Raw genomic sequence first — 1153433 nt, 5'->3', positions numbered from 1 at the left:
GTGAAGAAAAACAAAAGAACAAACAGGAAGTCATGAAATAAGCACCAATATCTACACACTGAAACATTTTTTAAAATTATTTCATTTTAAAAAGTATAGATTTTGCATATTGAGAGAGAAAATATCATTCATTTGTAGGACAATACCTTTGATGATGCAATCACATGAGCCAGAATTAGTGTATCAGAGAGCCACAACGTCATATGAAATACAAGTGGTTTAACCGCTATAGATAGAATTTTATTTCAAATTGGTTTCACAGAATAAGGAAAACCACAAAACTGCATGTAAAAATATCAAAGGCCCCAATTAATTAAGAGCGGCAGTGCTTACAATTGTCTTGATGAGAGGGTGGAAGGTGCTAGAGTCAGTTGCCCTTGATTAATTAAAGAAGCCCTCCGATTAAGTTTTTATTCACTAAATGTGTGTGTATATGCATGTAATGTAGTGTGTGTGTGTTAATATACTCACTTACCGCCATCTTCTCCGGTGTCCAGAGCTGTTCTGCTCCTCTTCTCTGTGACATCACCGTGAATAGCTGGCTCACTTTTTACTCTGTGTGAGCTGGAAGTCTATTTTACAATGAAATCTTATGGAGACTCATTCTGACGCTCCATAAACTTACATAGCAAAAGTCACTTCTGGGCCACGCGGAGCCAGCTGAAAGTCTTTCAATTCTTGTTTGAAGGATTTTCATCTATTCTTCCTTGGAGAATTCTTCCAGTTCTGTCATCTTGCATGCACTGCTATTTTGATGTCTAGCCACTAGTGTTGAGCATTCCGATACCGCAAGTATCGGGTATCGGCCGATACTTGAGGGTATCGGAATTCCGATACCGAGATCCGATACTTTTGTGGTATCGGGTATCGGTATCGAAACAACATTAATGTGTAAAATACAACATTAATGTGTAAAATAAAGAATTAAAATAAAAAATATTGCTATACTCACCTCTCCGACGCAGCCTGGACCTCACCGAGGGAACCGGCAGCGTTGTTTGCTTAAAATGCGCGCGTTTCCTGCCTCCCGCGACGTCACGGCTTGTGATTGGTTGCGTGCCGCCCATGTGGCCGCGACACGACCAATCACAGCAAGCCGTGACGTAATTTCAGGTCCTGAATTCAGAAATAGGCATTCAGGACCTGAAATTACGTCACGGCTTGCTGTGATTGGTCGCGTCGCGGCCACATGGGCGGCACGCAACCAATCACAAGCCGTGACGTAATTTTAAAATGCGCGCGTGTCCTGCCTCCCGTGACGTCACGGCTTGTGATTGGTCGCGTCGCCCATGTGACCGCGACGCGACCAATCACAAGCCGGAACGTAATTTTAAAATCCTGAATGCCTAGAATTAGGCTTCCAGGACCTCAAAATTACGTCACGGCTTGCTGTGATTGGTCGCGTCGCGGCCACATGGGCGGCACGCGACCAATCAGAAGCCGTGACGTCACGGAAGGAAGGAAACGCGCGCATTTTAAGCCCAGAACGCTGCCGGTTCCCTCGGTGAGGTCCAGGCTGCGTCGGAGAGGTGAGTATAGCAATATTTTTTATTTTAATTCTTTATTTTACACATTAATATGGTTCCCAGGGCCTGAAGGAGAGTTTCCTCTCCTTCAGACCCTGGGAACCATCAGGAATACCGTCCGATACATGAGTCCCATTGACTTGTATTGGTATCGGGTATCGGTATCGGATTAGATCCGATACTTTGCCGGTATCGGCCGATACTTTCCGATACCGATACTTTCAAGTATCGGACGGTATCGCTCAACACTACTAGCCACAGATTTTCAATAATGTTCAGATCTGGGGACTGTGAGGACCATTGTAAAACCTTCAGCTTGCGCCTTTTGAGGTATTCTATTGTGGATTTTGATGTGTGCTTAGGATCATTATCCATTTTGAAAAGCCATGTTCTTTTCAACTTCAGCGCTAGTCCTCCTCTATGACTGAAAGCTATAGCTATCTAGGAGGAATAAAGTTAATTTCCTCCTGGCAGTGGGGCTCTCAGTGCAGGCTTCGGGCAGATTCAGAACACTGTTAACCTGCAGATTAACCCCACATCTGCAGGTTAATAGCATTTTTTTTTAAATGACAGGTTTCCTTGAACAGTTGCAAATACTTTATTGAGTGTATTAGGTGTGGCCTAAACACTGCACAAGGCTTCTTTGCTCCATTGGGTTTGTTCATTTCTTGACTATAGATCACTTGGTTACAAAGTTTGTAAGGTTAAAAAAATTCATGAGACCATCAATTTCAGTCGCTTCTACTGTAGTGTTGATCCAGATGAAGGGAAATTTTAGATAATTTTTATATATTTTTTTGCTCTCTATTTTATAATTATATATTTTTTTGGGGGGTGGGGGGATTTTATCCAGATTAAGATTTGACATAATGTTCGTGCTTGGAATTTCTATACTATGCTGCTTTAAATAATTCCTACACGAATGAAGGGGGTTAGTATAAATAACAGATGATGTCATTTGTTTACCCAACTCAGTAATAAATTGAAAGATGAAACTCAAGTCAGGCTGCTGAGATGTCTTGATGGGTTACTGAGTTTTTATGATATGTTGTTTTATGTATGTCACTTCGTAAGTAGAAATAAATCTTTTGCTTGCACCAGTTTGCATTTACAGTGTCTTATTTTCCATAGCACAAACAAGTATCTATAGGCTCCTGTGGAAGAGAAGACTCCAGGACTCCAGATCTACTGTATACAGTGACATGTAAAAGTTAGGGCTCCCCTGGTCAAAAATACTGTTATTTTTAACAGTTAAGCAAATTGAAGATGAAATGAACTCTAAAAGGTCTAAAGTTAAAAATGACACATTTCCTTTGTATTTTAGGCAAAAATATTTTCATCTTTACCATTTTAAAAATTGCAAAACAGAAAATGGGAAAAATGTTGGGCACCCTTGGAGATTTGTGTGCTCAGAAAACTTTGACCAAGGTTTCAAACCTTAATTAACCTGTTAGGGTGATGACTTGTACACTTTCATTGTTAGGAAAGATAAATTTCACAGTTTTATAAAAAGTTAGTCTCTTCTAACCTTGCCAAAAACAGCAGCCATGAGTTCTAAGCAGCCGCCTAGCACGCTGAAAATGAAAATGGTGGAGGTCCACAAAGCAGGACAAGTCTATATCAAGATAGCAAAGCGTTTTTAAGTTGCCCTTTCTTCAGTTCAAAATGTAATTCACAGGAACAGTGGAGGTCAAGATAAGGTCTGGAAGACCAAACAAAATTTCAGTGAGAACTGCTCGTAGGATTGCTAGAGAAGGAAATCAGAACCCCCGCTTGACTGCAAAAGACTTTCAGAAAGATTTAGCAGACTCTGGAGTTGTTGTACATTGTTCTACTGTTCAGAGACACCTGCACAAATATGGCCTTCGTGGAAGAGTGTTCAGAAGAAAACCTCTCCTGAATATCTAAACAAGTCTGATGCATTTTGGAAACAAGTTCTGTGGACTGATGATGTTAAAATAGCACTTTTTGGCCACAATGATCAGAGGTATGTGTGGAGAAAAAAGGGCACAGAATTTTAGGAAAATAACATCTAGCCAGTCATTAAGCATGGGGTGGATCAATCATGCTTTGGGGTTGTATTGTAGCCAATAACACAAGGAATGTTTCATGGGCAGAGGGAAGAATGGATTCAATGAAATTTTAACAAATTCTTGATGCAAACATAACACCATCTGTAAAAAAGCTGAAGTTGAAAGGAGGATGTCTTCTACAAATCAATAATGATCCTAAGCACATGTCAAAATCCACACCAGACTACATCAAAAGGAGCAAGCTGAAGGTTTTACAATGACCCTCAGAGTCCCCTGATCTGAACATCATTGAATGTCACCCATCTGCATGTTATTGCTGCATTTAAAGTTACAGAATTGACTCTGTTTACTATAGGGAAATAGATATTTATAGGTTTTGATATAGACGCCATCTAGCTGCGGCTTTAAAGGGAACCTGATATGTCCAGAAATGCTATTGAACTGCAGATATATGAAGTTACATCTTACCTGCAGTTGCTCGCTCCCAGCTATAGGGTAAATACAGTCATCACTAATAGAGATGAGAGAATATTTCAATGTTCGGTTCTGCTCACGATTGCCGAATTTGCGATATTCGCCAATCTAATCGCCAAATATAGCCGAACATACACAGCACAAAAGCTGGTGTTTCCCAAGCTGTGTGACAGCATGGGAAACACCGGCATAGTGCTTCTGATCGGCGTTGAAATCATTCCCACCGGCCAGAGAGCCGCAGTTCCCACGCTGTCAGAAGAGAGTGAGCTCTCAGCTGTGATTGGAGGTAAAAAGTTTACTTCCGGTCACTGGTGTCAGTTGATCGGACTACAGCTCCCATCAGCTGACAACTACTGTCGCTAATAACAGTGAGAGCAGCAGCGGCGGATGGGAGTATTCATCAGCCGCTCCTGTGCTGTAAATAAATAATTTTAAAAAAACCTGCGTAGGTTCCCCAGGCAAAACTCACAGCTGGGGGCTGCAACCCTTAGCTGTCAGCTTCAGAAAGATTGGTTATCATAACTGAGGGGTCCCCACACCGTATTTTTAATTATTTAAATAAATAATTTGGTATTCTCAGGCTGGTAAGGGGCCATGGATATTCATTTTGCATTTCTTCCATTTTCTTACTATTGCACCAGCAGTTGACTCCTTCTCACCCAGCATCTTACTTATGGTTTTGTAGCCCATTCCAGCTTTGGGCAAGTCTATGATCTTGTCCCTGACATCCTTATAAAGCTCTTTAGTCTTGCCCATGTTGTCGAGGAAACAAAACCTACAAGAAACAAAATGAGCAAAAACCCTGCTGTAACTAAATAAGTAAAAAGCAACTAAATAAGTAAAAAGCAAAAGTGCATTTAAATAACTCATGGTTCTTAGTAATACTGTTTTTGAAAATAGCATAAAAGCCATCCCACCGTCGACAAGGTGCCCCTGATCGGGACCGAACCTACACTGTCTAATATTAAAACCCTTACCATGTGTCAGAGTTGACCTCAGTGTGTGAATAAGAGCAGACAAAAGGATCGGGTCCCAATCTATGGACACCAGTCTGGGAAGCTTTTAAATGTAATTACCAGCTCAGGAAAGGGAGGCCTAACTGGTCTGTAGGAACCAAAAATCTTAATGGTTGGTAGGGGATCAAATACTTATTTCTCACTGCAATATGCAAATAAATTTATATAATTTATAGAATGTGATTTTCTGGATTTTATTTTTGATATTCTATCTCTCAATGTTAAAATTAACCTACCCTTAAAATTATACTGTTCATGTCTTTGTCAGTAGGCTGACTTACAAAATCAGCAAGGGATCAAATATTTATTTCCCCCACTGTATATGTATTCTATGTGTATATATCTATTCTATCTGTTCTATTCTAACCTGTCATGCTGTGATTTTACTGAATGCTGCACATGAATTACTGGCTTTTATTCGATCTTTTACCAAATGTTACCGACTTTTGCCGATTTTAAGAAAAATGTTTGTGTTACCGCTAATGAATCCGAATGTACCATATTTGTGTCAAATTTATGTTTGTTGATAGTTTTCGAACATATTCACTCATCTCTAATCACTAACTATACAGTGAGCCTGTTGTAATTACTGCCCAGCACTTTGATTGACAGCATGTTCTGTGCCAATATGCTGTAGAGCAGGAGTCTCAAACTTGGCTGGGTATATGGGCCGCATACAGAAAAAAAATTGAATTTAGGGGGCGCTTTCTTTGATGGATAAAGTGACATTTTTAGTGATACCATTTTTTTCCTATACACCTATTGAACATTTTTTCTGTGATTTTTTGGGGTCGTTATGAATGTGGTGATAACAAATGTGCACTCATATTGTAGTATATATACAATATAATATCCAGGTCTCCATATCGAGGTCCCCATATTGTAGTTATGTCCCCATATCCAGGTCCCCATATTGTAGCTATGTCCCCATCCAGGTACTCATATTCTAGTTATGTCCCCATCCAGGTTCGCATATTGTAATCAGGTCCCCGTCCAGGTCCTCATACTGTAGTTATCTCCCTAGGTTTTAGAGGAAGAAAAAACAGTGAAGCAAAAAATGTGTTCAATTCTGTATTAATATCCCACATCCTGGTATGCATGGTCCCCCTCATCTCTATCCTGGTATACAGAGGGTGCAGAAAGTATTCATATCCCTTTAAATTTTTCACTCTTTGTTTCATTGCAGCCATTTGGTAAATTCAAAAAGTTCATTTTTTTCACATTAATGTACACTCTGCACCCCATCTTGACTGAAAACAAAAACAGAAATGTAGAAATTTAAGTCACATGCTGTCCATTTCCTTGTGATCCTCCTTGAGATGGTTCTACTCCTTCATTGGAGTCCAGCTGTATTTAATTAAACTGATAGGACTTGATTTGGAAAGGCACACACCTGTCTATATAAGACCTCACAGCTCACAGTGCATGTCAGACCAAATGAGAATCATGAGGTCAAATGAACTGGCCAAGGAGCTCAGAGACTGAATTGTGGCAAGGCACAGATCTCGCCAAGGTTACAACAGAATTTCTGCAGTACCCAAGGTTCCTAAGAGCACAGTGGTCTCCATAATCCTTAAATGGAAGAAGTGTGGAACCACCAAAAGTCTTCCTAGACCTGGCCATCCAGCCAAACTGAGCAATTGTGGGAGAAGAGCCTTGGTGAGAGAGGTAAAGAACAACCCCAAGATCACTGAGCCTGAGCTCCAGAGATGCAGTAGGGAGATGGGAGAAAGTTCCACAAAGTCAACTATCACTGCAGCCCTCCACCAGTCACGCCTTTATGGCAGAGTGGCCTGACGGAAGCCTCTACTCAGTGCAAGATATATGAAATCCCGCATAGAGTTTGCTAAATAAACACATGAAGGACTCCCAGACCATGAGAAATAAGATTCTCTGGTCTGATGAGACAAAGATAGACCTTTTTGGTGATAATTCTAAGCGGTATGTGTGGAGAAAACCAGGTATTGCTCATCACCTGCCCAATACAATCCCAACAGTGAAACGTGGTGGCAGCATCATGCTATGAGGGTGTTCTTCAGTTGCGGGGACAGGACGACTGGTTGTCATTGAAGGAAATATGAATGCGGCCAAGTACAGAGATATCCTAGATGAAAACCTCTTCCAGAGTGCTCTGGACCTCAGACTTGGCCGAAGATTCACCTTCCAACAAGACAATGACCCTAAGCACACAGCAAACATAAGAAAGGAGTGGCTTCAGAACAAATATGTGACCATTCTTGACTGGCCCAGCCAGAGCCCTGACCTAAACCCAATTGAGCATCTCTGGAGAGACCTGAAAATGGCTGTCCACCAACGTTCACCATCCAACCTGATGTAACTGGATAGGATCTGCAAGGAAGAATGGCAGGGGATCCCCAAATCCAGGTGTGAAAAACTTGTTGCATCATTCCCGAGAAGACTCATGGCTGTACTAGCTCAAAGGGTGATTCTACTCAATATTGAGCAAAGGGTCTGAATACTTATGACCATATGATATTTGTTTTTCTTTTTTAATAAATTTGCAAAAAATACTACATTTCTGTTTTTTTCATTCAAGATGGGGTGCAGAATGTACATTATTGAGAAAAAATGAACTTTTTGAATTTACCGAATGGCTGCAATGAAACAAACAGGGAAAAATTTACCCCCTTTATCCCATATGACGCACTATCCCGTCGAAGGGACCTGGGACTTAATTCCCAGTGACGGGATAGTACGTCATAGGCGATCGGCCGCGCTCACGAGGGGAGCGTGGCCGATCGCTGCCGGGTGTCAGCTGATTATTACCCGTCACGGACCGCTCCTGGCACATTAACCCCCGGCACACTGCGATCAAAGACGATCGCAGCGTTCCTGCGGCATTGGTAAGCATTGCGCAGACAGGGGCTCCCTGCGTGTTTCCCTGAGACCCTCGAGCAACGCGATGTGATCGCGTTGCTCCGAGGGTCTCCTACCTCCTCCTCCCTGCAGGCCCGGATCCAAAATGGCTGTGGGGGGCCTTCCGGGTCTTGCAGGGAGGTGGCTTTCAAGTGCTTGCTCAGAGCAGGCACCAGGAAGCCTCCCTGCAGTGCCTGTCAGATCGCTGATCTGACACAGTGCACTGCAAAGTGTCAGATCAGCGATCTGTCACTATGATGTGATGTCCCCCCCAGGGAAATAAGTAAAAAAAAATAAAATATTTACATGTGTAAAGAAAAAGAAAAAAAATCCTAAATAAAGAAAAAAAATAAATAAATTAATATATATATATATATATATATATATATATATATATATATATATATATATATATATATATATATATATACATACACTCACTGGCCACTTTATTAGGTACACCTGTCCAACTTCTTGTTAACACTTAATTTCTAATCAGCCAATCACATGGCGGCAACTCAGTGCATTTAGGCATGTAGACATGGTCAAGACAATCTCCTGCAGTTCAAACCGAGCATCAGTATGGGGAAGAAAGGTGATTTGAGTGCCTTTGAACGTGGCATGGTTGTTGGTGCCAGAAGGGCTGGTCTGAGTATTTCAGAAACTGCTGATCTACTGGGATTTTCACGCACAACCATCTCTAGGGTTTACAGAGAATGGTCCGAAAAAGAAAAAAAATCCAGTGAGCGGCAGTTCTGTGGGCGGAAATGCCTTGTTGATGCCAGAGGTCAGAGGAGAATGGGCAGACTGATTCGAGCTGATAGAAAGGCAACAGTGACTCAAATCGCCACCCGTTACAACCAAGGTAGGCCTAAGAGCATCTCTGAACGCACAGTGCGTCGAACTTTGAGGCAGATGGGCTACAGCAGCAGAAGACCACACCGGGTACCACTCCTTTCAGCTAAGAACAGGAAACTGAGGCTACAATTTGTACAAGCTCATCGAAATTGGACAGTAGAAGATTGGAAAAACGTTGCTTGGTCTGATGAGTCTCGATTTCTGCTGCGACATTCGGATGGTAGGGTCAGAATTTGGCGTAAACAACATGAAAGCATGGATCCATCCTGCCTTGTATGGAGCATCTTTGGGATGTGCAGCCGACAAATCTGCGGCAACTGTGTGATGCCATCATGTCAATATGGACCAAAATCTCTGAGGAATGCTTCCAGCACCTTGTTGAATCTATGCCACGAAGAATTGAGGCAGTTCTGAAGGCAAAAGGGGGTCCAACCCGTTACTAGCATGGTGTACCTAATAAAGTGGCCGGTGAGTGTATATATATATATATTTTTTTTTTTTCAATAAATACATTTCCTTGTCTAAATAAAAAAAACCAATAAAAGTACACATATTTAGTATCGCCGTGTCCATAACGACCCGATCTATAAAACTGTCCCACTAGTTAACCCCTTCAGTGAACGTGTAAAAAAAAAAAAACCAGGCAAAAAACTACGCTTTATTATCATCCCTCCAAACAAAAAGTGGAATAACACGCGATCAAAAAGACGAATATAAATAACCATGGTACCGCTGAAAACGTCATCTTGTCCCGCAAAAAACGAGCCGCCATACAGTGTAATCAACGAAAAAATTAAAGTTATAGTCCTCAGAATAAAGCGATGCAAAAATTATTATTTTTTATATAAAATAGTTTTTATCGTATAAAAGACCCAAAGAATAAAACTGCTTCATCAATTTTACCAAACGTGGAACGGTATAAGCGCCCCCCCAAAAGCAATTCATGAATAGCTGGTTTTTGTTCATTCTACCTCACAAAAATCAGAATAAAAAGCGATCAAAAAATGTCACGTGCCCGAAAATGGTACCAATAAAAACGACAACTTGTTCCGCAAAAAACAAGACCTCACATGACTCTGTAGATCAAAATATGGAAAAATTATAGCTCTCAAAATTTGGAGACACAAAAACTATTTTTTGCAATAAAAAGCGTCTTTTAGTGTGTGACGGCTGCCAATGATAAAAATCAGCAAAAAAAAAACGCTATAAAAGTAAATCAAACCCCCCTTCATCACCCCCTTAGTTAGGGAAAAATAACAACATTTTTAAAAATGTATTTATTTCCATTTTCCCATTAGGGTTAGGGTTAGGGTTGGGGCTAAAGTTAGGGTTAGGGTTGGGGCTACAGTTAGGGTTGGGGCTAAAGTTAGGGTTAGGGCTACAGTTAGGGTTGGGGTTAGGGTTGAGGCTAAAGTTAGGGTTAGGATTGGGGCTAAAGTTAGGGTTGGGGCTAAATTTAGGGTTGGGGTTAGGGTTAGGGTTGGGGCTAAAGTTAGGGTTAGGGTTTGGATTGGGGCTAATGTTAGCGTTAGGGTTGGGGCCAAAATTAGGGTTGGGGCTAAAGTTAGGGTTAGGGCTAAAGTTAGGGTTAGGGCTAAAGTTAGGGATTGGATAACATTTATGGTTGGGATTAGGGTTGGGATTAGGGTTAGGGGTATGGTTAGGGTTATGGTTGGGATTAGGGTTAGGGGTGTGTTAGGGTTTCAGTTAGAATTGGGGGGTTTCCACTGTTTAGGCACATCAGGGGCTCTCCAAATGCGACATGGCATCCGATCTCAATTCCAGCCAATTCTGCGTTGAAAAAGTAAAACAGTGCTCCTTCCCTTCCCAGCTCTACCGTGCGCCCAAACAGGGGTTTACCCAAAATATGGGGTATCAGCGTACTCAGGACAAATTGGACAACAACTTTTGGGGTCCAATTTCTCCTGTTACCTTTGGGAAAAATAATTTTTGTGGAAAAATAAAAAGATTTTTTATTTTCATGGCTTTGTATTATAAACTGTAGTGAAACACTTGGGGATTCAAAGTTCTTACAACACATCTAGATAAGTTCCTTGGGGGGTCTAGTTTCCAATATGGGGTCACTTGTGGGGGGTTTCTACTGTTTAGGTACATCAGGGGCTCTGCAAATGCAACGTGACACCTGCAGACCAATCCATCTAAGTCTACATTCCAAACGGCGCTCCTTCCCTTCCGAGCTCTGCCATGCGCCCAACCGGTGGTTCCCCCCCTACATATGGGGTAGTATCAGTGTACTCAGGACAAATTGGACAACATCTTTTGGGGTCCAATTTCTCCTGTTACCATTGAGAAAATATAAAACTGGGGGCTAAAAAATAATTTATGTGGAAAAAAAAGAATTTTTATTTTGACGGCTCTGCGTTATAAACTGTAGTTGAAACACTTGGAGGTTCAAAGTTTTCACAACACATCTAAATAAGTTCCTTAGGTGGTCTTCTTTCCAAAATGGTGTCACTTGTGGGGGGTTTCAATATTTAGGCACATCAGGGGCTCTCCAAACGCGACATTTTGTCCTATCTCAAATTCCGGTTAATTTTGCATTGAGAAGTCAAACAGCGCTCCTTCCCTTCCTAGCTCTGCCATGCGCCCAAATAGTGGTTTACCCCCACATATGGGGTATCAGCGTACTCAGGACAAATTTTACAACAACTTTTGGGGTCCAATTTCTCCTATTACCCTTGGTAAAATAAAACAAATTGGAGCTGAATAATTTTTTTGTGAAAAAAAAGTTAAATGTTAATTTTGTTTTAAATATTCCAAAAATTCCTGTGAAACACCTGAAGGGTTAATAAACTTCTTGAATGTGGTTTTGAGCACCTTGAGATGTGCAGTTTTTAGAATGGTGTCACATTTGGGTATTTTCTATCATATAAACCTCTCAAAGTGACTTCAAATGTGATGTGGTCCCTAAAAAAAAATGTGTTGTAAAAGTGAGAAATTGCTGGTCAACTTTTAACCCTTATAACTCCCTAACAAAAAAAAAATTTGGTTCCAAAATTGAGCTGATGTAAAGTAGACATGTGGGAAATGTTACCTATTAAGTATTTTGTGTGACATATCTCTGTGATTTAAGGGCATAAAAATTAAAAGTTGGAAAATTGCGAAATTTTCAAAATTTTCGCCAAATTTCTGATTTTTTCACAAATAAACGCAGGTAATATCAAAGGAATTTTACCACTATCATGAAGTACAATATGTCGCGAGAAAACAGTGTCAGAATTATCAGGATCCGTTGAAGCATTCCAGAGTTATAATCTCCTAAAGGGACAGTGGTCAGAATTGTAAAATTTGGCCCGGTCATTAACGTGCAAACCACCCTTGGGGGTTAAGGGGTTAAAGGGGTATAAATACTTTCCGCACCCACTGTACATGGCCCTCTCATCTCTATCCTGGTATGCATGCCTCATCCTTATCCTGGTATGCATGACCCCCTTATCTCCATTCTGGTATGTATAGTGCCCATCCCCATCCTTATCCTGGTATGCATGGCCCCCTCATCCCTATCCTGTTATGCATGGCCCCCTCATCCCTATTCTGGTATGCATGGTGCCCATCCTCATCCCTGTCCTGGTATGAATGGACCCCTAATCCCCATCCTGGTATGCACGGCCCCCCATCCCTATCCTGTTATGTGTGGCCCCCTCATCCCTATTCTGGTATGCATGGTGCCCATCCCCATCCCTGTCCTGGTATGCATGGCACCCTCAACCCTATCCTGGTATGCAGGGCCAACATCGCATCATGGTATGCATGGCCCCATCCTTATCCTGGATTGATTGGCCCTCATTCCTATCCGGGTATGCATGGCCCCCATCAGATAAACATTTAAAAAAAAATAAACCATTATACTTATCTTCCCTGCGCTCCCTTGCACCATCCTGTTCTGATGCCAGCAGCTGATTTATGCTTGTAAGCAGCGCATGGCAGTGAGGACAGCTGCCGGAATACTCACTGCTCCCCACAACGGGACTATGTGCGCGGAGAGCAGAGAGTATTCATTGCTCTTTAGTAGCGAGCATAGTGTTAGCCACAGCCACAGGCTTCCTACAGCTTCAGGGCATTCATGTGTGCCTGCTGCTAAAGCAAATGAATATTCACTGCATTCCGTGCCTATGGGAGTGGAGAGCAGTGAATATTCATTCCCTTAAGAAGCTGGCACACGCGAATGCCTGGAAGCTGCAGGAAGCCAGTAGCTGCGGCTTACAGCATGTCCATTATTAAAGAGAAATGAATATTCACTGTTTTCCACTCCTATGGGCGTGGAATGCAGTGAATATTCGTTTCTTTTTAGCAGCGGGCAAGGGGGTTAGCCGCAGCAGTCGGTTCCTGCCTCCTGTGACCCGCTGCTCCGCCAGTGCCACTCCCTCACCTCCCCACTACAGCAGGTACATGATTTCAATTGAATGTGTGTCTAAGGATGCACATTCAGCTGAAATAAAACACTGTCACCACTGGCCCCCTGAACTGGGCAGGGATGCCTAAGGGTCCACAGTGCCTGCGGGCCGCATGAAGCAGCCTCAGGGGCCACATGCGGCCTATGGGCCACGTGTTTGAGACCCCTGCTGTAGGGGAAGTTGTCAATCAATGTGCCAGGTCGTGACTACAGTAGGCATTTCTGTATAGTGAGCAGTGACTGTAACAGCCCACTATTACTACAAGCAAGTGGCCACAGGGAGGATATAAGTTCATTTTCTCCTAGTAGCCGCACTTTCAGTAAGGTGGCCATGCAGCATTATAACACTAGTTCACTAGTTATCTACCAATTAACTCTATATCTGTATGTGAATAGTGTATTCCAAGGTCACAGGTTCCTTTTAATGCACACTAGCTTTTTAGGTCTGTCTGGATATAGTTGTAAAACTGTTTAGTTATATAGAAGTTGACACTTTCTTATGCTAAACCTTTTTTTTGACAATATTTTCAGTATAAGAACACAATGTGTATTTGCAAAGCAATTTAGAACATGTATAAAACAATTTACATACAGTATATTAGACATTTATATGATATTTTTCTAATGAAATCCTGATAGAATAGCTTATCATCCCAACTTGACAGAATGGAGCCGCTGCCCCAGTTAACCCGCCAGACATTATTTTAAAGCTAATTACCGGAGGAATAACCCAAATTTGCAGGTAAACATCATTTCTGAACATGGCAGGTTTACTTTTAGGTGACCTTTTTTGTATAATTTGTTAAAGGAAACCTGTCAACGGGTGTTTTTACCTCAAACTAATGGCATCAGTGTATGGGCATTGTAATGCTGATTGTATCCATAGCTTTACTGTAGAAATCTGTGGTTTTATTTCAGAGAATTTTACCATTGAATTGTTAGGGAAATGAGCCACAAGTGCAGTGGGCAGACATTGCACTTACAGTTCTGCTGCCTCTCTTCCCTGTCCTCCCCACCCACCTCCTGTCATTGACTGGTCTTTTTTCTTTCACTGACCTGCTTGTCCACTCCACAATGAAGTGTAAGCCTCGTCAATTACAATAACAGTGTATGCACAGAAAGCTCCCGATGAGGAAGATGGTCAGTGTCTGGAGCGATTGGCATAGTTTGCAGATAGCGCCAAACACTGACCGTCTTCTTTATTAAGACAACCAATGCAGGAGTGAAGAAGACTGTTTGCTCTGTCCTAGTACTATGGTCCAAACCAGAGGCATATCTAGGGGGAGGCAGCCGGGCATGCGGCCCGGGCGCAGCCGGCAAGGGGGCGCAGTTGAGCCGCCTAATACAGCGGTCCACAGTGTCTCCCCCGGAGGCTGAATTCTGCCGCACCCGGACTGTGAGTCAGCTGTTGTCTGTGCCGACTGTCAAGCTGACAGCCGACACAGAAGTTGCAGTGCGCCGGCTCCCAGGGATCAATTGTACTTGCGTCTTTCAGACATGAGTATGCAGCGTGTTATGACCCCAATGGCGAGGGTCTCAGAGAAACAAGTAAGTCTGCGACGTACAAAAATCCAGCTCATAGGGCAGTGGTAACTGGGTTGACCATATATCTACTCCTAACGCCAACACTAGCAGTAGCCGGGGAACATGCCTACGTTGGTCGCTAGATGTCTCGCGCCAGCCGGAGGACTAACTACCCCTAGAAGAGGAAAACAAAGACCTCTCTTGCCTCCAGAGAATAGACCCCAAAAGTAGGATAGTAGCCCCCCACAAATAATAACGGTGAGGTAAGAGGAAATGACAAACACAGAGATGAACTAGATTTAGCAAAGAGAGGCCCACTTACTAATAGCAGAATGTAGTAAGATAACTTATATGGTCAACAAAAACCCTATCAAAATCCACGCTGGAGATTCAAGAACCCCCGAACCGTCTAACGGCCCGGGGGGAGAACACCAGCCACCCTAGAGCTTCCAGCAAGGTCAGGAAACAGATTATATTCAAGCTGGACAAAAATGCAAACCAAAACAAATAGCAAAAAAACAAGAAAGCAGACTTAGCTTAAACAAGCAGGAACCAGGATCAGTAGACAAGAGCACTGCAGATTAGCTCTGATATCAACGTTGCCAGGCATTGAACTGAAGGTCCAGGGAGCTTATATAGCAACACCCCTGACCTAACGACCCAGGTGAGAATACAAGGGATGAATGACATACCCAGAGTCAAATCACTAGTAGCCACTAGAGGGAGCCAAAAGGTAAATTCACAACAGCAGCGCCCCAGAGTCCTGGTCGTTGCAGTAATGTCGCTCTCCCACCAGGGGGAGTGATGTTACGTCTGATGGTACTAAAGGAGTTCACCTGACCAGGTATCACAGTCACACGCTACACTTCACACTCCAGTCCACCAGGGGGAGCAAAGGTTCTATTTACTAGGCCACTCCCCACACACGGGTAAAACTGGTGGGTTGGATAGGAAGTTAGTCAGAAGCTGCCTGGGTTTGACCCAGAGAGGACCTGTCAGGCAGACAGGGGAAGAAGGAGGAACATCTGAGCTGCAGACAGAGGGTCCCTGTCAGGGGTGGGATCCTGACAGAGGCCAAGCACCAGATAAAACGTTACGGAGCTGCGCCTGCACTTCATTGTGGCAGCATCCTAAGAAAGGACACGAAGCAAAGTATATTGTGGAGAGTGAGAAACGAAGTCACAGCACAAGGAGATAATACCGGTAGGAGTTCTGCCTCAAGATCGGCAGCCTCCTTCTGAGGCGCATAGCCGGTGGCCGGAACACTGAGGGAGTAATAGGCTCTACGCATTACTTCAGAGACCGGCAGGACAGTTGATTCCAAGTTGGCTGCCCGACCTTAATACCTATGAAGACACGGAGGCAAATTGTGGGAGAGGGGCGTCTCTAGGGTCCCTATAAAATAGCTCCAGGCCTACCCCGTCATACGGGTTGTCCTATCCATATCATCTGGGGACAGAGAGAGAGAACATCAGAAACATCCACGAAAGTTGTGAGGACTATCCCGTGGTGCTCAGCAGGGAGGTACTACAACACACAGGCGCTAGTAGGAAGGCTACTGATTTCCACCTGGATAAGGGAACTCTGGACATGCCTTCGGACCGGCCAGGCTCTGCCTGCCCTGTGAACGGTACTCGGAACTGTGGACTCTGAAGTCTTCAGTAAAAGGTAAAGAGACTGCAACCTTTGTGTCCTCGTTATTCACCGTGCCTTACGACGTCCACCATCACCACTTACACATCTGAGAAGCCCTGGGGACATACTTCACCTGTGGGAAGGTATACCATCTAGCTGCCATTCCATGACCCCAGCGGACCCCTAGCAGCGTCGGTCACCGTGACCGAATACCACAGGTGGCGTCAAGAACACCGTACAAACAACTACCCCTTTAAGTGGACGCCCCTCAGAAGGGCCACAGACCGGGTCGGGCCACCGTGACATTCCCAGAACCGAGAGAGATAGACCCAGTACCGAGTACCCCATTGCCCTTACAAGTGGGGGCGCTCCAAGTACAGTTGAAGCTCTGACTGCCGGGTCAGCGTGACACCAGCAATGTGATCATATCACGTGATCACGCTGCTGATGTCACTCTCTGGCGCTGCAGAGCCAGAGACAAAGATCGGTGGTAAGTGCTCCAGTGGAGCTGAAGACACCGAAGGTGCGGGGGGGGGGAGATTTCATGTGACTGGGGAGGGCGGATTTATTGTGTGTGAGGGGGGGAATTTAATGTGAGTGGTGATAGGAGGATTTATTGTGTGTGTGGGGCGATTTAATGTGAGTGGGGATGGGGGAGATTTAATGTGACTGGGGATGGATGGATCGATTTATCGTGGGGTGGAGAGATTTAATGTGACTGGGGATGGGAGGATTTATTGTGCGGGGAGGTTTAATGTAAGTGGGGATGGGGGATTTATTGTGGGGGGATTTAATGTGAGTGGGAATGGGAAGGATTTATTGTGGGGGGAGATTTAATGTGAGTGGGGAAGGGGGGATTCATTGTAGGGGGATTTAATGTGAGTGGGGATGAGGGGATTTATTGTGGGAGGTGGGAGATTTAATATGAGTGGGGGGAGATTTAATGTGAGTGGGGATGGGGGATTTATTGTGGGGGGAGATTTAATGTGAGTGGGGATGGGGGGATTTATTGTGGGGGGAGATTTAATGTGAGTGGGGACGTGGGGATTTATTGTGGGGGGAGATCTAATGTGAGTGGGGATTGGAGATTTATTGTGTGGGGGGAGAATTGGAGTGGGGATTGGGGATTTATTGTGTAGGTTGAGAATTTGAGTGGGGATGGGGAGATTTATTGAGTGGGGGGAGAATTTGAGTGGGGATGGGGGAATTTATTGTGTGGGGGAGAATTGGAGTGGGGATGGGGGAATTTATTGTGTGTGGAGAGAATTTGAGTGGGGATGGGGGGGATTTATTGTGTGGGGGAGATTTGGAGTGGAGATAGGGTTATTTATTGTGTGTGGAGAGATTGGTAGTGGGGATGGGGGGATTTAATGTATGGGGGAGATTTGAGGACACAAAATGAAGAGCAAAGGGGGAGATGGGGGCATGTATGAGGAAACAGTACAGGGGAATGGGGGGCATGTATGAGGAAAGAGTATGGGGGAATTGGGGGCATGTATGAGGAAACAGTCCGGGGGCAATGGGGGGCATGTATTAGGAAACAACATGGGGGGCATATAAGAGGAAACAGTACGGGGTAATGGGGGGCATTATGAGGAAACAGGGCAGGAGAATGGGGGCATGTATGAGGAAACAGTATGGGAGAATGGGGGGCATGTACGAGGAAACAGTATGGGGAAGTGGGGGGCCTATATGAGGAAACAGTATGGGGGGATGGGTGCAGACAGTATGGGGAGCGAACAGGGGAATGTATGTGGACACAGTATGAGTAGCGATATGAAAAATGTATGTGGACAGAGTATGGGGAGTGAGGGTGATGGGATGTGTGCATGAGTAGCATGGAGGGACAGTGTAAGGGCACAGCCAGGAGGGGACAGTATACTAAGGAGGGGGGAGTGTGATGAGAATACAGTATAAATACTGGGTCCTATAGGGGGGACACAGTATGAGAGGACAGTGTGCAGAGGAGGCTGGTATGGAAAGGAGTTGTCAGTGTGAAGAGCATGTACCATAAGAGGGACAGTGTGGGGGTCATATTTTGTGCAGACAATATAGTGAAGGGCAATTTTTTATTCAGGGGCATTATAATGACACTTCTATCTTTAAGGACATCATGTGGAGATTTTCCGCAAAAGAGTCGAGAAGATGGAAGTCTGCAGACACGAGCTGTGGATGAGAAAACTCCTCATGGGGTCTGGTCAAGATGAAGAAAAGAAGGAGAACGACTCCAGAGACGACGTCATCTATAAGGTACCTGGATGGAAATGTTATTTGAGATACTAACTAATTCTCATGTTTGTATTTATGTTAGGAGCATTAACCCCTTCAAGACGCAGCCCTTTTTTGTTTTTGCGTTTTTGTTTTTTGCTCCCCTCCTTCCCAGAGCCATAACTTTTTTATTTTTCCGTCAATATGGCCATGTGAGGGCTTATTTTTTGCAGGACGAGTTGTACTTTTGAATGACACCATTGGTTTTACCATGTCTTGTACTAGAAAACGGGAAAAAAATTCCAAGTGTGGTGAAATTGCAAAAAAAGTGCAATCCCACACTTGTTTTTTGATTGGCTTTTTGCTAGGTTCACTAAGTGCTAAAACTGACCTGATATTATGATTCTGCAGGTCATTACGAGTTCATAGACACCAAACATGTCTAGGTTATTTTTTTATCTAAGTGGTGAAAAAAATTCAAAACTTTGTTAAAAAAAAAACACGCCATTTTCCGATACCCGTAGCATCTCTATTTTTCGTGATCTGGGGCTTTTTTGCATGCCGAGCTGACGTTTTTAATGATGCCACTTTTGTGCAGATATGTTCTTTTGATCGCCCGTTATTGCATTTTAGTGCAATGTCGTGGCGACCAAAAAAACGTAATTCTGGTGTTTTTAATTTTTTTCTCCCTACGCTGTTTAGCAATCAGGTTAATGGGTTTTTTTTATTGATAGATTGGGCAATTCTGAACTCGGCGATACCAAATATGTGTAGGTTTGATTTTTTTTTTATTGTTTTATTTTGGATGGGGCGAAAGGGGGGTGATTTAAACTTTTATATATTTTAGCCTCCATGGGAGGCTAGAAGCTTGCATAGCCTGATCGGCTCTGCTACATAGCAGCGATCATCAGATCGCTACTATGTAGCTGAAATGCAGGCGTGCTATGAGCGCCGACCACAGGGGGGCGCTCACAGCAGGCCGGCATCAGTAACCATAGAAGTCTCAAGGACCTCTATGGTTACCATCCTGACGCATCGCCAACCCCCGATTGTATTATGGGGGTCGGCAATGCGCTCATTTCCGGCTGCGCGGCTGGAAGAAGTAGTTAAATGCCACTGTCAGTGTTTGACAGCGGCATTTAATAGGTTAATAGCGGCGGGTGAATCGCGATTTCACCCGCCGCTATTGCGCGCACATGTCAGCTGTTCAAAACAGCTGACATGTCGCAACTTTGATGTGGGCTCACTGCCGGAGCCTACATCAAAGGGGGAGACACGACATGGGCCGTACTAGTACAGGGCATGTCGTGAAGGGGTTAAAGGGGATGTCCAGGTTTGTAATGAGTCTGCAGTCATTCTTTGTGACTGCAGACTTCTGAATTCTCACAGTGCGCACTGCACGCTGTCAGGATTCTCTTGTGCTGGTGATTTACATACATGCAGTCACGTGCCAACTAGACATGTGTTGTCTCAGTCAATGAAAATGAACTGAGCGAGGCCAGGCACGTCTAGTTGAAATGTGGTCAGAAGTATACAAATCACATGCTTGTGCTGACATGACTGTCCACCGGCAAGGGAGAATCCTAAAAGTGTGCAGTGCATTAGTTATGAGAATTCAGAAGCCTGCGATGTCAGGATTCAGCTCTGCAGTTTCCAGTAGTCTTCACCAGAGCCGCCATCAGGGCATTACTGCCCTTACTGCTGTATGGAGCCCGGTCAGCAGCAGTACACAGAGGGGCCCACAGATCCGGGGCCCCACTGTTGTGCTTCTACTGATCGGGCTCCATCGTGCACTAAAATACTGTGCATTGCGGCGCACACGTCGACGCTGGGGCCCGGGAGCATTCTTGGAGCTGTGCACGGCCGTCTCACCTAGTCGGCTGCACAGCTCCTGCTCGGCTGTAGCTAGAATGTATGGGCTCCCTGCAGGTCCTGACTACAGCCCATACATTCTAGCCGTCTCAGTAGTGAATGTGCTAGAATGTAGGGGCTCCTGTCAGGTCCTCTCAGCAGCCCATACATTGTAGCTGCTGCTTCACTGCTGACAACACTAGACGCCTGACGATGCTGAAGTTGGTTTCTTATTCGTTCAGTTTCTTATTCGGGCTGAAGTTGGTTTCTTACTCAGCAGTTTCTTATTCGGCTATTTTTTATTTTCTGTTTTTTTCAGGTTTTTGTATAAAAATAAACCATTCTGAGTATATAATAATATGCGGTCATGTGTCCTTTTGTGAATACACTTAAAAACAGATACAAAATTTAGAAGGCTGGCACAAAAATGGGCATCAAAGTGGGCACTGAGGTATGGTATTAAAGGTGTTAAATGGCTTTGTGCCACTGATCTGACACCTGACTTGCATACCTTGTGATGCCACACATCAAGTTCCTGTCAATCCAGCCTGGCACAAATGGGTTCTGGGCATCAGAACTGGCATCAAAGTGGTCAGAGAACCAATTTTCACACATGCGAATAAGTAACAGCTATTTTTAAGGGGTTAAATGCCTTTGTGCCACTTATTAAACACCTGATTTACATACCTACTGATGCCCCACATGAAATCCATGTCACTCCAGCCTGGCACAAATGTGTTCTGGGCATCAAAACTGGCATCAAGTGGGGCAAATCGCCCATTTTCACTGATTTGAATAAGTAACAGCTATTTTTAAGGGGTTAAATGCCTTTGTGCCACTGATCTAACACCTGATTTACATACCTACTGATGCCCCACATGAAATCCAAGTCAATCCAGCCTGGCACAAATGGGTTCTGGGCATCAGAACTGGCATCAAAGGGGGCAAATAGCACATTTTCACAGATTTGAATAAGTAACAGCAATTTTTAAGGGGTTAAATGCCTTTGTGCCACTAATCTAACACCTGATTTACATACCTAGTGATGCCCCACATCAAAGTCAAATCACTTCAGCCTGGCACAAATGGGTTCTGGGCATCAAAACTGGCATCAAAGGGGGCAAATCGCCCATTTTCACAGATTTGAATAAGTAACAGCTATTTTTAAGGGGTTAAATAGCTTTGTGCCACTGATCTAACACCTGATTTACATAACTACTGATGCCCCACATGAAATCCAAGTCACTGCAGCCTGGCACAAATCGGTTCGGGGCATCAAAACTGGCATCAAAGTGGGCAAATCGCCCATTTTCACAGATTTGAATAAGTAACAGCTATTTTTAAGGGGTTAAATGCCTTTGTGCCACTGATTTAACACCTGATTTACATACCTACTGATGCCCCTCATTAAATGCATGTCAATCCAGCCTGGCACAAATGGGTTCTGGGCATCAGAACTGGCATCATAGGGGGCAAATTGCCCATTTTCACAGATTTGAATAAGTAACAGCTATTTTTAAGGGGTTAAATGCCTTTGTGCCACTGATCTAACACCTGATTAACATACCTAATGATGCCCTACATGAAATGCATGTCAATACAGCCTGGCACAAATGGGTTCTGGGCATCAAAACTGGCATCAAAGTACTCAAATCACCAATTTTCACAGATTTGAATAAGTAACAGCTATTTTTGAGGGGTTAAATGCCTTTGTGCCACTGATCTAACACCTGATTTACATACCTACTGATGCCCCACATGAAATCCATGTCACTCCAGCCTGCCACAAATGGGTTCTGGGCATCAGAACTGGCATCAAAGGGGGCAAATTGCACATTTTCACAGATTTGAATAAGTAACAGCTATTTTTAAGAGGTTAAATGCCTTTGTGCCACTGATTTAACACCTGATTAACATACCTAATGATGCCCCACATGAAATGCATGTCAATACAGCCTGGCACAAATGGGTTCTGGGCATCAAAACTGGCATCAAAGTGGACAAACAGCCCATTTTCACAGATTTGAATAAGTAACTGATGTTTTTAAGGGGTTAAATGCCTTTGGGCCACTGATCTGACACTTAAAATACACAGAAAGTGATGCCCTGCATCAAACCCAGGTCCCTTCAGCCTGGCCCAAATGGGTTCTGGGCATCAGAACTGGCATCAAAGTGGACAAACAGCCCATTTTCACAGATTTGAATAAGTAACTGATGTTTTTAAGGGCTAAATGACTTTGGGCCACTGATGTCACTCCACCCTTACATCCCAATGGCTTTGTGGTCCATCGCCATTGGCATTATGCCACTTTTATTAGTGTTAAAATGTAGCAGCAATTTTTCATAAATAAGGAAATTTGCAAAACCTACTTTTTACAGACATACCCTTTTTAACGGTCTTTGAAGGGTTGAGATATTTGGAAAGCGGTAGAATTATACCTTTTTAACTGCACCACCTGTCAGGAAATAGGAAGAAGTTCTGATTACTTCAATTACCTATACAGAGCTCTCAGCTGCAGTTTCCTCTGCCTGCCTGCACAAGGATGGAATTCAAAGCCTCTCTTCCTCCCTCCCCCCTGCTATATGGCTGTAATGTAAGACCAGCATGCAAGCTCCACTGAGAAATTTTCATGGCTTTGTGCTGTGAAAGCCAGTCCTCTCTCTAAACCCCTCATCCCGCCTGATACTATCTATAACTGGTACAGTTACTTTCAAACCACATGGGACTCTTTTGTTCTTGAAAATTTTTGTACAAGGACACAGATCAGGGATAGGGATATAAGGGTTACATATTTCGAATGTCCACCCGAGAAATTTATAACTCACTGAAATCGCTATTATCTACACCCAAAAAAATGCAAGGCACTGATTTGTCATTAAGCGGGTCAAATATCTATGCCGTGTTTATACTTAAAAGAACCCCTATGACATGGTGAGCATCATGATCATTGTCGTTCGTCTCCGAGGTTCAGACAGCGAGTTATGTATAGAAATGGCTTGTCATAACTCGAAGAAAGGGGAGTATTCAGCCTCTGAGTGAGGTCACCACAGAGGGAGTGCCTTGGTTTTGGGCACGGAGATAAGTGAGTTAGACATCAGTCTTCACTAGTCCTTTGTCTACGGTCCAACTGCGGGACCCATCTGTAATGCATCTTGATGTATGCCCATCCCCCACAGCACATGGTCTGCCATGAGATGAAATGACATAATGAACTGTAAGTTTTTTTTCAACTTTAATCCCATTTTAGATGTAATTATACTGTACATACGATACTTGTCTACTTTTATAATATCTTTTTATAATTCTGTTAACACTGCCTACCTTTTTGGAGTTAAATATATAAAATTACTACCTTTGTTCCTCCTTGCTCTACAACGTACTGTCCTGTCCTCTGAAGTGAATTACTTTACTAATTTGGGTTGCCTCCTGACACATTATGAGTTAAAAAATCGGAGCTGGTGGCAGCGGATATGTCCTGTGTGTTTAGGAGACTTTGTGTCAGGACTCTGAACATTTTTTACCTTTGTGCACTACTGCCCTTTTCCAAGATGGCGTCTTTGGTCTCATGTGTCTTCCTGCTATAAAACTCCACCCCAGCCTTCAGTCTGTGCTAGAGTTTTGCTTTGCATCCAGCTCCTGATTACTCCCTGGCCTTGCACCTGCACCTGCTCCTGTGAACCTGAGTTGGAGATCCTGCCACTCTGCTCTGAGTTCCTGCTGCATACACCAGTGTTCAGTAATCCTCCTTCATCTGCTGCTCGTGTTACTTCCATCTGCATTTGCTGGACATGTAAGCTGTTTGCTGCTCTGCAAAACCTGAGACTATTAACCAGGCCTCCCTGGTTGAGCTAAGATATGATTTGAACTGCCTAATAGCATATCTATCTGTGTCTGGACTAAGTCAAGGATCTATTCGTGTAAAGTTTCCTCAAGAATAACTGTGCTTCATAGACTTTCTGTTTGTTTGCATCTGCCTCTGAGGTTTCCTATTGACTGCTAAGCTGCGTTTATTATTTGCACCAAGTGTTGTGGACTTGAGATTCTCTCTGCACCTGCTTGAATCACCGTGTGATAATATAGACTTTACCACTTATAAAACTGTGTCCTGTTGTCTTGTTCCACGCAAAGAGTCTCCTGAGTTATCCCCTATAATTATTACAGCCAGACCTCATGTAGCTGGAGTGTGTCAGCAGTTCCTGAAAGATGAAGGCATTGAAGCTATGAACTGGCCCACCCTTTTCCCGAGACCTGAATCCGATTGATCACATCTGGGACATCATGTCTCTCACCATCCACCAATGTCACGTTGCACCAGACTGTCCAGGAGTTGGCGGATGATTTAGTACAGGTCTGGGAGGAGATCCCTCAGGAGACCATCCACCACCTCATCAGGAGCATGCCCAGGTGTTGTAGGGAGTTCATACAGGCACATGGAGGCCACACACACTACTGAGCATCATTTCCTTGTCATGAGGCATTTCCACAGAAGTTGGATCAGCCTTTAATTTGATTTTCGAGTTTGATTTAGAGCATCATTCCAAATCCAGACCTCCGTGGGACATTAGTTGTGATTTACGTAGATCATTATTAGGTTTTATTGTTCTGAACACATTCCACTATGAAATTAATAAAGATTTACAACTGGAATATTTCATTCAGTGATATCTTGGATGTGGGATTTTAGTGATCCCTTTATTCTCTATTCTATCTATTGTAATCTAATCTGTCACTCTGTGATTAAAATGTACGCGGCTGATCATTTGCCGGCTTTTACTCTATCTCTCTATCTAGAATACATATATGTTTTAAAGAATATTTTGTTTTAAAACTTTGTATAAATGATATAGAACATTTCTCTATGTAAAATCTCATGTTAAAATCGCATTGCAGTCTGAAGCCAATCACAATGCATTTGGATGTAAATCGGATGATAGGTGTGAAAACTGGGATTGTACTCACACAAAAAATGCATGACACTCACAAGACAGTGGTATTACACTCGACCGACTCTCGAAAATCAAAATGAGACCGATTTTTAATTCACTAGTGTGTGTATAGCCTTACTGTTTATGTAAAAGTGGTGTGAGATCAGTGGCCCAAGCTCATTTAACCCCTTAAAAACATCAGTTACTTATTCAAATCTGTGAAAATGGGCTGTTTGCCCACTTTGATGCCAGTTCTGGTGCCCAGAACCCATTTGGGCCAGGCTGAAATGACCTGGTTTTGATGCAGGGCATCACTGTCTGTGTATTTTAAGTGTCAGATCAGTGGCCCAAAGGCATTTAACCCCTTAAAAACATCAGTTACTTATTCAAATCTGCGAAAATGGGCTGTTTGCCCACTTTGATGCCAGTTCTGGTGCCCAGAACCCATTTGGGCCAGGCTGAAGTGATTTGACTTTGATGTGGGGCATCACTAGGTATGTAAATCAGGTGTTAGATTAGTGGCACAAAGGCATTTAACCCCTTAAAAATTGCTGTTACTTATTCAAATCTGTGAAAATGTACAATTTGCCCACTTTGATGCCAGTTCTGATGCCCAGAACCCATTTGTGCCAGGCTGGATTGACATGCATTTAATGAGGGGCATCAGTAGGTATGTAAATCAGGTGTTAAATCAGTGGCACAAAGGCATTTAACCCCTCAAAAATAGCTGTTACTTATTCAAATCTGTGAAAATGGGCGATTTGACCATTTTGATGCCAGTTCTGATGCCCAGAACCCATTTGTGCCAGGCTGAAGTGATTTGACTTTGATGTGGGGCATCACTAGGTATGTAAATCAGGTGTTAGATTAGTGGCACAAAGGCATTTAACCCCTTAAAAATTGCTGTTACTTATTCAAATCTGTGAAAATGGGCGATTTGACCATTTTGATGCCAGTTTTGATGCCCAGAACCCATTTGTGCCAGGCTGGATTGACATGCATTTAATGAGGGGCATCAGTAGGTATGTAAATCAGGTGTTAAATCAGTGGCACAAAGGCATTTAACCCCTTAAAAATAGCTGTTACTTATTGAAATCTGTGAAAATGGGCAATTTGCCCCCTATGATGCCAGTTCTGATGCCCAGAACCCATTTGTGCCAGGCTGGATTGACATGCATTTAATGAGGGGCATCAGTAGGTATGTAAATCAGGTGTTAGATCAGTGGCACAAAGCTATTTAACCCCTTAAAAATAGCTGTTACTTATTCAAATCTGTGAAAATGGGTGATTTGCCCACTTTGATGCCAGTTTTGATGCCCCGAACCGATTTGTGCCAGGCTGCAGTGACTTGGATTTCATGTGGGGCATCAGTAGTTATGTAAATCAGGTGTTAGATCAGTGGCACAAAGCTATTTAACCCCTTAAAAATAGCTGTTACTTATTCAAATCTGTGAAAATGGGCGATTTGCCCCCTTTGATGCCAGTTTTGATGCCCAGAACCCATTTGTGCCAGGCTGAAGTGATTTGACTTTGATGTGGGGCATCACTAGGTATGTAAATCAGGTGTTAGATTAGTGGCACAAAGGCATTTAACCCCTTAAAAATAGCTGTTACTTATTCAAATCAGTGAAAATGGGCGATTTGCCCCATTTGATGCCAGTTTTGATGCCCAGAACACATTTGTGCCAGGCTGGAGTGACATGGATTTCATGTGGGGCATCAGTAGGTATGTAAATCAGGTGTTTAATAAGTGGCACAAAGGCATTTAACCCCTTAAAAATAGCTGTTACTTATTCGCATGTGTGAAAATTGGTTCTCTGCCCACTTTGATGCCAGTTCTGATGCCCAGAACCCATTTGTGCCAGGCTGGATTGACAGGAACTTGATGTGTGGCATCACAAGGTATGTCAGGTGTCAGATCAGTGGCACAAAGGCATTTAACCCCTTCAATACCATACCTCAGTGCCCACTTTGATGCCCATTTTTGTGCCAGCCTTCTAAATTTTGTATCTGTTTTTAAGTGTATTCACAAAAGGACACATGACCGCATATTATTATATACTCAGAATGGTTTATTTTTATACAAAAACCTGAAAAAAAACAGAAAATAAAAAATAGCCGAATAAGAAACTGCTGAATAAGAAACCAACTTCAGCATCGTAGACGACTGGGAACCACTGAGGTAAGTATAAAAAACATTTTTGTTTTTTTAAATGGGTAAGGTGGGGGAGTGAGACTGCAGATGATGGAGTGTGTTTGAGGGGGTACTGCACATGATGAAATGATAGGGGGCTGCAGATGATGAAATGATAGGGGGCTGCAGATGATGAAGTGTGTTTGAGGGGGCACTGCGTATGATGAAATGATAGGGGGCTGCAAATGATTAAGTAAGGGGGGCTGCAGATGAAGTGAAGGTGGGATAGGGGACTGCAAATGATAAAGTGGGGGTGATGGGGACTGCAAATGATGATGTGGGGGTGATGGGGACTGCAAATGATGAAGTGGGGGTGATGTCAACTGCAAATGATGATGTGGGGGTGATGGGGACTGCAAATGATGATGTGGGGGTGATGGGGACTGCAAATGATGAAGTGGGGGTGATGTCAACTGCAAATGATGATGTGGGGGTGATGGGGACTGCAAATGATGATGTGGGGGTAATGGGGACTGCAAATGATGCAGGGGTGATTAGGACTGGAAATGAGGTGGGGTAATGGGGATTGCAAATGATGGGGACGGCAAATGATGATGTGGGAGTGATGGAGACTGCAGATGATGAATGGTGTTTGAGGGGGTACTGCACATGATGAAATGATAGGGGGATGCAAATGATGAAGTAAGGGGTACTGCAGATGAAGTGAAGGGGGGATAGGGGAATAAATGATGAAGTAAGGTGGACTGCAAATGATGAAGTGGGGGTGATGGGGACTGCACATCAAGTGAGTGTGAGGGACGGGGGACGGCAATTGAATTGAAGGTGGGGGTGGGGAGAGCAAATGGTGTATTAAAGGTGGAGAGAGCAAATAATGAATTTTGAGGGTGGGGAAGAGCAGTTGATAATGAATAGAGAGTGGGAGAGAGAGAAAACATGACAATGAATTGAGGCAGAAGGGGCATGTAACTATAATGAATCGGGGTAAGGGTTAGAGCGGGAGGTACATAGTGGGGTAGTGGAGGATAAAGTGACTGGTAATAAATTGGGGGAAAGAGTACAGGTGCTAATAAATTTATATATTAAATAGGGAAAGTGGTTATGTACAGATAGTTGGGGCACAGTGGCGGATTATAATTTACATTTGGAATGGTGGGTTGCATAATCACCAATTATATATTAACCACTTAATCCCATTGGACGTTAAGGTGACCTGGGACTTAATTCCCAGTAACGGAATAGTACGTCCAGCGTGATCAGCTGCGCTCACGGGGGGAGTGCGGCCGGGTGTCAGCTGACTATAGCAGCTGACATCCAGTACTATGTGCCAGGAGCAGTCATGGACCGCCCCCCAGCATTCCGGGGGCATAGGGAAGCATCGCGCAGGGAGGGGGCTCCCTGCGGGCTTCCCTGAGACCCTCGGTACAAGGCGATGTGCTCACCTTGTACGGAGCGTCTCCTCCCTGCAGGCCCCGGATCCAAAATGGCCACGGGGCTGCATCCGGGTCTTGCAGGCAGGTGGCTTACCAGCGCCTGCTCAGAGCAGGCGCCGGGAAGCCTCCCTGCTGTGCCTGTGTGATCGCTGATCTGACACAGTGCACAGCAAAGTGTCAGATCAGCGATCTGTCACTTTACTGTGATGTGTCCCCCCCCCCGGGACAAAGTAAAAAAAAAAATTATTTACATGTGTAAGAAAAAAATAAATAAATTCCTAAATAAAAAAAAAAATATATATATTTAGTATCGCCGCGTCCGTAACGACCCAACCTATAAACCGTCTCATTAGTTAACCCCTTCAGTGAACAGTGGAAAAAAAAAAAAAAAACGAGGCAAAAAACAACCCTTTATTATCATACCGCCGAACAAAAAGTGGAATAGCACGCGATCAAAAAGACAGATACAAATAACCATGGTACTGCTGAAAACGACATCTTGTCCCGCAAAAAACAAGCGGCCATACAGCATCATCAGTGAAAAAATAAAAAAGTTATAGTCCTCAGAATAAAGTGATGCCAAAATAATTATTTTTTCTATAAAATAGTTTTTATCGTATAAAAGCGCCAAAACATAAAAAAATAATCTAAATGAGGTATCGCTGTAATCGTACTAATCCAAAGAATAAAACTGCTTTATCCATTTTACCAAATGCGGAACGGTATAAACGCCCCCCCCCAAAGAAATTAATGAATAGCTGGTTTTTGGTCATACTGCCTCACAAAAATCGGAATAAAAAGCGATCAAAAAATGTCACGTGCCCGAAAATGTTACCAATAAAAACGTCAACTCGTCCCGCAAAAAACAAGACCTCATATGACACTGAAACACTTGGGGGTTCAAAGTTCTGACAACGCATCTAGACAGGTTCCTTGGGGGGTCTAGTTTCCAATATGGGGTCACTTGTGGGGGGTTTCTACTGTTTAGGTACATCAGGGGCTCGGCAAATGCAACGTGATGCCTGCAGACCAATCTATCTAAGTCTGCATTCCTTCCCTTCCGAGCTCTGCCATGCACCCAAACAGTGGTTTACCCCCACATATGGGGTATCAGCGTACTCAGGACAAATTGCACAACAACTTTTGGGGTACAATTTCTTCTGGTACTCTTGGGAAAATAAAAAATTGGGGGCAAAAATTCATTTTTGTGAAAAATTATTATTTTTTATTTTTACAGCTCTACATTATAAACTTCTGTGAAGCACTTGGTGGGTAAAAGTGCTCACCACACATCTAGATAAGTTCCTTAGGGGGTCTACTTTCCAAAATGTTGTCACTTGTGGGGGATTTCAATGTTTAGGCACATCAGGGGCTCTCCAAACGCAAGATGGCGTCCCATCTCAATTCCAGCCAATTTTGCACTGAAAAGTCAAATGGCGCCCCTTCCCTTCCGAGCTCTGCCATACAGTGGTTTACCCCCACATATGTGGCATCCGGGTACTCAGGACAAATTGTACAACAACTTTTGGGGTCCATTTTCTCCTGATACCCTTGGTAAAATAAAACAAATTGGAGCTGAAGTAAATTTTTTGTGAAAAATTTTTTTATGTTTTTTTAAACATTCCAAAAATTCCTGTGAGACACCTGAAGGGGTAATAAACTTCTTGAATGTGGTTTTGAGCACCTTGAGTGGTGCAGTTTTTATAATGGTGTCACACTTGGGTATTTTCTATCATATAGACCCCTCAAAATGACTTCAAATGTGACGTGGTCCCTAAAAAAAAATGGTGTTGTAAAAATGAGAAATTGTTGGTCAAATTTTAACCCTTATAACTCCCTAACAAAAAAAAATTTTGTTTCCAAAATTGTGCTGATGTAAAGTAGACATGTGGAAAATTTTACTTATTAAGTATTTTGTGTGACATATCTCTGATTTAAGAGCATAAAAATTCAATGTTGGAAAATTGCGAAATTTTCAAAATTTTTGCCAAATTTCTGTTTTTTTCACAAATAAATGCAGGTAATATCAAAGAAATTGTACCACTATCATGAAGTACATTATGTCTCGAGAAAACATTGTGAGAATCACCGGGATCCGTTGAAGCGTTCCAGAGTTATAACCTCATAAAAGGACAGTGGTCAGAATTGTAAAAATTGGCCCGGTCATTTACGTGCAAACCACCCTCGGGGCTTAAGGGGTTAATGGTGGGTGCACATCTGTATTCAGATGTGTAGGAGAAAGGGAAAAAGTGGGGAATATGCTCTGGAAGCGGTGCTGTAGATAACTTATTTTATGCAGAGACGAGTCCTGGCTGAAAGAAGTGATGGTCTGCGCTGGATTAAAAAGAAACGCAAAGATGAAGGACTTCAGCTAGAGATGTCACTGGTGAGTCAGTTTGTTACCTGTACACTGACACCATACACTGTATACAGAGCTCCTGTGTATAATGTCACTGGTGATCACTATATTATCTGTACACTATACACTATACACAGAGCTCCTGTGTATAATGTCACTAATGATCACTGTATTACATGTACACTGTACCCCATATACAGAGCTCCTGTGCACTCTATTACCTGTACACTGACACTATATATATAGCTCCTGGGTATAATGGCACCTGTGACCACTGTATTACCTGTACACAGACACTGCATACCAAGTACAGATCTCCTGTGTATAATGGCACTTATGGTGATAGTATTTTTTTTTATTAATGATCAGTATTGTACTATTTAGTCACAATGTGTTGGTAATATGTTGTCTGGTCATGGTGTGGTGGTATTTGTTCCTTATATAGTACAGACCAAAAGTGTGGACACACCTTCTCATTATAAAGATTTTTCTGTATTTTCATGACTATGAAAATTGTAAATTCACACTGAAGGCGTCAAAACTATGAATTAACACGTGGAATTATATACTTAACAAAAAAGTGTGAAGCAACTGAAAATATGTCTTATATTCTAGGTTCTTCAAAGTAGCCACCTTTTGCTTTGATGACTGCTTTGCACACTTGGCATTCTGTTGATGAGCTTCAAGAGGTAGTCACCGGAAATGGTCTTCCAACAATCTTGAAGGAGTTCCCAGAGATGCTTAGCACTTGTTGGCCCTTTTGCCTTCACTCTGCGGTCCAGCTCACCTAAAACCATCTCTATTGGGTTCAGGTCTGGTGACTGTGGAGGCCAGGTCATCTGGCGTAGCTCCCCATCACTCTTCTTCTTGGTCAAATAGCCCTTACACAGCCAGCAGGTGTGTTTGGGGTCATTGTCCTGTTGAAAAATAAATGATGGTCCAACTAAACGCAAACCTGATGGAATAGCATGCCACTGCAAGATGCTGTGGTAGCCATGCTGGTTCAGTATGCCTTCAATTTTGAATAAATCCCCAAGAGTGTCACCAGTAAAGCACCCCCACACAATCACACCTCCTCCTCCTCCATGCTTCATGGTGGGAACCAGGCATGTAGAGTCCATCCGTTCACCTTTTCTGCATCACACAAAAACACGGTGGTTGGAACCAAAGATCTCAAATTTGGACTCATCAGACCAAAGCACATATTTCCACTGGTCTAATGTCCATTCCTTGTGTTCTTTAGCCCAAACAAGTCTCTTCTGCTTGTTGCCTGTCCTTAGCAGTGGTTTCCTAGCAGCTATTTTACCATGAAGGCCTGCTGCACAAAGTCTCCTCTTAACAGTTGTTGTAGAGATGTGTCTGCTGCTAGAACTCTGTGTGGCATTGACCTGGTCTCTAATCTGAGCTGCTGTTAACCTGCAATTTCTGAGGCTGGTGACTCGGATAAACTTATCCTCAGAAGCAGAGGGGTCTCTTGGTCTTCCTTTCCTGGGGCGGTCCTCATGTGAGCCAGTTTCTTTGTAGCGCTTGATGGTTTTTGCAACTGCACTTTGGGACACTTTCAAAGTTGTCCCAATTTTTCGGACTGACTGCCCTTAATTTCTTAAAGTAATGATGGCCACTTTACTTTACTTAGCTGCTTTTTTCTATTCAGTAGGACTAATAGCTGTGTATCCACCAGACTTCTGCTCAACACAACTGATGGTCCCAACCCCATTTAGAAGGCAAGAAATCCCACTTATTAAACCTGACAGGTCACACCTGTTAAGTGAAAACCATTTCCGGTGACTACCTCTTGGAGCTCATCAAGAGAATGCCAAGAGTGTGCAAAGCAGTCATCAAAGCAAAAGGTGGCTACTTTGAAGAACCTAGAATATAAGACATATTTTCAGTTGTTTCACACTTTTTTGTTAAGTATATAATTCCACATGTGTTAATTGATAATTTTGATGCCTTCAGTGTGAATTTACAATTTTGGCAGTCATGAAAATACAGAAAAATCTTTAAGTGAGAAGGTGTGTCCAAACTTTTGGTCTGTACTGTATATGCTATTATTCTATCACTATGTGGTGGTAATATGTGGTCTGTACATGCTGCGGTGGTATTTGTCCCTTGTATGTGATATTGTTCGGTCACTGTGGTCCTAATATGTGGTCTGTACATGGTGTGGTTGTATTTGTTCCTTGTAGATAGTATTATAGGTCACTATGTGGTGATAATATGGTGTCTGGTGATGGTGTTGTGGTATTTGTCCCTTGTATGTGGCATTATTGGTCATTTGAAAAATTGAAAAATAAGTAAAAATATACCTAAATTGTATTGCATATTTTAACAAATGTTTAATAAGTTAGAGTAGAGTAGGGCCCAGCCAAAACAGTCCAACTTGTCATCATGACAGATTAAAGAAACCTTTTGGCAAAACAAAATCTGCTGTTTATGTGTATGATCTGGTGATGAGAACTGTTAATGTGTGATTGGTGAGAAGTGGAGTTTTTCCAAGAGACAGCGGTGGGGCTGTGGACAGTTCGAGGGGTGGAGGCGGGGCTGGAGCCTGGGCGGAGTCCTAAGGGGGCCCTGAAAATTTTGCCAGTATGGGGCACCGAAATTCCTAGTGGCAGTCCTGGTCATCACATGGACACTTTACTCATATGTGACTTTCATACTTATGGTCCTGTGACAACGAGCTTCTCTTCCTGCTTCTCTCAGTTTTTCACTGAATATTGAGAGCATTAGGGAGAGCAGCTCATGGTTACATGACTAAGTGTGCAAATCACATATGTACTTGGGGGGGAGGGCGCCAAACTGAATTCTTGCTCCGGGTGCCAGAAAACCTAGATACACCTCTGGTCCAAACTATGCAGATGCACCAAACACTGACCATCTCTCCATCAGGAACTTATGTGTATGCACCGTCATTGTAAATGATGGCACTTGCACTTGATTGTGAGAGTGGGAAACAGGTCACTGATATAAAAGTGACCTTTCAATCACTGACAGGCAAGGAATAGGGAAGAAAGGCAGCAGGGCTGTAAGTGCAGTGCCCACCCACTGCACTTTTGGCTCATTTGTGTAACACCCCAGGGAACCGGTTGTTACAGTGATGTTGCCTTCCCTTCGGGGAGGATGATATCACGCTTGGATGCAAGGAGGATTCTCTTTACCAGGTAAGCACACACATGCACCACATTCTGAATCCAGGCCAGAAGGGGGAGCTCTGAACCCAGATTCAGGGGAGGGTCCCTGTCATGTTCTCAATGGCAAGAGAACATAGCATCAGCATATATAGGAACTAGCTCTTGGAAGATGGGAACTGAGCTGACCATGAACTAAACCTAACGCACAACTAGCAGTGGCCGGGTAGCATGCCTACGTTGATTCTAGATGCCCAGCACCAGCCGGAGGACTAAATAATGCTAGCAGAGGAAAATATTAGTCCTAGCTCACCTCTAGAGAAATACCCCGAAAGGAGACAGAGGCCCCCCACATGTATTGGCGGTGAATTAAGATGAAATAACAAACGTAGTATGAAAATAGGTTTAGCAAATTTGAGGTCCACTTACTACATAGCAGAAGACAGAAAGGACACTTTCATGGTCAGCTGAAAACCCTATCAAAACACCATCCAGAAATTACTTTAAAACTCTGGCATTAACTCATAACACCAGAGTGGCAATTCCTGTTCACAAGAGCTTTCCAGACACAGTAACGAAACTTCAGCTGTGAACTGGAACAAAAATGCAAAAACAAACATGGACAAGAGTCCAACTTATCTAGTAGTTGTCTAGGAGCAGGAACAAGCACAGAGAGGCTTCTGATAACATTGTTGACCGGCAAGCAACTAACAGAGCAGCAAGGTTATATAGCGACTCCCACATCTTGATGGGAACAGGTGAACAAAGAAGATGACAACACCAGTTCAATTCCACCAGTAGCCACCGGGGGAGCCCAGAATCCAAATTCACAACAGTACCCCCCCCTCAAGGAGGGGGCACCGAACCCTCACCAGAACCACCAGGGCGATCAGGATGGGCCCTATGAAAGGCACGAACCAGATCAGAGGCATGAACATCAGATGCATTCACCCAAGAATTATCCTCCTGGCCGTATCCCTTCCACTTGACCAGATACTGGAGTCTCCGTCTGGAAACACGAGAGTCTAAGATTTTCTCCACAACGTACTCCAACTCACCCTCAACCAACACCGGAGCAGGAGGCTCAACGGAAGGCACAACCGGTACCTCATACCTGCGCAATAATGACCGATGAAAAACGTTATGAATAGAAAAGGATGCAGGGAGGTCCAAACGGAAGGAAACAGGGTTAAGAATCTCCAATATCTTATACGGGCCGATGAACTGAGGCTTAAACTTAGGAGAAGAGACCCTCATGGGGACAAAACGAGAAGACAACCACACCAAATCCCCAACACAAAGCCGAGGACCAACACGACGGTGGCGGTTGGCAAAAAGCTGAGTCTTCTCCTGGGACAACCTCAAATTGTCCACCACCTGCCCCCAGATCTGATGCAATCTCTCCACCACAGCATCCACTCCAGGACAATCCGAAGTTTCCACCTGACCAGAGGAAAATCGAGGATGAAACCCCGAATTACAGAAAAACGGGGACACCAAAGTGGCAGAGCTGGCTCGATTATTGAGAGCGAACTCCGCCAATGGCAAAAAAGCAACCCAATCATCCTGGTCAGCAGACACAAAACACCTCAGATATGTCTCCAGGGTCTGATTAGTCCGCTCGGTCTGGCCATTCGTCTGAGGATGGAAAGCGGACGAAAAAGATAAATCTATGCCCATCCTAGCACAGAATGCCCGCCAAAATCTAGACACGAATTGGGTCCCTCTGTCAGAAATGATATTCTCAGGAATACCATGCAAACGAACAACATTTTGAAAAAACAGAGGAACCAACTCGGAAGAAGAAGGCAACTTGGGCAGAGGAACCAAATGGACCATCTTAGAGAAACGGTCACACACCACCCAGATGACAGACATCTTCTGAGAAACAGGCAGATCTGAAATAAAATCCATCGAGATGTGCGTCCAAGGCCTCTTAGGAATAGGCAAGGGCAACAATAATCCACTAGCCCGAGAGCAACAAGGCTTGGCCCGAGCACAAACGTCACAAGACTGCACAAAGCCTCGCACATCTCGTGACAGGGAAGGCCACCAGAAGGACCTTGCCACCAAATCCCTGGTACCAAAAATGCCAGGATGACCTGCCAACGCAGAAGAATGAACCTCAGAGATGACTCTACTGGTCCAATCATCAGGAACAAACAGTTTATCAGGTGGGCAACGATCCGGTCTATCCGCCTGAAACTCCTGCAAGGCCCGCCGCAGGTCTGGAGAAACGGCTGACAATACCACTCCATCCTTAAGGATACCTGTGGGCTCAGAGTTACCAGGCGAGTCAGGCTCAAAACTCCTAGAAAGGGCATCCGCCTTAACATTCTTAGAACCCGGTAGGTATGACACCACAAAATTAAACCGAGAGAAAAACAATGACCAGCGCGCCTGTCTAGGATTCAGGCGCCTGGCGGTCTCAAGATAAATCAAGTTTTTGTGGTCAGTCAATACCACCACCTGATGTCTGGCCCCCTCAAGCCAATGGCGCCACTCCTCAAAAGCCCACTTCATGGCCAAAAGCTCCCGATTCCCAACATCATAATTCCGCTCAGCGGGCGAAAATTTACGGGAAAAGAAGGCACAAGGCCTCATCACGGAGCAGTCAGAACTTTTCTGCGACAACACTGCCCCAGCTCCGATCTCAGAAGCGTCGACCTCAACCTGAAAAGGTAGAGCAACATCAGGCTGACGCAACACAGGGGCAGAGGAAAAATGGCGCTTAAGCTCCCGAAAGGCCTCCACAGCGTCAGGGGACCAATCAGCAACATCAGCACCCTTCTTAGTCAAATCGGTCAATGGCTTAGCAATATCCGAAAAACCAGCAATAAATCGACGATAAAAGTTAGCAAAGCCCAAAAATTTCTGAAGACTCTTAAGAGAAGAGGGCTGCGTCCAATCACAAATAGCTTGAACCTTGACAGGATCCATTTCAATGGAAGAGGGAGAAAAAATATATCCCAAAAAGGAAATCCTCTGAACCCCAAAAACACACTTAGAACCCTTCACACACAAAGAATTAGACCACAAAACCTGGAAAACCCTCCTGACTTGCTGGACATGAGAGTCCCAGTCATCCGAAAAAATCAGAATATCATCCAGATACACAATGATAAATTTATCCAAATAATCGCGAAAAATATCATGCATAAAGGACTGGAAAACTGACGGAGCATTTGAAAGACCAAAAGGCATCACTAAATACTCAAAGTGGCCCTCGGGCGTATTAAATGCGGTTTTCCACTCATCCCCCTGCCTGATTCGCACCAAATTATACGCCCCACGAAGGTAAATCTTAGAGAACCACTTGGCCCCCTTTATGCGAGCAAACAAATCAGTCAGCAACGGCAATGGGTATTGATATTTTACAGTGATTTTATTCAAAAGCCGATAATCGATACATGGTCTCAAAGAGCCGTCTTTTTTTGACACAAAGAAAAAACCGGCTCCTAAGGGAGATGACGATGGACGAATATGTCCCTTTTCCAAGGACTCCTTTATATATTCTCGCATAGCAGCATGTTCAGGCACAGACAGATTAAATAAACGACCCTTTGGGTATTTACTACCCGGGATTAAATCTATGGCACAATCGCACTCTCGGTGCGGAGGTAATGAACCAAGCTTGGATTCTTCAAAGACGTCACGATAGTCAGACAGGAACTCAGGAATTTCAGAGGGAATAGATGATGAAATGGAAACCACAGGTACATCCCCATGAGCCCCCTTACATCCCCAGCTCAATACAGACATAGCTCTCCAGTCGAGGACTGGGTTGTGAGATTGCAGCCAAGGCAATCCTAGCACCAAATCATCATGTAGATTATGCAGCACCAGAAAGCGAATAATCTCCTGATGATCCGGATTAATACGCATAGTTACTTGTGTCCAGTATTGTGGTTTATTATTAGCCAATGGGGTGGAGTCAATCCCCTTCAGAGGAATAAGAGTCTCCAAAGGCTCTAAATCATACCCACAGCGTTTGGCAAAGGACCAATCCATAAGACTCAAAGCGGCGCCAGAGTCGACATAGGCGTCCGTGGTAATAGATGACAAAGAGCAAATCAGGGTCACAGATAGAATAAACTTAGACGGTAAGGTGCAAATGGAAACAGATTTATCAAGCTTTTTAGTGCGCTTAGAGCATGCTGATATAACATGAGTAGAATCACCACAATAGAAACACAACCCATTTTTCCGTCTAAAATTCTGCCGCTCGCTTCGGGACAGAATTCTATCACACTGCATACTCTCTGGCGACTTCTCAGTGGACACCGCCAGATGGTGCACTGGTTTGCGCTCCCGCAAACGCCTATCGATCTGAATAGCCATTGTCATGGACTCATTCAGACCCGCAGGCACAGGGAACCCCACCATAACATCCTTAATGGCATCAGAGAGACCCTCTCTGAAAGTCGCCGCCAGGACGCACTCATTCCACTGAGTAAGCACAGACCATTTACGGAATCTTTGACAGTAAATTTCCGCTTCATCTTGCCCCTGAGATAGGGACATCAAAGTTTTTTCTGCCTGAAGCTCCAAATGAGGTTCGTCATAAAGCAACCCCAAGGCCAGAAAAAACGCATCCACATTGAGCAACGCAGGATCCCCTGGTGTCAATGAAAAAGCCCAGTCTTGAGGGTCGCCCCGGAGCAAGGAAATCACAATCCTGACCTGCTGTGCAGGGTCTCCGGCAGAGCGAAATTTCAGGGACAAAAATAATTTGCAATTATTTCGAAAATTCTGAAACCCAGATCTATTCCCCGAGAAAAATTCCGGCAAAGGAATTCTCGGCTCAGATACAGGTGCATGACAAACAAAGTCTTGCAAATTTTGTACCTTCGTGGCGAGATTATTCAAACCTGCAGTTACACTCTGAAGATCCATTACAAACAGGTGGACACAGAGCCATTCAAAGATTAGAAGGAGAAAAAAAAACAAAAAAAAAAAAAAAAATTCTCAGCAGACTTCTTATTTCTCTCCTTTCTCAGCCAAGGATTTTAACCCTTTAGTGGGCCGGTCAAACTGTCATGTTCTCAATGGCAAGAGAACATAGCATCAGCATATATAGGAACTAGCTCTTGGAAGATGGGAACTGAGCTGACCATGAACTAAACCTAACGCACAACTAGCAGTGGCCGGGTAGCATGCCTACGTTGATTCTAGATGCCCAGCACCAGCCGGAGGACTAAATAATGCTAGCAGAGGAAAATATTAGTCCTAGCTCACCTCTAGAGAAATACCCCGAAAGGAGACAGAGGCCCCCCACATGTATTGGCGGTGAATTAAGATGAAATAACAAACGTAGTATGAAAATAGGTTTAGCAAATTTGAGGTCCACTTACTACATAGCAGAAGACAGAAAGGACACTTTCATGGTCAGCTGAAAACCCTATCAAAACACCATCCAGAAATTACTTTAAAACTCTGGCATTAACTCATAACACCAGAGTGGCAATTCCTGTTCACAAGAGCTTTCCAGACACAGTAACGAAACTTCAGCTGTGAACTGGAACAAAAATGCAAAAACAAACATGGACAAGAGTCCAACTTATCTAGTAGTTGTCTAGGAGCAGGAACAAGCACAGAGAGGCTTCTGATAACATTGTTGACCGGCAAGCAACTAACAGAGCAGCAAGGTTATATAGCGACTCCCACATCTTGATGGGAACAGGTGAACAGAGAAGATGACAACACCAGTTCAATTCCACCAGTAGCCACCGGGGGAGCCCAGAATCCAAATTCACAACAGGTCCCCCAGCTATATGTGTTCTGGCCTGGAGGAGGAGTTAGGCAGTTGCTGAGAGACACTGAACAGAGAGAGGAAGTATGTCTGGAACAGACAAAGAGGCCTAGCAGCCACGTGGGAGCTGCAGCCTCTGGAAAGAGAGATAACCTGAAGGGTTGTATGTGGTAGAGCTACAGAGGAAAGGAGCACAGGAGTGGAACAGGGCTCAGTGGGGAACTGTGACCGGGCACTCTCTGAGCAAGAGTGCAAAAGCCAGGTACCGGGACTCCGGAGGGCACTAGACTACATGTTAACTGCCCGCACCAAGCCTGAGGTACAGCAGTACTCTAAGAGCCCGGGTCGTAGTAGAGACCCTATAAAAAGGCTCAAATTTCCTACCGTGCAGGCAACTGTCCCAGGACAGGAGAGAGAGGATTCCTTGCCAGCAAGCTACAAGCAGCAGGGACCTCGCCATCTTAGCGCAAGTAGGAAAGGCTTACGGACCTCACCTGGGAGAGAGATCAGCTTTGCCTCCATGCCGGCCAGACCACACCACCACCCGTGCCTGGTATCCTGGACTGTGGCCTGTTAACAACAGTAAACCAGGTAAAGACTTTACAACTTGTGTCTTCCACTTATTCGTCGGCATACACCATCTTTGCCACACACCTTGGGAGCTTAGGGGACTCCGCTTCACCTGTGGGAAGCGTCACCATCATTGCTGCAACAGCATGCCCCAGAGGACCCCTTTAAAGCAATGTCGGTCCCCCTTCTGACCGAACACCACAGGTGGCGTCACAACAGACTTTAGCACAATTCCACTTAAAAGACCTTTCCCCTTTTACACTGAGCGCCCAGGGCCACGGACCGGGTCGCAGCCACGGTGACATCCCCTTTAAGAGAGACCGGACCCGGCACCGAGTACCCCGCTGCCCTGGTGGGTGACTCATTTGCATAACTATTCAATAGTACATTCCTTTCAAACATAACCTCAGATTTCTAAAGTAAATCTATGGATGTAATCAGCGTTACAGTGCCCATACACAGGTGCCATTTCTTTGTAGTGGAAAATCCTGATGACAGGGTCCCATTAAAGTCGTGTTGAGCAATTTAAGTTGAAATGCTTTATGTATCGATAAGAACCCTGGAAAAAGCATAATATAACATCTCGCCCGGCAGTATAAAAAGGCTGTGTGCCCTGTCTTGGGCCTTAGGAGCTTGGTCGCTGTAGGACAGTCCTACCCCTGCTGATGGCAATAGTTGGCCGGACAGAGTGCTATAGACTATTAGGGATGTTGCGTGCTGGTAAATCCTGTTCCTCCCCTGCTGACTCTTTCAGTTAGGAGTTTTCGGACAGACTCTTCTGTATCCAGGGAGCTGTGAGCCGGCTACTATTTACAGAGTCGTAGTGATTGCCTCTCAGGTTCTCTTTCCTCTACTATGAACCCTGCTCATTCCTGCAAGACAGCTTGAACAAAGAAAAACTAAAGAAAGAAGGCATCCAGAGTGCGAATCATGGAGAAGTCAAGTAAGGTTTTCCACATTTGTCTGCTGTGATTTGGTCTGTGTATAAAGTGTAGCAGGTGTCGTGGCTGGGGACATGCTGTGTAAGCTGCTGTAACCATATGCTGCAGAGATATATCTGCTCTCTGTATTGTCCCATAGACCTGTATTCACACACTGGGACAGATGGAAGGAACTGATATGCACTTCTGCACTTTTATAACATTTTCCAGCTGGTAGATAAATGTCACTTGCACTGGTTTTGAGTGTTTTATTCTATTTTGTGGCGATTACTACTTCTATTGCAATGGGCAAGCGATAACTTATGAATCTATTAATTACTGTTAATGGAAATAATGAAACTTTCCAGATAACCTGGTGTTTCAAGTCCACATAGTTTTCCAGATGTCCACTTGTCAATGAATTAAAGTGTTCCCATATATATCCAAACACTTAAAAATATCCTGATAATGTTCAGTTAACACAAGTCCTTGGTAATTTCCAAGAAACAGTTCCAGAAAGCCGCAATGAAATGTTCAGCTGTGTAAGCAGCATACAATCCAGATTGGATTTAAAATGACGAGAGTCTCAATTTACTGACAGCAAGTTTTACACAAAGGATATTAGAACGTTTTGCCGTTTTCGGTTTATTAGACAATCCGGTGTCCTTGAAATGTACAATACTTGTCATGCTATTTAATAACTCCATCAGGAGTCTCCGTTGTAGATTCCATTGTACGAGGCAGAAAGAAGTGCAGTACACGGTGCTACTCTTCCTGTCAAAATGATAGACACCACAAAGGAGTTGGCCAAACCCCAATATAGATGAATGAGATCTGCTTACTAATAATGTGTGGTGCTAACAGAACATCTGAGTTGGTTCCTTTACAGCTAATCATTAATCATCAATAGGTGCTCATTAATTACTCTTCCTGTATAATTTCATCATCCTTATCGTTGTACTGGTAGTAGAAGGGATTCTTGGTAAACAGGGTGTGAATAACAGAGCGTATGTTACACTCTAACCTCTATATATCACATGGGGGAAGCAGGAGACAGGCAGGGGACTGTTTCTTTACCTATATTCATTATTACTGTCAATTCTGCTTTCCTATTTTCCTCTTGCAAATTTTTGGTTTATCAGTGGTATATGGCTTGGAGAAGTCTTCTCATCGCCTTGGATCCAGGAGTAGTCCGGTTTGGAGTAAGGAATGTTTTAGAGTCAGTAGAAAACAGTGATGAATGAAGTCAGTGTCTGTGCTTGGCATTTGATTAGAGTACCATATGTGAATATTCAGATGGTGTATTTCAATTCAAAATGTGTATTCAAGATGATGTATTCCTCAATTCAAAATGTAATTTAGAAATGACATTTAACAGGAATAGTGAATGTCAAGATAAGGTCTGGTAGACCAAGCAAAATTTCAGTAAGAGGTGCTCGTAGAATTGCTAGAGAGGCAAATCAGAACCCTCACTTGACTGCGAAAGACCTTCAGAAAGATTTAGCAGACTCTGGAATTGTGGTACATTGTTATACTGCTCAGAGACACCTGCACAACTTTGGCCTTCATCAAAGAGTCATCAGAAGAAAGCCTCTCCTGTATCCTCACCATAAAATTAAGCATCCGAAGTATGCCAAAGAACGTCTAAACAAGCCTAATGCATTTTGGAAACAAGTCCTGTGGACCGATGAGGTTGAAATAGAACTCTTTGGCCACAATGATCAAAAGGTATGTGTGGGGTTGTGTTGCAGCCAATGGCTCAGAGAACATTTCACAGGTAGGGTGAAGAATAGATTCAATGAAATTTCAACAAATTCTTGATGCAAACATAACACCATCTGTAAAAAGTTGAATTTAAAAAAGCATGGCTTGTACAAATGGATAATGTTCCAAAACAGACGTCAAAATCCACAATAAACTACCTCAACAGGCGCAAGCAGAAGGTTTTACAAAGGCCCTCACAGTTCCCTGTTCATTGAAAATCTGCGACTAGACCTCAAAATAGCAGTGCATGCAAGATGACCCAGGAATTTCAAAGAACTGGAAGAATTTTCTACTAGTTACTAACTATGTGCTACTAACTACTAACCATGCAGGGTGCCCAAACTTTTGCATTGGGCCATTTTCCTTTTTGTAATTTTTAAAATTTGTTTTATACAGCTCTAGCAAAAATTAAGAGACCACCACATCAAAACCCTGTCATGGGCAGCACAATCTCCCGACCTGAACCCCATTGAAAATCTCTGGAATGTAATCAAGAGGGTGATGGATAGTCACAAGCCATCAAACAAAGAAAAACTGCTTACATTTGTGCCAGGAGCAGTGTGAAAGACCGGTGGAAAGCATGCCAAGATGCATGAAAACTGTAATTAAAAATCATGGTTATTCCACAAAATATTGATTTCTAAACTCTTCCTGAGTTAAAACATTAGTATTGTCGTTTCTAAATGATTATGAACTTGTTTTTTCTTTGCATTATTTGAGGTCTGAAAGCACTTTAAAAATTTTTTGCAATGGTCTCTTAATTTTTGCCAGAGCTGTATATGAGACACACACAAATGCCATTTTCTTATTACAAATACGATGGCTTGAGAAAGTATTCACCCCCTTGGTATTTTTCGTGTTTTGCTCCCTCACAACCTGAAATTTCACAGATTTTTATTACAGTTTGCATGAGTTCTTGTATCCTTTTGCAGCAATTACAGCTGAAAGTCACTTTGGTTAAGTCTTTGAGCTTTCCACTGGGATTTTTGACCATTCCTCAAGGCAAAACTGCTAGAGTTCCTTCAAGTTAGATGGTTTCCTCTGATGAACAGCAATCTTCAAGTCTGACCACAGATTCTCAATTGTATTAAGGTCTGGGTTTTGACTAGGCCACTCAAAAACATTTACGCGATTCCCATTAAACCACTCGAGTGCTGCTTTAGCAGGATGCTTTTGTTTATTGTCTTGTTGGAAGGTGAACCTCTGACCCTGTCTGAAATCATTGACAAACTGAAACCGGTTTTGCTCAAGAATATCCCTGCATTTCACACCATTAATCTTCCCTTCGACTTAGACCATTTTCCCTGTCCCTGCTGATGAAAAACATCCTCACAGCATGATATTCCCACCACCATGTTTTACTGTGGGGATGGTGTTTTGGGGGTGATAAGCTGTGTTGGTTTGGTGCCAGACACCTTCCTCCATACATTTGGGGAGTCTCCCACATGTTTGGCAAATTCAAAACAAGCCTTACAATTTTTGTGTGCAAGTAAAGGTTTTGCTCTTCCCACTCTTCCATAAAGGCCCCCCTTTATGGAGTATACAGCTTATGGACAGAAACTCCGATCTCTGCTTAGGAACTCTGCAGCTCCTTCTGGGCTACCTTTGGTCTCGCTGCCAGTCTGATTAATGACCTCTTTGCTCGGGCAGAGTTTTGTTGGGCGGTCCTCTCTTGGCAGGTTTGTTATGGTACCACGTTTTTTCCATTTGATGATAATTGATTTGATGGTGCTCCGGAGTTTGAGATTTTTTTTTTTTTTAATAACCCAATGCTGACTTGTACTTCTCAACAACTTGACTTGTTTGGCGATCTCCTTGGACTTCATGGTGTTGTTTGGCTAGTGGTCTATGTTCCTTAATTGTGTTGCACCCTCTGTGGCCTAGACTATTTAGTGCTGATGCACAAAACCTAAATCGGATCACAAAAATATTTAAACACAGACTGTAATGTAACAAAATAGGTAGAAAGCCAAGGGGGGGGGGGTGAATATTTTAGCAAACCACTAAATATGAAGTAACTGGCATAGATTAAATGATACATGCCCACTCTTTTTTTGTATTTAACACTTTGTATGGAAGAAAATGGTGCACTGGTTGTGCATGATGTTTAAATTCAGTAGTTTAAGTTTCATTGGAATAATGACGTCTATAAATAGGACAGATCTGATAAAAACTGTCAACCTTCTTGGCTTATTACTGGCTAACTCCTAATTCTCATAAAAGCAATGTATTAAGACATTTCTATTCTTTTTAAATGTGACCCTGTTAACATCAAGAAGAAGACATTATTGAGGTCATGTGAACAGTTACAGCAACATTGAAAACCACATGTTGGCATTGCAATGACCTTAGCTAGTGTGAGCGGTTTAGTTTAGCTTGTACTTTGGCATTATACATACATGATATGTTATGCTGTAATGTTTATGTGCATCCTTTCTTATGTGAGGATAATCGCTTCCATTAACATCTCACTTTGGAAACTCCCCTCTCAATTCACGAGCATTGGATTTCCAACATTTAGACTGTTGGTTTCAGTTTCTCAACTGGATTATGAAATGGTCATTTTACACATGACTTCTATAGCTGTCTATGTACTTGGAAGGTCAATAGGTTGGTTAACCATTTAGACAGATTTCTTTACCAGTTAGGGTCATCTTAGTCCTACATTTTCCTCCTATGTGGTTTATAACGAAAGAACATTTACACATTTAGGCCCCCATTCATCAAAGCTTTTATGGCAAAAAAGTGGAGTAAAAACTTTTAAAAAGCTGCAAATTCTCAGCTACTCTGAGTTGCACAAAAATATTGCAACTTTTAGAATTCTCACACGTTTCCTCCAGATCCACCAAAATGGGCAGAGGTTGGGGCAGCATTTGGGCATGGCGTTCACATGATGCCACAGCATAACATTATTGGCAAATTCCAAAATCTTTTCTTACATGCTATAACAGAGCTCAGCGGTGATGCCAAAGTAGTCAGAATGAGATGGCCGATTACAGGTCATGGACTGTAGATGAGATATCACAGCTGCAGCCCTGCAAACAAATAATGGTGGGGAGAAGTCTACAGGAAGGGCTGGAGTGGTGGGCATTAGGAATATTGCACTGCTTGTTTTATTTTCAGTTCAGCCTATAAATGAAACCGGACACCTTGTTAAGGGAGGAGGGGCATGCATGGATGTTGAATACCAGAGCTGCCGAAAAGCAACTGGATTGGCCATGCATGAACAATGCACACAATTTTTTGCCTATGGAGCAAATGCCGAACCGTACACACTACCTTTGCTAGCTCCTGCTTCCTGTATGAGACATCATTGATGATGTGACATTCCCTAGGGAAGTGGATACCTGAACAAGATCCATGTGATACATGCGCAGCACTTCATCAAATCTGGTTATAAAATAGCATCACTTTGGTCATGTGCATCACACCAGAAAAGGTACTCAGACACTTTTGGAACTGTGAGTAAACTAAAATTGATCTTCTATTGATTTTAGAAGTTTTAGAATGAAAGAATAAAAGATAACAGATAAGTATTGGAAACCCCCTATTTAAGGCACCCACTGACAAAGAAAGCCTCTTTTTTCTTAAGTACCTTTTATGACTTTCTTATCTAAAACTGGACATTTTTTATTCAATAAGACTATGGTCACAAGTACAGTAATCAGTTAGAACGGTTCCAGCAGCAATCCATTTACAAAAGTTATGCAGACACGAGATTTTTGTGTAGCCAAAAAAAAAAAAGCTGAATTCAGCTTTATCCTTTTGTTCAACATTGAAGTCTATGGAAAACAGATCCATTAAATAGTAATCCGTTTTTCTTGCAATTGAAACTGATCCAGTAATAAAAAAAAAAAAGAAAGAATCCTTTTCAAATTAAAGAAAAACTGATGGCTACTAAACAGATCCTTTACCATAGACTTCAATGTTAAAAAACGGACCTGTGACGCTGAGTAACTTCTCGTGAATTGGGATAGTCAAAGAGTCCGGGGTCAAAAGCCAGGAAGGTACGTCATAAACAGAGGGCAGAGACAAAGGGGTAGTCAGGTCACAGTCAGGGGTCAAAATACCTGGAGGATAGCAGATCAGATCAAATGGATTAAAGAGACGGAGTTCCAAGGTCAGGCAGTGAAAGATCATCAAGCAAAACACTAGGCGCAGAGAAAACCAACCACACGTAACGAAAGCTACGTCTGGCAGAAGTCTGGGACTGATAGCCAAACTAAGTTGCTGGGCAATCTCCTGGGACAGTGAACATCTGGTAACAGCCAGCACCTCCCAGTCTGTGATTGGACAGTTAAGCTGTCAATCAAAACACTTACAGCTCAGCATGCACTTAATCCAGACTGGACAACTGAGCTGTCAATATACAGCTTCAACACACCCCTGCAACTGATTGAGCAGCTGAGCCATCAGTAACTGCATTTAAGACATATTGAGGGCTGGAAAGTTGTCTGCGCAACTTTTTTTGTAAATGGATTGCTGCTGGATTCATTCAAACTGATGATTACTGGACATGTGAACATAGCCTAACTGTTGGTAGAACACTTGCCAGGTGGGATTAGGAGCCCCACACATAATAGATAGCGGTCTGATGAACATTAATTCGGCCGGTCATTCGACTGACATTTATCTCTCCTGTATACATAGTAGCCCTCATTCGGACGAGCGCTCTTGCATTATCTCCAAGAGAGCCACTGTCAGACTCCTCTGGCAGCATAACCACAGGTTTATCAGGAAAAATATGCAGAAATTACTAAGTATTAGGTGTGATTTCCAGACGATATGCAGCAACATCTAGTTCAGATAAAGGCCACTACACTGTGTGCAGAATTATTAGGCAAGTTGTGTTTTGATCACGATACTTTTTATACATGTTGTCCTACTCCAACCTGTTCAGGCTTGAGAGCCAACTACCAATTAAGTAAATCAGGTGATGTGCAACTCTGTAATGAGGAGGGATGTTGTCTAATGACATCAAAACCCTATATAAGGTGTGCTTAATTCTTAGGCAACTTCCTTTCCTTTGGCAAAATGGGTCAGAAGAGAGATTTGACGGGCTCTGAAAAGTCCAAAATTGTGAGATGTCTTGCAGAGGATGCAGCAGTCTTGAAATTCCCAAACTTTTGAAGCATGATCACCGGACTATCAAGTGTTTCATAGCAAATAGCCAACAGGGTCGCAAGAAGCGTGTTGGGCAAAAAAGGCACAAAATAACTGCCCATGAATTGAGGAAAATCAAACATGAAGCTGCCAAGATGCCATTTGCCACCAGTTTTGCCATATTTCAGAGCTGCGTTACTGGAGTAACAAAAAGCACAAGGTGTGTGATACTCAGGGACATGGCCAAGGTAAGGAAGGCTGAAAAACGACCACCTTTGAACAAGAAACATAAGATAAAACGTCAAGACTGGGCCAAGAAATATCTTAATACTGACTCTTCAAAGGTTTTATGGACTGATGAAATGAGAGTGACTCTTGATGGGCCAGAGGCTGGATGAGTAAAGAGCAGAGAGCTCCACTCCGACTCCAGCAAGGTGGAGGTGGGGTACTGGTATGGGCTGGTATCATCAAAGATTAACTTGTGGGACCTTTTTGGGTTGAGGATGGAGTGAAGCTCAACTCCCAGACCTACTGCCAGTTTCTGGAAGACAACTTCTTTAAGCAGTGGTACAGGGAGAAGTCGGTATCGTTCAAGAAAAACATGATTTTCATGCAGGACAATGCTCCATCACATGCCTCCAACTACTCCGCAGCGTGGCTGGCCAGTAAAGGTCTCAAAGAAGAAAAAATAATGACATGGCCGCCTTGTTCATCTGATCTGAACCCCATAGAGAACCTGTGGTCCCTCATAAAATGTGAGATCTACAGGGAGGGAAAACAGTACACCTCTCGGAACAGTGTCTGGGAGGCTGTGGTGGCTGCTGCACGCAATGTTGATCGTAAACATATCAAGCAACTGACAATCTATGGATGGAAGGTTGTTGAGTGTCATCATAAAGAAAGGTGGCTATATTGGTCACAAATTTTGGGGGGTTTTGTTTTTGCATGTCAGAAATGTTTATTTCTAAATTTTGTGCAGTGATATTGGTTTACCTGGTGAAAATAAACAAGTGAGATGGGAATTTATCACTCTCCTTGGTCAAATAGCCCTTACACAGCTTGGAGGTGTGTTTGGGGTCATTGTCCTGTTGAAAAATAAATGATGGTCCAACTAAACGCAAACCGGATGGAATAGCATGCCGTTGCAAGATGCTGTGGTAGCCATGCTGGTTCAGTATGCCTTCAATTTTGAATAAATCCCTAACAGTGTCACCAGCAAAGCACCCCCACATCATCACACCTCCTCCTCCTCCTCCATGCTTCACGGTGGGAACCAGGCATGTAGAATCCATCCGTTCACCTTTTCTGCGTCGCACAAAGACACGGTGGTTGGAACCAAAGATCTCAAATTTGGACTCAGACCAAAGCACAGATTTCCACTGGTCTAATGTCCATTCCTTGTGTTCTTTAGCCCAAACAAATCTCTTCTGCTTGTTGCCTGTCCTTAGCAGTGGTTTCCTAGCAGCTATTTTACCATGAAGGCCTGCTGCACAAAGTCTCCTCTTAACAGTTGTTGTAGAGATGTGTCTGCTGCTAGAACTCTGTGTGGCATTGACCTGGTCTCTAATCTGAGCTGCTGTTAACCTGCGATTTCTGAGGCTTGTGACTCGGATAAACTTATCCTCAGAAGCAGAGGTGACTCTTGGTCTTCCTTTCCTGGGGCAGTCCTCATGTGAGCCAGTTTCTTTGTAGCGCTTGATGGTTTTTGCCACTGCACTTGGGGATACTTTTAAAGTTTTCCCAAGTTTTTGGACTGACTGACCTTCATTTCTTAAAGTAATGATGGCCACTCGTTTTTCTTTACTTAGCTGCTTTTTTCTTGCCATAATACAAATTCTTACAGTCTATTCAGTAGGACTATCAGCTGTGTATCCACCAGACTTCTGCGCAACACAACTGATGGTCCCAACCCCATTTATAAGGCAAAAAATCCCACTTATTAAACCTGACAGGGCACACCTGTGAAGTGAAAACCATTCCCGGTGACTACCTCTTGGAGCTCATCAGGAGAATGCCAAGAGTGTGCAAAGCAGTCATCAAAGCAAAAGGTGGCTACTTTGAAGAACCTAGAATATAAGACATAATTTCAGTTGTTTCACACTTTTTTGTTCAGTATATAATTCCACATGTGTTAATTCATAGTTTTGATGCCTTCAGTGTGAATGTACAATTTTAATAGTCATGAAAATACAGAAAAATCTTTAAATGAGAAGCTGTGTCTAAACTTTTGGTCTGATATAATTTTACGTGAACATTTCCAAAAAGAAAAAAAAAAGAAAATATTTACCTCACAGCGCTGACGACGCGGGGGAGTGCTCCCAGAAGACATTGGTTGGCTGGCTGCTGGCCTGGTAGGCTGTGGCTGGCTGCTGGCCTGGAAGGCTGTGGCTGGCTGCTGGCCTGGGGCAGGTTTTTGCTCTGCCTGGCGGCAGGTTTTAGCTCTCTTTCTTGCTTGCAGGCTGGTACATGGATGAGTGAGGCCCTACCTGGCAGGCTTTATATACACCTTTCCTAATTAAGGGCTGGCCAATTGTATCCTAATTAAATGCGCAGTTAAAAAAAAACCTGAATCCGGTGCTGTATTCCATCATGTGATGGATCCGGCGCCCATAGGCTTCCATTCTAGCAAACGCAGGACGGCGCCGGATCTGGTGCTGTCTGGTTTTTCACCACAGGCAAAAAACGTTACTTTGTCCTTTCTTTCCCGCCGCCAGATAAACAATTTTCAACGGATCCGGCGAACGACGGATGAAACATGAGGCCATCTGTCGCAATCCATCGCTAATACAAGTCTATGAGAAAAAAATCGGATCCGGTGGCATCATTCGCCGGATCCGCTTTTTTCAAAATTCGCCGGATTGAGCCTGACGGCAAAAAACTGATGTGTGAAAGGGGCCTAAGGCTGCCATATAATTTTACATTTCCCTCATAGGAGCTGTTGAATTGCAAATATGTAGCTGGCCATGGATCGCTATTGATGAGAGTAGCTGTTTTTTGATTTTTTTTTTAGAAAGAGGTTGTCGTCATGACACTACCAACGTAAGGAACAGTGGAGACCAGTGTTACAACTGTGATTAACCCTCCAATGGCTACCAAAGTGACTGTTAGATAGCAACCACAGCCAATATGGAGCCACCCAGAGATAACACCAAGCAGGAGTGAGATATAAAATGCCTTTATTTAAGTTGACAACAATATAACATATATAATACATATAATATATAGAAATTGTGCGCACACATGGGAATAGATTTAAAAGAATTAGAATACTAAAAACAATAGGGAAGTTTATACAGGCTGACCCTTTTATATTGGAATATCAGGTTAATACAACCTCCCAGAGTAAATATACACAAGGACATGCGGGCATGTAAAATTCATTAGTTACTCCTAATAGTGTAAAAGGTCATTAAAGTGCCATGTGATAAATAAATATAGAATTATATACTATTTAATTAAAACGGCATATATGTGACACTATTAATTCAAAATATGTGTGCAAAAAGTGGGTAAAATAAAGTGCAATGTGCAATATTGTGCCAAGGCCACAGGGTATATACTCACAGTATCCGCAAAAGGTGCACAATATAATAAAGATACTACAATATTTAATTGTGATATAGTGTACTTGCTTCACAAACCACGTGTTACAGGATGTGCAAAAAATGGCAAAAATCAGATATATAAAGAAACTATATAAAAGTATAAACCAGTGCAGAACTCACAAATTATACAATCCACACCAAGTACACAGTTTTGCGGATCTAGATAGTAGCAGGCTAGCTGGAGACTGCACCATATGCCGCAGTGCCTATTGAAAAATCTCATAAAACTGTCACACCCACAATAGTAGTCCAGCCCGAGGAGGAATGTATATTGTAGTATATCTGTATAAGGGGTCAGCCGAGTCCCATGTAGCGCACCCCGACGCGCGTTTCGGATCTAATCCTTCGTCAGGGGGTGACTGTTGTCTATTAAAATAGCCATTCCCCTCCTATCACAAAATCATTTATTGAGCTCTGTTGGTAAATCATGCCCCTGCTGCCCTGAAGGAGACACTATGGGTCATCCATAATATACAACTCCATTATTGTCTTCCTACAGGAAAGGTAGAAGATGGAATCAAATACAGTAATTATTGAAAACATTCACACTTGCCCCTGATGGCAAAGAAATATCATGAAGGCTGGATGTAGCAGGTCTCCTATGAGACCCCTAACCACAGCCCTCATCTATACATTTTAATAATGTGTAATTCACGTACGAATACGAAATACTGACAAAACTAGCACCTATACATGAAGATGACACAGTGACTAATGGCGTGAATCTCACAAGTAGAGCAGATTCCCGAGATGTAGAAACATCCAGACTTGTGTAATGGGGATATGTATGTTGCTAGGCAGCAGTTTGCATTATGGCGTGGGAGTGCTCGGAAAGGAATAAGCATACTATTCAGGACGGCAACATTATTCACCGTATGCCACATTCAACATAGAACATAACAGATTTCCTACCCCCGTGGCATTCATTTTCATTAGTAGCAGTACATGTCTCTGGTCATAATATAGAGCAGAACATCCACTGCTTGCTATTGTCCTGTCTCATGGTCCATAATTACAAGTACAGTATGCTTGTACCTTATCAGAGAATATAATAACTATAAACGACAGTAGACAGTCATTATCGATTTATATTGTGCCAGCGCAGTCCTACAAATGCAAATAATTAGTATACGGTATAACTATGTGATATTATACTTGTTGGAAGAACAACATCTGTATGGAGTGCAGATATTGCAATGACACCCAAACTCCTGAATGCTGCTCTGCACCAGGAGAGGATGGAAGACTTAAAAAAAAATGTGCATAAGCACTAACAGGCATGTAGTTGGTAAAAGAGGCAACTACCTGCCTGTTGTATCCAGCACCGGCCATTGACCACTCATGCCAGAGATTTAGCTGCTTCCTGTCAACAGTGCAGTGATTTGTCTTCCTGTTGACAGGGCAGGACTACTGGAATCATACTGATTGACAGCCAGCTTCCCCTAATTAGGCAGTGAGGAGCTGCTGTCAATCAGCATGACATCAGTAGTTCCACCCTGTCAACAGGAGTAGAAACTGTTGCTCTTTTGACGTGACATCAGTGGAAGTCTGTGACTGTTATATGCCCGTGGAGAATGGGGCCAGGCACAACAGGCAGTTAGGTAAAAACTAGCTACCTGTTAGTGCTTAGGCACATTTTTTTTTTTTTTTAAAGTCCCAGATACAGGTTTGGACTGGCCCACAGGAGAAACCTCTGGTGGGCCCCTGTGCAAGAGTAGACCACCTCTTATATGAGCAGTATTTGACACAATATACTCGAATCAGACAAAGGTGGCATCTTATTCATTTAACAATCTACCCAATTCATTGTTATATAAATTTGTGATTGAGGATAACGTGACATTTGCATGAAGCTGAAAAGTGGGGCCCTAGAGTTGGTTACTGGTGGGCTCTTGACACCCCAGTCTGACAATGCAACTTGCAGCTGGTGGGCCTTATTACAATTTGTCCTACAGGGCTTTAAATAGTATTAATATTCTTATATGGGCTACAAGAACAACTAGACTTCAGATGCATCTGCAACCCATAAAGGCACTAGGAATTACTTGATTTGAAAGTTGGTAAATTGGGGCCAGAAACTTTAAGCTTACATAATAGCTTCTGACCTTTATTTTTATTTCAGAAGAACTGGTGTTAAAGAAAATGTAGAAATAAAAATCACAAATATTCTTCAGGTATGTGGAACATCCATGTAGCTGCTGCAATCACATGGTTGTGTCGTGACTCGTTTTGCTTCCATCAGTGAAAGTGAAACTGTGGTCATATAGATTGCATTTAGACAAGTTCACGTTACAGCTCACCTATTTAACTTGTATTAACCCCCAGACAGCAGACTAGAATCCAGGGAAATAGCCCTATCAATATTAAAATCAATGAGAAATCCTAGCATTCCACATTCCAGGCATAGGTCTAGAATGGACCTATGCTGTAGGAACAGGACAAATGCCAAGTAAGGTGATTATATTGACTATGCCATTACAAAGAACAGAAAAATCTCTAGATTATGAGAACAACTACAGCTCTGGCAAAAATTAAGAGTCCACTGCAAAATGTTCAGTTTGTCTGACTTTCTTAATAGGTATATTTGAGTCAAATGTAAATTTTTCTTTTATTCTATAAACTACTGACAACATGTCTCTGAATTTCCAAGCAATACATTTTGTATTTTTTTTTTTCTGAATAGGAGAAATGGTAAAAACTACAAAAAAACCCAGTGCTTTCAGACCTCAAATAATGCAAAGAAAACAAGTTCATAATCATTTAGAAACAACAATACTAATGTTTTAACTTAGGAAGAGTTCAGAAATCAATATTTTGTGGGATAACCATGATTTTTAATCACAACTTTCATGCGTCTTGGCATGCTTTCCACTAGTCTTTCACACTGATTCTGGCACAAAAATGTAAGCAGTTCTTTGTTTGATGGCTTGTGACTATCCATCTTGATTACATTCCAGAGGTTTTGAATGGGGTTCAGGTCTGGAGATTGGGCTGCCCATGACAAGGTTTTGATGTGGTGGTCTCTTAATTTTTGCCAGAGCTGTATATATGGCTTACATGTCTGGGCATTATGTTTAAGGAAGAAGGAAATGTTACTGACTGCTCACAAAGGTCAAAAAGATCATGTGACATCATCTCTACCGTAGATATTTTCTTGAAAACCATGACTTTCTAGAGCTCTGCATGTGCCTTTTAACTTTAAATTTTATCTTATTACAATTTATAATATACCAGTATATATTTTATTCAACCAGATTTCCCTTTTTTGGCTATAAAAAAAAAAAAAAAGTATATGTATTTAAAATGTATTTATAAACACTGCCTTAAAAAGTATTGGAAGAGAAGACTATACTAGCCACCAAGTATAAAAAGTAATACTATAAGTATACATTTAAGTAATATGCATTACAGTACAATCTATACTTTATCTAATTTTTAATCATTTTCTATCTACAATATCTAATAAAGAAATGCATAGTTTAGGATAAATGGCCTAGTATGTTCATGAGGTCAAATATACATGACTTCTCAGATGTTGCATGCTTTTGAAGTCCCAGCATCATTTTGAATGGCTTCCTGATGTTTATAGTTGGCCAGTAAAGTGATGCCCCAAGCAAGTCTTTTATTATAAAGCTTCTTGGATTCCTTGCAGTTTCTGAGTACAATAACTGACCCATTTTCCTCTTTTCAGCTTGTTCCTCCTTTGTAAGCATCGCTGAAATCCTGCTTAGCAACGTCTGAAAACACCCTTGTCAAGTGCACATATTCGCTAGGGGTTTTTATTCAATATACATTAAAGGGAACCTGTCACCACGTTTTTGGAAGATGGGATAAAAATAGCGTTAAATAGGAGCAGAGGTGGGCGTTACATTAGTGTGTTTGTTATGCGTTTATTACCCACCTAAGTTGCCGAAATACCTTTGCAAAGTCTCCGTTTTCGCCTGTCAATCAGGCTGGTCTGGTCAAAAGGGCGTTGTCTTCCCCCAGATTTTGCGTAGTTTTCCGTTGGTGGCGTAGTGGTGTGCGCATGCCCAAGGTCCCGAATCCTCTGCCAGGGGATTTAAAAGAGCGCGCTGTTCGTTATTTCATTGGTGAACGGTGGGCGCGGCCATCTTCCTTTGGCCGCGCGTGCGCAGAAGCGGCGCTCTGCTGGCCGCGGCTTCAGGAAAATGGCCGCCGCGATATCCATCTGCGCACGCGCGGCATCCCGCGGCCATTTTCCTGAAGCCGCGGCCAGCAGAGCGCCGCTTCTGCGCACGCGCGGCCAAAGGAAGATGGCCGCACCCACTGATCACCAATGAAATAACGAACAGCGCGCTCTTTTAAATCCCCTGGCAGAGGATTCGGGACCTTGGGCATGCGCACACCTCTACGCCACCAACGGAAAACTACGCAAAATCTGGGGGAAGACAAGACGCCCTTTTGACCAGACCAGCCTGATTGACAGGCGAAAACGGAGACTTTGCAAAGGTATTTCGGCAACTTAGGTGGGTAATAAACGCATAACAAACACACTAATGTAATGCCCACCTCTGCCCCTATTTAACGCTATTTTTATCCCATCTTCCAAAAACGTGGTGACAGGTTCCCTTTAATACTCCATTATTCCATTGACGTGCATGCAAATAAAATGTGCCTGATCACCAAGTTCTCATGTCCATTTCCTATTATGAAGTGGTCTGTAACACTCTCACTAATGCCAACTTACAAAAAGCGTGAGGGTATGTGCACACGTCCGGATTTCTTGCAGAAATTTCCTGAAGAAAACCAGAAATTTTCTGCAAGAAATCCGCATATTTTTTTTTGCGGTTTTTTTCCCGTTTTTTTCGCGTTTTTTTAGCATTCTGCAAGCGTAATTAGCTTGCAGAATGCTAACGTTTTCCAAGCGATCTGTAGCATCGCTTGGAAAACTGACTGACAGGTTGGTCACACTTGTCAAACATACTGTTTGACAAGTGTGACCAACTTGTTACTATAGATGCTGCTTATGCAGCATCTATAGTAAAAGATAGAATGTTTAAAAATAATAAAAAAAATAAAAAATGGTTATACTCACCCAGACGATCTCCTCAGCGGCGTCCGTTCCTATAGATGCCGGTGTGGTTCAGGACCTGTGATGACGTCGCGGCTTGTGATTGGTCGCGTGAGTCACATGAGCGGTCACGCGACCAATCACAAGACAGTGACGTCATCACAGGTCCTGAACCACACCATCTATAGGAACCGAAGAGAGAGCATGCACCGGAGAGGCGGGAACACTTCGGGGTCCATCAAAGGGTGAGTATAGGACTATTTTTTTTATTTTAATTCTTTTTTTTTGACCAATTATATGGCGCCCAGTCCGTGGAGGAGAGTCTCCTCTCCTCCACCCTGGGTACCAACCGCACATAATCTGCTTACTTCCCGCATGGTGGGCATAGCCCCGTGCGGGAAGTAAGCAGATCAATGCACCCGCAATTCCGCATTTTTAATTAACATGTTGCTTTTTTTTCCGCGATGCGATTTTTTTCCGTGAAAAAAAATCGCAACATTTGCACAAAAAATGCGGAATACCCTGTAAATAATAGGAGGCATATGTAAGCGTTTTTTTCGCGTTTTTATCACGTTTTTATAGCGAAAAAACACGAAAAAAAACGCGAAAAATCCTGAACGTGTGCACATGGCCTAAGAAGAAGAACACTTAAAGAAGCAAAATGTACCTCCTAAACGTTTCTAATATGGCTGTAATGCAGCGTGGTTTTATTAATATACCTACACCTTGCCATCTTTCCCGGTTTTCAGTGACACTCTGGTTCTCTTTTGGGTCGCGTGACAGCTCCTCTCCTTTGCCAGTTCACACAGGAAAAGTTGTACATTGCAATGTAAGCCCTATGAAGACTGAGAACAAGGCTCCATAGACATACGTTGTGAAAGCGACTTCCTGTCCATACATAAACCCCTGTGTCATCCGGCGAGTCTGACTTTAAGTCACATGACCCAGAACTGCCCCAGAGAGACGTTGAAAACAGCAATCGGTAAGTATTTTAATAAAACTCCATTACACAATAGACATTTAAAAAGGTTTTGGAGAAAATATATATTTTTTTCATCAGGAGTGCTTCTTTAAGCACTGAGGAAACTGGAGGATATTGTAACTAACAATGAGGCTGTGGTTGGCACTTGAGGACATTTAGAACTATTGACACTGGGGGACCATTTAGGCTGGCACTTGTGTGCATAATTCTCGGCAAAGTGGAGTTGTAGCTGACTTTAGGGCATTCTGGCTGGTTCTGGGGTGCTCTGCAATTGGCAAAGAGGAACATTGGGCATGATATAAGTTTGTGGCTTATACTACAGTGCGTTATGGCGGGCACTAGGGCATTCTGAGCTCACTGCGTGGGCTTTCTCTGTTACTTGGGTAAAGTATTCAACAATAACAATATTTGCTAAAGTATTGAGACACACCATTAAATGTCACGCTGTGACTGCATGTAAATAGGGAAAAGGGACCATGCACAGTCCATAAGGCTGGGACCCTAACTATCTCTGTTCCCAAAGGTACCTCTAAAGGTGAGAAGGTTTGGGCCACCAGCCTTCCTGTTATACTTTAAGCTGTCCTCTCCCTGTCTCCAAGAGGCCTGGGACAGAAATGCTAGTGTATCAACATGTAAGACATACAGGGATAACAGAAAGCAACAAACAGTCACCAAAGGTAGAGATGCATATAGGGAAGTGTAGGAATGTGCTAACCAAATGGGAATAGAACAATGAGGAAACCATACGCCCAAAAACAGCACGCAATCTCCAGCAGCAACAACGACGATGACCTCCAACTCAGCACAGCGACTCCAAGGAGCTAGGAAGTAAAACTTTCACTGGCAAAGAAGTGAAGATCTGGACAATTTTTATAGTGAGAGGAAATGACCAGATCAGGAACACCTGTGAGATGAGGTTGCAAGTTTTTAACCAGCATAGAAAAAGTTGTTAACCTCTTTGTCATGCAGCGCTCGCCCCCGGCTTCTGCAGCTCGCCGGGTGCGCGCGCACGGCGCATTCAGCTCTGCGCGTGCGCACATCTGATTCCTCTGTTGGCACTCCTTCCTGTCCTCTCCGTCATCCTGGAGGACTGTAACCCGGAAGTAGCTCTCATGCTGGTATATAAGCTGCTTCCTGCTGCTCCTCTGTGCCTGATGATCATTTGTGTTTACAAGTGCTTCTGGTCACCTGTGGTCTCTGTGCATTCCTAGCTTTCTGACCTTGGGACTCCTCCTTCCTCTGCAGTACCTGCCTGATTTTCCTGTGTTCCTGCTTTGTTCCTTCAGTTCCTGTTTCTGTGCGGTACCTGCCCGGCTCCTTTACCATTTCCTTGCTCCCGTCAGCCTCTGTGTCTCCATATTGTCTCGTCAGCCTCCGTGTCTCTGTAGTATTCCCATCTTCTCCCTCGTCTCAGTAGTTCCTTGCCATTCCCTCTGTTTCCTCCGCTGTTTCCTTCGGTCCCTGTGTTCCTGCAGTGTACCCTTCTTATCTCAGTCGACCCTCCAGCTTCCGTGGCGATAGTCCCTCACGGGCCTGCCCCTAACGCTCCCTGTATAGGGGGCGGTCCACCTGGTCAGCTCGTCCGAGAGGGGTTCGTCGTCACGGTCCAGTGGGTCCACTCTCCGTTGTCCCTGTTTGAATCCACTCTCTCAAATGGGACTGCACTCGGATGGCATCTGTGTGCAGCCTGATTCTTACAGCATCACAGTATCATCAGGCCATGGACCCCGCTGGAGCTTCCGCTACTCAAAAAGACTTACTCTTTTTGCGTGAAAACCAAACTAGGATCATGTCGTTTTTAAAAAATATGGAGTCTCGCCTAGCGGCTTTACAGCCTTCTGATCCTGGTATTGCTCCGCAGTTGGTTGCCCTTCAGCTGGAGCTAGGTCTACAATGGGACACTCAGTCCCATATTTCGAATTTTTTGGCCTCTATTAATGATCGGCTTCTCGCCCTCCAGAATGTGGCCTCTGTCTCCACTCCTGTCTCAGCGCCACAACCCTCGCCCCGACTTGCTAGACCTCCTCGGTATGGTGGGGATCCTAAAGCATGCCGCGGCTTTCTTATTCAATGCCAGTTGCATTTTGAATTGTCTCCGCTACTTTATCCCACCGATCGAGCTAAGGTTGTTTTTATAGTATCCCATTTGGAGGGTGAGGCTTTGGCGTGGGTTAATCCCCTCTGGGAGCGTAATGATCCTTTGGTCTCCCAACTCAATCCGTTCCTGGATACCTTCCGCAAGGTTTTTGATGAACCTGGACGTCTGGTCTCTACCACAGAGTCCCTCTTTAACCTTAGCCAGGCCACTCTCTCTGTAGCTCAGTACGCCATCCGTTTCCGGACTTTGTCTTCAGACCTTGGGTGGAATAATGAGGCTTTGGTTGGAGCGTTTTGGCGTGGTTTGTCTTCACGGATTAAGGATGAGCTGGCAGGACGGGACACTCCCACCTCTTTGGATGATCTTATCTCCTTGGCCATACGCATTGATCTGCGCTTTCAGGAGCGCACTCGCGAGCTTGCCAGAGAAAAGAGACCTCTTCGCCAGACCACTATTGCTCGAGGGACTTCTTTTTCTCAAACAGCCCCGGTGGTTTCTTCATCTTCTCCTGAACCCATGCAGGTCGATCGCTATGAGTCTTCCGAGCAGCGCCGCAAGGAGAGACTCGCACAAGGTCTCTGTTTTTACTGCGGTAGTGCCTCTCATCTCTTACACGCCTGTCCTCAGAGGTCGGGAAACGCCTCCGCCTAGGACAGGTAAGAGAGGCCTTCCTAGGTGGTTATGACTCCTCTCCACCTCTGGTTTTGTCTGTTATTCTACATTTAGGTTCCCGTCACTTTTCTCTGGAGGCTTATGTTGATTCAGGAGCGGCTGGGAACTTTGTTCAGCTTGAGGTTGTAAACAGGCTTGGGATACCTGTTAGACCCTTGGAAACTCCTAGACAAATAGCTTCCGTCGATGGTCAGCCTTTGCGGGAGACCGTCAACTTAGTTACGGAGGAAGTTGAACTTCAGATTGGAGCTCTTCATCGTGAGAAACTGGCCTTTTATGTTTTACCTTCATTGTCTCATTCTTTCCTTTTGGGTCTTCCTTGGCTGAGAGATCACGAACCCACTCTGGACTGGCGCACTGGAGATGTTCTACGGTGGGGACAGTCTTGTCTGAACAGGTGCCTGCTTCCTGTCAAGCCTGCGTCCTCCTTTCGGTCTGCTTCGGAATCCACGGGAATTCCTCCAGCCTATTGCGCCTTCTCGGATGTCTTTAACAAGAAGGAGGCGGAGATCTTGCCGCCGCACCGCTCTTATGACTGCCCGATAGACCTTGTTCCTGGTTCTACTCCACCTCGAGGACGTATTTACCCATTGTCTCCTACCGAAACTCAAGCCATGTCCGAATATATCCAAGAGAATCTGGCCAGAGGCTTCATTCGAAAGTCCTCCTCACCTGCAGGAGCTGGGTTCTTCTTCGTCAAGAAGAAGGACGGTTCTCTTCGCCCATGTATAGACTATCGGGGTCTCAACACTATCACGATCAAGAACAAGTACCCACTTCCTCTCATACCTGAACTCTTTGATCGTCTACGTGGAGCACGAATCTTTACCAAATTGGATCTCAGAGGAGCTTATAATTTGGTCCGTATCCGTTCCGGTGACGAGTGGAAGACTGCGTTTAATACCAGAGATGGTCATTATGAATATTTGGTTATGCCATTCGGTTTATGCAACGCACCCGCAGTCTTCCAGGAGTTTGTAAATGATGTTTTTCGGGATCTACTTTACACCTGTGTTGTAGTGTACTTGGACGATATCCTTGTGTTCTCTCCAGATCTGTCTACTCACAGAAGAGATGTACGGCAAGTACTTCAGCGTTTGAGAGAGAATCGGCTGTACGCAAAACTGGAAAAATGTGTCTTCGAACAGTCATCTCTTCCCTTCTTGGGTTTCATCATTTCCGACGCTGGTTTGTGTATGGATCCAGGAAAAGTTTCTGCCGTGCTCAACTGGCCACGTCCTCTTGGAGTGAAAGCAATTCAGCGATTTCTTGGATTTGCTAACTACTATCGGCAGTTTATCCCTCACTTTTCCTCCCTTTCTGCTCCAATCTCCTCCATGATTCGGAAGGGTGCCAATCCTCATCTATGGTCGTCTGAGGCCGAAGAGGCTTTCCGGTCCATCAAGCAGGCCTTCGCCTCCGCTCCTATTCTTCATCGTCCTGTGGCCAATAGACCCTTCATCCTTGAAGTAGATGCTTCTGCAATTGGAGCTGGAGCTGTGCTCTCGCAGAAATCCTCTTCTGGTCGTCTTGTGCCCTGTGGTTTTTTCTCTAAGATCTTCTCCTCCTCTGAAAAGAATTATTCTATCGGTGATAAAGAACTTTTGGCAATCAGGTTGGCATTGGAGGAGTGGCGGTACCTCTTGGAGGGGGCTTTACATCGTTTTGTAATTTACACAGATCACAAGAATCTGGCATATATCCGCTCTGCGCAAAGACTAAATCCTCGGCAGGCCAGGTGGGCCTTGTTTTTCGCCAGGTTTGACTTTGAACTTCGTTTCCTGCCAGGAGATAAAAACTCCAGAGCCGATGCTCTGTCTAGGTCATTCCAGGCGGTGGATATGGAGGAAGAACCTGCGCACATCATCGATCCTGCAAGAGTCATCACAGTTGCTCCTCTCTCTCTTTCCTCGTTGCCTCCGGGTAAGACCTTAGTTGCTGAAGAGAACAGAGAACGCGTCTTACTTTGGGGTCATGCCTCCAAATTAGCTGGACATGTTGGTCTCAAAAAAACCCTCCGTCTGATCTCTCGCTATTACTGGTGGCCTACGTTGTCCAAGGACGTCCAAAGTTTTGTCGCCTCTTGTCCCTCCTGTGCCAAGAATAAAATTCCCAGGCAACTACCTTCCGGGCTTTTGCATCCTTTACCGGTACCCTCCACTCCGTGGCAACATTTATCGATGGACTTCATCACTGACCTGCCTTCTTCATCTGGTTGTACCGTCATCTTCGTGGTCATGGATCGTTTCTCCAAGATGGCTCATTTCATTGCACTACCTGGTTTGCCTTCTGCTCCCGAATTGGCAAAGATTTTTGTTCACCATATTTTTCGTCTTCATGGTCTTCCTTTACATATTGTTTCTGACCGAGGTGTTCAATTCACCACCCGCTTCTGGAAATCCCTCTGCAAATCTATGAACATTTCGCTTGACTTTTCTTCAGCCTACCATCCGCAGTCCAATGGCCAGGTGGAACGTACTAATCAGACCTTGGTAACTTATCTCCGTCATTTTTCCAATTCCCATCAGAATGATTGGTCTGACTTGCTGCCATGGGCTGAGTTTTCTTACAATAACCATTCCAGCGAAGCTACTAACAAATCTCCATTTTTTATCGTCTACGGTCAACATCCTGGTCTTCCTCTTCCGGTTCCTCCTGTCTCTACTGTACCAGCGGCTGATCTTCTGTCTAGAGAGTTCTCCAGGGTCTGGCAGGAGACCAAGTCTGCCCTTGAGTTGGCTCAAGTCAGGATGAAGAGACATGCGGACAAAAGACGCCTCGATTCTCCTATATTCCATCCTGGGGACAAGGTTTGGGTTTCTTCTAAATTTATCCGTCTCAAAATTCCTTCACATAAGCTGGGTCCTCGCTATATCGGTCCATTCGAAGTTTTGTCTCGTATTAATGACGTTTCTTACAAACTTAAGTTGCCTGCCTCTCTGCGTATTTCTAATTATTTTCATGTGTCTCTCCTTAAACCCGTAGTTTTTAATCAGTTTCATTCTTCTAACCTTTGTTCTCCTTCGCCTGTTTCCGAGGATGATGTCTTTGAAGTTAGGGACATTTTAGCCATGAAAAAACTTAGAGGGAGAACTTTGTTTTTGGTTGACTGGAAAGGTTTTGGTCCTGAGGAGAGGTCCTGGGAGCCTCGTGAGAACATTCAGGCCCCTCGCATTTTGTCCCGGTTTCTTTCAAGTCTTAAAAAGGAGGGGCGTAAAGACGGGGGTACTGTCATGCAGCGCTCGCCCCCGGCTTCTGCAGCTCGCTGGGTGCGCGCGCACGGCGCATTCAGCTCTGCGCGTGCGCACATCTGATTCCTCTGTTGGCACTCCTTCCTGTCCTCTCCGTCATCCTGGAGGACTGTAACCCGGAAGTAGCTCTCATGCTGGTATATAAGCTGCTTCCTGCTGCTCCTCTGTGCCTGATGATCATTTGTGTTTACAAGTGCTTCTGGTCACCTGTGGTCTCTGTGCATTCCTAGCTTTCTGACCTTGGGACTCCTCCTTCCTCTGCAGTACCTGCCTGATTTTCCTGTGTTCCTGCTTTGTTCCTTCAGTTCCTGTTTCTGTGCGGTACCTGCCCGGCTCCTTTACCATTTCCTTGCTCCCGTCAGCCTCTGTGTCTCCATATTGTCTCGTCAGCCTCCGTGTCTCTGTAGTATTCCCATCTTCTCCCTCGTCTCAGTAGTTCCTTGCCATTCCCTCTGTTTCCTCCGCTGTTTCCTTCGGTCCCTGTGTTCCTGCAGTGTACCCTTCTTATCTCAGTCGACCCTCCAGCTTCCGTGGCGATAGTCCCTCACGGGCCTGCCCCTAACGCTCCCTGTATAGGGGGCGGTCCACCTGGTCAGCTCGTCCGAGAGGGGTTCGTCGTCACGGTCCAGTGGGTCCACTCTCCGTTGTCCCTGTTTGAATCCACTCTCTCAAATGGGACTGCACTCGGATGACATCTGTGTGCAGCCTGATTCTTACAGCATCACACTCTTCAGCACCAAAGGAAACAAAATCCATTTAATATGAAACACAAACACACACACGCTAAATGGAAAATCTGCAATTCACAATAATTAGTGATCTTCTAACCCCACAACCCCCAGGAGGATGTGACCCACTCGTAACATTAAATCATTGAATTCAGGATTTTCATTCATTGCCATTACCAAAGTTGTATAAAATCCACCCTGTAGCCATGATGTCTGCCTTAATAAAAATAAAGATTGAGGCGTTCTAAAAAGCTCACTGATACCATCATTGCACTATAATAGGATGCCATCATTGTAATAATATTCGATGATAAACTGAGTGGTATTGAAAAAAATAGAAATGTTTAATAACCAGAGCACAGTCACCAACAGCTCCTTTAGCATTAACATCAGCATAAAACTGTGTGCTAGGAGGTTCAACGTATGGGTTTTCATGGCTGAACAGCTGAAGAGCCTTACATCATGAAGCACAATGCCAAGTGTCAGATTGAGTCATGTAAAGCCACCAATGGAAACGTTCTGTGGAATCACGAATCATGCTTTTCTATTTGGCAGTCTAATGGATAAATCTGGGTTTGGCTAACACCAGGAGAATGTGGAAGAACTTAAGTGGATGAACTAGAAGCCCTGTCTGCAAACCAGATCCTGTCATCTAACAACGTTGTCTGATCTGACAAATCTTCACCTAGATGAATAAGTAAAGTTCCCAGGGACACTGCAAAATCTTGTAGAAAGTCTTTCTAATAAAGAGTGGAAGCTTTGTTATCTGCAACAGGGGATCAAATTCATATTTATGACTATGGATTTAGAATAAGACGTCATAAAAGCTCTTGTACTAAGTGTAATGTGTAGGTGTCAATACTTTTCTCCATATAGTGTACTGGTTATGTATCACTTCTGCTTGAAATTATATAATACCTATGAATGAATTCCTTATTTTCCATAATGACTACATAATTATCAGAGATAACTCATAGATCCATGAAACTACTTTATTTTTAAAAATTTCTGCACGCAGGTAAAGTTATGTAAAATATGGAATGGGTTCGCCTTCCTGCAGCGTCACAACATGAGAGGGTTTCATAAAATAATCTATGTAATAATATGGATTTGTCTTCAGGTGCTCTTATTATCTTTATGCCCCTTGTATCCATCTCCCAATATTCTCTCAGTGTTATTTCCTGCAATCCAGGGTAGTGGGTGGGGACAAGCCACCGGGGACCCACCTGTCCGACTAGTCTCCACCGCCACTCGGCTCCTAGTGGCTTTTAAAGTGTGTTTTTTGCAATGCCGCAACGTTTCAGAGTCAAATATACCTGACTGAGATTATACAGCCAGTACCAGCTGTCAGGTTCATTTTAAACAGTATTCACCAGCAGATTAACTCTATATCTATATATATTAGACTGCATAGGTATTACGTTTAGAACATTGTTACTACACATTTTCTGTGATCATTCATGGGCTTTTGTTCCAATACATTTTTTTTTTTTTAAAGAACTTTGCATAGTATTATGCATTCCATTCTGTAAAGAACATAGTGTAACGGTGAGCAGCAGCCAAAGTATTCCAGCTAAAATATTTTAAAATATACTTAGGTAAGAAGCCAAAAATAATATAGCTTAGTTTTGTTTAGGATAGAATGCATGTGATAGCTGAAATTACAGCCCCAAGGGACTTTTATTATTTTTGTGTTGCTACCTACCTGTTCTGTACAAGGACGATCTCTGCCAGCTCAGCTCTGACGATTCCCCTTCATTTCACATCTCATCAACAGAGCAGCGCCTTCTCTTTCAGTCTGCTCTATTGATGGGGTGTCATTGGAGACATCATGCTGATTGACAGCCTGCTACCTGCAGTTAAATAGTGAGGTGCTGGATGTCAATCAGCGTGACATCAGTCTAGACACCTGTCAGCAGAGCAAAAGAGAAGAAGAAGATGTTGCTTTGTCAAAGTGACCTCAACAGAAGCCACAAAATCATAGGCAGGAGCAGTTTGTTACCGCTATGAGCCAGCAGAAATCGTGGTTGGGCAGAACAGGCAGGTAGTTAGCAACTATCCACCTGTTAGTTCTTAGCCCCATATGCAAAAATAATAAAAGTCCCGGATAACCCCCTAAATAGACCATCTTATCAGAATGTTACCAACATAGTTATTTAGAAGCAAAAGAGGAAATTAATTAAGCCCAAATAAGAAAAGCTGCCTGTATTACCCAACCTCAATTAGCTCATATTTAGTTAGCTGTTGTGAATTTGGATTCTGGGCTCCCCCGGTGGCCGCTTGTGGAATTGGACTTGTCATCCTCTTTCCTGTTTCACCTGTTTCCATCAGTAGTGGGTGTCGCTATTTAAGCTCATTTCTCTGGTGGTTTCTTGCCGGTCAACAATGTTATCTGATGCCTCTCAGTGCTTGTTCCTGCTTCTGACAACTACTAGATAAGTTGGACTTTTGTCCATGTTTCGTTTTGCCTATTTGTTCCAGTTCACAGCTGAAGTTTTGTTACTGTGTCTGGAAAGCTCTCGTTGATCAGGGATTGCTACTCTGGTGTTATGAGTTAATGCCAGAGTTTAAGGTAATCTCTGGATGGTGTTTTGTTAGTGTTTTTCTGCTGACCATGAAAGTATACTATCTGTCTTCTGCTATCTAGTAAGCGGACCTCAAATTTGCTAAGACTATTTTCCTGCTGCGTTTGTTGTTTCATCTGAACTCACCGTCATTATATGTGGGGGGCAACTGTCTTCTTTGGAATATTTCTCTAGAGGTGAGCCAGGTCTTATATTTCCCTCTGCTAGCTATTTAGGTCTTAGGCCAGAGCTGGGCATCTAGCAATAAATAGGAAATGCTACCTGGCTATTTCTAGTTGCGCGGCAGGCTTAGTTCATGGTCAGTATAGTTCCATCTTCCGAGAGCTTGTCCCTCTATAGGCTTGCTATGATCTCTGCCTGCAGAGATCATGACAGTTTGACCGGCCTGAAAAGTGTTTAAGACCCAGGTTGAGAAAGGAGAGTTATAAGAAGTCTGCTGGAATTTTTTTTTTTTTTTTTTTTTGCTCCAGTTTGCCTTGCTGCAGTCTTTTTTCTCTCTCTCCTCCTAATCTCTGTATGGCTCTGTGTGCACCTGACAATAATGGATCTTCAGAGTGTAACTGCGGGTTTGAATAATCTCATCACGAAAGTACAAAATTTACAAGATTTTGTGGTACATGCTCCAGTATCTGAGCCGAGAATTCCTTTGCCGGAGTTCTTCACAGGGAATAGAGCTAGCTTCCAGAATTTCCGAAATAATTGTAAGCTTTATTTGTCCCTGAAGTCTCGTTCAGCTGGAGACCCTGCTCAGCAGGTTAGGATTGTGATTTCCTTGCTCAGGGGTGACCCTCAAGATTGGGCCTTCTCATTGCCAGCAGGGGATCCTGCGTTGCGCGATGTGGATGCGTTTTTTCTGGCCTTGGGCTTGCTTTATGAGGAACCTCATTTGGAACTTCAGGCAGAAAAAACTTTGATGGCACTATCTCAGGGGCAAGACGAAGCTGAGGTTTACTGCCAAAAATTCCGTAAATGGTCTGTGCTTACTCAGTGGAATGAGTGCGCCTTGGCGGCAACTTTCAGAGAAGGTCTCTCTGATGCCGTTAAGGATGTTATGGTGGGGTTCCCTGTGCCTGCAGGTCTGAATGAGTCCATGACAATGGCTATTCAGATTGATAGGCGTCTGCGGGAGCGCAAACCGGTGCACCATCTGGCGGTGTCTATGGAAAAGACGCCAGAAAGTATGCAGTGTGATAGAATTCTGTCCAGGAGCGAGCGACAGAATTTTAGACGGAAGAATGGATTGTGCTTCTATTGTGGGGATTCTACTCATGTTATATCAGCATGCTCTAGGCGTACAAAGAAGCTTGATAAGTCTGTTTCCATTGGCACCATTCAGTCTAAGTTTATTTTGTCTGTAACCCTGATTTGCTCTTTGTCATCCATTGCCACGGACGCCTATGTTGACTCTGGCGCCGCTCTGAGTCTTATGGATTGGTCCTTTGCCAATCGTTGTGGTTTTGATTTAGAGCCTTTGGAGACTCTTATTCCTCTGAAGGGGATTGACTCCACCCCATTGGCTAATAATAAACCACAATACTGGACACAAGTAACCATGCGTATCAATCCGGATCACCAGGAGATTATTCGTTTCCTGGTGCTGTATAATTTACATGACGATTTGGTACTGGGATTGCCATGGTTGCAGTCTCACAATCCAGTCTTGGACTGGAGAGCAATGTCTGTGTTGAGCTGGGGATGTAAGGGTATTCATGGGGACTTACCTTTGGTTTCTATTTCGTCGTCCATTCCCTCTGAAGTCCCTGAGTTCCTCTCTGATTATCAAGACGTCTTTGACGAACCCAAGCTTGGGTCGTTACCTCCGCACCGTGAGTGCGATTGTGCCATAGATTTGATACCGGGTTGCAAATATCCAAAGGGTCGTTTGTTTAATCTGTCTGTGCCGGAACATGCTGCTATGCGGGAATATATAAAGGAGTCTTTGGAAAAGGGACATATTCGTCCATCTTCTTCTCCCTTGGGAGCTGGGTTTTTCTTTGTCTCAAAAAAGGACGGCTCTTTGAGACCATGTATTGATTATCGGCTTCTGAATAAGATCACTGTTAAGTACCAATACCCATTGCCATTGCTTACTGATTTGTTTGCTCGTATAGAGGGTGCTAAGTGGTTCTCTAAAATTGATCTTCGTGGGGCGTATAATTTGGTGCGGATCAGGCAGGGGGATGAGTGGAAGACCGCATTTAATACGCCCGAGGGCCACTTTGAGTATTTGGTCATGCCTTTTGGTCTTTCTAATGCCCCTTCAGTTTTCCAGTCTTTTATGCATGATATTTTCCGCGATTTTCTGGATAAATTTATGATAATATATCTGGATGATATTCTGATTTTTTCTGATGACTGGGACTCTCATGTCCAGCAGGTCAGGAGAGTTTTTCAGGTTCTGCGGTCTAATTCTTTATGTGTGAAGGGGTCTAAGTGCGTTTTTGGGGTCCAGAAAATTTCCTTTTTGGGGTATATTTTTTCTCCCTCTTCCATTGAGATGGATCCCGTCAAGGTGCAAGCTATTTGTGACTGGACTCAGCCCTCCTCTCTTAAGGGTCTTCAGAGATTTTTGGGCTTTGCCAACTTTTACCGCCGATTTATTGCTGGTTTTTCGGATGTCGTTAAACCACTGACTGATTTGACCAGACATGGCGCTGATGTTGCTAATTGGTCCCCTCATGCTGTAGAGGCCTTTCAGGAGCTTAAGCACCGTTTTGCCTCTGCCCCTGTGTTACGTCAGCCTGATGTGAATCTGCCTTTTCAGGTTGAGGTTGACGCTTCGGAGATCGGAGCTGGGGCAGTGTTGTCGCAGAAAGGTTCCGACTGCTCCGTCATTAGGCCTTGTGCCTTCTTTTCTCGCAAATTTTCGCCCGCAGAGCGGAATTATGATGTTGGGAATAGGGAGCTTTTGGCCATGAAGTGGGCGTTTGAGGAGTGGCGCCATTGGCTAGAGGGGGCTAAGCATCAGGTGGTGGTATTGACTGACCACAAAAATTTGATTTATCTTGAGACTGCCAGGCGCCTGAATCCTAGACAGGCGCGCTGGTCTTTATTTTTTTCTCGCTTTAATTTTGTGGTGTCATACCTACCGGGTTCTAAGAATGTTAAGGCAGATGCCCTTTCTAGGAGTTTTGACCCGGACTCTCCTGGTAATGCTGAACCCACAGGTATCCTTAGGGAGGGAGTAATTTTGTCGGCCGTTTCTCCTGATCTGCGGCGGTCCTTGCAAGAGTTTCAGGCGGATAGACCGGATCGTTGTCCGCCTGATAGACTGTTTGTTCCGGATGATTGGACCAGTAGAGTCATCTCTGAGGTACATTCTTCTGCATTGGCAGGTCATCCCGGAATTTTTGGTACCAGGGATTTGGTGGCAAGATCCTTCTGGTGGCCTTCCCTGTCACGAGATGTGCGAGTCTTTGTGCAGTCATGTGACATTTGTGCTCGGGCCAAGTCTTGTAGTTCTCGGGCTAGCGGACTGCTGTTGCCCTTGCCTATTCCTAAGAGGCCTTGGACACACATCTCGATGGATTTTATTTCAGATCTGCCTGTTTCCCAGAAGATGTCTGTCATCTGGGTGGTCTGTGACCGTTTCTCTAAAATGGTCCATTTGGTTCCTCTGCCCAAGTTGCCTTCTTCTTCTGAGTTGGTTCCTCTGTTTTTTCAGAATGTTGTCCGATTGCACGGTATTCCTGAGAATATTGTTTCTGACAGAGGTACCCAATTTGTGTCTAGATTTTGGCGGGCATTCTGTGCTAGGATGGGCATAGATTTGTCTTTTTCATCTGCTTTTCACCCTCAGACTAATGGCCAGACCGAGCGGACTAATCAGACCCTGGAGACATATCTGAGGTGTTTTGTCTCTGCTGACCAGGATGATTGGGTTGCTTTTTTGCCATTGGCAGAGTTCGCCCTCAATAATCGGGCCAGCTCTTCCACCTTGGTGTCCCCGTTTTTCTGTAATTCGGGGTTTCACCCTCGATTTTCCTCCGGTCAGGTGGAATCCTCGGATTGTCCTGGAGTGGATGCGGTGGTGGAGAGATTGCATCACATCTGGGGGCAGGTTATGGACAATTTGAAGTTGTCCCAGGAGAAGACTCAGCGTTTTGCCAACCGTCATCGTCGTGTTGGTTCTCGGCTTTGTGTTGGAGATTTGGTGTGGTTGTCTTCTCGTTTTGTCCCTATGAGGGTCTCTTCTCCTAAGTTTAAACCTCGGTTCATCGGCCCTTATAGAATATTGGAGATTCTTAATCCTGTTTCTTTCCGTTTGGACCTCCCTGCGTCCTTTTCCATTCATAACGTTTTTCATCGGTCGTTATTGCGCAGGTATGAGGTACCTGTTGTACCTTCAGTTGAGCCTCCTGCTCCGGTGTTGGTTGAGGGTGAGTTGGAGTACGTTGTGGAGAAAATTTTGGACTCTCGTGTTTCCAGACGGAGACTCCAGTATCTGGTCAATTGGAAGGGTTACGGCCAGGAGGATAATTCTTGGGTCAATGCATCTGATGTTCATGCTTCTGATCTTGTTCGTGCCTTCCATAGGGCTCATCCTGGTCGCCCTGGTGGATCTGGTGAGGGTTCGGTGCCCCCTCCTTGAGGGGGGGGTACTGTTGTGAATTTGGATTCTGGGCTCCCCCGGTGGCCGCTTGTGGAATTGGACTTGTCATCCTCTTTCCTGTTTCACCTGTTTCCATCAGTAGTGGGTGTCGCTATTTAAGCTCATTTCTCTGGTGGTTTCTTGCCGGTCAACAATGTTATCTGATGCCTCTCAGTGCTTGTTCCTGCTTCTGACAACTACTAGATAAGTTGGACTTTTGTCCATGTTTCGTTTTGCCTATTTGTTCCAGTTCACAGCTGAAGTTTTGTTACTGTGTCTGGAAAGCTCTCGTTGATCAGGGATTGCTACTCTGGTGTTATGAGTTAATGCCAGAGTTTAAGGTAATCTCTGGATGGTGTTTTGTTAGTGTTTTTCTGCTGACCATGAAAGTATACTATCTGTCTTCTGCTATCTAGTAAGCGGACCTCAAATTTGCTAAGACTATTTTCCTGCTGCGTTTGTTGTTTCATCTGAACTCACCGTCATTATATGTGGGGGGCAACTGTCTTCTTTGGAATATTTCTCTAGAGGTGAGCCAGGTCTTATATTTCCCTCTGCTAGCTATTTAGGTCTTAGGCCAGAGCTGGGCATCTAGCAATAAATAGGAAATGCTACCTGGCTATTTCTAGTTGCGCGGCAGGCTTAGTTCATGGTCAGTATAGTTCCATCTTCCGAGAGCTTGTCCCTCTATAGGCTTGCTATGATCTCTGCCTGCAGAGATCATGACAGTTAGCCTATGGTAATAACAATTTAGGACACTTGTAGAAGTCATACCATAGTTACCACCTGTAGGCTATGTGCACACTTTGCGGGTGACCTCTGCGGGTTCTCCCGCAGCGGATTTGATAAATCTGCAGGGCAAAACCGCTGCGGTTATCCCTGCAGATTTACCGCGGTTTGTTCCGAGGTTTCCGCTGCGGGTTTCCGCCTATACTATTGATGCTGCATATTCAGCAATATGCAGCATCAATAGTAATGTTAAAATAAAAAGTTTATATACTCACCCTCTGACGTCCCGATCTCCTCGGCGCTGCACCCGGCGGTCCGGTTCCAAAGATGATATGCGAGAAGGACCCTTCGTGATGTCATGGTCATGTGACCGTGACGTCACCGCAGGTCCTGTTTGCACAGCAGCTCTGACCGGCCGGCCACGTGCAGCGCTGAGAGGTGAGTATAAGGCTACGTTCACATTAGCGTTGTGCGACGCAGCGTCGGGCGCCGCTGCGTCGCCGCATGCGTCATGCACCCCTATATTTAACATGGGGGCGCATGGACATGCGTCGCACTTGCGTTTTGTGACGCATGCGTCCCTGCGGCGCACGCGTCCGGGCGCACAGGACGCAGCAAGTTGCATTTTTGGTGCGTCCAAAATCAAGCAAAAAAAGGACGCATGCGTCACAAAACGCTGCGTTGTGCATGCGTTCACATTTGCGTTGTGCGTTGCGTCACCCAACGCAAATGTGAACGTAGCCTAACATGATTTTTTTTTTTTTTTTTTTTTTACACACAAATATGGTTCCCATGTGGGAAGTAAGCGGATCAATGCATTCCTATGGGTGCAGAATCGCAGCGATTCTGCACAAAGAAGTGACATGCTGCGGAATGTAAACCGCTGCGTTTCTGCGCGGTTATTCCCGCAGCATGTGCACAGCGGTTTGCGGTTTCCATAGGGTTTACATGTAAATGTAAACGCTATGGAAACTGCTGCGGACCCGCAGCATCAAAATCGCCGCGGATCCGCGGGAAAACCCGCAAAGTGTGCACATAGCCGTAGATTTTAACTACTGAGAAAAGTTCCTAAGAAGCAAATATTATATATATATATATATATATATATATATATATATATATATATATCATGAATTATACCTCATGGGATCCTATGGTTCCGGCTCCCACACTGATGGTAGCCTCGCAAGTAGAGCAGGGGTTGCTATTCTGTACTGTGAGTTAATGCAGTTTATTAGATATTGCAAGGGAATCTGTCAGCAGGATTTCACATCACCAAATATTTATATGTGCATGTAGCTTTTTCAAAAACAAGTCTGTTCTTCCAATTACAAAATAATCATTGGAGTTGATTTTCAAATGAGGCTGAAGGACTATAGTAGATCTTAAGCCTCTGCCACTCCAGCTCTATTCCCCACCTAGCTCTTCCTGCTTGACTGATTGCTCATTTGTGTGAAGTCACACAGTATAGAGGCTGTCAGTCAAGCAGAACAAGGTAGCGATGGGCATGGAAAATATTTTTTTTACCCACGAGTATTAAGAGAACTCAGAAATGTAATAGACAAACCATTATTTCTTATATTTAGGGACTCTATAGCGACGGGGTCTGTTACACAGGACTGGCGCATAGCAAATGTGGTGCCAATATTCAAAAAGGGCTCTAAAAGTGAACCTGGAAATTATAGGCCAGTAAGTCTAACCTCTACTGTTGGTAAAATATTTGAAGGGTTTCTGAGGGATGTTATTCTGGATTATCTCAATAACTGTTTAACTCCATATCAGCATGGGTTTATGAGGAATCGCTCCTCTCACACCAATCTAATCAGTTTTTATGAAGAGGTAAGCTATAGGCTGGACCAAGGTGAGTCATTGGATGTGGTATATCTTGATTTTTCCAAAGTCTTTGTGCCACACAAGAGGTTGGTACACAAAATGAGAATGCTGGGTCTGGGAGAAAATGTGTGTAAATGGGTTAGTAACTGGCTAATAGTGATAGAAAGCAGAGGGTGGTTATAAATGGTATAGTCTCTAACTGGGTCGCTGTGACCAGTGGGGTACCGCAGGGGTCGGTGTTGGAACCTATTCTCTTCAACATATTTATTAACGATCTGGTAGAAGGTTTACAAAGTAAAATATTGATATTTGCAGATGATACAAAACTATGTAAAGCAGTCAATATAAGAGAAGATAGTGTTCTGCTACAGATGGATCTGCATAAGTTGGAAACATGGGCCAAGAGGTGGCAGATGATAACAATGATAAATGTAAGGTTATACACATGGAAGATGGAATCAATATCACCATTACACACTGAATGGGAAACCACTGGGTAAATCTGACATGGAGATGGACTTGGGTTACTAGTTAATGATAAACTTACCTGGAGCAGGCAGTGTCAGGCAGCAGCTGCCAAGGCAAACAGGATCATGGGGTGCATTACAAGAGGTCTGGATATACATGATGAGAGCATTATACTGCCCCTGTACAAATCCCTGGTTAGGCTCAGGAAGGATATAATGGAACTAGAGAGAGTACAAAGGAGGGCAACAAAATTAATAAAGGGGATGGGGGAACTACAATAAGAGATTAGCAAAATTAGGATTATTTAGTCTAGAAAAAAAAAAACGAGTCGATCTAATAACCATGTATAAGACATACAAATATCTCTCCGAGGATCTGTTTTATACCAAGGAAGGTGACGGTCACAAGGAGGCATTCTCTGCATCTGGAGGAGAGAAGGTTTTTCCCACCAACAAAGAAGAGGATTCTTTACTGTTAGGGCAGTGGGAATCTGGAATTCCTTGCCTTAGGTGGTGATAGCAAACTCAGTCGAGGGGTTCAACAGAGGCCTGGATGTCTTCCTGGAGCGTAACAATATTGTATCTTACAGTTATTAGGTTCATAGAAGGACGTAGATCTGGGGATTTCTTCTGACGGAATATAGGCTGAACTGGATGGACAAATGTCTTTTTTCAGCCTTGCTATGTTACTTTCTTACTAGTAGAACTGGAGTGACCAAGTCTTCAGATTTACAATAGCTCTTCAGCCTCATTTGGATATCAATGAAAATGCTGATTTCTCAGGAATGGACTGGCCATATAAAGTTATTGCTGGACTTTTTTTTGAAAGAGCTATATCAATTAATCATTATTAACTCAAACTACGGCTTGCTGTAAACATTGAGTGGTACAACACTCAAGTTGTAGCGGCTACTACTGAGAACTGCAAATCAGCTCTAATGTTCTTGTTTGACATCCACTGAGCGATCTGATATTGATGACCTATCCCTAGCATAGGTCATCAATTAGATGCCCGGACAACCTCTTTAACAATAAATTTCCCTTATATAATGATTTAGACAGTTATATTGTCCTTCAGTATAATGGATTTTTCTATTAAACTAGAGCTACACTTTATAGGGGACTTTTTTTTTTTTAATTAGGTGCTTAAAAACTAGCAGGCAGGTAGTTGATAACAGAGGCAGCTACCTACCTGCGGACCGCTCCTGCCAGCAGTTCAGCTGCTCCATATCAACAGAGCAGCTTTTCTTTTGGGCTGCTCTGTCGTTGGGTTGTGACTGCTGTCTGTCAGTCAGCACAACATCGATAGTCATGTCCCATCAACAAGCAGAGCGGAAGAGAAGCCTCTGCTCTATTTAGGTGACGTCACTGGCAGGATCGGTCTGTGCCTGCTCTGTATCGGCAAAGATCAGTACCGGGCACAACAGGCAGATAGTTATCAATTACCTACTTATTAGTTCTTAGGGTGATTTCACATTGTGTTGTGTGTCCCTGTTCGCTCTGCCGTCACAATTGCATTTTATGCATACATCCAGACCCCGTTTTGAAGGGGTTTTCAGATGTATGTCCCGACAGGGACACACAATGCAATGTGAAAGCACCCTTAGGCCTATAGCAAAAAAAGAAAATCCTAGACAATCCCGTTAAGCATTTTCTGTATATCTGATTTCTGTAGTTGCTTTCCTACTCTTGTGATCCCGTTGCTCATGGCTCCGTACAACAGAGGTACTTGCATAAATGTATAAATGGGAGTTAGTATGAAGAGTAGGAATACAGGCCAGTAAATACGTCAGAACAACTGAAGATGAAGAGTGCTCTGAATATATCCTCACACTGATGTGAAAAATTATGAAACTAAGTTCATCTTTGACATTTTGTGTGGCTTTTTTTATGTACTAAATATGATACTTAAGTGTTCAGTCTATAAAGTTTGACTATAATGCTATGGAAAATGATGTTGGGGCAGAAAGCAAGTGAGGTCTGCAGATTGTTGCACTCTATTATGCAGAACACTGAAAGAAACCAGTTTGGGGCTGTAAATGTCAAGGAGGGGGCTGTCTGCTGCAAATAAACAGACCTGCAAACAAGCTGCCAAAACATTGCGTAAGTGCCCCATGTGAAGGACGGAAACAGCTGGCTATCAGTCAGGCGACTGCAGCTACCGGGCATATAGTGCACGGTGTGTGTGGCTCGGCTTACGACACGTCACATTTGTCACAGTATATGGCTTTGGTTACAGAAATGGGCCCTTCCGAAACCAAAAACAGCTACGAATTTTAAGTGAGCTCTGTAATCCTGTCACTGAGAAGAGATAAGCAGATGATTTACTTAACCTCACAAAGAATAGAAATGTGCTAATATATAGAAATCACAGAATACTTTGTGATAAAGCTTCCAAAACTCAAGACATAATAGTAAAAGTGAAATCCAGACACTAAAGGCTTTAGCGACGCTAAAGCGATCCCGACAACGATACGACCTGTCAGGGATCGTTGCTGCGTCGCTATATGGTCGCTGGTGAGATGTCAAACAGTGAGATCTTACCAACGATCGCTCCTGCGATCTCACTGTTTGACATCTCACCAGCGACCCGTAGCAACCTGTACAACGATGTCACATGGGAGCTATTATGACAATTCAGTGTCTGAGTCGTCAACGAGGTCGTTGGTAAGGTGTCAAACACAGCGATGTGTGCTACCCAGCGGGACCTCAACGATCAAAAAAAGGTCCAGGCCGTTCCGACACGACCAGCGATCTCACAGCAGGGGCCTGGTCGCTGGTACGTGTCACACATAGCGAGATCGCTACTGAGGTCGCTGTTGCGTCACAAAACTTGTGACTCAGCAGCGATCTCGCTTAGTGAGACGGGGGCTTTATCTAATGGAAATATATGGCTTTCCATTGCTTTCTCAAATCATGCTCCAGCAGGGGTTATTTCGTCTGAGGAAGAAAGGTCGTAAGAATGGTCATTTTGCATTATTGCTATTAATTGTTAAATTCTCTTTTCGGCTCTGCTCACTACTGTAGTTGAGTAATACAGATACCTGCATTTGTGATTGGCATTTATTGTGTATCTGCCCCATTTATCAGGACAGGTACGAAGCACCTTCTGATGGGGTTTTCATCCCGATAAGTATCTATACAGGTGACGTCACCAGCGCGACTCACCTCTCAATACAGAAGTGTACAGATGTAGCCGATTGGCTTTTTTTTTTCTGAACTTCAAAAGTGATCAGTGGTCGTTTAATAGCCTGTTTAGACAGGCCAAAAGCATTTTGATGTGTACAGAACGATTGTGAATACAATTGTTTTGTGTGCAATAGAAAGTGGAACAAGATTTTTAAGTAAGCTCAAAATTAATTTAATTTCACAAATAAGCATTTTACTTATTTGTTTTGGCCTATTTAAACATGCCAATAATTGGGACACTAGCTTTCCAAAGAACAAACATACCTGATCTGACAGTGTAGGCACACCCTTAGGCTACGCTCCCACTATGAGCTTTTGGTGCATTTTTGTGTGTTTTTGCTGCGTCAAAAGGGCAGCGTCTTACAGTTCCAGCAAAGTGGATGGAATATATAGAAAATCTGTAGAGACATGAGGGTCAGTGAGTGCTTTCACCCACTGACTTGGCTGTCTCTAGAAAGACTGCATGGACCAGGGCTCATTCCACTGAACACTCGTATCCCTTTCCTGTGGGCAGAATACAACTAAAACAAAACAGGGTGAGCCTAAAACAGTGTTGCAATACTTTATTGAACCACCAACAGACAATAACATAGTACTGTCCCACAAAAAACACAGGATGGTGCAAATTACAGAGTCTCACCCTTCCACTGACTCACCAGGATTAGAGCACCTGTGACTTTGGGGATTCCAGGGCCAACTACCCCCACCAGTGGCACCCCGCTTTTGGTGGGCACCCAGAGAGAGGAGGCAACGCCAAGCTTAGAAAGCTGACAGTCCATTGAGTTACATGGCCAGGTGACCTGATTGTCCCAACCTGGCTTCTCCAAACGTCTCAATGGGGCCAGGTGACTTGATTGCCCCAACATGGCTTCTCCAAATGTCTCCATGGGTTCAGTGATGGTCAATGGTCCAGATTTTTTTTTTCCTCCAGCTGGGGCTGTGGTCCCTTAAGCTGGCATCCTGTAGAGTGTCTCAAATCTGTATTCCTTCAGTTTAAGCCATGGTTCCCTGGCTGCTGTTCTGTAGAGTCTCAGTGGGAACAGAGGCAAATCCCTTTTATAGTTCACAACTGTCCTACAGGCCATCATCCACAGGTCAGGAGGAAGATGGAATGAGATCATCTCTCATTGTTTGAGTATTCAATCAATCTTGATACTTACTGTTTGCAGGTCAACAAGCTGCATGGACTAATACAATGGGTAATCAACATATTAGCAAACATTGATTCAATTACCCAGCACAATAAGTTACAAACAAATATCAATTTAAGAGTCAACGTACAGGCTCATATGAACAATGGCTTAGGTTTCTTGTCTAACAGAAAGATGCCTTTGGCCTATTCAAGAACAAATGCTGTGTCGTCACAACTGCAACAAACATCAATTCAAGAGTCAACGATCAGGTTCATATGAACTATGGGAAAAAGCAATGTAGAAGGTATATAAAGGTATATAAAATTTAACATTTAATTAAATTATTCAAATATATGGAGCCCTCTAATCCAATGAAAAACAATACAAAGAAAACACAAAAAAAAATGTAAGTTCACATAGAGACCATCACTTAGCAGTAGTGATAGATGAATGGAAATTCCTACACATGGGTAAGAGTATAAATGCACCAGATAATGTTATATATAAGTTTCAACCCAATACCTGTTTGTTTGTTTTTTTAACACACACATTGTCCTCTATCTGCTACAAAGATGCTGGAATGGGTGGACCTATGTCCTGGTGTGTGACAGTATGGTAAACAAAAAAAAATCATACAGAAAAAGGAACAACCTCACCCAGTGGTGTTCCTGATTAGACCAGATTGTGATCCGATGAGAATTGTAGGGTCCTGGTAATCCAGTTCGGGAGGGGGATGCTGTAAATCTTTGCCATACATTACCCCACCATAGGAAACCTCATAGGATCCATCAACTAAATCCCCAAATTGCTCCCAAATTGTATCAGTCGGATCATAGGGGAGATAAAGACTAAATAGATTTGGGTCTTAGCACAAATAGCATGATGGGTACATGCCCATCTTGTGTGCAGAGAGAAGAGGTCTGGTTCACTGGGTTGGCGATAAGAGACATTAAATAGACCGCCACTTGTGGTAGTAAAGGTGTCACTTCCAGTGCACTCCACCGTGGAGCTCACAGTTGACATGCATGTGTCACTTCCAGCACCGGTGCGTCTAATGAATCTTGCTATGTGACTTCCGGTGTGCAATGTCGTGGAGCGCATCGGTGGAATGCATATATCACTTCCGGGATGGCGTTCAAGGTACCAATATATAAATATAATAGCTACCTCTGAATATTATGGAGAGAGCATTTGAACTCTGTGTTCAGTTCCATAAAGGGCTAAATTAGGGGGGAAATTATAGGGATATTAAAAAGGGCAAACTCCCATTCAAAAGCCAAACATAAAATGTAAGCAGTACAAAAAAACCTGTTTTTATAAACAAATAAGATCCTACACCTCTTTAAGGAGGGAGGATCCAAGAAATGGACATTGGAGGTCAAATGAACAGAGGCAAAAGACTTGCCCAAAATAGGTTATCAGTGTTGATAAAGTATTTATTTTAAGCAGACTCCACAATTGCATGGTTACTTAAATTATAGAATATGAACTGTTAGTTTAAAGAGTATATTGGGGACCCACTGGGAAGGGGAGTTAGAAATCAAAGACATTAAAGACTACCTGAGAGTGGAGTTTGGCACCCTAAGAGATGAGAAGTGGCTCCCCCACTCAAAGATGGCTGACCTTATAAAGCACCCTAGGATGCCCTCCACTGCAAAGCGGTTAATGAGAATTTCTATTGAGCAGAAGAGAAAAAGGAAAAAGTAGGTAAAGTGTGGAAGAGATGGAAAGGAGGAATAGGGAGATATTGCACATGTAACCTGATCTCATAACTCTTATATTAAAACCTACCTATCAGTGGAGGTTGGCACCCTAAAGGGGAAACAAAAAGAAATTTAGAAGAAGGGCGGGGGAACAGTTGAGAGATATTGCCCTGAAAAGAGCTGTTGATTGGTAGCCTACCTAATTATCATATGAACTATGGCTTATGTCTCTTCACCTACTAGAAAATACGTCTGGCATAATTAAGAATAAATGCTGTGTCGTCACAAAATCTCATGCCCACTGTGCTTCTTTTTAATGTTGCATAAACTCACCTGCGGTGCCTTTTTCCAATCCGCAGCATGTCAATTTCTCTGGTGGGTGCGCTGAGTATTCTGTGGAGATTTTTCCCATAGACTTGCATTAGATGTGGAGAATCCACAGAAAAAAAAAAAAAACACATACATTTTTAGTGGGGTTCAGCTGTTGAAACCCATCAAAAACGCATGTAATCTGCACCTAAGTATAGCAATAGAGTTTTGTTAAAGCAAAAAGCGAAGAAGTGTCCCCAAATCCTGGCCCTCCTCGACACATCCCCACACTCATTTCTAACCCCCTACCTCGATCCTCTGCACGTTTTCCCAACCATGACAACCTCATACCCATTCATCCAGCCCCCACTTCCTCGGTCCCCTTACCTGGAGCACTATGGAACGCACGCTCCGTCTGCAACAAACTGCCATTTATCCATGACCTCTTCATCACCAACAAACTCTCCTTCCTTGGCATCACAGAAACCTGGCTCACCCCCTCTGACTCGGCCTCTCCAGCTGCGCTTTCCTACGGCGGTCTCCACCTCTCGCTCCACCAACAAACGTGGTGGAGGGGTTGGCTTGCTCCTGTCCGACAACTGGTTCTTCACTCCAATCCCGCTACCACCCTCCGCTACTCTTCCCTCATTTGAGGTGCACTCCATCCACATCTATTCCCCCTCCAACCTCCAGCTGGCTGTCATCTACTGCCCCCCAGAACTAGCCATCTCCACCTTTCTCGACCACTTCACCACATGGCTACTTCATTTCCTCTGTTGACATCCCCACTATCATCATGGGTGATTTCAACATCCCCATTGACACTTCCACCTCAGCTGCTTCTAAACTTATATCACTGACTGCCTCCTTTGGCCTCACTCAATGGTCCTCTGAGGCCACTCACAAAGATGGCCACACGCTGGACCTCATCTTCACCCGCCTCTGCTCCCTTACTAATCTCACTAATTCACCCCTCCCCCTGTTTGACCACAACCTACTGACATTCTCTTCCCTCTCCTCTCCTAGTGTGCAACCCCCACTCCACAAACTCCCTCGCAGAAATCTCAAACATCTCAACTTACAATCACTCTGAGTCCCTTCTCCCTCTTACCAACATAGCCTCCCTTCATGACACAGATGCTGCTGCTGCTTTTTATAACACCACAATAACAGCAATACTCAATTCGGCCGCCCCGCTCATGCATAGCAAAACTCGTACAATCAACAGGCAGCCTTGGCTGACCAGCCTGACCAAAGAATTGAGACGGGCTTCTAGGATCGCTGAGTGGAGATGGAAGCGATCCCGCTCTGCCGAGCACTTCACTGCATACAAGCAGTCCCTCGCCAGCTTCAAGTCCGCGCTCACTGCCGCAAAACAAACTTACTTCTCATCTCTCATATCCTCCCTGTCTCACAACCCTAAACAGCTTTTCAAACACTTTCAATTCTCTACTCTGTCCCCCTGCACCCCCTCCCTCTCCTCTCATTTCTGCTGAAGACTTCGCCTCTTTCTTTAAACAGAAGATCAATACGATCAGAGAAAGCTTTGGTCCACAGCGCCCACTGCCCCTCTTAGCTGCTAACCCCTGCTCCTCCAAAACCAGCTTCTCCACCATGACAGAAGATCAGCTCTCCACCCTCCTGTCAAGATCACACCTCACCACCTGCACACTCGACCCGATCCCGTCCCACCTCATCCCTAACCTTTCCACGGTCTTCATCCCAACCCTAATGCACCTCTTCAACCTCTCACTCAACAGGTGTCTTCCCCTCATTCTTCAAACATGCCAAGATCACACCCATCCTCAAAAAGCCCTCCCTCGACTCATCCTCTGTGTCTAGCTATCGCCCGATATCTCTTCTCCCTTATGCCTCCAAATTGCTGGAGCAACATGTCCATCTTGAACTGTCCTCCCACCTCTCCTCCCTCTTTGATCGGTTACAATCTGGCTTCCGTTCCCATCACTCAACTGAAACTGCCCTAACTAAAGTCACCAATGACCTACTAACCGCCAAGAGCAAGCGACACTACTCTGTCCTCCTTCTCCTGGACCTGTCTTCTGCCTTTGACACTGTGGACCACTCCCTTCTGCTACAAATCCTCTCATCTCTTGGCATCACAGACTTGGCCCTTTCCTGGATCTCGTCATATCTGACAGACCAGACATTCAGTGTCTCCCTCCCCCACACCACCTCCTCACCTCGCCCCTTGTCAGTTGGTGTTCCTCAAGGCTCTGTTCTAGGACCCCTACTCTTCTCCATCTACACCTTCGGTCTGGGACAGCTCATAGAATCCCACAGTATGCAGTACCATCTCTATGCTGACGACACGCAGATCTACCTATCCGGACCTGACCTCCTTACTCACCAAAATCCCACACTGTCTGTCTGCTATTTCAGCCTTCTTTTCTGCTCGCTTTCTATAACTGAACATGGACAAAACAGAATTCATCATCTTTCCCCCATCTCACTCTACCCCTCCACCAGACCTATCCATCAATGTCAATGACTGCTCACTTTCCCCAGTCCCACACGCCCGGTGCCTCGGGGTGATCCTCGACTCTGCCCTCTTTCAAGCCACATATCCAAGCCCTTGCCTCCTCCAACTCAAAAACATTTCCCGGATCCACGGATACCTTGACCGCGACACCGCAAAAACACTAGTGCATGCCCTTATCTCCCGCCTCGACTACTGCAACCTCCTACTCTCTGGGCTCCCCTCTGGCACCACTCCAATCCATCCTACACTCTGCTGCCCGACTAATCTACCTGTCTCCCCGCTATTCCCCAGCCTCTCCCCTATGCCAAGCCCTTCACTGGCTTCCTATCGCCCAGAGACTCCAGTTCAAAACCCTCACAATGACCTACAAAGCCATCCACAACCTATCTCCTCCATACATCTGTGACATGATCTCCCGGTACCTACCAACACGCAACCTCCGATTTTCTCAAGACCTCCTTCTCTACTCCCCTCTCATCTCTTCTTCCCACAACCGCATCCAAGACTTCTCCCGTGCTTCCCCCATACTCTGGAACTCTCTACCCCAGCACAGACTCTCGCCTACCATAGAAACCTTCAAAAAGAACCTGAAGACTCACCTCTTCCGACAAGCCTACAGCCTGCAGTGATCCTGAACCTACTGAACCGCCGCACAACCAGCTCTACCCTCTCCTAGTGTATCACCCGTCCCCTGCAGACTGTGAGCCCTCGCGGGCAGGGTTCTCCCTCCTTATGTACCCGTATGCCTTGTATTTTGCTCATGTTTAATGTATTTGTCTATATTTGCCCCGTATTTCACATGTAAAGCGCCGTGGAATAAATGGCGCTATAAAAATGTATAATAATAATAATAAAAAGTATAAAAAAACAAGCCAGTTTTATTTAAAGCATGACATACTTCAGAGATAAAAAAATGCAGCATCAATAACGCGATAAAAACATGTTAAAAACCACACACAAAACGCAATGAAAAACCGCAAGTCACCAAAAAAAAAAAATATATATAGGTGCAGAAATGGTGCAAACATTCTGCAACATCAAAAACTCATCGTGGGAAAGTAGCCTTACTTTACACAACTGTCAGCTATTATACTGTATATCATATACACTACAGACCAAAATTTTGCACACCTTCTCATGATTTTTCTGTATTTTCATGACTATGAAAATGGTACATTCACTCTGAAGGCATCAAAACTATGAATTAACACATGTGGAATTATATACTTAACAAAAAAGTGTGAGACAACCGAAATTATGTCTTATATTCTAGGTTCTTCAAAGTAGCCACCTTTTGCTTTGATGACCGCTTTGCACACTCTTGGCATTCTCTTGATGAGCTTCAAGAGGTAGTCACAGGCAATGGTTTTCACTTTACAGGTGTGACCTGTCAGGTTTAATAAGTGGGATTTCTTGCCTTATAAATGGGGTTGGGACCATCAGTTGTGTTGTGCAGAAGTCTGGTGGATACACAGCTGATAGTCCTACTGAATAGACTAATAAAATTTGTATTATGGCAAGAAAAAAGCAGCTAAGTAAAGAAAAATGAGTGGCCATCATTACTTTAAGAAATGAAGGTCAGTCAGTCCGAAAAATTGGGAAAACTGTGAAAGTGTCCCCAAGTCAACCATCAAGTGCTACAAAGAAACTGGCTCACATGAGGACCGCCCCAGGAAAGGAAGACCAAGAGTCACCTCTGCTTCTGAGGATAAGTTTATCCGAGTCACCAGCCTCAGAAATTGCAGGTTAACAGCAGCTCAGATTAGAGACCAGGTCAATGCCACACAGAGATCTAGCAGCAGACACATCTCTACAACAACTGTTAAGAGGAGACTTTGTGCAGCAGGCCTTCATGGTAAAATAGCTGCTAGGAAACCACTGCTAAGGACAGGCAACAAGCAGAAGAGACTTGTTTGGGCTAAAGAACACAAGGAATGGACATTAGACCAGTGGAAATCTGTGCTTTGGTCTGATGAGTCCAAATTTGAGATCTTTTGTTCCAACCACCGAGTCTTTGTGCGACGCAAAAAAGGTGAACGGATGGACTCTACATGCCTGGTTCCCACCGTGAAGCATGGAGGAGGAGGTGTGATGGTGCTTTGCCGGTGACACTGTTGGGGATTTATTCAAAATTGAAGGCATACTGAACCAGCATGGCTACCACAACAACTTGCAGCGGCATGCTATTCCATCCGGTTTGTGTTTAGTTGGACCATCATTTATTTTTCAACAGGACAATGACCCCAAACACACCTCCAGGCCGTGTAAGGGCTATTTAACCAAGAAGGAGAGTGATGGGGTGCTATGCCAGATGACCTGGCCTCCACAGTCACCAGACCTGAACCCAATCGAGATGGTTTGGGGTGAGCTGGACCGCAGAGTGAAGGCAAAAGGGCCAACAAGTGCTAAGCATCTCTGAGAACTCCTTCAAGATTGTTGGAAAACCATTCTCGGTGACTACCTCTTGAAGCTCATCAAGAGAATGCCAAGAGCATGCAAAGCAGTCATCAAAGCAAAAGGTGGCTACTTTGAAGAACCTAGAATATAAGACATATTTTCAGCTGTTTCACACTTTTTTGTTAAGTATCCACATGTGTTAATTCATAGTTTTATGCCTTCAGTGTGAATGTACAATTCTCATAGTCATGAAAATACAGAAAAATCTTTATATGAGAAGGTGTGTCCAAACTTTTGGTCTATACTGTATTGTCATTGTAACTTCAACACATTGTCGGTTGTGGTGACTAATGTTAGTCACTGGATTCAGAATGATAAATATACAGGTGCTTCTCACAAAATTAGAATATCATCAAAAAGGTAATTTATTTCGGTTCTTCAATACAAAAAGTGAAACTCATTATATAGAGTCATTACAAACAGTGATCTATTGATGATTATGGCTTACAGCAAATGAAAACCCAAACGTTATTATCTTAGTAAGTTAAAATTATAACACAAGCTTGAAAAAATGATTTTAAAATCCGAAATGTTGGCCTACTGAAATGTATGTTTTGTAAATGCACTCAATACTTGGTCGGGGCTCCTTTTGCATCAATTACTGCATCAATGTGGCGTGGCATGGAGGCGATCAGCCTGTAGCACTGCTGAGGTGTTATGGAAGCCCAGGTTCCCTTGATAGCAGCCTTTAGCTCGTCTGCATTGTTGGGTCAGGTGTCTCGCATCTTCCTCTTGACAATACCCCATAGATTCTCTATGGGATTAAGGTCAGGCGAGTTTGCTGGCCAACAGAGATACTGCTGTTTTTAAACCAGGTATTGGTACTTTTGGCAGTGTGGACAAGTGCCAAGTCCTGCTGGAGAATGAAATTTCCATCTTCAAAAAGCTTGTCAGAGGGAAGCATGAAGTGCTCTAAAATTTCCTGGTAGACAGCTGCGCTGACTTTGGTCTTGACAAAACACAGTGGACCTACACCAGCAGATGACATGGCTCCCCAAACGATCACTGATTGTGGAAATTTCACACTAGACCTCAAGCAGCTTGGATTGTCCATCTCTCCACTCTTCTTCCAGACTCTGGGACCTTGATTTCCAAATGTAATGCAAAATTTACTTTCATCTGAAAACAACACGTTGGACCACTGAGCAACAGTCCAGTTCTTTTTCTCCTTGGCCCAGGTAAGACGCTTCTGGCGTAGTCTATTGGTCATGAGTGGCTTGACACAAGGAATATGACACTTGTAGCCCATGTCCTGGATACGTCTGTGTGTGGTGGCTCTTGAAGCAATGACTCCAGCAGCAGTCCACTCCTTGTGAATCACCCCCAAATTTTTGAATGGCCTTTTCTTAACAATTCTTTCAAGGCTGCGGTTATCCTGGTTGCTTGTGCACCTTTTTCCTACCACACTTTTTCCTTCCACTCAACTTTCCATTAATATGCTAGTATACAGCACTCTGTGAGCAGCCAGATTCTTTAGCAATTACCTTTTGTGGCTTGTGGAGTGTGTCAATGACTGCTTTCTGGACATCTGTCAAGTCAGCAGTCTTCCCTATGATTGTAGAGCCTACTGAAACAGACTAAGGGACCTTTTTAAACACTTAGGAAGCCTTTGCAAGTGTTTTTTTTTCCGTTAATTATTCTAATTTACTGAGATAATGACTTTTGGGTTTTCATTGGCTGTAAGAGATAATCATCAACATAAACAGAAATAAACACTTGAAACAGATCACTCTGTAATGACTATGTGATATATAAGTTTCACTTTTTTTCATTGAAGAACTGAAATTAACTTTTGGATGATATTCTAATTTTGTGAGAAGCACTTGCATATCACCCCAGCCTCTACTAGGGTTGCCTTTTAGATGTGATGTGTCAATGGCAGAATATTTGCTGCATGCCTGAAATATTGTAAAGTTGAGGTGCATTGACCCATATTATCTATGGGTGATTGAAGTGCAACAATAACACAATTTACTTGTGCCTATGACAGATTGGCAGCAAGTGCTGTAATATCAGCAGTATTCAAGAGTTATTTGCTGCCAACAAAGGATGAAATATTATATCACAATATCTCATTACGTTATATTAGGTGACCGACAATATTGAATACTTCAGCACTTTGATGAAAAGTAAAAATATCTTATGATATCAAATAAGTTAATTGGAGTATGCCAGTTCTAATGCTCTTCTGATACATCTGGCATGTCTCATTTTAGATGACATGACCAAAAGGTATGCAATATGGTGAGTGTCTTTCCTTTTTCTACTACAATAAGGAGCAAAATTAAAGGGAACCTGTCACCCCCAAAATCGAGGGTGAGCTAGGCCCACCGCCATCAGGGGCTTATCTACAGCATTCTGGAATGCTGTAGATAAGACCCCGATGTAACCTAAAAGATGAGAAAAAGAGGTTATATTATACTCACCCAGGGGCATTCCCGCTGCTGGTCCGTTCCGGCGCCTCCTATCTTCATCAGATGACGTCCTCTTCTGGTCTTCAAGCTGCGGCTCCTGTGCAGGCATACTTTGTCTGCCCTGTTGAGGGCAGAGCAAAGTACTGCAGTGTGCAGGCGCTGGGCCTCTCTGACCTTTCCCGGCGCCTGTGCACTGCAGTACTTTGCTCTGCCCTCAACAGGGCAGACAAAGTATGCCTGCACCGGAGCCGCAGCGTGAAGACCAGAAGAGGACGTCATCTGATGAAGATGGGAGGCCCCGGACCAGACTGCGATGCCCATCGGACCGGACCGCCCCCCCCCAGGTGAGTATAATCTAACCTCTTTTTCTCATCTTTTAGGATACATCAGGGGCTTATCTACAGCATTACAGAATGCTGTAGATAAGCCCCTGATGCCGGTGGGCTTACCTCACCCTCGATTTTGGGGGAGACAGGTTCCCTTTAAAGAAAGCTTCTTATGCATTTTACACCATTTAAAGAAGAGTATCAATCCCACTTCTTGACTGAAAAGGTGAGATCTACTAATGCATTAATCCCTTCCAAAAATATGAAATTATTATTATTTTTTTTACTTTCGACTCTGAAAAACTCTTACTGTAGTGCTTATTCATTCTCATCTTGACTGTAGCAACTCTCCGCAAATTGGTCTCCCTCTTACTAAACTCTCCCCTCTCTAATCCATCTGGAATGCTGCAGCAAGGATCATTTTCCTGTCCAACCGCTACACCGATGCCTCCACCCTGTGCCAGTCATTGCACTGGTTGCCCATCCGCTACAGAATACATTATAAATGTATCACTCTCGCCCACAAAGTATTCCATGGTTCAGGACCAACCTACATCTACTCCCTCATTTCTCTCTAACACCATACCCTCCATTCCGCTAGTGACCTTAGACTAACATCCTCAATGATCCGAACCGCCCACTACTGTCTGAAAGACTTATCCCATTTGGGCCAGTTCTCTGGAATGAACCCTGGACAAGCCGATTAATTCCCAGTATCTACAGCTTATAGAGTTTGGAATTCCTCCTCCTCCCGCACGCCATACAGTTCATTAATGTCCATGGAGCACAACAGGCACCAACATACGACAATACGGTTGCAGTCTCTAATCATGCTGGACTTTACTCCGTCCAGTTACCATGGATGACTGCACAGCACCCCATACGCTGAGTTACCTTCTAGGAGCTCCTGCTCCATACGCTGACTCCTGTCAGTACTCTCTCTCAGGGAAGTTGCCGAACTGGGATTACCGTCCCGGGCAATGCTTTACTCACCAGGCCACCTGACAGTCCAGATCCTCAGATGGGCTGTAGCTTCCCCAAACGCAGTGCCATCACGGACTCTGCACACGCGTCCTCTCTGTGCGCTATTCAGGACATCCATCCCCATCTGGGACCGTCCAACACACAGGCCCCAGGTCCAAGGCCTCCCCCATGTGCTCTTCAGGGATCTAGTCCTACTCCCAGGACCTCCCAACACAGAAGCCCTCCAGGACCTGGCACACAGATCACTCAGGTCCATCCATTTCCTTCCCTGTGACCCACATGGTCACATTATATACTTGTAGCCACTCCCATAGGTGGGAGGTGGCTTGTTCAACCATTACAACTACAGATATGCCTCCATGCATATCCTGAGGAGCACATGCAGTGCCACCTAGCTGTAACAGGGGTCACTGCATCACAGTACCCAATGTGGTATCAGTAAAAAATGGCAGCTCATCAAGCAAAAATCAAGCTCCCACTCTGTTAATGGAAAAGTAAGAATATTACAGGTCTTAGAAAATGAGGACACAAAGCAAAACATTTTTTCTTTACAAAATTCAGAAATTTTCATGTTTTGCATTTTTTTCCCCTCTTCTTCTTCTAAGGGCCATATCTTTTTTATTTTTCCATCGACATAGCCGTATGAGGGCTTGTTTTTGGCAGGACAAGTTGTACTTTTGAATGAAACTATTTATTTTATCATCTGATGTACTGGAAAGTGGAGAAAAATTTCAAGTATGGCAAAACTGCAAAAAAGAGCAATTCTACATTTTTTTTTTATTTCTTATGTTCACTATATGGTAAAAATTACCTGGCAATATGATTTTTCAGGTCAGTATGATTTTGGAGATGCCCAGGTTTCACCAATGGTATGTCCCTTCGTCTCCAGCCATTATCAGAAAACAAACAACACTTTCTTACAGTAAATGAAAAGAAGGTGACTCAATAAGTCAGTGTAAGGCTTCTTTCACACTAGCGTCGGGCTCGACGTTCCCGACGCTAGCGTTGTCTCCGCCGCACAACGGGGGCAGCGGATGCATTTTTCCAGCGCATCCGCTGGCCCATTGTGAGGTGCGGGGAGGTGGGGGCGGAGTTCCGGCCACGCATGCGCGGTCGGAAAAGACGTTTACGACGGAGCAAAAAACATTGCAAGCAACGTTTTTTGCTCCCGACAGTCCGCCACTGCACGACGCATCCGTCGCACGACGGGTGCGACGTGTGGCAATCCGTCACAATGCGTCGCTTAATGTTAATAAATGGTGAAAAAACGCATCCTGCAAACACTTTTGCAGGATGCGTTTTTTCGGCAAAACGACGCATTGTGACGGAATGCAGTTAACGCTAGTGTGAAAGTAGCCTAAGGCTACTTTCACACTAGCATCGTTCGACGCACGTCGCAATGCGTCGTTTTGGAGAAAAAACGCATCCTGCAAATTTGCCCGCAATTTTTCTCCATAGACTTTCATTAGCGGCGGATTGCCACACGTCGCATCCGTCTTGCGACGGATGCGTCGTGTTTTGGCGGACCGTTGGCACAAAAAAAGTTCCATGTAACTTTTTTTGTGCGTTGTGTCCGCCATTTTCGACACGCATGCGCGGCCGGAACTCCGCCCCCTCCTCCCCGCAACTCACAATGGGGCAGCGGATGTGTTGTAAAACTGCTTCCGCTGCCCACGTCGTGCTAAATTAACACACTGTCCGTCGGTATGTCGGCCAATGGTTTGCGACGGACCGTACCGACGGACTAGTGTGAAAGTAGCCTTAGCAATAAAAGGTTTCAAGGCTGGTATTAGATTCACTTCTGCCCTCTGCAGGTGGAGAAAGAAGGATGAGGTAGTGTGTTTGGATGAAAGGGTGAAGGCCATGTCCACACGTTCAGTATTTGGTCAGAATTTTACCTCAGTATTTATAAGCCAAAACCAGGAGTGGGTGATAAATATAGAAGTGGTGCATATGTTTCTATTATACTTTTCCTCTAATTGTTCCACTCCTGGTTTTGGCTTACAAATACTGAGGTAAAATACTGACCAAATACTGCTAGTGTGAATGTGGCCTTAAGGGCTCATTTCCACTGGCGAGAGACAAATCGGCCCGTATTCTGGACCGAAAAAAGGGATGTAGCGTATGCGATTGTCATGCGAGTGTCATGCGAGTGCAATGCGATTTTTAATCGCATCATCCGTATGACATCAGTATGACATCCGTATTGCTGTCCGATTTTTACGCACCAGTGTCCTTTGAAAAGCCGGTAATTCGGCGAGGTGTACAGTAAAATCACACTGACAGGTTAGAATAGAGTAGATATATGCACATAGAATGTGTATATATACATATATACATGTCAGTGAGACACCTATATATGTATATTTATATTTAATGCAGCGCTAGATAGCTTAAAAGCCTCTAATTCAATTGCCGGCTTTTTCCTTCTCCTTCACAAACCCGACAGGATATGAGACATGGTTTACATACAGTAAACCATCTCATATCCCCATTTTTTTTTTGCATATTCCACACTACTAATGTTAGTAGTGTGTATGTGCAAAATTTCTGCGCTGTAGCTGCTAAAATAAAGGGTTAAATGGCGGAAAAAATTGGCGTGGGCTCCCGCGCAATTTTCTCCGCCAGAGTGGTAAAGCCAGTGACTGAGGGCAGATATTAATAGCCAGGAGAGGGTCCATGGTTATTGGCCCCCCCGTGGCTAAAAACATCTGCCCCCAGCCACCCCAGAAAAGGCACATCTGGAAGATGCGCCTATTCTGGCACTTGGCCACTCTCTTCCCACTCCCTGTAGCGGTGGGATATGGGGTAATGAAGGGTTAATGCCACCTTGCTATTGTAAGGTGACATTAAGCCAGATTAATAATGGAGAGGCGTCAATTATGACACCTATCCATTATTAATCCATTTGTCTGAAAGGGTTAAAAAACACACACACATGATTAAAAAGTATTTTAATGAAAGAAACAAACAGGTTGTTTTAATAATTTATTGCTCTCTCAATCCATCAGCAACACCCTCGCTTGGCAAAATAATAAACACACAATATACATACCTTCTGATGTCCTATCACGTCCCATGAGGTAATCCATCTGAAGGGGTTAACTAATATTACAGGCATGAGCTGCGATAAACCACTCGCTCGTGCCTGTAATCCCCCGGGTGCTGAAAGGAAAGCAGAGTGATCTATACTTACATTCAGTCGCGGTGATGCGCCCCTGCTGGATGTTCTCATGAACTGCAGCCTGGGAACTTTTTCCCACGCTCCAGGTCATATGAGGACATCCACCAGGGGGCGCATCACCGCGACTGAAGGAAATGTAGGTCAATGACCTACATTTCCATCATTCTCCGGGGAATTACAAGCACGAGCACAGCTGCCTTTGCAGGGCTCCTGCTTGTAAATTATTTTAACCCCTTCAGATGGATTACCTCGTGGGACGTGACGGTTCAACAGAGGGTATGTATCTTGTGCGTTTATTGTTTTGCCAAGCGAGGGTCAGCAAATGGATTGAGAGAGCAATAAAATATTAAAACAACCGCTGTGTTTATTTCATTAAAATACTTTTAAATCATGTGTGTGTGTGTGTGTGTGTTTTAACCCTTTCAAACAATTGGATTAATAATGGATAGGTGTCATCATTGACGCCTCTCCATTATTAATCTGGCTTAATGTCACCTTACAATAGCAAGGTGGCATTAACCCTTCATTACCCCATATCCCACTGCTACTCTGGCGGAGAAAATTGTGCGGGAGCCCACGCCAATTTTTTCCGCCATTTAACCCTTTATTTTAGCAGCTACAGCACCCAAATTTTGCACATACACACTACTAACATTAGTAGTGTGGAATATGCAAAAAAAGGGGATATGAGATGGTTTACTGTATGTAAACCATGTCTCATATCCTGTCGGGTTTGTGAAGGAGAGAGCAAAAGCCGGCAATTGAATTAGCGGCTTTTATGCTATCTAGCGCTGCATTAAATATAAATATACATATATAGGTGTCTCACTGACATATATATGTATATATACACATTCTATGTGTATATATCTAGTCTATTCTAACCTGTCAGTGTGATTTTACTGTACACCGCGCTGAATTGCCGGCTTTTCAAAGGACACCGGTGCGTAAAAATCAGACAGAACTCGCATGGTGCTGTGCGATTTTTTTTCTCGCACCCATTGACTTGCATTGGCGAGTCTCGTCCGAGACTCGCAGCAAATTGCAGCATGCTGCGATTTTTTTCTCAGTCCGATTTCGGCAGAGAAAAAAATCGCAAATGAAAAGACACCTATTGAATAACATTGGTCCGAGTGCAATCCGATTTTTTATCGGATTGCACTCGTCCGTTTTCCTCGCCAGTGGAAATGAGCCCTAAGAGTGAGATGTATGGCAGCTGTAACAGACAATAACTGTGCTGTAATCTGCTACGTTACATAGGACTGGTATCTACCACTGCTATATGGCAGTAATATCCATGTTGGTCTTTGTATAGAGATTAGTTTCAGTAGCAGCGCAATCATCTGCTGAGGTTCTCCTCCACTATTTGGGTGCACCACCATACTTGTAATCAGGGTTATCTGGTTACAATGTACTGTAAATCAATGGAAAAAAAAAAGCTGTAAACATGGTGCGAAAAAATCAGTGCGGAATTGCTGCGGATTTCAAAGAAGTTCATGTCACTTATTTTGTGTGGATCTGCAGCGTTTCTGCACCCCTCCATGATAGAAATCCACAGTGGCAAAAACCGCAGAAAATCCGCACAAAATCCAGAGCAATTCCGCATAAAAACCGCACAAAATCCGCGGCAAATCCACAGCTGCGGATTTTGCCAGGAGCTGCGGATTTTGTGCAGATAATTCTGCACCTCTTTTCTTACGTGTGCACATAGACTAAAAGTCTCTGAACCAATTTGGCTGTAGAGCAGAGTAATTCACAATATTCAGTGTGGTGTCCTCATTCCAGTCTGGAGACAAATCCTTCTACTGAAATGGCTAATAACAGAAAACAGGTGACAGGACCCCTCAGGGGGCGACCTCCCTCCAGGCTGGGGAGAAAATGAAATCCTTTGTCGTGTGTGAGTTCAGGGCAGACCACGTGACACTGAGATTTAGAGACGCGGAGCTCCCCCTGGCGGCTACTGCAGGTGCTGCAGCGCTCTGGAGGTGTCAGGCAGCCTGTGCTTCCAGTCTCGCTCCTCCTCCTCCTCCTTCCCGTCGTCTTCTCCGATCTCCCACCCTCCGTGCACGTAATCCAGACTGGACTCTAGCACAGCATCCCGGCCCTGATCCCTCCGAGACCCCCGCGGATTACACTCACAGCCCTGAAGTGAGAGGACATGTCCGCTCCTGGATCACAACTGGGGGGATCGCGCTATTGGGGGCCGTGATCTGCCCGCTCTGCATTACACGGCCGCTCCAATCTGGGATCTGGACTGTGCGATCACTAGCAATCGCTGCCCTCTGATCTGCTGTGACGCCCCCCGCAGGTATGTGGGGGAGGATGGTCTCGGATTACGGCTCTGGATTCAGCAGTTTCACCACAGGTAAGTTCTCATGACGAGGAAATGACCGTGTCCCTCCCCAGGACCCCACATGTCCCCTGACACCCCGGGACTGCGCCCGCTATACAGGGGACCGTTATATAACGCCCGTGTACGGTACATCTCACACACCGCCACTGCTGGGCGCCCTCCTGGACGTGGCAGAGTCCTGTGCCATGTGTGCTCGGGACTGGGAGGACTACTACTTCCTACTGCCCATTGTGTATGTACATGTGTGCTCAGCACTGGGAGGACTACTACTTCCTACTGTCCATTGTGTATGTACATGTGTGCTCAGCACTGGGAGGACTACTACTTCCTACTGTCCATTGTGTATGTACATGTGTGCTCAGCACTGGGAGGACTACTACTTCCTACTGTCCATTGTGTATGTACATGTGTGCTCAGCACTGGGAGGACTACTACTTCCTACTGTCCATTGTGTATGTACATGTGTGCCCAGCACTGGGAGGACTACTACTTCCTACTGCCCATTGTGTATGTACATGTGTGCTCAGCACTGGGAGGACTACTGCTCCCACTGTCCATTGTGTGTACATGTGTGCCCAGCACTGGGAGGACTACTACTTCCTACTGTCCATTGTGTGTGTACATGTGTGCTCAGCACTGGGAGGACTACTACTTCCTACTGCCCATTGTGTATGTACATGTGTGCTCAGCACTGGGAGGACTACTGCTCCCACTGTCCATTGTGTGTACATGTGTGCCCAGCACTGGGAGGACTACTACTTCCTACTGTCCATTGTGTATGTACATGTGTGCTCAGCACTGGGAGGACTACTACTTCCTACTGTCCATTGTGTATGTACATGTGTGCTCGGGACTGGGAGGGCAACTACTTCCTACTGTCCATTGTGTATGTACATGTGTCCTCAGCACTGGGAGGACTACTACTTCCTACTGCCCATTGTGTATGTACACGTGTGCTCAGCACTGGGAGGACTACTACTTCCTACTGTCCATTGTGTGTGTACATGTGTCCTCAGGACTGGGAGGGCAACTACTTCCTACTGTCCATTGTGTATGTACATGTGTCCTCAGCACTGGGAGGACTACTACTTCCCACTGTCCATTGTGTGTGTACATGTGTGCTCAGCACTGGGAGGGCAACTACTTCCTACTGTCCATTGTGTGTGTACATGTGTCCTCAGGACTGGGAGGACTGCTACTTCCCACTGTCCATTGTGTGTGTACATGTGTCCTCAGCACTGGGAGGACTACTACTTCCCACTGTCCACAGTGTGTGTGTACATGTGTCCTCAGCACTGGGAGGACTACTACTTCACACTGTCCATTGTGTGTGTGTGTACATGTACATGTGTCCTCAGCACTGGGAGGACTACTACTTCACACTGTCCATTGTGTGTGTACATGTGTCCTCAGCACTGGGAGGACTACTACTTCACACTGTCCATTGTGTGTGTACATGTGTCCTCAGCACTGGGAGGACTACTACTTCACACTGTCCATTGTGTGTGTGTGTATACATGTACATGTGTCCTCAGCACTGGGAGGACTACTACTTCACACTGTCCATTGTGTGTGTGTGTACATGTACATGTGTCCTCAGCACTGGGAGGACTACTACTTCACACTGTCCATTGTGTGTGTACATGTGTCCTCAGCACTGGGAGGACTACTACTTCACACTGTCCATTGTGTGTGTACATGTGTCCTCAGCACTGGGAGGACTACTACTTCACACTGTCCATTGTGTGTGTGTGTATACATGTACATGTGTCCTCAGCACTGGGAGGACTACTACTTCCCACTGTCCATTGTGTGTGTACATGTGTCCTCAGCACTAGGAGGACTACTACTTCACACTGTCCATTGTGTGTGTGTGTGTGTGTGTGTGTGTACATGTACATGTGCCCTCAGCACTGGGAACTCAACTACTTCACACTATCCATTGTGTATGTACATGTGTCCTCAGGACTGGGAGGACTACTACTTCCCACTGTCCATTATTTGTGTGTGTGTACATGTGACCTCGGGACAGGGTGCTCAACTACTTCCCACTGTCCATTCTGTATGTACATGTGTGCTCGGGACTGGGAGGACTGCTACTTCCCACTGTCCATTGTGTATGTACATGTGTCCTCAGGACTGGGAGGACTACAACTTCCCGCTGTCCTTTGTGTGTGCATGTGTCCTCAGGACTGGGAGGACTACTACTTCCCACTGTCCATTGTGTGTACATGTGACTTCAGGACTGGGAGGACTACAACTTCCCGCTGTCCTTTGTGTGTACATGTTACCTCAGGACTGGGAGGGCTGCTACTTCTCACAGTTCTTTGTGTGTACTGCTAGATGTACATATGTCTGTGTGTGCAGTGCTATATGTGTGCATAAAGTGTGTGTGTATATATAATATATATCGTAGGTGATGGTATGCCTAGTGAGGTCACCCCTATCGGGAGAGCAGTAGTGACGGTGCTGCCCACATAACGGTGTGATTTCAGCTCTCCGGCTTGTCACTAGTGGACTTTCTACCAGACATCTGTCCTGTAGATGGGACGAGGTTGTTCTCCAGAGTTTTCGCTGCTCGTCTTGTAGAAGAGGCTTCTGATGTCACTAGGAGGGTCCTCACTATAGGAAGTAGCCGTCCCGATCAGTAGATATTTCCCCTGATTGCTAAATGTTGCTTTCTCCATGACTCATGGACAGGAAGTGAGGGAGTCACGTTGGCCAACTTTGGACCGTCCTGCTATTAACGTTCCTTCTAGAGGACTTCATCAACTCCTAGAAAGGTGTCTAAAAACCTGGACGGGAGGATCAATCCGTGTCAGTAATGTTCCATTGCCTTAAATTTATTGTTTATTACATTTTACTAAATTCTTTAATTTTCAGTTCCCTTTTGAATGATGGTTATGCTTCTTTCCTGTCGATTTTCTGTTCCTTACCATTCCCACCATCTCTTCTTGCTGTCAGTGGGTATTTTGGGCTACACATCAAGACAATAAAAACTGTGCTGACGCTGGTCTCCAGCGCTCTGTTGAGCTCTTGGACCCTGTGGAGGAGATACCATAAAGGCTTCAGACCCAATTATTGGCTGATAGGCCAGGCACCTGTATCACATGGACACAGTCCATCGCTGTGATGTAGATGTCTAGACCCTATAACTATGGTTGGATCAGGGCAGATCTCCCATCTGTGACCTTCTTCTTGTTTACATGCCGCCTCTGCTCGGACGGTCGCTGACAACTGTGATGCAGGAGCCTGTGCCTGATCTGCTGGTGGCCGTCACCCCTACAATCCTATTTAGCCCTAATTGAGTGATTGGCAGGATCACAGGCGGCTTTGTGTGCTGCCAGCAGTTGTGGAGTTAATGCCTGCTAACGGCTCATTGTTCTCTCTCATTCATTGGCGTGTGATGATATTGATGGAGGTTGTTGTTGGTCATGGTGACTTTTCCTGACATTGATTGGTGAGATAGTGAAATCTGAACTTGAAGTGTGTGATAGTTTGGGGCAGGATCTCAAGGACTATCTGCTAGATCTGCGACTATGGGAGGTGCAGCACCATAATGCGGCTCCACATTGCAGTCATTTGGGAAAACATTGATATGGTGTGTGCGAAAAGCAAGGGGTTAATTTCAGGTAGAACTTGGGTCTTTTGTCCAACAAGTCTTGTCCTACATCCTCCATCTAGCACCCAGACCCTGGCAGGGGCAGCAGGAAACGTATCAGGCATGGACCTGAGCTAGTGAGTAGGGCTATGTTCACACCTAGCGTTTGTTTTTTTTTTGCAGCTGAAACCTGCTTTATTGGAAGTAGAAAATGCTACTTTTAAAACTCCAATGTGGCTGCGTTTTGTTTGTACATGTCTGATTTGTCTACAGTACGTGTTTAATAATAATAATAATAATTCCCCAAAAATGTAGTGTTTTTTTCATTACTTTTTATTGGCAACAAAATGCTGCAAAAACATTGAAAGAATTGATGCTGCAGTCAGGGGAACAAAAACAATGGTGCGTATGAGGTTTCTGAAATCTCAGCTTTTGCTGATAAGGTAAAAAGCAGCTTAATGTTTGCAAAAACTGCTTCATGTGAACATACCTAAGATAACAACTAAGTGCACCTATTAGGAAACTCAACCAGTGCTAGATCTTGTACTTGGTGCAGTCTTATTACTACAGGTTTGCAATAGAGGAAGTGGGCAGGGATGGGGGGCAGGGGTTGGGGGCTGTGTCCCAGGCCCGGACAATGTGCAGCCATGTTACTGGGATGTTTCTCATTAGCCTTACAGCACATGTGGGCAACGTATGGAAACAATCAAACATCAATGAACGTACTGCGTTCTGCCTGCACCGAACATGGGGCATTGCTGCAGGCTCTTAATAGATTTGTTCTTGAAACCATTCTAAAACCTCCACGGTGTGATCACGATTTCACAGATGGTATCCTGTAGGTATGAGTCTGATATAAGGAATCGTATAGTATTATCTGTGCTACAGCAGGTATTTTGGAATGATCTGTTGTTAAAGGGAATCTGTCAGTAGGATCACCCCCCCCCCCCCCAAGTGTCTATATGGGCATGTAGGTCGTAGGAAGCTGAATAAGAAGGTACCTTGCTATCCATGTTTTACTTAGAATGTAAATGAGCTGTTAAGATCTGTGGGTTGGATGTAGATCTCGGCGAGCATCTGCTTCAAGAGCTTAGAATAAATGAAACAATAATAATAATTTTATTTATATAGCGCCAACATATTCCGCAGCGCTTTACAACTTATAGAGGGGACTTGTACAGACAATAGACATTACAGCATAACAATAAACAGAGATCAAAACAGATACCAGGAGGAATGAGGGCCCTGCTCGCAAGCTTACAAACTATGAGGAAAAGGGGAGACACGAGAGGTGGATGGTAACAATTGCTTTAGTTATTTGGACCAGCCATGGTGTAAGGCTCGGGTGTTCATGTAAAGCTGCATGAACCAGTTAACAGCCTAAGTATGTAGCAGTACAGACACAGAGGCTATTAACTGCATAAAGTGTATGAGAACATGATGCGAGGAACCAGTGATTATGGTGTGTTTTTTTTTTTTGTTTTTTTTTAATGGGCCACACAGGGATAGTTAGATTAATGCATTGAGGCAGTAGGCCAGTCTGAACAAATGAGTTTTTAGGGCACGCTTAAAACTGTGGGGATTGGGGATTAATTGTATTAACCTAGGTAGTGCATTCCAAAGAGTCGGCACAGCACGTGTAAAGTCTTGGAGACGGGAGTGGGAGGTTCTGATTATTGAGGATGCTAACCTGAGGTCATTAGCGGAGCGGAGGGCACGAGTAGGGTGGTAGACTGAGACCAGAGAGGAGATGTAGGGTGGTGCTGAGCCATGGAGTGCTTTGTGGATGAGGGTAGTAGTTTTGTACTGGATTCTGGAGTGGATGGGTAGCCAGTAGTGTTGAGCATTCCGATACCGCAAGTATCGGAATTCCGATACCGAGTTCCGATACTTTTGTGATATCGGGAATCGGTATCGGAACCATATTCATGTGTAAAATAAAAAATTAAGATAAAAAATATGGATATACTATCCTCTCCGGCGTTGCAGCTTCTGATTGGTCGCGTGAGCGCTCATGTGACCGCTCACGCAACCAATCACAAGCCGCGATGTCATCGCAGGTCCTTCACGCGCTCATTCTTAGGAACGGAGGCTCCCGGTTACGGCGGTAAGGTCCAGGGGCCGCCGGAGAGGTGAGTATATCGAATATATATATATATATATATATATATATATATATATATATATATATATATATATATATATATATATATATATATATATATATATATATATATATATATATATATATATATATGTATGATATACTCACCTCTCCGGCGGCCCCTGGACCTTACCGCCGTAACCGGGAGCCTCTGTTCCTAAGTATATCCATATTTTTTATTTTAATTCTTTATTTTACACATGAATATGGATCCCAGGGCCTGAAGGAGAGTTTCCTCTCCTTCAGACCCTGGGAACCATTCCGATACTTTGCGTCCCATTTGAAATGCATTGGTATCGGCGAGATCCGATATTTTGCCGGTATCGGCCGATACTATCCGATACCAATACCAATGCATATCGGAAGGTATCGCTCAACACTAGTAGCCAGTGTAATGACTGGCACAAGGTAGAGGCATCGGTGTAACGGTTGGTGAGGAATATGATCCTGGCTGCAGTATTCAGGACAGATTGGAGCGGGGAGAGTTTGGTAAGAGGGAGGCCAATTAGTAGAGAGTTACAATAGTCCAGACGGGAATGAATAAGTGAGACAGTAAGAGTTTTTGCAGAGTCGAAAGTAAGAAAAGGGTGAATTCTAGAAATGTTTTTGAGATGCAGATAAGAAGAGCGAGCCAGTGATCAGATGTGGGGGGTGAATGAAAGCTCGGAATCAAGGATGACCCCAAGGCAGCGGGCATGTTGCTTTGGAGTAATGATGGAACCGCATACGGAGATGGCAATGTCAGGCAAAGGTAGGTTTGTAGAGGGAGAGAACACGAGGAGTTCAGTTTTTGACAGGTTCAGTTTCAGATAGAGGGAGGACATGATGTTAGAGACAGCGGTAAGACAATCACTGGTGTTTTCTAAAAAGGTTGGCGTGATAACAGGAGAAGAGGTGTATAATTGGGTATGAAAGGGTTCATTACCAGGCTGAGACATGTAATGACTGACAGTCTGCTCTCCTGATCTACATGTCTCCCACTGGTGATGAGCCCTTTTCGGCAGAGCACACGTGGATTCCGTCTGTATCATTACAGCCAATGGACCTGTTGGCGCATACATCCATTTCCTGTTTGTGGGGGATTTGGACATAAGCCCAGAGGGTGCCCTCTTTTGGATGCACATAATGAGCCTGGATGTCAGCACGGTGTCCGGTGCCTCGTTCACAGTGTACACTGTAGTGCGGAGCAGCTGACTCTGACCCCATTGTTGGCACCCTGTGGTGTACGCGGGGCGTGCTATCACAGCCGGTGAGTCTCCCCCCATCCCTTCCTAATATTCTGTGCTCCCTCATGCCCTGTCTTTCTGCAGTGTGTAGATATGGTTGTACTGACCTGAAGGTCCTTACAGGAATATTTACTCCTTGGCTCTTTCATGTCCTTTTAGTTGTTTTTAGCAGCAATTTAGTAAAAGAACTATGCAGTGTCGTGTTATGGGTTCCCAATGCTAAACCTTGGGCTCGGCCTACTGCCTGCATGGCACTTATCACCCACATAAATAGCGTGTGAGCGAGGCTACGGTCCGTGAGGGAAAATAATGCCGCCGTCCAGGTTCCTCTGATTTACCAGATCGTGCTTATTCTCTAACAGACGTACCACAGTGCCATAATGGTGCCATTATATTCTCCCGGCCGCCCCGAGTCCAGAACACTGCCGTCTTGTGTTTTACCGTACGCTCCTAATTAGGTTAAAAACACAATTAACTCCTTGTAAAAAAAAAAAAAGCATTTTCCATGAAGAAAGAAAACTGGAGAGTATGGAAAACTCTGAACTGTTATATTCTGTCGCCTCGGTCAAATGTTTGTAAGATTTTTGTTATGATTTCTAAGGGAAGCCAGCGATTGGGGCGGCCATAACCCGGAAGCTTCCCCTTGGTTGTGCTGCATTACTAGGCACGATGGCCTCTGGTACAGACCGGGCAAAGTGTGGCCTGGCACTGCTGAAGGCACCATGCGGCCGGCTTCTCCTTTCCACCGCTATCTGCATCCTCAGGATGGCTGTAATGGAGGAGAGCAATGCCGGCTCTTTCTTCCACCATTCAGCCCGTGTCACCGTGAAAGACGAGAGACGCATGGACATCACAGGGACAAGACTCAGATTGTATTGTGAAAAATTACATTTATGAATTTTTTTTCTTCATTATTCCTATGTATGTTTGCTATACGATCCTATACATAGCACTACTACATTACTCTGATGAGTACACTGGCGATTTTTAGAGTATATTTAATAGTTCCTTAACAATTGGCAACACTAAACTACAGTGTTGGGGTCCATCACTGTTTGCTCATACATGGCATGGTTGGTGATCTCATCTGGGCACAGGACATCCCCGCTAAGGTTCCCATACACTCCATTGGCCAAGCCTGCATGGGTTATCTTGGTGAGAGGGGAAGAAGACGCTCACAGACTTCTGGCAGTGGCTCCTCTCACATGGGGACATAGATCATGGCATTACAACATGGCGTGCTGAAATCAGTAAACGTGATCCCTCTTTCTCTGGACATTTGCTGCCATGTTCAGGCAGTTTACATCTCATGAAGATGAGCACATTAACCCCAACAGAGCACTACACCCTGTTTTCACTTTTAATTGGATGACTGTGACTCTTAGCAGATATTCATGGAGCCGTAGGGCAGAGCTCAGTCGCCGTAGGGCAGAGCTCAGTCGCCGTAGGGCAGAGCTCAGTCGCCGTAGGGCAGAGCTCAGTCGCCGTAGGGCAGAGCTCAGTCGCCGTAGGGCAGAGCTCAGTCGCCGTAGGGCAGAGCTCAGTCGCCGTAGGGCAGAGCTCAGTCGCCGTAGGGCAGAGCTCAGTCGCCGTAGGGCAGAGCTCAGTCGCCGTAGGGCAGAGCTCAGTCGCCGTAGGGCAGAGCTCAGTCGCCGTAGGGCAGAGCTCAGTCGCCGTAGGGCAGAGCTCAGTCGCCGTAGGGCAGAGCTCAGTCTCTCCGCGCGGCAGAGCTCAGTCTCTCCGCGCGGCAGAGCTCAGTGCATACATTATTTTATAGATCTCTTTGACCTGATGGTGCTGATGTTCTTACTTTAAACATCCATTTCTGTCTGGCTTTATCCTGATATTAGAATTATCATTTTGAGACCTTCTAAAAAGTGAGGCAACTCATGAGTCCAATTGTACTCCATCTCTGCCCACCCAGCCAGACTGACAGCGGAAGGTGGTGTACTGGACGGTGTGAGACCTCAACAGCAGCAGCAGGGAGGAAGGAGCCCTTTAAAAATTACATGTCATAATTAGAGAAGCTGTAAAAGACTGTACACCAGATTCATCAGGTCTTTAATGATGTATTCAGTTTGTGTCGTGAAATTTTGTAAAAGATCTGTTTTTATAGGAAGCTATTCTAAAAGTCGGAAATTGAATTTCTGAATAATAAGTTGGCTAATATACAATCTCTCGTTGCAGTGTAGATTCACCTGACCAAGCGCTGAAAGTCCCCTCCGGTTCTGACAGTCGGCTGCTTGTTGATTCAGCAGATATATTGGGTCGAGACATGATGTTAATTATATGAATGCAGACGGGTAATCTAACCTCGACATAGCGTGTTTTTATGTCTGTATTTATATCCACATGCGAAGATAGCCGGCTAATGGAGACTGGCTTGGATTTCTGATGAGCTAATAATAAGTGGGAAAAAAAAAAAAGTTGGAGACCTTCTAAAATGAAGTAAGATGCCAGAAACAGATTCTGTGCTTGGCCTTGCTTTTTATCAGCTGTGTGTGATAACCTCAGTGTTTGCCTCCAATATGGATTCTGGTGATGAGTTATCATGCAGTGGATGGGTGATCGGCACTAGATTGGCGGAGGTCCGACCGTTGTCCACCAAGTCGCCAGAACGTGGGTCTCTCTTCCGTGTATGAATGGAGTGGTGGTGGAGAAGGGTCTGATGGATACAGCCGAGAGCTGCTCCTACAATGATGATGTCTTCTCTATTATTCACGTGACTGCCGCAGCCAATCGCTGGCTTTAGTGGTAATGTTTGTATTTGACGTGCGAATGCTGAGGCCAGTGATTGGCTGCAGTGGTCACAGGAATGAAGTCTGGTATGTGATTTCTGCAGGACTAGTAGGAGACATTTGGTGGTCCTGGAGAGGCAGGGTGGTGAGTAAGTTATCATAGTTATTAAGTTTTAAATCTGCACCAGGATGTATATGTATGGGGATGGGGAGGAATAGCTATCAGCCCTGCATTCTGTTGACCGCTTTTGGAAGTGGGCACCTTAGAGTGTGTATTCCTCTTTATCCTGGCAGACATAGGGAGATATACACGGTGCATTTTCTGAATTCTTTCACCCAACAAATAGCTGCTGCCTCCATTGTTGTGGCTTTCTTCCGGTGTTGTGACTCTCTTCCTTGTGTCTCACTTATCTCTTTAATCAATGACGGGAACATGAGGTTACCATTTACAGATACGTGTTTTTTTAGAAGCGAACAGTGTATTTAGGCCACCATATGTATTAGGGCTCCGATAATCTGGTCACGTTCACCCATACAAGTCTATGGGTGCTTGTGAAACATTGCACTGCAGTCTGATGTAATCTGAGTGCAGTCTGGCAGCCATAGGCTCAGACAATGGAGAAGATGGAGAAATTAAGTTCTCCATCTTCTCCGCACCTGTGCTCCAATGTTCTCATGCGAGTGATCACAGTACGCTGGCACTCGGTACTCTTCCCAGACTCTGACAAAGTATGAGCCGAGTGTCCTTACCGTAATCAGCCCGCTTCTCTCACATCAGAGGACATGTGCTCGTCTGAGCCCAGCCGTAGACTCATTTTGGCCCTTATTGACTGTATTTTGGCAGATGATTGCCGGGTAGATAAGGATCGTTTGTGTCCGATTTCTAACTGTTGCGCTTTAAGTTCTATAAAAAATAAGCTACCAGCAGAAGTGTCTGGCATCAGGCTCTCTTATAGAGAACACAGGGGTGCCATGCCGAGCGAGCGCTCCTCTGTAATGGGAGGTCATTACAGCTCCCGACCAAACGACACATTTTAAAGGGAACCTGTCACCACAAAACACAGTCCATAATCTAGAGCATAGGGAGATTATTATATAGATTTGTGAGAAAAGCTTCAGTATAACCTGTGTTTTGCTCATCTAATCCTCTGCTCTTTCTAAGATTTTCGGTCCAGTGGGCGGTGCTATCAGTGATTGACAGTTACTCCTGTATGCACGCCTATACAAAGAAAGCTGACAATTATTGATAGAATCGCCCACTGGCTAGAAAATCCTAGAAAAGGCGGAGAATTAAGTTATTAAAACTCAGGTTATACTGAATGTTTTCTCACAAAGCCATAGATGAATCTTCTGTGCCCCTCCTGCTCCAGAGCATGGTGCCTGCAGTTTAGATGGCATCTTATTGGTGACAGGTTCCCTTTAATTCTTCATTCACATAAGCACCATGGGTTGTTATTTGTACAAAGCTTGAGGAGGCAAATGTGTTTTTTTTTTTTTTTTTTTTAAACCTTGACTAGAGATGAGTGGATCGATTCTCTCTCGTGCCGGGCCTTTAGTCCGGTGTCCAGGTCTGTGGCACCCAGCAGTTAGATGGTAGACCTGCGGATCTCTTGCCCTACTGTGTCCATGACACAACGTTTGATTCATCATGGCTGGCATGACATCATGTGTACGATGTGATGCACAGATGACGACACCCGTCCTTGCTATTCCGTACTGGGGATGCCGGGAGATTGGCGGGTCTCCCATCTGGCTGCCCGGAGCCGCTGGACTGGAGTCTCTCGAATCGAGCCGCTCATCTCTGACCAAGACTGGTCCTTGCAGAGTTGGGTGGCTCTAGTCGTAGTTGAATGTTGATTTTTGCGGTTATTATTGCAGTATTCTAGGACTGGATTGTGGTGATAGGAGTTCTGCAACATGTTTTCTGTTCTACATAAGATATTTCCCCCTGTTTATTTACCCCTGCAGACGCTGACGGCGATTTGAAGGATCTGAATGTAAAATGTAGGTCGCGCGATCCGTGTAATATATGGATTTCATCCGCTGGATGCAGCCGGCCTGTAATTTGCCAGGCAGATGATAAGCAGGGGCTGCTTGCTCACAGACATAACAACCACGTCACAATGATGCCTTTCATCACTGAGGAGAGCAATTGTTGGGAAGTGTCCTCACGACGAAGAACACTTTGTACCCACGTGATTTCTTTTCATGGCAGGAATTAGAAGTTTTGTCCTATAAAATCCCACATTGTTTTCTCACTACGCACAAAAAGCTGGATTTTTCAAGCCACCATGCTTCGAAAGAAGACCTTTTTAGTGTCATGAGTTCCTCATGAGCTCTGCATGTATAAAGTTTGTGGTCCTGGGTCACATCTCATGAATGATGTCAGTTCTGCTAAAGGCCCCGTCTCACATAGCGATTTACCAACGATCACAACCAGCGATACGACCTGGCCGTGATCGTTGGTAAGTCGTTGTGTGGTCGCTGGGGAGCTGTCACACAGACAGCTCTCTCCAGCGACCAACGATCAGGGGAACGACTTCGGCATCGTTGAAACTGTCTTCAACGATGCCGAAGTCCCCCTGCAGCACCCGGGTAACCAGGGTAAACATCGGGTTACTAAGCGCAGGGCCGCGCTTAGTAACCCGATGTTTACCCTGGTTACCAAAAAAAACAAACAGTACATACTCACCATCTGATGTCCGTCGGGTCCCTTGCCGTCTGCTTCCTGCTCTGACTGAGCCGCCGTACAGTGAGAGCAGAGCGCAGCGGTGACGTCACTGCTGCGCTGTGCTCTCACTGTACGGCCGGCAGTCAGTCAGAGCAGGAAGTAGACGGCAAGGGACCTGACGGACATCAGATGGTGAGTTTGTAGTGTTTGTTTTTTTTTACATTTACGCTGGTAACCAGGGTAAACATCGGGTTACTAAGCGCGGCCCTGCGCTTAGTAACCCGATGTTTACCCTGGTTACCAGTGAAGACATCGCTGGATCGGTGTCACACACACCGATTCAGCGATGTCAGCGGGGCCTCAACGACCAAAAAAAGGTCCAGGCCATTCCGACACGACCAGCGATCTCGCAGCAGGGGCCTGATCGCTGGTACGTGTCACACATAGCGAGATCGCTACTGAGGTCGCTGTTGCGTCACAAAACTAGTGACTCAGCAGCGATCTCGCTAGCGATCTCGCTATGTGAGACGGGGCCTTAAAGCTCCGAGGGTTTTATTTGCACCAAAAATCCAACGTTTCGACAACATGTGCAGCAATGGTTGTAAAGCATTGGAGAAGATGATTTTGATGTTGTCTCTTATGTTAGATTCTAGAATTGCACAATTTGCAGGGCTGGTGTGTGATTTCTATATGCTTCCTTAACCCTTTAACTATTAGACTGATGAAGCTTGTTCCAGGTGTAATGAATGTGCACGGCCTTGCGGTTTCCATGAAATGTCATGTAACCACACACTGGTCTCAGATGCTCACCAGACTGGCATTTGGGAGAATGAATCCTGTAGAACAGGCTCTAATGAGATCCCTAGTGTACAGCACTACAGGATTACATGTCTACACCGGCGCCCTGGTCTCTCACGGATCAGGTGGTCTGCCTTCCTCCTCCTCCTCTGTACATCCTTCCTGCCTGATTAGGAGCCTTGCAAAACCTAAGATGTTCAAAGAGAACCCTCACATGTCTGTCTTGGTAAATACATGTATGTTCCATGAAATCGATCTAATCTATCTATCTAAGTTATAGTTTTTGTTTTTCTATATGCACAATTTTTCCAGTAATGCATTTGATGTTTGGAGTGTTGAGGGGATTTTTTAAATAATAAAATTTATACTAATTATTTATCCCCTTGATAAATAATAAACAGGTCCTGGTTAGTTGCACCTGCGTAGCTAGGACTAGAGCCAGGCCATGTGTTCACTGGTCCACCAGCTGGGGCAAGCTGAGCAGAGTGTATATACACTCACCGGCCACTTTATTAGGTACACCATGCTAGTAACGGGTTGGACCCCCTTTTGCCTTCAGAACTGCCTCAATTCTTCGTGGCATAGATTCAACAAGGTGCTGGAAGCATTCCTCAGAGATTTTGGTCCATATTGACATGATGGCATCACACAGTTGCCGCAGATTTGTCGGCTGCACATCCCAAAGATGCTCCATACAAGGCAGGATGGATCCATGCTTTCATGTTGTTTACGCCAAATTCTGACCCTACCATCCGAATGTCGCAGCAGAAATCGAGACTCATCAGACCAAGCAACGTTTTTCCAATCTTCTACTGTCCAATTTCGATGAGCTTGTACAAATTGTAGCCTCAGTTTCCTGTTCTTAGCTGAAAGGAGTGGTACCCGGTGTGGTCTTCTGCTGCTGTAGCCCATCTGCCTCAAAGTTCGACGCACTGTGCGTTCAGAGATGCTCTTAGGCCTACCTTGGTTGTAACGGGTGGCGATTTGAGTCACTGTTGCCTTTCTATCAGCTCGAACCAGTCTGCCCATTCTCCTCTGACCTCTGGCATCAACAAGGCATTTCCGCCCACAGAACTGCCGCTCACTGGATTTTTTTTCTTTTTCGGACCATTCTCTGTAAACCCTAGAGATGGTTGTGCGTGAAAATCCCAGTAGATCAGCAGTTTCTGAAATACTCAGACCAGCCCTTCTGGCACCAACAACCATGCCACGTTCAAAGGCACTCAAATCACCTTTCTTCCCCATACTGATGCTCGGTTTGAACTGCAGGAGATTGTCTTGACCATGTCTACATGCCTAAATGCACTGAGTTGCCGCCATGTGATTGGCTGATTAGAAATTAAGTGTTAACAAGAAGTTGGACAGGTGTACCTAATAAAGTGGCCAGTGAGTGTGTGTATATATATATCTCTATCTTTGAGTAACATATCGATACAGGAGGTTCCTTGAAGGCTTTTAGAGAATGGTAATTTTATAAAGTGTTTCGGTCAATTTTCTTTTATTTTTTTTCATTGTCTGTTGCTTAGTAACCATTTATCATTGGCTATAGAATATAAAGGCAACTGTTGATGCCCGCAAGTCATAGTCTACGATTCACAAGGACATACTACTGTCCCAGTATCTGAATGGGGCTTCCTGAAATCTGGGCTGATGCTGAGGAAACGCCATTCACATGAATGGAAGTTATTGTAGGATAGGTTATCTATATCAGTTTGTGGGGTCTGACACCTAGCACTCCCACCGATGTGGGGTGTGTTCAGTGTACTGAGCAGTGTGGCTGCTTCCAGCCTCTGCACCTCCTCTCGCATTCATCTCATAGTACCTGGTAGTGGTCACTAAACAATGTATTGAGTTGCGCTCTTCGCTCAGTACAGCTTACATCCAGCCGCTGGAGCAGAAAACAGCTGATTGGTGGGTGCATAGGGTGTCGGACCCCTACGAGTTGGTGTTGGGATAGGTTATCAATATATTAGACCAATCCCTTTAACTATATTCCTTAGCTCACCTTGTCCATAGCCTGGTTAAACTATCTCTACTGTTTTTATTCATGGAAAGTCGTGCACCCTCACTCCTTTATGGGACCTCAACCAGGAACAGGAAATGTCTGTAATCAAGGCTACTGTCAACAAACCCCATATAATTCCCGCAGTGTTTTCCACGTGGCAACCTTCCAGTGTTGTGGTCAGCCGCCTCTGGTCCCCATAGGAATGAGGTCATCCCGATGGTGTATAGTGTTAGGCCCGCGCAGTCTATTGTTCTTACATATATTTGGCCCCTTGCCGGTCTTGGTTATGGCTGCGCTACACCAGTTGTCCTTTATTAGGTTGTGTTATGAAAAAAGCAGGCGAGTTACTGCTTTAATAATAAAACTTCCCAAATGGCAATTTCTGCTGTGATGTAGAGGAGCTGGCGTAATACAAGAGCAGGCTAAAGTAAGGGTAAGCCCGCATGGCACCCAGTGCGCCACTCTGCGCCACTCTGCGCCACACGCTGCAGCCCTCATTTAGCCTCTTTAATAATAAACATACAGGCTTTTAATCTCGTCCTGCTGGGTGAAGTCATGAAATATAAATGTTTGCAGCCACAGATGATGTCATGCCATTGTGATCTCCGAGCGTAATAACTATCAGATGGACGCTCGGGTCTGGAGCCATTTACAGTTTGTCGTTAGTCTTATGGACAGAATCTTAGTTTCTCATCTGTACATGGCCACGGTGTAGATCTCACTTGTGTCATGTCCAGCCTGCTGTCAGTGTCTTCACAACCTGAATTGTCCATGTTTCAAGTACATGTTCTCTCCTTGTTTTAGGCTGTTAAAATGTCTGTTTTTTTTTTTTTTTTTGCTGGATGGTGTGTCCGCAGAACAATTACTGAGACGTCTTTTTTTTTTTTTTTTAATCCAAGTAATTTCTCAAAGTTACCCATACAAGTCTATGGGTCCATGAAACTCAATGGCTGAGCACATTGCCATCATCAGTGCACAGTCCATTATTAAAATTGCAATGTGGAGGAGACGTTTTGTAATTTATTTTTTCAGCCGTGCAAATTACTGACACACTGATGGTAAAAACCGACACACTGACCAAACACTGATGGTAAAAACCGACACACTGTCCAAACACTGATGGTGAAAACGCACACACTGACCAAACACTCAAGGTGAAAACCAACACACTGTCCAAACACTGAAGGTGAAAACCAACACACTGACCAAACACTGATGAAACTCTGATACAAATCATTGATGAAAATCCGACCATTATTTGCATATGAGAATGTTTCTGAATGATGTCTGAATGAGGCCTTATTCTGGGGACGACATCTCATTTTTACATGTAGAAAGCAGTAGCTGATTCTGCGTTAAGAGATTGTCGCACTCAGTAATTTCAGGCTGTCCCTTATAAAATGAATGGAGTGGTGGTGCACATGCTCTGCCTCCTCTCCAATTCACACGGGAGAGCCCTGAGCAAGTTCTGCTGGGGTGGACCCCAGGAGTCGGACCACCACTGCTCACACATTGATGTCCTCCTCACTCGGTATCAATAGATCTTCCTGGAAGCCCGACATTACGTCAAGAAAGGGGGTTATTATAAGCTTGTTAGGAGAATATAATGATTTGGTTTTGGAATGTTTCCGTTGTGTGTTCTCACTATACGATCCTATAATTAATTCCCTTTCTTTCCTGTCCTCAGGCGCCGATTTTCCCACATCTGGGTGGATTGCAAGTTCACTGTGGCATCCTTCAGTCGCCCCAACTAGTGGCAGGACCAGCCACACACGGAGACACAGCATTACATCGGACAGTGGTGATACCGGCATAGGTACCTCTTGTTCAGACAGCCTGGAAGGTGAGTGCACACTTACTCCCACTTTTCAGGTTGCCGATGGCTTTATACCTAGGGATTAGCAGTGTATCAAGACTGTGTGACTAATAAACGCGCCTTGCTGCCCAGGGCGCTGCTCTGAAGGATGAAAGTTGGTTCTGGAATGCTGCTATTCTGTAAAATTCATAAATATGGCAATATCATCTGATCCCATTAGGTGCTGGATTGTCAAATTCTTGACCATAGAATATATAAAGTTGACTTGTGAGCATAGAGAACCTAATTATGATCTAAAGGAACATAGCAGATATGTTACATTTCTAGAATGGCTTTTCTTTGCTTGCTCTTACCTATGGTTGTAAGATCCCACATGATTTTGTAGTTTTATGCCAGGACAAAGTGTTAGATGTTTTAATTTTCTGTAAATTCAGATTCTCAAATTAGGGATTTGAAGTAGTTTTTTTCATACAACTGCTACACTGCAGTGGAGGACAGTTCCTTGGCTTCAAGTAGTAAAATAAGAGGAAAGCAGAAACTGGAGAATGGTGGCAGATAGAAACAAAAAGTACATTCGAAATGTGATTTCTCACTGTTTGCACATGATACTAAGTAGGACATTTTACTGGCCTGAGTAATCCATCCAATTGTTGCTGATCCTCTGGTTCTGGAGCCTGAGTAATCCCTGCAATTGTTGCTGATCTTCTGATCTGGTTCTTGAGCAGTTTGTCTTTTTGTTCTGTGTACCACGATTTCAAAGTTATCCTGCTCCGTAGTAAAGGTGCAAACAGCTGGGCGTACACCACACAACTTGTCTGTGGGCATTTGCTGATTCTCCTCTATTGCTGGTCAATCAATGCATGGAAGTGCATATAGAGAGGTTCTGTGATGTACGTCCAGATGATTGAGGGGCGAATTTATACTATTCTTACTAGGTGACATAATGGAGGGTTACAGAAGAAATAAAACGTAAAGCTGTTCCAGGAGCGGTAGAGCAGTTGGAGGAGATGCTCATTTTTCATTAAAGAAAAGTCCTATATAAAATTATTTTTACAATTTTTTTTTTTTTTTTTCTTCTATGGTATAATCCTGTATCTTTTATTTCCCATGTAAAACTCAACTAGAGGTATCCAGGTGTTGGATCTCCCTTTATGACGCAGTATGTCCTCCTAAGTCACCACCTCCGTGGCATTTAATACCTTGTGGGTGGCTGTAAAGATGCTGATGATTTGTAACTAGTGATGAGCGAGTGTACTCGTTGCTCGGGTTTTCCTGAGCACGCTCGGGTGACCTCCGAGTATTTTTTAGTGCTCTGAGATTTAGTTTTCATCGCCGCAGCTGAATGATTTACATCTCTTAGCCAGCTTGATTACATGTGGGGATTACCTAGCCACCAGGCAACCCCCACATGTAATCAGCCTGGCTAGTAGCTGTAAATCATTCAGCTGCCGCGATGAAAACTAAATCTCCGAGCAGTTACAAATACTCGGAGATCACCCGAGCGTGCTCAGGAAAACCCGAGCAACGAGTATACTCGCTCATCACTATTTGTAACCAGTACCTATGCGTTTCCTCTGTTAGAGGGAGCTGATATGGTGCAGGAGGTGGCGGGCAGAATCTGGTGGTTGAACTGCTAAAAAACTAAGAGCCCCTGTGGTTTCATACAAAGCCTCAGATGACTACCTTCTCAGCCGTGGGACAACATATATGTGATGGCCCTGACCCCTATGAAACATTCCCCAGGCCAATCCTGAGGCTGCACATTGTTAAAAAGTTGGGGTTTGTCCAATTTGCTGCTCTGGAGACATGTAAAACATGGTTTGGACAGAACAATTGCCGACAGGTCATAGTTTTCATAGTGACGTCTGCCTATCCTCTCTGGGAAGGTAACGGTTACTGGCGGCAGCTCCACATGTAATGCGGTGTCACCTGGTTTTCATGGTTCGCTGCCTGCACAGTTACTTCTCTACCGCTACATTCAGATGAACATTTGTGGTATTTTGTGCACACGCTGACAGCACCCGAGCGGCTGCAGGCAGTCTGAAAACTGAGGCTTCCTGTTCTTCTAGTGAGGCAGGAAATCTGCATTGTTCTGTGCCACGTTACCAGTGCTCTGGTTTAAGATGCAGGACCCTTCTGATGCCCCCGCGCCTCGTACTTGGCACTGTAATGAGCTGGACATGTACCATTACTGACGCTTTACGTAAGTCCTTCCACATAATGACAGATGAGACGTTCTGAATTTCTATTACTCTCCTGCCCTTTCTACATTGGGATATCGAAACCATTGGTGTAAAGAAGATGAAATGTGAAGGAATACTGGATTATTTGCCTTTAGTTCAACATGTATATCTTTTCTTTTTTTTTTTGTGTGTGTGCAGTTGGGATCGTAATCATTCACATTGGATTTTTTTAACATCATCAGTGTATGTGTGTAGAGGGGTTGTAGCCAGATTTAACTTTTAATGTGGATCATGCAGCTTGTAATGAAAGCATGTCTCGGTGTTTTGTTTTTTTTCCACATATGTATATGTGTGTGTGTGTGTGTATATATATATATATATATATATATATATATATATATATATATATATATATATATATATATATATATATATAAAACTGCTGTATAGACGATAACTTGCTGATTTGCGGTCATACAACCGCTGGGAGCTGCAGCGATCAGCAGAACAAGGAATTTTTCTCTATGATGGGGCACTTTTATTCCAGTTAATAAATAGAGGGTCAGGTCGGATGCCGAATCTCTCCATTAATTCTCTATGGGGCTGCTATAAAAAATCAAGTGCAGCACTTGACAGCCCCATAGGCAATGATGAGTGGTGGTCAACCATGTGCACTGTTGCTCTATTCTTACAAGGATAAAAGTTCCTTGTTCTGCCAGTCGGTGAGTGTCCCAGTGCTCGGATCACTACTAAACATTAAAGGGGGGTGTCCACTACTAGGGCAACCCCTTGTTAAACTAAATATTCGGCCGCAATAACAAAATAAAGCCTATACCCCGCCAGTGCCAGGTCCGTTTTAGCGGAATCGTCACTTCCGGTCTCGGGGCTGTGATGCAGCGGAATGATAGGTGATGCCCGCCGTCCAATTAGATAAGGCGTCACTGTCTCCGCCTTCATACCATCTGAACATGAAGCCGAAGTCCTGGATGAGCTGCAGTCTGGACTTCTTCATGTTCCTTTTGTCCAAAGGTGGAGACAATGACGCCAGCACTGATTGGCCGCCAGCGTCACATGTCACAACACCGCATCACAGTCCCGGGGAGAGCAAGTTGCAACACCACGTAAACAACGTCAGCACTGGAAGGGAGTATAGACTTTTATTAATTTATTGGGGCCTAACATTTAGTTTAAGAATGGGTCCTAGTAGTGGACAACCTCATTAAAATATCTTGTGGATAAATGATAACTTGTTTTCACCCGACAATGCATTTTACAAATAAAAAAGCTAGAAAGGCACAGAAACCACTTCACATTCAAGTTTTTAAATTGATTTAATTTGTTAGCATAAAAATAAGCAGGTTTGCAATTGACTTGCTTTTTAATATTTTGCTGTCATTTTCCTGTAATGACAGCTGTTATCTTTCATAGTGTACAGCTGGTTTACATGGATCTTGGCTTCCAGAGCCAGTTCGAGAGTGAACATTAGTTACATTCCAGGAGAAAGGTTAGCCCTTACTATGCCAGTTAGAGTTAGCTCTCCTCCAGCCCATTGGCTTCTATACAACACTTATCTGCTAGCCTCCTTCCGCTTCCATCCTGTCCCTCTCATCTTCTGAAGAGATGCAGTTATAAATCACCAGGCCAGCAGCTTCCAGAGCAGGTCTCCTCTCTCGCTATCCTGTCTGGAGCTATGTGCTTGTTCAAATGCCCTTTGAGTGATGGCAGTGTCGTCTCCAAAACAAACCAACGATAGTTGACTCTGTTGCAGCAGAACTTGTGCTGAACGTTATAGTTCTACTAATACAGCTCTACTACTCACCAGAGCTGTCACTCTAGAAGGAGAGCCCACCTCACCAGAACCCAGGAGGTGAGGAGACTGTAGGGTTGTGTGCTGGTCAAGAGCCAACTTGAGAAAACCCCTTATGGCCCTTTTGTATGTATCTGATAGCTGTCTTCCAGTGATAGGTATGTAACGGAACATTAGAGTAGTGGCTTTTGTCACTGACATCTTGTATTCAGTGTCCTCCTACACATGATGTAGACAGGCAGTGTAGGAGGCCGCTCTCCTTATGAATCATGCACTAATAACAAGTCGTACCGCTCTAAGTAAGGTGATAATTCTTCACCCTACTGCGCTATACACCACATTGCTCTCAAGGAGTATCATCATGCTGAAGTTCAAACTTAATTTGAAGTTTAAGATGAAAATGTAATAAACCACAGTTTCTGTAGCTCAACTGAGGTTCTGTATGGAAGCCGTCCTAGACTAGAAGTACTTCTGTAAGAAAATATTGACTGCCTATGGTGGCACTGCTGCATGAAGTTATGTGGCATTTTTTGTGGCCTTTGTGGTATTGGTGAGGTTGGCTATGTGAAGGCACATTGTCTGTATATTAACTTGTTAAACCCTATTTATATTTTGGCAAGTTTAAAAGGGTCATATTCTTTGGCCTATGCCCTGATCACAAGGTGTCCCGTTACTGGGACTTCCAGTGAGTGTCTATAAATTGTGCAGGAACCTGAAAATCAGGTCATGACATACCGTGAAGCCTAGTAACTAGTCTCTCGGCATGTTATCATGAAGCAGGGCCTCTCCTTTTCCCTGCTTATCCAGCACAGACTAGCTATCTAGCTATACTACCGGCATTGTGGCTAAGAGGTAAGCTGATTGACTGCAGCGGTCATATACTGGTGGTTTGTAAGTCCTGTTGGAGCATTTGCACTGGTGCTGCCTGGCATGTGGTGAACAACACCTATAACTTGAGGTTTCCTATTTCTTTGTGATTTTTGCCTTTTCCTTTTTTAGTCTATGATGAGTAAGGTCTAATGACTCCATATCCCCCTTACAGGTTGTGTAATGAAGCAATATGCCAGGAAACCACAGGAATTTCCACAAAGGACTTCATGTAGAAATGGCATTTTTTTCCAAAGTTCAGACTTGTTCACGGATCTTCCACCTAGTCTACGAGCAGGGTTATTTTAGGGAAGATTGGGGTTTCCAGCCTTTGTATGAAGATTGCTGACATTAGCTGGGGCCTGGGAAACAAATAACCGAAATACATTACATTCCATTCATTTCTCTTCCTTGGAATTCCAGAAATGCCCATCCTAACGCCCAGACGATCGGTGGAGAATAATGGATGTTACATGTGCTGTGCTGGGAGGGCGGCCAGAAATCTGCTTATTGACCTTCCTGGGGGTTAAAGGTTAATAACTGGAAATAAGCATTTTTTGCCTCAGTCATTGTAATACAAATATTTGTTTGATTTCTAGTTCTTTGTGCTCCTTAGTTATATAACTTTCTCTTAAATATTAATAAAACAGAGGAGATGGAGAAATCCGGCCATATCGATCCTCTCTTGTCCTATACATGGGACATCTATAATACCTGATCCTGTATTTATGGGGCAAATGAAAACTATTTAGGGTTTTTTCCGGGTCTTTGATATTAATGGCCTATTGTTGGCGCAGAACATGGATATCACACTGGTGGTGGTCTGGTACCATACACAGATCCGTATTTTTGGTAGTGGCTGATTACTGTCGCTCAGGTCCAAGCCAGCAAATGAGTGTGTGGGCGAGCTTGAGAGCTGCAGCCTAAGTATGGCCGTCACTATCAATGTCCGGGATAAGCGCTTTCACACTACTTAGAGATTGCTGATAATTGCAGAAGACACAACGTTCTAATGGCGCATTTACACCGGCCGATTCTAGGTTGTTAAATGAGTGCAAATTGTTTATTCGAGCCATTTAGTACTCGCTTCATTACCTGTGTGTAAACACTAACAATAATAGGACTGGAGTAGTGATGAGGGAACGTGCTCACACAAGGTGTAATCCGATCATTCTTATATGTAGAGTTGAGCGAATTTCTTCGGGTCCCAAAACACAGGCTCTCCATGCATGTGCTGTGACAGTGACGCAGCTGCGACACATGCAGCTGCGGTGCTGATCTGCTGGCGCGCTCTATGTATCCGGGTTCCCACTGTAGCTTATTTAGTAAGCGAAGACTCGAAGATATTCGCTCAACTCTATTCATATGTCAACAGAATGTCTTTGGTGTGCTCGAATACAATTTTTGAGTCCCCGCAGCTGCATATCTCGTGGCTGTTTGACAGCGGAACACATGCAGTGATTGCCTAACAAACGGGTTTTGCCTAACAAACGGGCTGTTGAACGGCCGTGAGACATGTAGCCGCGGGGACTGGAGCATTTTATTCAGGCACGCCAAAGTCACTCGGTTAGCATCCGAGTGTGCTCCAATAACACCTTCTCCGATCACATTCACTCATCACTAGTGTGGAGCAATTGTAATACGACTTGTGTCCCCATGCAGTATAATGGCTGCGCAGCACCCCTTGTAAAAAATAGTTTTGTTTTTAGACGGCATAAATGATCCAATTGTCCTATAACTGAGCGTTTTGCTCGTTCGTCAGGCGATCAATCAAGAAAGGCCTTCCTGCAAGCTCTGCTTCTCTAATTCATGGTCCACTTTACACATTAAGCAAATGGTCAATTAAAAATACTGTTCTTTTTACCAAAAAACACCAATCTCTCCCTCCTGTTATGCTGGTGCACGCACCATACTGTGTAGATGTCATACCTGACCACAGAAACTTTCCTGTGACTCCATGGCGGATGACGGATTGGGACAAAACAAGAAATTATAAAATGAACTCAAACTAAGTAAATGAGACAAACCTAAAATGACTCCAGACGCTTTTTCCTGACTTCTGGGACTTTTTCTTCCATGTGATGTTATGAGAACGGACACCACTTTCCTTTTATCGCCCCGGGACTTTGTCTCCCTATAGATGACTATCCGGTCCTATTGTATATAAGTAATTGGAGCGCCATCACTTTTCCATGCTGCCACATTATGAGCAGCCATCTTTTGTTCCTAATGGGATGATATAGGGTTCTGATGTGATCCGTAGTCTAGCATTCTGACATTTCTAAAGCAGCATGGAAGGGAGCGGCAATGCAGAGGGAAAACGGCAGAGTAAGTAGTTCATGTCTATCCCGCGGTAGGAGGGACCCTCTCTAGAGACTTGGCAGGCTTATGTGACGCAGAGAGGTAGCTGTGCCAGATGGATCAGCTTCATTTTATTCACTGCAACACAAATACAATTTAAAGAGGACACATTGGTCAGATCTCTTCTGAATGTCACTGCTTTACCCAGAGGTTATTTGGAAAGAAACCTGATAGCTGACAGAATGCTGCTTACACTTGTGGTTCTTGTGAGACCAGTTACTCAAAGTTTGTTATTGAAAACCTTTTCTAATCTGAGATATTGGATGTGATTTGTGTTAGTCCGAACTGTACCGTCTTGCATTATATTCCTGAATGTAATCTAGGAATGTGACAGTTTATAGTGTAATCGGTGTTACATAGTGGTGGCTGCCTCGGCTTCTTCGGTGTTACATAGTGGTGGCAACCTCGGCTTCTTCGGTGTTACATAGTGGTGGCAGCCTCGGCTTCTTCGGTGTTACATAGTGGTGGCAGCCTCGGCTTCTTCGGTGTTACATAGTGGTGGCAGCCTCGGCTTCTTCGGTGTTATAGTGGTGGCAACCTCGGCTTCTTCGGTGTTATAGTGGTGGCAACCTCGGCTTCTTCGGTGTTACATAGTGGTGGCAGCCTCGGCTTCTTCGGTGTTACATAGTGGTGGCAGCCTCGGCTTCTTCGGTGTTATAGTGGTGGCAACCTCGGCTTCTTCGGTGTTACATAGTGGTGGCAACCTCGGCTTCTTCGGTGTTACATAGTGGTGGCAGCCTCGGCTTCTTCGGTGTTACATAGTGATGGCAGCCTCGGCTTCTTCGGTGTTACATAGTGGTGGCAGTCTAGGCTTCTCTGGTGTTACATAGTGGTGGCAGCCTTGGCTTCCTCTCTGTTACGTAGTGGTGGCAGCCTTGGCTTCCTCACTGTTACGTAGTGGTGGCAGCCTTGGCTTACTCGCTGTTACGTAGTGGTGGCAGCCTTGGCTTCCTCTCTGTTACGTAGTGGTGGCAGCCTTGGCTTCCTCGCTGTTACGTAGTGGTGGCAGCCTTGGCTTCCTCGCTGTTACGTAGTGGTGGCAGCCTTGGCTTCCTCGCTGTTACGTAGTGGTGGCAGCCTTGGCTTCCTCGCTGTTACGTAGTGGTGGCAGCCTTGGCTTCCTCGCTGTTACGTAGTGGTGGCAGCCTTGGCTTCCTCGCTGTTACGTAGTGGTGGCCGCTTCGGTGTTACATAGTGGTGGCAGCTTCGGTGTTACATAGTGGTGGCAGCTTCGGTGTTACATAGTGGTGGCAGCCTCGGCGTTACGTAGTGGTGGCAGCCATGGCTTCCTCTCTGTTATGTAGTGGTGGCAGCCTTTGCTTCTTTGATGTTACTTGGTGGCAGCCTCAGTTTCTTCTGTATTAAATCTTTAGAAGCTTCTATATAATTTTCTCAGAACAGCCGTTATGCTTATGCAGGCACCAGTCTGGGCAGTGATAATTTCCTGCTGATAAACCATTCTTAATTGCAGTGAAACAGCACGCAGCCTATAAGTAATACACCGCTGCACTCAAATTACATAGCACAAACCCGCTGACTGACTCCCTTTAAACAGTTGTCCACCTGCCAATGTCTGCTTTTATTTTGTGATTTAGGTTAGATAGCAAGGGAGTGATCTGATTGGCTGCTAGGGCAAATGTCCCCCTTCTGTCTGCCGTTGTATTTATACCTGAGCCCTTATGTGCTTCCATTTGAATTGCTAATGCTGGTGCCTTTTGTATGGCTGGAAATGATTCATTACTAAGGGGGGCATGTGTATGTTATCTTGGTACATCAACGAATATGGCTGAAAGCATTGCGTCTTGTCTATCCATGCACATTCACATAGCCCCCACACTCTTTTGCGCTGTTTTTGCAAGTGATTGGGGGTCTACAAGTGAGAAGGATAACGGATACATCAAGGTTTACGTTTCTCATTTAATTAAGTCTAGCTTGCTTTACCTTTTCCCATGTTAAAAAAAAATGTAATGGCAGAACTGAAGTAAAAAAGATATTGCTGGATTCACTCCATACAAATCAGAAACCGATTTTTCTCGTGGAATAAATAGAAAATAGTGAAAAATTAAAACTGTCTGCCACAGAATGTCAATACAATAAATGAACAGGATGGTTCAACTCCTCTGGATTAATGAACTTGCCATCATTTTAACGTTTTTTTTAACGGATAACTAGATGTGTTATAGTGAAGCCATACAGGGTTGTTTTTCAGAAATCTTTCACAGGGATGTTCTGAAAATATTAAGAAATTGCATCAACTTGCCTAACAATTAGTGATGAGCAAGTAGCACCAGAGCATGCTCAGATAACACCTTATCCAAGCGCATCACTACTAACAATCTACCAGACAGGAATGTGGGGGAAAGAAGCCAAATCAGTGTCTTTTATCAGGGTTTTCTGAATCGCATATATAACTGAGCTCAGCGCATTAGCAGGCTGCCTAATAAGCCCTATCCCTAAGATTCCCCCCGAGTGGGCCACGGCTAGTTGTCTCTGATACACATATCCTGTGCATCCCGTCCACTGCTCAGGCAGTGACTCCGATACACGAGCACCAGGATCGGTGGTCAGAGGTAGGATGATCGGCGCTCGTGGCCTGTAAGCCATGTCCCATCTGCTGGCCTTTGTACGTGTGCCTTTGTCGGCATCAGGTGTGGACCCTGCCATTAGCGTAATTACATTCTTCACACATTCATGAGATTTTCCTATGAATAGGACCCTGCTCCCAGATTGGGGCTGGAGAGGGATAATCGTCTTTGCTGGTCTTCCGGGAGCTGCAGGATGATTGTTGTGTCTAATCTGGGGTCAGCGGAGTCATCTCTGTGCTGCGGACCCCCGGCTAAGTGCTGCTGTAATATAGTGTTTTCTGATTGCACTCCTCTTCCATTAGGTCTTTCTGCTTTTTTCCTCATGTAATCTTCGTTACAATGATTTAATATCTAAACTGTCGTCTTTTTCAGGCACACACAGAGGTGTCAGGGCCATGGTTATGATCACAATATTTGCTTTAAGGATAGGCTCACTTGCCTATGGTAAATCCGAAATGTGTTTATAAGATGACAGAAATAAGAGGCAAAGATGTGTTGTCTGATCCTTATGGGCTAGCCTCATTCATCAGGCCTCTCTGTGGCTACTCTGTGCACAATCTTCAAGGACAGGGCTGTTCTGCCTTCTGGATTTTGGTTTTTCTCATGTGTAGACAACGATCTGTGCGTGTGAATGGGGTATAAAATAAATAGGATTTAGTCATGGAGTCTGGCCTAAGGCCTTGGCACTAATATCTGAGCCAATAGAGGTGTATGGTGCTGCAATATGAATTTGCACTGCATAGGTCAAAACGTCTGTGTCCCTGGACCCGTACGATGCGGCATTGAATGGATGGTTTGCTATGGTGTCTTTTGAACACAGAGAGAGAGAGATCCAGGCTTTCCATACACTGTGGCCAAGAGACGAAGATCAGGGATGCCCATTCTGTATATTGGCGCAGGTCATGTACAGTACAGACAAAAAGTTTGGACACACCGTCTCATTTAAAGATTTTTCTGTATTTTCATGACTATGAAAATTGTACATTCACACTGAAGGCATCAAAACTATGAATTAACTCACGTGGAATTATATACTTAACAAAAAAGTGTGAAACAACTGAAAATATGTCTTATATTCTAGGTTCTTCAAAGTAGCCACCTTTTGCTTTGATGACTGCTTTGCACACTCTTGGCATTCTCTGTACTGTAGGTGGCACCTGCGTTTATTGCACACTTTTGACATATGCCCTTCAGCACTCCGACTCCAGTAATGTCACTACAGCTCCCAGCATACCCTGATAGCCAGGAGCACGTGTGGACTGTGTTTGAGCTCCTTGCCTGGTGGCCTGACCACTTTTCTGCAGGAAACCAGAGTAGTAGTCAGTTTGTAACCACTTGCATGAACATAGGCTTATGATGCATTTAGACTACGCAATTAAACTGCCGATTGGCTACGTGTTTGCTGATCAGAAGTTGTTTATAGCCTATGTACAAAGTCATTGTTCTCAGCAGCTCGCATCCTATTTACACAGGACCTTGAGCTGCTGAGAACAATGATTTTAAGGGAGCTTAAAATAGCACTCCTTCCACTCCATTATATGATATAGCACTGTGTACTTACAATTGCTCATTTTGCTTTTCTACCCAGATAATTCTTCTCTTTACTCTATGTAGAAACAGGAAGTCTCTTGTCCCTGCATTTCTCATCCCCCTTATCAACTCCTGTCCCAGCTGCTGCCTCATCTCTTTGGGAGTGACTTATGACTCATACAGGGAAAATTGACCTCCTGTTTCTACATAGAGCTTTGAAGGATTCAGTCAGTTTTTAATCATGTGATGTCATGGACCTAATGGAAAAGAAAAGAATTAGCTGGGTAGAAAAGTAAAATAAGCATTTGTAAGTACACAGTGCTGTATAATATGATGATTGCAATATAATTTGGATGGCAGTGCACCTTTTAAAACCATTTCTCCTAGCAATCAAGTCTCATTTGCTGACCTGGTTGTTTGTATAGATCCCTTTGCCGTGAAATACAGGAATATGTCTTATTTTCCAGTTTGTGTTTTGTGCTCCACGCCATATGCCACGCATTAGTGCTGCAGACCTCCATCATAGTGATCTAATTAATCCTGATTCTCTACTGCTGTCACATTTCTCAGTTGTTGCCTCCTCATACACACTGTGGGCCGACTAAGTTGGGACACATTAATATTTCTTTTGGAAGGCCTACAAAGAGATTGAAATATGTCGTTTGTTGGAAGTAATATTGCCATGAATATTGAATAAAACAGTAATCTTTCTGGCGGGTTCATTTATTATTTACGGCCTCACTTTGTTCTATTCCCTAATTAATGGTAGCCTGACGTGAAATCCCTGAAGAGAACACGTACCAGGGAGCGCTCACGTTGCATTTCTGTAAAAATATCTTTTCTAGTTTCTTTCTAATTCCCCTGTGTATGTATATTGGGGCTATCCGATAAAACCTCTAGTAGCACTCGGCCATGTTATACACCTGTGTGAGCGAGCCCTCACAGAAGTGAACTTTGTCTTATTACAAACATTTACCTCAGCACTTGACCTCTTCTAGTGCTCGGCAGCTCTGCTAGAGATCTGTGCCTGATTATAACCAATGTAGCGCAGCAGAGGTGAACCTGGTCTCATTACAAACCCACATTTGTAGTGATGTCCGCTCTGCCCCTCTAATCCGTACTGGAAGCTGAAGCACTGAGATAACTGCAGCACATATCGTATGTGTTGGTACAGCAGAAGGGAGCTTTGTCTTATTACAAACATTTACCTCAGCGCTTGACATTTTCTAGTGCTCGGCAGCTCTGCTAGAGATCTGTGCCTGATTATAACCAATGTAGCGCAGCAGAGGTGAACCTGGTCTCATTACAAACCCTAATTTGTAGTGATGTCCGCTCTGCCCCTCTAATCCACACTGGAAGCTGAAGCACTGAGAGATAACTGCAGCACATATCGTATGTGTTGGTACAGCAGAAGGGAGCTTTGTCTTATTACAGTGTTAGCTTTGATCTCACTGCAGAGTGTCATTATGAGAGCAGACTGTCAGTCGCTACATGTCTCACACTGGTAATGCCTCCTTTCATCTACAGTAACCTCTGGAGGCAGATTCTCAGGCCTGTCCCAGCCATACTTTTTAACAGCTCATAAGAAAGATGTGGATTTCTTTGGTACAAGATATTGGATCACAGGTATCGGTTTATGCACCTGCCTGTGACATACATGCCCATATAGACGGCTTAGAGGGGTTGATCCCACTGACCTATTCCTTTTAATTACCCGGTGTTACTTCATAAAAAAAAAGTCTATATATCCACCTCCTGATCCAGCTCTGCTTTTAGCCCTGTGTCCACTGCTAGTCTTCTGACAATGGGTGCAGCAGTAACATGGCATTGTTTGTCATAAGACCGATGGGGGACACAGTGATGAGTGAAGGTATGGCGTAGGGGGCAGGACCGACTTATAGATTTTTTAAAATTATTTCTGCAGCACCCTAGCGATGAGTTATGGCATGGGAAGAGCTTTTTCCAGTGTATACTTTTGGCCTCCTTTTTAGTTGCCATAGAGGCTATCAGTCTTAAGTTCCCATGCAACATCTGGTATTTGAATAAGGACAATTATACAGACAGTCACCGTGTGCTCCATCGTACCTAATTTCCGGCCGTATACGCCAATTCGAGGTGCTCATCAAGATGAAGTAGACTACTTACAGTCAGTAGCCCCTTTGGCCCATACACCTGAATCCTATTTTGCGGGAGGGGAGTGCTCGGGCGGAAGGCCTGACGGGGAACCTGAACGTAGTGGAAAACACTATATGACCCCAGCCTTAGACGGTTTTTGTTCCGTTACCTTAGTGTCTTTGTTCTTGTATATAGATGCTAATTTTGTCCTTAGTTGGTGGATATTTTTCTTTGGGAGATGCTCTATAAGGACAATCTGATTTTACACTCAGCTTGGCATGAATGTGTGCGAGTTCAGCTTGGCTTGGTTAATATTTCATATAAACCAGTGACGGGAACACGCTCAGCCGATGAAACGATTTGCAGCTGTTAACGCGTTTTACATATTACATTAATGGTCTCTTCCCAAACAAGCGAAGGCCTTTGTTCTCTGCTGTTCTCCCGAGATATGTCTGAAGGTAGCAGGGATCACGTGACATAATGTCATGCAAACCCTGGGAGAGCCAGTGTCAACACTGCTGGAACGGTAACGGAGGGGAGTAAAAGTGTTAAATACGACTCGAAAAAGAGTTTTAATAGATGTGCTTTTTTTTTTTGTTGTTGAACAAATTGTTAATGTATGCAAAATTTGATGACCTGGCTATTTCACCAGATCACTTTAGCCATCGTTATACATTAGGAACATGGGCCAAACTTATCAAAGCTAGCAGCACAACTATCACTAGTGTCCATAGCAGCCAATCACAGCACAAGTCTCATTTATTGTGCTGCTGTAGAGAAATGCAAGCATCACTGTGATTGGTTGTTATGGGCAGCAAAGATTGCACCAGTTTCTATACACCAGGCCCCTTGTGATTGGGGCGTGCTCGTGCAGATGGCAATTAGGGCTTATGGTGGCCGCAGACTGGCTGCACTCCAGACGACGTGTGGTTTACTCATTACATTCATTCACCCCAGAACTGATCCTGGCATGTAGCCATGTTGGGTATTTCATGGCTGCCAAGTTTTTAAGACAGGATGATATCATGCGATTGTCATGTTTTCTTCCAAGAGTGAAAAATAAATGGCCATTTACTGCTGAGTGACAGCGATCTTCCCTCTATGGCCCTTGATGCCATCTATAAGATATTGGGAAGCCGAGAAGATGTGGAAAATGTCCTTACAGGGGTTGTCCACCTATTGGAGACTTTATATCCCTTAAATACATGTATTTGGAGGTCATAATCATTTGTGCAGCTAGGTTTCATCACACATGTAGCTTTTTGCTTTTACCGGCTTTTTGTCTCCCTGCACTCTTAATTGGTGTGTGGTCCTAAATTAGATAAAGTCACAAAAAGACCGATAAAAGCTCTACAAACCTTCCCGTAAAGCTATGTTCTAACGGGCCATTACTGGACATGGGAACATAGCCTAAGGCCATGTGCACACGCTGCGGATTCCATTGCCGAATTTTCCGCAGCAGTTTTGATAAATCCGCAGTGCAAAACCGCTGCGTTTTTTTACTGCAGATTTATCGCGGTTTTTATTGCGGTTTCCGCTGCTCACTGATGGAGTCAGTGTACTCATTCAGCAGCCGGCAGTATGCAGTACAATACAGAGGCTAAAGAAGGCCAACTGGGCAACATTTTTTAATGAAACCCAATTGCAAGAATAATTGGTTTTTTTGCCTCCTAGATACGCATTTAAAGTTAAAGAATAACACCGTTCCAATTAGTGGCCAGCTGCATTAGAAGAGGGTCCTTTCTGTGCATTTCTTGGCTGTGCCTGTGTGTGTCAGCCGCTGCTCTGCATTGGCAGCGACGTGTCAGAGTCAAGGCTTTGTGCTATTCTATAAATGGCTGCACAGCTGTGCCATGTTACACGCCGCCGGTCTGTCAGGAGGGTGGAACACGGCTTCATTGTCTCCCTGATATGTGCTCCTCGCACTGCTGCGAACCGTGCTGACAAGGGTGGCACTGTGTACCTCATACAGGCAGTATACTCTTCTGTGCCTGCCTCCTGTCAGGTTACCCAGCCTGGCACTAGGCACTGAGGAGACACAGAAGCTTCCTGGCCACAATGTCGCCTGTTTCATTCTAAGGTGGCATCCAAGTTCTTGCTCCCTCAGTGGAGGACGATATACCGCTCCATACAGACCCCTATACAGTCACACTACGCACAACCGCCCACCCTCACAGTGTAACGCTCCCATGGCACCAGCACATCTCTAATCTGGAGACCCACAGTGCGATCGGCGCTCCATAAGGTCAAAGGGAATCTGGCAGCAGCTTTCTGCTATGTTATCTGAGAGAAGCATAATATAGTCAGAGACCCTGAATCCAACAATGTATCACTTAGTTTACTGGGTGCAGCATTTGTGACACAATCAGAGTTCTTAGATTTAGTAATGCAGCAGAGCTGAGAAAGCTAACCCCGCCCACACCACAGCTAACCACGCCCACACCAGTCTCTCTGTCGACATAGTCTATAGACAGTGAGCTGCTCATCCCAGGAGGTGGGGGAGTTGGACCAGCTGCAGTAGTACAGAGAATGATAATCACCTGGTGATAAAACCTTCGTCAGTAAACAGCTTTATTGAAATCAGAGTTTTATCCCCTATCCTCATGCTGTCCTCAGATTACATAGCAAAAACTGCTGACAGATTCCATTTAAGGCACAGGACAAGCCGAAACCTCTCATTGTGTGACATACAGAGTACCTTTACAAATGGGCATCTATTTTATCTCCATCTTCTTCATTTGGTTTATATGATTCTATAAAATAAACTTATGCAGTCACTTGAATCAAGGACTGGGGGGGCTGTGTTCTCTAAGACTTGCCTGTACACTGGCACCCCCGGCATCACTTACATACATACAGATTTCAACGTTGGTCTCGTCATCTGTCACCCTTATCTCATTTATTTTACTCACTTATGTAGCGCCATTAATGACATTATCCCTGTCCCCATTGGGGCTCACAATCTAAATTCCCTTTCAATAAGTCTTTGGAGTGTGGGAGGAAATCGGAGTACCCGGAGGAAACCCACGCAAACACGGGTAGAACATACAGACTCCTTGCAGATGTTGTCCTTGGTGGGATTTGAGACCAGAATCCTAGTTCTGTAAGGCTGCAGTGCTAACCACTGAGCCACCATCATTTCAGATTCGACTTACCATGAATATCAAAGGAAAATGTTCACAAATGAAACAAAGGCATCCTGGCACTCATAGAGAAAACCCATTTTAGATTGTGATCATAGGAGAAAGGTGTTTTTTTTTTTTCTTCTCTTCTGCCATGTTTTTCATGGATTGATCACATACCCATAACGCTATATTCTCACAATGAGCTTATGGGGAGTTTTTGCATATTTCCTGCACCATTTCTGGGTCATTCCATGTCAAGTGAACCAATGATTTTTACCTCTATATTTTTAATTCTTTTGAGATTTTGTTATTTGGTAATAGTGTGTCAGAGAATGCAAAATGTGAAGAAGAAAAAATTCTAGAATTTTTTTTTTTTTTTAATTGATTTTCAAAGTTTGGAAAAAGTGCGAATTTCGGTGTTGCCTGCCTTTACATTTCTCCTCATAACTCAGGCTAGAAAAAGATAGAGAAACCAAATAAACACCATTCTACTCAGAACTGTACAGGCTTTCACCAGATATGTCACAAGAGTATCTTTGATAATATTTTACCCATTCGAACGCAAACGCAAAATTTTAAAACGCATTTCCCGAAAAAAAAAAAAAAAGTGTAATTTCAAAATTTCAAAAACCGCACATGTGCCTGTTATGCTCCTGTTCACATCTGTACCAAAATACATGTTGGGATCGTGATGGGATCATATTATAAAAAATAAAACTATTACAGTGTCAGTTCAAAAATCTTGAAGTCGGATCTGTTCAGCCTGTGCTGTAGTAGTGTGGGGTCCATATTTACCAAATAATCCATGATTTTTAGATATTCCGGTATTATTTTATTATGTTACAGCTTAGAAGCAGGAGAGGACAGAGGAGAAGCTTTGTTAGGGCTGAGAATGACCAGGGGTGGACAGTGACTGCAGAGCAGATGTAAAATTGTAAAAGTTACAAAAATCAGATATAACTCAGGTGGAGCCGAGCACCATGACAGCCGCACATACTCTGACACAGAAGGAAACGGCCATTGCTAGAGAGCGCTTATGGACAAGATGACATTTCTCCCACTAGAAGGGACACATTGATGATAACAGGCCAGTGTAAAAACCTACTATTAATTGTTTGATTAGTTCATATTTTATAGAACGAGGATTTAACTACTGTACTATTCTTCTTAAACACTTCATAAATGACATGTTTAGTGATATAGTAGAAAAAAATTGTTACATGTATAAATAGGTGGTAAAAATATTGTTTTTTTCATCTTGTTTTTAACATATAATTATATGATCACCTTTTTTCTTTTGGCTTGTTCAATGCATTCAGGTTGAAAATGCTGAGCAAGTTGTGTTATGATGTATTTATTCTGGCACTTCGGTATTTGTTTTTTGTGTTTCTTTATTGTTTCATATAAATGTTGAATTCAATACGTCGTAATTTGAAAAGAAAAAAGGAAGAAACTCACATAAACATAAAACCAGATGATTCAAAATTTAAAAAAAAATATATAAAAAAAAATACAAATTTGATAGGTCCCAAGTCGAATCCCTGTACAAATATAAACAAGGACACAAGTAACACACATGCATGTTTTCACAATTTTAAAACATAGTTTTTTTCGCAATTACACATCAAAATTTTGAATTTGATTTCTCCAATACAAAATATAAAGACATATAGTCTTGTGACATATCAAATGAAAGCCGGTACCGTTCTGAGAAAAATGATGCCTCTCCCACCTCTATATCTTAATTCTAGCCCAAGATATGATAAAAAAATGTAAAGCCATAACAGGCCAAAATTCGTGCTTTTTCAAAACTTTTAAAATCTGAAAAAAATTAACTGATGAAGAAAAAAATTCAAAACTTTTAATTTGTAATTAACTAAAGTTGTACTTCATAAAAACAAAAAATAAAAAAAATCTAAAGACGTCAGGTAAAATAAAATATTCATATTTGGATCACTTGATATGGAATGACCCTTCTGCGCCTGTCATGTAAGTTCCGATACTTGTGGATTTTTCATTCAGTTTTGGGTGCATTTCTTTGCATAATTTTTTATCACGCTGTCATGTTATAATTAAACTTCTTTGTTTTTGATACTTTCTGGTATTTGGCAACACTTTATTGATACAGTCACATGGAGATTACATGCGTTTTAATGCGTTTCTGCAGCGTAAACACACTAAAAACGTAAATGTGTTTTTTTACCTGTGGATTTTCCACATCTAATGTAATTCTCTGGGGACCATCTTCATTGAAGACTCTTGCCCTGTGGATTCCAAGCACAGTGTGCACAGTGGGAATGAAGTTGCTCCATATCCCATCCCCTTTGCTGGAACTATCAGACTATGTGCTTGGATTTCTGCAGACCCCCACTCATTGCTGCTCACCCCCTTGTTGTATTTCACATATTCTAAGTGTTTTTTTGATTAATGGTATGGTAAGATGCCCGGCCCGGCATATCAGCTGTTGTGCCCACCTGTGTCGGCCATGGAAGCTGCTGCTGTTGGCACATGGCTCGTATCTTGGTGCTGCACATCGCAGAATGCCAAGTATTTCTATGTGTCTCTTCATTTCACACATTGGAGTAGTCCAGACATTCGCGGCCTGTGCAGGGATTTGGTCGTGGGGAAGGCGAGGACTTCCAGTATTGCCCAGAGGTCATGAATGACATGGCGTCGGGCAGACTGGCGGTGGAGGTGTTAAGTCCGTAGGGGGCATAGTATTACTTGGATTGTTGCGTGCTGAGTATTGATCTGTTACTCCCGTTACCAGAAGATGCACAGCGTCAGGTTTCCAAAGATCTGGGCTACAAGAGCAGATCAGTGGCCATACGGCTACATGTGACGTCTCACAGCCTCCTTCCCTCCTATATACTGGGAGGTGAATGAATACGAAATCAGTGCCATCCTAGCCATCTGTTCACTGAGCCGCACTGTGTGTAGGTACTGTGCCATCTTCTGTCCTAATGATACCCCGTGCCAATCTGTTCACATGTCTGCAAAATGGAAACAGATGAAATGCAGAAGGTTAGCGCCACATTACATGTCTGATTGTGCTTTCTGCAAGCTTCCCTATGTAATGGCTCCTGTCTCAACCTGTGCCTGGGAGATGTGCAGGACAGAATGAGTTAAATGGTTATTCCCGTTATTATCGAGTATTGCCGGATACTAGTGTCACATCAGTTCACCACTTACATGTTAGGGTAGGTAATTGGCAGTGCTTTGGAGACATACACATTAGCGCTTGCCTGAATCTCTCCTGACCCCCATACACAGGAGCGCTTGCCTGAATCTCTCCTGACCCCCATACACAGGAGCGTTTGCCTGAATCTCTCCTGACCCCCATGCACAGGAGCGCTTGCCTGAATCTCTCCTGACCCCCATACACAGGAGCGCTTGCCTGAATCTCTCCTGACCCCCATACACAGGAGCGCTTGCCTGAATCTCTCCTGACCCCCATACACAGGAGCGCTTGCCTGAATCTCTCCTGACCGCCTCATACACGGGAGCGCTTGCCTGAATCTCTCCTGACCCCCATACACAGGAGCGCTTGCCTGAATCTCTCCTGACCCCCATACACAGGAGCGCTTGCCTGAATCTCTCCTGACCCCCATACACATTAGCGCTTGCCTGAATCTCACCTGTCCTCCCCATACACGGGAGCGCTTGCCTGAATCTCTCCTGACCGCCTCATACACGGGAGCGCTTGCCTGAATCTCTCCTGACCGCCTCATACAAGGGAGCGCTTGCCTGAATCTCTCCTGACCTCCCCATACATGGGAGCGCTTGCCTGAATCTCTTCTGACCCCCATACACAGGAGCGCTTGCCTGAATCTCTCCTGATGGCCTCATACACAGGAGCGCTTGCCTGAATCTCCGGACCCCCATACACTGGAGCGCTTGCCTGAATCTCTCCTGACCGCCTCATACACAGGAGCGCTTGCCTGAATCTCTCCAGACCCCCATACACAGGAGCGCTTGCCTGAATCTCTCCTGACTGCCTCATACACAGGAGCGCTTGCCTGAATCTCTCCGGACCCCCATACATAGGAGCGCTTGCCTAAATCTCTCCTGACCGACTCATACACGGGAGCGCTTGCCTGAATCTCTCCTGACCGCCTCATACACGGGAGCGCTTGCCTAAATCTCTCCTGACCGACTCATACACGGGAGCGCTTGCCTGAATCTCTCCTGACCGCCTCATACACGGGAGCGCTTGCCTGAATCTCTCCTGACCCCCATACACTGGAGCGCTTGCCTGAATCTCTCCTAACCGCCTCATACACGGGAGCGCTTGCCTGAATCTCTCCTGACCCCCATACACAGGAGCGCTTGCCTGAATCTCTCCTGACCCCCATACACAGGAGCGCTTGCCTGAATCTCTCCTGACCCCCATACACGGGAGCGCTTGCCTGAATCTCTCCTGACCGCCTCATACACGGGAGCGCTTGCCTGAATCTCTCCTGACCTCCCCATACATGGGAGCGCTTGCCTGAATCTCTCCTGACCTCCTCATACACGGGAGCGCTTGCCTGAATCTCTCCTAACCGCCTCATACACGGGAGCGCTTGCCTGAATCTCTCCTGACCGCCTCATACACGGGAGCGCTTGCCTGAATCTCTCCTGACCGCCTCATACACGGGAGCGCTTGCCTGAATCTCTCCTGACCTCCCCATACATGGGAGCGCTTGCCTGAAACTCTCCTGACCCCCATACACTGGAGCGCTTGCCTGAATCTCTCCGGACCCCCATACATAGGAGCGCTTGCCTGAATCTCTCCTGACCACCTCATACACGGCAGCGCTTGCCTGAATCTCTCCTGACCGCCTCATACAAGGGAGCGCTTGCCTGAATCTCTCCTGACCTCCCCATACATGGGAGCGCTTGCCTGAATCTCTCCTGACCTCCCCATACACGGGAGCGCTTGCCTGAATCTCTCCTGACCTCCCCATACACGGGAGCGCTTGCCTGAATCTCTCCTGACCGCCTCATACACGGGAGCGCTTGCCTGAATCTCTCCTGACCGCCTCATACAAGGGAGCGCTTGCCTGAATCTCTCCTGACCTCCCCATACATGGGAGCGCTTGCCTGAATCTCTTCTGACCCCCATACACGGGAGCGCTTGCCTGAATCTCTCCTGATGGCCTCATACACAGGAGCGCTTGCCTGAATCTCTCCGGACCCCCATACACTGGAGCGCTTGCCTGAATCTCTCCTGACCGCCTCATACACAGGAGCGCTTGCCTGAATCTCTCCAGACCCCCATACACAGGAGCGCTTGCCTGAATCTCTCCTGACTGCCTCATACACAGGAGCGCTTGCCTGAATCTCTCCGGACCCCCATACATAGGAGCGCTTGCCTAAATCTCTCCTGACCGACTCATACACGGGAGCGCTTGCCTGAATCTCTCCTGACCGCCTCATACACGGGAGCGCTTGCCTGAATCTCTCCTGACCCCCATACACAGGAGCGCTTGCCTGAATCTCTCCTAACCGCCTCATACACGGGAGCGCTTGCCTGAATCTCTCCTGACCCCCATACACTGGAGCGCTTGCCTGAATCTCTCCTGACCGCCTCATACACAGGAGCGCTTGCCTGAATCTCTCCTAACCGCCTCATACACGGGAGCGCTTGCCTGAATCTCTCCTGACCCCCATACACTGGAGCGCTTGCCTGAATCTCTCCTGACAGCCTCATACACAGGAGCGCTTGCCTGAATCTCTCCGGACCCCCATACACAGGAGCGCTTGCTTGAATCTCTCCGGACCCCCATACATAGGAGCGCTTGCCTGAATCTCTCCTGACCGCCTCATACACGGGAGCGCTTGCCTGAATCTCTCCTGACCGCCTCATACACAGGAGCGCTTGCCTGAATCTCTTATTGTGATCGTCGGGGTCCCCAGATGTTATCCCACTAATGGAAATCGTAGTGATCAGCCAAGAATTTTACAGCGAGAGTTCAGCTTCTCTACAGCGCCACCACAGGGTAGATGAGGCATTACACAAAACCCCTAGACTCAATCGGTTCTCCCATAACCTAGTCTGCTTGTGAGTTGTGACTAATGGCTGTGGATCCTAAATGAAGTACACCCTCTTTTAGAGTTTGATGAAAGAAACATGACTCCCCCCCCCCCCCCCCCCCCCCCCATTACTCCCACTCGTGTCCAGGCATTATTTGTTACTGCCGCTTGTCCTCATTCACTTCAGTGCAGCAATAAACACAATCTGACTGGTGTGGCGCTGTTCCTGGGAAAAGGCAGTGTTAGGCTACGTTCACATTTGCGTTGTGCGCCGCAGCGTCGGCGCCGCAGCGCACAACGCAAACGAAAACGCAGCAAAACGCACGCTAAAACGCTGCGTTTTGCGCCGCATGTGTCCTTTTTGGCCGAAAGTTGGACGCAAAAAAAATGCAACTTGAAGCGTTTCTTGCGTCCAACGCTTGCGGCCATGCGGCGCAAAACGCAGCACAACGCATGTCCATGCGCCCCCATGTTAAATATAGGGGCGCATGACGCATGCGGCGCCGCTGCGGCGCCCGACGCTGCGGCGCTGACCGCAAATGTGAACGTAGCATTAGACAGACAAGGAATTTAAATCAAAAAGCCCTAATACAGTATTTAAAATTGGGTTTCTTAACCAAAGGACCCCAGTAAGTGATCCTGCAGCTATGGTGACTGGCGGGGGTCTACACTGCACTTCTACCAGCTATGACTGACCCTGCGCAGAATTGTCTATATTTTCCCCCAGGTCTGTAGACTGGTGGGCATCAATGGACCTCTCTGAAGCCTCTGCACATGGTCGCCTCCCAACCAGACCATCAAGTGACTACTATTCTGTAGTCGGTGCAGCAGACCCTTACTCTCTGGGTTCCTGGATAAATCTTACTGATCATTGCTCTTGGTTCGGGATTGCCTCTAAATTTAAGTATGAGATTTGTGTTCCTCTTCATCTGTATGTGATTGTAAGACAGCCATTAGCAGGCTGATTAGTGGCTTAGGGCTCCGGTAATCCTGTAAGGCACTGCTGAGGACAGCTTATTTTAGGAGCGGAGTAGTGATGAGCGAGTGTGCACGGATAAGGTGTTATCTGAGCATGCTCGTAACAGAGTGTCTTCAGAGTGCTCTGATACCATGTCCGAGTCCCCGCAGGTGCATGTCTTGTGGCTGTTCAACAGCAGAACAACATGCAGGAATTGCCTAACAAACAGGGTGCGAGACATGCAGCCGCCGGGACTAGAACATGGTATTCAAGCACACCGATACTGTATTAGCACATGAGCATGCTCAGATAACACCTTATCCGCTCATGCGCGCTCATCACTAGAGCTGAATGATCAGACACCCTTTCTGGTCAGCGTTCATGACAAACATGTACAGATGCTTTGTGTGGGGTACCACAGGCATAAACCATGTGACACATTGACTGATACAGTAATAGAGATATAGAGATCTATATTACATAATTTTTTTGTCTAACTGATGTACTTTATGCTGATTGAGTTTATATACATATGTATACAGTGTGTGTATATATGAATGTATGCTATTGCTCCAATTGATTTCTTTGTTCTCTTTCCTCTTTAGATCATTCGACTTCCAGTGGTACATCCACATTTAAGCCAGTGAACCCACTGGTGTGTCTTCCCACTACCCATGTCATGCCCTCTACAGCCAGGACGTCCGTGCCCAGACACCGAGAGGACAAGCTGGACCCTTCCTGTTGGGACAGCGGCTATGCTTTGCCTGGGGCAGGTAGGACCTATGGCCATACTGACACTCCGCTTGACATGAAGGACTCCAGGCCCATGAAGAAGTGGTCGTCTCTTTCTAAATTGAGCACACCGGATGCTTTTGTTCAGGATAGCCAGGTGGACAACGGGTCACGCCATAGCCTTGAGCGCATGGGCCGGGAGAGTTGTCTGCCCCAGCAGTCGCGCGCCTATAGGCCAGCATGTCTGCACTTCAGCATGGAAGCTCTTAAACTGGACGATAAGGATGCAGATAAGAAGGATTTTATGGACATGGACCTCAAATATAAATACAACAGCTGCAGCGGGAGTGACTTTACTAACTCTGCTCCACAGAGTAGGAGGCATACCTTGGATATGACCTATAGTGCCTTACCGGAAAGTAAGCCTTCTGCTAGTGACTCATATGTGCAGAAACACAGTTATTTTGGGTACCAGGCTGGAGCCCCCCTTCAGTCTTCCCTAAGAACTCAAATGTGGCTTTCAGATCAGCTCCATGCGAATTCTCAAGACAGGAGAACTCCAGAGGAATCGTGTTTGTCCGCTTGGAATCCATTAGAACATCTCCGCCAGAACACCGAGGTACTGGAAACATAAGTGTGATTGTGCTGCCACCTTGTGGGCAATCCTTACTATTGCAAGTATAATTTTACCCTTCTAGTGTTGACGAGGAAACTGAACTTTGATTCTATCAGAATGTTATTCCTTAATTTGGCAGTATACGCAAATTGTAGACATTGCTCAGCCTTTCTGCAATACACAATTTTCATGTTGTAAGCCACCATTGACGGATTGGATAGCCGAGGTCATTGTGAGCGGACAGTCAGTGGCGGAAAGAAACCATTTTATTCATCCATCAGTCGATTAGCGCCATATGGAAATGTTTAGTGCATTCACTAGAAGCTTTTCCTGTCTCATATGCCGAAGGTAGGGTCCGCACATGATGTGATCAGAACTGCCGGCTGCAGCAACCGTTATGGATGTAACTCTTGGCTTTAGCTAACGGAGACCGGTCCTACGCATTGGTGCGTGCAGTATTTGGGTCCACGGGCTCAGTATGGCGGCACACAGGGTACTATGGCTCTTTATGCCAATCCTATGGGGTATCATTGCATTCCCTACATTACAGCACATGATGAAGTATGTCACTTGCTTTCTTCCCTTACATACATTATATAAATGCTTCAGAAAAATATTTTCCTTCAAGTATATAGTAGATTAGGAGCTGTACTGCGGTTCTGTACAAAGCTGATCCTTTATATGAAGCCTTTGGCCCCTTTTTTCACACTTCAACCTCTGCCATATTTGTTTCACTCCTGATATTGGCTTGCAAATACTGATGCATTAAACTGACCAAGTACTGCCATGGGAAATAGACCTTATGCTGGAGTTACACACACTTTTTTTGTGTGGGATTTTTTAACAGCCTTTTTGTATTTTTTTCAAAACACAGCAGGCAGATGATACTTTATCAAAATTTTAAATTTAGACTTTTAATCTGTAGTCAGAGGGCTTTTAGTTGCTGCCATTTGGGGTGTTGTGTTTTTCTTTTTTTCTGAACGTGCCCGCTCTGTGTATGGAGTTTTTTTCCCCATTTTCTGCCATCGGAAATTGCTTGACAAAAATGTACAATATGTGACAAGATTAAAAAAAAAGACACCAAAAAGGTTGTGAAAAACAATATAAACAAAATGCTCTAAAAGAGGGGCGGGCAATTATTTTTCTTAAGGGGCCATATGAGAGACCGTGAATGTTGTGGAGGGCCAAACCACTAGGCTGAAATTAATTCTGCTCAATGTTAATATTAACATATTATGTATATTAATATTAGTTATGTCACTTAATATTGAGCAGAATTAAGTATGCTATATACCGTATAAGCCAGCACACCGCCTCTATATACAATAAAGCCCAAAATAGCCCCCACATAGCCTCTCTGTGTACAATATGAACCCTCACATAGCCTCTTATATAGTGTCAGTCCCCACATGGTCTCCTGTGTACAATATGAACCCTCACATAGCCTCTTATATGGTGTCAGTCCCCACATAGCCTCCTATATAGTGTCACACTGTACACAGGAGACCATGTGGGGACTTACACTGTCTACAGGAGGCCATGTGGGGACTTACACTGTACACAGGAGACCATGTGGGGACTAAGTCCCCACATGGCCTCCTGTAGACAGTGTAAGTCCCCACATAGCCTCTTATATGGTGTCAGTCCCCACATGGCCTCCTGTAGACAGTGTAAGTCCCCACATAGCCTCTTATACGGTGTCAGTCCCCACATGGCCTCCTGTATACAGTGTAAGTCCCCACATAGCCTCTTATACGGTGTCAGTCCCCACATGGCCTCCTGTAGACAGTGTAAGTCCCCACATAGCCTCCTATACACGGTATAAGCCCCACATAGCCGCCAACATTCAGTATGAGCCCCCACATAGCCAACATTCAGTATGAGCCCCTACATTCAGTATAAGCCCCACATTACCTCATATATGCAGTATGAGCCCCAACATAGCCTGCTATATACAGTATGAGCCCCCACATAGCCTCTTATTTATAGTACGAGCCCCCACATAGCCTCCTATATACAACACGAGCCCCCATATTGCCTCCTATATACAATACGAGCCCCCACATAGCCTCCTATTATGAGCTTCAGCACAGCCCCATATATTCAGTATAAGCCCCATATAGCCTCTATATATACAGTGTGAGCCCCAATAAAACCTCCTATATACAGTATGAACCCCCACATAGCCTCCTATTTACAATGAGCCTCAACAAAGCCAATATATACAGTATAAGCCCCCACATAGTTTCTCTATATACAATGAGCCTTCACATAGCCTCCTACATTCAGTATAAGCCCCCACAAAGCCTACATTCAGTATGAGCCCCTACATAGCCTCCTATATTCAATATGAGCACTCGCATAGCCTCCTATATTTAATTTTAGCCCCCCACATAGCCTCCTGTATACAGTATAAGCCCCATATGGCCTCTATATACACACTGTGAGCCCCACATAGCCTCCATATATATATACAGTGCGAGCCCCACGTAGGCTCCTATATACACGCACAAATATCCCATACACATGCAAAACAAAACAACCACACCACATACTCAACTTGCTGCTCTTCCCCTGAGGCTTTGCTCCTGTCTCCTGTGCACTGAGTATCAGCAGCGCGATGAATGACGCCATCGTGTCTGGTGTCTCACATTCTGATTGGTGGAAGAAAGTCTGCGATCCCATCCTCCACCAATGTATTTACTGCTGTCCACACCCTAGGGATTTGGATAGTGGTGACGGCAGGCGGGTGAGGGCATTGTGTGGCCCTTGGCTGTCTCGGTCAGAGGGCCGGATGTGGCCTGCGGGCCCCAGTTTGCCCCGGTCTGCTCTAAAGGGCTTGTCTCACAATCCTATCTTCATAAGTGCACCGCTTTCCTGCCTCCTTGCTTGCTGAGAGCTAGCGTGCTCCTGATTTACAGTCCTGGCGGACGGCATGGCTGGGTTTACGATGAGCCTTTTATATGGCGAAAAAATGTGTAAAGGAGGTTTCTGCACTAGGGCTCTTATTTAGTGGTGGGCCACTTGGTCCAGTAGAACGCTATGCACCCGACGTCTTTTCAACGTGAACCCGCTGAGGTTTTCAAACAGATGACACTTCAGGAAAAGCTTTTTTTTTTTTTTTTTCTGAAGTGTGATTTTTTTTTTTTTTTTTAGTAGTTTTGTGAATGTTTTTCTTATGTTTTTGACCTATAGCATTGTATCATTTTGTAGCGGGTTTTCCCATGGCTTTTGGAATGTAATTTTTACTGTAGTTTTCCTTTTTTTTTTTTTTTTTTTTTTTTTTTTTAACAGTGAAGGAAGCGTTGGCTTTTTTTTTTTTTTTTAGAAGCAAAAACAATGGTTAAATGCTGCAAAAGCCGTTTTTTGAGCTTTCGCTTAAACTTGAATTCTAAAATACAGAGCGTCTTCAGAGGGGAAAAAGCCAGAAGAATGGACATGTCACTTTTTGTTTAGAAACCTGGTGGTTAAAAAAGTCTTTTATCAGTCTGAACACGTGCGTAGCGAGTGGATTTTGCAGAGGATTGCACATGTTCCTTCTGAGTTTTCCGGGCAGTGTCTGCAGCGAGTCCTCCACCTGATGAATGTGCTCGCTCCTGCCCTAAGGGTCGCTGTTCGGTCAGATGTAGCGCTGCAGGGGACAGACTAGTTTTCTGACTGCTGTGCTGTGACCGATGGTAGAGGAGCGTTTGTCATGTACTCCGGATGGCGCTGTCGGATTTCCGAGATGAAGGCTGGTGTGCGCAGAAATGTTTTTCTCATATTCTCCTTCCAAAAATCTTTTGTACTGCTGCGCTGTGAACGTGATTAATGTAATAGGATTACCATGTAAGTAGCCGAGATTGTTAAACTGTAATCTTTTATACAATTCCCGTCTTCTGGGAGCGCGGTTTGCAGTGGGCAGAGTAAACCAGCGGCACTGGGGTGACATTAATGGGTTAAACATCGGCAGAGAACAGGTTTCCGGTTACATGGATGACATTATAGTCTAGTAGAGCTTCTGTGACCCATTGGCTCTGGGAACCGAGGACAGGGTATGCTCATTTCCCGATTAGCAACCTGTCTGGACAGGCCGGGGGTCACCTGAAGAACCAGCAGAACACTCCTTCAGTCAGTGAATGACCACTACTCGGACAACCTCCACTCTATCCCTATGTTTGCCCCTTGTAAAATAATAGCCCTATACTCACCCCCAGTGCTGCCGCTACAGCCGTGTCCCATTGACTCTCCCAGGGATCGCGTAACAATGAAAGAGCTGCTCCTCTCACTTCCTCCAAATGTATGCGATTCGTCTGAAGGAGGGGAGGGTGAAGCCAGCACTGATTGGCCGCAGGGGTCATGTGACATAAAGTGACGTGATCCCCGGGAGAGCCAGTGTCGGTGCTGCCGGAACGGTGTCTGCATCAGAGGTGAGTATAAGTGTTACATGGGGGAAACCTAGTGATTGAGAAGGGATAGTTAGAGTAGTTGCTTGCTTGATGTACTAGCATTATGTTTTCAACAGTCGTTAAGTGTGCATGAAATTGCATATGCAAATTGCCTCTGCTGAAAAAAAGAGGACTTAAACTCTATAGCGCCACCTGTTGGAAGTAGCGATCCTACAAGTCACAATCAACCCTCTAACGAGTCGTGCAATATGACTAAGCCAAATCAGTATCTCAATTCGCAGACACGGTGTTTCGGGCTGTTGGCCCTCGTCAGTGCGAGCATGAGATTGCAGTCATCCTGTCTAAATATTGTATTGAATAGCCGGCCATGTTCTTGCATGTAGCTGATTGGCGGTCATTCAACAGCTGATATCAGGCTGTCTAAATGTAAACCACCGCTAATTGGCTGCATAATCTGTTACCCTTAAAACTTGATTTATACTCATAAATCCATATAGGGGACTCAGACTGAAACCTGTACTCCAGGCTATTAGGTTTTCTGAAAAAGCATCAACGTAATGTATATGTACATGTGGGCTCCGTGGAGCCCGATTGGTGGTGCCACTCAATCAGCATGCCAATCAAATAGTAGCGGGCAGCCAATGTGAGCGAGATGAAAGCGCATACACATTGACACTGTTTGACACTGCAGGAGCTCGGTCAGCACACAGTGTGGCCAGGTAATCAAGGCGTCATTAATGTCGACCAAGCTAAGGCTGAATGAGGCTCTGAGACCCGGCTCACGTCAAGGCTCTCTGGTTTACATGAGAAATAAAACTGTTTTTCCAAGTAAAGAAGGGAGATCTATACTGCAGGTATGTGTTTTATGGGGGCAGCGTTTTAGGGGAAGTAATGGTACCTTCACACTCAGCAACTTTACAACGAGAACGACAACGATCCGTGACGTTGCAGCGTCCTGGATAACGATCTCGTTGTGTTTGACACGCAGCAGCGATCAGGATCCCGCTGTGATATCGCTGGTCGGAGCTAGAAGTCCAGAACTTTATTTTGTCGCCAGGTCGGCGTGTATCGTCATGTTTGACATCAAAAGCAGCAATGTTTTACATGGAGCTAACGACCTGTGAGAACGATAAGTGAGTCACCGTTACGTCACTGGATCGCTCCTGCATCGTTCTGGAGCTGCTGTGTTTGACGTCTCTACAGCGACCTAAACAGCGACGCTGCAGCGATCGGCTCGTTGTCGCTATCGCTGCAGCGTCGCTGAGTGTGACGGTACCTTAAGCCTCACTGTATTATCTTGTTTGCTTACCTGTATCTCCATTGCATACAGAACAATCTAGACAGTTCTGTGCTTGCAGATATGTTTGTTCTCTGCAGCACATGGTCCTCTTTTCACAGGACGATGTGAAACGATAACGATGATTTTATAGGCAAGCTAAATGATCATTTCACCCAACAACTGAGCATTTTGCTCCTTGGTTGGCGGATCGGCAGCCTGTTTATTCTGAATGATTATCGGGAACCAGCATTCCTGGAAGGCTTGCCGATAATCGAGCATTGAAAGTACACAAGAATGGATCTACTCAGAAAGACATATCGACCGTATACCCTGTAATCTAAAGGAAGCCTGCTCTTATCTATAATTTAGCTTTGTCGTTGGTTGTAGGGCGTCTATCTTATTCGTAGCAGTGAGACTTGGACATGCACATTAGAATTATGTTGGCCAAGTTGAATGATTGGTCTGCTTTATTTCAGCATGCCCAATCGTTTTGTTTTTAGGCAATAAGCCACTGCCAGAGTTGTGTGCCAGCAGCTTGCACCTCTCTTCCTATTGAGCGCACTATGCCAAGCCTACATGTTGGTGGGAGTCAGGAGGTCTGCTGCATTTACAGCCAGCTGTATGGCCAGAATAACCTTTTCTCGGTTCCTTTATTGGGGGACACGAGAACCATGGTTCCTTCTTACATTTTTTTTTATTTCCTGGTCTCTTCATTGGGGGACACACAAACCATGACTCTCGGGAACCATGGTTTCTACATCCCCCAATGAAGGCTACGAGAAACATATATTTTGCGGTGAGTACTAAAAATCTTTATATTTTTCCACAACCTCACTTTTCCGATAACAGCCCCTCGGATGCCAGTGGGCGAGGCTACTAACAATCGTTAGCATATACAAAACATGTTTTCATTGTCAGATTTGGTGAAAATTGGATGCTGAAATTGCTAAACGAAAATGGATCCAATGGTGATGTGTAATCACTGATTAGCCGTCCTCCCTTGGCATACCTAGTAAGAAGTTACAGTATTCGTTCTGGTAATGTTTATTTACAGTCAGTGTGATCAGAAGTATAGGACACCAATATGGCGGGGTTAATCTACATATAAATCCCCCCAATCACGTGGACCATCTCTTCTTCCGAGCTGGGCATGTGCGCACACCATGTATAATGGGTAACCCTTCCTATCCTATGTAAGATTAGGCGGAGGAGATTTGCTGCAGATTTGTTTTTGTTTGCTGCTGATCTGTGGCGAAATTCATGTGTTGTGGGTTTTGTTGTGGATTTTGTTGCTGATTTTCCATTTGTGTCACCTTGTGCATGGCAGAGGTTGAAATCCCTAGTCTGTACGGCCTGTCAATCTCTGTCCAGCAATGTCCTGCAACCTGTAGATGAGATCTGTGCAGCTAGCATTGTGGGGCTGCTGTCACGTAGCCTAAATACACTGGCTTTTCCTGCAGATTCACTTACAGAAGATCTGCGGGGTATTGGGCTGCGTTCACGCGTTGCGTTTTTGCTGGGTTATTTGGCCTACCCCGAAGCTGCTACAAACAAAAGCTTTTTGTTGTGTATTTGCTGCGTTGTTGTTGTTGTCTCTTTTGCATGCTAATAAAGATTAGTGCTCCCCCCCCCCCCCAAAAAAAAAAAAAAAAAGAAAAAAAAAAATCAGGATGCAACTTCCTTAGGGTTTTTGCACCAAACCTGATACCTGTGGTTTTTTGCACTTACCCATTGTTTTCTATGGGTGAAAAAACTGCATGAGGTTTTTGAAATCTCCTAGGCTTTGCTAGTACTGTAAAACGCAGCTTAAAATTTGCATAAAATACACAGCAAAAACGCAACATGTGAACATAGCCTTATGCTATATTTTGGAATAGTAAAATGTGCATAAAATCCGCGCCAACATACCTTTCCTCTGTGGATTTTCCACAATATAATCTGCCCGCACATAAAATCCACACCAGCTCCCCAACATGTGCCACATAGCCTAATGGTACATTCACTCTGTAGTTCCCATGCTCTTCTTCACCACATTAAAATGAGAAAATGGAGAGCTGTATTTGGGAAAACCATTTGGCTGTCTGCGTAATGGTTACATGGATTTATGTGAGGATGCAGACCATCTGCTCATACCAATAATCATCAGAATACTCTGTGGCTTTAATTTATGGATTTTATCCCTCTTGTTATAGAAGTGAATGCAGAAGAAAAAAAAGGACTATACAAAAGTGCAAGTAGTAGCCATGTGGGTGCCTTAGTACTAGTGCCCTCTAACCTGTGAAGGAATAGCGAGATCTAAGGTTATTACAGTAAATTATTACACGTTCTGCCTTCTGGAGACGACTCGAGGATGACAGATATATGCAAGCAGTTCTTTCCAGGGCTGTGGAGTCCGTGTCATGGAAATTGAGGAGTCGGAGGTTTGCCTTACCGACTCCACAGCCCTGGTTCTTTCCAGGGTTCACTTCTCAATGAACTGGGATATTTAGATGGAATAGGTGAAGGTTGTTGAGATCAATCCAACGTCCGGACAGGCAATCCAGCATGGTGTCCGTCATGCCAGCGGTATGGTCACGTATGATGTTGGTACAGTTCATCTTAGTTGTGTAATGGAGGTGGTTGGATGTTTACAAGACCCATTGTCTTCTCCGCTGTCAGCAATGAGGAACCCTCTGAAAGAAATGTCCTTGGAGCTTGTACTTTAAGTCCCAGATGGGATATAGCCTCCTTGATGCCATTGAGTGCTCATGGTATCCAATCTTAGGATCTCACAGTAGTTTCACCAGAATAAACAAAAGGAGAAGAACCATGATGATCAACACAAAATTAAGCATGAGGTTGAGGCCTCTGTTGTTGGCGAGATCCATGGTGGTCAGCCTCCGCAGTGAATGTGCCTCCGACTTTCTAGGTTTTCTTTCTCTAGGAAGAAAGTACATTTTATATAATTTCTGATACTGAGTTCCTGGGTCAATAGACAGCTATATTATATCTAAGGCATTTCCTTCTAGACTCCATTCCACTGTGAAAATGTGTGTTGGCATCTTAGAATTTCCAGAATGAATAATCTGTTAGTTAGCAGAATACTGATGAATTTTTTGAATAATAACGTTTACACGTCCGCATGTCCGGTCATTTAAATGATTTGTTGGAGATGTTACCTTCCAGCCATATGGGACATTTCTGACACTATGGATTCTGCATGTGACCTGTGATGACCAGTGTGTCTGTTTACAGCCATTGTGTTATGGTGTTTGTGGTATTGTTCATGTAGATTTGGTGTGAGGAAATTGCTGGCAGACCCCTCTGGGACATTTTTTTTAATGGAAAATTGAAAAAGCTTATGGGAAATTAGTAATTATATAGGATTCATTCTTTTCCCCAGCCTTTATTGGCTCTCTGTACTCGCTGTGCAATTTACAGTAGGTAGTCTGCTAACGGATATGAGTGTCCTCGCATGGCATCAATGATGCTCCCATAAAGTGCAACATCCATCCCACAAACTACAATAATGTGTGTGATACAATAATGTGTGTAATAAGTTTTCAAACTGCTGATTATCTCTGGTTTAAAGCTCATCTGTTGTACGTGCAGTCCGATTGGTGGTACAGAGAAGAAGCTGAACATGATGGTATCTAGGTTAGTTTGAAAAGATTTAGTATAATTTGTATTTTAGTCAATGAAATCCTTGGTGTTTGTATGTATAGGAGTCCAGCGGGTGGTCCTAATCCATGCCTGACATCTATCTGCATTCCCATCATACAGGGAAGACTGTCAATCACTGAGTAGCACCGCCCACTGGACTCCTATATATTCAATATATATATATATATATATATATATATATATATATATATATATATATATATATATATATATATATATATATATATATATATATATATATCTCAATCTGATTAGCTCCTCCTGCTCTGGAACATCCTGCCTACAGGTCAGACACCATTTTCTACATGGACAGGTTCCCCTTTGAAGGTGGTCATTGAGATTTAAGGTTGCTGTGCCTGCTGAAAAGTTGTCTGGCAGCATCAAGTTGTCCAAGGATGATCAATAACTAGTAGATTAGTGGGTTATGGGTGCTAAGACGTCCCCACATATTGCCTGTCCCCCGCTTGATTAGAGTGGTGGTCCATGTGCACTATTGCTCTGCTCAACCTCAATGGGACTGCTAGCGCTAGCTGAGTTCTGTAATTGTCTATAGAGCCAGCTTTGAAAACATTTATGACCAGTGATGAGCGAATGTTCTCAGATAAGGTGTTATCTGAGCATGCTCTGATGCTAACCGCGAGTCTTCGGCGTGCCTGGAAAATATGTTCGAGTCCCCAGGGATTGCCGTGGGGACTCACATATATATTTCAAGCACAAAGAAGACATTGTTAGCATCAGAGCATGCCCAGATAACACTTTATCACTATTTACGACCGACACACAGTTCCAATGTGGGAGAGAAACCCCTCATTCTGGCAATCAGTAGTATTACTGGCGATCTGCTACTTGTAGTACTAGAATATCCTGTTACTAAGTGACTAGATGTTGGAAGTGCTACCTGAGGGATGAAATGGACAATTTATAGCCTAAGCTAATAAACATGAATAATCTATTCCTCGGTTTGTTGATCAGTTTTTTATTTTTAGTCTAAGTACAAAACTTTGTAGCAGGATTTCAAGGAAAAGTTTCTTCTCCCTTTTTTTCTTTTTTTCCCTCTTGATTTTTTGGATGCCGTTCATCAATGTGTTACCATGGTACTTGAATAATATTTAGTAGGGTTGAACTTTTCAACTGGGAACATTTTTCATTCTCTTCATCATTTTAAGAATCCCAGCTAATGGTAAGACCGATTTGTCTACAAAGCCGTTTGTCTCGCCTGATAAATGCACTTAAAGGTTTTCTACAACTTCATACTTGTGTAGCGTGGCAATCCTGCCGAAACGGCTGCATGCTGACTGTTTCCCTCTGTGATGTTGGGAAAGGCCCACCCTGGTGTTCCCCTGTAATTCTACCATTGCTGTATTGGGGAGAGCGCTGTCTGCCCTGGCGAGCTTGTGCTTGTAGCCAGGAGCTAGTCTGAGCAGGCCGAGCGGCAGTGGAAATGGATGGAATCGGTACGCCTAGGAAGGAACAAGCAGTAGTTTGGCCTTCATACATCATTATTAGCAACGAGGTTGCTTTCTGATTCTTATACACCACAGTGAAGAAAGTAGTGGAGCTACAAATCTATAATATAACGCTGGGAGCGTCACTGTCCGAAGCCTTTATAGACTGCGCAAGCGCCGGCCCAGTCTGGACCCCACAGAGTGACGCTCCCAGGAGATCGCGGTATGCGTAAGCACTGAACGCACACCGCGATCTCCAACGGAAAAGCAGGTACCAGCCAGGAGGGTGAGTATGCAATATTTACCTGACTGTCCCGTTCCACCGATGCGTGCTGCTCCATCCTCTGCCTGTGACGTTCAGTTCAGAGGGCACGATGACGCGCTTAATGCGCGCCGCCCTCTGACTGAACAGTCACAGCCAGAGGATGTGGAGGATGAAGCAGCGCGCAGCAGTGGAACGGGACAGTCAGGTAAATATAGCAAGTGCCGGGGGCCTGAGCTAGCGGCGACTCCGGCACCTGACCCCCACAGCGCGCCGGTGTCCCCGCCTGCTCAGGCCCCCAGCACTCGGCGCCCAGCACAGCCACACACAGCCGCCCGCACTCACCACAGCCGCCCGCACTCGCCACAGCCACGCACAGCCGCCCGCACTCGCCACAGCCACGCACAGCCGCCTGCACTCACCACAGCCACTGGCACTCAGCACTGCCACGCACAGCCGCCGGCGCTCAGCACAGCCACGCACAGCCGCCGGTGCTCAGCACAGCCACGCACAGCCGCCGGCGCTCCGCACAGCCGCCGGCGCTCGGCACCGCCACGCACAGCCGCCAGCGCTCAGCACAGCCACGCACAGCCGCCGGCGCTCAGCACAGCCATGCACAGCCGCCGGCGCTCAGTCACAGCCGCCGGCGCTCAGTCACAGCCGCCGGCGCTCAGTCACAGCCGCCGGCGCTCAGTCACAGCCGCCGGCGCTCAGCACAGCCACGCACAGCCGCCGGCCTCAGCACAGCCACGCACATCCGCCGGCGCTCAGCACAGCCACGCACAGCCGCCGGCGCTCAGCACAGCCGCCGGCTCTCAGCACAGCCGCCGGCTCTCAGCACAGCCGCCGGCACTCAGCACAGCCGCCCGCGGGCAGTAGAGCCGGAGAGAAAAAGATGGGAGCAACATATGGCAGAATGGAAACAGGAACAGGCAGAATGGGTGCAGCACATTACAACAGAATGGGGGCGCAGGATGGGAGCAGCACATGATAGAATGGGGGCACGGGATGGGAGCAGCACATGACAGAATGGGGGCGCGGGATGGGATTACCACATGACAGAATGATTGTGCACGATGGGAGTAGCACATGACAGAATGGGGGGCGCACACATGACAGGATGGAGGTGTAGGATGGGAGCACATGACAGGATGGGGCGCAGGATGGGAGCACATGACAGGATGGGGCGCAGGATGGGAGCACATGACAGGATGGGGCGCAGGATGGGAGCAGCACATGACAGATTGGGGGCACAGGATGGGAGCAGCACATGACAGAATGGGGGCACACACATGACAGGATGGGGGTGTAGGATGGAGCAGCATATGACAGGATGGGGGCGCAGGATGGGAGCAGCACATGACAGAATGAGGACGCAGGATGGAGCAGCATATGACAGGATGGGGGCGCAGGATGGGAGCAGCACATGACAGAATGAGGACGCAGGATGGAGCAGCATATGACAGGATGGGGGCGCAGGATGGGAGCAGCACATGACAGAATGAGGACGCAGGATGGAGCAGCACATACCAGGATGGGGGCGCAGGATGGGAGCACATGACAGGATGGGGACACATGACAGGATGGGGACACGGAATGGAGCAGCACGTGACAGGATGGGGGCGAAGGATGGAGCAACACATGACAGGATGGGAGACCAAGATGGGAGCAGCACATACCAGGATGGAGACCATATACCAATATAAATGCTCGCCACCCGGGCGTAGAACGGGTTCAATAGCTAGTCAATAATATAACAGCCAAAGACTTAATGAAATAGCAGTGTAGCTTTTTACCCCAACTGCTAGATTATCACTGCTAGTCTTTCTAATCTGAACCTTCCTTAAGGTCTATTTAACCTATGATTTCTGGTATTTGTGGATACGTTCAGTTTCATTATTGCAGGGGATGTGTTGTAGACCACTACACTCTTTTTACCTACATGAAATGCAATTTAACGCCAAGGGTGTGCATGGTTACCCAGGGCAGTGATTGGGAACATACCTTTAGTTGATCACGGTGTTTACAAGCCTTTAAATTAAGTACATGATTGCCACTTGGTATAATATGTCCAAGATAAGTCACCCAAGATGTCCATTGATGCTGGTGGGAATTTGGCACCACAATAGGTTCCATTTGGATTAGTGCACAAACTGGAGACTACTTTGGGTCCATTCACATAACCATAATAAATGTGCTGTGCATCAGTGACGACTATACAGGGTCATGTGCCTTAGATATTTCTGTAGGCATCTACTGCAGGATGGCCCAACTAGCCCTGGTCATTGGAGATAAAGAGCAGAGGGATTGGATTCTTACCTGTTCCATCCTTTGCTACCTACTTGAATGAACGTGCCTACATGGCCGATTCACAGATGGCTATCATGTGTATGTCTAGCTATGGGCCCATTTAGATGAGCCAATAATAATGGGTAACCAGTGTTGGAACCATATAAATGCTTGTTCCAGAATATCTGCTCTCCTGACTAGGCTCGTAAACCGCTGATCAATGCAAAAAACTCTTAGGCCATGTTCACACTTTGCGGGTGACCTCTGCGGGTTCTCCCGCAGCGGATTTGATAAATCTGCAGGGCAAAACCGCTGCGGTTATCCCTGCAGATTTATCGCGGTTTGTTCTGCGGTTTCCGCTGCGGGTTTCCGCCTATACTATTGATGCTGCATATGCAGCAATATGCAGCATCAATAGTAATGTTAAAATTAAAAAAAAAAAAGTTTATATACTCACCCTCTGACGTCTCGATCTCCTCGGCGCTGCACCCGGCGGTCTGGTTCCAAAGATGCTGTGCGAGAAGGACCTTCGTGATGTCACGGTCATGTGACCACGACGTCACGGTCATGTGACCGCGATGTCACCGCAGGTCCTGTTCGCACAGCAACTCTGACCGGCCGGCCGCGTGCAGCGCTGAGAGGTGAGTATAACATGATTTCTTATTTTAATTCTTTTTTTTACCCCAAATATGGTTCCCAAGGCCTGGAGGAGAGTCTCCTCTCCTCCACCCCGGGTACCACCCGCACATTATCCGCTTACTTCCCGCAATGTGGGCACAGCCCCATGCGGGAAGTAAGCGGGTCAATGCATTTCTATGGGTGCAGAATCGCAGCGATTCTGCACAAAGAAGTGACATGCTGCGGAATGTAAACCGCTGCGTTTCTGCGCGTTTTTTCTCGCAGCATGTGCACAGCGGTTTGCGGTTTCCATAGGGTTTACATGTAAATGTAAACGCAATGGAAACTGCTGCGGACCCGCAGCATCAAAATTGCGGCGGTTCCGCGGTAAAAACCGCAAAGTGTGAACATGGCCTTACCGAGCACAGTGATACTCTATGGGCACAGACTGATTGTAGTGACGATTGTTCTGTGTAAACACAACCATAGGTGAACTCTGAGCCCACGGCCCTTTAACTGCCGCTATCGGCCGTATCTAAATAGGCTTTTAGAAATAAGAAGTCAGCAGTCATAGGGAAGTGTGAAGTGATCGGTATTAGGGAAATGTCTCCTGGTGCTTGTGGACTGGAGAGGAGCCTCCACTTGAGTAAAGTCCCATAATTGGCGCTTCTTCTCTTAAGTAGGTACGGTACTTTCTTGTCATTTGACCACGTGTAAAATGTAGACAAATCCCTGATATCTTTTCCAGTAAAGATACATAAGACGAGCCATAACTCACTAGAAAGATGTAACTTTTTAATTAAAAGTGAATTTACGCTGGCCGATCATCATGAATAAGTGCTCCAAGGAACCCTTGTTTCCTGATAATCATGCAGTCTAAAAAGGCTGACGATCACCTGAAGAATGAGCAAAACACTGGTTCATTGGTTCAAGTGATCTTTTGGTTAGATCAAAAGATCATCGTTCTCAGCAGCACGTTGTCTTGTGTACATAGGACCTGCGCTGCTGAGAACTGTGGCAGCCTATGCGCCCTGAACAATCACGCACATGTGATGCCTGGTCTGCCAGTGTAAACAGGCTATTACTATGGAAAACATTAGCGCTGTGCATCGCTCAGTGGAACTGGACCCAAAGAGTTAAAGGAGTGGTTTTTAGTGTGTGGATCTGCCACTGTATAAGCTCTAAGGACAAGATGCCGACACTCAGTTCCTGAGAAGTTAGTTACAAGAAGTCATAAGTCAGATGTCGCACTCTGTTGCGTGATCGTACTTTTATTTAGGTGATGTCACTCCATAGGGTCACACTACAAATCCACACACCTATGTTAGACCACATTATAGGCGGCAATGAAAATGCTAAGGTAGGTTTATTGTGCAATAATATAAATATCAATTTACAAGTGAAAAGAAATGACACACTGCATACAAAGCCAAGAACTGGTGCATTGTGATAAATTTGACATCACATCTTTATGGTGGTGCTTGGGGGGTGGGGGGCAGTTTAGTCTTTCCGTTGGGGTATCTACAGCAATGGAGAAGCTCAGAGGAGCATCACAATGATACAGATGAGAAGAAGACAGATGAGAATCAGAGAAAAATTCACAAACAGTTCCTGGAGGTTTCGGCGGGTCTGCGGGGTGACCTCAATGTTTGAGGCTCTCCTCATGGCAGATCTTATGTGCTGGACTTTATCCATGGCTACAGAAGGACAGAGAGGTGCAGGTGATGGGTTATAGAAGTGCAGAAAGAGAGCGTGCTTCCCGTACACAGAGTGTAAGGAGGACCTTAGTCTTCTCCTGACTGGAGATCCAAAGGTGAAGCTGAGTGAGCAGGAGAGTGAAAGTTAGAAAACTCACAGTGACAGTGAATCATGCAATGAATACATGCCATTCCCAACTGAAAGACACATCTAACCATTTCCTCGCGTTAATACTTCGCTATCCATTGACAGTGTAGAACTCCAGTTTGTATGGATGGTGGTGGTACAGTTGGCGTTTCTCCTATACTCCATAAACTAGCATTGATACTTTTAGTGTGTGCATATAACTTCTTCAGCTAGAAATAGGATGGGAACTCTAGTGCCTCGTACTGGATGTAGCAATCCTAAAAGTCCATACTGACCCTTTAACAGGCCTTGGCACATGACGGGATTGTAAGCCACACCACAAACTTCATTTGCAGACACTTGTTTCAGGGTGTTTGCCTCTCATCAGATCTGATTTGGCTGAATGTGAGGCCTCTGATAAAAGCTGTAAGGGGTATACGTTGTCCTTATGGAGAGTGCCGAGTTGGCGTAAGGAAACTTCTAGGTAAGCAAACAGTGCAAATCAAAGCCATAAATGTGGCCATTGAAGAGGCAAGTTCCTGGCATTGTCTTACATATTTTACATTCTCCTCTGCTGCTTCCTTAGGCCAGACATACAGGTTTATCCCAGTTATGTAGTGTGGAGCACTCATCTTGTGGATTTTTTCCTGAATGTTCTCGGCATTACATGTGAAGTATAGTGTAGTCTCTAGTCCATATTAGGCTGCGCAACACATGCCATCAGTCTGGTCACTGTGATATTTCAGCTTTCTTTTGGCTTTCTGCTGGATTCTCAGACAGAGACACAAACCAGAAGCCTATAGACTTACTGGTTCACATACGTGTCTCCACGTTCACCTTACCACACCAGCAGACCTAGATGGAGACTGATAGTGGATATACTTTCAATGGTGTCTTGATTATGGCTCTAGGATGACTATTATTTTACCCTTTTTGAGATCTGTTATATATTATGAGGACACGCAATGTTTGCCATTAAAGATTTCCTCTCTGAATATTATGGTGATACAGGCCACACAGAAGATCTGGTATCTAGTTACCTAAGTCTACGTAGACCAGGTGGCTAGTCCCAGGTTTGCGATCACATTTTCGCTAATCCCATGGTTCTGATCTTAGAGTTGTGTGTTTGTGCCCTCTAAACCCACATGAGCATGTTAGGGATAATAAGGGATTTTGAGAAGGTCACGAGTGGGAAAAATACAATGGTTAAAATACTTAAAATACTTAGGTCCTTTGTTCTGACGAGGCTTGGCGGCACTCCTGCTGTTATTCCTGGTAAACATTGGATTATTGCATTAGCTGGTAATTCTAGCAGCTGCCCTGGAAGTTCTATGCTGCATCAATATCTCTAGGCTTAAAATGGACGGTCCCTTATACATGGCATTGTCTGGGGATGTAGGGACTCTGGCTGTTCCCAAGAAGTATATACAAGCAGTTTACTGTAGGACACTATGTCTTGGTGGAATTCTTTCCATCTCCTCTGCACCAGGGAAGGAGAACTCAGAGGAAGCGGCTGATGTGTCCTGTGCATCTGACTAGTACGACCTCCACACCCTGATGGGACAACGCCACCAAATCCTCCTCAGCACTGATGTGTCAAGCACTGAAGCAGAGTGTCTGATATTGGGTAATGTTGGAGGACAAATATCTGATCCCTCAGCTTCATGTATGGTAGTTATAGAGCTGTTCTACGCTGTGCACTGTGAGAAGCTTGAGCATGGTGACTGAATTTGATATGTAGAGGTATATCCTCCATACATACCATAGCTGTACATTACCCCGACATTGATACATACATACATTATGGCTTATGTGAATATTAATTTATGTGCTTGCTGTGAGTGAGTGGAAATATTCCTACTATACTGAGAGGAGGGAAAGCTACAGCTACACACTGTGACAAGCACATATCCTGGATATCCTAATTATTGTGGTTAGGGAGAAGCAGAAAAGCCCTTTTAATACACATTAGATGAATTACAATCTGGCTCGTACGGGGGCCATTCCTCCCTATGAAAGGGACTACTGCATATTTCCTCTCGGATACAAAATGACAACTTCATGGAATTTTTCATCTCCAGGGAATTGTCTAGTTGCAGTTCCTTTCTAATAGAGTAATTTTCCACCAATCTGCTGTATATTTATCCGTCATATCACATTTAGATTTTTTTCTCTAATATGTGCTATTTAGCATTTCTTTAGTGTCAAGATATTCATTACCAGTACCTAAAAGGCAGGATGCACAATATGCGAAGTACTTAGCAGGGTCCTGGGCTAGACTGACTAGAACAGAAGAGATGGGATTTAGATACATTGGCTATTATCAGCCTGCTCCATTACTTACAGAGGAGATGACCCCTCTCCTGTTCTTCTTACCTTATTGTTTGGTGGCCTTGGAGAAGGTCTAGGTCAGTGTGGCTTAGGCTGCAGGAAAGACTTCATCCCACCCTTCCTGGAGTTGTGTGGCACCCTCTGAAGTTTGTCACTCAGTTTATGGGAACAATTGAGGAGGTGTGGAAGGAAGGGAGAGGGGGCTGGCTGTATAAAACATCGTTCAGAGGCCGGGCTATTGACATCACTCTGGAATGCTGCCGTTTGGATGTGCAGCAATTTGAGGCATTGTAGCAGTGAAGCCTCCTATTGATACTGCAGTGCTCAGGACCAAATATACAAGTGTGTGTGTGTGTATACAGTACAGACCAAAAGTTTGGACACACCTTCTCATTTAAAGATTTTTCTGTATTTTCATGACTATGAAAATTGTACATTCACACTGAAGGCATCAAAACTATGAATTAACACATGTGGAATTATATACTTAACAAAAAAGTGTGAAACAACTGAAATTATGTCTTATATTCTAGGTTCTTCAAAGTAGCCACCTTTTGCTTTGATGACTGCTTGGCACACTCTTGGCATTCTCTTGATGAGCTTCAAGAGGTAGTCACCGGGAATGGTTTTCACTTCACAGGTGTGCCCTGTCAGGTTTAATAAGTGGGATTTCTTGCCTTATAAATGGGGTTGGGACCATCAGTTGTGTTGTGCAGAAGTCTGGTGGATACACAGCTGATATTCCTACTGAATAGACTGTTAGAATTTGTATTATGGCAAGAAAAAAGCAGCTAAGTAAAGAAAAACAAGTGGCAATCATTACTTTAAGAAATGAAGGTCAGTCAGTCCGAAAAATTGGGAAAACTTTGAAAGTGTCCCCAAGTGCAGTTGCAAAAACCATCAAGCGCTACAACGAATCTGGCCCACGTGAGGACTGCCCCAGGAAAGGAAGACCAAGAGTCACCTCTGCTTCTGAGGATAAGTTTAGCCGAGTCACCAGCCTCAGAAATCGCAGGTTAACAGCAGCTCAGATTAGAGACCAGGTCAATGCCACACAGAGTTCTAGCAGCAGACACAAATAGCTGCTAGGAAACCACTGCTAAGGACAGGCAACAAGCAGAAGAGACTTGTTTGGGCTAAAGAACACAAGGAATGGACATTAGACCAGTGGAAATCTGTGCTTTGGTCTGAGTCCAAATTTGAGATCTTTGGTTCCAACCACCGTGTCTTTGTGTGACACAGAAAAGGTGAACGAATGGACTCTACATGCCTGGTTCCCACCGTAAAGCATGGAGGAGGAGAAGGTGTGATGGTGTGGGGGTGCTTTGCTGGTGACACTGTTGGGGATTTATTCAAAATTGAAGGCGTACTGAACCAGCATGGCTACCACAGCATCTTGCAGAGGCATGCTATTCCATCCGGTTTGCGTAAAGTTGGACCATCATTTATTTTTCAACAGGACAATGACCCCAAACACACCTTCAGGCTGTGTAAGGGCTATTTGGCAAAGAAGGAGAGTGATGGGGTACTACGCCTGATGACCTGGCCTCCACAGTCACCAGACCTGAACCCAATCGAGATGGTTTGGGGTGAGCCGGACCCCAGAGTGAAGGAAAAAGGGCCAACAAGTGCTAAGCATCTCTGGGAACTCCTTCAAGATTATTGGAAGACCATTCCCGGTGACTACCTCTTGAAGCTCATCAAGAGAATGCCAAGAGTGTGCAAAGGAGACATCAAAGCAAAAGGTGGCTACTTTGAAGAACCTAGAATATAAGACATAATTTCAGTTGTTTCACACTTTTTTGTTAAGTATATAATTCCACATGTGTTAATTCATAGTTTTGATGCCTTCAGTGTGAATGTACAATTTTCATAGTCATGAAAATACAGAAAAATCTTTAAATGAGAAGGTGTGTCCAAACTTTTGGTCTGTACTGTATATATTTTCTTTGTGGCATTTTGGCACTTTCTTCAATCTACAGCACTTTACTTTTAGGATGTGGCATCTATTTGCATATATTGTTCCCATATATTTATCTCCCTTGATTTTTAAGAAATGATTTTAAATTTTATATATTAATAAAAATTTACTTTTTACGTCATGTAGCTTCATTTTCTCTGTTTTGGATGTTATATGGTATGGTGGTCCATTCTCCAAGGGCACTGGTCACATTCTGGATGGATACAGAACACTTACGGTATTTTAATGTGTGGCTTTTTTTCTCCTTTCTTTAGTCTTGCAGAAACAGATTTACATTGAAGTCTCCGTCAAAAGATTTGTGTAGGTTTTCCAGCTATATCACAGTGGGAAACGTAATGTCAGCCGAAGAGTGCCTTTTCATACCTTCCCTAAAAAGGAAAATTCATTAATGCCACTACATAAAACAAAAACTGCTGAGACTGCTCATTCTGGCCGCATTGCTGCCATTAGGCTCCTAGGATTATGTGTTGGGTGTACTAGTTAGACTTTTCTGTTTTTTTTTTTTTTTTGTTTTTTTTTTTAAATCCAATAATTTTTATTCAACATTTTCAGAACCAAAAAAGATTAATAATAAGATACAAACGTAACAATCAAAATCGTAACCCATCCTATCCCACCCCACTCCTTTCTGCTCTGATTCAGGAAATAGTTTCTCAATATGTTTCATCAAGGAGATATCCAAGAAACCTTTATCAGCGATAGTCTTTCGGATGCCATTCTTGTTTTTGCCTTTCCCACCCTCTAAGGAATAAATGCATCATAATAAACAAGGAGGAAACCTGTACACATCTTCCGTCTTTAGATAGGGTGATATACCGTACTTTGAGTTCTTCACAGAAAAATTCAACACCCCCTTACCTGTCACATTCAATGAATCATTAAAAGACCAGGTTTCTTCTATAATTAAGTTATCATATCCTCACCCTAACTCTCTTGATTAGTTTTGACCCTTTGATTCCCTTAAGAAATGTAATATAAGACACATTTTTATAAAACTAGTGGGGTTACAGGTTGATTAATTAACAAGCAATCCCGATAGTAGTCTTAACCATGTTAATATTAGAGGGGTAAACCCAGGAAATCTAGTCATGGACCCATAGTTTTTCTAATTTAAATGTGGTTCCTCTATTTTGAAGCCCAAATCTCTCAAAGCAAATCATGCAATTTAATATTGGGAAGGTATTCGTTATTAAGATACTGACCCTCCTAATCTACAAGAAGAGCAATTACATTTTCTTGCCTGATAAAGCAGATGTAAAATAGATAGTTGGTGATCCTCCTCAGTTGGAAAGCCCCCAACATACCCTAGTAGGCAAACAATGGGATCTGATGGAATTTCACACTCACACATTGGATATAATATCTAGAACTGCCTTCTAGAGTTTAGGTTTAGGACCCCTCCACATTATACGGCATATATCAGCATTTGGGGTATCTCATCTGTAACATTGCGAGTCTGTTATACACCCTGTTAATTAAGTAGTATTGTGAAAGTTGTCCGCTCTGATACCTTAGGAACTGATTGTAAAATATTCTCCCATGTGTACTCACTTATTGGGCCTACATCCCTTTCCCATCAGGTTTTAAGGGTACAACCCCTTTTTTTAAGGATTCGCTCCTTGATATATTTATAGTGGAGCAAGAAGATGCCCCTCGTCGAGCCCTCTCTGACTACGCTAGGAATGCTGCCCCAGTACTTTCAGTGGAATTTGCCAATTTTGCATTGTAAAAGTGTGTCTCAATTGCAGGTGCTGGTTAAATCTTTTCAGGAACTTCAGGAAGAGCTGGGCATTTTGAGTAAAAGTACTAAATTGGCCATCTCTGATGAATTTTGAAATCCCGTAGTCCCTTTTTCCCTTTTTTGCCAGTGTCTAAAGCATTCTAATTTGTTAAATTCTGGGTAATTGAGAGTTATTCCATATTGGTGAGTAATTAGAGTATCTCACTATTCCCATTGTTTCCGTAGCATTAGACCATACTATATGCAGCCCTCTAATAGTTACACATAAGGGATTACAGTTCCAAAAACCGCCCCCATTTCTAATGCTTCCACCAGGTTCCCAGCCCCCCCCAAAATGTCTCATCATCAGGGCTGTTGAGTCAGTATAAAATGAACCTACGTCAACTCCTAAAATATATAATACAATTGGGTACAGTAGTTCTGTTCCTGATGTAAGGAGCTGGGCTTTTAGCCGAGATAAATCTGTGCTGCACTTTATGTCCGTGCTCAGTATTGAGGCAGGGAAATCGCGGAGTTGGAGGTTTGGCTTACTGACTCCACAGCGCTGCGGAGGAGGAAGGAAGCTCCCGGTTACCGCAGCCTGTTAGATGCTGTAATTGTGAAGAGAGGAAATGTATCAGGGGATCTGGGATAGCCAGCCTTCCACTCTCTTTAGGTCTCCTTGTAGGTGGATTTTTTTGCAGATCAGATCTCTGAAAATACTGTTTATTTTATAGAAAATCCGTAAAGGAAGCCATGTAGGTGCATTGTGTAATAGATAAAGCATCTGTGGCATGAAAACCATCTTCATTAAATTTGCCCTCCCTATCACTGATAAAGGTAATTCACGCCAGGCCGTTGTTTTAGTCTGAAATTTGGCAAACAGGGAATCAATATTTAAAGGTTCATAATCTGAAAATGTCTTGACTGACTATTATGCCCAAATATTTAAAAAAACTCAACCATTCTTATGTTGTTCTGCGTCTAATATCTCCTTTGGGGATTTCCCTCCCACTGTCATGAGAGCCGTTTTGCCCCGGTTAACGGAATAGCCTGTCAATAAACCATACTTATTGAAAATCCCTATGGCTGCTGCCAGCGGCATCAGCCAGTTATCTAGAAAAAGAAGGACATCATTTGTGTTCCATGCAATTCTCTCCTGGTGTTTTCCATAAGGGAAACCCTGGATTTCCGAGGAAAGACAAATTGCCACTGTCAGCGATTCCATAGCGATGGCAAATGGCAGCGGAGATGGAGAGCAACCCTGCCTTGTTCCCCTCTGTAGGGGAAAGGGTTTTGATTTAAGGTTATTAATTTGAATCATAGCCTGGGTGACCGAGTAAGGCCTCCTTCACACATCCTGATATTTCCGGTACCCAGAATATCCCTCAGGTCACCGCGAGGCCCGTTCTCGCTGCAGCGAGTCATTCTCCCCTTGTGTTCAGCGTGAGTGCGGTGGCTGCTGCTGAGCAAATGTCATACAGGTGGATTATGGCGTGGGACACTATGGATTCTTTCAACTTCAGACCGGTGAGGATTATTGTTGTTTTTTATTTTTGTTTGTTTTTAAGGTGAATAAAATGTGTTTTTTAATGTTATTTTTAATTTTAAGCTTGATGTAGACAGTGGGGGCTGAATACAGCTCAAAACATTTTCCCATGGTCTCCCTGATCTCAGCTCGAGCTGGGGAAAACTATGAGAGCTGCCTCCAGCAGCTGGCGCCGGGGATCAGCACAAACAGTACCGCTGATTCCCAGGCACTGGTACATGGCACACAGATGACACACTGATGTCAGCTGTGTGTCATCAGTGTCTGGGACGTTTTGCTGCTGCTGCTTAAAAAAACAGACATGTTAGCGTGTTTTGCCCATGGACACACGGTTCATAGAAACACACTGACATGCACAGACCCATTCACTTGAATGAGTCTACGTGTGTAACTGTCTCCGATACGTGTGAAAACTGTCACCACACGTACCGGAGGCACTGACATTTGAAGGGGTCTAAAGCGGTTTAATCCATGAGAGAAATGTTTCCCCGAATCCCATATGAGATAACTATTCTTATTTTAATCCATTTTTCCATTATTTTTGTAGACTTTGAGTTTGATGGTCCTGGCTTTATTTACTCTATTGACTGTCTTTATAGTTGGTATAGTTTTGTTTTTTTTAGCACAGAATTTGTTGATTTCAGACCAAGTTAAGTTTGCCCCGCGTTCCAATGTATTTTACTAATTGGCTTCATTTGTAGTTGAACCTAGCGTCATATACTTGAGAAACAGTAAAACTAGTCGAGTGCCAAGCATAACAAAAAGCACTGACCATTACTGACAGCTTGGGCACTTTCCATCCTGTCTTTGAGTAGCACGTCGCAGCGTCCGTGCCATAATCTACTACAGTTGACGTGCCAACGTCACGCACTGAGCATTCTCCTGGCATGTGATGCCATGAAGCCCGAAGAAGAAATAACTGTATCAATAATTGCTGAAGACTCATTAGACAGGATGTCTGCTGGTGGAGATAGGATATGTGGTGGTAATAACCTCGGTCACTATACAGCATAGGACCGAGAATCCGCTATAAAATCTTGGCGGGAGTATTTATTTCCCAAAAGTTTGCAATCCAAGATTTTAATTGTATTTCCAGATCCAGTAGCACTTCCTAGCAGGCACAGTCCATAACTCCTTCTGGTGTCTGCTGTATATATCTCCGTGGGTGCACAACAATCCGAACACTGATGACATGTACTGTAGCCATCCGTGAGACCTGTATATTTCGGTCCATAGCTCTCATTAGCGTGCAGTCCCTTGAGGATAGGCATGACACTATAAATACTTTTTAGTTGTGTCTGTCTGCACCTTCCCTCTGTGTGATGAAGTGCTTGGGTACAGAATATGAAGGTTTTTTCAAGGTCAGTTGGTAAATTACAGCTTGTAAAAATTACAGGTTAAGGTAATACAAGTGTTGTACCTTTTTATAATTTTTTTTTATTTCTTGCAGTTTTATTCCTTGCTTACACGTGTTTTTTTTTCTTTTTTTCAGGTTTGCATGAGATTTTTTCTTAGCGCTCATTTACATGCCTTTATTACACAACTAACTTGTACATAATCATAATGTGTTACCCTTGCAAGTTAAAATCATGGCATTTCATTGCATATAGTATTAGATTATAAGCACCCCCTAAAAACAAGGTTTCTAGGAAAAATGCGGGTAGTGGCATTTATATAGAATTTATAAATCGTCAATATAGACCTTCGGGGACCCTGGGTGATGCCATATTGGGTCTGCATGTGGCTATGCTGTGTGCATGGAACCTTATCACAATGGTGAAAAGCAATAGTTTTTCTGTGTTACTAGTACTATTCGTTTTCGGAACCAAAAGTTTTGTGAATGACCACAATTTTTGTTTGGTTTGCTAAAGTTAATTCCAAAATCAATTCATGCTATGAAAATTATGTTAAGCAAAACCGAAAGAAATGAACTGGAGTATAAGTTGGTATACATGCAACGTGTAGGAGCATATTCACACTATCCATTAAACAGGCCAAACCTAAGATAGAACCAAAATGTACGTATACTCTGCTGTACATAAAAAGCAATAGTGCATATAATTAACATCAGTTCCTTAGTAGACACTGTTTTTTTATTTAAAAAAAAAAAAAAGGTGTACCCAATTGAGCAGGGCATTGAGCTCCCTTTCTTTCAGCTGGGCATTACATTTGTATAGCTTCTCATTGCTGGGTGTCATAGTCTGGTTCCAGTCCTGCTTGGCCCTTATTCACATTGAGGTCATTTTTGACACATGGTGAGGTCTAATTACTTGAATTTAGGACCTTCTCAATTTGGTACACCTTGTTTCTGGTGGGATGGCTTTTACTCTTTATTTATTTTATTTATAACAAATAGTGTTTACTTAGTACCATATGTTATTTATATGCACTAGAATAAAAACAATGCAATAGTAAATAGTCATATTATACGTAAATAACATAGGGTACTAAGTTTGATCAAAATAGCGTAAAAGTTATCCCTCTATGACAAGGTGTACCTAATTGGACGGACCTAACTCTAGTATCTCGCTGTGTGTCAGCAGGCCTCAAAATAGACGCCGGCAGAGCTGGATCTAGATCTGACTGTTTTGCTCCTACCTGTGAAAAGCTAAAACGTGGTGGATAAGTAAAAACGTAAAAGTTGTGATAAACTCCGATCACTGATGAGACAAGAATTGGTTACCATCAGTCAAGACTTGACCCAGAAGCGGATATCCAGCATGCTAATAAGTCAACACGCTAAATATTGAGTCTGTGTATAAACTTAATGTATTTTTCAAGAAAAGTATAAACACGTTTGAAATGCTTATAATTGTACTTCAATAACCATAGGTGCATCCACTGGAGAACATGGACCGAAAAGGGCCATTGTGCAAGAACTGTATGTGGGCCTTTTGCAGTCCAATAGCTCATCATAATGTACAATTCCACCAGCTTTGGAGGTGAAATGGAGTCCTTTACCTCTTGGGCTACATTCCAATGATCAGGAAGTAGCACTTTGGATGCAGCGTATTTCTGCTGCGTTCTAATCACACAGGTAAATCTGCATGTGTTCACTGAACCATGTGGATTTACCGTATCCAATACATATCTATAGTGGAAATTGGCATGCTGCGGCTCCATCCTCTGTACTTGTACTGTACGACGCAGCGTTTTGAACTCTGCGCAAGTGTTCTGCGTCCAAAAGGCTGCTATTCCTGATCATGGGCACGCAGCCTTAGGCTCCTGTGCGGCTGCATAGGTTGCACCATATATGTCTGCCCCTGGATACATCTGCCTGACATCTGACTTAAGTCCATAGCTAAAATCCAGACATTTAACCCCTTACCGACATCTGGCATAATAGTACGCCGATGTCCCCACATCTTTCCGGGGACATGTCAGCTGTTTTAAACAGCTGACATGTGCCTGCAATAGCTGCGGGTGGAATCGCGAACCACTCGCGGCTATTAGTCAGTTAAATGCCGCTGTCAAACTCTGACAGCGGGATTTAAAACACCATCAGGCCGGAAATACGCACACGTGATCGCGGGTCGCCGTTGTGTTGGCATGACAACCTGAGGTCTCCTGGAGACCTCTATGGTTGTCAGTGCCAGCTTGCTGTGAGTGCCACCCAGTGGTCGGCGGTCATAGCAAGTCAGTATATCTATGTAGCAGAGACAATCGGGCTATGGCAGCTGCTATTGAAGACTATTGAGACTATTGAAGCATGCCAGAGGTAAAAAAGAAAAAAAAAAGTTTTAAGATATAGCTAAAAAAAAAAAAATGTGTGTGTATATATATATATATATATATATATATATATATATATATATATATATATATATATATATATATATATATATATATATATATTCATATATTCAAATCACCCCCCTTTCGCCCCATTCAAAATAAAACCATAAAAATAAAATCAAACATACACATCTTTGGTATCGCCGCGTTCAGAATCACCTGATCTATCAATTTAAAAAAAAAAAGGATTAACCTGATCGGTAAACGGCGTAGCAAGAAAAAAACATCAAAATGTCAAAATTATGGTTTTTTTTTTTAGTCGCTGCTACATTGCATTAAAATGCAGTAATGGGCGATCAAAAAATTGGATCGGCCCCAAAATGGTATCATTAAAAACTTCAGCTCAGCACGCAAAAAATAAGCCCTCACCCAACCCGAGATCGTGAAAATTGGAGACGCTACAGGTATCAGGAAATGGCGTTTTTTTTTTTTGTTTTTTTTTTTAACAAAGTTTGGATTTTTTTTCACCACTTAGATTAAAAGAACCTAGACATGTTTAAGTTGTAATGACCTGGAGAATCATAATGGCAGGTCAGTTTTAGCGTTTAGTGAAACTAGTAAAAAAGCCAAGCAAAAACAAGTGTGGGATTGCACTTTTTTTGCAATTTCACTGCACTTGGAATTTTTTTCCCCGTTTTCTAGTACACGTCATGGTAAAAACCAATGGTGTCGTTCAAAAGTACAACTCGTCCCGCAAGAAACAAGCCCTCACGTAGCCATATTGACAGAAAAATGAAAAAGTTATGGCTCTGGGAAGGAGGGGAGCGAAAAACAAAAGCCCAAAACCGAAAAAATCTCCTGGCGTTAAGGTTTTTTTTTTATTAAATAATGGCACATACACCTGGGAAATCTGAACATATATCCCTGATAAGTCACTATATGCCTGTTAGGTCTATGGAATTCGAAGGGTATTCAGCATATGGATCAGGGGTGTTTCCTGGTACATAAACTCAAAGCTCACCCAAAGCCTATCAAGATGGGTATAAAAAATATATATATTTTTTCTTTTTTTAAAACATTAGTAATGGTCCCAGGAAGGGGCAACAATTGATACTTGCCTACCAGCACTGCTCCTCTGTAATCCACCCTGTGTCTCTCACCAGTCTCCTGATTTTCTCTTCCGGTGTGGTGCTTGGTGACCACTGCAGCCAGTCAGTGGCTGTTAATTGACTGCAGTAATCACCTGACGCTGCTCAGTATGGAGTACCGAGGAGTGGTGCTGGTCCAGTGGGTGAGCATGGAGCATTTATTGAATTGATTTTCATTGTGAATAGTGCACAAGTTGTAAGTAAGAGTATTATCTATTCATTGCCTTTTATTTTTTATTATATACATCCTGCCACAAAAAAACATTATTTAGTTCACGTGGTATACTTTGTACAGTGTTATCTTGTAGATGGGATTCTCCAGGTGATAAAATGTCTTTGCCGTCTTTTTTCACCTGTTTACCGATAGCTGCTTGCCCCAGGAACCAGTAAGCAACCTATGAGTGCACAGGCGTTTCCTAACTATGAAATCTCCTAAGTTCCATCTATTCTGACCACACTGTTGTAGAGTTTTATTCTACAAGGCTTTCTACTTTTTTAGTATGAAAAGTGTCCTAACATCTCCTGATTTGTCCTTTAAAGGAAATAACGTGGTCTCCTCCCAGATCTGTTTGTGTTCATACCCGGTTGGAAAGGAAAACCACTTGAACAGATTATCATTTTGAAAATGCTTTGCTCTGCTGTAAATCTGCTATAATTCGTGATGGCATGTTTTGGCACTTGTCACATATTTTATCAAATTAGTTTAGTGCTTATTTAATCTCCTAGTACTTGTGCTGGTAACCTAGTAAAGATGTGCCGGGGTATATCCAAACTAAATCAGAACTTCAAGGGGCTGACAAAAAAAAGAGGAAAAAAAAAATACAAATAAGGATTCAACTCTTGAATACTCCAAATCCTTTACGGTTCCCTGCCGGTCTCTATTTATGGGCTGAGCATTAGGGTGCCATGGAAATGCATGGTAAAAATTAAGTACCGTAGCAAGTTTTTGAAGGTCTTACCTCCTAATTTTGTTCCTTTTTGGTCATAGATATTTTATAATTTTCTTTTTTTACGAGTAGTTATCATTTACTGGTTGCCCAATGACACATCGTATTGCAGTTTTAAATCTTTGTTTAGTATTTATAGTCATGCATATCCCGCCTTATGTATGGTATGTTATGCCGTTAGATTAATTGATTTTATATTTTGATAGATAGGGCGTTTCTGAATGCGGCGATACCAAATTTGTTTTTATTTTTTATTATTTTTTAACCCTTTAATTTTCAATGGGGCGAAAGGGGGGTGATTTGAACTTTTAGTTTTTTTATAAATCGTATAGCCAGTTAAAGATATGATGACAATCTGAGTGGTTATTGTGTGTACAATATTGTGGAAAATGAGAAACATGGAATAATTCACATGCCTTGAGCAAGTGCTAAATCTAAATTTAATGTCAACATATTTTACATGGTGAATCCTTATGCCAAAAGGAACAAATTTGAGGGGTAAGACTTACCAATTTGCAAAGTTCATTTTTCCTTTGCCCCCTACTGGGCATGCATTTGCTCTCTGAGAGAGAGTTGACTTGCTTGCAGACGACTCGGGCAGTGGCTTTTCTTCAATAAGAACAAAACAAATAAGTAGTCAGGGCAGAGCGAAGACACCAACTTGTCTGGCTGACCTTTATCTAATGTGTATGAGAACCAAGAGGTAAAAGATTTGGAAAATCCTCCCATCTTGTACATTGATGACATGGCCACAGGATATGCAGTAGATGCTGGTCCCACCAATGAGACTTGCACCTTTCTCGACAACGGGGCCTTAACTCGTTTTGCAGCTAGAGGCGATAGAGTTGGAATTGTCATTCATTTGTACAGGAATTCTGATGGCAGTGTGCAACGGGCCCGTTCTCACTCAAGACAGATGCCTATTTCATCGGCAGGGCCCACATCTACTACACAGCCAGCGAATTTGCCATGAATGTACAAGAAGGGAATACCCATTTAATTATCCTGTTAGGGCACGTTCATGCATTCAGTATTTTGTTCCACTCGTGGTTTTGGCTTACAAATACTGAGGTAAAATACTGACCAAGTACTGAAAGAAATTGCGGTTATAGTGTCCAGGGGTCCGCTAGTTACATACCGGAGGACAAAAGAATATAAAAGATATTCTAGTTCAGAATCGTGTTAAACTTGAATCTAATAACTGTCTGCAAAGAAATTTGCCTGTAGGCAATCATAAATGCGGAAACTGTTCTTTTTGTTCCTTCCATCTTACTACCAAATATCTACAGGTGGGAGGTGTTTCACATAAGGTCCAAGATTGTATAACATGCCCCACAAATTACGTTGTATACGTTGTTTTTTGCCCATGCGGTTTTCATTATATCAGAAAGACTATTCGTCCCTTATTTGTACGTTTCCGAGAGTACTTTAATTCCATCATCTCGGGTAAAAGGGTCCCTAGACTAATTGAACATATAAGGAAAGAACATGCAGGCAATCCTGAAGTTTTGCAGTTTGCAGGGATTGAAACCGTTAAAATGCCTGCGCAAGGAGGTGACCTCAATAAATTATTATTAAGAAAGGAGGCTAGATGGATTATTCGGACTTGTGCTCAAGGTCCATCAGGTTTCAATGACAAACTCGACATGGCTCTGTTTTTGTGATTTTTTTTTTTTTTAATATATATTTGTTTTTAACAGTATTTTTGTATTGCAATTATTTGCTTTTCACTAGTTCATAATTAGGCTACGTTCACATTAGCGTTGTGCGACGCAGCATCGGGCGTCGCTGCGGCGACGCATGCGTCATGCGCCCCTATATTTAACATGGGGGCGCATGGACATGCATTGCACTTGCGTTTTGTGACGCATGCGTCACTGCGGCGCACGCGTCAGGGCACAGAGGACGCAGCAAGTTGCATTTTTTGTGCGTCCAAAATCAAGCAAAAAAAAGGACACATGCGTCACAAAACAATGCGTTTTGCATGCGTTTTGCATGCGTTGTGCGTTGCGTCGCCGATGCATCGCCGACGCAAAACACAACAACGCAAATGTGAACGTAGCCTAAATGAGATGCTTTCACCTGATGTTTAGTGGGTGGGACAAGGGCAATGGCTGCTTATAAATATTCTGTGAGCTCTGTCTTGCATATGACCTGTTGAAGCGCAATGTAAGCGCGAAGCGATCGTTGTCTGTATATGCTCCATCGTTTTATCTTCCTGTTGTTGGTATTATGATGCCACAATAAAGGATTTTGTTGCACGGGACGGTATGTCCAATCCGCTTTCTTTTCAATGGATATACGGATTCTTTTTCTTTGGAAGTGGCACCCGTAATCCCTGGTGTGTGTGCAGCTTCATTAACCCAAGGTCATACAGCTGTGCCTTCATCCTGCTTCTCTCCCATGGTATGCGATTGTTAAGAGGAAGATGAGACACCAGACCCAACAATGCAGATGAGCTGAAGGCTGCTCTCAAAGCAACCTGGGCTTCCATAACACCTCAGCAGTGCCACAGACTGATCGCCTCCATGCTACGCTGCATTGATGCAGTAATTAATGCCAAAGGAGCCCCGACCAAGTATTGAGTGCATTTACTGAATATACATTTCAGTAGGCCAACATTTTGGATTTTAAAATCCGTTTTTCAAGCTGGTGTTATATAGTATTCTAATTTACTGAGGTAACGACTTATGAGTTTTCATTGGCTGTAAGCCATAATCATCAACATTAACAGAAATCAACACTTGAAATGGGTCACTCTGTTTGTAATGACTCTTTCTAATATGAGTTTCACTTTTTTGTATTGAAGAACTGAAATAAATGAACTTTTTGATTATATTCTAATTTTGTTAGATGCACCTGTATGTCTGGCACAGAGTTGGATGAAGTGTATGTCTTCTGTAGAGAGCACTTCCAAGAAAATAAAGATTAGTTAGGCTTTGTGACAAACTGTGAGTGACTGGCACCAGCAAAGATAACAGAGTGGAGATAACTAGTCATGGTCATTGAAGGTCATGTAAGCCTGAAAGGCAAAATGCTGCTCTGGTTTATCTTCCATGATGAAAGCTTTTCTGCTCTTGTTGAGTCTGACAGTTGAGAATAGTTTTCTAATCCCGTAACCTTCTCTGATCAGGGTGTTTGTCATAATAACAAAGTAATCAGGTGTTTGTATTGATAAGTTTACTTTCTCGGGAGCCCTATAGATACCGTATATACTCGCGTATAAGCCGACCCCCCCCCCCCTAATTTTGCAACAAAAAACTGGGAAAACTTAATGACTCGAGTATAAGCCTAGGGTGGAAAATGCAGCAGCTACTGGTAAATGTCAAAAATAAAAATAGATACCAATAAAAGTAAAATTAATTGAGACATCAGTAGGTTAAGTGTTTTTGAATATCCGTACTGAATCAGAAGCCCCATATAATGCTCCATACAGTTCATGATGGGCCCCATAAGATGCTCCATATTAAAATATGCCCCATATAATGCTCCACAAATGCTGATTACGGCCCCATAAGGTGCTCCATACAGACATTTGCTCCATACAGACATTTGCCCCGTATAATGCTCCACAAATGCTGATTATGGCCCCATAAGATGCTCCATAGACACATTTGCCCCATATAATGCTCCACAAATGCTGATTATGGCCCCATAAGATGCTCCATAGACACATTTGCCCCATATAATGCTCCACAAATGCTGATTATGGCCCCATAAGATGCTCCATAGAGATATTTGCTCCATATAATGCTGCACATGGCCCCATAAGATGCTCCATACAGACATTTGCCCCATATGCTGTTGCTGTGATTGCTGGCCCCCGGCACTTGCGATATTCACCGGTCCGCGTTCCACCGACGGCCGCCGCTGTGTCTTCCGCGTCCTCTGCACTGACTGTTCAGGCAGAGGGCGGCGCGCACACTAATCACGTCATCGCGCCCTCTGACCTGAGCGTCACTGCAGAGGACGGGGAAGACACAGCGGCGGCCTTCGGTGGAACGGGTAACCGGTGAATATCACGCACTGCGTTATACTCACCTGCTCCCAGCGCGGTCCCTGGACGTCCCTGGTTCTCCGGCAGCTTCTTCCTGTATTGAGCGGTCACATGATACCGCTCATTATAGTAATAAATATGCGGCTCCATCCCTATGGGAGTGGAGCCGGGTCCATATTCATTACTTTAATGAGCGGTACCATGTGACCGCTCACTACAGGAAGAAGCTGTCAGCACCCGGAGAACCAGGGACGTGCAGGGACCGAGCTGGGAGCAGGTGAGTATTATTACACATCTCCGCTCCCCCTCCCCTGCTGACCCCTGGGAATGACTCGAGTATAAGCCAAGAGGGGCAATTTTAGCCTAAAAAAATGGGCTGAAATTCTCGGCTTATACTCGAGTATATACGGTAATAGGGTAGATCTCAGTGGAACAATGGTGGTTTGGCTTGTTCGTCAGCCAGCTGTTCTTTCCTCCATATACAGGAAGGCTTGTTCTGCTGAGCGCTCCTTATCTCGCCCAGGACAAAAGGGTCTGCAGTCTGAAATCAGACATGCTAGATCCTTATGGTGGCTCAGTGGTTAGCACTGCAGCCTTGCAGCACTGGAATTCTGGGTTCAAGGCAACATCTCCAAAGATTTTTTGGCTATGTGCACACGCTGTGGATTACTCTGCAGATTTTTCCGGACTGATTTTGGTAAATCCGCAGGAAATCCACACTGCGGAATTACTGCGTATTTACCGCATTTTTTGCGGTTTTTGTGCCGGTTCCACCTGCGGTTTTACACCTGCAGATTCTAACTCCTATTATGGAGCAGGTGTAAACCGCACAAAGAATTGACATGCTGCGGAATAAACAACGCTACGTTTCGGCGCAGTTTTTTCAGCAGCATGTGCACTGCGGATTTTGTTTTCCATAGGTTTACATGGTACTGTATAACGGATGGAAAACTGCTGCTAATCTGCAGCAGCCAATCCGCTGCAGATCCTGCAGCAAAATCCGCAACGTGTGCACATACCCTTAATGTTCTCTCTGTATTTGTGTGGATTTCCTTATGGTTCTTCGGTTTTCTCCCATACTCCAAAGACATAATGATAGGGAATTTAGATTGTGAGCCCCAATTTGGACAGTGCCGATAATGCCTGTAAAGCGCTGTGGCATTAATGGCACTGTATGTGTGAGAAGATGGCTTCCGGCCATGTGCAGTGCGCCTCTGAAGCTGGGAAGCGTACACTTGCCACAGAGGCGCATTGACACTGCCAAAATAAGTGCGCAAGAACTGCATGAGCTGGTGAAGAGGCCGGCTCCTAAAAAATTGTTATCACACCCACAGGGGCGTGATAACATAGAAAGAGGGCTGACTAGTCTGGGGAAACTAATGTCCCATCGACTAGTGAAAGGGCTAATTAGCATAGGAAAAGGGGACAATATAAGTGCTTTTTTAAAGCCTATTTGGATCACCATGGTGGAAAAGACCTGAAGAAAAGAGCTGATAATATATGGTCAGTGTTGTTAGAAGAACTCTAAGAGTACCGTCTCACAGTGGCACTTTGGTCGCTACGACGGCACGATCCGTGACGCTCCAGCGTCGCTCCATTATCGCTCCAGCGTCGTAGACTGCGGTCACACTTCGCAATGCACGGCGCTGGAGCGATAATTTCATGACGTATTTGCGATGTAGAAGAATACAATATCGTGCACACCTTTGTTACACGATGCGATCATGCCGCCACAGCGGGACACTTGACGACGAAAGAAAGTTTCAAACGATCTGCTACGACGTACGATTCTCAGCAGGGTCCCTGATCGCAGTAGCGTGTCAGACACAGCGAGATCGTAAGTATATCGCTGGAACGTCACGGATCGTGCCGTCGTAGCGACCAAAGTGCCACTGTGAGACGGTACCCTTAGACATAACTTTCCCCATCTTCTAGTTTCGGATTAAATAACCAAGGAGTATTTTGTCGTTTCCACTTACCAAGTCATAAAATCTGTCCTTTTTCAGCCTCCAGTTTCACTGCTGCTTCTGTATATAAATGTCCTGGAGCCCCAGGACAGAGTCTGTTCCCAGCAGTAGGAAGCATGATGGCATCAGCCAGTAATGTATGTTCTCAGAAGCCGTGTTTACATGGAACTTGGCACATTACACATTTTCCAACCAAGAGAAACTATCAAACTGTGGTCTTCTCAAAATACAAGTCACATGTAGAGAGGCCGTTATTCATCTGTGGAGCAGGTGAACATCTCTGAGCATCAGTATGTGGCCCACATAATGCCCTTTGTATTGAGATTGACGGTCTAAATGCTATGATCACCCTTTTAGTCCATAAAGGAAATTATAAATTTACTGTGAATGCCTGATAGAGACAGAACCGCATTCAGTACCAATCAGTGATCAATAGCAGACCTGTGGGGGTACATATGATGAGACCCCACCGATCTCCTGGTTGCAGAGATGGCTGGGTGTAAACAGAAAATGGAGCCTGGACAGCACAACTCCATACACTATGTTGTGGCTGATCTAGAGAACTGCAGCTCAGCTTCTATTCACATCAATAAAAGCAGAACTGCAGTACCCTTGAATGACCTCTACAAAGTGTATGGATCTGTGTTATTCCAGCTCCTCACACTGTTTTGCAGAGGCCGAATGTGAATAGAACGGAGCGGTGACAGCACAGCTCCATACTTAGTTGTGTCCGATCTTGGGTGCTACAGCTCAGCTCTTATTCATTTGAATAGGGACTGAACTGCAGTTCCTGAGGGCAGCCACTTCACAATGTGTGGAGCTGTTCTGTTCCTGCTCCTCACACTGTTTACAGCAATGGCTGGATGGAAATTGCTTATTGATAGGGATGTTGGCTGGCTCCCTCCTGCACAGATCTGCGTTAGATGACCTATCCTTAGGATAGGTCAATCGGTATCTATAGTATGTAATTGACATCCCCTTTAACCATGCCTCCAATTTATAAACACTAGTGTCGAAAGTCTCTAGAGACCAGAAACCAAATCACTCACATTTATGTATTTTTTCCTGTTTGTCCAGCTGCCAGCAGTACATTTATTTTCCCACCCTCGTGCTAAATGTTTGCAGCTCTTACTATAATCCTAAAGCTTTTTTTTTTTTTTTTGCAGCTTAGTTTTTCTCAATGTGATTATGTAACTCTGAGAATAATCAGCTTTCATTTTACCCTCATCACGTTCTAATCTTCCAGATTGAAGTAAGCCAAACATTCCTATATATTTACTTCTTACTCAGAAGGGAACACATCATTGCACCTCATACATTGCCGTGACGATGTGGCAAGGAAGGTCGGGATTACCGGCAAGAAAATAGGAATTTACTGTCCCTTATTGTTAGGGATGTCAATAAAAGTTTTACAAGCTCAATCTGCTTTGTTCACTGTCAGTAGGACTTAAAAACCGGGCGACTGTAGACTAAAGGCTTGGAGATATACCTAAAAACATTATTTTCCTAAAAATGAATGACCTCCTGAAAACCTTCTCTGGCTGCAATTCGCTACTGCCCGGATTTCCTTTTATTGCATTATTATAATTGTATTTGGGTTCATAAAAGATTTAGGTGGAAAAAATGACTCCCCTCTATTGTCTTATTGATGGGCCAATAAGGCCCTATGAACGTTACCAGTTGTCAAAGCTGATCTTACTAGGTGTGTTAGTGGAGGGGATGCTGTGATGACCCCTGTGGTTATCATAAAGTTACGTCTAGAAAGAATGGAATAAATCCTTAGCAGATTTCTCAGCAAATTCCATGCAGCATCCAAAATATTTTACGTGTGGAAAGTGGGCGCACATTTGCCATGGATTTCACCTTCTATATTGCAAAGGGTGTATATCCATAGTAAGGCTTGAGCCACACCACGCCAACTGTATTTATTTGCGATTTCACCTGACCCATCTCCATAGCCAGATGGAAAAGTCGCAGCATTTCCTCCAAGTGTGAACATGTCCTACAGTTGGGAGTCACAGATGTAGTTTTTCATGTCCGTTTTTTTCTTACCCAAAGCCAGAAGTGGATTAAAATGGAATGGGAAATATAAAGGAATGATTTGTACGTTTCCTTCCTGTTGGATTCAGTTCTCGCTTTGCCTCAGGAAGCTGAAACAAAAACTGTATGTGTGACTCCTGCATAAAAGCAAAGGCAAAACAAGCCTCTTGGACTGGAACCATGGAAAGATCATTTGAGTGGGTAGGTTTGTAATTTGAGTGGTTGATTAGGTTTGTAAAAGGAAACCTTTTGATGTTAGTTAGGACGTAATGGAATGGCTCCTTGAATTGTCACAGGTACGGAGTGAGGCCCGCAGTGAAAATCCATCATTCTGTTATCACTCGTTTGGACTCCACATATTGCTATTTTGAAACGTGTCATCCACTAAGTATTTGGCAAGGCTGATCCTATAAATACAAGCTGATGGACCCTCTCTTAAGTGTGTATCTAATTTGTGCAAGCCTGAATACTTCACAACCTTGCCTGCTATATTGAAAGGTCACATTTTATTAGGTTTTCAGTATAAACATAACAGCCAGGAGAAGAACTTAGACTAAAGGGATGGAAAGGATTAGAGGATACATGTTGGAGACGGGTTATGATTAGTGTAAACATCGATTTGTACTAGGTCCAAATGTCCAAAATCTCTCAGCAAACAAGTTGTACGCTGATAACCGAAAATAATTCCGTCTGGGAGCAAAAGACAGCATTTATCGGTCTGACTTCCCATGCCAACTCCATCCATGTGGCATTTATGGCGCCATCTGCTCTAATTGCAGACTGTTTATGCCCAAGTAGTGGGATGAGTGCACCTGTACTGCAGTTGAGAGGGATTGGCAAGCATACTCCAGTCTTCCTACTTTTGCCTTTAAAAAAAAGTCAGGGCTTTAAAAGCCACATGCCAAAGTATCGGCAACCCAAATTTTCTGTGAAAATCTTGTTTTTCCAGACATCTCAGTTAGGACTTTTCACACACCAGTTTTTTGCCGTCAGTCACAATCCGTTGGCTCGACGGATCCATCTCAGATTGTGAAAAACTGATGCGACAGATTTGTTTTTTTGACGGATCCGACTAGCGGATCTGGCTAATTGGATCCAAAATAAATCGGAGCATGCTCAGTTAAAAAACCCGAAATCCGTCGCCTGATTCCGTCATTTGACGGATCCGGCGCCCTTAGGCTTCCATTCGAGCAAATGACAGATCCATCGCTGTCTGATTTTTCGACGTACACAAAAAACGTTACTTTGTCCGTTGACTCTGGCCGCCGGGCAAACAATTTTCGACGAATCCGGCGAACAACGGATTTGTTTTTTTTTCCAAATTCAACAGATTACGACTGATGGCAAAAAAAACTGATGTGTGAAAGGGGCCTTAGGGTGCAGACTGCCGTATTACTTGCGTGAGGATCGCATCACAATCCTCGGACTGGCCAGCAGCATTCCTGACCTGAGCGTTACAGCAAGTAGTTCTATGCAGCTGACACACATGCTCAGATCAAGAGATGCGCTGGCCAGTCCGAGCATTGCGATGCAATCTTTGTGCAAATAATACGGGTGTCTGACTACACCCTTAGAGATACTCTTCCTTCAGTTTTTCCCCTGCTGTGATGGGTAGATGTTCTAGATTTTCCGACTGGTCCAGTATCCCAAAAACTTGGTGTAATGGGTTCCATTTTGAAATCCTATTTATCAGTCCAATAGTTTTCCATGTAGATATTCCCTACTGTTAAAGAGCCACCGATACCTGTTGTTGATTGAAATATATATTTTATTACTTCACCAGATGTGATTGTTAAGATTTGATATCATTTGCAACAACTGTGTCAGAGAATTTGTTTCCTATAACATTGTCTCTAGGACCGGTGTTGGTATGACATTTGGCAACAGCTTATCTTCCCTGAAAACAAAAAGATCGGGTGTTGATTTTCCAGATTCCCAATATTTCTCTTCCCTGATCACACTGGTCGTAACAATTGGTTGGTTGGCCGATCACACCAAAATTAGTGGGTTTCCAAGTTTTATCTAATGAGTATTGGGTGCAGCACATGGACCTCAGGGGAATCCTGCATATTATTATTTATTATTATAGCGCCATTTATTCTATGGCGCTGTACATGTGAGGAGGGGTATACATAATAAAAACAAGTACAATAATCTTGAACAATACAAGTCACAACTGGTACAGGAGGAGAGAGGACCCTGCCCGCGAAGGCTCACAATCTACAAGATATATCCGCTTTAACTTCTTCCTTTTGACTTTTACACAATGTCTGTATAAATACACTTACCATAACAGTAAAGCTTGCTTGTTGGCTGGACGCCATGAATGTACTTTACTCACATAGACATGTGTACGTGTGGGGAGTGAAGATGGGGTTCTTGCTTTTGTCTCCAGGAATAGTTCTGTTCTGAAGTTATTGGGTGAAATTTCCAGCTGTAGTGAGATGTTCTGTTCTTTCTAGACTTTAATGGAGACAGTAGGTTTCCAATGTTCTACAGCTGAACGCCATGAAAATATAGCTAGACATGGACATCTATTGGGAGAATCCCTCTCAATATTGTCCTCGAAAACTATGTTAAGGGGGTGTTGTATGACATATTAGAGTGCCATCCGAAATGCTTGACCCTTTGAAATAATATTTGTAGGATTCTGTGTTTTCTTTATTTGACTATGGCAAGAAAGATTATTTAAAAATGTATGAGCGGCTGAATGGGTCATGAGTAATGAGAAGGGTATGTTCAAGCATATTGAATTGCGCAAATCCAGAGAAGCTACATGGAAATTCACCATGGAAAATCTCACCAAATCTTTGAATTTTTGTTGAAAGTTTTCTGATCAGCTAATTTTTTTTAAAAAAAGCCTCTGTATACACCCATCCCCTGGTGATCTAGTGGTTACAAAAGCCTGGTCCTTTGCCAGTCAGTGAATCTTGGCCCCCAGCGATGACCTCTAATCACAGGTGTCACTGCAGGAGTAATGTCTGATGAGATGTCATCGCTGGAGGCTGGTGTACATAGGCCGGCTGGGAGCCATAAAAGTCAGAAAAGAATATATACACATTTTTAAAATGTTGTTTTTCTGGACCCCTGGGAATTCGTATCACAGATAATTTTCTAAAGTTCTTCCTTGACATGCATTCTGCTGCAGATGTATGCCATATGTTTTTTTCACTTGATTGAAAGTGATATTTGACTACGAATTATTTAGTACTGTGCATTTTATGATGTGATTCTTCAAAGCTTCTGTCTGACGTGATGTTTTTATTTCATCTAATGCAGGCTGGAGCCACCCTTACACGGCCATCGTTTTCTTCTGTGCCCCTGAGCCAAGATGTCTCCAAGTGGGAGTCCTTGTTAAAGAGCAAAGAAGGGTTAATACGACAGAAAGAGATTGTAATTGACAGGTAATGGTCTTTAACTTTTCTTAGGAGATTCATGATCTGAAGGTCTGAAGGGCCAAGCAGACTTGGGCAGATACAGATTTGCCCCATAGCAGAAACGACTCTTGGAGGCAAGCCCTGGAAAATGGTGAAAGCAAATCATAAACACTTGGCATCAAGTGATATGAAAAGCCCAGAAGAGATATTGTTTCTTGGTGCTTGTATTTTTAGCATGATCATTTATGAACCTATTATGATGACAAGTTTCAGACACTAAATTCTGTGGAAATCATTAAGACAAATAACTTGCATATATCCATAGTTAAACATTGGGTATGAGCCTTGGTTTGGGCAGTATCAACAGATTTTTTTTTCTCCTACTTTCTCCTATCACTGACTCTATTTAAAAAAAAAATAAAAAATAAATGACAAATTGCTATTTTCACACTTCTGTCTCATCTTTCCAGTGTTATGCCATCCACTTCCTTGCCACCTAAAGTATTATGGCTATCACAGTCCACATCAGTCAGCCAAGGCAAAGCCTATAGAAACTGTTGCGGGTGCTATTAGCCCCATTATAGGGGATTAATCCTTGCTCTCCACTACCAGCTGTGATTTTCAGGCTGTCCCCTCACGTTCACCATTTGGATAGACATGTCATACATTTAAGCATTTTTGTAAATCACATTGAAGCCATATGGACCACAATGTAGTTTTACTCTTAAAAGTGAGACAGGTTTTGTTGCCCAGAATACGTGGCAACTTTTATTTGCTTAAAACTGGGAAAACGCCTTTCATGGGTGGCAGTCTTTTTTAGATCTAATTCTCATTTGTAGAAGGACATGTTCAGTTCATTGTCCACGAGACCATTACAACATGGGACTCATTAGCTCTAGATGCCATCAGTCTCCTAGTAGCATCCGCTAAACATAGAAGCAAGTAAGGGGAGTCAGGAAAATGCTTTCAATCATGGCGTATTTAGAAAAAGTAATAAGCGTACAAGTATTTGGGTCATGAAGCCGCTCAGTGTTTATTTGGAGAATGATTGCACGCTGGTATGAATTATGCCAAATATCTGGACATGTGAGCTAAACCCTTGTAAATAACTCCCGTCTCCCGAGAGATCGGCCAGCGCACTGAATCCCCCACGCTCTCAGGCCAGGCTGTACTGTTACAGCTTTTTAAGGCGAGGGAACAATGAGGGCTTTTTCCTAAGAGCTCCTTGTTTGCAGGAAACAGCTGCTGCTTGGTACTTTCCTCCTCTGTGCCCATTACAATATGAGTAACCTACTGTATACTGGACCCGAGCTGCAGAACACAAAGCCTGGAGCCGGTGGGTGATGAGCGCTGAATCCCATCTGGCCAGGGGTCTTAGTTCTGTATCAGAAGACCTATGGATTGCATCCTCATGTGCCATACTGATCTGCTTGTACTCATTCACATTGATCACTATCCCATTGGCAGGTGCAAGATATTGCCCAGCTATAGCACATAGTGTGACACAATTGGGATACATATTGGAATCACAGCACGGTAGTCCAACTAATTTAGTTTTTTAAAAAGAAAACGAACCTCAAACTTAATTTTTTTTTAAATAAAAAGAAATTCCATCCCTCACCCCTTCCTCTTCTGAGGCTCATGTAAATCTAATCTGGTTCACTGTTGGTCTCTGTAGACCAGGCCTCTGGTGATGACATGGGTGTCATGCTGTAGAGCCAACATATAACAAGACGCCATTTCAGATGGCCAGGATACAGAGACTTGCGGGGGCTCATGCTATCGTTACCACAAGAGCACCAAGTCAGTTAAATGGTCCCTTACATTTCAGGAAACTTTGCATAAATAGTGCAAGCAAATATAAGAAACTTTGAGAAAAGAGATTTTGCTGATAAGGTATTTTTCAATCTATGAGCCACTTATTCACTTCACTGAAATTTTGTCTTGAGCTGTTTTGCCAGCACATTGAGGTTTTGGGTTGCACAACTCCTATTATACTCTATGGAAAGGGTATGATGCACAAGCTTTGTTAAACTTTCAGCACAGTGAGAAATGGGGAAGTGGTGCTGCAGCTTGTTTAAGCTCACTCCAGTGATTGATTCACAGCCACACCGCTCAGTACTGTTTTATAATCTCCTGCATTCTGTCTTATATGCTAGAGAGAAAGAAAAGCGAGAATCCATCACTCACTGTCTGCTGTGTATGGGAGACATCATAGCAGATAGTTTCTTGCCACCAGTTTAGAGTAAACTAAAAGTTAGAGGGCCTGCAGAAGAGAAACTGGTGAAAAATGCAGGTTACGAGTTATACTGTATAATGGTGCTCGCTCAGTGCTATAGTGTATTATCAGCGCATGCGTGTTATTCATAATAGGACCTTTAGTGATCGTAAGAATAGAGCAAGTGACGTTTTACCCATGCGCATTTGACCCCTGACGGAATTCAACCAGTGTATTAGAAAACACTGGGTGCTTCTTAATAAATCCTACCCTACTATCCCTGAATTCTCAGCCCCGTCATTATGCAACAAAAGACCAGACAATCTAAAAAAAATCACCTGGTTTGAGCAGATATGGGCCCCAAAAACAATGAGATTGATCCAGATCTGTCTAGGTTGCATTCAATGTTTGCTGTTTCATAGATTTTGGATGTACTTAATTTGTCATTAATTTTGTATATTATAATTGAACTGATGACTTTTTGTTTTCTTTTTTTTTATGTATACACTTTGATGTACCTTGAACAAGGCTTGATAAAGCCGAAACGTCTGTCTTTTCTGTTTTTCATGTGTCGGTCAAAATAAAAATGATAAGAATTTATTTCTTCTTAATCACTATTCTCTACCTACTTATGATAGCATCATTCTTTAGAGCACCAACTTCTATTTGGCTGTGATGGAGCTAATCTTTCTTAGATGCCACATTTTCCCAGAGCCTCCTGAGGAACCATATGACTGGGGGAAACGCTTAGAGGCTTTGTGTAGCAAGGGATCCAGATGAGTAGACATTGAGTGTCGGATGCTTGCTGTTCTTTGTTTCACTAATGTTGATATCTTGAGCAAGGCCTGCCTTTAGCCCAATTTTTATTACATACTTTAAGCTATATTGTATTGTTATATGTTTAGTCCCTGGTGTTATCCTAAGATATTTATAGGGTGTATTAGGGTGAGACAGAGTAAGCCATCGATGAGCGGGAGCGCCTATAACGTACGATGTAGGATGCCAACCTCTGTGGCTAGGTAGGGCCACCTTTTTCAGGGCTATTCAAGGAAAGGCATAGGTTTATCATTTTATGGCATAGTGAACATCCAACCTTTTCTGTGGTTATTTAGGTGTATGTATATATCTCGACCATCATATTTTCGTTTGGCTTTTGTGGGAGAGATTTGAACGTTTTAGGATAAAGGTTGATGCGAATACTTTTCTGCCCAATGATGACAGAAGTATTCTAGGAGTGATACCTTTATTGGCTAACCAGAAAATAGGATAAAGGTTAAACATTTAAAAATGCCGCATAAAAATTATATTGCGTAATGGCCAGAAACTGAGTTATTCCTCATGTACACGCTCAGCGCAGAATATTCTGAAAAGTTACCTGTAACAACAAGTAAACTTGCATGCAGATTTCTTGTTTCATTTTCTCCTATTCTCAATGGTGACTCTGCAAGCAAGTTTGCATCAAAAATGGTGCTGTTTTCTGAATTTCCTGCAACTTTCTCTGTTAATTTCTGCATCAGATCCATTACATTTGAACGCTTTCCATAGGCTACACGTCATACCGGAGTTTTTGTTTTATGACACTACTATTAGTAGCTAAAGGAATGAAGTGTTATAGGCCTGCATTATTATTGTTGCTACATATAGTTTACTGGCAATTTGCCATCGCCTTGTCTGTAAATAAGGATGTAGAAGAGTAATGGTTTCTAACCATGTGACGATAGTGCACATATCGCCTAGGATAGCCTCTCGTGGATGGGATCTTCCCCCGCATATGGTGATGGCACAAGAAGAGAAGGTTGCATGAGGTCAGCTGTAGATAGGACGCTCATGTGCACGTAATGGGACGACAAAATGCAAGAACGAATGGTGCCCCATGTGCTGAGCCGCTCTCCCCTGTACACACTGCATCAGATGGAGAACGCCATTTTATTCTTTCTGTGCAAATCTGGAAGAAAAGGCCTCCATGTATCAACATTGAAATTGAAAGCAATACTGGGGTACAGTAGTGGTCCTAAGTACTATAATGACATTCCAAAGATGGACAGAACAAGATGGCGCTATAATATGCATGAGGCCTTATACACCAGGTATATTCCTGGCAATGTAGGAAATCTGTGTTGGCACCAGGTAAGCATGCAGTCTAGTTACCTAAACGAAGAAAACCCATACAAGAGGAAGCGAAAATGTCAGCGCTGATCATGTGGGAACTATGTAGTGTGTGCTCATGTTTTCTTTATCAGACACCAGTGTCATTCCCGGTGGTTAAGATATGGATTAGCAGATCACAGCAGCTGTGTGGTAGAATAAATGTGGAGCTATTTTTGTATGTGCCCACATTACTAAAGAAATACATGTGTTACAAAGCATTCCATTGTTGGCGGCCTCAGGTCAGTGGGATTAGGGCATCTGGCGGCATGCATCACATAGGTCTGCCTTTACTGTTCACTGCTTGATAATTAGGGCTCTGCATAGCGATGGTAAAAAGTATCCCGATATATATATAGATATACATGTACCTTAATGTGTGTGGACATCACTGGATTACAGTAATCATTTTAACTTGTTAGTCTTGTTCAGAATTTGAACCATTATGTTTATTCCTAGTATTACTGTAAAGTTAATAAAGTCACACGTCTACAATGCACCGTATGTTAGACATAATAAATTAGTGGTGGTGTTGCATGTCCATTACCAGTGTCCTACCACTAGGTGGCAGCATCTACTTGTGTAGAATGGGATGGCTTGGCCTGGTTTGGAAATCCAGCTGTAAGTGCTGGATGTGCGTAGTTTTAGTCTTTCCAAAGGTGGAGGTTGAAATACATTTTTCAAAATAGAAAATCAATGGTAAAACGGTGCCTGAGTGTTAAACATTGTTTTGTAAAATGCCATTTTAGCTCAGAGAATTGTGTACCCAGAGTATGATCAAACTGTGTGTGTGTGTGTGTGTAAATAAAAAAACATATATATTATCTCTCTCGTATGTATTGTGTGATATATATATATATATATATATATATATATATATATATATATATATATAATATTTATGTGTGTGCATGCATATATCTGTCTGTGTGTATGAGTTCGTATGAACACACACACACTACTATGCAAAAGGCTTTAGGCAGATGTGAAAAAATGTAGCAAAGTAAGAATGTTTTCAGAGTGCTTGAACAAAAAAGCTATCTGTATCTGGTGTGGCCAGTTTTTGAAGGCACTCGGCAGGGAGGTTGTTCCAAGCATCTTGGAGAACTACCCATGAATATTCTGTGGCTGTAGGCTTGTACAAGACTTCTGTCTCCATGTAATCCAGGAGAGACTTGATGCTTAGCTCAGGGCTTTGTGGGGGCCTTATTATCACTTCCAGAAAATTTGCTGATATATATAACTATCTTGTCTTGTTGATGTACTCAGTCTTGCCATGTTGTATGACCTGAGAATGTCTTCCACAACCTCACCTTTGCGTAATGATTTGGCAGTTCCTCACCCAGGTTGAAGCCTCCAATACAGCTGGTTTTCGTTTAATGAATGCTTTCAACCTACATATAAAAATGGTTACTCATGCACCTGACTAAAATCTCTGACTGTGCAAGTGTACCTAGAATTGATGCTGTTTGGTAGGCTAAGGGTGGGTACACAAAATATTCATTTAATTTAGATTTCTTTAGTTCATTCACTTTGCGTTTTGTTAATTGATAAAAATAAACTATTAACACTTCTATGTTTGAAAGCATTCTCTCACTGTGCAGCATTCTTCCATACCTGCCTACAACTTTTGCACAATACAGTATATGTACGGTAATGTGTTGCAGACTCTCACCCTGTGGAGATCAGTTTTTGATAAATTATGGTAGAATGTTTAAAAAGTGCTAATATAATGTCCTGTGTTTTTGTAGGCAAAGACAACAGATCTGCCACTTACAGCAAGCCATCAGGGGCGGTGAGTTGCGCACCCATCCAGCATCCACAAGTCCTGTTATGAAAAGTCCTGTTATGAATGGAGAAGACAACTATGCTCATGGAATCAAGGTAGCCTTTTCTAATATTAAAATCTGATGATAAAAATCTGGAAATGCAAATGTTCAGTGTGAATGAGGCTATACCAAATTGCCCCCACCACCTGAATGTCACATTCACAAGAATTGGTGGTCCTCACAATGGGACCCTGGGTTAGCAGTCTCTGCATCCCTGTGACTATGTGGAAACCATATGATGATTTTTCTTCCCGAAACACAAGGTGTAGGATCGACAGACACAACAATCCACATGGCAGTGTTGCTAATTTGTGGATCAGAGCAATGATATCACCAGTGACCACCGAGTTCTTCCATGCTAATGTCAAGGACCGGGAATGGAGAAGCAGCACTAATGTGGGGAACAAACACCTCATATTTCATATAAATATGTAAGAAATTAATTGCTTGCTGTATTACTGAGATTTTTAGATGTTGGAGGTAAATCTAGAGACGCCATACAAATCTCACCTCATTTTACATTTTATTCAGGTTATTGCAGGCCTTTTTCACGGCCTGCCGCAATAACAGACCGCAAAAAACTTTCAGATCGCTGTTTTTTGGGTTCCCAATACTATAGCAAAAGCATTGGGAAAAAAACACGGCAGTCTGCAAAACTGGAAGTCACGTTGCACCGCAGAAACAACTTTTTGTTGTTTTTACGGCCCCATTGATTTACAATGGGGGCCTTGTCCGTAAGCCGAGAAAAAGAACGAGCAGGCTCGATCTTTTTTCACGGCCGTAAATACGGCCCTTGCAGCCATACGGCACACGCTGCACTGTGAATTATTGCGGCCTGTTTTTGCGACCCCCATAGAAATCTATTGGGGCTGCAAAAACGGGCCGCAAAATCACGGCAAGTGTAAAAGTAGCCTTAGGCAACTCTTTTAACCCCCACCTGACATATGACATACTGGTACATCATACATTGGGTCCCCGTCTTTGATGCAAGCTCAGAAACTTGAGTGCTTTATTTTTGGCAGAGAATGGTTGTAGTATACAGCCAGGATCTACCTTGAACTGCATCGGGTGGAGTCTCTAACAGCAGCATTTAAAGAGCGTGGACTGCGAATTAAAGTGTTCCACACATGTGCTGGCCCCCGTGTGGCGCGATCACGAGGTGCCAATGGGTTTCCATAACAACAAGGGAGTCTCCTGAACACCTTCCTGCCAGTCATACTTCTATAAAAACCAGCCCGTGGCTAGGCTCCATAGGAAACCATAGCTTTATTATATACTGCGATCCATCGGTATCGCAGTATTTAGTGTAAGTGATTTGGCAGTCACAGGTTTAAGTCCCCCAAGGGGACTAACAATTAGAGTAAAAAGAAATGTTTTAAAAATACAAAAATAAAAGTTTGAATCGCCCCTCTTTATTAAAATTAAAGGAATTATAAAAGTAAAAAGAAAATAAACATTTGGTATTGCAGCTTCTGGAAAAGTCCGATCTGTCAAATTATAAACGGAGTTGATCTGAAAGGTAAAGGCTGTAACAAGAAAAAAAAGCGAAATGCCAGAGTTGCATTGTATTGTTTGCTTAGTTGCAACTCAGCTAAAAAAAACAAAAATCAATTAAGTGATTTTTCTACTCAAAAATTATATCTATAAAGATGCTCGCCACTCAAATAAACAAGCCCTCACATAGCTCCACTGACCAAAACATGAAAACGCAATATCACTGCACTTGGAATATTTTACGCCATTTTCCATCACATTACATGCGAAAATGAATTGTCAGTTAAAACTACAACTCGTTCCATGAAAAACAAGACCTAACTACTAGATGAACAGAAAAGTAAAAGGTGTGACTCTTGGAAGAATGGGGAGATAAAAACAAAAGCTCCAAAAACGGAAAATAGCCATGTCGAGAAGGTGTCAAATAAACTTTTACATGATTGATTGTTATGGGCAAAAAAAGACAGTTTTTGTTTGGATAATTTTGATAAATTGGTAAGTTGTACACTGTTATTGTATTTTGTGACTTTTCCAACTGTTAGTCTCATTGGAAATCTAAATCTGGAGATGCAGCCATTTACTTACGGTAGTTGTCATTCATTCCTTCTCAAGGGTTCCCCATGTGAGAGCTGTAAACCTCTACAGACCTTCACTTCGGACAGATTGAATCCCCTCCTTCGAGATAGAGGTGAATTCGAAGGGAAACTTTCTCCTGGTGAATTGGGAGTAACACCACTCAATGAGGCCCTGAAACCGAGCACTCTCAGACCCAGCGATGACCTGAAGAAGATGGAGGAGAAGGTACAATACTCTGCTAGTAACTGAGGCAAAAACCATTCATCTGAAAACAAATGAATGGCCGACAGGAGGTGGCACGCAGTTATGGATGGAGATAATGAGTTAACATAGGACAAGATTATCACATTCTCCTGCGTAGTTGTGGCATTAGTCTTTCCTTTTAAATTAAAGCAATTAACAGAAAATGATCTATTGTTTAAATCACATTTTTGCGTTAATTGTATTGTCTTTTTTTCAATCTTTGCATGTTTTTTATTGCCTAGCACAATCTGTTAAGAAGTTAAAAAAAAAGGAAATCTTACAATTTTCACACTGGAACTCTTTTTTTTTTTTTTTCCCTAACTTCCTGTTGTCTTAGGAAACAACATGTGTACATAGCCACAATAGGGCAAAAGTCAAAGTGAAGGACGGCGGAGCAGGGTCAGGTGTGACATAGCTTATTGTGATTGATGGATCCAGTGTAATCAGCTGTGCATAGAGTTGTGACCTGTGATTGTAATCCTGCCTCTGATAATAAGGAGCATTGCTGTAAATTTTTTTGTAAATGACAGGAAGTATCTGCCTTTAAAAGCTCCAAAGGCCAGTGTGAAAATTGCAAGGTTACAAATTTAAAAAATTGTGATTCTGCAAAAGAAAAAAAATTTATATACCGTGTATACTCTGGTATAAGCAGACCCGAATTTAAGCTGAGGTACCTAATTTTACCAAAAAACCTGGGAAAACTTATTGATTAGAGTATAAGCCTAGGGTGGGAAATGCAGCAGCTACTGGTGAATGCTCCATACAAAATACCCCCGATAAAGTTCAAGATGGGCCCCATAAGATGCTCCATACAAAATACGCCCCATATAATGCTACATAAAGTTCATGATGGGTCCCATAAGATGCTCCATAAGGTTCATGATGGGCCCCATAAGATGCTCCATAAAGTTCATGATGGGCCTCATAATATGCTCCATAAAGTTCACGATGGGCCCCAGAATATGCTCCATACAAAATACGCCCCATATAATGCTCCATAAAGTTCATGATGGACCCCATAAGATGCTCCATAAGGTTCAAGATGGGCGCCATAAAATGCTCCATAAAGTTCATAATGGGCCCCATAAGGTGCCCATATAATGCACAGTTTATGCTGCAAAAAAAAAAAAAAAAGCGCACTTTATGCTGCACTTGACTGTTCAGGCAGAGGGCGCACACTAATCACGTCATTGTGCCCTCTGACCTGAACGTCACAGTAAGAGGACGTGGAAGACATGGCTGCAGTGGAACCGGGAGAGGTGAATATCGCTGGTGCTGGGGGCCTGAGCAAGCAGCGGCACAGGCACTTGGCCCCCATAGTGTGGTGGTGTCCCCGCCTGCTCAGGACCCCGGTGCTAATGCTGACTGCCGGCCCTGTCAGCCGTCATCCGAACACTGACACAGGCTGCAGGTGCGCGCAGATGACCAGGAGAGACTGGGGACCACTCGCACGGCAACGGAGAACAGGTAAGTGGGCCGTGACTTGTGTTTAAGCAGAAGGGGGTCTTTTCCTGCAAAAGAAAGTGCTGAAAAACTTGGCTTATACACGAGTATATACGGTACATATAAAAACCTGATTTAAGCAATAAGTAATTTTCTGATGACGGCTTCCCTTTAAATTCCTAAACCCAGATATCACTCCGTTCTGAAGTAGCAAATGAACTGATCTTGCATGTTCATGAAGACGTGTGCTCTTGATTTTCACCGTGTCTTGTAAAAATAAAATCAATAAACCTGTTACTGTGGGAGAAAAGCTCCGCAGGTATCTGACTGTTATCATACGATGAAATTGCCAGCTCTGAATTGAGATTCTGATTAAAAGAACGCTTGCAGTAGGCTTCTGAGTGTGCTGATGAATGCCACTGATTATCTATGGAGCGAGATTACCTTCATAGCCAATCAGGGCTTACGCCATGGCTGCAATCGCGGCTTTCCTGCCATTGTAGGATGGTGGTGAGAAGACGAGCTCTAGCGTTTTCCATTATGGTTGGGGCCGGGTTACGTCTCCTTATGCTTTCTATTTTCTCCTTATCATTCTGTGCATAAGGATTAGACATTAGTGCTTGATGAGCATTATGATGTACTGTGAGTATCTCGGAACCATCTGTTGTGATCAGCCGTGTTGATACATTTCTATGGTCTCGTACGTGTGAGACATTAGTCTCTTGGTTAATAATGTAGTTGCAGGATGTGCTGGAAATACAGAGGATGCTAGGGTTTTGCCTTTTTTTAAGTTGCCCTCTGCTTTTTCTGAAACCTCACGGCTTTTGCTGGGACTGTTAACGCATCTTCTCGTTTACCAAAAAAACACTGTATGTGAACATAGCCTAGTCATGGAAAAGTACTCGGTCGGAGAATAGATTGTTAAATTTTGAATGTCTGGAACCTAAGAAAATCTGGTTCACAATTGTTGTAAGACTGCACCTAGGAAACCGAAGAGAACAATTTGTGGACATCACAGTACTTTACCCTTCGTCTGATTTGCAAAAAGTTATTTTTGCCAGAAACTGATATCCTGGCACAGACCTTACAACAACAACAAAAAATCTGCCATAAGCGAATCCACCCTAATGTCTATCCCTAGCTGTGATATATGAGCCAGAAGGAGCAAAACCAGGAGCCTACTCTGAAACTTGCTCTCCCTCTTCCTTTTTCACCAGGGGGTTATTTTTTAGTACATTTGGGCAATCTAGCTTCTCTTTATAATGGCACATTTGCCATAATCTTTATGGTAATACATACGCTTTAAAGGGATTATGTCACCAGGAGCAATGTCTTTAAAATCGGCTTACTTTGACTCCTCTTTGGGCCATATGGGTAGTACGGTTACATCCATTAGCTCAGCTTTCTTGGGGAATCATAGAAAGACCCAATTTAATGTTAGCCTGCTCTGATTTTCAGTTTCCAGTGTCTATGCAATACTTAAAGGGTATTCCCATCTCCAAGATCATATCCAAATATGTAGTAGGTGTAATAATAATATTAGCAAACGCCTCCAATTAGAAAAGTAGTATAGTTCTTCTGATTTGCTGTCGCTTACCCCATGTGCAGGGCATTGCAGTAGCTTAGGTATCCCTGCACATGGGGTAAGCAACATAGTGAATCAGAAGAACTATACTACATTTCTAATTGGAGGTATTTGCTAATATTATTATTGCACCTACTGCATATTGGGATAGGATCTTGGAGAAATGGGAATATCCCTTTTAATGATAAAGAAAAATTGTACTACTATTAGTTTAATATAACATAATTTCTTTGCTCAATCACATGACTCAACATCTTTTTTCATTTTTGGCTTGAATCTAACTAGATTTAATAGAAATATGGCTGTTCATTTAATTGTCTCTCTTCATCTTACATTTAGATAAAAACTCGAGACAAATACATTAACAGCCTAAGGAAGAAATGTCAAAAGGAAAATGAGCTTAACCGGGAGAAGCAGAGGCGGATTGAGACTCTGGAGAATTACGTGGCTGACCTGCCTACGCTTGATGATGTGCAGAGGCAAAGTGAAAGGGTACGTAGCTATGCATTCCAATCTCCTGCGTGGTATGTGCTACCATCGCACCATGACTTGCTTTATGAAGAACGCCTGCTCTGTCAGAGGTGCGCCCTCCATTTTTCAAATGTAATTGACTAAAGTTCAGTAGTGCAGTTTGTGCTAAGCTTTTGTCAATGAGCAGAAATGCTCAGCTTGTGAAATCCTAGGAACGTTGCGTTTTGGGCCCCTGTCTAGAAACCTGTCTACTTTCAGCAGGCAATTTGTAAAGGGTGACTATTGTGGATACTGTGAGCACCCTCTTTATGTTCCTCAAGGCAGAATGGAGCTGTACACTTAGGGTACTGTCACACAGTACCATTTTAATCGCTACGACGGCACGATCCGTGACGTCGCAGCGATCGTATGATTATCGCTCCAGCGTCGTAGACTGCGGTCACACGTTGCAATCACGGCGCTGGAGCGATGCCGAAGTCCCCGGTAACCAGGGTAAACATCGGGTAACTAAGCGCAGGGCCGCGCTTAGTAACCCGATGTTTACCCTGGTTACCAGCGTAAACGTAAAAAAAACAAACAGTGCATACTTACATTCCGGTGTCTGTCCCCGGCGTTCTGCTTCTCTCCACTGTGTAAGCGCCATAGCCGGAAAGCACAGCGGTGACGTCAGACGTCACCGCTGTGCTCGCTTTCCGGCTGGCAGACGCTCACACAGTGGAGAGAAGTTGAGACGCCGGGGACAGACACCGGAATGTGAGTATGTACTGTTTGTTTTTTTTACGTTTACGCTGGTAACCAGGGTAAACATCGGGTTACTAAGCGCGGCCCTGCGCTTAGTTACCCGATGTTTACCCTGGTTACAAGCGAACACATCGCTGGATCGCTGTCACACACAACGATCCAGCGATGTCAGCGGGTGATCAAGCGACGAAAGAAAGTTCCATACGATCTGCTACGACGTACGATTCTCAGCAGGATCCCTGATCGCTGCTGCGTGTCAGACACTGCGATATCGTAACGATATCGCTAGAACGTCACGAATCGTACCGTCGTAGCGATCAAAATGGTACTGTGTGACAGTACCCTTAGAGGCCAAATAGTGGTGCTTGTGTAGTCCCTGTACAGGTCCTTCTCAAAAAATTAGCATATAGTGTTAAATTTCATTATTTACCATAATGTAATGATTACAATTAAACTTTCATATATTATAGATTCATTATCCACCAACTGAAATTTGTCAGGTCTTTTATTGTTTTAATACTGATGATTTTGGCATACAACTCCTGATAACCCAAAAAACCTGTCTCAAAAAATTAGCATATCAAGAAAAGGTCCTCTAAACGACCTATTACCCTAATCTTCTGAATCAACTAATTAACTCTAAACACATGCAAAAGATACCTGAGGCTTTTAAAAACTCCCTGCCTGGTTCATTACTCAAAACCCCCGTCATGGGTAAGACTAGCGACCTGACAGATGTCAAGAAGGCCATCATTGACACCCTCAAGCAAGAGGGTAAGACCCAGAAAGAAATTTCTCAACAAATAGGCTGTTCCCAGAGTGCTGTATCAAGGCACCTCAATGGTAAGTCTGTTGGAAGGCAAAAATGTGGCAGAAAACGCTGTACAACGAGAAGAGGTGACCGGACCCTGAGGAAGATTGTGGAGAAGGACCGATTCCAGACCTTGGGGAACCTGAGGAAGCAGTGGACTGAGTCTGGTGTGGAAACATCCAGAGCCACCGTGCACAGGCGTGTGCAGGAAATGGGCTACAAGTGCCGCATTCCCCAGGTAAAGCCACTTTTGAACCATAAACAGCGGCAGAAGCGCCTGACCTGGGCTACAGAGAAGCAGCACTGGACTGTTGCTAAGTGGTCCCAAGTACTTTTTTCTGATGAAAGCAAATTTTGCATGTCATTCGGAAATCAAGGTGCCAGAGTCTGGAGGAAGACTGGGGAGAAGGAAATGCCAAAATGCCTGAAGTCCAGTGTCAAGTACCCACAGTCAGTGATGGTGTGGGGTGCCATGTCAGCTGCTGGTGTTGGTCCACTGTGTTTCATCAAGGGCAGGGTCAATGCAGCTAGCTATCAGGAGATTTTGGAGCACTTCATGCTTCCATCGGCTGAAATGCTTTATGGAGATGAAGATTTCATTTTTCAGCACGACCTGGCACCTGCTCACAGTGCCAAAACCACTGGTAAATGGTTTACTGACCATGGTATTACTGTGCTCAATTGGCCTGCCAACTCTCCTGACCTGAACCCCATAGAGAATCTGTGGGATATTGTGAAGAGAAAGTTGAGAGACGCAAGACCCAACACTCTGGATGAGCTTAAGGCCGCTATTGAAGCATCCTGGGCCTCCATAAAATCTCAGCAGTGTCACAGGCTGATTGCCTCCATGCCACGCCGCATTGAAGCAGTCATTTCTGCCAAAGGATTCCCGACCAAGTATTGAGTGCATAACTGAACATTATTATTTGATGGTTTTTTTGTTTGTTATTAAAAAACACTTTTATTTGATTGGACGGGTGAAATATGCTAATTTTTTGAGACAGGTTTTTTGGGTTATCAGGAGTTGTATGCCAAAATCATCAGTATTAAAACAATAAAAGACCTGACAAATTTCAGTTGGTGGATAATGAATCTATAATATATGAAAGTTTAATTGTAATCATTACATTATGGTAAATAATGAAATTTAACACTATATGCTAATTTTTTGAGAAGGACCTGTATATGTGCTTATGGAACGAAGGAGAACTTTGGTGGGTCTATACATCAGGATCTGCACATGGACCATGAATTGTGGATGTGTGGAGCCGGCCGTAGGGTTTCTAATAGACCCTACCTGAATTGCTAAAAGGAGGATATAAGTTCATTTTCTCCCTATGGCCGCTGCTCCTGTACACATGATTGTACATCTATTTACCTGCAGGTTTACCCCAGACCTGCTGTTAAATGGCATTTCTGGACAAGAAGTGTTTCCTTTAAAGGGTTCTGTAGGTGTGACTGATTCAGTTGTGGAGGACCTCTCCTCATTGGATTTTGTTTAACATAAAGCGAGTACCTCCTCTAATTTTTGCTGTCCTACCGGTTTTCGAACATTTCTTCTTTTTTTTTTTTTCTGTGACCCTTTTTCAAAAAGCTATTCCCCCTCCTTCCCTGGTGATAACTGCGCTTAATTTCCCTTCATCCAACTGGGTGCATACCACAGAACTTCTGTGTGGGAATTTGTTCTTTCACCTCTTGATGCTGGCCAACAAAACATGGAAGTGGCTACAGAGAAGTTCTGTGGTATACATCCAATCGACTGGACAGAAAATAAGCGCCTTTATTACTGTGGGGGGCATAACTTTGGAACAGAGGGGCACAGATGGAAAATAAAAACTGTTACGGAATCAATGGAGCAGCGCCAAATGGAGGATATGCTCAGTTTAAATTAATTAAAAATAAAAAAAAATAAAATAAAAAAAAGCGATTGATGCAGTGGTTAGAAGTGATTTCCGACATTGGCAGTTTGAGTGCTTTGCCTCTGTATAACTGGAATGACATAATGAACCCGACTTAATGGCTTGTCTAATGTGCCTAAAGCTACAGGTATTAGAAGAAGAAAACAAACAGTTGAAAGACACCATTAATTGTCTAGAAAAACTCGCCAATGAGTCCAGAACACAGATTAGAGAGAAAGAAGCACAGACAGAGTGTCAGAAGCAGAGGGAAAAAGAGCTGGTTTTCACAGTTCAAAGGTGAGACCTATCATTATTATATATGAATATATTTTTATTATATGTGAGTGAATGCATGTTTCCTTTTCTGGGGTAATCATTCTTCCTCTACCAACAACTTTTCCATACTGTGGTGTGGACAATGCCTTAGGCTAGTTTCACACTGCAGGGCTGCGGATGAAAACCTTATTCCTCCGTTAAGCCCCGTCCACTGCCGCACCTCTTCCTTCAGCTCCGCCTACTTCTGCATGTGTCTTGCGTACCCTATCTTTAACATTAGGTACGCAGGCCATGTGGATGTATGCGGATGCCTCCGCATGCGTCGTTTTGACCTTGCGCTGACCGCATGTTGTGTTCGACGCAGTTCAGCGCACCCGTCAAAACGACGCATGCGGAGGCATCCGCATACATCCGCATGGCCTGCGTACCTAATGTTAAAGATGGGGTACGCAGGATGCATGCAGACGTAGGCGGAGCTGAAGGAAGAGGCGTGGCAGTGGGTGGGGCTTAACAGAGGAAGAAGGCTGCCATCCGCAGCCCTGCTGAACGCAAGTCTGAAACCAGCCTTAATGTATATGTGTAATAGTCAGACACTACAATGACTACCTCACATGTCTGCCTGCAAAATGTTGATGGATTTGAGGCTTTTTGTTAGCCAACAAGCTCATCTTATTAATATAACATGGCTTTTATACATAAATTGAGTTAATAAAAATATGATATGCCCAGCTCTAGTTACATTATTATATATGCAAAGTTCTCAGCAATCTCATGTTGTATACCGCTAAGACCAGAGCTTGGTATGACCGCAGCAGCCAAGGTAAGCCGAGAACCGGCAAGGAGGATAGTTTTACCGTACTGGAACGGCAAGGATTAAATCCAGGAGCATACATTTTAGGCTTATTTTATGTGTATGTGGCTGTGGGCAGCTTTTAAATAACTTAAGGCCTTTTTACATGGACCTTATTAGATTCATTCTGCCTGAATCCCAGGAAGCCTGACTTAGACGCTGGCGGCGTGCAACGATTACCAGGGTTTATTCAGTTGACGTAGAGCTTACACCATTAGTATGTGTATTGGGATATGTTGAAGATCTGTCTATTGATGAGTACGGAAAAATTGCTGCGGCACGTATGTTATATATGGCAAGAAAATTGATAGCCCAAAAATGGATATCTGATCAGGAGCCTATGATATTAGAATTTATTGATAGTTAACTGGCTTGTAAATTTGGAAAAGGACATATACCTAAAAAGAGATGCTATCTCTAAATTTGACAAGATATGGGGGTCTATGGATTGATGGCTCTGGTTCGATATCTAGGGAGTTAAGGAGATTTCGAGTCAGCTTGCTTTGAGCTATGTTTCTATGATGCCTCAAATTAAATTAAACTTATTTGAAAATTAATAAAAATTTTAATGGTGTTTTCACAAGCTAGATGTAATTGGTCTGACTACTGTTACTACGTTCAAATATTTGTTCATACAATTATACTGGTTTTGCAGAGCCAAGATGTATAAATAACGCATGAATAATGTTTCTTAAGGTTGGGGAGTGGAGAGCTGTGTTTCTCCAGTGTTTGGTTGGTTGGTGTGGTTTTTCTCTTTGTGTTATTCTTTGTAAAATTCAATAACAAAAAATTTGATTTAAAAAAACAAAACAAACAAAAAAAAAAACACTGGCGGTGCGATTGCAGCCAGGTATGTCTTACTTTGAAACGCTATGGATAGTCTGATGCAGTCCTCAAATGTATTTTCCTGCCCTACTTCAGTTGATTAACAAGTCTCTCTGTGCACGTGGGAAACACCTGACAACCAAATGTAGCAGATCGGGGAGAAGCCGGACGGGGACCACATCAGACTAGTCAGGTGTCTACTTGTAGTACTCTGCAAGCTTTTCACACTGAAACGCCACAGTAAAACATACTTGGCTGCCATTGTTCTGCCAGGCTCTGATCCTTGCTGCCTGTGGCTCGAGCAGCATTAATCTCTAATGACAAGTTCCCTTTAAGTTGCATAACATGGAAATAGGGCTAGAGGGGATATTTAAATTATTAAAGCTCTTCATAAGATGAGACTGAAATATATTTTAACCCCCTTTCTTTCATTCGCTTGCTTCTCTTAACCCCTTAATGTCTCTGTCAATCTCTGACAGCAGCATTTAAAGGGGATTACCGGGATTTAAAAAAAAAAAAAAAAGGCATGCAGTTGCTAACGGAGGCAACTTGCCTGTCTGTTGTACCCGGTGCCAGTCATTGACTGCTTCTGCCAGAGATTCTGGAGCAGTCAATGACTTCCCCCAATTAGGCAGCGGAGACCCAGCTGGTAATCAGCATGACACCAGTAGTCCCGCCCTGTCAGCAGGAAGAGAAACTGCTGCTCTATTGACAGCGAGTAGCTGAATCTCTGGCAAGAGCGGTCCATGCCTCTGTTAGCAACTACATACATATTTGATCACAGGTTATTGATGGGGTGCCAGGCCTGCTATGACCATAAGTTTCTGTGTATATTGCAGTATATTGAACAAGCGATGCAATAATTGCAGGTTCAAATAAAAAAAAAAAAAGTTAAATCCCCCTCTTTTTTTCCCCCATTAAAATGGATATTAATAAAAATAAATGCACTGCTCAAAAAATAAAGGGAACACTTAAATCCCACATCCTAGATATCACTGAATGAAATATTTCAGTTGCAAATCTTTATTCATTACATAGTGGAATGTGTCGAACAATAAAACCTAAAAATGATCAATGTAAATCAAAATGAATATCCCATGGAGGTCTGGAGATGGAATGATGCTCAAAATCAAAGTGGAAAATCAAATTACAGGTTGATCCAACTTCAGTGGAAATGTCTCAAGACAAGGAAATGATGTTCAGTTGTATTTGTGTTGCCTCCATGTGCCTGTATGACCTCCCTACAATGCCTGGGCATGCTCTTGAAGAGGTGGTGGATGTTATCCTGAGGGATCTCCTCCCAGACCTGGACTAAAGCATCCGCCAACTCCTGGACAGTCTGTGGTGCAACGTTGATGAATGGTGCGAGCCACATGAGGTCTGGCATTGCCCTGCATTAGGAGGAATCCAGGGCCAACTGCACCAGCATATGGTCTCACAAGGGGTCTGAGGATCTCATCTCGGTACCTAATGGCAGTCAGGCTACCTCTGGCGAGCACATGGAGGGCTGTGAGACCCTCCAAAGAAATGCCACCCCACACCATTACTGACCCGCTGCCAAACCGGTCATTCTGAAGGATGTTGCAGGCTGCAGAGCGCTCTCCACGGCGTCTCCAGACTGTGTCACATCTGTGCTCAGTGTGAACCTGCTTTCATCTGTGAAGAGCACAGGGCGTCAGTGGCAAATTTGCCAATCGTGGTGTTCTGTGGCAAATGCCAAGCGTCCTGCATGGTGTTGGGCTGTGAGTACAGCCCCCATCTGTGGACGTCGGGCACTCAGACCATCCTCATAGAGTCGGTTTCTAACCGTTTGTGCAGACACATGCACATTTGTGGCCTGGCCTGCTGGAGGTCATTTTGCAGGGCTCTGGCAGTGCTCCTCCTGTTCCTCCTTGTACAAAGGCTGAGGTAGCGGTTCTGCTGCTGGGTTGTTGCCCTCCTACGGCCCCCTGCACATCTGGTGTACTGGCCAGTCTCCTGGTAACGCCTCCAGCCTCTGGACACTACGCTGACAAAAACACAGCAAACCTTGCCACAGCTCGCATTGATGTGCTATCCTGGATGAGCTGCACTACCTGAGCCACTTGTGTGGGTTGTAGAGTCGGTCTCATGCTACCATGAGTGTGAAAGCACAACCAACATTCAAAAGTGACCAAAATATCAGCTAGAAAGCATTGGTACTGAGATGTGGACTGTGGTCCCCACCTGCAGAACCACTCCTTTATTGAGTGTGTCTTGATAATTGCCAATAATTTCCATCTGTTGTCTATTCCATTTGCACAACAGCATGTGAAATTGATTCAGTGTTGCTTCCTAAGTGGACAGTTTGATTTCACAGAAGTTTGATTTACTTGGAGTTATATTCTGTTGTTTAAGTGTTCCCTTTATTTTTTTGAGCAGTGTATATTCGGTATCACTGCATCCATAAAAGTACGATCTATCAAATTATAAAATTATTCTGTCAGTATGGTAAACTCTGAAAATCAATGAAAAATTTTAAACACCAGAATTGCATTTTTCCATTACGTCTCTGCAAAAGAATACAATAAAGTTATCAAAACATTACTTTTATGCCAAAGTGTTAGAAATATAAACCTCAGCTTTCACTGCAAAAATATCAAGCAATTCTGACGCTGTTCTTTGGGGTTTCGTTTTTACGACATTCATTGCATGATATAAATGAGGCAGCAACATAATTCTGTAGGTCGATATGATTCCGGAAATATCAAGCTTGTCCTTTTTTTTTTTTTTTTTTTTTTTTTTGTAATTAATATACAAATTTCTGAATTTGCTTCACTGTTAATAATAAAGCAAAAAAAAAAATTGGTAAGTTTGGTATTGCTATAATCATACTGACCTGAAAAAGTCGTGTTACCTTCTCATTTACGGTATATCACGCATTGAATGTTATAAAAACAAAATACTGTCAATTGCGTTTGTTTCACCACACTTTGAATTATTTTTCCCATTGTATTGTAAAATTACAACTCGTCCCGCAGAATAAGAAGCCCTCTTACTTCTATGTGAATGAGTAATTTTTAAAAAAAGTTATGCGTCTTGGAAAAAGTGGAAGGAAAAAAAAATTGGCTGCAGCAGGAAGGGGTTAATAAGAGATTAATTTAGGTGACCTATTACGGTATATGCTATCCTGTTTTCAATATGCGTGAACTAGTTATCGTGTGTCTTGCTTGACCCCATAAGTTGTATTACCACTATTGTTCTTGCAGCTTACAGCAAAAAGTCCAAAAATGTTTGGAGGATGGTGTCCGACTTCCAATGTTAGATACGAAACAGCTACAGAGTGAAAATGAACGGCTCCGAGAGCAAACTGAGCGGGCTAACAAGGTAAGGCACAGGAATCGGGGACCAAATATCTCATTCTTGAAGTTTTAAGGACAGACCTCATATTTAATAAATAAGATTTATATTTCCTTCAAAATTTTTGCTATTTACTATCAATATTTTAAAGGGTGTCATTTTTAATTATATTATTATTTTTTTTTATTCTTTTTCTTTAGGTAATCGACAATCAACAAAGTCAGATTGACACTATGGCTGCAGAAATTCAGGTAAGATTGTCCAAAAAAACAACTATAGTTCCTAAAGTTTTATTTCTTAAACCATAAAACTATAACATGTAAATAACTGCTAAAGAGTCTGATCAATGATTTACTAAATCAGGAGGATATCTCCTTTCAGTGTAGACGTACAGTACAGACCAAAAGTTTGGACACACCGTCTCATTTAAAGATTTTTCTGTATTTTCATGACTCTGAAAATTGTACATTCACACTGAAGGCATCAAAACTATGAATTAACACATGTGGAATTATATACTTAACAAAAAAGTGTGAAACAACTGAAATTATGTCTTATATTCTAGGTTCTTCAAAGTAGCCACCTTTTGCTTTGATGACTTCTTGGCACACTCTTGGCATTCTCTTGATGAGCTTCAAGAGGTAGTCACCGGGAATGGTTTTCACATCACAGGTGTGCCCTGTCAGGTTTAATAAGTGGGATTTCTTGCCTTATAAATGGGGTTGGGACCATCAGTTGTGTTGTGCAGAAGTCTGGTGGATACACAGCTGATAGTCCTGCTGAATAGACTGTTAGAATTTGTATTATGGCAAGAAAAAAGCACCTAAGTAAAGAAAAACAAGTGGCCATCATTACTTTAAGAAATGAAGGTCAGTCAGTCCAAAAAATTGGGAAAACTTTGAAAGTGTCCCCAAGTTCAGTTGCAAAAGCCATCAAGCGCTACAAAGAAACTGGCTCACATGAGGACCGCCCCAGGAAAGGAAGACCAAGAGTCACCTCTGCTTCTGAGGATAAGTTTATCCGAGTCACCAGCCTCAGAAATCGCAGGTTAACAACAGCTCAGATTAGAGACCAGGTCAATGCCACACAGAGTTCTAGCAGCAGACACATCTCTACAACAACTGTTAAGAGGAGACTTTGTGCAGCAGGCCTTCATGGTAAAATAGCTGCTAGGAAACCACTGCTAAGGACAGGGAACAAGCAGAAGAGACTTGTTTGGGCTAAAGAACACAAGGAATGGACATTAGACCAGTGGAAATCTGTGCTTTGGTCTGATGAGTCCAAATTTGAGATCTTTGGTTCCAACCACAGTGTCTTTGTGCGACGCAGAAAAGGTGAACGCATGGACTCTACATGCCTGGTTCCCACCGTGAAGCATGGAGGAGGTGTGATGGTGTGGGGGTGCTTTGCTGGTGACACTGTTGGGGATTTTTTCAAAATTGAAGGCATACTGAACCAGCATGGCTACCACAGCATCTTGCAGCGGCATGCTATTCCATGCGGTTTGCGTTTAGTTGGACCATCATTTATTTTTCAACAGGAAAATGACCCCAAACACACCTCCAGGCTGTGTAAGGGCTATTTGACCAAGAAGGAGAGTGATGGGGTGCTACGCCAGATGACCTGGCCTCCACAGTCACCAGACCTGAACCCAATCGAGATGGTTTGGGGTGAGCTGGACCCCAGAGTGAAGGCAAAAGGGCCAACAAGTGCTGAGCATCTCTGGGAACTCCTTCAAGATTGTTGGAAGACCATTCCCGGTGACTACCTCTTGAAGCTCATCAGGAGAATGCCAAGAGTGTGCAAAGCAGTCATCAAAGCAAAAGGTGGCTACTTTGAAGAACCTAGAATATAAGACATAATTTCAGTTGTTTCACACTTTTTTGTTAAGTATATAATTCCACATGTGTTAATTCATAGTCTTGATGCCTTCAGTGTGAATTTCCAATTTTCATAGTCATGAAAATACAGAAAAATCTTTAAATGAGGTGTGTCCAAACTTTTGGTCTGTACTGTACATGCGGAGAAAAACGCCACCTTTAGATTTCATCATATATTATTAGATAATCGACAATGTGCTTATTGTCTATTTAGCTTTAAAGAACCCTAATCTGCAAATACAATATACATGCCATTTTGTATTGTAGACCTCTATATATATTGGCCTGTAGCTTGGTGACATCTGGATGGTGGTCTTTTCAGTAATACCGCTACATTTGGAGTTTGGAGAGTGCCCTATTTAATTCTATGCAGAATAACCTCCAAAATGTTAGCACTCTCTGTGCTCAGAAAATGTATCCTCTACAGCACTGATATATAGCTGTAGTCTGTGTACCAGGCCTCAAGTCGCAATTCATCATCGTTATTAAGGTGTTAATTTGAAATTAAACTGTCGCAGCTTTAATTTTTTTACCCACAGCTTGATGTTTTAATACTTTTATGAAAATCAATAAACTTGAAATTACAAAGTTACTTTGAAACTAGGATCAGACATGATTGCTTTTGGGAATACCATAAGTGTGTGAATAGGCGGCTATCGTTTCAGAAATCTCAGAAGTGTTTTTTTGGCCAATGATTAATAACAGGAGGGATTTGGGTGTGTAGTTCATTATTCATTGTCTGGGAACATGGCCTGAGGTGGAGCACACTCCTATAATTACCTGCCAGAGCACCAAGCTGTCCGCACTGCTTGATTAACTACATATTGTGTCTGTAAATCAGGTATTGCATGTTTAAATATTTTATGTAGGAAATTCATCGGAAGTCTTTAGCGCTGGGCATTGAAAAATGCTAAATTTATTTAGCCACTTATCGCGCTTTGTCAGGACTTGGCAAATCAAAACAAAACAATTTCTGGTTCTACATAGGAGGACTGCGAAGTTATGTATGGGAGGAAGTCTCCTGCAGTGACATGAGGTCTGCTGTTCTATACACGGGACTTTTTAAGAACGGAAAGATGGTGTATAGCTCTATGAGAAAGACCCTACCCAAGCTGACTTGTGTACTTTGTCCAGCTAGTCATTACTAAATCACAATATATTCATGCATATTTAGTTGTGATAAGGTTGGATCTCTCATCTATTGATCACATGACTAAAGCTACAGTCAGAATCAAAATTAGGCAGACCCCATTGCAATATATTTCAGCAAAATTTTCAAAGTTTCTGCTGTTACAACTAACCAATGAAACAAGAAAAACTTAAATAGCTCATCACAAATAATATATATCCAGTGTTTTATCTACATTCATCACAAAATGACACTTAATGACTACTACAGTTAGAATTATTCAACCAATTCATAACAAGCGTATATAATACTTAGTAAGGCACCTTTATCTTTTATTATGACCTGCAAAAATGATATCTGTTTCTGCCAGTGTTCCTGAAGAATCTTAGCCCATTCTTCATAGGTAGTGGCCTCCAGTTCATAAATATTCTTGGGTTTGCATCCTGCAATCATCTTCTTTGTCCTCCAACAAAGACTATCAAGGGTTTTCAAGTCACAAAACTGTGACTGCCACTCCAGAATCTTTCAGGACTCCTGAAACAAATCCTTGGTGGCATTTGATGTATGTTTGGGATCATTGTCCTGTCGGAGGTCTAATGTTGACCAAGCTTCAGCTTTCTTATAGAGAGCATAACATTTTCTCTTAGGATTCCTGGATGATTCTTGCCCTCCACACAGTGCCAGAGGAAGTAAAGCAGCCTTAGGGCATCAGTGAGCCACCACCATGTTTCATTGTAGGCAATGTGTTCTTTCAGAGTATGCGTCATTCTTTCTCCTCGACACACAATCATCTGATCCATAGGTCTGAAATTTTGCATTTATTTCAATACCAGTGTATGTCTTTGAGTTTGGGCAGGAAGACCTTGAATATTGTTTAGTATGTGTCAATTTTTTGTGAACATGTACTTTCCGTTATTTTTATGGATAGATCATAGCACCATTTCAGTCTATGTACTTTTTGACCTTTTTTTTTATTGTCTGCAAAAATATAAAAGAAAAAGGAAATTTTTCCTACTTTGTTCCAAGTTGCAGAATCGTGTGAAATCTGCTGATGACTGGTTTCACACACAATTTTTCTTTTCATACGAGTGAAACAGTGTTTTTCTATTCCGGGGGGGGGGGGGGGGGGGGGGGGGGTTTGAATAATTATGAGACTACAGAAGACATTAAACATGACATTTTGTTTTGAATACGGAACACCACTTGTTTTATTAGTTGTGTTGAGCTAGGTACTTTGTTCTTGTTTGATTCATTGCAGACAGAAGAAAGTTTGTACATTTTGCTATTTTGCTAATAAACTTATAATTCACAATGAGGGAGGGTAGGTTGAATAATTTTCCTTACCGCTGTATGTATACATGATTGTTTCTTTTTCTCTTTAGACTTTAAGAAATAAGTTGTTTCAGGAAGGTTCCTGTATTCTGGAGCTTGAGAAGACATTTGCAGAACAAGCAGACTGCACACAGAAGCTGCACACGCTTTCCACGGAAGTATGTAATTGCAACCTATTAACAATATATCAAGGGATTTATTTTATTTTTTTTTTAACAGTAAGGCTATTTATGGTGGTTTTGTCAAGAAAGTGACTCTGGATTTCCCTTGTTCTTCCATTAAATATGCATTTGCACATTGTGATAGTCTAATTATTGCTATTTTTATTTTATTCTTAGAGCATTGCATGCATGATAACACGTACAGACAAATATTATTATTTTCGTTAACACTTGACAATGTATAAAGCTGTCAGAAGGAGACATTTTATTGAGTTTCCTTACTTCACTCTTTTATTTGCTAGAACCTTTGGTGAGGCTATGGCATTCTGCCCACAGTATGTAAATGGCAGTGATGCCCTAGATTGATCATCTAAAAGCTCTTTTATTATTCCCTAGTTAACCCATAAATGTATTTACCTGGCAATGTTACCAATAAAATAAGTGTTTCTGAGCATGTATTTCAAAGTTTTGTACAGGAGTGGCTTACCGATGGCTCATTAACAGGATACACCACTTAAACAGTCCTCCCGCACCTGGAACTATTTTGTGTCGAATAACCAACCCCATACTTGGCTTTGCGGCAGCTGTGGATAAATACACTTCGTTCTCATACATCTCTTAGGCTAGGGTCACATTGCGTTAGGGCAATCCGTTAAGCGCATAGCGCTAGAGGATTGCGCTAACGCAATGCTTCTCTAGGGTCCGCGTTCGGCGTCCCCGCTAGCGCAGATCCCCGATCTGCACTAGCGAGGAACGGACATCGGGCGCGCCGCGGACGCTGCAAGCAGCGTCCGAGGTCCGTCGCTCAAATGACGGCACATCGCTAGCGCACGCCCAATGTGGGCGGGCGCTAGCGACGCGTTCACCATTACAGGCTATGGCGGCGTTAACGGACTACGTTAACACCGCGTTATGCCGTGGTGTAACGTAGTCCGTTAAACGCGGTCACATAACGCAATGTGACCCTAGCCTTAGTTCCGACTTCAGCCAGAGCGGTTTTCAGCTGACCGGTAGGGGTGCCAGGTGTCTGTCCCCCACTGAACTCATCTTGATGGCCTGTTCAATGGATAAACCATCATTATGTCATTTTTGGACACCCTTTTTGAAATGGTAGCATGCTTCAAAACTAAAACAAGCAGAATTAGAATAGAAATTGCAAAGTGCAATGTGACTGTAGTTTTTTTTTTTTTTTTTTTTTATTTGTTAGGGATGATTAATTTTGTAAAGGGGAGTAATAAGTGACGAGTTACAACACTTCTTAAAATCCCATTAAGTTATAAGGTTGCTACAAACATCTGAGATGAAGACAAACTATTGGATAGCGGTGTACTATATAAAAAAAAAGAATAGTGGTGTTTAAGGTAAAACTATGCTTTGGGGCAACATTTAGCCATTTAATAGAACAGTAAGAATAAAAGCTTCCTGATGCGATCACAAAGTCCCAGTAGATATTGCAGTGTTCCCAGCATGTGCAATTCTAATAAAATATCTTAAAGGGATTTTCTAGGCACACAGATTATTGAAACATTGGAAAGGCAATGCTACATGAAGAAACTTCATAATTGCTGTCAAAATTCTGCTGTGTTCCTGGACTGTCACGTGCGGTCCTGTGACCTCGAAGTTCCTTACTTCCGGCTACCTTTTGTTCAAAGTACAGTGATTTCCTGCCTGTGCTTTCAATATAGCCTGCATGTTGGAGGCCGGATTCCGATAGTAACATTCAGAGCTATGCTCTCTGAAAAGTGATGTCATGGAGGCATAGACCGTGATTGCTGGCGAGTTTTACAGGGAAGTAAGGAGTGTAGATGCTAAAGAGGCATTGCATCGGCTGTACAGTTAGTTAGTAATCTTATCAACTAGTGACTATGGCCAAAGGGAGTAGTTCTGGACCTTCCAGTGTGTGCTTTGATCACATTATAATGGATGAAATGTCTCCTCATTGATCCTATGCATTGCCAGTGTCTGCATTTGTAAGGCTATGTTCAAACTGCTGCAGTGTGTTAGTGATTCCGTCTGAATCCAACCAAAAAATGGATTCAGGCAGAATCACCCGAACACATTGCAGAAATTCAGTGTGAACGTGCCATAGAGTCTTAAAACCGTACATACTAGGGGTATTGGCAGGGAGAATCTGTGGCCAATGAATTATCCATCTTTAGACTCTGTATAAGAGTCTCAGGATGGTGCTTTGTAGGTGAACTTTGTGGATAGAGATGTATACCGTTCTGCCTCCTGGTGGCACAGAGGGAGAGCTGGTACTAAAATGTAAACAGTGACCGACTACAAAGATAGCTGCAGGATGCTGGTGGGGAGCTAAAAAAAAAGTAGGCAAAAGTAATGGTGGGTGGAGGACTCATTACAGAGGCTGTGTTTTTTTTTTTTGTTTGTTTTTTTGGTGCCCTGAAAATCCCTTCAATTACCATTTTTTTCCTTTCATTTTCATGCAGAATCACAAGTTAAAGGAAGAGAATACTTCAATGTGCAAGCAACTGGAAGAGTTACTCGTATCCAGACAGCCGCTGTCGGAGAAAATGCCGGTGGCCGAGCAGCTGTTTAGGGAAATGTCCCAATGTCTGTTTGACTTGAAAGCACTCTGCAGTATTCTAAATCAGCGCGTACAGGGCAAGGAGCCCAATCTTTCTCTGCTCCTGGGCATACGTTGTAAGTTCTTTCAAATGTGAGACTGTCCAATACAACTTATCCTTGCTGCTAAAGTATTTTTCCATGTCCATGCAAAAAATACTATTTTTCATTGCTTACACTTTGTGCTTCAATTACCTCAAGATCTCTGCTTTAAGGGGTCATTCTGTTTCTGAATATATGCAGAACAGAGATTTAACAGAAACAATAGTAACTGGTATAAAAAGCATAACCCGGATCACCTCTTTAATTCTCCACCAATCTTGCAATGATCAGGCCGCCTATTCACTTCATTGTAATTAAAGACCAGGAGGACTGCCAGAACATCAATGTTAAATCAGAAGATTATTAATAAGATGAGTAGTGAGATTTTCTTTTCCCATAAATTGGATAAACCCCCTTAATGACCGTCGACACACCTTTTGTCAGCGGTAGTTAAGGGTACTTATCCCTCAGCGCCGCTTTTTAACAGTGCTGAGAAAAAAGTATACAGCGCTCCCCAGCGTCTGAAAATCTCTGGGGTCTTGGCTACCTGGGGTAACTGAGACCCCGGAGAACATGTCTCGGGTCGGTTTTTACCATCCCCAGTCACGTGATTGCTGTTATTCACCGAATAACTGCGATCACAAAAATTTTTTCAAATTTTCCATTAATTTCTCTCTACTCTGTTTTGATCTAATATGAGTGCCTCTGCCATCCACAGACTCTCCTGCTCCATCCCCGGCCCTCCGCATCATCTTCCTGGAAGAAAATGGCGGAAGCATGTGCAATGCGCCTGCAGAGATCTGCCGGCCGGTACCCGGCAGCAATAGATTTTTCCTATTGGTTCATTTTGATCACTGTGATGGATCCTATCACAGTGATGAAAATAAAAAAAATAGTAAATGAGATACCCCCTTTGTCACCCCCTTAGGCTAGGTTCACATTGCGTTAGGGCAATCCGTTTAGCGCTAGCGGATTGCGCTAACGCAATGTTTATTTAGGGGCCGCGTTTAGGGGTCGCGGTAACGTCCCCGCTCTCGCAGATCCCCGATCTGCGAGAGCGGGGAACGGACCTCGGGCGCGCCACAGAAGAGCGGCACAGAAGAGCGGCACATCGCTAGCGCGAGCCGAAAAAGGCACGGGCTTGCGATGCGCTACAGGGAAACTTCACATTGCTGTCAATGGGTGCGCTAACGGACCCGTTGCACGGCGTTAATTGCGACATTTTCACCGTGCAACGCTGTCCGTTAGCGTGCACACATTAACGCAATGTGAACCTAGCCTTATAGATAAAAATAATAAAATAATATGTTTTTAATTTTTTTCATTCTTTGCAGTTAGGGTTAGGGTTGGGGTTACGGTTGTGTTACGGTTAGGGTGGTGGTGGTGGTGGGATTAGGGCTGTGTTGGGATTAAGTTTGGGGTTGGAGTTAGGGCTGTGTTGGGGTTGGAGTTAGAATTAGGGGGTTTCCACTGTTTAGGCACATCAGGGGGTCTCCAAATGCGACATGGTGTCCGCCATCGATTCCAGACAATTTTGTGTTCAAAAAGTCAAACTGTGCTTTCTCCCTTCTGAGCTCTGCCGTGTGCCCAAACAGTGGCTTTTCCCCACATATGGGGTATCGGTGTACTCAGGAGAAATTGCACAACAAATTTTATGGTCCATTTTTTCCAGACCCTTGTGAAAATAAAAAAGTTTGGGTCTAAAGTAAATTTTTTGTGAAAAAAGTTAAATGTTAATTTGTTCCTTCCACAATGCTTTAGCCGTTGCGAAGCACATGAAGGGTTAATAAACTTCTTGAAAGTCGTTTTGCGTACCTTGAGGGGTGTCGTTTTTAGAATGGTGTCACTTTGAGTATTTTCTGTCATATTAACACCCCAAAGTGTCTTCAAATGTGAGGTGGTCCCTAGAAAAAAAAAAAATGAGAAATCGCTGGTCAACTTTTAACACTTATAACATCCTAGCAAAAAAATTGTTTCCAAAATGTTGCTGATCTAAAGTTGACATGTGGGAAATGTTATTTATTAACTATTTTGTGTGACATGACTGATTAAAGGGCACAAAAATTAAGTTTGAAAATTGCAAAATTTCCCAAATTTTTGCTAAATTTCCGTTTTTATCATAAATAAACGCAAGTCATATCGAATACATTTTACCACTAACATGAAGTATGATATGCCACAAAAAAAAAAAAATTTTTAGAATCAATGGAATCCGTTGAAGCGTTCCAGAGTTATAAGCTCATAAAATGACAGTGGTCAGAATTATAAAAATTGGCCTGGCCATTAAGGTCAAAATTGTCTCGGTCACTAAGGGGTTAAAGGAAATTATTCATTTCTTTTTATATGCAGTTTCTGAAAACTGCTTCTGACCATATTCATTTGAGAAAGTTGATTACAAGCGAGAGTTCTGTTGTCCGAGATAGGGTTAACTGACTAAATGATCACTGAAGACAAGCATATTTGTGTAACTGGATCTCCAACCCCTGGTCATCCTTTTGGAAGAGTTTATGGATGAACTGAGTGTTCCTCACTATTAGATTCCATACACTGGCATTTTCGAGTCACACATCTAATTTTGCTTACCATTTTCATTAGCTGGTTGTAGGTGCTGCTCTTGTCAAAATTCACAGTATAGTAGGTGGTCAAGGGTAAGACCTAATGATTTTCAGTAAAGGGGTTTTCCATAACTGGACAACCCATAGTCAACTGCCATAGCTACAAAGAAAATATGCTTACCTTCCGGACAGACACCACTCCTGTGATGTCAGTCCTTTAGCGTTGAGATACAGCAATTCTATGTAAACCTCAAAACTGGAGTTGTCATTGTGTAAATGAGTTTTCTGTTGTTTTCTTCAGCCACCAACTCCTGCTCCGACGAAAGTGAAGCCAGTAGCCACAGCACAGAGGGTCTGACCAAGAAACTGACAGATGTGCGGCAGCTTCGAAAAGACATTGATGAACTGCGGACGACTTTGTCAGACTGCTATGCTCAAGATATGGGGGATAATTGTATCACCCAATGATCCTCCGGGACTTTTCACAATAAACGCTTCCCCTACATTTCAGTCTGAGAGCCATATACTGGAGCATTACTATGCAGAACGCCTCAGGTGCTTTGTCCACGTCTCACCAGTCCTCTACATTTCATGGAATATCCTACACATCGGACACTCCAGAAAAAAATGAACTAATGAATGAAAAACCAGTGAATGTATAAAAATGAGTGAATGTGCAAGAGCTGGGAAAGTGGAGGCTGCAATTTGGTGTTTTCTACGGATCTTTGATATAATGGACAAAGGCAAAGCTAATCTTGGAGTCTCTCTTTTATGTTTCACATCTATTATCATTTTTTATATAGCCGTGACCACTGTCATATTCTCTCAATGGCAAAGATTTCCTGTATTGACAGTGATGTTAGCCGTGTTCCATTTTCAGATAGATTGGCCAGGCAAAACTAGTCTATTTATAAAGCCACCAAAACGTGAAGAAAGCCATTATTTCAAATGGAAGCTTTACGTCCCATTAAGCACACTCCATCCATGTTACATTCTGGTGGTTTAAAGGCCTAAGAACTAATCCTTTTCTCTTCCAAGTCATTTCCAGCAGGGTCAGTAGGATTTTTATTTTGCTCTGTTGTGCAGTAATCACAATCTCTCCTGACTGCCAGGCGATCGCTCTGTTCATTCATGATCTAGCTGTAGAAGAACACACTGTAGCACAGCTTGGGGATTTAAACATAACACTGAACAGTGTAATGACCACTTTACTACTATAAATTGGAGTACACTTTTCTTTGTGGTTGAAATACAACAATTTGGTGTCTTCCAGGTACAGAGAGCATTGGGGATTAGATATTAAACCTAGGTCTAGTTACTGTGACACCAATAGTCTTGTAAGAGCACTTTGCTGCCAGTACCAGAGCAGGAAGTGTTATCATAGGGAAATAGGCACAGAGGTTGTAATTACTGTTACATGTTATGTTCTTTTATTTTAGTTCTCCTATCTACTTTACCACATCTAGCATCCAAACCTCTGATATTCCATCCAGAACGGTTCATAGGTGATTGATTATATTTCTGCACAAATGGGGCTTGGTAAGGTGAACAATACATGTGGTCAAAAGCATTTCTTTTAAGGGTCATTTGCTACATTAAAAGTTAGCCATCCACAGGAAGATAATTTGTTAATAACTGTTAAGTACTGTGCATATACAGAAAGCTGCCAATCAGTGGTAGGAGCAGGGTTATACAGAGCTAAGCTCTGTACATCTGCAGCAGATAAAACCGTTTTTAATTTTAAAAAAATGCAGCACCCATTAAAGAAAATGAATTGCATTGCTGCAATCAAGTCTCTGCCCCCACATGCTGCATTGGAAGGTGTAGCAAACTTGTATTAGCTTATTTATTTATTTTTTTATTTAGATCGTCTGCTTTCTTTGTACAATATGTGTTCAACACAAAAATGGGAAAATGGCTGAAAGTTATGTAGCTTAAAGTGGACCTGTCACCGGGTGAAAAGTGGCCAGTATTTGCTCCCCTGATTATTCTGATTTTTATTTATATATTTTTTTATCTATAAACCAGTTTCAAAATTCTTCTTTTTTATTTAGTACTAATTTTTTATTTTCTCTATAAGGGGGCGTGGCTTCCAGGATTCGCTGCATTATTATCTTGTGAGCAATGGCCTCTTTGCAATATCCCAAAAAATTAGTGCTAAACAAAATGCCTAGTGATGAGCGAACGTGCTGACATAAGACGCTATCGGCGCACGCTCGGGTGCTAATAAAGTATCTTCGGAGTGCTCTGATACTATCTCTGAGTCCTGTTTGTTAGGCAGTTCCTGTGTATGTTCTGCTGTCGAACAACCTGTGAGACATGCAGCCGCGGGGACTAGAACCTAATGTTCAAGCACGCAGAAGATCATCTATTAGCACATGAGCGTGCTCTGCTAACACCTTATCCCAGCACGTTAGCTCATCACTAAAAATGGCTCATATTTTTGGAACTGTATGGTGGATTTAAAGAAATAAAAAATGTGATGCTCAGGAGAGCAGTGGGGATAACATAGGGATTGTCCACTTTTGACCTGGTGAGTGGTCATCTTCTGCAGGTGAGCCACTGTGTAGAACGTTTCCATATCGGCTTGTATAATCATGAGGCTAAGCTTTTCTTCTCATTAGAACCACTTTTGTGTAACTTCAGTTGTACAGTACGTTCCCACTTTACCTGCGTAACATGGAGCAATGTTTGTTTCGGTGGTTAGTCTGCCATGGAAACGTCCAGTAAGCAATGTAACTTTTCATACCACTTCTTATACTTCATGTTTTTTCAATGATGGCTACACAAATGTATTGTAAGGTACTAGGATCCGTGTGTACTAGAATAACTGCTAAGACAATCGTAATCCTGACTAGAAACCTTTCCTAGAACCACACAGCACCTCCGTCCACCTTTATATATCCTGGCATGTGACGCTTTCTGGCTGTGCCCACTAATATATACACCAGTGTAGTAGAACTAGTGAAATGAATGGGGAGGGATAATTTATTGACTAAATATGCTACTTATAATTTGATATTTATTAATTTTTCTCTTCCTATAAAGTTGTTTTTGCCTTGTGCGCTGTGTTACGTCCTGGCTCTAATTTGCATGGACAGGGAGATGATGATAAATATGTTTTTCATGAAAGCAATGAAACCGAACACATTAGACTTTATGTTGGCCATCTAATGGCTGACCTTCTGGGCAGATGAACTCTGCACGATGGGGGTCTTCATTAAAGCTTGCTGCGTCTCCCTAGCATGCCAACACTGTATTAATAGCCAGTAACTAAGGACCTTCAATGCGCTTTCCTATCTCCTCTGCAGCCATGGCACTGAAGGAAGGCAGAGCATGACACATATTTAGTTTTAGTTGCTTTTTCACTAAAGTTTGTACTTTTCTTTTTTTCTTTAAGAGGCCAAGCTGGCTCACCAGATTTGTGACACATTTTTCACATTTTTACTTCAGAAAATTGAGCTTTTTCTCATGGGTTTCACTTCTCTTTACCATGTATCTAAAAAGAAGGGAAAACTTCTCTATTCCATGCCTCATGAGGTAAAATATCAGAATGGCCTGTGTTATCCAATCAGACTCCATCTTTCTCTATTCCAGAGCAGGTGTTTACAGTATAACACCTGATTTGATTGGTTGCTGTAGACAGCACTTATGCTTTATCTTAAGCGGTTTATGTACGAGGCCTAGTACTTGATAAAAATGAGTAGAAAGCAAAACCGTTGCTCTTGGCAACCAAACTGGTTCTTGATTTGATTTACAAAGAGTCTCTGAAGTATTAGGAATAGGTTTGGTTGATATTGGCGACTATGCTACTTTTAATTCCAGCGTTTTCTGCCTGTTTTGGCTCCTCCATTCTGACAGTAGTCGGTTGTTTTGCATTGTGCAGAAAACCATGAAGTTAGCAGATGGCGATATAGTTGTTTGCAGACCTTTCAGTCATTCATGCTATTGACTAATATTTAGCATTGGATAAAACCAAGAAACCAAGACTGTAAATGGTAACATATGATATTCTCCTACTTGTGCCTTGCGCCAGCCCATATTTATCCCTGCTATGCCCGCTCACCCCATTTCTATTAGGCTATATTTTTAGTATCATTTTTCCCTCCATTTTCCTTTCCTACTTACAATTAGGACATTATTCTGCAAAGTCCAAGTTGACACACTCGGAGAACCTGTCAGAACACCCTTCTCCCCTCCCAAACCATTGATATGATTGTGTAGCCCTTTAGAAGATAATCCAGTCAATCCCTTTGTGACCCCAAGGTAGCGAGCAATCCGCTTTTGTAGTTGTCTAGAAATGCATTAAGGCGTTACGATGCCTTTCTAGCTTTTCTGCCTCACACTGTATTTCCTACCTAGTAGCACCCTCCCCTGGCTGATTGACAGGTCAGTGGTCATGTACCAGAGCAAGTAACCTGTCAATCGGCCAGGGGAGGGTGCTACTAGGTAGGAAATACAGTGTAAGGCTACGGTCACACTATCAGTATGTGGTCAGTATTTTACCTCAGTATTTGTAAGCCAAAACCAGGAGTGGAACAAACAGAGGGGAAAGCTATAATAGAAACACGTCACCAAGTCTGTATCTTTGACCCACTCTTTGGCTTATAAATACTGATGTAAAATACTGACCAAATGCCGATAGTGTGACGGCAGCCTAAGGCTGAGATGCTGGAAAGGCAGTTACCCCCCCCCCCATGCATTTCCAGATACAACTTCATCACTTTGGTGTCATAAAGGGACTGACTGGCTTATTTTCTGAAGGGCTGCACGGTCATAAAAATGTTTTTGAGGGGTGGGGTGGTATAAAAGTTACCAACAGGTTCCCTTTAGCTTTGTTACCACATGGTATTTTTTTGCCATTTTCAACCATTGATTTCCTTTTCTGATCTCTGGTTGCTTCGGAAAAACAATTTTTCCTCCAAAATCATTGTACAATATTTTGGCTCTTAGCGGTGGCTGATTGAAGCAGAATTAAGAGTAGATGCTAATAGCAACCAGTCAGATTCCAGATTTTATTATTCAGAGCCTTTCTGATACATTAAATAAACACATAATTGATGCATCGGGCAAATCTACTGCTCATCTGCAATACTTTTCATAAATGTTAGCATAAAAGCTGTAAAAAAAAATATGATGGTCTTCCTACATGGTTTCAACTTTCTATTGGATCTATTTCCTGTAAGTGAACCTGTCCCTAAATCACATAAATATGTACTTTTTTTTTACTTGGTGCAAATGTCGCTCTTTTCTTGAATCTCACGCAGTTTAATTTTCCTGAACCCGTTTCCTGAGATATATATATATATATATATATATATATATATATATATATATATATATATATATATATATATCTATGTTTGTCATTTAGCATTGGGTGTGGTTCTCAAGAAGTCTCCCATGGAGAAGAGTTGGAATCACACCCAATTGTCTGAAATGGCTAGGTTTCAATACAGGGAAGAGAAGGCCATATGGTCCAGGACCAAAAGAAAATCAATGTCATATTCTGGAGAACAGTGACATTTACACCAGGTAGCAAAAATCACATATTTATGGCAAGTGATGGGCCATCTTTAAGTTCTAGACTGATTTGCTTTAACTGACAAAAATATATACGGTATCTCACTGTAGCATCACAGACCTTTTTGCATCTTGTTACCCTGTAATTTTTTTTAGGATGATTTTTTCTGTTGAAAACTACACAGATATAACCATTACTGTACATAACTGTATTTTACTTTCTCCATATATAACTTGCTATACATAGTGTGCATTGTGTGTGTATTTATTTGTGTTTTACCAATACATGGCTGTATGAGGACAGTTGGTATTTTAAAGCACAGCTTTGGTTGTGAGAATTGAAAAGGGTGTTTGTTTGCAGGTTCCTTGTGTGGATCCTTGAAAATACCTCATGTAAATACAGTTTGTCATGTTGTTATAAGTAGATGGACGCCACTGGATGGTTGCCAATTTATGCCTTTCACTTTTCAAAGGCAGCATTATTTTTTTGTAATTTTAGATTTACAGCTAGAATTTTGAATGCCAAAGTTCTATTTATGAGAAAAGAAATCTTACATTTTAGCAAGTACAACTTTTTCACTGGATTTTGTTTATGCTTTTCAATATGTTATTGCAGAGTAAAATGCATTTTGTTACAAACCATTGTCTCTCGTTTTTTTCTTTTGTTTGTATTTATATTGTGATGCTCTTCTAATTTACTTTCATGGATTGCAGATAGTAGGCTCTCTTTGTAAGTTACTCTGAACTAGTGGGAGGAGACTAGATGTGAGGATTTATCCCAGACTCAGCACAACACACAGAGTTGGATTCCTGCTCTTCATTCCTGCACACAGTGGCAGCAGAGGCATGGAGGAAATTAAACAGTACAGAGCGGTGTAGATGTGAATCCAGCTCCGTGTTCAGGCAAAACCTTTTAGATCAACACAATATTTCTTAATTTTCATCTGTTTCCTCACTCCTGCTTCCATTCCATGCTACAAAATGTACAATAGAAGTCAATCTTTATGCTGAGCTGTTTTTATTTCCAGAATGGATGACAAGCAGGAGGCAAGGTGAAGGGAAAGAAATGTCTCAAAGGTGATGGGAAATAAGATTTATCCGATTTAAATATATTACAATATGGCTATATACTGTACATATAAAAAGTATAGTTCCAATTTATGTTCAGTAACTTTAGGGAAACAGAATAAGGTGGAAAGGATAATTAGTGTTTTCTGAAAAGGAAATTATAATGTCTTTCCAACTTTAAAAAGTAATGGCATATCATTAGAATATGATAATTCCTGGACGTGGATTTTAACTGCTGGGTCAATTTCAGAAGGAAGTTGTTCTTTTACAGTTTCTCTACACACATCTGGTGAACAAGAGTGCTTTTTTTAGAGAGAAAAATACAACTGGATCGCTGCAGTTGGACCATACTTGCAGTGTCAAACTGTTATTGCTTATCTTAATTTTTTCTGCTTGCCCTCCAGTAGGTATTAAGAGGAGTGGACTGCACACATGGACAGAGAGAAAGAGAATATTCAGAAATAAGTTATAACAAGAAATACTATATAGTAACCATAATTACAGTACCATATAAAAATCACTATTCAGAGAAGCCTCATTATCGGTCCTCTATACTGTTGGTTTTAGTAGAATTTAAAACAGATTGTGTAGAAAAATAGGAAAGTGCAGCATAAAGTGTTTATGGCATTTCAACTATACAGCTGCATATTGAAAAATGTATTTAGTTATGGGGGGGGGGGAAGGGAGGGGGTGTTTGCCATAAATCCTCATATTCCTTTTCTACTAAATTTCTTGTCTTTTTTAATCCTTTCTCCTCCACTTCCTGTTTCTGGCAGGAGCTTTGCGGTCACAGCCACCACTTCCTCTTCATGATCCTCTGCTCTCTTCTGACTACATTTCACGTCATCCATTGTGCTGGGCTACAAGCCAGCAGTGAGACAGTGAGCATAACCACTGTAACTCTCCACTCTTTCCCCCATCACACCCAGCATTAGCATAATGTCATGTGCAGGAGACTGCTGCAGACAAATCACTGATGCATTGGATAGAAGGAACACAAAGCACCAGAACAGCTTGACAATAAAGATTGTTTTGCTCTCCCTCATTGACTAGTCATGTTCTACTGTAACAGGATGGATGGAGAGAGATGTCTGAATGTATATTTATTAGAGGTTATATAGCTGGGTGTGTATATACATTGCACAGGGTGTGGAGCAGGGTGGGTGAGTAGGTGTACATGCATATTATACAGATACAAGTGAGAGCCCTGAAGGGAGAAATATGCAGTAAGATTGGGGAACAGTGAGTAAGCTTTGCTGAAAAGAGACTCTCCCACACAGCATGAAAGTCACGTGATTGTGATGGCACCTCAGATTGCAGAGCCAGGAACTTGGGGAGAAATTGATACAAGATCACAGTGTATCAGAGGATTCTCAGCCAGAGATCATTTGAGCAAGAGAGAATCTCCGGTAGCAAATGTTTGGGAAAGCAAGGTATTAATAAAAAAAAGCTTATCTATAGCAGTTATTTCACATGATAAGAACATATAAAGTAGTGGTCAACCCCTTTGAGGCCATGTGCACACGTTCAGTATTTTTCGCATTTTTTCGCTATAAAAACGTGATAAAAACGCGAAAAAAACGCTTACATATGCCTCCTATTTTAAGTGTATTCCGCATTTTTTGTGCAAATGTAGCCTTTTTTTCCGCGAAAAAAAAGCAACATGTTCATTAAAATGCGGAATTGCAGGGGATTCCGCACACCTAGGAGTGCATTGATCTGCTTACTTCTCGCACGGGGCTGTGCCCACCATGCGGGAAGTAAGCAGATTATGTGCGGTTGGTACCCAGGGTGGAGGAGAGCAGACTCTCCTCCACGCACTGGGCACCATATAAGTGGTCAAAAAATAAGAATTAAAATAAAAAATAGCGATATACTCACCCTCGATGTCTTCCCGCCTCCACTGCACGCTGCCGTTCGGTTCCTGTAGCTGGTGTGCGGCGAAAGACCTGCCGATGACGTCACTGTCCTGTGATTGGTCGTGAGCGGTCATGTGACCGCTCACGTGACCGTGACGTCACGGAAGGTCCTGCGCGCACACACCAGCTATAGGAAGACGAACGGACGCCGCTGATGAGATGTCTGGGTGAGTATAAGCATTTTTTTATTTTTTTTATTATTTTTAAACATTCTATCTTTTACTATAGATGCTGCATAAGCAGCATCTATAGTAAAAAGTTGGTCACACTTGTCAAACACTATGTTTGACAAGTGTGACCAACTTGTCAGTCAGTTTTCCAAGCGATGCTACAGATCGCTTGGAAAACTTTAGCATTCTGCAAGCTAATTACGCTTGCAGAATGCTAAAAAAACGCGAAAAAAACGGAAAAAAACCGCAAAAAAAAATATGCGGATTTCTTGCAGAAAATTTCCGGTTTTCTTCAGGAAATTTCTGCAAGAAATCCGCAACGTGTGCACATACCCTAAGCATCATATAAAAGATCTGGCTTCCCGTTAAGCAGCCTTGTAAGTTCTAAACGAGTACTGCAAAGAAAGTCTCATGATGTTTCATATAATCACTCTCAAACTTGGGAGCAGTTTAAGCTGTTTTGTGTTCAGTAGAAAATCTTTTATAGGCTATGTATCATGGCTTCAGTTCATAATGAAAGCCATGACATTGTGACAGATTCAGCTTATGACTTGTCTGTATGGCACCTGGGGCACCTCATTGACTGTCAGAAATGATGAACTGCCAGTAGAACACAGCAATGGCACTGCAAAACCTATGGCCGGATTCTAATAGGTCTGTTTGGATGGTTTCACCAACTGGTTATTGTTTTTTTTTACAACACTTAATAAGTAGATTTAGGAATAGGACTTGGTACTATTGAACCACTACTGACTTTGTCATAAAAGACTAGTGTGTGTGAAACCAGTTAAGATAGACATTTTCTCTGGTTTGGTTAAAACTGAACAATGAAGAAAGCCGAAAAATCCATACGAAGTCCAAGAAAGTGCATTCTATTTTCCAAGGTACATGAAGCCAAGATTAAAATTGTGTGTTCACAACAAAGAGCGTAAAGGCATCCTTTGACGCGTTTCGAGCGACATGCGCTCTTTGTCAAGAACCTTGCCCAGGTGCTATCCATGCTCCGGAAGTGTGAAATTGCAGGTGGTGAGATGGATTTTCGTTGGTAAAGCTGAACAATGCCTAGAGAACCACTGAGATTTAAGGTCCATTCACCTTAATTTGATGTTGACATCAAAGCATGGACGGAGCAACTCGTTGATATCTGCACACTACCTGGGTTGTGACATTGATTTCCTATGTTTGTTCCGAGTGTTCTGTATGTCTGCGACTTATAAAGGGAAAAGGGAGACCATGTTTCTCTGTTCTATATTGGCGTGCACAGGATGCAGATACCTATAAACTGCAGTAGAATATAGGTGGCGGTCGCTCCCGTTGGGCCCCTCTTTGTACGTGGGCCTAGCACAACACCCTCTATGCTCCAGTACTGCTGGGGTCCCTCAAGATGGGGTCCCTGGGCAGTTTCCCACTATGGTCCTCCTAATGGCAGTCCTGATAACCCTTGACAGATGGATGGGAAGTAACAATTGCTTCTTTAAGATCCTTGCTGATGTCCTTCCTCCTTGACATTATATTAAGACATGCTTAAATGCTCCAGGCCAACAAACTGTTAAAACGTCTGCTTTTATAGAGGTGGTGACACTTGCCAATGAACAATCAAAGACATTTGATTATCAGCACCTGGATGCTACTTACCCTTTTAATTCCTATGATAACAATAATTGTGTATCTAATTTTTCACAGACTGCTTCATTTTGGCCTAATTTTTGTTAACTAAAAACACAATCTAATTTGTCATATCTTAGTTTTTCTGAAGTTCTATTCACGTAATATTAACCATTTCGAAGGTCCAGATTGTTTTATGTCCTTACACTTTCTTTAAATTCTATAGTTTTAAGTATAATTAGTACTTCTCATGACTGTATGAGTAAGGACCACAATATCATAACCCAAACAGCTACTTAAAAGAAAAAAAAGAAGTGGCCAACCGCCTTATAGCATCTTAGGTCGAGTGCACGTTTTCCCAGAGTGTCACGTGCTTGTGCTTTGACCAAAGAAGTTTGAATTGCCCTGGTCCAGAAAACACCAAGTAGTGATGTGGAGACTTGACCAGGGTCCTTAGAATGTTTTTGCTCAACTCTACCTCTAAATATCCTTCTCCAAACCCAAAATGTACTTGCATATCTCTTTATATTTTTGCCATCCCCTAACAAACCATTCGTGCACATTATTTATAGTGTTTTGCAAATGTTTTACCTAAAAGAGCTATGTGCTCCTGAAATATGATTCTGGTTATTTAATAAGCACTGAACCCAAACTTTCAACAGTCTGAGTGCTACGTTTAAACCATGTAGCTTATGCCTGTGTCTCTTAATTTTAGGAATGTGTATATATGGCAGTTTTTTGGCATTCTGTGATAAAAATTGGAGGAAAGGATATTTATGTAATTTTTAAAACAAAATGCTGCAAAAAATCTTGTGTGAACATTAATACCACTGGCCCCACTATTGGTTTCTACTATTCTCAGTGGATGAAAAATGTTGAAGTGTAAAGTTGGATTCTCAGAGAACTATTCAGTTCAATGAATCGGACAGTCAATTTGGACACTGTATGGTCTCCATCCTGGCAATAGTAGGCAGAGTTCTTTATATCCAGTTTGTCCCTACATTCAGTGGCTCCATTGAAGCTTACTTCTGAACCTCATTAAAATGAAATTTGGAAGTATGTGCCTATGAGACCATTAACTATGATACAGATGGAGTCATGGTGTAATGGTCTTGCATCATTTCTAGTTATATAGGTATAGTTGAGGTGGGCAGCAAGAGGTAATCAACTGACAGAACCATTGAATGTAAGGGTAAAGGCTAAGTGAACATAGCCTTAGTTATTTTTTAGACTTGCACAAAAATGTGGCTGTTAGGATTTCCATCAGAATACTGTTTTTAGGGAATTCCAACCGAAACCCTGACATAGTGCTCAGTGGAAAGCAGTGCATGTGTGTGAACCTATCCTAAGGCCCACTGTGACTCACCCAGTGGCCATACAGTGCCTTGAAAAAGTATTCTTACTCCATGAACTTTTCCACATTTTTTCACATTATGCAAACTTAAATGTATTTATTGGGATTTTATGTGATATTCCAACACAAAGTAGCAAGTGTTTGTGAAGTGCAAAATGTCACACCCACAGGTGGCGCATGTGGTTCATGGTCCCACTGTGCCACAGGACCGGACCTGCCTAGGAAGGGGCGTAGCTAAGTGGCTACCTGGTGTTCACTGGAGCTCCTGATGATGGAGACAGACTGGTCTGCTGGTAGCCACCAGGTACCACAGCTAGGCAGGTGCCAGTATTGCAGCTGCTGATCCCAGGGGATGAGTTCTCTGACGTGGGGAGACATGGCCAAGGTCATTTGACTAGCAGGTACTGGAGACTGATGGACTGTATGGATAATTTGGATGCAGGAGATAGGTTCTTTTACAGACCGGTAGATATCAGGAACAGTTTTGGAGCTGGCCACACTAGGACCAGGGGCAACGGACACAGGACTAGCAGCACCGGGACCAGAGTTCAAGTATAGGTAACGCAGGTTTGAGGAATAGGATGCTGACGAAGCGGTGCCATGAACATGGGCAAACTATACTGGACTAACAGGATACGGGAATAATTTTAGAATATACTAGGGACATGACAACACAGTTGTAATACAAACTATAGATGTTACTCAGGCACCTCCCTATTGGGGAGGGTGCCTTATATACAAAATGTCATCCAGTTATTGGCTGAGAGATAGCAGATAGACACATTACTATATGCCTCCCAGCTGCTAGCTGGGGGCATTTACCATGTGCACGCACTACCCCTTTAAAAAGAGGGGAGCACGCTCACTAGGCATGCAGCAGAGATACAGAGCCGCGTGTACAGCAGCTGGAGACCGTAGAAGACGGGGGTTGCACCAAGGACCGGGACAGTGAGTAAGTTATCGCATAGTCGTCTCTGGTCTGATGAGTCCAAAGTAGAACAGTATGGGCTAAATGGAAAACGCTATGTGTGGCATATAACTAGCACTGCACATCACCCTGAAAACTTCATCCACCACCAAACATTGTGGTGGTGGCATCATGCTGCGAGGATGCTTTTCTTCAGCAGGGACTGGAAAGATGGATGGAATAGTCCAGTCACAGTCCAGACCTAAATCCCATTGAGATCTGTGTCAGAACTTGGAAATTGCTGTTCAGAGACGCTGCCCATACGATCTCAGTGAGTTACAGCTAGTTTGCAAGAAAGAATGGGCAAAAATGTCAGCCTCTAGATGCCCAAATCTGGTACAGACATATCGCAAAAGACTTGCAGCAGTAACTACAACGAAAGGTGGTCCTACAAAGCATTGACTCAAGGGGGCAGAATACAAATGCACAGATTTATATTTTTAAAATAATTAGAAACCATGTATCATTTCCTTTACATTTCACAAGTACTTGCTACATTGTGTTTGTATATCAAATGAAACCCACATAAAAAATAATTATGTTTGTGGGTGTAACATGAAAAAATATGGAAATGTTCACAAGGTATGAATACTTTTTCAAAGCACCATATTTAGTTATAGTTTACTCTGGCCAGAACAACATAAAATCCAGAGTGACCAAAATAATTAAGGTCAGGTTCAGGTGGTCATGTAAAAAAAGGTCAGTCACCTCCGAAAAATGCAGACGTAATTGGCTTAGTATGCTGCTCCGTGTGCTCGTTCATATTGTGGATGGTTGCTGTAGCTGCAAATTGGACCAGAATATGGCATGCTGCACTTTTTTCTTTTGATAGAAAAATGACCATGTGTACTAGCACGTGGGCTGCAATAGGTCCATGTGTGCTCATGGATGGACAGAAAACATGCTTCTCTAAACGAGCCCGGAAGCTTCTTTTAAAGTTCCAAACACTATACAAAATATATACTATTTTGACTGTAAAAATGACCCTTCACTTTAAGCTTGAGGCATTTCAGGACCTACCTAAATTAAGGTAAGCTTTGTGTTTTGAACACGATGCAGAATTTCAGATAAATTACTAACTAATGCAAAAATGCTAAAAAAAACCCCCCGTTATTAATTCCTCGGCTTTCCAAGCTTTGCAGCTGATTAGTCTACTTAAGCTTTTATAAACATTTTATGTTAATTACCAGTCTTAGTAAATCAGAGAGCAGGTATCTCCAGAGCACAGCATTCCCTTATCTGCCCTCAAACACTGCTTCTATTAAGTATGCATGATGTATTGCCAGCTAGCGAGGAAAAACATAAGGCACAAAGAAAGCAAATGTGGAACATAGTGTGTGCTCTGTCTGCCATTTCTACACTTGTATAAAGCTGTCTTGTTTATTCTGGTCCATGCTCATACCCATATAGAGGTCTCATAGTAGAACATTTGTCTCTACTTCGAAAATCTCTTTTTATTCATATTGCCTCACTGTGACAATCCCTCGCCATACACCCCAATGTGGCATATGGACATCACCATTGGGGAATCATCTTGTGTGCTGATATGTAAAACAGTCCTGTACAAGTGGTCCTTCTTTGGTATACCAAGAAAGTTCCAGTTAACATAGCCATACTGTTAAGCACCTGTCTTGATTCCAGGACTTGGCTTAGCTCCATTCCCGTTGATCGCCACCCTTTGCTGTGCTCCACAAGTTGTCTGGTAAACTTTAGTGACAATTATCCAAGGATTTGTAAAAGGGTTGTCCAAGCTTGGGATAAAAGTGTGCAGTCACTTAATGTTACTGCAGACTTCTGAATCTCAAAGTGGTTATTGCACATTGTCAGGGTTCTTGGTTGCCAGTAGTGAGAGCGAACAGTCATGTGACTGTAAAGTAAGTGATTTGCATATATACAGTAGTTCTGAATAGCCAAGCTCGACCTCACTCAATTCAATTGTATTGACTGAGGTTGCGCACGTCTAGCCAGAATGTTGCGAGAAGTATGCAAATCACAAACTTGCAGTAACATGATCTTGTGCTTTTGCAGCCAGCACGAGGGAATCTTGATGGCGTGTACTACCTTAATCCCAAACCTGGACAAATCCTTTAAGACTGACTTAGACTCTCATTTGTATCAGTATTAAGATTTCTATTCAGTTTCCTTGTTCTTTAGAGTTTGCCACCATCCAGTTTTCTCAGCTGCAATTGCCTTTGAAAATTCCTGCGGTTCTACAGCTTGTATCTACTTCCTGGCTCAGACCTGCTGGTTAAACCTTTGTCTGTTGTAAGCATAGCAAACTGTTCTTTGGACTTGTTTACACTTTAAAGGCTCCTGCATCAGAGTTTATTTTTTCTAAAAACAAGCTTGCCTCTTCACCTCTGTTGTGGCGATCTGTTTGCTGATTAACTCTTCATTTGCTGTATGCATAGGAAAATTTCTGCTGGACTAAACACCTATATATAAAGGCCAAAATTAATAATGGGCACTCCCATACATAAAAAACTACAAAGAAACGGAATCACAAAGGCCCAATAATAGAACATTTTTTATTAATTTACCAAAATATACATGATTAAAAAGCATTAATTAAAAAAAGAATGTAACAGATTTATAACACTCAGGAAGACCATATAAAAATAATAATCCATAGTGCACAAAACAAACTGTCTTTATTATAATAAGAAGGTATTGTGATCAATCACAGTATACAGCACTGGGTATCTTCACTATAATACAAAAAGGGCCAAATGGCCACGTATCTAGAGATGTGAATGTAGCCAAAAAAGACTTCCCCAAACAAATAATATGGAAAAAATTAAGTAAGCATAAATGAACTCCTATTGAAGGCCAAGTGGTCAGTCACAGCATGTTAAGGTGAGTGAAAACCTATCTAAGGCCAAGTGGTACAACTTGCAGTCTCCAGGCCATTAGGCTAGACAGCCTAACAAAGTGTAATAAATAGCCAAATAATGGCACAATGAGAACACCGAAAGTAACATGGAGCAGTAAATTGTAAAAGACATGGGTGGATATAGAAAAAGCCCCAACACGCATTCCACCATGGTCCTTTCCCATTTATTCCTCCATATTATTTTCTGTGTTCTTAAAGTCCAGTATTTGGCTACTAATATTTGACACACTTTGTCCGGCTGTGATAGGCCTACTGCGCTTATTCAAAGTGAAAGAAACAGGGGGCGTGGCCTGAGCCTGCAGCATGAGGACGTAGGTTTAGGAGCTCCAGGGAAAAACATCCCAATCCAACTAAAAAACGACAATAATCTAGCCATCCAGCCCCAAAAACGTATAGGAGTAGTCCAGGACACAGTCTAGCCCCTTTCCAGACGTGTATTTTCCAAATCTGAGGACTTTAGAAGTTGAGGCCTACAACGCAACTCTGAAGCCTGGATCTAGATTTCCACAACCGGCTGGCTGCAGCGTTACCACACCTCCACAGACACAGTGAGGTTCTCCCTGGATTAAGAAGAGGCCTGGGAGAGACTGCCTAACAAGGCCCCCTTACCACCGGGACCGCCGAAATAGGATAAGATAACCGCTACAGAGCCGCTGCAGAGCCGCTGCAGAAACATCTTCCCCCCTCCTCCACGGCTTCTAGCAGCGGAGTGAGTGGCATAACAAGCGGTGGAGAGATCTAAGTACTCACCAGGTTACAACCGCTGCTTGGGAGCACCATCCAGGACACAGACCGGAGGTACAGGCACAACCGGAGCCCTCCGTACCGGAGGTAAGAGCCCCTCCTCCTCCCGCTCACCCACGACGCTCCTGCGCTCCTCACCGCTCAAAAGTCCTATTCACGACGCTCCTGCACTCCTCACCCCTCAAAAGTCCTATTCACGACGCTCCTGCGCTCCTCACCCCTCAAAAGTCCTTATTCACGACGCTCCAGCGGACTATTTTCAACGCTACAACGACTCAATTAAGGCACACCAAGCGACGTATTTACAACGCTCCAGCGATTTAAAGAAGTCACTCCAGTGTAACAACACACTAGCGTCCTAGGGATTTACAACGCTCCAACAGATCATTTGCAACGCTACAGCGATTGGATTAAAAACAGAATCAAAACCTACGACTCTCCAGTGACCTACATAAAACATCTTCCATTGCTTTACTAGAAGTCTTCCTCTCCTACAGGCACTTACAAAAGTGACACCAAGCCACATTACTGCCGCTACAAGACTTACAAGAGCGGCAACTCCCACACCGGGTTACCCCGATATTAATCTGTTATTCCACTCCATCCACCATGAGCTTCTCCAGAGCGAAAGGGTCTTCACAAACCCAACAATCACCAAAATCCCAAAGCTCTACTAAACAGACCAAAACATACAGCAGCTATAAATCACACAGAGACCAAGTAAACCTCATTAGTCCCCACAGAGCCAGATCTAGATCTCCTACGAGGGACGTAAACCAACAACCAACAGTTAAAAGACAGACAAGAACCGATGGAAATCCCCACCTACTAGAAAAAATGGACTCTTCTGTTTCTTCCAAAAGACATATGCCAGGTGCTTCAGGGGAAAAATACGAAGACCTAAGAGACCTAAGCGACTCAGATGAATCCTACAACGAATGTAGCCCCAACCAAAGCCCTGACAAACAAAGACCCAGGAGAGAGAGCCCTCCAAGAACCCAATCAGAAACAAACCCTCAAAACCAAAAATCACAGTCAAGTATGGTCGAGGAAATTAGATTAATGATTGGTGCAGAATTCAAAAAGCAGAAGCAAGAATTTATAGAAGAGATTGAAAAAGTATGTGACAAAATCAACAAACAACTAGAAAACCACGAGAAAACAATCCAAAAAATTGAAAATGGAGCTGCAGAATCATCTGTAGACTTAGAGTACCTCTCAGCAGAGATCCACAAATTAAAAGTTAAAGTGGCAGACATCGAGGATAGGGGACGTCGAAACAACATAAAAATTAGAGGACTCCCGGAATCAATCAAACAAGAGGACCTCTCACAGCATATCCAGGATATCTTCAAGACAGCAATTCCGGAGCTGTCTCCTTCTGATCTTATAATTGACAGAGCCCACAGGCTCCCTCGACCTCCTAAGATCTCTTCGGATGTCCCAAGGGATACCATTCTAAGGATCCATTTTTTCCAAACCAAAGAAAAAATCATCAACTATCTTAGAATGAACAAGTTCTTCCCTGAACCTTACAAAGACCTGAAAGTTTTTCCGGATTTATCCAAAGAGACATTGGAAGGCCGCAAAGAATTCAACAATGTCACCTCATTCCTCAGGGATAAGGGCATACCCTACAAATGGGGCTTCCCACTGAAGCTGCTAGTGAACTTTAAAGGTCGGATCACTCCAATTTACTCACCTAGAGATGGAATGGACTTCATCCACTCTATCAAAGACAACTACACTAGAGCCAAAGACTGAAAAAAGAAAAAAAAAAGAAAAAAAAAGACACTAATGCCACTGATGGGTGATTGCTGACTAGATTTTCCTGCTTTTAGGATGTTGTCCCTGTTTCTTTTTCCACAGGAGTTCCCCGTCGAGAGGTGGTAGCATCCCTCTGGATCTACCTGTCCATTCATCTTACGTTGTTAAAAAGGACTAATCATTTTTCTTTCTTGCAGGAATAGTCGCTATTGTCTGATAACTGTTTACTAGTAAAGTTAAGTTGAAATTGTTACTAATATTTGTTAATACCCAAAGTTCTAAACAACCTCACATCTTTATCTTCTAGTCACTCAGCAAAACACATAATGGAGCTGAACCTGATCTCATATAATGTTAGAGGGCTCAACAACCCAAGAAAAAGACACGCACTGTGGAGGGAGCTGACCGAGTCCAAGGCCAACATTATCTGCTTACAGGAATCCAAATTCCTGGAAGGTAACCATCCTTATTTTAACCACCATAAATTTCCGCACATATTTGAAGCAAGCAACACAAAGAAAAGAGCAGGAGTCTTAACAATGATTGATAGCTCAACCCCGTTTGAGGCCTTGGGGGAATTCAAAGACAATAAAGGCCGCTTCCATATACTTACATGTAAAATTAACGATCAAGAGTGTACAATAGCAAACATCTACGCTCCAAACGTAGGCCAAATCCCTTTCCTAAACAAAACCATGAAAAAAATCGAAGAAGTCAGAAGAGGCAATTTGTTTCTGCTGGGCGACTTCAACGTCACCCCGGATAATAAATTAGACTCATCCTCCAAAAATAGGCCCGCCGCTGACTATCTTAATACCTGGTTAGACAAAAACGAATTATTTGATTGCTTCAGATGCCTAAACGCCAACTCTAGAGAATTCACACATTTTTCGGACACTTACCAAACAGCTTCGAGAATAGATTTAATTGTTACAGACATATACTCCTTGACAAAAATCAAAGAAATCTCAATTGGAGATAGGACAATCTCAGACCATGCCCCAGTCTCCGGGAAAATCTTAATAGGCCCCCCCCTTCTGAACGCCAGACTATGGAAATGCAGCGCCAAGATCCTACACAACCCAGCTAATAAAACCACAATACTAAACGCCATAAATAATTACTTTGAGGTAAACAAACCGGAGTCAACTAATCCCTGCATCAACTGGTGCGCCCACAAGGCGGTAATCAGAGGAGTGCTGATGGGAATAGCTTCCAAAGAAAAAAAGGAGTCCAGAAAAAAAATTCATGACCTTTCAAATAAAATTCGGACATTAGAGAATTATCTAATCAATAACACCATACCCCCCCAAAATACTCAAAATGAACTCTCTAAACTAAGAATAGAACTCAGAGAGACTTTATTCTCGCCATACGACAACATTGTAAAAATGTCAAACTACAAATTTTATACATCCCATAATAAACCCACTAAGTATATGGCTAACAAAATAAAAAAAAATAGAATCAACAGTAGAATCAGTAGAATCAATAGGCTAGATGGGATGGGCAAAACCTCTCACCCAAAGGAGATAGCAAATGAATTTGCAGCATTCTACTCCAAATTATACAACATAAATCCCCAAATAAATGACCCTACGGACAAATTAGATAAAATAGATAAAATTAAAGAATTTCTAAAACAAATAAACCTCCCCACCCTAATACCAGAAGAACTCACCACCCTTAATGCCCCTATTACCACTGACGAAATAGAAATTGTCATCAAAAAGTTTGGTCTTCACAAATCCCCAGGCCCAGATGGATTCACAAATGCCTACTATAAAGCTTTCTCAAATAACCTTTCCCCACACCTGGCAGACACATTTAATTATATCTTCCGAGGCGGCTCCTTCCCTGCGGAGATGCTAGCGGCCACTGTATCGGTGATTCCCAAACCAAAAGGAGACCCTGAGGCCATGGAGAACTTTAGGCCCATTTCTTTAATAAATGTAGATGTCAAGATCTATTCTAAAATTCTTGCAGATAGAATTGGTCTGGTTATCCCAAGATTGATACCAAATGACCAGATGGGATTTGTGAGAGGTAGGCAACCAGCAGACGCAACTAGAAGAATCATCAACATCACAAGCTGGGCTAGGAGACAAGGAATTCCCATTACACTACTGTCGCTTGACGCTGAAAAGGCCTTCGACAGAGTTAACTGGGACTTCCTGAAAGAATGCCTAGCCAAATTCGGCTTCGACAAAATTTTGATATCACATATAATGGCCCTATACTCCGATCCTAAGGCCAGCGTCTACTGTAATTGTCAAATTTCGGACCCCTTTAGTATCAGAAATGGTACTAGACAAGGTTGCCCTCTCTCACCGATCCTATTTAACTTAACTATTGAACCGTTAGCCGAAATAATAAGATCCAACAACAAAATCTCAGGTATCTCCACACCCACTAGACATCACAAAATTTCACTCTTCGCAGATGACATCATATTATCCCTCTCTAACCCAGAAGTCTCAATTCCCGAAGTGCTGCAGATTATAGAAAGATTCTCCACATTCTCAAACTTTAAAATAAACGAAACCAAGTCCAATATACTTCCAATAGGCCTAAACAAAGACCAAACCCAAATTATAAAGGACTCAACAACCCTGAATTGGTGTGAAAAAGAACTCACATACCTGGGCATTATAATAAACAAATCAATTAAGGGGACTATAAAATCCAACTATAACCTACTAAAAGAAATACTAAATAAAGAAATCCTAACACACAGATGCAACACACTGTCATGGTGGGGAAGGGTGCTGACAATGGGACTATTCATCCTACCTAAACTTCTCTACATCCTTAGATGCGTTCCCTTGCCATTTCCAGACATCAGCCTCACCCTCCTACAGACGCAAGTAAAAGCCTTCATATGGAATTCAAAAAAATCTAGAACTGCCACCCAAACTCTCTACAAAAGTAAAACCAACGGAGGGATTAACATACCAAACATTAAAGCCCATTACCACACCTTGCTTATAAAACAGAGTATTCATTGGCTGCAGAGCTCTAGTCCACCAGTATGGCTAGACCTAGAGACAGCATTAAATAATAATCGTCACCCGAAATCGGTCATATACAAAACAATATTTGGCAACTTCCCAAACTCAGTATCGCACCCCCTCTTCCAGGCAATAGCCACAGCCTGGAAGAAACTATCATACCAAAAAAAAGGACCAAAACACTCAACTATCCTAAAAAATATCCCCATCTCCTTGGCCTATTCCATAACCGACCAAACCCTCCCTAAAGTATGGTCAGAATCAAAAATAAAGAAAATTGGGGATATACACACAGGGGAGGCATTCATAAGCTTCCAAACTTTGAAATCCCAATATGGTATTCACTCATCCTCCTTCCTCGAGTTCTTGATACTTAAAAAAAACATAGGTTCTTTCATGGGGAACAGACCTAAACTATCAGAAACATCCACTAAACTTCTAAGTAACGTAGGACACTACATATTTTGGAGCCACAAATTTATATATAACAGCTTCAACTCAGATTTTAATCTTTCCAAGAGCCCCCCGATGTCTAAATGGGAACAAGACATAAAAAACATATACAGTATTGAAGAATGGGAAGAAGCTTTTACCACTTCCTACCAGTCCACCCTCTCAATGTCTCTACAAGAAACTCACTTCAAAGTAGTTTCAAGATGGTACTACACCCCCAGCAGATTGGCACACATGAACTCTATAAATTCTGCTCAATGCTGGAGAGGCTGTGACCAGAGAGGTGACATAATGCACATATTTTGGAGCTGCCCAGCGGTAATCACCATGTGGAAGAAAATTTCTAAAGAGATAATCGACAAACTTACCAATGTGCCCTTTGATCTGACGCCCCAGGGTGCTCTGTTGTCTCTTGGACTCGGTCGGCTCGATCACAATCTGAAACTATTGGTAATTCACATTTGTTTAGTGGTAAAGAACTTCATTGCTTCCCTTTGGAAAACTCAACATACCCCATCAACAAAAGACATTATTTCAAGAATCTCCCTACATAGATCCCACGAGTTCCACTTCGCAATTACAAACAATCAGTGCTCAAAATTCGCAAAAAAATGGTCCAGATGGGATCAGCAATTTCCTACACCTATCACCTGAATACCAGACATGTTCATGCTCCATTCGCTACTCATAAAAAGTACTCCTGCTCCTAGTACTTTCATTGACTCATAAAAGAGTCAAACACTGTGACATCTAATGTTATCACTGTTCTTACAAATGACTTTGATTTGATTAGAAATGTACATAATTCCTGCATTATTATATACCATGCATATCAAATGTGAAAACAGATTTGTTTTCCCCCTAATGTTAGGGGGCTTATCTCTCCCCTCTTTTTTAACCTTTCCCTCCCCCCCCTCCCCCTCCCCTCCTTCCCCTCCCAGCTCTCCCCTCCCCCGTTATTGATGAAAATCTAATAAAATATTTTGAAAGCAAAGTGAAAGAAACTATCCTGCAAGTACCACCTACTGTAGGAGAGGTGGCCACCCTATGAGTTAATTCCTGACGCCTTAGTGAACCTTGCAACATTAGCAGTGATAAATACCATGCCAGATACTCATGCAGACAGCGTGTTTTGGAGTAGAGCAGAATCTGCTTCACTTGCAAAGAGTGCGATGCAAAAGTGTGGGAGAAGTACAGGCCCTCTTTAAAGAAACCAACTCAATATAGAATCTTACAGACAATGCTCCATGGGATAAAAGTATGAAAATGAGCTAATAATAAAAGAAACCATCTCACAGGCATCACCTATAATAGCTGACTACCCTATAGGTCAATTTCCGACCCCTAATTAAACCTTGCAACTAGTGTTGCTCGTGCACTGAAATGCTCTAGTGCTCGCTACTCGAATCGAGCAAGTGGCACGCTCGGACATGTTTGAGTAGAGAGCATAATGGAAGTGATTGGCAGACTCGAGCATTTTTCTGGAAACATTCTCTCTCAAGTTTTCATACTTGAAGTGTTTTAATTCCAGTTCTGTTTTTGAAAAACAATTGGTGGGAGAAAAGAAAGTGCATGTCTCCTGAAGAAAAATGCTCCAAACTAGGCACAGTTCAATCAAAAGGCTGCAATAAAATGATTCAGGGGAAAAAAGACAACTTGGAGGAAAAACTCTTAAAGCACCACTCCGGCATTTAAGTTCTGGAGTGTTGCTACTGACATTAGGTCCCTCAACCTAGTCTTTTACTTACCACCCACTGTCTTCAGCCGTTCCCAGAGCTCCTCCAGTCTTGCACCGCCATGTTGTGACTGTAAATTCTGACTAAGGCCGGCGTCACACTAGCGAGTTTTACGGACGTAAGAGCGCAGAAAATACGTCCGTAAAACTCGCCAAACAAACGGCACAATTATTCTCAATGGGTCTGGTCCTATCAGCCGTATATTACGGATCTGTATTATACGGCTTTCTACGGCCGTACAAAATCGCAGCATGCTGCGTTTGTCAGCGTATTGCGCAAATAATACGCCAATTAAAGTCTATGGGGGCGAGAAAAATACAGATTCCACACGGACCAGCAGTGTGACTTGCGAGAAATACGCAGCGGTGTTAGTGACAAGCCGGTAATTCAATTGCCGGCTTTTCATTTCTCCTTCCCAAACCCGACAGGATATGAGACATGGTTTACATACAGTAAACCATCTCATATCCCTTATTTTTTTGCATATTCCACACTACTAATGTTAGTAGTGTGTATGTGCAAAATTTGGCCACTGTAGCTGCTAAAATAAAGGGTTAAATGGCGGAAAAAATTGGCGTGGGCTCCCGCGCAACTTTCTCTGCCAGAGTGGTAAAGCCAGTGACTGAGGGCAGATATTAATAGCCTAGAGAGGGTCCATGGTTATTGACCCCCCCCCGGCTACAAACATCTGCCCCCAGCCACCCCAGAAAAGGCACATCTGGAAGATGCGCCTATTCTGGCACTTAGCCTCTCTCTTCCCACTCCCGTGTAGCGGTGGGATAAGGGGTAATGAAGGGTTAATGTCACCTTGCTATTGTATTGTATTGTTATGTGTATTTTACGGACGTAGTTCATGCGCTCATACGTCCGTAAAACTCGCTAGTGTGAGGCCGGCCTTAGTCATGTATCAACAAACCGCTCTCCCTAATACTCTCAATGTTCAGTGAAAGACAGAGAAGCAGGAAGATAAGCTCGTTGTCACAGGACCACAAGCATACCTCCCAACTTTTGAAGATGGCAAAGAGGGACAAAGTTTGCGGCGCGCAACGCGTGGCAAATTTTAGGCCACGCCTCTGACCACACCCATTCATAATTAGTCACACCCATATCCACGTCCCAACCACACCCATTTAGCACTGCTGATCACACTGTTTCATATACAATAATTCTAAACAAAAAAATATGGCCACAGTGCTCCATACTGTATAATGGCCACACATGATGCTCCATACTGTATAATGACTGCACATGATGCTCCATACTGTATATTGGCTGCACATGATGCTCCATACTGTATAATGGCCACACATGATACTCCATACTGTATAATGACCGCACATGATGCTCCATACTGTATAATGACCGCACATGATGCTCCATACTGTATATTGGCTGCACATGATGCTCCATACTGTATAATGGCCACACATGATACTCCATACTGTATAATGACCGCACATGATGCTCCATACTGTATAATGACCACACATGATGCTCCATACTGTATAATGGCCGCACATGATGCTCCATACTGTATAATGGCCGCACATGATGCTCCATACTGTATAATGACCGCACATGATGCTCCATACTGTATAATGGCCACACATGATGCTCCATACTGTATAATGGCCACACTTCGTACCATATAATGGCCACACATAGCTACTCCTACACACGCGGCTGCGCTCCGTACACTTTGCACACACGGCTCCGCTCCGTACACACGCGCTCCACTCCATACACCTCGTACACATTCAGCTCCACTCCATACACTTCGTACACACACGGCTCCGCTCCATACACCTTGCGCACACACACGGCTCCGCTCCATACACCTCGTACACACACGGCTCCGCTCCATACACCTCGTACACACACGGCTCTGCTTCATACACCTCGCACACACACGGTTCCGCTCCATACACCTCGCACACACACGGCTCTGTTAAATCCACCTCGTACACACATTGCTCCGCTCCATACACCTCGCACACACACGGCTCCGCTCCATGCACCTCGCGCACACACACGGCTCTGCTACATCCACACTGTACACCTGACCCCACACAAGGCATCATCGACTACTCACTGGTCTGCATCTGTCGCTCTGCAATAACACAGCAGTGACTGAGCACTGAGCAGCCGAGGCAAACAGGGAGGCTGTGAGTGTGTCCATCCCTCCCTGCTCAGCCCCACTCATTCCATGCATGATTACTAGCCAGGCATTATTAGCTCCAGTCCACTGGTCTGCTGCTTACATTGCCGCCGGCACCCAGGCTGTGTTCGTACCTCAAACTAGAAGTGTCCCCTCTCTCTCACTCTCTGAACAGTGACGCTGGGAGACTCAGGAACATGGGGAAGGGGCGTGGCCTAACAAAAGGGGGTGTGACAGCAGTTTCTCCTGCTGTCTCCGGGATGAGAGCGTCCTGCGCTGGACAGCAGGGCAAAGCATCAAATCTGGGACAGTCCCGCACAATGAGGGATGGTTGGGAGCTATGCCACAAGTATGAAAGTCGCATATGAGTGAAGTGTCCATGTGATGACAACTGGAACCTGCAGAGATGAATCCTGAAATTGCAAGCTTCTGAATTCTCACAACAAATGCACTGCACACTTTTAGGATTCTCCCTTGCCGATGGACAGTCATGTCAGCGCAAGCATGCGATTTGTATATCTCTGACCACATTCCAACTAGGCGTGCCTGGCCTTCCTCAGTTCATTTTCATTGAATGAGGCCACACATGTCTAGCCAGTGCATGACTGCATGTATGTAAATCACCGGCACGAGAGAATCCTGACAACGTACAGTGCGCACTGTGAGAACTCAGAAGTCTGCAGCCACAAAGAATGACTTCAGACTCATCACAAACCAGGACATCCCCTTTAATGCTCCTAACATAAATAAAAACACGAGAATTAGTTTGTATCACCAATAACATTTACATCTAGGCACCTTATAGATGACGTCGTCCCTGGAGTCCTCCTTTTCTTCATCTTGTCCAGACCCCATGATGTGTTTTCTCATCCACAGCTAGTCTCTGCAGACTTCCATCTTCTCCGCTCTTTTGCAGAAAATCTCCACATGATGCCCTTAAAGATAGAAGTGTCATTATAATGCTCCTGAATAAAAAATTGCCTCTCACTATATTGTTTGCACAAAATATGACTCCTACACTGTCCCTCTTATGGTACATGCTCTTCACACTGACCTCTCCTTTCCATACTGGCCCCCTCTTCACACTGTCCTCATACTGTGTCCCACCTATAGGGCCCCGTATTTATAGTGTACTCTCATCACACTCCCCCCTCCTTGGTATACTGTCCCCTCCTGGCTGTGCCCTTACACTGTCCCTCCATGCTACGCCCCCATTACTCAGTTTCTATTCTGTGCCCACTCACTTTTCTCCCCCCATACTGTCTCCTCACACTACTCCCCTCCCTCCTCATACTGTCTCCTCACATATTCCCCAGTCACCATACTGTCTCCTCATATTTACCCCCTCACTTTCTATACTGCATGCTCACCTGACTCCCCATACTGTGTCTGCACACATCCCATCACCCTCACTCCCCGTACTCTGTCCACATACATTTTTCACATCGCTACTCATACTGTGTCCGCATACATTTCCCCGTTCGCTCCCCATGCTGTCTGCACCCATCCCCCATACTGTTTCCTCATATATGCCCCCCATTCCTCCATACTGTTTCCTCATACATGCCCCCCATTCCCCAGAACTGTTTCCTCATACATGCCCTCATTCCCCCATATTGTTTCCTCATACATGCCCCCATTCCCTCTTACTGTTTCCTCATACATGTCCCCATCTCCCCCTTTGCTCTTCATTTTGTGTCCTCAATTCTCCCACACACATTAAATCCCCCCCATCGCCACTACAAATCTCCCCACACACAATAAATAACCCCTTCTCCACTCCAAATCTCCACACACACATTAAATCCCCCATCCCCGGTCAAATTCTCCCAACACACAATAAATCCCCCCATCCCACTCAAATTGTCCCCACACATAAATCCCCCTGTAAGAGAGCACTGTACATAACAGCAGAGGAAGCTATATAATAAGGGAGAGAATGGTCCATAATAAGTGATGATGTTATACACAATAAAAGAGGAAACTATGTAACTAAGGATGGTGTTACACAGAATTAGTGAGTACACTATGTACTAAGGGACTGTGTTATACATAATAAGTACATACACTCTATACTAAGGGACTGTGTTAGGAATAGGGGGAGGTGAACATTATTATTGCTTATTATGTCTAAGTCCGTTATAAGTCCCCCTTCCTCCCATCCCAATCCCCAGCACCCCTCAGTGTCCTCCTCCCCCAGCATCCCATTATTGTCCTTTAACCCACCCCATCATTGCCCTCCTCACCACTTCCATCATTGCCTTCTCCACCACCATTATCTTTGCTTTCTCCCCCACCACCCCATATCATTGGCCATTCCACCACCTCCATCACTTCCTCCTCCCCCGCCCCCACCCCTATCATTGCCCTTTCCACCACATCCATCATTTCCTTCCCCACATCCCCATCCTTGCCCATTCCACCACATCCATCATTTCCTCCTCCCCACCATCGCCGATTCCACCACTTCCATCATTTCCTCCTCCCCCACCATCCCCATCATTGCCTTCTCTCCATCAGCCCCATCATTTCCCTCTCCTTCCCTACACAGACACACACACACCACCATTTACCTCTCTGCACATTCCCCCGTAGCGCTACGCACACATGCACAACACACACACAGCACCTCTCACCGTCGCCTTCCTCTGGCACAGCCAGCCGCTGAGAGATGACGTCATCCAGCGGCGCTGTCTGTGTGAGGAAGCGCAGGCAGGAAGCAAGAATACAGATCGCTGTAGCTCCGCTGCTATTTTCTTTTGTAGGCAGTGGAGCTGCAGGGATCTCTCCTTGTCCGCCACACATGAGGGCAATCTGCGGACACTGCAGACCGCCGCATTAGGCAGCCCGACTGCGCCCCCCTGATGGCTGTGCCCGGGGCACATGCCCCGGCTGCCCCCTATATACGCCTCTGCTAAGGGCTTATTCCCACTTGCGATGAAATCATATAATTTTTTAGAAAAAAAAGCAGATCAAAGACACTGCACAAAACTAAAGTAATTTCAAATGGCAACTTTCTGGCTTTAAGAAACAGTAAAAGAAATCAAAAACAAAAAATGTGGCAGTCAGAAATGATTACTTTTTTAACCAAGCATAGGGTAAAAATTATGAAGTCACTCAATTATGTGGGAAAAAATAATGGAATCACCCTGTACATTTTCATTCCCAAAAACTAACACCTGCATCAAATTAGATCTGCTCGTTAGTCTGCATCTAAAAAGGAGTGATCACACCTTGGAGAGCTGTTGCACCAAGTGGACTGACATGAATCATGGCTCCAACATGAGAGAAGTCAATTGAAACAAAGAGGATTATCAAACTGGTAAATCTCATGCAATGTTGCGCAAGATGTTGGTTGTTCACAGTCAGCTGTGTCTAAAATCTGGACCAAATACAAACAACATGGGAAGGTTATTAAAGGCAAACATACTGGTAGACCAAGGAAGACATCAAAGCGTCAATACCGGAAACTTAAAGCAATATGTCTCCAAATGCACAATAAAACATATGAGGAACGAATGGGTGGAAACTGAAGTCAATGTCTGTGACCGAACTGTAAGAAACTGCCTAAAGGAAATGGGATTTCCATACAGAAAAGCTAGACGAAAGCCATCATTAACACCTAAATAGAAAAAAACAAGGTTACAATGGGCTAAGGAAAAGCAATCGTGGACCGTGGATGACTGGATGAAGGTCATATTCAGTGATGAATCGCGAATCTGCATTGGGCAAGGTGATTATGCTGGAACTATTGTTTGGTGCCGTTCCAATGAGATTTATAAAGGGGTCATTCCATATCAAGTGATCCAAATATGAATATTTTTTTTACCTTACGTCTTTAGATTTTTTTTATTTTTTGTTTTTATGAAGTACAACTTTAATTAATTACAAATTAAAAGTTAAGAATTTTTTTATTCATCAGTTAATTTTTTACAGATTTTTAAAGTTTTGAAAAAGCATGGATTTTGGCCTGGTATGGCTTTACATTTTTTATCATATCTCGGGCTAGAATTAAGATAAAGAGGTGGGAGAGGCATCATTTTTCTCAGAACGGTACCGGCTTTCATTTGATATGTCACAAGACTATGTTTCTTTATATTTTGTTTTGGAGAAATCAAATTAAAAATTTTGATGCGCAATTCTGAAAAAAACGTATGTTTTAAAATTGTGAAAACATGCATGTGTGTTACTTGTTTCCTTGTTTATATTTGTACAGGGATTCAACTTGGGATCTATCACATTTGTATTTTTTTTTTAAGCCTTGAATCATCTCATTTTATGTTTGTGTGAGTTTCTTCCTTTTTTCTTTTCAAATTACAACTTACTGCATTCAACATTTATATGTAACAATAAAGAAACGCAAAAAACACATACCGAAGTGCCAGAATAAATACATCTTAATCATCATAACGCAACTTGCTCAGCATTTTCAACCTGAATTCATTGAACAAGCCAAAAGAAAAAAGGTGATCACATCCTCAAGTGTGGTTTTCTAAATACAGTCTGATCCTAATTATATGTTAAAAACAAGATGAAAAGAACCAATATTTTTACCACCTATTTATACATGGAACTATTTTTTTTCTACTATATCACTAAACATGTCATTTCTGAAGTGTTTAATAAGAATAGTCCAGTAGTTAAATCCTCGTTCTATAAAATATGAACTAATCAAACAATTAATAGTAGGTTTTTACACTGGCCTTCTATCATCAATGTGTCCCTTCTAGTGGGTGAAATGTGATCTTGTCCATAAGCGCTTACTAGCAATGGCCGTTTCCTTTTGTCAGAGTATGTGCGGCTGTCATGGTGGAGTTATATCTGATTTTTGTTCACTTTTACAATGTCTGGTTTTCTTGGATACACAAAGGACGGCGCTGGACCAGAAGGTGCAGAAAAGTCACTTCTACATCTTCATTTTTACAATCTTTGGAGAGTCCAGTAGCCGCCACCAGCGCCGATCATATTCACAGGTCACATAGCCAGTTGTGTCATCCATTGTCGATCTTGTGCCGCCTTCTACCACGTCATGGACGTCACTGTCTTTATTTCCACTACATGGGATGACAGTCCGGTATTGCTGAGTCCCTGTGATGGGTTCTGCTTCCTGTAACCGATGTTATAACAAACTCCTCCTCCTCTTCGTAGACCTGGTTTGTACAATACATGAGCTGGATGTTAGGAATATTTTTCTCCCTCCATTTGAGGAGTTGCCTGGGTGATAAGACTAGGTGGGAATACGGCCTCTGGAGACCCGAGCTGCCGGCCGGTCATCTGCTCTGCAGTCACCATCTACCCCTGGTCATTCTCAGCCCTAACAAAGCTTCTCCTCTGTCCTCTCCTGCTTCTAATACTCTGTAACATAATAAATAATACCGTAATATCTAGCAATCATGGATTATTTGGTAAATATAGACCTCACACTGTTAGACCACAAGCTGAGCAGATCTGAAATCAAGATTTTTGAACTGACACTGTAATAGTTTTATTTTCTAAAATATGATCCCATCATGATCCCATCTTGTATTTTGGTACAGATGTGAATAGGAGCATAACAGGCACATGTGCAGTTTTTGAAATTTTTAAATTAAACGTTTTTTTCGGAAATGCGTTTTAAAGTTTTGCGCTTGCGTTCGCATAGGTAAAATATTATCAAAGATACTCTTGTGACATATCTGGTGAAAGCCTGTACAGTTCTGAGTAGAATGGTGTTTATTTTGTTTCTCTATCTCTTTTCTAGCCTGAGTTATGGGGAGAAATGTAAAGGCAGGCAACACCGAAATTCGCACTTTTTCCGAACTTTGAAAATCAATAAAAAATAAAAAAAAAATCTAGAATTTTTTTTTCTTCACATTTTGCATTCTCTGACACACTATTACCAAATAACAAAATCTCAAAAGAATTAAAAATATAGTGGTAAAAATCATTGGTTCACTTGACATGGAATGACCCAAAGATGACTGCCTGAAGAGAACATGCAAATTTCCAGAGTCATTGATATGGGGCTGCATGTCAGGTAAAGGCACTGGGGAGATGGCTGTCATTACATCTTCAATAAATACACAATTTATGTTGATATTTTGGACACTTCTTATCCCATCAATTGAAAGGATGTTTGGGGATGAGGAAATCATTTTTCAAGATGATAATGCATCCTGCCATAGAGCAAAAACTGTGAAAACATTCCTTGAAAAAAGACACGTAAGGTCAATGTCATGACCTGCAAATAGTCCGGATCTCAATCCAATTGAAAATCTTTGGTGGAAGTAGAAGAAAATGATCCATGACAAGGCTCCAACCTGCAAAGCTGATCTGGCAACAGCAATCAGAGAAAGCGGGAGCCAGATTGATGAAGAGTACTGTTTGACACTCATTAAGTCCATGCCTCAGAGGCTGCAAGCTGCAAGTCAGAGGTGGTGCAACAAAATACTAGTGATGTTTTGGAGTGTTTTTTTGTTTGTTTTTCATGATTCCATAAATTTTTCCCTCATAATTGAGCGACTCCATAATTTTTACCCTATGCTTGGTTAAAAAAAGGAAACATTACTGACACATATATACAGCTCTGGCAAAAATTAAGAGACCACCACATCAAAACCCTATCATGGGCAGCAAAATCTCCAGACCTAAACCCCATTGAAAACCTCTGGAATGTAATCAAGAAGATAATGGATAATCACAAGCCATCAAACAAAGAAGAACTGCTTACATTTTTGTCCAGGAGCTGTGTGAAAGACTGGTGGAAAGCATGCCAAGACGCATGAAAGCTGTGATTAAAAATCATGGTTGTTCCACAAAATATTGATTTCGGAATTCTTCCAGAGTTAAAACATCACTATTGTTGTTTCTAAATGATTATGAACTTGTTTTCTTTGCATCATTTGAGGTCTGAAAGCCCTGTTAAATGTTTACCTTTTTTTTTTGTCAGAAAAAAATACAAAAATTATTGCTTGGAAATTCAGAGACATGTCAGAAGTTTATAGAATAAAATAATTTACATTTCACTCAAAAATGAAGAGAAAAATCAGACAAACTGAACATTCTGCAGAGGTCTCTTAAGTTTTGCCAGAGCTGTATGTATATATATTACAGACGGCTGGGGGCAGATGTTTATAGCCTGGGAAGGGGATAATACCCATGGAACGTCCCAGGCTATTAATATCAGCTGACAGCTGTATACTTAGCCTTTACTGGTTATTAAAATGGGGGAGCCCCCCAAAAAATGATGTAGGGTCCCCCTATAATTAATAACTGCAAAGGCTATGCAAACAGCTGCGGGCTGATAATAGCCTAGGAAGGGGTCATGGATACTGGCTCCCCCAAGGCTAAAAACATCAGCTCTATGTCGCCCCAGAAAAGGCACATCTCTAAGATGTGCCAAATCTGGCACTTAGCCTCGCTTTTCCCACTTGCCCTGTAGCAGTGGCAAGTGGGGTGATAGTTGGGGGGTTGATGTTACCTTTTTATCAGGTGACATCAAGCCCTGAGGTTAGTAATGGAGAGGAGTCAATAAGATGCTCGTGTGCTCAGTGTCTCCCTGCAAACTCCTATTACCTATCTGATGGCACCATGATTGTGAAAAAGCGTTAAAAAGTTCACCTGCTCACAGTGCCATCAGACAGGTCCTGCGAGTTCACAGCCACTGAACTCACTTCACCTATCTGACATCAGCACAAGCGTGGTGGGACACATAGGTGAAGTAAGTTCATTTTAGTGTTTACATGTTGCATACATACTGTGTTTTCTGCTTTCTGCAGGATCCGCACCAAACTACACAGTTACAATCTTCTCTGATAATTGCTGCATTTTAAAGGCTTTCTTTGACGCTTTTCTGGTGTATTTTAATGTGTTTTTTATAATACAGAAAAGCTTTGCTTCTGCACTTAAAAAAGTAACTGCAGTTTTTTTTAGGCTCCACTGCACAGTGCAGCAGCATGTTTAGACGCACAGGGGGCGCAATTTTCATGAAATCACATCCACTTTGCTTGGACAGTTCAACAGCAGAATTTCTGTGCAAAACAATGCAGCAGAAAATCCGCAGCATTTACCCTACATGTGAACACAGTGTAAATTTTGAAGCAAAATGTATGTGATTCCATGAAATCTCCACCCAGTTTTGGTGCATTTTTTCTCTATAGGCTTCTTTTTTAAGTGCACTATCAAAGCTTTTCTGTACTACTTTAAAAGCATTAAAAACTCTGCTTCATATCTGCACCAAAATCGCATCGAATAAGGGGAGAAACGTATAAAAGAAATGAAGCGAACACGCAAAAGAAGATTGTTGCATTTATATTTGTGGACTTGTGATGTTTATTATATAAAAAATTAACTCATGAAAAATTACATTATTTGTTTCATTATCAAGTGTTTTTCATTATTTTTTAGTAGTTTTATATGATGAAAAAATCTTTTATTTTCCCTCTGGAATACAGAGACCTAAAAATACACTGCTGTGGCTCAGTAGCATAAATTCCTACCTGTAATGTTGATGGTTGTGGGTTCAAATACCAGGAGACTCACAAAAGCTAGAAAACCTGAAGTTTTTGCCAGCCTCAAAAATACTGTGTGCAAATACCCCAATACGCCATACTGATCTGGTCTCTAAGGAGAACCAGTACTTCCCCAATACTTCCAAGCTTAATAAAACTAACCTACTGTATATGTAAGGTCTTCTAGTGAAATTTGCTCAAGTGTTTCTGTAGTGCCAAGATATTTTATGTGAAGTGCTATAAAAATACAGTAACTGGAAACAATTATAATCCAGCGAGCAATGTGTTATAGACGATTGGTCAATAGTCTCTGGACTGCATCATTATGACAAAATGGTATTCACGCTGTATTCTGTTGGCTCTGACCGCCACTGCTGCTGACTAAACTGCATTTTATCTGTCATGAACTCTTTTACAATAATTATCTTCATACACTAGATGGCATCCGTTCCGATCACAGAGACCAATTATTTTTTTCCTTTTTTTTCTAGGGAAACCAGATAATTAAACACAGGGGTTGGTACAGGTCACATTTCTAGCGTTTGATGTTGTGTAACACATATGTAGCATTGCATTGAAAATAGAGAGGTTCAGGAGTAGAAGTAATTGATTCCAGCTGCCAGACTGTAAAAAAAGATAAATTATGCCTCATCATATTTTCTAATCCTCTGATGAATTGATATCTTGTTTGATGCACCAGCGGACTGCAGTGTCATCTGATAAGTCTGAATACACACAGAATTATATTCATTGTATGACCTTGAGGTGAATGAAACAAATAACAAAAGAGACCGGTGACGGAAAATTATCATCCAATGGAGGCTCAGAAGAATGGAGGAGCAATGAATAGGTTATAGTGTAACTAACACAACAGAGGAGGAGGAATAACTAAAGAGGCAAATACTGGGGATGGTGTTCAAACTGATAGAAAAAAGGCTAAATGCCAACTCACAGGGGTAAAGGCAAAAATACTAAAATAGAATCACTGTAATAAAAGAAAAGATAAAGGAAAAGATACTATAACACCTGTGAGTTGGTAATAAAACAGAAAACATGATTAATCCGATGAATGAGACATTCAATCATCATTTAAGAGTAGTTAAAATATTAGCACGGATCTGTGGTTATCCTTCCATTTTAATTATATGAGTGCTGACAGCTCCAAACACAAGTGAGCGGCACAATTGGAAGGGGCGACTTACTAGGGTAGAAAGAAGAAAGGAGGCCGAGTGCTTAATAAAGGCTATCATTAGTGGCAATAATGGTGGCAAGTATGACTATCATCATTGGCAATAATGGTGGCAAATATGACTATCATCGTTGGCAATAATGGTGGCAAGTATGACTATCATCTTTGGCAATAATGGTGGCAAGTACACTACCGTTCAAAAGTTTAGGGTCACCCAGACAATTGTGTTTTCCATGAAAACCCATACTTTTATTAATCAAATGAGTTGCCAAATGAATTGAAAATCTAGTCCAGACATTGACAAGGTTCAAAAAATTTTTTTTTATTTGAAATAATTTTCTCCTTCAAACTTTGCTTTAAGCATTGCAGACCTTTGGCTTTCTAGCAGTTAATTTGCTGAGGTAATCTGGAGAAATTTCACCCCATGCTTCCAGGAGCCCCTCCCACAAGTTGGTTTGGCTTGATGGGCACTTTTTGCATACCATACGGTCAAGCTGCTCCCGCAACAGCTCAATGGGGTTGAGATCTGGTGACTACGCTGGCCACTCCATTACAGATAGAATACCAGCTCCCTGCTTCTTCCCTAAATAGTGCTTGCATAATTTGGAGGTGTGCTTTGGGTCAGTGTCCTGTTGTAGGATGAAATTGGCTCCAATCAAGCGCTGTCCACAGGATATGGCATGGCGTTACAAAATGGAGTGATAGCCTTCCTTATTCAATATCCTTTTTACCTTGTATAAATCTCCCACTTTACCAGCACCAAAGCAACTCCAGACCATCACATTACCTCCACCATGCTTGACAGATGGCGTCAGACACTCTTCCAGCATCTTTTCAGTTGTTCTGCGTCTCACAAGTGTTCTTCTGTGTGATTCAAACACCTCAAACTTGGATTCGTCTGACCATAACACTTTTTTCCAATCTTCCTCTGTCCAATATCTGTGTTCTTTTGCCCATATTAATCTTTTCCTTTTATTAGCCAGTCTCAGATATGGCTTTTTCTTTGCCACTCTGCCCTGAAGGCCAGCATCCCAGAGTCGCCTCTTCACTGTAGACATTGACACTGGCATTTTGCGTGTACTATTTAATGAAGCTGCCAGTTGGGGACCTGTGAGGTGTCGATTTCTCAAACTACAGACTCTAATGTACTTGTCTTGTTGCTCAGTTGTGAAGCAGGGCCTCCCACTTCTCTTTCTACTCTGGTTAGAGCCTATTTGTGCTTTCCTCTGAAGGGAGTAGTACACACTGTTGTAGGAAATCTTCAGTTTCTTGGCAATATCTCGCATGGAATAGCCTTCATTTCTAAGAACAAGAATAGACTCGAGTTTCACATGAAAGTTTTTTCTTTCTGGCCATTTTGAGAGTTTAATGGAACCAACAAATGTAATGCTACAGATTCTCAACTAGCTCAAAGGAAGATCAGGTTTATAGGTTCTCTAATCAGCCAAACTGTTTTCAGCTGTGCTAACATACTTGCACAAGGTTTTTCAAGGGTATTCTAACCATCCATTAGCCTTCTTACACAGTTAGTAAACACAAAGTACCATAAGAACACTGGAGTGATGGTTGCTGGAAATGGGCCTCTATACACCTATGAAGATATTGCATTAGAAACCAGATGTTTTCAGCTAAAATAGTCATTTACCACATTAACAATGTATAGAGTGTATTTCTGAATCATTTAATGTTAGCTCAATTGGAAAAAAAACCTGTTATTTTCTTTCAAAAATAAGGAAATTTCTAAGTGACCCTAAATTTTTGAACAGTAGTGTCATCTGTTACATTTTAAAAATTACAAAAAGGAAAATAGGCCTAAGAAAAAGTTTGGGCACCTTGCATAGTTAGTACAGAGTATCACCCCCTTTTGCAAGTATCACAGCTTGTAAACGCTTTTTGTAGCCAGCCAAGGGTCTTTCAATTCTTCTTTGAGGGGTTTTCATTCATTCTTCCTTGGAAAATTCTTGCAGTTCTGTGAGATTTCTGGGTCGTCTTGCTTGCACTGCTATTTCGAGGTCTAACCACAGATTTTAAATGATGTCCAAATCAGAGAACTGCGAGGGCCATTGTAAAACTTTCAGCTTGTGCCTTTTGAGGTAATCCATTGTGGATTTTGACTTGTGTTTAGGATCATTATCCATTTGCACAAGCCATCCTCTTTTCATCTTCAACTTTTCTTTACAAATGGTGTAATGTTTGCATCAAGAATTTGTTGAAGTTTTATTTTAACCTCATCGGGCCACAGGATTGGTTTCCAAAATGTATCAGGATTGTTTAGATGTTCTTTTGCATACTTCTGACAGAAAATTTTATGGGGAGGATGCAGGGAAGGAATTCTTCTGATGATTCTTCCATGAAGACCATATTTGTGCAGGTGTCTCTGAACAGTAACACAAAAGTAACAACTGCAGAGTCTGCTAAATCTTTCTGAAGGTCTTTTGCAGTCAAGTGGGGGTTCCAGTTTGCCTCTCTAGCAGTCCTCCGAGCATCTCTCACTGAAATCTTGACCTACACTGTTCCTGTCAACTGCCATTTCGAACTGAGGAAAGGGCAACTTGAAAACGCTTTGGTATCTTATATCCTTTTCCTGCTTTGTTGGCCTCCATTTTCATTTTTAGAGTGCTAGGCAGCTGCTTAGAAGAACCTAAGACTGCTGTTTTTTAAAGCCCATTTCCCTTTTAGCAATTTTTAAAATGAGAAAAAAAATATATATATATTTTTACTAAAATACAAAGGAAATGTGTCATCCTTAATTGTAGGCCTTTTAGAGATCATTTTATCTTCAACTTGCTTAACTGTTCACAATAGTGATGAGCGAGTGTACTCGTTGCTCGGGTTTTCCCGAGCACCCTCGGGTGGTCTCCGAGTATTTATGACTGCTCGGAGATTAAGTTTATCGCTTCAGCAGCATGATTTACAGTTATTAGCCAGCTTGATTACATGTGGGGATTCCCTAGCAACCAGGCAACCCCCACATGTACTCAGCCTGGCTAATAGCTGTAAATCATTCCACTGCCACAATGAAAACTAAATCTCCGAACACTAAAATACTCAGAGGTCACCCGAGCGTGCTAGGGAAAACCCGAGCAATGAGTACACTCGCTCATCACTAGTTCACAATAACAGTAATTTCGAAAAGGGGTGCCCAAACTTTTACATGCCACTGTTTGTAGTGTATATGAAACAAAGGAGAAATTCCTAAGAGTCACTGTATGCACTTTAGAGAATATATAATACTTTCATGTTCAAATGAATATATCTCAAGGTATATGAGCACAATATGCACTTGTACAATTTTTATACTGGTATGTACAGGCACTTCTCACAAAATTAGAATATCATCAAAAAGTTAATTTCAGTTCTTCAATACAAAAAGTTAAACTCATTATATAGAGTCATTACAAACAGGGTGATCTATTTCAAGTGTTTATTTCTGTTAATGTTGATGATTATGGCTTACAGCCAAAGAAAACCCAAGATTCACTATCTCAGTGAATTAGAATACTTTATAACACCAGCTTGAAAAAGGATTTTAAAATCCAAAATGTTGGCCTACTGCAATGAATGTTCAGTAAACGCACTCAATACTTGGTCGGGCCTCCTTATGGATCAATTACTGCATCAAGGCATGGCATGGAGACAATCAGCCTGTGGAACTGCTGAGGTGTTATGGAAGCCCAGGTTGCTTTGATAGCAGCCTTCAGCTCATCTATATTGTTGGGTCTGGTGTCTCATCTGATTTTGCCGTTTAACCCCTTTCTGACATCAAAAGTCCTGTCAAGGTGGGTCCGTATAACCACCGATGGGATAGTACGTCCAGCGCAATCGGCGGCGCTCACGGGGGGAGCGCGGCCGATCGCGGCCGGGTGTCAGCTGACTATCGCAGCTGACATCCGGCACTATGTGCCAGGAGCAGTCACGGACCGCCCCCGGCACATTAACCCCCGGCACACCGCGATCAAACATGATCGCGGTGTGCTGGCGGTACAGGGAAGCATCGCGCAGGGAGGGGGCTCCCTGCGTGCTTCCCTGAGACCCCTGGAGCAACGCGATGTGATCGCGTTGCTGCGAGGGTCTCTTACCTCCTCCTCGCTGCAGGTGCCCGGATCCAAGATGGCCGCGGCATCTGGGTCCTGCAGGAGGGAGGTGGCTTACCGAGTGCATGCTCAGAGCAAGCGCTTGGTAAGCCTGCAGTGCTGTAAGTCAGCTCGGTGATCTGACAGAGTGCTGTGCGAACTGTCAGATCAGTGATCTGTGATGTCCCCCCCGGGGCAAAGTATAAAAGTTAAAAAAAAAATTTCCACATGTGTAAAAAAAAAATAAAAAAATCCTAAATAAAGAAAAAAAATATATTACAGTTAGTCCTCGGTTTACGACGGTCTCGGGTTACGTCGTTTCGTGTTTACGACGCTTTATACGACGCCTCATTCCGACTTACGACGTTTTGCGTCGTAAGTCGAACTACGTGCAGGGGCGGAACTACAGTGTCCAGTACTGTACACTGTACCCGGTTACAGAGGAAACTGAGCCTCCTGCACGCCATAATACGCTTCATTATGGCTCCCAAACACAAGGTAGACTCATCTGACACCAGCAGTGCATCAAAGAAGAGGAAGGCCATCACCATGGAGGTGAAAGTGGATATCCTAAGGCGATCTGATAAGGGGGAAACACCAACAGAAATTGGCAGGTCATTAGGACTTAGTCGTTCGACTGTCGCGACGATTATCAAGGATAAAGATCGTATCCTTGAACATGTGAAAGGATCTGCTCCTATGAAAGCGACAGTGATAACAAAGCAGCGGAGTGGGCTTATTATTGAGATGGAAAGATTACTGGTGCTTTGGTTGGAAGACCAAAATCAACGCCGTATCCCTGTGAGCCTTATGGTTATTCAGGAGAAGGCTAGGCGACTGTTTGAGGCGTTGAAAACAGATAAGGGGGAAGGAAGTGAAAGTGAAGAATTTGTGGGGAGTAAGGGTTGGTTTATGAGGTTTAAGGATCGTGCCAATTTCCATAACATTAAAGTGCAAGGTGAAGCTGCTAGTGCTGATGAGAAAGCAGCAACTGAGTTTCCTAAAGCATTGGCTGAGATAATTGAGGAGGGTGGTTACTGTGCTCAACAAGTGTTCAACGTGGATGAGACAGGCTTGTTTTGGAAACGTTTGCCTAACCGTACGTACATCGCCAAGGAGGAGAAGTCAGCACCAGGTCATAAAGTCGGCAAGGAGAGACTGACTTTGCTTCTTGGGGGCAATGCTGCTGGCGACTACAAACTGAAGCCCATGCTGGTGTATCAGGCTGAGAATCCAAGGGCACTCAAGGGCATTTCAAAGAGTCAACTACCAGTCATCTGGAAGTCTAATAGGAAGGCATGGGTGACACTTGCAGTGTTTGATGACTGGTTCACCAACCATTTTGTGCCAGGCGTGGAGCGGTATTGTACCTCCAAGGATATCCCCTTTAAGGTGTTGCTAATTCTGGACAATGCCCCTGGACACCCTGCTCGTCTGGATGACTTTAACCATAATGTCAAGGTGGTTTACCTTCCACCTAATACCACTGCCCTAATACAGCCTATGGACCAAGGAGTCATTGCTACATTCAAGGCCTACTACCTCCGAAGGGTCATTGGTAATGCTTTAGCAGCAACTGAAAAGAATAAGGACTTGACTCTAAAGGCCTTTTGGAAAACATACAACATCCTTGATGCTGTGAATAACATTGCTGATTCCTGGGATGAGGTTAAGCAGACCAGTATGAATGGTGTGTGGAAAAAACTGTGTCCCCAGTTTGTGAATGATGTCACAGAGGTCCAAGAGTCAGTGACTAGTGTCATAAAGAACGTTGTTGATATGAGTAAGACAATGAATCTGGAGGTGGAGGAGGATGATGTCACAGAGCTACTGGCATCTCATGGAGAGGAGCTATCTGCTGAGGACCTTATTCAACTGGAGAAGCAGATGATAGAGGAAGAGGAAGACATACCAACCCCAGAACGTAAGATTTACAAGGCAGGGCTTGGCAGGAGGTTTTGCCCTGATACAGGAAGGATTGTCAAGGTTTGAGGCTGAGGATCCCAACACGGAAAGGTACACTAGGGTTGCCAGAGGAGTCATGGATTCCCTTAGGTGTTACAAGGAGATCTTGGAGGAGAAGAAGATGGTCTCCTTCCAAACTAACCTGCAGCAGTACTTCAAGAAGGTAGAGAGGCCTGCAACAGATCCTGCAACAGATCCTGTACCTGTACCCTCTACCTCTCCTGCCCCTCTTGACTCCCCTGCCCCAGTATCTCCAGCACCTTCTGCTGATTCCTCCCAATAAGCCTGTTCTGTCTTTGGAATTGTTATCTTTGTTTATTACAGTACTGTACAGTACTGTACACTGTTTACCTGTTATAGCACTTACAGTACAGTAGTACTGTACTTCATTATTAAACGTACTGTACTGCACAATATTTTACTGTACCTATCTTTATTGATAATTATGTAGGGTACTGTGTTAGGATAGGTGTTTGGATAGGCTAAGTGTTTGCAGTACTGTACTGTTATTATGGTACAGTACTGTATGAACGTATGGTTCGACTTACGTCGAAATTCGGTTTACGACGACGCGTAAGAACGGATCAACGTCGTAAGTCGAGGACTACCTGTATTCCCATAAATACATTTCTTTGTCTAAATAAAAATAAAAAAACAATAAAAGTACACATATTTTGTATCGCCGAGTCTGTAACGACCACACCTATAAAACTATATCATTAGTTAACCCCTATAGTGAACACTGTAGAAAAAAAAAAAACGAGGCAAAAAACGCTTTATTATCATACTGCCGAATAAAAAGTGGAATAACACGCGATCAAAAAGACGGATATCAATAACCATGGTACCGCTGAAAACGTCATCTTGTCCCGCAAAAAACGAGCCGCCATACAGCATCATCAAAGAAAAAATAAAAAAGTTATATAGTCCTCAGAATAAAGCGATGCCAAAATAATTATTCTATAAAATAGTTTTTATCGTATAAAAGCGCCAAAGCATAAAAAAATGATATAAATGAGGTATCGCTGTAATCGTACTGACCCGAAGAATAAAACTGCTTTATCAATTTTACCAAACGTGGAACGGTATAATCGCCTCCCCCAAAAGAAATTCATGAATAGCTGTTTTGTCATTCTGCCTCACAAAAATCGGAATAAAAAGCGATCAAAAATTGTCACGTGTCCGAAAATGTTACCAATGAAAACCTCAACTCGTCCAGCAAAAAACAAGACCTCACATAACTCTGCGGACCAAAATATGGAAAAATTATAGGTCTCAAAATGTGGAGACGCAAAAAAAATCCGCTATAAAAAATGCTATAAAAGTAAATCAAACCCCCCTTCATCACCCCCTTAGTTAGGGAAAAATAATAAAATCAAATTTTTTTTTATTTTTTCCATTTTCCCATTAGGGTTAGGGTTAGGGCTAGGGTTAGGGTTAGGGCTAGGGTTGGGGCTAAAGTTAGGGTTTGGATTACATTTACGGTTGGGATTAGGGTTGGGATTAGAGTTAGGGGTGTGTCAGGGTTAGGGGTGTGGTTAGGGTTAACGTTGGGATTAGGGTTAGGGGTGTGTTTGGATTAGGGTTTCAGTTAGAATTGGGGAGTTTCCACTGTTTAGGCACATCAGGGGCTCTCCAAACGCGACATGGCGTCCGATCTCAATTCCAGCCAATTCTGCATTGAAAAAGTAAAACAGTGCTCCTTCCCTTCCGAGCTTTCCCGTGTGCCCAAACAGGGGTTTACCCCAACATATGGGGCATCAGCGTACTCGGGACAAATTGGACAACAACTTTTGGGGTCCAAGTTCTCGTTACCCTTGGAAAAATATAAATTTGGGGGGCTAAAAATCATTTTTGTGGGAAAAAAAAAAGTTTTTGTATTTTCACGGCTCTGCGTTGTAAACTGTAGTGAAACCCTTGGGGTTCAAAGTTCTCAACACATCTAGATTAGTTCCTTGGGAGGTCTAGTTTGCAATATGGGGTCACTTCTTGGGGGTTTCTACTGTTTGGGTACATCAGGGGCTCTGCAAATGCAACGTGACGCCTGCAGACCAATCCATCTAAGTCTGCATTCCAAATGGCGCTCCTTCCCTCCCGAGCTCTGCCATGCGCCCAAACAGTGGTTCCCCCCCACATATGGGGTATCAGCGTACTCAGGACAAATTGGACAACAACTTTTGGGGTCCAATTTATCCTGTTACCCTTGGGAAAATACAAAACTGGGTGTTAAAAAATCATTTTTGTGAAAAAAAATTAAATTTTATTTTCACGGCTCTGCGTTATAAACTGTAGTGAAACACTTGGGGGATCATAGCTCTCAAAACACATCTAGATAAGTTCCTTAGGGGGTCTACTTTCCAAAATGGTGTCACTTGTGGGGGGGTTTAATGTTTAGGCACATCAGGGGCTCTCCAAACGCGACATGGCGTCCCATCTTAATTCCAGTCAATTTTGCATTGAAAAGTCAAATGGCGCTCATTCCCTTTCGAGCTCTGCGGTGCGCCCAAACAGTGGTTTACCCCCACATATGGGGTATCAGCGTACTCAGCACAAATTGTACAACAACTTTTAGGGTCCACTTTCTCCTGTTACCCTTGGGAAAATAAAACAAATTGGAGCTGAAATAAATTTTGTGTAAAAAAAAATTTAAATGTTCATTTTTATTTAAACATTCCAAAAATTCCTGTGAAACACCTGAAGGGTTAATACATTTCTTGAATGTGGTTTTGAGCACCTTGAGGGGTGCAGATTTTAGAATGGTGTCACACTTGGGTATTTTCTATCATATAGACCCCTCAAAATGACTTCAAATGAGATGTGGTCCCTAAAGAAAATGGTGTTGTAAAAATGAGAAATTGCTGGTCAACTTTTAACCCTTATAACTCCCTAACAAAAAAAAAAAATTTGGTTCCTAAATTGTGCTGATGTAAAGTAGACATGTGGGAAATGTTACCTATTAAGTATTTTGTGTGACATATCTCTGTGATTTAAGGGCATAAAAATTCAAAGTTGGAAAATTGCGAAATTTTCAAAATTTTCGCCAAATTTCCGTTTTTTTCACAAATAAACGCAAGTTATATCAAATAAATTTTACCACTATCATGAAGTACAATATGTCACGAGAAAACAGTGTCAGAATCGCCAAGATCCGTTGAAGCGTTCCAGAGTTATAACCTCATAAAGGGACAGTGGTCAGAATTGTAAAAATTGGCCCGGTCATTAACGTGCAAACCACCCTTGGGGGTAAAGGGGTTAAGTAAGAAACAGCAGTGCCAGTGTTAAAAAAAATTCCTTGTAATCATCTCTTGGATGGCATTGTGCAAGCTGTTTGCTGCAAAATTCAACTACATACTCCTTAAGTGGACATGTCTCACTGAGGGGTAGAACTATGACCGTACCCACTCTTCTAGGGGGGGGGGGGGGGGGGGCACCAGACCCCAGACATCCCAGGAAAATTTTAGATGGAAGGCCCAGACTAACTGAATGGCCTTCACATCTTGAGCTGGAACCCATGATCTCATCAGGTCCGTATTCCTTCCAGCGGATGAGGTATTGGAGGGAATTTCAGACCCTACAAGAATCCACAACCCTCTGAACCCCATACTCTAAGCCACCTTCGACCCAAATCAGAGGAGGTGAGGATGAGGGAGACAATGCCAAAGGGACAAACTCCTTTAATAAGAATTTATAGAATACATTACAGATGCGAAGGGATGGAGGAAGCTTTAATCTAAATACCACCAAATTGACCACCTCTAGGATCGCATATGGATCAATAAACTTTAGACCCAACTTCGCCAATGGCACTTTAATTTTAATGTTCCCAGATGACAACTAAACCATATCCCCAACATTAAAAACTGGACCCACTGAACGTCTCGAATCTGAAAAGTCCCAATATTCTTTTCATCCTCCCTCCAGACATCCCCAAGTCTCTGTACAGCGACATCCATCTCAGGACATTCAGAACTAATCCTAGAAAATTCACCACAATGGGGACGAAAACCATAATTACAAAAAAGCAATGAGGTTCCAGTAGACTGCGGATTTACTCAAACTCAGGAAGAGGTAAAAACAAAGACCAGTCCTCCTGCCGAGCTGCCACAAAGCACCTAAAAATGTATTACAAAGTTTGATTTGTCCTTTCAGTCTGTTGATCTCAGGGTGGTAAGCAGATGAAAATGACAAGTTAACCCCGAGTTTACTATCAAAGCTCTCCAGAATTTAGAGACAAATTGTACTCTATCATACACAATATTAAGAGGGATCCCATGTAACCTTACAATCTGAGAACTAAATTAAAGTAAGTGAATTTCAGGCAAAATTTTAAGTAGACAGCAAGACACATGGGGTGGTGTGGGCTGCTGTGTAAGTATTTAGAGATTAGACTTGCCTAAAACAGTGAATAATGAATGTCTGTCTGTAATCTGTCAAGTTTATTTTAAAACAGGAAATCTAATTTAATATTAAAATTAAATATTAATTAAATATTCTTTACAAATTAGTAAACTGGCCCTTATTGCCACTTTATATTAAAACTAATTTTAACTGCTATTAAGTGTTCAAGGGCTGACATTGAGCCACCTTTTAAACACAACCAAAAGAAACGATTTTTCAAAGGATATTACAGATTATTATGTGTAATAATTATAGGAGGTGAGCCTTTGAATAAAACTAATTTTATTTTTTTCTTTAGAACATTGCCATATATGATATACGTATACCGGCATATATACATGGTTTACACCTTTTTAGCATTACATGCACTTTGGATTACATATCACATAGCTTTTACTTGATATGTTTTTTTTTTTATCACATGTGTATTGATGACATTTTCCACTTCTAGATACATTATTATATCATCTGATACATTTATCAAATTTCTTCTACTTATTTTTTGCAATACAGAATACCCAAAAATTACTTCATTAAATAGGTCATTGAGGTAGGCATGCTGATTTAAAGGTTTTATTTTTGGTAGTCTCCACATTAGTTATAATCCAAGATGTTTGTCAGCTTTGGAAGCAACTACACGATACTTGCCGTGGCGCGCATGCACCTTTTGATCTTCCTCTGGGATCTTCAGTCAGTACGGTGCCTTAAGCTATGTGCACATGCGTTAGTAGGCCGGCAACTACATGGGGACGTGTTTTCGCCTCACATGCGGTCTATAGTCCGGAAACCGAAAGTTCCCTAGCGGGAAGAGGTTGTAACGCCACATGCGCCATCAGCACACGGTATGTACCATAAATGAAATTTACTTATTATAGTACCCTGTTTAATTAAATTGGCAGACAATACACAGGTGCTTCTCACAAAATTAGAATATCATCAACAAGTTAATTTATTTTAGTTCAATACAAAAAGTGAAACTCATTACATAGAGTCCTTACAGAGTGATCTATTTCAAGTGTTTATTTCTGTTAACGTTGATGATTATGGCTTACAGCCAATGAAAACCCAAAAGTCATTAGCTCAGTAAATTAGAATACTTTACCCCACAATTCCTGAATTACTGGTTTTCTTTCATTCTTCCTCCCAAAAAACGGAATAGAAAGCAAAATAAAAAAAAATAAAAATTTGTGTTCCTGAAAATAGCACCAATAAAAATATCAACTCATTCAGCAAAAAAAACAAGCTCTCACTCTGCATGTAGAAATATAACAATATAGAGATTCAAAAAATAGTTTTTGCAAAAAAAAACCCAAAAACGTTTGGATGTTAGTGGAACCCTTTACATGGGACGCTGAGAGAGGAAATGACGCTCTGCCCAATCAAAAATTCTGACCGAGAGTTTTTCGGTTTTCATATTTTGTGCTCTTGGTGACGTAGGTGAGCTACTGTGGTCATGTTGTCTGAATATATTTTTACGCAAGATCCCTGTACCATGATCACTACAGCCTTTAGGGCTTCTTCCACTTTCTTCAATTCTCTGAAACTGGACAATCGAAGACTAATGTCTTGAGTCCATATCCCCTGGAATGAAGCCTGGGAGACTGTGGCTCCCCATCCTCTTTGGGCGATAGAGAATTCCAGGACACTACTCTGTTTAGATTTTTGGGATTGAGCCACCAGAGTGAAGCCTTTACTTGGTCAGGTTAACTGATTGTTCTGTTTAAGGATCTGTCCCAGGAGGATAGGATGTGAGTCTGCAGGATTCTTGTATGGGCAAAAAAATACCCAATAGCATGTTATTGGTGAGATATGGCACCAATTGAAGTGCCAGATACCACACAAAAAAACACTCCAAACAAGCACAAAAACAAGGAGAAAAAGGAGTCAAATGGTGAAGATAGAAAAATAGTAAATTTTTATTAATTTAATCCAGTGAATATTGTATTAAAATTTATAAGAGAGACAGACAAATGACATTACAGATGATTCCACACTGATAATCCCCATGCATTTAGGCAAATTTACCAGATGTATAATAGTAAAACCAGTAATATTTTAGCAGGGTTTTTTTAGCCAAATGCCTAAGATGATAGTGGGTTCGATGACCAAGATAAGGTGCAAATAGAAACCCCAGTAGCGCCTAGCAAAATAAAGTCCAGTGCAATGTGGCCAAAACTAGAAGCACTACTGCTAACATCTAACCCTTGCGTGGCAGAGAGAAATGCTAGGGCTGTATCAAAACGGATAACGCAATCCACAATGCACGTTTCCTTTGGTATCCTTGCTTTCTCAAGTTGAGGTTGTGATTCTTGTATGGGCCTGAGCCCAACTACCACTTGAATAGACAAGGTCAGAGCACAGGACTTACATTGCGAATCTCAGATACATTGGATCGTAACTGGATTGTTTGTTTCTTGGTAACTGGAATGTCTGATCTCGAGAATCCAACAGAATCTCTAGGAAGATCTTCCTGATGGAAAGGACTTTACCCGATTTTTGATAGTTCACCAGCCACCCCAGAGATGTCATGATCTGAAGGGTTCCCCGTATGCAGGCAGGTCCATATATATTTGGACAGAAACAACATTTTTTTAATTTTGGTTATAGACATTACCACAATGAATTTTAAACAAAATTCAGATGCAGTTGAAGTTCAGACTTTCAGCTTTCATTTGAGGTATCCACATTAAAATTGGATGAAGGGTTTAGGAGTTTTAGCTCCTTAACATGTGCCACCCTGTTTTTAAAGGGACCAAAAGTAAATTGGACAGATTCAATAATTTTAAATAAAATGTTCATTTTTAGTACTTGGTTGAAAACCCTATGTTGGCAATGACTGCCTGAAGTCTTGAACTCATGGACATCACCAGACGCTGTGCTTCCTCATTTTTGATGCTCTGCCAGGCCTTCACTGCGGTGGTTTTCAGTTGCTGTTTGTTTGTGGGCCTGTCTGAAGTTGTCTTTAACAAGTGAAATGCATGCTCAATTGGATTGAGATCAGGTGACTAACTTGGCCATTCAAGAATATTCCACTTTAATAAACTCCTGGGTTGCTTTGGCTTTATGTTTTGGGTCATTGTCCATCTGTATTATGAAACGACGACCAATCAGTTTTGCTGCATTTGGCTGGATCTGAGCACACAGTATGTCTCTGAATACCTCAGAATTCATTCGGCTGCTTCTGTCCTGTGTTACATCATCAATAAACACTAGTGACCCAGTGCCACTGGCAGCCATGCATGCCCAAGCATCACACTGCCTCCGCCGTGTTTTACAGATGTGGTATGCTTTGGATCATGAGCTGTACCCACGCCTTCGCCATACTTCTTTCCATCGTTCTGGTAGAGGTTGATCTTGGTTTCATCTGTCCAAAGAATGTTATTCCAGAACTGTGCTGGCTTTTTTAGATTTTTTTAGCAAAGTCTAATCTAGCCTTTTTATTCTTGATGCTAATGAGTGGCTTGAACCGTGCAGTGAACCCTCTATTTACTTTCATGCAGTCTTCTCTTTATGGTAGATTTGGATATTGATACGCCTACCTATTGTTGTTCACTTGGTTGGCTGTTGTGAAGGGGTTTCTCTTCATCATGGAGATTATTCTGTGATCATCCACCACTGTTGTCTTCCGTGGGCATCCAGGTCTTTTTGCATTGATGAGTTCACCAGTGCTTTCATTCTCTCTCAGGATGTACCAAACTGTAGATTTTGCCACTCCTAATATTGTAGCAATTTCTCAGATGGTTTTTTTCTGTTTTCGCAGCTTAAGGATGGCTTGTTTCACCTGCATGGAGAGCTCCTTTGACCGCATGTTTACTTCACAGCAAAACCTTCCAAATGCAAGCACCACACCTCAAATCAACTCCAGGCCTTTTATCTTCTTAATTGAGAATGACATAACGAAGGGATTGCCCACACCTGTCCATGAAATAGCCTTGGAGTCAATTGTCCAATTACTTTTGGTCCCTTTAAAAACAGGGTGGCACATGTTAAGGAGCTTAAACTCCTAAACCCTTCATCCAATTTTAATGTGGATACCCTCAAATGAAAGCTGAAAGTCTGAACTTCAACTGCATCTGAATTGTTTTGTTTAATATTCATTGTGGTAATGTCTATAACCAAAATTAGAAAAATGTTGTCTGTCCAAATATATATAGACCTAACTATGTAAGAGTATTAGCCCCATCTGTTCCATAACCAGAAACTTGTCAAGTGAGGGGATGATGCAGATGTTTCGGTTTCTGATGGACTCTGTCTCCCCCATAATCTTCGCAAATATCGAGGTGCCGATAAAATCCCGAATGGGAGGATGGTGAACTGAAAGTTAAGTATTTGACGTCCTTGGGTAACTGCAAACCTCAGGTATTTTTTTAGGCCGGATAGATGTTAATGTGATAGTAGGCGTCCTGCAAGTCGATGGTTGCCATGATTATATCTTCTGCCATTAGGGGAATGGTAGATTTTAATGATTCCATCTTGAATCAGTTAATTTGTGTGTACATTTAAGGGTTTTAAAGTTCATTATTCTGTAAGTTCCATTTGGGTTTTCTTACAAGGAACAAGCAAGAATCTCCCCTTCCGTATTCTGCTTTTGGTATTGGGGAAATTACCCCTGTAGCTAATAATTCCTGGAGTCATGATGTTAAAGGTGTTTTGTAACTCTGATGAGGGCAAAGAAGTTAACATACTCTGGATGATTGGATGAGAATTCGATATTTATTCCTTGTCTGACAGATTCTAGAAACCATCGATTCGAAGTAATCATCTGCCACTGGGGTGGGAAGAATCTGGAAATCCAACCGGTGAAGAGGGGAGGAGGATAAAGGAGAATGGGTTATGAAGCATTAATTGATAAAGGAAGAGGGAAACGGGAAGGGGAAAGAAGGAGAACGATGACAACTTAATTTTTAACATAGTAAGGTACAAAGAGTAACAGTGAAATGTGTAAATTAAATAGACAATATAATAACTATGGTAATAAAAAAAACAAGTATTAAGAAGAGTTATATTATGCTGTTAACTAAAGGAAACCATGCAACTTGAAAGAGCTGGAGCAGTTTTGCCTTGAGCAGTAGGCAAAAATCCCTGCAGCAAGATGTGGAAAGCTTAGACTCATCACAAGAAACTTGAGGAGGTTCTATAAAGTACTGACTTTAGAGGGGGGGTGGAGAGGGTGGAAGGAATAGTTATCCACACCGACTTATTTTGTTTGCTTCACAATAAATAGAAAATGAGATGCTCACAGTTGCAGCCATGCTCTTTACATGGTCTTTTGCTTATGGACCCCCCCCCCCCCAAAAGAAAAAAAAAAAAAAGTGCCAGAAAATGCCAAGGGGTGAATACTTTTGCAAACCACTGTATGTTGTATCATGGTGTCACTATTTATATCTACATGTTTGATCAGTTTTGTGTGTGGTGGGTTTGCTACAATCTTACCACAAAGTGTTTCACTTTTTATATGGATTAAGGGCTTTTACTCCAGTCCAAAAAATAAATATAAGAAACAAAAATGTTCATTTGTGCAGTTCAATACATTTGACAGCAGCACCCTCATTAATACATGGATTGACCCACTTCTCTTGGTTGGAGATTTGGGCCATTGAGCGCATTCAATAGGAAGGACAAACTAGCTATAGAGCAATTGTTCAAAAATGATCTTTCATTGAATTTGAAATAGGGTTCATATCATGGGCAGACATACCGCCGGTTCAACCGGTGCAACTGCACCGGGGCCCAGAGTGGGAAGGGGGCCCCGACGGACATACATAGCAATGTTGTGAATGACAGCTGGCAGCAGTATTACTGCTAACAGGAGACGCAGGGGCACCCACTCTGCTGCACGCATGTGATATGACAGTTAAATGGGCCCCTCTCCTTACCTGTTAGCACACATTATGCTGCTGTCTGGCCAGCTGTCACTGGTGATGTGCTTTACAGTGATGGGCAGCAGATGCAGGAACAGGAAGAGAAAAGTGAGGGAGGGGGAGGGCCTCAGTGAGTCACTGAAGCAGGCTCTGCTTGTGACTCACTGCTGCTGCTGTGCGCATGCGTACTCTTTCCAGAGCCTCAGTGATGTGCGGGACTGGGTCCTGGATGATACACAGGAGGGGGGAGTGAGGGGAAGAATCACTGTCATGCAACACTCAGAGCAGAAAATATATTGTCAGGTACTTTTTTATTTTAAAGGGCCAATTCAGCAAAACCATTTACTGCTTGTCCATTGCATAGGTGGCAATTCTAGGTGAGAATAATACCCTTGTGCATGTCCATTGCTGTCCATTAGTGATGAGTGAGTATACTTGTTGCTTGGGTTTACCAGAGAATGCTCGGGTGGTCTCCGAGTATTTGTTAGTGCTCGGAGATTTAGTTTTCCTTGCCGCAGCTGCATGAATTACAGCTGCTAGACAGGCTAAATACATGTGAGGAATGCCGGTTAGGGAATTCCCACATGTGTTCAGGCTGTCCAGCAGCCATAAATTATGCAGCTGAGGCAACGAAAACTAAATATCTAAGCACTAACAAATACTCAGATCACCCGAGCAACAATGCTATTCGCTCATCACTACTGTCCATATATGGTGAGAAAGGGTGGTGGGCTTCACTGGTTCTTAAGACCATGCAGAAAATAAGCTTGGGACTATTGTCATTTTACATGCTAGTTTTTGGATGGTGACATGACTGCTGTATGGGGTAGTTACATTATTGAAACTGGGCCTGTGACCTCACTTATACAAGGAGGCTGGGGCGGACAAACCGTCTGTGCAGCCAATGCAGCTGCATCAGGGCCCGAAGGTGGAGGGGGGCCCTTACAGACCCCCTGGACCATCCGGGACACCAGCACGCTATGGAGTCCATGAGTCGGGAGAGCCCTGTACCAGTGCAGGCACCGGGCCCCCTCTTGCTATAAACTGAAATACTTACCTCTCCCTGTTCCTCTGCAGCTCCAGAGTCCAGTGATTACTTCACTATAGCGCGCCCTCTGCGCTGTGCACAGCAGAGAGTCATAAGAGGCTGAGAAGCATGGTACAACGGAGCCTGGAGCAGTGGGGGAAGAGAGTGGTAAGTATTTCAATATTTTTATTTACTTTTTTATGTATGGAGCATTATATGAGGTCCATTATTCTGTATGAAGCGCTACATGGCACCCATTTAGTATGGAGCATTATAGGAGGTCCATTCTTTATGGAGTATTATATAGGGCCCATTATACTGTATGAAGCATTATATGAGGTCCATTATACTGTATGGAGCATTACATGAGGCCCATTCTGTATGGAGCATTATATGAGGTCCTTTATACTGTATTGAGCAATAGACTGCCTATTCCCCATGCAATATTATATGGGGTCCATTATACTGTATGGATCAGTATATGGGGCTCATTATGCTGTATGGAGCAATGCGGTGTATGGGTCCATTATTCTGTATGGAGCAAAAGACAGTTAGGTCCATATATATTTGGACAGAGAACATTTTTCTAATTTTGGTTATAGACATTACCACAATGAATATTAAACAAAACAATTCAGATGCAGTTGAAGTTCAGACTTTCAGCTTTCATTTGAGGGTATCCACATTAAAATTAGATGAAGGGTTTAGGAGTTTCAGCTCCTTAACATGTGCCACCCTGTTTTTAAAGGGACCAAAAGAAATTGGACAATTGACTCCAAGGCTATTTCATGGACAGGTGTGGGCAATCCCTTCGTTATGTCATTCCCAATTAAGCAGATAAAAGGCCTGGAGTTGATTTGAGGTGTGGTGCTTGCATTTGGAAGGTTTTGCTGTGAAGTAAACATGCGGTCAAAGGAGCTCTCCATGCAGGTGAAACAAGTCATCCTTAAGCTATGAAAACAGAAAAAACCCATCCGAGAAATTGCTACATTAATAGGAGTGGCAAAATATACAGTTTGGTACATCCTGAGAAAGAAAGAAAGCACTGGTGAACTCATGAATGCAAAAAGACCTGGGCGCCCACGGATGACAACAGTGGTCGATCGCAGAATAATCTCCATGGTGAAGAGAAACCCCTTCAGAACAGTCAACCAAGTGAACAACAATCTCCAGGAGGTAGGCGTATCAATATCCAAATCTACCATAAAGAGAAGACTGCATGAAAGTAAATACAGACGGTTCACTGCACGGTGGAAGCCACTCAAGCATCAAGAATAAAAAGGCTAGACTGGACTTTGCTAAAAAACTTCTAAAAAAGCCAGCACAGTTCTGGAACTACATTTTTTGGACAGATAAAACCAAGATCAACCTCTACTAGAATGATGGAAAGAGATAAGTATGGCGAAGGCGTGGTACAGCTCATAATCCAAAGCATACCACATAACTGTAAAACACGGCGGAGGCAGAGTGATGGCTTGGGCATGCATGGCTGCCAGTGGTTGTCATTTCATACTACAGATGGACAATGACCCAAGACAACCCAGTAGTTTATTAAAGTGGAATATTCTTGAATGGCCAAGTCAGTCACCTGATCTCAACCCAATTGAGCATGCATTTCACTTTTTAAAGACTAAACTTCAGACAAAGGCCCACAAACAGCAACTGAAAACCACCACAGTGAAGACCTGGCAGAGCATCAAAAAGGAGGAAACAGCGTCTGGTGATTTCCATGAGTTCAAGCCTTCAGGCAGTCATTGCCAACAAAGGGTTTTCAACCAAGTACTAAAAATGAACATTTTTATTTCAAATTATTGAATCTGTCCAATTACTTTTGGTCCCTTTAAAAACAGGGTGGCACATGTTAAGGAGCTGAAACTCCTAAACCCTTCATCCAATTTTAATGTAGATACCCTCAAATGAAAGCTGAAAGTCTGAACTTCAACTGCATCTGAATTGTTTTGTTTAAAATTCATTGTGGTAATGTCTATAACCAAAATTATAAAAATGTCTTTCCAAATATATATGGACCTAACTGTATGTGGCCCATAATACTGTATTTAACAATATATGAGGCCCATTATTCTGTATGGAGCATTATATCAGGCTCATTATACTGTATGGCGTAATATATGGGGCTCATTCTGTATGGAGCATTATGTGGTGCCCAAAATACTGTATGAAGGACTATACTGTACTGAGCTATTATAGAGTTTACACTAGATATCACTCATCTAATGTATGTAAATAGTAAGTGAAATATTTGGCATTGTACTATACCTATATTTCTTATCTGTGCATTATGAATCGTGCTATGTGTTAAAGGGGCCCACTGAGACTTTCGTCCAGGGCTCATGAAAACCTGGAGCTGGCCCTGTGTGACTGTCTGTACAGGTGTATATATTTATATACACATATCCAGTCACTAGGCATTAAGGATACTGCCCTCTCCTGGTTCTCGTCCTACCTTTCCAATAGCTCCCCTTCAATGTATCGTTCGTTGGCTCTACTTTGTCCCCTCTTCCTCTCACTGTCGGGGTACCTCAGGGCTCAGTCCTTGGCCCACTTCTCTTCTCTCTCTACACAGCCCCAATTGGACAGACCATCAGCATATTTGGCTTTCAGTACCATCTTTATGCCGATGACAACTATATACATCATCCCCTGACCTTACTCCCACTGTACTACAGAACGCCAGTGACTGTCTGTCCGCAGTCTCTGACATCATGTCCGCCCTCTATCTGAAACTCAACCTCTCCAAAACTGAACATCTTCTGCTCCCACCATCTACTAACATACCTAAATCTGACATTCCCCTCTCTGTGGGTGGCACCATAACACCCCAGCAGCAGGTACGCTGTCTGGGTGTTACGCTTGACACCAATCTTTCCTTCACCTCTCATACAATCTCTTGACCGCTCGTGCCGCTTACACCTAAAGGAATAGAGAATGTAGGCATTACTAAAGGAGTGGTGCTAAAGTAGGGGCCCAAGCCGTCATGTATATAGCGATAAACTTGGCACACACCAATATATAGATGCAGTGAAAAAGGGGTTTAATGAGGTAGAGTACATACAGTAGTAGATGTTTCGGTCTATATAGCAGACCTTCATCAATGTACTGAAAACCAAAATACAACAAAATGAAAATAAAGTATATACAACGTAGTGGGTCACTGTAACAGTTGATTAAGAGAAACAACAATGTTTTTTGGATGCAATCCTAATATATAGGTAAAGTAGAAACCATCAGGAATATTATAGCATATTATAACAACATGGTAATAGCCACAAGACCGCAAGGATATTCAATGATATAGCCCAGTCACATGTAATGGAAAATAGAAAACGGATATATCCCATGTCATATATTGTGCCCTGTTTGTAGGGTGGAATACAATTTAAAATGCACCTACCCTCACTCAGTTTTTTTTATATAGGATACCCCGGGTCATGTGGAGGACAGGGAGTCCTGGAGAGAGAAGTGTAACACATGGTTACCGCAGGAGTGAGGTGAGTGTTCCGTGGAGTAATTCATGCAGACAAAACACACATACCCTGTTATGGTAAGTTGGCTCCTGCTGTCAAAAGGGAGCAGGCCGCTAGGAGATCAGAAGAAAGCGGTGTTAGAGACATGGTCCTATCCGGGATCTATCGTGTCTCAAGAGAGCTAATCGGCTGTACAGTGTAGACTTACCGATGTCAGAGGAAGGAGAATTTGAACGGACCTTGGACACAGTATCCACCGCTGCACTCTGCAAATGACTTTCGACTAACCTCTGCACTAATCCTTACCTCCCACTCCTGTCTCCAAGACTTCTCCCATACTGCGCCAATCCTCTGGAATGCTCTACCTCAGGAAATTAGGACCATTCACAATTTGCATAGTTTTAGGCACACCCTCAAAACATTTGTTCAGAGCGGCCTATCACGTTCCCTAATCAAAGACATTTTATGTGTAAGGGTGCATGTGTAGCTCATTCACTATCTCCACCTATCCCTCATCCCCTGAAGACGGCTGGACCATCATTGTAAATACACACCTGTACTTTGTATCTCCCCCACCTCATTGTAGATTGTTTAGAGGGTTTTTTTATTTATTTATTATCGTGCTTTAATTATTGTGTTGTTACTTATCACTTGAGTTTGAAACTGTTAAACGCTGTGGAATATGTTGGCGCTATATAAATAAAGATTATTATTTGTATATACATGTTTGTGCGTCTTTACGAATGCATGTGTATGCATGCATGTGTATGCATGCGTCTGTCTGTCTAGTATGTATGTTTATGTATATACACGTGTGTATGTGTTTGTGAGTCGCCCACCAGGGCAATTGGGATACTCTGTACTGGGTCCGGATCGCTCTTAAAGGACTGCGCTACGCTGGCTGTGACCCGGTCCGTGACCTTGGGCGCTCACTTAAAAGGGGAAAAAGTCTTTAAAGGGAATCTGGTAATAAAGTTTATTCGTGACGCCACCTGTGGCTCTCAGTCAGAGGGACCGATGCTGCTTAGGCTACTTTCATACTTCCTTTTTATTAATCCGTCACAATGCATCGGCGCGACGCATCGACGGATGCGTCAAAAATAGTGAAAAACGGATGCAGCGCATCCAGTATTTCGAGAGATCCGCTAGACGGTTCCGTCGAAAAACTGGATCCGTTGCGTCCGTTTTTACCATCCGTTTCATCCGTTTTTTTGACGTATCGGTTTTCCATGCCTAAAAATGGGAGTCTCCCAAATGTGATTGGCTACTGGAAAATAGGGAAACCAATATATTGACTGGCTGGCTGTCTTCAGGCTGGCAGGAGTTTTGCTGGCACATTTGGGGGTGACGCCCCAGGCCAGGTTTATATAGATTTGGGGCCTGTCTGGCCAATTGCTACAAATTCCTGATTCTGAGCATGCTCAGTGTAAAAAAAACAGATTCCAGCGCTGGATTCCGTCATACGACGTGTCACGACGGATCCTGTGTCCATAGGCTTCCATTCTAGTCAACGACGTATGCTGAAGGATCCGTCGCGACACGTTTTCCTGACGCAGGCAAAAAGCTTTACATTGAACGTTTTTTCCAGATGGTCCGCCAAAACACGACGGATCCGTCGCACGACGGACGCGACCTGTGGCCATCCGTCGCTAATCTATATATAAGAGGCATCGTGATTACTCGCTAATCCCGCCCCCTGCACAGTAGCTCCGTCCCCCACCACATCACCACACACAATCCTGCCCCCCACCACATTACCACACACAATCCTGACCCCCAGCACATTACCACACACAATCCCGCCCCCCCACCACACAATCACGCCCCCCCACCACATTACAACACATAATCCCGCCCCCCACATTACCACTCGAGGCTCCATCCCCACACATTACCACACGGCGCTCCGTCCCCCCACATTACCACACGGCGCTCCGTCCCCCCACATTACCACACGGCGCTCCGTCCCCCCACATTACCACACGGCGCTCCGTCCCCCCACATTACCACACATCTTAGGCTAGGTTCACATTGCGTTAGGGCAATCCGTTTAGCGCTAGCGGATTGCGCTAACGCAATGTTTTTTTAGGGGCCGCGTTAGGGGTCGCGTTAACGTCCCCGCTCTCGCAGATCCCCGATCTGCGAGAGCGGGGAACGGACCTCGGGCGCGCCGCGGACGCTGCAAGCAGCGTCCGAGGCGCGCTACAAAAGAACGGCACGTCGCTAGCGCGAGCCGAAAAAAGGCACACGCTTGCGATGCGCTAGAGGGAAACTTCACATTGCTGTCAATGGGCACGCTAACGGACCCGTTGCACGGCGTTAATTGCGACATTTTCGCCGTGCAACACTGTCCGTTAGCGTGCACACATTAACGCAATGTGAACCTAGCCTTACCGAATCCAGTTTGTTTTTGATTTTACACTGTGAATAAAATGTATTAGTATTTTTCAGATTTTTAATGATTATTATTGTTATTAACTTCATGTTAAGTTAATTTACCACCTGCGTAAGCGCTATTGAATGTTGTCATTATTTACTTTAGTTTTATCATCAGCAGCGTTAATTAGATAGCAATGAGCGTGCCGAGCGTTAGCTGGCTGGAAACAGCTAGTACAAGTCTATGGAAAAAAAACGGATCCTGCGGGCACATTTGCAGCATCCGTTTTTTTCCCCCAAAACAACGCATTGCAACAGATCTGAAAAGATGTGAAAGAGGCCTTAAAGGGGTCCTCTGGGGTGATGTTGCAGCAAGATGGTGACACTTCCCACAGGTGAAGCAGGGTCCCAAGGTGTATGGCAAGGATGGTGGGTTGCCGGTAAATAACATGACAGAGTTGCAGTCTTTACCTGGTTTACTGATGGTAACAGGCCTCAGTCCAGGGTACTGACAACAGGTGCAGGAGTCCAAACAGCCTGGAAACAAGTAGTAATCTCCCTTGGCAGGTCAGGTTGGGAGCCTTCCTCTGTGCACTGGTTTTCTGGTCCCTTGCTACCTGTAGTTCCCTGGCATGGTACCCCTTTCTCTCTTCTGTCCTGAAACAGTACCTGAGCAGCAGGCAGCTTGAGCTGTTCTCTTGGGGGTCTCTGACAGTGACTCCAGGCTTTATCTGCTGCTGTACCTCAGGTATGGTATGGGCAAGTAACAGTCCTATGCTCTCCGGTTCTACTGTGGACCTTGCAGTTATCCACAATCTTGGGCTCCCGATGCCCAGTTTCTGAACTCTGGCTCACAGGAGGCCCAATTGCAGCCTCCCTGAGCTCCTAATCACCCCTCTCCCTTCGCTGTCTGCTCCAGACTGAACTCACTCCTCCTCCAGACTAGGATGGATATCAGGGAAGTTCCCCTAAAACAGGGTTTTGAGCTCCCCTTCTGGCCTGGAGTTGGAATATGTTGTGTGTAGGATTTTTCTGCCAAAGGGATCCCACTTGTCTCCAGGCATGGCACTACGCTCCCCCCGTTAAATCCAGTACTCCTGGACTGGGAAAAAGAAAAATACACAACAGGTTAAAAAGGTGCAAACATTTTTGGAAATAGATTCAAACAGGTAAATAAACTTTTTCTTCACTTACGGGAGGCACTTTTGGCTTAAAGCGTTGCAAACATTTACAATTGCACAACTGGTTCTATACCAGGGTGTCTTGTCCATAATTAACAGTACTGATGCGAGGGACCTGTCAAACCCCCATCATAGGTCCTGGGCGGGCTACATGGCATATCCAGACCCGGTGTTCGCCAGACTTTTAGCTTCAGGTCTGTGCACAAACAAGGAAGGCTCTACCCACACTAGCAATGTGGGCAGAACCAGGGTGCACCTTGGGGGTGCCAACTATGTACAATGACAGTTTTTGGGCAATTCAATATCCATTAACCTATTGTCTTTTTTTTTTTCAAACCTGCAATAAACAGTCAAACATTTTTACACAGGTAACAGCAACTGACATTTTTACTAGTCCCTATATTGGGCTGGGATTTGACCTATGGTGCTATGAGTAGACCTACGCAGTCCCTGGTCTAACATGTCTGCTGTTGCTGTTGTGTACCCACTACTGTCTGTGCTACTTGCAAGCCTGCATTGTATTGGCAAATTGGGCAAGCGTCTGCGACTTAGATTCACTATGGGTCTGACAGATTCACCGATAGAGGGTGGGTTCTCTGGTTCCACTGCTGGTGTGACATCTGTTGCATGAGCCTGCTGGTCTAGAGTCTAATTTTGTATTGGTATTTCCAACTGGGGAAAAGTCAAAACAAGCACCACTATGGCTTGATGTACTTAAGTCCAAGACTGGGGAAAGTCTCCAAGAATGGTATGGATTTTCTTTTCCTCTTCTTCCATAGGTTGAGAAGTACACGGGTCTTTTTCCTTGTCTCAGTTTATCAGGGCATACTTTAAGATGATCCCTTGATACCGCAGTTGAAGTTTCTCCTCCATCTCTGCTTATAAGGCACACTTTAGTATTGTCAAAGTTTGATGGTAAGATGGTATATGGTTCTGTTTCCCACTGGTCATCGAGTTTGTTTCTCCTTTTATGCTTTAGCACTTGTTCACCTGGTGAGAAGGGAATTGCAGGGGCTTCGTTGATTGTAGATTCTCTCGTGTTTTTATCTTGCCTGAGACAAGCTTTTTTCTACACACTCTTGTACTTGACGGTATTTCTGTTGCTCAGTATCCTAATCTACATCTGGTGATGTTGCTTCCGGTGTTAGGACTCCCATTTCAAGATCAACAAGTAATTTGCTAGATCTTCCTCTCATCAGGTATGCTGGAGTGCAGTTAGTGGAATTCACAGGGATGTGATTGTACAGATCTACCAAATCTGGCAACTTCTCTGGCCATAAGTTTTTTCTTCCAAAAGGCAAGGTTTTCATTCAATTACCACTTGGTTCATCTTTTCATACATACCATTTGTTTGTTGGTGGTAGTGTTATCTTCTTACATCCATAAAGGTTGCAGAACTCCTAGAACACTTCCGCTTCAAAGGCTGGGCCTTGGTCGGTAAGTACCTTCTCAGGGTAACCATGTGGTCGACATAAGTGTTGTTGGAAGGCTTTGGCTGCCGTCTTCGCTGTATGGTCCTTGACAGGCACGACTACCAGGAATCTGGAGTAATGGTCCACTCTGGTCAAAGCATAGACATAGCCCGACTGGATTGGACTTAGCTTCACGTGGTCTAAGGCCACTAGTTCAAGTGGCTGTTTGGTGATTATGGGCTGTAGGGGAGCCCTTTGGCTGTCATGGTCCTTCCACGAAGTAGGGTCTCTAACTCCTTCCATCCGAAGTGTCCTGCTCCATCGTGGTACGCTTCCAAGACCATTGGCGCATCTTGTCTCAGGACCACAACCTGCCAGACCAACTCGTGAGTGCGTGGGTCAACATTCCTCCGGCACAGCTTACAGTCGTAGATAAACAATTTGGCGTTCTCCTTCCACAGCTGTTGAGTCTCTTGTGGAGCATCAGGACCCGGGTGTGAGTCTGTTTGCGTTAGCAGCTCTTTTACCAGATGGACTGCTAGGTCACTATCCTGAGTTGCTGCCCATCCATGGTGAGGCAATGGGTTCAGCATGGCTTCTTGTTTGTTATTGCACTTGTTCCTCACATAATGGGAATACTGAGTGCCCCGGGGCTATGGAAAGCTGGTAACTCAATCTCTTCAAGTGCTTCCGGATCTTCTCCCACTTCTGGTAAATGGGACATCTTGGACAGCGCATTGGCATTTGCATTCATGTGCTCTGCACGGTACTTGATGGTGAATTCATAGTTGGACAACCAGGCCATCCATCGCTGCTCTAAGGCACCTAGTTTTGCCGTCTCCAGGTGTATCAGTGGATTGTTGTCCGTGAAAAAGGTGAATCGTGCTGAGGCCAGGTAGTGTTTTAAGCGCTCTGTTACCGCCCAGACTATGGCGAGGAACTCCAGCTTGAAGGAACTGTAGTTTTCGGGGTTCCTTTCAGTGGTATGAAGCTTCCTGCTGGCGTAGGCAATTACTCTTTGCATTTTTGTACCTGGGACAGCACTGCTCCCAATCCCACGTTGCTGGCGTCCGTGTAGAGCACAAACGGTGGGTCATAGGGTAGGCCAGCACCTCATCTCCCGTGAGAGCCAACTTCAACTGAGTAAAGGATCCTTCCAGCCTGTCGTTCCACTCAAACGGAGGACCCTTGCTCTTGGTCGTCTTGGATTGGCCCACTAACATGTCTTGCAGGGGTGCAGCCATCTTCGTGAAGTCTTTAATGAACCTTCGGTAGTAGCCTACCAACCTGAGGAACTGCTGGATTTCATGGATGTTGCTGGGTTTCGGCCAGTTCCTGATCACAGTGACCTTGTCAGGGTCTGGTGCCACTCCTTCAGAGCTTACCACATGGCCCAGGTACTGCACTTTGGGCTTTAACAGGTGACACTTAGATGGCTTTACCTTCAGGCCAAAGTTAGACAGAGCTTCAAACACATCAGCCAGGTGTTTCAGGTGGTCTTCATAGGTCTTGAAGACGATGACATCATCCAGGTACAACAGGACGGTCTCAAAATTCTTGTGCCGAGACAGCACTATCATCCTCTGGAATGTTCCTGGTGCGTTGCACAGTCCGAACAGCATGTAGTTGAATTCAGAGAGGCCCATCAGTGTCGTGAAGGCAGTGTTTTCCTTATCCGCCTCTGCCACGGGAACCTGCCAATACCCACTAGAAAGATCCAAGGTGGAGAAAGAGTTAGATTTTAAAGCAGCTAATGACTCTTCGATTCTGGGCAACGAGTATGCATCATTATGTGTAATGCGGTTTATCAGCCTGTAATCAACACATATCCTCATTGTACCATCCTTTTTCCTGACGAGGACTAATGGAGCTGCCCAGGGGCTACAACTATGATTACCCCAACCTCCATCTCTCTTGGCCCACTGTTAGTGAGCTGGAGGTACAAGCCGGTACCTCTCTAATGGGCAGATGATTTCCCATTGGGATATGATGTTGAACCCCTTTTTACCTGCCCAAAATCTAGTGGGTGCTTGCTGAATACTCACTCATACTCATGGACCACCCTGTAAGCCCCTTGTTTTTGGTGTGATGGGGTAGAGTCAGTGCCCACGTGTAATTTCTGACACAAGTCCTCCATTTGTCCTGCAGAGCCATTGTCCTCAGCCCAGTTGGACGGGACCAAGGGTACTGTTGCCTGTATTGCATTATTATTAACAGTAAACAGTTTAGCAAGTGTAGCATATCTGGGTAAGTGGACCTCTTACTCTCCACCATTAAAGACACGTACTGGAACTCTCCCCTTGCGGACATCAACCACCCCTCTGGCTGTCAGGATTGTGGGCCTACTGTCTAAATACACAGGTTCTACCAGACCCTGTAATCTTTACCTCTGAGGCCTATTGCTGCCCGACACCATATTAACATTTCACTCCTGGGAGGTATTGCAATGGGGATTGGATCACTCACTGACACGTCCAACAAGACAATTCTACCTGTTGTCTCTGCACCAGGGCTCTGATTTCTTTTTACAGGACATTTAAATATATATATATATATATATATATATATATATATATATATATATATTTATTTATTTTTTATTATTTTTTTTTGAGGTGTGAGGGCCAAAATAGAACTTTTACTATGGTGCCATGTGAACTGTGATAATGATGTGATAATGAGGGCAATGTGGCCTGTTGCTCAGAGCCCAAAGCTCCTGGGGGTTCCAGGGAGGGGGGCTCAGACATTTATTGCACAGGGGCCCCAAGCTGTCAGTGTCTGCCCCTGATGTGATTCAGTAAGAAAAAAAACAATGCAGTTTAGAACTAGGCATTTATTGCCATCAGATTGTAGGTTTACAACATTTATCTTCTATATATGCAGATTTAAAAAAACATTACAAAAATAACAATGTTTAGTTATATGAGGTGGTAGGCTACATCTAAATTACATCAAGTGACCATGATAATCATTCATAATGTTTTTGGCCATTTCTAGCAAGTGGTAAGTCATCAGGTGCAGCGTCAAAAGTAATTTTGGAAAACAATTTATATACTTCATGCAAATATCAGCCCCAGACAAAGCATCTCAGCTTCAAATTGTAAATGTATGACAGCTTTAAAAGTTTTACAAACCTGACCACCAACTTGCCCTGTATTAAAAATAGCAAGTGCTACAGATTTCACAATTCTAGATTTTAAAAGGCTTAAAACTTACTAAATTAACGTTTTCAATATAAAACCCCCCATTAAGCTAAAATAGTTACCTTGTTATGAGTTTAGCAGTTAAAAAAAATATCAAAAATGTGGAATCGAGTTAATTTTAAAAAATGTATAAAAGGTATATGTTAAATAAAAATATCTATAAAATGGTTTAAATCCACACAAGGGCTAGACTGTCATTTTCATAGATTTGAGATACATAGCTTGAATAAGCACATTCATAGACAAAACCCTTCATGGCATCAATGTACAGCTGCTGACCAGTATGCAAATAGAGCCAGATTAATCTGCTTAAGTGGGCTACTAGAGTATCTCCATGTAGGGTCTCTGGAAAAAAAGAAAAAACAATGCACTTTGTTAATGGGCAGCACTTAAAACCTCAACATGGTATGCAAAGTAGCAGCATATAAATATGTTCTGCAGTTAGACATGTAAGACATTTTGCTGAATTTAGCAGGTGAAGCTTGGTGCATACAGCTGGTTGTTTGATAGTTTTGCCTAGTCCACATGATAAGTTATCACTAGTGATGAGTGAGCATGCTCAGTGCTCTTCCGAGCATCGCAGTGCTTGCGATGCTCAGCGAGCATTTCTGGGGTGGTTCGGCAGGATTTCGGGTCCCTGCCCTGCATGTATGCCACACACTGTAATGCTGCAGCCATGTTGGTTGTGGCATTACAGTGATTGGCTGGCCGCAGGGGCGGATTATAAGAGGGTCAATATGGGCGGTAGCCCAGGGCCCAGTGGTGTGGGGGGGCCCTGGGCTACCGCACAGATTGACCGCCCGAGTACTGTGAATGCCCGCCGCCTGCATTTATGTGCCCCCAGACCCGGTGGGCAGAGAGAGGGGGCCGGCATCGGGCCCCTTCTCATTTGCTCACCAGGCCCCTTCCGGCGCTGCGGCGGTTAACAGCCGCCAGCCAATTGGAGGCTGGCAGCTGAAGTCGGCCGCAGCGCACAAGTCACCGGCGTCTGACGTCATTGTCAGTCGCCGGCGAGTGCGCTGCTGGAGGGAGCTGCTCGCCGCTGGAGCGCTGATCAGGTGAGGAGAACTTTTTTTTTTTTTTTTTGCGAACGGCAATGCTGAATACACTGGGGGCAATGCTGGGGGCAATGCTGGAGGCACTGGGTCAATGCTGGAGACACTGGGGCAGATTGCTGGACACTGGGGGCAATGCTGGAGACACTGGGGCAGATTGCTGGACACTGGGGGTAATGCTGGAGACACTGGGGCAGATTGCTGGACACTGGGGGTAATGCTGGAGACACTGGGGCAGATTGCTGGAGACACTGGGGGCAATGCTGGAGACACTGGGGCAGATTGCTTGAGACACTGGGGGCAATGCTGGAGACACTGGGGCAGATTGCTGGACACTGCGGGCAATGCTGGAGACACTGGGGGCAATGCTGGAGACACTGGGGCAATGCTGGAGACACTGGGGCAATGCTGGAGACACTGGGGCAGATTGCTTGAGGCACTGGGGTCAATGCTGGAGACACTGGGTCAATGCTGGAGACACTAGGGCAATGCTGGAGACACTGGGGCAATGCTGGAGACACTGGGGCAGATTGCTGGAGACACTGGGGGCAGATTGCTGGAGACACTGGGGGCAGATTGCTGGAGACACTGGGGGCAGATTGCTGGAGACACTGGGGGCAGATTGCTGGAGACACTGGGGGCAGATTGCTGGAGACACTGGGGGCAGATTGCTGGAGACACTGGGGGCAGATTGCTGGAGACACTGGGGGCAGATTGCTGGAGACACTGGGGCAGATTGCTGGAGACACTGGGGCAGATTGCTGGAGACACTGGGGCAGATTGCTGGACACACTGGGGGCAATGCTGGATACTCTGGGGCAATATGCTGGACATACTGGGGCATATTGTTGAACACACTGTCTGGGGGCAATGCTGGAGACACTGGGGCAATGTGTGGAGACACTGGGGCAATGCTGAACACACTGTGGGCAATGCTGGACAATTGGACACACTGGGGCAGATTGCTGGACACACTGGTGGTAATATGCTGGACACACTGGGGCAGATTGCTGGACACAGTGGGGGTAATATGCTGGACACACTGGGGGTAATATGCTGGACACACTGGGGGTAATATGCTGGACACACTGGGGGTAATATGCTGGACACACTGGGGGTAATATGCTGGACACACTGGGGGTAATATGCTGGACACACTGGGGCAGATTGCTGGAGGCATGGGCAGAATGTAGACACGCGGCATGATTGGAGACACGGGGCAGAATGAAAGACATGGGGCAGGATGGATACGATGGAGACAGATGGGGAGATCATATGGTGTAGAATGGATACTCATGAGGGCAGGATGGGAGAACATATGGCTGGAGCCAGGAATGAGACACACGGGGCCAGGGTGGGGAATATTATTACCATAGGGGCTAATTATATTATTACTGCAGTGATGTATTTATTTATTGAGTATACTGTTTTAAATGGGAGGGGGGGCGGTCCTGTTACTGTGCAGAGTGACACTATGTCGCCTTCTTTTCTCCATGTGGTGTAATGTAGAAGTTGTGAAAAATTAATTAATGTGTTCTGCGAGCAGAGCTCTAGATAACTATGTTATTTCCTGCAGAAATGAGTCCTGGCTGGAAGAAATGATGGCGGTCTGTGCTGGATGAAAGATGGAGGACTTCACCCAGAGACGTCACTGGTGAGTCAGTGTTACCTATACACTGACACTATACACTGTATACTATATACAGAGGTCCTGTGTACAATGTCACCAGTGATCACTGTATTACCTGTACACAGACACTGCATACTAAGTACAGATCTCCTGTGAATACTGGCACTTATGGTGATAGTATTGTGTTTTTTTGGTTTTTTTTTAATTACTAATCAGTATTGTAGTATTCAGTCACTATGTGGTGGTAATATGTGGTCTGGAAATGGTGTGGTATTTGTCCCTTGAATGTGCTATTTGGTTACCAAGTGGTGGTAATATGTGGTCTTGACATGGTGCGGTGGTATTTGTTCCTTGTATGTGATATTATTCGATCACTGTTTGTAATTTGTGGTCTGGTCATGGCGCGGTGGTATTTGTTCCTTGTATGTGATATTATTGGTCAAAATATACCTAAATTGTATTGCAGATTTCAACAAATATTTAATAGGTTACAGTAGAGTAGGGCCATTTTTCCGGAATAATCTGGTTCGGGTATCACATGACCCCCGTCACATGACCCCCGTCACATGACCCCCGTCACATGACCCCCGTCACATGACCCCCGTCACATGACCGGGGGGGCCCACAGTGTCTGAACAGCCCGGGGCCCTGGCTACCCTTAATCCACCCCTGGCTGGCCGCACAGCATCATCAGATCTATACAAGACCTGGTGCCGCCCTACTAGTCACATCTCCAGAATCAGCCAATGTAGGGACAGTTGCTGCGTTGATAGGGAGAGAATTATAATTGTATTAGTTAGTGTGGGTATACCATTATTGAATACATAAATCCAGCTAAACCAACAGTCCTAATTACAGGGTATATAGATATCAGTGATAGGTGGTAGGCAGGCAGTGTATGTGGCATATTCACTGCATACAGCAAGAGGGTCCAGTCCATTACTGTCTGCTGCTGCCCATTACAGATATTTACTGTATATACTGTACATAGCCCCAGGTATCAGTGGCCAGGAAAAATTTTTTTTTGCATCTTAATCCTGATTATTTTCTAAAAAAGCAATCCAGAGCACACAGTTTATTTTCTCCATTAGCTTGCTGGCACTGCAGAATACAGCCAGATCCTTTCCATAGTTCAGCGTTTGAAAATCCAGCTATTTTAAACAGTGGTTTGGCCGTCACGTCTGAGTGCGCAGAAAATTCTGGCATTTTTGTGGTACTGTAAAATTTTGTTGGAGTGTCTGATACAAGTTCTTGACACCAGTTTGCTGCAAAAAAATATTTACCTACAGGGCAGGTATTTTACACTGGGTTTTGTCCGCCACACAGATTGCATATCATTGCGCTCAAAATTGTGCCATTTCAGGCCTCCACTGAATTATTTTGCTGGGTCTTGACCTAGTTGACACTTTTTTGCAGTTTTTAAAAAATACAGGCCAGATATTTAAAAGTGGGGTGTCTCCATTACATGCCTCACCCATCTGTGGGCTAAAAAATGTGGCATTAGAGGCATCCATTGAATTGTTTTTGCTCGGTCTTAGTCTAGTTATTGACACCAGTTTGTTAAAAATTAGTCTAGTCTAGTCTAGTCTAGTCTAGTCTAGTCTAGTCTAGTCTAGTCTAGTCTAGTCTAGTCTAGTCTAGTCTAGTCTAGTCAGACACACAGACACACAGACACACAGACCACAGACCACAGACACACAGACACACATATCCTACAGGCCACATATTTTAAACTATGGTTTGACACGGATCACAAAAAAGTTTGCTTCAAATTCAAGCATTTGTAGTGAACGTGGAAAATATTGTCATCAATTTAAAATGGGTAAGGCCCGTGGCAAGGGACAGGGAACTGGACGTGATTGTGACAGGAAAGTCGAGCGAGAAGATGTGGGTGATGTGGCCCAATTTCAACTTGGCCTCTGCATGCAAAATTACTAGGGGACTGCATCAGCACACCACTATTGAACCCAGAGCAGTGTCAAAAGGTTATTGGTTGGATAGCAGATAATGATTCCAGTCACTTTGCCACCACCCTGTCTTCCACACATCTGTGTAGCCATGAATGTGGATTGCATATTCCTTACCCTGATCCTCCTTCCTCCAACAAGGCCGAGTGCCCAGAGACAACTGATCCCACACTTGGGCAATTGGAACGCAAGCAAAAATATGTGCCAACGCCCCACAGGCCACACTAAAATTTTATGCTTGTGGAGATTGAAGCTTTCTGCAACCTGATGGCAGTGGCCATCCCAAGGTACTCTGTCCCCAGCCGCCACTTTCTCCCGGTGTGCCATCCCCGCATTACACAAGCACATGTCCCACAACATTACCCATGCCCTCAATGCTGTTACTGGGAAAGTCCACCTAACCACAGACACGTGGACAAGTGCTTCTGGGCAGTGACGATACATCTCACTGACAGCACACTGGGTTATCAAAGTGGAAGCCAGGACCCAGTCAGACCATGGGATGGAACACGTCCTCCCGACAGAGGATTGTGGGCCCTACGTCAATCAGGGTTGCCCTCACAGTCTACAGCTTCTTCACAACCTGCTCCTCTTCAGCCATCTCCAAAATAACCACATCAGTCACAAGCTGGAAGCACTGCAGCACTGCCTCAGCCAAGTGGCAACAGGCTGTGCTGAAGCCAATATGCTCATGTGACAAACCGCGCAATACTGAAGAGTTGTGGACAGCTCTGAAAGAGCAGGCAGATCTGTGGCTGACATCGCTGAACCTACAGCCAGGCATGGTCGTGTGCAACAATGGCCAGAACCTGGTGGTGGCTCTGAGGCGAGCTTACACACGTACCATGCCTGGCCCATGTGCTTATCATTCAACGCTTTCTCAAAAGCTACCTGGAGCTGCTGGATCTGCTTGTCAAAGTGCGCCACCTGTGTGCCCATTTTAGAAACTCATCTACAGCTTCCGCCACCCTTGCCGTGCTTCAGCAGCGTTTGCAGCTTTAGGCTCACCGACTGTTGTGTGATGTCCCCACACGTTGGAACTCTACACTGCAGATGTTGGAAAAGATTTGTGAGCAGAAGAGGGGAGTTGTTGACTACGAGCATCAACAAGGCTGTCGGGTTCCAGTTCAGACTCCACACAAGACCTCATGAGTGGACAGGGATGTCAGACATACGTACCATCCTCCAAAACTGAAGACTCCAAGATGGTGAGCAGCGATGATGCCATAATTAGCATCACAATCCCACTTCTCTGTTCTGAAACACTCTGCTCGCAATCAAAGAGGATGCATTGCAGGCGGAGCATGATTAGAAAGAGCAATGAACCATACAGCGCGATTACACAGCCCAGCCTCATCTCATCCCAATGTGGATTGGGTGACTAGGAAGATGAGGAGGAAGAACAGGAGCTAGTTTCATGTGCTACAGATGGTACTACAAGCACAACTGTCATACCGTCTGTTCAGCTTGGATGGCCGGAGGATGAGGAGAGCATGGTCCGTCATTCTCTTGGTGTGGACACTGAAGTCTTGCCTGTTAGCAGTCTGGCATGCATGGGTGAGTTTATGTTCTGCTGCCTTTCCCGTGACACTCGCGTTCTCAAAGTTTTGGGTGACAGTCATTACTGATTGGTGACACTTCTAGACCCACGCTACAAGGAGAACTTTCTCTTATTCCAGAGGCAGACAGGTGTACTAAAATGGTGAAATACCAGAGGGCTCTTGTTGTGGAATTAAAAAAAAAATTCCCATCTGAAAACTGGCAGCAGAGGTCACAGTTCATTGGACAACCAAGGAGTACAGGCGAGAGAATTCCAATCCAGCAGAGGCAGGGGAACAATGGCAAAGTTCTGGGAGACTTCTCAGACCCTCCCATCGCACTGGCGCTGAGGCGCTGTGGCGCTGTGTACTCACAAGGAGTGCAAAGTCTGGAAAGATGCTGAGGGAATACCTTGCTGACCGTACCAACGTCCTCCATGATTCATCTGTCTTATAATTATTGGGTATCCAAGCTGGACTTGTGGCATGAACTGGCTCTACGCCTTGGAGGTCCTTGCCTGCCCTGCCGCTAGCGTTTTGTCAGAGCGTGTATTTAGTGCTGCTGCTGGAATTATAACTGATAAGCGCATCCACTTGTCAACTGAAAATGCTGACAGGCTGACTCTTATAAAAATGAACAAGGGCTGGATTTGGCCAGCCTAATCTACACCACCAAATGATAGCAGCGAAAAACTCAAATCCAGTGTTTTTTTGAGAACTTATTCCCATGCACCTCTTCACTCCCACACATGGGTATACGCTTCCTGATTAGGCCTATTTGCAGTCGTCCACCTCCTTCTCATCCTCATCATCCACCACTTGCAGATCACCATGGTAACCGTGGTCTGAGATGCAACACCCACGTTATTGTTTTTAGGGGTGTTTATGATGCTGTATACTCCGCAGGGGGAAATGTTTGTCAGCCCATGCTCTTACTGCATGGGCATTACAAGTATAGGAGACACGCCCCTTTGTAATAGGAAGATTTTTTAGTAGGCCCTCCTCCATGATGTCTCTTCCAAGGGGTGTTGGGGTGCGTCCAAATTTGGTTCAGGCATTGCATTCAGTGCATAGACAAACAGTATGGGAGACACTTCCTAATAATGTGAACTTTGTTGGTTGGTCAGCTTCGATAATGCAATTCTCCACTGCCGGGTGTTCAGCCTCAACACTGCAATTCTCCACTGCACTTACTTCGACCTCAACACTGCAATTCTCCACTGCAGGTTCTTCAGCCTCAACACTGCAATTCACCAATGCATTTTCTTCATGCTCAACACTGAAATGCTACACTGCCAGATGTTTAGCCTTAACACTGCAATACACCAATGCCAGGTCTTCATCCTTAACACAATTCTCCAATGCAGGTTCTTCTGGCTCAACAATTCACTGCATAGCCAAACAGTATGGGAGTACCAAATTTCTAATAATGGGAACAATGCTTTCAGGTGGCCATCCAGGACATCTGTTCAAAGGGGTATTGGGGTGGCTGTTCGAAGGGGTATGTCTAAATTTGGGACAGGCCTTGCATTCACTGCATAGGAACACCATCAGCCTCAGTGTCTTGCTCTCAACACTGTCAATTTACCCTCATGGTACACAGACAACTTAGCTATAAGGGTCCTGCATAGGCAAGCAGTATGGGAGTACCACCTTCATAATGGGAACATTGCTTTTAGGTGGCCCTACTGTAAGTCTCATCAAAGGGGTATTGGGGTGCGTCCAAATTTTGGGCAGCCCTGCCACTCACTGCATACAACATGATAGGGACCCACTGTTTAATAATGGGAACAACAAAGCATAGCCAGCTGATGGCTCTCTAAGAATAGTAAGGGCCGACTGCTGGCCCTTTAATAGTAAAGCCCCCTGATAACCCTATAAAAATAGGCTTTGAGTCCCTCCTTCATAAATGAAACATGATTTGTCACACACCACATTGCCAGCTAAGGTTGCAAAATTTTAAAATTACATTTCCCAGTGAATTAATTTGTCTTGGTTGAAAGCAATGTAAAACTTGAAAAATGCATAAAAAATGCTAGGTGTGAACATAGCCCAAGGTGTGGAGGAGAATTTTTGTTTTTGGTTATTTGTTTTGCCTTATATACAAGTCATTACCCTGGAAAGGAGGTTTCTTAACATATTTCCCAGGTAAATCAATGTTGGTTTTATTTTTGTATGTTTTTTGGTGAGTCTGTAAAAGTGGCATAAGACTGACAACATTGTTTACAGCAGTGACTTGGGAGTCAGAAATGCTACCAGGCATCCTCCCCATGATGTTCCCATGTCATTTGAGCAATGTTCTCAACAATTTCCACTGTTTTTAGACCCTCAAATGACCTCTCTGGGGGAGAGCAAAAATGGCACAGCAAAAATGCTCAAGTTTCCCATAGACTTACATTGGGCTCGTTACTCTGGTTGAGCACCAGAGCATTCCAATTTGCTCAACACGAGCACCCGAGCATTTTTGTGCTCGCTCATCACTAGTTATCACCTATGCCAGGATCCCACCAATCAGCAGATTGGGGAACTTCCATCCTAATTACAAAATGATGCAGAATTTATTCACCGAGTCTGCTGGAAAAAGCGAAGCACAGCATTCAGTCCCATTTGAAATTAATAGGACAGTCGCCAAGCATGGGCACTGCTGCTCTATTCTTATGTAGTTAAGGAGTTTTCCCTTCTACCAATTGGTGCATTTACCAGATGTCAATCATCCACCGAAGAGCAAGTTATTTCCTATACTGTGGTCAGCGCACACTTGTTTTTAACCTGACAATCCCATTAATGGGGAATACCCTACACTGCGCACATTATTAAAATTGTCCTTGTTAACAGATATCTAGCACAGCTAACAACAAAGCTTTAGTTTTATAGTTACCAATTCTATAGAAGCTTTTTAATTGTCTAGTAGGTTACACCAGGTGTACACTGTCCATTGCATAGGAGGAGTATGCAGTGAATCAAAATTATGTCCCTTGGATAACCACAATCCAGTTTACTAACCCTGCAGAATGTGCCTCTAAACTAGAACAGATGCCATCTACTAATGGTATTCCAAACTGGTTAGGCTTGAAAACTGCCTAGGCATGGTGCTTGTGTAAGAGGGTGAAGGTGGACACTAGAAACCCTCTTACTAGTTGGGTGGTTATGCCATAACTCCCAACTTCACAGAATAGAAAGGGTCAAACTTTGCGGCACATACCATGGCAAATTTTTTAGTCAAGCCCATACCCATTTATCATCTATCCACACTTAGCACTGGACCTGTTCTGCTGCACCTGTTCTGCTGCATCGGGGACAATTGAGACCTATGAATTTATTTTTTGTTCATTTATAGTTGTAAGTATGGTAGTTTTTACACAAGCTTCACTATATGAGGACATGCATTTGTGTGTATTTGTAAGGCATTTGTAAGCATACATGCTGCATTTTTCTCTGCAGGTGTCGCATCCAACTATACAATCTTATCTGATAATTACATTTTAACATCAGAAAATTTACAGATTAAAAAGCAGGAAAAAAGCAGCATTTATGTTACAAGTAAACGCTGACTCAACATTAAATTTTATGGGTATAAGTTAGATAAACATGCCATTTACTGATCCTGTAACAACCCGTACAATACAGTGGACACCACATGTCAACTTACTAGCTGATCTCAGGTTGCTTTGTTTTTTTGTTTTTTTTTTTAAGTGCAAAAAAAATCTTGGCAGCTTCCCCGAGAGTGTGTGACAGTTGGTTTGTCATGCATGCTGTTTATCTGGGGAGAGCGTAGCATCATGACGACACCATTGTAGTTTAGAAGGTGGATAGGTAAGATTTTTGTCCTGAAACTAATTGAAAACTAGCTTTTAAACATCCTCCTCTGCCTTACTAAGGATCCATTCCAGAGTTCCAGTAGAGGGAATCAGTGGGACCATCTGGAATAATGTTACTCAGGTTGCAGAGAGATTGCCTCTGTTGCTGAAGACTTTATGCCCAACCCTTAAAAAGGATAGTGCTGCGTTTTTATATTTAAGAAATAAAAATGTTGCAAAACATTTCAGCAAATGTTGTACTAAATAGGTTTTTTTATAATTGGTCTGTAAGGGTCGCTGCAGTGTGTGCCAATACATTGGGTATAGGGTTGGCATCCAACCACTATCACCAACATTGCAGCAGTATCAGCTGTGAACTGGGCACACCTCTGTGGGCTGCCCAATTCACAGCTGTAGGGGTGTCTGGGCACCATTTTATTATAGCCCAGAGTTCCTGTTATGCCAGAAGCTGTAATGTTAACTTCCAGCATGACAGATCCTGTGTCATGAAGACAAGCTGCAAACGCCAGAGAAGCTGGACAGAAGAGCAGAAGACACCAGAGAAGAGTGGTGTGGACCAGAAGAGTGGTATGGACCAGAAGAGTGGTATGGACCAGAAGAGTGGTATGGACCAGTAGAGTGGAGTGGACAGGAGCAGTGTCAACAACAGGGTCCATGGCAGTGACTTCACCCTTCGATAGTAAAGGATGTAGCAGAAGAGAGCCATATAATATTAGAAATACATACCAGGATGGAGCTTATACCAGGATGCACTATATAGTGACATACTGTGGGGCGCTATATGAAGCAATTATACTGTGCGGCCCTGTACAAGGCCATTATACTGTGGGGCGCAATATGGGGTCACTATACAGAGCAGCACGACTCAGCGACTGATGTGCGGTGTAGTTACAGGCATCGCTAATCACAGCCGTTAGACATGCATGGGAACCTTTTGTTTTCTAATAAATTGATGAACGAGGGACAGTTTTTATTTCGCTCAGGTTTTTATTTGTGGACTACGGTGGACCTGTATGTTTTTTTAAACCCCTTTCTGACATCAGACGTAGTATTCCGTCCATGTGACCTGGGCCAATTTGACCATGGACGGAATATTAAGTCATCGCGATCACGGTGGGTGCACAGGCGATTGTTTTGGGTGTCAGTTGATTCTGACAGCTGACACACGGCACTAGGTGCCATGAGTGGTCACAGACCACACAGGTATAGTGTTTTTTAATTTTAGTTTTATTACAGGAGAACGAGGGCTTCGGTGGAATAGCTGTTTGGTGAGAATAACTTATTTTTAAATAAGAAAGTAAATCGGTTTTGTTTAATTTCTAATAAAGGACTTTATGCTGGCTATGTCTCTACCATGTAACTAAAGGATTAGTAGTGGATAGGTGTCTTATAGACTTCTCCATTACTACGCCGTGGGCTTGATGTCACCTGACAATACAAAGGTGACATCAACCCCATAAATATGAACCCCAATTGCAACCGCTACAGGGCAAGTGGGAAGAGCCGGGCAAAGTGCAATAATTGGCGCATCTAATAGATGTGCCTTTTCTGGGCAGCTGGGGGGTCAATATCCATAGCCTCTTACCAGCCTGAGAATACCGGCCGCAGCTGTGAGCTTTAGCAAGGCCTATCGCCGGCAGAGCAGGGGAGAATGATGAGAGCCGTGTTGATCATCCGACGGGGAACAGCGCTTACTGTAATGCTTCTTCCCTGGCGCCGATGCATGTCACATGGATGATATCCATGTGTGTTACGCGTACGCATATGTGCGGGACGTTTTGTGGCCCGTTCCGACATTGAAAACAGACATATCAGCATGTTTTGCCCACAGACAAGGTCTGTGGAAACACAGTGATATGTGCACAGACCCATTCACTTGAATAGGCAAATAGCTCTCCATTCCTCCAGAGTCTCTGTAAGTAGTACTGTACAGCCACATATGGGGTATTGCCACGTTCTGTAGAAATTGTGGGACAAATTTTGGTGCCATTTTTATCCACTTGTGTGAAAATGTAAAATCTTTGGCAAAAAATTTTTTGTGGTAAAAATGCAGTTATTTTGTCCTCACTTCTCAATTATATAAAATTCTGTGACACACCCATGGTGCCAATATGATCAATGCACCACTAGATGAATTCATTCAGAGGTATAGTTCGTAAAATGGGGTCACCTATGGGGGGATTCTGCTGTTCTGGCACCTCATGAGCTCTCCCATTGGGTCATGGCACCTGCAAACTACAACAGTAAAATCTGGCGCTCCTTACCTTCTGAACTTTGCACTGTGCCTGGAAAATATTTCCTGATTACATGTAGGGTATTGGCACAGAGGAAAAAATGGACCTCAGTTTGTTGTAAAAAAAAATCCTATTAGCCCTTAGAAAAATTAAAAACTAGGAGCTAAAACAACATTTTAGTGATAGAACTGTAACTTATTCTTTCTTCACCGCTCAGTGGTATAAAATTCTGTGAGGCACATGGTGTTAATATGACCACTGTACATATAGGGGGTTTCTGTTCTGGCACCTAAGGGGCTCTGCCAAAGTGACATGGCACCCTCAAACTATTCCAGCAAAATCTGAACTCCAATATGGCGCCTCTTCTCTTCTGAGCTTTGGACTGCCTCAAAAGCTGTTTTAAGGGACATCTTAATTGAGGCTGAATGTAAGGGTTCGAACGGTTCCTTTGTCAAAGTTGAAAGGACTAGGTTAAGATCCCATGGTACGGTTTTATTTTTGTGTATAGGTCTAGCTCCACCAGCTGCCTTAATAAACCTCGAAGCCCAATAGTTATTGGCAATGTTACATGAGAACAGGGCACCCAGGGCTGAGACCTGTACTTTTAGTGTACTTGTGGAAAGATTTAACTCCAAACCCTTCTGTAGAAGTTCTAAGATCTGACGTATCGGCACCCCTTCAACGTTAAATTCTGAAGAGGCCAGGAACTTCTTCCCGGTTCTAGAGTAGATTTTTGTTGTGATTTGTTGTTTTCTACTCTTCAGAAGGGTATCTACTAAATTTGGGGAGAAGCCTCTGTCTTTTAGCAATGACCTTTCAAACTCCATGCCGTTAAATGGAGTCTCTTCACTTGTGGATGGCTGATCGGTCCCTGGTAGAGCAAGTCTTGAGTGTCTGGATGCACCCAGGGGTCGCCTACCAACATAGTCCTGAGCCACGCGAACCAGGCCCTCCTGGGCCAGAACAGGGCAATTAGTATGACTCTTGCCCGATCCTCCCTGATTTTCCTCACCACTAGAGACAACAGGGTCAATGGTGGGAACGCATAAGCCAAAGAAAAATCCCATCTTATCAAGAAGGTGTCCACTACTAGAGGATTCTCCCTGGGATTTGGGGAACAGAATTTTCTCACTTTTCTGTTGTCTCAAAGAGGTCCACCTCTGGCTGACCCCATTTGCGGACAATGATCGAAGAGGTGTCTGTTCAGAGACCATTCTCCTTGCCTTAGGGTATTGCGGCTCAGAAAGTCTGCCTTTACATTTTCCTTCCCTCTGATATGAAGTGCAGTTAAAGACTGAAAATGCTTTTCTGCTGTTTGGAATAGGCAATCCGCCACTTGCATCAGTCTCAGAATGCGTTCCACCTTGGTGATTTACATAAGTCACTGCCACCTGGTTGTCTGAGATGATCTTGACATGGTGACCCTGTAGATATACGAGCAGTTTAACTGAAAGTTCAATTGCCATTAACTCCATCTGATTGGATGAAACTCTTGCCTGGGAGTCCCATTGCCCCTGAACCACAATGTCACCCATATGGGCCCCCACCTTGAGGGACTAGTGTCTGGTTATTACACAAGTCACTTGTGTCACCCAGGGAACACCTGCAGATAAGCTATCTTCATTTAGTCACCCTCTAAGACGTAAGGGGTTAACTGACTCAATATTATCTGACCCTGCAAGGACCCTTCCAAGGCTCTATCATTAACCAGCACCTCTGATTGTAAAGGTCTGGTGTGAAATTGAGCCCATCGGACAGCTGGGATACATGAAGTCAAGGATCCTAACAGGGACATTGCCTGCCTAAGGGTCATGGAGGGTCTATCGATCACCTTTAACACCTGTTGAATATGTAATAACTTACCTGGTGGAAGATGACATTGCTGGGCCTCCGAATCTAACAGTAGACCTAGGAATCTCTGAATTTTTAGGGGCTGTAACTGGGATTTCTCAATTTATTATCCAGCCTTGTGATAGGCAATGGTCCGCTGAATTCCCCACTATAAGGAAATCATCTAAATAGGGGATAACAAGAATATTGGATTCTCGTAAATGTGCCATGACCTCAGCAACTATCTTTGTAAACGCCCTAGGGGGCAGCTGATAGACCGAAGGGAAGTGCCAGTCCAAAGGGGCCTTGTATTTTGAACTTCCCGCTTGGGACAGGGACCTCAGTGATTCCCTCACTTCCGCTCTGACCATCTTTTAAGCTTGCCGCATACAGAGATTCTCCTGCTACCTGGGGGAGGACAGTAAAGGTGATATCGTCTATCCAGACCTAATGTCACTCCACCCCCACTCTTCATTTAGACCTCACCGTCTGCTGGATACAGGGGGTGCATAATTTTTTGAGGCTTGAATCTGGCAAGGGGACTCCACAGAGGGTGCATTCCTTATGTTTCGCCTTGCCCACACATTACCCTAAAATGAAAAAGTATAAAGGGGGGCTGCGTCACCGAGTGACCTTTCACGTAGATCACTTACCAGTGCCCGCAGAGAAAAAGTTACCGGAATATGAGGGGGGGGGGGGGGGGGGTGTCTTTCACAGTCGATGCTCTTGATCCCTGCCTGGAAGAGTTCTTACGACTGGACTGGTCACTCCTGACATGCTCCTTCTCCTTGGGCTTCTGTCGCACTTCATCCAGCAGCTGAGGCTGCTGTTCACGATCGCTCTCCATCATGACAATGAGGTAGAAGCATGGTTCTGAATCTGGAACCTGCTTAAATCCCCCTTATTCCGGTCAGCAGACTGCCTTGCATTGTCTCCATTGGCTCTCCTGCTCCGGAATACAGGTGGGTGGTCAGAGGGCCCGCGTTGAACCCGGCGTCCAGGATCCGGTGGGTACCGCCATCTTGGAATTACTGTACATGCGCAGCAACCCCAGCAACCCGGAAGCGCTCGCCGGCTCCGCCCCCGATGTCACCGGGAACGCTCCAGCTGGCGTTTAGAGCGGTGTGGGACGCCAGGCCCGCCAGCAGCGCTCCGGACAGCGCCCACCTCCTGACACCAGCACGCCACAACCCTGCTGCACCGCACACCCACCTGAACAGAGAGACTGGGAATACTCACCTGGCGCTGGCCTCCCTGGAGACAGGAATCCTCTGGACTCTGCTCCCTGCCGTGAATGCCACTGCTGTGCAGCCCAGCCAAGACCACCATGGCGTCTCCAGGAACCCCCGCACCGGCCAAGGGAGGAGACCCCCTTTGCTACCTGGTACGACCGGCCAGCCTGGGATCCATAGAATTTATCTGTAGGATCTTGTCCCTACAGGAACAGGAAACCAACTGATTCGTGGGAGAGGTGCTGCCTTTTTGTATCTGTAGGTTTCCTGTTCCTGAAGGGCGGATCCCCTCTCTCGTGGTGCTGTCATGGGAGTCTGAATAAATGTTACTTACCGTATTTTTCGGACCATAAGAAGCACTTTTTTCCCCAAAATTTTTGGAGAAATATGGGGTGCGTCTTATGGTCGCAACATACTCCCAAATGTGGCGGTGGTCCCAATGCAGCCTCCCTTCCCAGGCTGGTGTGGCTGTAGCGGTGCTCTGTGGTGCGGTGGTGTCAGGGCTCTGGTGTAGCGGCAGCGGGGCTCTGTGGAGTGGCGGGCCTCTATGCTGGGGCGGCAGCGGCTCTGTGCATGGGGGGCTCCGCCGGCATTCTGTCTAAGCCCAGAAGCCCCCCCAGCAGTGACACGGTGGCCTCCAGAAAGATGGCCATCTTTCCAGAGGACAACCACGTCGCAGCAATGGAGCCGACGGGGGACTTCTGGGCTTTGACGAAATGCTGGCGGAGTCCCCCATGCACAGAGCTGCTGCCGCCCCAGCACAGAGCCCTGACACCACCGCACCACAGAGCCCAGCCACCACAGAGCACCGCTGCAACACAGAGCACCACCGCAACACAAAGCACCAGCCTGAGATGGGATTTCCCGAAGGCCACCAACCAGCCTGGACCACCGAACGACCCCTGTGACCACTCCTATCTGTGTGAATCCCTTCCCTGGTAAGCTGAATTCGGACAGTAAGACGGACCCCCATTTGACACTCGCGCGCGCCCCCCCATTTTCCTTCTGAAAATTTGGGGTGCGTCTTATGGTCCAGTGCGTCTTTTAGTCCGAAAAATACAGTATTAAGTATTTTGTGCGACATTTTAAAAGCATGAAAGTTCAAAGTTGGAAAATTAAATTTTGGTGAACATTTTGAATATGTTACAAATTTTCTCAAAAATAAATGCAAGTCATATAAAAAAAAAAGGTTACCACTACCATGAAGTACAATATGTCTTGAGAAAACATTCTCAGAATCACTAGGATCCATGGAAGCGTTCCAGAGTTATTACCTCAAAGGGACAGTGGTCAGAATTGTAAAAATTGGCCACGTCATTAACATTCCCACCACCTCGGGGGTAAACGGGTTTAATATAGGTCAACCTGGGAAAGTGTTTTTCCAAATACAATTTTAGTTTTTTTTCATTACTGGGTCAGTAATGGAGGTCTGAAAGAGGGCTTGATGCCAGCTGTAATTGTTGATACTTCACAGTTGACAACCCCAACTACCATTATCCCGATTGGCAAAGCACCAGGGCAATTAAGAAGAGCTGGGCAAAGCGCATCTAATGTGATGCATCAATTCTGGGATGGCTGCAGGCTGGTATTTTTAGGCCGGAAGGGTCCAATAACTAGGGACCTTCCCAGCCTGATAATATCAGCCAACAACTGTGCTTTACCTTGGCTGGTTACCTTAATAAAAGGGGAAAAAAAAACAAAACAACAAAAAAAAAAAACACGAATTGGGGGGGGGGGTGGTGGTGCTCAATAATTACACCAAATTTTTAAGTGCTTCTTAATGGAGGCTAAAGAAAATACTAAACTGTTCCGTGTTGGATTCTTGTTGGGTTACTAACAAATGCTCTTTTTATGCCCGCAGAAGGAATCGTGATTTTGGATTGGATAGTCATAGCCACAGTCTATCTGTAATTTGTGGGCTTTTTGGGATGCATTATATTCTTGTACACCCATCTACCAAAATAGGGAATAGGGCTAACCCTGCATTATTACCGCTATATGCCACATGTAGATTTTTACCTCTTTAAGGGTAAGTTCACACTAGGTGTTTTTTCAGCTTTATACAAAATTTCAGCTGTGTTTTACAGTACCAGCTAGGTCTATGGGATTTCAGAAATCTCATGCACACAGCTTGTTTTTGGTCATCAGCTTTGCATTTTTTTTTTTGCACAATACAGCATGTCCCTCGTTTTTTTCAGCGATTTTCATCCATTGACTTGAATGGGTGGTTAAAAAAACGCTGAAAATTCACAGCAAAAATGCAGGTATCAGGTTTTGCGGTGTGTTTTTGTGCCAAAACCTGATTCTGTAGAATAGGACTTTTTTTGCACTAAACTTTCAATCAGAATTCACAAGAGAAATCTAGCATGACAAAACCACAGCAAGAAAAAAACATGCAAAACCTGCTTTCTGCAGCTTCTTTCCTGCCAAGAGATCAGGTTTTGCTGAAGAAAGAAAAAAACAACTAGTGAGAACTTACCCTAACAGGGTTTAGCTAAGAAATACCTACATTACAATTGGTGCCAAGTTTAAAAGACTGCCAAGTTACCTTCATATATTTTCGTGTCATATTCCAACAACAGGAGAAGGCTCTGTGGGAGAAGATGGACCACCCAAAAATTTTCTTCTTGAAAGAGCCAGTTGTGTATAAGTCGTTTTCTAATCAAGATGTTTTTGATTTGCTCTAAATAGAAGACATCTCCAGTGGCTGTGAACATCCTAGAACAGATTTTAGATTATATAAGCACATCTGGAATTTCATGTGTCCTCAGTGTCAGATCATTAGCTGAAAATTTGAGACCCCAGCCTTTAAGATCACGCATTTCTGTACTGTGATTGCACATTCAAAATGACTTCTACAGCTGTAATGCAGTGACAGTGCTATAGTGACACATTTAGTACATTAGTCCAGCACTCTAGAACTATATGGTCTACATACAATATAGAGCTGAAGTGACCTGTATAGAGAACAAGCCTGAGGTACCAGTCATCCCACATTGCCGACAGCAATATTAGCAGATTAATAGAGCAAATTTATGTTACTAGACAGTCTCATGTTCCTATGGATTGCACTAAAGTTCCATCATACTAAATCTTTTACGACGTCTAAAGCCTGGAGCGCACCTTTAGGTTGGGGAGAGGTGGGAAAGAACTCCTGCTCCCGACACTTCCTGAATTTGTTTACTAATCGTTAAATCAGTCGCTAGACCAATGAGTAGGAAAATACTAGATTGATTCTTCGCAACACAATTGTATCCACATCTATAAGAAGCAAAAGCAATTGCAGATTTGACTTCATGGTTGTTGGCGGGTGCAGAGGAGCACTAATCCACCGAGGTCCTCAGATACGGTATACAGGTGAGGTGGTGTCATGTCATCACTAGTTCTGTATTGGAGCACACAGGCAGCAGAATGATGGTGGGATGAGGTGAATGCGCCTTGCTGGAGCTGAACACTGAAGAGTAGTAATGAGCGAGTACTTATTGCTCGGGTTTTCCTGAGCACGTTCAAGTGACCTCCGAGTATTTTTTATTGCTCGGAGATATAGTTTATCGCCTCAGTTGCATGATTTACGGCTTCCAGATACGCTGAATACATGTGGGGATTCCCTAACAAACAGGCATTCCTCACATGTATTCAGCGTATCTGGAAGCCATAAATCATGCAACCGAGGCGATGAAAACTATATCTCCGAGCAATAACAAATACTCGGAGGTCACCCGAGCAATGAGTACACTCACTCATCACTACTGAAGAGTCATTTTTACTATTAACTGTGGGAAGGACATCAGTGTGCAGTGGCTGCAATAATTCATAGGATAAAATGATGTAATGTTGTACTGGGAGAACAATAAAGGGCAATCTATTCAGGGGTACAGTATGGAACAATTTATTTAGGGTTAGCCAGTAACAATGATCGGGTTCGCAATAGTTACCACTGACATCCTTGACCCTGGTCTCAGGTTTGGCCCCCAGGCATGTAGCTTTCACTGGTTCTCTGCCTCACCACAGTTTAAGCAGGTGCATGCTGACGCCAGAAGAAATCAACTGGATGTGTGTCCTCCTACGCTCCATCAGCTGATGTGTATTGCATCAATGCATGCCAGCATCTGATGTCCGTATGCACATGACCGGGGGTGCATGTCAATGACGTTGTGCGTTCTCGTTGCACGCTGAAGTCCGCTTCAGAAGAACAGCGCAGTGTTCCACCTGCGGTGGATACCACGTCTTCTTCCTACTCTCCAGCCTTCCTCCGGCTTGATCGGCTAGTTTAGCCCTCTATTCCAACAGGATTTCCTGTTCATCTCAATTTGATTAAAAATGTTGTCTTCTCTGAAGGGTCTATATCATATACCCTCCCTCGCTTAGCTATAGAGCACACTGATGAAGGTCCTTGCAGACCGAAATGTTTGTGAATACTATGTATTGTATTAAACACTCTTTTGCATCAGACTCACTGGAGTGTGCCAAGTATATCATATACCAATGTGTTGGGGGAAACTCCTTCCCCTGTTGTAGAGAAGGACTCGTTGACCACCATGCGAGAGCCTGTCTGACCTGGGGAGACAGACAGCACTTGAGGTTGAGAGAGCACAGATTGTTGTCCCATGCTGCCAAGAGTGCGTGTTGGAGAGGACGAAGGAGTTGCGCAAATGGCACTGCCTCTATTGCCGCTACCATCCTTCCCAAGACCCTCACGCAGAACCGGATTGTATGACAGCTCGGCCGGTGAAGGACCCTCACTTCCTGCCGGAGGATCAGGACCTTTTCCCGGGGCAGGATTGTCAAACCTTGTGAGGTGTCGAAGATCATCCCTAAAATAGAGATTTTCCGAGATGGTACAAGGGACGATATCTTTAGATTCACCAACCACCCTAGGCGAGAAAGAGTATCCGGAGTAATGCTGACACTTTCCTCGCAGGCCTGACAAGACGGCCCCTTGATAAGGAGGTCGTCTAGATATGGCAAGACGAGTATGCCCTGGGAATGCAGGATGGACACCACTGCTGCCATGACCCTTGTTAATACTCTGGGTGCGGTGGCCAGTCCGAAAGGTACGGCTGTGAACTGGAAATGTAGGCTGCCTACTGCAAAACGCAGAAATTTTTGATGCAAAGGAAATCTGGCAATGTGAAGATAGGCATCTTGAATATGTATTCAAGCTAAGAATTCTCCCTTTTCCATTGCTGCAATGACCCAACCGGGGAGATTCCATTCGAAAGTGACGAATTTTGACGAATCTGTTTAAATATTTCAGGTCCAAAATGGGCCTTACAGTTCCGTCTTTTTTGGGAACTATAAACAGGTTGGAATAGAACCCCTGAAATCTCTCTTCCTTTGGAACTGGAGTGATGACCCCACGGAGTCTAAGGGATTCTACAGTTTTGAACAGGGCTTGTACTCGGGATTCTGAACTGGGAAAACGGGAGGGAAAGAACTGGCATGGTGGGTGTCTGACAAACTATCTTGTACCCCGAGGACTCCAATTCTTACCCCCCTGTCGTGAACCACCGTGAGCCAAGACTGATGAAACAAGAGCAGACAGCCACCTACTCAGTCATTTGGCTGAAAACCTATGGGACCTAGATCCCCTTGATCTTGGCAGCTGGGACCGCATTCTTCTCAATGGGTGGGGCCTGTAGGAGATCTGATGATATCTGTCCTGATTAGGTCGACCTGGGCCAACGGGGTTTGACGCTGGGGTCCACCTGGTATTACGAAAGGACTTGAAATGAGCCTGGAATTGGCGTCGAAAAGGCTGTTTAATCTTTTGCTGTGGGAGAAAATTGCTTTTCCCTCCTGTGGTATCAGAAATGAGCTGACCCAATTTTTCTCCAAATAATCAGCCCCCCTGATATGAGAGAGTTGTAAGGGATTTTTTCAAGGTAGAATCCACCCGCCATGTTCTCAACCAAAGGGCCCTTCTAATGGCAATTGTGTTTGCGGCTGCCAATGCTGCACAGTTCGCAGCATCTAAAGACGCATTGATCAGGTTGCTCCCAGCTAGAGCCATCTGATTTGACATTTCTGTCAACTCTGCTAGTAGATCCCTCTCCTGTAGAACCTTAAAGATTCTGACCAAGATATCATGGCCATAGCTACCCAAGTCACCGCAAAAGAGGACGAGAGGGCTGAACCTGAAGCCTCAAAACTGAACAAGCCAAAATTTCTATGAGGCGATCAGTTGGACCCCTAATAGAGGAGCCGTTGGGAAGGGATAACAGCGTGTTAGAGGCCAAACGAGAAACCGGTGGATCTACCGAAGGGGACTCTGCCCACTTCTTATGCAACTCTGGGGCTAACGGGTATCTGGCATTTTGGGCCTTTTGTCCTGAGAAACGCCTGTCCGGACGCTCCCTGTGACATTGGACCAAGTCCTCAAACTCAGGATGAGTTGAGAACACCCTATGAGGCTGCTTGACCCTCTTAAACGATACCTTATGACCAGAGGCCAAGGCGGATTCGTCCTACTCCCAGGGTTTGGTTGACGGCCTCAATTAGACTATCTACTGACTCCTGGTAATCAGGTGCCTCTAAATTGAGGGACCCCTCGGAATTGTAGTCTGAACCGTGTTCACTACTCTCCACTGGTGAGGGTGAACGAGGCGCGGAACTCCAGGATGCAGATGCACCTGATGGACCGGGAGATGCGGTGTGGGTTCGTTCCCCCTGCGTCTGCCTAGTGCGGCCCCTGCAGGCCAAAGGCTCCTGTGAGTTAGAGGACCTCTCTAGGGCTGATGAACCGCTGTCCCTAGTCCCCCCCCCCCCCTGCCAGGGACTGAAGGGACTCGATCGCCTTTGTTAGGGATGCCATAGATTGCGACAAGGACGTGACCCATTCCAGGGGAGAAACTACTATTTCTGCTTGAGTCGCAGGGGGGCTCTTGAGCGCGTTCGGAATCGCAGGCCTTACAGAGACGATTACTCTGGGCATGCGGAACAGCAGACCGACAGGCTACACATGCGGTATATAAAACCGTATAAGATTTGGTCCTTCTAGACATGGTGCCCCGCAAATGCTATAGGCTGCAGAAAAACATATTGCAGCTGTCAGGCTGGGGAGAGAAGCACTTACCCCAGTCCTGTGTCCCCGTCCATCCTGTGGAACCTGTCAGTGCGACGCGTCAGCGCTGACCTTCTAAAGAGCGCTCCATTGGTGGGCGGTACCGCTGGACATGTCAGTGTTGCGGCCTATAGGAGGCCGAAGCCAGGGCCTAAATTTCTTCCACAGCGTTTGGCGAGGATGAGGGGCGGATCCGCCAGAAGATTGTGCGGCTGGAAGGGGCGGGGCTTCCGCCTGTGGCCTAGCATGTTAAAAGCCGGGGACTAGATTAGTCGGCCCCCGTCCGACCAGAAGTTGACGGCGGGATATCCGGCGCAGTGCCGCAAGCAGCCAAAAAAAACCACAGCGCCGCTGACAGCAGAAAGTCCGCGGCACCGCCAGCAACAGAAAGGCCACGGCGCCCGCTGCCCTCCAGACACTTTTTATGATGCGCGCTGCCACAGGAGCCCCCCGGCCCCCCCACGTGAGGATCTTAAGGTTAGAGGGGGGCTGTCTAAAGGACAGTGCAGGCACCCTAAACTCCATCTTCCCTTCAGGGGATAAGGAGAGGGACCGTCCACCTCCTTCCATCACCGCTGTCTAAGCATTGGTGATGCAGTGAGGGCTGCATGGACTGCACATATGCACCTGTACAGCCTAGGGTTTCGTTACCTTAGGGTGGTCAGAGCTAAGTCTGGCAAGTGATCCCACGTTGCGGGAAAGGATACGTGGAGACAACACTCCACGTGCTCGCCCGTTGATGGTTTGGGGAGATCGGACCCCTTCAAAAGTGTCCGTCACCCCTGTCTCGCTTCCAAGGTGCAGAGAAAGAAATATGGGAGGTCTGGAGACCAGACCTGTGCCTCATTCAGACACTAAGCATGAACTGGGGGTTTTTTTTATGCTTAATGTCAGCCTCCTAGCGGCAGCAGCATACACCCACAGTCCTGTGTCCCCCAATGAGGCGAAGGAGAAAAATGCAAGCGGACTTCCTGCGAAAGGTGTCCAGATTTGCTAAGGAAAATGTTGCATACATTCCTGAATGTGGGCACATAGCCTTAAGGGAAAAAGAAATCCAAACCTACACAGTGCACTGTGAAAAAGTGATTGCCCCTCCATGCCCCCCCCCCCCCCCAAGACAAAATTAACTGTAGTTTATCACATCTTTGGGAAACCGTTCAAATTTCCTAATCACACGCATGCCTGATTACTGCCACACCTGTTCTCAATCAAGAAATCACTTAAATAGGACCTGCCTGACAAGGTGAAAAAAAAAATCTCCTCCAAACCAAAACATCATGCAGAGATCTAAAATTCTGGAACAAATTAGAAACAAAGTAATTGAGATCTGTCAGTCTGGAAGAGGCTATAAACCCATTTTTCAATCAGACTATAGCAAACCACAGTGAGCCAGTATCCACATATATAGAACTGCAGGCCTCACTTAAGGACAGTGTTCATGACTCCATCAAACACTGGACAAAAACAGCCTGCAAGGCAGAGTTCCAAGACAAACTAGTGCTGAACAATAAGAACTTAGAGGCTCATCTCCGTTTTGCCAGAAAACATCTTTATGACCCCCAAGACTTTTGGGAAAAACCCTGTGGACTGAAGAGACAAGTTGAACTTTTTGGAAGGTTTATGTCCCATTGCATCTGGCATTGAAATAACAGCATTTCAGAAAAGGATCATACCAATGGTAAAATATTGTGATGGTAGTGTGATGGTATGGGGCTGTTTTGCTGGTTTAAGACCTGGAAGACTTGTTGCGGTAAATGGAACCATGAATTCTGTCTACAAAAAATCCTGAAGGAGAATGAAGCAGGACAATTATCTTAAAACATCAGCAAGTCCTCCTCTGAATGGCTTAAGAAAAACAAAATTAAGACTTGAGTGGTCGAATCAAAATCCTGACCTTTATCCAATTGAGATGCTGTGGCAAAAAGGCAGCTCATGCTCAGAAATCCTCCAATGTGGCTGAATTACAATTCTGAAACGATGAGCCAAAATTCCTCCAGAGTGTTGTGAAAGACTAATTGACTTATCGCAAACGCTTGATTGCAGTTCTTGCTGAGGGTGGCAATGACTTTCACACATGGCCCTGTAGGTTTCGATTTATTTTTCCCCAAAAATCTTCATTCATAAACTGCATTTTGGGTTTGCTTGTGTTTTGACCAATTTAAATTTGTTTGATGATCTGAAACATCTAAGTGAGGAAAATATGCAAAAGAATAGGAAATCAGGAAGGGTCACTTTCACACAACTGTAGGTGTTGTAGGTTTACATAGCAAGAGAGCATATTGGCAATATTTCTATACACTATAGATCATATACGCACACAGCATAGTTTTTCTCCACCCAGGAGAAAATACAGGATCTGGCTTTTGGTAAATGGATGAATTCTTCTTCACCTTAGTGGGTATTGTGGTGTTCTGCCGACTCCCTAGTATAAATTCTCCTATTCCATGATTAAAAGTGAATCTGTCAATAGATTTTCACTCTAGTCTGAAGACCGCAGGGGATGGGGCAGAAACAGATTTCAATGATGTGTCACTTTGGATGTGTGCCATTTACTTACAATGAAGGTTTTATCATCCAGGACATCACTGCCATGACTGGTCCTCTTGTGAGCAGTTGTCCAAATGTGTCCTTTCCTCTGGTAAGAAGCTCACTGACAATGGACATTGTACATAGCAAGCTGAGACTCCTTGGTGTGGGCAGGATTAGCTTTCTTAATGCCTCTACATGCCCTTTTGGAATCAAGGTCTCTGCCCCTGCAATATGCTGCTCCCAGATGAGGTAGGAAAAACCTGGTGACAGATTCCCTTTAAGTAGGTATTTGTACAAACCCTACTCGGAGAACCTCAATCTTTTCCTGTTCATGCTATATATATTGTCAGTATCACTGGTTGGGGATTTTTTTTTTTTTTAAATAGCCTGCTCGCACTTGCTGTATGACAGATTCTCAGCACTGTATACATCCAGTAGAAGAAAAACAGTTAAAAATAATCCAGGGAGAATAAATTTTATTTTATTTTTACACACTCATGGCCAAAAAAGTTTGACTTCCAAGTCAATAAATTTCAAAATTGTGCTGGTTTGGTGCTTTTAAATCTATTAGTCAGATGTTTCTAAGGTATAATGAAGCACAATTAGAAGCATTCTATAAGTTTAAAAACTTTTGACAGCCATCAAGTTTCTGCAAAGACTCGATATTTAGTGCTAAGCCTTCATTTTACAAGACTTCTACAACTTGCCCTGGTATGGAAATATCAGCTTCTGGGCCAAAGCGTAACTTATAGCGACTCATATGAAGCGATGGCCGGGGATCACCACAGTGCAGGAAGACTACTGTACACAAGATGAGGTGCAAACAAAGGGTAGATTTATTGGGAGGCAAGGAACGAAGTGAATGAGGAAGATGCAAACAGGGTACACAATAGCAACAGACAATTTATAAGAGTAATAAACTTTATCTTTCTCGTAAAGTAGCACGGTGCTCCAACTACTACAGACTAAAAATATGTCTAACCAGCAAATGTAAACAAACAAGTGATGATGCTACTCTATGTATAACCTCCCTGGCCTTTACTTAGTAGGCCACACGGCTTCCGTGTACTGACTATTGAAGCCTACACTAGGCCCTAACAGGTGCACCAAACAGGAACAAACTCACGGTGATGTTTGAGAATCAGCTCCAGTCCCAGGGGGGCCCCCAGCAGTCTAATATGGTGGTGCGCACGGCTTTGTCAGCTCTGTGAAACGTGGTCTTCTCCTTGCTTCTGGATCCTAGGGATGCTCCTGGAAACTAAATCCCTTTCTCTGTATCTTCGTGGCTCTCTTGCAGCTATGTCAGGACACAGTTCTCTTTCAGCTATCAGCACAAAAAGTCCTCTCTGCAGCAGCCTCAGTTCACACACGCTGCTACAGCTCCACACCTGCACTCTGCCAGACTAGTTCATCACACAGACTATTGCAGGGGAGAAGCAGAACATTCCATCACGCCAGACAAGGGGGTGCAGCCTCTTAAAGTGACAGCGTGTTCCTTACTGTCCATAACAGCACCACCCACTTACACATACTTACCTGAAGATGGACGAACACGCATGCAGGCTGTTGGCCAACTGCTACAAGAGCACTCAGCTGAACGGGTGCTCTGATGTGGCTTCTCAAAGAACAGGCAGTCTGAAGCCAGAAACGTGATCTGCATCTCACCCAATTATCATTTGGCCAGCTCCCCCCAAACTCAATTGAACCTGTCGATTCACTCTTCAAGGACAGGTAACCTACAGAATTAGAGGGCAAAACCTCCCCAAAGCATCAGTTGGTTTACGGAACACGAGAGAACACCCCCTAATGCTTCTATACACCACAAAATTTCTTTTTTATACTTTGTGAAATCACCATGAAGGAACTGAAGTGATCACCTATCACCAGGGAAAGGAGGGATTATAAGAGTGCAGTCATGGGACCTGGAAAATCTGATTCCTGCCCCCCCACCCACCCCATCTGTTGTGAATTCCGCTCTTGGGCTCCCTCCGGTGGTTGTAAGTGGCACTTTTGTGAGTTCTGCTCTTGGGCTCCCTCCGGTGGTTTTAAGTGGTATGGCTGCTCCTTGGATTTAGCAGTCAGCAGCTGCTTCCACTGATCGTCTATTCTGGCTCGGCTATTTATCCTGGCTCTATCCTTCAGCTAGTGCCAGTTGTCAATGGTTCCTGCTTGGATTCACATCTCTTGGATCTCCCTGATGTTCTGACCAGTTCAGCAAAGTTAAGTTCTTGCTTTGTTCTTTGCAGTCCACATTTTGTGGACTTTATTGTTCAGCACTTTCTATGTTTTTTGTTGTCCAGCTTGTTAGTATGGATTTATTCAGTTAAGCTGGAAGCTCTGGGAAGCAGATTTACCCTCCACACCTTTAGTCAGGTGTGGAGATTTTTGTAAACTCTGTGGTGGATTTTTCTAGTTTTTAATACTGACCGCACAGTATTCTGTCCTATTCTATCTATCTAGCTAGAGTGGCCTCCTTTGCTTCATCCTGGTTTCATTCTGCGTATGTCATTTCCCTCTCCACTCACAGTCAATATTTGTGGGGGGCTGTCTTCCTTTGGGGATTTTCTCTGAGGCAAGATAGCTTTCCTGTTTCTATCTTTAGGGGTAGTTAGTCCTCCGGCTGTGATGAGGTGTCTAGGGAGTGACAGGAACATCCCACGGCTACTTCTAGTGTTGTGTTAAGATCAGGAACTGCGGTCAGTACAGGTACCACCTCCTCCAGAGCTCATCCCATGTTGCTCCTAAACCACCAGTTCATAACACCCATCACAGTGCCACTAATTTTCAGAGACGAACATTAAAACTAGGGCAAGATCACAGCTTGCAGAACCCTTCCAAAGACAGAAAGATCATCAGAAGACCACAAATCCAGCCTACAGTGCTTATAGAAGGTACAAAGTGTGGACTACGGTGCAGCCTTACATGTCTGCTTGATGGGAGACATCTGCTCTTGAAATATCCCTTCTAGGATCTATGTACACCGATGATTAATAGATAAGGCTTGAATGTCAGTAAATACATGCTAAAGTCAGAAACTACCCACGAGAATGATAGTTTTTAGAGTGAAGATGAAGACCTTAATAGATGTTGAATCAATAGGCTTAAAACTAAGGTTTGGGGAAAGCAGTGAGTACTATATTCCAATCCCAAGGCTGAATTTTTTGGATTGGAAATTGGCCACATCTTTATGAACCAAGAAATCTACCGATCACTGGCCAGATCATAGTTATATAGGGCGCACAGACCAGATACCTGACCACCTTAAGAGTACTTGTGGACAGGCCTTGTTCTATTCCACTTTGGAGGAATTCTAAACTGGCTGACTGGTATTCCATCCTCTACTGCTGCCCCAGAGCCAACTAAAAATTTTTGCCATGTTATGCTGTAGATTCTTGTTAAAACATTCCTACTCGGAAGTTATCAAATTTGGTAAAAACACTAATACAGCATTTTCCAAACTAGTCCTCACAGCCCCCAACAGATTGTGTTTTTAGGATTTCCTGTGTAATGCTTACGGAAAACCTGAAAACATGACCTGTTGAGGGCCATAAGAACAAGGTTCTTGTAGCTTCCTTTCAAATTCCATGCTGTTAAATGCAGGTTGGGCACTTGATGGTGTAAAATTGGACCTCGAGCTCCGGAATCTGACAAGGTCAGTCACCAAAATGGGGATATCAGATGTAACTTTGATTGAGGAGGAAGAGCATAGGCCAGACCGAAATCTCATTTGAACAGGAACACATTACCTGGGTATCCCCTGAGATCCAGAGAACAATCTTCCTACCCTCCTGTTCTGCCTGTGTGCAAAACATTTATGTCAGAAGCCCCCCATAGGTACACAATCTTATTAATTCAGATTCAATTCCCCTGCTTCAGATGGATGCAGCTCAGTCTGATTTTCAATTCTCTTCCCTCTATGTGAATCATTGTTAAAAGATAAGAGGTGAGACTACTACTGGAAAGATCTGATGGGACACTCATTAGGGACCTGAACCTTGTTCCCCCTTACAGGCTTATGGAAGCAAGAGTTACTTTGACAAGATTCTTGTGTCGTTACCTTGTATGGATGGAAGGAGCCTTCTTAGTGACTGCTTTCCTGCCAAGAGCTCTTTTAGGTTGGAGAAACCAAATTTTTCTTCGCTGGTGCAATGGACTTGGACTGGGAGATCAACAGATGTGTACCTCATCCTTGAGGGCTTGCGTCTGTTGTAATGTTCTGAGATATACGAGTCGTCTAATGAATTCTGGACACATTTTGGCTTCAACCACCAGAGGAGGGACAGTCATTGTTGGAGTTAAATTTAAAACTGTCCCTTCAATGCACACTTTATTGACAGGATATCCCATGTTAACACACAAGTGTACCTGAGCTCAAGCTACTGCCGGAATGCAGGAGGTTAGAGATCCATATGACTGATAAACTGGTCACAACCCTAAGGAAAGCAATGTCTTTTGGGAAATAAACTAAGACCACCAAGGAAAATTCTTGGGTTCCAAATGTGACTTTATATTGAGTAGCCATCATAAACATGCCAGAGGAACTCATTTCTGCCAGAGTTCTGTAGTATTCGACAGATCCGCCCACAATCAGGAAATTGTCGAGGTAAGATAGAGCATCTTTCTCTTGCAGATCATCACAGCTGCAATTTTTGTAAAGGCTCAATGGGCCACCAACAACCTAAATGGAAGGGTCTGAAACTGAAAGCTTGAACTCTCCCCTCCTAAGCCAAGAGCTACCCTGAGGAACTTTTGGTGCTCTACGTGAATTGCCTCTTCAGGAAAAAAAAAAAAAAAAAAAAAAAAGGACTTAAACTTTATAGCGCCACCTGTTTGAAGCAGCGAATAGGCTTCCTTACCTTGAAAAGCCAGAGCTGGTATGTCACTCTCCATAAGGAGAAACGTTACCTCTTAGACCCCAGTCCAGAGCCTCTCATGTAGCCAAATCAGTTCTCATGCTTCGCACGGACGAGGGCCAACAGCCCGAAACACCGTGTCTGCGAATTGACATACTGATTTGGCTTTTATCCTAAGTCATATTGCAAGACTCGTTAAAGGATTAATTGTGACTTGTAGGATCGCTACTTCCAACAGGTGGTGCTATAGAGTTTAAGACCTCTTTCTCAGAAGAGGCAATTTGAATATTTAATTTCCCAGAGGAGCATTGCACGGCAAATAAGCCTCCTTACCTTGGCAAGCCAGAGCTGGTATGTCACTCTCCATAAGGAGAAACGTTACCCCAATATGACAATATGCATCCTTTAAATCCAAGACTCACATATAGCAATCTGGAAATAGAAGTTTTATGGCAGATCTTAAGGACTTCATCTTGAAGGATCTGATTTTTAAATAATTAGATTAGCCCCTTCATTTTCAGTGTAGTCCTGAAAATTGTAGTAGTTTTTTTTTTCCACTAAAAGGGGAGGGTAGAACCCTCTCCCACTTGTTCTGGGACCTCAACTGATTTTACTTTCCCATAAACTTCAGGACTTTTCTCCTACCTCCCCCCTATCTGGGGTGTGTTTTACTACACAGGACCCCTGAACATGAAGCCTCTGCCTTAGCCTCAGACCATTTCCTCCAAAAAGGATTTTTTATATGATGGCAATACGAAATTAGAGAAGCCTTTCTTATGGTCCCCTGCCTACTTACCAGGCCAGACAGGTATTCCCCTCGACAAGAAATGGAACAATGTCTCAATTCCAATTTAGATGTCTTCTGGTCAGCACTTTACCCATAAAGCACTATGAGCCACATTAGAGCAGTAGAGACTCTGCAGAAGCCTCAGCCAGAAATGCTGCCGCCTCAGCATCATAGGGATAGTGACTCGGATACTTTCCCTTGCAGTCTTATTTGGCTGGTCTTCCATGCATTCCAGCCGTACATGTTGCTGAAATAGCTGGCTTATAGAAACCTGCAGAAAATTTTCAAACTAGTTTCAAGAGACTGATCTGCTTTCCTACCAAAAGGGTCTTTAAGAGCTCCCATACCAAAAGGCAATACAGACTTTCTATATGCCTTTGCAATGGCCACAGGTTTTGGAGCTTTATCCCACATAGAAGAGGAGTCTTCAAAAGGGATATTTGAGTTTTGAGGCCAACTAAGAACCCTTTTAGTCTTCTTGCATTCTTTAGAAGAGACAAAACGTTAAGAAAGGTTAAATTTTTATGCTTCTCCAGGCCAAACATTATGTCTCGCATGGATTTGGGGTTCACGTCCTTAGGGTGAATTATGGATCTAAGGGAACTCAACTTCAGATAGATCTTTAAAAAGGTGGAAGTTAAGGGATTCTGCAGAGACTGCCTATGCAAGACTGAACCTTCTCCCATGAGCTTTGTACCTCTCCATGCATAACATGTTCCCTGTGCTTGGTTTTTGTAACCAATTTCCTAGGGTTTTTCCTTAACAAGGATTATGAAAAAAAAAACCATTACAATATATACATTCATGGAGGTCACTGACCTCAGGAGCTTTCAGACAACTGATTAGGAGGTGGAGTAATTTCTTCCAAAAGGATCTCTCCTGGAGCCTTTGCATTCCTCCAACCTCTTGACAGAATCCAAATGCTACCTTCTGGCGCTGCTGCTCAAGAGGACTTCACAAGCTGCCACCTAGCTCCTCCTCTGTTAGACTGCTGCCAAACTAAACCATACAATGCCACAATATGCAGAACTGTCCTTTTAAAATTGGCGCCTCTCCAGCAATGCCCAGAAGTTGAATCAGTTCCCACACTCCTGGCATCAACAGCACACCCTGCGCAAACACGGGGTAATAATGTGGCAACCAGCGGACACTTTGAATTAGCATGCTGCTGCCATCATTCTTCTGAACATTCAAATTCTCCTGGGAAATGGCATTGGCGCTTCAAAGGCCCGTTTGCGCCGGCCACAGCAGTACCAGAGCTTTCCAAAGTGATTGGCTTAGGGCAAGAAGTATTCAATATCGCATGACAATCATCAAGCATTGGAGAAACTCTGCCCTTTTACTCTGTAGCTTTCCTGACCTTGAAAGGCAGATCCTCTGTCTCAATAATGGTGATAGGAAAACCATAAATTGCTCATTGAAAAAAAGTTGCTCGTAGAGATTGTTAGATATTCTTTTACTCATGGCCGTGTTCCTAGACAAAATGGTGAGTGAAACCACTCCCTTTGATGAAAAGCAATCCCACACAAATTGTCTCCCGATGCCTTAGGCTATGTGCACACAGTGCATTTTTGATGCGTTTTCGTAGCGTTTTTTCTGAGCAGAAATGAGCCAAAACGCTATGGAATCCTTATGCAAGCTTATTCAATGAATCCTGAAGTTTTGTGCACATGATCAGTAATTTTCCTTAAGTATTTGCAGTGCGTTTTTTCTTCAGCACGTCAATTCTTTTGCGTTTCTCCACCCATTGACTTCAATCGAGTCCGTAAAATCAGCAGCAAAAACAATTATAAAAATGTTTGCAGATTTGCGGAGTTTCTATTTTGCGTTTTACTGGCTTCTTATGGAGTTTCCCACACTGTCATCTGTGTGACAGCGTGGGAAACACCACCGATAAGAACCACTGTGCCGGTAATGCTAACGCCAGTACGCTCGTTCAGAGCGCTGTGGGATCATGGTGTCAGCATGACCCCGCAGCTGTGACTGACACGCAGGCATGGGCCGATGTGACTACTGCTCCCATCGGGCTACGCCCGCTTTCACTGATAACAGTGACACCAGGTGCCACTGATGGGAGACCATCTCATCTGCCGGCTTGCTTCTGTGTTCACTGGAAAAAAAAAAAAAAAAAAAAAAAGATTGTATACATATTCAAATAAAAACAAAAAAAACCCAAAACCACATACCTTAACGCCCAATCCCCATTGCCCTTGTCTCCTAGAAATAATGTAACACAATAAACCAACATATACTCACCTGTCTGCCGTAATCCAGGTAATCCCGAGTGTCCCACAGCGATCTCACGTGTAGAACAGTTACATCGGGAGATGTGATTGCGCTACATGATCGCTAGCAATAGACTGACAGGAGGTAATCGCTCCCACAGTATCACTGAGCTGCCCTGAGAGTTCACTGGAGTTCATCAGCTTCGGTGCGTGAGAACTTTCATACACAGCAGTGGTGCTGTAAGGGAGATCACCGGAGCAGATCAGCTGATGAACGGCGGTGATCTCAAAATGATCAGAATCGTCGTGGGACATTATGGTTAATCTTCTTGGTGGACAGGTGAAGAATATTGTGGTTTGTTTTATTTTTTTTTGCAGGAGACATTGCCTTTGGTGGATTAGGCGTTCGGTGAGTATAGTTTAAGATTATTAAAGGAGTGTCATTATTTCAAGTAAAGGAAATTATTCTGGGTGTCTTATACAATACTAGCTATTGAACCCGTTCTACGCCCGGGTGGCGAGCATTTATATTGGTATATGGTCACCATCCTGTCATGTGCTGCTCCATCCTGCGTCCCCATCCTGTCATGTGCTGCTCCATCCTGCGTCCCCATCCTGTCATGTGCTCCTCCATCCTGCGGCCCCATCCTGTCATGTGCTGCTCCATCCTGCGCCCCCATCCTGTCATGTGCTCCTCCATCCTGCGCCCCCATCCTGTCATGTGCTGCTCAATCCTTCGTCCCCATCCTGTCATGTGCTCCCATCCTGCGCCCCCATCCTGTCATATGCTGCTCCATCCTACACCCCCATCCTGTCATGTGTGTGCCCCCATTCTGTCATGTGCTGCTCCCATCCTGTCATGTGCTGCTCCCATCCTGCGCCCCATCCTGTCATGTGCTCCCATCGTGCGCAATCATTCTGTCATGTGCTGCTCCCATCCCGCGCCCCCATTCTGCCTGTTCCTGTTTCCATTCTGCCATATGTTGCTCCCATCTTTCTCTCTCCGGCTCTACTGCCCGAGTGCGGCTGTGCTGAGTGCGGGCGGCTGTGCTGAGTGCGGGCGGCTGTGCTGAGTGCGGGCGGCTGTGCTGAGTGCGGGCGGCTGTGCTGAGTGCGGGCGGCTGTGCTGAGTGCGGGCGGCTGTGCTGAGTGCGGGCGGCTGTGCTGAGTGCGGGCGGCTGTGCTGAGTGCGGGCGGCTGTGCTGAGTGCGGGCGGCTGTGCTGACTGCGGGCGGCTGTGCTGACTGCGGGCGGCTGTGCTGACTGCGGGCGGCTGTGCTGACTGCGGGCGGCTGTGCTGACTGCGGGCGGCTGTGCTGACTGCGGGCGGCTGTGCTGACTGCGGGCGGCTGTGCTGACTGCGGGCGGCTGTGCTGACTGCGGGCGGCTGTGCGTGGCTCTGCTGACTGCGGGCGGCTGTGCTGACTGCGGGCGGCTGTGCTGACTGCGGGCGGCTGTGCTGACTGCGGGCGGCTGTGCTGACTGCGGGCGGCTGTGCGTGGCTCTGCTGACTGCGGGCGGCTGTGCTGACTGCGGGCGGCTGTGCTGACTGCGGGCGGCTGTGCTGACTGCGGGCGGCTGTGCTGACTGCGGGCGGCTGTGCGTGGCTCTGCTGACTGCGGGCGGCTGTGCTGACTGCGGGCGGCTGTGCTGACTGCGGGCGGCTGTGCTGACTGCGGGCGGCTGTGCTGACTGCGGGCGGCTGTGCGTGGCTCTGCTGACTGCGGGCGGCTGTGCGTGGCTCTGCTGACTGCGGGCGGCTGTGCGTGGCTCTGCTGACTGCGGGCGGCTGTGCGTGGCTCTGCTGACTGCGGGCGGCTGTGCGTGGCTCTGCTGACTGCGGGCGGCTGTGCGTGGCTCTGCTGACTGCGGGCGGCTGTGCGTGGCTCTGCTGAGTGCGGGCGGCTGTGCGTGGCTCTGCTGACTGCGGGCGGCTGTGCGTGGCTCTGCTGACTGCGGGCGGCTGTGCGTGGCTCTGCTGAGTGCGGGCGGCTGTGCGTGGCTCTGCTGAGTGCGGGCGGCTGTGCGTGGCTCTGCTGAGTGCGGGCGGCTGTGCGTGGCTCTGCTGAGTGCGGGCGGCTGTGCGTGGCTCTGCTGAGTGCGGGCGGCTGTGCGTGGCTCTGCTGAGTGCGGGCGGCTGTGCGTGGCTCTGCTGAGTGCGGGCGGCTGTGCGTGGCTCTGCTGACTGCGGGCGGCTGTGCTGACTGCGGGCGGCTGTGCTGACTGCGGGCGGCTGTGCTGACTGCGGGCGGCTGTGCGTGGCTCTGCTGACTGCGGGCGGCTGTGCTGACTGCGGGCGGCTGTGCTGACTGCGGGCGGCTGTGCTGACTGCGGGCGGCTGTGCGTGGCTCTGCTGACTGCGGGCGGCTGTGCTGACTGCGGGCGGCTGTGCTGACTGCGGGCGGCTGTGCTGACTGCGGGCGGCTGTGCTGACTGCGGGCGGCTGTGCGTGGCTCTGCTGACTGCGGGCGGCTGTGCTGACTGCGGGCGGCTGTGCTGACTGCGGGCGGCTGTGCTGACTGCGGGCGGCTGTGCTGACTGCGGGCGGCTGTGCGTGGCTCTGCTGACTGCGGGCGGCTGTGCTGACTGCGGGCGGCTGTGCTGACTGCGGGCGGCTGTGCTGACTGCGGGCGGCTGTGCGTGGCTCTGCTGACTGCGGGCGGCTGTGCGTGGCTCTGCTGACTGCGGGCGGCTGTGCGTGGCTCTGCTGACTGCGGGCGGCTGTGCGTGGCTCTGCTGACTGCGGGCGGCTGTGCGTGGCTCTGCTGACTGCGGGCGGCTGTGCGTGGCTCTGCTGACTGCGGGCGGCTGTGCGTGGCTCTGCTGAGTGCGGGCGGCTGTGCGTGGCTCTGCTGACTGCGGGCGGCTGTGCGTGGCTCTGCTGAGTGCGGGCGGCTGTGCGTGGCTCTGCTGAGTGCGGGCGGCTGTGCGTGGCTCTGCTGAGTGCGGGCGGCTGTGCGTGGCTCTGCTGAGTGCGGGCGGCTGTGCGTGGCTCTGCTGAGTGCGGGCGGCTGTGCGTGGCTCTGCTGAGTGCGGGCGGCTGTGCGTGGCTCTGCTGAGTGCGGGCGGCTGTGCGTGGCTCTGCTGAGTGCGGGCGGCTGTGCGTGGCTCTGCTGAGTGCGGGCGGCTGTGCGTGGCTCTGCTGAGTGCGGGCGGCTGTGCGTGGCTCTGCTGAGTGCGGGCGGCTGTGCGTGGCTCTGCTGAGTGCGGGCGGCTGTGCGTGGCTCTGCTGAGTGCGGGCGGCTGTGCGTGGCTCTGCTGAGTGCGGGCGGCTGTGCGTGGCTCTGCTGAGTGCGGGCGGCTGTGCGTGGCTCTGCTGAGTGCGGGCGGCTGTGCGTGGCTCTGCTGAGTGCGGGCGGCTGTGCGTGGCTCTGCTGAGTGCGGGCGGCTGTGCGTGGCTCTGCTGAGTGCGGGCGGCTGTGCGTGGCTCTGCTGAGTGCGGGCGGCTGTGCGTGGCTCTGCTGAGTGCGGGCGGCTGTGCGTGGCTCTGCTGAGTGCGGGCGGCTGTGCGTGGCTCTGCTGAGTGCGGGCGGCTGTGCGTGGCTCTGCTGAGTGCGGGCGGCTGTGCGTGGCTCTGCTGAGTGCGGGCGGCTGTGCGTGGCTCTGCTGAGTGCGGGCGGCTGTGCGTGGCTCTGCTGAGTGCGGGCGGCTGTGCGTGGCTCTGCTGAGTGCGGGCGGCTGTGCGTGGCTCTGCTGAGTGCGGGCGGCTGTGCGTGGCTCTGCTGAGTGCGGGCGGCTGTGCGTGGCTCTGCTGAGTGCGGGCGGCTGTGCGTGGCTCTGCTGAGTGCGGGCGGCTGTGCGTGGCTCTGCTGAGTGCGGGCGGCTGTGCGTGGCTCTGCTGAGTGCGGGCGGCTGTGCGTGGCTCTGCTGAGTGCGGGCGGCTGTGCGTGGCTCTGCTGAGTGCGGGCGGCTGTGCGTGGCTCTGCTGAGTGCGGGCGGCTGTGCGTGGCTCTGCTGAGTGCGGGCGGCTGTGCGTGGCTCTGCTGAGTGCGGGCGGCTGTGCGTGGCTCTGCTGAGTGCGGGCGGCTGTGCGTGGCTCTGCTGAGTGCGGGCGGCTGTGCGTGGCTCTGCTGAGTGCGGGCGGCTGTGCGTGGCTCTGCTGAGTGCGGGCGGCTGTGCGTGGCTCTGCTGAGTGCGGGCGGCTGTGCGTGGCTCTGCTGAGTGCGGGCGGCTGTGCGTGGCTCTGCTGAGTGCGGGCGGCTGTGCGTGGCTCTGCTGAGTGCGGGCGGCTGTGCGTGGCTCTGCTGAGTGCGGGCGGCTGTGCGTGGCTCTGCTGAGTGCGGGCGGCTGTGCGTGGCTCTGCTGAGTGCGGGCGGCTGTGCGTGGCTCTGCTGAGTGCGGGCGGCTGTGCGTGGCTCTGCTGAGTGCGGGCGGCTGTGCGTGGCTCTGCTGAGTGCGGGCGGCTGTGCGTGGCTCTGCTGAGTGCGGGCGGCTGTGCGTGGCTCTGCTGAGTGCGGGCGGCTGTGCGTGGCTCTGCTGAGTGCGGGCGGCTGTGCGTGGCTCTGCTGAGTGCGGGCGGCTGTGCGTGGCTCTGCTGAGTGCGGGCGGCTGTGCGTGGCTCTGCTGAGTGCGGGCGGCTGTGCTTGGCTCTGCTGAGTGCGGGCGGCTGTGCGTGGCTCTGCTGACTGCGGGCGGCTGTGCGTGGCTCTGCTGACTGCGGGCGGCTGTGCGTGGCTCTGCTGGGGGCCTGAGCAGGCGGGGACACCGGCGCGCTGTGGGGGTCAGGTGCCGGGGTCGCCGCTAGCTCAGGCCCCCGGCACTTGCTATATTTACCTGTCCTCCCGTTCCACTGCTGCGCGCCGGTCTGTCTTCCGGGTCCTGTCCTATGGCTGTGACTGTTCAGTCAGAGGGCGGCGCGCATTAAGCGCGTCATCGTGCCCTCTGAACTGAACGTCTCAGGCACAGGATGTGGAGGACGGAGGCTCGCGCGCAGCGGTGGAACGGAGGACAGGTAAATATACTCACCCTCCTGGCTCCGTGGCTCGTCCCCGCTTCTCCGTTGGAGATCGCGGTGTGCGTTCAGTGCTTACGCATACCGCGATCTCCTGGGAGCGTCACTCTGTGGGGTCCAGACTGCGCCGGCGCTTGCGCTTGCGCAGTCTATAAAGGCTTCGGACAGAGTGACGCTCCCAGCGTTATATTATAGATTACTATGGGGTTACTAATGGATAGGTGTCTTATAGACGTCTCTCCCTTACTAACCTGTGGGCTTGATGTCACCTGACAATACAAAGGTGACATCAACCCCTCAAATATGAACCCCACTTGCCACTAACAGGGCAAGTGGGACGAGTGAGGCTACACGCCAGATTTAGTGCATCTTATAGCCACCTTTTCTGGGGCAGCCGAGCTGATTTTTTTATTCTGGGAGGGGCCAATATCCATGGCCCCTTAGGTTACTAATTTCAGCCCACGGCTGTCTGCCTAGCCTTTGCTGGTTAGATTTTATAGGGGGACCCCATGTCAATTTTTTTCTAGTGTCCCCATGTAAACTAGTCAGTAAAGTCTAAGCAAACAACTGTGAGCGGATATTAATAGCCTGGAAACTTTATGGCTACTGGCTTCTTCCCAGATTATCAGCCCCCAGCTTTCCCTCTGCTGGTTATTAAAATTATGCGGGAGCCCACGTAATTTTCATTTTTTTTCTTTAAAATTAACAGTTGCTGTCTGGTTACAGCCTATGTAGGTTTATTCTGTTAACGCTCCTACATAGACTGGTGACCATGTGTGTTTATGTTTGCGTTTACTTCGCTTGGTAATGAGGGTGTTGGGCTGGCGCCTTTTCATTACCAAGCCTAGAGCTAGGTGTGAATGACAGCTGCTGACACCAAGCCCTACTACGGAATCAGCATTAAAAACGTGGCATTGAACTAAAATTACATCACAAAACTATTTTTTGTTTAAGTCTTTATTTAGCTCAAAAAAGCATTCATTGCTGTACAAAAATGCATACAATAACGTGCATTTTATCAGCAGTATGTTTGCTGCCAAGAGATGCAGAAAACGTGCAGAAATTTCTGCAAGCAAATACTCAATGTGTGCACATAGCCTTACTGTTGACCTGACACCAGACTCATGGTTGTACTCCTTATATCTGGAAAATCATTCTTCCAGATATCCCAAAGTCTGACGGGAGCTTTATTTAAGAACTTAATTTTCCCAGTCCATTGACATTTTTCAGGAAGGACAGAGATTAGACTGCAGTCTGATTTTTTTTCTTGAGATGTGTCTTCTCTGCTGTCATTGACAACAGGCCAGTCTGCAAAAGTCTTCTCCCCACTGTGTAAATCCACTAACACCTGCCTGCTCCATTACTGAACAAGCTCTGCACTGGTGTTAAACATCTCATAGTCACATCCTTCTTAGGAGAGACAGGCCTGTGACTTGGATTTTCTACGGTATCCTGAAGCCCTTTTCAAAGCATTTGAACACTCAAAAGGTTATTGATCATCCAAACATGTATTTTAGAGGCAATCTTATGAGCAGAAATGTTCTTCGCTTTAAAGCACTTTTGATGCAAAACATTAACAGCTTCCTTGGAGGCAAATATGGTTACCAGGAGAAAGATTTCAAACACCAATCCCTTTTAAAGCAACCAGCCTAATTTTACTACTTTTAATCAGCATAGAAAACCTATACAAGACACATGACAATATAAAAATAAAAAATAAAAATTTAAAAAAGGAAGCAAAAAAGACCAAATAAAATGTAACAATCTTTATTGAAAAAATAAACTAACATTACAAAAAAGGATAAAAAATGTGCAGAAATGCCTGTGCAATAACAATCACCACATATGTAAATGACATCTGGTGGTCAATCAGAATTGTAGTAAAATTGAACTGCATGAAGTAGAAGACCTGAACAGTAGAAACTATAAAAGTACTAATGCAGTTAAGTATATTGGAGCTTCCAAAAAAGGAGAGTCATAAGGAGAGTCTGTATATTGGATTTTTGCAAATTATATGACTCACCTTTTTGGCTGCGCCAACATATTTAACTGCAGTAGCACTTTTATAGTTTCTATTGTTTATTCCGTTCCAATATTAATCCAGCTCAATTTTAATTATTATAATTCTGATTGTCCACTAGCTGTCATTTATTAGTGGTGATTGCTATTGCATAGGCATTTCTGAAACTTTTTCATGCTTTAATACTAGGTTTTAATATATTTTTCAATAAAGATTGTTACATATTTGGGATTTTTTGCTTCCTTTTTTGGATTCTTTTAATTAGCATAGTTGCGATATCAACTGCCTTCTCAGTTTCTGCGCCGAGGAGATCACTAATATGATACAAGCAAATCATTTTGTGGCAGGGCTGAAATACAGTAGAAATGGGATTGCAATTAAGGTCATTTTTATGGCAAGGAATGAAGAGTGATGAGAATAATTGCAATCTAGAGTTGATGGAAATTGTCACTACAAAACTGAAGCAACTTTGTGAGAACCAAAATTCATCAGGCCCAAAACTTTTGGTGTCAACTTTACTATTAATAAGAGGGGTCAATCTTTAACCTATAATCACTAATTCAAGAATGATCTGACCATGTAGCGTAACTGCTGAACTTAGGTTGGTGCTTATGCAAGAGGGACGACAGTACCTGCGTGCCGGGACCAGAACTGAAAAGACTGCATCTCCTGTTCCCGGGGGGAAGCAATAGTGAGCGGGACCTTCCTCCTGACAGTGGGGGGGGGGGGGGGGCGTGGGAATAAAAGGTAAAAGCGTGCAGAACAGAGGAGTTGGGCACGAATGGAGGGCAGCCCGCAGTCAGGCAAGCAGCGCGCTCCGCTTCCCCTCTCCACTGAGCACCAGCGCTGTAACAGTGCCCCACCGTCTACAGAGGGACCGCTGCCAGGAGAGAAGCCAGGTGTTCTGCAGCAGTTCAGAGAAAGGGACCGCTGCGCTGAGTGGAGCCATGCGATCAGCAGCAGCGCAGAGAAAGGCTTGGCGGGAACTGATAGTGAGCAGCAGGGACGGGAGTGCTGCAACCCCGGATGCATCCGTACAGCACAGGCCCAAGCACCGCCACCGCTGACAGACTGAGGAGAGACGTGCAGGGTACCCATTGGTCACCACGGAGCGAGGTTTGAAACATTCCGGGTGAGTACTGGGAGTGTGCTGCTAGAGATAGGGTGTAGCACCCTGTCGGAGAAGCAGTGCCAATGGCTGTCGGCGCTTCAGTCTTGGCAGGAGCAGGCAGCGTGCAGCATAGAAATAAGAGTGCAGCACACCTAATAGCTGACAGATCGAGGTGCCGTGTGCTTCATGACAGTGAGTAAAGCCCACGTGCCACAAAGAACAGAGTACTGGATAGACTTGCATAACACATTACCAGCTCATACTTTCCCGCTCATGGGAGACCCTGACTTTGCTAGTGTATATTTGCAGAGCCACGTTGGGCTCGTACCGGACTGTGGCTCACATCCTTGTCAGTCACTGCAGCATATGGACTAGGAGTAGCAGAAGGTACCAGGAGACTGACCATTGCTGCCAGAAGATGGGGCATTGATGCCTACAGGACCCCATTGGAAAAGACACCGCGCCAGCCGTTGGCAGTATTCACTTCCGTGACTTAGGAACCACTGACTCATCAGAACTGCCGTTGTCTGAACCACTGTTCTTTAACTCATAATATCCTTTGCCATTTGAACTGTTTAATCCCGTTTAACCATTTACCTCCCTGCGTGGATTATTCCCCTGTTAAACTTGTTAACCCTTGCTCTGCCTCCTGTCAGTCACTGCATCTCGCAACCTGCTCACCCTTACACCTGTATAGATGGTTATGCTGCTTTACGCATTGATATTTAGGTCCATAATTCACCCTAAAGTAGCGATGGGGGAATATAAAGAACTCCAGAGCCATATCTTTGGCTTTGGTGGAGCTAGTAATATTTGTTTAGATCCTGTACAGATGTAGGAATCTATCAGATGGCATACTACATGGGTACATTAGCAAGGCATCATTAAGTTAAGGATCAGTATATTCTCAAGCTCTAAACAACTATTGAAGGGCAGAAAGATGGGAGTCCTGTGTGCTCTGTACACTACACAGATCTCTTTACTAAATTATGCAAAATAAGTGTAAATGGTACTGAATGTTCACACAAGTATAATACGAGGGTAATAGCGTGGGGGTACACTGGTTTGGATTAAGTTTACAAAATTACTATGGTATTTTAAACAGTTTGTTACTAGAATTTACATTAATTTGTAGTGCATTTCAAATACCTTTACTTGCATATCATTGATAAGGCTATACTGGGAGGTGTAGGTTCATAAAGAATAAACTGACAAGTACAAAGTTTATGTAAGACCCGAATTGGGGGCCCACTCGAATGTGTCACCCCTTATTTGCTTAACTCCTAGCTACACCTCCAAATATTGGCTGTAGCATGTGTTGTATCAGATATTAAATACAGGATCCTCCCTTATATACAGCATTACCCATTATACACATTGTACATAACATACAGAAACTGATGTCAGATTCATATTTTGTATGATGTATAGGGGCAAGAGAAATGTTTAGCAGCATCCTACGAGTTGCCTTTTGTTTTCTTTACGGTGTTTCATATGTCTGGACTCTAAAGTTGCTTAGTGTAGTTATAAGCCAAATCACAATGAAAACATTCTGAAAGCAATGTCTATGAGACTCCTGCCCCAATTTATCCATCCCCCATAACCATCTAACAAACTACTAAGTGCACCCTGCCTACTGCTGTCAGCTTCAATTAGATCAGATCAATTAGATCTCGTACCTGTAACATGGCAGCACATCAATCAGCTTCCAGTTCACATAGTTGCCAGCAACTTTTTCAAGATTGCAAATTCTAGACATTTGAACTTTAGCTACCACCCAAAACGTATTGTGATCAACCATGGAAACTTGTAGTTCATGCTTTAGCATATGGTACACGCCTTCTAGTGCATCTTTGTAGACCTTGAAAACAAGTATAGCACATATTTCCAGTTACAGGGCATGTATATTTTAGACATTGCAGTGAAGAACCATTTGAGAAAATCTCCAAATATTTAAAAAGTAATAGGCTATACCTTTTTTTGTTTGAATTTTCCCCATCTACGGCCAAGAATCCAAGCCAAGAGAGATCTGCACATGGAAAAGTAGTTTTCCACTGACTGAATACCTAAACAAACAGGACCAGTTTGGTTTTTGTACAAGAAATGGTTTGAACAACATATTATAGGAATCGTGCTACTTCAAGAGTCTATCCCTCACAAATTTTTTTTATAAGCAACAGCTCTCAGTTAACATTTTATATACATGTCATCACAAACTCCCCATACTTTATGCTTATAGAAATGCAAACAACCTATAAACCACAAATTTCAATTGTAGACTGTTAACTATTCTATAGTTGATCTTGATAAATGAAAACCATAAAGAGGGGGGGTGGAAGACTCAGACAGTTATGGAATATTCTGGGGCTGCTGCTACAAGTATTCAAGACGAGTATAGGACTTCCACACAAAAATGCCACATTATATAGCGACATTCAGTATATATATATATATATATATATATATATATATATATATATATATATATATATATATATATATATAAATAAAACATCAGAGGTATTGTTCTTTTTCACCTATGTTTTCATCACTATTGGCCAGCTTTCCATTCCAGAAGTCACTTGTTATATAGTGGAGTGAAGCAAGGTACTGGACATCACAGTCAGAAGAACCCCAATAAGATACTTTTTTCTTATCAAACCTTTGCCACTTCAAGTAAATTCTCTCCAGATGTTTTGCAAAAGACTTGGAAAGGCCAAAGAGCCAATAGGAAAAAAGCCACTGGAAACGATTTGTGTAGTACTGGCAATAAAGCCACTCCAGTTCTTCATGACCTGATTGAAAAGACAAAATTAGAGTTATTGAAAAGAAGGCACTCCATATAGGTCTTGTAAAAAAAAAAAAAAAATGTGAGGATTATTTTTACTGACACTTCAGATTAGTCACAAATTCCCCCATTCCTCATTTACTGATAATACGCATGCAAGAAAAAAAAAAAAAAAAAAAAAGCAAAATGGGAAAACAGAAGGCCTCCAATGGAAGAAGTGCAAAAGCAGAGATGCCTGACAATTCCTGGACATCTTTCTGTGGAGATCCAATATTCACTTACAGATGGAATCGACAAAAATGGACATCAGTATTATAGGCCAGTGGCCAAATTGACTAAATACAAACCACCTGTCAGTATAGTAACCTACAAAATGAAAATAAAGGCTCACTAAAGGTAACTATTGCAGCTTATGTAAATCCATAGAAAAAAGAGCCAACCATCAAAAAGAAATCGTTAGATACAATGTTTTGCTTATAGATCGCAGAGACTACCAAACATCAAAGCCAATACCTGTAGTTACAACTAAAATGGCATCACAGCTTTTTCAGAATAGTACATCACCTTAGATAGAAACAGCTAGGAAAATACAGGACAACTAAATGGACAACTGCACCTCCCTAGACCCCAGAGGGGTCTGTTCTGTTCTACTGTTTTCCCATTTTGTTTTTGTTTTGTTTCTTGCATGTGTATTGTCAAGAAATTAGTAATTTTAGCTAGAATTTTCTGGCGGCAACATTGTAGCTGCTGGATCAACATGTTAGGTTAGGCTATGGGTTGAACTAGATGGACTTAAAGTCTTCCTTCAACCTTAATAACTATGTAACTATGTAACTATGATTGGTGTATTGACACTTAAGATTGTCAGAGCATGTTTGCGCAATACAAAGTACGATAGTTATCAATATAACATGCACGAGAGACAATTACTTTCTGGTAATGGCATTTTCCAGAACTCATGACAGCACTCAGATGATCCACCCTTCAAGGACAGGAAATATACACAAAAAAAAAAAAAAAAAAAGGAGGAGACTCTCCAACACTAGTTGGTTTACGGAGCATGAGAGACCACCACCCATTTGTTATGCATCAATGACCACTTTTTACTAACACTGTGAATTACCTCCATGAAGGAGACAAAGGTTCAATTACCAGTGACTGAAGAGAATATAAGGGTGCAGTCATGGGTTCGGACAAATTCCATTACCGGCAACTAATTCTGTCTCTTCCCCCTCCCCATCCAACATGGCAGCACCACAGATAAAAAGAAAACCTTAAACCTAGGGTGGTTCCACAGCTTGTAGAACTCTTTCCTCAAAAGGAAAGATCAGCAGAAGATCTCAAGTCCAACCTATGGTACTTCTAGAATGTTCAAGGTGAGGTCCATGTCACTGCCATACATATTTACTCAATGGAGGAATTTGCTTTCTCTGCCCAGGAGGTTGAAATTGTCCTAGTAGAATCAACCTGTAACTGCCATGTTAATTGTTAAGTAATCCACTCAATAGTCCCTTTTATTAATCTGGCATGCTTTGAGACTTCCAGTCCCTTTCTAGGGCCCAGAAAGCATACAAAATTGACATTGCATGATTTTGTAGCCAAAATATATTTTACAAAACTTTCGTTTGACATCCAAAGCATGGTACTGTTCCCACTTAAAGGTTCTAGGATTAGCACAGAAAAGGAAGCAAGATTTTCTGTTCCCTATGACACCTTTGGGAGGCTACTTTGGGAGGTTAGGATGGATCCAGTTGTAAAACTATTCTTTCTAGGGTCTGCGTAAATAGAGGATTAACATATAAGGTTTGAATGTCACCAAATATGCACTGAAGTCAGAGCTACTAGAATTATGGTTAATTATGATGATGCCGATTCCAGAGAGGAGCCCCAACTTCCACCAGGTTAGCAGAGGGGATCCGGGAAGGGAAGTAGCGGCGGTCACAGCAACAGACCTGGAAGCGCCTCCAGGCCCCGCAATAGGCGCAGCCGCAGGCCTTGTACCACCGCCAGGTTCCGCAGAGTTTGCCGCTTCCATCAGCCAGCCGGACACCGCCACGGCTACAGCGGCCATAATGCCCTTCTCCATGCCATACATACCTGGAGCAGCCTGGCTCCCATGATACTCTGGCGAATCGCATACATTAACTGACTTTAAGGAAGGGATCTGCAGCCTGCTTGAGTTTTATCCCTTGACCGAGCCTCAGAAAGTTCACATGGTAACGGGCCAACTGTTTGGAGCGGCTCAGAGAAGTGAAGTCCTGGCCCGCTGCGGAAAAGAGAAGTGTGCAACAGGTCTTTGCAAAGCTTAAAACCACCTTTGACACCCGCACCGCTACAGAAATTAAATTGATGTTCTATGGGTGCAAGCAGAGGCCGCAGGATAGCTTACGGGACTATGCCCTTAATCTCCAGGAGGCACTGCGGGCAATCAAGCAGGATGATCCAAACAGCATGCCAGATGAGGATAAACTCTTAAAGGAACGGTTCATCGAGGGGCTCCTGTGCGGTCACCAAAGGGCCCAACTGCACCTCCTGGCCATGCAGAATCCTGACCTGACCTTTGCACAATTTAAGGACAAGGCCATCCAAGTGCTACAGGAGCGACAGCCCAGCCGTGCAGTACTTCCCAGGCATCAAGCCCTCACGTACCACCAGGAGGTGGCGCCAGATGCTCAAGTTTCTGCTGAGGCCGATGCCCAGATCCTGGAAGACGATTCCCCTGCAGGACTATGCCTCCAGATGCAGGAACTGACCAAGAGCGTTGCTGCCTTAGCTCGGACCGTGCAGTCCCTACAGGAGGCCCCAAGGAGAAGAAGATCAAGCTGGCTTCCAGACCTGAGGATGTTCCCTGGCGACGACAGAGGAGGATCCCGCTGACCAGAGGCAGAGACGACGATCGCTTTCATCAGGACGGAAGACCCATCTGCCGCCGCTGCAACCAGGTGGGCCACATTGCAAGGTACTGTCATTTAAACGAGCAACCCCTGGGGCAGAGGGCCAACCCCCAGGAGTAGGACGACCAGGCCCGCAAAACTGGAGAGCCAAGTACATTGGAGGACGACCTGTTCTCCCCATTGTGATCGACGGTATTCCCATGAACGCTCTGTTGGACACCGGTTCTCAGGTGACAACTATGCCTTACATCCTTTATAAACATTATTGGGAGGACACCGACATTACTCGTGGCCCTGATGATGATTTCACCATAATAGCCAGTAACGGTCAGCCATTGCCACAAGTGGGGTATAAAGAGGTCACCATTAAAGTGGGGCGGGTAGAATTGAGGGCCCAAGGAATTGTAATTGTTGATATTGACCGACCTGAATGTAACCCCATGATGACCATTGGTACGAATGTCATAGAAAATTATCTTGCAGAAGTTATTGTCTTGTTACAGCAGGTGGCAGAAACAGCTGGTTACAATGAACAACATGCCCTGCAGAAAGAAATCAGAGCTCTGATGCAGAGACAGCAGGTAGAACTGACTGGTGGAGAAATTGGCCGTGTCACAGTGAGTGATTCAATCCCTATTGCAATACCCCCCAGGAGTGAAATGTTAATATGGTGTCAGGCAGCAATAGGCCTCAGAGGTAAAGACTACCAGGCCCTGGTAGAACCTGTGTATTCAGATAGTAGGCCCACCCTCCTGACAGCCAGAGGGGTGGTTGAAGTCCGCAAGGGGAGGGTGCCAGTACGTGTCCTTAATTGTGGAGAGGAAGAGGTCCACCTAACCAAACATGCCACACTTGCCAAATTGTTTGCTGTTAATAATGTGATACAGGCAACAAAACCCTTGGCCCCGTCCAACCAGGCGGAGGACAGTGGCTCTGCCGGACAAATGGAAGATTGGTGTCAAATTACACGTGGGCACTGACTACCCCATCGCACCAAAAACAAGGGGCTTACAGGGTGGTTCATGAGTATGAGCGGGTATTCAGCAAGCACCCCCTAGATTTCAGGCAGGTAAAAGGGATCCAACATCATATCCCCACGGGAGATCATCCACCCATTAAAGAGAGATACCGTCCTGTACCCCCAGCTCATTATCAGTGTGCCAAAGACCTGTTGCAAGAGATGAAGGAGGCTGGGGTAGTGAGAGACAGTTGTAGCCCCTGGGCAGCTCCATTAGTCCTGGTCAGAAAGAAGGTTGGCACAATGAGGATGTGTGTTGATTATAGGCAGATAAACCGCATTACACATAAGTATGCATACCCACTGCCCAGAATAGAAGAGTCCTTAGCTGCTTTAAAATCTGCTAACTACTTCTCTACCTTGGATCTCACCAGTGGGTACTGGCAGGTTCCCGTAGCAGAGGCGGACAAGGAAAAGACAGCCTTCACCACACCGATGGGTCTCTGAACTCAACTACATGCCATTCAGACATGTGCAACGCCCCAGGAACGTTCCAGTGGATGATGGAGTGCTGTCTTGGACACGAACTTTGAAACCGTATTGCTATATCTGGACGATGTCATTGTTTTCTCCAAGACTTATGAGGACCATCTGAAGCACCTGGCCGAGGTGTTCGAAGCCCTGTCCAACTTTGGCCTAAAGGTAAAACCATCCAAATGCCATCTGTTAAAGCCCAAAGTGCAGTACCTGGGCCATGTAGTGAGTGCCGAAGGGGTGACCCCAGACCCTGACAAGGTCACTGATCAGAGATTGGCCAAAGCCCAGCAACCTCCATGAAGTCCGGCAGTTCCTCGGGTTGGTAGGCTACTACAGGAGGTTTATCAAAGACTTCACCAAGAAAGCTGGGCCATTGCAAGACCTGTTAGTGGCCCAGTCCAAGAAAACCAAGGGTAAGAATACCCCATTTGACTGGAACGACGGCGGACTGGAGGGATCCTTCACTTGTTTGAAGTTGGCGCTGATGGGAGAAGAGGTACTGGCCTACCCTGAATATGACCAACTGTTTGTGCTGTATACGGATGCCAGCAACATGGGACTGGGAGCCGTGTTGTCCCAGGTCCAGAAAGGCAAAGAGGGTAATTGCTTACGCCAGCAGGAAACTTCATCCCACTGAAAGGAACCCTGACAACTACAGTTCCTTTAAGCTAGAGTTCCTCGCCATCCTTTGGGCAGTGACGGAGAGGTTCAAGCACTACCTGGACTCAGCAAAATTCACCGTCTTCATGGACAACAATCCACTGACACTTGGACACAGCAAAACTTGGTGCCTTAGAGCAGCGGTGGATGGCCCGGTTGTCCAATTACGATTTCACCATCAAGTAACGGGCAGGGCACAAGAATGCGAATGCCGATGCATTGTCCAGGATGCCCAACTTGCCAGAAACGGGAGAAGACTCGGAAGCACTCGAAGAAATAGAGTTGCCAGCCTTCCATCACCCCAAGGCCACTCAGTATTCCCATCATGTGGGGAACAGGTGCAAGAACAAGCAGGACGCCACGCTGAATCCCCTGCCACACCATGGATGGGCAGAGACCCAGGACAGTGACCCCGCGGTCCATCAGGTGAAAGAGCTCCTGACGCAGGCAGGTTCACACACTGGCCCGGATGATCCACAAGAGATGCAACAACTGTGGAAGGGGAGAGGGAAACTGTTTATTTACGATGGTAAGCTGTGCCGAAGAAGCATCGACCCATGCACTCATGAGTTGGTATGGCAGATAGTAGTCCCAAGACAAGATGCGCCAATGGTTCTGGAAGCGTACCACGATGGAGCAGGACACTTCGGATGGAGGAAGTTGGAGAGTCTACTCCGTGGAATGTTCTACTGGATTGGCATGAAGAAAGCCATTGGAAAGTGGTGTCGAGAGTGTGGCCCATGTAGCCTACGCAGGAAGGACCGTGACGGCCAAAGGGCTCCCCTGCAGCCTATCACCAAACAGCCGCTTGAACTGGTCGCGCTAGATCATGTAAAGCTAACACCCAGCCGGGTCAGGCTATGTCTACGCTCTAACCATCGTGGACCACTACTCTAGATTTCTGGTAGTTGTGCCTGTCAAAGATCTGACGGCCAGGACAGCAGCCAAAGCCTTCCAGCAGTACTTCTGTAGACCACACGGGTACCCAGAGAAGGTACTGACTGATCAAGGACCAGCATTTGAAGTGGAAGTGTTCCAGGAATTCTGCAATTTATACGGGTGTAAGAAGATCAGAACGACACCGTATCACCCACAAACCAACGGGATTGTGCGAAAAGATGAACCAAGTGGTAATCGACTTACTGAAGACCTTGCCTGTGGAGGAACGGAACTTATGGCCAGCAAAGTTGCCTGACTTGGTAGACATGTACAACCACATCCCAGTGAATTCCACCAACTGCACTCCAGCATACCTGATGCGAGGAAGATCCAGTAATTTACCTGTTGATCTAGACATGGGAGTCCTAACCCCAGAAGATACCTCACCAGATGCAGATTGGGATACAGAAAGACAGCAAAGGTACCGCAAAGTACAGGAATGCGTGGAAAGAAGTCTAGCCCAAGCCAGACAAAAACAAGAAAGGGACTACAACCAGCATGCTCCTGCAATTCCCTTGTCGCCAGGTGAACAAGTACTCAAACGGACGAGGAGACTACACAAACTTGACGACCAATGGGAAGCGGAACCATATACCATCCTGCCATCTGACAATACAAAGGTCTGTCTCATTAGCAAAGATGGAGGAGAAACCTCCACAGCAATATCCAGAGACCACCTCAAAATATGCCCTGATAAGTTGAGAGATAGGGAAACAGATCCAGGAACATCTCCACCCGTAGAAGAGGAGAAGATGATACACTGTTCTTGGAGACTTTCCCCAGTCTTGGACTCAAATAAATCAGGCCATCGTGGTACCTGTTTTGACGTTTCGTCAGCCGAACCCGCCGGAACCAAATGTGATGCCAGATTGCGAAGGTCCAGCTATTGATGTTGGATGCCCTGTACAACTTATCTGGCCAGTGATTTGCAGTCCAAAACTGCAGTCTTAATCTGAATAAATTCTTGTCCCCGCTTTAACACATGGATTCTAGATCTATTATGGTTATTGTGGATCGCCCCCAGTGTAGGGCAATGGGGTACTCTGTACCGGGTCCTGCGGTTCGGGGGATGTCACGGTGGCTGACCCGGTCCGTGGCCCTCAGGGGTGTCCAGTAAAAGTTTATATATGGGCAAGGTGCAATAAAGAATGAGACAGGTTTGCAGTCTTTTACCTTGTTTACTGAAGACTTCAGATGGTATCCTCAGCTCGGAGCGCCAGATAACTTTTTTTTTGTGATCTGGGGTCGGGTGAGGGCTTATTTTTTGCGTGCCGAGCTGACGTTTTTAATATCACTTTTGTGCAGATACGTTCTTTTGATCGCCCGTTATTGCATTTTAATGCAATGTCGCGGCGACCAAAAAAAGTAATTCTGGCGTTTCGAATCTTTTTTTCGCTACGCTGTTTAGCGATCAGGTTAATGCTTTTTTTTATTGATAGATCGGGCGATTCTGAACGCGGCGATACCAAATACGTGTAGGTTTGATTTTTTTTATTGTTTTATTTAGGATGGGGCGAAAGGGGGGTGATTTAAACTTTTATATTTTTTATATTTTTTTCATATTTTTTAAAAACTTTTTTTTTTTTTTACTTGTGCCATGCTTCAATAGCCTCCATGGAAGGCTAGAAGCTGGCACCACTCGATTGGCTCAGCTACATAGCAGCGATCATCAGATTGCTGCTATGTAGCTGAATTGCAGGTGTGTTGTGAGCGCCTACCACAGGGGGGCGCTCACAGCAGGCCGGCATTAGTAACCATAGAGGTCTCAAGGACCTCTATGGTTACCATCCTGATGCATCGCCGACCCCCGATCATGTGACAGGGGTCGGCGATGACGTCAATTCCGGCCGCCCGGCCGGAAGCACCGGTTAAATGCCGCTGTCTGCGTTTGACAGCGGCATTTAACAGGTTAATAGCAGCGGGTGAATCGCGATTTCACCCGCCGCTATTGCGCGCACATGTCAGCTGTACAAAACAGCTGACATGTCGCGACTTTGATGTGGGCTGAGCGCCGGAGCCCACATCAAAGGGGGAGACACGACATGCAAATTGAAAGTGCACTTGGATGTAAAACTAACTTTCTTCAACAGTGGCTTGGCCTCTGAGACAGAAAACCTGTCCAGAGACTTTTCATTGACCACTCAGATATCTTGGGTCATTACAGCAGATGCAAGCCCTCAAGGATGATTTAGTGATGAACAAGGGAAGAAAAATCCAAATCCTCCAACCTAAAGGATCTCTTGGCAGGAAGTTACTTCTAACCACACAAGGTCATCATGTAAGAATCTGGTCAGACAAGGTGTAACTGCTGCCTACATAAATCAAGGGGGCACAGTCAAGATCCCAGAATCAAGATTAAGTTTTCCAGATGGCAGACTCTCTCCTCTTATCCTTAACAGCTCTTCACATACATGGGGAACATTTCGGTTAGCATGTGGACATATGGGAGCTTCCAGAGATCTTCTTGCAGACAGGCAGTACGTGATTCTAATATTCTGTTCACTGAATTCCAGGGGATACCCACACACAATCTGGATACATTCCTGCTCGGATGGGACTTCAGACTGGCCTATGATTTTCCCCCTACAGCATTGATTCCAGCAGTCCTGAAGATCTGAGAATGTTGCAGTTGAAGGGTAATCTTGATTGCCTCATTTTGGCCAAAGACCTTGGTTTTCATGGATGAATGTGAGTTGTGGGTCTCGCCAGAGATTCCTGATCAAGTGACTCTAGGTCCAATTCTACATCTTGAAGTATCCAACCTGTGTTTGACAGCATGGAATTTTGAAAGAAAGCTATTAGAAGATGGAGGGTTTTTGCTGAATTTGATCTTAACTTTACTGCTGAGTAGGAAGGAAGTAATAAGAATCTACAGCAGAAATTTCTGGTTACTTCAGGGTCAGGTAGAGACAATGGAATACCAGTCAAAGCCATCTTGGATTTCCTCCAGACTAGATAAGAACATGGAATGTCAACAAGTACTCTTGTACATGGAGGCTATTGAAGCATGGCACAAGTAAAAAAAAATATATATGTTTTTAAAAATATGAAAAAAATATAAAAAATATAAAAGTTTAAATCACCCCCCTTTCGCCCCATCCTAAATAAAATAAAAATAAAAAATCAAACCTACACGTATTTGGTATCACCGCGTTCAGAATCGCCCGATCAATTAAAAAAAAGCACTAACCTGATCGCTAAACAGCGTAGCGAAAAAAAGATTCGAAACGCCAGAATTCCTTTTTTTGGTCGCCGCGACATTGCATTAAAATGCAATAACGGGCGATCAAAAGAACGTATCTGCACAAAAGTGATATTAAAAACGTCAGCTCGGCACGCAAAAAATAAGCCCTCACCCGACCCCAGATCACGAAAAATGGAGACGCTTCGGGTATCGGAAAATGGCACTTTTTTTTTTAAGCAAAGTTTTGAGTTTTTTTTCACCACTTGGATAAAAAATAACCTAGACATTTTAGGTGTCTATGAACTCGTAATGACCTAGAGAATCACAATGGCAGGTTAGTTTTAGCATTTAGTGAACCTAGCAAAAAAGCCAAACAAAAAAACAAGTGTGGGATTGCACTTTTTTTGCAATTTCACCGCACTTGGAATTTTTTTCCCGTTTTCTAGTAAAAGACATGGTAAAATCAATGGTGTCGTTCAAAAGTACAACTCGTCCCGCAAAAAATAAGCCCTCGCATGACCATATTGACAGAAAAATAAAAAAGATATGGCTCTGGGAAGGAGGGAAGTGAAAAACGAAAATGCAAAAACGAAAAAGGGCTGCGACTTGAAGGGGTTAAATCCAGGTATACTACAGAGTAATCTTCATATAGACGTGTTATGGCTGAGCCTATGTACTCCAACCTGAATGATCGGCTTAAAAAATAAATAAAAATGCAGTTTTATGCCACTCAGATGGGTTTTCTAAGTATTAAATTAAATACCTCCTGACAGAATGGAATCTATCCTCATTCTCATTCTTGGGGTCATTACAAAAAGGGTCTCTCGAGACTTATGACAGACTGAGGACACCTTAAAGAGAAAAGCCGGGTGTGGTCTAATGACCAATGTCAGGGAGAATATTGGTAAAATGGTTGGGGAAACCAGTGAAGTGCGAGAAGAGGCTCAGGGTTTTAAAATCTGTAGGCTTCTGATCCTTGGGGGCGGGGGGGGGGGGGGGGGGTTTGGGTGTCTGGGTCCTATATGATGTTGTCAGGCAGGTGGGAAAATTACTTGCCGGTAATTTGATTTTCTTGAAACCAGATCCACAGATTCATAGCCATGGAAACAGAAGTTAACCGTTCCTCCCAAGATTTCCAGGGGAACGTTATTGCGAATGTCTGCAGAGGAACAGCCTGAAATTTCAGTCTTTGGACTGATTCCACTATACCCAAAATACAGCCATTGGAAGGCAATTCTTGCCCAGAAAGGGAGGAAGAGAAAGCCTTCCCCATACCTGAAGTTTGGCATCACTTGACTTTTTACCCTCTCGTCTTCCCATTTCTTTTTATCCCTGGGAAGTCTTGTCCAGCTGTTCTCTCTGAGAGAACTTTTTATACTCTGGGAAAGAAACTGAAAAATTGCTCCCCTCCCATCTCCAGATTTGTCCACAATTTGGACAACCAAATACTGTCCATCACATGGGATGGAATAAGCCGGATTACTCACCGGTAATGCTCTTTTAGTGAGTCCACGACAGCACCCTACTGGAGAGAGAGGGATCCGCCCCGCAGGAACAGGAAACCTATTGAGAAATAAATGGGGGCGGTCCGCCTCTCCTCCTCAGTTTTGATTTCAGAGTACCCGGAGGACCGCCAGTATTAGGCAAATATCATTTATTTCATTGTTTAAACTTATTTGCTTATGATTAAAAGGATTTTACTCAAATAATATGTATTATATTAATCTAGGGAGGGATGTAAGAGGGTGCTGTCGTGGACTCACTAAAAGAGCATTACCGGTGAGTAATCCGGCTTTTTACTCTTCGCCACGACAGCACCCTACTGGAGATCTTTCAGAGACCATCACCTAGGGAGGGGACCACCGTGCTGAGGACAGTCCTGCCAAAGTCTAGGTCAGAAGTTGACGATAGGTCTAGCCTATAGTGGTTATAAAATGTAGAAGGGTTTGACCACGTTGCCGCCTTACATATAGTTTCAATCGGGACGTCTCCCCTCTCTGCCCAGGAGGATGCCATCGCTCTGGTAGAGTGTGCCGTTATGCCTTCCGGAGGGTTTTCTTTCCTCGCGGAGTAAGCCAGTCTGATAGCCTCTCTGATCCACCAGGATAAGGTGCTTTTTGTTACTCCATGACCCTTCTTGACGCCCTGGAAGGAAATAAACAGAGCCCTACTCTGTCGCCAGCTGCTGGTCTTTTCAATGTATTTTAACACTACTCTTTTAACGTCTAGAGTGTGATATTTTTGTTCTTCAGGAGTGGATGGATTACTGAAGAAAGTGGGCAAGATTATTTCTTGTGACCTGTGGAATTTTTTTGCTACTTTGGGCAGGTAGGAAGGGTCTGGTTTAAGAATTAGCTTATCCTGAAAGGTTAACAAAAAAGGTGGATCTATAGAGAGTGCTTGGATGTCACTGATTCTCCTAGCTGAAGTCAGTGCTACCAAGAGGGCCGTTTTTAGTGATAGACATTTAATTGGTATTGAGTCTATTGGCTCGAATGGAGAGTCTGTTAGGGCTTGTAAGACTAAATTTAAATCCCAGGGTGGAATCCTAGGTATGTTAACTGGATTCATTCTTTCGCAGGCCGTAATAAATCTGGATACCCATCTATCCCCCGCGATGTTATGGCCATAGAGGGCTCCTAGCGCTGAAACATGAACCTTTAAGGTGTTTACAGTTAGACCTAGTTCTCTCCCTTTTTGAAGAAACTCCAGGATAGAATGTATCGGAATTTCTGATGTGTCGGTAGATGTATGGAATTGAAAAAATTTTCTCCATACTCTTGTATAGATTTTTGTGGTGGAGGGTTTTCTACTATGGAGAAGCGTATCAATTAAACCCCCCGAGAATCCTCTCGATCTTAACATCTGCCTCTCAAGTTCCAGGCCGTCAGGTGTAGATTGTCCACCTGAGGGTGGAAAAACGGACCCTGGAAGAGAAGGTTGGGCGTTGAGGGGAGGACCCAAGGATCTGAGACCGACATGGTCTGTAACCATGAGAACCATGGTCTCTTGGGCCAGAATGGAGCTATCAGTACAACTCTCGCCCCTTCTTCCCTGATTTTGCGTATAACTTGAGGAAGCAATATGATCGGAGGAAACGCGTACGCCAGACTGAACTGCCAAGGGGCTTGGAGAGCGTCCAGAATGTCCGGATGATCCGCTGGAGATAGAGAAGCAAATCTCCGGACTTTTCTGTTTTTCCTTGTGGCGAAGAGATCTATCTGAGGACGGCCCCAAAGAGATATTATGTCCAGAAATATCTGCTGGTTTAGACACCACTCTCCTTGCCTCAGGGTGTGTCTGCTTAAGAAGTCCGCCTGCTGATTGCTTGCTCCCCTTATGTGCAATGCAGTAAGGGATGTTAGGTGACTTTCTGCTAGATTTAAGATTTCCGTAGCAGAAGACATCAGAGTCTCTGATCGCGTACCTCCTTGCCGATTTAGATACGCCACCGTGGTGGTGTTGTCGGACAGGACTCTGACGTCTTTCCCCCGAATCTGTGGGAGGAAATGGTATAAGGCGTATTTTACAGCATTCAGTTCTTTAAAGTTAGAGGAGCTGCAATTTTCTTCCCTGCTCCATAAACCCTGGCAATAATCGTTCCCCATATGAGCGCCCCATCCATGAGGACTGGCGTCAGTGGTTATGGTGTGAGATGGCGTTATTACCCATGGAACCCCACTCAACAAATGGTTTGAGTCTAGCCACCACTCTAAGGAAGTTAAAACCTCCTGAGAAGGTTATTTTTGTATTTAGGTGACCAAATAACCGTCTATCCTCTTGTAAAATTTGATGTTGTAGGACTCGAGTGTGGTGTTGAGCCCATCTCACTGCTGGTATACAAGAGATAAGAGACCCTAGTAACGACATAGCTTGTCTTAGGGATATACGAGGATTAGTTATTGCGGCTAGGACTTTGTGTCTGATCAGTAGGATTTTTACCTGCGGCAGGAGACACTTTTGAGATATGGAGTCTAACTGGAACCCCAAAAACGCCTGACGGGAAAGCGGAGTGAGTCTGGATTTGTCAGTATTGATTATCCAGCCCAGGTCCTGTAGAGAGGAAATTGCGTGAGCCAAACGATCGGCACATTGAGTAACTGAATTTCCTATTACCAAAAAGTCATCCAGATAGGGCACAATCAAAGTTTCCTTCTGGCGTAGGTATGCCATCACCTCTAGCATTATCTTGGTGAAGATCCTCGGCGCTGTTGAGAGGCCGAAGGGTAAGGCCGCATACTGGAAGTGACGAACCTCGTTGTTGATTTTTACCGCCACTCTGAGGAACTTTTGGTATCTGTTATGAATGGGGAGATGATAGTAAGCATCCTTTAGATCAATGCCCCCCATCATACAGTTTGGGAAGAGGAGTTTTATGGTGGACCTAATGGACTCCATTTTAAATGTATAATTTTCAATGAATGAATTGAGTTTTTTAAGGTTTATGATGGTTCTGAAAGAACCGTCGGGCTTAGAGATTAAGAATAGGGGAGAATAGAATCCCCTACCCTCCTGTCCCACTGGCACTTGGACTAGGACCCGTTTTGATATTAGGGTTTGAATTTCAAGCTCTAAAGCCTGTTGCTGTATAGGCAAGCTGAGAGTTGTTATAATATAAGACTCGTGGGGTACACGAGAGAATTTTAATTTAATTCCATCTCGGACGATATTTAAAACCCACGAGCTAGATGTTATCTTCTCCCATTGGGTGGTGAAAAATTTAAGTCTGCCCCCAACTGGTATGTCCTCAGTATTTGTCTTTTGGGGGGTTGGGTCTTCTAAACATGGTACCTCTCTGCTTGTCGTCCTTAGGGGTCCATGTTGTAGACCTATCCGTTTGCCTCCTTTTGCCAAACGGCCTCCTTTTAAAGGCTCTCCTGTAAAACGGAATAGAGGTTTCAGGAAAAGCTTTCTTCCTGTCCTTTGCCTTTTTGAGTATCTCATCTAAGGTTTTACCAAAGAGGTACTCACCCTCACATGGGATTGCGCATATTTTAGACTTAGATTGCGCGTCCCCTTTCCAACTCTTCATCCATAGGGCTCTTCTTGCGTTATTTACAAGGCCCGCAGATCTTGCTGCTAAACGGAGTGAGTCGGCGGAGGCGTCTGCCAGAAAGGCCGCTGCTCCTCGTATTAAAGGGATGGCTGCTCTTAGTTTTTCCCTCGAGCTTTTCTTTTCAATTTGCTGGTCTAACTGATCAATCCAGATGATCATTGACCGGGCCGCGCAAGTGCTGGCTACTGCAGGTTTGAATATCCCTGTAGCCGCTTCCCAGGAACGTTTAAGGGATGATTCAGCCTTACGATCCAAAGGATCGACCAATAGTCCCGCATCCTCCACAGGTAGAGGGGATTGTTTGGAGGTAGAGGCTACAGCTGCGTCGACCTTCGGGACTTTGGTCCAAGTAAGAAGCTCCTCGTCACTAAACGGATATTTGCGTTTTGAGGCTGAGGGTAGAAAGCCTCTCTGATCTTGCTTCTCCCACTCTCTTTTAATCAATGTTTTCACTGCTGGAATAACCGGAAAACATCTCCTCTTTCTGTCTGCCAAACCCGCGAACATTATTTCTTGCGCGGTTTGCGCACCCTTAGACTCCTCACACCCCATGGTATTTCGAATAGATTTTACCAAGTTGTCCACACTGTCCAAGGGGAAACATGAGCGTCCCTCAATCTCTGATGAGGATGATGACGCTGGACATGATGATAGGGAGGCATCTGACAGTATCGGTTGGTCACTGTCGGAGTCTGACACAAGTGTTGGCGTTTTAGATTTAGAACTACGCGGTTTTTCCTGGGTCATATTTTTTAGTTCTTCTCTAATAATGGCCCGAAGGTCCGTAATGGACACTGCTGCTCCCTGTGTTTCTTTTAAACAGTCCTCACAAAGTTTTTTGGGGTATGAGTCAGGGAGGGGCTGGTTACACAAGGCACATTCCCTGTGCTTCGTTTTTTGTCGTTTTTTGCTCTAAGCGTGTAAGTAGAGAGAGAAAGGGAAAAGAGAGAGATAGGGAGACAGCGTTAGCTTAATAGGTAGAGTTCACAACTCACCCAGTGAAGCAAATAATACCGGATCAGAAGGCCGAGATCCTGTTCTGGAACCGTCGCTTTTACGAGCGGTGTCCAAGGATCCTCTGGCGTGATCTTTGGCGGGGGGTACTGGAACTCCGGTTGTAGGGTCCATGGCACCTGGGGATGACATCTCTGCATCGCCGATTCAGCGTTAGTGAGCGCTTTAAATAGAGCGCCAAAACGTTTTTTGTTTTTTTTTCTCGCGCATGCGCAGATCAGTGCCGGCTCCCCCGCCCTGGATCCGGCCTAGGCGCCCCGGAAGTCCAAGAACCACTTCCAGGGTAGCCTGTATGTGCGGCGGTCGGCGCACGCGCGGCCCGGGATTCAACGCCGGCCGCTGGAAGGTCACCTTACCCGGCTCCTGCTGCCGTACCGCACGCTGGGAAGGACGCCGGTCGGCCTTTCCCGGACCCGGCCGTCTGCCCACTCCATCAGACGAGGGGGGAGCCGTCTAACGGAACTCCCCCGACGCTGCTTCTGAGCCGCAGCCCCTGCCGTTCTCACGGATACTGCGCAGGCGGCATGCAAGCCCAGGTATGTCTTCTCAGTAAGAGTCCTGTCGTTCCCGCAGGAACAGGAAACCTAAACTGAGGAGGAGAGGCGGACCGCCCCCATTTATTTCTCAATAGGTTTCCTGTTCCTGCGGGGCGGATCCCTCTCTCTCCAGTAGGGTGCTGTCGTGGCGAAGAGTAAAAATTTGGTTTTAGACTGGACATCCCACAGCCAGCATTTGAGCTCTAGCACTCAGCAAGCACTGTTCGAAAGGCCCACTGATCTGGCTGCCAAACTCAGTCTGCTGAGACATCTGCAAGAAAGGCTGCTGCTCCCAGCATTAGGGGTAGATTGGTCAGGATGTTTTGTCACAGAACATTATCCTTTGGTTGCCCCCTCTATATCATTGATTTGGCTGTACAGCCATCTCTGACCTGGTTTCAGGGCTCCTGCCGAGGCCTCCTAGGTCTCCATCAGCCTTCCTGTTTTGTTTTAAACATCTTTTTATTAAGGTTAATACAATTAACAATTCAAAAGCGTTAATAAAGAGATAACAAAAATAGAAATGGGAGTCATCTGTTAATTAATACAACATAAAATTGTGGGGCCACATTATAATGGAAACAGAAAGAACAGTATTCGTTTGTAGTGCAGTCGGTGGCCAGCAGGGTATAACAAAACAGAGACTACTTGTAGAAGTAGGATTATATATTCATCATTCATCACATATAACTTTTATGCAATAAATTTTGAGAAATAAAAAGATAAAGAGAAGAGGGGGGGGGAGTTGGGGGTTACTCCTACGGCGGAGAGGAAGGCCGGCATGTTGAGACACACCAACAGGTAAGGTGCTATTGTGCATCAGAACATTCGTTAATAGGATGTAGTAGCATCTAAGGATATTCAGGAAACCTATAGATTAATAATGGCCAGATATTCATTACTTGTTCTGAAAGTTTTCCAGGGAGCCCATGTTAAATGAAATCTATCTTGTGAGAAATAGGAATATGCAGAGATTTCTTCTATATAAAATAATTGATCGACCTTATTTACCCAGTCCGAGAGACTTGGACAGTTTTTAGTCATCCAATGAACTGGGATTAGGAGTTTAGCTGCCGAAAGAAGAAATGCCAATAGGGATTTATTCTTAGATTTCGACTTGTCTCCCTTCCAGTTATCCATCAGCCTTCCTATCTAAAGGATCTTTTAGGATACCCAGGTGTTCAAGGTAAGATTTTATGGATGATTTGGCCACTGCTGCAGCCATCTTTTGAACTTTATCCCATGGGTCTGTCTCCTCCTCAAAGTGGTAACTCCTTTTTGCAAACCTGAGGGCAGCAAACCTTTCCTTTAAAGTTTCTTCCATTCAGTTTTAATGAGAGCTTGAATTTTCTCATTTATTGTAAATGTTCACTTCTATTCTAACCCCCATGAACATAAGAACCTGCACTGATTTGTGGGTTTTAGCTTCTATGATGCCCATGGTAGCCCTTACATCTTTGACCGATCTATGTGTTCTACAGGGAAGCATGGTCTACTCCCTGTATCAGAGGGTGAAGAGGAAGTAGTTTACCTACATTTACCTTCTGACTTTACTGATTAATCAGAATTAGATAATTTCTTTGTTTTCAATCGCCCCCTTTTCTATCACCTAGTTTATGGATTAGGGTCTTAAGGGAATATATCTTCTGCTATAATAACTGACTAAGCCCAGAAAAATTTGTGGATTACTCTTTTTTTTTAATAGATACAGGCTGAGCAGAGTCTTCTGCCATGAGCTGGGTAACATATCCCCGTAAAGCACACTCCTTGTTTCAAGCTTTACGCTAGATTTTTTAGGGTTTTCCTAATTAAATTAGAAAAGTGGCCCCTATTACCATGGTGAACTTTCATGAAGATCACTCACCACTAGTGATGGGCGAGCACAAATGCTTGGGTGCTCGTTGCTCATGTCGAGCAAATTGGAATGCCGGGGTGCTTGACCCGAGCAAAGAGCCTAATGTAAGTCTATGGGAAAAATGAGCATTTTTGCTGCGACCACCCCCGGGGGTCCTTTTAGGGTCTAAAAATGTCTGAAATTGATGGAAAGTGCTCAAATGACATGGGAACGTCATAGGGAACACCCCTGGAAGCATTTCGGACTCCCAGGTCACAGCTGTGAACAATGTTGTCAGAGTCTTACACCACTTTTACAGGCGCACAATAAAACATACAAAAACAAAACCAAAATGGATTTTCCTGGGAAATATGTTAAAGAACATCCTTTCCAGGGTAATTTGTATGCAAGGCAAAATAAATAACCCAAAAAATGTTTCTCCACCACTTGGGCGATTCACACGTAGCGTTTTTGATGCATTTTTCAACTTTACCATTGCTTTCAAGCAAAACAAATTCATTCACTGGCAAATGTCATTTTAACATTTTACAACCCTATTTGGCCATGTGGTGTGACACATCAGACACATCCTGTTTCATTTATGAAGGGACTCAATGTCACAAAGTATTTTTATAGGGCCAGCAGTCGGTCCTTATTTTTCTTAGAGAGCCATCAGCTGGCTATGCTTTGTTGCTCCCATTATTAAACAGTGGGTCACTCAGGCTATGTGCACACGTTGCGGATTCGAGTGCGGATTTTTCTGCACTGCTTTTGAAAAATCTGCAGGTAAAACGCACTGTTTTACCTGCGGATTTACCATGGATTTTGTGCGTTTTGTGCGCATTTCACCTGTGGTTTTACACCTGAGGATTCCTATTGAGGAGCAGGTGTAAAATACTGCGGAATCCACACAAAGAATTGACATGCTGCAGAAAATACAACGCAGTGTTTCCGCACCATGGGCATCACGGATTTGGATTTCCATAGGTTTACATGGTACTGTAAACCTGATGGAAAACTGCTGCGAAACCGCAGCGGCCAATCTGCTGCGGATCCGCATGCAAATCTGCACCATGTGCACATATCCTCATACTGTTATTGCGTATGCAGTGAGTGGCAGGGCTGCCCAAAATTTGGACATACCTCAACAACCCATTCAACAGACGTCATGGATGACCACATGCAACCAAAGTTCCCAGTATTCATTTGGTACTTCCAACTGTTTGCTTATGCATTGAATGCAAGGCTTGCCCTGCACCAAAGTTACATGCACCCCAATAAGCCTTTGAACACATTTACTGGATGGCCACAAAAGAAATCATAATGGGAACTTCGGTTTTAAGACACCTAAAGTTTTCCCATGAAGTGAATACAAGGTCTGCCCAAAATTTACATGCACTCCAATCCCCCAAGGAACAAATATGGGAGGATGGCCTCCGAAAGATGTTTTCCCAGTTTAAAGGAACGGGTCTTTCATACTTGTAATGCCCATACACTAAGTGTATGGGCTGCCAAACATTTCCCCCTGGGGTGTACACAACATACTGTGTAAACTTTTTTAAAGGGCATAAAAAAAAGCCACCCTTTTACACAATAAGTTGGCTGTTGCATCACAGACAACGATCACCATGGTGATGTAGTGATGGTGGATGAGGACGAGAAGGAGAAGGATAACACCAAATAGCCAAAATCAAGAAGCGTATACCCATATGTGGGTGTGAAGAGGTGCATGGGAATACACCTCCCAAAAAAAGACACTGTATTGGAGGTTGTTTCGCTGTTATCATTCGGTGGTATAGAGAAGTATGGGCCAAATCCAGCCCTTGTTCATTTTTATAAGAGTCCGCCTGTCAGCATTTTCAGTTGACAAACAGATGCGCTTATGAGTTATAATTCCACCAGCGGCACTAAACCCGCTCAGACAAAACACTAGTGGCAGGGCAGGCCAGGACTTTTAAGGCGTAGAGAGCCAGTTCATGCCACATGTCCAGCTTGGATACTCAATTTAAAAGGCACAGAGTAATCACGGAGGATGTTGGTACGGTAAGCAAGGAACTCCCTCAGCATCTTCACAAACTTTGCACTCCTTGTGAGAGTACCCTGCACCTCTGGGCCAGGGAAATGGGAGTGTGAGAAAACTCCCAGAACCTTGCCAGTGTTCCCCTGCCTCTGCTGGATTGGAGTGGTTTCTCTCACCTGTACTCCTTGGTTGTCCAACAAAATGACCTCTGCCGCCAGCGTTATCAGATGGGAATTTTTTTTAAAATAATTCTGCAACAATGGCCCTTTGGTACTGAAATATTTTAGTACACCCATCAGCCTCTGGAAGAAAAGATTGAAAGTTCTCCTTGTAGCATTGTCTAGAAGTGTCACCAACCAGTAATGAGTCACCGAAAATTTTGATAATGCGACGGTCACAGGAAAGGCAGCGCAAGATAAAGTCAGCCATGTGTGCCAGACTGCTAACAGGAAAGACTTCCCTGTCCTCACCAACAGGATGACTGACCATACTGTCCTCATCCCGGTTCTCAGGCCATCCACGCTGAACAGATGGTATGACAGTTGTGCTTGCAGTACCTAGCATACCGTAGCGCATGAAAATAGCTCCTGTTCCTCCTCCTCATTGTCAACCAATGCACCCTGGGATGACAGAAGGTTGGGCTGTGAGTAATCACCCTGTATGGTTCCTTGCTTCATCTCATCGTGCTCCGCCTGCAATGCATCCTCTTGCATTGTGAGCAGAGAGCGTTTCAGAATGCAGAGAAGTGGGATGGTGACGCTAACTATGGAGTCATTGCCGCTCATCATCTTGGTGGAGTACTCAGTTTCGTAGGATGGTACATATGTCTGACATCCATGTCCACTCCTAAGGTCTTATGTGTGGAGTCTGAACTGAATACCAATGGCCTTGTTGATGCTAGTAGTCAACAACTGCCCTCTTCTGCTCACAAATCCTTTCCAACATATGCAGTGTAGAGGTCCCCACACGCTGGAAATCACATACCAGTCAGTGAGCCAGAAGCTGCAAACGCTGCTGAAGGACAGCAAGTGCGGCTGAAACTGTAGCTGACCTTCTAAGATGGGCACACAGGTGGCGTACTTTCACAAGCAGATCTGGCAGCTCACCTCGCCTCAGTCACCACCAGGTTCCAGTCATTGTCACACACGACCAGGCCTGGCTGCAGGTTCTGCGGTGTCAGCCACAGATCTGCCTGCTCTTTCAGAGCTGTCAACTTAATCATTGTGCGGTTTGACACTGAAGCATATTAGCTTCAGCACAGCCTGTTGCCGCTTGGCTGAGGCAGTTCTTCCAGCTTGTGACTGTGTGCTCATTTCGGAGATGGAGGTGGAGGAGGCGGTGGAGCAGGAGGCAGTGCAAGAGCTGTAGACTGTGGGGGCAACCCTGATTAACGTAGGGCATGCAATCCTAGTTGTCGGGAGAACGTGTTCCATCCCAAGGTCTGACTGTCCCGGCTTCTACTATGTTAACCCAGTGTGCAGTCAGCGAGATGTACAGTCCCTGCCCACATGCACTTTCCCAGTAACAGCACTGTTGAGGGCACATGTGCTTATGTAATGCCGGGACGGCACACCAGCAGAAGTAGTGGCGGCTGGGGACCAAGTACCTTGGGACGGCCGCTGCCATCAGGCTGCAGAACGCTTCTGTCTCCATGAGTCTAAAAGGCAACATTTCAAGTGCAAGCAGACGAGAAATGTGTGAATTTAGTACTGTGGGGCGTTGTCTGCGTATTTCCACTTGCGTTCCAATGACTGGGGTATGGACAACTGAAGGCTGCGCTGGGACAAGGACGTTGACGTGCTTGATGGTGCGGGGACAGCACACCAGGAGAAATAGTGGCGGCTGGGGATCAAATACCGAGGGACGTCTGCCACCATCAGGTTTTGGAAAGCTTACAGCTCCATGAGCCTAAGAGGCAACATTTCGAGCGCAAGCAGTCACGAAATGTGGAAATGTAATAGTGTGGCATTGGCTGCGTATTTGTGCTTGCATTCCAAGGACTGGGGTATGGACAATTGAACGCTGTGCTGGGACAAGGAAGTGGATGTGCTTGCTGATGGTGCTAGCTGAGTGTGTGCAACGACAGGTGCAAGGCAGGAGGCATCTTTGAATGCACCATGGACAGGGGATTGACTTGCATGCACAACAGCGGAAGCAGTGGTGTCACCCACAGACACTGTTCCTGGACCCTGGGGTTCGACCCACAAAGTTGGGTGATTTGCTGCCATGTGCCTGATCATGCTGGTGGTGGTCAGGCTGGTAGTTTTGCTACCCCTGCTGATGCTGGCCTGGCAGGTGGTACAAATGGCCTGTTTGGGTTTATCAGCAGAGTCTTTAAAAATCAACCAGACTCTGGAAGACCTAAAAGTTGGAATGGCAACTTCTGTCGTGTTGGTGTTTCCTGCCTTCTGTCTGCGGCAACCACACCGCTTCTTCCTGCCTGTTGGGGTGCTACGCCTCCCTCCACACTGTGCTGCTGTCCTCGCTCTACATGTCCTCCTGCCAGGTTGGGTCAGTTAATATATCATCCACCACCTCTTTCACTTTCGCACCCTGGTCCTCCTCGTGACTTTCTGGCAATTGTGTCTCATCTTCATCCAAATCTTGTGACACGTTTCCACCATCGCCTTCATGTGACCATGACTGTTCAAATATTTGGGCATCGTTTCATGCGATCTCTTCTTGTCCCGCTTCAAGTGGACCAGGCGAGAGGATCGAATCTATAAATGGAAAAGTGAACTCTTCGGAGTGTCCAAGTATGGGATCAGTTGTCGCCGGGCACTCGGCATGGCAGGAGGAAGGCGGATCAGGATGAGGAATATGCGGTCGAGACTCACAGCTACACAGACTTGACCGTGTGGAATACATGGTGCTGGTGGCGGTGGCAAAGTGACTGGAAGCATTATCCACTATCCAACCAACAACCTTTTGACACTGCTCTGGGTTCAATAGTGGTGTTCTGCAGTCCCCTAGTAATTCAGACAGGAATGTCAGGTGAGAAGATGTGGGTGTTTGTTGTGGCACAATTTCAGCTTGCCCACAGCCTCGGCATGCATCACGTCCACTTCCCCATCCCTTGCCATGAGCCTTGCACATTTTAAATAGACTACAATATTTTCCATGTTCACTGCAAATGGCTGAATTTGGAGCAAACTTATGTGATCCGTGTGCGGGAAAACCACAGTTTAAAATATCTGGACTGTAGGTAATCTTTTTTCTTTTTTCGCAAACTTGTCAATAAATAGGGTAAGACAGCAAAAAGTTGAATGGAAGCCTCAAATGCCACAATTTATAGGCCACAGATAGATGAGGACACTGACTGAGATACCACACTGTTCAATATGTGGTTTGTCTTATTTAACACAAAATAGTGTATAGAACTAGGGTAACAGACAGCAAAAACAGTTGGATGTAGGCCTCAAATGCGTCTGATGGAGATAGCCCACTTTCAAATATCTGGCCTGTATTTTTTTTTTTGCCCAGCTAAATTATGTCAATGAGTAGGCTGACAACAAAAAAAAAAAAAAAATTATATGGAGGCCTGAAATGGCACAATTTTGAGATCAATGATATGTGATCCGTGTGGCGGACAAAACCCAGTTTTAAAAAATCTGCCGTGTAGCTAAATATTTTTTGGCAGCAAAATGGTGTCAAGAAATTATATAAGACACTCCCAAAAAATGTTTACAGTACCACAAAAATCGCAGAATTTTATGCGCACTCAGATGTGATGGTTGGGACAGGCAAACCAGTTTAAAATAGCTGGATTTTCATGATCTACTAGGAAAATGATCTGGCTGTATTCTGCAGTGTCAACAAGCAAATGGAGAAAAAAAGGGGGGCTCTGGATTGCTGTGGAAAAAAATAATCAGGATTAAAATGCAAAAAAAAAAAAAAATTCCTGGCCACTAATACCTGGTGCCAGGTATATACGGTCAATATATGTAAAAGGCAGCAGCAGCAGACAGTAATCGAACGTAACATAGTAACAGTTAGTAAGGCCGAAAAAAGACATTTGTCCATCCATTTCAGCCTATATTCCGTCAGAATAAATCCTCAGATCTACATCCTTCTAAAGAACCTAATAACTAAGTTACAATATTGTTATGCTCCAGGAAGACATCCAATGGACCCTCTTGATGTATGCAATGAAATATGCCACATACAATGCCTGCCTGCTACTAATATCTATATACCCAACTTTCCACACAGACTTTCCTCTGCTCCTAGCATTCACATGGTATGCCTTTCAGCAAACCCCAGCTTACCCCAGTGTTATTTATGACATTGTTTACTCTGGCTTGATTGTATGCATTTGGTCCACCCTTAATTCTCTGACCAAGATGAGCAGAGACCACTCCTCTCTGCTTCACACCTGAATGCACTTAGTTGTACATATATTGCATAGCACAAGTCTGCAATGACTTTAGTCTGCTGTGTGATTCCTCTACGTGTGTCCTAGAAGTGTGAAGATTAATTTAGAATTAAAACCAGAATTGAACCAGAAGGGAACTGAAGGTAACTGGCAAGTCACTAAACAATGTTTGTTTGTTTTCACTTTCACCCCTATAATCCTTCACTTTCTGCTAAACCCCCTAATCCCTACACCTAGTAAGGAACTGTTCATCTCTTCCTCAATCCTCCCCATCCATCTCACCTCCTCCTCAGAACTGTTCTGTGCACAGACAGCCACCTCATGCCCTCTCCTGCTCCCACCTTCTAACGCTTTCTCTGCTCCTTCTCACTGTTGGTGATTTCTCCAAATCCTGGTCCTCCTCACCACATCCCCACAGTCAGATCTACCTTTCATCCACGCTCTATCACAAACTTCCGTAACCTCTCTAACCTTATACCCATTCGCCCTGCCCCCGCTTCCCCAGTCCCACTAACAGGAGCTCTGTGGAACGCTCACTGTCTGCAACAAGCTTTCTTACAACCATGATCTTTTTATTACTCGCAAACTTTCTTTCCTTGCCATCACCGAAACCTGGCTCACTCCTTCTGACACAGCCTCTCCTGCTGCAGTCTCGTATGGTGGCTTCCACCTTTCTCACACACCCCGCCCCAGCAGCAAGCATGGCGGAGGAGTTGGTTTTCTCCTGTCAGATAACTGCTCCTTCGCCCCAATCTCACTGCCACCCTCTGTTACCCTCCCTTCCTTTGAGGTGCACTCTGTGCATCTACTCCCCCTCCAACCGGCTGTCATTTACTGCCCCCCAGGGCCAGTCACCCCCTTCTTTGACCACTTCACCATCTGGCTACTTCATTTCCTTTCTGCAGACATCCCCACTATCATCATGGGTGACGTCAACATCTCCATTGACAATTCCCTCTCAGCTGCCACTAAACTTCTATCTCTCACTTCCTCCTTCAGCCTCACTCAATGGTCTTCTGCAGCCACTCACAAAGATGGTCACACACTATACCTCATTCACCCACCTCTGCTCCCTATCTAACCTCTCTAACTCACCTCTTTCTGACCACAATCTACTCACATTCTCTTCCCTCTCCACTCCTATTCTACAATCCCCGCCCCACAAACTTGCACACCCTCGCAGAAATCTTAAACACCTTGATCTACACTCACTCTCTGAATCTCTCCTCCCTCTCACAGACGTAAGTTCCCTACACAGTGCGGATGATGCTGCCGCTCTTAACACCACAATAGCTTCAGCTTTGGAATCTCTTGCCTCTCTCACACATACCAAAGCTCGCAAAATCAAAAGACAGCCCTGGCACACCAGCCTGACCAAAGAACTGAGGCGAGCTTCCAGGGCTGCTGAGCGGAGATGGAAAAGATCCCACTCCAATGAGCACTTCATCGCATTCAGACAGTCCCTCACTACTTTCAAGACCACACTCGCCACAGCAAAACAAACCTACTTCTCATCTATCATATCCTCCATCTCACAAACCTAAACAGTTATTTAACACCTTCAACTCTCTCCTCCGCCCCCAGCACCTCCTCCCTCCCCACTCATCTCAGCTGAAGACTTTGCCTCATTTTTCATGCAGAAGATTGAGATCAGAGACAGTTTTAGTCGACAACCCCGAGCCCTTCCTCACAACTACCCAAGCCCTCCACCTCCAAAACCAACTTCTCCACCATTACAGAAGATCGACTCTCCACTCTACTCTCAAGATCGCATCTCACCACCTGTGCACTTGACCCGATCCCTTCCCTTTCATCCCAAACCCCGCCACAGTCTTCATCCCAACTCTAACCCATCTCTTCAACCTATCACTAACTACTGGCGTTTTCCGCTCAAGCTTTAAACATGCCTCAATCACACCTATCCTCAAAAAGCCCTCTTGACCCATCCTCTGTATCTAGCTATCGCCCTATATCACTTCTGCCCTATGCCTCAAAACTACTGGAACATGTCCATCTGGAACTGTCCTCCCATCTATCTTCCTGCTCCCACTTCGACCGCTTACAAACCGCTTCCGGTCACACAACTCCACTGAAACTGCCCTAACTAAGGTCACCAATGACCTATTAACCGCCAAGAGCAAGTGAACTACTCTATCCTCCTCCTCCTGGACCTGCCCTCTGCCTTTGACACAGTGGACCATTCCCTATTACTACAGACCCTCTCATCCCTTGGCATCACAGACTTGGCCCTATCCTGGATCTTGTCATATTTAACTAACCGAACATTCAGCATCTCCCATTCACACACCATCTCCTCACCTCGCCCCCTATCTGTCGGAGTCCCGCAAGGTTCAGTTCTAGGGCCCCTGCTCTTCTCCATTTACACTTTTGGCCTGGGACAGCTAATAGAATCAAGCGGTTTTTAGCATCATCTCCATACTGATGACAGATCTATATCTCTGGACCAGATACCACCCTACTAACCAGAATCCCTCAATGTCTATCCGCTATTTCATCCTTCTCCGCTAGATTTCTAAAACTTAACATGGACAAAACAGAATTCATTGTCTTTCCCCCATCTCACGCGACCCCCCCCCCCAACGAACCTATCCATTACAGTAAACGGCTGCCCACTCTCCCCAGTCCCACAAGCTCGCTGCCTCGGAGTAATCCTTGACACTGATCTCTCCTTCAAACCGCATATCCAACCCCTTTCCATTTCCTGCCGCCTCCAACTCACAAATATTTCACGGATCCGTACATTCCTAAACCAAGAATCTGCAAAAACCCTAGTCATGCCCTCATACTTTCCTGCACACAACCTCTGATCCTCACAAGATCTCCTTCTCTACTCCCCTCTTATTCTCCTCTTCCCACAATCGCAGACAAGATTTCTCTTGCGCATTACCCCTACTCTGGAACTCTCTACCACAACATATCAGACTTTCACCTACCATCAAAACCTTCAAAAAGAACCTGAAGACCTACCTCTTCCGGCAAGCCTACAACCTGCAGTAACCACCGATCGACCAAACCACTGCACGACCAGCTCTATCCTCACCTACTGTATCCTCACCCACTGTATCCTCACCCATCCCTTGTAGATTGTGAGCCCTCGCGGGCAGGGTCCTCTCTCTCCTCCTGTACCAGTTGTGACTTGTATTGTTCAAGATTATTGTACTTGTTTTAATTATGTATACTCCTCCTCACATGTAAAGTGCCATGGAATAATAATAATAATAATAATAATAATAATAATAATAATAATTATTATTTATTACCCACAGACAATCCCTGCCTACCTAGCACTGCAAACTATATACCCTGTAATTAGTCCTTAGAAAGACTTGATTAAGCTGGACTTGTGTATTCTATTATGGTATACCCACACTAACTTATTAAACCCCCAAATCTGACCCTCTCTCACCAGCAAATCTCCCTATACTGTCTAATTCCGGAGGTGAGTGTGCCGAGCAGGGCGGTGCCAGGTCTGATATAGACCTGATAAGGCTGTGCGGCCAGCCAATCACTAATGCCACAACCAACATGGCTGCGACATTACCGTGCGTGGCAGAAAAGCCCTGCATGTTGATTGGCATTCTAAAGAGCGACAAACATACAGGGCGGTGACCTGCCAGTCACGATGCCAACCAACCTATATTCAGGCTGACATTTCTGAAAAACCTTTAAAACTCCTGGGCCTAGATTAAAAATGTATAACTAAGACACACCCATCACATGCCATTTATGACAGAAGAGCTTAGGAAGCAGGATCCAGATGTGACTAATGGCTCATGCACAGAATGTGGGGCACCTTTGGTAGAACTGTTTAGCCTTTATGCACAAGCTTTACAGTTTGCAACTGAATACATTTCCCCAATGTTTTTATGGAGAAAAAGTGAAGACTGCTGGAGTAGTCAGGCACAATGCTCTAGCCTTCCATATAACCGTTAAATCAACTAGTGCAGATTTGTGCTTTGACTTGCATCAATTTCTAGTGAAAGATAAAGTGAGCTTCTTCACCCCTATTGCCAAGTCATGTCACCTAATGATTGAGTAGCAAAAAACGTTCCAAATGATGCATCATACATAACTCAACTTGTCCGAGAAAATTGGTGTGCACTGCTGCTTTTAAGACATTCCCCCATTGTGAACAGGATAAATCTCGCCAGACACAGAATCCAAGCAAACCATGTTTTCTGTCTGCATATGAAAGTCAGACTATATGATGTAAATTAGGACACTCATGCACCTGTATGGAAGGCTACTAGATTTGCATCTAAAGTTCAACTGTGCATGAGCTCAGACACTAGTAGACATTTCAGTACCTGTGCTGTTCTTTAATACTTACATTCAGAAGCCATTTTTTTAATTACATGTAATTGCATGTTTGAGTATTCCATATGGTGTGAGAGGGCCAAATTATATAGGTCCTTCCAGTCATACTTGTACACAGAGTCTTTAACATCTTCCATGGGTTCCTCAGTAACTACAAAACAAAAAAGGGCATACATTTAATCTTTCCGTGATCTGGCATGTGCATGAAGCATTTTTCCTCCATCTTTAAAGATCTGTAACCATGTTTTTGCTAGCCCATCTGAGTAGTGCAATGTAGGGCATAGACCCAGATTCCAGAAATCTCATTTACTGGGCTGCTTTTTTTTTTTTTTTTTTTTTTAAATTGATAAATAAAAAATCTGCTCTATTTTAAATCTATTGTAGATTTATCAGTTCTTGGAATGCTGAGCTCTGCATAACACCGCTCACACCACTGCTTTTAGCCTATGCACAGTATACAACAAAGCTGCTGATCAGTGTTGTGGGAATGGTTAAAACGTTCATGAAAACAGACTATATAGCACTAGTTCAATAGTGATAATATCAGTTAGCAGAAGTTTATCAAAATAAAGCAAGCAGTCCAGTATGTGATCCATCACTGGAATAGAGGTCTGTGTCTCCAAATTATGTTTCTCTCTGATGAGGTGGCAGATTTCCTCTAAGCCAGGATCTGCAATGAAGGCTCCCAAATTGCCTCTGAATTAGATGTGAACATATAGTCAGACTCAGAGGTAAATATTGAAGACAAGTAAAAGCCAATTAAGATTCCTTCATACAATGATGTTATAAGGCAATAGGCTGCACCATTATAAAACACATGCACCTTAAGGCAAAGTTCTCTATGGGAAGGCTACTCATCTAATGTGTATGGTGGAGCTTAAACTACACAGATGGTGAAGAATGATGGGGTAGTTTGGATTGAAATGCCCAATCCTTCTGTTCCCTCCAGATGTTTGTTTTCAGCAGGTAAGGTTGCTGCCAAAGTTTATCAGGAAAAGACTTTAGGAGACTAACCTTTATGCTTTTCTTCTAGGAGATCTTTATTTATTCCCCAGATGTCTTCAATTTCACGATCAGGGAGACAGACAGGAGGGAGCGGAACTATTTTTTCTAGTGTGAGCCACCGTGTCCAATATTTTTCTGGAGCAAATCCAGAAAAAAACAAGTCCTGTAGCGGTCTGTTATAAGGCAGAGTCCTGTACAGATCTTTCCACATGTACATAAGTTTAAACGCTTCTTTAGGGTTACAGTCCGCACAACCAGCCCTAAAATCACAGCTGAAGGCTATCTAAAGAAAAGGAAACATTTGTCACCTGAATACAGAGGATAATTCTCTCTACGTTACAACATTTAAAAGATCCAACGCATTTATGCTTCATGGCTCCTGATTTACCTCTAGAACATTTTGCTTAAAGATACATACGATTAAAACACATTGCCTCAGCTTCTCCATAATCCCCAAGATCAATTAATTAGCTGCTACTTTCCTGAACTGTACGATCATGAATTATGAGGGGCGTTCATTAAAGATTTGCCCTGACTCACTTCTGTTTAACACAGGACACTGAAAATGCACGTGTGTAATGATACAAGTCTCTATAGGTTATGTGCCAATTTGCAACTCAGAACTGATACCGGTCTTGATTTTACAGGTGCTGAAGTGGTGTGAGGTTTGATAATGGACCCAGTGGAATACAGAGCAGTCATCAAGTCCCTCTACTTGAAAGGCCGCACACCAAAGGAGAAGTTTGATGAGATAAAAAGTTAATGTGATGATTCCCCATCATATGATGTAGTCAACAACTGGCATCATCAATTCAAGTATGGTCGGACTTCGATGCAAACAGCTCCAATTCCAGTGCAACCCCACTCTGCTATTGATGAACACACCATCCTGCAAGTGGAGGTCACCTTTTTGAAAAATCGCCGCATAACCATTCGCCACCTAGCCCAAAATGTCAAGATTAGTGTGGTGTCCGTGGAAAAAATCATCCAAGGCCATCTTCACTTGCATAAGGTATCCGCTCACTGAATTCCCCAGCTGTTCACACCTTTCCAGAAGCAGGAACGTGACGATTGCACTCAGGCTCTATTGACGATGTGCCATGGAAACCAGGAGGACGTTTTCAATAGACTGATCACACAGGATGAAAGCTGGGTCCATCACTTTGATCTTTAGACTAAAGTCCAGTCGATGCAATGGAAGCATCATGACTCACCGACTCCAAAGAAGGCACATGCTCAACCATCGGCAGGCAAGGTCATGCTCACAGTATTTCAGGACCAGCACGGAGTAGAATTGATGGATTTACTAAAAGAGGGTACCATGATTACTGGGGCATACTGTGCTTCGCTGCTGTGGAAATTGCGGGAGGCCATCAAAACAGACTTGGCATGCTCACCAAATGTGTGCCTTCTGCAAGACAATGCACCAGTTCACAACTCACATGTTGCCCAAATGGAAGCATGCTTCTGTGGCTTTAAAATTCTACCGCATCCCCCTTTTTCACCTGACCACGCACCATCGGATTTCCAGCTCTTTCCAACAATGAAGTTATTTTTGAAGGGCAAGCATTTTCCAGATGATGAGACTGATTTCCAAAGTCACGACGTGGCTTTTGGAGCAACCTGTCAACTTCTACAAGCGAGTTGTTTACAGTTGCTTAAAGAGATGGGAGAAGTGTATCTCCCTTGGTGGCACCTATGTAGAGGAATAACAACTTTGCCAAGTTTCATTGCTCAGTCCACAGGAAGTGGGTCAGAGGAAATCTTTAACACCCCCTCCTATATGGTTCAAACTACATTGCATTCTAACTTATTACTACACCAGGAGTAACAAAAGTAATCATTTGGGTTTTAATTTGTTGCACTTTTCTACATATCTTTTGGGTACACAGCCTCAGTGACCTGAGGTAACTTCAACGAATTCATCGCCTGTCACTGAGTCTGCATTCGCAGCAGCTCATTCATCAGTGGTTCTCAGCCTGGATTGTCTAATCTTGGCACCTTCCAGGTAGAAAACTTTTACCCAGACATGGATTACGGCGTGGGACAGAACCGACAGGTTAGGGATATTGTTTTTTATTTTTGGTTTATTACAGAAGACGAGGGCTTTGGTGGAATAGGCGTTTGAGTGTAACTGTTATTTTTAAATAAAGTAAAAGTGTGTTTAGTCTAATTTCTAATAAAGGACTTTATTCTTGCTGTGTATTTACAATACAACTATAGGCTTAGTAATGGACAGGTGTCTTATAGATGCCTCTCTATTACTAAGCCGTGGGCTTGATGTCACCTGACAATACAAAGGTGACATAAACCCCATAAATATGAACCCCACTTGCCACTGCTACAGGGCAAGTGGGAAGAGTCAGGCAAAGTGCCAGAATTGGCGCATCTAATAGATGTGCCTTTTCAGGGCAATGGCGGGCTGCTATTTACAATATCCATGGCCCCTTACCAGCCCCCATCTGTCTGTTTTAGCAAGGCTGGTTGTCAAAAATAGGGGGCACCCCATGCCTTATTTTAACCCCTTTCCGACCTGTGATGCAGCGTATGCATCATGAAAGTCGGTGCCAATCAGACCTGTGAAGCAAATGCTGCGTCACAGAATGATTGCGTTCCTGCAGATCGGGTGAAAGGGTTAACTTAAATTTCACCCGACCTACAGGGACAGGGGGAGTGGTGCTTCAGCCCAGGGGGGTGGCTTTGCCCCCACGTGGCTACGATAGCTCTGAATGGCTGTTGAAAGTGAAACAGCCAATCGCAGCAATTGTAGTATTTCACCTATGAAACTTGGTGAAATTACAATCCAGCCATGGCCGATGCTGCAATATTATCGGCCACAGCTGGAGACCCCAATCGGCCCCCGCCACTGACTGACTATGGCAATCTGCCACCACCATCAGTCTTTCCTCCCCTCCATCCTGTCCTCCGCCGCCCTGCTGTCCGATCACCCCCCCATACTTACTGAGTCCCGGTGTCCCTCAGTCTTCTATGGGCGCCGCCATCTTCCAAAATGGTGGGCGGAAGTGCAGTGCGCCCGCCGAATCTGCCGGCCAGCAGATTCATTCCAGGTACATTTTGATCACTGAGGTTCTATCACAGTAATCAAAATAAAAAAATAGTAAATAAACCACCCCCCTTTATCACCCCCATAGGTAGGGAACATAATAAAATAAAGAAAATATATTTATTTTTGGGTTGGAACTAGGGCTAGGGTTGGAACTAGGCTATGTTCACACGGCGCAGATCCGCAGCGGATTGGCCACTGCGGATTCTTAGTTTTCCATCACGTTTACAGTACCATGTAAACCTATGGAAAAAATCTGCTGTGCCCATGGTGCAGAAAATACCGCTCGGTATTTTCCGCAGCATGTCAATTCTTTGTGTGGATTCCGCAGCGTTTTACACCTGTTCCTGTATAGGAATCCGCAGGTGAAATCCACACAAAAAACACTGGAAATCCGTGGTAAATCCACAGGTAAGACGCAGTGCATTTTACCTGCATATTTTTAAAAAACTGTGCGTAAAAATCTGCACACAAATCCGCAACGTGGGCACATAACCTTGTGGTTAGGGTTGGGATTAGGATTAGGGGTGTGTTGGAGTTAGGGTTGTGATTAGGGTCATGGTTAGAGTTGGAATTAGGGTTAGGGGTGTTTTGGAGTTAGAATTGAGGGGTTTCCACTGTTTAGGCACATCAGGGGGTCTCCAAATGCGACATGGTGCTACCATTGAGTCAAGCCAATCTTGCGTTCAAAAAGTCAAATGGTGCTTCCTCTCTTCTGAGCCCCGATGTGTGCCCAAACAGTGGTTTACCCCACATATGGGGTAGCAGCATACTCAGGACAAACTGGACAACAACTTTTGGGGTCCAATTTCTCCTGTTACCCTTGGGAAAAAAAATTGCGGGCTAAAAAAATCATTTTTGAGGAAAGAAAAATTATTTTTTATTTTCACGGCTCTACTTTATAAACTTCTGTGAAGCACTTGGGGGTTCACCACACATCTAGATTAGTTCCTTGGGAGGTCTAGTTTCTAAAATGGGGTCACTTGTGGGCGAGCTCCAATCTTTAGGCACACAGGAGCTCTCCAAACGCGACATGGTTTCCGCTAACATTTGGAGCTAATTTTCCATTCAAAAAGTCAAATGGCGCTTCTTCCCTTCCGAGCCCTGCCGTGCGCCCAAACAGTGGTTTACCCCCACATATGACGTATCGGTGTACTCAGGAGAAATTGCCCAACCAATTTTAGGAACCATTTTATCCTGTTGCCCATGTGAAAATGAAATAATTAAGGCTTAGGCCGGTTTCACATTTGCGGTTGTGTCCGCAGCGTTTCTTCCGCAATTATCCGCATGCGTTTATTCCTATATTTAACATGAGATGCATGTGTCTGCGATCGGTTGCGTTTTGCCGCGTTTGGAAGCCTGATACACAGCGTCAGGTAGTATAGGACGCCTTATTGGTTGGCCATTCCTAACCACGGGGGCCTCTGATTGGGGGTACTACTAAAAAAACCCCATCTCTAGATATTTTGGGTAGCTTTTAGGGTGGCACTGTGGCTGTGACCTGATTATAGGTCGGGTTTCTTTGCTTTTCTTTTTGCCATGTGGTGCAAATTTTGTTTTTAACTGTCTTTGTAGTGTTCTTAATGTGGTTTAATAAACTTGCTATTTTCTGATAAACCTTTGTGGTGATCCCTCTTGTATGCTTGCTACCCTTTTTCTTGTTTATTATATTGTGCTTTCTTGTAGCAAGCTATAGGTGATCCCTGGTGGTGGTGCCTGCCTATACTCTGTTGATTTGACGACGCATGCATTGTTTCGTCTGCGGTTTGGCACGGGAAATGCTACATGTAGTAATTTTAGAGGCGTCAATTTGCTGCCTAGAAACGTATGCAGTTAGCGGATGGAATGCGGCAAAAAAACGCACTGCTGTCTATGAACGCAAGCGGTCGCAAGCACATGCGTTTGCTTGCATTTGTTAACGCATGTGTTGCACCACAGGAAAACATGTCTAGACACTGATTAGCCACCCCCACATACAAAGTGATAAAGGGACGGAGTGGACATTTGAAGGTCACTACTCAGCAGAGAACCAGACCAGAAAGACAAAAGCACCTTGGAGGAAACAAGACTGAACAATGAGTATATCCTAGCCAATGCCTTTTTATATTTTCTGTCTCTACGTGTCCTAATTTCTGCCATTTCTTTCTTTCTGCATGCATGCATCAGAATGTCATCTGATGAGGAGCAACGTCCTGGGCCTTCACAAGCCGAACATGTCAGTGGAGTACTCAACTCCTCAGATCGGTAAGTATTCACTGTCACATCACACGTGACAATTTTTTTTTCCTTTTTTTAGAGCACTTCCACTGCGGCAGAGTGAGCAGGAGCAGCGGGTTCACGGTCGGGTGGCAAGACGGCAGCGTGTAAGTATACCTGGCTGACTGTTTACTGTATCCTCACTTTAGTATTCTTGAATCTTCCTTTCTTTACATTTTTCTTCTGGACTCCTTTTTTATCTTGACTTTCATTATTCATGCCATTTCTCTGCCTCTGTTTTCTATCTTTTCCTAATGTTAATGTATCCAACATTAATATCTATTTTTTAGGTTGCAGAACGGGATGAGGACCTCATTGACAACAATATCCTCATCTCCCTGGTCCATGAGCAAGTCCCGTTGTGGGACACCCGGGTTCCCCAGGACTCTGACAACGTGACAATCCAGCGGCTACGGAATGAGGTGTCCAGAGCAATGTGGGAAGGCTGGGACAACACCCCGACTCGGGTCCAAAATGCATTTTGTAAGTATTGCAATGCAGTGTGATGCAGCAGAGACCTTGGCCGTGCTCACTAAACTGTGTGATGACAAACTGAGGAGTTTCTCTCATCACTCACAGTTGAGAGTACGGCCAAAAGTCCATTGTCTAACCATTATTTTTTGTTTTTTCAACAGTGCTCAAAGTCAAAACATGTTGGCGTTCGATGAAGGACCGCTTCAACAAGGACCTGCATCAAGAGAGCCGTGTTCCCAGTGGTTCTGGAGCAAGGATCAGAAAATATAAATACCACCGCATTCTGGCATTTTTAAGACCAGTCCTTGCCCATGGAACATAAGTATTTTTTTGGTGTATTAGGTTGTGTTGTATTGCCATAATCTGTATGTTTCTATTCCACAGGAGTTGGCGTTTTGTAAATGTTTGGTATTAATTTTTTTCTTTTTTCACAGCACATGGAGCAGCACTGTTGACCCAGGTTCTGGAGCGGTCCTGCATCAGACAGCCACGGACCCGTCCCAGCCATCCAGCAGCGCTGCAGCAAGTGGGCCTGCCACACTAACTGGAGACCAGGAAGCTCGTCCATCAGGTGTTCCCCTTTCCCAGTCCTCTGCCCCTTTTTTTTTGGGCTCCTCCCGGCAGCGGCAGAGGGCATCGGACAGGTCACTCATGCCCTAGTTTTTGCACTTGACCTCGGTTTTTCACAATGGACTCAAGGCTTTGGGTGAACGCCTGGATACTGCCATTAGCCATATGAATACACGTATCCAGGAGGTCACCAAAAGCCTTGATTAAGTAAAAGCTGACCTCCAGAGGCCAGCACATTTTTTTAATCAAATTGAACAGGGCATGTCGGAACACCTTACTCCTGATCTCCAGCTTAGTGTCATGCAGGCCTGCAATGCTGCTTACGTGCAGGCTATGCAGCAGAGTCGGTATTTTCAGCAGACAGTGGTGGCATATCCACCTGTGCCTACACTTACGCTTGACCTCAATGCCGATCTCTGCTGCAACCACTGCATGGCCACCTCCATTCCAAGCACTGCCGGACACCACTACAGCACCACCATGCCGAGTGCTGTAGGACAGCCCACCGCCACCACCATGACAACTGCTGCTCCTGCTTGGACCTCCCCCACTGACACCACCATGCAGCAGCAGGACCCTGGCATGGCCTTCTGCTCCGCCACCACGATGCAGCAGAACCCTGGCATGGCCTTCCGCTCCACCATCACGATGCAGCAGGACCCTGGCATGGCCTTCCGCTCCACCACCACGATGAAGCAAGACCCTGGCATGGCCTCCCGCTCCACCACCATGATACAGCAAGACCCTGGCATGGCCTTCAGCACAGCCACCACGATACAGCAGGACCCTGGCATGGCCTTCCAAACTACCGCAACCATGCAGCAGCAGCGGGACAAAGACAGTGAGAGTTTGGCCACTATGACCAGGCCGCAAGAAATGAGCCCGCTGAGGCACCCTAGACCGCAGCGCCGATCCCAAAAAGGCAAAAAAAAAAAAAGCGGACTGTTTATTCCTCCTCCCTCACCTCCCAATGTGTGTTATGTCAGGTTTGTCTCACCCTTCCAGTGTGTCTCAGCCCTCTCATGCGTCGAGCCCCATCCCCGATCTGCCAGACCCCAGTAATTTAATTGCCATTTCTCCTGCCACCCCTGCGTCATCCACAGTGAGTCAAGCTTCACAGGTACATACCCCCCGTTTACAGCACTCTACCCCAAGCAGGCGCAGTTAATTTTTGTTGTTGACAAAATAAATGTTTTTTGCCCCCAAAAATGTTTGGTTAATTGTGTATTTCACCCCCGGCAACACACTGTGCGTCAAATAAACTCCTCCGCACACTATTTTTTGCCCACGTCATAGCTCCAGTAGTTAGCAAGTACAAAACTGCAGTTTTGTGTGTCTTTAGTGTAGAGATTAGGTGGGCCAAAAAATTTATACTTGTATTTCATCCATAATCTCTTCCTTCTGCTTAGTCTGACTAGTGTTGCAGACTGAAGAGAAAATGGCGGCAATACAATGCAGAACTATACTCAACAGGTCATGTGTCCAAAAACTCATTAGTTAGGACACCTGACCTGGTGAGTAGAGAACTGCCTTATATAACCTCCATTTTCTTTTATGTGTACATAATCTATTTCACACAAAGTGAAGGGACGATGGCGGTCATACAAGGCATATCTATGCTCACCTGGACATGTGTCAGAAATAGTGAATTCATAAATGTGCATCATGAATTCATTATTTCTGACACCTGACTTGATGAGTATAGATCTGTTTTGTATTAAACAGCCATCGTCTCTTCACTCTACTTCCAATAGATACTGCCAAACAGAATCAGGACGCAATGACGTCAACAACCTTACCACTAACAACCTAAGTGGTTTGTAGAGGAAATACATTGGAGACACAGTCAAGATACCAAAAATATAAAGTTTATTAACAACAAATATTAGTAACATAACTGGTAGACCCAAACCCAACAGGATATTTTACACAATATTGTCCTGCCATGCCACACATCCAATATCAGAATCAAAAAAGGCAGCAAATTGGTCCCACATATGGCCAACTTCAGCAGTTGACTGCAGCGGGTGATGCTGGTAATTTGGCAATGGGTTTGCAACTGGTTCATCCAGTTCAATGTTGGATCGCTCCTTAGCCATTACGTAATTGTGGAGAACCACACAGGCTTTGACCACCTCATCGACTGTCTCCATTTTTAGATTAATGGCTGTTGCAAGAATGCGCCATTTTGAGACTAGAATCCCAAAGGTACACTGTTCTTCGGGCCCTGGTCAGTCTGTAGTTAAAGATCCTTTTAGTGTGGTTCAAGTCCCGACTGGAATATGGCTTCAGTAGGTTTTCACACATCTGAAAGGCCTCATCCCCAACCATAACAAATGGCATCGGTGGACCTTGAGTGTTGAGGAGAGGCCGTGGAAAATTAAAATTTTTGCCATACACACGGCGCCCCATATCAGAGTTCTTGAAAGTCTGGGAATCGTTGCCACAGCCAAAAGCTCCAATGTCCATGGCGATGAAGCAACAGTCTGCATCTGCTATTGCCATGAGCACAACAGAAAAATATTTTTTATAGTTGAAGTACTCCGATCCTGTTCTGGCTGGTTTGATAATGCGGATGTGCTTTCCATCCACCGCTCCCAAACAGTTGGGGAAATCACACACGCCAGAATTTTTCAGCAATTTCAATCCACATGTCCACGGTGGGTAGGGGTATAAACTCATCCGGGAGACCATACAAAGCCAGGCAGGTGTCCGCAACTATTCCGTACAGGGTGGAAATTCCAAGCCGGTATTGGAAGTGGAGAGATGATAAACTCTCTCCGCTTGCCAGAAATCTGGAATAACAAATAATTTTTTTTTTTTTACAATCAATTCTAGTTATGGTGTTCTGCTAAAGACCTAGAAAATACAAATACTACATGTCAGAACAACCAAAATTAGGACTGGCATTTGTTTAGAATTGTTACATACCTTACATGTAACCAGCAGACGTTCCTCTGGTGGAATCGCTCTACGGAGCTGGGTGTCCTGCCTCCGGATGGCTCCTTGGACACGACCAAGCAAATCCCGGAAAGTCTTGCGACATCCTTGTATATTCCAGGAATTTGTCCAGGTTGGCATTAAGCTCGCCATACAGCGTGCGATAGGCTTCACGGCTCTCACGTAGTTCGATAATGGGGTGTTCCCAAAAACGCCTACGCCGTGTCCTTCTCCATCTTTCGCGATTTCTGTGTTGCTCCCAAGCAAACGCATAGGCAAGAAACAGCTTGACGCTTAAATCCAGGTTGAAATAAAAGCTCTCCAAGAGAAGATCCATCATGACACGATACAGTAGCACACTTAAGATTTCAGCAGTCCTAGAGTCTATATAGATATCCCATAATACACGCCCTCTGTAGTCCCATTGGCGGTGTCTAGATTATCTAGATTTTTCTCCTGTAAAACTTTCCACCATGCACACAAAAATCGCAAACGCATGACAACGCATGATAAAGCGTGAAAACGTGGCGTTTTATTAACCGCATGCGTTCCCGCATGCATCTTAAAAATGCTGCGTTTGTACGTGTTTCTATGTGTTTTTTCCTGCACTTGCAGATGCGGATTAAAAGCTGCGAATTCAAGTGCAAATGTAAAACTAGCCTAAAAGAAAATTTGTGAAAAAAAGTACTTCATTTTTACAGATCAATTTGTGAAGCACCTGAGGGTTTAAAGTGCTCACTATGCATCTAGATAAGTTCCTTGGGGGTCTAATTTCCAAAATGTGGTAACTTATGGGGGAGCTCCATTCTTTAGGCACACAGGGGCTCTCCAAACACGACATGGTGTCCGATAAAGATTGGAGCCATTTTTTCATTCAAAGACTTAAATGGCGCTCCTTCCCTTCCAAGCCCTGTTGTGCGCCCAAACAGTGGTTCCCCCCACATATGGGGTATCGGCGTACTCAGGACAAATTGGACAACAACTTTCGGGGTCCAGTTTCTCCTTTTACCCTTGGAAAAAAAAAATAAAAAATGTTGCTAAAAGATCATTTTTGGGACTAAAGTTAAATGTTCATTTTTTCTTCCATGTTGCTTCTGCTGTTGTGAAACACCTGAAGGGTTAATAAACTTCTTGAATGTGGGTTTGAGCACCTTGAGGGGTGCAGTTTTTAGAATGGTGTCACTTTTAGGTATGCCATATAGACCCCCTAAAACAGACTTCCATTTTTTTTAGGGACCACTTCACATTTGTTTTGTAAATTTTGTAGAAAATCAGAAATCAATGTCAAATTTTAACCCTTATAACTTCCTAGCAAAAAAAAAAAAAATGTTTCCAAAATTGTGCTGATGTAAAGAAGACATGTGGGAAATGTTATTTATTAACTATTTTGTGTCACATAACTCTCTGGTTTAACAGAATACAAATTCAAAATTTGCAAAATTTTCAAAAGTTTCACCAAATTTCCATTTTTTTCACAAATAAATGCAAAAATTATCGACCTAAATTTACCAATATCATGAAGCCCAAAATGTCATGAAAAAACAGTCTCAGAATTGCTAAGATCCGTTGAAGCGTTCCTGAGTTATTACCTTATAAAGGGTCACTGGTCAGAATTGCAAAAAATGGCCAGGTCATTAAGGTCAAAATAGGCTGGGTCATGAAGGGGTTAATTTTTTTTTTTTAAAAAAAATACGGCGTGGGGACCCCTCTATTCTTGATAACCAGCCTTGTTGAAGTGGACAGCTGAGGGTTGCTGCCCCCAGCTGTGAGTTTTTTGCCTGGCTGGTTATCAAAAATACAGGGGAACCAACACCAAGTTTTTTATTTTTTTCTTTACAGCGTGAGAGCTGGCTAATAAATCCACCCATCAGCTGCTCCTGCTCTCACTGTTAGCAGCAGCAAGTGTTGGATGATGGGAGCTGTAGTCCCATCCACTGACACAGCTGAGCGGGAACTTCAGCTCTGACCGGCGGGGATGATTTCACAGCCGATCAGAAGCGGTGTTTGCCATTACTGTCATGCACATAACAGCATGGCAAACACTGGATGGTTGGGCCCCTCATTCAAGTGAATGGGGTCCAGGTTCAATTCTGGTACCCAAACTTTTTGTAACTGTTCAGCTGAATCCGTCAGACCTGAACATCCAGGTGTCCGACCATCTACTCAGTTCCCAAATATTCCTCTATGTGAAAAAAAGAAGTGGTGATGTGCTTGTATTATACTTTTCCTCTTGTTGTTCCACTCCTGATTTTGGCTTAATTACCGATAACAAGCTGGCCACTCTACTTCACTCCATGATATGAATTGATCATGTTACACACTGTTAAGACAGAATTTTAGACTGTCCTAGTTTTATACATGGCCCTGGACAACCCTTTTAATGAGAAGGCAAATTGATGTAACTGGGTAGGGAGATTATACATGAGAAATTTGCAGCCAGTCTCGTTATTGAGCACCCTAACAGTTTAGGATAACAGAAAAATTCTGCAGGCGTAGGCAAGATGCCCAGGGACTGACACTCAAGATACAACAGGCTGCAGGACATACATATATTCATACAAATGCAGACATTGCATGTCAATACCAAATCGGCATCTTCAAGCAAGACCGTACCAAAATAGATTGGCAGGATATCAATTAATAACACCGAGAAAAACACAGAACAAGAGTTAACTGCATGCTTGATATTGCACTTGTATGCTGTTGCCTTGTGTCTGAAAAGAGGAGGTTTGTGCGTCACTAATATTTGCACAAGATAAAAAAGTTAGCAGCGTACCAACTGCTTGATCATGGTTTTACCACTATATTTTGAGTTTAGCATCTTATCAGGAACAGGTGCAATGTTTCTTAAAAGAGAACCGGTCATGTAAAAAACAAACACACCTAACTTGCAGCTATATACCGTATGCAGGTTAACAGAATTAGATTTTTTTGTACACAGTACAGACCAAAAGTTTGGACACACCTTCTCATTTAAAGATTTTTCTGTATTTTCATGACTATGAAAATTGTACATTCACACTGAAGGCATCAAAACTATGAATTAACACATGTGGAATTATATACTTAAAGTGTGAAACTGAAAATATATCTTAGGGTATGTTTCCACGTTCAGGAAACGCTGCGTGTTTGACACTGCATAGAGCCGCAGCATCAAACACGCAGCGTTCAGATGTTACAGCATAGTGGAGGGGATTTCATGAAATCCTGTCTCCACTATGCGGTAAAACACGCAGGCGGCAGACCCACATAAACGGACATGTGGCGCGTCTTTTCAGAAAGCAGTATGTCTGTTTACAAAGCGGCGATGCTCTGTCGCCTCCCCGTAAATTTACCATAGACTATCATTAGAGGCGATAAAATCACCCCTCTAATGATTAGTCACATGCGTAGAAACTATACTACGCATGTCTACCGGCTCACCTGTCCCGCTGCCGGAAGTCCCTCGTCCACTGCAGTTCTCGCGATAACTTATGTTATCGCGAGAACTGCCGTGCACGTGACCAGGAGTTCTCTCCAGTCACTAGTCTGGTTCTCGCAAACAGCTGATCAGCTGATTGTGAGAACGCTGTAGTGTAGGTGATCACTGGAGAGTTATCTCCGGTTATCATCTACAGGCTCTGCTACATCTAGATGTCAGGCATCCAGATGTAGCAGAGCTGGACTCGTCTAGACTGTGTGCACATGCAACAACTTGCGACATGCAACAACTTGCGACATGCAACAACTTGCGACATGCAACAACTTGCGACATGCAACAACTTGCGACATGCAACAACTTGCGACATGCAACAACTTGCGACATGCAACAACTTGCGACATGCAACAACTTGCGACATGCAACAACTTGCGACATGCAACAACATGCGACATGCAACAACATGCGACATGCAACAACATGCGACATGCAACAACATGCGACATGCAACATACTGTACATACATACAGAACATGCAACATTCATAACATACATACAATACATACATATAGACAGAACATATAACAGAGTGCATACTCACCACTACTTGTCACCTTGATCCCCAAAGCCATTGTCACCTGTAACAAATTATAAAATAATAAACAAACCATATACTCCCTGATCCGCAGATATCCAATTAAAACGAGTGTCCCACGACGATCTCCTGTGGAGAGCAGCAGCATCAGCTGATGCGACCGCTCTCCAGGGGCTCCAGGAATACAATGATGGAAGGTATCCTTCCGCACTGTATTCCTCCACCACTGTAAAATAGTCCCTAGTCTCACTTGTGGCTCTGCTGTGTGAGGAAGTTCCCACGCAGCAATGCCATAAAGTGAGACTCTGAACTAAGGTAACCTCAGTGATGCGCTGCAGGAGCCATTGTCTCCTGTCAGTGTGTCACTCGATGTCACTGTTCTATAGGGGAGATCGTCGTGGGACACTCAATTGGACTACGGCGGAAAGTATACGGTTGGTTTATTATCTTAATTTTTTATGCAGGCAATAGAGTATGGTAAGTATGGTACAATTAAGATAAACACTTTTCTGGCTGTGAGGTTTTTTAACCCTTTCACTACTCTAGGATCAATAATGGATAGGAGTCTTATTGACGCCTCTCCATTATTAACAAGGCTTAATGTCACCTTACAATAGCAAGGTGACTAACCCCCTTATTACCCCATATCCCACTGCCACAGGGGAGTGGGAAGAGAGGGGCTAAGTGCTGGAATTGGCACATCTTACAGATGCGCCATTTCTGGGGCAGCTGGGGGCTGGTATTTGTAGCCGGGGGGCAATAACCATGGCCCCTCTTTAGGCTATGAATATCAGCCCACAGTTGTCTGCGTAGCCTTTCTGGCTATAAAATATAGGGGGACCCCATGTTATTTTTTTTTGGGTCCCCTTAAATAGCCATTAAAGGCTTTGCAGACAGCTGCGGGCTGATATTCATAGCCTAGAGAGGGGCCATGGGTATTACCCCCTTCCCAGGCTACAAATATTGTCCCCCAGCCGTCGGCTTTCCCCCTCTGGCGCAGAAAATTGCGCAGGAGCCCACGCCATTTTTTTTTCAATTTTTCTTTTTTTTAAATTAAACACATTGCGTTTAAGGCTGGCGTCAATACCCGGCACTGCCGCTGGCACTAGGGACCGGAGCGTTCAGCTGCATAAAATACATGCAGCCACACACTCCGCTTCCGAGTGCCGGTGGCAGTGCCGGGTATTGAAGCAAGAGACTTGTGTGAGTTTCTCACGAGTGTGATCCCGGCGTAACAGATTTCGTGTGTGTCTTTATTTAACCCCTTCATGACCCAGCCTATTTTGACCTTAATGACCTGGCCATTTTTTGCAATTCTGACCAGTGTCCCTTTATGAGGTAGTAACTCAGGATCGCTTCAACGGATTCGTGACATATTGGGCTTCATGTTAGTGGTAAATTTAGGTCGATAATTTCTGCGTTTATTTGTGAAAAAAACGGAAATTTGGAGAAAATTTCGCAATTTTCACATTTTGAATTTTTATTCTGTTAAATCAGAGAGTTATGTGACACAAAGTAGTTAATAAACAACATTTCCCACATGTCTACTTTACATCAGCACAATTTTGGAAACAAAATTTTTTTTGCTAGGAAGTTATAAGGGTTAAAATTTGACCAGTGATTTCTCATTTTTACAACAAAATTTACAAAACCATTTTTTTTTTAGGGACCACCTCACATTTGAAGTCAGTTTGAGGGTTCTATATGGCTGAAAATACCCAAAAGTGACACCATTTTAAAAACTACACCCCTCAAGGTGCTCAAAACCACATTCAAGAAGTTTGTTAACCCTTCAGGTGTTTCACAGCAGCAGAAGCAACATCGAAGGAAAAAATGAACATTTAACTTTTTAGTCACAAAAATGATCTTTTAGCAACAATTTTTTTATTTTCCCAAGGGTAAAAGGAGAAACTGGACCAGGAAAGTTGTTCAATTTGTCCTGAGTATGCTGATACCTCATATGTGGGGGTAAACCACTGTTTGGGCGCACGGCAAGGCTCGGAAGGGAAGGCACGCCATTTGACTTTTTGAATGGAAAATTAGCTCCAATCATTAGCGGACACCATGTCGTGTTTGGAGAGCCCCTGTGTGCCTAAACATTGGAGCTCCCCCACAAGTGACCCCATTTTGGAAACTGGAACTCCCAAGGAACTAATCTAGATGTGTGGTGAGCACCTTGAACCCCAAAGTGCTTCACAGAAGTTTATAACGCAGAGCGGTGAAAATAAAAAATCATTTTTCTTTCCTCAAAAGTAATTTTTTAGCCTGCAATTTTTTATTTTCCCAAGGGTTACAAGAGAAATTGGACCCCAAAAGTTGTTGTCCAGTTTCTCCTGAGTACGCTGGTACCCCATATGTGGGGGTAAACCACTGTTTGGGCACACGTCGGGGCTCGGAAGGGAGAGAGCACCATTTGACTTTTTCAACGCAAGATTGGATGGAATCAATGGTGGCGCCATGTCGCGTTTGGAGACCCCCTGATGTGCCTAAACAGTGGAAACCCCTCAATTCTAACTCCAACACTAACCCCAATACACCCCTAACCCTAATCCCAACACACCCCTAACCCTAGTCTTAACCCTAATTCCAACCCTAACCCTAAGGCTATGTGCCCACGTTGCGGATTCGTGTGCGGATTTTTCCGCACCGTTTTTGAAAAATCTGCAGGTAAAATGCACTGCGTTTACCTGCGGATTTACCGCGGATTTCCAGTGCTTTTTGTGTGGATTTCACCTGCAGATTCCTATTATGGAGCAGGTGTAAAACGCTGCGGAATCCGCACAAAGAATTGACATGCTGCGGAAAATACAACGCAGCGTTTCCGTGCTGTATTTTCCGCACCATGGGCACAGCAGTTTTGGTTTTCCATAGGTTTATGTGGTACTGTAAACATGATGGAAAACTGCTATGAATCCGCAGCGACCAATCCGCTGCGGATCCACAGCCAAATCCACACCGTGTGCACATAGCCTAATTCTAACCCTAATTCCAACCCTAGCCCTAATTCTAACCCTAAGTGCAACCCTAGCCCTAAGTGCAACCCTAGCCCTAAGTGCAACCCTAGCCCTAAGTGCAACCCTAGCCCTAAGTGCAACCCTAGCCCTAAGTGCAACCCTAGCCCTAAGTGCAACCCTAGCCCTAAGTGCAACCCTAGCCCTAAGTGCAACCCTAGCCCTAAGTGCAACCCTAGCCCTAAGTGCAACCCTAGCCCTAAGTGCAACCCTAGCCCTAAGTGCAACCCTAGCCCTAAGTGCAACCCTAGCCCTAAGTGCAACCCTAGCCCTAAGTGCAACCCTAGCCCTAAGTGCAACCCTAGCCCTCCCCCTAACGGAAAAACAAAAAGCATTAAGCTACTTACGGGTAGCGGCATTTTTCCTCTTCATTTACATTTGCAAACCTCTTCATTTACATACTCTATTGAAGAATATACACAGATACGTTAGATGGATACAATAGATAAATACGATACATATCTATCGTATCTGTCTATCATATCTATCACATCTATCTATGGATCTATCGTATTTATCTATGGTATCTATTGATATATCTATTATCTACCGATATATCTATAAATATATCGATAGATAGATAATAGATTAATTGATAGATACGATAGATAATAAAATGATGATTGATAGATGCGATAGATGGATCACACAAGCGAGAAACTCGGACGAGTCTCGCATCTTAATACCCGGCACTGCCGCCGGCACTCGGGTGCGGAGCGTGCAGCTGCATGTATTTCTATGCAGCTGCACGCTCCACTCCCGAGTGTCGGCGCCAGTGTCGGGTATTAAGATGCAAGACTCTCCCAAATTTCTCGCATGTGTGATCCCAGCCTTAACCCCTTCCCGACCTGTGACACAGCGTATGCGTCGTGAAAGTCGGTGCCAATCCGACCTGTGACGCATATGCTGTGTCACAGAATGATCTCGTTCCTGCAGGCCGGGTGAAAGGGTTAACTCCAATTTCACCCGAACTACAGAAACAGGGGGAGTGGTACTTCAGCCCAGGGGGGGTGGCTTCGCCCCTCGTGGCTACGATCGCTCTGATTGGCTGTTTCCCTTTCAACAGCCAATCAGAGCAATCTGTAATATTTCACCTATGAAAATTGGTGAAATATTACATTCCAGCCATGGCCGATGCTGCAATAGCATCGGCCATGGCTGGAGACCCAGATCTGGCCCCCCCACGACAGACGGCGGCGATCTGCAGCCGCAGTCAGTGTTCCCTACCCCTTCGTCCTGTCTTAAGCGCCTTCCTCTCCCCTCTGCCCCTCCCCCTCTCCGCCCCCCCCCCTGCTGTCCAATCACACGCACCCCTCATACTTACCTAGTCCCGGTGTCCTCGGTCTTCTCGCATGGGCGCCGCCATCTTGGAAAATGGCGGGTGCATGCCCAGTGCGCCCGCTGAATCGGCCGGCAGATTCGTTCCTTGTACATTTTGATCGCTGTGAGAGGTTCTATCACAGCGATCAAAATAAAAAAAATAGTAAATAAACCCTCCCCTTTATCACCCCCATAGGTAGGGACAATAATAAAATACAGAAAATATATTTATTTATTCGGACTCCCATGACAGCACCACGAGAGAGGGGATCCGCCCCTTTAGGAACAGGAAACCCACAGATACAAAAGGGCGGCACCTCTCCCACGCATCAGTTGGATTACAGAGCCTGAGAGGACTACCGCAGTTAATGACAAGCAAACACAATATTGCATACAATTGAACACAATGACTAATAAAGTAACACACGTGAGAAGATAACATTTCTTCTTTAAATTATTTAGTTGTTTATAACCCCAGGATGTGCAACCCCATGTGAAAAGGGAGGGAACTAAGGGTGCTGTCATGGGCCTCCGAAAAATGCCGCTACCCGTAAGTAGCTTAATGCTTTATTCGGACTCCCATGACAGCACCACGAGAGATTTACAGAGATGTAAGCCAATTTTAGGGAGGGACCACAGCCTGTAGCACCCTTAACCCGAAGGTGAGATCTGAGGAGAACCCCAAGTCCAACCTATAGTGTTTAAAAAAGGTGGAAGGGGATGACCATGTGGCCGCCTTACATATCTGGTCGACTGACACTCCAGACCTCTCTGCCCAGGATGACGCCATGGCTCGGGTGGAATGTGCCCTCAGATTCTGCGGAGCTGGACCCCCACCTGTCGTGTAAGCAAGAGAGATAGCCTCCCTAATCCATTTAGCAAGTATGTATTTTGATGCTCTAGCCCCTTTCCTTGGACCTTGGAAGGACAGGAATAGTGCATTATCCTTCTTCCAATCATTAGTGACCGAGATATATTGAAGAAGGCATCTCCTGACATCTAAGGAATGGAGCTCCCTTTCTTTAGGGTTAGAAGGATTAGGGATAAATGAAGGTAAAACTATCTCCTGCGATCTGTGAAACTGGGACACTACCTTTGGTAAGTAGGCTGGGTCTGGTCTAAGGATAACTATCCTGGAGAAATTCCATATACGGGGGAAGTCTAGAGAGCGCCTGGATGTCTCCTATTCTGCGAGCTGATGTTATAGCTATTAGGAAAGCTGTTTTGAGAGACAACATCCTGACTGAGGCTTCATTCAACGGCTCAAAAGGGGGCTTTGTCAAAGAAGAAAGGACAAGATTTAAATCCCATGGAACCATTTTGTTTCTATATAACGGTCTAATTCTTCCGACCGCCTTAATAAATCTTGACACCCAGTAGTTGCCCGCAATATTACATGAGAACAGGGCCCCAAGTGCTGAAACTTGTACTCTTAATGTGCTTGTGGAGAGTTTTAACTCTAACCCCCTTTGCAAAAATTCCAATATTTGACGTATTGGTACCCCATCCTTAATGTTAAAATCTGAGGAAGTTAGAAACTTTCTCCAGGTTCTGGAGTAGATCCTTGTTGTTATTGGCTTTCTACTTTTTAAAAGGGTATCAACTAATTTAGGAGAGAAGCCTTTATTCTCTAACAATGACCGCTCAGACTCCAAGCCGTCAAATGAAGTCCCTTCACTTGTGGATGGAGTATCGGCCCCTGGGAGAGTAAATTTGGGATGTCTGGAAGCACCCAGGGATCGCCCACTGACATCGTCCTGAGCCATGAAAACCAAGTTCTCCTGGGCCAGAAGGGCGCAATCAGAATAAGTCTCGCACGATCTTCTCTGATTTTCCTCACCACTAGGGGTAACAGGTTCAGTGGTGGGAAGGCGTAGGCCAGAGAAAAATCCCATTTTATGAGGAATGCGTCCACTGCCAGTGGATTTTCCCTGGGATTTAGGGAACAAAAGTTTTTTACTTTTTTGTTTTGTTTCGTGGCAAATAGGTCCACCACTGGTCGACCCCATAAGCGGACAATCTGCTTGAAGATGTCTCCATTTAGAGACCATTCTCCTTGCTTTAGAACGTTGCGACTGAGAAAGTCCGCTTTTATATTGTCTTTTCCTGTGATGTGTAGAGCAGTCAAAGATTGTAAATTCTCTTCTGCCATCCGGAGAAGACGATCTGTGATCTGCATCAAAGTCTCGGAGCGTGTACCTCCTTGATGATTTATATAGGAGACTGCCACCCGGTTGTCCGAGAGGATCCTGACGTGGTGGCCCTGCAGATACATGAGGAGTTTTTTAACTGACAATTCGATTGCCAATAATTCTCTCTGATTGGATGAAGATGTTGAGTATGGTTCCCATTGGCCTTGAACTACAATGTCATTCATGTGAGCCCCCCAACCTGAGGAGCTAGCATCCGTAGTTACGACTCGGGATACATCTATCATCCAGGGAACACCTGCCGACAAATTATCCCTATCCAGCCACCAATTTAGGGATTCGAGAGTCGCTGGTTCTAAAGTTATCTTTTCCTCCAATACACCCCTCAAGATCCTGTCCTTAATCAAAATTTCTTTCTGGAGGGATCTAGTATGAAAATGTGCCCACCTTACCGCTGGAATGCACGATGTGAGGGACCCCAGCAGGGACATGGCTTGCCGAAGGGTCATAGAGGGTGTATTAATTGCTTTTAATACCTGATGCTGAATCTGAGTTAATTTATTTTCCGGAAGATAACACTGTTGTGTAGTTGAATCTAATAATAAACCCAGGAACTTCTGAATGTTTTGAGGCTGTAACCGAGATTTTTCAAAATTAATTATCCAGCCCAGGCGTTCCAACTTAACCCTAGTTAGTTCTAGTTGGGATAAACAGTGTTCTACCGAGTTCCCTGCTATGAGGAAATCGTCAAGGTATGGGACAATAAGGACATTAGATTCCCGCAAGTGAGCCATCACCTCCGCCACTATTTTTGTGAATACTCTAGGGGCTGATGTTATACCGAAAGGAAGAGCTCTGTACTGAAAATGATAAACCACTCCTCCCATTAATACTGCTACCCTCAAGAACTGCTGGAAATCCACATGAATAGGTACGTGGTAATAGGCATCCTTTAAATCGACTACCACCATAAAGCAGTTTTTGAACAGTATCTTTATTGTTGAGCTGATGGACTCCATCTTAAAAGTATGCTTAACCAGATAACTATTAAGATGCCTGAGATTTATGATGGTTCTATACGACTTATCAGGTTTCTGAATAAGAAACAAGGGAGAATAGAATCCTTTCCCTCTATCAGCCTCCGGAACCTGTGTAAGAACCTTCTTAGAACAAAGAGACCACACCTCTTCTTCTAGAGCAGATTGTTCTAGGGGATTAGAGCGCAAGGGAGTTAACAAATTTATCCCGTGGGGTATGGCAAAACTCAAGTGTAAGACCCCGAGAAATAGTATCTTGTACCCAGACACTATTCGTGATCTCCAACCATTCCGAACCGAAATGTAAAAGTCTACCCCCCACCGGGGTTCCTAGTCATTTGTCCTCTTTCTTTCTTTCTTTTGAGGAACGACGGAACATATATCCCGTACCTCGTCTACGTCTGTCTTCCCACCTAGACCGATCCCTTGAAGGTGAAAAGGTACGCTTCCCTCCGCGACCAAACCTTCTCTTATTAAAGGGACGACGGTAGGACCCAAGCAGATTGGGGAATTTCTTTTTGTCATCTCCCGCTTTCTCTAGGAGTTCATCTAAGGTGGGCCCGAATAGATACTCCCCTTTACATGGAATGATACAAAGTTTTGACCTTGATTGTATATCACCTGGCCAACATTTCAGCCATAGAGCCCTCCTGGCTGCATTTGAGAGACCTGCTGCTCTAGCAGCCATTTTGACAGAGTCAATGGATGCATCTGATAAGCAGCTGCTTCTTGGATCACTGGTAAGGCAGTCAGAATAGAATCCCTTGATGCACCTTCTTTCAACTGTGTCTCTAATTGTTCCAGCCAGACCATCATTGATCTGGCTGTACAGGTTGAAGCCACCGCAGGCCTTAAGGCACCAGCCGCCATTTCCCAGGTACTCTTTAGAAAGGTGTCTGCTTTTCTATCAAGGGGGTCCTTAAGGGTCCCCATGTCCTCAAAAGGGAGAGAGGCCCGTTTTGCCACTTTGGCTATTGCCGCATCCAACTTGGGGGCTTTTTCCCAATTGGTGACCGCTGGATCATCAAATGGATATCTGCGCTGGAGGTAAGGAACCCTTTCTCTCGGGTTTTTTCCACTCTTTAATGATAAGATCCTGGATTTTCTCATTGAGCGGAAAGACTCTGCGTTTTTTCTGCTCCAACCCACTAAACATAATTTCCTCCTTGGAAAGTTGGGGTCTCGATTCTGTTATGCCCATCGTTCCTCTGACCGCTTTAACCAGCTTATCCACTCGTTCAAGGGGCAGACAGAAGCGGGCGGTGTCCTCATCCGAGGAGGAGGACGATGCAGCTGAACCGTAGAAAACTTCCTCCTTATCCTCTTCTACTGAAGAATCGGAGTGTAATGGAGCTTTAGATTTAGAACTTCCTCCTTGAGAAAGACCCTTTAAGGATTGTCTGACCTCCATTCTGATCATCTCTTTCAAGCTGGTGGTCATAGTAAGGGATTCCTCCGCTACCTGAGGGGGTAAGTAAAGCAATCTAATCCCTGTAGATATAATGCTCTCACCCCCTCCCCCTTCCTGAGACCTCACCGTCTGCTGGATACAGGGGCCACATAACTTTTTAGGGCACGAATCAGGTAGGGGAACCCCGCAGATACCACATTCCCTGTGTTTCGCCTTCCCGGCACATTTCTTCCCCTATAATAGAACATATGAGGGGAATCATGTCACTGGGTGAACTTTCACGAAGATCACTTACCAGCGCTGCCCAAAGTAAAGTACCGGAATACGAGGGGGATTTCTTCTGGCTGATGCTCCAGACCCCTGTCTGGAGGAACTTTTGTGGCCAGACTCACTACTCCTTTTGTCGCGATCCTTCCCTTTGGGCTTCTGGGACACCTCTACCAGCACCTGCACGTGCTCGTCCTCCATCTTCACCAAATATGAGGCCAGAAGCAAGGGATCACGATCCGGAGTTCTTTTTATAACCCCTCCTCCGGTCAGCAGCTGTGCCTAGCGCTCCCCTGATTGCTTTTACAGGCCTCCCCCTGGTGCAGGTGGTAATCTCTGGGGCTCAGAACGCCGGCGACGCTATACCGGTGGGCGCCGCCATCTTGGATACACTGCGCATGCGCAGGACCCCGGAAACCCGGAAGTGACTGCCGGCTCCTCCCCCCGACGTCACCCGGGCTCCCAGCGCTTTCCATCAGCGCACAGAGCGGCGAGGACGCCGGACAGAGCCGCAGCACCCCCCGGGTGGCGCCCCCAAGCGCCGCCGCAAACAGAGACCCCAGCCACCCCAGAAGGAGGAGACCCAGGGGACATACTCACCTAGCGCTGCCTTGGAGACGGGACACCACTGGTGACCGCTCCCTGCTGGAATGCCGCCGACATGCAGCCCTGCCAGGACCATCGCGACATCTTCCAGGAACTCCGCACCGGCCGAGGTAGGAGACCCCCTCGCTACCTGAGTCGGCCGGCCGGCCTGGGATCCTTTTGTAAAATCTGCAGGATCCCGTCCCATTAGGAACAGGAAACCAACTGATGCGTGGGAGAGGTGCCGCCCTTTTGTATCTGTGGGTTTCCTGTTCCTAAAGGGGCGGATCCCCTCTCTCGTGGTGCTGTCATGGGAGTCCGAATAAATAAATATATTTTCTGTATTTTATTATTGTCCCTACCTATGGGGGTGATAAAGGGGGGGGTTATTTACTATTTTTTTTATTTTGATCGCTGTGATAGAACCTCTCACAGCGATCAAAATGTACAAGGAACGAATCTGCCGGCCGATTCAGTGGGCGCACTGCGCATGCACCCGCCATTTTCCAAGATGGCGGCGCCCATGCGAGAAGACCGAGGACACCGGGACTAGGTAAGTATGAGGGGTGCGTGCGATCGGACAGCAGGGGGGTGGGCGGAGAGGAGGACGGGGGAGGGGCAGAGGGGAGAGGAAGGCGCTTAAGACAGGACGAAGGGGTAGGGAACACTGACTGCGGCTGCAGATCGCCGCCGTCTGTCGTGGGGGGGCCAGATCTGGGTCTCCAGCCATGGCCGATGCTATTGCAGCATCGGCCGATGCTATTGCAGCATCGGCCGATGCTATTGCAGCATCGGACGATGCTATTGCAGCATCGGCCATGGCTGGAATGTAATATTTCACCAATTTTCATAGGTGAAATATTACAGATTGCTCTGATTGGCTGTTGAAAGGGAAACAGCCAATCAGAGCGATCGTAGCCACGAGGGGCGAAGCCACCCCCCCTGGGCTGAAGTACGACTCCCCCTGTTTCTGTAGTTCGGGTGAAATTGGAGTTAACCCTTTCACCCGGCCTGCAGGAACGAGATCATTCTGTGACACAGCATATGCGTCACAGGTCGGATTGGCACCGACTTTCACGAAGCATACGCTGTGTCACAGGTCGGGAAGGGGTTAAGGCTGGGATCACATGCGAGAAATTTGGGAGAGTCTTGCATCTTAATACCCGACACTGGCGCCGACACTCGGGAGTGGAGCGTGCAGCTGCATAGAAATACATGCAGCTGCACGCTCCGCACCCGAGTGCCGGCGGCAGTGCCGGGTATTAAGATGCGAGACTCGTCCGAGTTTCTCGCTTGTGTGATCCATCTATCGCATCTATCAATCATCATTTTATTATCTATCGTATCTATCAATTAATCTATTATCTATCTATCGATATATTTATAGATATATCGGTAGATAATAGATATATCAATAGATACCATAGATAAATACGATAGATCCATAGATAGATGTGATAGATATGATAGACAGATACGATAGATATGTATCGTATTTATCTATTGTATCCATCTAACGTATCTGTGTATATTCTTCAATAGAGTATGTAAATGAAGAGGTTTTTTGTATATTTTGATTGAGCTTACAAAAGCACACAAATCTGCATGAAAAAAACAAAAAAAAGCATGAAAAACGCAGGTGACCTGCCAGTGACCTCAGGTGCAGATTTTACCTGCGTCAAATCCTGAGCAAATCCTGATAAAATCCTGAACGTGGACACATACCCTTATATTCTTTGTTCTTCAAAGTAGCCACCTTTTGCTTTGATGACTGCTTTGCACACTCTAGGCATTCTCTTGATGAGCTTCAAGAGGTAGTCACCGGAAATGGTTTTCACTTCACAGGTGTGCCCTGTCAGGTTTAATAAATGGGATTTCTTGCCTTATAAATGGGGTTGGGACCATCAGTTGTGTTGTGCAGAAGTCTGGTGGATACACAGCTGATAGTCCTACTGAATAAATTGCTAGAATTTGTATTATGGCAATGAAAAAAAGCTAAGTAAAGAAAAACAAGTGGCCATCATTACTTTAAGAAATGAAGGTCAGTCAGTCCGAAAAATTGGGAAAACTTTTAAAGTGTCCCCAAGTGTAGTTACAAAAACCATCAAGCGCTACAAAGAAACTGGCTCACATGAGGCCCGCCACAGTAAAGGAAGACCAAAAGTCACCTCTGCTTCTGAGGATAAGTTTATCCGAGTCACCAGCCTCAGAAATCGCAGGTTAACAGCAGCTCAGATTAGAGACCAGGTCAATGCCACACAGAGTTCTAGCTGCAGACATCTCTACAACAACTGTTAAGAGGAGACTGCAGCAGGCCTTCATGGTAAAATAGCTGCTAGGAAACTGCTGCTAAGGACAGGCAACAAGCAGAAGAGACTTGTTTGGGCTAAAGAACACAAGGAATGGACATTAGACCAGTGGAAATCTGTGCTTTGGTCTGATGAGTCCAAATTTGAGATCTTTCATTCTAACCACCGTCTGTGTGACGCAGAAAAGGTGAATAGATGGACTCTACATGCCTGGTTCCCACCGTAAAGCATGGAGGAGTGATGGTGTGGGTGCTTTGCTGGTGACACTGTTGGGGATTTATTCAAAAATAGAATTAGACTTACCGGTAATTCGGTTTCTAGGAACCTTCCACGACAGTCACCTTGGGAGGATATCTCCCCGCCATAATGGGGGACAGGAACACAGGTTAAATAACCCTTCCCTTCCTGCTATCTCTAGTGTGTTTTTTCTGGCCATAGTAGCGTGAATAGTTACCACTAAAGTGCAGGAATCATCCAGTGAAATATCAGATAGGGAGGGAAATTAGTGCTGTCGTGGAAGGTTCCTAGAAACCGAATTACCGGTAAGTCTAATTCTATTTTCTCTAGTCACCTTCCACGACAGTCACCTTGGAGATATACTAACGTTAATTTCTTTAGGGAGGGACCACGGCCTGTAGAACACGTCTGCCAAAGGTCAGATCCCTGTCGAAATTTAGCCTGTAATGTCTGGTGAAGGTATGAACAGAAGACCATGTGGCAGCTCTGCATATATGTTCTGATGAGGCGTTTCCTCTTGCTGCCCATGACGTGGAAACCAACTGGGTAGAATGGGCCTTCAGAGACATCTGCGGAGGGAGATCTTTGGCCGAATATGCAAGGCAGATAGCTTGTTTTAGCCAGCTTGCAATCGTGCTTTTAGCAGCTCTTTTCCCTTTATTCTGTCCTGAGAACTGGATAAATAGATTCTAGTCGACCCTCCAAGTCTTGGACTGCTTTAGGTAATGGAGAACTACCCTGCGGACATCCAGGGTATGGAAGTTTTCCTCCTTCTCGGTGGAAGCGTTTGGACAAAATGAGGGCAAAACCACATCCTGACCTATGAAAATCTGAAACGACTTTGGGCATTAAGGCAGCGTCTAGTCGTAGGATTATGCTATCCGAGTTTATGGATAGGAAGGGTTCTTGAATTGACAGGGCTTGCAATTCTCCTACGTGCCTAGCTGTGGTAATTGCAACTAGGAACACCATTTTAAGTGTTAGGATTTTGAGGGGTAGAGAAGACAAGGGCTGAAAGGGTGGTTGAGTTAAACTATTGAGTACTAAATTTAGGTCCCAAGGAGGGACCCGACTAGGGAGACTAGGACGTAGTCTATTTGTGAAGTTATGAATCTTTTGATCCAGCGGTGGCCAGCTAGATCCTGGTCAAAAAAGGAACTAAGGGCCGATACCTCAACTTTTAGAGTACTCGGGGAGAGCCCAATAATAAACTTTTTATATAGCGCTAATATTCGACAGCGCTTTACAGTTTGCACACATTATCATCGCTGTCCCCGATGGGGCTCACAATCTAGATTCCCTATCAGCATGTCTTTGGAATGTGGGAGGAAACCAGAGAACCCGGTGGAAACCCACGCAAACACGGAGAGAACATACAAACTCTTTGCAGATGTTGTCCTGAGTGGGATTAGAACCACTAACCACTGCGCCACCGTGCTGCCCAAGATCTAACCCCTTCTGTAGGAAGTCTAAGATTTGAGAAATGTTGGGGTGGAAGGGATCAGGGACACTGGGAAGACACCAGGAAGAGAACTTCTTCCATACTTTGTTAGAGATGGCATTTGTCACCGGTTTCCTACTTTTTTGGAGAATTTGGATAACCCTATCGGAGAGACCTCTGGCATTTAGAATGTTGGTCTCAGTAGCCAGGCAGCTAGATTCAATTTTTTGAGATCTGGATAAAGGAGGGGACCTTGGAAGAGGAGATCGGATCTTTGAGGAAGAAGAATGGGACCTTCCTCGGTCATTCCCCTCAAGGTACTGTACCAGCTCCGCCCTGGCCACAATGGGGCAATCAGGATTGTTGTGACTGTCTGACCGGATTATCTGCAGTGTCTTTGACATCGGAATTGGTGGAAAGGCGTAAGCCAAGTTGAAGGTCCATGGATGAATGAGAGCATCCATTCCCAGAGCCCCCTGAATGGGGCTGAGGGAGAAGTGTTTCTGACACTGCGTTTTGGGCATTTGCAAACAAGTCGACCTCCGGGGTTCCCCATCTTGAGGTTAAGGTTAGGAAAACCTCCTGGTTCAGGCACCACTCTCCCGGATGTATGTCTTTCCTGCTGATGAAGTCCGCTTTGGTGTTGTCTGAACCCTTCAGATGTACCGCGGAGATTGAAAGGTGTTTCTCCGCCCAGAGAAATATCAGTGCTGCCACTAGCTTCAGACTGGTATACTTCGTGCCCCCTTGATGATGAAGATAAGCCACAGTCGTCACGTTGTCGGAGTAGACACAAATATGGTGGCCTTGGACTAGAGATGAGGTAGCTTACAGCGCTGCCTCTACTGCCTTTAGTTCCCTCAGTTTGGAGGATCTGGAACTTATGTCTGCGGACCATAGACCCTGAAAATATGTTTGATCCACCACGGCACCCCAACCTCTTCGGCTGGCATCTGTGTGAAGCACCTTCAGAGGGAGCTGATCCCAGCTTACACCTCACCAAAGGTTCTGGCCTTTTAGCCACCATGACAGGGCTGACTTCTCATATCCGGGAAGAGGAATTCTCCTGGACAGGGTGTTCTAATACTTCCTAGAATGTAGGAGAATGTGAGTCTGGAGGGTCCGTGTGTGCCTGGGCCCAGGATACTGCCTGAATGCACAAGGGTTAGGGATCCTAGAATGGACATGGATTCCCTCAGGGTTGGGGATCTTTGCTGCTTGAATCTTGAAATTCTTTGGCAAAGGTCGCGCTGACGATCTTCGGGAAGGAAGGACATCCTTTCCTCTGAATCTAAGAATCCCCAGGAATTTCTTCCTCGTGGAAGGCTGTAGGTCCGACTTTAGGAGATTCAGGATCCAGCCCAGAAAAATATTTAGAATTGAGAGTCCTCAGCGGTTGATACCTTTTAATGGCTAACTGAAAAGATGGTAACCAATTGCAAGCTTTCGAGACTACACAGGTCTTTTCATCAGGCAAAGACTAAAATAAATTCTGAAGAATCACATTTATGCACACATATTTATGTTGTGCATAAGTATGTGATTTTTCAGAATTTCTTTTAGTCTTTGCCTGATGAAGAGACCTGTGTAGTCTCGAAAGCTTGCAATTTGTTACCATCTTTTCAGTTAGCCATTAAAAGGTATCAACCACTGAGGACTCTCAATTCTAAATATTTTTCCATCTACTGGCTAACAACGGTACCAAGATATATATCTTTCCTGTATCAAAATATAGGATCCAGCCCAGGGACTTGAGAATATCTAGAGTTTTTGATACATCTTGGTTCAGCTGAGATGTTGAAGGAGCCATAAGAAGATCGTCTAGGTAAGGGACCAGGCAGATTCCTTGATGACTGACGTAGATGACTGCATCTCATGATTTTCGAGAATACCCTCGGGGCCGAGGATACTCCGAAGGGAAGGACATTGAACTGGTAGTGAGTGATCTTGCGGTTGTGGGAGATTGCGAACCTGAGGAACTTCCTGTGATCTGGATGGATTGGAATGTGATAATAGGCGTCTCTTAGGTCTATCGTTGCCATCACCCAGTCTTGCCCAATAAGCAGGATTGTGGTCTTGACTGACTCCATCTTGAACCTCCGATACTTGATAACCTGGTTCAAGGGTTTTAGATTTATGATCAGTCTGCATTTCCCAGAGGGTTTCCGTATGAGGAAAAGGCGAGAGTAATGACCTCTGCCTAAGTCCTGCTGAGGTACATGGGAGATCACTTTCTCGCAGAAGTTCCTGGATTTGAAGGAGAAAGGAGTCGAGGAGGTCTGGGGGTTGTTCCGGGGTAATTCTCAGGCAATGGGGGGCCCTCGAATTCCAATTTTAGTCTGAATTGTAACGTGTGGAGGATCCACTGGTTCATGGATATGGACTGCCATTGGGTGAGAAACTGTGAGAGCCGGCCCCGACCGAAGAGTCACTGTTTGTCTTGACTCTGTTGCAGTTGAGGCACGAGGATATTCCTGCCTCTACCCCCTTTCGGGTAGCTCCAACGACCCGTTATACCTTTTCCCCTAAAGTCCTTCTGGGAGGACTGGTCACGAGGGGGGCGAAAATAGAATTAGACTTACAGGTAATTCGGTTTCTAGGAACACTCCACGAGAGAATAGGAGGAAGTCTCCATTCCCTAATGGGGGACAGGAAGCACAAAGGTTAAAAGGCTTCTCCTACCTCCAAATCGCCAGTGACTTATAATGGATACCATAGCACTAGCTACCTTAATAAACCCAGGATAAATCCAATGGAAGGGAGGGAAATAGTGCTGTCGTGGAATGTTCCTAGAAACCGAATTACCAGTAAGTAATTCTATTTTCTCTAGTCACCTTCCACGGCAGCATAGGAGGAGTACCAACCAATTCTGCACTGGGTGGGACAATAGACTGGAGAACTTTCCAAGCAAAGACTAGATCCTGGTTGGACAATAAGTCCAATCTATAGTGCTTGGTAAATGTATGTGGTGAAGACCAAGTTGCGGCCCTGCAGATCTGCTCGATGGAGGCGCCTGCTCTTTCAGCCCATGAAGTTGACAGATCTCGTAGAGTGAGCTCTGACTCCAATTGGCGGTGTTAAATTTTGGGCTAGATAAGATTCTTGTATAGCCCTCTTAATCCAGCTAGAGATGGTGCTTTTTGCCACCTTCTTCCCTTTTTTCTGACCTGACGTATGGATAAACAGGTTTTGGTCAATTCTGAAAGTGTTAGTCTGTTCAAGGTAGTGTATGATGATACATCTAACATCAAGAGTATGGAATTCCTCTTCCTTAGAGTTTGCCGGATTCTGACAGGAGGGGAGGATGATGTTTTGAGATCGGTGAAAATCAGAAACCACTTTAGGTGGAAAAAAAGGATCCAGACAGAGGGTTATGGAGTCGTCAGTTATTGTCAAGTAGGGTTCTCTTACTGATAGGGTTTGAAGCTCCACCAAGCGTCTTGCAGTGGTTATTGCCACTAGAAAGGCAGCTTTGTACGACAAATTGAGGAGAGCAAGACGACAGGGGCTCAAACGGTGCTTGAGACCCCTGAGGACCAGGTTTAGATCCCAAGAGGGAACAACAGGTTTCCCAGGTTGCAACCTGAGCTGATACCATAAATCTTCTGATCCAACGATGGTTGGCCAGCTCCTGATCGAAAACAGCACTGAGAGCTGAGACTTGAACTTTCAATGTGCTAGGTTTAAGCCCTAACTAATCCACGCTGAAGAAAATCCAGTATTTTTTAAATATTTGGATGGAGAGGATCAGGAGTACTAGGAAGACAAGGTGGAGAAGGTTTTCCACACCTTACTGTAGATTGCATTCGTAACAGGTTTCCTAGATCTTTGTAAGGTAGAAATCACTGCATCCGATAGTCCCCCTGCCTTTAGGACCTGGATTTCAGCAACCAGGCTGCTAGGTTTCATTTCCGGGGGTTGCAATGTTGAAAAGACCCTTGGAGAAGAAGATCGGCATCCACTGGTAAGAGGACTGGCCCGTTTATATGCAGCTTGACAATGAGGTTGTACCATCTCCTCTTCGGCCACACTGGGGCTACCAGTATGGTAGGCACCTGTTCCTCTCGTATCTTCCGCAGGACTTTCGCCAACAAAGGAATTGGTGGGAAGGCATATGCCAGTCGGAAGTTCCAAGTCTGGACCAGGGCATCTACCCCTCTGGGATTGTCCCTGGGCTACAGTGACAGTGAGTGACACATTAGCCAATGATGGGACAGTAGTAGTCCCATCATCCGGCTAATGTGTTGAATGTAAAAAAAACAAATACAGAACATGCGACGACATGCAGCATGCAACGACATGCGCCATGCGACGCCATGTGCCATGCAACATCATGCGACATGCACCATGCAGCACGCTACATGTGACAACATGCAACGACATGCAGCATGCGCCATGCGACGACATGCAGCATTCGACATGCGACGACATGCACCATGCGACGACATGCACCATGCGACGACATGCACCATGCGACGACATGCACCATGCGACATGCCACATATAGTACATACATACAGTACATATAACAGTATATACTCACCATCACTTATCACTTTGATCCCCGAAGCCATTGTCATCTGTAAAAAATATTAAAATAATAATCAAACTACACTCCTTGATCCGTAAAAATCCAATTAAAATTAGTGTCCCTCGACGATCTCCCGTGGAGAGCAGGAGCATGAGGTGATGCGACCACTCTCCAGGGGCTCCAGGAACACAATGAGGGGAGGAAGTTATCCTTCCACAATGTATTTTCCACAATGTATTCCTACGCCCCTGTGAGAAAATAGTCCCTAGTCTCACTTTATGCCATTGCTGTTTGAGAAATTTTCCCAGGCAGCAATTGCCATAAAGTGAGACTTTGTCCTAAGGTAACCTCTCAGTGATGCACTGCAGGAGCCATTGTCTCCTGTCAGTGTGTCACTGAGGGTCCTATAGAGCAGTGACATCACCTGATGTCACTGTTCTATAGGGGAGATCGTCGTGGGACACTCGTTATTAAATGGACTACGGCGGACAGGTAGTATACGGTTTATTATTTTTCGTTTTTTGCAGGCACTGAAGTATGGTAAGTATGGTTAAATGAAGAATAATAAAATACTTTTTTCCTAATGTGTGTTTTATTAACCCTTTCTTACTATTGGACTAACCCCTTCGTGCCATGCGCCGTACTAGTACGGCGCTGCTGGCACTGCATTAGTGCCAGCCGCAGTACTAGTACGGCGCATCGATCACCGCGGTCTCGCGCTGAGCGCCGCGGTGATCAGGTGCGGGTGTCAGCTGTATATGACAGCTGACACCCCGCAGCAATGCCCACGATCGGCGCTATCGCCGATCGCGGGCATTTAACCCCTCTGATGCCGCTGTCAATAGTGACAGCGACATAGAGGGGGATCGCGCAGGGACGGGGGCTCCCTGCGTTCTCCCACCGGAGCAACGCGATGAGATCGCGCTGCTCCGGTGACCTGGAAGGAGTCCCCAGATCCAAGATGGCCGCGGGACTCCTTCCGGGTCATTTACTGACCTGGCTTGCCTCTGCTCTTGTGTGTGAGATCGGTGATCTGACAGAGTGCTGTGCACACTGTCAGATCACCGATCTGTGATGTCCCCCCCTGGGACAAAGTAAAAAAAAAAAAATGTCCACATGTGTAAAAAAAAAGAAAAAGAAAAAAAATATATGTATTCCCATAAATACATTTCTTTATCTAAATTAAAAAAAAAAAAAAAAAATCGCACAATAAAAGTACACATTTAGTATCGCCGTGTCCGTAACGACCCCACCTATAAAACTATATCACTAGTTAACCCTTTCAGTGAACACTGCAAAAAAAAAAAAAACGAGGCAAAAAACGCTTTATTCTCAAACAAAAAGTGGAATAACGCGATCAAAAAGACGGATATAAATAACCATGGTACCGCTGAAAACGTCATCTTGTCCCGCAAAAAAAAAGCCACCATACAGCATCATCAGCAGAAAAATAAAAAAGTTATAGCTCTCAGAATAAAGCGATGCAAAAACAATTACTTTTTTATATAAAATAGTTTTTATTGTGTTAAAGCGCCAAAACATAAAAAAATGACATAAATGAGGTATCGCTGTAATCGTACGGACCTGAAGAATAAAACTGCTTTATCAATTTTACCACACGTGGAATGGTATAAACGCCCCCCCTAAAAGAATTTCAGGAATTGCCGGTTTTTGTTCATTCCGCCTCCCAAAAATCGGAATAAAAAGCGATCAAAAAATGTCATGTGCCCGAAAATGGTACCAATAAAAACGTCAACTCGTCCCGCAAAAAACAAGATCTCATGACTCTGTGGGCCAAAATATGGATAAATTATAGCTCTCAAAATGTGGTGATGCAAAAACTATTTTTTGCAATAAAAAGCGTCTTTTAGTGTGTGATGGCTGCCAACCATAAAAATCCGCCCAAAAAAATGCTATAAAAGTAAATCAAATCCCCCTTCATCACCCCCTTAGTTAGGGAAAAATAATAAAATTTTAAAAAATATATTTCCATTTTCCCGTTAGGCTACTTTCACACTAGCGTCGTTAACGGGGCCGTCGCGCTGCGTCGGCCCGACGTACCGACGCATACTGTGCAAGCGCCGCACAACGGGGGCAGCGGATGCTGTTTTTCCACGCATCCGCTGTCCCATTGTGAGGTGCGGGGAGGTGGGGGCGGAGTTCCAGCCGCGCATGCGCGGTCAGAAATGGTGGACCGTCGGCACAAAAAAAGTTACATGTAACTTTTTTGCTGCCGGCGGTCCGCCACAACACGACGCAACCGTCGCACGACGGTTGCGACGTGTGTCAATACGTCGCAATGCGTCGTTAATGTTAGTCTATGGGGGAAAAACGCATCCTGCAGATGACTTTGCAGGATGCGTTTTTTCGCCAAAACGACGCATTGCGATGTATGCAAAAAAACGCTAGTGTGAAAGTAGCGCTAGGGTTAGGACTAGGGTTAGGGCTAGGGTTGGGGTTAGGGCTAGGGTTAGGGTTGGGGTTAGGGTTTCAGTTAGAATTGGGGAGTTTTCACTGTTTAGGCACATCAGGGGCTCTCCAAACACGACATGGCATCCGATCTCAATTCCAGCCAATTCTGCTTTGAAAAACTAAAACAGTGCTCCTTCCCTTCCGAGTTCTCCTGTGCGCCCAAACAGTGGTTCCCCCAACATATGGGGTATCAGCGTTCTCAGGACAAGTTGGACAACAACTTTTGGGGTCCAATTTGTCCTGTTACCCTTGGGAAAATAAGAACGTGGGGGCTAAAATATCAGTTTCGTGGAAAAAAAAAGTTTTTTTATTTTCACGGCTCTGCGTGATAAACTGTAGTGAAACACTTGTTGGTTCAAAGTTCTCAACACATTTAGATAAGTTCCCTGGGGGGTCTAGTTTCCAATATGGGGTCACTTGTGGGGGGTTTCTACTGTTTAGGCACATCAGGGGCTCTGCAAATGCAACATGACACCTGCAGACCAATTCATCTAAGTCTGCATTTCAAACGGCGCTCCTTCCCTTCCGAGCTCTGCCGTGCGCCCAAACAGTGGTTCCCCCCAATGTATGGGGTATCAACGTACTCAGGACAAATTGGACAATAACTTTTGCGGTCCAATTTCTCCTGTTACCCTTGGGGAAAAAAATTGCGGGCTAAAACATCATTTTGTGGAAAGAAAAAATGATTTTTTAATTTTCACAGCGCTACATTCTAAACTTTAGTGAAACAATTGGGGGTTAAAAGTGCTCACCACACATCTAGATAAGTTCCTTAGGGGGTCTTTCCAAAATGGTGTCACTTGTGGGGGTTTCCACTGTTTAGGCACGTCAGGGGCTCTCCAAACACGACATGGGTTCCGATCTCAATTCCAGCCAATTCTGCGTTGAAAAAGGAAAACAGTGCTCCTTCCCTTCAGAGCTCTGCCATGCGCCTAAACAGTGGTTTATCCCCATATATGAAGTATCAGCGTACTCAGGACAAATTGCACAACAACTTTTGGGGTCTAATTTATCCTGTTACCCTTGGGAAAATAAAAAATTTGGGGCAAAAAGATCATTTTTTGTGAAAATTAATATGAATTTTTTTTTTTAACGGCTCTACATTATTAACTTCTGTGAAGCACTTGGAGGTTCAAAGTGCTCACCACACATCTAGATTAGTTACTTAGAGGGTCTACTTTCCAAAATGGTGTCACTTGTGGGGGTTTCCACTGTTTAGGCACGTTAGGGGCTCTCCAATCGCGACATGGGTTCCGATCTCAATTCCAGCAAATCTTGCATTGAAAAGTCAAATGGCGCTCCTTCCCTTCCGAGCTCTGCCATGTGCCCAATCAATGGTTTACCCCAACATGTGGGGTATCGGCGTACTCAGGACAAATTGTACAACGACTTTTTTGGTCCAATTTCTCCTGTTACCCTTGGTAAAATAAAACAAATTGGATCTGAAGTAAAAATTTTGTGAAAAAAAAGTTAAATGTTCAATTTTTTTTAAACATTCCAAAAATTCCTGTGAAGCACCTGAAGGGTTAATAAACTTTTTGAATGTGGTTTTGAGTACCTTGAGGGGTGCAGTTTTTAGAATGGTGTCACTTTTGGGCATTTTCTGTCATATAGACCCCTCAAAGTCACTTCAAGTGTGAGGTGGTCCGTAAATAAAATGGTTTTGCAAATTTTGTTGCAAAAATGAGAAATCGCTGGTCAACTTTTAACCCTTATAACTCCCTAACAAAAAAAAATTATGTTTCCATAATTGTGCTGATGTAAAGCAGACATGTGGGAAATGTTGTTTATTAACTATTATAAGATATAACTCTCTAATTTAAGGGCATAAAAACTAAAAGTTTGAAAATTGCTGAATTTTCATAATTTGACAAATTTTAGTTTTTTTCACAAATAAATGAAAGTCATATCGAAGACGTTTTACCGCTATCATGAAGTACAATATGTCATGAGAAAACAATGTCAGAATCGCCAGGATCCGTTGAAGCGTTTTAGAGTTATGACCTCAAAGTGACAGTGGTCAGAATTCTAAAAATTGGTCCTGTCACTTAGGTTAAAACAGGCTTCGGGGTGAAGGGGTTAACCCCTTTCTGACATCGGACGTACTATCCCGTCGAGGTGGGGTGGGCCCGTTTGACCACCGACGGGATAGTACGTCCAGCGCGATCGGCGGCGCTCACGGGGGGAGCGCGGCCGATCGCGGCCGGGTGTCAGCTGCCTATCGCAGCTGACATCCGGCACTATGTGCCAGGAGCGGTCACGGACCGCTCCCGGCACATTAACCCCCGGCACACCGCGATCAAACAAGATTGCGATGTGCCGGCGGTGCAGGGAAGCATCGCGCAGGGAGGGGGCTCCCTGCGGGCTTCCCTGAGCCCCCCGCAGCAACGCGATGTGATCGCGTTGCTGCGAGGGTCTTACCTCCCTCCCTGCCTGCTCCAGACCCGGATCCAAGATGGCCGCGGATCCGGGTCCTGCAGGGAGGGAGGTGGCTTCACAGAAGCCTGCTCAGAGAAGGCACTGTGAAGCAGCCTGCACTTCTCTCAGATCGGTGATCTGTCAGAGTGCTATGCAAACTGGCAGATCACCGATCTGTATTGTCCCCCCCGGGGCAAAGTAAAAAAAAAAATTTCCAAATGTGTAAAAAAATATAAAAAAAAATATTCCAAAATAATGAAAAAAAAAAAAAAAATTATTCCCATAAATACATTTCTTTATCTAAATAAAAAAAACAAACAATAAAAGTACACATATTTAGTATCGCCGCGTCCGTAACGACCCGACCTATAAAACTGGCCCACTAGTTAACCCCTTCAGTAAACACTAAGAAAAAAAAAGACAAAAAGACAGATATAAATAACCATGGTACCGCTGAAAGCGTCATCTTGTCCCGCAAATAACGAGCTGCCATACAGCATGATCAGCAAAAAAATAAAAAGTTATAGTCCTGAGAATAAAGCGATGCAAAAATAATTATTTTTTCCATAAAATAGTTTCTCGTATAAAAGCGCCAAAACATAAAAAAATAATATAAATGAGGTATCGCTGTAATCGTACTGACCCGAAGAATAAAACTGCTTTATCAATTTTACCAAACGCGGAACAGTATAAACGCCTCTCCCAAAAGAAATTCATGAATAGCTGGTTTTTGGTCATTCTGCCTCACAAAAATCGGAATAAAAAGCGATCAAAAAATGTGACGTGCCCAAAAAGTTACCAATAAAAACGTCAACTCGTCCCGCAAAAAACAAGACCTCACATGACTCTGTGGACCAAAATATGGAAAATTTATAGCTCTCAAAATGTGGTAACGCAAAAAATATTTTTTGCAATAAAAAGCGTCTTTCAGTGTGACGGCTGCCAATCATAAAAATCCGCTAAAAAACCACTATAAGAGTAAATCAAACCCCCCTTCATCACCCCCTTAGTTAGGGAAAAATAAAAAAAATGTATTTATTTCCATTTTCCCATTAGGGTTAGGGTTAGGGCTACAGTTAGGGTTGGGGCTAAAGTTAGGGTTAGGGTTTAGATTACATTTACGGTTGGGAATAGGGTTGGGATTAGGGTTAGGGGTGTGTCAGGGTTAGAGGTGTGGTTAGGGTTACTGTTGTGATTAGGGTTAGGGGTGTGTTTGGATTAGGGTTTCAGTTATAATTGGGGGGTTTCCACTGTTTCGGCACATCAGGGGCTCTCCAAACGCGACATGGCGTCCGATCTCAATTCCAGCCAATTCTGCGTTGAAAAAGTAAAATAGTGCTCCTTCCCTTCCGAGCTCTCCCGGGTGCCCAAACAGGGGTTTACCCCAACATATGGGGTATCAGCGTACTCAGGACAAATAGGACAACAACCTTTGGGGTCCAATTTCTCCTGTTACCCCTGGGAAAATACAAAACTGGGGGCTAAAAAATAATTTTTGTGGGAAAAAAAAGGATTTTTTATTTTCACGGCTCTGCGTTATAAACTGTAGTGAAACACTTGGGGGTTCAAAGTTCTTACAACACATCTAGATAAGTTCCTTGGGGGGCCTAGTTTCCAAAATGGGGTCACTTGTGCGGGGCTTCTACTGTTTAGGTACATTAGGGGCTCTGCAAACGCAATGTGACGCCTGCAGACCATTCCATCCAAGTCTGCATTCCAAATGGCGCTCCTTCCCTTCCGAGCCCTCCCATGCATCCAAACGGTGGTTCCCCCCACATATGGAGTATCAGCGCACTCAGGACAAATTGGACAACAACTTTTGGGGTCCATTTTCTCCTGTTACCCTTGGTAAAATAAAACAAATTGGAGCTGAAGTAAATTTTTTGTGAAAAAAAGTTAAATGTTCATTTTTATTTAAACATTCCAAAAATTCCTGTGAAGCACCAGAAGGGTTAATAAACTTCTTGAATATGGTTTTGAGCACCTTGAGGGGTGCAGTTTTTAGAATGGTGTCACACTTGGGTATTTTCTATCATATAGACCCCTCAAAGTGACTTCAAATGAGATGTGGTCCCTAAAAAAAAAATGGTGTTGTAAAAATGAGAAATTGCTGGTCAACTTTTAACCCTTATAACTCCCTAACAAAAAAAAAAATTTTGGTTCCAAAATTGTGCTGATGTAAAGTAGACATGTGGGAAATGTTACTTATTAAGTATTTTGTGTGACATATCTCCGTGATTTAAGGGCATAAAAATTCAAAGTTGGAAAATTGCAAAATTTTCAAAATTTTCGCCAAATTTCCATTTTTTTTGCAAATAAACGCAGGTAATATCAAAGAAATTTTACCACTATCATGAAGTACAATATGTCACGAGAAAATGTCAGAATCGCCAAGATCCGTTGAAGCGTTCCAGAGTTATAACCTCATAAAGGGACAGTGGTCAGAATTGTAAAAATTGGCCCGGTCATTAACGTGCAAACCACCCTTGGGGGTGAAGGGGTTAATAATGGATGGGCGTCTTATTGACGCCTATCCGTTATTAACCCGGCTTAATGTCACCTTACAATAGCAAGGTGACATTAACCCCATATTACTCCATATCCCACCCCTACACGGGAGTGGGAAGAGAGGGGCTAAGTGCCGGAATTGGCGCATCTCACAGATGCGCCATTTCTGGGGCGGCTGCGGACTGGTATTTGTAGCCGGGGGGGGGGGAACAATATCCATGACCCCTCTCTAGGCTATGAATATCAGCCCGCAGCTGTCTGCGTAGCCTTTCTGGCTATAAAATATAGGGGGACCCCACTTTTTTTGTGGGGTCCCCATATTTTAATAGCCAGTAAAGGCTACGCAGACAGCTGATATTCATAGCAGGCTACAAATATTGGCCCCCGGCCGTCGGCTTTCCCCCTCTGGCGCAGAAAATTTTGCGGGAGCCCACGCCATTTTTTTTTCTTTTTTTTTTTTTTAACTGCAACATATTGTTCATTAACCCCTTTCTGCCAGCTGACGGAATAGTACGTCAGCTGGCAGTATCCCCCTCTTTGAGGTGGGCTTCGGCGGTGAGCCCACTTCAAAGCCGCAACATGTCAGCTGCTTTCAATACAACAAAAAGAAAATGTACATTATCGCTAAACGGCATAGCGAGAAAAAAAAAAACAAAAGACGAAATTATGTTTTTTTGGTCGCCGCGACACTGCATTAAAATGCAATAATGGGCGATCAAAAAAACGTATCTGCACAAAAGTGGTATCATTAAAAACGGCAGCTCGGCGCGCAAAAAATTAGCCCTCACCCGACACGATATCTCAGAAAATATAGACGCTACAGGTATCAGAAAATGGCGCAATTATTTTATTTCTTTTTAGCAAACTTTGGAATTTTCTTTCACCACTTAGATAAAAAATAACCTAGACGTGTTTGGTGTCTATGAACTCATAATGACCTGGAGAATGATAATGGCAGGTCAGTTTTATGCTGTGTGCACACGTTGCAGATTTGGGTGCAGAATTTTCTGCACAAAATCTGCATCTCCTTGCAGAAAACCCCGCTGCGTTTTGGATGCGTTTTTTTCACGGTTTATTCATTTTTTTGCGCGGTTTTGATGCGGGTTTTTTGTGTCGTTTTGATGCAGTTCTTGGTGCGGTTTTTGTTGCGGTTTTTGCATGTTTTTTGTGCGTTTTTGTATGCGTTTTTGAAAGCTAAATAAAGATGTATTGAACAAAAAAGATTTGTGATGTCATTATTGTCCAACCTCCTCTTTTACATTTGTCCAACCCACGCTCCATTACACACAGATAGCTAGACAGATAGATGAGATGGATAGACAGATCTACATAAAGATAGATCTATAGATGCATACATCTATCTATTCCTATATCTATAGATATATCTGGATAGATATATCTATTGATAGATGTATGGATAGTGTAGGGTGTGTGTCCACTGTCCTGATTACATCCGAATTAGCTGCAGATTGGATGCTGCGTACTTGTAGTCCCATCGGATGATGCCTGCACACACGCCCCAAAAGACCCCCCGCACACACCTGAACAGTCACGCACACACCAGAACACATCCAAACAGTCCCACACATCCGAACATTCCCGCAGACCCCGCACACACCTGTACAGCCCCGCACAGCGCCGCACACATCCAAACAGTCCAGCACACATCCGAACAGCCCGCAGACCCCGCACACACCTGAACAGCCCCACACAGCGCCGCACACACCTGAACAGTCCCGCACAGCGCCGCACACATCCGAACAGCCCGCAGACCCCGTCCGCACACATACACGCACACCGTCACCACCCACACACTTCCCTCCTCCCGAACTGCAGTGTTTCTCGGACCCAAATCCGTATCTAAACTACAGATCTTTTTTATATCTGCGGTTTTGCTGCGGATGTGCCCGACTCAATGCAAATCTAAGGGTGCAGAAACGCTGCAGTTCCGCACAAAAGTGACATGCTGCGGGAAAAAAAAGTGCACAAGTCTGCGGCTCCCATAAGACTTACATTGGTTGTGCACTACACTGTGGATTTGATGCAATTCTGTGCGGCAAAAAATGCTGCGGATCTGCAATCAAATCCGCAACGTGTGCACACAGCCTTAGCATTTAGTGAACCTAGCAAAAAAGCCAAGCAAAAAACAAGTGTGGGATTGCACTTTTTTTGCAATTTCATCGCACTGACTTTTTTTCACATTTTGTTACACGACATGGTAAAACCAATGGTGTCGTTCAAAAGTAGAACTTGTCCCGCAAAAGATAAGCCCCCACATGGCCATATTGATGGAAAAATTATGGCTCTGGAAAGAAGGGGAGCGATAAACGAAAAAAGCTCCAGGGGTGAAGGGGTTTAGAAACATGGATATGGACATATCTATGGAAATAGATATATCCATTGGATCTTTTAATTGAGAAGTCCTCAAATGGGAGAGATGTCTTCTTGGTGACTTTAGAGACCTGAACGTCCACTTTGGGAACCTCCCAAATAGAATTATCACCCTCTAAGGGAAACTGGTTTTTAAAGTCTGAGGGGACACTAAGGCCCTTCTCTGGGGAAGCCCACTCTTGGAAAATGAGATTTTGAACATTTTTATGTATAGGGAATCCTTTTTTAGGCTTGGGTGTCAGGCCCCCAAACATTACATCCTGTACGGAATGTTTTTCCTCCACTTACTCAACCCCCATGGTGCTTCTTACTATGGAGACTAGCTCATCCATAGCTTCAGAGGAAAAGTAATATTTTTTCCCATCCGCTTTAGGGGTGGATGTGGAGCCCTCATTCTCCCAATCATCTCCTGACTCAGAAGAATGGACCTCACCCAAGTCAGAATTGGTATTAACTGGGGCCATCTTCCTCTTTTTAGAGGGGGAGGATGCGACACAAGGTTGGGAGAAGGCTGCCATGGAGGACTGTACCTCCTGTTTAATCAAGCTTTTAATGCTGTCCAGGAGGGAGGGCTGTTCAGCACGTAATAGGTCATCCGTACAGGGTTGACATAGGGTCTTCTTATTGGCGGAGGGTAGCCGGGAGCCACAAACAAACTTGCGGCTAGGTTTACTCTTTGGGGCAGAGACCTTTTCTCCCTAAAAGAGAGGTATACTAAGAAACCCATTCAAAACATGCCTGAACAGTAAAGGGACCAGCCCAGCTACTCACGGCAGGACGGTGAACGCAGGGATCTGCAGATAAAGCAGAGGGTTTGTTGCTGTCCATGGTCAAGCTGTATATAGACACAGACAGGGAACAGCGTCTTACCTGGAGGCCCAGACCATGATATGAAGGTATCGAGGTTCCCAGCGATATCATGTGCTCCTCCCCCTTCGGGCCATAGGGACGCTTGAAACGACCCTATCCTGTCAGCGATTCCCCCGGTGGCCATCGTCCTCTTGGAACACCAGAGACAGCGTGCGTTCCAGTGCAGAGCACCAGACCGCGAACCCGGAACGCCACACAGACGCTCGAGAGGGACGACACTGGGGAGCTCAGCGAGGACCCCGGCAGCATGTCACTGCCCCGCTTTGCCCCAGACAGAGGTGCGGGAAGGAGGGCCCGAGTCCACCACAGGGATGGAGACGGAGCGCAGCACATGGAGGTGGAGGAGAGGATCACCACCCGACCTCGGCTGCCCGGCGGTAAGCAAATCCAGGTGCTCCGTTCACCGGCCATGACAGCATCTGCAGGACCTCTTCATGCCCCACTGGGGGACAGGAAAAACACTGGAGATAGCAAGAAGGGAAGGGTTATTTAACCTCTGTGTTCCTGTCCCCCATTAGGGCAGGGAGACATCCTCCCAAGGTGACTGTCGTGGAAGGTGACTAGAGAAATTGAAGGCATACTGAACCAGCATGGCTACCACAGAATCTTGCAGCGGCATGCTATTCCATCCTGTTTGCGTTTAGTTGGACCATCATTTATTTTTTAACAGGACAATGACCCCAAACACCTTCAGGCTGTGTAAGGGCTATTTGACCAAGAAGGAGAGTGATGGGGTGCTACGCCAGATGACCTGGCCTCCACAGTCACCAGACCTGAACCCAATCGAGATGGTTTGCGGTGAGCTGGACCGCAGAGTGAAGGCAAAAGGGCCAACAAGTGCTAAGCATCTCTGGGAACTCCTTCAAGATTGTTGGAAGACCATTTCCAGTGACTACCTCGAAGCTCAGCAAGAGAATGACAAGAGTCTGCAAAGCAGTCAAAGCAAAAGGTGGCTACTTTGAAGAACCTAGAATATAAGACATTTTCAGTTTCACACTTTTTTGTTAAGTATATAATTCCACATGTGTTAATTCATAGTTTTGATGCCTTCAGTGTGAATTTACAATTTTCATAGTCATGAAAATACAGAAAAATCTTGAAATGAGAAGGTGTGTTTAAACTTTTGGTCTGCACTGTATGTACAATAAAACTTTATAAACTTTCTACACTATTTTCCTTTTTTTTTTTTTTTTTTACAGTTACTATAGAAGCCTATAGAGAAAAAACAAAGCAAACCATGCCCACTATTTCCAGAGACACGTGATCATGAAATCATATTTACTTTGCTTGAAGCGTTAAAGGGACTAAGCACAGATTGACTGTTCAAACCAAGTACAAGAGCTCAGTGCTTTATGGCGGGGCCAGTCATTTATATACACCTTCCCACCTGCTTGGTTTCCATCTATCTCCTCCCTTCTTTGGACCTATGAAGCCAGAGCTGTCAAAGAAGAGGAGGGTGGAGATTAAGGGTAAACAAGCAGATGGGAAGGTGTATATAAAGGATTAAGGGTACCTTCACACTGGTCGATTCTGCTACGATTACGACGCATTTGCGTCATATTCGACATCGCAGTACGAGCTCGCAGCCAGCGGTCACACTCTACGATGTTAACGCTTTTTCTGACGTAGTTGCGATGTGAACGTCACGCGTCGCAATCGTACGCTACCCTTCACACCGCCATAGTCCTACGACTCCGAGCGTGACGTATTACCAGCATGGGCGTGCTAAAACGTCACGCCCAATCAGGAGACAGGTATGCGGAAGCCCAACCCACGTAGTCGCATTACGAGCTCGTATGACCGCCGTCACATACTACGATTTCGACCGCCACAGCGAGACATTTACGACGAAAGAAAGTTCTGCTCTTTCTTTCACATCGTACGATGCTGGGCTGCGTCGCAAATCGTAACGCCATGTCACACTTTGCAACCTCGGAACGAGGACGGATAAACGTCACAAATCGAACGCTCGTTCAGACTTTGATTGCACAGTGTGAAGGGGCCCTAACTCCACTATAAAGAATTGAGCAGCGGGACTTTAAGGCTGTGTGCACACGATGTGGATTTAGTGCGGATCCGCGTTTTTTTCCCGTGCAGAAACGCTGCAGAACCGCACTGTGATTTACAGTACAATGTAAATCAATGTAAAAAAAAATAGCTGTGCACATGGTGCGGAAAAATCAGTGAGGAATTGCTGCGGATTTGAAAGAAGTTCATGTCACTTTGGTGCGGATCTGCAGCGTTTCAGCACCCTTCCATAATAGAAATCCGCAGTGGGAAAAACTGCAGAAAATCTGCACAAAATCCACATCAATTCCGCACAAAAACCGCAGAAAATCCATGGCTGCGGATTCTGCCAGGAGTTGCGGATTTTGTGCAGAAAATTCTGCACCTCTTTTCTTACGTGTGCACATAGCCTTAACAGTTATTCACTACTGACAATCCCCTTAAAGGGAATCTGTCAGCGGAGTTTTGCCAACTCATCTGAGATCAGCATGACGTAGGCAAAGCAACCCTGAATCCAATGATGTATCACTTCATTTACTGGTTGCAGTGGTTCTGACAATTTTTAGATTTAGCATGAAGCAGAACTGAGGAAGCTAACCCCACCCACACCAGGCTCTGTGTATAAAAATCCATAGACCGTGAGCTGCCCATCACAGAAGAGGACGAAGTGGGACTACCAGGCACACCTGCTGTTTCCCAGCAATGATAAGCTCCTGGTGCTAAAACAATCATTGTAAACAAAACCACATAGCTTGATGATGAGACATCACTGAAATCTGTGTTTTAACCCCCTACAGCATGCTGTCTACAGATTACATAGCAAAAAACCTGCTGACCTATTCCCTTCAAATGGAACCTGTCTGATTCATGCTACCTAAACCATGGGCAGCATGAATCAGAGCCTGACTGATTGCAGCCAGGTAAACATTTCTCTGATGAGCTCTGGTGATTCAAAGAAAACTTGAGAGCCAAACTAGTCCGGTCTTCGGCCAGCTCCTCAGGGTATGTTTCCACGTTCAGGAAACGCTGCGTTTTTGACGCTGCGTTTTTCTGCTGCGTCAAAAACGCAGCGTCCAGATGTTACAGCATAGTGGAGGGGATTTTATGAAATCCAGACTCCACTATGCGTTTAAAAACGCAGCATGTTGCTACTATGAGCAAAACACGCAGGTACACCACAGGTGACCTGCCAGTGACCTCAGGTGCAGTTTTGGTCAGGATTTTACCTGCATAAAATCCTGACCAAAGACTGATGCAATCCTGAACGTGGAGACATACCCTTACAGTGCTGCTGCAGATGTCTGACAGGCATCGCCTTATGTACACACACAACCGAGAGAAATGTCCATCATCTTCAACAGCACTGGGAGAAGCCGGACACAGTGGGTCTAATCTCATCTCCAGCTATCGTACTTGGCAGAACAAATGTATTTTTTTTAATCACTAGCACTTCAGAGAAAAAAAAAAAATACCTGGCTGCAATACTGCAGACCAGATCTAATTCATGCTGCCGGTTTGGACAGCATGATACAAGTGACAGATTAAATTTATTTGCAGCAGATTTGAAATAAAAAGTACAGTATTTAACCCCTTTGCAACATGCACCATAATGTAAGGCGCAAGTCAGGTCTCCCCCTCTGATGCAGGCTCCTGCACTGAACCGTCAGCTGATTTCAACAGCCGACATGTGCCCCTAACAGCTGTTAACATGATCGCGCCGGCAGCACATCACTAATTCCGTCCATCGGCACCCGTGTAACATGATTGAGGGTTGCTGCTGGGTTTGCATGACAACCTGGGGTCTGCAAGAGATCCTTGTGGTTGTCATTGCAGGATATCTAGAGCTCTGTGTAGAACAAGCGGTCGGATGAAGCAAGTGTAAAGAAAAAAGTTTTTAAAATTAAAAAAATTTCAATCACCTCTTTTGCCCCATTCAAAATAAAAAAAACACTTTTGGGATCGCCAAGGTTCAGAATGGTCAGATCTATCAATATGTAAAAAATTAATTCAATCAGTAAATGGCATAGCGAAAAAAAAAAAAAGACAATGACAGAATTACGTTTGTTTTTCCCTCGCCACAACATTGCATTAAAATACAACAGGAGATCAAAACATGGTATCAATACAAAAGTCAGCTTGGCACGCAAAAAATAAGCCATCAACAAGATCCCGAAAAATGGAGACGCTACAAGTCTCAGAAAATGACACCACTTAAAAAATAACCCATACGTTTGGCGTCTGAACTCCTTATGACCTGGAGAATCATAATGGCAGGTCAGTTTTAGCAATTAGTGAGCAATGTAAGAAAAATTTTGTTGGCGGAATTGCACTTTTTGCAATTTCACTGCATTTGGATTCCTTTTCCCCGTTTTTCAGTACACTATATGGCAAAATCAATGATGTCATTCAAAAGTACAACTCGTCCCGCAAGAAACAAGCCCTCACATGGCCATATCAACGGAAAAAATAAAAAGGTCATGGCTGTGGGAAGAAGGAGCAAAAAAACAAATGAAATATGGCCCAGCGGTGAAGGGGTTAAAAGGGTTGCCCACTACTCACCTCCCATGCTGGTGCCGTTCCACCATTGTCGGCACTTGCTCTCTCTCTCAGGGGCCCTCGTGCGGTGTTGAGACACGTGGTGCCCGGTGCCCAATCAGTGCTGGTGTCACTGCCTAAGCCTTTGTACGGATTGAACATGAGGAGGAAGTCAGGGATAAGCTAATTGGGCGCCAGGCACCATATGTCACAACAAATCACGAGAGCTGACACTGGGAATGGCACCAGCATGGTATGTTAGCATAGGTTTTTTATTTTAATCGAGATCAAACATTTAGTTAAACAAGGGGCTGTCCTAGTAGTGGACAATCCCTTTAAGCTATGTAGGAACATGGCCACAGCGGGCTCAATACCAGGGCACCTCACCTTCTGATAACATCACTGGGTTACGTGACATTTCCCTTCAAGGAGAGGTCAATTCTCTATATAGTTACAATAGCAACGTGCGTGTAACAGCAATTTTGCAGCTTTATTTCTAAAACTCCTAATTCAGTAGTTGGTGGCCCATGTCCTAGGTTACCAGGCCACTGCTGCTGTATTTCAGAGGTGGGCAGTTTCCTCGGCAAGAAGCGCAGCACTCAAGGTGTTTGCTGTAGTGCATTCACTTCTGTGACACTGGTGGGACCACCGGCCAGATCAGACCAGCTTCAGTTCCCTGGTTGCAGCATGGGACCCTGCACAGTTTGCGGAACTGTCAATTAGAAGCACCCCACCCCCGTGAAGATGGAAGCCAGGGGAGCAGTACACAGCTGAGAACAATCCTGGTACAGGTGAAGGTAGTACAACATGGAAGGCACTAAATGCAATAGGTGATCACCCACAATAAATGAACGCTGTCCGACCAATTAATGTGTATTGGTGGCCGCCCCCCAAATTATAATGTTAGGGAGAGAAGGAGCTAGTTACAGTTCCACAAGCCGATCATTTAGTTTTCAGGGGCGATAAGCTGCTGCACCTGTCCCCACTCCACACATCCCTGTGAACGGGATATAGAGGGGGGGGGGGGGGGGAGAGAAGAGATCGCCATCCGCCAAACATGCTGCTGACGTTGATCAAGTGTATGGCCAGCTTAAAAAAAGGGTTTTCTAAAAGAGCTGACAGTCACGTGACCACTAGTGATGAGCTAATATACTTGTTACTCGAGACTTCCCGAGCATGCTCAGGTGACCTCTGACTATTTTTTAGTGCTTGGAGATTTAGTTTTCATCGCCGCAGCTGAATGATTTGCATCTGTTAGCCAGCATAAGTACATGTGGGGATTCCCTAGCAACCAGGCAACCCCCACATGTACTTATGCTGGCTAACAGATGTAAATCATTCAGCTGCGGCGATGAAAACTAAATCTCCAAGCACTAAAAAAAAATACTCGGAGGACACACGAGTGTGCTCGGGAAGTCTCAAGTAACAAGTATATTCGCTCATCACTAGTGACCACAAGTTTCATTTGCATACTTTTGGCTGCATTCTGACTAGACGTGCCTGGCGAGTATGTTTAGTTGGCATGTGACTGTATGCACAATGCTGTCAGGATTCAAACACATGCACACATTCAGCATCTGTAAGGCCTCTTTCACACTTCCGTTTTTTTACAATCAGTCACAATCCGTCAAAATGTTGAAAAGACGGATCCTGTGCAGATTGTAAAAACAGATGCACTGGATCCGTTTTTTGACAGATCTGTAGCGTTTTCCAAGAGATCTGTAGCATCGCTTGGAAAACTGATTGATAGGTTGGTCACACTTGTCAGTGTTTGACAAGTGAGACCAACTTTTTACTATTGATGTTGCCTATGCAGCATCAATAGTAAAACGATCTAATGTTAAAAATAATTAAAAAAAGAAAAAATCTTGATATTCTTACCTTCTGGCAGCCCTCGCCGCCTTCCCGATCCTCATGACGCTCGCGATGCTCCTGATCCCAGTGATGCCTTGCGAAATGACCCAATGAGGTAGCGGTCTCACGAGACCGCTACGTCATCACAGGTCATTCTCGCAATGCATTACTGGGAACGGGAGCATCGTGAGCATCGGGAAGGCTGTGAGGGCCACCAGAAGGTGAGAATATCACAATTTTTTATTTTTTTTTAATTTTTAACATTAGATCTTTTTACTATTGATGTTGCATAGGCAGCATCAATAGTAGAAAGAGCGAGCGAGAATTTCCCCGACTGGAAATTCTTCCAGGCATGCTCAGTTTCAAAAGACAGAACCAGTCGCTGGATTCCTGCTTTTAACACAGCGACAAATCCTGCGTCCCTAGGCTTCCATTAAAGCCAATGACGGACGGTTCAAGATACGTCGCTACGCGATTTTACGACGTGCACAAAAAACGTTCTGTGCGTTGTCTCCACATGACGGACAGCGATTTTACAACGGATCCAGTGCACGACGGATGAAACAGAAGGCCATCCGTCACAATCCGTCGCTAATACAAGTCTGAGGAAAAAAACGGATCCAGCAGAAACATTTGCTGGATCTGTTTTTTTTTTTTTCACAAAACCACACATTGTGATGGAAAAAGAAAGACGGAAGTGTGAAAGAGGCCTAAGCCAAACCCAGGAGTGGGTGATAAATCCAGAAATGGTGACGTGTTTCTATTACACTTTTCCTCTGATTGTTCCATTCCTGGTTTTTGGCTTATAAATACTTAGGTAAAATACTGACCAAATATTGAATGTGTGAACGTGGCCTCATCATGAAGTCTGACAAGGCCTAAAACAGCGGTTGATTTAACACTCATCTGGATTGTTCATCCATTAACAAATAAAGATCCAAAATAAAGAGCCACAATAATACTTCACAGCTACTAGTGTAAGGGTATGTTTCCACTTTCCATGGTCAGGAATCCCTGCGCTTTGGACGCAGCAGTTACCCTGCTCCGCCCAAAGTGCCGCCCCCTGTTGTACGTGCAGTGATTCCGATTGTGTTCATTGAACCATGCAGAACCACTGCATCCTATTCATAGACTGTTATTTATCTTGCGGAGATGGAGCGTCCAATCCGCAGCGAATCCTGAAGGTTTCCTGACCGTGGAAACATACCCCTACTGTCCCAAAAGACTGCGGAAATCCTGGTGTGAATGGAGCCTTCTGACCTGTCAGCACAGACCTGCACCACATGAGGAACCCAGGAGCCTCACCTGTGCAAGCCGCCTATACAGCACAGACCGGCACCACATGAGGAACCCAGGGGCCTCACCTGTGCAAGCCGCCTATACAGCACAGACCGGCACCACATGAGGAACCCAGGGGCCTCACCTGTGCAAGCCGCCTACACAGCACAGACCTGCACCAAATGAGGAACCCAGAAACCTCACCTGTGCAAGCCGCCTACACAGCACAGACCTGCACCACATGAGGAACCCAGGGGCCTCACCTGTGCAAGCCGCCTATACAGCACAGACCTGCACCACATGAGGAACCCAGGGGCCTCACCTGTGCAAGCCGCCTACACAGCACAGACCTGCACCACATGAGAAACCCAGAAACCTCACCTGTGCAAGCCGCCTACACAGCACAGACCTGCACCACATGAGGAACCCAGGGGCCTCACCTGTGCAAGCCGCCTAGACAGCACAGACCTGCACCACATGAGGAACCCAGGGGCCTCACCTGTGCAAGCCGCCTACACAGCACAGACCTGCACCACATGAGGAACCCAGAAACCTCACCTGTGCAAGCCACCTACACAGCACAGACCTGCACCACATGAGGAACCCAGGGGCCTCACCTGTGCAAGCCGCCTATACAGCACAGACCTGCACCACACGAGGAACCCAGGAGCCTCACCTGTGCAAGCCGCCTATACAGCACAGACCTGCACCACATGAACCCAGGGGCCTCAGCAGCGCAAGCCGCCTATACAGCACAGACCTGCACAACATGAACCCAGGGGCCTCAGCAGCGCAAGCCACCTATACAGCACAGACCTGCACCACATGAGGAACCCAGGGGCCTCACCTGTGCAAGCTGCCTATACAGCACATACCTGCACCACGAGGAACACCGAGGCCTCACCTGTGCAAGCTGCCTATACAGCACAGACCTGTACCACATGAGGAACCCAGAGGCATCACCTGTGCAAGCCGCCTATACAGCACAGACCTGCACCACACGAGGAACCCAGAGGCCTCACCTGTGCAAGCCGCCTACACAGCACAGACCTGCACCACATGAGGAACCCAGAGGCATCACCTGTGCAAGCCGCCTATACAGCACAGACCTGCACCACACGAGGAACCCAGAGGCCTCACCTGTGCAAGCTGCCTATACAGCACAGACCTGTACCACATGAGGAACCCAGAGGCCTCAGCAGCGCAAGCCACCTATACAGCACAGACCTGCACCACATGAGGAACCCAGGGGCCTCACCTGTGCAAGCTGCCTATACAGCACATACCTGCACCACGAGGAACACCGAGGCCTCACCTGTGCAAGCTGCCTATACAGCACAGACCTGTACCACATGAGGAACCCAGGGGCCTCAGCAGCGCAAGCCACCTATACAGCACAGACCTGCACCACATGAGGAACCCAGGGGCCTCACCTGTGCAAGCCACCTATACAGCACAGACCTGTACCACATGAGGAACCCAGGGGCCTCAGCAGCGCAAGCCACCTATACAGCACAGACCTGCACCACATGAGGAACCCAGGGGCCTCACCTGTGCAAGCCACCTATACAGCACAGACCTGTACCACATGAGGAACCCAGGGGCCTCAGCAGCGCAAGCCACCTATACAGCACAGACCTGCACCACATGAGGAACCCAGGGGCCTCACCTGTGCAAGCTGCCTATACAGCACAGACCTGTACCACATGAGGAACCCAGAGGCCTCAGCAGCGCAAGCCACCTATACAGCACAGACCTGCACCACATGAGGAACCCAGGGGCCTCACCTGTGCAAGCTGCCTATACAGCACATACCTGCACCACGAGGAACACCGAGGCCTCACCTGTGCAAGCTGCCTATACAGCACAGACCTGTACCACATGAGGAACCCAGGGGCCTCAGCAGCGCAAGCCACCTATACAGCACAGACCTGCACCACATGAGGAACCCAGGGGCCTCACCTGTGCAAGCCACCTATACAGCACAGACCTGTACCACATGAGGAACCCAGGGGCCTCAGCAGCGCAAGCCACCTATACAGCACAGACCTGCACCACATGAGGAACCCAGGGGCCTCACCTGTGCAAGCCGCCTACACAGCACAGACCTGCACCAAATGAGGAACCCAGGGGCCTCACCTGTGCAAGCCGCCTACACAGCACAGACCTGCACCACATGAGGAACCCAGGGGCCTCACCAGTGCAAGCCGCCTATACAGCACAGACCTGCACCACATGAGGAACCCAGGGGCCTCACCTGTGCAAGCCGCCTACACAGCACAGAATACTAGGGGAATGGCGAGCAGCAGAGAATCAGCGGGAACCTCAGGAAGTTACCAGCAGACAGCACCAAGGAATACAGGAGTGCCTGAGCCTGGAAGCAAAGACCCTCATCCCCCAGATGTGAGGGGGCACAGCCATACACACGGAGACTCCTCTGGGCACTATACCCACCATGGAGCACTTGGCCCACAGGCTGTGTGTGCTGCTGACCCGGTACAAAGTGCTGCACACCCCACTAACGCTGAACAGGGAGAAGGGGTCTAGGAAGCCCAGGATGAGCAGCAGGATCTCATCACACATGTCCAGCAGGCAGGGGGCGCTCGTGTTCCCGGCTGCCTCCTCCCAGTACGGCTTGGGCGGCGCTCTCCACCACTCATCACCCGGGTGCGGCGCCGTGCAGCTGGCCGGCCTCATGTTACACTGCTGCGCCGTGCTCTCCCCCTGCATCCTCCCTGGGTCGGCCTCTAAGTGCCGCAGCCTGCGCCCTGGACGCTTTTATAGCATAGCACTGCACCGGGCCGGCCGGGGGGTGGGGTCAGCAGGGGGTCGGCGCACAGATACCGGCTCACAGTGCAAGAGACCATCGTACTGTGGATGGAGACACTGGCTCGGGCACTGGGAAGCGGAGTGCCGGGGATCCCAGGGGGCTGGGAGAAGGGGAGGACCCCTTTAGGAGGGCTGATTGTGGGGCGATGTCAGATTGGTCAGGTTCATGGGATTGGAGATGTGAGAAGGGACAATTCCCCCACTGTAAGGTCAGGGCTTTATGTGGTGTACCACACTGAGATGCGGGCGGCACATTGGGACGTCACATCTGATTTTGTCTTATGGTGTCACATTGGGACGTCACATCTGATGATTTCTTGTGGTAACATAGTTATTAAGGTTGAAGGAAGATTTTAAAGGGAACCTGTCACCCCCAAAATCGAGGGTGAGCTAAGCCCACCAGCATCAGAGGCTTATCTACAGCATTCTGGAACGCTGTACATAAGCCCCGATGTAACCTAAAAGATGAGAAAAAGAGGTTAGATTATACTCACCCAGGGGCGGTCCCGCTGCTGGTCCGGTCCGTGGCCTCCTATCTTCATCAGATGTGGTCCTCTTCTTGTCTTCACGCTGCGGCTCTGGCGTAGTTTGTCTGCCATGTTGAGGGCAGAGCAAAGTACTGCAGTGCGCAGGCGCTGGGCCTCTCTGACCTTTCTCTACGCCTGCGCACTGCAGTACTTTGCTCTGCCCTCAACATGGCAGACAAACTACGCCAGAACCGCAGCGTGAAGACAAGAAGAGGACCACATCTGATAAAGATAGGAGGCCACGGACCGGACCAGCAGCGGGACCGCCCCTGGGTGAGTATAATCTAACCTCTTTTTCTCATCTTTTAGGTTACATCGGGGCTTATGTACAGCGTTCCAGAATGCTGTAGATAAGCCCCCTGATGCCGGCGGGCTCAGCTCACTGTTGATTTTGGGGGTGACAGGTTCCCTTTAAGTCCATCTAGTTCAACCCGTAGCCTAACCTAACATGCCCTAACTTGTTGATCCAGAGGAAGGCAAAAAAAAAAACATGTGGCAAAGAGTAAGCTCCACATTGGGGAAAAAAATTCCTTCCCGACTCCACATACGGCAATCAGACTAGTGCCCTGGATCAACGCCCTAACAAGGAATCTAGTATATATAACCTGTAACATTATACTTTTCCAGAAAGGTATCCAGTCCCCTCTTAAATTTAATTAATGAATCACTCATTACAACATCATACGGCAGAGAGTTCCATAGTCTCACTGCTCTTACAGTAAAGAATCCGCGTCTGTTATTATGCTTAAACCTTCTTTCCTCCAGACGTAGAGGATGCCCCCTTGTCCCTGTCTCAGGTCTATGATTAAAAAGATCATCAGAAAGGTCTTTGTACTGTCCCCTCATATATTTATACATTAACATAAGATCACCCCTTAGCCTTCGTTGTTCCAAACTAAATAGCCCCAAGTGTAATAACCTATCTTGGTATTGCAGACCCCCCAGTCCTCTAATAACCTTGGTCGCTCTTCTCTGCACCCGCTCCAGTTCAGCTATGTCTTTCTTATATACCGGAGACCAGAACTGTGCACAGTATTCTAAGTGTGGTCGCACTAGTGACTTGTATAGAGGTAAAATTATGTTCTCCTCATGAGCATCTATGCCTCTTTTAATGCATCCCATTATTTTATTTGCCTTTGTAGCAGCTGCCTGACACTGGCCACTGAATATGAGTTTGTCATCCACCCATACACCCAGGTCTTTTTCATTGACGGTTTTGCCCAGAGTTTTAGAATTAAGCACATAGTTATACATCTTATTACTTCTACCCAAGTGCATGACCTTACATTTATCCCCATTAAAGCTCATTTGCCATTTATCAGCCCAAGCTTCTAGTTTACATAAATCATCCTGCAATATAAAATTGTCTTCCTCTGTATTGATTACCCTGCAGAGTTTAGTGTCATCTGCAAATATTGAAATTCTGCTCTGAATGCCCCATACAAGGTCATTAATAAATATGTTAAAAAGAAGAGGGCCCAATACTGACCCCTGTGGTACCCCACTGCTAACTGCGACCCAGTCCAAGTGTGCTCCATTAACCCCTTCACTGGTTTGCACGTTAATGACCAGGCCAATTTTTACAATTCTGACCACTGTCCCTTTATGAGGTTATAACTCTGGAGCGCTTCAACGGATCCTGGTGATTCTGACATTGTTTTCTCGTGACATATTGTACTTCATGATAGTGGTAAAATTTCTTTGATATTACCTGCGTTTATTTGTGAAAAAAATGGAAATTTGGCGAAAATTTTGAAAATGTCACAATTTTCCAACTTTGAATTTTTATGCAATTAAATCACAGTGATATGTCACACAAAATACTTAATAAGTAACATTTCCCACATGTCTACTTTACATCAGCACCATTTTGGAACCAAAATTTTTTTTTGTTAGGGAGTTATAAGGGTTAAAAGTTGACCAGCAATTTCTCATTTTTACAACACCATTTTTTTTTAGGGACCACATCTCATTTGAAGTCATTTTGAGGGGTCTATATGATAGAAAATACCCAAGTGGGACACCATTCTAAAAACTGCACCCCTCAAGGTGCTCAAAACCACATTCAAAAAATGTATTAACCCTTCAGGTGTTTCACAGGAATTTTTGGAATGTTTAAATAAAAATGAACATTTAACTTTTTTTCACACAAAATTTCCTTCAGCTCCAATTTGTTTTTTTTTACCAAGGGTAACAGGAGAAAATGGACCCCAAAAGTTGTTGTACAATTTGTCCTGAGTACGCCGATACCCCATATGTGGGGGTAAACCACTGTTTGGGCGCATGACAGAGCTCGGAAGCGAAGGAGTTGACTTTTCAATGCAAAATTGACTGGAATTGAGATGGGACGCCATGTTGCGTTTGGAGAGCCACTGATGTGCGTAAACATTGAAACCCCCCACAAGTGACACAATTTTGGAAAGTAGACCCCCTAAGGAACTTCTCTAGAGGTGTGGTGAGCACTTTGACCCACCAAGTGCTTCACAGAAGTTTATAATGCAGAACCGTAAAAATAAAAAATCATATTATTTCACAAAAATGATCTTTTCGCCCCCAATTTTTTATTTTCCCAAGGGTAAGAGAAGAAATTGGACCCCAAAAGTTTTTGTACAATTTGTCCTGAGTACGCTGATACCCCATATGTGGAGGTAAACCACTGTTTGGGTGCATGGGAGAGCTCGGAAGGGAAGGAGCGCCGTTTGACTTTTCACTGCAAAATTGACAGGAATTGAGATGGGACGCCATGTTGCGCTTGGAGAGCCACTGATGTGCCTAAACATTGAAACCCCCCCACAAGTGACACCATTTTGGAAAGTAGACCCCCTAAGGAACTTATCTAGAGGTGTGGTGAGCACTTTGACCCACCAAGTGCTTCACAGAAGTTTATAATGCAGAGCTGTAAAAATAAAACAAAAATTTTTTCCCACAAAAATTATTTTTTAGCCTCCAGTTTTGTATTTTCCCGAGGGTAACAGGAGAAATTGGACCCCAAAAGTTGTTGTCCAATTTGTCCTGAGTACGCTGATACCCCATATGTGGGGGGGAACCACCATTTGGGCCCATGGGAGGGCTCGGAAGGGATGGAGCGCTATTTGGAATGCAGACTTAGATGGAATTCCACATTCGTCACATTGCGTTTGCAGAGCCCCTAATGTACCTAAACAGTAAAAAAAAAACACAAGTGACACCATTTTGGAAAGTAGACCCCCTAAGGAACTCATCTAGATGTGTTGTGAGAGCGTTGAACCCCCAAGTGTTTCACTACAGTTTATAACGCAGAGCCATGCAAATAAAAAATATTTTTTTTTTCCACAAAAATTATATTTTAGCCCCTAGTTTTGTATTTTCCCAAGGGTAACAGGAGAAATTGGACCCCAAAAGTTGTTCTCCAATGTGTTCCGAGTACGCTGATACCCCATATGTTGGGGTAAACCCCTGTTTGGGCGCACGGGAGAGCTTGGAAGGGAAGGAGCACTGTTTTACTTTTTCAACGCAGAATTGGCTGGAATTGAGATCAGACGCCATGTCGCGTTTGGAGAGCCCCTGATGTGCCTAAACAGTGGAAACCCCCCAATTATAGCTGAAACCCTAATCCAAACACACCCCTAACCCTAATCCCAACGGTAACCCTAGCGACACCTCTAACCCAGACACACCCCTAACCCTAATCCCAACCCTATTCCCAACCGTAAATGTAAGCCAAACCCTAACTTTAGCCCCAACCCTAAATGTAGCCTTAACCCTAGCCCCAACCCTAACCCTAGCCCTAACCCTAGCCCTAACCCTAGCCCTAGCCCTAACCCTAATGGGAGAATGGAAATAAATACATTTTTTAAATTTTTTTAATTTTTCCCTAACTAAGCGGGTGATGAAGGGGGGTTTGATTTACTTTTATAGCGGGTTTTTTAGCGGATTTTTATGATTGGCAGCCGTCACACACTGAAAGACGCTTTTTATTGCAAAAAATATTTTTTGCGTTACCACATTTTGAGAGCTATAATTTTTCCATATTTGAGTCCACAGAGTCATGTGAGGTCTTGTTTGTTGCGGGACGAGTTGACGTTTTTATTGGTAACAATTTCGGGCACGGGAGATTTTTTGATCGCTTTTTATTCCGATTTTTGTGAGGCAGAATGACCAAAAACCAGCTATTCATGAATTTCTTTTGGGGGAGGCGTTTATACCGTTCCGTAAAATTGATAAGGCAGTTTTATTCTTTGGGTCAGTACGATTACAGCGATACCTCATTTATATCATTTTTTTATGTTTTGGCGCTTTTATATGATAAAAGCTATTTTATAGAAAAAATAATTATTTTGGCATCGCTTTATTCTGAGGACTATAACTTTTTTATTTTTTCGCTGATGATGGTGTATGGCGGCTCGTTTTTTGCGGGACAAGATGACGTTTTCAGCGGTACCATGGTTTTTGATCACGTGTTATTCCACTTTTTGTTTGGCGGTATGAGAATAAAGCATTGTTTTTTGCCTCGTTTTTTTTTTTTTTTTTTTTTATGGTGTTCACTGAAGGGGTTAACTAGTGATATAGTTTTATAGGTGGGGTCGTTATGGACACGGCGATACTAAATATGTGTACTTTTATTGTTTGATTTTTTTTTTATTTAGATAAAGAAATGTATTTATGGGAATAATTTTTTTTTTAAATTTATATATTTAGGATTTTTTTTTTTTTTTTAACAAATGTGGAAATTTTTTTTTTAACTTTTTTACTTTGTCCCAGGGGGGACATCACAGATCGGTGATCTGACAGTTTGCATAGCACTCTGTCAGATCACCGATCTGACTTAGAGCAAAGCAGGCTTACCAGCGCCTGCTCTGAGCAGGCACTTGGTAAGCCACCTCCTTCCCTGCAGGCTCCGGATGCCGCGGCCATCTTGGATCCGGGACCTGCAGCGAGGAAGGAGGTAGGAGACCCTCGGAGCAACGCGATCACATCGCGTTGCTCCGGGGGTCTCAGGGAAGCCCGCAGGGAGCCCCCTCCCTGCGCGATGCTTCCCTGTACCGCCCGCACACCGTGATCATGTTTGATCGCGGTGTGCCGGGGGTTAATGTGCCAGGGGGCGGTCCGTGACCGCTCCTGGCACATAGTGCCGGATGTCAGATGCGATAGGCTGACACCCCCCGTGAGCGCGGCCGATCGCGCTGGACTTACTATTCCGTCCTTGGGAAGTAGGGCCCACCCCACATGGACGGAATAGTACGTCCAATGGCAGAAAGGGGTTAATAACCACCCTTTGTTTCCTGTCCCTGAGCCAGCTCTCAACCCAGTTACACATATTTTCCCCTATCCCCATTATTCTCATTTTATGTATCAACCTTTTGTGTGGCACCGTATCAAAAGCTTTTGAAAAGTCCATATACACTACGTCCATTGGGTTCCCTTGGTCCAGTCCGGAACTTACCTCTTCATAGGAACGGTCCCTAGTAAACCCATGTTGGTATTAGGTCATGAGGTTATTCCTCTTCAGATACTCCAGTATAGCATCCCTTAGAATGCACTCCAGGATTTTACCCACAGTAGAGGTTAAGCTTACTGGCCTATATTTTCCGAGTTCAGTTTTTGTCCCCTTTTTGAATATTGGCACCACATTTGCTATACGCCAGTCCTGTGGTACAGACCCTGTTATTATGGAGTCTTCAAAGATTAAAAATAATGGTCTATCAATGACTGTACTTAATTCCTGCAGTACTCGGGGGTGTATCCCATCCGGGCCCGGAGATTTGTCAATTTTAGTGATTTTTAGACGCCGCCGTACTTCCTGCTGGGTTAAGCAGGTGACATTTAATGGGGAATTTTTGTTATCACTGATCATATTGTCTGCCATTGGATTTTCTTGTGTAAATACTGATGACAAAAAGTCATTTAGCATATTGGCTTTCTCCAGGGCCGTATTTGCCACCAGGCACTTGAGGGGACGTGCCTAGGGCGGGACAATGCAGGGGGTGGCACCTGAGCAAGGTTGTTGTTTTTTTTTAAATTTAAGTCGTGGGTCACCTCCCGACCGACCGCCCCCAGCCCCCCCGGCCGCCCGCCCGCCTCCCACCCACCCTCCTTGAAGACGTCATGCTCACCCTGCTGCAGCGATGCCTGGTCTCAGCGTCTGCAGTTCGTCCTGAGTGAGCGGTCACGTGGTACCGCTCACTAAGGTCATGAATATGCGCATATTCATGACCTTAATGAGCGGTATCACATGACCGCTCAAGCAGGAAGAAGGTGCTGCCGCTGGGAGTCGGGACAGAGCCAGAGGGATGTCTGCACGGCCACGCGGTGTGGGAAAGAAAGGTGAGTATGAGGGATGGGGGGGATGAAGGAGGATGGTAAGCGGCGCCATGCAAGATGGGAGCGGGGGGGTGTTGGTTGAGAGATGAGCCATGCATACGGGGGGGGAATATGAGCCATGCATACAGGGGGGAATATGAGCCATGCATACAGGGGGGGGAATATGAGCCATGCATACGGGGGGGGAATATGAGCCATGCATACAGGGGGGGAATATGAGCCATGCATACAGGGGGGAATATGAGCCATGCATACGGGGGGGAATGTGAGCCATGCATAAGGGGGGGGAATATGAGCCATGCATACAGGGGTGGAATATGAGCCACGCATACAGAGGGGGGAATATGAGCCATGCATACAGGGGGGGAATATGAGCCATGCATACAGGGGGGGGAATGTGAGCCATGCATACAGGGGGGGGAATATGAGCCATGCATACAGGGGGGGGGATATGAGCCATGCATACAGGGGGGAATATGAGCCACGCATACAGGGGGGAATATGAGCCATGCATACAGGGGGGGGGGAATATGAGCCATGCGTACAGGGGGGAATATGTTATGATTGAACTGGTGGTTAGGAGCACTAGAAATGACCAGATGAGCAAACTAGTAATACAGGACGAGCTCTGGGAAGTGGGAGCTCTGCTGACCGCAACCCCTAATCCTATCACAACAACTAGAAATAGCCGTGGAGCGTTCCTGACTCTGCCTAGACGCCTCTTCACAGCCTAAGAGCTAACTGCCCCTAAAGATAGAAAATACAGGCTACCTTGCCTCAGAGAAATTCCCCAAAGAAATAGGCAGCCCCCCACATATATTGACTGTGAGTTAAGATGGAAGTCACAAACACAGGAATGAAATAGGTTTCAGCAAGCGAGGCCAGACTTAACTAAATAGACTGAGGATAGAAAAGGTATCTTTGCGGTCAGCATAAAAAACTAACAAAAAACCACGCAGAGTGTGCAAAAGAGAGCACCGCAACGACTCACGGCGCGGTGGTGCCACTCTGCATCCCAGAGCTTCCAGCTAACCAGACAAAATCATAATAGCAAGCTGGACAAAAACACAATGGTAACAAATAAGCTAGCAGGGACTTAGCTTTTGCTGAAATAGACAGGTCATCTGAAAGATCCAAGAAAACTGAACCAGTACTAGGACATTGACAGCTGGCATCAGGTAACGATCTGACTGGAGTTAAACAGAGCAGCCAGCCAAAGCCTAAACGAGATCAGCTGGGGAAGGAACCTCAGAACCAGCAGCTCCACTCACATCCACCAGAGGGAGTCCATGGACAGAACTCGCCGAAGTACCATTCATAACCACAGGAGGGAGTTCGAGAACAGAATTCACAACAGTACCCCCCCCTTGAGGAGGGGTCACCGAACCCTCACCAGAGCCTCCAGGCCGATCCGGACGAGCCAAATGAAAGGCACGAACAAGATCGGCAGCATGAACATCAGAGGCAACCACCCAGGAATTATCCTCCTGACCATAACCTTTCCACTTGACTAGGTACTGAAGTTTCCGTCTCGAAACACGAGAATCCAAAATCTTCTCTACCACATACTCCAACTCCCCCTCAACCAACACCGGGGCAGGAGGATCAACGGAGGGAACCATAGGAGCCACATATCTCCGCAATAACGACCTATGGAACACATTATGGATGGCGAAAGAAGCTGGAAGGTCCAAACAAAATGACACAGGATTAAGAATTTCAGAAATCTTACAAGGACCAATGAAACGAGGCTTAAACTTAGGAGACGAAACCTTCATAGGAACATAACGAGACGACAACCAAACCAAATCCCCAACACGAAGTCGGGGACCAACTGTTATGATCCTTAGTGGCTGAGGATCACGAATAGACCAGCAAGTGAATAAACTAAGGACAAGCTCTAGGGAGATGGTAACTGGACTGATCGCAAATCTGAACCTATCAAACAACTAGAGGTAGCCGGTGAACGTGCCTAAATTATTCCTAGACGTCTCGAGCCAGCCTGAGGAACTAGCTACCCCTAAAGAGAAAGAAAGACCTCGCTTGCCTCCAGAGAAATAATCCCCAAAGATATAGAAGCCTCCAACAAATATTAACGGTGAAGTAAGAAGAAGGCACATACGTAGGGATGAAATCAGATTCAGCAAAAGAGGCCCACTAGTACTAGAAAGCAGAAAATAGAGCAGGGGTCTATGCGATCAATAAAAAACCCTTACAAAATATCCATCCTGAGATTTCAAGAACCCACGCACCAACTAATGGTGTGTGGGGAGAAACTCAGTCCACTAGAGCATCCAGCAAGCGAGGGAATCACATTTTAGCAAGCTGGACAAGAAAACATGATAAACACTGCCGATCAAAAAACGAGCAAACAAAACTTAGCTTGTCCTGGATGGACTGGGAGCAAGGTAGTCAGAAGGAATCTGAGTAGCACTGATTACATCGACAGCCGGCAACAAGTGAAAGCAAAACAGAGCTATATAGGAACCTCCCAGAGGATAATGAACCAGCTGATAGCCAGAGACCAGCAGGATAACAAACAAAGCCACCAGGGGGAGCCCAAAGCAAAAGTCACACCATACCACCAGTGACCACAAGAGGGAGCCTGAAAACAGAGTTCACAACAGTACCCCCCCCTTAAGGAGGGGTTACCGAACCCTCATGAAAACCCCCAGGGCGATCAGGATGAGCCACATGGAAGGCACGAACCAAATCGGCCGCATGAACATCAGAGGCGACAACCCAAGAATTATCCTCCTGACCATAGCCCTTCCACTTGACCAAATACTGGAGCCTCCGTCTAGAAACACGAGAATCCAAGATCTTCTCCACCACGTATTCCAATTCTCCCTCAACCAGCACCGGGGCAGGAGGCTCAACCGGAGGAACCACAGGTACCACATACCTCCGCAACAACGAGCGATGGAACACATTATGAATAGCAAATGATGCCGGGAGGTCCAGACGGAATGACACAGGGCCAAGGACTTCCAGAATCTTATAAGGACCGATAAACCGAGGCTTGAACTTAGGAGAGGAGACCTTCATAGGAACGAAGCGAGAAGACAACCACACCAAGTCCCCAACGCGAAGTCGGGGACCCACACAGCGACGGCGGTTGGCAAAGAGCTGAGCCTTCTCTTGTGACAACTTCAAATTGTCCACCACATGATTCCAAATCTCATGCAACCTATCCACCACAACATCCACTCCAGGACAGTCAGAAGGCTCCACCTGACCCGAGGAAAAACGAGGATGAAACCCCGAATTGCAAAAAAAAGGAGAAACCAAAGTAGCAGAACTAGCCCGATTATTAAGGGCAAACTCGGCCAACGGCAAAAAAGTAACCCAGTCGTCCTGGTCAGCAGAAACAAAACATCTTAAATAAGTCTCCAAGGTCTGATTAGTTCGCTCGGTTTGGCCATTCGTCTGAGGATGGAAGGCCGACGAAAAAGACAATTCAATGCCCAACTTAGCACAAAAGGTACGCCAAAATCTAGACACAAACTGGGATCCTCTGTCAGAAACAATGTTCTCAGGAATCCCGTGCAAACGAACCACATTTTGAAAAAACAGTGGAACCAACTCGGAGGAGGAAGGCAACTTAGGCAAGGGCACCAAATGGACCATCTTAGAAAAACGATCACACACCACCCAGATGACAGACATTCTCTGAGAGACAGGGAGATCTGAAATAAAATCCATGGAAATGTGCGTCCAAGGCCTCTTCGGGACAGGCAAAGGCAACAGCAAACCACTGGCACGAGAACAGCAAGGCTTCGCCCAAGCACAAATTCCACAAGACTGCACAAAGGAAAGCACATCCCGCGACAAGGAAGGCCACCAAAAAGACCTGGCCACCAAGTCTCTGGTACCAAATATTCCAGGATGGCCCGCCAACACCGAAGAATGAACCTCGGAGATGACTCTGTTGGTCCATCTATCCGGGACAAACAGTCTCTCCGGTGAACAGCGGTCAGGTCTATCCGCCTGAAACTCTTGCAGCACACGTCGCAAATCTGGGGAGATGGCAGACAAAATCACCCCTTCTCTAAGGATACTAGCCGGCTCAGAATCTCCAGGAGAGTCAGGCACAAAACTCCTAGAAAGAGCATCAGCCTTCACATTCTTCGAACCCGGCAGGTGCGAGACCATGAAATCAAAACGAGAGAAAAACAACGACCAACGAGCCTGTCTGGGATTCAGCCGCTTGGCCGACTCGAGATAAATTAAATTCTTGTGATCAGTCAAGACCACCACACGATGTTTAGCTCCCTCGAGCCAATGTCGCCACTCCTCAAATGCCCACTTCATAGCCAACAGCTCCCGATTACCGACATCATAATTCCGCTCAGCAGGCGAAAACTTTCTTGAAAAGAAAGCACATGGCTTCATCACAGAGCCATCGGGGCTTCTCTGCGACAAAACAGCCCCCGCTCCAATCTCGGAAGCATCAACCTCCACCTGGAAGGGAAGTGAGACATCTGGCTGACACAAGACCGGAGCCGAAGAAAACCGACGCTTCAGCTCCCGAAAGGCCTCCACAGCCGCAGAAGACCAATTAGTCACATCAGAACCCTTCTTGGTCAAATCCGTCAAAGGCTTAACAACGCCAGAAAAATTAGCTATGAAGCGACGGTAAAAATTAGCAAAACCCAAGAACTTCTGAAGACTCTTAACAGATGTAGGCTGCGTCCAGTCATGAATAGCCTGAACCTTGACTGGGTCCATCTCAATAGTAGAAGGAGAAAAAATGAAACCCAAAAAGGAAATCTTCTGGACTCCAAAAAGACATTTTGAGCCCTTCACAAATAAAGCATTGTCACGCAGGACCTGAAAGACCATCCTGACCTGCTTAACATGAGACTCCCAATCATCCGAAAAAAACAGAATATCATCCAGATACACAATCATAAACTTATCCAGATATTCACGGAAGATGTCATGCATAAAGGACTGAAAGACTGAAGGAGCATTAGAAAGTCCAAAAGGCATCACCAAGTACTCAAAATGGCCTTCAGGCGTATTAAATGCAGTTTTCCATTCATCACCCTGTTTTATACGCACAAGGTTATACGCACCACGAAGATCTATCTTGGTGAACCAACTAGACCCCCTAATGCGAGCAAACAAATCAGTTAACAATGGCAAAGGATACTGAAATTTGACCGTGATTTTATTCAAAAGGCAATAATCAATACAGGGTCTCAGGGAACCATCCTTTTTAGCCACAAAAAAGAATCCTGCACCAAGAGGGGATGAGGACGGGCGAATATGTCCCTTCTCTAAAGACTCCTTTATATAACTCCGCATGGCAGCATGCTCCGGCACAGATAAATTGAAAAGTCGTCCCTTAGGAAACTTACTACCAGGAATCAAATTTATAGCACAATCACAATCCCTATGAGGAGGTAGAGAATTGAGTTTGGGTTCCTCAAATACATCCTGGTAGTCAGACAAAAACGTAGGGACATCAGAAGGAGTGGACGAAGCAATTGACACCACAGGAGCGTCACCATGAATTCCCTGACAACCCCAACTTGACACCGACATAGCTTTCCAATCCAGGACTGGATTATGAGTCTGCAACCATGGTAGACCCAACACGATGACATCATGCAAATTATGCAGTACAAGAAAGCGAATCACCTGATCAACAGGAGTCATGCACATGGTCACTTGTGTCCAGTACTTAGGTCTATTCGAAGCCAATGGTGTAGAATCAATTCCCCTTAGTGGAATAGGGAATTTTAACCCCTTCCCGACCTTTGACGCATACGCTGCGTCATGAAAGTCTGTGCCTTCCCGACCTATGACGCAGCGTATGCGTCATGGAGGGATCGCGTCCCTGCTGATCGGGTGAAGGGGTTAACTCCCATTTTACCCGATCTGCAGAGACAGGGGGAGTGGTGCTTCAGCCCAGGGGGGGTGGCTTCACCCCCCGTGGCTACGATCGCTCTGATTGGCTGTTGAAAGTGAAACTGCCAATCAGAGCGATTTGTAATATTTCACCTAAAAAACAGGTGAAATATTACAATCCAGCCATGGCCGATGCTGCAATATCATCGGCCATGGCTGGAAAACCTGAAGTGACCACCCCCCACCCCACCGATCGCCCCCCCAGTGCTCCGGTGCGTGGTCCGGTCCCCTCCGTCCTGTGCTCCGCTGCCCCGTGCTCCTGCCCGCTCCCCCGTCCTGCTGTCCGCTCCCCCCGTCCTCCGATCACCCCCCCTGTGCTCAGATCCACCCCCCCACCACCCCTTCATACTTACCGATCCTCCCGGTGTCCGGCCGTCTCCTCGCTGGGCGCCGCCATCTTCCAAAATGGCGGGCGCATGCTCAGTACGCCCGCCGGCCGGCAGATTCCTTACAGGTACATTTTGATTGCTGTGGTAGGTTCTACCACAGCGATCAAAATAAAAAAAATAATAAATAAACCCCCCCTTTATCACCCCCATAGATAGGGACAATAATAAAATAAAGAAAATATATATATTTTTTTTTTCCACTAGGGTTAGGGTTAGAACTAGGGTTAGGGTTACGGGTAGGGTTAGGGTTATGGCATGTGCGGATTTGGCAGCGGATCCGCAGCGGATCGGCCGCGGATCCGCAGCGGATCGGCCGCGGATCCGCAGCGGATCGGCCGCGGATCCGCAGCGGATCGGCCGCGGATCCGCAGCGGATTGGCCGCTGCTCCGCAGCGGATTGGCCGCTGCAAATTCGTAGCAGTTTTCCATCAGGTTTACAGTACCGTGTACACCTATGGAAAACCAAATCCGCTGTGCCCATAATGCGGAAAATTCCGTGCAGAAACGCTGCGTTGTATTTTCCACAGCATGTCAATTCTTTGTGCGGATTCCGCAGCGTTTTACACCTGTTCCTCAATAGGAATCCGCAGGTGAAATCCGCACAAAAAAACACTGGAAATCTGCTGTAAATCCGCAGGTAAAACGCAGTGCCTTTTACTTGCAGATTTTTCAAAACTCGTGCGGAAAAATCTCACACGAATCCGCTACATGGGCACATACCCTTAGGGTTAGGGTTGGAATTAGGGCTAGGGTTGGAATTAGGGTTACGGGTGTGTTGGGGTTAGGGTTGTGGTTAGGGGTGTGTTGGGGTTAGGGTTGGGATTAGGGTTATGGCTACAGTTGGGATTAGGGTTAGGGGTGTGTTGGGGTTAGTGTTGAAGTTAGAAATGAGGGGTTTCCACTGTTTAGGCACATCAGGGGTCTCCAAACGCAACATGGCGCCACCATTGATTCCAGCCAATCTTGCATTCAAAAAGTCAAATGGTGCTCCCTCCCTTCCAAGCCCCGACGTGTGCCCAAACAGTGGTTTACCCCCACATTTGGGGTACCAGCGTACTCAGGACAAACTGGGCAACAACTGTTGGGGTCCAATTTCTCCTGTTACCCTTGCAAAAATAAAAAATTACTTGCTAAGACATAATTTTTGAGGAAAGAAGAATGATTTTTTATTTTCACGGCTCTGCGTTGTAAACTTCTGTGAAGCACTTGGGGGTTGAACGTGCTCATCACACATCTAGATAAGTTCCTTGGGGGGTCTAGTTTCCAAAATGGGGTCACTTGTGGGGTGTTTCTACTGTTTAGGCACATCAGGGGCTCTGCAAATGCAACGTGACGCCCGCAGACCATTCCATCAAAGTCTGCATTTCAAATGTCACTACTTCCCTTCCGAGCCCTGACGTGCGCCCAAACAGTGGTTTACCCCCACATATGGGGTATCACTGTACTCACAACAAACTGGGCAACAAACATTGGGGCCCAATTTCTCCTGTTACCCTTGTGAAAATAAAAAATTGCTTGCTAAAACATCTTTTTTGAGGAAAGAAAAATGATTTTTTATTTTCACGGCTCTGCGTTGTAAACTTCTGTGAAGCACTTGGGGGTTGAATGTGCTCATCACACATCTAGATAAGTTCCTTGGGGGGTCTAGTTTCCAAAATGGGGTCACTTGTGGGGTGTTTCTACTGTTTAGGCACATCAGGGGCTCTGCAAATGCAACGTGACGCCAGCAGACCATTCCATCAAAGTCTGCATTCCAAAACGTCACTACTTCCCTTCCGAACCCCGACGTGTGCCAAAACAGTGGTTTACCCCCACATATGGGGTATCAGCGTACTCAGGAGAAACTGGACAACAACTTTTGGGGTCCAATTTCTCCTGTTGCCCTTGCAAAAATAAAAAATTCTGGGCTAAAAAAATATTTTTGAGGAAAGGAAACACATTTATTATTTTCACGGCTCTGCGTTATAAACTTCTGTGAAGCACTTGGGGGTTCAAAGTGCTCACCACACATCTAGATAAGTTCCTTGGGGGGTCTAGTTTCCAAAATGGAGTCACTTGTGGGGAGTTCCTACTGTTTAGGCACATCAGGGGCTCTGCAAATGCAACGTGACGCCCGCAGAGCATTCCATCAAAGTCTGCATTCCAAAACGTCACTACTTCCCTTCCGAGCCCCGGCATGTGCCCAAACAGTGGTTTACCCCCACATATGGGGTATCAGCGTACTCAGGAGAAACTGGACAACAACTTTTGGGGTCCAATTTCTCCTGTTACCCTTGCAAAAATAAAAAATTCTGGGCTAAAAAAATATTTTTGAGGAAAGGAAACACATTTATTATTTTCACGGCTCTGCGTTATAAACTTCTGCGAAGCACTTGGGGGTTCAAAGTGCTCACCACACATCTAGATTAGTTCCTTGGGGGGTCTAGTTTCCAAAATGGAGTCACTTGTGGGGAGTTCCTACTGTTTAGGCACATCAGGGGCTCTGCAAATGCAACGTGACGCCCGCAGAGCATTCCATCAAAGTCTGCATTCCAAAACGTCACTACTTCCCTTCCGAGCCCCGGCATGTGCCCAAACAGTGGTTTACCCCCACATATGGGGTATCAGCGTACTCAGGAGAAACTGGACAACAACTTTTGGGGTCCAATTTCTCCTGTTACCCTTGCAAAAATAAAAAATTCTGGGCTAAAAAAATATTTTTGAGGAAAAGAAACACATTTATTATTTTCACGGCTCTGCGTTATAAACTTCTGCGAAGCACTTGGGGGTTCAAAGTGCTCACCACACATCTAGATTAGTTCCTTGGGAGGTCTAGTTTCCAAAATGGGGTCACTTGTTAGGGAGCTCCAATGTTTAGGCACACAGGGGCTCTCCAAACGTGACATGGTGTCCGCTAATGATTGGAGCTAATTTTCCATTCAAAAAGCCAAATGGCGTGCCTTCCCTTCCGAGCCCTGCAGGGGGCCCAAACAGTGGTTTACCCCCACATATGGGGTATCATCGTACTCAGGACAAACTGGACAACAACATTTGGGGTCCAATTTCTCCTATTACCCTTGGAAAATTAAAAAATCCTGGGCTAAAAATCATTTTTGAGGAAAGAAAAATTATTTTTTATTTTCACGGCTCTGCGTTATAAACTTCTGTGAAGCATCTGGGGGTTATAAGTGCTCACTATGCATCTAGATAAGTTCCTTGGGGGGTCTAGTTTCCAAAATGGGGTCACGTGTAGGGGAGCTCCAATGTTTAGGCACACAGGGGCTCTCCAAACGCGACATGGTGTTCGCTAACGATTGGAGCTAATTTTCCATTCAAAAAGTCAAATGGCACGCCTCCCCTTCCGAGCCTTGCCGTGCACCCAAACAGTGGTTTACCCCCACATATGAGGTATCAACATACTCAGCAGAAATTGCCCAACAAATTTTAGGATCCATTTTATCCTGTTGCCCATGTGAAAATGAAAAAATTGAGGCTAAAAGAAATTTTGTGTGAAAAAAAAGTACTTTTTCATTTTTACGGATCAATTTGTGAAGCACCTGAGAGTTTAAAGTGCTCACTATGCTTCTAGATAAGTTCCTTGGGGGGTCTACTTTCCAAAATGGGGTCACTTGTGGGAGCGCTCCAATGTTTAGGCACACGGGGGCTCTCCAAACGTGACATGGTCTCTGCTAGCGATGGAGATCATTTTTCATTCAAAAAGTCAAATGGCGCTCCTTCCCTTCCGAGCCTTACCATGTGCCCAAACAGTGGTTTACCCCCACATGTGAGGTATCAGTGTACTCAGGAGAAATTGTCCAACAAATTTTAGGATCCATTTTATCCTGTTGCCCATGTGAAAATGAAAAAATTGAGGCTAAAATAATTTTTTTGTGAAAAAAAAGTACTGTTTCATTTTTACGGATCAATTTGTGAAGCACCTGGGGGTTTAAAGTGCTCACTATGCTTCTAGATAAGTTCCTTGGGGGGTCTAGTTTCCAAAATGGGGTCACTTGTGGGGGAGCTCCAATGTTTAGGCACACGGGGGCTCTCCAAACGCGACATGGTGTCCGCTAAAGATTGGAGCCAATTTTTCATTCAAAAAGTCAAATGGCGCTCCTTTCCTTCCAAGCCCTGCCGTATGCCCAAACAGTGGTTTACCCCCACATATGAGGTATCAGCGTACTCAGGACAAATTGGACAACATCGTTCGTGGTCCAGTTTTTCCTTTTACCCTTGGGAAAATAAAAAAATTGTTGCTAAAATATCATTTTTGTGACTAAAAAGTTAAATGTTCATTTTTTCCTTCCATGTTGCTTCTGCTGCTGTGAAACACCTGAAGGGTTAATAAACTTCTTGAATGTGGTTTTGAGCACCTTGAGGGGTGCAGTTTTTAGAATGGTGTCACTTTGGGGTATTTTCAGCCATATAGAACCCTCAAACTGACTTCAAATGTGAGGTGGTCCCTAAAAAAAATGGTTTTGTAAATTTTGTTGTAAAAATGAGAAATCACTGGTCAAATTTTAACCCTTATAACTTCCTAGCAAAAAAAAAATTTGTTTCCAAAATTGTGCTGATGTAAAGTAGACATGTGAGAAATGTTATTTATTAACTGTTTTGTGTCACATACCTCTCTGGTTTAACAGAATAAAAATTCAAAATGTGAAAAGCGAAATTTTCAAAATTGTCGCCAAATTTCCGTTTTTTTCACAAATAAACTCAGAAATTATCGACCTAAATTTACCACTATCATGAAGCCCAATATGTCACGAAAAAACAATCTCAGAATCGCTAGGATCCGTTGAAGCGTTCCTGAGTTATTACCTCATAAAGGGACACTGGTCAGAATTGCAAAAAACGGCAAGGTCATTAAGGCCAAAATAGGCTGGGTCATGAAGGGGTTAAAGGCTCCAAATCAAAACCACAGCGCCTGGCAAATGACCAATCCATCAGACTCAGGGCGGCACCTGAATCTACAAAAGCATTAACCGGGTAAGATGACAGGGAACAAATCAGGGTAACAGACAAAATGAACTTAGGCTGTAAAGTACCAATGGTGACAGATTTATCAACCTTTTTTTTGCGCTTAGAGCATGCTGAGATAACATGAGCTGAGTCACCACAGTAAAAGCACAACCCATTCTGCCGTCTATAATTTTGCCGTTCACTTCTGGTCAGAATTCTGTCACATTGCATAGATTCAGGTGTCTGTTCAGAAGACACCGCCAAATGGTGCACAGGTTTGCGCTCCCGCAAACGCCGATCAATCTGAATGGCCAGAGTCATTGACTCATTCAGACCTGCAGGCGTAGGGAACCCCACCATGACATTCTTAATGGCTTCAGAAAGACCTTCTCTGAAATTTGCAGCCAGGGCACACTCATTCCACTGAGTAAGCACCGACCATTTCCGAAATTTCTGGCAGTACACCTCTGCTTCATTTTGCCCCTGCGAGAGGGCCAATAACGCTTTTTCAGCCTGGTTCTCAAGATTAGGTTCCTCATAGAGCAATCCAAGGGCTAGAAAAACCGCATCTACACTAAGCAATGCAGGATCCCCTGGCGCCAATGCGAAGGCCCAATCTTGAGGGTCACCGCGCAAAAAGGAAATGATAATCTTAACTTGCTGAACGGCATCACCAGAGGAACGAGGTTTCAAAGAAAGAAACAACTTACAATTGTTCCTAAAATTCAGGAACCTAGATCTATCTCCAGAAAACAACTCCGGAATAGGTATTCTAGGCTCTGACATAGGACTGTGAACAACAAACTCCTGAATACTTTGAACCCTAGCAGCAAGATGATCCAGACTGGAAGCCAAGCTCTGGACATCCATGTCAGCAGCTGAACTCAGAGCCACACCAAGATTAAGAGGAGGAGAGAAGCTAGCGACAGCAGTTAGACACACGGCAAAAAAAAAAAAAAAAATTCTCAAGGCTTCTTTTCTCCTGCTTCTGCCATGCAATTAACACTTTATTGGCCGGCTGTACTGTTATGATCCTTAGTGGCTGAGGATCACGAATAGACCAGCAAGTGAATAAACTAAGGACAAGCTCTAGGGAGATGGTAACTGGACTGATCGCAAATCTGAACCTATCAAACACAACTAGAGGTAGCCGGTGAACGTGCCTAAATTATTCCTAGACGTCTCGAGCCAGCCTGAGGAACTAGCTACCCCTAAAGAGAAAGAAAGACCTCGCTTGCCTCCAGAGAAATAATCCCCAAAGATATAGAAGCCCCCAACAAATATTAACGGTGAAGTAAGAAGAAGGCACATACGTAGGGATGAAATCAGATTCAGCAAAAGAGGCCCACTAGTACTAGAAAGCAGAAAATAGAGCAGGGGTCTATGCGATCAATAAAAAACCCTTACAAAATATCCATCCTGAGATTTCAAGAACCCACGCACCAACTAATGGTGTGTGGGGAGAAACTCAGTCCACTAGAGCATCCAGCAAGCGAGGGAATCACATTTTAGCAAGCTGGACAAGAAAACATGATAAACACTGCTGATCAAAAAACGAGCAAATAAAACTTAGCTTGTCCTGGATGGACTGGGAGCAAGGTAGTCAGAAGGAATCTGAGTAGCACTGATTACATCGACAGCCGGCAACAAGTGAAAGCAAAACAGAGCTATATAGGAACCTCCCAGAGGATAATGAACCAGCTGATAGCCAGAGACCAGCAGGATAACAAACAAAGCCACCAGGGGGAGCCCAAAGCAAAAGTCACACCATACCACCAGTGACCACAAGAGGGAGCCTGAAAACAGAGTTCACAACAGTACCCCCCCCTTAAGGAGGGGTTACCGAACCCTCATGAAAACCCCCAGGGCGATCAGGATGAGCCACATGGAAGGCACGAACCAAATCGGCCGCATGAACATCAGAGGCGACAACCCAAGAATTATCCTCCTGACCATAGCCCTTCCACTTGACCAAATACTGGAGCCTCCGTCTAGAAACACGAGAATCCAAGATCTTCTCCACCACGTATTCCAATTCTCCCTCAACCAGCACCGGGGCAGGAGGCTCAACCGGAGGAACCACAGGTACCACATACCTCCGCAACAACGAGCGATGGAACACATTATGAATAGCAAATGATGCCGGGAGGTCCAGATGGAATGACACAGGGCCAAGGACTTCCAGAATCTTATAAGGACCGATAAACCGAGGCTTGAACTTAGGAGAGGAGACCTTCATAGGAACGAAGCGAGAAGACAACCACACCAAGTCCCCAACGCGAAGTCGGGGACCCACACAGCGACGGCGGTTGGCAAAGAGCTGAGCCTTCTCTTGTGACAACTTCAAATTGTCCACCACATGATTCCAAATCTCATGCAACCTATCCACCACAACATCCACTCCAGGACAGTCAGAAGGCTCCACCTGACCCGAGGAAAAACGAGGATGAAACCCCGAATTGCAAAAAAAAGGAGAAACCAAAGTAGCAGAACTAGCCCGATTATTAAGGGCAAACTCGGCCAACGGCAAAAAAGTAACCCAGTCGTCCTGGTCAGCAGAAACAAAACATCTTAAATAAGTCTCCAAGGTCTGATTAGTTCGCTCGGTTTGGCCATTCGTCTGAGGATGGAAGGCCGACGAAAAAGACAATTCAATGCCCAACTTAGCACAAAAGGTCCGCCAAAATCTAGACACAAACTGGGATCCTCTGTCAGAAACAATGTTCTCAGGAATCCCGTGCAAACGAACCACATTTTGAAAAAACAGTGGAACCAACTCGGAGGAGGAAGGCAACTTAGACAAGGGCACCAAATGGACCATCTTAGAAAAACGATCACACACCACCCAGATGACAGACATTCTCTGAGAGACAGGGAGATCTGAAATAAAATCCATGGAACTGTGCGTCCAAGGCCTCTTCGGGACAGGCAAAGGCAACAGCAAACCACTGGCACGAGAACAGCAAGGCTTCGCCCGAGCACAAATTCCACAAGACTGCACAAAGGAAAGCACATCCCGCGACAAGGAAGGCCACCAAAAAGACCTGGCCACCAAGTCTCTGGTACCAAATATTCCAGGATGGCCCGCCAACACCGAAGAATGAACCTCGGAGATGACTCTGTTGGTCCATCTATCCGGGACAAACAGTCTCTCCGGTGGACAGCGGTCAGGTCTATCCGCCTGAAACTCTTGCAGCACACGTCGCAAATCTGGGGAGATGGCAGACAAAATCACCCCTTCTCTAAGGATACTAGCCGGCTCAGAATCTCCAGGAGAGTCAGGCACAAAACTCCTAGAAAGAGCATCAGCCTTCACATTCTTCGAACCCGGCAGGTGCGAGACCATGAAATCAAAACGAGAGAAAAACAACGACCAACGAGCCTGTCTGGGATTCAGCCGCTTGGCCGACTCGAGATAAATTAAATTCTTGTGATCAGTCAAGACCACCACACGATGTTTAGCTCCCTTGAGCCAATGTCGCCACTCCTCAAATGCCCACTTCATAGCCAACAGCTCCCGATTACCGACATCATAATTCCGCTCGGCAGGCGAAAACTTTCTTGAAAAGAAAGCACATGGCTTCATCACAGAGCCATCGGGGCTTCTCTGCGACAAAACAGCCCCCGCTCCAATCTCGGAAGCATCAACCTCCACCTGGAAGGGAAGTGAGACATCTGGCTGACACAAGACCGGAGCCGAAGAAAACCGACGCTTCAGCTCCCGAAAGGCCTCCACAGCCGCAGAAGACCAATTAGTCACATCAGAACCCTTCTTGGTCAAATCCGTCAAAGGCTTAACAACGCCAGAAAAATTAGCTATGAAGCGACGGTAAAAATTAGCAAAACCCAAGAACTTCTGAAGACTCTTAACAGATGTAGGCTGCGTCCAGTCATGAATGGCCTGAACCTTGACTGGGTCCATCTCAATAGTAGAAGGAGAAAAAATGAAACCCAAAAAAGAAATCTTCTGGACTCCAAAAAGACATTTTGAGCCCTTCACAAATAAAGCATTGTCACGCAGGACCTGAAAGACCATCCTGACCTGCTTAACATGAGACTCCCAATCATCCGAAAAAACCAGAATATCATCCAGATACACAATCATAAACTTATCCAGATATTCACGGAAGATGTCATGCATAAAGGACTGAAAGACTGAAGGAGCATTAGAAAGTCCAAAAGGCATCACCAAGTACTCAAAATGGCCTTCAGGCGTATTAAATGCAGTTTTCCATTCATCACCCTGTTTTATACGCACAAGGTTATACGCACCACGAAGATCTATCTTGGTGAACCAACTAGACCCCCTAATGCGAGCAAACAAATCAGTTAACAATGGCAAAGGATACTGAAATTTGACCGTGATTTTATTCAAAAGGCGATAATCAATACAGGGTCTCAGGGAACCATCCTTTTTAGCCACAAAAAAGAATCCTGCACCAAGAGGGGATGAGGACGGGCGAATATGTCCCTTCTCTAAAGACTCCTTTATATAACTCCGCATGGCAGCATGCTCCGGCACAGATAAATTGAAAAGTCGTCCCTTAGGAAACTTACTACCAGGAATCAAATTTATAGCACAATCACAATCCCTATGAGGAGGTAGAGAATTGAGTTTGGGTTCCTCAAATACATCCTGGTAGTCAGACAAAAACGTAGGGACATCAGAAGGAGTGGACGAAGCAATTGACACCACAGGAGCGTCACCATGAATTCCCTGACAACCCCAACTTGACACCGACATAGCTTTCCAATCCAGGACTGGATTATGAGTCTGCAACCATGGTAGACCCAACACGATGACATCATGCAAATTATGCAGTACAAGAAAGCGAATCACCTGATCAACAGGAGTCATGCACATGGTCACTTGTGTCCAGTACTTAGGTCTATTCGTAGCCAATGGTGTAGAATCAATTCCCCTTAGTGGAATAGGGAATTTTAAAGGCTCCAAATCAAAACCACAGCGCCTGGCAAATGACCAATCCATCAGACTCAGGGCGGCACCTGAATCTACAAAAGCATTAACGGGGTAAGATGACAGGGAACAAATCAGGGTAACAGACAAAATGAACTTAGGCTGTAAAGTACCAATGGTGACAGATTTATCAACCTTTTTTTTGCGCTTAGAGCATGCTGAGATAACATGAGCTGAGTCACCACAGTAAAAGCACAACCCATTCTGCCGTCTATAATTTTGCCGTTCACTTCTGGTCAGAATTCTGTCACATTGCATAGATTCAGGTGTCTGTTCAGAAGACACCGCCAAATGGTGCACAGGTTTGCGCTCCCGCAAACGCCGATCAATCTGAATGGCCAGAGTCATTGACTCATTCAGACCTGCAGGCGTAGGGAACCCCACCATGACATTCTTAATGGCTTCAGAAAGACCTTCTCTGAAATTTGCAGCCAGGGCACACTCATTCCACTGAGTAAGCACCGACCATTTCCGAAATTTCTGGCAGTACACCTCTGCTTCATTTTGCCCCTGCGAGAGGGCCAATAACGCTTTTTCAGCCTGGTTCTCAAGATTAGGTTCCTCATAGAGCAATCCAAGGGCTAGAAAAACCGCATCTACACTAAGCAATGCAGGATCCCCTGGCGCCAATGCGAAGGCCCAATCTTGAGGGTCACCGCGCAAAAAGGAAATGATAATCTTAACTTGCTGAACGGCATCACCAGAGGAACGAGGTTTCAAAGAAAGAAACAACTTACAATTGTTCCTAAAATTCAGGAACCTAGATCTATCTCCAGAAAACAACTCCGGAATAGGTATTCTAGGCTCTGACATAGGACTGTGAACAACAAACTCCTGAATACTTTGAACCCTAGCAGCAAGATGATCCAGACTGGAAGCCAAGCTCTGGACATCCATGTCAGCAGCTGAACTCAGAGCCACACCAAGATTAAGAGGAGGAGAGAAGCTAGCGACAGCAGTTAGACACACGGCAAAAAAAAAAAAAAAAATTCTCAAGGCTTCTTTTCTCCTGCTTCTGCCATGCAATTAACACTTTATTGGCCGGCTGTACTGTTATGATCCTTAGTGGCTGAGGATCACGAATAGACCAGCAAGTGAATAAACTAAGGACAAGCTCTAGGGAGATGGTAACTGGACTGATCGCAAATCTGAACCTATCAAACACAACTAGAGGTAGCCGGTGAACGTGCCTAAATTATTCCTAGACGTCTCGAGCCAGCCTGAGGAACTAGCTACCCCTAAAGAGAAAGAAAGACCTCGCTTGCCTCCAGAGAAATAATCCCCAAAGATATAGAAGCCCCCAACAAATATTAACGGTGAAGTAAGAAGAAGGCACATACGTAGGGATGAAATCAGATTCAGCAAAAGAGGCCCACTAGTACTAGAAAGCAGAAAATAGAGCAGGGGTCTATGCGATCAATAAAAAACCCTTACAAAATATCCATCCTGAGATTTCAAGAACCCACGCACCAACTAATGGTGTGTGGGGAGAAACTCAGTCCACTAGAGCATCCAGCAAGCGAGGGAATCACATTTTAGCAAGCTGGACAAGAAAACATGATAAACACTGCTGATCAAAAAACGAGCAAATAAAACTTAGCTTGTCCTGGATGGACTGGGAGCAAGGTAGTCAGAAGGAATCTGAGTAGCACTGATTACATCGACAGCCGGCAACAAGTCAAAGCAAAACAGAGCTATATAGGAACCTCCCAGAGGATAATGAACCAGCTGATAGCCAGAGACCAGCAGGATAACAAACAAAGCCACCAGGGGGAGCCCAAAGCAAAAGTCACACCATACCACCAGTGACCACAAGAGGGAGCCTGAAAACAGAGTTCACAACAACCAACACAGTGACGGCGGTTAGCGAAACGTTGAGCCTTCTCCTGGGACAATGTCAAATTGTCCACCACGTGAGTCCAAATTCGCTGCAACCTGTCCACCACAATCCACACCAGGACAGTCCGAAGGCTCAACCTGCCCTGAAGAAAAACGAGGGTGGAAACCAGAATTACAGAAAAAGGCGAAACCAAAGTGGCCGAGCTGGCCCGATTATTAAGGGCGAACTCAGCCAAAGGCAAGAAGGACACCCAAACATCCTGATCAGCAGAAACAAAGCATCTCAGATATGTTTCCAAAGTCTGATTGGTTCGTTCGGTTTGGCCATTTGTCTGAGGATGGAAAGCTGAAGAAAAAGACAAATCAATGCCCATCTTAGCACAAAAGGACCGCCAAAATCTTGAAACAAACTGGGAACCTCTGTCCGACACGATGTTCTCCGGAATGCCATGCAAACGAACCACATGCTGGAAAAACAATGGAACCAAATCAGAGGAGGAAGGCAATTTAGGCAAAGGTACCAAATGGACCATCTTAGAGAAGCGATCACAAACCACCCAGATAACTGACATCCTCTGAGAGACAGGGAGATCTGAAATAAAATCCATGGAAATATGCGTCCAGGGCCTCTTCGGGACCGGCAAGGGCAAAAGCAACCCACTGGCACGAGAACAGCAGGGCTTAGCCCGAGCACAAGTCCCACAGGACTGCACAAAAGAACGCACATCTCGTGACAAGGAAGGCCACCAAAAGGATCTAGCCACCAAATCTCTGGTACCAAAGATTCCAGGATGACCAGCCAACACCGAACAATGAACCTCAGAGATAACTCTACTAGTCCATCTATCAGGGACAAACAGCTTCTCTGCTGGGCAACGGTCAGGTCTATCAGCCTGAAACTCCTGCAGCACCCGCCGCAAATCAGGGGAGATGGCAGACAAAATTACCCCCTCTTTGAGAATACCAGCCGGCTCAGGAACTCCCGGAGAATCAGGCACAAAACTCCTTGAAAGGGCATCAGCCTTCACATTCTTAGAACCCGGAAGGTACGAAACCACAAAATTGAAGCGGGAGAAAAACAGCGACCATCGAGCCTGTCTAGGATTCAACCGCTTGGCAGACTCGAGATAAGTCAGATTCTTGTGATCCGTCAAGACCACCACGCGATGCTTGGCTCCTTCAAGCCAATGTCGCCACTCCTCAAACGCCCACTTCATAGCCAACAACTCTCGATTGCCCACATCATAATTGCGCTCAGCAGGCAAAAACTTTCTAGAAAAGAAAGCACATGGTTTCATCACAGAGCCATCAGAACCTCTTTGAGACAAAACAGCCCCTGCTCTAATCTCAGAAGCATCCACCTCGACCTGAAACGGGAGCGAAACATCTGGCTGACACAACACAGGGGCAGAAGAAAAACGACGCTTCAGCTCCTGAAAAGCCTCAACGGCTGCAGAGGACCAATTGACCACATCCGCACCTTTCTTGGTTAAATCAGTAAATGGTTTAACAACACTAGAAAAATTAGCGATGAAGCGACGGTAAAAATTAGCAAAGCCCAGGAATTTCTGAAGGCTCTTCACAGAAGTAGGCTGAGTCCAATCATAAATGGCCTGAACTTTAACAGCGTCCATCTCGATAGTAGAAGGGGAAAAAATGAAGCCCAAAAATTAAACCTTCTGAACTTCAAAGAGACATTTAGACCCCTTCACAAACAAGGAATTAGCACGAAGGACCTGGAACACCATTCTGACCTGCTTCACATGAGACTTCCAATCGTCCGAAAAGACCAAAATATCATCCAAATATACAATCATGAATCTATCCAGGTACTTTCAGAAGATGTCATGCATAAAGGACTGAAACACAGATGGAGCATTAGAAAGCCCGAATGGCATCACCAAGTACTCAAAATGGCCCTTCGGAAACTTACTACCAGGAATCAAATTAATAGCACAATCACAATCCCTATGAGGAGGTAGGGCACTGGATTTGGGCTCATCAAATACATCCCGGTAATCTGACAAGAACTCAGGGACTTCAGAAGGATGGGAAGATGAAATAGACAACAATGGGACATCCCCATGTACCCCTTGAGAACCCCAACTGGATAGAGACATTGATTTCCAATCCAATACTGGATTATGGACCTGTAGCCATGGAAAACCCAAAACGACCACATCATGCAGATTATGCAACACCAAAAAGCGAATATCCTCCTGATGTGCAGGAGCCATGCACATGGTCAGTTGAGTCCAGTACTGAGGCTTATTCTTGGCCAAAGGTGTAGCATCAATTCCTCTCAATGGAATAGGATACTGTAAGGGCTCCAAGAAAAAACCACAGCGCCTGGCAAACTCCAAGTCCATCAAATTCAGGGCAGCGCCTGAATCCACAAATGCCATAACAGAATAGGACGACAAAGAGCAAATCAAAGTAACGGACAAAAGAAATTTTGGCTGTACCGTACCAATGGTGGCAGACCTGGCGAACCGTTTAGTGCGCTTAGGACAATCAGAGATAGCATGAGTGGAGTCACCACAGTAGAAACACAGCCCATTCTGACGTCTATACTCTTGCCGTTCAGCTCTGGTCAAGGTCCTGCCACATTGCATAGGCTCAGGCCTCTGCTCAGAAAACACCGCCAAATGGTGCACATTTTTGCGCTCACGTAAGCATCGATCGATCTGAATGGCCAAGGACATAGACTCATTCAGACCAGCAGGCGTGGGGAATCCCACCATAACATCCTTAAGGGCTTCAGAAAGACCCTTTCTGAAAATTGCCGCCAGGGCATATTCATTCCATTGAGTAAGCACAGACCACTTTCTAAACTTCTGACAATATACCTCTGCTTCATCCTGACCCTGACACAAAGCCAGCAAAATTTTCTCTGCCTGATCCACTGAATCTGGTTCATCATAAAGCAATCCAAGCGCCAGAAAAAACGCATCTACATTACGCAATGCAGGATCTCCTGGCGCAAGGGAAAATGCCCAGTCTTGAGGGTCGCAGCAAAGAAATAATGTTTTTTACCTGCTGAAAGGGGTCACCAGAGGAGCGGGGTTTCAAAGCAAAAAACAGTCTACAATTATTTTTGAAATTCAGGAACTTAGATCTATCCCCAGAAAACAAATCAGGAATTGGAATTCTGGGTTCTAACATCGGGTTCTGAACTACATAATCTTGAATGCCTTGTACCCTTACAGTGAGTTGATCCACACAAGAGTACAGACCTTGAATGTCCATATCTACACCTGTGTCCTGAACCACCCAGAGATTTAGGGGAAAAGAGAAACAAAACACGCTGCAGAGGAAAAAAACTGTTATGATTGAACTGGTGGTTAGGAGCACTAGGAATGACCTGATGAGCAAACTAGTAATACAGGACGAGCTCTGGGAAGTGGGAGCTCTGCTGACCGCAACCCCTAATCCTATCACAACAACTAGAAATAGCCGTGGAGCGTTCCTGACTCTGCCTAGACGCCTCTTCACAGCCTAAGAGCTAACTACCCCTAAAGATAGAAAATACAGCCTACCTTGCCTCAGAGAAATTCCCCAAAGAAATAGGCAGCCCCCCACATATATTGACTGTGAGTTAAGATGGAAGTCACAAACACAGGAATGAAATAGGTTTCAGCAAACGAGGCCAGACTTAACTAAATAGACTGAGGATAGAAAAGGTATCTTTGCGGTCAGCATAAAAAACTAACAAAAAACCACGCAGAGTGTGCAAAAGAGAGCACCGCACCGACTCACGGCGCGGTGGTGCCACTCTGCATCCCAGAGCTTCCAGCTAACAAGACAAAATCATAATAGCAAGCTGGACAAAAACACAATGGTAACAAATAAGCTAGCAGGGACTTAGCTTTTGCTGAAATAGACAGGTCATCTGTCTATTCTGGGGGAATATGGGCCATGCATACAGGAGAGGGGAATATGAGCCATGCATACAGGGGGGAATATGAGCCATGCATACGGGGGGGGGGGGAATATGAGCCATGCATACAGGGGGGAATGTGAGCCATGCATACAGGGGGGGAATATGAGCCATGCATACAGGGGGGGAATATGAGCCATGCATACAGGGGGAATATGAGCCATGCATACAGGGTGGGAATATGAGCCATGCATACAGGAGGGGAGGTCATTATACAGTATGGAGCATCATGTGTGGCCATTATACAGTATTGAGCATCATGTGGGATCATTATACAGTATGGAGAACTGTATGTGGCCATTATATATTATGGAGCATCATATGTGGCTGTTATACAGTATGGAGCACTGTATGGCCATTATACAGTTTGGAGAACTGTGTGGCCATTATACAGTATGGAGCATCATGTGTGGCCATTATACAGTATTGAGCATCATGTGGGAACATTATACAGTATGGAGAACTGTGTGTGGCCATTATACAGTAGGGAGAACTGTGTGGCCATTATACAGTATGGAGCATCATGTGGGGCCATTATACAGTATTGAGCATCATGTGGGATCATTATACAGTATGGAGAACTGTGTGTGGCCATTATACAGTATTGAGCATCATGTGTGGCCGTTATACAGTATGGAGCATCATGTGTGGCCATTACACAGTATGGAGCATCATGTGTGGCCATTATACGGTATGGAGCATCATGTGGGGCCATTATACAGTATGGAGCATCATGTGTGGCCATTAGCCAGTATGGAGCACTGTGTGGCCATATTTTTTTGTTTATAATTATTGTATATGAAACAGCGTGATCAGCAGTGCTAAATGGCTGTGTGTTGTGAATTTGCTTTTTGCTCCCTCTAGTGGTTACTAGTTTTTTGACTCTGGTTTTTCTGTCATTCCTTTTATCCACACCTGGGTCGTTAGTTAGGGGTGTTGCTATATAAGCTCCCTGGACCTTCAGTTCAATGCCTGGCAACGTAGTTATCAGAGCTAGTCTGCTGTGCTCTTGTCTACTGATCCTGGTTCCAGTTATATCAGCTAAGTCTGCCTTTTGCTTTTTGCTATTTGTTTTGGTTTTGTATTTTTGTCCAGCTTGTTCCAAATCTATATCCTGACCTTTGCTGGAAGCTCTAGGGGGCTGGTTTTCTCCCCCCGGACCGTTAGACGGTTCGGGGGTTCTTGAATTTCCAGTGTGGATTTTGATAGGGTTTTTGTTGACCATATAAGTTACCTTTCTTTATTCTGCTATCAGTAAGCGGGCCTCTCTGTGCTAAACCTGATTCATTTCTGTGTTTGTCATTTCCTCTTACCTCACCGTCATTATTTGTGGGGGGCTTCTATCCAGCTTTGGGGTCCCCTTCTCTGGAGGCAAGAAAGGTCTTTGTTTTCCTCTACTAGGGGTAGCTAGATTCTCCGGCTGGCGCGTGTCATCTAGAATCAACGTAGGAATGATCCCCGGCTACTTCTAGTGTTGGCGTTAGGAGTAGATATATGGTCAACCCAGTTACCACTGCCCTATGAGCTGGATTTTTGTATTCTGCAGACTTCCACGTTCCTCTGAGACCCTCGCCATTGGGGTCATAACAGTTTGCCAGGCCAATATTAAATGTTTAATGCATTGCAGAAGAGGGATTATAAGAAAGAAGATTCTGAGTTTTTTTTTTTTTTTTTCTTCTTCCCCTTTACCTCAGAGTGGCTATGCTTGCTGCAGACATGAATGTCCAGACCTTGATTACAAGTGTGGACCAGCTGGCTACTCGTGTGCAGGGCATACAAGACTATGTTATCAGAAATCCTAGGTCAGAACCTAAAATACCGATTCCTGAACTGTTTTCCGGAGACAGGTTTAAGTTTAGGAATTTCGTGAATAATTGTAAATTGTTTTTGTCCCTGAGACCCTGTTCATCTGGAGATTCTGCTCAGCAAGTAAAAATTGTTATTTCGTTCTTACGGGGCGACCCTCAGGATTGGGCTTTTTCGCTGGCGCCAGGAGATCCGGCATTGGCTGATCTTGATGCGTTTTTTCTGGCGCTCGGTTTACTTTATGAGGAACCCAATCTTGAGATTCAGGCAGAAAAGGCCTTGCTGGCTATGTCTCAGGGGCAGGACGAGGCTGAAGTGTATTGCCAAAAATTTCGGAAATGGTCCGTGCTGACACATTGGAACGAGTGTGCACTGGCCGCTAATTTTAGAAATGGCCTTTCTGAAGCCATTAAGAATGTTATGGTGGGTTTTCCCATTCCCACAGGTCTGAATGATACTATGGCACTGGCTATTCAAATTGACCGGCGGTTGCGGGAGCGCAAAACCGCAAATTCCCTCATGGTGTTGTCTGAACAGACACCTAATTCGGTGCAATGTGATAGAAAAACCGCAAATTCCCTCATGGTGTTGTCTGAACAGACACCTGATTTAATGCAATGTGATAGAATCCTGACTAGAAATGAGCGGAAAATTCATAGACGCCGGAATGGCTTGTGCTACTACTGTGGTGATTCTACACATGTTATCTCAGCATGCTCTAAACGTATAGCTAAGGTTGTTAGTCCTGTCACCGTTGGTAATTTGCAACCTAAATTTATTCTGTCTGTAACTTTGATTTGCTCACTGTCATCTTATCCTGTCATGGCGTTTGTAGATTCAGGTGCTGCCCTGAGTCTCATGGATCTCTCATTTGCTAAGCGCTGTGGTTTTGCTCTTGAACCATTGGAAAATCCTATTCCTCTTAGGGGTATTGATGCTACACCATTGGCAGCAAATAAACCGCAGTATTGGACACAGGTTACCATGTGCATGACTCCTGAACACCGCGAGGTGATACGTTTCCTGGTTTTACATAAAATGCATGATTTGGTTGTTTTAGGGCTGCCATGGTTACAGACCCATAATCCAGTCCTGGACTGGAAGGCTATGTCAGTCTCAAGTTGGGGCTGTCGTGGTATTCATGGGGATTCCCTGCCTGTGTCTATTGCTTCTTCTACGCCTTCGGAAGTTCCGGAGTATTTGTCTGATTATCAGGATGTCTTCAGTGAGTCTGAGTCCAGTGCACTGCCTCCTCATAGGGACTGTGACTGTGCTATAGATTTGATCCCAGGCAGTAAGTTTCCTAAGGGAAGACTGTTTAATCTGTCGGTACCTGAACATACCGCTATGCGTTCATATATCAAGGAGTCTCTGGAGAAAGGACATATTCGTCCGTCTTCTTCCCCTCTTGGTGCGGGATTCTTTTTTGTGGCAAAAAAGGACGGATCTTTGAGACCTTGTATTGATTATCGGCTTTTAAATAAGATCACTGTCAAATTTCAGTATCCTTTACCGCTGTTGTCTGACTTGTTTGCCCGGATTAAGGGTGCCAAGTGGTTCACCAAGATAGACCTTCGTGGTGCGTACAACCTTGTGCGCATTAAGCAAGGTGATGAATGGAAAACCGCATTCAATACGCCCGAAGGTCATTTTGAGTACTTGGTGATGCCTTTTGGGCTCTCCAATGCGCCTTCAGTTTTTCAGTCCTTTATGCATGACATTTTCCGGAAGTATCTGGATAAATTTTTGATTGTTTATCTGGATGATATTTTGTTTTTTTCTGATAATTGGGATTCGCATGTGGAGCAGGTCAGGTTGGTCTTTAAAATTTTGCGTGAAAATTCTTTGTTTGTCAAGGGCTCAAAGTGTCTCTTTGGTGTACAGAAGGTTCCCTTTTTGGGGTTCATTTTTTCCCCTTCTGCTGTGGAGATGGACCCAGTCAAGGTCCGAGCTATTCTTGATTGGACTCAGCCCTCGTCAGTTAAGAGTCTTCAGAAGTTCTTGGGCTTCGCTAACTTCTACCGTCGTTTTATTGCTAATTTTTCTAGCATTGTGAAACCTTTGACGGATATGACCAAGAAGGGCTCCGATGTAGCTAACTGGGCTCCTGCTGCCGTGGAGGCTTTCCAGGAGTTGAAACGCCGGTTTACTTCGGCGCCTGTTTTGTGCCAGCCTGACGTCTCACTTCCCTTTCAGGTTGAGGTGGATGCTTCGGAGATTGGGGCAGGGGCCGTTTTGTCGCAGAGAGGCCCTGGTTGCTCTGTTATGAAACCTTGTGCCTTTTTCTCTAGGAAGTTTTCGCCTGCCGAGCGAAATTATGATGTGGGCAATCGGGAGTTGTTGGCCATGAAATGGGCATTTGAGGAGTGGCGTCATTGGCTCGAGGGTGCTAAGCATCGTGTGGTGGTCTTGACTGATCACAAAAATCTGATGTATCTCGAGTCTGCTAAACGCCTTAATCCGAGACAGGCCCGCTGGTCATTGTTTTTCTCCCGCTTTGATTTTGTTGTCTCGTATTTACCAGGTTCAAAGAATGTGAAGGCCGATGCTCTTTCTAGGAGCTTTGTGCCTGATGCTCCTGGAGTCGCTGATCCTGTTGGTATTCTTAAAGATGGAGTTATCTTGTCAGCTATTTCTCCGGATCTGCGACGTGTGTTGCAGAGATTTCAGGCTGATAGGCCTGAGTCTTGTCCACCTGACAGACTGTTTGTCCCGGATAAGTGGACCAGCAGAGTCATTTCCGAGGTTCATTCCTCGGTGTTGGCAGGTCACCCGGGAATTTTTGGCACCAGAGATCTGGTGGCCAGGTCCTTTTGGTGGCCTTCCTTGTCAAGGGATGTGCGGTCATTTGTGCAGTCCTGTGGGACTTGTGCTCGAGCTAAGCCTTGCTGTTCTCGTGCCAGCGGTTTGCTCTTGCCCTTGCCTGTCCCGAAGAGACCTTGGACACATATCTCCATGGATTTCATTTCTGATCTTCCGCTATCTCAGGGCATGTCCGTTATCTGGGTGATATGTGATCGCTTCTCCAAGATGGTCCATTTGGTTCCTTTGCCTAAGCTGCCTTCCTCTTCCGATCTGGTTCCTGTGTTTTTCCAGAACGTGGTTCGTTTGCACGGCATCCCTGAGAATATTGTGTCAGACAGAGGATCCCAGTTCGTTTCCAGGTTCTGGCGATCCTTTTGTAGTAGGATGGGCATTGATTTGTCGTTTTCGTCTGCTTTCCATCCTCAGACTAATGGACAGACGGAGCGAACCAATCAGACTTTGGAGGCTTATTTGAGGTGTTTTGTCTCTGCTGATCAGGACGATTGGGTGACATTCTTGCCGTTGGCTGAGTTTGCCCTTAATAATCGGGCTAGTTCCGCCACCTTGGTTTCGCCTTTTTTCTGCAACTCTGGTTTCCATCCTCGCTTTTCTTCGGGTCATGTGGAGCCTTCTGACTGTCCTGGGGTGGATTCTGTGGTGGATAGGTTGCAGCAGATCTGGAATCATGTGGTGGACAACTTGAAGTTGTCACAGGAGAAGGCTCAGCGCTTTGCCAACCGCCGCCGCGGTGTGGGTCCCCGACTACGCGTTGGGGATTTGGTATGGCTTTCTTCACGCTTTGTTCCTATGAAGGTCTCCTCTCCCAAATTTAAACCTCGTTTTATTGGGCCTTACAAGATATTGGAAATCCTTAATCCTGTATCTTTTCGTCTGGATCTTCCTGTGTCGTTTGCTATTCACAATGTATTTCATAGGTCCTTGTTGCGGCGGTACATTGTGCCTGTAGTTCCTTCTGCTGAGCCTCCTGCTCCGGTGTTGGTTGAGGGCGAGTTGGAGTACGTGGTGGAGAAGATCTTGGATTCTCGCCTCTCCAGGCGGAGGCTTCAGTACCTGGTCAAGTGGAAGGGCTATGGTCAGGAGGATAATTCCTGGGTGGTCGCCTCTGATGTTCATGCGGCCGATTTAGTTCGTGCCTTTCATGCCGCTCATCCTGATCGCCCTGGTGGTCGTGGTGAGGGTTCGGTGACCCCTCACTAAGGGGGGGGTACTGTTGTGAATTTGCTTTTTGCTCCCTCTAGTGGTTACTAGTTTTTTGACTCTGGTTTTTCTGTCATTCCTTTTATCCACACCTGGGTCGTTAGTTAGGGGTGTTGCTATATAAGCTCCCTGGACCTTCAGTTCAATGCCTGGCAACGTAGTTATCAGAGCTAGTCTGCTGTGCTCTTGTCTACTGATCCTGGTTCCAGTTATATCAGCTAAGTCTGCCTTTTGCTTTTTGCTATTTGTTTTAGTTTTGTATTTTTGTCCAGCTTGTTCCAAATCTATATCCTGACCTTTGCTGGAAGCTCTAGGGGGCTGGTTTTCTCCCCCCGGACCGTTAGACGGTTCGGGGGTTCTTGAATTTCCAGTGTGGATTTTGATAGGGTTTTTGTTGACCATATAAGTTACCTTTCTTTATTCTGCTATCAGTAAGCGGGCCTCTCTGTGCTAAACCTGATTCATTTCTGTGTTTGTCATTTCCTCTTACCTCACCGTCATTATTTGTGGGGGGCTTCTATCCAGCTTTGGGGTCCCCTTCTCTGGAGGCAAGAAAGGTCTTTGTTTTCCTCTACTAGGGGTAGCTAGATTCTCCGGCTGGCGTGTGTCATCTAGAATCAACGTAGGAATGATCCCCGGCTACTTCTAGTGTTGGCGTTAGGAGTAGATATATGGTCAACCCAGTTACCACTGCCCTATGAGCTGGATTTTTGTATTCTGCAGACTTCCACGTTCCTCTGAGACCCTCGCCATTGGGGTCATAACACTGTGGTTGGGATGTGGATATGGGTGTGACTAGTTGCGAAATGGGTGTGGTCAGAGGCGTGGCCTAAAATTTGCCACGACGCACTATGTGCGCCGCAAATTTTATTTATATATAAATATATTTTTAAGGGGGCCTACACTATCATTTTTTAGTTTCTTACTATTTACGTAGTTAAAGAATATTTTGGGATTATTTTTACTCTCTCTGGCAATGAGTCTCTCTGTCTCAATCTTTGCTGCCTTGATTTGCTTTTTACAGAATTTATTTAATTTTCTGTATTTATTTAATGCCTCATCACTACCTACTTCCTTTAATTCTCTAAATTATTTCTTTTTGTCACTTATTGCGCCCCTTACAGCTCTATTTAGCCATATTGGTTTCCTTCTATTTCTGGTATGTTTATTCCCTTACGGTATATACTGTGCACAGGTCCTATCCAGGATGCTAATAAACATCTCCCATTTTCTTTGTGTATTTTTATGTCTCAGGATATCATCCCAGTTAATTGCACGAAGATCGTCTCTCATCCATTGGAAATTTGCCCTCCTGAAGTTTAGTGTCCTTGTAACCCCTCTACTACACATCTTATTGAAGGATACATGAAAACTTTTGTGATTACTTGAAAATTATTTTGTGATCACTATTGACCAAAGTGACCCCCAACCCTTATATTTGCTATGCGGTCTGGCCTGTTGGTTTATATTAGGTCTAGCAGTGCCCCCCTTCTTGTTGGGTCCTAAACCAGTTTTGAAAGGTACAGTATATACTCGAGTATAAGCCGACCCCCCTTATTTTGCCACAAAAAACTGGGAAAACTTAATGACTCGAGTATAAGCCTTGGGTGGAAAATGCAGCAGCTACCGGTAAATGTCAAAAGTAAAAATAGATACCAATAGCAGTAAAATCAATTGAGACATCAGTACGTAAAGTGTTTTTGAATATCCATATTGAATCAGGAGCCCCATATAATGCTCCATAAAGTTTATGATGGCCCCATAAGATGCTCCATATTAAAATATGCCCCATATAATCTTGCATAAAGGTTAATAATGGCCCCATAAGATGCTCCATAGACACATTTGCCCAATATAATGCTGCACAAATGTTGATTATGGCCCCATAAGATGCTCCATAAAGATATTTGCGCCATATAGTGCTGCAGAAACGTTGATTATGGCCCCATAAGATGCTCCATACAGACACTTGCCCCATTTGCTTTTGCAGCGATAAAAAAAAAAAAAAAATCACATACCTCTCGTCGCTCAGGCCCCAGCACTTTCAATATTCATGAAGATAAATAGAAGAAAATAGCCAGCTCACCAAGCAACCACCGCAGGTGCATGGAACTCCACGCTGATCCACGAGGTCAAGTCCAAAGAAAACGAAAAAAAAACTTGTTCCAGCTCCATGGTAAAATTCAGACTTGATAACTTTATTAAATCCTGTTTAAAAGCAGTGGCTATAAAGCCCTCCAAAGGCACACGGGAAAGAGCGACGATGTTTGCGGTGATGCGCCGTCTGGTGGATGTTCTCATGAACTGGAGCCTTGGAAAAGTTCCCACGCTCGAGTTCATATGAGTTCATCCACCAGAGGGCGCCTCCCTGCAACTCAATGTAAGTACAGATCACTCAGCTTTCCTTTCATCACCCGGGGATTACAGACACGAGCGAGTGCTTTAGCGCAGCTCCTGCCTGTAAAATGATTTAACCCCCTCAGATGGATTTACTTCGTGGGACGTGACAGGTCATCAGAGGGTATGTATATTGTGGGTTTATTATTTTGCCAAGCGAGGGTCTTCAGGTGGATTGAGAGAGCAATAAAATACTAAAACAACCGGTGTGTTTATTTCATTAAAATAATTTTTAATAATGTGTGTGTGTGTTTTAACCCTTTCAGACAATTGGATTAATAATGGATAGGTGTCATAATTGACGCCTCTCCATTATTAATCTGGCTTAATGTCACCTTACAATAGCAAGGTGGCATTAACCCTTCATTACCCCATATCCCACCGCTACACGGGAGTGGGAAGAGAGTGGCCAAGTGCCAGAATTGGCGCATCTTCCAGATGTGCCTTTTCTGGGGTGGCTGGGGGCAGATGTTTGTAGCCAGGGGGGGCCAATAACCATGGACCCTCTCCTGGCTATTAATATCTGCCCTCAGTCACTGGCTTTACCACTCTGGCGGAGAAAATTGCGCGGGAGCCCATGCCAATTTTTTCCGCCATTTAACCCTTTATTTTAGCAGCTACAGCGCCCAAATTTTGCACATACACACTACTAACATTAGTAGTGTGGAATATGCAAAAAAAAAGGGGATATGAGATGGTTTACTGTATGTAAACCATGTCTCATATCATGTCGGGTTTGTGAAGGAGAAATGAAAAGCCGGCAATTGAATTACCGGCTTTTCACTAACACCGCTGCGTATTTCTCGCAGGTCACACTGCTGGTCCGTGTGGAATCCATATTTTTCTCGCACCCATAGACTTTCATTGGCGTTTTTTTGCACAATACGCTGACAAACGCAGCATGCTGCGATTTTGTACGGCCGTAGAAAGCCGTATAATACTGAACCGTAATATACGGCTGATAGGACCAGACCCATTGAGAATAATTGTGCCGTTTGTTTGGCGAGTTTTACGGACGTAGTTTCTGCGCTCTTACGTCCGTAAAACTCGCTAGTGTGACTCCAGCCTAACCCTTTTCTCTCTCAGGTGAGGTGATATGCCAGATACATCTATGACCTGCTCATCATTTGGGGGTCCGATGTATCTGTCATACCCAGTTTTGTTGACTATCTTAATTCTAATGATTACAACATTCGTTTAACCTATAGATATGATAAAAATCAGATTGATTTTTTGGATCTCAATTTTGGTGGTATGGCGGATCAGGTTATCATTACAAAAACGCATCGCAAATCACTGAGTGGGAATACCATTTTGCATGCGAACAGTGGTCATCCCAGGCATACTATTGAGTCTATCCCCATTGTGGAATTTATTAGAGTAAAACGCAATTGTAGTAGGGAAACAGATCTTGACATAGAGATTGATATGGTATCTGATAAATTGAAACGTCGTAGTTATCCACCATGGACATTGAATAGAGCACGTCAAATTTTGATCCACAAAAAACGCTAAAATCTCATCATATGCAAAGAAGGACATACATCTGTTAACTCACGCAATAATATGGCTAACAAACCATTTGTTTGTTTTCAATTTAGCCCTCAGTTTAATAAAATCAAGGGGATCATTAATAGATTTCTTCCAATTTTGTATGAAGATGAAAGTCTAGCCAGAATTTTGGGTACAGGGGTTAAAATAGTATCCAGGAGAGCTTCCACCATTGGGAACAAAATTTCTCCTAGTATGTACTGCACCAATAGAAACGGAGACAAAACTTGACTGCATTATAAAGGTTTCTATAAATGCGGTTCGAACCAATGTAAGACTTGCGCACATGCCTTTACTACTAAAACTTTAAATAATTCAGACAACTCGAGAGTTTTTAATCTAAAACATTAATTGCAACACCACTTATGTGGTATACAAAATTGATTGTACTGCATGTCAGTTATCCTATATTGGATGCACTTTGCACAATCTGAAAGTCCGCATCACTGAACACCTTTACGACATAGGCAATAAGGGAAACAACTCGTAGTATGTCGGCAGCGTCCAGACACTTTATTGCGCAGCATGGTCGTAGCACGAAGTTTTTCCGGGTATGTGGTATAGAGCATGTGAATAGACCTCTCCGGGGTGGTGATGTCAAACGGCGTCTCCTCACACGTGAGGCCTTTTGGATGTATTATCTTAACACGCGATCTCCAGCCGGTTTAAATAAACAAAATGAACTGATGTATCTGTATATCATGTTTTTAATACATTGTGTTATGATTTTGTATTTTTTTGCTTTCAATTCATTTATTTTTATATTTTTCTTTAATTTACAGTAGATGTTTAGGACCTTTTGATAGGTCATGTGACTTTTTGTGGGAATTCTATTCATTATTGGTTTCTATTTAATGTGAATGTGAATCTACATTTATAGCTTGGATAAAGATCCTTTCGGATCGAAAGGCTTCGCTCTTTCCCGTGTGCCTTTGGAGGGCTTTACAGCCACTGCTTTTAGTTTTAAAAAAGGGTTTTATTGATATTTCAACTTCAACATTCAGAAAACGAAATTGCAATGTGAATGTGCTCCCTTGCAGGGGAGTCGATAACTAAGAAATATAAGAACACATATTTCTTATAGATACAAGGGTGGACAATACAAAGACAACATAAGGGAAGAACATGAAGGAGAAGGGAAACTGTATTTACTTTTTAATTTATAACAAGCATTATCCCCACGGAAACGAATCGCTATGGGGACAGACGAAGAGTCTGACTCAAGTGTAAATTAGGTTGCAGATCCATCCAAGGACCCCATATCTTAAAGAACTGATCCCACATATAATTTCTAGTGGCCTCAATGCGTTCATAGAGCATAATGTTATTCATCCTTTCCTTAACCGTTCGTAGCGACAACGTGGGAGACCTCCATTTTGAAGCAATATGAATTTTAGTAGCCATAAAGAGAAAAGAAACCAGCTTGAATAGGTTTTTAGGAAGAGCTGGGTGTCCCGCCCCAAGGAGAAAAACAGAGGCGTCCAGATTGTTTTTTTTCCCCGCCAGTTGGTCAACTAGAAGGCTTATATTTTGCCATAAGTTGGACACCACTGGGCATGTCCACCATATATGTTTCATGTCCCCGGGCAAGTTACATCCCCGAAAACATAAATTTGAGACATTCGGGAATATGCTATGAAGTTTAGTTGGCACCAGATAGGTCCTATGAAGGACATTGATCGAGGTTTCCACTAAAGATGATTGGTGACTGCCCTTAGTTAGCGTGTCGCAGCACCTCCTCCAACTCTCCAACGGCAGCCCGACACCCAACTCCTCCCACCGTCTCATGAAACCCAATTTCTCCATATCATGGGGTGGGTTTATAATAGAATAAAGCAAAGATATTGTCCCTCTTCCCATTGGGTCTGAAAGGCATTTTTGTTCATAGCTGGAGACAGGAACAGAGTGTTTACCATGGATTAGGCTACCTGCAAAGTGTAAAATCTGATTAATGTGCATTATTTCTCTTATCGGGGGTTCAAACTTCCTCACAAATTCTGCTCTGTCCATCAGGACACCGAAGGGGTCACATAAGTGTTTTATTGTGATAATCCCTCTCAATATCCACCAAGTGAACAAACGTGAATCGAGACCAGGTGTGAACATCGGGTTACCTAATATAGAGGTCAATGGGGAGGGATCTGATTGCAGTGAATATTTGAATCTAACTCTTCTCCACAAATTGAAAGAGTGAGCAGTATAAGGTGCTGTTATATATAGTTGTTTGGGGATTTTTCCCGTAGACCACATTAGGCCTGGCAATGAGAGCGGCTTAATAAGATGTGACTCTAGATGAACCCACCTTGGCTTGTTGTTTTGGGCGCAGATACTTGTTAGTTGTGCTATTTGTGCCGCTTTATAATATAGGGATAGATTTGGGAGTGAAACTCCACCATGTCTTCTATGGAAGAACATTAATTTTGGGGGGATTCTAGCCCTTTTATTCTGCCATACAAATTTAGAGATCGTAGCGTGAAGGCCTGAAAACGTTTTAGCTGGAATCGGTATTGGGAGAGATCTAAAAAGGTACAAAAACCGCGGAAGGGTCACCATTTTTATTGTATGGATCCTACCTAGCCAAGATAGGTTCAGCGGAGCCCACCTGGATAAGTCAGTGTGGAGGTTCTGGATAAGTGGCGTGTAGTTCCATTTGTAGAGGTTCGCTCTGTTTGTTGTAATATTTATTCCCAAGTAGGTTAAATAATTGTCCCTCTTTGTGAATTTAAATTGGGAGGTGATATTATCCTGCATAGTTTTGCTAGTATTGATAAAGAGAGCGGGGTGGGGGGGAAGGGGGAGGAGGAGTTGGGGAAAAGTGGGGGGGTGTAGGGGGGGTAGAGGGGGAGGGGGGGAGAGTGGAGGGGGTGAGTGTAAAAGGGGGGGAGTAAAGGGGTAAAAAGGGGGGGAGTAAAGGGAGGGGGGAAGGGAGGAATGTAAGTGAGCTCCTTGGGAGGTATTAAAATCCTCCAACTCCATCTGTACAACCTGAACCATTCTTTCATAGATGATATTCCACTCTCGTAGGTATTAAGCGCAGAGAGAAACAGTGATTAATACAGTTAAGTGAGACCGCCTCATTGTTCAATATCTTTCAAGTGACATTCGCACGTTGGCTTCTTGTTACTCTTGGGACCTCTTTCCACTCCCTACTTGGTCTGGGTTTCCTCTGAGGCAGTGGTTGTGGATCGTCTGGTATCTTGAAGCCCAATTGTTCAATCACACGTCTTCCCTCCTCAAATGATCGACACGTGAAATGCTTGTTATCATGGGAGAAAGACAGAGGGAATGGGAAGCCCCATCTATATCTTATTTTGGCAGCTTGCAATGTTGTAGTGAGTGGTCTGAACTCCCTGCGCCTGTTCAGAGTGGCAGGAGCTATGTGAGCATATAGATGGACTGAGTTTGGAACGCCTGGAAGATTTGGGGAGTCCCGTGCTGCTGTTAAAATGAGGTCTCTGGTCTCTTCATAGTGTAACTTCAGGACTACATCCCTTGGAGCATTATCAGACCTTGGCTTGCCCAGTGCTCTGTGTATCCTAGTGATGTGTAGCGTGGTCGGGTCTGCTTGTGGGAGAAGGGCAGAGAACAGGCCAGATGCAGTCTCTTTCAGTGACACTACTGATTCAGGGAGACCCCTTATGCGAAGATTGCTTCTCCTTGATCGATTTTCATAGTCCTCACATTTAATTTCTAGCTCATGAATACGCTCCATTTGTTGTCTTATTTGTTCCTGATCTTCTTCAAGCGCATCTGCCACCGTATCCATTTTGTCCTCTAATGAGGAGGTGCGCTGTAGTATCTCCTGCATTTGTGCCGTAACTGATTTCATGGCAGAAGTCAGCTCCTGCCTGAATGTCTCCTGGAGGGTTTTTATAAGAATAGCTGTGGGCACTACAGTGTCCTCCTGTGCCAGCCCCTCCTCGCCGTCCCCTGCAGTGTCCTGCTGCACGGTGAGGGGGTTAGTGATATCTGGGGCTGGAGCCGCGGCCGCCATTCTGGAGCTGCCAGGATCGGACAGCAGATCTGCTATCAAGCGGCTTACCGGCTGAGTGGAGCCTCCTTTCTTCGGCATGGTAGCGTGCCGGTGCCCAGGATAGGTAAGAGGAACTCCGATGTCCTTTTTGTAATAGTCGGCGTGCTGATAGGGGTAGTTATGGACCTAACAGGGAGCGGAGCTCATTGCCGCCAAACCGCCGTCATCAAGCTTCGCGCATGCGCCCCATGATATACTGATTTTAATGTTAGTGTTCAGGTTAGGCACTAGGTGTCTCTGTGAGATTATCCTGCAAAGCAATTTCTAGATCACTCAGTACGTGAATAGAGGCAGCAAGAAAGAATACAGTTTGGCCCAACAGAAACACCAGTTAGAAGACAATGTCTCCTTACTATCAGTAAAAGGGTATTAGGTGGTTAAACAAATGGGTATGGGGCCGCTGGAGATCAAGTGTGTTTATGGGCTGCCGACATCCCGACATAAGATGCAGCTCCCTGTATTTATGCTCACTGGTGGTATTATCCACACCACCCACAGGTAGTTTATCCAGCTCCGTAGATGGTAAGCGGGTGGGTATGGGGTAGCAGGAGACGGTGCGCAGCTGTGAGCTGCAGATGGGGAATGATCCCGGCAAGGCACTGTCCCCCCTTCAAACGTGCAGGGATTCTCCTCACACAATGCGGCGGCTTCAAGATGGTGCCGGGACTGGCGGGAAACCCCCAGCTCCTCACACTGTCAACAGGGAAGTGTCCGGGGTATTCGAGGATGATTCCGCCCAGCAATGCCGTTCGGAGTGTCTTATCTGTAGGCACCGCTGTATGGTACAGGACGGGCCTCAGCAGTGCCAGTCCAGCACGCCAGAGAACACCGCCAGGATCGCCGGGTAAGAGGGGGCACCGCCGTAGGTAAGCGGTAAGCCGCATAAGCGGCAAGCCAAGACATGAGAGGGGGTGCGGGGAGGAGAGGAGCACGTACCTCCCTGTGTCCGCTGCAGTCCGGCTTAAGCCCCGCTCGTGGAGCTGTTAAAGATGGCGGCGCCGCTGCACCTGCTTTCTCTCCTCTCTGAATCTGGGTCCCGTGCCGGGGTAGGATCACCGACTTCCCGCAGACCGCTCCAGGGCCAGACAGAGCTTCTTATCTGTCAGGGGGATTATTTTCACGCTGTGTAGCTCTTTATTCTCCGTGGAAATCAGGCGCTGAGCAGGAGCTCCACAGAGATGCGACCACTCTCCTTCTCAGCCAGGCCACGCCCCCCACAGCCACTGCTTTTAAACAGGATTTAATAAAGTTATCAAGCCTGAATTTTACCATGGAGCTGGAACAAGTTTTTTTTCGTTTACTTTCAATATTCACCTGACTTTGTTCCGGTGTCGCTCCGTCTTCAGCGTCTTCTGCACTGACGTTCAGACAGAAGGCGCGCACTAACCACGTCATCGCGCCCTCTGACCTGAGTGTCACTGCAGGAGAAGCTGAAGATGGAGCAGCGCCAGAACGAGGAGCAGGTGAATATCGCACAGCGCAGCACTCCCCTCCCCGTTATACTCACCTGCTCCTGGCCCAGTGCAGTCCCTGCTTCCCCGGCACCGCAGCTTCTTCCTGTACTGTGAAGTCACCGTTACCGCTCATTACAGTAATGAATATGCGGCTCCACCCCTATGGGAGGTGGAGCCACATATTCATTACTGTAATGAGCTGTACCATGTGACCGCTCAGTACAGGAAGAAGCTGCGGCGCCGGGGAACCAGGGACCTGCAGGGACCGCACCAGGAGCAGGTGAGTATAATTAGACAGCCCCCGCTCCCCCTCCCCTGCCAACCCCTGGGTATGACTCGAGTATAAGCCGAGAGGGGGACTTTCAACCTAAAAAAATGGGCTGAAAATCTCAGCTTATACTCGAGTATATACGGTAATTGTCTCTCATAGTTGTCAAAAAACAATTACCTTTGCTGGAACTTCAGGTTTCTGTTCCCCAATCTATTTCAGGGTAGTTGAAGTCCCCCATAATAATGACTTCTCCTTAAGGCGCAGCTTCATCTATTTGCTTCACGAGGATATTCTCCATTGCTTCCATTATTTTTGGAGACTTATAACAAACCCCTATCAGTAATTTATTATTTTTCCCCCTCCCCTTATCTCCACCCACAGGGACTGTACATTTTCATTAGATTCACCTATATTATCACACAGGATGGGTTTTAACCCCTTCACCCCCAAGGGTGCTTTGCACGTTAATGACCGGGCCAATTTTTACAATTCTGACCACTGTCCCTTTATGAGGTTATAACTCTGGAACGCTTCAACGGATCTTGGCGATTCTGACATTGTTTTCTCGTGACATATTGTATTTCATGTTAGTGGTAAAATTTCTTCGATATAACTTGCGTTTATTTGTGAAAAAAACGAATATTTGGCGAAAATTTGGTAAATTTCGCAATTTTCCAACTTTGAATTTTTATGCCCTTAAATCACAGACATATGTCACGCAAAATACTTCATAAGTAACATTTCCCACATGTGTACTTTATATCAGCACAATTTTGGAACGAAATTTTTTTTTTTGTGACGGAGTTATAAGGGTTAAAAGTTGACCAGCAATTTCTCATTTTTACAACACCATTTTTTTTTAGGGACCACATCACATTTGAAGTCATTTTGAGGGGTCTATATGATAGAAAATACCCAAGTATGACACCATTCTAAAAACTGAACCCCTCAAGGTACTCAAAACCACTTTCAAGAAGTTTATTAACCCTTCAGGTGTTTCACAGGAATTTTTGGAATGTTTAAATAAAAATGAACATTTAACTTTTTTTCACACAAAATTTATTTCAGCTCCAATTTGTTTTATTTTACCAAAGGTAACAGGAGAAAATAGACCCCAAAAGTTGTTGTACAATTTGTCCTGAGTACGCTGATACCCCATATGTGGGTGTAAACCATTGTTTGGGCGCAGGGCAGAGCTCGGAAGTGAAGGAGCGCCATTTGACTTTTCAATGCAAAATTGACTGGAATTGAGATGGGACGCCATGTTGTGTTTGGAGAGCCTCTGATGTGCCTAAACATTTAAACCCCCCACAAGTGACACCATTTTGGAAAGTAGACCCCTTAAGGAACTTATCTAGATGTGTGTTGAGCACTTTGACCCAACAAGTGCTTCACAGAAGTTTATAATGCAGAGCCGTAAAAATAAAAAATCATATTTTTTCACAAAAATGATCTTTTCGCCCCCAATTTTTTATTTTCCCAAGGGTAGGAGAAGAAATTGGATCCCAAAAATTGTTGTGCAATTTGTCCTGAGTACGCTGATACCCCATATGTGGGTGTAAACCATTGTTTGGGCACAGGGCAGAGCTCGGAAGGGAAGGAGCGCCATTTGACTTTTCAATGCAAAATTGACTGGAATTGAGATGGGACGCCATGTTGCGTTTGGAGAGCCCCTGATGTGCCTAAACATTTAAACCCCCCACAAGTGACACCATTTTGGAAAGTAGACCCCTTGAGGAACTTATCTAGATGTGTGTTGAGCACTTTGACCCAACAAGTGCTTCACAGAAGTTTATAATGCAGAGCCGTGAAAATAAAAAATATTTTTTTTCCCACAAAACTTATTTTTTGGCCCCCAGTTTTGTATTTCCCAAGGGTAGCAGGAGAAATTGGACCCCAAAAGATGATGTCCAATTTGTCCTGAGTACGCTGATACCCCATATGTTGGGGTAAACCCCTGTTTGGGCACACGGGAGAGCTCTGAAGGGAAGGAGCACTGTTTTCCTTTTTCAACGCAGAATTGGCTGGAATTGAGATCGGATGCCATGTCCCGTTTGGAGAGCCCCTGATGTGCCTAAACAATGGAAACCCCCCAATTATAACTGATACCCTAATCCAAACACACCCCTTACCCTAATCCCACCTCTAACCCTAACCACACCTCTAACCCAGACACACCCAACCCTATTCCCAACCGTAAATGTAATCCAAACCCTAACCCTATCTTTAGCCCCAACCCTAACTGTAGCCCCAACCCTAGCCCCACTCCTAGCCCTAACCCTAGCAATAACCCTAGCCCTAACACTAGCCCTAACACTAGCAATAACCCTAGCCCTAACACTAGCCCTAACACTAGCCGTAACACTAGCCGTAACACTAGCCCTAACCCTAGCCATAACCCTAGCCCCAACCCTAGCCCCAACCCTAGCCCTAACCCTAACCCTAGCCCTAACCCTAACCCTAGCCCTAACCCTAGCCCTAACCCAAGCCCTAACCCTAATGGGAAAATGGAAATAAATACATTTTTTTTATTTTTGTATTTTTCCCTAACTAAGGGGGTGATGAAGGGGGGTTTGATTTACTTTTATAGCAGGTTTTTTAGCGGATTTTTATGATTGGCAGCCGTCACACACTGAAAGACGCTTTTTATTGCAAAAAATATTTTTTGCGTTACCACATTTTGAGAGCTATAATTTTTCCATATTTTGGTCCACAGAGTCATGTGAGATTTTTTTTTTTTTGCGGAACGAGTTAACGTTTTTATTGGTAACAATTTCGGGCACATGACATTTTTTGATCGCTTTTTATTCCGATTTTTGTGAGGCAGAGTGATCAAAAACCAGCTATTCATGAATTTCTTTTGGGGAGGCGTTTATACCGTTCCGCGTTTGGTAAAATTGATAAAGCACTTTTATTCGTCGGGTCAGTACGATTACAGCGATATCTCATTTATATCATTTTTTTATGTTTTGGCGCTTTTATACGATAAAAACTGTTTATAGAAAAAATAATTATTTTGGTATCGCTTTATTCTCAGGACTATAACTTTTTTATTTTTTTGCTGATGATGCTGTATGGCAGCTCGTTTTTTGCGGGACAAGATGACGTTTTCAGCGGTACCATGGTTATTTATATCAGTCTTTTTGATCGCGTGTTATTCTACTTTTTGTTCGGCGGTATGATAATAAAGTGTTGTTTTTTGCCTCTTTTTTTTTTTTTTTTTCTTACGGTGTTCACTGAACGGGTTATCTAGTGGGGCAGTTTTATAGGTTGGGTCGTTACGGACGCGGCGATACTAAATATGTGTACTTTTATTGTTTGTTTTATTTTATTTAGCTAAAGAAATGTATTTATGGGAATAATAAAAATTTTTTTTTTTTTATTTAGGATTTTTTTTTTTTTTTTTACACACATGTGGAGAATTTTTTTTAAACTTTTTTACTTTGTCCCAGGGGGGGACATTACAGATCGGTGATCTGACAGTGTGCACAGCACTCTGTCAGATCTGCGATCTGCTGTGCAGGGCTGCAGGCTTACCAGCGCCTGCTCTGAGCAGGCACTCGGTAAGCCACCTCCCTCCCTGCAGGACCCGGATGCCGCGGCCATCTTGGATCCGGGACCTGCGGCGAGGAGGGAGGTAGGAGACCCTCGGAGCAACGCGATCACATCGCGTTGCTGCGGGGGTCTCAGGGAAGCCCGCAGGGAGCCCACTCCCTGCGCGATGCTTCCCTATACCGCCGGTACACCGCGATCATGTTTGATCGCGGTGTGCCGGGGGTTAATGTGCCGGGGGCGGTCCGTGACCGCTCCTGGCACATAGTGCCGGATGTCAGCTGCGATATGCAGCTGACACCCGTCCGCGATCGGCCGCGCTCCCCCCGTGAGCGCGGCCAATCGCGCATGACGTACTATCCCGTCGGTGGTCATACGGGTCACCCCACCTCGACGGGATAGTACGTCTAATGTCAGAAAGGGGTTAAGGATGATTTTACATATAGACACACACCTCCCCCTCGCTTATCTGTATGGTCATTTCTGAACAGGCTATAGCCCTGCAAGTTAACAGCCCAGTCATGGCTCTCATTCAGCCATGTTTCAGATATCCCCACCATGTCATAATTATGCTCCAACAACATTAATTCTAATTAGTCCATTTTGTTAGCGAGGCTTCTGGCATTAGTATACATGCACTTTATGTATCTCTGTGTGCCTGTATTCTTTCTTAAATGATTAATTATTACTTCTATTTTATTTTAATTTACGTTTCTTATCATGGGTTTAACTAATGGATGAACTAATTGATGATGCCACAGATTCAGCACTGGTGGATGCTATGGAGGTCATAGAGTTTGTCCTTCTAAGACTTATGCCACGGTGACTCCAGCGGTACATATTGTTGGTTTGTATATCTGTAATGTTACCAAGATACTTCTTAATTTTAGTAGCTTCAATAGTCTTCTCCAATTCGCCAAGCCATTTATCAACATCTTTCTTGGGTACTTCCATTTCATCATGTGTGACTTTAATCTGTAGTTTTGGTTGAATTACTGTAAACTCTGCTTCCAGGTCAATCAAGGCTTGTTTGTTATGTGCCACGATGAGTTATATAAAAACAGTAAAACATTTGCAACATGCTTCTTCCCATTTTTTGGTTAAATTCACCATCTTTGATATAGAAGGAAGAGAAAAACTGTATCTAAAGACCTCTGGGAATAAGCCCATTACATGTATGCTTCTCTAAAGATATGCTATTCCATCGTGCCCTGGTTTGTCTATGGAGTTTGATTAAGGAGAAGTTGCTTCAAAGACTCTTTTAATACACTTTACTGTGCCAAATCAGATGTTTGAGTACCCATGTGATTAAGAACATTATCCAATCATGCAAGCCAAGACTCGTCGTGACTCGTGAATCTTAAAATCCATATTGAAGTTAGGTGTCAGCAACAACCGAAAACATAGAAAACAGCAATAAAACAATCTAAAAATGCATTACTAAACTCGGTAAATATCTCTCACACCCGCTTTTGTACATTGGTTTTGTCCTCATATTATTTTGGGTATAAGTAAATGCCCCTTCATGAGATATTACATACTTTTCAGATGATCACTATTGCTGCTTTTATCCTTTCACTTTTATGCCTACCTACATCATTTATTTTAACTGCATAAATTTGTCCATTATGATGCACCACAAACTTATTTGTATATACTTTCGTGTCTGTACCTAAATTTATGTTTATTTCCATGGTTGCTAAATATTTTTCTTTTTATATGTATTTGTTTTTATTTAGTAAAGGGGTTATCCAGGACTTTAGTTATTTAGCTATTTTTTTTCCTATGAGGCAATTAGGTTATAGGCAGGTACTTGCTGACTTCCTGCGACTCTTCTTCATTTCACCTCATGTCAACAAAGCTTCTCCTTCTCTTATGGTCTGTTCTGTTGATGGGGCTTCACTGCTGTCATCATGCTGACTGACAGACAGCTACCCTCAAATAGGAAGTGGAGAGTTGTCTGTTAATCAGCATAACATTGGCAGTGATGCCCCGTTGACAAAGCAAGTGGAAGAGGAGAAGCTGCTCTGTTGATATGAGGTCACTAGAAGCAGGAGAATCACCGTCAGGAACAGTCTCTGACCGCTCTGAGCTGATAGATATCATCGCAGGGTAAAACAGGTAGGTAGTTAGCAACTATCTGCCTGTATGTTATTAGGCCCACAGGAAAAAATAAGCAAAATCTCGGATAACCCCTTTAATTTTAAGCATTTTGTTTTCTGTGACATTGTTAAAATTGTATAATATTTTATTCTACCACTGATATGGCAAAAGATACATATATATATATATATATATATATATATATACACTCACCGGCCACTTTATTAGGTACACCATGCTAGTAACGGGTTGGACCCCTTTTGCCTTCAGAACTGCCTCAATTCTTCGTGGCATAGATTCAACAAGGTGCTGGAAGCATTCCTCAGAGATTTTGGTCCATATTGACATGATGGCATCACACAGTTGCCGCAGATTTGTCGGCTGCACATCCCAAAGATGCTCCATACAAGGCAGGATGGATCCATGCTTTCATGTTGTTTACGCCAAATTCTGACCCTACCATCCGAATGTCGCAGCAGAAATCGAGACTCATCAGACCAAGCAACGTTTTTCCAATCTTCTACTGTCCAATTTCGATGAGCTTGTGCAAATTGTAGCCTCAGTTTCCTGTTCTTAGCTGAAAGGAGTGGTACCCGGTGTGGTCTTCTGCTGCTGTAGCCCATCTGCCTCAAAGTTCGACGCACTGTGCGTTCAGAGATGCTCTTAGGCCTACCTTGGTTGTAACGGGTGGCGATTTGAGTCACTGTTGCCTTTCTATCAGCTCGAACCAGTCTGCCCATTCTCCTCTGACCTCTGGCATCAACAAGGCATTTCCGCCCACAGAACCGCCGCTCACTGGATTTTTTTTCTTTTTCGGGCCATTCTCTGTAAACCCTAGAGATGGTTGTGCGTGAAAATCCCAGTAGATCAGCAGTTTCTGAAATACTCAGACCAGCCCTTCTGGCACCAACAACCATGCCACGTTCAAAGGCACTCAAATCACCTTTCTTCCCCATACTGATGCTCGGTTTGAACTGCAGGAGATTGTCTTGACCATGTCTACATGCCTAAATGCACTGAGTTGCCGCCATGTGATTGGCTGATTAGAAATTAAGTGTTAACAAGAAGTTGGACAGGTGTACCTAATAAAGTGGCCAGTGAGTGTATATATATGTGTGTGTGTGTGTGTATATATATGTAGCGCCCCCACTGCCGCAGGGCCGAGGGGTACCCGGTACCGGGCCTCTGAGTCTCTGCTCTGGGGTTGTCACGGTGGTTAGGCCCGGTCCGTGACCCTGCTGAGGGGCGTACAGTAAATAATAGGTGTAGATAGTGGTGGTGGTGCGGTGCAGTAAATAACGAGGACACCAGGTTGCAGTCTCTTTACCTCTTTACTGAAGGTCTCTGGGTCCTCAGTCCGGAATACGGTTCACCAGGCTGCGCAAGTCCGGTCGGTCCGATGGCACCTCCAGAGTTCCCTTTACAGGTGGAAATCTGTGTCTTCCTGCTTGCGCTATGTGTTGTGGTCCTCCCCTGCTGTGCTTACGGGATAGTCCCCACAACTGTTGTGTCTGTTTCTCGTGTTCCCTCACAACAACTCGATTAGATGATGTTCTGCTAATCCTCCGTCCCTCCCGGTGTTATGGTTGGGACGCACCCGTATGACGGGTAGGCTCGGAGCTCTTCCGGGACCCTAGAGTCGCCCCTCTCCACAGGTTGCCCCCCAAGTCTGCATAGGTGATTTAGGTGAGACAGCCCGCCTATGACTGACTGTCCTGCCGTTGGTTCGAAGTATTGCCTGAAGCTGAATATAGTAATACTCCCTCGGCGTTCCGGCCGCTGGTTATGCGCCTCAGTAGGATGTTGCCTCGGTCTTACAGCATGACTCCTACTGGTATTCTCCTTCTTGCTTTGATCTCGTTTCTCACTCAGCACAATATATCTCGCTTCTGATCCTTTCTTAGGGCACCGCCGCTATGCTGAGCAGGCACGGTCCCGTGACGTTCTTTCTTGTTGCCAGGCCTCTGTCAGGGTCCCAAACCTGACAGGGACCCTACCGAATCTTCCTCTGCAACACCCTCTGCCACAAGGTGTTGCCTGGTTCCAACCCAGTCAGCTTTCTGTCTAACTTCCTGCCTGACCCCCAGTTTACCCACACGGTGAGGAGTGGCCTAATAAATAGCACCCTTAGCTCCCCCTGGAGGCCCAACTGTGAAATGTACTGGTGTATGTGATACCTGGTCAGATGAACTCCTTCAGTGCCATCAGATGTACCATAGCCCCCCTTAGCGGCGGAGCCACAATACTGCAACGACCAGGACTCTGGGGCGCTGCACTTATATATGTATATATATATATATATATATATATATATATATATATATATATATATATATATATATATATATATATATACATATATACAGTATATATGCATATACAGTGGGTACGGAAAGTATTCAGACCCCTTTAAATGTCTCACTCTTTGTTTCATTGCAGCCATTTGGTAAATTCAAAAAAGTTCATTTCTTTTCTCAATAATGTACACTCTGCACCCCATCTTGACTGAAAAAAACAGAAATGTAGAAATTTTTGAAACTTTATTAAAAAAGAGAAGCTGAAATATCACATGGTCATAAGTATTCAGACCCTTTGCTCAGACACTCATATTTAAGTCACATGCTGTCCATTTCCTTGTGATCCTCCTTGAGATGGTTCTACTCCTTCATTGGAGTCCAGCTGTGTTAAATTAAACTGATAGGACTTGATTTGGAAAGGCATACACCTCTCTATATAAGACCTCACAGCTCACAGTGCATGTCAGACCAAATGAGAAGCATGACGTCAAAGGAACTGGCCAAGGAGCTCAGAGACAGAATTATGGCAAGGCAAACATCTGGCCAAGGTTACAAAAGAATTTCTGCAGTACTCAAAGTTCCTAAGAGCGCAGTGGCCTCCATAATCCTTAAAGTGAAGAAGTTTTAGACCACCAGAAGTCTTCCTAGACCTGACCATCCCAACAAACTGAACAGTCCTGGGAGAAAAGCCTTGGTGAGAGAGGTAAAGAAGAACCCCAAGTTCACTGTGGCTGACTTCCACAGATGCAGTAGGGAGATGGGAGAAAGTTCCACGAAGTCAACTATCACTGCAGCCCTCCACCAGTCAGGTCTTTATGGCAGAGTGGCTCAACGGAAGCATCTCCTCAGTGCAAGACATATGAAAGTCTGCATAGAGTTTGCTAAAAAACACATGAAGGACTCCCAGACTGTGAGAAATAAGATTCTCTGGTCTGATGAGATGAAGATAGACCTTTTTGGTGATAATTCTAAGCGGTATTTGTCGAGAAAACCAAGCACTGCTCATCACCTGCCCAATACAATCACAACAGTGAAACTTGGTGGCAGCGTCAGGCTGGGGGGAGGGGGGGGGTTCTGCTGCAGGGACAGGATGACTGGTTGCAATTGAAGGAAACATGAATGCGGCCAACTACAGAGATATCCTGGATGAAAACCTATTCCAGAATGCTCTGGACCTCAGACTCGGCCGAAGGTTCAACTTTCAACAAGACAATGACCCTATGCACACAGCTAAAATAACAAAGGAGTGGCTTTAGAACAACTCTGTGACCATTCTTGACTGGGCCCTGACGTAAACCCAATTGAGCATCTCTAGAGAGACCTGAAAATGGCTGTCCACCAACGTTCACATCCAACCTGATGGAACTGGAGAGGATCTGCAAGGAAGAATGGCAGAGGATCCCCAAATCCAGGTGTGAAAAACTTGTTCCATCATTCCCAAGAAGACTTATGGCTGTACTAGCTCAAAATGGTGCTTCTACTCAATACTGAGCAAGTTTTCCTCTTTTAATAAATTTGCAAACATTTCTACATTCCTGTTTTTTCTGTCAAGATAGGATGCAGAGTGTACATTAATGAGAAAAAAATGAACTTTTTTGAATTTACCAAATGGCTGTAATGAAACGAGTGAAAAATTTAAAGGGGTCTGAATACTTTCCGTACCCACTATATACACAGTGGGGAAAAAAAAGTATTTAGTCAGCCACCAATTGTGCAAGTTCTCCCACTTAAAAAGATGAGAGAGGCCTGTAATTTGCATCATAGGTAAACCACAACTATGAGAGTCAAAATTGAGAAAACAAGTCCAGAAAATCACCTTGTCTGATTTGGCAAGATTTATTTTTCAAACTATGGTGGAAAATAAGTATTTGGTCACCTAAAATCATGCAAGATTCTGGCTCTCACAGAAATATAACTTCTTCTTTAAGAGGCTCCTTTGTCCTCCACTAATTCCCTGTAGTAATGCACCTGTTTGAACTTGTTATCAGTATAAAAGACACCTGTCCACAATCACAAACAGTCACACTCAAAACTCCACTATGGTGAAGACCAAAGAGCTGTCGAAGGACACCAGAAGCAAAATTGTAGCCCTGGACCAGCCTGGGAAGACTGAATCTGCAATAGGCAAGCAGCTTGGTGTGATTAAATCAACTGTGGGAGCAATAATAATAAAATGGAATACATACAAGACCGCTGATATTCTCCCTCGATCTTGGGCTCCACTCAAGATCTCACCCCGGTGGGTGAAAATGATCACAAGAACGGTGAGCAAAAAACCCAGAACCACACGGCGGGACCTAGTGAATGACCTGCATAGAGCTGGGACCACCGTAAGAAAGGCTACCATCAGTAACACACTACACCACCAGGGACCCAGATTCTGCAGTGCCAGACGTGTCCCCCTGCTTAAACCAGTACATGTCTGGGCCCATCTGAAGTTTGCTAGAGAGCATTTGGATTATCCAGAACAGTATTGGGAGAATATCACAAGGTCTGATGAAACCAAAGTAGAACTGTTTGTTAGAAACAAAACTCGTCGTGTTTGGAGGAGACAGAATGCTGAGTTGCATCCAAAGAACACCATACCTACTGTTAAGCATGGGGGTGGCAACGACTGATCCGTGTACATGAAAGAATGAATGGGGCCATGTATCGTGAGATTTTCAGTGCAAACCTTCTTCCATCAGCAAGGGCATTGAAGATGAAACGTGGATGGGTCTTTCAGCATGATAATGATCCCAAACACACTGCCAGGGCAACGAAGGAATGGCTTCATAAAAAGCATATGAAGGTCCTGGAGTGGCCTAGCCAGTCTCAAGATCTCAACCCCATAGAAAACCTTTGGAGGGAGTTGAAAGTCTGTGTTGTCCAGCGACAGGCTCAAAACATCACTAATGTAGAGGAGATCTTGCATGGAGGAATGGGTCAACATACCACCAACAGTGTGTGCCAACCTCGTAAAGACCTACAGAAAACTTTTGACCTCTAATATTGCCAACAAAGGATATATACCTAAATATTGAGATTAACTTTTGTTAATGACCAAATACTTATTTTCCACCATAATTTGAAAAATAAATCTTGCCAAATCAGACAAGGTGATTTTCTGGATTCGTTTTCTCAATTTTGACTCTCATAGTTGTGGACTACCTATGATGTCAATTACAGGCCCCTCATCAGTGGGTGAACTTGCACAATTGGTAGCTGACTAAATGCTTTTCCCCCCACTGTATACAGTATACGGCATATTAATTAATATAATCTGTGAGCTAAAATATATAACCTAGAGACACATCATGAATGCATGAATGGTCTATAGATCTACTATTGATATACCATATTTTGCAGATTATAAGATGCACCGGACCATAACATGCACCCCAAATTTTGGGATGAAAAATAGGAATGCATTTTGTTTTTCAGAAAATGGTGGTGCATCTTCTATTCCCTTTTAACGGTAACTAACCAGGGGAGGGCAGCTGCAGTAGAGCGGGGTCATGAGGCAGGTTCGTTGCTTCAGGAGGCTGGCAGCAGCAGCAGGATCGGAGCGATGCTTCGGTGCCTGGGAACTCAGAAAGTGTCAGCGCCGGTGAAGGGAGTTCATTTTCCCATTGATATCCCTGCGGCGCATGCGCAGATTGAGATCTTGGGAGACGAGGTCTTGTCTCCCGAGATCTCAATCTATGAGATCAATCAGCATCAGGCACAAACAGTTCAGAACTGCTTGTGTGTGTGAGCTGTTCTATGCTTAGTTTTTAAAAGCTCCACTGTGCAGGCAAAGTGGAGTGCAGGACTATTGATCTCTGCTGGAAATCAGCTGACAAATCAGTGATTTAAAAATAAATGTATATGACAAGATAAAATCGAGAAGGCATACTTACGCACAGAACAAAACAGTCTACAGAAAAATACAGTGTACTCTGAAAATATTTCAGCTTGCTGATATTCTATGGTTGATGCAGCTGTGCATCTGCAGCGCCCCAGAGTCCTGGTCGTTGCAGTACTGTGGCTCCGCCACTAAGGGGAGCTATGGTACGTCTGATGGCACTGAAGGAGTTCATCTGACCAGGTATCACAGACACCAATACATTTCACAGCCGGGCCTCCAGGGGGAGCTAAGGGTTCTATTCATTAGGCCACTCCTCACATACTGGTAAAACTGGGGGTCAGGCAGGAAGTTAGAGAGAAAGCTGACTGGGTTGGAACCAGGCAACACCTTGTGGCAGAGGGTGTTGTGGGGGAAGATTCGGTAGGGCCCCTGTCAGAGGTGGGATCCTGACAGAGGCCTGGCAACTTGAGAGAACGTCACGGGACCGTGCCTGCTCAGCATAGCGGCGGTGCCCAAGGAAGGATTAGAAGCTAGATAGATTGTGCTGAGTGAGAAACGAGATCAAAGCAAGAAGGAGAATACCAGTAGGAGTCGTGCTGTAAGACCGAGGCAACATCCTACTGAGGCGTACAACCGGCGGCCGGAACGCCGAGGAAGTATTACTATATTCAGCTTCAGGCAATACTTCAAACCAACGGCAGGACAGTCAGTCATAGGCGGGCTGTCTCACCTAAATCACCTAAGAAGACATAGGGGGCAACCAGTGGAGAGGGGCGACTCTAGGGTCCCGGAAGAGCTCCGAGCCTACCCGTCATACGGGTGCCGTCCTAACCGTAACATCAGGGAGGGACGGAAGATTAGCAGAACATCATCTAATCGAGTTGTGAGGGAACTTAAGAAACAGACACAACAGTTGTGGGGACTTTCCGTAAGCACAGCAGGGAAGGACCACAACACATAGCGCTAGCAGGAAGGCACCGATTTCCACCTGCAAAGAGAACTCTGGAGGTGCCATTGGACCGGCCGGACTTGCGCAGCCTGGTTAACCGTATTCCGGATTGAGGACCCAGAGATCTTCAGTAAAGAGGTAAAGAGACTGCAACCTGGTGTCCTCGTTATTTACTGCACCGCACCACCACCACATCCATCAAACCATTTACTGTATGCCCCTCAGCAGGGTCACGGACCGGGCCTAGCCACCGTGACAACCCCAGAGCAGAGACTCAGAGGCCCGGTACCGGGTACCCCTCGGCCCTGCGGCAGTGGGGGCGCTACAACTTGGCGTCACGAACAGGATCTACTTAAGCCTGAAGAATCAGGTCATGTGTGCCTTGGAACTGTGATTTACTGTGCTTGGACTGTACTTTATTGCAAAGACTGTGCTGTGCCACTTGCCGCCAAAATCCGCCGCCATTACAGCGCTGAGGAGAGCGCAGGAGAAGAAGAGGGGCGTGGAATAGGCGTAGACAAGCTGAAGAGCGCGAAGGACCATGGCCGCCCAGTCTAAATACTGTTGCATCCTAAGGGCGGGCCCGTCAGCAGGGGAGATCCGCCTCCTGATCTTCTATGGCGGGCGGAGACCGAAGAAACGTAACTATGACTCAGATGAGGTGGGACTGGAGACTGGAGAAGGCCTGCAGAAAAGGATGGCCCTGCATCGACCCCCGTCACCGGAGGATTATTCGGATATGCCTCCGCTGGAGGATCTGGATCCGTGGGAGCTGTCGATGGGGCACCCTTTGCCTGCACAGTCCCCAGCTCGTGTGCCTCCCCCAGGGGAAGGGAGTGATGCTGGAGAAGTCACCCCAGGAAGGGGTACTGAGTGCCGCGACCCCCAGGGAGATCGCCTCACCTCTGCACCAGACCCGGCCGCCGCTGCGGCCACTGGCATTCCAGCATTCCTGCCGCCTGCTCCCAATGAACCGGGGGGGGCCAGACATGGGGCCCTTCCCTTGGGGAGAGTACAGGAATCACCTAATTGAGGAGTTCCAGCGAGAAGTGGAGCGGGAGGCGCGTGGTGAGCTGCTGGAGGGCTCCCTGCCGAAGTGGGGCGTCGTGATTGTTTACCTGCCCCAGACAGGAAAGGGCTTCGTGCAGGAGATTGGGACGGCCCTGAGAGTCCGCATCACCCGGGATGAAGTGGAGCCTTGCCTGTGCGGAGACGGCGCCAACTCCTTCATGAAGCCGGGGGATGTGGTCACATATCGCCAGCACCTAAAGGGAATCAGCTGGTGGGCCCGGGATATGCAGCGCTGCACCGCCGTTCTGGCGGTATCCCGAACCGAGGGGGAGGAGCTCGCCGCTGAAGCCGCTGCTGCCGCCGCCGCCACTGCCAGCATCATCCATCGACCCACCCAGACCCTCATTGCAGCGCACGACCTGGTCGTGCAGAAGACCCGAACCCACGAGGTACACCTGGCCGCGGGAGTGGACTTGGAGTTCAGCCTGTCCGTGCCGCAGAAAGCCACCTGCCAGGTAAGGCCTCGGTGGGGGCTGCCAGAAATTGAGTAGTGAATAAGTTTTAATGACTGTAAATAAGTTAATTGCTTTTACTATGTTGCTGCTAAACCCGTCCAGGGTTAACTTTTAAAAGGGATCCCTTTGTTGACCCGGGATCCCTACTGCTTTTTGGTTATTTTCTATTTTCCTCTTTGTTATCAAGAACTGCCGCAATCATGAACAGTGCATGATACAAACTGCTTGTAAATAGTTTGCACCTTCTTAAAGGTGCTCCCTACTGGTTTTACTTAAAGAAGGACTCTTTGCGAAGATACCGCACCGGAGCCTTTGCTGAGTACGGACTGGTAGCTTGAGAAGATGTGCTACCTCATACAGACTGGATCCCCTCTTAAAGGGGATGTTCACTTGTTGCACTTAAAGAATGGTATTGCTTTAAGACAGATAGATAGCAATAATGTTTTGACAAAAAGAGTGATGATGATGCTTACGTGTAAAAGTTATATGTATCCAACTAGTTGATTGTAAGAAATGTGTGATAACGTTGAAAGAAAAATGAGGACAGGAAGTGAACCCGTACGGGGTTAGTCAGTGAGTCCTCTTAGGAGCCATGTAGGGATGGCTCAGTGATTTCAAACTGAAAGTAAATGTTATGTTCTATACCGTGTATAGTAGTTGAAAAGGCAGTAGGCCCGGGCTGAAAGGGGCGGTCCTGTAAAGAAAGGAGAGGCAGCAGGCCTGGAGCAGTTAGGACAAGCGGTCCTGCAGATTCAACGAAGGAGAATGAAAGAGAAAGAGTTAATTAATATTATAATGTTCAGAATAATTCTTTAGTGGGTTTAGTCTGTACGCCCTTGAAGAAGAAGTCAGTTTCATAATGTTTTATAAGTAAAGTCTTTAGTGGATAGGAAGTGTACGTCCTTAAGGACAATGTTAACTTATTATTCAAAAGTTTGCACTGAGTAGAATACCCGGTTGGGTAACAGGAGTTGTTTATAGCCTGTAATTTATAATGTTTAACCATGTTTGTAACGTTCAAGTGTTCTCACCTCCCATAAAGGGAAGCTCTGTTCAAGCTTACTTATTGTTATTGCATTTTCAAAATGGTATGTCTTTTTGCTAACCTGTATTGTTGTTTTCTTCCCAGTCCAGGAGTACTGGATTTAACCGGGGGGGAGTGCAGCGCCCCGGAGTCCTGGTCGTTGCAGTACTGTGGCTCCGCCACTAAGGGGAGCTATGGTACGTCTGATGGCACTGAAGGAGTTCATCTGACCAGGTATCACAGACACCAATACATTTCACAGCCGGGCCTCCAAGGGGAGCTAAGGGTTCTATTCATTAGGCCACTCCTCACATACTGGTAAAACTGGGGGTCAGGCAGGAAGTTAGAGAGAAAGCTGACTGGGTTGGAACCAGGCAACACCTTGTGGCAGAGGGTGTTGTGGGGGAAGATTCGGTAGGGCCCCTGTCAGGGGTGGGATCCTGACAGAGGCCTGGCAACTTGAGAGAACGTCACGGGACCGTGCCTGCTCAGCATAGCGGCGGTGCCCAAGGAAGGATTAGAAGCGAGATAGATTGTGCTGAGTGAGAAACGAGATCAAAGCAAGAAGGAGAATACCAGTAGGAGTCGTGCTGTAAGACCGAGGCAACATCCTACTGAGGCGTACAACCGGCGGCCGGAACGCCGAGGAAGTATTACTATATTCAGCTTCAGGCAATACTTCAAACCAACGGCAGGACAGTCAGTCATAGGCGGGCTGTCTCACCTAAATCACCTAAGAAGACATAGGGGGCAACCAGTGGAGAGGGGCGACTCTAGGGTCCCGGAAGAGCTCCGAGCCTACCCGTCATACGGGTGCCGTCCTAACCGTAACATCAGGGAGGGACGGAAGATTAGCAGAGCATCATCTAATCGAGTTGTGAGGGAACTTAAGAAACAGACACAACAGTTGTGGGGACTTTCCGTAAGCACAGCAGGGAAGGACCACAACACATAGCGCTAGCAGGAAGGCACCGATTTCCACCTGCAAAGAGAACTCTGGAGGTGCCATTGGACCGGCCAGACTTGCGCAGCCTGGTTAACCGTATTCCGGATTGAGGACCCAGAGATCTTCAGTAAAGAGGTAAAGAGACTGCAACCTGGTGTCCTCGTTATTTACTGCACCGCACCACCACCACATCCATCAAACCATTTACTGTACGCCCCTCAGCAGGGTCACGGACCAGGACTAGCCACCGTGACAACCCCAGAGCAGAGACTCAGAGGCCCGGTACCGGGTACCCCTCGACCCTGCGGCAGTGGGGGCGCTACACATCTGTGTTGAAAGCTGGTGCTATTTTACACATTCATGAGTCAGCCACAGCTTGGAGTTACCAAATCAGAAAATTTGGGTTAGTGAGGAGCACACAGTGTAGAGAGGTAGTTGTCTGCACTGAAGAGAAGTATGGTGCTATTGGAAAATATAGTTTTAGCAGTGTAAGAATTGGACCCCTCATTCATATATGTGAAAGATTATGAAACTATATGGATAGCGAGGCAGATGGAGATGAAAAAAGACGTGAAGGTACAAGAAATAATTTTTATCTTGTGCTTGGCCTATATACCGTATTTTTCGGAATATAAGACACACTTCCCCCAAAAAATTTTTAAGGAAAATGGGTTGTGCGTCTTATAGTCCAAATGCAGGCTTACAGGGTGTTGCTGCGGTGGTGGACCAGGGTCACTTCCTCAGGAAGCAAGTGATGGCAGAAGTGCTGTGATGCTGCCAGCCCAGTGTTGGCGGTGAGCAGAGCAGAGTGCATCATTGGTTTTCCTGAAGCTCTGGGCTACTGGCCACCAGTGGCCATTTTCCTGAGGCTGGAAACCAATGATGCACTACGCTTTGCTCACCAACAACACTGAGCCCTCAGCATCACTATACTTTTGCCGCCGGCTGCTTGAGGAAGGGACCCTGCTCCACGCAACACACTCTGTTCTGCCTCACCGCCGACACCGGGCCAGCAGTATCCCACTGCTGGGCAACTCCTTTCTCCTACCCAGGGCCCACAGCATTGCCACACTTCTACCACTGTTGGCATCCTGAGGAAGGGACAATGCCACTTGTGAACTTGCTCCACCGCTGCCTGCCCCCAGGTAAGATACCTTAAATCCGAACTTTAAGACGGTCCCCCATCTTATAAAATCTTTTTTTTCCCTATTTTCCATTCCAAAATTTGAGGTTCTTCTTATGGTCTGGGGCATCTTAAAGTACAAAAACTACAGTATTTATCAGTGCGCATTTACTGCACAATGTGAGAAATAATGCATTTGTAGCAATAACCTTTTAAAGACTCAGCCTTGACTTTAGATGAATGAACGTTCATTTGAATGAGTGCCTTGTATTGCCACATCACTTATCACTGTGTGCCCTAGAAAAGGCTACAGGATTAAGATTTGTTTATGTATAATTTTGTAGGTTTTTTTTTTTTCATTACTGCCAAAAATAACTTAATGGTATACAGCTCTCAGTATGGCTGAGCTTTGGTTACAATGATTGTAAGATAACTCTAAATTTCTAACAGTAATCATGGAATTTTAAATATATCAAATTGATCAGATTATGATAATGCATCGATTCTCTGTTGTAGATATGTGAAAATTACTGTAAATTGTAGTCCCATGCACTAGAATGCCACTGTCCTATATGTAATTTTTTTTTAAATATTTTCTGTCTGGTCATTTATGCCACTGTTCCAGAGAAAGAACATATCTCACTTGGTAATACTTCCTGATTACCAGTAGCTTGCTTACATTGCTGAACATCACCTAAATATGTAGATATCATGTACAATATCTTTAGTCCTGATAACTGAAGAAAAAATGGATCCTTTTGACCAGGCATGTCAAACTCAGGGTACCCCGAGGGCCACATGAGTAACAAGAGGTTGTTGCGAGGGCCGCACACAGCAGCTAATGTCACACACGTATTTTAACAGCAGTCATGAAAACAAGATATGAAGTAGTAATATGTAACAGCAACATATATTTGCAGTGCGCAACAGCAACTAATATATTTAACAAAAATACAGCAATTAAAAACTAAACATTTATTTGCTATCATTTTTTTCAATCATTAGTGTTTTGTCCTGAGGCTTGACACCTCTTTGTGCTAACAATTGTTGGTATATCAGGCTGAAATGACAACGCAGTGCCTACTTTGATCAAAGATGATAAGTGGTGATCAGTCAGCCTTGTTCTCTGAGAAGATTTTGTTAGTTTCATAAAAGAAAATAACTGTTCGCAAACATAGGTTGAACCAAACATTGCCATAATATTTGTGGCAAACTTTTTAAAGTTGTTAAACTTTTCAGGAAGGTATGAAAAGAAACCAGGTATTCCCACTTCAAGATACTTTGCTCTGAGTGTAGAATCAGATTGTATTTCTAAAAGTTCCATCTGCAGGCTTTCTTCTGCCTTTGCAACATCAAAGGTGAATGGTGCTGAGAATAATGCAAACTGATGTTCAAAAGATGAGAAATCACAAAATCTTTCCTGGAATTCCTTTGACAATAGGTTCAGATGACTGTCATATTTAGCAAAGATAAGTACAGACTCAGTATTAGCTGTGTTTTTAACTCTTTGCACGTAGGAAAATGAACTAAATTTTCATTTGACAACTGCGACTTCCATAAGCTTAGTTTTGCAAGGAAGCACTTGATATCATCATACTGATTAGTGATGAGTTTGTTTTTACCTTTTAATTTCAGACTAAGATCAGTTAAATGTGCAGTTATATCCACAGCAAAAGCCAGGTCTTGTAGCCAGCCTTTATCTGTTATTTCATCCGTGTTTTGACCTTTCATCTCTAGAAACATAACTATTTCTTGTCGCAACAAATAGAATCTTTTCAGCACTCTGTGACATGACAACCAGCGAATTTCTGTGTAGAATGGAACGTCTGTGAACTGATTATCCATATCTTCCAACAGCTGACTGAACTGACGGTGGTTGAGAGCACGACCTCTGATAAACTTTACCGTCTTTGTCACCAAGCTAAGCACATGATCCAATTTTAAAATTTTTGAACACAAATTCTGCTGATGAATTATACAGTGAAAATGTACAAATGATGAATGTGTATGTAAGTTTTCAATTTTTTTTGTAACTTGGCAGCAACACCGTTATGTCTGCCAACCATATTCGCAGCACCGTCAGTAGCTAGACATACAAGCTTACACAAATCAAAGCCATATTCAAACAGAACCTGATCGACTTTCTCAAAAATGTTCTCACTTGTCGTAGTGTCATACATGGGTACCAATTCAAGCAGTTCTTCACAAATTTTAAATTCGCTATCACAGGCCCTGATGAAGATTGCAAGTTGTGCTATTCCACTGACGTCAACGGACTCATCAATAGCAATAGAAAAATGTTCAAATCTTGATGATACAGCCTTCAACTGTTGTTTCACATCAACTGACATTTCATCAATCCGTTCAGCAACAGTGTTCCTGGTTAATGAAATGTCTTTGAATAACTGTGCTTTCTCTGGACATACAATTTCAGCTGTTTTTACAAGGCATTGCTTTATAAAATCCACTTCACTATAGGACTTCCCGTTCACGGCGATCATTTTGCTGAGTTTATAGCTTGCACTAACGGAAGCGACAGTCCCTTTCTGAATTTTCGTAAAACAGGTCTGTTGTTGCGTCAAATTAGCCTTCAACTCCTTTAATTTTGAAACACGCATTGGGCCTTCAAATTTGTCATAAACTCTGTGGTTCGTTTCGTAATGTCTTTTCAAGTTGTACTCTTTTGGTGTGGCGATGCAGCTGTTGCAAATTAGACAGTGTATCTTTCCTCCTACTGTTAAGCAAAAATATTGCGACTCCCATTTCTCTTGAAATACTCGTCTTTCTTCGATCAATTTTCTTTTTCTCATTGTTGGGGGCACATTGGCCATTTTATAATCAGGGTTTTCTGTGAAGAAAATTATCTGTTTACAAACTTTGCAAACACTGGATTTCTCTAGCCTAAGCACACAGCTTGCCAAAATGCAGTCCCCAGATGCTGTCGTTAAATCCAAATGGAGCAGTTCTGCCGGTACATATAGTAACGACTCCCCCAGCAGGTTTTATACAGATGGAGCTGTTCCACTGGCCAATATAGTAATGATTCCCCCAAAAGCTTATGTACAGATGGTGCTGTAATACTGGTATCTATAGTAACAGCACCAATGGCAGGTTACATACAGATGGTGTTCCACCAGTTCATAGAGTAACAGCTCTCCATTTGCATCACAATTATTGATAATCTGAGTGCTCACCCCTCTCTTTAGTTTTTAATGGTTACATACAGGAGGGCCACTCACTTGCTTGGACTTTGCCTGTGCGGCAGTGGGTCCCTTCTTCCTCAGCACGGTCACAGTATCCCAGTCACTCTCAGCCACGACTCTTCCTCCGCTCACAACAAAACTGACTTAGGACGGTGATCAGCAGCCACGCGAGCCTCAGATGTACAAAACTCACAATCAGCACTTCCGGGTCGTCATTCATTGGCCCATATCCCTGCATATGACCTGCTTACGTGATCAGCAGCCGACCAAAGTACACACGTCATGGATTGACACGGAGCTAGTTGGTCGGCTGCTGATCACGTAAGCAGGTCATATGCAGGGATATGGGCCAATGAATGAAGAGCCGGAAGTGCTGATCGTGAAGTTTTGAGCATCTGTGGCCCGCATCAAACTTTGTGTTTAGAGACAAAGTTTGAGACTTTTGTGCGGGCCGCAGATATGCCTTTAAAGGGCCGCATGCAGCCCGCGGGACACATGTTTGACATGCCTGCTTTTGACAGTAGTACAATTTATGCCACTGAAAAAAGATTATATCATTGTGTGGTAAATTGTCATATCTCTACTTGGACTTGCCCAATGTCTTCTTCTGTTACCATGTGCCACCGTGTTCATTGATGATGTAGGAGATGTTATGGCCAATACCTTTTTGCGGTGCTTGGTCTGTCAAGCCCAATATAATAGTGTAGCTGGTATTAGCCACACAGTGAGAAAGAACGGGTGAGTATACTGACCAGCAGCTCAGGAGCAATTAGCTCTTTGCTGTGGCCAATGGTACAGCACCGCAGTCTACATAAATATCCGGCTTACTGTTGGGAGTTGCCAGTTATACATACATACTGACCCTGGTTGATTCTCCTGATTCCCTGTTGTCTGACCCTGGAATGACTCTGATCTCTCTACTTTCTGACTTAGTCTCTTACTACAGATTATTTTTTCCTTTATTTTCTCTCTTTGGTTTTGACCCAACTAGTCAACCTCTCTCAGTCAGCTCACTCCACTTCTCTGACAGAGGACGAAACCCCGGGGACCCTGCTTTATGGCCAGATTACTGTACAAGGGTTAAAGGGAGAAGTCCAAGGTTGCTCTGAGACCTGCTAATTAAAATAATGTGCACAAAGTCTGTCTGTGTTCCACATACAGTTCACCCTAACATAACTATGAAACTATGACACCTAACAAATATATGAAGTATAGGACATACTGACTGCTCTGTGTTAAATCTGTTCTTGTGACACAGTGACCGAATCTTTTCTAGTGGCACCATGGTTGACTGTTCTTGTGGCAGTGTCGTAAAATCTGTTCTGGCGATGCTGTGACTAAATTTTATCTGGAGGAAATGTGGCAGACTATTCTAGTGATGTGCTAATGTGACGAATAACGCTTGATCTGTTCAAAGGGCATGACAGTTGGCTTTGTAATGAGTGCATCGCGAATCACTCTGATTTGAACACTAGTGCTATCCTTGTAACCCTACAATACTGGTTCTTACTGTAAATAGAGCACTTTGTGTTAGGCCATGGTCAGGATTTGTGCATGTGCAACTACAGTTTTGTATTTGGGATTTGTGTATGCCAGGGGTAGACAATTTTTCCAAAGAGCCACAGAAGAGACCGTGACTGTTGTGGAGTGCCAAACCAACCGGCCAAACTTAATTCTGCTCATTATTATTGTTTTACATTCATTTTTATCGCTTAATATTAAGTAGAATTCAGTATGGTGACTTGCTGCTACTATTAATACATGTTATGATAGGGCTTATTATAACATGTATTCACATGGTATGATGTCCCAACGCAGCCTTTGAAAAAGTGTTTTGTCCCCAAAATGCTCCCCGTATGATGTCCTAGCAAGCCCCCTCACTCAGTATGATGTCCCCTGACACAGTATGATGTCCCCACAAATCCTCCCATACTGCATGATGTCCCCACAAAGCCCCTCACACCATAGGTCACCACAGAGACATCCACATAGTATGAGCTCCCCACAAAGCCCCCTTACACTGTATGATATTCCCACAAAGCCACCCATCATGGCTCACCAGGTCAGGTGGATTCTCTGAACCTCAAGCCGGGTGGGCACACAGACCCCAGTCATCGTTGCAGCAAGCAAAAGGGCACGTGGGCAGCAAGGAATGTAAAGGATTTACCTAGGCTGAACTGCGGTGACCTCGGTGAGATCTCTGTTAGCAGAAGCGAGTTCACCATAGTTCAAATTCACCGCAGTGAAATTCTCCCGATGAACTGCTGTGAACTCGCCTCTGCTAACGCCTCAGTGAACGGCATTAACCTCAATGGCGTCACCCCTAGTCACTGATGCTGCACTCGCAGCAGCTCATTCATCAGTGGTTCTCAACCTGGACGGTCGCATCTTGACACCATCCAGGTTGAAATCTTTTTATCCCCCAGACATGGATTATGGCATGGGACAGAACATCGAATAAGTGAGGGTTATTGTTTTTGTTTTATTACAGGAGACGAGGAGTTCAGTGGAATTAGGCAACAAGTGAGTATAAGTGTGTTTGTTATGTTTAAATATAAAAGTGAAAGTGTTTTGTTTTATTTCAAATAAAAGACTTTATTCTGGCTGTGTCTTTATTTACCATATAACTAAAGGATTACTAATGGATAGGTGTCTTATAGATGGGCTTGATGTCACCTAATGCAAAGGTGACATCAACCCCACAAATATGAACCCCACTTGCCACCGCTACAGGGCAAGTGGGAAGAGCCGGGCAGTGCACCAGAATCGGCACATTTAATAGATGTGCCTTTTATGGGCAGCTGCGGGATGCTATTTTTAGGCTGGGGGCAATATCCATGGCCCCTTTCCAGCCTGAGAATACCAGCACCCAGCTGTCTGCTTTGACTTGGCTGGTTGTTAAAATGAAGGGGACCCCATGCCATTTTTTTTTTATTATTTATTTAAATAATTAAAAAATACATCATGGGGACCCCACTATTCTTGAAAACCAGCATTGCTAATGCTGACAGCTGAGGGTTGCAGCCCCCAGCTGTCAGTTTTGCCTGGCTGGTTATGAAAAATACAGGGGAACCCATGCCGGTTTTTTTTTAAATTATTTATTTACAGAGCAGGATGCGGCTGATGAATACTCTCATCAGCTGCTCTTGCTCTCACTGTCATTAGCGGCAACAGGCGTTGGCTGATGGGAGCAGTAGTCCCAACAGCTGACACCAGTGTCCGAAGGTAAACTTTTTACCTCTGATCACAGCTGCGGGCGCATGCTGTTTTTCGACAGAGTGGGAACCGTGGCTGTCTAACTGGCAGTGATGATTTAACCACCGATCAGATGCGGCGTTTGCCGCGCTGTCATGTGACAAACACCCGGTGTTTGAGGGGCCAAACCCGAACAGTAGCGCGGTCTATGTTCGGTGCCTGTGCCTGAACAGTAGGTGTTCGGTACGAAAGCCAAACTTTACTATTCGGGTTTGCCTAAGGCTTCTTTCACACTTCCATCTGCTGGTGGGCGTCGTAATGCGTTGTTGTGACGTATCGACGGACGTCGTGAAAATAGTGAAAAACATGTGTAACGCATCCAGTGTTTTGACGGATGCGTTACACACGTTGTTGCCTGAATTTCAATGGAGAAATTTCCGGGGATGAGAGAGAGGAGAGGAGAGGAGAGAGAGAGAGACTTTTTCCCTGGTTGGAATATGCTTCCAGGCATGCTCAGAAGTAAAAACTGCATCCGTCACTGGATTCCTGCGTTTCACAGTGTGCGCAGGATCCAGTGTCCATAGGCTTCCATTCTGTGGACCGACGTATGCCGCAGGAGGCGTCGGGGAACTTTTTCCACTGCAGACAAAAAACGTTTCATGGAATGTTTTTTGGAAAGATGGGCCGTCAGATTCTGCAGGATTCAGTGCACGATGGACGAAACGTGTGGCCATCCGTCGCGATACGTCGCTAATATAAGTCTATGAGAAAATGCAGGATCCTGCAAATTTTTTTGCAGGATCCTGTTTTCTCAAAAAAACTACATATTTCGACGGAACTACAAAGACGGTAGTGTGAAACAGGCCTATCTCTAGAAGTGTGTAACACCATCTTCACAAACAGCCCCCCATGGTCAGCATGATGTCTCCACGCAGCCCTCTTCACCAAATGATGTCCCCTAAACTCCAGGGCTCTAATAAGACTGCAGTCCCAGCCAAGTATAGTTACACACCTGCTTACCTCCTTTCAGATCTTTTAAAGTTGGTAAGTATTGTTATGGAAATATTTGGGTTGGATAAATTTATCCCTCTGTGTGTGCTGCGGCCGCTCCCAATTAGACTGAGTATTTTGAGCGCTCAAAGGAATGAGACTGCAACACCATTGTGTCAGAACAACATTCCATCAATACTGGTACTTTATTGTACATACATAGTTTTATATTTTCACATAGAAAGGAGTGGTTAGGGGTTGTTAGGGGTGGTTAGTTAATTACCATATTGTCTAGCTCCTCTGTCATTGGTTATCTAAACATATATGGAATATTGTGATTAATGCTCATATGACTGCTGACCAAGCAAGTAAAATGTAGCTCTCTGCATGTAGGACAGAGTGGAGACATCTGATCAGGAGTCAAAACATCTGACACTGTTCCGCATTTGTGACGGAAAACCCCATATGATCTGTCTGGGTTATATTAGTTCGTGTCAGCCATTTTAAACCATTGATTATAATGTATATATTAGCTGTGAGCATATAAGTATATATTTGATTATAGAGGAGTATACATGCAAGTGAGATCTACATGATATATATATTTCTATCACAGTATGATGATGGAGTACTATTATTCTGATGTGAGTGTTATAGATATATTCTGTAATTGGGCTTTTAACTGTTTTCATTTGCCTAAATATATTTTCTCTGCATCATATTACATGTAAAAATGACAAGACTATTTATAAAATAGTTTTATGTGCCCATTCATTAGTCAAGCAGCAACACTTCTAATGATTTGCAATAATTGTCGATTAAAATGCACAAGAGGACTTCCATGGGCCCTCGGTAATGAACAAAACGATCCATTCTTCATAAAGTGTTTATTATAATTTTATAACAATTTACAGGCATTACATTGCCACAGTCAGTCCATTTAGGTGCATGCAAATATCAAAAACAGAGAAGGGTTTGTTTTATTAATGCAGGACCTGTGTGGTTCTCTTTTTTTTTGTTTTTTTTTGTTTAGATTTCTACATTTTGCCAAAGGGTGTGTGCTTTTTGTTCTCAAGGCCATCCTTTTGGCAAATATTGGGTAGATTTCCATAGCAAAGATTTTAAAATAAAAATAATACAAACAGCATTGAACAGGACTTAAAAACATTGCATGACATGGGTAATATGTCCAAAACTTCATTCATTTGCAATTATGATAAAAGAGACATTATTTACTTCAAAAGCTTGGTCACCCAAACTCTTATTGCCTATTATAAACAATGTTATCAATGAAGCTATTCATAAGATTCTTTATTAATTTGAGTGTTTGATAACTATAATTGGCTAAGGAATAATTCACACTGTGTTTGATAGATATGCTCCAAGGAACTATTTGAAACTGTCACTCAGATGTATGGATGGTCGTAACCCACTGTTGCCTATTGCAACCAGTCTGTACCTGACTGCAATTGATAAAGATTTTTGTTGTTATATACAATTGTATTGAAACGGAATTTGAATATCCTTTTTAATACAGTTGAGTCTGCAAGATGTCAGCATATTACAGGCAAACATATGCCAAGTGGACACCTGTTTGGAATAACTTTGCCTGATTAACTCTACGGCAACATCCATATTTAAGGTTGGAAGGGTTTCCCGATGTATTTGCCAACAGTTCGCCATAAACATAGTTTGCATCATGCCAAACCTAGACAACAGAAAAATAAAATTAATAGCTGTGGTGTGAAATGAGAAGGAAAAACTAAAAAAGTCAAATCAGATTTTTTTCCCTGTTTTTAATGTTGGCTTTTAAAGGGGATCTGTGGCCAAGTCAAAAGAGGCCAGTTTTTTATCTTATGTTAACCCATTGTCTCCATGAGTATTCCGTTTTTCAATTTTTTAAAATCCATGGTCTGTGTACAGAGATACAGGCCTTTTTCATTTAGTGTAAATTTTTATGGTCATTACAAAGGGGGCAGAGTAATTATGCGGAGCAGTCTAAGCACACGCCCCCGAGAATCCTGTGAGCCACGCCCCCGAGAATCCTGTTAGCCACACCCCTTAGTCAGACCATAAAAATTAGCCCTAAATAAAAAGGACTGTATCTCTAGAACCGTATCATCAAATAAAAAAACCCTAAAACTGGATTATTTAGGGAAACAGCATGAATATAACAATAGCAGAAACTAAACTCTGTCTGAACAAGCACAAACAAGTCACCACTAGTTTCCTCACAACACTTTCATCTCTAAATACAAATTTCTGTATTAGTAACTGCACTTGGTGGCTGCCTCAAGACTGGTAGGGACAACACTGATTTTTTGCACCTTATGTTACTCAACAAAGATGGGCTATAGATTTGACTGAAATTTATCAATGATGCGTTCAGTTATTTTCAATTTATTTTAAAAACAAAGTCGGCTCTACACTAATACATGTAAACTAGCCATAAGCCTGGTGTAGATTGGAAGAAGGAAAATTACATTACCACTTTTCCCCGTAACCTGGTTGGATAATATCATCCTAACTGCTGATACCTTTACAATAAAGGGGTCGGCCACTTTTTCTGTGTGTATCCTAACAAATGTGTTGGGGTCAGGATTCTGTGGCTGCTATAAATAAACAAGTATTAGAGGTTCTTCTCTTCTACTTGGCTGTGCCACCTTCCTTGTAATTACATAGTACTCATGTTCCTAAAATGGCTGCAGATGGAGGGGCATGTGACCACGTGCATTGTATTCTGTTAATTAGAAGAGGCTGGTGGACATGTGGACCGAAGACATGTGCAATCTGTGACGAAGACTGCCCTAGTGAGCAGGTGGACCTTTACAATGGAGAACACAAAAGACTTATGTCATTAAGTACCACAGTAATGTCTCCCAATATATTTGTTATACTAGAGATAAAAATAAAGTGTCCACGCTATCATCACTAAATGACCTATTGCTTAAACCAAGTCTTTGAGTTACTTTTATTTTTTTTCTTTCCATATCACAATATTTATTTCTGAAAAAAATAGTAATCTTGCAATTCTCGCACTGGACACTTAGCTTTTCGACTGACACTTCCTGTTCTTTTAGGAAGTTTTCAGTAAGGCTCCATATCTTCCCAGGCTGGATCATAATGACTGGTAAGAGCTGATTACACAGAGTCCACCATTCACAACAGGCTCATTGTGCCTTCACAAAGTCATTAGATGCTTCAGTATAAAAGATAGGCTATATACATGTATTATTTCATAAAACAACAGGAATCTAAAGTCTAAGAAAGCCCAAGTGGTCAGTGTGAAAATTACAAGATTGCTATTTAGTCAGTAGGTCATTTTCAGATAATAGCTTCCCTTGTTATAAAATGTTATTTTATGTATTATCAATACAACAATTCACTTACCAATAGCTAATGCACTGCTTCTCTACTTTTCTCCCTATTGACCAATATTGAATTCTCAAGTTATATTCACAGCACCAGATTTGTTGCAGAAATATCCGGGATCGCTTCATTTGTCTGAATAGGGCTTCCCAAAAAATTCATACAATGCCAAAACAACCCCATTCGGGAAAACAAAACTGATTTTCAGCTGCCGAAATTCCTACAACAGATCTGCTGCATTTGATATACCCTATATAAATTGGTGTTACGCAATATTCTACTGCCATGTGTTTATACTGTTATTCTCAATCAAGAAGCTTACATCAGTCAGTGTAGGATATGACTGATCTCAGATATATTACCTAATCTATGGGTATGAGAAAAACGTCTGCTGGAATGAATTACTGGATGTCCTGTACTGGACTCAATGTGCACAGATGTGATTAGTGACATGAAAGCGTTGCTTTTTTTTTTTTAATACATTTGGATACTGTCACGCTGAACAGGAAGTATAATGTTAGTTGACATTATTATCATGGGAGTAAAAAACAGCTGCAGACTTATGCTGTGCAGGGACTGTAGTTTTGAGTTTGTTAATACTGAAATGTGTGACTTTTCCAGATTGTTTGCGTGTTCTCCTTCTGTAGTGCTCAATGCTGTGATGCAGTTCATGTTTACAGGTGTCCCAAGTAAAATGGCTCCTTCTACCATAATGTGTAACAATTCTACTGAAAGTTAGAATTTTCCAACATGTATTTTTTATTACAAATATATGTAATGCATAAAAAGAAACATAACTGATGGTTTAGAGGCAGTTTCACCATATGCACACTATACAGTTATGGTTAGGAAGAGTTATTCATGCATCATCAGTTGCACAGGAGCCTAGAAATGCAATTTTCAACATATATGGACAAATGCATTGCTAGCATTGATGTTGTAATTTTTTTAGACTAGCTTTAGAAGTGTAATAGCATCCATCAATGTTGTGAGATTGTGGCACATACCATCTGCACCATAGCTGTATATTTGCATGTCAGATCATTGATGTCACGAGGGTATCATGTCCCCCTGCAAGACCTAGAGTTAGACGGTCACGTCGGGTAATGAATTCCAGGTCTTCTTTAGAGATGGTGTGATTCGTGTCCCATATTAAATAGATTTAGTTTCCTCTGGTACTGAAGAGGTTAACTATTCTTTTTATGCTGGTCAGGACATGCAGCTCCATTTCAGCTGCTTCTGATCTGGTCATTACCTCTTCCTATAAAAAGTAATCAGAATTTCTTGACCCTGCCGATGAAAGATTTGTCTTCCTGTGCTATGTGCTAAAGCTAAGTGGTTGGAGTACAGTTGTTGTAGTAGTGTTCTGTGGTTTTCTGTAGTACATGTGTGTTTAGCTCCTGGTTCGTGGTCCCATTTAGTTTATTCCTCCCTGTCTCTATCCTCCACCATATTGTTGGTTAGTGCTTTTGTATGGTAGAGGTTTTCTGTTATCCCTGTTTTGTCTTTGTGTCTTGTTTACCTTACATTTATGTCCCATGCCTCATGGTGGGGGATGAAGGGATAGATCAGGGTTTAACAGGAGCATAGTAAGGTTGGAGACTCGGGCCTCTCTACTTTCAAGAGTACCCCCGAGACAGGGATAGTTAGGGCCCCAGTTCCATGGACAGTTTGAGGCCCCTCTTCCTTACCGAAGAAAGTCACAGTATGACAATTCACAATGGTAAGCTTTGTGGCATTTGGAGATATGCCAGCTTATCATTACTTTTTGAATGATGTTACCAGGTTGAACACTCTTGGCACACAGTCTGAATCCCAAAGCCAAACATTGCTGTACAGAACACCATTAACAATACCCAATACAGAATGTGTGTGAGAGTTGATGATGGTCACAACGCTGTGCCATGAATAGAACTAGAAAACACAACTTAAAGCATATGGACTATACTGTAGATTGATACAAAAAGTACACATTAAAATCATTTCATCCAAAGTAAAAAAAAAACAAAAACACAACATCTTACATGAGTTGTTTCAACTAAATACCTACTTCCAAATACAATAAGCAATTTGGCATAATAAAAATAAATACCAATACTGTAGTTAGAAAGAGTTCCTTCCCTTAGGGTAGGCAGTAACAGTCTTGGTGTGAGCTACAATATGCATGGATCCTTGGTAAAACACTGCAGCCTGGACAATATGTGAGCTGGTAGATGCGTTGAGTAGAATGAGAAGTTGTGGTCATGTAATCAGGGACATATTGCTATCCATAAATTTTATAAATCTTTCGTCCTAGCAAGCAGAGAACTGTGGTCAAATGTCATAACGTTTGCATTGCAATATTGTAGCCTCATAAAGTATTCTACTTGTCCTCTATACAATCTCTGACCCTGTATATATTTTGTGCACAATGCAATTTTTGTATGTGTGGTGAGTTTAACTACATATCACTGGCAAAGGTCAAAATGTAATCAATATATTATTTTATCCCTGAGTTTGGCCTGGCAGCGTTTACATGTCAGTATTGCTCCTTGATAATTAAAAGACATAGCTGTGCTGCAAAAGTAGGCATAGTGTCCACTTTCCCAACATCTGGGGCTGTCTGGATTGACTTGTAATTTAAGCTGGTATATATGTTTTCCCAATTTTAAAATCCTAGTTTTTCTTATATCAACCAATAGCTATGTATTTTATTTTCATTTATTGCTTAGCCAAGAGTATTTTGGGGACCTTAGAGCAGAAATTGTACAAATTTCTCATGAGAATTGGTGGATAGAAATAAAAAATGCTGTGTCGACTTTAACAACCATTTTTATTATACCAGTGTATTCGGGATAACAAATGAAGCAAATCTTAAATAGGTCTTGAAAGTTTGCTTTTGTTTGTTTCTCCAGCTGTTATGCTGATTTACGCGATTCCATGGTAACAGACAACAAACTATGTAGTCTAATTCTGAAGTCACATTCCCTATTATCTGTCCCCTACCTCTTGCTAAGTTAATGAATGTATGTAGGGAACAAATAAAAGTGTATATTCACTAAAGGGTATTTTATGAATGTATTGGGAATTGTAGGGTCTGCTGAATATTACAACCCCTGGTAAAAATTATGGAATCACCGGCCTTGGAGGATGTTCATTCAGTTGTTTAATTTTGTAGAAAAAAAGCAGATCAGAGACATGGCGTCATTTCAAATGGCAACTTTCCGGCTTTAAGAAACACTAAAAGAAATAAAAAATGTGGCAGTCAGTAATGGTTACTTTTTATAGCCAAGAATAGGGAGAAAATTATGGAATCACTAAATTCTGAGGAAAAAATTATGGAATCATGAAAAACAAACAAACAAAAAAAACACTGCAAAACATCACTAGTATTTTATTGTGCCACCTCTGGCTTTTATAACAGCTTGCAGTCATGAACTTAATGGGTGTCAAACAGTACTCTTCATCAATCTGGCTCCAACGTTCTCTGATTGCTGTTGCCAGATCAGCTTTGCAGGTTGGAGCCTTGTCATGGACCATTATCTTCAACTTCCACCAAAGATTTTCTATTGGATTGAGATCCGGACTATTTGCAGGCCATGACATTGACCTTATGTGTCTTTTTTCAAGGAATGTTTTCACAGTTTTTGCTCTATGGTAGGATGCATTATCATCTTGAAAAATTATTTCATCATCCCCAAACATCCTTTCAATTGATGGGATAAGAAAAGTGTCCAAAATATCATGACTTTCATCCAGTCATCCACAGTCCATGATTGCTTTTCCTTAGCTCTCTGGTTTAGGTGTTAATGATCGCTTTTGTTTAGTTTTTCTGTATGTAAATCCCATTTCCTTTAGACGGTTTCAGTTCGGTCACAGACGTTGACTCCAGTTTTCACCTATTCGTTCCTTATTTGTTTTGTTGTGCATTTCCTGTTTTGGAGACATATTGCTTTAAGTTTCCGGTCTTGACGCTTTAATGTCTTCCTTGGTCTACCAGTATGTTTGCCTTTAACAACCTTCCCATGTTGTTTGTTTGTATTTGGTCCAGATTTTAGACACAGCTGACTGCGAACAACCAACATCTTTTGCAACATTGCGTGATGATTTACCCTCTTTTAAGAGTTTGATAATCTTCTCCTTTGTTTCAATTGACATCTCTTGTGTTGGAGCCATAAAGCATGTCAGTCCACTTGATGCAACAGCTCTCCAAGGTGTGATCACTCCTTTTTAGATGCAGACTAATGAGCAGATCTATTTTGATGCAGGTGTTATTTTTGGGTATGAAAATTTACAGGGTGATTCCATAATTTTTTCCTCAGAATTGAGTGATTCCATAATTTTTCCCCTATGCTTGGTTAAAAAAAAGTAACCATTACTGACTACTGACTGCACTGCGAATAAGCCTCCTTACCTTGACAAGCCAGCTGGTATGTCACTCTCCATAAGGAGAAATGTTACCCCTTAGACCCCAGTCCAGAGCCTCTCACCTAGCCAAATCAGTTCTCATGCTTTGCACTGACGAGGGCCAACAGCCCGAAACACCGTGTCTGTGAATTAAGATACTGATTTGGCTTTTATCCTAAGTCATATTGCACGACTCGTTAAAGGGTTGATTGTGACTTGTAGGATCGCTACTTCCAACAGGTGGCGCTATAGAGTTAAGTCCTCTTTTTCTCAGAAGAGGCAATTTGCACATTACTGACTACCACATTTTTTGTTCTTGATTTATTTTAGTGTTTCTTAAAGCCAGAAAGTTGCCATTTGAAATTACTTTAGTTTTGTGCCATGTCTGTGATCTGCTTTCTTTCTACAAAACTAAACAACTGAATGAATATCCTCCAAGGCCGGTGATTCCATAATATTTGCCAGGGGTTGTAGTATATGCAATAGAAAATTACATTCCTATGACCATCTGTAATGGGTTGCTAATATGTATTTGTTTGGCACAGAGATGTTGAACTATATTGTAGTGAATGCTGAACTGAGCTGCTTGTGATAGTAACAAAATAATGAGCATATTGGAATGTGCTTGTATAGGTTATTCATGATTATTTATGGCACTGGAGGAGTTGTAGCACAGTTATATTGATCTGTAGCACTTAGGTTTCGCAGGACAAAACCATTAGCTGCTTTAGGATATTCAGTTAAAGCATGAAAAAATAGAGTACTATTTACCTGGCAAATGAACGATACAAAAAGACGTATAAACCTAATGTATTATAAAAGTTCTGTCGGAAACTTATTTTGCTACCAACAGTCTGGGTGATTGCCTGGGCTAAAGAGCGGAGGCAGCTGGCAGTGAACCAGTAGGAATGTCATTTGTTATACTCAAGTCACTTTAATTAAGCAACCACTCAGATGTGTAAGAAAGGGAACATTCTGTGAAAGCTACATGATGTTAATTGTGCTAAAATAAAAATCTTGGCAATATATCACATGAAGGCATGTGCAAAAGTAAACATTGAGGTAATATCACCTTTTACAACATTTTTTCTACCCCCTAAGAGAATACACACTCATGAATAAATAATGCAGTCATATCTATGACTCCAGGTGTTCCCGCGCCTGTTGGTGTTGGACTTTCCTTGCATCCCTTCAAAACCCTTTTCATGTTCCTGCTGTCAAGTCCCTTCATGTAAATGTACCTGGCAAATGCCTTGCCTCTATGCACAATACAGAGATAATGGACATACAGATGTCACCAAGACCTCAACGGTTAAAAAAAAATGCTTGGTTTAGGCAACTCTAACATGTGGCTCCTCTTCTGTCTCTTGGCCTAGGCTTGTGTATGTCACTGAAGGTTCCATCTGTGCACTAGAGGGCAGTTCTACTACAGGTCCTGATGGATTGCGGAATTGCTTGTAGACCCTAGGATCCTGGGCCACGTAAGTTGTGGTGGAGAAGTAGAGCACCAGTCCAACCAGAATTGTGCCAATGGACAGGAGATAAAGTCCTGAAAACTGAGCAGAAGAAGAAATTATTATTTTAAGAACATGCTAGCAGATGGAATTATGATTTATTGAAAGAAATTGAGATATAAAAAATGTCAACAGCAATTTTTTGTTTTGTTCTAAAAATAATGAGCTTGACTGATCAAGACCGGTGTTGTTCATACTGGTCTTTATGTGATGGTGTGCTAGAGTCAAATGCTATACCAATTCATGAAAAGGAGCACCTCTGGAGCATCTGACAAGTTGCATGCTTCTTGGTGTGCTTCACCAGTGAGATTTCTGGTAATACAGAACACTGTGGCTCATCATGAATTAGGCAGGCTGTGTCATCCTGCCCACGTCTTGCCCCAGCTCTGCCCACTGAGCTGGCATGAAGACACCAACATTTTTAAAATTTAGACACAACTCTGAATTTCGTCTAAATTTTGCAACTTTTCAAAGCTTTTACACCAGAATTCTAGCATGAAAGCTTTGATGAATCAGGCCTAATATGTTGTTTTAGACAACAGTCGACCTGTTCCACACACTAGATTTCAATAATAAACCCCAGTCGTGTGTTTGTGATGCTTGTAAGAGATTGTGCATGCTCATACCAGGTATTTTTGTTCCAGAAATTTCTGTAATTTGTTTTAGGATCCAAGAAGTATAGTTTCTCCTTGCGGAGAGTGACATGTTAAACTTCCAATAGGTGGCACTAGAGTTCTAGTCCTCTTCCTCTCTGAAGAGACAATTTGTAATTTTTTAAAAAACCCTGTTCTATACATTTGAAAGGCTTTCTTTTAGCAGTGAAGAATAGTATGAGGCTATAATATTATATAAAAGTGTTTGAGATCATACTGTACTTTCTTATGTATTTGATTTCATCATAAAAATGCTCATTGGATACCATATTATGCCTAAGGTACAGTAATGCATCTATCTGTAATACAGTGCTGTATCACGCAGCAACTCAGTGCCTATAGCTCTTTAGAACAAAGCCTGCTCCCTATTACATCACATCTGCTAAGTACATAAGGCCTAAAATTCTTTTATGAATGTGGAACTAGCAACTGAAAAATATGTGAACAAATGTAATGTGACTAAAACATTGTTTGTTGGATAATTAATAAGTTTCTGGGATTTTTGACAAGGATCTATAACCTAGTATTTGTAAAGGTAAAAGGTTTCTCACCACAGTTACACATCCCCTCGTAAAAGCAAGAGGCACTCATCGCGGAGTGGGCGGGTAATTCCCGTATTCTTCTATCATGAGTACGTGACTTATTGTATTTGAATGTGGTCTCCGTATACATGGTTCCACAGTATAATTCTCTGCCCTCTATGGGAGTACTGTGAACCATTGATCTGTACTCTGGATTGCCTAACAAAGTTGAACATACTAATCGAGCACACCCGAGATACTCGGATAACACCTGAGCATGCTCGAATAACACGAGATCTGAGCACGCTAACTAATCACTATAACGCATCCATCAAAATTGCATATTTTGGGGGAAATTGTCTAAGTTTTACAAATGTGGTGTTTAGCTGTACACCTTAGGCTGGTTTCACACTTGCGTTTTGATCTGCAGCGTTTTTTAAAAAAACGCATGCGGTGAAAAAACGCATGTAAATGCGGCAAAACGCCGCGTTTTTTAGATGCATGCGTTTTTGCATGCATCTAAAAAACGCGGCGTTTTGCCGTGTTTACATGCGTTTTTTCCTGCGTTTGCGTTTTTTAAACGCATGCTGAGAAGTGTGTGACAGCTGCCAATCATCAAAATCAACTAGAAAACCCACTATAAACAGAAATAGCTAGGGTTAGGGTTAGGGTTAGGATCCCTAGTAACCCTAGGGATCCTAACCCTAACCCTAACCCTAGGGATCCTAACCCTAACCCTAGGGATCCTAACCCTAACCCTAACCCTAGGGATCCTAACCCTAACCCTAAGGGTTAGGATCCTAACCCTAACCCTAAGGGTTAGGGTTAGGATCCCTAGGGTTACTAGGGATCCTAACCCTAGGGTTAGGGTTAGGATCCCTAGTAACCCTAGGGTTAGGGTTAGGGTTAGGGTTTTCTTTTTTTTTCTTGTGTTTAGGGTTAGGGTTTTCTTGTTTTTTCTTGTGTTTTATTGTGTTTTTCTATAAAAACGCATGCGTTTTTAACGCAAGCAAACGCATGTGCTTAAAAACGCATGCGTTTACATAGACCGCAATGCATTTTTTTGCCGCGAATAAACGCATGCGGTTTTTTTCGGCAAAAAAACGCCGCTAGAAATTACTACAGGTTGCATTTCTGCAACTAAACGCACGCGTCAAAAAACGCATGTGTTGCCGAAAACGCGTCAAAACGCATGCTAAAAAAAGCATGCGTTTTTAATGTTAAGTATAGGAAAAAAAACGCATGCGTTTTTTAGCGCTAAAACGCTGCAGATCAAAACGCAAGTGTGAAACCAGCCTTATACAGGTGACACACAAGGCTTCATTGTATTATATTGGCAGGGCTGGTATTAGACAAATTGGGGCCCTGTGCAACATTCAAAGTGGGGCCCCCAATCCTGAAATATTCCATCAACACCACACACGCACCACAGATATAGACACAATCATACAAACACATATATAAAGTATATATGCACAGAAACATTCAGTTTATATACAGTATGCTCACATACATATACAGTTTATACATATATTTACACAATATACTGCACATATGCAGTATACATAATAAATATACACAGACACACACACATACTATATACTGTATGTACATGCATATATATATATATATATATATATATATATATATATATATATATATACACACGCACCACAGATTTACACAATCAAACTATATACACATATACAGACACACACACTGTATACTGCACATGTACACACACAGAAATTAAGAGACCACTGAAAAATGTTCAGTTTGTCTGATTTTTCTCTTTATAGGTATATTTTTGAATAAAATGTAACTTTTTCATTTATTCTATAAACTACTGACAACATGTCTCTGAATTTCCAAACAATAAATTTTGTATTTTTATTTTTTTTTTGGGAAAAGGAGAAATGGTCAAAATTACAAAAAAAACCAGTGCTTTCAGACCTCATATAATGCAATAAAAACAAGTTCATAATCATTTAGAAACAATAATGCTAATTAGGGTTGAGCGACTTTCATTTTTTTAAGATCGAGTCTGGTTTTGTGAAACCCGATTTAGTCCAGAGTCGAGTCGAGTGAAGTCGGCCGATTATCGCTAAAAGTCGGGGATCGACCGAAACACGAAACCCAATGCAAGTCAATGGGGAAGCATAGCCGGCAGTGAGTGGAGGCCAGGAAAACACCTACAGTGCACATTTTACTGCCAAAAACATCCATTCTTGTTTTCTGAAGCTTGTCAATCTTAATTAACTTTATAATAATAGTTGGGCACTGGAAATTGGGGGTCATTTGGCAAAAGTTGTGGGGGTAGGGCTGGTTCAAGGTTTTAGTGGGCCCAGGAAACATGGACTACGTCATGGCGGTGGAGCAGGGAGAGGTAATTATTTCAACGTTGCAAGTGCTGTGATCCTGAGCAAGCAGGGGGGGCCCACTCGTTCGCATTGGCACTGGCACAGGGCCCCTCAAAGTACGGCGGTGTGTTTGCATGGCGGGGGCGCCTCCCACCAGCAGCGACACTTTTGCGTACTCTGAGTGGCCCTGTGCCAGTGACGTCGCCAACAAGTATGCCCCCCCACCTGATGAAGGAACCTGCACTTTCATCTGCACCTTCCTCTTTGTCCCTGTGTAAGGTGGTATAATATGCGGGAAGGGGAACCTTACTTTCAGCAGGGTCAGATTCTGGCTGTGTAGAGTACAAGGGGAATGTAGTGGTCTAGGTCAATGTACCAGCAGACTCATCTAGCAGTGGCTGGGCAATGGGCAGGATGATGAGGAAACAGATATAGGGCCAAAGAATAAAGTAGGCTAAATGCAGATCAAAATTGGTAACAGGACTAAACAGGCGGCATTGCTTTGTTCAGTGGAGTAGCAAACCCAAGAGCAGCAGACACTGTTTCAAGGGCCTAACCACACTAGTAGGCCAAATGCAGTTTAATATGTGATAGTATAGGCCGAAAGCCAGAATGTGGAAGCTCAGCTTTGTTCAGTTGAGGACAACACCAGGGAGGGACAGAAGCCGTTAGTAGGCCCTAACCACCATTTTGTTTTTTAAAAAACACTTAATGAGAGCCAGAAGGTTGAAGCTCAGCTTTATTCAGTTGAGGGCAACACCAGGGAGGGGCAGAAGCCGTTAGTAGGCCCTAACCACCATTTTGTTTTTTAAAAAACACTTAATGAGAGCCAGAAGGTTGAAGCTCAGCTTTATTCAGTTGAGGGCAACACCAGGCAGGGGCAGACACCGTTAGTAGGCCGGAACCACCATTTTGTTTTTTAAAAAACACTTAATGAGAGCCAGAAGGTTGAAGCTCAGCTTTATTCAGTTGAGGGCAACACCAGGCAGGGGCAGACACCGTTAGTAGGCCGGAACCAGCAATGTGTTTAAAAACAGAAGTTAATCAGAGCCGGAAGGTAGAAGCTCAGCTTTATTCAGTTGAGGGCAACACCAGGGAGGGGCAGAAGCCGTTAGTAGGCCCTAACCACCATTTTGTTTTTTAAAAAACACTTAATGAGAGCCAGAAGGTTGAAGCTCAGCTTTATTCAGTTGAGGGCAACACCAGGCAGGGGCAGACACCGTTAGTAGGCCGGAACCAGCAATGTGTTTAAAAACAGCAGTTAATCAGAGCCGGAAGGTAGAAGCTCAGCTTTATTCAGTTGAGGGCAACACCAGGGAGGGGCAGAAGCCGTTAGTAGGCCCTAATTACCATTTTGTTTTTTAAAAAACACTTAATGAGAGCCAGAAGGTTGAAGCTCAGCTTTATTCAGTTGAGGGCAACACCAGGCAGGGGCAGACACCGTTAGTAGGCCGGAACCAGCAATGTGTTTAAAAACAGCAGTTAATCAGAGCCGGAAGGTAGAAGCTCAGCTTTATTCAGTTGAGGGCAACACCAGGGAGGGGCAGAAGCCGTTAGTAGGCCCTAACCACCATTTTGTTTTTTAAAAAACACTTAATGAGAGCCAGAAGGTTGAAGCTCAGCTTTATTCAGTTGAGGGCAACACCAGGCAGGGGCAGACACCGTTAGTAGGCCGGAACCAGCAATGTGTTTAAAAACAGCAGTTAATCAGAGCCGGAAGGTAGAAGCTCAGCTTTATTCAGTTGAGGGCAACACCAGGGAGGGGCAGAAGCCGTTAGTAGGCCCTAACCACCATTTTGTTTTTTAAAAAACACTTAATGAGAGCCAGAAGGTAGAAGCTCAGCTTTATTCAGTTGAGGACAACTTGAATTAGGGACTGCATACAGACTTAGCAGGCTGTCCCCTGTGTGGACCATGCATCCAATACATTAACCCATTGAGCCACAAAGGACACGTAACCTTCCGTGGCCATGCCTACAGGTCCATGTGTCTGTTGTCAGGTGTACCTTTGTCAGTGTAGGCCTATTGGAAGGAGGGACCGCAGACAGGCTTCGAAGGCCTAACACAATAAAATGGGCTGGCTGTAGGCACTTTAAAATTGGTTCCAGGGGTACACGGGCAGCAGTGGTCTGGTCAGTGGAGGCCTAGTGGAAGGAGGGACCGCAGACAGGCTTCGAAGGCCTAACACAATAAAATGGGCTGGCTGTAGGCACTTTAAAATTGGTTCCAGGGGTACACGGGCAGCAGTGGTCTGGTCAGTGGAGGCCTAGTGGAAGGAGGGACCGCAGACAGGCTTCGAAGGCCTAACACAATAAAATGGGCTGGCTGTAGGCACTTTAAAATTGGTTCCAGGGGTACACGGGCAGCAGTGGTCTGGTCAGTGGAGGCCTAGTGGAAGGAGGGACCGCAGACAGGCTTCGAAGGCCTAAAATAACAAACAATAGGCTCATGGCAGTTTTACAGCGGTTACATGGATACACGGGCAGGCAGCTTGGTGGTGAGTGGAGGAGTATTTAAAGTAGGGACCGCAGACAGGCTATCAAAGGCCTAAAATAACAAACAATAGGCTCATGGCAGTTTTACAGCGGTTACATGGATACACGGGCAGGCAGCTGGTGATGAGTGGAGGAGTATTTAAAGTAGGGACCGCAGACAGGCTATCAAAGGCCTCAAATAACAAACAATAGGCTCATGGCAGTTTTACAGCGGTTACATGGATACACGGGCAGGCAGCTTGGTGGTGAGTGGAGGAGTATTTAAAGTAGGGACCGCAGACAGGCTATCAAAGGCCTAAAATAACAAACAATAGGCTCATGGCAGTTTTACAGCGGTTACATGGATACACGGGCAGGCAGCTTGGTGGTGAGTGGAGGAGTATTTAAAGTAGGGACCGCAGACAGGCTATCAAAGGCCTAAAATAACAAACAATAGGCTCATGGCAGTTTTACAGCGGTTACATGGATACACGGGCAGGCAGCTTGGTGGTGAGTGGAGGAGTATTTAAAGTAGGGACCGCAGACAGGCTATCAAAGGCCTAAAATAAACAATAGGCTCATGGCAGTTTTACAGCGGTTACATGGATACACGGGCAGGCAGCTTGGTGGTGAGTGGAGGAGTATTTAAAGTAGGGACCGCAGACAGGCTATCAAAGGCCTCAAATAACAAACAATAGGCTCATGGCAGTTTTACAGCGGTTACATGGATACACGGGCAGCTTGGTGGTGAGTGGAGGAGTAGTGCAAGGAGTGTCTGTCCCAGTACTCCCAAAATATAAATAGATGTTAATGTCTCGCAAAACAACCAAAACAAAAAAAAAGGTGGCATACTTAGGTACAGGGGTGGGCTCATCTACTGAGTTTCTGACATAGTAATTTGGCAGTAACTATTTAATGGTGCCAATATAGGACACAGACAGACTACTTTAAGTTGCATCATAGATGTCTACAAATTTGTATTGTCAGTGCCAGACATTGAATGATGTCAGCGAATAGACTAAAGATTGGTGGAGCTGTGCGACATAATTTTGCACGTGGTAGAGCACATTTTGAGCTGGGGTAGGGGGGAACTCTCTTGAGGCCGGCGGGACCGCCCCAGGGCCCCTCATGTTACAACGGTGTGTCTGACGTTGGGTGCGCACCACCACCGCCAGAGACACTACATTGTACTATGAGGGACCCAGTAGCAATGCCGTCAACCAAAAGCGAGCACACCCACCTCTTCAGACAAACAGCAGTCTCACGGGTGCTTGCGCCAAGTCGCGATACCACAGCCCCGTGTGGGGAGTTTTGCCATTTAGGGAGGTGTAAACATGTCGTATGCTGTACAATCAGCTGCAGCAAATTAGACATTAGAAAAGTAATTCACAGGCAAGAGCTTTTCATAGGAAAGCTAGGTGTCGGCCGGGCAAGGTGGGGCAAAAGATTTCGAAATCCAGTTGTGGTTCATTTTAATGAATGTTAGATCGTCAACATTTTGGGTAGCCAGACGAGTCCTTTTTTCGGTTAATATTGAACCTGCAGCACTGAATACTCTTTCTGATAGGACACTTGCTGCCGGGCAAGCAAGCTCCTGCAATGCATATTCTGCCAATTCTGGCCAGGTGTCTAATTTGGAGGCCCAGTAATCAAATGGGAATGACGGTTGAGGGAGAACATCGATAAGGGATGAAAAATAGTTAGTAACCATACTGGACAAATGTTGTCTCCTGTCACTTTCAATTGATGCAGCAGTACCTGTCCTGTCTGCGGTCATAGCAAAATCACTCCACAACCTGGTCAGAAAACCCCTCTGTCCAACGCCACTTCTGATGTGTGCACCCCTAACACTCCTAGTCTGCTGCCCCCTGGAGCTCGTGTGAGAACGATCACGTGCGCTGTGTGCTGGGAATGCCTGAAGCAAACGGTCAACAAGAGTTGATTGTTTGGTTGCTAATATTAGTTCCAAGTTCTCATGTGGCATAATATTTTGCAATTTGCCTTTATAGCGTGGATCAAGGAGGCAGGCCAACCAGTAATCGTCATCGTTCATCATTTTCGTAATGCGTGTGTCCCTTTTTAGGATACGTAAGGCATAATCCGCCATGTGGGCCAAAGTTCCAGTTGTCAAATCTCCGGTTGTGATTGGTTGAGGGGCAGTTGCAGGCAAATCTACGTCACTTGTGTCCCTCAAAAAACCAGAACCCGGCCGTGACACGCAACCAATTTCCTGTGCCCCCCGGAAAGGTTCGGCATTAAAAATATACTCATCCCCATCATCCTCCTCGTCCTCCACCTCCTCTTCGCCCGCTACCTCGTCCTGTACACTGCCCTGACCAGACAATGGCTGACTGTCATCAAGGCTTTCCTCTTCCTCTGGTGCAGACGCCTGCTCCTTTATGTGCGTCAAACTTTGCATCAGCAGACGCATTAGGGGGATGCTCATGCTTATTACGGCGTTGTCTGCACTAACCAGCCGTGTGCATTCCTCAAAACACTGAAGGACTTGACACATGTCTTGTATCTTAGACCACTGCACACCTGACAACTCCATGTCTGCCATCCTACTGCCTGCCCGTGTATCCTCCCACAAATAAATAACAGCACGCCTCTGTTCGCACAGTCTCTGAAGCATGTGCAGTGTTGAGTTCCACCTTGTTGCAACGTCTATGATTAGGCGATGCTGGGGAAGGTTCAAAGACCGCTGATAGGTCTGCATACGGCTGGCGTGTACAGGCGAACGTCGGATATGTGAGCAAAGTCCACGCACTTTGAGGAGCAGGTCGGAGAACCCAGGATAAGTTTTCAATAAGCACTGCACCACCAGGTTTAAGGTGTGAGCCAGGCAAGGAATGTGTTTCAGTTGGGAAAGGGAGATGGCAGCCATGAAATTCCTTCCGTTATCACTCACTACCTTGCCTGCCTCAAGATCTACTGTGCCCAGCCACGACTGATTTTCTTGTTGCAAGAACTCGGACAGAACTTCCGCGGTGTGTCTGTTGTCGCCCAAACACTTCATAGCCAATACAGCCTGCTGACGCTTGGCAGTAGCTGGCCCATAATGGGACAACTGGTGTGCAACAGTGTCATCTGCCGATGGAGTGGTTGGCAGACTGCGTTCTGTGGAAGAGCTGTAGCTTCTGCAGGAGGACGAGGAGGAGGAGGAGGAGGGGGTGCGAACGCCTACAGCCAACTGTTTCCTAGACCGTGGGCTAGGCACAACTGTCCCTAAATTGATGTCGCCTGTGGACCCTGCATCCACCACATTCACCCAGTGTGCCGTGATGGACACATAACGTCCCTGGCCATGCCTACTGGTCCATGCATCTGTAGTCAGGTGCACCTTTGTACTCACAGATTGCCTGAGTGCATGGACGATGCGCTGTTTAACATGCTGGTGCAGGGCTGGGATGGCTTTTCTGGAAAAAAAGTGTCGACTGGGTAGCTCGTATCGTGGTTCAGCGTACTCCATCAGGGCTTTGAAAGCTTCGCTTTCAACTAACCAGTAGGGCATCATCTCTAACGAGATTAGTCTAGCTATGTGGGCGTTAAAACCCTGTGTACGCGGATGCGAGGATAAGTACTTCCTTTTTCTAACCAGAGTCTCATGTAGGGTGAGCTGGACTGGAGAGCTGGAGATCGTGGAACTTTCGGGTGTGCCGGTGTACATGGCAGACTGAGAGACGGTTGGAGACGGTATTGTTTCCGCCGGTGCCCTAGATGCAATATTTCCTCCTACAAAACTGGTGGTTCCCTGACCCTGACTGCTTTTGGCTGGCAAAGAAACCTGCACAGATACTGCCGGTGGTGCGGAAAATGGTGGCCTTACAGTGACGGAAGGGATGTTGCGTTGCTGACTAGCTTCATTGGCCGAGGGTGCTACAACCTTAAGGGACGTTTGGTAGTTAGTCCAGGCTTGAAAATGCATGGTGGTTAAGTGTCTATGCATGCAACTAGTATTTAGACTTTTCAGATTCTGACCTCTGCTTAAGCTAGTTGAACATTTTTGACAGATGACTTTGCGCTGATCAGTTGGATGTTGTTTAAAAAAATGCCAGACTGCACTCTTCCTAGACTCGGATCCCTTTTCAGGGATTGCAGACTGAGCTTTAACCGGATGGCCACGCTGTCCTCCAACAGGTTTTGGCTTTGACACGTGTTTTGGGCCAGATACGGGCCCGGCAGATGGAACCTGTTGCGATGTTGATGCCTGCTGCGGCCCCTCCTCCACCTCCGCTTCTGAACTACTGCCGCCTGCACCCTGTTCCCCCAATGGCTGCCAATCGGGGTCAATAACTGGGTCATCTATTACCTCCTCTTCGAGCTCGTGTGCAACTTCGTCTGTGTCACTGTGTCGGTCGGTGGTATAGCGTTCGTGGCGGGGCAACATAGTCTCATCAGGGTCTGATTGTGGATCTGTACCCTGAGAGGGCAATGTGGTGGTCTGAGTCAAAGGAGCAGCATAGTACTCTGGCTGTGGCTGTGCATCAGTGCACTCCATGTCAGAATCTACTTGTAATGGGCATGGCCTGTTAAATGTTTCACTTTCTAAGCCAGGGACGGTATGTGTAAAGAGCTCCATGGAGTGACCCGTTGTGTCGCCTGCTGCATCCTTCTCTCTTGTTGTAGTTTTTGCTGAGGAGGACAAGGAAGCGACTTGTCCCTGACCGTGAACATCCACAAGCGACGCGCTGCTTTTACATTTACCAGTTTCGGAAGAGGAGGCAAAAGAGCTAGAGGCTGAGTCTGCAATGTAAGCCAAAACTTGCTGTTGCTGCTCCGCCTTTAAAAGCGGTTTTCCTACTCCCAGAAAAGAGAGCGTTCGAGGCCTTGTGTAGCCTGACGACGAAACTGGCTCCACAGCTCCAGACTTAGGTGGAATATTTTTATCCCCACGACCACCTGATGCTCCACTACCACTACCATCATTACCAGCTGACAATGAACGCCCACGACGACCTCTTGCACCAGACTTCCTCATTGTTTTAAAATCTTAACCAAAGTAACTTTATTTGTTGCTGTCAAACAACTTACACGGTGAGCTATAACTTCAGTATGATTTCAATATCCCTTAACAGGTTGGTGAGACCACAAGGAAAATCAGGCACAATGTTACACACTCTGTTTTCTGTGGCACAAAATCACAGAGATGACACACACGCAGGACTGTCACTCAAGCACTAATGTCAATATTAATCTCCCACCTAATTTATTTATTTTTTTTTCTCAGGGAGACTTTAGAAACCAAATAATATTAAAAAAAAAACAAAAAAAAAAAAGGCTTTCTATGGCCCACAATTAGAGAGAGAGAGGTGGCACACCCAGGAGTCAAGACTGGCGCACAAGCTGAAAGGGCAATATTACTCTCCCACTGTTTTTTTAAGTTTTTTTTTTTTTTTTTTTCAGGGAGACTTTAGAAACCAAATAATATTAAAAAAACCAAAAAAATAAATAAACTTTCTATGGCCCACTGAATGAGAGAGAGAGGTGGCACACCCAGGAGTCAAGACTGGCACACAAGCTGAAAGGGCAATATTACTCTCCCACTGTTTTTTTATGTTTTTTTTTTTTTTCAGGGAGACTTAAGAAACCAAATAATATTAAAAAAACCAAAAAAATAAATAGCCTTTCTATGGCCCACTGAATGAGAGAGAGAGGTGGCACACCCAGGAGTCAAGACTGGCACACAAGCTGAAAGGGCAATATTACTCTCCCACTGTTTTTTTAGGTATTTTTTTTTTTCAGGGAGACTTTAGAAACCAAATAATAAGAAAAAAAATAAATAAATAAATAGCCTTTCTATGGCCCACTGAATGAGAGAGAGAGGTGGCACACCCAGGAGTCAAGACTGGCACACAAGCTGAAAGGGCAATATTACTCTCCCACTGTTTTTTTATGTATTTTTTGTTTTTTAAGGGAGACTTTAGAAACCCAATAATATTTTAAAAAAATAAATAAATAGGCTTTCTATGGCCCACTGAATGAGAGGGAGAGAGGTGGCACACCCAGGAGTCAAGACTGGCACACAAGCTGAAAGGGCAATATTACTCTCCCACTGTTTTTTTATGTTTTTTTTTTTTTTCAGGGAGACTTTAGAAACCAAATAATATTAAAAAAACCAAAAAAAATAAATAGCCTTTCTATGGCCCACTGAATGAGAGAGAGAGGTGGCACACCCAGGAGTCAAGACTGGCACACAAGCTGAAAGGGCAATATTACTCTCCCACTGTTTTTTTATGTATTTTTTGTTTTTTAAGGGAGACTTTAGAAACCCAATAATATTTAAAAAAAATAAATAAATAGGCTTTCTATGGCCCACTGAATGAGAGGGAGAGAGGTGGCACACCCAGGAGTCAAGACTGGCACACAAGCTGAAAGGGCAATATTACTCTCCCACTGTTTTTTTATGTTTTTTTTTTTTTTTCAGGGAGACTTTAGAAACCAAATAATATTAAAAAAACCAAAAAAATAAATAGCCTTTCTATGGCCCACTGAATGAGAGAGAGAGGTGGCACACCCAGGAGTCAAGACTGGCACACAAGCTGAAAGGGCAATATTACTCTCCCACTGTTTTTTTATGTATTTTTTGTTTTTTAAGGGAGACTTTAGAAACCCAATAATATTTTAAATAACTAAATAAATAGGCTTTCTATGGCCCACTGAATGAGAGGGAGAGAGGTGGCACACCCAGGAGTCAAGACTGGCACACAAGCTGAAAGGGCAATATTACTCTCCCACTGTTTTTTTATGTTTTTTTTTTTTTTTCAGGGAGACTTTAGAAACCAAATAATATTAAAAAAAACAAAAAAATAAATAGCCTTTCTATGGCCCACTGAATGAGAGAGAGGTGGCACACCCAGGAGTCAAGACTGGCACACAAGCTGAAAGGGCAATATTACTCTCCCACTGTTTTTTTAGGTATTTTTTTTTTTTTCAGGGAGACTTTAGAAACCCAATAATATTTAAAAAAAAAAAAAAAAAAGGCTTTCTATGGCCCACAATTAGAGAGAGAGGTGGCACACCCAGGAGTCAAGACTGGCACACAAGCTGAAAGGGCAATATTACTCTCACACTGTTTTTTTAGGTATTTTTTTTTTTTTCAGGGAGACTTTAGAAACCCAATAATATTTAAAAAAAAAAAAAAAAAGGCTTTCTATGGCCCACAATTAGAGAGAGAGGTGGCACACCCAGGAGTCAAGACTGGCACACAAGCTGAAAGGGCAATATTACTCTCCCACTGTTTTTTTATGTATTTTTTGTTTTTTAAGGGAGACTTTAGAAACCCAATAATATTTAAAAAAAAAAAAAAAAAAAAGGCTTTCTATGGCCCACAATTAGAGAGAGAGGTGGCACACCCAGGAGTCAAGACTGGCACACAAGCTGAAAGGGCAATATTACTCTCCCACTGTTTTTTTATTTATTTTTTATTTTTTCAGGGAGACTTTAGAAACCAAATAATAAGAAAAAAAAAAATAAATAAATAGGCTTTCTATAGCCCACTGAATAAGAGATAGCACACACAGCAGTGGCACACAAGCCCTGACTGAGGCCAATATTTTTCTACCACTGATTGATGTAGTGTTTTTGTGTTGAGGTAGAATTTAGAACACAAATCACGGAAAAAATAAATAGGCTTTCTATGGCCCACTCAGTGAGAGATGGCACACACAGGGATGGCACTGTAGCAGAAATGCCAATCTTAATCTCCCACAAAAAAAAAAAAAAAAAACAGGGACTGTCCTACAATTACTATCTCCCTGCAGTAATGTAAGCCAGGTATGGCAGGCAGCAATAGGAGTGGACTGATGCACAAATTAAATAAAAAGTGTGGACAAACAAAAAAGATAGCTGTGCAGAAAGGAAGGAACAAGAGGATATGTGCTTTGAAAAAAGCAGTTGGTTTCCACAGTGGCGTACACACAGCAATACAGCTATCACGGAGCCTTCTAGGGCAGCCCAATGAGCTACAGCGCTGAGAGAAAAAAAAAAAAAATGTAGCTTCCAGTGTCCCTGCACACCGAAGGTGGTGTTGGACAGTGGAAATCGCTACAGCACAAGCGGTTTGGTGGTTAGTGGACCCTGCCTAACGCTCTCCCTGCTTCTGACGAAGCGGCAGCAACCTGTCCCTAAGCTCAGATCAGCAGCAGTAAGATGGCGGTCGGCGGGAACGCCCCTTTATAGCCCCTGTGACGCCGCAGACAGCAAGCCAATCACTGAAATGCCCTTCTCTAAGATGGTGGGGACCAGGATCTATGTCATCACGCTGCCCACACTCTGCGTTCACCTTCATTGGCTGAGAAATGGCGCTTTTCGCGTCATTGAAACGCGACTTTGGCGCGAAAGTCGCGTACCGCATGGCCGACAAGCACAGGGGTCGGATCGGGTTTCATGAGACGCCGACTTAGCCAAAAGTCGGCGACTTTTGAAAATGATCGACCCGTTTCGCTCAACCCTAATGCTAATGTTTTAACCCAAGATGAGTTCAGAAATCAATATTTTGTGTAATAACCATGATTTTAATCACAACTTTCATGCGTCTTGGCATGTATTCCACCAGTCTTCCAAACTGCTTCTGGTGCAAAAATGTAAGCAGTTCTTCTTTGTTTGATGGATTGTGACTATCCATCATCCTCTTGATTACATTTCAGAGGTTTTCAGTGGGATTCAGATCTGGGGATTGGGCTGCCCATGACAGGGTTTTGATGTGGTGGTCTCTTAATTTTTGCCAGAGCTGTATATATATATATATATATATATATATATATATATATATATATATATATATATATATACCAGATCCTGCTGATTCACTTGTGCAGATCTCAGGACAGTGGTTTAGGAGCGGCAGGGTCGGCTCCAGGTTTTTGAGGGCCCCGGGTGAAAGAGTCTCAGTGGGCCCCCCCTTTAACACATACCACGATTCATGATCACATATAAACACAGCCATGTAGTATATAACACAGCCCACATAGTATATAGCACAGCCACGTAGCATATAACACAGCCATTTAGTATATAACGGCCCACGTAGTATATAGAACAGCCATGTAGTATATAGCACAGCCCACGTAGCATATAACAGCCCATATAGTATATAGCACAGCCACATGTTATATAACACAGCCCACGTAGTATATAGAACAGCCATGTAGTATATAGCACAGCCCACGTAGTATATAACACGGCCCACGTAGTATATAGAACAGCCATGTAGTAAATAACACAGCCCACGTAGCATATAACAGCCCACGTAGTATATAACACAGCCCACGTAGTATATAGCACAGCCATGTAGTATATAGAACAGCCATGTAGTATATAGAACAGCCATGTAGTATATAGCACAGACATGTAGTATACAGCACAGCCCCCCTCCCCCCAAGAATGGCCCCATAGTCCAGTACTCACTGTTAGTTACAAAAAAAACCACTCCTCACCTCTCAACATTCCCGTGCTGCGCTGCTCCCTACCTGCTCCGGTGTCAGCGGCTGCCGCTGCACTGCCTGACACACAGCGAGTGCGCGATGATGTCATGACGGCAGTGTCAGAGGCAGAGTGGGGAATGATGGGAGAGGGAGCATCAGGTGACGCTCTCTCCTCCATCATTTGCTTTGAACTTTACCGGCAGACGCCGGTAAAGTTCAAAGCGGCGGCGGGGGAGTTGGCGCTTGCGACAGGCGGCCCCCCCTGCCTCACAGGGGCCCCATAGCAGCTGCGTGATGTGCCGCTAGCTGAGGGCCCCTGGGGGAGTGGGGGCCCTAGGCACTGGCAGCTGCCTGCCCCTAATGCCGGCCCTGAATGGGCCCCCCTGTCTCGCCAGGGCCCTGGCACTTGCCCGGGTATGCCGGGTGCTGACTCCGGCCCTGAGGAGCAGCCATGAGGAAGAGGAAGGGACACAGACAAGGCTGTAGACATCTTCTTGCCCCAGCGTCTGACCTCTGCTGTGCTGTGAGACTTCCCCTCCCCCTCACTTTCAGCTTCTAAGGCCTCTTTCACACTTCCGTCTTTTGTCTCACGTCGAAATCTGTCGATTTTTGAAAATGCAGGATCCTGCAAAAAAATTTGCAGGATCCTGCATTTTCCCATAGACTTGTATTAGCGACGGATTGTGACGGATGGCCATCCGTTTCATCCGTCGTGCACTTGATCCGTCGGAAAATAGCGGTCCGTCGTGGAGAGAAAACGTTCAGAGGAACTTTTTTCTGCACGTTGGAAAATCGGTCAGCGACGGGTCCTGCGCTGTCTGTCGTCAGCTATAATGGAAGCCTATGGACGCAGGATCAGTCGCTGACCGTCACACACAGGAATCCAGCGACGTATCACGTTTTTTCTCTCTGAGCATGCCCGGAAAGATTTTCAAGGCAGGGAGAAATATTTTCTCTCTCTCTCGCTCTCGTCCCCGGAATACCAATTCCCATATCTACCCCAGAAAACCTCAGGCGACGCATCCGTTATAACACTGGATGCGTTGCCTCCGTTTTAACTCTATTTGCTCGACTTCCGTCAGCACATCTTCCCAACGCATTAGGACGGGACACTGCCGATGGAAGTGTGAAAGAAGCCTAACCCGACACTACCGGGGAAGAGGGAGAGAGACGGAGGAGAGGGAGAGAGAAGGGGGAGAGGGAGAGAGACAGGGAGAGAGACCGGGAGAGGGAGAGAGACTCTCCAGAACTACAGAGGATGCACAGCATTATTCACTGTAAGTAATGCTGTACACCCTCTATGCACTTCATAAAGGACTGCAGATGCAGGGGGCCCTAGGCATCTGCCTTGTTTGACTGCCCCAAATGCCGGCCCTGTACATTGGATAAGATACACAACCAAAAACGCATGGTAACTATCCCCCTGATTCATCAACTACCTGTCCCAATCTTGATGAGGGGTCGGTTGTAATCAGCGGTGTCTAATTAAATAAGAGACACAAGCTGATGGTTTGAAATGTGGCATGCTACACCGTGTGACTTACAACAAATCTCACGCCTATCCCCGGTAAGGTACATCACAGTACATCTGCTAGCACCACGCCGGATCCCTGCTCTGACAGGCAGAGTCTTCGGTGTGTCTCTTCACTCACCCATGCTGCAGACAGTTCTTCCCTTCCCCATGCTCTGCATGCTTCCAGTCAGTCTTCTAGCCATGTCCTTAGGGCATGCGCGTGTGTGCTCCCGCCCTCTTAAAGGGCCAGTGAGTGTACTTGCTATTTCCTCCCCAGCCAATGGCTGTGGGACTTTATGTATATATTGCTTCCTCCCCAATGAGGAAGTCCTGAGCAACCTTCCTGCTTTGCAGTCTAAGTTGTGTAAGGTTGCATACCAATCCCCGCTGCAATCAACTGCGGACCCTGCTTGCTGCACTCTAATGCAGATCCTGCCTGCTGCACTCAACTGCAGGTCATGCATGTTGCACTCAACTGCAGATCTTGCCTGCTGCACTCAACTGCAGCTACTGCCTGCTGCACTCAACTGCAGATCCTGCCTGCTGTACTCCAATGCAGACCCTGCCTGCTGCACTCTACTGCAGATCCTGTCAGCTGCACTCTGATACAAATACTGCCTGCTGCACTCTAATGCTGACCTTGCCTGCTGCACTCAACTGCAGATCCTGCCTGCTGCACTCAACTGCAGATCCTGCCTGCTGCACTCTATTGCAGATCCTGCCTGCTGCACTCTAATGCAGACCCTGCCTGCTGCACTCTATTGCAGATCCTGTCAGCGGCACTCGGATGCGAACTGTCTGCTGCATTCAGTTGCTGTCTTTAACAACTAAGTTGGAGGCTTTAAACATGCCTCCTGAGTTCTAGCATGTTGAAGCAGCCGCGTCTTCTTCAGAGACTTCCCAGACAGTTTTCTTAGTTCAAGATCCAGGTCCCAGACTCGCACCTCCACCACGTTTTGATGGCAATCCTACATTTTGAACTTCTCCCGCACCACTTCCCTTTGGACCGAGCAAAAGTAGCGTTCCTTATGTCGCACTTTGGAGGCCAGGCCCTGCTGTGGTTGAACCCATTATGGGAGAGAGAGGATGTGATCATCTCCAATTTGCCTGCATTCTTGGATGCTTTTCGCAAAGTGTTAGATGAACCCAGGCGAACCACCTTGGCAACTTCCTCTCTTCTCTGTTTATGTCAGTCTAATTCTTCTGTGGGGCAATATGCAGTATGCTTTCGCACCCTTGCGTCCGAACTCGGATGGAATAACGAAGCTTTGGTGGCGACATTCTGGGAGGGGCTTTCCGGTGATATTAAGGATGAGCTAGCTGGTCGAGACCTACCAACTACTCTCGACGACCTGATCTCCCTTGCCAGGCCTCCGCTTCCGTGAGCGTGCTAGTGAGGTGGCACTTGGAATAGAACTGTGGCGCCTGGCTCCGTCTTTTCAAGGACCGTCTATTCCTTTGCCCTCCCTTGTCGAGGACTCATCAGAACCCATGCAGATCGACCACCTTGCCCTTGCTAAACAGCGACTGAGTGATCGTTGCGCTAAAGGCCAGTGCCTGTATTGTAGAGTTATGGGTCACTCATTTTGATTCTGCCCGATGAGACCGGAGAAGCTCCAGTATCTAGGGGCGGTAGGAGAGTTCTCCCTAGATGGAACGGACATCTCCCTACCTCTGACCCATACGGTAGCCGTGACATTCAGTGAATCCCAGTTTGTTGAGTCGGCGTATTTGGATTCCAGGGCAGCCGGAAATTGTATCCTCCAGGCGGTAGTGGACCAGTTCCAAATCCCAGTTCATCCGCTCAAGAACCCCGTGGCAATAACATCTGTCAATGGGAGAACTCTTCGGCAGATGGTTCATCTGGCTACTGAGCCACTAGAGGTCCATATTGGGATGCTTCATATTGAGAAGATTGCCTTCTATGTTCTTTCCCACATGTCTCACGCCTTTCTCTTAGGCCTACCATGGCTACGGCAGCACGAACCTGTGTTAGACTGGAGAACTGGAGAGGTGCTCCACTGGGGACTCTCCTGTTATGAGAAGTATCTGGCTCCAGTATGTCCGGTTAAGGCCCCATCTTGTCCGGCATCGCTGCCTGGTTTGCCATCTGCCTATTGGTCCTTTGCCAATGTTTTTGACAAGAGGGAAGCAGAGATTTTGCAGCCCCATGGGCCATATGACTGCACTATCGACTTGATTCCCAGATCTACATTCCCTAGAGGCTGAATTTACCCTTTGTCTCCAGCTGAGACTCAAGCTATGTTGGACTACATTCAGGAAAATTTGGAAAAGGGGTTAATTCAGAAATCCTCCACTCCTGCTGGGGTCCGGTTTTTCTTAGTTAAGAAGAAGGATGGATCACTCCGACCGACCCTATATTGACTATCGAGGTCTCAACTAGATCACGGTCAAGAATAAATACCCTATGTCATTGATTCCTGAATTGTTCGACCAATTAAGAGGTGCCAGTATCTTCACCAAATTAGACTTAAGAGGCGCCTACAACCTAATCTGCATTTGCCGGGGAGACGAATGGAAGACGGCTTTTACCACTAGGGATGGACATTATGAATACTGAGTGATGCCCTTCGGTGTCAGTAATGCCCTGGCAGTTTTTCAAGAATTAGTCAACGACATCTTCCGAGACTTGCTTTATTCCTGCGTAGTCATGTATCTTGACAATATTCTAGTATTTTCCTCGGATCTGGCCTCCCAGAGACGAGTAGTTTGGCAGGTTCTTCAGTGTCGTAGGGAGAATCACCACTATGCTAAGTATGAGAAATGCGTTTTTGAACAGTCCTCTCTTCCCTTCTTGGGTTACATTATCTCGGATACCGGACACAGGAAAGTCTCTTCCATCCTTAAATGGCCGCTGCCCGTGGGGGTCAAAGCAATTCAGCGATTCCTCGACTTTGCTAATTACTATTGGTAATTCATTCCTCCCTTATCCATGCTGACCGCTCCTATCTCTGCTATGACCCGAACGGAAGCCGATCCGAAGAACTGGTCTTCCGAGGCTTAAGAGGTCTTCCGCTCTATTAAACGGTCCTTCTCCCCCCATCCCATTCTGCAGCACCCGGATTTGAACAAACAGTTCTTCCTAGAGCTGGATGCATCCTCGTTAGGGGCTGGAGCTGTGCTCATCCACAAGGCCTCCTTGGGTCGCCGTGTGTCCTGTGGTTTCTTTTTTAAGGCCTTCTCCACTCCTGAGCATAACTACTCTATCAGGGACTGAGAGTTACTCGTCATTAAGATGGCTCTGGAGGAGTGGCATTAACTGCTGGAGGGCGCAGTCTATCCTGTGGTCATCTACATGGACCATAAGAACCTGGCGTATCTCCAGTCCGCCCAGAGACTTAATCCACACCAAGCTAGGTGGTCTTTATTTTTTGCCCGCTTTTACTTTCTTTTACATTTCAGGTCCGGTGGCAAGAACGTCAGAGCAGATGCCCTCTCTCGCTCTTTTCTGTCCGAGGATCAAGAGCATGATCCACAATTTATCATTGAACCGTCTAAGATGGTCACTGTCGCTCCAGTCAGTCTGTCACAAATTCCTCCAGGGAAGACCCTTGTGGCTGAATCCGAGAAGGAGCTAGTTTTGTCTTGGGGCCATTCATCCAAGGTGGCTGGTCACGCGGGACAAAGGAAGACTCTACAGTTGATTTCTCGCCACTACTGGTGGCTGTCCATGAGGAGAGAGATCTATGCTTACGTGGCTGCCTGTCCAATTTGTGCCCGCAATAATATCCCAAGACGACTTCCTGCACGTTCTCTCCTGCCATTACCCGTACCATCTGGTCCATGGCAGCACATAGCTATGGACTTCATTATGGATTTGCCAGTATCCGAGGGTTGCACCGTCATCTGGGTAGTCATGGATCGCTTCTCGAAAATGGCGCACTTTACCCCGTTGTCTGCTCTTCTGTGCGCTCCTGAACTGGCTTTCCTCTTCATATTGTGTCCAATCGAGGTTCGCAATTCACATCCAGATTCTGGCGAGCTCTCTGTAAACATCTGGATATCATCTTGGATTTCTCATCGGCCTATCACCCCCAGTCAAATGGGCAAGTGGAGCGTGTCAACCAGGTCCTGGGCAATTACCTGTGACACTTTGTCAATGCCCACCATAATGATTGAGTGAAATTGCTTCCCTGAGCTGAGTTCTCGTATAACAATCACGTTGGTGATGCCTCGGGAGAATCTCCGTTCTATATTGCGTTCGGTCGGCAACCCAAGGTTCCCCTCACGGTGACGGTTCCTTCTGATGTCACTGCGGCAGATGTCCTCTTCAATGATTTTGTGAAGCTGTGGGAGGACACCAAAGCCACTTTAGAAGCATCCTCCGCTCGTATGGAGAGACATGCAGACAAAAGGTGTCTGGATCCTCCGTGCTTCCATCCTGGTGACAAGGTATGGCTTTTGTCCAGGTACGTCCGGCTGAAGCTTCCTTCTTTCAAGTTAGGTCCTCGTTTTAACGAGCCTTTTGAGGTGTTGAGGGATCAACAAGGTCTCCTATAAATTGAAGCTGCCTCCTCCTCTGCGGATTCCAAATTCCTTCCATGTATCTTTACTGAAGCCTGTCACTCTGAGTCCCTTCTTCAAGGATTCCAGTACCACGCCCATGCCAACAGCCTCGGATGATGTTTTTGAAGTGGAGAACGCCTTGGACAATTAAGAGGGTGAGAGGCAAGACCTTCTTCCTCATTGACTGGAGGAGATTTTGTCCCAAAGAACGATACTGGAACCCTAAGGAGAATATTCATGCTCCGATTCTTCTCCGGAACTTCCTGGATGGCTTGAAGAGGAGGGGGCGTAAAGGGCGGTAACGCTAGTACCATGCCGGATCCCTGCTCTGACAGGCAGGGTCTTCAGCGTGTCTCTTCACTCACCCATGCTGCAGACAGTTCTTCCCCATGCTCTGCATGCTTCCAGCCGGTCCACTAGCCATGTCCTTAGGACGCACACGCGTGTGCTCCCACCCTCTTAAAGGGCCAGCACATGCACTTGCTATTTCCTCCCCAGCCAATGGCTGTGGGACACTATGTATATATTGCTTCCTCCCCACTGGGGAGGTGCCCGAGCAACCTTCCTGTTTCGCAGTCTAAGTTGTGTAAGGTTGCGTACCAGTCCCTGCTGCACTCAACTGCAGACCCTGCTTGCTGCACTCAAATGCAGATCCTGCCTGCTGCACTCAACTGCACAACCAGCCTGCTGCACTCAACTGCACAACCAGCCTGCTGCACTCAATTGCAGAACCAGCCTGCTGCACTCAACTGCAGAACCAGCCTGCTGCACTCTAATGCTGACCTTGCTTGCTGCACTCAGGCCGTGACACAGTGGTTCCACAAACCATGTCCATGACAGCATCACCACACCACGTTCGTCCCCTGTTCCTCCCCCAGCTAAGCCCATTTTGGCAGAGCTGACAATAACTGGCTGGAAGACACCAATAGTTGCAACATTTTTGTGTAACCTCAGTTAGGGAAAAATGTAGCAACTTTTTAAAGGGTTTTACGTCAGCATGAAAGCTTTGATGAATTGACAACTATGTGTAAAAAAACCAAAATGATTTAGATGAGTGAATCTGATTTTCAATTGCAGATATTTCTGCAACAATTCTGCCACATGCGATATGATTGACACTTTACATTTCCTGTTTGTTAGGCAATCCCTGCATGTGTTGAGGCTGTTGAACTGTCGCGAGACATGCAGCCACGGGGACTGGAACATATTTTTCGAGGAGGCCGAGGACACTCTGTTAGCACACGAGCGTGCTCGGATAACGCAATATCCGAGCGCGGTCACTATTTATTACCATTTGTAGATAATATATGAAGGTACAATCTTCATATTGTTATTTATATCTGACAAAGCTGCATTAGGTGGCAGTGCAATGCATCTGTCTTTTTGTTCGTACATGGCTACAGGCTCCTGTTTTCTTTTATGTTGTAATCTCATTGGAGGACTCATTTATTTTAATTGTTGACTAGTGTTGAGCGATACCGTCCGATACTTGAAAGTATCGGTATCGGAAAGTATCGGCCGATACCGGCAAAGTATCGGATCTAATCCGATACCGATACCCGATACCAATACAAGTCAATGGGACTCAAGTATTGGACGGTATTCCTGATGGTTCCCAGAGTCTGAAGGAGAGGAAACTCTCCTTCAGGCCCTGGGATCCATATCAATGTGTAAAATAAAGAATTAAAATAAAAAATATTGCTATACTCACCTCTCCGACGCAGCCTGGACCTCACCGAGGGAACCGGCAGCGTTCTTTGCTTAAAATGCGCGCTTTTACTTCCTTCCGTGACGTCACGGCTTGTGATTGGTCGCGGGCCGCCCATGTGGCCGCGACGCGACCAATCACAGCAAGCCGTGACGTAATTTTCAGGTCCTCAATGCCTAATTCTAGGCATTCAGGATTTTAAAATTACGTTCCGGGTTGTGATTGGTCGCGTCGCGGTCACATGGGCGACGCGACCAATCACAAGCCGTGACGTCACGGGAGGCAGGAAACGCGCGCATTTTAAAATTACGTCACGGCTTGTGATTGGTTGCGTGCCGCCCATGTGACCGCGACGCGACCAATCACAGCAAGCCGTGACGTAATTTCAGGTCTTGAATGCAGAATTAGGCATCCAGGACCTGAAATTACGTCACGGCTTGCTGTGATTGGTCGCGTCGCGGTCACATGGGCGGCACGCGACCAATCAGAAGCCGTGACATCACGGAAGGAAGTAAATGCGCGCATTTTAAGCAAAGAACGCTGCCGGTTCCCTCGGTGAGGTCCAGGCTGTGTCGGAGAGGTGAGTATAGCAATATTTTTTATTTTAATTCTTTATTTTACACATTAATGTTGTTTCGATACCGATACCCGATACCACAAAAGTATCGGATCTCGGTATCGGAATTCCGATACCCGCAAGTATCGGCCGATACCCGATACTTGCGGTATCGGAATGCTCAACACTATTGTTGACCTCATTTTTTATTTTTTATTGCACTTTTTTCATTTATTTTATATGGTGATTCTTTGTTGCGTGTATGAGAGAGGATTCCCTGTATTATATGGAACAGGTCCTGTGCCTTTCCCTCTAATTATTATATTGCAGGAGCTTGATTTTTGGTTGTGTTTTTAACTGATTTATATGTAAGTAAGCTTTTGTACTTTACTTAATAAAAATAAAACATTTTTGTAATTTTTGGGAGTTCCCAGGTCTTGTTTTAGTTGGAACAATTCTATCGCATGTGAGTATGCCTCAAAAGGAAAGCACCTGCTTAGGAGATAACTACTGTATTTTCTGGCGTATAAGACTACTTTTTAACCCCTGAAAATCTTCTTAAAAGTCGGGGGTCGTCTTATACGCCGGGTGCCGTCTTGTACGCCGAGTGCAGACACCAATGTGTATATGGTGGGTGGGGGAGAGTGGTCCCGATGACGAAGAGGGGGCGTCTCACAGGAAAGTGTGAGTGGAGTATCCCCCCTTACCTCATTGTAGCTGCAGCATGGGGTCTCTGTGCTGGGGAGAGGCGGCAGCTGCTGCTCCTCTTTGTGCCGCATGGGTGCTGTGCTGTGGGGCGGTGGCCGCCGCCGCCGCTCCCCAGCACCCCACACTGCAGCTACAATGAGGTAATGGGGGATACTCCACTCACTTTCCTGTGAGATGCCCCCTCTTCGTCATCAGGACCACTCCCCCCCCCAAAAGGCACATTAGTCACCAGCCCTATAAGACGACATACGGCGTATAAGAAGACCCCCGACTTTTAAGAAGATTTTATATTTTAACTGGAAAAGTTGGGGGGTCGTCTTATACGCCCAGTCGTCTTATATGCCGGAAAATACGGTAATAATTGTCTATAACCTTCATTGTGAAGGCTAAACATGTTTCAAACAAATCCAAAATGAGTATTGATAACCATAAATGAGAAGTTGGAAGTAAAAAGGTATACTTTTTGATAACTAGAGGATCACAGTAATAAAGCGCACTGTGAAATGATCAGGAAAGATGAGATCATGGCACAACTATGATTTTGCTAGAACAGGATCCTTTGGAAACTGCTTTTCCTTGGAGAAAACATACCCATCTTCCACGCCAGCTCACAGCATATTTGTGGACTGCTAGTGCATTACTATGGCAGCCTCGGGGTCTACTAAGGCCCCAGTCGCCACTATTGTTGCACAAAAAATAAGTATAAAATAGTTAAAAATATTTACAACATTAAATAATAATCCCTAAAAGTGAAAATAACCCCCTTTTTCGCAATCCAAAAATATGGAAATTACACAGAATGACAAAAGCATATTTCGTACCACTGTCTTTGTAGAAGATTAATCTATCAAAATAGAAATTTAATTAACCCATAGCGTAAAGAAAAAAAATTATAGGCCAGAATTTGCGGTTATTGGCGTCTCCCCCAAAAATGGAATTAACAGCAATCAAAGTTGTACATACACAAAAACCACTGGTACCACTAAAAACTTCAGCATATTACGTAGTGGAACAAAAACCTGGGCACATGACATCACTTTCTTTATTATATTTTGCTGATTTTAACCCCTTAACCCCCGGAGCTTTTATCGGTTTTGCGTTTTCGTTTCTTGCTCCCCTTCTCCTCAGAGCCATAACTTTTTTATTTTTCTGTCAACATGGCCATGTGAGGGCTTGTTTTTTGCAGGAAGAATTGTAATTTTGAACAATATCATTGGTTTTTGCCATGTTGTGTACTAGGAAATGGGAAAAAAATTCCAATTGCGGTGAAATTGCAAAAAAAAGTGCAATCCCACACTTATTTTGGTTTGGATTTTTTACTAGATATAAGCATGTCGAGGTGAGGAGACGTAAAGTCGCAATGCTCCTCTGGGAAATATGCAAATTGTCTCTTCAGAGACACTGACGATGGGCAGTACCCCGAAACACAGTGTCTGCAAATTGAGATTCTGGCTTGGCTATTATTATTATACTATATATTATTATACTATATATTATTATAGTCATGTGACAAGGCTCGTTAAAGGGTCGACATTGACTGTTAGGATTGCTACTTCCAATAGGTGGCACTAGAGTTCTAGTCCTCTTCCTCTCTGAAGAGACAATTTGCTTACTAGGTTCACTAAATTCTAAAACTGACCTGCCATTATGATTCTCTAGGTCATGACGAGTCCATAGATACCAAACATGTTTAGGTTCTTTTTTTATCTAAGTGGTGAAAAAAAATTCCAAACTTTGTTAAAAAAAAAACAATTGCGCCATTTTCCGATACCCATAGCGTCTCCATTTTTCGTGATCTCGGGTTGGGTGAGGGCTTATTTTTTGCTTGCTGAGCTGTTGTTTTTAATGATACTATTTTGGTGAAGATAAATTCTTTTGATCGCCCGTTATTTCATTTTAATGCAATGTTGCGGCGACCAAAAAAACGTAATTCTGGCGTTTTGACTTTTTTTCTCGCTACGCTGTTTAGCGATCAGGTTAATCCTTTTTTTTATTGATAGATTGGGCAATTCTAAACGCGGCGATACCAAATATGTGTATGTTTGATTTTATTTTATTTTGAATGGAGCGAAAGGGGGGTGATTTGAACTTTTATATTTGTTTTATATTTTTTAAAACTTTTTTAAACTTTTGGCATGCTTCAATAGTCTCCATCGGAGACTAGAAGCTACCACAACCTGATCGCCTCTGCTACATAGAGGCAATGATCAGATCACCTCTATATAGCAGAATTACTCACTTGCTAGGTGCGCTGACCAATGGGTGATGCTCACAGCCAGCCGGCACTGACAACCATAGTGGTCTCCAAGAGACCTCCTGTTTTCATGCCAACACACTGGAGACCCGCAATCACGTGACGCGGGTCACCGGTGGGCAGATTTCCGGTGCGATTGCCGGAAGCTCTTGTTAAATGCCGCGGTCAGCATTTGACAGCGGCATTTAACTGGTTAATAACCACAAGTGGATCGCGATTCTACCCGTGGCTATTGCGGGCACATGTCAGCTGTTCAAAACAGATGACATGTGCCGTGAAAGATGTGGGCTCACCGCCAGAGCCCACATCAAAGGGAGGGAGTCCGACACTGGCGTAAATATACGCCCGATTTCGTTAGTATTAAGGTAGTATTTAAGAAAATGTATACGTAAGGCTAAGTGTATATGTCAACATTCCTATAGACCTCTATTCACTAGATCGAGGCCAAAAGCAAAACTATGTTCTTTTGGGTTCTGTATGTCCAGTATGCTTCTGCATACATATTATTTCCCTGTTTAGGAAGGTGTAGTAGACTGACACCTTAAAATAATGTGTACCATGTGGTATATCACTTTTGAAGTGGGTCACTATGGTGAATGAATGTCTAGTCGTCCATTGAAATTTTTACCACAGTTATGTGTTTATCTCCTGAGCGTATATGTCCGACAGTAGGCTTAGACGCTATAGGCAATTAGCCTTAAACACGTCATGTATAGTTTGCCAGGCAGCTGCCCGAGTCATCAAAGCTTTTACATCAGAAAACTGGCATAAAACAGTTGAAAAGCCATAAAGTTTTGGCGTTTTCATGCCAGTTTGAAGCAGCCAAAAATGGGCACAGCTGGGAAGGATCTGGGATGGTACATGATTATGTTTGCCTGTCAAATGCAGCTAAAGCGGCATATTTTCTTACACCAGTAATGTTATTCCAGTCCCTGCCTGGAGTGGCATTTCTGGTGAGGTGCGAACGCAATTGATAAGATGAGCCAAATTCAGTGGTGTGCGTCTCTTGAATTCGGCACATCATAATCCAGTGAACCCTTCAATAAGACTGAGCAACCACAGTGATAAAGAATCGGACCCATAAACTGATTAAACCTACCCAAAGTCATGGAATGTGTCACATCATCATATAAAAATAATCTACTTCACTGATCATTTAGAGGTTTACTCTCAGGCTTTGATGTTTGCATGGGATGGCAGGTTCAGGTGGGCTCCTCTGTTGTTTGGCCCTCAGACATTGCTCAAATGCCTAATTGCACACTAATGCATGGAGATGTATTTTCATGAAGGTGATGAGAAGTAATAAAATAGTTGAGTGAAAATACAGACCCCACCAACACTAACATTGAAATATGTCTACAATATTAATAATGAAATGATATCAGCACAAAAGAAAATTCAATGCAATATTTTTTTTATAATTGCTACCATATACAGTGGTCTTTTGTAATCAGTCTAGCTCTCCACAAACTAGCGCACTAAACATTCCTTCTAGTTATTATAGCATGAGAATTAATTTGTCACAAAGGAGCTTTCTTAATCAAAATCTTTTTAAACTTCATTTTAGCTGACCGGAGTTGTGACTCCTACTGAACATTTTTCTATCTTTTCTTTGTGAAATTAGGGTGAAATAAAGACACCTTTTATTCTAGCGTGTTGTGCATGAAAGGCTTTGCTCCTCTCTTTTGTTTTTGGCAGCAGTGCTAAGAGAACATACATCGGTTGTGTTTTTATACCTCAGCCTGCCCTCATGCTACTAGGAGACTAATGTAGCCTTTCATCTGGGAACATTGTACGAGCTTAGCTATGAGGCCTATTTTACTGTTATTCAGAAAAGTCAGCCCTTCTTCTGGGTAGCTGTTAATGTACAAAGTTAAAGAAGCGCTCCTGTCAACATTGTTATCCTCTTAAAGGGCACCTGTCACCCCGTTTTTTCCGTATGAGATAAAAATACTGTTAAATAGGGCCTGAGCTGTGCATTACAACAGTGTATTTTGTGGACCCCGATTCCCCACCTATGCTGCCGAAATACGTTACCAAAGTAGCCGTTTTCGCCTGTCAATCAGGCTGGTCTGGTCAAAAGGGCGTGGTGTCTTCCCCCAGATCTTGCTTAGTTTTCTGTTGGTGGCGTAGTGGTTTGCGCATGCCCAAGGTCCCGAATCCACTGCACAGGGGAGTGAAAAGAGCGCGATGTGCTGTATTTCCCTGTCGATCGGTGGGGGCGGCCATCTTCCTTTGGCCGCGCGTGCGCAGATGGAGCCCTATGCTGCCCGCGGCTTCAGGAAAATGGCCGCGGGATGCTGCGCGTGCGCGGATAGAGATTGCGGCGGCCATTTTCCTGAAGCAGAATTCGCATCTCGGCTTCAGGAAAATGGCCGCCGCGATCTCCATCTGCGCACGCGCGGCATCCCGCGGCCATTTTCCTGAAGCAGCGGCCAGCAGAGCGCCGCTTCTGTGCACGCGTGGCCAAAGGAAGATGGCCGCCCCCACCGATCACCAATGAAATAGCACACATCGCGCTGTTTTCACTCCCCTGTGCAGTGGATTCGGGACCTTGGGCATGCGCAAACCACTACGCCACCAACGGAAAACTAAGCAAGATCTGGGGGAAGACACCACGCCCTTTTGACCAGACCAGCCTGATTGACAGGCGAAAACGGCTACTTTGGTAACGTATTTTGGCAGCATAGGTGGGGAATCGGGGTCCACAAAATACACTGTTGTAATGCACAGCTCAGGCCCTATTTAACAGTATTTTTATCTCATACGGAAAAAACGGGGTGACAGGTGCCCTTTAATATATTGCAGTCATCATATTATACAGCACTGTGTACTTACAATTGCTCATTTTGCCTTTCAACCCGGATAATTCTTCTGTTTTCCATAAGGTCTATGACATCACATGATTAAAAAGCTGACTAGTTGAATCCTTTTAAAGGGAACCTGTCACCTGAATTTGGCGGGACTGGTTTTGGGTCATATGGGCGGGGTTTTCGGGTGTTTGATTCACCCTTTCCTTACCCGCTGGCTGCATGCTGGCCGCAATATTGGGTTGAAGTTTATTCTCTGTCCTCCGGAGTACACGCCAGCTCAAGGCAATATTGCCTTACGCAGGCGTGTACTCCGGAGGACAGAGAATGAACTTCAACCCAATATTGCGGCCAGCATGCAGCCAGCGGGTAAGGAAAGGGTGAATCAAACACCCGAAAACCCAGCCCATATGACCCAAAACTGGTCCCGCCAAATTCAGGTGACAGGTTCCCTTTAAGCTCTATGTAGAAGCAGGAGGTCAATTTTCCCTGTATGAGTGATGAGTCACTGCATAAGTTCTGGGGATAAGCTGGGGAGGGAGCAGCTGGGTCAGGAGGTAGAGGGGTGAATGATAAATGCAGGGACAAGAGACTTCCGGTAGAGAAAAGAGAAGAATTAGCTGGGTAAAATGAGCAATTGTAAGGAGATAGTGCTAAATAATTTGATGATTGCAATGTAATATAATACATTAAGATAAAAATTTTGATGCGAGTGCTTCTTTAACTTTGGACATTATATGACAATGTTATAAAATGTACGACATATAGCAACTGAATGAAGTTTATTATTCAAAGTTTAAAATGTCAGCAACGTCAAGAAGCTGCTGCAAAAGCTAAACAAATATTTGGTTGTTTACAAACATAAAAGCTTTTCATGCAAGCACAATAGTGTTTCTATAATAAGCATATAGTCTTTTTTTTATTGTATAGAATAAAAATATGACTTCAGACCCAAGCAAAAAAGTCTGGCCCTGTACCCCAAACTGCTGGCTATATGAATTAGCAAAAAGAGTATAACTAATTGCAGTGTTGATCACATGCTATACAACAAAGTGAAAAGTATATCAAATATGGCAAAATACCAAATACACAATTTATGCAAAATAAATTATCCTAACACCAGGAAAAGGGAGAGGCAGGTGAATAAAATAGTTCATTACCTAGCCCACACTAGGTCCCAGATGTAAAATGTTTGAACTAATTACCAACGAAAAATTACCAATGAAAAACGCAGTAATACCAAAAACCAGATGAACAAAAGACATATTTAACCCCTTTCTGACCTCGGACGGGATAGTACGTCTGAGGTCAGATCCCCCTCTTTGATGCAGGGCTCCGGCGGTGAGCCCGCATCAAAGCCGGGACATGTCAGCTGTTTTAAACAGCTGACATGTGCCCGCAATAGCGGCGGGTGAAATCGCGATTCACCCGCCGCTATTAACTAGTTAAATGCCGCTGTCATACGCAGACAGCGGCATTTAACCGTCACAAGATCGGGGGTCAGCGATGCTTGTGCAGAGTAACCACAGAGGTCCTTGAGACCTGTATGGTTACTGATCGCCGGTAGTTGTGAGCGCCACCCTGTGGACGGCGCTCACAGCACACTTGCATTTCTGCTGCATAGCAGCGATCTGATGATCGCTGCTATGTAGCAGAGCCGATCGCGTTGTGCCAGCTTCTAGCCTCCCATGAAGGCTATTGAAGCATGGCAAAAGTTAAAAAAAAGTTTAAAAAAAGTGAGAAAAATAAAAAAAATATAAGTTTAAATCACCCCCCTTTCAAAATAAATCAATAAAAAAACAAAAACAAACCTACACATATTTGGTATCGCCGCGTTCAGAATCGCCCGATCTATCAATAAAAAAAGGATTAACCTGATCGCTAAACGGCATAGCGAGAAAAAAATTCGAAACGCCAGAATTACGTTTTTTTGGTCGCCGTGACATTGCATTAAAATGCAGTAACAGGTGATCAAAAGAACGTATCTGCACCAAAATGGTATCATTAAAAACGCCAGCTCGGCACGCAAAAAATAAGCCCTCACCTGACCCCAGATCATGAAAAATGGAGGCGCTACGGGTATCGGAAAGTGGCACAATTTTTTTTTTTTTTTTTGGCAAAGTTTGGAATTTTTTTTCACCACTTAGATAAAAAATAACCTAGTCATGTTAGGTGTCTATGAACTCGTACTGACCTGGAGGATCATAATGGCAGGTCAGTTTTAGCATTTAGTGAACCTAGCAAAAAAGCCAAGCAAAAAACAAGTGTGTGATTGCACTTTTTTTGCAATTTCACCGCACTTGGAATTTTTTCCCCGATTTCTAGTACACTACATGGTAAAACCAATGATGTCATTCAAAAGTACAACTCGTCCCGCAAAAAATAAGCCCTCACATGGCCATATTAATGGAAAAATAAAAAAGTTATGGCTCTGGGAAGGAGGGGAGCGAAAAACGAACACAGAAAAATGGAAAATCCAAAGGTCATGAAGGGGTTAATGTTAACTTCTTGAGGGGGTGTTGGGGATGCTGAGGAAGCTGTTGTGAAAAGAATGTTAGGACACCTACCTGGTGTTCTGGTAATTACTTTTTTGGGGGTCATTTCTCCATACATTTTGGATTCGTGCCCTAGTTTAGGCACTGGAATATTTTTATTTCCTTGCCTCTCCCTTGACATGGTAATAGGATGATTGTAATGAATGCATTCATTGTGATCGCCTGGCAGCTCTAAAGATGGCTACCATGAACAGGCTTGGTGCTAGCTACTTTGTTTTCCGCATCTCACCGTCTGTGGTAGCCCTCACCCTTTAACCTCTATACAGGGACCTGGACTTATCAGGGACCCCTAGACTAGGGCCATGGATTGAGCTGTCGCTTGGTAGTGCATGCTGAAGGCAAAAGGAACTCCTCGTGAGATCAATGCTAAGAGGAACAAAATTAGAAAGCAAGCCAGATGGTCACAATTCAGGCTAAGGTCAGAAAACGGGATAAATCAGGACTATTAATGGGTGGACATGACAGCATGGCAAACACTGGATGTTCGGGTCCAGCGCGTTTGGCCGATCAGCTATAAAAACATTTGGTTCGGGTACCAGATCCTAAACCCCGACCCCATGTGGGGCCCCGAACATCCAGTATTTGCCATGCTGTCATGTGCAAGTGCAGCGCCCCAGAGTCCTGGTCGTTGCAGTACTGACGCTCCGCCACTAAGGGGAGTGATGGTACGTCTGATGGCACTTAAGGAGTTCACCTGACCAGGTATCACAGTCACACATTACACTTCACACTCTGGCCTCCAGGGGGAGCAAAGGGTTCTATGTATTAGGCCACTCCTCACAATCTGGTAAAACTGGGGGTTGGATAGGGAGTTAGAGAGAAGCTGACTGGGTTTGATCCAGGCAACATCCTGTGGCAGAGGGTGTTGCAGGGGAAGATTCAGGGGGGTCCCTGTCAGGGGTGGGATCCTGACAGAGGCCTAGCAAAAAGGACAGATCGTTACAGAACCGCGCCTGCACCTGATTGCGGCGGAATCTTAAGAAATGATAAGAAGTGAGGTTTATTGTGGAGAAGTGAGAAACGAGATCACAGCACAAAGGAGAATAGAACCAGTAGGAGTCGTGCCTTAAGATCGTGGCAACATCCTACTGAGGCGCGTAGCCGGTGGCCGGAACGCCGAGGAAGTATTGGGCTCCAAGCATTACTTCAAACAGCGGCAGGGCAGTTGACTTTAGGTTGGCTGTCTCACCTAAATCACCTAAGCAGACATAGGAGGCAATTGTTGGAGAGGGGCGACTCTAGGGTCCCGGAAGAACTCCAGGCCTACCCGTCATATGGGTGCGTCCTAGCCAAATCATCTGGGGGACGGAGAAAGAACATCAGAACAGAAACGAGAGTTGTGAGAAAGAACATCAGAAACAGACACAACAGTTGTGAGGACTATCCCGTGGTGCTCAGCAGGGAGGTACTACAACACACAGGCGCTAGAAGGTAGGCACTGATTTCCACCTGCAAAGGGAACTCTGGATGTGCCTTCGGACCGGCCGGTCTCAGCCAGCCCTGTTAGCAGTGCTCTGGATTGCGGACCCTGAAGCCTTCAGTAAAGAGGTAAAGAGACTGCAACCCTGTGTCCTCGTTATTCATCGCGACTTGCACCACCATCACACCTTCCATTGGACACCCCTTAGCAGGGTCACGGACCGGGTCTAGCCACCGTAACAACCCCAGGACCGAGACAGAGAGGCCCGGTACCGAGTACCCCGCGGCCCTGTGTCTGGGGGCGCTCCACATAATTTTACAGCCGGTCAGAGAGCTGTAGTTACCATGCTGTCAGATGACAACCTGAGCCCTCAGCTGTGACCGGAGTTAAAAAGTTTACCTCCGGTCACATGCATCGGCTGATGGGACTACTACTCCCATCAGCCTACATCTGCCCTCAGCTGTGACCGGAGTTAAAAAGTTTACCTCCGGTCACATGCATCGACTGATGGGACTACTACTCCCATCAGCCTACATCTGCTGTCACTGATAACTGTATTTTTGATAACCAGGCAGGCAAAACTGACAGCTGTGGGCTAAACCCAGAGCTGTCAGCTTTAACAAGGCTGGTTATAAAGAGTAGATTGTTCCCCACGCCATTTTTTAAATTATTTAAATAATTTAAAAAAATGGCATGGGTTCCCTCTCATTGTTGACAACCAGCCAACCTAAAGCATACAGCTGGAGGCTGGTATTCTCAAGCTGGTAAGGGGCCTAAAAATAGCAGCCCCCAGCCACCCTAGAAAAGGCGCATCAATTAGATGAGTCAATTCTGGTGCTTTGCCCGGCTCTTCCCACAAGCCCTGTGGCAGTGGCAAGTACGATTATTATTTGTAGGGTTGATGTCAGCTTTGCATTGTCCGGTGACATGAAACCCATGGGTTATTAATTGAGAGGCGTCTACACGACTCATATCCATTAGTAATCCTATAGTTATATTGTAAATAAACACAGACAGAATAAAGTCCTTTATTTGAAATGAAAAGCACATTTTTACATTTAAAAATAACAAACACAGATATACTCATCTAACACCCATTCCGTTCAAGTCATCATCTCCTGTAAAAAACAGAAAAAAATAAACAACAAAAATACTCACCTAACGCCCATTCCATTGAACCCATTGTCTTCTGTAAAAAGTAAATACATAACAACAACCCTTTTCCTCTCCTGTCTGTCGTTTTCTCTCACACCGTAATCCATGTCTGCGATAGTTTTCAAGCTGGACGGTACCAAGATGCGACCGTCCAGGCTGAAAACCACTGGAGAATGAACTGCTGTGAGCACAGCCTCAGTGACTAGTGGTGACTCATCGAGGTTACCGCAGGTCACTGAGGCTGCATTGCCAGCTGGGCCAATGAACTGTGCTGACCTCAGTGAGATCACTGTGCCTCACTGAGCTCAGTGAGTTCATTGTGAGAAATTCTTCCATGAAAGCCATATTTGTCCAGGTGTCTCTGAACAGTAGAACAATGTACCACAACTCCATAGTCTGCTATATCTTTCTGAAGGTCTTTTGTAGTCAAGCAGGGCTTCTGATTTGCCTCTATAGCAATCCTACAAGCAGCTGTCACTGAAATTTTGCTTGGTCTTACAGACCTTATCTTGACCTCCACTGTTCCTTTTAACTGCCATTTCTTTATTACATTTCAAACTGAGGAAAGGGCAACTTGAAAATGCTTTGCTATCTTTTTATAGCTTTTTCCTGCTTTGTGGGCTTCCACCATTTTCATTTTCAGAGTGCTAGAAAGCTGCTTAGAAGAACCCAGGTCTGCAGTTTTTGGGCTCAAGATTAGAGGAGGTTGGGTTTTTATGAAGCTGTGAAATGTGCATCACTTGGCCTTTCCTAATGATGACAGTGAACAAGCCATAATCCTAACATGCTAACTAGGGTCTGAAACCTTGGTCAAAGTTATCTAAGCACACAAATCTCCAAGGATTCCCAAACATTTGCATCCTTGGACATGTTTTCTTTTTTGTAATTTTTAAAATGTAAAATATGTAAAAATATATATACACTGCTCAAAAAAACAAAAGGGAACACTAAAATCCCATATCCTAGATATCACTGAATGAAATATTCCGGTTGCAAATTTTATTCATTACATAGTGGAATGCGCTGAGAACAATAAAACCTAAAAAATTATAAATGTAAATCACAACTAATATACCATGGAGGTCTGGAGTTGGAATGATGCTCAAAATCAAAGTGGAAAATCAAATTGCAGACTGATCCGACTTCAGTGGAAATGCCTCAAGACAGGGAAAATGATGCTCAGTAGTGTGTGTGGCATTCACGTGCCTGTATGACCTCCCTACAATGCCTGGGCATTGTCCTGATGAGGCGGTGGATGTTATCCTGAGGGATCTCCTCCCAGACCTGGACTAAAGCATCCGCCAACTCCTGGACAGTCTGTGGTGCAACGTGACGTTGGTGGATGGTGCAAGACATGATGTCCCAGATGTGTTCAATCGGATTCAGGTCTGAGGAATGGGCGGGCCAGTCCATAGCTTCAATGCCTTCATCTTGCAGGAACTGCTGACACACTCCAGCCACATAAGGTCTGGCATTGTCCTGCATTAGGAGGAACCCAGGACCAACTGCACCAGCATATGGTCTCACAAGGGGTCTGAGGATCTCATCTTGGTACCTAATGACAGTCAGGATACCTCTAGCGAGCACAGGGAGGGCTATGCGGCCCTCCAAAGAAATGCCACCCCACACCATTACTGACCCACTGCCAAACCAATCATGCTGAAGGATGTTGCAGGCAGCAGATCGCTCTCCATGGCGTCTCCAGACTCTGTCACGTCTGTCACATGTGCTCAGTGTGAACCTGCTTTCATCTGTGAAGAGCACAGGGCGCCAGTGGCAAATTTGCCAATCCTGGTGTTCTGTGGCAAATGCCAAGCATCCTTCACGGTGTTGGGCTGTGAGCACAACCCCCATCTGTGGACGTCGGGCACTCAGACCATCCTCATGGAGTCGGTTTCTAACCATTGGTGCAGACACATGCACATTTGTGGCCTGCTGGAGGTCATTTTGCAGGGCTCTGGCAGTGCTCCTCCTGTTACTCCTTGCACAAAGGTAGCGGTTCTGCTGCTCGGTTGTTGCCCTCCTACCGCCCCCTCCACGTCTCCTGGTGTTCTGGCCTGTCTCCTGGTAGTGCCTCCAGTCTCTGGACACTACGCTAGCAGACACAGCAAACCTTCTTGCCACAGCTCACATTGATGTGCCATCCTGGATGAGCTGCACTACCTGAGCCACTTGTGTGGGTTGTAGAGTCCATCACATGCTACCACGAGTGTGAAAGTGCAACCAACATTCAAAAGTGACCAAAACATCAGCCAGAAAGCATTGGTACTGAGATGTGGTCTGTGGTCCCCACCTGCAGAATCACTCCTTTATTAAGTATGTCTTGATAATTGCCAATAATTTCCATCTGTTATCTATTCCATTCGCACAACAGCATGTGAAATTGATTGTCAAACAGTGTTGCCTACTAAGTGGTCAGTTTGATTTCACAGAAGTTTGATTTACTTGGGTTTATATTCTGTTGTTTAAGTGTCCCCTTTATTTTTTTGAGCAGTGTATATAAATATATATATGTGTGTGTATATATATATATATATATAGTACAGACCAAAAGTTTGGACACACCTTCTCATTTAAAGATTTTTTTGTATTTTCATGACTATGCCTCCCCTGCAAGATGCTGTGGTAGCCATGCTGGCTCAGCATGCCTTCAATTTTGAATAAATCCCCAACAGTGTCACCAGCAAAGCACCCCCACACCATCACACCTCCTCCTCCATGCTTAACGGTGGGATCCAGGCATGTAGAGTCCATGCAATCACCTTTTCTGCGTCGCAGAAAGAAACGGTGGTTGGAACCAAAGACCTCAAATTTGGACTCATCAGACCAAAGCACAGATTTCCACTGGTCTAATGTCCATTCCTTGTGTTCTTTAGCCCAAACAAGTCTCTTCTGCTTGTTGCCTGTCCTTAGCAGTGGTTTCCTAGCAGCTATTTTACCATGAAGGCCTGCTGCACAAAGTCTCCTCTTAACAGTTGTTGTAGAGATGTGTCTGCTGCTAGAACTCTGTGTGGCATTGACCTGGTCTCTAATCTGAGCTGCTGTTAACCTTCGATTTCTGAGGCCGGTGACTCGGATAAACTTATCCTCGGAAGCAGAGGTGACTCTTGGTTTTCCTTTCCTGGGGCGGTCCTCATGTGAGCCAGTTTCTTTGTAGCACTTGATGGTTTTTGCCACTGCACTTGGGGACACTTTCAAAGTTTGCCCAATTTGTCTGACTGACTGACCTTAATTTCTTAAAGTAATGATGGCTACTCGTTTTTCTTTACTTAGCTGCTTTTTTCTTGCCATAATACAAATTCTAACAGTCTATTCAGTAGGACTATCAGCTGTGTATCCACCAGACTTCTGCCTAACACAACTGATGGTCCCAAATCCATTTATAAGGCAAGAAATCCCACTTATTAAACCTGACAGGGCACACCTGTGAAGTGAAAACCATTCCCTGTGACTACCTCTTGTAGCTCATCAAGAGAATGCCAAGAGTGTGCAAAGCAGTCATCAAAGCAAAAGGTGGATACTTTGAAGAACCTAGAATATAAGACATAATTTCAGTTGTTTCACACTTTTTTGTTAAGTATATAATTCCACATGTGTTCATTCATAGTTTTGATGCCTTCAGTGTGAATGTACAATTTTCATAGTCATGAAAATACAGAAAAATCTTTAAATGAGGTGTGTCCAAACTTTTGGTCTGTACTGTGTATGTATATATATATATATACTAGATGGTGGCCCGATTCTAACGTATCGGGTATTCTAGAATATGTATGCGTAGTGTATAGCACAGCCCACATAGTACATTGCGCAGCCTACGCAGTACATTGCGCAGCCCACGCAGTACATTGCGCAGCCCACGCAGTACATTGCGCAGCCCACGTTGCATATTGCGCAGCCCATGTAGTACATTGCGCAGCCCACGTAGTACATTGTGCAGCTCACGTTGTATATTGCACAGCCCACGTGGTACAGTGCGTAGCCCACATTGTATATTGCGCAGCCCACGTCGTATATTGCGCAGCCCACGTAGTACAGTGCGCAGCCCACGTAGCACATTGCGCAGCTCACATTGTGTATTGCACAGCCCACGTAGTACAGTGCGCAGCCCACGTTGTATATTGTGCAGCCCACGTAGTACAGTGCGCAGCCCACGTTGTATATTGCGCAGCCCACGTTGTATATTGCGCAGCCCACGTTGTACATTGCGTAGCCCACGTAGTAAATTGCGCAGCCCATGTAGTACAGTGCGCAGCTCACGTAGTACATTGCGCAGCCCACGTAGCACATTGCACAGCCCACGTAGTAAATTGCACAGCCCACGTTGTATATTGCACAGCCCACGTTGTATATTGCACAGCCCACGTAGTACAGTGCGCAGCCCACGTTGTGTATTGCACAGCCCACGTAGTACAGGGTGCAGCCCACGTTGTATATTGTGCAGCCCACATTGTATATTGCGCAGCCCACGTAGTACATTGCGTAGCCCATGTAGTAAATTGCGCAGCCCACGTAGTACAGTACGCAGCCCACGTAGTACATTGCGCAGCCCACGTTGTATATTGCACAGCCCACGTAGTACATTGTGCAGCCCACATTGTATATTGCACAGTCCACGTAGTACAGTGCGCAGCCCACGTAGTATATTGCACAGCCCATGTAGTATATTGCACAGCCCACGTATAGAGCAATGTGGGCATGATATCCCTGTTAAAAAAAAGAATTTAAAATAAAAATTAGTTATATACTCACCTTCCGTTGGGCCCTGGATCCAGGAAGCGGTTACCGATGCTCCTTGTGCGCTCCCACTCCAGTCTGAAGAGTGCATTGCGGTCTCGCGAGATGATGACGTAGCGGTCTCGCGAGACCTCTACGTCATCATCTCGCGAGATTGCAATGCATGGAGCGGTTACCGGAGCGTTGCGAGGAGTGGGAAAAGGGCCGGAAGGTGAGTATATGATGATTTTTTATTTTTTTATTATTTTTAACATTAGATTTTTTTACTATTGAAGCTGCATAGGCAGCCTCAATAGTAAAAAAGTTGGTCACACAGGGTTAATAGCAGCGTTAATGGAGTGCGTTACACCGCGGCATAACGCGGTCCATTAGCGCTGCCATTAACCCTGTGTGAGCGCTGACTGGAGGGGAGTATGGAGGGTGCACTGACTGCGGGGAGGAAGGAGCGGCCATGTTGCCGTTGGACTGCGCCCGTCGCTGATTGGTCATGGCAATGGTCGTTGGCGTTTTGCCACGACCAATCAGCGACTTGGATTCCATGACAGACAGAGGCCGTGACCAATGAATATCCATGACAGACAGAAGGACAGACAGAAAGACGGAAGTACCCCTTAGACAATTATATAGTATATATATATATATATATATATATATATATATATATATACATACATGTATTTTTTTTGCCTAAAATATAAAGGAAATGTGTTATCTTTTTTAGATCATTTCACTTCAACTTGCTTAACTGTTCACAATAACAGTAATTTTGACTATGGATGTCCAAACTTTTACATGCCACTTTGTATAAAAGTAGTAGGACATTTTGTAATCAATACCAATTGCATATGTATTTGTTTATTGTAGATGAAGTGGAACAATAGAAAATAGTTGCTCAAGCAGACATAGATTAAAGTTCCAAAAAGTTACATAAAATAAAGATATTACCTGTTACAATTACAACACTCACAGTGTCGTAAGGACAGTGTGAGTGACAGCTCAGTAGCCCTATAGTATTAGAGGCGTGCTGAGCTGTCAAGATTGTAAGTGACAGCTTAACCGCCCAATCTGAGGCAGGGGTGTGCTGAGCTGTCAGTATTGTGAATGACAACTTTGCTGTCCAATCTGGCCGGGCCAGTGGGGTTTCCTCCAGGTGTCGCCTGTTTGATTATCTGGCTAGTTAGCTGGCTGGCAATGATTATAATATTGCCATTTGTAGCTTAGCTCAAGTGGTGTGTTTGAATTGTTCTCTGAGTTCCTTTATTCTGATGTTTGTTGCCCAACCTTGGATTTGCCTTTGACAATCCATTTGCCTAGCACCTTTGTCTTGATATGCTACATTCTTGGAATTCTGACCCCGGACTGAGACCTGACTTTGTCTCTCCCCTCTGTTTATGACGTATCCTCCTGGCTTTTGAGTTCAGACTCATTGACTTTCTTTACTCACGGCTTGACCGTGAGAAGTAGCTCAGTGTGATCGCATAAGTAATTATATACTCATCATTATGTCAAAGAAAAATTAAGAGATCAAATTCCCAATAATTTGTCCCCAACTCAAGGGAAAATTGTGTAATACACTCTGAACATAGCTGATATATTACAGAACGAGGATAAAAATAGGCACAGAGCCATAAATACATGTATTGTCATCCGAATAATGTTGTAGTTCATAAATGACCTTTAACGTGCCATCGTAAGCCCTACCAAGCAAAAATAGGAAACTATACATTGATATAACAGAATAACGTCATATATTTTGCCTCTGGTGGGATAAGTATTAAATGAAATTCACCTACAAGAAAGAGTTACTGTAAAAGGCATGCTGTCTGGAATATTTTAACAATACAAAAGGAAAAGATTATACTTTGCATTCTTCCTAGAATGTGAGAAGCATACAGAATCATTTGTCATGATGCTCAGGGTTCAAAGACAAAAGTTACTGGCATATAGTATGAGGTGGCATTTTCACAATTTTTCAGATTTTTATAGGTCATACATTTTCACTTCTGCTGTAAGAATATCATTAACTCGCTTACTGAAATAGGTAAATTAAAATGTAACCGGATTACTACCTAGCAATTTAGATCTATTTATTTCTAGGTATTCTCTTTCAGCAAGTTGCATACGCTATTTCATGCCTTATCTATCTATCTATCTAGCTATCTATCTATCTATCTATTATAAACAATATATGGGATACCTTTCTTTCATAAAATTTAGACTCACCTTGTAGTGAAACAAGAAAAGACCACAGAAAAAGGTGTAGAGTTCTGCTGTTAATGTGGAGAGGTTTATCGCAGTCGCACTAGTTTTTTTTATAACCACAGGAAGGAAGCTGTACAGGCCAAACATGCAGGCAGTGAATCCCACGTACAACAGTCCTATGAGACAAACATTACAATTAGCAAAAACTCTGCTGCCTATTTGTTCATAGTTAAAGACGTCTCTGCAGATGAATTAAAATGGACATACAGGTGCTTCTCATAAATTAGAATATCATCAAAAAGTTAATTTATGTCAGCTCTTCAATACAAAAAGTGAAACTCATATAGAGTCATTACAAAAAGAGTGATCTATTTCAAGTGTTATTTCTGTTAATGTTGATGATTATGGCTTACAGTCAATGAAAACCCAAAAGTCATTATCTCAATAAATTAGAATAATTAATAAAAAAAACACCTGCAAAGGCTTCCTAAGCATTTGTAAAAGTCCATTAGTTTGTTTCAGTAGGCTCCACAATCATGGGAAAGACTGTTGACTTGAGAGATTGCAGTCATTGACACACTCCACAAGGAGGGTAAGCCACAAAAGTTAATTGCTTAAGAAGCTGGCTGTTCACAGAGTGCTGTATCAAAGCACATTAATGGAAAGTTGAGTGGAAGGAAAACGTGTGGTAGAAAAAGGTGCACAAGCAACCGGGCTAACCGCAGCCTTGAATGGATTATTAAGAAAAGGCCATTCAAAAATGTGGGGAGATTCACAAGGAATGGACTCCTGCTGGAGTCATTGCTTCAAGAGCCACCACACACAGACGTTTCCAGGACATGAGCTACAAGTGTCGCATTCCTTGTGTCAAGCTACTTATGACCAATCGACAATGCCAGAGGCGTCTTACCTGGGCTGAGGAGAAAAAGAACTGGACTGTTGTTCAGTGGTCCAAGGTGTTGTTTTCAGATGAAAGTAAATTTTGCATTTCATTTGGAAATCGTGGCCCAGAGTCTGGAGGAAGATTGGAGAGGCATACAATTCCAGCTGCTTGAGGTCTGGTGTGAAGTTTCCTCAATCAGTGACGGTTTGGAGAGCCATGTCATCTGATGGTGTAGCTCCACTGTGTTTTATCAAGACCAAAATCAGCGTAGCCGTCTACCAGGAAATGTTAGAGCACTTCATGCTTCTGTCTGCCAATAAGCTTTTTGGAGATAAAAATTTCATTGTCCAGCAGGACTTAGCACCTGTCCACACTGCCAAAAGTACCAATACCTGGTTTCATAGAATCATAGAATGGTAGAGTTGGAAGGGACCTCCTGGGTCATATGGTCCAACCCCCTGCTCAAAGCAGGATTCACTAAATCATCTCAGACAGATGTCTGTCCAGCCTCTGTATGAAAACTTCCATGGAAGGAGAACTCACCACCTCTCATGGCAGCCTGTTCCACTCATTGATCACTCTGTCAAAAAGTTGTTTCTAATATCTGTGTCTCCTCCCATTCAGTTTCATCCCATTGCTTCTAGGCTTTCCTTGTGCAAATGATAATAAAGATGATCCTTCTCCAATGTAACAGCCCTTGAGATATTTATAGACAGCTATTAAGTCTCCTCTCAGTCTTCTTTTTCTTCTGTAACCGTTCCTCATAGGACATGGTTTGCATTCTGGTCGCTCTTCTCTGAACTTGCTCCAGTTTGTTGATGTCTTTTTTAAAATGTGGTGCCCAAACCTGGACACAGTATTCCAGATGATGTCTGACCAAAGAGGAGTAGAGGGCAATAATGACTTCATGTGATCTAGACTGTATGCTTCTGTTAATACATCCCAGTATTGCATTTGCCTTTTTTTGCTGCTGCATCACACTGTTGACTCATGTTCAGTTTATGGTCTATTAGTATACCCAAGTCTTTTTCACATGTGCTGTTGCTTAGCCCTTTTCCTCCCATTCTGTATGTTTTTTCATTTTTATTGCCCAGATGTAGTACTTTGCATTTTTCCTTGTTAAAAACCATTCTGTTAGTTGCTGTCCACTGCTCCAGTTTATTTATATGTTTTTGAATCTTCTCTCTTCTCAAGTATTAGCTATCCCTCCTAGCTTTGTGTCATCAGCAAATTTAATCAGTGTACCCTCAATTCCTTCATCTAAGTCATTGATAAAGATGTTGAACAATACAGGGCCCAGGACAGAACCCTGTGGTACCCCACTTGAGACATTCTTCCAACTGGATGTGCAGCCATTTACAACCACTTTTTGGGTCCAATCACTAAGCCAGTTATGAATCCACCTAACAGTTGCCTTGTCCATTCCATACTTAGTTTTTTTTCAATAAGGATGGTGTGAGACACTTTGTCAAATGCTTTGCTGAAGTCAAGATATACTATATCTACAGCATTTCCCTGATCCACCCAGTCAGTGATTCTGTCATAGAAGGAAATTAAGTTAGTCTGACATGACTTATTAGTTACAAACCCCATGCTGACTCTGGTTTAACAACAACGGTATCACTGTGCTTGATTGGACAGCAAACTCGCCTGACCTTAACCTCATAGAGAATCTTTGGGGTATTGATAAGAAGATGAGAGAATCCAGACCCAAAAATGCAGATAAGCTGAAGACTGCTATCAAAGCAACGTGGGCTTCGATTTCACCTCAGCAATGCCAATGGCTGATAGCCTCCATGCCACGCCGCAATAATTGATGCAAAAGGCAAAGTATTGAGTGCATTTACTGAACATCCATTTCAGTAGGCCAACATTTCAGATTTTACAATAATTTTTCAAGCTGGTGTTATAAATTATTCTAATTTACTGATATAATGAATTTTGGGTTTTCATTCGCTGTAAAACATAATTATCAACATTAACAGGACTAAACACTTAAAATAGATCACTCTGCTTGTAATGACTATATAATATATGAGTTTCACTTTTTGTAGTGAAGAACTAAAATAAATTAACTTTTTGATGATATTCTAATTTTGTGAGAAGCACCTGTACTTTGGGCATTTCTTCAGAGTACTTTGTGGCATGCATTTCCACCTCTCTCATTCAGATGCTGTCAATCTCTGAGAGGGAGGAATGAAAGCACACCCCCAAGGAGAAAATTCTGAAGAAATGATCAGTTGGTCTGCAAGCAGAAATTTCACATATTTCGCTCCAAAACAAAATGACAGCACACAGAAGTCATTTGTGTGTCAACAAAGTACTGTCTATTTGTTGCTATTAAGTTTTTGTAGAAGATTGAAAAAAAATATGTTTTTTTGCATAGGAGAAAAACATATGCCCCAACGATGTTAAAAAAATAGAGTCCAAAAATTGACAATTGGATCCAATATACTGATTAAAAATACCGGTAGTTCTTTTTAGTTTCAACACCAGAAAAAACTGACTGTTTTTCAACAGTATGCTCGATTCAATTTTTATACATTTTTGGATAAAGTCTAAGTGCGATTATATCAGACACTTTTTTTTTATAATCATATATAATCTCTTTAAAGTAACTATTCATAGGTACAAAGGGAATTTGAAATACAAGTTGAATTAAGCCTCATATATTAGATTTGCGAGAAAAAAAATTCCATTGACACTCAGCAATAGTCTAGTTGTAAAGGGAATCTGTCACCAAGATTTTTCTAGCCCATCTGAGAGCAAAACCAAAATCAAGGTCCAACAAACCTGTTAGTATAAGTGTGATATGTAGATGCATATATACAGTGTGGGCATTAACAGACAAATATAACCTAGGATAAAAACTATGTGTAGAATCACTGCAGTAAGTAAATAGTAGTAATACATGTAAAAAAACATAGGGTATGTAGTTGACTTTTTTTATCATAAAAACCATCCACCGCGAAATTGGTGTACCCAATCAGGATGCTCCCTATCTTTAGTAACTCACCTAGATTTTTACCTACTGGCCTCAAAATACGCAAGGCAGCGCAAGACCTGTGCCTGACTATGTTTAAAGGGAACCTGTTAGGGCCCCCATGCCCTCCAACCCAGCTGCATTCACCTGTGTATGATTCAACTCCCTGCCTAACCAGCCCGGTATAACATTATTAAGTGAAAACAAGGTATAAAAAAAGCATTTATAAGGTCCCCTCTTCCTATTCTAATGAGGACATTGACTAGTCGATGGGGCGTTACTTTCCCCAGACCCTGTGGGTATTATAACATATTTTCTAGGTGCCGGCCTCGTCACAGCTCATGCAAATGTCACGCATGTGCGCCGCTCATTTCGGTTTTGTCCTTGCATCTTTGAAGCTAGGTGTATGCTTCCCGGCTTCAGAGGCGCACTGACCGGAAGAAGTCTTCTGACCTTCCGGTCATGAATCTGTATTCACTGAATAATGTTATACAGGGCTGGCTAGGGAGGGAAATTATTCATACACAGGTGAATGCTGATGGGATGCAGGTCATGGGGGACCTGACAGATTCCCCTTAACATCTGCATGGAAAAAGCAGAGTAGGTAAGGTGTACAGATAAGGGCTTTGCACTTTATCTACAAAACTTTCCGCAAGCACAACACAGGCAGGCACAGCTCCAACTCTGCCCCATCTATGGTATTTTGAGGCCTGTTGGCACAAAGCAAGGTGAGTTACTAGAGATAGACTATTTTGATTGGACACACCTTGTCACAGTGGGATGGTTTTTACATTTTTTTTTTATAAAAAAAAGAAATACCCAGTGTTTTTTTACATATTCTACTATTTATTTACTTACTGCAGGGTTTTTATACGTTGTTTATAGGTCATTTTTGTCTGTTAATAGTGACAGCATATATACCCCTACGCATTACACTTATTCTAACAGGTGTGCTGGCCCTTGTTTTTGGTTTTGCTGCAGTTGTTTGCACTCGTCACAGTTACGTGCGTGGCCTCCTTTTTGAGCTGTGCATCTTATCTACTCAGACAGGGGTTAAACACAACCAGGCAAGGTGCTGCTCTAACCCCTTTCTATTTTGAGGTCTATTGGCCCCCAGAAGGCTGAAATACTTGAGCTAAGGACCATCCTGATTGGGTACATCTTGTTGTGGTGGGATGGCTTTTACACTTTTCTTTTTTAATTAAAAAAGTTAACTAAGTGACCATGTGTTTTACATGTGTTACTATTTATTTACTTTCTGCAGTGTTTCTACGTATTGCTTTTGTTCTAGGTTGTAACTACCTCAGAGCAGAATGATGTAGTAGAGAGCACAGACCTTGATTCTGATTCTCACAATTTGCCACTTACTTTACTGTTTGCTGTAATTTTGATCAAATCTATATTTTTTTCTGTTGCAAATCAACTATTTCTCTGAATTCTGAGCCCTTTATAACCCATCCACATCAATGACTGACAACTGCATGTGTACACTGTGCATAGGCAAAAAGCTACCAATCAGTGGTGTGGGCAGAATTATACAGAGCTCATGAATATGATAATCTCATGCTTCTTATAAAACAATGATTTCATCATAACTACAACATGCATCCTTGCAAGTGACACATTGCTGGAATGGGCGTCTCTGGTCCTACATTATGTTACTTTGAAATGGGTTAGCAAAAACCTGGTGACAGATTCCCTTTAGTAAAAGATTCAAGTAGGTGATAGCCCAATTAAATTAGCCAAGGCAGTTCAGAATCACCTTGTTTTGCTGTTTTAACTATATTATTATGTAAAAAATGATCTGAAATTAATCTTTATGTATCAGAGAAGATGGATTATTAATGCTGTTGTGGCTGATAACCTTATTTTGGCAGAGAGAAGTAGTGTACCAGGCAGGAGTGCGATGGGGACACTGTGGATGACGTAGGACGCGTCATCTACACTAAGCAGGGAAGGAAGATGGCGATCATAAGAAGAGAGCAGGTGCCGGATCAAGACCAGATATGCCCATTGGACAGGACGGCGCTCTCTGTGAGTATAATAGAAGCTCTTTTTTGTGCCTCGCAGAGTGGATTGGGGACATGTTTGCAGCATTCTAGTGCACTGTAACAGACGGGTGAAAAATGCTGGCTGTACTTTATATGGGGAAAGTCTGGTGGCAGGTTCATTTTAAAGGGTTGTCCACTGCCTTTATATTGATGACCTATATTTTGGGTAGATCATTCACATAAGATCGTTGTGGTCCCAACACCTGACTAATTGTTATCACCTCCTGCGGTGGCCAGATGTGAACAGTGTACAGAGCAGAACACCAACACTCTGTGCACAGTGTAGTAGCTGCTGCTGAGTCCAGGAGATCAGCTCCTATTATTTTCACTAAACAGTGTTGGATTGGAACCGTGGTGTTCCTCTTCGTATACTGTTTATAAAATTGTCACCTTAGATGTTAAGAGCTGATCAGTGTGGGAGCCAAGTATAGGAGCAAAATGGAAGAATAGGTCATTAATGTAATAGTAGACAACATCTTTAACACCATTATATACTGATTGTACATTACCAGTATAGCTTTTTTTAGGCTAAGTTCACATTTGCGTTCGGGGACTTTGCGGAGGGTTGCGTACGTCCTCCATTAAACCCCGCCTACGTCCACATACTTTTGCATGCGTCCTGCATACCTATCTTTAACATTGGGTACGCAGGACATGCGGATGTATGCGGTTGCGTTGTTTTGACATGCCCGCCGCACGGGAACGTAACGGAGGACGTACGCAGCCCTCCGCAAAGCCCCCGAACGCAAATGTGATCCCTGCCTTACTCACTATTTAACTTGTGTACATACAGACCTCCTGCACAGATTCTGCATATTTAAGTGAAAGTGTTAATACAAAAACAGGTAATGTATTCACCAAAGACTCAATTGCTTTCCATGATTCACAGCCATTTCACTGCTTTACTGAGACTTTGTTAATGAAACAAATAGAAGTTCTTGTAATATTAAATCCCAGACTGGGCAGACATAGATGTATGATGTCCATACTGAAGCCTAATTTGCTGCTATTCTATATGTATGTTTCATGCTCAGTTTGCTTTAGGCAATTTTATTTTATGAGAATTATGCATTAGAATTTTCTTAAGTATTTGTTTTTTTTTCTTTTTATAGCTATTGCTGTTAAAAGTCTTCATATCCTTTTAGTTCATATTAGAGTAAAAGTGTCATCCTCTGTGATTTTATATCCACATTGATCTCCGGTTGGTGCTGTTCTGTACCCAAGATAATGGCGCAGTAAATGTTCTTTAAGTCAGTAGGTGGAGAGCTCATTTAGGAAATGTTATGAAGCGGCTCGGCTTTTGATAGATTGCAAGGCCGTTATTCATTGTTTAGTGAAGCATTATTTATGATGGGATTTAAATGGCTTACCTATTTGCCAGTCCCAGGGTACTTTTAGCAACTCTTTGTGCTCCATTATTGCTCTGTAAGACAATGCATGGTTCAATACAGACACAGTATAATACGTCTAAAAAAAATGCATTATACAAATAATATATGACTCAAAATAAATCAATTCGCTGCCACAGTGAAATTTCTTAGGTTTAATTAAAAAAAAAACCTTAATCTAAGTGAAATATGAATCTTGTTTTATCTCCATTTAAATTGTAATTCAATGGGTAAACTGATTGGGTAGAAGGAGGCATTTAGAGGTTTTATCAGCCAGATAAAGTAGAGAGTGGATTCAAAGAGCATCTCATGCCCTCTGTTTTTAATGGCAGTTGTATAATTCTTCATCTCCCCTTCCACCCCTTTACCACCTGAGCTGTACAGGTACGTCTAAGGTCGTGTCCCTGCCTTTGATGCGGGCTCTGGCCCTGAGCCTGCATCTTTCTCTGCACGTGACAGCTGATTTGAACTCTAACAGCCGCAGGTGGATCCGAGATCCTCACAGGGCTGTTAAAATTAAATGCCGCTGTCAATCTCTGACAGCGGCATTTAACAGGCGTGTCACATGTACCGCCAATTGGCACCCCTGGCACGTGATCGTTGGGTGCCAATGGGTTGTCTTAACAGCCGGGGGTTTGCAACATACCCCCGTCTGTCACTGTTTATCTCCTATGAACGCCAGCCAGTAGCTGACATTCATAGGAGATTGTGATTTTTGCTACACATATCTGATTCGATGATCGCAACTTCAAGTTTCCTAAGGAGACTATTAAAGCTAGTAAAAATAAAAGGTTTTATAAAAATATTAAAACAAAACACAAAAGTTAAAAACACCCCCCTTTTGCCCCAATCAAAATAAAACTATTAAAAAAATATATAAAAATGCACATATTTGGTATAGCTGCTTTCAGAAATTACGTTTTTTTGGCCGCCGCAACATTGCAATAAAATGCAATATGATATCAATAGAAATGTCAGCTTGGTGCACAGAAAATAAGCTCCAGATCGAAAAAAAATGGAGATGCTACGGGTCTCGGAAAATAGGGACATAAGCGTATTCTTTCTTGCATACTTTGGATTTTTTTCACAACTTAAATAAAAAAGAACCTATACCTGATTGGTATCTGAAAACTCGTAAAGACCTGGGGAATCATATTGCCAGGTCAGTTTTAGGATTTAGTGAACATGGTAAATAAAAAACCCAAAATTAAATTGAGGAATTGCACTTTTTTGCAATTTCACTGCTATATGGTAAAATCAATGGTGCCATTCAAAAGAACTACTCATGCCGCAAAATACAAGCCCCATAAGGCCATATTGATGGAAAAAAGTTAGGGCCCTGGAAAGAAGGGGAGCAAAAAATGAAAGCCCCAAAACTGAAAATGGCAAGGTGGTGAATGGATTAAACACTTACTGAATTAGTTTTCCTTGGAATACAACTGACTGTTATGGTTTCAGCAGTTGAAGACTTTAACAAAAAGGATTGTCCAGAGATGGCAACCCCTTTAAGAGATGACACATGTTTGTATACAAAAAGAGAAAACTTATCACAGGGAAATGTTTATCAGTAGTTGGAAATTCAACATGTCAGTTATACTTTAATACCGCCAAAGCACTTACTGGTAATACAACCACCAGTAATAGAGATTTTATTAGGTACTGTATGAAGTGAGTTAATTCTGCTTTCACTATATACACACGTGGTTAAAATTGTTGGTACCCCTCGTTTAATGATAGAAAAACCCACAATGGTCACAGAAATAACTTGAATCTGACAAAAGTAATAATAAAAGATCTATGAAAATGAACAAATGAAAGTCAGACATTGCTTTTCAACCATGCTTCTACATAATTAAAAAAAACTAAAACTCATTGATACACCCCCTGATGAAGCAAGGGTGAAACATGCGTTGGGGCTCTTGGACCACATGTTAGAGAAGCTCTTCTTCATGGAATATGTAAGTACTTTACTTCGGTCAATGCTTTTTCCTTTGAACACTTGTTCCCATACAATATTGATGTTTTGGATACTTATTATTTAGTCTGTTGTGTACATTTGTGTGCATTTTTCAAACAATTGATGTGCCATATATTCACATGTGGTCCTCCATTGGGTGACTCTGCATTTTAGTATTTTCTTTATCTTTAATTTATCTAATAACATTGTAGTTTTATTAGACCTTGTACACCATGTGTTTTCTGTGGTTGGCATTTAATGTTTTGTAGGATTTGTAGCAGAATACTTACTACACTAAACCAAGTCAACGGAAAAAAATGCCTCTAATAGATCTATTAAAAATATAATAAAAAAAACATCAACCATGAATTAAATCTGGATCATGATGCTTTGTGGTAAAATCTTCTATTCCAGCAGTTACTAGAGTAAGCAGGTCATCTGCCATTAATATGAGAACCCTTATTCCATTTAACTACAAAGGTAAGCAAGTGGTAAATTGTTTGAAAAGTAAGAGGTGATTTTCTATGCTTTCAATTGCTTAAGTCAGGAAAAATATCCCCAAATTCCATCACATACAGTTTTTTTGCAAACACTGACTCTATGGGCTTTTTTTTTGCACCATGCTTTGACTCCTTTTGTGTGATCTTTGGTGGATGATTTTGGTGTCATTAGATTGGTTATAAATTAAATGGACACTGTACTGTGATTGGCTGCTGTGGGCAGAAAAGATTTTCTTAACCCAGCTTCCAAAGAGTGTGTTGGTGTCCGTAGCATCCAATCATAGCATACAGTATATTCCATTTTACCTCAGCACTCTAAGAAATGGAAGCTGTGCTGTGATTGGTTGTAAAGACAATGTGTTTTTTAGTCACAGGTCATACAGTGTGGCGTTTTTCATATCATCCAATCATAGCACAGCTTTTATTTTACCTCAGCAGTATAGGAACTGAAAAGCTGCACTGTGACTGGTTGCTATAGGGAGCAAAGGCAGATTTTCTTTTAGATGGAGTTTATAAGAGTGTGGTTGGTGTAGTTACCACAATTCCTTTTAGTATTTAGTGGGTGATTGGTGTAGTTACCACAATTCCTTTTAGTATTTAGTGGGTGGTTGGTGTGGTTACCACAATTCCTTTTAGTATTTAGTGGGTGGTTGGTGTGGTTACCACGATTCCTTTTAGTATTTAGTGGGTGGTTGGTGTGGTTACCACGATTCCTTTTAGTATTTAGTGGGTGGTTGGTGTGGTTACCACAATTCCTTTTAGTATTTAGTGGGTGGTTGGTGTGGTTACCACGATTCCTTTTAGTATTTAGTGGGTGGTTGGTGTGGTTACCACAATTCCTTTTAGTATTTAGTGGGTGGTTGGTGTGGTTACCACAATTCCTTTTAGTATTTAGTGGGTGGTTGGTGTGGTTACCACGATTCCTTTTAGTATTTAGTGGGTGGTTGGTGTGGTTACCACGATTCCTTTTAGTATTTAGTGGGTGGTTGGTGTGGTTACCACGATTCCTTTTAGTATTTAGTGGGTGGTTGGTGTGGTTACCACAATTCCTTTTAGTATTTAGTGGGTGGTTGGTGTGGTTACCACAATTCCTTTTAGTGGGTGGTTGGTGTGGTTACCACGATTCCTTTTAGTATTTAGTGGGTGGTTGGTGTGGTTACCACAATTCCTTTTAGTATTTAGTGGTTGTGGTGGATTGAGCTTCTGTTTCTAACAGTGTGATTGAAATTACTACAATGGGGTGTCCTAATTAATCTGACAACTTTTGCTACATTTTCAGTTGTTTTCTAGTGAAGAAACAACGAAGGAACATTACGGACTTCATTAGAAAAGTGTATTATGAGTGCTCTGATGTAAAACTAGGTGATCAGGACAAATTGTGGGCTCCACATATAGTGTATTCTGTTTGCACAGAAGAACTATAGCAGTGGTCTAAAGAGAAGAAAGAGAGCTTTTGTTTTGGATTTCTACCTGAGGAAGGTAGCAGTCCACTGCCGAAACGTGTATTGGTATAATAAAAGGTTTGCTTACCACTAATCTATTGCAGTGTGCTCTATAGCCATAACGCTCCTTAAATTGACCAAATTTTTTCCAAAAAATGCATTAGATCATAACACATATCTTCAAGGGGGGCTTGGGCAGCACCTGCACTTCCTTACAGACAGAAGAATTTGCACAAGCCTACAGCCACAGAAGATCTGTTGTTAGTTCTCCAAGATGTTTGTTACAAATCTCCTGATGAGTTCCTTCAAAAACTGTGTGCAACTGTACTTTGAAGAATTGATGGTTTGATGCTGTTTTGAAGGCAAAAGGTCTCACACCAAATATTGATTTCATTAGGATTTCTCTTTTGTTCATTCATTAACTATTAACACTTCTATTTATTTAAAATATTCTTACTTTACAGCATTTTTGTACAAATGCCTAAAACTTTTGCACAATACTTTGTGTAATTGTACCCAAGCTCAAACCATAAGGCTCCTTTGTGATAATCTGAGAACCATTAACGCAGAGAAATAGCCATATACTGTACATCACACCTACATTACTTTATCCATGTCGTCTGGCTATTTATACCGTGTTCCACAAGCATAGATCTGTTCCTTCTACATTGTAATTAGAATTACATACTTCTTGTGGTATACAGTCATGCTGGTAACTTCAAGGTAAATACTAGATTTTCCAAATAGCAAAAAATTTAAAATATAAAATCCATAAATTGATGATAAAAAGCTTATGTAAAACTTAGACTCTGCAAATGTAAACAGTAAACTCCAAATGAATGTATGAAATGAAGTGTTTCCATTCAAGTTAATTTGTTTTTCATATCATCCGCAAATGCACTGTAATTGTGTGCTAATGCTAATACATGACAGAGTTAAATGGATGAAACATTACTTACGAACAAAATCTGTCCGTCATAGCCACAATCAATGTCAGAAAAATACCAGCTAGCATTGTAAATAGCTGTCACATTGTCAGTGTAATCAATACAACTTTTCAATACTGCAGAATGGCCACATAATAGGAATGACATTACAATATAACCAGATGAGCTATCAAATGTTACCCAATAAACTGTCCAATATGAAACAGAATATATCTTGGACACATTTACAATAAAAATGTTAACATTGTACGAGTCAATATTATGGCTCTGATACCGAGTGTGCGCTACAGAACATATATAATCCAATTGTAAGTCAAAGTAGTTATTGGAGATCACGTTTCCCATCAGAGATGGCCTGTCAAGAGTTAAATGTGATCTAAAATATATCTTGTTCCAATGATATATTGTTGATGTATATTAGTAAGATTATGTTTCCACTACTGTTTAAAGGGATTCTGTCAACAGTTTTGCGCCTTATAAACCATGCCCATCAACTTTAAAATCAAGTAAATGGGGTTCGTATAACCCCTTTATTCCCTCAGAGGTGCATCCGAAAAAGTGCTTTATTCATGTCCTGCTCTGCATCTAAATTGTGTCATCCTGTTTGATGGGCAAATCCACATCAGGCTCAGTGCTGCACCCGTCCCTTCAAACGCCACCTTGTCTATCTTGACAGAAGTGGATGACGCATCATACCTCATGCAATATGTCATATTGCTACACTGCCAAAGACCCAAACATTTTTTGAAATGGTATGGCCATCTGACACACTGACACCACCAGCTACAGGACTCTCATAACAGTGCAAGCTATACAGTGCTCCGAATAACAGTGCTAGTTACATTGTGGTTTCATTAGTACTTATCTGCACTTGTGAAGTGAGATGCTGGCATTATTTGCATTAGTAGCTTGTTGCCATTTTTTAACATCTGTGTCTTTCTGAAATAAAGGGACAAAGACTAGCCTGCCTATGTCTTGATAGTTGGGGCTACACAGAGTAGTATTACAAGTCACAGGCCTTTGTCTAAATACAGAAACTTTTTCTATTTCCTCTTTTAGAAAATACTCAATGCCTCATGATAATGAAACAGCCTGTTTTCCAACCGAGCTCCTTGTTAAATGAATGCAGCTCTGACTCAGCTTTTGATGATGCCTCTCAAAAATGTTGCCAATTAGCTAATTACAGTTGTGCTCAAGAGTTTACATACCCCTGCAGAATTTTTGCTTTCTTGGCCTTTTTTCAGAGAATATGAATGATAACACCAAAACTTTTTCTCCACTCATGGTTAGTGGCTGGGTGAAGCCATTTATTGTCAAACTACTGTGTTATCTATTTTTAAATTATAATGACAACCCAAAACATCCAAATGACCCTGATCAAAAGTTCACACACCCTGCTGATTTTGGCCTGATAACATGCACAAAAGTTGACACAAATGGGTTTGAATGGCTACTAAAGGTAACTGTTATGATCCGGTAACCTTGGAGCCGCATGAGAGACTTTCTCAGGAGTAGGTGGTACCTGTACTGACCGCAAACCCTAAACTAACACCGCAACTAGAAGTAGCCGTGGGATGTACCTAACACGTCCTAGACACCTCGACACAGCCGGAGGACTAAATACCCCTATAGATGGAAATGGGAATTCTATCTTGCCTCAGAGCAGAACCCCAAAGGATAGGCAGCCCCCCACAAATATTGACTGTGAGTATAAGAGGAAAGACATGCAGGCAGAAAAACAGGATTTAGCAAAAGAGGCACTTCTAGCTAAATAGAAAAGGATAGGACAGAATTCTAAGCGGTCAGTATTAAAATCCTAAAAATATCCACAGCAGATAATACAAATATTCTACATCTAACTAAAGACATAGAAAGTATATCTGCATCTCCTGAGAATCCAGCATGACTGAAAAATCCAAACAAAGTCTAAGCTGGACAAAAACACAATGAATTGCACTGAATTGCAAAGCACACTGCATGTGTGCACAGAGACAAAAAACCAGACACTTATCTTAGCTGATTTGGCAGCAGGGCATGAGGAACCAGAGAGAGATGCAATCCCTCCAAAAACAATGGACAACTGGCAAGGACTCATGGATCCTGCACACCTAAATACCTAATAAAGCTGCAATCAGCAGAAACACCTGCCCTGGATTACAACCCCAAGACAACTGCACTACCACCAACAACCACCGGAGGGAGCCCAAGAGCAGAATTCACAACAGTACCCCCCCCTTGAAGAGGGGTCACCGAACCCTCACCAGAGCCCCCAGGCCGATCAGGACGAGCCAGATGAAAGGCACGGACCAAATCAGCAGCATGGACATCAGAGGCAAAAACCCAAGAATTATCCTCCTGGCCATAACCCTTCCATTTGACAAGGTACTGAAGCCTCCGCCTCGAAAAGCGAGAATCCAAAATCTTCTCAACCACATACTCCAACTCCCCATCAACCAACACAGGAGCAGGAGGATCAACAGAGGGAACAACGGGCACCACATATTTCCGCAATAAAGATCTATGGAAAACATTATGGATGGCAAAAGAGGCCGGAAGGGCCAAACGAAAAGACACTGGATTGATGATCTCAGAAATCCTATAAGGACCAATAAACCGAGGCTTAAACTTAGGGGAAGAAACCTTCATAGGAACATGACGGGAAGACAACCAGACCAAATCCCCAAACCGAAGCCGGGAGCCAACACACCGACGACGGTTAGCAAAACGCTGAGCCTCCTCCTGAGACAACACCAAATTGTCCACCACATGAGCCCAAATCTGCTGCAACCTGTCAACCACAGAATCCACACCAGGACAATCAGCAGAAGGCTCAACTTGCCCCGAAGAAAAACGAGGATGAAAACCAAAATTACAAAAGAAGGGCGAAACCAAGGTAGCCGAACTAGCCGGATTATTAAGGGCAAACTCGGCCAATGGCAAGAAAGCCACCCAATCATCCTGATCAGCAGACACAAAGCATCTCAAATAAGTTTCCAAAGTCTGATTAGTTCGCTCGGTCTGGCCATTTGTCTGAGGATGAAATGCGGAAGAAAAAGACAAATCAATGCCCAGCCTAGCACAAAAGGCCCGCCAAAACCTAGAAACAAACTGGGAACCTCTGTCGGACACAATATTCTCCGGAATACCATGCAAACGAACCACATGCTGAAAAAACAATGGAACCAAATCAGAAGAAGAAGGCAATTTAGGCAAAGGCACCAAATGAACCATCTTAGAAAACCGGTCACAAACCACCCAGATAACCGACATCCTCTGGGAAACCGGAAGATCTGAAATAAAATCCATAGAAATATGCGTCCAGGGCCTCTCAGGGACCGGCAAAGGCAAAAGCAACCCACTAGCACGGGAACAACAAGGCTTGGCCCGCGCACAAGTCCCACAGGACTGCACAAAAGAACGCACATCACGCGACAAAGAAGGCCACCAAAAGGACCTACCAACCAAATCTCTGGTACCAAAAATACCAGGATGGCCAGCCAACACAGAACAATGAACCTCAGAAATCACTCTACTAGTCCATCTATCAGGAACAAACAGTTTCCCCACTGGACAGCGGTCAGGTTTGTCAGCCTGAAATTCCTGCAGAACCCGTCGCAAATCAGGGGAAATGGCAGAAAGGACCACCCCTTCCTTCAGAATGCCGACCGACTCAAGTTCCTCAGGAGAATCAGGCAAAAAACTCCTAGAGAGGGCATCAGCCTTAACATTCTTAGAACCCGGAAGATACGAGACCATGAAATCAAAACGGGAGAAAAACGGACCATCGAGCCTGTCTAGGATTCAGCCGTTTGGCAGATTCGAGGTAAATCAGATTTTTATGATTGGTCAAGACCACAATACGGTGCTTGGCTCCCTCAAGCCAATGTCGCCATTCCTCAAACGCCCACTTCATAGCCAACAACTCCCGATTGCCGACATCATAATTGCGTTCAGCAGGCGAAAACTTACGGGAAAAGAAGGCACACGGTTTCATCAAGGAACCATCAGAATTCCTCTGAGACAAAACGGCCCCTGCCCCAATCTCAGAAGCGTCAACCTCAACCTGAAACGGAAGAGAAACATCTGGCTGACGCAACACCGGGGCAGAAGTAAATCGGCGTTTAAGCTCCTGAAAGGCAGAGACAGCCACAGAGGACCAATTTGTTACATCAGCGCCTTTCTTCGTCAAATCGGTCAGGGGTTTAACCACACTGGAGAAGTTAGCAATGAAACGGCGATAAAAATTAGCAAAGCCCAAAAATTTCTGAAGGCTCTTCACGGATGTGGGCTGAATCCAATCATGAATGGCCTGAACCTTAACCGGATCCATCTCTGTAGATGAGGGAGAAAAAATGAAGCCCAAAAAAGAAACCTTCTGCACTCCAAAGAGACACTTAGACCCCTTCACAAACAAAGCATTATCACGAAGGATCTGAAATACCATCCTGACCTGTTTCACATGAGACTCCCAATCATCGGAAAAAATTAAGATGTCATCTAAATATACAATCATGAATTTATCAAGATAATTCCAGAAGATATCATGTATGAAGGACTGAAAAACTGATGGAGCATTAGAGAGCCCGAATGGCATCACAAGGTATTCAAAATGGCCTTCGGGCGTATTAAACGCAGTTTCCAATTCGTCACCCTGCTTAATACGAACAAGATTATATGCCCCCCGAAGGTCAATTTTAGTAAACCAACTAGCCCCCTTAATCCTGGCAAACAAATCGGAAAGCAAAGGCAAAGGGTATTGAAACTTGACCGTGATCTTATTCAAGAGGCGATAATCAATACAGGGTCTCAAGGAGCCATCCTTCTTAGCAACAAAAAAAAATCCCGCTCCCAACGGTGAAGAAGATGGCCGAATATGCCCTTTCTCCAAAGACTCCTTAACATAACTCCGCATGGCGGTATGTTGAGGCACAGACAGGTTGAAAAGTCGGCCCTTAGGAAACTTACAGCCTGGAATCAAGTCAATAGCACAATCACAGTCCCTATGCGGTGGAAGGGAACTGGACTTGGGCTCATCGAATACATCCTGAAAATCAGACAAAAACTCTGGAACATCAGAAGAGGAGGAAGAGGAGATTGACATCACAGGAACGTCATTATGAACCCCCTGACAACCCCAACTAGTCACAGACATAGACTTCCAATCCAACACAGGATTATGTATCTGCAACCATGGAAAACCCAGCACAATAGCATCATGCAAGTTATGCAACACCAGAAAACGACAATCTTCCTGATGGGCTGGCGCCATGCACATGGTCACCTGTGTCCAAAACTGGGGTTTATTTTTAGCCAAAGGTGTAGCATCAATGCCCCTTAAAGGAATAGGGTTCTGCAAAGACTGCAAGGGGAAACCACAACGCCTGGCAAATTCAAAGTCCATTAAGTTCAAAGCAGCGCCTGAATCCACAAACGCCATGACAGAAAATGACGACAATGAGCAGATCAAGGTCAGAGATAACAGAAATTTAGGTTGTACAGTTCCGATGGTAACTGAACTAGCGATTCTCTTTGTACGCTTTGGGCAGACTGAAATGACATGAGAAGCATCGCCACAATAAAAACACAACCTATTCTGACGTCTGAATCCTTGTTGTTCCGTTCTAGACAGAATCCTATCACACTGCATAGGCTCAGGCATCTGTTCTGAGGACAACGCCACAGCGCGCACAGTTCTGCGCTCCCGCAAGCGCCGATCAATCTGAATGGCCAGAGACATAGAATCACTCAGACCAACAGGCGTGGGAAACCCCACCATAACATCTTTAACAGATTCAGAAAGACCCTTTCTGAAAATTGCCGCCAAAGCATCCTCATTCCATTTAGTCAGCACAGATCATTTTCTAAATTTCTGACAATACAATTCTGCCGCTTCTTGACCCTGAGACAGGGCCAACAAGGTCTTCTCTGCTTGATCCACAGAATTTGGTTCATCATATAATAATCCTAGAGCCTGAAAAAAGGCATCTACTTTAAGCAAGGCCGGATTCCCAGATTCCAGGGAAAATGCCCAATCCTGAGGGTCGCCACGCAGCAGGGAGATGACAATTTTAACCTGCTGAATGGGATCACCAGAGGAACGAGGCTTCAGAGCAAAAAACAGTTTACAGTTGTTTTTAAAACTCAAAAATTTGGACCTGTCCCCAAAAAACAAATCAGGAGTAGGAATTTTAGGCTCTAAAAGTGGAGTCTGAACAATATAATCAGAAATACCCTGTACCCTAGCAGCAAGCTGGTCTACACGAGAAACTAATCCCTGAACATCCATGCTAGCACAAGACTCCTCAGTCACCCAGAGGAAAAGAGGGAAGAAAAGACAAAGCAGCCTACAGAAAAAAAAAATGGCTCTTTCTTCCCTTCTTCTGAGATGCATTTAACTCATTGTTGGCCAGTTGTACTGTTATGATCCGGTAACCTTGGAGCCGCATGAGAGACTTTCTCAGGAGTAAGTGGTACCTGTACTGACCACAAACCCTAAACTAACACCGCAACTAGAAGTAGCTGTGGGATGTACCTAACACGTCCTAGACACCTCGACACAGCCGGAGGACTAAATACCCCTATAGATGGAAATGGGAATTCTATCTTGCCTCAGAGCAGAACCCCAAAGGATAGGCAGCCCCCCACAAATATTGACTGTGAGTCAACGGATCTACAGGAAAAGGTAATTGAACTGTATAAAACAGGAAAGGGATACAAAAAGATATCCAAGGAATTGATAATGCCAGTCAGCAGCGTTCAAACTGATTAACAAATGGAAAATCAGGGGCTCTGTAAAAACAAAACCACGGTCAGGTAGACCAACAAAAATGTCTTCCACAACTGTCAGGAAAATTGTTCGGGATGCAAAGAAAAACCCACAAATAAAATCAGCTGAAATACAGGACTCTCTGAAAACTATCGGTGCCTGTTTCAAGATGCGCAATAAGGAGGCAATTGAAGAAAAATGGACTGCATGGTTAAGTCACCAGAAGAAAGCCATTACTGTGCAAATGCCTACACGTCCTTTTGATCATTTCAGACAATAGATATATGAAAACATGGATTTTCCTTTGGGTATACCTAAGTGAAGAGGGTGTCTGGTCATTAGCAGCAGTTGTAGATAACGGTAGATATCAGTTCATGCAGTTTGTGGTGCATTGTTTCATTTAATACTGCCATATACGGTAGTTCTATACAGTGTACTGTATGCAAAGCATCTTTGTGATAACAACACCTCTCCACAGCTAAATTGGTTCAGAGATGAAAACATTTGAACTTAACTAGTTTTGTGGTGTTGAAAATGAATATGATGCTTAAATTTCCTGATGGTCTCTAATTTGCAAAATCCAGTGGGGGTTGTAATTATTTGTGACATGTTTCATGCAGGCTTATAGAAAAATTGAGTCTTTATTATTTCCCTATCATTATTGCATTGTTAGTAGCTAGTCTATTACATCATCTATTAAGGCTATTGAGCCTTCAGTATTCTATCATCTTATGGTGACCAATCAAAAAACGCCAACTCAGCTCCGATGATGGAATCCTAATTACAGTTGCATCACCTACGTTTATAAATGTTCTCTGTGTAAGGTATACAGTTTAGGATTTCTCAGCTTAGTTTCTTAGCATATTGAGATGTTTCTATATGTTTTTTCAGATATCCCTCCTCTTTGCATTAACAAAACAGTTTTTGCTACATACTGTATGCTGAGAAGTCACTTTTGTGTCACAAAGTTGAAACTTGCTGCAATAGATGTGCATCACATCTTACCCAGTGGTTGTATGTGAAGAGGCAATCTATGCCTTTTGCAGTGCCAAAGATCTAGAGAGAGCCAACCGATCACACTACTAATTGCTTTTTCTGCATGGTGCTGCCCATTAGGAAAGGAGTTTTAAGGGCGAAGTTGTTTTTACAGTAAGCAAATATTCCATCTGCAATACGCCTAGTGCCACATACAGAATAATTTTTGGTCTCAAAAGCACCAGAAACATTTTCAGCCAAGTCAAGTGAGAAAGAAGACAGCACTTGGTATCATGAAGCACCTTCCTCTCATGACCCAGACTTTCTGTCAGCAATCTCAAATGATCCACACGTTATAACACAAAGTGAACTGAACGATCTTGCTAGAGATTTGGATCTGCTCAAGAGTAAGTCTGAGATATTAGGTTCCAGGCTACAGCAGTGGAATCTCCTAGCGGGCGATATTCGGATTTCTCTGTTCTGCAACCGTGATAAAGATCTTGTCCAATGCTTCTTCATGGAGGGCAATCTTGTAGTATGCAACAACATCAACAATTTAATGGAAGGCTCTTCATAGATTCACCCAAAACAAGCCTAAAAGCCATGTTGCTGCATATTGGCAATGCGCTACCTTCAATTCCAGTTTGTTAGGCAATCCACATAGAAGAAACCTATGAAAACCTGAAAACTGTTGAGTAGTGATGGGCGAACCCCCCAAATGATCAGGATCGGCGTGTTTGCCCAAGTTTTTTTGTAAAGTTTGAGTTCGGGCCGGAGATGACTCGAACTTGTGTCCGAACCCCGAACTTGGACTTTACAGATATGGAATAGGGCATGGGGGGCTATAAAAGAAAGAATAAAATGAATAATAAACATTATAATTATACTTACCTGTCCAGCGACGCGTCCTCCCGTCCCTCTGTCTCCCAGCCGCATCTGCTTCCGAGGCCGCTCATTACCTTCCGGCGGTATTCACTGCACTTGGCAGACTTTGGCTTTTTCCAGCAGTGTTCGTGCGGTGACGTTGCTGGACAGGTACAGTAAGTATAATATTTATAATGTTTATTATTAATTTTATTCTTTCTTTTACAGGCCCTGGATCTGAACTGGACCTGAACTGTAACACGGGTTTCCCATGGAAACCCGTGTTTGGGACCTTCTGACTGAACACTATGTGTTCGATATGGGTCCCGAACTTTACAGTTCGGGTTCACCCATCCCTACTGTTGAGGTGCCTGAAATATGTCCAACATATGTGACCCCTACGTGGTGACTTAAAGGTGGTTGCCCTCATACTTGGTTTCCAGCATGGATACACAAAGTACTGCTTTCTGTGTGAGTGGAATAGTCGTGCAAGAGAAGTTCATTACAATAAAAGAGACTAGCCTCTCTGACATTCACTTCAGCTGAGGAATTAAAATGTCCTGTGTCCAGCACTTGTTGACCCACATAAGATTTTGTTACCACCTTTGCATATCTTGTTGTGCCTAATGAAGAACTTTGTAAAGGCAATGGATAAAAATGTAAAGCATTCAATTATCTGATTGATACATTTCCAAGGTTGAGTGAATCAAAGATAAAGAAACGAGTCTTTATTGGACCTCAAATTCGTAAGCTTCTTCAAAATGAGGAGGTTCTTTGTTTGTTTCAGGGCAAGATTGCATGGGTAGCATTCACATTAGTGGTAACTAACTTTTTGGGAAACTTAAAGTGCAGATAACTATTAAGAGTTGATGGAAAATCTACTGAAAACAGGATAAGGATCTTGGCTTTATCATGTCCTTAAAGATTAATTTCTTACATTCGCATCTACACTTTTTTCCATCAAACTGTGGAGCAGTGACCAAAGAGCACGATGAAAAATTTCACCAAGGTATTGCGGCAAAGGAGAAAAGATATCAGGAGAATGGAATCCATCAGTGCTTGCAGATTACTGTTGGATAATTGTAAGAGATGATCTAATGCAGGCGTACAAGAGACAAGCAAAAAAGAATTATCACTAAATGATTGCCAAATTTTGTACTGCAATTTCTGTAAATGCTTTAGTTATTTGAATTATTGCTAAATTTCCTCTAAATGAATATCAGAAAATTGTCATTACAAAATATTCTGTAGCTTTATATTTGCAAAAATATACGTTTCAAGTATATAGATGGAAGTTTAAATATAATAAGTTTAAACATAATAATAAAAATATAAGTTTCAAAGTACTGAAACTTTTATGCATTGGCTATATGCAGCAGTAACATGAAAACTCTTTGATATCATAGAAGCAAGAGCCAATTAAAAATTTTCATTGTCAGATTTGAATTCAGGAGGTCAAAATCATTAAGAAATGGGTGAACCTGACAACTTTTTGAAAATATGTAGAACAGTGTAATTTGTTATCAAGGGCAGAATGCAGAAAATGGTGTATGTAAATACAGCAATTTACTTCTGCCCCACCTGTGTATTGACCTATGTATTTTCTTTAAAGTCTTCTTCCTATGTGCCTTGTAAGATATTTTGAGGTCAAGAAGAGCTGACTTGAACGCCGAATAAAATTTTCTCTCCAGAGAAGAAATTGAGAAATTTAGCGATTAATTACTAAATGAAAGGATATATGTTGGACTTTACCGGCTATAGATCTTTTAGGAGAAACACACTTTAAAGAAAATTCCAAAAGAAACCCCAAGTGTTTCATAAGTTTCCAAGGAGTAAAGTTTCTCAAACTACAAACTTTTAAGAGTATTAAACTACAAACTTTTAAATTGCTAGAAGTAAATTGCTGGAATTTAAAGTCAACACGATCAAAAAAAAATTATATATATATATATATATATATATATATATATATATATATATATATATATATATATATATATATACAGCTCTGGCAAAAATTAAGAGACCACAGCAAAATGTTCAGTTTGTCTGATTTTTCTCCTTATAGGTATATTTTTGATTAAAATGTAAAAAAAAATTTTATTCTATAAACTACTGACAACATGTGTCCGAATTTCCAGGCAATCATTTTTGTATTTTTTTTTCTGACAAAGAAAAATGGTAAAAATTGTTTAAAAAACCCAGGGCTTTCAGATCTCAAATAATACAAAGAAAACAAGTTCATAATCATTTTGAAACAATAATACTAATGTTTTAACTCAGGAAGAGTTCAGAAATCAATATTTTGTGGAATAACCATGATTTTTAATCACAGCTTTCATGCATCTTCGCATGCTTCCCACCAGTCTTTCACACTGCTTCTGGAGCAAAAATTTAAGCAGTTCTACTTTGATGGCTTGTGACTATCCATCATCCTCTTGATTACATTCCAGAGGTTTTCAATGGGGTTCAGGTCTGGAGATTGGGGTGCCCATGACAGGGTTTTGATGTGGTGGTCTCTTAACTTTTGCCATATATATATATACACACAGTGGGTCCAGAAAGTATTCAGACTTCTTTAAATTGTTCACTCTTAGTTTCATTGCAGCCATTTTGTAAATTCAAAAAAGTTCATTTTTTTCTCATTAACCCCTTAAGCCCCGAGGGTGGTGTGACGGGGTGTACGGCAGAGCAAGAAGGGACAACAGGCCAAGGGATGATTCCACAGATTTATTATCAAGAACGCTGGAACAACACATGCAGGTAGATCTACAGAGTCCACAATTAGTCCAATGGAACAGGTTCGGGGGCACCTCCCGATAATCCTTGTGCCAGCTAACAAAATAATAGTCCACACGAGTCCAAGGGATCCCAAAACAATCCCACGAACGACGAGATATGTCCTCAGCTCAAGTCTCGCCCCGTTCGCTTCCACAGTCACAGATATACGTGGGGTCTTGCCTCAGCTAAGAATCCCCACTCCTTCTCCTTCCAGCATCAACTCACATCTGATCTCAAAATAAGAATGGATTGTCTGAGCTCCTGGGATCCGCCCATGAAGGGGGGTAGGGGGTCACACCTTCTATTCAATGGCTGGGTCCAACAGAAGATTCCAGACTAGTTGGCTCCGTAGTATGTACATTTGACTAGCCACCTGCTGTGAGGAAGAATGGCTATTCCTTCCTAGTGATGTTGACAAAGCTTAATTACATTATAGCTTAGGGCTGCAAGTATTGGGGGAAGGAGACATTTTGTTACAGATTAACTCAAAGCACAAGAAAATACATATATTACAGCTAATAGAAACCAGAGAACAGTTATATACATCAAATGGCATATTATTCAAATACAGGACAGGGCAAAAGTACAGATCATGACAGGTGGTTTGCATGTTAAGGACCAGCCCAATTTTTACAATTCTGACCACTGTCCCTTTATGAGGTTAAAACTCTGGAATGCTTCAACAGATCTTGGCAATTCTGAGATTGTTTTCTCATGACATATTGTACTTCATGATAGTGGTAAAATTTCTTTGATATAACTTGCTTTTATTTGTGTAAAAAAACAGAAATTTGGCGAAAATTTGGAAAATTTAGCAATTTTCAAACTTTGAAATTTTTGTGCCCTTAAAACAGAGAAATATGTCACACAATATAGTTAATGAATAACATTTCCCACATGTCTACTTTACATCAGAACAATTTTGGAAACAACATTTTTTTTTTGTTAGGGAGTTGTAAGTGTTAAAAGATGACCAGCGATTTCTAATTTTTACAACAAAATTTACAAAACCATTTTTTTAGAAACCACATTTGAAGTCACATTTAGGGGTCTATATAGTAAAAAATATCCAAAAGTGACATCATTCTAAAAACTGCACCCCTCAAGCTGATCAAAACCACATTCAAGAAGTTTATTAACCCTTTAGGTGCTTCACAGGAGTAGAAGCAATGTGGAAGGAAAAAATGAAAATTTAACTTTTTAGTCACGAAAACGATCTTTTAGCAAAATATTTTATTTTCCCAAGGGTAACAGGAGAAATTAGATGCAAAAGTTGTTGTCCAATTTGTCCTGACTACGCTGATACCCCATATGTGGGGGGAACCACTGTTTTGGCGCACGGCAGGGCTCGGAAGGGAAGGAGCGCCGTTTGATTTTTTTCAACCTAAAATTGGCTGGAATTGCGATTGGACGCCATGTTGTGTTTGACGAGCCCCTGATGTGCCTAAACAGTAGAAACCCCCCACAAGTGACCCCATTTTGGAAACTAGACCCCCTAAGGAACTTATCTAGATGTGTGATGAGCATTTTGAACCCCCAGGGGCTTCACAGAAGTTTATTACGCCCGGGAGTGAAAATAAAAAATATTTTTTCCACAAACATGATCGTTTAGTCCCCAATTTTTTATTTTCCCAAAGGTAACAGGAGAATATGGACTGCGAAAGTTGTTGTCCAATTTGTCCTGAGTATGCTGATACCCCATATGTGGGAGGAACCACTGTTTGGGCGCACGGCAGGGCTCGGAAGGGAAGGAGCGCCGTTTGATTTTTTCAACCTAAAATTATCTGGAATTGCGATCGGATGCCATGTTGTGTTTGACGAGCCTCTGATGTGCTTAAACAGTGGAAACCCCCCACAAGTGACCCCATTTTGGAAACTAGACCCCCTAAGGAACTTATTTAGATCTGTGATGAGCAATTTGAACCCCCTTCACAGAAGTTTATAACGCCCGGGCATGAAAATAAAAAATCATATTTTTTCCACAAACATGGTTTAGTCCCCAATTTTTTATTTTCCCAAAGGAAAGAGGAGAAATTGGACCACGATAGTTGTTGTCCAATTTGTCCTGAGTACGCTGATACCCCATATGTGGGGGAGAAACCACTGTTTGGGTGCACAGCAGTGCTCGGAAGGGAAGGAGCGCCGTTTGATTTTTTCAACCTAAAATTCCCTGGAATTGCGATCGGACGCTATGTTGCATTTGACAAGCCCCTGATTTGACTAAACAGTGGAAACCCTCTACAAGTGACCCCATTTTGCAAACTAGACCCCCTAAGGAACTTATCTAGATGATTGATGAGCACTTTGAATCTCCAGGGGCTTTACAGAAGTCTATAACGCCCGGGCGTGAAAATAAAAAATCATATTTTTTGCCCCCAAAAATGATATTTTAGTCCCCAATTTTTTATTTTCCCAAGGGTAACAGGAAAAATTGGACCTCAAATGTAGTTGTCCAATTTGTCCTGAGTACGCTGGTGCCCCATATGTGGGAGAAAACTACTGTTTGGGCACACGTCATGGCTCGGAATGGAAGTAGTGACTTTTTGGAATGCAGGCTTTGATGGAATGTTCTGTGGCCGTCATGTTCCATTTGACGAGCCCCTGATGTGCCTAAACAGCAGAAAACCCCCACAAGTGACCCCAATTTGGAAACTAGATCCCCTAAGGAACTTGTCTAGATGTGTGGTGAGAACTTTGAACTCCCAAGTGTTTCACTAAAGTTTATAACGCCCGGGTGTGAAAATAAAAAATCCTATTTTTTGCCCACAAAATGTCCTTTTAGTCCCCAATTTTTTATTTTCCCAAAGGTAACAGGAAAAATTGGCCCTCAAATGTTGTTGTCCAATTTGTCCTGAGTACGCTGGTATCCCATATGTGGGAAAAAAACTGTTTGGGCACACGTTGGGGCTCGAAAGGGAAGTACTGATGTTTTGGAATGCAGACTTTGATGGAATCGTCTGCAGGCATCACGTTCCGTTTGCAGAGCCCCTGATGTGCCTAAACAGGATAAAAACCCCACAAGTGACAGCATTTTGGAAAGTAGACCCCTGAAGAACTTACATAGTTGTGCCTCCTTTGGAATTAATCTGTTTCCTGTAAAGTAAATTAGTAGAGCATGGAGGTGTGGTACAAATTAAAGTAATCTTTCATACACAGGCCAGGTTTTTCGGGGCAGGTGTTGCATTGATAGATGGTGTCCTTGCGTATTCCTATTTTGTAGCACACTCGGCACTTTTTGTGCGGCTTACCTTTTTTCCAGTTGGCGGGACCACCCCAGGAAAATGCTGACCTGGTACGATACGTGCACCTTCAGTTCCAGAAGTACTGGGGCCCGCTCCTTCCTTTGTGCCAAACATCAGGGCCTTAACCACTACCTCCTGGAATTGAAGGTACAACGTATCGGTGTTGTGTGCACATCGTGACAGCAGGAAAGCGTTGAGCATTGCCATTTGTACAATGTGCATGGACAGCTTTTTGTACCACACCCTGGCCTTTCTCAAAGCACTGTACGGTTGGAGGAGTTGATCAGAGAGATCAACGCCCCCCATGTTTTTTTTGTACCCCAGTACACAGGTTGGTTTACTGACCTCTGTAGAGGTACCCCGTACAGTGCTGAGGGCGCTGCCATCACCGTGTATGGTGGTCAATAGAAGGACATCCCTTTTGTCCTTGTACTTGACCACCGGCAGGTGGTCGCTACATTGGGCTTTGCTCTCACCTTTTCTGAGAGTCTGCACATGTAGAGTCTTCGGGAGGCCTCTCTGATTTTTGCGAACAGTATCGCAGTCTGCGGTACCTCGTGCAGAGAGAGATTTGTAGAGTGGGATGCTGGTGTAAAATTTATCGGTATAGAGGTGATAACCTTTATCCAACAGTGGGTGCACCAAATCCCACACAATTTTCCCACTCACTCCCAGGATAGAAGGACACTCAGGCGGTTCAATCCTGCTGTCCTTCCCTTCGCACACTCTAAAGCTGTAGGTGTACCCTGAGGTACTCTCACACAGCTTGTAGAGTTTGATTCCGTACCTGGCCCTCTTGCGGGCAGGTATTGACGGAATCTGAGCCGCCCCTTAAAATGACTTAAGGACTCATCCACGCAGATGTCCCTTTGAGACACATACACTTCAGCAAACTTTTTGTTGAAGTGTTCGATGACTGGCCGAACTTTGAACAGTCAAAGTTGGGGTCATCTCGTGCAGGACACCGTGCATTATCGTTGTAATGCAGGAACTTATGGATGGCCTCAAAACGCGCCCGGGTCATGGCCATTCAGAACATTGGAGTGTTATATAAAATATCAACACTCCAATATTGCCGAAGTTCAGGCTTCTTCAGGATCCCCATGTGGAGGATGAGGCTCCAAAACTGCATCATTTCAACTGCGTCTACAGGAGACCAGTTAGAATATGATGAACCCGAGTTTTGGTCCAAAAATTGCTGAGCATACAAATTAGTTTGCTCCACCATAGGGTTAATGAAAGCCTCAGAGAAAAAGACTTTGAAAAAGTCTAGTTCTGTAAGGCTGGTGGTGTCAAACTTGATTCCTGATTCTGCCACAAAATCAGGAATCAGTGGCTCGTAATTTTCGGGTGGTGAGGTCCATATAGGGTCTGCAGTGGGGTGCACTGGTTCGTCTTCGGCAATGGTGGGCGCTTCTTCATCAGTGATGGGCACTGCCTCATCTTCTGTCCTGCGTCGTCTGCGTGGCGGTTCCGCAGGGCCGGAGGAGGAAGATGAGGAGTGGGAAGAGGATGAGGAAGAATCAGAAAAATAAAGAAAAGTGGGATCCTCTCCCTCGCTATCTTCGTCGGAGGCAAGGAAATAATATGCCCCCTCCGCTGAATAGCGCTGTTGGGAAGGATGGGACGAGTGGGACATTTTTTTTGTGAGTATGGTGCTTGGGTGTACTTTATTGGTAACTGTGTAAGTGTGGGGGGGATAGTGCTTGGTGCAAACTACTCTGAAAAAAAAAAGCTAAAGGAAAAAAAGCAAATAGGGAAAAAAAAATACCTGTGAAAGGAAAAGTCCAAAACAGCAGGCCCTAGCTCTGATAAGTGAACCGCGTCACTTATCAAAGTTCGGTGGCTGCTGGGTGTGCGAACGGGGATGTGAAAAAAAAGGCAGGCACGAGAGCTCTGATAAGTGAACCGCGTCACTTATCAAAGTTCAGCGGCTGCTGGGTGCGCGCACAGGGATGTGAGAAAAAAAAGAAAAGGAAGGCTCGGGTTAGATGTGGCGGCTGGGTGAGCGCACGGAGATGTAAAAAAAAAGAAAAGGCACAGGTTAGACGCGGCGGTTGGGTGAGCACATGGAGATGTGAAAAAAAAAAGGAAGGCATGGGTTAGACGCGGCAGCTGGGTGAGCGCACAGAGATGTGAAAAAATAAAGAAAAGGAAGGCATGGATTAGATGCGGCGGCTGGGTGAGCGCACGGAGATGTGAAAAAAAAGAAAAGGAAGGCACACTTTAGACGCGGCAGCTGGGTGATCGCACAGAGAGGTGAAAAAAAGAAAAGAAAACGGAAGGCACGGGTTAGACGTGGTGGCTGGGTGCGCGCACGGGGATGTGGAAAAAAAGAAAACGGCAGGCACGAGAGCTTTGATAAGTGAACCGCGTCACTTATCAGAGTTCGGTGGCTGCTGGGTGTGCGCACAGGTGTGGTGAAAATAAAAAGGAAAACGGCAGGCACAAGCTCTGATAAGTCAACTGCGTCACTTATCAAAGTTTGGCGGCCGCGGGATGGGTGTACGGAGTTGGCGCAAAGGGGGCTGATGAAAAAAAGCGTGCATGAGTGTTGATCGGTGAACTGCGTTACCAATCAACACTCGACGGCTGCTAAACGTGCACACGTAGGCAGCGCAAAGAGGGATGGAGGGGGGTAAAAAAGAGGGAGGGGGAATTGGGGGGTGAAGAGAGATTGGGTAAGGGCTGATAACACTTACGTTTGTAGTCTCTCTTCTTTCTTCTGTCTTCTTTCTTTTCTAATGCAGGGATTGTGGTGTTACAGGCTTCTGTAGCACCACAAGGCCCAGCAAGAGTAGATCTGGCTGTGTGACCGCTCTACAGGAGTCCTCAACTAGAGTGAGGACCCCTGCAGAGTGGTCAGACAGGTCACATGCAGTTGACAGACAGGTCACAGAGCGGTCACACCGCTGCTGTGAGCTGTCATTGGTGGGATCGAATGATAACATCTATTCCTGCAGGCCCTGGTGACCATGGCAACTGCCTAGGATCCCTCCGATCCTAGACAGGTCACCAGCAGGGCACACAGCGGTCACAACGTGACTGCCGCTGTGCCCTGTGATTGGCCCGATTGTCGTTAGCATCGATTGCGCCAATCAGCTCCTGCAGGCCCTGCTGGGCCTGCACTAGTCTCTGACTTACGATCGGTGCTATTGCAGCACCGATCCAGGCCGGTACAGCAGGGCACAGCGCGGTAATACCACCGCTGTGCCCTGCGATTGGCGCGATCGATACGATCGGCAATCGCACCAATCCGGGGGGGGGGGGTTTGCCGGTGCCTGGCGTTGCCAGGCACCGGCCCTAGGATCGAGTACATTGGTACTCGATCCTAGCCTGGGACCTCATTGTTCAGCCAATCTGATTGGCTGAAACAATGAGAAATGCTGTGATTGGCTGTTCAGAATTGAACAGCCAATCACAGTGATCGAGAGGCCTGGGGGCGGAGCCAGGCCCTGAGATGCCGACACCATCTTCCTCCAGGTAAGATGGCGTCGGAAATTTAATGCGATCACCGCGACTTAAGTCGCGATGTCGCATTAAATAGCATGACGTACTATCCCGTCACTGGGAATTAAGTCCCAGGTTACCTTGACGGGATAGTACGTCATATGGGATTAAGTGGTTAATGTACACTCTGCACCCCATCTTGACTGAAAAAAGCAGAAATGTAAAATTTTTGCATACTTATTAAAAAAGAAAAACTGAAATATCACATGGTCATAAGTATTCAGACCCTTTGCTCAGACACTCATATTTAAGTCACATGCTGTTCATTTCCTTGTCATCCTCCTTGAGATGGTTCTACTCCATCATTGGAGTCCAGCTATGTTTAATTAAACTGATAGGACTTGATTTGGTAAGGCGCCTACCTGTCTATATAAGACCTCACAGCTCACAGTGCATGTCAGACCAAATGAGAATCATGACGTCAAAGGAACTGGCCAAGGAGCTCAGAAACAGAATTGTTGCAAGGCACAGATCTGGCCAAGGTAGCGAAAGAATTTCTGCAGTACTCAAGGATCATAAAAGCACAGTGGCCTCCATAATCCTTAAATGTAAGAAGTTTTGGACCACCAGAAGTCTTCCTACACCTGGTCGTCCAGCCAAACTGAGCAATCGTGGGAGAAGAGCCTTGGTGAGAGAGGTAAAGAAGAACCCCAAGATCACTGTGGCTGAGCTCCAGAGATGCAGTAGGGAGATGGTAGAAAATTCCACAAAGTCAACTATCACTACAGCCCTCCAGCAGTGAGGCCTTTACGGCAGAGTGGCCCAACGGAAGCCTCTCCTCAGTGCAAGACATATGAAAGCCCGCATAGAGTTTGCTAAAAAAAAAAAAAGGAAGTACTCTCAGACTATGAGAAATAAGATTCTCTGGTCTGATGAGACGAAGATAGACCTTTTTGATCATAATTCTAAGCGGTATGTGTGATGAAAACCAGGCACTGCTCATCACTTGCCCAATACAATCCCAACAGTGAACCATGGTGGTGGCAGCATCATGCTATGGGGGTGTTTTTCAGCTGCAGGGACAGGACGACTGGTTGCCATTAAAGGAAACATGAATGCGGCCAAATACAGAGATATCCTGGATGAAAACCTTCCAGAGTGCTCTGGACTTCAGACTTGGCTGAAGGTTCACCTTCCAACAAGACAGTGACTCTAAGCACACAGCTAAAATAAGAAATGAGTGGCTTCAGAATAACTCTGTGACCATTCTTAACTGGCCCAGGCAGAGCCCTGACCTAAACCCAATTGAGCATCTCTGGAGAGACCTGAAAATGGCTGTTCACCAACGTTTACCATCCAACCTGATGGAACTGGAGAGGATATGCAAGGAAGAATGGCAGAGGATCCCCAAATCCAGGTATGAAAAATCTATTGCATCATTCTCAAGAAGACTCATGGCTGTACTAGCTCAAAAGGTTGTTTCTGCTCAATACTGAGAAAATGGTCTGAATACTTATGACCATGTGAAATTTCAGTTTTTCCTTTTTATTAAATTTGCAAAAATGTCTACATTTTTTTTTTCTGTCAAGATGGGGTGCATGAGAAAAAATGAACTTTTTTGAATTTACCAAATGGCTGCAATGAAACAAAGCGTGAAAAATTGAAAGAGGTCTGAATACTTTCCGTACCCACTGTGTATATATATACACTCACTGGCCACTTTATTAGGTACACCTGTCCAACTTCTTGTTAACACTTAATTTCTAATCAGCCAATCACATGGCGGCAACTCAGTGCATTTAGGCATGTAGACATGGTCAAGACAATCTCCTGCAGTTCAAACCGAGCATCAGTATGGGGAAGAAAGGTGATTTAAGTGCCTTTGAACGTGGCATGGTTGTTGGTGCCAGAAGGGCTGGTCTGAGTATTTCAGAAACTGCTGATCTACTGGGATTTTCACGCACAACCATCTCTAGGGTTTACAGAGAATGGTCCGAAAAAGAAAAAAAATCCAGTGAGCGGCAGTTCTGTGGGCGGAAATGCCTTGTTGATGCCAGAGGTCAGAGGAGAATGGGCAGACTGGTTCGAGCTGATAGAAAGGCAACAGTGACTCAAATCGCCACCCGTTACAACCAAGGTAGGCCTAAGAGCATCTCTGAACGCACAGTGCGTCGAACTTTGAGGCAGATGGGCTACAGCAGCAGAAGACCACACCGGGTACCACTCGTTTCAGCTAAGAACAGGAAACTGAGGCTACAATTTGTACAAGCTCATCGAAATTGGACAGTAGAAGATTGGAAAAACGTTGCTTGGTCTGATGAGTCTCGATTTCTGCTGAGACATTCGGATGGTAGGGTGTTATGACCCCAATGGCGAGGGTCTCAGAGGAACGTGGAAGTCTGCAGAATACAAAAATCCAGCTCATAGGGCAGTGGTAACTGGGTTGACCATATATCTACTCCTAACGCCAACACTAGAAGTAGCTGGGGATCATTCCTACGTTGATTCTAGATGACACGCGCCAGCCAGAGAATCTAGCTACCCCTAGTAGAGGAAAACAAAGACCTTTCTTGCCTCCAGAGAAGGGGACCCCAAAGCTGGATAGAAGCCCCCCACAAATAATGACGGTGAGGTAAGAGGAAATGACAAACACAGAAATGAACCAGGTTTAGCACAGAGAGGCCCGCTTACTGATAGCAGAATAAAGAAAGGTAACTTATATGGTCAACAAAAACCCTATCAAAATCCACACTGGAAATTCAAGAACCCCCGAACCGTCTAACGGTCCGGGGGGAGAACACCAGCCCCCCTAGAGCTTCCAGCAAAGGTCAGGATATAGATTTGGAACAAGCTGGACAAAAATACAAAACCAAAACAAATAGCAAAAAGCAAAAGGCAGACTTAGCTGATATAACTGGAACCAGGATCAGTAGACAAGAGCACAGCAGACTAGCTCTGATAACTACGTTGCCAGGCATTGAACTGAAGGTCCAGGGAGCTTATAAAGCAACACCCCTAACTAACGACCCAGGTGCGGATAAAAGGAATGACAGAAAAACCAGAGTCAAAAAACTAGTAACCACTAGAGGGAGCAAAAAGCAAATTCACAACAGTAGGGTCAGAATTTGACGTAAACAACATGAAATCTTTGGGATGTGGTGGAACGGGAGATTCGCATCAGGGATGTGCAGCCGACAAGTCTGCGGCAACTGTGTGATGCCATCATGTCAATATGGACCAAAATCTCTGAGGAATGCTTCCAGCACCTTGTTTAATCTATGCCACGAAGAATTGCGGCAGTTCTGAAGGCAAAAGGGGTCCAACCCGTTACTAGCATGGTGTACCTAATAAAGTGGCCAGTGAGTGTATATATATATATATATATATATATATATATATATATATATATATATATATATATACATACAATGTTCAACATAAATGAATACCCCACCTTCGAATGGTAAGGTTTTAATCAATATCTCACTGAACACAAGAGCAATTTCTGAAATGTTGACCAGACTGAGTCTCATGGAACATTTTTTTAACCCATAGCATGAAAATAACAATATTATAATGTTCATTACAAAATATTAAATTTTACTCAATTTAGTTGATGCAAAAATTAATAGACTCCACATAAAAAGCTACTATATATTTTGTATGATCTTCATGATTTTTAAGGACACTACCAAGTCTTCTAGGTTTGGAATGAACAAGTTGGTGACATATTGCAAAACGTATCTTTCGTAAATGTGCCCTTACCCAACATGACGATGATCTAAAGCACACATCTGTTGCATTTCTGTCCAAGAACAGAGTGAAAGTGATTAAGTGGCCAAGTATGTCTGCTGATCTGAACCCAACTGAAAAACTTATGGGGAATTCTGAAGAGACACGCTGAGCATCACACTCCATCCATCTTCCAGGCTCTAAAAAAGGGTCATTCTTGAAGAATGGAAAAAGTAGGTGTTGCAATATGTCACCAACTTCTTAATTCCACGCCTAGCAGACTTGGAGGTCATCGAGGTCAGACGAAACTAGATGTAGTCATTTTTGATGAGGGGTGTATTTATTTTTGCATCAACTAATTTGAGCTAAACTGAAGATTTGTAATGAAAGTTACATTATTAAACTTATTTTCTAGTTATGGGGTAAAAATATATTTTATGAAATCAATCTTAATTTTAGAATTTTGTCTTGTATTTACAGGAAAGAAATATATCTTGGTACCGTGTTAGCCAGTAGATAGAAAAATATTTAGAATTGAGAGTCATCAGTGGTTGATACCTTTCAACTGTAACTGTTATATAACTATGTAACTGTTTATCACTCATGGTAATTCTGCTTCATGTCACCTGTCTTATCCATGGTTTTTTCTTTTCTTTTTTTTTTTTTCTGTGTTATGTTGTGCATAATTATGTGATTCTTCAGAATTCCTTTTAGTCTTTGCCTGATGAAGAGACCTGTGTAGTCTCGAAAGCTTGCAATTTACCATCTTTTCAGTTAGCCATTAAAAGGTATCAACCACTGAGGACTCTCTATTCTAAATATTTGTCTTGTATTTAGTGAGAGATTGATTAAAATCCCACTTCTCAAACATCTTGTATTCATTCATGCTGTGCACTGTGCGAGTGTATATATGTTCACAATTACTATCAAAGTTTTTTGCTGTTGAATTTTTCATTTCTCCTAGGTCCTTTGTGAAACGACCTTGGAATGGAACAATTTCAGAATAATTTTAAGAGGAAATATGTTAGTCAGATCTTTTAACTCAAGATTCTACCCTACATTGTGTTCATCTATTTTCATAAAAATAGTGGTTGATAATATTACAGATAGAGTATTAGAAAATGTATGAATTAATGAAAAAACTACCAATAGGTAAAGTAGAGATACATCACCAAAGTAATATACAGTTAGTCCTCGGGTTACAACGGTCTCGAGTTACATCGTTTCGTGGTTACAACGCTTTATACGAGGCCTCGTTCCGACTTACACGGTTTGCGTCGTAAGTCGAACTACATGCAACTACGTGCAGTGGCAGAAGAATAGAGTCCAGTACTGTACACTGTACCCGGTTACACGAGGAAAACGAGTCTCCTGCACGCCATAACACCCTAATTATGTAGGGTACTGTGTTAGGATAGGTGTTTGGATAGGCTAAGTGTTTGCAGTACTGTACTGTTATTATGGTACAGTACTGTATGAATGTATGGTCCGACTTACATCGAAATTCGGTTTACGACGCCGTGTAAGAACGGATCAACGTCGTAAGTCGAGGACTACCTGTATAGAGGATGTTGAAGCTACTGAATATAAGCAATACAAATTAAATTACTAGAGTTGAATATATCTATATCTACATACATTTATATCTAAAACAGAAAAGTAGATTGTAAACTTGAAGAGGGATAAATAATTATAAGAGTAATTTGGGTACCAATCATTGTATAACTGTGGCTTTATATCGCTATAATACAGGTAGTCTTATAATGTCTCTAGTAATACTAGTAATATTGATCTAATTATAATTTGTATAAAGAATTTTAACGACAGAATAATCTCTGATGCATTGAACCTTTACTGGGATTTCCATTTTAGAAGATACAAGACTACGAAGATACAAGACTACAGTAACAAAAATAATTTTTGTGGATCATAAAATGTAATCTAAGTGAGACAGATTCCTTACAACAGAATTCTATTTCGTTATGGAGAGTGTTAGGAGTCGAGTTCCCACCGCTGCACAGGGGGAATCTCGAACCATGTCTGCTGCAGTCTCTCATTCTGCATCAGCCACAGTGGAGCCTGCTCAGCGGAGACGTCGGTCCCAGCGTCTTGCTCAGTCTCACTCTGTGCAAAGGGTTACTGCTGCTTTTCCAGCTTCTGCCATTGAAGCTAGTGCTGGGCAGCGGCGAGCAGATGCTTTTGGGACTAAGTTCTGCTTTTCCCCTTCTGAGCATGCCCAGGGCAAGATCTCCCGTTGGAGATCGAGGGTCACATGCTCAGATACTGCAGCAGATCCCATTGGTCCTCCAGGAAGGTCCTGAAGGTGCTCAACTTCTGTGGAAGCCTCCAATTGGTCCTTCTGGGAAGGTCCTGTACATGCTGCAGCTATAAAAGGTTCGCATGGCCGCACTACCATGTGCTAGAATACACTTGTATATGTGTGTGTGTTGTGAGTGAAAGTCGCTCTTTAAATCATTCCCTCCCTTGTGTTTGAATGCTCGCGTAAGGAGGATGATTGTAATCTAGCGCCCGACTTGTAACCAACACTGGTACACAAACAGCGTCTATTGCTGTGACCGCCAGTGCGGCATCGTGCGCTATCACCGCACTTTCCAAACCCAAGTCTGGGTGATTAGTGGCGTCCGCCAGTGCGGCATCGCATGCACTCTCGTGCTATTTAATTATTAGTTTTGTTACGTGCGGTACTGCGGCCCTGTGACACTACAGGGTTCGCTTCTTTCACACAGGGTGAAGCTAACCCGTGTGTATCCTCATTGTACCGCCATATAGTCCGTCATTGCTTAGCAGCAGGTTCCATCTCTGCACGGTGGACCCCGGGCTGCGAACGCACCTTATTCCTTTTCTCTAATTATTTGGTGCGTTCCGCTAGCCCTAACAGAGAGTTACTCTAAAAATATGCAAAAGCATGACACTTTCATGCCAGTGCCGGTATGTGGGTCTATTAACAACAAGGAAGCCACATAAATCTTAGAAAGGTTTAGCTAATTACACAAACTTGAAATGGGAAATATTGAGCTCAGGCATCATTATTTTCTACTTTTAAACTTGTCATAATGAGCAGTTGGCATATAGGATTATTTATTCAGCAAATGTCCAGTAATTATTAGCTCAATATGACTTAAAATTCCAGGTAGAATTAATTCTGCCCCCTTGACACCCCCATGTGGAGTGGATATGTTTGAAACTCCTAGTCCAATAAATTTAGCAAATAATTTAAGTTAAAGTTAATCTGTCAGCAGAATTGCTCATTTTACCCTTTTACACAGATAAGTTTTCTTTCTATTAAGTCTATGACATCACGTGATTAAAACTGACTAGCTGACTCCTAAGCTCTATGTAGAAACAGGAGGTCAGTTTTCCTGTAAGAGTAATAAGTCATTGCAAAAGTCCCTGGCAGGAGTTGAAGAGGGTAATGATAATAGCAGGGACAAGAGACTTCCTGCTTCTACATTGAGCAGAGAAAAGAGAAGAATTAGATGGGTTGAAAGGAAAAATGAACAATTGTAAGTACACAGTGCTATATAGTATGAGGATTGTAATATATTAAGAGGATAAAATTTTGGATGGGAGGAGTGCTTCTTTAACCCCTTCATGACCCAGCCTATTTTGACCTTAATGACCTGGCCGTTTTTTGAAATTCTGACCAGTGTCCCTTTATGAGGTAATTGTTTTTTCGTGACATATTGGGCTTCATGTTAGTGGTAGATTTAGGTCGATAATTTCTGAGTTTATTTGTGAAAAAAACGGAAATATGGCGAAAATTTTGAAAATTTCGCAATTTTCACATTTTGAATTTTTATTCTGTTAAACCAGAGAGTTATGTGACACAAAATAGTTAATAAATAACATTTCCCACATGTCTACTTTACATCAGCACAATTTTGGAAACAATTGTTTTTTGCTAGGAAGTTACAAGGGTTAAAATTTGACCAGTGATTTCTCATTTTTACAACCAAATTTACAAAACCATTTTTTTTAGGAACCACCTCACATTTGAAGTCAGTTTGAGGGTTCTATATGGCTGAAAATACCCAAAAGTGACACCATTCTAAAAACTGCACCCCTCAAGGTGCTCAAAACCACATTCAAGAAGTTTATTAACCCTTCAGGTGTTTCACAGCAGCAGAAGCAACATGGAAGGAAAAAATGAACATTTAACTTTTTAGTCACAACAATTTTTTTATTTTCCCAAGGGTAAAAGGAGAAACTGGACCACGAACGATGTTGTCCAATTTGTCCTGAGTACGCTGATACCTCATATGTGGGGGTAAACCACTGTTTGGGCGCACGGCAGGGCTCGGAAGGGAAGGAGCGCCATTTGACTTTTTGAATGAAAAATTGGCTCCAATCTTTAGCGGACACCATGTCGCGTTTGGAGAGCCCCCGTGTGCCTAAACATTGGAGCTCCCCCACAAGTGACCCCATTTTGGAAACTAGACCCCCAAGGAACTTATCTAGAAGCATAGTGAGCACTTTAAATCCTCAGGTGCTTCACAAATTGATCCGTAAAAATGAAAAAGTACTTTTTTTATACACAAAAATTCTTTCAGCCTCAATTTTTTCATTTTCACATGGGCAACAGGATAAAATGGATCATAAAATTTGTTGGGCAATTTCTCCTGAGTACGCCGATACCTCATATGTGGGGGTAAACCACTGTTTGGGTGCACGGCAAGGCTCGGAAGGGAAGGCGAGCCATTTGACTTTTTGAATGGAAAGTTAGCTCCAATCGTTAGCAGACACCATGTTGCGTTTGGAGAGTCCCTGTGTGCCTAAACATTGGAGCTCCCCTACAAGTGACCCCATTTTGGAAAATAGACCCCCCCAAGGAACTTATCTAGATGCATAGTGAGCACTTTAAACCCCTAGGTGCTTCACAGAAGTTTATAACGCAGAGCCGTGAAAATAAAAAATAATTTTTCTTTCCTTAAAAATGATTTTTAGCCCAGAATTTTTTATTTTCCCAAGGGTAACAGGAGAAATTAGACCCCAAATGTTGTTGTCCAGTTTGTCTTGAGTACGATGATACCCCATATGTGGGGGTAAACCACTGTTTGGGCGCACGGCAGGGCTCGGAAGGGAAGGCACGCCATTTGGCTTTTTGAATGGAAAATTAGCTCCAATCATTAGCGGACACGATGTCACGTTTGGAGAGCCCCTGTGTGCCTAAACATTTGAGCTCCCCCACAAGTGACCCCATTTTGGAAACTAGACCTCCCAAGGAACTAATCTAGATGTGTGGTGAGCACTTTGAACCCCCAAGTGCTTCACAGAAGTTTATAACGCAGAGCCATGAAAATAAAAAATAATTTTTCTTTTCTCAAAAATGATTTTTTAGCCCACAATTTTTTATTTTCCCAAGGATAACAGGAGAAATTGGACCCCAAAAGTTGTTGTCCAGTTTCTCCTGAGTACGCTGATACCCCATATGTGGGGGTAAACCACTGTTTGGGCACACGTCGGGGTTCGGAAGAGAAGTAGTGATGTTTTGAAATGCAGACTTTGATGGAATGCTCTGCGGGCGTCACGTTGCGTTTGCAGAGCCCCTGATGTGCCTAAACAGTAGAAACATCCCAAAAGTGACCCCATTTTGGAAACTAGACCCCCAAAGGAACTTATCTAGATGTGTGGTGAGCACTTTGAACCCCCAAGTGCTTCACAGAAGTTTACAACGCAGAGCCTTGAAAATAATAAATGTGTTTTCTTTCCTCAAAAATATTTTTTTAGCCCAGAATTTTTTAATTTTCCCAAGGGTAACAGGAGAAATTTGACCACAACAGTTGTTGTCCAGTTTCTCCTGAGTATGCTGATACCCCATATGTGGGGGTAAACCACTGTTTGGGCACATGCCAGGGCTCGGAAGGGAAGTAGTGACGTTTTGGAATGCAGACTTTGATGGAATGGTCTGCGGGCATCATGTTACGTTTGCAGAGCCCCTGATGTGCCTAAACAGTAGAAACCCCCCACAAGTGACCCCATTTTGGAAAATAGACCCCCCAAGGAACTTACCTAGATGTGTGGCGAGCACTTTGAACCCCCAAGTGCTTCACAGAAGTTTACAACGCAGAGACTTGAAAATAAAAAATCATTTTTCTTTCCTCAAAAATGATGTTTTAGCAAGCAATTTTTTATTTTCACAAGGGTAACAGGAGAAATTGGACCCCAATAATTGTTGCCCAGTTTTTCCTGAGTACACTGATACCCCATATGTGGGTGTAAACCACTGCTTGGACACACGTCGGGGCTCGGAAAGGAAGTAGTGATGTTTTGAAATGCAGACTTTTATGGAATGGTCTGCTGTTGCCATGTTGCGTTTGCGGAGCCCCTGATGTGCCTAAACAGTAGAAACCCCCACAAGTGACCCCATTTTGGAAACTAGACCCCCCAAGGAACTTATCTAGATGTGTGGTGAGCACTTTGAACCCCCAAGTGCTTCACAGAAGTTTATAACGCAGAGCCGTGAAAATAAAAAATCATAATTATTTATCAGCAAGCAATTTTTTATTTTCGCAAGGGTAACAGGAGAAATTGGACCCCAATAATTGTTGCCCAGTTTGTCCTGAGTATGCTGGTACCCCATATGTGGGGGTAAACCACTGTTTGGGCGCATGTCAGGGCTCGGAAGGGAGGGAGCACCATTTGACTTTTTGAACGCAAGATTGGCTGGAATCAATGGTGGCGCCATGTTGCGTTTGGAGACCCCTGATGTGCCTAAACAGTGGAAACCCCTCAATTCTAACTCCAACACTAACCCCAACACACCCCTAACCCTAATCCCAACTATAGCCATAACCCTAATCACAACCCTAACCCCAACACACTCCTAACCACAACCCTAACCCTAATCCCAACCCTAACCCTAATCCTAACCCCAACACACCCCTAACCATAACCCTAACAACAAGCCTATTCTTAACCCTATTTCCAACCCTAGCCCTAATTCCAACCCTAACTCTAATTCCAACCCTAAGGCTATGTGCCCACGTTGCGGATTCGTGTGAGATTTTTCCACACCATTTTTTAAAAGTCCGCAGGTAAAAGGCACTGCGTTTTACCTGCGGATTTACCGCGGATTTCCAGTGATTTTTATGCGGATTTCACCTGCCGATTCCTGTTGAGGAACAGGTGTAAAACGCTGCGGAATCCGCACAAAGAATTAACATGCTGTGGAAAATACAACGCAGCATTTCCGCGCGGTATTTTCCGCACCATAGGCACAGTGGATGGTACTGTAAACCTGATGGAACACTGCTACGAATCCGCAGCGGCCAATCCGCTGCGGATCCGCAGCCAAATCCGCACCATGTGCACATAGCCTAATTCTAATGCTAACCCTTGCTCTAACCCTAACGCTACCCCTAACCCTAACCCTACCCCTAGTTCTAACCCTAGTTCTAACCCTAGTGAAAAAAAAAATATTTTCTTTATTTTATTATTGTCCCTACGTATGGGGGTGATAAAGGGGAGGTCATTTACTATTTTTTTTATTTTGATCACTGTGATAGGTTTTATCACAGTGATCAAAATGTAGCTGGAACGAATCTGCCGGCCGGCAGATTCGGCGGGCGCACTGTGCATGCGCCCGCCATTTTGGAAGATGGCGGCGCCCGTGGAGAAGATGGACGGACACCGGGAAGCTCGGTAAGTATGAGGGGGGGGGATCGGAGCACGGGGGGGTGGTCGGAGCAGGGGGGTGGGATCGGAGCACGGGGGGAGCGGGCAGGAGGATGGGGGAGCAGACAGGACGACGGAGGGGAGCGGAGCACAGGATGGAGGACTGGGGAGGAGATCGGTGGCGGTGGGGGGGCAGACCAGTGTTTCCAGCCATGGCCGATGATATTGCAGCATCGGCCATGGCTGGATTGTAATATTTCACCAGTTTTCATAGTGAAATATTACAAATCACTCTGATTGGCTGTTTCACTTTCAACAGCCAATCAGAGTGATCGTAGCCACAGGGGGGTGAAGCCACCCCCCCTGGGCTGAAGTACCACTCCCCCTGTCCCTGCAGATAGGGTGAAATTGGAGTTAACCCTTTCACCCGATCTGCAGGGACGCGATCATTCCATGACGCCACATAGGCGTCACAGGTCGGATTGGCACCGACTTTCATGACACCTACGTGGCGTCAAAGGTCGGGAAGGGGTTAAAGGAGTTCGGCTATGTTCATATGTCCAGTAGTTATTTCCATTTTGGATCTGTTTCAGGAAAACAAAAGCATCCCGTAGAAAACCCACTTATATGAATGGGGATGGAAATATCTTAAAACATCTTCACCAGCCGTGTTTAGCTGGATGAAAAAGCTAAATTTTCATCTATCCTAAAACAGATACCAACTTGATCCGTTTTTTATCACTGAAAATAGATCATAACGGATAATCATCTGTTAACAGATGTTTTTTTTTAAAGTCCTGTGCATTTCAAGAACACTAGAGATGTTCAGAGACACCTCTAGTAAAAAAATTTTCTCAAACAGAGCAAAAATGGACACAAAACATGAACCAAAATGAGGAAGTTTTTGCTCTATTTGTTAAGGTATGTTCCCATGGTCAGTAAACACTGTGGGTTGGACGCTGCGTACATCCGTAGCATCCAACCTGCAGCATCCAGATGTTACAGCATAGTGGATAGGATTTCAAGAAATTCCATGCCCACTATGCGTGCTGAGAAGCCTGCGGATCACCCAAGGAGATGGACCTGCGGCGCGTCTTTCCAGACTGCAGCATGTCAATTTATCTTGTAGAGACACGAGTCTCCGCAAGATAAATGTCACCAGTACAATGTATTGGATGCGATGATTCCGCAAGGTTCAATGAACACATGCAGAATCACATGTGTTCAAAAGCCGGCAGCGCTGCCGATTACTGACCGTGGGAACGTATCCTTATAGATCCAATTTTTTTTAAATCACTGGATTTAACAGACGGATGACAACTTGACATGTAAATAAAACCTAACACAAATACTGCTTTGTATACAATCAAGAACACATATTTAGAATATCTTTAGGTTGCTAAGAAGTCTTGAACACCAAAAATTATTGCGAGAGGCCTCAAACATCAGATGAAATGTTTAGGTGAGTTAAATAATACTAAGCAATAAAAAACTAAGGAGTTGTCTAGTTTAGAGAAACAAATCTCATATATGCCAGTGAGGGATTACTTGAGTTAATAGATGGGGATCTTTTCTTCTGAATCCTTGTCTTTTGGAATGGAGAGCAAGCATCTTTCATTCCGTCCTGTACTGCATTATACATAGAGGTGACCCAACCCTTCCCTATACATGCTAAGAAAATCTTATCCATACTTTCAATATGCTTGTCTTATTATTGCCAGAGTAAAGGTTAAATCTTCTTTTTCCATATACTCCCATATACTCACAGCTGTATTCCACTGAAGAAAGATCCGAAGAGTCCAATCATCCCTAGTAACTCAATTCGACTGAGATTTCGAACTATATACTCTTGACACACACTAGAAATCCCATATAGAGTGGCACCACCAAGGACCAAGACATCCCCAATTAATTTGCTATCCCCTGGAAAAAATTCTGTAGACAAAAAATAAAATAGAAAATGTGAAATATTTAAACGTAACATATACAGTTAAAAATATCATTTAACAAAGACATTTTCTTTAAATATAAGTAGGAGACTTTCTTCTATATTATGTGTAGAATACTCCTGAACATTATGTACTCAAATAGTAATTATTTTAACAGATTCTACTGAAATTGCTCCATGAGCGGTATTAAAAGCAAATTAGAAAACTGGTTTTCACATTAGTTCTGATAATATAATAGGCATAAGTCAAAAGTCTTTTTACTTATATATTCTAGAATTGTGTAAAAATAACAAAGCGTATTGAGATGTCTCTGATAGAGTGGTTGACCATTTCATATAATCTTGTGATTATTCATTAGGGAATTGAGACATTTGAGCGGATTCATCTAAGCTTTTACAACAGAAAAATGTAAAAGTGTTAAGAAGTTGTACTAATTTTGCACAACAAGGAATTGTGCAAAAGTTTGAATCAACTCCATCAAAATGGGCAGAGCTGGGGAGGAGCCAAGGTAGGACATGGCCGTGGCTTTGAATTTGGTGTCTTCTACTCCAGCAAGACTCTCATAATAAGTCCCATTTTTTTTTTACAACAATACAGTAATGTACATTTATTGTAAGCTGGAAAAAGGCAATGTTTCTGACCAAAATTTGCCTTTGTCAAGCAAAGTATAAAAACAAACAACTTGAAAGGCTATATAGCCAAGAACGCTAATGGGCTATTACTTCTTCCATTGATTTGCTGTTGTAGAAAAACTACATAATCTAAATGTCTCTTATTAAAATCTCATAGAAAAAGAAAAATATTAATTTAAGATTTAATATTATTTAGTCACAACTCTAGAAAACAAAGTTGGGACATTGGAGTAACAGAATAGAACAAGGTCAAGTTACAAGCTGAGTCAAGCACAGAAATCCATGAACAAGCAAACACCAGAGTTCAGGGAGCTTGCAGGCACAATGTCTAGCAACTGAAGCATGAGGCTATGAATATACAGTATATACAGTATAAAGGGTGTGATACTACTGACCAATAGGCCAGGGCAGGGAGATGATTACACCTGCTGGGCTTCTGGACAGTAACACACCTATTAGCCTGGCTGAGGAGAACCACATTTCTCAGCCAAACTAATCCCTTGCTGGACAGTAACTGCACTATTGGATCCTACATCTCCCTTAGCAACAGCGCCCTTTTCAGGACGAATATGGCGGTACCTGGTGATTATAGCAGATAAAGCTGGAGCGCATCTGGGTGGAGATATGACAACAATATCATTGACCACTTATAGGCAGCTATTGATGACCCTATACCCATGAGAGTAAACTCCCCAATAATGACAACTCACAAAATAATTACAAACTGTAGTGAAGGCTATCATATTAATTCTGAATTGAACAGAGTTACTGTTTGTTATTGTTCCAAAAAGCATATCTCATAACAATCTGTAATGCAGGGTTTAGTTCTAGCAACATGAACGGATCCAACAACAGGTCTACGCCCGAGAGTGACGATCAACATCTTATCATCATGTGTCAGAAAGAACTAATCAACCTGTCACAACAGTCAGTAATACAATTGGGACTATGTATGCTTCCTTTAACAACACTGACATAACCATTATAACAATGCGTTGGGACCTTGCTTCATCATAGAAGCTACAAAAGCCAATCAGCGACAACAGAATTCAGTCCATTGGCTCAAGAACAATCCTGGTAACCAAATAACAGCAGGGCTGGTTTTAAACAAAGTGGGGCCCTGGGCAAAACTTTAAAATGAGGCCCCAAACACTAACATATTTCACCATCACAGAAACATTTCGGTTGTATTTACATGCACATGAGTTCAGATCCTTAAATGAGTGTGATCGACAATATTGAAGTCATTTGTCTCTTGTTTCCCAGCCTCTTTACACCAGCTGAGCAAGAATGATGGGGACAGAACGATTACTAGTAGATCAATCTGTCCCTATACATATCATGTTAGCAGCAGCACATCTGCAGTTTACACCTGGCGATTTGCTGCTGACAACAATGATTTTTGTTCCTGCATAAGCAATCCAATCACTCGATAAATAGGCAGCATTTTGCTCATTTAGTATAATGCATGCCATAGTCCTCCATATAGTATAATATACTCCCCATAGTACTCCACATAGTATAATACAGTCCTGACAGTCATCCGTATAGTATAATGCACTCCCCATAGTCCTCCATACAGGGATAATGCACTCCTCATAGTCCTCCATATAGTATAATACACTAGACGTAGTCCTCGATACTGTATAATGCACAGCCTATAGTCTTCAATATGGTATAATGTTCCTATAGTCCTCATATTGTATAACGCACCCACATAGTCCTCCATATGGTACAATGCACTCCCTATAGTATAATGCACCCCGTAGTTCTTCATATAATATAATGCATTTTCATTAGTCCTCCAGACAGTATAATGCATTCCCCATAGCCCTGCATATAGTAAAATGTATTCCCATAGCCCTCCATACAGTATAATGCATTCCCCATAGTCCTCCATACAGTATAATGCACCCAATAGTCCTTCATACAGTACAATGCACACCCATAGTCCTCCATACAGAATAATTCAGCCCCCATATAGTACATAAAGTATAATGCACTCCTCATGGTCCTTGATAGAGTACAATGTGGCCCCATAGAGTGCAATGTGGCTCCATAGAGTACAATGCGGTCCCATAGTGTACACTGCAGCCCCATAGAGTACAATTAGGCCCCATAGACTACAATGTGACCCCATAGACTATAATGCAGCCCCATAAAGTATAATGTGGCCCCATAAAGTATAATGCCACTTTATGTAGTATAATGCAGCCCCATATAGTATAATGCTGCTCCCTTAGAGTATAATGCAGTCGTATATGGTATAATGCAGCCCCCATGTGATATAATGCAGCCACATATGGTATAATGCACCCCCATATGATATAATGCAGCCTCATAGAGTATAATGCAGCCCCATATAGTATAATGCAGTCCCATAGGCTATAATGCAACCCCATATAGTATAATGCAGCCCCGTACAGTATAAAGTAGCCTCATATACTATAATGCCGCCCTATATAGTATAATGCAGCTCCATATAGTATAATGAAGCCCCCATATAGTATAATGAAGCCTCATATAGTATTATGCAGCCCCATATAATACAATGCACCCTCAGTATAATGCAGCCCCATATAGTGTAATGCAGCCTCATATGGTATAATGCAGCCCCATATAGTATAATTCAGCTCCAAATAGTATGATGCTGCCCCATATTCCTCCAATATTATGTCCACCACAATGTGCTCACAGAAATAAATACATACCTCCCCCCATTCTCCCGCTACTTTGGTCTCCTCAGCAGCGTTGCGCTTGATGAACTGATGTCATCCCACCCGCAGTGTCAGATGCAAAGGGGTAATGATGGGAGAGGGAGCATCAGCTAATGATCTCTTCCAGCATGGCTTCAAACTATATTGGCATCTATGATGCTGATACAGCTGAATGCACGATGTTAGGGGTGTCCAGCGCCAGGCCACCCCGACTCACGGGCCCCATAGCGATTGATTGGTGTGCTGCTATTAGCAGCACACCACTTGCTGGGGATGTGGGGGCAAATGTCTTGCTTGCCTGCCCCTAATGCTGGCCCTGAATAGCAAATCACCAATCATCATTCCTCCACCGATGGTGTCAAAGCAGATATAAGAAAACAGCATTGAAAAGTGTTATATCTTAATGACAAAGGGTAATTACTAATTAGATTATAAAAGGGGAAAAAAAAGAAGAGAACAAACAAAATAAGGTAGAATGGGGGACAAGAAAACACAGAACAAAATCCTATCTACCAACCAATCAAGTCCAAGAAAAATGGACTTTTAGCACTATACTTTTCACTTTGACCACATTCCCCTTCATAGTTACCTTAAAAAATTACTATTGTAATTCCACCTGAAAATATATAAAATGTATACTAGAGGATACAACAGTAGGTAAAGGATAGCATCTTGTATTCCATATTGAGATGATTTGGGTTCACCTTGCCCAACCTTCTAATCCACATAATTTTAACATTCTACCCCTGTTACATGCCACTCTTTAATGGGGTGCACTATTGATCATTTGATACCGGAGATTACTCAGATTATGCTAATTGTCCTAGATATGACTAGGTACACGATATTCAATTCTCTTCATTCTAATATTTGATTGTTGCTGGCATTGTTTCAGAGGTTGTGTAGCCTCACCCACATACAGTATTGTAGCCCGCAATGGCAATAATAAAATAGACTGTAAAATCAGTGTGGCATGTAAAGTGACCATTTATTTTAAAACTCTTTTCCAAATGGGAGTGTCTAAAGGTATCACCTCTTGATAATGATTTTATAATTGCAACAAGATAAGCTGGGGGAAAGTCCCATAATTTGGTTGAATCAGAAATCTTTACTATGTAGAGATTTTGCTCAATGATATGTCATAAGTGGATGATCACAAAACTTCTCAAGTTCTGGACGAGAATTCTTACTATTGGCCAAAATCGACGAAGGATGTGACTACAATATTAACCAAATGTATAGACAAAGGGTATTTATTTCTCTTCAACTTTTCACCGCATCTAAGGATCTTAAAGTTCTTTCCAAATCATCCTGTGGGTACCTCCTTACTCTAAAATGTATCTTCATTTCTCCTTTTTGACTTACTCTACATTGGACATCAGTAGTCATCCTTTTGGTACTGATTATCCAGGAGGGACTTCATAGTTGTTGGGAAGATAAAACCTATCATATAGTAGAAATTAATTTCTATGAGTTTCTTTTTTGTAAAAATCCTTCAAAAACAGAATCAGTGGCCCATCAGTTCTCTTGGATAAAATAGCCTTGCATGTTGTTTGTTTTTACACTGTTGTCTTTTTTATTTTGGCTTAGTGACGGAGCCAATTTGCAGCTTAATGACCAGGCCAATTTTTACAATTATGACCACTGTCATTTTATGAGGTTATAACTCTGGAACGCCTTAACGGATCTGTCTGATTCTGAGATTTTTTTTTTGTGACATATCGTACTTCAGGCTAATTGTAAAATGTCTTCAGTATTACTTGCGTTTATTTATGAAAAAAAACAGAAATATGGTGAAAATTTTTTAAATTTTGCAGTTTTCAAGCTTTTAATTTTTATTCCCTTAAATCAGAGAGATATGTCACACAAAATAGTTAATAAATAACATTTCCCACATGTCTACTTTACATCAGCACAATATTGGAAACAAAGTTTTTTTTGTTAGGAAGTTATAAGGGTTAAAAGTTGACCAGCGATATATCATTTTTACAAGAAAATTTACAAAACCATTTTTTTCAGGGACCATCTCATATTTAAAGTCACTTTGAGGGGTGTACATGACAGAAAATACCCAAAAGTGATACCATTCTAAAAACTGCACCCCTCAAGGTGCTCAAAACCACATTCAAGAAGTTTATTAACCTTTTACGTGCTTCACAGGAACTGAAGCAATGTGGAAGGAAAAAATTAACATTTAACTTTTTTTTACAAACATTTTACTTCAGAACCAATTTTTTTATTTTCACAAGTGTAAAAAAATAAAATGGACCACAAAATTGTTTGTGCAATTTCTTCTGAATACGCCGATACCCCATATGTGGGGTAAACCACTGTTTGAGTGCACGGCAGAGCTCGGAAGGGAGGGAGCGCCGTTTGACTTTTTCAATGCAGAATTGGCTGGAATTGAGATCTGATGCCATGTCACGTCTAAGAGCCCCTGATGTGCCTAAACAGTGGAAACCCCCCACAAGTGACACCATTTTGGAAACTAGACCCCTTAAGGAACTTATCTAGATGTGTGGTGAGCACTTTGAACCCCCAAGTGCTTCACAGAAGTTTATAATGTTAAGCCATGAAAATAAAAAATCCTTTTTCTTCCTCAAAATTGATTTTTTAGCCCACAATTTTTTATTTTCCCAAGGGTAACAAGAGAAATTGGACTCCAAAAGTTGTTGTCCTGAGTATGCCGATACCCCATATGTGGGGGGGACCACTGTTTGGTCACACATCGGGGCTCGGAAGGGAAGTAGTGACGTTTTAAAATGCAGACTTTGATGAATGGTCTGCGGGTGTCATGTTGTGTTTGCATTGCCCCTGATATACCTAAACAGTAGAAACCCCCCGCAAGTGATCCCATTTTGGAAACTAGACCCCCCCAAGGAGCTTATCTAGATGTGTGGTGAGCACTATGAGCCCCCAAGTGCTTTACAGAAATTTATAACATAGAGCCGTGAAAATAAAAAAATATTTTTTTCACAAAAACTTTTCAAATTTTGAATTTCAAAAGGTTAACAGGAGAAATTGGACCACAAAAGTTGTGCAATTTGTCCTGATTACTCTGATACCCTATATGTGGGGGGTACCACTGTTTGGTCGCATGGAAGAGCTCGGAAGGGAAGGAGCACCATTTTCGAATGCAGACTTTGATAAAATGGTCTACGGGCATCATGTTCCGTTTGCAGAGCCCCTGATGTGCCTAAACAGTAGAAACCCCCCACAAGTGACCCCATTTTGGAAACTAGACCCCCCAAGAAACTTATCTAGATGTGTTTTGCGACCTTTGAACCCTCAAGTGTTTCACTAAAGTTTATAACTCAGTGCCGTGAAAATAAAAAATCATTTTTTTCCACAAAAAAGATTTTTTAGCACGCAATATTTATTTTTCCAAGGGTAACAGGAGAAATTGGACCCCAAAAGTTGTTGTCCAATTTGTCCTGAGTACGCTGATACCCCATTTGTGTGGGTAAACCACTGGTGGGTGCACGGCAGAGCTCAGAAGGCAGGGAGCACCATTTGACTTTTTGAACGCAAAATTGGCTGGAATCATTGGTGGTGCCATGACGCATTTGGAGACCCCCCTTATGTACCTAATCAGTGGAACCCCTCAATTCTAACTCCAACACACTCCTAACCCTAATCCCAACCATAACCCTATCCCCAACACACCCCTAATCCCAACCATAACCCTAATCACAACCCTAACCCCAATACACCCTAACCCTAATCTTAGCACACCCCTAACCCTAATCCCAACACACCCCAAACCTAATCCCAACCATAACCCTAACCACAAACCTAACCCTATTCCCAACACTAATCCTAATCCCAACCCTAACCATAATCTCAACCCTAACCCTAATCCAAACCCTAATCCTAACCTTAACCCTAATCCCCACCCTAACTGTAATCCCAACCCCAACCCTGATCCCAACCCTAACCCTAATCCCAACTCTAACCCTAACTTTAAAAATTTTAAAAAACTGACGGTCACATCCAAACATAGACTAAGTGTGAACAGGTGCTGAACCTAAAATCACCAACTCATATACACTTTCAAACAGAAAAGGCAGCACTCTGTAGCACCATAGCATGCAAACATAAAACATGAAAATTGAATTGCATTACTGCATTAGAAATATGAAAAATTGAGAAAGTTTAGCGCATAAATTGGACAATTCATGTGTACCTGCAAGCCACATTAAGGCATTTCTCGCTTCCAGGACCTAGCAATGCCTTTCCTAATCCTAACTTTAGCCCCAACCCTATCACTAATTTTAGCCCCAACCCTAACTCTAACTTTAGCCCAACTCGCTTTAGCCCATCTGTAACACTAATGGGAAAATGGAAATATATTTTCTTTATTTTATTATTTTTTTCTAACTAAGGTGGTGATAAAGGGGTTCATTAACTATTTTTTTTATTTTGATCACTGTGATAGGGTCTATCAAAGTGATCAAAATGAACCAATAGGAAGAATTTTCCTATTGTTGCCGGGAGCCAGCAGATCTTGGTGGGAGCACTGCACATATGCCTGCCATTTTCGTACTGGAAGAAGTCGCCAGCGGCCGTGCGGGGAAACAGGAGGATGGAGGGACACCGGGAGAAACTGGTAAGTATCAGGTGTGATCGGAGACCCTATTTCTCTGTCCTTTGATGTGCGATCACATTAGAGGACAGAGAAATGTAATGGCAAATCGTGCTTTTTTCGGTCGCCATTATACTGTTAATAAAGGCGATCGCCACCTGGGAGTTGGTTAAAACCGACCGAATCATGTTCTCTGGGGTCTCGGCCACCCCCGACAGCTGAGACCCCAAAGAAAATCTGACTCTGGGGGGTGCTATACATTTTTTCCACAGCGCCGTAATGGCGCTGTGGTTTAAGTACCCTTAACTACTGCCGTTAAAAGGCGTATCGGCGGTCGTTAAGGGCTTAGCAAAGGCAATATTTTGGCCAAAATATTACCCTTTTACCTGATTATGTGTTTGACCAATAAAGAACTTGACTATTGGAATGTTCTGATGCATTGGATGCATTTTTTCTGTGGATACATTGTTGTCCTGGTGGGTAATCAAGCCAAGAAAGCATAGGGCCAGGGAAGTGGTGCATAGGAAGCAGAGTAGCAACCAAAAGTTTTGTTGCTATGTCTGGTTATTGTGGTGCTATTTTCCTGGTGATTTTAATAAACCGGAAGCAAATGGTTGTCAGCTATAAGAATGAAAATTGTGCTTGACATTGTTTTATCCCTTTATGTGTTAATTTTCAATGTTTGCTGGGCTAAATGTTTTGCATATTTTGTCATGAGTAGTCAAATTTTGGCTAATTTTTTTTTGGGGTGTGTTTTGAGGTTAAAACATGGCAAAAACAAAGACAAATTTATCAGCAGATGTCAGGAAGCTTATTATTCTGAGAGTGAAGTCAGGCAAAAGCCAAAATGAGATAACTACGGAATTCACTTGCTCTCAGAGTCTAGTGTCAGGTATAATAATGATAGAAAAAAAGAAGGTTATGGAACAGCTGACACACCTAGAAGTGGACGACCACGGTAAACTTCTTCTAAAGTTGTTCACATTATTAAGAAAAAGTCAGAATCTGATGCTTATTAAAGTGCTATGCAGATTTTGCACTAAATAAATGAAGAATATGGGGTCAAAGTGAGTTGCCAAACTGTGGTGCGATGGCTAAGAGCAGTAGGGTTGAATGCACGCATTCCAGTCAATAAGCTTTTCATCTCTGCAAAGAAGCGGAAGGTCCGACTTCAATTTGCCAAAGAACACAGCCAATGGAAAGAGACAGATTGGTCTAAGGTGTTATGGTTGGATAAATCCAAGTTCAATCTGATTGGTAGTGATAGCAAGCACTATATATACTGCCCAATTAGGAGACATAATGATGTAAGGTACCAAACACCTACAGTGAAACATGGTGGTGGCAATGTCATGGTTGGGGGCTGGTTTTCTGCATCTGCCATTGGCCCTCTGCGTAGAATTGATGGAAATATAAATGCTACCATGAACAAGGATATACTGAAGAATGTAATGCTGATACATGGTAAAAGCAAAGTAGGCAGGGGCAAGAAATTCCAACAAGACAATGATCCTAAGCACACCTCCAATTTAGTAAAAAATTGGTTAGCAAAGAAAAATGCTTGCCTGTTGCAACGACCAAGCCAATCACCGGATTTAAACCCTATAGAGCACCTTTGGGATGAGTTAGGGCAATGAGTTAGGTCCCCTACCCATAGCAATAAAAATTAATTGTTTGCAGATTTGCAAATGGAATGGAACAAGATCCCTCAGGATGTTTTGAATACCCGAGTGACTTCAATGCCCGTTGGTGTGGTGCAGTAATTAAAGCAAGAGGTCATGCTACAAAATACTAAGTTATGGCATTGTAAATAATGAATTACTCTCTATGTTGTGATCAATAAATAGTATATGCAAAACTTTTGGTAGTCAGTTTTCTTTAATTAAATGACCATACCTGTATTCTATAGCATTTTGGTTAAAGCTAAGGTCTTGCGTGATGACAACTTCATGCACTGTCAATTCATCACCAGCAAAATGGCATCACAACAATCAGACAGAAGTAATCAGACTTTTAATAAAAAAAAATGCAAAACTTTTGGTTGCTATTCTATATAAGAACATTGTAGTGCAGTTATGTAAGAACATTAGTAAATGTAACCGTATGATTTACCTTCCTTTTGTTGTCTTCCCATAAGAACATCGGCTCCTGCCATGCAGCCTATTCCTAAGATACAAGCTACTGCCCCAATGAAGTGTAAAATCTTATATCGCACCAGTAAGAAAAACCAGGACAGTAGTATGACAACAGGAATCACAAAACAATTAAGTAACTGCAAAAAAAAAGAAAACAGAATAGTAATTATTGTACAATATCTATAACAAACATTGTAAATAGTTGACTTGTAATATGGCTTAGTTGATTTATACAGTAATATAGATATAATATGGCAACTGACAAGATTAGTAACCAGTCTCCAATGCAAAAGTAATAGCTCCACTATTACATTGTTTCATACAGGATTGAGATGAGCGGATCTTTGGAAGTTTGAGTTTGACAACTTCTCCAAATTTAGATTTGTGGTGAATAAAGTGCATGAATCTCAATAATAGAAAGCTTGTATTTGCTTGGAAAATACATGGGGGTGGGGGAGGGTGGAGAGATAGAGGACTCCACTAACATAAGAGTTTACACTCAACTGGCAAGAGAGAGGATCCCGCTGACCAAAAGCTCACTTTACCGAAGAAAGAGTCTTACCCAGTGACTCTGGAGATGGAAGGCGACTCTGCTGTACAAACTGTGCTCCTCTGGGAGCCACTGATCTGCGATGGCTCAGGTACTGACCACCACTGTGCTAGATATGTTAATCTGCTAGATGTCATAGCTGCAGGGCATTATGGGGAAGCCGGCACGGTAACACAAAATAATAGTAGCCGGTTTTCTGGTGCTTCACTAGTGTGGGAAACGGTGCCAGGCTAGGATTGTTTTTGCTTGGCAAAACGCAAATCAAATCTCAAAATGAATTGAATAGCGAATTTCAGGAAATTTGATTTGAACTCGATCTTCCACTGGTCGATTTGCTCATCTCTATACAGGATCTAATTATAGTATGAGAAGGAATTATTCACTTGTACATTGTGTGCAAAAATATTAGGCAACTGAGTATTTTGACCATATCATAATTTTTATGCATATTTTCCAAGCTGTTTAATCCCTTAGTGACGGAGCCAAATTTTTGAAATCTGACCAGTGTCACTTTATGTGGTAATAACTCTGCAACGCTTCAACAAATCCCAGTGATTTTGAGACTGTTTTTTCGTGATACATTATACTTTATGATGATGGTAAATTTAGGTCAATATGTTTTGTGTTTATTTATAAAAAATATCAAAAATTTGAGAAAAATGTTAAAAAGCTAGCAATTTTCTAAATTTGAATGATTATCCCTTTAATCCAGATGGTCAAACCATTAATAAATACAGTGCCTACAAGTAGTATTCAACCCCCTGCAGATTTAGCAGGTTTAATAAGATGCAAATAAGTTAGAGCCTTCAAACTTCAAACAAGAGCAGGATTTATTAACAGATGCATAAATCTTACAAACCAAAAAGTTTTGTTGCTCAGTTAAATTTTTATAAATTTTAAACATAAAAGTGTGGGTCAATTATTCTTCAACCCCTAGGTTTAATATTTTGTGGAATAACCTTTGTTTGCAATTACAGCTAATAATCGTCTTTTGTAAGACCTGATCAGGCCGGCACAGGTCTCTGGAGTTATCTTGGCCCACTCCTCCATGCAGATCTTCTCCAAGTTATCTAGGTTCTTTGGGTGTCTCATGTGGACTTTAATCTTGAGCTCCTTCCACAAGTTTTCAATTGGGTTAAGGTCAGGAGACTGACTAGGCCACTGCAACACCTTGATTTTTTGCCTCTTGAACCAGGCCTTGGTTTTCTTGGCTGTGTGCTTTGGGTCGTTGTCTTGTTGGAAGAAGAAATGACGACCCATCTTAAGATCCTTGATGGAGGAGCGGAGGTTCTTGGCCAAAATCTCCAGGTAGGCCGTGCTATCCATCTTCCCATGGATGCAGACCAGATGGCCAGGCCCCTTGGCTGAGAAACAGCCCCACAGCATGATGCTGCCACCACCATGCTTGACTGTAGGGATGGTATTCTTGGGGTCGTATGCAGTGCCATCCAGTCTCCAAACGTCACGTGTGTGGTTGGCACCGAAGATCTCGATCTTGGCCTCATCAGACCAGAGAACCTTGAACCAGTCAGTCTCCGAGTCCTCCAAGTGATCATGAGCAAACTGTAGACGAGCCTTGACATGACGCTTTGAAAGTAAAGGTACCTTACGGGCTCATCTGGAACGGAGACCATTGCAGTGGAGTATGTTACTTATGGTATTGACTGAAACCAATGTCCCCACTGCCATGAGATCTTCCCGGAGCTCCTTCCTTGTTGTCCTTGGGTTAGCCTTGACTCTTCGGACAAGCCTGGCCTCGGCACGGGAGGAAACTTTCAAAGGCTGTCCAGGCCGTGGAAGGCTAACAGTAGTTCCATAAGCCTTCCACTTCTGGATGATGCTCCCAACAGTGGAGACAGGTAGGCCCAACTCCTTGGAAAGGGTTTTGTACCCCTTGCCAGCCTTGTGACCCTCCACGATCTTGTCTCTGATGGCCTTGGAATGCTCCTTTGTCTTTCCCATGTTGACCATGTATGAGTGCTGTTCACAAGTTTGGGGAGGGTCTTAAATAGTCAGAAAAGGCTGGAAAAAGAGATAATTAATCCAAACATGTGAAGCTCATTGTTCTTTGTGCCTGAACTACTTCTTAATACTTTAGGGGAACCAAACAGAATTCTGGGGGGTTGAGGGGTTGAATAATAAATGACCCTCTGAAAAAACTTTTCACAATTTAAAAAAAAAAATAAACAAAGAAATAACATTCTTTTTTGCTGCAGTGCATTTCACACTTCCAGGCTGATCTACAGTCCAAATGTCACAATGCCAAGTTAATTCCAAATTTGTAAACCTGCTAAATCTGCAGGGGGTTGAATACTACTTGTAGGCACTGTAACATTTCCCACATGTCAGCTTTACATCAGCACCATTTGTAAAATGTTATTTTATTTTGTTAGCATTTTAGGAAGTTTAAAAATGTAGCAGCAATTTTTCATTTTTTCAAGGAAATTTACAAAATTTATTTTTTAGGGACCTATCCATGTTTGATGTGACTTTAGGGGTCCCATATATTGGGAAACCGCCAAACGTGATACCATTTTAAAAACAGCACCCCTAGACATATTGAAAACTGCTGTCAGGTAGTTTATTAACCCTTCAGGTGCTTTACAGGAATTAATGCAAAGTGGTATGACAGAAATGAAATGTGTATTTTTACCCCCTAAATGCCTCTAACGTCTTAACAGATTACTACAGCTGTCAGACTATAAGGCCGCTATTTGGTCATGAATTGCCATCACAAACACCAGGACCACAAAATAATGATCTGAGGGCACCAGTTTGGATAAAGAGGAAGCCCCCACACTCTGTTAACCATTTATAATGATGTAGTCACTATTGACAGCAGCATCTAAGGGGTTAAACAGATTTGGAAGGTGCAAACACTGATCGTGGCTGATACAGCAAGTTGTTCGAGGTATACAGAATTATTAGGCAACTTGTTTTCCTCGGGCAAAATGGGCTAAAAAACAGGCTTAACTGACTCTGAAATGTCAAAAATTGTTAAAAGTCTTACAGAGGAATACAGTTCTCTTGAAAATACTAAGATATTGGGATGCGATTACAGAGCCATGAAAAGTTTTGTTACAAGTAGTCAACAGGTTCACAAAAAATGTTGAGAAAAAAATGCCAAAGATTTGAGAACAATTAGACACAAAGTGACCAGGAACCTATTATCCTCCAGGGCAGTCACATTCCAGATCTGCACTCTTCCTAGAGTGCCCAGAAGTACAAGGTGTTCAGTGCTTGGCCAAGCGAAGGAATGCTGAAACTCCTACAGCATTGAAAAGGCACAGAAGTTAAAAAACCAAGACTGGGCCAAGAAATATCTGAAGACAGATTTTTCAAAGGTTTTATGGACTAATGAGATGACAGTGGCTCTTGAAGGTCAGAGGGATGAGCGCAACCCTGGCTCAGTAATAGGCACAGACCTCAACTTTGAAGATGTAAGGCTTACGACTGATTGAAAAGAAGGGTGGCTATAGGATACTGATATATTTTTTAAAAGTTAGAATTGCATTTTTGTACATTTTGAGTTGTTTGGTTATTATTCTCACTTTAACTGACGAAAGTAAACAATTGAGATAAGAAAATTATTTTTCAGTTAGTTGCATAATAATCCTGCACACTAATAGTTTCCCAACAAATATGCACACAGACAGTAGATATTCTAAGAAAGAAAAAACTCAATTTTTAATTTCTTAAAAATCCAAGTTTATTAACCTTTTGGATTGACTAACATAACTGTACTTATTCAATAATAAAATGAATCGTGAAAAATACAAATTGGCTAATAATTGCACAAGCAGTGTACACTGAGATAGCTCTGTTAATGATGATCACAACATTGCTTAATTAGCATGATAAGTCATTATAATTACTGCATTAGTGTAATCAAGGACATTGTAAAGTTAGAGCTAGTTGTAGATAGAAATAGTTCCAAGAGATTTTTTTCATAACCCAAAAGAATTAAACATAGCATAGCCTATACTTTACACATAATGCTCGAGAAACAGGGAACCTGTATCTAGAAAGAGCAAATATTACCTAAATCAGTCAACAGCTTTCTATCTTGAGGGAACCCCACAAAACATCTCTGAACAAATATTAAACCAGTCAAAGGTGGAATGCTCTGGGTCCTGATGCTCCTTTCTTCATCAATTTTATAGTGATCAAGAGAATTTCAGTGGTCAGACAATTATCGCCTATGATAAATGTCATTCATAAGGAAACCCTTTAAGAAGAAAGAGCCTGATTGATTAAAAAAACCTCTTAGTAGTATTTTGCTAAGTAAATTACACACATGGCCATCTTGGTGCTGTGATACTGATTAAATCAATACCTGTGGTGAAGCAATCCATTTTGTGGTTTTTGTGTAACCAGGGTTTGAAGTTTTCTTATAATTATAGCTTCTTGCATCGGGTTCTTCAGCTTCGCCACGGCCCCTCTGCTGCTTCTGTTGACTTTATCGTCTTCCTGAATTAAACTTTGCGCCAGCAGCGTCTGTGCACATTGATCTCCTGGCAGCTCTCAAGAAAATGGAGTCGATGGTGGCACATGCGCAGATTTATGTCTTGGCTCAATGATGATAATGAGATCTCAATGTGTGTATGCACCGCCACCAGCGCGCTAAAGACCACTGGAAGTTCTGTTTGTGCATGTGCCGTCACTGGCTCCATTTTCCTTATGGCTGCCAGGAGATTAATGTGCGCTAGAGCGAAGTTTAAACCTGGACAATGATAAAGACACCAGGTGTAGCTGAGGGGCTGTGGCAGAGTCGAAGACCCAATCCACAGTCCCGCCCCGATGACCGAAGCTATGATTACAAGACAACTTCAAACCCTGAATGTACAAAATCCACAAAACAGATTTCTTCACCACAGGCATTGCTTTAATCACTATCAAAACGCCAATATGGCCATGTGTGTAATAAGCAAAATCCTGGTGACAGGTTCTCTTTAAGACTAGTATTGTGCACACTGGTTTCAATGAAAGGACTGCTAAAGTGAAACGTTTTAATACCTACCTTTGTATAGAGAAATGTATTGATACACACCTATTTACAAACATTCTGATGATTGCATATTCAATTTTTGTTTCGGTCATTGGAATACGGTGGGAAGATACAGTATGTGCATTCGCTCCTTGTGTCCTGGAGTCTCCCTGTGCTCGTATCTTTATGCAGCTCCAAATACCCGGTCATGTGATCTGTCAGCTGATGCATCATATGGTCGGTTACATCGGCGGCTTCATGACGCAGGCGCCGGCTGACTTCCAAGTTCTCCTGGCATCGGATATGCTGACATTCCTCTGTCTCACGCCATTTGACTGCGGGAGCACTATATATCAACTATGTCCACACATACGTCAACCCCTGGAGAAGGCTAGTTCCAAAACGTGCATTGGGGTTTGGCGCCACACCACTAGCAGTTGCCTACATTGTCGGTATGTTTGTTTAATCCTATTTATCCATTTTAATGTTATTGTGATTGCCTTTTATTGTCCAATTTCTTGACACATGGTTTATTCATTGTCTATATTTTTCCCTTTATCTTTATGTTCGATGATACCAGTGCATTACAGTTATGATTGATAATTATGTCTTTTACAGGGCTATCTAGCATTAATATATTACTAGCATTAATAGATTTTGGATAGAGATCTCTACAATCATGTTTCCCTGCCTTACTTTGTGCTGCTATGTGCCAGTACATGCCCATAGACACTTCAATAAAGGTCTTTTTATGTATGTAATATGTCTGATATTATCTTTGACCGATTCTCGGGTTCCTTCTTTTCGGTTCTTTATCACTTCCGAGTGGTTTCCACTTCAGTCCGCTGGCGTATTTCTATGTACTATTTTTGATTAGGTTTTTATATGTATAATCAATTTATATTTATACGCCTTATGCCTCTTTTCCATATCCAATTGGTTTAACTAGAGTACAACGTGCCTAAAGACCTCCATATATATTAGACTAATGTCGATTGAACACACCAATGTTGGTGAATTCGGCTAATGGTCTGTATTGGGTGCCGTCCAGTTGTTGGGGGTTAGAGATGTTGATCGCGCATGTCCTATTTTGGACTTCTGATTGCATTGCTCTTAGTGAGATAATGTCTCAGTTGCTAATGAAAGGTCTGCGGCTTTCTCTTAGAGAACACAGGAGCACTCAGCTGAGCAAGTACTCCTGTGTGGCAGTGTTGGCTGAGATGGTTGTCGGCCAAATGATCGGCCAAAGCAGCATTATGCTGACAGCCATCTAATGTCACCACCATGTTCTTGCCACCTAATCTGAGAGTAGCATAGTGCACAGACCCTGATTCCAGCAGTGTGTCACTTACTAGGATGCATCAGATTATCACGCTAGGAATAGTAAACCTGCTGCTAGGTAGACAAGCTTATTCATGGGCTCTATATAACCCCGACCACTGATTGGCAGCTTTCTGTGTACAATGTACATGGGAAGAAAACTGCCAATAAGTGGTGTGGGAGGGGTTATACAGAGCTCAGTATTCAGAAAACTTGTAGATCTTCAGCAGATTAAATCTTATCAAAACTGCGCAAGCAGCCCAGAAAATTATACAGGAATCAGGGTATCTGCCCCTACATTATGCTACTCTCACTTTAGGTGCAAAACCTGATGACAGATTCCCATTAAGAGGTGCATACCACTGACACATTTTACGAATGGAGTGCACCTCCGCCAGGAATGTACTTCAGTCTGGCTTAAGTAACTTCTGCAGGCTTAATTTGAATGGCAGGCTTCACAACGCTCCACGTTACATACCCCCCCTCTTTGGCAAAGCTGGTCATAACTGGTGTAAAACCGCCAATTATCACATTATTTTTGTGACACCCCGGAGCTGCGCGATGTGATGTCAGTGTTGCAGACAATAAAAGACACCGGAAGTAGCTGTGGAGATGCAGTGCTGGAACTGGGGACAGTTAGTAAAACCTATTTTTTTTTTTTTGTAATAAACAGCGCCTGAAGACAAGAGATTTTCTGAAATGGATATACACTTTGAACATTTGATGTCATTTTCAGACATGCACAATATGTCCACAACTCCCACTAATTGTGGGTCACCATAAAACAGAAAGCAAGTTTAGTTCAGTAGAACTTTACAGTCCCCGGGTTTTGTTACATTCAGCATTATGGCCATCTGAACCCAGTCCACCACGCCATGTACCTCTAATACATGCAACAATTAACTGCTTTAGGAATTTATGATCGCTTCAACCAACAATAGTCAATTAGGCAACCTCCAAATAATGGTGATAACATTTTCTAATGGTACTTTGGAATATTTAGTCTTTTTGCTGTTAAGAATTTAATTAGTGAAAAGTTACAGAAGCTCAGTGTGTTGGTAAAGCTTTTCATAGAATGTTCTTGATACATTGACTGTATAATTAATTTATCATGACACTGTTTCCGTGGCAACAAGCCGAATGAATGAGGGGAAAAGGCATAATTTCTACCTGTTTTGTTTGAAACTTCGGAGTCTAGTTAATAGATGTAACAAAGTAGATCCATTGTCAGGAAGCATCAAATAAAAATCCAAAGCTACTGCTCTGACATCAAAAGCTTCTTAATAAGTCTGGAGCTGTTCTCTGGTGACAGGTGCTAAGAGTGGAGAACATGCCACAGGTAATTGGAGTGATGATATACTGCACATCCAGAGCTCCTGCTGTGTCGAGGCTTGGCGTAATATCATAGTGTCATCTTTATTAGCCTGTCTACTGTTATACATATATATTTTTAACACTTCTTTAGACCTGCCAGTCTGTCAGCCGATATATTAACCATACCAATTTGTGGATCATGTACTCGTTGGGATGAATATATACATAAAACTGTTTTCCCACCACAGTGTCCACCCAGGTTCTCAGGAGAAAAACAAATAAAAAGTAAGGTATCTTCAATCCAGTATCATCTGAGGTATAAGAGATGACTCACATCTGGATAGAATCCTGCAACAGGTCATACTTGATGTCATTAAAGGGATTGTCCTGTCATATGATATTGATGACCTGTGGGAAACTCCACAGATTAAGTGGTAGAAGTTCCGTAGGCAGTTACATGTAAACATCGAACGAAGCTACACTGCGCAGCTCAAGATGTGTCAAGATTACTGCCTAATGCTGGACTGCTTTTGAATACTACCCCTCAAAGTATTCAAAACCTCATTTAGAAAGTTTCTTAACCTTTCAGTTTCTTCACAGGAATTAATACAAATTGGAAGAAAAAAATGAAAAAGTACATTTACTTTTTAAACAGTTCCAAAGTTTTCATTTTCACAAGCGTAAAAAGAGAAAGTGGACCACACATTTTGTTATGTAATTTCTCCTCAGTAGAATGGTACCTCATATGTGGTCGGAAACTACAGTTTGGATACACAACAGGGTTTGGAAGGGAAGGAGTGCTATTTGATTTTTGGAGTACAAATCTGGCTTGAACAGATAGCGGATGCCATGTCAAATTTGCAGACCTTCAAAGTGCCAAAACGGCAGAAACTCCCACACTATTTTTGGAAACTACATCCCTCAAGGAATTCATCTAGTGGTGTGATGACCATTTTGAAACTCTGGTGCTTCAGAGAATTTTAAAATATTGGGCCATGAAAATAAAATATTACTTTTTTTTTCATGAAAATGCTGCTTTAGCTTTCTCATTTTCACAAGGTTAACAGGGGAAAATGGACCCAACAATTAGTTGTGTGATTTCTTCCGAGTACACGTATACACAATATATAGAACCTACTTTTTTGGCACATGGCAAAACTTTGAAGGGAAGGAATTGCATTAGACTTTGGAGCTCAATTTTTGATGGAATAGATTGTGGATGCCATGGAGACATGGAGAGCCCCTGAGATGAAAAAACAAAACAAAACATAAACCCATCACAATTGACCCCATTTTCAAAACTACACTGCTTGAAGAATTCATCACTTCGCAGAAGTTTAAAGCATTGGGCTGTGAAAATGAAAAATTCAATTTTTGTATACTAAAATGTTAATTTTGACCCAAGGTTTTAACTTTCAAGAGGGATAATAGAAGAAAATGGACCACACAATTTATTCTGCAATTTGTACTGAGAGTGCCAATACCTCATATGTGGTAAGAAACTACTGGTCAGACTCAGTGCAAAGCTCATTAAAGATTTGCGGTTGCCATAATCTGGAATATCGCCCAGTGCCCCAGGCTATGGGGTGCCAATCGCCAGATTGCCCTCATTATAATGTTTTTTCTATGCCTTTTGTGGCGCACATATCCCGGCATGGAGCTTTCCTGATGCTGCGCTGCATGCGATGCAGAATGGCATCACAGGCTCCAAGGGAGCTCCTGTCGCCTCTGTTGTGCCAGTGTGATGATGTCAGCAGCTGTCGCCGGCGGGGTGACGTGATCACGCTAGCATGTACATGCTGGTCAGACCGAAAGTTGAGCCTCGGGGGCCGCAGCAGAGCGCCAGGGAAATGGGAGTGAGATGAGTATGTCTGTATAGTTTTTTTTATCAATATGTGTATGAGACCTCAACACTTGTACTGTATATAGGAGGCTATACGGGGGCTCACACTGTATAGAGGAGGCTATATAGGGGCTCACACTGTATACAAGAGGTTACATAGGGGCTCACAGTGTATATAGGATTCTATACTGGGTCTCACACTGAATACAGAAGGCTACATAGGAGCTCAAACTGTATATAGGAGGCAATGTGCGGCCTCACACTGTTCAAAGTCCAAATTGACTCCATCTGCCTCACTAGGGTGAATACTCAAGAGTTTTGTCTGAATCACATATTTCAGAGATACAGATGGAAACCTTTATGTAAGTGCTCATTGTAGAGCTCAGGATTTTTGGTAGGTTATATCAACAAATCAGTAGCAGTTCAAGAAATTATTTATGTTTATTCTATTTTTCTGCCAACAGTCATCTGAAGTTTTTTTTTTTGCAGGATAAGTTAAAGTTTTAAAAAATTGGTACCATTTTAAGATAAATAATGCTGTATATTTTTGGGAGACAGAGTGTACAAAAACAGCACTTCAGGAATTGTTTTTATTTGCTTTTATTCTGTTCACTGTTTTGGGGGGAGTATAATTTTAGCAATATCAGATTTACTGTATGTGGTTCTGGAGTGCTCCCGTAGGACAGTGGGGTACTCGGTACCGGGTCCTTCGGTTCTCAGTGGGGATGTCACAGTGGCTGACCCAGTCCGTGGCCCTAGGGACATCCATTATAAATGGGGGAAAGGTCTTTAAAGGGATAATGTTCGTGACACCACCTGTGGTATTCGGTCAGGGTGACCGATGCTGCTTAGGGGTCCGCTGGGTGATGTGATGGCAGCTAGATGGTATACCTTCCCACAGGTGAAGTGTATCCCCAGGGCTTCCCAGAGTGTAGATGGTGGATGGTGTGAGGCGCAGTGAAGAACGAGGACACAAGGTTGCAGTCTCTTTACCTTTACTGAAGGCTTCAGTATCCACAGTCCAGGGTACCGCCCACAGGGTAGGCAGAGCCCAGCCGGTCTGAAGGCAAATCCAGGGTCCCCTTATCCAGGTGGAAATCAGTAGCCTTCCTCTAGCGCCTGGGTGTTGTAGTACCTCCCTGTTGAGCTTCTCGGTAAGGTCCTCACAACTGATGTTGGTGTTCTAGATGTTATTTCTCTTTCTCTCTGTCCCCCAGATGTAATGGTTATGACAAACCCGTATGACTGGTGGCCTGAGGCTTTTTACAGAGACTATCATGCCCCGGCCCCCACAAGGTGCCACCGTGCCTCCTGGGTATAAGGTCGGGCAACTAATATGGAACTAGCTGTCCTGCCGGTCTCTGGAGCCAGGCTTGGAGACGTTGACTCCCTCGGTGTTCCGGCTACTGGGTCCTGCGCCTCAGAAAGGAGGCAGCCTTTTGCAGGGCAGAACTCCTTCTGGATTCCTCTGCTCTTGCTATGACATAGTTTCTCACTCGCTACAATACAATTCCCTTCTAATGTCTCTTTCTTAGGATGCTGCCGCAAGTGGGGCAGGCGCAGCTCCGTGGCCTTCTGTCTAGGCCTCTGACAGGATCCCACCACTGTCAGGGACCACTACCTGAGCAAAGCTCAGACAGCAGCTCACTGGGTGAAGCCCAGCTCGCTTCTGCCTAACTTCCAATCCAGACTACCACTTTTACCTAATTGTGAGGAGTGCCCTAATAAATAGGAGCATGGTTCCCCTTGGCGGCCTGGAGTGAGAAGTGTGTTGTGTGGTTTGTGATACCTGGTAAAGAGATCTCCTTTATTGCCTTGAGACGTAACATCACTCCCCCTGGTGGAAGAACGACATTTCTGCAACGACCAGGACTCTGGGGCGCTGCAGTTCTTCTTATGTTTTGCTACTTTTTCCACACTAAAAACAATTTCTAGAAAAATGCATTGCCATATTTTTATTTGCATAAGAGTTTTTCATTGTGTTTTATTCTACTTTTTGTTCAGTAGTAAGAAGAAAAAAAACATTGTTTTTTACTTTTTTTAGTTTTTACTGTATTCACGGGTTAAATAGGATGACAGTTTTATAGATCGGGTCATTCCAGATGCAGCGATTCTAAATATTTGTGCTTATTTTGTTTTTATTTTTGTTTTTACATAAATTTGTGTATTTATTTACATAACAATACATAACAATTTTTCCTGATTATTTTATTTTTGTGTTTTTTTTAATACTACAGAAAAATTAAGATAATCCAGCGGAGAAGATAGGGATCTTGATGAAAATTCCTACATTTATTTATACCTGATGATTCATGCCATGAATAAGACCTATGTCGAAACTCTTGGCTAACGCTGTGCCTAATGCTGGTATGGGTATGATGTTGTAACAGCTAGTTTCATTACTAAGTGGTTTTTATCATGTATAAATAAATGTTGGAATTTTAATCAAGATCCCTATCTTCTCAGCTGGAATATCTTAATTTTTCTGCCTTTTCAACTGGCTGCTCGAACCCTTTTTTCCTTGCGGGAAGGAATGAGGAGAAATCGGAATACAGGTGAGCTGACTTGTGTGTTTTTTTAATATTCTTACAATTTTTTAATTAACTACTTTTTTACTTTATTATTTACAGTGGGTATGGAAAGTATTCAGACCCCTTTAAATGTTTCACTCTTTGTTTCATTGCAGCCATTTGGTAAATTCAAAATGTTCATTTTTTTCTTATTAATATACACTCTGCACCCCATCTTGACTGAAAAAAACAGAAATGTAGACATTTTTGCAAATTTATTAACAAAGAAAAACTGAAATATCACATGGTCATAAGTATTCAGACCCTTTGCTCAGTATTGAGGAGAAGCACCATTTGAGCTAGTTCAGCCATGAGTCTTCTTGAGCATGATGCAACAAGTTGTTCACACCTGGATTTGGGGATCCTCTGTCATTCTTCCTTGCAGATCCTCTCCAGTTCCATCAGGTTGGATGGTGAACGTTGGTGGACAGCCATTTTCAGGTCTCCCCAGAGATGCTCAATTGGGTTTAGGTCAGGGCTCTGGCTGGGCCAGTCAAGAATGGTCATAGAGTTGTTCTGAAGCCACTCCCTTGTTATTTTAGCTGTGTGCTTAGGGTCATTGTCTTGTTGAATGGGGTGATGGGGTGCAGAGTATATATTAATAAGAAAAAAACTGAACATTTTGAATTTACTAAATGGCTGCAATGAAACAAAGAGTGAAAAATTTAAAGGGGTCTGAATACTTTCCGTACCCACTGTAGGTCCTTTATGGGGCTTCAAATTTTATTTGCTGATCAATGGCAGAGTATTACAAATGTCAGTGTTATACTTCTAGAATGACTATTAAAGATAATAATAATAATAATAATAATAAAAAAAATATATTTATATAGTGCCAACATATTCCACAGTGCTTTAGTCTCTGCTTATGACAGGGCCAACAGGACACCATACCTGGAAGACTCAGAGGTCTTTGCTTATCCGTCAGGTTCCATGACAACTATTGGTTCTCTGTGACTACGTTACGGGGGTGCCAATGGGGTGAGAGAGGGTGCCTCCTCTCTCTCGCAACCTTTAAATCCTGCATTCACAATTTATTGTGGCATTTAGAAGGTTAAACAGCCAGGGGTGACTTTGGCCCTGGCGATGGCTGTAACAGCAGAAGCTTTGCTATCAGGCTGAGCACCCAGTGGTGGTGATTGCGCGGCACAACTCTTCTGCCTGCACGTTCACCTGGTAAGTCTATTTGTGGGAACGCCATGCCTAATAGGATGTACTATTACATCCTATGTCATTGAAGGGGTTGTCCACTACTGTATTTTCTTCTAGAATTAAGTCCATGTTGGTCTGAAAAAAAAAGAAAAACAGATACTCACCTATCAGTGGACACCATATGACTCCTGCTGATCAGTGACCACTGATTGGCTCCAGCCATGACGTTCTGTGTGAGCTAAAAGAAAAAAGTCTTCTACCTTTATCTTCCATCTCGGATGAAACATCAAGGCTGCAGCCAATCACTGGCTGCTGATTGGCTGAAGTGGTCCTATGAGATTACCCATAGGAAGAGTAAGCGAGGAGACTGATGGGGGACACAGCCAGTGGTGTATGCGGACGTCCGGTAGGTTAATATCTGTTTGGGGTTTTTTTTCATTTTAGAACACCATGGTAAATACACCTGTCACACCAGTGTCTAGAAAAAAGATGCACTAATTTATACAACATACAGTGCTGTTCAAATTAATTGGGACAAAGCAAAAAAACACATATTTTTGAATATTTGATAATAAAATGTTATAATGCACTGTTACATACTAATTCTGAAAATTACCTTTTTCCACTGGCTAGTTGACCAAGATTTATTTATTATATATTAAAACTGGTTTGACTGGTAACCAACTTACGATTTTACTTAAAAAATGCTTTGTCCTAATTAATTTGCACAGCACTGTAGGTAATATTGCATAAATTATAGAGATGTCTTAGCCCCTAAAATAAGAGAGAGACTGCTTTACCACGCCTGGACCTCTTATATAAAAATGTTCCAAAATGAGTAGAGAATTGACACTACTTTCTAATTTTGAGCTTACATATATTAATATGAATGTTAATATTTTTATTTGCAGTCCAGCTTTCTATCTTGAAATGTGTTATCATTTTTAGCTTTCTACAGTTTAATTATGTTTTCTATATTTTCAGTTATAACACATTCAATTACTAAGCAAGCAGATCTTATAAATAGAACAGCATATGGAAGGCAATAACTGTACAGCAGGAAAAAAAAACTGCTTATTGGACCCTACTATGTAATGAAACCACTCTTCCATGTATTTGAAAATGACTGATTTATGTCTTACATAAAGCACTATTAATGGTTTGTCCGAGGAATGCTTGACTTAAGTCGACATTCAAATATTTCTGCCTTGTTTAAACTGATCAGTCTAATCTGGTTCTAAGCATTCAGCTGAAATAAATCTTTAAAAATTACCAAGTCAACGTTACTATGATGTAATAAGTTGGCAAGTGATGTAGTAATTCATTGGGACAGCTACATAATTTTGTATCTCGGTGGTTCTATCAGGGCAGGACTTTAAAGAAGCACTGCCATCAAAGTTTCCATCCTGTTAATATATTGCAATCACCATATTATATAGCACTATGTACTTCCAATTGATCATTTTGCACCGTGCTATACAATATGATTGCAATACATTGAGAGGATAAAAACTTTGTTATAAGTGCTTCTTTAACTTCTTTCTGTACTTTTCAACTGATTTTAACCTGCTCAAACTATGGACAGCAGGAATCAGAGCCGTGTCATGTATGCCTTTCTCTGAAGCACTCCAAGGACTCTGATGCGCGACCTTCGCCCAATGTCTCTTTGCACCACTCCCGTTGATTGATAGATCTCTCCATATAAACATATGGTTCGGGCAGCATGAATTGAGTGGCAGGTTCCCTTTAAAAAGGATGCTCTTTTTTGCTCCTGCTTATCACTTTGGAATTGAAAGTTTTAGTAAAGGTATTGAGGGGTCCTGTAGACCTATGCATTGTACTTATACCAGCAGTTGTAATTTGTATATTTAGTGGTGTGGCCCCCGTTTTTGGGCTGTGCATCTTGTCCTTTATAGCTTTCCACTGGTAAGTTTGGAACAAACAGGTCTAGGTCCTGCTCTGCCCAAGTCTATTTTGAGGCCTACTGGCACAAAACGAGATGAAATACTAAAGTTAGGGACCACCCTGATTGAGTGGTACACCTTGTCGCAGTGGGATGGCTTTTATGCTTTGTTTATAAAATAGTATCAACTATGTACCCTATGTTTTTTTACATGTACCATAACTATTTATTTATCTACTTATAGCAAATAGATGTCTTTTCCTATAGTTTGATTAAAAACTCCTCCATAGAGATATAGATTTTTAGTCAAAGAGAGGACTCATAGGTTCCCATACAGATGAAGACTTTATTCTAAGTGAGGATGGCATTGATAGATCCTGGTAAATGAGAATGCCTTATCGTTGCTACCAGGTACACATGAATTGGCCAATTTATGCACTAAACTTTCTAAATTTTTCATATTTCTAGTGCAGTAATGCAATTCAATTTTCATATTTCATGTTTGCAAGTTTTAGCGCTACAGAGTGCTGCCTTATTTATTTTATATACATGTACATGAGTTGGTGACTCTAGGTTAGCACCTGTTCACATTTAGTCTATGTTTGGATGTGATGGCCAGTTTTTTTACATTTATTTTACTATAGTTTGGCCTTAAAGAAGAGTTTAGAAGGGTTTTTTGTCTATTTACTGCAGAATAGACTACTACTAAACAATAAGGCCGAGGCTCTTGAGTATACCTTTGACATCTGATGTGCAACACCTAGGTTGTCCACCATCTTGATTCCATTTTCCCTTTTGATTTAGTTCCCGTAATGTAGACTACATTTCCCATAGTACCAGTGTCACCACAATGCTCTTGAACCTATGTAAAGGCAGTCAGTGATGGATGAGTGAAATAAAAATGCTGTCCCCTGATGTATATACCAGAGTCTTAATGTATTCTATGTGATGTATACAGCAGTCTCATTGTATCCTATGTGATGTATACAGCAGCATATCAGTGCATCCCACATGATGTATACAGCAGTCTCAGATAATTTTCTGTGATGTTAATACAGTAGTAATGTAAGGACTGATGTGCGCCCCAACCCCTTTTGTTATGTCCTGGTTCTAGTATTACTGTATATGTTATGAGTGTATTTATTTATAATATCATAGCTACTTCTGCACAGTGTATATTGTCTTATTACAGGGAAAGTGCAGTGCTTAGTTCAGCCACAAGATGGAGGCATATAGAGTATGGGATTGTATATGGTATAGTAGGAGTTTCTGATAGTGTTCTAATAGCTAAAATAGGAGAGGCACGATGGATAAGACAGGAAGGACTTCCTTATAGATCTCAGTTTGGGCCAGGGTGCCCGTGCAGCTCACTTGGGCTAGCCAGCCCCGGGCAACACCATGTCACACAACGTTAAAAAAGAATAGGGCCCTGCCATATAGCATCCCTGCTCTTGACCACATCAGGAGAAGCAACAGCAACAGAGCTAGTGGTGCAGTATTAGTGGGACTGCAGTCGCTAGAAAAGGCTAAGCAGTCGCTAAGAGCAGGTCGCTCTTCATCTGGCAGCTTATTGCGTAGGCTAACACCCTCAGAACCAGGGTGAAACAGCTGAGGGAGTCCCCAAATGGAGTAAGGCTGAGCACAGAGGATGCTGAGGGATTGAAAGGTACAGTCCGTCCCAGAAGCAAGCTTAGTGATGGAGTGAAAGGACAGGGACAGAATAGGTATTGCCTGTTGTGAAACTTGATGTGGAAGCTGGAAATAACTTGGATGTGCTGCGTAAAGAACCAAGTAAAGCAGTTGTTGTTAAAGTTGAGCTGGACTGTCTCTCTCTTTGTGTGACACCGACGACAAGTAGCGTTCAGTGGCACAGAAGAGAACCTGCTGATGCTGGACCTGAAAACACAGGTATGCTGACTGAGGAGCACGGTGTTTATGTGAGGGGAGGCCAGAGTGCGAGGGAGCGGGAGTCCTCAGTGTCATATGTGATGTGTACACAGCAAAATTACTAATGACTTGCTTACAGCCAAAACTAACAGACAATATTCTATATGTTTACTTTTTGACCTGTCCTCTGCCTTTAAAACAGTTGACCCCCTCTTACAGATTCTCTCTTCCCTTGGCATCAAAGACCTTGCCTTTCCTGGATATCCTCATGCCTCACTAACTGAACATTTAGCATCTCCCATTCTCATACTATCTCCTCATCCCACTCTCTCGGTCAGTGTCCTTCAAGGCTCTATCCTGGACCACAAATCTTCTCCATCTATAGCTTTGATGTCCCATGGCTTCCAGTATACCTGTATGCTGATGTCATTCAAATATATTTCTCTGGCGCAGATGTCACCTCTCTGCAGTCCAGAATCCCAGAGTGTCTATCAGCCATATCCTTCTTTTTCTCATCATTCTTCTTAAATCTCTATGTGGACAAAACCGAGTTAATCATCTTTCCTCTATCTCACTTAATTCCTCTAACAGACCTATCTTTCACTATAAATGACATAATGCTTTTCCCTGTACTACATGTCAGCTGCCTCAGAGGAACTCTTGACTCTGCCCTGTCCCATACCTCCCAACTTTAGGGGAAGGGAAAGAGGGACAAAGTCAGCGGCGCGCTATGCGCGCCGCGGCAAATTTTAGGCCACACCCATTTCACAACTAGCCACGCCCCAACCACACCCATTTAGCACTTCTGATCACAATGTTTCGTTAACAATAATTATGAACAAAAAAATATGGCCACACACGACGCTCCATACTGTACAATGGCCATTGGCCACATTATGCTCCATACTGTATAATGGCCCCACATGATGCTGCGTACAGTATACTTGCCCCACGTGATGGTCCATACAGTATAATGGCGCCACATGATGCTTTGTACAGTATAATGGCCCCACACGATGCTGGGTATAGTATAATGGCCACACAATGCTGGGTACAGTATAATGGCCCCACACAATGCTGGGTGCAGTATAATGGCCACACATGGTTACCCCACCCCCATCATTGCCTTCTCCATCAGTACACACAAACACCTTTCACCGCGCTCCCTCGCAGCAGCCGGCAGCTTCCACTCCCACGGCGCTGAATGGTGTCATCCAGCTGCGCCGCTGACTGCTGTATCCAGCATTACAGCTCAGTCCCCATAGAATGTAATACAGCACAGCCCCATAGAATATAATGCTGCACAGCCCCCATAGAATGTAACGCAGGCAGGTGGCAGCCCCCATAGAATGTAACGCAGGCAGGTGGCAGCCCCCATAGAATGTAACGCAGGCAGGTGGCAGCCCCCATAGAATGTAAGGGGTGCTGCACCAGGTTGGTGGAAGTAAGCGGGATACAAATCCAATAGAAATATTTGATGAATGTAGCAATTGGACTAAAATATAACTTTTAATGTATACAGTTTAAAAAAGAACTAACTGTGTGAACTTCACCACGTGATATAAACATACAAGGGACTAAAAAAGGGGGAATTGGCGTACCCCCTCAGGACACAAAAGGTACGTAGGAAAAAACAAATATGAATGTGCTGATCCGTTCATGCAGAAATTCAGCAAAATGCACTGGTTACATACAGTAACAATAGCAATGCTAGTGAGTCTGAAAGGTACAGGTATCTGTGCACAGTGGTGCAATATAATATGTCTGTAGACAGTCACCATAGGGTTTCAGACCCCAATTATCCTTGTACATGCACAGTACCTAATCCAAACGATCGTTCAATCCCTTTGGACTCGTGAACTAGCTCTATGCTTTGAACCAGAAATATTCATATATACAGCAGCACAGAAAACATATACTGACCATAATAATCAAACAAATGCATACATATTGTGGAATACTTGTGTACCCATCTCATGGGTTTCCACCTATACCGCAGCAATGTGATACTTTTAGTCAGTCAAAATGTGCATGTAAACATAGTGCCTATATTATAGGCGACTTGGAATGATCTCACCCATTTGATGTATATATGGAGAGAGAGTGCGTAGGTGGCAGATAGCGTCTCCCGACGCGTTTCGTCCTATCCAGGACTCATCAGGGGAATGACAGGGAACCTGCTAAGCTGCGTTACCTGACGTCCGCTTGTGCCTCCCTTATAAGCGGTATAGTGGAGACCGCGATGCACTGCACGCTGTTCTCGGCGTGCACGCCGCTTCCGGTCATCATGACCTCACATCCGGTTTTGTCTGTACTCAGTTTGCGCACGCGCTAGCTTGAACCGCATAAGAGCCCGCAATGGAACGCAAACATTATATGTTCCAGTTATCATTCAATAAGATGACCCGGAGCTTGTTATAATGAGGACATGGTAATTGAAGGCAAAACTCACCGGAAAATATAATTGCGGCAGAGTTTTACCCGTGGGGTTGTTCTTAGAAGGTATATTATCAATATTGATACAACCGCACTTGTTGGAACAAACTTGTTTTTTAGACAAATTATACAGAGTTGTTCCATTAATCCATGGGTATGGTCCGGATTTGACCCCGGTGTTAGACAATACCAAAAAAATAATAAATAGGTAAAGAATAGGGTAGAGAGGCCAAAATGGGAGGATTAGAGAAACCTAGAAATTGCCACAAGGAAGTATTTTGAAGGAAATTACCATTTGGGAGAAAAAATTGTTTTGTTAAAGCAATAAGAAAACATATGGTAAAAAAAGGAAATAATTTTACGAATCGCATAAATTCGCATACAGGGAAACCACGGACCTGTTCAAAGCCTATACACCCTATAAGGCCAGCTATTCCGTGGTTTCCCTGTATGCGAATTTATGCGATTCGTAAAATTATTTCCTTTTTTTACCATATGTTTTCTTATTGCTTTAACAAAACAATTTTTTCTCCCAAATGGTAATTTCCTTCAAAATACTTCCTTGTGGCAATTTCTAGGTTTCTCTAATCCTCCCATTTTGGCCTCTCTACCCTATTCTTTACCTATTTATTATTTTTTTGGTATTGTCTAACACCGGGGTCAAATCCGGACCATACCCATGGATTAATGGAACAACTCTGTATAATTTGTCTAAAAAACAAGTTTGTTCCAACAAGTGCGGTTGTATCAATATTGATAATATACCTTCTAAGAACAACCCCACGGGTAAAACTCTGCCGCAATTATATTTTCCGGTGAGTTTTGCCTTCAATTACCATGTCCTCATTATAACAAGCTCCGGGTCATCTTATTGAATGATAACTGGAACATATAATGTTTGCGTTCCATTGCGGGCTCTTATGCGGTTCAAGCTAGCGCGTGCGCAAACTGAGTACAGACAAAACCGGATGTGAGGTCATGATGACCGGAAGCGGCGTGCACGCCGAGAACAGCGTGCAGTGCATCGCGGTCTCCACTATACCGCTTATAAGGGAGGCACAAGCGGACGTCAGGTAACGCAGCTTAGCAGGTTCCCTGTCATTCCCCTGATGAGTCCTGGATAGGACGAAACGCGTCGGGAGACGCTATCTGCCACCTACGCACTCTCTCTCCATATATACATCAAATGGGTGAGATCATTCCAAGTCGCCTATAATATAGGCACTATGTTTACATGCACATTTTGACTGACTAAAAGTATCACATTGCTGCGGTATAGGTGGAAACCCATGAGATGGGTACACAAGTATTCCACAATATGTATGCATTTGTTTGATTATTATGGTCAGTATATGTTTTCTGTGCTGCTGTATATATGAATATTTCTGGTTCAAAGCATAGAGCTAGTTCACGAGTCCAAAGGGATTGAACGATCGTTTGGATTAGGTACTGTGCATGTACAAGGATAATTGGGGTCTGAAACCCTATGGTGACTGTCTACAGACATATTATATTGCACCACTGTGCACAGATACCTGTACCTTTCAGACTCACTAGCATTGCTATTGTTACTGTATGTAACCAGTGCATTTTGCTGAATTTCTGCATGAACGGATCAGCACATTCATATTTGTTTTTTCCTACGTACCTTTTGTGTCCTGAGGGGGTACGCCAATTCCCCCTTTTTTAGTCCCTTGTATGTTTATATCACGTGGTGAAGTTCACACAGTTAGTTCTTTTTTAAACTGTATACATTAAAAGTTATATTTTAGTCCAATTGCTACATTCACCAGGTTGGTGGAGAATCCGATAGATGGGTACCAGGGGGAGAGTGGGAGCGGGGTGCGCGCACCATGGGGAGACAAAGTTTAGTTTGTCAGTCCTCCTATGCTGTCAGAGTCTCTGCTGTAACCGCAGCAGGGCAGCGCTGCATGGAGAGGGGGAGAGACACATACATTCACTTACAGTCTGGAGATCCGCTCGCTGCTCCCGCGGTCACACAGACACGGAGTGTCTCACAACTCTGCCCCCGTGCCAGAAACCAGTCCGGGTGCTGCCGCTCTGTCCTCAGAGTCCGCCCACGTCTATAGTTGAGGAGGAAGCCGGAGGCGGGCGGTGAGGCAACTCAAGGGGGCGTGGCTACAACGCAGTCCCAGGGAACGGAACGAACAGCGGGTACTAATCGGGCTCTCTCTACGTCCCGGAAGTGGGCGGGGCTTCACCGGCGGCCGCAAATTCGGGATTTTAAATGCCCGAAGCGGGACAGCGGGACCCCGGTGCCAAAGCGGGACTGTCACTCTGAAATCGGGACGGTTGGGAGGTATGGCAACACTACCATGTATGGCGGGCAATCCCTGCATGTTTATTGGCTGGGAACTCGAGCACGGCGCTCCATCACCTGTGATACCCCAGTAACAAGCTTGTCTGAGCCCCCGATGCCGGATCGAGTAGTGGAGAGCGGCTCCCTCATCACTAGTATCTACATTATTGTGCTGGAGCCGGGAGAGGAATCATCGCATTGTGGGAGAACTTCTCTGGGCTTCTGTCCTCTCATCCTGCAGGTGTCTGACTGGGTCTAATGTGCAACCAGCGAAGCCGCATTCTGTCCACAGCTGTTACCTCACTGTTCACACCACACAGGGACCCCAAAAGAATCTCAGTGCTGAAGGGTTAATGTCCCCCCCAGTAATGGGGAATCTCCAGCACCTACCTCCACCTGCACTAGGGCAGCACACCACATATATGGCTGCTCTGTGCGTACAGGACCTGTGATGAGGTCACAGGAGGGGAGGAGTCAGGGGTCACATGATCAGGGGCCACAGTGTATGCAGGACTCTGTGTGCTGACATGTATTCTATTCTTCTCTGCTTAATAATCGGGCTCTCTCTACGTCCCGGAAGTGGGCGGGGCTTCACTGGCGGCCGCAAATTCGGGATTTTAAATGCCCGAAGCGGGACAGCGGGACCCCGGTGCCAAAGCGGGACTGTCACGCTGAAATCGGGACGGTTGGGAGGTATGCTGTCCATCAAACCACACTTCCAAGCTCTTACCACCCCCTGCAGCCTCCACCTCAGAATTATTTACAGAAGTTGTCCCTTTATCAACTTTGTATCTACTAAAATGTTAGTGCATGTCCTCATTAGAGATGAGCGAACCCAAACTTTGATAATTTTTGGTGTCTGGTCCGGTGCTGAGCACTGGACACCGACTTCTCCCAGAAGTCCGTTTTAATGTTCAGAGTTCTGAGAAAGTCCAGGAAGAGAGAAATAATGTGTTATTTCAGGAGATAGCAGCTGTGAGCCCCTGCTGTTTCATCTGTATACTAACTTATCATAAGTTACTTATGCTTCACCCCTGCCCAGGAGCTCTGCTATTTGCCGACCTGTGATCTGAAGCAGCTCTGAATGGTCGGACACAGTCATTGCACAATACATAGGAGGAGCACATTTATAAAATCTCAGCAAAGGAATATTTTTTTTAACACATCCACTTGTGGAACTTACAGTGACTTGCTAAAGTATCCACTCCCTTGGCATTTTAACAATTTTTTTTACACTACAAACTGTGTTTAAATATTTTCGTAAACTGATTTGTGTGTGATGCATCAGCACTAAATAGTTTAAGTTTAAGTTGAAAGTTGGTGAAGTGAGCAAAATATAGGCAAAAAAAATTTATGGGATAAAATAAAAAAATGGCATGTGCAAATGTGTTCACCCCTTTTGCTATGAAGCCCATAAAAATTTCTGTTGAAAGCAATTACCTTCATAAGTCACATGCAATGTGTCACATGGTCTGTCAGTATATTCACACCTTTTCTGAAAGGCCACAGAGGCTGTAACTCCAGTTAGCAAGAGGCACCACTGACCAAACAACACCATGAAGACCAAGCAGATCTCCAAACAAGTCAGAGACAAAGTTGTTAAGAGGTACAAGTCTGGGTTAGGCTATAAAAAACCCCAATCTCTGATGATCCCCCAGAGCGCCATCAAATCCATTATGGTGCCACAACAAACCTGCCAAGAGAGGGCCACCCACCAAAACTCTCAGACCAGGCAAGGAGGGCATTAATCAGAAAGACAGAACAAAGACCAACGATAACCCTGAAGGAGCTACATAGTTCTCAAGCAGAGACTAGAGTATATGTCCATACAATCATAATAAACTGTGCACTCCGTAGAAGTGCACTTTATGGAAGAGTGGCAGAGAAAAGCCCTTACTTACACACAAAAATTGTAAGGCTAGTTTTGAGTTTGCTAAAAGACATGTGGGAGTCTCCCAAAATGTACTGGTGAAGGTGCATGGTCAGATGAGAGTAAAATTGATTTTTTGGGGCACCAAGGTAAAAGCTATGTCTGCCGCCAAACCAACACAGCTCATCATCCCAATAACAACATCCCCACAGTGAAACATGGCAATGGCAGCCTCATGCTGTGGGAATATTTTTCAGCAGCAGGGACAGGGAAAATGGTCTGAGTCAAGGGGAAGATGGATGGTGCAAAATACAGGGATATTCTTGAGCAAAACCTTTTTGTCAGTGATTTGAGACTAGGATGGAGGTTCATCTTCTAACAAGACAATGACCCAAAGGAATAATGCTAAAGCAACACTTGAGTGGACTAAGGGGAAATATGTAAATGTTTTGAGTGGCATAGTCAAAGCCCAGACCTGCAATTGAGAATCTGTGGGCAGATTTGAAGATTGCTCTTCACCAAAGGAAACCATCTATCTTGAAGGAGCTGGAGCAGTTTTGCCTTGAAGAATGGACAAAAATCCCACTGGCAAGATATGGATAGTTCATAGAGACTTATGCAAAGTGACTTACTGCTGTAATTTCCGCAAAAGGAGGCTCTACAAAGTACTGACTTTAAGGGGGTTAGCTGCTCATCAAGGTAGACTTGGGCATATGGGTGGTTAAAGTCTCTAGGTGGTTTATTGCCTCATAAATAGTGTTGAGCATTCCGATACCACAAGTATCGGGTATCGGCCGATATTTGCTGTATCGAAATTCCGATACCGAGTTCTGATATTTTTGTGATATCGGAAATCGGAATCGGAAGTTCCCAGTGTATGGTTCCCAGGGTCTGGAGGAGAGGAGACTCTCCTTCAGGCCCTGGGATCCATATTCATGTAAAAAATAAAGAATTAAAATAAAAAATATGGATATACTCACCCCTCCGGCGGCCCCTGGACCTTACCGATGTAACCGGCAGCCTCCGTTCCTAAGAATGAGGAGTTTAGGACCTGCGATGATGTCGCGGCTTGTGATTGGTCGCGTGAGCGGTCACATGAGCGGTCACGCGACCAATCACAAGCCGCGACGTCATCGAAGGTCCTAAACTCCTCATTCTTAGGAACGGAGGCTGCCGGTTACATCGGTAAGGTCCAGGGGCCGCCGGAGGGGTGAGTATATCCATATTTTTTATTTTAATTCTTTATTTTTTACATGAATATGGATCCCAGGGCCTGAAGGAGAGTTTCCTCTCCTTCAGACCCTGGGAACCATCCAGGATAGCTTCCGATACTTGTGTCCCATTGACTTGTATTGGTATCGGGTATCGGTATCGGCGATATCCGATATTTTCCGGATATCGCCGATACTATCCGATACCGATACTTTCAAGTATCGGAAGGTATCGCTCAACACTACTCATAAACCAAAAAAACAAAATGCTAACAGACAAACAGCCTCTCCGGCTCTCATGAAAATAAACAGTTCATACACCGTCCTGCCCCGGTCCTCTGGGATAACGCACACAGCAGCTTTCGCAGGAGCTAGCAATCCAGAGGCTTGCTTTCCTCCACACATATAGCCAGAGAAAACAAACTGGCTGGACATTTAACTCCCCTCCAGCCACACCTTGTGGGTGGAGATATAGTGGGTAAGCATCCCGCCCATCTCTGACCTACCCACCATGAAAGCCAGGCCCATATAGAAACTGGATTGCTCTCAGCACATATCACGCTAGAGAAAACACTTATGGCTTTCACAATACACAGCAATCTTTGTGACACATATCTCCCCTCAGGTACAACACCAGTGACCCTGTCACGGTAAATAGGTATGCACAGTGAAGTTTTCAGTTAATTTGCCCTACTTGTTGTTTGCTTCACAATAAAAAGAAAACCAAATGTTTATAGTTGTTGGTATGGTCTTAGCATGAACTGATGCAAACCCTAAAAAAACTGTGAAATTCCAGGTTGTGAGATAGAAAAACAAAACAAGGGAGTTGAATACTTTTGCAAGCCACTGTAAAACCCTTTTAAGTATTTCTCAGGGTCTAAAGGATAGAATTTATCCCAGTGGAGACTGCAAAGTTGGTGTAAGAAAACGCATAGGCTATGCAATGTGTATCTTGTAAATTAAATATGCAAATAGCTTCTTCAGAGAGGAAGAAGACAAGAACTCAAGTGCCACCTATTGGAACTAGCAATGCTAAAAGTCAATATTGACCCTTAAAGGGCCTTTCCACATGACTAAAGGCCCCGTCACACATAGCGATTTACCAACGATCACGACCAGCGATACGACCTGGCCGTGATCGTTGGTAAGTCGCTGTGTGGTCGCTGGGGAGCTGTCACACAGACAGCTCTCTCCAGCGACCAACGATCAGGGGAACGACTTCGGCATCGTTGAAACTGTCTTCAACGATGCCGAAGTCCCCCTGCAGCACCCGGGTAACCAGGGTAAACATCGGGTTACTAAGCGCAGGGCCGCGCTTAGTAACCCGATATTTACCCTGGTTACCAAAAAAAACAAACAGTACATGCTCACCATCTGATGTCCGTCAGGTCCCTTGCCGTCTGCTTCCTGCTCTGACTGAGTGCCGCCGTACAGTGAGAGCAGAGCGCAGCGGTGACGTCACCGCTGTGCTGTACTTTCACTTTCACTTTGCGGCGCTCAGTCAGTGTGGGAAGCAGACGGCAAGGGACCTGACGGACATCAGATGGTGAGCATGTACTGTTTGTTTTTTTTTACGTTTACGCTGGTAACCAGGGTAAACATCGGGTTACTAAGTGCGGCCCTGCGCTTAGTAACCCGATGTTTACCCTGGTTACCAGTGAAGACATCCCTGGATCGGTGTCACACACACCGATTCAGCGATGTCAGCGGGACCTCAACGACCAAAAAAAGGTCCAGGCCATTCCGACACGACCAGCGATCTCGCAGCAGGGGCCGGGTCGCTGGTACGTGTCACACATAGCAAGATCGCTACTGAGGTCGCTGTTGCGTCACAAAACTTGTGACTCAGCAGCGATCTCGCTAGCGATCTCGCTATGTGTGACGGGGCCTTTAGGATAAGAAGCCAAACCAGAAATTCCAGTTGCAGACATGTGTTTTGGAGTTTTTACTCCTCATTAGTGCAAAGCACAAGAACCTTTTCAGCTCTGACAGGGTATCTGAGGTGCAAAGTTTTTCCTCGTGGCAAACCCCAAGTCAATGTAAAGAGACTTATTAGCCAAGTGTCACTAGAGTTCTTGTTAACTTCCTTTCTGAAGAGGCTATTTGTATAACTAAGTACCTTACTGCGTCTATGCATCTGCCTTTTTGGACAAAATCTAATAATAAATGGTATGGATAAACACTGGCGCTCCACGCGTGAGTAAAAACTCACTAGGTTAGATCTATATAGAGAGCTGCTGGTGGTTATAAGAGGTTCTGTGTGCGCCTGCTAGAAACCGAAACTAGTAAAAATAAAGAATAATCACCGCGCTGCTCTATACGCATGAAATGACATCAGTGGTAGAAGAGTAATTCTGTGAATAAATGGGGTATGTATATAGAGAAAAAACCTACTGTCATTGCACCAAAAAAATTTGGATTTGATGCAAGGTGCTTTTTCAAAGATGTAATAGTCCCGAGATTTAATGGAATGAGTTCTTCACTAACTAGAGAAGATTTTCACTGGTAGGACTTTAGTGGAACTTTGTGGTGGCACTGATTCAGAGCAATACAGATGATGAACGATATATAATTATACTTACTGGGGTGACAAAAGATGATATAACAAGTTGACGATCCGTATCAATATATATAGTTGATGGTGTAGTCCGTGGGTCGTGCGTATATAGACTGCGCTATGGAGGCAGATGAGGTTTCCTAATGGTTTGCCCTAGATTGAGCAGGATAGTTGTTCGTCCTAAGTTGACTGATTAAAGAATGGAGTGAACTGTGTGATCAGTTTTTTCCCCCACTGGTATAGCTGTACCTTTCTTGTAGGTAAAGATATATTAAACATAAAATGTGGCAGTAAGTTGGCAAAATAGTAATTTCTAAAGGTGAGTAAAAAGTGAGGATTAAGGATTAGTAGTACTCACTGGTTTGACTGCTGATGTAGAGAGGCATGTGATGTGTCTCGGGTCCAGGGAGATGGCCGCTGTGCTGCAGAAAGCGATCGCTAGGTTGTGTGCGGGGATCGCTACACTATAAGCCGGCAGAACCACGTGTGCCCCGGCCGGAAGCATGCTGAGGCCACGGCGGGAATGGAGGGGGCGAAGTTTTGGGGTGACATCACCGACTAGGAGAAGGACGGGTGCGCAGGAGGAACAATTAACCAATGAGTTTCGAGGGACGCCAGCCCTCTTCGTCAGGGTAGTTAGGGTAGTTAATTTTTGCCAGAACTGTATTACAAAGGGTTTTGACTTTACAATTTTTGCATACACTGTTTCTAGATTAACCCATTCATGACCTTGGGATTTTTCGTTTTTCCGTGTTCGTTTTTCACTCCCCTCCTTCCCAGAGCCATAACTTTTTTATTTTTCCGTCAATTTGGCCATGTGAGGGCTTATTTTTTGCGGGACGAGTTGTACTTTTGAACGACATCATTGATTTTACCATGTCGTGTACTAGAAAACGGGAAAAAAATTCCAAGTGCGGTGAAATTGCAAAAAAAGTGCAATCCCACGCTGGTTTTTTGCTTGGCTTTTTTGCTAGGTTCACTAAATGCTAAAACTGACCTGCCATTATGATTCTCCAGGTCACTACGAGTTCATAGACACCTAATATGACTAGGTTATTTTTTACCTAAGTGGTGAAAAAGAATTCCAAACTTAGCTAAAAAAGAAAAAAAAAATTGCGCCATTTTCCGTTACTCGTAGCGTCTCCATTTTTCATGATCTGGGGTCGGTTGAGGGCTTATTTTTTGCGTGCCGAGCTGGCGTTTTTAATGATTCCAATTCAGTGCAGATACGTTCTTTTGATCGCCCGTTATTGCATTTTAATGCAATGTCGCGGCGACCAAAAAAAGTAATTCTGGCGTTTCGATTTTTTTTCTTGTTACGCCGTTTAGCGATCAGGTTAATGCTTTTTTTATTGATAGATCGGGCGATTCTGAACGTGGCGATACCACATATGTGTAGGTTTGATTTTTTTTTTTTATTGATTTATTTTGATTGGGGCGAAAGGGGGGTGATTTAAACTTTTATATTTTTTTTATTTTTTTAACTTTTTTTTAACTTTTTTTTTAAACTTTTGCCATGCTTCAATAGCCTCCATGGGAGGCTAGAAGCAGGCACAGCACGATCGCCTCTGCTACATAGCAGCGATCTGCTGTTCGCTGCTATGTAGTAGAAAATCAGGTGTGCTGTGAGCGCCGACCACAGGGTGGCACTCACAGCTACCGGCGATCAGTAACCATAGAGGTCTCAAGGACCTCTATGGTTACAATGGAGAAGCATCGCTGACCTCCGATCATGTGACGGGGTCGGCGATGCGCTCATATCCGGCCGCCCCGGTCGGATGCGGTAGTTAAATGCCGCTGTCTGCATTTGACAGCGGCATTTAACTAGTTAATAGCGGCGGGTAAATCGCGATTTCACCCGCCGCTATTGCGGGCACATGTCAGCTGTTCAAAACAGCTGACATGTCCCGGCTTTGATGCGGGCTCACCGCGGAGCCCTGCATCAAAGCAGGGGAGCTGACCTCGGACGTACTATCCCGTCCGAGGTCAGTAAGGAGTTTTAACCCCTTAACGACCGCCGATACGCCTTTTAACGGTGGCCGCTAAGGGTACTTAAACCACAGCGCCGTTAATTAACGGCGCTGTGGAAAAAGTGAATAGCGCCCCCCAGAGTCGGATTTTCTCTGGGGTCTCGGTTGCCGAGGGTAGCCGAGACCCCAGAGAACATGATTCGGGGGGGTTTTACCGACCCCTGAGTTGCGATCGCCGGTAATTAACCGTTTACCGGCGGTCGCAACAAAAAAAACCCGCGATTTTCCATTTAATTTCTCTGTCCTCCGATGTGATCGCACATCAGAGGACAGAGAAATGGGGTCCCCGATCGCTCCCGATAGCCCCCAATACTCACCTATCTTCCCCAGTGCTCCTCGTGGCTCCCCATGGGCGCCGCCATCTTTTTCCGGGGAAAAAATGGCGGGCGCATGCGCAGTGCGCCTGCCGCCCGGCACCCGGAAGATCTATGGGGTCTCGGCTGCCGGGGGTAGCCGAGACCCCAAAGAACATGATCGGGGTCGGTTTTTACCGACCCCTGTTTTGCGATCGCCGGTAATTAACTGTTTACCGGCGACCGCAAAAAAAAAAAAAAAAAGCGATGTCATTCTCTGTCCTCTGATGTGATCGCACATCAGAGGACAGAGAAATAGGGGGATTCGGGGACCCTGTTATACTTACCGGTGTCCCTGGGTCCTCCTGCTTCTTCTGCTGGCCGCCGGCTTCTTGCTCTGGTAAGAAAATGGCGGGCGCATGCGCAGTGCGCCCGCCATGATCTGCCGGCCGGCAGAGGAAGATTCTTCCACTTGTTTTATTTTGGTCACTGTGAGATCCTATCACAGTGATCAAAATAAAAAAAATATTAAATAACCCCCCCCTTTATCACCCCCTTAGTAAGGAAAAAATAATCAAATTTAAAAAATGTATGAATTTCTATTTTCCAATTAGGGTTAGGGTTAGGGGTAGGGTTAGGGGTAGGGTTAGGGGTAGGGTTAGGGGTAGGGTTAGGGGTAGGGTTAGGGGTAGGGTTAGGATATGTGCACACGTAGAATGGTTCTCTGTGGATTTTTCCGCAGCGGATTTGATAAATCCGCAGGGCCAAAACGCTGCGGACCCGCAGCTGCGGAAACGCTGGGGATCCGCAGCAAAATCCGCAACGTGTGCACATAGCATTACGGTTAGGGCTAGGGATAGGGCTTGGGTTAGGGTTAGGGCTAGGGTTAGAGCTAGGATTAGGGTTAGAGCTAGGGTTATGGCTAGGGTTAGGGTTGGGGCTAGGTTTAGGGCTAAAGTTAGGGTTTGGGCTAAAGTTAGGGTTAGGGCTAGGGTTGGGGCTAAAGTTAGGGTTAGAGTTGGGATTAGGGTTTGGATTAGGGTTGGCATTAGGGTTACATTTGGGATTAGGGTTAGGTTTGGGATTAGGGTTAAGGCTAGGGTTGGGATTAGGGATAGGGGTGTATTGGGATTAGGGTTAGGTTTTGAGGTTAGGGTTGAGATTAGGATTAGGGGTGTGTTCGGTTTAGGGTTTTGATTAGGGTTATGGTTAGCTTTGGGATTAGAGTTAGGGGTGTTTTGGGGGTTAGGGTTGTGATTAGGATTATGGATCGGGTTGGGATTAGGGTTAGGGGTGTGTTGGGGTTAGGGTTGGAGTTAGATTTGGGGGTTTCCACTGTTTAGGTACATCAGGGGGTCTCTAAACGCCACAGCCAATTTTGCGCTCAAAAAGTCAAATGGTGCTCCCTCCCTTCTGAGCTCTGCCGTGCGCCCAAACAGTGGTTTACCCCCACATATGGGGCATCAGCGTACTCGGGATAAATTGGACAACAACTTTTGGGGTCCAATTTCTTCTGTTACCTGTTATGACCTGGTGGTTACGGAGAAGCACTGATATGACCTGGTGGGTAAAATGAGTCATGGGACAAGCTCTGGGAGGTGGTAGCTTTACTGACCGCAGTTCCTAATCCTAACACCAACACTAGAAATAGCCGAGGGACGTTCCTGTCACTCCCTAGACGCCTCGTCACAGCCTAAGAACTAGCTACCCCTAAGATGGAAACAGAAAACTATCTCGCCTCAGAGAAATTCCCAAAAGGAAAGATAGCCCCCCACAAATATTAACCGTGAGTAGAGAGGGAAATGACATACACAGAAATGAAATCAGATTTTAGCAAAGGAGGCCAATTCTAATCAAGATAGACAGAAAATAGAAAAGGATACTGTGCGGTCAGTATTAAAAACTAAAAATCCACGCAGAGTTTACAAAAATGATCTCCACACTGACTCACGGTGTGGAGGGGCAAATCTGCTTCCCCAGAGCTTCCAGCTAGCCTGAATATTTCATAATGACAAGCTGGACAAAAGAAACATAACTTAACTGAGCAGTAAGGTCCAAAGCAAATGGACAACCAAAGAACTAGCAAGAACTTATCTTATGCTGAAATGGACAGGCCATCAGAGAAATCCAAGTAGAGATCTGAATCCAACCCAGAGAACATTGACAGCTGGCATGGACTACAGACCAGAGCCAAGTTAAATAGCAAGGCCAGTGGAGCCGATTAGTGAAAGCAGCTGCTGCAGAATCTCAAGGAGCAGCAGTTCCACTCGAAACCACCAGAGGGAGCCCAAGGGCAGAAGTCACAAAAGTACCATTCATAACCACAGGAGGGAGCCCAAGAATGGAATTCACAACAGTTACCCTTGTGAAAATAAAAACTTGGGGGCTAAAAATCTTTTTTGTGGAAAAAAAAATATTTTTTATTTTCACGACTCTGCATTATAAACTTCTGTGAAGCCCTTGGGCATTTAAAGTTCTCACCACACATCTAGATAAGTTACTTGGGAGGTCTAGTTCCAAAAATGGTGTCACTTGTGGGGGGTTTCTACTGTTTAGGTACATCAGGGGGTCTGCAAATGCAACATAACGCCCGCAGACCATTCTATCAAAGTCTGCATTCCAAAACGGCGCTCCTTCCCTTCCGAGCTCAGCCATGCGCCCAAACAGTGGTCCCCCCCACATATGGGGTATCAGCGTACTCAGGACAAATTGGACAACAACTTTTGGGGTCCAATTTCTCTTGTTACCCTTGTGAAAATAAAAATTTGGGGGCTAAAAAAATCTTTTTTGTGGAAAAAATATTTTTTTTTATTTTCACGACTCTGCATTATAACCTTCTGTGAAGCACTTGGGCATTCAAAGTTCTCACAACACATCTAGATAAGTTCCTTGGGGGGGTCTAGTTTCCAAAATGGGGTCACTTGTGGGGGGTTTCTACTGTTTAGGTACATCAGGGGCTCTGAAAACGTAACATAATGCCCGCAGACCATTCTATCAAAGTCTGCATTCCAAAACGGCGCTCCTTCCCTTCCGAGCTCTGCCATGCGCCCAAACAGTGGTTTATCCCCCACATATGGGGTATCAGCCTACTCAGCATAAATTGCACAATACATTTTGGGGTCCAATTTCTCCTGTTACCCTTGTGAAAGTAAAAATTTGGTGGTGAAAAGATCATTTTTGTGGAAAAAATATGATTTTTTTTATTTTCATGGCTCTACATTATAAACTTTTGTGAAACAGTTGGGGGTTTATAGTGCTCATCACATATCTAGATAAGCTCTTTGGGGGGTCTAGTTTCCAAAATGGGGTCACTTGTGGGGGGTTTCTACTGTTTAGGTACATCAGGAGCTCTGCAAATGCAACATGACACCCGCAGACCATCACATCAAAGTCTGCATTCCAAGCGGCGCTCCTTCCCTTCCGAGCCCTGATGGGTACCCAAACAGTGCCCGCCCCCCACATATGGGGTATCAGCGTACTCAGGACAAACTGGTCAACAGATTTTTGGGGTCCAATGTCTCCTGTTACCCTTGAGAAAATAAAAAATTACAGGCTAAAAAATCATTTTTGAGGGAAAAAAAAGGATTTTTTATTTTCACGGCTCTACGTTATAAACTTCCGTGAAGCACCTGGGGGTTTAAAGTGCTCACCACACATCTACATAAGTTCCTTAAGGGGTCTAGTTTCCAAAATGGTGTCATTTGTGGGGGGTTTCCACTGTTTAGGCACATCAGGGGCTCTCCAAACGCGACATGGCGTCCAATCTCAATTCCAGCCAATTCTACATTGAAAAAGTAAAACGGCACTCCTTCTCTTCCAAGCTTGGCAGTGCGCCCAAACAGTGGTTTACCCCCACATATGGGGTATCGACGTACTCAGGAGAAATTGCATAACAACTTTTGTGGTCTAATTTCTCCTGTTACCCTTGTGAAAATAAGAATTTGTGGGCGAAAAGATCATTTTTGTGTAAACAAATGCAATTTTTTTATTTTCACGGCTCTACTTTATAAACTTCTGTGAAGCACTTGGGGGTTTAAAGTCCTCACCATACATCTAGTTAAGTTCCTTAATGGGTCTAGTTTCCAAAATGTTGTCACTTGTGGAGCGTTTCCACTGTTTAGGCACATCAGGGGCTCTCTAAACATGACATGGCATCCGATCTCAATTCCAGCCAATTCTGCATTGAAAAAGTCAAACGGCGCTCCTTCTCTTCCAAGCTCTGCAGTGCGCCCAAACAGTGGTTTATCCCCATATATGGGGTATCGGCATATTCAGGAAAAACTGCACAACAAAATGTATGGTTAAATTTCTGTTTTTACACTTGTGAAAATAAAAAAATATGGTTCTGAATTAAAATGTTTGCAAAAAAAGTTAAATGTTCATTTTTTCCTTCCACATTGTTTCAGTTCCTGTGAAGCACGTAAAGGGTTAATAAACTTCTTGAATGTGGTTTTGAGCACCTTGAGGGGTGCAGTTTTTAGAATGGTGTCACACTTGGTTATTTTCTATCATATAGACCCCTCAAAATGACTTCAAATGTGATGTGGTCCCTAAAAAAAAATGGTGTTGTAAAAATGAGAAATTGCTGGTCAACTTTTAACCCTTATAACTCTCTAACAAAAAAAAATTGTTTCCAAAATTGTGCTGATGTAAAGTAGACATGTGGGAAATGTTATTTATTAACTATTTTTTGTGACATATCTCTCTGATTTAAGGGCATAAAAATACAAAGTTTGAAAATTGCAAAATTTTAAAAATTTTCGCCATATTTCCATTTTTTTCATAAATAATCGCAAGAAATATCGAAGAAATGTTACCACTAATATGAAGTACAATATGTCACGAAAAAACATTCTCAGAATCATCGGGATCCATTGAAGCGTTCCAGAGCTATAACCTCATAAAGTGACAGTGGTCAGAATTGTAAAAATTGGCCCGGTCATTAAGTACCAAATTGGCTCTGTCACTAAGGGGGTTAAAGAGACTACACCAGGTGAAGTGAAAACTGTGTTGTTCCTGTCCACCATGCAATGGTCGTCTGATACTCCATTTGTGACTTCAGCATAAATTCTGTCAAGGACCTTCTCTACACTTATTTGTGAAGAGTAAGACGCATCAAGCTAAATATTTGAGACGTGAGATAGATTGTTAAAACTGTGATACCTCCTTGTTGGCCACAACATTTAGAGATCAATTTGTGTGGGGGTTTTTTGTGTTGTATTTATCCATTTCCTGGAGTTACACTCAATCCCTTTTTCAGTCATTTAATAAAAATTAAGTTTTATGGATTTATCTCTTTTTCAGTGAGTCCCAAGCTAAATATGTCACAATTATGATGCAATGTACACCCCAAACTCTTTTAGGATTTGCACTATATTCATTATGTGATTTTGACATTTTCTGCACCTTGTCTGACAAGTGTGTCTTAATGGAATGAGCACTGCTGTCACGAGTGTGTCACGACAACCTGCCAACCTGGGAGATTTGGGGGTAGAAGATCACTGTGTATTGTTAATCAATGACTTTTCATTTAGCCTGTGTATTTGGATCCCATTTTAAATTAATTTACTTTCCTTTGGAGCTGAAGAGGTTAAACAACCATTTCTATGCTGGTCGCAAACATGCAGCTCCATATCAGCTGCTTTTGATCTGGTTGTTAACTCTTCCTATAAAACCTGGTCAGACCCTCTCTGTCCTGATGGTGAAAGCTCTGCTTCCTTGCTCTTCTTAGGAGACACTGTGCTGAATAGGAGTTTGCTGTTGCTTTTGGAGATTCATCTTTCTGTGCTGTGTGGTAAAGGTAAGTAGATGAAGTTTGCAGTTGTAGTTGTGGTGTTCTGTAGTTTGCTGTTGTACATGTGTGTTTATCTCCTGTTCCCTTTACCCATTTAATTTACTACTCCCTTTCCATGATAAAGGTTTTTGTGTCATCCCTGTTTTAGCTTTGTGTCTGGTTTACCTTTAATTTTTGTCCAATGCCTCATGGGGTGTGGGAGGGGACAGGCTAGGGTTTTACAGGAGCATAGTAAGGTCAGAGACTCAGGCCTTTCTACCTTCAAGAGTACCAGTGGGACAGGGATACTTAGGGTCCCAGCTCCAAGGACAGTTTGAGGCCCCTCGTACTTACTGAAGACCGTGACAATTGCTTAATAGAATGCGTTTGCATAAAGAAGCACTCCCATCAAAGTTTTATCCTCTTAATATACAGCTTTCATTCTTTTCAGAAACTAATTTCATGTTTTCAGTCTAATTTATCATTCCCCAAAATGCTATTTTACTCCGATCTCCTCCACAATAATCACTAATTCCTATTCTTGATGCAAATGAATACAAACTACCAACGCGTAAATTAACACAATTTAAAAGAGGCAACGTAAATGCCAAATGACTTACCTGTATGCTAATAAATGTGGTATACTGGTGTGCTTTTACCACTAAATATGTGGCTTCTATGTCTATTATGCCCAAGAACATATACTTCCACCATCTTCTTTTCAAAATTGCCAATAAGTTTTCTTCCCCTAAAATTGAACACAAAAATACAGATAATTCAACAACGTTTACAAATCACAAAGGAGATTCATTATTTTTTTTTATACACAATAAAATATACATTTTAGTGGACTAATCTTGCTTCTGGTGCAGTTTTTCCTCTCTACCCTTATAGTTCAAGATCACTGGGTGAATAGAGAGCTATTTATATTGGATGCTGAAGCACCAGCAAATGAGATGAGACATTTTACAGTAAATTGATAGAAGTTGTTCCAGTATATGTCTGCTTTCAGTGTGTGAAGACTACTAGTGCCCTCAAGACTGGTAAATCTTAATGGCAATTTATGTCACAATGGAACATCTGTAATTCAAGCGTTTCTGCATTTCAATGGAAATCTGAATTGTAAAAAGTTACTGTACAATAAAGGTGAATTTTATCTCTAGGGAATATAAAATAGATCCTGTGCTTCATTATATACTTTCTCAATATATTCTCTCATTAATGGAACGCTGAAAGGTCACAATTTTCATGATGCAGGCCTCCTAATTCTTTGTAGCCTATCTTCCAGCAGGACAAATCCAAACTTAAAAAGAGATAAAAGTTGCAAAAAGATGTTAGATTTAGACAGGTATACATAAGTTATACAGTTATATAGTGTTACCTCTGTCTTATTTGGAATAGTCTGTTGCACACTTACAGTATACTATTTTGTAAGATCTTTGTTGTTATATGACTATTTATTATGAAGAGTAGGGTTGAGCGAAACGGATCGGTCATTTTCATAAGTCGTCGACTTTTGGCAAAGTCGGGTTTCATGAAACCCGACCCGATCCCAGCGTGGGATCGGCCATGGAGTACACGATCTTCGCGCCAAAGTCGCAATTCATATGATGCTTAAAGTGCCATTTCTCAGCCAATGAAGGTGCACGCAGAGTGTGGGCAGCGTGATGACATAGGTCCTGGTCCCCACCATCTTGGAGAAGGGCATGGCAGTGATTGGCTTGCTTTCTGCGGCATCACAGGGGCTATAAAGGGGCGTTCCTGCCGACCGCCATCTTACTGCTGCTGATCTGAGCATTGGGAGAGGATGCTGGCGCTTTGTCAGAAGCAGGGATAGCGTTAGGCAGGGTAAATTAACCCCCAAACCGCTTGTGCTGTAGCGATTTCCACTGTCCAACACCACCTTTTCTTTGCAGGGACAGTTGAGGCAAGATTTCTGTGCAACAGCTCTGTAGCTTATAAGGCTCCCTGATCGCTGCGTTGCTGTGTGTACGCCGCTGTGCAAACCAACTGCTTTTTTAAAAGCAAAAATCCTGTTGCTCCTTCCTTTCTGCACAGCTATCTTGTTTGTTTGTCCTCATTTTTTGTGTGCAGCAGTCCTTTTTATTGCTGCCTGCCATACTTTTCAGAGACTATTGTAGGGAGATAGTAATTGTAGTACAGTCCCTTTTTTTTTTTATATCTTCCAGCCACTTTCAACCCCTGAAACTGTATAGTGTAAAACAGTGGGCCTGTATTTTTCTGCACTGTCTCACACCTAAGAAGGGAGATTTATATTGCCAATCAGTGCATCTGTGCCAGTGCTGTCTGTGATATCTGTCATTCATTTTGTGCCACAGAAACTATACTGTGATATAGTGGGCCTGATTAAATCACTTGTCTCCCATAAAAAAAAATAAAAATAAAGGGAGAATAATCTTGCCAAATCTGTGCATCTGTGCCAGTGCTGTCTGTGGTATCTGTCATTCATTTTGTGCCACAGAAACTATACTGTGATATAGTGGGCCTGATTAAATCACTTGTCTCCCATATCACAAAAAAAAAATTAAAATAAAGGGAGAATAATATTTCCAAATCTGTGCATCTGTGCCAGTGCTGTCTGTGGTATCTGTCATTCATTTTGTGCCACAGAAAATATACTGTGATATAGTGGGCCTGATTAAATCACTTGTCTCCCATATAAATAAAAAAAATTAAAATAAAGGGAGAATAATATTGCCATTGCCATATTTTTCCCTGCATTCTCCCACACATAAAGAGGGAGATTTCTATTGCCAGTGTGTGCATCTGTGTGCGTCAGTCCTGTTCGTGGCATATCTGCTAGCCTCTTTCTGCCAATCAAACTGTGTAGTGTAATCCAGTGGGCCTGATTTTTCCCTGCATTCTCCCACACATAAAGAGGAAGATTTCTATTGCCAGTGTGTGCATCTGCGTCACTCCTGTTAGTGGCATATCTGCCAGCCTCTTTCTGCCAATCAAACTGTGTAGTGTAATACAGTGTGCCTTGTCATGATTCCCAATGGCAGGGAAACATCAAAACACAAAGATAACGGACGAGCTCTGGGTGATGGAATCTCGAGCTGACCGTGAGCTAAATCTACCACACAACTAATAGTAGCCAGGGAGCATACCTGATTAACCCTAGATGCCACGCGCCAGCCGGAGGACTAACTACCCCTGGTAGAGGAAGGAACAGACCTGGCTTACCTCTAGGGAAATACCCCAAAAGATGATAGCAGCCCCCCACATGTAATGACGGTGAGTTTAGAGGAAAAGACATACACAGTATGAAGGTAGATTTAGCAAAGAGAGGTCCACTTACTAGATAGCAGAAGGATACAAAAGAGGACTTCACGGTCAACTGGAAACCCTATCAAAAAAACATCCTGAAATTACTTTAAGACTCCTGTGTCAACTCATGACACAGGAGTGGCAATTTCAGCCCACAAGAGCTTCCAGCTACAGAGAATAACAAAACTGCAAACTGGACAAAAGATACAAAACAAAAGGACAAAGTCCACTTAGCTGATCAGCAGACTAGTAGCAGGAACATGCAACCGAAGGCTCTGGTTACAATGAGGACCGGTAAGGAAATGACTGAAGAGCAAGGCTAAATAGGAAACTCCCAAACACTGATGGGAGCAGGTGAACTGAGACAGCAAAGACACACAAGTCACCAGTACCACCAGCAACCACCAGGGGAGCCCAAAAGCGGATTCACAACAGTACCCCCCCCTTAAGGAGGGGGCACCGAACCCTCACGAGAACCACCAGGACGATCTGGATGAGCCCTATGAAAGGCACGAACCAAATCCGAGGCATGAACATCAGAGGCAGTTACCCAAGAATTATCTTCTTGACCATAGCCCTTCCATTTAACCAGATACTGAAGTCTCCGTCTGGAAATACGGGAGTCCAGGATCTTCTCCACAACGTACTCCAATTCACCCCCTAACAGCACAGGAGCAGGAGGTTCAGTAGAAGGAACCACCGGTACCTCATACCTCCGCAACAACGACCGATGGAATACATTATGGATAGCGAAAGATGCCGGGAGGTCCAAACGAAAGGACACAGGGTTAAAAATCTCCAAAATCCTATAAGGACCGATGAACCGGGGCTTAAACTTAGGAGAAGAAACCCTCATAGGGACAAAACGGGAAGACAACCACACCAAGTCCCCAACACGAAGGCGAGGACCAACACGACGCCGGCGGTTAGCAAACTGCTGAGTCCTCTCCTGGGACAACTTCAAATTGTCCACCACTTGTCCCCAAATCCGATGCAACCGATCCACCACAGCATCAACTCCCGGACAATCCGAAGATTCCACCTGACCAGATGAAAAACGAGGGTGAAACCCTGAATTGCAAAAGAGAGGGGAAACCAAAGTGGCAGAACTAGCCCGATTATTAAGAGCAAACTCTGCCAACGGCAAAAAGGCAACCCAGTCATCCTGATCCGCAGACACAAAACACCTCAAATAAGTCTCCAAAGTTTGATTAGCTCGCTCCGTCTGGCCATTAGTCTGAGGATGGAATGCAGACGAAAAAGACAAATCAATTCCCAACCTAGAACAGAATGTCCGCCAAAATCTAGACACGAACTGGGTTCCCCTGTCAGAAACGATGTTTTCCGGAATCCCATGCAGGCGAACCACATTTTGAAAAAACAGAGGGACCAATTCAGATGAGGAAGGCAACTTAGGCAATGGCACCAAATGGACCATTCTAGAAAAACGGTCACACACCACCCAGATGACAGACATCTTCTGAGAAACAGGGAGATCAGAAATAAAGTCCATAGAGATGTGCGTCCAAGGCCTCTTCGGAATAGGCAAGGGCAACAATAACCCACTAGCCCTAGAACAACAAGGCTTGGCCCGAGCACAAACATCACAAGACTGCACAAAAACACGCACATCTCGAGACAGGGAAGGCCACCAGCAGGACCTAGCCACCAAATCTCTAGTACCAAAAATTCCAGGATGACCTGCCAGAGTAGAAGAATGAACTTCCGAGATGACTCTACTGGTCCAATCATCAGGAACAAACAGTCTACCAGGTGGACAACAATCAGGTCTATCTGCCTGAAATTCTTGCAAAGCACGTCGCAAGTCTGGGGAGACAGCAGACAAAACCACCCCATCCTTAAGGATACCAGCAGGTTCAGAATCCCCAGGAGAGTCAGGCTCAAAACTCCTAGAAAGAGCATCTGCCTTCACATTTTTAGAACCCGGTAAGTATGAGACCACAAAATTAAACCGAGAAAACAACAATGACCAGCGTGCCTGTCTAGGATTCAGGCGCCTGGCAGACTCCAGATAAATCAGATTCTTGTGATCAGTCAAAACCACCACCTGATGTCTGGCACCCTCAAGCCAATGACGCCACTCCTCAAACGCCCACTTCATGGCCAAAAGCTCCCGATTACCAACATCATAGTTTCGCTCGGCGGCCGAAAATTTACGAGAAAAGAACGCACAAGGTCTCATCACTGAGCAATCGGAACTTTTCTGCGACAAAACCGCCCCTGCTCCGATCTCGGAAGCATCGACCTCAACCTGAAAGGGAAGAGAAACATCAGGCTGGCGCAACACAGGAGCAGACGAAAAGCGGCGCTTAAGCTCCCGAAAGGCCTCCACAGCAGCAGGGGACCAATCGGCAACATCAGCACCCTTTCTAGTCAAATCAGTCAAAGGTTTAGCAACGCCAGAAAACCCAGTTATAAATCGACTATAGAAATTAGCAAAGCCCAAGAATTTCTGAAGACTCTTAAGAGAAGTAGGCTGCGTCCAGTCACAAATAGCCCGAACCTTAACAGGGTCCATCTCAACAGAAGAAGAGGAAAAAATGTACCCCAAAAAAGAAATCTTTTGAACCCCAAAAACACACTTTGAACCCTTTACACACAAAGAACTAGTCCGCAAAACCTGAAAAACCCTCCTGACCTGTTGAACATGAGACTCCCAGTCATCAGAAAAAATCAAAATATCGTCCAAATACACAATCATAAATTTATCCAAATATTCACGGAAAACATCATGCATAAAGGACTGAAAGACCGAAGGTGCATTTGAAAGGCCGAAAGGCATTACTAAATACTCAAAATGGCCCTCAGGCGTATTAAATGCGGTTTTCCACTCATCCCCCTGCTTAATTCGCACCAAATTATACGCCCCACGAAGATCAATCTTAGAGAACCACTTAGCCCCTCTTATGCGAGCAAACAAATCAGTCAACAAAGGCAACGGATACTGATATTTGACTGTAATTTTATTCAGGAGTCGATAAACAATACAAGGCCTCAGAGAGCCATCCTTCTTAGACACAAAGAAAAAACCAGCTCCTAAAGGAGATGAAGAAGGACGAATATGTCCCTTTTCCAGGGACTCCTTAATATACTCTCGCATAGCAGCATGTTCAGGCACAGATAAATTAAACAAACGACCCTTTGGAAATTTACTGCCAGGAATCAGATCTATGGTGCAATCACAATCTCTGTGGGGAGGGAGAGAACCAATCTTAGGCTCTTCAAAAACATCACGATAATCAGACAAAAATGCTGGAATCTCAGAGGGAGTAGATGACGAAATGGAAACCAAAGGTACATCCCCATGAGCCCCCCGACATCCCCAGCTTATCACAGACATTGTTTTCCAGTCAAGGACTGGGTTATGAGATTGTAACCATGGTAATCCAAGCACTAAAACATCATGTAAATTGTACAACACAAGGAAGCGAATCACCTCCTGATGGTCTGGAGTCATACGCATAGTCACTTGCGTCCAGAATTGTGGTTTATTACTAGCCAAAGGGGTAGAATCAATACCCTTCAGAGGTATAGGGACTTCCAGTGGCTCTAAATCAAACCCACAGCGCCTGGCAAAGGACCAATCCATAAGACTCAGGGTGGCGCCAGAGTCCACATAGGCATCCACAGTAATAACTGATAATGAACAAATCAAGGTTACAGACAGAATAAATTTAGACTGTAAAGTGCAAATAGACTTGTCAGCCTTCTTTGTGCGTTTAGAGCATGCTGATATAACATGAGCAGAATCACCACAATAGAAACATAACCCATTTTTACGCCTGTAATTCTGCCGCTCGCTTCTGGACAGAGTTCTGTCACATTGCATATTCTCTGGCGACTTTTCAGAAGATACCGCCAAATGGTGCACAGGCTTGCGCTCCCACAAACGCCGATCAATCTGAATAGCCATTGTCATGGACTCATTCAGACCTGTAGGCGCAGGGAACCCGACCATAACATCCTTAACGGCATCAGAGAGGCCCTCTCTGAAATTTGCCGCTAGGGCGCACTCATTCCACTGAGTAAGCACAGACCATTTACGAAATTTTTGGCAGTATATCTCAGCTTCATCTTGCCCTTGAGATAGGGCTATCAAAGCTTTTTCAGCTTGAATCTCCAAATTAGGTTCCTCATAAAGCAAGCCTAAAGCCAGAAAAAAGGCATCCACATTGAGCAACGCAGGATCCCCTGGTGTCAATGAAAATGCCCAGTTTTGAGGGTCACCTCGCAGCAAAGAAATCACAATCTTAACCTGCTGGACAGGATCTCCAGAGGAGTGAGGTCTGAGAGAAAGGAATAATTTACAATTATATTTGAAATTCAGAAACCGAGATCTATCTCCGGAAAACACCTCTGGTGTAGGAATCTTAGGTTCAGACATCGGAGTATGTATAACAAATTCTTGTAAATTTTGAACCTTAGTAGCAAGATTATTTAAACCTGCAGCCAAGCTCTGAGGATCCATCTTTAAACAGGTGAGATCAGAGCCATTCAAGGATTAGAAGGAGAGAAAGGCAAAGGCTGTAATTAGAGCTGAAATACAACTGATCCAACTATGGAGCAAACATAGGAAAACAAACAAAAAAAAAAAAACTCTACAGACTTCTTTTTCTCTCCTTTCTTCTGCCAGTAACTTTAACACGGGCAGGTCATACTGTCATGATTCCCAATGGCAGGGAAACATCAAAACACAAAGATAACGGACAAGCTCTGGGTGATGGAATCTCGAGCTGACCGTGAGCTAAATCTACCACACAACTAATAGTAGCCAGGGAGCATACCTGATTAACCCTAGATGCCACGCGCCAGCCGGAGGACTAACTACCCCTGGTAGAGGAAGGAACAGACCTGGCTTACCTCTAGGGAAATACCCCAAAAGATGATAGCAGCCCCCCACATGTAATGACGGTGAGTTTAGAGGAAAAGACATACACAGTATGAAGGTAGATTTAGCAAAGAGAGGTCCACTTACTAGATAGCAGAAGGATACAAAAGAGGACTTCACGGTCAACTGAAAACCCTATCAAAAAACCATCCTGAAATTACTTTAAGACTCCTGTGTCAACTCATGACACAGGAGTGGCAATTTCAGCCCACAAGAGCTTCCAGCTACAGAGAATAACAAAACTGCAAACTGGACAAAAGATACAAAACAAAAGGACAAAGTCCACTTAGCTGATCAGCAGACTAGTAGCAGGAACATGCAACCGAAGGCTCTGGTTACAATGATGACCAGCAAGGAAATGACTGAAGAGCAAGGCTAAATAGGAAACTCCCAAACACTGATGGGAGCAGGTGAACTGAGACAGCAAAGACACACAAGTCACCAGTACCACCAGCAACCACCAGGGGAGCCCAAAAGCGGATTCACAACAGTGCCTGATTTTTTCCTGCATTCTCCCACACATAAAGAGGGAGATTTCTATTGCCAGTGTGTGCATCTGCGTCACTCCTGTTAGTGGCATATCTGCCAGCCTCTTTCTGCCAATCAAACTGTGTAGTGTAATCCAGTGGGCCTGATTTTTCCCTGCATTCTCCCACACATAAAGAGGGAGATTTCTATTGCCAGTGTGTGCATCTGCGTCACTCCTGTTAGTGGCATATCTGCTAGCCTCTTTCTGCCAATCAAACTGTGTAGTGTAATCCAGTGGGCCTGATTTTTCCCTGCATTCTCCCACACAAAGAGGGAGATTTCTATTGCCAGTGTGTGCATCTGCGTCAGTTTTGTTAGTGGCATAGCTGCCAGCCTCTTTCTGCCAATCAAACTGTGTAGTGTAATCCAGTGGGCCTGATTTTTCCCTGCATTCTCCCACACATAAAGAGGGAGATTTCTATTGCCAGTGCGTGCATCTGCGTCACTCCTGTTCGTAAAATATTCGTAAAATATCTGCCAGCCTCTTTCTGCCAATCAAACTGTGTAGTGTAATACAGTGGGCCTGATTTTTTCCTTGCTGACTCTGCCTCTAGCTCTTTCGCCTCCTCCTCAAAAAGTGCAAAATGTAAAAGCAGCGCGTCGTCAGTGGATGTTCCCGGTCAGGGACAAGTCGCTTCCTTGTGTTCTTCACCCAGAGCAACAGAGAAGGATGCGTCAGGCGACACAACAGCAGTTACTCCATGGAGCTCTTTACACATACCGTTCCTGGGTTAGAAAGGGAAATTGTTAACAGGCCATGCCCATTACAAGATGAATCGGACATGGAGTGCACAGATGCACAGCCACAGCCAGATTATTATGCTGTTCCTTTGACTCAGATCAGAACATTGCCCTCGCAGTGTACTGATCCAGAATCTGACCCTGAGGAGACTATTAAGGCCCGTCACGAACGCTATAGCACTGGCTTACACGGTGACCCAGAGGAAGGTGCCCAGGACATAGAAGAGGAGGTCATAGATGACACAGTTGTTGACCCCGATTGGCAGCCATTGGGGGAACAGGGTGCAGGCGGCAGTAGCTCTGAAGCGGAGGAGGAGGAACCGCAGCAGGCATCAACATCGCAACAGGTTCCATCTGGCAGGCCCGTATCTGGTCAAAAACGTGTGGCAAAAACAAAACCAGTTGTAGGACAGCGTGGCCATCCGGTTAAAGTAGCTCAGTGTGCAATGCCTGAAAAGGTATCCGATAGTAGGAAGAGTGCAGTCTGGCATTTTTTTAACCAAGATCCAAATGATCAGTGCAAAGTCATCTGTAAGAAATGCTCAAGGACCTTCAGCAGAGGTCAGAATGTTAAAAATCTAAATACAAGTTGCATGCGTAGACATTTAACCACCATGCACTTGCAAGCCTGGACTAAATACCAAACGTCCCTTAACGTTGTAGCACCCTCTCACAATGAACTAGTCAGCAACGCTACATCCCTTCCATCACTGTAAGCCCGCCGTTTACCACACCACCTGCAGTAAATGTGGCGGTTTCGTCGCAAGGCCAAAACAGTCAGGGAATCACCAGGTTCGTGGTAGGAAACATTGTATGTAGGGCAACAGCAAGAATACCATCACCAACCCTCTCTGTCTGCCATGTCCACCGGCACCCCCGCTAGTTCCACCCTATGCAGCTCTCCAGTCCAGCTCACCCTACATGAGACTCTCGTTAGGAAAAGGAAGTACTCATCCTCGCATCCGCGTACACAGGGTTTGAACGCCCACATTGCTAGACTAATCTCCTTAGAGATGATGCCCTACCGGTTAGTTGAAACCGAAGCTTTCAAAGCCCTGATGGACTACGCTGTACCATGCTACGAGCTACCCAGTCGACACTTCTTTTCGAGAAAAGCCATCCCAGCCCTCCACCAGCATGTAAAAGACCGCATTGTCCATGCACTCAGGCAATCTTGAGTAGAAAGGTGCACCTGACAACAGATGCATGGACCAGTAGGCATGGCCAGGGGCTTTACGTCTCCATCACGGCACACTGGGTTAATGTGGTGGATGCAGGGTCCACAGGGGACAGCAATATTGGGACAGTTCTTCCTAGCCCACGGTCTAGGAAACAGTTGGCTGTAGGCGTTCGTCCCCCCCTCCTCCTCCTCGTCCTCCAGCAGAAGCGAGAGCTCGTCCACAGACCGCAGTCGCACGACCACTCCATCCACAGCTGGCACTGTTGCACACGAGGTGTCCCATTATGGAACAGCTAGTGGCAAGCGTCAGCAGGCTGTATAGGCAATGAAGTGTTTGGGCGACAACAGACACACCGCGGAAGTTCTGTCCGAGTTCTTGCAGCAAGAAACTCAGTCATGGCTGGGCACTGTACATCTTGAGGCAGGCAAGGTAGTGAGTGATAACGGAAGGAATTTTATGGCTGCCATAGCCCTTTCACAACTGAAACACATTCCTTGCCTGGCTCACACCTTAAACCTGGTGGTGCAGTGCTTTCTGAAAAGTTATCCGGGGTTACACGACCTGCTCCTGAAAGCGCGCAGACTTTGCTTGCACATCCGCCGTTCGCCCGTACACTCCAGCCGTATGCAGAACCATAAGCGGTCTTTGAAACTTCCCCAGCATTGCCTAATCATTGACGTTGCAACAAGGTGGAACTCCACACTGCACATGCTTCAGAGACTGTGCGAACAGAGGCGTGCTGTTATGTATTTGTGGGAGGATACACATACATGGGTAGGCAGTTGGATGGCAGACATGGAGTTGTCAGGTGTGCAGTGGTCGAAGCTACAAGACCTGTGTCAAGTCCTTCAGTGTTTTGAGGAATGCACACGGCTGGTTAGTGCAGACAACGCCATAATAAGCATGAGCATCCCCCTAATGCACCTGCTGATGCAAAGTTTGAAGCACATAAGGGAGCAGGCGTCTGCAGCCGAGGACGAGGGAAGCCTAGATGAGAGTCAGCCATTGTCAGCTCAGGGAAGTCTACAGGACGAGGTGGGGGGCAAAGAGGAGGAGGACGAGGAGGATGATGGGGATGAGTATTTTTTGGATGAGGAAGCTTCTCAGGGGGCAATAGAAACTGCTGTCATTGCAAGGCCGGGTTCAGGTTTTTTGAGGGAGACAAGTGACGTTGATTTGCCCGAAAGTGCTCCTCAACCCAGCACATGCACTGATTTGATAACTGGAACATTGGCCCACATGGCGGATTATGCCTTGCGTATCCTCAAAAGGGACCCACACATTATAAAAATGATGACGATGACGATTACTGGTTGGCCTGCCTCCTTGATCCTCGCTATAATGGCAAATTGCAAAATATCATGCCACATGAGAACCTCGAACAAATATTGGCAACCAAACAAGCTACTCTTGTAGACCGTTTGATTCAGGCATTCCCAGCACACAGCGCCGGTGATGGTTCTCACACGAGCTGCAGGGGGCAACAGGGCAGAGGTGCTAGAGGTGCACAAATCAGAAGTGGCGTTGGACAGAGGGGTTTTCTGACCAGGTTGTGGAGTGATTTTGCAATGACCGCAGACACGACAGGTACTGCAGCATCAATTCAAAGTGACAGGAGACAACATTTGTCCAGTATGGTTACTAACTATTTTTCCTCCATTATCGATGTTCTCCCTCAACCGTCATTCCCCTTTGATTACTGGGCATCCAAAATAGACACCTGGCCTGAATTGGCCGAATATGCATTGCAGGAGCTTGCTTGCCCAGCAGCTAATGTGCTATCAGAAAGAGTATTCAGTGCTGCTGGTTCAATACTGACGGAAAAAAGGACTCGTCTGGCTACCCAAAATGTTGATGATCTAACCTTCATTAAAATGAACCAGTCCTGGATTTCAAATTATTTTGCCCCACCTTTCCCGGCTGACACCTAGCTTTCCTGTAAAAAGGTCTTGCTTTGGGACTGGTGTTACTGACTGTTCCAATCTCTTAATTTGCAGCTGCTGTTTGTATAGCATACGACATGTTTACACCTCCCTAAATGGCCTAACTCCCCACACGGGGCCGTGGTCTCGCCACTTGGCGCAAGCACCCGTCAGAGTGCCGTTTGTCTGAAGAGGTGGGTGTGCCCACTTTTGGTCGACGGCACTGCCACTGGGTCCCTCATAGTACAATGAAGTGTCTCTGGCGGTGGTGGCGCGCACCCAACCTCAGACACACCGTTGTAACATGAGGGGCCCTGGGCCTGTACCGCCGGCCACGAGAGAGTGTCTCCCCCAGGTCAAACAGTGCTCTACCACTTGCAAAATTATCTCTCGCTGCTCCACCACTGTTTAGTCTATGCGCTGAAATCCTTCAATGCCTGGCACTGAGGCATAACCATTTTTTTGACAAGTATGATGCTATTTAAAATAGGCAGGGGCCCTGTCCTACATTTACAAAAGGAAATACTTTGCGCCAAATTACAATGTCTGAAAGTCAGCATAGGAGCCCACTCCTGTACCTAAGTATGGCGCCTTTTTTTTTTTTTTTGCGAGACATTAACATCTATTTAGTTTTTTGGAGTACTTACTGTCTGAGGTCCCTCCTTCCAATTGTCCTCCACTCTGCACACCAATGCTCCCTGTGTACCCCTGCCACATAATGGTAGCAGCATAGAGCCTATTTTGTTTTTTTAGGCCTACTAAGTCTGTCTGCAGTCCCTCCTTCCAATTGTCCTCCACTGAGCACACCAATGCTGCCTGTGTACCCCTGCCACATAATGGAAGCTGCATAGAGCCTATTTTGTTATTTTAGGCCTACTAAGTCTGTCTGCGGTCCCTCCTTCAAATTGTCCTCCACTGAGCACACCAATGCTGCCTGTGTACCCCTGCCACATAATGGAAGCTGCATAGAGCCTATTTTGTTATTTTAGGCCTACTAAGTCTGTCTGCGGTCCCTCCTTCCAATTGTCCTCCACTCAGCACACCAATGCTGCCTGTGTACCCCTGCCACATAATGGAAGCTGCATAGAGCCTATTTTGTATTTTTAGGCCTACTAAGTCTGTCTGCGGTCCCTCCTTCCAATTGTCCTCCACTGAGCACACCAATGCTGCCTGTGTACCCCTGCCACATAATGGAAGCTGCATAGAGCCTATTTTGTTTTTTTAGGCCTACTAAGTCTGTCTGTGGTCCTTCCTTCCAATTGTCCTCCACTGAGCACACCAATGCTGCCTATGTACCCCTGCCACATAATGGAAGCTGCATAGAGCCTATTTTGTTATTTTAGGCCTACTAAGTCTGTCTGCAGTCCCTCCTTCCAATTGTCCTCCACTGAGCACACCAATGCTGCCTGTGTACCCCTGCCACATAATGGAAGCTGCATAGAGCCTATTTTGTTTATTTTAGGCCTACTAAGTGTATCTGCGGTCCCTCCTTCCAATTGTCCTCCACTGAGCACACCAATGCTGCCTGTGTACCCCTGCCACATAATGGAAGCTGCATAGAGCCTATTTTGTTTATTTTAGGCCTACTAAGTGTATCTGCGGTCCCTCCTTCCAATTGTCCTCCACTGAGCACACCAATGCTGCCTGTGTACCCCTGCCACATAATGGAAGCTGCATAGAGCCTATTTTGTTATTTTAGGCCTACTAAGTCTGTCTGCGGTCCCTCCTTCCAATTGTCCTCCGCCGAGCACACCAATGCTGCCTGTGTACCCCTGCCACATAATGGAAGCTGCATAGAGCCTATTTTGTTATTTTAGGCCTACTAAGTCTGTCTGCGGTCCCTCCTTCCAATTGTCCTCCGCCGAGCACACCAATGCTGCCTGTGTACCCCTGCCACATAATGGAAGCTGCATAGAGCCTATTTTGTTATTTTAGGCCTACTAAGTCTGTCTGCGGTCCCTCCTTCCAATTGTCCTCCACTCAGCACACCAATGCTGCCTGTGTTTTCCTGCCACATAATGGAAGCTGCATAGAGCCTATTTTGTTATTTTAGGCCTACTAAGTCTGTCTGCAGTCCCTCCTTCCAATTGTCCTCCACTGAGCACACCAATGCTGCCTGTGTACCCCTGCCACATAATGGAAGCTGCATAGAGCCTATTTTGTTTCTTTAGGCCTACTAAGTCTGTCTGTGGTCCCTCCTTCCAATTGTCCTCCACTGAGCACACCAATGCTGCCTGTGTACCCCTGCCACATAATGGAAGCTGCATAGATCCTATTTTGTTATTTTAGGCCTACTAATGCTACGTTCACATTAGCGTTGTGCAGCGCAGCGTCGGGCGCAGCTGCTGCGACGCATGCGTCATGCGCCCCTATATTTAACATGGGGGCGCATGGACATGCGTTGTCTTGCATTTTTTGACACTTGCGTCTTATTAGACGCAAGCGTCAGGGCGCAGAAGACGCAGCAAGTTGCATTTTTTGCATCAAAAAACACAACGCATGCGTTGCAAAACGCAGCAATATGCATGCGTTGTGTATGCTTTGTGTGTGCGTTGTGCGTTGCGCCGCCGACGCTGTGCTGCACAACGCAAATGTGAACGTACCGTAAGTCTGTCTGCGGTCCCTCCTTCAAATTGTCCTCCACTGAGCACACCAATGCTGCCTGTGTACCCCTGCCACATAATGGAAGCTGCATAGAGCCTATTTTGTTATTTTAGGCCTACTAAGTCTGTCTGCGGTCCCTCCTTGAAATTGTCCTCCACTGAGCACACCAATGCTGCCTGTGTACCCCTGCCACATAATGGAAGCTGCATAGAGCCTATTTTGTTATTTTAGGCCTACTAAGTCTGTCTGCGGTCCCTCCTTCCAATTGTCCTCCACTCAGCACACCAATGCTGCCTGTGTTTTCCTGCCACATAATGGAAGCTGCATAGAGCCTATTTTGTTATTTTAGGCCTACTAAGTCTGTCTGCGGTCCCACCTTCCAATTGTCCTCCACTGAGCACACCAATGCTGCCTGTGTTTTCCTGCCACATAATGGAAGCTGCATAGAGCCTATTTTGTTATTTTAGGCCTACTAAGTCTGTCTGCGGTCCCTCCTTCCAATTGTCCTCCACTGAACACACCAATGCTGCCTGTGTACCCCTGTAGCCTAATTTAAACCGTATCGAGCCTGCTTTATTATTTTATGCCTAGGAAGTCTGTCTGCGGTCCCTCCTTGAAATCGTCCTCCGCTGACCTCAACAATGCTGCCGTGTACCCCTGTAGCCTACTTTAAACTGCATAGATCCTACTTTCTATTGTAGGCCTACTACCTGTGTTTGTCTTGGCCAGTCCACTCCTTGCAGTTGTCCTCCACTGAACAAAGCTATGCCGCCTGTGTACTCCTGTGACCAATTGTGAACTGCATGTATCCTACTTACTTTTTTGTGCCTAGTAACTGTGTAAGCCTGTCATAACAGTTGTCCTCCACCACAGAACCCAGCTATGCCACTTGTGTACTCCTTTTACCAATTTTGAACTTAATATAGCCTTCATTTTTATTTTAGGCCTACTTCCTGTGTCAGAGCCACTAATTACACATGCCCTCCTCCGCTGAACCACGCTATGCTGCAAGTGTACTCCACTTACCAATTTTGAACTGCATTTTGCCTAATTACTTATTTAGGCCTACTTATTGTGTCTGTCTCCCATTAAAGTTGTCCTCCACTGTACAAAGCTGATCTTCAATCTTCAGGCTCTCATTAAGTAGTTTTTGTTAATATAACACTGCAGTTGACCTTCTAGTGTGATTGGGGCCTGCTAACGGTGTCTGCCGCTGCTTTCTGTTCTCCACTGAACACAGCTGAGCTTCAATCTTCAGGCTCTCATTAAGTTGTTGTTTATATAACACTGCAGTTGGCCTACTATTTTGGTTGGGCCTAGTAATGGTGTCTGCCACACCTTGGTGTTGTCCTGTGTTATTTTCCAGAGCTTCAATCTTCAGGCTTTCGGGCTAGATTTGTAATATTAAACTGCATTGGGCCTACTAGTGTAGTTAAGCCCTTAAAACGGTGTCTGCCCCTCCTGGGTTTTCTCCTGTTTTGTTTTCCCGAGCTTCAATCTTCAGGCTTTCGGCCTTTATTTGTAATATTAAACTGCATTGGGCCTTCTACTGTGGTTGGGCCCTTAAAACGGTGTCTGCCGCTCCTGGGTTTTCTACTCCACTGAACAAACCAATGCCGCCTGGTTAGTCCTGTTACCAATTTTGAACTGCATTTAGCCCACTTTATTATTTGGGCCTATATCTGTGTTTCCTCCTCATCCTGCCCATTGCCCAGCCAGTGCTAGATGAGTCTTGTGGTATATTGACCCAGACCACTACATTCCCCTTGCACGCTACACAGCCACAATCTGACCCTGCTGAAAGTCAGGTTCCCCTTCCCGCATACTATACCACCTTACACAGGGACAAAGAGGAAGGTGCAGATGAAAGTGCAGGTTCCTTCATCAGGTGGGGGGGCATACTCGTTGGCGACGTCATAGGTACAGGGCCCCTCAGAGTACGCAGAAGTGTCGCTGCCGGTGGGAGGCGCCTCCGCCGTGCAAACACACCGCCGTACTTTGAGGGGCCCTGTGCCAGTGCCAATGCGAACGAGTGGGCCCCCCCCTGCTTGCTCAGGATCACAGCACTTGCAAAGTGGAAGTACTTACATCTCACTCCACCGCCGTGACGTAGTCCACGTTTCCTGGGCCCACTAAAAACTTGAACCAGCCCTACCCCCCACAACTTTAGCCAAATGACCCCCAATTTCCAATGCCCAACTATTATTATAAAGTTAATTAAGATTGACAAGCTTCAGAAACAAGAATGGATGTTTTTGCCATTAAAATGGGCACTGTAGGTGTTTTCCTGGCCCCCACTCACTGCCGACTATGCTTCCCCATTGACTTGCATTGGGTTTCGTGTTTCGGTCGATCCCCGACTTTTCGCAATAATCAGCCGATTGCACTCGACTCGACTTTTGAGATAGTCGGGTTTCGCAAAACCAGACTCGACCCCCAAAAAGTAAAAGTCGCTCAACCCTAATGAAGAGTAGTGAGATTAAATATTTGGACCAATATTTTTAGCCAGATATGACAAAAATATTAGTCACATTTTATTTTACAATTATTACTTTGCAGCAATTGAGGAATTGTTAAATTTAGTGTACTCTTTCATTTACTATATTAAAGTCAATACAGATTGGCATATTTCAAGTAACATAGGTTAAATAGGTTGTTGCATCTTTCTTCATGAGCACATCGCTAACTGCTTACCAAGGAGCTGCGCACTCCTGCAGATTGGTGAACTACACCAATAGCATGGTTGTACTGCATCCCCGAAGTGTGCGTGATTGGCTGTTCACACCGGTGGCATGGTTGCACTGCTTTGGCTTCTACAGCATACGAGGAATGCGGGGGCACATCAGAGATACAATTGGAAGTTATATAGTAAACAGTTCAGATGTGATAACTCTTTGCCTAGGAAACCGTCCAACTCTGACAGCCTTTAGAGGTGGCTGGTAACCTAGGCAACAAGCAGTTAAAGGGACTCTGTCACCTGAATTTGGCGGGCTCTGTGTTCGGTCCGATGGGCGGTGTTTTCTCATGTTTCATTCACCCCTTCTTTTCCCGTTGGCCGCAATAGTTTCTTGAATTGCAGTTGGTTTCCTCTGTAGTACACGCGTGCGCAAGGCAATCTTGCCTTGCGCACGAGCAATATGCTTTGCCCAACTGCGGGCAAAGCCGAAAAGCATTAGTGCGCATGCGCCGCCGCACTATGTCCCGGAACACAGCTAAATACTTCCGGGACATAGTGCGGCGGCGCATGCACACTAATGCTTTTCGGCTTTGCCCGCAGTTGGGCAAAGCATACTGCGCGTGCGCAAGGCAAGATTGCATTGCGCACGCGTGTACTACACAGGAAACCAACTGCAATTCAAGAAACTATTGCGGCCAGTGGGAAAGGAAGGGATGAATGAAAAAAGAGAAAACACCGCCCATCGGACAAGACACAGGGCCCGCCAAATTCAGGTGACAGAGGCCCTTTAAATATGACATTAAAAATCCCTCCATTCTTGATAACTTTTAATAAGAGGTACATTACAGAGTTGCTTGACTTTACAAGCACTTTGAAATTTCAGCAATTTAAAGAAAACCTGCCAGTACGATTTTGTAATGTAAAGTAAAGACATGGCTGGAATGGTGCTGTAATACTGAATAAATTGATACTTTTGGTGAAATAATCCTTTTTGGTGGTCTTCTTTAATCATCATTTGAAGTTTTCTGCTAATTAGATTTCAGTGCACAGGGGCTGGACTCCATAATGGGTCTTCGTCTCCCTGTCTGTGATTCCTTGGCCCTGTGCCTGCCTCCTGTCTGTGATTCCCAAACTCTTCTGCCTGCCTGCAGACTTTGAAAGACCTGCCTCTGTTTGAGACTTAAGTAGTGACCTATCATTCACAGACTGGAGGCAGTCGGAGTGGCCAAGGAGTCACAGACAAGGAGGAAAAAACCTAGTGTGCATCAAAATCTAATTAACAGGAAACTTCAAATGCTGATTAAAGAAGAACACCAAAGCTGATTTTTTTCACCAAAGGTATCAATTATTATTCAATTAGTATTAAAGCACCATCACAGCCATGTCTTTACTTGACATTACAAAATCATGCTGATTTCCTTTAAGGAGTTAAAACCTTTTAATATAATTAGTTATAAGATACTGAATTGTGGACAAATATGACATCTATGGATTTACAATTCTGCTTGTTCAGTTTCTTTGTATACTCTGCTCTGATGATTTATATACACCAAGCATTATACAATAAACTAAGTTTAATTATTGAAAACTGACCTACTATAAAACTATCACAGTAGCTGAGATGCATGTCTGTTAGCAAACTGCTCCACCGACCAGCAGAATTCTAAATGCAGGCTGTAACAATGAACTAGTCCAGGAAAAAGTGATTACCGTATATATGTAAAAGGTTTTGTTTTTATTCCCGGCTCAATGCTGAGACTATATATTGGTTTGTATAAGCAGTTAAAAGGGGAAATAACTATTGACTTACAAAACTGACAAATCTGGCTAATATCCAGCAGTAGTATTTGTTAGGGCTTTCATGGTAATCCATTACTGATATCTTTGCTGCATGTTGGAGCAGGGGTTTAACTAATAGGTGCAGGGGTTGCAATCGCCCCAGAGCCTACAAGGTCCCACAAGCTTGGAGTATTGGAGTGTTGGAGTATTATGTATCACTTCTGTATGGTTTAACAAGTGACATTGCCCATGATCACTGCAAATGCAGGAACCACAGTACTGGACAAATAATTTCTGAGAAGGCTTGAACTAGCCAGCTGAAATAAAGGGAAATCCACGCAGATTCATGACACTGAACGTCTCCCTTCAAATGTTTATAGTTTTTCTATAATTTATATTTTCTCATTATTTTACATATTTGTGCTGCTGGAAAATTCAGTCATTGTCAGATGGCAGAAATACCCTGAGACAATATGTGCTGGCACCTTCTGTTGTGCCTTTCGACTGCAGTCATGTAGAAGTGCCACTAGACCTCAGGCATACCCGTTCTTTGCAATTCTTTCTTCCATCTCATTGACCATTGGCCTGTTCTCAATTCAGAACTTAACCAGACTGACAACATCATCTGCAAAAGTCACAATGCATGACTTACTAACTTTCTGGAGTCAAACAGGTTGATCTTGGTCCCAAATATAATGAAAACTTATGGCACATTGTAAATTAGGCGCAGTGGGACGTGATAAACTGATAACTTATTTCAGTAGATTTTAATCATAGTAATGTTTAGTGGGAACTGTCAGCTGCAGGGTTATCCTCCAGGTACTGAGGAGCAAACAACAAAAATAAGGATGCAAATCCTCCAGGAAGACATAACGTTTAATTTTAATAACTGCGAACATCAGAATAAAATATTTTCAAGATAAAATGCTCTGTTTCCTCTCTCCAGAGAGCAGTTTCAATGAGAAATTGCTTCTAATTTATTGTTCCCACTCATTGTAATTGTTGGCCCTTCAGTACTCTGGATTATCAGGGGCTAGCTGTCTAAAACAAGTGGTTTGTGGAAAGCATTAACCAAAGAATATTTATTACACAGGAAGATTGTGAAGAAGAACCCAAATGAAGTCTCACTTGAACACAATATAAAAGAATTGATCCCAGTTTCTGATGACGCTTTCTTGACTATAAAGAATATAGGGGTCAAGTGTCAATTGTCCCTATATGTGGAGCACCCTATATATGCATATGCTATAATATGGGTGTCTCATGCAGAAAACTTTATAGCATAATGTAAAAATGTATTAGCAACCACAACTACTGCCATATTGGATGAGTTCCCAGGAAAAGATGGGAGGCAGTAATTGAGACATGTGATGTCTTTAGATTGCAAGGTATAGAGAAGATACTTGCGTATCTAAGCCATTCATACTGCTATTTTTCCAGAACTAAAATATTGTTCAGCATCTGAGCAGTGGGGATCAGACTAACCCCACCTCTGATGATTAGCTGGCTGAGCGCACCCCATCCATTGTTTACCAAGCACAATGCAGTTCATTTTGTAGTTCTTGTTCTTTTGTTCTCCACCTACCTGCAGCTTATCCCCATTTACGATAATAGGACTGATCTGTAATACAAAAGTACAGCCACTTTGGAATGTATCACTATGGACCTGGTGGACAATTAAGTGGATGCATATATTACAGAAGTAAAGTAGCCACTAGTGATGAGCGAGGGTGCTCTGATAAGGTGTTATCAGAGAATGCTTGTGTACTAATAGAGTATCTTCCTTGTGCTCGAATACTACATTTGAGTCATCGTGGCTGCATCTATAGTGGCTGTTTGACAGCCGAAACACATCCAGGGATTGTTTGTTAGGCAATTCCCGCATGTGATGCTGCTGTTCAACATCCTCGAGACATGCAGCCACAGCAACTCGAACATAGTATTCGAGCACACCGAAGATACTCTATTATAGATCATTGTGGTTTGTACTGATCAAGAGGTATGATCACCTCGAAACACGTTGACAAATAAAACCGCATCCATACCACATCTGGTCTCCTATTGTATTTTGTATCCTCGGCAGCGTGGGTTTCTTATCCCCTTCCATCTCCAAGTAAGGATACTCTTATTTTCACACGAGAGTACTCGGATAACACCTTATCCAAGCACGCTCACTCATCACTAGTAGCCACTTAATTAGATGATCAACGGGAACTTGCACTCTGACCTCTATAAAATAGATATTTATGGGCTATCCTACCTACACTAAGGATAAAGCATTAAAATAATCCCTTTAAGCCCAATTTTATAAGTATTCACTAATACAGTATAGAACAAATCTGTGTTTGTGACATGCCATAGTTTCTCTTCTTATACAGAACAGTCTGCACAGAATCTGTGTAAAACCATAGGCACAAGGTGTGCACCATATTTGGGATCTGCATAATACATTCTTTGAGCTACACCATGTGCTTGATGCCTTATTGACTGTCTTTAGTTATTTCCTACTTAAGTAAGTAAAGTATAAGGATTGACTCTTGGAGAGGCAAAGTTAGTGTATGTATGACTGTTAGCTTTGGATTTTAAATGACCAAAATGCAGCACTGGTCCACAAGGCAAAACCTGATGTATGTGTGTATGTTACAAAAGCTAAAAAAGATCAACACAACCTGAAGATAACAAAGAGGTCTCCATCCACAGCTGTCAGTAACACACTGTGTCCCGTACAATACTAGAAAGAAAATAAAAATTTATTTTGGCGGCTGAAACCTAAACATTAATATGAAAGACTGGCTATGTTGAGTGACTACGGGACATTTCCACTAGACCTTCTTATGCCAGAATTGCCAGATGGCCATTGCAGTTCTGGATTTCATATAATGCCATTTTATATTAACTCTTAATCCATTTCTGTGAACATTAAAGGGACTCTGTCACCTGAATTTGGAGGGAACAATTTTCAGTCATATGGGCGGGGTTTTCGGGTGTTTGATTCACCCTTTCCTTACCCACTGGCTGCATGCTGGCTGCAATATTGGATTGAAGTTCATTCTCTGTCCTCCATAGTACACGACTGCACAAGGCAAGATTGCCTTGTGTAGGCATGTACTACAGAGGACAGAGAATGAACTTCAATCCAATATTGCAGCCAGCATGCAGCCAGTGGGTAAGGAAAGGGTGAATCAAACACCCGAAAACCCCGCCCATATGACTGAAAATTGTTCCCTCCAAATTCAGGTGACAGAGTCCATTTAACTATAAGGATCTCAAACAACCTTGTATTAAACATTTCAAATGTTTAACTAATGATTAAGGATTCCTGGAGTAAAAGCTCATTTAGTTAAAAGAGTGGTAATGTGCGTCAAGTACATTTGTCTTCATACAGAGCCATAGGGCATGTTGGCAGGGGTTGTCTTCCTGAGTGAAGCTGTTTAAAGAGTTTATTTTCACAATTTTTTTAAATCTAATTAATATCTCCCCCTGACTGGAATGACTGCACCCAGCTACTTGTTAACTATTGGGGTGTTATGAACTGGTGGCCTAGGAGCAGCATGGACGAGCTCTGGAGTAGGTGGCCTCTATACTGACCGCAGACCCTGAACTTAACACATCAACTAGAAGTAGCCGTGGGATGTTCCTGTCACTCCCTAGACACCTCGTCACGGCCGGAGGACTAATTACACCTAAAGAAAGAAACAGGAAAACTATCTTGCCTCAGAGAAAATTCCCAAAGGAAAGGCAGCCCCCCACAAATATTGACTGTGAGAGGAGAGGGAAATTACAAACGCAGACTGAAAACAGAATTTAGCAAAGGAGGCCACGCTACCTAGAAAGAAAAGACAGGAAAGAGTACTGTGCGGTCAGTATAAAAAATACTACAAAATCCACCACAGAGAATACAAAAATCTCCACACCTAACTAAAGGCATGGAGGGTAGCTCTGTGACTCCAGAGCTTCCAACTTGGCTGAGTAAATCTTAACACAGACAAAGCTGGACAAGAAAAAACATAGCAATTCACAGAACTATTAAGTCCACCGCATGTGGACTGCAAAAACAGAGGCAGGACTTATCTTTGATGATTTGGACAATCCAGAAGGAGAAACCAAGCAGAGATGTGGATCCCTAGAAAACAATGGACAACTGGCACTCACTAAAGGAAGGAGCCAGACTAAATAGCCCCGTCCAAAGTGGAAGCAGCTGATGACTGTTGTGAAGGACAAACAGCAGCACTACCACTTATAACCACCGGAGGGAGCCTAAGAGCAGAACCCACAACAGAATTCACAACAGTGGGGGCACAGTGCCAATCACGCTACCAGAAGAATATTTAAGTAATGTTTGACATCCTAATTTCAAAAAGGTGTTAAGAAGCACTTCCATAGCAGCATGTCTCAACTTACTTAGATCTTCAAACCCAAAACAAAATTGCCACTTAACAAAGGACAGAAAAGGGGCAGCGATGTTAGGCATGACTTAAGGAACACTTTCTCTTCCTGTTATACAGTATCAACTTGTAGTAATTGGTTTCAATTAGTGATGAGCGAATTTGTTCGTAAATCGCCAAACATAAATTCGGCACGAAAATGGCACATTCGGATTCGTGATCAGAAACACAAGCAAAATTTTATAAAATCGGAAAAAATTGGTAACATTCGGTAAAAAGTGTGGGAAAATGTTTTCGTTGCCACGAAAGTATTTTCAGCACTTTAGCAATGATAATGGTGGTGTGTCATGAGCGTTTGACATGTGTTTAATGAGGGGAGGGGGTTTGCAGAGCTCACACAGGCGTGTGCCCTAGGGAGGGTGGATTACTGCGATCGAGGGAGGCTGGTGATAAACTGCTAGTGAAGGTGCAAGATCTGCGGAACAAATGGAGGAGGAAGAGGTAATGGGCGAGCAACTGTCATTGTAATAATTATAGGGGATAACTCAGGAGACTCTTTGCATGGAACAAGACAACTATAGGACACAGTTTTATAAGTGGTAAAGTCTATACTATCACACGGTGATTCAAACAGGTGCAGAGAGAAACTCAAGTCCACAACACTTGGTGCAAATATCAAATGCAGCTCAGCAGTCTATAGGAAACTTCAGAGGAAAATGCAATCATGCAGAAAGTCTATGAAGCACAATTATTCTTGAGGATACTTGACACGAATAAGTCCTTGCTTAGTCCAAAACACAGATAGATATGCTTATAAGGCAGTTCAAATAATATCTTAGCTCAACCAGGGAGGTCTGGGTAATAGTCTCAGGTTCTTGCAGAGCAGAAACAGCTTACATGTCCAGCAAATGCAGATGGAAGCAAACACGAGCAGCAGATGAAGGAGGATTACTGGAACTGGTGTATGCAGCAGGAACTCAGAGCAGAGTAGCAGGATAACCCCACAGGTTCACAGGAGCAGGTATATATCCAGGGAGTCACCAGATGTCAGGAGCTGGATGCAAGGGAGAATACTCTAGCACAGACTGAAGGCTGGGGTGGAGTTTTATAGCAGGAAGACACAGTGCACATGAGACCAAAGACGCCATCTTGGAAAAGGGCAGTAATGCACAAAAAGGTAATAAAAAATGTTCAGAGTCCTGACAGTCAGTATAAGAAGAGGATAATCTTCCCCTCTCTGTTGTTCATGGTTGGCAGAGGGGATGGAGGAAGTAAACATTAGTGTTATCCAGCCACCAACACAGCATGGACTTGAACATCATGGTAGAGCCAGACATATGAGTGCCTTCTTGCTGCACTATCTGCAACATGATCCCCGTATAGTTATGATTAGAAATAGTGCTGACTACTGGGTTACCACTCTGTTAGATCCACGTTATAAAACCAAATTTTGCCAGATGCTTCCCGCCCTGGAAAGAGATTCGCGAATGCTGGAGTATCAAAACATTCTTTTACACAACCTTAAGAGAGCTTTTCTCCAAGACAGCAATGAAGCACACAGTTCGCATTGCAGTTCTAGACTTCCAACCTACGGCACGTCAATTTGTTAGCGCCAAAACATTAGCAGCAGCAGTAGTGTAAGTGGGAGAGGTAATTTCTGTGAGTCCTTTGACACTTTTTTAGACCAGTGTTGTGAATTCTGCTCTTGGGCTCCCTCCGGTGGTTGTAAGTGGTAGCGCTGCTGTCTCTGAATCGCAGCATTTATCAGGTGTGTTCACTTTTTGCAATTTTGACTGGGCTATTTAGTCTTGCTTCACCCTTTAGTCAGTGCCAGTTGTCCATTGTTCCTGGAGGATTCACATCCCTGCCTGGTCTCTTCTGCTTTGCAGTTCATTTCAACAAAGATAAGTTCTGGCCTTGATTTTTGCTGTCCACATGCTGTGGGCTTTATTGTTCAGTTCTTTTCCATGTTTTTGTCTTGTCCAGCTTGGTCTTTATAAGGATTTGTTTAGTCAAGCTGGTATCTCTGGAGATGCAGATATACTGTTGTGAATTCTGTTCTCGAGCTCCCTCCTGTGGTTATGAATGGTACTTCGGTGAGTTCTGTTCATGGACTCCTCTGGTGGCTGTGAGTGGAGCTGCTGGTTCTGAGATTCCTTCTCCAGCTGATCTCGTTCAGGCCTTGGCTGGCTGCTCTATTTAACTCCACTCAGATCTTTACTTGATGCCAGCTGTCAATGTCCTAGTACTGGTTCAGTTCTCTTTGATCTTTCAGATGACCTGTCTATCTCAGCAAAAGCTAAGTCCCTGCTAGCTTATTTGTTACCACTGTGTTTTTGTCCAGCTTGCTATTATGATTTACTCTTATTAGCTGGAAGCTCTGGGATGCAGAGTGGCACCACCGCGCCGTGAGTCGATGTGGTGGTTTCTTTTGCACACTCTGCGTGTTTTTTTGTTAGTTTTTTATGCTGACCGCAAAGATATCTTTTCTATCCTCTGTCTGTTTAGTTAGTCTGGCCTCCTATGCTGAAATCTATTTCATTCCTGTGTTTGTGACTTCCATCTTAACTCACAGTCAATATATGTGGGGGCTGCCTATTTCTTTGGGGAATTTCTCTGAGGCAAGGTAGGCTGTATTTTCTATCTTTAGGGGTAGTTAGCTCTTAGGCTGTGAAGAGGCGTCTAGGCAGAGTCAGGAATGCTCCACGGCTATTTCTAGTTGTTGTGATAGGATTAGGGGTTGCGGTCAGCAGAGCTCCCACTTCCCAGAGCTTGTCCTGTATTGCTAGTTTGCTCATCTGGTCATTTCTAGTGCTCCTAACCACCAGCCAAACATAACAGTACAGCTGGCCTACAAAGTGTTAATGCATCTCAATAGAGGGATAAGAGAAGTTCTGAGACCATTTTTTTTTCTCTGCAGTGTGTTTTGTATTTCTTTTCCCCTTAACCTCTGGGTGGTTCAGGACACAGGTGTAGATATGGACATTCAAGGTCTGTCCTCTTGTGTGGATCAACTCAATGCAAGGGTACAAAGCATTCAAGATTATGTAGTTCAGAACCCGATGTTAGAACCCAGAATTCCAATTCCTGATTTGTTTTCTGGGGATAGATCTAAGTTCCTGAATTTCAAAAATAATTGTAGACTGTTTTTTGCTTTGAAACCCCGCTCCTCTGGTGACCCCATTCAGCAAGTAAAAATCATTATTTCTTTGCTACGTGGCGACCCTCAAGACTGGGCATTTTCCCTTGCGCCAGGAGATCCTGCATTGCGTAATGTAGATGCGTTTTTTCTGGCGCTTGGATTGCTTTATGATGAACCAGATTCAGTGGATCAGGCAGAGAAAATTTTGCTGGCTTTGTGTCAGGGTCAGGATGAAGCGGAGGTATATTGTCAGAAGTTCAGAAAGTGGTCTGTGCTTACTCAGTGGAATGAGTGTGCCCTGGCGGCAATTTTCAGAAAGGGTCTTTCTGAAGCCCTTAAGGATGTTATGGTGGGATTCCCCACGCCTGCTGGTCTGAATGAGTCTATGTCCTTGGCCATTCAGATCGATCGACGCTTACGTGAGCGCAAAAATGTGCACCATTTGGCGGTGTTTTCTGAGCAGAAGCTTGAGCCTATGCAATGTGATAGGACCTTGACCAGAGCTGAACGGCAAGAATACAGACGTCAGAATGGGCTGTGTTTTTACTGTGGTGACTCCACTCATGCTATCTCTGACTGTCCTAAGCGCACTAAACGGTTCGCTAGGTCTGCCACCATTGGTACTGTACAGCCAAAATTTATTTTGTCCGTTACTCTGATTTGCTCTTTGTCGTCCTATTCTGTTATGGCATTTGTGGATTCGGGCGCTGCCCTGAATTTGATGGACTTGGAGTTTGCCAGGCGCTGTGGTTTTTTCTTGGAGCCCTTGCAGTATCCTATTCCATTGAGAGGAATTGATGCTACACCTTTGGCCAAGAATAAGCCTCAGTACTGGACTCAATTGACCATGTGCATGGCTCCTGCACATCAGGAGGATATTCGCTTTTTGGTGTTGCATAATCTGCATGATGTGGTCATTTTGGGTTTGCCATGGCTACTGGTCCATAATCCTGTATTGGATTGGAAATCAATGTCTGTATCCAGTTGGGGTTGTCAAGGGGTACATGGGGATGTCCCATTGTTGTCTATTTCGTCTTCCCATCCTTCTAAAGTCCCTGAGTTCTTGTCAGATTACCGGGATGTATTTGATGAACCCAAATCCAGTGCCCTACCTCCTCATAGGGATTGCGATTGTGCTATTAATTTGATTCCTGGTAGTAAGTTTCCGAAGGGCCGACTGTTCAATTTATCTGTGCGAGAACACACTGCAATGCGGAGTTATATAAAGGAGTCCTTGGAGAAAGGGCATATCCGCCCGTCGTCGTCACCGTTGGGAGCAGGGTTCTTTTTTGTGGCCAAGAAGGATGGTTCTCTGAGACCTTGTATAGATTACCGCCTTCTTAATAAAATCACCGTCAAATTTCAGTACCCTTTGCCGCTACTGTCTGATTTGTTTGCTCGGATTAAGGGGGCTAGCTGGTTCACCAAGATAGATCTTCGAGGGGCGTATAACCTTGTGCGTATTAAACAGGGCGATGAATGGAAAACAGCATTTAATACGCCCGAGGGCCATTTTGAGTACTTGGTGATGCCATTCGGACTTTCTAATGCTCCATCTGTGTTTCAGTCCTTTATGCATGACATCTTCCGAAAGTACCTGGATAGATTCATGATTGTATATTTGGATGATATTTTGGTCTTTTCGGACGATTGGGAGTCTCATGTGAAGCAGGTCAGAATAGTGTTCCAGGTCCTTCGTGCTCATTCCTTGTTTGTGAAGGGGTCTAAATGTCTCTTTGGTGTTCAGAAGGTTTCATTTTTGGGCTTCATTTTGTCCCCTTCTACTATCGAGATGGACCCTGTTAAAGTTCAGGCCATTTATGATTGGACTCAGCCTACTTCTGTGAAGAAATTTCTGGGCTTTGCTAATTTTTACCGTCGCTTCATCGCTAATTTTTCTAGTGTTGTTAAACCATTGACTGATTTGACCAAGAAAGGTGCTGATGTGGTCAATCGGTCCTCTGCGGCCGTTGAGGCTTTTCAGGAGCTGAAGCGTCGTTTTTCTTCTGCCCCTGTGTTGCGTGTCATGATCTCCATGGCCAGAGAACTAGCATAAGCCTCTATAGGAACAAGCTCTTGGAAGATGTAACTGTACTGACCATGAACTAAACCTACCGCATCATCTAGAAGTAGCCAGGTAGCATGTCCTACTTTTTATCCCTATATGCCCAGCGCCGGCCGGAGAACTAAATAATGCTAGCAGAGGGAAATATAAGACCTGACTCACCTCTAGAGAAATGCCCAAAAGGAGACAGAAGCCCCCCACATATATTGGCGGTGATATGAGATGAAACAACAAACGCAGCAGGAAAATAGTTTTAGCAAATTTGAGGTCCGCTTTCTAGATAGCAGAAGACAGAAAGCATACTTTCATGGTCAGTAGAAAACCCTAACAAAACACATCCAGAAATTACTTTAGGACTCTGGCATTAACTCATAATACCAGAGTGGCAATTCCTGATCAACAAGAGCTTTCCAGACACAGTAACGAAACTGCAGCTGTGAACTGGAACCAAAATACAAAAACAAAACATGGACGAATGTCCAACTTATCTAGTAGATGTCTGGGAGCAGGAACAAGCACAGAGAGGCTTCTGATAACATTGATGACCGGCAAGCATCTAACAGAGAAGCCAGGTTATATAGCGACACCCAGATCTAATCAGAACAGGTGAACAGGGAAGATGATGTCACAAGTTCAATTCCACCAGTAGCCACCGGGGGAGCCCAGAATCCAAATTCACAACAGTACCCCCCCCTCAAGGAGGGGGCACCGAACCCTCACCAGAACCACCAGGGCGATCAGGATGGGCCCTATGAAAGGCACGAACCAGATCAGAGGCATGAACATCAGATGCAGTGACCCAAGAATTATCCTCCTGGCCGTATCCCTTCCACTTGACCAGATACTGGAGTCTCCGTCTGGAAACACGGGAGTCTAGGATTTTTTCCACAACGTACTCCAACTCACCCTCAACCAACACCGGAGCAGGAGGCTCAACGGAAGGCACAACCGGTGCCTCATACCTGCGCAATAACGACCGATGAAAAACGTTATGAATAGAAAAGGATGCAGGGAGGTCCAAACGGAAGGAAACAGGGTTAAGAATCTCCAATATTTTATACGGACCGATGAACCGAGGCTTAAACTTAGGAGATGAGACCCTCATAGGGACAAAACGAGAAGACAACCACACCAAATCTCCAACACAAAGCCGAGGACCAACACGACGGTGACGGTTGGCAAAAAGCTGAGTCTTCTCCTGGGACAACTTTAAATTGTCCATCACCTGCCCCCAGATATGATGCAATCTCTCCACCACCGCATCCACTCCAGGACAATCCGAGGATTCCATCTGACCGGAGGAAAATCGAGGATGGAACCCCGAATTACAGAAAAACGGGGAAACCAAGGTGGCAGAGCTGGCCCGATTATTGAGGGCGAACTCCGCCAATGGCAAAAAAGCAACCCAATCATCCTGGTCAGCAGACACAAAACACCTCAGATATGTCTCCAGGGTCTGATTAGTCCGCTCGGTCTGGCCATTAGTCTGAGGGTGAAAAGCAGACGAAAAAGACAAATCTATGCCCATCCTAGCACAAAATGCCCGCCAAAATCTAGACACAAATTGGGTTCCTCTGTCAGAAACGATATTCTCAGGAATACCATGCAAACGAACAACATTTTGAAAAAACAGGGGCACCAACTCGGAAGAAGAAGGCAATTTGGGCAGGGGAACCAAATGAACCATCTTAGAAAAACGGTCACACACCACCCAGATGACAGACATCTTCTGAGAAACAGGCAGATCTGAAATAAAATCCATCGAGATGTGTGTCCAAGGCCTCTTAGGAATAGGCAAGGGCAACAATAATCCACTAGCCCGAGAACAACAAGGCTTGGCCCGAGCACAAACGTCACAAGACTGCACAAAGCCTCGCACATCTCGTGACAGGGAAGGCCACCAGAAGGATCTTGCCACCAAATCCCTGGTACCAAAAATTCCAGGATGACCTGCCAACGCAGAAGAATGCACCTCAGAGATGACTTTACTGGTCCAATCATCAGGAACAAACAGCCTATCAGGCGGACAACGATCCGGTCTATCCGCCTGAAACTCCTGCAAGGCCCGCCGCAGGTCTGGAGAAACAGCTGACAAGATAACTCCCTCCTTAAGAATACCTGTGGGGTCAGAGTTGCCAGGTGAATCAGGCTCAAAACTCCTAGAAAGGGCATCCGCCTTAACATTCTTAGAACCTGGTAGGTACGATACCACAAAATTAAACCGAGAAAAAAATAATGACCAGCGCGCCTGTCTAGGATTCAGGCGCCTGGCGGTCTCAAGATAAATCAAATTTTTGTGGTCAGTCAATACCACCACCTGATGTCTGGCCCCCTCGAGCCAATGGCGCCACTCCTCAAACGCCCACTTCATGGCCAAAAGCTCCCGATTCCCAACATCATAATTCCGCTCAGCGGGCGAAAATTTACGGGAAAAGAAGGCACAAGGCCTCATCACGGCGCAGTCAGAACTTTTCTGCGACAACACTGCCCCAGCTCCGATCTCAGAAGCGTCGACCTCAACCTGAAAAGGAAGAGTCACATCAGGCTGACGCAACACAGGGGCAGAAGAAAAACGGCGCTTAAGCTCCTGAAAGGCCTCCACAGCATCAGGGGACCAATTAGCAACATCAGCACCCTGTCTAGTCAAATCGGTCAATGGCTTAACGACATCCGAAAAACCAGAAATAAATCGACGATAAAAGTTGGCAAAGCCCAAAAATTTCTGAAGACTTTTAAGAGAAGAGGGCTGCGTCCAATCACAAATAGCTTGAACCTTGACAGGATCCATCTCAATGGAAGAGGGAGAAAAAATATATCCCAAAAAGGAAATTCTCTGAACCCCAAAAACGCACTTAGAACCCTTGACACACAGAGAATTAGACCGCAAAACCTGAAAAACCCTCTTAACTTGCCGGACATGAGAGTCCCAGTCATCCGAAAAAATCAGAATATCATCCAGATACACTATCATAAATTTATCCAAAAAATCGCGGAAAATATCATGCATAAAGGACTGGAAGACTGAAGGGGCATTAGAAAGACCAAAAGGCATCACCAAATACTCAAAGTGGCCCTCGGGCGTATTAAATGCGGTTTTCCACTCATCCCCCTGCCTGATCCGCACCAAATTATACGCCCCACGGAGATCAATCTTAGAGAACCACTTGGCCCCCTTTATGCGAGCAAACAAATCAGTCAGCAACGGCAATGGGTATTGATATTTAACCGTGATTTTATTCAAAAGCCGATAATCAATACATGGTCTCAAAGAGCCGTCTTTTTTTGACACAAAGAAAAAACCGGCTCCTAAGGGAGATGACGATGGACGAATATGTCCCTTTTCCAAGGACTCCTTTATATATTCTCGCATAGCAGTATGTTCAGGCACAGACAGATTAAATAAACGACCCTTTGGGTATTTACTACCCGGAATTAAATCTATAGCACAATCGCACTCACGGTGCGGAGGTAGTGAACCCAGCTTGGGTTCTTCAAAGACGTCACGATAATCAGACAGGAACTCAGGGATTTCAGAGGAAATAGATGATGAAATGGACACCAAAGGTACGTCCCCATGAGTCCCCTTACATCCCCAGCTCAACACAGACATAGCTCTCCAGTCAAGGACTGGGTTGTGAGACTGCAGCCATGGCAATCCCAGCACCAAATCCTCATGTAGATTATACAGCACTAGAAAACGAATAGTCTCCTGGTGATCCGGATTAATACACATAGTCACTTGTGTCCAGTATTGTGGTTTATTATTAGCCAATGGGGTGGAGTCAATCCCCTTCAGAGGAATAAGAGTTTCCAAAGGCTCTAAATCATACCCACAACGATTGGCAAAGGACCAATCCATAAGACTCAAAGCGGCGCCAGAGTCGATATAGGCGTCAGTAGTAATAGATGACAAAGAGCAAATCAGGGTCACAGACAAAATAAATTTAGACTGTAAAGTGCCAATGGAAACGGATTTATCAAGCTTTTTAGTACGCTTAGAGCACGCTGATATAACATGAGTAGAATCCCCACAATAGAAACACAACCCATTTTTCCGTCTAAAATTCTGCCGCTCGCTTCTGGACAGAATTCTATCACACTGCATGCTTTCTGGCGTCTTCTCAGTGGACACCGCCAGATGGTGCACAGGTTTGCGCTCCCGCAGACGCCTATCGATCTGAATGGCCATTGTCATGGACTCATTCAGACCCGCAGGCACAGGGAACCCCACCATAACATCCTTAATGGCATCAGAGAGACCCTCTCTGAAAGTAGCCGCCAAGGCACACTCATTCCACTGAGTAAGCACAGACCATTTACGGAATCTTTGGCAGTAAATTTCAGCTTCATCTTGCCCCTGCGATAGGGACATCAAAGTTTTTTCTGCCTGAAGTTCCAAATGAGGTTCCTCATACAGCAAGCCCAAGGCCAAAAAAAACGCATCCACATTGCGCAACGCAGGATCCCCTGGTGCCAATGCAAAAGCCCAGTCTTGAGGGTCGCCGCGGAGCAAGGAAATCACAATCCCAACCTGCTGTGCAGAGTCTCCAGCAGAACGAGATTTCAGGGACAAAAATAGCTTACAATTATTTCTAAAATTCTGAAAGCTAGATCTATTCCCTGAGAAGAATTCCGGCAAAGGAATTCTCGGCTCAGATACCGGAGCATGAATAATAAAATCTTGCAAATTTTGTACTTTCGTGGTGAGATTATTCAAACCTGCAGTTACACTCTGAAGATCCATTATTAACAGGTGAACACAAAGCCATTCAAAGATTATAAGGAGAGAGAAAAAAAAGAAAGACTGCAGCATAGACAGACTGGCAAGTGATCCAATTAAGAGCACAGAGGAAAAAAAAAAAAAACTCTCAGCAGACTTCTTATTTCTCTCCTTTCTCAGCCAAGGATTTTAACCCTTTAGTGGGCCGGTCAAACTGTCATGATCTCCATGGCCAGAGAACTAGCATAAGCCTCTATAGGAACAAGCTCTTGGAAGATGTAACTGTACTGACCATGAACTAAACCTACCGCATCATCTAGAAGTAGCCAGGTAGCATGTCCTACTTTTTATCCCTATATGCCCAGCGCCGGCCGGAGAACTAAATAATGCTAGCAGAGGGAAATATAAGACCTGACTCACCTCTAGAGAAATGCCCAAAAGGAGACAGAAGCCCCCCACATATATTGGCGGTGATATGAGATGAAACAACAAACGCAGCAGGAAAATAGTTTTAGCAAATTTGAGGTCCGCTTTCTAGATAGCAGAAGACAGAAAGCATACTTTCATGGTCAGTAGAAAACCCTAACAAAACACATCCAGAAATTACTTTAGGACTCTGGCATTAACTCATAATACCAGAGTGGCAATTCCTGATCAACAAGAGCTTTCCAGACACAGTAACGAAACTGCAGCTGTGAACTGGAACCAAAATACAAAAACAAAACATGGACGAATGTCCAACTTATCTAGTAGATGTCTGGGAGCAGGAACAAGCACAGAGAGGCTTCTGATAACATTGATGACCGGCAAGCATCTAACAGAGAAGCCAGGTTATATAGCGACACCCAGATCTAATCAGAACAGGTGAACAGGGAAGATGATGTCACAAGTTCAATTCCACCAGTAGCCACCGGGGGAGCCCAGAATCCAAATTCACAACAGTTGCGTCAGCCAGATGTTTCGCTCCCGTTTCAGGTCGAAGTGGATGCTTCTGAGATTGGAGCAGGGGCTGTTTTGTCTCAAAGAGGTTCTGATGGCTCTGTGATGAAACCATGTGCTTTCTTTTCTAGAAAGTTTTCGCCTGCTGAGCGCAATTATGATGTGGGTAATCGAGAGTTGTTGGCTATGAAGTGGGCGTTTGAGGAGTGGCGACATTGGCTTGAAGGAGCCAAACATCACGTGGTGGTCTTGACGGATCACAAGAATCTGACTTATCTCGAGTCTGCCAAGCGGTTGAATCCCACACAGGCTCGATGGTCGCTGTTTTTCTCCCGCTTCAATTTTGTGGTTTCGTACCTTCCGGGTTCTAAGAATGTGAAGGCTGATGCCCTTTCAAGGAGTTTTGTGCCTGATTCTCCGGGAGTTCCTGATCCGGCTGGTATTCTCAAAGAGGGGATAATTTTGTCTGCCATCTCCCCTGATTTGCGGCGGGTGCTGCAGGAGTTTCAGGCTGATAGACCTGACTGTTGCCCAGCGGAGAAGCTGTTTGTCCCTGATAGATGGACTAGTAGAGTTATCTCTGAGGTTCATTGTTCGGTGTTGGCTGGTCATCCTGGAATCTTGGGTACTAGAGATTTGGTGGCTAGATCCTTTTGGTGGCCTTCCTTGTCACGAGATGTGCGTTCTTTTGTGCAGTCCTGTGGGACTTGTGCTCGGGCTAAGCCCTGCTGTTCTCGTGCCAGTGGGTTGCTTTTGCCCTTGCCGAAAAGGCCCTGGATGCATATTTCCATGGATTTTATTTCAGATCTCCCTGTCTCTCAGAGGATGTCAGTTATCTGGGTGGTTTGTGATCGCTTCTCTAAGATGGTCCATTTGGTACCTTTGCCTAAATTGCCTTCCTCCTCTGATTTGGTTCCATTGTTTTTCCAGCATGTGGTTCGTTTACATGGCATTCCGGAGAACATCGTGTCGGACAGAGGTTCCCAGTTTGTTTCAAGATTTTGGCGGTCCTTTTGTGCTAAGATGGGCATTGATTTGTCTTTTTCTTCAGCTTTCCATCCTCAGACAAATGGCCAAACCGAACGAACCAATCAGACTTTGGAAACATATCTGAGATGCTTTGTTTCTGCTGATCAGGACGATTGGGTGTCCTTCTTGCCTTTGGCTGAGTTCGCCCTTAATAATCGGGCCAGCTCGGCCACTTTGGTTTCGCCCTTTTTCTGTAATTCTGGTTTCCACCCTCGTTTTTCTTCAGGGCAGGTTGAGCCTTCGGACTGTCCTGGTGTGGATTCCGTGGTGGACAGGTTGCAGCAAATTTGGACTCACGTAGTGGACAATTTGACATTGTCCCAGGAGAAGGCTCAACGTTTCGCTAACCGCCGTCGCTGTGTTGGTCCCCGACTTCGTGTTGGGGATTTGGTTTGGTTGTCTGTCATGATCTCAATGGCAAGAGATCATAGCATAAGTATATATAGGAACTAGCTCTTGGAAGATGGGAACTGAGCTGACCATGAACTAAACCTAACACACAACTAGCAGTGGCCGGGTAGCATGCCTACGTTGATTCTAGATGCCCAGCACCAGCCGGAGGACTAAATAATGCTAGCAGAGGAAAATATTAGTCCTAGCTCACCTCTAGAGAAATACCCCAAAAGGAGACAGAGGCCCCCCACATGTATTGGCGGTGAATTAAGATGAAATAACAAACGTAGGATGAAAATAGGTTTAGCAAATTTGAGGTCCACTTACTACATAGCAGAAGACAGAAAGGACACTTTCATGGTCAGCTGAAAACCCTAATCAAAAACACCATCCAGAAATTACTTTAAAACTCTGGCATTAACTCATAACACCAGAGTGGCAATTCCTGTTCACAAGAGCTTTCCAGACACAGTAACGAAACTACAGCTGTGAACTGGAACCAAAATGCAAAAACAAACATGGACAAAAGTCCAACTTATCTAGTAGTTGTCTAGGAGCAGGAACAAGCACAGAGAGGCTTCTGATAACATTGTTGACCGGCAAGCAACTAACAGAGCAGCAAGGTTATATAGCGACTCCCACATCTTGATGGGAACAGGTGAACAGAGAAGATGAAGACACCAGTTCAATTCCACCAGTAGCCACCGGGGGAGCCCAGAATCCAAATTCACAACAGTACCCCCCCCTCAAGGAGGGGGCACCGAACCCTCACCAGAACCACCAGGACGATCAGGATGGGCCCTATGAAAGGCACGAACCAGATCAGAGGCATGAACATCAGATGCATTCACCCAAGAATTATCCTCCTGGCCGTATCCCTTCCACTTGACCAGATACTGGAGTCTCCGTCTGGAAACACGAGAGTCTAAAATTTTCTCCACAACGTACTCCAACTCACCCTCAACCAACACCGGAGCAGGAGGCTCAACGGAAGGCACAACCGGTACCTCATACCTGCGCAACAATGACCGATGAAAAACGTTATGAATAGAAAAGGATGCAGGGAGGTCCAAACGGAAGGACACAGGGTTAAGAATCTCCAATATCTTATACGGACCGATGAACCGAGGCTTAAACTTAGGAGAAGAGACCCTCATAGGGACAAAACGAGAAGACAACCACACCAAATCCCCAACACAAAGCCGAGGACCAACACGACGGTGGCGGTTGGCAAAAAGCTGAGTCTTCTCCTGGGACAACCTCAAATTGTCCACCACCTGCCCCCAGATCTGATGCAATCTCTCCACCACAGCATCCACTCCAGGACAATCCGAAGATTCCACCTGACCAGAGGAAAATCGAGGATGAAACCCCGAATTACAGAAAAACGGGGACACCAAAGTGGCAGAGCTGGCCCGATTATTGAGAGCGAACTCCGCCAATGGCAAAAAAGCAACCCAATCATCCTGGTCAGCAGACACAAAACACCTCAGATATGTCTCCAGGGTCTGATTAATCCGCTCGGTCTGGCCATTCGTCTGAGGATGGAAAGCGGACGAAAAAGATAAATCTATGCCCATCCTAGCACAGAATGCCCGCCAAAATCTAGACACGAATTGGGTCCCTCTGTCAGAAACGATATTCTCAGGAATACCATGCAAACGAACAACATTTTGAAAAAACAGAGGAACCAACTCGGAAGAAGAAGGCAACTTGGGCAGAGGAACCAAATGGACCATCTTAGAGAAACGGTCACACACCACCCAGATGACAGACATCTTCTGAGAAACAGGCAGATCTGAAATAAAATCCATCGAGATGTGCGTCCAAGGCCTCTTAGGAATAGGCAAGGGCAACAACAATCCACTAGCCCGAGAACAACAAGGCTTGGCCCGAGCACAAACGTCACAAGACTGCACAAAGCCTCGCACATCTCGTGACAGGGAAGGCCACCAGAAGGACCTTGCCACCAAATCCCTGGTACCAAAAATGCCAGGATGACCTGCCAACGCAGAAGAATGAACCTCAGAGATGACTCTACTGGTCCAATCATCAGGAACAAACATTTTATCAGGTGGGCAACGATCAGGTCTATCCGCCTGAAACTCCTGCAAGGCCCGCCGCAGGTCTGGAGAAACGGCTGACAATACCACTCCATCCTTAAGGATACCTGTGGGCTCAGAGTTACCAGGTGAGTCAGGCTCAAAACTCCTAGAAAGGGCATCCGCCTTAACATTCTTAGAACCCGGTAGGTATGACACCACAAAATTAAACCGAGAGAAAAATAATGACCAGCGCGCCTGTCTAGGATTCAGGCGCCTGGCGGTCTCAAGATAAATCAAATTTTTGTGGTCAGTCAATACCACCACCTGATGTCTGGCCCCCTCAAGCCAATGGCGCCACTCCTCAAAAGCCCACTTCATGGCCAAAAGCTCCCGATTCCCAACATCATAATTCCGCTCAGCGGGCGAAAATTTACGGGAAAAGAAGGCACAAGGCCTCATCACGGAGCAGTCAGAACTTTTCTGCGACAACACTGCCCCAGCTCCGATCTCAGAAGCGTCGACCTCAACCTGAAAAGGTAGAGCAACATCAGGCTGACGCAACACAGGGGCAGAGGAAAAACGGCGCTTAAGCTCCCGAAAGGCCTCCACAGCATCAGGGGACCAATCAGCAACATCAGCACCCTTCTTAGTCAAATCGGTCAATGGCTTAGCAATATCCGAAAAACCAGCAATAAATCGACGATAAAAGTTAGCAAAGCCCAAAAATTTCTGAAGACTCTTAAGAGAAGAGGGCTGCGTCCAATCACAAATAGCTTGAACCTTGACAGGATCCATTTCAATGGAAGAGGGGGAAAAAATATATCCCAAAAAGGAAATCCTCTGTACCCCAAAAACACACTTAGAACCCTTCACACACAAAGAATTAGACCGCAAAACCTGAAAAACCCTCCTGACTTGCTGGACATGAGAGTCCCAGTCATCCGAAAAAATCAGAATATCATCCAGATACACAATCATAAATTTATCCAAATAATCGTGAAAAATATCATGCATAAAGGACTGGAAAACTGACGGAGCATTAGAAAGACCAAAAGGCATCACTAAATACTCAAAGTGGCCCTCGGGCGTATTAAATGCGGTTTTCCACTCATCCCCCTGCCTGATTCGCACCAAATTATACGCCCCACGAAGGTCAATCTTAGAGAACCACTTGGCCCCCTTTATGCGAGCAAACAAATCAGTCAGCAACGGCAATGGGTATTGATATTTAACAGTGATTTTATTCAAAAGCCGATAATCAATACATGGTCTCAAAGAGCCGTCTTTTTTTGACACAAAGAAAAAACCGGCTCCTAAGGGAGATGACGATGGACGAATATGTCCCTTTTCCAAGGACTCCTTTATATATTCTCGCATAGCAGCATGTTCAGGCACAGACAGATTAAATAAACGACCCTTTGGGTATTTACTACCCGGGATTAAATCTATGGCACAATCGCACTCTCGGTGCGGAGGTAACGAACCAAGCTTGGATTCTTCAAAGACGTCACGATAGTCAGACAGGAACTCAGGAATTTCAGAGGGTATAGATGATGAAATGGAAACCACAGGTACATCCCCATGAGCCCCCTTACATCCCCAGCTCAACACAGACATAGCTCTCCAGTCGAGGACTGGGTTGTGAGATTGCAGCCAAGGCAATCCTAGCACCAAATCATCATGTAGATTATACAGCACCAGAAAGCGAATAATCTCCTGGTGACCCGGATTAATACGCATAGTTACTTGTGTCCAGTATTGTGGTTTATTATTAGCCAATGGGGTGGAGTCAATCCCCTTCAGAGGAATAGGAGTCTCCAAAGGCTCTAAATCATACCCACAGCGATTGGCAAAGGACCAATCCATAAGACTCAAAGCGGCGCCAGAGTCGACATAGGCGTCCGTGGTAATAGATGACAAAGAGCAAATCAGGGTCACAGATAGAATAAACTTAGACGGTAAGGTGCAAATGGAAACAGATTTACCAAGTTTTTTAGTGCGCTTAGAGCATGCTGATATAACATGAGTAGAATCACCACAATAGAAACACAACCCATTTTTCCGTCTAAAATTCTGCCGCTCGCTTCGGGACAGAATTCTATCACACTGCATACTCTCTGGCGATTTCTCAGTGGACACCGCCAGATGGTGCACTGGTTTGCGCTCCCGCAAACGCCTATCGATCTGAATAGCCATTGTCATGGACTCATTCAGACCCGCAGGCACAGGGAACCCCACCATAACATCCTTAATGGCATCAGAGAGACCCTCTCTGAAAGTCGCCGCCAGGGCGCACTCATTCCACTGAGTAAGCACAGACCATTTACGGAATCTTTGGCAGTAAATTTCCGCTTCATCTTGCCCCTGAGATAGGGACATCAAAGTTTTTTCTGCCTGAAGCTCCAAATGAGGTTCGTCATAAAGCAACCCCAAGGCCAGAAAAAACGCATCCACATTGAGCAACGCAGGATCCCCTGGTGTCAATGAAAAAGCCCAGTCTTGAGGGTCGCCCCGGAGCAAGGAAATCACAATCCTGACCTGCTGTGCAGGGTCTCCGGCAGAGCGAGATTTCAGGGACAAAAATAATTTGCAATTATTTCGAAAATTCTGAAACCCAGATCTATTCCCCGAGAAAAATTCCGGCAAAGGAATTCTCGGCTCAGATACAGGTGCATGACAAACAAAATCTTGCAAATTTTGTACCTTCGTGGCGAGATTATTCAAACCTGCAGTTACACTCTGAAGATCCATTACAAACAGGTGGACACAGAGCCATTCAAAGGAGAGAAAAAAAAAAAAAAAATTTCAGCAGACTACTTATTTCTCTCCTTTCTCAGCCAAGGATTTTAACCCTTTAGTGGGCCGGTCAAACTGTCATGATCTCAATGGCAAGAGATCATAGCATAAGTATATATAGGAACTAGCTCTTGGAAGATGGGAACTGAGCTGACCATGAACTAAACCTAACACACAACTAGCAGTGGCCGGGTAGCATGCCTACGTTGATTCTAGATGCCCAGCACCAGCCGGAGGACTAAATAATGCTAGCAGAGGAAAATATTAGTCCTAGCTCACCTCTAGAGAAATACCCCAAAAGGAGACAGAGGCCCCCCACATGTATTGGCGGTGAATTAAGATGAAATAACAAACGTAGGATGAAAATAGGTTTAGCAAATTTGAGGTCCACTTACTACATAGCAGAAGACAGAAAGGACACTTTCATGGTCAGCTGAAAACCCTAATCAAAAACACCATCCAGAAATTACTTTAAAACTCTGGCATTAACTCATAACACCAGAGTGGCAATTCCTGTTCACAAGAGCTTTCCAGACACAGTAACGAAACTACAGCTGTGAACTGGAACCAAAATGCAAAAACAAACATGGACAAAAGTCCAACTTATCTAGTAGTTGTCTAGGAGCATGTTGTGAATTTGGATTCTGGGCTCCCCCGGTGGCTACTGGTGGAATTGAACTGGTGTCTTCATCTTCTCTGTTCACCTGTTCCCATCAAGATGTGGGAGTCGCTATATAACCTTGCTTCTCTGTTAGTTGCTTGCCGGTCATCAATGTTACCAGAAGCCTCTCTGTGCTTGTTCCTGCTCCTAGACAACTACTAGATAAGTTGGACTCTTGTCCATGTTTGTTTTTGCATTTTTGTTCCAGTTCACAGCTGTAGTTTCGTTACTGTGTCTGGAAAGCTCTTGTGAACAGGAATTGCCACTCTGGTGTTATGAGTTAATGCCAGAGTCCTAAAGTAATTTCTGGATGGTGTTTTGATAGGGTTTTCAGCTGACCATGAAAGTGTCCTTTCTGTCTTCTGCTATGTAGTAAGTGGACCTCAAATTTGCTAAACCTATTTTCATACTACGTTTGTTATTTCATCTTAATTCACCGCCAATATATGTGGGGGGCCTCTGTCTCCTTTCGGGGTATTTCTCTAGAGGTGAGCTAGGACTAATATTTTCCTCTGCTAGCATTATTTAGTCCTCCGGCTGGTGCTGGGCATCTAGAATCAACGTAGGCATGCTACCCGGCCACTGCTAGTTGTGCGTTAGGTTTAGTTCATGGTCAGCTCAGTTCCCATCTTCCAAGAGCTAGTTCCTATATATGCTGATGCTATGTTCTCTTGCCATTGAGATCATGACAGTTTGACCGGCCAATAAAGGGTTAAAATCCTTGGCTGAGAAAGGAGAGAAATAAGAAGTCTGCTGAGATTTTTTTTTTTTTTCCTCTTGAGTGTGCTCTTAATTAGATCTCTTGCCAGTCTGTCTATGCTGCAGCCTTTGTTTTTTTTTTCTCTTTCTCTGCTTCTAATCTTTGAATGGCTTTGTGTCCACCTGTTTGTAATGGATCTTCAGAGTGTAACTGCAGGTTTGAATAATCTCGCCACGAAGGTACAACATTTGCAAGATTTTGTTTGTCATGCACCTGTATCTGAACCGAGAATTCCTTTGCCGGAATTTTTCTCGGGGAATAGATCTGGGTTTCAGAATTTTCGAAATAATTGCAAATTATTTTTGTCCCTGAAATCTCGCTTTGCCGGAGACCCTGCACAGCAGGTCAGGATTGTGATTTCCTTGCTCCGGGGCGACCCTCAAGACTGGGCTTTTTCATTGACACCAGGGGATCCTGCGTTGCTCAATGTGGATGCGTTTTTTCTGGCCTTGGGGTTGCTTTATGACGAACCTCATTTGGAGCTTCAGGCAGAAAAAACTTTGATGTCCCTATCTCAGGGGCAAGATGAAGCGGAAATTTACTGCCAAAGATTCCGTAAATGGTCTGTGCTTACTCAGTGGAATGAGTGCGCCCTGGCGGCGACTTTCAGAGAGGGTCTCTCTGATGCCATTAAGGATGTTATGGTGGGGTTCCCTGTGCCTGCGGGTCTGAATGAGTCCATGACAATGGCTATTCAGATCGATAGGCGTTTGCGGGAGCGCAAACCAGTGCACCATCTGGCGGTGTCCACTGAGAAGTCGCCAGAGAGTATGCAGTGTGATAGAATTCTGTCCCGAAGCGAGCGGCAGAATTTTAGACGGAAAAATGGGTTGTGTTTCTATTGTGGTGATTCTACTCATGTTATATCAGCATGCTCTAAGCGCACTAAAAAGCTTGATAAATCTGTTTCCATTTGCACCTTACCGTCTAAGTTTATTCTATCTGTGACCCTGATTTGCTCTTTGTCATCTATTACCACGGACGCCTATGTCGACTCTGGCGCCGCTTTGAGTCTTATGGATTGGTCCTTTGCCAAACGCTGTGGGTATGATTTAGAGCCTTTGGAGACTCCTATTCCTCTGAAGGGGATTGACTCCACCCCATTGGCTAATAATAAACCACAATACTGGACACAAGTAACTATGCGTATTAATCCGGATCACCAGGAGATTATTCGCTTTCTGGTGCTGTATAATCTACATGATGATTTGGTGCTAGGATTGCCTTGGCTGCAATCTCACAACCCAGTCCTCGACTGGAGAGCTATGTCTGTGTTGAGCTGGGGATGTAAGGGGGCTCATGGGGATGTACCTGTGGTTTCCATTTCATCATCTATTCCCTCTGAAATTCCTGAGTTCCTGTCTGACTATCGTGACGTCTTTGAAGAATCCAAGCTTGGTTCGTTACCTCCGCACCGAGAGTGCGATTGTGCCATAGATTTAATCCCGGGTAGTAAATACCCAAAGGGTCGTTTATTTAATCTGTCTGTGCCTGAACATGCTGCTATGCGAGAATATATAAAGGAGTCCTTGGAAAAGGGACATATTCGTCCATCGTCATCTCCCTTAGGAGCCGGTTTTTTCTTTGTGTCAAAAAAAGACGGCTCTTTGAGACCATGTATTGATTATCGGCTTTTGAATAAAATCACTGTTAAATATCAATACCCATTGCCGTTGCTGACTGATTTGTTTGCTCGCATAAAGGGGGCCAAGTGGTTCTCTAAGATTGACCTTCGTGGGGCGTATAATTTGGTGCGAATTAGGCAGGGGGATGAGTGGAAAACCGCATTTAATACGCCTGAGGGCCACTTTGAGTATTTAGTGATGCCTTTTGGTCTTTCAAATGCTCCGTCAGTTTTCCAGTCCTTTATGCATGATATTTTTCGCGATTATTTGGATAAATTTATGATTGTGTATCTGGATGATATTCTGATTTTTTCGGATGACTGGGACTCTCATGTCCAGCAAGTCAGGAGGGTTTTTCAGGTTTTGCGGTCTAATTCTTTGTGTGTGAAGGGTTCTAAGTGTGTTTTTGGGGTACAGAGGATTTCCTTTTTGGGATATATTTTTTCTCCCTCTTCCATTGAAATGGATCCTGTCAAGGTTCAAGCTATTTGTGATTGGACGCAGCCCTCTTCTCTTAAGAGTCTTCAGAAATTTTTGGGCTTTGCTAACTTTTATCGTCGATTTATTGCTGGTTTTTCAGATATTGCTAAGCCATTGACCGATTTGACTAAGAAGGGTGCTGATGTTGCTGATTGGTCCCCTGATGCTGTGGAGGCCTTTCGGGAGCTTAAGCGCCGTTTTTCCTCTGCCCCTGTGTTGCGTCAGCCTGATGTTGCTCTACCTTTTCAGGTTGAGGTCGACGCTTCTGAGATCGGAGCTGGGGCAGTGTTGTCGCAGAAAAGTTCTGACTGCTCCGTGATGAGGCCTTGTGCCTTCTTTTCCCGTAAATTTTCGCCCGCTGAGCGGAATTATGATGTTGGGAATCGGGAGCTTTTGGCCATGAAGTGGGCTTTTGAGGAGTGGCGCCATTGGCTTGAGGGGGCCAGACATCAGGTGGTGGTATTGACTGACCACAAAAATTTGATTTATCTTGAGACCGCCAGGCGCCTGAATCCTAGACAGGCGCGCTGGTCATTATTTTTCTCTCGGTTTAATTTTGTGGTGTCATACCTACCGGGTTCTAAGAATGTTAAGGCGGATGCCCTTTCTAGGAGTTTTGAGCCTGACTCGCCTGGTAACTCTGAGCCCACAGGTATCCTTAAGGATGGAGTGGTATTGTCAGCCGTTTCTCCAGACCTGCGGCGGGCCTTGCAGGAGTTTCAGGCGGATAGACCGGATCGTTGCCCACCTGATAAACTGTTTGTTCCTGATGATTGGACCAGTAGAGTCATCTCTGAGGTTCATTCTTCTGCGTTGGCAGGTCATCCTGGCATTTTTGGTACCAGGGATTTGGTGGCAAGGTCCTTCTGGTGGCCTTCCCTGTCACGAGATGTGCGAGGCTTTGTGCAGTCTTGTGACGTTTGTGCTCGGGCCAAGCCTTGTTGTTCTCGGGCTAGTGGATTATTGTTGCCCTTGCCTATTCCTAAGAGGCCTTGGACGCACATCTCGATGGATTTTATTTCAGATCTGCCTGTTTCTCAGAAGATGTCTGTCATCTGGGTGGTGTGTGACCGTTTCTCTAAGATGGTCCATTTGGTTCCTCTGCCCAAGTTGCCTTCTTCTTCCGAGTTGGTTCCTCTGTTTTTTCAAAATGTTGTTCGTTTGCATGGTATTCCTGAGAATATCATTTCTGACAGAGGGACCCAATTCGTGTCTAGATTTTGGCGGGCATTCTGTGCTAGGATGGGCATAGATTTATCTTTTTCGTCCGCTTTCCATCCTCAGACGAATGGCCAGACCGAGCGGACTAATCAGACCCTGGAGACATATCTGAGGTGTTTTGTGTCTGCTGACCAGGATGATTGGGTTGCTTTTTTGCCATTGGCGGAGTTCGCTCTCAATAATCGGGCCAGCTCTGCCACTTTGGTGTCCCCGTTTTTCTGTAATTCGGGGTTTCATCCTCGATTTTCCTCTGGTCAGGTGGAATCTTCGGATTGTCCTGGAGTGGATGCTGTGGTGGAGAGATTGCATCAGATCTGGGGGCAGGTGGTGGACAATTTGAGGTTGTCCCAGGAGAAGACTCAGCTTTTTGCCAACCGCCACCGTCGTGTTGGTCCTCGGCTTTGTGTTGGGGATTTGGTGTGGTTGTCTTCTCGTTTTGTCCCTATGAGGGTCTCTTCTCCTAAGTTTAAGCCTCGGTTCATCGGCCCGTATAAGATATTGGAGATTCTTAACCCTGTTTCCTTCCGTTTGGACCTCCCTGCATCCTTTTCTATTCATAACGTTTTTCATCGGTCATTATTGCGCAGGTATGAGGTACCGGTTGTGCCTTCCGTTGAGCCTCCTGCTCCGGTGTTGGTTGAGGGTGAGTTGGAGTACGTTGTGGAGAAAATCTTAGACTCCCGTGTTTCCAGACGGAGACTCCAGTATCTGGTCAAGTGGAAGGGATACGGCCAGGAGGATAATTCTTGGGTGAATGCATCTGATGTTCATGCCTCTGATCTGGTTCGTGCCTTTCATAGGGCCCATCCTGATCGCCCTGGTGGTTCTGGTGAGGGTTCGGTGCCCCCTCCTTGAGGGGGGGGTACTGTTGTGAATTTGGATTCTGGGCTCCCCCGGTGGCTACTGGTGGAATTGAACTGGTGTCTTCATCTTCTCTGTTCACCTGTTCCCATCAAGATGTGGGAGTCGCTATATAACCTTGCTTCTCTGTTAGTTGCTTGCCGGTCATCAATGTTACCAGAAGCCTCTCTGTGCTTGTTCCTGCTCCTAGACAACTACTAGATAAGTTGGACTCTTGTCCATGTTTGTTTTTGCATTTTTGTTCCAGTTCACAGCTGTAGTTTCGTTACTGTGTCTGGAAAGCTCTTGTGAACAGGAATTGCCACTCTGGTGTTATGAGTTAATGCCAGAGTCCTAAAGTAATTTCTGGATGGTGTTTTGATAGGGTTTTCAGCTGACCATGAAAGTGTCCTTTCTGTCTTCTGCTATGTAGTAAGTGGACCTCAAATTTGCTAAACCTATTTTCATACTACGTTTGTTATTTCATCTTAATTCACCGCCAATATATGTGGGGGGCCTCTGTCTCCTTTCGGGGTATTTCTCTAGAGGTGAGCTAGGACTAATATTTTCCTCTGCTAGCATTATTTAGTCCTCCGGCTGGTGCTGGGCATCTAGAATCAACGTAGGCATGCTACCCGGCCACTGCTAGTTGTGCGTTAGGTTTAGTTCATGGTCAGCTCAGTTCCCATCTTCCAAGAGCTAGTTCCTATATATGCTGATGCTATGTTCTCTTGCCATTGAGATCATGACAGGAGCAGGAACAAGCACAGAGAGGCTTCTGATAACATTGTTGACCGGCAAGCAACTAACAGAGCAGCAAGGTTATATAGCGACTCCCACATCTTGATGGGAACAGGTGAACAGAGAAGATGAAGACACCAGTTCAATTCCACCAGTAGCCACCGGGGGAGCCCAGAATCCAAATTCACAACAGTTGTCGTCTCGTTTTGTTCCTATGAAGGTTTCGTCTCCTAAGTTTAAGCCTCGTTTCATTGGTCCTTATAAGATTTCTGAAATTATTAATCCTGTGTCATTTCGTTTGGACCTTCCAGCTTCTTTCGCCATCCATAATGTGTTCCATAGGTCGTTGTTGCGGAGATATGTGGCTCCTATGGTTCCCTCCGTTGATCCTCCTGCCCCGGTGTTGGTTGAGGGGGAGTTGGAGTATGTGGTGGAGAAGATTTTGGATTCTCATATTTCGAGATGGAAACTTCAGTACCTAGTCAAGTGGAAAGGTTATGGTCAGGAGGATAATTCCTGGGTAGTTGCCTCTGATGTTCATGCTGCCGATCTTGTTCGTACCTTTCATTTGGCTCATCCGGAGCGGCCTGGAGGCTCTGGTGAGGGTTCGGTGACCCCTCCTCAAGAGGGGGGTACTGTTGTGAATTCTGTTCTCGAGCTCCCTCCTGTGGTTATGAATGGTACTTCGGTGAGTTCTGTTCATGGACTCCCTCTGGTGGCTGTGAGTGGAGCTGCTGGTTCTGAGATTCCTTCTCCAGCTGATCTCGTTCAGGCCTTGGCTGGCTGCTCTATTTAACTCCACTCAGATCTTTACTTGATGCCAGCTGTCAATGTCCTAGTACTGGTTCAGTTCTCTTGGATCTTTCAGATGACCTGTCTATCTCAGCAAAAGCTAAGTCCCTGCTAGCTTATTTGTTACCACTGTGTTTTTGTCCAGCTTGCTATTATGATTTACTCTTATTAGCTGGAAGCTCTGGGATGCAGAGTGGCACCACCGCGCCGTGAGTCGGTGCGGTGGTTTCTTTTCCACACTCTGCGTGGTTTTTTGTTAGTTTTTTATGCTGACCGCAAAGATACCTTTTCTATCCTCTGTCTGTTTAGTTAGTCTGGCCTCCTATGCTGAAATCTATTTCATTCCTGTGTTTGTGACTTCCATCTTAACTCACAGTCAATATATGTGGGGGCTGCCTATTTCTTTGGGGAATTTCTCTGAGGCAAGGTAGGCTGTATTTTCTATCGTTAGGGGTAGCTAGCTCTTAGGCTGTGAAGAGGCGTCTAGGCAGAGTCAGGAATGCTCCACGGCTATTTCTAGTTGTTGTGATACGATTAGGGGTTGCGGTCAGCAGAGCTCCCACTTCCCAGAGCTCGTCCTGTATTGCTAGTTTGCTCATCTGGTCATTTCTAGTGCTCCTAACCACCAGCCAAACATAACAATATACCCTCCATATCTTTAGTTAGCTGTGGAGATTTTGTATTTTCTGTGGTGGATATTTTCTAGTGTTTTAATACTGACCGCATAGTACTCTGTCCTATCCTTTCTATTTAGCTAGAAGTGGCCTCCTTTGCTAAATTCTCATTTCAGTCTGTGTATGTTTTTTCCCTCTCCTCTCACAGTCAATATTTGTGGGGGGCTGTCTATCCTTTGGGGATTTTCTCTGAGGCAAGATAGTTTTCCCCTTTTCTATCTCTAGGGGTAATTAGTCCTCCGTCTGTGTCGAGATGTCTAGGGAGCGCTAGGTACATTCCACGGCTACTTCTAGTTGCGGTGTTAAGTTCAGGGTCTGCGGTCAGTACAGGTACCACCTTCTCCAGAGTACGTCTCATGCTGCTCTTAGGCCACCAGATCATAACAGTACAACTGGCCAACAATGAGTTAACCACATCTCAGAAGAAGGGAAGGAAAGTGCTGAGCCATTTTTTTTTCTGTAGTCTGTTGTGTTTTTTGTTTTTTTTCCATCTTTACCTCTGGGTGGCTCAGGAGTTCGGCGCTGGTATGGATGTTCAGGGATTGGCTTCTCGTGTGGATCAACTTGCTGCTAGAGTACAGGGTATTTCCGATTATATCGTTCAGACTCCGGTTTTAGAGCCTAGAATTCCAACTCCTGATTTGTTTTTTGGGGATAGGTCCAAATTTCTGAGCTTTAAAAATAACTGTAAACTGTTTTTGCTCTGAAACCCCGTTCCTCTGGTGATCCCATCCAGCAGGTTAAAATTGTTATATCTCTGCTGCGTGGTGACCCCCAGGATTGGGCATTTGCCCTGGAACCTGGGAATCCGGCGTTGCTTAATGTAGACACCTTTTTTCAGGCGCTTGGGTTATTGTATGATGAACCTAGTTCAGTGGATCATGCTGAGAAGACCTTGTTGGCCCTGTCTCAGGGTCAAGAAGCGGCAGAATCATATTGCCAGAAGTTTAGAAAATGGTCTGTACTGACTAAATGGAATGAGGATGCTTTGGCGGCAATCTTCAGAAAGGGTCTTTCTGAATCCGTTAAAGATGTTATGGTGGGGTTCCCCACGCCTGCTGGTCTGAGTGATTCTATGTCTCTGGCCATTCAGATTGATCGGCGCTTGCGCGAGCGCAGAGTTGTGCACACTATGGCATTGTCTTCCAAGCGGAGTCCTGAGCCTATGCAGTGTGATAGGATTGTGTCTAGAGCTGAACGAGAAGGATTCAGACGTCAGAATAGGTTGTGTTTTTACTGCGGCGATTCTGCTCATGCTATTTCTGATTGCCCTAAGCGTACCAAGAGAATCGCTAGTTCTGTTACCATCAGTACTGTACAACCTAAATTTCTGTTATCTGTGACCCTGATCTGCTCATTATCGTCATTTTCTGTCATGGCATTTGTTGATTCAGGCGCCGCTCTAAACTTAATGGACTTAGAATTTGCCAGACGTTGTGGTTTCCCCTTGCAGCCTTTGCAGAGTCCTATTCCTTTGAGGGGCATTGATGCTACACCGTTGGCTAAAAATAAACCTCAGTTTTGGACACAGCTGACCATGTGCATGGCGCCAGCCCATCAGGAAGATTGTCGTTTTCTGGTGTTGCATAATTTGCATGATGCTATTGTGCTGGGTTTCCCATGGTTACAGGTGCATAATCCGGTATTAGATTGGAAATCTATGTCTGTGACTAGTTGGGGTTGTCAGGGGGTTCATGGTGACGTTCCTTTGATGTCAATTGCCTCCTCCCCTCTTCTGAAATTCCTGAGTTTTTGTCAGATTTCCAGGATGTATTCAATGAGCCCAAGTCCAGTTCCCTTCCACCGCATAGGGACTGTGATTGTGCTATTGACTTGATTCCAGGCTGTAAGTTCCCTAAGGGCCGACTTTTCAACCTGTCTGTGCCGGAATATACCGCCTTGTGGAGCTATGTTAAGGAGTCCTTGGAGAAGAGGCATATTCGGCCATCTTCTTCACCATTGGGAGCAGGTTTTTTTTTTGTTGCCAAAAAAGATGGCTCCTTGAGACCCTGTATTGATTATCGCCTCTTGAATAAGATCACGGTCAAATTCCAATACCCTTTACCTTTGCTTTCTGATCTGTTTGCTAGGATTAAGGGGGCTAGTTGGTTTACTAAGATTGACCTTCGAGGGGCATATAATCTTGTTCGTATTAAGCAGGGTGATGAATGGAAAACTGCGTTTAATACGCCCGAAGGCCATTTTGAATACCTTGTGATGCCATTCGGACTCTCTAATGCTCCATCTGTGTTTCAGTCCTTCATGAATGATATATTTCAAAATTATCTTGATAAATTCATGATTGTATATTTGGATGATATTTTGATTTTTTCAGATGATTGGGAGTCTCATGTGAAACAAGTCAGGATAGTATTTCAGATCCTTCGTGATAATGCCTTGTGTGTGAAGGGGTCTAAGTGCCTGTTTGGAGTACAGAAGATTTCTTCTTTGGGCTTCATTTTTTTCTCCCTCATCTATAGAAATGGATCCGGTTAAGGTTCAGGCCATTCATGATTGGATCCAGCCCACATCCGTGAAGAGCCTTCAGAAATTTTTGGGCTTTGCTAATTTTTATCGCCATTTCATTGCCAACTTCTCCAGTGTGGGTAAACCCCTGACCGATTTGACGAAGAAAGGCGCTGATGTGACGAATTGGTCCTCTGTGGCTGTTTCTGCCTTTCAGGAGCTTAAACGCCGATTTACTTCTGCCCCTGTGTTGCGTCAGCTGGATGTTTCTCTTCCTTTTCAGGTTGAGGTTGACGCTTCTGAGATTGGGGCAGGGGCCGTTTTGTCTCAGAGGAATTCTCATGGTTCCTTGATGAAACCGTGTGCCTTCTTTTCTCGAAAGTTTTCGCCTGCGGAACGCAATTATGATGTCGGCAATCGTGAGTTGTTGGCTATGAATTGGGCATTTGAGGAGTGGCGACATTGGCTTGAGGGGGCCAAGCACCGTATTGTGGTCTTGACCGATCATAAGAATCTGATTTATCTCGAGTCTGCCAAACGGCTGAATCCTAGACAGGCCCGATGGTCCCTGTTTTTCTCCCGTTTTGATTTTGTGGTCTCGTATCTTCCAGGTTCTAAGAATGTTAAGGCTGATGCCCTCTCTAGGAGCTTTTTGCCTGATTCTCCTGGGGTCCTTGAGCCGGTCGGTATTCTGAAGGAAGGGGTGATTCTTTCTGCCATCTCCCCTGATTTACGACGGGTTCTTCAGGAATTTCAGGCTGATAAACCTGACCGCTGTCCAGTGGGGAAATTGTTTGTTCCTGACAGATGGACTAGTAAAGTGATTTCGGAGGTTCATTGTTCTGTGTTAGCTGGTCATCCTGGGAGTTTTGGTACCAGAGATTTGGTTGGTAGGTCCTTTTGGTGGCCTTCTTTGTCATGGGATGTGCGTTCTTTTGTGCAGTCCTGTGGGACTTGTGCGCGGGCCAAGCCTTGCTGTTCCCGCGCTAGTGGGTTGCTTTTGCCTTTGCCGGTCCCTGAGAGGCCTTGGACGCATATTTCTATGGATTTTATTTCGGATCTTCCGGTTTCCCAGAGGATGTCAGTTATCTGGGTGGTTTGTGACCGGTTTTCTAAGATGGTTCATTTGGTACCTTTGCCTAAGTTGCCTTCCTCTTCTAATTTGGTTCCGTTGTTTTTTCAGCATGTGGTTCGTTTGCATGGCATTCCGGAGAATATTGTGTCCGATAGAGGTTCCCAGTTTGTTTCTAGGTTTTGGTGGGCCTTTTGTGCTAGGCTGGGCATTGATTTGTCTTTTTCTTCCGCATTTCATCCTCAGACAAATGGCCAAACCGAGCGAACTAATCAGACTTTGGAAACTTATTTGAGATGCTTTGTGTCTGCTGATCAGGATGATTGGGTGGCTTTCTTGCCATTGGCCGAGTTTGCCCTTAATAATCGGGCTAGTTCTGCTACCTTGGTTTCACCCTTCTTTTGTAACTCTGGTTTTCATCCTCGTTTTTCTTTGGGGCAGGTTGAGCCTTCTGATTGTCCTGGGGTGGACTCTGTGGTTGACAGGTTGCAGCAAATTTGGGCTCATGTTGTTGACAATTTGGTGTTGTCTCAGGAGGGGGCTCAGCGTTTTGCTAACCATCGTCGGTGTGTTGGTTCCCGGCTTCGGGTTGGGGATTTGGTCTGGTTGTCTTCCCGTCATGTCCCTATGAAGGTTTCTTCCCCTAACTTTAAGCCTCCGTTTATTGGCCCTTATAGGATTTCTGAGATTATCAATCCAGTGTCTTTTCGTTTGGCCCTTCCAGCCTCTTTTTCCATCCATAATATTTTTCATAGATCTTTGTTGCGGAAATATGTGGTGCCCGTTGTTCCCTCTGTTGATCCTCCTGCCCCGGTGTTGATTGATGGGGAGTTGGAGTATGTGGTTGAGAAGATTTTGGATTCTCGTTTTTCGAGGTGGAAGCTTCAGTATCTTGTCAAATGGAAGGGTTATGGCCAGGAGGATAATTCTTGGGTTGTTGCCTCCGATGTTCATGCTGATGATTTGGTTCGTGCCTTTCATTTGGCTCGTCCGGATCGGCCTGGGGGCTCTGGTGAGGGTTCGGTGACCCCTCCTCAAGGGGGGGGGGTACTGTTGTGAATTCTGCTCTTAGGCTCCCTCCGGTGGTTGTAAGTGGTAGCGCTGCTGTCTCTGAATCGCAGCATTTATCAGGTGTGTTCACTTTTTGCAATTTTGACTGGGCTATTTAGTCTTGCTTCACCCTTTAGTCAGTGCCAGTTGTCCATTGTTCCTGGAGGATTCACATCCCTGCCTGGTCTCTTCTGCTTTGCAGTTCATTTCAACAAAGATAAGTTCTGGCCTTGATTTTTGCTGTCCACATGCTGTGGGCTTTATTGTTCAGTTCTTTTCCATGTTTTTGTCTTGTCCAGCTTGGTCTGTATAAGGATTTGTTTAGCCAAGTTGGTATCTCTGGAGATGCAGATATACCCTCCATATCTTTAGTTAGCTGTGGAGATTTTGTATTTTCTGTGGTGGATATTTTCTAGTGTTTTAATACTGACCGCATAGTACTCTGTCCTATCCTTTCTATTTAGCTAGAAGTGGCCTCCTTTGCTAAATTATCATTTCAGTCTGTGTATGTTTTTTCCCTCTCCTCTCACAGTCAATATTTGTGGGGGGCTGTCTATCCTTTGGGGATTTTTTCTGAGGCAAGATAGTTTTCCCCTTTTCTATCTCTAGGGGTAATTAGTCCTCCGGCTGTGTCGAGATGTCTAGGGAGCGCTAGGTACATTCCACGGCTACTTCTAGTTGCGGTGTTAAGTTCAGGGTCTGCGGTCAGTACAGGTACCACCTTCTCCAGAGTACGTCTCATGCTGCTCTTAGGCCACCAGATCATAACAGACCAGCTCGTGCACCAGCACAAGAGTCCAAGTCTTACACGTGGTGAACAAATGGACAGGATGGTGTCGGAGTATCTAGAACTGAATATCAATACCATCAGGGTGGGTTTGACCCTTTCACATTTTGGTCTTCCTAAATAGATGAGTGGCCTGAGCTTGCCTCACACGCCTTGGAGGTTTTATTAGCCAGCTTTCTCTCAGAATGAGTCTTCAGCGCTGCTAGTGGTATCCTGATGGATAAGTGGAGCTGACTGTCCCCTGAAAGTGTAGACCGCCTAACTATCATCAAGATGACCAAGTCATGCATCTCCAAGGACTTTTGCACCCCAATTGCAGACTGTACAGACAAGGCAATATTGCATTTTTTAGTATGCTGCATTAATGTCGCGTAACTTCACTCTATGATGTCTTTAGTGTGGCTTCTGTGCCTGCTCTTGCTGCTTCTGATGCTGCTGCAGATGTTAACACAAACTTGTGGAAATGTGAACAGTCATGTTTGGTCTACATCTGCTGGGCTGGCTGTAGTGGAAGACGTGTCGGTCCCATTTATACTATTTCTACTCTTGTGAAATTTATGCCACTTCTGTGGTGTTAGGCCCTCATTTGTTTAAAGGGAACCTGTCACCCGCAAAATCGAAGATGAGCTAAGCATCAGGGGCATATCTACAGCATTCTGGAATACAAGAAGAGGACGTCATCGTAAGAAGATGGGAGGCGCCGGACACGGACTGCGACGCCCATCATACCGGGATCGCCCCTGGGTGAGTCTAATATAACCTCTTTTTCTCATCTTTCAGGATACATTGGGGGCTTATCTACAGCATTACAGAATGCTGTAGATAAGCCCCTGATGCTGTTGGGCTTAGCTCACCTTCGATTTTGCGGGTGACAGGTTACCTTTAAATGTGAACACTCCTGGTTGATTGTCCATCTGCTGGGTTGGGTGTAGCGGAAGACCTGTCCGTCTATATTACACTATCTATACTGTGGTGAAATTGATGCCACTTTGGTGGTGTTTGTCACTAATCTTTGTAAATGTGTAGATTACTTGTTGGGTGTCTTTCATGTGTGTTGCCTGTAGCAGTAGGCCTCCAAGACCATCAGGCCTCCACTTCCTTGGAGTCAACTGCAAAATATTAATATAACAATAATAAAAACATGTAGATTACTTAACGTATGCAGAGTCTAACTAGCAAGCAGAGATTCGGTTTGGTTTGTGACTGAGTTATTTTGGGGACCTTGCTAGATACATCTGTTCTCTGTATGTCATGAAAATAAACCAACAGAAACAACATGGATCCCACACACAGCGTGTGCAGGTGTAGATAGAAAATCACCTCTACCCATGTATATGTAAATGGACAGTAACGTATACTCCGGATAATCAATATAAAGCAAGCAAAGGAGTTCTATACGGAAATTTAAAATAAATATTTTATTTTATTACAACAATTTTAAAAGATATAACATAATCCAAAAATTACAATACAATAGTGAATGAAAGGAGACCCTAGTGCAAAAACATCCGAGTCGCAGGCAAAAAGGAGGTAAAACACCATGGTATCGATATATAAATGAGCATCAGTATTTGCCCAAAACAATTTTTTATATATATGGTATAAGTATTTATATGGTGCTAGTGTCCATGTGGACATATATCTACCATACACAAAGACATAAGGTGCAAGCCTGAAGCAGAATTTCTTACCCATGATGAAGTAATGGTTGCCTGGGACTCTGAGAACCCCCTAACGCGCGTTTCGCGTTGCTTTCTCAAAGAGGGAATGAAGGGGTTTCACAGAACCTGGCGTTTTTATAGTGGTGCTCATAAACCGGCGTTTTGGATGCACAGGCGCATTACAGCCCGATCAAAAGGAAGTCATAAATCCCCAGCATTCAACAGGAGCGCACGTCAGGGGGAATCACCCACTGACGTCACAGACATGCGCTCTTCACTCACAAAAGTCCGTACCCGGCGTGTTAACTGCGCAGGCGCACCGCAACCCAATCAGGAGGGAGTCCTCAGTCCACAGCATTCACAGAGAGCGCACGTCAAGGGGAAATCCCCTGTTGACGTCACAGACATGCGCTCTCAGGTAATTGAAGCCGGAGACACAAGGGCTTCCTACCAGGTTCAGAGCGCGTGCGCATGCCGGCAGTGGGACTCATAGGGAAATATTTGTAATGGTAAGAGATGACATCCATAACATACAATAATGCAGCCGCGGTACTAAGCGCTGATCAATACATAAAAAGCGCAGATATAAATATAGGAACAGAAAAAATATATCAGATAAAAAGACAGCAGATCACGATAAATACAAATAACTGTGACACTGTGAAAAATAATAAACAAAAAAATAATAAACAAAAAAATTAAAAATGTTTTAAAAAATATTCTTCTTTATAAGATAATGCATATTCACACGTGCACATGTACATAATTATATGCATTTTTTAGTATGTTATATTTATTGTAATGTACATGTTCAAAAATAATATGTTTCGATGCGGCGGTGATTTATTTCTTTTCTTTATGGTTAATTTATTTTTTTGTTTATTATTTTTTTGTTTTGACTTCCTTTTGATCGGGCTGTAATGCGCCTGTGCATCCAAAACGCCGGTTTATGAGCACCACTATAAAAACGCCAGGTTCTGTGAAACCCCTTCATTCCCTCTTTGAGAAAGCAACGCGAAACGCGCGTTAGGGGGTTCTTAGAGTCCCAGGCAACCATTACTTCATCATGGGTAAGAAATTCTGCTTCAGGCTTGCACCTTAATTGGTCTTTGTGTATGGTAGATATATGTCCACATGGACACTAGCACCATATAAATACTTATACCATATATATAAAAAATTGTTTTGGGCCAATACTGATGCTCATTTATATATCGATACCATGGTGTTTTACCTCCTTTTTGCCTGCGATGTTTTTGCACTAGGGTCTCCTTTCATTCACTATTGTATTGTAATTTTTGGATTATGTTATATCTTTTAAAATTGTTGTAATAAAATATTTATTTTAAATTTCCGTATAGAACTCTTTTGTTCTCTGTATGTCATAGCTATAGGACCCTTGTCAGAACTGTCAAAATGTGGCTATTTGAAGATAATAATTGATTCTTGTAAAAGTCACAAGCAATATGCTTAAGCATTTCAAAATGAGGTAATGTACAGAACTAATATGCATATTCTGTAAGTTATTGGACTAAAATATAACTTTTAATGTATGCAATTTAAAAAAGACTAACTGTGAAAACTTCACCACGTGATATAAACATACAGGGGACTTAAAAAAGGGGGGATAGGCGTACCCCCTCAGGACACAAAAGGTACGTAGGAATAAACGAATATGAATGTGCTGATCCGTTCATATAGAGATCCAGCAACATGCACTGGTAACATGCGGTGAGAATAGCAATGCTAGTGAGTCGAGCAGGCTCGGGTATCTGTGCACAGTGGCGAAATATGTAATGTCTTATAATAAGTCACCATAGGGTTCCAGACCCCAATTGTCTTTGTACACACACAGTACCTATAACCAAAATGCTCATTCAGTCCTTTCAGACTAACGACCTAGCTATATGCTTTAAACCAGATGCAATCATAAATTCAGCAGCAAAGATAACATATTGCTGACTATAATGATCAAAACAATGCATGCATATTGTGGAATACTTGTATACCCATCTCATGGGTTTCCACCCTTACCGCAGCAATATGATACTTCTAGTCAGTCACAATGTGCATTTAAACATAGCGCCTATATTACAGGCGACTTGGAATAATCTCACCCATTTGATGTGTTATGGAGAGAGAATATGTAGGTGGCAGATAGCGTCTCCCGACGCGTTTCGTCCTATCCAGGACTCCGCAGAAGGATTCGCGAACATGTCCGGGATATCCTTAATAAAAGGGATACCCCGGTGGCGAATCACATGAATACATATCATAATGGTGACCCCAAGAAAATTAAATTTGTCGGGATCGACAAAATTGTACCATCACCCAGGGGGGGCGACTGGGACAAACAAATTCTGCAAAAAGAATGCAGATGGATCTTCAACTTATTCCTACGTACCTTTTGTGTCCTGAGGGGGTACGCCTATCCCCCCTTTTTTAAGTCCCCTGTATGTTTATATCACGTGGTGAAGTTTTCACAGTTAGTCTTTTTTAAATTGCATACATTAAAAGTTATATTTTAGTCCAATTGCTACACTCAACAAGTATTTCCATTGGATTCTATCCCGCTAATTTCAATTTTGCACGGGTATGGCCGGTTTTCTCACGGTAGGTTTAGACACCAACCAATGGGTATCTGAGGCCAGAGAGGTATTTTCAGATAAAACTTTCACACAAAAAAAGTACATCCCCACGTTTAATGCGGCCTTCAAGGAGCTAAACAAGGTCTATAAGGAGCAAATATCCTCATGGTGGGAGGTACAGAGCCTGGACAACTACATAAGATCAGGCATTGTCCCTAGGCACCTAAGAATTACACTGTCACCTGGTTATCGCTATAAGAATTCAAGTCTATTGACAAGGTGGGAAAAAGAAGCCACAGATAGCTCAATAAGATTAATGAGGCTCCTTTTGGAGGAAGAAAAGCAGAATCTCTCCACTCTGAACGAGTCCCTAAAGGAACAGATAGAGATAACCAAAAAATTTTCGACAGAACCAGATTTTTCAAAAAAAGAAATTCAATTACAAAACTCTTTGGAGAGGTTCCAATACCATTTAAAAGAGAAAAAGCATAAATTTTTCATTCGAGATCTCCAAGAATTCAAGGAGAATAAAGCCTATACCTTCCTGACAACGAGATCTCAACGTAAAGTTGAAACAGATATTTCATCATCAGAGGCAGAAGCTTCTGATGGTGAGACGAGAACCCATAACCAGAGAGGTAGGGGCAGAGGTAGGGGTAACGGTAGGGGTCGAGGAGGCAACAGGAGATCCCCCCCCAAAAACAGTTTTTTAGAACTCAGCTACCCTCTCAGGAGCCGCACCAACGCGCACAATCCAGTATAGACACACAGGTCATTAACCTATCCTCCAGATCCCTCAACAAGGAAGAGGTACAACTATTGAGTAGAGGTCTTTCATTTGTCCCGACGTCCGACATGGACACCTTTGAGGTTATCAAAGATTTAAACCTCTTTATCAGACAACTGAAATGGAAGAAATTCTTTGTGAGGGAGGATAAAAAACAATGTGAGAGTTTGGGTATATCTGATGACCTGTTAAGTGATGTACGTTTTTTGTTTCATCTTGCAGATACAGATCCTAATCAGGAAGGTATAGGCCCTTTCACTAAATTAAAGAACAAAAGTTCTAAAATGCCCCCACCATTGAGTGATATAGGCTCCTTGGACATCTTCCTCAACTTGGTTACAGAGGACATAGTCAAATTATCAGGATCAAGAGGCAGAAACACTCATAATCTCACCAAGGATGAGATTACTTGCCTCCATAACCTTGAGAACGACTCCAACATTACTATAAAGCCCTCTGATAAAGGGGGCAATGTGGTCGTTATGAACACAACAGACTATAGACTATTGTGTCTGGGCCTCTTAGAAAAAGCTGAAGAATATCAACTCCTTAGAACTAATCCTTTGACCAGGTTTCTGGGGGAATTGAGGACGTTTGTTGAACAGGGCTTCGCAGATGGCATTCTGGGGAAAGAGGAGAGGGATTTCATACTTCCCAAATTTCCGGTTTTGCCGACTTTCTATTGTCTCCCCAAAATTCACAAGGGCACCAATCCATTGAAGGGGAGACCCATTGTGTCGGGAAACAATAGTTTGACCGAAAAACTGGGGATGTACATTGACAAGGTACTCAAACCTTTTGTCAGCTCATTAAATTCGTATGTACGGGACACCACGGACCTTCTAAGTAAATTGGATGGTGTTTTTCTTGACCCCGATATGGTAATAGGAAGTACAGATGTCGAAGCCCTATATTCCTCTATTCCGCACGACAAAGGCATAACAGCTGCCAGTTACTTTTTGAACACCAGAGGCATACAATTTGACAAACACAATAAATTTATATTGAAAAGTTTGGAGTTTTGCCTCACAAAAAATATTTTCCTCTTTGACCAGAAACTCTACCACCAGCTCAGGGGCACTGCGATGGGCAGTCCCTGCGCGCCATCGTATGCAAATTTGCTCCTGGGCTGGTGGGAGGAAACAATGGTCTTTGGTGATTCTACGTTGTGTCTCGATGACAAAGTCATATTATGGCTTCGATACATCGATGACATTCTAATTACATGACTGTAATTTGGAGAGGGAGCTCTTTGGAGTTTGGCTCATTTGTTGAAGGCCTGAATACAAACACCATAGGCCTCAGCTTTATGTATGAAGTGAACCCCACTAAATTGTCCTTTCTAGATATCTGCATTGAAAAAACCTTTAGCGGAGCTCTAGCAACAAGAACACACAGGAAGAGCACTTCAACCAACTCCCTTTTGAGATGGGAGAGTAACCACCCTGTCCCTCTCAAGAGAGGGATACCGAAAGGGCAATACTTACGTATGCGTAGAAACTGTTCACAACCTGAAACATTTCAAGAACAGGCCAACGATTTACAAATGAGATTTTTGGAAAGGGGGTATCCTCAAAGTATTTTGAAAAAGGCCTACAAAGAATCTGTAGCAAGAGACAGGAGGGAATTATTGGTGCCCAGAATGAGGGATGAATCTGACACCAAGGTTCGCTTCATCACAAGGTATTCGAATGGGGCAAATCACATCAGAACCATTTTGCAACGACATTGGTCTGTTCTAGCAATGGACAATGACATCAAGGAGTTCCTCCCAGAAATACCACAGATCACATACAGAAGGGGAAGATCCCTAGGTGACCGTCTTGTCCACAGTCACTTTCAGTCCAATCAGGGGACTGGCAATTTTTTGACAAATCGAACTACAGGCTGCTTCAAATGCGGGAGGTGTAGGGCTTGCGACTCTATTCTTACGAGCAGGTCCTTCTGCGGCAATGTCAGCGGTACCTCGTACTCCATCCGACATTTCATCAACTGTCGCACTAAGGGGATTGTCTATAAGGCCACCTGTGTGTGCGGAATGGAGTACGTGGGGAAAACCAAAAGGGAATTCTGCAGAAGGATTCGCGAACATGTCCGGGATATCCTTAATAAAAGGGATACCCCGGTGGCGAATCACATGAATACATATCATAATGGTGACCCCAAGAAAATTAAATTTGTCGGGATCGACAAAATTGTACCATCACCCAGGGGGGGCGACTGGGACAAACAAATTCTGCAAAAAGAATGCAGATGGATCTTCAACTTGAAAACCACACAGCCCTATGGCCTAAACGAGCAATTGTCATATGGCTGTTTTTTGTAAACTCAGCAAGTATTCCAACGGTTAAATCAGCATATGTCCCAGTCTCCTCCCCCCAAACTCCAAACCCTCCCCTTCCCCTTCCAACTCCCATATCCCTATATTGATTTACAATTCTTTCTCCACCTTTGAACAGTTTGGTTGGTAACAGGGATAACATAAGGAAAGCCGCCGAGGAGTGGGGGCGCCACCAAACGTATACTTTTTAGGGTGCCTACCCCTGCTATAGGTAGGATATCAGCAAAAAGGCATTACAGCATAGAAGTTGCAGTTCTCTATAGGTTTATTATACGGCATACATTTCGTTAATATCAACTCAGTGGCCACCCACTTTTCACTCCCCACATCCTTCTCAGGCACTACATACCTCCCCTGTCCCCCTATTTTTAGGGTCATGTAGGGATGAATAGATAGGGATAGCCGTCGTCGAGTGGGGGCGCCATTTGCGCAGGTTCTGTAGAGGTGCCAACCTCCGCGTTAGGTAGGGCACAGCAGAGCAGCTGGCCTCATAGGGCGTACAGGCTTTAAACAGGTCCGTGGTGTCCCTTATTACGAATTTATACTAGTCGTAAAATTTCTTTTTTCTAAATGCTCATCATTTTTCCAAATTGTTATTCTTTCATAATACGTTGGTTTGTGATATTTCTACGTTCCTTTTTTTCTTTCCTCTAATTTTGGCCTCTTTACCCGATTCTTTATCTACTTGTCTAGCACCGGGGTAAAAAACCGGACCATACCCATGGATTAATGGAACAACTTTGCATAATTTTTGTAAAAACAAGTTGATTCCAATAAGTGTGGTTGTCTCAATTTTGATAATGTATACTCTATGTACAACCTCACGGGTAAAACTCCTCCGCAATTACATTTCTGGAGAGCTCTACCTTCAAGAATTATGTCCTCATTATAATAAGCTCCGGGTCATCTTTTAGGATGATAAGTAGAATACATAATGTTTGCGTTTCATTGCGGGGTGCTGATGCGTTCCAAGCCAGCGCATGCACAAACTGTGCACAAACAAAACCGGAAGTGAGGTCATGAGGACCGGAACCGGCGCGCACGCCGAGAACAGCGTGCCGTGTATCGCGGTCCCTATCATACCGCATATAAGGGAGGCACAAGCGGACGTCAGGTAACGCAGCTCTGCAGGTTCCCTGTCATTCCCCTGATGAGTCCTGGATAGGACGAAACGCGTCGGGAGACGCTATCTGCCACCTACATATTCTCTCTCCATAACACATCAAATGGGTGAGATTATTCCAAGTCGCCTGTAATATAGGCGCTATGTTTAAATGCACATTGTGACTGACTAGAAGTATCATATTGCTGCGGTAAGGGTGGAAACCCATGAGATGGGTATACAAGTATTCCACAATATGCATGCATTGTTTTGATCATTATAGTCAGCAATATGTTATCTTTGCTGCTGAATTTATGATTGCATCTGGTTTAAAGCATATAGCTAGGTCGTTAGTCTGAAAGGACTGAATGAGCATTTTGGTTATAGGTACTGTGTGTGTACAAAGACAATTGGGGTCTGGAACCCTATGGTGACTTATTATAAGACATTATGGAGCGCCCCCACACCGCCGCAGGGCCGAGGGGTACCCGGAGCCGGGCCTCTGGGTCTCAGTCCTGGGGTTGTCACGGTGGCTAGACCCGGTCCGTGGCCCTGTCTGTCAGTGGGGGACATCCGGTGCAATAAGTGGTGTTGTAACGGTGCAGTTGTGGGGTGCAGGTCGCGGTAAATAACGAGGACACCAGGTTGCAGTCTCTTTACCTCTTTACTGGAGATCTCTGGGTCCTCAGTCCAGAATACGGTTCACCAGGCTGCGCAAGTCCGGCCGGTCCAATGACACCTCCAGAGTTCACTTCACAGGTGGAAATCGGTGCCTTCCTTCTTAGCGCTATGTGTTGTAGTCCTCCCCTGCTGTGCTTACGGAAAGTACCCCACAACTGTTGTGTCTGTTTCTTAAGTTCCCTCACAACTCGATTAAATGATGTTCTTCTAATCGTCCGTCCCTCCCTGATGTTACGGTTGGAACGGCACCCGTTTGTCGGGTAGGCCTGGAGTTCTTCCGGGACCCTAGAGACGCCCCTCTCCCGCAATTGCCTCCCAAGACTTCATAGGTGATATGTGTTAGACAGCCCGCCTTAAACTGACTGTCCTGCCGCTGTTTAGAGTATTGCTTGAAGCTGAATGTTATAATACTCCCTCGGCGTTCCGGCCACCGGTAGTGCGCCTCAGCAGGGTGTTGCTTCGGTCTTACAGCACAACCCCTGCTGGAATTCTCCTATCGCTTGATCTCGTTTCTCACTCAGCACAATCTATCTCGCTTCTAGTCCTTTCTTGAATCCCGCCGCTTCCCGGAGCTGGCGCGGACCCGTTACGTTCTTTCCAATGCCAAGCCTCTGTCAGGATCCCACCCCTGACAGAGACCCTACTGTCTCTTCCTCCACAACACCCTCTGCCACTGAGTGTTGCTTCGTCTAATCCAGTCAGCTTTCTGATCTAACTTCCTGCCTGACCCCCAGTTTACCCACTATGGTGGGGAGTGGCCTAATGAATAGAACCCTTAGCTCCCCCCGGAGGCCCGGCTGTGAAATGTATTGGTGTCTGTGATACCTGATCAGATGAACTCCTTCAGTGCCATCGGACGCACCATGGCCCCCCATAGTGGCGGAGCCACAGTACTGCAACGACCAGGACTCTGGGGCGCTGCACTCCCCCCTGGTTAAACACAGTACTCCGGGACTGGGAAGAAAACAACAATACAAGTTAGCAAAAAGACATACAATTTTTGTTGAGTGTAATAACAATAAGCATATTTGAACAGGCTTCCCTTTATGGGAGGTAAGGACACTTGAACGTTACAAACATGGTAAAATATCATAGCAACATGCTACAATTAACTTTTCTTACCCAACCGGGTATTCTACTTAGTGCAAACATTATTGAACAATAATTTAACTTTTGCCTTTAAGGATATACACTCTTAGTCCATTAAAGACCTTCCTATAATCACATTATAAGGTATTTCAACTTTTTCATTCTCCTTCTTTAAATCTGCAGGACCGCCTGTCCTATCGGCACCAGACCTACTGCCTCTCCTTTCAGTTACAGGACCGCCCCATTCAGCCAGGGCCTACTGCCTTTTCTACTACTATACACGGTATAGAACATAACACACTTTCGGGTTTGAGAACACTGAGCCATCTGCATATGGCTCCTAAGAGGACCTACCACCTAACCCCTACGGGTTCACTCTCTGTCCTCGGTATCACATTATTAACTCTTCTTCTTACAATAACTAACTTCTTATGGGGAGCTCAGGGTCTACCTTCTATTCCCCCTTTTCTATCAACATTATCAAATATCAAACTTCCATCTTTACTCTTCTTACTACCGACTATGCAGGACACTCTGTCTACCCCTACGGGCCTACTGCATCTTTCTTCTAACTCTCATTCTTTCTTCTTAAGGACATTATCAACATTTCTTTGTCTTACAGCCAACTAGTTCAATACAAGTAACTTCAACATATAAGCATTATCATGTCCTTTCAAGCATTATCATCACATTACTGTTCTTAAAACATTATCACTCATAAGTACACAGTTGGTCATCCCCTTTAAGAGAGGATCAAGTCTTTCTGAGGTAGTACGTCTTCTCAGACTACCAGTCCACACTCAGCAAAGGCTCCGGTGCGGTATCTTCGCAAAGAGTCTTTGTTTAAGTAAAACCAGTAGGGAGCGCCCTTAATAAGGTGCAAACTATGTACAACGAAGTTCCGATCATGCACTGTTCATGATTCAGCAGTTTTTATAACATTGTGGAACAAAAAAGCAAAAATGAAAGTGAAAGCAAAAATAAAAAGCAATAGGGATCCCGGGTAAACAAAGGGATCCCTTTAAGAGTTAACCCAGGACGGGTTTTAGCAGCAAAACAGCAAGGAATTAAACAGTTAACTATTTACAGTTTCAGGTTTCCGAGGCTTAGTTGGACGGCTTCCAGGGCTGCACCTGGCACTTAACCCCTCTTGGCCCGGGAAGGGTGAAGTCCAGGGTTGCACCCAGTGCTGGACAAACGCCATTAATCCGTCTCTCATGTACGGTTAGGTCATGCACAGCGATGGAGGTCTGCGCAGCTTGAGTAGGGGCATTTGCGGCAGCAGAGGCAGCGGATGCTGCAAGATCAGTCACTGGAACGGAGTCAGCAGCTGTGGCACCAGCAGTCACGGGAGTGGTGTCAGTCATCAGGGCAGGGTCGTCCTTCATACCTGCTTCAGATGCGGTCCCTCCGGTGCCGGTCTGCTCCGTCTGCGCTGGGGTCTGGAACGCTGGTTGCAGGGCCTTGTGCTGCGACGTTGTCATCTCTGCTTGCAGCACCTCGCTTTCCGGCAGGGCCTTGCTTTCTGGCTTCGGAGCGCTGGAACTTCTTTCTTGCTCCGGACCAGATGAGGCTGCCGACAGATGTCTGGTGAGGCTCCTGATGATGGTCTTCTTCCACCCGGCCTCAGTGCTCAGCTGCGTCCGCCGGGGTTGGTGGATCAGCTCGTCCGCTCCGGTCTGCAGGAGGTCAGCGTCAACTGTGGAGGTCTGACTGCGGTGCCTCTCCGGGTAGCTGGGGGAGTCCTCGGCTCTGACCCCACGCTCCGGCTCCGGGCGGCTGGCCATGGCATCCTCCATGTTGCTCGCTTCTTCTTCCTGGTCCTTTTCCCGCTCTCTTCTTCGTGGGCGGTTTCGTTTTCGTTGTCTCTGCCCACCATTAAGGATCAGGAGGCGGATCTCGGCTGCTGACGGACACGTCCTCAAGGGGCCGAGATATTTAGACTGGGCGGCCATTGTCTTTCGCGCTCTTCAGCTTGTTCACGCCCACTTCCACGCCCTTCTTCTTCTCCTGCGCTCTCCTTAGCGCTGTAATGGCGGCGGTTTTGGCGGGAACTTCTGGCGGCAAGTGGCAACACACAGTCCTTGTAATAAAGCACAGTCCAAGCACGATAAATCACAGTTCCAAGGCACACATGACCTGATTCTTCAGGCTTAAGTAGATCCTGTTCGTGACGCCAAGTTGGAGCGCCCCCACACCGCCGCAGGGCCGAGGGGTACCCGGAGCCGGGCCTCTGGGTCTCAGTCCTGGGGTTGTCACGGTGGCTAGACCCGGTCCGTGGCCCTGTCTGTCAGTGGGGGACGTCCGGTGCAATAAGTGGTGTTGTAACGGTGCAGTTGTGGGGTGCAGGTCGCGGTAAATAACGAGGACACCAGGTTGCAGTCTCTTTACCTCTTTACTGGAGATCTCTGGGTCCTCAGTCCAGAATACGGTTCACCAGGCTGCGCAAGTCCGGCCGGTCCAATGACACCTCCAGAGTTCACTTCACAGGTGGAAATCGGTGCCTTCCTTCTTAGCGCTATGTGTTGTAGTCCTCCCCTGCTGTGCTTACGGAAAGTACCCCACAACTGTTGTGTCTGTTTCTTAAGTTCCCTCACAACTCGATTAAATGATGTTCTTCTAATCGTCCGTCCATCCCTGATGTTACGGTTGGAACGGCACCCGTTTGTCGGGTAGGCCTGGAGTTCTTCCGGGACCCTAGAGACGCCCCTCTCCCGCAATTGCCTCCCAAGACTTCATAGGTGATATGTGTTAGACAGCCCGCCTTAAACTGACTGTCCTGCCGCTGTTTAGAGTATTGCTTGAAGCTGAATGTTATAATACTCCCTCGGCGTTCCGGCCACCGGTAGTGCGCCTCAGCAGGGTGTTGCTTCGGTCTTACAGCACGACCCCTGCTGGAATTCTCCTATCGCTTGATCTTGTTTCTCACTCAGCACAATCTATCTCGCTTCTAGTCCTTTCTTGAATCCCGCCGCTTCCCGGAGCTGGCGCGGACCCGTTACGTTCTTTCCAATGCCAAGCCTCTGTCAGGATCCCACCCCTGACAGAGACCCTACTGTCTCTTCCTCCACAACACCCTCTGCCACTGAGTGTTGCTTCGTCTAATCCAGTCAGCTTTCTGATCTAACTTCCTGCCTGACCCCCAGTTTACCCACTATGGTGGGGAGTGGCCTAATGAATAGAACCCTTAGCTCCCCCCGGAGGCCCGGCTGTGAAATGTATTGGTGTCTGTGATACCTGATCAGATGAACTCCTTCAGTGCCATCGGACGCACCATGGCCCCCCATAGTGGCGGAGCCACAGTACTGCAACGACCAGGAGTCTGGGGCGCTGCAATTACATATTTCGCCACTGTGCACAGATACCCGAGCCTGCTCGACTCACTAGCATTGCTATTCTCACCGCATGTTACCAGTGCATGTTGCTGGATCTCTATATGAACGGATCAGCACATTCATATTCGTTTATTCCTACGTACCTTTTGTGTCCTGAGGGGGTACGCCTATCCCCCCTTTTTTAAGTCCCCTGTATGTTTATATCACGTGGTGAAGTTTTCACAGTTAGTCTTTTTTAAATTGCATACATTAAAAGTTATATTTTAGTCCAATTGCTACACTCAACAAGTATTTCCATTGGATTCTATCCCGCTAATTTCTATTCTGTAAGTTAATAGTTTTCTTCTAATATGGTAGAAGCTATGAACATAGCGGTAGATCACCATATGTGGTTATGAGATAGGAAGTCTATGGGTCAAAATAGTGTATAAAGCCGACCTGACTCCTGTTCAGGCAGATCTCTCATTACTTTGGGAATCTCCACACGGACCACATTATGCTTCAAGACCATATGTAAGATCAATGAATGCTTGATTTCTCTTATATAATCGAATACTTAATTTTGTGTGCTATGAACTTATGAATTTACTTTTCTTCATTTTTGTAATCACTTTTTGAATGAACATTAAACAAGATTTGTTTAATCCACACAATTCAATATTGCTTTCCTTTCTATCCTCACCGTGCTCTTACTTGAAAAAGTAAGGAAGTGTTATTTTTTCTAACATCAACTACTGGAGCAGTGGGCAGCAACTAACAGAATGATTTTTAACAGGGAAAAGTGCAAAGTACTACATCTGGGCAATAAAAATGAAAAAAGCATATACAGAATGGGAGGAATAGGGCTAAGCAACAGCACATGTGAATGGGTATACTAATAGATCACAGACTAAACATGAGTCAGCAGTGTGATGCAGCAGCAAAAAAGGCAAATACAATTCTGGGATGTATTAACAGAAGCATACAGTCTAGATTTCACAAAGTCATTATACCCCTCTACTTCTTTTTGGTCAGACCTCATCTGGAATACTGTGTCCAGTTTTTGGCACCACATTTTAAAAATGACATTAACAAACTGAAAGTGAGTTTAGAGAAGAGCGACCAGAATGGTTTCCGGTCTGCAAACCATGTCCTATGAGGAACGGTTACAGGATTTGTGAATGTTTAGCTTGCAAAAAAGAAGACTGAGAGGAGACTTAATAGCTGTCTACAAATATCTCAAGGGCTGTCACATTGTAGAAGGATCATCTTCAGTCTCATTTGCACAAGGAAAGACTAGAAGCAATGGGATGAAACTGAATGGGAGGAGACACAGATTAGATATTAGAAAAAAACGTTTTGATAGTTAGAATGATCAATGTGTCAGGGGAAAACTAGGTGAGCGAGAGCTAAATACCCGGGCCCCTGCAGTTTCCCTCAGACTAGGGAAATCCTGACTGACCCTCTACCTGGAATTTACACTGATGGTGTGCATGTCCAGGCCTCGAACCTCACCCTAACTCCTGTAATAACCCTAGGCTGATACCTCCGCCCTCCACCCAGTGAAGAGGTAATATTCCAATACCCACAGAAAGAACAGACAAGGATAAAGGAAAATATACACCACGCCGCAGTCACTCAGGAATACACTATAAATGTGCAGGGCAAAATAAATACAAATATAGGAAGGAGTAAATAAGACAGAGGAAAATACACCACCACCAACGAATCTCCAAACCAGCTCTCCACTCCAGACCGAGATAACAACGCACAAGAGAGAAGCTATAATCGGTGACGCCCAATGAACAGGAGAACTATTTAAAGGCCATGGGAATGGCCCAGCTTCCAATCCGAGGATCAGGTAAATTAACCCCGGAACAGCTAGATAAAATCTAGCAGACGCCAATGAGCAAATAGTGGTCAACAGCGGAATTACCGCTGTCTGTCGGACGACCTAGTCTGAACAGTATCCGACATGACACAATGAGTGGAACAGGCTGCCATGAGAGATGGTGAGTGCTCCTTAACCCCTTTACCCCCAAGGGTGGTTTGCACGTTAATGACCAGGCCAATTTTTACAATTTTGACCACTGTCCTTTTATGAGGTTATAACTCTGGAACGCTTCAACGGATCCCGGTGATTCTGACATTGTTTTTTCGTGACATATTGTACTTCATGATAGTGGTAAAATTTCTTTCATATTACCTGCGGTTATTTGTGAAAAAAACGGAAATTTGGCGAAAATTTTGAAAATTTTGCAATTTTCCAACTTTGAATTTTTATGCAATTAAATAACAGAGATATGTCACACAAAATACTTAATAAGTAACATTTCCCACATGTCTACTTTACATCAGCACAATTTTGGAACCAAAATTTTTTTTGGTTAGGGAGTTATAAGGGTTAAAAGTTGACCAGCAATATCTCATTTTTACAACACCATTTTTTTAGAAACAACATCTCATTTGAAGTCATTTTGAGGGGTCTATATAATAGAAAATAACCAAGTGTGACACCATTCTAAAAAGGCACCCCTCAAGGTGCTCAAAACCACATTCAAGAAGTTTATTAACCCTTCAGGTGTTTCACAGGAATTTTTGGAATGTTTAAATAAAAATGAACATTTAACTTTTTTTCACAAAAAATTTACTTCAGCTACAATTTGTTTTATTTTACCACGGGTAACAGGAGAAAATGGACTCTAAAAGTTGTTGTACAATTTGTCCTGAGTACGCTGATACCCCATATGTGGGGGTAAACCACTGTGTGGGCGCATGGCAGAGCTCGGAAGCGAAAGAGCGCCAATTGACTTTTCAATGCAAAATTGACAGGAATTGAGATGGCATGCCATCTTGCGTTTGGAGAGCCACTGATGTGCCTAAACATTGAAATCCCCCACAAGTGACACCGTTTTGGAAAGTAGACCCCCTAAGGAACTTATCTAAATGTGTGGTGAGCACTTTGACCCATTAAGTGATTCACAGAAGTTTATAATGCAGAGCCGTAAAAATAAAAAATCATATTTTTTCACAAAAATGATCTTTTCGCCCCCAATTTTTTATTTTCCCAAGGGTAAGAGAAGAAATTGGACCCCAAAAGTTGTTGTACAATTTGTCCTGAGTACGCTGATACCCCATATGTGGGGGTAAACCACTGTTTGGGCGCATGGGAGAGCTCGGAAGGGAAGGAGCACTGTTTTACTTTTTCAACGCAGAATTGGCTGGAATTGAGATTGGACACCATGTCGCGTTTGGAGAGCCCTTGATGTGCCTAAACAGTGGAAACCCCCCAATTATAACTGAAACCCTAATCCAAACACATCCCTAACCCTAATCCCAATGGTAACCTTAACCACACCCCTAATCCCAACCCTATTCCCAACCGTAAATGTAATCCAAGCCCTAACCCTAACTTTAGCCCCAACCCTAACTGTAGCCTTAACCCTAGCCACAACCCTAGCCCCAACCCTAGCCCCAACCCTAACCCTAACCCTAACCCTAGCCCTAGCCCTAACCCTAGCCCTAACCCTAGCCCTAACCCTATCCCTAGCCCTAACCCTAACCCTAGCCCTAACCCTAGCCCTAACCCTAACCCTAATGGGAAAATGGAAATAAATACATTTTTTTAATTTATTAATTTTTCGCTAACTAAGGGGGTGATGAAGGGCGGTTTATTTACTTTTATAGCTGTTTTTTTAGCAGATTTTTATGATTGGCAGCTGTCACACACTGAAAGACGCTTTTTATTGCAAAAAACATTTTTTTGCGTTACCACATTTTGAGAGCTATAATTTTTCCATATTTTGGTCCACAGAGTCATGTGAGGTCTTGTTTTTTTTGGTGACATTTTCAGGCATGTGACATTTTTTGATCGCTTTTTATTCTGATTTTTGTGAGGCAGAATGACCAAAAACCAGCTATTCATGAATTTCTTTTGAGGGAGGCGTTTATACCGTTCCGCATTTGGTAAAATGGATAAAGCAGTTTTATTCTTTGGGTCAGTACGATTACAGCGATACCTCATTTTTATAATTTTTTTATGTTTTGCCGCTTTTATACGATAAAAACTATTTGATAGAAAAAATAATTATTTTTGCATCGCTTTATTCTGAGGACTATAACTTTTTTATTTTTTCTTTGATGACACTATATGGCTGCTCGTTTTTTGTGGTACAAGATGACGTTTTCAATGGTATCATGGTTATTTATATCCGTCTTTTTGATTGCGTGTTATTCCACTTTTTGTTTGGCGGTATGATAATAAAGCGTTGTTTTTTGCCTCGTTTTTTTTTTTTTTTGTTTTACGGTGTTCACTGAAGGGGTTAACTAGTGGGACAGTTTTATAGGTTGGGTCGTTACGGACGCGGCGATACTAAATATGTGTACTTTTATTGTTTTTTTGTCTTATTTAGATAAAGAAATGTATTTATAGGAACAATATATATATATATTTTTTTATTTATTTTTGGGGGGATTTTTTTTTTTTTTTTACACATGTGAATTTTTTTTTTTTTTACTTTTTTACTTTGCCCCAGGGGGGGCATCACAGTAAAGTGACAGATCGCCGATCTGACACTTTGCTGTGCACTGTGTCAGATCGGCGATCTGACGTGCACAGCTCCTGGAGGCTCCCCGGCGCCTGCTCTGAGCAGGCGCAGTGAAGCCGCCTCCCTGCAGGACCCGGATGCCGCGGCCATCTTGGATCCAGGCCTGCTGCAGGGGGGAGAAGGTAAGAGATCCTCGGAGCAACGCGATCACATCGCATTGCTCCGGGGGTCTCAGGGAAGCACGCAGGGAGCCCCCTCCCTGCGCGATGCTTCCCTATACCGCTGGAACACTGCGATCATGTTTGATCGCAGTGTGTCAGGGGTTAATGTGCCGGGGGCGGTCTGTGACCGCTCCTGGCACATAGTGCCGGATGTCAGCTGTGATAATCAGCTGACACCCGGCCACGATCGGCCGCGCTCCACCCGTGAGCGCGGCCGATCTCATATGACGTACTATCCCGTCGGTGGTCATACGGGCCCACCCCACCTCGACGGGATAGTACGTCTAATGTCAGAAAGGGGTTAAATGGACATCTTCAAACAGAGGCTGGACAGACATCTGTCTAGGCTTATTTAGTGAATCCTGCTTTGAGCAGGGGGTTGGACCAGATGTCCCAGGAGGTCCCTTACAACTCTACCATTCTATGATTCTATGAGTTTTTATCTTGAACCCAGCTATAATACCAGCAAAGATGGTGAGCTCTCTCTTTTTAGTATATTGTCACCAATAATGTCTTAACTTCCAATGTGACCAGGCAACTATCTTTAACATCATCATCCAATACCAACTCAGACAGCTAGGTGCAGGCAGAATATTCAGTAAGCTTTACATTCAGTTCCAGCCTTACATTTAAGTTCCATCCTTCCTGGCTTGGTCTTGCAGTTAACCATTTGTCTGTTGTAAGCATAACAATTTCTTCTTTGTTATACTGGTGATGCAACAGTGTGTAATTTTGTAATTTGTTTCTGTAAACAAGTATCCGGTTTGCTTATTCACCACTTCTGCCTGTTCTTAATTGTTTGCTGTTTTCCTATGTTTCTGCCATTGACCATATATCCATTTGTTTGCTGCTAGTGCTGGACTGACTATACTTCTACATTTCCTGTGTATATCCACACTCCAGGCTCTGTTTCTTGTGGTGTTTTCCTAATCCACTTGTCTGCCTGCCATCCTGCAGCATATCCTGCTGTCTTGGTCCTTGCTGTCCAATCTGGCAGGTTCCACCTTCTGTGCTATTGTCTGTTGTGAATTCTGCTCTTGCGCTCCCTCTGGTGGTTATAAGTGGTAGCGCTGCTGTCTTTGGATCGCTGCATTTATCAGGTGTGTTCACTTATTGCAATTCTGACTGGGCTATTTAGTCTTGCTTGACCCTTTAGTCAGTGCCAGTTGTCCATTGTTCCTGGAGGATTCACATCCCTGCCTGGTCGCTCCTGCTTTGCTGTTCTTTTCAACAAAGATAAGTTCTGGCTTTGTTTTTTGCAGTCCACATGCTGTGGGCTTAATTGTTCAGTTCTTTTCCATGTTTTTGTCTTGTCCAGCTTGGTCTGCATAAGGATTTGTTCAGCCAAGCTGGTATCTCTGGAGATGCAGATATACCCTCCATATCTTTAGTTAGATGTGGAGATTTTGTATTTTCTGTGGTGGATATTTTCTAGTGTGTTAATACTGACCGCATAGTACTCTGTCCTATCCTTTCTATTTAGCTAGAGTGGCCTCCTTTGCTAAATCCTGATTTCAGTCTGCGTATGTTATTTCCCTCTCCTCTCACAGTCAATATTTGTGGGGGGCTGTCTATCCTTTGGGGATTTTCTCTGAGGCAAGATAGTTTTCCCTTTTCTATCTCTAGGGGTATTTAGTCCTCCAGCTGTGTCGAGATGTCTAGGGAGTGTTAGGTACATTCCACAGCTACTTCTAGTTGCGGTGTTAAGTTCAGGGTCTGCGGTCAGTACAGGTACCACCTTCTCCAGAGTACGTCTCATGCTGCTCCTAGGCCACCAGATCATAACAGTACAACTGGCCAACAATGAGTTAATCGCATCTCAGAAGAAGGGAAGGAAAGTGGTGAGCCTTTTTTTTTTCTGTAGTCTGTTGTGTCTTTTCTTCCCTCTTTACCTCTGGGTGGCTCAGGAGTTTGGCGCTGGCATAGATGTTCAGGGATTGGCTTCTCGTGTGGATCAACTTGCTGCTAGAGTACAGGATATTTCCGATTATATCGTTCAGATTCCGGTTTTAGAGCCTAGAATTCCAACTCCTGATTTGTTTTTTGGGGACAGGTCCAAATTTTTTGAGCTTTAAAAATAACTGTAAACTGTTTTTTGCTCTGAAATCCCGTTCCTCTGGTGATCCCACCCAGCAGGTTAAAATAGTCATCTCTCTGCTGCGTGGCGTTCCTCAGGATTGGGCATTTTCCCTGGAATCTGGGAATCCTGCTTTGCTTAATGTAGACACCTTTTTTCAAGCGCTAGGGTTATTGTATGATGAACCTAATTCAGTGGATCATGCTGAGAAGACCTTGTTGGCCCTGTGTCAGGGTCAAGAAGCGGCAGAATCGTATTGCCAGAAATTTAGAAAATGGTCTGTGCTGACTAAATAGAATGAGGATGCCTTGGCGGCAATTTTCAGAAAGGGTCTTTCTAAATCCGTTAAAGATGTTGTGGTGGGGTTCCCCACGCCTGCTGGTCTGAGTGATTCTAAGTCTCTGGCCATTCAGATTGATCGGCGCTTGCGCGAGCGCAGAGTTTTGCACACTATGGCGTTGTCTTCCGAGCGGAGTCCTGAGCCTATGCAGTGTGATAGGATTGTGTCTAGAGCTGAACGACAAGGATTCAGACGTCAGAATAGGTTGTGTTTTTACTGCGGCGATTCTGCTCATGTTATTTCTGATTGTCCTAAGCGTACCAAGAGAATCGCAAGTTCCGTTACCATCAGTACTGTACAACCCAAATTTCTGTTATCTGTGACCCTGTTCTGTTCACTATCGTCATTTTCTGTCATGGCATTTGTGGATTCAGGCGCCGCTTTAAACTTAATGGACTTAGAATTTGCCAGACGTTGTGGTTTCCCCTTGCAGCCTTTGCAGAGTCCTATTCCTTTGAGGGGCATTGATGCTACACCGTTGGCTAAAAATAAACCTCAGTTTTGGACACAGCTGACCATGTGCATGGCGCCAGCCCATCAGGAAGATTGTCGTTTTCTGGTGTTGCATAATTTGCATGATGCTATTGTGCTGGGTTTCCCATGGTTACAGGTGCATAATCCGGTATTGGATTGGAAATCTATGTCTGTGACTAGTTGGGGTTGTCAGGGGGTTCATGGTGACGTTCCTTTGATGTCAATTTCCTCCTCCCCCTCTTCTGAAATTCCTGAGTTTTTGTCAGATTTCCAGGATGTATTCGATGAGCCAAAATCCAGTTCCCTTCCACCGCATAGGGACTGTGATTGTGCTATTGACTTGGTTCCAGGCTGTACGTTCCCTAAGGGCTGACTTTTCAACCTGTCTGTGCCAGAACATGCCGCCATGCGGAGTTATGTTAAGGAGTCTTTGGAGAAGGGGCATATTCGGCCATCTTCTTCACCATTGGGAGCAGGTTTTTTTTTTGTTGCCAAGAAGGATGGCTCCTTGAGACCCTGTATTGATTATCGCCTCTTGAATAAGATCACGGTCAAATTCCAATACCCTTTGCCTTTGCTTTCTGATTTGTTTGCTAGGATTAAGGGGGCTAGTTGGTTTACTAAGATTGACCTTCGAGGGGCATATAATCTTGTTCGTATTAAGCAGGGTGACGAATGGAAAACTGCGTTTAATATGCCCGAAGGCCATTTTGAATCCCTTGTGATGCCATTCGGACTCTCTAATGCTCCATCTGTGTTTCAGTCCTTCATGCATGATATATTTCGGAATTATCTTGATAAATTCATGATTGTATATTTGGATGATATTTTGATTTTTTCAGATGATTGGGAGTCTCATGTGAAACAAGTCAGGATGGTATTTCAGATCCTTCGTGATAATGCCTTGCTTGTGAAGGGGTCCAAGTGCCTCTTTGGAGTACAGAAGGTTTCTTTTTTGGGCTTCATTTTTTCTCCCTCATCTATAGAAATGGATCCGGTTAAGGTTCAGGCCATTCATGATTGGATCCAGCCCACATCCGTGAAGAGCCTTCAGAAATTTTTGGGCTTTGCTAATTTTTATCGCCGTTTCATTGCCAACTTCTCCAGTGTGGTTAAACCCCTGACCGATTTGACGAAGAAAGGCGCTGATGTGACAAATTGGTCCTCTGCGGCTGTTTCTGCCTTTCAGGAGCTTAAACGCTGATTTACTTCTGCCCCTGTGTTGCGTCAGCGGGATGTTTCTCTTCCATTTCAGGTGGAGGTTGACGCTTCTGAGATTGGGGCAGGGGCCATTTTGTCTCAGAGGAATTCTGATGGTTCCTTGATGAAACCGTGTGCCTTCTTTTCTCGAAAGTTTTCGCCTGCGGAACGCAATTATGATGTCGGCAATCGTGAGTTGTTGGCTATGAAGTGGGCATTTGAGGAGTGGCGACATTGGCTTGAGGGGGCCAAGCACCGTATTGTGTTCTTGACCGATCATAAGAATCTGATTTACCTCGAGTCTGCCAAACGGCTGAATCCTAGACAGGCCCGATGGTCGCTGTTTTTCTCCCGTTTTGATTTTGTGGTCTCGTATCTTCCGGGTTCTAAGAATGTTAAGGCTGATGCCCTCTCTAGGAGCTTTTTGCCTGATTCCCCTGGGGTCCTTGAGCCGGTCGGCATTCTGAAGGAAGGGGTGATTCTTTCTGCCATCTCCCCTGATTTACGACGGGTTCTTCAGGAATTTCAGGCTGATAAACCTGACCGCTGTCCAGTGGGGAAACTGTTTGTTTCTGACAGATGGACTAGTAAAGTGATTTCTGAGGTTCATTGTTCTGTGTTGGCTGGCCATGCTGGGATATTTGGTACCAGAGGTTTGGTTGGTAGGTCCTTTTGGTGGCCTTCTTTGTCGCGGGATGTGCATTCTTTTGTGCAGTCCTGTGGGACTTGTGCGTGGGCCAAGCCTTGCTGTTCCCGCGCTAGTGGGTTGCTTTTGCCTTTGCCGGTCCCTGAGAGGCCTTGGATGCATATTTGTATGGATTTTATTTCAGATCTTCCGGTTTCCCAGAGGATGTCGATTATCTGGGTGGTTTGTGACCGGTTTTCTAAGATGGTTCATTTGGTACCTTTGCCTAAATTGCCTTCCTCTTCTGATTTGGTTCCGTTGTTTTTCCAGCATGTGGTTCGTTTGCATGGCATTCCGGAGAATATTGTGTCTGATAGAGGTTCCCAGTTTGTTTCTAGGTTTTGGCGGGCCTTTTGTGCTAGGCTGGGCATTGATTTGTCTTTTTCTTCCGCATTTCATCCTCAGACAAATGGACAAACCAAGCGAACTAACCAGACTTTGGAAACTTATTTGAGATGCTTTGTGTCTGCTGATCAGGATGATTGGGTGGCTTTCTTGCCATTGGCCGAGTTTGCCCTTAATAATCGGGCTAGTTCTGCTACCTTGGTTTCACCCTTCTTTTGTAATTCTGGTTTTCATCCTCGTTTTTCTTCAGGGCAGGTTGAGCCTTCTGATTGTCCTGGGGTGGACTCTGTGGTTGACAGGTTGCAGCAAATTTGGGCTCATGTTGTGGACAATTTGGTGTTGTCTCAGGAGGAGGCTCAGCGTTTTGCTAACCGTCGTCGGTGTGTTGGTTCCCGGCTTCGGGTTGGGGATTTGGTCTGGTTGTCTTTCCGTCATGTTCCTAGGAAGGTTTCTTCCCCTAAGTTCAAGCCTCGGTTTATTGGTCCTTATAGGATTTCTGAGATTATCAATCCTGTGTCTTTTCGTTTGGCCCTTCCAGCATCTTTTTCCATCCATAATGTTTTTCATAGATCTTTGTTGCGGAAATATGTGGTGCCCGTTGTTCCCTCTGTTGATCCTCCTGCCCCGGTGTTGATTGATGGGGAGTTGGAGTATGTGGTTGAGAATATGTTGGATTCTCGTATTTTGAGGCGGAAGCTTCAGTATCTTGTCAAATGGAAGAGTTATGGCCAGGAGGATAATTCTTGGGTTGTTGCCTCCGATGTTCATGCTGAGGATTTGGTTCGTGCCTTTCATTTGGCTCGTCCTGATCGGCCTGGGGGCTTTGGTGAGGGTTCGGTGACCCCTCCTCAAGTGGGGGGTACTGTTGTGAATTCTGCTCTTGGGCTCCCTCCGGTGGTTATAAGTGGTAGCGCTGCTGTCTTTGGATCGCTGCATTTATCAGGTGTGTTCACTTATTGCAATTCTGACTGGGCTATTTAGTCTTGCTTGACCCTTTAGTCAGTGCCAGTTGTCCATTGTTCCTGGAGGATTCACATCCCTGCCTGGTCTCTCCTGCTTTGCTGTTCTTTTCAACAAAGATAAGTTCTGGCTTTGTTTTTTGCAGTCCACATGCTGTGGGCTTAATTGTTCAGTTCTTTTCCATGTTTTTGTCTTGTCCAGCTTGGTCTGCATAAGGATTTGTTCAGCCAAGCTGGTATCTCTGGAGATGCAGATATACCCTCCATATCTTTAGTTAGATGTGGAGATTTTGTATTTTCTGTGGTGGATATTTTCTAGTATGTTAATACTGACCGCATAGTACTCTGTCCTATCCTTTCTATTTAGCTAGAGTGGCCTCCTTTGCTAAATCCTGATTTCAGTCTGCGTATGTTATTTCCCTCTCCTCTCACAGTCAATATTTGTGGGGGGCTGTCTATCCTTTGGGGATTTTCTCTGAGGCAAGATAGTTTTCCATCTTCTATCTCTAGGGGTATTTAGTCCTCCGGCTGTGTCGAGATGTCTAGGGAGTGTTAGGTACATTCCACGGCTACTTCTAGTTGCGGTGTTAAGTTCAGGGTCTGCGGTCAGTACAGGTACCACCTTCTCCAGAGTACGTCTCATGCTGCTCCTAGGCCACCAGATCATAACAATTGTCTTAGGTCCAAATGGACCAACAGTTTAGAGAATCCGCCTCACAAGGCGAGTTTTTGCGGTTGCCGTTACATCAATAACGGCAAAAGCAACACTTGGGTTGGTAACAATCGACCCGAATCATGTTCTCTTGTGTCTCAGCTACCCCCGGTAGCTGAGACCCGGGAGAAATTCTGACTCTGGGGGGCGCTATACACTTAATCCTCAGTGCCGTTAAAAAGCGGTGCTGTGGTTAAAGTACCCTTAACTGCGGCCGTTAAAAGGCATATCAGCGGTCGTTAAGGGGTTAAATGATGTATCTATAACTAGAATGTATTATAGCAGTTGACGGACAATGCCTTTAAGCTCTGCAAATAAATGAATAGATCCAATCCTTTGAGATTATTGTTAGAAAACATAATTGCTGTTGTACCGACTGAAAACTTCCTTGATACATACCAAGCTTACAAGTTTTACTTTGTTGGAAAAGTGTACTTTCATTGACATATTGCGATAACATAGACCACTGTATACACAGTTTGTTTAGTAAAGAAATTAAAAGTCAGCATTAAAACACATAACAAGGAAAATAAACTACGCCTATTATTGAAGAAGCTGACACAGGACAAGACTTTTGTTACCCATTAGCACAAGGTGATCGCACAACTAATATATTGCGGTAATCTGCAGGCAATATCCTGATGTATGGGAGTTACAGCATAAATGGTTCAGTGGTATTGACTTTACATTCGCGACTGCAGGATAAGACAGGTTCCAAACGCCCAGTCACCTCTCTCCTGTGGCTTTGTACAGAGCCCCATCATAAATGACCAGGCTACATGCCTGTATTGTGTAAGACTGCAGATGGCCATCTCCCTGTTCTGGCAGAAGCGAGAGCTGTTTAGCCTAGTGGTGCAGAGTTAAATCTAATGAGATTCAGCTGTAGAAATAACAAGCACCTGCTCGGAGTCTGACATAATGGATGCCATCCAAGACAATGTTTACTGCAGCACTCGGTGCATGTTAAAACAAAGCAGACTGTTACTGTCCAGTAATGGCGCAATGTTCTGAGCTATTGCCTTCCATCAAAAAGAATGCTTTTCAATGATGCTGTCATGGGTTTACCACAAGAGAGAGGGGCCAGAAGACAGCAGCATCCGATTTCATGTACTCCTGCATTGATTAAGAAAAACGTTTCTTTCATATTAAATGGTGCAGGTTTCTGTTAGCAGTGCAGGGGTTAAATTGATTAACTTAGAGCCTCTGAAACTTTCCTGCATGGATGATCTCAGCTCTTCACCATTGGCCACTCTCCTCTCCTATATATACTCTGTGGCAATCTGGATTGCCAGTGTTAGTCTTATACTGCCTGGTGTGGAGTGGATGTGTTGGTTGTTGGTAGAGGTGTTTGAAGTGTTGATCTGTGACTGTTGCTTTGTATTTCAGCTGTGTGCAAATCCTCATCCGCTCATATTTGGTTTTCCTTCCTTTTCTCCCCGGTGTTCTTCTTTGTTGTCTGTGAGTGCATATTTGTATGATTGGTATTTCCATTTATCCCTATACGTCCTCCCTTGTTAGTCTGGTTTGTGTCTATATATAAACTATTACTCCCCACTTCCCTAGGTGGGGGAGAGGGACATATATGCGGCTGATTCAGGAGTTCAGCAAGGTACGTGGCCCCAACACCTTCACCATCAGGAGTAATTCGTGGAGTAAATATAGCTAGGGTGCTCCTAGTGTTAGAGACAGGGAAGGAGCCTCTGGCCCCGGGTATTCTGACAACAGAATTGTGACAGATGCATCCTTAAGGGGAAACTGTGAAAAATGTAATAAAAATAAATAATTAAAATAAATAAAGTACATTTAAATATTGCTAATTTTTCAAAATGCCTCAATTTAGCAAAAACTTTAGCAAAATGATAATTTTAAGTTAGTGCACTATCAGGATATTAAATATGTCAGTTCCCCAGCCATCCTAGCTGTAAAGTTGTAGGACGGGCTGCACAAAGATATAATAGTATGCAGGTACTGAGTATGTCACCACAGAACAAACAGACCAACAGTTGAGGGGTTTAATAACAGGAATCTGGTTCTCCTCGCAGGGAGGAAGCAATGGGAAATAACTAGCAATAAAACAGTGCAAAAATATGGGTATCAAACAGTGTAACAGAATTAAGCAGGATTTCTTGAGAAAAAGAACACTTATCAGTCTGATGAGGACTTGCTTGAAGGGTCATCTTCTCTAACGTAGGCGCCGAGAAACAGCGGCACTTGACGTCCCTCTGTTGTCCGTGGGCTGAGTAGTCTCTAGGAGCCCGCTGCCTGGGGTTTAGGGAGTTAATGTGATATGCACAGGCTCTGAGTCTTTAGCCTTTACAGCACAGCCTATCCCGGGAAAACGATGGTCAGTCTATCATTAAGTCTCTCACCAGGAATCAAGGGCTCTGCCCTGATACCGTGGGTACCAGGGGTCACAGACTCTGTACTGATACCGTGGGTACCAGGGAGTCACAGTCTCTGCACGGGCCAATGTCTCTGCACGGGTATCAAAGCGCCCCTCTCCAGTCACAGCAGAGTCCGTTTTCATGTACTCGCAGAATGCAGTCTTTCTGGGCAATCTTCCTGTATTTGTCCTCTGACCGGGAGCTCTCTCTCTCTCTCTCGGTGCGCTGCTGCGCCCTGCTCTGACCGCTGCTCACGCTGCTCAGCTCCTTGCGCATGCACCTTTCCCGCTCTCTGCCTGGCTTCCTTCCTGTCCCAGTCTCTAAGTCTGCCCCCTAGGGAACCTGTAGCACAGCTGAATGGTTCCAGGCACAGAGCCAAGAAGGTAACAGCCCCCGGACTCTTCTTGTGCTTCACCTCCTTACAAAGACACCTGCTTGAGACAGATGTCGGATGAGAGCATCCTGTCAGGTATCGTGAACGAGCATTCCTCTGGTCATCAAACCTGACAGGACAAAAGGAGGAGCGAGTGTGGACTAAAGCATGAGATAACCTTTCTTGCTGTCTGAGATTTAACATTATCTTGTCAGCATGAGGTTTATTAGAGCACAGGAGGACACCGTGGAGCTTATGGAATGAACTACAGGGTGGACCATTTATATGGATACACCTAAATAAAATGGGAATGGTTGGTGATATCAACTTCCTGTTTGTGGCACATTAGTATATGGGAGGGGGAAACTTTTCAAAATGGGTGGTGACCATGGCAGCAATTTTGAAGTCAGTCATTTTGGATCCAAGCTTTATTTATTTCAATGGGAAGAGGGTCATGTGACACATCAATCTTATTGAGAACTTCACAAGAAAAACAATGGTATGCTTGGTTTTAACGTAACGTTATTCTTTCATTACTTATTTACAAGTTTATGACCACTTATAAAATGTTTTCAAAGTGCTGCCCATTGTGTTGGATTGTCAGTGCAACCCTCTTCTCCCACTCTTGGCACACTGATAGCAACACAGGCTTCCAGTATCCGTTGTTTCAGATGCTGCCCATCTCGTATCTTCACAGCATAGACAATTGCCTTCAGATGACCCCAAAGATAAAAGTCTAAGGGGGTCAAATCTGGAGACCTTGGTGGCTATTCAACTGGCCCACGACAACCAATCCACTTTCCAGGAAACTGTTCATGTAGGAATGCTCGGACCTGACACCCATAATGTGATGGTGCACCATCAAGTCGATTTGTAAATTATTTTTTTTACTCTGCTGAGATTGGCATTGGACCAACAAAAGCACAGTCATAGATGCAACTTGCGCAAGCCACGACTGCTAGGCAAGTCCTTAAGGGCCAGTATATTCTTCATCTACTTCTGAAAGAGAGAGGTAAGCCCTTCCCAGACTGCTGTCGGGTAGTTGGCGTCTGGTGACATAGATGATGTGGAGTCAGTTAAAAGAGTAAATCCATAGCTATCAAAAAAATAAAACAAATGAAAACCCAAGCCAAAGGGAAACTCCGGAATAATAGCTAAAAAAGAAAAAACAAAAATGGCCATAAGCAGCTACTAAGAAGCAACCAGAGTTCAACCAGGAAACACTAACCATTAACCACTATGCAAGGAAAATGAATGAACAACACTGACCTGGATTAGAAGCCGGGCTTATAAAGCCAGCCCAAATCCAAGGATAATAATCAGGTGATGCATTCCTCCCAGCCATGTCCAGGGAGCCACTCCCTGCTCACCTGAACAAAAGGGTGCACACATTTCCACCTGGCTAACACCAGGCAAGGCAGCATTGCCTGGCAACCAGAGGACACAGAGTCCCATGTATCCTGGGCTGCGAAGCCAGTGGGAAGCACAACGTTGCGTGTTTCCACATCAGTCATCACTTCCACACATGAGGTACCACTGTGTAGTTGCAGGAGCAGTCTGGAAACCGGAGGAGGACGATTGTATCCACAGCAGGTATTCCTAAGACTTATAGCGCCATTAATTCCACAGCGCTTTACAGACATTATCTTCACTGTCCCCATTGGGACTCACAATATAGAAAACTCATACAACTATGGGGAGAACATACAAACTCCTTGCAGATTTTGTCCTTAATGGGCTTTGAACCCAGGACCTCAGCGCTGCAAGGCTGCAGTGCTAACCCTTGAGCTACTGTGCTGACCACTGGAACAGTGTAAATGTAATTGATGAATCATCCTCTATCTGGAACTTTGATGGATTAGTGTGGATTTGGTCAGGAGATCGTTACCTGATTGCATTGTTCCAACTGTAGTGGAGGAGGCTATGGGGCAATTTTTCAGTTATACAATTAGGCTCCTTAATTCCAGTGAAGGGAAATTATCATCATACCAAGACATTTTGGATGACTGTAAGCTTCCAATTTTATGGGAAGTTTTTGGAATGGCCTTTTCTGTTCCGGCATGACTGTGTCTCAGGGTACTAAACAAAGTCCATAAAGGCATGCAAGAAAGCCTTCTTGGAAGAGTGGAGAGTCTGCAGAGTCGGGGCTAATTCCATATTAATGTCTATGGATTTAGTTTGAATGTCATGAAAGCTCCTGTAAGGGTATGTGCACACGTCCGGATTTCTTGCAGAAATTTCCTGAAGAAAACCGGAAATTTTCTGCAAGAAATCCGCAATTTTTTTGCGTTTTTTTTCGCGTTTTTTTAGCATTCTGCAAGCGTAATTAGCTTGCAGAATGCTAAAGTTTTCCAAGCGATCTGTAGCATCGCTTGGAAAACTGACTGACAGGTTGGTCACACTTGTCAAACATACTGTTTGACAAGTGTGACCAACTTGTTACTATAGATGCAGCTTATGCAGCATCTATAGTAAAAGATAGAATGTTTAAAAATAATAAAAAAAATAAAAAATGGTTATACTCACCCAGATGATCTCCTCAGCGGCGTCCGTTCCTATAGATGCCGGTGTGGTTCAGGACCTGTGATGACGTCGCGGCTTGTGATTGGTCACGTGAGTCACATGAGCGGTCACGCGACCAATCACAAGACAGTGACGTCATCACAGGTCCTGAACCACACCATCTATAGGAACCGAAGAGAGATCATGCACCGGACAGGCGGGAACACTTCGGGGTCCATCAAAGGGTGATTATAGGACTATTTTTTATTTTAATTCTTTTTTTTTTGACCAATTATATGGTGCCCAGTCCGTGGAGGAGAGTCTCCTCTCTTCCACCCTGGGTACCAACCGCACATAATCTGCTTACTTCCCGCATGGTGTGCACAGCCCTGTGCAGGAAGTAAGCAGATCAATGCACTCCTAGGTGTGCGGAATCCCCGCAATTCCGCATTTTTAATGAACATGTTGCTTTTTTTTTCCGCGATGCGATTTTTTCGCGGAAAAAATCGCAACATTTGCACAAAAAATGCAGAATACCCTGTAAATAATAGGAGGCATATGTTAGCGTTTTTTTCGCGTTTTTATCACGTTTTTATAGCGAAAAAACGCGAAAAATCCTGAACGTGTGCACATGGCCTAAGTGCAATGATTAAGGGTCCCATTGTTTCAGCCCTTATGTTGTGTATGTTGCTTAGATCATGTGTACAAATATGCATGTTTATTTTTTGTCTATTTCTCTGTTCATACAGACAGTCATAAAAGTGCCCACATTACCAACTGTTAGCATAAAGAATACCCGACATCCTTCTGATCTTCATGAAAAGATAATTGTACATTAGTGCATAATACTACCCATTTAATTACGGAAAAAAACAACTAATGATGGAAAAAACAACTTATGTGTAACTGCAGGAATTATTATTTTACTCCTCTCATGAAATATACAGTATTTATTTTTTTTTTTTATATATTCTTGTGTGATTGTAGTCATTCTTTGACCACTGTAAAAAGCCAATTACAGCCTGAATTACATGTGCAAGAGAGAATGAATAGGGAGGACAACAACATAGAATTTCCATCATTTTTATTTCAAGAGGAAATGCTGTAAGAGAAGAATACAAGGCTAGGAGAACATGTATGTCTGTATATGCGCTGCAGAATTCTATGTTGAGGCTTTATGCACTCACACATTGCACGTTTTTGTATTACATTTATATATTTCACATTCTGTGTCGCTCTATTTGTTGGTTACCGTATGGTCTAGACCTGTATCCCTTTTATCTCAATTCATTGTCAATTTCGACTGTGATTTTGAGTAAACAATCTAGTTCTCTGGGTGACGTTTGGGGTGACCCAGCATATAGGACTCACAGAGCTGAAGGCAAAGCTCTGGGCTTTCTTCACTTAATGAAGAGAATGAAGTGAAAGTGCCCCCGGCTTAACCAGCCAGACATATGAATTGACAGGAACACATATATAATCTAACATTGTAACTCCCTATGCAGTCATGGTCTGTGCAGAATAATTACATTAGAAAATGTCTCGCCTAAATAAAACATAACAGCATATTCCTTTAACAATGGGATTTAAAGTTGAAATTTAGAAATCACTGAATAAAATGGGATCACAGTGCGAATGTGAAAACTTTTAGTGTATTATTCGCTGAACCAAAACAGTCTTATTGCAGCCGATACTGCAAGTATGAAGTTTTTAAAGGGGTTATCCAGCTTTTTAAAGGAAATCTGTTATCAGGGTTTGCTTTCCCGTCTGACAATAATATGGATGGTGTCGAGGCCGAGACTCTAATTCCAGAGATGTATCACTTTACTGGGTGCTGCAGATGTAGCAGTTCTCTGAATGCTGAGCTCTATATAATCCCACCCACATCACTGGTTGGCAGCTTTCTGTGTATACTGTGCATAACATAAATTTAATATATACCTCAAGGTCATCCAGTTTAGTCTATCATAAAAAAGTAAAAATATATATATATTTGATATGCATTAATATGGAACAGATAAAAGAACAATATTCCCACGATGGGTAAACAATAGGAAAGAGCAAACGTGCTCAGTGATGCTCGGATATCACTCGAGTATCTGGGTGCCCGGATGTACTCGTTACTTGGTGAGCATTGGGCGGTGCTTGATTTAAAACTGAAATCTCGGCCCACTTCATGTCACTGTAGCCATCTTGGTAGTGGCATTACTGTGATTGGCTTGCAGTGTGACATCATCAGGGGTTATAAAAGAACAGGCGCCGCCCAACTCAGCTCACTGACGCCATTGCACAGTCCTGTGACAGTTTGTATTGGAGAGAGAGAGTGCTTGTCTAGGCCTGTGTGTGTGCACAGTATAACGAATCAGAGCCTTGTAGTGCTGATACTGGTACTGATGCTGAACCATCATACTAACAGGCCTTCTAAGGGATAATCATTTGCTTTGCTGTTTGTATCACATAAACTCTGCATTTAGTCTACGGAGGGAGAGAGAGTTGCAGGAGCAATGACAGTGGCAAAATACAGTATGTAGACATGGATCAGAACTGTGCAGTCCCTTGCAAAATACACTCACTGGCCACTTTATTAGGTACACCTGTCCAACTTCTTGTTAACACTTAATTTCTAATCAGCCAATCACATGGCGGCAACTCAGTGCATTTAGGCATGTAGACATGGTCAAGACAATCTCCTGCAGTTCAAACCGAGCATCAGTATGGGGAAGAAAGGTGATTTGAGTGCCTTTGAACGTGGCATGGTTGTTGGTGCCAGAAGGGCTGGTCTGAGTATTTCAGAAACTGCTGATCTACTGGGATTTTCACGCACAACCATCTCTAGGGTTTACAGAGAATGGTCCGAAAAAGAAAAAAAATCCAGTGAGCGGCAGTTCTGTGGGCGGAAATGCCTTGTTGATGCCAGAGGTCAGAGGAGAATGGGCAGACTGGTTCGAGCTGATAGAAAGGCAACAGTGACTCAAATCGCCACCCGTTACAACCAAGGTAGGCCTAAGAGCATCTCTGAACGCACAGTGCGTCGAACTTTGAGGCAGATGGGCTACAGCAGCAGAAGACCACACCGGGTACCACTCCTTTCAGCTAAGAACAGGAAACTGAGGCTACAATTTGTACAAGCTCATCGAAATTGGACAGTAGAAGATTGGAAAAACGTTGCTTGGTCTGATGAGTCTCGATTTCTGCTGCGACATTCGGATGGTAGGGTCAGAATTTGGCGTAAACAACATGAAAGCATGGATCCATCCTGCCTTGTATGGAGCATCTTTGGGATGTGCAGCCGACAAATCTGCGGCAACTGTGTGATGCCATCATGTCAATATGGACCAAAATCTCTGAGGAATGCTTCCAGCACCTTGTTGAATCTATGCCACGAAGAATTGAGGCAGTTCTGAAGACAAAAGGGGGTCCAACCCGTTACTAGCATGGTGTACCTAATAAAGTGGCCGGTGAGTGTATATAGCTGTAGCATTTATGTGTGAAAAAATTTCATATATTGTTTGATCCATCGAGTATTATGGGCTTTTATTTAATATTTACGTGCTACATTTTGGTGTTATATAGCATTCCAAAAAGGGTTTACATTTTTTTCTGGATTAATTTACACACCCATAGAGTACTCCGTGCTCTGGGGTATATTTTTGTGATATCTAACACTCAAAAAAAATTTGCTGTGGTTAATTTCTCACTCATATAGTACTCTGTGGTCTGGGGTATATTACTGTGATAGCAATCACTCTAAAAAAGCTAAAAAAATATTTTCGGGATTAAATTACTCACCCATGTAGTATTTGGTGGTCTGGGGCACATTCCTATGATATATAACACTAAAAAAGTGAGAAAAAAAATAATTCTCGGTTAAATTTCTCACCCATACATTATTCTGTGGTCTGGGGTACATTACAGTGATATCTATCACACCACAAAAGCATTTACATTTTTTTCTTGCTTAAATTACCGACCCATACAGTATTCTGTGGTCTGGGGTACATTACTGTGATAGTTATCACTTCAAAAAAGCGTTTAATTGTTTTTATGGGTTAAATTTCTCACCCATACTGTAGTGGTCTGGGTTACATTACTGTGAAATCTATCACTCTAAAAAAGTGTTAAAAAAATTTCTGTATTAAATTTCTCAACCATACACTATTCCATGATCTGAGGTACATTTCTATGATTTATAACACTACAAAAAAAGCGTAAAAAAATTTCTGGGTCAAATTTCTCACCCATACAGTATTCTGTGATCTGGTGTACATTACAGTGATATCTATTACTCCAAAAAAGCATTACATTTTTTTGCTGGGTTAAGTTTCTCACTCACACACTATTCTGTCATCTGAGGTATATTTCTGTGATATATGACCCTCCAAAAAACTGTTAAAAAATTATCTGGATTCAATTACTCATCTATAGAGTATTACATGTTCTGGGGTACATTTCAGTGGTATATAACACTCCAAAAAAAGTGATTAATAACATATTGGTATTATATTAGTCACCCATAGAGTATTTATCTTCTGTACATTTTGATGGTGTCTAACCCTCCAAAAAATTGTACAAAAATGTATTGGTATTATATTGCTCATCCATACAGTTTTACATGTTCTTGGGTAGATTTCGGTGGTATCTAACCCTTAGAACAAATTGTCCAATTTTTTTCAATATTAAATTGCTCATTTATAGAGCATAACATGTTCTTTAGAAGATTTTGGTAGTATCTAACCCTCCAAAAAAATTGTTCAGAAATTTATCGGCATTATATTGCTCATCTATAGAGTATTACATGTCCTTGGATATATTTTCGTGGTATGTAAACCTCAAAACAAGTTGTCTAATTTTTTTGTTAATATGTTGCTCATCCATACAGTGTTACCTGTTCTTGGGTACATTTTGGTGATATCTAGCCCTCAAAAATATTACTCAGAAATGTATCAGTATTATATTGTTCATCACTATGGTATTACTTGTTATTGGGTACATTTCGGAGGTATCTAACATTTCAAAAAATTGTTCAAAAATGTATTGGTATTATATTGATCATCCATAGAGTATTACATGTTCTTGGGTACATTTCAGTGGTATTTAGGCCTCCAAAAATGTGTTCAAAAATGTATCGGTATTACATTGCTTATTCATAGAGTATTGCATCCTCTTGTGTACATTTCAGTTGTATATAATCCTCAAAACAAGTTGTCAAAAATGTATTGCTCATTAATAGAGCATTACATGTTCTGTGGTACATTTCAGTAGTATATAATACTAAAAAAAGTGTGAGAACATTTTCTGGATTCAATTACTCATCCATACAGTTTTGCGTGCTTTCTGTTAGATATAGGCGTTATATGAAACTCCCAAAAACATTGAATTTTTTTATTGATTCAGTTAGTGATCCATACAGTAGCACGTGCTTTCTGTTACATTTAGGTGGTATATAAAAATGCAAAAACACCTTGAATAAATGTATATAGATTCGATGATTCATCCATACACTGTAACATGGTTCTTGTTACATTTCGCTGGTATATTTAATGCTAAAATAAAGTTTAAAAGTTTTTATGAATTCAATGATTCATCTATTCACTGTAACATGGTTCTTGCTACATTTTGCTGGTATATTAAACTACCAAAAAAGGTTCCACAACTTTTTATGGATTCAATGATTCATACATACAGTTTAATGTGCTTTGTGTAAAATTACAGTGGGTTAAAATTTTTAAATGCCGCTTGGCCTGGCATATTTCACAAAATATTTTTGGTAAAAAAATTTACTATTCGCATACAGTGTATACTGTAGAACCTGCTTTGTGTGAAATTTTGTTGGTTTTAACTAAAGAACAGAATTGCCCTGCTACAGGTATACACTTACTTAATATTTTAATGAGGCCGTCCAGTTGTTGCCTTCAAGGGTGTATAGATCACCCTGATTGTAATTTTTGGAATGCTTTGCATGCATAGCTTTTAGGAATATAGGAGTACCACAACTATACTTTGCTCACAATATGTGAATAAGGGACTATATTTGGTGCCTTAAGGGTTACATAGATGACCCTGCTTGCAAAATTTGTCAGGCTTTGCACTATGCAGACCTTTTATGAGTGGAGGACTAGCACAACTATACTTTGCTCACAATATTTGAATGAGCTACTACAGTTGGTGACTTCAAGGATGTATGGATGACCCTGCTTGTAATTTTTGGCAGGCTTTGCATTGTGCAGAACTTTTATAAGTGTAGGAGTACCACAACTACACTGTTTACAATATTTGTTTGAGGCACTACAGTTGGTGCCTTCAAGGGTGTATGGATGACCCTGCTTCTAATTTAGGGCAGGATTTGCACTTAGTAAACAGCTTTTATGAGTCTAGGAGTACCACTACATGACAAGTTGAACAGAATTTGTATGAGGCCTTCCTTTTTGTTTAATACAGGGTGTATCTCAGTCCCTAATTTTGGCACTTCTTGCTTCCTTCATTAATTATAGTGAAATTTCCAATTTTTTATTAAAAAATTCAATTTCCGTTTACTTAAATTATATATTATTTTAAATCCTTTTTAAATTTATTCTTATATATAAGACATTATACAGGAACAAATGTTTCTTAACATTTTTGTGTCCTGTAAACTCCCATTTCTCAGCGATTTTGAATGTTTTATTGTCAGTCCTTAAATTAATAAAAGTGTGACAACATTGTTCTCAGCAGCAATCTGGGAATCATTGATGCTTCCAGGGGTCTTCCCCATGTTGTTTTCCATCCATTCAGCACCTTTTCCATCCTTTAAAACATTTTCACTGCACCTCAGACCTCTTGGTAGGGTCTGCTGGAAAAATGCTCAAATTTCCCATTGACTCCCATTTGTACTGGTTACTCGAAATGAGCATTCGAGCATTAGGAATTGCTTGGTTCCAGTAATGAGAATCCAAGCATTTTAGAGCATTGAGCAGGGGGTTAGACACTATGACCCTTGAGGTCTCTTCCAACTGATTTTATGATCACTAGTAAATAAGTATCATGATATCACAAGGCAACTCTGTTACAGCCTATCATATCATATTTTGATATGTCTGCCTAGCCGGTAGGCACCCTATAGATCAACAATAAATGATGCCCCACTCTTCTGTGGCTTTTCAAAAATGAAAAGATCATTGGTTACTTATGCTTCACTTCTCATGCCTCAATGCGTTTCCCCAATATGATTAGAAAAGAAAAGATATATGGATAATGACATTGATAATGTTCCACATTACAAGGGATCCCAAAATGGCAAGGAAGCAATTCTCAAAGTGTCCAGGTATCATGACTAGGTCTAGGGGGCCAGCAGATGATTACACCCTACAAAAAAACATCCAAAAGGCAATTCTTCATTAAGACCTTTCTGGGAACAGTGAGTCATCCTAAAGGTCCATTCATATTCTTTCTGCAGGACTAGTTTATTCAGGTCCCCTTTTCTAACTTTTGGCTTCACTACCTCTATGATAGAAAAAGAAATCTCACATATTCTACCCCTATGAGTGCCATTCATATTCCGTGTAATGGGGGTGTCCCTTCCATGTCGTAAGTCTCTCAGATGTTTCCCCACTCATCGTATAAATTCTCTTGTTGTTTTTCTGATATAGTCTAATGGATAAGTACAAGTTGCCTTATAGATTACTGCTGATGTCTTACAATTGGAGAAGTCCCTGATGTAAAATGTCTTCCCAGATGAGGCACTAGTAAAGGTTCTACAAGGATTGGTCCAGCTGCAGGCACTGCAGTCTCCACATATGAAAAAGTTGCAGGTCTTCGTGTCTAACAATGTGGCCTTGGGGGGTAATTTCTCATGTAGAATATGTGCCATTCTATCCTTCATTGATCTTCCCCTTCTATATAGGATTAGGAGAGGATGGCATAACTCCTTTAATGTCTGGGTTAGCCAACAGAACTCCCTAGTGTCTTTTTAGGGTAGAATAAACTTGGTCTGTCTGATTGAAGTAAGTGCTGATAATTCTGGTGAAATCATTTTTTTTCCCTTCATTATCATGTAGTATTGATTGTCTGTATTAAGAATGTGAGATGGATAGGATCTCTTTGCAAATCTCATGTTTAAATCTTGTGCTTGTGGCTTCATGTCCTCCAAAGTGGAGGAGTTCCTTCTTAAGTCAAGGAACTGCCCCTTTGGTATACCTCTTTTGAGGGGCAAAGGATGATGGCTTTCCCATTTTAGGAGGCTATTTGTAGCCGTAGGTATATGGTAAGTATAAGGCTAAGTTCACACGTTGCAGAATTGCTGCGGAAATTTCCGCGGCAATTCTGCGCCTCCTGCCGCGGGTATATCGCATGCAGAATTAGCATGCATATACCCGCAGAAAACTAGCGTTTTGCAAGCATAATTAGCTTGCAGAATGCTAGAGTTTTCCAAGCGATCTGTAGCATCGCTTGGAAAACTGACTGACAGGTTGGTCACACTTGTCAAACATAGTGTTTGACAAGTGTGACCAACTTTTTACTATAGATGCAGCCTATGCAGCATCAATAGTAAAAGATCGAATGTTTAAAAATAATAAAAAAAATAAAAAACATGGTTATACTCACCTGCAGACCTCAGCGGCGTCCGTTCCTATAGCTGGAGTGCAGTGAAGGGCCTGCGATGACGTCACTGTCTTGTGATTGGTCGCGTGAGTCACATGAGCGGTCACGTGACCAATCACAAGACAGTGACGTCATCACAGGTCCTGAACCACATCATCTATATGAACGGAAGAGAGATCATGCACCGGAGAGGCGGGAACACTTCGGGGGCCATCAGAGGGTGAGTATAGGACTATTTTTTATTTTAATTCTTTATTTTTCACCAATTATATGGTGCCCAGTCCGTGGAGGAGAGTCTCCTCTCCTCCACCCTGGGTACCAACCGCACATGATCTGCTTACTTCCCGCATGGTGTGCACAGCCCCGTTCGGGAAGTAAGCAGATCAATGCACTCCTATGGGTGCAGAATCGCCGCGATTCTGCAATTTTAATGAACATGCTGCGTTTTTTCTGGAATGCGATTCCGCTCAGGAAAAAAATGCAGCATGTGCACAAAAAATGCGGAATGCATTCTATTACATAGGATGCTTAACGTAAGCGTTTTTTTCGCGGTTTTATAGTGTTTTTATAGCAAAAAAAACGTGAAAAATATGCTACGTGTGCACACAGCCTCAGTCTTAAGGTATCCTTCCTTATGCTTATATCCAAAAAAGCGACCTCATGGGTGCTTGATTCGGATTTAAATTTAAGACCCAGCTAGTTTACATTGACATTCTCCACAAAATTGATAAAATCAGCCTCTGAACCAGACCACAAGAGAAAGATGTTATCAATATACCTGGCCCAGAAGCTGATATATGGACACCATCTTTTGTCTTGCTCCCCAAAAATGACCATTTCCTCCTACCAAACCAGGAATAGATTTGCAAATGAAGGGGGAGAGGGGCTCCCCATCGCAGTGCCCATGAGTTGGTGGAAGTATTTCTGGTCAAAAGTGAAGTAGCTATGATTCAATACAAAGTGCAGAAGTTCTTCAACAAACATATTAAGTTTTCAACATTCCACTGCTCTTGTTCTTAAAAAAAGTTTTACTGCCCTGATACACAGGCCATGTGGAATACTACTATATAGGGCTTCCACATCTATGGAAGTCAATAAGATATTATCCCCAGTAGTGATACCTTTCAATTTATTGAGTAAGTGGGACGGTAATAGGACAGTAACGATGTGATGAATGGGTGTTTATATAGATCTCACTGCTATAACCTATTGATCCAATCCCCAACTCGATAGGATGTCCCTTTAGGGGGTCGAAGCCCTTAAGAATTTTCAGTACAGAGTAGATAGTAGGAGTTGTGGGACATGTTGATAAAATATATCCATATTCATTGTTCGAGATGAGTAATTCTGCTTTGGCACTGCCTAGGATGGTTTTAAGACTTTTCGTATAACTATCCATGGAATAACATGACAAAATCTCATATGTATGCTGATTCGAAAGTATAAAAAAAAGTACATTGATAGATATGTGGAGTGGTCCAGTAGGACAAGGTTCCCCCTTATCTAATGGCTTTATAATCTCCTGTTTTTTTTTTTTCAAGTCTACCAAGTGCACAGTGTTCCTCATCTGATAGATTAGATCCCTGTAGAGGATTAATGTGTGACATTTTCTTATATGATCCTCCACCAATTTGTTGGTCATTTTGGTGGGGCATTTTTGTACTTTTATTCTTGAGGTCCGTATACAGACCCTTGTCTGTGTCCCTCTCATTTTTCTGGAGAAGTCCTATTATGGCTGGCTATCCTTCCACCTTATCCTTAGTAAGTCCAAGTTTCAGGCATTCCTCCATGTTGTGGTGTTTAAATTTTTTCTCCATTTGACCTTTTGCCCAAACAGATGAATATCTTTGGCCCAGTTAAAACAGGTGTATAAGGAAGTTGGTACAAAGTTGAGCCCCTTCTGAAGGATGCTATAGTCAGAATTTGTTAGTGATTGTGGGGACAGATTGATAATCTGTCCACGATTTATTGTAGCTTTTTCCTTCATTGATTTGTGTGGGCTCTTCGTTCTAAAAACGAAGAGGGTGAAACAGTAAGTGACAGGGAGGCTACAGGTCGAGACAAAGATTTATCTGTATTTTGTCTCATTCCATTGTCTCTCTATGTTAGATTAACTCATGTCTGCCTCTAGCATCTGGATTATCCAATGTACGTGCAGATAGAATACAGGGACATGAGACCTCTATGGGCCCTGGGTCCAATAATCCCATAGTTTTAGGGGGAGTGAACTAGCCACTTTTTTAAATCAAGTGGGATATTTAAAGTGGACTACGACTGTCATTAGACACACCATGTTTGATCTTCCATATATTACTCCATTTACTATCTGAGCCTCTTGATGAACCAAAAATGGGGAAACTCGTTGAGGCATGAAAAGTAAACGATAAGTAAACAATGATCTTTTCATTTTTGAAGTACCAACAGTCTTTGGTCTTTGATTATCTATTTTTCCCTATGGCAATAGAGAAATGCTGAATTTGACCTTCTATGACCAAATGAGGAAATGACAGTCAGTGATTTCAAAAATACTTTTACTATTGCTTCATATCATAGAGGAATATATATATATATATATATATATATATATATATATATATATATATATATATACACACACACACACACACACACACACACACACACACACACACACACACACACACACACACACCCCTGACTAGCCTGGGGCATAAACAGGATTTTGTAGGGACAGCCACCGATGAGCAGGGGCAACATTTTTTGTCGATCTTTAGGGTGATCTTTAGGCCGAGGTTGGCGGCTTGACAGAGATGTTGAAATAGGATGACAGAGTGTAAGAGTGTTACCTAGTGATATGTCAATACTTATTTACCCATCGTGGTTGTTCGTGTGTCTGTTGTTGCATTTTAATGCATATCCAATGGAATACTGAACATGAACAGAAAACTACCAATCAGTGGTGGGGGTGTGGTTCGACTATCTGACAGCAGGCCAAGTAGCCCTCTAGTGAGAAAACAGTGATTTTATAAGCACTACAGCAAGCAACCCAATAAGTGATACAGCAGGGTCTCTGCCCCCATGCTGTTTTCAGATTTAGTAGCAAAAGTCTGCTAACAGATTCCTTTTACTATTAAGGCCCTATCCTAAGGGTAGACAATCTATATTAGATCGGTAGTGGTTTGACTTTCAGCGCCCCCACTGACCAGTTGTTTGAAGGAACCATGGTTCTCCAACATTTACTGTAATCTTTCCAATGGTATATTAGGTTGCAGAGTGGTTTGTATTTGAACTTTTTGCCGCAATGAGGAAAGATATTAAAGCATTGTTCCGACTAATTGAATGGAACAAGATTGCAGTATCCTACATTTTGGAAAGAGCTAATTTTTTTAATGTAACCAATGAGGTAAAACTGAAAAATTTGCTGAAAAACATACAAAATTTGAGTATTGAAGAAACAAAAAAAAAACCAAGATAGGAAGACAAGAAAAAAATATACCGAATAATTATAAAAAATATAATAAATAATAATAAAAGGCCAAAACATATAGATGTATAAAACAATGCCTTTATTAATTTTTTTTGGCAGAATGGCAATATATAGTGTGCCTGTACTTGGAAAAATTCTTAAAACCATGCATAATAAATATATATTAACAAAGGAATAATGACTGGACGGACAAAAATAAAGATTCATGTGATACTTGAACCATGATGTGCACAATATACCCCAAAGGAATATATATTAAAGACTGTATCTATATATATAAAAACACGTGCAAAAAAGCAATGTGCAAAGAGTGCAAAAAAGTGTAAGCATATAACAAAAAAATTGAGTAGTCAAATACAAAAAGTGTGCAAATGCAATGCAGGTAAAGTAGCAATGATGTGGAATAAATGCAAGTGAAGGAATATAATCAAGCTGAAAGCTATATAATTGGGGGTAATAAGGTATAGGTATATATACCTATAGCCTATATATGATGTGCACTACAGAGCAAGATCAATAAGAAGCAATGATATATACCTTATACACTCACTGGCCACTTTATTAGGTACACCTGTCCAACTTCTTGTTAACACTTAATTTCTAATCAGCCAATCACATGGCGGCAACACAGTGCATTTAGGCATGTAGACATGGTCAAGACAATCTCCTGCAGTTCAAACCGAGCATCAGTATGGGGAAGAAAGGTGATTTGAGTGCCTTTGAACGTGGCATGGTTGTTGGTGCCAGAAGGGCTGGTCTGAGTATTTCAGAAACTGCTGATCTACTGGGATTTTCACGCACAACCATCTCTAGGGTTTACAGAGAATGGTCTGAAAAAGAAAAAAAATCCAGTGAGCGGCAGTTCTGTGGGCGGAAATGCCTTGTTGATGCCAGAGGTCAGAGGAGAATGGGCAGACTGGTTCGAGCTGATAGAAAGGCAACAGTGACTCAAATCGCCACCCGTTACAACCAAGGTAGGCCTAAGAGCATCTCTGAATGCACAGTGCGTCGAACTTTGAGGCAGATGGGCTACAGCAGCAGAAGACCACACCGGGTACCACTCCTTTCAGCTAAGAACAGGAAACTGAGGCTACAATTTGCACAAGCTCATCGAAATTGGACAGTAGAAGATTGGAAAAACGTTGCTTGGTCTGATGAGTCTCGATTTCTGCTGCAACATTCGGATGGTAGGGTCAGAATTTGGCGTAAACAACATGAAATCTTTGGGATGTGGTGGAACGGGAGATTCGCATCAGGGATGTGCAGCCGACAAATCTGCGGCAACTGTGTGATGCCATCATGTCAATATGGACCAAAATCTCTGAGGAATGCTTCCAGCACCTTGTTGAATCTATGCCACGAAGAATTGAGGCAGTTCTGAAGGCAAAAGGGGGTCCAACCCGTTACTAGCATGGTGTACCTAATAAAGTGGCCAGTGAGTGTATGTCTGCCCACTCCAAGTACAGAGCACCCCGACGTGCATTTCGGAAAAATCCTTCGTCAGGGATGAGGCCACACATGTCTAGTCAGCACGTGACCGCATGTATGTAAATCGCCAGCACGAGAGAATCCTGACAGCGTGCAGTGCGCACTGTGAGAACTCAGAAGTCTGCAATCACATAGAATGACTGAAGACTCATTACAAACCTGGACATCCCCTTTAATGCTCCTAACAAATAAAAACATGAGAATTAGTTAGTATCACAAATAACATTTATATCCAGGTACCTTATAGATGATGTCGTCTCTGGAACCGTTCTCCTTCTTTTCTTCATCTTGTCCAGACCCCATGATGAGTTTTCTCATCCTCAGCTCAGTCTCTTCCATCTTCTCAGCTCTTTTGCAGAAAATCTCCACATGATGCCCTTAAAGATAGAAGTGTCATTATAATGCTCCTGAATAGAAAAATGCCCCTCACTATATTGTCTGCACAAAATATGACCCCCACATTGTCCCTCTTGTGTTACATGGTCTTTACACTGACCTCTCCTTTCCATACTGGCCTCCCTCTTCACACTGTCCTCTCATACTGTGTCCCCCCTATAGGAACCCACTACTCAGTTTCTATTCTGCGCCCACTCACTTTTCTCCCCCCATACCATCTCCTCACACTATTCCTCTCCCTCCTCATACTGTCTCCTCTCACATCCCTCCTGTTCACCATACTGTCTCCTCATATTTATCCCCTCACTTTCTATACTGCCTGCTCACCTGACTCCCCATACTGTGTCTGCACACATCTTATCACCCTCACTCTATCCACATACATTTTTCACATCGCTACTCATACTGTGTCCACATACAGTTAGGTCCATATATATTTGGACAGAGACAACATTTTTCTCATTTTGGTTATAGACATTACCACAATGAATTTTAAACAAAACAATTCAGATGCAGTTGAAGTTCAGACTTTCAGCTTTCATTTGAGGGTATCCACATTAAAATTGGATGAAGGGTTTAGGAGTTTCAGCTCCTTAACATGTGCCACCCTGTTTTTAAAGGGACCAAAAGTAATTGGACAGATTCAATAATTTTAAATAAAATGTTCATTTCTAGTACTTGGTTGAAAACCCTTTGTTGGCAATGACTGCCTGAAGTCTTGAACTCATGGACATCACCAGACGCTGTGTTTCCTCCTTTTTGATGCTCTGCCAGGCCTTCACTGCGGTGGTTTTCAGTTGCTGTTTGTTTGTGGGCCTTTCTGTCTGAAGTTTAGTCTTTAACAAGTGAAATGCATGCTCAATTGGGTTGAGATCAGGTGACTGACTTGGCCATTCAAGAATATTCCACTTCTTTGCTTTAATTAACTCCTGGGTTGCTTTGGCTTTATGTTTTGGGTCATTGTCCATCTGTAGTATGAAACGACGACCAATCAGTTTTGCTGCATTTGGCTGGATCTGAGCACACAGTATGGCTCTGAATACCTCAGAATTCATTTGGCTGCTTCTGTCCTGTGTCACATCATCAATAAACACTAGTGACCCAGTGCCACTGGCAGCCATGCATGCCCAAGCCATCACACTGCCTCCGCCGTGTTTTACAGATGATGTGGTATGCTTTGGATCATGAGCTGTACCAAGCCTTCGCCATACTTTTCTCTTTCCATCATTCTGGTAGAGGTTGATCTTGGTTTCATCTGTCCAAAGAATGTTCTTCCTGAACTGTGCTGGCTTTTTTAGATGTTTTTTAGCAAAGTCCAGTCTAGCCTTTTTATTCTTGATGCTTATGAGTGGCTTGCACCGTGCAGTGAACCCTCTGTATTTACTTTCATGCAGTCTTCTCTTTATGATAGATTTGGATATTGATACGCCGACCTCCGGGAGAGTGTTGGTCACTTGGTTGGCTGTTGTGAAGCGGTTTCTCTTCACCATGGAGATTATTCTGCGATCACCCACCACTGTTGTCTTCTGTGGGCGCCCAGGTCTTTTTGCATTGATGAGATCACCAGTGCTTTCTTTCCTTCTCAGGATGTACCAAACTGTACATTTTGCCACTCCTAATATTGTAGCAATTTCTCGGATGGGTTTTTTCTCTGTTTTCACAGCTTAAGAATGGCTTGTTTTACCTTCATGGAGAGCACTTTTGACTGCATGTTTACTTCATAGGAAAACCTTCCAAATGCAAGCACCACACCTCAAATCAACACCAGGCCTTTTATCTGCTTAGTTGAGAATGACATAATGAAGGGATTGCCCACACCTGTCCATGAAATAGCCTTGGAGTCAATTGTCCAATTACTTTTGGTCCCTTTAAAAAACAGGGTGGCACAGGTTAAGGAGCTGAAACTCCTAAACTCTTCATCCAATTTTAATATGGATACCCTCAAATGAAAGCTAAAAGTCTGAACTTCAACTGCATCTGAATTGTTTTGTTTAAAATTAAATTGTGGTAATGTCTATAACCAAAATGAGAAAAATGTTGTCTCTGTCCAAATATATATGGACCTAACTGTACATTTCCCTATCACTCCCCATACTGTCTGCACCCATCCCCCATGCCCCAGTACTGTTTCCTCATACATGCCCCTCATTCCCCCATACTGTTTCCTCATACATGCTCCTCATTCCCTCAGTACTGTTTCCTCATACATGCCCCCCATTCCCCAGTACTGTTTCCGCATACATGCCTTCCATTCCCCCAGTACTGTTTCCTCATACATGCCCCCCATTCCCCCGTACTGTTTCCCATCTCCCCCTTTGCTCGCCACACACATACATGTGTATATATTACCTACCGTATATAGTCGAGTATAAGCCAACCCAAGTATAAGCCGAGGCACCTAATTTTGCCACAGAAACTGGGTAAGCTTATTGACTCGAATATAAGCTGGGTATGTATTGCCCCCTCATTCCTATCCCAGTATGTGTGGTTCCCCCGTCCTGTCCTGCTCTGTGTGGCTCCCCCTGTTGTATGCATGGCTCCCCTGTCCCATCTTGTATGCATGGCTCTGCTCCCCCTTCTCCCATCCTCGTATGCATGGCAATGCCCCCCCTCCTCCCATCTTCGTATGCATGGCTCTGCTCCTCCCTCCTCCCATCCTTGTATGCATGGCTCCACTTCCCCCCTCCCTTCTTGTATGTGTGGCTCTCCTCTCATCCTTCTATGCATGGCTCTGCTCCCCCCTCCCATCCTTGTATGCGTGACTTTGCTTCCCCCCTCCCATCTTGTATGCATGGCTCTGCTCCCCCCTCCTCCCATCCTTGTATGCGAGGCTCTGCTCCCCCCTCCTCCCATCCTTGTATGCATGGCTCTGCTCCCCCCTCCTCCCATTCTTGTATGCGTGGCTCCGCTTCCCCCTCCTCCTATCCTTGTATGCGTGGCTCCGCTTCCCCCCTCCCATCTTGTATGCATGGCTCTGCTCCCCCCTCCTCCCATCCTTGTATGCGTGGCTCCTTTCCCCCTCCTCCCATCCTTCTATGCGTGGCTCCGCTTCCCCCCTCCCATCTTGTATGCGTGGCTCCCCCGTTCTCCTTCGTCCTCCCTCGTTCTCCCTCATCCTCCTTCTCCCCCGGCCGTCATACTCACTCTCCTCACAGCATGCTGAATGGACTCCGTCTTGCACGTCTGTCCCGACTCCCGGCGCCGAAGCTTTTTTCTGTGTGAGCGGTCACATGGTACCGCTTATTAAGGTCATGAATATGCGTCCATATTCATCACCTTAATGAGCGGTACCACGTGACCGCTGTGAGCACAGGACGAGCTGCCGGCGCTGAGGACAACAGAGCTGCAGGCACTGCTGGAGGAGGGTGAGTATGTCGCCTTCGAGGAGGGGAGGAGGAGGGGAGGGGGGGGGAGTGGGGAGGGAGTGAGTGGGGGATGGTGGGTGGCGGGCGGGTGCTGGTTAATAAATTAAAAAAAAAAAAAAAAAAAAAACAAAAAACAAACCTTGATCAGGTGCCGCCCCCCGCATCCTGCCGCCCTAGGCACATGCCCTCACATGCCTAGTGGCAAATACAGCCCTGCTTGGGACATACAGCATCCATAAGCTGCAATTCATGACCAAATAGTGGACGTAGATTATACGACTGATGTAACCTGTTCAGAAGTTAGCGACATTTAGGTAGTCAAAATACACTTTTCTGTTTCTGTCATGCCACTTTGCATTAATTCCTGAAAAGCACCTGAAGGGTTAATAAACTACCTGACAGCAGTTTTCAATATGTCAGGGGGTGCTGTTTTTAAAATGGCATCACGTTTTGGGGGTTTCCCAATATATTGAACCCCTAAAGTCTCTTCAAACATGGATAAGTCCCTAAAAAATAAATTTTGTAAATTTCCCTGAAAAAATGAAAAATTACTGCTACATTTTTAAACCTCCTAAAATGCTAACAAAATAAAACAACATTTTATAAATGATGCTGATGTAAAGCAGACTTGAAGGAAATGTTATTTATTAATGTTTTTGTGTGGTATGACTATCTGCATTAAAGGGATAATCATTCAAAGTTTGAAAATTGCTAATTTTTTAACATTTTTCTCAAATTTCTGATATTTTTTATAAATAAACACAAAACATATCGACCTAAATTTACCATTATCATAAATTATAATGTGTTACGATAAAAATCTCAAAATCACTGGGATTTGTTGAAGCGTTCCAGAATTATTACCACATAAAGTGACACTGGTCAGATTTCAAAAATTTGTCTCTGTCACTAAGGGGACAAACTACAGACGTCATGCACTACACTGTAAAGAGGAGCTACCAACATATCAACAAGCTTTAACAATAAACACATTACCTAAATTAGTTTTGGCTATGTACATTTGTTGTTTCTTGAAACAATAGAAAGTTTGAGTCTAAAAAAGCCCCGATGGCCAGTGGGAAAATTTGAACTTTATATTTTTTATTTTTAATACAGATTGTGACAGGTACAGACTGGGGCTGAAATTCAGTTCTGGCATTCAAAATCACACAGGCCCATACTGTCCCCATCCCCAAGCACCAGATGGGATATTACTAATATTACCCTGGAAGGAGGAAAGGAAGATTTTCTACAAGACGAATATTTCTAATGATACCCGTGGCCTGCTGGGGTAAGTGAAAGTCAGTGACCTTGTGGTCCGTCACAACTCTTAACAGTATAGGTATCTTGAGAACACCGATTCTGTCAACAATGTAGCAGACAAGGCAGCCCACGACCAGACAGGCCCTTCTGGCATTTGCCAGAATTGCCAGATGGCCAGTCCGGTCCTGGATTGTGATATGGGAAAATAAAAATCAGAAAAAGTTAAAAAAATTACATTTAAACACAAAAACCTGATTCAGACAAGTCATTTTCTGATTTCTTCCCTTTAGGACAAAAGAGGAAACTTAATGCTTTTATTTTTCTATACTATGACAGTATGTACTATAATGCTGCAACATTATGAAGAAAATATGAAGGAGAAGTAGGGAAGGACACTATAAACAAGTAAGCAGTATTTGATACTGTAAAGGGTGTCAGGGCTCATGAATGAAGCAATACTATGTGCAATGACACTGTAGACCCACATAGACTCTCACTCTCTCCATGTGCCGATGGACATATGGCAGCACTGTGAATATTTTTCTATTAGAGGCAATGATTTTTATATATGACTGCATTTTATTTTTTTGGAAAATCTTTATGGAAGCTGAGAAAAAGCCTCCATGTTCTTAGGTTTCAGCACCATCAATTTTTACATTTAATGGCCTTTATATTTTTATATTATCTTCAGTCTATATTGAGACACAATGAAATCCTGTTCATTGCATTAATGTCAGTTGTATCATATCTGATTCAGTCAAAATGTATAACACGCTATAAAATCTCCCAGACGCACCACAGATGTCCTATATTCCTCGCAACTCACAAATGAATGTCAGGCACCAGCCATAAAGTAAAGGAAATATTTGTAAAATATCAAGATTGAACATCTTTTTTAGCGTGAACCAAGTATTCTGAAGACTAAAGTGAAAAATAAGAATATGGAGAAAGAAAAGAGCAGAATTGGCTTTCTCTGTTGAAAAGCAGATATGATATTAATCAAATACTGTAGCTCACTGCACACAGGAGACATCAGCGAATCTGTCTGAGGAAGAAAGTCACATTAAGATTGCATAGTATGTTCAGATTCCTGTGCTAAAAAAACCCATCAGCTCTTGTATAAGAGAATGGATTATAGACTTAATTTTATGACTAGAAATGCTGTTCGGATTACAGTGGCATGTAAAACTTTGGGCACCCCTGGTCAAAATTACTGTTATTGTGCACAGTTAAGCAAGTTGAAGAATAAATTATCTCTAAAAGTCCTAAAGAAGACACATTTCATTTGCATTTTAGGCCCAAAAAATATATATAGTAATTTTTTTCATTTTAAAAATTACAGAAAGAAAACTGGGCCTATGCAAAAGTTTGTGCACCCTTGGAGATTTATGTGTTCAGATAACTTTGACCAAGGTTTCAGACCTTAATTATTCTGTTAGGATTATGGTTTGTTCACTATCATCGTTAGGAAAGGCCAGGTGATGCAAATTTCACAGCTTTAGAAAAACCCAGCCTCCTCTAACCTTGTGCCAAAAAACAGCAGCTATGGGTTCTTCTAAGCAGCTGCCTAGCACTCTGAAAATGGTGGAGGTCCACAAAGCAGGAAAAGGCTATAAGAAGAGAGGAAAGCGTTTTCAAGTTGCTCTTTCCTCAGTCCAAATTATAATTAAATAATATCAGTTAACAGGAACAGTGAAGCACAAGAAAAGGTCTGGAAGTAAGAGCTGCTTGTAGCATTACTAGAGAGGCAAATCAGAACCCCCACTTCACTGCAAAAGACTTTCAGAAAGATTCAGCAGACCCTGGAGTTGTGGTAAATTGTTCTCCTGATCAGAGACACCTGCACAAATATGGCCTTCATGGAAGAGTCATCAGAAGAAAACCTCTCCTGTGTTCTCACTATTCAGCATCAGAAGTATGCAAAAGAACATCTAAATAAGCCTGATGCATTTTGGAAACAACTCCTGTGGACCGATGAGGTGAAAATAGAACTCTATGGCCACAATGATCAAAGGTATGTGTGAAGAAAAAAGGGCACAGAATTTCAGGAATAGAACATCTGGCCAACCATTAAGCATGGGTGTGAATCAATCATGCATTGGGGTTGTGTTGCAGCCAATGGCATGGGGAACATTTCATGGGTAGAGGGAAGAATGGATTCAATGAAATTTCAACAAATTCTTGATGGAAAGATTATACCATCTGTAAAAAAGCTGAAGTTGAAAAGAGGATGGCTTCTACAAATGGATAATGAGCCTATACACACGTCATAAACCACAATAGACTACCTCAAAAGGTAGCTGAAGGTTTTGCAATGACCCTCAGTCCTCTGATCTGAACATCATTGATAATCTGTGGCTAGACCTCAAAATAGCAGTGCATGTAAGTCGACCCAGGAATCTCACAGAACTACAAGAATTTTCCAAGAAAGAGTGGGTGAAAATCCCTTAAACAAGAATTGAAAGACTGACAATCATGTATGTGTTTTGGCTGGTGTGCCTTTCATAATGTCATCAGAACCACCCACTTGAAGCAGATATTAGTGGCTTTGGATATCATCGGATAGCTCCTTTAATAAAAAAAACTTGTCCGTTGATTCGTTGGGAACTACATCTCGCAGTATACCCTGAGCAGTTTAGGCCTGCAGGACATGGTGAAAACTCCCAGGATATACTGAAATGAAACAGCATATGTTTTTTTTTGTAGCGCTGGAGTGGTACTGCTAATTTAAGGTCCTTGATCATAATCTTATAGTTACCTCCCTGTTGTCTTCACCTTCTGTTGGCGCCACTCCAGTCCTGCAGCGCCATCTTGTGACCATAACTTCCGACAGGCTGGTATGCCAGAAGTAATGATTGCAAGCTCTTAGTTCAAGTCTATGAGAGCCAGAACAAGGCTCTTATAGAATTATATTGAAAAGTGACTTCCAGCTCAAACTGCAAACACTGGAGGTTTCCGATAGGTCACAACCTGCCGGAGACCAATGACAGTGTCGGTGAAAGAAGGTGAAGAGGGCAGCTGGTAAGTATAAGACTAGGGGTTGGGAACTAAGATTAGGAGCACCACTCCAGCGCTGAAATAAAAAATAAAAACGCTGGTGTGGTGCTTTAAAAAACATGCAAGCTTATTTTCTTGTTAGGCAACAAGTGGTTATGATGGCTGGGACTCGTTTATGATATTTCATAAAAATAATTGTACAAGGCTCTTCAAGTTGTCTTTTTAGGAGCAATTAACATATCAGTCATTCCAGTGAAAACTGGAGCAGTACTCCTGTAAAGCACATTTTTTAAAGAGGTCTTTCCGTTTTAGTAAATGAATGTCTCGCACCTGCAGGGTAGTATGAAGAAACAAACTGTGCTGTACTCATCTTCCCCAAGTCCACTGGAGAGTGTCTGATGTTGCTCCTAGTATTTGCCATTGGCTGCAGCACTGACGTCACATTAACAGTGTGGCCACACTAATTGGCTGTCACTGGGAGCAGCAGTCGAGACTGGCGTGGTCTGGTCCACAAATCTTTCCTGGTGCAGTCTGGATCTCATTCACGGCCAAACAGGTGCCCGTCAGTCTAGTCTTACAGGTGCGATCAGGTATATCAGCTGTGACATACCCCTGAGCACACATCTTTCTGCTCTCTCTCTCTTTGGCTCCAAATCCTCTCCCGCCTTGATCCTCTGGCCTTATATATCTGGGAACTGTGTCATGGATGTCACTTGATGAGGTGCTCCTTCTAAACTCATCCTTGTCGAAACACTTCCTCTTCTTATTGGTTCCACAGAGTCTGGGTTGGACAGTAGGTAGTTGGAGGGATTTCATCTTCCACGGCACACCCTTTTAAATACGCAAGAACCCAGGGTTTCCAAGTAGAACATTGCCCAGTATATTACACTGCTTGCACCAGCTCTTTTAATTTCAATAGAATCTCTTGATACTATTTCTTCTCAGGTAAGCGGCACCTATGAGTCTGACTGTCCATCTGAATCAACTCACCAGGCCCAGTTTTGATGATATTTGTGCCCTTTGTAGGTGCTTTCAATGGTGGATAAGGGTCAGTGTTGGGCACTCTGACTGATCTCCAACTAAGCAGCCTCATGCAAAGCAAGCTACAATGGCAAAGTTTATCACACTCCTTTTCGAGGAGTCAAATTGTTGCAAAGTATCTGCCGCACATTTATAATCTTCAGTCTAAATAACGTATTCCATGTCCCTAACAAGAGTCCTGAATAATCCTAGTATACTTTATTTGTATTTGAGATTTATGCAGATTCACAGTGTATTTAAACATGGCAGATATGTTGTAGACAGTTGAGCAGTATAATACGTCTGAATACGGCTGTTTTGACTACAAGAACAAGGGGGTTTTTTAACCGTCTTAAAATGAATGGGACAAGAAATCTGCTGCCTATGAATATTCAGTTATTGGAATATATACTTAAAAGTTAACAACTACATACTTTGTATTGAAATATTTCTTACAGGCTGCTCTTATTTCCGGAGACCAAAAAGGTAATAAATGAATGAACTAGGCAAAACTCTGGAGCACATTTTTAGAGGCAAATATATGACTTTGCTGTTTTGAAAAATGATATAATTAATGGTTCAGTTTTAGGTTAAACAGATTCATATCATGGTAAGTAATTAGTAAGAACATATGGCTTCAGTTCAGAAAAGGTTACTTATTATAATAAATTATGTAAACCTTAGAATGTAGGCAATCCAAGAGCACAGGCCTATTAAAATTCTAGCCTGCACACAATGGAGTTCTGTATCTGAGTTCAGTTTCATTTCCACATTTTATATAAATATGGTACAATGATATTTGAAATCATTTCCCCATCGTGTTAAAAAAATCACCTATAAATGCACTGCTGGTCCACATTTATCAAGATCATATAACAAAAAACTGACCTTGCCGCTCATATAAACCGATCAAAGCACAGCTGTCGTTTTCCCAGAACAGTCTAAGAAATAAAATTTACACTGCATTTGCTTGGTTTAAGGTAGGCTTCCACAGGTCATAATTGTAATTTTGGCTTATAAAACAAAACAAAATCCACCACTGCAGTTTTTGGTGTAGTTCTTAATCCATAGCTTATTGATACAGCAAGGAGGTATGAATCCTCTTTGACATTGGCTTAACCCCTTTCTGCCATCGGACGGAATAGTACGTTCGATGGCAGAACCCCCGCTTTGATGCGGGCCCCGGCACTGAGCCCGCATCAAAGCTGAGACATGTCAGCTGTTTTGAACAGCTGATATGTGCCCGCAATAAGCGCAGGTGGAATTGCGATCTGCCCGCGCCTATTAACTAGTTAAATGCCGCTGTGAAACTCCGGCCATCCAGCCGGAAACACGCGCACCACCATGGGATCGGGTGTCAGCGGTGCGTCAGGATGACAAGCAGAGGTCTCCTTGAGACCTCTATGGTTGTTGATGCCAGATTGCTATGAGCGCCACCCTGTTGTCGGCGCTCATAGCAGTGCTCTAATTCTACTACATACAGTACAGACCAAAAGTTTGGACACACCTTCTCATTTAAAGATTTTTCTGTATTTTCATGACTATGAAAATTGTACATTCACACTGACGGCATCAAAACCATGAATTATATACTTAACAAAAAAGTGTGAAACAACTGAAAATATGTCTTATATTCTAGGTTCTTCAAAGTAGCCACCTTTTGCTTTGATGACTGCTTTGCACAGTTTTGGCATTCTCTTGATGAGCTTCAAGAGGTAGTCACCAGGAATGGTTTTCCAACAATCTTGAAGGAGTTCTCAGAGATGCTTAGCACTTGTTGGCCCTTTTGCTTTCACTCTGCGGTCCAGCTCATCCCAAACCATCTCGATTGGGTTCATGTCTGGTGACTGTGGAGGCCAGGTCATCTGGCGTAGCACCCCATCACTCTCCTTCTTGGTCAAATAGCCCTTACACAGCCTGGAGGTGTGCTTGGGGTCATTGACCTGTTGGAAAATAAATGATGGTCCAACTAAATGCAAATCGGATGGAATAGCATGCCGCTGCAAGATGCTGTGGTAGCCATGCTGGTTCAGTATGCTTCAATTTTGAAAAAATCCCAAGCAGTGTCACCAGCAAAGCAGCCCCACACCATTACACCTCCTGCTCCATGCTTCATGGTGAGAACCAGGCATGTAGAGTCCATCCGTTCACCTTTTCTGCGTCGCACTAAGACTCAGTGGTTGGAACAAAATATCTCAAATTTGGACTCATCAGACCAAAGCACAGATTTCCACTGGTCTAATGTCCATTCCTTGTGTTCTTTAGGTCAAACAAGTCTCTTCTGCTTGTTGCCTGTCCTTAGCAGTGGTTTCCTAGCAGCTATTTTACCATGAAGGCCTGCTGCACTAATCTGAGCTGCTGTTAACCTGCGATTTCTGAGGCTGGTGACTCAGATAAACTTATCCTCAGAAGCAGAGGTGACTCTTGGTCTTCCTTTCCGGGGCGGTCCTCATGTGAGCCAGTTTCTTTGTAGTGCTTGATAGTTTGCCACTGCACTTGAGGACACTTTCAAAGTTTTCCCAATTTTTCGGACTGACCTTCATTTCTTAAAGTAATGATGGCCACTCGTTTTTCTTTACTTAGCTGCTTTTTTCTTGCCATAATACAAATTCTAACAGTCTATTCAGTAGGACTATCAGCTGTGTATCCACCAGACTTCTCCACAACACAACTGATGGTCCCAACTCCATTTATAAGTCAAGAAATCCCACTTACTAAACCTGACAGGGCACACCTGTGAATTGAAAACCATTCCCGGTGACTACCTCTTGAAGCTCATCAAGAGAATGCCAAGAGTGTGCAAAACAGTCATCAAAGCAAAAGGTGGCTACTTTGAAGAACCTAGAATATAAGACATATTTTCAGTTGTTTCACACTTTTTTGTTAAGTATATAATTTCACATGTGTTAATTCATAGTTTTGAAGCCTTCAGTGTGAATATACAATTTTCGTAGTCATGAAAATACAGAGAAATCTTTAAATGAGAAGGTGTGTCCAAACTTTTGGTCTGTACTGTAGGTGCGATCTGAGTATCTCCTCTATTTAGCAGAGGTGATGGAGTTGTGGCAGCTTCTAGCCTCCCATGGAGGCTATTGAAGCATGCTAAAAGTAAAAAAAAAGTGTTTAAAAATATGAAAAAAATAAAAAATATTGAAAATTTTAACGCACACTTCTTTCGCCCCATTCAAAATAAAACAATACAAAAAAAATCAAATCTACACATATTTGGTATCGCCATGTTCAGAATCGGCCAATATATCAATAAAAGAAAAAAAGGATTAACCTGATAGCTAAACAGCGTAGCGAGAAAAAAAGCCAAAATGCCAGAATTAAGTTTTTTTGGTCGCCAAGACTTTGCATTAAAATGCAATAACGGGTCATAAAAAGAACGTATCTGCATCAAAATGGCATGATTAAAAACGACAGCTCGGCACACAAAAAATAAGCTCTTTTCCAACCCCAGATCACGAAAAATGGAGATGCTACGGGTAACAGAAAATTGTGCAATTTTTTTTTTTTTTTTTAGCAAAGTTTGGAATTTTTTTCACCACTTAGATAAAAAAGAACCTAGACATGTTTGGTGTCCATGAACTTATAATCAACATAAAACTTAGCACTCAACTTAGGATGCTTGAACAGAAGAATTTATTTTGCAGTATACTCAAAACGTTTCGGTTCAACATGAACCTTCTTCAGTTACTACAAAATGTAAAAAGTGCAAATAAATACAAAAAAAACAAAATAACCAAAGTATGTACAAAAAGGAGAAACAATCGGTCAAATACAATGTAATCATACATGATACTCAGCGGAAGTGAATCTGGCAGAGAATACAAGCCAAAATCCGAGCACAATCAAATATAGGTGTAAGGAAGAGAGGAAGTGCAGGACAAACGTTAGATACGTGTCCGTGTGGTACAAGGTATCTAGAGAACATACCGTATATGGAATACATGTGATGAATGGGGCCGGAAGTGAGTGGGCCACACAAATTCTATGCTGGGGGCTGTGGAAAATAACGGGGTAACCAGAGGGTTAAACAAAGTACTGCTGAGGGAGAAATATAGATGGATATGCTACTTACACCACAGCCGAGGTATGCAGAGAGAAGTGCTGTAGGATATTAAAATAATGATAGTAAGTGGGTGAAATGGGGGTAAAAGCATTAACCGTGCGAGGAGGGGTTAAATTACCTTTAGGAGAGCGAGGTGCAGGCATGCATGCCGCCAGACGTGGAGTCCACTGCTAGTCTGGGGATGTAGACTCCAAATGGAGTTTAAGAAGGGAAGGGGCGGGACACCTTAGCCGGCAACCAATGAGTGAGGAGCCTGTTATGATCCTTAGTGGTTGAGGATCACAAATTACTCCAGCAAGGTGACTAAACATAGGACAAGCTCTAGGGAGGTGGAAAACTGGACTGACCGCAAAACTGAACCTATCCAACCACACTAGAGGCAGCCGGTGAACGTGTCTAAAATCCTAGACGTCTCGAGCCAGCCTGAGGAACTAACTACCCCTAGAGAGAAAGAAAGACCTCTCTTGCCTCCAGAGAAATAATCCCCAAAAGATATAGAAGCCCCCAACAGATAATAACGGTGAGGTAAGAGGAAGGCACATACACAGGGGTGAAAGCAGATTCAGCAAAAGAGGCCCACTAATTCTAGATAGCAGAAAATAGAAAAGGGGTCTATGCGGTCAGTAAAAAACCCTTACAAAATATCCACACTGAGATTTCAAGAACCCCCACACCAACTAACGGTGTGAGGGGAGAAACTCAGTCCCCTAGAGCAACCAGCAAGTAAGAAATCACATTTTAACAAGCTGGACAAAAAACATGATGAACGCTGATAATCAGAAACTGAACAAACAAAAACTTAGCTTGTCTTGGAGAGACTGGGAGCAAGGTAGTCACCAGGAATCTGAAGAGCACTGAATACATTGATAGCAGGCAAGGAACTGAGTATCCAGGTGAGCTAAATAGGAAACCAACCAAGGATAACGAACCAGGTGATGAAGCCAACCTGCAGAAAGACAACACTACACAGTACCGCTTGTGACCACTAGAGGGAGCCCAAAAATAGAGTTCACAACAGGAGCCCCGGCCGGGAGTGACATATCGCTACTGAGAGGGAAAAAAAAAAATGGATACAGCAATGTTGTAGATGGGGAGCAAACTAAAATAAAACCTGGCTGGAGGCTGGCAACCGCGAATAGACGGGAATATGAAAGTAGCTAGGGGAACAGGTGACATGAGATGTATGGTGGGGATAAAGTGAGAGGGGTGTTGCAGGGAGCAGCTGTGGGCAAGAGGGTGGGCGGAGCATACACTTCTATGGAGAAATGTGAGCCATGTATAGCAAAAGAAGTGCCCATAGTCTGCTGAGGTGAAACTAGGTGCAAACTAATATCCAGATGTTGAGGGGAGTAGTTGTGCCCAATGCTGTAGACGTGCAGGAGGAAATTCGTGCTGGTGATTTCCAATCATATTAATATAAGCGGCTCTAGTAGAGAACAGAACAATATATTAGTATGCAAACACAACAAGCATTAAGCATGTAAAGAGAGCACCTAATCAATATGACAAATAACCAAAATGACAACAAAGGAGAGAGCACGTTAAATAAATGCTGATATTTCGTATTCCCTATTCAGGCCCCTTGGACTCATGGCGTCAAGAGTGTGAATCCAGAAGGCCTCACGTTTTTTCAAAGTAAGAATCCTGTTACCACCCCTGCGTGGGGGTGGCACGTGTTCAATAATTTGGTATCTCAGCTGGGAGATATTATGTCCCTTGGTGATAAAGTGATGAGGGATAGGGAGAAGAAGATTCTTACATCTGATGGTAGTTTTCTGTTTGGAAATTCTGTCTCTAATGGGTTGAGTCATCTCCCCCACGTACAGCAAGCCACATGGGCACTTGATAAGATAGACGACAAAAGACGAGTTGCAAGTAAAGAAACCTTGTACTTTGAACTCTTTGCCCGATAGGGGATGTATAAATTTCTCCCCTTTGAGAACATTGCTACACTGGGGAAGGTCCCTACTTTGGGTCTGTGTAGAAAACTCTGTTTCTCATGGGGAAGTTTAGGGCAAATATCGGCCTTTACAAGGTTGTCTTTAATATTGTGTGGTCGCTTGAAACATGGGAGGAAGGGTTGTCCGAACTCCGGGACGTCCGGATGAGCAGTAGACAAAAGAGACCAATTTTTACGGATAGCCTTGTGGATGATGTACGCGAAAGGATGGAATGTATGTACAAACGGTATACGCTTGGAGTTATTGCGTTGGGCTCTATTAGAGGGCACCCTAGCCTCATTCAACAGGGTGGAAGGATAACCCCTTGTAAGAAATTTGTCTGTCATTTCCACTAGGCGTAGGTCCCGAGTGGCAGGGTCAGATACAATGCGCTCGATGAAATTGTGACTTGGGGCACGCCGCCGAAACGCGCGTAGGGGGAGTGGCACCATTATCTGGGTATTGGGAAGGCATCTTTGTTATTATTATGTAGTATCCTTGATATTTATTGGCAGTATGTGGCGGTCTTGTCATCATTAGTCTCTTTATACTGTGACCTTTTTCTAAAATATAGATGTAGCTATGGTGAAAAAATTTTTTTTGTTAAATGTATTATTTCAGACTGTCTTCTTTGGATATATGGGTGTTTTTACCTAGTACAGCATTGTTACCTTCTGCCATTTATTTGTTTTTGTAATTTTGTATTTTTGCCCCCTACCCAATGTGGTGCCACTCAGATCTAGTCTGATTTTTTCCAGACACTAGTGGCTATTTTTATCTTGGTGTATTGTCTTTTTTCTGTACAATAAAATTTATATTTTGTTCTATATATGTCTTATTGTGTATATGTTCTCACCATTAGCAATATACGTAGAAAAAATTCTTACCCCTCTGATCAAACAGACTCCATCTTTTTTACTCGATACCAACGCCTTTCTGGACACCATACGCCAAATCGGCTCCATCCATACTGATGCCCTACTTGTCACTCTGGACGTAAAAGATCTCTATACCTCCATCCCCCATCTAGAGGGTATAGCTTCTGCAGCGCCCCAGAGTCCTGGTCGTTGAAGTAATGTCGCTCTTCCACCAGGGGGAGTGATGTTACGTCTGATGGTACTAAAGGAGTTCACCTTGCCAGGTATCACAAGTCACACACTACACTTCACACTCCAGTCCACCAGGGGGAGCCTTGCTCCTACCTATTAGGGCACTCCTCACATACGGGTAAAACTGGTGGGTTGGATAGGAAGTGAGTCAGAAGCTGACTGGGCTCGGCCCAGGCAACACCTGTCAGGCAGACAGGGGGAAAAGGAGGAACATCTGAGCTGCAGACAGATGGTCCCTGTCAGGGGTGGGATCCTGACAGAGGCCTAGCAGATAGAAAGCTACGGAGCTGTGCCTGCCCCTACGTGCGGCAGCATCCTAAGAAAGGACAAGAAAGGAATTGTATTGTGGAGAGTGAGAAACGAATTCATAGCACAAGGAGATAATACCGGGAGGAGTTCTGCCCCAAGATCGGCAGCCTCCCTCTGAGGCGCGTAGCCGGTGGCCGGAACACCGAGGGAGTAATTGACTCTACGCATTACTTCAGAGACCGGCAGGACAATCAATTCCAAGTTGGCTGCCCGACCTTAATACCTAAGAAGACACGATGGCAAATTGTGGGGGTCGGGGCGTCTCTAGGGTCCCTACAAACAAGTCCCAGGCTATCCCAGTCATACGGGTTGTCCTATCCATACCATCTGGGGGACAGAGAGAGAGAGAACATCAGAAACATCTACGAGAGTTGTGAGGACTATCCCGTGGTGCTCAGCAGGGAGGTACTACAACACACAGGCGCTAGTAGGAAGGCTACTGATTTCCACCTGGTTAAGAGAACTCTGGACATGCCTTCGGACCAGCCAGACTCTGCCTGCCCTGTGAACGGTACTCTGGACTGTGGACGCTGAAGTCTTCAGTAAAAGGTAAAGAGACTGCAACCTTTGTGTCCTCGACGTTATTCATTGCGCCTTACATCGTCCACCATCACTACCTACACATCTGGAAGGCCCTGGTGACATACTTCACCTGTGGGAAGGTATACCATCTAGCTGCTATTCCATCACCCCAGCGGACTCCTAAGCAGCGTCGGTCACCCTGACCGAATACCACAGGTGTCGTCACGAACACCAAACTTCACCTTTAATTGGATGCACCTCAGAAGGGCCAGGGACTGGGTCGGGCCACCGTGACATCCCCAGAACCGAGAGAGATAGACCCGGTACCGAGTACCCCATTGCCCTTACACATGGGGGCGCTCCAAATCTTGGCGTCACGAACAGGATTTACTTAAGCCTGAAAATCAGGTCATGTGTGCCTAAGAACTGTGCCAGAATTGTGCTTGAACTGTGATTTGCCTAAAGACTGTGTATTGCCATTTGCCGCCAAAAACTGCCACCATTATAGCGCCACAAGGAGCACAAACGAAGAAGAAGGGCATGGAGTTGTGGGCGTGAATGAATTGAGAAGCACAAAAAATAATGGCCGCCCAGTCTAAATATTTCTGTACCTTGAGGGCGTGTCCGTCAGCAGCTGAGATCCGCCTCCTGATCCTCAATGGCGGGCGGAGACAACGAAAACGAAACCGCCCACAAAGGAGAGAGCGGGAAAAGGACAAAGAAGAAGTCAGCCACGTGGAGGACGCCATGGCAAGCCGCCCAGGACCAGAGTGTGGGGTCGGAGCAGAGGACTCCCCCAGCCACCTGGAGAGACACCGCAGCCAGGCATCACCCGTTGGCCCTGACTTCCTGCTGGCCGGCATGGAAGAGCTCAATGACCAACTTCTGCAGACGCAGCTGAGCACTGAGGCCGGGTGGAAGAAGACCTTCATCGGGAGCCTCACCAGACATCTGTCAGCAGCCTTGTCTGGTCCGGAGCAAGAAAGAAGTTCCAGCGCTCCGAAGCCAGAAAGCAAGGCCCTGCCGGAAAGCGAGGTGCTGCAAACAGAGATGACAACGCCGCAGCACAAGGCCCTGCAACCAGCATTCCAGACCCCAGCGGAGGTGGAGCAGACCGGCACCGGAGGGACCGCATCTGAAGCAGGTATGAGGAACGACCCTGCCCCGGTGACCGATTCCGCTCTCGCAACTGCTCCTGCCACGGCTGCTGACTCTGTTCCAGTAACTGATCTTGCAGCAGCCGCTACCTCTGCTGCAGCAAATGCCCTGACTAAGACTAGCTCTGAATTGACAAATCCTAACACTACCACCATGGTGTGTATCATTTCTACTACTGAACCTGCCACTAGTGTTGAGCGATACCGTCCGATACTTGAAAGTATCGGTATCGGATAGTATCGGCCGATACCCGAAAAGTATCGGATATCGCCGATACCGATACCCGATACCAATACAAGTCAATGGGACACCAAGTATCAGAAGGTATCCTGATGGTTCCCAGGGTCTGAAGGAGAGGAAACTCTCCTTCAGGCCCTGGGATCCATATTACTGTGTAAAATAAAGAATTAAAATAAAAAATATTGATATACTCACCTCTCCGGAGGCCCCTGGACATCACCGCTGGTAACCGGCAGCCTTCTTTGCTTAAAATGAGCGCGTTTAGGGCCTTCCATGACGTCACGGCTTCTGATTGGTCGCGTGCCGCTCATGTGACCGCAACGCGACCTATCACAAGCCGCGACGTCATTCTCAGGTCCTAAATTCCTAGAATGAGGAGTTTAGGGCCTGAGAATGACGTCACGGCTTGTGATTGGTCGCGTGGCGGTCACATGAGCGGCACGCGACCAATCAGAAGCCGTGACGTCATGGAAGGCCTTAAACGCGCTCATTTTAAGCAAAGAAGGCTGCCGGTTACCAGCGGTGATGTCCAGGGGCCTCCGGAGAGGTGAGTATATCAATATTTTTTATTTTAATTCTTTATTTTACACAGTAATATGGATCCGATACCGATTCCCGATACCACAAAAGTATCGGATCTCGGTATCGGAATTCCGATACCGCAAGTATTGGCCGATACCCCATACTTGCGGTATCGGAATGCTCAACTGTTGTGAATTTGGATTCTGGGCTCCCCCGGTGGCCGCTTGTGGAATTGGACTTGTCATCCTCTTTCCTGTTTCACCTGGTTCCATCAGTAGTGGGTGTCGCTATTTAAGCTCATTTCTCTGGTGGTTTCTTGCCGGTCAACAATGTTATCTGATGCCTCTCAGTGCTTGTTCCTGCTTCTGACAACTACTAGATAAGTTGGACTTTTGTCCATGTTTCATTTTGCCTATTTGTTCCAGTTCACAGCTGAAGTTTTGTTACTGTGTCTGGAAAGCTCTCGTTGATCAGGGATTGCTACTCTGGCGTTATGAGTTAATGCCAGAGTTTAAGGTAATCTCTGGATGGTGTTTTGTTAGTGTTTTTCTGCTGACCATGAAAGTATACTATCTGTCTTCTGCTATCTAGTAAGCGGACCTCAAATTTGCTAAGACTATTTTCCTGCTGCGTTTGTTGTTTCATCTGAACTCACCGTTATTATATGTGGGGGGCAACTGTCTTCTTTGGAATATTTCTCTAGAGGTGAGCCAGGTCTTATATTTCCCTCTGCTAGCTATTTAGGTCTTAGGCCAGAGCTGGGCATCTAGCAATAAATAGGAAATGCTACCTGGCTATTTCTAGTTGCGCGGCAGGCTTAGTTCATGGTCAGTATAGTTCCATCTTCCGAGAGCTTGTCCCTCTATAGGCTTGCTATGATCTCTGCCCGCAGAGATCATGACAGTTTGACCGGCCAATAAAGTGTTAAAGACCCAGGTTGAGAAAGGAGAGTTATTAGAAGTCTGCTGGAATTTTTTTTTTTTTTCCTCCAGTTTGCCTTGCTGCAGTCTTTTTTCTCTCTCTCCTCCTAATCTCTGTATTGCTCTGTGTGCACCTGACGATAATGGATCTTCAGAGTGTAACTGCGGGTTTGAATAATCTCTTCACGAAAGTACAAAATTTACAAGATTTTGTGGTACATGCTCCAGTATCTGAGCCGAGAATTCCTTTGCCGGAGTTCTTCACAGGGAATAGAGCTAGCTTCCAGAATTTCCGAAATAATTGTAAGCTTTATTTGTCCCTGAAGTCTCGTTCAGCTGGAGACCCTGCTCAGCAGGTTAGGATTGTGATTTCCTTGCTCAGGGGTGACCCTCAAGATTGGGCCTTCTCATTGCCAGCAGGGGATCCTGCGTTGCGCGATGTGGATGCGTTTTTTCTGGCCTTGGGCTTGCTTTATGAGGAACCTCATTTGGAACTTCAGGCAGAAAAAACTTTGATGGCACTATCTCAGGGGCAAGACGAAGCTGAGGTTTACTGCCAAAAATTCCGTAAATGGTCTGTGCTTACTCAGTGGAATGAGTGCGCCTTGGCGGCAACTTTCAGAGAAGGTCTCTCTGATGCCGTTAAGGATGTTATGGTGGGGTTCCCTGTGCCTGCAGGTCTGAATGAGTCCATGACAATGGCTATTCAGATTGATAGGCGTCTGCGGGAGCGCAAACCGGTGCACCATCTGGCGGTGTCTATGGAAAAGACGCCAGAAAGTATGCAGTGTGATAGAATTCTGTCCAGGAGCGAGCGACAGAATTTTAGACGGAAGAATGGATTGTGCTTCTATTGTGGGGATTCTACTCATGTTATATCAGCATGCTCTAGGCGTACTAAGAAGCTTGATAAGTCTGTTTCCATTGGCACCATTCAGTCTAAGTTTATTTTGTCTGTAACCCTGATTTGCTCTTTGTCATCCATTGCCACGGACGCCTATGTTGACTCTGGCGCCGCTCTGAGTCTTATGGATTGGTCCTTTGCCAATCGTTGTGGTTTTGATTTAGAGCCTTTGGAGACTCTTATTCCTCTGAAGGGGATTGACTCCACCCCATTGGCTAATAATAAACCACAATACTGGACACAAGTAACCATGCGTATCAATCCGGATCACCAGGAGATTATTCGTTTCCTGGTGCTGTATAATTTACATGACGATTTGGTACTGGGATTGCCATGGTTGCAGTCTCACAATCCAGTCTTGGACTGGAGAGCAATGTCTGTGTTGAGCTGGGGATGTAAGGGTATTCATGGGGACTTACCTTTGGTTTCTATTTCGTCGTCCATTCCCTCTGAAGTCCCTGAGTTCCTCTCTGATTATCAAGACGTCTTTGACGAACCCAAGCTTGGGTCGTTACCTCCGCACCGTGAGTGCGATTGTGCCATAGATTTGATACCGGGTGGCAAATATCCAAAGGGTCGTTTGTTTAATCTGTCTGTGCCGGAACATGCTGCTATGCGGGAATATATAAAGGAGTCTTTGGAAAAGGGACATATTCGTCCATCTTCTTCTCCCTTGGGAGCTGGGTTTTTCTTTGTCTCAAAAAAGGACGGCTCTTTGAGACCATGTATTGATTATCGGCTTCTGAATAAGATCACTGTTAAGTACCAATACCCATTGCCATTGCTTACTGATTTGTTTGCTCGTATAGAGGGTGCTAAGTGGTTCTCCAAAATTGATCTTCGTGGGGCGTATAATTTGGTGCGGATCAGGCAGGGGGATGAGTGGAAGACCGCATTTAATACGCCCGAGGGCCACTTTGAGTATTTGGTCATGCCTTTTGGTCTTTCTAATGCCCCTTCAGTTTTCCAGTCTTTTATGCATGATATTTTCCGCGATTTTCTGGATAAATTTATGATAATATATCTGGATGATATTCTGATTTTTTCTGATGACTGGGACTCTCATGTCCAGCAGGTCAGGAGAGTTTTTCAGGTTCTGCGGTCTAATTCTTTATGTGTGAAGGGGTCTAAGTGCGTTTTTGGGGTCCAGAAAATTTCCTTTTTGGGGTATATTTTTTCTCCCTCTTCCATTGAGATGGATCCCGTCAAGGTGCAAGCTATTTGTGACTGGACTCAGCCCTCCTCTCTTAAGGGTCTTCAGAGATTTTTGGGCTTTGCCAACTTTTACCGCCGATTTATTGCTGGTTTTTCGGATGTCGTTAAACCACTGACTGATTTGACCAGACATGGCGCTGATGTTGCTAATTGGTCCCCTCATGCTGTAGAGGCCTTTCAGGAGCTTAAGCACCGTTTTGCCTCTGCCCCTGTGTTACGTCAGCCTGATGTGAATCTGCCTTTTCAGGTTGAGGTTGACGCTTCGGAGATCGGAGCTGGGGCAGTGTTGTCGCAGAAAGGTTCCGACTGCTCCGTCATTAGGCCTTGTGCTTTCTTTTCTCGCAAATTTTCGCCCGCAGAGCGGAATTATGATGTTGGGAATAGGGAGCTTTTGGCCATGAAGTGGGCGTTTGAGGAGTGGCGCCATTGGCTAGAGGGGGCTAAGCATCAGGTGGTGGTATTGACTGACCACAAAAATTTGATTTATCTTGAGACTGCCAGGCGCCTGAATCCTAGACAGGCGCGCTGGTCTTTATTTTTTTCTCGCTTTAATTTTGTGGTGTCATACCTACCGGGTTCTAAGAATGTTAAGGCAGATGCCCTTTCTAGGAGTTTTGACCCGGACTCTCCTGGTAATGCTGAACCCACAGGTATCCTTAGGGAGGGAGTAATTTTGTCGGCCGTTTCTCCTGATCTGCGGCGGTCCTTGCAAGAGTTTCAGGCGGATAGACCGGATCGTTGTCCGCCTGATAGACTGTTTGTTCCGGATGATTGGACCAGTAGAGTCATCTCTGAGGTACATTCTTCTGCATTGGCAGGTCATCCCGGAATTTTTGGTACCAGGGATTTGGTGGCAAGATCCTTCTGGTGGCCTTCCCTGTCACGAGATGTGCGAGTCTTTGTGCAGTCATGTGACATTTGTGCTCGGGCCAAGTCTTGTAGTTCTCGGGCTAGCGGACTGCTGTTGCCCTTGCCTACTCCTAAGAGGCCTTGGACACACATCTCGATGGATTTTATTTCAGATCTGCCTGTTTCCCAGAAGATGTCTGTCATCTGGGTGGTCTGTGACCGTTTCTCTAAAATGGTCCATTTGGTTCCTCTGCCCAAGTTGCCTTCTTCTTCTGAGTTGGTTCCTCTGTTTTTTCAGAATGTTGTCCGATTGCACGGTATTCCTGAGAATATTGTTTCTGACAGAGGTACCCAATTTGTGTCTAGATTTTGGCGGGCATTCTGTGCTAGGATGGGCATAGATTTGTCTTTTTCATCTGCTTTTCACCCTCAGACTAATGGCCAGACCGAGCGGACTAATCAGACCCTGGAGACATATCTGAGGTGTTTTGTCTCTGCTGACCAGGATGATTGGGTTGCTTTTTTGCCATTGGCAGAGTTCGCCCTCAATAATCGGGCCAGCTCTTCCACCTTGGTGTCCCCGTTTTTCTGTAATTCGGGGTTTCACCCTCGATTTTCCTCCGGTCAGGTGGAATCCTCGGATTGTCCTGGAGTGGATGCGGTGGTGGAGAGATTGCATCACATCTGGGGGCAGGTTATGGACAATTTGAAGTTGTCCCAGGAGAAGACTCAACGTTTTGCCAACCGTCATCGTCGTGTTGGTTCTCGGCTTTGTGTTGGAGATTTGGTGTGGTTGTCTTCTCGTTTTGTCCCTATGAGGGTCTCTTCTCCTAAGTTTAAACCTCGGTTCATCGGCCCTTATAGAATATTGGAGATTCTTAATCCTGTTTCTTTCCGTTTGGACCTCCCTGCGTCCTTTTCCATTCATAACGTTTTTCATCGGTCGTTATTGCGCAGGTATGAGGTACCTGTTGTACCTTCAGTTGAGCCTCCTGCTCCGGTGTTGGTTGAGGGTGAGTTGGAGTACGTTGTGGAGAAAATTTTGGACTCTCGTGTTTCCAGACGGAGACTCCAGTATCTGGTCAACTGGAAGGGTTACGGCCAGGAGGATAATTCTTGGGTCAATGCATCTGATGTTCATGCTTCTGATCTTGTTCGTGCCTTCCATAGGGCTCATCCTGGTCGCCCTGGTGGATCTGGTGAGGGTTCGGTGCCCCCTCCTTGAGGGGGGGGTACTGTTGTGAATTTGGATTCTGGGCTCCCCCGGTGGCCGCTTGTGGAATTGGACTTGTCATCCTCTTTCCTGTTTCACCTGGTTCCATCAGTAGTGGGTGTCGCTATTTAAGCTCATTTCTCTGGTGGTTTCTTGCCGGTCAACAATGTTATCTGATGCCTCTCAGTGCTTGTTCCTGCTTCTGACAACTACTAGATAAGTTGGACTTTTGTCCATGTTTCATTTTGCCTATTTGTTCCAGTTCACAGCTGAAGTTTTGTTACTGTGTCTGGAAAGCTCTCGTTGATCAGGGATTGCTACTCTGGCGTTATGAGTTAATGCCAGAGTTTAAGGTAATCTCTGGATGGTGTTTTGTTAGTGTTTTTCTGCTGACCATGAAAGTATACTATCTGTCTTCTGCTATCTAGTAAGCGGACCTCAAATTTGCTAAGACTATTTTCCTGCTGCGTTTGTTGTTTCATCTGAACTCACCGTTATTATATGTGGGGGGCAACTGTCTTCTTTGGAATATTTCTCTAGAGGTGAGCCAGGTCTTATATTTCCCTCTGCTAGCTATTTAGGTCTTAGGCCAGAGCTGGGCATCTAGCAATAAATAGGAAATGCTACCTGGCTATTTCTAGTTGCGCGGCAGGCTTAGTTCATGGTCAGTATAGTTCCATCTTCCGAGAGCTTGTCCCTCTATAGGCTTGCTATGATCTCTGCCCGCAGAGATCATGACACTCAACACTACCTGCCACTAAAACTGACATTCGAACCAAGACTCCTAGTGACTTCACCACATTTGAAAGACGAACCAACGACATTGACACCACATCAGACGAGGATATGGAACCAAAGCTTCCCCGGTCAGGAAGTGTTCATTATCGACTGATGTCTTGCAAGCTACTATGAGAATAAACCTTGGAAAACCGAAAAATGTATATAGTTCTTTTAAAACTGTTCATTTCTTCTTTGCTGTTTTTTCAAGTACTGAACCCGTCCAGGGTTAACTCTTAAAGGGATCCCTTTGTTTACCCGGGATCCCTATTGTTTCTAGTTTTGCACAAGTTCATCATTGTTTTACCAAAAGAACATTGGAATCATGGATGGTGAATGATTCACAAACTGTTGCTGTAAATAGTTTGCACCTTCTTAAAGGTGCTTTCTACTGGTTTTACATAGGAGGCTTTTACAGAGACTGCCTCTTAACAGAAACTGCTGTTAATTATGCTGTAAAATAACTGCTTTGCTTCACAGACCTGAAGAAAAACCCATTGGTGTGGCAGATTTCCGGGTCAGGATTACACGTCTTGTAGCTCACCCAAGACCAACGTTCGGGGGTTCGTAACGGGTCCCTCATATTACATCATGTTGCCTTTAAACAGACTTGGAAATTAATGATGTGATTATTTGCACTACCTCTGAAAAGACTTGGAGTTTCCTCTTAAAGGGAATGCTTAAAAGTGATAATGTTGCTTAAAGAAGTTAGATAGCAACAGTGTTTTACATAGTAATAGTATGTAGTTAGAAAACTAGTGATAAGAAATGTTTGAAAACGTTGAGAGTAAAACGTTTAATGATGTACTTTAAATAAAATAGAGGACAAGAGAAAGTTGGAAGAAATATATGGTCTAGCCTGTAGTGGAGGTGAAACTTGTTCTGAATTTCAATAAAGTGAACCCGTAGGGGTTAGTGAGTCCTCTAGAGAGCCATAGATAGATGGTTAATAGACTTTGCACTTAAGGAAAATGTTAATTTATTGTTGAGATAGCACTTAGTAGATAGAATACCTGTATGGGTAATTGGTTCTGTAGATAGATAATAACTGTTTCTAATCTGCATATTGCACAATGTAAATATGTTTTTGTTTGTAACGTTCAAGTGTCCTCACCTCCCATAAAGGGAAGCACTGTTAAATTAATTTGTTTGCAGCATTCCAAAGATTTTGTATGTCTTTTGCTAACATGTATTGTTGTTATTCTTTTCCCAGTTCCGGAGTACTGGATTTAATGGGGGGGGAGTGCAGCGCCCTAGAGTCCTGGTCGTTGCAGTAATGTCGCTCTTCCACCAGGGGGAGTGATGTTATGTCTGATGGTACTAAAGGAGTTCACCTTGCCAGGTATCACAAGTCACACACTACACTTCACACTCCAGTCCACCAGGGGGAGCCTTGCTCCTATCTATTAGGGCACTCCTCACATACGGGTAAAACTGGTGGGTTGGATAGGAAGTGAGTCAGAAGCTGACTGGGCTCGGCCCAGGCAACACCTGTTAGGCAGACAGGGGGAAAAGGAGGAACACCTGAGCTGCAGACAGAGGGTCCCTGTCAGGGGTGGGATCCTGACAGAGGCCTAGCACGAGATAGAAAGCTACAGCGCTCCGCCTGCCCCTACGTGTGGCAGCATCCTAAGAAAGGACAAAAAAGGAATTGTATTGTGCAGAGTGAGAAACGAATTCACAGCACAAGGAGATAATACTGGGAGGAGTTCTGCCCCAAGATCGGCAGCCTCCTTCTGAGGCACGTAGCCGGTGGCCGGAACACCAAGGGAGTTATTGACTCTACGCATTACTTCAGAGACCGGCAGGACAGTCAATTCCAAGTTGGAAAATTGTGGGGGTCGGGGCATCTCTAGGGTCCCTACAAACAAGCCCCAGGCTATCCCAGTCATACGGGTTGTCCTATCCATACCATCTGGGGGACAGAGAGAGAGAGAGAGAGAGGGAGAACATCAGAAACATCTACGAGAGTTGTGTGGACTATCCCTTGGTGCTCAGCAGGGAGGTACTACAACACACAGGCGATAGTAGGAAGGCTACTGATTTCCACCTGGTTAAGAGAACTCTGGACATGCCTTCGGACCAGCCAGACTCTGCCTGCCCTGTGAACGGTACTCTGGACTGTGGACGCTGAAGTCTTCAGTAAAAGGTAAAGAGACTGCAACCTTTGTGTCCTCGTTATTCATTGCGCCTTACATCATCCACCATCACTACCTACACATCTGGGAGGCCCTGGGGACATACTTCACCTGTGGGAAGGTATACCATCTAGCTGCCATTCCATCACCCCAGCGGACCCCTAAGCAGCGTCGGTCACCCTGACCGAATACCACAGGTGGCGTCACGAACACCAGACAAACTTCACCTTTAATTGGACACCCTTTAGAAGGGCCACAGACCGGGTTAGGCCACCGTGACATCCCCAGAACCGAGAGAGATAGACCCGGTACCGAGTACCCCATTGCCCTTACACGTGGGGGCGCTCCACTTCTACACAGAGACTCCTGTCTACTACAAACATGGATCCGGACCAGATCCAGATGTGCGTTGACCTCCTCACACTGGTACTTACCTCTAACTACTTCCGTTTCCAAGATGATTTTTTCCTACAGATACGCGGGACCGCAATGGGCTCTAATGTGGCACCCCCTATGCTAATGCCTATATGGCGGACTTCGAGGCAACTATCATATATGACAATGACCTCTTTCGTAACCACTTACTTGTGTGGAAACGCTATATAGATGACGTCTTTTGCATCTGGGGGGCACATTAGAGTCCCTCTTGCTTTTTCTGGACTTCCTCAATCTCTCCTGGCCAGGCATTTCCTTCACGATGGGACATGACCAACAACGGGTCAACTTCCTAGACACCTTGGTCATTAAAGATTCCGATGGCACCGTTACCACGGATCTCTATATCAAACAGACTGACCGTAATAGTCTTCTTCACTTCCAGAGTTTACATCCTCCCGCCACAAAAAAATCTATCCCCAAGTCACAATTTCATCGAGTACAGCGCATTGTATCTGACCCTGCCACTCGGGACCTACGCCTAGTGGAAATGACAGACAGATTTCTTACAAGGGGTTATCCTTCCACCCTGTTGAATGAGGCTAGGGTGCCCTCTAATAGAGCCCAACGCAATAACTCCAAGCGTATACCATTTGTACATACATTCCATCCTTTCATGTACATCATCCACAAGACTATCCGTAAAAATTGGTCTCTTTTGTCTACTGCTCATCCGGATGTCCCGGAGTTTGGACAGCCCTTCCTCCCATGTTTCAAGCGACCACGCAATATTAAAGACAACCTTGTAAAGGCCGACATTGGCCCTAAACTTCCCCGTGAGAAACAGAGTTTTCTACACAGACCCAAAGTAGGGACCTTCCCCAGTGTAACAATGTTCTCAAAGGGGAGAAATTTATACATCCCCTATCGGGCAAAGAGTTCAAAGTACAAGGTTTCTTTACTTGCAACTTGTCTTTTGTCGTCTATCTTATCAAGTGCCCATGTGGCCTGCTGTACATGGGGGAGACGTCTCAACCCATTAGAGACAGAATTTCCAAACATAAAAGTACCATCAGATGTAAGAATCTTCTCCCTATCCCGCATCACTTTATCACCAAGGGACATAATATCTCCCAGCTGAGATACCAAATTATTGAACACGTGCCACCCCCACGCAGGGGTGGTAACAGGATTCTTACTTTGAAAAAACATGAGGCCTTCTGGATTCACACTCTTGACGCCATGAGTCCAAGGGGCCTGAATAGGGAATATGAAATATCAGCATTTATTTAACGTGCTCTCTCCTTTGTTGTCATTTTGGTTATTTGTCATATTGATTAGGTGCTCTCTTTACATGATTAATGCTTGTTGTGTTTGCATACTAATATATTGTTCTGTTCTCTACTAGAGCCGCTTATATTAATATGATTGGAAGTCACCAGCACGAATTTCCTTCTGCACGTCTACAGCATTGGGCACAGCTACTCCTCTCAACATCTGGATATTAGTTTTCACCTAGTTTCACCTCAGCAGACTATGGGCACTTCTTTTGCTATACATGGTTCACATTTCTCCATAGAAGTGTATGCTCCGCCCACCCTCTTGCCCACAGCTGCTCCCTGCAACACCCCTCTCACTTTGTCCCCACCATACATCTCATGTCACCTGTTCCCCTAGCTACTTTCATATTCCCGTCTATTCTCGGTTGCCAGCCTCCAGCCAGGTTTTATTTTAGTTCGCTCCCCATCTACAACATTGCTGTATCCATTTTTTTTTTCCCTCTCAGTAGCGATATGTCACTCCCGGCCAGGGCTCCTCACTCATTGGTTGCCGGCTAAGGTGTCCCGCCCCTTCCCTTCTTAAACTCCATTTGGAGTCTACATCCCCAGACTAGCGGTGGACTCCGCGTCTGGCGGCATGCATGCCTGCACCTCGCTCTCCTAAAGGTAATTTAACCCCTCCTCGCACGGTTAATGCTTTTACCTCCATTTCACCCACTTACTACCATTATTTTAATATCCTACAGCACTTCTCTCTGCATACCTCGGCTGTGGTGTAAGTAGCATATCCATCTATATTTCTCCCTCAGTAGTCCTTTGTTTAACCCTCTGTTTACCCCGTTATTTTCCACAGCCGCCAGCATAGAATTTGTGTGGCCCACTGACTTCCGGTCCCATTCATCACATGTATTCCATATACGGTATGTTCTCTAGATACCTTGTACCACACGGACACGTATCTAACGTTTGTCCTGCACTTCCTCTCTTCCTTACACCTATATTTGATTGTGCTTGGATTTTGGCTTGTATTCTCTGCCAGATTCACTTCCGCTGAGTATCATGTATGATTACATTGTATTTGACCGATTGTTTATCCTTTTTGTACATACTTTGGTTATTTAGTTTTTTGTATTTATTTGCACTTTTTACATTTTGTAGTAACTGAAGAAGGTTCATGTTGAACCGAAACGTTTTGAGTATACTGCAAAATAAATTCTTCTGTTCCAGCATCCTAAGTTGAGTGCTAAGTTTTATGTTGATTAAGTATATGGCGTGGGAGCCTAACTATAGCACCACTTCGTAGCTGTGCTCATGGTGTTGTTTCACATGAACTTATAATGACCTGTAGAATCATAATGGCAGGTCAGTTTTATCATTTAGTGAACCTAGCAAAAAAGCCAAACTAAAAACAAGTTTGAGATTGCACTTTTTTTGCAATTTCACCGCACTTGGAATTTTTTTCCCATTTTCTAGTACACGACATGGTACAACCAAGGATGTCGTTCAAAAGTACAATTTGTCCCGCAAAAAATAAGCCCTCACAGGGCCATATTGATGGAAAAATAAAAAAGTTATGGCTCTGGGAAGGAGGGGAGCGAAAAGCGTGGTTTGCACGTTAATGACCGGGCCAATTTTTACAATTCTGACCATTGTCCCTTTATGAGTTAGAACTCTGGAACGCTTCAACGGATCCTGATGATTCTTAGATTGTTTTCTCATGACATATTGCACTTTATGATAGTGGTAAAATTTCTTTGATATTACCTGCATTTATTTGTGAAAAAAATGGAAATTTGGCGAAAATTTTTAAAATTTTGCAATTTTCCAACTTTGAGTTTTTATGCCCTTAAATCACAGAGATTTGTCACACAAAATACTTAATAAGTAACATTTGCCACATGTCTACTTTACATCAGCACAATTTTGGAATCAAAATTTTATTTTGTTAGGGAGTTATAAGGGTTAAAAGTTGACCAGCAATTTCTCATTTTGCAACACAATTTTTTTAAGGACTACATCACATTTGAAGTCACTTTGAGGGGTCTATATGATAGAAAATACCCAAGCATTCTAAAAACTGCACCCCTCAAGGTGCTCAAAACCACATTCAAGAATTTTGATAACCCTTCAGGTATTTCACAGGAATTTTTAGAATGTTAAAAAAAAAATGAACATTTAACTTTTTTTCACAAAAAATTTAGTTTAGCTCCAATTTGTTTTATTTTACCAAGGGTAACAGGAGAAATTGGACCCCAAAAGTTGTTGTACAATTTGTTCTGAGTATGCTGATACCCCATATGTTGTGGTAAACCACTGTTTGGGTGCATGGCAGAACTCGGAAGGGAAGTAGCGCCGTTTGACTGGCTCGTTTTTTGCGGGACAAGATGACGTTTTCAGTGGTACTATGGTTATTTATATCTGTCTTTTTGATCGCGTGTTATTCCTCTTTTTGTTCGGCGGTATGATAATAAAACGTTGTTTTTTTGCCTCGTTTTTTTTTACGGTGTTCACTGAAGGGGTTAACTAGTGGGACAGTTTTATAGGTCGGGTTGTTACGGACGCGACGATACTAAATACGTGTACTTTTTTTTTCTTCATTTAGATAAAGAAATGTATTTATTGGAACAATATATTTTTTTTCATTATTTAGGATTTTTTTTTCTACACATGTAAATATTTTTTTTTTTACTTTGTCCCAGTGAGGGACATCGCAGTATAGTGTCAGATCGCCGATCTACACTTTGCAAAGCACTGTGTCAGATCAGCGATCTGACAGGCAGTGCTCCAGGCTTGCCGGTGCCTGCTCTGAGCAGGCGCTTGCAAGCCACCTCCCTGCAGGACCCGGAAGGACCCCCGCAGTCATTTTGGATCCGGGGCCTGCAGGGAGGAGATGGGATCGCGTTGTTCCGAGGGTCTCAGGGAAGCACGCAGGGAGCCCCCTCCCTGTGCGATGCTTCCCTATGCCACCGGAATGCTGCGATCATGTTTGATCGCAGTGTTTCGGGGTTAATGTGCCGGGAGTGGTCCGTGACCGCTCCTGGCACATAGTGCCGGATGTCAGCTGTAATAATCAGCTGACACCCGGCGATGATTGGCCGCGCTCCCCCGGTGAGTGCGGCCGATCGCCTATGATGTACTATCCCATCCCTGGGAATTAAGTCTCAGGTCACCTCGACGGGATAGTACGTCATATGGGATTAAGGGGTTAAGAGGTTAAAAAAAGGAATTAAAAGCTGCCACAAAAATGCTGTGTGGGAAAACACCCAATGACAGTACAGATAAATGGAACCTTAAAGAGTTGTCCAGTACTGAGAAAAAACTTTTAATTCATAGGCAAATGAGAATACTTGGGTGCACACCTGGTATGGCCAACAGGCAGTGCAGGCATGGCATTGCAAGTGCAAACAGACACAGAACTGCTGGTGAAGACAGATACGAAACCGCAGGGGCAGACTGGCAGAAAACCAGAGGTGTGGACAGGCAGGGAATAGTGATGATGAGCAAGCACTACATTGCTCGGGTGCTTGTTGCTTGGGTCTAGCAAATTGGAATGCTCGGGTGCTCGACCCGAGCAATGAACCCAATGTAAGTCTATGGCAAACTCGAGCATTTTTCCGGCGACCCCCCGGCGGTCTGCAGAGGGACTATAAATTGCGGAAATCGATGGGAACAGTGCTCAAATGACATAAGAATAGCATGGGGAAGATCCTGGAAGCATTTCTATCTCTCAGGTCACTGCTGTGAACAATGTTGTCCGAGTCTTACGCCACTTTTACAGACTCACAATAAAACATTCAAAAACTAAACCAAAATGGATTCTCCTGGGAAATATGTTAAGGAACAACCTTTCCAGGGCAAAATAAATAACTAAAAACAAAAATACACCTTGGGATATGTTCACATGTAGTGTTTTTGATGCGTTTTTGAACTTTAGCATTGCTTTTAACCAAGACAAATGCATACAATGGGAAATGTCATTTTAACATTTTACAACCTTATCTGGCCATGTGGTGGGTCTCCTATACTGTTATTGTGTATGCAGTGAGTGGCAGGGCTGGCCAAAATTTGAACGCACTTCAATACCCCTTTGAAGAGATGTACAGGGGTGCCTCCTGAAAAAAATGTTCCCATTAGTAGGAAGTGGGTCTCCCATACTGTTTGCCTATGCAGTGAATGCAAGGGCTGCCAAAAATTTGGACATACTCCAATGCCCCTTGGAAGAGACATAGAGGAGGGCCTCATGAAAAAAAATGTTCCCATTATTAGGAAATAGGTCTCCCATAGTGTTTGCATATGCAGTGAAGCGACAGCTGCCAAAAATTTGAACGCACTCCAATGCCCCTTGGAAGAGACGTGGAGGAGGGCCTCATAAAAAAAATTTCCTTTAGAAAGGAGCGGGTCTCCTATACTTGTAATGCCCATGGACTAAGTGTATGGGCTGACAAACACTTACCCCTGGAGGGTATACATGAACATACTGTATAACAATTTTTTTTTTACGGGCATCATAAACACCCTTTAAAAAAATTATGTGGGTGTTGCATCACAGACCACAGTCACCCTGGTGATAGGGCGGTGGAGGATGATGAGGAGAAGGAGGCGGACAACAGCAAAGAGCCAAAATCAGGAAGCGTATATGCAGCGCCTTAGAGTCCTGGTCGTTACAGTGATGTCATTCTTCCACCAGGAGAATGATATTACGTCTGATGGCAATAAAGGAGATCTTCCTACCAGGTATCACAAACCATACACCACACTTCACACTCCAGACTACCAGGGGGAGCCTTGCTCCTATCTACTAGGGCACTCCTCACAGAAGGGTAAAACTGGTGGGCTAAATAGAAAGTCAGGGAGAAGATGGCTGGGCTTTGCCCAGGCAACACCTGTCAGGCAGACAGGGGGAAAGGAGGAACATCGGAGCTGCAGACAGAGGGCCCCTGTCAGGGGTGGGATCCTGTCGGAGGTCTAGCTAGAACAGAAAGACACGGAGCTGCACCTGCCCCACGTGCGGCAGCATCCTAAGAACGGACACGAAGAGAACTGTGTTGCAGAGGGTGAGAAACGAAGTCATAGCACAAGAAGAAAACACCAGGAGGAGTTCTGCCCTGAAATAGGCTGCCTCCTTCTGAGGCGCGTAGCCGGTGGCCGGAACACCGAGGGAGTAATTGTCTCTACGCTTTACTTTACAGAGACCGGCAGGACAGTCAATTCCAAGTTGGCTGCCCGACCTTAATACCTAAGAAGACACAGTGGCAACTTGTGGGGGTCGGGGCGTCTCTAGGGTCCCTACAAACAAGCCTCAGGCCATCAGTCATATGGGTTTGTCCTATCCATACCATCTGGGGGACAGAGAGGAAGAAATAAATTCTAGAACATCTACAAGAGTTGTGAGGACCTTACCAGGAAGCTCAGCAGGGAGGTACTACAACACACAGGCGCTAGTAGGAAGGCTACTGATTTCCACCTGGATAAGGGGACTCTGTATTTGCCTTCGGACCGGCCGGACTCTGCCTACCCTGTGGTCTGTACCCTGGACTGTGGATGGTGAAGCCTCCAGTAAAGATAAAGAGATTGCAACCTTGTGTCCTCGTTATTTTCTGCGCCTTATATCATTCACCATCTACACTTCTGGGAAGCCCTGGGGATACACTTCACCTGTGGGAAGGTATACCATCTAGCTGCTATCACATCACCCCAGCGGACCCCTAAGCAGCGTCGGTCACCCTGACCGAATACCACAGGTGGCGTCACGAACACTTCCCCTTTAATGACCTTTCCCAAAACCATAAAAACTCACTCTTCCTTTTATTGGACGTCCCTCAAAGGGCCACGGACAGGGTCGGGCCACCGTGACATCCTTACCGAACTGAAGGACCCGGTGCCAAGCACCCCATTGCCCTTACGTGGGGGCGCTCCATATACCCATGCGTGGGTGTGAAGAGGTGCATGGGAATAGACCTCCCAAAAAAGACACTGGATTTAAATTTATGTTACGCTGCTATCATTCGGTGGTGTTGAGAAGTCTGGCCCAATCCAGCCCTTGTTCATTTTTATAAGTCAGTCTGAGTCAGCCTGTCAGAATTTTCAGTTGACAGGCGGATGCGCTTATCAGTTGTAGTTCCACCAGCGGCACTAAAAACCCACTCTGACAAAATGCTCGCGGCAGGGAAGGCCAAGACTTCCAAGGCATAGAGAGCTAGTTGGTGCGGTCAGCAAGGTACTCCCTCAGCATCTTCGAAAACTTTGCACTCTTTGTGAGAGTACCCCATGCCTCAGGTCCTGTGCTATGGGATGGTCTGAGAAAACTCTCCCAGAACCTTGACAGTGTTCCCCTGCCTCTGCTGGATCGGAGTTCTGTCTCTCTCGCCTGTACTCTTTGGTTGTCCAACGAACTGTGACCTCTGCCGCCAGCGCTTTCAGATGGGAATTTTTTTAATAATTCTGCAACAAGGGCATTCTGGTACTGTCCCATTTTAGTAGACCTGACCACCTCAGGAATAAGAGATAGAAAGTTCTCCTTGTAGCGTTGGTCTAGAGGTGCCACTAGCCACTAATGACAGGCAAGACTTCTGTGTCCTCAACAAGAGGACGACTGACCATGTTCTCCTTCTCCCTGTCCTCAGTCCATCCACACTGAACAGACGATATGACAGTTGTGCAGGTAGTACTGTCTACAGCGCATTAAACTAGCTCCTGTTCTTCCTCCTCCTCCTCCTCTTCCTCATTGTCATCCAATCCACATTGGGATGAGATGAGGCTGGGCTGTGTGTAATCACCCTGTATGGTTCCTTGCTCCATCTCATCATGCTCCGCCTGCAATGCATCCTCTTTGATTCTAAGCAGAGAGTGTTTCAGAACACAGAGAAGCAGGATTGTGTCGCTAATTATGGTGTGATCGCCGCTCACCATCTTGGTGGAGTCCTCAAAGTTTTGGAGGATGGTATATATGTCTGACATCCATCTCCACTCCTGAGGTCTTATGTGTGGAGTATGAACTAAATACCGACGGCCTTGTTGATGCTGGTAGTCAACAACTGCCCTCTTCTGCTCACAAATCCTTCCCAACGTCTGCAGTGTAGCGGTCCAACGTGTGGGGACACCAGTTGGTGAGCCAGAAGCTGCGAACGCAGCTGAAGCACAGCAAGGGTGGTGAATTGTTGTGAACTCTGTTTTTGGGCTCCCTCTTGTGGTCACAACTGGTACTGTGTAGTGCTGTCTTTGGGCTCCCTCTGGTGGTTCTTTGTGTCATTCTGCAGGTATGAGGCTGATCAGCTGTCTCGTTATCTGTTAGCTGGTTTCCTATTTAGTTCACCTGGACTCTCAGTTGTTGCCTGCTGTCAATGTCTTCAGTGCTATTTTGGAGCTCTCCTGCAGTCCTTCGTTATTAGTCTCTTCAAGAGAAGCTAAGTCTTGCTTGATTCATTTTTTGACCATCAGTGGTCATATGTTTCTTGGTTTATTTTTTGTTATGGTTACCCCAATGACCAGGGGAATAAAAATACAAAACGGACTAGCTCTCGGGTGATGGGAACTAAGGTCGACCGTGACCTGAACCTGACCCAACACTTACAGTAGCCGGGGGATGTACCTACGATGCCCTAGACACCACGCGCCAGCCGGAGATCTAACTACCCCTATAAGAGGAATATACAGGCCTGCCTTACCTCCAGTGAGGAACCCCAAAAGATGATAGTAGGCCCCCACAGATATTGACGGTGAGTTCAGAGGAAATGACATACGTAGGATGAACAGCAGATTTAGCACAGTGAGGTCCGCTTACTAGATAGCAGAAGGACAGGAAAGTGTTACTTCACGGTCAACCTAAAAACACTATTCAAAAACACCATCCAGAAACTACTTTAAACTCCAGTGACAACTCATGCCACTGGAGTAGTAATTTTCTGTCCACAAGAGCTTCCAGCACTGAAAGGTCACATTGCAGATAGCTGGACAAAAATAGCAAAACAAGAAACAAAATTCAACTTAGCTGAACTGGGACTTGAAGCAGGTGAATGCAACAGAATGCTACTAGCACATTGTTGGCCGGCATATGACTAACAGCCAAGCAGCCTTAAATAGGAAACTCCCCTAGAGGGTGGCGACAGGTAATCAGAGATGGAAGAAGGCACATAAGAGACACTACCATAACAAACCACCGGGGGAGCCCACAAACCGAATTCACAACAGTACCCCCCCCTTAAGGAGGGGGCACCGAACCCTCACCAGAACCACCAGGGCGATCTGGATGAGCACTATGAAATGCACGAACCAAATCGGGAGCATGAACATCGGATGCTGTCACCCAAGAATTATCCTCCTGGCCATAACCTTTCCACTTAACCAGATACTGAAGTTTCCGTCTGGAAACACGGGAGTCCAAGATCTTTTCCACCACATACTCCAATTCACCCTCAACCAACACAGGAGCAGGTGGATCAGCAGAAGGAACAACCGGTACCTCATACCTCCGCAATAATGACCGATGGAAAACATTATGGATATTAAAAGATGCTGGGAGGTCCAAACGAAAGGACACAGGATTAAGAACCTCCAGAATCCTATAAGGGCCGATAAACCGAGGCTTAAACTTAGGAGACGAGACCTTCATAGGAACAAATCGAGAAGACAGCCACACCAGGTCCCCAACACAAAGACGAGGACCAATACGCCGATGACGATTAGTGAACTGTTGAGTCTTCTCCTGGGACAACTTTAGATTGTCCACAACCTGTCCCCAAATCCGATGCATCCTATCAACCACAGCATCCACTCCAGGACAATCCGAAGACTCCAATTGACCGGACGAAAACCGAGGGTGAAACCCTGAATTACAAAAAAATGGAGAAACCAAAGTAGCAGAACTGGCCCGATTGTTAAGGGCAAACTCTGCCAACGGCAAAAAGTCAAGCCAATCATCCTGATCAGCGGACACAAAACACCTCAAGTAAGTCTCCAAGGTCTGATTAGTACGCTCAGTCTGGCCATTAGTCTGAGGATGGAATGCAGACGAAAAAGACAAATCGATACCCATCCTGGCACAGAACGTCCGCCAAAATCTAGACACAAACTGAGTACCCCTGTCAGACACTATATTCTCAGGAATACCATGCAAACGCACCACATTCTGAAAAAATAGAGGAACCAACTCAGAGGAGGAGGGCAATTTGGGTAAAGGTACCAAATGAACCATCTTAGAAAAACGGTCACAAATCACCCAGATGACAGACATACTACGAGAAACCGGAAGGTCAGAAATAAAGTCCATAGAGATGTGCGTCCAAGGCCTCTTAGGAATAGGCAAGGGCAACAACAACCCACTGGCCCTAGAACAGCAGGGCTTGGCCCGAGCACAAACATCACAAGACTGCACAAACATGCGCACATCTCGAGACAAAGAAGGCCACCAGAAGGACCTAGACACCAAATCCCTGGTGCCAAAAATTCCAGGATGACCTGTCAACGCGGAAGAATGAACCTCCGAGATAACTCTACTGGTCCAATCATCAGGGACAAACAGTCTACCAGGCGGACAGCGATCAGGCCTATCCACCTGAAACTCCTGCAAAGAACGCCGCAGGTCTGGGGAGACAGCTGACAATATCACCCCATCCTTCAGGATGCCGGTAGGTTCGGAATCACCAGGCGAGTCAGGCTCAAAACTCCTAGAGAGGGCATCCGCCTTCACATTCTTGGACCCAGGCAGATATGACACCACAAAGTTAAATCGGGAGAAAAACAACGACCAGCGCGCCTGTCTAGGATTCAGACGCCTGGCCGACTCAAGATAAATTAGATTCTTGTGGTCAGTGAGGACCACCACCTGGTGTCTAGCACCCTCAAGCCAATGACGCCACTCCTCAAACGCCCACTTCATGGCCAGAAGTTCCCGATTTCCCACATCATAATTTCGCTCAGCGGGCGAAAACTTTCGGGAGAAAAACGCACATGGTCTCATTACTGAGCAGTCAGGATCTTTCTGCGACAAAACTGCACCTGCTCCGATCTCCGAAGCATCCACCTGCTTAATCCGCACCAAATTATACGCACCACGTAGATCGATCTTAGTGAACCACTTAGCCCCCTTTATACGAGCAAACAGATCAGTCAGTAAAGGTAACGGGTACTGGTATTTAACTGTAATCTTATTCAAAAGTCGATAGTCGATACAAGGTCTCAATGAACCATCCTTTTTACCTACAAAGAAAAATCCTGCCCCTAGTGGAGACAACGAGGGGCGAATATGACCCTTTTCCAAGGATTCTCTGATATACTCCCGCATAGCAGTATGTTCGGGCACAGACAAATTAAACAAGCGACCCTTAGGAAACTTACTACCGGGGATCAATTCAATAGCGCAGTCACACTCTCTGTGGGGAGGGAGAGAATCAACTTTAGGCTCTTGAAAGACATCATAAAAATCTGACAGAAATGCTGGGATCTCAGAGGGAGTAGATGAAGAAATAGGAACCAAAGGTGCATCCCCATGAATACCCCGACATCCCCAGCTCAACACAGACATAGATTTCCAGTCCAAGACGGGATTATGAATCTGTAACCATGGCAATCCAAGCACTAAGACATCATGTAGGTTATATAATACAAGGAAACGAATAATCTCCTGATGGTCTGGGGTAAGACGCATAGTCACTTGTGTCCAATATTGTGGTTTATTGCTAGCCAAAGGTGTAGAATCAATACCCTTCAGGGGAATAGAAACTTCCAACGGCTCCAAATCAAACCCACAACGCTTGGCAAAGGACCAATCCATGAGACTCAGAGCGGCGCCAGAATCCACATAAGCATTCACAGTAACAGATGATAAAGTACAAATCAATGTCACGGACAAAAGAAATTTTGACTGCAAGGTACCTGTAGAAAAAGATTTATCAACCTTTTTATCAACCTTATTTATACGTTTAGGGCATGCTGATATAACATGAGCTGGATCTCCACAGTAGAAGCACAATCCATTTTTGCGCCTGTAATTTTGACGTTCGCCTCTAGACAAAACACGATCGCATTGCATATGCTCTAATGCCTTTTCAGAGGTCACCGCCAAATGGTGCACAGGTCTTTGCTCAGAAGACACCGCCATATGGTGCACAGGTTTTTGCTCAGAAGATACCGCCATATGGTGCACAGATTTTTCCTCAGAAGACCCCGCCATATGGTGCACAGATTTGCGCTCCCGCAAACGCCGATCAATCTGGATAGCCAATTTCATGGCATCATTCAGACCTGTAGGCACAGGGAACCCCACCATGACATCCTTCACGGCATCAGAGAGACCTTCTCTGAAATTAGCTGCTAAAGCGCACTCATTCCATCTAGTAAGCACCGACCATTTACGGAATTTCTGGCAGTATATCTCAGCTTCATCTTGCCCTTGGGAAAGAGCTATCAAGGCTTTCTCAGCCAAAATCTCCAAATTAGGCTCTTCATAAAGCAACCCCAAAGCCTGAAAAAACGCATCTACATTTAACAACGCAGGATCCCCTGGCGATAATGCAAATGCCCAACTTTGTGGGTCGCCGCGCAGTAGAGAGATAACAATTTTAACTTGTTGAGTATGATCACCAGCAGAGTGAGATCTCAGAGACAAAAACAATTTGCAATTTTCCCTGAAACTCAAAAACCGGGATCTGTCTCCGGTAAAGTATTCAGGCAGAGGAATCTTAGGTTCAGACATTGGAGCACGTATAACAAAATCTTGTAGGTTCTGTACTTTTGTCGCAAGGTTATTCAAACCCGCAACTAAACTCTGTGGATCCATGTTTCAAATGGGTGTAACCCAAGCATTCAGAGGTTAAGAGGAGAGGAGAAAAAAAAAAAAAGGCTGAAGACTGCAATTTAAGCAAGAAATACAAATGAGCAAACTAAGGTGCACTTTCAAACACAGAAAAAAAAAAAACCTTTTCTCCTCCTTCCTGCTTTAGTGCATATTTTAACACATAGATTTTTTACAGGCCGGCCAAACTGTTATGGTTACCCCAATGACCAGGGGAATAAAAATACAAAACGGACTAGCTCTCGGGTGATGGGAACTAAGGTCGACCGTGACCTGAACCTGACCCAACACTTACAGTAGCCGGGGGATGTACCTACGATGCCCTAGACACCACGCGCCAGCCGGAGATCTAACTACCCCTATAAGAGGAATATACAGGCCTGCCTTACCTCCAGTGAGGAACCCCAAAAGATGATAGTAGGCCCCCACAGATATTGACGGTGAGTTCAGAGGAAATGACATACGTAGGATGAACAGCAGATTTAGCACAGTGAGGTCCGCTTACTAGATAGCAGAAGGACAGGAAAGTGTTACTTCACGGTCAACCTAAAAACACTATTCAAAAACACCATCCAGAAACTACTTTAAACTCCAGTGACAACTCATGCCACTGGAGTAGTAATTTTCTGTCCACAAGAGCTTCCAGCACTGAAAGGTCACATTGCAGATAGCTGGACAAAAATAGCAAAACAAGAAACAAAATTCAACTTAGCTGAACTGGGACTTGAAGCAGGTGAATGCAACAGAATGCTACTAGCACATTGTTGGCCGGCATATGACTAACAGCCAAGCAGCCTTAAATAGGAAACTCCCCTAGAGGGTGGCGACAGGTAATCAGAGATGGAAGAAGGCACATAAGAGACACTACCATAACAAACCACCGGGGGAGCCCACAAACCGAATTCACAACAATTTTTGTTTTCTTGCCCAGCTTGCTAATATGTGATTTCCTTGCTTGCTGGTAGCTCTAGGGGGCTGAGTTTCTCCCCTCACACCGTTAGTTGGTGTGGGGGTTCTTGTATTCTCAGAGTGGATATTTTGTATAGGGTTTTTTACTGACCGCACAGTTCCCTGCCTGTCTTCTGCTTTCTAGTATTAGCGGGCCTCATTTGCTGAATCTGTTTTCATTTCTACGTTTGTGTTTTCCCCTTACCTCACCGTTATTATTTGTTGGGGGCTTCCTATATCTTTGGGGTGATTTCTCTTGAGGCAAGTGAGGTCTTACTTTCCCTCCAGGAGTAGATAGTTTCTCAGGCTGCGTCGAGACGTCCAGGATTTTAGGCACGTTCACCAGCTACCTTTAGTGTGTTGGTTAGGATCAGGTTTGCGGTCAGTTCAGTTACCACCTCCCTAGAGCTTGTGTCTATGTTCATAAACTTAGCTAGTCCGTTTTGTGATCCTCAGCCACTAGGATCATAACAGTACAGCAGGCCAAAAAGTGTTTAATGCATCGCAGAAGTGGGATAAGAGAAGCCCTGAGTACATTTTTTTTTCCTCTCTATCTTTGCTGCAGTCTGTCCAGCTTCTCTCATCCCCTTAATCTCTGGGTGGCTTTGAGTTCAGCTGCAGACATGGATATTCAGAGTCTGACTTCTAGTGTGGATCGTCTTGCTGCAAGGGTTCAAAGCATTCAGGATTTTGTTGTTCATAGCCCTATGTCAGAGCCAAAAATACCTATTCCTGAGTTGTTTTCTGGAGATAGATCTAGGTTTCTGAATTTTAAGAATAATTGTAAATTATTTCTATCTTTTAGACCTCGTTCCTCTGGTGATTCCGCTCAGCAAGTTAAAATTGTTATCTCCTTGTTACGTGGCGACCCCCAAGATTGGGCTTTCTCTCTGGTGCCAGGAGATCCTGCATTGCTGAATGTGGATGCGTTTTTTCTGGCGCTTGGACTGCTTTATGAGGAACCAAATCTTGAGAACCAGGCAGAAAAGGCCTTGCTGGCTCTTTCTCAGGGCCAGGATGAAGTGGAGGTGTATTGTCAAAAATTTCGGAAATGGTCGGTGCTTACTCAATGGATTGAGTGTGCCCTGGCTGCAAATTTCAGAGAAGGTCTTTCTGAAGCCATTAAGAATGTTATGGTGGGGTTCCCCACGCCTGCAAGTCTGAATGACTCAGTGGCTTTGGCCATTCAGATTGATCGGCGTTTGCGGGAGCGCAAATCTGCGCACCATCTGGAGGTGTTTTCTGAACAGAGACCTGAGTCTATGCAATGTGACCGAGTTCTGACCAGAATTGAGCGACAAAATCATAGACGTCAAAATGGGTTGTGCTTTTACTGTGGTGATTCAACTCATGTTATCTCAGCATGCTCTAAGCGCGTTAAAAAAAATCGCTAAACCTGTCACCATTGGTACTGTACAGCCTAAATTCATTTTGTCTGTTACTTTAATTTGTTCTTTGTCATCCTACTCGGTTATGGCTTTTGTGGATTCAGGTGCTGCCCTGAATCTGATGGATTTGTCGTTTGCCAGGCGCTGTGGTTTTGTCCTGGAGCCTTTGGAATTCCCTATTCCACTGAGGGGAATTGATGCTACACCATTGGCTGAGAATAAGCCTCAATATTGGACTCAAGTGACCATGTGCATGACTCCTGTGCATCAGGAGGTGATTCGCTTTCTTGTGCTGCATAATTTACATGATGTTGTCGTGTTGGGTCTGCCATGGCTGCAGGCCCATAATCCAGTTCTGGATTGGAAAGCTATGTCTGTGTCAAGTTGGGGTTGCCAGGGGATTCATGGCGATGCTCCTTTGGTATCAATTGCTTCTTCCACTCCTTCTGAGGTCCCTGAGTTTTTGTCGGACTACCAGGATGTATTTGATGAGCCCAGATCCGGTGCCCTGCCTCCTCACAGGGATTGTGATTGTGCTATAAATTTGATTCCTGGTAGTAAGTTCCCTAAGGGAAGACTTTTTAATTTGTCTGTACCAGAACATGCCGCAATGCGGAGCTATATAAAGGAGTCTTTAGAGAAGGGACATATTCGCCTGTCCTCCTCCCCTCTTGGTGCAGGATTCTTTTTTGTGGCCAAGAAGGATGGTTCTCTGAGACCTTGTATAGATTATCGTCTTCTAAATAAAATCACGGTCAAATTTCAGTATCCTTTGCCATTGTTGTCTGATCTGTTTGCTCGTATTAAGGGGTCCAGTTGGTTCACCAAGATAGATCTTCGTGGTGTGTATAACCTTGTGCGCATTAAGCAGGGGGATGAATGGAAAACAGCATTTAATACGCCCGAAGGTCATTTTGAGTACTTGGTGATGCCTTTTGGACTCTCTAATGCTCCTTCTGTGTTCCAGTCCTTCATGCATGACATCTTCCGAGAATATCTGGATAAATTTATGATTGTGTATCTGGATGACATTTTGGTCTTTTCTGAGGACTGGGAGTCCCATGTGAAGCAGGTCAGGATGGTATTTCAGGTCCTGCGTGCTAATGCCTTATTTGTGAAGGGCTCAAAATGTCTCTTCGGAGTACAGAAGGTTTCCTTTTTGGGTTTTATTTTTTCCTCCTTCTACTATTGAGATGGACCCAGTCAAGGTCCAGGCTATTCATGACTGGACTCAGCCTACATCTGTTAAGAGTCTTCAGAAGTTCTTGGGTTTTGCTAATTTTTACCGTCGCTTCATTGCTAATTTTTCTGGCGTGGTTAAACCCTTGATGGATTTGACCAAGAAGGGTTCTGATGTGACTAATTGGTCTCCTGTGGCCGTGGAAGCCTTTCGGGAGCTGAAGCGCCGGTTTTCTTCGGCTCCAGTTTTGTGTCAGCCTGATGTCTCTCTTCCTTTTCAGGTCGAGGTTGATGCTTCTGAGATTGGAGCAGGGGCTGTTTTGTCACAGAGAAGCTCTGATTGCTCTGTGATGAAGCCTTGTGCTTTCTTTTCAAGAAAGTTTTCACCTGCCGAGCGGAATTATGATGTTGGTAATCGGGAATTGTTGGCTATGAAGTGGGCATTTGAGGAGTGGCGACATTGGCTCGAGGGAGCTAAGCATCGTGTAGTGGTCTTAACTGATCACAAAAATCTGATTTATCTCGAGTCTGCCAAGCGGCTGAATCCTAGACAGGCTCGTTGGTCGTTGTTTTTCTCCCGTTTCGATTTCGTGGTCTCGTACCTGCCTGGTTCGAAGAACGTGAAGGCTGATGCTCTTTCTAGGAGTTTTGTGCCGGACTCTCCGGGAGTTTCAGAGCCGGCTGGTATCCTCAGAGAGGGAGTGATTTTGTCTGCCATTTCCCCAGATTTGCGACGAGTGCTGCAGAAATTTCAGGCGGATAGACCTGACCGTTGCCCACCAGAGAGACTGTTTGTCCCAGATAGATGGACCAGCAGAGTTATTTCCGAGGTTCATTCTTCGGTGTTGGCAGGCCATCCTGGGATTTTTGGTACCAGAGATTTGGTGGCTAGGTCCTTCTGGTGGCCTTCCTTGTCGCGGGATGTGCGTTCCTTTGTGCAGTCCTGTGGGATTTGTGCTCGGGCTAAGCCTTGCTGTTCTCGTGCCAGCGGTTTGCTTTTGCCTTTGCCTGTCCTGAAGAGGCCTTGGACGCACATTTCCATGGATTTTATTTCGGATCTTCCAGTCTCTCAGAGAATGTCTGTCATCTGGGTGGTGTGTGATCGTTTTTCCAAAATGGTCCATTTGGTGCCCTTGCCTAAGTTGCCTTCCTCCTCCGATTTGGTTCCTCTATTTTTTCAGAATGTGGTTCGCTTGCACGGCATCCCTGAGAATATTGTGTCTGACAGAGGATCCCAGTTTGTGTCCAGATTTTGGCGGATCTTTTGTGCTAAGATGGGCATTGATTTGTCTTTTTCGTCGGCCTTCCATCCTCGGAGGAGTGGCCAAACCGAGCGAACTAATCAGACCTTTGAAACTTATTTGAGATGTTTTGTTTCTGCTGATCAGGATGATTGGGTGACTTTTTTGCCATTGGCCGAGTTTGCCCTTAATAATCGGGCTAGTTCTGCTACTTTGGTTTCCCCTTTTTTCTGCAATTCTGGTTTTCATCCTCGTTTTTCCTCGGGTCAGGTTGAGCCTTCCGACTGTCCTGGGGTGGATTCTGTGGTGGATAGGTTGCAACAGATTTGGAACTATGTGGTGGACAATTTGAAGTTGTCACAGGAGAAGGCTCAGCGCTTTGCCAACCTCCGTCGCGGTGTGAGTCCCCGACTTCTTGTTGGGGATTTGGTGTGGCTGTCTTCTCGGTATGTTCCTATGAAGGTTTCCTCTCCTAAATTCAAGCCTCGCTTCATCGGTCCTTATAAGATTTTGGAAATCCTTAACCCTGTGTCATTTCGTTTGGACCTCCCAGCGTCGTTTGCCATTCATAATGTGTTCCATAGGTCTTTGTTGCGGAGGTATGTGGTGCCTGTGGTTCCTTCTGTTGAACCCCCTGCTCCGGTGCTGGTTGAGGGCGAATTGGAGTACGTGTGGAGAAGATCTTGGATTCTCGTATTTCTAGACGGAGGCTTCAGTATTTGGTTAAGTGGAAGGGCTATGGTCAGGAGGATAATTCCTGGGTTGTCGCCTCCGATGTTCATGCGGCCGATTTGGTTCATGCCTTCCATGTGGCTCATCCTGATCGCCCTGGGGGTTTTGATGAGGGTTCGGTGACCCCTCCTCAAGGGGGGGTACTGCTGTGAACTCTGTTTTTGGGCTCCCTCTTGTGGTCACAACTGGTACTGTGTAGTGCTGTCTTTGGGCTCCCTCTGGTGGTTCTTTGTGTCATTCTGCAGGTCTGAGGCTGATCAGCTGTCTCGTTATCTGTTAGCTGGTTTCCTATTTAGTTCACCTGGACTCTCAGTTGTTGCCTGCTGTCAATGTCTTCAGTGCTATTTTGGAGCTCTCCTGCAGTCCTTCGTTATTAGTCTCTTCAAGAGAAGCTAAGTTTTGCTTGATTCATTTTTTGACCATCAGTGGTCATATGTTTCTTGGTTTATTTTTGTTTTCTTGCCCAGCTTGCTAATATGTGATTTCCTTGCTTGCTGGTAGCTCTAGGGGGCTGAGTTTCTCCCCTCACACCGTTAGTTGGTGTGGGGGTTCTTGTATTCTCAGCGTGGATATTTTGTATAGGGTTTTTTACTGACCGCACAGTTCCCTGCCTGTCTTCTGCTTTCTAGTATTAGCGGGCCTCATTTGCTGAATCTGTTTTCATTTCTACGTTTGTGTTTTCCCCTTACCTCACCGTTATTATTTGTTGGGGGCTTCCTATATCTTTGGGGTGATTTCTCTTGAGGCAAGTGAGGTCTTACTTTCCCTCCAGGAGTAGATAGTTTCTCAGGCTGCGTCGAGACGTCCAGGATTTTAGGCACGTTCACCAGCTACCTTTAGTGTGTTGGTTAGGATCAGGTTTGCGGTCAGTTCAGTTACCACCTCCCTAGAGCTCGTGTCTATGTTCATAAACTTAGCTAGTCCATTTTGTGATCCTCAGCCACTAGCATCATAACAGCGAATGCTGTAGCTGACTTTATAAAATGGGCACACAGGCGGCGTACTTTGCCAAGCAGATCCGGCAGCTCCAGGTAGGTTTTGAAAAACCGCTGAACCACGAGGTTAAGCATATGGGCTAAGCATGGTACATGTGTGAGCTCACCTAGCCTCAGAGCCGCTACCAGGTTCCGGCCATTGACACAAACTACCATGCCTGGCTGTAGATTCAGCGGTGTCAGCCACAGATCTGCCTGCTCTTTCAGAGCTGTCCCCAACTCTTCAGGATTGTGTGGTTTGTCACCTAAGCATATTAGCTTCAGCACAGCCTGTTACCGCTTGGCTGAGGCAGTGCCGCAATGATTCCAGCTTGTGACTGATGTGGTCATTTTGGAGAAGGAGGCTAAAGAGGAGGAGGTGCAAGAGCTGTAGACTGTGGGGGCAACCCTGATTGACCTAGGGCCCGCAATCCTCGGTGTCAGGTGGACATGTTCCATCCCAAGGTCCGACTGGGTCCTGGCTTCCACTATGTTAACCCAGTGTGCCATCAGTGAAATGTACCATCCCTGCCCACAAGCACTTGTTCATGTGTCTGTGGTTAGATGGACTTTCCCAGTAACTGCATTGTTGAGGGCACGGCTAATGTTGTGGGACATTGGGACATGTGGGACATGGGTGGCTTGTGTAATGCGGGGATGGCACACCGGGAGAAATAGTGGCGGCTAGGGATCGAATACTGAGGGACGTCTGCCATCATCAGGTTGCGGAAAGCTTCCAGCTCCATGAGCCTAAAAGGCAACATTTCGAGCACAAGCAGTCACGAAATGTGGGAATGTAATAGTGTGGCCTGTGGGGTATTGGCTGCGTATTTGCGCTTGCGTTCCAAGGACTGGGGTATGGACAACTGAACGCTGTGCTGGGATAAGGAAGTGGATGTGCTTGCTGATGGTGCTAGCTGAGTGTGTGCAATGACAAGTGCAAGGCAGGAGGCATCTTTGAATGCACCATGGACAGGGGATTTACTTCCACGCACAACTGCGGAAGAAGCAATGGTGTCACCTGCATACACTGTTCCAGGACCCTGGGGTTCGACCCACAGTCGGGTGATTTGCTGCCATGTGCCTGATCATGCTGGTGGTGGTCAGGCTGGTAGTCTTGCTACCCCTGCTGATGCTGGCCTGGCAGGTGGTACAAATGGCCTTTTTGGGGTTATCGGCAGAGTCTTTAAAAAACAACCAGACTCGGGAAGACCTTACAATTGTACTGGCAACTTCCAACTTGTTCGTGTTGCGGTGAACTGTTGCCTTCTGTCTGCAGCCACCACACTGCTTCTTCCTGCCTGTTGGGGTGCTACACCTCCCTCCCCCTTTGTGCTGCTGTCCTCACTCTGCATGTCCTCCTGCCAGGTTGGGTCAGTTGCTATATCATCCACCCCCTCCTCTTCCACTTCCGCACCCTGGTCGTCCTCCTGACTTTCTGGCAATTGTGTCTCATCATTGTCCACCTCTTGTGACACGTTCTCACCGTCGCCTTCATGTGACCGTGGCTGCTCAAATATTTGGGCATCGCTACATGCGATCTCCTCTTGCCCCGCTTCAAGTGGACTGGGAGAGAGGCCCTAATCCATAAATGGAAAAGTGAACAGCTCTTCGGAGTGTCCAAATGTTGGATCAGTTGTCTCTGGGCACTCGGCCTTGTTGGAGGAAGGAGGATCAGGGTGAGGAATATGTGGTCCACACTCATGCCTACACAGACTTGACCCTGTGGAAGACAGGGTGGTGGTGGCAAAGTGACTGGAAGCATTATCCGCTATCCAACCAGCAACCTTTTGACACTGCTCTGAGTTCCATAGTGGTGTGCTGCGGTCCCCTAGTAATTGGGACAGGAAGGACGGGTGAGAAGATGTGGGTGTTTGTTGTGGCACAATTTCAGCTTGCCCACAGCCTCAGCCTCTGCATACACCATCATCATCACGTCCAGTTCCCTGTCCCTTGCCATGAGCCTTGCCCATTTTAAATGGAGAACAATATTTTCCACACTCACTACAAATGGCTGAATTTGGAGCAAACTTATATGTGATCAGTGTGATGGACAAACCACAGTTTTAAATAGCTGGCCTGTAGGTAACTATTTTTAACAGCAAAATGGTGTCAATAACTTTGATAATACACTGCAACAAAATTTAAATGGAGACCAGAAATGGCAGAATTTGGAGCGCACTTATATGTCATCTGTGTGACGGACAAACCACCGTTTTAAATAGCTGGCCTGTAGGTAACTATTTTTAACAGCAAACTGATGTCAATGACTTCGCTAACACACTGCAACAAAATTTAAATGGAGGCCAAAAATAGCAGAATTTTGAGCGCACTTATATGTGATCGGTGTGACGGACAAACCACAGTTTTAAATAGCTGGCCTGTAGGTAACTATTTTTAACAGCAAACTTGTGTCAATAATTTCGCTAACACTCTGCAACAAAATTTAAATGGAGGCCAGAAATGGCAGAATTTGGAGCGCACTTATATGTGATCTGTGTGATGGACAAACCACAGTTTTAAATAGATGGATTTTTTGCGCTGTAATATGGAAAGGATCTGGCTGTATTCTGCAGTGCCAAGTGGAGCAGAAAAACTGTGTTCTCTGTATTGCTTTTTAAACAATCAGGATTAAGATCCCAAAAAATTATTCCTGGCCCCTGATACCTGGAGCTATGTCTAGAAATATCTGTAAAAGCAGCTGCAGCAGACAAAACTGGAATGTGGACCCTCTTGCTACATGCAGTGCAGTCTGCCACATACACTGTCTGCCTGCCTAGCACTGATATTTATAAAGCTGGATTAGTCCTCAGAAGAGCTGTTATTTGAGATGGATATGAGTATAATATATTGTGGTATACCTACGCTAACTAAGAAACAAGCAAATCTCTCTCTAGGTCAGCAGCACCTCTCCCTACACTGCCTGATTTCGGAGTAGACTGTGACGAGTATAGCGGTGTCAGGTCTGATATAGACCTGATGATGCTGTGCGGCCAGCCACTCACTGTAATGCCACAACCAACATGGCTGCGGCATTACAGTGTATTCAGATTCAAGTTATTTTTGTGACGATTGTGGGTTTTTCTGTCATTAAACGAGGGGTACCAACAATTTTGACCACATGTGTATATACAATACGAGCCCTCATATAGCCCATATATATAGGCACACATCCCATACACATATTAATTTAAAAAAATATATACTCACCTTGCTCCCATTCCCCCGCACCCTGCTACAGTCCCCTCAGCTCCACTTCTCCTTGTGGCCAGAGCGAACATGCTGGCGCGCTGGTTGATGCTGACACATCACAGCAGAGATGATGGGAGCTCTCATGGAGCTGCTCTGCCATTCACAAAACAGTCCCCCAAGCATAAACCTCCACCAGACAGCCCCCGAAACATTAGTGCCCACCAGACAGCCTTCCAAGCATATGCCCCCACCGCATAGCCCCCAAGCATAAACCCACACCAGATAGCATAAACCCCATCAGACATCCCCCAAGCATAAACCCCCACCAGATAGCTCACTAAGCATAAACCCCCACCAGAAAGCCCACCAAAGCATAGAGTCCCACCAGAAAGTCCCCCCAAGCATAAACCCACCAGAAAGCTCCCCCAAGCATAAACCCCCACCATGCATAAACCTTCATCAAGCAGCGCTATCAAGCATAACCACCACCCCAAATCCCACTAGCAGCTACCCTAGCATATTTCCCACCACAAAGGGCCCCCAGTATTAACCCCCCAAATTTCACCAGACAACATCCCAGTATCAAGCCCCTTAACCCCCAAAAAACAGCAAACCAGCCATTAAAAAATAAAAAACACCCGTTTTTCACTCTGATAAAACTAATTTTGCTCGCCTGCAGCTTTAGCTTCTCATCAGTGCAGGGCACAAATGAATAGCGCGCTGTATGAGACAATGGCATCTACAAGTCAAAGGAGTGGTTCTCTTTGTGCCTTGGTAAATCACACTTTCTAGCGTGTACTCTGCTGATGGCGGCACACAAAACATTATAATGAGGTAATTGGCCCTACAGAGCCTTGGGACCCAGGCGGTAGCCCAGATTGCCCTCATTATAATCCGCCTATGCATCCATGGCTTGTATAGTTGGACCACAAGTTTTCAAAACCAATTTAGAAAACCAAAGCAATTCGCTTCAAAACCATGGACATCCTTTGAATAGAATTATATATGCAGTTTTTGTGGCATTTTTTTTATTACAAAACCATGGGGTTTATTTATCCAAAACAGAGGCCATACAATACAGATACAGATTGCCATACAATATTTCATTTTTATGGATTTACTCCTGGCTTTGGATCAAAGAACTGTCACAAAAAACTGAAAGTGTGATTCCAGCCTTATGCTACTCATTAATTTGTGTGCCCACATTTTTCCTCTTTTGAGCTTCTTGAAAATGCTTTCGACAACCACTTGCAAGAGCAAGGTCCCAAATGGGAGCATGATTGTCGGAAACAGCCAAACGTAAAAAGCCATTTCAAAGTCTTGTTTGCTATTAATTATTGCACTCGCCTTAGAACTTTTACATTTTTCTCTTAAATTCTGCTCTTTGGAGACTCATTTATGTTTTAAACAAGTGATTAATACAAGAGGTCATCCTGGTAGCCATCATTTCATGCGCACAGTTTTTTTTTAAGCTTTTCTGAATATGCATATCTGCTAGAAAAAGCTGCTACAGCTTAATGTTATATTAAGATTGAGACTGAGAAGACTGGAATATTTTGAGTATAGGGGCTCATGAAAAGTCAGATAAAGATTAGACTGAAATTTTATAATTTTTTTTCTGGAAATAGCAGATTATCTTAAGTGTTTGGAATAATCAAAATTGAATCAGTAACAAACATCAGGCAGTGAATAATAATTCACGTCAATGTATATTGAAATCGAACAGAAAAAACCCGCTATGAATATCTGAGAACATAGTTTTAGTGCCTGCTGAGTAATCATTTTTACAAACAATGCTGGAGGTCGAGCCATGGCACTGAGAATACAATTAGTACACGCTGGGTATAGCCTCATACAGGCTGTGAATGCTGCTGATAGAAAGGTATATATCCCTACTGCCTGCAGGATTCCAGTTCAGGCCATAGATGTTGCTGATTAGGAAGTGCTTGGGTGCTAGTTATTATGAAGCTGGTAACATCAACACAATATAAAGACATCAATCTACTGAGGAGTAGGAAATGCATGGGAACTAGCTGTTAAAAAAGAAATCATGCAGTGCGTAGGTTTTAAGACACCATGCTTCTTTATCAGCTTTACAAATGTTTTTTACACAGTGATATAGATCTTACATACTGGAGGACCTCTCTGATACACCACTACTTTGTGAAAGACCTTTCTAATACACCACCACTTTGTGAAGACCACCTCTAGCCTACAGATTTTCCTGTGACGGATTTTCATTTCCCTTATAGCCTATGTAGTTTGGCTCTGTTCTTTGCAAATTGTCTTTTCAGATAGGAAGAGGACTAGAACTCCAGAGCCACCTATAGGACGCAGCGATCCGACAAGTCAATATCGACTCTTTAACGAGCCTTGTCACAGGATGAAAGCCAAAACCAAAATCTCAATTTGAAGACAAGGTGTTTCAGGGTACTGTCCCATCACTCTCCGCAAGGAGAAACGTTACCCCTTGGCTCGGTTCTTTAAGTGACCACCCCTCTAGAAGACTATTTCTTTGGGAGGCTGAGTCTAGTTAACTCTTAGAGGAGTCTCTAAATATATAACTAAGATTAAGAACAAGTCTATTTACATTAGCAGTAAAACCTGTATCTGTATGAACTTTAAAAGATGTTTGTAATTAAGGCTGAAGATTTTTAACTTTATCACTACTGTTGGACAGAACTTTCTTTCTGCATCCAAGTTACTACGTGATCTTCTGCCAGAACTGGTCTGTGTACGTGTATTGCCAGTGAGCTGGTAATTATTTCTCTTCATAAAAATATATAGTTACATAACTTGGAGTACAGTAGTATATTTTCCATTGGTTGTTACAAAAACAAGGTTATGCTGGAAATCATAGACCATTGAAGAAAATAGTAGCCCATGATCCATCATATCCCCTTAATCAATAGGACATGTATAAAGTTGGATTCAAACCTGGCAAAACAAAAAATTGTGACTTTGGTTCAGCTCTGCCAAAATAGACGGAGCTGGGGTGGAATTACCCCATCAAATTCATCTGATCTACTAGCATTTTCTACACCAGAAATACTACTCCAATTCCTGACTAGCCCCTTAATGATGGCCAATACGTCTTTTTACCGACCTGAGATATAAGAGACTAGTGTCCACCAACTGGTGACAATCCAGCAGCTGTCCACTGTGCACTATAGCTGACAACTTGTTGCATCAGCCACGATCAGTGTTGGCACCAACCATATCTATTTAACCCCTTAGATGCTGCTATCAATAGTGACCACATCATATAAAAGGTTACCAGAGTGTGGTGGCTTCTTCTTTATCCCCATCGGCACCCTGAGATCATGGTTCTGTGGTCCTGATGTTTCCCTTGGCAATTCACGACCAAATAGCGGCTTTAGAGTCTGCCGGCTACAGTGACCTGTTTAGAAGTTAGCGACATTTAGGTGGTAAAAATACACTTTCATTCCTGTCATGTCACTTTGCATTAATTCCTGAAAATCACTTGAAGGGATAATAAAATACCTGACAGCTGTTTTCAGTATGTCGAGGGGCGATGTTTTTAAAATGTTATCATTTTTGGGGGGTTTCAATATAGGATCCCCAAGTCACTTCAAACATGGATAGGTCGTAAATTTCCTTGGAAAAAATGAAAAATTGCTGCTACATTTTCAAACCTCCTAAAATGCTAAAAAAATAAAGTAACATTTTACAAATTGTGCTGATGTAAAGCAGACACGTGGGAACTGTTATTTATTAATGTTTTTCTGTGGTATGACTATCTGGATTAAAGGGATAATCATTTAAAGTTTGAAAATTCCTAATTTGTTTTACATTTTTGTCAAATTTCTGATTTTTTTTTATAAATAAACACAAAACATATATAAAATATAATGTGTCTCCAAATCAACGGGATATGTTGAAGCGTTCCAGAGTTATTACCGGTCAGATTTTAAAAATTTGGCCCAGTCACTGAGGGGCTAGGGTAGCATTTCTGGTGCAGCACATGCTGATGCATGCTTCTTACTAGGGGTACCGAATTCATTAAGTGACGTGTGCCTCTTAATGAATCCGGCCCACTGTACTCTGTAAAGACTAGTGTAGCGCAGGCTTGCACAATGCCAGTCTTTATGAGGTGCCCCCTAAGAGTCATATATTTGTAAAACTATCAAAATACTTACATATCAGACTTAAGAAAAAAATTGCAAGATGTTATTACAGCAGCTCAAGCACCCCCACTATTGCCATCCCCCTCTTCCAGGGATTATACTTGCCCGCCTATCTGATGGAGTGTTCATATATTTTGGGACAGAATTATTCTTTGTATATAATCTGACAACCACAGCCCAGTCCTTGGCTACCTAGAACTAGTCATTCTTTTTCTCATTCAACACTCAATCTTCTTGGCCACAAAAGGTCTTTTGAGGCATATTTAGACGTCTGACTGGTACACTTTTGCCAAGTATTGGTAACTGTTGGGCACCTCTTCATTTTCTGTTTTTATTGAATTTTATCTTAAGACTTGAGGAGATGAGTGCAAAGACAAATATGGGTTATTAAATAAAAGCCAAACCTGCATAATACCCTTTTGCACTATTTTAAATCCAAGCTTTATATGTACCCTGATGGCACTACTTGTATGGCTATTTAAGTCACTAGCATTATGCTATTGTCTTAGAGTGCAGGTGTTGAGTATGTCACCACGGAACAGACAGACCAACTGTTGAGGGAGTTTATTAACAGGCATAACATTCTCCTCGCAGGGAGAAAAGAGTAGGACATAAACTAATAATATAACCGTGGAAATATATGGAAAGTGGTATACGTTTCCAGACAGTCAAACAGTGTAGCAGTAGTAAACGGAATTTCTTGAGAAAACACTTATCAGTCTGATGAGGACTTGCTTGTAGGGTCGTCTTCTCCAACATAGGCACTGAGAAACAGCGGCACTTGTCAACTCTGAAGTCTCTCCTCTGTCTCCTGGGAACTGGAAACTCCGGGGTTAAATCTGTGCAGTCTCTTCTCAGGGTGAAACTGGAAGCAGGAAGTAGAACATCCACACTGCTGCATGATTCTCTGTATGTTAAGCTGACATTCTCTCTGCAGTAGCAATGCTACACACAGTAAGCAGTTTACTTGTCACACTCAAGGGGTCTCGGCTTGTCACTGCGGTCATCGGGGCTGCGCGCTCAGGTCACTGTCTCTGCACTGTCAGGAGGAAAGTCTCCTCTGATCATGGAGGCTTCCGAGTCCACACCCTCACATCCAGCCTTCACTATGGCTCGTATCTCAGCCTCAGTGCCCTCACGGGGAGTACTCTCTCTCTTGGAGAGCGTGGCGCTGCAGCCTGTTTTCTCTCTGGCGCGCTGTCCCCTCTCTCTGGCACGCTCTGCTCTTGCACCCTCTGCCTGCCTGCTCTTTTGGACCACCGCCCCTTTCACTTCCTCTCTGCCCCCAGCAGTCACATGGTCTCCTCCGTCCAGGGCAGAAAGTCCTCCCCCCAACAACCCAGCTGTCCGGCTAAGTGGTTTCAGGTAAGGAGCAGGGAAAGCAAGCTCCTTTGGGCTCTTCTTCCTCTTCACCCCCTTACACTATTATAAGTCATGTAGATACTTTATATTTATGCAGCAGTTCATGAGCATGATGGGCATGGTTGACCCAGGTCTTAAAGAGGTTGTCCACTACTTTTTCATTGATAACCTATCCTTAGGATTGGACATCAATGTCTGATCGTCCCGGGTCCTACACCCAGCACCCCCACCGATCAGCTGCTATTGGTGCCGATGGCTGTCTGTCTTCTGATTGTGGCCACCGCAGGGTACTACACATCCTCCTCCTATCGATTTGGACAACTGATGACAGCTGCTCGGCAGGGGCCTGGGTGTCAGATCCCAAATGATCAGATATTGATGACCTATTGATGACCTATTTCATTCTGCAAAATTTTAAACAATACATAGGCTTTGAAATGTTAACCTGAAAAGTGACCAGACAGCTACTACAGATGTGCCTCCGTAATGTGAACACCTATCAATGCCAGCACTGCAACAGTGTCACAGATGTTCACCAAGCAGATGTGTCACTTCTATCAACAGGAGTGGTGTGTTCTAAAGCTGCGACTTGGTGGGAGAACATATATTTGATCAGAATAATATTCTGTTTAAAGTATAACGAATTCTCAGCTGTTGAACAGTTACATATTTCATCTCTCACTATTAATTTGTTCACAGTTAGTATATAAAGGTCGGATTTACAGAAAAATATATGCAAACTCATACTGTTAACGATATTAACATGCTCCTCTTGAAATACTTGTTTAGGTAATATAGTGAAAAATCGCCATATGAAAGATGATCACTGCAATATTCAAGGACACAGACAACTTAGAGGGATTTTTTTTTACTTAATTGCATATATCTTGTATTTAAAATAATTTGTATAATTAAGTTCCATTAACTAAAATATTCACGATTTGGTTTTTAAGGCTATCGATTTCCCTGATTATTGCTGTTGAATAAAAACCGACACTGTTTATGACCACAAATCAATGGAGAGAAGAACATTCATGTGATCATAAATTAGGTGAAAGGAGCTCCGTAAAGACTGATAAAGGAGTTATAAACTCTCACAGAAGGGGCTAACTGATGGATTATTAGTTAATAATTGTAAACATAAGAAAATGTTTCACAGTTATACAAAAGGAAACGTCTTGAACCTCTTCATGATTTCATAAGTTGTCATAACACATTCATTATATGGGCAGCATGGTGGCTCAGTGGTTAGCACTGTAGCCTTGCTGAGGTCCTGGGTTCAAATCCCATCAAGTACAACATCTGCAAGGAGTTTGTATGTTCTCCCCGTGTTTGTGCAGGTTTCTTCCGGGTTCTTCTCCGGTTTCCTCCCAAATTCCAATAGGATAGGGAATTTATATTGTGAGCCCCAATTGGGACAGCAATAATAATGAATGTAAAGCGCTGTGTAATATGATAGCACTATATAAGCAGTACATAATAAAGGAAAAAAAATGATATCACTTACAATATTCAGGGTAAAAAATGAATATCTAATGCAAATCACCTACGTGATGATGTATTAATTAAATTGTGCTGAATAGTTTGATATGTATTTAGTCAATTGTAGCAAAAGCTGCATCACCTCCTGCATACAAATATTAATGATGAATTATGCATATCCTTATTTTTATCCTCCGCTTTTATAAATATTCAGTAACATAATGTTCTGAAAACTACTAGTATAGCCAATCTAATTTGTCAGGAATCTTATTAGGCTATAACATTACTTTGGAAGCATACCTATCGACACAAAAAATACACCTCCTTAGGCAGCAGTAATACGAAATGTACGCGGAGGCATCTGTTTAACTCCTAGGACTTGAGGCATTAATAAATGGTGGACATAAATGTGACTAGAGATTTCACTCCTTGGGGTTGTATTCACACTTGCTGCGGCCCTAGGCTGCAGCAGCTACTGTACTGTAGATGGATTTTTGCAAACACCATTAAGATGAGTAGAACAGTCACAGAAAATTCTGCAACAAATTTTCAGCCTCTGAATATACCGTATCAAATAGCTTTGTACAATAGAATTGTCAAGTACAGTATAAAATACTTCCATTTGGTACCCAAACAATACTGTATTATTTTATTCAATAACATTCTTAGGTGCCTGAAAGCAATTCATAATAGTTAACAAAGCTGAATTTTAGTTGTGTAAAGTGAGCGTATCATACTTTACCAGTAAGAAAGTGCATTTTAGTGTTTGCTTAGTGTTGCATAGAATTTAAGGGGCTGTTAAAGTGTTTTCACCAGACAACTGGTGCAAACACTGTGAAAAGTCACCAAATTTTTGTGCTATGTGAAGTGGCGCAAAAATTTGGTGACTTTTGCCATTTTTACTCCAGTTTTAAGTAAGTCACCAAAAAGGGTGGAGCTGGTGGGGTGGCTATGTCCTGCTGTCAAATTCAGCAAAATTGTTTGAGTTTCTTAAGCCAGAAATGTTACTCCACAGTACAGTATCATCTGTGCCAACTTATGTTTGAACCACGAGGCGGCGCCGTGCCTTTATTGCAGGTGATGCTAGACAGTATCAGTCCTGTTTTATTCCTTGGACTTTTGTGCCACTAGATCAGGGAAAAATTAGGTTATTTGACTAGTTTTGATTACTCCTTTCTGAGAGCCCTGGGTGGGGTTGCTTACTATTTAATCCCCTGGGTCTTTGGCTTCCTCTGCCAGTCAATAAGTTTTGCTACCTGGCTTGAGCTAGTCATTGCTTGTTTTGCTTTCCTGATTCTTTCTGTTTTCTGACCTTGGCGTAATTTGGACTATCCTCTTGTTTTACAATTTTGTTGCAGTTGTGACCTCTTGGCTTTGACCCTGCTTGGCAATCCTTCCTGCCTCTGGTTCACTCCTCTGGATGGAAGCACTTCCGTGGAAGCAATTTACTGCACCTGTTGCATGACCAGAACCCTGTATAGGGGTAAGAGGGTGAAGGGGTTCCTCTAGAGTGTGCCATACAGAGTTGTTTGTGCCAAATCTGTCTGAGGTAGCCTTTATGAGCCTGTGGCGTGTGACAGACATGACATGCACTCCCTGACAGGAGTAACATTTCTGGTAATGAAAACAACGAAATTGAAAGAAAGCGCAATAGGGTCTTAACTGGTAACAAAAAGATGTCAAGGAAAAGAATCAACTCACCATATAGAGTTCATACAGAGCAACATGTAACTGGCATGAAATAGATATCAGCTGCTGATGAAGAGGTCCTGCGTGACCTCAAAACACGTTGACCATGTAAACCTATTTAATTAATTAATTTTTTCCATTGGAAACTATTGTGGATTCAACATTAGCAGCGCAGGAGTGACATCTCCCTCTCGATCATTTCTGGAGATGCGCACGCTACTGATAAGATGCGCCAAATTCATTAAGTGGCTTGTTCCTCTAAATTAATTTGATGCATCCTATCCCTTATATTAAATACAAGTCTTAATGAATTGGGGTCCAAGTGCCCAAAGGTGCACCCTCAATCATTCAGATTCTGACATGCCCAGTTATTACAGATAATCAAATTGATTCAATGTGAATTGAAATTGAGTCAAATTTCATGAAATTCTCGGGTCCTGGCAAGTTGAAACAACTTGAGGTTCGATTTGTGTGAATCGCTAAAAAAATGCTTGCTGTCCATATACAAATTACAGAAGATTGTGTAAGTCAAATAAAGTTGACAGTACCTCAGGTGTGACCATGTGGACTTCTCCATGATGCTTTAAAGCTATCAGATCACAGCCACCAGGAGCGACTATCATTGCCTACATAAAAGCCTGAGCAGGGAATGCAGTAGCTATTAGGGGTGATTTTAGGATAGTCTGCTCAGCAATGAAGACAGGAAAACACAGCCATAAAACATTGAACAAAACCTCCAGACAGCAATATATTCAATAACTGCAGCACTAAAGAAGTTAATAGTATATGAACAATACAGGGAGACAATTTATAGTGGGAGAGAGAGAGATAGGAGAGGTGGCAACAATAACAGTGTTATTGCTCAGTAATGTGATGTAGTTGGCATATGTCCTACTACAATTTAATTATAATTCCATATTTTTTTCTTCTTTCATAATGTACTAAAAATGTTTTTCTGCATTTCTTAGACATTTGTTTTTGTGAATGGGAAATAATAAAAAATTAAAAAAAATAATAATAAAAAAAAAAAAAATACAAAAGAAAATTTCCCAAAATCCAGACATTTAAGTACTACTCTTCATCTTAAAACATGCATTTAACTGAGCATATCTGTTTTTGCACTCCTTTTCACTAGTCCAATCTGACAAAGGTACATGCCACAACTATTCTGTGGCCTGCTGACATAGTTTGCTTTTTGTATATGTACCTACCTACCTACCTACCTATCATTTATTACATCCTTTTTGCAATAGTTGAAAAGATTGTCAAAGGTTGATTATAGTGTTGTACAAAATGTATGGTAAAAAAGGGCTATGGCAATGGATGATGCAGTGAAAAAACAAACATATCACATTTAAAAATGTTGGAGCCGTTAGCTGTGGAGTACCGCTAAACTTCAATGAGTTTACTGTAGCAGACTCAGGTGGCCATATACCTTTAGATGACACCAGAGTTACCAACCTTCCAGAAATTCCAGGACACTCTGCAAAAATAGGTCACCTTTTTGTCCTGTACTTAAAAAAATATAAGGCATCTATGATTTTTTTGAAGCTGAAGAAACTTTTAAAGATTTTGACTGTACTTATCATCATGTTACAGTTTACAGTGAATGCAGCTGATGTCATGATATCAAAATTTTGGGCTGTACAGTAGATATGAATCAGTTATAATTAATGAAGAGCGAGCACTAAAATTCTCGTTGGATTGCTCTGGTGCTTGATTCGAGTAACAAGTATATTGGAAGTCAAAGGCAAACTTGAGCACATTTCCGATAAACCTTCCCAGGAGGACTGGGGGGTATTAAAATCATTGAAATGGATGGGAAAAGTGCTCAAATGGAATGGGAATTAGATAGGGAAGATGCCTGGATGCATCTCTGACTCCCATGCCGCTGCTGGGAACAATGTTATCAGAGTATATTACACAACTCTGTTTGTTAGGGAATCCCCACATGTATTCAGCCTGTCTATCAGCCACAAATCATCCATCTGTGGTGGTGACACAAACTAAATCTCCGAGCACTAACAAATACTCGGAGACCACCTGAGCATGCTCGGGAAATCTCTAGTAACGAGTATACTCGCCCATCACTAATTAGTAACAATAAGTATGAGGGCACGACCTAATAGTTATGGGACCATCCGAGTTCATACTAGTATATGATCAAGCAAGAAAGAGAAGAAGTTTGCAAATGGCAGATCAACTTATAAAAATATCAATTTATTTATACAGATAAATGCAAACCAGAAAAGAACACAAAACATTAAAAACAATTAAAAAGTCTAAAAGCCATAACAATGATACACATGGATGAGAGAATATAATAAAACTAGCACCTAACCACATTAGCCAAGCATATGTATATGACACACTAGGCGTCCATAGGTCATATCCGTACTTGCCTATTGATATGCCCTATGGACACCTTGTATGTTACTTACATTTGCTTGGCTAATGAGGTTGCATACAAACACCACGGATTTCAGTGAAAAAAAGCAAGCTTTACTGAAACTTTTTCCATAAAAATGTGCATTATTCTGATTAGCTCCTCCTGCTCTATAACATCCTGTCTGCAGATCAGATACCATTTTCAACATGACAGGTTCTGAGACCTGCTGAATCACACACTGATTACTGTATGGAGCCGACTAGCAGAGATCTGTTTTTGAACTTTCTCAATATGATTCTACGAGACTCAGAATGAGGCTAGAAAGTCTCAATCTGACTCTCTTAGGCTACGTTCACACGATCCTTTTTTCCGTCCTTTTTTTTTCAGGTCCTGTTTTGAAAAACCGCAGCTAAAATCCGCACTGATTTTTCGCTGCGGTTTTTGATCCTTTTTCTTCTGCGGATTCCACTGCGGGTTTCCAACTGCAGTTTCCTATTGGGGCTGCTGGAAACCCGCAGCAGAATCCGCAGAAAGAATTGACAGGTACTTCTTTTTTCTGCAGGCAAAACCGCTGTGGATTTGCCGGGGGAAAAAAGGATCGTCGGCACAGCGGGTTTTGTTTTCCATTGGGTTACATTGTACTGTAACCTACATGGAAAAAAGCTGCGGATCCGCAGTGCCAAATCCGCTGCGGATCCGCAGCAAAAACCGCAGCGTGTGAACATACCCTAAGACGTACATTCAGAGAGTAAACACAGCGATTCGACAGGTTACAAACTGGTCTCTTGATACTGGAGTGGTCCAGGGCATCACTGAAACCAGGAGAAGATGGCGACTGTTGAGTATGTTAATACCTTCATGACCATTACATACATGCATACATACCTAAGCAAAGGGGCAAATAGAAAAAAATCCACGGCAGTGGTCTTTTAAGGCTTTCTGTGTTATTATTGAGAGTATGGCAGTTAGCTCCTAAGCTTTCTCTAGTAGCGGCAAGAGCCAGCCAGAGAATTATGTTTTGATCTTTATCATAACAATAGAACTCTGATTGCTATGACGATATATTAATAGATTAATCAGAACACAATTTTAAACCTATTTAGACTAAAAAAAATAAGATTAAACAGTATTTAAGAACAGACATTTACCTTAATAATTGTTCTTTTACAAGGCTGATGTCAAAGTTGACTTTAAAAATGTTCCAAGGTAACCTTGATATGTTTAGAATATTTACAATCAAAACTTCAATAAAATAAATTGGATGACATATATTAAAATAGTGTATAGTATTAAACTGTATCACTATAACATTATTTAAATTTCAGTCCAAAATTCTTTAGTGGTTGAATTCATATCATATCTTTAACCCCTTCATGACCTTGGGATTTTTCGTTTTTCCGTTTTCGTTTTTCGCTCCCCTCCTTCACAGAGCCATAACTTTTTTATTTTTCCGTCAATTTGGCCATGTGAGGGCTTATTTTTTGCGGGACGAGTTGTACTTTTGAACGACATCATTGGTTTTACCATGTCGTGTACTAGAAAACGGGAAAAAAATTCCAAGTGCAGTGAAATTGCAAAAAAAGTGCAATCCCACACTTGTTTTTTGCTTGCCTATTTTGCTAGGTTCACTAAATGCTAAAACTGACCGCCATTATGATTCTCCAGGTCAGTACGAGTTCATAGACACCTCACATGTCTAGGTTATGTTTTACCTAAGTGGTGAAAAAAAATTCCAAACTTTGCAAAAAAAAAAAAAATTGCGCCATTTTCCGATACTCGTAGCGTCTCCATTTTTCGTGATCTGGGGTCAGGTGAGGGCTTATTTTTTGCGTGCCGAGCTAGCGTTTTTAATGATAGCATTTTGGTGCAGATACTTTCTTTTGATCGCCCGTTATTGCATTTTAATGCAATGTCACGGCGACCAAAAAAACGTATTTCTGGCGTTTCGATTTTTTTTCTCATTACGCCATTTAGCGATCAGGTTAATGCTTTTTTTTATTGATAGATCGGGCGATTCTGAACGCGGCGATACCAAATATGTGTAGGTTTGATTTTTTTTTTATTGATTTATTTTGATTGGGGCGAAAGGGGGGTGATTTAAACTTTTATGTTTTTTTTATTTTTTTCACATTTTTAAAAACTTTTTTTTTCACTTTTGCCATGCTTCAATAGCCTCCATGGGAGGCTAGAAGCAGGCACAGCCCGATCGGCTCTGCTACATAACAGCGATCATCAGATCGCTGTTATGTAGGAGAATTGCAGGTGTGCTGTGAGCGCCGACCACAGGGTGGCGCTCACAGCCACCGGCGATCAGTAACCATAGAGGTCTCAAGGACCTCTATGGTTACCATTCAGAAGCATCGCCGACCCCCGATCATGTGACGGGGGTCGGCGATGACGTCATATCCGGCCGCCCGGCCGGATGCGGTAGTTAAATGCCGCTGTCTGCGTTTGACAGCGGCATTTAACTAGTTAATAGGCGCGGGCAGATCGCGATTCTGCCCGCGCCTATTGCGGGCACATGTCAGCTGTTCAAAACAGCTGACATGTCCCGGCTTTGATGCGGGCTCACCGCGGAGCCCTGCATCAAAGCAGGGGAGCTGACCTCGGACGGTATAGTACGTCCAAGGTCAGTAAGGGGTTAAAGGTGCCTTTGCCCACCAAACTGCATGCTTATCTTCAGACGACCATAACACTAAAAAACGTGTCTGCGAATTGAGATACTGATTTGGCTTTTATCCTAAGTCATATTGCACGACTCGTTAAAGGATTGATTGTGACTTGTAGGATCGCTACTTCCAATAGGTGGCGCTGTAGAGTTTAAGTCCTCTTTTTCTCAGAAGAGGCAATTTGCATACTAAAAAACATAAAATTCAGGCCACCTGCAGCCACAACAGTTCACTGAAGATTTATAGAGAGCTCCTATTGCAAGAAGAAAACAAATCTGTATTTAGTAAATTCATAAGCTTATGTTTTATTTAACTCAACGTCCACATAAACCTGGAAATGAAGTACTGTTCACTTTATACAAAGGCCGATAATCACATATTTTCTCACTTGAGAAAGCGTGACAAAATGAGGCGTAATCACTGTATGGATATACATGGGTAAGTAAACATAAAACGGACCTGGAAAGAATTGCCCTTAGGGCTGCTTTTGTTATGGAGCATGCGTTAAGAATTGTATTCTCTCATGTTGGAGCAAAAAAATCTAATGCTATATTTCAAATGAGTTCTTTAAGGAGAATTTCTGTGAATTGTGGTACAAAAGGATTTCTCATCACTAATGTGATGAGAGGCATCAAAGAAGAGATTACTATATAGTTATCTGTAGTTTTTATTTATTTTATGTATACTTTCAAATTAACGTTCTTCTCTATTGTTTTACACAGGTATATATCTATCATAACAGTTGCAAGCTTTTCCTATCTGCATTTCTAATTATCTAAAATTAAAAGAATTGCAATCAATCAATGCTAAATATTGTTTCAGTATCTTGCCATTTTTAATTCTTTACCTACCAGCTAATGTAAACTATATCCATCAGAATTGCCCAATAATTATTTCTAAAATGCAATTATTTTTGAAATGGGAATTATCTTCCTGCGGCAATAGAGTTATCATCTTGCAAGCACCTTTCAAATCACCGGCATAAGCTCAGACAATACGTGCGAGGAATGTATGGATACCCTTGGGTGTCAGGAGTTTAGATGATGTATATTTCAAAGGATTCACTGGAAGAGACACAGGCTTCAAAACAAGGAAGGTAAAGATTTCTTATATACTGTAAAACAAGCTTTAAATATAGACACACACACCTCAACAGAAATTACAACACCAAAAAAAAAACTTGTGGAATTATGGAAATCACAGGATGGATAGATACACATTAGTGATATTTAAATGATGAGAAAATGGAAGCAATATTTTCCAAACATCTCGATTTATTCAGCATCAAGTATGAGCACCATATGCAGAAATACATGCACTTACATGAGTTGACATGCTATATACACTGCTCAAAAAAAAAAAATGGAACACTAAAATCCCACATCCTAGATATCACTGAATGAAATATTCCAGTTGTAAACATGTATTCATTACATAGTGGAATGTGTTGAGAACAATAAAACCTAAAAATGATCAACGTAAATCACAACTTATATCCCACGGAGGTCTGGAGTTGGAATGATGCTCAAAATCAAAGTGGAAAATAAAGTTACAGGCTGATCCAACTTCAGTGGAAATGTCTCAAGAAAATGATGCTCAGTAGTGTGTGTGGCCTCCACATGCCTCTATGATCTCTCTACAATGCTTGGGCATGCTCCTGATGAGGCGGCAGATGGTCTCCTGAGGGATCTCCTCTCAGACCTGGACTAAAGCATCCGCCAACTCCTGGACAGTCTGTGGTGCAACGTGACGTTGGTAGATGGTGCAAGACATGAAGTCCCAGATGTGTTCAATCGGATTCAGGTCTGGGGAATGGGCGGGCCAGTCCATAGCTTCAATGCCCTCATCTTGCAGGATCTGCTGACACACTCCAGCCACATGAGGTCTGGCATTGTCCTGCATTTGGTGGAAGCCAGGGCCAACCGCACCAGCATATGGTCTCACAAGGGGTCTGATCTCATCTCGGTACCTAATGGCAGTCAGGCTACCTCTGGTGAGCACATGGAGGGCTGTGCAGCTCTCCAAAGAAATGCCACCCCACGCCATTACTGACCCACTGCCAAACCAGTCATGCTGAAGGGTGTTGCAGGCAGCAGATTGCTCTCCACGGCGTCTCCAGACTCTCCACAGGGCCCCAGTGGCAAATTTGCCAATCCTGGTGTTCTGTGGCAAATGCCAAGCGTCCTGCACGGTGTTGGGCTGTGAGGACAACCTCCATCTGTGGACATCGGGCACTCAGACCATCCTTATGGAGTCAGTTTCTAACCGTTTGTGCAGACACATGCACATTTGTGGCCTGCTGGAGGTCATTTTGCAGGGCTCTGGCAGTGCTCTTCCTGTTCCTCCTTGCACAAAGGCTGAGGTAGCGGTCCTGCTGCTGAATTGTTGCCCTCCTACGGCCACCTCCACATCTCCTGGTGTACTGGCCTGTCTCCTGTAGCGCCTCCAGCCACTGGATATGCTGACAGACACAGCAAACCTTCTGCCACAGCTCGCATTGATGGGTCATCCTGGATGAGCTGCACTACCTGAGCCACTTGTGTGGGTTGTAGAGTCCGTCTCATGATACCACGAGTGTGAAAGCACAGCCAACATTCAAAAGTGACCAAAACATCAGCCAGAAAGCATTGGTACAGAGATGTGGTCTGTGGTCCCCACCTGCAGAACCACTCCTTTATTGAGTTTGTCTTGATAATTGCCAATAATTTCCATCTGTTGTCTATTCCATTTGCACAACAACATGTGAAATTGATTGTCAAACAGTGTTGCTCCCTAAGTGAACAGTTTGATTTCACAGAAGTTTGATTTACTTGGTGTTATATTCTGTTGTTTAAGTGTTCCCTTTATTTTTTTGAGCAGTGTATATGGTTATTAATGGTTGTCTAAGCAATAGTCTGCTGCGCTGAATGTACATGGGCATACAAATTCTTAATATCCGCTGCTGGTGGCCCCCTTTGCAATCACCAATAAATGACAGCCCAGATGTGCACGATGGGAGACAAGTCCAGAGAAGCTGCAGGCCATAGTAGCACAATATCATGAACAACATGCGGCCTGGTGTTGTCTTGTTGAAAAAATTGCAAAGGGACACATTGGAGAAATAGGGATGGTTTGATGATTGATCCATTCTGTACTGCAATTGAAATTGGACTTTACATACCCAAAACAAGGCATCAAACAGTGTTCACACAAACCATCAGAAGGTGTTTGCATGACATTGGGCTACAAGTCAGATGTCCAGTTACAGGTGGTTTATTGACCTCACCCAACCACTTTCAAAGGCTGTCATGGTGCAGAGCAAGATGGTAATGATAGCTGGAAAGAAGGTCTGTCCTGTTCAGTAACAAGCCTATCTTTGTTTTGGATGCAATTTTAGCCAGAGATTGGTCTGGTGACCATTTGGGCAATGTGGTGTGGGGAAGCATCCTTTAACCGGACACCACTAGTCTTTACATACCAATAGTCTATGATTGCCTTAACAGAACATACAAAAGACAGATCTGTGCCATAATAAAATTTCAAGTGTTTTTTTTTTAATTTTGTAAAAATTAAATACATTAAAAGATATGTCATTGAACAAGGAATACCTCAGGGGAGATAATAGACCTGCATTTCTGTAGATAGGTAAACTTACAACCATGCATGTGAAGAAAGTGTTTTTGTGTGTATGTATGTATGTATATTTTTATATATATATATATATATATATATATATATATATATATATATATAGCTACCCACCTATTTCACTATTTCACTACAACAAATATGACTTATAATGCGGTCTGACGATTAACCATCATCAGATTGAAAGCCAAATATCAAATGAACTTAGCTATAAAATCATAGCCACATGTACTTAAAGTAATTTAAATGCTAAGTTTGCGCATAATTTTTGAACCTTGAACCTATTATTTCACAAAGTTAAGATTGCTCTTTCATAGAGTACTAGATGGAGGCCCGATTCTAACGCATCTGGTATTCTAGAATATGTATGTATGTACGTTGTGAGTGGGGGTTAAATTCCGCGCCAATATCGCTGATTGGTCGCGCCTGGCTGGCCGATCAGCGAAGCGTGGTTCAAATCTGGTGCCAATTCACGGCTGGACTGCGCCTGTCGCTGATTGGTCGTGGCCAGCCGGGCACGACCAATGACCGAAGCGGTGTTTAAATACCGCGCCATATCGCTGATTGGTCGCAGACGGCTGGGCATGACTAATGACCGAAGCGGTGTTTAAATCCCGCGCCAATATTGCTGATTGGTCGCGGACGGCCGGGCATGACCAATGACCGAAGCGGTGTTTAAATACCGCGCCAATATCGCTGATTGGTAGCTCACGGCCGTCCGCGACCAAACACTGAAGGGGTGTTTAAATCCCGCGCCAATATCGCTGATTGGTCGCGGACGGCCGGGCATGACCAATGACCGAAGCGGTGTTTAAATACCGCGCCAATATCACTGATTGGTCGCGCACGGCCGGCTGCAACCAATCATTGAAGCGGTGTTTAAATCCCATGCCAATATAACTGGTCGCGCCCGGCCGGGCACGACTAATCAGCAAAGCGTGGTTTAAATCCCGCATCAATTTGCGGCTGGACTGCATCTGTCGCTGATTGCTCGCAGGATGTCTGGGGTTCGGGGTGCTGGATGTCGGGGGTTCAGGGTGCAGGATATAGTACAGCCACATAGTATATAACACAGCCACGTAGTATATAGCACAGCCACGTAGTATGTAGTATATAGCACAGCCACAGCCACATAGTATATAGCAGCCACGTAGTATATAGCACAACCCATAGTATATAGCACAGCCACATGGTATATAGGCAGCATCAATAGTAAAAAGTTCATCACACAGTGTTAATAGCAGCGTTAACAGACTGCGTTACACCGCGTTATGCTGCGGTGTAACGCAGTTGGTTTAACGGACTGCTAAAACGCTATGTGGGCGGCGGGCACTGACTGGGGGGGAGTATGGAGGGGGCACTGTTATGACCCCAGTGGACAGGGTCTCAGAGGAACGTGTAAGTCTGCGAGATTCAAAAATCCAGCTCATAGGGCTGTGGTAACTGGGTTGACCAAATAGCTACTCCTAACGCCAACACTAGAAGTAGCCGGGGATCATGCCTACTGATCGCTAGATGACTCGCGCCAGCCGGAGAATCTAACTACCCCTAGGAGAAGAAAACAAAGACCTCTCTTGCCTCCAGAGAAAGGGACCCCAAAGCAAGATACAAGCCCCCCACAAATAATAACGGTGAGGTAAGAGGAAATGACAAACACAGAAATGAACCAGGTTCAGCAAAGAGAGGCCAGCTTACTAATAGCAGAATATAGCAAGATAACTTATCTGGTCAACAAAAACCCTATAAAAATCCACGCTGGAGATTCAAGAACCCCTGAACCGTCTAACGGTCCGGGGGGAGAACACCAGCCCCCTAGAGCTTCAGCAAAGGTCAGGATACAGATTGGAACAAGCTGGACAAAAATACCAAACAAAACAAAAGCAAAAAGCAAAGAAGCAGACTTAGCTTGAAATACAGGAACCAGGATCATAGGACAAGAGCACAACAGATTAGCTCTGATATCAATGATGCCAGGCATTGAACTGAAGGTCCAGGGAGCTTATATAGCAACGCCCCTGAACTAACGGCCCAGGTGAGGATATAGGAAAAGACAGAAGCTCCAGAGTCAAATCACTAATGACCACTAGAGGGAGCAAAAAGCAAAATCACAACAGTACCCCCCCCTTAGTGAGGGGTCACCGAACCCTCACCACGACCACCAGGGCGATCAGGACGAGCGGCGTGAAAGGCACGAACTAAATCGGCCGCATGAACATCAGAGGCGACCACCCAGGAATTATCTTCCTGACCATAGCCCTTCCACTTGACCAGGTACTGAAGCCTCCGCCTGGAGAGACGAGAATCCAAGATCTTCTCCACCACGTACTCCAACTCGCCCTCAACCAACACCGGAGCAGGAGGCTCAGCAGAAGGAACCACAGGCACAACGTACCGCCGCAACAAGGACCTATGAAACACGTTGTGGATAGCAAACGACACAGGAAGATCCAGGCGAAAGGATACAGGATTAAGGATTTCCAATATCTTGTAAGGACCAATAAAACGAGGTTTAAATTTGGGAGAGGAAACCTTCATAGGAACAAAGCGGGAAGAAAGCCACACCAAATCCCCAACACGTAGTCGGGGACCCACACCGCGGCGGCGGTTGGCAAAGCGCTGAGCCCTCTCCTGTGACAACTTCAAGTTGTCCACCACAAGATTCCAGATCCGCTGCAACCTATCCACCACAGAATCCACCCCAGGGCAGTCAGAAGGTTCCACATGACCCGAAGAAAAACGAGGGTGGAAACCAGAGTTGCAGAAAAACGGCGAAACCAAGGTGGCGGAACTAGCCCGATTATTAAGGGCAAACTCAGCCAACGGCAAGAAGGTCACCCAATCGTCCTGATCAGCAGAGACAAAACACCTCAAATAAGCCTCCAAAGTCTGATTAGTTCGCTCCGTCTGTCCATTAGTCTGAGGATGGAAAGCAGACGAAAACGACAAGTCAATGCCCATCCTACTACAAAAGGATCGCCAGAATCTGGAAACGAACTGGGATCCTCTGTCTGACACAATATTCTCAGGGATGCCGTGCAAACGAACCACGTTCTGGAAAAACACAGGAACCAGATCGGAAGAGGAAGGCAGCTTAGGCAAAGGAACCAAATGGACCATCTTGGAGAAGCGATCACATATCACCCAGATAACAGACATGCCTTGAGACACCGGAAGATCAGAAATGAAATCCATGGAGATATGTGTCCAAGGTCTCTTAGGGACAGGCAAGGGCAAGAGCAACCCGCTGGCACGAGAACAGCAAGGCTTAGCTCGAGCACAAGTCCCACAGGACTGTACAAATGACCGCACATCCCTAGACAAGGAAGGCCACCAAAAGGATCTGGCCACCAGATCTCTGGTGCCAAAAATTCCTGGGTGACCTGCCAACACCGAGGAATGAACCTCGGAAATGACTCTGCTGGTCCACTTATCAGGCACAAACAGTCTGTCAGGTGGACAAGAATCAGGCCTATCAGCCTGAAATCTCTGCAACACACGTCGCAGATCAGGAGAAATAGCTGACAAGATAATACCATCCTTAAGAATACCAACAGGTTCAGCGACTCCAGGAGCATCAGGCACAAAGCTCCTGGAAAGAGCATCGGCCTTCACATTTTTTGAACCTGGTAAATACGAGACAACAAAGTCAAAACGGGAGAAAAACAATGACCAGCGGGCCTGTCTAGGATTCAGGCGTTTAGCAGACTCGAGATACATCAGATTTTTGTGATCAGTCAAGACCACCACACGATGTTTAGCACCCTCGAGCCAATGACGCCACTCCTCAAATGCCCATTTCATGGCCAACAACTCCCGATTGCCCACATCATAATTTCGCTCCGCAGGCGAAAACTTCCTAGAGAAAAAGGCGCAAGGTCTCATAACAGAGCAACCAGGGCCTCTCTGCGACAAAACGGCCCCTGCTCCAATCTCTGAAGCATCCACCTCAACCTGAAAGGGAAGCGAGACATCAGGCTGGCACAAAACAGGCGCCGAAGTAAACCGACGTTTCAACTCCTGGAAAGCCTCCACGGCAGCAGGAGCCCAATTAACCACATCGGAGCCCTTCTTGGTCATATCCGTCAAAGGTTTCACAATGCTAGAAAAGTTAGCGATAAAACGACGGTAGAAGTTAGCGAAACCCAAGAACTTCTGAAGACTCTTAACTGACGAGGGCTGAGTCCAATCAAGAATAGCTCGGACCTTGACTGGGTCCATCTCCACAGCAGAAGGGGAAAAAATGAACCCCAAAAAGGGAACCTTCTGTACACCAAAAAGACACTTTGAGCCCTTGACAAACAAAGAATTTTCACGCAAAATTTTAAAGACCATCCTGACCTGCTCCACATGCGAGTCCCAATTATCAGAAAAAACCAGAATATCATCCAGATAAACGATCAAAAATTTATCCAGATAGTTCCGGAAAATGTCATGCATAAAGGACTGAAAAACTGAAGGGGCATTAGAGAGCCCAAAAGGCATCACCAAGTACTCAAAATGACCTTCGGGCGTATTGAATGCGGTTTTCCATTCATCCCCTTGCTTAATGCGCACAAGGTTGTACGCACCACGAAGGTCTATCTTGGTAAACCACTTGGCACCTTTAATCCGGGCAAACAAGTCAGACAACAGCGGCAAAGGATACTGAAATTTGACAGTGATCTTATTTAAAAGCCGATAGTCAATACAAGGCCTCAAAGATCCGTCCTTTTTAGCCACAAAAAAGAATCCCGCACCAAGAGGGGAAGAAGACGGACGGATGTGTCCTTTCTCCAGAGACTCCTTGATATATGAACGCATAGCGGTATGTTCAGGTATCGACAGATTAAACAGTCTTCCCTTAGGAAATTTACTGCCTGGAATCAAATCTATTGCACAGTCACATTCCCTATGAGGAGGCAATGCACTGGACCTGGACTCGCTAAAGACATCCTGATAATCAGACAAATACTCCGGAACTTCCGAAGGCGTAGAAGAAGCAATAGACACAGGCAGGGAATCCTCATGAATACCACGACAGCCCCAACTAGACACTGACATAGCCTTCCAGTCAAGGACTGGATTATGGGTCTGCAACCATGGCAGCCCCAAAACAACCAAATCATGCATTTTATGTAGAACGAGAAAACGTATCACCTCGCGGTGTTCAGGAGTCATGCACATGGTAACCTGTGTCCAATACTGCGGTTTATTTTCTGCTAATGGCGTAGCATCAATACCCCTAAGAGGGATAGGATTTTCTAATGGTTCAAGAATAAAACCACAGCGCTTAGCAAATGAGAGATCCATAAGACTCAGGGCAGCACCTGAATCTACAAACGCCATGACAGGATAAGAAGACAGTGAGCAAATCAAAGTTACAGACAGAATAAACTTAGGATGCAAATTACCAACGGTGACAGGACTAACAACCTTAGATATACGTTTAGAGCATGCTGAGATAACATGTGTAGAATCACCACAGTAGTAGCACAAGCCATTCCGGCGTCTATGAATTTTCTTCTCATTTCTAGTCAAGATTCTATCACATTGCATCAAATCAGGTGTCCGTTCAGACAACACCATGAGGGAATTTGCGGTTTTTCTATCACATTGCATCACATCAGGTGTCTGTTCAGACAACAACATGAGGGAATTTGCGGTTTTGCGCTCCCGCAACCGCCGGTCAATTTGAATAGCCAGGGACATGGTATCATTCAGACCTGTGGGAATGGGAAAACCCACCATAACATTCTTAATGGCCTCAGAAAGGCCATTTCTAAAATTAGCGGCCAGTGCACACTCGTTCCAATGTGTCAGCACGGACCATTTCCGAAATTTTTGGCAATACACCTCAGCCTCGTCCTGGCCCTGAGACATAGCCAGCAAGGCTTTCTCTGCCTGAATCTCAAGATTGGGTTCCTCATAAAGTAAACCGAGCGCCAGAAAAAACGCATCAATATCAGCCAATGCCGGATCTCCTGGCGCCAACGAAAAAGCCCAATCTTGAGGGTCACCCCGTAAGAATGAAATAACAATTTTTACTTGTTGAGCAGAGTCTCCAGACGAACAAGGTTTCAGGGACAAAAACAATTTACAATTATTCCTGAAATTCCTAAACTTAAATCGGTCTCCTGAAAACAGTTCAGGAATCGGAATCTTGGGTTCAGACCTAGGATTTCTGGTAACATAATCTTGTATACCCTGCACACGAGCGGCAAGCTGGTCCACACTTGTAATCAAGGTCTGGACATTCATGTCTGCAGCAAGCTTAAGCCACTCTGAGGTAAAGGGGAAAAGAAAAAAAAAAAAAATGAGAGAGGGAAAAAAAAACTCAAAATTTTCTTTCTTATAATCCCACTTCTGCAATGCATTAAACATTTAATACTGCCTGGCATACTGTTATGACCCCAGTGGACAGGGTCTCAGAGGAACGTGTAAGTCTGCGAGATTCAAAAATCCAGCTCATAGGGCTGTGGTAACTGGGTTGACCAAATAGCTACTCCTAACGCCAACACTAGAAGTAGCCGGGGATCATGCCTACTGATCGCTAGATGACTCGCGCCAGCCGGAGAATCTAACTACCCCTAGGAGAAGAAAACAAAGACCTCTCTTGCCTCCAGAGAAAGGGACCCCAAAGCAAGATACAAGCCCCCCACAAATAATAACGGTGAGGTAAGAGGAAATGACAAACACAGAAATGAACCAGGTTCAGCAAAGAGAGGCCAGCTTACTAATAGCAGAATATAGCAAGATAACTTATCTGGTCAACAAAAACCCTATAAAAATCCACGCTGGAGATTCAAGAACCCCCGAACCGTCTAACGGTCCGGGGGGAGAACACCAGCCCCCTAGAGCTTCAGCAAAGGTCAGGATACAGATTGGAACAAGCTGGACAAAAATACCAAACAAAACAAAAGCAAAAAGCAAAGAAGCAGACTTAGCTTGAAATACAGGAACCAGGATCATAGGACAAGAGCACAACAGATTAGCTCTGATATCAACGATGCCAGGCATTGAACTGAAGGTCCAGGGAGCTTATATAGCAACGCCCCTGAACTAACGGCCCAGGTGAGGACATAGGAAAAGACAGAAGCTCCAGAGTCAAATCACTAATGACCACTAGAGGGAGCAAAAAGCAAAATCACAACAGGGCACTGACTGGAGGGGAGTAGGGAGCGGCCATTTTGCGGCCGGACTGTGCCTCGCAGTGGGATATCAATTGGTTATAACCATATGGTTAGGTATGATACAAGCAGATATTTATTTGATACTAGCTGTACTACCCGGCTTCGCCCGGGGTAATAACTGCTGTTAGCAAAATAGAATGTGTTAACAAAAATTTATTCTGCACAAAAAAAACACAAAACAAATAGATAGAAATGTAATTATTAAAAGGCAAAAACTAAGCTAATAGAAACACTTTACAACATATATTTCAACACCAGAGATATTCCACACAGATTTAACTAAATTGGCCAAGTAATGTGAAGTAATCTTCTACTACTTATTCGAGAGCCTTTTGATAAACGACATTCTTAGTTTTTCCTTCAGGTGCAAAGACAAACAGATTTTTGGCTGTTCCAACTCTTGAACAGGCCACATAAAGTTGACCATGAAAAAAGCATGGAGATTGTAAATCTAAGCTAGCTGAAGAGCCCGGCGTTGCCTGGGCTTAGTAAATATCTGTGGTTAGTTATAGCACCTCAATTCTCTTATTTTCCCATCACGCCTCTCATTTTCCCCATCACATCTTTCATTTTCCCCCTCACATCTCTCATTTTCTCCCTCACACCTCTCATTTTCCCCCTCACTCCTCTTATTTTCCCCCTCACTCCTCTCATTCCCCCCTAACACTTGTCATTTCGACCTCACATCTGTCATTTTCCGATCACTCCACTATTTTCCCTCACTCCTCTCATTTTGCACTCACACCTTTTCATTTTCACCTCACACCTCTCATTTTCACCTCAGTATATACATGTTTGTCATCTCCCTTATATATAGTATACACCTGTATGTCATCTCCTGTATATAGTATATACCTGTATGTCATCTCCCCTGTATATAGTATATACCTGCTGTGTGTCATCTCCCCTGTATATAGTATATACCTGTATGTCATCTCCTCCTATATATAGTATATACCTGTATGTAATCTCCTCCTGTATATAGTATATACCTGTGTGTCATCTCACCTATATATTGTATATAGCTGTGTGTCATCTCCTCCTGTATATAGTATATACCTGTATGTCATCTCCTCCTATACATAGCATATACCTGTATGTCATCTCCTCCTGTATATACTATATACCTGTAGGTAATCTGCTCCTGTATATAGTATATACCTGTGTGTCATCTCCTTCTGTATATAGTATATACCTGTATGTCATCTCCTGCTGTATGTAGTATGTACCTGTATGTCATCTCCTCCTCTATATAGTATATACCTGTGTGTCATCTCTCCTGTATATAGTATATATCTGTGTCATCTCCTCCTGCATATAGTATATACCTGTGTGTCATCTCCCCTGTAAATAGTATATACCTGTGTGTCATCTCCTCCTGTATATAGTATATATTTGTATGTCATCTCCTCCTGTATTAGACCTCGTTCACACGTTATTTGGTCAGTATTTTTACCTCAGTATTTGTAAGCTAAATTGGCAGCCTGATAAATCCCCAGCCAACAGTAAGCCCACCCCCTGACAGTATATATTAGCTCACACATACACATAATAGACTGGTCATGTGACTTACAGCTGCCGGATTCCTATATGGTACATTTGTTGCTCTTGTAGTTTGTCAGCTTATTAATCAGATTTTTATTTTTGAAGGATAATACCAGACTTGTGTGTGTTTTAGGGCGAGTTTCGTGTGTCAAGTTGTGTGTGTTGAGTTGCATGTGGCGACATGCATGTAGCGACTTTTGTGAGATGAGTTTTGTGTGGTGACATGCGTGTAGCAACTTTTTGTGTGTCGAGTTGCATGTGACAGGTTAGTGTAGCAAGTTGTGTGCAGCAAGTTTTGCGCATGGCGAGTTTTGCGCGTGGCGAGTTTTATGTGTGGTGCCTTTTGAGTATGTGCAAGTTTTGTGTGAGGCAACTTTTGCACGTGTTGCAACTTTTGTGCATGTGGCAATTTTTCCGTGTGTGGCGAGTTTTCCATGAGGTGAGTTTTGCACGTGTGGCGAGTTTTGCATGTGGAGAGTTTTGCGCGTGGCGAGTTTTGAGCGGCGACTTTTGTGTTTCAACTTTGATGTGGCGAGGTTGGTGTATGTGTGGTGAAATGTGCGCTGAGGGTGGTATATGTGTTTGAGCACGTGGTAGTGTATGGCGCATTTTGTGTGTGTGTTCATATCCCCGTGGTGGTGTGGTGATTATCCCATGTCGGGGCCCCACCTTAGCAACTGTACAGTATATACTCTTTGGCGCCATCGCTCTCATTCTTTAAGTCCCCCTTGTTCACATCTGGCAGCTGTTAATTTGCCTCCAACACTTTTCCTTTCATTTTTTCCCCATTATGTAGATAGGGGCAAAATTGTTTGGTGAATTGGAAAGCGCGGGGTTAAAATTTCACCTCACAACATAGCTTTGACGCACTCAGGGTCCAGACGTGTGACTGTGCAAAATTTTGTGCCTGTAGCTGCGACGCCTCCAACACTTTTCCTTTCACTTTTTCCCCATTATGTAGATAGGGGCAAAATTGTTTAGTGAATTGGAAAGCGCGGGGTTAAAATTTCACCTCACAACATAGCCTATGACGCTCTCGGGGTCCAGACGTGTGACTGTGCAAAATTTTGTGGCTGTAGCTGCGACGGTTCAGATGCCAATCCCGGACATACATACACACATACATACATACATACATACACACATTCAGCTTTATATATTAGACTAGCTGTACTACCCGGCTTCGCCCGGGTTAATGACTGCTGTTAGCAAAATAGAATGTGTTAACAAAAATTTATTCTGCACACAAAAACCACAAAACAAATAGATAGAAATGTAATTATTAAAAGGCAAAAACTAAGCAAATAGAAGCATTTCACAACATATATTAGCTTTGTTATACTGAGAATGTCTTTGTTGCCTATATTAACCAATCAGAGCTCAGGTTAATTAACTGTAGCAAAATAGAAGCTGAGCTGTGATTGGTTGCTATTGGCAGCCTGATAAATCCCCAGCCAACAGGAAGCCCTCCCCCCTGGCAGTATATATTAGCTCACACATACACATAATAGACAGGTCATGTGACTGACAGCTGCCGTATTTCCTATATGGTACATTTGTTGCTCTTGTAGTTTGCTTATTAATCAGATTTTTATTTTTGAAGGACAATACCAGACTTGTGTGTGTTTTAGGGCGAGTTTTATGTGTCAAGTTGTGTGTGTTGAGTTGCGTGTGGCGACATGCATGTAGCGACTTTTGTGAGATGAGTTTTGTGTGGCGACATGCGTGTAGCAACATTTTGTGTGTTGAGTTGCATGTGACAGGTTAGTGTAGCAAGTTGTGTGCAGCAAGATTTGTGCATGGCGAGTTTTGCGCGTGGCGAGTTTTATGTGTGGTGCATTTTGAGTATGTGCAAGTTTTGTGTGAGGCAACTTTTGCATGTGGTGCAACTTTTGTACATGTGGCAATTTTTCTGTGTGTGCAAGTTTTGCATGAGGTGAGTTTTCCATGAGGTGAGTTTTGCACGTGTGGCGAGTTTTGCGTGAGCCTAGTTTTGCATATGGCGAGTTTTGCATGTAGCGAGTTTTGAGTGGTGACTTTTGTGTTTCGACTTTTATGTGGCGAGGTTGGTGTGTGTGTGTGGTGAAATGTGTGCTGAGGGTGGTATATGTGTTCAAGCACGTGGTAGTGTGTGGCGCATTTTGTGTTTGTGTTCATATCCCCGTGTGTGGTGAGTATCCCATGTCGGGGCCCCACCTTAGCAACTGTACGGTATATACTCTTTGTCGCCATCGCTCTCATTCTTTAAGTCCTCATTGTTCACATCTGGCAGCTGTCAATTTTCCTCCAACACTTTTCCCTTCACTTTTTCCCCATTATGTAGATAGGAGCAAAATTGTTTGGTGAATTGGAACGCGCGGGGTTAAAATTTCACCTCACAACATAGCCTATGACGCTCTCGGGGTCCAGACGTGTGACTGTGCAAAATTTTGTGGCTGTAGCTGCGACGGTACAGATGCCAATCCCGGACATACACACATACATACATACACACATTCAGCTTTATATATTAGATATACCTGTATGTAATCTCCTGTATATAGTATATACCTGTGTGTCATCTCACCTATATATAGTATATATCTGTGTGTCATCTCCTGTATATAGTATATACCTGTATGTCATCTCCTCCTATACATAGCATATACCTGTGTCATCTCCTCCTGTATATACTATATACCTGTAGGTAATCTGCTCCTGTATATAGTATATACCTGTGTGTCATCTCCTCCTGTATATAGTATATACCTGTATGTCATCTCCTCCTGTATGTAGTATGTACCTGTATGTCATCTCCTCCTCTATATAGTATATACCTGTGTGTCATCTCTCCTGTATATAGTATATATCTGTGTGTCATCTCCTCCTGTATATAGTATATACCTGTGTGTCATCTCCCCTGTAAATAGTATATACCTGTGTGTCATCTCCTGTATATAGTATATAGCTGTATGCCATCTCCTCCTGTATTAGCCCTCGTTCACACGTTATTTGGTCAGTATTTTTACCTCAGTATTTGTAAGCTAAAATGGCAGCCTGATAAATCCCCAGCCAACAGTAAGCCCACCCCCTGGCAGTATATATTAGCTCACACATACACATAATAGACTGGTCATGTGACTGACAGCTGCCGGATTCCTATATGGTACATTTGTTGCTCTTGTAGTTTGTCTGCTTATTAATCAGATTTTTATTTTTGAAGGATACCAGACTTGTGTGTGTTTTAGGGCGAGTTTCGTGTGTCAAGTTGTGTGTGTTGAGTTGCGTGTGGCGACATGCATGTAGGGACTTTTGTGAGATGAGTTTTGTGTGGCGACATGCGTGTAGCAACTTTTTGTGTGTCGAGTTGGATGTGACAGGTTAGTGTAGCAAGTTGTGTGCAGCAAGTTTTGCGCATGGCGAGTTTTGCGCGTGGCGAGTTTTATGTGTGGTGCCTTTTGAGTATGTGCAAGTTTTGTGTGAGGCAACTTTTGCATGTGTTGCAACTTTTGTGCATGTGGCAATTTTTCTGCGTGTGGCAATTTTTCTGCGTGTGCAAGTTTTGCGTGTGGCGAGTTTTGCACGTGTGGCGAGTTTTGCATGTGGAGAGTTTTGCGCGTGGCGAGTTTTGAGCGGCGACTTTTGTGTTTCTACTTTTATGTGGCGAGGTTGGTGTATGTGTGGTGAAATGTGCACTGAGGGTGGTATATGTGTTCGAGCACGTGGTAGTGTGTGGCGCATTTTGTGTGTGTGTTCATATCCCCGTGGTGGTGTGATTATCCCATGTTGGGGCCCCACCTTAGCAACTGTACAGTATATACTCTTTGGTGCCATCGCTGTCATTCTTTAAGTCCCCCTTGTTCACATCTGGCAGCTGTTAATTTGCCTCCAACACTTTTCCTTTCATTTTTTCCCCATTATGTAGATAGGGGCAAAATTGTTTGGTGACTTGGAAAGCGCGGGGTTAAAATTTCACCTCACAATATAGCTTTGACGCTCTCAGGGTCCAGACGTGTGACTGTGCAAAATTTTGTGCCTGTAGCTGCGACGCCTCCAACACTTTTCCTTTCACTTTTTCCCCATTATGTAGATAGGGGCAAAATTGTTTGGTGAATTGGAAAGCGCGGGGTTAAAATTTCACCTCACAACATAGCCTATGACGCTCTCGGGGTCCAGACGTGTGACTGTGCAAAATTTTGTGGCTGTAGCTGCTACGGTTCAGATGCCAATCCCGGACATACATACATACATACATACATACACACACACACACATTCAGCTTTATATATTAGATTTCTATATCTTGCAATATATTGGGCTGAAAAACTACAGACTGAGTGCCCACCTACACTGCTCAAAGTGCCTACATGAGCATCTGAAATGGACAACAGTGTATTAGGGGAAGATGGCTTTCTCTGATGAATCATGTTCTATTTTACATCATGTATACAACTGGGTGCATCAGTTACACAGGGAAGATAATATCCTAAAAGAAAAGATAGATGGTAAAATATTGGAGACAGTGTCTTGCCTTCGGGCCATGTTCTGCTGGAAAATCTTGGTTTCTGGAATTTATGTGGATGTTACATTTGATGTACCTAAACTTTAATATTGACAAACTATATTCATTCAATGCAACAGGATTCCACAAGAATTTTTCAGAAATAGTTTAGAGAACATGAAAAGAAAATTCAAAGTATTGACTTAGCCTCCAAATTCCCCAAATGTCAATTTGGTTGAGCATTTGTGGAATGTTGTTTCAGTGCCAGTATACAGTACCAACCATAGTACCAAACTAAATAATCCGAACCGTAACGTTTCCCAAATTATAGTTCATCACATGTAACATCCTCTTCCTTTAAATAAAGGAAAACAAAAAAAATATGAAAGAAATTAATTTGGGGGAGGGAGCAATATCTCATCTCTGCATCATCTCTTCAATTTAATGTCAGAATGTGTTAATTAAATGAATATCATTTGCACATACGGTTAAAGTTCATCAGACGTTTGGGATGTTATTTGTGCAGATACATCTCTAAGGATCTCTATAATAAATCTTGCTAATATTTCCAAAAACAAGGATGAGTTTAAGCTATTTTCAGTGCCTGATAAAACAGCTGTATTTTCACTGCCTCCAACAAGTAATTGCTTCATGGATATAATGGTCTATGAAGATCTGTTAAAGTCATTGGGCTTATTTGTGATAAGTATAGATTTTCTATTAAACTTTGGTTCCTGCAAATTGAGCGGATGGCTGGCTTTATCACTATACCAGAAAGTAATCTGTTGCTGATGTTTGTTTTGTCATGTTCTGCAGGTGGAGGTCAGTAAACAAAAAGAAATGAAGAGATGTTATGCATCGGCAGACGAAAGCAGGAATATGAGATGTATCAGGAGACAGGTGAGAATTAATTCCGTAACCATCCCCGAAGAAATGTACTGTGCAATTGAATATGTTAACTGAATTAGTCAAAACTGATGTAAAAAAAAGAGAACAGAGAGAACAGAAACAAAATAAATGGTTGACAGGTACATTTGTAACAAGGATACAAGATGCACCCATCAGCTAAAAGAGGCGAAGGAGCTACTCAGGTCAGAGCCAAAGGAAATGGCAATGCTGGTATATAGGTCAGCTCCACCAGCTTTATTTTTTGCTTCTTATACAGAAGCAGCATTTTCTGTAGTGATGTACAGAACATGTAACCATTCACACAGTATACGCAGTATGTGTAACGTGGTCTTTATCAGTATATACTATTCGGCTTTGTAGAGATTGACACTGCTGGTCTTCACAAGCAAGGCTAACCTTAAAGTAGCACTCCTCCCATCAAAATGTTTATCCTCTTAACATATTGCAGTAATCATATTATATAGCACTGTGTACTTACAATTGCTCATTTTGCCTTCCTACCCAGCAAATTCTTCCGGTTTCTCTGGTCTATATAGAAACAGGAAGTCTCTGGTCCCTGCATTTATCATTCCCCTCTTCAACTCCTGATCTAGTTTCTCCCCTGCCCCCTGGCAGGGACTTTTGCAGTAACTTATGACTCATACAGGGAAAATGTACCTCCTGTTTCTACATAGGGCTTAGGAGAATTCAGCTGGTCAGTTTTTAATCACGTGATGTCATAGACCTAATGGAAAACAGAAGAATTAACTGAAAATTTTGCAATGGTCTCTTAATTTTTGCCAGAGCTGTATATAGCCACACACATATATTTCTTACATAGTCTCCTATATTATGTATATTGCAGTCCCTTATTACACAGTGCCCTTGTTAAGAAAAATAACAAGAATACGCTATGCAAAGGACAGCACTGTACATATCAGCAGAGGAAGCTATATAACAAGGGATGGCACCATATATAACTAGACAGGATGGTACGTAATAGGGGATGGTATTGTATTTAATAAAAAAAGAAACTATGCAACTAAGGATGGCACTATACAGGTCCTTCTCAAAAAATTAGCATATAGTGTTAAATTTCATTATTTACCATAATGTAATGATTACAATTAAACTTTCATATATTATAGATTCATTATCCACCAACTGAAATTTGTCAGGTCTTTTATTGTTTTAATACTGATGATTTTGGCCTACAACTCCTGATAACCCAAAAAACCTGTCTCAATAAATTAGCATATCAAGAAAAGGTTCTCTAAACGACCTATTACCCTAATCTTCTGAATCAACTAATTAACTCTAAACACATGCAAAAGATACCTGAGGCTTTTAAAAACTCCCTGCCTGGTTCATTACTCAAAACCCCCATCATGGGTAAGACTAGCGACCTGACAGATGTCAAGAAGGCCATCATTGACACCCTCAAGCAAGAGGGTAAGACCCAGAAAGAAATTTCTCAACAAATAGGCTGTTCCCAGAGTGCTGTATCAAGGCACCTCAATGGTAAGTCTGTTGGAAGGAAACAATGTGGCAGAAAACGCTGTACAACGAGAAGAGGTGACCGGACCCTGAGGAAGATTGTGGAGAAGGACCGATTCCAGACCTTGGGGAACCTGAGGAAGCAGTGGACTGAGTCTGGTGTGGAAACATCCAGAGCCACCGTGCACAGGCGTGTGCAGGAAATGGGCTACAGGTGCCGCATTCCCCAGGTAAAGCCACTTTTGAACCATAAACAGCGGCAGAAGCGCCTGACCTGGGCTACAGAGAAGCAGCACTGGACTGTTGCTAAGTGGTCCCAAGTACTTTTTTCTGATGAAAGCAAATTTTGCATGTCATTCGGAAATCAAGGTGCCAGAGTCTGGAGGAAGACTGGGGAGAAGGAAATGCCAAAATGCCTGAAGTCCAGTGTCAAGTACCCAGTCAGTGATGGTGTGGGGTGCCATGTCAGCTGCTGGTGTTGGTCCACTGTGTTTCATCAAGGGCAGGGTCAATGCAGCTAGCTATCAGGAGATTTTGGAGCACTTCATGCTTCCTGGCACCTGCTCACAGTGCCAAAACCACTGGTAAATGGTTTACTGACCATGGTATTACTGTGCTCAATTGGCCTGCCAACTCTCCTGACCTGAACCCCATAGAGAATCTGTGGGATATTGTGAAGAGAAAGTTGAGAGACGCAAGACCCAACACTCTGGATGAGCTTAAGGCCGCTATTGAAGCATCCTGGGCCTCCATAACATCTCAGCAGTGTCACAGGCTGATTGCCTCCATGCCACGCCGCATTGAAGCAGTCATTTCTGCCAAAGGATTCCCGACCAAGTATTGAGTACATAACTGAACATTATTATTTGATGGTTTTTTTGTTTGTTATTAAAAAACACTTTTATTTGATTGGACGGTTGAAATATGCTAATTTATTGAGACAGGTTTTTTGGGTTATCAGGAGTTGTAGGCCAAAATCATCAGTATTAAAACAATAAAAGACCTGACAAATTTCAGTTGGTGGATAATGAATCTATAATATATGAAAGTTTAATTGTAATCATTACATTATGGTAAATAATGAAATTTAACACTATATGCTAATTTTTTGAGAAGGACCTGTACATATTAAGTGAGTACATAAATCACAAAAGCGTCCCACTCTGCAAGGGTATTGGTACTTCGCTAAACATATAACACAAGAGCAGCCACTGTTCAGTGGTCAACTCAATGAAGCTCACCAATCATAAGATTGTTTAAAATTTAACATTTATTAATAACCTATAAAAGATCATCCACATGACCACTCAAAATATTTAGACACAAACAGTAACCCCAAGTCAGAGGGGCGCCGGAGGAGGACATCCACTAGACGGGCATTCACTGGGTAAGGTGTTGGTTGTACATCTTTATTAGGACTGGCTCTCACTAGGTCTTTACCTTGGCACTCACTCTGATTCTCAAGCTTATGCTTTTTAAGATGCTGCTGGGCACTTGATATAGCTGTTTATTATGGGTTCTCCCCACTATACTAAAGTGTCCTCTCCACCACCCTTATCATTGTTCTCCCCACTATACCAAAGTGTCCTCTCCACCACCCTTATCATTGTTCTCCCCACTATACCAAAGTGTCCTCTCCACCACCCTTATCATTGTTCTCCCCACTATACTAAAGTGTCCTCTCCACCACCCTTATCATTGTTCTCCCCACTATACCAAAGTGTCCTCTCCACCACCCTTATCATTGTTCTCCCCACTATACCAAAGTGTCCTCTCCACCACCCTTATCATTGTTCTCCCCATTATACCAAAGTGTCCTCTCCACCACTCTTATCATTGTTCTCCCCACCACCTCTGTGTTTTTTTCCCAGTGTATTGCTTAAAAAAACAACACACCACCACTCACCTCTCCGTTCCTTCCCCCACAGCAGCATCGTCGCCGGCAGCTTTCTCTCTGACACAGGTGCGTTCTGCTTGCTGACATCATCAAGCCATGCGCGCCTTTGTTGGGAAGAAGATGAAAGCGTCATAGCAGAGGACCCTGCAGCTCCTCTCTGCTGCCATTCTCTCCTGTATGGATGGAGCTGCTGGGATCACTCCCTGCCCGCTGTGCATGAGGACAATCTGGCCATGAGTTCCCTGGAGCCTCGGCCTGCGAGAAACAGGCCAGATTGCCCTAAGTATTAGCTGCCCTGCAGGGGCCTCACTCCACCTCTGGGCCCCGGTACAGCCAGTCTCCGCCCCTGCTCCAGTCACCGCTCCAGCTGTAACCGTGCCCCCGGCATTGACTGACAACCGACTCTAATGCTGAGTTTGCTGTCAGCTAGCATGGGAGTGCTGTAACAGTCCCTATGACTGGAAACCAAACGTTGCCAGGGGGGATAAAGTACATTTCCTCCAGGCAGTGGGACACTCAGTGCAGGAACTGTGCTGTGTCAGAACGCTATTAACTCCATATCTGCAGGTTAATAGTGTTATTTTACATTTTAAAACCACAAAATTATGTATCAACTACAAACTGTAATGGCTGTTGCTGAGCAGTGAACCAATATATTCAGACAGTGCATGTGAAAATAAGGTGAAAAGAAGTGTCTAATTAAGCATTTTAACGGGATCTCTGTTTTACCAAAGCTAAGTGTTATTACAAAATCAGTAAAATCCACAATCTGATAGATCTGTCTCCGGAATATGTTATCTTGAACAGCTGTGACCTTGAGCCCCAGTAGTGATGTGCACTTTGCATCACAGATACTCAGTATTCACCGGTGGAATTTGTCCCAGCTGCCTGGAGCTGTATGGGATGTGGTGATGAGAGAGACTTGTACATTTCACGATAAGGTTAATAACAGCCTGTATGTGCATCTGTTAGAGAACTCTATAGCGGCTGCTAATGAATCTGGCACCATGTTATTCAGCTTCACTCAAAACACGATGTTAAGTCAGGGTATCAAATATAAATACTCGTCTAGTGTAAGCTGCCTTCAAAATCATTGCCCTCCGGGTCTTATCCACTTGTCAATTTAGAATGGATAATATTTTATAGGAATTTTTCATACTTGTAAGTCATTAATAATTTTAAAAATACATTTAAAGAGGTTTTCTTCTTTCACCAATCTATTCCTCATAAACTCAGTTGTAAAAAACAAACAAATAAACTGAGATCTACCTACCTTCCCCAGGTCCAGCACTGTTTCTCCACAGCTGTCTGGTCTCTGTTGTTTGTCTGCAGTGATGATGTCACATCAACAGCGTTGCAGCTGATCACGTAGCTCAGTGGCTTGTGCCATCTACACCAACAAAGTCACTGAGTTTAGTGATTGTCAGCAGCGCTGACCACATGATGGCACCATTGCAGCCAAATAATAGCACACAACATTGGACCCCAGGGGGGCAAATAAAGCACAATTCACACCTACTGTTTCTATGGGGAAAAGATTGGTGATAGAGGAAGACCCATTTAACACACTGGAAATACTATATGACTACAGTTCATAGTGTATATTGAAATTCTACTTAACACTGCATTAACATGCTCTTGTGAATTAGGCTGCTTTCTCACTAGCGTCGGCAGTCTTACGACGCTTCTGCTGCCCCATTGTAATGTCCGGGGAGGAGGGGGCGGAGTTTCGGCCGCGCATGCGCGGTCGAAAATGGCGGACTCGACGCACAAAAAAAGTTACATGTGATGGTCCGCCACAACGGTCCGCCAAAACGTGTGGCCATACTTCGCAATGCGTTGCTAGTGTTAGTCTATGGGGAAAAAACGCATCCTGCAGACAACTTTACAGGATGCGTTTTTTCTCCTAAACGACGCATTGCGACATGCAGCCAACAACGCTAGTGTGAAAGTAGCCTTATAGATTCTTCAAACTCGATGCTTTTGTAAAGGATAGATTCTTCAAAGACACAGGCTACATAAACTTACAAATGCATTTGTTTTCAACCTCTTTAATAGACCCATGTTTTGTAATGTCTTTTCAAGTACAGTAGATTTGTGAAAAGCCTACTGATAATTTTACTAGGTCACAGCAAGCCTGAGTGCCCCAAAAATCTGAAAGGTCCTGTTGTGCTCTTCTACCTCTATGATCGCTACCCAGGCAATCAGTGAGGATCCAAAACAGCTGACAATGTGATCAGTAGGCCATTAAATGTTCTATGCTAGAATTAATATTGGGTGGAAAACTAACTTTTTAATTCTGACCCAAATAATATACATGGCCGAAAGTGTTGGCACCCTTGAAATTGTTCCAGAAAATTAAGTATTTCTCAAAGAAAATTATTCCAATGACACGTATTTTGTTATTGCGGAAACAAAAACAAGGAGAAAGCCGGCACCATTCAACCTGTGTGTGTGAACTTGTCCTTAAACCAGTAGAAGTGCAGGAAAGCACAAAACAAACGTCGTCCCACACATGTGCTCCTTCCCTCTCTACACCAGTTTTAAACATGTTTTTCTGAATAAAGACATTGGATTTTAAAGGAACGGTGAGTGCCACTACTTTTTCTTCCTGTATACATGTTTTGTTATACACATGTTTATTTCCTTTGTGTATATTGGAAAAACACAAAAAAAACTGAGAAAAAATTCAAATTGGACATAATTTCACACAAACCCCCCAAAATTGGTTGCACAACATTTTTGGCACCCTCAGCTTAATATTTGGTTGCACACCCTTTGGAATAAATAACTGCAATCAATCGCTTCCTATAACCATCAACAATCTTCTCACACCTCTCAACTGAAATTTTTGACCTCTTTTCTTTTGCAAACTGCTCCAAATCTCTCATATTTGAAGGATGCCTTCTCTCAACAGCAATTTTAAGATCTCTCCACAGGTGTTCAATGGGATTTAGATCTGGACTTATTGCTGGCCACATTAGAACTCTCCAGCGCTTTGTTTAAATCCATTTCTGGGTGCTTCTTGAAGTATGTTTGAGGCTATTGTCCTGCTAGAGGACCCATCACCTAGGACGCAAACCCAGTTTCAGACACTGGGCACTACATTGCTACTCAAAATCATTTGGTAATTTTCAGATTTCAGGATGCCTTGCACAATGTCAAGGCATCCAGTGCCAGAGGTAGCAAGACAACAACTTTGATCCTCCACCATTTTTGACTCTAGGTACTGTGTTTTTTTCTTTGTAGGCCTCATTTCATTTTCAATAAACAGTTGAATGATGTGCTTTACCAAAAACCCTCTAACTTGTTCTCATCTGTCCATAAGATGCTTTCCCATGTACATTTAGACGATCTGCAGTCAAGCTTTTCAATGTCTTTGTGTCAGCAGTGGGGCTCTCCTGGGTCTCCTGCCATTGCGTTTCATTTCATTCAAATGTTGACAGATAGTTTGCGCTGACACTGATGCACCCTAAGCCTGCAGGACAACTTGAATTTCTTTGGAACATGACTAGGTCTGCCTGGAAGATAACTCCAGAGATTATTTTATGTAAAAGTGGGAGTTACCAGTGTGAGATAAATAACTAACAGAACAGTAGAACTGAACCTTTTCTCTCACAGCTCTGATGTATTGCCACGCTATCACAAACTTGTCTGCCTGTGAGATGGAAGCTGAAACTGAGACAAACGTGCAGATGTGTCAGGTATAATAACAACCAACTCTGCAGTGAAATCAGGTGAGCAGAGAGTTGCAACTACATATCACACTAATGCCCATTTCTGTTTAAAATAAGCTCTGGAGGCAGAGTTATCTTTCAGGTGACATCCTCACTACAGCCTGGTAGAGGTCATTTACATAAAGTGATAATAGCTGATTTATCTACAACAAGGCGTCTGATAAGAGGCATACATTAAGGACTTTTTCAGTATAACCTGTACAGTGGGGCAAAAAAGTATTTAGTCAGTCAGCAATAGTGCAAGTTCCACCACTTAAAAAGATGAGAGGCGTCTGTAATTTACATCATAGGTAGACCTCAACTATGGGAGACAAACTGAGAAAAAAAAATCCAGAAAATCACATTGTCTGTTTTTTTTATCATTTTATTTGCATATTATGGTGGAAAATAAGTATTTGGTCAGAAACAAAATTTCATCTCAATACTTTGTAATATATCCTTTGTTGGCAATGACAGAGGTCAAACGTTTTCTGTAAGTCTTCACAAGGTTGCCACACACTGTTGTTGGTATGTTGGCCCATTCCTCCATGCAGATCTCCTCTAGAGCAGTGATGTTTTTGGCTTTTCGCTTGGCAACACGGACTTTCAACTCCCTCCAAAGGTTTTCTATAGGGTTGAGATCTGGAGACTGGCTAGGCCACTCCAGGACCTTGAAATGCTTCTTACGAAGCCACTCCTTCGTTGCTCTGGCGGTGTGCTTTGGATCATTGTCATGTTGAAAGACCCAGCCACGTTTCATCTTCAATGCCCTTGCTGATGGAAGGAGGTTTGCACTCAAAATCTCACGATACATGGCCCCATTCATTCTTTCATGTACCCGGATCAGTCGTCCTGGCCCCTTTGCAGAGAAACAGCCCCAAAGCATGATGTTTCCACCACCATGCTTTACAGTAGGTATGGTGTTTGATGGATGCAACTCAGTATTCTTTTTCCTCCAAACACGACAAGTTGTGTTTCTACCAAACAGTTCCAGTTTGGTTTCATCAGACCATAGGACATTCTCCCAAAACTCCTCTGGATCATCCAAATGCTCTCTAGCAAACTTCAGACGGGCCCGGACATGTACTGGCTTAAGCAGTGGGACACGTCTGGCACTGCAGGATCTGAGTCCATGGTGGCGTAGTGTGTTACTTATGGTAGGCCTTGTTACATTGGTCCCAGCTCTCTGCAGTTCATTCACTAGGTCCCCCCGCGTGGTTCTGGGATTTTTGCTCACCGTTCTTGTGATCATTCTGACCCCACGGGGTGGGATTTTGTGTGGAGCCCCAGATCGAGGGAGATTATCAGTGGTCTTGAATGTCTTCCATTTTCTAATTATTGCTTCCACTGTTGATTTCTTCACTCCAAGCTGGTTGCTATTGCAGATTCAGTCTTCCCAGCCTGGTGCAGGGCTACAATTTTGTTTCTGGTGTCCTTTGACAGCTCTTTGGTCTTCACCATAGTGGAGTTTGGAGTCAGACTGTTTGAGGGTGTGCACAGGTGTCTTTTTATACTGATAACAAGTTTAAACAGGTGCCATTACTACAGGTAATGAGTGGAGGAAAGAGGAGACTCTTAAAGAAGAAGTTACAGGTCTGTGAGAGCCAGAAATCTTGATTGTTTGTTTCTGACCAAATACTTATTTTCCACCATAATATGCAAATAAAATGATAAAAAAAACAGACAATGTGATTTTCTGGATTTTTTATTCTCAGTTTGTCTCCCATAGTTGAGGTCTACCTATGATGTAAATTACAGACGCCTCTCATCTTTTTAAGTGGTGGAACTTGCACTATTGCTGACTGACTAAATACTTTTTTGCCCCACTGTATGTCCATATTCGATAGGTCGAATGTGGTGACAGATTCCCTTTAACATTTAGACAATTAAAGTGAATCTGTACATCTTGCTGATGTCCAAACAAGAAGGAAAGCAGATAAAAGTAATTATGCAAGATTTTGTCAACACTCGTAACATATGCTACTGTATGTCCACTTCATGATTACATTTCATTACTACTACAGTACATGTTTATTAATCCTACAGGTTTTCCAGTGTTTTTAAGACACTTGTAAATATAGTACAAGTCCAATATAAGGCATTTGGAATCAGGTGGCATTTTTATCCAACAATCATTCATAGTTATAGTTAGCCCACTGTTCTTCCTCTTGCCTACCCTCGTGGATGATTAGGTGGCATTGCTACTGCACTTCTTACTTATGACATATTGGCAGGGAATCTAAAGTCTTTATTTTCTTACCTCTAAGATCAAGCAATTTTTGAACCTTGCATGTGGATCTAGCCAGTACTGCTATTTGTTCTGGTACCAAGCTTGTTTTGCTCCAAACACCACTTCTGCATATTCCTTCTGGTTTTGCTGATTTGGCCATTAACTCCTGATCTTTGTATTCTGTCCACTGGCTCAGATTGTCATGTCTGAGTTGACCTTCACCTAGAACTGTATAGGTGATCAATACACTGCTCATAAAATATTCAAGAGACTCTGATCTGAGGAGTACTGAGAATAAATGCCCATACATCCATTATTTTTTTCTACACCCCATGTTAGTCAGATCTTTGTCACTGTGGATTCATTACTGACACCAGTGGCAGACCTTTCGACTGCTAAGGGGCCCGTGAGTCAGGTGGAGGGTCAGGGTGCCAAACGGCATCCTCATTTGGCCTCTCAATTTCAATGGTGCCTGTATCCAGCCATTGGCTACCTGTTATTTTTATCATACAGTTCTTGTAAGGGGCTGTAAGGACTCATAATGTGTGAGTGTGAGAGTGATGTGGGGGCATCATACTAAGTGTGGTGGGCTGTGTGCGCCTTTAAACTGAGTAAGTGGACTCTGGGGGCACCATACAGTGTATGAGAGCACTGTGTGGGCCATTATATAGTGCTGGTAGTTGTGGGTGCATCATACTGTTTTGATGGCAGAGTGGGAACAACATACTGTGTGGGAAACTATTGGGGGCCATCATACTGTAGGGAAGCCATCATACTGTGTTGGCCATTATAATGTATGGAGGGCTAAAGTGGAATCATACTGTTTAGAGATTCATAATGTGTGAAGGACTGTGTGAGTATAGTAATGTGAAGGGGACTGGTGACATCCTTCTGTGGGCTGGTCAATGTTGGGGTATCATTCTGTGTGGGGACATTGCAGGAGCAATGTACTGTGTTAAGGATCACTGTGGATTATTTTTAAGTTGTGTGGGGGAGCTGTGTGTTGGGGAACTGTGGAGGAATCATACCATGGGAAGGGGTCACTGTGGGGGCATCATACTGTAGGGTCATCATTTTCTGTGGGCGCACTATAAGAACATCATATTATGCTAAGGGTCACTGTGGAGGTCTCATAATTTATGGGTAGGAACTGTGTGGAAATCATTATAGAAGGAGGTCACTATGAGGCATCATACTGTATTAGGGGTCACTGCGGGAGTCTCATAATGTGTGCGGGGGAATGTGGGACATCATACTGTTTTGGGGACAGTGTGGGGACATTATACTGTGTTGGATGTGATATCGTGTCATGATACTTTGTGTGAAGAATACCGTTGGGGAATTAGGATTGCTTTAATTTAATTGATTCCTGAAATGAGTGTCCTATAAAATACACTGTTCGAACAATTACATAATATTTGGTATATATGCAGTTTATGTGCAGAACATTTCAAATTCATTAATAAAACTAATTTACTGCTTTTTCTCTTTATTTATGCTGTATCACTAAATGTGTAATAAGAAAAAGTATATTCCTCAAATGGGAATAAATTAATTGTATGTGAGTTCTGTGCAAGTACTTTTGTCAGCTTGTGAGTAGCACAGTATCTTGTCAGCTTGTAAATACCACAGTGTCTTGTCAGCTTGTAAATAGCACAGTATCTTGTCAGCTTGTGAGTAGCACAGTATCTTGTCAGCTTGTGAGTAGCACAGTATCTTGTCAGCTTGTGAGTAGCACAGTATCTTGTCAGCTTGTAAATACCACAGTATCTTGTCAGCTTGTAAATACCACAGTATCTTGTCAGCTTGTAAATAGCACAGTATCTTGTCAGCTTGTGAGTAGCACAGTGTCTTGTCAGCTTGTAAATAGCACAGTATCTTGTCAGCTTGTGAGTAGCACAGTATCTTGTCAGCTTGTGAGTAGCACAGTATCTTGTCAGCTTGTAAATAGCACAGTGTCTTGTCAGCTTGTAAGTAGCACAGTATCTTGTCAGCTTGTAAATACCACAGTATCTTGTCAGCTTGTAAATACCACAGTGTCTTGTCAGCTTGTAAGTAGCACAGTGTCTTGTCAGCTTGTAAATACCACAGTGTCTTGTCAGCTTGTGAGTAGCACAGTATCTTGTCAGCTTGTAAATACCACAGTATCTTGTCAGCTTGTAAATACCACAGTATCTTGTCAGCTTGTAAATACCACAGTATCTTGTCAGCTTGTAAATACCACAGTATCTTGTCAGCTTGTAAATAGCACAGTATCTTGTCAGCTTGTAAATAGCACAGTATCTTGTCAGCTTGTGAGTAGCACAGTATCTTGTCAGCTTGTAAATAGCACAGTATCTTGTCAGCTTGTAAATACCACAGTGTCTTGTCAGCTTGTAAGTAGCACAGTATCTTGTCAGCTTGTGAGTAGCACAGTATCTTGTCAGCTTGTAAATACCACAGTATCTTGTCAGCTTGTAAATACCACAGTATCTTGTCAGCTTGTAAATACCACAGTGTCTTGTCAGCTTGTAAATACCACAGTATCTTGTCAGCTTGTAAATACCACAGTGTCTTGTCAGCTTGTAAATAGCACAGTGTCTTGTCAGCTTGTAAATAGCACAGTATCTTGTCAGCTTGTGAGTAGCACAGTATCTTGTCAGCTTGTGAGTAGCACAGTATCTTGTCAGCTTGTAAATACCACAGTATCTTGTCAGCTTGTAAATACCACAGTATCTTGTCAGCTTGTAAATAGCACAGTATCTTGTCAGCTTGTGAGTAGCACAGTATCTTGTCAGCTTGTGAGTAGCACAGTATCTTGTCAGCTTGTGAGTAGCACAGTATCTTGTCAGCTTGTGAGTAGCACAGTATCTTGTCAGCTTGTGAGTAGCACAGTATCTTGTCAGCTTGTAAATACCACAGTATCTTGTCAGCTTGTAAATACCACAGTGTCTTGTCAGCTTGTAAATACCACAGTATCTTGTCAGCTTGTAAGTAGCACAGTGTCTTGTCAGCTTGTAAATACCACAGTGTCTTGTCAGCTTGTGAGTAGCACAGTATCTTGTCAGCTTGTAAATACCACAGTATCTTGTCAGCTTGTAAATACCACAGTGTCTTGTCAGCTTGTAAATACCACAGTGTCTTGTCAGCTTGTAAATAGCACAGTATCTTGTCAGCTTGTGAGTAGCACAGTATCTTGTCAGCTTGTAAATACCACAGTATCTTGTCAGCTTGTAAATAGCACAGTATCTTGTCAGCTTGTAAATAGCACAGTATCTTGTCAGCTTGTAAATACCACAGTATCTTGTCAGCTTGTAAATACCACAGTATCTTGTCAGCTTGTAAATACCACAGTATCTTGTCAGCTTGTAAATACCACAGTATCTTGTCAGCTTGTAAGTAGCACAGTATCTTGTCAGCTTGTGAGTAGCACAGTATCTTGTCAGCTTGTGAGTACCACAGTATCTTGTCAGCTTGTAAATACCACAGTATCTTGTCAGCTTGTAAATAGCACAGTATCTTGTCAGCTTGTAAATAGCACAGTATCTTGTCAGCTTGTAAATACCACAGTATCTTGTCAGCTTGTAAATACCACAGTATCTTGTCAGCTTGTAAATAGCACAGTATCTTGTCAGCTTGTAAATAGCACAGTATCTTGTCAGCTTGTAAATAGCACAGTATCTTGTCAGCTTGTAAATAGCACAGTATCTTGTCAGCTTGTAAATACCACAGTATCTTGTCAGCTTGTAAATACCACAGTATCTTGTCAGCTTGTAAATAGCACAGTATCTTGTCAGCTTGTAAATAGCACAGTATCTTGTCAGCTTGTAAATACCACAGTATCTTGTCAGCTTGTAAGTAGCACAGTATCTTGTCAGCTTGTGAGTAGCACAGTATCTTGTCAGCTTGTAAATACCACAGTATCTTGTCAGCTTGTAAATACCACAGTGTCTTGTCAGCTTGTAAATACCACAGTATCTTGTCAGCTTGTAAATACCACAGTGTCTTGTCAGCTTGTAAATAGCACAGTATCTTGTCAGCTTGTGAGTAGCACAGTATCTTGTCAGCTTGTAAATACCACAGTATCTTGTCAGCTTGTAAATACCACAGTATCTTGTCAGCTTGTAAATAGCACAGTATCTTGTCAGCTTGTAAATAGCACAGTATCTTGTCAGCTTGTAAATACCACAGTATCTTGTCAGCTTGTAAATACCACAGTATCTTGTCAGCTTGTAAATACCACAGTGTCTTGTCAGCTTGTAAGTAGCACAGTATCTTGTCAGCTTGTGAGTAGCACAGTATCTTGTCAGCTTGTAAATACCACAGTATCTTGTCAGCTTGTAAATACCACAGTATCTTGTCAGCTTGTAAATAGCACAGTATCTTGTCAGCTTGTAAATAGCACAGTATCTTGTCAGCTTGTAAATACCACAGTATCTTGTCAGCTTGTAAATACCACAGTATCTTGTCAGCTTGTAAATACCACAGTGTCTTGTCAGCTTGTAAATAGCACAGTATCTTGTCAGCTTGTGAGTAGCACAGTATCTTGTCAGCTTGTAAATACCACAGTATCTTGTCAGCTTGTAAATACCACAGTATCTTGTCAGCTTGTAAATACCACAGTGTCTTGTCAGCTTGTAAATAGCACAGTATCTTGTCAGCTTGTAAATACCACAGTATCTTGTCAGCTTGTAAATAGCACAGTGTCTTGTCAGCTTGTAAATACCACAGTGTCTTGTCAGCTTGTAAATACCACAGTGTCTTGTCAGCTTGTAAATAGCACAGTATCTTGTCAGCTTGTAAATACCACAGTATCTTGTCAGCTTGTAAATAGCACAGTGTCTTGTCAGCTTGTAAATACCACAGTGTCTTGTCAGCTTGTAAATACCACAGTATCTTGTCAGCTTGTAAATAGCACAGTATCTTGTCAGCTTGTAAATAGCACAGTATCTTGTCAGCTTGTAAATACCACAGTATCTTGTCAGCTTGTAAATACCACAGTATCTTGTCAGCTTGTAAATACCACAGTATCTTGTCAGCTTGTAAATAGCACAGTATCTTGTCAGCTTGTAAATAGCACAGTATCTTGTCAGCTTGTAAATACCACAGTATCTTGTCAGCTTGTAAGTAGCACAGTATCTTGTCAGCTTGTGAGTAGCACAGTATCTTGTCAGCTTGTAAATACCACAGTATCTTGTCAGCTTGTAAATACCACAGTGTCTTGTCAGCTTGTAAATAGCACAGTATCTTGTCAGCTTGTGAGTAGCACAGTATCTTGTCAGCTTGTAAATACCACAGTATCTTGTCAGCTTGTAAATACCACAGTATCTTGTCAGCTTGTAAATAGCACAGTATCTTGTCAGCTTGTAAATAGCACAGTATCTTGTCAGCTTGTAAATACCACAGTATCTTGTCAGCTTGTAAATACCACAGTATCTTGTCAGCTTGTAAATACCACAGTGTCTTGTCAGCTTGTAAGTAGCACAGTATCTTGTCAGCTTGTGAGTAGCACAGTATCTTGTCAGCTTGTAAATACCACAGTATCTTGTCAGCTTGTAAATACCACAGTATCTTGTCAGCTTGTAAATAGCACAGTATCTTGTCAGCTTGTAAATAGCACAGTATCTTGTCAGCTTGTAAATACCACAGTATCTTGTCAGCTTGTAAATACCACAGTATCTTGTCAGCTTGTAAATACCACAGTGTCTTGTCAGCTTGTAAATAGCACAGTATCTTGTCAGCTTGTGAGTAGCACAGTATCTTGTCAGCTTGTAAATACCACAGTATCTTGTCAGCTTGTAAATACCACAGTATCTTGTCAGCTTGTAAATACCACAGTGTCTTGTCAGCTTGTAAATAGCACAGTATCTTGTCAGCTTGTAAATACCACAGTATCTTGTCAGCTTGTAAATAGCACAGTGTCTTGTCAGCTTGTAAATACCACAGTGTCTTGTCAGCTTGTAAATACCACAGTATCTTGTCAGCTTGTAAATACCACAGTATCTTGTCAGCTTGTAAATAGCACAGTATCTTGTCAGCTTGTAAATACCACAGTGTCTTGTCAGCTTGTAAATAGCACAGTATCTTGTCAGCTTGTAAATACCACAGTATCTTGTCAGCTTGTAAATACCACAGTATCTTGTCAGCTTGTAAATAGCATAGTATCTTGTCAGCTTGTGAGTAGCACAGTATCTTGTCAGCTTGTAAATAGCACAGTATCTTGTCAGCTTGTAAATAGCACAGTATCTTGTCAGCTTGTGAGTAGCACAGTATCTTGTCAGCTTGTGAGTAGCACAGTATCTTGTCAGCTTGTAAATACCACAGTATCTTGTCAGCTTGTGAGTAGCACAGTATCTTGTCAGCTTGTAAATACCACAGTATCTCGTCAGCTTGTGAGTAGCACAGTATCTTGTCAGCTTGTGAGTAGCACAGTATCTTGATAGCTTGTGAGTAGCACAGTATCTTGTCAGCTTGTAAATAGCACAGTATCTTGTCAGCTTGTACATAGCACAGTATCTCGTCAGCTTGTGAGTAGCACAGTATCTTGTTAGCTTGTAAATACCACAGTATCTTGTCAGCTTGTGAGTAGCACAGTATCTTGATAGCTTGTGAGTAGCACAGTATCTTGTCAGCTTGTAAATAGCACAGTATCTCGCCAGCTTGTGAGTAGCACAGTATCTTGTCAGCTTGTAAATACCACAGTGTCTTGTCAGCTTGTGAGTAGCACAGTATCTTGTCAGCTTGTAAATAGCACAGTATCTCGTCAGCTTGTGATTAGCACAGTATCTTGTCAGCTTGTAAATAGCACAGTATCTCGTCAGCTTGTGATTAGCACAGTATCTTGTCAGCTTGTAAATAGCACAGTATCTTGTCAGCTTGTAAATAGCACAGTATCTTGTCAGCTTGTGAGTAGCACAGTATCTTGTCAGCTTGTAAATAGCACAGTATCTTGTCAGCTTGTGAGTAGCACAGTATTTTGTCAGCTTGTGAGTAGGACAGTATCTTGTCAGCTTGTAAATAGCACAGTATCTTGTCAGCTTGTACATAGCACAGTATCTTGTCAGCTTGTAAATAGCACAGTATCTTGTCAGCTTGTGAGTAGCACAGTATCTTGTCAGCTTGTAAATACCACAGTGTCTTGTCAGCTTGTGAGTAGCACAGTATCTTGTCGTCAGCTTGTAAATAGCACAGTATCTTGATAGCTTGTGAGTAGCACAGTATCTTTCATTTTTTTTTGGGATAGTGCAGCCAAGACTCCATTAGGGAGAAGAGAGGAGTATATTATATTGTATAATGCACAATCAAAAAATTGGACAGGTCATTGTTTAAACTTGACACAGGAAGCAAATGTGCAGGGTAAAATGGGGATGGAGATAAGTTAACAAACTCAGAAGTGTGAACTTAGAAACTGTACTTTTGGGCTACTAAGGAGCAATATGTGTCTCAGAAAAAAGGCACAGTCATATGAATGGTACAGCTATGGCAGCAACGTAAAGGAAAGTGCCTCTTCAAACCTTACATAGTGGTGAGCCATTTACCACAGTGTCAACATGACTATGTTCTGAAAGTGTTTATTACAGTGCGTCATATGAAAAGAAACTTTACATGCAATCTTTGATCCTTTATATTAGCGCTGTTAGCACTAATTCTGTATCCAAACCACGTCCAAAGTAAAGTCTTTCACTTCAAAAATCTCACATGGGACCTAACGTTCAGCGGAGTAATAAAAACAGTTCTTGCGGCCACACTTTAGTAGCGAAACGAACAACCTTGTAATTAAGTAAAACAATCCGAAATTGACTTAACCACGTTCAATGATTTCAATGACAGATTTCACCCTGTGGAAAATATATTTAGCCATATACACTGTACGTTTTCATTGCTTTGATCAGCAAATCTAAAATATGTCTAATGCACTTTAACCAGCAGCTATGTGCTGGTACTATAAAACAGTGTAAGTACTTATACATTTTGTATCATGATGGTCAGCAATCATTTCTATTCACAAATTATCGGAGATTCACATTTAACTCCTTATATGTATGCACAGCAGATGTAAGGAGTATGATAAGGGCAAAGGAACTGATCCTGCTGTATGCAAGACCCGTACTGCCCCTATTATCAAGCAGTTTAACCCATTAGATACTGGGATCTATAACCAATTATAGAGCTACATAGGAGGTTGGTAAAATCGTAATGCACTGCAATGGAGAAATATTATAGTGTATTTATTGTACCAGCAACCAAGTGATCAAAAGTTCAAATCCCCTAATGGTTCTAAAAATATTTTGAAAAATAGCTACAATAAAAAAAATCCTATTTTTTTTGCTGGTTCTATAAATAGAATTTTAAAACGTTAAATTATTTATATCTAATGATGACTGTGTTAAAATAAAATTATTTGAAAAAAGCCAGAATTGTAATTGTACAATTGGTGGACATGGAGTTACATGGGGAGCAGGTGGCCGGTCCCGGTTGCACTACTCCCCCAGGTAACTCCATGTACACCGAACTTCTGATTTCAGAAAACCAGGTCCTCTCCATCATACCTGGTCCGAATGCTAGGTTCCAGACATTGTTGGAAACGTCTAACATGGATCTCTATTTGGTCGCCCACTTCCCTGAACATTTGGCCCATGCAGCCCTTAGCAACCCATCCCACCGGAACCAGGACTCTCCTCCACAATTCACTGACTGACACTGAACTCCTTCTAACCAGGAAGTGACCCCCTTCTTATCAGTACTAGTGCCCACCCACTGGGCTAATCCTAACCTTAACCATTTCCTATTTACATGCTAAGGCTACTTTCACACTAGCGTCAGTACGGGGCCGTCGTGCTGTGTCGGCCCGATGTACCGACGCATACTGTGAAAAAAATGCCCGACGTGGGCAGCGGAAGCAGTCTTACGACGCTTCCGCTGCCCCATTGCAAGGTCCGGGGAGGAGGGGGTGGAGTTCCGGCCGCGCATACACGGTCGAAAATGGCGGACTAGACGCACAAAAAAAAGTTACATGTAACGTTTTTTGTGGCGGCGGTCCGCCAAAACACGACGCAACCGTCGCACAACGGTTGCGACATGTGGCAATACGTCGCAATGCGTCGGTAATGTAAGTCTACGGGGAAAAAACGCATCCTGCAGACAACTTTGCAGGATGCATTTTTTCTCCTAAACGACGCATTGCGACGTCCGCCGAAAACCGCTAGTGTGAAAGTAGCCTAACCTGTCCTGTATCCTATGCTGTCCTATACTTATCCTTATGCTATACTCACATTATGCTCTAACACCTTATATACTGTATATCAGCATAACACATTATATCACATTACATTAGACATATGTTACTTTCACATATAAAACCGTGCGAAGGTATTCACATAATGCGTCTCTTGTCTTCAAGGGCAGGAATAGGGCAAGACAGTCCACATCCCTACATTTCCACAATCATACTGAAATGAAGAATCATGTTCCCAAATCAATCTTATTGAACAATACACACCCTATAATGAAAATGTGTTTTTTTTTTCACCATTTGGATTTTGTAAAAAATTTTTCAGAATAGTATATGGTAAAATGGTGGCATTCAAAATACAACCCCTTCGCAAGAAACAAACCATTGAATGGTTGTACTGTTCGAAAAAATAAAACAGCTATGACACTTAAAGAAAATATAAGTGCAAAAAAGAGAAGCTGCCCAATCATGAAGGGGTTAAGAATAATTGTAATATTTTGTAGAAAAATTATGGCCTATAAAATCCTAAGCCTAAGAAAGACATTTTGCTTTAACTCAGTGTCAGCAGAGAACTTTAAGCATATCATGACACAATTCATTTGCCTCTGTGTTCTGGAGTGGAAGTGAAGCCGATCTGCATCAGACCGGGGGACATTTCCTGACTATGAAAAGCTCACGCTGAGTTAATTGTACACCGGGAAGATGTGTGTGATCACGAATATAGCACTGCATTATTTACTAATGAAATTGCTCAGAAGAACAAATAGTGAAGGAGTCTTATACGTTTTCCCACTGTGAGGATAAAGCACCATAAAGCCATAGAAACACCCAAGTGTTTTATAGTCAGAGGACAATAAATCTGAAATTCTGTGCTCTGGTCGCCTGCTTAGTTTTATTTTGATATTATAAATCAACTTCACAGTAAAATTCCACTGGCAGCAGCCTACACATAGTAATTCCAGGCATATAGCGATCTATACATCTGCGCTGACTCCTCCATACACAGGAGCACTTGCTCTGCTGAGCACTCTTGTGATCTCTATGAGAGAGCTGATGCCAGACATCTTTCATGTAGGCTTATTTTATTTAATTTGCTTGCTTATATATTAATTCCCCTGTGCTTTATAGACATTATCCCACTGTCCTCATTATAGCTCATAATCTCTATCCCCTATCAGAAGGTCTTTTGCAGTCATGCAGGGGTTCTGATTTGCCTCTTTAACAATCCTCCAAGCAGCGCTCACTGAAATTTTGCTTGGTCTTCCAGACCTTATCTTGATCTTCACTGTTCCTTAATAACATTTCAAACTAAAGGTACCTTCACACGAAGCGATGCCGATCGCTGCAGCGTCGCTGTTTGATCGCTGGGGAGCTGTCACACAGACCGCTCTCCAGCGACCAACGATGCCGAGGTCCCCGGGTAACCAGGGTAAACATCGGGTTGCTAAGCGCAGGGCCGCGCTTAGTAACCCGATGTTTACCCTGGTTACCAGCGTAAAAGTAAAAAAAACAAACAGTACATGCTCACCTGCGCGTCCCCCAGCGTCTGCTTCCTGAAACTGACTGAGCTCCGGCCCTAACAGCACAGCGGTGACGTCACCGCTGTGCTTTCACTTTCACTTTAGGGCCGGATCTCAGTCAGCGCAGGAAGCAGACGCTGGGGGACGCGCAGGTGAGTATGTACTGTTTGTTTTTTTTACTTTTACGCTGGTAACCAGGGTAAACATCGGGTTACTAAGCGCGGCCCTGCATATCGCTGGTATCGTTGCTTTTGCTTTCAAACATAATGATACACGGCGATCGGACGACCAAATAAAGTTCTGGACTTTATTCAGCGACCAGCGACATCACAGCAGGATCCTGATCGCTGCTGCGTGTCAAACTAAACGATATCGCTAGCGAGGACGCTGCAACGTCACGGATCGCTAGCGATATCGTTACAAAGTCGTTTCGTGTGAAGGTACCTTAAGGAAAGGGCAACTTGAAAACACTTTGCTATCTTCTTATAGTCTTCTCCTGCTTTGTGGGCCTCCACCATTTTCAGTTTGAGAGTGCTAGGAAGCTGCTTAGAAGAACCCATGGCTGTTGTTTTTTGGCACAAGATTATGGGAGGCTGTTTTTTTTTATAAAGCTGGGAAATTTGCATCACCTGGCCTTTCCTAACAATGATAGTGAACAAGCCATAACCCTAAAAGTATAATTAAAGGGAACCTGTCACCACGTTTTTGGAAGATGGGATAAAAATAGCGTTAAATAGGGGCAGAGGTGGGCATTACATTAGTGTGTTTGTTATGCGTTTATTACCCACCTAAGTTGCCGAAATACCTTTGCAAAGTCTCCGTTTTCGCCTGTCAATCAGGCTGGTCTGGTCAAAAGGGCGTTGTCTTCCCCCAGATTTTGCGTAGTTTTCCGTTGGTGGCGTAGTGGTGTGCGCATGCCCAAGGTCCCGAATCCTCTGCCAGGGGATTTAAAAGAGCGCGCTGTTCGTTTTCATTGGTGATCGGTGGGCGCGGCCATCTTCCATCTGCGCACGCGCGGCATCCCGCGGCCATTTTCCTGAAGCCGCGGCCAGCAGAGCGCCGCTTCTGCGCACGCGCGGCCAAAGGAAGATGGCCGCGCCCACCGATCACCAATGAAAACGAACAGCGCGCTCTTTTAAATCCCCTGGCAGAGGATTCAGGACTTTGGGCATGCGCACACCACTACGCCACCAACGGAAAACTACGCAAAATCTGGGGGAAGACAACGCCCTTTTGACCAGACCAGCCTGATTGACAGGCGAAAACGGAGACTTTGCAAAGGTATTTCGGCAACTTAGGTGGGTAATAAACGCATAACAAACACACTAATGTAACGCCCACCTCTGCCCCTATTTAACGCTATTTTTATCCCATCTTCCAAAAACGTGGTGACAGGTTCCCTTTAAGGTCTGAAACCTTTGTCAAAGTTATCGGAGCACACAAATCCTCAAGGGTGCCCAAACCTTAGCATCAACCCATTTTCCTTTTTGTAATTTTTAAAATATAAAATATGAAAAAAATATATATATTTTTTCGCCTGAAATACAAAAGGAAATTAGTCATCTTTAACTTTAGCCCTGTTAGAGATCATTTCATCTTCAACTTGCTTAACTGTTCATAATAATTGTAATTTTGACCAAGGGTGTCCAAAATTTTACATGACACTGTATATGGAAAAGCCTTTATCTATTTGACAATCTGTCTTAATTTATAGCAACAAGACAATTTGGTTCTATCGCTTGATGAAATTTCAGCTTGTGTCAGATACTAAAGGCTAATTAAAATTTAACAACCGTTATGGCTACCATTCAAGGTAGTTCACAGCACCAATGATAGACAACTGCTGATTGTATAGGCAGATGACTATGATTCTGCTGTATTCTTGGTGCCATTTGGTTTAATAATAGAGTGCACCTGTCACTATAAGATGCCGCAGGGCAACATAGTATGATGATAGAGCGGTTTTATCTTTTTATACCTTTGAATGGAACTAAAAGCTGCCCATATGCAATCTGGTTGTCTCCCAGATTGCTGGCCAATATCTCATGGTCAGGCAATGATCCGACCCATGTAGAGTTTTTCAGATAGGGAAGACAAATACTTCTAAATACGGATGTATCAAAATGAAACTGACACTTTTTTTTTCCAATAGACAACAGTACAATGGCATTTACCTTACACAAGACCACTGATTTGAGCACTATATATTTCAAATTACAAGGTTAAAACATCACTTTTAGTGAAAATAACAAAAAAAATGATAAATACAGTTGTGCTCAAAAGTTTACATACCCCAGCAGAATTTTTGCTTTTTGGTCTTTTTTCTGAGAATATGAATGATAACATCAAAACTTTTTCTCCACTCATGGTTAGCTTTTATTGTCAAACTACTGTGTTTTCTCTTTTTAAATCATAATGACAACCCAAAACATTCAAATGACCCTGATCAAAAGTTCACATACCCTGGTGATTTTGGCCTGATAACATGCACAGAAGTTGACACAAATTGGTTTGAATGGCTACTAAAGGTAACATCCTCACCTGTGACTTGTTTGCTTGTAATCAGTGTGTGTGAATAAAATCTGTGTTTTTGGGATCCAGACAGACTCTTGGATCTTTCATCCAGCCACTGACATTTCTGGATTGTGAATCATGGGGAAAGCAAAAGAATTGTTAATGGATTTATGGGAAAAGGTAGTTGAACTGCATAAAACAGGAAAGGGATACTAAAAGATATCCAAGGAATTGATAGTGCCAGTCAGCAGCGTTCAAACTGTGATAAGCAAATGGAAAATCAGGGGCTCTGTAAAAACAAAACCACGGTCAGGTAGACCAACAAAAATGTCATCCACAACTGCCAGGAAAATTGTTCAGGTTGCAAAGAAAAACCCACAAATAGCATGAGCTGAAATACAGGACTCTCTGAAAACTAGCTATGTGGCTGTTTCAAGATACACAATAAAGAGGCACTTGAAGAAAAATGGGCTGCATGGTCGAGTCACCAGAAGAAAGCCATTACTGCACAAATGCCACAAAGTATCTTGATTACAGTACGCAAAACAGCACAGAGACAAGCCTCAAAACTTCTGGAACAAGGTAATTTGGAGAGCTGAGACCAAAGTTGAACTTTTTTGGCCACAACCATAAACGTTACATTTGGAGAGAGGTCATGTTAGGGGTCGACTTCCCACCTCTGCACAGGGGGAATCTCGGGCCATCTCCGCTGCGGTCTCCCATTCTTCTCCTGCCGTAGTTGAGCCTGCTCAGCGGAGACGTCGGTCCCAGCGTCTCGCTCAGTCTGACTCTGTACAGAGAGTTACTGCTGCTTTTCCTGCTTCTGCCATTGGAGTCAGTGCTGGGCAGCGGCGAGCAGACGCTTCTGGGACTAAGTCCTGCTTTTCTCGTTCTGAGCATGCCCAGAGTAAGATCTCTCAGTGGAGATCGGGGGTCACATGATCAGACACTGCAGCTAAGGCCATTGGTCCTTCAGGAAGGTCCTGTAGGTGCTCACGCTCTGTGGCAGCCTCTCATTGGTCCTTCTAGGAAGGTCCTGTACGTGCTGCAACTATTTAAGGCTCGCATGGCCACACGGCCATGCGCTAGTATTGTTCTATGTTGTACTTTGCGCCAGTGTGGTCACGTATGATAGTGTTCAGGGACCCGGCTGAAATAAGCCACTAGAATGCTGGCACCTCCGGCGAGGAGTTTGTGTGTTTGAGTATTCAGGGACCTGGCTGAAATAAGCCCCTAGAATGCTGGCACCTCCGGCGAGGAGTTTTGTGTGCATGCATGACCACTAACTGCTCTCGTTTGGGTAGTTAGCCTGTGCCACTGTGAAGGTTAACAGGGCGCAGTGCTTTGAGTTCATGGCTACTCTGTGAAGTAACAGAGGTAGCTCATACCGCTATCTAGTTCCGCCATTTGCTAGCAGCAGGTTCTCCTGCACGGTGGACCCCGGGCTGCAAACGCATATATTATAATAAAGTCTCTATATTCATTTGGTGCGTTCCGCTAGCCGTAACAGGTCAACAAGGTCTATGATGAAAGGATCACCATTCCTACTGTAAAGCATGGAGGTGGATTGCTGATGTTTTGCAGATGTGTGAGCTACAAAGGCACAGGAAACTTGGTCAAAGTTGAAAGAAAGATGAATGCAGCAAGTTATCAGCAAATACTGGAGGCAAATTTGGACTCATCAGCCCAGAAGCTGCACATGGGATGTATTTGGACGTTCCAACATGACAATGATCCAAAACACAAGGCCAAGTCAACCTGTCATTGGCTACAGCAGAACAAAGTGAAGGTTCTGGAGTGGCCATCTCATTCTCCTGACTTCAATATCATTGAGCCACTCTGGGGAGATCTCAAACACGCAGTTCATGCTAGACAGCCCAGGAATTTACAGGAACTGGAGGCTTTTTGTCAAGAAGATTGTGCAGCTTCACCATCTGAGAAAATAAAGAACCTCATCCACAACTACCACAAAAGACGTCAAGCTGTCATTGATGTTGGGAGGGCAATACACGGTTTTAAGAAATGAGGTATGTGAATTTTTGATCAGGGTCATTTGGATGTTTTGGGTTGTCATTAGGATTTAAAAAGGGAAAATATAGTGTTTGGGTGAAGCCATTTATTGTCATACTACTAACCATGAGTGGAGAAAAAGTTTTGATGTTATCATTCATATGCTCTGAAAAAAGGCCAAGTAAGCAAAAATTCTGCCGGGGTATGTAAACTTTTGAGCACAACTGTATATAAGTAATAAAAACAGATATACCCGGCCAACAGAATTGCTTTTCTGGAAGTGACAGAAGGAGTATAGGATTGCCCTGTTAAGATGCTAGTGTCTCCCTACTTTGCCGCAGAGGTTGGCACCCTATTCCTGTGCAGATGGGGTCCCTACTTGCCTTCGGTTACCTTATCTAGCCCTATCAGGCATAATAGGAAAGGGAGAGAAAGTGTCAGTGTAGATAGACAGCAAAAATTAAGCACAATGATAAGGTTTGTAGTATATTTGGGCAGTTAGTATTGAAGATATGAAGCTCCTCAATACTCAAGTTGAAAAACTGATCTTTTACGTAATATACTGCATTCATGCTATGCCATCATACTATCAAACCACAATAGGGTGCGTATACAATGTTAGGTAATGTAGGGATTACTATGTAGTCAACAGGGCCAAGCAACCCCTATACATATGTATAAAATTGTAGCTTTGAAAAATAGCAAGCACCAAATAAGTATACTAGTGTGCAATTGCGGAGGTCAATACCCTTCTACATAAATGATTAAACACAGTTGCGCCTATTCCCGACACATTAATGTGCTTAATTGCAAGCAGTCCAGACACCCCCCTAAAAACACCCTTGGTATGCATTCAGACATCTAATGGCCTATTACCATCCAAGCATGTATTTCTCTACGTATTTCCCAGGGGTGCCATCTGTGCAGGTATGGGGTGCCAACCTCCGTGGCAATGTAGGGAGAGACTATCATCTTAATAGGGTAATCCTATACTCCCTCTCTCACTTCCTGAGAAGCAATACTTTTAGCCTGGTATAATTGTTTTTATTACTGATATATTCCAATTTTTTAGTTATTTTCATTAAAAGTGATGTTTTAACCTTGTTATTTGTGACATATTGTGCTCAAGTCAGTGATCCTGTAGTTTTGATAAAATCACAGTTTTATCAGCAGGAGATTATCACTAGAAAACTAGTCAACCTGTTGCAATGTAGTCCTCCATATTAATGAGCTCCGTATAACCCTGCCCACACCACTGATTGGCAGCTTTCTGTGTACACTTTGTATAGGCAGATATCCAATCAGTAATGTGGGTGGGGTTATACAGAGCTCAGCATTCAGAGAACTGGTAGATCTGCCGCAGAGAAAACAGAGATTATATCAAAATGAAAGCATGCAGCCCAGTAAGTGACACATCGCTGGAATCTGGGTTTCTGTATTTAAGTTATGCTTTTCTCAAATGGGGTAGCAAAAACCTGGTGACAGATTCCCTTTATTTAAGTACTGATAAGAAATCATGTTTTTCCTTTATGGAGTTCTTCTCTAATTAGAAGTGACGGAGCTAGGATATGCCATAATCGCCTGATCAGTAGCAGTTGGAAACCCAGAGCACTACCAATCCTCAGAATGTAGCTGTATTGCAGTTTCTTGCACACTAAATAGATAAGAATACCACTCCTTAAAACATGACCTGTTGAATAATGCGTATTTTATTGTAGATTGTAAGCTCTCACGAGCAGGGTCGTCTTATTTTGCTTTATTGCTGTATTGTTAACATTGTTACCTATGACTGTTGTGTTTGAAACTGTTAAACTGTAAAGCGCTGCGGAATATGTTGGCGCTATATAAATAAAGATTATTATTATTATTATTATTATTTTATTATTTTCAAAAATTCTGTAAAACTAATCCCTACATTTAGATACTGATACCTCATTTTGGATATGGCCCTATAATTTGTCCTGCAATGTTTTAGGTGATATTTTCAGCTCTGATGAAAGCATCACTTTGTGGTTGTAATATTGTGAGAATAGCACAGCATCTTGGCATTTGAGCATGTATATTCAGCACTGACCTTGTCTTACAGCCAGAGTGGTCGTATAGACCAAGAATAGAAGGATGTAGTTCAGAAAACTCTGAAAGAGAGGAGTGTTGGCGTGAAAATCCTCCGATAGGTATTTACTCGTGAGTCTGATGCCACACAGAAGCAGAGATAACACCTGGCCCAGGGCTATGGACAACAGCATTTCCCTGTGAAAAAAAGCATAAGAAATCATTGTAAAATGATTACCATCAATGCTTATCAATACTGACAGAGCTCAGCACAATAACAGTACATAACATTGTAAAATGTGAATTTCTGTAACAACAATATTCAACCGGGTGTCATTATCAGTGTAAAGATCCAAGCTGTGAATTACTTGTTTCATGTGTTTTACCTTGGAGGAGCAGAGGGGTATGTTCACACATTGCATAATTGAAGCTTTTTTTTTGCAGTGTTGGTAGGAAAAGCGCTATGTATGATATACGCATTTTTATTGCTTTTTTACGTGGTGAAAAGTGTTGCAAAAACGCTAAAAGAATTGACATGCCCTTCTTGCCAAAGTGCCGCAGAGCTCGAAATACATGGAAAAAGAAGCAGCTTGTGCATGAAATTTCAGGAATCTCATTGGTTATGCTACTGTAAGCCTGTGTGCCCATGTTGCGTTTTTATGCGTTTCCGCCGCGTTTTTGCCTCAGCGGAAACGCTTAAAAAACACTTAAAAACGCATTCCCATGCAATCCTATAGGATTCCGCAGTTGCTGTGCCCATGCTGTGGATTTTCCCGCAGCAGAATCGCATAGTGGTAAAATCCGCAGCATGTTCATTATTTCTGCGGAATCGCGGCTATTCCGCCGCCATAGGATTGCATTGAAACGCTCACTTTACGCATGTGGCTTCATATGCGGATTGTACTCGGGTCTGGAGGAGAGGAGACTCTTCTTCAGGCCCTGGGATACATATTCCTGTAAAAAATAAAGAATAAAAATAAAAAATAGGGATATACTTACCTTCTGATGGCCCCCGGAATCCTCCCGCCTCTCAGCAGTTCCGTTCCCAGGGATGCATCGCACGACTCACCTGAGATGACGCAACCATGACGTCACAAAGGTCCTTCGCGCAAAGCATCCCTGGGAACAGAAAATACCAGGAGCGCCACTGAGGAGATCGGGGGCCGTCGGAAGGTGAGAATAATCATTTTTTTTTATTATTATTTTTAACACATCTTTTTACTATTGATGCTGCATAGGCAGCACCAATAGTAAAAAGTTGGTCACACTTGTCAAGCGCTATGCTGTCATTCACTTTTCCAAGCGATGCTTCAAATAGCTTGTAAAGCACAATCATTCTGCAAGCTCAAAAATGCTTCCAAACGCTTGTTTTGCGGGAAAATGCATGCAAATTCCGCATGCATTTTACCGGCGGCAGAGAGTTGCAGAAATGCTGCAAAATTTTCCGCAGGATTTCTGCAATGTGGGCACATAGCCTTAAACACTGCAAAGTTTACACACCAAATACAGTGCGTAAAATGCAAAACAAAAATGCAACCCCCACCGTTACGTATGAACATGACTTTAAAGTATGTGCAAACGTCTTTTTTTTAGGAATCTTTTTCTCAAAAATAAAAAATAAATGTAGCTAAAAAGTCACTCAAATGTTTTTATTTTCATTCAGGCTTTGTAAAATGCCAGATGGGAAAAAAAAGTTCATGTCACTTCTTCCAAACTAAGCACTGTCAATTTGAAAACGCTTAACAAACTCTTAAAGGCTATGTGCACATTGCAATTCTGTTCATAAGTTCAGGCTTTGTTGGAGAAATAAAAGTGGGTGCCACTTCTTTCAATGGAAAAGTCTGCAAAATACCCTCCAGGAAAAAAAAGTGTAGAAAATCACTTGAAAACCTTCAAAAGCACAAAAAAAATCGAACATAGTTTGATCTCCTGAATCATTGCTTGGTTTCATAAAAAAGACACCTAAGGCCCCCTTCACATGGAAGTGTTTCCGGTATGTGTGGCCTGTTTTTTCTCACCGATACCACTAATACCCATTATGACCTATTGTTGTCTTCAAAGGTCCATGTTTTCACACAGACCGTGTGAACCACATGGAAACGTCCATTTTTTTACGACAGCATGGATGACAAGGACCAATACAAGTCTATTGGTCCATGAAAAAAACAGCACATGGACGGCAAAAGTACAGTCTGTGTGCTGTTCATGTGCTGTTTAAGCTTAACATTGCAAAGTACCGGAGGAGCTTTGTCATTTCATTCTTTATCCATATTGGAAAAACACAGATGGCACACTGATGACTTACTGATCCAAGACACTGATGATAAAGGTACTGTTTTTTCCCGGTACCTATTTTATATGGACGTGTGAAGGAGGCCACGAACAACATGACTAGAAAACGAATCTCCAAGAAGATCTTGACCGGATTTTCCCTGACCCTTTTTGCTTCACTGAATGGTCTCTCCCCAAGTACCCACAGACCCTGGCGAAGCCAGCATGGACCTGCCCCAATGACTGGACTTCTCAGTCTCACGATTCCCGGTCCTTTGCCGCATTTCAGAGTGAAACATATTAAAAATGGCAATAAGATCCCTTCTCCCTAATATTTGTTCGGTGTGATTCGGGCAACACAAATCTCCCGACAATTGCTTTAATTGTCTTTTATGCCTCAACTTCAAGGGTATTACTATGAAGCTGGCGGCAATGACCACAGAGATAAAGCTTTTTATGATAAAAGAATTAGAAATCTGTTTTCCATCCTGAGGCTCGATGGGATTAAAAGTCCAGAAAATAAAGACATTTAACAAAACCTGTATTTTGGAATGAGCTTACAATTTCCAATTTACTGACTTTACTATACCTGATGTTATTACTAATAATTACAGTAACAAACCTGTTATAACTCACATTCCCAATGTACCCACAGTGATATATGGAATAACAACGTTGGCAACGTTTCACTAGCAGATGAATACAAATGATATGTTAAGCTCTATTCGCAGTCTGTAATTTTCTCATTAGTGTTTTGTATTCTTTGTGAGACTGCAATTTTCTGTCATTGAAATAAACACATTTTAGAACAATTAAAACTTTTCTAACATTAGAGAAACAAAAATGGAACAATATCTACATTAGCAACCTCAATCAAGTACTGAGTGCCCCTCTCCGTCATGCAAAGGTCCGGTAAGACGCTTTTCAGTGGATGAACCATGAATAAAAAGTATATCTGAATTGTGCCTAAACGCTTCACATTGTCAATATGAATTTGCTAAATTGGTGTTACACAAAAATATTGAAGTCTTTAATACCATTATATATTTTGGTGTATATATTTATGTATTTTGGTGTATATTCTTTATTACTCCATACACCACTAAGCACATTAACTATGGCGTGACGTCTAAGCCATATATGCAGTTAGGTCCAGAAATATTTGGACAGTGACCAAACCTTCATGATCTGGACTCTGCATACCACTATTTGTTATTTAAAATGAAACAACTGAGATAAGATTGAAGTGTAGACACATAGACTTTCAGATTAATTAAAAGGTTTGAGAAAAAATATCCTGTGAAATGTTTAGGAATTGCCAACCATTTTTCTACAAAGCCTGATCATTTCAGGGGCTCAAAACTAATTGTAAGACTTAATTTACCATAAATAAAATCTTCATTTTTAATACTTTGTAGACAATTCTTTGCAGGCAATGACTGCCTGAAGTCTGGAAGCCATAACGCTAGGGTTTCTCCTTTGAGATGCCATGGCAGGCATTTACTACCACTGACTTCAGTTGTTGCTTGTTTGTGGGTATTTCTGCCTTAAGTTTTGTCTTGAGCATATGAAATGCAAGTTCGATGGGCTTGAGATCTGGTGATTGACTAGTTCAATATTCAATTTCTTTGCTTTCAAAGACTCCTGGATTGCTTTTGCAATATGTTTTGGGCAATTGTCCATCTGTCCTGTGAAGCTCCATCCTACATTTGGTTGAATCTGAGCACAAAGTATAGCTCTGTACACTTCAGAATTCATCCAGCTGCTTCTGTGTTCAGTCACATGATCCATAAACACTAGTGACCCAGTGCCATTGGAAGCAATACATGCCCATGCCATGACAGTGCTTCCACCACATTTTACAGGTGATGTAGTGTGCTTTGGCTCATGAGCCATTTCAAACCTTCTGCATACTTTCTTTTTCCCATCATTCTGCTACAGGTTGATCTAAGTTTTATTCTGTCCAATGAATACTTTTCCAGAACTGGGATTTTTTTTGGCAAAGTCTAATCTGGCCTTTCTATTTTTAAGGCTAATAATGGTTTGCACCTTATGGTGAACTTGCTGTATGTCCTGTATGTACTCTCATGAAGTCTTCTCTTTATGGTAAACTTAGAGTCATAAACACCTACTTCCTGGAGAGTGTTCTTCACTTGGGTATATGTTGTGAAGGGGCTTTTCTTCACCATCGAAAAGATTCTGGTATCATCCACCACTGTTGTCTTCTGTGGACATCCAGGGAGTTCCCAAGCTCACCAGTGTGCTAATTTGTTGCTGAATGTACAAAATTGTTGATTTTGCTACTACTAACATTTCTGCTATTTCTCTGCTGGATTTCTTCTTTTTTTAGCCTAATGGTATCCTGTTTTTCTTTCATTGAGAGTTCCTTTGACTGCATGAGGTGGGTTCACAGCAACAGCTTCCAAATGCAAATGCAACACCTGGAATCAGCTCCAGACCTTTAACAAACTTAATTTAAGAGAAATAGCCAATTCAGCCCATTGAAGAGCTTTTGAGATAATTGTCCAATTACCTTTGTCCCTTTAACCCCTTAATGACCGCCGATACGCCTTTTAACGGTGAAAGTTCAGGGTACTTTTGCCTCAGCGATGCTTTTTAACGGTGCTGAGAAATAAGTATATAGCGCCCTCAAAGTCAGAATTTCTCTGGGGTCTCGGCTACTGGGGGTAGCAAATTGGCTCCGTCACTAAGGGGTTAAAAAGAGGCAGCTACATATTAAAGAGATGTAATTCCTAACAGTTCTCTCACTGACAAACAGTGATTGTTTTATTTAATCAAAAGACAATATGCTAAAATGTGTGTATACCAAAAAAGAGAACATAGAGTTAATATATGATTTATCGATTATCAAATTAGAAATATATCAAAATAAAATTACTACAATTCATGACGCTGCAGTTCAGCAGTGATATGCATGGGGTTCTCCTCATGGGTCTTACAGACTCCACTAAACTAGGACGCTTATACGTACCAGCTCTAGGTGACTTCAACACTAGATATCACAATATTTATTACCGGTCTTATGTACCTTTTCTGTATTGCAGAGCTATGCACTTTAATCACCTGGTGACATTTTTTCAAACTCTTTATGGTTGGTTGAAGGGAATCTGTCAGCAGGATTTCACAACCCAAACTACTTATGTATGTATATATATATATATGTATATGTATGTATATTTACTATATATATATATTTATATTTATTGATATACAAATGAGGCTGTAGATCTGATGGCTCTGTTACTCCAGCTCTATTCCCACAGCTCTGTCTCTTCCAGTTTGACAGCTGACTGTCAGTCAAGCAGGATGAAGCGGTGCTAGGTGGAGAATAAAGACTTCAGACCTTCAGCCTCATTTGCATAACAATTAAAACACTGTTTTTTCAATAATGGAGGAATGGACTAACCATGTAAAGTTATTGATGAACTTGTCTTTGAAAAAGCTACATGTCCACATACAATTGCAATGAGCTATAAAAAAAATAAATATTTTATTATTCCTGGAAGCCTCAGGCTTTTAGTCATAAAGGCACAGCTGGCACGGCTTCAGTCACTACTCAGGTCATAGACAGCAGGGGCTGTAACCATGCCCCAGCACTGACTGACAGCCAGCTCTACAGTGCATTAGTGCTGAGTCAGTTGTCAGTCACACACGGTTACAGCTTACTGTATACTGAGCAGTGACTGAAGCCGCGCCGGCCATGTCTCTGATAAATCAGCCCAAAGTTGCTGGGAGGAATAAAGTTAATTTTCTCCCAGTAGCCGGGTTTTCAGTGCAGATGCCAGGCAGCTTCAGAACATTATTAACCTGCAGATTAACCCCATATCTACAGGTTAATAACATTTTTTCACATGAAAGGTTCCCTTTAATATAAAATAAATTGAAAAATTGCTTGTATTTACTAGCACTATCAGACAATACCCATTAATGAGGATGAGAATAACCCTTTAGCTATCTGTTGGGGTATGTTTTTGCCTTTTTGTATTTTTATAATTGGTGTATCAATATGTATCCAATGAATTGGTATATTGGCTTAATATTCTGCTTTACTGGTGTGCATATTTTTGTGTATTGTCTATTTCTTTAATATGCACCAGTATGTTCAGTGCATGTGTAGCACTCAATACCTTTCAATACTCTTTGCAGCTGTGTCCAACATATTTGCCTGTGCTGTGGACATTTATAATTTTATTAATTATAAATATATAAGACAAGCGGTAAACAGGACAGAGGCTCCCTTGTGTCTCGTGCACCCCTGCACCTCTATATACGACTCACACCATGTCTCAAGGTAATAGCCTTATGTAATCTTTATGTCTTCTAACAGGCTTAGTCTAGTTATATTGGCATCTGGCTATGCTCTATTGTAGCTAATATAGCTCAAATTGTTAGGACCCAGAGACACCGTGATCTGTATGGTTTTGTCCTGCTCATCTGCAGGTATTGCTAATTTCACAGCAGTCCTAAGAGCACACAGGTCTGGCAGATATTATGGATCGCCCCCAGGCGCAGGGCAATGGGGTACTCGGCACGGGTCCCTCGGTCTCGGTTCTGGGGATGTCACGGTGGCCCGACCCGGTCCGTGGCCCTTCTGAGGGCGCCCAATTAAAGGTGTAAGTTTGTACGGTGTTCGTGACGCCACCTGTGGTATTCGGTCAGGGTGACCGACGCTGCTGGGGGTCCGCTGGGGTGATGGAATGGCAGCCAGATGGTATACCTTCCCACAGGTGAAGTTTGTTCCCAGGGCTTCCCAAAGTGGGTGGATGATGATAGTGGTCGTTGTAAGGCGCGATGAATAACGAGGACACAAAGGTTGCAGTCTCTTTACCTTTTACTGAAAACTTCAGCGTCCGCAGTCCAGAGTACCGCTCACAGGGCTGGCTGAGTCCGGCTGGTCCGAAGGCACATCCAGAGTCCCCTTAGCCAGGAGGAAATCAGTAGCCTTCCTACTAGCGCCTGTGTGTTGTAGTACCTCCCTGCTGAGCACCACGGGAAATTCCTCACAACCTTTGTAGATGTTTCTGATGTTCTCTCTCTCTCTGCCCCCCAGATGATATGGATAGGACAACCCGTATGACGGGGTAGGCCTGGAGTTAATTTATAGGGACCCTAGAGACGCCCCTCTACCACAATTGCCTCCGTGTCTCCTTAGGCATTTAGGTTGGGCATATACAACCAAATCCCATCCAGTTCATTACAGGGACAAAGAAGAGATCCCACAAAAAATATAAAATCAATATTTTTTATTTAGTCACATGTGACAATATAAAAACCACAATAAAAAGCAAAATACCGTCTAGAGGACGCCAGGTATACATAAAGAAAAATTCCCCACACAAAGTAATCACATATAAAGAAAGTCCCAAACAATAGTAAGTCCCAGAGAACATGCCCTATCAGTAGCCTAAAGAGCCTGTGTTATAATTAACATACAGACCAATATCTGCAGACGCTACCTCTTTATATTAAAGAGTACTATAAGGCCTGGAACATGTTGGACTATAACATGGTAAATTCTAGATTTTTTAGATTTTTAGTATTTACCTATAGCGTGGATGGTCCTGGCGTCCCCTCACCCCGACGCGCGTTTCGCCGCCAGCTTCTTCCGGGGGCCGGACGCCGGAAGAAGCTGGCGGCGAAACGCGCGTCGGGGTGAGGGGACGCCAGGACCATCCACGCTATAGGTAAATACTAAAAATCTAAAAAATCTAGAATTTACCATGTTGTAGTCCAACATGTTCCAGGCCTTATAGTACTCTTTAATATAGAGAGGTAGCGTCTGCAGATATTGGTCTGTATGTTAATTATAACACAGGCTCTTTAGGCTACTGATAGGGCATGTTCTCTGGGACTTACTATTGTTTGGGACTTTCTTTATATGTGATTACTTTGTGTGGGAAATTTTTCTTTATGTATACCTGGCGTCCTCTAGACGGTATTTTGCTTTTTATTGTGGTTTTTATATTGTCACATGTGACTAAATAAAAAATATTGATTTTATATTTTTTGTGGGATCTCTTCTTTGTCCCTGTAATGAACTGGATGGGATTTGGTTGTATAGTTATTTGAAGTGCCCCCTTTAATTTTTCAGGACTTTAGTTGATTTATTTAGGTTGGGCAGCCAACTTGGAATTGACTGTCCTGCCATTGTCTAGAGTAATGCGTAGAGTCAGTACTCCCTCGGTGTTCCGGCCACCGGCTATGCGCCTCGGAAGGAGGCTGCCGATCTCGGGGCAGGACTCCTCCCGGTATAATCTCCTTGTGCTATGACTTCGGTTCTCACTCTCCACAATATACTTCACTTCGTGTCCTTTCTTAGGATGCTGCCGCAATGTTGTGCAAGCGCAGCTCCGTTACGTTCTATCTCTTGCTAGGCCTCTGTCAGGATCCCACCCCTGACAGGACCTCTCTGGGTCAAACCCAGGCTGCTTCTCCCTCGATGTTATCTGGTCGAAGCCCAGTCTGCTTCTCTCTCTCTAACTTCCTATCCAACCCACCAGTTTTACCCGTGTGTGAGGAGTGCCCTAGTCGATAGAAGCTTTGCTCCCCCTGGTGGACTGGAGTGTAAAGTGTAGTGTGTGACTGTGGTACCTGGCAAGGTGAACTCCTTTAGTACCATCAGACGTAACATCACTCCCCCTGGTGGAAGAGCGACATTACTGCAACGACCAGGACTCTGGGGCACTGCATTACATGCATAGTTATTATTTTTTTTGTATCATGGTCAGGTGTGGGTATCCACAGTGAGACAAGTGTTTCTTTTGCTGGTGCATCATTATTATATTTTTGTTCCATCTATGTTATTGTGTTATGATCAGCTCTTTTAGCTGTCACCTATGTCCTGTTTACCGCTTGTCTTATATATTTATAATTAATAAAATTGATACTGATTAATATAAAAATCCTCTTATTTCTTTTCCTTGGATTTTGGGCTATTACCAATGTCTTCAGTATGATCTGTAGAATTGGCCATTTTACATCAGAAGATCCTTGGTTTTTCTTTTTGGTTTTTCTTGTCTAGGCCCAGCGGTATTCCCACCTGGCCATATGGACTTATTTTTAGGTTTAAAACTTATATACATAAGAAGAAATGAGCTTTCCGTGTTCTTCAATACAATACAGAGACACAATCCCGATGGTTATAGACAGCATCACAGTTGGTGAAATACAGTTTATGGTAGAATTGCAGGTTGAGTCGAGGGTCTCAATCCTTCACCAATGTGCAACACTTAATGCCGTTTTTTTAGCAGTGATCACTATACTTCAGCTACACCTTTTTTGAATCACATAAGGATGCGCCTCCGGCTGTCACCTTACTAACGTGCCCTGCCTTGCTGACCCTGTCTCTTTGACCACAGTTTCCAAGGTCTGACAATAGTTAGACATTCCCAGGAGGATCTTGCTGTAGATCCCCAACTTACCAGCTTAAAGCAGAACACTGCCGCCGCCACTGGAATTCTCTTGCTCTGGCTCTCTGTTCCTGATCTCTTCACAAACACACACCCCGGTGATGATCACCTTTCTCTCAGGGTGTCTTTTCTTAACTTTCTGTTACTCACTACTAACTACAAAAACAGGAACTAAGGGTACTGTCACACAGTGCAATTTTGAACGCTACAACGGTACGATCCGTGACGTTCTAGCGATATCGTTACGATATCGCAGTGTCTGACACGCAGCAGCGATCAGGGACCCTGCTGAGAATCGTACGTCGTAGCAGATCGTTTGAAACTTTCTTTCGTCGCTGGATCTCCCGCTGTCATCGCTGGATCGTTGTGTGTGACAGCGATCCAGCGATGTGTTCGCTTGTAACCAGGGTAAACATCGGGTAACTAAGCGCAGGGCCGCGCTTAGTAACCCGATGTTTACCGTGGTTACCAGCGTAAAAGTTAAAAAAAACAAACCGTACATGCTCACCATCTGATGTCCGTCAGGTCCCTTGCAGTCTGCTTCCCGCTCTGACTGTGAGCGCCGGCCGGAAAGTGAGAGCAGATCACAGCGGTGACGTCACCGCTGCGCTCTGCTCTCAGTGTACGGCCGGCACTGTCAGAGCAGGAAGCAGACTGCAAGGGACCTGAGGGACATCAGATGGTGAGTATGTACGGTTTGTTTTTTTTTACTTTTACGCTGTAACCACGGTAAACATCGGGTTACTAAGCGCGGCCCTGCGCTTAGTAACCCGATGTTTACCCTGGTTACCAGCGAACCTCGGCATCGCTCCAGCGCCGTGATTGCAAAGTGTGACCGCAGTCTACGACGCTGGAGCGATAGTCATACGATGCTGCGACGTCACGGATCGTGCCGTCGTAGCGATCGTAATTGCACGGTGTGACGGTACCCTAACTCACAGGTCCCCATTACTTCTCCCTAGATATGGGCCGGCCCTACAGTTAACCTTGTCACGACTGACTAGCAGGAACTGCAGCCTCAAGGAGGATAATACATATAATTCAATACATTTTCATACATTTAAAATAACGGCTATCCAGAGGAGTGCAATGTCATCCTCTCCACCCTAACACATAATTTATGGGTGAATGATAGGTGAGCTACAAACATGTGCATGAGTGTATAATTCAAAAAAAGTTTTAAAAAATCAAAATCACAAAAAAAATGTAAATGGTCATGTTTACAAAGTCTAACATGATATAGTTTTTAGAACGCAATAATCATCACATCACCAAGACCAATCAAGTTTCCCATTCACTGACAACAATCAGAGATCTGTTCATACAGTAGACAAAGTATATTTGAAAATGGAAGAACCTTCATTATAAAATGGACAAGATTTATTTGCGTGAGAAAACATTTTCAAGCACGCAGGGATAATTTGCATTGTTTTGAGATATGTGGCAGCTATTCACAGTATGTGGTTTGCATAATGCAAGTATGGAGAAACTGCAGAAAGTCTGCTGCGCTAGGCTATAGAGTAAGCAGAAAAGAAATGAACAACAACTACAAAGAACAGTACATCAGGTCACATCTATACATAGATATTCACGGGGGACACAAAGCAGTGAAGTTAGCATTACAATAAATTATAAATGAGAGGTTCCTAGGAACACATACTTTTAGCATAGTGAGGAGGGAGCGCTTTTGCAGTAAATATCTGTCAAATTGTGACAGTACTACTGCGGCTTCAAACAATCCTGGAAATTTGTATTTAAATTAATATTTTAATATTTTTCCTGCCAGCCCCTGTGTATTTCACGGAGGACACAATGAGAGAGCTGTGTGGACAGTGCTGTGCCAGTGAAGGTTGAATTTATTGCCACATGTCCAGAAAGAGAAAAATTGCTCTCTTCACTTCTTATTTCTGTCCGCTATCAAGAACGATTGCCAGAGCCTTAATTTATCCGTGGATTCAGACGTGAGCAGAAATTTCCATCTTTCCTTCTTCCTGATTGGTAAATTATTTTCCCGATGTAAAAGCCACTATTTGGTAAAAACTCTTAATACAATGTTCCCCAATCTGTGGTTTTTGGGCTTTCTCTATGGCATCCCTGCTGTTGACAGATCTATAAACTATAAGTAGCACCAGAGATGTGCTGACATTGCAAGAAGTTGGTGATAGGGTCAAAACTAGAGATGAGTCAAACTGCCAAAATTTATCTTCAGCAGAATTGGTCAAAAACATCCAGGAAATTTGATTCATATGGAATAAATTTGGTATTTATCACGTCCGCCTTGGAGTGGTTAAAAAAAAATCACGCCTCTTCTGATTGCCTCTTCTCATTTCTGTCTATTATCTTCCATCTCCTTCCTTTCAGGCATCTGGCAATGCCATTCTTATAGGGCGCGATGGACGATGTCAATGATGTGCATCGTGCCCCATGTAACGGCATAGGAATGAGTATAGACTAGTGGTACCAGAGGAGTGCAAAGAAGAAGATAGAAAATGTAAGAGCTGATCAAAGGGCCATCAGCAGCAGGAGAGGTATGGGGAGGGAAGAAGAGAGGTGAGTATAACCTTTTTTAACCATTTCCAAGCCCTCAGAATCCCAAAAATTAACGCTAGGCCACAATTTTGCTAGAATTCACATGAAATAAAATACAAAATATTAACATTTTTGAGAATCTAAATTTTTAAGGAAGTTCGTAATGAAGTCGATTTGCTCATCTCTGCTGAAAACGGTCCAAAACCAGGATACCCTACTTGAGCACCTATCTCACACATTACGAGTGCCGTAGTGCTCCATTTCAACATCTGCTGAAAACGGTGTCACGGGCAGTTAACAATATATTTTAATAGGATTTTTCACATTTATTATTCCTTGTGTCTCAGTGCCATTTGTCATATTAAAAAGTGGCATACGGCCCACACAGATGGAGGACCGCTGCTCTAGTATGTAGGCTGAGGATAGGGTCCCAATATATTTGGCGCTTTTGCTTTAAACCAGTGAAAAGGAATTGTTGCACTATTACGTTTAGCTGACATTGAAGATTGATAGTGCAGAGGATCAGACATGCAAAAAAATAGGCAAATGGTGAGAAATAACTCTCAGTGGAATCTACTAGAAAAATGCCTTGAAGCATATCCCACCTTTTGTAATAGAGTCCTGTTAATATACTTTTAGGAAACTAATTGGACATTTGATAACTTCGCAGTAACGAACAGTAGTGTTATTATGAAGGCACATTGCCGCCCGGCTCCTATAAAGTGGTCTATGTGGAATTCATTGGACGTACACATGACATTTGACTGCTCAAACAGTCAAGCCGTAGTCACTTAGTTATTGCTGGCAGGCAGTGTGAGGCTAACTAAAGGCTTCTTGGCAAATATTATCAGGACTACAGAATAAATGAAGGTGAAGTCAAAATGTACAATTATGTTAGGAATCATATCCTTGTGTATCTATGGCATACTGGAAAGAAAAAAAAGGAATTAACCTTTGAAAAATAACCTGGCAGTGTTCCATATAATGTAATTCTCATTTCATGATCACATCTGAAATAAAAAAAATTGGAAGGAATGTGTTGAATAGTTAAATGGGTTCATTAATAATTAATATGTAGAATATTATTTAGTGGTTTATGACACCAAATGTGGAGGAATTAGTCAGTTTTTGTGAAATTATCCCTTAAAATTGAATGTCATATTGTGAGATGATACTATGTAGAGATATTATGCTGCACGGTCACCAAACAGACTCCATAGTATATAGCATAACCACGTAGTATATAACACAGCCACGTAGTATATAACACAGTCCATGTAGCATATAACACAGCCCACGTAGTATATAGCACAGCCACGTAGTATATAGCATAGCCACAGAGCATTTAACACAGCCCACGTAGTATATAGCACAGCTACGTAGTATATAGCACAGCCACATAGTATATAGCACAGCCACATAGTATATAGCACCGCCACGTAGTATATAGCACAGCCACGTAGTATATAGCACAGCCACGTAGTATATAGAACAGTCGCATAGTATATAACACAGCCCACTGCCTGGCACACAGTGAGTGTGCGATGAAGGTCAGGACGAGTTGTACTTTTGGACGACACCATTGGTTTTACCATGTCGTGTACTAGAAAATGGGAAAAAAATTCCAAGTGCGGTGAAATTGCAAAAAAAAGTCCAATCCCACACTTGTTTTTGGTTTGGGTTTTTTACTAGGTTCACTAAATGCTAAAACTGACCTACTATTATGGTTCTCCAGGTCATTACAAGTTCATAGACACCAAACATTTCTAGTTTCTTTTTTTATCTAAGTGGTGAAAAAAAAATTCCAAACTTTGTTAAAAAAAATAATTATGCCATTTTCTAACACCTGTAGCGTCTCCATTTTTCGTGATCTCGGGTTGGCGAGGGCTTATTTTTTGCATGCCGAGCTGACATTTTTAATTATACCATTTTGGTGTAGAGATGATCTTTTGATCACCTGTTATTGCATTTCAATGCAATGTCACGGCGACAAAAAAACGTAATTTTGTCGTTTTGACTTTTTTTCTCGCTACTCCGTTTGGCAATCAGGTTAATCCTTTTTTATTGATAGATCGGGCGATTCTGAACACGGCGATACCAAATATGTGTATGTTTGATTTTATTTTTATTGTTTTATTTTGAATGGGTCTAAAAGGGGGTGATTTGAACTTTTATATATTTTTTATTTTTTTATAGTTTAAAAAACCTTTTTTTACTTTTGGCATGCTTTAATAGTCTCCATGGGAGACTAGAAGCTGCCACAACCCAATCGGCTTTGTTACATAGAGGCGATGATCAGATCGCCCTATATAGCAGATTTACTCACTTACTATGAGCGCTGACCACTGGGTGGCGCTCACAGCAAGCCAGCACTGACAACCATAGATGTCTCCAGGAGACCTAAGGTTGTCATGCCAACACACCAGTGACCTGCGATCACGTGACGGGGCTCACCGGTGTGCATATTTCCGGCGTCTTTTAAATGCCGCTGTCAGAGTTTGACAGCGGCATTTAACTGGTTAATAGCGGCAGGTGGATCGCGATTCGACCCGTGGCTATTGCGGCACATGTCAGCTGTTCAAAACAGTTGACATGTCCCCGGAAAGATGTGGGCTCACCGCCGAAGCCCACATCAAAGGGAGGGATGTCGGAAAGGGGTTAAACTATGTTCAGAGTTTGACCAGAGGGTGATTTGCCTGATTGACCTAATTCTCTTGGATGATAGAATACACAGTTGTGTGACTCTAGCCTTAGACATGTGCAGTGACATTAATTAAAATGATTGTCCAGGGATCAAATCTAAAACCCAGAAATTTTGAGTAAATGTATAAAAAAAAACTGAAAACGTAACTTGAATATAATTGGCGCCGACATACTAAACCCATTTAAACTATACTTGTTCTGTTTAGAAATTTTCCTCAACTTTTCCTTACTCACCAGCGAGAGCTTGATAAATAACCACAGCATCTATAACTGTTCACATTACCAACATAGGAATTAAGAGGATCCAAGTCCTATTTATCTATGAGTGTCTGCAGCACTTGAAATGCTTGTTTGTAGTGAGATGTTGTTTTGAAATTAGTAACAGCAAAGACTTTGATGAAGATTATGGTGTTAGAATACTGGTTCTTTTGTATCACTGTAATTGATAAAGAATGCTACCTAGTTGTGAACGTCTTTGATTTGTTTCTGTCTAGATCCTCATTTTCAAATCCAGTTCACCCTATATTCTAGATCAATGAACATTTAAATTGCTAAAAATGCATTTAAGAATTGATGTCTTCATATTTAGGTTATTTTTAGGGATATTTTCATATATTATAGTAATTAATATTATTTTTAATATTGCACTCACAACCATAACCACATGATATGTCATACTTGTTTGTTAGATGTTAGGTCCCACCTTCAGAAGAATTTGGAAGCACTCTGGTTTTATTAGCCAGGCATTGCTTGACCGTCTTTAAAAACTTTTTCTTTAAAAACTGTTCCTTCCTGGCAAAGGGAGGGTGTCATGAAATTGGCCCAGGCCTTTGACAGTGTACCCCGCCTCTCAGGGCCGGACTGGGACTAAAATTCAGCCCTGGCATTTGAAGTTACACAGGCCCACTTGTCACATGGTGACTGTATAATATCTTTGTACACTTGTAGGCAGGGCCGGTTTTAGGCAAAGTGGGGCCCTAGGCAAAGTTTAAAATGGGTCCCCAAATGCTAACATATTGCACATCACACAGAAGCCTTTCTGTTGTATTTACGTGCGCAGAGTTCAGGCCGCTAAACGAGTTTGATCGACAATACTGAAGTTGTTCAACGCTTGTTTCCCGGCCTCTTTCCACCAGCTGAGGAATAATGATGAGACAGAACGATCACTAATAGATCACCATACAGTATCATGTTTTCAGCAGCACATCTACAGTTTACACTGGCAATGTGCTGCTGACAACAAGGCTTTTTGTTCCAGCAAAAACAATCCGAATATGCAGCATTTTACTTGTTTAGTAAAATACACCCCATAGTCCTCCATATATTATAATGTGCTCCATAGTCCTCCATATAGTATAATACACTCCCTATAGTCCTCCATATATTAAAATACACTGCTCAGTCCTCCACATAGTATAATACACTCCTCATAGTCCTCCATATAGCATAATACAATCCTCATAGTCCTCCATATAGCATAATACAATCCTCATAGTGCTCCATATAGTATAATGCACCGCCACAGTCATCCATGTAGTACAATTCACTTCCCATAGTATAATGCACCCCATAGTTCTTCATATAGTATAACGTATTCCCCATAGTCCTCGATACAGTATAATGCAGCCCACATATAGTATAATGCAGCCACCCCAGAGTATAATGCAGCCACCCCAGAGTATAATGCAGCCACCCCAGAGTATAATGCAGCCACCCCACAGAGTATAATGCAGCCACCCCAGAGTATGTAACCCCCATAGAATATAATACAGCCCACCTCCCCATAATATATAATGTAGCCCCCCATAGAATATAATGCAGCCCCCCATAGTATATAACGCAGCCTCCCCCATAGAATATAATATACCCCCACAATAGTATATAACACAGCCACATAGTACATAACATGGCCTCCCCCATAGAATATAATATACTCCCCATAGTATATAGCAAAGCCCGCATATTATATAGCACAAACCGCATAGTATACAGCACAGCCTGCATACTATAGCACAGCTCGCGTAGTAGATAACACAGCCCACACAGCAGTATTCAGCACAGACCACACAGTAGTATACAGCACATACCACACAGTAGTATACAGCACAGCCCACGTAGAAGTATACAGCACAGTCCACACAGTAGTATACAGCACAGCCCACAGAGTAATATATACAGCACAGCCCACAAAGTAATATATACAGCACAGCCCACAAAGTAATATATACAGTACAGCCCACAGAGAACTATATACAGCACAGCCCACAGAGAACTATATACAGCACAGCCCACAGAGAACTATATAAAGCACAGCCCAGAGTACTATATACAGCACAGCCCAGAGTACTATATAAAGCACAGCCCAGAGAGTACTATATACAGCACAGCCCAGAGAGTACTATATACAGCACAGCCCAGAGAGTACTATATACAGCACAGCCCACAGAGTACTATATACAGCACAGCCCACAGAGTACTATATACAGCACAGCCCACAGAGTACTATACACAGCACAGTCCACAGAGTACTATATACAGCACAGCCCACAGAGTACTATATACAGCACAGCCCACAGAGTACTATATACAGCACAGCCCACAGAGTACTATATACAGCACAGCCCACAGAGTACTATATACAGCACAGCCCACAGAGAACTATATACAGCACACAGTAGTATACAGCACAGAGCACAGCCCACAGAGAACTATATACAGCCCACAGTAGTATACAGCAGAGCACAGCCCACAGAGAACTATATACAGCACAGAGCACAGCCCACAGAGAACTATATACAGCCCACAGTAGTATACAGCACAGAGCACAGCCCACAGAGAACTATATACAGCCCACAGCAGTATACAGCACAGAGCACAGCCCACAGAGAACTATATACAGCCCACAGCAGTATACAGCACAGAGCACAGCCCACAGAGAACTATATACAGCCCACAGTAGTATACAGCACAGAGCACAGCCACAGAGAGCTACATACAGCCCACAGTAGTATACAGCACAGAGCACAGCCCACAGAGAACTATATACAGCACAGAGCACAGCCCACAGAGAACTATATACAGCCCACAGTAGCATACAGCACAGAGCACAGCCCACAGATAACTATATACAGCCCACAGTAGTATACAGCACAGAGCACAGCCCACAGAGAGCTATATACAGCCCACAGTAGTATACAGCACAGAGCACAGCCCACAGAGAACTATATACAGCCCACAGCAGTATAACAGCACAGAGCACAGCCCACAGAGAACTATATACAGCCCACAGCAGTATACAGCACAGAGCACAGCCCACAGAGAACTATATATAGCACAGAGCACACAGTAGTATACAGCACAGAGCACAGCCCACAGAGAGCTATATACAGCCCACAGCAGTATACAGCACAGAGCACAGCCCACAGAGAACTATATACAGCCCACAGCAGTATACAGCACAGAGCACAGCTCACAGAGAACTATATATAGCACAGAGCACACAGTAGTATACAGCACAGAGCACAGCCCACAGAGAGCTATATACAGCCCACAGCAGTATACAGCACAGAGCACAGCCCACAGAGAACTATATACAGCCCACAGTAGTATACAGCACAGAGCACAGCCCACAGAGAGCTATATACAGCCCACAGTAGTATACAGCACAGAGCACAGCCCACAGAGAACTATATACAGCCCACAGCAGTATACAGCACAGAGCACAGCCCACAGAGAACTATATACAGCCCACAGCAGTATACAGCACAGAGCACAGCCCACAGAGAACTATATATAGCACAGAGCACACAGTAGTATACAGCACAGAGCACAGCCCACAGAGAGCTATATACAGCCCACAGCAGTATACAGCACAGAGCACAGCCCACAGAGAACTATATACAGCCCACAGTAGTATACAGCACAGAGCACAGCCCACAGAGAACTATATACAGCCCACAGTAGTATACAGCACAGAGCACAGCCCACAGAGAACTATATACAGCCCACAGCAGTATACAGCACAGAGCACAGCCCACAGAGAACTATATACAGCCCACAGTAGTATACAGCACAGAGCACAGCCCACAGAGAACTATATACAGCCCACAGCAGTATACAGCACAGAGCACAGCCCACAGAGAACAATATACAGCCCACAGCAGTATACAGCACAGAGCACAGCCCACAGAGAACTATATACAGCCCACAGCAGTATACAGCACAGAGCACAGCCCACAGAGAACTATATATAGCACAGAGCACACAGTAGTATACAGCACAGAGCACAGCCCACAGAGAGCTATATACAGCCCACAGCAGTATACAGCACAGAGCACAGCCCACAGAGAACTATATACAGCCCACAGTAGTATACAGCACAGAGCACAGCCCACAGAGAGCTATATACAGCCCACAGCAGTATACAGCACAGAGCACAGCCCACAGAGAACTATATACAGCCCACAGCAGTATACAGCACAGAGCACAGCCCACAGAGAGCTATATACAGCCCACATCTCTTCTCTTCCTCCCCTCACCTCCTCCGAGAATGGCCCCACAGTCCAGAAAAAAAAAAAACTCTCCTCACCTCTCCTCGTGCCCAGCGTTGCTTCCTGGTTCCTGCTCCTGTCTCAGCAGCTGAAGTCTGCCCGGGACACAGCAGGTGCGCGATGATATGACGTCATCGCGCACCCGCAGTGTCAGAGGCAGAGCGGGGAATGATGGGAGAGGAGCGTCTGTGGACGCTCTCTCCTCCATCATTGCATTCAACTGTACCGGCGTCTATACGCCGGTATAGTTGAATGCGACGGCGGGGGCGGCGGATTGAGCGGCCCACCACTGGCACCGGCCCTTCTGGCATTTGCCAGAAGTGCCCTATGGCCAGTCCGGCCCTGCCGCCTCTGCTGTACCTGGTGTGTGTCTCTCTTGCCTCTCCTCTTTGGTTGGGTAAGGAAGCTTGCCTCTCGCTGCTAGCGTTGTCTGATGGGAATGCTTTCAACAAATTTTCCACAATGACCTTCTGATATAGCACCATTTTAGTAGACCTCTCCACCTCAGGAAGTAGAGATGCAAGGTTCTCCTTTTAGTGTGGGTCTAGCAGGGTGTACAACCAGTACTCTTTTTTTGGCCAAGAAGAATGTAACATGAGGGTCACGGGAAAGGCAGCGGTATATAAAGTCGTCCAGAAGTGCCAAGCTCCCTACAGCCTACTACAGCTACCTTGTCTCCACCATGATGGCTACTCTCCATCTTCTCCTCCATCTCTTCCTCCTCATTCCCATGTAGGAGAGACGGGGCAAAGCTTGTGTGGGTACTAGCCTATGTTGCACTAGCAACCAGCTCCTTTTCCTCCTCTATCTCCTCAGCCTCCACCTCCTCATTGTTACCCAATCCACGCTGAGCAGATGAGATGAGGCTGTGCTGGGTAGTATCTCCCTGTCTCATGTCTTCCTGTATCTCCAACTGGTCCGCATGCAAAGGTTCAGCTTTAATTGTGAGCAGCAACTGTTTAAGTAAGCACAGAAGCACGATCATTGCGTGAGTATGGCGTCATCACCACTCACCATGTTTGTGGAGTCCTCAAATTCTTGCAGAACTGCACAAATATCAAACATCCATACCCACTCTTGTGTTAAAGCTGGTATTCCACAACTGGCCTCTGCTGCTCACAAAGCCTTGCCGGCATGTGCAGTGTCGAGTTCTAGTGCGTGGTCACGTCACACACCAGTTGATGAGCTGCCACTTGCATGCGCTGCTGCAGCACTGCCAGAGCCGTGGCAGCTGTAGCTGCCTTGCGGAAATTGGTGTACCTTGACCAGAGAAGCCCTGGCAAATTCCCTACTAAGTTGGGAATGTGGGCCAAATGCAGGAGTGGTGGGGATGATGTTCCACTTATTGACACCCCAAGTGGTTAAATGTATTTTATATTAATGTATGTTATTTGAAAGTAAAATCTTGGTCTGCAGTCTAGCCTAGACAGGATTAACTGTAACAGCCAGCTCAGATTAGTGAAGGGGAGCTGAGGGTTAGTGCCAAGTTCAGTAACTGTCAAGTTCAGTTAGAGAAAGTTGGTGAAGTGACAGCAAAGGTCACATGCAATAGGTTGCTAGGGACAGTATGAGCCTGTTACCTGAGGCAGTGGATTGCCAAAGAACCCTTCCGTGTGATTCCATCTGTCAGCCTGGGAACCTCAAGATTCAGAAACCGCTGAACTACCAAGTTTAGCATGTGGGCCAAGCATAGACAGGAGATTGGGAAGCACCTAGTACAGGGAAAGAGGCAGTGGTGTCGCCTGCTGGCATCAATCATGGATCCAGGTGTTCAGCCCACTGAGTTGGGTGCTTAGATGACATGTGCCTGATCATGCTGGTTGTGGTTAGGTTCTTAGTGGTTAGGCCCCTGCTGATCTTGATGAGACAAAAGTTGCAGATGACCATTTTCTTGTCTCAGAACTCTCTATAAAAATGTCCCAGACTGGGGAACACCTATCTCCTTGATGGAGAAATTCATGAGTGTTGGTTCTATGTGGAACAGTTGCCCACCTTCTTCCTCTGGTCACCCCACTGCCTCTTCCTGCCTGTTTTGATGATTCTGATCCCTCCCCCTCAGTGCTGCTGGTCTCATGCTGCATGCCAGCTTCCCAGGTTGGGTTAGTGACTTTGTCATCCACCACCTCGTCTTCCACCGCCATACCCTGATCCTCCTGACTTAGTGACATAACAACAACCTGACTTATCAACAACTGTGTCTCATCATATGTTATCTAACTCCTTAGAGAAAATTTGCCGTTCCCCACTGTAATCTTCTTGTGATAATGGCTGCTCCAAGTTTTGTGCATCACTAAACCGCATCTCCTCCTGTCCCCCTTGAATCATGCAGCGTGAGAGGCCACAATCAAGAAACAATGGTGTAAAGAGCTCCTTGGAGAGTCCTATTGAGGGACCACTTGTTTCCTGACACTCAACATGAGGAAGCAGGAAGGAGGCTCACGGTGAGGATTAAGTAATCTTGGCTGTTGGCTGATGAGACTGGATCGTGTTGTAGACTGGGTGGTGCTGGCAAGCATGCTGGAGGCATTTTTTGCTATCCAACTGACCACCTGTTGGCACTGGTGTGGTTTTAGAAGTGGTGTCCCATGCAAAAGTGGGACAGGAAACTATGTGTGGTGGATGGGAGTGTTTCTTGTGCTCCAAGAAAAAAAGGGGTTTGGTACCTTTTCCTGCCAGTTAAAAAAATAATGCTCTCAGTTAAAAAAACAAGATAATCTTGTAGTTATGATACCTTTTGTTAGACATTAAAAGGTATCATAACTATAAGATTATCTTGTGCTCCAGCAACAGGTGTAGTCGCACCTGCCCCACGTCCTCTAGAAACCTAGTTTATTTTTAATAGAAGAAAAAAAATTGGTCACTTGCAGCAGAGAAAGCAATTTTTTTTGCGTTTATTACCACCATAACGTAACACAAAACACATAAAACTGTATGGATAAGTAATTGAATCTATTAAAAAATTTAGAATTTTTTTGGAGTTTTAAATACTATCGTATATGGATGACTAATTCAATAAAGAAAATTTTTGTAACTGTTTTTGTAGTTTTATATACCACCATAATGTAACACTAACCACTTTAAACTGTATGAATGACTAACTTGAATACAGAAAAAATATTTGAATGCTTTTTTTGGAGTTACCATATATACTCGTGTATAAGCCGAGTTTTTCGGCACACTTTTTTTGTGCTTGAAAATGCCCCCCCTCGGCTTATACACTAGTCACGGTAAAGAAAGCTGGCGGGGGAGGGGGGGGGCGGCGGAGCAGCGGGTGCCAGGAGCTGGCGCACACATCAGACTCACCTACCTGCGCATCCTCGGTGTTGGCACTGCATCTTGTTCAGGCCGCCGGCGCCTGCCTGTAGCTCTTCCTGTGCTCAGCGGTCACTTGGTACCGCTCATTAAGGTGATGTATATGGATGCGTCTCCACTCCCATAGGCATGGAGCGCATATTCATTACCTTAATGAGCGGTACCACGTGACCGCTGAGCACAGGAAGAGCTGCAGGCAGGCGCCAGCGGCCAGAACGAGATGCAGTACCAGCACCTAGGGTGCAGGTAGGTGAGTATGATGTTTTTGTTTTTTTTCAATAGGAAACATGCACACAGGGATAAGGAGGCATGCATACAGGGACGGAACTGGGAGGCATGCATATAGGGATGGAACAGGGGAGGCATGCAGACTTGGGCAGGGATGGGGAGGCATTCATACCAGGACAGGGAAGGGGGAGGCACACATACAATGACAGGGACAGGGATGGGGAGGCATTCATACCAGAACCAAGACAGCGACAGGGGGAGCAGCGCACAGTAGGACAGGGATGAGGGGACAATGCATACCCGGCTTATACTCTAGTCAATAAGCTTACCCAGTTTTCCATGGCAAAAGTAGGTGCCTCGGCTTATACTCGGGTCGGCTTATACTCGAGTATATATGGTATATACTGTATACCACCGTAATTTAACACTAACCACATTAAACTTAGATTTAGATTGTGAGCTCCATTGAGAAAAGTGATGCTAATGTATTAAAGCGCTGCAGAATAAGATAGTGCTATATAAGCAAAGCATAATAAATAATAAATAAATAAACTCTATGGGTGACTAATTAAATCCAGAAAAAAAAGTGAGCTTTTTTTTAGTTTTATGTACCACCGTAATATAACACTAAGCAGGTTAAACTCTATGGATGACTAATTCAATCCAGCAAAAATTGTTGAACTTTTTGTTTTGTTTTATATACCATTGTAATATAACACTAAACACATTAACCTGTATGGATGACAATATAGTCAATTTTTTTACCCCCCCCAAAAAAAGAAAGTGGTCATGTGCAGCAGCTATAAGCAATGGACTGTAAAGCCCTAAGCCCTACCTAGAGGCTGTATTCTGCGACTCTTCCTGGCAAAAAACACAAAAATGTATGCGGCAGCATATACTATAGCAGGTATATGTGCTATCCCTGAAGAACACAGTAGAATTCATATGTGAATAATGGACAATTAAATGGGGACTGCAGAATCATATTAATTTATATTGGTAAGTGTGGCATAAACCCAGTTTAATTTAATCTGCCACCTTTGTTTTAATGAAAAGGTTTGATGGAAGAAAGTTTTTCCCCACTGTTAGTATAAAATGTAATTTCCCATTGTGTAAGTTCACACGTGACTGAAAAGTACATCTCAAGTTTGCACACAATTGTAAATAGAAAAGTGTGTACGTATATGCCCTAGGCAAACTAGTTGACAAATAATAAGTTAATTATTCAGGCTCAGAATATAAAATATGCACAAAGTGTTGTATCATGGATCTCTCACTTATGTCTATCAATCATCTCCATGTCCTCTAAATTTTACATAAAACTAATACAAATCATTTTCTTGTCAGTCTCGCTGTATCAAAAATAATTCAGTAGAGCAGAATCACCTGATATATTGACGTCAGAAAATCAATTTTTCTGGGAAAGAAAAGCTGTTTTTCACCTAACATCTTACATGACAATAATGTGGACGCTTGATCAGAAATTGAAATTTTTTTTCATGTTATGATTAATTTATTGTAATAACTTTAAAACATCAGTTTTGATTTATATATATATATATATATTTGGGAAATTGTATTATTACTACCTTACAAGCACGCACATACCTAGAATTCATTCAAAATGCTGCATGGACATGCTTTTTTATATGACCAGTTTGTTCACATTGGTGATTCTAGACCACACTGGATCATGTAAAGTTCAGGCCACTCTGTAAGGCCTCATTCATTCGTTTTTGCGAACAAGAAAAAACAGACTGATTTACATCACTGTGCTAGAACCACTTTTCATCCATTTTTGGTCTTTGTGTCTCTTTTTACCATAATTGTGACATCTGTTTTTCTTGTATACAAAAACTAAATTTCAAAACTTCTTCTACCAATTAATCAGAAAAAAACGTACAGTAACTTGATGACAAACAGATGGCATCTGAGTGCAATCAATTTTTGCTATGGACACGTTCACCTTGATCCAAAAATTGGAACAAAATCTATGGGGTATTGTCAAGAGGAAGATGAGATACAACAGACCCAACAATGCAGACAAGCTGAAGGCTGCTGTCAAAGCAACCTGGGCTTCCATAACACCTCAGCAGTGCCACAGGCTGATCGTCTCCATGCCACGCCGCATTGATGCAGTAATTGATGCCAAAGGAGCCCCGACCAAGTATTGAGTGCATTTACTGAACATACATTTCAGTAGGCCAACATTTCAGATTTTAAAATCATTTTTCAAGCTGGTGTTATAAAGTATTATAATTTACTGAGATAAAGACCTTGGGGCTTTCATTGGATGTAAGCCATAATCATCAAAATTAACAGAAATAAGTACTTGAAATAGATCATTCTGCTTGTAATGACTCTATCTAATATATGAGTTTCACTTTTTGTATTGAAGAACCAAAATAAATTTATTTTTTGATGATATTCTAACTTTGTGAGGGGCTCCTGTATGTGTATATATATATATATATATATATATATATATATATATATATATATAGATATATATATATATATATATATACACAGTGCCTTGCGAAAGTATTCAGCTCCCTGGAACTTTTCAACCTTTGCCCACATATCATGCTTCAAACATAAAGAAACCAAATGTAAATTTTTGGTGAAGAATCAGCAACAAGTGGAACACAATTGTGAAGTTGAATGAAATTTATTGGTTATTTTACATTTTTGTGGAAATTCTACAACTGAAAAGTGCGGCGTGCAATATTATTCGGCCCCTTTACTTTCAGCACAGCAAAGTCACTCCAGAAGGTCATTGTGGATCTCTGAATGATCCAATGTTGTCCTAAATGCCTAATGATGATAAATATAATCCACCTGTGTGTAATCAAGTCTCCGTATAAATGCACCTGCTCTGTGATAATCTCAGGGTTCTGTTTGAAGCACAGAGAGCATCATGAAGACCAAGGAACACAACAGGCAGGTCTGTGATACTGTTGTGGAGAAGGTTAAGGCCGGATTTGGATACAAAATGATTTTGAAAACTTTAAACATCCCAAGGAGCACTGTGCAAGCGATCATATTGAAATGGAAGGAGTATCATACCACTGTAAATCTACCAAGACCCGGATGTCCCTCTAAACTTTCATCTCAAACAAGAAGACTGATCTGAGATGCAGCCAAGAGGCCCATGATCACTCTGAATGAACTGCAGAGATCTACAGCTGAGGTGGGACAGTCTGTCCATAGGACAACAATCAGTCGTACACTGCACAAATCTGGCCTTTTATGGAAGAGTGACAAGAAGAAAGCCATTTCTCAAAGATATCCATAAAAAGTGTTGTCTAAAGTTTGCAACAAGCCACCTGGGAGACACACCAAACATGTGGAAGAATTTGCTCTGGTCAGATGAAACCAAAATTGAACTTTTTGGCAACAATGCCAAACGATATGTTTGGAGTGAAGGCAACACAGCTCATCACCCTGTACACACCATCCACACTGTCAAACATGGGGGTGGCAGCATCATGGTTTGGGCCTGCTTTTCTTCAGCAGATACAGGGAAGATGGTGTTAAAAATGATGGAAAGATGGATGGAGCCAAATACAGGACCATTCTTGAAGAAAACCTGTTGGAGTCTGCAAAAGACCTGAGACTGGGACGGAGATTTGTCTTCCAACAAGACAATGATCCCAAACATAAAGCAAAATCTACATTGGAATAGTTCACAAATAAACGCATCCAGGTGTTAGAATGGCCAAGTCAAAGTCCAGACCTCAATCCAATCGAGAATCTGTGGAAAGAGCTGAAAACTGCTGTTCACAAACGATCTCCATCAAACCTCACTGAGCTCGAGCTGTTTGCCAAGGAAGAGTGGGCAAGAATTTCAGTCTCTCGATGTGCAAAACTGACAGAGACATACCCCAAGCGACTTGCAGCTGTAATCGCAGCAAAAGGTGGCGCAACAAAGTATTAAGTTAAAGGGGCCAAATAATATTGCAGTTTTTGAATGTCCACAAAAATTTTAAACAACCAATAAATTTCGTTCAACTTCACAATTGTCTTCCACTTGTTGTTGATTCTTCACCAAAAATGTACATTTGGTATCTTTATGTTTGAAGCATGATATGTGGGAAAAGGATGAAAAGTTCCAGGGAGCCGAAAACTTTTGCAAGACACTGTACATATCTTTGATTTATTCAAATTGATTCTTTGATGTGTGTGATATGTGAGTATATAAAAGACAGATTATGTAATGGGCATTGTTATACTTGAAATATGGAAACTTCAAATGAGACATCAGGATAATAAAGAAACATGCGCTAATAGATAGTGCCAATCCCGCCCAGCTGACCCCCAGCCATATTATTCATACGTTTCTGGATTCTTTTAGATCATATGGAGCTTTGCATTTACTATCACATAAAGATCTGTAACTGGAGGATTTTTTCACATTAGCTGGGAAAGATTGCCATTTTTCCTGTTCTCATAATACTTGGCAAAATAAAATGTCAAAGCAGTATATGAAAAATTTACATTCTCAAATCCAACAGATAGGCTGACCTGAATGTCCCACGGTATCTTCATTATCTGCACAGGACAGGTGTCGCTCATGATATGTAATGAAATCTTAGCATCAGATTTCATTTTACAATTGAAAAGGAAGTGTCAGTAAAAAATCTTCTCATATTCAAGGCACCCTTGAAAGATAGCTGTGGGTTCTTCTAAGCTATGTGATGAGCTGTTTTCTCTATGTTTGAGGTTTTTTTAATTTATTTTACAGAACCCTTCATTCCAGGACACTGTACATAAGAAACAAGATTTACACTACATGTCAATCATTTAGCAATACATAGGAAGGAGCCAAACAATATTGCTCAGTGACAGGTATAGTGGGAGTGAGGACCATGCCACAAGGCCTAACAATCTATGAAGTAGGTCAGACCAAAATAGGAGATTTCTCAATTTTTTTTTAATAACCCCATGTAATATAATGTGTCAGTGTTCTGTTGGTGACAAACATGGCATATATACATGAAAACCTTACATGTAAATGAATAAAGCTAGAAACAGATTTGGAAAATAGGAAAGTATAGAATATAATGTATAGTAAATACAGTAAAATGAATGACACCGCATGAGACATTTCCTGGCACTTTGAAAAGGAAATCCACGAGTGTTTTTCTTAAATGTTTGAACTAATATTTACCGTATAAAACAAATCCAGTTCTGTCTGCACCAGGATTCCAAGAATGTAAAGTAGAAAAAAAATGAAAATAATTGTAAAAAATGCAATTCATCTGTTAAGTTGTTTAATTTTATGACCTGTATAACACAAATAAGCAAAGGACACTTGTTTGGCTCAGTTTCCTTTTTCCTGTTCCATCTGCTGCTTTACTAATGCAGACAGGAGCAAAGGGGCCCCACTAATTATTATGGGGTCAGTTTTAAGAATGGGAAAAAAGTTTTGCATGATGCACTTTTTCTTTCATTCTAACAAACGACTCACAACATAACTCAGACGGACCTCAAAATAATCAATATGGCCGCCCTGCTTCTATTTTGCACCATGGGTGTAGGAGTCAACTTTGACTATCTTCTGGACTACTTCTGGACCGCCCATAGACTTTAAACTTCTGGGTGGTCAACACTTTACTCTGCACTGATGTTCTAAAATGTCATTTCAGAGTTAGCAGCTTGTAGGAGATTTGTGGATTGGAGAGGTGCCAGAGTGCTAGAGGGGAGGCCAGATATAATTCATGATCATGGCTGCTTTGTACACAATGCTGAACAAGCAATGTGTATACAGATTAGAAAGCACTGACCATGCTTCCTTCTCTGGACCCAGTGATCGTGTGATCACTGGTAGTGTTGAGCATTCCGATACCGCAAGTATCGGGTATCGGCCGATACTTGCGGGTATCGGAATTCTGATACCGAGATCCGATACTTTTGTGGTATCTGGTATCGGTATCGAAACAACATTAATGTGTAAAATAAAGAATTAAAATAAAAAATATTGCTATACTCACCTCTCCGACGCAGCCTGGACCTCACCGAGGGAACCGGCAGCGTTGTTTGCTTAAAATGCGCGCTTTTACTTGCTTCCGTGACGTCACGGCTTGTGATTGGTCGCGTGCCGCCCATGTGGCCGCAACGCGACCAATCACAGCAAGCCGTGACGTAATTTTCAGGTCCTCAATGCCTAATTCTAGGCATTCATGATTTTAAAATTACGTTCCGGCTTGTGATTGGTCGCGTCGCGGTCACATGGGCGACGCGACCAATTACAAGCCGTGACGTCACGGGAGGCAGGAGATGCGCGCATTTTTAAAATTACGTCACGGCTTGTGATTGGTTGCGTGCCGCCCATGTGACCGCGACGCGACCAATCACAGCAAGCCGTGACGTAATTTCAGGTCCTGATGCCTATTTCTGCATTCAGGACCTGAAATTACGTCACGGCTTGCTGTGATTGGTCGCGTCGCGGTCACATGGGCGGCACACAACCAATCACAAGCCGTGACGTAATTTTAAAAATGCGCGCGTCTCCTGCCTCCCGTGACGTCACGGCTTGTGATTGGTTGCGTCGCCCATGTGACCGCGACGCGACCAATCACAAGCCGGAACGTAATTTTAAAATCATGAATGCCTAGAATTAGGCATTGAGGACCTGAAAATTACGTCACGGCTTGCTGTGATTGGTCGCGTCGCGGCCACATGGGCGGCACGCGACCAATCACAAGCCGTGACGTCATGGAAGGAAGTAAAAGCGCGCATTTTAAGCAAACAACGCTGCCGGTTCCCTCGGTGAGGTCCAGGCTGCGTCAGAGGGTGAGTATAGCAATATTTTTTTATTTTAATTCTTTATTTTACACATTAATATGGATCCCAGGGCCTGAAGGAGAGTTTCCTCTCCTTCAGACCCTGGGAACCATCAGGATACCGTCCGATACTTGAGTCCCATTGACTTGTATTGGTATCGGGTATCGGTATCGGATTAGATCCGATACTTTGCCGGTATCGGCCGATACTTTCCGATACCGATACTTTCAAGTATCGGACGGTATCGCTCAACACTAATCACTGGGCATAGGGAGGGAACAGGAAGAATGTTTAATATATAAAAAATAATTTTTACAAAAATGGCAGCTCAATGCAAAATGTTTTTTTTAACAATCTTTAATGGTCGTACAAAATAGTTTGAAAATAAGCACATGTAGTGGTGTTTTACCTCTTGTGAGCTCTGCAGAATTTGCCACGTATATGTATAATTTTGACTTAAAACAAAATCACATTTTTACATGTGTCATAAAAATAGGTGAAGAGATCCAAGTAAAACAAAAGACACATAAATATTAGACTTTGATATTTTTTAAATTATGAAAATTAACTAACATTACATGTCATGAGTGGCAAAAGTATGGTGAACCTTTAGGGTTAGCAGAGAGTTTAAATGTGAAATTAGAGTATGGTGTTTTTTAATCAATGGCATGACTATCAGCTGTGAGTGGGAACATGTTTGTGGAAGTTTATCATGGCATGAACAAAGGAGATTTCTGAGAACCTCAGAAGAAATGTTGTTGATGCTCATCAGGCTGCAAAGGTTACAAAACCATCTCTAAAGAGTTTGGACTTCACCAATCTACAGTCAGACAGAATGTGTACAAATTGAGGAAATTCAAGACCAGAATTAGCCTCCCCAGGAGTGGTCGACCAACAAAGATCACTCGAAGATCAAGACATATAATACTCCGTGAGATCAAAAATGAACCCAAGGAAATAAATGCCTTTCTCACATTACTTAATGTTAATGTTCATGAATGCACCATCAGGAGGACACTGAACACAAATGGCGTGCAAGGCATGATTGCAAGGAGAAAGCCACTGCTCACCAAAAAGAGCATTGCTGCCCATCTACAGCTTGCTCAAACCAGAAGGCTACTGCAATAATGTGTTGTGGGCAGATTAGAAAATAATAGCAGTTTTTTGTTTAAATGTTTGGAGAAAGAAGAATGCTGCATTACAGCATAAAAATCTTACACTATGTGTGAAACTCGGTGGTGTTAGGACTGGTTTGGGACTGTTTTGCGGCATCTGTGACTGGATGACTTGCCATCCTTGATGGAATATTACATTTTAAACTCTACCAGCAAATTCCAAGGCACATAAGTTATTTTACAAAACATTGGTTAAAGAAGAATAAAGTTAACATTTTGAAGTCAAAGTTCTAACCTTAACCAGACATATTGTGAAAGGACCCAAAGCGAAATGTACATTGGAGAAACCCATCAACATCAGAAATTTGAAGCTGTTTAGTAGAGAGGAAGGGGCTAAAATTCCTCCAAGCTAATGTGCCCGACTAATTAACAATTTTAGTCCTGTTGATGCAGTTATTGCTACACAAGAGGGTTACACCAGATACTGAAAGCAAAAGTTCACATGCCTGTACCCCTCACAGATATATATTGGATCACTTAGTTCAGAAAAATGATAAAGTCTAAGTTCTTTAATTTGTTCATATTTATTTACTTTTAAGACTTGCGTGAAAATCCGATGGAGTTTTAGGTCAAATGTATACAGAGATACGGAAAATTCTGAAAGGTTCACAAACTACCTCTATAACTGTACTTCCTGTTTTTGTTTTGCTACAATTTCCCACAGTAGCAAGAACAAATTAATATAAATATATATATATATATATATATATATATATATATATATATATATATATATATATATAATATATATATATGCATTTGACAAAATATAAATGACAAATTTGTAATTTTTTCCCCATTTTCCAGTCCATCACATTATAACATAGATTACAAAAATACAACTGATCATTCCAAAAACAAGCCCTCATACAACATTCAGCCGTGGCCCCTAGATCTGATCTCAGTGACTACATTTTGTAAATGGAGTATACAGTATATTATCAGATGTAATGTATGTAAGAATATCCCATGGCTGTATTTAGAATTGTAATGTTCACGCTGAAGTCGTCTCCAATTTTTCTATGCCGTTTTTTCCACATTCAGTACACGTATGCATTTGCTGGATGTGCTTGTCACATTTTAATCACCCTGTAATACTTCCTTGGTATTTTATATCCATACTCTGCTGGTAATCCTGAGGAGGCTGCAGATCCACAGCTGTAATAAGTCTAAAGCTGCTTCTATTTATAGTGCTGCCATCCCCATATGAGATACACATGCTACAGACAGTTGGTCTTTACAAGTGTAATTCTCATTTACATTTTTATTGCAGTGATAAAAGCTTCTTGGTAGCAGTGCAGGATCTCAGATTGGGGATTACTGGACTACAAGTGACTCCCATTAGAAGAAAAAATGGAGGTAGACAGATAATGATAACGTATGCTGGACGAAGAATTATAAGCACGTAACAAAGCTTCATCAGCAGTGTCGTAAAATGCATAGGTGTCAGCAAAAAAATTGTGGCAAATTGATGGAAATGGAGAACAAGCCTTACTAAACACTGCATATCTCACTAGGCATGCTATACATATTCATCATGTCTTGTAATGTCTCCTTATGGCTGATGTACATATGCGGCAAACATTTGTGCCATACTATCGCTGGGTAGATATTAAAGGTCTAAAAAATCCATTAACCCCTTCGCAATGTGTTGATTTTTAATTTTTGCTCTTTCTATCTTCTTCTTCCCATAAATGTATTACTTGTCCAACGACATAGCCATATGGCAGCTTCTTATTTATTTTTTTCAGGAAGAGTTGAAATTTTTAAGGACACCATTTATTTTACCAAAAGGGGGTGAAGGTTTCCAAGGGGGGGGGGGATTGTGAAAAATTTGCAATTCCACCATTTTTATTATATTTTTATGTTATTTTCATCTTGCTGTAAAAATGACCCAGCAACATGATTCTCTAGATCAAAACAATTGCGGTGATACCAAACTTAGTTTTTCTCTATATTAGTAGTGAAAAAAAATCTGAAGTTTGAAAAAAAATAAAAATAGTTTTGCTTGTGTCACCATTTTCTGAGACACTCAACTTTTATTTTTCTGTTGATAAAGCTGGGTGAGGACATTTTTTTAGATACCATTTTAGGGTACATACGACATACGTTCATCACTTTCTATTCCATTTTTATGGAACTTGGGTGACTGAAAAACTATAAATCTGGAGTTTTTATTTATTTTTAATTTTTTTGGCATTCAACATACAGTCATGGTCAAAAGTGTTGGAACCCTTGAAACCCTTCCAGAAAATGAATTATTTCTAATAGAAAATTTACTGCAATTATACGTTTTGTTATACGCATGTTTATTTCCTTTGTGTGCACTGGAACAACACAAAAAAACAGAAAAATAAGGCAAATTAGACATAATTTCACACAAAAACCCCAAAATGTGCCAGACACAATTGTTGACACCCTCAACTTAATATTTAGTTGCACATCCTTTGGAATAAATAACCACAATCGATCACTTCTTATAACCATCAACAAGCTTCTTACACCTCTCAACCGGAATTTTGGACCGCTCTTCTTTTGCAAACTGCTTCAGGTCTCTTGTATTTGAAGGGTGCATTCTCAGCAATTTTAAGATCTCTCCACAGATATTCAATGGGCTTTAGATCTGGACTCATTGCTGGCCATTTCAGAACTCTCCAGCTCTTTGTTTCCATCCATTTCTCTGTGCTTCTTGAAGTATGTTTGGAGTCATTGTCCTGCTGGAAAACCCATGACTTAAGACACAATATCAGTTTTCTGACCCTGGACACTACATTGTGACCCAAACTCAATTTGTAATCATCATATATCATGATGCCTTGCATACAGTCAAAGCACCCAGTGCCAGAGGCAGCAAAGCAACCCCAAACATATTTGAACCTTCACCATATTTGACTTTAGGTACTGTGTTCTTATTCAATTTTAGGTAAATAGTAAAATGATGTGCTTTATCAAAAACTCTAGCTTGGTATCATCTGTCCACAAGATGCTTTCCCAAAAGGATTTTGGCAGACTCACGTACATTTTGGAAAACTGCAGTCTAGCTTTTTATGTCTCTGTGTCAGCAGTGGAGTACTCTTGGGTCTCCTGCCTAGTGTTTCATTTAATTCAATTGTCAAATATCAGTTCGCGCTGACGCTGATGCACCTTGAGCCTGCAGGACAGCTTGAATTTCTTTGGAACATGATTGGGGCTGTGTATCCATCGCTGCAACTTTTCATCAATTTTTCTCTGCCGTTCGCATCCAGGGAGATTGGCTATAGTGCTGTTGGTTGTAAAAAAATGTATTATGTTGCTCACTGTGGGCAAAAGGACCATGAATATCTCTACAGATGGACTTATAACTTTGAGATTGTAGATATTGTTCAACAATTTTGGTTCTCAAACAAAATAGACTGTTCTCTTGTCCTCTTTCTCTTCTCCATGCATAGTGTGGCACACACAGACACACAAAGGTTTAAATAAATAAATATATATACCCCTTCCCGGCCAGGTGATTTTTCAAGTCTGGACATTTGACATCGGCTTGCTTTTTGACTATCCTCATTCTTTACGATTTTGTCCCTACACCGAACTCCTGATTCTGACTCCATCTTGAATTCTGACTACCCACTTGCCTCCTGATTTTGCTATTGATGCAACTTCTCGGCTTTGATCCTGTTTGGTGACCTTTCCTGCCCCTGGATGGCAGCTCTTCCGTGGTAGCTATCCACTGAATCCTATTGTTAAAGTATTTCCCTGTATAGGGAATAAACGGTGTTGGTCTTCTCTGGAATCTGCCAGACTGAGTGGCTTGTGCCAAGTCTGTGCGAGGTAGCCTTTTTGAGCCTGACAGACTTGACAGATAGAAAAAAAAGACAACAAAGATATAAGCAAAGTTCACATAGTTTTAGACCTAATTATCAGTGGTATTGCTAGAGAAGGAAGAAAGAAGAATACACTGAAAAGAATCCCCTGCCTATAGTGTAGTATGTTGGTAGCTTAGTAAGGCTCTTCAGCTCTTGGGCTGCTTTGCTTACTTTAACACTAGAAACCTACAATGTATAGAAGGCAACATGAATACAATTAAGTATCAGGAAATCCTAGAAGAAAACATAATGCCTTTTGCGAGGAAGCTGACCCGCAAAGTCCACCAAAACTTGGCTTCAGACGAAGTCCTGGAAGATTCTGGAGTGGCCATTACAGATTTCTGGTCTGATCTGCATAGAAAACCTTGGGTTTTATTTAAAAAAAACTCCTACTCTACTGAGATTGGGAAGCACTGCCGTGATGGCAGTATAGATTCACCAAAGCCAGCACGGCAGTGCTGTCTAATTTTACTAGCCGTGGGTACAACCATGCTGGAGGAGTTAAAGCTGATGGCACAGTGTGGGAGACACAAGATGTAGTATTACTTATATAGGACACAGCATGAACCTCCTGAGCACTCAGTGGAGGATACCTGCATTGAATAAATTGGTCCCTCCCTCTCCACTGCCGGAGTATGTACTCCCAGTGCACAGTAATGGAGTCCAAAAAAGCCAGAAAAGTAAATTAAGGATTAAAGGGACTCTGTCACCTGAATTTGGAGGGAACAATTTTCAGCCATAGAGGCGGGGTTTTCGGGTGTTTGATTCACCCTTTCCTTACCCGCTGGCTGCATGCTGGCTGCAATATTGGATTGAAGTTCATTCTCTGTCCTCCGTAGTACATGCCTGCACAAGGCAATCTTGCATTACGCAGTCGTGTACTATGGAGGACAGAGAATGAACTTCAATCCAATATTGCAGCCAGCATGCAGCCAGCGGGTAAGGAAAGGGTGAATCAAACAGCCGAAAACCCCGCCTCTATGGCTGAAAATTGTTCCCTCCAAATTCAGGTGACACAGTCCCTTTAAGCAGTGATTGAATGCTTCTTAGATATAAGGTTTTTTTTACAGAACAAAAGCCAAATCGCTTAATAAATTGATTTGCAAAGATACATAGTTTTCAATGCTGGCAAAAAATAGCATAAAAAGTGAAAATTAGGTTTCTCTTTAATAGATAAGATGTATAAATTAGGTTTGGGTATAATAATGACAATGCATGTAATAGAAAGACTATTTGTATACATGCTGTTTTATGCAATACAGGGATATATAAAATATATATCTCCTGAAGTCCATGCAAAATACATTGCACCAGTTATTACATTTAGCAAAACCACTGATAAATTATATTACTTTAAAATTAGTTAGCCAAGGCTTGACAAAAGACCATGCAGGTCTGAAACATGTTGCCTGGGAGTGCAGGGGATATTTCTTTTCTGTCATTTTAATTCTTGTGCTGCTATGTTGAACATTTTTTGTGCCTTTTATACTAATGGATCAATAAAGCAATTATTTTAAGAAGATGTGAGTGCTGGCTATCGTTTGGACTGTTGCTAATTCAAGACTTCCTGTTCTGCACAGGAGTAGCGTATAGGAAAAGAAGGAACTGGACATCAAGTGAAATGGAAAATGGTTCAAATAGGATCTTTTTAGAATATCCTGTGTAAATTAATGACCCCACACTAGGTACAGGAATAAATAACAACGTTTCGAGCATGACACCTTTCATCAGGCAAATAGGAAAGGATTAATGTACGTACAGTATGTAGAGGAGGGTCTATTGTTCCGGGTGGGATTCCCCAAGAGGCAAACCTAAACACACCTGTATATCACACATGCAGCGTGAGTGATGTACAGGTGTGTCCTGGTTTGATCCAGGGGAGTCTACTAGAATCCTGGATGCTCCTCAATAACAAATATCATAAAAGTCAGACTTCAGTGTGTCTGGCAGTCTGGACCCAAAAGATCTCCAAAAGAAAGAGGTCTCTTAACTGACTCTCTCAGGAGATAAGCATGTACCAAATCAAATCAAGTCATGGTTCGTTTTGCCAAAATTGAGCTGTTCTTAATATAACATGTCACATAAAAATCTTCTGGCACAAAATCTCCTATTGCCATTGTTCTAAATGATGTCCACTTTGGTCAATCTATTGATATCAGAAGGCTCCTCTGATCTATTCTGATGTTGAGAACCACATCAATCATCTGTAAATTAAAAGGGAACCCCGATATTGAAAGTTCAAGGTAATTGCAGCCCCATCATAAATGAAATGTAGCTTTACATCATTCCTATAAAAATATAGTTTTATTTATCATGCAAGTGCAGCGCCCCAGAGTCCTGGTCGTTGCAGTACTGTGGCTCCGCCACTAAGGGGAGCCATGGTGCGTTCGATGGCACTGAAGGAGTTCCTCCAATCAGGTATCACAGACACCAATATGTTTCACAGCTGGGCCTCCGGGGGGAGCTAAGGGTGCTATTCATTAGGCCACTCCCCACCATAGTGGGTAAACTGGGGGTCAGGCAGGAAGTTAGTAGAGAAAGCTGACTGGATCGAACGAAGCAACACCTAGTGAGAGAGGGTGTTGTGGAGGAAGAGACAGTAGGGTCTCTGCCAGGGGTGGGATCCTGGCAGAGGCTTGGCATTGAAAGAACGTAACGGGACCGTGCCTGCTCAGAATAGCGGCGGTGCCCTAAGAAAGGATTAGAAGCGAGATAGATTGTGCTGAGTGAGAAACGAAATCAAGCAGAAGGAGAATACCAGCAGGGGTTTTGTTGAAAGAGGCAGCACCTTGCTGAGGCGCATTACCGGTGGCCGGAACGCCGAGGGAGTGGAATATTATACAGCTTTAAGCCATACTCCAAACAGCGGCAGGACAGTCAGTCTCAGGCGGGCTGTCTACCACATATCACCTATGAAGTCTTGGGGGGCAATTGCGGGAGAGGGGCGTCTCTAGGGTCCCGGAAGAACTCCAGCCCTACCTGACAAACGGGTGCCGTTCTTACTGTAACATCAGGAAGGGACGGAAGATTAGCAGAAGATCAGTTAATCGAGTTGTGAGGGAACTTAAGAAACAGACACAACAGTTGTGGGGTACTTTCCGTAAGCACAGCAGGGAAGGACTACAACACAAAGCGCTAAGAAGGAAGGCACTGATTTCCACCTGTGAGGAGAACTCTGGAAGTGCCATTGGACCGGCCGGACTTGCGCAGCCTGGTGGACCGGATTCTGGACTGAGGACCGAGAGATCTCCAGTAAAGAGGTAAAGAGACTGCAACCTGGTGTCCTCATTATTTACCGCGACCTGCACCCCACAACTGCACCGCTACACCACCGTTAACAGCACCTATTTGCAACGGACGTCCCCCACTGACAGACAGGGCCACGGACCGGGTCTAGCCACCGTGACAACCCCAGGACTGAGATCCCAGAGGCCCGGCTCCGGGTACCCCTCGGCCCTGCGGCGGTGTGGGGGCGCTCCACAAAGACATGTTGGGTCCTGCAGAGTCAGTGACATGTAGCCACATATACAGTATATGAGAACGATGAATTTGGAAATACCCTCTATTCATCCAAAGAGACCTCCTGCACATTGGGGCAAATTAGCTGCGGTTTTTCATGATGGATCTTTTGATCGGCAGCATATTGCATTACCAGTAAAGTAATACATTTCATCTACACTTTGCAGAAATGTCCCATGTGACATCTGACCTGCGATGTGTTTCCTTCAATTCCACAGCAATCCAATACTTAGGATGCTTCGCAAGGATTTCACCCATTTCAACGTGAGATCTGCAGCAAAATAGCAGTTTAATCCTCATGTTATAAATTCTGCTATTTTGCAGCAAAATATGTGCTGGAAAAATCAGGCTCATGTGCAAGTAAACTAGCAGGGTATTTACAAATGGGTTTCTATATCAGACTACTCCAAAGTTATTTAGCCTCGTAAGTGACATGGACTAGGTAAAAAGCTATACAGTACGCATTGGGAAGAAGAAATTGACAAAGTAAGCAAGAAAATATTGAGAAACAATAGAATATAATATAGATTTAACAGAAACATAGAAAAAGTCTGTTGTGAGTGTCTGAGCCTGCACAAACACTGAATTCTTGTCATTTTCCTTCACAGGTACAAAACGGCAATGGGCCAGTTGTATGCAGTGCCACTAACATTAATCCATCATGTCAACGTGCGCGAAGACTGAATGCTAAGCAAACAAAGCACTTGAAAGCACCACTAGTTTAATTGATTTCCATTATGTTTGCAGCCAGTAATGGATGTAATTGGTGTTGTAGAGGCAACACATTTCAATGCATTTTGCAGCTATAAAGAACTGTAGATTACATCAATCTGCTTCTTGTTCAATTCATTCTCTTCAACCAACTTTAGTCTTTGGATTAGATTTTCAGCTTGCAGAGATGAAACCAGAAACTAGATAAACCTGTCTGAATTACCGAGTGGTGAATAACCACGGACCACAGGCTGCGTGAATCAGACACTGACTGGGTTATTCCAATGTTACTCTCCAAAAATGCTAATCTGAATCAAGATCTAGGTGCAGCTATTTGTATATGACACTCAGACTGTAAAAAGCACCATATAAAGCATTAAGGGGAATCTGTCCGCAAGTTTTTGCTATGTAAGATGATGACAGCATGCTGTAGGGGATGAAACACAGTTAATTTGCAAAGATTTTTTAGCACCAGGAGCTTATCATTGCTGGGACACAGCAGAGAATGCATGCTAGTCTGACTCCGCCCCCACATGCTAGTCTGACTCCGCCCCCTCCTGTAATTGGCAGCACACTGTCTTTAGACTATGTGCAGTGACAACCTGGAGCTCTCTCAGCTCTACTGAATCACTAAATCTAAAAACTCTGTATTAGAACTGCTGCACCCAGTAATCTAAGATATACATCATTAGATTCAGGTTCTCTTTGTCTACATCATGCTGATCTCAGATGAGGTAGCAAAAACCTGCTGACAGATTTCCTTTAACAACCCCAACGTAAAACGGTAGAACTAGCAGTCATAAAGCTATTTTAAAATATATAGTTTATTCACTTAATATTAATGGAAAATTGTCAGTTGATTCATGCTGCATGGGCAGCATGGATCACATCCATGATTGCAGTCAGGTATGTTCTATTCTGAAAGGCTCTGGTGTTTCAGAGAAAGTAGAGTTTAAAAAGCTGGGACCAGAAGGAGAGACCTGACTAGTCCTGTGCCACCCCAGGCCGGCTTCTCCTCACACTAACTGTATTGATTGACAGATCTCTTACATGTGTGCTTATAGGGAGAGACCTGTCAATCAACTAGAGCGATGCAGGGAGACTGGACTAGTCAGGTCTCTCCCTCTGATCCCCAGCCGGCTCTACAAATTATATTTTCCGGAGCATTTCAAAATAAAGCATACTTGGCTACAATCATGTAGCCAGGCTCTGATTCATGCTATCCATGGTTTTGGCAGCCTGAATCGAGTAATGGGTTCCTTTTAAAAGCATTATGTTTTAATTACGTATTAAGATGATTTCCCAAAAAAGAGAAACGGCATCATCCAGCTCATTGATAGCGGTCTCTCGACCAAGAAAATTGCCAAACTGCATCAAGTGAGTGCCATGACAGTTAGAAAAATACAAAATGAAGACCGTCCATTCATTCAAAAGCCAGAAGGTGGACATCAAGGTAAAATATTGGAGTCAACAAGTTGGCTCATCACAAGGTTTATCAGGTCTGCTGTGGTAAACCCAGCAGTGGAGGTTGCTCGTATTCTTTGTAATAGTGAGATCAGAGGTGTCTATTCAAGCACCATGTGATGCATAGTGGCCTTAAAAAAAGATGTCATAAAAAGCATTGGCTTGAGTTTGCAAAAAAGTATGAAAATTGGACAGAAGAAGAACGGAAACGGGTGATATGGAGTGATGAGATGAAAGTCAATAGATTAGGCTCTGATGGATGCAAATGGGTCTGGAAGAAACAAGGGAAAATGGGGCTAGTGTATTGAGAAATTGAAGGAACTGTCAAGTTTGGTGGAGGATTCCTGATGATATGGGGTTGTTTCCACAGCCAAAGGCATTGGATACTTGACCAGGATTGATGGTGGTCTCAATGCTGAGCTATATGTGAGCATTATACAAGATGAGTTAATTCATACACTTGAGTACTATGGGTATGAAAAGGACAACGTATTGTTCCAGCACGACAAGGACCCAAAGAGATTGGAGAAGAAATGGTTCAAAGTCAAAGAAGTAGGGGTGCTAGATTGACCCCCACAGTCCCCAGACCTCGACCCAATCGAACACTTGTGGGTAGGGTTGAAGAAAAACCTGTATTATTCAAGTGAGTCGACCAGTATGCACCAACTTTTTGAATGTGTAGACGAGACCTGGGATCAGAATTAATTTGAGAAATGTTTGAATCCGATCGAAAGTATGCCCAGAAGGATTCAGGCAGTGTTCAAAGCCAAAGGTGCATTTACAAAACACTAAGAAAATAGTAAAAAATAAAATGTAGGTTTTTAGGAGCAATGCAGTGGCATGACAAGAATCTGCAAAACTAATCAAACGGTAAATAGTTGCAAGTCAAATTTATGTATGAGATAGCCAAGATGATTGTCTATAAAATGATGGTAGTATCACTTTCAAAGCAGAAGTGGATGATGAGATATGGAGCCTGAAAGTCAAAATTTCAAAGAGTTGTTACCCTTTTGCTCATCAGTGTATATGACTACCAAAATATCTCCTACCGCCAGCTCTAATGTACGCTTCAAGTGTATAGCTTCCTCACAGAGCATTATTACAGCTGTGTATGTAAACATACTTTGAAAAGTCTTCCTGAAACTATGCATCTCTGTTGATGGGGCAAAACCCTAGTGTTTCTACCCACTCCGATGTTCTTGACTGACTGGTCTCTCTCTATGCACCCACATAGGGAGACACGCGCACACATAAGGATAGGCCTGTCAGTCAAAGCAGATGGGGACTGAGAGAAGCCACCAGGACCTATCTCAGATGAGTAAAACATACATGACTGCTATAATAATGCCGGGATCAGGCAGCATGAATCAGACAACAGGTTTCTTTTAAACTTACATAATGTTGAGGAACTTGTTTTGAAGTTTTAAATGTATCTATGAAATAGCTAATGGTTGTTGAAATCTCTAAGTCCTTTCTGTGCTGCCTTAACACAACATTTGTTCTATTAATGCATTTTTCCTACAAGCAGATTGAATTACATGATCTGAAATGCTTCTTGCTGGGTGCACAAGGGATAGTACTTAAATATTAAAGTGAATTATGTAAATACTATTTTTTATTAATTAAATGACATCCTATTCCACGACAAAGGATTTATACCCTACATTCTGTTTTTAAATAGAAGAAGAAATTGCTTTTATTTAATTAAGCCGCATGGTTAATCGAGACGTGTACAACTGAGATTAAATTAGAAAGTGTTGGCACCCAATATTGTCTTAATATTTAAAATCTAGAGTTTTGTAAGTATGTGATCTTTAGTCTTTTGCAGGCAAAACTATTTAAAAAGGACAAGTTGCTATAGTAACCTTGACGCTTATCACAGAGCCTGTCTCATAGTGTGAGACATCTACAACCCCTTCACCACCTTGGTTTTGCCATTTTTGCGTTTTCACTATTTGCTCCCCTTCTTCCCAGAGCAATAACTTTTTATTTTTCCGTCAATATTGCTATGAGACGGCTTTTTTTTTGCAAGACAAGTTGTACTTTTGTACTGGAAAATGTGAAAAAAAAATTCCAAGCGCGGTGAAATTACCAAAAAAAGTGCAATTCCACAATTGTTTTTTTTCTTTTTTTTACCATATTCACTAAATGCTAAAACTGACCTGCCATTATGATTCTCCAGGTCATTCCGAGTTCATAGATACCAAACATATAGGTTCTTTTTTATTTGAGTGTTAAAAAAAATCTAACGTTTGTAAAAAAAAAAAAAAAAAGTGCCATTTTCCGATACACGTAGCATCTCCGTTTTTTGGAATCTGAGGCTGGGTGAGGGCTTATGTTTTGCATGCCGAGCCTTCGTTTTTATTGATACCATTTTTGGGACAGATATGATGTTTTGATTGCCCATTATTGCATTTTATTGCAATGTTGCGGTGACCAAAAAAAAGTAATTGATTTTTTTTCTTGTTGCGCCATTTACCGATCGGATTAATTCTTTTTATATTTTGAAAGATCAGGCATTTCTGTAATTGGCAATACTAAATATGTGTATTTTTTAAATTGTTTTACTTTGAATGGGGCAAAAGGGGGTGTAGTGCAGCGGGGTTGGTGCAGTGCAACAGATAGGCAGGGACCACATAAAGGTTCAATGCAAATGTCTTTTATTGTCCAAAGAAACTCACAACTGGAAAACAAATGCAATCCTTCGGATCACAGCCGGGGCATCAAGACTGTCCATACCTGAGACCAGTTGCCATGGGTGACTGCACTGCTGTGTCACGCTGGGGTGTTGCCAGGCCTTTTTGCTTTGCTTGGCTCCGTGTTACTTCACACATGCAGAACCTTGCAGAGCCACCTGTTCTGCAGTTTGCAAACCAAGACTGACCCACCCAACCCTTTGCTGCAGGGTTTAAATGGAACCTGTGGCCATGGGCCACTTGTAAGACCCGGTATGGAGGAAGCAAACTACCCCACTACCATCCTGTAGTTCGCTCCAAAAATAAAAGACCTTAAAGGGTTTTCCTAAACATTGCTTTTGGTCCACGGGTCCATACTTACTTTTATTTTGCACTGCAGCCTCAGCTATATCTGTGACTGCAATGCACTCCAGCGAGTTTAATACGTTTCTATGCGCATTCTGGGGGATACATATCAATCCTCGTAGATGATCCTGTTCGCTGCCTCCCACGGGTGTTTTGAACTTTCAGAATTTTTTTTATATTTTTAAAAACTTTTTAGACTTTTTACTTGCTTCAATAGTCTCCTAGTCTCATAGTCATCTGCTATGAACTCCAGCCATGGGGCAGAACTCAGCAGTTCGTCAATGGCAACCACAGGGGTCAACTGCAGACCTTGGGTTGTCATTCCAACCCATTGTCTCCCCGCGATCATATGACAAGGCCGCAGATGGACAGAGCTAATGACATGCATCCGATTTGTGTGAGTTAAATGCGCTGTAAGAGATTGACAGCCGCATTTAACATGTTAACAGCCATGGGTGGATCGTGGCTGTTAGGGGCATATGACAGCTGATCACGTGCTGGAAAAGGTAAGGGCTCAGCGTTGGAGCCCGAACCAAAGATGGAGAGACAACCATGATTTCCCTATACATCATTGGTCATAAAGGGGTTAATCACCATGGGTGGGCTTACCTTGCATTTGCCCAGCCCCATCCTCATTTATTCTTCTTGAAATATGAGCTCAAATTTATCTTCAGGAATATATTGCCTATTATATTCCTTTTTCCATATTTTCAATAGATATTTGTGTCTGTTATTGCAGTTATTCTTCATTCAAGTGAAATACCAGATTCAGCCCATGGGCAAAAGATACAATCTACATACAAGAGATGAGCAACTTTGTAAATACATTGTAGCACTTATCTTACATACCTAGTAACAGCAGATATGTCATAGTCCAAAGCTGCATTCACAATTCTGTTGGCTACCAGCTTACAAGAAAGTCATCAGGCGCATTTCATCAGGCAACAGTTTAACTCATCTCCGACATATGAGTGGGAGAGATAAGCCAGCTATAGATGGCTATTTCTTTTTCTAAATCAGATTACTGTACAGTGTCTTTTATAAAGGCTACACTTTCCAGAATACAAATCACTAGAGCAATACTTGTACCAACATGGAACCAGCAAACAATGTCGGAAGATTCCAGCTCTGCAGAACCGTGAATGCAGCTCTAGGATATAATACAGAAACTACCTCAGGATAAATATATTCTAAATCAGTTTTTTTATGTGTATTACCTTTTATGTAGATCAATTATAACATTTAGATGTGAGAACAAAAATATTTTTTTCCACTAAAATACTGTTTTAGCACGAAATGTGCAAACACATATGGGCAGTACCCCATATGTGGTTGTAAACTACTATTTGAGCACATGGCAGGGATCGGATGGGAAGGAGCGCTACTTGGCTGTTATAATGCAGATTTAATTTGAATAGATTGTGGGCTCCATTAGCCAAGCCCCTGAGGTGCAGAGACCCGCCCAGGAGACCCATATTGGAAATGTCACTGTTTAGGGAATTCATCTAGGGGTATAGTGAGTATTCTGAACCTATAGGTGTCTCACAGAATTTTATTAAGGCGGGGAAATAAAACATTAGTGGTGAAAAAATAGTTTTTGTATTTACTTTTTTTTACTTTTTACATATTGTATGCAACTTTTTTACTTTTTCCTTTAGTCCCACTGTGTGACATGTATATTTTCTACTTTGATCACTGATCTCATACACTGCATTACTCGGGTACAGCAGTACATGAGAGCAGTCAGTAAGTCACTGACTCAGCCTGTGATACCAGCTTATAGCTGGATCTCACAGGCTACCATACCCTGGCGTCATCTCACATGACCTCAGGGTACCATGGTAATCATCGGTACTCACGATTCTCATCAAGGGGGTCCAATGGTTACTAAGCGGGTCTTGTGACCCCCTTGCAACCAATTAAATACTGCTGTTGCGATTGACTGTGGTATTTAGGGGTTTAATCTGCCTGCTAACACCTGCGGGAATTGCAGACGCTGGGTGGTGCTATTCCGTTATTCGTAGGCCAATTAATGACCGCTGTTAAAAAGATATCGGAGGCCATTGTGTTTATTATGTAATCATTTATAGTGAATAGTCCTTCCATGGTGTTACACATGTAATTCTGTAAAGTGAAGAGTCCTTCCATGGTGTTAAATCTTCACTATAAAGAATCACATAACATGCCACACTTTATTGTTTTAAACTCATAACAGACACTTGAAACCTCCATAAATTTTAGATGGCTATTGGGCGCTCTGCTGAGCCCTCCTGTGTTCTCAATGAGAGAGCCGCTACAAGACTTCTCTGGCAGTGGCTTATCTCAGGGAAAATAAAGGGATAGACTGACTGAAATCGAGCATACTAGATCCCTATCTCCTCCAACAATCATTTGTCCAAAGCTCCCATACACATTAGACACTCAGCAGAGCATCAGGTTCCAGACCACTGACTGCTCCCCAGTTCTCACTGCTCTTTTTGGTGCATGGCAGACGTAGCCCAGGCAGATGAGGGGCTATATAGCATATAAGGAGGGGTCCCTCTCCCTGCCACAGTTCAATTATAATTATTTAAGCTTAAATAAGCTTAAAGCTGTTCCTGACATATCCAATCACCGGTGTTAAAAATGCAGAAAGGGTCATCTGGTCATATACTACTGCTAGAATAGCATTTTTTGAATATGGAAGAACAAGTAGTAAAACATATATTTGTGAAAGCAAGAAATACGTATATTACAGAAACTTAATTTCTACATACACAGTCCTAAACTGTCCCTCAGTCTAGTGGAAGCTTTTTGTTCTTTACAACTGCAAGAAGCTTACAGTAAAATGCTCCTGTGTGTTGATGAGACTTTGTGGAACATCATCATAAAGGTCCAGATCAGGAAAAATAAATTGAATGATGTATATCTGTGTGCATGGATACTTTAGATCAGGGCTTTTCAAACCTTTTCTATTGACGCCCAAAAAGCAAAAAATTAGTTCATTATGTTATTGAATATTACAGCAAGAGAAAGAACTGTGCAGCTTCTAATCTCTTTGATGATAAACACCACCAGAGTTATGCCTCACCATGAATTAGGGGATGTCTGACCCGTGAGGTCTACATCATAACTTCAGGAATACTTCTTAAGATCACACATCATTAGAGTATAGTTGACATTCCATTTAGCCCTATAAATTGCTCAAAATCAAGTTTTTCAAAATGTTACAATTCACTGTTTAATATAACTAGTACGGTATAATTTATATGTGCTTTTAATGCACTACAAAGTATAACTTCTTCTCTTCTCTGAGTCCCAGTCATGTTGTTTCCAGATATACTGTAAACCTTTGCCCTATAGGTGTTGAACCAAAAAATTTGTTTTAACTCGAATCATAAAGTTGAAATAAAAATTTGTTAAAAAAAACCCCAAATGTGATGTGTTGTTTTAGCAGTCAAATGTGTTCTACATTCCTTTTGGATAGCTAAATTAATTTAAATTACGAGTCTCATTTAGGGAATTATTCTGTTGTAAAAGGAAGTTAATGGCAGCCAAAGAGAGTAATTCTTCACAGCAATTAGAATATTACAGCTAATCCGCGAGTAAACAATGGAAAAATAGCAAGGCATTACAAGTTCAAATAATGCCTAGCATGATTCCATTTCACACAATTTACTAGTATGGCATGGACAATATATGGCAAAAAGTATGTGCACACCTGGCCTATACGAGACTGGTAGACATTCCAATGACGTGGGTGTTGATATAGAATTGGATCCACTTTTGTGGTTGTGAGCACATCAGTCATTTCGGAAGGTTTTACATATGATGTTCAAGCATTTGTGAGATTGGGCACTGTTGTGTAAAGAGGATTTGGTTCACAAAAGGCATTTTGACTTATTCCAAAGGTTTTAGGTGGGGTGCAGAAAAGAGCACTGCACAGACCACCAAAGTCCCTCCACACTAATAACTTCTTGATAGACACCTGCACGTAACCATAGTCATGATGGAACAGGACAATTCCTACTCAAAACTACTGTAACAAAATTGGAAGCATCTGATGTCTGTGTTTATTTGTAGTAAAGCATTATTTTAATTCTACGGCAAACAAAAATCCTGAGAAACAGATTTGTCCATCTGATTGCCTGATTGATCAGCCTGGAGAACACTTTTATACTGACTAAGAGTCCAGTGGTGGCCTTGCATCTTTTCAGCATATGCATAGCATTGCAGATGGTTTGCGTTATTTGCTTGACGGTGGATCCCTTTTCTAGAACCTTCCAAAGTATCTCTTGCATAATTTTCACTTTTTGATGCAGTTTGTAATTCTATTGCCAATAATATAACAGGGAAAATACAATTTCTACTAACAACGCATTTCAGCACTCCACAACCATGCTCTGTGACTTTATGCCTGAGCTTTTGTTACTTCTAGATGTTTCTACATCACAATGATAGCACCATGTTTATAGTCACTTAGCTTGTCAATACAACCCTTATTGGTTGTACAGGTCTGGTCCAAAGGATGGCTAGAGATAGGCGATTGCCTAAGGTGCTATCTCACACCACCTTGTGGGAGACATAATTTGGATAAAATTATTACTGCTTGGGTATTGAACCACAGAGATTGCTTGTTTACCATCTGTACAGCGCCACGAGTGTTGGCCTTGCAGCACTGTGAAGCATGGGCGTAGAGCAGGTGACATTAAGCAACTGAGCAGTGCGTGCTGAGATTTTTGCAGACACCAGCAACTGTTCCATGCTCCCTCTGCTTCCCTATCTTGTAGAGTAAGTTGTTAGTTCCAGTAATACTGTGGCACTGCTCACGTGCTACAGGCTCTGGACATGTTTGTCATCTGTCCTTCAAAGGCCAGTTCCCATCTTAAGATTACCAGAGGCCTTCATTACTCTACTATGCACACACTGTCCAAATTGGCATCTCTCCCCCTCATTCTGAAAATAGCTTTCTCCATCCAGCCTCACTGATTTACAGTGCAGTTTGTATGAGCATGGCAGTGCTTCACCGATCAACAGAAATGAGATCCTGTTTTCATTGGTGCCATGTACAGTACTTACAATCACACTTTCACCTCTTTCCCCCACCTTACATGCTTGCTTAGAGTGGATTTTTAAACTTTGGTAAACTACAAGATCCAAATTTCCTCACCCTACCGTTCATAAGTAAATATATGTAAACTGCATTTAAGTGTTAGCCATTGGTGGATACAGATATCGAAGAGGGTCCCTGTGGAAGAACAATATATTGGGCCCTTGTAGCCCAATAGCTTATCATCATGCACAATTCCTCCAGTTTTGGAGGTGGAAATGGACCTCCTTACCTCTTGGGCCACTGTGCGGCCGCACAAGTTGCACCAGTGATATGTTGCCACTTGCACTAACTATCTATGTGTATGTACAAACCTGCTATAGATAGGTATGAGATAGATGTAAACACAGATGAAAAAAGCAGTACATGCCTCAATAATTGACGGGCAGTGCCAGTCTACAGGTTGCGACCCAACAACCAAATCATGCAAAAATAAAAATGTAGGCAACAACCAAGGTATAGGACTTCAAAAAGTGGAAAAAGCTCTAACTAGTCCATGTCTACAGTGGCAACGTTTTGACTCAATAGGGCCTTTGTCAAGTCGAAACGTTGCCACTGTACAAATGGGCTAATTAAAGTTATTGCACTTTTTTCATTCCTATTAGTGATGAGGGAAAGTGATCGGATAATGTATTATCTGAGTATCTTGAGAGAGCTTGAATAATATGTTCGAGTCTCCGCGGTGGCATGATTCGTGGCTGTTAGACATCGAACATATTATTCGGGTACGCCAAAGATACTCGGATAACACCCGATGCATGCTCGCATAACTCGTTATCCAAGCACATTCGCTCATCACTATAACTATACTTTAGGTGCTGCATATATATATATGTACACACACAACAGAAATTGAAGTGTCAACAGTCAGAAGAATACTATGTTCACTCCTCTAGATATTCACTTATAGATCCACTTGTCTAAATAAAAAAAAAAGTCAGCACTCCTGATTTCATTGAAGCAGAAAAAACAACTAGATAATGCCATGTGCAACAGCAACATTTCAGCTCAAATACCTGAGCTTGAGAAAATGTCAGTGTGTGTTGAGCTGAATTGTTTCTCTTGCACATGAGCAATAGTCAGTTTTTGCACTTCACTGAAGTCAGGAGAGTTTCTTTCTTTTTTTTGATATAGACAGATAGATATGAAAATAAATAGTGAGAAGACCAATAAGTCCTTCATGTGGACCTCTTGTGGATGGCCAGCTTGGTTGCTAGTCAAGTGCTCCACCACCTACCAGGTCCTACCTAACTGTTCAAATACAAAAATAGAAATCTTTATTTTTTGCAGAGAACCATACCTTAAAAACAACAAAAACTCATATTCAGGGATAATGATCATGAAAGAACAGTATACTGGGTAAACAATACCATTCTATAGATGCAGTCTGGCTACAGGTTTTAAGTCACGTATATACAATCGTAATTATGCAAATTTACAAAATAGCAAAATGCAATGATTCCCATACACCAGATATTCATGTGCCACCTAGTGGTTCTGTGGTAAAAAAAACTCTATCAGATCAATACTAATCACACATGCGGTGTAAGGGAATCAGTGCAAAATAATATATGATATCATCCATGGTGGTCGGAGCAATATGGCTGCATAGGGTATGTAGTCAACAAAATGTAATAACCTATATAAGTAGGTAGGGTCTTCATGCGGCACACCAAGGTAGCTGGCGAAAATGAAAACAAAAGTGCTACAGTACTATGCAACATTAACATGCCTGTCAATTAGCTAAGCAATCATGCATAGGAATCCAATAATGGCTCCATAACGCAAATGCAATGGACTAAACAATCCTGCTAATTGAGGTACAAAGTACCTAATATTGTTGGATGCCAACAAAATATAATAACGAATGTAAGTAAGCACAATTTATGTGTCGCACACCAACGTAGCTAAAAAATTTTTAAAAATGCTATGCGACATTAAAATGCATGTCAATTGGCTCAATCATCAATGGCATAATAGGAGTCAAATAATAGCTCCATAGAACAAATACAGTGGAATAAACAATCCTATTTAATAGAGCATAAAGTGCCTAGTGCTGTATGATAACATGGCAGTCAGTCATTACCTTAATCTCCCAGGACCCAATGGAGAGTATAACAAACCCCAGCATGAACAGCCACCTTGAGGGGAGCTGGATAACACATTTCCACGGTGGGTTTGCATGCCAGGGTTTGTCATACTCTTCAATTCATGCTGCCTAATCCATAGGTAACATGAATCATAGCCTGGCTGCACAATTGCAAGCAGGCATATCCTTCTGTAAAATGCTCCAGCGTTTCTGAGAACACATTGTTTGAATATCTGGCTGAGGACAATAGCCAGGCATGAGACAAGTCAGGGTTGCCCCCAGTCAGCTTCTCCCTACACCACTATAGCTGATTGACAGGTCTCTACCATATGTAGAAGTGTCAGAACATTACAGAGTGTTCCTTTCCTACAGCGCGGGCATGTGGCCTCTGCAGCCAGTCCTTGGCCACACCAATCGGCTGCAGCTGTCAAACACCAAACCATGCTGAAACAAAAGGAGAGGAGAAAAGTATGGAAGATGGTCAACAAAACAAAGGAGCTTTTTTTGATCAGATGGAGAATATATGCAATTTATTATTTTTTAATTACATTGTGGTCATATATAAAGTTGAAGACGTGATTCGAAAAGACCTTTAAGTAGCCCAGATAGTTTCCAAAGTTTGTGAATGGGGTTGCTGAAACCCCATGAGTCTATGTGAAAACTCCATCATGTGCACGTACCATGACAACTCACTGTTAGTAAATAGGCTTAATACTCTTATACTAAGCCAATTTAATTTTTCTATTTTTGCATCTTTAGTTATGTTTAGAATGATAAACGTCTCTCCCCTTCTCTGTACCAAAACTTCTATTGTTGCAAGTTTAACTCTATTGAAAACTCAAGTTTCTCATTTTAATTACTCACCACAAAGTTCTCCCAAATTCCCAGATGAATAATTATTTAAATTGGCTGTTTGGAAAGTTTCACCCCATACATATTTGTCTTGTTGCTTAGCAACATGAACCGAGATTCACAGGGACACATACGAGTCACTTTTATTCTGGAGATTTCATTGTGTCACCTACAATAATGCATGCATAGCTACAATATTAATGTGACCTTGTGACATCACTGAGCATCTCCTGGCTGTGTGACTTCACTGTTAGCCAAAATAATCCTTTGCCGATCAATTAAAATAAGTCATAATCTTTAAAAGTATGTACAACAAGAACAGAGGTATAGTGAAAACTAAACTTGGCCTCTGTATTCTTTCTGGTAGCCCTATTAGCAATAGAATATTAGAAGATCCCAACAGAAACAGGCAAAATTCTAGTAATCTAAAGTCTGCTGCTAAATGTCATGGATAGGGTAAAACATAAATCTCACTATTTTTCAAAGAATATTCACAATGTTATTAACTTTCCACTTAGTCATTCACTAAACCCTATTTTCCAATGGTGGACTGTCCCACCATTGTGCTGAAGGTTTGGAAGGATACAACCCCAATTACAGGAGTATTCTTATCTAACATATTTATGGCATATCCATAATATAACCTGTGTGCTAAATCATAAAATTTCCACAATTTGTGAAATAATTAAAAATGTATATCACTTTATTGGTAAGGATTGATGGTAGGCCTTAAGAAGTTATTGTCCCATTAATGCTAGTCTAGCAATGGCAATACCTAAGATTCTGGTAGGACAAAACATAACTCTTTACTGCAGTCTGTTCTCGAAGGCTTTTTTACACATGGTATACTGCACACCTATTCTTAGATGAAACAATGAAGTGAGTGCATCGGGGACTTCGGAACAACTATTCTTTTCCATTACTATACCAATTTAGTCCTTATATATTTATACTTTGCCTAAATTTTTAAAACGTGTCAGTACACATCAAAGTAACATAGCTGTAAGATGCTTTTCAGGTCATACTGAGTGTCTTCACACTAAAAAATATAGTACTGAGTTGCCTGCTATAAAACGTTACATAAAGGTGAGAGAAGACAGATTAATCCTAGAATGAGCACTTTTTCCCAGTGGTGATGGACTACTTTGACCCCCACGTAAATGGGCCTCATCGGAAGTGGTGCTTTTCAAAGAATGGATCACCTTCATTATTTTGATTTTTATGGGTTCAAGCAGATCAGACTTTCATAGCCCAAACACTGGTTATACAGTGGGTACGGAAAGTATTCAGACCCCTTTAAATTTTTCACTCTTTATTTCATTGCAGCTATTTGGTAAATTTAAAAAGTTCAATTATTTCTCATTAATGTACACTCTGCACCCCATCTTGACTGAAAAAAAAACAGAAATGTAGAAACTTTTGCAAATTTATTAAAAAAGAAAAACTGAAATATCACATGGTCACAAGTATTTCGATCCTTTGCTCAGTATTGAGGAGAAGAACCCTTTTGAGCTAGTACAGCAATGAGAGTCTTCTTAGGAATGATGCAACAAGTTTTTCACACCTAGATTTGGGGATCCTCTGCAATTATTCCTTGCAGATCCTCTTCAGTTCCGTCAGGTTGGATGATGAATGTTGGTGGACAGCCATTCCATTGTCTCCAGGGATGCTCAACTGGGTTTAGGTCAGGCTCAGTCAAGAATGGTCACAGAGTTGTTCTGAAGCCACTCCTTTGTTATTTTAGCTGTTTGCATAGGGTCATTGTCTTGTTGAAAGGTGAACCTTCGGCCAAGTCTGAGGTCCAGAGCACTCTAGAAGCAGTTTTCATCCAGGATATCTCTGTACTTGGTCGCATTTATGTTTCCTTCAAAGGCAACCAGTTGTCCTGTCCCTGCAGCAGAAAAACACCCCATAGCATGATGCTGCCACCACTATGTTTCACTGTTGGGATTGTATTGGGCAGGTGATGGGCAGTTCCTGGTTTTCTTCACACATACTGCTTAGAATTATCACCAAAAAGGTCTATCTTCATCTCATCAGACCAGAGAATCTTATTTCTCATACTCTGGGAGTCCTTCATGTATTTTTTTAGCAAACTATGCAGGCTTTCATATGTCTTGCACTGAGGAGAGGCTTCTGTCTAGCCACTCTGCCATAAAGGCCCGACTGGTAGAGGACTGCAGTGATAGTTGACTTTGTGGAACTTTCTCCCATCTCCCTACTGCATCTCTGGAGCTCAGACACAGTGATCTTGGGGTTCTTCTTTACCTCTCTCACCAAGGCTCTTCTCCCACGATTGCTCAGTTTGGATGGACGGCAAGGTCTAGGAAGACTTCTGCTGGTCCCAAACTTCTTCCATTTAAGGATTATGGAGGCTACTCTGCTCCTAGGAACCTTGAGTACTGCAGACATTCTTTTGTAACCTTGGCCAGATCTGTGTCTTGCCACAGTTCTGTCTCTGAGCTTCTTGGCCACTGTGAGCTGTGAGGTCTTATATAGACAGGTGTGTGCCTTTCCAAATCAAGTCCTATCAGTTTAATTAAACATGGCTGGACTCTGGTGAAGGAGTAGAACCATCTTAAGGAGGATCACAAGGAAATTTATAGCATGTGACTTAAATATGAGTGTCTGAGCAAAAGGTCTGAATACTTATGACCATGTAATATTTCAGTTTTTCATTTTTAATAAATATGCAAAAATTTCTACAATTCTGTTTTTTCAGTCAAGAGGGGGTGCAGAGTGTGCATTAATGAGAAAAAAATGAACTTTTTTGAATTTACCAAATAGCTGCAATGAACTAAAGAGTGAAAAATTTAAAGGGGTCTGAATACTCTCCATACCCACTGTATGTATTCTCGATCTGGAATACGATCCTTTAGTATGGAAATGAAAATGCTCCTTTCAACCACAGGAACTACCTAATAAAAAACTTGCAAATAATTCAATCTTAAAGGCTGTCATTTAAAATTAGTTTCACATGAGAGAATCTTAAACGGGTTGCTCACTAATCGAGCAACCCATTCTCAATCACCATATTTCCCCCATGTAAAATAACAACCTACACTCACCTCCGGTGCTGGAACCGTTCCAGTGGTGTTGGCCCTTACTCCTTTGGCATTTGAATTACATTGTAGGGTTGCGTTTTTACATGCATTTTTGATTAACAATGTCACACGAACCTGTCAGGAATCCCCCGTTTCACGGGGAAGATACCTTTATCATCCCCACCACTCACACCAATTTGTCACGAACCGGGATTGTTTGGTTGCCCCTGGTTCCTTCTGAAGGGGATTTATCTATATCCCACTTCCCAGTTCCGGTTTGGAACTTGCAGCTCTCTGGTGCCCCCCTTACCATCAGGTCAGTCAGGGTACTGCACCTAGGGTAATTAGTCGCCAGAAAGGCTGTCTGCTATGTAATGGCTATTGGGCACACTGCAGCGAGGGTGATATAACTACTCCCACTCTAGTGGGAACAATAATTATTAACGCTGTCGATCGCTGCAACGACTCCCAATTGCAGAGGACAAATTCTGCTTTCACCAGCTCCGATTTTCCAAGTATTAACGGATCCAGAGCCATTCCCCTCAGAGGACGCAACAATTTGTTATAGAGCATGGAGAGACAAGCTAGTAATTTTATATTTTACTCCAAAAAAGGTAGGCAGTGTTTACAAAGTATAAAAAGATATTTTAAAGAAGACAATTATCATATGTACAATACAATTACAAATAAAATGGGATTAAAGTTTAAAACACACTTACATAGCATTCAGATAATTTCATCTCCTGATTGCCCATGTGCTCAGGAGACACATCAAGATGCATATCACATCTGTATAGCAGCTGGACCCCGGACAAAAAGACTTGTGAAGACTGCTCGCTTCACTACTTATTTCCTAGCCTAAAACCCAGGCACTCTCCCTGTGGTGACATCACTTAGAGGCTGAAACCTCCCCTTTACTTAGAATTATGAAAACTATTTTTATGCCTAGCATGCTGTATGAATCTCGTATACAAAAGACACAATGATCAGAATGTGCCTCACATCATGGGGATTCTTTTAAATGTAAACACGGAGTAATTACAGACCTGCAGAAGGAGAAATCCACTCTTTGCACTCATTGCTTTTAACTGCTAGCGGTTTCAGTGAGTGATATATATTCCGGATGTCCATTGATGGTATTATGTGGGAGGAGGGAATGAGTTAGGAAATGCACTCCTCTTTTCTACTCTTTACGTTTTTGCTTCACAGGGCAAACAAAAGACATTCCTGGGGGAGGGGGGGAAACGAGGGCTTGAATTCCACTGGGCTGCAGCAGAGAAAAGAAGGGGGGTCGAATCTGCAGCGTGCCTGTCTGTGCCATGGTACCTTCTAGAACTAATCTCACATTATGACATTTTTACATTATCGTGAGAGAACCCTGCAGCCAATCAGCAGCCACTTGATTCTCACTTCCTTCCAGAGAAAGTCAGAGAGCAGCAGCTCTCACTTCTTCCAGGTGTCAGTTTCGCCTCAAGGAAGTGAGAATGAAGCAACTGCTGATTGCCTGCAGGGTTCACGTGACATTAATCAAAAATTCATGTAAAAATGCATCCAAAACCTGTAAAAAACAATATACTCATCAGCCACTGTCTTTAGCTCTTCTCGCACCACCATCTTGTGGCTGCACCTTCTGCTTGACCAGAAGTCAGCGGCAACAGTCACAAGATCTCAGTGTAAAGGAAAATAGTAGACAGCATACAGCAGGTGATGAAGCTCAAAACAACTTTATTTTGCCAGTATCAAAATGCAACATTTCAACCTCTTTTTCAAGCATATGACAGGTCAATAAAATTTCAGAATAAAGATGTTTTGATCTTCGTAACCTTCTGGATGCTGTGTACTATTTTTCTATTCATGCTGTATCCAAGTGGGTTCCTTGGGATTTCGACCTTGCGTATTCATATGGGAGAATGTCCTGATCTGCTCTTTTGTCCTTTAAAGAGTCATATACTCTACAAGTCTGCAAGCTCTCAGTGTAGGTCTATGAGAGCTTCGTTCTGGTCTTCTTCTGGCTCTCACAGACTTACAATGAAAAGTGAACTCTAGCTCACCCAGCAAATTAGGACAGGTGACAAACTGCTAGAAACCAATGGGAACAGCGCCAAAAAAGATGAAGACGACAGCTGGTGAATATAAAAGTAGTGTCAGGGAACTTAGATAAGTAGCACCACTCCAGAGCTGCTATAAAAAAAGCACTGAAGTGGTGCTTTAAACTTAAAAAATGTGGCGTAAACAGAGTTTTAAAGCCATTTAGAATGGTGAATCTGCAGTCCGTCATTGATCCTTTCAATACATGGTTAACTTCAATTTTAGGTAGTATAAAAAGCTTGTAATGAAAATACAACCTATGATTAAAATAAATAATTCATCCACGTAATCCAGAGATACAATGGAAGTGGCTGGAGATACAGTACAATGCGCCGGATGGGTTGATATTCTATTTCATGCCACTTGGGTCTTAGAAGATTAGTTAAGAACTAGCAAACAGCTTGGAAATCAATAATTGGAAAATAAAACACTGTGGGGTTTGGAATGGTGAGATGTGCCTGCAACAAAGCAGCTTGATAAGGATTATATGGATGAATTGGTCTCACTAGCTACTCTTAGCTCTTTCTTGTTTCACACGATCCAGAAGTATATGGATATCTATGATCTCTCAATGTATAGCACGTCATGGTCATACGGATATTAGCACACCTATAGTGTGTATAGGATGGACAGGAAACAGAGCATAAAGTTCACTGTCATATACAATGTGTTTGTTATTAATTTGTCCAGTATATTGTTTTTTACTTTTATGAGACGTTGACCTACTTACACCTTTTTCAGCTTATTTATGTGATAGCTTTGATTTTATATGAGTGAACATGCCATGAATGAGTGGATATTAATGATAATGGGCATTGCTAATATTACAGAAGCCATTTATAAATCCCATACAACACCTTTAGGGTCTAAGTCTCCACTGTTAAGTTGCCATTATTTTTAATCCCAAAATGTAACCTTTAAGATTAAGCCTGACGTTCATACCAGAAAACGGATAGCAGATAAAGTCCTTTCCTGTCTTAATTATAATAATTAAGTATATATTGTATGCGCTGCTAGGTTAATTTGTTACTCTAACCAATTATAAAATGTAACATAAAAAATAAAATGGCAAAATAAACAAATTAATTGCTATTTAGTCTAAATAGTAAATATTGTATCTGCTTTGCTGTATGCACATTTTTATGGCTATTTCGTTGGACAGACTTCCTATAAGGCAATAAAACAATATATGCTGCTAAAAGTCCTCAATATTAGATAATGAAAAAGGCTTCCATAAACAGCACTGGAGTTGTGCAGTGTTTATTTGTTGGTCATAGCTAGAAATGCAATATTAATATTAATGCTTTGTTATTAGTCTCAAGGTTCTTGGCTATTTTTATAAGCTTGATGATGCTGAGCAAGTGGAAATACTGTAATTAAAAAAAAAATATTTAATCATTTTCATGCAGAATCAAGAATGGATCTTCCTAAATGAAGGAGTAACATTTCGTACATTCCTTAACTCCTTAGAGACTTAGCCATTTTTAAATAATTTTTTTTTTTTTCCCTGCTTCCAAGAGCAATAGCTTTTTATTTTTCAATCGACACAGCTGTATCACGGCTTATTTTTTGCAGTTGTAGTTTTCAATAACACAATTTTGGTGATATCAAATACTTAATAAAAAGTTTTAGGTCATTATTTTTTATTATTTTTCAGTCAATAGAGTTGTATGACGCTTCAGTATTTTTTTGGACCATTTTAGTGTACATACAAGTTTCTGACGTCTGTTATTGCGTTTTTTTTCTGGAGGTGTAGTGCACCTTATATCACTTAGGGGTGAGCAGTGTGGTGCTGTCCACTATTGCTTTTAAAAGGAAGAATATTTAAAGGATGACTGTCAGTTACATTTTTCTTAAATATAGAATAGGATCTAACTATTTTAATCTACTTTGTGATATAATATATTACCGAAATCTGCATCTTTCATGCCTGATGCCACTCCCCAATTGCTGCCTCTGTCCCTTTCTTTCACTCCAGTAGATGTGGGTTGCTATGTTCTATACATACCCCACTCAGTCTTGGCTGAGTATGGATATACTAGATGGTGGCCCGATTCTAACACATCGGGTATTCTAGAATATGTATGTATGTATGTATTTATGTATATAGCAGCCACATAGTATATAGCACAGGCCACGTAGTATATAGGGGGCATGTAGTATATAGCAGACAAATAGTACGTGGCCTGTGCTATATACTATGTGGCTGCTATATACATAGATACATATTCTAGAATACCCGATGTGTTAATACAGGCCACGCAGTACATAACACAGCCCACGTACTATATAACACAGCCTACGCAGTATATAGCAGCCACGCAGTATATAACACAGGCCACGCAGTATATAACACAGGGCACGTAGTATATAGCACAGCCAACGCAGCATATAACACAGCCCACATAGTATATAACACTGCCCATGTAGTATATAGCACAGCCCACGCAGTATATCACACAGCCCACGTAGTATATAACACTGCCCATGTAGTATATAGCACAACCCCCGCAGTATATCACACAGCCCACGTAGTATATAACACTGCCCATGTAGTATATAGCACAGCCCACACAGTATATCACACAGCCCACGTAGTAAATAAAACTGCTCATATAGTATATAGCACAGCCCCCCGCAGTATATCACACTGCCCATGTAGTATATAGCACAGCCCTCGCAGTATATCACACAGCCCACGCAGTATATCACACTGCCCATGTAGTATATAGCACAGCCCCCGCAGTATTTAGCAGTGTGGGCACCATATCCCTGTTAAAAAAAATAATTAAAATAGGCAGCATCAATAGTAAAAAGTTGGGGACACACAGGGTTAATAGCAGCGGTAACGGAGTGCGTTACCCGTGGCATAACGTGGTCTGTTACTGCTGCCATTAACCCTGTGTGAGCGGTGACCGGAGGGGAGTATGGAGCGGGCGCCAGGCACTGACTGCGGGGAGTAAGGAGTGGCCATTTTGCCGCCGGACTGTGCCCGTCGCTGATTGGTCGTGGCCGTTTTGCCGCGACCAATCAGTGACTTGGATTTCCATGACAGACGGAGGCTGTGAATGAATATCCATGACAGACAGACAGACAGAAGGACAGACAGACAGATGGAAGTGACCCTTAGACATCTAGGTATTCTAGAATATGCATGTCCCCGTAGTATATGGACAATGATGATTCCAGAATTTGCGGCAGACTGTGCCCGTCACTGATTGGTCGAGGCAACCTTTATGACATCATCGTCGCCATGGCAACCATTATGACATCTACGTCGATACTGTGCCCGTCGCTGATTGGTCGAGGCCCAGGCGGCCTCGACCAATCAGAGACGCGGGATTTCCAGGATAGACAGAAAAACCCTTAGACAATTATATATATAGATGATTAGGGGGATAGTGAGTGTATGATATATGATGTATGGATATACGATTAGGGAGAGGTGAGTATACTAATATACTAGTGTCTGAGACAGGAATACTGAGGACTGGTGTAGACTGATATGTACAGGGCCGGACTGGCTATCTGGTAATTCTGGCAAATGCCAGAAGGGCCGGTCTGGTTGTGGGCTGCCTTGTCTGCTACATTGTTAACAGAAACGATGTTCTCAAGACACCTATACTGTTAAGAGTTGTGACAAAGCACAAAGTCGCTGACTCCATCACTTACCCCAGCATGCCTTGGGTATCATTAGAAATATTGGTCTTGTAGTAAATCTTCCTTTCCTTCACCCAGGGGAATATTAGTAATACTAGATGGTAGCCCGATTCTAACGCATCTGGTATTCTACAATATGTATGTATGTATGTACATCGCGCTATGAGTGGGGGTTAAATTCCATGCCAATATCGCTGATTGGTCGCGCCCGGCTGGCTGATCAGCGAAACATGGTTCAAATCTGGCACCAATTCGCTGCTGGACTGTGCCTGTCGCTGATTGGTCGCGGCGGCCAATGAACGAAGCGGTGTTTAAATACCGCTCCAATATCGCTGATTGGTCGCAGCCGGCCATGAGCTACCAATCACTGAAGTGGTGTTTAAATCCCGCGCCAATATCGCTGATTGGTCACTGCCGGCCAGGCGCAACCAATCAGTGAAGCGTGGTTTAAATCCCGCGTCAATTCTTGGCTGGACTGCATCTGTCGCTGATTGGTCACAGGATTCGGGGGTTGGAGGTGCTGGATGTCGGGGGTTCGGGGTGCAGGACATAGTACAGCCATGTAGTATAAAACACAGCCACGTAGTATATAGCACAGCCATGTAGTATATAGCACAGCCACGTAGTATATAGCAAAGCCACGTAGTATATATCACAGCCACGTAGTATATAGCAGCCACGTAGTATATAGCACTGCCCCTAGTATATAGCACAGCCACGTAGTACATAGCACAGCCATGTAGTATATAGCACAGCTACGTAGTATATAGCAGCCATGTAGTATATAGCACAGCCACGTAGTATATAGCACAGCCATGTAGTATATAGCACAGCCACATAGTATATAGCACAGCCACATAGTATATAGCACAGCCACGTAGTATATAGCAGCTACGTAGTATATAGCACAGCCCATAGTATATAGCACAGCCACGTAGTATATAGCACAGCCACGTAGTATATAGCACAGCCACATAGTATATAGCAGCCACGTAGTACATAGCACAGCCATGTAGTATATTGCACAGCCACATAGTATATAGCACAGCCACGTAGTATATAACACAGCCCACGTACTATATAACAGACAGCCACGTAGTATATAGCAGAGCCACGTAGTATACAGCAAAGCCACGTAGTATATAGCACAGCCACGTAGTATATAGCAGCCACATAGTATGTAGCAGCCACATAGTATATAGCAGCCACATAGTATATAGCACAGCCACGTGGTATATAGCAGACATGTAGTATATAGCAGCCAAGTAGTATATAGCAGCCATGTAGTATGTAACACAGCCTACGCAGTAAATAACACAGCCCAAGCAGTATATAAAACTGTCCACGTAGTATATATCAGTCACGCAGTATATAACACAGCCCACGTAGTATACAAGTGTGGGCACCATATCTCTGTTAAAAAAAAGAATTGAAAATAAAAAATAGTTATATACTCACCCTCTGGCGTCCACCGAAGTTGTCCCGATGCGTGCGAGACTGCTGCCAGCTTCCGTTACCAGAGATGCATTGCGAAATTACCCAAATAACTTAGCGGTCTCGCGATACCGCTAAGTCATCTGGGTAATTTCGCAATGCATCTCTGGGAATGGAAGCTGGCGTCAGCCTCGCCGCTCGCGCGCATCGGTGGACGGCGGAAGGTGAGAATAGCACCATTTTTTATTTTTTTAAATTATTTTTAACATTATATCGTTTTACTATTGATGCTGCATAGGCGGCATCAATAGTAAAAAGTTCGTCACACAGTGTTAATAGCAGCGTTAACAGACTGTGTTATGCCGCGGTGTAACGCAGTCAGTTTAACGGACTGCTAAAACGCTATGTGGGCGGCGGGCGCTGACTGGGAGGGGAGTATGGAGGGGCACTGACTGCAGGGGAGTAGGGAGCGGCCATTTCGCGGCTGGGATCAGCGACTTGGGATTTCTGTGACAGACAGCCAAACAGACGGAAGTGCCCCTTAGACGATTATATATATATATATATAGATATCCCATCTGGTTCTTATGGACGGGGACAACATAGACCTGTGTGATTTCAAATGCCAGGGCTGAATTTCAGCCCCAGTCTGTACCTAGATGTGTATGATGTGACTACTATTTGTTGGCTATATCTACAGTAAGGTCCAAACTATTTGAACAATGACCAAATCTGTGATTTGGGCTCTGCAGGCCACTATTTTTTTTTATTAAAATGAAACAACTGAGATACAATTGAAGCATAAAGTTTCAGGTTTAATTAAAGGGGTTTCACAAAAATATCCTGTGAAAACTTTAGGAATTGTAAAAATTTTCTGTAAAACTTTCTCATTTCAGGGGTTCAAAAGTAATTGGACAAATTAACATTACCATAAAAAAATGTTAGTTTTTAATACGTTGCAGAGAATTCTTTGCAGGCAATATCTGCTTGAAGAAATCCTATATAGAAAAGAAATGCCAAATAATATTTCCTAAATAACCAAATAGTAAATATTACCTATAAATATATACCCACAAAAAATATTTACTAAAAAAATGAGTCTATAAATTCAATCATATAATTTTATTTATAAATATAACAAGCAATGTGACACAATATGATTAAAAAATAATATTTTATTAAAAATAAAAATTAGAATTTCATAATACTTTCATTAAAATCAGTATGTGGGGGGTGGGGCACGTCTGACTAGTTGGTAAAAAAAATAATAATAGTTAAATAAAATGGGTACCAAAGTATCATATGGGTACCAAAGTGCAAAAGTGCATAATACAGAAAAGTTTTTTTATGACAAAAAAAAAGTTTCCTCTACACCCCATTTTTGGCTATGTGCCTATTTTTTGTACTGTGATATAACTTGTTATTATTGGTCAAAATAAAATTTATACTATTTTATGAATATGATTTTTGGGATTCTATTACTCCGTTCTCTTGTGCTATATGTGTATGGGTTGAGTTGTCCCATAGATTTGGACATTATCACTGGGGGAGGTATACAATTGAACTCCTGGCCACACAATTATCGTAAGGTTTTTGAGTTTTGTGTTATATCTTCTGTGGATGTCCAGAGTTTCTAGGCTCACCAGTACACTCTTTTTTTTGCAGAATGTATCAAATTATTGATTTGGACACTCCTAACATTTCTGCTATTTCTCTGATGGATTTCTATTTTTTTGTTCAGCTTAATGATAGTCTGTTTCTCTTCCATTGAGAGCTCCTTTGTCTGCATTTTGTGGGTTCAAGGCAACAGCCTGCGCATGCAAATGCCTCACCTGGAGTCAGCTCCAGACCTTTTACCTGTTTAATTGATGATGTATTAATAAGGGAATAGCCCATGCGGCCTATCAAAGAGCTTTCGAGATAATTGTCCAATTACTTTTGGTCCCTTTAAAAAGAGGCAGCTACATATTTATAAGCTGTAATTCCTAAATTCGAACTCCAGTTAGTGTGTGAATACCCTCAAATTTAAGCTGAGAGTCTGCACTTTAAGCTCATATTGATTATACAACTGGATCTTGAATATGTTTTAGTAAAGCGCTAAAATGCCCAAACTTGTGTCACTGTGTAAGCATTTCTGGACCATATTGTACGTAATGAAAAATAAATGAACAAACAAAAAGATACATAGTAACTCGGCAGACATCACTAAGCTATACAAAACTTTTTTTTATCTAACTGTAATATGGATTATATTGCTTTCTATTCACATTGTGGGCCTCTTATTACTGTTAATAGTATCACTTTCCTTCCAATGGATAGTAATGTACACCATAAATGAAATCACAGGCAGAAGAGTTTATGGTTGAATTCAGACATGCGAGTATGGACAGTGATTACCAGACTGGCTACGGGTCTACTTACCCAATCTCAAAAGCCTCTCAAAAGGCTTAAATGAGTCTGTACATGGAAAATGTTTCCCGTATACCTGAATTTGTTTTTATTGTACATCTATTAATTGTGTAATGTTGTATCAATGGTGACTTTGGCATTTTAGTGAATGTTAACTCTCAAAAGAAAGATAATTACCGTATATACTCGAGTATAAGCCGAGATTTTTAGCCCATTTTTTTAGGCTGAAAGTGCCCCTCTCGGCTTAAACTCGAGTCATTGTCCCAGGGGGGTCGGCGGGGGAGGGGGAGCGGCAGCTGTGACATACTCACCTGCTCCTGGCGAGGTCCCTGCATCTCCAATGGTCTCCGGGCGCTGACAGCTTCTTCCAGCGTTGAGCAGTCACATGGTATCGCTCATTACAGTAATGAATAATGACTCGACTCCACTCCCAAAGGGGTGGAGCCGTATATTCATTACTGTAATGAGCGGTACCGGTGACCGCTCAATGCTGGAAGAAGCTGTCAGTGCCCGGAGAAGACCATCAGTGAAGCTGCCAGGGACCGCGCCGGGAGCAGGTGAGTATAACGGGGGAGAGTGAGCAGCATTGCTGGATATTCACCTTTCCTCGTTCCACTGCCATTCTCTGTCTTCCATGTCCTCTGCTGTGACGCTCAGGTCAGAGGGCATGATTACTTGGTTAGTGTGCGCCCTCTGCCTGAACGGCAGTGCAGAGGATGCTGAAAAAGGAGCCGGGTGGTGGAACGAGGACAGGTAAATATTGCAAGTGCTGGGGGCCTGAGCGACGAGAGGTGAGTATGTCATTTTTTTTTTAATAGCAGCAACAGCATATGGGGCAAATATCTCTATGGAGCTTCTTATGGGGCCATAATCAGCATTTGTGCAGCATTATATGGAGCAAATATCTCTATGGAGCATCTTATGGGGCCATAATCAGCATTTGTGCAGCATTATATGGGGCAAATTGTTATGATCCTAGTGGCTGAGGATCACAAAACGGACTAGCTAAGTTTATGAACATAGACACGAGCTCTAGGGAGGTGGTAACTGGACTGACCGCAAACCTGATCCTAACCAACACACTAAAGGAAGCCGGTGAACGTGCCTAAAATCCTGGACGTCTCAACGCAGCCTGAGAAACTATGGACTGTCTAGGATTCAGCCACTTGGCAGACTCGAGATAAATCAGATTTTTGTGATCAGTTAAGACCACTACACGATGCTTAGCTCCCTCAAGCCAATGTCGCCACTCCTCAAATGCCCACTTCATAGCCAACAACTCCCGATTACCAACATCATAATTTCGCTCGGCAGGCGAAAACTTTCTTGTAAAGAAAGCACAAGGCTTCATCACAGAGCAATCAGAGCTTCTCTGCGACAAAACAGCCCCTGCTCCAATCTCAGAAGCATCAACCTCGACCTGAAAAGGAAGAGAGACATCAGGCTGACACAAAACTGGAGCCGAAGAAAACCGGCGCTTCAGCTCCCGAAAGGCTTCCACGGCCGCAGGAGACCAATTAGTCACATCAGAACCCTTCTTGGTCAAATCCGTCAAGGGTTTAACCACGCCAGAAAAATTAGCAATGAAGCGACGGTAAAAATTAGCAAAACCCAAGAACTTCTGAAGACTCTTAACAGATGTAGGCTGAGTCCAGTCATGAATAGCCTGGACCTTGACTGGGTCCATCTCAATAGTAGAAGGAGAAAAAATAAAACCCAAAAAGGAAACCTTCTGTACTCCGAAGAGACATTTAGAGCCCTTCACAAATAAGGCATTAGCACGCAGGACCTGAAATACCATCCTGACCTGCTTCACATGGGACTCCCAGTCCTCAGAAAAGACCAAAATGTCATCCAGATACACAATCATAAATTTATCCAGATATTCTTGGAAGATGTCATGCATGAAGGACTGGAACACAGAAGGAGCATTAGAGAGTCCAAAAGGCATCACCAAGTACTCAAAATGGCCTTCGGGCGTATTAAATGCTGTTTTCCATTCATCCCCCTGCTTAATGCGCACAAGGTTATACGCACCACGAAGATCTATCTTGGTGAACCAACTGGACCCCTTAATCCGAGCAAACAGATCAGACAACAATGGCAAAGGATACTGAAATTTGACCGTGATTTTATTTAGAAGACGATAATCTATACAAGGTCTCAGAGAACCATCCTTCTTGGCCACAAAAAAGAATCCTGCACCAAGAGGGGAGGAGGACGGGCGAATATGTCCCTTCTCTAAAGACTCCTTTATATAGCTCCGCATTGCGGCATGTCCTGGTACAGACAAATAAATTAAAAAGTCGTCCCTTAGGGAACTTACTACCAGGAATCAAATTTATAGCACAATCACAATCCCTGTGAGGAGGCAGGGCACCGGATCTGGGCTCATCAAATACTTCCTGGTAGTCCGACAAAAACTCAGGGACCTCAGAAGGAGTGGAAGAAGCAATTGATACCAAAGGAGCATCACCATGAATCCCCTGGCAACCCCAACTTGACACAGACATAGCTTTCCTATCCAGAACTGGATTATGGGCCTGCAGCCATGGCAGACCCAACACGACAACGTCATGCAAATTATGCAGCACAAGAAAGCGAATCACCTCCTGATGTACAGGAGTCATGCACATGGTCACTTGAGTCCAATATTGAGGCTTATTCTCAGCCAATGGTGTAGCATCAATTCCCCTCAGTGGAATAGGGAATTCCAAAGGCTCCAGGACAAAACCACAGCGCCTGGCAAACGACAAATCCATCAGATTCAGGGCAGCACCTGAATCCACAAAAGCCATAACCGAGTAGGATGACAAAGAACAAATTAAAGTAACAGACAAAATGAATTTAGGCTGTATAGTACCAATGGTGACAGGTTTAGCGATTTTTTTAACGCGCTTAGAGCATGCTGAGATAACATGAGTTGAATCACCACAGTAAAAGCACAACCCATTTTGACATCTATGATTTTGCCGCTCAATTCTGGTCAGAACTCGGTCACATTGCATAGACTCAGGTCTCTGTTCAGAAAACACCGCCAGATGGTGCGCAGATTTGCGCACCCGCAAACGCCGATCAATCTGAATGGCCAAAGCCATTGAGTCATTCAGACTTGCAGGAGTGGGGAACCCCACCATAACATTCTTAATGGCTTCAGAAAGACCTTCTCTGAAATTTGCAGCCAGGGCACACTCATTCCATTGAGTAAGCACCGACCATTTCCGAAATTTTTGACAATACACCTCAGCTTCATCCTGGCCCTGAGAAAGAGCCAGCAAGGCCTTTTCTGCCTGGTTCTCAAGATTAGGTTCCTCATAAAGCAGTCCAAGCGCCAGAAAAAACGCATCCACATTCAGCAATGCAGGATCTCCTGGCACTAGAGAGAAGGCCCAATCTTGAGGGTCGCCACGTAACAAGGAGATAACAATTTTAACTTGCTGAGCGGAATCACCAGAGGAACGAGGTCTCAAAGATAGAAATAATTTACAATTATTCTTAAAATTCAGAAACCTAGATCTATCTCCAGAAAACAACTCAGGAATAGGTATTTTTGGCTCTGACATAGGGCTATGAACAACAAAATCCTGAATGCTTTGCACCCTTGCAGCAAGATGATCCACACTAGAAGTCAGACTCTGAATATCCATGTCTGCAGCTGAACACAAAACCACCCAGAGATTAAGGGGATGAGAGAAGCTGGACAGACTGCAGCAAAGATAGAGAGAGAAAAAAAAATTGTACTCAGGGCTTCTCTTATCCCACTTCTGCGATGCATTAAACACTTTTTTGGCCTGCTGTACTGTTATGATCCTAGTGGCTGAGGATCACAAAATGGACTAGCTAAGTTTATGAACATAGACACGAGCTCTAGGGAGGTGGTAACTGGACTGACCGCAAACCTGATCCTAACCAACACACTAAAGGAAGCCGGTGAACGTGCCTAAAATCCTGGACATCTCGACGCAGCCTGAGAAACTATCTACTCCTGGAGGGAAAGTAAAACCTCACTTGCCTCAAGAGAAATCACCCCAAAGATATAGGAAGCCCCCAACAAATAATAACGGTGAGGTAAGGGGAAAACACAAACGTAGAAATGAAAACAGATTAAGCAAATGAGGCCCGCTAATACTAGATAGCAGAAGACAGATAGGGAACTGTGCGGTCAGTAAAAAACCCTATGCAAAATATCCACGCTGAGAATACAAGAACCCCCACACCAACTAACGGTGTGAGGGGAGAAACTCAGTCCCCTAGAGCTACCAGCAAGCAAGGAAATCACATATTAGCAAGCTGGACAAAAATAAACATGTGACCACTGATGGTCAAAAAATGAACCAAGCAAAACTTAGCTTCTCTTGAAGAGACTGATAACGAAGGACTGCAGGAGAGCTCCAAAATAGCACTGAAGACATTGACAGCAGGCAACAACTGAGAGTCCAGGTGAACTAAATAGGAAACCAGCTAAGAGATAACGAGACAGCGGATCCTGCCTCAGACCTGCAGAATGACACAAAGAACCACCAGAGGGAGCCCAAAGACAGCACTCACACAGTACCAGTTGTGACCACAAGAGGGAGCCCAAAAACAGAGTTCACAACAGCAAATATCTCTATGGAGCATCTTATAGGGCCCTTATTAACCTTTATGCAGCACTATATGGGGCAAATGTGTCTATGGAGCATCTTATGGGGCCATTATTAACCTTTGTGCAGCATTTTATGGGGCATATTTTAATATGGAGCATCTTATGGGGCCCATCTGTTATGATCCTTAGTGGTTGAGGATCACGAATTACTCCAGCTAAGTAACAAACAAAGGACAAGCTCTAGGGAGGTGGCAAACTAGACTGACCGCAAATCTGAACCTATCCAAACACACTAGAAGTAGCCGGTGAACGTGCCTAAAAATCCTAGACGTCTCGAGCCAGCCTGAGGAACTAACTACCCCTAGAGAGAAAGAAAGACCTCTCTTGCCTCCAGAGAAATAATCCCCAAAGATATAGAAGCCCCCAACAAATAATAACGGTGAGGTAAGAGGAAGGCACATACACAGGGGTGAAAACAGATTCAGCAAATGAGGCCCACTAATACTAGATAGCAGAAAATAGTAAAGGGGTCTGTGCGGTCAGTAAAAACCGTTACAAAATATCCACACTGAGATTTCAAGAACCCCCGCACCAACTAACGGTGTGGGGGGAGAAACTCAGTCCCCTAGAGCAACCAGCAAGCGAGGAGATCACATCTTAGCAAGCTGGACAAGAAACATGATGAATGCTGATAATCAAAAAATGAACGGACAAAAACTTAGCTTGTCTTGGAGAGGCTGGGAGCAAGGTAATCACAAGGAATCTGAAGAGCACTGAATACATTGATAGCAGGCAAGGAACTGAGTATGCAGGTGAGCTAAATAGGAAACCAACCAGGATAACGAACCAGCTGATGCAGCCAACCTGCAGAAAGACAACACTACACAGTACCGCTTGTGACCACTAGAGGGAGCCTAAAAATAGAGTTCACAACACCCATCATAAACTTTATGGAGCATTATATGGGGCGTATTTTCTATGGAGCATCTTATGGGGCCCATCATGAACTGTATGGAGCATTATATGGGGCTCCTGATTCAATATGATATTCAAAAACACTTAACCTACTGATATCTCAGTTAATTTTACTTTTATTGGTACCTATTTGTATTTTTTGACATTTACCAGTAGCTGCTGCATTTTCCACCCTAGGCTTATACTTGAGTCATCAAGTTTTCCCAGTTTTTTGAGGCAAAGTTAGGGGTCTCGGCTTATTCTCGGGTCGGCTTATACTCGAGTATATACGGTATGTTACTACCAATCACCTAATTTCTACATGTAATGATGTCAATCATATACTATGTAAACATATTGGTGTCCAAAATCCAACATCAAAAGTAATCATTAAGAAAAAAAAAGAATCTTTTGCCAGGCTTTGTATGGAGTCATAAGTGATACATAACCCTTAATGAGTCTGTGTATTTTATAAATCAGGATAATGTAAGATGTGAATTCGCAAACTACAAATCTTCCCAGCAGGAAGCAGAAAAGTGAATTTGAATCCAAACAACTATTTTATAAAAGGTATGATTTTAGGTAGTAATTTTCACACAAATTTGTAAAATTCTACTGCAGACAGATCACAAAATTTAGGCAAATTATTCAGAGTGAAAAGGAAACATTCAATTATACAAAACTTAAGCTGCTATGTTCACTGTGAAAAATTAGGTAGATGCTAAAATCAGTTGTGAAAAGAATCAATAGGGAGAAAAAAGCAAAGACTGCCTTTGGAAAAAGCACAAATATGTCTTGTGTGAACTTACACTATCCATTCTCAATAAGCAACTTCTCTTCATTGCACTCATTATCCAAGCGATGGCAATTCAAACAATGCAAACAGATTCAACAATTCAGAAACGGTCACAACATCCAGTAAACATAAGAAATATTTGAAGTTATCAAATACACACGTGGTCAAAATTGTTGATACCCCTCGTTTAAAGACAGAAAAACCCACAATGGTCACAGAAATCATTTGAATCTGACAAAAGTAATAATGAATAAAAAATCTATGAAATTGAACAAATGAAAGTCAGACATTGTTTTTCAACCATGCTTCCACAGAATTTTTAAAAAATAAAACTCATGAAATAGGCCTGGACAGAAATGATGGTACCCTTAACTTAATATTTTGTTGCACAACCTTTTGAGGCAATCACTGCAATCAAATCCTGTAACTGTCAATGAAACTTCTGCACCTCTCAACAGGTATTTTTGGCCCACTCCTCAAGAGCAAACTGCTCCAGTTGTCTCATGTTTGAAGGTTGCCTTTTCCAGACGGCATGTTTCAGCTCTTTCCAAAGATGCTCAATAGGATTTAGGTCAGGGCTCATAGAAGGCCACTTCAAAATAGTCCAATGTTTTCCTCTTAGCTATTCTTGGATGTTTTTAGCTGTGTGTCATTATCATTTTGCAAGACCCATGGCCTGCGACTGAGACCAAGCTTTCTGACACTGGGCGACACATTTCTCTCTAGAATCCCTTGATAGTCTTGAGATTTCATTGTGCCCTGCACAGATTCTAGACACCCTGAGCCAGAAGCAGCAAAGCAGCCCCAGAACATAACAGTGCCTCCTCCATGTTTCACAGTAGGGACAGTGTTCTTTTCTTGATATACTTCATTTATCCATCTGTGAACATAGAGCTGATGTGCCTTGCCAAAAAGTTCCATTTTTGTCTCATCTGTCCATAGGACATTCTTCCAGAAGTTTTGTGGTTTGTCAACATATAGTTTGGCAAATTCCAGTCTGGGTTTTTTATGATTTTTTTTCAACAATAGTGTCCTCCTTGGTTGTCTCCCATGAAGTCCACTTTGGCTCATACAACTGAAGCGCCCCCATGTAAGGGCAAGGGGTACTCGGCACCGGATCTTTCGGTTGGGGGGATGTCATGGTGGCCTGACCCGGTCCGTGGCCCTTTGAGGGACGTCCAATAAAGAAAAGAGTTTTTATGGTTTGGGGAAAGGTCTTTAAAGGGGAAATGTTCGTGACGCCACCTGTGGTATTCGGTCAGGGTGACCGACGCTGCTTAGGGGTCCGCTGGGGTGATGTTATGGCAGCAAGATGGTATACCTTCCCACAGGTGAAGTGTATCCCCAGGGCTTCCCAGAAGTGTGGACGGTGGATGATGCAAGGCGCAGTGAATAACGAGGACACAAGGTTGCAGTCTCTTTACCTTTACTGGAGGCTTCAGCATCCACAGTCCAGGGTACAGACTACAGGGTAGGCAGAGTCCGGCCGGTCTGAAGGCAAATCCAGAGTCCCCTTATCCAGGTGGAAATCAGTAGCCTTCCACTAGCGCCTGTGTGTTGTAGTACCCCCCTGCTGAGCTTCTCGGTAAGGTCCTCACAACTGTTGTAGATGTTCTAGATGTTATGTCTTCCTCTCTGTCCCCCAGATGGTATGGATAGGACAAACCCGTATGACTGATGGCCTGAGGCTTTTTACAGGGACCCTAGAGACGCCCCAACCCCCACAGTTGCCACCATGCCTCCTGGGTATTAAGGTCGGGCAGCCGACTTGGAATCGACTGTCCTGCCGGTCTCTGGAGCAAGGCTTGGAGACGGTTGCCCCCTCGGTGTTCCGGCCACCGGTTTCTGCGCATCAGAAGGAGGCAGCCTTTTGCAGGGCAGAACTCCTTCTGGTTTTATCTTCTTGTGCTATGACTTCGTTTCTCACCCTCTACAATACAATTCTCTTTGTGTCCTTTCTTAGGATGCTGCCGCATGTGGGGCAGGCGCAGCTCCATAGCCTTCTATCTATCTAGGCCTCTGACAGGATCCCACCCCTGTCAGGGACCCTCTGTCTGCAGCTCCGATGTTCCTCCTTTCCCCCGTCTGCCTGACAGGTGTTGCCTGGGCAAAGCCCAGCCAGCTTCTCTCTAACTTTCTATCCAGCCCACCAGTTTTACCCTTTTGTGAGGAGTGCCCTAGTAGATAGGAGCAAGGCTCCCCCTGGTGGTCTGGAGTGTGAAGTGTGGTGTATGGTTTGTGATACCTGGTAGGAAGATCTCCTTTATTGCCATCAGACGTAATATCACTCCCCCTGGTGGGAGAACGACATTACTGCAACGACCAGGACTCTGGGGCGCTGCACAACGACAGACGGTGCGATCTGACACTGATGTTCCTTGAGCTTGAAGTTCACCTTTAATCTGTTTAGAAGTTTTTCTGGGCTCTTTTGTTACCATTAGAATTTTCTGTCTCTTTGATTTGTCATCAATTTTCCTCCTACAGACATGTCCGGGGAGGTTGGCTACAGTCCCATGGATCTTAAATTTCTGAATAATATGTGCAAGTGTAGTCACTGGAACATCAAGCTGCTTGGAGATGGTCTTATAACTTTTACCTTTAAGATGTTTGTCTGTAATTTTCTTTCTAATCTCCTGAGACAACTCTTTCCTTTGCTTCCTCTGGTCCATGTTAAGTGTGATACACACCATATCACCAAACAGCACAGTGAGTATCTGTAGCCTTATATACAGGCCACTCACTGATTCAAGATTGTAGACACCTGTGATGCTAATTAGTGGACACACCGTGATTTAACATGTCCCTTTTCTCACATTATTTACAGGGGTACCATCATTTCTGTCCAGGCCTATTTCATGAGTTTTAATTTTTTTTAAATTCTGTGTGGAAGCATGGTTGAGAAGCAATGTCTGACTTTCATTTGCTCATTTTTATAGATTTTTTATTTATTATTACTTTTGCCAGATTCAAGTTATTTCTGTGACCATTGTGAGTTTTTCTGTAATTAACCCCTTAATCCCGTATGACGTACTATCCCGTCAAGGTGACCTGGGACTTAATTCCGGGTGACGGGATAGTACGTCATACGCAATCGGCCGCGCTCACGGGGGGAGCGCGGCCGATCGCGGCCGGGTGTCGGCTGCATATCGCAGCTGACATCCGGCACTATGTGCCAGGAGCGGTCACGGACCGCCCCCGGCACATTAACCCCCGGCACACCACGATCAAACATGATCGCGGTGTACCGGCGGTACAGGGAAGCATCGCGCAGGGAGGGGGCTCCCTGCGGGCTTCCCTGAGACGATCGGTACAAGGTGATGTACTCACCTCGTACCGAACGTCTTCTCCCTGCAGGCCCCGGATCCAAAATGGCCGAGGGGCTGTATCCGGGTCCTGCAGGGAGCACTTCCGGGTCGGAGCAGGCTGCAGATGAAAGCTGCAGCAGCCTGCTCCGATGAAAGGATGATCGCAGATCTAATAGAGTGCTGTGCACACTATCAGATCTGCGATCTGTGATGTCCCCCCCTGGGACAAAGTAAAAAAGTAAAAAAAAAAATTTCCACATGTGTAAAAAAAATAAAAAAAAATTCCTAAATAAATAATAATAAAAAAAAAAATATTATTCCCATAAATACATTTCTTTATCTAAAAAAAACAAACAAAAACAATAAAAGTACACATATTTAGTATCGCCGCGTCCGTAACGACCCAACCTATAAAACTGGCCCACTAGTTAACCCCTTCAGTAAACACCGTAAGAAAAAAAAAAAAAAAACGAGGCAAAAAACAACGCTTTATTACCATACCGCCGGACAAAAAGTGGAATAACACGCGATCAAAAAGACGGATATAAATAACCATGTTACCGCTGAAAACGTCATCTTGTCCTGCAAAAAACGAGCCGCCATACAGCATCATCAGCAAAAAAATAAAAAAGTTATAGTCCTCAGAATAAAGCGATGCCAAAATAATTATTTTTTCTATAAAATAGTTTTTATCGTATAAAAGCGTCAAAACATAAAAAAATGATATAAATGAGGTATCGCTGTAATCGTACTGACCCGACGAATAAAACTGCTTTATCAATTTTACCAAGCGCAGAACGGTATAAACGCCTCCCCCAAAAGAAATTCATGAATAGCTGGTTTTTGGTTATTCTGCCTCACAAAAATCGGAATAAAAAGTGATAAAAAATGGTCACGTGTCCGAAAATGTTACCAATAAAAACGTCAACTCGTCCCGCAAAAAACAAGACCTCACATGACTCTGTGGACCAAAATGTGGAAAAATTATAGGTCTCAAAATGTGGAGACGCAAAAACTTTTTTGCTATAAAAAGCGTCTTTTAGTCTGGTTTCACACTTGCGTTTTTATCTGCATGCGTTTTTTAAAAAAACCGCATGTGTGAAAAAATGCATGTAAACGCGGTAAAACGCATGCGTTTTTATAGAAAAACACAAGAAAACAAGAAAAAAACAAAAAACCCTAACCCTACCCCTAACCCTACCCCTAACCTGAAATACGTGGCACTGAAATACGTGGCACTGAAATATACATTTATATACGTATATAAGTGCCACGATATTTCAGTGGCCACATATATAAGTGCCACGTATATAAGTGCCACGTATATAAGTGCCACGTATTTAAGTGCCACGTATTTAAGTGCCACGTATTTAAGTGCCACGTATTTAAGTGCCACGTATTTAAGTGCCACGTATTTAAGTGCCACGTATTTAAGTGCCACGTATTTAAGTGCCACGTATTTAAGTGCCACGTATTTAAGTGCCACGTATTTAAGTGCCACGTATTTAAGTGCCACGTATTTACGTGCCACGTATTTAAGTGCCACGTATTTAAGTGCCACGTATTTAAGTGCCACGTATTTACGTGCCACGTATTTACGTGCCACGTATTTTTCAGTGCCTGAAATACGTGGCACTGAAATACGTGGCACTGAAATATCGTGGCACTGAAATATCGTGGCACTTAAATACGTGGCACTTAAATACGTGGCACTTAAATACGTGGCTCTTAAATACGTGGCACTTATATACGTGGCACTTATATATGTGGCACTTATATACGTGGCACTTATATACGTGGCACTTATGACTGTCAGAAAATGTTCAGTAAACGGTTAGGGGTAGGGTTTCAGGTAGAATTGGGGAGTTTCCACTGTTCAGGCACATCAGGGGCTCTCCAAACGCGACATGGCGTCCAATCTCAATTCCAGCCAATTCTGCGTTGAAAAAGTAAAACAGTCTTCCTTCCCTTCCGAGCTCTCCCGTGCGTCCAAAAAGGGGTTTACCCCAACATATGGGGTATCAGCGTACTAGGGACAAATTGAACAACAACTTCTGGGGTCCAAGTTCTCTTGTTATCCTTGGGAAAATAAAAATTTGGGGGGCTAAAAATCATTTTTGTGGGAAAAAAAATATGTTTTATTTTCACGGCTCTGCGTTGTAAACTGTAGTGAAACACTTGGGGGTTCAAAGTTCTCACAACACATCTAGATAAGTTCCTTGGGAGGTCTAGTTTCCAATATGGGGTCACTTGTGGGGGGTTTGTACTATTTGGGTACATCAGGGGCTCTGCAAATGCAACGTGACGCCTGCAGACCAATCCATTTAAGTCTGCAGTCCAAATGGCGCTCCTTCCCTTCCGAGCTCTGTCATGCGCCCAAACAGTGGTTCCCCCCCACATAGGGGGTATCAGCGTACTCAGGACAAATTGGACAACAACTTTTAGGGTCCAATTTATCCTGATACCCTTGTGAAAATACAAAACTGGGGGCTAAATTTCATTTTTGTGAAAAAAAAAAAAATATTATTTTCACGGCTCTGCGTTATAAACTGTAGTGAAACACTTGGGGGTTCAAAGTTCTCACAACACATCTAGATAAGTTCCTTGGGGGGTCTAGTTTCCAATATGGGGTCACTTGTGGGGGGTTTGTACTGTTTGGGTACATCAGGGGCTCTGCAAATGCAACGTGACGCCTGCAGACCAATCCATTTAAGTCTGCATTCCAAATGGCGCTCCTTCCCTTCCGAGCTCTGTCATGCGCCCAAACAGTGGTCCCTCCCCACAAATGGGGTATCAGCGTACTCCAGACAAATTGGACAACAACTTTTGGGGTCCAATTTATCCTGATACCCTTGTGAAAATACAAAACTGGGGGCTAAAAAATAATTTTTGTGAAAAAAAAAATAATTTTTATTTTCACGGCTCTGCGTTATAAACTGTAGTGAAACACTTGGGGGTTCAAAGCTCTCAAAACACATCTAGATAAGTTCCTTAGGGGGTCTACTTTCCAAAATGGTGTCACTTGTGGGGTTTTTTAATGTTTAGGCACATCAGGGGCTCTCCAAATGCAACATGGCATCCCATCTTAATTCCAGTCAATTTTGCATTGAAAAGTCAAATAGCGCTCCTTCCCTTCCGAGCTCTGCTATGCACCCAAACAGTGGTTTACCCCCACATATGGGGTATCGTCGTACTCAGGACAAATTGCACAACAACTTTTGTGGTCTAATTTCTTCTCTTACCCTTGGGGAAATAAAAAAATGGGGGTGAAAAGATCATTTTTGTGAAAAAATATGATTTTTTATTTTTACGGCTCTGCATTATAAACTTCTGTGAAGCACTTGTTGGGTCAAAGTGCTCAACACACATCTTGATAAGTTCCTTAAGGGGTCTACTTTCCAAAATGGTGTCACTCGTGGGGGGTTTCAATGTTTAGGCACATTAGGGGCTCTCCAAACGCAACATGGCGTCCCATCTCAATTCCAGTCAATTTTGCATTGAAAAGTCAAATGGCGCTCCTTCCCTTCTGAGCTCTGCCCTGCGCCCAAACAATGGTTTACACCCACATATGGGGTATCAGTGTACTCAGGACAAACTGCACAACAATTTTTGGGGTCCAATTTCTTCTCTTACCCTTGGGAAAATAAAAAATTGGGGGTGAAAAGATCATTTTTGTGAAAAAATATGATTTTTTATTTTTACGGCTCTGCATTATAAACTTCTGTGAAGCACTTGTTGGGTCAAAGTGCTCAACACACATCTAGATAAGTTCCTTAAGGGGTCTACTTTCCAAAATGGTGTCACTCGTGGGGGGTTTCAATGTTTAGGCACATCAAGGGCTCTCTAAATGCAACATGGCGTCCCATCTCAATTCCAGTCAATTTTGCATTGAAAAGTCAAATGGCGCTCCTTCCCTTCCGAGCTCTGCCCTGCGCCCAAACAATGGTTTACACCCACATATGGGGTATCAGCGTACTCAGGACAAATTGCACAACAATTTTTGGGGTCCAATTTCTTCTCTCACCCTTGGGAAAATAAAAAATTGGGGGTGAAAAGATAATTTTTGTGAAAAAATATGATTTTTTATTTTTACGGCTCTGCATTATAAACTTCTGTAAAGCACTTGTTGGGTCAAAGTGCTCACCACACATCTAGATAAGTTCCTTAAGGGGTCTACTTTCCAAAATGGTGTCACTCGTGGGGGGTTTCAATGTTTAGGCACATCAAGGGCTCTCTAAATGCAACATGGCGTCCCATCTCAATTCCAGTCAATTTTGCATTGAAAAGTCAAATGGCGCTCCTTCCCTTCCGAGCTCTGCCCTGCGCCCAAACAATGGTTTACACCCACATATGGGGTATCAGCGTACTCAGGACAAATTGCACAACAATTTTTGGGGTCCAATTTCTTCTCTCACCCTTGGGAAAATAAAAAATTGGGGGTGAAAAGATAATTTTTGTGAAAAAATATGATTTTTTATTTTTACGGCTCTGCATTATAAACTTCTGTAAAGCACTTGTTGGGTCAAAGTGCTCACCACACATCTAGATAAGTTCCTTAGGGGGTCTACTTTCCAAAATGGTGTCACTTGTTAGGGGTTTCAATGTTTAGGCATATCAGGGGCTCTCCAAATGCAACATGGCGTCCCATCTCAATTCCAGTCAATTTTGCATTGAAAAGTCAAATGGCGCTCCTTTGCTTCCAAGCTCTGCCATGCGCCCAAACTGTGGTTTACCCCCACATATGGGGTATCAGCGTACTCAGGACAAATTGTACAACAACTTTTGGGGTCTATTTTCTCCTGTTACCCTTGGTAAAATAAAACAAATTGGAGCTGAAATAAATTTTGTGTGAAAAAAAGTTAAATGTTCATTTTTATTTAAACATTCCAAAAATTCCTGTGAAACACCTGAAGGGTTAATAAACTTCTTGAAAGTGGTTTTGAGTACCTTGAGGGGTGCAGTTTTTAGAATGGTGTCACACTTGGGTATTTTCTATCATATAGACCCGTCAAAATGACTTCAAATGAGATGTGGTCCCTAAAAAAAAATGGTGTTGTAAAAATGAGAAATTGCTGGTCAACTTTTAACCCTTATAACTCCGTCACAAAAAAAAATTTTGGTTCCAAAATTGTGCTGATGTAAAGTAGACATGTGGGAAATGTTATTTATTAAGCATTTTGTGTGACATATGTCTGTGATTTAAGGGCATAAAAATTCAAAGTTGGAAAATTGCGAAATTTTCAAAATTTTCGCCAAATATTCGTTTTTTTCACAAATAAACACAAGTTATATCGAAGAAATTTTACCACTAACATGAAGTACAATATGTCACAAGAAAACAATGTCAGAATCGCCAAGATCCGTTGAAGCGTTCCAGAGTTATAACCTCATAAAGGGACAGTGGTCAGAATTGTAAAAATTGGCCCGGTCATTAACGTGCAAACCACCCTCGGGGCTTAAGGGGTTAAACGAGGGGTACCAACAATTTTGATGACATGTATATTTTTTTTATTCCATAGGTGATGTTCACATCACATCTCTGGGCTCAGAGAAGATGCCATTCTTGACAGCACCAAACCACATATCCATGAGATTGGCTGCTGCACTCACATGATATCAATGTTACATCATGTTGACAAAGACCTGTATAGCTGCATTTATTATTTGTTTATATTCAAGAAGCCAATGGAATAATATAAAGGGTCAATGCCTTTAAAATAATGCTTCAATTCCACATTGTGATGAACATTATAACTGGTTAGTTTCTGTAACGAGGATCTCCAATTTGGCAATTTATGTGTTTTCAGTATATTCACCTATTGTGGATGTGATAATAGATTTATAATTTTTATAATGTGGCAAAAATAGAGAAAACAGAAAGACTTTTAGAGGTAAAAGTGCTCAGCATACGTGAGCCATCCAGCCTGGAAAGGGTGTTCCATCAAAGACATGAGGCTTTCCTTAAAAGGAATATTCCATCATTATTTCATTATTTTGTTTATCAAAATGAATGGTTCCAAATGACCACTTTTTTGAGAAGATCACCCTCCATTTGGATCAGACTCTTCTGTAACAGATTTTACATTTTATTCATTATATATTTGTTTTACTCACTTATATAGCCCCATTAATTTCACAGCGCTTTACAAACATCATCTCCTGTCCCCATTGGGACTCACAATCAATTTTCCTTATCGGTATGTCTTTGGGGTGTGGGAAGAAAGCGGAGAACCATGAAGGAAACATGGTGAGAACATACAATCTCATTTCAGGTGTTGTCCTTGGTAGGATTTGAACCCAGAACCCCAGCGCTGCCAAGCAACATTGCAACACTTCTTTGAAAAGTTGACCATTTTGCTTTACAATTTTGGTGGTTTTGATAAGATTATGTTGCATTTATCTAATCCCATACGTATTAGATGAACATCTGCCGAATCTGTTAATATTAGCAGGGATCATCAGCTTTTTAATGTGAATTCAATTCTCCTTATTTTTCCCCTAAAGGCTGAGAAAAAAGATGGTTAGGATTAATTAATTAATTTAGTCAAGAAGGTGGCAATGTCCTAAACCCACCAAATTGACTGACGTCCCTGAGGACGGGTACATCATACATGCCCATCTAAAATCCTCATTTTGACAGGCTGGTTGCTTGCCATTTGTGAGAATTACTCCCAGATTAACTGCTCATACACTTTTTTTTAATAAAATGGACAGTACTACTCAGTAACTGATAGATATGTCTGTATGAGAACTTGCAAAGAAGGGTGTGAGTCACTGATAAGACCACCCATTTGGCTGATAATCCAAGAGTGACCAGTAATTCAAATGCATTTAAACAGATTATACTGAATTACTTTATGAATTTATATATCAATCTGCTCAGTTCCTTTTGCTCCATAGCATACTGCCTAGACTTGGCTGCATTTTCAATAAGACAGAATCTCTGTAAGCCACACGCGTGACTCCGACTTTTGCAATGGAGTCCCACTATTTCTACATGCACACCTGCTAAAGCCCTACATTATACAGCTACATATACATTCGGTGCACACACCTATGGCTCTCTATTACATTCCTAAATTGGTATACAGTCCAAGAATAATTGTTTTCTATTTTCATTCAAACTGAAGGGCGGCATTAGATCTCACTGACCTTGGGTAAGTCACTATGCATAACAATTAATAGTAATAGACCTGGTACTGCATACAGAAATGGATTTAGGAAATCTTGTGGTTGCTTGGAAACACCTTCCCCTATGAGCATTAGGAAACAGAAATACTAACATTCAATGCACAAAATGAGCTTATTTTGAGAAGTAGGTGGCAACTGACAAAACAAACATCTCCAACTTCAAGATGAAGGAAAGATGTTGGGGTGTAAAGATAAATGAGAAACGTATAAGCACACATGACCATGCATGCACACAATCAATGTTAGAGGAAACCTGCACCCAGAAACTGCATGAAGCCTCAAAAACTGCACCCTGTACAACTTAGAATGCGAATCCACATTCCCAAAAATGTTTCTGATACCCGAGACAATAGCTCCTATTATCAGAAAAATAACCTTTTAATGCCGTTTTTGTGTAAAGGAATAAAGAAGATATTGCACCCCTCCTGAAGACTTTCTGAAAATGTGTAGTAAATAAATTCTTTGACTCCTGCAGCAGTTTAGTTAGCCTGTGGACACGGTTAACTATTAGAAGCCAGCCCATGGTGGGAAGAGTTAAGTGGGCATGTAGGAACTTGCTTCTGCTCCTGTTAGTTAGTTAGCTAGTTAGTTAGTTAGTTAGTTAGTTGAGAGTAACTGCTCTCCACAGTCAATTTTGCCAGGGCCTTTTCAGCCAGATACGAGATATGATGGTTTATAGTCCCACCTCATTGTCTCTGGATGAGACCATGTCACTGGCAGTAAATTTAGGCAGACATCTTAGGGATAAGAAAACATTTGAGGATGTTGTTGTGACTTTCCCCTTTCTTGCTGCTGAGACAGAGGAATCCCTGCAGATTGGGGCCTGCAGAGCTTCCAAGGAGGGAGTAAAATTTTAAACACCTACTCGTTACTCTCTGTACTGCGGTGGAACGGGTCATATGATGATTCAGTGTTACAGATACTGTACAATAAATAGTTTAAGGCTAAGGAAAGGGAAGAAAAAAAGTCACTAATATGTAAGAACACTGTTTCTGAAGGTTTGAGGTTATCTCGCATGCAGACTACGGGTTGTTTTTTTTAACAGGTGTCTTTGGCTACGAAACCTGGAGTGATAGATACCACTGCATTTGTTGATTCAGCTTCTGCCTTAAGATCTCATTAACAGTGAATTTGTCTGGCAAGTGTGTGTATACTGTTGCAGCACTTGGTCATCCTGTTCAAGTACCATATTTTCCGGCGTATAAGATGACTTTTTAACCCCTGAAAATTGTCTCAAAAGTCAGGGGTCGTCTTATACGTCGGGTACGGCGTGTGCAGGGAGCGATCCTGGATGGTTCCCAGGGTCTGAAGGAGAGGAGACTCTCCTTCAGGCCCTGGGATCCATATTCATGTAAACCCAGGGCCTGAAGGAGAGTCTCCTCTCCTCCAGACCCTGGAAACCATACGCACCGCACACGCCCTATAAGATGACTGGGCGTATAAGATGACCCCCGTCTTATACGGCGAGTATATCCACAATTCCATATTTTATATAGAAAAGTTGGGGGTCGTCTTATACGCCCAGTCGTCTTATACAGCAGAAAATACGGTAGCTGCAATTGATAGTTGTCTCCTTATCCAGACTTATGTTATAGGTGCTTCTCACAAAATTAGAATATCATAAAAAAGTTAATTTATTTCAGTTGTTCGATACAAAAAGTGATACTCATATATTATATAGAGTCATTACAAACAGAGTGATCTATTTCAAGTGTTTATTTCTTACAATGTTGATGATTATGGCTTACAGCCAATGAAAACCCAAAAGTCATTATCTCAGTAAATTAGAATACTATATAACACCAGCTTGAAAAATTATTTTAAAATCCGAAATGTTGGCCTACTGAAATGTATGTTCAGTAAATGCACTCAATACTTGGTTGCGGTTCCATTTGCATCAATTACTGCATCAAAGCGGCTTGGCATGTAGGTAATCAGCCTGTGGCACTGCTGCAATTTGGTCTTGATAAAACACAGTGAACCCACACCAGCATAACTTGGCTCCCCAAACCATCACTGATTGTGGAAACTTTACACTGGACCTCAAGCAGCTTGGATTGTGAGCCTCTCCACTCTACCTCCAGACTTTGGGACCTTGATTTACAAATCAAATCCAAAATTTGCTTTAATCTGAAAACAACACCTTGGACCACTGAGGAACAGTCCAGTTCTTTTTCTCCTTGGCCCAGGTAAGACACTTCTGGCGTTGTCTATTGGTCATGAGTGGCTTGACACAAGGAATGTGACACTTGTAGCCCGTGTCCTGGATATGTCTGTGTGTGGTGGCTCTTGAAGCAATGACTCCAGTAGAAGTCTACTCCTTGTGAATCTCTCCCAAATTTTTGAATGGCCTTTTCTTAACAATCCTTTCAAGGCTGCGGTTATCCTGGTTGCTTGTGCACCTTTTTCAATCACACTTTTTCCTTCCACTTAACTTTCCATTAATATGCTTGGATTTGGCACTCTGTGAACAGCCAGCTTCTTTAGCAATGACCTTTTGTGGCTTACCTTCCTTGTGGAGTGTGTCAATGACTGCCTTCTGGCCATCTGTCAAGTCAGCAGTCTTCCCCTTGATTGTGGAGCCTACTGAAACAGACTAAGGGACCTGTCATGGTTCCCAATGGCAAGGGAACGTAAAAAACACATAAGTAACGAACGAGCTCTCGGGTGATGGAAACTCGAGTTGACCGTGAGCTAAATCTACCACACAACTAACAGTAGCCAGGGAGCATACCTACGGCTTCCTATATGCCACGCGCCAGCCGGAGGACTAACTACGCCTGGTAGAGGAAGAAACAGACATGGCTTACCTCTAGGGAAATACCCCAAAAGATGATAGCAGCCCCCCACATGTAATAACGGTGAATTAAGAGGAAAAGACATACACAGTATGAAAGTAGATTTAGCAAAGAGAGGTCCACTTACTAGATAGCAGAAGGATACAAAAGAGGACTTCACGGTCAACTGAAAACCCTTTCAAAAACCATCCTGAAATTACTTTAAGACTCCTGTGTCAACTCATGACACAGGAGTGGCAATTTCAGCCCGCAAGAGCTTCCAGCTGCAGAGAATTTACAAAAACTGCAAACTGGACAAAAGGTACAAAACAAAAGGACAAAGTCCACTTAGCTGATCAGCAGACTAGTAGCAGGAACATGCAACCGAAGGCTCTGGTTACAATGATGACCGGCAAGGAAATGACTGGAGAGCAAGGCTAAATAGGAAACTCCCAAACACTGATGGAAGCAGGTGAACAGAAGAAGCAAAGTGCAAACAAGTCACCAGTACCACCAGCAACCACCAGGGGAGCCCAAAAAGCGGATACACAACAGTACCCTCCCCTTAAGGAGGGGGCACCGAACCCTCATAAGAACCGCCAGGGCGATCTGGATGAGCCCTATGAAAGGCACGAACCAAATCCGAGGCATGAACATCAGAGGCAGTTACCCAAGAATTATCTTCCTGACCATAGCCTTTCCATTTAACCAGATATTGAAGTCTCCGTCTGGAAATACGGGAGTCCAAGATCTTCTCCACAACGTACTCCAATTCACCCTCCACCAGCACAGGAGCAGGAGGTTCAGTAGAAGGAACCACCGGTACCTCATATCTCCGCAACAACGACCGATGGAACACATTATGGATAGCGAAAAATGCCGGGAGGTCCAAACGAAAGGAAACAGGGTTAAGAATCTCCAAAATCCTATAAGGACCGATGAACCGAGGCTTAAATTTGGGAGAAGAAACTCTCATAGGGACAAAACGGGAAGACAACCACACCAAGTCCCCAACGCGAAGGTGGGGACCAACACGACGACGACGGTTAGCAAACTGCTGAGTCCTCTCCTGGGACAATTCCAAATTATCCACCACTTGTCCCCAAATCCGATGCAACCGATCCACCACCGCATCCACTCCAGGACAATCCGAAGATTCAACCTGACCAGATGAAAAACGCGGATGAAACCCTGAATTGCAAAAGAAAGGAGAAACCAAAGTGGCAGAACTAGCCCGATTATTAAGAGCAAACTCCGCCAACGGCAGAAAGGCAACCCAATCATCCTGATCCGCAGACACAAAACACCTCAAATAAGTCTCCAAAGTTTGATTAGTTCGCTCCGTCTGGCCATTGGTCTGAGGATGGAATGCAGACGAAAAGGACAAATCAATGCCCAACCTGGCACAGACTGCCCGCCAAAATCTAGACACGAACTGGGTACCCCTGTCAGAAACGATGTTTTCCGGAATACCATGCAAGCGAACCACATTTTGAAAAAACAGAGGGACCAACTCAGATGAGGAAGGCAACTTAGGCAATGGCACCAAATGAACCATTTTAGAAAAACGGTCACACACCACCCAGATGACAGACATCTTCTGAGAAACAGGGAGATCCGAGATAAAGTCCATAGAGATGTGCGTCCAAGGCCTCTTCGGAATAGGCAAGGGCAACAACAACCCACTAGCCCTAGAACAACAAGGCTTGGCCCGAGCACACACATCGCAAGACTGCACAAAAACACGCACATCTCGAGACAGGGAAGGCCACCAGAAGGATCTAGCCACCAAATCTCTGGTGCCAAAAATTCCCGGATGACCTACCAGAGTAGAAGAATGAACTTCCGAGATGACTCTAGTGGTCCACTCGTCAGGAACAAACAGTCTACCAGACGGACAACGATCAGGTCTATCCGCCTGAAATTCTTGCAAAGCACGTCGCAAATCTGGAGAGACAGCAGACAAAACCACTCCATCCTTAAGGACACCAGCAGGTTCAGAATTCCCAGGAGAGTCAGGCTCAAAACTCCTAGAAAGAGCATCTGCTTTCACATTCCTAGAACCCGGTAAGTACGAGACCACAAAATTAAACCGGGAAAAGAACAACGACCAACGTGCCTGTCTAGGATTCAGGCGCCTGGCAGACTCCAAATAAATTAAATTCTTGTGATCAGTCAAAACTAACACCTGATGTCTGGCACCCTCAAGCCAATGACGCCACTCCTCAAATGCCCACTTCATGGCCAAAAGCTCCCGATTACCAACATCATAGTTTCGCTCGGCGGCCGAAAATTTTCGCGAAAAGAACGCACAAGGTCTCATCACTGAGCAGTCGGAACTTTTCTGCGACAAAACCGCCCCCGCTCCGATCTCGGAAGCATCGACCTCAACCTGAAAGGGAAGAGAAACATCAGGCTGGCGCAACACAGGGGCAGACAAAAAGCGGCGCTTAAGCTCCCGAAAGGCCTCCACGGCAGCAGGGGACCAATTGGCAACATCAGCACCCTTTTTAGTCAAATCCGTCAGAGGTTTAGCAACGCCAGAAAAACCAGCTATAAATCGACGATAAAAATTAGCAAAGCCCAAGAATTTCTGGAGACTCTTCAGAGAAGTAGGCTGCGTCCAGTCGTAAATAGCCCGAACCTTGACAGGGTCCATCTCAATAGAAGAAGGGGAAAAAATATACCCCAAAAATGAAATTTTTTGAACCCCAAAAACACACTTTGAACCCTTTACACACAAAGAATTCTCCCGCAAAACCTGAAAAACCCTCCTGACCTGCTGAACATGAGACTCCCAGTCATCAGAAAAAATCAAAATATCATCCAAGTACACAATCATAAATTTATCCAAATATTCCCGGAAAATATCATGCATTAAGGACTGAAAGACAGAAGGTGCATTAGAAAGGCCGAAAGGCATTACCAAATACTCAAAATGGCCCTCAGGCGTATTAAATGCGGTCTTCCACTCATCCCCCTGCTTAATTCGCACCAAATTATACGCCCCACGAAGATCAATCTTAGAGAACCACTTAGCCCCCCTTATGCGAGCAAACAAATCAGTCAGCAAAGGCAACGAATACTGATATTTGACTGTAATTTTATTCAGGAGACGATAATCAATACAAGGCCTCAGAGAGCCATCCTTTTTAGAGACAAAGAAAAAACCGGCTCCTAAAGGTGATGAAGAAGGACGAATATGTCCCTTTTCCAGGGACTCCTTAATATACTCGCGCATAGCAGCATGTTCAGGTACAGATAGGTTAAACAAACGACCCTTTGGAAATTTACTGCCAGGAATCAGATCTATGGCGCAATCACAATCCCTGTGAGGAGGGAGTGAACCAATCTTAGGCTCTTCAAAAATATCACGATAATCAGACAAAAATGCCGGAATCTCAGATGGAATAGATGACGAAATGGACACCATAGGAGTGTCCCCATAAGCCCCCCGACATCCCCAGCTTAACACAGACATAGCCTTCCAGTCAAGGACTGGGTTATGAGACTGTAACCATGGTAATCCAAGCACCAAAACATCATGTAAATTGTACAACACAAGGAAGCGAATCACCTCCTGATGGTCTGGAGTCATACGCATAGTCACTTGCGTCCAGAACTGTGGTTTATTACAAGCCAAAGGTGTAGAATCAATACCCTTCAGAGGTATAGGGACTCCCAGAGGCTCTAAATCAAACCCACAGCGCCTGGCAAAGGACCAGTCCATAAGACTCAGAGCGGCGCCCGAGTCCACATAGGCATCCACGGTAATAACTGATAATGAACAAATCAAGGTTACAGACAAAATAAATTTGGACTGTAAAGTGCCAATTGAAATGGACTTGTCAACCTTCCTAGTACGCTTAGAGCATGCCGATATAACATGAGCAGAATCACCACAATAGAAGCATAACCCATTTTTACGCCTATAATTCTGCCGCTCGCTTCTGGACATAACTCTGTCACATTGCATTTTCTCTGGCGTCTCTTCAGAAGATACCGCCAAATGGTGCACGGGTTTGCGCTCCCGCAAACGCCGATCAATCTGAATTGCCATTGTCATGGACTCATTCAGACCTGTAGGCGCAGGGAACCCGACCATAACATCTTTAACGGCATCAGAAAGGCCCTCTCTGAAATTTGCCGCTAAGGCGCACTCATTCCACTGAGTAAGCACAGACCACCTACGAAATTTTTGGCAGTATATCTCCGCTTCATCTTGCCCTTGAGATAGGGCTATCAAAGCTTTTTCAGCTTGAATCTCCAAATTAGGTTCCTCATAAAGCAACCCTAAAGCCAGGAAAAACGCATCCACATTGAGCAACGCAGGATCCCCTGGTGCCAATGAAAATGCCCAATTTTGAGGGTCACCTCGCAGCAAAGAGATTACAATCTTAACCTGCTGGACAGGATCTCCTGAGGAGTGAGGTCTGAGAGAAAGGAATAATTTACAATTATATTTGAAATTCAAAAACCGAGATCTATCTCCGGAAAACACCTCTGGTGTAGGGATTTTAGGTTCAGAAATAGGAGCATGTATAACAAAATCTTGTAAATTTTGAACCTTCGTAGCAAGATTATTTAAACCTGCAGCCAAACTCTGGACATCCATGTTAAACAGCTAAGGTCAGAGCCATTCAAGGGTTAAGAGGAGGTAAGAAGCAGCTAGACAGCAATTAAGGGCTAGGCAGCAAAACTCTGAGGGAAAGAAAAAAAAAAAAAAAATTTCCCTTCAACACTTCTTTTTCTCCTGCTTCAGCCCAAACAATTAACACTTTGTGGGCCGGTCATACTGTCATGGTTCCCAATGGCAAGGGAACGTAAAAAACACATAAGTAACGAACGAGCTCTCGGGTGATGGAAACTCGAGTTGACCGTGAGCTAAATCTACCACACAACTAACAGTAGCCAGGGAGCATACCTACGGCTTCCTATATGCCACGCGCCAGCCGGAGGACTAACTACGCCTGGTAGAGGAAGAAACAGACCTGGCTTACCTCTAGGGAAATACCCCAAAAGATGATAGCAGCCCCCCACATGTAATAACGGTGAATTAAGAGGAAAAGACATACACAGTATGAAAGTAGATTTAGCAAAGAGAGGTCCACTTACTAGATAGCAGAAGGATACAAAAGAGGACTTCACGGTCAACTGAAAACCCTTTCAAAAACCATCCTGAAATTACTTTAAGACTCCTGTGTCAACTCATGACACAGGAGTGGCAATTTCAGCCCGCAAAAGCTTCCAGCTGCAGAGAATTTACAAAAACTGCAAACTGGACAAAAGGTACAAAACAAAAGGACAAAGTCCACTTAGCTGATCAGCAGACTAGTAGCAGGAACATGCAACCGAAGGCTCTGGTTACAATGATGACCGGCAAGGAAATGACTGGAGAGCAAGGCTAAATAGGAAACTCCCAAACACTGATGGAAGCAGGTGAACAGAAGAAGCAAAGTGCAAACAAGTCACCAGTACCACCAGCAACCACCAGGGGAGCCCAAAAAGCGGATACACAACAGGGACCTTTTGTATGCTTAGGAAGCCTTTACAGGTGTTTTTTGGTAATTATTCTAATTTACTGAGATAATGACTTTTGGGTTTTCATTGGCTGTAATCATCAACATTAACAGAAATAAACACAGATCAGTCTGTTTGTAATGATTAGTGATGAGCGAATATACTCGTTAATCGAGATTTTTCGAGCATGCTAGGGGGTCCTCCGAGTATTTTTTAGTGCTCGGAGTTTTAGTTTTTCTTGCCGCAGCTGAATGATTTACATCTGATAGCCAGCATAAGTACATGTGGGGGTTGCCTGGTTGCTAGGGAATCCCCACATGTACTTAAGCTGGCTATCAGATGTAAATCATTTAGATGCGGCAAGAAAACCTAAAACTCCGAGCACTAAAAAATACTCGGAGGACCCCCGAGCATGCTCGAGAAATCTCGAGTAACGAGTATATTCGCTCATCACTAGTAATGAGTCTATATAATATATGAGTTTCACTTTTTGTACTGAAGAAATGAATTAAATTAACTTTTTGATGATATTCTAATTTTGTGAGAAGCACTTGTACTTTTAAGGTTGCGAATGTGTGCATGAATGTGGGTGTGTTACATACAGAATCTGTTTCATTCATGGGTCTTCCTTCCTTGCCAGATAAAATTGTGTTGGGAATGCCCTTGTTGCTTAAACACAATCCTGTCATAAATTGGGAGACTCGAAGGCGTAGTTTTGGGGGAATAACTATTTTTCCAATTGTTTATCTAAATCCTTGCCATCTATGAGATCTCCTCCTATTCCCGATTTAGTTCAGGATTCTGAGACTGAGGGTAAAGTTGTTTCTCTGCATAGGTCTTTTGATGGTGCTTAGATGGTCCAGGCCATCCTTGATTAGATAAAAGAGCTTCTTAGGGGTTGCTAATTGCTATTGCAAGTTCATTCAAACCTCCTACTCATTTGACCATGATGAGTACTGATTTTTCTCCTTGGTCTACTGAGGCGTTTTTGAGGCTTTTGCTGCTCTCAAAACAGATTTTTCTAAAGCTCTTGTCGTCAGTCAACTCAGTTACTAAGAATGCTGGGGTGGAGAATTTGCTTGACAAGAAGTGTGATGGGGAGTGTTAGGCTCCAGATGTGTCAGATGTCAACGGCTTCATTACGTTAAATGGAAGGTTTCAGTCCTGAGGATATTGCCAGGGTTGATGCAAAAGATTTGCAGGCAGAACGTCTAGTGAGGGAGTTCCGTCAGCGGCATCTGCGGTTGGGGATTTCTTTGGGTCCAGTGACCCCTTGTAGAAGGGGGGGTACTGTCATGCCTCAGGATTCGATTCTGCAGTCCTGAGCTTTTCTGTTGGCGTCTCTGTCCACTGAGTCACAGGATATTTAGTATTGTGTAAGTATACTAATCCTTTTCCCATTTAGTTTGTTCCTCCTACTGTACCATTGTTTTCCACTCTGTTGTTTTGTGAGTGTATTTGTATGGTTGTAACTTTCTTTTATCCCTGTCTGTTTCCCCTGTCTGGCAGGTTTGTGCTATCCTATACGCTTCTATCCCATACCTACCTGGGTGGGGAGGAAACAGTTCATTGAGCATTTAGGAGCATAACAAGGTACAGGGCCTCAGCATCTCTGTCTTCAAGGTTAATATGGAGAACAGGGATAGCCTAGGGTCATCCTAGCTTGAGGGACAGGAATGGAGTTTATTGCCCCTGGAAACCTGCTACAGTATCGTGACACCTCCATGATGAAGAATACTGGTAATCATATATTGATCAGTCAATAGTCTGTTTATCCAGGAAATTGTAGACAATATATACAGGGAAGAAAGACCTAGAAGTACCTCTGCTGCATAGGATAAGTTCATCAGGGTTACCAGCCTAAGAAAACCCAAATTGACAGCACCTCAGAATAATGTCCATTTAAGACATAAAATAGCATACGTGCCACAACATAAACTATCCAGAGAAGACTGCGAGAAGCATACCTTTATGGATGAATCACTGCAAAGAAGCCACTACTGAGGACCACTGACAAGAAGAGGAGACTTCTTTGGGCAAAGAAACACAAGCGTTGGAAATTAGATCAGAGAAAATTTGTATTGTGGCTATACTCAAAATTTGAGATTTTTTGGTATCAACTGCTAGGTCTTTGTGAGGTGCAGAAAAGGTGAGCAGATGATCTCTGCATGTGTGGTGCCCACCATGAGGCATGGAGAAAGAGGTGTGATTGTGTGGGAGAGCTTTGCTTATTACACTGTTTGTGAATCATTCCAAATTCAAGCACACTTATCCAATATGACTACTACAACCCTCTGCAACAACATGGCCACATATCTGGTTTGTACTTAGTGGGACCATCATTTGTTTTGCAACAGGACAATGCCCCAAATCATAACTCTAAGTTTTTGAAGGGATATGTGAGCAAGAAAGAGAGGGATGGAGTGCTGTACCAGATGATATGGTCTCGACAGTCACCTGATATAGAGCCAATTGAGATAGTTTGGAATAAGTTGGACAGCAATAAGTGCACAGCACTTCTGGGAATGCCTTCAAGATTGTTAAAAACCTATTCTATTTGTCTACATGATGAAGCTGTCTGACAGCATGTCAAGGGGATGTAAAGCTGCTATCAGTGTAACAGGAGGGTACTTAAAGGAATCAAAGGTTTCTGGTTTGTTTAGAGCATGTTTCTCTAGTCTCTGAATCCAGAATGTGCACATTCCAATACGAAGAAGGAAAACCATTTCATGAACAACTGTGTCCAAACTTTTTATGAGTATATACAAAGCTCAGCTTAAATGAGTTCACCCCCTTTGGAAAGTAAAATTTTAATTAATATCTCACTGAGGGGAATAGCAAATGGATAAATATAACTTTTAATTAATTAAAGAAGTTGTCCACTACTATAAAGTTTTTTTTTTTTTCATAAATCTTGCTATTATGTGCCACTGAAAACATCTACTGTGTTTATTTTAACAATATTACCTGTTATCATGCTGTAGCAGCACATCTTCAGTGCTGGATTCAGCTCTCATGGGGTTAATCGACTACTTCCTTATTGTGCCCTAATACTACAAGTTCCATGATGCTTTGCACTGTCCTCTAAGCCCGAACTTAGCACACCCACTCCAAAACACACCCAAACCCCTCCCTCCTCTCCCTCCTCTCTCTTCAGGCTGATGAGGAGAGGTCACATCTTGGTCACAAGCTGTAAAGCAGCACCAAGCACTGCACAACCATGGTGATCAAGCTTTTAGCTTTTTTTCTTTCTCATCTATTTCATAGTATATATAGTTTAGTATACATATGATATACTGTAAAGAGATCCTACTGCGTATATGTCTTAGATATGTAAATTACACAGTACATGTGTGGTTAAATATGTCCATCTACATACGCTTGTGTGCATGTATATATTATGTGTGTTCTTATTTTACACTATTTGTGCTCATATACAGGAGAGGCCCCAGTTTCAGAAACAATATATGGGCCATTTGCAGAAATAACAGCTCATCCTAAGTCACAATTCCACCTGCTTTCGAGGTAGAAATGGCCCCCATTGCATTTTAGCTGCACAGATTGCACCAATATGCGATCACACCTTTTATATACACACCAATATATACTTCTATGTGTATGTATGGAATAAATTATTTATTCATATACATACACTTTAATATTTTGTTGCAGTGATATATACATACATATAGAACTTTGAAGGGTTTGTCCACTATTCTAACAACCCCCTCTCAGTCTGTATGTTTACTAGATTCCAGTGCCTGCACGTTCCAATAGTGTCGGCGCGGTGTCTCGCAGCGATTGTACCTGTGGTCAATCAGTGGCCGCATCACTCTCACCACCTTCTAAGCAAACTCTTATATCTGTAGGAAGTGAGTGTTGCTGCATTTTTTTTAAGAATTACCAAATGTAAGCCACTTCTTCCTAAGGCGAAGACAGTGAAGCAGCCACTGATTGTCCACAGGGTTCACATATGACACTGACAAATTCTCCGTGAGAGAAACCGTGGTGACAACATTGGGAGTATTCAAATCACATCCTTGTATTCACTCTCTGAGTGTAATATGAGTAACCAAAAATCTGCATTCACACTGAGAAATTACAGATTTGTAGACTGTAGTCTACACTGTGCATTTTATAGATTCAAAACAGTTTTAGTATCATATATTAAAGGGATTGTTCAGTACTTGTCCATTACTTTATATTTATGGTCTTTACTTTGGTTATGTCATCACTGGGATTGCGATAACCATATCTTCCACCCTCACCGATGATGCGTTTTTATAGAAAAAAAACTGAAAAAACACCCACCACCATCACGGTGATAAAGGGATCCAAACCCTAACCCTACCCCTAACCTCACCCCTAACCGTTTAATGAACATTTTCTGACAGTCATAGTGCCACGATATTTCAGTGCCACGTATTTCAGTGCCACGTATATAAGTGCCACGTATATAAGTGCCACGTATGTAAGTGCCACGTGCCACGTATGTAAGTGCCACGTATGTAAGTGCCACGTATGTAAGTGCCACGTATGTGCCACGTATTTCAGTGCCACGTATGTAAGTGCCACGGATTTAAGTGCCACGGATTTAAGTGCCACGTGCCACGTATGTAAGTGCCACGTATGTAAGTGCCACGTATGTAAGTGCCACGTATGTGCCACGTGACACGTATTTCAGTGCCACGGATTTAAGTGCCACCTATTTCGGTGCCACGTATATAAGTGCCACGTATGTAAGTGCCACGTGCCACGTATATAAGTGCCACGTATGTAAGTGCCACGTATGTAAGTGCCACGTATGTGCCACGTGACACGTATTTCAGTGCCACGGATTTAAGTGCCACCTATTTCAGTGCCACGTATATAAGTGCCACGTATGTAAGTGCCACGTGCCACGTATATAAGTGCCACGTATGTAAGTGCCACGTATGTAAGTGCCACGTGCCACGTATTTAAGTGCCATGTATGCAAGTGCGATGTATGTAAGTGCCACGGATTTAAGTGCCACGGATTTAAATGCCACCTATGTAAGTGCCACGTATTTCAGTGCCACGTGCCACATATTTCAGTGCCACGTACGTAAGTGCCACGTGCCACGTATTTCAGTGCCACGTATTAAAGTGCCATGTATTTCAGTCCCACTCCCGTGTAGCGGTGGGATATGGGGTAATAAGGGGTTAATGTCACCTTGCTATTGTAAGGTGACATTAAGCCGGGTTAATAACGGAGAGGCGTCAATAAGACGCCTATCCATTATTAATCCAATACTAAAAAAGGGTTAATGAAACACACACACATTAGGAAAAAGTATTTTAATATTCTTCATTTAACCATACTTACCATACTCCAGCACCTGCAAAAAAGTAAAATAATAAACCGTATACTACCTGTCCGCTGTAGTCCAATTAATAACGAGTGTCCCACGACGATCTCCCCTATAGAACAGTGACATTGGGTGGTGTCACTGCTCTATAGGACCCTCAGTGACACACTGACAGAAGACAATGGCTCCTGTAGTGCATCACTGAGGTTACTAAAGTTCACTGGTCTCACTTTATGGCAAAAAGCTGCGTGGGAACTTTCTCATACAGCATGCCATAAAGTGAGACTAGGGACTATTTTCTCACAGGGGTGTAGGAATACATTGTGGGGAATACATTGTGGAAGGATACCTTCCTCCCCTCATTGTCTTCCTGGAGCCCCTGGAGAGTGGTTGCATCAGCAGAGGCTCCTGCTCTCCACGGGAGATCGTCGAGGGACACTCGTTTTAATTGGATTTCTGCGGATCAGGGAGTATAGTGTTTGTTTATTATTTTAATATTTTTTACAGATGACAATGGCTTCGGGGATCAAAGTGACAAGTGATGGTGAGTATGTAATCTATGTTATATGTACTGTATGTCTGTTGTATGTACGTACTGTATGTGGCATGTTTCATGTCGCATGTCACATGTTGCGTGTCGTCGCATGTTGACTCATGGTGCATGTTGATGCATGGTGCATGTCGACGCATGGTGCATGTCGACGCATGGTGCATGTCGATGCATGGTGCATGTCGTTGCATGGTGCATGTCTCATGTTGACGCATGGTGCATGTTGACGCATGGCGCATGTCGACGCATGGTGCATGTCGCATGTTGACGCATGTGCATGTCGTCGCATGGTGCATGTCGCATGGTGCATGTCGCCGCATGGTGCATGTTGTTGCATGTCGTCGCATGGTGCATGTTGTCGCATGGTGCATGTTGTCGTATGGTGCATGTCGTCGCATGGCGCATGTCGTCGCATGGCGCATGTTGTCACATGGCGCATGTCATCACATGGTGCAGGTCGCCGCATGGTGCATGTCGTCGCATGGCGCATGTCGTCGCATGGCGCATGTCGTTGCATGGTGCATGTCGTCGCATGTCGCATGTCATTGCATGGTGCATGTCGTCGCATGGTCATGTCACATGTCGTCGCATGGTGCATGTCACATGGTGCATGTTGTCGCATGGTGCATGTCACATGGTGCATGTCATCGCATGTCGCATGTGGTCGCATGGTGCATGTGTCGCATGGTGCATGTTGTCGCATGTCGTCGCATGGTGCATGTCGTCGCATGGCGCATGTCGTTGCATGGTGCATGTCGTCGCATGGTCATGTCGCATGTCGTCGCATGGTGCATGTCACATGGTGCATGTTGTCGCATGGTGCATGTCACATGGTGCATGTCGTCGCATGGTGCATGTCATCGCATGTCGTCGCATGGTACATGTTGCCGCATGGTGCATGTTGTCGCATGTCGTCGCATGGTGCATGTCGTCGCATGGTGTGTATGTATGTATGTATGTATGTACTGTGTTTTTTTTTTTTTTTACATTCAACACATTAGCCGGATGATGGGACTACTACTGTCCCATCATTGGCTAATGTGTCACTCACTGTCAGTGTAGCAGGCAGAGCCCGATGGGACTTGTAGTCCCATCGGACGATGCCTGCACACACACGCACAGCGCCGGCACACACACACACACGCACAGCGTCGGCACACGCACACACAGCGCCGGCACACACGCGCACACACAGCGCCGGCACACACACGCACAGCGCCGGCACACACACGCACAGCGCCGGCGGGCAGAAGCACCAGCGCCGGCGGGCAGAAGCACCGGCGCCGGCGGTCACAAGCACCGGCGCCGGCGGGCACATGCACCGGCGGGCAGAAACACCGGCGCCGGCGGGCACAAGCACCGGCAGACCCCCGGCGACCGAAGCACAGCCCAGCCACACATCATGATCCCAGCACTCAGTGAGCAGTGAGCTCAGCACACACAGCCCCGCCCGCCCCCAGCACAGCCCTGCAGGCAGCCCCCAGCACCGCCCACAGCCCAGTCACTCTTGCTGAGTGACTGCTGACTGTGGGGGCTGGTCACGCCTGCTGCTGACGTCACGTCAATTTTCAGAGCCTGGAAATTGACGTGACGTCGGCGGAAATGAGCGGCGGCTGCAGTCTGGGGGTCATGTGACCCGGACTCAGCAGGAGGAATAGCGCCGCTCACAGGCGAAAACGTCAACAGAAGGTAATGGCACAATTCATTAGGGGCCCCGGGGGGGTACATTGGGGGGTTAATTGAAAGTAGTGGACAACCCCTTTAAGCAATAAAAAACCCACCTCATGACCTAGAAAAGTGCTTACCGTATTTTTCGGACTATAAGATGCACTTTTTTCCCCAAAATTTTTTGGGGAAAATGGGGTGCATCTTATTAAAGTCAGAATATACTTACAAGTAGTGTGGCAGCAGGAGTCAGGCGATTCTGCGGTGGTCTGACGCTGCAGGGCGAAGATCACACTCCCTTCCCAGGCTGGTGAGGCAGGTTTGGCAAAGCTCTGTGGTGCGGGGGGCTCTGCCGGAATTTTCTGAAAGCCCGAAGTCCCCCGCACATCCATTACTGAGATGAGGTGGCCTCTGTGAAAATGGCCACCGGGGGCGGCGCATGCTCAGATTGAGATCTCGCCAACAATGCTCTGGGCTTTCAGAAAATTTCGGCGGAGCCCCCGCACCATGAGCACCGCCGAACCTGCCGCACATGTCTGGGATGAGAGTCATATTGCTGGACCTCCTGTGACCACGCTACACCAGTGCTGCCGATCCCCCCCGGTAAGCTAAATTCGGACTGCAAGACGGACCCCCGTTTGACACATTAATTTTTTTCCTTCTGAAAATTTGGGGTGCGTCTTATGATCCGGTGCATCTTATAGTTTGGAAACTACGGTAAGTGCAAGTGAATATTGTGCAAAATGGATGCAGATAGCAAAAATCAATATGTGGGTTTACCCAAATATCAGAGGTTCAATTGTTAATAGAGTGCGGTAGGGTTTACTAGCATTGTCACATTGGGTCCATATAAAGAAGGACCAAACTGTGGGTACAGTGGAAGCCTAGTAGTCCTCTGATACTCAAAAAAAGATGGATGGATGGATGGAAAAAGATGGATAATTGTTCATTGAGACATGTGGGATAGACAGTTTTTAGGTGAAATATCCATTGGGTTTCTTTTTGTAGTATACTTTTATCCCAATCGTCTCCTCTGGAGTGTGGGGTAATTTGTCTATCCCCATGAATTTCATTTTCTCTATATCATCTCCATGTACATGATTGAGGTGATTCGCTATTGGTGTTTTCCTTTTGTTTATAGTGTCTTGCAGATGCTCACCCACCCTTCTCCTTCTAGTCTTACCCACATACTCCATGTCACATTTACATGTGGCCTTGTATATGATCCATTTTGAACGGCAATTGATGAAGTTGCGAATAAGATATGTAACCCCTGTTGTATTACTGCGAAAATGGATGAAGAGAGACATAAAAGATAATATCTCAGTGATACCACAAATAACATACAGAAAATTAAACTGAAGGACAGGTTGGTCCACAGCTTTCACTAGCCAACAACTATTCAGTCTTGGCTGGGCAACCCAATAAAAGGTTGCTTTAAGTGCGGTAGCTGTAAGATCTGTGGAACTATCGCACCTGGAAAGGAATTTTGCAGTTATACAACAGGGTTTACATGAGGTCTAGGTCATGAGGTGGCTTTTTTATTGCTTAATTAATTCAAAGTTATATTTTACCCATTTGCTATTCCCCGCTTACTATTGGGTTATTTTTCCTATCTAAGTCTACGTTCACATTTGCGGTCTGCGCCGCAGCATCGGGCGCCACAGCGTCGCCGCATGCGTCATGCGCCCCTATATTTAACATGGGGGCGCATGGACATGCGTCGCACTTGCGTTTTGCGCCGCATGCGTCCCTGCGGCGTCCGCGTTCGGGCGCAGAGGACGCAGCAAGTTGCATTTTTGCTGCGTCCAAAATCAATCAAAAAAAGGACGCATGCGGCGCAAAACGCAGCGTTGTGCATGCGTTTTGCTGCGTTTTTGTTTGCGTTGTGCATTGCGGCGCCGACGCTGCGGCGCACAACGCAAATGTGAACGTAGCCTTATTAATATATCACAGAACACAAGAACAATTTCCAAAATTTTTACAAGGCTGACTTTCAGAGAACATTATTTAACCCATAACATGAAAATAAGGTTAATGATATAACTTTCATTACAATATCTTCCATTTTACTCAAATTAGTTTACGGTATGCAAAAATGAACAGCATCAAAAACAACTTTAACTAGTATTTTATCTGACCTCCATGATTATTAAGGACAATATCAAGTCCTTTTGGCATGTAGTGAACAAGTTGGCTACATATTGCAGCATCTGTCTTTTTCTATTCTTCAATAAAGACATCTGTTAGAGCCAGGAAGCTGGATGGAAAGTGAAGCTCAGCTTGTCACTTCAGAATTTCCCATAGGTGATCAGGAGACATACTTGGCCACTGAATCACTTTCACCTGGCTCTTCTTCATAAATACAAACACGTGAGTGTTGGATCATTGTCATGTTGGAAAAGTGCACATCTACCACGGGCACGGAGTGGTGGTAGCATCTTCTCTTTCAATATAGAGCAGTACATTTGTGAATTCATGATACCATCAATGAAATGTAGCTCCTTGACACCCACAGCACACATGCACCTCAATATAAGGACACTCCCTCCGCCATGTTTTACTGTAGGCAACATGCAATTTTATTTGTACCCCTCACCTTGTGATGCCGTACTGTTTTTGAAAAACATTTATCTTGATGTCATCAATACAGAGTATAATGTCCCAGTAGTCTTCAAGTTTTTTAGCATGGGGCCTGGCTAATTGTATGCAAGCTTTTTTGTGCTTGGGCTTTAGGAGAGGTTTCCTTTGTGGACGACACCCATGCATGCCATTCCTCTCCAGCATACACTGCATTGTGTCATGGGAAACACTAACCCTGATTTGGTTTTCTACTTCTTTAGCTAACTGCAATCAACTTGAATGTTTATTTTCTTCAACCTTTCTCATAAGAAAACACTCCTGTTTAGGTGTTAAATTCCGTGGTTGGGCCGAACGTCCAAGAGAAATGTTTGCAGTTCCATCTTTGTTAAAGCTTTATAGATCTTCTTGTAGCCTTCACCTTTATGTGTAAAGAAATTATTTTTTTCTTAGGTTTTGTGACATTTCTTTTCCATGTGGTGCCATTGCTGATGGCATGAAATGGGATAGTTATTTGTTAAGTAACACCCTTTTATAGTCAATTGTCTGCTGTACACCTGTATAATGAATAATTAGATTTGCCTCTGGTTAAATTCTTGTTTATTAGAATCTTGCAGTCTAAACTTTAGCTTTGCTATTAAGACTTTGATTTGGGTGTACACATTTTTGCAACATGGTCTTGAATGATTTTGTCATGAAAGTTACTTTTTGGGGTGTTCAAAATAACAGATCGTGTTTGCAATCAATGGTCCACATTTGTGGGAACATTTTGTAGCATGCTACCCCATAGAACATATTGATTCTGAAAGGAATCTAAAAATCTGTACTCATTTATGTTGAGCACATCATTCCAAAATGCGGTAACTTGCAGCCATTTTCTATTTTATATGACACTTGGTTTTTTATTAGGTGACATGGCTATTTTTTCATGTAATCGGGCTCTGTCTTATCACACTAGCTGGAAATCCATTGATCAATGTTTCTTGCAATGTTATTTAAAGGTCAAATGCAACTTCTGTCTAAATATTATGTGCTAGAAGTGTCTAAGGTGACACTTAAAGAACAAAAGGCTTAGGTACGAGTGTAAATCTAAAGACTTATGTCATTCTACATACCCTTTTCCATATATCACAATTATATTACACCTTCAGACTTCCAGATAGATCTGGCATGCGAGCAACCAGCATCTAAGGCAGCAGGTGAATTAGTTGGTATGACTTTTTAGTAACAGCCCCTTTGTTAGCGATGAGTACACTAAGAGCTAATTTATTAAAGCTTTCATGTCAGAATTCTGAGGTAAAAGAGTTGAAAAGTCTGAAAATTTTGACACAACTCGGAGTTGTGCTAAAAATGTTTGATTGACTTTTGCCGTTTTCACACCAGTTTCTTCCAGCTCTGCTAAAATAGGCTTAGGCTACTTTCACACTAGCATCCTTTTGCCTACGTCGCAATGCGTCGTTTAGGAGAAAAAACGCATCCTGCAAAGTTGTCTGCAGGATGCATTTTTCCCCCATAGACTTACATTAGCGACGCATTGCGACGGATTGCCATACGTCGTGCGACGGTTGCGTCATGTTTTGGCGGACTTCGGCACAAAAAATGTTCCATGTAACTTTTTTTGTGCGTCGTGTCCGGCATTTTCGACCGCGCATGCGTGACCGGAACTCCGCCCCCTCCTCCCCAGAACTCACAATGGGCAGCGGATGCGTTGCAAAACTGCATCCGCTGCCCCCGTTGTGCAAATTAACACACTATCCGTCGGTACGTCGGGCCGACGGTTTGCGATGGCCCGTACCGACGGACTACTGTGAAAGTAGCCTTAGCTGGTGCTGGATGTGGGTGCAGCAGGGGTGGGACACCTCAGCTCATTTAATTAATGAGGAGCTATGGCATTCCCTACCCCAGGAATATCACTCCAATCTCTCACTGTATTGAGATTTCTGGAATGGCACACACATGTCAATTTTCAACCACTTGGCATGGACCTATTCATGATTCTGGAGCGTCTGACTCCAGCACACCCCCTCATCAAGACCAGCATGAACAATGCCGGTCTTGATGAATAGAACCCTAAATCCCTATGCTTTTGTAAAAGTATGGTCACCAACTACAAAAAAAGAAATGTTGCTATACATAGAGGCACATCTTGAAGTTCCTATGATCCAATGCAAGATTTGCTACAGTATGTCCAACCTTTAACTAAATGTACCACTTAATCACCCCCACCCTGCTCATCTGTGTGATATGAAATGGCAACAAAACCTAGCAAAGAACAAGAAGTCATGGGCAAGAAGAGCTGCCAATCTGTCATTTTTCTCCTTTTGCTTCCTCCCAGAGCTAATGTATCCCTGCATTAAATGCTTTGCAGAGGAACTAATTACCACTTACTATGGGACAGGGGTGAGCCAGCTGGGCTCCATAGAGCTGCACTACCACATATGATCTGTGGAGTGGTGAGGCACTGTTTTTGGAAGAAGTAGTCATGTTTTTCAAACACTTTAAATACTATAACTAGCATTCAGTATACTTTTTTTACTTTAAGAAGGCAAGCACTAATTTTGGTTGGTCTCCTATATTGTAGATAATGCCATTGAGCCCTGAACAAAATAATTACTGATACTTTTGGCTGTGCTGCTTGTGGCTATGAAAGCGTAAAGATGGAGCAGCACTGACAATTGGGAAGAAGAAAGAGTTGCATATGTAAGTGTCAGCTGGATGCAGTAGTTGGCCTGTGCAGCAAGCCTACGGTACTTATTGACAGTTTTCAGACACTAACTGATAACTTTTTTTATGCTTCAAAGAAAGGAAAAAGAGGGAAAACTAAACAAGCAATTTTAAAAAAGTCATGAGATATTTTACATTTGCTGATTATACAGCGTCTGTTAGTAGTGCTGCATTGCAAGTATTTCTCACCTCATCATAAGATATTATTTTTTTCACTACAGCATGTAAATACCTGTATGTAAAAAATGACAAAGGCATTATAGAAGGTGATACCTTAATTGGCTAACCAGAAAAATTATATCTTAACGTTTTCAGAGCTTTTAAATGAATGATTGAGACACAAGCACTGAATGGTATTTTACTGGCTCATCCTCTCATCTCCCCCTTACTGTTGGGGTTCCTCAGGGATCAGTCCAAGGTCTCCTCCTCTTCTCCTTGTATACTGCCCCTATTGGTCAAACAATCAGTAGATTTGATTTCCTGTACCATCTCTATGCTGATGACACCTATTATACACCTCTACTCCTGACATCACGCCTGCATTATTACAAAACACCAGTGATTTTCCTACCGCTGTCTCAAACATCATATCCTCCCTATTTCTGAAACTGAACCTGTCAAGAACTGAACTCCTTGTGTTTCCTCCCTCTACTAACCTACCTTTGCCTGATATTGCCATTTCCGTGTGTAGTTCTACCATTACTCCCCAGCAACAAGCCTGCTGTCTTGGGGTCATACTTGATTCAGATCTTTAATTCACCCCTCACATATGATCACTGGCTCGCTCTTGTTATCTACACCACAAAAACATTTCTAGAATTCGACCATTTCTTACTTTAGACTCTGCAAAAATTCTTACTGTTGCTCTTATTCACTCTCGTATGGACAATTGTAACTCTCTACTAATCGGCCTCCCTCTTACCAAACTCTCCCCGCTCCAATCTGTCTTGAATGCTGAAGCCAGGATCATATTCCTCACCAACCGTTACACCGATGCCTCTACCTTGTGCCAGTCATTACACTGGTTACCCATCCACTCCAGAATCCAGTACAAAACTATTACCCTCATCCACAAAGCACTCCATGGCTCAGCACCACCCTACATCTCCTCCGTCATCTCAGTCTACCACCCTACCCGTCCCCTCCATTCTGCTAATGACCTAAGGTTAACATCTTCAATAATCAGAACCTCCCACTCCCATATTTATTTATCCCTGTGTTGCCCATTCAAAATTTTCTTCATAACCAGGTTCCTCGTACCATGTGCTCACTCGCTTTATGCATTTAATAGCCCTCGGTGTCTGTACTTTTACACATACTGGTTGGTAACCAGTTCATGCAGAATTACATGAACACCCGATTTATTACATTATGGCTGGTCAGAACAATGAAAGCAATTGTTACCATCCACCTATCGTGTTTCCCTCTATTTCCTCATAGATTGTAAGCTTGCGAGCCAGGGCCCTCACTCCTCTTGGTATCTGTTGTTTATTAGTGATGAGCGAATATACTCTTTACTCGAGATTTCCCGAGCACGCTCGGGTGTCCTCCAAGTATTTTTTAGTGCTCAGAGATTTAGTTTTCCTCACCTCAGCTGAATGATTTACATCTCTTAGCCAACTTGATTACATGTGGGGATTCCCTAGCAACCAGGCAACCCCCACATGTACTTATGCTGGCTAACAAATGTAAATCATTCAGCTGCGGCGATGAAAACTAAATCTCCGAGCACTAAAAAATACTCGGAGGCCACCCGAGCGTGCTGGGGAAATCTCGAGTAATGAGTATATTCCCTCATCACTAGTGTTGAGCATTCCGATACCGCAAGTATCGGGTATCGGCCGATACTTGCGGTATCGGAATTCCGATACCGGTATTCCGATACTTGCCGCGTATCGGATACCGGAATCGGAAGTTCCCAGATTCAAAATGCACAAATTCAGCCAATGAGAATGATTCCAAGTGTGGGCACATCCTGTTTAGCATGGAGGGCATGAAACTACTGGCAAGGCTGTGATTGGCTGCTGAAATGATGTCATGATGCAGTTTAAAAGTCGCTGGCGCCATTTTGCGATCACTCTGCTGTGAATTCAGTTAGTGACAGGACGCTGTTTGCTGACTGAGGGCCAGTTTAGAGATAGCGATTTGCTTCTTTGTGCTTTCCAAAGGCTAATTTAGCAACCGCTGTGTTCACCTACTATTCACCTTGCTTTTGCCTTGTAGCGCTGTTTTCACAGCGATCTGCAAGGTCTGTGTGTGTGTGTGTGTGTGAGTGCAGCCCACTCTCTAGTCTGAGTGCAGCCACATAGGCCATCCATAGCTGGTTGTATTCAGTTCAGGGAGGGTGGTTCATTGCCTCATACTGTTCTTTTTTTTTTTTTTTTCCAAGTAGTGTAGTCTGCTGCTAATTTATTCAAAAAAAGTGTCTTTCCACCCGTCTCCAGCTAATTTGTGGAAAAACACTACATAGGATAACGTAGAGGAGGGTTTTTGGGCCTTGCAGCGCCGTTTACGGCTGTCTGCACGGTCTCCGTGTGACTGCAGCTCGCCCTGTAGTCTGTGAGCAGCCATAGCCTGGTTGTCTCCAGCTCAGGGTTCTTCACTGCGTCATACCGCCAAATCAATTTTCATTTTGTTTTAAGTAGTGCAGGCTGCTGCACATTTTTTCAAAAAATTCCTATTAGTGTCTTTCCACCCGTCTCCAGCTAACTTGTGGAAAAACACTACATAGGGTAACGTAGAGGAGGGTTTTTGGGCCTTGCAGCGCCGTTTACGTCTGTCTGCACGGTCTCCGTGTGACTGCAGCTCTATCTGTTGTCAGTTCAGCCCCCAAAAAATAAATAAATAATAAAGTTCACCAAACACACCAGTTACACCACTTTACATTTGTGTAGGCCACATTAGCTCATATTAAAGTCTAGTCCACACTTTAGAAAATTAGTGTTTCTTATACCTGTTAGGAGGAGTTGTTCAGGAATAAGCACACAAAGCCGTTAGTACTTTTCTGCTTATCTTTATCAGTCAACCAAGATGAAGAAGGCAGTGAGTAAGGCACGTGGGCGTGGGCGTGAGAGCGGAGCAGGGAGGGGACGTGGGGATTCTGTGCCTGCTGCGGGCACCGGTGAATCATCAGCACCCACTTTCACCAGGCAACAGTCATTCATGCGCAGCTTTGTGTCAGAGCGCCGTACACCGCTGCTGCGTGAAGAACAAATTGAAGCCGTTGTCGGATGGATGGCAGCTAATGCATCAACTTCAATTAGTGCCACATCCTCTCAGACACAGAGCACTGGAGAGCAGCCATCTGTCTCTTCACCACCTGCCAAATTGCCCAGGCAGACAGAGAGCCCAGGACAGGAGCCGTCTCTACTTCTGTTCTCTGAATCTCTTGGCTTGGAAACAGGGGGCCAGCCAAGCAGCATTGGAGAAATGGAAGAAGAGGCAGGGTGCAGTGATGCCCAACAGCTTTTTCTCTCTTCCTCTGAAGAGGCGGGTGGGCCAGTGGCTCCGGTCACCACATCGCAGGCCGCATCAGCTGATGATGACACTCAGGTGCCACTTACTGGTGCGTGCTCTGCTGCTGAGACTACCCAGGAGGAGCAGTTGGGGGCAGAGGGTAGTGTAGATGATGAGGTCCTTGACCCATCTTGGCGTGAGGGACAGGAAGGTGGTGGGAGCAGCTCTGAGGAAGAGATTCCCCGTACGGCCCAAAGAGGGAGAGGGAGGGGGAAGACTGCGGATCCTGCAGCCTCCGCTTTGGCACCCGTTAGGAGCATGTCTCTTCCAAAAGCCAAAAAGGGCGCTCCCAAGACTTGCAGTGCCTGGTCCTTTTTTGACACAGTTGCAGATGACATTTGCTATGTCAGATGCAAGGTGTGTCATCAAAAAGTCAAAAGAGGGAAAAATATCAGCAACCTCAATACCTCCAACATGTGGAAACATGTGCGCACCAGGCACCCGGCGGAGTTAGAAAAACACACTGAAGAGCTAGGCCAACCAACAGCGGCAGCTACCACCTCTTCAGCTCGTGTTGCCTCTTCCTCCAGCTCACACGCAGCTGGTTCGGCTTCCTCCCAGGATCACTGTGGAAGAACCTCTGGCCCTTTTGTCCAGAGACCTGCTGTAATTCCACCCGCAGCACCACTTTCCCAGTCATCCACACACTCCCAGCCCAGTCTACAGCCATCGGTAGTACAGGCATGGGAGAAAAGGCGGCCTTTCTCGTCAAACCACCCACGAGCACAGGCTCTGACTGCAGGCATTGCCAAACTTCTGTCACTGGAAATGCTGTCATTCAGGCTGGTGGAGACTGACAGCTTCCGTGACTTGATGTCATTGGCAGTCCCACAGTACAATGTGCCCAGCCGCTTTTACTTCAGCAGGCAAGCCGTCCCTGCCCTGCACAAGCATGTGGAGGGACACATAAAACACGCGCTACTGAACGCCGTCAGTAGCAAGGTCCACCTCACCACCGATGCGTGGACCAGTCAACATGGACAGGGGCGGTACCTTTCCCTCACTGCCCATTGGGTTAATGTCGTTGAGCCGGGTACAGACCGTGCGAGTGGCGCAGGACGTGTCCTGCCCACTCCAAGGATTGCAGGAATCCATTCTGTACGCATTGACTCCTCCTCTTACACCAGTTCCTCAGAATCATCGCTGCAGGAGCCGTCACAGTCCACCTCCACATGGACCCGTGATGAACGTGTACCTGTTACGACCGACATGAGCACAGCCGTGGCCAAACGTCAACAGGCCGTCTTGAAATTAATTTTTTTGGGGAATCGTAGCCACACAGCGCAGGAGCTCTGGAATGCCATCAAGCAGGAGAGCGATGTGTGGTTTGTGCCAGCGAATCTCCAGCCAGGCATGGTAGTGTGTGATAATGGCCGAAATCTGGTGGCAGCTCTGGGCCTCGGCAACCTCACTCACATCCCATGTCTGGCACATGTGCTCAATTTGGTCGTGCAGAGCTTTTTGAGGGACTATCCGGATCTTGATGCACTGCTGCACAAGGTCCGCCTAGAGTGTGCTCACTTGCGGCGTTCCAGCACGGCAAAAGCGCGCATTGCGGCTCTGCAGCGCCGACACCGCCTGCCGGAACATCGCATCATATGTGACCTACCTACCAGGTGGAATTCCACGTTACATATGTTGGAGCGGTTGTGTGAGCAGCAGCAAGCTGTAATGGAGTACCAGCTGCTTCAGGCGCAAAAAAGTCGCACTCAGCGCCGTACAGACTTCACAACCACAGAGTGGGCCACTATGAATGACGTCTGCCAGGTTTTGTGTCCCTTTGATTATTCCACGCGGATGGCGAGTGCAGATGATGCACTAGTCAGCATGACTGTCCCCCTTATCTGCCTGCTTGAAAAATCACTGCAAGCGCTGGAGGAAGACATCCGTCCAGAGGAGGGAGTTACACAATTGTCCAGTACTCAGTGTGTACAGCGAGGGTGGGGTGATGACGAGCGGGCAGAGATCACGCCTCCAGCAGGGGACAGCGTTTCTTGGGCAGTTGGCAGTCTGCAGCACATGGTGGATTACATGCTGCAGTGCCTGAGAAACGACCGCCGCATCGCCCACATTCTCAACATGTCTGATTATTGGGTGTTCACCCTCCTCGATCCTCACTACCGGGACAACGTAGAAAGCCTCATCACACCGTTGAACCGGGAGCGAAAAATGCGGGAGTTCCAAGACACACTGGTCAATTCCATCATCTTCTCCATTCCAACTGAGAGAAGTGCTGCTAGTGCATTCCAAAGCAGCTCAGTGCGTCCAGGCAGTGGTGGAGGCTCTGCACAAAGAGGGAGCAGAAGCAGTGCCTCTGCCCAAGGCAAGACCTGTATGGCCCAACTGTGGCACAGTTTTCTGTGCCCCCCACAAAAGTCTACACCATCACAGACGGCTCCAGTCAGCAGGAGGCAACGGTTCCGTCAGATGGTGACAGACTACATGTCTTGCCCTCTTGCTGTACTCCCAGACGGCTCTTCCCCTTTCAAGTTTTGGGTCTCAAAGCTGGATACATGGCCAGAGCTAAGCCAGTATGCATTGGAGGTGCTGTCTTGCCCTGCGGCCAGTGTATTATCGGAACGTGTCTTTAGTGCTGCAGGTGGTGTACTAACTGACCGTCGCATGCGACTATCCTCCGATAACGTTGACCGGCTTACTTTCCTGAAAATGAACAAGGCCTGGATCTCGCAGGAATTTGCCACTCCTCTTCCTGATTAAATAATTAGGTCACTGTATACGTTATCCAGGTCTCCTGTTGTGTTCATCTTTCTACCACCTGAACTTAAATTCCTGGGCTCCAACACCGCCAGTTGAGGCTCAGAAGTGCCGTCTGCACAGTCAAAACATACGACCCAGTGTTATTGGGTTTCAGTAACGTCAGCTGATCCCCAGCTGTGTAGCCGGCAATGTGTCCTGTGACCGCCACGCTGACACAACAACTGAAATGTAAGGGAATCTGTCCCCCCCCCCCCCCAAGGCGTTTGTTACTGAAAGAGCCACCTTGTGCAGCAGTAATGCTGCACAAGGAAAAGGTAGCTATTTTTGTTTAGCTCCTTGCACACGCAGAACTTAACACTTATAAAATGTGTCCACTGATACCGTAAAACCGTCCCGGAGGTGGGACTTTCCTTCGTAATATGACGCAGCACAGCCGTCATTCCTACCCCCCCGGCGCCGTGCCCCGGCTCCTCAGCGTTGTTTGATTCCGTCCCGGAGCCTGCGCTGTTATGTTATTCCGTGGCCAGGCACACTTAGCGCTGCCCGTCTTCTGGCATCATTTGGTGTCAGGCTGGCTGCGCCTGTGCGGCCGCGCTGGCCGAGAGCCCACCTCGCAGTGTCTTCTGATTTAATCCCACTGGGGGCCTGGGATCCATGGACATGCGCAGTGCATATCCTCGCCTCTCACTCCCCTCCCTACGGCTTCTTAAGACTGTTCGGTGTCAGCTGATCCCTAATAGCATGCCACGGCCTTGACACCGCACAGTCTGAAGAAGCCGTAGGGAGGGGAGTGAGAGGCGAGGATATGCACTGCACATGGCCACGGATCCCAGGCCCGCGGTGGGATTACATTAGACGACACTGCGAGGCGGGATCTCGGCCAGCGCACCCGCACAGGCTCAGCCAGCCTGACACCAAATGATGTCAGAAGACGGGCAGCGCAACGTGTGCATGGCCAAGGGCTAACCTAACAGCCAAGGCTCCGGGACAGATTCGAACAACGCTGAGGAGGCGGCGCACGGCGCCAAGGGGGTAAAAATGATGGCTGTGCTGCGTCACACGACAAAGGAAAGTTCCACCTGCAAAACGGTTTAACGCTGTGAGGGGACACATTTCATAAGTGTTAGGTTCAGCATGTGCAAGGACCATAATTAAAAGAGCTAAGTTTACCTTTTCCAGCATTAGTGCTGTACACAATGGCTCTTTCAGCTACAAACGCCTGGGGGGGGGTTAAAGGTTTCCTTTCAACTTGCTCCAGTGCAGGCTTCGGCCTACACTCCGCTCCCCCTGCTCCTCCTGCTGACCCTGGGCTCTAACACCGCCAGTTTTGGCCCAGATGTGCTAGCTGCACAGAGAAAAACACCAGCCAATGTGTCAGTGGGGTTCAGCACCGCCAGCTGTTCCCCTGCTGTGTAGCCGGCAACGTGTCCTGCGACCGCCACGCAGACACAAGAACTGAAATTGAAGGGAACCTGTCCCCCCTCCCCCAGGTGTTTCTATGTTTTACAGCCACCTTGTACAGCAGTAATGCTGCATGTGTGCAAGGTGGCTCAGAAACTTATTCTCCTTGCACTCGTGGAACTGAACACGTCTAATATGTGTCCTCTGTGACCATTAAAACGTCCCTCATGTGTGATTTTCCTTTGTATTGACACGCAACAAGCTCCTTGGTAACGCTGCCCATCTTCTGGCATCATTGTTTGGCTGGGTGCGCCTCTGCGGCCGCCTTGCCCCACACAACGCCCCTCGGTGTCTTATTTATTTTGACTGCGAGGGTGTGATTGACGGGCATGAACGGTGCATTTCTTCGCCTGTCCCTCATCTCCTTCCGCCTTCTTCGGACTGTGCGGCTTCATGGCCGTGGCATGCGATAAGGGATCAGCTGACGCCACATAGTCTGAAGCAGGTGTAAGGACCCGAGTGTGAGAGGCGAACATATGTGCTGCGCCAGGCCATTAATCCCAGCCCCGCAGTGTTTTAACTATGTCAAGACACTGCGGGGCTGGGATTCATGGGCATCGCGAACCGCACCGGCCGACATCAAATGATGTCAGAGGACGGGCAGCACTAACAGCGCAAGGCCAAGGGATAACACGACAGCGCAGACTCCTGTGCAACAAATAACGATGCTCAGGAGGCCGCGCAAAGCACCAAGGTGGCATTTTTGCAAGCTGTGCTGCGTCTCCTTACGAGGGGAACTCACGCCTCCAAAACAGTTTGACTGTGTAAGGGCCTAAATGTTGTACGTGTTCCTTTCAGCGTGTGCAAGGAGCAAAATTAAAAGAGCAACCTTTCACTTGTGCAGCATTACTGCTGCCCAAGCTGTGGCTCTTGTAGTTTTTCACCCCTGAGGGGGGGTTAAAGGTTACTTTTAAAATCGGTTCAATTAGGCTTCAGCCTACACTCTGCTCCGCCTGCAGAGCCCGGGCTCCAACACCGCCAGTTGCTGTCCGGAAGTGCTGGCTGCACAGAGCCAAACACCTCGCCAATGTGTCAGTGGGATTCAGCACCGCCAGCTGTTCCCCTGCTGTGTAGCCGGCAACGTGTCCTGCAACTGCCACGCAGACACAACAGACCCAAAGCTGCCGCCAGTGCAGGCTTCGGCCTACACTCTGCTCCCTCTCCTCCCCCTGCTGACCCCGGGCTCTAACACCGCCAGTTGGGGCCCGGTACTGCTAGCCACACAGAGAAAAACACCAGCCAATGTGTCAGTGGGGTTCAGCACCGCCAGCTGTTCCCCTGCTGTGCAGCCGGCATCGTGTCCTGCAAAAGCCACGCAGACACCAGAACTGAAATTGAAGGGAACCTGTCCCCCCTCCCCCAGGCGTTTGTACGTTTTACAGCCACCTTGTACAGCGGTAATGCTGCATGTGTGCAAGGTGGCTCATAAACGTATTCTCCTCGCACATGTGGAACTGAAAACACGTCTAAAATGTGTCCTCTGTGTGACCATTTAACCGTCCCGGTGGTGTGACTTTCCTTTGTAATGACACGCTGCAACCCCCTTGGTAGCGCTGCCCGTCTTCTGGCATCATTGTTTGGCTGCCTGCGCCTCTGCGGCCGCCCTGACCCACACAACGCCCCTCGGTGTCTTATTTATTGGGACTGCGAGGGTGTGATTGATGGGCATGATCAGTGCATCAGTTCGCCTGTCCCTCATCTCCTTCCGCCTTCTTCAGACTGTGCGGCTTCATGGCCGTGGCATGCGATAAGGGATCAGCTGACGCCGCACAGTCTGAAGCGGGTGTAAGGACCCGAGTGTGAGAGGCGAACATATGTGCTGCGCCAGGCCAGGAATCCCAGCCCCGCAGTGTTTTAACAATGTTAAGACACTGCGGGGCTGGGATTCAAGGTCATCGCGAACCGCACCGGCCGACATTAAATGATGTCAGAAGATGGGCAGCGCTAACAGCGCTAGGCCAGGGGATAACACGACAGCGCAGACTCCTGTACAGCAAATAACAACGCTCAGGAGGCTGCACCCAGCACCAAGGTTGGAATTCTTGACATCTGTGCTGCGTCTCATTACAAAGGGAACTCACGCCTCCAACACAGTTTGACTGTATAAAGGGCTAAATGTTATACGTGTTTCATTCAGCGTGTGCAAGGAGAAACATTAAAAGAGCAACCTTTGACTTGTGCAGCACTACTGCTGCATAAGCTGTGGCTCTTCTACTTTGTAACCCCTGAGGGGGGGTTAAAGGTTACCTTTGAAATTGGTTCAATTAGGCTTCGGCCTACACTCTGCTCCCCCTGCAGAGCCCGGGCTCCAACACCGCCAGTTGGGGCCCGGTACTGCTAGCTGCACAGAGAAAAACACCAGCCAATGTGTCAGTGGGGTTCAGCACCGCCAGCTGTTCCCCTGCTGTGCAGCCGGCAACGTGTCCTGCAACTGCCACGCAGGCACAACAGACCCAAAGCTGCCGCCAGTGCAGGCTTCGGCCTACACTCTGCTCCCTCTCCTCCTCCTGCTGACCCCGGGCTCTAACACCGCCAGTTGGGGCCCGGTACTGCTAGCTGCACAGAGAAAAACACCAGCCAATGTGTCAGTGGGGTTCAGCACCGCCAGCTGTTCCCCTGCTGTGCAGCCGGCATCGTGTCCTGCAAAAGCCACGCAGACACCAGAACTGAAATTGAAGGGAACCTGTCCCCCCTCCCCCAGGCGTTTGTACGTTTTACAGCCACCTTGTACAGCGGTAATGCTGCATGTGTGCAAGGTGGCTCATAAACGTATTCTCCTCGCACATGTGGAACTGAAAACACGTCTAAAATGTGTCCTCTGTGTGACCATTTAACCGTCCCGGTGGTGTGACTTTCCTTTGTAATGACACGCTGCAACCCCCTTGGTAGCGCTGCCCGTCTTCTGGCATCATTGTTTGGCTGCCTGCGCCTCTGCGGCCGCCCTGACCCACACAACGCCCCTCGGTGTCTTATTTATTGGGACTGCGAGGGTGTGATTGATGGGCATGATCAGTGCATCAGTTCGCCTGTCCCTCATCTCCTTCCGCCTTCTTCAGACTGTGCGGCTTCATGGCCGTGGCATGCGATAAGGGATCAGCTGACGCCGCACAGTCTGAAGCGGTTGTAAGGACCCGAGTGTGAGAGGCGAACATATGTGCTGCGCCAGGCCAGGAATCCCAGCCCCGCAGTGTTTTAACAATGTTAAGACACTGCGGGGCTGGGATTCATGGTCATCGCGAACCGCACCGGCCGACATTAAATGATGTCAGAAGATGGGCAGCGCTAACAGCGCTAGGCCAGGGGATAACACGACAGCGCAGACTCCTGTACAGCAAATAACAACGCTCAGGAGGCTGCACCCAGCACCAAGGTTGGAATTCTTGACATCTGTGCTGCGTCTCATTACAAAGGGAACTCGCGCCTCCAACACAGTTTGACTGTATAAAGGGCTAAATGTTATACGTGTTTCATTCAGCGTGTGCAAGGAGAAACATTAAAAGAGCAACCTTTGACTTGTGCAGCACTACTGCTGCATAAGCTGTGGCTCTTCTACTTTGTAACCCCTGAGGGGGGGTTAAAGGTTACCTTTGAAATTGGTTCAATTAGGCTTCGGCCTACACTCTGCTCCCCCTGCAGAGCCCGGGCTCCAACACCGCCAGTTGGGGCCCGGTACTGCTAGCTGCACAGAGAAAAACACCAGCCAATGTGTCAGTGGGGTTCAGCACCGCCAGCTGTTCCCCTGCTGTGCAGCCGGCAACGTGTCCTGCAACTGCCACGCAGGCACAACAGACCCAAAGCTGCCGCCAGTGCAGGCTTCGGCCTACACTCTGCTCCCTCTCCTCCTCCTGCTGACCCCGGGCTCTAACACCGCCAGTTGGGGCCCGGTACTGCTAGCTGCACAGAGAAAAACACCAGCCAATGTGTCAGTGGGGTTCAGCACCGCCAGCTGTTCCCCTGCTGTGCAGCCGGCATCGTGTCCTGCAAAAGCCACGCAGACACCAGAACTGAAATTGAAGGGAACCTGTCCCCCCTCCCCCAGGCGTTTGTACGTTTTACAGCCACCTTGTACAGCGGTAATGCTGCATGTGTGCAAGGTGGCTCATAAACGTATTCTCCTCGCACATGTGGAACTGAAAACACGTCTAAAATGTGTCCTCTGTGTGACCATTTAACTGTCCCGGTGGTGTGACTTTCCTTTGTAATGACACGCTGCAACCCCCTTGGTAGCGCTGCCCGTCTTCTGGCATCATTGTTTGGCTGCCTGCGCCTCTGCGGCCGCCCTGACCCACACAACGCCCCTCGGTGTCTTATTTATTGGGACTGCGAGGGTGTGATTGATGGGCATGATCAGTGCATCAGTTCGCCTGTCCCTCATCTCCTTCCGCCTTCTTCAGACTGTGCGGCTTCATGGCCGTGGCATGCGATAAGGGATCAGCTGACGCCGCACAGTCTGAAGCGGGTGTAAGGACCCGAGTGTGAGAGGCGAACATATGTGCTGCGCCAGGCCAGGAATCCCAGCCCCGCAGTGTTTTAACAATGTTAAGACACTGCGGGGCTGGGATTCATGGTCATCGCGAACCGCACCGGCCGACATTAAATGATGTCAGAAGATGGGCAGCGCTAACAGCGCTAGGCCAGGGGATAACACGACAGCGCAGACTCCTGTACAGCAAATAACAATGCTCAGGAGGCTGCACCCAGCACCAAGGTTGGAATTCTTGACATCTGTGCTGCGTCTCATTACAAAGGGAACTCGCGCCTCCAACACAGTTTGACTGTATAAAGGGCTAAATGTTATACGTGTTTCATTCAGCGTGTGCAAGGAGAAACATTAAAAGAGCAACCTTTGACTTGTGCAGCACTACTGCTGCATAAGCTGTGGCTCTTCTACTTTGTAACCCCTGAGGGGGGGTTAAAGGTTACCTTTGAAATTGGTTCAATTAGGCTTCGGCCTACACTCTGCTCCCCCTGCAGAGCCCGGGCTCCAACACCGCCAGTTGGGGCCCGGTACTGCTAGCTGCACAGAGAAAAACACCAGCCAATGTGTCAGTGGGGTTCAGCACCGCCAGCTGTTCCCCTGCTGTGCAGCCGGCAACGTGTCCTGCAACTGCCACGCAGGCACAACAGACCCAAAGCTGCCGCCAGTGCAGGCTTCGGCCTACACTCTGCTCCCTCTCCTCCTCCTGCTGACCCCGGGCTTTAACACCGCCAGTTGGGGCCCGGTACTGCTAGCTGCACAGAGAAAAACACCAGCCAATGTGTCAGTGGGGTTCAGCACCGCCAGCTGTTCCCCTGCTGTGCAGCCGGCATCGTGTCCTGCAAAAGCCACGCAGACACCAGAACTGAAATTGAAGGGAACCTGTCCCCCCTCCCCCAGGCGTTTGTACGTTTTACAGCCACCTTGTACAGCGGTAATGCTGCATGTGTGCAAGGTGGCTCATAAACGTATTCTCCTCGCACATGTGGAACTGAAAACACGTCTAAAATGTGTCCTCTGTGTGACCATTTAACCGTCCCGGTGGTGTGACTTTCCTTTGTAATGACACGCTGCAACCCCCTTGGTAGTGCTGCCCGTCTTCTGGCATCATTGTTTGGCTGCCTGCGCCTCTGCGGCCGCCCTGACTCACACAACGCCCCTCGGTGTCTTATTTATTGGGACTGCGAGGGTGTGATTGATGGGCATGATCAGTGCATCAGTTCGCCTGTCCCTCATCTCCTTCCGCCTTCTTCAGACTGTGCGGCTTCATGGCCGTGGCATGCGATAAGGGATCAGCTGACGCCGCACAGTCTGAAGCGGGTGTAAGGACCCGAATGTGAGAGGCGAACATATGTGCTGCGCCAGGCCAGGAATCCCAGCCCCGCAGTGTTTTAACAATGTTAAGACACTGCGGGGCTGGGATTCATGGTCATCGCGAACCGCAACGGCCGACATTAAATGATGTCAGAAGATGGGCAGCGCTAACAGCGCTAGGCCAGGGGATAACACGACAGCGCAGACTCCTGTACAGCAAATAACAACGCTCAGGAAGCTGCACCCAGCACCAAGGTTGGAATTCTTGACATCTGTGCTGCGTCTCATTACAAAGGGAACTCGCGCCTCCAACACAGTTTGACTGTATAAAGGGCTAAATGTTATACGTGTTTCATTCAGCGTGTGCAAGGAGAAACATTAAAAGAGCAACCTTTGACTTGTGCAGCACTACTGCTGCATAAGCTGTGGCTCTTCTACTTTGTAACCCCTGAGGGGGGGTTAAAGGTTACCTTTGAAATTGGTTCAATTAGGCTTCGGCCTACACTCTGCTCCCCCTGCAGAGCCCGGGATCCAACACCGCCAGTTGGGGCCCGGTACTGCTAGCTGCACAGAGAAAAACACCAGCCAATGTGTCAGTGGGGTTCAGCACCGCCAGCTGTTCCCCTGCTGTGCAGCCGGCAACGTGTCCTGCAACTGCCACGCAGGCACAACAGACCCAAAGCTGCCGCCAGTGCAGGCTTCAGCCTACACTCTGCTCCCTCTCCTCCTCCTGCTGACCCCGGGCTCTAACACCGCCAGTTGGGGCCCGGTACTGCTAGCTGCACAGAGAAAAACACCAGCCAATGTGTCAGTGGGGTTCAGCACCGCCAGCTGTTCCCCTGCTGTGCAGCCGGCATCGTGTCCTGCAAAAGCCACGCAGACACTTGCTCTTGTACCTTCTGCTCCCCATCCTGGTTCCAGTACCGTCAGCTGGTTCCGGGCAGAGCCTTTGGCTTAGGTGCCTCCCTCTGGGTATCCGAGTTCCACCAACGTCAGGTGGTCCTTGGTAGTGCTTTCAGGCACGGGTACCTCCTGCTTAGTAACCGGGTTCCAGTAACGTCAGCTGGTCCTCGGTAGTTCCATTGGCTCTTGGACCTTCGGCTACCCATCCGGGTTCCAGCACCGTCAGCTGGTTCTCGGCACTGTCTTTTGCTCTCGTACCTTCTGCTCCCCATCCTGGTTCCAGTACCGTCAGCTGGTTCCGGGCAGAGCCTTTGGCTTAGGTGCCTCCCTCTGGGTATCCGAGTTCCACCAACGTCAGGTGGTCCTTGGTAGTGCTTTCAAGCACGGGTACCTCCTGCTTAGTAACCGGGTTCCAGTAACGTCAGCTGGTCCTCGGTAGTTCCATTGGCTCTTGGACCTTCGGGTAGCCATCCGAGTTCCAGTTCCATCAGCTGGTTCTCGGCATTTTCTCAGCCTTCTTGTACCTTCTGCTACATTTCCAAGTTCAAGAGACTAAACACGATGACCCGGAAGACCACCCCTAAGATGACGACGACACCAGAGACGACAACCACCGTGATGACGATGACCCTGGAGACGATGACCCTGAAGACCACCCCGATGACGACGACCCCGGAGACGACGACCCTGAAGACCACCCCGATGACGACGACCCTGGAGACGACGACCCTGGAGACGACGACGACCTGGAAGACCGAGAAGCAGAAGAACAAGAGGCTGCAGAACAAAGAGCAGAAGAACATTAAGCATAACACTAAATATCAGAGCAAAAAATATTATCTAAATTATAAGCAGAAGAAGACTAAGCAGTGTATGGGGGTGAGTCCGTTCCTCCTCGTGGTGCCCCTGGATAAAGCCTGATGCTGCAGGCCAAACTGAACGCGGACAAATGTAACTGTTTTGTGACAGGCAGAACGGAAGGTGTAATCTTCAAACTTTTATAGATAACAACTACGGGAATGCCTGTCACAAATAAGAATATGATGAAGAAGTAGAATATGATGAAGATAATAGTAAAATAAAAAGAATATGAACAATGTAACCAAAAAAATAATAGGTAGAAGATGAAGAAGAAGATGAATAAGGTGAAGAAGTTGATGTCAAAGAAGCTGATGATGAGGATAATGAAGAAGAAAGTGTGGGAGAAGTAAAAAAGAAGGTGAAGGGCGTGGAAGTAGTGAAACATCAATATCTGACAAAATAAAAAAAAAATTAACATAGTCAAAATCTTTCTAACGCCGAACGTCATGAAAAACAAAACAAAATCCTGCTATTCTATTACATTGGGCTAAACCTCTGTGCCTTTAATGTCTCCGCCACGTCCCCCAATACATCCTACATTATTCTTAGTTGTTTTCCTTCATGTAGAATGAACCTACAAGTTTATAAAGGGTTTATTTTAATTCCGATATTTTCGTCCCATTGACTTGCATTGGGATCGGGTATCGGTATCGGATTAGATCCGATATTTTGACGGTATCGGCCGATACTTTCCGATACCGATACTTTCCGATATCGGAAGGTATCGCTCAACACTACTCATCACTATTGCTATAATGTGTTTATTATTATGCTGTAATGTTTTTATTGTCTGCACAAGTCCCTTCTAAAATGTAAAGTGCTGCGGAATACGTTGGCGCTATAGAAATAAAATAATTATTATTATAATTATTAATGGTTAATTCATACCAAAAAAGGTATTAACCCTAGAGTACTTTTTATTTTCCTGACGTAAAGGTATTATTTTTTGGCTAAAATTGTGCCATATATTTTTTTACTGTGCTTTTTTATTGCAGTACTAACTGTAAATAATGCTTTTGGGAAAAGGGTTCTTTATTATTACATAAAAAAAATGGTACAAGTTAAAAAATGAAAACAGTTTGTGTTAGAAACTGCCGAATTAATGAACCTTGCAATAGAACTCGCTAATACAAAGGAGTTTCCTGTAGTAACGTTCACTTAGCAGGAGTATATTCTTTTCTGTGTAATGCATGATCAAACAAATTGATTAGAAAGGAACACTTTGTAAGACATATGAATGCGATGAGCTCTGCTGGACATGCTTTAAATGTTACTTAATACATAAGCTGAAAACAAAATGGAACTAAATGTCATCCGGATATCGATTTTAAATTCTGCAAAAAAACAAAATTTATACAGCTTCCAAAAAAATGGTCTCTAACTTCACACAATGTATTTTTGTCTCAGATGGAAAATCTACATTAAATCTGTATATTGTGAGTGACCTAGGAAAAAAAGTATTTTTATAATCTCAGTAAAACCGCTATAAAACATATAAAACCATGATAGCCAACCAACCATAAAGATAAATGGGAAGAAAAACAAATATATCACAAGGAATATTATTATCTAGCCGATAAATCTACCCTTTCCATGTATAAATCCAGTTACATTATATTTATGACTTCACACCATGTTTTATAGGGCTACTTTCTATGTGTTTTTGTGTATACCTTGTAAAAAATATAATATATGATATAGAAATTAAATAAATAATAATAATAATCTTTATTTATATAGCGCCAACATATTCCACAGCGCTTTACAGTTTAACAGTTGTAAACACAACAGTCATAAGTAACAACGTTAACAATACAATAAGACGACCCTGCTCGTGAGAGCTTACAATCTACAATCAGGTGGGGGAGATACAAAGTACAGGTGTGTATTTACAATGATGTATTTACAATGACGGTCCAGTCATCTTCAGGGGGTGTGGGATAAATGGAGATAGTGAATGGGCTACACACACACACAAACATAAAATGACTTTGATTAGTGAATGTGATAGGCCACTCTGAACAAATGTGTTTTGAGGGAGCGCCTAAAACTATGCAAGTTGTGGATGGTCCTAATATCTTGGGGTAGAGCATTCCAGAGGATTGGCGCAGCACGGGAGAAGTCTTGGAGTCGGGAGTGGGAGGTACGGATTAGTGCAGAGGTTAGTCGAAAGTCGTTTACAGAGCGCAGCGATCGGCTAGGCCGATAGACCGAAATGAGGGAGGAGATGTAAGGGGGTGCCGCACTGTGGAGAGCTTTGTGGGTGAGAACAAGTACTTTGAATTGGATCCTATAATGAATGGGCAGCTAGTGTAATGACTGGCAAAGAGCGGACACGTCTAAATACTGATTAACTAGATGGACAACCCTGGCTGCTGCATTAACCCCTTTCTGCCAGCTGACGGAATAGTACGTCAGCTGGCAGATCCCCCGCTTTGAGGTGGGCTCCGGCGGTGAACCCACCTCAAAGCAGCGACATGTCAGCTGTTTTGTACAGCTGACATGTGCGCGCAATGAGCGCGAGCGGAATCGCAATCCGCCCGCGCCCATTAACTAGTTAAATGCCGCCGTCAAGCGCTGACAGCGGTATTTAACTAGCGCTCCCGGCCTCGCGGCAGGAAGTGCTCGCACCGCTGGCCCCCGTCACATGATCGGGGGTCAGCTGTGCATTGCCATAACAACCAGAGGTCTCCTTGAGACCTCTATGGTTGTTGATGGCCGATTGCTTTGAGCGCCACCTTGTGGTTGGCGTTCAAAGTACACCACCATTTCTACTACATAGAGGTGATCTGTGCTTCACCTCTAAGTAGCAGAGCCGATCGTGTAGTGCATGCTTCTAGCCTCCTATGGAGGGTATTGAAGCATGCCAAAATTTAAAAAAAAAAAGTGTTTAAAAATATAAAAAAAATTAAAAAAATATAAAAGTTCAAATCACCCCCCTTTCGCCCCAATCAAAATAAAACAATTTAAAAAAAATCAAACCTACACATATTTGGTATTGCCGCGTTCAGAATCGCCCGATCTATCAATAAAAACAAAGGATTAACCTGATCGCTAAATGGCGTAGCGAAAAAAAAAATCAAAACGCCAAAATTAAGTTTTTTTGGTCACCGCGACATTGCATTAAAATGTAATAACGGGTGATCAAAAAAAGTATCTGCACTAAAATGGTATCATTAAAAATGCCAGCTTGGCATGCAAAAAATAAGCCCTCACCCGACCCCAGATCACGAAAATTGGAGACGCTACGGGTATCGGAAAATCGCGCAATTTTTTTTTTTTTTTTTTAGCAAGTTTGGAATTTTTTTTCACCACTTAGATAAAAAATAACCTAGACATGTTAGGTGTCTATGAACTCGTAATGACCTGGAGAATCATAATGGCAGGTCAGTTTTAGCGTTTAGTGAACCTAGCAAAAAAGCCAAACAAAAAACAAGTGTGAGATTGCACTTTTTTTGCAATTTCATCACACTTGGAATTTTTTTCCCGTTTTCTGTTACACGGCATGGTAAAACCAATGGTGTACCAAAAGTACATCTCGTCCCGCAAAAAATAAGCTCTCACATGGCCATATTGACGGAAAAATAAAAAAGTTATGGCTCTGGGAAGGAGGGGAGCAAAAACCGAAAACAAAAAAACGGAAAAAGCTCCGGGGGTGAAGGGGTTAAGGATGGACTGGAGAGGGGAAATTCGAGTAAGGGGGAAGCCAATTAATAGAGCATTGCACTAGTCCAGGCGGGAGTGGATCAAGGCAACAGTGAGGGTTTTTGTTGTTTCCATGGTGAGAAAAGGGCGGATTCTAGAGATGTTCTTTAGGTGAAAGCGGCATAAGCGGGAAAGAGATTGTATATGGGAGGTGAAGGAGAGATAGGAGTCAAACAACACCCAGACAGTGTGCCTGCTGACGGGGTGTTATTATGGTGCCACCCACGGAGAGGGAAATGTCAGATTTAGGGAGGTTAGTAGATGGCGGGAGCAGAAGAAGTTCAGTTTTGGTGAGGTTGAGTTTCAGATAGAGAGCGGACATGATGTTGGAGACTGCGGACAGACAGTCAGTGGCGTTCTGTAGTACAGCAGGGGTAAGGTCAGGGGCTGACGTGTATAATTGTGTGTCATCAGCATAAAGATGGTACTGAAAGCCAAATCTGCTGATGGTCTGTCCAATTGGGGCTGTGTAGAGCGAGAAGAGAAAGAGAAGGGGGCCAAGGACTGAGCCCTGAGGTACCCCGACAGTGAGAGGAAGAGGGGATGAAGTGGAGCCAGAGAACAGAACACTGAAGGAGCATTCAGAAAGATAGGAGGAGAACCAGGAGAGAGCAGTGTCCTTAATGCCAAGTGACTGGAGCCTAGAGAGTAGGAGAGGGTGGTCAACAGTGTCGAAAGCTGCAGAAAGGTCGAGAAGAATGAGCAGAGAGTGGTCACCGTTACATTTTGCTGTCAGAAAGTCGTTGGTCATCTTATTGAGTGCAGATTCTGTCGAATGTGGGGGGCGGAAACCGGACTGTGATGGGTCTAGGAGGGAATGAGTGGAGAGGTAACGGGTAAGGCGGGAGTAGATCAGGCACTCCAAGAGTTTAGAGATGAAGGGGAGATTGGAGACCGGTCTGTAGTTAAAGAAACTACAGATAAACTATATCTTTCAAAGTCTGGGGGAAAACAAAAAGTTTACAAAAGTTGTAATAATAATTCTGGCAATATTTTTCTTTGCCATTTGTTTGCTGCAGATGCCAGACATGGACTGAATATTTTAGAAAGTGTGGAGCACTATAGCAAATTAGATGTTTAGAGCCATTTTGGTGTTTTTGCTTAACTTGTGATTCAACGGACATTAGGAAATAAAATGGAACCTTTTTAATAAGTAATACATTTAGCCACAGATGCAAGATGAGAAATTAATCAAATAATTTTTCACTCTTGCACCTCCTTTTATTCGGCAGACAATGAAAAGAAATAATAAGAATAAAAAGAAAAAAAAGTATTTTTTGAAAAATTAGTAAATCCAATAAATGATCCTGTTCATGTAGCACAATATTTTCATCTATACACATAAGAAATATAATTTTACATAACCTAATCCACAATAGTGCCTAATATGCACATACTTCCCTAAACTGGTTACTAAGAAAGGCTTACAAGCGAGAACCTTTCAGATTTCAGAAAGGACATTTATGGTCTGTGTTACCAATGTATATAAATGAAGCCACTATATGAAGAGACTGTATTTTCATGTACAAGTGCAAACCTACAAATGGAGTTGTCACATTCAGTATACCCCGGGATATAAAGCAGGATATGTACAATGAAAGACCACAGTATGCAGGGAATTGTGAAATGACTCTGTCCTTTTACTAAATGTATTAAGTCAGATAAAATGAGATTCCTTGTGAAATCCAGAACAGAATGAATTTTTTTTATCTAATCCGGCACTTTCCTGTCCACAAAGTTATAGTTCGAAAAATGAATTAAACATTACCAGTCATGGTGCCATCGATTTTTAATACTAAAGACATTTACTGAAGTACAATACATACTGAATGTTCATCTTAAGAAGATCCCTTTCTATTAACTCATGAACTAATAGGCAATTTAAGGGTTAAATAGGGGAAATAGATTTTCTTAAGCAAGCAGTCCTTTAATTGCTTTAGAAATGTAACATAGTTACTGTTGACACTAATGAAGCAATAATCCATTAAGCAGATTGTTGGTTTAAGACCCTTGTACATGGCCCTATAATCATCAGAATGAGCGTTCATAAGAACACTTATTGCTGATCACTGGCTGAATGTGTCATCTATGTAGATTTAGACAGAGAGGCTATCCCGACATTTTCAAAAGGGCTTATCATAATACTAAGAAGAGAACCCGATCAGATCTCAAGCCTAAAACCAGACCTATCAAGAAACACAGTATGAGGTTTGCGATCACCTTTGACAATGGAACACAAAGTTTGGGAAATTCTTAATACGCATTTTGCAATTCTCCTCATGGATTCTGATATTGGGTCTAACCTAACAGCTTGATCACAGATCACATACACAAGAAGCAAATCGTTAAATGACAGACTGGTACACAGCCACTTAGTCTACGTTCACATTTGCGGTCGGCGCTGCAGCGTCGGGCACCGCAGCGTCGCCGCATGCGTCATGCGCCCCTATATTTAACATGGGGGCGCATGGACATGCGTCGCACTTGCGTTTTGCGCCGCACGCGTCCCTGCGGCGCCCGCATCCGGGCGCACAGGACGCAGCAAGTTGCATTTTTGCTGCGTCCAAAATCAATCAAAAAAAGGACGCATGCGGCGCAAAACGCAGCGTCGTGCATGCGTTTTACTGCGTTTTTGTTTGCGTTGTGCGTTGCGGCGCCGACGCTGCGGCGCACAATGCAAATGTGAACGTAGCCTTAAAGACGCCCCGGACACCTGCATGGCTAGAGAGCCATAAAGGCTGTTTTAAATGCCATAACTGTATAGCATGCCAATATCTCAGGACTGGTACCTCATTTAGAAGTAATGTCACCAACAGAGACTATGAAATTCGACAATTTATTAACTATTGAACACAAGGGATTACTGGTGTATATAAAGTAACCTGCAAATGCGGCCTAGAATACATAGGCAAAACCATACATGAGTTTAAACGCAGGGTAGGAGAACATATGGGCGACATTGGATACCACAGGTATACACCCCTTACTAGGCATATAAATAATTGTCATGGAGGTAACACAAAACATATTACATTTACAGGGCTTGACCATATACCTAGGCTCCAAAGAGGAGGAAGTTGGGATAGAGTTATACTGCAGGCTGAAACTAAATGGATATGCTATCTAAATACATTAACACCCCATGGCTTGAACAAGCAGCTCTGAAACTGGGAGTGAAACTTAAGGTACCGTTACACTAAACGACTTACCAACGATCACGACCAGCGATACGACCTGGCCGTGATCGTTGGTAAGTCGTTGTGTGGTCGCTGGGGAGCTGTCACACAGACAGCTCTCTCCAGCGACCAACGATCAGGGGAACGACTTCGGCATCGTTGAAACTGTCTTCAACGATGCCGAAGTCCCCACGCTGTGCTCTGCTTTACGGCCGGCGCTGAAATAGTCAGTGCAGGAAGCTCTGAGCAGCAGCGCGTAACCCTGTGGACGCCGGGGGACGTGACAGACATCAGAATGTGAGTATGTAGTGTTTTTTTTTTAACTTTTACAATGGTAACCAGGGTAAATATCGGGTTACTAAGCGCGGCCCTGCGCTTAGTAACCCGATGTTTACCCTGGTTACAAGCGAGCACATCTCTGGATCGGTGTCACACACGCCGATCCAGCGATGGACAGCGGGTAATCAGCGATGAAATAAAGTTCTGGACTTCTAGCTCCGACCAGCGATATCACAGCGGGATCCAGATCGCTGCTGCCTGTCAAACACAACGAGATCGCTATCCAGGACGCTGCAACGTCACGGATCGTTGTCGTTCTCGCTGCAAAGTCGCTTAGTGTGAAGGTACCTTTATGCGTTCCACCTAGGCATATTTGCACTCCAGCGAGGATGCACACTGTCCTTATTACAGGATGTCACCCTGCCATCTAAATACCACATTGACTGGAGAGCAAGCAATGTTGATTATATGCCATGATTCTATAAGGGGTGGCCTGGAAGAGTATTTGCATAATGCAATTACGATACGACATGGGCTTGCATTCATTGGCCATGTGGACTAATTGGATTACCTTACTTGTGACTGATTATTCACAAGATATATCCCTGAGTTACCAAACATCCTGTTGCTTTGCTCATAGGCAGCAAAGACAGGAGTGGCTCTAAGAATATGCACTAGTATGATAGACTCCTATTGCACCATGTGTAACAGTCCCCTGATGACTCCTCTGGAAAAAACACGTTGGGACACATGGTAGGAATTAAAAGGGGGAATGCAGGGCTATAGCTGTGGACAACCCATGTTAGGGTGGGAGCAAAAGGGATAACAGGTCAGTGTAGCCATCACAGGGAATTTTAGGGGCAGAATCAGCAGCCTCTCCCTGGACAAGTACATGATACCACCTGAGATGCTCCCTATGCCAGTCCAACACTGATTGACACCTAAACGAGTGAGGATGTTCCATTTTCTTTACATTATGTAATGGATATCCACCACTGTGGATACTGTTTGAGTACGTTAATTTTTGTGTGCTGCATGACTAATGTCAGAGAGCTAAAGAAGTATACTTACGGCTGGTTACTGGAACTCACCTCTTGAGCTTTTTTTTCCCATTTAAAATACATTATTATTGGGATAGACTTAGGAGTTGATATAAAAGTCCCTATTTATGTCCAATTACCAAGGGTCAATTTCTGGACAGTGGGATGTATTACTGAAACTGACCGTTCGCTGGTCAACTTGTCATATCAGCAATCATGCTCGTTCTGAGCCAACATTAAGCAGTGTAAAATCACCTAAACAATGTGTACATCAGTTGCAAGTGTGAAACCAAAAAATATAATTGACATCTTCTTTTTTTTGTAGTTTTCTTATAATAATGTCACTTTGAAGTGCTACAATAGTTTACACCATATTATAGAAAGGAGGTCTTTAAATTATTACCTTTCATCTGACTCATGGGTAATATTGCAACTGTGCATGTTTTACTCTGAAACGCAGAGGAATTTCAGATTAAACATACTTTGGAAAGCAGTCCTTGAACAATGTGTCTCGGATGATTAGTCCGAGGCTGGTTTCTGGTGGCTTCTTCCTGCCCCATCACCATAGACTGGCAGGTAGCTCCCTATTCGTGTGCATATGGAGATACCTGTCAGTCAAAGGGATTGGGGCATACAGATCTACTAGTCAGTTGAGACACATGGATCCTTGCTGACTTTTCAAAATATGCTTTCTATGAAATTCCGCAGCATTTCAGAGCAACACATGGTTTTACTCTGCCTGTGGTTTGGGCAGCATGAATCAGAAGACAGTTTCCCTTTAAAAAGGTCACAAATAGGCCAATATAATCAGCAATCTCTGAGACAGATATAAAGGCATCTTTGATCAATTCATCAAATGTACCGTATTTCAAACATTCTCATTAAGCAGCAACAGTGATTAGTGGAATTACTAATCCCAGGGATAGGCATGTAAGACATACAATTAGTGAAAATCAACAAGAAAATCAATGAAAATTAACATGTTCTTCATTAGCAAAAATAGGAAACAACACATCTGAAAAGTCATCACAATAACATGATAACTACATGGAACAACAGTAGTGAAGTAGTGAAATTCAGTGATAAATAAGGAACAGAATATAACGGGCCTCGTGCATAAAAATGTTAATTACAAAAAGAGCAAGAGTGGCTTATGACAACCAATCAGATCGCTACTTTGTATTGAAATCTGCTCTGGGAAAAATATAATAGAAATTGGCTGCTTTGAGAAACATAAATATTTTTTGTTAAACCATTATTTTTAGGAGGGACTTTTTAGAATCTCTTTAACTCCTGATGAAAATTTGTATGAGAAAACCCGTAGTCAATGCATTCTGTCCGAAATACCGGTCACATGAATCAGCAACCAGCTCCATTATTGCAACCATGTTTCACTCTGGAACTCTGCTACATTTCAAAAATCAGTAGTTATGTATGGCGATAGTACTACCAGGTCACCTGTTATTCTTTATCACCGCTATCTGATAGTGATGGACACTAAAGCCTTCAGATGTCCACTGCTGAGGTGTTGACTGACATTCTCAGCCTGTATGGGCTGGTGTCAAACACTAGAAATGATGCACTGTGGGATATGCACATCATGAGACACTATCATCTAGGTTTGACCATTTTTCTATGAGCCTAAAATCATGTGGTAGCTGCACCATGTTCATATGAGGACATCAACCATGTGGTCCTTTATGGCATGTGTGGATGATCCATTCCAGTGTGCCTACTTAAGTGGCCAGTTGAGGACCAAACTACCTGGTTGTTCAGGCAAGTGCCTAAAGATGTAATGCGGGTTTAAGATGTGCAGTTAACATTTAGCTAATGCTCAGTATTATCCTTATCCACACAATCATGCCCTCAAAACATCTGTTAAAATAACAATGAAGTATCCAACCTCTTTAAATTGTGTGCAATGGTATAGATTAGTGTACTGGTCCAGAATTACCATATTATAGCACCAGCTTGGAAATATATGGTATGGGGGATCCGGAAATATCAAATACCCAATAAAAAACAATAATTATATGAAAGCTCATTACAATATACAGGAGGCGTAATTTATAGTTCCCAGTACGTATGTTATATTACCTGCTTTTATAATGTAGTTTATTGAGTATACTGTATGCTACTTATATACAATGATATTTTCAGCTATGCTATATACTACTCTCAGCAACTTTACAAGATGGGGCCCCCGAAGGCTCATATCAATAAATGCCTTCAGAGCACTTTACATGCTCCATTCACTTTAACAGGGTTGTAAAGCTTTTCCCATAGCGGAAAAAAACATAGAGAAAAATTCTGTTTGATTGCCTCCCATTAACTCCGTAGAAGTAGACTGTCACAAAATGTAAAGTTGCAGGTAAATAAATGAGAGATAATGAGGATGCATCCGACAGTAATCTATAATGTGTAGGAAATATAATGGAGTCATATTATTCAGAGAATAAAGCCGTCAGGATGAACATTCCACCTTACTAAAATCGTCCTTTACAAAAAAGGACTTTAGAGATAGCAGATAATATACACTCACTGGCCACTTTATTAGGTACACCTGTCCAACTTCTTGTTAACACTTAATTTCTAATCAGCCAATCACATGGCGGCAACTCAGTGCATTTAGGCATGTAGACATGGTCAAGACAATCTCCTGCAGTTCAAACCGAGCATCAGTATGGGGAAGAAAGGTGATTTGAGTGCCTTTGAACGTGGCATGGTTGTTGGTGCCAGAAGGGCTGGTCTGAGTATTTCAGAAACTGCTGATCTACTGGGATTTTCACGCACAACCATCTCTAGGGTTTACAGAGAATGGTCCGAAAAAGAAAAAAAATCCAGTGAGCGGCAGTTCTGTGGGCGGAAATGCCTTGTTGATGCCAGAGGTCAGAGGATAATGGGCAGACTGGTTCGAGCTGATACAAAGGCAACAGTGACTCAAATCGCCACCCGTTACAACCAAGGTAGGCCTAAGAGCATCTTTGAACGCACAGTGCGTCGAACTTTGAGGCAGATGGGCTACAGCAGCAGAAGACCACACCGGGTACCACTCCTTTCAGCTAAGAACAGGAAACTGAGGCTACAATTTGCACAAGCTCATCGAAATTGGACAGTAGAAGATTGGAAAAACGTTGCTTGGTCTGATGAGTCTCGATTTCTGCTGCGACATTCGGATGGTAGGGTCAGAATTTGGCGTAAACAACATGAAATCTTTGGGATGTGGTGGAACGGGAGATTCGCATCAGGGATGTGCAGCCGACAAATCTGCGGCAACTGTGTGATGCCATCATGTCAATATGGACCAAAATCTCTGAGGAATGCTTCCAGCACCCTGTTGAATCTATGCCACGAAGAATTGAGGCAGTTCTGAAGGCAAAAGGGGGTCCAACCCGTTACTAGCATGGTGTACCTAATAAAGTGGCCAGTGAGTGTATACATGGGAGATTAAATTTATTGTAAACCACAAGAAGCATAGGGACCGAAGTGGTCAATTATGGATTTACGTAGAATGTTCCATTTTTTTATACAATATTCATTCTGTGACCCAAAACTCTAGTACATATGTGTCAAACTCTGGCCTGCGATGCCATATGGAGCCATTATGGAGCCACCCATCATGTGGGGCCATTATTTTAAATGGAGCACTATGTGGGGCCCATTATATTGTATGGAGAACTATGTAGGGCCCGTTATACTGTGTGCAGAGCTGTATGGGGATCAAAGTTGGGGCATCATACTGTGTTAGGGTCACCAAACTTTGACAAAGGAGTTGAGGGGGGTAAAGTAGGGTCAGCATACTGTGTGTGTGGAGGGTACTGTCGAGGAATTCACTCTGGGGTATCATACCATGTTTGGGGCACTTTTTATGGCATCATACTTTATAGGGGCTTATGAAAGGGCAATCTATGGGCTTCAATAGGAGGAAAATTAGTGTGTAAAGGCTGCAAATTTGTGAGATCTACTCTTCTGTGACCCCATCAAATATAACTTTTTTTCTAGAGGGTGCAAAACCCAATTAAAGCTTCTGATATGGGATGCCATGATTTTTTTGTGCCCCCCTGACTGTGAAGAAATACCCAGTGCTCCAGTCATGTGGTGTCTGAAGATTTATTAATTAAAATGCACTTTGTAGGACAACCTCTTTAAGTTTGTTTCCATATTATAGTATAAGGAAAAACTTCCTCAGTTGTACACATTTTTTTTTAATAGATATCAAGGTTGGCCTGTGATTCTGTCCAGGTTTTTAATTTTGACCCTCTATGTATTTCAGTTTGACATGCCTGCTCTATTACAATCTCAAAAAGGTTCTCTGTCAAATAGAATTAGGGTTAACGTGTAGGAATGAGCGGACCTGTGGAACTTCAGGTTATGGTACTCGACCTAAACTTCATTTCAAAGTAAGGTTAGGGTGCCAGAACTGTACCTGAACTTGAACCAGAATACTAACACCATTGAAAACAATGCGGACCCGGACTTTTGAGCTGGGAAATTTCTCTCTCTCTCTTCCCCCGGTACTCCGAACATTCGAACATTGCAACGGAGAACTCCGTGTTTGGTGTTTATCACCAGACACTAACTGTCCGGTACAAATCCCAAACTTTTAAGCTCAGGTTTGCTCATCTCTATTAAAATACTGTTATATATTCATATAACTGATAGATTCTGGGCCAATCAATGGTTTTTGTTCACAAATTGAATATAGTGACTTGTATTAGGATGGGTTCATCTGTCTCTGAGTATTTTTACAGCATATTTGCTGAATCTAAAGCAAACAGGTAAAATCATGACAAAAAAGGGACTTTAACAACATCATGAGAAATCTCCGCTACTTTTAAAAGAAAAAAAGAGGCAGCACTCTTAAGTAGTTGCAAGCAGGCATATAAATCCAATGTGTGACGTTCGGAGACATCATTATTCTTTCTCAAGCAGGCAGTTCCAGTTTGATTACTGTCCACCATGATGCGTGGACCAAGACATATGCATTAGGGCTCAGACTCCTGTTCACGGTATGCTGTTTATTGAACTTTGAATTGCATTGCAAATGGAGGAGCTTCTTGGATGTTTAACAGGTTAAATGACTAAAGTTTAATTACAAATAAGATTTCAGTGTTCTTACATATAGAAGAATATGTTGAAATACAAATTAAGTGCATATTCACAGTTTGAGGGTGGTCAAGAGGCAAGCAGTGTGATGGATTTATTGGTCAATCGATAGACTTATCGATAGAGGAATGTTAAGCAGAGATGACCAAATAGATTTGATGCAAATTGAATTAAAGTCTAATTTCAAGGAATTCGCAGGCCCTAGCAAATCTGAACAATTTGTGATTCAATTCATGTGAATGGCCAAAAAAATGCCCGCTCTATATTTCATCAGACACAGAAGGCTGATATGGCCTCGGGTTTGACCACGTAGGTATCCCCATAATGCCTTGCAGCTTTCACATTACATGGTATAGTGCAGCCAATAAGGAAGGACTATAATAGCTAGCTGTGCAGGATAGCACTGTCAGGCACTGGATAGCTTCCACCATTCACGAACAGTCAACAACACTAGGGATGGGAATGATTCGGAGCTTTCATCCATCGACAGGCATACATCCACACACACACGTTAATAAGTTTATACTAGCACATGGCCATGCGGCCATGCAAACCTTTTCTAGCGGAAGCTCTCCAGGACCTTCCTAGTGGTCCAATAGAAGCTGCTACAGGGCCTGAGCATGTGACCCCTACCTCCAATGAGAGGTCGTCCCTTGGGCATGCTCAGAAGAAGAAAAGCAGGACTTAGTCCTAGGAACGCCTGCTCGCCGCTGATCAGTACTGGTTACAATGGCTGAGCCTGGACGGACAGCAGTAACCAGCCGCACAGTATCAGCTTGAGCCAGATTCTGGGACTGATGTCTCCGCTGAGCAGGATCCACTGCGGCTGGAGGAGAATGGGAGACCGCAGCGGACATGGTTTGAGATTCCCCCTGTGCAGCGGCGGGAACTCGACACCTAGTGTGGAAGATTTAGAGAAAGAAGACAATGTCTTGCCTAATGGGAGCATCTGGAAAGGTAGCTGCTGCAGGCTGTGTCCAGGAAGCAGTAAAGATGGATTCACATAACTGTGAGATCATAAATAAGAAGAAATGCAAGATGCTCCCATGTATAACCATCTCCATGAAAATTCTGTCCGAGTCATCTGGAAATATCATCCAGTCTGATACCATTTATCAGTTAAGTCTTTCAAAGGTTAACTACCTCAGTAAACGACTTTTTGCTGTTAATTATCCTGACCTGTCCTGCTTCCCTGCTTGTCCCATTCACCGCACTACATTGCAAGCCGTTGCCATCGGCCTCTAAGGGAGCAATACTGATAGTATGAGGGAAGACATTGCCATCACATCCTGTTTGTCATTGGATTTCAAGGTTTCCAATTCACGCTTGGCAAAAGGAAACCTTACAGAGTGAGAGAAACTTAGGAGAGTTGCCAACAGCATTGACAGACTCAGTGTGATGGATCAATGATATGATGTAGCTGGCATCTGTCTTGCTGCATTTGAATTTCAATTGCACATTTTTTTGCTTCATTCTTAAAGCACTACAAAACAGAAGCATGACAGCACAATTAATTTTACAGGAAGAATATCTAAAAGAAGTGTCAGTCAGAGACATGTGCTTACTTGTTACAAGTGACTGTACTGAGTCTATGCATTTCTTGTGCAATCATTTTTGTATTTTTAAAAATACAAAAGAAAATGTTCAAAAATTTAGATATTTTTCTGCAATTGTCTACTTCTCAAAGTGTGCGTATTGAAAAGAAGTTGTATTTTGCAAATCTGTTTTTTTTGTCAAATTCTACATGTTCACACGCCACCATGATATTATACCCTGATGCAGTTTTAGATTTTTTTTTATATACCTACATAGCATTTCTAATTGCATCATTTTTGGGAAGGTGGGTGCATTTTATTGAAAATAATTGAAAAAATGTAAAAATAACTTAGACATTTAACTGTGCATGTCTGTTTTAATTCACCTGTTTACTAGTCCAATTTGACAACTGTACATGCCACATCTATACTGCGACCTGCGGCCATATTTTGTCTTATCTATGTGTACAAACCTACATATTTCTTTTTACATTCTTCTTGGCAATAGATGAAAAATTGTGGTTGAAAGAAATGTAAAAAATTAGTCATAGCAATATACAAAATAAATGGTAAAAGACAGAAAAGTGCCAACAGCAATGGACAAGGTAGTGTAAAAGAAAGAAAACCTATAAAAATGTCGGACCACACACAGTACCACCATGGCTAGCACCAAGTGTCTAGATGGTAGTACTCCAAATAAAGGTCACAATTTCCTCCTTTACCTCTGATAAGCATATAGTGTGGAGAAATTTGAGAGAATTTTGGAATGTATAGCTTATTACTCATATCAGTCACAGCAGGATAATATTACCTCTGACAGAGACCCTGTCAGTTTGAGTTAGTGTTCTGTGCAGAACACTGCCTGAACTAATTACAAAAATTGATATTTTGCAGGCCATTTCATACCTTTAAATACATGAGAAGTCTTTAGAAATGTATTATTAAATGGCGTATTAAGTGCTACGGGGTTACTTTTCGTTTCTACCGTGAGGTCACTTTCACATTACTAACAATGTGTTTCCATTAACGAGATTGAAAAGGATTGAATACACTGCTGGAGGTCTCAGAGTGTTATATACATCTTTCCAGGGCAATTAAGGGTAACGATTTGGAAAAATGTATCAAACCCAGTGAATTCAAATGTCGAAAGATTGAATCATCTCTAATGTTAAGTAATCATGAAAAATTATAAGGATATAACTCAAGTTAATGATGAGAGGCTAATTCAGACCATCTACACTTCTTTTGTATGGGTTTCTAGTGGCATTGTATAGTTCAGGCTTCTATTTGCTATCAGGAGCTATTGAATGTAATTTATTGGCATAAAGAGTCCTCTCAGTCACAAGATGTATAAGAGCTTATAATGTTAATCTCAAAAATGAAAGCGGTAAAATAATAGCTATTACCATGCTTTCTTTTCAAGTTTCCCTTTATTTATAATGATTTATGCCGCCATTGTATTCAAATTCATAATATGTATGGAACATATAAGATGCAGTTATCATCAGTAACAAAAGGAAAAATACATTTCAGAGATATAGCTTTCTTTATTTCAAACCGTGACCTAATTTTCATAATGTGTTACTTAAAATAACATGTGAAAATCAGTAAAATTTCTTAGTTAAGTGATCTATATAAACATTTGTGAGATTTTATGTTGTTTAGGCATGGTAGTATTTTACGAGCATAAAATACTGTAATGTCTTTAATATAAAATGTCATTCAATTGTTTTTTAGGGAAACCAACTCCATCGAATGAGCTTCATTTAAGGACATAGATTGCAGTGACTATGGTACTTAAGACCCCTGGCTGGAATGGCAACCCATTGGCACTGAGTAATCATGTTGTGGAGTGAGGTAGCAGCAATGGGTGCCAATAGGGGACCCCCAGGGATCACAACACTTAAATGTGCTATAAGAGATCGACAGTGGAATTTAAGTGGTTAAACAGCAGTGATCAGAAATAATAATAATCCTTTTGTTACAGGCACTTGCTGGCTGTATAACGCAGCTGGCTCTTGCTGTGTATTTAGTGGGCTCAGGGAGCAGTTAATATCATTTTGGGGGGCTGAACAATCCCTATAATACTGAATCTTAAAAAAAAAATAAAAAAATAGAGTACTATAGAGAGTAGACATGTTCTTAGCTTCATCCAAAACAATTGGAGCTTAATGGTCAGCACCCCACCCGTTATTAAGCTGTCATTTGCACCGGCTGATGATTGATATGGACAGTTTGGACAGAGGTGCATAGCGTAGCTGCTTTCAATTTGTAGCTGCCGGTTACAGTAGAATTGTACCCTCATCCAGCCATCTGTCCTGCTGTAACCAGCAGCTGCCGCTACACATTGAATGGAGTTGCTATTTGTAGCTATATCTAAGGTGTTTACATCCATCTGTCATGGCAACAAATGGCGTGTGGGTGTCGGACCTCCACCAATCTCATATTGGTGAACTATACCGCTATCGGTTTACTTGAATTTTGGAGATCTCTATCAGGAAAGTGAAGATCTAGCTCTTACATGGATATTATAAAAGTAAAGACACAGACTTGTAAACCTGATTAGGAAAAAAAAAATTGTGAGCTCAGCTGAAACGTAAATTACTGCTTAAATAAAAACTCAAAATACCTTAAAATTTTTATTGCACTCAATTGTCCCAATTCTTTGATAGATACCATTTATTTAATGATTGATATATAAAAAGTTCCCTAACTACATGCACTCCTAAAAATAATTTTACAAAATCAGAACCCATCTGGGAAAGAAAAAGAGAAATGTTTAATAATCTGTTTGTAGATGGTAGTCATTATTTCTTGTCCTGCTGTTTCACTATGCCACACGTAGTTCATGACGTGCTTGATCTAAGGCAGACAGAAGTGGGCATACTGCTAAGGCCTAAGAAAGACATCAAACAGGAGGCACAATTCACTACAAAGTAACGCTGAAAAATCAAAACTCTTATTAGTCAGTGTGAGTTACTATTTATACAGGTGAAAATGTCTATTTTATGGAAAAAATGAATTTCTACAGCTCCAAGTATAAATTCTGTACCTGGGCCCGAGTGACAGCCTTATCATTGATAATTTTAAAATTGGGGCACATACACAGACAAACTATGGGGGCACACACATAAAGGCAGATCTGTTCTCTCCTTGCACTGATCATACACATTTGCACAGGTATTGAAGACTTATTTCTTGTGGCTGGTAATGTTTAGGCTATGTTCAAATAGCGGTTACCATTAATGTGGCTCTGTTTGGGCCAATGTCCGAACCTCCGCAAAAGGGGATTCGGACGTATGCGCCAACAGGACCATTGAGTGTAATGCTGCAAATGGAGTAACAGTGTGCTCTGTCGTGAAATATTTATGGTCGTATACGCCTAATGGAGGCGGACACAATACAAAGAATGATCAATTTTAAAGAAGCACTCCTCCCATTAAAGTTTTTATCCTCTTAATACATTGTAGTCATCATATTATATAGCACTGTGTACTTACAATTGCTCATTTTGTCTTTCTACCCAGCTAATTATTCTCTTTTATCTGCTCTATTTAGAACAGGAAATCTCTTGTCCCAACATTTACCATTCCCTTCTTCAACGCCTGGTACTGCTGCTCAGCCCCCCACCCCTCTCAGTGACTTATAACTCATACAGGGAAAATTGACCTCCTGTTTCTACATAGAGTTTAGAAGGATTCAGTTATTCAGTTTTTTATCACGTGATGTCGTAGACCTGAGGGAAAAGAGAAGAATTTACTGGGTAGAAAAGATAAAATGAGCAATTGTAAGTACACATTGCTGTATAATCTGATGATTGCAAAATATTAAGAGGATAAAACGTTTGATAGGAGTGCTTCCTTAATCCCATATTGACAGTCGATACGCATTAAAATGGCAGCCGCTAAGGGCCTTATTCCCTCATTGCCTTTTTAAAACCACTATCGGGATTAAGGCTGTAGCTCCCTCTAGAGTTGGAAAATCTACAGGGTCTTGGAAACAGCAGGTAGCCGAGACCCAGGAGAGCATGATCAGGGCTGGATTTTCTAGTAATTGAGGTAATTCAGTGAATAACGGCGATCATGAAAAAGAAAAACTATGCCCACTGTTACTATGATTTCACTCTATTCTTACATGATACACATGTCAGAGGAGAGAGAAATGATGTCTCCCGAGCCCCTCTGGTATCTAAGTCGTCCTCCGATCCCTCCTGCTCCTCCGAGTCATCTTCCTAGAAAAAAATTGCGGGCACATGCACAATTCAACCGCTGAGATCTGCCAGTCGGTACCAGGCAACAATGGGGAATTTTTCCTATTGGTTCCATTTGATCACTGTGATAGGCCCTATCACAACGATCAAAAGAAAAAAAGAATTGTACATCAAATCCCCCATTGTATTCCCCTTAGATAAAAATTATAAAATAAAATAAAAAACATTTCCATTTTTGCAGTTGGGGTTAGGGTTGTGGTTAGGGTTGGGTTTAGGGTTGAGGTTGGGGTTGTGTTGGGGTTGGAATTAGAACACTAATGACGACATATTGAATATGACAACCTAATGTTATCAAATTCTGTGATGCACCTGTGGGTTCAAAATGCTCAATATACCTCTAGATAAAATCCTTGAGGGGTTTGGTTTCCTAAATGCTGTCACTTGTGGGGGTTTCCACTGTTTAAGCACATCAGGGACTCTCCAAACATGACATGGCGTCTGCTCTCGATTCCAGCAAATTTGGGATATTTTCTGTGATATAGGCCCCTCAAAGTCACTTCAAATGTGATGTGGTCCCTAAAAAAAATGGTTTTGTAAATTTTGTTGGAAAAATGAGAAATCGCTGGTCAACTTTTAACCCTTCTAACTTCCTAACAAAAAAAAACTATGTTTCAAAAATTGTGCTGATATAAAGTAGACACGTGGGAAATATTATTTGTTAACTATTTTGTGTGGCATAACTCTGATTTCAGGGCATTTAAAGTAAAAGCTTGAAAATTGCGAAATTTTCCACATTTTCGCCAAGCTTCCATTTTTTTCACAAATAAACGCAGGTCGTGTCGAAGACATTTTTACCACTATCATAAAGTACAATATGTTACGAGAAAACAATCTCAGAATCAGTGGGATCCGTTGAAGCATTTCAGAGCTATAACACCATAAAGTGACACTGGTCAGAATTGTAAAATTTGGCTTGGTCAGTAAGGCCAAAATTGTTTCTATCACTAAGGGGTTAAGCAAATCATATAAGCAAATTTTTTATGGTATAATGCTTCTTACTGACTAGTATTATGTCTTTGATCCTTTATCATAGCACAGTGCATCAGTTTTATCCAGAGTGCTTTTATAATCTCTTTGTGACCGGGCGTTCTTTCCATTTCAGCGCTTTAATTTTTTTTTCCTCCCTTCTACCAAGAGTCAGAACTTTTTTTATTTTTCCATTGATATAGCCTTCTGAGAGCCTTTTTTTACAAGACAAGTTGTAGTTTTGAATGGCAACTTTCATCTTACATTTAATGTACTGGAAAATAGGTAAAAAAACAAACAAACCTCTAAGTGCAGTAAAATTGTGCCCAAAATGCAATGCAGTCATTGTTTTTTGGTGGTTTTGCTTTTACTGGGTTTATTGTGCTGTAAAGATGACCTGGCGATCTGATTCTAAAGGCCAGTATAATTATGGGGATACCAAACTTGTATAGTTTTAGTTTAGTGGTTACAAAAAATTGAAAAATTAGCAAAAAAAAATTAGCTTATGATGGCATTTTCTGAGATCCATAATGTTTTAATTTTTACGTGACGAGCTGACATTTTGCTTGATGCCTTTTTGGGATAGATATGATGATTTGTTTAATTTTTATTGCATTATTTGCTGGCTTTTCAGATTTTTTCTCTTAACGTCGTTTACCGATCAGAATAATATATTTTATATTTTGATAAATCAGACTTATATGGATATAGTGATACCAAATATGTGTATTTTATATGTTTTTTATTTTTTTTTATTTTTATTTTAGTTAATTTATGTTATTGGCCTTGAATCTAGACTTCACTGTATTGCGGTGCATAGTGAAACAGGCATTATCCTATGAAGTCCACCTACATGCTGGACTTCATAGGAGGACCAAAATGGTGGCAATGGGTATCTTCAGTGGCTGCCATAAAAACCCCTCAGTTCTCCACAATCACATCATGTGAGCTGTTCGAAGCCAGAGCCCACGCACACCAGTAATGTCATCATTTGAATGGAGCTGTCAGAGTTGGCTGAAAAGGAAGGGGGTTAAGGAATTATTTTCACTCTCAAAAAGGTTTTCCAGGACCAAATATGTACTGTCCAGATCAAAACTTGCAAAACCGATGCAGATTAAGTGACGGGTCATGTGAAAAGGAATTTCACAACTTCCACTGACACCCTGTACATGCACTGCTATGGTGTATTGCTACGTTCCCTCATGGCTTGTTCAATGCGTCAAGCACATACACATACACCGAGCATGCAATGGAGCAGGTTGAAAGTATACTAGATGGAACTGGAGCTGATGCCAGCATGGGGGAAGCAGTTTTGGAGGACAGGAAACAGTCTCAAATTAAGCAATGTAAAAAAAACAGGAGCGCTCCAGGAGAACCGTATTAATCAGAAAGGGTCAAATTATATACACACGTAGTCAAAATTGTTGGTACCCCTCATTTAATGACAGAATAACCCACAATGGTGACAGAAATAACTTGAATCTGACAAGAGTAACAATAAATAGAAAATCTATGAAAATGAACAAATGAAAGTCAGATGTTGCTTTTCAACCATGCTTCCACAGAATTTAAAAAAATAAAACTCTTGAAATCGGCCTGGACAGAAATGATGGTACTCCAGAAAATAATGTGACAAAAGGGACATGTTAAATCACGGTGTGTCCACTAATTAGCATCACAGATGTCTACAATCTTGGAATCAGTGAGTGGGCCTGTATATAGGGCTACAGATACTCACTGTGCTGTTTAGTGACATGGTGTGTATCACACTCAACATGGACCAGAGGAAGAGAAGGAAAGAGTTGTCTCAGGAGATTAGAAAGAAAATTATAGACAAACATGTTGAAGGTAAAAGTTATAAGACCATCTCCAAGCTGCTTGATGTTCCTGGGACTAGAGTTGCACATTTTATTCCGAAATTTAAGATCCATGGGACTTTAGTCATCCTCCCTGGACGTGGCTGCAGGAGGAAAATTGATGACAAATCAAAGAGACGGATAATACGAATGGTAACAAAAGAGCACAGAAAAACTTCTGAACAGATTAAAGGTGTGCTTAAAGGTTAAGGAACATCAATGTCAGATTGCATCATCCGTTGTTGTTTGAGCCAAAGTGGACATCATGAGATCTGCAGGTGGAGATAAGGTAAATACCCTCCCACCCACTCTATGGATGTCCACATAAAACCAGCCCATTTATGCAACTTTAACTTCAGCCTCACACCAATTTAGTGTGCTGGAGGAAAATACTCTGGCTTTATATGACAGATGCCATTATGTGTAGTGACACATATCTCCCCTTACAGTAATTTAACATTGACCTTTTCGCAATGTGCATAGCACATCATACAATGTGTGCGGGATGTAGAGACATAATTCTATGTGGGGAATTGTAGAGAATTATACTGTGTATGGGAGTATGCAGGGGCACCATACATTGTGGGGATATCATACCATGTGTGCATCAGTGGGTGTATCATTCTGTCAGTGGGGTAGTTTTGGAAATATGCTGTGGGGCAGAGAGGTAATCAAACTCTCTGGTGTGCTGTGGGGGCATCATACTGTATGTTGGGCAGATGGGGCATCATATTGTGCAGGAAGCTGTGGGGGAAACATGCTGTACTATACGGGGGCAGTTGGAAAATAATACTGTATAGGTGAATCGTCACACTGTATGAGGAAAACTGTGGGAATGTGATTCTGTGGGGCCAGGGCCGCCATCAGGACATTGCTGCCCTGCTGTATGGGGCCTGGTGAACAGCAGTACACAGAGGGGCCAGCAGGACCGGGGCCCCGCTTATGTGCTACTGTTCATTAGGTCCCATTGTGCAGCAAAGTGGTGCACGCTGCGGCACACACGTCGGTGCTGGGGCCCGGGAGATTTCCCGGAGCTGAGCACGGCCGTCTTACCTTCCTGCTCCCTCCATCTTCTTTGTACTTCCTGTCAGGTGATGACGCATACACGATGATGCTCGACATGTACCGGATGCTGGAGGCAGAGCCGAGCTGCTGGGGAACATCTGTGAGGTAAGTATACAGAACTTTTTTTATGGGTGAGGAGAGGAGGAATTGCACATGATTGGGGAAGGAGTAAGGGGGACTGCACATGAAGATGTGGGGAGGGGGGTTAAAGGGGGACTGCACATGATGATGTGGGGGTAAAAGGGGGACTACACATGATGAGGGGAGGGGGCTAATGGGGGACTGCACATGAAGCGGGGGGTTAAAAGGAACTGCAAAGGATGACATGGGGTAAAGGGGACTGCACATGATGAAGTGGGGGTAAAGGGGACTGCACATGATAAAGTGGGGGGGAGAGGACTGCACATGATGAAGTGGAGGGAGGTGGACTGCATGTGATGAAGTAGGGAGGGGACGGGAGACTGAAATTGATGAATTGGGAGGAAAGAGGGACAGCAATTGAATTGAAGGTGGGGGAGAGCAAATGATGATCGGGAGAGAGCAAATAATAATGAATTTTGAGGGTGGGGGAGTAAATGATGTATTGAATGTGGGGGTAGAGCTGTTGATAATGAATAGAGAGTGGGAGAGAGAAGACATGACAATGAATTGGGGCGGAAGGAGCATGTAAATATAAAGAGTCATGGGAGCGGGAGGTACATAGTGGAGGGTGGCCAGAACAAAAGTTGTTGGCTATGTATGTGATCTGGTGTTTGATGGGAACTAGGGTTGAGCGAAACGGGTCGATCATTTTCAAAAGTCGCCGACTTTTGGCTAAGTCGGCGTCTCATGAAACCCGATCCGACCCCTGTGCTTGTCGGCCATGCGGTACGCGACTTTCGCGCCAAAGTCGCGTTTCAATGACGCGAAAAGCGCCATTTCTCAGCCAATGAAGGTGAACGCAGAGTGTGGGCAGCGTGATGACATAGATCCTGGTCCCCACCATCTTAGAGAAGGGCATTGCAGTGATTGGCTTGCTGTCTGCGGCGTCACAGGGGCTATAACGGGGCGTTCCCGCCGACCGCCATCTTACTGCTGCTGATCTGAGCTTAGGGAGAGGTTGCTGCTGCTTCGTCAGAAGCAGGAATAGCGTTAGGCAGGGTCCACTAACCACCAAACCGCTTGTGCTGTAGCGATTTCCACTGTCCAACACCACCTTCGGTGTGCAGGAACAGTGGAAGCTATTTTTTTTTTTTTTTTTCCTCAGCGCTGTAGCTCATTGGGCTGCCCTAGAAGGCTCCGTGATAGCTGTATTGCTGTGTGTACGCCACTGTGGAAACCAACTGCTTTTTTCAAAGCACATATCCTCTTGTTCCTTTCTGCACAGCTATCTTTTTTGTTTGTCCACACTTTTTATTTAATTTGTGCATCAGTCCACTCCTATTGCTGCCTGCCATACCTGGCTTAGATTACTGCAGGGAGATAGTAATTGTAGGACAGTCCCTGTTTTTTTTTTTTGTTTTTTTTTGTGGGAGATTAAGATTGGCATTTCTGCTACAGTGCCATCCCTGTGTGTGCCATCTCTCACTGAGTGGGCCATAGAAAGCCTATTTATTTTTTCCGTGATTTGTGTTCTAAATTCTACCTCAACACAAAAACACTACATCAATCAGTGGTAGAAAAATATTGGCCTCAGTCAGGGCTTGTGTGCCACTGCTGTGTGTGCTATCTCTCATTCAGTGGGCTATAGAAAGCCTATTTATTTATTTATTTATTTTTCTTATTATTTGGTTTCTAAAGTCTCCCTGAAAAAAAAAAAAAAAAAAAAAAAAACAGTGGGAGAGTAATATTGCCCTTTCAGCTTGTGTGCCAGTCTTGACTCCTGGGTGTGCCACCTCTCTCTCATTCAGTGGGCCATAGAAAGGCTATTTATTTTTTTGGTTTTTTTAATATTATTTGGTTTCTAAAGTCTCCCTGAAAAAAAAAAAAACATAAAAAAACAGTGGGAGAGTAATATTGCCCTTTCAGCTTGTGTGCCAGTCTTGACTCCTGGGTGTGCCACCTCTCTCATTCAGTGGGCCATAGAAAGCCTATTTATTTATTGTTTTAAATATTATTGGGTTTCTAAAGTCTCCCTTAAAAAACAAAAAATACATAAAAAAACAGTGGGAGAGTAATATTGCCCTTTCAGCTTGTGTGCCAGTCTTGACTCCTGGGTGTGCCACCTCTCTCATTCAGTGGGCCATAGAAAGCATTTTTTTTTTTTCCTTGATTTGTGTTCTAAAATCTACCTCAACACAAAAACACTACATCAATCAGTGGGAGAAAAATATTGGCCTCAGTCAGGGCTTGTGTGCCACTGCTGTGTGTGCTATCTCTCATTCAGTGGGCTATAGAAAGCCTATTTATTTATTTATTTTTTTTTCTTATTATTTGGTTTCTAAAGTCTCCCTGAAAAAAAAAATAAAATAAAAAAACAGTGGGAGAGTAATATTGCCCTTTCAGCTTGTGTGCCAGTCTTGACTCCTGGGTGTGCCACCTCTCTCTCATTCAGTGGGCCATAGAAAACCTATTTATTTTTTTGGTTTTTTTAATATTATTTGGTTTCTAAAGTCTCCCTGAAAAAAAAAAAACATAAAAAAACAGTGGGAGAGTAATATTGCCCTTTCAGCTTGTGTGCCAGTCTTGACTCCTGGGTGTGCCACCTCTCTCATTCAGTGGGCCATAGAAAGCCTATTTATTTTTTTTTTTAAATATTATTGGGTTTCTAAAGTCTCCCTTAAAAAACAAAAAATACATAAAAAAACAGTGGGAGAGTAATATTGCCCTTTCAGCTTGTGTGCCAGTCTTGACTCCTGGGTGTGCCACCTCTCTCATTCAGTGGGCCATAGAAAGCATTTTTTTTTTTTCCTTGATTTGTGTTCTAAAATCTACCTCAACACAAAAACACTACATCAATCAGTGGGAGAAAAATATTGGCCTCAGTCAGGGCTTGTGTGCCACTGCTGTGTGTGCTATCTCTCATTCAGTGGGCTATAGAAAGCCTATTTATTTATTTTTTTTTTTTTCTTATTATTTGGTTTCTAAAGTCTCCCTGAAAAAAAAATAAAAATAAAAAAACAGTGGGAGAGTAATATTGCCCTTTCAGCTTGTGTGCCAGTCTTGACTCCTGGGTGTGCCACCTCTCTCTCATTCAGTGGGCCATAGAAAGCCTATTTATTTTTTTGGTTTTTTTAATATTATTTGGTTTCTAAAGTCTCCCTGAAAAAAAAAAAAACATAAAAAAACAGTGGGAGAGTAATATTGCCCTTTCAGCTTGTGTGCCAGTCTTGACTCCTGGGTGTGCCACCTCTCTCATTCAGTGGGCCATAGAAAGCCTATTTATTTATTTTTTTAAATATTATTGGGTTTCTAAAGTCTCCCTTAAAAAACAAAAAATACATAAAAAAACAGTGGGAGAGTAATATTGCCCTTTCAGCTTGTGTGCCAGTCTTGACTCCTGGGTGTGCCACCTCTCTCATTCAGTGGGCCATAGAAAGCATTTTTTTTTTTCCTTGATTTGTGTTCTAAAATCTACCTCAACACAAAAACACTACATCAATCAGTGGGAGAAAAATATTGGCCTCAGTCAGGGCTTGTGTGCCACTGCTGTGTGTGCTATCTCTCATTCAGTGGGCTATAGAAAGCCTATTTATTTATTTATTTTTTTTCTTATTATTTGGTTTCTAAAGTCTCCCTGAAAAAAAATAAAAAATAAAAAAACAGTGGGAGAGTAATATTGCCCTTTCAGCTTGTGTGCCAGTCTTGACTCCTGGGTGTGCCACCTCTCTCTCATTCAGTGGGCCATAGAAAGCCTATTTATTTTTTTGGTTTTTTTAATATTATTTGGTTTCTAAAGTCTCCCTGAAAAAAAAAACAACATAAAAAAACAGTGGGAGAGTAATATTGCCCTTTCAGCTTGTGTGCCAGTCTTGACTCCTGGGTGTGCCACCTCTCTCATTCAGTGGGCCATAGAAAGCCTATTTATTTATTTTTTTAAATATTATTGGGTTTCTAAAGTCTCCCTTAAAAAACAAAAAATACATAAAAAAACAGTGGGAGAGTAATATTGCCCTTTCAGCTTGTGTGCCAGTCTTGACTCCTGGGTGTGCCACCTCTCTCATTCAGTGGGCCATAGAAAGCATTTTTTTTTTTCCTTGATTTGTGTTCTAAAATCTACCTCAACACAAAAACACTACATCAATCAGTGGGAGAAAAATATTGGCCTCAGTCAGGGCTTGTGTGCCACTGCTGTGTGTGCTATCTCTCATTCAGTGGGCTATAGAAAGCCTATTTATTTATTTATTTTTTTTCTTATTATTTGGTTTCTAAAGTCTCCCTTAAAAAACAAAAAAAAAAAAAAACAGTGGGAGAGTAATATTGCCCTTTCAGCTTGTGTGGCAGTCTTGACTCCTGGGTGTGCCACCTCTCTCATTCAGTGGGCCATAGAAAGCATTTTTTTTTTTTCCTTGATTTGTGTTCTAAAATCTACCTCAACACAAAAACACTACATCAATCAGTGGGAGAAAAATATTGGCCTCAGTCAGGGCTTGTGTGCCACTGCTGTGTGTGCTATCTCTCATTCAGTGGGCTATAGAAAGCCTATTTATTTATTTATTTTTTTTTCTTATTATTTGGTTTCTAAAGTCTCCCTGAAAAAAAAAATAAAATAAAAAAACAGTGGGAGAGTAATATTGCCCTTTCAGCTTGTGTGCCAGTCTTGACTCCTGGGTGTGCCACCTCTCTCTCATTCAGTGGGCCATAGAAAACCTATTTATTTTTTTGGTTTTTTTAATATTATTTGGTTTCTAAAGTCTCCCTGAAAAAAAAAAAACATAAAAAAACAGTGGGAGAGTAATATTGCCCTTTCAGCTTGTGTGCCAGTCTTGACTCCTGGGTGTGCCACCTCTCTCATTCAGTGGGCCATAGAAAGCCTATTTATTTATTTTTTTAAATATTATTGGGTTTCTAAAGTCTCCCTTAAAAAACAAAAAATACATAAAAAAACAGTGGGAGAGTAATATTGCCCTTTCAGCTTGTGTGCCAGTCTTGACTCCTGGGTGTGCCACCTCTCTCATTCAGTGGGCCATAGAAAGCATTTTTTTTTTTTTCCTTGATTTGTGTTCTAAAATCTACCTCAACACAAAAACACTACATCAATCAGTGGGAGAAAAATATTGGCCTCAGTCAGGGCTTGTGTGCCACTGCTGTGTGTGCTATCTCTCATTCAGTGGGCTATAGAAAGCCTATTTATTTATTTATTTTTTTTCTTATTATTTGGTTTCTAAAGTCTCCCTGAAAAAAAATAAAAAATAAAAAAACAGTGGGAGAGTAATATTGCCCTTTCAGCTTGAGTGCCAGTCTTGACTCCTGGGTGTGCCACCTCTCTCTCATTCAGTGGGCCATAGAAAGCCTATTTATTTTTTTGGTTTTTTTAATATTATTTGGTTTCTAAAGTCTCCCTGAAAAAAAAAACAACATAAAAAAACAGTGGGAGAGTAATATTGCCCTTTCAGCTTGTGTGCCAGTCTTGACTCCTGGGTGTGCCACCTCTCTCATTCAGTGGGCCATAGAAAGCCTATTTATTTTTTTTTTTAAATATTATTGGGTTTCTAAAGTCTCCCTTAAAAAACAAAAAATACATAAAAAAACAGTGGGAGAGTAATATTGCCCTTTCAGCTTGTGTGCCAGTCTTGACTCCTGGGTGTGCCACCTCTCTCATTCAGTGGGCCATAGAAAGCATTTTTTTTTTCCTTGATTTGTGTTCTAAAATCTACCTCAACACAAAAACACTACATCAATCAGTGGGAGAAAAATATTGGCCTCAGTCAGGGCTTGTGTGCCACTGCTGTGTGTGCTATCTCTCATTCAGTGGGCTATAGAAAGCCTATTTATTTATTTATTTTTTTTCTTATTATTTGGTTTCTAAAGTCTCCCTGAAAAAAAAAAAAAAAAAAAAAAACAGTGGGAGAGTAATATTGCCCTTTCAGCTTGTGTGCCAGTCTTGACTCCTGGGTGTGCCACCTCTCTCTCTCATTCAGTGGGCCATAGAAAGCCTTTTTTTTTTTTTTTTTTTTAAATATTATTGGGTTTCTAAAGTCTCCCTTAAAAAAAAAATACATAAAAAAACAGTGGGAGAGTAATATTGCCCTTTCAGCTTGTGTGCCAGTCTTGACTCCTGGGTGTGCCACCTCTCTCTCTCATTCAGTGGGCCATAGAAAGGCTATTTATTTTTTTGGTTTTTTTAATATTATTTGGTTTCTAAAGTCTCCCTGAAAAAAAAAAAAAAACATAAAAAAACAGTGGGAGAGTAATATTGCCCTTTCAGCTTGTGCGCCAGTCTTGACTCCTGGGTGTGCCACCTCTCTCTCTCATTCAGTGGGCCATAGAAAGGCTATTTATTTTTTTGGTTTTTTTAATATTATTTGGTTTCTAAAGTCTCCCTGAAAATAAAAAAAAAAAAACTTAAAAAAACAGTGGGAGAGTAATATTGCCCTTTCAGCTTGTGCGCCAGTCTTGACTCCTGGGTGTGCCACCTCTCTCTCTCTAATTGTGGGCCATAGAAAGCCTTTTTTTTTTTGTTTTTTTTTTGTTTTGTTTTTAATATTATTTGGTTTCTAAAGTCTCCCTGAGAAAAAAAAATAAATAAATTAGGTGGGAGATTAATATTGACATTAGTGCTTGAGTGACAGTCCTGCGTGTGTGTCATCTCTGTGATTTTGTGCCACAGAAAACAGAGTGTGTAACATTGTGCCTGATTTTCCTTGTGGTCTCACCAACCTGTTAAGGGATATTGAAATCATACTGAAGTTATAGCTCACCGTGTAAGTTGTTTGACAGCAACAAATAAAGTTACTTTGGTTAAGATTTTAAAACAATGAGGAAGTCTGGTGCAAGAGGTCGTCGTGGGCGTTCATTGTCAGCTGGTAATGATGGTAGTGGTAGTGGAGCATCAGGTGGTCGTGGGGATAAAAATATTCCACCTAAGTCTGGAGCTGTGGAGCCAGTTTCGTCGTCAGGCTACACAAGGCCTCGAACGCTCTCTTTTCTGGGAGTAGGAAAACCGCTTTTAAAGGCGGAGCAGCAACAGCAAGTTTTGGCTTACATTGCAGACTCAGCCTCTAGCTCTTTTGCCTCCTCTTCCGAAACTGGTAAATGTAAAAGCAGCGCGTCGCTTGTGGATGTTCACGGTCAGGGACAAGTCGCTTCCTTGTCCTCCTCAGCAAAAACTACAACAAGAGAGAAGGATGCAGCAGGCGACACAACGGGTCACTCCATGGAGCTCTTTACACATACCGTCCCTGGCTTAGAAAGTGAAACATTTAACAGGCCATGCCCATTACAAGTATATTCTGACATGGAGTGCACTGATGCACAGCCACAGCCAGAGTACTATGCTGCTCCTTTGACTCAGACCACCACATTGCCCTCTCAGGGTACAGATCCACAATCAGACCCTGATGAGACTATGTTGCCCCGCCACGAACGCTATACCACCGACCGACACAGTGACACAGACGAAGTTGCACACGAGCTCGAAGAGGAGGTAATAGATGACCCAGTTATTGACCCCGATTGGCAGCCATTGGGGGAACAGGGTGCAGGCGGCAGTAGTTCAGAAGCGGAGGTGGAGGAGGGGCCGCAGCAGGCATCAACATCGCAACAGGTTCCATCTGCCGGGCCCGTATCTGGCCCAAAACGCGTGTCAAAGCCAAAACCTGTTGGAGGACAGCGTTGCCATCCGGTTAAAGCTCAGTCTGCAATCCCTGAAAAGGGATCCGAGTCTAGGAAGAGTGCAGTCTGGCATTTTTTTAAACAACATCCAACTGATCAGCGCAAAGTCATCTGTCAAAAATGTTCAACTAGCTTAAGCAGAGGTCAGAATCTGAAAAGTCTAAATACTAGTTGCATGCATAGACACTTAACCACCATGCATTTTCAAGCCTGGACTAACTACCAAACGTCCCTTAAGGTTGTAGCACCCTCGGCCAATGAAGCTAGTCAGCAACGCAACATCCCTTCCGTCACTGTAAGGCCACCATTTTCCGCACCACCGGCAGTATCTGTGCAGGTTTCTTTGCCAGCCAAAAGCAGTCAGGGTCAGGGAACCACCAGTTTTGTAGGAGGAAATATTGCATCTAGGGCACCGGCGGAAACAATACCGTCTCCAACCGTCTCTCAGTCTGCCATGTACACCGGCACACCCGAAAGTTCCACGATCTCCAGCTCTCCAGTCCAGCTCACCCTACATGAGACTCTGGTTAGAAAAAGGAAGTACTTATCCTTGCATCCGCGTACACAGGGTTTTAACGCCCACATAGCTAGACTAATCTCGTTAGAGATGATGCCCTACCGGTTAGTTGAAAGCGAAGCTTTCAAAGCCCTGATGGAGTACGCTGAACCACGATACGAGCTACCCAGTCGACACTTTTTTTCCAGAAAAGCCATCCCAGCCCTGCACCAGCATGTTAAACAGCGCATCGTCCATGCACTCAGGCAATCTGTGAGTACAAAGGTGCACCTGACTACAGATGCATGGACCAGTAGGCATGGCCAGGGACGTTATGTGTCCATCACGGCACACTGGGTGAATGTGGTGGATGCAGGGTCCACAGGCGACATCAATTTAGGGACAGTTGTGCCTAGCCCACGGTCTAGGAAACAGTTGGCTGTAGGCGTTCGCACCCCCTCCTCCTCCTCCTCCTCGTCCTCCTGCAGAAGCTACAGCTCTTCCACAGAACGCAGTCTGCCAACCACTCCATCGGCAGATGACACTGTTGCACACCAGTTGTCCCATTATGGGCCAGCTACTGCCAAGCGTCAGCAGGCTGTATTGGCTATGAAGTGTTTGGGCGACAACAGACACACCGCGGAAGTTCTATCCGAGTTCTTGCAACAAGAAACGCAGTCGTGGCTGGGCACAGTAGATCTTGAGGCAGGCAAGGTAGTGAGTGATAACGGAAGGAATTTCATGGCTGCCATCTCCCTTTCCCAACTAAAACACATTCCTTGCCTGGCTCACACCTTAAACCTGGTGGTGCAGTGCTTATTGAAAACTTATCCTGGGTTCTCCGACCTGCTCCTCAAAGTGCGTGCACTTTGCTCACATATCCGACGTTCGCCTGTACACGCCAGCCGTATGCAGACCTATCAGCGGTCTTTGAACCTTCCCCAGCATCGCCTAATCATAGACGTTGCAACAAGGTGGAACTCAACACTGCACATGCTTCAGAGACTGTGCGAACAGAGGCGTGCTGTTATTTATTTGTGGGAGGATACACGGGCAGGCAGTAGGATGGCAGACATGGAGTTGTCAGGTGTGCAGTGGTCTAAGATACAAGACATGTGTCAAGTCCTTCAGTGTTTTGAGAAATGCACACGGCTGGTTAGTGCAGACAACGCCGTAATAAGCATGAGCATCCCCCTAATGCGTCTGCTGATGCAAAGTTTGACGCACATAAAGGAGCAGGCGTCTGCACCAGAGGAAGAGGAAAGCCTTGATGACAGTCAGCCATTGTCTGGTCAGGGCAGTGTACAGGACGAGGTAGCGGGCGAAGAGGAGGTGGAGGACGAGGAGGATGATGGGGATGAGTATATTTTTAATGCCGAACCTTTCCCGGGGGCACAGGAAATTGGTTGCGTGTCACGGCCGGGTTCTGGTTTTTTGAGGGACACAAGTGACGTAGATTTGCCTGCAACTGCCCCTCAACCAATCACAACCGGAGATTTGACAACTGGAACTTTGGCCCACATGGCGGATTATGCCTTACGTATCCTAAAAAGGGACACACGCATTACGAAAATGATGAACGATGACGATTACTGGTTGGCCTGCCTCCTTGATCCACGCTATAAAGGCAAATTGCAAAATATTATGCCACATGAGAACTTGGAACTAATATTAGCAACCAAACAATCAACTCTTGTTGACCGTTTGCTTCAGGCATTCCCAGCACACAGCGCACGTGATCGTTCTCACACGAGCTCCAGGGGGCAGCAGACTAGGAGTGTTAGGGGTGCACACATCAGAAGTGGCGTTGGACAGAGGGGTTTTCTGACCAGGTTGTGGAGTGATTTTGCTATGACCGCAGACAGGACAGGTACTGCTGCATCAATTGAAAGTGACAGGAGACAACATTTGTCCAGTATGGTTACTAACTATTTTTCATCCCTTATCGATGTTCTCCCTCAACCGTCATTCCCATTTGATTACTGGGCCTCCAAATTAGACACCTGGCCAGAATTGGCAGAATATGCATTGCAGGAGCTTGCTTGCCCGGCAGCAAGTGTCCTATCAGAAAGAGTATTCAGTGCTGCAGGTTCAATATTAACCGAAAAAAGGACTCGTCTGGCTACCCAAAATGTTGACGATCTAACATTCATTAAAATGAACCACAACTGGATTTCGAAATCTTTTGCCCCACCTTGCCCGGCCGACACCTAGCTTTCCTATGAAAAGCTCTTGCCTGTGAATTACTTTTCTAATGTCTAATTTGCTGCAGCTGATTGTACAGCATACGACATGTTTACACCTCCCTAAATGGCAAAACTCCCCACACGGGGCCGTGGTATCGCGACTTGGCGCAAGCACCCGTGAGACTGCTGTTTGTCTGAAGAGGTGGGTGTGCTCGCTTTTGGTTGACGGCATTGCTACTGGGTCCCTCATAGTACAATGTAGTGTCTCTGGCGGTGGTGGTGCGCACCCAACGTCAGACACACCGTTGTAACATGAGGGGCCCTGGGGCGGTCCCGCCGGCCTCAAGAGAGTTCCCCCCTACCCCAGCTCAAAATGTGCTCTACCACGTGCAAAATTATGTCGCACAGCTCCACCAATCTTTAGTCTATTCGCTGACATCATTCAATGTCTGGCACTGACAATACAAATTTGTAGACATCTATGATGCAACTTAAAGTAGTCTGTGTCTGTGTCCTATATTGGCACCATTAAATAGTTACTGCCAAATTACTATGTCAGAAACTCAGTAGATGAGCCCACCCCTGTACCTAAGTATGCCACCTTTTTTTTTGTTTTGGTTGTTTTGCGAGACATTAACATCTATTTATATTTTGGGAGTACTGGGACAGACACTCCTTGCACTACTCCTCCACTCACCACCAAGCTGCCTGTGTATCCATGTAACCGCTGTAAAGCTGCCATGAGCCTATTGTTTGTTATTTTAGGCCTTTGATAGCCTGTCTGCGGTCCCTACTTTAAATACTCCTCCACTGACCACCAAGCTGCCTGCCCGTGTATCCATGTAACCGATGTAAAACAGCCATGAGCCTATTGTTTGTTATTTTAGGCCTTTGATAGCCTGTCTGCGGTCCCTACTTTAAATACTCCTCCACTGACCACCAAGCTGCCTGTGTATCCATGTAACCGCTGTAAAGCTGCCATGAGCCTATTGTTTGTTATTTTAGGCCTTTGATAGCCTGTCTGCGGTCCCTACTTTAAATACTCCTCCACTCATCACCAGCTGCCTGCCCGTGTATCCATGTAACCGCTGTAAAGCTGCCATGAGCCTATTGTTTGTTATTTTAGGCCTTTGATAGCCTGTCTGCGGTCCCTACTTTAAATACTCCTCCACTGACCACCAAGCTGCCTGCCCGTGTATCCATGTAACTGCTGTAAAACTGCCATAAGCCTATTGTTTGTTATTTTAGGCCTTTGATAGCCTGTCTGCGGTCCCTACTTTAAATACTCCTCCACTGACCACCAAGCTGCCTGTGTATCCATGTAACCGCTGTAAAGCTGCCATGAGCCTATTGTTTGTTATTTTAGGCCTTTGATAGCCTGTCTGCGGTCCCTACTTTAAATACTCCTCCACTCATCACCAGCTGCCTGCCCGTGTATCCATGTAACCGCTGTAAAGCTGCCATGAGCCTATTGTTTGTTATTTTAGGCCTTTGATAGCCTGTCTGCGGTCCCTACTTTAAATACTCCTCCACTGACCACCAAGCTGCCTGCCCGTGTATCCATGTAACCGATGTAAAACAGCCATGAGCCTATTGTTTGTTATTTTAGGCCTTTGATAGCCTGTCTGCGGTCCCTACTTTAAATACTCCTCCACTGACCACCAAGCTGCCTGTGTATCCATGTAACCGCTGTAAAGCTGCCATGAGCCTATTGTTTGTTATTTTAGGCCTTTGATAGCCTGTCTGCGGTCCCTACTTTAAATACTCCTCCACTCATCACCAGCTGCCTGCCCGTGTATCCATGTAACCGCTGTAAAGCTGCCATGAGCCTATTGTTTGTTATTTTAGGCCTTTGATAGCCTGTCTGCGGTCCCTACTTTAAATACTCCTCCACTGACCACCAAGCTGCCTGCCCGTGTATCCATGTAACCGCTGTAAAACTGCCATAAGCCTATTGTTTGTTATTTTAGGCCTTTGATAGCCTGTCTGCGGTCCCTACTTTAAATACTCCTCCACTCACCACCAAGCTGCCTGTGTATCCATGTAACCGCTGTAAAGCTGCCATGAGCCTATTGTTTGTTATTTTAGGCCTTTGATAGCCTGTCTGCGGTCCCTACTTTAAATACTCCTCCACTCATCACCAGCTGCCTGCCCGTGTATCCATGTAACCGCTGTAAAGCTGCCATGAGCCTATTGTTTGTTATTTTAGGCCTTTGATAGCCTGTCTGCGGTCCCTACTTTAAATACTCCTCCACTGACCACCAAGCTGCCTGCCCGTGTATCCATGTAACCGCTGTAAAACTGCCATGAGCCTATTGTTTGTTATTTTAGGCCTTTGATAGCCTGTCTGCGGTCCCTACTTTAAATACTCCTCCACTCACCACCAAGCTGCCTGTGTATCCATGTAACCGCTGTAAAACTGCCATGAGCCTATTGTTTGTTATTTTAGGCCTTTGATAGCCTGTCTGCGGTCCCTACTTTAAATACTCCTCCACTCATCACCAGCTGCCTGCCCGTGTATCCATATAACCGCTGTAAAGCTGCCATGAGCCTATTGTTTGTTATTTTAGGCCTTTGATAGCCTGTCTGCGGTCCCTACTTTAAATACTCCTCCACTGACCACCAAGCTGCCTGCCCGTGTATCCATGTAACCGCTGTAAAACTGCCATAAGCCTATTGTTTGTTATTTTAGGCCTTTGATAGCCTGTCTGCGGTCCCTACTTTAAATACTCCTCCACTCATCACCAGCAGCCTGCCCGTGTATCCATGTAACCGCTGTAAAGCTGCCATGAGCCTATTGTTTGTTATTTTAGGCCTTTGATAGCCTGTCTGCGGTCCCTACTTTAAATACTCCTCCACTGACCACCAAGCTGCCTGCCCGTGTATCCATGTAACCGCTGTAAAACTGCCATGAGCCTATTGTTTGTTATTTTAGGCCTTTGATAGCCTGTCTGCGGTCCCTACTTTAAATACTCCTCCACTGACCACCAAGCTGCCTGCCCGTGTATCCATGTAACCGCTGTAAAACTGCCATGAGCCTATTGTTTGTTATTTTAGGCCTTTGATAGCCTGTCTGCGGTCCCTACTTTAAATACTCCTCCACTGACCACCAAGCTGCCTGCCCGTGTATCCATGTAACCGCTGTAAAACTGCCATAAGCCTATTGTTTGTTATTTTAGGCCTTTGATAGCCTGTCTGCGGTCCCTACTTTAAATACTCCTCCACTCACCACCAAGCTGCCTGTGTATCCATGTAACCGCTGTAAAACTGCCATGAGCCTATTGTTTGTTATTTTAGGCCTTTGATAGCCTGTCTGCGGTCCCTACTTTAAATACTCCTCCACTCATCACCAGCTGCCTGCCCGTGTATCCATGTAACCGCTGTAAAGCTGCCATGAGCCTATTGTTTGTTATTTTAGGCCTTTGATAGCCTGTCTGCGGTCCCTACTTTAAATACTCCTCCACTGACCACCAAGCTGCCTGCCCGTGTATCCATGTAACCGCTGTAAAACTGCCATAAGCCTATTGTTTGTTATTTTAGGCCTTTGATAGCCTGTCTGCGGTCCCTACTTTAAATACTCCTCCACTCACCACCAAGCTGCCTGTGTATCCATGTAACCGCTGTAAAACTGCCATGAGCCTATTGTTTGTTATTTTAGGCCTTTGATAGCCTGTCTGCGGTCCCTACTTTAAATACTCCTCCACTCATCACCAGCTGCCTGCCCGTGTATCCATGTAACCGCTGTAAAGCTGCCATGAGCCTATTGTTTGTTATTTTAGGCCTTTGATAGCCTGTCTGCGGTCCCTACTTTAAATACTCCTCCACTGACCACCAAGCTGCCTGCCCGTGTATCCATGTAACCGCTGTAAAACTGCCATAAGCCTATTGTTTGTTATTTTAGGCCTTTGATAGCCTGTCTGCGGTCCCTACTTTAAATACTCCTCCACTCATCACCAGCTGCCTGCCCGTGTATCCATGTAACCGCTGTAAAGCTGCCATGAGCCTATTGTTTGTTATTTTAGGCCTTTGATAGCCTGTCTGCGGTCCCTACTTTAAATACTCCTCCACTGACCACCAAGCTGCCTGCCCGTGTATCCATGTAACCGCTGTAAAACTGCCATGAGCCTATTGTTTGTTATTTTAGGCCTTTGATAGCCTGTCTGCGGTCCCTACTTTAAATACTCCTCCACTGACCACCAAGCTGCCTGCCCGTGTATCCATGTAACCGCTGTAAAACTGCCATGAGCCTATTGTTTGTTATTTTAGGCCTTTGATAGCCTGTCTGCGGTCCCTACTTTAAATACTCCTCCACTGACCACCAAGCTGCCTGCCCGTGTATCCATGTAACCGCTGTAAAACTGCCATGAGCCTATTGTTTGTTATTTTAGGCCTTTGATAGCCTGTCTGCGGTCCCTACTTTAAATACTCCTCCACTGACCACCAAGCTGCCTGCCCGTTTATCCATGTAACCGCTGTAAAACTGCCATAAGCCTATTGTTTGTTATTTTAGGCCTTTGATAGCCTGTCTGCGGTCCCTACTTTAAATACTCCTCCACTGACCACCAAGCTGCCTGTGTATCCATGTAACCGCTGTAAAGCTGCCATGAGCCTATTGTTTGTTATTTTAGGCCTTTGATAGCCTGTCTGCGGTCCCTACTTTAAATACTCCTCCACTCATCACCAGCTGCCTGCCCGTGTATCCATGTAACCGCTGTAAAACTGCCATGAGCCTATTGTTTGTTATTTTAGGCCTTTGATAGCCTGTCTGCGGTCCCTACTTTAAATACTCCTCCACTGACCACCAAGCTGCCTGCCCGTGTATCCATGTAACCGCTGTAAAACTGCCATGAGCCTATTGTTTGTTATTTTAGGCCTTTGATAGCCTGTCTGCGGTCCCTACTTTAAATACTCCTCCACTGACCACCAAGCTGCCTGTGTATCCATGTAACCGCTGTAAAGCTGCCATGAGCCTATTGTTTGTTATTTTAGGCCTTTGATAGCCTGTCTGCGGTCCCTACTTTAAATACTCCTCCACTCATCACCAGCTGCCTGCCCGTGTATCCATGTAACCGCTGTAAAACTGCCATGAGCCTATTGTTTGTTGTTTTAGGCCTTTGATAGCCTGTCTGCGGTCCCTACTTTAAATACTCCTCCACTCACCACCAAGCTGCCTGTGTATCCATGTAACCGATGTAAAACTGCAGTATTTTGCTTATAAAAAAGAAAATACTGGAGAGATATCAAATGCAGACATTTTAACATTAAAAACAAAAACACATACAACAAAAAACTGGTACAGTACAAAAATTGGCCACCAGCTACAAAAACTTTCTCCTGCAAGTAGTTAACTGAAAGGTTTTTTTCCATTGAAAACACAGATATGCCATCCACCGAGTGTTGTCCTGTCGCGTCTTCTTTATATTATTGCCAAGAAGCTGCAACTGAATAAAGCTGAGCTTCTACCTTCTGCCTCTTATTAACTGCTTTTTTAAAAAAAAATTGTCCACCAGCTACAAAAACTTGCTCCTGCAAGTAGTTAACTGAAAGGTTTTTTTCCATTGAAAACACAGATATGGCATCCACCGAGTGTTGTCCTGTCGCGTCTTCTTTATATTATTGCCAAGAAGCTGCAACTGAATAAAGCTGAGCTTCTACCTTCTGCCTCTTATTAACTGCTTTTTTTTTATAAAATTGGCTGTTCCGGCCTACTAAAGGTGTCTGTCTGCCCCTGCCTGGTGTTGTCCTCAACTGAATAAAGCTGAGCTTCAACCTTCTGTTCCAAATTACCATTTTTAAAAATGCAATTGGCTGTTCCGGCCTACTAAAGGTGTCTGTCTGCCCCTGCCTGGTGTTGTCCTCAACTGAATAAAGCTGAGCTTAAACCTTCAGTTCCAAATTACCATTTTTAAAAATGCAATTGGCTGTTCCGGCCTACTAAAGGTGTCTGTCTGCCCCTGCCTGGTGTTGTCCTCAACTGAATAAAGCTGAGCTTCTACCTTCTGCCTCTTACTAACTGCTGTTTTTTTAAAAAATTGGCTGTTCCGGCCTACTAAAGGTGTCTGTCTGCCCCTGCCTGGTGTTGTCCTCAACTGAATAAAGCTGAGCTTCAACCTTCAGTTCCAAATTACCATTTTTAAAAATGCAATTGGCTGTTCCGGCCTACTAAAGGTGTCTGTCTGCCCCTGCCTGGTGTTGTCCTCAACTGAATAAAGCTGAGCTTCAACCTTCAGTTCCAAATTACCATTTTTAAAAATGCAATTGGCTGTTCCGGCCTACTAAAGGTGTCTGTCTGCCCCTGCCTGGTGTTGTCCTCAACTGAATAAAGCTGAGCTTCAACCTTCAGTTCCAAATTACCATTTTTAAAAATGCAATTGGCTGTTCCGGCCTACTAAAGGTGTCTGTCTGCCCCTGCCTGGTGTTGTCCTCAACTGAATAAAGCTGAGCTTCTACCTTCTGCCTCTTACTAACTGCTGTTTTTTTAAAAAATTGGCTGTTCCGGCCTACTAAAGGTGTCTGTCTGCCCCTGCCTGGTGTTGTCCTCAACTGAATAAAGCTGAGCTTCAACCTTCTGTTCCAAATTACCATTTTTAAAAATGCAATTGGCTGTTCCGGCCTACTAAAGGTGAATGTCTGCCCCTGCCTGGTGTTGTCCTCAACTGAATAAAGCTGAGCTTCTACCTTCTGTTCCAAATTACCATTTTTAAAAATGCAATTGGCTGTTCCGGCCTACTAAAGGTGAATGTCTGCCCCTGCCTGGTGTTGTCCTCAACTGAATAAAGCTGAGCTTCTACCTTCTGTTCCAAATTACCATTTTTAAAAATGCAATTGGCTGTTCCGGCCTACTAAAGGTGAATGTCTGCCCCTGCCTGGTGTTGTCCTCAACTGAATAAAGCTGAGCTTCAACCTTCAGTTCCAAATTACCATTTTTAAAAATGCAATTGGCTGTTCCGGCCTACTAAAGGTGAATGTCTGCCCCTGCCTGGTGTTGTCCTCAACTGAATAAAGCTGAGCTTCTACCTTCTGTTCCAAATTACCATTTTTAAAAATGCAATTGGCTGTTCCGGCCTACTAAAGGTGAATGTCTGCCCCTGCCTGGTGTTGTCCTCAACTGAATAAAGCTGAGCTTCTACCTTCTGTTCCAAATTACCATTTCTAAAAATGCCATTGGCTGTTCCGGCCTACTAAAGGTGTCTGTCTGCCCCTGCCTGGTGTTGTCCTCAACTGAATAAAGCTGAGCTTCTACCTTCTGTTCCAAATTACCATTTTTAAAAATGCCATTGGCTGTTCCGGCCTACTAAAGGTGTCTGTCTGCCCCTGCCTGGTGTTGTCCTCAACTGAATAAAGCTGAGCTTCAACCTTCAGTTCCAAATTACCATTTTTAAAAATGCAATTGGCTGTTCCGGCCTACTAAAGGTGTCTGTCTGCCCCTGCCTGGTGTTGTCCTCAACTGAATAAAGCTGAGCTTCAACCTTCTGTTCCAAATTACCATTTTTAAAAATGCAATTGGCTGTTCCGGCCTACTAAAGGTGAATGTCTGCCCCTGCCTGGTGTTGTCCTCAACTGAATAAAGCTGAGCTTCTACCTTCTGTTCCAAATTACCATTTTTAAAAATGCAATTGGCTGTTCCGGCCTACTAAAGGTGAATGTCTGCCCCTGCCTGGTGTTGTCCTCAACTGAATAAAGCTGAGCTTCTACCTTCTGTTCCAAATTACCATTTTTAAAAATGCAATTGGCTGTTCCGGCCTACTAAAGGTGTCTGTCTGCCCCTGCCTGGTGTTGTCCTCAACTGAATAAAGCTGAGCTTCTACCTTCTGCCTCTTACTAACTGCTGTTTTTTTAAAAAATTGGCTGTTCCGGCCTACTAAAGGTGTCTGTCTGCCCCTGCCTGGTGTTGTCCTCAACTGAATAAAGCTGAGCTTCAACCTTCAGTTCCAAATTACCATTTTTAAAAATGCAATTGGCTGTTCCGGCCTACTAAAGGTGTCTGTCTGCCCCTGCCTGGTGTTGTCCTCAACTGAATAAAGCTGAGCTTCAACCTTCAGTTCCAAATTACCATTTTTAAAAATGCAATTGGCTGTTCCGGCCTACTAAAGGTGAATGTCTGCCCCTGCCTGGTGTTGTCCTCAACTGAATAAAGCTGAGCTTCTACCTTCTGTTCCAAATTACCATTTTTAAAAATGCAATTGGCTGTTCCGGCCTACTAAAGGTGTCTGTCTGCCCCTGCCTGGTGTTGTCCTCAACTGAATAAAGCTGAGCTTCTACCTTCTGCCTCTTACTAACTGCTGTTTTTTAAAAAAATTGGCTGTTCCGGCCTACTAAAGGTGTCTGTCTGCCCCTGCCTGGTGTTGTCCTCAACTGAATAAAGCTGAGCTTCAACCTTCAGTTCCAAATTACCATTTTTAAAAATGCAATTGGCTGTTCCGGCCTACTAAAGGTGTCTGTCTGCCCCTGCCTGGTGTTGTCCTCAACTGAATAAAGCTGAGCTTCAACCTTCAGTTCCAAATTACCATTTTTAAAAATGCAATTGGCTGTTCCGGCCTACTAAAGGTGTCTGTCTGCCCCTGCCTGGTGTTGTCCTCAACTGAATAAAGCTGAGCTTCAACCTTCTGTTCCAAATTACCATTTTTAAAAATGCAATTGGCTGTTCCGGCCTACTAAAGGTGTCTGTCTGCCCCTGCCTGGTGTTGTCCTCAACTGAATAAAGCTGAGCTTCAACCTTCAGTTCCAAATTACCATTTTTAAAAATGCAATTGGCTGTTCCGGCCTACTAAAGGTGTCTGTCTGCCCCTGCATGGTGTTGTCCTCAACTGAATAAAGCTGAGCTTCAACCTTCAGTTCCAAATTACCATTTTTAAAAATGCAATTGGCTGTTCCGGCCTACTAAAGGTGAATGTCTGCCCCTGCCTGGTGTTGTCCTCAACTGAATAAAGCTGAGCTTCTACCTTCTGTTCCAAATTACCATTTTTAAAAATGCAATTGGCTGTTCCGGCCTACTAAAGGTGAATGTCTGCCCCTGCCTGGTGTTGTCCTCAACTGAATAAAGCTGAGCTTCAACCTTCAGTTCCAAATTACCATTTTTAAAAATGCAATTGGCTGTTCCGGCCTACTAAAGGTGTCTGTCTGCCCCTGCCTGGTGTTGTCCTCAACTGAATAAAGCTGAGCTTCAACCTTCAGTTCCAAATTACCATTTTTAAAAATGCAATTGGCTGTTCCGGCCTACTAAAGGTGTCTGTCTGCCCCTGCCTGGTGTTGTCCTCAACTGAATAAAGCTGAGCTTCTACCTTCTGCCTCTTACTAACTGCTGTTTTTTTAAAAAATTGGCTGTTCCTGCCTACTAAAGGTGTATGTTTGCCCCTGCCTGGTGTTGTCCTCAACTGAATAAAGCTGAGCTTCAACCTTCTGTTCCAAATTACCATTTTTAAAAATGCCATTGGCTGTTCCGGCCTACTAAAGGTGTCTGTCTGCCCCTGCCTGGTGTTGTCCTCAACTGAATAAAGCTGAGCTTCAACCTTCAGTTCCAAATTACCATTTTTAAAAATGCAATTGGCTGTTCCGGCCTACTAAAGGTGTCTGTCTGCCCCTGCCTGGTGTTGTCCTCAACTGAATAAAGCTGAGCTTCTACCTTCTGCCTCTTACTAACTGCTGTTTTTTTAAAAAATTGGCTGTTCCGGCCTACTAAAGGTGTCTGTCTGCCCCTGCCTGGTGTTGTCCTCAACTGAATAAAGCTGAGCTTCAACCTTCTGTTCCAAATTACCATTTTTAAAAATGCAATTGGCTGTTCCGGCCTACTAAAGGTGAATGTCTGCCCCTGCCTGGTGTTGTCCTCAACTGAATAAAGCTGAGCTTCTACCTTCTGTTCCAAATTACCATTTTTAAAAATGCAATTGGCTGTTCCGGCCTACTAAAGGTGAATGTCTGCCCCTGCCTGGTGTTGTCCTCAACTGAATAAAGCTGAGCTTCAACCTTCAGTTCCAAATTACCATTTTTAAAAATGCAATTGGCTGTTCCGGCCTACTAAAGGTGTCTGTCTGCCCCTGCCTGGTGTTGTCCTCAACTGAATAAAGCTGAGCTTCAACCTTCATTTCCAAATTACCATTTTTAAAAATGCAATTGGCTGTTCCGGCCTACTAAAGGTGTCTGTCTGCCCCTGCCTGGTGTTGTCCTCAACTGAATAAAGCTGAGCTTCAACCTTCAGTTCCAAATTACCATTTTTAAAAATGCAATTGGCTGTTCCGGCCTACTAAAGGTGTCTGTCTGCCCCTGCCTGGTGTTGTCCTCAACTGAATAAAGCTGAGCTTCAACCTTCAGTTCCAAATTACCATTTTTAAAAATGCAATTGGCTGTTCCGGCCTACTAAAGGTGTCTGTCTGCCCCTGCCTGGTGTTGTCCTCAACTGAATAAAGCTGAGCTTCTACCTTCTGCCTCTTACTAACTGCTGTTTTTTTAAAAAATTGGCTGTTCCGGCCTACTAAAGGTGTCTGTCTGCCCCTGCCTGGTGTTGTCCTCAACTGAATAAAGCTGAGCTTCAACCTTCTGTTCCAAATTACCATTTTTAAAAATGCAATTGGCTGTTCCGGCCTACTAAAGGTGAATGTCTGCCCCTGCCTGGTGTTGTCCTCAACTGAATAAAGCTGAGCTTCTACCTTCTGCCTCTTACTAACTGCTGTTTTTTTAAAAAATTGGCTGTTCCGGCCTACTAAAGGTGTCTGTCTGCCCCTGCCTGGTGTTGTCCTCAACTGAATAAAGCTGAGCTTCAACCTTCTGTTCCAAATTACCATTTTTAAAAATGCCATTGGCTGTTCCGGCCTACTAAAGGTGTCTGTCTGCCCCTGCCTGGTGTTGTCCTCAACTGAATAAAGCTGAGCTTCAACCTTCAGTTCCAAATTACCATTTTTAAAAATGCAATTGGCTGTTCCGGCCTACTAAAGGTGTCTGTCTGCCCCTGCCTGGTGTTGTCCTCAACTGAATAAAGCTGAGCTTCTACCTTCTGCCTCTTACTAACTGCTGTTTTTTTAAAAAATTGGCTGTTCCGGCCTACTAAAGGTGTCTGTCTGCCCCTGCCTGGTGTTGTCCTCAACTGAATAAAGCTGAGCTTCAACCTTCTGTTCCAAATTACCATTTTTAAAAATGCAATTGGCTGTTCCGGCCTACTAAAGGTGAATGTCTGCCCCTGCCTGGTGTTGTCCTCAACTGAATAAAGCTGAGCTTCTACCTTCTGTTCCAAATTACCATTTTTAAAAATGCAATTGGCTGTTCCGGCCTACTAAAGGTGAATGTCTGCCCCTGCCTGGTGTTGTCCTCAACTGAATAAAGCTGAGCTTCAACCTTCAGTTCCAAATTACCATTTTTAAAAATGCAATTGGCTGTTCCGGCCTACTAAAGGTGAATGTCTGCCCCTGCCTGGTGTTGTCCTCAACTGAATAAAGCTGAGCTTCTACCTTCTGCCTCTTACTAACTGCTGTTTTTTTAAAAAATTGGCTGTTCCGGCCTACTAAAGGTGTCTGTCTGCCCCTGCCTGGTGTTGTCCTCAACTGAACAAAGCTGAGCTTCCACATTCTGGCTTTCGCCCTATACTATCAGATATTAAACTGCATTTGGCCTACTAGTGTGGTTATGCCCTTGAAACAGTGTCTGCTGCTCTTGGGTTTGCTACTCCACTGAACAAAGCAATGCCGCCTGTTTAGTCCTGTTACCAATTTTGAACTGCATTTAGCCTACTTTATTCTTTGGCCCTATATCTGTTTCCTCCTCATCCTGCCCATTGCCCAGCCACTGCTAGATGAGTCTGCTGGTACATTGACCTAGACCACTACATTCCCCTTATACTCTACACAGCCAGAATCTGACCCTGCTGAAAGTAAGGTTCCCCTTCCCGCATGTTATACCACCTTACACAGGGACAGAGAGGAAGGTGCAGATGAAAGTGCAGGTTCCTTCATCAGGTGGGGGGGCATACTCGTTGGCGACGTCACTGGCACAGGGCCCCTGAGAGTACGCAAAAGTGTCGCTGCTGGTGGGAGGCGCCCCCGCCATGCAAACACACATCGCTGTACTTTGAGGGGCCCTGTGCCAGTGCCAATGCGAACGAGTGGGCCCCCCCTGCTTGCTCAGGATCACAGCACTTGCAACGTTGAAATACTTACCTTTCCCTGCAACACTGCCGTGACGTAGTCCGCATTTCCTGGGCCCACGAAAAACTTGAACCGGCCCTACTCCCCCCACAACTTTTGCCAAATGACCCCCAATTCCCTATGCCCAACTATTATTATAAAGTTAATTAAGATTGACAAGCTTCAGAAACAAGAATGGATGTTTTTGGCATTAAAATGGGCACTGTATGTGTTTTCCTGGCCTCCACTCACTGCCGACTATGCTTCCCCATTGACTTGCATTGGGTTTCGTGTTTCGGTCGATCCCCGACTTTTAGCGATAATCGGCCGACTGCACTCGACTCGACTCTGGACAAAATCGGGTTTCACAAAACCCGACTCGATCTTAAAAAAATGAAAGTCGCTCAACTCTAATGGGAACTGTTAATATCTAATTGATGAGGATGTGGTGGAGAAGTTGAGTTTTTCCAAGAGTGAGCGGTGGGACTGTGGAAGGTTCGAATGGTGGAGGCGGAGCTGGCATGGAGCCTGGGCGGAGACTCAAGGGGGCCCGAAAATTTTGCCAGTATGGGACCCCAAAATTCCTAGTGGCAGCCCTGTGTAAGGCCATTATGCTGTTTCTGGGGGTGGATGGCATTATACAGTCTGTGGATGGAACATCAATACTGTGTGGTTATGAGGATATTGGGGTTCACACTGTGTATGAGGGGTAATAGGAGTATCATACTGTGTAAGGAGCTGTGGAGGTGACATATTGTATAGAGATTATGAGGGCATCATACTGCACCTTACACTTAGACTCACTGTCTATCAATGTGTAAGCTTTGATTAAAGAAGTAGCAGAGCAGAGAGAATCCTGCTGACTGTTTCTCTGTCAATCAGTGCTAGAATTTAAGAGGAGAGGAAGGAGCAATCATGATCTCCTCACCTCCTCTGGCATACCTGTTTCTCCAACTTTGCTATGTAGTAGAGTGAGATGCAGGATGGATGTTTTTCTCTGACCAAGCCCAGCACTCTGCAATTCACCATCCTATGCATCGGACCTCGAATGCCTAGAGGCAAATATGCCCCTGGTTGAAGGAAGGTTTGCGGTTGCATGAGGGACCTGGATGGGGGCCCAAAAGTCCTTTTGGCCCATATTAAAAGACTAATACTATTAAAAACCTATGAGGGTTGGGGACTCTGTTGGAGATTTTACATTGGGGCCCCAAAGTTTTAAGTTACACAACTGGCAGTAAAACATCATTTATATAAAATGACTAGCTGTACTACCCGGCTTCGCCCGGGTTAATGACTGCTGTTAGCAAAATAGAATGTGTTAACAAAAATTTATTCTGCACACAAAAACCACAAAACAAATAGATAGAAATGTAATTATTAAAAGGCAAAAACTAAGCAAATAGAAGCATTTCACAACATATATTAGCTTTGTTATACTGAGAATGTCTTTGTTGCCTATATTAACCAATCAGAGCTCAGGTTAATTAACTGTAGCAAAATAGAAGCTGAGCTGTGATTGGTTGCTATTGGCAGCCTGATAAATCCCCAGCCAACAGGAAGCCCTCCCCCCTGGCAGTATATATTAGCTCACACATACACATAATAGACAGGTCATGTGACTGACAGCTGCCGTATTTCCTATATGGTACATTTGTTGCTCTTGTAGTTTGCTTATTAATCAGATTTTTATTTTTGAAGGACAATACCAGACTTGTGTGTGTTTTAGGGCGAGTTTTATGTGTCAAGTTGTGTGTGTTGAGTTGCGTGTGGCGACATGCATGTAGCGACTTTTGTGAGATGAGTTTTGTGTGGCGACATGCGTGTAGCAACATTTTGTGTGTTGAGTTGCATGTGACAGGTTAGTGTAGCAAGTTGTGTGCAGCAAGATTTGTGCATGGCGAGTTTTGCGCGTGGCGAGTTTTATGTGTGGTGCATTTTGAGTATGTGCAAGTTTTGTGTGAGGCAACTTTTGCATGTGGTGCAACTTTTGTACATGTGGCAATTTTTCTGTGTGTGCAAGTTTTGCATGAGGTGAGTTTTCCATGAGGTGAGTTTTGCACGTGTGGCGAGTTTTGCGTGAGCCTAGTTTTGCATATGGCGAGTTTTGCATGTAGCGAGTTTTGAGTGGTGACTTTTGTGTTTCGACTTTTATGTGGCGAGGTTGGTGTGTGTGTGTGGTGAAATGTGTGCTGAGGGTGGTATATGTGTTCAAGCACGTGGTAGTGTGTGGCGCATTTTGTGTTTGTGTTCATATCCCCGTGTGTGGTGAGTATCCCATGTCGGGGCCCCACCTTAGCAACTGTACGGTATATACTCTTTGTCGCCATCGCTCTCATTCTTTAAGTCCTCATTGTTCACATCTGGCAGCTGTCAATTTTCCTCCAACACTTTTCCCTTCACTTTTTCCCCATTATGTAGATAGGAGCAAAATTGTTTGGTGAATTGGAACGCGCGGGGTTAAAATTTCACCTCACAACATAGCCTATGACGCTCTCGGGGTCCAGACGTGTGACTGTGCAAAATTTTGTGGCTGTAGCTGCGACGGTACAGATGCCAATCCCGGACATACACACATACATACATACACACATTCAGCTTTATATATTAGATATACCTGTATGTAATCTCCTGTATATAGTATATACCTGTGTGTCATCTCACCTATATATAGTATATATCTGTGTGTCATCTCCTGTATATAGTATATACCTGTATGTCATCTCCTCCTATACATAGCATATACCTGTGTCATCTCCTCCTGTATATACTATATACCTGTAGGTAATCTGCTCCTGTATATAGTATATACCTGTGTGTCATCTCCTCCTGTATATAGTATATACCTGTATGTCATCTCCTCCTGTATGTAGTATGTACCTGTATGTCATCTCCTCCTCTATATAGTATATACCTGTGTGTCATCTCTCCTGTATATAGTATATATCTGTGTGTCATCTCCTCCTGTATATAGTATATACCTGTGTGTCATCTCCCCTGTAAATAGTATATACCTGTGTGTCATCTCCTGTATATAGTATATAGCTGTATGCCATCTCCTCCTGTATTAGCCCTCGTTCACACGTTATTTGGTCAGTATTTTTACCTCAGTATTTGTAAGCTAAAATGGCAGCCTGATAAATCCCCAGCCAACAGTAAGCCCACCCCCTGGCAGTATATATTAGCTCACACATACACATAATAGACTGGTCATGTGACTGACAGCTGCCGGATTCCTATATGGTACATTTGTTGCTCTTGTAGTTTGTCTGCTTATTAATCAGATTTTTATTTTTGAAGGATACCAGACTTGTGTGTGTTTTAGGGCGAGTTTCGTGTGTCAAGTTGTGTGTGTTGAGTTGCGTGTGGCGACATGCATGTAGGGACTTTTGTGAGATGAGTTTTGTGTGGCGACATGCGTGTAGCAACTTTTTGTGTGTCGAGTTGCATGTGACAGGTTAGTGTAGCAAGTTATGTGCAGCAAGTTTTGCGCATGGCGAGTTTTGCGCGTGGCGAGTTTTATGTGTGGTGCCTTTTGAGTATGTGCAAGTTTTGTGTGAGGCAACTTTTGCATGTGTTGCAACTTTTGTGCATGTGGCAATTTTTCTGCGTGTGGCAATTTTTCTGCGTGTGCAAGTTTTGCGTGTGGCGAGTTTTGCACGTGTGGCGAGTTTTGCATGTGGAGAGTTTTGCACGTGGCGAGTTTTGAGCGGCGACTTTTGTGTTTCTACTTTTATGTGGCGAGGTTGGTGTATGTGTGGTGAAATGTGCACTGAGGGTGGTATATGTGTTCGAGCACGTGGTAGTGTGTGGCGCATTTTGTGTGTGTGTTCATATCCCCGTGGTGGTGTGATTATCCCATGTTGGGGCCCCACCTTAGCAACTGTACAGTATATACTCTTTGGTGCCATCGCTGTCATTCTTTAAGTCCCCCTTGTTCACATCTGGCAGCTGTTAATTTGCCTCCAACACTTTTCCTTTCATTTTTTCCCCATTATGTAGATAGGGGCAAAATTGTTTGGTGACTTGGAAAGCGCGGGGTTAAAATTTCACCTCACAATATAGCTTTGACGCTCTCAGGGTCCAGACGTGTGACTGTGCAAAATTTTGTGCCTGTAGCTGCGACGCCTCCAACACTTTTCCTTTCACTTTTTCTCCATTATGTAGATAGGGGCAAAATTGTTTGGTGAATTGGAAAGCGCGGGGTTAAAATTTCACCTCACAACATAGCCTATGACGCTCTCGGGGTCCAGACGTGTGACTGTGCAAAATTTTGTGGCTGTAGCTGCTACGGTTCAGATGCCAATCCCGGACATACATACATACATACATACATACACACACACACACATTCAGCTTTATATATTAGATTAGTGTATCTCAATTCAAGTAAATTTGCACAAAGTACTGTACATTTGTGGAAACTGTTCTGATCAAGATAGGGCTGGAATGGTCACATCTGTTGGAAGCCCGGACATGACAGGAGTTTGAAAGTAGTAGATATGGAAGGGTTAACTCGTAGTTTTTGCACATAGGCATGTATAAGTGGGAAAAGGGGGGAGTGGGTTGAAGGATAGGTCATACAAGGGGCATGTGGGTTTGATTGGTTAAAAGTTATAGGGGGAGTAGTAGTGTAGGGTACCTTTATAAGAAGAGGAGGATCACAGACCAACTGCTTCTTTCCAGGATCCAGGACCAGTTAACGTTCCTGCCACCAGCCCTTAATTTTGGTTAGTTATCATTGACAAATTTTGGTGGTGTGGTGTGGGGTTCCCTGTTATGGTTGTCTTGCTATGGCAGCTGGAAGTGAGGAGGTCAGGGATGACCTTGGTTAATTGGGGTTTGGGCACCTCAGAGGGATGGTGACCCTTAATTAGTCTGTGTGGTTAGTTCCTTCTGGGAAAAGAAAAATGGTTGTGTGACAGTTTGTCAACTCCGAGTTGGAGTGGTGCGACAGGGAAGTGTTTGAGTTTGTACTGCCCAGTGTGTTTTTGGTTGGCCATCAAGGATATCCTCAGAAGAAAGGGTGATTTAAGTTTTTATTATATTTATATTATATTCAATAAAGGCTGCTGTGGCCATTATTCTCCATCGTCACTCACCGTTATGTCATTTATGTAATTAATGATGTATACAATTTTTCAGTACCCTAGTCATGTAGCTGTAGAGCCTGATAAGGGGGTTAAGAAAATGATGGTAAAGGCTATCAATTTCAGTAACCGTGTGACACAATGAAACTCCTGTTTTCAATACCAAATCAATATTCTGATAGAATGGACTAGCGCTCACTATCACAATGTTGATCCAAAAAATCCTTTAGGAGGCTCTTAAAGTTTCAGAGATGTTTCTTCCTCATCATTTTTAAACAACCATTAGAGTTTCCTCTGGGACCAGTTATTCTGAGCTCCTGTAATCAACCATTAACTTAAAGATCCGTAACAAAGATGTTATCATTCCAAAGAACTCACTCCAACAATTCCCATGATAATCAGAATTGCTCCAGGAACTTTCTTATAATTTCTGTTACAGAAAGTAATGGAATAAAAGGAAACCTTTCACTTGACTAGTCGAGCTTAAACTTCAAAGATCTGAAACCTTTCTTTTGCAAGGATGAATTATTCATGGTGTTGTGTGCTCTAACAATATACTGTTCTCCTGGGGACGACTCAGAAAATATACGTTTTTTTCCTTCAAGTTTCCTTTTTCATGTGTACTTTACTAGTCTCGCGTTACTGCTGAATAAAGGCAAATGCAGTAATGTGGACATATAGGTCCCAGAATGATTGTCCCTTACAGCACCACAGGATCTATACCGGAAAAGAACAGTGTTAAGTTAAAGTTATCACTAAACACAATTAAAGCTCTATTCTTGCCGCCATTCACACCTAATCTCGGCTGCTTTCTGTGTGGAATCTGTATATGCACTCCAGCAATGCATTGCTCCCAGATTACTGGAACCCGGCACAATTCTTTATTTAGTTTTGTCTGAACAGTGGAGAAAATATTAGAGAAAATAAGTAATAAAAGATGTTTATTTTTTGTAAATTTGAGTCTACGTAGCTCCATAAAAAGGAGGTTGAAGGAGCATGCAACAATTTATTTTCTGTAGGATTCATATGAACTCAGAGCGGCACAGAAGCACTGTAAGTCAGATAGCAGTGCATTATCCACAGATCCCCCATAGCAATGTGACATCCACAGATCCCCATAACAGTGTATTATCCACAGATCCCCCATAGCAATGTGACATCCATAGATCCCCATAACAGTCCATTATCCACAGATCCCCCATAGCAATGTGACATCCATAGATCCCCATAACAGTGCATTATCCACAGATCCCCCATAGCAATGTGACATCCATAGATCCCCATAACAGTGCATTATCCACAGATCCCCCATAGCAATGTGACATCCATAGATCCCCATAACAGTGCATTATCCACAGATCCTCCATAGCAATGTGACATCCATAGATCCCTATAACAGTGCATAATCCACAGATCCCCATAGCAATGTGACATCCATAGATCCCTATAACAGTGCATTATCCACAGATCCCCCATAGCAATGTGACATCCACAGATCCCCATAACAGTGCATTATCCACAGATCCTCCATAGCAATGTGACATCCATAGATCCCCATAACAGTGCATTATCCACAGATCCCCCATAGCAATGTGACATCCACAGATCCCCATAACAGTGCATTATCCACAGATCCTCCATAGCAATCTGACATCCACAGATCCCCCATAATAGTGCATTATCCACAGATACCACATAGCAATGTAACATCCATAGATCCCCATAATAGTGCATTATCCACAGATCCCCCATAGCAATGTGACATCCACAGATCCCCATAACAGTGCATTATCCACAGATCCTCCATAGCAATGTGACATCCATAGATCCCCATAACAGTGCATTATCCACAGATCCCCCATAGCAATGTGACATCCACAGATCCCCATAACAGTGCATTATCCACAGATCCTCCATAGCAATGTGACATCCACAGATCCCCCATAATAGTGCATTATCCACAGATACCCCATAGCAATGTAACATCCATAGATCCCCATAATAGTGCATTATCAACAGATCCCCCATAGCAATGTGACATCCATAGATCCCCATAACAGTGCATTATCCACAGATCCCCCATAGCAATGTGACATCCATAGATCCCCATAACAGTGCATTATCCACAGATCCCCCATAGCAATGTGACATCCATAGATCCCCATAACAGTGCTTTACCACAGATCCTCCATAGCAATGTGACAGCCATAGATCCCCATAACAGCGCATTATCCACAGATCCCCCATATCAATGTGACATCCACAGATCCCCAAAACAGTGCATTGTCCACAGATCCCCCATAGCAATGTGACATCCATAGATCCCCATAACAGTGCTTTATCCACAGATCCTCCATAGCAATGTGACATCCATAGATCCCCATAACAGTGCATTATCCACAGATCCCCCATAGCAATGTGACATCCATAGATCCCCATAACAGTGCTTTATCCACAGATCCTCCATAGCAATGTGACATCCAAAGATCCCCATAAGGGTAAGTCTCCACGTTCAGGATTGCATCAGGATTTGGTCAGGATTTTCCATCAGTTTTTGTAAGCCAAAACCAGGAGTGGGTGATGAATACAGAAGTGGTGCATATGTTTCTATTATACTTTTCCTCTGATTGTTCCACTCCTGGTTTTGGCTTACAAAAACTGATGGCAAATCCTGACCAAATCCTGATGCAATCCTGAACGTGGAGACTTACCCTAACAGTGCATTATCCACAGATCCCCCATAGCAATGTGACATCCACAGATCCCCATAACAGTGCATTATCCACAGATCCTCCATAGCAATGTGACATCCATAGATCCCCATAACAGTGCATTATCCACAGATCCTCCATAGCAATGTGACATCCATAGATCCCCATAACAGTGCATTATCCACAGATCCCCCATAGCAATGAGACATCCACAGATCCCCCATAATTGTGCATTATCCACAGATCCCCCATAGCAATGTGACATCCACAGATCCCCATAACAGTGCATTATCCACAGATCCTCCATAGCAATGTGACATCCACAGATCCCCCATAATAGTGCATTATGCACAGATCCCCCATAGCAATGTAACATCCATAGATCCCCATAACAGTGCATTATCCACAGATCCCCCATAGCAATGTGACATCCACAGATCCCCATAACAGTGCATAATCCACAGATCCCCCATAGCAATGTGACATCCACAGATCCCCATAACAGTGCATTATCCACAGATCCCCCATATCAATGTGACATCCACAGATCCCCCATAATAGGGCATTATCCACAGATCCCCCATAGCAATGTGACATCCACAGATCCCCATAACAGTGCATTATCCACAGATCCTCCATAGCAATGTGACATCCACAGATCCCCCATAATAGTGCATTATGCACAGATCCCCCATAGCAATGTAACATCCATAGATCCCCATAACAGTGCATTATCCACAGATCCCCCATAGCAATGTGACATCCACAGATCCCCATAACAGTGCATTATCCACAGATCCCCCATAGCAATGTGACATCCACATATCCCCTATAACAGTGCATTATCCACAGATCCCGCATAGCAATGTGACATCCACAGATCCCCATAACAGTGCATTATCCACAGATCCCCCATAGCAATGTGACATCCATAGATCCCTATAACAGTGCATTATCCACAGATCCCCCATAGCAATGTGATATCCACAGATCTCCATAACAGTGCATTATCCACAGATCCCCCATAGCAATGTGACATCCACAGATCCCCCATAATAGTGCATTATCCACAGATCCCCCATAGCAATGTGACATCCATAGATCCCCATAACAGTGCATTATCCACAGATCCCCCATAGCAATGTGACATCCACAGATCCCCATAACAGTGCATTATCCACAGATACCCCATAGCAATGTGACATCCCTAGATCCCCATAATAGTGCATTATCAACAGATCCCCCATAGCAATGTGACATCCATAGATCCCCATAACAGTGCATTATCCACAGATCCCCCATAGCAATGTGACATCCATAGATCCCCATAACAGTGCATTATCCACAGATCCTCCATAGCAATGTGACATCCATAGATCCCCATAACAGCGCATTATCCACAGATCCCCCATAGCAATCTGACATCCATAGATCCCCATAACAGTGCATTATCCACAGATCCCCCATAGCAATGTGACATCCACAGATCCCCATAACAGTGCATTATCCACAGATACCCCATAGCAATGTAACATCCATAGATCCCCATAATAGTGCATTATCAACAGATCCCCCGTAGCAATGTGACATCCATAGATCCCCATAACAGTGCATTATCCACAGATCCCCCATAGCAATGTGACATCCATAGATCCCCATAACAGTGCTTTATCCACAGATCCTCCATAGCAATGTGACAGCCATAGATCCCCATAACAGCGCATTATCCACAGATCCCCCATAGCAATGTGACATCCACAGATCCCCAAAACAGTGCATTATCCACAGATCCCCCATAGCAATGTGACATCCATAGATCCCCATAACAGTGCATTATCCACAGATCCTCCATAGCAATGTGACATCATAGATCCCCATAACAGTGCATTATCCACAGATCTCCCATAGCAATGTGACATCCACATATCCCCATAACAGTGCATTATCCACAGATCCTCCATAGCAATGTGACATACATAGATCCCCATAACAGTGCATTATCCACAGATCCCCCATAGCAATGAGACATCCACAGATCCCCCATAATAGTGCATTATCCACAGATCCCCCATAGCAATGTGACATCCACAGATCCCCATAACAGTGCATTATCCACAGATCCTCCACAGCAATGTGACATCCACAGATCCCCCATAATAGTGCATTATGCACAGATCCCCCATAGCAATGTAACATCCATAGATCCCCATAACAGTGCATTATCCACAGATCCCCCATAGCAATGTGACATCCACAGATCCCCATAACAGTGCATAATCCACAGATCCCCCATAGCAATGTGACATCCACAGATCCTCTATAACAGTGCATTATCCACAGATCCCGCAAAGCAATGTGACATCCACAGATCCCCATAACAGTGCATTATCCACAGATCCCCCATATCAATGTGACATCCACAGATCCCCCATAATAGTGCATTATCCACAGATCCCCCATAGCAATGTGACATCCACAGATCCCCATAACAGTGCATTATCCACAGATCCTCCATAGCAATGTGACATCCACAGATCCCCCATAATAGTGCATTATGCACAGATCCCCCATAGCAATGTAACATCCATAGATCCCCATAACAGTGCATTATCCACAGATCCCCCATAGCAATGTGACATCCACAGATCTCCATAACAGTGCATTATCCACAGATCCCCCATAGCAATGTGACATCCACAGATCCCCCATAATAGTGCATTATCCACAGATCCCCCATAGCAATGTGACATCCATAGATCCCCATAACAGTGCATTATCCACAGATCCCCCATAGCAATGTGACATCCACAGATCCCCATAACAGTGCATTATCCACAGATACCCCATAGCAATGTGACATCCCTAGATCCCCATAATAGTGCATTATCAACAGATCCCCCATAGCAATGTGACATCCATAGATCCCCATAACAGTGCATTATCCACAGATCCCCCATAGCAATGTGACATCCATAGATCCCCATAACAGTGCATTATCCACAGATCCTCCATAGCAATGTGACATCCATAGATCCCCATAACAGCGCATTATCCACAGATCCCCCATAGCAATCTGACATCCATAGATCCCCATAACAGTGCATTATCCACAGATCCCCCATAGCAATGTGACATCCACAGATCCCCATAACAGTGCATTATCCACAGATACCCCATAGCAATGTGACATCCATAGATCCCCATAATAGTGCATTATCAACAGATCCCCGGTAGCAATGTGACATCCATAGATCCCCATAACAGTGCATTATCCACAGATCCCCCATAGCAATGTGACATCCATAGATCCCCATAACAGTGCTTTATCCACAGATCCTCCATAGCAATGTGACAGCCGTAGATCCCCATAACAGTGCATTATCCACAGATCCCCCATAGCAATGTGACATCCACAGATCCCCAAAACAGTGCATTATCCACAGATCCCCCATAGCAATGTGACATCCATAGATCCCCATAACAGTGCTTTATCCACAAATCCTCCATAGCAATGTGACATCCATAGATCCCCATAACAGTGCATTATCCACAGATCCCCCATAGCAATGTGACATCCACAGATCCCCATAACAGTGCATTATCCACAGATCCCCCATAGCAATGAGACATCCACAGATCCCCCATAATAGTGCATTATGCACAGATCCCCCATAGCAATGTAACATCCATAGATCCCCATAACAGTGCATTATCCACAGATCCCCCATAGCAATGTGACATCCACAGATCCCCATAACAGTGCATTATCCACAGATCCCCCATATCAATGTGACATCCACAGATCCCCCATAATAGTGCATTATCCACAGATCCCCCATAGCAATGTGACATCCACAGATCCCCATAACAGTGCATTATCCACAGATCCCCCATAGCAATGTGACATCCACATATCCCCTATAACAGTGCATTATCCACAGATCCCGCATAGCAATGTGACATCCACAGATCCCCATAACAGTGCATTATCCACAGATCCCCCATAGCAATGTGACATCCATAGATCCCTATAACAGTGCATTATCCACAGATCCCCCATAGCAATGTGATATCCACAGATCTCCATAACAGTGCATTATCCACAGATCCCCCATAGCAATGTGACATCCACAGATCCCCCATAATAGTGCATTATCCACAGATCCCCCATAGCAATGTGACATCCATAGATCCCCATAACAGTGCATTATCCACAGATACCCCATAGCAATGTGACATCCACAGATCCCCATAACAGTGCATTATCCACAGATACCCCATAGCAATGTAACATCCATAGATCCCCATAATAGTGCATTATCAACAGATCCCCCGTAGCAATGTGACATCCATAGATCCCCATAACAGTGCATTATCCACAGATCCCCCATAGCAATGTGACATCCATAGATCCCCATAACAGTGCTTTATCCACAGATCCTCCATAGCAATGTGACAGCCATAGATCCCCATAACAGCGCATTATCCACAGATCCCCCATAGCAATGTGACATCCACAGATCCCCAAAACAGTGCATTATCCACAGATCCCCCATAGCAATGTGACATCCATAGATCCCCATAACAGTGCTTTATCCACAGATCCTCCATAGCAATGTGACATCCATAGATCCCCATAACAGTGCATTATCCACAGATCCTCCATAGCAATGTGACATCATAGATCCCCATAACAGTGCATTATCCACAGATCTCCCATAGCAATGTGACATCCACATATCCCCATAACAGTGCATTATCCACAGATCCTCCATAGCAATGTGACATACATAGATCCCCATAACAGTGCATTATCCACAGATCCCCCATAGCAATGAGACATCCACAGATCCCCCATAATAGTGCATTATCCACAGATCCCCCATAGCAATGTGACATCCACAGATCCCCATAACAGTGCATTATCCACAGATCCTCCACAGCAATGTGACATCCACAGATCCCCCATAATAGTGCATTATGCACAGATCCCCCATAGCAATGTAACATCCATAGATCCCCATAACAGTGCATTATCCACAGATCCCCCATAGCAATGTGACATCCACAGATCCCCATAACAGTGCATAATCCACAGATCCCCCATAGCAATGTGACATCCACAGATCCTCTATAACAGTGCATTATCCACAGATCCCGCAAAGCAATGTGACATCCACAGATCCCCATAACAGTGCATTATCCACAGATCCCCCATATCAATGTGACATCCACAGATCCCCCATAATAGTGCATTATCCACAGATCCCCCATAGCAATGTGACATCCACAGATCCCCATAACAGTGCATTATGCACAGATCCCCCATAGCAATGTAACATCCATAGATCCCCATAACAGTGCATTATCCACAGATCCTCCATAGCAATGTGACATCCACAGATCCCCCATAATAGTGCATTATGCACAGATCCCCCATAGCAATGTAACATCCATAGATCCCCATAACAGTGCAGTATCCACAGATCCCCCATAGCAATGTGACATCCACAGATCCCCATAACGGTGCATTATCCACTGATCCCCCATAGCAATGTGACATCCACATATCCCCTATAACAGTGCATTATCCACAGATCCCGCATAGCAATGTGACATCCACAGATCCCCATAACAGTGCATTATCCACAGATCCCCCATAGTAATGTGACATCCATAGATCCCTATAACAGTGCATTATCCACAGATCCCCCATAGCAATGTGACATCCACAGATCTCCATAACAGTGCATTATCCACAGATCCCCCATAGCAATGTGACATCCACAGATCCCCCATAATAGTGCATTATCCACAGATCCCCCATAGCAATGTGACATCCATAGATCCCCATAACAGTGCATTATCCACAGATCCCCCATAGCAATGTGACATCCACAGATCCCCATAACAGTGCATTATCCACAGATACCCCATAGCAATGTGACATCCCTAGATCCCCATAATAGTGCATTATCAACAGATCCCCCATAGCAATGTGACATCCATAGATCCCCATAACAGTGCATTATCCACAGATCCCCCATAGCAATGTGACATCCATAGATCCCCATAACAGTGCATTATCCACAGATCCTCCATAGCAATGTGACATCCATAGATCCCCATAACAGCACATTATCCACAGATCCCCCATAGCAATCTGACATCCATAGATCCCCATAACAGTGCATTATCCACAGATCCCCCATAGCAATGTGACATCCACAGATCCCCATAACAGTGCATTATCCACAGATACCCCATAGCAATGTGACATCCATAGATCCCCATAATAGTGCATTATCAACAGATCCCCGGTAGCAATGTGACATCCATAGATCCCCATAACAGTGCATTATCCACAGATCCCCCATAGCAATGTGACATCCATAGATCCCCATAACAGTGCTTTATCCACAGATCCTCCATAGCAATGTGACAGCCGTAGATCCCCATAACAGTGCATTATCCACAGATCCCCCATAGCAATGTGACATCCACAGATCCCCAAAACAGTGCATTATCCACAGATCCCCCATAGCAATGTGACATCCATAGATCCCCATAACAGTGCTTTATCCACAAATCCTCCATAGCAATGTGACATCCATAGATCCCCATAACAGTGCATTATCCACAGATCCCCCATAGCAATGTGACATCCATAGATCCCCATAACAGTGCTTTATCCACAGATCCTCCATAGCAATGTGACATCCAAAGATCCCCATAACAGTGCATTATCCACAGATCCCCCATAGCAATGTGACATCCACAGATCCCCATAACAGTGCATTATCCTCAGATCCTCCATAGCAATGTGACATCCATAGATCCCCATAACAGTGCATTATCCACAGATCTCCCATAGCAATGTGACATCCACATATCCCCATAACAGTGCATTATCCACAGATCCTCCATAGCAATGTGACATCCATAGATCCCCATAACAGTGCATTATCCACAGATCCCCCATAGCAATGAGACATCCACAGATCCCCCATAATAGTGCATTATGCACAGATCCCCCATAGCAATGTAACATCCATAGATCCCCATAACAGTGCATTATCCACAGATCCCCCATAGCAATGTGACATCCACAGATCCCCATAACAGTGCATTATCCACAGATCCCCCATATCAATGTGACATCCACAGATCCCCCATAATAGTGCATTATCCACAGATCCCCCATAGCAATGTGACATCCACAGATCCCCATAACAGTGCATTATCCACAGATCCTCCATAGCAATGTGACATCCACAGATCCCCATAACAGTGCATTATCCACAGATCCCCCATAGCAATGTGACATCCACAGATCCTCCATAATAGTGCATTATCCACAGATCCCCCATAGCAATGTGACATCCACAGATCCCCATAACAGTGCATTATCCATAGATCCTCCATAGCAATGTGACATCCACAGATCCCCCATAATAGTGCATTATGCACAGATCCCCCATAGCAATGTGACATCCATAGATCCCCATAACAGTGCATTATCCACAGATCCCCCATAGCAATGTGACATCCACAGATCCCCCATAACAGTGCATTATCCACAGATCCCCCATAGCAATGTGACATATACAGATCCCCCATAACAGTGCATTATCCACAGATCCCCCATAGCAATGTGACATATACAGATCTCCATAACAGTGTATTAACCACAGATCCCCCATAGCAATGTGACATCCACAGATCCCCCATAACAGTGCATTATCCACAGATCCCCATAGCAATGTGACTTTTACAGATCCCCCATAACAGTGCGTTATCCACAGATCCCTCGTAAGTGTGTCCTCCACAGATCCCCCATAACAGTTTGTCCTCCGCAGATCCCCATAACAGTGTGTCCTCCACAGATACCCCATAGCAGTGCATTATCCACAGATCCCCCATAGCAATGTGACATCTACAGATCTCCATAACAGTGCATTAACCACAGATCCCCCATAGCAATGTGACATCCACAGATCCCCCATAACAGTGCATTATCCACAGATCCCCATAGCAATGTGACATTTACAGATCCCCCATAACAGTGCATTATCCACAGATCCACCATAGCAATGTGACATCCACAGATCCCCCATAACAGTGCATTATCCACAGATCCCCCATAGCAATGTGACATCCACAGAACCTCCATAACAGTTCCATTATCCACAGATCCCCATAACAGTGCGTTATCCACAGATCCCTCGTAAGTGTGTCCTCCACAGATCCCCCATAACAGTGTGTCCTCCGCAGATCCCCATAACAGTGTGTCCTCCGCAGATCCCCATAACAGTGTGTCCTCCACAGATACCCCATAACAGTGCATCATCCACAGATCCCCCATAGCAGTGCATCATCCACAGATCCCACATTTTACTAAATATTACTACAATACCCATCATCCTTCAGAATACACCCATTACTGCATATTCTGAAGGGTGATGGGGGTTGTAGTTATATCACAATTCCCCTTCAGTGTCTCTGCTCCCCTCTTTATTAAGGCTGACAGGGCCTTTTGTACAAGGGACACAATTTTGTCAGTGACAGATCTCTGATTGGTGGAGGAAGCTCAGCAGCAGTTCCCTCCACCAATCAATACCCAGTTCTGCAGAGGGGGAGGAAAATCTCTCTCCTCTGCCTCTTCAGCTTTAAAGAATATCCCCGGCTGCACTAAATGGAGTATTGCAACCCTGCACACGGCCATGATCCACAGCCCTCTGCTGCACTGCCATGATTCACCTCCCATCACTGCACCGCCATGATTCACCTCCCACACCTGAGCGGCCATGATTCACCTCCCGCCACTGCGCCGCCATGATTCATCTCCCGCCACTGCGACGCCATGATTCACCTCCCGCCACTGCGCCGCCATGATTCACCTCCCGCCACTGCGCCGCCATGATTCACCTCCCGCCACTGCACCGCCATGATTCACCTCCCGCCACAGCGCTGCCATGATTCACCTCCCATCACTGCGCCGCCATGATTCACCTCCCATCACTGCACCGCCATGATTCACCTCCCACACCTGAGCGGCCATGATTCACCTCCCGCCACTGCGCCGCCATGATTCATCTCCCGCCACTGCGATGCCATGATTCACCTCCCGCCACTGCGCCGCCATGATTCACCTCCCGCCACTGCGCCGCCATGATTCACCTCCCGCCACTGCACCGCCATGATTCACCTCCCGCCACAGCGCTGCCATGATTCACCTCCCATCACTGCGCCGCCATGATTCACCTCCCATCACTGCACCGCCATGATTCACCTCCCACACCTGAGCGGCCATGATTCACCTCCCGCCACTGCGACGCCATGATTCACCTCCTGCCACTGCGCCGCCATGATTCACCTCCCGCCACTGCACCGCCATGATTCACCTCCCGCCACAGCGCTGCCATGATTCACCTCCCATCACTGCGCCGCCATGATTCACCTCCCGCCACTGCGCCGCCATGATTCACCTCCCGCCACTGCACCACCATGATTCACCTCCCGCCACTGCGCCGCCAGGATTCACCTCCTGCACCTGAGCCACCATGATTCATCTCCCGCCACTGCACCGCCATGATTCACCTCCCGCCACTGCGCTGCCATGATTCACCTCCCATCACTGCACCGCCATGATTCACCTCCCGCCACTGCACCGCCATGATTCACCTCCTGCCACTGCGCCGCCATGATTCACCTCCCGCCACTGCACCGCCATGATTCACCTCCCGCCACTGTGCCGCCATGATTCACCTCCCGCCACTGCACCACCATGATTCACCTCCCGCCACTGCGCCGCCATGATTCACCTCCTGCCACTGCGCCGCCATGATTCACCTCCCGCCACTGCACCGCCATGATTCACCTCCCGCCACAGTGCTGCCATGATTCACCTCCCATCACTGCACCACCATGATTCACCTCCCGCCACTGAGCCGCCATGATTCACCTCCCGCCACTGCACCGCCATGATTCACCTCCCGCCACTGAGCCGCCATGATTCACCTCCCGCCACTGCGCCGCCATGATTCACCTCCCGCACCTGAGCCGCCATGATTCACCTCCCGCACCTGAGCCGCCATGATTCACCTCCCGCCACTGCGCCGCCATGATTCACCTCCCGCCATTGCGCCGCCATGATTCACCTCCCGCCACTGCGCCGCCATGATTCACCTCCCGCACCTGAGCCGCCATGATTCACCTCCCGCACCTGAGCCGCCATGATTCACCTCCCGCCACTGCGCCGCCATGATTTACCTCCCGCCACTGCGCCGCCATGATTCACCTCCCGCCACTTTGCATGACCGCCCGCCACACAGCCTGTCTGCCCGAAGCTTTCCCTGGGCATCGGTTAGTGATAGCACAGTTTGCGTTTTCATGTAAATGAGTGTGCTCGCTTTATAAGATGCACTAAGCTCTCCCCCTTACTTTAACAGGAAAAAAGTGGGTCTTATAAAGCGAAAAATACTGTACATATTTTCCCATTTTCAATTATCATGTATGATGGTGAAATTCCAAAACATTTAAAAGAGAAAAAAGACACCCCATCGTAAACTGCTTAACCCTTACTTAACCCATATCCCAACATTCCAGAGAGAAGCATTTCTATTCCTCATACAGTTCTAAAATACGGACGTCTAATATTCCTCTTAGGGGGTAGAAAACAGGAGAAGGTTATAAAGTGGGGTATAACGTCATAAATTACCTATCCCAAAGGGGCAGACATGAAGGAACCCCTGGAGATTATGTATATTGCCAATGAAATGCAAGAGTTTTATGCGCTTGAAATAAATACTAAAAATATCTATGAATAAAGGACAGTTGGGATTCTCTCCATGTTCAAGTAATCCTCAAATCTTCACCCCATAACCCCTCTCTACTAAAGAAAGTACTTCTTTCCAAAACAAACCTATCAGTCTACATTCCCACGTCATATGCATCAGGTGTACCTCGTCAATCCCACACCTAGGGCAGAGACCCTGATTCCAGCTACATATTACACAGAGCTCATGAATATGGAGGACTGCAATGCAGCAGGGTTACTAGTACTCTAGCAATAATCTCCTGCTGATAAACAGGATTTTATTAAAACTATAGCAAGCAGCCCAGTAAGTTACACATTGCTGGAATCAAGATCTCTGGCCCCTACATTATGCCGCTCTGAGATTAAGTTCTAAAAAAATGGTGACCGATTCCCTTTAACACAGTCATGACCATGAGTGCTTGGCTATCTCTGGCTATCCCAATTTATACGTTGAGGAATATGTAATGAACACTGAATCTAAAGTCGGCATCTTTATAAAAGGGTCTACAATCATGCTTCCATTTACTGTAAGTAATGAACTGTAGATAGATGAGAATATCTACATATTCCAACATATCTGCATTATTGGATTTAATATATTGGGGAAGACATTCTACTACAAAATAAATTGGGTAAAGTGAACTTTATGCTTAGTAAGGTGCACCTGCTCCATGTACATGAAATGGAATCTGTCAGCAGGTTTTTGCTGTGTAATCTGAGGACAGCATGAGGTAGGGGCTGAGGCATACTTATTTTATTTAGGGCTGACACATTGGTGGCTTTCAAACTATTCCCATTGTTCTCCAAAGTTATTGACTCAAGCTTTCATCTTACAAATGGCATCACAAGACTATTGCTATGTTCTAATTCTGTTGTTGAAAAAGACTAAACACAATAAATGATTGATAAATAAATGACTGATGAAAATACAAATATAGATGCACAAAAACATATCCATTATGCCTATTTCATGCTGCTTTGCCAAATAATTACAGTATAGCATGTAAGTGATTGTTTCTAAGGGACAGAATGACTATTCGGTGGAGTACAATGCACTGTTTCTTGTTCGTTATCTGCAATACATAATTATACATATAACAGAACAAATATTACATCAAACAGAATACGATGTTAGCTTTTTGTGTAAAGTGAGAGCAATTTATCAGTGTTGATGTATTGATCACATAACCTCAGCCAGTGCCCTTTAATGCTAAAATGCAAAACTGGTTTTAGCCTTCAATATCAGACGCAGAAAATAAGAAAAATAATTTAAAACCCTCTGGATTTTTTGGTAAATGCACTATTGCATTGTATTACTTAGATAGATGATAGATAGATAGATAGATAGATAGATAGATAGATAGATAGATAGATAGATAGATAGATTATCTATGATGACAAGGAAACACCAGCGCTACCAATAAAAAAGGGGATATCCTATGCTGCTGGTACCAAAACCGCCAAGTGCCGGGGCTGTCACTGCATATAAACAATAATACAACAAAACAAGATGATATCGCGCTAAGAGGATGTATATATACTAGTGGTCATATGTATATAGAAGTGAAATATGCAAACAAACTGCCACTGCTCTTAACTGTCCAGGTTGAATACCTACTGCCCGTGCTGGAGAGGATAAAAGATGAATGCACTATATACACACTCCGCTGTGCACACCGTGGTGCCACAGATAATACCAATGCGAGTCGAACTCACCGAGGTCCCATGATGAATGTAGTGTCGGAGGTGCCAGGAATCTAAGGTGCTTGAGTGATCTGTCCGGCGCGTGAGACGCTGATCCAGGGGAACAGGAGCTGGGCCGGGAGGCAGACAGGAAGTGGCCGCAGCCGAAACAGGAAGGCGGAGGTCCGCGTGGAAACCAGGAACGCCCCGGCCGGTGGCGTCCCTGGAGACAGGGAGGGAGAAAAACAGCCGACGGGAGGGCTAGCTGTGTGACGTCACAAAAAGTACAGGGCAGCGCTGGGACCAAGTAGGAAACCGACGCGTTTCGAAGGACTGCAGTCCTTCTTCATCAGGGTACCCTCCTTGTCCCAGGGATATATGTTACAGAGAAATGAACATGGGCAAAAAACATTGCCCTCCTAGCTTGATGGGCATTCAAACACTTAGCAGCATCCAGATATATCAGATTCGTATGATCAGTAAAAACCTGTATCGGATGTCTGGCCCCCTCCAAAAAATGTTGCCAATGCTCAAACGCGAGTTTAATAGCCAGCAACTCTCTGTTCCCAACATCATAGTTGAGCTCAGTCTCCGAAAATTTTTTAGAAAAGAAAGCATAGGAATGCACCCCATCCTCTCCCTCCTGGGACAGAACCGCCCCACCCCTACGGAAGAGGCATCAACAACTACCAGAATGGCTTGGTCTCATCTGTCTGGATCAAAACAGGAGCAGAGCTAAACCTCTCCTTGAGATTCTCAAAAGCTTTAACAGCCTCAGAGGACCATTGGACAGTATTAGAACCCTTCTTGAGGAGATCAGTTATAGGTTTAGCGATCACAGAACAATTATTTATGAATTTTCTCTATTTAGCAAACCCTAAAAATCTCTGAACCGACTTTAAACATTCAGGCCTAGGCCACTCCAGCACTGCCTGAACCTTCACCGGGTCCATCTCAAACCCATCACTGGAGACAAGGTACCTTTAAAAACTCATTTTCTGTACTGCAAACTAGCATTTCTTCAATTAAGCAAAAAGTGAGTTTTTCGCTCAAAATCTGTAGAACTTCACGGACTCTCTGCCAATGCGACTCCAGATCAGGTGAATAGATCAAAATAATAATCCAAATAAACAATAATACTCCTATCGATCAACGACCTCAGAATGTCATTAATGAAATTTTGAAAAAACGCAGGCGCCTTGGTAAGGCCAAAAGGCATCACCAGACACTCAAAATGACCTTTCGGGATATTAAAGGCTGTCTTCCATTCATCGCCCTTTTTCACAGCAGCAAATTATATGCCCCACGAAGGTCAATCTTAGAGAACCACTTTGCTCCAGTTAGTTGGTTAAACAAATCCGGAATTAGCGGCAACGGGGAAGGATTTCGCACAGTGATCTTATTAATCTCCTGAAAATCCAAACACGGCCTAAGGCCCCCATCCTTCTTTTTGACAAAAAAGAATCCTACAGCCACAGGGGACTTAGAGGGTCTTATATGACCTGCAGCTAAACTAGTCTGTAGGTATTCCTTTAAGGTCTCCCTCATGGGAATCGTCAGATTAAATAAACGACTCTTAGGAAGTGTGGCACCTGGGACGAACTCAATAGCGCAGTCGTAATCTCTATGGGGTGGTAGAGCTTGCGAGTCAACCTCCGAAAATACCCTCCAGTAATCCTGAATAGCTTCAGGTAGCTCCTTCTTCACAACAGCAGCAATGTGAACATTACAACAATTAGCATAACACCCCTGACCCCAGGACCTTATAGTACTAGACGACCAGTCCAGCAAAACATTGTGCATTTTTAACCAGGGTAAACCCAGGACGACTGGGCAAGGTAAATTAGCAAGGACAAACAAGTCTATACATTCCTGATGTTCCATATTCACAATAAATGGGAACCCAGTAACCTTTCGAGAAATACACCCATGTTCCAGAGGAGTGTTATCAATAGCCACAACAGGAATAGGAGATGACAATGGTTCAGAATCAAACTTATATTTATCAAGGAATTGTTGATCAATCAAATTAAGTGCAGAACCACAATCCACCATTACCTGAAAATCAATGGAATGACCATGATATATGGTATTACCATAAAAAAAACATTCCTGTGGACAGTAAAAACGCAATACGAACTGGAGTGTTACTCCTACTGACCTTTTTTTTCCTTTCCTTATGTGAACCTCACATTGCTTAATAAAATGGTCAGCATTACCACAATACAAGCATAGCCCTTCAGAAAACCTCTTCTCCCTCTCCTGGGAACGAGAGGACATCGCCCCAAGTTGCATCGGTTCCCCGCTGTCAACGGGGCTATTCTGAGAGACTGAGTTCAGCATTGTAAGAGCCTTCTCTTCATTCTATCTGCCTCTCAATCTTCTATCCACATGGATAGCTAACTGCATAGCAGTTTCCAAAGTATCAGGTGCAGGATATGCAATGAGCAAATCTTTAACTCATTCACTCAAACTTGCTAAAACTGACTCTTGAGCGCTGGGTCATTCCACCTGACCTCTGCGGACCATCTTCTGAACTGGGCGCAATAACTCTCAGCATCAACAGAACCCTGTTTAAGCCATCTGAGCTCTGCCTCAGCTGATGTGACCTGATCAGGGGCCCATAGCAGAAAAAAATGCTTCTACTGAGGTCAAATAAGGATCATCAGGATGTAATGAAAATGCCAGATTTGGGGTTCATTTCACAATAAAGACATAATAATCCCCACATGCTGTAATTCACTCCCTAAGGATCTGGGTCTAAGCCAAAAATATAGTAAACATTAGTGATGAGCAAATATACTCATTACTCGAGATTTCTCGAGCACGCTCGGGGGTCCTCCGAGTAGTTTTAAGTGGTCGGAGATTTAGTTTTTCTTGCCGCAGCTGAATGATTTACATCTGTTAGCCAGCATAAGTGCATGTGGGGATTCCCTAGCAACCAGGCAACCCCCACATGTACTTATGCTGGCTAACAGAAGTAAATCATTCAGCTGCGGCAAGAAAAACTAAATCTCCGAGCACTAAAAAATACTCGGTGGACCCCTGAGCATGCTCGAGAAATCTCGAGTAAAGAGTATATTTGCTCATCACTAGTAAACACGCATTTTTTAAACGTAAAAAATTCCTGCCATTTACCAGAAAAAAACTAATCCTACCTTAGGTTTTTCAGAGCGTGCTCCAGAGTAATTACTCACGTGCTGTTGCAGGTAGGCTACTTCCAAAGTTAACCCTTGCAAGCATTAAGCAAGTTCTTGGACGCTGCACATATTGAAGGAATCAGGGAAAAGATTTTTTTTTATATGTGTGGCTGGACAAACTGTTACGGAACTGCAACACAGAACTAGGATAGAAGGGGGAAAACTGACTCTGCACTGAGACTGGGCTGATACCCTACGATGGAGTGGGCGACCCATTCCTTGCGAATAGACCCACTGACGATCCTAGGTTAATCTCAAGCGAAGACCTATAGATAGGGGGAAGGAGGTCCCTAAAAGATCTAAGGACTGGGTATAAAAACAGGTTACCTCCTAATAGAAAATACAGAGAAGGCTGCAGAAACCAACAGAAAACAGAAACTAAGGACCGGGGGTCCCAGAACTGCACAATATCAAACACAGAAAGCTATCAAAGAACCTAGCCAGAACTCTAACAGATTAACACTGTTGTCCAGCAAGGACTGGGAGGCAGGTGCTGGGAAATAAGACCAGCAGCCAGAAACCACAACAAGATGGCGGATGGTCAAAAACAAAACAGATTCTAACAACTATGCCTTTAAACAATTCTTGACTGCCCATATGATGATGTCATGTGTTTGGAAGCTTCTGATTTTTGGCAACATCTGAGTTAATTAGAAACACACCTATGAATGTACTTTATTGCACATCTGAAACACACTGCTTCTTTGTGTAACATCATGGGAAAGACTCAAGAAATCAACCAAGATATCAGGAAGAGAATTGTGGACTTGCACAAGCCTGGCTAATGCTTGGTTGAAATCTCAAGATACCTGAAGGTGCCGCGTTCATCTGTACAAACAATTAAACGCAAGTACAAACAAGATGGGAATGTCCAGTCATCATACCGCTCAGGAAGAAGACGGGTTCTGTGTCAAAAAAGTGAACGTACTTTGGTTTGACATGTCATATCAACCCAACAACGAAAGCAAAAGACCTTGTGAAGATGATGGCGAAAGCTGGTAAGATTGTGTCAATATCCACAGTGAAACGAGCACTGTATCAACATGAAGTGAAAGACAACTCTGCCAGGAAGAAACCATTACTCCAAAAGAAACAAAAAAGCCAAATTAATGTTTGCAAATGCACACAGGAACAAAAACCTTTATTTTTGGAGACATGTTCTGTGGTGTGATGAAACTAAAATTGAATGTTTTGGGCATAATGACCATCGTTACATTTGGAGGAAAAAGTGAGAAGCTTGGAATCCTAATAACACCATCCCAAAAGTGAAGCACGGGGGTGGCAGCATCGTGCTGTAGGGTTGTTTTGCTGCAGAAGGGACTGGTGCACTTCACAAAATAGGTGGCATCATGTGGCAATACTGAAGCAACATCTCAAGTCATCAGCCAGGAAGTTAAAGCTTGGGCGGAAATGGGTCTTCCAAATGGACAATGACCCAAAGCATACTGCCAAAATGGTAGCAAAGTGGCTTAAGGTTAAAAAAGTCAATGTTTTGGAGTGGCCATCACAAAGCCCTGATCTCAATCCTACTAAAAATTTATGGGCAAAGCTGAAAAGGCAGGTGTGAGCATGGTGACCTACAAACCTGGATCAGTTATACCAATAACTAATTTGTCAAGGACATTTGGTCATGCTCCTGGATTCGATCCCTTGAGTTTGCGTTCTGTGGTTGGCTTCTCTTTCTGGCTAGCCACAGGTGACACACCTTTTCTCTTAAGGTACCTTCACACTAAGCGACTTTACAACGATAACGATTGCGATCCGTGACGTTGCAGCGTCCTGGATAGCGATATCGTTGTGTTTGACACGCAGCAGCGATCTGGATCCTGCTGTGATATCGCTGGTCGTTGCTGAAAGTTCAGAACTTTATTTGGTCGTCAGATCGGCGTGTATCGTCGTGTTTGACAGCAAAAGCAACGATGCCAGCGATGTTATACAATGGTAACCAGGGTAAATATCGGGTTACTAAGCGCAGGGCCGCGCTTTGTAACCCGATATTTACCCTGGTTACCATTGTGAAAGTAAAAAAAAAAACAGTACATACTCACCCTCTGATGTCGGTCACGTCCCCCGGCGTCCGCGCTGCTGCTCAGAGCTTCCTGCACTGAGTGTGTCAGTGCCGGCCGGAAAGCAAAGCACAGCGGTGACGTCACCGCTCTGCTGTTAGGGCCGGCGCTCACACAGTGCAGGCAAGCGGACGCCGGGGGACGTGAATGTAAGCATGTAGTGTTTGTTTTTTTACATTTACACTGGTAACCAGGGTAAACATCGGGTTACTAAGCGCGGCCCTGCGCTTAGCAACTCGATGTTTACCCTGGTTACCCGGGGACTTCAGCATCATTGGTCGCTGGAGAGCTGTCTGTGTGACAGCTCTCCAGCGACCAAACAGCGACGCTGCAGCGATCGGCATCGTTGTCAATATCGCTGCAGCGTCGCTTAGTGTGAAGGTACCTTTACTGTTTGAGTTCTGCTTTTCTCACTGCATTTTGCATAGCTTATCACAGGTGTTTTCATTCGTGTGCCTTTCACCTTTTGAACTCTTTTGTTTATCATTAGGAAATAGGCAGTTTATTTAATTTACTCACACTGGGATCTTTTCTTTGTTCAGCACACTTCTCTTTTTATAGGTAATTCACAGTCTGCTGTGCCCTCAGGTTCTTTAAGAGGAACGTGAAGCAACTTTTTGGCCTTTTAGGTAGGTTAGGCCACAGCTGCCATCTCCTAGTCTGTGGTTAGGTCTGTCTTTGCACCCACAGGCACCACTAGGGGCTGCTGAGTTAAGATATCTAGCCTGTACAGGAACCGGCAGGGTCAGCTGCAGTTTTTAGTATATCACCTATTTTCCTGAAATGCACAGGCATAGCAATAGAAGGAGCTGTTCCTAGATAGATAGATAGATAGATAGATAGATAGATAGATAGATAGATACTTAGAGTGATAGATTGTTCAATAATTGCATGTGTTTTCTTAAGTAATATTAACACAAGATCTAAAAAAAATAATAAATAAGAGGTGTCGATAGGCTCAATTGATTATATAACATAGATTACACTCCTATTTCTTTGTATACTATAGGGAAAATGGGTGTAAATAAAATGAGTAATTTGGGGACAAGCCAGATTACCCAGAGAAGGAGATTAATAGTATAAGGAGGTTATGTTGGGAACATTTATCAGTTGTGTCAAAGAAAAAGATATTTAAGAGTCAGCGAAAAAACACAAAATATGGCACAGCACTTAATAAAGGTGTCACAACAAAGCAAACATACATAACATTTAGCTTATGAATCAATCCTAAAAAACAGAATTTATTTATAAAAAAATGTGCACAAGAAATGTCACAATTCGGTATTTTTTATAAATGTGGTATTTTGCTGGTGTAACAAGTTTAATTATATTTAGCAGAATTGTTTGATACATTTGGCATATGTCACTTACAACATTGTATGAATTCATCTAATGCCAATGCTTTAATCATTGGGCCTCCGCTTCGACTTTATTCCCAGGGATATGCAATTAGTGGATTAGTCTGTTTTCAAGCAAATCCTGCACAATCACATTATTCAGGAATGAGACTCAAAAAAGAGGAAAGACATGTTCAAAAGACCAGTTGCACCTCCTAAATTTTGACAATATATATCTTTATTTTCTGGCAAACACATAAGCCCTTACAACTCAAATAAAAACATTTTAAAATGCACTCGTTGCTTCAGAACCTGTTTTCTTGGCCTAGGACACAGATTCTGGTGCAATGTGTGCATTTTAAAGTAGTTATGTTGTGTGTAAGCTTTTGTGATTGCTGCATATTAAGATTTGCATTATTAAAATTTAGAAAGTGCAACCAGTCTTTTAAGGATGTCTTTCCTCTTTTTTGATTTGCACATATTTTACAAGTATTTCCGTTAGCGCTCCATTAATATACAATTGGTGCCTGTATATTAATCCATTGGGATTTTCTGGTATAATTCAGCAATGAGCATATCAAGGCCTCATACACAGGCAACCTCAGTACAACCTCAGAATCTATGGGGCTTTACAGCTCACAGGTCAGATGTATTTTAATGCCTAGAAAAGTAACTAAAGAAGAAAGTAAAAGAAAAGCCAAATACAGAAGTATGGATTAGAAGTTTAGCTAACAGCAAGTCGATAGGCAGACAGAATAAAACCTAGCATTAATGGTGCTAAAGTGTCAACGGTCAAAGACGTGGCCAAATTTCTTGAGAAGAGGGCTACAACTGTTTTCATGTACATTAGTAAGTCAAATAATAAGATGTCTAAGGTGGTTCCGGGGAAATATACTAAATAGTCAACAACACATATGTGTAACACCGATTAACAATTATTACTCTTGAATTAGCACCTAAAAGAAATTAAATTCTCCAAAATATACAGTAATCTTAAAGGGAATCTGACAGCTGATACATGCTGCCTGAACCATGGGCAGCATGGATCAGATCTGGCTGTATGATTTCAGCCATGTATGCTTGACTGTGGAAGGCTGCTGCTATAATCTACAAGGGATCGAGCAGCATCGGAGACTAGATGGATAAGCGGGTCCCCGATGGCTTCTCCATGCCCACTGTTCTTGAGTGACATGTCTCTACCTGCATGGGTATATATGGAGAGACATGTCACTCAAGAAGAGCAAGTACTGTTGACTTTTTCCAGCAGTTCCATAGAGAATAAGTTGAGCAGTGACACACATACATAGCCACAGTTCAATTTATTAGGGGCAATTCAGAGCCCCCTCGTATGACATATGGCCACAGTGGGATATACTAGATGTTTGATGCATGGTTTCCATGTTGCATGTGCCAAAAACCCTCGATCCGATGTGAATTGTGTCTGTCTCAAAAAATTTGAAATAATTCTGTCACAACCTGGCTGGAATTGAATGACAGCAACGGTGATGACTAGGGTTGAGCGACTTTTGCTTTTTTAGGATCGAGTCGGGTTTCGTGAAACCCGACTTTCTCGAAAGTCGGATCGTGTGAAATTGGCCGATTATTGTGAAAAGTCGGGTGGCCGACCGAAACACGAAACCCAATGCAAGTCAATGGGGATTCTTTTGTACATTCCTCGGACTGTGTAAATCGCTACATCCAAAACGGTAAGATGGCGTTTCTACCCCCACCCCCTGTGACGCCGCAGAAAGCAAGACAAGACCTATGTCATCAAGCTGCCCACACTCCTTCATTGGCTGAAAAAATGGCGGTTAAAGCGTCATACGAAATGCGACTTTGGCGCAAAGATCGCTGACCGCATGGCCGATCCCACGCTGGGATCGGCTCGGGTTTCACGAAACCCGACTTTGCCGAAAGTCGGCGACTTATGAAATTGACCGATCCGTTTCGCTCAACCCTAGTGATGACATTGTGTGACTTGTTACTTCGCAAGGAAACACACAAGGTAACCCATCCTATGTGAAGGCAAATATCGGGGACTCATTTTTTTGCAATAAGTGGCAATTACAGCTCTTTGCACACAAAAAATATCTCATCATGATGACAACGTTATCTGATGACATTCTTTGGGCTTATCCTCCACTTGGAAAACACTAAAGTTAGAATAAATGTAGTCTTATATAACAGCTTGCTAGTTTTGACACTAAATATTGTGAGCTGGATCTTATGCTACCGCCGTCATTATTTAGTCCTAGAAGATTTCTAAAGCCAAAAAACAGCAAAAGGTATTAAGCAATGATGCTGAGTTAATTTACGGGTTCAGTCTTATGACTCAAAGCAAAAATGTTTCAGGCTTCCTAACATATGATAAAATTAGTATTAGATTAGTAAATGTTTAGACAGCGAATTAAGTGAACATTTCAAGTGAACATTAATGCTTATAAATAATATATGGACGTATCCCGAAGTCAGACAGCTAAGATACCTGTGGAATTTCAATGAGCTCCAAAGCAATGGCCCAATTCCCAGGATACTTTTTTGGAGGATTAAACGTGACAGTGATCTCTACCTCTCTTATTATAATAGACACCCAAATTTTCTTCATAAAATAGAGTGTGCTAAGGAGGAGGAGGTAAAAGTTTCCATAGCTGATATGTGAGAAACTTTACATATGACAAGAGTTGCTCAGCTTCATGAAAGAGTGGTGCAGAAGAAGCAAAGAAATCGTGACTGTATATTGTTAAAGGTTAGAAAGTCTGTAAAGTCAAATGGATAATGGCTTTGTGCCCTTAAAAAATCTGAGCTTTTTTGCAATAAAAAATCTTATGCTTTTTATAATGTGAGCACTACAAGAAATACTATAACTAGCAGAGAGAATGATGGTGCCAGCATTATACTAGCAGGATGCATCTTCAGAAGGTTTTGTTAAGGCTGAGGAAAAAAAAGAATTCAGCACGAAAATCATGGGAGAAAACCTGCTGCAGCCTACAAGAAAATTGGAACCAGGCAAAACTTTTAGGTCCCAATTCACCAAAGTGTCTACTTCGGAAATTTGGTGTAAAAGACTTAGAAATGTTGTAAAATTGTTGAAAAAAGTTGATTTTCCTGTGTTTATGTCAGTTTAGTCCAGTTTTGCCAAATAGGGGCGGAGCTGGGGCACAACAGAGCGGGATAGAATGTATTGATGCTCGATCATGTGATTCACAAAAAGCTAGGGCATACCTAATGCCAAAAATCTTACTTCAGTATCCAACTGGAGTATCATTTGTGACGAGGTGCACGTAACTTTCAAGACGTGCCTTATTCATTAAGAGGCATGTGCATCTTAATGAATCAGGTCCCTGTTCCTCCAGCATGCCCCTTATCAACACTGGCGTGAATGACCTTTATCATACCTGTTAGTTCAGGTGATTTTTTTTTTGTAGAATAAGCTGTTATGTGAATGTTCATGAGAAGTAACAATATTTATCTAGGCAAAAAACCTCAGCACTGAAATGATAGGGAATGAAGATCTTGATTCTTGATGCAATAAGGGAATATTTTATTTTGATCTGACAAGAAAAGGAAAAACATTTTGACCAATAATGGTCTTCATCAAGGACATTTGGTCATGCTCCTGGATGCCATCTCTTGAGTTTGTGTTCTGTGGTCGACTTCTCTTTCTGCCGAGCCACAGTAGACACCCCCTTTTTCTGACTGAATTCTTCTTTTATGACTGCAGTTTGCTCAGCTTATCATATCACCTTTTGGGTGCAGCTTTGTATTCTGTCCCCCTGCTGGTGATAGAGAATGTCCTGACATTCTATTGATGTTTGGAGTCACTCTGTGAGATTCCAGCTATGGTTTTTCACTTTACTGTTTCTTTGCTATACTTTCCACCTGTCTTCTGTGTATCATTAATAATAAAAACTTGCAGGAAAAAGAAAAGCGTAGATAGGGTCTTATCTGACGAGTTGCAAGTGTCGTATTAACAAAAAGCTGCTCACCTGATCATGGTGTAGTGAAAGCGTGTATATGCCAGCTGCCTCAGATCCACGTGTTGACACGCGACCATAACAGGAATGTTATAAAGGAAGATTTGTGGATTATGTCTGCGCTGCTAACCAATTCGGAGCCAGACATAGTGAAGGAATTAATGGGGGTTTATTCAACGCGTTTCAGAGACTATATGACTTTCCTGAAGAAGGAGTAATATAGACTCTAAAGCGCATTGAATAAACCACCATTAATTCCTTCACTGCGTCTGGCTTCGAATTGGTTAGCAGGGTCGATATAATCCACAAATCTGCCTTTATAACATTTCTGTTTATCATTAGGAAATAAGCAGTATATTTGTTAACAGTACTTGCTTTATTCTTTGTTTGGCAATTCATTATTTACTTTACTCACTCTGGGATCTTTCTTTTGTTCAGCACACTTCTCTTCTTGTAGATAATTCACACTCTGCTCTTCCCTCCAGTTCTTTAGGAGGAATGTAAAGCAACTCATCGCCCTTTTAGGCAGTTTAGGCCAAAGTTGCCATCTCCTAGTCTGTGGTTAGGTCTATCTTTGCACCCGCAGGTACCACTAGGTGCTGCTGAGTCAGGATATGTAGTCTGTATAGGAATCGGCAGGGTCAGCTGCAGTTTTTAGTGTACAACCTATTTTCCCGAATTAGTTTCTACACAGGCATAACAATACAAGCAGCTGTTCTTGGAGACGTCCGAATCTTAAATCTCAACCCAACTGAGAATCTTTGGCTGGACTTGAAAATAGATATTAATGCTTTACTTATATTATTTTATTTTTTTCACTTATATTATAATGCAACTTGACAAAGCTAGAACAGTTCTGCAAATTTTAATGAAAAAAAAATTACATAGAGGTTAAACCATATACTCCTAAAGCTATTTTTTCTTTGCTGACTTGAACAATGTGAATAGTTATGCATTCAATTATTTTGCGTTTAATATTTATAATGATTGAACACCATAGAGAATGTTTTTCTATTGATTTAGTGGGGTGAATACTTTTCTATAGCTACTAAATAAGTAAACAACATCTAGCTTATCAGTTGTTTGAGACAAAATCAATACAAAGGGATAAAACAAAACATAATCCAAGCCAAATAACAACTAATGTAAAAACAAGCCCGCAGCTGTCTTGTGTTGGCATATTACATTGATTGTATTAAGTAAGCTCCGAAGCAGCAAGGCCCCTTTCACATTCTCCATACTTATTATGACCTTTACAATAATGCTGAAAGGTCAGAGGTTCTAGTCTCAAATCCCATTTTTTGCTCATTGGGCATCTCTATATCAACATTCAAGCTGCTCAAAAATGCACTTTGGTGTTTTCACCTGTGCATTGAAACCAACCCTCTAATCAGAGTCTTAAAGATGGTATTTGATCTTGAGGATGGAAAGAAATATATATATTTGACCTAATATTGATTTCTTACTTTGTTTGGATTACAGCTTTGTTTTCAGTCCTCCTTCGGAACCAGGTTGTGAACTGGTAGGATAACTGAACAACACTTATGGAAGAGAGATCCATTTTGAATACTATGCATTTCTAGTATTTTGAGGTTAAGTGAACTAGTACAGGACAAGATTGGCATGTTAAATGTACTTTCACGTGTTGAAAAATAATGGAGCCCCAGAGGAACATATCTGGTTCACATCTCTACAACCTTCCTTCTCAGAACACAAAGACTGCACACTTGTTTTCCTTCTTTTTGAACATATCTTGCACAAGGAAAGTGCAGTGTCTGCCTATGGATCAATTTTTTCATTCTTTGGGATAATGTTGCAGTGCTTTCAAAGAGGAGAAGCTTTGTCTAAAGCCGTTAGGTCTCCCACTATGATATATGTACCCCAGTTAGCACTATCACACTGTTAATAATAGTAGTAGACCACACGACTGCTATGGGGCCTATGAGTTGGGGGTCCCAATTGCCAGCACCGACACCTAGCCCCCTTCCTGCCTAGCATCACAATTTGAACTGTATCTGCATCTTGGATGCATATAAAGTTGAAAGTAATGATGGAACAGAGACCCAGTAAATCGCTCTTCCATCATTCTCCTTGTGCATTGGAGGTCTGACTTGTCAAGCACAGTGGGCGCGATGATGTCACTACATCATGCCTGCTCTGCAGAGCTTCAGACAACACACTGCAGGAACTAGAGCAGTGGGAGAACAGGGAGAGGTGAGTATTTATTTTTTTAATCAATGAGTACATTGTAGGGGTCATTATACTGTTTGTAGGGCCATGTGGGATGGGCATTATACTATTTTGAGGGTACTATTGAGGCCATTATACAGCATGGAGGGCTATATGTGAGTCAATTATACTGTTTGGAGGGCTGCGTTCCACCATTATGCTGTTTTGAGGACTATGTGGGGATCATTATACTGTTTGGAAAGCTATGTGGGGGCACCATTATACTGTTTAGAGGGCTATGTGAATGCCAATTATACTGTTTGGAAGGCTATGTGGAGGCCATAATACTGTTTAGAGGGCTATTTGTGGGCCAATTATATTGTTTTATGGGTTTTTGGGAGCCATTATACTGTGTGGTGGGCTATGTGGGGGCAATTATATTGTATTAGATTGTGGCCCGATTCTAATGCATCGGGTATTCTAGAATATGCATGTCCCCGTAGTATATGGACAATGATGATTCCGACTGTGCCCGTCGCTGATTGGTCGAGGCAACCTTTTGACATCATTGTCGCCATGGCAACCATTATGACATCTACGTCGATACTGTGCCCGTCGCTGGCCCTGGCGGCCTCGACCAATCAGAGACGCGGGATTTCGATTATGACATCATCGTCGCCATGCTATGCCCGTCGCTGATTGGTCGAGGCCCAGGCGGCCTCGACCAATCAGCGAATGAATAAACGGGACAGACAGACAGACAGACAGAAAAACCCTTAGACAATTATATATATAGATGATAGGCTATGTGTGCACCAGTGTACTATTTGGAGGGCTATGTGGGACCATTATACCATTTGAAGAGCTAAGTGAGGGCTATCAAACAGTTTGGAGGGCCATTTGGGGGTCATTATATTGTTTCGAGGGCTATCTGGGAGCCTTTATACTATTTGGAAGTCTATGTGGGGCCCATTACACTATTTTGGAGTGCTATGTGTGGGGCTATTAAACTGTTTGAAGGGCTACATGGGCCATTATACTGATTGGGCCTCTACTGGGGCACCAATATACTATTTGGATGGTATTTGGTGGCCATTATACTGTTTGCAGGGCTATTTGGGGGGACATTATACTGTTTGGAGGGCTATCTGAGGGGCCACTATACTGTTTTGAGGACTATGTGGGGTCCATTATACTGTTTGGAAGGCTATGTGGAAGCCATTATACTGTTTGGAGGGCTATGTGGGGGCCATTAGACTGTTTGGAGGGCTACATGGGGGCATTATACTGTTTGGCAGGCTATGTGGGGACCATTGTACTGTTTGGAGGTCAATGTAGGGACCATTACACTGTGTGGAGGGCTATATGGGGGGCAATTATTCTCTTTGTAGAGATATGTGGGAGCCATTATGCTATTTGGAGGATTATGTGGCAGTCTATTAAACAGAGGACTACATAAGGGGTTACTAAACAGTTTGGAGGATTATGTGGGGGTCATTATACTGATTGGAGGGCTAATAGGGACATTATATTGTGTGTTGGCCATTTACAGTGTGGGGGGCCATCATATTGTGTGGCTAGTCATTATACTGTATAGTTGGTCATAATATTGTATGGAGGGCCATCATACTGTTTGGATGGCTGTGTGCAAGTCATCACATTGTGTGAGGGGTCTCATACTGTGTGAGAGGACTAGGTGGGGGCCAGCCTACAGTGTCTGTGGGACTGAAGGGGGCCATCATATTGGGTGTAGTGGACTGTGGGGGCTATCATCCTAATGTGTGGGAGTCTCTGTGGGGGCATCATATTGTGTTCATTAAGAGGGTGTGACACTTTGTGGGGGATACTATAGGATGATAATCATACTGTGCATGTGGAGGGTACTATGGAGGAATTCACTGTGGGGTTATTATTGTGTTTGTGGGCACTTTTTTGGCATTATACATTATGGGGGTCATGAAAGGGAAATATTAGTACGTGAAAGCACTAAGGTATTTCAATTTGAAAAAAATTGCTTTAATTACACGTTACTGACTGCTAGGACACCTTACTGACACCTTACTGACAAATTTTCCCCATTTTCCAACTCAATAGAAAAACATATTAAAATAAGTGACTCAATAATACTATATAACAGATCCCCAATACTTATTCAGCAAAATTTGCTGTGGATATTAGTTTTATACAGTATAATTGAAAGTTATATAATTATTGTATGTGCTGCATAAATTCTGCTGAACAATCTTCTTGAAAGTCTAAGATTAGACCGTGAATAAATATGTAATAGTTCTGTAAAATATCTTTATAAAGTAATATTCTTTTAATCTTCTCTGAGACCTTAGATGTTCAAGATTATGAAATATTCTAAAAATTGTACAGTAAGAGAAGCTTAAGATGACAGCTAGAAATTAAATGACAATGTATGCAATTCTAATATAGATTTGTAATCAGAATAATGTATTAATGGCTTGTCTTTGCTCTGTTCCTGGTCTCCAATTTATTACAGTTCTATGATGTAAACAAATGATGGATTATCAGACTTTCTGAATTATCAAATGCTGCAATACTGGATAATGAATCCATGATACTACAGTGAAAGAAATAAATATTGGATCCCTTGCTATAAGTTTGCCCACTGACAAGACATGAACTGTCTATAATTTTAAGGGTAGGTTAATTTCAACATTGAGAGATAAAATATCAAAAATAAAATCCAGAAAATCACATTGTATAAATTATATACATTTATTTGCATTTTGCAGTGAGAATAAGTATTTGATCCCTCTGGCAAACAAGACTTCATACCAACCCTTGTTGGCAAACACAGCAGTCAGACGTTTTTTGTAGTTGATGATGAGGTTTGCGCACATGTCAGGAGGAATTTTGGTCCACTCCTCTTTGCAGCTCATCTCTAAATCATTAAGATTTTGAGGCTGTCACTTGGCAACTCGGAGCTTCAATTCCCTCCATAAGTTTTCTATGGAATTAAGGTCTGGAGACTGGCTAGGCCACTCCATGACCTTAATGTGCTACTTTTTGAGCCACTCCTTTGTTGCCTTGACTGTATGTTTTGGGTCATTGTCTTGCTGGAAGAACGAGCCACGACCCATTTTTAATGTCCTGGAAGAGGGAAGGAGGTTGTCACTCAGGATTTTACAGTACATGGCTCCATCCATTCTCCCACTGATGCGGTGAAGTAGTCCTGTCTGTGCCCTTAGCAGAGAAACACCCCCAAAACATAATGTTTCCACCTCCATGCTTGACAGTGGGGACTGTGTTCTTTGGGTCATAGGCAGCATTTCTCTTCCTCCAAACATGGTGAGTTGAGTTAAAGTCAAAGAACTCAATTTTTGTCTCATTTGACCACAGCACCTTCTCCCAATCACTCACAGAATCATCCAGGTGTTCATTGGAAAACTTCAGACAAGCTTGCAAATATGCCTTCTTGAGCAGGGGGACCTTGCAGGCACTGCAGGATTTTAAACCTTCACGGCGTAATGTGTTACCAATGGTTTTCTTATTGACTGTGGTCCCAGCTGCCTTCAGATCATTAACAAGTTCCCCCGTGTAGTTTTAGGCTGATCTATCACCTTCCTCATGATCAAGGATACCCCACGAGGTGAGATTTTGCATGGTGCCCAAGATCGATGTTGATTGACAATCATTTTGTATTTCTTCGATTTTCTTATTATTGCACCAACAGTTGTCTCCTTCTCACCTAGTGTCTTACTTATGGTTTTGTAGCCCATTCCAGCTTTGTGCAGGTCTATGGTCTTGTCCCTGACATCCATATAAAGCTCTTTGGTCTTGCCCATGTTGTAGAGGTTAAAGTCTGACTGATTAATTGAGTCTGTGGACAGGAGTCTTTTATAAAGGTAACTATGTAATGCAGGTAACGAGTTGATTAGGAGCATCTAACTGGTTTGTAGTAGCCAGAACTCTTAATGGTAGGGGATACTTATTTCTCACTGTAAAATGCTAATAAATTTATATAATTTATACAACGTGATTTTCTGGATTTTGTTTTTGATATTCTATCCCTCAATGTTAAAATTAACCGACCCAAAAATTACAGACTGTTCATGTCTTTGTCAGTGAGCAAACTTACAAAATCAGCAAGGGATCAAATACTTATTTCCCTCACTGTATATACATTGCCCAGTCCTCTGGTATACAGTATAGTGCAAAAGTATTAGCCAGGTGTGGAAAAATGTTGCAAAGTATTCTTTGAATAATAGAAGTGTTAATACTTTATTTTTGTTTTATTATAAATTAGGAAATTGGAAAGTGAATGAACAAAAAAGAAATATAAATAAAACCAATTCTTCTAGTTATACTTGCACACAATTTTTGAAGAAAGTCACCAGGGAGGTTGTTCCAAATATCTTGGTGAACTAACAGATCTTATGTGAATTTAGGCTTGTGTAAATCCGTCTGTCTGTTCATGTAATCCCATAAGAGTCAATGATGTTGAGATTAGGTTTGTGGAGGCCATATCATCACTTTCAGCACTCATTGCTCTTCTTCATGCTGAAAATAGTTCTTAATGACAATGGTTGTATGTTTTGGGTCATTGTCCTGCTGCAGATTAAATTTGTAACCAATCAGACACCTTCCTGATGTTATTATATGATGGATAATTATATCACTGCATTCCTGAACATTGAGGATACCATTAATCCTAACCAGTCCCCAACTCCATATTCTGACATGCTTACCCAAATGTGCAAGGAACCTCCACCATGCTTTAATTTTGCTTGCTGACACTCATAATTGTACTGCTCTTCTGGTCAGACTTAACCAAAGAGTAGATGGCTGTAACTTGGTCCCACAGGCTCCTGCCAGCTCTGAGCTGAAGGCGCTGCTGTACATTTTAGGCTGCCGTCACATGTTCAGTATTTTACATCAGTATTTGTAAGCCAAAACCAGGAGTGGGTGATAAATGCAGAAGTGGTGCGTATGTTTCTATTATACTTTTTCTGTAATTGTTCCACTCCTGGTTTTGGCTTACAAATACTGATGTCAAATACTGACCAAATACTGCTAGAGTGACGGCAGCCTAACAATTTCAAAGGGAGGTGAGCATGATGGGTCTTATAATTACTACATAAAGATTAGCAGATCTGAAAAAAATCAAATTCACCAAATTGCGCTGACTTTTCCTAAACATCTGATTTGCAGCAAAGTTATTCTCTGCAAATTCGAAGTTATTTATTATGCTCTGGATTATTTTTAGACCACAAAGCATTGTAAATGTTTGCTGTAAAAAAACAATGAAAACATAATATTCACCTCTGTGACCAACAGGGTTGGCCAGACTGAATTGCTCTAAATTTATGCTGCATAAGGAAAATGACCACAAACTTACAGTAAATATCATTAAGAACTATTTTCAGTGTAAAAAAGAACAAGGAGTCCTGGAAGTGATAATATGGGCCTCACTGATTCCTGATCTCAACATCATGAAGTCTACGATTGCATGAAGAGACAGAAAGTCTTGCACAAGCCAACATCTATAGAAGATCTGTGGTTAGCTCTCCAAAATGTTTGCTACAACCTCCCTGCTGAGCTCCTTCGATAACTATGTGTAGTCAACCTAGAAGAATTGATGCTGTTTTGAAGACAAAGGGTGGTTACATAAAATATTGATTTAATTTTGATTTCTCTCACTTTGTTCATTGATAATAATAGATTATGAACATTTCTATTTTTACAAAATTCTTATGTTCCAGAATTTTTTCCATACCTCCCTAAAACATTTGTACACTACTGTATGTAAAGTCACTGACATACCAGTCACTTTAGGGCGGACCTGTCATTTGCCATATACATATTTTTACTATGTGTAAATGAGTGCCATTTTGAATCTGGAATTTTTTCTTGTTCCTTTGTCTCTCTGTTCCTGAGCTAAAGACCCCTCCTGCTTTTATGTTATCCAAGAGGGTGTGGTCCCCAAGAAGACTTGCATTGAGAAGTGATGATGCTCAGTCCTTCTTGGCTTATAAGACTAGATTTGCATACAATGAAGAGAAGACCATATCTTATGAACAAGGAGGCATAGAAACAAAAGAAAACAATTCCAGATTCAGGAAAATGATGGCATTTTGCCAAGTAAAATTACATACTTATGGCAAGGGTCAGGTCATTTTTAAAAGATTAATTAGCAATGAAACTTTATTAACACTACTGGTGCCGGAGCTAATGAGCTTCTGTCACCCATTTTGATGCTGTTTTCTTGTCTAGTATGAACTTTATTCGGTGATAATGTACATGACCTTTCAAGAGCATACAGATCCACACCTCAGAAGTGCCATTAAGTTAGACGAATGGTTTCTGTGATCTCAGCGCCACATCAGTAAACCTATCAATTTTGCCATAAATAATTTTCATGATCGTCCCATAAAAGGTGACAGCCTCTTAAATGCTGCAGCCATTAGAGATCATTAATTGGTATTCACTGCCAGGTTGAAAGGAATAACCCTATCCATTTAATGCTTAACATTTGTCATAGTTTAGTGTTGATTCAACAACAAATTAGAATTAATAGAAAGTTATCTAACATATAATAATAATAATAATAATTTATGATGTAATACATTGGAGGATCTGTGGAAGAATCTGGCATGATGGATTTCAGCAAGCTCAATCCTTTGTTTTCCTGCTAGAGGGGAATTTGACAGTGGCTTATTCCTCATTGACATCACATACATGGCAGCACATGCGAACATGCATGTGTATAGAAGAGTCAAGAGGCTGACAGATGTTTAAGGTGCATAGGTATCTCAATGGGGTTTCTAGATATTGATAACCTCTTCTTAGGTTAGGTCATAAATATCAGATTGATGGTAATTTGACAGCCGGTAACTCCACCAATCAGCTTTTACCAGTTCCCAAAAAATATGCAGTTTACAAACAACATTTCTCTCTGCACTACAACTGATGTGTGTCAATGTAATGGGGCTCGGGCAGTAGCCGCGAGCAAGGTGCTCATTTTTCGTACCCCAGTCTGCTGCAGAAAAACAGGGTCCAGTTTCAGTGTGTGTGTGTGTGTGTGTCTGTGTGTGTGAGAACAGATAGCCACAATGCACACATCCCATCTCCTCTGATCTGCCACGCATTGCACGGCTCCAATTCCCCGCGACTCCATGAACTGGAAACCATGCCAGTCTATAAAATCAAAACTATCTTTACTGACAGTTTAACTTGTGCACAGAGTACAGCAGGAGATTCACATGTCTTTCTCTTTTTTAAAGTTCAGTGGTATGTCTTCAATAAACATATTCAGCCGCACAGTTGGTGAACTGCAGTACATATTAGAGACCTTTCTAGATATAGAAACACTTTAGCTGAGCTTTTCCAGTGACCTCTTTCCTTTAGCCCACTTTTTAGGAACCATTTATTGATGTGCCTGTGGCTGCCACCTTAATGAGTGTGCCGCCAGCCTTGCTTGCTCATCTCTTTTTGGAACTGCAGCTTCCAAGACCTGGCTGCCACTTTTCCATTCCCTAGAGGCACATAGGGACTCTAACAAGGTTTCCTGGCCCTACTTCCCCTTCTCCAACTCACCTGCTAAGAGTATTCCGCTGTCACCAATAGTCTTCTTAGAAGCTTCCTCTCTCTCTGCTCTTCTACTCTCTTAATCCACACACACAACCCAGGTGAAAATCATCTTAACCGGAAGATGTCCTCACTTCTTCCTCTTCTGCTTCTTAACTAATTCAACTTCCTGTGCAACTAACCAAAGATTCCCAATCCTACTCCTCACCTGTTCCTACAGTTCACCTTGTGACACCCAACCAAACAGGAATTGCAGCCACAGGAGGATCCCAATAAAATTCAGTACAGAGTGCAGTAAAATACATTCTCATACACTTAAACATCAGGACTTGTCAGAGGAGTGAAGAACCATCCTCTCCACCCTCACATCTACATCTGCCTAAGGTCAGCTGAACAGAAAAGCATTGCACGAGTACTTTGTTATACCTATTATAGCCACAGGTCCTGATTATTCCATGGGTCTAATGACTAAAAAGGCCAGCATCATAAACCCCCATGCCTGCTCAATAACCCAATATTATAATCATGTGTACTTGGCCTAAGGAGGGTTTCTTTTTTCAGACAGTATACATTAAATACTCCACTTTCAACAACTTCCACACAAATGAATGCCTTATGGTGGAAGGATATACTCTGAATTGCAGGCTTTCGAGAACTTCCCTCACAGGGAATTCTAATTATTTAGAAATTAAGCAAATATACATGCACTATATAGTAATGTGCGCCTAATGCGATGTGAACATAGAATGTATGAGAGAAAAGTAACTTATAAATGAAAGTTACAGTTGACACTATGCCTATTTGTGTGCATAGGATAAAACACGTGGAGGTTATGTGTCAAGCCGCCGGGATGGAAGGATTCTTCTATTGTAGGTGAAATGAGAGGTCTGTCAAGATCCGAGGTAGGTATATGAATACTGCGGCATAGAATGCTGTAGAGTTCGGGTTGGTTTGGGTAGGTCAGAAGATCATATTGCAGTGTTTACAGTGCGTCTACCAGTAGCGCTGGTACAAACACTTCAGGAAAAAAGGGAACTGCCACTTGCAGCAAATGCGACGTCACCTGCTACGGGATTATCCATGGGCAAAAAACAAGTTGGCAAGCAATCCTACGCGTTTCAGAGGTAGCGTCCTCCTTCATCAGGGATTCATCAGGTCATCAGCATGGTAAAGTATATAACAGCGCTGGTTTAGTGTGAAAACACAAGAGATCTCACGCTTTCACAATAAAGAGGGCCACAGAGGGTTGTGGGATCCCATTCTGCCTGACAGAATCCCTCAACCTAGAGGTGTGGACATGACTTTTGCTGAAAAGTCAGTTTGTAGGTGGCTATTAGAGATCCTTGAGACCACATTTGTTAATAGGTAATGTTTAGAAGACTCACCAGTCTGGCAATGCCTGCTCCTTTCTTGAATAAAATGAAGTTAATGAAGTGCAGTTTTGCTAAGGCATGTTTTGCACAAAAAAATAAGGCTAATGTATTCCGAGAGTACCATCAGACTGTTTTATTAAATCTAAAGTTTCATCTATTTTATGAGAAAGAATAAATGCTGCGAATTGTGTGAAGGTCACTCTTCACCTTGTAACTGTCATTAAATGAATAAGGAAAGATGGCTTTGCCCTTAAACGTTAGAAATTCATTGATATTTTATAAATGTTTAAACATATTTTCCTTCTCGCAAAATCTCATTTAAGCACTTTATGAAGAAAATAAAATAACAATGACGACTAGAAACCTAGGAGATTACCGGACTATCACAAAGCACTGAAAGGTTACATCTAGGTGAGCAATCAAGCTGAGCCAAAAGTATTTAACAGGAATTCCTTGATACTTCCAATGTTTGCAGAAGATGAAGCTTGAGCTAGTGACTGTAAAACAGAAGTGATAGAGTGAAGGTCAGCAATGTGTGACAGCTCCAGCCAACTCATGATCTATCATCTGTACTCTCTGTGAATCACCAGAGAAGATGGACTGTCCCTAGCTCTGACCCACATTTTACTTACTCGTTCGTCCTCCAGCTGTCACTCAGTTTATAGACTAAAAAAATGAAATGCAATAAATGAAAGGAGCCCGAAACATCAAAGTGTTTGGGGGATCAAAATATAAGTGAAGACTTTGCAGGAAATCATTTCAGGAGGTGATAATAATAATGAGTTTTCACATTTTACTTCCACTGTTAAGGTTGTTCTTTTTTTAAATAATATTTGATTTTTATTGTATTATTTTTTTTCAATATAGGTCATATTTGCCTGTCTTTTCAGTATAATTTAGGATAAATTATAGTATATTGAGGATAATTTTTAGTATAAACAGTAAAAGGTTGTATGTAGACTGATTATGGGTTAACTAAGGAGAAAAGTCAAACTTATAGTGCTATTCCCATCTCCAAGAGCTTATCCCAATATGTAGTAGGTATAGTAATAATAATAATAATATTAGCAAATACCTCCAATTAGAAATGTATAGTTTTTCTGATGTGCTTTGTAGTACCTTAGGTATCTATGGTTATGACCACTAGCAAATAGCTGTCACTATATCAGTGGTTGTAACCATGGATACCTAAGGTCCTACAATGCCTGCACGAGGAAAGAGACATAGTGAATCAGAAAAACTATACTACACTTCTAATTGGAGGTATTTGCTAATATCATTAGACCTTCTACATATCATCCAATTCAATTTGATGGAAGTCCATATGTTGCACGCATAATAAGAAGCCTAATATATATGTAATATCATGTAGAAATATTTGTACTGTATAATCTTGAATGTGTTTTTAGCTGTCCTAATGTAAGGAAATGACAAAAGTCGCAAGCAATATTGTGACAGTACACTAAATTCTCCTATGTAGCACATACAGTAAGCACATCAGCTCCTCCTAGTAATAATAAAGTATGTTATTAAGCAATCAAAGGTTTGAGTCCTCTAAAGGTAGGAGGGGGGCTAAAAATGTAAAAAAAAAAAAAATTACAAAAAATAAAAAAGACCTAAAAGCTCAAGTCACCTCCTTTTCCCAATCTGAAAATAAAATAAATAATTAGACATATGTGATATCACTGAGTCCAAAAACTCCAATCTTTCAAAACTTAAAATTATACCAGCAAAGTAAATGATGCAAAATAAAAGAAATCAAAACAAAGAAAGTTATTTTTTTCGATCACCTCACCTTTCAAAAAATGGAATCACAAGCTGTCAAAAAGTTGTGCATATAATAAAATAGTACCAATAAAAATGTCAGGTCAGCCCGCGAATAATAAGTTTCATACAGCCTCCCAAAGAAGTTATGGGTGTTAGAAAATGGCAACTCAAAACAATATTTTTCTTTACAAATTTCTGGAATTTTTAAAAGCAATAAGTTATAACCCCAATTTCTAGAACATAGAAACACTATTTAATATATGAAAAAAAAAAGAATGCAATGGTTTTGAAATTTCTTATAGCCATGTCTTGAGATATGTTCTTGCCATCAGCTTCTAAATTAGTTAGTTTCTTCAAATTAAATGGAAAAATGTATAACTTTCAACTTCTGATCCATTTTCTATCGCGATTCGCGAATAGAATATGGCTATAAGAGGTTTACAAATTAGTGCATTATTTTTTTCTTTACATGTTATATACATTGTCCCACCAAGGATAATATCTGTAAGGCGTTCTCTGCATGGGTTTCCTCTCAGACTCCAAAGACATACTGATAGGGAATCTAGATTGTGAGTCCCAATGGAGACAATGATGACAATGTATGGAAAGCACTGTGGAATTAATGGCACTACATAAGCGAGTAAAATAAATATACATTTTAATATTATTTATTACACTAATTCTCAATAATTACACTTCCCCCTTTTAATACATGTGCTTCTTTGTTACCTATGGTAGGCTATAGCTCCCAGGATGGTGACTGCAAAGTATGTCCTACGAGGAATTGTTAAAGAATCTGGGAATGTTTAGCTTGCAAAAAAGAAGGTGAAGCAGACACTTAATAGCTGTCTACAAATATCTGAAGGGATGTCACAGTGTAGAGGGACATCCCTGAACGCTGCGATACCAAATATATGTGAATTTGATTTTTTTATTGCTTTATTTTGAATGGGGCAATAGGGGTGTGCTTTGAACTTTTATTTTATTTTTTTTAATATTTTTTTAAAACTTTTTTTTTACTTTGTACTTGCTTCAATAGTCCCCATGGGAGACTAGAAGCTGCGATCATCCGATCACTTGTGCTACATAGAGCAAGGCTGCAGCCCTGCTTTATGTAGTAGAAATGCTAACTTGCTATGAGCGCCGTCCGCAGGGTGGTGCTCATAGCTATCTGGCTATGACAACCACTGGTGTCTCCTGCTGACCCCGGGTTGTCATGCCAATCCATCAGCGACCAGCGGTCATATGACACGGGTACCGATGGGAGGAGGCAAAGACGCGCTTCAGAGTTTGACAGCGGCATTCAACATGTTAACATCCGTGGGTAGATCTCGATTCCACCCGCGGCTGTTAGGGGCACATGTCAGCTGATCAAATGAGCTGTCATGTGCCAGAAAAAAGGTGCGGGCTCATCGCTGGAGCCCTCACCAAACAGGGGGAGGCGTCCAATGACGGACTCTGCCCGTCATTGGACGTTAATAGAAGAGTCCATCACTTGGACATCTCCTTAATGTTTGCCATAGAATAGTTGAACCCCATCAATAAAAGGTAATCATAGGTGTCCTGCAGTAGGAGCCAACATTATCAACATTGGGGCAGCACGGTGGCTCAGTGGTTAGATCTGTTGCTGTACAGCGCTTGGGTCACTGAGTTCAAGTCCCACCAAGGACAACATCTTTGAGCAGTTTGAATGTTCTCCCCGTGTTAGTGCCACAGGCATATTGATCAGAGTGGGGCCTTTCAGAAGGGCAGTTTGGACATGCATTTTAAGGTGTTTTTTTTCTTCAGAAAATAGCATCAACCTGGGTCATATGATTGCAATTATTATGGACATAAATTCAACAAATAATTTCCCTGAATGTCTATTTTTGCTTAAACCATTAATGTGCAGTACATGTACCCAGAGATGGAGCAGTTCACGTCTTACTATAAAAATAGGGTGATCTTCCCATTGGTTCTATGTTTTTCATGTGAGACCTTATTGTCCCATTACATAGAGAATAAGGAAAAAGAATGCTCTATTTTCTGTTTCCTTTCCCATCACTGGCTTCTCATGAGGCTTTTGTCAGTAACAGTAGCGCTTGTATTTTGTGTTGCTCTCTAGTATTTCTGTTCTCCTCTGATTTCCTCGGAGATGTTACAATCCAGTGTTTGTACTCTGGCATATTTCATTCAGTCTATACAGCTGATGTTCTGAATAACTTCCTCCTTCCTAAGAGAACAGCTTCTATATTCATTCTAGCATCATGGAATATTCTGGACACTGATTAAGGGAATCAGTTTTTCCACATCTATCCTGAACTATAAATGTCACTGCACCTGAACCTTGGCTTTAAGATTCTTGTAAACATGTAATCTTTTATTCTTACCTCTGAAAAGATTGGTTTGTGAGTACCATCTGCCAAGGAGATAATAATATACATCGATAACATTCTAAGCTACCAAAGAATAGTGAGAATAGGATGGGGGAGGTTGGATGGATTTACTGAGGTGGATTAAAGAGCACCTTTCCCCTTGTCAAAAATGACCAGTCTTTACTCTTCGTTTATTCCTGCTGCTCTCCTAAGTATTCCGTTTTTTTGTTTGTTTGTTTTTGAAATCCTCCAAATAGTTCCAGAGATAGGGGCCTTTTAATGCAATGCTAATTCTTATAGTCATTTCCAAAGGAGAGTTGTTCGTGGGATTCTCGGGGAGAGGGTTTCATAGAGAAAAATTAAACATCAATAAAGACATCTCCAGAAAGATGATATATCAGCCTTACAATGGACATATGAGATTAATTGTGGCTGGGGAAGAAAGAAAGAGAGCTGACACCTCCATCTCCACTGAATTAGGACCCCCTGCAGTGACCAGGTAATTACTACAGTGAGATTTGCTGGGAATAAGACAACAAGACTGAGATTTGTTTAGGCAGAAGTGAGGAAGCAGTTTTCCCAGTGATAGAGCTTCTTCTGATCAAAGAATCTTCTGAGACTTTATGAAGTCAGTGGTTAGAGATGATTATTGGGATTTTGCATTGATCTGATGTTTATGGGAGATATATTTTCGGCGATGTAGTAAAGGGACAAACAAAACTCATTCACAGGCCACTCTAACCACTACAACTTAATAATGTTACATGGATGATGCTATCCAGGCCATGTTTCATCTCTATATAAATGTAAAATCACAATAAGAAACATGACAACAACATCTACAGCCTGGGACCTCCAGGGGTGGAGATATCCTGTAAGTTGGGGATCTCATAAAATTCTGAAAGACCTAGCACATCCCACAACCAACCCCTACATGAGCTCATCAAGGGGAGGTATGTGGCCAAAACTTTGATCTAATAAAAAGCAAAATTTGAGTTTGGTCATTTGTCACTCCTTGGAAGGTACAACTTGCTATGGGTTCTATCAATTTTCCTAAGAAGTACCTCCCTCCACTAAGCTCTAAGCCATGTCCATGACATTAGGCTTAGTAATTTTCTTTGGTTATCCCTTTTATTTTATGTCATTGTATACAGTGGAGGAAATAAGTATTTGATCCCATGCTGATTTTGTAAGTTTGCCCACTGACAAAGACATGAACAGTCTATAATTTTAAGGGTAGGTTAATTTTAACATTGAGACTAAGATAGAATATCAAAAATAAAATCCAGAAAAGCACAAATTAATTTGCATTTTGCAGTGAGAAATAAGTATTTGATCCCTCTGGCAAACAAAACTTAAGACTTGGTGGCAAAACCCTTGTTGGCAAGCACGGCAGTCAGATGCTTTTTGTAGTTGATGATGAGGTTTGCGCACACTTCAGGAGGAATTTTGATAAACTCCTCTTTGCAGATCATCTCTAAATCATTAAGATTTTGAGGCTGTCACTTGGCAACTCGGAGCTTCAACTCCCTCCATAAGTTTTCTATGGGATTAAGGTCTGGAGACTGGCTAGGCCTCTCCATGACCTTAATGTGCTTCTTTTTGAGCCACTCCTTTGTTTCCTTGGCTATATGTTTTGGATCATTGTCTTGCTGGAATACCCAGCCACGACCCATTTTTAATGTCCTGGCAGAGGAAAGGAGGTTGTCACTCAGGATTTTACGGTACATGACTCCATCCAGGGCCAGCTCCAGGTTTTCATAGGCCCTGGGAGAAAGAGTCCCGGTGGGCCCCTTTAACACATACCACAATTCATAATGCACCGATGCAGCAGAGAAATATAGGTATAGTACAATGCCAAAGATTTCACTTACTTCTTACATTACATGAGTGATATCTATTGTACATTCTACATTAGCTCAGAAACCGGACAGTATAGTCCTCTATACAGAATAATGAGCCCCATATATTGCTCCAAACTGAATAATGAGCCCAATATTATGCTCCATACAGAATAATGAGCCTCATATAATGCTCCATACAATATAATGGCACCACAGAGTGCTCCATACAGAATGAGCCGCATATATTGCTCCATACGGAATTGACCCCATATAATGCTCCATACAGTATAGTGAGCCACATATAATTCTCCATACAGTATATGATGGGCCCCATCTATTGCTCCATATATAATGGGCCTCGTATAATGCTCCATACAGTATATGATTGGCCCCATACAGTATACTGAGTCCCATATATTGCCCCATACAGAATGGGCCCCATATGATGCTCCATACAGAATGGGCCCCATATAATGCTTCATACAGAATGGGCCCCATATAATGCTCCTTACAGAATGGGCCTCATATAATGCTCCATATAGTATATGATTGACCCCATACAGTATACTGAGTCCCATATATTGCTCCATACAGAATGGGCCCCATATGATGCTCCATACAGAATGGGCCCAATATAATACTCCTTACAGAATGGGTCCCATATAATGCTCCAAAAATAATTGGCCCCATAAGATGCTCTATGTATAATGGGCTCCATATAATGCTCCATATATAATTGGCCATATAAAATGCTTATTATATACCGTAATTAGTCCCATAAGATGCTTCATATATTATTGGCCCCATACACTGCTCCATATGTAATTGTCCCCATATACTGCTCCATATTGAATTGGCCCCATAAGATGCTCCATATTAAATTGGCTCCATATTAAATTGGCCCCATTTAATGCTCCCTATAGAATTGGCTTCATAAGATGTTCCCTATATTATTGGCCCCATAAGATACTCCATATAGAATTATCCCCATATAATGCTCCATATATCGGCCCCTTCTGATGGTCCCCATATATTGCTCCAAATATTAAAAAAAAATAAAAAATGAAATACTCACCTCTCGTTGCTTGACGCTGCTCTGCTCTGGACTCCTCACCGTCGGCGTCTTCCAGCTCTCTGTGCTGTGACTGCTCAGGCAGAGGGCGCGCACTGGTGACGTCATCACGCCCTCTGACCTTAACGTCACAGTCAGAGGATGGAAGACGCTGCAGCGCTGGAACCGGGAGAGGTAAGTATCGCAAGTGCCGGGGCCCGGAGCAGGCGGGGGGTCCACTCGCGGGGGCCGGCACTATAGCGTGCGAGTGTCCTGCTCAGGGCCCCGGCACTTGCCCGGGTGCGCCGGGTGCTGACGCCGGCCCTCTCCATCCATTCTCCAATTGATGCAGTGATGTAGTCCTGTACCCTTAGCAGAGAAACACACCAAAACATGATGTCTCCACCTCCATGCTTGACAGTCTCTGGGTCATAGCCAGCATTTCTCTTCCTCCAAACATGGCGAGTTGAGTTAATGCCAAAGAACTCAATTTTTGTCTCATCTGACCACAGCACCTTCTCCCAGTCACTCACAGAATCATCCAGGTGTTAATTGGCAAACCTCAGACGGGCCTGCACATGTGCCTTCTTGAGCAGGGGGACCTTGCAGGCACTGCAGGATTTTAAACCATTATGGTGTAATGTGTTACCAATGGTTTTCTTGGTGACTGTGGTCCCAGCTGCCTTGAGATCATTAACAAGTTCCCCCATGTAGTTTTAGGCTGATCTATCACCTTCCTCATGATCAAGGATACTCCACTAGGTGAGATTTTAGATGTACAATATATGTGTGTGTTTTTTGCACAATATTTCCTTTGAAAACGATGTGTAAATGACATAGAGAATTGCGCTATGTAAAAGCTCATGTTAAAATCGCATAGCAATCGCACTGCATTCGGATGTAAATCAGATGCTAGGTGTGAAAAATCAGATTGCACTTGCATGACACTCGCATTACACTCATGCGACTCTCGACAATGAGAATCGGAGCAATTTTTTTATACGCTTAGTGTGACTCCAGCCTTAAACTTTTAAACATTTATATCACCAAGAAAAGCACTGGAAGCTCTCCCTATTTTCAATCTATGAAGATAATTGCAGCATGGCCACCACACAGTACATGAGCTATGCCACTTCAGCACTACAGGCCCTGAATCAGCGTGATAGGGAGTCAGATCCCTACTGAAGATGCAATCCTGTATTGTGCTTCCAGCTTTATATAAGAAGTGCAACCTTTCAATGTAATCCTGCCATGATAAAATGGCAGATTGATGAAAAGTCATTTTTATGAAACTGAACCTCACAGATATAGAGCAGTAAGCGCATAGTATATAGAATATACAGCAGATCACATCAGGTTTGTGCACCATGCATCCAGCATCCAGCCATTTATTACAACATTACAAAGATATGTATGAATACAATGAACAACATTGAGTGTTCTTCCAAAAACTCATTGGAGCAATAGAAAATAAGGGCTGTTTGTCAGAGTTCCTCAATAAAGACAGAAGACCCAGACAGAATTATTTTTGCCCAGTGTTACGATAGAAATGAGTAAGACAATCTTTAATACAGAGTTGGAGAGACAAATGGCATTTTGTACTTTTAGCTCAATGACATAGAAGGTCACATTGGATAGATTTAGGGTTAAGAGCATAAGAGAAAGGGGCAGACTTCTAAATCCTTACATTCCTTGATCTGGCCAAAGAATTCCAGTTCCATTCACTAGATGAATAATGTTGCAACTTTTCTAGAGATAAAGGGATGAAAAATCATACATTGCTATGTGGTCTCTGCTGGGACCTGCCACTTATCTCCCAAGTGAATGGTAGATAAAATGCAGTACACAGCAGCAGCAACTAAACAATGTACAAGGTTTTCCGTGTTCAACCCTGTATGTCACTTACATCTGTCCATTGCAGATACTGGCTGATTGGTGTCGTTGAGTTGAACTAAGGTGTTGGAGGAATAGTTTCATGCTAAATTGGGCTCTGTGACCTATTCTTTAATATTTACAAGCATGTATATCAACAGTGTCCTCCAACCAGAGAATAATCGGAAACTGAGAGCCCCTAGTCAATATCCAGTCCAGATATGAATGCCAAATCAGAAACAGCAAGAAATAAATTGGCATACTGTTTCTTCATTCATGCACGTTTATCTTAACAGTTAGTTTACCTGTGCAGACATTTTTCAATTTGTAAAGGGATTATCTAACTCTTTTATAACTACTTAGCTTTCACCTCCTGACTCCTATGGGAGAGTATTGAGGGCATACACTGCGCCATATGCAGAGATCAATGTCAAATCCTTCAAAATTACATATGCCTTCACAGTTATGCTCCTAATCTCTATCACTAGCCGTAAACTCCAATACCCTGCAAACAAATATTGATCTCTCCTTCCCTCTTACTTACTCACTTGACCTCATCTACAGACCTTCTTTTACACCTTAAATCCCTCATTTTAGAGCAAAAAGACAAACCATGCACTTTCTGTCACCCGTTTACTTTCACTGTCTCTCCTTCTTCTTACTGCTGGTAATATACAGTATCTTCTAAACTTGGTCCTCCTCAACTAATACCTGCTATTATTTCCCATACCTGTCCAAATGCCAGAAATTCTCACAACCTATCTAACCTTAAACCTATTTGCTTGACCCTCGATGCCTCACTACCTCTTTTCAGGGCATAAGGAAATGCCCACTCTGCGGCAAACTACGCGTAATTCACAACCTTTTTATTTCTTGCAATCTGTTCTACCTGGGACTAATGGAAACATGGCTGACACCCTCTGGCACAGCATTCCCTGCTGCACTGTGTTATGGTAGTTTTCACTTCACAAATGCAGCGCCCCAGAGTCCTGGTCGTTGCAGTACTGTCGCTCTTCCACCAGGGGGAGTGATGGTACGTCTGATGGCACTGAAGGAGTTCACCTGACCAGGTATCACAGACACCAATACACTTCATAGTCTGGCCTCCAGGGGGAGCTAAGGGTGCTATTTATTAGGCCACTCCTCACAATCTGGTAAAACTGGGGGTTAGATAGAAAGTTAGACAGAAGCTGACTGGGTTGGAACCAGGCAACATCCTGTGGCAGAGGGTGTTGCAGGGGAAGATTCAGGGGGGTCCCTGTCAGGGGTGGGATCCTGACAGAGGCCTAGCGAACAGGAAAGAACGTTAAGGAACCGCGCCTGCACTACATCGCGGCAGTATCTCAAGAAAGGACAAGAAGCGAGGTTTATTGTGGAGAGTGAGAAACGAGATCAAAGCAGAAAGGAGATAACACCAATAGGAGTCGTGCTGTAAGATCGAGGCAACATCCTATTGAGGCGCGTAGCCGGTGGCCGGAACGCCGAGGAAGTATTGGGCTCCAAGCATTACTTCAAACCAACGGCAGGACAGTTAATTATAGGTTGGCTGTCTCACCTAAATCACCTAAGCAGACATAGGGGGCAACTGTGGGAGAGGGGCGTCACTAGGGTCCCGGAAGAACTCCAGGCCTACCCGTCATACGGGTGCGTCCTATCCATATCATCTGGGGGACGGAGAAGAACATCAGAACAGACATAAGTTGTGGGAAAGAACATCAGAAACGGACACAACAGTTGTGAGGACTATCCCGTGGTGCTCAGCAGGGAAGTACTACAACACACAGGCGCTAGAAGGTAGGCACAGATTTCCACCTGCAAAGGGAACTCTGGAGGTGCCATCGGACCGGCCGGTCTCAGCCAGCCCTGTTAACCGTACTCTGGATTGAGGACCTTGAAGCCTTCAGTAAAGAGACTGCAACCCTGTGTCCTCGTTATTCATCGCGACCTGCACCTCGCACCACCACCTACACCTTTCATTGGACGCCCCTTAGCAGGGTCACGGACCGGGTCTAGCCACCGTGACAACCCCAGAACTGAGACAGAGAAGCCCGGTACCGAGTACCCCGTGGCCCTGCGTCTGGGGGCGCTCCACAAACACTCATCTCTGAGTCCTGGCAACAAACATGGTGGAGAAGTTAGCTTACTAATGTCTAACAACTGCTCTTTCAACCAAATCCCAACTATCCTTTCCCTTCCTTCTTTCAAAGTGCACTCAGTAACTATTTTCCTTCCAACCACCAAGTGGCCATTATATACCAATTCCCAGGCCTCTCCAACACCTTTATCGACCACTTCAACACCTGGCTTCTACACTTTTTCTATGTTCTCTCTGCTAACATCCCCACAATCTTCTTGGGTGATTTCAGCAACCCCATTGATATCCAGCAATCAGCCTCCTCCACAGTACAGAAACCATTAGCCCTAAAAGATAAATTATGCCAATAGTGGATACCATGCAACTAAACTGTATATAGATGTAATAGTCTTAACATCAATATGATAAGCACTCTATAATATAACAGATATATTCCATTTTAAAATACATATAATTATATAATAGTCCCCAATAAATTTGCTGCGCTTACGAAACCACAGGCGGCGGTGGAACACGCGTCGAGGTGTCGTCTAGCCCATCTATAGATCATGGCCAAGGGTAATTACTATAAATTACATACATGCTAGCTATAGTATTTACATATCTAAACTCTTACTATGATAGTATGATAATGCCCATATTTAGGGAAAATTGAAGATTACTATGCCTTCATATACATATTTTTAGATTTACTTATTGGACTTACAGTATGGTGCTAGAATTGTATGTGCAGATTGTTGCATAGTGTTGTGCGAACACCTACAGAAAATGTACAGTTGAAAGCAGCAGAAAAAATGGGCATTTACACTAAATGTGAACACATCTTCAGTATTACTTTTTATTATGTTGTTATGATTATAGGGATACCAAGCATGTCCATGTTATTTGCGGATTTGTGATGTTTATTTTCTCTAAAAAGTGCATGAACAATGTCATTGTTGTAATTGATTTTCATTATTTTTTAGTAATTTTATAGGAAGAAAAGAAATCTGGGCTTCATTTTACCTCTAGGATCCAGGTACACAACAATGCACAGGTATATAGAGATTGTCCCCTATGTACCAGTACAATCTGCCCATAATTTAGGAGAATGCAATGCACATTCAAGTACTCTCCCCTAGTCAGTACAGCTTATGGCTCATAACTAGGGTTGAGCGAAACGGGTCGGCCATTTTCAGAAGTCGCCGACTTTTGGCAAAGTCGGGTTTCATGAAACCCGACCCGACCCCTGTGTGGGGTCGGCCATGAGGTCGGCGATCTTCTGAATCTGGGATCGGAATTCCGATACCGAGTTCCGATATGTTTGCGATATCGGAAATCGGTATCGGAATCCACATTTAAGTGTAAAATAAAGAATTAAAATAAAAAATATTGATATGCCCACCTCTCCGACGCAGCCTGGACATCGCCGCTGGTAACCGGCATCTTCCGTTCCTAAGAATGGCGCTTGAAAGACCTTTCGATGACGTCATGGCTTGTGATTGGTCGCGGCGGCCCACGTGACCGCTCAGCGACCAATCACAAGCCGTGACGTAATTCTCTCAGGTCCTAAATTCCTCATTCTAGGAATTTAGGCCATGAGAATTACGTCACGGCTTGTGATTGGTCGCTGAGCGGTCACGTGGGCCGCCGCGACCAATCAAAAGCCGTGACGTCATCGAAAGGTCCTTCACGCGCTCATTCTTAAGAAGGAAGGCTACCGGAAAGAAGCAGGGCGCGTCCGAGGGTGAGTATATACCTAATAGGAATATACTCACCCTCGGCTTCTTTCCGGCAGCCTTCCTTCTTAAGAATGAGCGCGTGAAGGACCTTTCGATGACGTCACGGCTTTTGATTGGTCGCGGCGGCCCACGTGACCGCTCAGCGACCAATCACAAGCCGTGACGTAATTCTCATGGCCTAAATTCCTAGAATGAGGAGTTTAGGACCTGAGAGAATTACGTCACGGCTTGTGATTGGTCGCTGAGCGGTCACGTGGGCCGCCGCGACCAATCACAAGCCGTGACGTCATCGAAAGGTCTTTCAAGCGCCATTCTTAGGAACGGAAGATGCCAATTACTACCAGGGCGCGTCAGAGGGTGAGTATATCAATATTTTTTATTTTAATTCTTTATTTTACACTTAAATATGGATCCCAGGGCCTGAAGGAGAGTTTCCTCTCCTTCAGACCCTGGGAACCATAGTATCCCATTGCACTGCATTGGGTTTCGTGTTTCGGCCGACCCCGACCCCGACTTTTTTATAGGATCGGCCGATTTCACTCGACCCGACTTTTGAGAAAGTCGGGTTTCGTGAAACCCAACCCGATCCTATAAAAATAAAAGTCGCTCAACCCTACTCATAACTTTTGCTCCTGCCTCCAATATTTCATGTGTGTTTGTCCAAATCCTAGGGAGACCAGATTTCAAGAAACTAATGCTAGCCCCCCCCCTCCCCCGTCAATAACATAAGGTAAAGGGGGGGTCTCATGGCGACACAGATCTTGAGAGATTCAGCTATTTTTCAAAAGCCAAGATCTGTCTTAGGGTACGTTCACACAGGACTTTTTTGCTGCTTTTTTTTGCTGCTTTTTTTTATGCTAATTTAGGTGCGTTTTTTTGGTGCGTTTTTGGTGCGTTTTTTGGGTATGTTCACACAGGACTTTTTTGCTGCAGATTTTTGCTGCAGATTTTTGCTGCTTTTTTTATGCCAATTTTCAGCTGCTAGGACACCTCATAATGGCTCTTTACACCTTACTACCAGGAACTCCCTCACAATAGATCACAATCAGGACACCTCACAATGGCTCTTCACACCTCACAATGGCTCACAATGGCTCTTCACACCTCACTACCAGGAACTCCCTCACAATAGATCACAATCAGGACACCTCACAATGGCTCTTCACACCTGACAATGGCTCACAATGGCTCTTCACACCTCACTACCAGGAACTCCCTCACAATAGATCACAATCAGGACACCTCACAATGGCTCTTCACACCTCACAATGGCTCACAATGGCTCTTCACACCTCACTAACCACACCCCTAAGCTCTTGGCTGTGAGATCCCTTCCTGCTGGCCATGATTTTCTGCACAAAAAAAGCAGCAAATAATGCTACATGCGTTTTTTCAGCGTTTTTGCAGCGTTTTTTTCATCACCCATTCAAGTCAATGGGTGAAAAAACGCTGCAAAAACGCTGAAAGAAGTGACATGCCCTATGTCCAAAAAAAGCAGCAAAGCAGAAAAAACTGATCAAACAAAAAACCAACGTGTGTGCATGAGATTTCTGAAATCTCATAGGCTTTACTGGTACTGTAAAAAGCAGCTGAAAATTAGCATAAAAAAAAGCAGCAAAAAAAAGCAGCAAAAAAGTCCTGTGTGAACGTACCCTTATTGGGTTTTAAATTGGGGTTCAAATAAAGGTCAGTTTAAATCTCTCTCTGGTCAGCTATTTATAGATAAACCGGTTTTATCTGGCACCATTGGCGCCTTTTTAACGGTTTTCTATTGGTTAAATTGGTTGCTTGGCAGGCTTTGTGAAACTATAAAAAGCTCATTTTTTACCTGGGATCTGTCACTTCACTGGCGTTCAGAAGAAGAGAAGATTCCCCCTGATGGAAGCATTATTGCAGCAGTTGCTTTCTAGAGCCGGCGCAGAGGGAGGTGTAGAATGGCTGAAGAGCTGCCTAGCTATAGAGCCTAATGCGGTAGCTTCGGAAGCCATCTCCCTCCCTCCTTTACCGGTCTCTCAGCTGGAGTCGCCATGTCAAGATCCGCCTGTTCTACCTTCTTTCAGTGGAGCTTCCAGTTCATCGGGACCACTGTCTCCGCCTCCTCCAGCACTCTCCTCAGCGAGGCTCTGACGTCGCTCTCAAGCTCCTGCCCGGAAGTCCCGCCGCTCAGCATCCATGAGATCATGCAGTCCAGCGCGAGAGTTCCAGCTACGTCATCAGCCATCATCAGCCGCATCACACAGGAGCGCCGACATGGCAGGGGAGCGATGCAGCCGTAAAAGCGCTGCTGGAACCCCTCTGTCCGGTGCCCTGTCGGCGATGGCAGCGGCGACCGGTGTCATCCCTGCTTCAACCCCGGATCTACAATCAACACAGGCTGAAGACTCCCTCCTGTCAGCATCGGCTGGATCACAGCGACGCTCGCCCAACATGGAGGGCTTGAGTGCTAGCTGCTCCATGGAGCGAACCAACGAAGAAAACAGTAGGGGTGAGAATGTTTTTGTGCCCCTGTCTATCTCACACATTGAAATTAAAAGTATGATTAAAGATGTGGTTTCTGAGGCTTTGGGAGAAGCTCTTAAATCTGCTTCCCCCACAGCTGTCAGTATTAGTAATAGCTCCATAAATACCACATCTGTTACAGCGATCCCTCAGAATCACTTAAAAGAGGCTCTTACTTGTGAGCTCTCTCCCCTAGGGTTTCACCTAAGCCCTGCAACTAAAGAAATTATCTGGAGCAATCAGCATATTGATTTATTTTCTCTGCTTCCTCGCAGAGATCAGCCCAGTAAATTTGAAAAAGGAGAAGATAAATCTGATTTAGATGACCTAAAACGCGGTCACACTAAATCATTCAACAATTGGATACAAGCTTTTTCGATTTACTCGGCTGTTCTGGGCGAGAAATCCCCTGGTTTGTGTAGCAAACTATTTCAGCACATTGACATAATTTTGGAGGCATACCGCAACTTTGGCAACTTTGCCTGGCTGAATTATGATGAATCATTCAGACAAAAGTTAGCTGTTCATCGAATCTCAGCTGGGGTACGAAAGATGTGGGTCTTTGGATCAATCTGATGCTGCCTCAGAGGCAAGCTGCAGTTAAACAGGTGTCTGCAGTCCTCCCTAAGAGGGGCGTCTGTTTCGCTTTCAATGATTCGGTCTGTAAATGGAACAGTAATTGTAGATTTCGGCACGAGTGTTCCTTCTGTGGAAATGCACACTCTATGTCGAGATGTTTTAAAAAGCAGTCCGCTCAGCAAGCACTTTCTAGGGACCCTAACTCAAAAGGCTCAGACTCCAGTGAAGCTGGAAAGACTGGTGTATTGTTTAAACAAATAACCAGATCTTCCGAACAGTAAATTAATTTTTGACGGGTTTTCTAAAGGTTTTTTTGTTCCGTCATTTAAAGGGATCGGTTGTACATTAATAAAAAATCTCCCCTCTCTGGCTAAGAATCCAGTCATAGCTAGAGATAAAATTGCTAGTGAATTGAAACAAGGAAGGGTTGCAGGTCCGTTTACTTCCCCTCCTTTTCAGAATTTTCGCATTTCTCCCTTGGGTTTAGTACCCAAAAAAGAAGCAGGGTCTTTTCGTTTGATTCACCACTTATCATACCCCACTGGTTCGTCCTTAAATGATGAGGTAGATAAGAATATTTGTTCTGTTAGCTACTCACCATTTGACTCTGCCATTGACATGCTCAGGACTACGGGTCAGAACGCTTTGATGTCCAAATCGGACATTAAGTCTGTGTTTCAGCTATTACCTATAGTTCCTGAAGGTTTTAATTTGCTAGGCTTTTATTTGCAGAACCAATTTTTCTTTGACAAATGCCTTCCCATGGGTTTTTCCCTTTCTTGTTTTTATTTTGAGAGTTTTTCCTCATTTTTACACTGGCTACTGGAATCCAATTCCCCCAATGTAAAAATTTTACATTATCTTGACGATTTCCTTTTTGTAGGTCCCCTGAATCTACAATTTGCTTAGACACTCTTAATAAATTCATTAGAATGTGTGACTATTTTGGTGTCCCTATTGCTCATGAGAAAACAGTTTTTCCATGTAATTCTATTGAGTTTTTAGGCATCACTTTAGACTCTGTTAAAATGGAATCCAGACTCCCGATGGACAAAATTGCTAAATTATCTAATGCGTTAACTATTTGTTTGAGCAAAAAGAAAGTGACTTTGAAAGACCTTCAGTCTTTATTGGGTTTACTAAATATCGCTCTACACATCATTCCAATGGGTCGAGTTTTTTATAGACGGTTATATGATGCGACTAAGGGTTTAACATCTCCTACTTCCCACATCAGAATTTCTTCTGATTTGAAAGAAGATGTTAAAATTTGGCTTGAATTTATTTCAGAATTTAACAGAAGGTCTTGCTGGCAAACTGCTTTTATTTCTGCTGATTCAATCCCCTTTTCTTTTTCAGTCGATTCCACTTTTGGCTGTGGTGTTTTCTTTTCATCTCATTGGTGTGCTATTCAGTGGCCAATTCATTGGTCTGAATGTCATATCACAAAGAATGAGATGGTGCTAGAACTTTTTGCAATTTTGTGGGGGGCTCTATTTATGGGGCTCTTTGATTCAGAACTCTAGAATTATCATTTTTTCATTGAATCAAGGAGTAATTTTCTCCATCAATACTCTGTCCTCAAAAAATAAATGGGCTTCATTAATTTTAAGGCAATTGGTTTTAACATGCTTAAAATTTAATATTTGGATTAAAGCTAACCAAGGTAAAAGCAAATGGGCTTTAGCTGCTGGTTCACTTTGTAAACATGAGCGATCAAATTTTTGTCTGCAGGTGCCCAACTCGGATTTGGAACCAACTGCTTGCCCGCAGTCGATCTGGGATTTAATTTCGATTTGATTCCTCAGTGTATTAGGAATTCTCTTTCTGATAGATCGTGGGCCGATTACTCGGCTGCATGGAGAAGATGGGTGAATTTTTGTGTACTTCATAATTTAAATTGTAACATATCCAATGCTTTATTGACCTTGAAATTTGCAGAATCATTAGCTGAATTAGGTCTTTCTTACTCGGCTATAGCCAAATCCCTTGCGGGGGTGTCATTTTTTCTTAAATTAAGGGGTAGCCCCCATTAACTAGTTTTTTCCCAGTTAAGCAATTTGTAAAGGGCTTGAAAAGATCTAATTTTAAATCAGATTCCAGACATCCGATTTCTTTTCAGCTTTTGAAGGACCTGCGTCTATCACTTACCAATGTTTGTAGTAGCAGGGAGGAGAGTCTATTATTTTATGCAGCATTCGTAGTGACATTTTTTGGAGCCTTACGTGTAAGTGAGGTAGTGTCGGCTCAAAAATCTGAGCCTTCGGGTCTATTAATTTCTGATGTGAGCGTACATGACTCATATGCCGTTTTATTTATTAGAAAATAGAAAACCGACCAAATGGGCAGAGGGTCTAGGTTAAGGATCAGCTCCTTTTCTGATCCTATAATCTGCCCAGTATCTAATTTGAAGGGCTGGCTGCTTATAAGACCAGATAGGGAAGGTTCCTTGTTTATTCATATGGATAGGTGACCAGTTACCATATTTCAATTTAATGCTATTCTAATAAAATGTTTATGTTTTTTGAATTGTGAACACCTGAGGATTACTTCCCATTCTTTTAGAATAGGCGCTGCTACTGAGGCATCCAAAGCTGGTTTTGAGGATGCTATGATACAGAAATTGGGTAGATGGGACTCCAGCAGATTCAAATTGTACGTTCGCCACGAGCTTTATGATTACTAATTCTTCATTTACTTTTCAGGTCCAATCATAGTCTGGATTATTGGACACTCGTTTATATTTTGGGCAGAGAAGAGGGCCAGACAGAGATTCTATTCTGAAAATCTATCATTTAATTCAACTGACGTTCAGATCTTCTGGCACAGTATTCGTGGCATGAAATAGTCCAATTTTTGTTTTGAATTTAGAAAATGTACTAAACTTTTTCCTTTTCCAGATTTAGTTATTTTTCATTTATCTGAAAATGATCTCGGCAAAATAAGAACCTTAGATTTATTAGCTTTCATGAGATCAGATATTTGCAGCCTCAGACAGGCATTTCCGTCTGTCAGTTTTGTTTTTTCTGAGATAGTTCCCAGAATTTTATGGTCTGATAATAAGTTTTTCTTTTTAGATAAGATCCGGAAGAGAGTTAATAGAAGTATGAATACATTTTTGCCTTTAGTTGGCGGTTTTTCTTTTCGGCATGAGGATTTAGAGGGTTTTTTTGCCAGGGCTATTCAGGAAAGATTTAGTCCATTTATCGGACCTCGGGTTGGACATTTTCAATTTAAATTTTCAAACTATGGTTGAAAAGTGGCTGTGTGCTTTTGGGAGGAGCCTCGCCTCTTTGAGGCTTGGCTTTTGGGAAAATTTAAAGCTGCGTATTAATTGGTTTAACCCTAAATAAACATCACGGCCATTTCTCTTCCATTAAAATTTTGTGTTGCGTTTTCATTTATTTTAAGGAATAGATCTTGTGTTGCCATGCTAGCCCCCCCCCCCCGTCAATAGCATGAGGTAAAGGGGGGGTCTCATGGCGACACAGATCTTGAGAGATTCAGCTATTTTTCAAAAGCCAAGATCTGTCTTATGGGTTTTAAATAGGGGTTCAAATAAAGGTCAGTTTAAATCTCTCTCTGGTCAGCTATTTATAGATAAACCGGTTTTATCTGGCACCATTGGCGCCTTTTTAACGGTTTTCTATTGGTTAAATTGGTTGCTTAGCAGGCTTTGTGAAACTATAAAAAGCTAATTTTTTACCTGGGAACCGTCACTTCACTGGCGTTCAGAAGAAGAGAAGATCCCACCCTCCCTCCCTCTTTTTTTAAGTCCTTGTCGTGATGTTTTTATTTGTGGGAAAATCGCCCATTGGTATGGGCGGATTGGTATTGGTGTGTTGGAAATCTGGAAATTTTTATGAGTTTATTATTTAAAGCTGTGTATTAATTGGTTTAATCCTAAATAAACATCATGGCCATTTTTCTTCCATTAAAATTTTGTGTTGCGTTTTCATTTATTTTAAGGAATAGATCTTGTGTTGCCATGAGTTATATAATTGATTGTAAGTGTGTAAAGTGGTGAGAGACGCCGACCCTGCTCCCAGAGTCAGGGGAGAGAGAGAAGGAACTATGGAGCAGTGAGAACAGCAGGAGCGATATCAAAGTGATTGGAAGTCAGAACATTGCCCTGACCTCCTGGGACAGCAGGTAGCTCTACTAAATTCAGACTATCCTGCTGGATCTGTGACTTTCATGTACAGCAGAACAGCATAATGTTGTCATCCATTTCATCCTTCTTCTCATCAAGCTATATGAAACTCAGTGTGGTGAACTGAACTCATCATCTTTTCTCCATCTCAACTCTTACACTAAACCAATCTGCCACAGTAAATGACTCCATGCTTCTCCCTGTCTCACATGTCCGCTGCCTGGATGTAACCTTTGCCTCTTCTCTGCCTTTCAAACCACATGTCACTTCCTGCCGCCTCCAACTCAAAAACATTTCCAAAATCTCCAATTTTTTCAATGCCAAGTCAACAAAACTGTTAGTACAGTACATGCCTTTATCATTTCTTGCTACGACTACAGCAACATCCTCTTCTCTGGCCTGTCATCTAACAGTCTTGCACCTCTCCAATCTATCCTTATCCTCTCCAATCTATTAATAAATTTCCCTATACCTAGTCTTATACTTACCAGCTGCCATCTTAATTTTTTATCGGCGCTGCTTCGTGCGGTCTCCAGAAGTTTGTGACCTGCTAGATCGCTCCAATGTTTGCTGAGCAATTCGGATGTCACAACTCAATGTAAGTCTGAGACATCTTAGGATTAGGGAACTTACATTACTAGCACCAATCCAGCGCTGAAATAAAATAAAATGATGGGGTGGTACTTTAATTCTACTGCCTGGTTAATATACCTGTCCCCTGACTATTTATTTATCTCTCACCTCTGCCTATCCTTTTATTTGTGTCCAATTACCCAACAAATTCAGTTTAAATTACTAACGTGGATAGAGAATACCAAATCAAACAAATGAGTCAAAATATTAGATTTTGTAATTTTTTTACATTTGGAAAATTCTCCAATATTACATATCTGTGAGGGGTAAAAGTATGTGAACCTTTGCTCTCAGTATCTAGGGTAGTTGACTCCCTTATGTAGCAATAACTACATCTAAACATTTTCAAGTCTGTTATGTTACATGGTTCACTTCCAAAAATAGTTTGGTTCAGGTCCTCCACAACATTTCTATAAGATTAAGGTCAGGACTTTGACTTGGCCATTCCAAAAATTTAACTTTATTCTTCTTTAAATATTCTTTTGTAGAACAACTTGTGTGGTTTTTGGACAAGGTTCTATTCCTGCACGGAAGTCCTGACATTTTCCTCAGAATTTGCTGGTATAATTCAGAATTCATCGTTCTATTTATGACAGCTGATCTCACCTAAATGCAGCAATACAGGCCCAAACTACAATACTAACACCATTTATATGAGATTTTCATGTTGTCAGGCATTGTTTTTGTCTCTCCACACATAATGCTTGTCACGTAAGTAAAAAAACCCCTCTCTTTTGGTCTCATTCATCCATAAAATATTGTTCCAAAAACCTTCTGGCTTGCTCAGGTCATCGTTAACAAACTGCAGACAGTCAGCAGTCTTTTTGGAGAGCGGTGGCTTTCTGCTTGCAATCCTGCCAGGCACAACTGTTCAGTGTTTTTCTGATGGTGGAATCATGAACATTAACATTAGCTAACGTTGCGTAGAGGTTACCTTGCATACCTTTGTGACCTCGTGGGCTATTATACACCATGCTCTTGGGGTGATCTTTATTAGTCAACCACTCTTGGGGAGAGTAAAAATGGTCTTTAATTTCCAACATTGTACACAATCTTATCCTGAGGTCATCAAAAATCTCCTTTGTTCATTCTATGATCATTGCTCTTTAAGTAAAACAGATCACCCACTCGCATCAGTTTCTCCTCCCATTAATTGAAAACACCATACTGTAATGTGACCTTCAAATTATCAGCTAATCCTAAAAGTTCACATACTTTTGCCACTAACAGACATGTCATATTTGATCATTTTCCTCAATTAAAATATTGAGAAACTTGTCTCTAATATTATTGACTCAACTGATTTGGTCTTCTTTATCTACTATTAGACCTTATGTGATAATCTAATGGCATTTTAGGTCAAGCACTAAGGTAATCAATCCCCTGATATCTTCCCACACATAATTTCTTGTCTATCTGTCATATTAGCTAAAACGACAGGAGGCTGATGTACAGGTCTCATTACATGCTCATCCATCAAGTGCCATTTTATGAGTAGAAGCTCAGAGTTGTGTATGAGCAAGATGGAACAAGAAGGCACCGTTTCAGTAATGGAGGAAAACTTGTAATTCTTATACATTAGATCTTTTGACTTTTGGATAAAAAATTCAAACATGGCTGACTGCTTTTCAGACAATGATGATGTATCATTGGTGGTCTAAATGTCGATAAACAATCATGTACAGGCACCTTTAAACTCTAAATTGGCACGCTCGATAAAAAAGAGGAATGCTAATATCAATTGCTAGATTATTCGTGTATTTCCAGAAGTAAAAATAGAGAACTGGCACAACTGAAAATTTCATTGGAAATATTAGTATTTATTAAAATAGGCAAAATAGGAGAGTTGCCAGATCTTCCCTAAATTAACTACGGCACTAGCCTATTCCTATTTAAGAAGACAGAGAATAATTCAACGACTCACAATGCATACTTCTTATCTTGGCACAGTTCTAAAATACTTTAAATATGTATTTACGGAATTTGGCTATACAAAAATCTGGTCCAAAGTCACAAGCACATGGTTCCCTGAGTACCGTGTATAACAAGGAGTGAACTAATATCCACTCTTGAATCTCTGTACATCAGGGAATTTCAGTCAAAGGGTAGTGATAAACATTCTCCATGAATGACTCAAACAGTCCCATTCATCAGAGCCACATTATCTGAACTGGAGAAAGTACAAAGCCACCACTGTATCACACAGTAATTATACTTCTCCTGAGAGGGAAGCCGTTCCAGAATATGCTTTATGCTTGTTCATGCAGTCTACATTGTACATTGCTACTTGCATTAGAAATATTTCTGCATTATGATCAGTGAGCAAATAATTAATTAGATGAAAATATAATTTTTTAATGCAATTGTCTAAATTAGAAATTGAATAATGATTCACATGGAAATATAGCTCAAGTACATTATATTTAGCAGTATTTTCTGTAAAATTGTTTGATTAATGTTTCTGCTTTGTTTTTAATTACAGATGTTTTCTCATGAAAAGTATTACTGAAAACTTAATATTTGCAAAATAAATCAATTAAAAATAGCGTTTGGTTTTGCAAATACATTATGTAATGGTGCCCCATGCTGTTTCTCTTGTGGCTGGAGTGTAGGTCCACCTTCAGATAGCTGAGACATTTGCTATTTATTACTAGGATTGCTTGGCTGGGAGTAAGGGACTATTTTCTCTGCAGGACTGGGGATGCAGACAGGAGCTGAGGAGTTAATTCCATGAGTTGAGATGTTACTTGGCATTATCGGTGCATGGGTAATAGCTACTCAAGAGGCTTCACCCAGACAGTGTTCACAGTCAGGAAGGATACGGAGGCATTCGTCCACCATAGAGACCCGTAGTAAAGAGACATATACCGCATGGTGAAGTGACGGGAGAGGGACGAAGGGGTTTACCATGCTGGAAATATGTAGCTGGAAAATTAGCCCAGAGTTCCTGCTGAGGATGCCGTTTCCACTGGTGATCACAGGAGAGTAGACAGGAGAATGGGGAAAGATTCCGGCACAACCATCCAGATGGATGGCTGTGCCAGAATCTTTCCCTGTTCCCCTGTCATATATCCCATGGTATATTTTTTGCAGTGGCCCTCTGTATAGGTAATTGCAGGCTGCTGCGCTTTTCCATACACTGAAACAAAAGTGTACAGACACATACATGGCGACTGATAGAACTCACTATAGGCCTGTGTCTGGTGAATGGTGGCCTCATGGTGACATTACAGTACATGTCGACCTAAGCTCCCAACGTATACTGTAGTCTAAGGGCATTGTGTACACATAGCCATAGGGTGTCAAGGAAGAGGCACTCACCATCTTTAATATATTCCATTAAGAGCAGAGAATGAAAGGCAAAATGGGAGCACATGGAGTCCATGTAGACGACAGCCATTTGGTGTAGTAAGATGCTTCTGGATGAATTTTACAGATGGTGAGTGCTGCTTCTTTGAAACCAGCCTAACTCATATGAGGAGTTAGTAATGGCTGACTGCAATGCACTCCTGGGATAGCCTGTTGCTTTTTGGCCAGATAGACAAGCTGCTGCCTGCCCACAGGAAGTGAAGAGACCAAAATTGCAGAGCAGTGAGTAATGAGGCTGAAAAGGGTGAAAATTACACTGGAGAGTTTATTTTTTTGCATTTACATGGCTAAAGTAATAATGTCTATTATTACAGAAATTATTATTATTTTTCAATCCATGGCATAACCTTTTATGTGTAATTGCTAGCAATCAAGCAAAATGTCCTTGGGAGTAAAAAGTGCTCGCAGGTTAAATTGTTGGAATTCACTGTTGGCAGTTCCTTCAAAATTACAAAACCATGACAGAGCACGACAGAAGCTATTATCTATGGGATTCATAGCAGACCACTGGCACTATAAAGGTACCTTCACACTGAACAACTTAACAACGATAACGATAGCGATCCGTGACGTTGCAGCGTCCTGGATAGCGATATCGTTGTGTTTGACACGCAGCAGCGATCAGGATCCCGCTGTGATATCGCTGGTCGGAGCTAGAAGGCCAGCACCTTATTTTGTCGCTGGATCACCCGCTGACATCGCTGGATTGGTGTGTGTGACACCAATGCAGCGATGTGTTCACTTGTAACCAGGGTAAATATCGGGTTACTAAGCACAGGGCCGCGCTTAGTAACCCGATATTTACCCTGGTTACCATTGTAAAAGTAAAAAAAAACACTACATACTCACCTTCTGATGTCTGTCACGTCCCCCGCCGGCGGCTTCCCTGCACTGAATGTGTCAGCACCGGCCGGCCGTAAAGCAGAGCACAGCGGTGACGTCACCGCTCTGCTTTAGGGCCGGCGCTTACACAGTGCAGGGAAGCGGACGCCGGGGGACGCGACAGACACCGGAATGTAAGTATTTAGTGTTTGTTTTTTTTACATTTACACTGGTAACCAGGGTAAACATCGGGTTACTAAGCGCAGCCCTGCGCTTAGTAACCCGATGTTTACCCTGGTTACCCGGGGACTTCGGCATCGTTGGTCGCTGGAGAGCTGTCTGTGTGACAGCTCTCCAGCGACCACACAACGACGAAACAGCGACGCTGCAGCGATCAGCATCGTTGTCTATATCGCTGCAGCGTCGCTTAATGTGACGGTACCTTAAGGCTACTCCGGTACCCCGTTGTGACTGCTGCTATACATAAAAGTCATGAGGCGGCTGTGAACAGAGTTACCTGAGAGGGGGAAACTCTTTATTTACACAATATGCCATAACAAACCACATGAAATCGGTTATATAACCAAACAAGAAGCCCCTTAAAGGACCACTCTGGTGTTTTTTTCTGCCCTCTTGGATAGCAATTAGCAATGTGAGTACATTAAATACTGTAGTATATTGTATTAAATTGCTTACTGGTCACTGTCTTCTGCTGTTTCCATTGCTGCTCTGGCCCTCTCCATCATCATGTGCCCACAGCTCTGACTGGCCCTCTCCATCATCCATCATGTGACCACAGCTCTGAATGACCCTCTCCATTATCATGTGACCACAGCTCTGACTGGCCCACTCCATCATCCATCATGTGACCACAGCTCTGAATGGCCCTCCCCATCATCATGGGACCACAGTTCTGACTTGCCCTCTCTGTCATCATGGGACCACAGTTCTGACAGTCCCTCTGCATCATCAAGTGACCTCAGCTCTGACTGGCCCTCTCTGTCATCATGTGACCACAGCTCTAGAGGACTGTCCCTCTCTGTCATCATGTGATTACAGCTCTGAATGGTGCTCTCCATCACCATGGGACCTCAGCTCTGACTGGCCCTCTGCATCATCATGTGATCACAACTCTGATTGACCATCTCCGTCATCATGTTACCACAGCTCTGACTGGCCATTTCTGTCATCATGTGACCAGAGCTCTGACTGGCCCTCTCATCATCATGTGACCTCAGCTCTGTCTAGCCCTCTGCATCATCAAGTGACCACCGCTCTGACTGGCCCTCTCCGTCATCATGTGACCTCAGTTCTGATTGTCCCTCTTTGCCATCATGTGACCGCAGCCCTGACTAACCCTGTCCGTCATCATTTGACCACAGGTCTGACTTGCCCTCTCCATCATCATGGGACTACATCTCTGACTGGCCCTCTCTCATCATGTGTCCACAGCTGACTGACCCTCTTCGCCATTATGAGACCACAGCTCTGACTGGCCCTCTCCATCATCATGTGCCCACGGCTCTGACTGGCCCTCTCTGTCATCATGTGACCACAGCTCTGACTGGCCAACTTACACCACTGGCCGTTTGTTCCTTAATGTACGTTTCTGAGAGTTTCATTCTGAGTCTCATAAATTTACATTGAGAAAGTGACCTCCAGCACTCACTGAACACACCATGTGTGAGTCTGCTGATCAGAACTGCAGTCAGGTGATGTAGGAGAGAACCAGAGCGTCGTCTCAAGTGGCAGGAGACAGCGATGTGTAAGTATTTTAACGCAAACACTTATCACACATTACTGGTTGGTAACATGAGAATGAGAATTTTATATTTAAAAATTACCAGAGTACTGCTTTGAAAGAACTAATTTTTTTCTTTTGTATTTCCACCAAATGTAATTACTGATGAATAAATAAAATTGAATTAGGCCAAGTATGTCTAAAAATGATTACAGTAGACGGAATAAAAGATAAGTATTTATCTATGTCATATCATAGGAGGATTCTTCTCTGTAAAGTTTAGAGTGCTTTTTTATATTTGCACATATAAAAATATTAATATGTAAATCTTAGAATAGATTGCTTATTTATGTTAATATAGTAATATAACACAAATGTAGTATCTTATGCAGCTACAACATATGTTTCTCCTGGGTTGTAAGCAAACAAAATACTCTGTAGCAGTGGCCCCCACAATCTACACAATAGGTCTGGATTCCCAAAAATAGCACATTGCAGTACATGTCTTCCCTTTCATCTGTAAGATGACATATAGTAGTATACAAATTTTCATCCTTTATTCCATATATCCCAACACAGATAGCTAAAGCATAGTGTGGGAGGCAGGTAAAAAGGGTTATATTGTCAGAAATCTTTTTTTTATCGTGTAAAATGTTAAAGGAATACTTTTTGTAAGTTGCCACTTACTGTTTCACATTAAGTTTTTGGGGTGTAGTTGACATATTTGTTTGTACTGCAAAAAAAACGTATTTAACCTTTCACCCCCGAGCATGTTTTCACCTTCATAACCAGGCCAAATTTTACAATTCTGACCAGTGTCACTTCAATGAATCCCACTGATTCTGAGACTGTTTTTCCATGACATATTGTACTTCATGACAGTGATAACACTTCTTCGATATGACATGCGTTTATTTCTGACAAAAAATCGGAAATTTGGAGAAAATTTAGCAGTTTTCAAACTTGTATTTTTTATGCCCTTAAATCAAAGCATTAAGTTACACAAAAAAAAGTTAATAAATAAAATTTCCCACATGACTACTTTTCATTAGCACACTTTTTGAAATATTTTTTTTGTTAGGAAGTTTGTAGGGTTAAAAGTTGACCAGCGATTTCTAATTTTTACAACAAAATTTGCAAAACAATTTTTTTTAGGGACCACATCACATTTGAAGAGACTTTGAGGGGCCTACAGTGGGGCAAAAAAGTATTTAGTCAGTCAGCAATAGTGCAAGTTCCACCACTTAAAAAGATGAGAGGTGTCTGTAATTTACATCATAGGTAGACCTCAACTATGGGAGACAAACTGAGAAAAAAAAATCCAGAAAATCACATTTTCTGTTTTTTTATCATTTTATTTGCATATTATGGTGGAAAATAAGTATTTGGTCAGAAACAAACAATCAAGATTTCTGGCTCTCACAGACCTGTAACTTCTTCTTTAAGAGTCTCCTCTTTCCTCCACTCATTACCTGTAGTAATGGCACCTGTTTAAACTTGTTATCAGTATAAAAAGACACCTGTGCACACCCTCAAACAGTCTGACTCCAAACTCCACTATGGTGAAGACCAAAGAACTGTCAAAGGACACTAGAAACAAAATTGTAGCCCTGCACCAGGCTGGGAAGACTGAATCAGCAATAGCCAACCAGCTTGGAGTGAAGAAATCAACAGTGGGAGCAATAATTAGAAAATGGAAGACATTCAAGACCACTGATAAGCTCCCTCGATCTGGGGCTCCACGCAAAATCACACCCCGTGGGGTCAGAATGATCACAAGAACGGTGAGCAAAAATCCCAGAACCACGCGGGGGGACCTAGTGAATGAACTGCAGAGAGCTGGGACCAATGTAACAAGGCCTACCATAAGTAACACACTACGCCACCATGGACTCAGATCCTGCAGTGCCAGACGTGTCCCACTGCTTAAGCCAGTACATGTCCGGGCCCGTCTGAAGTTTGCTAGAGAGCATTTGGATGATCCAGAGGAGTTTTGGGAGAATGTCCTATGGTCTGATGAAACCAAACTGGAACTGTTTGGTAGAAACACAACTTGTCGTGTTTGGAGGAAAAAGAATACTGAGTTGCATCCATCAAACACCATACCTACTGTAAAGCATGGTGGTGGAAACATCATGCTTTGGGGCTGTGTCTCTGCAAAGGGGCCAGGACGACTGATCCGGGTACATGAAAGAATGAATGGGGCCATGTATCGTGAGATTTTGAGTGCAAACCTCCTCCCATCAGCAAGGGCATTGAAGATGAAACGTGGCTGGGTCTTTCAACATGACAATGATCCAAAGCACACCGCCAGGGCAACGAAGGAGTGGCTTCGTAAGAAGCATTTCAAGGTCCTGGAGTGGCCTAGCCAGTCTCCAGATCTCAACCCTATAGAAAACCTTTGGAGGGAGTTGAACGTCCGTGTTGCCAAGTGAAAAGCCAAAAACATCACTGCTCTAGAGGAGATCTGCATGGAGGAATGGGCCAACATACCAACAACAGTGTGTGGCAACCTTGTGAAGACTTACAGAAAACGTTTGACCTCTGTCATTGCCAACAAAGGATATATTACAAAGTATTGAGATGAAATTTTGTTTCTGACCAAATACTTATTTTCCACCATAATATGCAAATAAAATGTTAAAACAACAGACAATGTGATTTTCTGGATTTTTTTTTCTCAGTTTGTCTCCCATAGTTGAGGTCTACCTATGATGTAAATTACAGACGCCTCTCATCTTTTTAAGTGGTGGAACTTGCACTATTGCTGAATGACTAAATACTTTTTTGCCCCACTGTATATGACAGAAAATACCCAACAGTGACACTATTCCAAAAACTGCGTCCATTCAGGTACTTAAAACTACATTCAAAAGTTTATTAACCCTTCAGGTGCTTCACAGGAACGGAAGCAATGTGGATGAAAAAAATGAACATTTAACTTTTTTCACAAAAAATGTACTTTAGACCTCTTTTTTATGCTCACAAGTGTAACAGGAGAAAATGAACATCAAAATTTGTTTTGCAATATTTCCTGAGCACGCCGATACACCATATGTGGGGGAAAACTGCTGATTGGCTGCACGGCAGGACTCGAAAGGGATGGAGTGCCATTTGACTTTTTGAATGCAAAATTTGCTGGAATCATTAGCGGACACCGTTTCGTGATTGGAGAGCCCTTGACGTACCTAAACAGTGAAAAAAAACATAAGTGATCCCATTTTGGAAACTAGACCCCTCAAGGAACTTATCTAGATGTGTGGTGAGCACCTGCAACCCCCAGGTGCTTCACAAACGTTTATAACGTAGAGCCCTGAAAATAAAAAAAATAAAAATTTTCCCCAAAAAATGTCCTTTTAGCCCAGTTTTTGCATTTTCACAAGGGTAACAGGAGAAATTACACTAAACAATTTGTTGTGCAATTTTTCCTAAGTACGTCGTTATCCCATAAGTGTTGGAAAACTACTGTTTGGGCACACGGCAGGGCTCGGAAGGGAAGGAGTGCCATGTGAATTTTTGAATGCAAAATTTGCTGGAATCATTAGCGAACGCCATGTTGATCTGTAAAAATGTTGTTTTAGCCCCAAATTTTTTCATTTTCACAAGGATAGAAGGGAAGAATGGACCCTAAAATTTGTAGTGCAATTTCTCCTGAGTACACCGACAGCCCATATGTGGTCGAAAACTACTTTTGAGGCACAGTGCAAAGCTCAGAAGGGATGAAGTGCCATATTGAAGTTGAGATTTTGCTGGACTGGTTTAAGGGTGCCATGTCACATTGGTAGAGCCCCTGAGGTGCCAGAACAACAGACCCCCCTTAAGTGACCTCATTTTAAAACAAAACTTCTCAATGAATTAATATAGGGGTGCAGTGATCATCTTGACATCACAGGTCGGTCAAAGAATTGTATACCATTGGGCAGTGATGAAAAAATAACCATATTTTTACCACCAAAATTTAGTTTTAGTCCTAGATTTTACATTTTCACACTGGGAAATGGGTAAAAATGGCACAAAAATGTATCCCATAATTTCTTCTGAATGTGAGACTTGGGAGGGACAGAGTGCTATTTGCCTCCTGGAGCACAGATTTTCCTAGAATAGTTTGTATACTCCATATACAGAGCCGCTAAGTGCTAAAAGAGCAGAATCCCCTCTTAAGTTACCATATTTTATAAATTATATGCCTTTGAGAATTTATGTACAGGTGCAGTGACGGTTTTGACTCCATAGGTGTTTTTCCAGAAACAAGCAGCAGGATGTTGCTGAGTGAAAATTGCAAACTGCCATTGTAGTGCCCAGTACGTTGTAGTCACCAGTACGTTGTAGTGCCCAGTATGTGTTAGTGGCCAGCTCATGATTCTGGAGACATGCACCTGTAAGTTAAGCGGGCTCTCTTTGCTACAGAAATGCCAAATATGTGGATGCTAAACATGGTTTAGGCACACTGTTGAACTCAGATGAGAGGGGGTATTTGGATTTGGGAGAATTTTATGAATTTCTTTTGGGGGGCAAGGAGTCATAGCGCTTTTCCAGAGCTTTTGTACTACCAGTAACGTGGAAGCCCCCTATATTTCTATTAAGAGATGATGGACCTGAGTGGCAAATTGCATTTTTTGTGGATTGAGTTGAAGCTTTTATTAGGAACATTTTACATAACGTTTAGAATCACATTTATCCGGCGCTTTACGCTGAGCATTTATATTGGGGTTTTCATCTAAATCTCCAAGTGACATGATACAGATGAAACCCTCGAGGGAGCAACTCTTTGTAATGAGACAGCAGAGTTACTCTGGACTCCGTCTGTTCAGCGTTGTCCATCTTGTCAGAAGTGTACAAAACTGAGGAGGACTGCGCTTTTATGTACACCTAAAAAGATGGCATTCACAGTGGCTCCATCTGACTCATAATAAGAAATCTTCGGCCGGGGGTTCCACCTGAATCACGTATTTCAGAGATTCACACAGAAACCCCGATGTAAGCGCTCAGTGTAGAGCGCAGGATAAATGTGAGCTGAGCCTTACTGCGATCTTTGGGAGGCAGAATTAAAAAATCAACATGAGGTGAAGAATTGGCTTTATTATTTTTTACACTGTTCTTCGTGCTGTATAAGCAATTAGACAATTTTACTCTTGTCATACACTAAAAGATGCATTTTATTGCAAAAACAGTTTTTGCATCCCCATATTTTGAAAAGTATAATATATACATTTTTTGATTGCTTTCTATTCTGGTTTTTGGGAGGCAGAATGAAAAAAAAACAGCAATTCAGGAATTTTTTTTCACTTTTTTTATGCCACTATGTGTAAAATTGATAAGGCAGCTTTATTTTTTGGGTCAATACAATTACAGTGATACTACACTTATATTAACATGATCTTTTACAGAAATAAGGCAAAACATCACCATGCGATATTTTTACACATAACCACATTCATTACATTGAGGAGAAATATGTTAAATTGCAAAAAAAATTATTAATTTATTAATTAAAATTTAAATTTTTTTAATGATTAATATTAATAATTATTAAAAACATAATTTTAAAAATTCAAACATGTAAAACAAAGCGGAAGTGCGCTGACTGGATCTGTCTGGAGGAACAGCTACGTTAACAACCAGGTATATTTGTTAATCTGAAGGGGTTTAGGAATACATAAGTCTATTGTCTATATATATCTGTAGCTTTGTTGCCATAAAAGGAGGGGTTCCCAGACACATTTCTTGCACAGGGGCACCAAGCTGTCAGTGTCCGCCCCTGCACTCATTCAAGTCTATGAGTGTGATAAAAAAAAATTGGATGGCATACGGAGCCACCGTATAGTGTCCGATTTTTACAGATATATTGCAATTCTTAAACATAGGAAACTAAATGGTCCTATAAATGATCAATGGCTGCCAAGTAAAAAAATGGATTGCAAATGGGCTCCATACGGATGACAAGTCAAAAAAAAATTGTCCTACTTTTCTTGATGCAATTCTGAGCAATTTTTTAACCTGTGATGTATCCCTAGTCTTACATGCATAAATACATATGTGGTTGTAGAAGAGAGAACCAGGCTGCAAGTGCTGCTGAAGCACCGAGTCTGGAACTGCCAAGTCTGCGCCTCCTGTTGCAGGGGGAAGGAAATTGAGGATGGAGGAGACCCATAACCTGCAGAGGAGGGTGTGGTGAGTAAGGATAGTATAAGGAGGTTTGCAAGGGAAAAGAGAGGGGCTTTCCGTCAGAGGGCTGAGTGAGTGAGGACCTGTGCTGTGCCGCGAGCGGCGATAGGCAGCAATAAGGGTCAGGGGCGGTAAGGACCCGGGGAACGTAGCCAAGCATGCAGGTCAGAGCACGCCAAGCAGTAGTTTGTTGGGAAAGGCTCCCAGCCGCAGAGCACAGAGAGACGCGCACCGAGCAGAGCATTGCGGTGCAGACATCCAGGTATTGGCAGGCGCACAGGAAAGCCTTCACCAAGTAGAGACTTGTGCAGAGCTTCACTCTTCGACTCTGTAGTTGGACTAGGGACTCAGCGGGCAAAACCGGTGACCACCCGCTGCCGCCAGAAGCGGGACCGTGTGTTAGGAGAGTAAGCCTGAAGACACAGCACCAGCATCCACCGGCATCCCATCACCCATTGGACTGCAAGCGAGAAAAGGACAGCAGAGCCACATAAGATGAATCTGATAAAAAGACTGTTGAGTTAAATCACCATTACACTGTTTAACCTGAGTTCATTACTGCTGATTAAGTAAACAATAGTTAACCCCTGCTCTGCGCCTCTGTGTTACTGCATCCTTTTACCTGCTTTACATGGTCAATACAAAGGTCTGGCATGTGATTTAGTCCTTCCCTGGACATTACAAGGACCAGATGACATTCATTAAGTAAAGGGGATTCCGGCAGCTAAATAGGAAAGGGTTCTTTACAGGTAGAACAGTCAGACTGTGGAATGTTGACCACAAGCGGTAGTAATGGCAGACACTATAGCAGCATTTAAAATAGGGCTGAATGCTTTTCTCACAACAAATGATATTACGAGTTAAAAATTATCTAGCTGTAGAGAATGGAAAATAGGGTGAGAAAGAACGTACAACATGTACCTATGTTGATTTGTTTTTAGAAACTTTTTTTTAGATTTCCTACATAGCAATTCTTGATAGAAGGGATTACAGGCATGTCAGTAGATTATAAATTGTTTTACTTTATGATTAATATATTCAGCAGAATGTAATAACAAATACATTAACCAAGCACAATGCAGATATGAAACAGTGTGACTCTCCAGTTATTTCCACTAAACTGACTCTCACATTAAATTGGAATACATTAACCGGGTGTTTGAGAAACCGATGTTCATATTTTATATAGTCATGTTCCAATAAAATGCTAATATTAGAATTTTATGCTGTGATATAAAGTCACAAAAGAACTAACAACGACAGTGACTATGTCTAACATGGTTATGAAAGACAGATATTCATATGCTGTTTCTGTAAAAAGAAGCATTTTGGCCACTGTGGTCATCTACTGTAGGTATTTTAGTGAAAATAGGTACATAACTACAGAGATATGTATGGATCATTACTATGTAATTACACTCCTTTCTATTGAAATTGCAACACCAAGAAGCAAAAGCCATGGAAATCACAAGATGGATAGACATGTTAATGCTCGAAAAATAATGAAAAATGTTAAGAACATTTTTAAAACATTTCAATTTATCCAGTATTAAATATGAGAGCCACGGGCAGAAATACACAGACTTACACATCTTGGCATGCTATCAATGAGGTTACTAATGGTTGTCTGAGGAGTGTCCTGCGACACTGAATGCACTTTGGCACGCAAGTCATCAAGATCCGCTGCTGGGAGCTCATTGTGTAATTGCCGACCAATGATGTCCTAGATTTGTTGAATGGGAGACAAGTCTGGTGATGCTGCAGACCACAGTAACACGTTTAGATCACACAGGCTGCTCACAGGTGGACAAGCAACATGCGGTCTGGTGTTGTTGTGTTGAAACACAGCTCCTGGGACACATTGGAGAAATGGCAGTACCACTGGTTCCACAATTGATCCATTCTGTTCTACAAGTGATATTGAATGTCCCACACCAGGTCTAAGGTGTCAAACAGTGTCTATACAAACCATTAGATGATGCTTGTATGACATTGGGATACGAGCCAGATGTCCAGCTACATTTGGTCCATTGACCTCACGTCACCACTCTCAAAGGTTACCCTAGTGATGAGCAAGACAGCAGGGGAGGTTGGAAACAGATCTATCATCTTCAGCGATGAGCACCGTTATTGTGTTGGGTGCAAACACAGCTGGTCCTGAGACCACAAAGGCAATGTGATTAAAGGTCCTTCACAAGTTTATATCACACATAACCTACTCCTGGGATTATGGGATGGCATGATGGTACAGTAGCTAGACCTCTCTAGTCTTAAATTCAGGTAAAGTAAGAACTTGCGTTTGATTGATTTAATGGGACAAGTGGTTCCGCCATCTCTGCAAAGTGTCCCAGGTGCTGCTTTCCAGCACAACACTACCAGGCTGCTTGTTGCTTGCACTAGTATGAGCAGCCTGTTCGACCTAAATGTGCTACCATGGCCTGCAGTGTCTCCAGAATTGTCTTCGATTGAGCACATCTGGGGCATTATTGGTTGGCAATTGCCAAGGGAGCTGACAACATTAGATCTTAATGATTTGAGTTCCCAACCTCAGACAACCATTAATAGCCTCTTAGATAATAAGCCTAGATGTGTGTGTGTATTTCTGCAAGTGATGCTCAAACTCGATGCTGAAAAAATTGAGATATTTTGAATATTTTGTATGTATTTTTTCATCATTTGCCTATCACTGACATGTTTATACATCCACTGATTTCCAGAAGTGCAGGACTTTTCTTTTTTTGCAAGTTTGCAATTTCATTGTTGGAGAGTGTATATTACAATTATTACAAATAATTTTATTTTCTTTAAATAAAACTACTTAATACTAGCATAATGTCAAGTTTCTCCTCCTCGATGAAATTTACTACAGCCAGTGGCTGACAATGGCTTGTACAATATCAATCCATTTTTTACTGATTGACTGACTCAAAACTATCCGGGGTTGCCACTCTGAATATTTATTTTTCTTCTGGGCAACTACAGGCAAAGTGTTGGCATGACTAATCTATACATTTCCCTACTACTTACTGCTATACTAACTAAATATCTTTCAAAAATTAATGCAAACACAATCTTTACGTAGGTGGTTTGAGCTTTAAAGATATCGAAAATATACATTTTTGGTTGCTATGTTATCTAAGCACAAGATTTTGCAAACTATTTTCCTTAATTTGTTTTCACTGGTAAATGATACATCAGTCTCCTACTAAACTATTCTCTTAACCACTTTTCCTTGTGTAATACCATGTGGCCCCCTCGGGCAAAGTAGAGATTGTATTTCCACAAGAACGCAAATTATTCATCTAACAAGATTTGATATGGAAACAGATCCTTTAGGGAATTGGAAACCCGTCTCCTTCATTTGTAGAATCAATGATATGTGAAATATGTTCTCTAATAAATTAATTCTCTCAGCATTTTATCCTTTTTTTTCATTCAGGTACTTTCAGTATAAGATAAAAGAATTTGAAAATGTAATTTATTCCGCCTAGATTTATCTTACGTCTTATAGAAATTTCAGAAGGTAACCTCTGTGGGATCTCAGCCCCTACATATTCCTAATATTAAATATTTTGTAAAGTGCTTGAACACACTCAGTGCTGCTCCTCTGTTTAAAGGGAATCTGCCAGCAGGTTTTGGCTATGTAATCTGAGGGCAGCATGAGGTAGGGGCTGAGACACTGATTTCAGGGATGTATCACTTAGTAGGCTGAGGGCTGTTGTTTCAATATACTAAGTGTTTGATCAGAAGAACATAAAGTGTTTTTATCACTGTCGGACTAGCTGCTCTAGTGCCTCCTACTCCAACCACACCCCCAGCACTGATTAGCAGTGAACTGTACATTTACAATGTATATAGAAAGTTGTGGCGTGAGTGGGGTTATTTTTTTGTCTACTACCACTTCTAAAGCAGAGAAAAGTCTGATTGCATCACAACTGCTGCACCCAGTAAAAAAAGGGTCTCATTCCCTACGTAATGCTGCTCTCAGATGAGGTTGCAAAAACCTGGTGAATGATTCTCTTTAAGTCTCTCAAGTAACCACAAAGCATTTGACTTATAAGGCAGCTACCTCAGCTTGGTCTCACTGGAGTGACAAAGTTATTCCTAGAGAAGGACGACTAATTTACATAATTTGTTTTCAGGAATCATTACTTGGCCTAACGGGAAGTCTCACTAAACCAGCTTGGCACAGGGAGACCTCCAACAAAGGACAGTCACCTAGCCAACCAGTACCGTATTATGCACTGATGATGGAAGAGAACCAGGAAACAGTTGTGCTTGTCTAACTGCTCTTCTGCTGGGAAACATTGACGTCTAGGTTAGTTGGACTTATAGGGTTGCTACCACCAAGGTGGCACAAAAGAGACAGCTTTGCCTACCTATAAGTTTCCCTGCCCGGTTTGGTGGTCTCCCAAGATAAACAGTACATCCTAGACCTGAAGGAGCCACGCTGAGGTTACCATCTGATCTGTCTTATGAACATAACAGTGTCCATTGGTAACATGCTTTATAACCATTGTAAATTATCTTGGCATTGTGGAAGAACGGTTTCAGGCTTAGAGATCTGCGCTATAAAAACACAACCTGTTAAAAAAGTTCTGGTGCCAGAAAACATTCTGGATCTTTGAAGGACGGAATATTTTTGAATATTTCCCCCTTGAGCCCATGGCGGTAAGATTAATGCCCTACCGCTTGGTGGCTGAGCTACTGACTGGCTTAGACATTTGGGTTTTATGACAGAGAAAGCTCTAGCTGAAGTTATGAGTTTCAGGAGGTTTTTAGCTACCACAGGTTCACCTTTATGACATATCCGATGTGTTGCACATGTCTATATCCTGGAAATCCTTCCAAATCCCAAAGTCTCTGCATCTGGTTCATAATAAAGAGCAATGAACCATTTACTACCACGTAATAGAAATGCCATTTGCCATTGGTGAATTTTTTAATGAAATTAGCACAATTTAATTGGCAATAATGACGATTACTTTACAGATAATACCACAATGGCACATGCTGATAGGCAATTAATTAGCTGCAATTACATTTCCTGGAAACATCATTCATTATATAGTATCCCTATGGGCATCACAGCAGCACAGAACCAATCTTTGGGATCACATGTAGATATGGAGTCAGTACTTCTGCTTTTTCAGCAGACAGATATTTTTAGGTCTTTCAGCAGAGTCTGGTATTTTATGCTTTTTTTAGAAGCAGGCTATGAATATTCACAAAGCAATGACTGAGATCCAAAACTACACATTATCCTACAGTCTCCATCTACTTGCAGACATTGGAGTCACAACATGAAAATTAGTACACATTTATTAGATGTACTGAGATTTACCTTGTGGCTGTACAGAGACGACAAAGTAATCTAGGGAGGGTCAGAGAACTGCATTTTACTGATGTCTCTGCAGCTGGTGTCTCTTATAGCTATTGTACCCATTCTACGCCCGGGTGGCGAGCATTTTTATTGGTACATTTATACAGTGTCTTTAATAAAATAGCACCGGAGATCTCGGCATGCGCACGTGCTGATCTCCATTTTATTGAAGAATTCTACTACAATGTCACCATAACAATCCGCACACAGCCGCCATAAGGATAATGGTAATGGACGGCGGGTGCGCACTGCTATGTTGACGTTGTAGCAGAATTCTTCAATAAAATGGTGCCGGTGCCAACGCATCTGCATCCCGTAATATTCGGCGCCATTTTGTTGAAAACACTGTCTACGAATTCACACACAGTGTCTTCAATAAAATGGCGCCGTAGTGCGGTATGCGCATGCGCTGACTCCGGTGCCACACTGTACAGTTAATATAGCAGAGCGCATGTGCCGGCCATAGGGATAATGGCAACAGACGGCACGTGCACACTGCTATGTTGACATTTTAGTGCAATTCTTCAATAAAATGGTGCCAGAGTCAACATGTGCGCATCCCGCAATATCCGGAGCCATTTTGTTGAAGACTCTGTGTCTGCAACTTTGCACACAGTGTCTTCAATAGAATAGTGCCATAGTGCAGTATGCACAAGCGCTGACTCCGATGCTATGCGCACACTCTGACTCTGGCGCCACACTGCACAGGCGCTGCCCATCCCAGCTTCGGACAGAAGGACACATCCGTTATATTCAAGATATGGGACTGAAGCAAAAAAATATGCTCAGAAGCAGAGACCCTCCAACGTATCTATTTTGACTGGACAGTACTGGACTGTACCTCTTAAATAAGATTATACTTTTTTTTTATAGTTAATCCATCACTTGAGCTCAGAGGGGTATTCTCAACACAATCATGGCATTTCCACATGATGTCGATGGGGAAAATGGACATAGCCTGACCTGTCTGGAAAGGCAATAATCAATGTAGAAATGCCTGCGCATGTGTGCAACGCTCTCTGTTTACTTCTAAGGCCCTGTTCACACTGCGTTTTGGCAGAGCGTTTGTTTTGGCAGTTCTTGTGTTTTCTACCTGAATCCCTTTATAAGCAGAATTTAGATGAAATCTATATAGGCCCATAGACTGTAATGACATGAACTGAGTTCAAATGAATTCCATTTGTGTTTATTTCTAAAAGTGTCCAGACCAGGTTTCCGTGCCGGTCTGCATAGGAGTTCATCTGAATCCCATTTTTAGGTCGATTCAGACTGAATCCCCAAAAGCACAGCATAAGCTTAGCGTGAACATTTCTTAATGCATTGGTACCTGAGAGGCTTATTGGTTCCAATGCTTCGAGCAGTCTCAACTCACTGATCAGCCCAAATGGAAACAGGACTCAGGCTGATTGGTTGAACTTACCCTTTGTTCAGATTTACACTAAAACTTATATAAAGCCACAAGTATGGACAAACATGTATCAATACCTACAAGATGAGATGGGTATATGTGGCACCCCAGGGTCCTGATCGTCACATTAGCATTGCTTTCCTCACAGGGAGAGTGATGTTACGTTTGGAGGCAAGAAGGGATAACTGTCACCAGGTAAACACAAGCATGCAACACATTTACACTCCAGGCCACCAGTGGGAGCTTTTGATCCTATTTACTAGGTGACTCCCCATATATATGGTAGTTTGTAGGGAAAGTGAGTCAGTTCTTGCCAGGAAGCAGACTGGATCAGTCTGAGGCAGAAGAGGGTGTACGGAGCTTTGTAGCCACAGTGCAGCAGCTCCTGGAAAGAGACATACAGAAAGCCGAATATATTGCAGTGAGCGTGTAGGAGAGCGAAGCACAGGAGAGGATACCAGTGGGAGACCAGCCATGAGCAGGCTGCCTCCTTCTGAGGCGCAGAGACCGGTAGCCGGAACACCGAGGTTGTAAGGGCCTCTACGACTTACATCAGAGACCGTCAGGACAGCTCAACTACAAGTTACCTGTCCGCCTTAATACCCAGGAGGCACGGTGACACCCATAGAGCCCAGGGTGTGCTAGAGTCCCTATAAACAGGCTCAAGTCACCAGTCATATGGGTTATGTCCTATCCTATATGGGGGACAGAGAGAGAACATCTGTGAGGACCTTATCTGAAACCATAGGCAGTAAGGGACTACAACACCACTGCGCTAGAGGAAGGCTTTGATTTCCATCTGGATAAGGGGACTCCTAACTTGCCTCCAAGCCAGCCGGACCCTGCCTGCCCTGTGATTTGGTGCCCTGGACTGTGGCTGCCTGAAGTCTTCAGTAAACAAGGTAAAGAGACTGCAAACCTGTGTCCCCATTCCCTACTGTGCCATTTACCATCTTCCATCTACACACCGTGAGCCCTGGGGATATACTTCACCTGTGGGAAGTTATATCATCTAACTGCCATAACATCACCCCAGAGGACCCCTTAAAGCAGCGTCGGTCCCCACTGACCGAATACCACAGGTTGCATCACAAACATAAACTTTATTCCCTTTAATGACCTTTCCCTTTTACATGGGCACCCAGGGCCATGGACCAGGTCGCCACCGTGACATCCCCCTGTGAAACACCAGACCCGGTACCGAGTACCCCTTGGCCCAGGCAGGGCGACTCATCTATAAATAAATTAGATCAGGCTCCCATCATTACATCCCAAAATAGTGGTCCATTGTATGTCAAGAGGGTGTCCACTATGCGTGGTCCTCTGGGTGTAGAGAACATGTTCTCTCTTTGTTATATACTCAAAGGAGGGGGAGGAGGAGTGGTAAATCCTAACCTCGAATACTACCTCCTTTTTAGGGGACCCAAAGCTATAACCATGCTCAAATCATAGTTCCCATCATGTCCCTATAAAAAAGTACTGCTCTAATGTAATAACGTAAGTCAAAATTATTTAGGTAACTCGTGGAGATGCCAATGAGAAAACTAGGTATGGTAGTGTATAGGAAAAGTCTTTATAGATGAACTAGGTATGGTAGTGTACAGGACAAGTCATTATGGATGAACTAGATATGGTAGTGTACAGGACAAGTCTTTATGGATGAACTAGGTATGGTAGTGTACAGGACAAGTCTTTATGGATGAACTAGGTATTCCAGTGCATAGCATAAGTCTCTATGGATGAACTAGGTATGGTAGTGTACAGGACAAGTCTTTATGGATGAACTAGGTATGGTAGTGTACAGGACAAGTCTTTATGGATGAACTAGATTTGGTAGTGTACAGGACAAGTCTTTATGGATGAACTAGGTATGGTAGTGTACAGGACAAGTCTTTATGGATGAACTAGGTAGGGTAGTGTACAGGACAAGTCTTTATGGATGAACTAGGTATGGTAGTGTACAGGACAAGTCTTTATGGATGAACTAGGTATGGTAGTGTACAGGACAAGTCTTTATGGATGAACTAGGTATGGTAGTGTACAGGACAAGTCTTTATGGATGAACTAGATATGGTAGTGTATAGGACAAGTCTTTATGGATGAACTAGGTATGGTAGTGCACAGGACATGTCTTTATGGATGAACTAGGTATGGTAGTGTACAGGACCCCCTTGACTTACACTCTTCGCAACAAAAGTGGTAAGACTGATCAAATTTATTTTTATGCCGTTCAGCAATATTCTTGAGTACTTTCATTTGGACCACAAGAATTATATTTTTCTGGCATTATTACTGTGATTTTTAGTCCCCTTGCAGTATCATTGCATGTATATAAGGGTGTCTAATATGTGCTCTGGATATGTACGTTATTCAATTCTTATTTATTTTGCAATATCGGGCTACATGGATCCACCAATCTTGTAGGTGCAATTTGATATACCTACCTTGTTTTGTGGGTATTGATACATGTTTGTCTGTCTTTTGATGGCTTAATGGGTTTTTTAGTGCATATCAGAATAAAGGTTAAGTATTACAGCATTCAGCCCATGTCTCTGAGTCTTCAACTAAACTACTGTTCTCAATGGGTCAAATAAATTACAAAAAAATCTGAATATATCTATATAAGAAAAAGATTCATTAAACCTGTATTTCTGTTCTTCTTATCAGGTGACCTACTTTTTTCTGGTAATATGGTCTCATTATAGTTCAAGTGTGAATGTACAAAGGTAATGAGACAGTTTTAGCGCTGCTTAACAATTGCCTCCAGTGGTGAGTGAGCGATTTATAGAGCTTTTCTTGTACCTTGAAACCTTTGATGATTAAAAAATGAAAATTTCTAAAGAATAAAGTTTGATTTAGTGTCTTGCCTGCAATCACCAATTTTAGAATTAGATTCCACATATCATATTAATGCTAGAGATATTAATTAATTTCCTTTTTTATATATCAGTAATTGTGAAATCGATAAGATACCAATCCAATGTTACTTTTATAATACCTTGTTAGTTTATTTTCCTTTATTATACTCTTTTTATTTGTTTAACACATTTTTTTATTTGATTTCAAGAAATCTGCTTATTTCCCCACCTATGAACCTCTTTACATCACCTCCCATCCTAAACTCACCATCCATTCTGCAAATTTTGGGCCTAAAAATAAAAATATAGATTTGTAGTTGGGATTACACTTTTTTGGCCCCTTCAATTCTCTTACTTGTTTGACATATTGTCCTTTTATTGTTTAGTTTTTGTCTCAAAAGTGAATTTTAAAAGCTCATACACATGGTAGCATTGCATGTATGATTTAGTACTATGGAACTTAGGAGTCCTTATGGCTATTCAATATGGTGCTTTAAGCTCTCTGTATACTGCCATTTGGTACAAAGAATTATTGTTTTTATACCTTTTTAGGGTACGGAAAAAAAGCATAGCACTAAATGGAATCTGTGAGAAAAAAAATCACAGTATAATAACGGAGACACATAAAACAGTATTTCCTCTGAAAATTTTTTTTTTTTTAGTTTATTATGGATCTTTTTGAAATCATGGGATTAAAGCATACCTGCCATATCAGTGGAATTTTCAGAATAAGCTGTGCTGTGTGTCTATTTCTGGCCATTATGTGGCTTGTATTCTGCTTTTTTACCAGCTTTCCCCTATACAGGTGCTATCCCTAATTTTCATTTTCTCTCAGCTAGTAGGAGGAGACTTGCTGTTTTGATGTCTGCTATACACAATACACACAAAGAGATGGATTCCTGCTCCTCTTTCTCTGCAGCACAGCTGCATTCAGGGCATTTTATTGCAGTACTGAGCTGTGTGGCTGTGAATCCAGCAATGAAAATGAGTTAAATGACTTGGTAGACAAGCTTCTGCACAGATCTGTTTCTCTGCCTGTGTCAGTCTCTCTCCATACTCTTCTCTTCTCTTCCTTCTTCACTTGACTAAAGACTATAATACTAGTAGGTATAACTTGGGTTCTTTTTGAAACAATTTAACACTTTTTTGCGTGACGTCAAAAAAACAAACATAGTTTTACAGCAAATTGATGCAGTTTTTCAATGCAGCTTTTGAAAATGTGTCTTTGCAGGTAAATTGCATTTTGAAATGTATTGTACTTGTAAAAACCGTATTACCAAGACCTGCATCAGAAAAGAGTGGTAAAATTGTTTTTTGTTTTTGACGTGCTTTTTTGTGTACTTAACAGGCACAAAAAAGTGTTAAAATCGTGATAAAACCATCCTGTGAAAACCAGTTTTAGGGCACACTTATATTAACCAATGTCAGGCAATGAGCTTTCTGCTCGTTTCTCGATAATCGGCCTGTCTAAACAGACTATTAAACGACGACCATTCAAAGTAGCTGAACATTGGAAACCATTGTTCCTAGTTTCTTGACTATCAACCAGTCTAAACAAGCTGGCAAAATGCTTGTTCATTTAGTGAAATTAATTAATTGCTTTAAAACACCTCAATCTCGGCAGCACATCATTTTGTGTAAACAGCACAAATGCTGCCAATAACAATGTTCCATGGGGACAAAATGATTGTATTAATGATCGTTCTATGCTGAAGGGAATGCAGTCCGCCTATCTAAACAGGCTATTAAATGACCACTGATTGGTTCATGTTTAGCCGGTCAACAGTTGTTTAACATTCAGGCTGCCTAAATCCAGTTTTATGGTACAAAACAGGAACCAAAATGGCCAAGGGGTTCGTGAAGGAGCTCTGACCTGATAACTTGTTTTGCGGTTAGTGTGGCAGTCCACTTGCATTGACCAAGAATGATTTAACCTGCTTCAGAGTGTATTGTGAGTTCATGAGGTAGGGAAGGTGAGGAAAGTGGATCATTAGTGGAGATGAAGCAGATTTCTCTGATATGTTAGTTGAAATGACAGTGAACATTTAATTTTCCTTCCACCTTCTTGTAGCAAAAGGCAGGGATCACTGACAGAATCTACATGTAGGTGTATACTAGCCCTCAACTTCTGATAGTTCTTAGAACAAAACCAGATCAAGATTCAATATCCTCGTAAGTAGGCTAACAGGCTAATTGGCAGGATCAAGACATTTCTAGCATTCAATTTACATAAGGAAATAAAAAGAATCTTTCAAAATCCCAATAAAACATCTTCATGGGCCGTATGTTGCATCTTCTGCTGAAGGAGAAGGACATTGAGCCGATCAGACTCTTAGGGCATCTTTTGAATGATTACACTGACATTATTACTCCAATGGCTTAATTGTCAAAACCGATGCACCCTGTAATCTGCCCGAAGACTCAAGAGAAAGTCATCAGGAAAACATTAATTAGATGACACTATACTTTACTAATTATCAACTCAGCAGTTAGCAGCCCGCAAAATACATCAAGGCGTTTAGATGCGCAGTTGTGACAAGGACTAATGATAAGTCTTAAGCCAAGTTTTCTACAAAAAAAAAAAAAATATGGCAGTGCATATGGATAGACAGCTTGACCTTTAGTGCCAACATTAATAAAGTCTGCTCAGTAAAATGAAACTAGTCTCATAAGGCCATGGCCATATCTTTGCTCTGAATTCTGCTTTTCTTTTCCATCCAAGAAGCAGAAAAATGGAATTCATAGCTGATATGTCACAATGGTCACAAGTGGATCTGACTCTATTGATGGTGATTGGGTATGTCAGGTTACCTTCATATTCCAGAAAAAGTGTTTGTTCTCAGTTTTTTTAATGAAATCTGCAATGCTGCCTTTAAATGATATGTGAACACAGCCTTACTTAGTAAAATGTATTCTGTTCTTTTCCTATATGTTTTATTTCTACTTCTCAGAGGAGTGAATTTCATATCTAGACTTTGCACAAAATAGATTATGAGAACCATCTGTATACACCTGCCGGCTCAAGATCGCAAGTGGCGTAAATCATGCACCTGTTCTGTTCACTACAATAGGACAGCTGAATGTTACCTGCTGCCCGCACGTACGAGCAGGGAGGCATCTGTACACGTGATGTCACTGGCAATGGCGTAACATGAAGATTGTGGCCTCAATGAAAACACTTCAATGAGGTCCCAAATTGCAAGCCTTTAATAATATTGGTAATTTCTAATATGACAAATTATTGCAAACCCTGCACCTGTTATACAGGGTGGGCCATATATGTGGATACACCTAAACAAAATGGGAATGGTTGGTGATATCAACTTCCTATTTGTGGCACATTAGTATATGGGAGGGGTAAAACTTTTCAAGATGGGTAGTGACCATGGCAGCCATTTTGATGTCGGCCATTTTCAATCCAACTTTATTTTTTCCAATGGGAAGAGGGTCATGTGACACATCAAACTTATTGAGAATTTTACAAGAAAAACAATGGTGTGCTTGGTTTTAACGTAACTTTATTCTTTCATGAGTTATTTACATGTTTCTCTTTGCTTACAGCCATTGACATGTCGCAGAGGTTAACACGTGAGGAGTTGATAGAAATTGCATTGATGTCTGGTGAATGTGCAGCGCCCCAGAGTCCTGGTCGTTGCAGTATTGTCGCTCTGCCGCTAAGGGGAGTGATGGTACATCTGATGGCACTAAAGGAGTTCACCTGACCAGGAATCACAGTCACACACTACACTTCACACTCCGGCCACCAGGGGGAGCAAAAGGTTTTACAGTATGTATTAGGCCACTCCTCACACTCTGGTAAAACTGGGAGTCGGATAGGAAGTTAGTGAGAAGCTGACTGGGTTTTGCCCAGGTAACATCCTGTGAGAGGGGAGCGTTGCTTGGGAACATTCAGGGAGGTCCCTGTCAGGGGTGGGATCCTGGCAGTGGCCTAGCACGAGACAGATTGTTACGGAGCCGCGCCTGCACCTCATTGCAGCGGCATCCTAAGAAAGGACAAGAAGCGAAGTATATTGTGGAGAAGTGAGAAACGAGATCACAGCACAAAGGAGATAGAACCAAGAGGAGTCGTGCCCCGAGATCGGCAACATCCTTCTGAGGATCGTAGCCGGCGGCCGGAACGCCGAGGGAGTAATAGACTCTATGCATTACTCTGAACTACGGCAGGGCAGTTAACTCTAGGTTGGCTGTCTCACCTTTACACCTAATGAAGACAACGGAGGCAATTGTGGGAGAGGGGCGTCTCTAGGGTCCCTATAAAATAACTCCAGGCCTACCTGGTCATACGGGTGCATCCTATCCAAACCATCTGGGGGATGGAGAGAGAAAGAACAGAAACATACACGACAGTTGTGAGGACTATCCCGTGGTGCTCAGCAGGGAGGTACTACAACACACAGGCGCTAGTAGAAAGGCTACTGATTTCCACCTGCAAAGGGAACTCTGGATGTGCCTTCGGACCAGCCGGTCTCAGCCAGCCCTGTTAGCAGTGCTCTGGATTGTGGATGCTGAAGCCTTCAGTAAAAAGGTAAAGATACTGCAACCCTGTGTCCTCGTCATTTACTGCAACCTACACCATCACCACCTACTCATCAAGGGAAGCCCTGGGGACATACTTCACCTGTGGGAAGTTACACCATCTAGCTGCCATTCCATCACCCCAGTGGACCCCTAGCAGCGTCGGTCACCCTGACCGAACACCACAGGTGTCGTCACGAACACTTGACAAACTTTTGCCTATACCTTTAATTGGGCACCCCTTAGCAGGGCCATGGACCGGGTCAGGCCACCGTGACATCCCCAGAACCGAGACGGAGGGACCCGGTACCGAGTACCCCACTGCCCTGCGTTTGGGGGCCGCTCTAAACGCAGTACCCAGGTCATTGCAGCAGACTACATTGCAAGACACCCTATGCAAGAAAACTGTCACCATTCCCATGTTATTTAAGAGTATCCATATAAATGGCCCACCCAAAAAAGTTTCCCTCATCACTAAACATAATGTTCTGTGTAATCTGAGGGTCCTGTTCCAATTTTTGTTTTGCCCATTCTGCAAATTCAGCGCGCCGATCTGACATCAGTCAAACATCTTTTCAGCAGACATTAGCTACTCACAAATGGCACCATTACAAAATCCAGCTGCTGCAGCATCTCAATGAGTATGACCCAGATCGGTACGCTGTATCATCAAGGCATCAGGAATTCGCTCACCTGTGCAACACTGTGGAAATCCTGAAAACATGATCTTTTGGGGGTCGTGAGTACCGGAATTTGGGAAAAGCTGGTCTTTGCAACAAAAGTTTGTTTCAATTGGTAATTGCAAGAAAAATGTGTCCGTCTTACGACTAGATTGTTTAGACTGTCTTAAAGGCATTTTCCCACAAACAAAAGTTCAGTTTAAACAAAAGATCTTGAAATAATAATAATTTCCTCAATTGGATGTGTTTCAATTAAATGTTCCTGTGCTGAGATAATCTTATAAATGTGCCTCTGCTGTGTACTATGTAATGGCCGTGCATGCCCTTACAGGAACATGGTCTGATCATACTGCAGCACCCCAGAGTCCTGGTCGTTGCAGTACTGACACTCCGCCGCTAAGGGGAGTGATGGTACGTCTGATGGCACTTAAGGAGTTCACCTGACCAGGTATCACAGTCACACTTTACACTTCACATTCTGGCCACCAGGGGGGGCAAAGGGTTCTATGTATTAGGCCACTCCTCACAATCTGGTAAAACTGGGGGCTGGATAGGAAGTTAGTCAGAAGCTGGGTGGCATCCTAAGAAAGGAAAAGAAGCGAGGTTTACTGTGGAGAAGTGAGAAACGAGATCGCAGCAAAAAGGAGATAAAGCCAGTAGGAGTCGTGCCGTAAGATCGAGGCAACATCCTACTGAGGCGCGTAGCCGGTGGCCGGAACGCCGAGGAAGTATTAGGCTCCAAGCAATACTTCAAACAGCGGCAGGACAGTTAATTTTAGGTTGGCTGTCTCACCTAAATCACCTAAGCAGACATAGGGGGCAATTGTGGGAGAGGGGCGACGCTAGGGTCCCGGAAGAACTCCAGGCCTACCCCCTCATACGGGTGCGTCCTATCCATATCATCTGGGGGACGGAGAAGAACATCAGAATAGATACGAGTTGTGAGAAAGAAGAACATCAGAAACAGACACAACAGTTGTGAGGACTATCCCGTGTTGCTCAGCAGGGAGGTACTATAACACACAGGCGCTAGAAGGTAGGCACTGATTTCCACCTGCAAAGGAAACTCTGGATGTGCCTTCGGTCCAGCCGGTCTCAGCCAGTCCTGTTAGCAGTGCTCTGGATTGCGGATGCTGAAGCCTTCAGTAAAGAGGTAAAGAGACTGCAACCCTGTGTCCTCGTTATTCATTGCGACCTGCACCACGCACCATCATCACGTCTTTCATTGGACGCCCCTTAGCAGGGTCACGGAACGGGTCTAGCCACCGTGACAACCCCAGAACCGAGACAAAGAGGCCCGGTACCGAGTACCCCGCGACCCTGCATCTGGGGGCGCTCCAATACCACTGCTCCTGAGCAGGGGAAGACGCAAAAGAGGATACAGACATTACAGCATGGGATCGCAAATGATTCTTTTTGTGAGGTAAAACATTGTTTAAAAACAGGCAGGGAAATGTTTTACCTCACAGAAAGAATCATCTGCGATCCCATGCTGTAATGACTGTATGCTCTTACTTACCCCCCTGCCCAAGAGCTATGGTATGATCAGACCATGTCCTTGTACGGTCAGACACGGCCATTACACAGTACACAGCAGGGGCACATGTATAAGATTATCTCAGCACAGGAATATTTTATTTAAACACATTCAGTTGAGGAACATATTATTATTCCAAGATCTATTGATTAAAATAAACTTTTGCTTTGTGGGGGAAACCCCTTTAAGTCTAGATATGTTAGGACCATGGTGCTGGTCTTGCTTTCAAAATCCTAGCAAAATCTAAAAGTTTTTCCATGATTTCGGAAAGCTATAAGCAGAATGCAACATGTGAAAATACCCTAATTGTACCAAGCTTGCTGTGGAATCCATAACATTACAGTTTAACAATTGTACATCATTTCATTCTCCCTCTGGGTGTTCAACTAGAATGTTCCCATTCATAGGATAGGAAGCAGAGATCTTGAAAATTGGGAGGAATTAAAATACAATGCAAATATTTGAAAGGTGCAAAACCTTTCATTATGCAACAACAAAACAATTTCCTCAAATTATTAAAACCCTTTAATAAATATAAACTTTTTAAATAATCCTTATTTAGACATTAAATTAGAAGTAAAGACATTTTACTAAACATTCCACACATTACTGTATACACTGCTGCATTTCCCCTTAGAGCTGCATCCAACTTTGAATTAGCACCAGTACAATAATGCTACAGTTGTTTCTAGGCTTATTTTCTGCAGTTGTTCTGCATGTCTAAAGCTGGAAAGTGACTTCCCAAAATACAGTATATCTGAACAGTTCTGTCTGTTGGTCTGTCGATCTGAGTAGAAATTTAAAGGTTTTTTTTGACCTTCTGGAAAATTTCTGCAATCTATGAATCTATGGGACTGCAGGTTGGCAAATTGTGACAGTGTGCAATGTGAATACTGTCAGGATTCCTCTCAACTTTCAGCGCGAGTGAGTAGTCATGTGTATGCAGGCATGCGAATAGAATATTGAGAGAAGCGTATGAGAATCTGGTCGACACATGGCGATAAATATGATCATCGCATGCTTGCAGTCACGGGTCCTCCTACTCATGATGGAAACAAAGGGGAATCCTGACAGTGTGTATATTACACACTGTCATGATTTGGCAATCTGCAGTCACGTAGAGCGACTGCAGAAATTTCTCTTGAATCCAGTGAGCATTTCTGTCTGGTTGCAGGATATATAGAGAATACATTCATGTAAACATTCATAAATGTACAATCTATATACAAGACTCTAGCAACACCAGAGTCTTCACAGAATGACATTTCTTGTATCATAAAATGTAAGTTTATATCAAGAGACTGAAAAATGTTTCAAATCACAGCTGAGTAGAAAAACATGAAACATCATGAGGTCCATGTTTTTCTGCAATCTGTAGACTGTTTTGACATTTATGCTGCCCTTCCTATACTTTACGGCCAGTTGTCAGATATGAGTTGTTAGTGAATAGGAGTTTATGAATTCCCATTAATATCATTCACTAGAGACCATACTTAATCTTTAACTCTTTAAGAACCATGGCATTTCTGGTGTTTAGGACTATATAAAGGCTTTTTCAAATTATTAAACTGATATTTTTTTCTTTTTGCATCAGTAAGAGGAGGCGATGGTATTCCTTAATATGTATCATTAGTACAGGAAGGCTGCTACCTACTGGCTAGATGGGACCATGCAGAACCAACTGGGACAGGAAGAGTTGCGGGGGGGGGGGGCAAGATCAAATGTGGCACCTGGTCAGATGTCTTTAATGACGAAGTTCCCAGATATAGAGGTCATGCATGCCAAACTACGGAGTGATTTGGCACCAAGAGAGATTGAGGTGCGAATGTAGACCAGGGCCGCCGCCGCCGAAGCCAGAGTAACAGGCCTCAGGGAAAGCGTGTGCTAGCAGAGTGCTGGCCACTGTCAGCCAGAGCCTGGACATCGCCAACTGAGATCCGAAGACCTGACTACATTGGTCAAGACCTGAGGACCACATGTACGCCGGTCAAGACCCATAGCCCAGACTGCGCAGATCTAGGTCCAAATGCCCGCCTTAATCAGGTCAAATTCCAGAGCTCAGACTATGCTAATCGATAGCCAGACTCCAGCCCTCTTTCCCCCGGGCCCAGGAGACACCCGCCATCGATCAAGCACTGAATATCAAAGAGGAGACTTTGACCAAAGGAGGACACCTGTGTTGATAGAAAGGAGACACGAGTGAGCCAGGTGGGGTGTCTGCGACTGAAGACCTGATGGGTCTTCATGGGTGTTTTTGACATTTTCTGTGTCTGTCATGGCTATTGCTAATACTATGAGGCTAAAATATCTTCCCTGCTATAACTGTGCTATTTTTGACTGATATAAGGATTTATAGATAAGGTGCTTATTGGTGTTTATCAACATCTTCGGATATAATATCATTTATTGTGGATCAATTGTACCACTTGTATTACATCTGCTTTATCTGCACCTTATTTGCACTTAGCACTTTATGCACTACTTAATATATATTTTTTCTGAAGTCTATCTCCGAGTGTCCTCAGACCTATTGATGTTCATCTTGGTCGATCCCCATAGGCTTTGTTTTTTTTTATTCATGCCAGAGTATTCACATGACAGTTTCCTTTCAATGTTTTGTTACATGTGAATCAAGTTATGCTGTTGTTTTTAAAATAACTTTTATATGATTGGCTAATAAAGAGTGGTTTTAGAATGTTCATGACGTGAAGTGTGCACATCACTATTGCATTTATTTTTCTTCTTTTTTTCACGAGTGAGCTGGGCCGTCACTTCCGGCACCAGTGTACGGAACATGGGCGGCGTGGACTAGGACAACAGGTGGGGTATGGGTCGACAGGGGCAAAGGCGGTTCAGCGTTTCATGATAGACTTTGTTAGGAGGACTTGTTGCCTAGCTGGAAAACCCAGTGACCCCCGCTAGAGCCATTAAGAGGAGCCAGTGTAGCAGTTCTCCCAGGATTGGGTGTACTGTCCCAGTCAGAGAGACATCAGTATAATCCTTTAAGATACTTTTCTGTTATTCAAATTGAACTTGAACACTTCTTGCATGTTCTATACAGAAGATAACACAGGATCTGCAAATCACAATAGACGATATCACAGCTGACCCTGCTCTCACTCCCTTAACAATATCCTTTGCACAGGCTCATTAAATACTTCAATACAAAAGATAGTGTATTGTCCGACCACATTGCCTCTATACATTTGTTGTTTCCTGAAACAACAGGAAGTTAGAGTCTAAAAAAGCCACAGAAGCCAGTGATAAAATGGACATGTAAAAATGAACATGTAAAGAAAAAAACCATTGCCAAAAATCTTTAAAAAATACATTTAACACAAAAACGTGATTTATACAATAGGTCAATTTCTGATGACATATTCCCACAGGATTTCACCTTTCCAACTATTTATATGAATATGCATCGCTTTCAAAGAAAAATTCAGCAAACCTTTACTTGGCCAGTCTGTACCTCCATCAAACAAATTGCTATAGTAGATTTGAAGCTTCTATCACTCCAGCTCTATTCCCTGCCAGTGCCGCCTCCTCCTGCTTGAATGAAAGTCTCTATGCTGTGTAACTTCAAGCAAAGGAGCTGTCAGTCAAGCAGTAGCATAGTGCGGCAGATGGGGAATAGAGCTGGAGTGACAGAGGCTTCAGATCTAGAAAAGCTCTTCAGCTTCAATTGCATATAAATTCTTAGTAATGGCCGAATTCGTAGTAATGGACTAGACATGTAAAGGTATTGCTAGACCTGTCTTTAAAATATATACATGTGCTTTTCAATAGTCTTAGGGGGGTGAAATCCTGACAGATTCCCTGTAAGTACATCACCACTATCACCTAAAGCGACCAAGGCTTATCGTAATTGACTCAAGTTACCGGCTCATTCAGACATCCAATTTTTCCTGGACTCATAAATCAGTCTGATTTTCATCTGCGTTCTGAATCAGATTTTCATCAGTGTTTGGTCAGAAATTTTTATCTTGGTTTTGCAATCCTATAAATATAATAATCAGACAGGACTAGGATGCATCTAAGATGCTATTCAAGTGCAATCTGATTTTATCAAGGACTTATATACTTACATTGGCAAGTTTGATCCTAGCATAGTGTCAAAAATGGTAGAAAGCGTAGTTTTTATTATTTTTCGTGGACCACTCAGTCCACAAAAAACTCAGACATGTGAGCATGCCCTTAAACAATAATAGGTGCAAATGAGAAAATCACAGATAGAACTTGTTTGAGAATTACAGACATCTGAGTGAGCCTTTACTGTAAGGCCATGTTCAGATGTATTTGGTCAGTTTTTTACTTCAGTATTTGCAAGTCAAAACCAGGAGTGGGTGATAAATGCAGAAGTGGAGCATATGTTTCTATTATACTTTTCCTCTAATTGTTCCACTCCTGGTTTTTACTTACAAATACTGAGGTAAAATACGGACCAAATACTGAACGTGTGAACGTAAGTATCTTGAAGTATCCATCCCCTCCCCCACTGGTGCCAAAAACCTAGTTTCTTGCTGCATTATAAAACGACAATTGTTTTTTTTAATCATCTACTATATAATTGTCTAAGGGTCACTTCCGTCTTTCTGTCCTTCTGTCTTTCTTTCTGTCACAGATATTCATTGGTCGCGGCCTCTGTCTGTCATGGAATCCAAGTCGCTGATTGGTCTCGCCAGCTGCCTGTCATGGCTGCCGCGACCAATCAGCGACAGCCACAGTCCGATTAGTCCCTCCCTACTCCCCTGCAGTCAGTGCCCGGCGCCCGCTCCATACTCCCCTCCAGTCACCGCTCACACAGGGTTAATGCCGGCGGTAATGGGCCGCGTTATGCCGCGGGTAACTCACTCCGTTACCGCAGCTATTAACCCTGTGTGACCAAGTTTTTACTATTGATGCTGCCTATGCAGCATCAATAGTAAAAACATCTAATGTTTAAAAATAATAAAAAAATAAAAAAAATCATTATATACTCACCTTTCCCGCTCCTCGTGTCACTCCGGTGACTGCTCCATGCAAGCGGCAGGTTCCGGTGGCAAGGATGGTCTGCGAGAAGGACCTGCCATGACGTCACGGTCATGTGACCGCGACGTCATCACAGGTCCTGCGCGCCTGCGCGAGAAGGACCTGCCGTGATGTCACGGTCATGTGACCATGACACGGTCATGTGACCGCGACGTCATCACAGGTCTTGCGCGAGAAGGAGGCGACAGGACTACAAGGGGCCCTGGAATGTGAGTATATGTTTATTTTTTATTTTTTAACCTGTGACATACGTGGCTGGGCAATATACTACGTAGCTGGGCAATATACTACGTGGCTCTGTGCTGTATACTACGTCGCTGTGCAATATACTACTTGGCTCTGTGCTATATACTATGTCACTGGGTAATATACTACGTAACTGGGCAATATACTAAGTGGCTGGGTAATATACTACGTCGCTGTGCAATATACTACATGGCTGGGCAATATAGTACGTGGCTGGGCAATATACTACATAGCTGGGCAATATACTACATGACTGGCCAATATGCTACGTGGCTGGGCAATATACTATGTGGCTCTGTGCTGTATACTACATTACTGGGCAATATACTACGTGGCTAGGCAATATACTACGTCACTGGGCAATGTACTACGTCACTGGGCAATATACTACGTCACTGGGCAATATACTACGTGGCTGGGCAATATACTACGTGGGCTGGGCAATATACTACGTGGTTCTGTGCTGTATACTAGGTGGCTGGGCAATATACTACGTGGCTGGGCAATATACTACATCACTGGGCAATATACTACGTCACTGGGCAATATACTATGTCACTGGGCAATATACTATGTGGCTGGGCAATATACTACGTGAGCTGGGCAATATACTATGTGGGCTGGGCAATATAATATGTGGGCTGGGCAATGTACTACGTGGGCTGTGCAATATACTACGTGGACATGCATATTCTAGAATACCCGATACGTTAGAATCGGGCCACCATCTAGTGTTAGAATAAAGATCCTGATGAAGAATTGTTCGTTTTGAAGAAACTTTTATTACTATTTTTGCGGTTTCAAATTGGCTCCTCAGCAAAGGAATCTGTCTAGAAAAAAGTCATTCATGAACTATTTATTCTTTAGCAAAATTCACCGGAATGCATGTTTTCACCTTGAATTCCTTTGTAGCTTCCTTTGCTTTGTCTGTATTCTCACATATCAGTGTTGGAAAAGCAAAGAAAAGACAAAATGAATGTCATTCCAAACTGGTACGTTTTAGAAAAGAAAGCAAGGATACAAAGGTGTCCACAGCCTGTGACAATAGAGAGTTCACAATGGAAAAGGCTCATGAAAGGCCCTGCATTGGAGGAGCATGCTTGTCTATTGGAAGAAAAGCACTGTGAACCCAGTAAATGCAAATAACTATGTTAGCAACACATTCCTGTCCTACAGTGGGAAGATACATTGTGTAAAAGTGAGGTTGTAATGAAGGCATTGTCCAAGGAGATACATAAATCTACATTACCCAGAGGAAGCTTTCACTTATTTGGTTTTTCTGGGTTTTCATTTTGTGTTATAGAGTTCTGGATTAGTAGCACACATGTAATTTAGGATCTTGGTAGGTCAGTTCAAATGTCTCTTAAAAAGAACCAGACAGATTCTTGCTGTCAGTACCATGAATCAGACCCTGGCTGCGTTACTCCAGAGGTGTATGTTCTCATATCAGATGATCAATCTGAGGGAGGTCCCCAGCGGTTTCTTCCCATGCTATTCACCTCAACTAACAGGTCTCTCCCTTTGCAGTTGTTTAGGGAGAGACTTATCTGTCTAGAGCAGTGGGGCAAGAAGAAACTACTGGGGAGCTGACGGCAAGACGCAAAGTCTCAAGCCAGCTTTTCCAAGTATGGTTTCTCTGAAACTGCAGTATTTAGTGCTTTAAAAGGGTTGTCCACAACTAGGACAACCCTTCTTAATATGAATGTTTGCCCAATTCAAATTCTTCCTAAAGAAGTGGATGTGTGACAAATTCTCCATGGATTCTCTGCCTGAATGCAGAGTTGTGGGGGTCCCAGAGCTATGACCCACATCCAACAAATACATGGCATATATTTTGGATGTAACATAACTGTCTAAGGTGGAAATGATCACATGTTCTGAATTTTCATTGCAGAATTGTGTATAGAGAATCACCAACTTGACTTCAAACTGAGTTTTTAAAGAAACCCATCCATCTAATCATTGTTGAAAATTTCTCTAAAGAAATTGTTCAGGATCCATTGAAACGGCAATGAAAATATCCGCAGTGAATAAATAATTTGGATTTTGCTGCAGAAAAAGTACACAGCAAATCTTCTACACGTGAACATGTCCTAACATTTTTTATTGTGATACTTTATGAATGTTTTATGTACGTTTTCACTTGAATGTGATTTTGTGTATTTTTGTCATGGCCGTATTTTCTTAGCACTTCACACACATATGGGAAAGGTGTTTACGGTATAACAACATTTCATATGCCGGTCTTAGTCCAGAGTTTGCTGGAATAAAATGTGACAACTTTATTAAGAGAAATGGAATTCTTAATAAATGTAACATATTTTTGCCTCTGCATGCACCAGAGATGTAAATCTACGACTGCTATGAGTAGGTTTACGTTTTATAATTTATGCCAGACCCTGGCCTAAGTTATATTAAATCTGTCCGGCAGTGGGTACTCCTGCCGCCATCCAGCTAAGAACTGTCCATTTTTAAAAGTATTGAGAGACGATCAAAAGTTAACAACTTGCCTCATTGATATACTCCACAGTGTTTTTTTCACTGATTATTATTTATAGTTTTAAAAAGCATTAAAGAAACATAATTTTACAAATTCTTGCTCATTTTTGTTGTAATTGCACAATTTATCCCTAAAACTACTTTTTATTTGTGCCAAAACAGCCCTTGTTTTAAGGTCTGTGCTATTTCTTAACTGACCCAGCAGATCCCTAGTACTACCAATCTGATTTTGGTGCTTCCAAGTAGCTTGAAATTTACTTTTCCAGAAGATAAAAGTTCTAAATCAGTCCTAGTTAGCCCATGTTTTTTTACATGTACCTGTATGGTCTTGCAAACGCTTTTTTTCCCCAACTTTTTTATTAAATTTGCAAAAAATACTACATTTCTGTTTTTTTTCAGTCAAGATGGGGTGCAGAGTGTACGTTAATGAGAAAAAAAATAACTTTTTGAATTTACCAAATGACTGCAATGAAACAAAGAGTGAAACATTTAAAGGGGTCTGAATACTTTCCTACCCGCTGAATATGAGCGGTAGTTGGCACAATACACTTTTTTTTCAATATGTACAGACAAGCGAAGTGTTTCATCAGTCAATTATATAAACTACCTAGTGCATTATTTTGTAAAAGCAGAGGTAAATTTGTAGATCAGGGTAATGTAATATTACATATAGCTGAACAGTGGCACTCCAGTCCCACACTGTTTTTCTCATATTATCTTATTATTATTATTTATTTATATAGCACCATTGATTCCATGGTGCTGTACATACAAATCTTATAGGATCTCCATCTTTTTTTCACCTAAAGCAGCCTATGAGGTCAACCTGTATTATCTAACATGTTAATAAATGACAGTGGTCAGTATATCATTTTCATGTTCCCAGTCGTTACAAATAATTCTCAAATATCAGTATCTATTTAAAGGAAAAAATTATTTTTTTAGAAATGTAATCAGTTCTTCCATGTCCATGTTAAAAAAAAAAGAAGCAAAGGAATTCAATAATTCAAGGTTTTAAACTGGCAATATCAGGAGGATTCCAGGGCTCAATAACTGGATGCCTGGAAAATCATGCTTGTAAACTGATGTTCATGTACTGATTGCAGTATTCTGGAGGGAAGGCTATTAGTACCAGGCGACCTGACACCAGAGGAATCCGTCAAAACAATAATTATCCCATGCCAATATATCACCAGGGTATGAGAACCAAGAACCAATCAACTAATGTGAACACAGCACATATGACAAGATATTAACATCAACATGTCATTTATACCCACAGTATAGAAATAAGAATGACTCCATTATAAATTCCAGATCCAATAAAGGAACACAGCACAGGACATGATATTTTAGGAGTTTACTTTTCCATAATAATAAAAAATATGAATAATATTGAAACATACAACATGATAGCATTGAAGGGTGGGAAACATAAAATATATGAAGGGGCACTCAAAATACATCCCATTGAAGATATGTCACAGAAGATATTCCAAAGGGAAAAAAAATCACATAGCCATAAGGTTACAAAGGTTACGTAATATCCTCAAGTGCACATTGCAATAAGAAAAGGTCTCGAACACAAGAGCTTAACTGCACTCTGAGTGATAATGTAGGGAGTGAGGCATCAATTGAAGTAAATGTCCACCCCGACCAATCCAAATGTCTGTGCGTACAAAAGAATCGTCATGCTTTATGCCTCTGGTTTTTATCAATGAGCTTACCAGATTCCAACCATTGTTTGACTGTTGCCTGGTAAAGCAGGATCCTCCAGGATTTAGCCACAGTTTATAGCTTACAAAGAAATGGGGCATAATAGTATTCTTCCCCAAGCAGCTGAGCTGCCCATACAAAGCACACAAAGCCAGACCTCCGGTCAAAGCATGCTGCCTTTACAATGCAAATAAGTGAACCACAGCTATGGACCAACTATCTGGCACTTACTGGAGCAGCAGCCCTGCATTGTTAAACCGCATTTTATCTTGTCTTCATGAAGTATGACCTCCTACACTGCAAATAGAAATGCTTCACAAATGTTTGAGAGCTACTATATGTGTGTGCAAACATATTCACTATAGTTACATAGTTAGTTACATAGTTATTAAGGTTGAAAGAAGACTGTAAGTCCATCTAGTTCAACCCATAGCCTAACCTAACATGCCCTAACATGTTGATCCAGGGGAAGGCAAAAAAACCCCATGTGGCAAAGAGTAACTCCACCATGGGGAAAAAAATTCCTTCCCGACTCCACATACGGCAATCAGACTAGTTCCCTGGATCAACGCCTTATCAAGGAATCTAGTGTATATACCCTGTAACATTATACTTTTCCAGAAAGGTATCCAGTCCCCTCTTAAATTTAATTAATGAATCACTCATTACAACATCATACGGCAGAGAGTTCCATAGTCTCACTGCTCTTACAGTAAAGAATCTGCAACTGTTATTATGCTTAAACCTTCTTTCCTCCAGACGTAGAGGATGCCCCCTTGTCCCTGTCTCAGGTCTATGATTAAAAAGATCATCAGAAAGGTCTTTGTACTGTCCCCTCATATATTTATACATTAACATAAGATCACCCCTTAGTCTTCGTTTTTCCAAACTAAATAGCCCCAAGTGTAATAACCTATCTTGGTATTGCAGACCCCTCAGTCCTCTAATAACCTTGGTCGCTCTTCTCTGCACCCGCTCTAGTTCAGCTATGTCTTTCTTATACACCGGAGACCAGAACTGTGCACAGTATTCTAAGTGTGGTCGAACTAGTGACTTGTATAGAGGTAAAATTATGTTCTCCTCATGAGCATCTATGCCTCTTTTAATACATCCCATTATTTTATTTGCCTTTGTAGCAGCTGCCTGACACTGGCCACTGAATATGAGTTTGTCATCCACCCATACACCCAGGTCTTTTTCATTGACGGTTTTGCCCAGAGTTTTAGAATTAAGCACATAGTTATACATCTTATTACTTCTACCCAAGTGCATGACCTTACATTTATCCCCATTAAAGCTCATTTGCCATTTATCAGCCCAAGCTTCTAGTTTACATAAATCATCCTGTAATATAAAATTGTCCTCCCCTGTATTGATTACCCTGCAGAGTTTAGTGTCATCTGCAAATATTGAAATTCTACTCTGAATGCCCCCTACAAGGTCATTAATAAATATGTTAAAAAGAAGAGGGCCCAATACTGACCCCTGTGGTACCCCACTGCTAACCGCGACCCAGTCCGAGTGTGCTCCATTAATAACCACCCTTTGTTTCCTATCCCTGAGCCAGCTCTCAACCCACTTACACATATTTTCCCCTATCCCCATTACTCTCATTTTATGTAACAACCTTTTGTGTGGCACCGTATCAAAAGCTTTGGAAAAGTCCATATATACTACGTCCACTGGGTTCCCTTGGTCCAGTCCTGAACTTACCTCTTCATAGAAGCTGATCAAATTAGTCTGACATGAACGGTCCCTAGTAAACCCGTGCTGATACTGGGTCATGAGGTTATTCCTCTTCAGATACTCCAGCATAGCATCCCTTAGAATGCCCTCCAGGATTTTACCCACAGTAGAGGTTAAACTTACTGGCCTATAATTACCGAGTTCAGTTTTTGCCCCTTTTTTGAATATTGGCACCACATTTGCTATACGCCAGTCCTGTGGTACAGACCCTGTTATTATGGAGTCTTTAAAGATTAAAAATAATGGTCTATCAATGACTGTACTTAGTTCCTGCAGTACTCGGGGGTGTATCCCATCCGGGCCCGGAGATTTGTCAATTTTAGTTATTTTTAGACGCCGCTGTACTTCCTGCTGGGTTAAGCAGGTGACATTTAATGGGGAATTTTTATCACTAGTCATTTTGTCTGCCATGGGATTTTCTTTTGTAAATACTGATGAAAAAAAGTCATTTAGCATATTGGCTTTTTCCTCATCCTCATCCACCATTTCACCCAGACTATTTTTAAGGGGGCCAACACTGTCATTTTTTAGTTTCTTACTATTTATATAGTTAAAGAATATTTTGGGATTATTTTTACTCTCTCTGGCAATGAGTCTCTCTGTCTCAATCTTTGCTGCCTTGATTTGCTTTTTACAGAATGTATTTAATTTTCTGTATTTATTTAATGCCTCCTCACTACCTACTTCCTTTAATTCTCTAAATGCTTTCTTTTTGTCCCTTATTGCGCCCCTTACAGCTCTATTTAGCCATATTGGTTTCCTCCTATTTCTAGTATGTTTATTCCCATACGGTATATACTGTGCACAGGTCCTATCCAGGATGCTAATAAATGTCTCCCATTTTCTTTGTGTATTTTTGTGTCTCAGGATATCGTCCCAGTTAATTGCACCAAGATCCTCTCTCATCCGTTGGAAATTTGCCCTCCTGAAGTTTAGTGTCCTTGTATAGTTCATGCATACAGTTTAAACCAGAAATGTACATACACTGTATAAAAAGACACATATCCATGTTTTAAGACGTTTTTATAGCTTACTGCAAAGCCAAAAGTTTATATACACTAAGATTACTATTATTATTCTTATTATTTATTATTATTATAGCGCCATTTATTCCATGGTGTTTTACATGTGAGGAGGGGTGTACATAATAAAAATCAAGTACAGTAATCTTAAACAATACAAGTCATGACTGGTACAGAAGGAGAGAGGACCCTGCCCAGGAGGGCTCACAATCTACAAATACTATGCCTTTAAATAATTCTGGACTGCCCATATGATGATGTCATGTGTTTGGAAGCTTCTGATAGTTTTTAGGCAACATCTGAGTTAATTAGAGACACCCCTGTGGATGTATTTTAATGCACACCTGAAACACACTGCTTCTTTGTGTAGCATCATGGGAAAGCCTAAAGAAATCAGCCAAGATATCAGGAAGGGAATTGTGGACTTGCACATGTCTGGCTCATCCTTGGGTACAATTTCAAGATACCTGAAGGTGCCTCGTTCATCTATGCAAACAATTATACGCAAGTACATCAACATGGGATTGTCCAGCCATCATACTGCTCAGGAAGGAGACGGGTTCTGTGTCCCAGAGATTAATTTGCTTTGGTCTGACATGTTCATGTCAACCCAAGGACAAAAGCAAAACACCTTGTGAAGATGATATGACCTTGTGAAATGAGTACTGTATTAACATGGGCTGAAAGGCCACTCTGCCAGGAAGAATCCATTACTCCAAAAGAAACATAAAAAAGCTAAATTAATGTTTGCAAATGCATACAGGAACAAAGATCTTAATTTTGGGGGACATGTCCCATGGTCTGATGTAACAAAAATTGAACTGTCTGGGCATAATGACCATCGTTACTTTTGGAGGAAAAAGGAAGAAGCTTGGAAGCCTAAGAACACCATCCCAACTGTGAAACATGGGGGGTGGCAGCATTATGTTGTGGGGTTGTTTTCCTGCAGGAGGAACTGGTGCACTTCACAAAATAGATGGCATCATGAGAAAAGAAGATTATGTGGCAATACTGAAGCAACATCTCAAGACATCAGCCAGAAAGTTAAAGCCTGGGCAGAAATGGGTCTTCCAAATGAACAATGACCATATGCATACTGCCAAAATGGTAACAAAGTGGCTTAAGGATAACAAATCAATGTTTTGGAGTTGCCATCACAAAGCCCTAATCTAAAGCCTATTGAAAATTTAAGTATAAAGCTGAAAAGGCCGGTGCGAGCATGGTGACCTACAAACCTGGATCAGTTACACCAGTTTTGTCAGGAGGAATGGGCCCAACTTCCGACCAACTACTGTGAAAAGCTTGTGGAAGGATATCCCAAAAGTTTGACCCAAGTAATTCAGTTTCATCAAGGGCACTGATACCAAATACTAATGAAATGTATGTAAACTTTTGACTTTGCAGTAAGTAATAAAAATGCCTTAAAACATTCTCTCTCTCATTATTCTGGCATTTGGCAAATAATAATTATGGTAATCCTAAGTGACCTAATGGTTTATTCTGATTTCATGTCAGATATTGAGAAAAACATGAATGTGTCTTTTTATATAGTGTATGTAAACTTCTAGTTTCAACTGTAGTTTCTAATAATGTGAATATATTTAACAGTGACAAAATTTGTTCCTGCCTTATTGAGCATAATGGAAAGTTAAAGGGGTTGTCCAAGACTATTTTTTTTTTTTTTACTATGGGCCTAAGAACTAACAGGCAGTTAGTTGCTAACAACAATGGCATGTAAAAGTTTGGGCACCCCTAGTCAAAATGACTGTTATTGTGAACAGTTAAAGGGTATATATGAGACTTTACAAAAAGAACAATGCAAATTGCCTCTTCTGAGAAAAAGAGGACTTAACTCTATAGCGCCACCTGTTGGAATTAGCGGTCCTACAAGTCACAATCAACCCTCTAACGAGTCGTGCAATATGACTTAGGATAAAAGCCAAATCAGTATCTCAATTCGCAGACACAGTGTTTCGGGCTGTTGGCCCTCGTCAGTGCGAAGCATGAGAACTGATTTAGCTAGGTGAGAGGCTCTGGACTGGGGTCTAAGGGGTAACATTTCTCCTTATGGAGAGTGACATACCAGCTGGCTTGTCAAGGTAAGGAGGCTTATTTGCCGTACAATGCTCCTCTGGGAAATTAAATATGCAAATTGCCTCTTCTGAGAAAAAGAGGACTTAACTCTATAGCCAAAAAGAACAAAAAATTTACCTAAGCACTAACAAGCAGGTAATTGTAACTTACCCGCCCGTTGTGCATGGCGCCATTCTTCCTCAGCACAGAGCGGTCACAGGCGCTCCTAATGGGGATTCAGCTGCCTCTGTTAATGTGACAGGGCTGGACTTCCGAGGTCATTCTGATTGGCAGCTGGCTTCCCCATGTGTTGCAGTTGTTAAACAGCATGCAGCCACGGGGACTCAAACATATTTTTCAGGCACGTCAAAGACAGTCGGTTAGCTCACAAGCATGTTTGGATAATACCTTACCCGAGCACATTCGCTCATTGCTATTTCTTAACCTTACTTGAGCTGTGAAGCTCAGTCTTGAGACATTTTTAAAATTGTTCTTGCATTCAGTGAGATTTTGATTAAAATCTTATTGTGAGGACACTTTCGGCGCCCCTGCACGTGTCCTCTCTCCCCACCCTGTTGAGACCCCAGCGTGTGTACTTACCTGTCCACTCTTCCTCAGTGTCTGTCTGCTCCCAGGACCTGCATGTGGCATGCAGGCTTCCTGGGAATGAGCTTAAGACATGCAGGTCTCCTGGGAATGAGCTTAAGACATGCGCTCCCTGGCTCTCAAAGTGTCAGCTAAAGACATCCCCAGCCAATAGCTAAGAGACGTCTTGTATATAAGGCACCATCCCAAAAACCTGAAGAAGCAGCTAAGCATGTCAACCCCTCACAGGTGGTGGAGAACTCGGGAATTCTGGTGTACTGAAAACACCCATGCGGGGAGAAGGCTGTCTTTTCCTTCCCTATGGCACACTTCTTTGGATTTATGGTAAATCCTGCTTTCCTCAGTGCATCAAGGATCGCCTATACCTTTGGCAGTTGCTGCTCCTATTATGCTTATCCAGCCTGCAATGTGGGGTAATGGTTCTGGGACTGTTGGACTCTGGAAGTCTGGTGACACTAATCAGTGCTGCACTGCGCCACCAGTTAATCCCTAACAAGTTTGTGGGTGTCTGCTGCATTTACTGAGATACCAAGGACTACCCTGTAGCCCGCGTAACCGTGGGAACAGACTGTGGTGATAAGTCCCATGAAGTGGGGGTAATAAATGACTAAATCCATCCTGTCATCCTGGGGCGGGATTTTGCTCTGTTTAAGAACTTGTCGAGAAATGGGGCTGTACAAAGTGTCCCAGTCAAAAGCCAGGCCTCTCTGAAGGCAACTCCATCAAAATCAGAGGTGAAAAAGATTCCCCTATGCGTCCTCGCTGGAGAGGAGGATGAGACGGTAACAAAGAAGCACAGCTTCCCTAACCTAGAGATGCCCAAAGAGAATTTTGAGACTGCTCAACTTCAGGACCTTACATTGAAGGGGGCATTTGAGAATGTGACTGTATGTAACAGAGTTTCTCAAGAGCCGGGGGGCTGACACCAGGTTCCCTCATTTTGCAGTACATGGCGAATTATCCTACCGGGCAAAGCACGCAAAAAGTCAACATGTCAGCAGCTTTAATACACAGGTGTGCTGTAGCTCTGAACCATGTGGCAGGAGGCTGGTCCATCCACCCGTTAGCTGCACTTGTGGCGCCATCTTGCTGGCGAACAAAATTTCTCCTCCAAGATGGAGCAGCCCGCGCCTGCGCAATAGCAGCTATCGGCGATCTCCGAGTGACCTGTCAGCAGTCTGCATTATGATTTTATAATCAGAGCACCACATACACCAACCCCGCCTTAGGGCACGAGAATCTCATTAACACAAAACTGAAAATAAAGATTAAGAAACAACCACAAGACAGATTAAATCAGCTAAGGTATCATTTGAACCCTGCTGTTCTGTTCGGTCAAAAATGACCAAATTTGAATTTTTTTTTTTTTAAATATTCATTATGCAGTTCTGAAACTTGTGGTTAATTGACTTTACCTCATTTGACAAGTTCTTACTATAGGTATTTTTTTTGTTTGTTTACTTTTTGCTCCACGTTCTTTTTGTACTGTTCAGTCAAAAATGACCGATAGCCTTTTATATTAATCTCCAGCCATTTTTTGAGTGAAATAAAGGAGTTATAATCTCATTTTGGACTACATATTGCATGTACTACTATTTATCAATTTATCTAGGTCCTTTTGGTCCCTGCAGATTTACACATCCATAAATTTTCAAAATTTACGATACTGCAGATGGATTCGCTTCCAGTATAGTTATGTGCAAAAATTTTTTGCTGCATCTTATTTACCGTGCTGTTCATATAGAAATAGTTCAATTGTCAACATTTCAAACTGTAAATGAAAATATTTTCTTATTTTACTTGTGTCAGCTGGTTCTAGTACTGTGTAATGCTGACCTGAAAAGAGCACTAATAAATTCTGTCTGACAAATGAGTTTGTTTTACTGTGGGCTAATTTAAGGTACCTTCACACTGAACAACTTAACAACGATAACGATAGCGATCCGTGACGTTGCAGCGTCCTGGATAGCGATATCGTTGTGTTTGACACTCAGCAGCAATCAGGATCCTGCTGTGACATCGCTGGTCGGAGCTAGAAGGCCAGAACTTTATTTCGTCGCTGGATGACCCGCTGACATCGCTGAGTCGGCGTGTGTGACGCTGATTCAGCGATGTCTTCACTGGTAACCAGGGTAAACATCGGGTTACTAAGCGCAGGGCCGCGCTTAGTAACCCGATATTTACCCTGGTTACCATTGTAAATGTGAAAAAAAACAAACACTACATATTTACATTCCGGTGTCTGTCGCGTCCCCCGGCGTCCGCCTCCCTGCACTGTGTCAGCGCCGGCCGGCGGTAAAGCAGAGCACAGCGGTGACGTCACCGCTCTGCTTTACGGCCGGCGCTGACACAGTGCAGGGAAGCGGACGCCGGGGAATGCGACAGACTCCGGAATGTAAGTATGTAGTGGTTTTTTTTTTTTACATTTACACTAGTAACCAGGGTAAACATCGGGTTACTAAGCGCGGCCCTGCGCTTAGTAACCCGATGTTTACCCTGGTTACCCGGGGACTTCGGCATCATTAGTCGCTGGAGAGCTGTCTGTGTGACAGCTCTCCAGCGACCACACAACGACGAAACAGCGACGCTGCAGCGATCGGCCTCATTGTCTATATCGCTGCAGCGTCGCTTAATGTGACGGTACCTTTATGCTAAAGAATGGTGTTTTCTCTGATCTTATCAGTTGACAATTACCATACTAGTCTATACAGTTACTTCACTTTCAGTACAGCTGGAGAAAACATAGAGAGATGCATACAAAGCATCCGTGTTATGGCGTAAAATAGACCCAAATTGGAACAAAAATAAACTATATAAAAGAAGAATTTTTACAGAGGAGTTGGGAAAATCACTGGTTAGCCCATATATCGAAGAAAGAAAAGTAACACCCAGAGATGATGGAGTGGCAGCCATTGTCAACAGGATCCAACCAACGGCCTCCAACAGCAACACAACCAGCCTAAAACGGAAAAGATGCGCCTTCTGTCCAACATCAAGTAATCACAAAACAAATGTGATATGTTGCAGTTGTGTAAAATACTTATGCAAAAGACATGTAAATTATACTTATAATCAAAGAATAAAAAATTCACAGCGCCTCATTGCAATAAAGGGTTAACTTTTACCCACAATAGAGTGCTTGAAAAAGATCATGTGGATCGAAACGTCGCCACAGAGGGCAGAATAAGGGAACTGCACATTATTTACCAACTTATGAGGCGCTGTCTTCATTTTCTATTTGAATGTCTTTATGTAAATTATACTTGTGACAAATGCAAACAGTAAATTTAACACTGTGAACCTTATTTACCATTTTATATAGAGAAAAATGAACTTTTTATTTTTTTTTAACCCCTTAAGCCCCGAGGGTGGTTTGCACGTTAATGACCGGGCCAATTTTTATAATTCTGACCACTGTCCCTTTATGAGGTTATAACTCTGGAACGCTTCAACAGATCTTAGCGATTCTGACAATGTTTTCTCGTGACATATTGTACTTCATGATAGTGGTAAAATTTCTTCGATATTACTTGCATTTATTTGTAAAAAAAACAGAAATTTGGCGAAAATTTAGAAAATTTCTCAATTTTCCAACTTTGAATTTGTATGCAATTAAATCACAGAGATATGTCACGCAAAATACTTAATAAGTAACATTTCTCACATGTCTACTTTACCTCAGCACAATTTTGGAACCAAAATTTTTTTTGTTAGGGAGTTATAAGGGTTAAAAGATGACCAGAAATTTCTCATTTTTACAACACCATTTTTTTTTAGGGACCACATCTCATTTGAAGTCATTTTGAGGGGTCTATATGATAGAAAATACCCAAGTATGACACCATTCTAAAAACTGCACACCTCAAGGTACTCAAAACCACATTCAAGAAGTTTATTAACCCTTCAGATGTTTCACAGCAATTTTTGGAATGCTTAAATAAAAATGAACATTTAACTTTTTTTCACACAAAATTTATTTCAGCTCCAATTTGTTTTATTTTACCAAGGGTAACAAGAGAAAATGGACCCCAAAAGTTGTTGTACAATTTGTTCTGAGTACGCTGATACCCCATATGTGGGGATAAATCACTGTTTGGGCACATGGCAGAGCTCGGAAGGAAAGGAGCGCCATTTTACTTTTCAATGCAAAATTGACTGGAATTGAGATGGGACGCCATGTTGCGTTTGGAGAGCCCCTGATGTGCCTAAACATTGAAACCCCCCACAAGTGACATCATTTTGGAAAGCAGACCCCCTAAGGAACTTATCTAGATGTGTTTTGAGAGCTTTGAACCCCCAAGTGTTTCACTACAGTTTATAACGCAGAGCCGAGAAAAAAAAATATTTTTTTTTCACAAAAATGATTTTTAGCCCCCAGTTTTGTATTTTCACAAGGGTAACAGGATAAATTGGACCCCAATAGTTGTTGTCCAATTTGTCCTGAGTACACTGATACCCCATATGTGGGGGGAACCACTGTTTGGGCGCATGGCAGAGCTCCGAAGGGAAGGAGTGCCATTTGGAATGCAGACTTAGATGGATTGGTCTGCAGGCATCACGTTGCATTTGCAGAGCTCCTGATGTACCCAAACAGTAGAAACCCTCAACAAGTGACCCCATATTGGAAACTACACCTCCCAAGGAACTTATTTAGATGTGTTGTGAGAACTTTGAACCCCCAAATGTTTCACTACAGTTTATAACGCAGAGCCGTGAAAATAAAAAATATTTTTTTTTTCCTCAAAAATTATTTTTTAGCCCCCAGTTTTGTATTTTCACAAGGGTAACAGGATAAATTGGACCCCAAAATTTGTTGTCCAATTTGTCCTGAGTACGCTGATACCCCATATGTGGGGGGTAACCACTGTTTGGGCGCATGGCAGAGCTCGGAAGGGAAGGAGCGCCATTTGGAATGCAGATTTAGATGGATTGGTCTGCAGGCGTCACGTTGCATTTGCAGAGCCCCTGATGTACCCAAACAGTACAAACCCCCCACAAGTGACCCCATATTGGAAGCTAGACCTCCCAAGGAACTTATCTAGATGTGTTGTGAGAACTTTGAACCCCCAAGTGTTTCACTACAGTTTACAACGCAGAGCCGTGAAAATAAAAAATCTTTTTTTTTCACAAAAATGATTTTTAGCCCCACAAATTTTTATTTTCCCAAGGATAACAAGAGAAATTGGACCCCAAAAGTTGTTGTCCAATTTGTTGGGCGCACGGGAGAGCTCGGAAGGGAAGGAGCACTGTTTTACTTTTTCAACGCAGAATTGGCTGGAATTGAGATCAGACGCCATGTCGTGTTTGGAGAGCCCCTGATGTGCCTGAACAGTGGAAACTCCCCAATTCTACCTGAAACCCTAATCCAAACACACCCCTAACCCAACGGTAACCCTAACCACACCCCTAACCCTGACACACCCCTAACTCTAATCCAAACCCTAACCCTAACTTTAGCCCCAACCCTAACTCTAACTTTAGCCCCAACCCTAACCCTAACTTTAGCCCAACCCTAACCCTAACTTTAGCCCCAACCCTAACCCTAACTTTAGCCCCAACCCTAACCGTAATTTTAGCTCCAACCCTAGCCCCAACCCTAACCCTAGCCCTAGCCCTAACCCTAGCCCTAACCCTTGCCCTAACCCTAATCCTAACCCTAGCCCTAACCCTAACCCTAGCCCTAACCCTAATGGGAAAATGGAAATAAATACATTTTTTTAATGTTATTATTTTTCACTAACTAAGGGGGTGATGAAGGGGGGTTTGATTTACTTTTATAGCATTTTTTATAGCGGATTTTTATGATTGGCAGCTGTCACACACTAAAAGACGCATTTTATAGCAAAAAAGTTTTTGCGTCTCCACATTTTGAGACCTATAATTTTTCCATATTTTGGTCCACAGACTCATGTGAGGTCTTGTTTTTTGTGGGACGAGTTAATTTTTTTTATTGGTAACATTTTCGGACACGTGACAGTTTTTGATCACTTTTTATTCCAATTTTTGTGAGGCAGAATGACCAAAAACTATTAATGAATTTCTTTTGGGGAAGGCGTTTATACCGTTCCACATTTGGTAAAATTGATAAAGCAGTTTTATTCTTCGGGTCAGTACGATTACAGCGATAACTCATTTATATCATTTTTTATGTTTTGGCGCTTTTATACGATAAAAGCTATTTTATAGAAAAAATAATTATTTTGGCATCTCTTTATTCTGACGACTATAACTTTTTTATTTTTTTGCTTATGATGCTGTATGGCGGCTCGTTTTTTGTGGGACAAGATGACGTTTTCAGTGGTACCATGGTTTTTATATCCGTCTTTTTGATCGCGTGTTATTCCACTTTTTGTTCGGCGGTATGATAATAAAGCGTTGTTTTTTGCCTCTTTTTTTTTTCTTACGGTGTTCACTGAAGGGGTTAACTAGTGGGACAGTTTTATAGGTTGGGTCGTTACGGATGCGGCGATACTAAATGTGTGTCCTTTTATTGTTTTTATTTTTTTATTTAGATAAAGAAATGTATTATGGGAATAATATTTTTTTTTCTTTATTTAGGAATTTTTTTTTTTTTTTTTTACACATGTGGAATTTTTTTTTTTAACTTTTTTACTTTGTCCCAGGGGTGGACATCACAGATCGCTGATCTGACAGTTTGCACAGCACTCTGTCAGATCAGCGATCTGACTTACAGCGCTGCAGGCTTACCAGCGGCTGCTCTGGACCCAGAAGTAATCCCGGCAGGACCCAGATGCAGCCCCGTGGCCATTTTGGATCCGGGGCCTGCAGGGATAGGAGGTAAGAGACACTCGGAGCAACGCAATCACATCACTGCGTGATGCTTCCCTATACCGCCGGAACACTGCGATCATGTTTGATCGCAGTGTGCCAGGGGTTAATGTGCCGGGGGCGGTCCGTGACCGCTCCTGGCACATAGTGCCGGATGTCAGCTGCGATAGTCAGCTGACACCCGGCCGCGATCGGCCGCGCTCCCCCCGTGAGCGCAGCCGATCGCATATGACGTACTATCCCGTCGGTGGGAATTAAGGCCACCTCGACGGGATAGTACGTCATATGGGATTAAGGGGTTAAATATATTTAGATACAGTTTGATGTTATTAGTTATAATTTACAGTTATATAAAGAATATTTTTTTATGTGCAAATGTGCGATATGCATAAATATTGCAATAAGGTCATGTAACATTTTTTGACCCGAAAAATTAAAAAATAAGTTTTTAACTTCATTTTTCATTTGTTTTTGAACAACCATGTTCACATACAGTATAATAATGCAACAAGTATTTAAATAAAACACTTAAATTAGCTAAAAATCAAGACTTTAATTGGTCCGGTCAAAAATGACCGGAACATTATAAGTGTATAGTAGAAACGAACAGAACAGCAGGATTAATTAGTATAACGGCACTGATCTGACAATGTCTGTAGGGTACTATGCACAATCCTGCATGATCTTAAATTGCACTCTAACCTTTTCAGGTGAAATTAATGTGACCCTCACTAAACTTTTAAGTGCACATGCCCAACTGTTCAATGTTTCAGTGCTTTTTATACAACTTGCTGTTCTCTAGCAAGAAGCTTAATGACATTATTCACAACAGGTGTTTGATCCATGAATCACCCAACACATTTCAAGATTCAATTAGAATTGGTATTTAAACAGTCCTCCACATTATGCTATTGGGCAGCATGGTGGCGCAGTGGATAGCACAGCAGCCTTGCAGCTGGAGTCCTGGATTCAAGCCCCACTAAGGACAACATCTGCAAAGAGTTTGTATGTTGTTTGCGTGGGTTTCCTCCGGGTACTCCAGTTTCCTCCCTCATTCCAAAGACATACTGGTAGGGAATTTAGATTGTGAGCCCCAATGGGGACAGTGACGATAATGTGTGCAAACTGTAAAGCGCTGTGGAATATATATAAATATATAAAAAATAAAGATTATTATTATTATTCACATTTTGACATCAGGAGACCAAGAGAACACCTAACAATTGATCAACAGTACCTCGCCACTGCGAGGCTTCAAGCAGGATCTTCTCAGAGCAAAGTGGTCACAGAGTCATCAGCAGGTTGCAACAATGGTACAGAGAGACTGTAAGAGTCACAAAAAGGCATAGAAGTGGACATCCTTCAGCCACATCCCACACTGATGACCGCTTCATTGTGAACAATGCCCTTTGGAACAAAATGATGAATGCCACACAACTACAGGGACATTTAAGGGAGGTAAGAGGCATCCAATTGTCACATTAGACAATTCAAAACTGTTTACATCTGCGTGGTCTGCGTGCCAGATGACCTGCAAGGACACCTGACCACACTACCAGGAACAATCATCATTATCTTCCATGGGTCAGGGAGCATCTACACTGGACAAGAGACTAGTGGGTCTCAGTGCTGTTCACTGATCAAAGTCGATTCACTCTGAGCAGAAATGATGGCTGCCAATGATGTTTGAGATGTCAAGGAGAGCCCTATGCATCAGCTACTTTTTCATCAAATGAGCCTTTGGTGGTGGTGTTAGTGTGGGCAGGTGTGTCTAGTCAGTACAGAACTGCCCTTCACTTTTGAATAATGCAGTGACAAGCCCCTACTACATGAATAACATAAATAATCCAGTCATTGTGGTTCTGCAAGAACAACACAGATCTAATTTCATCTTCATTGATAACAATGATTTAGCTCATTGAGGTTGCATCATTATGAAACAGCTGCCGGAGACTGGGGTATGTCAAATGGAGTGGCCTGCACTTTTTCCAGACTTGAATCCCATAGAAAACCTATTGGATCAGCTGAGTCGCCGTGTAGAGGCTCAAAACTCTTTACCCCAGTACCTCAATGACTTCAGGGCTGTCCTTCAAGAAGAGTGGAACACCATGCCTCAGCAGACAATAACTTGACTTGTGAACAGCATGAAACGTCGTTGTCAAGCTGTAATTGATGCTCAAGGCCACTTGACAAATTTTGACATTGACATTTTTTAGGGAGGTATATCCACCATTGTTGTTGGTTTTTGTTTCAATAAATTGCTTGAAATGAGGAAATCACAATTGCATGCTTCTATTTAAGTGCTACACTTTCATCAGAAAATATAACTGTAGTGTGAACTTTTTATGTAAAAAGCTTTCAGGTGAAATAAATTTAATCTGAAAGCCAAATATCCCTAACTTTTTGTGAGCAATGTATATGCTGTAGCTCTAAAGACATTTTAATTGCAGGGGTTCAATTAAAGAGTAGATAATACGTCACATTTTTACCAACCTCCACAAATCCCGACTGTTATTGTACACAGTATTATGTAATGGTCAAACCTGTGCAGTTGCCCAGTGGGCATGAGGCCTCACTGAAACCTTAAAATGGGTTTTTACTGTCTATTAGATTAAATGTAAGGACATAATAAATTACGTGGTCTACACTTGATGATGCTAAATATAAGATAGCTGTAGATGTTTATGCTGAAGTGTTGAAGAGTAAAGGGTCATATACTACTCTTGCACAGGGGTCCTCTTCTATCTGCTACTGTACACGCGCATTTTTCATGGATGCAATGAAAACAGTATGTTTGGACACCCCCTCTAGAAAGGTGAAGCATGATTATAATTATGAGAATATTGGAAATTACTTGGCATCATATGATAACATCTATTTATGACTTGTTTTCCTACACAACTTATTGCCAAAACCATTATCTTGAAATAGCCCTGGAACTGATTAATTAAATACTCATCACAATCATCTGCAGGCAAGATTGGCTTCAAGATCTCATCAGTGCTTAATCTTAAAATGCCATGCTATGAAATGTAAAATTAATGAATAATCATGAAAGAAAATAGAAACAGGTATTGACAATGAGCACAGCAAGTGCAGCACCTCTGATCCCCCATTGCATTGCAGGTTGCTTATTGATTAGAATAAAGAAGGAATCAGATCATTAGTTTCTAACCATTAGAGAAGATCTGTAATGTCATACCGGTCTTCAAAAGTAACCATCCAAGAGAGCTGTTAACAATAACTGAGATTAGTCATTTAGTTTTGTGGAATTAAACTAGATCTAGTTGAAATACCACAACCAATTACATAGAAAGTGATGAAATCTTATGGTAATATTTTATTTTATACTGAATTACCGTATATACTCGAGTATAAGCCGACCCGAGTATAAGCCGACCCCCCTAATTTTGCCACAAAAAACTGGGAAAACTTATTGACTCGAGTATAAGCCTAGGGTGGAAAATGCAGCAGGTACCGGTGAATTTCAAAATTAGAAATAGATACTCCATACCATTCATTATGGCCCCATAGATGCTCCACATAAAGCTGTGCCATATATAATGCTCTGCACCGTTGCCCCATAGATACTCCACATAAAGCTGTGCCATATATAATGCTCTGCACCGTTCATTATGGCCCCATAGATACTCCACATAAAGCTGTGCCATATATACAATGCTCTGCACCGTTGCCCCATAGATACTCCACATAAAGCTGTGCCATATATACAATGCTCTGCACCGTTGCCCCATAGATAGCTGTGCCATATATATATATGCTCTGCACCATTGCCCCATAGCTGTGCCATATAGTGCTCTGCACCGTTGCCCCATAGCTCTGCCATATAGTGCTCTGCACCGTTGCCCCATAGCTGTGCCATATATATAGTGCTCTGCACCGTTGCCCCATAGCTGTGCCATATAGTGCTCTGCACCGTTGCCCCATAGCTCTGCCATATATAGTGCTCTGCACCGTTGCCCCATAGCTGTGCCATATATATAGTGCTCTGCACCGTTGCCCCATAGCTGTGCCATATAGTGCTCTGCACCATTGCCCCATAGCTGTGCCATATAGTGCTCTGCACCATTGCCCCATAGCTGTGCCATATAGTGCTCTGCACCATTGCCCCATAGCTGTGCCATATAGTGCTCTGCACCGTTGTCCCATAGCTGTGCCATATAGTGCTCTGCACCGTTGTCCCATAGCTGTGCCATATAGTGCTCTGCACCGTTGCCCCATAGCTGTGCCATATAGTGCTCTGCACCGTTGTCCCATAGCTGTGCCATATAATGCTCTGCACCATTGCCCCATAGCTGTGCCATATAGTGCTCTGCACCGTTGCCCCATAGCTGTGCCATATAGTGCTCTGCACTGTTGCCCCATAGCTGTGCCATATAGTGCTCTGCACCGTTGCCCCATAGCTGTGCCATATAGTGCTCTGCACCGTTGCCCCATAGCTGTGCCATATAGTGCTCTGCACCGTTGCCCCATAGCTGTGCCATATAGTGCTCTGCACTGTTGCCCCATAGCTCTGCCATATAGTGCTCTGCACCATTGCCCCATAGCTCTGCCATATAGTGCTCTGCACCATTGCCCCATAGCTGTGCCATATAGTGCTCTGCACCATTGCCCCATAGATGCTCCACATAAATATGTGCTGCTGCTGCCGCTGCAATAAAAAAAACAAAAACACATACTCACCTGTCTTGCTTGCAGCTCCTCGGCGCCATCTTCCCGGCGTCTCTCCGCACTGACTGATCAGGCAGAGGGCGGCGCGCACACTATATGCGTCATCGCGCCCTCTGCCTGCAGTCAGTGCAGACTGCAGAGAGACGCCGGGAAGATGGCGCCGACGCCCGGCGTGTGGAACCAGGACAGGTGAATATGCGATACCTGCTCCCGGCGTCCCGCTCCTTCCCCCTGTCTGTCTTCGGTGCCGCAGCCTCTTTCTCTGTCAGCGGTCACCGGCACCGCTTCATTAGAGAAATGAATAGGCGGCTCCGCCCCTATGGGGGGCGGAGCAGCCTATTCATTTCTCTAATGAGCGGTCCCACGTGACAGCTCAGGGGAAGAGGCTGCGGCACCCGGAGACAGTGGGACGTGCAGGGGGAAGGAGCGGGACGCCGGAAGCAGGTAAGTATATGACAGTGCTCACCCGCCGACCCCACCACCGATCATGACTCGAGTATAAGCCGAGGGGGCACTTTCAGCCCAAAAATTTGGGCTGAAAATCTCGGCTTATACTCGAGTATATACGGTATTCACTGGTTTTACTACAGAGGAGTGAATTTATTCCAGTGGAAGTGAATTCTCCTCAAATTTTACAGAAATTACACTGCTCACCTGTACTGCTGCCCCTGCAGCCTGCAGTCCATCTCCACTCCTCTTTCTTTTCCCTTCCTATCATGTGCATCCTCCTTGGCCACTTCACTCCAGGCTGTGGCTTCCAGCTCAATTAGGCCTCTGACATCATGTATTGTGCCATCGTAGCACACGTCATGACGTTACAATGTGTATTGACCAAGTACTGGCATGGCACACAGTGACGTCAGAGGAAACCACAGCCTGGAGTAAAGAAGCCAAAGAGTATGCGCGCAACAAATGTAGGGGAAAAGAAGAGGTGTGGTGGCGTTGAATATCTCAGCTATAAATTGAATTTCACTGTAAAATTTGCACAATTTCACAAATTTTAATCTTGGCATACTTGATCATCTCTAGTCTGTACAAATAAATTCTAGATCTATTTTTTTATTTTACTGTCGGATAATCCAGAATATGTGTATCTGTTGGCTTTGGGTGTCATGACCCCATTGCTGATTCTCTGATTGTCTTTCCTTGGACCACTTTGGCCAGCTACAAACCACAACATAATAGAAACTCCCCAAAGTCACTGAATGTTCACTTGCTAATATACTCCTTTCCAGATAACATTGTGGCAAGATAATCATGTTATTCCCTTCACCAGGCTTTTCAACATTTTATGTCTGTTTGGTTTCTGTGTACTGTACATATGGGGCAGATACAGAGGGAAGAGGGCCCCTGTGATAGAATAGAATATGGACCCTCTGCAGTCAGGTAGCTCATTACAATGAGCCCCTTCACATGTCTGTGACAGAAGCTGCTTGTTGTTTTGGAGGTGGCAATGACCCCCTTTACCTCTTAGGACCCTGTGTGGTTATATACAGTATATATATAAATTTGTGCTCAAAAGTTTACATGCCCCTGCAGAAATTTTGCTTTCTTGGCCTTTTATCAGAGAGAATATGAGTGATAACACCATACATTTTTCTCCACTCATGGTTAGTGGTTGGGTGAAGCCATTTATTGTCAAGCTAATGTGTTTTTTCCTTTTAAATCATGACAACCCAAAACATCCAAATGACCCTGATCAAAAGTTCACATACCCTGGTGATTTTTGCCTGATAATATGCGCAGACGTTGACACAAATGGGTTTTAATGGCTACTAAAGGTAACATCCTCACCTGTGACCTGGATTATGCATATAATCTGTGTATATTTGTGCTGATAAAACAAATGTAAACAGGGAATGTGGCACATCCTTTAATCTTGAATTTTGTATAGGTGACTTATCAGAAATGCGTCGGTTTTTAAATATCATGTTTGTCATTTTAATGGATTCAAGAATAAGGAATTATTGAATGTTATTCACCTTTGGATGTGCCGCCTCCTCCGTTTTGTATTTGGTTTATCCTGGCTGTACTGCCCTAGCCGGAGACATGTCACCCATTGTCCGATCCTCTCGCTCATGCTGAGCTAGCATGGTAAGCTCCCTCTACTAACTTCTCCTATATTTGTGCTGCCCTGGTCCAGTGTCCAGTCTTGTTCCTTGTGTGGCAGCTGGTCCTGGGCAGTCTTCACTTCTGCAGCTGACATTCTAGTCCCTATATTCTTGGCGCCTTTTGAACTTCCTATGACATGTGAGAAGCTGTGCTCTTGTGATTTTTGCCACTATCAGGCTCAAGTAGATGGACTGATCACATTGATGTTATTAGGGAAGCTCTACTGCAGTGCTCCCCAATCTTTCCTATCTTGAATGCCACATTCAGCTCTGAGCGAGGTTCGTGAGCCACATCCAAAGCTTCTTGAGTAGTGATATCTAGTTCTCGCTTCCTCCAACTACAGTAGTGACACCCAGAGCGCCCATTACCAATATAGTGACAAAGCTTCACCACCAAAATCAAATTAGGGCAGTATACTTACATCTAAAGGTTCACACTTTACCCTCATTCGGTATTCTCACATCAAGTTTCAAACACCTTCTCTGACTGGCAGTATCATTATATCTCCAGATTCCCATATTTATCTCTGCACCCCCACCAGGGCATGCACATTTGGATCTGTTCTTCTGTCTGGGGCTACTCACAACTATTACCATCTGGAGACCTGCTCTTCATAACTGTCGGCTTGACCTAGTACTAATGCACTAAACTGGCAGACAGCAGTAAGCTATACATCTCGGGCTCGCGAGCTACATGTGGGTCCCGAGCCACTTTCTGCTGCAGTAAATGGTTCATAGTCTGTATCTTGCAGGCCCAGATTTAGGGGGGGGCCCAAGGGGCCCGGGCCCTGGGCCACCCACCAAGTGGGGGCCTCCCACCAATATAGGGATAAATATCTCAAAACATGTAAAATACATGTCTCTTTGCTGTGAACCATTTCTAATGATAAGGAACATTTAACAAAAGAGAAACTGTTGAAAGTGTAGGGACCTGGCTACGGTCCTACATCTCAGTGGCTGGCACAGAGCGGCAGAGTCATGGCACCTGACCTGCGTCAGCATCCACTGACCTGGCTAGCCTAGCTAGACTTCCAGTACCCTCCCTGTACCTAATGCTTAGCTTATGGCGGCGCTACCTATTCAGCTATATGTTCGCTCCCTCGGATTAGAACAGATGACAGTTTGTTCAGCTACCTTCGAGGAAGGAGGCGGAGCCACGATGTCGGCGTTAGAAGAGGATTCTCCACCGCAGAGCGTGGCAGGACTTTACTCTGGATCTTCAGTCACTGAAGATCCAGAGGTGAAGTGGTTCAGTCTTCACAGTGTCGAGGTGAGTGAGTATGATCTGTCTGTCTGTGTGTGTCTGTCTGTCTGTGTATCTTTCTTGCAGCTCCTGTCCTACCCAGTACCATACTGTATACACAGGTCTACTGCTGTGGCATCACTGACCAGCTTAAAAAACTGTCGCATCAAAGTGTGACTCCTTCAAAATTTATGAGAAGCAAGGCAAAGAGCAGTCTGGTTCATCTGAGTATGTTCAGACGATATCTCGACACAGGCGCTGAAACGTGTGTCTCAATCCATTGGATTATGGCCATACGGAAGATGTACAACTCAGCCCTTCTGCAAAATACAGAACAGAAACTTTCTTGCCTATCATTGATCACTTTATTGCTTCTCTTGACCAACGTCTTCAAGCATATAAAGATATATCAAGCAAATTTAGGTTTTTTAGCCATCTGACAGAATTGTCTTCAGAAGAGCTTAAGGCCACAGCAGATCAACTCGTCAGGTCTAATTCAGATGACTTGGACATTACATTTATCGATGAACTGTGTCAGTTTGTAACATTTGCCAATGCATTCACAGATGAGGAGCCAAAAGATATCAGCACTGAACTTTTCATGTGCAAGCTTGTAATGTAATGTCATGTAAAAGGGTATGCAGGACACTTTCCCAAATATTGAGATAGCTCTAAGAATATATCTAATTTGGATGGTAACAAACTGCAGTGGTGAGCGTTCCTTCTTAAAACTCAAATTAGTTGAAAACCGGTTAAGGGCATCCATGAAGCAGGAACGACTTGTAAATTTGGCTATCATGAGCATCAAGTCAGATATACTGCATGAATTGGACTTTATTAAAATCATTAGTGATTTTGCATTATGAAAATCAAGGAAAGTGCCTGGATTGTAAAAAATGAATGATTTTACCTGAATTACTCTGCGTAAATGATTTTTGTAAATAAACTTGCGTTCGTTTCATTTTGTGTTTTTGCATTACATATTGCAACACCTTGAAAAATGGGCCTCCCTCCAAAATGGGCCCCGGGCCACCCACCTCTTAGATCCGGCCCTGGTATCTTGTTCATAAAATGTGAATTGTTGACTTTAGGATTTTATAAAAGCCCTCCCATGAATATTTTTTTTATTATAAAATGAAATGCTTTGTCCCCTGCGTGTCCCCTGTAATTTTTAAAATGTAAAAAAATGACAATATATACATACTGTATTTTGCCTAAAATACAAAGGAAGTGTGTCATCTTTAACTTTAGCCCTTTTAGAGATAATTTCATCTTCAAGTTGCTTAACTGTAACTTAATAATACCAGTAATTTTGACCAGGGGAGTCCAAACTTTTACATGCCACTGTAAATATTAATATAATCACGGTACACTACATGCCCATATACACACATTTAATAATATATGTACTGTATATATTCTTTAATTTTATTAGTGCCAGAATTTGGAACAAGAAATCATCTTATCACTAAACCTGGGTATAATGGGGTGAAATATCACTGGCTGACATAGCATTTGTTCAACCTGCCACCTTCACAGTAGCTTCCTACTATGTATTAGATATCATGAAAGGGACTAATGATGTTCATACTTCAAATTACTTTTGGATTGTTAGAGATACAAAAGTGGGCGCTTTATGAGGAAATATTGGAGAGAAAGGGATCCATATTCTGTTCTTGCCTGCCGGCCCTTGGCTAGCCCCAAAGAAAGATGTTTCTTTAAAAACTGAAACCCGTGCTCCCAGAGTTCTTACTGCTTCCACCACAATTGATTGAAAGTTCATTGGGGGCAGCAGGTAAGCCGAGAATTCACACATTCACTGAAAACAGAAAATAATATCCAATGTTGAGTGTGATGATTTAAAAAGGTGAACGGGACAAAGAACACATCCAGCATTTTTTCCTGAGCCTTTTCATTTATTGTTACACAGAAAGTATTAAACGCTACAAGAGCACAAGGACAAGCCAGGGCCAGGTGGTGTATTTCACCGGGAAGAGTAAATCTATTTTGTATTGAACAAAAACATAATGTGTCGAGGAGCAGAACCATTATCTGCCATCCATGAGCAATGGGTCCACTTTTCTCTGCGGATTTACTGATCATAGCAGTTCACAAATGGAGACAGATATACACCTATCCTCAAGCATCCCCATGTCATCTTTCATGCTTAGGAAAGCAGAACAGGGAAGACATTCTCAGTTTACAAAATCATTTTAAGAAATAGTTTAAAAAGAGGGACGCACTGTGAAGGGCAAAAAAATCACCTATGATATAAAAAGAGGTGGTAAATGTAATATTTGTATGTAGCCTAGTGGTAAAACAGTCATGATCCCAATCTACTATACGAGCTTGATTTTAGCTTCATGATGTGACACCAGATATCCCCAAAAGGATTCAGGAATCTAAGGTCTTCTATGGTGCCGATTGACAAGTTTTTCAGCCAGTATTAGTAAAACTGCAATAGAAAGCACAAAGGGATCACCAGTGGATTTTCTTCCATAAATAAAAAAGAAGAAGCTACAAGCTACAAAATAAAGTAATAGATGGACCTCACACATCTTGGGTAGCATCCAGATCAAGTTTAATGATCTTGTCTGTGCCACCTTTCAACTGTGTAAGTAGAGAAGTGGGAAAACATAAAATTTTAGACAAATTGCACCTGATGTGACCTGATGTGTTCTGATCATTAAGATGCTAATTGTTGATTTATGAAGCTAAAGATAAGGGACCTGTAGTTCTTCAGGGTTGGTCATAAACACGGCCAGGTTTTAGAGGTTGACAAACCTGCCTACTAGACATTAACGTTAGGATCAAGCTCAAACTACACTGTGTTAAATATGGTGGTATTATTATATGGTCACTGTTGTTTCAATAAATCTATCCCCATTTGTTGAAGGCCTAACAATCAAAATTGTGAATTACTTATCGATTGTTGTTCCACCCCTGTAAAAATACCCTAAAGTGTCTCCCTCCTCTGTAACGAGCAGCGCACTCACTGTCTGTTACGGTAAGTGAAATCCATCTCTAGTAACAGAAAAATGCAAACTGATCACGTGAAGTGGCCACAGGGCTTCTGCTAGCATGGTTTACTGTACCCTGAGCAGATTGATCTGGGGATATCCCTTTCAATCACGGCTTATGCACCGTCACTGTCCTGCCCCTTCTCTCTATCTCGGCACTGTCCACCAGCTTTACTCCCCAGTATCAACACATAATAATTACTGAAATCCTTGTCCTCCACCTCTGCACTATCATAATCAGATTCTTCTTATTTCCCTATACAGATGTAAGATACTTAAAGCAGTAACTCACAAAAGATGTCACTTGTCACGGCTCTTCTGTCCAATAACATATGGAATGTAGAAACACTTGGCACTCGTTTAGGTGTGTTCAAAGGAAAATTAGTAAGCTTAGTAAATCCAGAAAAACAAGAGATGTTTCGGTCAACACAAGACCTTCATCAATTATCTGGATCGAGGAAAACCGTGTATAGTAGCGCCTGGTGAAGGTCTGTGGTGTTCACCGCTAAGACTACAAGCACTCTTGTTTTTCTGGATTTCCTATGCTTAATAAATTTCCTTTGAACATACCTAAATGTGTGCCAAGTGTTTCTACATTACAGTTGACGGATTTAGTTATCCTACTTGTGCACCACTATTTTTCCAGAAGTGCCTTGTTTTGTTTTCATCCAATAACATAGGGAAGACATACATATACAGATGTGACTATATTAGGGGACCCTATCCATAACTATCAATGCTGCTGTCTCAAAATATTTCTGGTGCCAAAAATTGTTATCATTCAACTGGGTGTTCCATTTCATTTAGTTCTGTGGATGTGTACTTTGTCCAATTTATAGTTATAAAAAGGCAGTGTCATAGGAAGAAAAAAGTACACTCTGACAGTTCTGACAGAAATGGAAGTCTCATTGATAAAGTCAGAACCGTTGCGAGAGTCGTTACATGAGACTTCATCTGTCTCATGTGACTGCACTGACAATGCCCCCTTAACTGCACTAACAGTAATACTTACCCTGTCCTCAGATGTTCCTGAGGCTCCTCACACCGATGCCACTGTCCTCCTTTCACTGCACTTTAATTACAGGATGAGTGTATTCTGCTTGTTATTAGACTGCCAAGAGAGGAGACAATCAGCATTATCAGAGCGAGGAGCATCGGGAGCAGCTGGGAACGGCAGACCTACTACTGCTAAGCATTACTGTTAGTGCAGTTAGGGAGGCGCTGTCTGTGTGAAGTCTGGACTTTACACGTTTGGACACAGTGGGTCCGTGCTCCCGAAGTTCAACTAATGCATTACGGGTGAGCTGGTTTATTTCTCTTCTCCTCAAAGCTGTCTGTGTGGCCACATGAGACAGATGAAGTCTCACTTGACCGTTGTGACCTGGGTGTTCTATTTCAGTCAGAACTGTTGGCGACTTCTTTTTCATCCCTATCAATGCTTTTTTTATGACTGGACAACGCCATAGTGGGTTTACAGTACATGCCCACAGACCTGAACAAAATGAAATTACCAGATGAACAATAAGAAAATTGGTGCCAGTGGGGAAAAAACATTACAGGTACTACGTACGCTCAGGAATGAAGTTGATCATAATATTTGTTTAAAGTCCTCTTTAAGTAGTATATGAGCTGGCCCGCCATATGTAATATACAATATCCCATCCTACTATATCCTATCAATCTGTTCTGCAGTCACCAGTCTTGGTACCAGTGAAGTGCCTCCATCTGCCCAATTACAGGCCACCACTTAATAACTCAACATCACCCATGTGTTTATTAGATTCCACGAGTTAATTATGTCAAATATAAATTTGTGTAAAGATCATAAGCCTTAATCCTGATATATGTTTTTGGGCCACTAAGTATGATGAAATGGTAATTCATCTAATATTAATCCATGCAACTATGTATAAGTAAGACGTATGCCTGTGCCCAAGCAATAAAAGCAAATATTGTACAGATTGTTTCCACATAATATCAATTATACAAATTAACAACAACAAGCAATGTATATTCATTCTGCTGTTGGTCATAATGTACAGAATTAAATTATAAGAAAGCAGCATTTATGACGGGTAAATAGCCCAGACAGATGTTAAATAGCACTTTCTAAAATCTTTATCAGTTTTATAACAAGTTAACAGGCTGCTCATGACCTGCAGAATCAAAAGGTAATGTAAGTAAGCATCAAGGAAACAACATTTATGGCACAGTTACAAAGATGAATGTGGTGTACCCTCCAGGTAAAGTACCGTAAATATGTAAGATCGGTATTGGCAGAAGAAGATGCTGCAGTGGAATTATAAGTGTTGTCACTACTATTTTATACAAATCAATCCTATGAATCATTTTACAATATAGTCTCTTTTTTCAGGGGTTGTCTAGTTTGGGCAACCCATTCTTATATTGCATGTTTTCTTGGAAGTGGCTGATGGCGAGGAGGTCTCACTGATGCAAGACACCATTTTGCTTCATAGTAATCAAACAGGTAGGTGGCACACACACAGTTACCTTGAGATGGGTGCAGGAGCCGACCACTGAGCTCCTGTAGGCCAATAGTAGACAGAGTGAAGGAACGGCACCCCTAAAGGCCCTGCAAATAGGTCTCTCACCGCAGGCCTTGATGCAGTTGGATCCTAGTTGTCCCTAATTGAGGGAAACCCACTCAGCACCCTGGATCCCCTTGACCTGTATGCAGTGAACATAGCCTATAGGACTGATGAAAGATTTTCCACTCAAAATGTTGGGTAACACTGTACTTACCGCAGTGTAACCTATGGATATGAAATACTGGTAATAAATCCTATTAGAAGCATCTCCACGTTCCTTTAGGTGTAGTTCCTTCACTCTATCTACCATTTTGCTACGTGTCTGAAAGTGAATCACAATGTTAATGCCCATCTTCAAGAAGAATGGTAAGACACCCAATCACATTTTACTGGGTATTCATGGCATCCATTACTTTCAATTGAGAGCAATGCTGAATCGGAAGACCCATTGGCACAGTAAATGTGCTCTAATCTAGTATTTCAAGATGGCTCATCAAATGTACACAGCCCAATGTAAGGAGCAATCAAAAGCATATATTATCAAACTATACATTCATAGGATCAACACTGTTAACCCCGTTACCCCCAAGGGTGGTTTGCATGTTTTATAATTCTGACCACTGTCCCTTTATGAGGTTATAACTCTGGAATGCTTCTACGGATCCCAGTGATTCTAACACTGTTTTCTCATGACATATTGTACTTCATGTTAGTGGTAAAATTTCCTTGACATTACTTGAGTTTATTTGTGAAGAAAATGGAAATTTGGTGAAAATTTTGAAAAAGTTGCAATTTTCCAACTTTGAATTTTCATGCCCTTAAATCACAGAGATAAGTCACACAAAATACTTAAAAAGTAACATTTCCCACATGTCTACTTTACATCAGCACAATTTTGGAATTGTTAGCGAGTTATAAGGGTTAAAAGTTCACCAGCAATTTCTCATTTTTACAACACCATTTTTTTTTAGGGACCACATCACATTTGAAGTAACTTTGAGCAGTCTATATGATAGAAAATACCCAAGTGTGACACCATTCTAAAAACTGCACCCCTCAAGATGCTCAAAACCACAACCAAGAAGTTTATTAACCCTTCAGGTATTTCACAGGAATTTTTGGAATGTTTAAAAAAAAAATGAACATTTAACTTCTTTTCACAAAAAATTTACTTCTGATTCAATTTTTTTTATTTTACCAAGAGTAACAGGACAAATTGGACCTGAAAAGTTGTTGTCCAATTTGTCCTGAGTACGCTGATACCCCATATGTGGGGGTAAACCACTGTTTGGGCGCATGGCAGAGCTCAGAAGGGAAGGAGCGCCATTTGACTTTTCAATGCAAAATTGTCTGCAATTGAGATGAGACACCATGTCTCATTTGCAGAGCCCCTGATGTGCCTAAACAGTGGAAACCCCCCAAAAGTGACCCCATTTTGGAAAGTAGACCCCCTAAGGAACTTATCTAGATGTATGGTAAGCACTTTGAACCCCCAAGTGCTTCACAGAAGTTTATAATGTACAGTCGTAAAAATAAAAAATCTTATTTTTTTCACAGAAATGATTTTTCGCCCCCAATTTTTTATTTTCCCAAGTGTAACAGAGAAATTGGACCCCAAAAAATGTTGTGCAATTTGTCCTGAGTACGCTGATACCCCATATCTGGGGATAAATCCCTGTTTGGGTGCATGGCAGAGCTCAGAAGGGAAGAAGCGCCATTTGACTTTTCAATGCATAATTGGCTGGAATTGAGATAGGACGCCTTGTCTCGTTTGGAGAGCCCCTGATGTGCCTAAACATTGAAATCCCCCACAAGTGACCCACTTTTGGAAAGTAGACCTGCTAACGAACTTATCTAGATGTGTGACGAGCACTTTGAACCCCCAAGTGCTTCACAGAAGTTTATAATGTAAAGCTGTAAAAATAAAAAATCTTATTTTTTTTCATAAAAATGATTTTTTGCCCCCAATTTTTTATTTTCCCAAGGGTAACAGGATAAATTGGACACCAAAAGTTGTTGTACAATTTGTCCTGAGTACGCTGATACCCCATATGTGGGGGTAAACCACTGTTTGGGCACATGGCAGAGCTCAGAAGGGAAGGAGTGCCATTTGACTTTTCAATGCAAAATTGGCTGGAATTGAGATAGGACGCCAAGTCTTGTTTGGAGAGCCCCTGATGTGCCTAAACAGTGGAAACACCTGAAAGTGACCCCATTTTGGAAAGTAGACCCCTAAGGAACTTATCTAGATGTGCGGTGAGCACTTTGAACCCCCAAGTGCTTCACAGAAGTTTATAATGTAGAGCCGTGAAAATTAAAAAAAAAAAATTTCCAACAAAAATGATCTTTTAGCCCCCAATTTTGTATTTTCCCAAAAGTATCTGGAGAAATTGGACATCAAAAGTTGTTGTGCAATTTGTCCTGAGTATGCTGATACCCCATATGTGGAAGAAAACTACTGTTTGGGCACATGGCAGAGCTCGGACGGGAAGACATGGCGTTTTGGAATGCTGACTTTGATGGAATGGTCTGTGGGCATCACGTTGCGTTTGCAGAGCCCCTGATGTACCTAAACAGTAGAAACCCCCAACAAGTGACCCAATTTTGAAAACTAGACCCCCCAAGGAACTTATCTAGATGTGCGGTGAGCACTTTGAACCCCCAAGTGTTTCACTAAAGTTTATAACACAAAGCCGTGAAAATAAAAAATCTTTTTTTCCACAAAAATGATTTTTAGCCCCCAGTTTTGTATTTTCCCAAGGGTATCTGGAGAAATTGGACCCAAAAGTTGTTGTCCAATTTGTCCTGAGAACGCTGATACCCCATATGTGGAAGAAAACTACTGTTTGGGTGCATGGCAGAGCTCGGAAGGGAAGAAGTGGGGTTTTGGAATGCAGACTTTGATGGAATGGTCTGTGGGGGTCACGTTGCGTTTGCAGAGCCCCTGATGTACCTAAACAGTAGAAACCCCCCACAAATGACCCTATATTGGAAACTAGACTCCCCAAGGAACTTATCTAGACCGTGGTGATCACTTTGAACCCCCAAGTTTTTCACTAAAGTTTATAACGCAGAGCCGTGAAAATAAAAAATCCTTTTTTTCCACAAAAATGATTTTTTAGCCCCCAGTTTTGTATTTTCCCATGGGTAACAGAAGAAATTGGACCCCAAAAGTTGTCCAATTTGTGTTGAGTACGCTGATACACCATATGTGGGGGTAATCCACTGTTTGGGTGCATGGCAGAGCTCGGAAGGGAAGGAGCACCGTTTTACTCTTTCAACGCAGAATTGTATGGATTGAGATCAGACGTCATGTTGTGTTTGCAGAGCCCATGGTGTGCCTAACAGTGGAAACCTCCCAATTCTAACTCCAACCCTATCCCCAACACACCCATAAGTCTAATCCCAACCCTAACCACACCCCTAACCCCAACACACCCCTAACCCTAATCCCAACCCTAACCACACCCTTAACCTGAACACACCCCAAACCCTAATCCCAACCTCAACACACCCCTAACCCCAACACACCCCTAACCCTAATCCCAACCCTAACCATACCCCTAACCCTGACACACCCCTAACCCAACCATAAACGTAATCCAAACCCTAACCCCAACTCTAGCCCCAACCCTAACTTTAGCCCCAACTCTAACCCTAACTTTAGCTCCAACCCTAACCCTAACTTTAGCCCCAACCCTAACTTTAGCCCCAACCCTAACCGTAATCCTAATGGGAAAATGGAAATAAATACATTTTTTTATTGTATTATTTTTCCCTAACTAAGGCGGTGATAATGGGGGGTTTGATTTACTATTTATAGTGGGTTTTTATAGCGGTTTTTATGTTTGGCAGCTGTCACACTCTAAAAGATCCTTTTTATGGCAAAAAATATTTTTTGCATTACCACATTCAGAGAGCTATAATTTTTCCATATTTTGGTCCACAGAGTCATGTGAGGTCTTGTTTTTTGTGGGACGAGTTGACATTTTTATTGGTATCATTTTTGGGCACATGACAGTTTTTGATCGCTTTTTATTCCGATTTTTGTTAGGCAGAATGAACAAAAACCAGCAATTCGTGAATTTCTTTTGGGGGGGCGTTGATACCGTTCCACGTTTGGTAAAATTGATAAAGCAGTTTTATTCTTCGGGTCAGTACGATTGCAACAATACCTCATTTATATCATTTTTTTATGTTTTGGCACTTTTATACAATAACTATTTTATAGAAAAAATAATTATTTTTGCATCACTTTATTCTGAGGGCTATAACTTTTTTATTTTTCTGCTGATGGAGCTGTATGGCGGTTTGTTTTTTGCGGGACAAGATGACGCTTTCGGCAGTATGATGTTTATTTATATCTATCTTTTTGATCGCGTGTTATTCCATCCACTTTTTGTTCGGCGGTATGATGATCAAGCATTGTTTTTTGCCTATTTTTTTTTTTTTACGGTGTTCACTGAAGGGGTCCATTAGGGGGACAGTTTTATAGGTCGGGTCGTTAAAGACGCGGTGATACTAAATATGTGTACTTTTATTGTTTTGGGTTTTTTTATTTGCATAAAGAAATGTATTTATTGGAACAATATATATATTTTTATTTATTTATTTCTGATTTTTTTTTTTTTTTTTACACTTGTAAATATTTTTTTTTTACTTTGTCCCAGTGTGGGACATCATGGTAAAGTGTCAGATCGCTGATCTGACACTTTGCAATGCACTGTGTCAGATCAGCGATCTGACAGGCACTGAAGGAGGCTTGCCTGCTCTGAGCAGGCGCTTGCAAGCCACTTCTCTGCAGGACCCGGAAGGAGCCCCGCGGCCATCTTGGATCCGGGGCCTGCAGGGAGAAGGACGGAGGAGACGCTTGGAGCAACACGATCACATTGCGTTGCTCCGAGGGTCTCAGGGAAGCACGCAGGGAGCCCCCTCCCTGCCTGATGCTTCCCTATGCAGCCGGAACGCTGCGATCATGTTTGATCGCAGTGTTTCAGGGGTTAATGTGCCAGGAGCGGTCCGTGATAGTCAGCTGACACCCGGTGGCGATCAGCCGCGCTCCCCCGTGAGCGCGGCTGATGTCGTTAGATGTACTATTCTGTCCATGGGAATTAGAGCCCGGGTCAAATGGACGGAATAGTACGTCTGATGGCAGAAAGGGGTTAAAAAGACATTTGCTTAGAAGCAAGCATTGAACTATGGCTGATTGTCATGTATTGTCATGTATCAGGAATGAGATGTGGTGACTGCTTCACTGTACTTGAGCTAAGGTCATGTGGACAAAGCAAGGCCAAGACTTGACCTTGGATCTACAGTATATATGTGAAGAAGAGCCAAAAAACAGTCAGAAGTGGGTCAGAAATGCACAGGAGCAATTAGTTCCAGAAGTTATATATATATACATATATACAGTATATAGAAAAAAAGTGGAACAGATTGTGCTAATCTGTAAGTTGATTAAAGGCCTATTTTGATGGAATGATAGGAACAGGTATTCCTACGACTGCTCTTTTCCCAATTTTCGACCTCTCTAATAGCAGCGTAAGACTGAGCCTTTCTTTTCATCACTGGTTAAATAAAGAGGAAAAAAAAACACTTACGGAGAAAACCCTATAATCTTCTTTGAGTGTGCAGCTATTTGTTGATTTGGTTTTATTAACAACAGGAGTGCCTACTGTTTTCTTATTTGTAGGTAATGGGTTCGCAGAGTGTTATGGAATGATTTTGGGAGATAATTGAATAGGAAATTGCAGAATACTGAATATGTATAAGCATTTTCCAGAAGAAAAATAATCATACAATTTCCCCATTTCTCTTTCACATTCTATTACATGAAATGTTATCTCTTCAGACAGCAGCAGCGGTGAAATAGAATTTGCTGATAAAAGAGCATGGCTCATGTCATGGTACAACAGCATTATTCTTTAATATTCTCTCTGCATCATTTAGTGACATTGCATATTGCATATTGATGGCTTATCTGTGGGAAAGGTAATCAACAGGAGATCGGTAGGGGGCAGACACCTGGCACCCCCATAGATCACCTGGAAGCAGCTGGATCTAAGCGCGGTATGTAGTGGAACACTGAGGCTTCGTACATTGTAGTGATCCCTGCTGAGTACTACAGTTTACCTCTCATTATAACATTCACAAAACAATGTACATGGCTGAAAACTAATGATCAGTGTGTGCAGTGAAGGACAAGGAGTTCGTACATTCCCCCTGAATTTGTGTGGATTTCCTCCAGGTACTCCGATTTCCTCTCACATTCTAAAGACATAGTGATAGGGAATTTAGTGGAGTGAGTGGAGACTGTAAGCATGCCCGCCATTTTGACTGAAAGATCGCTCCTCACAGATGTCCCCATAACTGAAAGCTGGTGGCTCCCAGGAGAAAATAAATTACCAGTCATTTTCTCCTGGCAGCCACACTTTTAATATGGTGGTAGGGCAGCATTATGATGCTACTTACCCTAGATTAACCCTATATCCACAGGTAAATAACATTTTCCGAGTTGACAGGTTCCCTTTAAATCCCTTTGTCATGCACTGTTCCCTCACGCCATACGCTAGTGTTTACTGTGTACCAGCTTAGCCTGATTTCTTTTTGTTTTTTGAAGAGGATAAAATAAGAACCTTTTGTTGGTGGGAATAATGCTCCCTTTCTAAATACTATTTGATTATATATATGCATGTTTCCTTTCTTCTCCCTCAACTCATATATTGATATATTGTTGAATTATGTGTCACTTCTGAAATCCAGCAAATTCATAGTAGTATAATTATCTAACAAGGCTATTAAACATCCATATTCTACGACTGTCGAGACATGTAACTGCATTTCAATCATTGGAATGATTTTATTCAAGCATCCATGAGAGGCACCAGGAAACTCTGAGGACACATGTCGCCATGTCAGTATACAGCTGAGGTCCATTTGTTAGGACCCTCTAAGTCCCATACTGGATATGTTTCCTGTTTTAGTGCTACAAAGAAAAGCACATTCAGCCTAGACAGTTCATTAATCACTAGTGGCCTATGTTCCTTTCATAGAATAAATGGGCATCTCTCAGAAGCTTCAACAAATGCCCTACTATTGCTGGGAAAGAATTCATATGAAGTTGAGTTACGAGAGCATGCTTAACTAACAAGAGCAGCGATTCTGTGTCACACTGCACTATGGAGTGGATTCTGTCCCTTCCACACTCTGGAGAGGATTCGGTCCCTTCCACACTCTGGAGTGGATTCTGTCCCTTCCACACTCTGAAGTGGATTTAGTCCTTTCCACACTCTGGAGTGGGTCAGGTCCCTTCCACATTCTGCAGTGGATTTGGTCGCTTCTATACTCTGGAGTGGATTCAGTCCCTTCCACACTCTGGACTGGATTCTGTCCCTTCCACACTCTGGAGTGGATTTGGTCCCTTCCACACTCTGGAGTGGATTTGGTCCCTTCCACACTCTGGAGTGGATTCAGTCCCTTCCACACTCTGGAGTGGATTAGGTTCCTTCCACACTCTGGAGTGGATTCGGTCCCTTCCACAATCGAGTGGATTCTGTCCCTTCCACACTCTGAAATGGATTTGGTCCCTTCCACACTCTGGAGTGGATTCAGTCCCTTCCACACTCTGGAGTGGATTTGGTCCCTTCCACACTCTGGAGTGGATTTGGTCCCTTCCACACTCTGGAGTGGATTCGGTCCCTTCCACACTCTGGAGTGGATTCGGTCCCTTCCACACTCTGGAGTGGATTCGGTCCCTTCCACACTCTGGAATGGATTCAGTCCCTTCCACACTCTGGAGTGGATTCGGTCCCTTCCACACTCTGGAGTGTATTAGGTTCCTTCCACACTCTGGAGTGGATTCGGTCCCTTCCACACTCTGAAATGGATTTGGTCCCTTCCACACTCTGGAGTGGATTCAGTCCCTTCCACACTCTGGAGAGGATTAGGCTCCTTCCACACTCTTCTAAAATCTGGAGTGGATTTAGTCCCTTCCACACTCTGGAGTGGATTAGGTTCATTCCACACTCTGGAGTGGATTCGGTCCTTTCTACACTCTGGAGTGGATTCGGTCCCTTCCCCACTCTGGAGTGGATTAGGTTCCTTCCACACTCTACAGTGCATTTGGTTACTTCCACACTCTGGAGTGGATTAGGTCCCTTCCACACTCTGGAGTGGATTCGGTCCCTTCCACACTCTGGAGTGGATTAGGTTCCTTCAACACTTTGGAGTGCATTTGATACCTTCCACATTCTGGAGTGGATTCAGTCCTTTCCACACTGTGGAGTGGATTCGGTCCCTTGCTCACTGTAGAGTGAGTTAGATTACTTCCACACTGTGGAGTGGATTCGGTCCCTTCCACACTTTGGAGTGGATTCAGTCACTTCCTCACTCTGGAGTGGATTCGGTCCCTTCCATACTCTGGAGTGCATTTGGTTCCTTCCACACTCTGGAGTACATTTGGTACCTTCCACACTCTGGAGTGGATTCAGTCCCTTCCACACTCTGGACTGTATTCTGTCCCTTCCACACTCTGGACTAGATTCGGTCCCTTCCACACTCTGGAGTGGGTCAGGTCCCTTCCACACTCTGCAGTGGATTCAGTCCTTTCCACACTCTGGACTGGATTCTGTCCCTTCCACACTCTGGACTGGATTCGGTCCCTTCCACACTCTGGAGTGGGTCAGGTCCCTTCCACACTCTGCAGTGGATTCAGTCCTTTCCACACTCTGGACTGGATTCTGTCCCTTCCACACTCTGGAGAGGATTTGGTCCCTTCCACACTCTGGAGAGGATTCGGTCCCTTCCACACTCTGGAGTGGATTCGGTCCCTTCCACACTCTGGAGTGGATTCGGTCCCTTCCACACTCTCTAGTGGATTTGGTCCCTTCCACACTCTGGAGTGGATTAGGTTCCTTCCACACTCTGGAGTGGATTCGGTCCCTTCCACAATCTGGAGTGGATTCTGTCCCTTCCACACTCTGTAATGGATTTGGTCCCTTCCACACTCTGGAGTGGATTCAGTCCCTTCCACACTCTGGAGTGGATTCAGTCCCTTCCACACTCTGAAGTGGATTCAGTCCCTTCCACACACTGGAGTGGATTAGGTTCCTTCCACACTCTGGAGTGGAGTCGGTCCCTTCCACACACTGGAGTGGATTAGGTTCCTTCCACACTCTGGAGTGGATTCGGTCCCTTCCACAATCTGGAGTGGATTCTGTCCCTTCCACACTCTGAAATGGATCTGGTCCCTTCCACACTCTGGAGTGGATTCAGTCCCTTCCACACTCTGGAGAGGATTAGGTTCCTTCCACACTTTTCTACACTCTGGAGTGGATTTGGCCCCTTCCACACTCTGGAGTGGATTAGGTTCCTTCCACACTCTGAAATGGATTCGGCCCTTTCTGCAATCTGGAGTGGATTCAGTCCCTTCCACACTCTAGAGTGGATTAGGTTCATTCCACACTCTGGAGTGGATTCAGTCCTTTCTACACTCTGGAGTGGATTCGGTCCCTTCCCCACTCTGGAGTGGATTAGGTTCCTTCCACACTCTACAGTGCATTTGGTTCCTTCCACACTCTGGAGTGGATTCGGTCCCTTCCACACTCTGGAGTGCATTTTGTTCCTTCCACACTCTGGAGTGTAGTAGGTTCCTTCATCACTTTGGAGTGCATTTGATACCTTCCACATTCTGGAGTGGATTCAGTCCCTTCGACACTGTGGAGTGGATTCGGTCTCTTCCTCACTGTGGAGTGGGTTAGATTCCTTCCACACTGTGGAGTGGATTCGGTCCCTTCCACACTGTGGAGTGGATTCAGTCTCTTCCTCACTCTGGAATGGATTCGGTCCCTTCCACACTCTGGAGTACATTTGGTACCTTCTGCACTGTGGAGTGCAGTCAGTCCCTTCCTCACTCTGGAGTGCATTTTGTTCCTTCCACACTCTGGAGTGTAGTAGGTTCCTTCATCACTTTGGAGTGCATTTGATACCTTCCACATTCTGGAGTGGATTCAGTCCCTTCGACACTGTGGAGTGGATTCGGTCTCTTCCTCACTGTGGAGTGGGTTAGATTCCTTCCACACTGTGGAGTGGATTCGGTCCCTTCCACACTGTGGAGTGGATTCAGTCTCTTCCTCACTCTGGAATGGATTCGGTCCCTTCCACACTCTGGAGTACATTTGGTACCTTCTGCACTGTGGAGTGCAGTCAGTCCCTTCCTCACTCTGGAGTGCATTTGGTTCCTTCCACACTCTGGAGTGTATTAGGTTCCTTCAACACTTTGGAGTGGATTCGGTCCCTTCCTCACTCTGGAGGAGGTTAGATTCCTTTCACACTCAGGTAATCACAACAGGATGATGAATTGTGCATCCTTCAAACAGTCCCATTTATATTGCAGGATTTAGAATTTGTAAATGGAATATCATGAAAATGCTACATAATTCAATTCACATTAAGATGGTGTTTCTCCATACTTCATAGATGTAAATCGGTAAATTACAGCTCATGTAATATGAAATTGATGGGATTTGTAATAGTAAAGGAGCAAATTAAGTAATATAAAACACATGGTAGGGCTTGAGTAAGAGTGTCAAAATTATTGCTATTACTAATATTAATTGAAAGAGCTCTGCTGCGCTTAGTAATAAAAATTTATATCAGCTCATCAGACACCAGGGCCGTTGTGTGAACGCTATCATTTACACCCCCTGTAGCTATGCCCTTGGCTATGTGAAGAAAAAATGGCTCATGCAATTCATTAATTTTTGACAAAGCAAATCATCTATATTTTTGTCTTCAACCTTTTGAGTCGCACATTTAGCAAAATATTGCAAAAAAATTCTAACATACATAAAACCACTGCAGTGCATTTTGCAACTTTTTAAAAAGTTGCAAATGGTGAATCAGGTGAAAACATCTGGAAACACATAAAAAGTGACTTTAAAAAAGCGCAAATTAAAAGAAGAATTTGGAACAAATTAAACAACAGGTATAGACCAAAAAAAAGCACAAAATAGATTCAAATTCAATAATAAATCTGTCTCTCTAGTCTTATTCTCAGGAGAAGATACTACATGGAGAGAGAAGAGAAAGAGAGGTAGAAACTAATGCATCAACTAAATATTCCATGACTTCAGGAGCGATATATCATTATACTGCAAATGTAAATGCTTAGTTTGAGAAGCCCTGATGTAAATCACTATAAGGGTATGTCTCCACGGTCCGTTTCGCCGGCGGGATCGCCGCAGCGGCGAAGCCGCTCGGCGCTAAGCCCCGCCCCCTTAATGGGACGCGATGGTGCCGGATGTGTACAGTACACATCCGGGATCATCGCACCCCTCGCCATAGGGCCCTGTGATATGCCTTGCGGGGACGCTGCGTCCCCGCAAGGTGTACGGACATGCTGCGTTCTGAAAAGACGCGCAGCATGTCCGGAGTCGCAGGGCCGCCGCGTGCGGGTTTCCACGCATAGTGGAGACGGGATTTCATAAAATCCCCTCCACTATGCTGGAACATCTGGACGCTGCTTGTTTGACGCTGCAGCGTCAAACAAGCAGCGTTTACGTACCGTGGAAACATACCCTAACATGATATTACTTTTAGGTTAAGTTCACACAATGAGGTTTTGATGCTTCGAATTTTCGCTGAGCAAAAAGCGCAGCATCTTACTGGTCCAGTATAGTGGATGAGATTTATAGAAATCTCATGCCCACCGTGCTTCTTTTATGCTGCGTAAACTGACTTCTCACGGTGTGTCACTGAAATCTGAAACATGTCAATTTCTCTAGTGGGTACGCTGAGCGTTTTGGGCGGATTTTCCCCATATATTTACATTAGATGTGGAAAATCTGAAAGTAAAAACACATACGTTTTTAGTATGTTTCCGCTGAGGAAAAGCACTAATAAGACATGTAAACCTAACACAACTGTATCAATAAAGTTTTGCCAAAGCCAAAAACAAAGCAGCTTTATTTAAAACATGAAAAAACAAAAACCGCAGAGTCAAAAATGCATTTAAAATACACAAGTAACCTAATTTACCAAATCCGGGCAGAAATGCTGCAGAAAATCTGCAACTTCAAAAACTGACCAAATACTCATCGTGCGAACGGAACCTTAGTGTTTCATCAGACATAGCAAGTGCGTGCCTGGGCCTCATTAGTCATGGTGGAAGTTCATGCTAAAATTAAAAATACTAGTCAATGTGTCTGCTGAATTCTGTATACCAGACAAATAACTACAAAATGAGTCAATCGCGTTTCACCCAGATAAAGGAATGTTCAGCTTTTCAACACTTATTGAGTTATTGAGGCTGTGCCTTACCAACAACTAGGGGGCACTTTACAGCTTAAGCTTTGACTTAGGCCATAGGACTCCAGTCTGTTGTACCTACTGAGCCACATTCAGCTTTATGTGAATATTTGGGAGTCACGTCCAATCAGAAATTGAGGAGACACAACTTAATTGTAAGGAAACAAGAAATCATGAATTTGCAAATATTTGCAGAGAAATTATACATCGTACTGGTATTTCATTCATCTCACTCTGACACCATAATGCAATTAGGATATATCTACAATATTGTAAAGCATAGCCCATAGTTGGTCACAACCAGCCATTGGATGCGGTACACTCCTGTAGACAAGTGGTCATTACCGAGAACATAGTGGTTCCCTGAAATTTATTACGCCATCAGACCTCTAATCTTATAGACATGTATGGACCTTCACACAAGAACCTTTAGAGATAGTATCTCCTACAATTACACAAGGTTATTACAACATAATGACATAAAACAGCCCCAGTGTACCGTAAGGCGATAGAGTAGGATGAAAACAAAATACTTTGCAGTATTTTCTGAAACAATATATTCCTTCCATTGTGATCCTACATCACGAAATTCAAAGTCTCCGGAAAGTCAGAAAGGAATATTAAGATCCATGATTCTAACCGTTCTATAATGTGTTTCTAAGAACAGGTGAGGATCGGACTTCATGTAGCAGACACACAATTACCCATACATATATGCTTGTATTACACAGAGCGGGAATGTTTAGGACACTAGTTAATCATTACCTGACCTGTATTGTAAGTTTTATTATTAATCTAATATTTTACTATTTGATATAACCAACGTCATGATGTTTTACAAAAAAAAGTGTTTTCTAAGCAAAATATTTGGTAAATTGTTACTTTGAACAAGGAGAACGGTGTTAGTCCCTCCGAGCTACACCTGACTAACACAATGCTGACTCCGGGAAGTCTATTTTTCATTCCAGCTTGTCATTCTTAGCAGTATGAGTCGAGGTAAACCTGAGCACTGATTGATCTGCTGCTATGAATAGTACAAAGCTTTCACTGGAGAACCTAGGAATTTCCTCGCCTTAGCCAAGGCTGATTCTTCCACAGGTAGCAGGAGATACACAGACAATATTAAATTGCTCAAGGATCTTCAGTTTATTTATACACCTCACACCACCAGCCTGGGAGAACAGGTGAATTTCCCGGTGGGCCTCTATAGAGGAGTAAGCGCCCATCCTTCCACATGAGCCGTAGTATGTATAAAGGCAGCATCTCATCATTCTTTTAGTGAAGTAAGCCCAGTTTACTAAATAGAAGCATAGGTAAATTTGTGAAGGAGGGTAATGTAATATTTGCATGCAGCTAAACAATGGACCCCCAGAGTCAATGTTACTGGTGGGCCCTGGGCACCTCAGTCTGACTCTGTACACAACTAATATCAGGGAACAGACACAACATGCAGAATGAAAGACTAGGTAATACAATCGTCAGAGACCCTCAAGTCATTGATCTGCTTTGTTTAAGATGTGAAAGAGCAGCTCATTGTGTGATCTCAGAAAACTTCCATTGCAACCCTGCGCCAACCCTCCATATTTCAGATCCAGTCCTGTGTCACATCAGACATTGCTCCATCATCTGGACACTGACCACTTTATCATTAGTTGTCTGCTGTACATGGCCATAGCAGGAAGCCTCTCACCTGTTAAACACTTTCCTCATCCTCTGCAGAAGGCCAGGGCTGGTGGAGATGCTCTCCGCTGGTAGGTTCTCGATGGTGGACACAACATGGTTTGCCTGCTCGGGAATCATCGCTTTTCCAGTCTCAGAGGGCAGGGCGCATCTTCTGGCTCCCAAAGGAGAGGAGCTTGCAACCCGGGATACTACACACCGGGACCTAGCGCTGCTGAAGCAAGGGGGATCGCAGCCACAGGTTCTGTAATGCCAAGAGGACCAGTCACACAGTTGATTGGACCTCGAGATCAGACATAAACGCTTCAGATGAAGATGAAGGGAGTGATAACTGGATACGAGCAAGCGCTCAAGCCCCTCAGTTCAATTGTCATTTAACTCTTCCAGTGCAGTAATGATCTGTCCCTGTGAGCTCAGTGCAGCTTGTGTGGCCAGAGTCAATGAGCGGATGAGAATAAGGGAGGTGTGCAGCAGGATCTGCAAGGCAGCCGAGCTGGTGGGCTGTACTCCCCTCAATACATGCTCTCTATGGCGTACCCTACGTGGACCAGCAGAGGGCACCAAAAAGTAGATGATGAAGTTCAGAAGCTTCTTATTTGCAAAAAAAAATCTATTTTTTTTTGCAATTTAACAAGTTTAATTATCATAATGATAAAATAAAATGCAGCGAGGTGCTTTGAGGTGAATACACTTGACAGCAGCTACAAAAATTATACAACTGGCGCAAATTGGGTCATGAAAGGTGTTGTCAGAAGGGTTAAATGACTTTAGGACACTGATTTTTCACTGCAATCGTAGAGATATGGATGCCTCACATCAAAATCAGTCCAATCTAGACTGTACAAAATGTTTTCTGGGCATAAACGATAGTGGGCAAATTGCTGATTTTCACTGATTTAAAAAAGTAAGCATTGTTTTTAAAAGGTTAAATTACTTTGGGCAGCTGATCTTACACTGCAGACATATAGAAGAGGATGTACCGCATCAGAGTCAGCTCACTCAATACTGGGCAAAAAGACTGTTCTAAGAGGGAGGACAGCCAATTGTTAGAGATTCATAAATGTAACTGGTGCTTTTAGAGAAATACCGTGTAAACTCACACCGCCGACACACAGAGGGGACGCTCCACATCAGAATAAGTTCAGTCCAAGCTGCCCAAATGTGTTCTGGACATTAAAGCTGGCATCAATGTGGGCGCACAGCCAATGTTCACAGATTCTAATAAGTAAGTGGTGTTTTAAAAAAGGTTAAATGACTTTGGGCTGCAATACTCACAGCAGGCACACAACAAGGGATACCTCATTTCATAATCATTTCTCTCTGTGTCGGCACAATGGGTTTTGGGCATTAAATCTGGCATCAAAGTGGGCAGACATCCAATTTTCAAGTATTCAAGTAAGTAAATGGTGAGAAAATGGCTAAAAATGTTGTTTTTAACGGGTTAAATTATTTTGCATCACTATATAGAAGAGGATGCCCCGCATCAGAATCAGTTCAATGACATTCTGGGCACCAAAATGGGCAGTAAATCAAACTTTGAATAAGCGCTGTTTTAAAAATGTTATATTACTTTGGGCCACCGATCTCAAACTGCCAAAACACATAAAGGGATACTCCATGGTGCCAAATTCAGTTCACTCCATCCTGGACCAAATGGGTTCTGGGCATAAAAACTGGCATCAAATCTCTGACACTTCACGAATTCTAACAAGTAACTGGGGTTTTAAAGGGTTAATTAACTTTGTGCAGCTAATCTCCCCTGCCAACAGACAGAAAGGGGTGCTAAACAGCAAGTTTAGTTCCCTCTAGGCTGGCCAATCACATTCTAGGAATAAACATACACCATGAAAGAGTTGAGACAGTCTCTTTTTCTGATTTGTTTGAAATGTGTCTGGCTTCCCATCATTCATCTCAGTTCTCTCAGTGAAATAGAAATATAAAATGACGGTAGTGCTGGTTTTGTCCCATGAAACCATCAACGATGACTGGATAAAGTTGCCAAGAGCGGTAGTCATGACCCAGCTGCTGTCCAGTTCCACTCTGGCACTTTACAGGAAAACAGTGTCCCAGTCCCTGTGTGCTGCCAGGTGTGGGGTGTATCACACTCACTTGTAGGCTGTGGGCCTCTGCTGTCTCCAGAATCCATCCTGAGAAGCCGCCGCACACAATTCAGGGGACACCAAGATCATTATGGAGCGCCCCCACTGCCGCAGGGCCGAGGGGTACCCGGTACCGGGCCTCTACAGTCTCTGCTCTGGGGTTGTCACGGTGGCTAGACCCCGGTCTGTGATCCTGCCGTGGGGCGCACAGTGTAGAGATGTGGATAGATAAATGATATTAGTGATGCTGTAGTGGTGCGGTGCAGGTCGCAGGAAATAACGAGGACACCAGGTTGCAGTCTCTTTACCTCTTTACTGAAGATCTCTGGGTCCTCAGTCCAGAACACGGTTCACCAGGCTGCACAAGTCCGGCCGGTCCAATGGCACCTCCAGAGTTCTCTTCACAGGTGGAAATCTGTGCCTTCCTTCTAGCGCTAGGTGTTGTGGTCCTTCCCTGCTGTGCTTACAGAAAGTCCCCACAACTGTTGTGTCTGTTTCTTAAGTTCCCTCACAACACGATTAGATGATGTTCTGCTAATCCTCCGTCCCTCCCTGATGTCCTGGTTGGGACGGCACCCGTTTGACGGGTAGGCTCGGAGCTCTTCCGGGACCCTAGAGTCGCCCCTCTCCACAAGTTGCCCCCCAAGACTGCATAGGTGATTTAAGTGAGACAGCCCGCCTTAGACTGACTGTCCTGCCGCTGTTTAGAGTATTGCTTGAAGCTAGATATTATGATACTCCCTCGGCGTTCCGGCCACCGGTAGTGCGCCTCAGTAGGATGTTGCCTCGGTCTTACAGCACGACTCCTACTGGTATTTCTCCTCTTGCTCTGATCTCGTTTCTCACTCAGCACAATCTATCTCGCTTCTAATCCTTCCTTGGGCACCGCCGCTATCCTGAGCAGGCACGGTCCCGATACGTTCGTTCAAGTTGCCAAGCCTCTGTCAGGATCCCACCCCTGACAGAGACCCTACTGTATCTTCTCCCGCAATGCCCTCTGCCACAAGGTGTTGCCTGGTTCCAACCCAGTCAGCTTTCTCATCTAACTTCCTGCCTGACCCCCAGTTTACCCACTATGGTGGGGAGTGGCCTAGTGAATAGAACCCTTAGCTCCCCCCGGAGGCCCGACTGTGAAATGTATTGGTGTCTGTGATACCTGATCAGATGAACTCCTTCAGTGCCATCAGACGTACCATAGCTCCCCTTAGTGGCGGAGCCACAGTACTGCAATGACCAGGACTCTGGGGCGCTGCACTCCCCCCTGGTTAAACACAGTACTCCAGGACTGAGAAGAAAACAACAATACAGGTTAGCAAAAAGACATACAATTTTTGTGAGTGCAATAGCAGTAAGCATATTTAAACAGGCTTCCCTTTATGGGAGGTGAGGACACTTGAACGTTACAAACATGGTTAAATATAATAGCAACATGCTATAACTAACTTTCTTTTACCCAACCGGGTATTCTACTAAGTGCAAAATTGTTGAACAATAATTTAACATCGCCTTTAAGGATGTACACTCTGAATCCGCTAAAGACCTTCTTATAATCACATTATAAGGTAATTTAACTTTTACATTCTCCTTCTTTAAATCGGCAGGACCGCCTGTCCTAACGGCACCAGACCTACTGCCTTTCCTTTCTTACAGGACCACTCCTTTCAGCCCGAGCCTTCCGTCTTTTCAACTACTATACACAGTATAGAACATAACATTACTTCCAGTTTAAGAGCACTGAGCCATCTCTATATGGCTCCTAGGAGGACTCACTGACTAACCCCTATGGGTTCACTTCCTGTCCTCATTCTTTAACGCATCATACATTTTCTTAAAACATTAAACTTCCATCATTACTTTCTTACTGACAAATATGCAGGACGCTACGCCTCTGCCTACGGGTCTGCTGCATCGCTCTTCTAACTTTTGCTTTTGCAGGACTTCATGTCTACCCCTACGGGTCTACTGCACCTTTCCAATAATTACCTTACTTTAGAACACATTATTAAACATTTCTTTCTTTCAACTAGTTGATTACATATAACCGTTACATATCAGCATCATTACTTTTCTTTTTAGAGCATCATCATTCTCTAAGTACCATCAATGAACATCCCCTTTAAGAGGGGACCAAGTCTCTATGAGGTAGCATATCTTCTCAAGCTACCAGTCCATACTCAGCAAAGGTTCCCGTGTGGTATCTTCACAAAGAGTCCTTTTTGAAGTAAAACCAGTAAGAAGCCCCTTTAAGAAGGTGCAAACTATTTACAAGCAGTTTGTTTCATGCACTGTTCATGATTCAGCAGTTCTTTTCAACAATGAGGAAACAGGAAACAAGAGCAAAAGCAGAAGAAGGGATCCCGAGTAAACAAAGGGATCCCTTTAAGAATAACCCAGGTCGGGTTTAAAGTAGCAAAAAGCAGGGAAACAAACAGTTAACTATGTACAGTTTCAGGTTTCCGAGGTTTAGTTGGACGGCTTCCAGGGCTGCACCTGGCACTTAACCCCTCTTGGCCTGGGAAAAGTGAGGTCCAGGGTTGCACCCAGTGCTGGACAAACGCAGTTAATCCGTCTTGCATGTACGGTTAAATCGGGCGCAGCGATGGAGGTCTGCGCTGCTTGAGTAGGGGCATTTGCTGCAGCAGAGGTAGCGGCTGCTGCAAGATCAGTCACTGGAACGGAGTCAGCAGCTTTGGCACTAGCAGTCACTGGAGTGGTGTCGGTCGTCAGGGCAGGGTCGTCCTTCATACCTGCTTCAGATGCGGTCCCTCCGGTGCCGGTCTGCTCCGTCTCCGCTGGGGTCTGGAACGCTAGCTGCAGGGCCTTGCGCTGCGGCGTTGTCATCTCCGTTTGCAGCACCTTGCTTTCCGGCAGGGCCTTGCTTTCTGGCTTCGGAGCGCTGGAACTTCTTTCTTGCTCCGGACCAGACGAGGCTGCCGACAGATGTCTGGTGAGGCTTCCGATGATGGTCTTCTTCCACCCGGCCTCAGTGCTCAGCTGCGTCTGCAGGGGTTGGTCGCCGAGCTCGCCCGCTCTGGCCTGCAGGAATTCAATATCAGCGGTGGAGGCCTGGTTGCGGTGCCCCTCCGGGTAGCTGGGGGAGTCCTCGGCTCCGACCCCACGCTCCGGCTCCGGGCGGCTGGCCATGGCGTCCTCCATGTTGCTCACTCCTTCTTCCTGGTCCTTTTCCCGCTCTCTCCTTCGTGGGCGGTTTCATTTTCTCTGTCTCTGCCCACCATTGAGGATCAGGAGGCGGATCTTGGCTGCTGACGGGCACGTCCTCAAGGGGCCGAGATATTTAGACTGGGCGGCCATTGTCTTTCGCGCTCTTCAGCTTGTTCACGCCCACTTCCACGCCCTTCTTCTTCTCCTGCGCTCTCCTTAGCGCTGTAATGGCGGCGGTTTTGGCGTGAACTTTTGGCGGCAAGTGACAACACACAGCCCTTGCAATAAAGTACAGTCCAAGCACAATAAATCACAGTTCCAAGGCACACATGACCTGATTCTTCAGGCTTAAGTAGATCCTGTTCGTGACGCCAAGTTGGAGCGCCCCCACTGCCGCAGGGCCGAGGGGTACCTGGTACCGGGCCTCTACAGTCTCTGCTCTGGGGTTGTCACGGTGGCTAGACCCCGGTCCGTGACCCTGCCGTGGGGCGCACAGTGTAGAGATGTGGATAGATAAATGATATTAGTGATGCTGTAGTGGTGCGGTGCAGGTCGCAGGAAATAACGAGGACACCAGGTTGCAGTCTCTTTACCTCTTTACTGAAGATCTCTGGGTCCTCAGTCCAGAACACGGTTCACCAGGCTGCGCAAGTCCGGCCGGTCCAATGGCACCTCCAGAGTTCTCTTCACAGGTGGAAATCTGTGCCTTCGTTCTAGCGCTAGGTGTTGTGGTCCTTCCCTGCTGTGCTTACAGAAAGTCCCCACAACTGTTGTGTCTGTTTCTTAAGTTCCCTCACAACACGATTAGATGATGTTCTGCTAATCCTCCGTCCCTCCCTGATGTCCTGGTTGGGACGGCACCCGTTTGACGGGTAGGCTCGGAGCTCTTCCGGGACCCTAGAGTCGCCCCTCTCCACAAGTTGCCCCCCAAGACTGCATAGGTGATTTAAGTGAGACAGCCCGCCTTAGTCTGACTGTCCTGCCGCTGTTTAGAGTATTGCTTGAAGCTAGATATTATGATACTCCCTCGGCGTTCCGGCCACCGGTAGTGCGCCTCAGTAGGATGTTGCCTCGGTCTTACAGCACGACTCCTACTGGTATTTCTCCTCTTGCTCTGATCTCGTTTCTCACTCAGCACAATCTATTTCGCTTCTAATCCTTCCTTGGGCACCGCCGCTATCCTGAGCAGGCACGGTCCCGATACGTTCGTTCAAGTTGCCAAGCCTCTGTCAGGATCCCACCCCTGACAGAGACCCTACTGTATCTTCTCCCACAACACCCTCTGCCACAAGGTGTTGCCTGGTTCCAACCCAGTCAGCTTTCTCATCTAACTTCCTGCCTGACCCCCAGTTTACCCACTATGGTGGGGAGTGGCCTAGTGAATAGAACCCTTAGCTCCCCCCGGAGGCCCGACTGTGAAATGTATTGGTGTCTGTGATACCTGATCAGATGAACTCCTTCAGTGCCATCAGACGTACCATAGCTCCCCTTAGTGGCGGAGCCACAGTACTGCAACAACCAGGACTCTGGGGCGCTGCAATTACAACAAGCAAACGTTCACCTGTCAGTTCAAGTTCATCACGATATAACATGTGGGATAGGGCAAGGTACTTCATATTTCTTACTTATGTCGTATAACGCATCTTCAGCCCTACCACTTGTTCATCTTGGGATATCACTAAACCGACTGACTCGGTCTACCTCAGGGATTTTCTGTACCCTTCAGAAGTTCACCTAGGACCAGCCACCTACAGTACCCTTTGCGTGGTTCAGCATTCACCGACCTCTGTATGTCAGAAGACCAGGCACTCTCCCTAGTACCTGGACCGAGCCCTAGGCTCCAAATGTTGCAGAAATGTCCGCGAAGGATATCAGTGCGGCCTCTCACGGCCTTGAACAATTGGTATGTGCTGGCCCTAACAGCCCACTGTATATGAGCTTGACCTTGCCACTGCTTTTCCCTATCTGAGTCTCTACCAGGGAGTGCCCACTTATTACTAACACTATTCCCCATCCACTGGTCTAGTTCTATCCATTAACTATATCCTATCCTATTGTCTAAACCTATTGTCCTATACCGTTGCTAAGCCACTTAACTATATGAACAGTACATTAACACTTTACATTACCTATACGCAGCACATTACCGTCACACAATATAGAAGACACTCATCACTATTCACATTACATGGAAAACCGCATGACACTCTACACATAGTGTGATTTGTGTCTTCAGGGGTAGCAACGCAGCAGAATAGTCCATCACTCTTACACTTGCAAAAATACCAGTCTGGGAGACCTCTTCACAGGGAGATATGTGAACAGCAGGCTGCAGCAGAAATGGAAGCCCTCTTCCAAATATTAAAGACTCCTTACATAATTCGGAACCCAGATCAGACTTTACACTTACCCTCCACACTACTGGCTCTCATTTCATCCATAGCACCCGTAGTCATCCATCACTTCACAGTGAAAATATTGATTACACTCTGATAGAAGTCATGTGAGTTTACAACTCTCTTCTATTACAGCGTCACACAAGGTGTCACATTTATTTTCTTGGAGTACAATAAAATCTACACTGCATACCTCACCCTCTTATACTTCAGTATTGGAACTACAAGTAACAGCATGTCATGTTTACCAATCATTGTAGTAATTGTTCTTGTTTTTCAAGTAGTAGCATAGCTACCAGGGGGCAGTCATTCCAGGCTCCACGCTCTGAGGTGCGCACCCGGTGCTATGCTACCCCTAACTATCTGTGCAATAGAGCAGGACGACAGGGAGACATGATCTCTCTGCACTACCACTCTTCTGTTTTGTAGACTGCAGATTGCTTTAAACCTGTGGTGAACAGAACAGCAGGTGATGCCAGGACAGGAGCACCGGCACATGCGCAAGAAGTCAGAGAGTCCCGACGCTGTGACGTCTTCACTCCGTGTCCAGACTTTGATGTCCAGTGCATGCACCGGTGCTTTGCAGGAGGACTCGTCAGGATCCTGGAATAGATGAGCATATGATGTATTTTTTATTTTAATTGAAACATATGGTGTGACTGCAGAGGCATTATAAAGTATGACGGCCCCTCATACATTGTAGGGACTACTGTGGAGGACCCTCATACAGTATGGGGCCTCCATAAAGTGTGGGGGACATTATACGATGTGAGGGACTATGGGGAGTGCTGTATACTGTATGGAGGACTGTGGGGTGCATTATACTGTATGTAGGACTATGGGGAATGCAGTATACTGTATGGATGACTATGGGGTGCATTATACTATATAGAGGACTATGGAGAGTGCAATATACTGTATGGAGGACTGTGGGGAGTGCATTATACCATATGGAAGACTATGGGGTGCGTTATACTATATTGAGGACTATGGGAGTGTATTATACTGTATGGAGGACTATGGGGACTGCTTGTACTGTAAGGAGGACTGTGGGGAGTACATTATACTGTATGGAGGGCTATGGGAAGTGCATTATACTATATTGAGGACTATGTGGAGTTCAGTATATTGTATGGAAGATTATGGGGAGTGCAGTATAATGTAAGAAGATATGAGGAGAGCAGTATACTGTATGGAGGTCTATGGGTAGAGCAGTATACGATATTGAGGACTATATAGACAGCATTACAATGTATGTGACAATGGGGAGAGCATTATACTGTGTGGAGGACTATTAGGAGTGGAAAATACTGTATGGAGGACTAATGGAATAGCATTATACTGTATGGAGTACTATGGGGAGTGCAGTATACTATATGGAGAAGTATGGGGAGAGCAGGACCAGGACTTTCCCAAAGCGCAAATACCCAATGTGTTTCCTGTAAATATCATGTCGCTCATCTAGAGGGTTTTGTTTTCTTTTGCAATGGAGGAGGACTACAGGGAGTGCAGTATATTGTATGGATGACTATGGGGAGTGCAGTATTCTGTATGGAGGACTACAGGAAGTGCAGTATACTGTATGGAGGACTATTAGGAGTGCAGTATACTGTATGGAGGACTTTGAGAGTGCAGTATTCTGTATGGAGGACTACGGGAGGGCAGTATACTGGATTACCGGTTAAAGGCCCACTCAGATGTTTTGCCTCCCACCTGAGATGAACTTCTAGCTATGCCTGTCTTCAAGTAAAGACAAACCAGATTATCTAAACCTTTTATACTAAATCTCAATTATAGAACCAATTATACAAGACATTAGCATGTAGAGGTTAAGCTAATAATAGTATAGTGCTTCCCAACAGTGGTTTAATGAAGAGTTGGAGCTCTCACCCTAGAAACTGTGGCAGAAAGGTTCCACCACACACTGACTGGTGTTGCTGCACTGGGTCATCACCTGAGTACTGGGTCTGCCACAGTTTATCTATACTACATGTCTAGTGCGAGATCTGTCACCCTCTACCTGCCCTCCATCTGTAGTGTTGGGTCTGTCATTCTCTACCAGGTCATTTTTAGTATTGCTACTGCTTTAAAACCTGAAGAAACGTGATATAATTGCATTTTCTAGGATGTCCCTCCTGACAGCACACCAAGATGTTGGCTTTCTCATCTCTGTAGGGACAGGAACACTTAGGAGGTTAAACTGCCCCCTGCCATCACCACCCTCTAGTGTCTTTCTTGTCTATACAGAGGACGGTTATACAATAGGTTAGACCATACTTTATTTAGATGAATGCAGGGCGATCTGGGGGTTCTACTTCTCCTTCCTTCTGTTAAGGAAATCCGTGGCCGACACCTCTCCGTATAGAAGTCTCACAGCATTTCAACTAAGCAGACCACGAAGATCAGACAGCTGAGGACTCTTGGCTTTTCACTCCCCGTGCTCTGAGAGCAGGCATGGTTTGAAACTTACAGCTCAGTTAATCCATGTCTCATGGTGTATCTAAGATGGCTCACTTCTGGTTTCAGGCATTCTGGTGTCCATAGCCTCCCGGAACATATATTCTATTTCCGATATCAGATGCCCAGGAGAAAGTGATATTGGGTAATGAAATATATAATTTAACGTTGGGCTACTCTTGCATCTTGATCCACAAATTCACACGTCCGTGTTCTCGGCTTTAACTTCATATGGTACCAGGGCTGGTTTCTGGCCCAATGTAATCTTATTAATGGACCGGGCATATATCTAATGACGAAGTGATGGCAGACCAACTGGGCTGGCAGTGCTCTGTTTCACTGGTGCTAGTGAAAGGGGCCTCTCAGCCTGTCAGGGTTGTGAGCAAGTGTGGTGCCACATCAATGACTGTGCTGGCCACATCTTCTCCTTCCCCCTGCCTCTGTAACACCCCAGGTAACCGGTTGTTACAGTGATGTTGCCTTCCTTTTGGGGAGGGCAATATCATGCTTGGAGGCAAGAAGGATTCTCTTTACCAGGTAACACACCCACATTCAACACATTCCGAATCCAGGCCAGAAGGGGGAGCTCTGAACTCGGATTTAGGGGAGCTTCCCTCAGATAGTAATATCCGGGTCTGGAGGATGAGTTAGTCAGTTGGTCCATGGAGACCAAAGAGTTCAGTCTGTTGGAGGGAGAGGGGAGAGAAGGAAGTCTGGAACAGAGAGCAGACAGCGGAGCCATGCAGCCAGGACTGAGCTGCAGCTCCAGGGAAAGGAAGTGAACCTGAGGGGTTGAATGTGGTGGAGCACAGTAGAGAAGAAAAGGGGCTCAGAGGGGAACTGTGACCGGGCATCCTCAGAGCCAAAGCGCAGAAACTGGGAACCGGGAGCCTGAGGCTGTGGCATACTCCAGAACACACGGCAGGACCGGAGGGCATAGAACTGTATGTGATTTGCCCACACCACACCTGAAGGTGAAGCAGCACCTGAAGAGCCCAGGTCATGATAGAGACCCTATAAGACGGCTCAAGTTGCCCACCACACAGGTAACTATCCTAGGACAGGAGAGAGAGGACTTTGCCAGCAAACTACAGGCAGCAGGGACCTCGCATACTAGCACGGGTAGGAAGGGTTACGGACCTCACCTGGGAGAGGGATTCACTATTGCCTCCAGGCCAGCTGGGCCATACCATCACCTTTTCCTGGTACCCTGGACTGTGGACTGCTACTGTCAGTAAACCAGGTAAAGACTTTACAACTATGTGTCCTCCACTTATTTGCTGGCATACACCATCCTTGCCCATACACCTTGGGAGTCTTGGGGACCCCGCTTCACCTGTGGGAAGCGTCGCCATCTTGCTGCAACAACATCACCCCAGAGGACCACTTTAAGCAGTGTCAGTCCCCTCTGACTGAGAACCACAGGTAGCGTCACAAACACAAACTTTAATACAAAACCCTTTAAAAGACTTTCCCCTTTAATTGAGTGCCCAGGGCCACGGACCGGGTCACAGTCACCGTGACATCCCTTTTAAGTTCGACCAGACCCGGTACTGAGTACCCCACTGCCCAGGCGGGCGACTCAGATCCCCAGGGGGTATGAACATCATGTTGGTGCAAGTGAGGAGACCATACTACGCGATCCCACTGATGTAATAGTGAAGTCAGATGGGGTGGCGAGGTGCAGGTTCATCACAGATGGACAAAATCCAGATTCTGCTGAACTTCCTATGTCATGGACCTCCAGCCAAGTAAGTGTTCTCCATGAGTGAAGGACTAAGTTCTACCCTATCCAAGGGATAAAGAGGCTTTCCAGAACTCATCCTACACTATTAAGAATAAAAGGAAAAAGTATGCCACTTATAATATAAAGCTTTCAAGCACATACCAAAAACAGCTGTGTCCCAATTGCATTACTAAACTTGTTAAAGAAGAACAATGTTCCTGTATGACTGAGATGAGGGCCATAGTCAGAAAAGGAGGGCAACATACTGTGGCTAATCTTACCCCCCTCAATCTTCGCCACCTATTTCCAAAAAAAAAGAATGGACTTAGATTCCAATTCAGAGGAAGAAAGAGATACTGTATATCTTACTACTGTGAGGGAGTACTAGAAGCATGGGAATTAGTTACACCATCTATACCAGAAGAGAAGAAGAAATACTACTTCTCTGCTGAAAATAAAGATGAGCAATTACATGTGGTAGGAAACTCTATGAATATTGAAGAAATTATAAAATCTAACTCAACCCAAGATAAAATTTTGCAGGTCTAAGAACTAAAATGAATAGTCTTTCCAGTTAACAAGAATGTTAAACAGATGATTCTGGATGAGTGGGAAGATGCATAGGAGGAGAGATTAGCCATGAAAAGGGATTTCAAAAATTGCTTGCTATTCGATTCGGAAGACATTTTCGGAAATTCCCAATATATTGATATTTCTGGGTAATCAAGAAAATGTCTTTTCCCTTCTAGACGTTTAGGGAAGGAAAGGTCCAGTGGCTAGATTTTCTAAAGGACAGAAATGTTCAAGAAGGATGGAAGATTTTGCTAAATGAAATTTTCATTGCACAATCGGTAACAATCCCAAAAAGAAGGAAGAATTCAAAGCATTTAAAGAGACCAGGGTGGATGAACACAGAACTTAATCACTTGTTAAAAAGGAAAAAATAAATGTATATCAAATGGAAAGAGGGAGCATATCTAAAGTAGAATATAATGCTATTTGCAGGCAATGCAAGGCAAGAGATAGAAGAGCTAAAGCCAGTATTGAAGTAAGACTTGCAAGGGAGACTAAAAGCAGTAAAAAATTTTGGGGGTATGTCAAAAGCAAAAGAAAAGTCAAAGATGTTATAGGATTTTTACAGGATGAAAAGGGTGAAGTGGTCAAAAATGATGTTGAGAAGGCAGAACTTTTAAATTCCTTTTTGCATCTGAGTTCTCTAAGAAAACAAATGTAACATCAAATGATCTTCACAAGTCATGCCGGACTAATCTAATTTACTTCTATGATGGAATCACTGACTGGGTGGATCAGGGAAATGTGGTAGAAATAGTATATTTCAATTTCAGCAAAGAATTTGATAAAGTATCTCATACTATCGCTATTGAAAAAATGACCAAGTATGGGATTGACAAGGCTACGATTAGGTGGATTCATAACTGGCTCAGTGATCGTACTCAAAGAGTGGTAATAAATGGTTGCACATCCAATTGGAAAAGTGTTTCAAGTAGGGTACCACAAGACTCTGTCCTGGCTCCAGTATTGTTTAACATTTTTATAAATGATCTAGATAAGGAAACTGAAGGTAAACTAATCAAATTTGCAGACAATGCAAAACTAGGAGAGATAGCTAACACTAGAGAAGACAGAGAAAGGATTCAGAAGGATATAGATAAACTTGAACAATGGGCAGCGACTAATAGAATGGTATTTAACAGGGAGAAATGCAAGATTCTACATCTGGGCAAGAAAGGAAAATTACATCTATAGAATGGGAGGAATAAAACTAAGCAACAGCACATGTGAAAAATACTTGGGTATATTAATAGATCACAGACTACATATGAGTCAATAGTGTAATGCAGCAGCAAAAAAGGCGAACACAGTTCTAGGATGTATTAAGAGAAGCATAGAGTCTAGATCACATGAAGTAGTTATACCCCTCTACTCCTCCTTGGTCAGGCCTCATCTGGAATCCTGTGTCCTGTTCTGTCTTAAAAAAGACATTTAAAAACTTGAGCAAGTTCAGAGAAGGGCTACCAAGATGGTAAGCGGACTGCAAAGAATTTCCTAAGAGGAACATTTAAAGGATTTGGGAATGTTTAGCTTGCAAAAAAGAAAGCTAAAAGGAGACCTAATAGCTGTCTTGAAATATCGGAAGGGATGTCACAGTGTAGAGGGATCATCCTTATTCTCATTTGCACATGGAAAAACGAGAAGCAATGGAATGAAACTGAAAAGGAGAATATACTGATTAGATATAAGAAAAAAACTTTTTGACAGTGAGGTGATCAATGAATGGAACGGGCTGTCACAAGAGGTGGCGAATTCTCCTTCAATGGAAGTCTTCAAACAGAGGCTGGACAGACATCTGTCTGAGATGGTTTAGTGAATCCTGCATTGAGCAGAGGGTTGGACACAATGACCCTTGAGGACCCTTTCAATTTAACATTTTATGATTCTAGGGTTCCTCATACCTCCAGGATCCAATGGAGAGGAAAACAGACACATTGCTTAAAAGAACTTGGGAAACCTTGTCAGCTATCATAAAAGCAAATATTGCTGCCACATCAGTTGCACAGGCCATGCCTCTCTGGATTGACCAGCTAGAGAGCCATCTAAAATTGAAAACATCCAGTTAAGTTAGCTACGGCTTCAAGTCAAGCTTTCAGCAATCAATAGGGTCCTGTCTAATGCAGCAATAAGGGCTATCTGGCATAAAATCTGGTCTGGTGACATTAATTCTAAAAACATTCTGCACAATTCTCTTATCGGGTCTTCAAGAGTTCAGGTCAATTTTGAATGACATCCTAGAAAAAGCTTCTGAAAAGTAAAAGAATTTCCAGAGGAAAAGCTTATAAGGATATGCTCCTTTCATAATCCCTGTCCTAGACCTCGTTAGGAAAAGAGTGGTAAAGGAAAACTGGGAGATGGAGTTACCCCAAGTGGAAAAGGAAGGGGCTTCTTGTTTAACCTTAACACAAGGAGTCAATTACGGTGGCAATATAAGCAGAAGATTGCAACATTTTTTCCATGCATTTAAAGAGGTAAGAGAAAATTAGCAGGCTCAAAAATCCATAAAGGAAGGCTACAAAGTAAAGTTTTTCCAACTTTCTCTATAAAAAGTCCAGTTAACAATGACTCACACTCCTTCCTTTCAGCAAAAGTTTTTGGAAGATGTAAGGAAGCTATTACATATACAAGTAGTGCTATAAATATAATGCAGATTTTTGCAAATTAAAAAAAAAAAGAAAAACTGAAATCTCACATGGTCATAAGCATTCAGTCCCTTTGCTCAGACACTCACACAGGTACGGACTGAGAATTAAATTCAGCCCTGGCGTTTGAAATCACACAGGCCCATTCTGTCCCCGTCCCAAGCACTAGATGGGATATAATACTAATATTACCCTGGATAGCAGAAAGCAAGATTTACTACAACACCAATATTTCTAATGATACCGGTGGCCTGTTGGGGTAAGAGACTGATAGTCTACAAAAACTTGGCACTCAAAATTCAAAGAAAAAAGTGGTTCATTTATTATGCATCCAGACAATAATAGTTGAACGTTTTCGGTCCTTACTCGGTCCTTCTTCAGAACAATCTATTTCAGCGGTGTGAATATCTCCTTAATTATGTTGTCTCAGTGGAAGATAAAAAGTGCCTGTTGCCTGGGTTTGATGCATATGGGAACTGAGTGTCCACATGGTATGTTAGCCCGGGTTCTGTACTGTGCGTCCGGTAAGAGGAGTCAGCGCTTGTTTGTTGTGAGCTGTGCCACTGTGGGTCACTGGTGTGTCAGTGTTGTGATTGACAGCCCAGCAGTTCAATCTGGCTGGACCTGTAGGGTCTTCCAGGTGTCACCTGTTCTGGGAGACTATCTGGTTATTTAAGCTGGCTGGCCATTATCAGAACTGGCCGGTTGTAGCCTTGCTCAAGTGGTGTGTTTGCTCCATGCTCTGAGTTTGTATATTTTGCGTTACCCCTTTTGTCTTTGATGTATTCTGACCGTAGTTACCAGACCCCGGACTTGCCCCTGACTATCAATTTGTCTTATCTCTTTGGTTTTGGCATACTCTCCTGGCTTTTGACCTCGGACCCCTTGACTTTATATACCCAATAAGCTTGAGCTTTAGCCAATCCATCAAGCTTATTGGGTATATAAAGTGTGAGTATGACCTCCCCTACATCACTCCCTGAGGAAGCAAAACGTGTGAAACGCGCGTTGGAGTGTGAGGAGACAGTATTGGCACGCTTATCATGAGTACTGGTTAGTATATGCACTATGCACTATACACTATGCACTTTTTTACCTCTAAAGTTGCTCATTTTGGGGAATACAGGTCCTTCTAAAAAAATTAGCATATAGTGTTAAATTTCATTATTTACCATAATGTAATGATTACAATTAAACTTTCATATATTATAGATTCATTATCCACCAACTGAAATTTGTCAGGTCTTTTATTGTTTTAATACTGATGATTTTGGCATACAACTCCTGATAACCCAAAAAACCTGTCTCAATAAATTAGCATATTTCACCCATCCAATCAAATAAAAGTGTTTTTTAATAACAAACAAAAAACCCATCAAATAATAATGTTCAGTTATGCACTCAATACTTGGTCGGGAATCCTTTGGCAGAAATGACTGCTTCAATGCGGCGTGGCATGGAGGCAATCAGCCTGTGACACTGCTGAGATGTTATGGAGGCCCAGGATGCTTCAATAGCGGCCTTAAGCTCATCCAGAGTGTTGGGTCTTGCGTCTCTCAACTTTCTCTTCACAATATCCCACAGATTCTCTATGGGGTTCAGGTCAGGAGAGTTGGCAGGCCAATTGAGCACAGTAATACCATGGTCAGTAAACCATTTACCAGTGGATTTGGCACGGTGAGCAGGTGCCAGGTCGTGCTGAAAAATGAAATCTTCATCTCCATAAAGCATTTCAGCCGATGGAAGCATGAAGTGCTCCAAAATCTCGATAGCTAGCTGCATTGACCCTGCCCTTGATGAAACACAGTGGACCAACACCAGCAGCTGACATGGCACCCCACACCATCACTGACTGTGGGTACTTGACACTGGACTTCAGGCATTTTGGCATTTCCTTCTCCCCAGTCTTCCTCCAGACTCTGGCACCTTGATTTCCGAATGACATGCAAAATTTGCTTTCATCAGAAAAAAGTACTTGGGACCACTTAGCAACAGTCCAGTGCTGCTTCTCTGTAGCCCAGGTCAGGCGCTTCTGCCGCTGTTTATGGTTCAAAAGTGGCTTTTCCTGGGGAATGCGGCACCTGTAGCCCATTTCCTGCACACGCCTATGCACGGTGGCTCTGGATGTTTCCACACCAGACTCAGTCCACTGCTTCCTCAGGTTCCCCAAGGTCTGGAATCGGTCCTTCTCCACAATCTTCCTCAGGGTCCGGTCACCTCTTCTCGTTGTACAGCGTTTTCTGCCACATTGTTTCCTTCCAACAGACTTACCATTGAGGTGCCTTGATACAGCACTCTGGGAACAGCCTATTTGTTGAGAAATTTCTTTCTGGGTCTTACCCTCTTGCTTGAGGGTGTCAATGATGGCCTTCTTGACATCTGTCAGGTCGCTAGTCTTACCCATGATGGGGGTTTTGAGTAATGAACCAGGCAGGGAGTTTTTAAAAGCCTCAGGTATCTTTTGCATGTGTTTAGAGTTAATTAGTTGATTCAGAAGATTAGGGTAATAGGTCGTTTAGACAACCTTTTCTTGATATGCTAATTTATTGAGACAGGTTTTTTGGGTTATCAGGAGTTGTATGCCAAAATCATCAGTATTAAAACAATAAAAGACCTGACAAATTTCAGTTGGTGGATAATGAATCTATAATATATGAAAGTTTAATTGTAATCATTACATTATGGTAAATAATGAAATTTAACACTATATGCTAATTTTTTGAGAAGGACCTGTATTTGTAGCATATGAAATGCCATTGACTTTTTTTTTTTTTGACATATATCTTAATATACACTTCCCTTTATTTGTGTCCCACTGTGGATATATACCAATCAGGTATTGCAGCTAAAAACTTTTTTCTCTGCTAACAGTACTTGATGCCATGAAAGAAACATATATTTATGGACCTATATATATCTGTTGATATTTTGAGTGTTATAAACTGCTCCTCTTGTTTTTAAATATTTTGTGTATTGTTCTATTGGTGTCAAATAAAATATTTAGAATTTTATATGATTCTTTTCTAATTATTTCAAGTAGTTCTTTGGTTGAATAACAGGTTGTTTTTCTGCTTGAAGCTTATTTATTATTATTGTGGGATATTTTCCTTGTTGGATTAAAGTCTATCACATTACAACTGGTCTATACATTTGTCTTTTTCGCCAGTTTGGACCCTGTTCACATGCTTTGTGGTAGGTGGCAAATCTGACACAGATGATTCTGGATCTGGCTAATGAATGCCAGGTTCTTGAATCATTACAATATCATTTGAAGGGTCAGTTAATTAGTTTTATTAAAAAGGGTAAGAGAGAATATGGATGTGGTTAGAGGTGAATATTTACTTTTGATTTAAATATGCTTGAAAACTGTATTTGGTCTTGTAAATTACTAATAGCTGCTGCTGTATGAAAACAGATTGCTCATGGATTTCAAAGGGATGACAAATGAGAAAAAAGTAATCTGTTTTCTGGATGAAATGTAGATTTTTTGATATGTTTGTTTGAAGTTAGCCTTACACATATAAAATAAGTAAAAAAATTGTTGGAATAAGAAACTGTTCAATAATAAACCAACTTCATCATCGTGTCAATACAGAGGTATTTGGCTTCAGTGATTACTTCAGCTAATGGTAATCATAGTAGTTTCCACCTGCCAAAACCTGTGGTGGGATTTCAGGACCTGTTGTTGCTGGACAGCGGTGCCTTTTCTGTAGTGGGGTGTAGCGTAAGAGAACATATAGTACTGCTGAAAACAAGAGCTCAATAAGCCTAAAAATAACATTTTTCACATTTGCTACATCTAATGTTTCCTATATGGAGCATTACTCAAAAATAATCCCTTCCTCCAACTATAATGATCATCAACCGATCCCTAATGTATACTTCAGTATCAAGTCTTTAATTACCCGTTATGAAAACTTGGGTTCCTATTTTCACATTTTCTTTCTTATCATAGATTCAAAGGTGTATGGACTGGACTCCTTTCATGCATGGTGGGCAACCTGACTTGTCATGGGGGCTTAAAATGCAAGCTGTGACTCCATCAAAGGGCTGTACATCACAGTCAGACACATATGACCATATTTAGTCAGATTTTACGTAGTGATGAGCGCTCGAGTCCTCGCCCTGCTGATTTCAGCCATTAAACATGCAGGGATTGCTTGCCAATCACAGTAATGCTTTAGCAATGTTGGCTACTGACATTACTGTCATTGGCCAGCTACATCACGTCATCTGGTCTACACAAGACGCGGTGACACAATGCTCGCTACACTGTACCAGGAAATAGTGTAGGGAGAGTGAGCATTCTAGGCCTTGCTGGTAAAAAAAAACCTGTAACTAAATAGTCGTTCTCAAGGCTTCATCTATTCTATTCAATACTGCTGTTAGCGGTACAATTTAGTGTAGGGATAGCTGCTGAAGAAGGGTTAGTAGTGCATTAAAGATCTTGGTGCAGAAACCAAAAAACAACAGTCCTGATCAAGGCATCATCTATTCTATTCTATTCTATTCTGTTCTATTCTATTTTATTCCCTATTAATAACACTCTCAGTGGACGTATTGTTGATGATGCATGCCAAGGCCGTGGGACAGGTGAAATTGTGCCTGCTGCAGGAGCCCAACAGACACGCGCATCTACGAGACCTAGCGTTCTTTCCCACTTTGTAGGGGGGCAAGGGACACCACTATTAAAGCCAGAACAGTTACAACAGGTGCCGGTCGGATTGCAGATAATACTTACAGTCTGTTTCACAGCACTTGAGCGCTGTTTCCATCCATTCCTGCGATTTTCCTGCTCCTCAGCCCTCCTGTTAGGGTCTTCTGGAAAAATGCTTGCGTTTCCCATTGACTTCCATTATACTTGGTACTCGAGTCAAGCACGTCCGAGCGTCCAACCCGCTTGATTCGAGTAACCAACACTTGAGCATTTTAGTGCTCACTCGTCACTAATTTTTACACATATTGAACAAACAAAAATTGTTTTCAAATTTGCTGAGATTAGTAGTTTATATAGGAGTAAAATGTAGAGGAAACACAAGCTACAGGCGTATCAAAAATGCTGAATACATATATATTTCTCCATGTTTTGAATTAGAAAACAGTGGGCAATGTTCCCAATACATGGAAATAAAAACTAGTATAAAGATTTTGTGACTAACTCATGTTTTTGGACTCTCTGCTATTACTTTGAACCCTATTGTATATTTTTAAGACGAAATTCAGCAAAGATATAGGTTTGTAGTTTGAGCAAAGGAGTGGGTCCCTAACAAATTTAGGGAATATTGTGATATGGGCGATATTGATATTGAGAGAGGTCTTGATTTTTATGAGATGGGTTGAAGTTTATATCGGTGCCATTTGGGAATACATAACATTTTTTTAATCTTAATTTATTCAAATTATTGGGAAACAGAATAAACAAATGAACAGCAATAGACTGGAATTGTCTTTTATTTTTTTACACAGTTTTATGTTAGTTATTGTGCAGTAAACATCTTTATTCCTCAGGTCAGTACAATCAGAGAAACATTTAGGTTACATGGTATTTTTATATTTTGCTATTTTTGGACAGTAAGAACACGTTTGTGTAAAATTTCTTTTTTTGTCTATTGCAGGATGAGTTGACATTTTTAATTGTACCATTTTGGACTACATACCATTTTTTTGTCACTTTATTCAATTTTTGGATGGCAGAGTGAACAGAAAACAGCAATTCAGAATTATTTTTGATTATGATTTTTATAACATTTTATAACATTATTACACTTTATTTAGTCCAAGTAGGGGACTTAAAGCCAACCTGTCAGCAGGCTTTTGCTAAGTAAATTACAGACACTGTCATGTTTCCGCTGTTAAACTGATTAAAATGATACCTGAGGTGAAAAAATCCATTTGTAGTTCTTGTGTATGCTTGTGCTCCAGGGTGGTACTGTAGGCAGAGTCATATCATGGTGCTTTAGACCAGAGAAACCAAGGAAAGACCAGCCCCATATGTCGTCCCGAAGCACAAGCATGTTCCTCATCATAGAGACAGAGAAACAGACTGTTTGTGCTTTTAGGTTACAATTTTGGGTGGGCATCATAATCTCTCTTCTCCAGGGTAACCCTCAAGCCTAGACATTTTCTCTCCAGTCTGACTCTCAGTCATTTCAGACTGTAGAGGAATTTTTTCAGGCTCTGAGTCTTATCTATGATGACCCGTCTCTCTTTGGCTGAGTATAAATTACATCAGCTTCAGCAGGAAGACCGACCAGTGGTGATTCAGGGGGTCAATGGCACCTAGGGCTGAGCTTACCGAGGAAACCATGCAGTTGAGTGAGATGACTCATTTTATTGGTCCTTCTGCAATTCAGCGCTAAAAAGGAGTGTATTTTTTCTTTGTTAAGAAGGATCATTTTGTGAGTACTTGTCCATCCAAAAATAGGGGGTTCCCCAAATCATTTTTTGGGGGTCCCCCTTGCTAGTAACTAGTAAAGGCTAAACAGACAGCTGTGAGCTGATATTAATAGCCTGGGACGTTCCATGTTTATTACCCACTTCCCAGACTATGAACAACAGCCCCAGCTGTCTGCTTTCCCTCAGCTGGTTAAGAAAAATAAGGGGAATCTTACACCATTTTTTCTTTTATTTATTTATTGGCTAACTACATGTACAGTAAGGGACACATGCACTGAACTAATTATATCTCAATGACATCTTTGTATCTATCTATTCTATCTATATACTTATTCTGTCCTATTCTGACGGGTCACGCTGTGATTTTACTGTACGCAGCTAATGAAATCTCGGGTGCATAAAAATCTTGCACCCATCTTTTTTTCTTGCGCACATTGACTTGTATTGGTGAGTCTTGGCCATGTTATGTGGCTATACTCAGCATGCTGCAAATTTTTCTTTAATCCAATTCCAAGTGAGGAAAAACTAGCAGATGAACACTGCTTAATTGAATCACATTGTGATGAGTGCAATGCAATTTTTTCTCACAGTGCACTTTAATGGCTATATCAGACCTTCCTCATCTCCCGTTTCAGCAGAGTTTTTATTTCTGAAGAAAATAGATGTGGGGGCTGCGCCCCTAACTAGGTTTCCGTGAACTAAATCGGATCACAGTTCGGGATGCATATCTATTTTCTCTCATTCTGCACCTCTCCAATCAAATCGTCAGGGCAAAGTGGTTTTCTAAACTGGAACTCGGGGGGGAAATATAATTTCATCCGTATAAGGGAGGGTGATGAGTGGAAGACGGCTTTTAATTCAACAGAGGGACTATACGAAAACCTTGTTATGCCATTTGGGTTGACTAATGCTCCTGCTGTCCTTTAGTACTTTGTAAATGACATTTTCTGTCTTTTACCATGTAGACTTGTGGTAATCTATGTGGATGACATATTGATTCATTCGCCAGACCTCGAGTCACATCAGGTTCATGTCAGGCAGGTCTTACAAATATTCAGAGACAATAAAATATATGTCAAATCAGAGAAATTTCAGTTCAGGAGATCCCTTTTCTGGGTTATTTCTGGTCCAGTCCGACCAGTGAGGCATTTGCTACTTTAAAGAGAGGTTTTTCTTCTGGGACGATTCTTATACAGCCTGACGTAACACAGCCATTTATTGCAGAGGTTTGTGTGTCAGAGGCGGGAGTTAGGGCTGTATTGTTGGAGGGTTCATCTCCAGGTAAATGGCATCCATGTGCATACTTTTCCAAGAAAATGTCGTTCGCCGAAGGAAACTATGACATTCGTAATAGGGAAGTCTGGGCAATAAAATGGACCTTTGAAGAGTGGCATCATGTTTTGGAGGGGGCAGTTCATCTGATCATGATAATAAAAATCTTTTGCATTTGGAATCTGAAAAATGTCTGACACCTAGACAGGCAAGATGATCATTATTCTTTACCAGATTCAACCTTTTTGTGACTTATAGGCCAAGGGATAAGAACATTAAGCTGGTTCCTATATTAAAGAAATGGTTAGTTATTGCTAGTGTATGTTCTGATCTGGAGGAGGTGGTTGTAGAGGCTCAGGAGTACGCCCCTGCTGCCTGTCGTTCAGGTATATTGTTTGTTCCTGAACCTCCATCTGAAAATTTCGAGAGAACATCATAATTCAGTCTTGGATGCACAGTACATCATGGTAGTAAAGCCACCACAGATCTTCTTACTTGTCAGCGTCATCTTTGTATTTCTATTGCGCATCTGTAATTAAGAGGTGTCAGATTTGATGGAAATTTTGGGCCATGGGTTCTTTTTAAATAGTTCTTTGAGGGTAAAACAGTCTTATATTTGCTATCATTTTTGTAACAACTGACTTTGGCTGCCATCTACTGGAAATCATGTGCCGGATGTACACAAATGCACTGAATATAGTAACATTTTACACTCCTCAACATTGAAATTCCAACACCAAGAAGGTAGAGATGTAGAATTATGTAAATCAAAAGATTGGTATGAAATGTTATTTATGCACAAATGATGGAAAAATGGAAACAACATTTTCAAAATATGTCGATTTATTCAGTCTGGAGTACAAGCACCACACACAGAAAAATATAGTTCTTACCGATAACGGTATTTCTCTGAGCCCATGACGGCACCACGGAGAGAGGGGATCCGCCCACCAAGGACAGGAAACCTACGGATAAAAAGGCGGTACCACTCTCCCGCATCAGTTGTTTTACATAGAAAATGATGGGAGACTACTAAAACATTTGTTAACTTTAACTTGTTTAGCATAACGAGATACCGCGTGACTTAAAAACTATTAGTAAACTATGAATAAATCGTGGCACTATTTAATGTGAGCACCCATAGGTGAAGGGAGGGAATGTACGGGTGCCGTCATGGGCTCAGAGAAATACCGTTATCGGTAAGAACTATATTTTTCTCTGATCGCCCATGACGGCACCACGGAGAGAATTGCATAGATAGTACATTCAGGGAGGGACCACCGCTTCCAGAACCCTTTTACCGAAGGTAAGGTCCGAAGAGGAGTTTAGGTCCAATCTATAGTGCCTATAGAATGTAGATGGTGAGGACCAGGTAGCAGCTCTACATATCTGGTCTATAGGAACTCCGGCCTTCTCCGCCCAGGAAGATGCCACTGCCCTTGTTGAGTGAGCCTTAACCTCCCCGGGAACGGACATCCCACTTGCCGAATACGAAAGACTGATGGCATCCGTAATCCATCTTGCTATGGTGGCTTTCGATGCTTTTTTCCCCTTCCGGGGACCCTGGAAACACACAAACAGAGAGGCATCCTCCCTACTCTCCTTAGTGACTTCTAGGTAACGTAAGAGGCATCTTCGTACATCTAGTGTATGTAATGTTTGTTCCTTCCTATTTACAGGGTTGGGACAGAAGGAAGGGAGAGAAATCTCTTGAGACCTGTGAAACTTTGAAGCCACTTTCGGGAGATATGCTGGGTCTGTTTTTAAAATGACCCTATCCTCTAGAAATTGTGTGTAAGGAGGGTTAGCCGAAAGAGCCTGTAAGTCGCTGACCCTACGGGCAGAAGTGAGGGCGACTAACAGAGCGGTTTTGAGAGATAGGTTTTTTAATGAAGCTTCATGTAATGGTTCGAATGGTGGGTTGGTCAGGGCTTTAAGGACTAAGTTTAAGTCCCATTGAGGAACGATTTTTGTCGGAAGAGGCCTTGATCTTCCTGCTGCTTTTATGAATCTAGCGACCCACCTATTTGAAGCTAAATCAAAATTGAATAGGGCCCCCAATGCTGCCACGTGAACTTTCAGGGTACTAGTGGCCAGCCCCATCTCCAACCCATTTTGTAGGAATTCTAATATGGAATTAAGGGGAATTTCTTTCCCTACTTTTTCGCCTGATGAAGACAAAAACTTTTTCCATATCTTGCCATATTGTTTCGTTGTAACTGGCTTCCTACTTTGTAATAAGGTTGAGATTAGCCCTGGGGAGAACCCCCTGTCTTTTAGCAGCTTCCTTTCAAGAGCCAAGCTGTCAAGTGCAAGTTCTTGACCCTTGGATGACAGACTGGGCCCTGTGACAATAGATCCTGAAGGTCTGGTAATACCCAGGGGTCGGACATTGACATCTTCCTCGTCCATGAGAACCAAGGTCTCTTCGGCCAGAACGGGGCAATTAAGATAACCAGCGCCCCGTCCTCCCGAATCTTCCTCAGCACTGCTGGAATCAGAATGAGAGGAGGAAAGGCATAGAGCAGATGATGGCTCCAAGACATCAGAAAAGCATCCACAACTACTGGGTTCCCCAGGGGAGATAGGGAGCAAAAGGAGGTTACTTTTTTGTTTAGGTGACTCGCAAAGAGATCTATTTTGGGAACACCCCATTTCTCTGTGATCTGGGTAAATATTGCCTGATTTAGTTCCCATTCTCCCTGTTTTAGGCTGGACCGACTGAGGAAGTCCGCTTTGTAGTTGTCTTCCCCTTTTATGTGTAGACTTGTTATGGATAGGAGGTTGCTCTCGGCTATTTGCAGGATTGAGTTGGTCACTTCCATTAGATTTTTGGAACGGGTGCCCCCCTGGTGATTGAGGTAAGATACTACCACCCGGTTGTCCGACATCACTCTTACGTGATGAGAGTGAAGGACTTTCAAGAATTTCTGAAGGGCAAATTTGACTGCCAGAAGTTCCTTCATATTGGAGGATTTGTCTGCTAGGGACGGAGACCAGGTGCCCTGGGCTACCAGATCGTCTAAATGAGCTCCCCACCCTGAAGGGCTTGCGTCCGTAGTCAGGACTTTTGAGATCTGAATTACCCACGGGACCCCCTGGGAAAGATTTTCCTGCGATTTCCACCATGTCAGAGAGTGGCTGGTACGAGGAGATAGAATTAACCGCCCGTCTAAATGCTCTCCTAGACGGGTTTGTTCCGACAATATCTGCCATTGGAGGTCTCTCGAATGTAATTGGGCCCACTGGACTGCGGGGATGCAAGAGGTCATGGAGCCTAGGAGGGACATACCCTGACGGAGTGTTATGGAGGGGAGAGACTGAACCCTCGATACCAAACTTTTTAGTTTTTGTATTTTGTTCTCCGGTAGCCGACATTCCATTTTTATGGAGTCTAGGGTGAGACCTAGGTACTCCTGAACTTGAGAAGGTATTAGTCTGGATTTTTCTATGTTTATTAGCCAGCCTAGTTCTTTTAGGGAATGAATCACAATTGCCAGTTGTTGCTCGCAGTGCTGCGGGGAGGAACCTATTACCAGAAAATCGTCCAGATATGGTACGATCAAGGTATTTTCTTCTCTGAGGTGGGCCATTACCTCCGCAATCAGTTTTGTGAAAATCCTCGGTGCTATGGCTAGACCAAAAGGCAGAGCTGAGAACTGGAAGTGGCTTAGGACTCCTCTGATGTGAACCGCCATCCTGAGGAATCTTTGGTGATCCTTGTGTATTGGGACGTGATAATATGCGTCCTTTAGGTCTAGGACCACCATGAAGCATTGAGGAAACAGCATCTTGATAGATGACTTTATCGTTTCCATTTTGAATGCCTGGACCTCTAAGTAGTTGTTTAGACTTTTCAGATTTATGATGGTTCTGAAAGACCCGTCTGGTTTTCTTCTCAGAAATAGAGGGGAATAATATCCTTGTCCTCTTTCTTGAGGGGGGACCTCCAGTAGAACTCTCTTTTCTACTAACCCGATGACTTCTCTTTCTAGTGCCAGCTGTTCCTCTGCTGAAGACCTTGTAGATGTCATCGTAAAAGAGGGACGAGGGTATCTCTTGAATGTTAACCTCAGTCCTGATTCTATAATGTTCAGTATCCATTGACTGGAGGTAATCTTTTTCCAGGCTGGGAGAAAGCGAGACAGCCTCCCTCCCACCTGGGGCGAACCTTCATTGCGGAGGTTTCTTGTTATCATTGGGGTTTTTATTAAAGATAAACCCCTTGTTTTTGTTCCTCTTATCCTCCCATTTCCCCTGGCCTCTCCCCGGGTTCTTTCGGAAAAACCTCTTGCTCCGAAAGGGCTTCCGGTAAGAGGGGAGGCCCAAGGGAGGAAAGGACTTTTTCTTGTCCCCAGCTTTTTCTAAAATGTCATCTAAAGTGGAGCCAAACAAGAATTCTCCTTCACAGGGGATGGTACACAGTCTTGTCTTAGTTTGGAGGTCGCCTGGCCAGTTCTTAAGCCAGAGGGCGCGCCTGGCTGCATTAGCCAGTGCTGCTGACCTAGCGGCTAGTCTGATTGAGTCGGCCGAGGCGTCAGCCAGGAAAGCCGCGGCTCCTCTCATCACTGGTAAAGTGTTCAGTATGGAGTCTCGGGAAGTCTTCCCTTTTAATTGACCCTCTAGTTGGTTTAGCCAAATCATTAGGGAGCGAGATGTACACGCCGCTGCTACTGCAGGTTTTAAGCCCCCCCCTGCTGCCTCCCAAGAGCCTTTGAGGAAGGCGTCCGCCTTCTTGTCCATAGGGTCTTTTAGTACCCCCATGTCTTCAAACGGGAGTGCGAATTTTTTTGATGCTTTGGCTATAGCCACATCTAATTTGGGGGCTTTTTCCCAAAAGGAGCAGGATTCGTCCTCAAAAGGGTATTTCCTTTTGGGAGTTAAGAGAGACTTTTTCATGGGCTTTTTCCATTCTTTTTTGATTAAAGCTGCAATTGCATCATTAAGTGGAAAAACTCTCCTCTTTTTTTGTTCTAGGCCCCCGAACATGATGTCCTGTACCGATTTTTTTGGGTGGGAGTCTACTAATCCCATAGTACTTCTCACCGCCTTTATAAGGCCATCGGTGTCCTCTAGAGGGAAACAGTTGTGCCCCCCCGAGGAAGAAGTGGATGATGCCGATGAGGAGGAGGAGGAGTCGGAGGATACTGAGCTTGCACTGTCGCTGTCAGATTTTGAGACCGGAGATGGAGACCTATCCTTGGTCTTTCTCCGTTTTTTCCCCTTTTTTAGGGATCTAAGGGTGTCTTCTACTTGCTCTTTAATCAGGTTTTTTAAGTCGGTTGCAAACCCTGGCAGACTTTCAGATACTGTCTGCTGTATGCAAGTATTACACAGCGTCTTCTCCCAGGCAGGTGGAAGATCTTCTCTGCAGATGGCACAAATTCTATGCTTTGTTTTGCCTACGCTCTTCCTCCCCTAAAAGAGACAAATAATAACCTTACTGTCTCTGACTTTCACGAAGATCCACTTACCACCTCCAGGACCCATAAATACCGATTGGGGATTCTCCGCCTCTGGCTTTTTCCCCGACGCCGTACTGGACCCCTTACTGCGTTGGGACCTCTGGCGTTCGTTGCTGGTGTCCTGGCGCTGCTGTCGCCTTTTTTGCTGCTGCTGCTGCTGTGGCGCTGCTATAGGTGGAGATGATTCTGGCAAGGGAGATGCCGGGTCGCTCATATTGCTGCTGGTCTGCGGTCACTGCTTTGACAACACTCTGATGTAGTTGCAAGCAGCTTTTTTTTTTTTTGAGGCTTCTGCTGATATATCTGCGGAGCCGCTAGGAGGAAGTAGCTTTCCCCATTTAAAGCCTTCGCGCCGCTTTTTTTTTTTTTTTTTTTTTTATTATCCGCGCCTGCGCAGTAGCGCCCGGCTGATCGAACGCCGGCGCCTGCGCAGTAGCGCCCGGCTGACGCCGAACGCCGGCGCCTGCGCAGTAGCGCCCGGCTGATGGCGAGGAGCGCCGAACGCCGGCGCCTGCGCCGTCGGATCCAAGCGGCGCCTGCGCAGAAGCGGTACGAGCGCTTCGCCGGCGCCTCGCGAGACCAGCTTAATCCCGGGCATGCGCCGAACTTGCAAGATGGCGCCGGGAGTGCATATATGGCGCTGCTGACCGGCGCCTCCGGTCCTATGCAGTCCTTAGTGTGCGGCTCTGCATGCCCGATGGCGGTGCAGTGTGCAGACTGACGCCAGCTTTTTTGGGGGGAGGGCCGCCGCACCTCCCGCGACCACAGAGGGACCCCCCTGGATGTTGCCTGCTGCATCTTACCTGGGGAGGTGACCGCGAACTCCTTGTCACCTCCCCCGCACACCCTAGAGGCCCACTAGCCCTTCGCGGTGGCGCTTCGGGTCACCACCTTAGCCGAGGCAGAGGGACCCCAGCTGCCTGAACCGGACTAGATGGCCCCGGAATTCCCACGTCGATCTGGTAAGTCCATAGGTCTCCCATCAAGGACAGGAAACCAACTGATGCGGGAGAGTGGTACCGCCTTTTTATCCGTAGGTTTCCTGTCCTTGGTGGGCGGATCCCCTCTCTCCGTGGTGCCGTCATGGGCGATCAGAGAAATACACCCACTTAAATGCCTGAAGACGAAGGCAAAAATATACTGCCCCATGGGGTTTTCACCTGCCTCTGTATCAGCACGTTAGGTTAGTTTGAACATTAAAGACTGGTATCTACTTTCAATCTTAACCATCATGAGACCGTTAATAATATAATATATAAGCATGCTGGTCATGCTTTAAATCAGAAACTTTTCTACCACGGGTTTTGTCAGCCTCCAAATGAGGATCCAAATTTTGGTGTAAATCAATACGTTTAAGGGTATGTGCACATGTAGAAAGGAGCTCTGCGGATTTTTCCGCAGCGGATTTTAGAAATCCGCAAGTAAAAGGCACTGCGTTTTACCTGCGGATTTACCGCGGTTTTTATGCGGATTTTGTGCGGATTCCACCTGCGGATTCCTATTATGGAGCAGGTGTAAACCACTGCGGAAAGCGCACAAAGAATTGACATGCTGTGTTTTTTTCTGCAGCATGGGCACTGCGGATTGCGTTTTCCATAAGTTTACATTGTACTGTAAATGCATGGAAAGCTGCTGCGGATCCGCAGTGAAATCCGCAATGTGTGCACATAGCCTAAAGGTCCACCTTTTCACAGATTGAAGGGATTATATCACAAGAACAAATCAATAGATCTTTAAATAATTAGTTTCACAATTGGACACGCTAAATAAAATGTTCCTGTGCTGAGATGTACAGTTAATGGCTGTGTCTATGTCGGAACGTACCATAGCTCCTGGCCAAGGGAGATTGTATAATCAATTATTATAACTTATGCTGACAAAACTGCAGGTGTTCCCTGCTCCTGCTTTCTGAGGTAAGTAACACATTTCCCTGCCTGTTTAATCACAGGAATGAATGTTTCTGCTGGGTCTCCAGCCCTCTGAATTCATCATAAATAAAGTCAGTAATGTCAGAGTTTCAATGGTCGCTGATCTTATATGTCACTGACTAGATTTATGATGACAAGAATGGCGACACAGCAGAAACACTCATTCCTGTGATTAAACAGGCAGTGGAATGTATTACCTCAGAAAGCAGCAGCTGTAAGACCCTGCTGTTTTTTGTTTGACTACTTAGTTATCAAAAGTGACTTATACTTCCTCCCCTGGACAGAAGCTGTGGCATGTGCAGATGATGAATTTGAACATAGCATACATAGCAAGAAGACATTTATAAGATTGTTTTAGCACAGAAATTATTATTTTTTATTTAACACATCCAATTGTGGAAATTATAATTCCAAGATTAATTAATTAAAATATACTTTGTTCGTGGAAACATCTCAAGGATGCATGCAATTTTTTTTTAACCTTTTTTACCCTTCATTAAAGTGAATCTAGCAGCAGTTTTTTGCTACATAATCTGACATGGACAAAGACCCCCATTCCAGTGATGTATCCTTTAATTTACTAGGTAGAGCAGATTTGATAGTCACAGTTTTTGCTGCTGCAGATTGAGAAGAGCTCAATTGTTGAGCTGTGTATAACCCCGCCCACATGACCGCTTTCTGTATACACTATATAGATACAGAGAGCTGCTAATCAGTGCTGGTTGCAGGGTTGGACTATTCAGCACAAGACAAATTGTACTCCTGCAGATAAAACACTGATTGTATTGAAACAGCAAAACACAGCCCAATAAGTGACTCATCCTTGGAATCAGGGACTCTGCTCCTACATTACCCAGCTCTCAGATTACATAGCAAAAACCTGGTGACAGATTTCCTTTAAAGAGCCACAACTTTTCCATCTACATAGCTGCATAAAGGTTTGTTTATTTGCAGGTCAAGTTGTAATTTTAATTGACAGCATTAATTTTATCATACACTATACTAAAAAACTGGAAAAAAAAATACAAGTCAGGAAAAATGTTGAAAAAAATAAATCAATTTTGTGATTTCCCCCCCCCCCCCCAAATCCAGATGCCTTGCAGCCGTCAATCATGGCCTCTGCTCGCCGGGCGCCGCCTCCTCTCCTTCATTAGGGAAAGACCTGCCCCCGGGATGATTTCACAGGTATGAGGGACAAACTTCAAAAGCGATTATTGCAGCTGTGCCAGGGACCCGAACTAAAAGAGCCACCTTGTCAGAATTCAGCATTAGTGCAGCACAAGGTGGCTCTTTTAGTTACAAACGCCTGGGGGGGTGACAGGATCCCTTTAAGTTTGTGGGTATAGCATGAAAATACATGGGAAATTTCAAAAGGTATGAATACTTTTCTCAAGGCAACGTACATTCAAATTCAGTACAGCTTTTCACAAATATTTTAGGGGAAACTCTTGCAATATCATTGTAGGTTCCAATCCCATCTTTAACTCTAAATAAACAAATTCCAGTTTCTTAAAATTGGGAGAAGAGAAACATCATAAAAAAGAATGAGGCAGATTTACTAATCTTATGCAATAGAAAAAAAAAGTGTCTAAAGATGTGCATAAGTGATTAACCCATTCACGACCTTTGACGTACCCATACGTTATAGATGGGAAGTGGTTCCCCCTACCTTTGATGTATGGGTACGTCTTGGCGATCGGGTGGGGCACAGGAGCTGTGCCCGAGCGACTGCAGCCGGGAGCTTGGCTTAAGTTAAAGCAGAGACCCAGTTGTCAGTGCCTGGAGCAGTGCCTGCACCACCCTGGGCATTTTAACCCTCTAAATGCTGGTCCGGGTCACCAATCTACAGCAAGCTTATTAGACCATGCTGAGAGCACTGACAGGTATAAAGCATTGCAATGCATATATGAGAGATCAGAGTAAAAAAAAGTTGACGGTTAAAAAAATTTTTTAAAAATACTTAAAAAAAAAAAAAATCACAATATAAAGGATAAAAATGGAAAAAATATGATATCAATACATGCATATTCATTAAAAAATAAACAAAAAAGTAAACATATTTGATATCCAGAATGACCTGACCTATAAAACTTTCACACTAGTTAACCTCTTCAGTGAGCACTGTAAAATTTTTTAATAAAAACATGGCAAAAAAATATGCTATTTCATCATACCACTGGAAAAAAAAAGTGGAATAAAAGCGATCAAAAAGTAGAATAAAAATTAAAATGGTATAGTTGAAAACAATCTTGTTCCTCAAAAACAAGCCACCATACAACTCCGTCAGCTGAGAAATAAAAAGGTTATTGCTCTTAGAATACAGAGATGCAAAAATAATTCCTTTTTCTATAAAAATAGGTTTAATTGTGTAAAAGCGTCAAAACATATATATATATATATATATATATATATATATATATATATATATATATATATATAAATGTGGTATCGCTGTAATCATACTGACCTGAAAAATAAAGCTGCCCTCTATTTTTATAACACGTGGAACGGCATAAAGAAAACCCCCAAAAACAATTCCTGAATTGCTGGATTTTGTTCACTCTGACTTCCAAAAATAAGAGTGGAAGGATCAAAACATGTTATGTGCCCGAAATTGGTACCAATAAAAACAAGACCTCACATGACTCATGTTGACAGAAATGTAGAAAAATTATGGCTCTCAAAATATGGTGATGCACAAACCTGTTTTGCAATAAAACCTTTTTTTAGCGTGTGACAGCAGCCAAACATAAAAACCCTGAACAATAAAGTTGTCTAATGACTTATACCACATGAGCATAGGTGTAAAAAATAAGTAAAACCAATTATTGACCTCCTGATTTGTCAATTCTGCCTCCCAAAGATCACAGTAAGGCTACGTTCACATTTGCGTCTTTCGCCGCAGCGTCGTCGACGCATATCAACGCATGCGTCGTGTGCCCCTATCTTTAACATTGGGGACGCAAGGGCATGCGTTTGTATGCGTTGTCATGCGTTGTCCGCCGCATGCGTAGTTTAGCCGCACCTGCCGGGGCGCGGCCGACGCTACATGTTGCATTTTTGTAGCGGCAAAATTTATTAAAAAAACGCATGCGTCGGTTTTGCATCGTCAATGCGTTTTTTTCCCCATTAAAATCAATTGACGACGCAGACGACACAAGTGCATGCGTTGCAGCGCGTTGTGCAACGCATGCGTCTTTCAATAAAATAACCAAATGAAGTGTCTAGACGGTGTCTAGACAGTGACAAACAACAGAGATAATAAATATAGGTTGATGCATTGTTTTGCCAGTTTGCCTCCAGCATTGAAGACAGACCAGACAAGCTCTCTCAAGAGATGTAAGTATAGCATGGAATCTGGGCATTTTCTTTGTGTTATTTTCAAAAAATGTTCTTTGCAATTGGTGGATCTTGTACTGTACTTTATTCCGGCTATACTGTTGTTGTTTAATGGAAATTGGTGTTTTTTTATTCTGGTTGTGATGTATTTCTGCCGTTATATGATGGCGTTTCATTGTCTCCGGCCTTGTTGGTTTTTTATTGTAAAGTATGGTGTTCTATCCAGGATTTACTTTTCTTTTCCCTTTTTAGTTTGTGTGTTTTATTTTGGGTTTTTTCTATGAGTTGTGCTTAATATTTTCAAGAGATGTAAGTATAGAATGGATTCTGTGCATTATTTGTGTTTTATTCTTTGAAAATTTTTATTGCAAGTTGTGGATGTTGTACTGTACTGTATTCCGGCTATACTGTTGTTGGTTAATGCAAATTGGTGTTTTTTTATCGTAGTTGTGATGTATTTCTGCCGTTATATGATGGCGTTTCATTGTCTCCGGCCTTGTTGGTTTTATTGTAAAGTATGGTGGTCTATCCAGGATTTACTTTTCTTTTCCCTTTTTTTGTTGGGTGTTTTATTTTGGATTTGTCAATGATTTTATGGTGCTTAATATTTTTTGGGGGTTGTTATGTTTTGCATGCGGTTGTTCCTTTTTATTTTTTTTTAATAGAAATGTATTTTTTCTTATCAGGTTCTGATGTATTTCTGGGGTTCTTTGTTTACGTTATCTTGGTTTTCTATTTTTTTTAAAGACAATTGTAAAATATGGTGTTTTATATGTATTGCCTTGCCTTGTGCCTTTTTGGTTTAAAATATATATTTGTTTTTTTTTAAAGATTTGTACATAGGGGCTGTATGTTTTTTTTTCTTATCTGGGACTGTTGTGTTCTGTTTTTGCTATAGTCTGCCATTGTGTCGTCTCTGCCATTGTTTTTTTTTCCAGTGTATGGCGGTGTTGTTTGCTCAGCGCGTGTTCAGTTGGCATTGTACTATGAGTGCACTGTTCGTTGTGGTCGTAATGTTTATGTATGGTTTTCCAAAGATTTTCTGCTATGTGGTAAATGTAAAAAAATTTTGAATTTTTCATTGCAGAATTTATCTTGACCATGGCCAGTGACTCAAACCACACAACACCAACACCGCAGGGGAGTTCGGTGAGTACATGATCTACTGTTGTTCAAGTTTAACTATTCGTTGTATTTGTACACGTCTCAGTACATTTTTTGTAAACTATTTTACAGGCTTCTTCAAATGAGGAGGAAGAGAACCAGCAGGAGCAGCGACCTCGGGGCCAATCTGTGGTGGCAAGCCGGCGAGCAAGTATTTTTCAAAACAACATAGGAATGTTTTCAATGGTTAAACTTTTTTTTTTTTTTTTTTTGGGTGGTGTGGGGAGGTGGGGGAATATTTGTATTTAGCTTGCAAACATTAATGTTTTACAATTATTCTAGGTTCCACGACGGGACCCACAGGAGTCAATAGACATTGATATGATGGTCGCCTGTATCCAGGAGTGAGGCCCGTTGTGGGACAGCCGTGACCCTCGGCACGCGGACCAGGTTGTTTTGAGGCGCCTGTGGAATCAGGTGGCAAGATCGCTGTGGGATGGCTTTGACAGCGCTTCGCCCACGGACAAAGGAAACTTTGGTAAGTATTGCTGAAACGCTGCTATGACCCTACAGGCCAGGATACACAACCGTGTGCGATGTGATCAACTCATGCAAGTTTGTTGCATCACACACGTTTTTTTTTATCCTTTGAAAAGGTACAATCTCCAAATTTTATGTTGCCTTTTTCACAGTCAAAAAATTGAAGACAAGATGGCGTTCCATGAAGGACCGTTTCAATAAATTCCTGCGGAAGGAGGAGGAACAGGCTCGAAGTGGTGCTGCTGCGGCAAGGACTTCATACAAGTTTGCACGACTTCTACAGTTCATGAGACCGATCCTTGGCTGCCGAGCGTAAGTATTTAACTATTCTGACACATCGGGTATAACACATGTTCACGTAGTATATTGTCCAGCCATGTAGTATATTGCCCTGCCACTTAGTATATTGGCCAGCGACGTAGTCTACATCCCAGAGACATATAGTACAGGTCCTTCTCAAAAAATTAGCATATAGTGTTAAATTTCATTATTTACCATAATGTAATGATTACAATTAAACTTTCATATATTATAGATTCATTATCCACCAACTGAAATTTGTCAGGTCTTTTATTGTTTTAATACTGATGATTTTGGCCTACAACTCCTGATAACCCAAAAAACCTGTCTCAATAAATTAGCATATGAAGAAAAGGTTCTCTAAACGACCTATTACCCTAATCTTCTGAATCAACTAATTAACTCTAAACACA

The 1153433-nt window shown here is 43.6% G+C and overlaps 5 protein-coding genes and 1 long non-coding RNA gene across 11 annotated transcripts; 2 read left to right on the top strand and 4 right to left on the bottom strand.

The window, feature by feature from the left end:
• The first annotated feature begins 95203 nt into the window (after positions 1-95203).
• Positions 95204-214689, top strand: CEP85L (centrosomal protein 85L). Of its 3 annotated transcripts, none has more exons than XM_077289535.1 (13): positions 95204-95663; positions 112542-112697; positions 136825-137570; positions 178030-178154; positions 184242-184374; positions 186426-186614; positions 190000-190152; positions 193724-193878; positions 198760-198877; positions 199051-199101; positions 203242-203349; positions 205800-206013; positions 208834-214689. In XM_077289535.1, exons 1-13 carry the CDS (start codon positions 95609-95611, stop codon positions 208998-209000), a joined length of 2370 nt encoding a protein of 789 aa, XP_077145650.1. In that variant the 5' UTR covers positions 95204-95608; the 3' UTR covers positions 209001-214689. The 3 variants fall into 3 exon arrangements, with proteins under 3 accessions (XP_077145650.1, XP_077145649.1, XP_077145648.1); XM_077289534.1 differs by lacking the exon at positions 95204-95663 and adding an exon at positions 96434-96592 and having other exon boundaries at positions 193730-193878; XM_077289533.1 differs by lacking the exon at positions 95204-95663 and adding an exon at positions 96434-96592.
• PLN (phospholamban) lies at positions 144864-155853 on the bottom strand. 2 transcript variants are annotated; one of them, XR_013221778.1, is made up of 2 exons: positions 155712-155853; positions 144864-146153 (listed from the first exon to the last, which is right to left on the bottom strand). XR_013221778.1 is itself a non-coding variant. In XM_077289536.1 (2 exons), exon 2 carries the CDS (start codon positions 153204-153206, stop codon positions 153051-153053), a length of 156 nt encoding a protein of 51 aa, XP_077145651.1. In that variant the 5' UTR covers positions 153207-153330; positions 155712-155853; the 3' UTR covers positions 152859-153050. The 2 variants fall into 2 exon arrangements, 1 of the variants encoding a protein (XP_077145651.1); XM_077289536.1 differs by lacking the exon at positions 144864-146153 and adding an exon at positions 152859-153330.
• A 57483-nt stretch (positions 214690-272172) lies between the features above and the next one.
• LOC143807696 (uncharacterized) lies at positions 272173-398256 on the bottom strand. Its single transcript, XM_077289532.1, has 8 exons — positions 397944-398256; positions 345550-345823; positions 344549-344686; positions 315940-316197; positions 315377-315468; positions 315082-315263; positions 290412-290581; positions 272173-272904 (listed from the first exon to the last, which is right to left on the bottom strand). Exons 1-8 carry the CDS (start codon positions 398217-398219, stop codon positions 272729-272731), a joined length of 1566 nt encoding a protein of 521 aa, XP_077145647.1. The 5' UTR covers positions 398220-398256; the 3' UTR covers positions 272173-272728.
• A 63222-nt stretch (positions 398257-461478) lies between these two features.
• Positions 461479-462866, bottom strand: LOC143803938 (general transcription factor II-I repeat domain-containing protein 2-like). The gene is made up of 2 exons (XM_077281694.1): positions 462132-462866; positions 461479-461997 (listed from the first exon to the last, which is right to left on the bottom strand). Exons 1-2 carry the CDS (start codon positions 462864-462866, stop codon positions 461479-461481), a joined length of 1254 nt encoding a protein of 417 aa, XP_077137809.1.
• A 12739-nt stretch (positions 462867-475605) lies between these two features.
• SLC35F1 (solute carrier family 35 member F1) lies at positions 475606-1118128 on the bottom strand. The gene is made up of 8 exons (XM_077292852.1): positions 1117632-1118128; positions 814272-814447; positions 608518-608645; positions 571859-572018; positions 561630-561798; positions 525555-525607; positions 518289-518443; positions 475606-476734 (listed from the first exon to the last, which is right to left on the bottom strand). Exons 1-8 carry the CDS (start codon positions 1117739-1117741, stop codon positions 476510-476512), a joined length of 1176 nt encoding a protein of 391 aa, XP_077148967.1. The 5' UTR covers positions 1117742-1118128; the 3' UTR covers positions 475606-476509.
• Positions 764501-853408, top strand: LOC143809867 (uncharacterized). 3 transcript variants are annotated; one of them, XR_013222495.1, is made up of 5 exons: positions 764501-764629; positions 770839-770989; positions 787531-787614; positions 836062-836173; positions 853209-853408. It is a non-coding gene; the product is annotated as an uncharacterized LOC143809867 (long non-coding RNA). The 3 variants fall into 3 exon arrangements; XR_013222496.1 differs by lacking the exon at positions 853209-853408 and adding an exon at positions 846510-846729; XR_013222497.1 differs by lacking the exon at positions 770839-770989 and having other exon boundaries at positions 764510-764629.
• Positions 1118129-1153433: the final 35305 nt, after the last annotated feature.

This window comes from Ranitomeya variabilis, chromosome 2, assembly GCF_051348905.1.
Source record: "Ranitomeya variabilis isolate aRanVar5 chromosome 2, aRanVar5.hap1, whole genome shotgun sequence".
Classification (NCBI taxonomy): Eukaryota; Metazoa; Chordata; class Amphibia; order Anura; family Dendrobatidae; genus Ranitomeya; species Ranitomeya variabilis.
Note: the sequence above shows the minus strand (reverse complement) of the source record. Positions and strands in the feature narration are given on the sequence as shown.

What these genes read in the sequence shown, in the direction of transcription:
- CEP85L (XM_077289533.1), top strand. Translation starts at nt 96,436, where the DNA reads ATGTGTGCTCAGCACTGGGAGGACTACTACTTCCTACTGTCCATTGTG. An exon ending in TTGTTCAGACAGCCTGGAAG is followed by an intron (nt 112,698 to 136,824) that starts GTGAGTGCACAC and finishes TTTCCTCTTTAG; the next exon opens with ATCATTCGACTTCCAGTGGT. An exon ending in TCTGCTCCTGGGCATACGTT is followed by an intron (nt 206,014 to 208,833) that starts GTAAGTTCTTTC and finishes TGTTTTCTTCAG; the next exon opens with CCACCAACTCCTGCTCCGAC.
- PLN (XM_077289536.1), bottom strand. Translation starts at nt 153,206, where the DNA reads ATGGATAAAGTCCAGCACATAAGATCTGCCATGAGGAGAGCCTCAAAC.
- LOC143807696 (XM_077289532.1), bottom strand. Translation starts at nt 398,219, where the DNA reads ATGCAGGGGGAGAGCACGGCGCAGCAGTGTAACATGAGGCCGGCCAGC. An exon ending in GAAAATTCAAACAAAAAAAG is followed by an intron (nt 315,264 to 315,376) that starts GTATAGCCTATT and finishes CTTGTTTTCAAG; the next exon opens with GTCTACAAAGATGCACTAGA. An exon ending in GATGTGCTGCCATGTTACAG is followed by an intron (nt 290,582 to 315,081) that starts GTACGAGATCTA and finishes AATCTGTTCTAG; the next exon opens with GATGTTCACAGCCACTGGAG.
- LOC143803938 (XM_077281694.1), bottom strand. Translation starts at nt 462,866, where the DNA reads ATGGCCAATGTGCCCCCAACAATGAGAAAAAGAAAATTGATCGAAGAA. An exon ending in GCTTTGATTTGTGTAAGCTT is followed by an intron (nt 461,998 to 462,131) that starts GTATGTCTAGCT and finishes ATTCATCAGCAG; the next exon opens with AATTTGTGTTCAAAAATTTT.
- SLC35F1 (XM_077292852.1), bottom strand. Translation starts at nt 1,117,741, where the DNA reads ATGATTCCCGAGCAGGCAAACCATGTTGTGTCCACCATCGAGAACCTA. An exon ending in GGGAAGACAACAAAAGGAAG is followed by an intron (nt 561,799 to 571,858) that starts GTAAATCATACG and finishes TTTTGTCTACAG; the next exon opens with AATTTTTTCCAGGGGATAGC. An exon ending in TTTTCTTGTTTCACTACAAG is followed by an intron (nt 476,735 to 518,288) that starts GTGAGTCTAAAT and finishes TCTTCTGCTCAG; the next exon opens with TTTTCAGGACTTTATCTCCT.